At 41.9% G+C, this 1,153,433-nt stretch overlaps 2 protein-coding genes, 2 long non-coding RNA genes and 2 pseudogenes across 16 annotated transcripts; 2 read left to right on the top strand and 4 right to left on the bottom strand.

Annotated features, from left to right (window-relative positions):
* Positions 1-47,433: 47,433 nt before the first annotated feature.
* UST (uronyl 2-sulfotransferase) lies at positions 47,434-364,646 on the bottom strand. 3 transcript variants are annotated; one of them, XM_086318224.1, is made up of 9 exons: positions 363,843-364,643; positions 229,380-229,423; positions 165,070-165,225; positions 151,291-151,370; positions 140,334-140,487; positions 99,174-99,271; positions 96,974-97,131; positions 50,137-50,416; positions 47,434-48,555 (listed from the first exon to the last, which is right to left on the bottom strand). In XM_086318224.1, exons 1-9 carry the CDS (start codon positions 364,099-364,101, stop codon positions 48,456-48,458), a joined length of 1,329 nt encoding a protein of 442 aa, XP_086174350.1. In that variant the 5' UTR covers positions 364,102-364,643; the 3' UTR covers positions 47,434-48,455. The 3 variants fall into 3 exon arrangements, with proteins under 3 accessions (XP_086174350.1, XP_086174351.1, XP_086174352.1); XM_086318225.1 differs by lacking the exon at positions 165,070-165,225 and having other exon boundaries at positions 363,843-364,644; XM_086318226.1 differs by lacking the exons at positions 47,434-48,555; positions 50,137-50,416 and adding an exon at positions 52,881-77,161 and having other exon boundaries at positions 363,843-364,646.
* A 106,434-nt stretch (positions 364,647-471,080) lies between these two features.
* On the top strand, positions 471,081-472,121 carry LOC147366287 (uncharacterized). Its single transcript, XR_015132263.1, has 2 exons — positions 471,081-471,201; positions 471,449-472,121. It is a non-coding gene; the product is annotated as an uncharacterized LOC147366287 (long non-coding RNA).
* Positions 472,122-515,491: 43,370 nt separating this feature from the next.
* SASH1 (SAM and SH3 domain containing 1) lies at positions 515,492-1,101,613 on the bottom strand. 9 transcript variants are annotated; one of them, XM_086318211.1, is made up of 20 exons: positions 863,110-863,256; positions 663,575-663,703; positions 617,462-617,512; positions 617,290-617,339; positions 590,366-590,406; positions 587,730-587,816; positions 585,219-585,331; positions 577,905-578,006; positions 552,916-553,048; positions 547,378-547,724; positions 541,243-541,317; positions 539,609-539,752; positions 536,020-536,155; positions 534,595-534,764; positions 533,628-533,837; positions 532,681-532,831; positions 527,552-527,665; positions 522,420-523,552; positions 520,318-520,449; positions 515,492-519,152 (listed from the first exon to the last, which is right to left on the bottom strand). In XM_086318211.1, exons 1-20 carry the CDS (start codon positions 863,152-863,154, stop codon positions 518,889-518,891), a joined length of 3,627 nt encoding a protein of 1,208 aa, XP_086174337.1. In that variant the 5' UTR covers positions 863,155-863,256; the 3' UTR covers positions 515,492-518,888. The 9 variants fall into 9 exon arrangements, with proteins under 9 accessions (XP_086174337.1, XP_086174338.1, XP_086174336.1 ...); XM_086318212.1 differs by lacking the exon at positions 863,110-863,256 and adding an exon at positions 777,602-778,049; XM_086318210.1 differs by lacking the exon at positions 863,110-863,256 and adding an exon at positions 704,636-705,419.
* On the bottom strand, positions 581,256-583,840 carry LOC147366286 (lanosterol 14-alpha demethylase pseudogene; annotated as a pseudogene). Its single transcript, XR_015132552.1, has 2 exons — positions 583,772-583,840; positions 581,256-583,486 (listed from the first exon to the last, which is right to left on the bottom strand). The product of XR_015132552.1 is annotated as a lanosterol 14-alpha demethylase pseudogene (transcript).
* On the top strand, positions 758,174-759,461 carry LOC147366285 (uncharacterized). Its single transcript, XR_015133296.1, has 2 exons — positions 758,174-758,457; positions 759,061-759,461. It is a non-coding gene; the product is annotated as an uncharacterized LOC147366285 (long non-coding RNA).
* On the bottom strand, positions 797,967-798,825 carry LOC147366284 (large ribosomal subunit protein eL33 pseudogene; annotated as a pseudogene). Its single transcript, XR_015133290.1, has one exon. The product of XR_015133290.1 is annotated as a large ribosomal subunit protein eL33 pseudogene (transcript).
* Positions 1,101,614-1,153,433: the final 51,820 nt, after the last annotated feature.

The following is a 1,153,433-nucleotide window of genomic DNA, read 5'->3' as shown; positions in this document are numbered from 1 at the left end:
AAAGAAAACCCAGGAACTCACCACTGTATCATTCTTTATATTCCCAGGTCTCTAGCTGATCCACCCTCTTCTTTCCACCTTTCATGGTTTTTATATGAAACATCCAGGCTTTCTAGTTGTATTAACAAATGGAATAGATTGTATCTACCCTATCTTCCTGGAAGTACACATCAGTCTCTCATGGTTTTAACAATGCTAACATAAAACAACCAACCAAAATAAATTTTAAAAACCACATGGTTCTTTGAGACTTAAATACAATAAAATTTTAAACATTAAAAAATTTTAGAAAAACAGCTCCTTGATGCTCTGGACCTCACCTGCTCCATCTCCCACTTCTTTCTTTATTTAAAGAAAAAATGTCCAAATTGGACAAAGCAGTCACTTCATTTGGGGAGAAGCTTGAAGCTAAGAAGACTGGTATGTTGCATGAGGTACTGTGAGCTGTTAGACTCCATCCCTCGCTCTACATTTTCTTTTTTCCTCTTTCAGAAATTGGGGCTTGGGCTTCCAGGGTTTGTCTACCATGGTTTGTCCTTGGAGTGTGTGCTGGGCCCAGAATGCCAAGCACCCTGGGCCCTAAGGTCTGGACACAGGTTAGGCATAAAGTTAAGGCTGCTGAGGTGAAGCCACCTCAGCCGGCAGGAAGTAAGAAGGGGGGATGTGAGTTGTCTCAACCAGGGGAAGAATGTCTAGTCATTTGCTTGAGTACCAGAACAAAGCACCACTGATTGTGTGCCTTAAACAACCGAAATTTCATTTTCATTTTCTTACATTCTGTAGACTAGATGTCTGAGGTCAAGGTGTTGGGTTAATTTCTTCTAAGGTCTCTCTCCTTGGCTTCCATTGGCCGTCTTCTCCCTACGTCTTCATGCGCTCTGTCCTGTGTATCTGTGTCCTAAGCTCCTCCTATAAGAACACCCGTTAGGGGACTTCCCTGGCAGTCCAGTGGTTAAGCCTCCTCACTTCCAGTGCAGGGGGCACAGGTTCAATCCCTGGTCAGAGGCTAAGATTGCCGCTCAGTGCAGTTAGGGAGAGAAGGGAGAAGAACACCAGTCTGGTTAACTCAAAGCCTACCTCAATAACCTCTTTTAACCTTAACTATATCTTTAAAGACTATCTCCAAATCCATTCATATTGGGGAATAAGGGTTACAGTATATGAATTTTGCAGATACAATTCATTCTGTCACAAGCTGCAGAAAGGAAAATGTGAAAGTGGAAAGCGGAAAGGGTGGACTGAGCCCCTTGTTGAGAATTCAGGAGGGGCCAGATCCACAGAGGAAGCATCTGTTGATTTCTCCCATTGGTTTTCCCAGCTGATCCTGATGTGATGTTCAATCTCTGCTTCCCTCCCAGGGGGGTCCTGGCCTTTCCTGGTACAAATTCTCTTTTTTTAACATAAGGGAAACTTAGGTCACTAGGGGAATTTTCCTAGGCACTAAATGGATATAAAATCTACTTTTCTTTTTTATTGAGATATGACATACAAATAGTGAAGAGCATAAGATGCACCAATCTGAAGTGTGCCGCTCCGTGTTTAAATATGTGTACACCTTTGTCACCACCACTCAGACCAAGCCATAGCATGTGTCTAGGACGAGCATCTTGAAAGTTCCTTGTTCTCCTTCCAGTCAACCTTTGGTTCTCCACCTGGAGAAACCATTCTGGACACCTGTTCTTGAATGTTATACAGCGAAATCATACAATACACACTCTTTGTGTCTGTCGTTCAGCATAATGTCTGTGAAACTCATCTGTGTTGTTGGGACTGGTTTGTAGCCTTTCTTGCTGAATTGTATCCCATTATATGGATATAGCACAATCTTTTTTTTTTTTTTGTAAGAAACATTTATTTTCTTTAGTGTGTTTATAGTACAAGCACAATCTTTTTTTTTTTTGTAAGAAACATTTATTTTCTTTAGTGTGTTTATAGTATACATAAGAGCAATGATTAAGGGATAAATGGTTACCATACAGGATCATAGGTATTTTAACTAAAGAAAATGGAGAAAGTGCTGAGGTTGCATCTGTTCTTTTTTGGTCTTGGGGAAGGCTTTCGAGGGAAGGCCAGAAAGAATTCACTGCTGGTACAGGAAGGAGGTGATTCTGGTTAGAGCAGAGACCCCAAGTGGGGAAGGAGCACATAAGAGTCCATTCACCTTGGGCATCAGGTCTGTGGGAGCCCTGCTGATGGGCCTGCAAGTTACAAGATCTCGTCTGTTCCAGCCACCCTATCCTCAGAAGGAAGAGCCAGGCTTGGGAGACCAGCTCTTGTTCCTTTCTAGCTGTGCTTTCAGCCGCCCCAGCATTTGGTCTTGGGCTCCTGTGAATCATCTTCACAAAATTGGGCCAAGTTCTGGAGGCCAGAAGTCAGAGATTAGGGTGCCAGCATGGCTGGTTCCCACGTGGATTCCCATGTGGACTATTACTGTCTTCAGGGCTGCAGATGGCTGTTTTCTCATATTGGCTGAGGGGCTAGGGGAGCAGGATAGAGACTGGATATAGCACAGTTTACTTATCCATGCTCTGGACATGTGGGTTGTTTCCCACATGTTTGGAGTTGTTATGAATAAAGCTGCTTAGAACATCCTTGTATATGCCTTTTGGCAGATCTATGTGTGAACGGCTCTTGGGTATATAAACCTAGGAGGAGGATTGCTGGGTCATATCAAAACCACTTATTAAATTAAATTTTTTATAAGTGGATATAGGTCACCTTTTTTCTTTTGTTAGGTTATTTTTAGTAGTGGTTCAGTGGACCTCAGTTAGAGATGTCACATATCTTTGTCATATTTAGTTATATCATAAATTTTATTTGAAAGTAGAATTGATTATGAATATATGCCCATATATGTTAGTTGCTCAGTCGTGTCTGACACTTTGTGACCCCATGGACTGTAGCCTGCCTTTGTCCATGGAATTCTTCAGGCAAGACTACTGGAGTGGGTAGCTATTCCCTTCTCCAGGGGATCTTCCTGACCCGGGGATCAAACCTGGGTCTCCTGCATTGCAAGCAGATTCCTTACTGTCTGAGCCACCAGGGAAGGCCTCATCTCACTCACCTAACATGCAAAAGGTCCCTGGTTTGAAACTGGGCAGAAACAATGTTAGTAAGTCTAGAACCCACACCCAAACTCTGTTGGAGGTCTTCCCTGGTGGGTCAGTGATAAAGAATCCATCTGCCAATGCAGGCAACATGGATTTGATCCCTGATCTGGGAAGATTCCACATGCTGCCAAGCAGCCCATGTGCCGCAACTATTGAGGCCATGCTCTGGAGCCCAGAAGCCTCAACTGCTGAAGTCCTCGAGCCCTAGAGCCCATGCTCTGCAACAAGAAAAGTCACTGTAATGAGAAGCCTGTGCACAGCAATGAAGAACAGGCCCCAACAAGAGCTGGCTGCAAGTCCATGAGCAGCAATGAACACCCGGCACAGACTCCCTCCCCCCTCAAAAAACTTATTGGAAGAGCTTAGATTTCATCGACCCTCCTTTTCAAAGGCTTAATGCACTCAGTCTTCCCTTCTATTTTGTCTTCTTCTCTACATCAACCCACGTTGAATCATTTTTGTAAACAGGTGTAGTAGAGATAGCTCTCTGCTTACCTCCCTTACGGCCAACCTCCCCAGGAGAACTGTGAGATCTGGTGGGACAGCTGCCCTGGAGGACATAACACAATTTGGTAGCCATTGGTTGAGAAGTTACAAAGACCGCTGTGGACACCGCAGTCCTGTTCTGCAGGTTGATGACATTGCCCCAGGTCATGACCAGAGAGGTCACGGGGGGCCTTCTAATGCTGATCTGGAGTGACTGAGGACCTGGAGAACCGAGCCCACAGGACGGGCAGATTCCAGCTCCCCTTTCTTGAGACAGACCATGAGGGCCACTGTGGGCATCTTTGCTTGGAGGGGATCAGTTAGGGGACAGACTGAAGACCTTCTCTGCCCCAGGGCCCTTTGCAAAAGGTAATGATGTGTTCTCTTGTATGTTGTAAATGCTCCATTTCATTTGCTTCCAATGATTAAATAGAAGTCATTTGGGAAAAGAGAGAAACAGGGAGAGAGACAGAGAGACAGAGAGACAGAGAAATACCAGTGACAGTTCTGATTAGAAAGAGATAATAGTGTGGACACCTGGAGTTGATGTGATTTCTGCCAGGAGCAAAGTAGCTCAACATTCTCACCTTATCTGACCTTAGTGCAGACCAAGATGTGATTCTCTCAGTTCTTACCGAATATCTAAAGTAGCTCAGGGATTCTCTCACTATTGTCATTATGGATACTAACCCCATCTAGGAGGACCATAACTATTGTGTAACCACTGGTGATCCTTGTCTGGGCCAATAACAGGCCTCAGGAAAATTCCTTTCAGTAGCACAGAGCCTGGTGTCCTGGACTTATCTCAGGTGCCCTAGAATATGGCGACTTTTCTGTCTTCCCATCTCCACCCCTGCTCACCCACAAGTCATGTAACTTGTTACCCTTTCTGAACTTGTTTCCTCATCTCCCAAATGGGAATTATAATAGGGTCTGTTTCCTAGGCTTTTCTGAGGCTTTGAAGAGAAACTGTGTCTAGAATGCTTAGCAAAGAGCCTGCCATGCTATGGGTTTGCAACCCTCATAGTTCAGTTGGTAAAGAATCCGCCTGTAATGTGGGAATCCTGGGTTCTATCCCTGGGTTGGGAAGATCCCCTGGAGAAGGGAAAGGCTACCCACTCCAGCATTCTGGCCTAGAGAACTGTATAGTCCATGGGGTCACAAAGAGTTGGACATGACTGAGTGACTTTCAGTTTCACTTTCCCACATCACAAGTTTGCTTGTGTTCTTGGCAGAACCTAGGGAGTGAGGAGAAAGGAGAACAAGAAAGGTGTTAGGGCTTTACTCAAGCTCCTTGAAACCAAGGGCAGCTCAGAACCGACTCAGAACTCACCTCCTGAACCATTGGCAATTGGGATCGCTTCCAGAGAGGCCCCAGACTAGACCAGGAACAGCCTGAATCCAGAGGCTGGGAGGGCTGGGGGAACACAGTGACCAGCGAGAGTCAGCAGCTGTCACGAAACTAGTGGCTCCCTCTGCTGCTGCTACCAACTCTGTGTGACCCCATAGACAGAAGCCCACCAGGCTCCCCTGTCCCTGGGATTCTCAAGGCAAAAACACTGGAGTGGGTTGCCATTTCCTTCTCCAATGCATGAAAGTGAAAAGTGAAAGGGAAGTCGCTCAGTCATGTCCGACTCTTAGCGACCTCATGGACTGCAGCCTACCAGGCTCCTCTGTCCATGGGATTTTCCAGGCAAGAGTACTGGAGTAGGTTGCCGTGGCTCCCTCTAGGAGAGGGATATTCTTCTAGAGACCCAGGGCACATTAAGCACCCTTCCATTCAAGGAAGCAATTTGTTTTTTGATGGGATCAACATTTTCAGTTCAAAATCTTTCCAGCTCCTTGAAAATGATCACTTGAGTAGCCTCAGTTCAGTTCAGTTCAGTCGTGTCCGACTCTGCAAACCCATGGACTGCAGCATGCCAGGCCTCCCTGTCTATCACCAACTCCCAGAGTTTACTCAGACTCATGTCCATTGAGTCAGTGATGCCATCCAACCATCTCATCCTCTGTTGTCCCCTTCTCCTCCTGCCCTCAATCTTTCCCAGCATCAGGGTCTTTTCCAATGAGTCAGTTCTTTGCATCAGGTGGCCAAAGTATTGTAGTTTCAGCTTTAGCATCAGTCCTTCCAGTGAATATTCAGGACTGATTTCCTTTAGGATGGAGTAGCCTAACATTTGGATAATACTGCAGTTTTTCAATCTTTCAGGTTAAACATCAAAGTAAGAAAGTTTCAACTAGAACATAACCAATGAGTCATAGGACCACACCAGCACATCAATAAGAAAGTACACTAGGGGACCCAAGGCTCTTTGGTAATGAGCATAATCATCTCTTTTCATTATCTTCTTAAGAAGACACCTGGCTAGACAATGGGCCTAAGACTGGGGCTGCTGGTTGCTAACAGGGAGAGGGTGGGGGGAGGGATTTGTTAGCAAGGGAATCCTTAGCTAAGGATTCCAAGGGAATTCATTAGCAAGGATGTGAAATGGGGACTTAGGAGATCCTCGAAGAATCCTTTTACTCTTTGCAATTCTGAACCCGTAGTGAAACCCCACAGCCTGCTTGCTGTGGTCACAGCCTGGCCTTCTGGTTCTGCTAATGGTTCCATGGGACCTTCTCAGACCCTCTCCTGTCTTAACCTCCCTCTTCTGTTCCTGGGCTGGGCAAGTCCTTGTCAGGGCCTAGGTTTCTGGCTAGAGTGGTAGTTAGAGTGCTGGCACCAGGACTGTGTTTGCTTTTCAGTCACTTCTTAGAACATAGCTCGGGTCTATATGAAAGCCTTTTGACATACTTAGGATAATGTGCAAAGAAACCAGCCCTGAGTCCTTCCAAAGTTAACACAGTCGAAAACAATAAAAACACCAAACTCCGTTTTTGAATCATGGTAGATAAGCCAAACAGAAAACTGTGTTCAAATGTTTTGGATTAAAACTCACAAAAATGATATTTAAAGGCTGTCTTGGAAATCTTGATAATGAGTTGAGGCTGTTCCCAAATAGAAGGAAAAAAATCCTAGCATGTTGGGTGGAGACACGTAGCGTCTCATTATTCCAGTCTGCACAGGAAGCCCCAGCCGTGGGAAGGCTCTGGAAGTCACCTGAATTTTAGGCTGAAGCAATCAACACGCAGTGGAATAAACCTGTCCCAAGAGAAGGTTTGACCTGTGATGCTGGTGTTCTCCCAGGAATAAACTTATCCATCAAGAAGGCTCAGTTGCAGTGTCTAGGATGGGGTTCCAGAGATAGATAGGTTTGGGTAGGGGTCCTAGTCAATGAGTTCAAAATCCCTCAAGTGTCAGCTGTCACATTCCCTGAGGAATCTAACTTGACCCCCTCAAACTGAATGTCCCTCCTTTGGGTTCTTATGTGCTGTTTATCCCTATGGAAATATCGTACCCTATGCTTCCTCTCCCGGCTTCCTTGGTGGCTCAGTGGTAAAGAATCTGCTTGCAATTCAGAAGATGAGGGTTCAGTCCCTGGATTGGGAAAATACCCTGGAGGAGGGCATGGCAACCACTCCACGGAGAATCCCACAGAGAGAGGAGCTTGGCGGGCTCTTGTCCAGAGGGTTGCAAAGAGTCAGACATGACTGAAGAGATTTAGCAGGTAGGCAGACAAGCTTCCGTTTCAGAATAAATTTTTTTAAAAGTAAAAATTTCAAATATATACACATAGGTACACACACACAAAAAAACATTTAAGGTCCATACAATTTAAATTACCTGGTGAAGGCTTGATGGTCTCTTACTGGTTGCCAGGTGTAGGTTGACCAAGCAGCCTTGGAGAGAGAGACTCTTGTCAGTGGGGCAGGGCAACCTCCCAGCCTGGACCCACTTCCAGGGCCTCTGGTGACAATGTCACTGGCCAGATCATGAGTCTGGGTCTAGGCACTGTAAGTGCAAGTTTCTTGAGAGTTTTTCCACTTCTGAGTAAATGTATAACCAGAAAATGCCAGTGAACATTGCACAGGGGCTCCCAGATTAAGAAGCAGTGAAAAACCATCCTGAGAGGAATGAGTAACAGTTTTCAGTTGCTCTGAAAAAGGCAGAGATCATGGCACGGATCACGTAACATGGTTCACCCCATGAAAGCCTGCCACCAAGGTAAAAGTGCTGAGTTTGGAAAAGCACCAAACCTTCTCTATAAACATTCCAGCGATGGAGACCCACAGCTAGTGGCTGAAGGATGATCCATGATGTGATCAGACACTGTTTGTGAATTCTGACCCTTTATTTTATAAATATTCCACCATCCTCATATTTTCCATAAATGCTTTGTTTTCCATTCTTGATGACGTGGTAATCAAGTGGACCACCGACATTTTTCAACTTCCTAAAACATACCACAAGCTCTTTGTCAATTTATTTTTTAAAAATTCTATTTATTTTTTTATGGCTATGCTGAGTCTTCGTTTTTTTCATGCCGGCTTTCTCTAGTTGTGGTGAGCAAGGGCTACTCTCTATTTGTGGTGCATGGATTTCTCATTGCAGTGGCTTCTCTCATTGTAGAGCATGGGTTCTAGGGTGTTTGGGCTTCAGGAATTGAGGCTGTCCGGCTCTAGAGCACAGGCTCTCTAGTTGGGGCACGTGGACTTAGTTGTTCTGTGTCATGGGGAACCACTCAGATGAGGAACTGAACACATCTATGGATTTCTAAACCATCACACTGTAAATCAGACCCCAGGCGTACCGTCACCTCAGATGTTTGTGTGCATCTCCCCATAGCCAGACCATAAGCTGCTCATCGCTTCTGAGTCTTGCACAGCACCTCTGTGCACGTGGAAGACATTGCGACATGACCAGTAAGTGGAAGGGAAACTCAGTATTCTAAGAGGCCGCTTGTGCTCTCACAGGATGGCACTCACTTGTGATCTTGTTAGTGGTCTTTGTATAGCTGTCTTGGCTTGATGTTCTTGTCTATGAGAGTCTTCCTTCCTGATTTGTGTGAGGTTCAGTTCAGTTCAGTCGCTCAGTCATGTCCGACTCTGTGACTCCATGGACTGCAGCACGCCAGGCCTCCCTGTCCATCACCAACTCCCGGAGCTTACCCAAACTCATGTCCGTTGAGTTGGTGATGCCATCCAACCATCTCATCCTCTGTCACCCCCTTCTCCTCCTGCCCTCAATCTTTTCCAGCATCGGGGTGTGTGAGATGACTATGTGCTAAGTTTAAAAACTGTACTTTCCAGCCTCCTTCTTGGCTGGGGTGGGCTGAAACTCAGCTTTGACCAATGAGACCTAGGAGAAGTCTGTTGGAGACGTCTAGACAAGTTTTGCTTTTCAAACACAGATCTTGCCCATTCTTCATTGGTGCCTTGCTCTTTCTGCTTAGAATATGGTTATGATAACAAGATTGCCGCAGCAATTGGCAGCCATCTCAGCCTTATCCACCCCCTCCCCCCTGCCTTAACATCTCCATCAGCTCTGGCAGCTGCCAATAAGAAAAATGAAACCTCCTGATTTGCTGAAGCATTGGTCACTCAAGTTTGCTGTTCCTTGGAGTTGAACATAAACTCTAACTGACCCAGGATGGAGGTCCTAGAAATGAGAGAGCAAAAGCAATCAAGGAACCTAGAGAGATGAAAGAGAGGAGGCTTGGATTGGGAGAGAAGGAACTAGGATGGTCTGCATTAGGGAAGACGGATTTTTGAGAACATTCAAAGCTCATTTGCTTAAGTCCTGGAGCCATATGGGCAGTTCAGGTACAGAAAGGTCATAAGTAGTCTGATTGACTGGGCAGTTTTATTCCCCAGAGTGAATGAACACTTATCTATGAGTTTATCAGGCCATGAATTGATTTGCCTGAATCTTCATCCAGCTTGATCATACCTAAGGACACCTAGCAATGTCAGCTTCCTAATACAGTCTAATTTGAAGCAGATGACTATCGCTCTGAATGTAACCATATGCTCTTGGTTTCCTTCCACAATGTCCTGGCTGAGCTCCATTAGTCTTTCTGAAACTGCGCCCCTCTTTGACAGTGGAAAAGCCAAGGGTTGGAGCCACTCCCACCTACTTCATTCAACTCTACTACTAAGAGCTGGTTCTTCATCTGTCAAAAGACAGCAGTAACCCCGACATCACTGGATTTTGAGCATAGAGCTGGTATGTGCTACATCTGATCTGCGTGCCCAAGACCCCCTCTTCCCTGACTGCTCACCTTAAATTGACTGAGCTTTTCCTATCGGTCCCAGTCTGATGTAAAGTCAGGAATTACCCACTTTGAAACTCTTCCATATGTGGTCCTTGTCTGTGCCCAAGATCGACTTCTCAAGTGTCAGGAGGCTGAGTTTGGCACCCTCTCTCTGGGCTCCCCAAGTTCCTCCCTGCTACTGCTTGTCTAGCCCACATCTGAGGATTGTTATTGGTCAGCATCCCCATGTTCTGAGCTTAGGACCCTGTTGTATTTGTCATTCTATCCCCAGCCTCTAGAACAGTTTTTGGTGTATGATATTAATGTGGGTGTGTGTGTATGCATCATTTCAGTCATGTCTGACTCTGTGCAACCCTATGGACTGTAGCCCTCCAGGCTCTTCTGTCCATGGGATTCTCCAGGCAAGAGTATTAGAGTGGGTTGCCATGGCCTCCCTCATGAGATTTTCCTGCCCAGAGATTGAACCTGGGTCTCTTGCCTTGTAGGCAGATTCTTTGCTGTTAAAGTCACTAGAAAAGCCCACCATAACATTAACAAACACAAATTTGTGGAATAAATGAGTGAATGGTGAACTTTTTTAGCATTATATACATGTTTGTAGCACTGAAGGGTTCTATGCTGTGCTCAGGCAAGTGCTTAGATGACATTTGTGGAATGAAAACAGTCCAGTCTTAACTCCCTAGATTTTGGGAAAACTCTCTAATTTCTGTAGATTTCTCATGACTTTCTTCTCTCACTGGTTTGTAATGAGGGTGGCACAGAAGCCCCATAGAGTTGTATCACCCTGTAACAATGTTTTATAATAGCTTTGTTGGTTCACAAAGCTTCTCTTCCCAGCCTGCTTAAGGGAAGGAAGCTAGGACATTTATCAAAATATCACTCTGATACTATCTCTGAAAAAAAAAACAACAATTTGTCCTGGCTCATCAAGCTGAGCATAGCAATTTGTACATTTAAGAGATTACAATGAAGCCTTGCAATTATACTTTTTAATGGTGTCAATGAGCCACAACTGAGATTAATAAGCAACACTGTGTGCCGGGCACTATTCTAAACGTTTCACTCATCAACTCTTCTCAACAACCTTATGAGGTTGGTAATATAATTATCTCTGTTTTATAGATGTGGAGACTGAGATGCAAAGAGGCCAAGAAGCATGCCTCAAGTTACTGGTAACTGGTGAAGCTGAGGTTTGAATTTAGGCAATCTGATCCAGAACTGGAATGCTTAACTATTGACCCACATTAACATTTATTATTATTTTGGCCAAAGAATTCAGTGACATTGATCCAATCCAAAGAAGTCTCAGTTTTGATAGGTTGATCCGTCACTTCCCTCTCACTCAGTTGGATCTCTGAGTTCCACATCAGGTGGCCTAGCCGTATTATGGCCTAGTCAATATTTCTGTATTTTATTTAGAAGAACTATTTTATTTAGACTGGCTCCCACCCTCCCTTCTTTGCATATTTCATAGAATGCATTTTGCTTGCAGAGAGCACAGACCACACTAGTTACGAACCCACAGGGCTATGTGCATAGTTGGGCCGGGAATGAAAACAGCTTCACCATAGTAGCCATCTGTCATTCTGTCCATCTGCTGCCCTAGAGGGATCTTAAAATAGTTTCAACTCACCTTTAAAATCCATCGCTCTATGAAGGGCTTGTAACACTCGGAGGCCCTGAAAGGCTGCCTGAGAAACAGGACGGCTATTTGGGCTACTGGTGACCAGCTTAAGTTTCTTTGGAGGGAGACAAACCATCCATTCATCGGGCCCTTGTGAGATTTTCCTTCTGCACCAGCCCTCCAAGCCAAGGAGGAGAACACCTAGAGGAATGGCTTCTGGGTTTTTTTTTTTTTTTTCTATTGAGAGGTTTGTTTTTTGTTTTTTAAATTGTCTACTTTTTTTCTTTTTTCTTTCCTGCTCAACTCTTTTCTGCTCCAACTACCCAATCCTACAACTTTCTCCTTGTCTTAGCTTGTCCTTCACCAGCCCTAAAGCTAGGGGTTTGGAGTGAGCGCATGTTTGTAATCTAGAAATTTTAAATCAGTAAGGTGACCATTTATCATTTGTCACCCAAACCAGGACATTTTTGAGAATGAAAAGTCCAGACATATGATCGCCACTGGTTGAGCTTTGGCTCCGTTGCACAGCACCAAAAGTGCATTTATTTTATTTTTTAAATTTCTTTTTATTGTGGTAATGTTGATCTATAATCTTATGTAAGTTTCACGTGTACAACACTGTGTTTCTACTCCTATATACTCTACAGTGTGTTCACCACCAAAAATGTAGTTTCCATCCATCACTCTACAGTTGGTCCCCATTTTGCTTTCTCTCGACCCTACCCCTTCCTCTCTAGTGATCATCACTGTGTTTTTTTGTATCTGTGTGTTTATTTTTGTTTGGTTTAGTGTGTTCACTTATTTTGTTTTTTATTTGCTTATTAGGTTAAAAAAATTTTTTTTGTATTGGAGGATAATTGCTTTACAATACTGTGATGGTTTTTTGCCATACATCAACATGAATCAGCCACAGGTATACATATGTCCCCTCCCTCCTGAACCTCCTTCCCATGTCCCACCCCATCCCACCCTCTAGGTTGTCCAGAGCGCTGGGTTGAGCTCCTGAGCACACAGCAAGTTCCCGCGATCCAGTTCACGTATGGTAACATCTGCGCCTCTGCGATGCTCTCTCTGTTTGCCCCTCCCTCTCCTGCCCACACTCTGTCCACAAGCCTGTTCTCTGCGTCTGCGTCTCCACTGCTGCCCTGCAGACATTATATCACACATGCGAATTAAAGCATATGGTATTTGCTTTCACCATCTGACTTATTTCACGTCGCATGATACCCTCAAGGTCCATCTACATCATCACAAATGGCAAGATTTCGCCTTTTCATGGCTAGGTAGAATTCCTCTGTGCGTGTGTGTGTGTACACATCTTCTTTAACTAGTCAGCCACTGTGGGCACATACGTTGTCCCCTGCTGCTGCTTAGTCGCTTCAGTCGTGTCTGACTCTGGACTGAAGAGTCTGGTGGGCTGCTGCTATAGACTGCAGCCCTCCAGGCTCCTCTGTCCTTAGGATTCTCTAGGCAAGAGTATTGGAGTGGGTTGCTGTGCCCTCCTCCGGGGGATCTTCCATACCCAGGGACTGAACCCAGATCTCCTGCATTGCAGGCAGATTCTTTACCACTGAGCCACCGGGGGTGTCCTAGGTTGTTCCCAGATCTTTGCTACTATACATATCACTGTGATGAAAATAGGGGTTTTGAAAATATCTTTTCAAATTAGTGTTTTTATAGTCTTTGGATAAACACCAAATCTAATTTATTGGATAGTTTATCCAATATAGTTTATTGGATAAACACCAATATCTTTTCAAATTAGTGTCTTTATAGTCTTTGGATAAACACCCAGAAATGGGATAGCTGAATTGTATGATCTTTCTATTCTTAATTTTTTCAGGAATCCCCATACTGTTTTCCATAATGGTTGCACCAATTTACATTCCCATCAACAGTGTTTGAAGGTTCCGTTGGTCCATATTCTTGCTAATGTTTGTGGTTTCTTGTCTTTTTGATTATAGCCAATCAAACAGACATGAGGTGATATCCCATTAGGTTTTGATTAGCATTTTCCTAATAGTTAATGATGCTGAACATCCCAGAAGAGCATTTAAATACTTACCAGGTAACAGTTGGAGACAACAGCATCCCCCTGTCTATGTTCATGACTCTAGTGCCTGACTGTACACTAGATCAGACTCTCATCGATGGGATCAAGACAGGACAGATTGTTCTCTTGTTATCTTACTGAATCTTTAGTCTATAATGATTCCTTTTTGCTCTAGCTCTGCATTTTTTTCAAAAAGGTCACATTCTCAGTATTCAAGTAATATAGCCTGTTAAATCTCTAGACTGAATTGAAAGTTACATTACAAAATTTCAATTCAATTATGCAGATGTTTTTTCCATTTCAAATCACCACTAGATGTGTAACTTGGTTTAAAATAAACTTACAGTGAAGCTCCCTAATTATTCTTTGGGAAGGATGCTGTTAGATAAAAAATATCCTACATATACAATGAGTTTTTTGTAATTACATATACTCTTTTTTCAATTAATTAATTAATTATAATTGGACGATCTAAGTGAATCCCCAGGCAGGGGCCTCTAATTAAATCTTGGTGAATTTAGTCAGAAGGGAAGTCTTACCCAGTGCTTCCTGTAAATATCTTCCTCTTTGATAAAAAAGGCCATTTGAGGAGAAATTAGTGCTTCTTGTTTTTGGAAACAACCTGAGTGGCCCCAGTCCTCTTGTATCCTTGATGGGACAAGCCCAAGGACAAATGCCTGCTCACTGAAGGTAGCAGACATCGGCTGGATTGTTTTCCAATTTCTTCAGCCACTAAATCGACATTGGAACTGCCTGTTTCCGGGCTTCTTCGTACGTGAAAAAATTGTTTTTATGTTATTTTTTAAGCCAAATTTACCACACAACTGTTACCTGCATTTGGGCATCCTTAGACGATACATGAAGTGGCATGAAAGTCGCTCAGTTGTGTCTGACTCTTTGTGACCCATAGACTATATAGTCCATGGAATTCTCTAGGCCAGAATACTGGAGTGGGTAGCCTTTCCTTTCTACAAGGGATCTTCCCAACCTGGGATCGAACCCAGGTCTTCTGCATTTCAGGCAGATTCTTTACCAGCTGAGCCACAAGGGAAGCCCTGGTAGGCTACTCAGTCCATGGGGTTGCAAAGAGTCAGACATGACTGAGAGAATTTACTTCAAAGAATTCCAACATAAATGATAATGCCATAGTTCACTATCAGACTTATCCCGCTTTTCTGTTATATTCCTTTCTCTCTCTTGGAATTAAGTGTCTAGATAATAAAACTTACCTATACACATATTTTTTTCAAAAAATCAATATATGCCATTACTGTAATGTAAAGAATGAATATCACATAAATTAAGAAAAGATGATAAATTTAAATGTGTAAATGCTTGGGCACAGCTATGCTAGCAAATATGTTGAGGCATAGCTTTCGGGTCTGTGTAGAATTGCCATGAATGAGGTAGCTCTCACATGCATCCTGGTGTCCTATGCTGGTGACTCAAATCTCATCAGATGTGTAGATTCTGCTATTGAGATCTTTCAGAAGGTGAATGAGCTTGATGAAGCCCCAAACCAAACAATGTGCAATCTTACATTGACTTACGTGGTAGCCTCATTCTCGTAAAATTCAATGTGCATTCAAATGATGCGAAAGATTACTTTGCAGTATGTAACCCAGAGCTGACATCGAAGATCATAGAATTTTAAAAATTATAAAAAGAAACAAACCCTGTTTTCATCCACATGAGTATCTGATGGCACACGTGGAGGTCATGGGGGACTTTGAACAATTCTTGCTATGTAGGATTGCATGTTGCAAAATGTCTGGAGTCCTTGCCAATAAACACTGACTGACATCTCTAATACTTGCGGCAACCAAAAAGTACCCTTCTACGTTTTTTAAAAAAGAAGCAAACCCTGTTTTTGGCTTGGTTGGTAAACAATCTGCCTGCCAGTGCAGGAGACACAAGAGACATGGGTTTGATCCCTGGGTCAGGAAGATCCCCTGGAAAAAAGAATGGCTACCTACTCCAGTATTCTTGCCTGGAGAATCCCATGGACAGAGGAGCCTGGGGGGCTGTGGTCCTTGGGGTCGTGTTTGTGTGTTTATTTACTTGGCCGCAGCAGGTCTTAGTTGGGATGTGTGGGATCTTTGGTGTGTCTTGTGAGATATTTTCGTTATGGCACATGGACGCTCCAGTTGTGGCACACAGCTTAGTTGTTCCACGCATGTGAGATCTTGGCTCCCTGACTAGGGGTTTAACCTGCTTTCCCTGCATTTCAGGGCCGATTCTTAACCACTGGACCATCAGGGAAGTTACCCTTGCCTGTAAGTTTTTAAATCATCCCCTGAAGCAGTCTTGTCACCTCCTGCCTCACCACAGAGGACAGCAGAGCACAGAGGTCAAACTGGCCTGGGGGTGGGGCCCCGGGTCACTGACTCTACATAAAGGTCAGCAGGACCCTGACTCCCCACTCTGCAAGTTGCAGCAATGCTCCATTTCTTTTGGGGCGGGTCCGGACAGGTGGGAAGAAAGCACGGGAACTACAGGTCAGTGGGTCACCCTTTCTTAGCACATGTGCATTTTATCACTGACCACTTATTGAGCTTCCACTAAGTGCAAGGCAGAGGCAGGGCCAGCCATGACTTCCTCCTGCCCTTAGGGAGTCTAATGGAGAAATGGAGAAAAGTACCCAATTAAGATGGAGCGGAGGTTCTTAGTTTGGGATACTGGAATGTATTTCAGTGGATCCTTTAATCTGCTGACATTGCAGATAAGGCTGCATGTATCTCTGTGTGTGAGTGCTCTCACACAATTTTTTTCTGGCTAGAGGGTATATTCTTGTCATTGTTGTTGTCCAGTTGCTAAGTCATGTCTGACTCTTTGCGACCCCATGGACTATAGCCCACCAGGTGCCTCTGTCCATGGGATTCTCCTGGCAAGAATACTAGAAAGTGAAGTCGCTCAGTCGTGTCCGACTCTTTGTGACCCCATGGACTGCAGCCCTCCCGGCTCCTCCGTCCATGGGGTTTTCCAGGCAAGAGCACTGGAGTGGGGTGCCACGTTGCCATTTCCTTCTCCAGGGGATCTTCCTGGACCAGGGATAGAACCTGCGTCTCTTGCATTGGAAGGTGGATTCTTTACCTTAACCAATGAACCACCACGGGTGCCCTAGAGAGTATATAGACTTAATCATATTCTCAAAACACTCCAGGATACTACAAAGGTTACAGATTTTGCACAGGGAATGCCTGGTAAGTAAATAGTATCTTATTTGATGAGTTTTCGCAAGATGTCTCTGCTCAAAACACCTCTCATTGAGATAACTTCTTTCACTGAAATCTCACAGGTAGACTTTCATTGTGAATGGCTGAAGAGCTAGCATGGGTCTCTGTGAGCATCATCTTTTCAAAAGTATTTGGGAAATGTTTACTGGGACTAGGACCCAGCCATGGGTGGAGCAGAACTCCCAGTCCTGTGGACGGTGTGGGCTGGAGAAGGGGGAGGGTGCCAAGACAGCAGAAGTACAGGATCTTTTGGGAATCAGGGGGCAATCTAACCCATGGAGCAGAGAAGTTCTTAGGGGAGAACAAACCAGCCTGGGCTGCTAACACCCTACACAGATGTGTATCAGCAGCTCTCCTACACGGACAAAGAGTCCTGGTCAAAGAGGATGTTGCATTGAGTCTGCGGGCACAGGCATGAGGAGGTAGGGAGGTGGTCAGACTCCACCAGCGTCAGGCCTCAGCTGTCTCATAGTTTTGTTTGGGTCAGCCACTGGGTGAACAGATCGGGCCTCGTAGGATGACTCTGATAACATGACCTGCATTTTGGTGCATATCTAAAATTCCAGCTTATATGAGCTATCGCTATTTGTTGCAAGAGTGTGTTTGGGAAGCAGACTGAGGACTCTTTGGGCTGGAGAATGAGGGGGAGGGTGGTTTATAACTGGCAAACTATGTGCTGACTATAACCAGGCTGAAAAGCAGTGTGGTTTCTACGGGGTTCATTCTGGAATGAGTACATTTTGGTTTCCCCCTGGAACAAAGCCTCTGCTGAAAAGAAAACATACCTTGGCCTTGAAAATGCAAAATCACTCTCCCTCTGCAGCTCCGAGCAGTGCTGTACGGGGAGGGTTAACTTGTCCTAAGGCCCTCCTGTCTTTGGAACCCCAAAGGAGCAAAACACAGATCTTTCCATGCTTTCCCTTTCCACAGATCTTTCCCTTCCTTTACTAAAGAGGACTGGGAATAATTGCCAATTCAGTAGGCTCCTTGCTCTTTTGTGCATTTCAAAGGCATTTGCTGTTTGGGATTTGGAAGAAAATCATGAGAAATGAGAATCTCTCGCTGCCTTGGCTGGAAGCAGGCTCATTGTTTGGAGAAGGAGCTGGTTTCCATGGTTTTGGACAAGAGACAGATGCTTTTTTTCTTTTTTTCAAGAGTAGTTTCTACTTTCAGTTGGATCCAATAAATAGCCAAGGTAGTCAGTTTTCCACCAGTGAAAGGTCTTAAAGTTATTTGAAAACATCCTAATATGTTATCATTCACCACCAACTGTATATGTTTTTCAGCTATTATAACTCACGCATTTATCTCTGGATAGGCCCGGTTTAGGCCAGATTTCTGCTTTATGTGTGTATGTATGCCTACTAAGTCACTTTAGTCGTGTCCGACTCTGTGCGACCCTATGGACTGTAGACAGTCAGGCTCATCCATCCATAGCATTTTCCCGGCAAGGATACTGGAGAGGTTTGCCCTCCTCCAGGGGATCTTCCAGACCCAGGGATCGAACCTGTGTCTCTTTTGTCTCCTGCATTGGCAGGCGTGTTTGTTACCACAGTGCCACCTGGGAAGCCCCCTTCTGCTTTATAAGGGCAGCCAGCCATGTTTCAGCTTTGGTGTCCTAGTCTTAAGAGTAAAGACAACGAATGAGACATTCATTCATTGTCTATAAACTACAGGAGACTCAGGGATGGTCTGGGTGAGGAGAGTAGGGCAGGAACCAGCAGCATTTGAAGCCTGAGTTCTAGTTCTGGAAGCAGCTGGCAGAGTTGATACCATCACAGCTGTAAGGATGAATGCCCCCCTCCTCCCACGTCAGCACTGGGGCAGGACCTGCCTCCACAGGAACCATAAGGTGCTGTGATCTTGAACCAACACATGGAAACTGCCTATTTTACCTTCTGCCACTAAGACAAGACACAGGACAAATTTCCCCCCCTTTTTTTTAATGACATAGAAACAAGGAATGTGCTCAAATGAAAAAAACAAAAAACAATTGTCTCTTGTCTTACTGTGGAAAAGACTCTGATGCTGGGAGGGATTGGGGGCAAGAGGAGAAGGGGATGACAGAGGATGAGATGGCTAGATGGCATCACTGACTCGATGGACATGAGTCTGAGTGAACTCCGGGAGTTGGTGATGGACAGGGAGGCCTGGCATGCTGCGATTCATGGGGTCTCAAAGAGTCGGACACGACTGAGCGACTGATCTGATCTGATCTGATCTGATTACTGTAATATTGGCTTGGAATTAAGATGGATCAGGTATTGAATTTAGCCGTTTCCATGATCAGTAGCAGCTGTAAAACAATATATCGGGTCCCCAAAATCTAGAACAGCTCAGTGGATGAATGCTAAAGCTTGGGTCTCACAACCAGAGCAACAATACACTCAGTCGTTACAGCCCTTTATCATAATCCTATGTTCTTTTTAAATAGGGATGAGCTACATGACTGAGGGATTCCCTGGTGGCTCAGATGAGGGAGATGTAGGTCTGATTCCTGGGTTGGGAGATCCCCTGGAGAAGGAAATGGTAATCCACTCCAGTATTCTTGCCTGGAGAATCCCATGGACGGTGGAGCCTGGAGGGCTACAGTCACATGACAGATCTTAAAATTGCTAATATTGTCATCATTTTTTTTTTTGAATGTTATGGTCTTTTCTGCCATTTCTGAACTTATAGCTCTGGGTCATTTTTCACTTTGCAGGCTTTCTCATGGTCTGCCCGATTATATTGCTATCTGATTTTTCCTCCTGTTTAGATCTTGCTTTCCCAACTTATTTGTTAGTTCCTTGTGAGCAGAGACCAGTGGATTTTTAATTTTCCTGTGTCTCCTATTTCCCAGATAGAATGGGCTTTTAGGTGTCAGGCAGGAAACTAACTGGGCCTGTGTTGAGCTGTCTTTCAAATAACATTTTCATCAAAGAGAACAAGAGATAACCCTGTGTGTATACATTCCTACCTCTTCTCTAAGGATCATGGCTGCTGTGGATGAGCATGTCTTTGACGTTCACTTAACCACAAATTTACTGCCAAAGGTATAAAATGCAGAACAAGATCCATTGGATAGATTAGCTAAGATTATACTAACGGCAGCTCAGAGTGGAGTTTGGGAAATTAAAGGAAAGGATTATACTTTAATCTGTGATGTAAGCATTGCAACATCTTATTCTTCGTAGCCACCACCCATACCCTTGGCAAGAACAAGGTCTCTCCCTTCTGCCACTTGAATTTTCTCCCTCTCAGTTGAATAAACATTTGGCTCAGGAACCATTATTTCTCTTCTGTGGGGACTAATCTGAGAATAGTAATAATGATAATAAGTATTTCCTTTCAAGTAACAGAGTGCCAAACCTTTCAGGGCCAGGCAGATATGATCAGAGAAGTTTAACTCACATTCAAGAAGAGCATTCCTGGGTGGAAGGAGAAACTCAAGAATGTGTCCTCCGGGTGACAGTCCAGAGAGCCCCGAGCCGCAAGCCCAGTCTTGTCTTCCCTCCACCAACCTCTGTAGCTTGGTTGACAAGAGGGGACCAACATCAAGAATGCTGCCCCAATTCAATTCAGTCTTATAAAATGATATGAAGTCACTTTGTCAAGTGTATGTTCAGGTCATTAATACAGTTTTTAAAAAAAATCATTGCAAATTCTGTGATGACATTTGACAAAGAGTGCGTTTCAGTGTTGCTTTCACTAGAAAATTTCCATTTCTCGGGAATCTAAGTAACTGTTACAGTGAGATACAAAGCTCCCCCTCCATGGTCTGCTAATGTGTAGAAGACTGTGTAGGTGGAGGAGGGTCTGGGAGAGGGGAGGGGCGGGGGTGTGGGAAAAGGAGAAACCGGGAGAGCAGGGGGAGAAGCAGTGAGTGGACATGTCCCTGTGTGGGACTGATTGTTAGAAAGCAGCTTCCACAACGTGGTGTTTCCGTTTGTTTGTTTTTGTGTTTTGAGCCTGTTAGAGTCTACATTGGTGGTTTGTTTGCTTGTTTTTCCATTTTTGTTGGAGTATAGCTGTTTTACAATGTTGCGTTAGTTTTTAACTATACAGCAGAGTGAATCAGCTATATGGATACATGTGCACGTTAAGTAGCTTCAGTCACGTCCGACTCTTTGCGACCCTATGCACTGTAGACCACCAGGTTCCTCTGTCCTGGAGTGGGAGATCTTCCCAACCCAGGATCGAACCCGCATCTCTTATGTCTCCTGCGTTGGCAGTTGGCAGGAGGGTTCTATTTACCACTAGCGCCACCTGGGAAGCCCATACACATGTATACAAATATCCTCTGTTTTTTGGATTTCCTTCCCACTTAGGTTACCACAGAGTACTGAGTAGATTTCTGTACTATAAAATGGGTTAAAATGGGACGGGCTTCCCAGGCGGTGTTACTGATAAAGAACCTGCCTACCAATGCAGGAGACATAAGAGATGCAGGTTTGATCCCTGGGTTGGGAAGATCCCCTGGAGGAGGAAATGGCAACCCACTCCAGTAGTCTTGCCTGGAGAATCCCATGGACAGAGGAGCCTGGAGGGCTACAGTTCCACAGGGTCGCAAAGAGTCGGACGTGACTGAAGCAACTTAGCACATGTAGCAACAGCAGTGCATATACGTCAGTCCCAATCTCCCAATTTATACTCCCCTCCTTTCCCCCTGGGTATCCATACATTTGTTCTCTATTTCTGCGTCTCTATTCTGCTTTGTAAATAAGATTGTCTATATCAGTTTTTTTTTTCCAGATTCCATATATATGTGTTAATCTATGATCAGAAAATGCTAGTTATTAACACAACTAGATTCAGAGCTCTTGAGTCTTACTGCTTTTTGAAAACTTACCGACACCCAAAACACATGACTGACATACAATAGACACTTTTCAGTGTATGATTAACTATACAGAGAAAGTTTAATATCTTGGAATAATGACTTTACAAAGATGAAATAATATTTTGAAAAATTTAAACATGAATAGCATTGTTGCAATGCGTGGAAAAAATGTTAAAAATTACATTTTAGTACACATTTAATTGAATGTCTCTTAATGTCAGGCACAGAGTCTCCACTGGAAAGAGTCATGAGAAAATGCACCCTCCAGGGGCTCATAGGATGTTTGGAGGAGCCAGACATGAGCCCGAATCATGAGAGCAAGAGTCACAGAGCTGATGAAATGATGAACTGGTCTGCTTCTTTCTTCAACCACTTGGGATTGATGGGAGTTACTTTATTATTTGTGATCCTTGAACTTTTCACACTGAAGGTGGCAAAGATTCCCAGATCATTGAGATTCTCAGTTAAACAGCACATAGCTATGTATGCAGTGGTCAGAAATCCCAAGACTCTCTTTTGAACTTTCATTTCTTAATTTCTTTTAAAAAGGTATTATTTTTCTTTTTTTAAATTTATTTTTAACTGGGAAGAATTGTTTTACAATGTTGTGTTGGTTTCTGCCATACAACAGTGCAAATCAGCCATAATCATACATATATCACCTCCCTCTTGAGCTTCTCTCCTGTCCCCTGATCCTACCCCTCTAGGTCATCACAGAGTACCAGGCTGGGCTCCCTGTGTTATATACCAGCTTCTCACCAGCTATCTATTTTACACATGGTGGGGTGTATGTGTCGAAGCTACTTTCTCCTTAAATTTATTTTCTATTGGGGTATAGTTGCTTTACAGGGCTTTCCAGCTGGCTCAGTGATAAAGAATCTGCCTGCCAATGCAGGAGATGGAGGAGACATGGGTTCAATCCCTGGGTTGGGAAGATCCCTGAAGGAGGAAACGGCAGCCCACTCCAGTATTCTTGCCTGGACAATCCCAAGGACAGAGGAGCCTGGTGGGCTACAGTCCATGGGGTCTCAAAGAGTTGGACACAACTGAGCACCCACACACAGCTGCTTTACAATGTTGTACAACAAAGTTAATGAGCTATATGTACACATGTATCCCCTCCCTCTCTCCTCTCCCTCATCCCACTCATCCAGGTCACCACAGAGGTCCGAGCTGAGCTCCCTGTGCTGTATAGCAGCTTCCCACTAGCTATCTGTTTCACACATGGCAGGGCACATACGTCAGTCTCAATCTCCCAGTGTTAACCTGCATGGTTCCTAAGATCTCAAAGGGGAGGAATGTGTAACTTCTATTCATTTTTTCAGATTGGGAATTAGGCTTCCTGAACTCTGGGTAACGTTGAGGTTTGCTCCAGATCGCCTGAATCAAGACCCCCCTGCCTGCACGCCAGCCCATGGCAGTTACAATACTAGATGTTGCCTCTTTCCAGGCACAACTCGAAAAGTATACGAAAAGATGAAGTACGTCAATTTTTAAAACATTAAATGAAAGAAATAGTGCTATTCCACCTAAGTACATTGCTGCTTAACTCTTAAGAACATCTAGATTTCCAATCTTAAAATGCGTGGTGAACTTCACAAGTATGCTTTTCCCCAGTAGACGGTGATAATGTATCACTCACTACCGTTGGAATCCACAGGTATTTCCTTGCTACATGACCAGCACCATTGCCTGTTCTTGTTTTGTGGTATAACACGGAAAGTTTTTGTTTGTTTGTTTGTTCTTTTGGCCTCTGAAGCCCTGTTACTGAGTTATTGATCTTATGCTTCACGTGCCACTTCGTCATCTCATCTACCACTTCCCTGGACACGTAACCCTGTGACGAAGCAGCCGATGTTCTTAACAAATAAGATTAACTGAGATTCGAGGTGATTTGTAGTTCGTCCTAATTTCAGGTAGCCTTTCTTTTGCAGAATAGTTTATCATCTCAGGAGCTCAACATGCTGTTTTTACCTTTAGCTTAATAAAGATTCTAACAAAGCCATTCAAACTTATTAACCCGTATGTGGGTTCCCTAGAGTTACCAACCTATAAGACTTTTGAAAGACAGCTTTCGACTCATGCATGGGCGTTTTACACTTCAAGTTCTTGAAAAACTACTTTCTTTTCCTCTTTTCATTCATTCATTTCTTCATGTATATGTTACGTCAGATATCATTGCTGGAGGCTTCGTGACAAATGTCACTTACAGGCTCTAGTGCCCTCAATATGCGGTAGGTTGAAAGTTAGTCATTCTTTTCAAAATTAGTGAATTTAGCATTCTCTTCTTGGTACCACCCCTGCATTCTAGCCTACTTTCTTTGAAGCAAAACTGTCAAGGTTTCACTCAGCTTGGTCACACCACCCACTCACCTTCATCCATACCACAAGTCCTCCCAGGCTTAACCACTCCTCAGAGGATCTTTTGCTGGCAGTGACACAGACATGTGGGTCGGGGAACCTTGAATTCAGAGAAATCCTCAGACTTTGTTGTTGCCCCCGAACTTACCAAGAAGGGATGGAGCTGCAGAGAAGATGTGACCAAGAAGAGGGAAGTGAAAAAGCCAGAGCAGCATTAAGGTGGAGAGAAAAGAATGAACCTCAGCTCCCACAACCTTGAGAGGCGAGTTGGGGCTGGAGGAGACAGGCCCCCTTGAGGGCCTGAGAGCCTGACCGTGGTTTCCGGCTAGGCCTGGGGGCCTGGCCTGCATCTTTGCTTGGCTGGATCTAGGTTCCTTCTTTGGGCAAATACAATTTATGTCCGCTGAATAAAAGCTCCCTGCATGTTTTCTCTTCACACTTTGGAATGTTACCAAAACCGGAAAGGAAAACCCCCGTAAATCTCTGCTCATCCAGACCTCTCTTGCTCTGAAAAGAAGCCCAGTCAAGCTCCGCATCAACCTCACGTCCGTCTCCAACTCCTCCAGCCCACACTGAGTTCTCCCTTTGCGCCCCTACAGACACAAGGCCTGAACCATGAAATCCAGCCATTAATCATCCTCCTACCACAGAGGGGCTGTGCAGCCAGTAAATCCCAGGGCCCTAGAGGCCAGGACACCCGGACAGCCGGGTCCTGGGCTGACTCTGCTCCCTCTCAGCTCGGTCCATTTGTGTGGTCTCTGTTTCCTCATTTGCATCATTAGGAACAGGGACTGCATATCTCTAAGTTGACCGGTTGCTCTGTGACTTCAAGCTCATGTACAGCTTTCTCACTGTTGCTGGTTTCAAGTCACAAGGGCAGAAACTATGCATTATGTTCTTCTTCCTCTTCATATGGCAACAGAGAGCTGGGCATGCAGTACTTTGTCTACTCATTAATGTGACAAGCATTTATTGAAATTCTCCTGTACACCAGGCACTATGCTGGATGCTGTATCACTGGTAAGGGAGACAGAGGATCTGAGCATCTTTAGAGAATTCCATGGTCCTCACACTCTCCCAAAGGCTCTTAAAAAACATCCTGGAGCTGCACCTTCAGAATTTCTGCCCTAATAGTTCTTCAACCCCTCACCATTTGTATTTCTTTTTTTTTTTAATGTTTTTTACTTTAATTAATTAATTTAATTGGAGGCTAATTACTTTACAATATTGTAGTGTTTTTTGCCATACAATGACATGAATAAGCCATGGGTGTGTATGTGTTCCCCATCCTGTACCCCCTTCTCACCTCCCTTCCCATCCCACCCCTCAGGGTCGTCCCAGTGCACCAGCCCTGAGCACCCTGTCTCATGCATCGAACCTGGGCTGGCGATCTGTTTCACATATGATAATATACATATTTCAGTTCTGTTCTCTCACATCATCCCAGCCTAGCCTTCTCCCACAGAGTCCAATTTGTATTTCTAACAAGCTGCTGGGTGATGCGGATGCGGTTGCTGGAGAGAACCACCTTGGGAGGCCTGGTTTGTTCTCGCAGCAGTTAATGACAGCACTCTTTCACCCAGGTGTTGTTATTTTAACAGCTGGCATCTGACCTCTTCAGGAAGGATCAGCCTCTGCTGCAAAAATAATGCCTTGATGAGCCTGCTTGGATGGGGTGAGACCCATTGGCTGTCAGCCAGCTCCAAGATATCAGAAAGTGGAAGTGACTTCTCAGGAGACAAAGTGAGGAATTTGTGGGGTTTGCTCCTGAAGGGAAAGGGGAGATGGATGGAGAGGCTGAGAGGAAGGCAGGAGAAAAGGAGTAGGTGAGGTGTAAGACCAGCTGCTCCTTTGAAGGCCTTTGTCCTGTGTGCTGTAAAACCTGTCTTTGTTGCTTTCCTCTGCCCCATGCACCCTCCTCAAATCCTCAACACAAAGAGGCAGGAACCTAGGAGAGAAGGTAAGGCTCTCTGGGAAACACAAGGGCCCTAAGAGGGTCCAGAGGCCCCACTAGCTGCAGAACTGGAACTTGTGGTGCCGAAACTCCTATTGCCTGGTGTTTCAAAAGGAGGAGACCCTTGAGTGCATCTGGGTTATGCCACGGCCGAAAGCCAAGTTTCCATGAGGTTCTGTGGGACTGAGACAAGCATTTATTCCAGGTTCCTCTGTCTATGGGATTTCCCAGGCAAGAATACTGGAGTGGGTTGCCATTTCCTTCTCCAGGGGATCTTCTCGACCTAGTGATCAAACATGGGTCTTCTGCATTGGAGGCAGATTCTTTACTGTCTGAGCCACCAGGGAAGCCCTTTATTTTATTTAATATGTTTTAATTTTAAACTTTGGGCCTTTTAAGAAAGAAAGGAGCTGAAATGCCGGTAAATTACCAAAATCACAGTTTTATACCATATTGCACTAGTCTTGCGAACTGTTTCAAATTTATAATGTTCGTTGACTTTTACCCCAGGCTTGTCAGAGAGAATCACTTGGTATGTTTGATATTCCTGCTGGGAAACTGAGGCTCATGGAGACGCACAATGAAGACTCAGCTTGGGGCAGATATCCAGCCAGCCAGGCCAGCGGCTCACCTCAAAGGTTACCTGCGAAGGGCCTTGGTTCATCACAGGGCTCTAGTTTCCTCTCAAATAAGGTAGCTACAGTGTTCAGTTCTAATTCTCAGCAAATCAACATTTCAAGCAGTACTTCAGGGTACCCCAGTGAGGAGGTGAAATCATTTTGTCCAGAACATCTCTAATCCAGAGCCTTAGCTCTTTTCTTTAAAATCTGCTTGTCATTTGTCTGCAGGAGGAAATTAGGGAGGAGTGCAATCACACTTAACTCTCATTCGTTTTACAGCCATATCTTCTACTCTGAGATAAATCTTGTAGCTAAAAAGGTCGATGGAATGTAAGAACAAGTTACAGCCAAGTCCTCTATTTTTTGGCAACATGTACTCCGTCTGTCTTTATGATCAACAAGCGAATCAACTGTATTCTAAATCAAAATGATGGGTTTCCGAGCAGCCCTAGGGGGCTTCCAGGGCTGGCCCAGGAAGATCTCGGGATGGGACCCAGAAGCCTCTCCCACCTAGCTTGTCTCTTCAGGTGCCATCTTTAGTCAGATGAGATAAGTTGAACTGGATTCCCTAGCAGGGAAGTGGACAATACCCCCACAGAGCTTGGGCCTCAGAGGGGCTGGAGGTGGGGTGGGGGATGGGAATGGTTTGGGGTTCAAAAGAGGCACAGCTTCACCCTGGGGGCAGGCGGATTAAGAGTGACTTTTTCCAGGACTTCCCTGGCAGTCCAGTGGTTAAGACTGCGCTTTCATATCAGGGAGCGCAGGTTCCATCCCTGGTCAGGGAACTAAGATCCTGCATGCCACGGGGTTTGGCCAATAATAGTAATAATAACTTTTTTTTTTTTCAAAGAGTGACCTTTCCTTTCTACCCTTGGCCCCAACCCCCACACTTACCTATACTCACACTTAGAGATAAGAAAGGGATAGCAGGACACACCCCGTAATAACAGCAGGTACTATTTCTTAAGCCCTAATGTGCTGGGTTCATTTCCCTCTCACAATTGACCTTAAGTGAGTGTCCCTGCCTCACAGAAGAGAGAGCTCTGTCTGGGGAGCTTGAAACAACTGGCCCTTGTTAGTTAGTAGGTGGTCAAGTCGGGATTTGAACCTATATGGCTTCAAAGCCCATATTCTACACTATTCCATCAATTCATTCCCCAAAGTCTGCCCATGAGAAAATACAAGTGGGTGACTTTTTCCATAAATAAGAATTCACATCTTTTTAATTTGGAGACTATGTTCTTAGCTTTCTGTGTGTGTTTAACTGTTCATTCTTTTCTCAAAATCATGGTGATGGGAGATAATCATTCTCTCCACTTCCCTCTACTTCTTCCCCCCTTCCCCATTCTCCTTCTCTCACCTCCTTCCTCCCCCACCTCTCCTCCCCTCCTCCTCTTTTCCTTCTCCTTCTCTTTTTCCTCCATCCTCTTGTTTTAACTTGACCAAAAAAATACCCACACCAAAACAAACCCATGACAATCCTATTTTAGATCATGTTTCTGTTAATTATTTTTTTTTCTTATTCTATAAATTTGAAAAGTCTGGGACCTCTACTTTATATGAAGGCACTCTTTGTAATTTAAGTCTGTCATAGCTCTGGAACCCAGGGCCACATCCATAGCCTAGGAAAATTTGATTTAGGATTTACTGACAGAGAACATTTGGTTCAAATTTGATAAACTGTAGCTAGGACTCCGAGGGACATTTTAGTGAGAGGGCATCTCTTTTCTACGCTGTAGCCTCTTGTTCCTTTGGGCTAATTCACTTCAGTCATGTCCGACTCTTTGTGACTGCATGCACTGTAGGCCCCTCTGTCCATGGGATTCTCCTCCAGGCAAGAATGCTGGAGTGGGTTGCCATTTCCTCCTCCAGGGGATCTTCCTGACCCAGGGGCTGAATTTGCATTACAGGCAGATTCTTTATCACTTGAGCCATCTGGGAAACCCTCTTTTCCTTTAAAATTTCCATTTTTTCCTTCCTAGATTCTCTGGCTTCTTGAATTGACAGCACATGCAAATCAATTAATATCTTGCTGAGACCATGCTTATTTTTGTTTTATACACAGTTATTTTCTTTGTGCAGTAAAACCTGAGTGTATTTTTTTTTCTGTTTCAAGCATTCTAATGATTTTTACAAACAGTATGAAACTGTATTAGGCATGATGGCCCCCTTACATGTGAATGAAGCACAGCAAATTGGGGACTGACTGAGAAAATCTGCAGCCTGATCAGCACCCCCGCCTCCGTTGCTGACATCACATTCCATCATGTTGATTAGCCATGGACAGAGCTGCTGGTGACACTGCTCCTCTTTTGAACTCTGTCTTCCCTTGGACTCAGGGCAACTGCAAGCCTCAGAGCCACACCTTCAAACATAGCCCTGTCTGCAGAATCCCAGCTCCAGGCCTCTGGAGTGTCTCTCAGCTCCAGGTCCTTTAGTTTGCTTTATGGGTGTACTAAATCATTCCACACACCATGGAGCAGAGGAAAAGGTTGATTTATTAGACCTACCTGCTTGGTACTTGCAGAGTGAGAGTCCCATACTGAATGATTTTCTCTCTTCACGTTTTTTCTTTTTATAAGTTTTAAATGTTTAAATAAAATACCCATGGAGTATCCCTTAGATGCAGACCAGGGGTATTCTAGTCCTGTCAGACCCTTTGTGATAGTTTCCTAGGGATAACAAGGGTCACTTGCTTTCTCTCTCCATCTCTTCTCTTTGTTTCACCTTCCTCTTTCTCATTGCCCTCTTCCCCACCTCCCTTTGATCAGAGAAAAAGGAAGCATGCATTCATTCACTGACTCATTCATTGCTTGCCATTTGTTCACTCATTCATTCCAAGTTTTCTGTTAGGTGGCACAGACCCAGCAGTGAACAAGACAGTCAAGGTCCTTGCCCTCTCAGAGGCTGTGACCCAGAGCGTAAGGTCAAGGTTACATGGGCATTTACAATGTAGAGTGGTGAGTGCCAGGGAAGAGCACTTTCTCAAGGGTCAGATGGGGCTTCCAGAAGGTTTCCCCTAGGCTGAAGGCTGAGCCCCTAGCACTGGGGAGTGAGTGACTATGCTGACTACAATTCCCAGCTGACTATGCTGGATTTTCTCAGTTGTTGGGTCTAGTTGCTTTCTGTGCAGTAAACAGTCTATTTAACCAGTACCTTTTTTTCACTCATCAAAGTAAACTCTAAATCCTGCTTCACAAGGGCAGAATGGGAATCCAACAGTAAGAGACTGTGAGCAGAACTGGATCCTGACATTTCTAAGGAAAATGACTGTGATGAACACCTGCCAACAGGGCAATGGGTTTGGATTTGGCAATGAGAAAATGGATTTGAATGAATGCAGACATTGAACGGAGATGTGGAATTGATTAAACCTCATGGACTGAGGTCACAAAGAGTCAGACTAAGCGACTTTCACTTCACTTCAGCTAAAATCAGAGTTGAAACAGGCCTGTAGAGGGAGCTCTCACCCCCTACCAAGCATCTTCAATTACTCTAAAAAGGAAGCTATTAATGCCTACCTTACCTTTAGGCAGGAAGGTGTTGCTTACTTCACTATCCAGCGGGAAGAAGAAATGTTTTGTCTGCCAGATGACAGCCAATCAGAGACTGACAGTTCAACCAATAAGAAGCCTCCAAACTTGGGATTCTCAGCCTCCTCCAATGGACTCTGGTTATTTCAGCTCTCCCCAAGTCCCTCCTTTTCCTATTAAAAACAAATACCTCTTCCTTGTTCTCTGGACTGCCTATGCCCTGCTGTAACTGGCATATCCTGAATTGCAGTTCTTTTGGCTATTCTTGATTAACCTGGCCTTTTCTGGTTAAATAACTGGCTATTTTATTTTTGAGGGTGACAGAGGCATTTTAAGTAGCAGCCATGATGTCACAAAGCAGGTGGAGACATGATTCTACTTGAGAATACACCATCAAAGTGGCAGCTTGGAGCTGTTTAGGCTTGACATAGGCTCCCTTGGAGAATGGAGACCCAAGGCAAGTTTAAGTATGTAAGTGGTTCAAGTTGAAAGTGGAAGAGTATCCAAGTGAAATACCATAATTTGAGTAGGCAAACAAAGATTAAGATAAAAATGTGTGCCTAGGAATGACAAACCTAGACAGTGTATTAAAAAGCAGAGAATTACTTTGCCAACAAATGTCTGTATAGTCAAAACTATGGTTTTTCCAGTAGTCATGTATGGATGTGAGAGTTGGAACATAAAGAAGGCTGACTGCCAAAGAATCGATGCTTTTGAATTGTGTTGGAGAACAGTTTGAGAGTCCCTTGGACCCCAAGGAGATCAACCCAGTCAATCCTAAAGGAAATCAGTCCTGAATATTCATTGAAGGACTGATGCTGAAGCTGAAGCTCCAATACTTTGACCACTTGATTCTAACAGCTGACTCATTAGAAAAGACCCTGATGCTGGGAAAAATTGAAGGCAGAAGGAGAAGGGCATGACAAAGGATGAGATGGTTGGATGGCATCACCAACTCAATGAACATGAGTTTGAGCAAACTCCCAGAGATGGTGAAGGACAGGGAAGCTTGGCATGCTGAAGTCCATGGGGTCTCAAAGAGTTGGACATGACTGAGCGACTGAACAACAGAAAGGAACAAAGTATATGACTTCTATACAGTAAAGAGGATGTTGCACTGGGTGAAAAGGAAAGTTTGCCGCTATCAAATAGCTTAACCAGAGCAGAATCAAAGAGAGGGATAAATCCACTGATCAGATCAGATCAGTCGCTCAGTCATGTCCAACTCTTTGCGACCCCATGAATTGCAGCACGCCAGGCCTCCCTGTTCATCACCAACTCCCAGAGTTCACTCAGACTCATGTCCATCGAGTCAGTGATGCCATCCAGCCATCTCATCCTCTGTCGTCCCCTTCTTCTCCTGCCCTCAATCCCTCCCAGCATCAGACTCTTTTCCAATGAGTCAACTCTTCGCATGAGGTGGCCAAAGTACTGGAGTTTCAGCTTTAGCATCATTCCTTCCAAAGAAATCCCAGGGCTGATCTCCTTCAGAATGGACTGGTTGGATCTCTTGCAGTCCAAGGCACTCTCAAGAGTCTTCTCCAACACCACAGTTCAAAAGCATCAATTCTTCGGTGCTCAGCCTTCTTCACAGTCCAACTCTCATATCCATACATGACCACAGGAAAAACCATAGCCTTGACTAGACGAACCTTTGTTGGCAAAGTAATGTCTCTGCTTTTGAATATGCTATCTAAGTTGGTTGTAACTTTCCTTCTAAGGAGTAAGCGTCTTTTAATTTCATGGCTGCAGTCACCATCTGTAGTGATTTTGGAGCCCAGAAAAATGAAGTCTGACACTGTTTCCACTGTTTCCCCATCTATTTCCCATGAAGTGGTGGGACCGGATGCCATGATCTTCGTTTTCTGAATGTTGAGCTTTAAGCCAACTTTTTCACTCTCCACTTTCACTTTCATCAAGAGGCTTTTGAGTTCCTCTTCACTTTCTGCCATAAGAGTGGTGTCATCTGCATATCTGAGGTGATTGATATTTCTCCCGGCAATCTTGATTCCAGTTTGTGTTTCTTCCAGTCCAGCGTTTCTCATGATGTACTCTGCATATAAGTTAAATAAACAGGGTGACAATATACAGCCTTGACGTACTCCTTTTCCTATTTGGAACCAGTCTGTTGTTCAACCAGTCTGTTGAACCAGTCTGTTGGAACCATGTCCAGTTCTAACTGTTGCTTCCTGACCTGCATACAGATTTCTCAAGAGGCAGATCAGGTGGTCTGGTATTCCCATCTCTTTCAGAATTTTCCACAGTTTATTGTGATCCACACAGTCAAAGGCTTTGGCATAGTCAATAAAGCAGAAAGAGATGTTTTTCTGGAACTCTCTTGCTTTTTCTATGATCCAGCGGATGTTGGCAATTTGATCTCTGGTTCCTCTGCCTTTTCTAAAACCAGCTTGAACATCAGGAAGTTCACAGTTCACATATTGCTGAAGCCTGGCTTGGAGAATTTTGAGCATTACTTTACTAGCGTGTGTGAGATGAGTGCAATTGTGCGGTAGTTTGAGCATTCTTTGGCATTGCCTTTCTTTGGGATTGGAATGAAAACTGACCTTTTCCAGTCCTGTGGCCACTGCTGAGTTTTCCAAATTTGCTGGCATATACTCACAGAAAACTAGTCAATCTAATCACACTAGGACCATAGCCTTGTCTAACTCAATGAAACTAAGCCATGCCCATGGGGCAACCCAAGACGGGCGGGTCATGGTGGAGAGATTTGACAGAATGTGGTCCACTGGAGAAGGGAATGGCAAACCACTTCAGCATTCTTGCCTTAAGAACCCCATGAACAGTATGAAAAGGCAAAATGATAGGATACTGAAAGAGAAACTCCCCAGGTCAGTAGGTGCCCAATATGCTACTGGAGATCAGTGGAGAAATAACTCCAGAAAGAATGAAGGGATGGAGCCAAAACAAAAACAATACCCAGCAGTGGATGTAACTGGTGATAGAAGCAAGGTCTGATGCTGTAAAGAGCAATATTGCATAGGAACCTGGAATGTCAGGTCCATGAATCAAGGCAAATTGCAAGTGGTCAAACAGAGATGGCAAGATTTGAATGTTGACATTCTAGGAATCAGCGAACTGAAATGGACTGGAATGGGTGAATTTAACTCAGATGACCATTATATCTACTACTTCAGGCAGGAATCCCTCAGAAGAAATGGAGTGGCCATCATGGTCAACAAAAGAGTCCAAAATGCAGTAGTTGGATGCAATCTCAAATCCACTGAAGCTGTATACAATTCACCCTGAATGGGAGACTACAATAATACTTGGCTATTAAATTTATATAATCTTGCCTAAAAACACTGCCTTTGGCTTTGAATTATCTCAATGATCTTGACCTGAAGTCACTGTTCCACGTTCTGTAAGTGCCCAGGAGCCCTAGTAGTCCAGGCAGTAAAATGTGTGTGTGTGAGTCGCTCAGTCGTGTCCAACTCTGCGACCCCATGGACTGCAGCCCACCAGGCTCCTTTGTCCATGGGATTCTCCAGGCAAGAATACTGGAGTGGGTTGCCACTTCTTTCTCGAAGGCAGTGAAATAGCTTTAAACTAAGGTGGTTCAGGACAGGTCTCTCCATGCCTCTGTAATTTACTGCTGCTGCTGCTGCTGCTGCTGCTAAGTCACTTTAGTCGTGTCCAACTCTGGGCGACCCCATAGCCAGCCCACCAGGCTCCCCCATCCCTGGGATTCTCCAGGCAAGAACACTAGAGTGGGTTGCCATTTCCTTCTCCAGTGCATGAGAGTGAAAAGTGAAAGTGAACTCACTCAGTCGTGTCCGACTCTTAGAAACCCCATGGACTGCAGCCCACCAGGCTCCTCCTTCCATGGGATTTCCCAGGCAAGAGTACTGGAGTGGGGTGCCATCACCTAGCAGCACCCAAAACACAAGCCCCTCCGATCCTGTGTTCTCTCACAATCTTATCTCCATAGCACACTGCTCTCCTCCCTGCACCTGCCAGCTTCCTTCAAAGGTTAACCTTCACAGCTTACAGAAACAAGCAATTGTAACATTCATAAGCATTAGTCATAATGTGAGGATAAGGGTGCTTGACTGAGCTGAGATGCTGGACACCAGCTAGGCTCACCGCAAGCTAAGGGTCTGGCTCGAACATTTGTGATTCAAATTCATTCATTCACAAGTTATAGTGTGCCTGCCGAATGCCATGAATCTTTATGTCACCTGAGACTAGTTGCAAATAAAATATTAAATATACAGCAGGTCTGAGTCTATTGTAATTTGAGTGGAAGTGCTGTGAAAACTTGAATGCCATAGCTTTTCACCTTCTTCTTGGTCACAGACCACTCTGAATGTCTGGTGAAAATTTGGACCCATTTTCAAAAGAAATACACACCAATATGCTTATGATGTTTTGCATATAACTTCAAGTTCACACATCTTCTGATGTACTATAGATTCCCTTATCCAAAGGGATTTATAAGTATGTTATTAATTAAGAGTATCTTTTTACATTTAAGTGAACATCACAATGTAGATTTGTACATTTAGCACCATCTCAGTAATGTACTGTACATAGGAAAGAATACATGTATATAGAAAAGCCTGGAAAGATATGCACTAAAATGTAAATATTTGGATGATGAGACTGTGGTTGGTTTTTATTTTCTTCCCTGAATTTTGTTTTGTTTTCCCAACTTAGAAATATTTTCACTAATTTGCACAAAAATAGCTGTTTCTTGTGACATTATAGAAATACTGAACAGAGCTTTCAAATGCACTGAGTCACTTCAGTCGTGTCTGACTCTGTGCGACCCCATGGACTGTAGACTGTCAGGCCTCTGTCCATGGAATTCTTCCAGCAAGAATACTGGAGTAGATTGCCATTTCCTTCTCCGGGGGATTTTCCCAATCCAGGGCTCGAATCTGGGAAGCAAATCTAAAAAGACACTCTAGTGGACACTCCTATTTGATGGCTGCTTCATTCACAGTATTTAGGCGTCTCTGGCCTTACGTGATTCATACCATGAGAACCTTCTTCTGACCTTCTGATTGGTTCATGGAGGGGAGGGGCTTGACTCAGTTAAGCCAATCAGTGTGTTCCCCACAAGGATTTTTCTGAATTCTAACAAGGAGACAGTTTGTGGTGACGGAAGCTGTGAATGAGGTCTGGGGGTTTTGAAGCCGGGAGGGGGCCATATTACCTGCTGGCCTGTAAATGAGAGAGAGAGACAGAGAGACACCCGATAGTTCCAGGAGTCCAGCTGCTCCCCAGTCCTTCTTGCATTTTGTTTTTTTCAATTCTTCCTTTGATTGTATACCTTTGACAATTACAATAGATTTCCTTTTTGTCTGAACTAGTTAGAGTTGGGTTTCAGGCACCTGAAGCCAAGTCGACACAATTAGCAGAAGTATTATATTATATATTAAATGCATTATATTATATATAATATATAATGTATGTTATATATTAATATATGTATATTTATAACTACTTAAGAATAAAATTTGACCCAAGCTGTGAAAGAAATGAAATCAACAATATTTCTTGACACAGAAAGTGGCTGGCTTAGGGTGCCTGGCTCTGTGCAGGAAAGAGGAGGTTCAAAGATCAGAAACAAACCAGCATGATTGGCTCAGGTCCTTAGATCGTTCTGTTCCTTTAGGAGGTAGAACTTGTCTTCTTGGCTCTGTGCAGAAACAGACAATAACAGGATTGTTCAAACCCTGGTTATAACCATAAAAATTACAAGTCTCTTCTCTCATTTATGAGTGTGATGCTCAGGATAACAAATTTACAAGTGAATGAAAGATAAATGTATTTTCCAACTCAATGAGCTAGAAATTAATCCCTGCATTAATTTGGCAACATGAAGATATATGAGCTCTGCTAAAGAGGAAAATCTCAGCAAATTGGTAGAGATACTCTGCAAGAATAATCACTTTACATGTGAGTTTGTGTTCCCCATAGAATATCCAGTTCCTTTTCAGTACATCTTTAGTTGTGATGAAAGTAGTGAAAAAATACTGAGAGACATGGCTTAACTGTCTTAGGAATACTTCACACTGTGAAATTTTAGAACAACTTTTTAAAATTAAAATATAATTCATCCAAGCAAAAGCTTCTTCAAATCCAGTCTTATACAAATCCCTACTGAAAGTGTGGAAAACTGTATTTTTCCCATGGGCAAATGTGTATTTCTATTGAGTTTAGAAATGGTCTGGCAAGGATAATATTGTAGGTAGGCCATGATGGAGTCAGTTCCACCTCTGGAGGCTGGTTAGGGTGGCACAGTCAAGGGGAAAGAGTTTACACCCAGACTGACTATAAGATAATGAGACCAATTTAAATTTTTTTAGTTCAGTATACTATAACCTGCATATTCTAAGTAAAAGCTATACTCACATTTCTTGAAGGTTGAGAGATATCTCTTATCACGATACTTTAAACCAAGACTTTGAGCCATTTGCCTGATATCTTTAGATGATTCTGAATTTATAGCTATGAAATCAGTGTTTTCAACCAGGCTTCCAAACTAGTTAGAATCTCAGTGTTTACTTTATTGTGGGTTTTTGTATGAATTACTTAATTACTTTTCAGAAATGCACCAATTTTATTCCTATCAGCAGAGTAAAATTTCACTATACTCTCTGCTGGACATTAGCCCACTTTTATGTCTTATGTTTTCATGTTTTGTTTGTCACAAAAGTGTCAACAGTGATGTCACATTGATTCAATTCAAATTTCTTTGGTTATTTATGAGGATTAAAATTTTTTCATGTTTTTAGCTTTTGGTAGAGCTAAGTTCTGAGAACTAACATATTTTTTGCACATGTTTTACTTTTCTTTATTGATTTATGTAAGTTCTTTATGTAGCAAATCTTTTACTGCCATTTCTGATGCAAATATTTTCCCCATTTGTTATGTACTTTTAAATTATGATTTTTTTCTTTTACCTCAGAGAGTCTAATACTTTTTTCTTTGTGATTTCTCCCACTGAGTTTATCTTTAAAGTCCTTCCTCACCCTAAAATCAGATTCTACTTGCACAATATAACATAAATCTTATCTATTCATTGGAGAATGGAGGCCTATTTGGGGTCATAAAGCAAAATCACTTTATTTATTTTTGTAAAATTGTAATACCATTGATTTACAAAGTTGTGTTAGTTTCAGGTGTACAGCAAAGAGATTCAGTTATTATATTCTTTTTCAGATTCTTTTCTACTATGGGTTATTATAAGATATTGAATATAGTTTCCTATACTATACAGTAGATCCTTGTTGCTTATCTATTTTAAATATAGTGTGTATCTCTTAATCCCAAATTCCCATTTATCCTTCTCCCTCTTCCCCTTTGGTAACTGTAAATTTGTTTTCTATGTCTCTGAGTCTATTTCTGTTTTGTAAATAAGTTCATTTATATCATTCTTTTAGGTTCCACATATAAGTGATATTGAACAGTATTTTTTATTTATGCCGTTTTTAAAAAGAAAGAGAAGAGAAGACGAGAAAAGAGGCCATAATAAAAGGGCAAATATCCATAGCCCTGAGATTCGAGCGTGTTGGCTGGATCTGAGTCTCTGGGTAGAAGAGGAAGCTGGCAGAGACTTGCCTGTGCCCTCGTGGTGCTCCGGGGTTTCAGCCTGGTGTTCTGACCAGTCAGGAAAATCGCTGGAGGCCTGGATTTGCTCACAGCAGCCCCAGCGCAAGTTACAACTAAAACAGGAATCTCTCCTATCTCACCTGACCATCGCAGGGATTAAGTGCCCGGAAATCCAGGGATGAAATGACGGGAAGATTTTCTGGGGAGGAGGTTAAGTGCGGGAGGCTGGGAAGCCTGATTCCTTATGTCTTTTCCTTCTGGCCCCACATGCACCTTTCTCATTCTTATGACCTGCCACCAAGCCATGGACACTAATGTATAAGGAATGGGAAAAGGGGGCATTTTTAGATTCCCACTCAGCCCAAACACACTGCAGTTTTTCTCTTTATTTCCTTGAAACTAAATTTACACGAAGAGGTAGGACACAGTAAAGCTCAAACCAGGTATAATATAGGTCTTATTTCAGTAGAATCTCCCCACGAGATTCTACTCCCCACGAGAGGCTTGTGTCTAGAATAAGAATTTAAAAAACAAAAACGCCCTAAATGAGGAGCAGCTGTTTCTATTATGTTTAATCAAACTCTTAGGCCAAGAGTTCAGATGTTGCACTCCCATGGACTCCCAGGGGAACCCCAAAGTTATGATGTGGTAAGCATATCTAATGAATGAGGAAGAAAGAGTATTATTTCCTATATGTTGGCTGTGGAGGCATAATTTAGAAAAGAAATCAGAAGTTTCTAAAATCAGTTCAGCTACTCTGTGACCTAATCTAAATCAATCTGCCTCTCTGAATTTCAGTTTCCTGTATATATTCCTATCCATATAGCTATCAATACAGAAGGCTAATGTAACATATATGAAAGCATTTTTTAACATTATATGGATCTATTAAAATGTGTAGCACAGTATGTTCAACTGAAATAAAAATTTACCTCTGACTCCTAACCTATCTAGTCAAAAAACCACTGTCTGCAGTTTTAATTTGCAAATTCAAAAATATTAATTTCAAACTATTTTAATTTTAGCATGTATATATTTGAACACCAAGTAATGTACATAAAATCTTCTTTGAAGATGAATATCAAGACACATAATTATTAATCACAGTTTAGCTGGCCAATGCTATTAATAAATACCATTTATAATTATGGAAACTTTTTACCTTGTAATCATTTTAGTGAGAGGGAGACTCTGGAGGCACAGGTTAATTATTTTCGGAATGAGAATGGTAATAAATGTCTGATTCCTGTTTTTGTTGGGATATATGGGTGGCCAGTCCATTCATGCTGGTGCTCATGAGGCTGAGGTCAAAGATTTGCTTTTATGACAGTTAATGTTGCCATGTTCTCAAATTGGCCTGAAGCAGTCTAAGATGGACAGGTTTCTGATCCATCATCTTTGCTAGAAAAATTAAACAGGTTCCCTTATTGATGGTGATTCAGTGCTCTGGTGTCTATCCATGTTTACGTGGAGGTCAAATAATGATTAGTATAAAAGAAAAGGGATCACAGGACCTGGAAAGAAAAGACTTGTGTTAAGGAAACAAAAGAACTGTGTGTATTTTGGGTAGAGTAAATGAGAACTGGGTTTCCCACCTCTTTTTCACATCATGGCACATCTAGAAATGGTTAGATTTGTATAGCACTCTGGTGTTGACTGGAGGGAATTGGGGGCCCAACCCCACTGCTTGTGGCCTCATGGAGAGCTGAGGGCATCTATTGGGAACTCTGCCTCAGGAAGCAGGCTAATCTCAACACGTCCACACATTCCAGCTGGCCCTCTCTACCCTCTAAGCCAGCTCTTTCACCCCATCATCTCATTTCCATGACTTACATCTCTACCCGAGTTGGAAATACTTGAGTTAACGCTGTATTTTCCCTTAGCTCCTTTTGGTGCATTCGACTCAGCACATATTTACTGTGCAGAGCACTGTTTTCCACTGATTGAAATCAGTCATGGAACCAACTTAAAGTTTTGGCTTCTGTCCTTCTTCTCCAGTCTCATGGCCAACACCCCAACCCATCCCCCGGGCACACGTGGGATGACTAACAAGAGTTTTGCCTTGCATTTCTTCCCCTATTATATAGTCAGAGGCAGAATTCCATTCAGATGTTCCCCATTTCCTGCACGCCACCCATCGGCCAAATCTATCACAGAGGCAGCAGGCAGGGAGCCCAGGGAGCTCAATTCACAGGGATCAGCATCTCAGAAGATGGAGTCTGCGACGAAGGGCGGTGAATTGCAGGGGAGGAGGGCAAAGGGAGAAGAATCAGCTCACTTGCTAATTAATTTAGAAAGAAATGATTTCCTCATGTTACTTTCCTTTTCTGAAATGCCCGAGGGAGCTTCTCATTGCCCTTAGAGTAAAATAAAAATTTCTTCCAAAATCCTCAGCAGTCAGCTTCAGTCCTAGCTTGCCTTTTTGGATATGCATGCTGACCCTGACACTTGCTGCGCTACCACCAGCTCATTATTTAACATCATGGGACCTTTATTTCCTATTACACACACAGGGTACAAGACCTTTCTACAAGGCAGATCTGCTGAAAGGGCAGCCTGATCTCTGTGCTTTAGATCTGCTCTGCTATTTCCTGCAAGTTCCACTGTGGCTGGAGCACAAACCCCACCTGAAACCTTCTTTTTAATCAGGTCTTCACTGATTTCTCACCTCCTCCACATTTAGCCCCTCTGTGTGCTGGTGAGTTTTTGTATGTTAGAAGAATTTGAATTGAGAGTTATTTGAATTTTTGAGTTTGGGCTGCCATGATGACAGGCATTATGGTATTCTTGACTTCTGACATCCTTGAGGTACTGTACTACTTTATTTTCTTTTGAAAAAATTCTTATTGGAATGTAGTTGCTTTACAGTGTTGTGCTATTTTCTGCCGTACAGCAGAGCGAATCAGCCATATGTTAGTCTCCTCTTTTTTGGATTTCCTTCCCGTTCGTTAGGTCACCACAGAGCATTGAGTAGAGTTCCTTGTGCAATACAGCAGGCTCTCCTTGTTTTTCTGTTTTATATATAGTATCAGTAGTGTACATATGTGTCGATCTCAATTTCCCAATTCATCCAACCCTCTCCCCTTTTCTTCCTTGGTGTCCATACCTTTGTTCTCTACCTCTGTGTCTCTATTTCTTCTTCGTATTACTTTTTTTACTTACCTTTATAGCTGCAATGGTGGAATTGCTTAAGGGTTATCATGATCATTGAGTCATCACATGAGTCACCTCTTGATCATCGAATCAGAGTTTCAATCGTGTTATAATTATACAACACACTCAGGAAAGATCATCTGATAAAGACTGAAAAAGACCGCAGTCATTTTAAAACTAAACTAAAGTAGGTTACACAGCCTGGGAGGAATAATGGCCTATTGATCAACTGACAGTGTGTATGCTGTGTTTTGAATACCTTAACCACCACTTGCTTCTGGCCCATTCTAGTCTAAAGCCTTGAAGGAAAATAAGTAGGTATGGGAGAAAAATTAGGTTTGGAAAGACCTTAGGAGTTCTTGAGTAATTCGTTATGGATACGGCTCCCCCTAGTGTACTGAGCAACACAGGTACCCCAATGTGCAGAAGCTGAGCTCAAGTTCAAGAGCTGAGTGTTCTTATCTCCAAACACCAACCTTATCTGAACAACTTGAGATCTCTCTCTTGCCACTGTTTTTCTTCCTACTGTTTAACAAACCACAGACCAGAGAAGACGAGGGGCAGATGTCTTGCACACGATTTGATTTGAGCACCGTTGTCATGGAAGTACTGAATTGATTTGAGGGACCCAAATCAAATTAAAAAGCACAGACAATTTAAAAAGATTTTTCTCAGGAGGGAGGGAAATGAAATTAGGGAGAATAAGCAAAATTAAAAGATGACCCTTGTTAACTATTTGATGTTATTTGCCTTCGTCTTCTATTTGCCAAAATGTTAATCATCTGTAAATACATTTTCCTCAACAGGACACATGGACAGTGCTGTGTTTTTCAGTTGATAAGCTGTGTCCGGGTCTTTGCAACCCCATGGACTACAGCACACCAGGCTTCACTATCTCTGAGAGTTTGCTCAAACTCATGTCCATTGAGTCAGTGATGCCATCCAACCATCTCATCCTCTGTCATCCCCTTCTCCCCTTGGCCTCAATCTTTCCCAGCATCAGGGTCTTTTCCAATGAGTTGGCTCTTTGCATCAGGTGGCCAAAGTATTGGCGCTTCAGCATCAGTCCTTCCAGTGAATATTCATGGACCATTGGAAAACCAAAAAGTGAACCATAGCACAGGGAAAGAGACTCCTCCAATGAGGAAAAATGACTTACATTAAAACAGTGCTTCTCAGAGCATCATCTCCAGAATACTAGTTCCACAGGCTACTGAGTCTTACTCAGTAAGAGTTTCACAGCAACTAGTTTTGAGAAATGAAGGATTTGATAAAATAAACTGATTCTTTTAGCCGCAATATCCCTTTAGGCCCTTGGCATGCTCTGAAAATGTCACTGTGCTGTGTGACGAACGTCTTTGAACTGTGGCATTTCAACAAATTAACACAGGGCTTTTCTTCCATGTGCATCTCACACACCTGGCTTGTGAATTATCCTTTGGGAACATGCACTGGACTAGAATTTCATTAACTTTCAAAGACAGAGAACAAATAGGAAAGTGTGCCGCAGGAGGAAAGGAAGCAGTACATTAGACACAAGTGGCAAAAAGAATGGCTGTAAGGAAGTCTGTGGTCAGTGTCATAGCTCTCCTTTGCCTGTGAAACATTAGTAACACAACATATTACAGTCTCCACCCATGGCGGTTCTGTAGTGGAAAGCAGAGCCTCAGAAAGATTTGCCATGCTGAATACATCACCAGCCCACAAGATCATTCCCAGATTCCTCCCACAACATCAGAGCAGTGATGCCACTTCTGAGAATGAGAAACAAGACTCTAAAAAGTGCAGTACCCCATCCCATCAGGTTTTCAGCTTTTATTGAAACTTTTCCTTGGAGCCCAAGAAAATAAAATCTGCAACTTTCCCCCCTTCTATTTGCCATGAAGTGATGAGACTGGATGCCATGATCTAAGTTTTTTGAATGTTGAGTTTTAAACCAGCTTTTTCACTCTCCTCTTTCACCCTCATCAAGAGGCTCTTTAGTTCTACTTCACTTTCTTTCATTAGAGTGGTATGATCTGCATATCTGAGGTTGTTGATATTTCTCCTGGCAATCTTAATTCCAGCTTGGGATTCATCCAGCCTGGCATTTCACATGATATATTCTGCAGAGAAGTTAAGTAAGCAGGGTGACAACATACAGCCTTATTGTATTCATTTCCCAATTTTGAACCAGTCCGTTGTTCCATGTAAAGTTCTGTTACCTGTTGACCTACAGGTTTCTCAGGAGACAGGTAAGGTGGTCTGGTTCTCCCATCTCTTTAAGAATTTTCCATAATTTGTTGTGATCCACACAGTCAAAGACTTTAGTATATCCAATGAATCAGAAGTACATGTTTTTCTGGAATTCCCTTGGCTTTCGCTATGATCCAACAAATGTTGGCAATTTGATCTCTGGTTTTGGAAGTTCTGGAAGTTCCATCTGGAAGTTCTCTGTTCTGCTGAAGTCTAGCTTGAAGCATTGTGAGCATAACCTGCTGAAGTCTAGCTTGAAGGACTATGAGCATAAACCTCACTAGCATCCAAAATAAGCACAACTGTCTGGTGGTTGGAACATTCTTTGGCATTGCCTTTGGGATTGGAATGAAAACTGACCTTTTCCAGTCCTGTGGCCACTGCTGAATTTTCCAAATTTGCTGGTGTATTGAGTGCAGCACTTTAACAGCATCGTATTTTAGGATTTGAAATAGGTCAGCTGGAATTCCATCATCTCCACTAGCTTTGTTTGTAGTAATGCTTTCTAAGGCCCACTTGACTTCACACTCCAGGATGTCTGGCTCTAGGTGAGTGAATACACCATCATGACTATCTGGGTCATTAAGACTTTTTTTTGTACAGTTCTTCTGTGTATTCTTGCCACCTCTTCTTAATCTCTTCTGCCTCTGTTAGGTCCTTACCAATTCTGTCCTTTATCATGCCCATCCTTGCATGAAATATTCCCTTGATATCTCCAATTTTCTTGAAAGGATCTCTAGTCTTTCCCATTCTATTGTTTTCCTCTACTTCTTTGCATTGTTCATTGAAGAAGACCTCCTTATCTCTCCTTGCTATTCTCTGGAACTCTGCATTCAGGGCTATATCTTTCCCTTCCTCATACACAACCTGTACTAATACACAAGGATGGTTTTACGCTCCTTATTAACAGGATCAGAAATACAGGGTGCTCTAAAGGAGTTAGAGGAAGCCTGTATTTAGTAGAAACTGTGACTTAAAGAGGAATTCTATAACTCACAGCTAGATAAATTCCCAAAGAGAGTGTTGAAAAAATGGAAATCCACAGAGTGGTTTGCCTTGGATAATAACACTGATGCATGTCCAGTAGAATGAGCATCCTCCTTTTGGCTTCATTCACATCTCAGAAGTGCTGCTTTCCATCGACTCACTGGTACGCTAGGCAACGACACTTAAGACATGAGGGACTGAGGGCATCTGCAGACCTGGACTTCCATGTAATTCTGTTCTCTTTGCTGGAGACACAGCGTTTAGGAGAGAAAACTTTGGTCAGCCCCAGAGGGACTGTGATTCTTAGTCTCTTAGCATATGGGGGTGGAGGGTGGGACAAGGTTCATCCCAGAAGCAGCTCTTGGTTGTCAAGGGACGTCCTGTTTTCTTCTTAATGCTTTCCAGCTGGGTTGACTTCAGGCCTGGGGAGGTCAAGTGATTTACTCAAACACCCAGTGGAATCGATCAGCTGGGACTTGAACTCAGGGATTTGCTACTTGCCCTGGTCAGTCAACGTTCTGTTTCCTGCTTTCCGCCTCTTCTCTGAACTGTACCCAGCAGCCAGCGGGCTGTGTCTGGTGCAGCCCGTCCTCCCAGCTGTCCCCACTCAGGACTGGAAGAAGAGGCATGTTGCAGGTCAAGTCTCAGTGTTCTGGCAGTGCAGCATCAGGCAAATTGCTCCATGCCTGCTCAAAGCATACAGTGTCTGGCGAGAGTCAGAATGAAGATAGCTACACCCACACGCCAAGATTGGAAAAGGAAAAACTTAGCTCACACTTTTCCTTTGCGTGCTGATTTTTCTTCCCTTTCCTTTTTTTTCCCTTTTTCTTTCTTTTTTTTTTAAAGGAGGGAATCCCTCTGTTTACAAGTTGAAATCCAAAATGCACAAGTGGTCAGTTTGCAATTCTGTGACCCATGAACATCTGTGGGCCTGGGTGCTCCCTGGGAATTGGCAGTGCCCGAGCTGTGAGCCAATCCTGCCCTAGCCAAAAAGGAATTCTTGGGTGAGTGGAACAGTCAGGGAGCGAGGAGGCCTGTGAGTGATCAGCGCCTCGTTGTCCTCTAGTTCTGGTTTTCCAGGGGCATGTCTGCACTCAGCTTCAACTTGTTTTATGAGCCGCATTTGACTTTATTTTTTGACATGGGTCCACCTGAAACATCTCACAGGAAGCAGAAGATGACTTTTCATTTTGCCTTTAAAAAAAATAAAACTATAATTTGAGATGGGCAAACGTGGTCCGACTCTGTTTATCCGGAAACAAGAACCACTGTGTCCTTTGAGAGGGCTTCCCAGGTAGCGCTAGTGGTAAAGAACCGCCTGCCAATGCTGGAGACATAAGAGACTTGGGGGTTCGATCCCTGAGTCGGGAAGATTTCCTGGAAGAGAGCATGGTGACCCACTCCAGTATTCTTGCCTGGAGAACCCCATGGACAGAGGACTCTGGTGGGCTGCAGTCCATGGGGTCGTAAAGAGTCAGACATGACGCAACTGAATTAACTTAGCACGCACAGCAGGTCCCTTGAGTAGAGAGAAAGATTTCAAATATTTATTTTGACACCAGTCTCTGAGGACTGAAGTGTTTGGTAACCAAAGGGCCTCCCTCTGGAGAAGAGGATCTTACAGCACCAACTCCTAAGCAGAGCCACAGAGGGCAGCTCCTATGCTGACTTCAGGTGGCAGGTGGCACCGAGTGGGGCTAAATGTGCCTTATTTTTCAGCAGATGGACTCTGGCTCTCTCACCATTTTAGAGTTTTAGTTTGGTAGATACTCAAAAGTTAATCAAACTATTTAATATGAGTGGAAAAAGTTAGCCTGTGATGTGTTTACATCTTCCACCTGGATCTTGGTTTCCTCGTCTGGGAAATAAGGAACCCGACCGCTGCAGGATCCTATTGCTACTCTGGCGGGAGGGGAGGCCTGTGATTTTTTAGGCTTGCGTCTCTCATCTGCTCTAACTTTTCTGCTGTAATCTGGGTGTTATGGGCTGAATGGTGTCCCCACGAAATTCATATGTGGACCTCTAGTCCACAGTACCTGAGAATGTGATTAATATTTGGAGATAATAGGGTCTTTATAGAAGGGATCAAATTAAAAACAAGGTGGGCCTTTTCAGGGTGGGCCTTAATCCAGTAAGACTGGGTCCTTATAAAAAGAGGATATTTGGATATAGACATGAAGGCACATGGAGTGAAGACCAACTGAAGACAGGGAATAGATGGCCATGTGTAAGCCAAGGAGCGTGGCCTCAGAAGAAACCAATCCTGCCAACATCTTGAGCTCAGATTTCCAGCCTCTAGAATTGTGAGAAAATAAATTTCTGTTGTTTAAGCCATTCTGTGGAACTCTGTTATGACAGCTTTAGCAAACGAATACACTGGTTTACACCACAGTGAGCTTTCTGAGCTGAAAGAAGCTCCGTGTGTGTGTGTGTGTTATTTAAACAGATTCTTAACCCTGGTTTTAGCTTAAACGTGCCTTTTCTTTTGCAGGATATTCAGAATACTTTAAAAAATCATTTTCTTTGTTACCAGATGGAAGTAAGTTATTTTAGTAAAATAAATCTTTATTTTTACTTGAAGGGAGTTTCACCATTTTGACATGAATCTTTTTCCTGAATGGCTATGGATCATCATTTTGCCTTTTAAGAAATGCTGCCATTACCTATAAAATTCATTTGAGGCCAAATAGCTCATTGGATAGGCCTGCAGGTAACAGCCCATTTATAAAGAACTTCAGACCACACAAGCAGCTCCAGAGTGGGACAGAATCTTAGTTTTGTTTAGTCCTTTTGCCTTTAAAGTGCACTCAGACAGCCTGTGACCGGGTTACAGGCAAATTAAGTGATAAAGAAAGGTAACCACTTATCACTTTGCTGTTTACGACTCTCAGATTCTTACTTGAAGTAAAGCATGTTATATTTTACCCTAACAGATTTTGCTTTCATTTAGTACCAAGATTCTGGTTCTTTTATGAAACAGTCACGTGGAGTCGGACTGGAATGTCCAGTGTCTAGAAAGCATGGAGATTCCCTGTGTCTCTGTAAGTCCCAGAGAAACTTCTCAGGGAGAGCATTTCTGCATCCGAAGCTGCTCATCTTGGGAGGTTAGAGTAACCCAGCTGTGGAGGCACTACATGTCTCGGGAGAGAGATCAGAGTACACATCAAACCACCTGAGAGGGCAAGCCTTATCTTCCCATGTGATCACAGGCGGCAGTGTAGATCCCTCCTGTCAAGGCTGCGGATTCCAACCCAGCACCCCCCCACACCCAACCAACCAGGGCACGTGACAACACAAGCAGCAGTCACTTAGTGTCATTACAGGAGCGTTTCCAGATTTTTAGCAATGCGTCTTTCCCCAAATCACATCTCAAGGAAGGAGCTTTGGCCCATTAAGCGGGCTGAGGGGGCAGTGAGGATCTGCAGGCACTTTTCTTTCCAGCTATCAACAGAACGGGAAAAAATGTCAACTTATTTATATTCCTTTATTTACAGGGGCAATGAATAAGTTAAGGAACACTTCATTTCAAACACAGATTGCTTTTATTTTAGCTAAGCTAATGTTTCAGTTCCATATATACTTTTGAATTTCCATCAATGTCAAATACCATTTTTTCTTTCTTCTTGAAAAAAAAACAAAAACAAAAACAAAACGATTTACAAGCACTTTTAGGGCACTCAAGGAAAGTAGGCTGAAGGTTCATAATAATAATTTTCCTTTTAAAAAACATCCATCAGACCAAAATAAAATCATTTTAATTAACTCCTTCCTGAGTAACTAAAACCTTGGAATGTGCTGAAAGGTTATAATAAATAAGGCAGTCAAAGATCAACCAGCTTAAAATGTATTTTTTAAATTAAACTATGTAAAATGTACAATATATTTCATGAAGTACAAACTGTGTTGGGCTCAGGGCCAAAGAAATGTTGTCATGTGTGCCAGATAAACTGATGAAGTGCCTTGACTTCTAGGGCCCAGAGGCTGTTTGTTGGGGCAAAATTACATCAAGTCCTGGTAAGTAAATCAGTCAGCCTCTGATGTTACAGTGATCACTGCTGACAATAATTGCTTTTGAACACACAGGTAGAAGTGCTCACATGCACTTGCATTAAGAGGATGTATTTTTTAAAGATGACCAATTGTCCTGATGTTCTGACAACAGCAGAGAACACTCAGCGGACCTTATTTTCAGATAGTGGGATTGCACAGTGTGTAAACTAAGGATTGTTCTTTATAGGCGATTTCAAAGAAGTGACTCACAATGTACCAGGCAACAGCTCTTGTTCTTATGTTGACTGTGATAGCTGTTCTCTGGGTTGACTTTTAAAATAAGTCTAACAATAGGGCCCTGGTCTCTCTAAACAGGACAAAGGATATTTCCTCTTCTAAGCACATTTCCCTGCATTGCTTTCCTGCCCCACTTCTCTGAGACAGAAAGGAGGCTCACAAGTGGCCAAATGCTGGACTCTGTGCCTCTGTGGTCCCAGCCTTCACTGGACTCCTGCGGGGTGGAGCCTTCTCAGTACATCTCATGATAAAGTAGCTTTAGTGCACACTTGACAGGTTCCAAATGACTTGCTTTATATCTTGGCTACCGTCCAATTTTAGTGAACGAAGAAAAAATTCTAGAGAGACTTGTTGGTTTCTGAAAAGTAGAAAATGTGTAGCTTGTGTAAAGTCTGAGTCTTATTTACTGTGAAGTATTCCCAACTCACACTTTGCTAGTGTCCTGAAGGGCTGGCTCTAGGGGAAAAAACCTGAAGGAGACAAAATTTGTCCCCAGTATCCTGCCTGCCACCACCCCCTGCACTGCTGCTTCTAGGCCGACTACGTATTATCTGCCCAGACGTATACATGTTTTGGGAAGGGGATGGTCACAGATGAAGACATTTCAAAATCCAAAGAAATAGATTGCTGATGATTGAACCAAGGCATCACGGAGGAGGGCAGGTGATGGGAATGGGCTCGGGAGGAGATATTTAGAGGAATGGGCCTGCCCAGCTTCTACTCAGATTACCTTGGGGGCAGACACTTACTCATGAAGCTGGCCAAGCAGTCTCTTACCTAGAAGCTCCTGCTTTTCTTACTGACCTCCTAGTAAGAGCTTCTCAGGAGGGAGCTGCTTCCATAATAAGTGGACTTCACTTTGCTGCTTGCACAGAACTCAGTACCACCTTCCACCCAAAACACGTACCTCTTAAGGGACCAGAAGGTGAAAGGTACCAGCTACTTGGGACCCTGCTGGCCAGGGGTGTGCCTGATAGGTCATGCCCTGTCTGTGGTCAGGCTTAGAACTTAGGCCACAGGAGTCAAGTGTCAGAGCTACAATCAGTTCCTGGATTTCCAGGTAAAACAACGCTGATGAGATGTTTCGTACCAGGGAGAAAGGACACAGTCATGCCATTTTCCTAGACCACATGTCCTTCAGAGTCCATCTGTCTTGCCTATGCTCTTCCTTACACGGCCAACAAATTCTTTTCCCGGCTATGCTACTTTGAAGTCTGGCAGAATGGAACTTGTGAACAGAATGTCTCAATGGAGGCTGCCACGCACTTTGACCTTGAGAAGTACTCAAGGCTCTGGACTGATCGAAGGTGTGGCAGAAGCCGACTTGCTCTTTCAGAGACAATACATGTGCTGCTCTGGGTGAAAGTGTCCCTTGAGATGGACCAGGGGCAGAATTCTACCCGTGTGGGCAGAAATCACTTATCCAGGGACATCCTCCCTTTCTGATGTCCTTATCTGTCTTACTGTTTCCTCTTAGAGCCTTCTAGAGTAGGCTTCCTGGGTGTCTGCAGTGGTTTTGTGTTTTTACTGAAATATACAAGTCTGGACATTTTCAACCACCAAGGTAATACTTTTACAGGTGACAAATGATGAGTTACTGGGCTGTAGGCTCTATTTCTCCCTCTTCTCTCATTTATACTAGGGGAAGAAAAGCTATTTCATGACAAGATGCCTTGTGATGGAGCAGTCTAATGTACCTGGGAAGGACCCAAGGAGCCAGAAAAACACAGAATAAAATTAAAACAAATAAAACCCGCAAAACCGGGCATCTCCCAATGACCCCAACCTGTGGGAACGTTTGTTCTTTTTAATGCTGTGAAGCATTAATTTCGTCCCTTAAGGATTTTTTCTTCCCCCAACACACACACACACACACACACACACACACTTTCTGGAAAGGGAGATTAAGCCACTGGAGGCAACACAGCGCTGGCATCACCTCTTATAAATATCTTCGAGCCACTTCTCATCATCCTGTTCCTCGTCATCGATCGGCTCCTCCGTTTCCAGTGGGGTTGGAATGAAGAACTGGGGTCTCAGCGGCGGGTGGCTGACGCGAGGCTTGAGCCCAAACTTGCGCTTCAGCAGGTGGAACTGCTCCTTGACGTAGTGGTAGAACTCGTACTCGTATCTCATTCGCTGGTAGAGAATCTGCACGGCCTCGGGAGAGGGCGCGGTCTTCTTCACGGTCACAGTCATGTTTCCAAGTTTCCTATGCTCTGGAAAAGAAGCGGGGTTGCACGTCAGCCACAGTCTGCAATGTCCCGGCTTAGAGAGGATGGTGGCGAGCTCCTGAGTTACCTGGCGACCCTGGCAGCTCCCAAGGGAAGAGACTCAACCAACATACCAGGACTAGAAGGGAAAAGTGGCTGCGCAGCAATGCTGGGAAAGATTTCGTCGTATTCTAGGTGTTACTATCAACACAAGATGACTACACCTCAGCTAGCTAACATCCCTTTCGCGAGATGTGAACTGATGGAACTCGGTCAGGATTCGGGGCTACCTGTATGTGATACAGTCTTTTGAGCAGCAAGATCTACCTGCTTTTCATCTTTTATTTCCTGTTGCTTTCAGAAGGAAGCACAGAAAAAGGCTGTCTCGCCACTTTCTAATCACCTTGGTTTTTTTAATTTGAAAATATGGACATCCCAGGGATCTTCCTGACCCAAGGACGGAACCCAGGTCTCCTGCATTGCAGGCAGATTCTTTACCAGCTGAGCTGCCAGGGAAGGGTCAGTTGTCTAAATTTGTCGTCACCAGATTTTCAACATGTAGACATGACAGGACTCATCAAAACCTGGTTTCTGTCCCCTCAGTGCTCCAGTCCAGTCAGATTGCTCTTGCTCCCTTGTTGACAACTCAGCGGCATCTTTCAGGCCTTCTAGGACTTCTTAGCATGACCTCACAGCACCAAAGGCCACACACGCCATCTTGGAACTGCCCTCCTGTGGCGTCTGCAGGAGTGTTTCCCCGGTGGTCCTGGGCTCCTGATTGCTCCTTCAGTGCTTCAGGCCCCAGGCTCATCCCGTCTGTCCCTTCCACGTTAGTGCTCCCAGGGCTCCGGTCCTGCCTCTTCCCTACTCCCTTTCTTCCTCTCTGACCGGTTTCATTCAGTCCTCCACCCTCTAGTTTTCATACCACTGTGGACACAGAACCTAAAGTTTATATGAAGCAGTTATAGCTTCTCAGTCCTTTTGTTTTCCATAGAGCTGCCAAATAATAGGAAGGTAAATGACATTGCCAAGGGGTCAGTTCATGGTCAGAAATAGGAGTGCTAAAAAAAATAAATAAATAAAAAAGCAGGAGTGCTATTTTGTGGCAGGAGAAGCAGAGATTCAGATGCAATCAGCACTGACGACAATTATTTATTATGGGTTTGGATCATGCCCATATGTATGCTATTTTATTTAATATTCCCAATCAGCCTGTGGGGTGTCATGGCCTCTATCTTGCAGATGGGGAAATAGAAGCTCTTGAAAATTAAATGACTTGCCCAAGGTCATGGCTAGTGAGTAAGCGACAGAGCTGAATTGGAGCCCAGGTTTCTCGTTTGTGATGAGGTTTCCCCTAAGCACTGGGCTGCAACCCATGCAGCTTTTGTGAGCCTGCAGAAAATTATCACCTTCATATGGAAAGACTAGAGGGCAGTTTGCCTTTTATGGTTAGCAGAGAATTTTTAAAATCACATTTCGAAGACATATGGTTAAGTGTCTTGCTCTACAATAATCAGCACTATGGAAAAGTCATTCCAGTGCTAAGTGTTCTACATTTTTGTAAAATGCCAGACTTTCCCTCCAAACAAAACAAAGCTACGTGAACTATGGAATCAGCCTCTCTCCAGATTGCCGTAATAGCAGCACTAGAGGAAGTTGTTAGGAATTTTTGGAGACTGTTGTTATTTCAGCCAGAAAACAATCATGCTTTAAAAATCCATACTTATTATCAGCATCCTTTGGGGAGTGAGGCAGCCCTCGTTAGGTGGGTATATACTGTCAAGCATAACCGTCATGAAGTGGAGAACTAAGTCCACGTGGATCTTTTGAGAAGCAGGACCCCAGAGATGACGTTGAGGCGCTCACGTCTCATGGGTCCCCTGGCGAACATTTCAAAAGAAGACTCAAATACAGAGCAGCTTCCATTAAGGCAGGGGAGGCAAGCGGGCAGTCTGAGATCTGACTGGCGGGCTATGTGTTATTTGACCTGAGGGTAATTTTTTTTTTAAAAGAAATTGACTTAGTTGTTTTAAGATTTGGTCTATTTCACAAGGAAGTCTGGATTTCTGGCTTCTCTCAAAGTGAGGTGATATTCTTCTGGAGCTGAGCAGGGCTACCCCTCACTGCTGGAGGTCACACCTCCCCATTTTGTCTCAGACTCTAAACGTCAGTTCATTCTTTTATGTTACCTGCCTGGCTGCTATAGAAATTTGGATTTTAGGCTTCTAATTAAAAGGTTTTGAATTCTGAGTTACAGAAACCTGGGAAGCAAGTGCTTTGTGTCCAATTAAGGCTCTAGTTTGAGCTCATTCGTGTGTCCTATCCTCGTTTGTGTATATGGCACCCTTGTTCCTTACTTTCTGCATTTATGGAGTGAGTTTTCTGTACCAGGCATAGGAGTTACCAGGAGTGAATGTGACTTTATCATCATTATCATCTTTAGGCATTTCTGAGTGCTTTTTCAGTGCAAGGACTGTTAAGTTATCTAACATGCATTTAATCTTTCCAAAGTGAGGCAGGCTGTCTTATTATCACCATTTTACAGATGTGACATTGGAATTTGGTACCTTGGCTCCAGGTCACACAGCTGGTAACTGGAGAAGCCACAAGTTGGGTCTGAGACAGTCTGACTACTGAGCCCAAATTCTTAACCCTTCATGTTTCTTATGGTTCGACGGAGCTCACAGTATAAGCTCGTGGGCCTGCTCACCATGGGGGCAGACAGGGCATTTCCCTCTGGTTGGTTTCATGGCATCAGTGTTTCCTCATCTTAGTCAGAACCCCCTAGTAGAGGGACCAAGCCCAGTGAACTTGTCTTAAGTACTCCACATGGAGTTGGGTCTCTTTTTTAAAGAAGCAATCTTTTTCAAGTGCAGTGACTTTGGTTTTGTTTTTTAAGTTTTTATTTAAAATTTTTTGGCCATGCCATGCAGTATGCAGGATCTTAGTTTCCCGGGCCAGGGATCGAACTTTCATCCCCTGCAGTGGAATCGCAGAGTCGTAACCACTGGACCACCAGCCAAGTCCTCAGTTGGCTCTTTCATAACTACTATAACTATTCGATCATGTAGGTCTGCTATGTGGGCCAGCCTAAATGGATAGGGTACATCTCTGCATGTGTGTGTGTGTATGTTTCCAAAAGATGGAAAACTTTTAGGAGGCCTCTGAGCCACCTTGCAACTTCAAAAAGAAATTTCCCTGGATTTGTTGTCTTCCACCAGTTCCACCTAGCTGCTCTTCTAATGGAGCCTGTTACGCTGAGAACGTCTGGAGAGGGGTGGTACCCCCTCTATCCCTGCACTTTCACAGCTCAGCACCTGGGGAAACACAGCACCCTCCACTCATGCTTGGGGAGTGAAGGAGGAGAAACCAACAGAAGGAAGAGGGTATAGTCAGACCTGAAGAAGGCTTGGCTGTGTCTGTGAGGTGCAGACACAGCCAAGTGGAGACAAAGGCAGTATCTGAGCATGCTTCATAGGAAACCCTCAAGAGACCCATGCTTGCTGGGTGTACCCTCACATCTGGGAATTTTCAGCTCCCACTGGAGTCTGTAAATTCCAGTGCTTAGCTTTGTGGTTCAGTTGCCTTTTGGGAATGACAGTGCTGGCTATGTCATGTTTTTCTGACTCTGTCCTTTAATTAATAAATACATTTTGGCAAAGGAAGGCTGTGGTTTCAGGAGGCTTTTAATTTTTTTTTTCACTTTTCTTATTTACCTTGAGGGATTGGCCAAAGAAGACCCATTAAATCATAATAATTGCTGAAAATTTCCTCAAAGTAGGCACTGGCTTTGAGCTGTGAAATGATCAGAAGGGCAAATAAACAAGCAAACAGAAAACAACTTCTGATGTCTTTATTTGAATAGCAAAAGAAGGATGGTTTTTTCCCTTACAGACATGTCCAAAGTCAGCCATAGAGTCAGGACTATGTGAGGACAAACTCTTCCAGGCTCCCAAGTTCTGGCTTCCCACTGAGAAGTGGCTCTGAATGGGGACCCCTTTCTACACTGCCGACCCCCAGTAACAGAAAATTCTGTAGTTGATTGTACAATGCTGGCAGAGACAAATCCCCCAGACTATACAATAAGGTCGGCTGGAAGACTGCTGAGTTGCGTCAGCTCTCTGCATTATTAAAGCTTTATAAAAAGTGGCATAAACAGCTCAATAACCAGCCTTCCCCTGAATTCTTTCCTCAACCCATCAAAATAGCATCCCTTCATGTGCATAGAGCTCTGTGGATTAGCATGTTTTCACTATCCTCACAACAACCCATTTAACCTGAAGACACAAGAGGTCACAGGACTGGTTCAAGGTTGCATGAGTGACTGTCCTGAAACTAGAAATTGAGCTTTCTGATTCCCAGTCTTGCACCTTTTTGCTTCATCACTGGCTGTTAATTTCCAAATTGAGTGGAAATCTATAACCACCCACTTCTCCTTGCCCTGTGTGTATTCTGGCATTAAGGACATCGGTTGAAAAGAAGGGCTTGAGTGTTCTAAGTCAAGGGGAATGCTTTGGTAAGTCTGGGAGGATCTGGTGAAAAACCTGCAAGCCAGCAAAAATGTTTTCAGACTGAAAGAGACTGTGTCTTTTTCATTTTTAGATCCCCAGTGCCCAGCTCCACGCCTGGCACATAACGACCCTCAATAAAGGTTTGTTGATTTGAAACCTGTATGTTAAATCCATCTGTAAGACTGGATTAACACGAAGGGCAACTTTTGGTGTTGACTGTACATATGTGTTTTTTTTTTTTTTTTTGCTAAATTCTTTCCTTACTGGAAGGTCCTGCCTGAGCAAACTTTCCATGTCTAGAAATCAAATTTCTCTAGGGTAGGCTGATAGGGGAGGTTAGGCTCACAGGTCCTTCAGGAAAGGCAGCATTATTTGCTTTTCTGAGCCACTCCATTGGAGAACGCTGTTATGGTGACAGATCATTTCATTGTTGGTGGTCAGGTGCTAAGTTGCGTCCAACTCTTTGACAGCATGTACTGCAGCACGCCAGGCTTTTCTGTCCTCCACTACCTCCCAGAGTTTGCTCACATACTTGGATATCAAGGAGATCAAACCAGTCAATCCTAAAGGAAATCAACCCTGAATATCATTGGACAGACTGATGCTGAAGCTCCAATACTTTGGCCACCTGATGTGAAGAAAGACTGAAGACAGGAATCTCTTCTCAGAGGATGACGGATGAGATGGTTGGATGTCATCTCAAGATTGAAGGCAGGAGAAGGGGATGACAGAGGATGAGATGATTGGATGGTATCACCAACTCAGTGGACATAAATCTGAGCAAACTCCAGGAGATAGTGAAGGACAGGGAAGCCTGGTGTGCTGCAGTCCATGGGGTTGAAAGAGTCAGACACAACTTAGTGACTGAATAAGAAATGTTGCAATAAGGGACTTTTACTACAAACATTAATACCTATGCAGAAACATATAATACACACCATGACCTTGTGGCTAATGAGTTTATGTCACATGCATTATTTACAGTCATTAATTAAAAAATCTAAACACTGTTGGGGCAATAAAACATCTTTATGACCAAATTTTTCTATACCAATGTTGTTCAATTACTTAATTTGTCATCATTTGGGGTACTTTTTAATTGCTAGTTCTCCAACAGCAAAAGAAAATGTTTCATTTAGAAGGAAAACATTCATTCAGATCACATGCACTTGACCCAAGTGTAAAGGGCTTGCTGTGAACAGAATTTAAACTGTGGCTCTTTGGCTAGTCTTGCACACTCCCTGGGGGAAGAACTTCAGACCAGCCCATTGGGAGTATCCTCAGGGAAAGGACTGCAAAGGACAACTTCCACAATGACCTTGGAAAGGCTCCATTCAGCACCAAGTGCTCCTGTCTGCATAGGATGCCTGCCAGTCGAAGGCAAGCAGGCTAGGTTTCCTCATTGTTCTCCCAGGGCACTGCCAAGCAAACACTGATAACTTAACTTTTTTGTATGTGAGTGTGTGTTAGTTGCTCAGTCATGTTTGACTCTGTGTGACCCCACAGACTGTAGCCCACCAGGCTCCTCTGTCCGTGGAATTCTCCAGGCAAGAATACTGGAGTGGGTAGCCATTCTCTTCTCCAGGGACTCTTCCCAACACAGAGGTAGAACCCAGGTCTTCTGCATTGGCAGGTGGATTCTTTAGCATATGAGCCACTAGGAAAGCCCTTAACTTTTTTAAATGTAATGCTAAATATCATTTACCAGCAACCTGTCTGTATGTAAGATTGAACAGTGACTAACTATGCACCCAACAGGGCCACAAGCTGAGGTCATCCATGGATATTACTTTACTGCCCATGATGTAGATTTTTGCAAAAGCAGTGGCTCTTTCTAGCTTTGCCATACTGACATTATATTTGGACTGGTTCATAATCTTCAGAACTCTTAAAAGTCCCTCTAATGTAAATAACAAGGAAATCACAGACCTGCCCAGTGAAGTCTCCCTCCCCACCCCTCTTCATCTGTCAAACGAGCATAATGGAAAAACGATGTCGCCCTGGCTCTGGGCCAAAATAAACAATCTGGAAATACTGTGTAAACCCAGCTGCTGCACCAGAGGACAGAGGCCTTGCTTTATGACCTCCAAGATGGTTCACCATATGCAAAATAACAAAACCTCACCGCAGACTTGCCATCTTTTCTGATCCTGGGCTGGTTCTGGCATCCCCTCCCTTGACTGAAGTAAATACACACCTACCAAAGCCCCCTCGCCCCAACAATCTGAGTTTGTCTGAACCAAGTCCAGCAGAGATGATGGGCAAAAGCAATGAATACAAATTGAATAACAACCAGATGGGGGGCCACATTTTACCACTGGCGAGGAAAAAGCATTATTGAAAGACAGGCATCAGTTCTTCAGCCTCAGGGGAGCTGAGAGGTGATCCACCAAGAAGCCCTGCTCTTTTAAAAAGTGAACTGGGGTTTACACATCTCAGGTTAGAGAACATCCAGACATTCCCAGCACCCAAGGGAAGAGGTATACTTTTCTGGGTGGCAGGTGTGATGAAAGTCAAGGTCAGGTGGAGTGGGGCTGGGGCATTAACCAGCATGAGGGGGTGCTGCCAAGCCCCACGCCCTGCCGGCTGCTCCCAAAACCGGTGAACATGATGCTCGCCACAGATAGAGTAAACTCATTTCCTGAATTACACAGGGAGGCCACACAGTTCAAACACAGGCGGCTCCACTGCAGCTGCCTGCACCGGAAATGAATGTGTGTCACTGTGGCTCGCAGCAGTGTGTTGGCTGAAACGGCCACGTCTGATTTGCCACTGGGATGATGGATGGCATGTTAAGACCAACTTCTCGGAGGTAAGGCAATTAGGGGAGAAAAGAACAAAAAGCGCTTCATGGCTGACTAGGAGCCTGGGGTTGGTAAAATCAACAGAGGGTTTTTTTTTTTTTGCAATCTTCTTTCCAGATCTGGAAATACCAATAAATAAAAAATAAATTGAGCTCACTTTGAATTTCAAGAACACCTTGATTCTATGTAGCCAAGTGAAAGTTACACGATTTACTTCTTATTCTTTTTAATGGCTGAAAGTTCTGGGCTCCCTTGATGGATGAGAAAAAAGATTCTTTTTTTTTTTTTCTAGTCACAGCTTGCAGCATGTGGGATCTTAGTTCCCCAGCTAGGGATGGAACCCAAGCCCCCTGCATTGGGAGCTCGGAGCCTTAACCACTGGACCACCATGGAAGTCCCAAGACTTGTTATAATATCTCCGATTTGCTTTGAATTTTGGAAGCAAAAGCAATTGGCTTGTGAGTCACGAGGGCCCATTGAGAGGACAGCAGGCAGGCAGCCCTGCAAGGAAGCATGCGTTTCCAGAGACATTGTTCAGGCAGTGTCCTAACCCCATGGACTCTTGAGATGAGGGCTGCCCACTGGAGGGGTTCCCAGGTTCTTGGTCTGGGGAAGCCAATTCGACAACACTTACCCTCAGTTGCTGGGGGTGGGTGGTGGAGGATTTTCTTGCCTGGCCTCTGCTCATTCATCGCCTCTGCATTAAGTATCTACTAAGCAAAGGATTGGGGGCAGGAGAAGGGGACGACAGAGGATGAGATGGCTGGATGGCATCACCAACTCAATGGACATGAGTTTGGGTGAACTCCGGGAGTTGGTGATGGACAGGGAGGCCTGGCGTGCTGCAATTCATGGGGTCGCAAAGAGTCAGACATAACTGAGTGACTGAACTGAAGCACAAAAAATGAGTCCAGAAAATAAGAACCGCTAAAAGCTGAAACCACAGGCTCTCAGCTAGAGGAGGAAAAGTAAACAATAAAGAGAGAAACGAGTATATAATTCACCCAACCACTTCCCAAGAGATCTGAGAATCCTCGATTTACTGCAGGCCCCGAAGGGCTCCGTCAGAGGGGAGCATCAGAGAGATGAGACGTGGGGGCACCACTGAGGGGTGGGCGCTGAATGCTGCCTTTGAGTCCTTCTGTGCGACCAAGTGAACACCTGGCTGCACAATGCAATTATTTCCAATTAGCACCCCAGCCGATTCTGATGGTGTCAAACCCCACTCGGATCCCAAAGCTTAGAATGAAATGTGTCAGGGCTGGAAGAGACATCCCTGCTCTCCTGTTCACACACTCATGAGCTCCGAGTAATGGGGGTGAGGGGCTCCCCGGTGCCCACCGGGTCAGCTGGCCCAGTTCCCCAGTCTCTCCTGCTGCCCTTGTTCACTGGGTGGAGGGCATTTGTTCCTGTTTCTTTTCTCCCCAACTTTGGCCTCATGACCCAGATCATAAAAAAGCTGCTATATTTCTTTGAAAGGATATCCCACCCAATTAGACACGCATGCTTTCCCCAACACAGCATTTTGCCATTAAAATACTGGCTTGAGCTTGAGAATGGCAACAACAGAGGGATTTATTTTCACTGCAACAATTAAACTGAACATTTCTGTTTGAAAATACATTCCTGAAAAAAAATTATTGGAAGACTTACTGTGGCAATAGTAAGAAAATGTTAGAAATAGACTTTCTGTTCAAAACCTTTATTAAGAAATGCATTTTTGTTACCTTTTCTACTTTATCTGGATCAATATTGTGGAAGCCCTTGTCAATGACTGATGAGGGCAGCTTAATCAAATGGATTTATCTGAACAAAATGGATGAAGAGAAACACTGACCCAGTAGTTCTGTCCGAATGTCTTGACATCTGACAATCTCATAAATTCTGCTTTTACTTTATATGCAAGTTTCTTCTTCTCTGTCTTCCTCGCAGTCTGTATATTGTTGGCAGGCTTGGGCTACTTGTCTTCTACACACAAACACACTCACACACACACGGTCCTCTCGTTTGCCAGGGAAGAGGTCCTCCCCTGCAAACACACTGCTTCATCTAAGTCTAGCTCTGATGGCGTTAAAGGCAACTGCTGACACACACGGTCACTCTGCTACACTACAGATCGTGACACAGCCATAGGATACTTCTTTGTGTCATTTTTCTATTTCTCTGTTATTTTCTTCTTTAGGGTTTCATATAGATCAAGCTACCTATCTGCTTATGTATAGGATCAAAATAAAGTCCTTGTGCAGTTTATAAGCCTTTAGCTTTAAATATCAATTTCTGGAAAAGTCTTTTACAGCTTAAAAATTCATTTTTCTAGTTATGATGTACATAGTATATACAGACCATATGTATACATACTAACATATATATACATACACACATATGCAAATATATAGATTTTGGAAAAAGAGTAAGTAGATGAAGTGATTTTATATCCTCACATTTATTGTAGTAATATATATCCTTCTAGTCTTTTTCTTATTTATGTATATGAGTTGTCAAATAGATCTCTGCTACACTGTTTATTTAGTTTTACCGTCTTTTAAAACTTAACTGATGACAAGGATTCACCTACAGTATTAATTATTCCAAGTCATATTTTGCAATATATATATATATATATGTATATATTTTGGTTGCACTGCATGGCTTTGAAGGATCTTAGTTTCCCGACCAGGGATTGAACTTGAGCTTTCAGCAGTGAAAGTGCTGAGTCCTAACTACTGACATCCAGGGAATTCCCTGCAATGTATTTTTGTGTGCTCCATTTTATGGATGCTGTATAGGTCACGTGCTAGTTTGCTATCGTTACATAGCTGAGTTGTTTTACAGTTTCTGCGACTGAACAATATGACATAAACATCCATGTTCATAAGTGATCATGTGCCTTTTTGCATGTCTCCCTAAAACAAATGGTAGCTTTAGATATTGAGTAGTGAATCTTCTTCTGATAGCTGATAAGGTCTTCAATTCTGACAGCTCTTTTGTCAAAGACCCTGAAATTTGTGTAATGTAGTTTTCCTAAATTTTAAGACATTTTCTTTAACTTTACACAGTGTCAACCCAACTATAACTTAACTAAAGACCTAAAACGCATAGGACTTTTTGAAGATCTTGTACCTAGCATCTGTGACAATAGAAAGTCCTTAAGCATAGCGTTTATATGGGAGTGCTATGGGTTAGTGCACAAAAATTCTTAGTAAATTTTACCATATGATGAGTAGTTCCTCATTCTTGGAATCTATAAACTACATATTCAGAATGTAGCTTTTGCTTTATCATTAATTCTAGATAAATTTTCTCAGCACAATATGGTCTAATTCATTCTCATTGTTGTTGTTTTAGTGTTATATTTATCACAGTGATCAGTCTTGATGAGTGAACCTAAGGTGAGTCCCAAAACTTGGATGTTTTCTCTGTAATGTTAAACATGGTGAGATTTTCATAAACCCTTGAAGGGCTTTCAATGAAGTAGCTGTTACATGGAAGACAAGCACGTCGATAAGTGAGAAATTTAACCTCTTGCTCAGGCACTAAAAAGTTAGGTTAATAAAAGGTGCTACTCAAAATAACCATATCCAAGTCAGGAAAGCCTGAAGTGAAGTTCCAAGGATGCCATTAATTCCACTGAGAGAATTTACAATGTCACTTTAAAATTAGTTTATCTGGGTAACTGATAGCACATTGGTAGTACCAGGTCTTAGGAGGATGTGAATTAACAGCTTTGTCTCTTCCTCTTAGATCAGATTTTCGACTGCATGCTCTGTAAGACAGTATGAATATCTAAAAGGCCCAAATTGCTTTGCAGATGAAGTTGCCACTGTCCATTTGTATGGAGGAGATCCATTTGTTTACTTAAGGAAGGTCTGAAATTGATAAGCTAATACCAGAAGGTACAAGACCACCTTCAGGGAAAATGCCTGGGTATCATGGCTATTACTTTGAAGAACAGTGGTAAATATTTGCTGTGAACATTTAAATACTGTAAGAATGTTAAAGAGGTTAAAATTTACAAATGTAATCTGAGAATAAAACAATACATTTCTCACAGTATCTTTTTGAAAGGTTTGATTGTGATAGAAACTTGTCTTTGTAACTAGAACTTGCCTATGAAAGATGATTGTTGTTTCTCAGTCGCTAAGTCGTGTCTAACTCTTTGTGACCTCATGGGCTGCAGCATGCCAGACTCCTCTGTCCTCCACCATCTCCTAGAGTTTGCTCAAATTTATGCCCATTGCGTTGGTGATGCTGTCTAACCATCTCATCCCCTGCCACCCGCTTCTCCTTTTGCCTTCAATCTTTCCCAGCATCAGGCTCTTTTCCAATGAGTCGATTTGAAAGATGGTGGGCTACATTCGCTGCAAGTTTCCAAGAGAAGATATTTAAATGATTAATTGCTTTTGGGCAGAAGCTGCTATTCGAAACAGATAGTGGGGGAGAAGTATATCTACTGAGGTAGAATAGAAATGTAAACGTCTTCTGATGAGAAAAATTAAGTTCTTTCATTCTTCTGACACATGAAGAGGAGAAGAGGAACAATAACAGGTGTTGACAGTTAGTGGCTTATAAACAAAGATGGTCAGTGGGGACACAAACTTCCCTGGCTAATGGCTGTGAGAAGCTGCAGAAACCTGTGATGTTGAGCGGAAGGGAGACAGAGGACAAGCTGCCGGTTTGGACGTGACACGAGCCTGAAATTGTGTTGTTGAGCTCCAGATTTCCTCTTTGGTAAGACAGGAGGCAAGGGGAGAACTAAAAAGAACCCCAGTAACTCAGCTGGTAAAGAACCCGCCTGCCAATGCAGGAGATGTAAGAGACGCAGGTTCGATCCCTGGGTTGGGAAGCTCCCCTGGAGGAGGAAATGACAACCCACTCCAGTATTCTTGCCTGGAAAATTCCATGGGCAGAGGAACCTAGCGGGCTACAGTCCATGGGGTTGCAAAGAGCCGGACACGATAGAGCAGACGTACACATGATGCTGGAGAGACCATGCTGGTGCATTAGAAGCAGCCAAGAAAGGGATGCTAATGTTTCCAGAAAGTGTTCATAGGTATCATTAAGTTCTGTCAGTCCTGGTTCACTTTAGAAACTGTCTTAGAGACAGGTGAAGTGGGAGACAGGAAAAAAGAATAATTTGAATGACATGTAAGACATGGAAAAAATATCTATTCAAAGGATGGAAAATCAAAGATGTTTGAAGGAGAAAAATCAACAAACGGAAAAGCTGTAACCCATTACATTTTAGTTTTCTTGGGGCATGAGATGAAGTTTCATGATGTTCTAAAAACAACAACCTAACGGCATAAAATTGAATAAATGAATTGAATCCATACCATATTTATTTTTTACCTCATTTTGATATAATAATAGAAACTGGTTAGTTATGTCATGGTCCTCTTCTTAAATCATACCCAGAGAAACATTTTAAAAATTTCAAATGGTTTCTAGCAAAACCAGCCATAGACAGGCTGGTTCATTTATGACTTTCCAGTAACCTTTCCCTTTAATGGCTTTTACCAAATGATTTATTTACTTGGTCCGAGCTGAGGTAACCTCCTGGCTGCACTGCTCGCAGCCCTCACAGCTCAGAGTCCAAGGTCCCGAGTTTCTTCATTAAGATGTCTTGTGAGTTTCTGTGGAGGCTGAGGGTTCTCATGAAGAGAAACTAGGAGTCCCCGGTTCAGTTTTAAAATGTCCTGCTTTCCCTCACCTTTCTCTTTGGAGAAGAGAGGAAAATCACTGACCCTTTCTGACCCATCAAATGTTATAAAGTAGCAAAGTTTCTGTACCTTTGCAAAAGGCTGAGCATTTCAAGTCTTTGCAAGTTCCATGGTTCTGATTCACATTTCTCTTGTCTTTACTGCCTTACTCCCTTTTCCATTACTAGATAAATCTACTGAAATTCACCTAAAATAGCAGGTTTTAAAAATCAAACCTGTATGGATTCATTAGCTTTTCCATTAAGCTTTGGGGTCACTTTTGGCCCCAGTAGCATCTGGAATTGCAAGAGACTATAAAGATAGTGCTAGTATGCTTATAACCTCCTTTAGCTATGAGCTCACGGAGATGATGGGGTTGAAGATCACAGAGATGATGGGGTTGAAGATCAAAGTCGTAAAGTTAGCATGTTACTCCATGAAAACTGTACCATTTCTACCAAAAAAAGGATTCTAATTTAATAATACTACTTAACTCAATCATCAGTTTTTGGGTTTTACTTGAGATAAGAAATGAAGAAGAAAAGCTGAAGAACTGATGCTTTTGAACTGTGGTGTTGGAGGAAACTCTTGAGAGTCCCTTGGACTGCAAGGAGAGCCAACCAGTCCATCTTAAAGGAAATCAGTCCTGAATATTCATTGGAAGGACTGATGCTGAAGCTGAAACTCCAATACTTTGGCCATCTGATGCGAAGAACTGACTCCTTGGAAAAAACCCTGATGCTGGGAAAGATTGAAGGCAGGAGGAGAAGGGGACAACAGAGGATGAGATGGTTGGATGGTATCACTGACTCGGTGGACATGAATTTGGGCAAGTTCTGCATGTTGGTGATGGACAGGGAAGCCTGGCGTGCTGCAGTCCATGGAGTCACAAAGAGTTGGACACCACTGAGTGACTGAACTAAACTGAACTGAAGAAATGAAGGCTTGGTTTGCTGGAAATGAAGTTGAGGGAAAGAGCTTTGATTCTTCTTCAGTTAGACTTAATCTCACTCTTCTTTTCTGAGTGTTGCAGAACCCTCTGGACCATAAGAACTTCTGTTTCTCCCCCTTTTTTTTTATCCCACCAAGTCCAAAGCAGCAGGAGGTGGAGAGCCACTGGGCGTGATGGAATGGGGTGGTATTTGCACAGGGAGTCACTCCTGCCCCCAAGTGTTGCTGGTGCTCTGGCAGGAGTGATAGGTAGTGGCATACGATCCACCGTTCTCTCTCTCAAGCCCCCAGCAGTGATCATGGCTAGGCTCAGCCCAAAGATCTCATACCTGTGTTTCTGGTCGCCATGCCTGATGCTCCAAAACTGGCACTAGACATAAGCTCCAATTCTAGCAATTTTGGGCTGAAAGGACAGTACCCTGAGGATCACTGAAGGCTTTTAGGCCCTCGTGACCTCTGTGCATTCCCTGAGGTATTCAGATCTGACTCTTTGAGAAGTTAATGATTGCAACTGAGCACATAATTCTTTATATCTACTTAGAATGTTTATGAGGGAATCAGTTTCTAGTTCTATATAACACCATTGATGGCATCACTGACTCAATGGACATGAGTTTGAGCAAACTCTGGGAGATAGTGAAGGACAGGGAAGCCTGGTGTAAGACAGTCTAGTGGGGTTGCAAAGAGTCTAGCACGACTGAGCGACTGAACAATAATGACACCGTTAGCTCATCCCCTGGTTAGATAGATATATGAATGACTAATTTTTCCTAATGTATGATAAATACAACATACGCTGTCAAATAGTTGAAAACAGTTGACACTCAAGCTTGTGCCTTATGGCAGCAGGTGGTGAATAAGGTCATTTTCATAACTGTCATGGAAATCTCTACTCCACATACAGGATAGGTCTTTAGACATAAAAATGAACACAGCAAATAGTAAAAAATGCCACAATTTTAAATGAATGAAATATGACCCTGAACATTAGCATGGAGTGTTTTTAAGCTTATTGATATCCACAGCCTTTAATCATAGCATGCCAGTGATCTTCCTAAGTAACAAAGGGCTTTATAAAAATATTTGACAGCCAATAATTTTTTAACAGGCTAACAAAGTCAAATTAATATTATTAAATTGACTTAGGAAAAAGAACAAAGCTGAAGGCATAACCCTCCCAGTCTTCAAAACAGCATGGTATTGGCACAGAAACAGACATATGGATCAACAGAACAGAATAGTGAGCCCAGAAATGAACCTACACACTAATGGTCAAGCAACCTTCAACAAAGTAGGCGAGACTATACAATGGAGAAAAGGCAGTCTCTTCAGCAAGTAGTGTTGGGAAAGCTGGAGAGCTGCATGTAAATCAGTGAAGTTAGAACACAACCTCTCACTATACACAAAAATAAATCCTAAATGGCTCAAAGACTTAAACATAAGACAGAACACCATAAAACTCCTAGAAGAGAACATAGGCAAAACATTCTCTGACATAAATCATAGCAATGTTCTCTTAGGTTAGTATCCCAAGGCAAAAGAAATAGAAGCAGAAATAAACAAATAGGACCCAATCAAACTTATAAACTTTTGCACAGCAAAGGAAACCATAAACAAAATGAAAAGACAACTTATGGACTACGAGAAAATATTTGCAAATGATGCAACAGACAAGGGCTTAATTTAAAAAAAAATATGCAAACAGCTCAATATTAAGAAAATCAATAACCCAATCAAAAAATGGGCAGAAGACTGAAATAGACATTTTTCCAAAGAAGACAGATGGCCAATAGGCACATGAAGAAATATTAACGTTGTTAGTTATTAGAGAAATGCAACTCAAAACCACAATGAGGTATCACCACCTCACACTGGTCAGAATGGCCATCATTAAAAAGTCCATAAGCAAAAAAGAAAAAAAAAGTCCATAAGCAATAAATGCTGGAGAGGGTGTGGAGAAAAGGGAACACTCGTACACTGTTGTTGGGAACGTAGATTGGTACAGCCACTATGGAAAACAGGACAGAGGTTCCTTAAAAAACCAAAGTTACCATATGATCCAACAATCCCACTCCTGGACATATATCCAGAGAAAAATCTAATTAGAAAAGATACATGCACCCCAGTGTTCATAGCAGCACCATTTATAATAGCCATGACATGCAAGCAACCTAAATTTCCATTGACGTATGACAGATGAGTGGATAAAGAAAACCTGGTGAATATATACAACAGAATACTACTCAGTCATAAGAAGAATGAAATAATGCTATTTAGTGTGCATGGACCTAGAGATTATCTATCTAAGGGGAGTAAGTCAGAAAGAAAAGGACAAGTATCATACGTTACCACTTTTATGTGGAATCTAAAATATGATACAAATGAATTCACTCACAAAACAGAAACAAAACAAACTTATGGTTACCAAAGAGGAAAGGGGAGGGGGAAGATAAATCAGGAGTTTGAGATTTAGTAGATACAAACTATTATATATAAAATAAAACAACAAGGTTCTACTGTATAAGAGTCTGAAAAAGATATATATAATAAATATAAACATATATAACTAAATCACTTTGCTGTATACCAGAAACTAACACAACACTGTAAACCAACTATACTTTAAAAAACTTGATTTCACTATTTAGTAATCATATTTATTTCTGTAGATTGTATATTTTGATAAATACCTTTAAAAATAAATGTTACTGAAGGTCAACTTGCTATAATTTTAACAGTGAATACATCATGGAATATTTGCCTATCTAAACAACTAGAATAATGATGATAGGATCATAAAAAAGATCTTAAAGAAGTGCTCATTAATCACCTTTCTGTTCTATATGATAAATCATGTACTCTAAGAATTTTTAAGACTCCAGCAGACATTTGCAGCAACTAGACTGGAAACGATTCCAATTTTTGCTTTGCTATTTTAGAAAAATAAGCGATTTTCCTTGGATTGTTTGCTTTCTTAAATTCCATTCCCCGATTCATTAAAATCCTTCTCAAAAGCAAAATTGCTGCATGACTGATACAAATGACTTTACTGTTCACCAGACTGAGGCTTTGCAAGCACTTTATTAAAGCAGTCAGCTTATTTCAACTAATAATGTATTTCTCCCGGAAAAAAACAAAAAACAACAGAACAAAGCAGCATATCTAGCATATAAATGAACATCATCTCAACAGAATTTCCAAGCTTTCCAGAAACCCTGGATTCTAAGAACTTAACAGAAAAAAAAAGATTCCCCAGAATCATAACTTTTATTAACTAACCTATCTCCGTCAGAGCTTCACGTTTTCAGTTTTGCTCTTTACATGGAAAGGCAGTAGAATGGCCAAGAGCAGAGGGTATTGAAAACCCAGGCCTGAATCTGAAAACTGGCTCTGCTGATGACTGGCTCACTGACCTGTAAAATGCAGAGAATAACAGTATCTATCTCATAGGGATGTTATTAGGATTAAATGAAATGATATATCGAAAGGGCTTAAAAAATGTGCGTAGGACACAATAAGTTTCCAAATAGGTGTTAACTGTAACAACAGCAATTATTGATATTCAGTATTATTGTTATCATCTTTCTCAAAATTTATTCTCTTGGAGGAGCAGTATTCTGCTACTAAAACAAAAAAATACTTATCTTCCCAACTGAAACAAAATAATTTAAGTTTAAATTTAATTGAAACTTAGTGGATAAATTACACTTCCTGCAATTAGGGACATCAAGACTTTAAGAAGCCCTGCTCCTTCAAAATTTTAAGAACTGGTGGTTCAGTGAAAGTAAAGATTTGTATCTCATAGAGCAGGCTTTTTTGTACCAAGGACCAGTTTTGTGGAAGACAATTTTTTCACTGACTGGGAGTTGAGGGGAGGGATGGTTCTGGGGATTCAAGTGCATTACATTTATCGTGCACTTTATATTTCTATTATTATTACATCAGCTCTACCACAGATTATCAAGCACTGGATACCAGGGACTGAGGACCCCTGCCATAGAGTATTCATGTACAGTTATAGATAGATTTTTCTTGCCTGCATATTAACTAGCTTTATAAATTTTTCTATTCCTTTTGCTTAACTAATGTCACACAATCTAGAATTGATTACATAATGCTTCAAATGTCAAAAATGTATTTTGGACGTTTCATGTCTTTCTCTCTCTCCAGAGTTCCATTTGGGTAGGACTATCTATTTCCTATCCATTTTCTCTTCTGCTACATTTTGCCTGGGCTAGACAAATAACAAACTTAAAAAAAAAAAATTCAAGACTACAGCATCTGAAATGCTTTCAGAGAAGAAATAAATGGAATATTCTGTAAGAAACTCTCCACAACCCATTATTACACTAGTGGGCAGTTTAGGGAAATACAATAAAATGCTCAAGTTAGAATGGACAGAACATGGCCCTGCTGAGATTTGGAGCTGTGCATTCAACCTTCTGCCTAGTCCCTGGGCTATGTAATTGGATCAAAACCAATTCAGACTTGCTTTCTTATAGCATAACATGCTATTTAGCTAAATAATAAAACACAAAGAGAATCAATTTGAGATGTTTGGTCAAAAGACCCATAGTGTTAGTCACTCAGTCGTGTCCAGCTTTTTGAAACCCCATGGACTATAGCCACCAGGCTCTTCTGTCCATAGGATTTCCCAGACAAGAATTTTACAGGGGGTAGCCATTTCCTTCTCCAGGTTATTTCCCCAACCAAGGGATTGAACCTGGGTCTCCCACATTGCAGGCAGGTTCTTTACTGTCTGAGCCATGAAGGAAGCCCCCCAAAGACCCAATAATATCCATGAATTAGTGTTAGGAAAATCGGATCTAGTCCCAAGGCTTTTCCTTTTCTGTGCTGGCTTTCCCGTTTTGTGGACCACACTCACCACGTGGCATGTGGGACCTTAGTTCTTCAACCAGGGTTCAGACCTGCAACCCTTGCAGTGAAGGAACAGCGTCTTAACCACTGGAACACCAAGGGAAGTCCCTCCAGTTTTTTTCCCCCAGAAAATAATAACCACTATCTGGTGGAGGCCCCCAAGAAGGACAAATGGGCTGCCTTACTCCCTAGGTCTTTTCTGGCCAGCTCTATTTCACAGGGCTGACCAAGGACTGCCGAGGGAAGCTTTGGATTCTCTACTTTTGAACATAGGTGTTTCCCCGTGAACATGGCTGTGTAAAACCTATAGCTCCATGTGAAACTGAGATTTCACTGATGACTAAACAAGTTTTCTGGAGGCTCATTCTCAGCTTATGGCATCCATACTCCACCCTGAGCCTTCGTTGGGCTGTGGCCTTCACTTTTACCACCCAGCCCCAACACTGTCGTCATCTTTCCTTGGGCTGCCTTTCTGATCTGTCTCCAGATTGCAGCCACCCAATGTGTCCAGTGTTTGAGTTGCTTGTACCTTCTGTCCCAGCCACCATCCTAGCTTGGCTGAACCACCTGCCCGGGTGTTGCCCTGACTCTGGTGCCTTGATCTAAGGGCCTTTACAAACACTCTAAACAAAGTGAAAAAGAACTAGAGACAGTCAAATGATGATACAGGAGTCCAAGTCAAATGGGAGGAGGCATAGCAGTTCACCTTCACATTCCATTTCCCTGCATCCCCTGACTCTTGACATTTATTTTTTTAAATGGTGGGATTATGGTTTATTTTATTTTGGCCACACCGTGAGGTATGCAGGATCTTAGTTCCCCAATCAGGAATTGAACCCTCATCCCCTGCTGTGAAAGTGCAAAGTCTTAACCACTGGACCACCAGGGAAGTCCCTCAAGTTTCTTGTTTTTTGTGTGTGTGTGTGTGTGCAATTGATCATTACTTTTATAAAAACTCAGAATCAATTTATATGATGATTATGGCTAATATTCATCCAAGGAGAAGTCCATGGCTTTTAATTTCTGCTTCTTCATTTTGAAGCAGTTTTGAAAATCTACTTGATTGAAAAGTATCAACAAAGCCTAAACTTCACTCCTGAATAGCACTAGTGTTTACCTCTCAGAAAGGATCCTCATCAGTCAAGAGAAAAAGTAAACAGGCAAATGTCATTTAAACATTCCTTTAGAATCATGCTATGGAATGCCAGGGGGGTTGACCAGAATTTGGAGTGTCTACACCTAGCAAAACTCATAAATCAATGACCTCAAGATATCATAGCATGAAGACTTTATTAGGTGCCATCTGTAATCACTCAATTAAAAACAAATGAAGGATGCATATTTAAACTTCACTCTCTGACACGAAAATAATTGCACATTTCACATCTGGTTTGGCTAACCCTGATACTGACTTTTAATCTTCATACAATGATGACTTGTGGGGCAGAAAGTGAGTCAGCTACTGCAGAGTAAAGTCAATTTGTTTTCAGACTAAGGATGGTCATGCTGCAATAGAAAAGATCTATGAGCTAACCTCCTGTAATTAAATGATCTTAATATCTATATGACTGCCCCAAAAGGTCAAGGATTCAGCCCTAGGAAGCTACTTCCTGCCCTTTTGGTGTTTAAACTGTAGTTCATACATCAAGATAAAAATCTTGAGGCTATTTGACAAGTACAGAGTTATAGAATTTTACTATTTCAGGGTTAGAAACCCTTACACCGTTTCAGAACTCCAATATTCAGAAAGAGCTGTGTGTGTGAGTGTGTGTGTATCCAAAATTGGGTTCATTGGCTAGAATTTGGTTGGCAATTCAAAGAATTCCAAGGGAGAGTTGCTGATGGTAGATTGGACATGTTTAGGAGTGGGGCTGGTGAAGTGACAAAAAGTTGGGGCTTGGATTCCATCTGCAGGTAACTGTGCTGCCCCCCAGGAAATGATGTTTCTTATTTGTCGCTTCATGCTCCATGTGGCTGCATGTGCAGAAAAGAATATGGAAGAGAGAAGGGATGAAAGGTCTGTTCAATACTAGCAATGCCATAGAGATCTGGTGGGTGTTGTTTCTACTTCCCTCTTTCACATATAAATTGCATGTGACCATTCAATTATTTTCCTAAAATTAATAATCCTTTTCCAAAAATTAAAATTCTACTTACATGCTCACTACGTTTTAGTTGGGAAATAAAGGAAAAAGTCACTAAGATTCCTATCACCCAGAGATAGAATAACGACCTTGAAATCTTTGAGATATTCCAATTTAATTGTAATCCTGAGTCTATATAGTTTTTCGAATAAAGTTGGTGCCATATTTTAAGCACTGTTGGTATCTTTTTCTCTTGAACTTATGTCCTATCACATTTGGAGAAATCACCTACATTAAATGGAGAAATCATTGATTTGTAGAAATCAAATACATTAAATGTATTTGAGAGCATGTTGACTCAGACAGTAAAGAATCTACCAGCAATGCAGGAGATCCAGGTTCAATCCCTGGGCCAGAAAGATCCCCTGGAGAAAAGAATGGCTACCCACTCCAGTATTCTTGCCTGGAGAATCCCCATGAACAGAGGAACCTGGCAGGCTATAGTCCATGGGGTTGCAGAGTCAGACATGACTGAGCGACTAACATACTCACACACTTAAAGTACTCAATTCTATGAGTTTTGATAGCTATAGATACATGTGAAACCACTGCTACAATCAAGATACAGGACATTTCGATCATTCTTCCAGCTATGACATTCTGAAGATTTTTAATATGTAAATTCAAATTACTCTGAATATTTATTATTAAATTATTTTTACCCCAGCTTGTAGTAATTTGTCCTAACCTCTAGCAGTCTCCTAAAATGCTATTTCTCTGCAAAATCCTCATTATTAGAGACTCTCTCATTCTGCCAGTGTTTGTCCCTGTAACAGATGTTTTAATAGAAGACAAGGTGCACTGGGATGACCCAGAGGGATGGTATGGGAAGGGAAGTGGGAGGGGGGTTCAGGATGGGGAACACGTGTACACCCGTGGCGGATTCATGTTGATGTATGGCAAAACCAATACAATATTGTAAAGTAATTAGCCTCCAATTAAAATAAATAAATAAAAAAAATAAAATAAACAATTAGTTAACATAAAAAAAAGAAAACAAGGTGTCCTTTTTAATGTGCATTTCCTAGCTTATTAGTAAGGGTGGGCTTATTTCTTAAAATAGTTATTGGCTACTTGTATTTTTCCATTTTTTTCTATTGATGTTTTGCTTATGGATTTATAAAAATTCTTTATTAATATTAATGATAAGATGTTAACAATATGAAATCTTATCATTGCTGCAAAAAATAATTTTGCTAAGTGTGTTAGACATATTCACTTTAAACTTTCAATTAAATGTATATATTCTTATTCTCTTTGTATGTATGTATGTGTTTTGTTGCTTTTATACTTAGTAAATCCATCACAATACTCCATCAACACAAAAATAGCCACCTTGTTTTCTTCTATTTCTATTGTTTCCATTAAAAAAAAAAAACCTACTCTTTAGAACCATCTGGAATTTATTAAGCCCTATAATATAACATGAGATTCCATTTTTTTCTCTGAAAATTTAGCCAACTATATGACACCTTTATTTACTCTTTCTTTGTAATGGTCTCTAAATTACACCACAGCACTTTTTACACCAGCATCTGTTTCTGTTCCATTGACTTGTCTGTCTGACCTTGTGCCTTTGCATCATCACACTAAACCCAGCAGCTTTCTAACATTTCAGAATCTTGTAGGGCAAATTTCCTCTCATTTCTTTTTAAAAAAAATCACTAACTCACATGTTTATTTTTCTAGATAAGCTTGAGAATCACTTTAAGTTTAAATTTTTTTCTTTCAATTATGTGCTAAGGGGGTTCCCTGGCAGTCCAGGGATTAAGATTCCTCGCTGCCAATGCAGGGGGCATGGGTTCCATCCCTGGTTGGGGAACTAAGATCCCAGAAGCCCCACCTCCCCACAGGAAAAGAAAAAATAGAAATTATATGCTAATTTGAGAAAAATGACATATTTACAATATTCTACACCTTCAGGCACGAATATGGATTTATCTTCCCGTTGTACATTTCTGTGGTGGTGGTTGTTCCCTAAGTAAAGTTTGTTGCTCACATTTCAAGTAGAAATTCTGGGGTCTCTCGAGGGCTAGAACTATTGAGGAAAGATTCTGAGCTTATGTAAAGCACACTACACATAAATGGCAAGGGGTGGGAGAAGCACAAGATTAACTTTCACCACGCCAAGAGGATTTTCATGTTTTTAAACGCTCCACAAATTTATGGAATTCTGTTTCTCTGGACTTCCCTGGTGGCTCAGACAATAAAGAATCCGCCTGCAATGAGGAAGACCTGGGGTCGATCCCTGGATTGGTAAGATCCTCTGGAGAGGGGAATGGCAACCCACTCAAGTATTCTTGCCTGGAGAATTCCATGGACAGAGGAGCCTGGTGGGCTACAGTCCACGGGGTTGCAAAGAGTTGAACACGACTGAGTGACTAATACACACACACACACACACACACACACGTTTCCCTGACTCTGACTAGTGAAGCCTGGTATATATAAAATCCTAATTCTAGCACACTGAAAAAATAAGGGCTCTAATCAAAGTACTCTTCTGTAACAATTCCCTAACTCTTCTTAAAAGCTGTTAATTTGGCATTAGCAACTACTAGTAAAATGTGCCTAAGTATTAGCACCATTCTTTTTTCCGCTAGGTTACTTACTCCATTTTATATGTGGAAATACAGCCTGGCTTCAATTTGCATCTGAGATGGGGTGTGTTTGTACTTTCTCTTGGTTTATATTACAAATAAATGAGAAGAACAAGTGGGAATGTGCTGCAGGATGTGGTCGGTCGACTTCATGTGCCCTCAACAGCTGCATAAGAAAACAACTCTATTGATTTCAAAGGTGATTCTCAAAATCGTGCAGAAGGAAAACAATTCCTCCTTAATTCCTGACAAGAGACACTGCCTTAAAATCAAGCCGCTCAGAGCAGTAGGCACTAAATGGGCAGTTCTACTACGACAGGAAAAGCTGAATCCCACAGAGGACTCAGGCCACACACCACCATGGAGAATGCCAGCGAATACCGGAACTCAAGACTATGACAAATAGACTCTGGAACCACTGTGCTGGTCTTGCCTTTGAAAATCAAAGACTAGGCTAGCGTGAGCACTTGTTGAAAACCTTGCCCTATGAGAGACTGAAAGTGAGGAATCGGATAAGATGGTTTGAAAAGTGCCCTGGAAGCTACGTTTGTGCAGGAGTATATTGTCTCCGTTAATCTTCCAAATAGCTTGGTGAGGGTACCATCCTCTCCTTTCAGATGAAGAAACTGAAGCTCAGAGAGGTTAAGAGACTTGTCTGGGGTTAAACAGCTGCTATGAAGCAGAGCTGATTTCAAGCCCAAGTCTATTGGCTCAAAGCCAATGACTGTGACCTGTGTCTACACTTCTTTCTCATCTCAGGAAAGGAGAAGAAAACCTTGCTAACAGAAGAAGCCTTGGGAGTTCTCTAGTGGTCCAGTGGTTAGGACTCAGTGTTTTCACTGCCAAGGGCCTGGATTCAATCTCTAGCCGGGGGACAAAGATCCCATAAGCTGCGTGGCATGGCCTATATAAACAAATATATGTATATGGACTTTCCAATTGGTGCTAGTGGTAAAGAACCCACCTGCCAATGCAGGAGACATAAGACACCTGCATTCAATCCCTGGGTTGGAAAGATCCCCTGGAAGAGGGCATGGCGACCCAGTCCAGATTCTTTCCCGGAGAATCCCATGGATAGAGGAGCCTGGTGGGCTACAGCCCATGGGGTCACAAAGAGTTGGACACTACTGAGCACCTAACACTTCCACTTTCACACTGAGTGCCCAACACTTTCACGTTCAGTTTTATGTATATATATTCATAAAAGACGCCTTCTGTGAAGAGCAATTGTTAGCTTCCTAACAGACTGTAGAGGACAAGATGAAGTGAACCAGGCTCTCAGAGGCTCAGCTAAGCCCTCAGCCTGCTATGGGGCAGTGGAGGCCTCAGTCCCGGTAAGTAGACTGGCTGAGGGTTCAACCTGTAACACTCACTGTGAGTGGCCTGCACAACCCAACCAAAAGCCTCTGAGCCTTCTGTTCAGTTTGCAGAGTAGGACTGAAGCCACTGCTGCCCACTGGTAGATGCCATCCATCAAGCTAAATTCCAGACTCCATAGCTAGGGTTGCAATGATGAATCCAAGCACAGGCGTATCCTAAGTGTGTTAAAGCTCTATGTGGATTTAAGAGGAAAATCTCCTTCCAATTCTCTATTGAATATTTCTTGACTGTCGTCTGCAGGAAACAATAGCAATTGAGAGACATATGTCTGGCGCCCAGCAATCTGGCATATGTGCTCTCCATGGTGAGCTGGGAAATTTTCCATAATGCTCCCAAGCAGATTTTCTGGGGCATGGTTCTCTTTAGTTATAATTGAAATGACTTTAAACTTCCAAACTTGTGTGTGTGCTTAGTCACTTAGTTGTGTTCGATTCTTTGTGACCCTATTGGCTGCAGCCCACCAGGCTCCTCTAACCATGGGATTCTTCAGGCAAGAATCCTGGAGTGGGTCGCCATGTCCTCTTCTAGGGGATCTTCCCAATCCAGGGATTGAATCTGTGTCTCTTATGTCTCCTGCATTGGCAGGCAGGTTCTTTACCAATAGAACCACCTGGGGAGCCCCAAAGGAGACCTTCAAGGCCTTGGGTGGCAAAATGGTGATGCTGTAGGATAATCTGTCTTCCTTTAAATAAATAAAACATGAAATAGAAAGGGTTGCCCTGCTCCTGAAGACACTATTGCATTCTCTCAGAGAGTCTGGTTGACTTCAAGTTCAGTTCCAGGAGAGAGCTGCCCAGAGTGTGAGGTGGCTACACTGCACTGGGATCACTGGGGACTTCCCAGGCTGGTACCTCCTGGCACCTTGTCCCTGGGTGGACAAGAGAGTCAGCATGGCCATCACGGGGAGGAGTCTTTTGGGCACCCTTATCCCACCAAGAAGTCATTTCCTAAGAGTTCTTCCTGAGACCAGAAAGTTCAGGCATGTGAAAGATGTTCAAAAACATGGCTTGTGACACTGAATTGCATTTGTGGGCCAAATAAATCCTTTTTACTTATCTTTCTATAGCACTGCACTTTATTAAAAAAAGGAAAAGAAAGAAATTTACTGAAAAAAAATGAAGAGAAACCTATGGGAAAATAAGTGACATAAAAGCATCCCACAAGAGAGACCAGCTTCATATAAAAGAGATGAACTTCAAATACAAAGGTTTCTGAGCCCTAAATAAATAATGATAGCCTTTAAGAAGCAGAAAAGCTCGTCCACACACCAACACTTTAGATGAAGACTTTGTCCTGGGACTCAGCCTCAGAACTCCTAAATCTCTCTGAATCTGAAAACAGTCCCAGATTAGTTTACCCCCTCATAAAGAATGATAGCAACTGACAGAATTGGGCACATCATTGATTGGCCATTGATTATTTCAGCAATGTGTGCTCAGTATGGGGTAATGTTCTTTTCCATTTTGTAATACAAAACTCTAAGCCTTTGATGCTGGCATATTGGCCTTTTCTTTTGGGTGGATTCTTTTTTGCAAGTGTTTCCTGCTCCATATTAATCTGATATCCAAAGCGCGTGTTACTGGAAGAAGTTTCGGCTATTTGTGTTTAAAACATGAGACTACCGAGCACGTTATGAGGCAAACTTGAAAACCACTTGGATCTTTCAGAGGATCTCTCCAGCTGTGTTACCGCCTTCGAGCAGGGCCCGGTGTTCTTGCCTCTGGTGGTATGAAGCTGGAGCTGCAGGCATGGTGCAGATGCCAGGTTACCACTGAACCCCATGGCTGAATGAGACATGGAAGGTACCAGTCATACTTAATAGGAAGTTTGATCTATAGATGCAGAATTCTGAATAACAGTCCCATCCACCCTCATCGCCTTCAGAAAGCAAAACGCAGAGATGTAGAAAACTAGATGGAGATCATATTTGGCCACATGTTTCCTCAAGATACTCAAGAAAAAGGGAGTGAGAGAAAAGGGTAAACTGTAACCACAGTACCACCACTGAGGCCATAAGTAAGCTTCTGTATGTCCATAGAAATCAGACACCGACAGCAGAACGTTTTAAAATGGAAAAAACACTGGCATTCTAAAGGAATATGCTAACACTAAGAGTTAGGGACTAGCAGAAATCTCAGGCTTAACAGAGGGAACTGTGTAGCGGAACCCTCAAGAAATTGATTTAAGTTTTACAAGGAATTAAGTTACAGTTTTTGACTCTGGACCATTAAAACAAACTACTCAGCCAAAAATGTATTTGGGATTTAACATTTTCTTCTGGAAAAACATCTTTCAAAGTGACGTACCCTAGTCACTTAAAGGCTGTGAAACTCTCTTTTAACTATTTGATGGAGCCACTTTCAACCAAAGCAAAGTTAATAATAATATGGTCTAAGATCAAGAATAATAACACATGCGGTTTGGTATCTACTTATAGACACTCTGGGAGTTGTGTGGTCTTTCTCGATAGCCATGGGGACTGACTCTGGGTTGGTGAAAGCAAGCTAATCTTCCATGGTCGATGCCAGGAACCAACTCACATACCCTATTTTGCTTAGGCAAACAATACCCTGTGCTGTAACATGAAAGTCTGCAAGGGTGGCCAAGCCAAAAATCCACCCTGAACAAACACAAGGCTCCACCATTTGGAGTGTCAGTTTGATATTCTGGCTCCAAAAAAGATGGCCCACATCAGTCCATCAGGCCAGTTCAATAGTCCTCCATTAATCTGGCCTGTCTGTGTCAAAGCTCACAGCCATGGGGCGCCCTCTTTTGCGGTAGGGCTGCTGGTCCAGCTGGATGGGCATGTTGTCAAGCGGGCAGGGCTTCCCAGAGACCAGCCATTGGAAAGGGAGGGTGTGAAACAGAGAGTGTGAGAGGCCTGCAGGGCTGGCCTTACATACAGACTGTGATTCTTACTGTTGCGGGGGTTGGGAACGTCTGTTGCCAGTCTGAAAATACTTTGCTTCCCCCAAAAAGCAGGCACTCAGAGTATGTTCATATGAAATGGATGGGGTGAGGCGATATAAGCATTCCCTGAACACCATGCGGGGGAGCTTCAGGCTGAGAACAGTTGCTGCAGGTAGAGCAGATTGTCCTATAAATGGTATGGTTTCCTGGTGCTAATGAAAGTCCATGCTTCTACAGAAAACTCTTGTTCTTAGTAGCAAGGCGCAAGCCTGTATTTCTACCACCAATGATTTCTCCCCTTGAAGGAGACAGGCAACCTCAGGAAGAGTATCTTAAACCACAGGAGGCTGGATGTGCGGTGGCTACATCCAAATCCTGGGCTATGGGGCCTAGGATGACCTGTTGGGATGAAGAGTATGTCACCATACCCCAGGGTGACCAAGTCCACCCTCTGTTCTAGATGATGGTGCGGTAAGTGGAAGGAAGCACCGAAGACAGAAAATAACGAATTGGCCTAATGGCCAACTGAAGTTCACATCCCCTCCCTATATTTCTAGTGCACTAGATTTAGATGAATAAAGCAACATTTTTCCTCTTAAAGAACTCCTGAAAGTCATACCTAGTTCATATATAATAAAATGTATCTATGGAACTTCCCTTGTTGTCCAGAGGCTAAGACTCCACGTTCCCAATGCAAGGAGCCCAGGTTCCATCCCTGGTCAGGGAAATAGATCCTGCCTGCTGAAGCTAAGACCCAGCACAGCCAAATAAATAAATAAATATTTTAAAAATAAAATGTGTCTAAAATGATTCTTCTTCATTTGAGAGAGAATAGAAACATGTCTATATATAACTCAATCCCTTTGCTTTATACCTGAAACTAACACAGCATTGTTCATCAACTATACTCCAATATAAAACAAAATCTTTTTAAAATGATTGTTTCCCCTAAAACAAAATCTTTTTAAAATGATTTATCCCCCTAAGGAATCTCCTAATAAAACAGTGATGTCACCTATATCTCTTTAAACTTCAACTTACTCATCTGTAAAATGGGAATAATGAAAGTACCTATGTCATTGGATTGTTCTAAGGATTAAATTAGAAATTCCACATAAAATTCAGTTCACTAATTGAATATTAGTTCAATAACTTTTTGTTGATTATCCACAATGTGCAAAGCATTCTAGGGGTTATTATTATTATCATTATTGTTAGAAATTCCCCTGGGCAGCATAAATTGTTACTGTCAGCTGTTAATTCCTTCATATTTCTAGAATTATTTATCAGGGCTCTGAGGGAGTGGGCCACAAGACAGCTAAATTTTAAGAAAGTGTGGCTCAGGTGCCAAGGGCTATTAGCATGGAGAGGGTGTTAGGGTACAGCGACGGTATACGGGGAAGGCTGCAGGCAGGCACAGAACAGGAGAATCTGTCTAGAGAACTGCGCGACCAACGTCCTTTGCTCACAATGAGGAGGGTCCAGTCCTCTTGCAGGGAAGCATGAGTGAGAGAGGAACATGGCCTCTGGTTATGTGAGAGAATGATACTGACGAGGCATCCCGACCGTGGTGTGTGAAAACCTTAAGAGCTTCGCTGGTGGCTCAGTGGTACAGAACCTGCCTGCCAATGCATGGGTTCGGTCCCTGGTCTAGGAAGATCCCACATGCCTCAGAGTAATTAAGCCCGTCTGCCACAACTATTGAGCCTGTGCTCTAGAGCCTGGAAGCCACAACTACTGAAGTCTGCATGCCCTAGAGCCCATACTCACAAGAGAAGCCGTCTCAGTGAGAAGCCCAAGCACTGCGTTAGGGAGTAGCCCCTGCTTGCTGCAGTTAGAGAAAAGCCTGCACAGCAATGAAGACCCAGTACAGTCAGAAATAAAAACATAAAAAATTTTAAAGCAACTTAAGTTTTTTTATATAGCTAATGTTTGAATTACTCAAATTGCAAAGGTTCAGGGCTACATGAAAAAGAGAACAGTGGCAAAATTTTGCTCTTGCTCCATCTAGCCTTCAGGGTTGGGGATTGAAGAAATGTAACATCTGGCCACCAAGCCTAGGCACTCCTGGTATCTGTCCCAGAAACACTCAGTAACTGCTTTATCTGGTGTTCCCAAAACTGCGGGGGAGGAGGGACGGGGGTGGGGGGGGGGGTGGGGGGGTGGGGGGGTGGCGGCCTTCAGAAAGGAGGGAAGGGTGGGAGGAGAGCCAGGCATCCCCTATGATAGCATTCTACAGCCAGTGCTGTGGGGGTTCAGAAAGGTAGCAGCCATGCGCCAGTCTTCAAGAAGCCTCTGCAGAGTTAATGCCCAAAGGATAATGCCTCTACTTCATACAATGCAATACAATGCAAATGACCTAGGAGGAGCAAGCCCTGCCTGAAGGGGCCATGGTGATACTTGCTTCTTTTAAAAACATTTTATACTAATTTGTATTGGAATTTAGTTGCTTTACAGTGTTGAGTTAGTTTCTACTATACGGCAGAACGAATCAGCCACACCTATGCATATATCCTCTCCCCTGTGGACAGTTTCTTCTTGTTTCACCTCTGCTCATTATCCCCCTTCCCACAGTCCTCTTTTTTTCTGATCATGAAAGTGGAAGCGGCCACAAAGCTGGCGGAAGAACACAAGGCTTGGAGTCCGACGAGCTCTGCCTCTCCCCAGCTGTGAGACCTCAGATCCAGTCCTTAGGCATCTGGGTGCGTTTTCTCCTCTGGGGATTTGGATAATGGTATCTAATTTGCTGCCCTTCTGTGATGATTAGGAAGATACATGGAAAGCACAGAGCAGTGTTGGGACGTGCTACTCGGCGGCATCTGTGACACATGTGTGTTACGGCAAAGTGAGACAAGACAGGAAAGTCGAGAGGAACAAATGAAAACTACCAAAACCACACAAACACAGTTAAATGGCTATTTGTTGGTTTTGTTTTCTTTCTAGTTTGTTCTTCTAAGCATGTTGCATGTGTACTAAAGACACATATTGTACAATATAAATACAATAGTGCATCTGATTTTTCACTCATTGTTCAGAATGAATAGTTACTCAAAATAAAATTCCAATAGCCTCATCATATGTCATTGCATTATTGTAAAGTCACTTATTTAACTTTCTCCAAATGTTAGATAATTCTTTTCCTCCCAATTCCTTCACCCAACCAAGAAAAACAATCTGGTGTATTGGATGTGTGCCTGTGTGTGTTAAGTCATTTCCATTGTGTTTGACTTTGCGACCCCACGGACTCTAGCCCTCCAGGGTCCTCTGTCCATGGGATTCTCCAGGCAAGAATAATGGAGTGGGTTGCTATTTCCTCCTTCAGGGGATTTTTTCAAGCCAGAGATTGAACTCGCATCTCTATGTCTCCTGCATTGGTAGGCAGGCTCTCTACCACTAGTACCACCTGGGAAGCCCAGTGGGTGGCTCGTCTTTGTTCAAACCCAGATCTTGCTACTTGCTGGTTGCTTTGAACATGGACAGATCTTATTACCAATGAGTCTCCAGGTCTTCATCTGGAAATGGGATGGAGATTTCTATTTGTATTAGTTTCCTAGGACTGTCATAAAGTTACCATAAACTGCTAATCCTCAGACAATTCGAAGGAAGATGTTTCCCTCCTTCTAATTTCTGACTATCCCTGCTGACAATCTTTGGCATTCTATGACTTGCGGCAACATAATTCCACTCTCCGCCTCTGTCTTCAAATGGCCTTCTTCCCTGTGTCTCTGAATCTTTCTCTCCTTATAACGAAACCAGCCAATGGATTGAGGGTGCATCCTAGTCCAATATGACCTCGTCTTAATGTGATTATATCTGCAAAGACCCTATTTCCCAAATGAGGTCACGTTCAGACACACGGGTTTAGGACCTAACGTATTTTCAGGGGACACAATTTAACCTACCACTCTGCCTAACCAGGTGATGAGGAATAAGCGAGTCAACATAAGTCTAAGTATTCTGCTTGCTGGAAAAGTGCTATCCTTCTGTGGATCTCCCGGTGGCTCAGTGGTAAAGAATCTGCCTGTAAAGCAGGAGACACAGGAGAGGCAGGTTGGATGCCTGAGTCAGGAGGGTCCCCTGGAGGAGGAAATTGCAACCCACTCCAGTATTCTTGTCTGGAGAATCCCACAGACAGAGGAGCCTTGGCGGGCTAGTCTGTGGGGTGGCAAAGAGTCAGACATGACTGAGCATGCATGTGGTGTGAATCATGACCTTTTTTTTTAAGGTTTTGGTCAAGGCACCAGTCTAGGAGAGCAGAGTCTCCACGCATCACACTTCCTTGAGTTTGGGTGTTTGGTCGTTGCTGTGGAACACCAGTTTGAGCTTTGAAGCCAAGAAGGCAAAATCACATGCAAAAATCATGGGGCCTCATAAGCCCCAAATGCCTTAAGACTGGGCTTGTCAATTGGACGACCTTTCAGCTGGCTAACCTGGGCAGTCCAAGCTGGTGGGAGAATCCACAACCTTGCTTCTCAAAAGCTCTCTGAATTCTTCCCACTGTTGTCCATCTCAGATTGATGCTTTTGTCAACCATAACAAAAATGAGTTGTTTAAAAAATAACCAGGGACCTCCCGGGGGGTTCAGCGGTAAAGAATCCACCTGCCAATGCAGTGGAGGATTCCATCCCTGGTCTGGGAAGATCCCACAACTAAGCCTGTGTGCCACAGCTACTGAGCCCATGTATCCTAGAGCTTGTGGTCTGCAACAAGAGAAGCCACTGCAGTGAGAAGCCTGTGCCCCAAAACTACAGAGCAGTCCCCCTCATTGCAGCTAGAGAAAGACCACACACAACAACGAAGACCCAGCACAGCCCAAAATCAAATAAATAAATTAACTAAATAATCAGAGCCATGCGAAATTACCATCTAAGTTTCTAAAGTCTTACTCTCAGTTTCTGCCTTATCTCCTCATGGACTAGTAGCAAGCAGCTTATGAGCTGGCATGGCTCCTTGGACCGCATTTTGAGAAGCAGTGCTTATCCAGGGCCAGGGAAGACTTGGGGGCCTCACTGCAGCAAAGTCCTTCTCCCAGGCCTCCAAGGAGTGGGGAGGCGGGGTGGGCTAAAGGATTCCTAGCCTCCAGCCCCATTCCGGGGGTCATGGCTGGCTGGGGAGAACAAACACACCCCCCACACCTGAGTCTCAGTGTTTTCTTTGAGTTTGTTTTCCCACTGACTTACTTTCCTTTCAGTCTGGGCTTTAAAAACAGCCTTCTGAGTGAATGCAGGAGATCCCAGCAGTCCCCACACCACGGCTCATATGGAATGCATTTAGAGAAGGGAAAAAACTCGAACGGAGTGGTTATACGACGTTGAACTGGCTTGGACATGGCGTGGCTGGAATTTCAGAGCTGGCTTTTGTTTGCATTCGTCATGAAACATTTGTTATATGAGCTGCTGCTACTGCTACTAAAGCAGCTGCTGCCGAGAAACCCTCTCAATGGCTGCTTTTTCTCCCGGACATGGGCCGACTGTCAGCGTTCACGGACCAGGGCCCCGGACTTCCCAGGCTTGCGATACCTTTGCCGTGATCCCTGCGTTAGGTTAGGGGAATGACACGTGACAGCACTTGAAACGGTGGCGTGTGTTTCTGTCAAGTTACATAGGACTGGTGTCTTTGGATGGTTGAGTCCTGCCTCTGATCAGGAGAGCATCTTTTTTTTTATCAACTCATAATTTACATTCTCTCCCATTAAATAAATCTCCAATATGGATGGCTCTGATCTGTCTTCCAGATGATTTTTAAAAAAATATATAGTAGTTTGGAGCTTCATCATAGCAAATATCATTCAGTTAAAAAAAAAATAAGAGGGGTTTAACTAGTAATCCAGTACTTTGGCCACCTCATGCGAAGAGTTGACTCATTGGAAAAGACTCTGATGCTGGGAGGGATTGGGGGCAGGAGGAGAAGGGGACGACAGAGGATGAGATGGCTGGATGGCATCACTGACTCGATGGACGTGAGTCTGAGTGAACTCCGGGAGTTGGTGATGGACAGGGAGGCCTGGCGTGCTGTGATTCATGGGGTCACAAAGAGTAGGACACGACTGAGCGACTGAACTGAACTGAACTAGTAATCTACCATTAAGGGATCTTGTTTTTGTTTGTTTGTTTTGTTTTTGGAATTTCACCAGGACTATAATCCCAGGGTACCGATGATGAAGGCAGTGCTACAGAAGCCTGAGTCACATCACAGCTATGCAGATGTCACATGAAAGAAACAGGTATAATAGATCTAGCTACGTGCTCTAAACACAAAACTGGTATTAGAATCTTAAAGTTCAGGAAATTAGCACATGCCCAGCTAAATGCAGTAGGCTGACCACAGGCCTTCAATGCCTCTCCTCTGAAAATCTTCACCCAAGTGACAGTAAAGGATAATAATTTTAGAAAAAGATTGCTGGATCACAAGGACAAAGAACTGGAGAAGGGTTTCAATGGAAGACAGCCCTTAACCAACTTCTGGAAGATGGACAGTGGTTGGAGGAATGCATTGGATGTAGCAGAGCAGAGTAAATGCACTGGAGTGTTGGCAGTGGGGGAGGAGGGACATACATCAAGAGGGTCAACTCACCCTGCACAACCCCAGAGAGACAGAGAGGTAGCACCAGGCAGCCTAGATGGAAAAACTGAGGATGAGACAGGTACCCTGCCTATGGAGGAGCTGGGCCCTAAATTCCCTCCACACCTTCATGCAGTCAGGTATCTCATCGTGGGTCTTCCCCCATTCTCCATGGCCTGTGGACAGGCAGTCTTAGGATTAGTCACCAAAGAATTTGGGGAGAGGCTCCAGACTGGTTTGCTACCCCAAAGGGGAGAGAGGAGAGCATGGACTAAACTGAGCACAGTGAAGCGAACGGTGCCTGAACATGGACCTTCAGCCCCTGTTCCCACACCAGCAACCAGACATACGTCCTAGCCTCCTAATCCCACCTCACCTCCCATCCCCCAGGTGGATGTTTGGGGAATGCTGCAGTAGGGAAACTGAATAAACTCCAAATAAAAAAAACCCTAAAATCACTAACAAATGTTTCCCAGAAAAACCTGATGGCTGCTTGATCATCCCCAGTGGGTCCATTAGTTGATAAGTCTGCCCTATTGCGCAGCTCACTTTCAGTGAGCTCTTGTGTCTCACCCTCAAATCTGAATTTTGGAAAAGACCACCAGGGGAAAGACTTTGGACTGAAAAAGAGATGCCCAAACCAACCAAGGGCTTCCAAGGTGGCACTATTGGTAAAGAATCCACCTACCAATGCAGGAGATATAAGAGACACGTGGGTTCAATCCCTGGGAAGATCCCCGGGAAGATCCCCTGGAGAAGGAAATGGCAACCCACTCCAGTATTCTCGCCTGGAGAATCTCATGGATAGAGGAGCCTGATGGGCTACAGTCTGTGCGTGTGTGTGTGAGTTGCTCAGTCATCTCTGACTCTTTGCAACCCTATGGACTGTAGCCCACCAGGCTCCTTTGTCCATGGAATTCTCCAGGCAAGAATACTGGAGTGGGTTGCCATTTCCTTCTCTGCTACAGTCTGTAGGGTAAAAAAAGTCAGACATGAGTGAAGCAACTGAGCAAGCATGCAATCAACCAAAACAGTAAAGGAGTATGGAGCAAATAGCCATAACGTAAGAAAGTGATGAAAACACTTTTTAAAAATTTCTGTAATTTTCAGAGATTTAAGGTGGATTGTATTCGGTAAACAAGAACAAGATAGTATGCAAAAAGAAGAAAAAAAGATTAACAAAGAGTTCTTGAAAAAGAGAAAATTTAACAGAATGACTGGAATACAAATTGAGGAACTCATCCAGAGAGAAAAAGTTGATGAGATGGAAATTAAAAGAGGAAAAAATAATAAAGCACATAGAGAGGCTGCATCTAGAAGATCCAATATCTGACCAACAGCATTCCAAAGCTGAAATACAGGAAATAGTACTGATAAAATCATGCAGTAAATAATGCAGAAGTAAAACAAGAAAATTTCCCAGAAATGAAAAAAACATGTGTTTTAAGCTTAAATGTATCTGTTGACTACTCAGCACACTGAGACACACTGTTGTCAATTTTCATGAAAGGAATAAAAATAACACTCCAGAGAGACAGAGAGAATGAGAAAGTGAGAAACAGATGTGGGAAATGGAATGTATATGTGAGGGAATGCATGACAAACCAAACTGGCAATCAAACGAGATACTAAAACACTGAGCTTTTCAGATATGCAACGACTCAAAGAATTTACCACTTCCCATGCCTCTTTTATCAGGAACCAACTTGGGAACATCTTGGATTAAATGGAATTATTAAGTCAAGAAATAGAATTTGAGGGAGTCGGGAGACCAGGGATGCAATACATTCTGTAAAATGGTAAAGGGAAGTTGCAGCTGTGCAGGAAGCTTCTGAGTAATCAGCCCAGATCAAAGCGAAGTCAGACCTCTGGGTGGGAAAGAGGGGAGTGGTCCTGGGATGCGCGAGCAGGAATAGAATGGATGTACTTATTTGAAGTAATATTGAAAAAAATCAAAAGTAATATTGATACAACAGATCTAATGGCACCCATGAAAACTTTGACAGGTATAAATAAACCTAGGCAAATAAAAAAATCCAAGGCAATAATCAATTGTAAGGAAAATAATAAGTCATGCAAGAAATGAATTGAGATGATTGTGTACTACTTGGATCAATGTCCAACAAATATATTTAGTCATAGTAATGTAAATAAGGAATATGTATGGGAAATGTGGATATAGCCATATTATGTACATAGTGGGGGAAGGAAGTAGAGGTAAGTGTGCTGGAATAAGAGAACTAAATAATGTTGCAAATAAATAAATCAAGACAATAACACAACAAAAACAAAACAAGCCTGTGCATACTAGTTATAATTAGTGTGGCGGTTGTCAGAAAAAGCAGCTACTTGTGCTGAACGTGTTTACTTCTTCAAAACCAGACTTTGCAGTGGAAAGGGTTGAAATAGGAAACAATCGCTTTTCATTATATATCCTTGAATACTATTGGATTTTTAACTCTATGCATGTACTACTTTAATATGGGGCTTCCCAGGTGGCTCAGTGGGTAAAGACTCTGCCTGCCAGTGCAGGAGACATAAGAGACATGGGTTTGATCCCTGGATTGGGAAGATGCCCTGAAGGAGGAAATGGCAACCCACTCCAGTATTCTCGCCTGGAGAACCCCATGGACACAGGAGCCTGGGAGGCGACAGTCCATGGGGTTGCAAAGAGTCGGACGTGACTGAAGCAGCTGAGTGTGCACACACTGCTGTAATATATCAAGTATAGTTAAAAAACAGGGAGGTAAAATTCTAGGAAAACATGTTTTGAAAAGTAGCTCCAGTAGTGTCTGGCTATGACAAGCCAAGAGAAGTACTTAGAAGCATATTGTAAAAACAAGAGAGGCGATGCTTCAGAGCATCTGAAGCTCCCACGCAGAAAGCAAAATGTCCCTACTCTCATTAGGGGGAAATTAGACTAGATTTCTCTGTGGGCTTGTGGACAGTGAAATGAATGTGCTTAATACAGCTCACAAGAAACCACTAAAAACTGCAGGGTTTGAACACAGGTACACTTGCAGTTTTTCACTGTATTCTTTTCAAAGTCCAACACCATTTACAACATGTGAGAATTTAGGATATTATATGTTGATAAAAATGTCTGAGATAGTAAAAAAAATACAGATCAGGAAATTATTATTATTATTTTTTTTAATGGGGAGCCGAAGCCGGCCCCCGGGAGATGTCAGCAACGATTCCGAAGACAACCCGCGATACTCAGGAAATGATATTTTTATTTGAACAAGATTAGCTGAACAAAAATAGAAGTTGCCATTGTAAAGTGTTGAGTCATGCTAAATGGGTAAGGATTGAACTTCTCTCAGTGTGGGGGGTACATATTATAAGCAAAGACTGTCAGCGAGGCAAGATCATGACTCAGGGACACAAAGACAGTTCTGGAAGTCTCTGTCTAAGGCTCTTTCCACATCACCACGTTAGGCACCAGGGCAGGTATGGGTCTTGGAAGTCTGGGCACAAAAGCACAGGAAACTCACAGGGTCTTTTATAAAAAGATCAACTTTCACCCTCTGGGGTCAGGTCTCTAATCTTCTTGGCCCAGGCTCTAGGAGGATCTCAGCTTTGCTGAGTTACCAGGAAAGTCCAAAAGTTGAAATTTGTGGTGACTAATTCCACCCTCAGTAGCATTCTTACTCAATGCAAAGCATATTACTGTCAAGTTCAACTCAAAACTGCTCAAAGTAGAAATGATTAAATTCGCAAGAAGAAGAAATTCACCTCTAAACGCAGAAGAATGCTGGTAACTCCACCACACACTCAGATATTATTAGCCAGCTTTTTGTCCGGGGAAATAAATCATAAGAGAGAAAACTGCACAAATTGCACACCCCATGCCTGGCCACACTGTGGGAGGCATCCAGGGTTCTCCAGAGGATGAGGTTGGGACCTAGAAGGGATCAATTTCCCAGGGTACATGGGGTGGGAGGTGGGGACTAGGGGAAAATTCTGAAGGGATGATCCCAAGAGCTCCCAGTGAGGAAGGCCAGAGGTATCGTCAGGGGACACAGCCAGCTCACCCTTGAGTCAGAGACTGGCTGCCAACAGGAGGGGAGTCCATGCTGGTGGGCAGAGAGGGGAACTTAGGGATCAGAGAGGAAAGTAGGTTGTATCTGGAGAGTTTGTGTGACCCCCCCCCACCCCCGCCACACCGTGGGAACAGTGCAGGGCTGACTGAAGCCAATGGATACCCTAGGCCTAGACAGTGGCTAGATCTTGGGTGGGAAACCAGAAATGAAGCCAAGAGGAATAACCCAGCCCTCGGGACTCAGGAACCTGGCAGTATCCTTTTAGAAAGTGAGGGATCCTTGGGAGGTGGTCAGACGTGGCAGAGGGCATGGAACCTGGGGGGCTGGGGGTGGGGGTGACGCATGGCCCTCTGGCAACTGTGGCTTGGCCACTGGTTCTGGGATTGGTGTGAGTGACTCAGCTCCAGGTTGTACTGCATAGAGGTCTAAGGCCGCCGGCATTTTTCCTGCCTTGGGCAGGACTGACTTAGCAGCAGGGTGACTGAGCTGTGAAGAATGGAGGACTCAGATCCAAGAGGTAAGGTCAGTAGGCAAGGGCCGAGGTGGGCTGGGATGCCCCTCGTGCTCCCGCACTTGGGACTCCTATGCCTTCACACCCGCACTCACATTTTTTCTGCACTCATATTTTTTCTTCGTAACCTGCCTACTTTCAAGTCCGTCAGGTGAACAGCTATGCACCCTTCAAGGCCGGGCACAAGTATCTTCAACAGGAGGTGTCCCTCCAGCCCTGTTTGTGATGATGCTCAGTCCAGACGTGGTTTTCTTTATCTTTACACAGCTGTTCCCCAGGACTGGAGTGCATTACAGACACTTAAACATTTGCTCAAAGTGTTTGTTGAATTTTTCTAGTATTTTCAGATTATATCTGATATTTAAATATTATCCTTCACAGAAGAGGACTATTGGGGGAAAGTTAAATTACTGCAAAATCAGACCATATGTTGAATAGAGATAATCTATAGATTTTATTATCAAGCTTTTACCTTTAAGTGCAATACATAAGGGTGCTTGCATGCGTGCACGCTAAGTTGCTTTAGTCGTGTCCAACTCTGTGCAACCCCATGGACTGTAGCCTGTCAGGGTCCTCTGTCCATGGGATTCTCCAGACAAGAATACTGGAGTGGGATTCCAGGCCCTCCTTCAGGATAACGGTGCTTAATACCCTGTATTATGCTTATGACATAATGGTGCTTAATGCTCTGCATTAGTAATTGAATATGAAGCATCTTTGGAGGGTCATAGGTTCACGGAGTTAGTGGTACTTCTGGGGACAGAAGCTTGAATGTCTTTGGTCACTTGGGACTTGATAACTGTGGGCAAGCTATTCCACTCCTCCACTGTCAGCTTCCTTGTTTAGAAAATGAGACAAAGACTAACTGTCTTTCTCAACTTCAGAGGATTCGTGTAAGAATCGAGCGAGATCATCTATATGGAAGTACTTTATAAATGGCAAATTGATATGCAAATTGCTATTGTTTAGGAACTGTTGCTGATGTTCTGACGCAAGATTAGTCACTGAAATACCACTGCTGCTTACCAAGTGATTTAGCAGTTTGAACATGAATTGATGTACACACACACACAGACAATGTGGTACCAACACGATTAGAACATGACTGGTGAAAACCAGATCTTTATGGAGAACACTGATGGTAGATGAACCAATAACAGAGTAGGGTCCTATTTTTATGAACAATAATTGAGTTTTTAAAACAACTTCAGTGGTGCCTGTAGATGGTTGGAATTTCTCTCAACCATTCTGTGAGGTTCCAGAATGTTTGGGGGTTTTGTCATAGAGTAAATGGAATATGGTTCAGCGGTAGAAAGTCTGCCTGTAGTGCAGGAAATTCAGGTTCGCCTGCTGGGTTGAGAGGATCCCCCCAAGAAAGGAAATGGCAACCCACTCCAGTATTCTTTCCTGGGAAATCCCATGGACAGAGGAGCCTGACCGGCTACAGTCCATGGGGCTGCAAAAGAGTCGGAAACGACTGAGCAACTGAGCAACAACAACAACAAAAGAAATAAGAAGTAGGAAATAAAAGATGAAAAACAGCATGTTTTATCCAATTATTACAGAATGATGGATGACTTTTATAAAACCAAGGAAATCAACCCTGGAAGAATTGATGCTGAAGCTGAAGTTCCAAAACTTTGGCCACCTGATGTGAAGAGCTGACTCATGGAAAAGACCCTGTTGCTGGGAAAGACTGAAGGCAAAAGGAGAAGAGGGTGGCCGAGGATGAGATGGTCAGACAGCATCACCAACCGAATGGCATGAATCTGAGTAAACTCCAAGAGATAGTGAAGGCCACGGAAGCCTGGCGTGCTGCAGTCCATGGGGTCACAAAGAATCAGACAGGACTTTGAGATGAACAACAAACAATAAATGTTTTTAACCCACACAAACTTATTTGACTGTAAACCACCTCCCACTTCCTGAGCCCATCAGCTGTCATACAATGCACTTTGGACTACTGCAATCAATTGTACTTGGAATGCTTTTGGTATGATCCCATTTTTAGGCCCCAAATTGGGCATAATTGTACATCTGCCTCCAAGCATTCTGTAAAGGCCTCTCTGCAGATGGAAACTCTTAGAAAGCCGCAGGCATTTCCTTGAAAAAAATGGAGAGAGCCTGCCATCTGCTGGACAAAGTTTGTCATAGCGTTCTGATTATGTAATTCTGCATATGGAAAATAAAGGTTTTTCAAGACCTGAATCTTAGGGTCCTAGTTAAAATGAAAACGTCATTCACAATTAAATCATTGAACACCTATATTATATCTACTAAATAACATGATACAGAACAGTCTGAAAGATTCAACATTCGGCTCAAGTTAATGGTAATTGGCTCTGGTCACATCTCAACAGTCGGTTTCATTTAAAGTTGAAATTTTAATGTCCTGATATTCCTGATAAGTGTTCAGGCATAAAAATAGATTATTTTTAAAAATCGCCAGTGACTTGAATGGTATACGTTTTTCAGTCCCTGAGCATGTCACTCTAGTAATATTTCTACTAAACTTATTCCCCTATGATTATTTAAGAATAAGGTATTGGCCAGAATATAATTGTTCCTCTCCCTCCTTCTCTCTCTTCTATTTCTTTCTTTCACACTGAAGTTACAGAAAGAGAGTGGAAGCCCTAGTTCCTCCCAGACACAGGCCCTGTCTCTCTCCTGTAAGGAGAGGCTTGGCAGGCTAAGAGTTAAGTTTTGAACACTTACCATCTGTTGGGGTTTCCCTGGTGGTTCAGATGGTAAAGAATCTGCTTGCAGTGCAGGAGACCCGGGTTTGACCCCTGGGTTGGAAAGATCGCCTGGAGAAGGGAATGGCAACCCACTCCAGTATTCTTGCCTGGAGAATTACATGGACAGAGGAACCTGGTGGGCTACAGTTCATGGGGTCGCAAAGAGTTGGTCACAGCTGAGGACTGACACTATTATACGTTAAGCTCTGGGCTAAGGGTTTTACATGGATTTGATCAGGTGCATCTCACCACAACCTTCTGACATAGACAGTATTGTTTAGTTAAGTTGCTCAGTCGTGTCTGACTCTTTGCGACCCTGTAGACTGTAGCCCATCAGGCTCCCCCGTCCATGGGATTCTCCAGGCAAGAATACTGGAGTGGGTTGCCATTTCCTTTTCCAGGGGATCTTCCCAACCTAGGGATCGAACCCAGGTCTCCCGCATTTCAGGCAGATGCTTTAACCTCTGAGCCACCAGGGTTTCCCAGACAGTATTGTTCACGTGTCTTAAATAGATGGGGAAGCTGAGGGGTAGAGGAGTCACACCTTACCTCTGGTTGTCTGCTTAGGTGGAGGATGGACTTTAACACCCAGGCTGTCTACTCTAGAGCCTGTGGTCTAATCATTGTGGTAGCCTGTCTCCCTGACAGAAATCCATATGGTGTGAGAGAGAGGGGTGGACAGCATGACCGGAGAGTGAATTGGGATCCCTGTCTTAGGGAAGGACAGATTCTGAATGAACAACACTGAAGCCTGGGCTCGCCATGTCCTCTAGGTGGCGACAGCCTCCATAACTATACCTGGGAATTGAGGAGGCAGTGAGACTGCGGAGGATGGTGTTTTTTTTCAGGGGAAAAGCACTCCCTGATAGCTCAGTTGGTAAAGAATCCGCCTGCAATACAGGAGACCCCGGTTGATTCCTGGGTCAGGAAGATTCGCTGGACAAGGGATAGGCTATCCACTCCAGTATTCTTGGACTTCCCTTGTGGCTTAGCTTGTGACTTTCACTTTCACTCTATAATTGTATTAACCAACAGAAGGTAGAAAGAGGTGCCTTAAAACATTCCATGTAATACCTTAGTATCATAATAATAGATCCAATAGATCCTAGCGATCAACCACCCAAAGTTGCATTTGCTCTGGGTCCTATGGGCAGAAGTCAAGTGAAAGTCACTCAGTCATGTCTGACTCTTTGTGACCCCGGGGACTATACAGCCCATGGAACTCTCCAGGCCAGAATACTGGAGTGGGTAGCCTTTCCCTTCTCCAGGGGATCTTCCCAACCCAGGGATCGAACCCAGGTCTCCCATATTGCAGGTGGATTCTTTACCAGCTGAGCCACCAGGGAAGCCCATTGCAAAGGCAGAACCACTGCATAAAGAGAACTCCCAACTCAGTGTTCTTTCCTTAAAGAATAACTGTTTTTTAAAACTAGCCAGTTTTAATTTTGTATGTTAATACCCTCAGATTTGAATGCTGCAAAGCCAATAAAACTCCAAGCTTACATTGCTATACTCTTAATAGGAGTCTACCATTCATACCTAGTTAAAAAATATTCACAATTTTCTTCTATTTATCATCATCACTGGGCTTCCCAGGTGGTGCTAGTGGTGAAAGAACCCACCTGCCAATGCAGGAGACATAGAGATGTGGGTTCAGTCCCTGGGTCGGGAAGATCCCCTGGAGGAGGGCACAGCAACCCACTCCGGTATTCTTGCCTGGAGAATCCCAGGGACAGAGAAGCCTGGAGGGCTACAGTCCACGTGGTCGCAAACAGTTGGACATGACTGAAGCGGCTTAGCACAGCACATCATCATCGTTTACAAAAATATTCAAGTGTAAACAGTTTTTTTTTTTTAGAAACATGACAAAGCACTTGATTTATGAATGAACTTAAAGGAAGCCATTTGTTTGGAATCACACATATTTTCCTTTGTAGTAGTTGGTGGCCAGATTCACAAGGACAGTCCGCAAAAATCTAGGAATTCTCTACTGTGGCTCCAATGTTTACATTCGTAAAGGAAGCAAATTGAAGATGAATACTCATGTAATGCTAGTAAAGGAAAGTATTTAAAATACAAGAGAAAAGGATTGGACACCTGAGCTTTCGAGTCCTCAGGGAGGAGGAAGGTTGTAAGTTAAAGTCAGGTCCTACAGTTTCACATTTGGATGCTAGACCGGGCTACTGAAGTGCAACAGCTGGGTTACTAACTAGGTCAAGGGCATCTATGAGGGATGCTAATAAAAGAACTGTTCTTATTACAGATATTCACTTATTTCCTGCCTTTAATTATTTTACTTATTTACTTTGGCCTTTAACACCACTGTGATTTTACCTCCTAAAGGAACTATGACTAAGAAAAATATTGATACCTCATAGCATGTCCGTTTTTAAGAGCTAAGGTGGAAAAGCATTCATGACCAGTTAACCCTTGTGGCTCAGGAAGTGTAAACTGTGGCCCTTCTGCTCACATTTTGGTGAATGACCATGAATCTTAGTCTCTTCAATTCTTTGAGCTGGCTCCAAGCCTCTCAGTTTTGAAAGGTAAGGAATGAGCAAATGTAATTGAAATCGATCAATAAAAAATGAGACTGTATAATTTAATGACAGGAAGTTGCTCTTACCCAGTAACTCTATTTTGGCTTCGGTTCTCCCAATTCAAATTCACATCCAGGTTGGGCAGAGTTTACTGAGTCCTTGTTCCAAGGTACTCCCTCCGCCTCACAAATGCCCTTGGGCTGGTGAGAAATACTTGAGCATGTACTCTTGGTTACCCATCAGGAGAAAACTTTCATTTTTATTCCATCTTGAGTACCTATTATCATCAAGTTCTTCTGAGATATGCTTAATTGGGTCTCCACAGAATGCAAACATTAATATCAAATATATTCTTTAAAACTTTATGAAGACTAAATTTCTCAAAGACTAAATTTTTGGTATGGAACAAATTTACTCATCAGCATAACTTCTTAGTGGAAATGAATGGGTGGGGTGCACAAACAGTTGAGATATTATTTAGGGAAGTTCTTAGCTTCTCTAAATGGTGGGTGATTGGAACCCTTAGTACTGATTGGAAAGGATTAATGACTACCTTTCCGATCTAGAATAAGTGATGGCCCATTTGACTAGCAGACGTTATTTTTACCAGCTCCTCAATTATTGTTATTTCAATAACTTCAGCAGCAAGACTGGCCTAAATACTCTTCATCTTGCTGGAAGGGGATTACAAACAGTCTATACAGACCTGAATTTTTAAATAAAATAAGACAAGCACCAAAGAAAAACGGCCAGTGGAGTGTTTGCATTTTAATCCAACTTCATGGTCAGTTTAATCTACAGAGTTTTAAGAGTCTCAGACTTCGGTGTTTCTGTTCTCTATCCCCTAGTCTACTCAGTTATAAAATTCTTGTATAAAGTACAAGAGCAGCTATTTTAGCGTGCCGCAATCTGTGAGTTTAGACTGAAAAGGCCCAGGGGAACTGGTTCTGGTGTGAATGATCAAGTGGCCTCCGTTAACCTATCTGACACCAGCTCACGTGTTTGTGGCCGTGAGAAGACAATGCGGGGGTCTTGTCCTTGCACAGGCTCAAATGCTCGAGAAGCTGGAGGGCGTGGACACTCATTTTCCATTTTTCCATCCCCTGCCTCTGGGGAGGTGGCCACTCTTCAGGGCATGGCAACGGTGGAGCTGCTCGGCCTTCAGTGTTACCATAGATAAACCTCACAGAAGGTGCCCAAGGAGAACACAAAACCCAGGGGAAGTGTTGAAAGGGCAAAGGAGGGCCCTATTTAAAAAACTGACCATTCAGAGCTTGTTACACTTCTAGCTCTCCCAACCGTACTTCCTGCTTCAGAGACACACGTGCAGAGCACACCTTGAGGTCCTTGATGTAAGTACGTGGGAATTGTTCTCTGAATAAGACAGTTGGGAGACCAAGGCAGTCACCTTCCGCCAACCAGTCCCTGGTGGTGGTAGGGCCACCTACCACCTACCAACCATGAAACAGAAGTCAGGGACCCTGTAGACAAGACCATTTCACCCGGGCATCAGTACCTGCTCATGATGTAGTGCGTGGTCTCTGCCTGGCTGTCGGGCATGTGGGGCAGAGGCTGTACTGGGGGAGCCCTTCCCCTGGGCTTTATTTCCACAAGGCAGAATAACACCTCCCAATTCAGAACAACCAAACAATAAATACATTAGTGATTAGGCAGTGTTGTGGCAGCAGTAGATTAAGAAGAACAGGGCAGAAACAATGTTGTTTGTCATTTTCTTGAGATAAAATTATAATAAGAGAAATACACGATGGGCTTCTCAAAGTAATCACATTTACAGCGACACCACGGGCAACCCTTGTAATCGCTCTGCTGCATTCTCGCTTCTATTTGGAAACCACTGCATTTGTTAGAGGAAAATCATGACTGTATTCTCAGTGTGCCGCTTCATCTGTTCTATGTGCTAGGATTCACTTTTGTTAAATGGACATAGAGCCAGAGATAGCACATCAGACGATGGCTCCCTCCCATTTTCCCACCCTCCCATCCACGGAAGCCCCAGCAACACGTTCAGGACAACGCTGACGGGGATGTTGCCAATTTCATTTTCCAGAGGGAGAAATGGAAGCATTAGGCCTTGAAAACATTGTGAGTTTATGTTTGGCCCCGACGCTCAAGGCTTTGGGATCTGTTATCTCGTGGTTCTAACCTTGCTTTGAAACCAGGGGAACCTCCCTTCACTAACAGAGGAGGTGATTCCATGTCTTTATTTCCTGAGTTTCCTTTTCAAAGTGAGTCACCCTCAGAACAGAGAAGAACTGCTTACAGACGGAGTTACCTGGGTCTTTGTAGATACTGAGCACACCCTTGAAGTAATGAGGTAAAAATCTTTCCAGTAAAAGCAGCACGTCTTCCAACTCTTCGAGAATCCCCACAAGCAGGAAGTTTTCATTCACGTTCAGTTTTGCTCTTTCAAGGGCCCATTCACCAGGCTCCCTTTATGGATAGAAAAATGATTTTTAAATCGAAGGTTGGTTTTCAAATGCAGCAACAACATGCTGGAAGTTTCTCCTTTCTCCTACCTGCCCCCATTCACAAAAGTCCAAACCCCACTTCCTTCCGGGACCAGCCCAGATGCAGCATCTCCAGCCGAGGTCCAACTGGCCTCTGCCCACCATCTCTCCTCCAGCATCATCGCCCCTGTATAGTGCCAGGCCTGGGGCTCTTGAGCTTAGTGAGCCCCAAATAAATGTTTGTTACATGGGCCTAGGCAGCTAGATATCAACAAATGCTGATTAGAATGGCTTATTTATTTATTGGCCACACTGCACAGCATGTGTTCCCTCACCAGGGATCGAACGCATGCCCCCTGCACTGGAAGCACAGAGTCTTAACCACTGAACCACCGGGGGCGTCCCTAGAATGACTTTTTAATAGAAGGATCAAACGGAATCCATAAAGTGAGAAGTTTAGACATAGGAAACTTACTGATATTGATTTCTGTAGAAATCAAAATAGGTGTCAGGTCGTGACTGCTAATCATCTTATTCTTTTGAGAAATTTAAAGACAAACTTTTAAAATTATTATTACAGAAGGGAAACAGCCTAATTTGCATTCGTAAGGCAGATCTCTGAGCCCACAACACTGTAAGGAGCCCAGCCTGCAGATCTCAGGAACTAGGCTCCAGGCCTGACTGGTTTTTACCATCCGGGGGAATTTGGGAAGCCAGGATTATTTTTTGAAAAATTTTAAACAATCCTTATTTAGCTCAAATAATCGTTGTCAAGGTGGGAGAAGGTGACATTTTGAAAGTGTTCTGACGATCATCACGCATGGACCAAGATAAAGCATAAGTCCTTGCCCCAAGGCTGGGAAATATACAATTTAGAAAGTACTTTAAGGAGTTATAATCATGTTTCTTGGAATAAATATGTTCATTGTGTCAGAAAGGGAGACATTGGGCCCCAGATCTTCCCAGGATCTGAAGCCCTGACCCTGAAGCAGAAGGCGTGTATTACAGGGGGTGGGTGGCTGAGGGAGGCCTCCTGAACTCAGGAGTTTATGATGAAGTCGACACGTCTAGCCCCAGAATTCTGACCATAAACAAAGCGGTAAATTCAGCAAAACGTCGGTAATAACTAAGCAGCAACCACAGTGTCAGCAAAAAGTACAATGAATAAATAAACTGCAACTTGAGACAGCTGTGTGTCCCCTGCTCCCAACCCCCCCCTCTCTTTAGACCTTCTAATCAACCTCTCCTTTGGAGGGAAATGTCACTTCTGGCATCTGGGTTTATTTTCCACCAAGCAAAGATAATATTCATCATTACCACCATTTCTTCTGGAGGCCACACACGTCTAGTGTACAGTGAGTTTCCAGTGTAGCTGGATCAGAACTACCTGGGGAGGGGGTCACAGTAGCCTGGACCCCGTCTCAGAGACTGGGATTAGGTGGGGATTCCTAAGAAGTTCCCCAGGGATGCAGAGGAGGTGGGTGGACCACATAAAGTGTCTGAATAAGTCACCTTATAGAAAAGGGTCTGGCATTCAAATAAGGCTGAGGAGTGATCACTAAAAGTACTTTCTTCTTTTCTAAGTGTCTCAAGAGAGAGACACTTGAATTTTCCAAGTGAGCATCCCTGTTTTGACCCAGTTAGACACACCACACCTGCAAGGACACCCATCAGTGAAGCTGTCACTGCAGAGGAGCAGGCTGGGTGCACCCCCCTGGGTTTTACTATCTCATGAGCTGGGTAGTGACAGGTGTATGTTAAGAATGAAGAAAAGTTTGATTGGCATTTCAGTTACACAGCTTTAGGGGTGGTCCCCAAGGCCCCCTCTAGATCTTGCTTTGTTAATTTCCTTATTTATAAGACATTCAGAGTCTCAAATGTGATCTTGAGAGATTAGCAATAAACATTAACTGAATTCCAGAAGGTAGGGAGACTGCGGTCACAGAAGGTGCCTGAGAGCCAGCTGGTGGGTTTCCTACCATCGTCGTCCACGTAAGCATGTCATGAGCCTGTTTCGGTCTTTACCTGCATCTGGGGTGCTGTCCACAGAAATACGGAATGATGTAAAATAACCTGGGGTTGGAACACTCGGGGTAGTTTTCAAGAATACACTCATTGATGTCCTAGAAGAGAAAACACGGCAGTGAGAAAGCTGGTGGTCTCTGCAGGGCTCTGCCAAGCGTCAAGAGGGTAAGCAAAATTGGTACTTCAATGACATGGAAACGCTTTGAGAAGATGTAGAAAACTGATGAGGTTCGTGGGAAGATTTGCTTTTTTTGCCTCACACCAGCCTGCTCCACCGGGCAGGTGCACACGTGGTCCCAGCGTTTCAGGGAATGTTTGTTCTGTTGAGGTAACTGAAGTTTTGTGTTTCCCCATGGCCTGAAGTCTCTGCCTAGATCACAAGTGTCTTGGAGCAGTCCTGCTGGCTGTGGCTAGTTGAGGCCCCAGCAGTTATGAGAAACTGGAAAGTATATAGTGGGCATTTAACAAATATTTGTTGAATGGATTCAGTATGATTTAATTCTTAGTTCATCCAGACTTCATCAGAGATCCCTATATAGCCAACCCTGTAGAAATGCGTTTCCCTGTGTATCCACATGTCCAAATAATACTTGTTGTTATTCAGTTGCTAAGTCGTGTCTGACTCTTTGCAACCCCTGACCCCATGGACTGTAGCCCACCAGGCTCCTCTGTCCATGGAATTTCCCAGACAAGAATACTGGAGTGGGAGATCTTTCTCCGGGGGATCTTTCCCACACAGGGATTGAATCTACATCTCCTGCTTGGCAAGTGGATTCTTTACCACTGAGCCGCATGGGAAGCCCATAACAAATGCTTAAGTATTGAACATAGTCACATAAAGGGTTTGTAAATTTTGGAGGGGCTGTAAAACCATTTCTAATGTTATATTAGGTTAGAAAGTGGATGTTTGCCTACAGACATTCTCTCACTTTCAAAGGCAACAGTTGCCATTCCCAGATAGCAAATTTGTAATTTCCGGACAGAAAATTTCTTTTCTATGAGGCTGAACGTACGGTCTTTGTCAGCATTACTGGAGCTTACAGTAGCTTGATGTGAGATGAAAAAGAGGGCTAAAAATCCACTTTCATTAAGGCAGATTACATTGAATACCCCACATAAGACATGTCTGTGGAGAAGGAAATGGCAACCCACTCCAGTACTCTTGCCTGGAAAATCCCATGGATGGAGGAACCTGGTAGGATATAGTTCATGGGGTCGCAAAGAGTTGGACACGACTGAGTGAAAAAAAAAAAAAAAAAGATATGTCTGGTTATTAGGTATTTCTAAGGAGAAAAGATAACCCAATTTACAAACAAACCAAACAGCTGTGGGATGCTTTTCAGAAATATTACTGGCAAAGCAGATTAAGAGCGGTCCCATGGCCAAAGGAGTTTATAAGTCAGTTGAAACCACTGAATCTGATATGATTTGTGCAAGTGGTTAGTTATTAAAAATTTTTTTTTAGTTCCAGCTTGTAGTTGGAAAAACATAACTTACATGTCTTTTTTTCTTTTTTTTAGGACAACCTTTTCTTTTCCCCCTCATGCTTCTTTAGTTTACGTAACAATTAAATAAATTACACAATTATAATAATGAATTCAACTGGAAGAAAGAGATTCAGCAAACATGGTCCCTGTACAGTCAGTGGAGTTTATAAGTCAGTTGAAGCCACTGAATCTGATATGATTTGTGTAAATGGTTAGTTATTTAAAAATTTTTTTTAGTTCAAGTTGGTGGTTAGAAAAACAAAACTTAAACATCTTTTTTTTTTTTTTTTAGGACAACCTTTTCTCCTTCATGCTTCTTTGGTTTATATAACCATTAAATAAATTACACAGTTCAACTGGAATAGAGATTCAGCAAAAAAACAGACTGTAGTTAAACACCTGGGTCTATCATGGGAAGCAGAGGTGTGTAGTTCCCAGAGAGGAATATACTAGAAGCCAATGGAACAGTGAGCACCAGCACATCCAGCCACGCGTGACGTGAAGGGTGGTTAAGAGCACCTCATTGTGTATGAAAGCCCATTAAAAATGCAGGATGTTAGACCCAAAATACCTTTCTAGGAAGAATTTGACACAGAGAGATGTATGTATGAGACTATTCATTGCTGTAAGATTTATGACAACAACATATGGCTGAGCTCACAGTTCATTAATGGGGGACTGATTCACAGAGCAGTTCTGGCGCATTCCTACCGGGAAACACCACGGAGCACCCAGAAAGGAGAAGGAGGATCTACACACACTGTCCTAAAAACTGTTCACGATATTTGCAGGTAAAATAAAGTCGATCACAGGACAATATGAACATGTAGGACAACACAAAAATAAACTTATGTGTTTACAAAAGGACTCAAATATCTTGAAGGATAAACACCAAACTGTTCAAAGAAGTTATTTATGGTGGTAGATGCAATGGAAGGTGTGAATATATTGAACTTGTATTTGATTCATGTTTGGAATGTTCGCTTTTATTGTAACGTATGTATTTTAGTTTTACCATCAGAAAAGTTTGAGAGCTACACATTGTAAAGGGCTTGCCTGGTTGCTTAGTGGTGAAGAATCTGCCTGCCAATGCAGGAGACCTAAGGGACTGGGGTGTGATCCCTGGGTTGGGAAGATTCCCTGGAGGAGGAAATGGCAACCCAGTCTGGTATTCTTGCCTGGGAAATACCATGGACAGAGAAACCTGGTGGGCTACACCACATGGGATCGCAAAGAACCAGACACAACTTAGCGACTAGACAACAACAAACACATTGGAAAACAAAGTAAAACTTGTGTAGGCGGGTGACTGGGCTTTGCTTTGAGGATGCGCAGCTTCCAGGTATCGTCTGGCAGCTGGCGTCCCCCAGGGGACCTAAGCCTCAGGTCAGAGCGCCCAGTAACTGGGCGGGGGTCAAAGAGAGGGAGCCTGGAGCTGGGTGAGAAGCAGGGCACAGGACACTCCAGCGAGGCCGTCATCATCTGAGACAGAGGGTCTGTCCTCTGAGGTAGAGATTTCACAGTAAACGGCTGAGTAATGCGATGGTGATTTAGGGGGTGTCCAGAGATCCTGTCCATACACGGTCAGCCCCCCAGAGACCTGCATTAACACCAGGGGTGGGGCAACAAAGTCCAGCAAAGCCTCCCACAGAAACTCTCACAGCACCTGCGCTCCTCCGAGTCCACTTTCCAGTTGCCTTTTAATAAGAACTTGTGTAATTGTTTGTTTAGGTGGTGAGTCCAGGAGAGCACAGATGTCTGTTCGCTGCATCTCCAGTGCTTAGCACCCTGCCTGGAAAAAGCAGGGCTGCAATAAATACTCAGAGAATGAATGGACAGATGGCAGAGGGATTAAGCCAAGACATACAACCGCCATGCTGTCCCCAGAGATCTCGAAGGAGTGGGCAGAGGACATCAGCTGGTGGGGGCCGGGAGGGCCGAGGACCACAGGGACCTCAGAAGGACTTTCCTCTATTGGAATCCACAAATAACCTCTCGAGGTCAATTTATGGGAAGACGTAAATTCCGAGTTGAAAAATTGTTGTTAACCTTTCTTTCTTAGAGCAAGACGTGTCCTGGGAGATTTCAAAGTGTTCCATTTGAGCCCATTAGGTTGATGAATGGTGTTGGCCACAACCAGCTTATGGAAATGCTATAGGAGGGCATAAATAAAAGGTGACTCAGGTGTAAGGCCAAGCGGAAGCCGGAAACGAGCTGTGAAGACCCACGCACTTAGCTGCCTGTGGCTTAGCCACAGCACCCAAGTGGTGTTGCTTCCCGGCAGCTCAAGAACTTGTGGCCTCAGGAGGCTGGTCTTGGCCACTCACTCGGTCCACTCTTACTGGAACCCAGATCTTCAAAGAGTGACCTTTCAGTTTCCCCCACCAACTGTGACAAGTGTCAACACGGCTGCTCCTCTAGCATCCCGCTCTGATGGGCACTGTCCAGTGCCCCCGGGGCCATTTGGTTTTCCCCTAGAGTTAATCATTTTATCTTTAGTGTTAGGCTTTACTGTCTCCTGTTGTTTTACAATCACCTGTGTTCTCTTCGTACATAGTTTAAAATGATGATGCACTTCATTTTTTTCTTCCTATGCAGTACTTCTAGGGTAAGGTTGTTTTAAATGAAAACCTTAATATATATTTTAAAATCTGCTCTAAGGTCATCATCATGGTGATGACTTTAGCCAAACTGGACCCCTTGCCAGTGCTTGATCTACGATTTTCTTATCTGGTCCTCGGATCCTGGTATCTACCACGGCAACCCACGAAACACTCTCCTGCCCATCTAGCTCACTTTTAAGATGGGGTATAAACATAAGACCCCACTCTGACCATATGCTCAATTTATTAGGGAAATGAGATATCTTGTATAAATACACTTTCCAGATAACTGAGTCTATTTAACTGCCAAAACTACAACAAAAAAGACCAGTTTGGTTGAAATTTATTCTAAACTATGCTATTTTTAAAAGTGTACACTTACACTCTCTAGGTTTTCTTTGTGGGTTCATCTTCCTTCACTTTGATCTTTTAGCAAAATCATCTTGTGTTGGTTTGCTCCTGTAACATTTTCACTGGCTGGACTGTGATGAATAAGACTAAGTGCCAAAGGCCCCACAGCACCCAGTGGACACCCAGGCACCACAGCGGGATCCCTGCAGGTCCTCCCTGACTCCTCTCTCACCGTTACTCTCCACGGCACTCAACGGCCCCACCCTGCAACTTGACCCCTTGAAAGGTTTCTTAATCTTCGTTCTCCCACCCATTCCACACCTCAATCCCCGCTCAACTCATCCGCTGCTACGTAGTATCCCTTCCATTTCTTCTGCCCAAATGCACTCTGCACAGAGTTGCTGCACTAACTCAGCTGAAATACAAATTCATCCACATCAGCCCCCTGTTCAAAAACTTTGAAGAATTCTTATTGACAATGCGGTGGGAATAACAATCAGGCAGGGCACCTGTTAAAAATATTAATTCCCAGACGGGCCTTCCAGAGTGCTTGATGTAAATGGGTTCTCTGGGGACCAGGCTAGAAATCTCCATTTTAAAGAAGAACCTCTGGGAGATTTTGAAGAGCTGGTTACTGTTCATGAGCAGCAACCTTGTGCCAGTAAGGAATTCCATGCCTGGCTCATCCGTCTCCCTTGCCTACAATTCTCCCCTGGTCCCAGAGGAGGCCCAGGTTTTGGTGGCATTCCAGGCAGAATGAGCGTTAGCATCCTCCAGTCCACTTGTAGAGAAGGAAAGGCTCTAGAAGCTGGGGAAGAATTCAGGACCTGACAGCAGTTTCAAGGCAACTCCTGGTGAACCCTCTGAGTAGACAAAGCACATGCAACTTACATAGTGTGGATTGCAGCATTCTCAGCATCCTTGGTCCCCAGTCAAAAAAGTCTCCACACCTCTTACCAGTGGTCCTGGGACTTTGCTCATTTAGTAAGACAAAATAAGTGGAGTCTCCAGTATGTTTCTCATTCATCCCATGATCTTGCATCATCAAGCCCTCTCCAATCCTATGGCTAATCCTCGGCCCAGAAAGGAAGCGTCTAAGAAGTTTCAGAAAAGCGAAAAGTTGAGGTATACATGGTCCATGGTGGGGGAGGTGTACCCAGATGGACAGGACTCCAGGTCCTTCAGCCCTATTTAAACCGGAAGAGCTGTGCTTTGCCTGGGTTTATGTATTGGGCTTTTTATAAGGTTTCAGTTGATACAAAGGTTCTAAATCTGAAAATCATTATTTCAGACCAGCACACAGAGGTTCAAGATACTGGAACAGCTAGCAAGAGCCCCCCAACAGCCCACCCGTTCCATTGCCCTACATAAGCAGGTGATTCCAATCCTAGGGCCCAAGAAGTCAGATCTTACTAGTTGGGTCATGACTGGGTCCTATGATCAAAGAGCACCTTGTGAAAAAAATCACCAGTCTAGGAAAACATTTTTTCTTCTTCCTTTCTTTCCGAAGGCCCAAGAAGTTGAGAGTTCTGTTCTTCCCCCTACCTCACCCTTTGGGCTTCCCTTGTAGCTCAGTTGAGAAAGAACCTGCCTGCAATGCAGGAGACCCAGGTTTGATTCCAGGGTCGGGAAGATTCCCTTGCAGAAGGAAATGGCAACCCACTCCAGTATTCTTGCCTGGAGAATCTCATGGACAGAGAAGCCTGGCGGGCTACAGTCCATGGGGTTGCAAGAGTCGGATACGACTTAGTGACTAACCACCACCACCACCTCACCCTTTAAGGAAAGAGGGCTACCAAACCTATGCCAGCAAGCAGAAGAGTAGGTTTCATATGTATATAATAGTGTTAAACGCTATAGAGTATCTATATTCTACAAGTCAAAAATAGATGGTAACGATGACCCTAAATGCGAGGCAGCAAAAGAGACACAGATGTAAAGAACAGACTTTTGGACTCTGTGGGAGAAGGTGAGGGTGGGATGATTTGAGAGAATAGTATTGAAACATGTATATTACCATATATGAAACAGATCGCCAGTCCAGGTTCAAAGCATGAGAAAGGGTGCTCAGGGCTGGTGTACTGGGATGACCCTGAGGGATGGAATGGGGAGGGATGTGGGAGGGGGGCTCAGGATGGGGAACACATGTACACCCATGGCTGATTCATGTCAATGTATGGCAAAAGCCACTACAATATTATAAAGTAATTAGCCTCCGATTAAAATAAATTAATTTTAAAAGTACATGGCCTCTTTTATTGAAAAGAAATGTTACAATTTTGGTGTATAGGGTCAATCCCTTGGTTATTTTAGTTTTCATTATCAATTGTGAATGAATAGAGGTCTTTTGAACCTAAGAGAAGTTGGGAATGAACCTGGCCTTCGGGAAGGCACACTGCACACAGGTGGAGGGCTGGGCAGACTTCCCGAATTCAACCCTCTGAACCTTTTGAAAACCACACCTGCTGGGCCAATGCTGTTCCAGGCTCCTGGGCAGAAGGGACTGCCAAGTATGCAGAGTTTTGCCAGGCTGGGTGGTTATTTTATTAGGCAAATAAATGTCTACAGATCCTAGTGTAAAAACACTGGGCCCGACCCAGTTTTGTACAAACATTTTCAAAAGTAAAAGTGGAATTCATTATGAAAATTCATTTTCATAATTACAATTTTTTTGGCTAACTATCGTTTCCCTTCCTTCTACATATAACGCCTGGCATATCTGAACCAAGAATGTCTTTAAACAGAGGTTAGCCCCAGTGGATTTATGAAATCTTTGGATACCTTAAATTTTATACAAGTGGGACATTTTATGAAAGCCCATCTTGAAAAATTTTTCAGGCATAAATTTTTATAGAATAATAAATCATGAGAACTGAATTCAGTGACTAGTGGGAGGAAGACTCAGGAAAAAGAGGTAGAAGTGAAAGTGAAGTCGCTCAGTCGTGTCTGACTCTTTGCCACCCCATGGACTGTAGCCTACGAGGCTCCTCTGTCCATGGAATTTTCCAGGCAAGAGTACTGGAGTGGGTCCCCATTTCCTTCTCCAGGGGATCTTCCCAAGCCAGGGATTGAACCCGGGTCACCTGCATTGCAGGCAGACGCTTGACCGTCTGAGCCACCAGGGAAGCCCCTAAAGGGGTAGAGAGGGCAATTAATTCTTTGATGCTGTTGATTAGAAACAAAACACAAGATAAACTTTACCTGGGATTCTGATTTTAAACGTTCAGCCAGAACTTTCTTATAAAGTTTACATCTATGATGCCCTGATATAGTCTAAAGCGATCTGATTTCGTGTGCGTGCGTGCTAAGTTGCATCAGTCGTGTCTGACTCTTTGCGACCCTATGGACCGTAGCCCTTCAGGCTTCTCTGTCCATAGGATGCTCCAGGGTTGACATTTCCTACTTCAGGGGATCTTCCCGACCCAGGGATAGTACCCATGTTTCTTTGTCTCTTGCATTGGCAGGTGGGTTCTTTACCACCAGCACCACCCGGGAAGCCCCTATGAAATCCTGGATTGACGATTATTTTCCTCAGCATTCTGAAGATATTACTCTACTGCCATCTGGGATCTACTGCTGCTGATGGGAAATCCGATTATCAGCCTAATTATGCTTCTTTCACTAGTCATCCGCTTGTCTTCCTTTTCCTTGATATCCTGCAGCTTTATTTCAAAATATTTGAGTGTAAATTTAACTTTGTTTATTCCATTCAGTTCTTACGTATGCTTTCAGTCTGAAGAATCACACCTTGGATTTTAGACTATTTTGTCCTTCAATAGCTTCAAATACTGCTTCCCTACCATTTCACCATTCTTTTTTGAAACTCCTATTGACTGACTGTTGGAAATTTACCACCTTTCCCACATCTTTTAACTGCTCCTTCTGTCTATTTCTTTCTCCCTCTCTCTCTTGACATTTCTGAATTGAAGTTTTGATCAATTCTTCATGCCTACTTTCTAATTCATAAAGCTCCTCTTTCACTCTACTCAGTTCAAAGTTTAATCCATTTCTTAAGCTTTTATTTCCACGGCCATTAAGTTTTTATTTCAATTACCATATTTTTCATTTTCAAGATTTATTATTAATTATTTATTAATATCATAATGTTCTTGTTTCAAGTGTTTGTCCTGCAATTTCCTGCTCTTAATGGAAGCTATTCACACTTTTATCTTCTCAACATCCTGGGCATACTTAATAAGTCTTTGCCAATTGTTCTGTAAAGATAACTGGAATGAATTTCTGTCTCAACAGTAGATTTTGTTGCTTTTCTTGGTATTACAGTTTGTTTCATGTGCTTGCTTAGATTATTTGGCCGGTAGGTTCATTTTGAGTAGGAGACTCATTTTCGTTCTCGCCCTCTCTCTCTCTCTTCCTTCCAGTCCCTGTCCTTCCCTAGTGGTTTTGCAGTTACTCCTATCAGGACTCCTGGCACTAGGCCAGGACCAGGTCCCATCTGAAGTTCCCATCCTATGAGAATAATGGGAATATTCTCACAGGGAATGAAAGCCCATTTTGAAAAATTTTTCAGGCATAAATTTTTATAGAATCATAAATCATGAGAACTGAATTCAGTGACCAGTTGAAGGAAGACTCAGGAAAAAGAGGTAGAGAGGGCTATTAGTTCTCTGATGGGAATAATGGGAATAACAGATCTGGTTACCAAAAAGGAAGAATTTGGTTCACTTCCTACTTATGAGGCCATGACTTTGTTTTACTCCCTCTCTAGGTTTACCCTTTAAAAGCCATGGTTCCAGTGACAGGGTAGTGGCCATTGTGTTTGGCTTTCTTTGCTTGAGAGTGAGGGAAGTATGGCTGTCTGCCTCAGGATGTGGCATGGAGCCTGGTGCTGGCCTCCATCTTCACACGGAGTCCAGTGTGTGGCTGCCACCACCTGATTCTGGACCAGAGATCAGCTGATCTGTGATTCCACTGCTGCTCATTCCTCTGGTATTGTTCCAGCCTTGGGGACACTCTGTGTATTTCCTTTTTAAATATTCTATCTATCATTGTTATGTGTTTGGGGGTCAAGGGAGCATAAAATCAGTATACCATCTTGCTTGGGGTCCTGCATGGGCTGTTCATGCTTTTTTTTTTTTTTCTTGTAGGAAGTTCTACTGGAAGGAATCCTGAATGCACAAGTGTGGGGGATGGATATAAGGAGTGCATCTTGCCGAGTCAGAGGAAAGAATCTTGGTAAAATGTCAAGGCCATGCCAAAGCAAGGTCACATGTTTATTGAAATGTGATCATTTCTGCTTCATAAGGATGTCAGAGGCACCGGGCCAGAGCACAGTTTAAGCCAGACCTCAAACAGTGTGAGTTCTGAGGATTCTTCTTACAGACCCTGCAAGACATTAATATATCGTAGCAATGATTCTATTATAATGACATTACTTTGAGTCTTTTAATTGCTTCAAGTGTTGCCAAAAGTTCCAACATTTGAAGTAAACCACAAACATGAAAATGGTGTAATCTTCGCTCTACATTTTCTTTATTAGTATGATACAGGCTCTAAACTTTTGGAAGAAAAGCTTCGTGCTTCTCCTCTGTATTATGGTACCCATGCGGGGCCAGGCAGGTGCTCTTTTATAGCTCATAAAAGTAGCCTTTGAAGATGATGAAATTTTAATTTGAGTTGTGCTATGCCTAGCAAATCACCATGGGAATCTGGTAAAAGCTTTCAGAAGACAGTGCTGCTTTTCAATAAACAACATCATAAAAAATTCAGCAGCAAAGTGAAACCCAGAAAGCAAGCACTGTTGCATTTTAATCAAAAAGTCTTTAAATGATATTGTGGATACTGATATATCATTGTGGATACTTTTTTTTAGTAGACATCTGGAAGACCGAAATGTCATTAAATGACCTCTATCCTACTCCTTCCTAGAAAAGGTACTTTCCAGATGTGCGCTCCACTTAGAGGAATAATGAACTTGGGATTTTGTGATTCTAGTCTCCAAGGCCCAGAAAGATCCACGTGGTGGACCTCTGCCACCGACAGCTCTGCCGTGAGCTCTGAAAGTGCTGTCATGGTTAACCAGCCCCCTGATCCCAGGCCAGTTCTGCCCTGAGCATTCAGCCGGGCATAGGTACGGCAACAGTCCCTGCAGAAAGGGGCTATGTTGATTCTATTTGGAAGCACACAGTCAATGGGGCTCTGTGACCTTCTAATATGACTAATGTTGAGAAGCAGATCAAACACTTAAAATAAGCAGGAAGTTGGGTTTATGGAGAGGTCTAACCCCCCTCTCTCCTACCGAGTCACATAGGAAACAGACAGGTCACCATTCTGTGGGCTTTCCTGTGGGGATGGTAGTATGGTATCATTTGAGTGGATGGCCAGGGGATCTTAGGGATCTATAGCTTTCCCACTCTGGATCTTAACAAGACCATAGAAATACATTTTAACTCTTGACTGCTTTCCATGTAACCCCAGAAGGAAAAGATGCTGTTAAAACTTAGGCCAGGGACCAGAAGGGCCACTGCAGATTTTACCTTAAAGTTGAATTATGAACTGGAAAGAAATGCATCATGCAGCTCAGATCATGCAGCTCATATCTGTCCATTTCACCTGTTAACAGAAGCCTCAGAGATGGGCTAAGTCCCTACATGGTTCAGTATTTCCCAGAGGCAATGTGGAGCAGACCAATCAGGTTCCACCCGAGCTTCTGGAGGGACATGAGCCTTTTGTGAGTGTAAGAATGGCAGGCATTCCTGGGAAACCAAGTATGTTCTTCAAGGGTTTTATACCATAAAAATGATTTATGACTCCTTTGGGCCACACAAGTTTCTAAAAGCCACAGCAACTGTCTTAACCTCATAGAATTTTGATGATTTTGCCTTCCCAGCTGAAGAGGTTCAGCATTCCCTTTTCTTTCTTTCACATCCAATAGTCTAATAGTTTTGGCCTATGAGGCCAAAACAAACCGCAAAAGTCACACTTTCAACTTCTGGTTATCCAGGGCATAAACAACATGTTTGTGGATTTTTTTTTTTAAGGCTTCCAGCCTTTGCTTTCTGTGGCCCCATAGTCCCAGCTCAGAAGGTCATAAAGAATCCACAACAGATTTAAAAGAGAGAAATTGAAACTGAATAGTCAGAATGATTATTTTAGATACACTGGAAATTTCAGTTTCTTGAGACCCTGTAGTCATGAGTGACTAAGAATTGACTGGGTGATGGAGGATCACTGGCCTATTCTCTTTTATATGAATATTTGAAATTTTCCATAATGTGTAGTGAAAAGTAAACAAATAAACAACAAAAAAAAACCAGAAAAATACTATAAGAATAGTTCCACCCTCAGTCAAATGCCTTTTTTTTCCTACTGCCTTATTTTGCCCTGAGCTTTATTTTTCTGTAGTTTGTTCATTCATTCATTCACATTCTTTCTCTTCTGACTTCAAGGCCTCTTGGACTGTTTCCGGGTGGGTAAGAGACCTTTATGAATCTTCAGACTTTCACCTTTGTAATGTTCCATCCAAGTTTGTCTGGAGACCTCATTTCTGATCCTATCATTGCCCCTGCCCCCTGGATTATTTCTGCTCCAGAATGAAATGTAACTGCATAGGATTCAAGAAAAAAAAGCTACAAGATAAGTCCCTTTTTTTACACTGGTTACTGGGATGTCTCTCACAGCTTCTTATAAAAAGTTCTCTCATATTTTTATTATGTGCAGCTGTCAATGTAAACCCCAATTCTTATTTTTTTAAGGGCTATGTTATGATAGTTTTTCTTTTACTACCTTTTCCTTTCAATTATTGATGTTCTTCCTCTTTTCGATGTATTATCTGTCCCTGGATAGACTAATGCTCTATAAAGAATGAAAATTTTCAAATCATATACTATAAGTGGGTATACTTATCTACCCACACAAGTAAAACATTTATTGAAATGAAGGACTATTAAAGTTTTAAAGTATCAAAGTTTCCCAGATACTTTTTCCTCCAAGTCTCTAAAACTAAGAACCAAAGGCAAAGAAAAGCAAATATTTTATCACCTCAATTTAAAATACATGAGTCACACCAAAGATGCAAAGATCACTTCCACAGACTAAACGTTTAAGTATGCTTATCATTTAGACACACACATGGGAGAATGTGTAGGAAGAAAGGCAGAGTCTTCCTAGTGAAAAACTGATTAAACATATTTGGAAGGAAGGGTTATTTCTCTTTCTCTCTTGCCATGAACAATAGATGAAGGCACAATCAACTGTAATGATTTAGGTGGTTAGAACCAATTCTTTGTAATGACCAGGATAAACATTTTCAGCTCTCAAGGTGTATGGTTTAATTACTGTTACAAGATCCATAGCCCTCATTCAACACTGTCCTTACTGGGCTTCCAATATATACTGGGCCCTGTGTTATGGACAGTGCATTCCTGCTCCAGGAAGGAATGTTCTAGAGCAGGGGTGGCAAACCCCACTGCCCACTAGTGCTGTCAGATCACATGGATGCACAAATGGGGCCCTGTACCCGTCCACGCCGTCTGAGTGGAAAAGCCCGGAGCAAACTGGGAAAGCACTCCTACTGTCTTGAGGGGGCAGGTGCTACTCTGCTCAAGCCTGTCACTGCCGCGTGGATTTTGTGTCAGAGATCGCCCAATCATCTGATTTTCCAAGCAGAGCAAGAAATTTGAATTTTTGTATGAAATCTCCTAATTTCACTCATAAAACAAAAATTATGAGTGAAGCAATCATGTCTGCAGGTCAATAGGACTCACAGTTGACCAGTTCAGGTCCCAGTGGCTTAGCCATCCCCATTTCAACTTTGAGTACTCCCTGAAAAAATATAGGATCTTATGGTTTGCTATCCTATGTTTCTGACAAGAATAACTTTGGTAGATAAGGGACAGCTGGATTTTAATGACACTAGACCAGTTATGGAACAGAGCTGTGGGACAGAGAAGGAAAACTGGATTTGTCGTCAGATGCTCTAAGTTTGAATCTTGATCTCTTATTTACTAGTTGGATGACAGTGGGGAGATGCTTCACCTTTGTGAGCATGTTTCCTCGTCTATAAAATAAGGTTAGTGGGACTTCTCTGGTGGTCCAGTGACTAAGAATCTCCCTTCCAATGCAGGGGACATGAGTCTGATCCATGGTCCAGGAACTAACAGCCTACAGGCCATGGCCCAACCAAGCCCATGCGCTGCAACTGCTGAGCCCACAAGTTCAAAGGATAGTAGCACCTCTTTCATAGGATGGCTGTGGGGATTAAAGAAAGTGCATTTGAAAATGCTTTGTAAGCTACAGAGAGAACCCCAGAGGGAATAGGTGGCTTGAGATTTGAAGGCATCGATTAAGGACTCTCAAGGATTCAGCAACATTGGATAAAGCAGTTGTGGAAATATAAGACTCAATGGTTCTGCTCACTCCTAATAGGAAAGCTATGCAGTGAGAAATATAAGGAAAGTGGGGTGAAAACAAAAAGAGCCTAGCAGAGGGGCCCCGAAGGGGTGCTGTGGTTTACAGGCTGCATGATTTCCTTCATGAAAAAACTTACTAGGACCACAATGAAACCCTTGACTAAAGAAGCAGTGATTATCCACCTGGTGGATTATTTGTGGCAAATTTAAAATCGCAGGCTGGCTTCCTACTCTTGGGATATTTTCAAACCACCAACTTACCTCTCCACCCTTAAGTCAAAGAATGAGAATTCATTTCAACCTTAGCCCAAGAAAAACACAATCAGAGGAGACCACGATGCAAGAATACTGTTATTAATTCCAAAATTAAATATAATGGATTTCTGGATTATCAGCTGTTTTCAATTATCAGCACCAACATTCTCTTCTATGGAGGGGGATAAATGGGTTATTTTTAATAATTCACAAACCTTTCACCAGAAGAGTGGAAAATTTCACCATGGGGTTATGGTTGATTTTACTCTTAAGGTAACCATACTGTAAATTCTTTGCTTCTCCACTTTTAGCACTAAAGGTTAGGTAGTTTCTCAAAATACAGTAAGCCTGAGGATGCTGCTTTGATTTAAGGAGCAGATAAAAAGAAGGGAGTTATTAATGTGAAACAATTCTTTTTTTGAAAAAGAGGTTCCCCTGATGGCTCCAACATTAAAGAATCTGCCTGAAGCAGGAGATGCTGGTTCAAGCCCTGGGTTGGAAGATCCCCTGGAGAAGGGAATGGCTACCCACTCCAGTATTCTTGCCTGGAGAATTCCATGGACAGAGGAGCCTGATGGAGAACAGTCCATGGGGTGCAAAAAGTTGGACATGACTGAGTGACTAAGACTAACTAATTAAAATTTTAGAGAGTTCTAGCAGAGAATTCTTGATAGTCCTAGACTATTAGGGAGGCAGTAAGCAAGATCTTCCTAACTACAGCTCAACCGTTCTCGGGGATGTAGGGGTGGGAAGGAGGCTCCAAAGTGAGAGGAAATATGTATATTCATAGCTGATTCACTTTGCAGTACAGCAGAAACTAACGTAACATTGTAAAGCAATTATCCTCCAATTAAAAAATAAAAAATATATAAAAAAGAGTCTGTATTTAGCAGGAATCATGTACTGCTCAGTCTCATAGAAGGTGGAGGAGAAACTTCTTATTCCACATTCTTGCTTTGGACTCGTTAGGTCTAAATCTATCTCACTGAGAGTTAGAATTTGGAGATTTAAGATGTTAACTAACATGGAAACAAGTGCCTTAAAAAAAAATGTCATCCCTAGCTGTTTCTCATTGTCAGTAAAGACTGAGGGAAGGAGGTGTCTATTAACTCAGAATACAGAGATGCCCGTACCCTTGCAAAGCGGTCTCTGGCTATAACTGGTTTTCTTTGTAATCTAAGTATTTTATTTTATGCATTTAAAAACATTATCCTGAGAAGAGGTCTGTAGGCTTCACTGGACTGCTCAAGGGGTTCATGACACAAAGGAGGCGAACCCCTCTGTCCTGGATACTGACAGGGCCATCTGTCTCTGTTGTAAGAGATATTTCCTGACTAGTATTTCAGCGCTGGCCCACCCAAAAATGTCAACAGAAGATTATTTTTAACTGAGATTGAAAAAAACTCCCCCTTGCAAACTTGGGTAAAAACTTCTATTTCAAAGAGTTGGATAGAAAACTACAACCACCACCAACAACATTTTTATGCAAATAGGGTCCCTGGGGTGGTTTTAAGTGCTTAAAAGAATTTCTGTACTTGACACTTGATCTAGCCTGGTGGTTCTCAAAGTGAAGTCCACACATTGCTGGCGGGACTTGAGATCCTTTTGCTGCTGCTGCTGCTGCTGCTGCTGCTAAGTCGCTTCAGTCATGTCTGACTCTGTGCGACCCCATATATGGCAGCCCACCAGGCTCCTCTGTCCCTGGGATTCTCCAGGCAAGAACACTGGAGTGGGTTGCCATTTCCTTCTCCAATGCATGAAAGTGAAAAGTGAAAGTGAAGTCGCTCAGTCATGCCTGACTCTTAGCGACCCCATGGACTGCAGTCTACCAGGCTCCTCTGTCCATGGGATTTTCCAGGCAAGAGTACTGGAGTGGGTTGCCATTGCCTTCTCCTGAGATCCTTTTAGGGATACCAAAATAAAAACTATCTTCAGAATCATACTAAGGTGTTGTCTTTTTGATGGTGTCAACATTTGCGCTGATGTTCAAAACTGTGGTGGTAAGTGGTTGGCTCATTAGCATGAATCAAGATAGTGGACCAGACTTGACTGGACATCATGGTACTCTTCACCTGCACACACTTCAAAAGGATTTTTTTTAACTTAAGAAGGTCTTTAAAGGAGAAGTAGAAACTACTCGTTGCAGTAAATTTCAGGCCTTTAAACTCTGTGAAGAGATAGGGGAAGTGTGCATAAAGCCCTCCTGTTTACCTCTAGCGGTCTGCTGGAGTTTAAGGACCCACTTCTCAGATTAATGTGCTTAAATGTATAAAATAAAACACATAAGAGTAGGAAGGAAACCAAATACATTGAAATATTTATTACAATACTAAAACCTCATGGTAACATATGTGCTTGTTTAAGTATTAAATAGCGAGATTTCTCTAATACCTAATGTTAGATATTTAGTGGGTCTAATGCTGTGTGCTCAGTTGTGTCTCACTCTTTGCGACCTCATGGACTGTAGCCCGCCAGGCTCCTCTGTCCATGGAATTTTCCAGACAAGAATACTGGAGTGGGTTGTCGTTTCCTACTCCAGGGGATCTTCCCTACCCAGGAATTGAACCTGAGTCTCTGGCATGTCCTACATTGGCAGGTGGATTCTTTACCACTGTTGTTCAGTTGCTAAGTCGAGTCTGACTCTTTGAGGCCTCGTGGATTGCAGCATGCCAGGCTTCCCCGTCCTTCACTGTCCCCTGGAGTTTGCTCAAACTCATGTTGATTGAGTCCGGTGAAGCTATCTAACCATCTCATCCTCTGTTGCCCCCTTCTCCTCCTACCCTCAATCTTTCCCAGCATCAGGGGCTTTTCCAGTGAGTTGGTTCTTCACATCAGGTGGCCAAAGTATTGGGGCTTCAGCTTCAGCAACAGTCTTCCAGTGAATATTCAGGGTTGATTTCCTTTAAGGTTGACTGGTTTGATCTCCTTGCAGTCCAAGGGACTCTCAAGAGTCTTCTCCAGCACCACAGTTCGAAAGCATCAGTTCTTTGGTGCTCAGCCTTCTTTATGATCCAATTCTTACGTGTGTACATAACTACTGGAAAAACCACAGCTTTGAGGGTACAGATCCTTGTTGGCAAAGTGTTTTCTCTGCTTTTTACTACACTGTCTAGGTTTGTCATACATTTTCTTCCAAGGAGCAAGAGTTTGACTATTATTTGTCTGTCTGTTTACTATCTGTTTTGTCTCATTAAGGTATCAGCTCCAAGAGAGGGAGGACTCTATCTTGTTCACAGAAGTCCCAGGGCTTAGAAGGTGCCTGGCCGAGGGCAGATGTTCCACCAGTATTTCTCAAATGAATGAGGAAGTACCATCAGCTTCCGCACCCAACTGAGTCGATTTGGCACCCTCTCTCCTCTTTCCATTTTTTATTTTAGACTCCTAAAAGTACATCACTCCAGACTTCAAATTTACACCTCTTATAAATATTGTGGTTTGCAACTAGTCTCATTGTTTGATCCAAATTGTTTTAGAAAGAAGTTGGTGCTTTAACAGAACTTCTCAATCAATGAATACAGAGCCTCCTAGCACTGTTTCCCAAGGGCCTGGGGATGGTCAGCCTCTACTACTGTTCCCTACTGGCTGTCACAGAGAAAAGGCAAATGACTGAAACACAAGGAGAACTTTCTGCAAAACCCCCCACATAAAGCTTCTGTGGGTTGAGACGGAAAATATGAATCTGAAAGTCTGAATATCTGGGATTATAATTTTATCCATGAGAACACCCTGGCGTCAATGTGAACAAGGAAAATGGCTAAATGGAGAACTAGCATTCAGTTAACTTGTGCCTGAATGTTTTCTTTGGCTTCTCAATCTTACTACACTAATTTGCTTAACTATTTGAATTCAAAAGCAAGAAAGATCTCCTTGGTGTCAAACCTTAGTCTTACTCCTCCAATATTTTTATTACAAAGTTAACCTGTGCTTATTATAGAATATATGGTTAAGCAAAAAATGAAAATATAATCATAAATCTGCCACACAGATATAAATTTTTTAAATAAAAAAAGGAATTAAAATATAATAGATTAAAAAGAAAAAATATTTTGGTATATAGTACTTTTTTTTAATAAGAAAGTCTTTTTTTGTTGTCCTGACTCTAGTGCCAAACTCCAAATAAAATATTAAAAAGAACAAAGCAGACAAAAGTCTTTGAACTTTCCTACCTTCATACACTAATTTTTTTTTAATGTTAAATTTCTTCACAAAGGGGTCATTGTTTCTTCAGTTGGATTTTCATTGATGTAAATGTACCTCCATGTAAATTATACAGGGAAAACACTAGAATGAACAGCCCATGAGGTTGCAAGAGTTGGACACGATGTAGTGAGTACACGGCAACGAGAATGAATAAAGTAAAAACTCATCGACTACCGAGAGCTCAGGAAAGGTTGTTATTTACCATACGAACTGGCAACTTCTTATTAACTCTTACATTTGAGGAAGATTAGAAGATTAGACAGAGACTTCACCTCTCAAATGAGAATGGTTAATGGCCCTGGACAGGCTTTGATGTTCCAGTTTTACACGTCCCCTTTTTGGAAGAGTGCATGTGGCTGCTTTGATTTAATAAGTTATCTGTTCATCTGGAAAGGCACGTGACATGTTATCTCCCTTTGTGCATTTGTTCTCAGTACAACTGATGCTTCTATTAATGCAATCCAAATTGTTTTCAGTTTATCTGAACAAGTATAATGACCAATCACTTTTGTCTTCCATTATTTTGGTAAGGGTCTTATGGGTTACTTTTCCCCCTGCTTAATGTCCTAAAAATGAAACTGTTAGTTGCTCAGTCATGTCTGATTCTTTGCAACCCCATAGACTGTAGCCTGCCAGGCTCCTCTGTCTATGGGGATTCTCCAGGCAAGAATACTGGAGTGGCAGTCATTCCCTTCTCAAGGGCATCTTCTTGACCCAGGGATCGAACTGGGGCCTCCCACACTGCAGGGGGTACTGCAATGTCTGAGCCACCTGGGAGGCCCCTTAACACCCTAAGTGAAAGTGAAAGTCACTCTGTCATGTCTGACTCTTTGTGACCCCCATGGACTATATAGTCCAGGGAATTCTCCAGGCCAGAATACTGGAGTGGGTAGCCTTTCCCTTCTCCAGGGGATCTTTCCAACCCAGGGATTGAACCCAGGTCTCCTACATTGCAGATGGATTCTTTACCAGCTGAGCCACAAGGGAATCCAAGAATACTGGAGTGGGTAGCCTATCCCTTCTCCAGTGGATCTTCCTGACCCAGGAATTGAACTAGGGTCTCCTGCATTGCAGGCAGATTCTTTACCAACTGAACTATCAGGGAAGCCCTAGTTCAGTTCAGTTCAGTTGCTCAGTTGTGTCTGATCTTTGCAACTCATGAACCGCAGCACGCCAGGCCTCCCTGTCCATCACCAACTCCCAGAGTCCAGCCAAACCCATGTCCATCGAGTTGGTGATGGCATTCAACCATCTCATCCTCCATCATCCCCTTCTCCTCCTGCCTTCAATCTTTCCCAGCATCAGGGTCCTTTCAAATGAATCAGCTCTTCACATCAGGTGGCCAAAGTACTGGAGTTTCAGCTTCAACATCAGTCCTTCCAATGAACACCCAGGACTGATCTCCTTTAGGATGGACTGGTTGGATTTCCTTGCAGTCCAAGGGACTCTTAAGAGTCTTCTCCAACACCACAGTTCAAAAGCATCAATTCTTCGGCACTCAGCTTTCTTTATTGTCCAACTCTCACATCCATACATGACCACTGGAAAAACCATAGCTTTGACTAGACGGACCTTTGTTGGCAAAGTAATGTCTCTGCTTTTCAATATGCTGTCTAGGTTGGTCATAACTTTCCTTCCAAGGAGTAAGCGTCTTTTAATTTCATTGCTGTAATCACTATCTGCAGTGATTTTGGAGCCCAGAAAAATAAAGTCAGCCACTATTTCCACTGTCTCCCCATCTATCTGCCATGAAGTGATGGGACCAGATGCCATGATCTTAGTTTTCTGAATGCTGAGCTTTAAGTCAAATTTTTCACTCTCCTCTTTCACTTTCATCAAAAGGCTCTTTAGTTCTTCTTCACTTTCTGCCATAAGGGTGGTGTCATCTGCATATCTGAGCCCTAGCCTTCTATCAAATCAGTTTATAAGCATCATAAAATGCTAATGAAGTTAATAAAAAGTAACAGAGACCCAGGTGACTTTTGCTGTGGCTTACTTACTCCTTCAAAGAGGGAAGGCCTGAAATTTCTGGCTTCAGTATTCCACCTCAATTCTTCACTCCCTTCACTGTCCTAAATCCTTTTGAGCCCTTTTAACTTTTTAACCAAGGTTTTTATTTGGGGGCATTCACTGAGGCCAAAGAACCTCACCTTCATGAAGAGTCCATAAAGGCATTTACTGCTTCTTTAGAAGTCTAAAGACGTCAAATAATAACAAGAGCACTGTGAATTACGTATTTCTTGCATTTTCAAAGACTTTGGACATCTATCATCCCGTTTTTATTGGCTGATGAAGGACTGATGGGGGTCCCATGTTTCCAGAAGGGCCATTCCAGAGGCACAGAGGTGACTGTAAAGCTCACTCTTGGTTCACTCCCTGGTGGTAAAGGGATGTTAGAACGTGGGTGGGAGAGTGCAGCCTCTAAGTGGCTGTCTGATGGGCTGGTGAACTACCAGTGAATTATCCAGAAGCAGGGCAATGTGGAAGAGAGGGAACCAGCTGCATCCTTGGGAACAGACAGAAGTCTTCTTTGAAGAGATATAATGGTGAAGTGGACTGGAGTGTGGCTGGGAGGAGGCAGGGAGCGTGGGACAGTGTGATCACTTTGCAGGTCTACACCTGCAGGTTAGAGACCAAGGAAACGGTCTCCTCTGGCTTCCTGTCTGTCTTTCAAAGGAGAACACTAGCAGAAATGCACCTGAGGAAACTGCCTTTTAAATAAATGAAATTAATGAAACATGATGCAGGCTGTGCCTATCTGTCCAGTCTTGGGCTCCAGTTCCCGCCTCATCCTTTCGGCCCCAGCAACTTCAGGACCCTCAGTTCCTCCTGTGCTGCAAGCTGCTTCAAGTTATCCCCTCTCTGCCTGGCTGCCTTCTACATACCCAGCAAGACTCAAGTGTCACCTCCTCCAGGAAGCCTCATGCACATGACTTCCAGAGCGGTCCACTGATGTTCTTAGGTACTAGAACCCAAGGGCCATGTGCCTGCCTCTCCCCTTAGACTGTGTTCCTGACAGCACAGGCTATGTTGTTTCCCCATTGGTTGTTGCTCCCACCATTACACATGGCTTAGAGTAGTGCCTGTTTGGCTGAATGAGACATGATTGATAAATGAACACACCTCCCCAGTGAAGCAACGAATAAAACTTGAACGTGAGCTCCGCAAGAATAGCAATTTTTGTTCTATTCCCCGATGGTTTCCGAGTGCTGAGAAAAGGATCCATCTCATAACAGGCACTCCAAAAAAAAAAAAAGGTGTTTTTAAATAAATTAATAAGGAAGAAACATTTCTGGAAGTGGTGCAGAAGTGGTGATTTACAGATTTTTTTTTGCAATGTCAAAAGATTTCCAAGATCTTGAGGGTAAAGTTTGCTTTCATGAGAGACCCATTTTTTCATATGGAAACAGATTTCATGGCATCAGCTTCCTTGGCTGGTTCATGTGTACAAGAAATATTTTTAGTAGCTCATGTATTAAGCAGTTTGAAGTGACCCTGAAGCCCAAGTCTTCTGACATCTCAGGGCCGCGTAGGGCACATCACTTTCTACAGTGGCCAGAGTTCCCGGGCTTCTTTGCGTCTTAACCTTTCTTGGGTTGGTCTCTACAGATGCTGCGCTCTCAGACTCTGGAGAGCATGACACAAGGAAAGAAGAGTCTGGAACTCTGAAAGCTCATATGTACCTCCCTGCTTCCATTGCAGCAGGCATATTTTATTTCCCAAGCTGGAGAGGGCAGAGCTGGGAGGATACACAGTTTCACAATAAGCTGCCAGTGGCCAGGCAGGCAGGTAATTAATATATCCCCTGGTCTGTGGGTGGGAGGAGGCAGGAAGCATATGAACCAAATCACTGTAATGGATGTTACACAGTTCTCTTCAAAGGTCATCCTGAGGTTGAAACACACTTTGCAGTAGTATCTACCTTTATAAATGAAAGATGCAGGAATTCATAGGAGTGGTGACAGATACAACTGTATGGAATACCTTTCTACATTATTCCATAGATGTTACTAATCCCTAATCATTAATAGAGGTGAGGACATATATCAGTGTTACCTTCCACAGTAAATAGTACTTAACAGTGGGGTGGTGTACAGGGGCTGGAATACAAGCAAGTATAAGATATTTTATCTTCCTATCCTGGAGAAACTTTCTGTGTAGGAAGGCAGCAGGGCACACAGTGGTGATGGCGGAATGCAGAGAGGGACAAAACACAGGCCGTGACAACCCTTTTATAGGCATTCAGCCGAAACAAGGTGGCTTAAGGAATTTTTGGAGTCAGAAATGCATCAGAAAATCATTATATGCCTTGATGTAGCATAGAAGTTTGAGGGGCAACTCTGGAGTCAGATGACCTGGATTCAAATCAGTGATATGTCAGTAAATTGATAACAACTACCCTTTCCCAAAACACAAAGCCCTGATTTATAGCATCTGCAGATTTCCATGGTGTGACTGTTCCTACCATGGCCAAATTCAAGCCACCATCTTGATGTCAACTCAAATAGTAATTAGTTGAAAATTTCCTGAAAATGTAAGAGTTGCTCAGAGCCAGGCCAAGCCAGCTCCAGCATGCTGAAACCCAGGCCTTGCCTCTTACTAGTTGTGTAAACTTAGGCAAGCGACTTAACTTCTGTAGTCCTCAGCATCTCATCTGTGAAAATGGGCATAATAATTATCTTAGAGGCGTGCTGGAAAGACTGCATGAGACCATGCATGTGTGTCTTCCCTTTCTGGACAAGCACGAAATTGAACTAGGATGTCACAATAAGTAGCCTGGTGAGCAATGGACTGGAAAAGTTTAGGAGATGACCATCACTTCCAGGCTTTCTAATGTTGTTCCAGAGCTTACTGTACACGCTTACTCCCCAGCCGGTGCGAGTGATAAATAACCCACCTGCCAATGCAGAAGACATAAGACACGTGGGTTTGATTCCTGTGTCAGGAAGATCCTCCAGTATTCTTGCCTGAAAAACCCCACGGACAGAGGAGCCTGGTGGGCTACAGTCCATAGGGTGGCAAAGAATCTGACACAACTCAAGTCAGTTAGCACTGCACTGTGCTACTTTCCAGACTTCCCTGTATTGCATCGTTCATGATTGTTGTTATTATGTTGTTTAGTCGCTAAGTGGTTTCCAACTTTTTTGCAACCCCACGGACTGTAGCCTGCCAGACTCCTCTGTCCATGGGATTTCCCAAGCAAGAATATTGGAGTGGGTTGCCTTTTTTTTCTCCAGGGGATCTTCCTGACCCAGGGATCAAACTCTCATCTCCTGCATCGGCAGGAGGATTCTTTATCACTGAGCCACCTGGGAAGCCCATTCGTGACATTCTATTTCCTAAATTAACTTTCTCTGATACATATCCAATATGGCTTAGCCTTTACAGCATCGTAATGATGGCAACTCCATGTGGTGCTTCCAACCTTAATGCTCCAGTCCTAACTACTTAAATGAGTGGATGAGATGAGATAGCCTTCTTTTCTGCCTTGAAAAGTGCAATGATTAATTAAAGTCTGTTTTTCCCCCCTCTCTTTTCTCAACTCCCTGGAACCCATGTTAAAGGGCACTGAGGACAAATCCTGTTCTTACATTTAGCTTCCTCCTTGCTAAGTGTTTTCTTTTTGCTTTGTTTGTAGCCTCTTCTTCTAATTTACCAGTGATGGTTTGTTCCTAAGTCAAGTACCCTGGAAGATATTTAATCGCTTCTTTGCATAATCTTGGCATTTGCAAAATGAGACTAATAAGGCCATCTTAGAAAATGGCAGTTTTGGAAGACTAAAGACTTAATGAGAAGCTTTGAATTTCTCAAAAGAAAAGCCTTTTGAAAACTTGGTGTTAATTCAGCCCTTGATGTAAAACCATTCGTTTTGACTGGATTGTAAAATTCTCCATGCGAAATGTGGTTTTGTAAATAAATACAGATTTTGCTCTGGCAGAAGCCTGACTTCCACGAATTACATTTAGAGAGAATTGTTTGAGGTATCTTAGCTGAAATACTAAAACTGACACCGGATGAAAAGTGGAAACCAAAGCAGTCTTCAGGCGCAGGGTATGAAACAAATAATGCCTTTCTCCAGTTTAGAAGAGCTTTCTCACGAGGAAGAAACATTTCTGAAAATTAAATTTTGCTGGATTATTGATGATATTTTTATTTACTTATCAATAAGCAAGTGCTATACACCTCAAGTTTAAAAGTACTATTTGTCAAAGCAGCTAAACCTAGCAGAAGTGTTTCTTTTTGCAGTTGATAGTAAAATATTAGTCTAATTAAACTGGTGTAACTTAATTTCATCAGCTATAATAGAGAGGTGAACTCCAAGATCTGCTGTGCCCTGGGAACTGCCCTTAGATCCGCAGAGACAATGACTCAGTTGACAACAACTAAGCATCCATTTTATCTAGGAAAAAAAAACATGGTAATCATCAGTCGTGGCCTGGAGGCAACTGAAGGATTGAACATAAAATACAGATGTGCACATTTATATGAAGGGAAAAACTTGAGAAGAAATGGGTTGCCATTTTCTACTGCAGGGGATTTTCCCTACCCAGGGATCGAACCCATGTCTCTTGTGTCTCTTACACTGACAGGCAGATTTGTTACCACCAGTGCCACCTGGGAAACGAATACACAGACATGATCATGTATTTATCAAACTGTGAGTCAGTCAGATACTCGTTCAGTCATTTATTCAACAAATAATCTTTGTGCACTTACTACTTGCCAGACCCTGTTCTTTTTAATCAAAGAAAAACTTTCTTTTTAGGTGCTGAAGAAATGTTGGTGAGAAGACAGCTAAGTTCCTGCCCATATGCAGTACATTTGATTAAATCCTTCCTACATGATACGCTCCGGGGAAGCAAAAAGTGGAATGTGTACAAGGCAGGGAAGATGATATGTGCCCGTGAGAAGCTGGGATATCTGACAGTCAGGCTTGGAAAGGACAGAGGAAACAAGAAGCATGACAAAAGCCTTGTCACTCAGGTTGTCACATCTGGGGTTTGCACACAAAGATAAAAGGCACATCCTCATGTATGACATTAGAGCTTCTCTGGTGGCTCAGATGGTAAAGAATATGCCTGCAGTGCAGGAGATCCGGGTTTGATTCCTGGGTTAGGAAGATCCCCTGGAGAAGGGAATGGTAACCCACTGCAGTATTCTTGCCTGGAGAATTCCATGGACACAGGAGCTTGGAGGGCTACAGTCCATGGGGTCGTGAGGAGTCGGACCTGACTCAGCAACTAATAACTTTCACTTTCAGTGTATGATATTCGTGATCTGAATTTAATGAGGCGGACAGCTGGAAATGACAAAGTCAAAGTCTCACGTGCATACTTAAGTCAAAACAATTCAAGTGAGGGGTTTACTTGCTAACTTCAACTTAATTTCCCAAACTGAAAGAGACACAACAATTAATCAGCAAATCTGCTGATCACACAAGGATAAGAGTGAGCACGGCAGGAGATACAGTGTCGCTCAAGTTCCCCGCAGTGCTTCTCAAGTTCAAAACTTCAACAAGAAGCATCACCCACCCGTGTCCACAGTCAAGGCTCCTCTCAAGGATCCTAGCTTACTTGTTTCCACATTTATATTTAAATGGATGAACTGGAAACTGCTCACAGTACAGGATCCCAGGCAAAGATGCCTCACCTGCCAACTGCCAGGTGTGGTCAGGGGCCTTTTAAAAGCCTTTCTGGTCCTCTAGTAGCATTCCCACAGGAAGTCAAAAAAGACTACTGACATGTGGCCTTGTTGACAGAGATGGGCCAGACTCAGCCAAAGCTGATCTTAACCTGGCAACATTCAGTTTCACATTTATTCATATCTTAACGCAAAGTAAAATGTGAACCTCGTACGACCTTCAGCCGCTACTTGTTTTTCATCGTTCTTTTGTATTGCAAACTTGTGAAGGATGAACTCTTTCTGCATTTATTATAACTTATTAAATGTGGTCACGGCGAAGCTGACTGCCAGGAAAACCACGCCCGTTGGGAAAGAAACAAGATCATATCCAGCCCAGAGACCTCCAGAAAGGACTCCAACACTAAATTTACCATGAGTATGAGGCTTTCTTTCACAAATCTGGGTGAAACAGGCTGTTGAGAAGGCAGTCACTCAGGGGTTGGTAAGTTAATAGTGGGATCTAAGTTATATGCAGGCGATGGTGGAGGGTTAAGGAAATATTCTCTCTTTTTTCCTTGATTTTTTTTTTGTCATTAGACATTGAGATTTCTGCTGCTTATATTCTGCCTGAAATGAAATCCCCAAAAGTCTGGATCTTAAAAATTATGGCCTAGTAGAAAAAACACAAAAATAAATAAAAGCAGACAATTAATGATTTAATTTTACTTCAATTATTTGGTACCCATAAGAAACTGATTCTTATCACAATTATCTGATCTGAGAGATACTAACAAAAACAACTGGATAAGATTTATAAAAATTGAGAAAAAGAAAGAAAATATGATTATTGTTAGCTGGGGATATAATGTTAGCTGGTAAACTGGAAATAATTTCCTGAAAATCTATCTACCAACAGTAAGAGAACTGAGCAAGTTAGTGGAGTTCAAAATAATACATAGACTTTAATAGCAGTAATGATAATATGCAACAGTAGCAACAACAACAACAAAGATAAAATACCAAGAAATAAACTAAAGAACTGTGCAAGATCTAAATGAAGAAAACTTTAAAGCACTCTCAAGGGATATAACACTGCCTCTCAAGGGATATAACAGATGTTTGAACAAACGGAAAAGGCAAAATACATTCTCACATAATAAGACTCAACATAAAGATGTGAATTCTCCCTTTGTTAGTTTAAAACTTAATGTAAACCCGATAAATGATGATAAGGTTTTCTGAGGATATATGTGGGGAGAAGGGAGCTGAACGAGCTGATTTTAGAGTTTCTATAGACAAATCCACAAAGACAAAAGAGCTAGGACATTTGGGGAAAAGGTTAATGAGAAGCGATTAGATGTTATCAAATAATAAAATATTTATCATATAATAGCTATTGTAGATAACATTAATTATATTAGTCATATTATTGTGTATTATATAATAAGATGTATAGTTTACACACTATAAACATGCTAGTTTACACACAAGCGCATATACACACGTACAGTATGAAATTGTGTGTTACTATACTTAAAGACAGAGACCAACGGAACAAAATAAAAAGCAAAATATTGATCTCTCCTAAAATAAAAATTTATTATATATTGTAAACATGTCACTTTAAGCTAGTGTGAAAAGACGAACTATTAAATAAATGTTGTTGAGATCATCTGTTAACCATCTGGGGAAAAAGAGATTTTGAACTGATATGTTACATTTGATAGCAGGATAAATTTGAGATGGGCCAAAGATTTTAAATTAAACAATAAGAATTACAACCGAAACCCTGGAAGACATCATGGAGAATTCTTTTAACAGCTTCAAAGAGAAGATCTTTCTAAGTTTAACACACAACTTAGAAGCAGCATTTCACATTATGTTATTTAATTCCTGGCTCAAGAAGCTTGGTGAGTCCTGCCTTCTGTGATGACTTCTCAAGTCCTTTCTGCAGCTTTCAAAACTTTGAATAATTTAACCCTATCCTTCCAGTCTTATTGGTTTCCTAAATGAAACAGATGGTAATAAAACCATGCTTCTCACATCCTGTTTCCAAAACTGGCTTATTCTCACTTCCATTTTCCCTGTGTTATTCATTGGTTAACCTATCCTTTGTCTCTTGGTTTGTGATGCTTTTTTTCATTGACGTTTTTTTATTGAGATAATTGTAGATTTACAAGTAGTCATGATGCTTTTCGACTAAATAATTATGATAATACAACAATATCAATGGCTAACATTATGCCTAGGGAGAAGAAAGACACAAAAGAGTTTTAGGGGAAGCTTGACGTCAGATGGGCACAGTAGACACTGTGACTGTGGGTTGGCAGGTGACTTGGAGCCAGGCTGCCCAGCTATGAGGCCATTGTAGACATTTGGGTAGAACATGAGGAGGACTTCGTTAATGATGGGGAATGATCTGAGCGAAGTCAAGAAGGAAGAACTGACAGTCTTAGCAGACTGAGACTCTGCTTAGCAAACTTAGACTCTGCTGAGACTTAGACTCTGTCCTCCACTGTCTCCTGGAATTTGATGGGATCCCTGTCTGAATTCTAACAACCTTCACCCAAATCCTTGTCTCAGGATCTGCTTTCAGGAGGATTCCAGGTTAAGTTGGTGGCTAACTGCATATGGGTTGAGGGGTTTGGGGAGAGAAAGCAGGCAGGGATGACTCCTGAGTTTCTTGAACCCAGAGGGGTATCACTCACTAATAAGAGAATATAAGAGGAGATGGGTTTCTTTGTATGTGGTAGAGGCGGAAAGTAGGAGTAGATGTTCATCTTGCCATGGCTATTCCTATCACAGGGCCCGATACCTTGTAGGTGTTCAATATATATTTAAGTTGCACATGCAAGTGGAGAGAAGAGAGAACACTGTTGCTCTGTCCACATTTGGATCTGTTAGTAAGTGTATACTGAAAGTTGGGCTGCGTGTCTGCCAGGTTGCTGTGAAGGTGCTGAGATGAAAAAGAGGAGATCATGTCATACCATCTACAAGAATTACATTTTAGTTAAACATATCAGACATATACAAATGTGAAACACTTTGAAGGCTTTAGAAGCAATATATATTAGCAAGTAATATGCACTTTTTATATTAGCCAGTAAAAAATAAATATAATTCACACCGAGTAATAATTTCCTGGAGAAATAAAGATTAGCAGTAATTAGGGTTGACTGAGGCTAATCTTATGTTTTGTTTTGGCATTTTTTTTGGCCACACCAGGTGGCTTGAGGTATCTCAGTTCCCCAAGCAGGGTCTGAACCTGCATCATGGTAGTGAAAGTCCAGACATCCTAACCACGAGGCCACCAGGGAACTCCCTATTGCTTCTGTTTAGATCACTTTTCTTAATCTCACAGCTTTCTACTCATTAGTAGTGGGTCATATATGGAATGCTATAATCATAGTGAGATTTCATTGTCAACAAAGTTTCCACCACCTCTTATTGAACTTGATAATTTCTTTTATACATCTGCTGGTTTTCTTAACAAGTCTCATCCAAGAGGTTAGTTTACTTTAAAAACTAGCAGTGAGTGTTTAAAACTCTGCAGAGTGGTGAAGGGGCAGCGGTATCATTAAAAAGTCATAGTGGTATAACCTTCCTCTACAGTGCAAAAAAAAAAAAATGAGTATAGAAACATCTAGCTGAATGTTGATACAATTCCATAGTATTTTTTCCTTGTAATTTGAAACACGGAGTTGGAGCCACTTTTTAAAAAGCTCTGTCTTCAAATCAAGCAGGATTTGGTTTAAATTCTTTCATTTATTCAGGAATATCTGCATGGATTTAGGGTCAGAGAAAAAGTGGTCTGTGCCTAGAGGTCGCATGACATTACAGCCAGTGGATCCCCCACCTGGCTCATTCATTCCTGGCCGTCTTCCTAGATAATGGAAATGTCACGTGGGATAAAATCAAACTCCCTATTCTACTCCTGACAAACCACACATACTGATGTCATTTCTACCCTGCCTGAGACACTGATTAGTCAATCATAAAAGGGAACTAAAGTGGATTGTTAAGTGTGCTCTGCAAAACTTATTAAGCCAAGACTATCGCAATTTCCAGGCTTGACTATTTATTCTATAACTTTTTCAGGCTTCTCAATGTTTTAATATTATGAGGTGAGTTTAACCTCTGAGTTGCATTTCAGGACATCAGGCATCTATAGAACCATTTCTACTGAAGATGGCCCAGAAGCTCCAAGGCACTTAGCATGCTTTTGTCTTCCCTTCCCTCAGCACCCACTGAGTTGTTTCTTTTTAAGTCTATGCTGGTCCTGACGTCTACACCGTGTCCCTCGCTTCGGGAGGAGTCTTCCGACATGGTGCCATATAGTCTGCCATTCCCTCTGCTTAGCTTCTGCCCTCCTTGCAGTCACAAATATTTCTCCTTGTCCTTCAATTTCCAGCCATTAGAGGGCAAGGCTGCTGCAGCTAACAGATTTTAAGACTTCTTTTGAGAGACCCTGAGTGAAGCAAGCGTTTCTCCAATTACACACTAATTCAATTTACATTTTTTAGAAAAACTGCCAGCTATTTCATGTTAATATTGACATTTTCATAAGTACTTGCAATTAGAATTCAAGCTGAGATTCCAATAAGTCTCTTAGATGTTTTACACTTACTTTTCCTGTCTGTCTTCACATTTTGCAAAATATTTTTAAGAACACATTTAGAGGTCATTCTGCCTTTGGGGAATTTATGCTGTGTATGTAAAACAGTTTGGTAGGAAAAAATATTACAATTTGGCAAAGCAAATTGAGGACAACTACAAAGGTGTGCCAGGTTCTGAAAAACAAGTATTAGGGTATGAAATTCAAAATTCCAACACTGATAAACTGTCATTAGTTCTTCACTTTATATAAACCTTCACCCCATAACTTCTTTGAGTAGCAAGCTCCCTGGCTGCATTTTAAAGAACAGTATTTTAAAGAACATTTCCTGACTGCATTTAAAGTGTAGCCCTATTCACCCACATCTTTAAATTTAACATGTATATTTATGTTAAAATATGCAAACTGGCCTGCATATGAAGAGTGACACATATCTCTTTAGAAAAATGGTAATGGATTCCAAATGACTCCACTGACCAAACAAATAGATGTTCTCATGTTAAAATACTTTGTTCATCAAAGAACTTATTCTCTGTTTTCTTGTCTAAAGCATGCTTCCTGAAGTGAGATCTTAAATGTATAGTATAATATATTCTTTGGTTTCTATATAATAAATGTTAATTAGTTCAATTTAAAAGAAAGCCTGACTTAAGACCCATACAGAGTATACATAAATACAACATATCTAACACTATGCCATCAAACTCCTTTAGAGTCATATATTTGCACATACCAATTAAAAGTCCAACAAATAAAAAAATTCCCGAGGGGAAGGTAAATAGAGCTTTTTCTAAATGCAACGGATACAGAAAGTAAGCTTCTAAAAAATATTCAGGAGGTGCATCTGCCAGTAAAACTAACTTCTGCTAATACAGCCAAGAATGGATGTGCACTTATTTCTCAGTAATTATTTTTCAGCCTTAGCTACATGTTACATCACTTCCGGGGCTTTTGAAAAATCCCAGAGCCCAGCCTGCACCCTTGACCGATTAAACCAGAATCTCTGGGTGTGGGACCCAGGCAACAGGAGTTTTAAAAGTCTCCCAGATGATTCCAGTGAGCCGTCAGGCTGAAAGCCACCACCTTCATAAATCTAAGCCACTCGTCCCAGCAGGGGTGCAGGCCTGAGCCCCCAGTGAGGGGGCAGCTGCAGCTGGTGGCTGACTCAGTGAGGGGCGGGGGTCTGGAGCAGATGAGCTCAGCTGACAGGTGGCCAGCGGGATGCACCTGGCTGTGCTCTGGTAGCTCGGGTTTGGTGCTCCTGATGGGAGCTTCCATTGAGCAAGCAGGTCAGGCAAACTTGATTTGGCAGCCTCCTCAGGGACATCTGGTGAATCACTTCTCAGTCCCAAAGCTAAACCCTAAACTCGAAACCGCTGCTCCAGCCAAGTTGGGCGGCTGACCACAGCACAAGCCTCAGGCTCTCGGGCTTTGGCACAAACGCTCTGCTCCTGCAGTCCTCCTGACCCTTACCCCTGCCTGAATCTGAATCTGTCCCCAGATCTGAGCTCCCACCTTGTCTAGGAAGCTTCCCCCAGTGAGCCCAGCTCACTGATTTCTTTCCCCTCCTGAATTCTCAGGCTGAATTGTCTGTAGCATTCTTTTGCTAATTAATCATGCCCTAGCCAATGACAGTTCGTCAAGTTTGGGTTTTCTGTTGCCAACCAGGCAGTCAGTAAATGGAAGGACAGTGAGGTGCTCCCCACTGTAAATGCTCCCCTATCACCATCCCTGCCCCTACCCTAGAGCTGCTCCTTATGCATGGTTCTCGCTCTGTAAATACTTGCTCCTTGACTGTTTATCTCCCACTTGATCACTGCAGCAACCTCACATTAACTGGAGCCCTTCTGTACACTGTATATTGAAGTTAACGTCATTTTTTTTCCGAAATGTAAATCTTAGGATCCCATGCTTCCCGACCCTCACCCCCCCCAGGCCTGCTTTAAATCCTTTAGAGTCTCCCCAGTCCTCTTGAACAGGCCCTGGGAAGTTCTGTGGGGTCCAACCTCTGCCTGCCCACACTGCAGGATTCAGCTCTTTCCTTTCTCCCTCAGTTCACCCTGCTCTGGCCTCCCTGGTTCTTCCCCTGTGCTCACTTTGTTCCCTTCTGCCGCAGGACCTTTGCATGTGCTGTTCCCCATGTCCAGATGTTCCTCCTTCTTCTCTTTCCCTTCACATCTTAGTTCAACCATCACTCCTCTGACCTCTAGACTTGCCAGCTATGCCCAGACAGTGGCACAGTTCTCTGTGTTGTGAGAATGTGAGCCATTTACATTTCACATGAATTTGTGTGGTTTGGGAGTTAATACCTGCCTCCCTTATAGGACTTTGAGCTCTATGAGGACAGACATGGGGTCTGTTTTTGCTCAGCATTTTATTTCCAGTTCTGATTATTATTCTTGTCACACAGAAAGCACTAAATCATTAATGAATGAATGATGAATGAGTGGAGGGATGGATGGATGAGTCACTAGGAGAAGTAAAAATAAAATGTATGATTGGCCCCTTGGTTCTGCAGACCAGAGACAGGGAAGCCCTAGCTTGGTGTCACTGCATGGCAGCATGCCACAGTGGAGAGCAGATGTCCCACCAGTGGCCGGGACAAGCCAAGTTTCAAAATGCCTGTCATGCTCACAACCCCTCCACAGTTTCCTCAGTCCCCACAGTCACAGTGACACTGTGGTGGGCAGAATAATAGACCCCAAAGATGTCCACACCTTAATCCCTGGGACCTGTGAATATGGCACCTTACACAGCAAAAAATGATTCTGCAGATGTGATTAAGGTTACAGTCCTTGAGATGTGGAGAAGATTCTAGACTGTCTGGATGAGCCCAATGGATTCACAAAAGTCCTTAAAAGTGGAGAACCCTTCTCAGCTGGGTTAGAGAAATGAGATAGGAAAAGAAGGGGGAGAAATGTGAACCAACATTTCTGATCTTCCAGTTCTGTAGGTCAGAAGTCTGGACACAGGTCCCACTGGGCTAACCTCATGGTGTTGGAAAAGCTGATTCCTTTTCAGAGGCTTGAGAGGAAGACTCATTTCCTTGTTCATTTGGGTGGCTGAGAGAATCCATGTCCTGTGGGTACAGACTGAGATCCCATCGTCTTGCTGCTGGTCAGATCTGTGCTATTCTCATTCTCTAAAGGCATCTTTGGTCTTTAAACTGTGGTCCTCTTCCAAGAAACAGGTGATGGGTTGAGTCTCAGGGATGCTCCAGGTATTGCTAAACCACAGAGCTCGTCTTTGGTTCTCTAAACACTTGCGATCCCTGCTTTCAACACACCTCTGGAGATGTCAGAGACATCTCTCTCTGGGGTAGCACCTTCGTCCTCTGTGTGGCTCAGTGTGGCAGAGCCTGTGGCCCTGCACACCTCTCCTCCCCACCCTCCAGGGTGAGAACGAACCACTTTGGGGACTTTACAAGCACTTGCCTACACCAGCTTAGATTTCCAAGTAAATAAACGTGGGACAAATGGGTGCCAGCAGGCTGGGATCAAAACACATCTCCAGCTGTTGGGAACACAGAGAAGCAGTTTCCTTAGAAACAGATTCCCAGGAGAAGGGGTCTAGTGGGGCCATCTGAGAGGCTCAGCAGAAGAGGACCTGATGGTTCAGGACACGGCCCAGGGTACCCTGAGCCACAGGAGAGCAGCAGTAGCCGCTGGCTCCCCAGAGGAGATAAACACCCCCATTCGCCCTGATTTATAGGAAATGAGTGGTCTCCAGGAGCCACTGACAGAGCCAGGGGTATGAAAGCATTAATTCCAAAATATGTTTTGGAAAGTTTTAGCTCTCAGGACACTTCTGTGTAGAATGTTCAGTTTATTTTCTTGAGAAGCCTGTGAAACAGACAAGGTAATATGTTCCCATTGTGCAGATGAGAAGAGTAATGTTCGTGGAGGCTAAATCCATTGGCTTGTCACCCAGCTGGGGCAGCAGAGAACAGAAGCTAAGTACACCATGTCCTGGGCCGCTTACTCAGCCTGTAGTCATTGGCCAAATCTAAACTAGATGGAGACAAAGAGCATGACTTTCTTACCTTCGAAGCTTTGGAAAATACAGATATTTACTGAAATACGTAAAAAGCAGATGATCCAAATCCCTTATTCGTTTTCTTCCTTTAAGAAGAATGATGCTTGAGAGATGAAGGGACAGCCTGAGGTTTCATTCCCAGGACAGCCTCAGCCAGTCAGGACTGAGTGGAAATTTCCAGAATCAAGTATTTCATAGATACACTTCCAAAGCTAAGGGTGCTCAGAGTCCAAAGCTTTCAAGCGGATTAAAACGCATAGCTTTCTGAAAACCTTTGCTGATGCTGGCCTGTGATCAGGCTTCTCCAGAATCCAACATGATTCACTGAATTCTTTATGAATTAAGAAGCTGTAAATTACACATCTTTTCTTTTAAACATGCATTACTTTCCACGCTTTACAGCCAAGACGAATAAACAGCATCACAGAGGCAGTTCTCTCCCTGGGAAAATGCCTTTCCCTCTCTTTCTGCTCTACAAATGGCGGATCACCTAGGGAAGGGTCATCTGGTGAAGTTGCAGGAAATCTGGGTAAAGAGTTCAATTGGACATTTTTGTTGTTGTTGTCTGAAAATGCCAAGTGGTATCTCTGCAGAAGTGTTCACCATGAACCTTTCATAGGCCAGGTTTTAGGGAAACAACAAGCCAAAAAAAAAAAAATCACACACGTATAACTGACAGAGTGGAAATGGCAGCTGTTTTCAGGGAAATCTGGGGACTGGAGAAGGGAGTGGCTTCTAGGGAACAAGACGCTCTCCCTCGCTTGTAAATCACAACAGTTGCTCTTCATTAGCAGACATTCATTCTCTTTAACTGCATTCTGGGTGCCAGGTATTTCCTTGCCCTGGAAATAAAGCAGCCTGGACTCCCGCCGGACAAAAGTCTTAAGCCCTGGCGCGTGTCCACGTGTGCCTGGACCCAGATCCACCCGCCCCACCTCCCGAGCCTAAAACCAAGAAAGGATGCAGCCACCTCTGCAGTGCTGAGCCGAGTGCCTGGCTCTGGACAGAGGGAAACGAGCCCCAGAGAACTGCCTTTTCATAGCATGGCTGCTATACGCTGAATTTGTACCCATTCTAGCAATAATTTATTGTAAAATCATTTTCTGATAAATAAGTGAAGAGTTTTTGGAGAGAAGTAGAAGCTTTTAGAAAAATCTGTTTTCAGAAAATATGGAAAATAGCTCTAAGATGCTTGAGTATTTGAAAAAAAATTGTTATAACAGTTATGTCTTTGTAAAGATGCATCAGATGAAATGATTTTGCTCAAAAACCATGGAACTTGGCCCACTCCTCTTCTCTTTTTACCATCCAGGAAGTAAAACATAAGGTCCAAGTGAGCCAACCAGACAGGTATGGAGTCAGGAGGCCTGGCTTCTACACTAGGCTGGACCCCTAACCCATCACTAGACCTAGGCCCCGTCCCTGCATCCAAGGGAAGAGAGGCTCCTCATAACTGACCTTCAGGAACCCTATGGTCCCTGTGCTTATTTCCAGTTTCTTCCCAACCACCTGGCATCACAGATGATAATATTTCAGCCCCCAAACCCCGCCCTCTCCCAGCTGAATGCTAAGCAGCTCTGCAAGGCCCACAGCCAGGAGCAGAACTGCCTTATTTTTGGCAACTGGATAAAGCAAAGGGCTTTGGAGCACTGGGGTCTGGAATCAAGTGGGGACACCAGTGGACCCGTCTCGGGCCAGCGCCCATGACTCTGTGTGTGAGCAGCGACACGCTGCTTGGGGTGGTTGCCCTGCCTGCCCACTTCGGCTCGCCTGACTCCCTTCTTGGGCCCTCACCCCCAGGCAGGGCCTCACTGAGGGGACCCGGTCTCCTCACAGCTGCCCTGCACCCCAGTGAGACACAAACAACACCGTCCTTTGAGTGAAACAACTGACCACCCAGGCTTGCCAAAATGAGGACAGGCTCTGAAAGGGGGCAGTTTTATTCCAAGGGTCTAATGGGATCGAGGAGAGGGAATAAAAAGTTTCAGCTATTAAAAAAAAAAAGGCAATACACTGGCTTCTTCCAAATAAACAAACCATCCTTTGAACAAGAGAACAGTCTCCTAATGGGGTCAGACTGGAGCTGGATCTGAAGGAGTCACATGTCTTTGGCGCCCTCCTTGCTCTTTGCTCCCCAGTTCTCCCTCTGCTGTTCTCGGGGAGTCCAGGGCTCTCCTGCTGGGGCCCGGCCAAGGAATGAGCCAGGCTCATCTGACATGGGCCCTTCTCAGGATACGGTGATTTACGTGTGGAATGGGGGCCCCTGCGAATCTCTGAGGGTAGAATCCCAGGCAGGGAATTTCCCAGGAATCTCTCATACCATAAAGGCTCTCCAAAAATGCAAGACTTGTCTCCATTACCAGCTTTCAACATTTTACGGGCTTTAAAAAAAAGCTGAAGTTCCAATACTTTGGCCACCTGATATAAAGAGCTGACTCACTGGAAAAGATCCTGATGCTGGGAAACATTGAAGGCAGGGGGAGAAGGGGGCAACAGGGGATGACATGGTTGGATGGCATCATTGAGTCAATGGACATAAGTTTGAGCAAACTTCAGGAGATAATGACAGACAGGGAAGCCTGGTGTGCTGCAGTCCATGGGGTCACAAAGAGTCAGACACAACTTAGCAACTGAACAACAACAACTAATTCAGCCACTCTTCTGAATTCCAGGGACAGAAATGGAACTCTGATCTTATCTTGTTCTCAAAGACCTTGCTGGATGTTGGGATGAAAGGACAAATGTGAAGACATTATACCACCCAGAGAAATGACATAGCCAGCCAGCAGTTGGTGGGAGCACTGAAGAATATTGGAACATCCATGTACAGTTGGGTAGGTTGTTCACTGCACAACTTTAAGGTCTCTTTCTCTCTCTCTCTCTCTCTCTCCTCCACAGACCCTATTTTCAATCAAATCCCCTGGAAACTTTGAGTGTGGGGAGGCTTGTGAGACTTCAGAACAAGAACCAAGGTTTCAGACAGATATAAGTCTAGAGCAGGAAGGAGGAGTCTGGACTCCCAGAAAAAAGGGAGAGAATTGCTGAGGGTGTCTGTGGGCTTGTGAGATGATGTATCACCTGCTGGGAGGGAGGCTCAGCTTTCTAGAGGATATTCAGGAGGAAGAATCACTGATTAAGATGTGTACAGTTTGTGACAGGGCTTAATCTCCAAAATATACAAACACCTCATACAACTCAACAACAGAAAAACAAACAACCAAATTGAAAAATGAGCAGAAGACCTAAATACACATTTCTCCACAGAAGAAATACAAAAGGCCAATAGGCACATGATAAGATGCACAACATTAATAATTATTGTGAGTGGTGGTTTAGACGCTAAGTTGAGTCCGACTCTTTGTGATCCCATGGACTACAGCCCACCAGGCTCCTCTGTCCATGGGATTTCCCAGGAAAGAACACTGGAGAGGGTTGCCATTTCCTTCTCCAAGAAATCTTCCCAACCCAGGGGTCAAAACAAGGTCTCCTGCATTGCAGGTGGATTCTTTACTGACTGACCCACTAAGGAATCGCTAATTATTAGAGAATTGCAAATCAAAACTACAGTGAGGTACTACGTCACATTAGTCAGAATGGCCATCATTAAAAAGTCTACAAATCACAAATGCTGGAGAGGGTGTTGGAGAAAAGGGAACCGTTCTACTGTTGGTGGGAGCGTTGGTTGGTAAGTTAGTGCATCCACAGTGGCAAACACCATGGAGGTTCCTCAGAAAACTAAAAATAGTATTACCGTACGATTCAGCAATCCCACTCCTGAGCATATATCCAGACAAAACTCTAATCCAAAAAGATCCATGCACCCCTACGTTCATAGCAGCACTATTCACAACAGCCGAAACATGGATACAACCTGAATGTCCATCGACAGAGAAATGGATAAAGAAGATGTGGTACATCTAGACAGTAGAATACTGCTGCTGCTGCTGCTAAGTCGCTTCAGCCGTGTCCGACTCTGTGCGACCCCATAGATGGCAGCCCACCGTCCCTGGGATTCTCCAGGCAAGAACACTGGAGTGAGTTGCCATTTCCTTCTCCAATGCATCAAAGTCAAAAGTGAAAGTGAAGTCGCTCAGTTGTGGCCGACTCCTAGCGACCCCATGGACTACAGCCCACCAGGCTCCTCCATCCATGGGATTTTCCAGGCAAGAGCACTGGAGTGGGCTGCCATTGCCTTCTCCGAATCAGCCATAAAAAGAATGAAATAATGCCATTTGCTGCAACATGGATAGAACTAGAAATTATCAAACTAAGTGAAGTCAGAAAGAGAAAGACAAATGCCATATGATAACCACTTATGTGTTATTTAAAATTTGACACAAATGAACCTATCTGTGAAAGAGAAACAGACTCACAGACGTAGAGAACAAACTGGTAGTTGCCAAAAGGGAAGGAGGTGGGGGAGGATGGAATGGGAGGTTAGCGGATGCAAGCTATTATATAGAGAGAGGATAAACAAGGTCCTACTGTATAGCACAGAGAACTATATTCAGTATCCAATGATAAACCACAGGGGAAAAGAGTATCAAAAAAATGTATATACATGTGTGTGTAATGAATCACTTTGCTATACAGCAGAAATTAACCCAACATTGTAAATCAACTATACTTCAAAAAAAAAAAAACGGTGTGTCTAATTGGGGGCTATTCATTTTATTTCTCAATTCAAAGTTATCACAGCAACTCACAGGGCCTTATATGGTGCGTGGTCTCCGAGACTTACCTCTGTAAGTTCACCTCCCTGCCCCCACCCCTCACTCTATACCAGCCACCCCCTTTCCCTGCTGGTTTCTGAACGACAGGCCCAAGTGTCCACTTCAGGCCTTCGCTCCAGTTCCCCTCTCTACTTGGGGCGGCGTTCTCCCAGCCAACTGCGTGATCAACTCTATCTCTCATTCTAATCATTGCTGATATGTCGGATCCAATGCCTTCCCTGATCTGCTTATTAACATCGCAGCCGGTCCCCTGCCCGCCACCACCCCCTGCCCACATGACGGATTTCTGGGACTGCCCGTTCACTTTCCCTGATCACTTTTCACCTTCTGGTAGACTATCAATTTACTTATCACCTACATTAATATTTGAAGAGTAGGATTCATAAAACTTGTTTCCAAATCTTTGGTTTTTTGGCATCCTCTGCTGTAACTTGGTTCTCACTAGTATCAGATTGAACTGAAACTTTGAACAGAAACTTTGCAAGATATTTTGATTACATGGAATATGCTCTATGTTTTCAAAAAACACAACAGGCTAATCGGGTCCAATACAAACAATAAAGACATTATTCTTCTAGTAAGTGGTTCTACACTCTGAATATGTACTTGTCATTAAAAAAATATGTGCTTGTCATAAAAAAAAATACAGAGCCATATTCATAACATATAAAGGAAAAGATAAGAGTTTTTGCCATCATAATGGAAAGAGAAAAAAAGTAAAAGGCACTTTAAAAATATATCATCAGAATACTCCCCTGAAGCATTAGGCAGTTGAACAAATGCTGAATGGCCAGTAGAAAGCCCTTGTTTCTAGTCTTGGCCCATCTGTAACTAGCTGTGCAGCACTGGATAAGATACTTCTGTGCATCTCAATTTTCTCAACTCTAACTGTGGATTTTAAGACATGAAAATGATATTGTTGAAAAATGCTCCATCCTCCAAACGCATGCAGTTATGCTTTTTAAAATCACATGAGGAAAGAGAACTTGTGCTGGAACTGTAACACTACTCTTCTTTAGCTGACGGATGCTTCTGTGCACAGCAGTGGTGGGCATGGCCTCTGTGCTGCGTGCCAGCAGTAGAGGCAGATTTGCACTGAGCCCTCCATACATTCTTCTCTCTCTTCTGGGCCTGAGAGCCCAGGATGGTCTGGCTGAACCCAACAGGCTCCTGCAGACACAGAGGCCAGGGTTTCAGCCTCTTTAACACCAGGCTCTAAGCCCTCAGCAAGCGTTTGTCAATCCAGGTCACAAACTAGTGGGAAACGCATCTTTTATTCTGGAGCTGACAGTAAGGTGCACTATTTTCCTCCATTACCAACTCCAGGCTGTGGAAGCAACTCTTGGGATCAAAATCAACATCCCTGTGACGTTGAGGGTCCCAAAATAAGGTCTGGAAAGGCCAACAAATTTCACTGAGATGCCTGATTCTTGTGTGCCGTGGTGGAAGGAACCTTGGACTCGGAGTAAGAGGGCCTGGAAACAGTCAGTCACGGCTGTGTTCACATTCTTTTGGAATCTTAGGGTCCTCATCTCAAAGTACCCCTCCCTCATGGGGTTGTCATGGGAATTGAATGGGATGAGGTGTGAGTAAGCACTCTGGGACCTTTTAAGAGAAATCCCCGAATGCACCAAAACAAAAGTGCTGGTCAGGATTCCCTGGGAAAGACTGTTTTTTCTCCAGGACCTGAAATCAACACTAAAGAAAAACTGAGGAAAACAAGATTAGAAAGTCATTTGAGAAAATGTTTGTTTGGATCTGAATGATCTGGAAAGTTAATTTTTCACTGGTAAAAACTTGCTTTCTGAAGCGGTACCCTCATCCCATGGAGCCCAAGGACCAGATGGCCCTGGGCGGGGGGTGCTACATATCTGAGGCGACAGGACTCACCAGGTAGCGCTCCTCCTGCCTCATGCTGGGGGTGCGAATCATGTGATTCTGTTCTCCTCGCCAGTCTCCAAACCGACGGAAAAAATAGTTAGATAAAAACCGGTTGACAGGATCTCTGATGATGTTGATGTAGACAGGCTGGTCTCCTCCAAACCTAAGATGCACACAAACATGGAGCGGGTTACAAACCATCCTTTCTGGAGGAAAATCAAGCCCACGTACACACTGGTTCCCCTCTAGGTAAACACATCATCACCAGAGGACCCCATCTGCTCAGTCGCTAAGTTGTGTCCAGCTCTTTGCAACCCCATGAACTGCAGCCCACCAGGGTCCTCTGTCCATGGGATTCTCCAGGCAAGAATACTGGAATGGGTTGCCATTTCCTCCTCCAGGGGATCTTCCTGACCCAGGGATTGAACCAGCATCTCCTGCACTGGCAGGCGGATTCTTTACCACTGCGCCACCAGGGAAGCCACTGCACAGGTACCAGTGAACAATCAAACCAGCAGGCAGTGTTTCCTGGTGGAGACACTTATTATCCTGCAGGATATTCCAAGAAGTTACTGAGAGGCTGTGAAGACTGTTCAGGAGTCAGCACTGTGCAAAATGCAGGAATTGTCACCGTGAAGGTATAGATACGGTCTCGTTTTCTCACAAGGCTAGAGGTCCCCAGGGAGGGGCCACACTGAACTGGGTTTTGTATCTATTACCAGCGTCTGGAACAGACCCACTGACCCTCATGGAATGTTTTGACTGCCTGGTAAATTCTGAATGCCTCACTGGAGGATATGGTACTTATTCTACATTCTAATTAGAACAGTCTCAGGTTAGGGGCTCTGTAGGAAGTGGAGAATAACAGCCAAGATGTATTAAATGCTCCCTGTTCACCTTGCTGTAAATATTTTGTAACCAACTCACTGAAGCCTCATAACACCTCATGTGTGCATGCTAAGTCACTTCGGTTGTGTCCAGTTCTTTGTGACCTTATGGACTGTAGCCCACCAGGCTCTTCTGTCCATGGGGTTCTCCAGGCAAGAATACCAGAGTAGGTTGCTGTGCCCTCCTCCAAGGGGGTCTTCCTGACCTGACCCAGGGATCGCATCTCTTATGTCTCCTGCATGGGCAGGTTGGTTTTTTTTTTTTTTTTTTTTTTTTTTACCACTAGTGACATCTGGGAAGCCCCCACAAAACCTCAGTGGAGTAGAAATCGTAATTATCTTCATTTATACTGGGGAAATGGAGGCAGGGAGCGCTTAACTTGTGGCTGAGCCAGGATATGAACCCAGGCAGTCTGGCTCCAGAATCTGTGCTCTGAACCGTGGAAAGAAGATTCCAGAGCTGAGGCAAGTAATAATGTAAGCAATAACGTGAACACAACAAAAATCAATATAATTGTCCTCAAATGATGGCGAGGGGTTTCAGATAAAAATAAAGCCAGTGTCTAGGTGTTGCATTTTAATTCCTTCCACAAAGGGATTAGACAAATGCACTGAAATCTGGTCTAAGAGCAAGGCCTTCCCCAGGCAAAAGGATCAGGTTGGCTAAATTTGTCTTAAAAATTCCTCCCCCTTCTCTTTGAACTGCCTGGAAGCAATGACCCTGAAGAGACTGGGAGAACACTCGGAGCTCTGGGGACCTCCTGAGGGGCCCACAGGCTTCTCTCACCCCATGACCTTCTGATGAGGACACCCAGACATTCTGTCAGGGGTCAGAAAGAGCTCAGAGAAAACAAACTGACGTGACCCTGCTCCCACCTTTCCAGCTGGCAGACTCTTCATCTTTCAAAACGCAGCCCAGAGTCACCGCCACATCCCTCCCCAGTGAACTCCCATACTCGTGTCGGTCCCTTCCTCCTCTGGCTCCAAGTGCTCTTTCCAGCACTGCGTGTCCGGGTCTGCCTCTCCCATCAGACTTGTGACTCCAGAAGCCAGGAACAACGTCCTTAGACACAGCGTGGTACACAGTAGGCACTCAACCAATGAAGACATGAAAACCAGGGTGGCTGTGTCTCAGTTCATATTTCAGCCACTATTACAATGCTCTGGCAGTGCTAAGAACTCGTCTACCAATGGAAGAGATACAAGAGATGCTGGTTCAATCCCTGGATCGGGAAGATCCCCCAGAGGACGGCACGACAACCCACTCCAGTATTCTCGCCTAGAGAATCCCGTGGACAGAGGAGCCTGGTGGGTTACCGTCCATGGGGTTGCAGAGTCGGACACGACTCAAGAGACTTGACACACGCACGTGGGAAAGGAAAGTAGATATAATGAGTCACGGATCCTGTTTATTTTGTGTATTAATTTACAGAATGCTGTTCTCTTTGTGTGTGTGTGTGTGTTTGAATTTTTAAAGAAAATCTTCAGAGAGAAGAATCCAGAGGCACATGAAGGAATGACTCTGATGGTGTGATTTCAGGCACCAGGCGTGTGAATGCCATTCCAGACACTGGAAAACAGTGTTCAGGAGCAGGGTTAGCCAGGCCAGCACAACTCTTGTCAGATTCCAGACGTACACAAGGTGACATTCACACAGCTGCACGAACAACTAACTAGTTCCAGAAGTCAGCTGTGCATCCTGGATAAATCAGTCTCTTCTTAATTAAACTGGGCTTCATATCCATGATAAAGAGCAACCAGAGTAGTAGGGTTAGGGATTAGAAAGACAAAGCATGCAGATGGTGAATGCAATTCAACCCTCAAACAGCAACGTGCTTTTAAAAACCTCAACTGTACTTCCGTGGTCTTGTAAAGAATGACTATGTTAATTAGCATAAAAGCTGGGTCCTAGGATTCCCTGCAGGGCAGTCCACCAAAGGGTCCATTAGGGTCACAAAGAGTCAGACAAACAGAAGTGACTTAGCATGCACGCACGTCCTCTTACTACAGTAGTTTTAAAAGCTTCAAACAGCTTTTGAAAGTGTATATATATATATATATATATATATATATATTTTAGTTGTGGTAAAATACACAGGCAAAATTTACCTTTCCCACTACTTGTAAGAGTGTATTTCAGTGGCATTAAGTACATTTACACTGTAGAGCAACCATCCCCAGAACCCATCACCCACCTCCAGAGCTTTCTCATCAGCCCAAACTGAAATTCTGTGCCCATTAAACAATAAATCCCGTCTCCCTGCTTCCTCCTCACCCCTGGCAAGTTCCATTCTACTGAAAGTATATCTTCTTTTTCATCTCTGACCTAAAAGTAGAGGTTAGTCCTTGGGACTTCCCTGGTTGTCCAGTGGTTAAGAATCATCTTCCAATGCAGGGGATGTGGGTTCAATCCCTGCTCAGGGAATTAAGATCCCATGTGCCACAGAGTAACTAGGCCTAAGCTCTGTAACTAGCGAAAGCCCATGTACTGAAGACCCAGCACAGCCAAAAAAAAAAGTAGAAGTTATTCCTGGGCTGTTCAGATCAGATCAGATCAGATCAGTCGCTCAGTCATGTCCGACTCTTTGCGACCCCATGAATCGCAGCATGCCAGGCCTCCCTGTCCATCACCAACTCCCGGAGTTCACTCAGACTCACGTCCATCGAGTTGGTGATGCTATCCAGCCATTTCATCCTCTGTTGTCCCCTTCTCCTCTTGCCCCCAATCCCTCCCAGCATCAGAGTCTTTTCCAATGAGTCAACTCTTCGCATGAGGTGGCCAAAGTACTGGAGTTTCAGCTTCAGCATCATTCCTTCCAAAGAAATCCCAGGGCTGATCTCCTTCAGAACGGATTGGTTGGATCTCCTTGCAGTCCAAGGGACTCTCAAGAGTCTTCTCCAACACCACAGTTCAAAAGCATCAATTCTTCGGCACTCAGCCTTCTTCACAGTCCAACTCTCACATCCATACACGACCACAGGAAAAACCATAGCCTTGACTAGACGAACCTTTGTTGGCAAAGTAATGTCTCTGCTTTTGAATATGCTATCTAGGTTGGTCATAACTTTCCTTCCTTCATCAAAAAATGAAGAGTATCTGAGGCTAGTGGCCCAGGCTTTGATCCCTGTTGGTGAGTGACTAAGGAGACGCTTTGAAGTGAGAGAAAGACCATCGTGGAAAAGGTTGTAGTCGTTTGGGGGGCAGGGTGAGGGGCTGCTGCAGGAGGAGGAGGGGGAGGTGGTTAGTTAAGGCCCTTTTCGGGAACAAGTGGAAGGGTCTCCCTCCAACCTCACAACCTCATTCAGTAGACACTGCGGTCCTTGGCGCCCATGACAGAACCTGCCATCATGCCATGCAAGCAGAGGCTGAGCCACTCAGCGCTCCCTGAGTGTCCAGAGGTAAGAGGGGCGGGAGCTTCTGGCAAGTCGCAGGGGTGGAGACAAGTGGGTGGGGGTGGGGCACCTGAGGTCAGCTTCCTGCTGGGAAAGGAAAGCCGACACCAGAGGCAGGAAGCAAGTAGATGAGGAGGAGGAAGGCCCTTTGAGGGGGGCAGTGAGGTGGGCTCAGGGCAAGTCCTTGATGGGCCGGCCAGATGTGTGGGCTCATGGGGCCCAGAGAGAGACCACTCACTGTGGAGGGAAAAGAGAAAAGGGGGACAGCGCCATTTTCAGAAGATGAGCCTGGCCTTGTCTACACAGGATAAACTCACAGAACACCCTCATTCTGAAAATCGAACTTTCAGGCTATGTTTAAGTGGGTAAAGACAGCACTCAGTAAGTGCTAACATGGGTTCTGTCTGATGCCCTCTCCAAAGCTGGAGGCATCTGTCACCATTACAAAAGATTTGCAGGACACAATTAAAAGGGATGACTTTGCAAATGAGAATGAAAACAGAGTCAACGTTTAGAAATAAAACGTGGAAACCCATTTGAATTATGGAATTAGCAGGATCAGATTTGTTTTGTTAAATGAGGCCATCAGGGAGCAGACCTTGTTCACACTGGTAACCAGGACCTCCCCTTCAAGGGAAGAACGTGTCCACAACTCACATGGTGTCCTCGGATGCACCCTGCCTGCTTCTCTAGCGGTTGATTGATTTTTACATGTTTTGCTTTCTCAAGTTAGTGCTGGCGTTGGAGCCACCATCAGAGACAAACGAGGAAAGAGAAATGGATGCAAAGAAGGGTGAGGGGGTCATGGGTGAGAAAGGAAGAGACAAAAAACAGGGTTAAGAGAAGTGGTAGTTTGAGGTCAGAAAATCTCACCATTCACTTTGACTATTTTCATAGCATTGCACTCTGACACAAGCCTTCACAGTGTTTTCCCTGCAAGACCCAAGTTGAGGGTCAAGGGAAACTGTAGATTGGAAAAAGAATTACTTCCCCCCACCACACACACACAAAAATCTTAGAAAACAAACGAAATGTGGGGGGCAGGAGCAGGGAAGATGAATTGTCTGTCATAGTCTTGATGATCTAAGACATACGTGAAGAGATGGTCTTGGGAAGTTGAACTTTTGCAAAAATTCTAATTCTATAGTTGACTTTGACAACCGCGAACAGGCTCATGAAACCAGAGTACACAAATATTAAGTGATGTACTTAAAACATCACAACAAAATAGCATCTTTTAGGCCAAAATAATTTCGATTCAGTTCTCTAGGTAGACCAGGTGAAAAACATTTGTCTGGCCTGAACTTTCAGATGGCTCAAAAACTGCAAGAATGGCGAAAATCTTCAGAATACAAACCAATCTGAGGCTTCTGCTGACATTGTAGTGTTTATCTCCTCTGGCAGGAAGTCTTCCCTGAGGCAACTACAAAAGAACCAGTTTGGTCTGATAGTATTGTTTTCCACAGTTGAACTGATAAAAATGGATATGGTGAAACTGTTCCATCTAGGTGCCAGGAAGCTCAGCAGTAAAGAATCCGCCTGCCAATGCAGGAGACGCCAGAGACTTGAATTCAATCCCTGAGCTGGGAAGATCCCCTGGGGAAGGAAATGGCAACCCACTCCAGTATTCTGGCCTGGGAAATCCCATGGACAGAGGAGCCTGGTGGGCTACAGTCCAAGGGGTCGCAAAGAGTCGGACACGACAGTGCATGCACCTTTACCTTTATTTTAGGTCTAAAAAAGGGAGGAAAAGATGGAACAGGACAAGATGCCTAGACGATGAATAAATGAAATTTATTGAATTGTCAGAAACTCGAAGGGTAGCATTTTACATCACTCGGAGTATCTAAATTCCAAGATAAGAATACCATATTTACTGGAAAAGAAGAAATAGGGGGAGATTCATTTTGGTATAATGCCATACACTTCATGAGTTCAGAACATAAGTGTACAAAAGAAAGTGTTGGGAACAAGGTTAGACTTTCATTCTTACATTCTGCTCCCCCACAAGTGTTTTGCTGCATGTCAACAACGTAAGGAAGATTAGAAATAAAACATCAAATAAGAATATTAGGTTGCAGCATCAATTCTTCTCTTAATAACCTCTTAAAACAATGTTTCTCTTGAAACAATGCCTGTCAGCAGCGATCAAGGTAGATGCCTTAAGAGCAGCTTAATTTTCTCTATGTCTTATAATTCAAAATATAGGACTCAGTTTTAAAAGCATATGAAAGCCCTCTTAATGAGTCCCAACATAGATGTTTTACTCTGTTAATTGTATAATTGGGGATTTTCCTTACATGCCCATGGTTCACTGTTTATACCCAAGAAATTTTCCTGAAAGAAAACTGTTCCCTTGAAAAAGAAAGGCTGATGATTTAATTGCCATGTTTAGTAACAGTCCTGTAGCGTATTCAAGTTCAATTTGTCCTTCTCTGCGTGTTTATGGAGGTCTTGTAGCTGAGGCCATGGGCCTTGTGCACGTGGGGTGGGAAGAGGTGAGACTGAGCCCACGGGCAGCAGGAGTTTACTCCAGCTGAGAAGAGGGTGAGACTGGGCCCACGGGCAGCAGGAGTTTACTCCAGCTGATCAGACTGGTCTCTGTTTTTCCTGCTTACAGCTCATCACTGCCATTCCACTTCTGCTGCGCCCACGCTTGAGACTCCCATTTACAGGGTTCCTTTCCATCTTTCTCTTTGCCCAGTTTTCTCTTATGCCGGTCCCTGGGCTGCCAACGCCCCTCCCCTTCGTTGGTCCACAGCTGGCCCATCGGCGGGGGCTCCTGCTCCTCCACTTCCCCTGGGAACACCCGGTGATTCTTTCTCCTAAACTCATCATACACGCCACTCCTTCCTTAATGGAAGAAGAACTTGCAGTTCCCTGAAGGCAAGGACATTTCTTTTCTTTTCTATATTTTTAATATTTATTTGTCTATTTGGTTGTGCTGGGTCTTAGTTGCTGCATGCGAACTCTTGGGGCTTCCCTGGTGGCTCCGTGGTAAAGAATCCCCCTGCCAATGCAGGAGACACAAGTTCAATCCCCGGGTCAGGAAGATTCCCTGGAGAAGGAAATGGCAACCCACTCCAGTATTCTTGCCTGGAGAATTCCATGGATAGAGCAGCCTGGCTAGCTACAATCCATGGGGTCTCAGAGTCAGACATGACCTAGCGACTAAACCACCACCAGGGGAACTCTTAGTTGTAGCATGTGGGATCGTGTTCCCCGACCAGGGATTGAACCCAGGCTCCCTGCATTGGCAGCGAGGAGTCTCAGCCACTGGACCGTCAGGGAAGTCCCAAGGACAACATTTCTTGCTCCCTGTAGAAGCCCCCGTCCTAGTGCAGGGTCCTCAATATGTATGTATTTAATTGAACACAATGGGATGGAGGGAGGAGAAATCAGCCAGAGCAGAGCCCTGACCTGAAAGTGTTACATTAGAGACACGGTGAGGCTGCCTCCAGGTGGCGCAGTGGTAAAGAATCCACCTGCCAATGCTGCTGCTGCTACTGCCAAGTCGCTTCAGTCGTGTCCCACTCTGTGCGACCCCATAGATGGCAGCCCACCAGGCTGCCCCGTCCCTGGGATTCTCCAGGCAAGAACACTGGAGTGGGCTGCCATTTCCCTCTCCAATGCATGAAAGTGAAAAGTGAAAGTGAAGTCGCTCCGTAGTATCCGACTCTTAGCAACCGCAGGGACTGCAGCCCACCAGGCTCTTCCGTCCATGGGATTTTCTAGGCAAGAATGCTGGAGTGGGGTGCCATTGCCAATGCAGGAAGATACAAGAGACGTGGATTCGATCCCTGGGTCAGGAAGATCCCCTGAAGCAGGACATGGCAGCCCACTCTATTCTTGCCGCAGAGTTGGACACAACTGAGCAACGGAACACGAGGCTGCATCTGGACAGGAGACAAACTGGGGGTTCAGACTGAGGCTTCTACAGAAATGTTTTTAAATGTCACTTTGAATACATATGATACCCTTCTCTCCAAGAACTTGAAGGGCTTTCCGTCAGGGGTTTTAAGCATCCCAACAAACCAGGGGTGGGCGGGAACTGTCCCTCCCCTGGAGATGGGAACATGGAGATTTCCCCTTCCCACCAGAGAGACTAAGGTCGACGGGAAGGTCTGACACCCAGAGATCCTGACAGCCAGGCCGACACTTTCCCTGGGATGTAGTGTCCTCTAAAAGGTGTTTATCATTTTTCTCTTTTCTTTCAGAACTCAATCAATCAAAAATAAACTCTTGGGCTTGTATTTGATAGTGGAGGCCAAGATAAAATACGGTCAACCATACTGTGCCCAGCTCTGCTGATCCAATTAAGGTACTGGTGTTGGTGTATTAATTAGAATGCTATAATATCCTGAGTTAACTATGAAAACTTGTTGCATTGCAATTTGTTTTGGTTGTAAAGATTTGCCCTGGAAGCAAGAGGAGTAAATGAATGAGGTTTGACAAATCCATGGTTAATGGGTTATGGGGAGGGATAAACTGAGTGACTGGGATTGACATATGCACACTTGTATACATAAAATAGATAACTAATAAGGACCTAACTCCAACACTTTGGCCAACTCAAGCGAAGAGTTGACTCACTGGAAAAGACCCTGATGCTGGGAGGGATTAGGGGCAGGAGGAGAAGGGGACGACAAAGGATGAGATGGCTGGATGGCATCACCAACTCGATGCAGATGACTTTGGGTGAACTCTGGGAGTTGGTGATGGACAGGGAGGCCTGGTGTGCTGCGATTCATGGGGTCACAAAGAGTCGGACACGACTAAGAGACTGAACTGAACTGAACTGAATAAGGACTTAGAGCACAGGAAATTTTACTCAATACTCTGTCATGGCCTACATGGGAAAAGAATCTAAAAAGAATGGGTATATGTGTAACTGATTCACTTTGCTGTCCAGCAGAAATTAACACAGCCCTGTAAATCAACTATAGTCCAACAAAAATTTTAAAAAGAGGAAGAAAGAATAATGAATGAGGACGTCAAGGGTGACGCAGAGAGAAGGGAGGAAGGAAGTGCATGAGAGAATCAAGGGGTCAGAGGGGCCGTGCTCTGCTGTCTACAAGTCGTAAAACACATGACCCAAAATAGCTACCCAGTCCTCGTTATCTAATTATGTCTAATTATATGTTCTTGGCCCCAGGGAAGTGGGAGACAGGCACATACCCTGGACAGTGCAGTGACAAGCCACTTTAGAAATGTGGTTGGAGACACAGCTCTTGTGGAAGCGGTACACATACTCCCATCCCCCATTCCGGCCACCGAGGATAATCCAGGATAATCCGCAGGTGTCCTCTTCACCTGTTCACCAGCCCAGAGAACTTTGGGTATCAGAGAGGCTGGGGAACTTCAGGGGAGACTTGCTTTCAAAGATAAGGCAGCAACTCCTCTTTGCTGCTTAGTAACTGGCTTTGCTGAATCTGTCTCTTTACACTTCGTTTGCACAAGGCTCGCAGCACAGTAGGAAAGTTCTTTGAAGGCTAAACTCTCCTCGCAGCCCTGCAGACTGTTAGGCTTCCTGCGGCAGGGCAGCCAAAGCGCTGCCCAGGGCAAACTCAGGCCTCCCTGGTTGCTGGCCCTCGGGGCCACGAGGTCAGCACAGATAGGATTCTTCTGTGAGCCTGTGAGGTCTTGTTATCCCCATGGGAAAAGCAGTGAGGAAAGGGCTGGTCAGATGGCTGATGGGGAGGCCCAGGGTCCGGGGCTAGTCAGCAGATTGGCCCGGGGACCTAGTGCTCTGTCAACCTCAACTGTGAGCTCAGACAGGCCCGCCTTAGAGGAGGACTCTGAGAGCTACAGTAAAGTACAGTGACAAGAAATCTGTGCTAAGGGATCCCTGGGGAAGAGAATGCCCAGAACGTGCAGTTAGCAATTTAACAGAGGATCAAAACACATAAATTTGAGGTTTGCATTAGTATCAAAAGGTCCTTGCGGGTGAAGAGGAAAAAAACACAGATTTCTAAAATACCCACCAACATCAAACATGCAAGGTTTAGAGTAATGAAATGGAGTGTTCAAAAGGTAGAGAAAGAGGCTGGGCCTAGCTTTGTGATGGCTCAGCGGGTAAAGAATCTGCCTGCAATGCAGGAGACACAGGAGACATGGGCTCAACCCTACAGCCAGGAAGATCCCTTGGAGGAGGAAATGGCAACCTAGTATGCTTGCCTGAAAATCCCATGGACAGAGGAGCCTGGCAGGCTACGGTCCATGGGGTCATAAAGAGTCAGGCACGTCTTAGCAACTAAACATACGCACAGCACACACAAAATACACATAATTCCACCTCCAAGTTATTCCCAGAGTCCTGTGTGGGTGCAGGTTGTATAAAAATGTGCAATGAAATATATCTGCTAAAATATCCATCTCTTGTCTATTTTGTTCCAATACAAAATCTTTTTTTTTTGAGAACTATAAGGTCAAGTGGCTTCTCATTAAAAAAATTTTTCAAGTTTTCACAAGACTTAAGAGTAGTATTTTTAGAAAGAAATGAAGCTTTTAACCAAATATTTCAAATTTTGATCCCTCTACTGAAAAAATAAATGGATTAAAAATGTCTTTTGAAGGGCAATTACACTACCTTGGAAAGGAAGGTAGATTTTAAAGTAATTGTTTGTTAGAAGGAGACTAAGTACCCAAAAGAAATGAAAGAACCATTAAACTGAAAAATATCTTACCTTGAGAAATTGAGGAAATGAACATGTCGGGTGAATAAATAGGGCTGTTCGGCAGTACTTATATTTTTAATCAGTTCCATCTATTAAAAAAAAGTACAAAATTAGCATATATAGGATTTAATTTACCAAGCTATATTAAGCTAAAGGTTATCTCCCCAACTCTTTTTTTCCTCACTTACTACTTCTTGAACCAGGCTAAACAGCTATGCTTTGTGCTTATGAACTTTACATAAGGCTCCTTACTAAATAAAATAAAGAAGCTCTTGCAATGTGCAGTCCTGAATTTAAGTTAGTTAATTGCCATCATGAAATAAAAGTGACAGTTGAAGTAATTTTAACTGGAGAAGTCAGTGTGTTGCTGTCCTGAAATGCAAGTACGAAAATGCCTTTAATCCTCCCCTTTAAAGTCCAATCAAGACAAAGGTTAATGATTAGTTTACATTTCTATAATGATCTTACTGGGAAATACAGAAGCATTTGAAACTAGTTCTGTAGAATTGAAAAGTAGAAATAAAATGAGGCACTATCTCATTATTTTTCCCTTTGATTATAAAATTTACAAAACAAGTATTTCAGAGGGAACACGTAACACCCCCCCCACCACTTCCCAAAAAATGTTCTCGGGTTTTGGTGGGTGGTCATCTGAATTATTTATTTGCAGTTATCAGCAAGGCAAAAAGTAGTTTTAATTTGTACAAACTAACATTTACAGTCTTCTGGAACATGTCATGATACAGAAAACGTTTAGTAAAATCTGTTAGAAATTCCAAGCATTCTTATGACTCCCTGACTTCCTGAATTCCACTTTCCTTAGATTTTCTTATTTGCCCCATCAAAGCTGACACTCTGGAATTTTTAAGCAGCACATTGAAAATCGCTACTTTGGACAGACATCAGAAGGGCAGCACTTCATATTTTATGAAATAGCTCAAGTTGAAAACTGGAAACAAAAACGGTCATTCATGTGTTAACTACAGTAGCAACAACAATAAAATGGGAGTCTGGAACTCTAGGTTTGTCTCAAGCGTGACGGAAACCTGGTCTGCCTTGTTCCCTCCTGTCTAGCTTGGAGCTGACACACACGGAAATGCTCCATAAATATTTGTTAAATGAATTAATTCCAAAGAGTCCATGACTTACAGATGGTTACTCTAGGACGTCGTGGCCTAAACTCTTTCATTAGACATTCGTGCTCACAACGACTGTTTGAAGAAATGAAATTGAATTTTAAAAGCAGATGACTTGCAGTTCATAACCCAGGGCTTCTGTTCGTCAGTGGCAGGCATGGGTGAATAATGGTCTGCCTGTCCTCAAGCTTGCATGTAAAAGGAAATTGAATCCTGCCTCTTTATCTTCTGTTTATCCTTTACAACCCCCCTGCATGCTCCAGAGCTTGTTTTTGGTTAATAAAACTTCCAGCTTCCTTCACATTATGAATTTTGATTTTTGATAGATCTACCAGCAGAATTACTGATTTGGGAGCACAGCCGAAAGTAACTGATTGCTGAGGTTGTCTGCTTAGAAGCATAACTGTGTGTATGTTTAAAATAGTGACCATTCAATGCCTTAATCTTTAGATTATTTTTCTTCAGCTATTTCTTTGTACACATAGAGTAATATGAGAAAGCCATCTAGGATTACACAAGACTGGAAAAATGGGTCAGAAGAAAACCTGTTTCCTTCACATATTCAACATTATATTACATTCTCTAAACACATGTCAATGTGTTAAATTTGAGAGAAGAACAGTAGTGGTTAGATTTTGAGAACAGTGTCATAATAGTCATAAAGCCGTCTATTTCACGAGGAAAAATGGATTAGTGATGACAGTGCATAACTCTTTCTAGACATCTCTTTAAATAGAGAATAAAGTTACTAATGCTTGCATTTATCACATTAGTATAGGGTAGTCAGACTGTACATTTCAGCTCTCACGAATTTTGTCCTGCACACGAAATAGGAAAATCCACATAAAGTACCACAATCTTCAGTCCACGGCATTGTGTTCACAGTTTGTGAAGATGGTGTCATCTGGCCATCTTCACAAACGCTGTGCATGCTAAGTCGCTTCAGTCGTGTCTGACTCTTGGCGACGCTATGGACTGTAGCTCGCTAGACTCCTCTGTCCACGGGATTCTCCAGGCAAAAATACTGCAGTGGGTTGCCACGCCTTCCTCCAGGGGATCCTCCCGACCCAGGGATCAAACCCGCGTCTCTTAGATCTCCTGCACTGACCAGCAGCTTCTTTACCACTAGTGCCCCCTGGGAAGCCCTCACAAATGCTAACCTTCCCCATTTCGAGTGACAAGCAGCCGGCTCCTGAGCACCTGCTGGCCATCACCTGAGTTCCCCCTTGGTTTTCCCAACGCTGCCAGCAGCCTACATTTCTCTCACCTGAGTCTTATCTGTGTGAGTGGCAAAGACATTACTTAAAATTATCACAGGAACTAACTCTCCTTTGCCTTGGCTCATGCAGGACCACTGCTAGCCTTTATTTTGATTCCACTGAATTCATTCATTCATTCAGCATTTATATTGGGTGCTTACCAAGCCCTGGAGATCAAAACCTGAATAAAATAAATGGGAAGACATAGAAAGACAAGACAGTGGAATGTGTCCTAATGGTATCCCCAGATCTACCCTGGCCAAAACCACACTCTTGATCCTCGTCCATCTTTACTCCTTTCTGGTTAATGGTTCTCTCTATATCCTCACATTTGATTTGGGTCTTTCCTGGACTCCCATATTCAATCCCTTGCTGAGTCAAGTTAATTTTATCTTTACTATTTCCCTCAATTGACCCTCAAGATCCCACATCCTATAGCCAGTCAAACTAGAGTCCTCCATATTCCTTCCATACACCATGTCCAAGACTGACCATGTCCAAACTCGGGCTCAAGATTCTTCTTCTAGAATGTTCTTCCTCTTCTCTCTGCATGTCCACATTCTAATCACTCTTTGCTGCTGCCGCCAAGTCACTTCAGTCATGTCCGACTCTGTGCGACCCCATGGACTGCAGCCTACCAGGCTTCTCTGTCCCTGGGATTCTCCAGGCAAGAACACTGGAGTGGGTTGCCATTTCCTTCTCCTTTACAACTAGCTAAAATGCTTGCCTCCTCCAGGTAGCCTTCCTGAAGTTTTTTCACTCAACAATCATTGATTTTCAACTATGTCAGGCTATGTGCCACTCTGGATTGTGGCTTTAAAATAAAAGATTTGGTTCTTGCTCTCAGGAAGCTCAGAGACTTGTGGGAGAAGTGGATAAACAGACAGGTATCATCATGTGATAACGATCATGGGATAGAAAGCATGGAGGTGGGATGCCTGTCCCGACCTGCAGATGGAGAGGTAATGCTTTGGTAAGGAGGTGTTTCTCAGTGGTTTCCAAGGATACACAGGAGTCATTAAGAGAAGAAAGGGACTCTCAGCATGGCAGACAGAGTGAACAGCAGATGCAAAGCACAAAGCACAAAAATGACTTGGCTATTAAAACTGCCAGGCGGGCAGGCACGGAATCAGCAAAGCAGTGGACAAGACTAGAGAGGAAGGTAAGAACTGGGTAACTGAGGGTCTTGCTGGTCTCATGAAGGATTCCGACATTTATCTACAGCCAGAAAGGATTTTTTTTCTTCTCTCAGATCTAAGGTCAGGTGAAAAAGAGAGTAAGGATTAGAAGCAGAAAGTTTAGTGAGGAAGACAGAAATAATCTCAACAGGAAATGATGAGGTCATGGACTCATCACTTCTCAGTGTGGTTCCCATACCAGCTACATCAGTATCACCTGGACACCTGATTATGTTGTTTGGTCTCTAAGTCGTGTCTGACTCCTTTGTGACCCGATGGACTGTAGTCCACCAGGCTCCTCTGTCCGTGTGCTTTCCCAGGCAAGAATACTGGAGTGGGTTGCCATTCCTTCCCCAGAGAATCTTTCTGACTCAGGGATCGAACTCGTGTCTTCTGCATTGGCGAGGAGATTCTTACCACTGAGACTCCAGGGAAGCCCAGGACATGTGTTTAATAAGAACACAAAATCTCAGGCCTCACTCCACACCTATGGAATTAGAAGAAACTCTGGAGGTGGGGCCCATCAATCTGCATTTTAACAAGCATGCCAGGAAACCCTAAGGCTCAACAGGTTCAGAAACAAGGAATGAGGTTCAAGGAAGTGAAAACAGATGGAGAGATTTGGGTATATTAAGGAGGGAGACTGTGCTGAGACTTGTAGCAGCTGGCAACATAAGGGAAGGAGAGGGCATGGTCAATGGAGCTTCCTTTTTAGTCCTGGCTGGGGTCTGAACATGTGGTGGTATCCATTCGTGGAGATGGGAAACACTGCAGGAGGAAGGAATCTGCCTCCAGAAGGGAGGGGAAATGGGTTTGGTTTTGAACATCATTGGCTAGAGATATGATTGTCTTCTTTAACTTCCTGCGGCACTCTGAGAATTTTCTAGGACATGCTCCGTTTACGTTACGTTATAGCTGGGTTTGTGTCCTGGCTTTGAACCAGATTGAAAGCTCCTTGAGGGTGGTGGCCAGGTTTTATTTATCCCCCAGAAAGCCAAGCCCAGGTGCCTACATAGAATACATACCCATAACTGTTTATGCAATAAAGTACCCCCTTTTGGGGGCTTCCTGAGTGGTGTTAGTGGTAAAGAACCCACCTGCCAATGCAGGAGATGCAAGAGAGGTGGGTTCGATCTCTGGGGGCAGGGGGAAGATCCCTCGGAGGAGGGCATGGCACCTCACTCCAGTAATCCTGCTTAGAGAATCCCATGGACAGAGGAGCCCGGCGGGCTATAGTCCACAGGGTTGCAAACAGTTGGACACGACAGAAGTGACTTAGCATGCACGCACAGACCTCCTCTAGAAAAACATTATTGGAGTTAAGAAATATACAGTTCACTGAAGACAGAATTATCACCAAGGCTGTGAATTCAGGCTTTCTGGGACAGATTTGTGCATTCATTACCGTGGTGTCACATGGAGCTAAAAGTTGTACTATTTCACCATCTAGGATGTAACAACACAAAACAAACCATCGTTTTCTGAGTGTTTTCCAGGCTATCACTGAATCAAGATGCTCTTTATGTACATACTGGCATTTCATCTTTAAATGACTCCATGAGTTAACTATCATCCAGGGTTTACGGGTTAAGAAACTGAGGCACAGAAAAGCTGCATAGATTGCTTACGATCTCACCACTACAACCAGGTGGAGTGAGGATTTAAACCCAAGTCTACCTGACACCAAAAATCCTGCTGCTTATCACTAAACTGCAATCTCCTCACCATTCCCACTGCTTTTTGATCTATATATAACCTGTTAAAATGGGAGGAAGGGGTCGGTTAGCAAAATAACTCTGGAGACTAAAGAGGGTTTATGAAGATATGAATTTTCTATCTTTTTGTGATGGGTTTAAAAATCAAAAGAAAGTTCTAACAGATGGAAAAGCATTAAAAGTAATAAAAATAAAAGCATTAAAATATCAGAGAGAATATTTTTTAAAGTTCTCGGTGGGAAAATAGTGCAACAAGCCAGGAATGAATTTAAAATACTACAAATAAAAAGAATGAAAAATAACTCTGTAATGGAATGGATCTAAAAGAAGAAGTTGAATCACAGCACATCTGAGAATGAGATAGAACTGAAGTTTAAAAAAAAGAGGCAAGAATCAAACAGAATTTATAATGTAGAGGATGTGCCAGGCAGTAGCTTTTAATCTTTTGCTTTCAACCTAACTGGCTGAGATGACAGAGCAGAAAACCTTTACCTGCAGTTCTATAAACACAGCTAGTTAGTAAAAGACTTCCTTGGGAGATGCTTGTCAGCCGTAACTGACAGAGCATTGACCCTACTCTGATCTGAGTTCTTGTGTCACTTGTAAACAACTAGATGTCCCATAATTTTGCACAACATCTTAAATGAAAGAAAAGACATGCTTTTACACATCAAAGCCAAATAAGGAGTAGCTCAGAAGAGAACTCCTTGGCCCTTTAACCTCAGAGGCCAGGAGGATGGCTGTGGGCTCTGGTTACCTCTCCCTCTTCCTCCTGCATGAAGAAAGCCCCTTTTGAAGGAGGTCGGATGGCCCTCCCACCTTCAGCTCCTCACTAAGGAGTCAGTACAACACATGCCTGCAATGAAGAAGACGACCACCAGGGGGAGTAATGATGTGACCAAGGCAAGGAGGCTGCATCTGAACAGAGAAAATCAACTTCGCGGCTACAAGTTGAACCAGAGGAGAAAACATTTTAATTTTTCAGAGCTTGTGGTTTCCTACTTTCCCCCTCTTTTCTCTGCACTGAGTTTTTACTAGCAGACTCAGATTTTTGTCTACAGTACTCCAAGATAAGACCTTGTTTGCAGCACTGGGTGAACTTAGCCCTGTGGCATGGAGATGGACTCAGCTAATTTTGGTTTGACTCCAAAGTCCAGTTGGAGCAGCTCTGATGCCTGTGGACACATCCTTCCTACTCTAAGGTCAGGGAACTCTGAGGGTCACTCTGAGGAGACTTTTCCAAAACATTTCAAGCAACAGTTAGTCTTCTGGGATAAACGTGCAGGCCTCTGACACAATGTCTTCAGAGGTTTAAGGGATTCTCAGGTGGGCTGCCGTCTATGGGGTCGCACAGAGTCAAACACGACTGAAGTGACTTAGCAGCAGCAGCAGGTGAAAGAGGAATTTTTCTTGTTTAGTGGAGGATTCCCTTTAATTTTCTAATAATTAGATCCTTTCCTGCAATAAATCTTCACTAGAATTGTGCCTGAGCATCTCCTGGGGAGTTTCCTGCTCCCCCACAAGATACAAATACCTGGGTGCCACCATTAAGAGCATAACTCAGTATTTCATAGTAGGACCTAGAAACATGTGTGAAAAGCTCCTGAGAATATTCTGATGCCCATGATGGTTAAGAACCATTTTTTACTGACCTCCCACTGCCCATGAATAATGTTCTATCTCCTTAGCCTAACATTCAAGGTTCTTTGGGATTTGATCCCAGTTCATTTTCAATTCTTATTCTCCCATATCTTCTTGAGCATTTGGTTTTTTTCCTTTTTAAGGGGGTGATAATACTTTCCTAATAATGTTGCTTAAAGGATTAAAATGAGATGCACAAGCATCTACTATGCTGTCTGATCCTCAGTCTACAGCAATAACAGAAGGGCCTCAATGAATATTCATCACAACAAGTAAACAGTGGTGGGACCAGCCTCAGAATGAATAAGTCAACCTTTGCCTTTAACACAGGCCAGGTGACTCTGCCTTAGGGAAGCCTGGGAGGAATCCCAGTGGCCCCAGGATGGTTTCCAAGTCTAATGCGGTTTCTTTCGGTGGGTTTTCTCTTCTAGCGTTGCAATGCTTTGTAGCCACAGTCAGACATGGACTGTGCAGTGGCTGAGAGCAGTGAGGAAGGGAAATTAAAACACCATAAAGAAATTCTGTTTCTGACGAAGAGGGTACGGCACTCTAGAACACACTGACATAGGGGCTGTATCCACTGTTCTTTGAATACTTTTCAAGAGTTTAGTCATTTGAATGGCTAGTGAATAGAGTCACTGCAGATGTGAAGTTTATAGTGAAAGAGTAGCCTTTACTGGTATGACTGATGGAAGTGTGTAGGCTGGTCCGCCAGCTCTGAACTGTGACTCAGAGTTCTGTGGGATGCAATTGAGAGCCACAAACACTATAAAGAGTCCCCTGGCCAACTCAGACTGGGACACTTTAGATGAAAGCTGATTAAACAGACTTTTTTTTTGTTTGTTTTTAATTTAAAAAATTCTCAGAGTCTTTAAAATGTGAATATTGTTGTGACTTTCCTAGAGGGGGACAAGGAGATAGCATTTTCCAAACTTCTTAAGTCATGATATATTCATTTTTTTCCCCAATGTCTTAGGAGACTAAATTTCTCAGGAACACACTTAGGGAAATGCTGATATGACGGTTTTGACAAGGATCCTTAACCCTGGTGGCTCAGTAGTAAAGAATCCACCTGCCAATGCAGAAGACACAAGTTCAATCCCTGGATCGGGAAGACCCCCTGGAGGAGGAAATGGCAACCCATTCCAGTATTCTTGCCTGGAAAATCCCACAGACAGAGGAGCTTGGCAGCTACAATCCATGGGGTCACAAAATAGTCAGACATGACTTAGCAACTAAACAACAACAACAACCTTAACTCTGAAACTCCTGTGGTGCTTGATCAAAAAAATAAAAACTTTTCTAGACTCTACCCCAGAATCTCCAGAAGAAGGGCTACATACAGCAACTACATAATCATAAGGCTGTGCTGGGGATGCCCTGGTGACTCAGTGGTAAAGAATCTACCTGCCCATGCAGGAGACACAGGTTCAATCCCTGACCCAGGAAGTTCCCAGAAGCCGCGTAGCAGCTAAAGCCGTGTACCGTAACTACTGAGCCTGTGCTCTAGATCCTGGGAGCCACAACAAGAGAAGCTGCTGCAAAGAGAAACTCACGCACCACAAACAGAGAGTGGCTCTTGCTTGCCAAAACTGAAGAAAAGCCTACAGCAAGGAAGACCCAGCACAGACAAAAATATATAAAAAAATAAACATTTGTGTTTTTTTTTGTTTTAAAAAGATCCTGCTGTGCAACCAGAGCATATAGCCACTGCATTAGGAGGGTGGCTCCTAAATTCGGGAGGGCCCAAGTTCAAGCCCAAGTGCTATGGACAGTCAGTTTTATTATATTTGGAAAGTGACTTCATCAGGCTGTTTTAGTTTTCTCATCCATAAAATAGGAAATCGTACCCACTCACTGGTCTAGTTTTAGGTCCAAACGAAAGAAATGAAATAATAAAATAAAACAATTAGCACAGAGCAGGTGCTGCTATTTCAGTTTGGAATCCTCCATAGCTTCAGTACGGACTTCCCTGGTGGCTCAGCAGTAAAGAATCCACCTGGAAAGCAGGAGACACAGGAGATGCTGGTTCATTCCCTGGGTCAGGAAGATCCCCTGGAGAAGGAAATGGCAACCCACTCCAGTATTCTTACCTGGAGAATCCCATGGACAGAGGAGACTGGGGGGCTACAATCCATGGGGTGACAAAGAGTCAGACATGACTTAAGTGATTGAACACACACATAGCTTAAGTCTAAATAAAAATTGGAAATGTATTTGCTTTCTCCATCTTTTAGGTTCATATGCCAATAGTTTTGCCCTTCTTCAACAGGAATGAAATCATTTTGACTTCTTAGGTCTGTGATATGCCTCTGACATATTGGCTTTTATTATCCTCAGAGCAGCATTCTGAAAGATAGGGTCAGACCATTAACAAAGATGGGTATGAGTCTTTTGGAAATCACACATCCTGCCTTCTGGAAAATGGTTCTTTATCTTTTAGGTTGTACATGATCTCTGTTTTCCAAGAAAGTATCTAAACTAGCCCAAGCGATTTAAATCTGGTTTTAGAGCATAAATCAAATGATGTCATCCGGAGTTCCCATTATATGCCCTGCAAAAGGTCCAACATTTGGCCAGCACCAGCTGTCCATGTTCTTTTGTGGAGGTAGAGTTTTCTAAAATATTAACTTCAAAGGCATTTCTATTTCTTATAAGGGCAGATGTAATGGGCTTTTTATTGATGTTGTAACATTTGCTGTCTTCATGCTCTTTCCTTTTTAATAATCCCTTCAGTGTCTTACTCCATGAAATAGATTTTTTAAAATCTAGTGCTCAATGGGTTTGTGTGTGTACGTGTGTGTGCATGTGTGTGTGAGATGACAGGTACCCTCCAGGGAGAAACGTATGTGTGAATTTGACTCTAGCCCAGAGAGATGCCATTGTGTATGGATGCAATGATACAGATGATTCCAGTCTTCAGTCTCATAAGCAGTTACTTTTCCAAAGTTCATTTATAAGTCAGTAGTTTGGAACTTGGAACACATTTTCTCATAAAAGAAATGTTCGACATGGTGGAGAGAGTCCCAGGCCAGCCCACAAGAGTCCATTTAACTCGTACTGCACCAAAGCAGACTTGTCATTAACTCCAGAGAACAATGTTGCCATGGGAACTACATTTTCAGAGTTCTACTCTTTCATGTTAAGAACCACTGACTATAAAATTTTAACTCATCTCCCTAAATCACATACTCCCCTTTCCTTTAATAAATTACCAAGAAAAGGGAGCTATTCACACCACAGATTATTTCTTGCATATATTAGGTTAAAATAAAAATTTTTCTCTACTTGTTTCATGCACTTTGAATCTTTAGAAAAAGGATGCATGTAACAAAGAAAGAGTTTCTTTCAACATTCTTGAGACTTGGTTTCAAGTCTTCTTTGAACTACTTCAAACTTGGTTTCTTGTCCTGGCGTTTCCTGGCTCCCCTTGTATGTCACAGCCCGGTCAGCTAGCTCCAGAGAGGCAACTGTCACTATCCTTATGCTTGTTTGTACATCAAAATTGTTTGTTTGCTTTTTCTACCAGATCTATACCTTTCCCTTAAGTTTTTTAAAACTTGCCTTATAATTTAATAGGAATCTGCAATAACCAAGTAATGAAGTATATTCTAGGTCACACTGACCACAGGAATCAGAAATGCTTCAACTAATTATACACAGATCATGGCAGAAGTTGTATAAATATATCACAGAATCACAGGGCTGGAAAGAACCTTAAAAGATTGTCTAGTCTTTTCCCTGGCTTTCAGACAAGCCAATCATTCCAAACAGATGAGAACTAACCTCTGTTTTAGAGGAAAGGATAACTTTGGCTTTAACCCTTTCTAAAAGACTTTACAATTTGTGTACCATTAGTAAATTATTCTTCATTTTTAGTCTAAGTCCTTCCCTTTACAGTTCATCACAGGAAACAAAGTAGGTTGATTTGTTTAAAATTCCAGAGTGTATTCAAATATCATATTTTGTGCTTGTTTTTCTAGGGTCTTCCTGAACATCTTAGGGTCTAATATTCTCATTACTTTGCTCCCTCTGAGTTTTTACACCTTTCTGCAGTGGGAACTAAAGTCCAGATACTATACTTTGTTAGGCTTTAAGAACTGAGCATAATTTCCATACATAGGAACATTTAAGTCTAATCTGATAGCTGACTGAAAGACTCAAAAGAAAACCAAGTTTTTTATTTATAACAACACTGCAATCGCATAGGCTATTTATTATAGTTGCTCTCTTTCAGGGAGTAAAAAGGGTATGCTGCTGCTGCTGCTAAGTCGCTTCAGTCATGTCCGACTCTGTGCGACCCCGTAGACGACAGCCCACCAGGCTTCCCCATCCCTGGGATTCTCCAGGCAAGAACACTGGAGTGGGTTGCCATTTCCTTCTCCAATGCATGAAAGTGAAAAGTGAAAGTGAAGTCGCTCAGTCGTGTCCGACTCTAGCAACCCCATGGACTGCAGCCTACCAGGCTCCTCCGTCCATGGGATTTTCCAGGCAAAAAGGGTATAACCAGCCCTAATTATATTTGTTCTTCAATCAGATAAGGAAATCAAAGAACCTACCCCATGAAAATTACTGATAGAATGTGATATCTTAAAATGTCAGCAAATATAATTTTTCTATTGAGCACCTACCACAGAACTTGTAAGTGAAAAAGTGAAAGTGAAAGTTACTCAGTCGTGTCTGACTCTTTGTGACCCCATGGACTGTATAGCACATGGGATTCTCCAGGCTAGGATACTGGAGTGGGTAGCCGTTCCCTTCTCCAGCGAATCTTCCCAACCCAGGGATTGAACCCAGGTCGCCCACACTGCAGGCGGATTCTTTACCAGCTGAGTCACAAGGCAAGCCCAAGAATACTGGAGTGGGTAGCCGTTCCCTTCTCCAGGGGGCCTTCCCAACCCAGGGATGGAACCCAGGTCGCCCACATTGCAGGCAGATTCTTTACCAACTGAGCTATCTAATCCCAAAACTTTTTTTTTTTTTTTTGCTTATTGCTTATGACTATTTAGACTTGTTACTCAGAGACCCCTTGGTGGAAGTTTTCAAAGAAATGGGCATTTTGATCTCTATACTGTGGAAGACAGTAAATACACAGACATTATAGCAAGTACTGCTGGCAGCGCTACACTCTCAAAACAGTCCTCCCATTCCCTGTGACAAGAGAGACAGGAAGGCTATTGCATATCCCCTGCGTGTGTGAGGTTTTGAATGCCTGAAAGGTGAAGATCGTGTAAGACAGAAGTACACGTAGCATTAGGGTCTCACCTTAGTAAACCATGCACCTGGTTTATTCCCTAAATTTACCTAGTCACTGAGTGGTGTGATGGTTAAATTTCATGTGTCAATTTGACTGGCCAAGGGATGCCCAGATTAAGCAGTATTTCCCAGTGTGTCTGTGAGAGTGCTTCTGGATGAGATGAGCATTTGAATCAGTTGGACTCAGTAGATATCCCTCCCCAGCGTGGGTGGGCCTCATCCAATCCCTTGAAGGCCTGAGTAGAACAAAATGTGGAAGAAGGAGGAAGTGATTTTTTTTTCCTGTTTCACTGACTAAACTGAGACATCTCATATTATATTCTCCTGCCCTTACGTCATGGGATTTACATCATGGGCTCGCCTGCTTCTCAGGCTTTCACACTTGGGCTCGAGCTCAGTTTCACCAATGGCTTTACTGGGCCTTCAACTTGCAGATGGCAGAGTGTGGGACTTCTCAGCCTCTGTCATTGCATATGCCAATTCCTCATAGTACATCTCCATTCCTGTCTGTCTGTCCATCTGTACACTGATATCTGTTTATCTTTTGATAGCCATATCTCCATCCTGCTGGTACTGTTCTCTGAAGAGCCCTGACTTAACGCTGCTGCTGCTGTTTAGTCGTTTCAGTCGTGTCCAACTCTGTGGGACCCAATGGACTGCAGCCTACCAGGCACCTCTGTCCAGGGGGACTCTCCAGGCAAGAACACTGAAACAGGCTGCCACGCCCTCCTCCAGGGGATCTTCCCAACCCAGGGATCGAACCCAGGTCGCCTGCATTGCAGGCAGATTTTTTACCACTGAGCCACCAGGAAAGCCTGCCCTGACTTATACTGGTGGCTATTCACCCATTCTAAATACCTAAGAGGACCAAAGCAACTTTTTGAGACCAAGCTAACAAACTTGACCCTGTGAAATGATTATGAGAGCACTAGGCCTGTTGTCTACACTAACAAAGCATCTCAGTGGAGACTATCAACCCTATTTTGGTGTCAGCTTACAAAGTGGAATCTGTCTTCCTAGCTTCCTGACTACCACCCGCATGGGCCTCATATGGGTCAGCGTCTTAGGGCAGATTTGTTCCCAGGAGGTGGGATAATTCTTTTGATACCACTAAATAGGCCAAGAGCTGTTTTGGCACCTCAAGACCCCCCGAACTTACCATAATAGGAAGCTCGTGCCCCCATCAACCAACCAGATTCCTGGCCCAACGAGGGTTTTCTCTTTATTATAACCATAAAAACTTAGGACATTTGTGAGGAAATGCAAAGGAAGAAATATTAAAATCAAGTTTTCTTATTTTTGCTCCCAAGATGTCAGCGTTACCTATAACTCAGTGGCGTACCTATGTGAGATTTAAGCACTGCTAATTTTAGCTAAACAGACAATGACCATGTACTCTATCCTTCACTGGTTTTAATAAAAGTATCCCTTCAGGGGAACTTCCTGGTTTACAGACGTCTGTCAGAACCCTCAACTTAAATTTCCTTCCACACCCTGGCAAAAATACAGTATGCTATTGTAACTCTGGTATTCGTTTGGTAGGGGTGAAAGGGTGTTCCGGAAGGCACCCACTAATGGTGCAAATGAAGCAAAGACAACTTACTTGTTCATTCTTAGTAAGCCTGGTTTTGTTGTGAATGTCTGACGTGACCAAATTGAATCCGTGCTTCTCTGACAAGATTCTCAGAAGCAGGACGACGGTCCGACTCCCACACTTGCCCACTCTGTTGTACACCACCTGGCTCGGGAAAGGCAGCACCTGGGAATGAGCGAGAGCAGATGAGAGACTGTGGGGTTGAAACACTGAGGATTCTTCCCTCAACTGCAGAATGATAAACATTTGGTCAAACTCGCAAAGAGTCAGACACGGCTTAGCAACTGAAGAACAACAGCAAGTGAGAAGGGCCCGTGCGAAGCTAACGAGAATGGACACAATGAACCGGGATTCTTCTTCACGGTGTAACATGAGAGAAACACTGGACTCCTCCATCTATGCTGACACTTAAAACTGGTACAATTTCATGCCGTCTAGAATATTGATTGTGAAGTCACTGTTGTCTTTTTCTTCAGAACGAAATATATAAATAGGTGCTTTAATGAAAATATTCTTTTGCAAGTTGTATTAGAAAAATCTGTAGAGTGCTTGGGAGAAATAATAGTAATTTCAAAAATTGAGACATAATTTAAAAGCAATAAAATTCACCCTTTAACGTGTTCAATTCAGTGAGTTTCAGTATATTCACAGAGTTGTGAACCTTCACCAGTACTTAATTCCAGAGCACTGGAAAAGAAACTCCACACCCATTAGCATTCACTTCCATTTACCTCATTATCTTGATTCACTGAAACTATCTACTCTCTGTCTCTAGGGTTTTGCCTATAGCTTTCCAAAAATCTCATATAAATGGAATCACAGGACATGCGGCCTTTTGTGTCTGGCTTCTTTCACTGAGCATAATGTTTTTAAGGTTCATCAGTGTTGTAGTATGAATTGGTATTTCATCTCTTTACATGGCTTGTATGGATAGGCCATATTTTGTTTATATATTTATCAGTTGATGGACATTGGATCGTTTCCACCTTTTGCCTACTATGAGTAAATATGCTGTGAACATTTGTCTATATGTCTTTGTGTATACATCTGTTTTTGATTCATCTTGGGTAAATCCTCAGAGTAGAAACGCTGGATCATATGGTAACTCTATGCTTAATTTTTTGAAGAACTGCCAAACTGTTTTTAATACAGCTGCACCACTTTATATTCCCACCAGCAAAGCATGAGAGTTTCAATTTCTCCACATCCTTGCTAACACTTGTTATTGCTTGTTTTTATTATTATTATTATAGCCATCCTAATGGGTGTGAAGTGGTATCTCATTGTGGTTTTGATTTGCATTTCCCTGATGACTAATGACGTTGAGCATATTTTATGTATTTATTGGCCATTTGTACATTTTCTTTGGACAAATGTCTATTCAAACACTGCCCATTTTAAAATTGGTTATTTAATCTTTTCACTGTTTTTTTTTTCAGATTTCATTTTTTTTTAACATTTTATTTTATATTGGAGTATAACCTGTTAACACTGTTGTGGTAATTTCAGGTGGACAGCAAAGGGACTCAGTCATTCATATACATGTAACCATTCTCCCCCAAACGCCCTTTCGCATCCAGGCTGCCACATAACACTGAGCAGAGTTTCCTGTACAGTAGGTAGGATCCTATGCACTATCCATAGAGTTTTAAAAGTTCTATATTTTTTCTTAATTTGCAAGTATATTCTCCCATTCTATGGACTGTCTTTTCACTTTCTTGAAATGTCAAAGCCTGAGATTGTAATCTTAATGGAATCCAATTTATCTAGTTTTTCTTTGGTTGCTTCGCTTTCAGTATCATATCTAAGAAACCATTGTCTAACCCAAAGTCACAAAGATATACACCTGTGTTTTCTCTTAGAGGTTTCATAGTTTTAGTGCTAATATTCAGGTCTTTGATTCATTTTGAGTTAATTCTGTGTATGATGTGAGCTAGTGATCTGACTTCATTCCTTTGCATGTGAATATCCATCTGCCTCAGCAGCATTTTTTTGAAAAGACTTTTTTTTTCCATTCTCTATATAATTGTTTGGCATCCTTACTGAAAACCCCCTAACCATAAAACTACAGTTTTATTTCTGGACTGTCAGTCCTGTTCCATTGATCTATATGTTCATCCTATGCCAGAACCACAGAATTTGGGTTACCATTTCTTCATTCTAAGTTTTGAAATCAGGAAGGGTGAATCCCTGCAACTGTTTTCTTCTTTAACAAGATTGTTTTGGCTATTCTGGGTCCCTTGCATTTCCTTATGAATTTTAGGATCAGCTTGTCAATTTCTGCAAAAAAGGCCGTTGAGATTTTGACAGGGACTGTGTTGAATCAATAGATCAATAGAGGGACTACTGCCATTTTAAAATATTAAGCCTTCCAATACATGAACATAGAAGTCTTTCCGCTTACTGGATTTTCCTTTAATTTGTTTCATTGATGTTTTTCAATTTTCAGTGTACAAGCCTTATAATTCTCTTATTTATTTTTTGATGCTATTTTAAATGGTGTTCCCTGGTAGCTTAGTGGTAAATAATCTGTCTGAAGTGCAGGAGATCTGAGTTTGATCCCTGAGTCAGAAAGATCTCCTGGAGAAGGAAATGGCAACCCACTCCAGTATTCTTTGTGTGTGTGTGTATAATAAAGTTTTATAAAAGAGATAGGAGAAAGCTTCTGACATAGACATCAGAAGGGGACTGAAAAAGTGCCCCCTTGCTAGTTTTTAGCAAGGCCACTCCAGTATTCTTGCCTGAAAAATCCCATGGACAGAGGAGCCTGGCGGGCCATAATCCATGGGATCACAAGAGTTGGACACAACTTAGTAAATAAACCACCATTATAAATGGAACTGCTTTTTAATTTAATTTTTGGATTGGCTGCTCACTGGTAGAAATACAACTGATTTTTGTATATTGATCTTGTATCCTCCAACCCTGCTGAACTCATTTTATTAGCTTTAATGGTTTCTTTGTGTGGATTCTTTAGGATTTTCAATATATTTGATCATGACATCTGCAAACAGAGATAGTTTTACTTCTTCCTTTGCAGTATGGATGCCTTTTATTTCTTTTTCTTTTCTAATTGCCAAGTTATAAAAATTCTGATAGACTAAGAAGCAATTATAAAAGTATCTGATTAAATATTTAAATCCCCAATAAAGATATTATTTCCATATTGAATGCTGGGCATTCAACAGTAATTGACAAATAAAATAACCAAAAGATTCCATCATTCAGCACATATCCATAACAGAAGGCCATAAAAGGCCCAAAGTTAAAGAGTATAGTACAACATATCTAAATATACCCCAAACTTGGCTATGGTATGCAATTTGAATTTTTGCCTTTGTAATTACACGTTTAATTTTCTTAAAATGTTTTATAGGCAGAGCAGCATTTTGTAAATTTGGAGCTTCAAGGCTAATTGTCATTGGAGTAAAATATAATACTAATATCACTTACGTAGCAACCAGTCATATACCATTTTGATATAATTCTTCACATATATATTTTTTAAATGAGCAATACTTTGTTTCCTTAGGGTCAGTCATAATATCTTCTATTATGTGCCCTGATGTGTGTGTGTTAGTCGCTCAGTCGTATCCAACTCTTTGTGACCCCATGGACTGTAGCCCACCAAGCTCCTCTGTCCATGGGGTTCTCCAGGCAAGAATACTGGAGTGGGTTGCCATTTCCTTCTCCAATCTATGACTACTGGCAAAAACATAGCTTTGACTAGATGAACCTTTGTTAGCAGAGTAATGTCTCTGCTTTTTTAGTATGCTATCTAGGTTGGTCATAACTTTTCTTCAAAGGAGCGAGCATCTTTTAATTTCATGGCAGCAGTCACCATCTGGAGCCCAAGCAAAGAAAGTCTCTCACTGTTTCCATTGTCTCCCCATCTATTTGCCATGAAGTGATGGGAATGGATGCTGTGATCTACATGTCCTCATGGTGCCTAGAAAATGCCTTGGATACATAGTGTCTCAATAGACATCCATTGGTTCTTGGCAGCTCTGAGGGGCTTAATGTACTGTTTAACATTAACACAATGATTCCACTTAACAGTGAGACCAGGACAATCTTCCAATACAGCTGATCTTTCTGACCAAATGCTAATAAAATCATCAGGGTAAAAAAGACCATCAATATAATATGTCCTTTCATTTACGGTTCAATCAGTGAGTACCTCAAAAGTCTACCCTCTGGAAATAATTGTAGAAGTTCAGATATTCGGACGAATCATTTAGTTCTTATTCATGAGACTGTGATCCAGGGAGGTTGAACTGGGCTTCACATTTAGTGGAATTGCACTACTAGTATGTGTAAGTTGGATTTTCTGTAATAACCAGGCTGGGAGATAGACTGTGGTTGTGACAAAGCTGCCAAAATAAACACAACTTTTAATTTCTTTGGGGGAATTAAACTGTTCAAGAATTGGATGAATACATTTTTCCTTGTCTCCTAGGACAGCACAGAACAACAATTTAGTCAACTGGTGGCCTAGAAGGTGTGAGTTACAACATATTAAGTACTTTATTCTAAGAGTATAAAATGTATCTTAGAAATTTTAGATGAAGAACAGAGGCACTTAGAAACCTGAGGTGGAAATAATTTCTCCTGAATTTCTTGGTTAATCAACACAGTGAGTGTGTGCTAAGTCACTTCAGTTGTGTCCGACTCTTTGCGACACAATGGACCATAGCCTGCCAGGCTCCTCTGTCCATGGAATTCTCCAAGCATGAATATTGGAGTGGATTGGCATGCCCTCCTCCAGAGGATCTTCCCCTCCCAGGGATTGAACAAACCTGGGTATCCTGCATTACAGGCAGATTCTTTATTGTCTGAGCCACAACATATAATACACCATCACAAATAATAACCTTTCTCAAATTTAGGGTGGGACTTTTAAATCCTTTATAAAAACCTATGGAATTCACTGGAAACTGGCAGATTTAGTCAGGCCAGATCAATGAGTTGATTTGGGGGTTTGGGATAGGTGTTAAAATTAACAATGGCAATGAGTTGCTGCTCATCCTTGTTTTTAGTAGAACTATAAATGTGCTCCTGAAGTCTGTTTTACCAACTTTGTCATCTTTTCTGATGTGTACTTTCTGAAATGATGGTAAAAAAACAGGACAGATTTTTATGGAGGGCTGACCCTGACCCCCAAGTGCAGGCTCTGTGCCATATAAATTTTTTTAATCTTTGTTAACAATAGTGAATCAAATAGCATAACTGTCTTCACTCTAGTGTACATTTCTCTAGGAATTTAAATTTTCAAATAATTTAAGCATCATTAATAGTACCTAAGCGACTTTCCTGTGTGCTCTTCTCTTTCTCATAGATCACAGATTCACACAATGACAGAGTTTGAAGTCTAGAGACAATGTGGATTAATTCATCCCCTTCCAACTCCCTCCCCACCCTGTACCACTAGTCTCTTTCATCCCCACCCACAGCCCAATCTGTGTTTGACTTGACTAGAGCTTTATCTTGACTTTTCACCCACTCAAGTACCCTGTGAGATGGATATTAGGAGTATTTTTAGATGCGTAACCAAGGCCGGAGAGATCATTTGGTGTGTTCAAGGTCACAAAGCTAAAAAAGTACCATGTAACAACTAAAACCCAGCTTGCAGCTAACCTGACCCCAAAATGACACTCTATTTAATATAATAAAACATCAAAAGGTGAAAATGACCTTTAGTTTGGCTTCTGCAACAGAGATGCTATTTCTTTTTGTCATGTCTTGAATGTGTCCAATCTCATTAAATGCTATTGTTCAACAGTCTACTCTCACAACCAGAATCATCGGGCATTACTCATCCATTACTTATGTCCCCAGATGCTCAGCTGGAACTGACAGGAGTTGACTGGCCTCTCTTGCTCCTTCCTCAGGATGCATTTTATAAGCTAATGTAAGTCCGGAGTGTCAGAGCAGCTAACGGGAGGGGAAGAGAAGGATGTAGTTTTCCCTGTATTCCTTCCCCTAATCTACTGTAAGCAGTCACAGCTGCCTCAGATATTGTGACCCACTTCACTAGGAAAGGAAAAAACAGGAAGCAATACGTCACAGTGAAATGTATATAAAATCCTAAATGCACTTAAAATGTCTATCAAGACAAGCGAATACCCTCAAATGGTAAACTTAACGACTGTGAAAAGATGTCTAAAGCCCTCTTTAGATCAAAATCCCCATTTTTCCTCAACAGATATTTGCCAATTGTTAGTTATTTCAACTTTAATGTCCCTATTATCATTTGCACACAAATTTTTGATACTTACTCTTTCTTTGTGCATCCTACAAAGAAGCACACAACAAAAACCCGCCCTCTCCCTCCCGCACCCCAAGTGATTCTTCATTCTTGGCAACCATGGTTATACGAATGTTATGTCTGTGGTTTCTATTTTATGGCCAATTTGTAAAAGTGAAGGGAGCTCCCAAATATTTCACTCAGTGACTTATATATTTTTATGTTGCCTGCCTTGTAAGTTCTGCAAATGCCACAAATCCCCAGGGCCTGACAGGCTTGTGTGCAGTGTGCCAAATAAACAGAAGTCTTTCCAAAATCCTGAGCACAACAGTAACTACCACCAGATGACATCCACAATTCAATAACTTCCCCCAGGTTTGAAATGGGGCAGAGAAAGAAGCCTTTCTAGGTAAAAAGCAAACTTGGTCTGGACCTAGATTTTTCATAGTCCATGATTATAGGTTTCTCTGGGGACCGGTCTTGTCGGAAGAATGAACATCAATCCTGCTTTCAAGTCTTTGCAAAACGATATTTAATATAGTATGTTACAAGCTGTAGTTCCTGAATGGCTATATATTTAAATTACCTATGAAACTTCTAAAACTCCGGATTTCTGGACCCGACTCTGAAACTAACTGAAACAGAAAGTCTAGGATGATGAGGGTCGGGAGGCTGGCTCTAGAGAGGTTCTCTGCGGCCCTGCCACCTCTAGGTCCGTTTAGAAGAACCACTACTGTAGTAGACTCCTAGCCTTCCATGTTAAGCTGTTGGCTGGTTCCGAACAGCATTATGAGGGATTATGATGGGGGAGAAGGTTGCCTGCATGATACCGGAGAAGAGTCTGGGTGAAAGGCACTGTCATGGACTCCCCGGAGTGCTGCTGTCCTCTCATCCATAGTTCAAAGTCATGACTAACCCGACAGATCTGCTCACACTACAGTAAGGGTCCACCCCCTAGAATGATTAGAGAACAAATGTGGTGGTTAAAGGGCTTCCCAAGTGGTGCTGGAAATAAAGAGTTTGCCTGCCAATGCAGGAGACTTAAGAGATGTGAGTTCAATCCCTGGAATGGGAAGATCCCCCGGAGGAGGGGATAGCAACCCACTCCAGTATTCTTGCCTGGAGAATTCCATGGACAGAGGAGCCTGGCAGGCTACAGTCCATAGTGTTGCAGAGTCAGATACAATTTTAGCGACTTAGCATGCAAGTACGCAGGTGCTGGTTAACTGAATGTGCGTGCATAGTTGTTAAGTCATGTCTGACTCCTTGTGACCCTGTGGACAGTAGCCCGTCAGGCTCCTCTGTCCACAGGATTTCCCAGGCAAGAATACTGGAGTGGGTTGTCATTTCTTTCTCCAGGGGATCATGTTGACCCAGGGATCGAACGTGGATCTCCTGAATTGCAGGTAGATTCTTTACCACTGAGCTACCAGGGAAGCCCAACTGAATGTGTAGGTTGACTGAAATTCATACTCAGTTCAGTTCAGTTCAGTTCAGTCACTCAGTCATCTCTGACTCTTTGCAACCCCATGAATCACAGCACGCCAGGCCTCCCTGTCCATCACCATCTCCCGGAGTTCACTCAGACTCACGTCCATGGAGTTGGTGATGCCACTCAGCCATCCCATCCTCTGTTGTCCCCTTCTCATCCTGCCCCCAATCCCTCCCAGCATCAGAGTCTTTTCCAATGAGTCAACTCTTCACATGAGGTGGCCAAAGTACTGGAGTTTCAGCTTTAGCATCATTCCTTCCAAAGAAATCCCAGGGCTGATCTCCTTCAGAACGGACTGGTTGGATCTCCTTGCAGTCCAAGGGACTCTCAAGAGTCTTCTCCAACACCACAGTTCAAAAGCATCAATTCTTCGGCGCTCAGCTTTCTTCACAGTCCAACTCTCACATCCATACATGACCACTGGAAAAACCATAGCCTTGACTAGACGAACCTTTGTTGGCAAAGTAATGTCTCTGCTTTTTAATATGCTATCTAGGTTGGTCCTAACTTCCCTTCCAAGGAGTAAGCGTCTTTTAATTTCATGGCTGCAGTCACCATCTGCAGTGGTTTTGAAGCCCAAAAAAATAAAGTCTGACACTGTTTCCAGAGATTCATACTACACACCATCAAAGCATTAGACCCTTAGTATCCATATTATGCTAAAGACGAAGTGATTTTCTTTGAGGAATAAAAGTCACTTTGTGATTTTTCAGCACCTCCATTCCATGGTTCCTCACACCAATGAGGGGAAGAGCCACAGCCATGGTTTCGTGAGGCTAGATCTCAGCGACAGGTGTGGTGCTCACTGTCCACAGGATATGACAGTTCAAATCCATTCTGTGAATCCCCACCTGAAAATTTCCTAGGAAACTGCAGTGCCAGGAACTAGTGCCCTTGCATCTTGGGGCCTCAGTGTCCTCATCTGAAAGAGGGGTTGTCGTCCTTGTTGTTCAGTCACTCAGTTGTGTCTGACTCTTTGCAACCCCATGGATGGCAGCATGCCAGGCTTCCCTGTCCTTCACTATCTCCTGGAGTTTGCTCAAACTCATGTCCATTGAGTCGGTGATGCCATCCAACCATCTCATCCTCTGTCTCCCGCTTCTCCTCCTGTCCTCAGTATTTTCCAGCATCAGGGTCTTTTCCAAAGAGTCAGCTCTTTGCATCAGGTGGCAGTCCTTCCAAAGAATATCCAGGGTTAGAGCTGGGTTATAACCCAGTAAATGATACTCTCATCTGAAGTTACTAAATGATTAATTTCAATCCATATTGTAATCAAGATATCGCTTGGAAATGCCTTAGAAATTAACACAAGATTTTAACATTCTTCCTTGTCAAATATGGGGTTTCCCAGGTGGCACTAGTGGTAATAAAGAAGCTGCCTGCCAATGCAGGGGATGAAAATGACACGGGTTCGATCCTTGGATCAGGAAGATCTCCTGGAGAAGGACATAACGACTTGCTCCAGTATTCTTGCCTGGAGAATCCCCTGGACAGAGGAGCCTGGAGGGCTACAGTCCCTCGGTTGCAAAGATTTGGACACGACTGAGTGGCTGAGCACAGCACAGCAGCAGTTTACCATATATATTCATCAAAGAAATAGGTTAAAAAAGTTCCAGTAATTTGTGCTGCTCATGAATTCCAGCTCTGTGGGCACTCACAGTTCTCTTCTGGAACCTCTGGCGTTTCTGTATATGTCCCATTCTTATTTGGGCTTGTCATGTAATAAATTTTCCTTTATGCTCTTCTTATGTTTTCTTCTCCCTTCTACAGTTTTAACCATTTCAGTTCTCCTTTGTTTTTTGCTTTTTAAGACCATCACCAAACACCAAAGTCTGTACGGGGCTCAGCCTTCCAATAGTGCCGTCCAGAACTCAGCAGTGAGTCTCGCCGGCTTTTGCCCATCAAGCCATTCTAGGTCTTCTAACAGATGCATCTGTTTCCTAATCGCCATCGACTCTCCAATCCCTGGGCCCGTTCCCTCCATTCTAGAGGAGGAAACATACAGGACCCGCTAAAGAACTCCCTTTTCCCTCACTGCTGCCTTTCGTGTGGAAAACTCTTTCTACCCCCAACTCTCAAATCACATCTTTGTATCATCTAATTATTCATAACCGATCTTCTTCCAGAAACCTTGCCAAATCTGAACTTTATGCTTTCTCCTTTCCCCCTGCTCCTACTTGAGATAGTTCCATGTCTAATGCTATCTACAGAAAGACAAATATAGCTGTACAAATCCATCTTTACAAATCCATCTGTTTTATTCCTCTAATAGACTAGGTCTACCTGGTTTGTGCATGTGGATTATTAATAAATATCTGTCTATTAAATGCACAAACTGTTGGGATGAAAATACTGTTGTTTTAGAACCAATATTGTCATTTTTATCATTTGTGCTTAGTCGCTCAGTCATGTCTGACTCTTTGCGACCCCATGGACTGTAGCCCACCAGGTTCCTCTCTCCATGGGGATTCTCCAGGCAAGAATACTGGAGTGGGTTGCCATGCCCTCCTGCAGGGGATCTTCCCAAACCAAGGACTGAACTTGGGTCTCCCACATTGCAGGTGGATTCTTTACCATCTGAGCCTCCAAGGAAGCCCATTTTATCATTTTTATCATTTAGAGGATGCTATTTTGGTTGTTCCCTAAAACTGTAAGGGAAATTTATTAATTTTTTTCTTTACACTCATATTTTGAAACATTCTTTTGTTTTTTAGGCCACACTCTGTGGCTTGCAGGATCTTAGTTCCTCAGTCAAGGATCAAACCCAGTCCCCTCGCATTAGAAGTGCAGAGTCTTAACCACTGGATTACCAGGGAATTCCCTGAAACACTTTTATTTGCTATATTATGTAAGAAAAGGTATGGTGAAGTGAAGAAAGTCCCCTGGACTGAAAGTCAGGAAACTGATTTTCCCCTTGGCCAAACTAGTTGAATGACTCTGAACATGGGACCTTGATCAACATCTCTAGGACAAATTTTCCTCATGGATAAACTGGAGGCACTGAACCCAGTGATTTCAAGGTTCCTTCTGTTCACTTCCCATGATGTTAAGGCAAGGATATGCAATACCTACAGATGCTCAGAAGGTTACCTGAATGGCGTCCTGTGCCCCAAATATTCTACTCTGGTCTATCTAGTGTCATCATCTTCATCATGTACAACATCATTACACTATCTCTAGGAATGTAATACCCTGCACACTGTAATGACATCTATACAAAGAAGCAATTTCCCCCAAGGATCCAGAATTAATTTTTGAAAGTGATGATTAAACCATCATAGCTGAACTTTGAAGTATGCTTCAGAAAAAAATGACTTCCAGTTTGACTAAAAACTCAAATTTCAAGTGACCTTGGGTGAATATTATCAATACTATGAACCTGGGAAATAGATGGGGAAACAGTGGAAACAGCATCAGACTTTATTTTTCTGGGCTCCAAAATCACTGCAGATGGTGACTGCAGCCATGAAATTAAAAGACGCTTACTCCTTGGAAGGAAAGTTATGACCAACCTAGATAGCATATTGAAAAGCAGAGACATTACTTTGCCAACAAAGGTCTGTCTAGTCAAGGCTATGCTTTTTCCTGTGGTCACATATGGATGTGAGAGTTGGACTGTGAAGAAGGCTGAGCGCCGAAGAATTGATCCTTTTGAACTGTGGTGTTGGAGAAGACTCTTGAGAGTCTCTTGGACTGCAAGGAGATCCAACCAGTCCATCCTAAAGGAGATCAGTCCTGGGTGTTGTTTGGAACGAATGATGCTAAAGCTGAAACTCCAGTACTTTGGCCACCTCATGCGAAGAGTTGACTCATTGGAAAAGACTCTGATGTTGGGAGGGATTGGGGGCAGGAGGAGAAGGGGACGACAGAGGATGAGATGGCTGGATGGCGTCACTGACTCGATGGACGTGAGTCTGAGTGAAGTCCGGGAGTTGGTGATGGACAGGGAGGCCTGGCATGCTGCGATTGGTGGGGTCGCAAAGAGTCAACACGACTGAGTGACTGATCTGATCTGATGAACATTTTCAAATTTCAAATTGACAAATGCCAAGAAAATATACTTTATTTTTTTGGTCTCCAAAATCACTGCAGATGGTGACTGCAGCCATAAAATTAAAAGACACTTGCTCCTTGGAAGAAAGTTATAACCAACCTAAACAGCATATTAAAAAGCAGAGACATTACTTTGCCAACAAAGATACATCTAGTCAAAGCTATCATTTTTCCAGTAGTCATATATGGATGTCAGAGTTGGACTATAAAGAAAGCTGAGCACCGAAGAGTTGATGCTTTTGAACTCTGGTGTTGAAGAAGACTCTTGAGAGTCCCTTGGACAGCAAGGAGATCCAACCAGTCCATTCTAAAGGATATCAGTCCTGAATATTCATTGGAAGGACTGATGCTGAAGCTGAAACTCCAATACTTCGGCCACATGATTCAAAGAACTGACTCACTGGAAAAGACCCTGATGCTGGGAAAGATTGAAGGTGGGAGGAGAAGGGGATGACAGAGGATGAGACGGTTGGATGGCATCACCGACTCAATGGACATGAGTTTAAGTAAGCTTTGAGAGGTGGTGATGGACAGGGAGGCCTGGTGTGCTGCAGTTCGTGCGGTCGCAAAGAGTCAGACATGACTGAGCAACTGAACTGAACTGAAGAAAATATACAAATTAGGAAATGGCACATTCAGTTCTAATTCTGTGACATTCTTTATGCTCCTTTCTCTGGTCAGGATGCAAATCACAGAATACCTGTCCATAATCTGGGTATCTCATTGCTATGGTATGTTACAAATTCTAAACTTCAAACCTCAGTCTAGCTCATGAGTGTGGAATACTCATATGTTTCTCAGGAATGAGAAATGAAGTCTACATGCCATGGGGAGGATGCAAAAGTTTTAGAGGATAAACCATCCTGAAGGAATATTTCAAATCGTTTGCCCAGGACCTGGACTTGCTTCCACATATATATGGTAGGCCTACTGCACTTGTGTTTGAAACCTCTGACCACTCTTCTTAGAGTCCCTCAAACCTTGTCCATGGTTTTTATTATCAAAATGAAATAGAGAAACCCAATATGGTTATGTCAATCTTATTTGACTCTCATCTTCCTGAGTGTGTATACATGTGTGTGGATATGCCTCATATGTTTTGTTGACCTCAAGAGCACTGTACGTGGTACTGCAGTAGTAAATCTGGACCAATTCTAGCCATTTCTGGCACTTCCTTCTATGCTATGTATTCAGTGATCCAAAAGTCTTTATTAAACAAAATCCTGGGTATCAGAGTTGTGGATTTTCCAGTTAAGAGCAGAGAAGAACTCAGGGTCCTCAAATTTGTTCTAGATCTGGAGTTGTTCCATTACAATTATTAATCAATTCAGGTGATTTTATACATTAACTTTTGAACCAGAATATGTAATTTTGTGGAAGCCTTGGGGTAGATAATCTTTCCACTGGACCCACACACATAGTTTAATTCACCGTTCGTCCATGGGGTCGCAAAAAGTCAGACATGGCTGAGTGACTTTCACTTTCTTTTCAGATCTACAACACATTTTCTCTTAATCACAGGCTTCTTCAGATAAAATATGCAGACACTTTACATCAACTTTTAAGATGTGAAAGTCTCCCTCAAGTTAAGCTTTATTTCTTTAAATCTGTCCTATGTTATTTTTAGTTAGAATTTAGACTCTGAACCTAATTTAAAAATTCATTTGTTATAATGCAATAGAGAAGAAGTATTGGTACACTGTACATTTAATAATATATAGCAGGTACTGCTGGTATGGGCCAACCATTCAGTTTAAAATGGTTTTCCCTGATTACTGGCGGGGAGAAGAGTCTAATATTTTCATTACAGTCTTCACAAGGGAAGACTACCCTCATTGTAAATAATACAAAGACTAGGTGACCAGACATGCTTGGTTGCCAATATTCCTCTCACATCAAAACACCATGTAAAAACTTTAAGACCAAAGCCTAAGATCCACTGTTCATTGTGAACCACACCATCTGTTTTTCGTGTTTAAAATGTCTGAATCAAATTTGGGAGTATGAATTTGTAGCAAGAACCTTATCCTTGGATTCAAATGATCATTGTTCAAGGTTTTCATAACAAAACCAACACTTTAAAAATAGTGTGGCAGATTTGGACAGTAACTGCTCCTAACCAATCCCACCAGCCTGTATCCATGAGGAGTATAACATCCTCCCACAGAGACCTTGGGCCTGGCCATGCAGCTTGCTTTTGTCAATGAGACATTAGCAAGCGCAAGCAAGTAGAGGCTTGAAAAGAGCTTGCATACTGTGGCTGAATCTTGCTAGTCGCTGGGAGACTTTCCCTCATAATATGACCCTAGGCAAGCCTCCAGGAAGTAAGAGATCCTGTGGAATATTGAAAATTTTGTGACTGATTTCAACAGATAATTCCTGAGTGCCATTCATTTGATTATTGGCAAGAAGTTAATTGATTATTGTGATGATCTGATGGTCTGCCTTGGACTAGAGTCTAAATTCCACGGCTGTAGGAGTGCCTCTGCTTTTCCTTACTACTCTATCTTCAGTACAACTCAATGCCTGGCACATAGTAGATACAGAATAAATCATTGTCAAATGGGTGAATACAACAAAGATTACAATTAGTCCCCTGTCCTGTATGAACTCACAGTCTAGCCAAGCGAACCAACCATGGGCACCACGTGCTTTGACAATCTGTGGCAAGAGCCCTGTCAAGGATATGGAACAGGGAGAAGGAGTGATGAACTTGGCCTTGGGGACTCAGGGAAGGTTTCACAGACAGCATGACATTTAAGCTATGTCCTTGGTGCGTGCAAGCTCAGTCACTTCAGTCATGTCTGCCACTTTGCAACCCTATGGACTATAGCCCACCAAGCTCCTCTGTCCATAGGATTCTCCAGGCAGGAATACTAGAGTGGGTTGCCATTTCCTTCTTACTGGAATGGGGTGCCATTTCCTTCTCCAAGGGCTCTTTCCGACACAAAGATAGAACCTGCATCTCCTGTGTCTCCAGCATTGCTGGCAGATTCTTTAATGTTGAGCCAGCTGGGAAGCTATGCTTTGATATCTCTAGAAACTGTATAGTCTCAACTCAGTCATTTTCCCTTTCTCAAAATATCCTACCAAATTCTTGTTGGTAGCTACCAATAAAGAACTTTCTAGCTCTCCCAGCTTGATTTGTCTACACAGAGTTGGCTTCTTGGGCATTTTTCACATTCATGAGTACATGTGCAATGCCCGGGTGATACGCAAAGAGAACGCATCATGCAAAATTCACCAACTGTTAATGTTGCCCCCTCATGCCCACTGGGCTTAAAAAGACAAAGCAGGAAAACTGAGGAGCTGCAGCCTCTAACAACAACTGGGTTGAACTTGACTAAAGAATTTTCAGGATCGCTTTATGGCATATCTCCATATATCAGTAAGGACACTTTTGCTGGCAGGTAACAGAACACCCAGCCCAATTCAAACAGCAAGAAAAATATACAGTCACACCTCATTTTGTTGTGTTTACTTTATTGTGCTTCACAGATACTGCTTTTTTCCTTCACAAATTGGAGGTTTGTGGCAACTCTGTACCCAGCAAGTCTGTTGGTGCCATTTTCCAACAGCATTTGTTCACTCTGTGTCTCTATGTCACACTTTGGTAATTCTCGCAATATTTCAAACTTTTTTTATTATTATTCTATTTTTATGGTGATCCACGATCTTTGATGTTACTACTACAACTCATGAACACTCAGACAGATGATAGCATTTTTAAACAATAAAGTATCTGAAATCACTGCAGATGGTGACTGCAGCCATGAAATTAAAAGACACTTGCTCCTTGGAAGAGAAGTTATGAGCAACCTAGATAGCATATTAAAAAGCAGAGACATTACTTTGCCAACAAAGATCTGTTTAGTCAAAGATACCATTTTTTCAGTAGTCATATATGTATGTGAGAGTTGGACTATAAAGAAAGCTGAGCTCCGAAGATTTGATGCTTTTGAACTGTGGTGCTGGAGAAGACTCTTGAGAGTCCCTTGGACTGCAAGGAGATCCAACCAGTCCATCCTAAAGGAAATCAGTTCTGAATATTCATTGGAAGGACTGATGCTGAAGCTGAAACTCCAATACTTTGGCCACGTGATTCGAAGAACTGACTCATTGGAAAAGACTCTGATGCTGGGAAAGATTGAAGGTGGGAGGAGAAGGGGACAACAGAGGATGAGATGATTGGATGACATCACTGACATGATGGACATGGGTTTGAGTAAGCTCTGGGAGGTGGTGATGGACAGGAAGGCCTGGCGTGCTCCAGTCCGTGGGATCGCAAAGAGTTGGACACAACTGAGTGACTGAACTGAACTGGACTTTGTTTTTAAAGACATAGCTATTGTACATATACTATACTCCATATGGTAAACATAACTTTGATACTGGGAAACCAAAAAATTATTGTGATTCACTTTATTGCTTCACTCACTTTATTGCAGTGGTCTAAAACGAAACCTGCAATATCCCTGTATTCTCTTAGAAATAAATAAATAAAATGAAAATATATTCTCTTTCAAAACAGAAGTCCTTGGGCATGGAGACTGTAGAATTCATTCCATATTTTTGTTCCATTTTGCTCTGCTCTCCTAGTATGTCAGTATATTGTCCTGAGATTAGCTCTCCTCATATTGCACGATGGCTGCTACAATTCCAGCCATCACATGCAGAACATTAAACTCCAGAGGAAGAAGAAATGATCTTTATCAAGTGCTTCCTATGAGATATGAAAGTCTCACTTAGAAGGTCCTAAGAAAATTTTGCTTCATGTTTCCTTAGTCAGATCTAAGTCACCAGCCCACATCTCAACTAACAACTAACAAACTAAATGAGACAACCACTATAGGCTTAAATTACTCATGATTCACCTTTGATGTGGGGATGGGATTACCTTCCTCACAGAGTAAAATTTGAGTAAAATCAGATTTCTGCTAAAGAAGAGGAGACTGTGGGGACATGAAAGTGGGGTAAGCAACAAATAGGGCCTGCTGTACCCAAGTACTCAAAGGCCCCATTGTTCTTGATTCTTCAAACACCCATTCATGAAACTCCATTCCTCAGCTGCAGAAGAGGGAGTTAAAGTGGCAGACACAGAGACCATTTCTAAACAATGACAAGGCTCTACTTGCTGGTCGTGGCCCAAATATACCCCTGCAGCTTTCTCCCAGCACACGTTCGCTGACAGCTGGAGAAGCAGACAGATGAAATACATTCCCCTTCTACATGAAATGACATCAACCCCCACGCACTGAAATGAGATGGAGAATTAGCAACAAGGTGAACTCGAGCTGAAAGATTAACTCCACACAAGAATCTAGGATTCATAAGGTATTTTTAGCTAGAGATGGTAATAAGATAAAAAAATTGCTCTCAGATGAACAAATGTCATACTGCCTACATGTTGCAGGCTTTTTACAAGTATGACTTTTTCATAAATGAATTAATTTTGAACAAGTGTGGCATGTAATATAGACCCAATCCATCAGCATGGATCTGACCATGGAGAGTCCATTTCCATAGTATCTGTAGGCTGGTTCTTGTTTTCATTTGTTACTTGGTGCTGGATAAACCAATTTTTTCAGAAACCCCCACCAAGATAGATGAAGCATCCCATTTACTATGCATGCATGTGTGCTCAGTCTCTTCAGTCGTGTCCGACTGTTTGCGACCCCATGGACTGTACCCCGCCAGACTCCTCTTGTCCATGCGACTCTCCAGGCAAGAATACTGGAGTGGTTGCCATGTCCTCCTCCAGGGGATCTTTCCAACCCAGGGATCCAACCTGCATCTCCTGTGTTACAGGTGGATTCTTTACCCTTGAGTCACAGGGGAAGGGAGCTATTATTACATTCAGACTATCAAACACTGTTAAGTAAAAAAATCATTATTCTCCAAAGTATTTTTTATTTGCCATCCCTCAAGACTTTACTATATAATAGAAAGAAAAAAAGGAAGACAATTTACAGAGCAACAACTGTCTTAACAGCTAGAGTACCCATCAGATGTAAAATTCCTGGGTTTCCCTGTAACTGTCAAGGAGTTGATCTGAATAAGCAATAAGAAAATCCTTGTTAGGGGAGTTTATGTGAAGACAGACAAATGTGGTAAAATAAAGGAAGCTGAAGAATGAACAGAGAGGAAAAGGGTCCATTTCTGGGTCTCTGACTGGTGCTTCCCTGGAGCAGTGGGGTAAAACCCAGTCCTTGCCAACAGAAGGAGCCTTATCCTGGACCAGAGTCTTAGGAAGGCCTGATGTCCAGCCTACATCACTGACACACAGGGGTCCATCATTCACTAATACCTCCACTCCAGGCCCCATCAGGGACTATGTCTTTGAGTGGCTCTCTGTTTATCAAAAGGTTGGCTGATGGACACAATACATTAGGAAGACTGTCTGAAGGACAGAATCCTAATTTCTCTATACACTCTGGATTTTGAGCCTTGGACCAAGTTAGGACATCACAAGGCTGTCTTTTGGAACATAATTTCTTGGCCCCATTATGAGCATCTTTGCTCAAATATTATTTTGTCATCATGTCCGTTGTGGTCATCGAGGGACGTCATGAGACACAGCATCACACAATTCACTTCTGTGTTAGTGACTGGGATGTAATCAACCGCACTGTCTCCTAATTTTCACACTTTTTTCTCATCTCAAGGCTCTTGTTTGTTGGTACCTTATATGGACATGAGCTTGAGCAAGCTCTGGGAGTTGGTGATGGACAGGGAGGCCTGGTGTGCTTCAGTCCATGGTGTGGCAAAGTGTCGGACATGACTGAGTGACTGAACTGACTGTGTATGTAATTATCTTCTTGTGAAACAACCCAAAACTATGAGTACAAGTACTCCCATATAAAAGACGAGAGAAATGAGAATTAGAAGGATTAATATGTGCCCAAGGTCAACTACAGGGCTTTGGTATTCAACCCCAAATTCATGCTCTCTACTCCCTTACACTATCTGAAAACCTAGTATATTTCTGCTGCACAGATAATAAGAACTATGTTACTACTTGCTGCTGCTGCTAAGTCGCTTCAGTCGTGTCCGACCCTGTGCGACCCCATAGACAGCAGCCCACCAGGCTCCCCCGTCCTGGGATTCTCCAGGCAAGAACACTGGAGTGGGTTGCCATTTCCTTCTCCAATGCATGAAAGTGAAAAGTGAAAGGGAAGTCGCTCAGTCGTGTCCGACTCTTCGAGACCCCATGTACGGTAGCTTACCAGGCTCCTCTGCCCATGGGATTTTCCAGGCAAGAGTACTAGAGTGGGTTGCCATTGCCTTCTCCGTGTTACTACTTACAGTCTCATTTTTCCTGTAGCTACTAGGAAATTCAGAGCAACGGTTGTTCAATTACAGCAATTTTTTGGAATTTATAGTCTCCATACAGCTTTAATTTCAAATTATATTTACCAAGTCCCTGATATGCTTTCGCTTATATTTTATCATTGTTTTACATTTTATATATATCTCAAATTATTTGAAGGATGAGCAAAGAATTAAATAAATCCACCAGCAAACAAACAAAATGCATTTCCATTATTCTGTTGACTGTTAAAACATCAGCTTGTGATTTATCTTTCTTTGCCTACAGTCATATCCACGATCTCATGGTAGACTAACAGCAAACTTGAGTCAGTTCACCGTAGTTTATTAAAACTAACCATTTTAGTTGCTCCTTCATCCTCTAGCAACAATATCTCCATTTTCGTCTGGAACATCACTCCCTCCCTTGCAGTCCATGGGATTTTGGAGGGCTGCCAACTCCTGCTTCAGGGGAGGGTGTTTGAATCAAGCATGCTCAACCAGCACATCCATCCACCGAACAAAGAAACCAGTTAAGAGATGGGCACCTGATCCAAATGTGTTCAGTGAGACTCAAGCTCAGGATTTTGTAGGTCTGTTGAAAGTCAAGCTCTTTTTCCTTCTATAATTTGTGATTTGGGTGCAGGCCTGGACCCGCTGGCATCCACTTAACTACCAAAACAGAAAATATATCCAAGAGTTAGGCTGCTCAACTGGGAGGTAAGAATGAAAGTGAAGTTGCTCAGTCATGTCTGACTCTTTGGGACCCCATGGACTGTAGCTTACCAGGCTCCTCCATCCATGGGATTTTACAGGAAAGAGTACTGGAATGGGTTGCCATTTCCTTCTCCAGGGGATCTTCCTGACCCAGGGATTGAACCTGGGTCTCCCATATTGCAGGCAGATGCTTTATCATCTGAGCCACCAGGGAAGCCTGGGAGGTAAGACTAGACTGGGGCTAATGGTACAGATTGAGTCCCTGGATCAAGCCATACCTGACTGAGATACTTTAGTTATACGAGTAAATATATTACTTTTCTTCTGAAAGATAGCCCCACATATGGGCATATACACATATACATACACACACTGACAATATTGTATTTGTTTATACAGTCTCAGTTGGGTTTTTATAAGTTAGAACCTGGAGTGTATTCTGAGATACTGGTGAACAAGTTTGTAAGAAAGCCAACTTCTCCCATAAAGCCCTCTCTAACTCTTCTGGGCCACACTGATCTCCTCCTCAACTCTGAACTAAGATTTACATTGAGTCTAGACAGAGTTACTCATCCTTTAGTTAAGCACATGATGATTTATATAACTCTCTAATCAGTCTTGTGATCGGTCAATAATGCCAGCCTCATCTACTCAGTAGCCTGTAAGGTTTTGGGAAGGCTGAGACCTCAAGATATTACTATGATTTTTCTTCCCCTTCCCTCGTTCCCTTCCCTTCCCTTCTCTTTTCTTCTCTCTCTTTCCCTCTTTTCCCATAACACTTAGCCCAGCACAAAACAGGAATACAATAACTACTGATTGGTCAATTATCAATGTGCTCCAGCATTAATGTTGTCAGTGACTATTTTCTGTAAAAATGTTACACTATTTTTATATTGTTAGTTGATTCCTCTTATCCTCACAGTCTGCTCACCTTTAATATGGATAATTAGCTTTTTCAAATCTATTATCAACTACATAAAATACTTTGAAATGACTGCTAGCCCTATGGCAGATTCTGCCTGTTGCCTGCCTAATATCTATTCTTCCTCTCATTTTAATAGAATCATGGTTTCATTATAGGTAACAACATAGCCAGTTAAAAATATTCACCTTCTTAGATTCATTTGAACCTGGAGAATGACTGAGTTATTGAATTCTGGTCATTCATTCAACAAGTGAATGAGATATAAATGTTTATCAATAATTGGCTTTTTGAGAAATCTTTTAATAATGAGCAGACTTATCTAGCATCCTTCTTCAGTCCTTTGCCTTGACTTTCAATTCCTTCCTGAAACATAGACACAAAGCCTACTGAGGGGCAGCAGCCATCTTGTGATAATGAGGAAACAAACATAAGGATAACCCCAATATTGGTCTTTAAGATCTAAAGACCAATAAGGACAGTGGAAGAAGAAAAGATAGGTCCCCAAGGACATCACTGTGCTATTGTACCAGCCCTGGATGGCTTATTGCATAAAATAAATAAGCTTCTTTGCTTGTTTAGGCCACTGTAGCTAGGTTTTTGGCCAAATGCGTTTCTAACTGATACAGACCTTTCCCTTTTTAATTTTTGGATTATTTTACGAATTTTATAATAAAAAACCCCAGGTTTTGCTATCCGGACGTGAGTCTCAGTGAACTCCGGGAGTTGGTGATGGACAGGGAGGCCTGGTGTGCTGTGATTCATGGGGTCGCAAAGAGTCAGACACAACTGAGCGACTGATCTGATCTGATCTGAGACAATCAAGAGTAATCATGGTGAAAAGATCTCCAGGTTTAACCACAGCAAACTCAGCAGTGGCCATAGGACTGGAAAAGATCAGTTTTCATTCCAATCCCAAAGAAAGGTAATGGCAAAGAATGCTCAAACTACCGCACAATTGCACTCATCTCACACGCTAGTAAAGTAATGCTCAAAATTCTCCAAGCCAGGCTTCAGCAATATGTGAACCGTGAACTTCCTGATGTTCAAGCTGGTTTTAGAAAAGGCAGAGGAACCAGAGATCAAATTGCCAACATCCTCTGGATCATGGAAAAAGCAAGAGAGTTCCAGAAAAGCATCTATTTCTGCTTTACTGACTATGCCAAAGCCTTTGACTGTGTGGATCACAATAAACTGTGGAAAATTCTGAAAGAGATGGGAATACCAGACCACCTGATCTGCCTCTTGAGAAATTTGTATGCAGGTCAGGAAGCAACAGTTAGAACTGGACATGGAACAACAGACTGGTTCCAAATAGGAAAAGGAGTTCGTCAAGGCTGTATATTGTCACCCTGTTTATTTAATTTATATGCAGAGTACATCATGAGAAATGCTGGACTGAAAGAAACACAGGCTGGAATCAAGATTGCCAGGAGAAATATCAATAACCTCAGATATGCAGATGACACCATCCTTATGGCAGAAAGTGAAGAGGAACTCAAAAGCCTCTTGATGAAAGTGAAAGAGGAGAGTGAAAAAGTTGGCTTAAAGCTCAACATTCAGAAAACTAAGATCATGGCATCTGGTCCCATCACTTCATGGTAAATAGATGGGGAAACAGTGGAAACAGTGTCAGACTTTATTTTTCTGGGCTCCAAAATCACTGCAGATGGTGACTGCAGCCATGAAATTAAAAGACGCTTACTCCTTGGAAGGAAAGTTATGACCAACCTAGATAGTATATTCAAAAGCAGAGACATTACTTTGCCAACAAAGGTCCGTCTACTCAAGGCTATGGTTTTTCCTGTGGTCATGTATGGATGTGAGAGTTGGACTGTGAAGAAGGCTGAGTGCCAAAGAATTGATGCTTTTGAACTGTGGTGTTGGAGAAGACTCTTGAGAGTGCCTTGGACTGCAAGGAGATCCAACCAGTCCATTCTGAAGGAGATCAGCCCTGGGATTTCTTTGGAAGGAATGATGCTAAAGCTGATACTCCAGTACTTTGGCCACCTCATGTGAAGAGTTGACTCATTGGAAAAGACTCTGATGCTGGGAGGGATTGGGGGCAAGAGAAGAAGGGGACAACAGAGGATGAGATGGCTGGATGGCATCACTGACTCATTGGACGTGAGTCTCAGTGAACTCCGGGAGTTGGTGATGGACAGGGAGGTCTGGCGTGCTGTGATTCACGGGGTCGCAAAGAGTCGGACATGACTGAGCGACTGATCTGATCTGATCTGATCTGAGCCTGCAGTGCACTGATACTGCAGTAGCAGAACGATCAACTTAAAGATTTTAAATCCATGACCAAAATATGTCCCCTGAAAGGTTCTCACAAAGTATGCCTGCTTTCTTTCTTCAAGTGTTTTAACTTTATAAGCCCTGCACATAACAGGGTGCTCTCTCTTTCCTTGGTAGTTTATAAAATATTTATGGTTGGAAGTCAAAGGTAGCTGAATGAGGAGGCCTGTTTGTTCCCAGCATGCATCTGTACCAGGAGCCTGTCAAATGTAACTCACTGGAGTGTTTTTAATCTGTTATGGTAAAGACTCCCTCCTGAAGATGTAAAAGGTTTACTTACCACACACACACACACACACACACACACACACACGTACTCTGTCTCTCTCTCTCTCTGCTCAGAAACATAGCTAGAGTCCTTCAGCCCTAACTAACGTCTCCTCTCTGCAACTTCAGTGTAAGAGCATTCAGTATACACTCTGCACCTGGAAACTTATGTGGTCAATAAACAACTTTTGACCTACTTCTGTGAGTTGTTCTCAAGGCCAAACCATGTTCTCAAATCCATCACAGGGAATGTTCTCACCCAGAGGATCACTTGCCTCCAAGGACAAAAATGCAGTTTTATTTTTCAAGAATTTATAAACACTTCCTTTGAAGTTTCAGGGGAATAATATCAATATTTGGTAACCTTAGACATAAACTGTTTAGAATTGTGGCTTGAAAATCTTTTCCTACACCTTCCACTGGTCAGTATGTTTGCAAACAACATACATGTTGGAAATATTAGGAAAAAATCTGCTATCAACTGTAACGATTTCTTTTCTTTGCTGTTATTATCTTTTCTTTTTAGGTAGAAAATTAATAAATCATTGTAACTTGTAAATCCTTCACGTGAGTTTGTCACTTTCCTTTAAAAATTTTTTTCCATATCCATTGTAAATGTCAACGCTCACTTTTGCCAGAAGTTATAAACTGTTCAACTCAGATTCCTGAAAGCACCTTGAATATCTGCTCCTTGAACATGTGCTATCCTGCTCACTTCTGATGGTCTTTTCATCTCAGACCCTCTGGACTTTCTTCAGGGGACAAGTGGTCAGGGCACAAATCAATCTCTTTCCCTTTCCCTCTCTCTCTCTCGTACACACAAAGCTCAAGTTCTTAAAAATAAATCTCCAAAATATCATGTTTAGAACGTAAGATACCAAACAAGGCAGGCATGTCATGTCAACATAGTTAGAATGGCTGATTCCATAAAACTGCCGTGAAAGCTCTAGGGTAAACGTGAAGCATCTTTTTCTGCAAGAGGAATTCAACATAAGCGTGAATATTAGAAAAATAAGTAGAGGCGTAAAGAATTCTTTTAAAATGCCCCAAAGTAATAGAGTCAAGCAGGCAGAGTCATGCCTGCTTCTCTCGTTTAGACTCTCAAAAACACTCTCACATCTTCTTTCAGTCCAGGCTTGTCCAAGAGGGTGCACATCCTGTATTCATGCAGCCTCGCTGAAAGAAAGCCACGGTCCCTTCTCCCTGGGAGCGGCCACAGGGCTGTTGGACCAAGGCCCATTCCCTATAGGCCAACCTTCTTTTCCGGAGGGGAGCTGTGAATCACAGAGAAATGTGTTCCTGGGAAGTCCACCCCATGCACATTAGCCGAGGGGGAATTCAGAATGTCTGTCCAACTAAACTACTGGATGGTTTCCCTCATACTTGGGCCAAAGGTGTTGCTCAGCTAAAATGCAAAGCCTAGAGGACAGCCGGCTTAAAGGGCCAGTCCCTTCATATCACGACTTAGCAAAATTATGAAGCTGGCAAAACTGCTCTTCAGTGTCCGCCCTGCCCCTCCCCTTTCTTTCCCTGAACTAATGTCTATTAACTTCCTACTACATGCCCAGAGATGCAGGGATGAAGAAGGCGCTGGCGGTCTCACCAGGCATTCTGTGTGAGAGGCTATGATGGAGTCAGGTCCAAGGTGACTGGGGCCGTGAGCCTGAACATCTGGCCCTGGAGTGGGGGTGGATGGGCTCAGGGGAAGGGGCTGTCCGGAAAAGGTCCAGAGAAGCGGCTGGCAAACTTCTACTGTAAGGGGCCAGATAGCAATGATTGGAGGAAATATTTCAGGCCATAGAGGATATATTTCCTAAGCTGCATTTCCTTCTTTGTCTTAAAAATATAATAACCGCTCTTAGCCAGTGGGAAATATAATGTAAGGCTGACTTAGCCCCTGGGCCGTGGTGTTTTCTAGTTTTCCAGAAGAAGCAATGCTGCACTGAATCCCTAAGGACAAGACCTAAAATGCTGCAAATGGCAGCGATGAGACATAAAATTAACTGTTGACAAAGCACTTTGATTTGTCAGGTTCTGGACCAGTTGCTTTATGAAGTTCATTTCATTTAAGCATCACAATACTATTAGAGGGTAATACCATTGTTATTGTTCACCAATGAGGAAACGGGCCCCTGGGACCTTAAATCATTTGTCCAAAGTCACACCCCTGGGGTTCATCTGAGATTGGAACCCAGGTCTACTTGGCTTCAAAGCAGCCAAGTGTAGGCCATGTATCCTTAGTAGGTCATGCCCTGGACAAAGGCACCCACATAATAGGGATGAGGGGCTGAGATGCAGCCCACTCCCCACTAGCCAAACCTTTAGCCTGGATGAGGAGCCATGTCCAGCCTGAGACAGGGGAAGAAGACCATGTCTCTGCACAGAGGTGTCACTTACTCACCAAACTGTGCATATATAAGGCTGTGCTACAGGGACTGGGTGGCGGGGGTGTGCCTGTTTCTAAATGGTCCAAAGACTATCATATTTAGAACCATAACTAGGAAAAATTAAGAAGGAAGCCTAGGGCTTTTCCTAGATCCCTGCACTACAGAACATGCTAATACTTTAAATAATGATTTAAAAATATTGTGTAAACATGAGATACCACTATACATCCACTAAGATGGCTACCTTTGCCAACAAAGGTCCATCTACTCAGAGCTAAGGTTTTTCCAGTAGTCATGTATAGATGTGAGAGTTGGACTATAAAGAAAGATAAGCACCGAAGAATTGATGGTGTTGGAGAGGACTCTTGAGAGTCCCTTGGATGGCAAGGAGATCAAACCAGTCAGTCTTAAAGGAAATCAGTCCTGAATATTCATTGGAAGGACTGATGCTAAAGCTGAAGCTCCAGTACTTTCGCCACTCGATGCAAAGAACTGACTCATTGGAAAAGACCCTGATGCTGGGAAAGATTGAAGGCGGGAGGAGAAGGGGACGACAGGATGAGATGGTTGGATGGCATCACTGACTCAATGGACATGAGTTTGAACAAGCTCGGGGAGTTGGTGATGGACAGGGAGGCCTGGCGGGCTGCAGTCCATGGGGTCGCAAAGAGCTGGAGACAACTGAGCACCCGAACTGAGCTGAACTAAAGATGGCTACAATCTAAAAGATGGACAATAACAAATATTGGCAAGGGTATGAAGAAACTGGGACGCTCCTACATTGGTGGTGGATTGTAAAATGGTATGGCCACTTTGGAGAACAGTTTGGCCTTTCCTCAAAAAAAAGTTAAGCATAGAGTTGCTCAGTGGCCCCCAAAATCCACTCCTAGGTATATATCCAAGGTATGTCCCATAAAATGTGTACATGAGTGTGTATAGCCGCACCTTTCAAAACCCTGAAAAAGTGGAAACAACACAAATGTCCATGAAATGATGATCACATAAACCAAACATGGTATACAATATAGTCAGTAGTACTCTGCTCTGTAAAGGACTGAAGTACTGATACATGGATAAAGATACCTGGAAAATATATACTAAGTAGGCCAAGTCAGATATAAGGGCCTGCATGTAGTACAATTCTATTAATATGAAATGTCCAGAATAGGAAAAGCCATAGAAACGAAAAGCAGACTAGTGGCTGCCAGAGGCTGGGGATGGGGGAAAATGGGAAGTAACTGATGCTGGGAAAAGAGCTTTTTTCTCTAAAAATTTTATTGGTGTATAGTTGATTTACAATGCTGTGTCAGCTTTGGGTATAGAGCAAAGTGATTCAGTTATGCATATACCTAAATCTATTCTTCTTCAGATTCCTTTCCCATATAGGTTATTAGAGAATATTGAGTAGAATTCCCTGAGCTTGACAGTAGACCCTTGGTGGTTATCTATTTTATACATAGAAGTGTGTATATGTTAATCCTAAGCTCCTAATTTATCCCTCCTCCCCACATTTCCCCTTTGGTAACCATGCTTGTTTTCAAAGTCTGTGAGCCTGTTTCTGTGTTGTAAATAAGTTCATTTATATATACATCATTTTTTAAAAATTAGATTCCACATATGAATGATAACATATGATACTTGTCTTTCTCGGACTCCACTTAGTATGATAATCACTAGGTCCATCCATGTTTCTGCAATGGCATTATTTCAATCTTTTTATAGCTGAGTAATATTGTACCACAGCTTTCTTATCCATTCATCTGTTGATGGACATTTACGTTGCTTCCATGTCCTGGCTATTGTAACTAGTGCTGCTATGAACATTGGGGTGCATGTATATTTTCAAAGTATGATTGTCTCTGGATATAAGCCCAGGAATGGAATTGCTGGATCATATGGTAGTTCTTAGTTTTTTAAGGAAATTCCATACTGTTTTCCAGGGCTTCCCGAGGGGCTCAGTGGATAAAGAACTTGCCTGCAATGCAGGAGATGCTGGAGATATGGGTTTGATTCCTTGGTTGGGAAGATCCCCTGAAGAGGGCATGGCAACCCACTCCAGTATTCTTGCCTGGAGAATCCCATGGACAGAGGAGCCTGGCAGGCTACAGTCCACAGGTCGCAAAGAGTTGGACATGACTGAAGTGTCCGAGCACACTCCATGGTGGTTGTACCAATTTACATTCCCATCAACAGTGTAGGAGAGTCCCCTCTTCTCCACATCCTCTCCAGCATCTACTGTTTGTCTTTTTGGATGATAGTCATTCTGACTGATGTGAGATGATACCTCAGTGTAGTTTTAATTTGCATTTTCTCTGATAATTAGTGATGTCAAGCATCTTTTCATGGGATTGTACCCGCACCTCCTGTGGCTCCTGCATTGGCAGGCAAATTCTTTACCACTGAGTCAAATTGTACACTCTAAAATGGAGAATTTTATGGTAAATAATAATATCTCAATTTTAAAAAATATTGTCTATTTTCTCTCTACCACCCCTATACCATGAGACTTTCCAGCCCACTTTTCCCTCTCCCCTTCATGCCTTCAGTAATCTGAGGTTGTCAGGTTTCCAGTTACTGGCCTGGGCTCTGATTACCTACATGTAGGAGGAGAGGGGATGGCACTGGGGCCATGCTCTGGGCAGGGGTCACAGCAACCCTAAGAAGCATAATTAACCCCACATGTCTGGAGAGTAGAGAGTGGGCCTTGGGTGGGGATGGTGGGGACAGAAAGGTAGAGGGAATCGGAGCTCCAGACCATGGTGTGGGAGGAAGGGGCTCCGTGACTGGCCTCGATGCTGGAGGTCTTCTTTCCCTTCTGAGTTTCCATGAGCTACAAGCTGCTTCAGTCCCTACTGCCCAAGAAGCTTTTGATCGAAGAGTCCATCCCAGAGTGCTGAAGACTTAGTGAGGTCCCTCCTCCCAGAGGACCCGAAAGAGGACAATGCTTCACTCTAACATAATACCTTGTTCCTGGCCAAGCACTAGGTACCAAAGGCCCCTGGAGAGGGAGAAACTGTTCTAGTGGGATCCAAGCCTAGATACACCATCAAGGTGAGTGCTTTTTCACAAGAGACCCATAAAACACTGTCTGTACAAAACACTGTAAGTACAAAACACTGTCTGTACTACACACCATGAAATCACTAGGAAAAGCAACCTGTGATTTATGCTGGACCCAACACTCACTTCTTCTCCAGCTCTTGGGGACTTCTTGTTCACCCACTGTCCTGACAATCACAAGCACTGAGTTATTCCATCCCTCAGCTACTTGTATTTAGTCTTCCCCAGCAGGCTGTAGGCTCCCAGAGTCAGTAGCTTTGTCTTCATAGATCTTTTCTCCTCTCAGGGAAGAGAGTGATGCTCACCCTGGGGTGCCTCACTCTGCCTGCTGATTGCCACCAGCAATTGGCCATTACCTGAGGTTATTTAAACCTTCCTAGTTAGACATAATTAATAGACTTGTCTTGTGTACGATCAAGAAAATGCATCTGAGATTTCTGCAAGGAACTGCATCTAATTAACTCTATTTATTAACTCTCGAGTCATCTATTTTAGGTGCCAGCAATGCCTAATGAGGAAAGCTTCCCAACTGGCGTGTAGCCCCCCATCCGTCCCGGTATGGGATCACGTGGCTGCCATTTGTCCATTTGACACACCTGATAGGAACATGGCCAAGGCACAAACGGAGACTTGCTAAAAATAACCCAGACAAGTCTCCAATCACCGTCTCTTAAATATTCGCAGTCTCACTTTTTAAAAAAGAGCAGGCAGGAAATCAGAGTGTGCTATTAAAAATAAAAGCAAACAGCCCCGAAACCTCCCCAGAGTGGAGAGAGAGGAAAGGGAGAGGAGGCCCAGGCCCTGCACATCCCCACTCCAGTCTTCAGGTTTGTGCAGGGTGGGGTCAGAAGAGGCTGAGGCAGAGGTGTGAGAGCACAGCTGGGCCTAGAGGGACCACGCTGCCCAGAGGATGGAGAAAAGACTGGAGGGGAGGAGAGCTTCAGCCAATGTGTGTGAGCTCTCACTCAAAATAGTACTAACACATCCTCTAAGATCAAGGTAGCGCATGAAACCCCTAAAAATGACACAAAGTCTACCTATATTTAAGCACTTCTATTCAAGCACCTGGCATTGCTTTCTCTTCAGTGTGTGAGATAAAACTTCCTGCTCTGGGATGATCTAGATGAATGCGATGGGGGTGTAGGGGAGGGAGGCTAAAGAGAGGGGGTATATGTATATACATAGCTGATCCAATCTGTGGTACAGCAGAAACTAACACAACGTCGTAAAGCAACAACGCTGTTGTTGTTATTCAGCCGCTCAGTCACGTCCAACCCTTTGCGACCCCTTGGACTGTAGCCTGCCAGGCTTCTCTGTCCATGGGATTTTCCCAGGCAAGAATACTGGAGTGGGTTGCCGTTTCCTTCTTAAGGGGATCTTCCCCACCCATGGATCAAACCCATGACTCCTGCATTGGAAGGCGGATTTTTTTTTTTTTTTACCACTGAGCCACCAGGGAAGCCCAAAGCAATTATGCTCCAATTAAAAAAAAAAGCTTCCCCCAAGATGATGTGTGAGGCGGTCAGAAGCTCTTCGGGGAGTCTCTGCAGGGTCTCTCAGGGGGGGTACAAGGCCTCAGTGGCCTTTCACCGGGTACATGGCCCATGGCCAGGTGGCATTCTGTGCCCACGAGCCTGACCTCACTTACTCCTCACACCAGCCCTACGAGACGGGGCTACCGTCACCCTCAATTTATGGGTGAGGAAGCCCTGGGGAGGTCAGTAAGTTACCAGCTTCACCTTGTTGGTCTGTCAACTCCTGTCTGCCTGACTCGAGACCTCAAACTCAATCTAAACCATTTCCATAGACAGCACTGGTCAGAAAGCACCTAGGGACACTCTAGAAAGTCTGAAACGCTTAACTGACATCAAAGTCATAAAAACTGAGATACGTGCAAAAAATAATGGCCACTATGAAGATTACTTGCTTCTATCAATGATGATAGAATGTTTAAAAGAAAAACCCCAGGAAAAAATTGGCACTGAATAACTGTCTTCAGAAAACAAACTATTCTGAAAATGTATGGGTCCTGTATGTTGCCATAACCACCATAACACTTGTGGGATAATAGCCTTTCATATACAGAAAGACCTTATATAAACCTTCTTCCCTGTTAGATTGTGAGCTCACCATGGTAACAGAAGCAGGTATTCATTGTCATCTGTCTGCAGCACCTACCACCAGAAGTGCCCTTACACACACACATACGCACGCGCACACACACACACACACACACACACACACACACTCCACTCCTACACAGAGAACAGTGTGGAGAGAAAGAGAGGCTCTCCCTACTCCAAGGTGACCTCCAGCCCTTTGCTGGGCTGGAGCAGATCTAGGGCAGCAAGAACTAGTGCAGGGATGAGCTGGCAGGATCACTGGCAGTGGTGGCCATACTGGAAGATACCCAGCTGCTGTGAGGAGGCCGTGGATCCCAGACAGGGAGACGGGATGCCCCGTGGTGCTGGGAGAAGAAAGACACATGCCGACTGGGAGGAGGGAAGCATTTATTTGTATGCAGGGGATATCTGTGATGTTTGTAAGGGGGCTCGAGTTAATTTTTTTGGGCGATACTAGAGTGCTTTGGAGGGCCCACAGGTCTGTAGCAATGTCCACGCAAAAATAATGCTGTGAATCAAAATGAACCAAAAGTTGGGTGACTACAGATGAGTATCTTAGTTTTCTCCATTCTTGTTTATTAAGGATATTCACTTACACCTGATCTAGTTTATTCCAGAAAGGATACAGGGTAGGTAGCTCATAAAGATATCTTCCACATAGCGATGAAGCACAAGTTAAAAATAAGACTAAATATTTTTAAACTACTAGGGAAAACAAATTAAAGAAAAAGAGTACAAGGCTTAGGATCTAATGTGGCTTAGGATCTAATGTGGAGTTATACCTAAAATGTGCACCATAATGAGGCTATTGATTGATTTCTAGTATTCTATTAGATGTGACAGGAACCATCTGTCTGAGCCTAATCATAAAATACAGTTAGGAAATATGAACTCAGTCACACATTTCCTGTGATACTTTAATCATCATAAGAAAGTAAGTAAGAATAATAAAAAAAAGAGAGTAATTTGTTTGACAAAGAAAAATCTGAAGAAGATGGCCCTATAAAATTTATATCAAAAGCCCCGTGTAGGCCAATTTTTAAAAAGCACTCAGCAGACAAATTCAGGCGCTGGTTGATTAAGAACCACTGAAGAATGGGGATGTCATGAGACACTATATTAAATCAAATGGCTATTCAATAGCTGAGAGTAGCAGAGAAAGGTAGGGAAAAACCTATTAGTTCTGATAACATATGTAGTACATATAAAAATGCTTCTCTTCCAAGCACACTCTTAAAAAAACAAGTCTTTATATACTTCTTACATGGAAATGGTATCTTAAAACTCACTTAAGGGCATTCAGTGAAGATTCTGAATAGGAAATCAAAGTTACATTGATTTGGGAGTAGTTCCAGGTTATTATTCAATAATAGAGCATCACTTTTTGTTTTTTGGTTTTTTTCCTCCTTCAGGTTATTTTGGGCAAACTCCAAGCTTTTCTAGGGCTTCCTAGGTGGTGCTAGTGGTAAAGAACCCACCTACCAATGCAGGAGACGAGGGTTCCATCCCTGGGTTGGGAAGATCCCCTGGAGGAGGGCACGGCAACCCACTCCAGTATTCTTGCCTGGAGAACCCCATGAACAGAGGAGTCTGGTGGGCTACAGTCCATGGGGTCACAAGACTTGGACACAACTGAAGCAACTTAGAAAGCACACAATAAGCTCTTTGGGAATTTTAAGTGCATCAGTTCAGTTCAGTTCAGTCACTCAGTTGTGTCCAACTCTGCGACTCCATGCAGCACGCCAGGCCTCCCCATCCATCACCACCTCCCAGAGCTTACTCAAACTCATGTCCATCGAGTCGGTGATGCCATCCAAACATCTCATCCTCTGTCGTCCCCTTCTCCTCCCACCTTCAATCTTTCCTAGCATCAGGGTCTTTTCTAATGAGTCAGTTCTTCGCATCAGGTGGCCAAAGTACTGGAGTTTCAGCTTCAGCATCAGTCTTTCCAATGAATATTCAGGACTGATTTCCCTTAGGATGGACTGGTTGGATCTCCTTGCAGTCCAAGAGACTCTCAAGAGTCTTCTCCAACACCACAGTTCAAAAGCATCAATTCTTTGGCACTCAGCTTTCTCTATAGTCCAACTCTCACATCCATACATGACTACTGGAGAAACCATAGCTTTGACTAGATGGACCTTTGTTGACAAAGTAATATCTCTGCTTTTTTATATGCTGTCAAGGTTGGTCATAGCTTTTCTTCTAAGGAGCAAGCGTCTTTTAATTTCATGGCTGCAGTCACCATCTGCAGTGATTTTGGAGCCCAAGAAAATGAAGTCTGTTACTCTTCTGAGTTTTAAGCCAACTTTTTTACTCTCCTCTTTCATTTTCAACAAGAGGCTCTTTAGTTCTTCTTTTCTTTCTGCCGCATAAGGACTCAGATTCCATTCTTAAGGATGTGGGGCCTCAGACACAAAGGGGTCCCCTCTAGTATATGCACTGTGTGGCTTGTGGCCACCAGGAAGTCACAGTTATCAATGTATAGAGTGGGCACCAGTTATCAGAAAGATAGAGAAATACTGTTCAGGCTGTATCTCAAGGCGAGTTCCACAGTCTCCCTGCTTTAGAATCATGTTACAAATTCAGATCCCCAAGCTCCACTCTGCCTGTCCCTGAGCCAGGCTCTCTCAGATGCAGTCTGAGAACCTGTATTTTTTATAAACTCCCAGATACCTGTTAAATCCACCAATATCTCAGCACTGCTGCTCTGAGGCATCCTAAGCAAAGTGTGGGTTTTTACATCATTCAGTGTGTTTATATCCAGACACTACGTGACTTCAGCTTTACGAGTTCAAGGGCTATGATAATAAATAGTGGATTTTATTCATTAAATATTTACTGAGTGCCTGCCTTGTGTAAGCCTCTGTGGACTTGTTGTTCAGTCGCTAAGTCACGTCAGACTCTTTTGCTACCCCATGGACTGTAGCCCACCAGGCTTCTCTGTCCATGGGATTTCCCAGGCAAGACTACTGGAGTGGGTTGCTGTTTCCTCCTCCAGGGGGTCTTCCAACCGAGGGATTGAACATGTGTCTCTTGCATTGCAGGCAGATTCTTTACCATGGAGCCACCAGTAAAGCCCCCTCTCTGGCCTAGCATGGGAGTAAATGCAGGTATTGAGGTGAATAAGACAGTCCCAACTCTCACAGGAGGGCACACAGGTTGGCAGAGGAGAGAGAAGCAGATTTTCCAGAAAACTGAGCCAAAAGCTGGGGCAGAAGAGCCTGTGAAGGGCTGCTGGCCTCGAGTCATAAGCCAGCCTTCCTCCAAAAGCCAGTTCTCCAATCTGGAGCCCACAGGATGACAGATGCTGGCTGAGAGCCCCTCCAGGACCCCTCTCCTCCTCGCCAGCCTCTCCCCCTCTGTTCTCCACACGCTGTATGTGAGGCTGGGCCATGTTCCTGGGACAGATGGGAGCAAAGGAACCAGGATGTTGGGGGAGCTGGGGAGGGCGGAGAGGAGGGTGGACTTGAGGGACTGACCCCAAATGTACAACATGATGAGCAAGGCAGGAAACCATTTCCTCTGCTCCAGTTCTGTATTTCTTGCCAAGATCGTGCGCTGCTAAATAGCTAAATTAGGATTATTTATCAGGGAGTTTTATGGCAAATGGCCTATGGCAAACCAGAGGCCAAATACAAGTAATAACATTGTACTGAACATCTGAGGCCTGCAAAATCTAAGAAGTGCTGCGCTCCGGTGCAAGGTGCTTGGGGTATGTGTGAGGTCAGCCTCAGGGAAGGGCCACAGCGCCCCTTTCAAACCGCCCCCACCCCCAGAGGTGGAGGAAAGGAAGAAGGGAGGGAGGTGGCTCAGAGGGCTGACCCAAGTTCTGGGGTCCAAGAGCTCCTATTAACGTCCTAGCCTGAGAGCTGCCAGTGCATGCCCTCCTCCCAGCACGGGTGTTGGGACATCCCGAGCCCAGAACCATGTTGGTACTCAACTGTAAAACCCAGACCATCTCTCATCCATTTCACTACTTATGATGAAACAGAGTTAATACCAACATCCCATCTCCATCCTTTTGCTTCCTCTAGCAATTCACACACAAAAAAACACTCAAGGCAAATATGTACTGTTGTTGTTGTAGTTGCCCAGTCATGTCCGACTCTTTGCAACCCCATGGAAGGCAGCGTGCCAGGCTTCCCTGTCCCGCACTGATCTATTACAAGACAACATGGTGAAAGTGTTCGTCGCTCAGTCGTGTCTGACTCTTTGTGACCCCATGGACTGTAGCCCACCAAGCTCCTCTCTCTATGGGATTCTCCAGGCAAGAACACTGGCATGGGCAGCCATTTCCTTCTCCAGGGGATCTTCCTGACCCAGGGATCAAACCTACATCTCCTGCATTGCAGGCAGATTCTTTACCATCTGAGCCACCAGGGAAGCCCGTATAGCGTGGTCAGTTCAGTTCTATCGCTCAGTCCTGTCGAACTCTGAGACCCCAAGGACTACCTCATGCCAGCCTTCCCTGTCCATCACCAATTCCTGGAGCTTGTTCAAAGTCATGTCCATAGAGTTGGTAATACCATCCAACCATCTCATCCTCTGCTGTCCCCTTCTCCTCCTGCCTTCAATCTTTCCCAGCATCAGGGTCTTTTCCAATGAATCAGTTCTTTGCATCAGGTGGCCAAAGTATTGACCTTCAACTCCAGCATCAGTCCTTCCAATGAATATTCAGGACTGATTTCCATAGTGCCAGGGTTCAAATCCCAGCCTACCTCTTACCAGCAATGTGACATTAGGCATTACTTAACCTTTTTGGGTCTCACTTCCTCCATTTGTAAAATGGGTTGATGATAGAACCAATTTCATCGGCTATGAGGTTTAAACATAAACTATCCCAAACAGTGAGCAAACGGTAAGCACCCAAAACACCTTAGCTATTAAGCTTTCCATTTCAAAAGTTCCTAACAAAACAAAACAGCTGAATAGGCCATTTATTTGAAAATATAAGTGCATAAACTTTCTGGGTGAGGTTTCCCTGATGGCTCAGCGGTAAAGCATCTGCCTGTGATGGAGGAGACACAGGTTCGATCCCTGGGTTGAGAAGATCCCCTGGAGGAGGAAATGGCAACCTACTCCAGTATTCTTGCCTGGGAAATCCCATGAGCAGAGGAACCCAGGAGGCTATAGTCCAAAGGGTCGCAAAGAGTTGGATAGGACTGAACACAAAATCACAGGATGTCATGGAGCATTCTGGGCACATCCTTGTTTACTATTTTATCTTTTCATTATAGTTCATTATAAGATATTGAATATGGTTCCTTGTGTTATAAAGTGGACCTTATTGTTTACTTTTTATATAGTAATTTGTATTTGCTAATCTCAACTCCTAATTTATCCTTCCCCTGCCTTCCTTTTTGGTAACCATAAGTTTGTTTTCTATGTCTCTGAGTTGGTTTTGTGAATAAATTCATTTGTATCATATTTTATTTATTTATTGGTCATGCTGTTTGGCTTGAGGGATCTTAGTTCTTTTACCAGGGATCAAACCCAGGCCCTAGGAGTGAAAGCTTCAAGTCCTAACCTTTGGACTGCAGGAAATTCCCTCTGTATCATATTTTAGACTCCACATATAAGTGAAATCGTATGACAGTTGTGTTTCTCTGTCTGGCTTACTTCACTTACAATGATAATCTTTAGGTCCATCCATGTTGCTGCAAATGGCATTATTTCTTTCCTTTTTTAAAAAATAGCTGAGTAGTATTCCATTGTATAGCCTTCCCTGGTGGCTCAGATGGTAAAGAAACTGCCCACAGTGTAGGAGACCCGAGTTCGATCCCTCAGTTGGGAAGATCCCCTGGAGGAGGGCATGGCTTCCTACTCCAGTATTTGTGCCTGGAGAATTCCATGGACAGAGAAGCCTGGCGGGCTACAGTCCATGGAATCACAAAGACATGATTGAGCGACTAAGACTTTCACTTTCATTCCATTGTATGTATGTACCACAACTTCTTGGTCCACTCATCCGTCCTAAGTCAATGGACATGAGGTTGCTCCCATACCTTAGCTATTGTAAACAGTGCTGCTATGAACATCGAGATGTGTATATCATTTCAAATTAGAGTTTTCTCCAGGGTGGGAGAAAAGAGAACAAGCCCAGGAGTGGGACTGTTATTGCATGGTAACTCCATTCTTAGTTTTTTAAAGAACCTCCCTACCATTCTCCATAGTGGCTGCACCAATTTACATTCCCACAAATAGTGTAAGACGGTTGGTTCCCTTTTCTCCACACCTTCTCCACCATTTATTGTTTACAGACTTTTTCATGATGGCCATTCTGACTGGGGTGAGGTGATACCATACTGTAGTTTTGTTTTGCATCTCTTTAATAATTAGCAATGCTGAACATCTTTTCATGTGACTATTGGCCATCTGTATGTGTTCTTTGGAGAAATGTCTATTTAGCTACTCTGACTATTTTCAATGGGTTGCTAGACTTTTTAATATTGAGTTGCATGTGCTGTCTGTATATTTTGGAAATTAAGCCCTTGTCAGCCATATAGTTTACAAATATTTCCTCCCAGTCCACAGATCATCTTTTTGTTTTGTTAGTGATTTCCTTTGCTGTGCAAAAGCTTCTAAGTTTGATTAGATCCCATTTGTTTACTTTTGCTTTTATTTCTATAAGAGGCACATTTTTAAAGGCACATCCTGTTTAGAGAAGTGACTGTCTGTCAGATACGGTTCCTGGAGAAGCTAGTTGTGCTGCACTGCATCAGTGGGCATCTCCATGTAACACCTACATCCCCACAACTGGCTCAAGTACCCATTCCCTCCACACCTACCCTCTTGTACTCATTCCAGGAAACCATCCTTCACTTCACCCTTCAAATTGGAAGTATCTTTCCTTTCCTCGGACAAATTTTACTTCAGTTCCCACTTCAGCCAGGCTTTCATTTAATGGACATTTATTATGTGTAGCCACCTGAAATCTTTTGAACACCTGATCAATATTATGACAGATTTCCACAGTATAAACAATTTTTTTGCTTCCTTTGAAGTTATGGGTGACTATTTAGAAATATCCACAATACCTTGGTTAGGACTCTGGGACAGCTTTTTAAAGTAGATTGACTTAGCTGGGAGATTAGACTTTTTTCCAACTCCCTCACCTCCATCTCTGCTACCAGCCTAAGAGACACATACGATGTCTGAGCTTCAGTGGTCATTTTGGACCATGAGGCCATCTTAAGTATAGAAACCATGAACAAAAATATGACTCTATGATGACTATGATGTGATGTCAGTCTAGTATTGTCTATCTTTAGACTTATTTTATAAATAAGAAAAATCAACTTCTATTTTGAATAAGCCACTTTTATTTTGTCTTCTTTATTATATGTAGCCAAACTTAATCTCATATACTTTATAATATGCATATTATACATATAATTATATATTTAGTCCTATATACTAAATTTCACTTATCAAAGATGCCATCTCAGCTTTGATCCAGATTTCTGAACTCTTATATGAAAGATAAAACCATGTTTCACAATATTGCAGAAAAAGAGAAAACCAATGAGTGTATCTCCTAATGAGATGCAACAAGAAGCATTCAGCATCACCTATGATATATTCTTACTAAAACACTGTGGAATCTGAGTAAGCCTCTGCATCTAATCACCAATTTACAGGAACTACAGAAAGCAGAGTAATATGTTTTACAATACCACAGGAATGCAGTCATCAAAATCTGTAATGTAGGAAACTCTAGCCAGACAAATGGCTCAGTTTCTTCAAAATAAATTTCAAAGTGTGCTTGGGAGTGTGGTGGGGGAGAAGAAAAAGAATGTACACATTAAAAGAGATTTGAGACATATCAACAAATACAATATATGTAGAAACATCCTTGGAAACTGACTTGAACAAACCCAACTGAAAACATTTTGAGGCTATCAGGGAAACACAAATTCCATATGGATTTCTGATGATCTTAAAGTATTACTGTTAATTTTTAAAGCTGAAATAATAGTATTGCAATTATATTTTTAGTGCTCTTATATACATATTTGTAGGAATAGATACTGATACGTTCATAGATGAAAGGACATGATATGTGAGATCTGATACAAAACCGTTCAAGGATGAGGTACAGGATTTGAGCATATATATGAAATAAAATGGGGCTTCCCAGGTGGTGCTGGTGGTAAAGAACCTATCTGTCAATGCATGAGATGTAAGAGGTACAGATTTGATCTCTGGGTCAGAAAGATCCTCTGGAGAAGGGAATGGCTATCCATTCCATATTCTTGCCTGGAGAATCCCATGGACAGAGGAGCCTGGCAGGCTATAGTCCATTAGGTTGCAAAGAGCTGGACATGACTAGACCACGTGTCTTAGTCAGTTTGGACTGCATAACAAAAATACCATATGCGGGGTGGCTTAAACAACAGATATTTATTTCTCATAGTTATGGAGGCTGAGAAGTCCAAGACCAAGGCACAGTCTGACTGGGTTCCTTGTGAGAACTCTCGTCCTACTTTGCAGATGGCTGCCTCCTTCCTATAACCTCACACAGCAGAGAGAGATGTCCTTTCTCTCATATCTCTTCTTTATAAGGCACTAATCTCATTCCTGAATATTCCACCCTGATTACCTAATTACCTCCTAAAGGCCCCACCTCCAAATGCCACCACACCGGGGATTAGAGTTTCATGTATGAATTTTGAGGGGAAACAAACATTCAGTCCACAGCTCCTGTGTGTTGGTAATTGGTGTAGCTGGGATATGAGGACCAAAACAGCTTTCTTTCAATATGGCAGATTCTTCTCCATAGAAACAAGAATTAATAGAATCAGAAGCTTATTTGAACTGGCATAAGAAAGTCAAAGCATTGGAACAAGGATTTCGTGTTAAGAAATCACAATCCCAGGAGAAGAATCAACTACTCACTGCTCATGGTTTTCCTCTGAAAATCCTTCTTATCAAGGTCCAAAACTTTAGGGCCATTCATCACTGAAAATGAAATTATCTTTTGATGAATTAACATAATTACATCAAATCTTTTCTAGCTGGCTTCTTGGGTCACCTCAGTCCTCACAGAAGTTTTTTGATCCCTATAAAATTGCACAGCTGCAGAAATGCTTGCTCATGTAAACACTGGGTTTTATGTATTATAGTTCTCACAGGGAGTCTTGCAGGTGGAGAGAGTCTAGAATAAAGGCATTCTTCAAGCAACCCTTCCAACAGTTGGGTCAGAACCTCAGAGCAAATTCAAGGTGGACATTTGCAGAGGTGCTGATCTGGCCAGAGTGGAGCATTGACAGATGATCCTTGCTTAAACTCTTGGTTTCTAGCTGGACAATTTCTTTAATGATGGCAAGCTGAGGGATCCGTAAAAAACACTGGCATTGCAAATCCCTACTAGCTCCACCACTTCAATATGAAATTTCTGCACAAAGCTATTTGAAACACCTAAGTTAAGACTTTGCTGTGTAAAGTGAGAACCAGGCACCAGTAACAGTAACATAACCCGGGAACTTTTCAGAAAACGTAGTCTCAGGTCCCACTCCAGATCTTCTGCATTTTAACAAGATTCCCCTAGATTCAAACACATTTTATCATTTGATAACCGATCTTTCGGAAAACCACCTAGATGCTCCCATCTGCTCTGTCGTAATGTGCAGTGAACAGCTCACTGTGAAATGATCATCTCGTTGGCATTCTGCAGCAGAATTAAATTCTTATTCTCCAAAGAGATTTTCTTTTCTAAGTGCCGTCCCCTGTGCTTATCAGAGGGTGATTCATGGAAAGATAAAAATAAAACACAGACTCCAGGGATAATCTACCACACCTGATAACTCTTTATCTTCATTTCTTGCCAAACAAACTATGAACAGGTTCTGGCCGGCCAAAGAGGAATGTTTCCAATTGCTCATTTCTCCCTGTGGATAAATGATGGCAGCCATTACAAGCACAGGCAAGGGAGATAAGAGCTGCTTCTCCTTGATCCTGCTTTCTCTTAAATTATACACCACAGGGTTGAGTTACTGATGAACGACAGCAAGGCCTGAAATTCACTGAAGTACAGAATTTAATAAAACGGCTCAGAACCGATGCAGTGATATCAGCCTGCTCTCTCTCTGTCCTTTTCTTCTGTTATGATTACATGTTGTTATATGTCATCTGATAAGCAATCTTGAGACAAAAAGAAACAACTCATGAACTGAAATTTTCACTGACATATTTTCCAGTGAATTAAATGAAATCAAGAAACGCATACAAGTTGCTACAAAAAAGACGCATAGATGGGGCATTTGAATCTAGTTTTAAATTATCATCTTTTTGCTGCTAAAAATTTTTTGAGGCTGTTGACCTCTATCTTCTTAACTGCCCCCCACCCAAAGCACAGAATCAATAAAGCAACTAACACAAGAAGAAAAAACAACACACTTTTTCCTTAAAAAGGAAAGGAGACAATATAGAAAAAGAAGTCAATTTTAGTGTCAGACCTGATTATTTTTCCTGAGAATTTCTTTTTATTTTATGTTTCTCTTTTGAACTCCTAAGGTTTCAGTTGTGACTTACTAAGAAAGCTATTTGCTCTGAAAGCCAAATTTTTTCAACCTTAAGTGATCTAGAGAAGAGTGAGTCAGAGTTCTAAAAGGCAAAGACTGAAGGTAGAAGACATCAAGTTTATCAACAAAATCAAAGACTGGGGAAAGAACACAGCAAGAGCTAGTTACTTCCCAAAAGGCAATAAAGCTTTAGTTGGCCACTGAGATAAGGATAAAGAGGGTTAGGACTAGTTCTTAGAAGCTGTCTGGGTCCCTAGGAAAAGGTCTGGGCCCTGACCAAGTGTTTTGGGGAGAGTCAGGTTGAGAGAAACCACAGATCATTTGAGGGAATCCCAGAGGACAAGGGGCTGGCCTCACAGATGTGTCTTTGGAGGCTCTAGGCTGTAACAAGAGGCCTCGCTCCTGACCAAAGCTTGAGATTTAAGTGGGGTAATGACTAAGGGAGCTACCCAGATACATGGTCCTGAGGGCAGGGCACTATGAGAAGTCTTCTGGAGTTTTTCTGAAGCTATGAAACAGGGCCAGGGACCTGGGGTCAGGACAAGGGGGATGTAGCGTGCATGGGCTTGTTGCTCAGAGGCCCTGGTGAGCCAGGGTCATCTGACTCAGATGGAGAAGCAACAAAGACGACTTGGGATGATCCCAAAGAGAGAACAGCATCAGGGCAAGATGCTACTGCCCTGAGGCCACACAAAACCTCAGGGAACCTGACTGGCCACAAGGAGAAGGGAGGAAAGGAAAGGGAAGAGGAAATGTTACGTTTGTGCACACCCAGCCTCGTGCCTTTTACAAGTATGTATAGTATACAGATATACATACCTACATTTATTAGAAAGCTGAACTAACTCTGATGATGGAGGGAGTGGGAGAAAGGGGCCCATCTAAGAGTTCTGAGTTAATTTCATTAACTTTCTTCAAGGTTATGAGCCTGTGGTTGTGGCTTAAATAGATGGGCTAGAAAGCAATGGCACCCCACTCCAGTACTCTTGCCTGGAAAATCCCATGGGCAGAGGAGCCTGGTAGGCTGCAGTCCATGGGGTCGCTAAGAGTCGGACGCGACTGAGCGACTTCACTTTCACTTTCCACTTTCATGCATTGGAGAAGAAAATGGCAATCCACTCCAGTGCTCTTGCTTGGAGAATCCCAGGGACGGGGCAGCCTTGTGGGCTGCCGTCTATGGGGTCGCACAGAGTCGGACATGACTGAAGTGACTTAGCAGCAGCAGCAGTAAGACTGAAGAGGCTTTCCTAATGGCTCAATGATAAAGAACTTGCCTGCCAAAGCAGGAGATGTGGGTTCAGTCCCTGGGCTGGGAAGATCCCCTGGAGAATGTATGGCAAACCACTCCAGTATTCTTGCCTGGAAAATCCCATGGACAGAAGAGTCTGGCATGTGAGGTCATGGGGTCACAAAAGAGTCAGACATGACTTAACGACTAAGCAACAACAAAGTTAGACTGAGGAGGGAAATGGATTTTCCTTCACACCTGGAGCAGAGTTCTGGAAGAAAGAGAAGGGGACTAGGGAAGAAGGAGAGTCCAAAAAGCATTCAGGATTACCTTAGAAGATTTAATCCCATGGACAGAGGAGTCCGGCAGGCTCAGTCCACCGGGGTTGCAAAGAGTGAGACACGACTGAGTGACTGAGCATGCGCGCACACTTGTCCTCAATTGCCTAAGATACTGAAAGAATCTTTTGGATTGGCCAAAATGTTCGTTCACGTTTTTTCACCATATCTTAGAGAAAAACCCAAATAAACTTTTTTGGCAAAACAATATTTTGATTATGAAACTTATCTGCGTTTGTCCAACAAAATCAAATTAGCTCTAGTCTCCATTTATAGAAAACAAACTTCTAAATCATTAAATAAGTAGAAGATAACATCCCTCCCCCTAAATAAAGCAGAACAGCTGCCTGTTGCTTTTCCCCGCTAAGGTTTGTTAGTTCTTTCTATATTTGCATAATTAAGACAATAATTCTTAAAATGGGATGCACTATTGATTCTGTGAAAATGGAACTTGCCTATTTGGACATCCAGACCCAACACATCTGCCATCATGTTTGATGGGGGGAAAGTACTTGAGGAATTTCTGTCTAGTGAAAGATTTATCTTCTTGCCAGGTACTTCGACCATAGCAAAGTAATTACTTTAGAAGGCAGGAGCAGAGGCTGGCAATTTCCTAAGTGAGAACAGAGGTGGACTGCCAGCACACGTCCCTTGTCCCCTCTGCTAACGTGCGTCCCAAGGGCGGCAATGCTAAACAACACTGCATGAATGATGCAGGTTCTGAGAGCATCTCAGTACCTAGGTACCTACCTACAGGCTCCACTACAAAGACAAAAACAAAACAACGAAAGCTGCTTGCCCAAAGCTCCTTTAGACACCTGGAATGAAATACTAGTAGAATCTTCTTAGAGTGAGATGGAGTTTTTCAATCTTTTTATATATACATATATGGAAGAATACTAAATCAGACATTTAAAAACCGACCGTCTATTTTTAGTGCCATTAGCACAATTATCAGGAAACCATGTCGTTCTCTATGCTTTACAGGGTGATTTCTGAGAAGCAGGAAGAGCATTTTAATCTATGCTGTTGGAGGATTGTTTGGAACACTGTCATTGAGACTATTGAAGGCCAAAAGGACAGGGCCTTTTCGTTTACATATATTAGCATTCATTATAATCAGAGCTTCTTAAATATGGAAAAGTTGAATTACTTTTCATGACATTTGAGTTTCTGACAAGATAAATTGAGAACAAGTTTCACTAAAATATATTTACTCTCAAAAAGAACATTATAAGATAAATATAATTTCCAATAAAATAATATTAGAAATACTGTATTTACATAACATTTAAAGAATGTATGACAAAAAGATAATTCTGCTTTTAAAATAGTGAAATAGAGAATATGTCAAAAAATGTATGAATAAACCGTCTTAGAATCCTTAACTTTGAAGGAATCGTGGCTTTGAGCCATAACTCAGGTATTCAGTGATCATACTACCAGAACATCAATTGTAAATAATTAGATTAAGAGTAAGCTATTGAAAATAGTTTTGCTAAGGTTAGTGAATGAAATTCATGTGAACCAATGAAATAATCTAAGTTCTTAGACTGTATAAAGGGATGATTCAGCGTTTCCATCAGTAGCCTTTTTGTGATGCTGTAAAAAATTTTTATTTTCAAATATTATATTACAAATTATTACAAAATTATTTGGTAATTAAAATAAGAGAAAATTCATCTTTCATTTGTATTTTTAATTAAATGTGGCTGAAAATCTATTGTCTGTATAACTCATTCAAATTACTATTCAAAGTCAATAGAAATTTGACATTTATAATTAAAATATAAAACTATAAATCTGTGAATACACACTCAAAATATTAAAAGATAAATAAAACAATCAAATTCAATAAGCAAAATAGTAGCTTTTATTATTTTGGATAACAATAGTTGACTTTCACACATACCACGATAAAAAATACACCCTCGAAAGTCCAGGATATTGAAATGAAATTATTCTTCTCTGGGACATTTCACTAGAGTACTAATTGGATATCAGTACATACCAATAATTAAATAGCTCTTTACCTTTCTAATTGGATAAAATCATAATCTATAAAAGTATCCTACTATGTCATTGATTAAAAATACATTATGTAAATCTATTAAAAATGCTCAGTAACAAAAAGCACTTTTGATAGGGAAAAAAAAAAACCTGGCTAAAACAAATTGATCTAGCTTGAACCAAATGCCACAAAACATATATAATCAAGTTCATTTAAAACATTTATCCTGAAAGGTTTCAACAGGTATTACAAATGGACAGTTGTTAAAATAATATTTATAAATATTTAGCAATTCAGATCAGGACCTGGTAAAACACAATTCATCAATTAGTGGCATTAGGGAATATAACTTAGATAATGCAATTTGTACTAGGACTGTGCTAAGCATTTTATATGGTTTCTTTCAATCAATCCTCTTAACAACTCTATCAAATAGAGACTTCTGTCGCTATTATACAAATGAGAAAACTGAGAATAACAGACATTCAGAAATCTGACCCAAATGACACAGTAAGAGGCAGAGTCTAAATTTGTAGGCAAGCTTACTAAGCTCTAGAAGTTGATCTCTCATTCACTGTGTTACAATAGCAATCATGCTAGCAACATCACTCCTCAGTGATTATCTGTTATCTCAACAAATTTTGAAAGTTTAGAAACATCTACTGGATAATCCAGGGCTCCCCAGGTGGCGCTAGTGGTAAAACCCGCCCTGCCAATGCAGGAGATGTAAGAGATGCGGGTTCAATCCCAAGGTCAGAGAGATCCTCTGAGGAGGGCATGGAACCCCATTCCAGTATTCTTGCCTGGAGAATCACATGGACAGAGAAGGCTGGAAGGCTATAGTCCATACGGACACAAAGAGTCTGATATGACTCAAGCAACTTAGCACGCATGCACCGGATAATCCCTATAACTTGTCTAAGTAGACAGACGACAAACCCAGATCAGTTTTTTTTTTTTTTCCTCTTCTGATATTTTTACCCAGGATGCAGTTAAATTTTAGCACAGAATCGAATTCTAAATACAGGAACCTGAAATCCTCATACAACTACAGTCTGCCTATTTCCCTTAATGCCCAGACATATATTTCCAACAGGATATTCTTTTTGCCCAAGGCAAGGGGAACATCTGGTTTTGAAGAAGAGAGAAAAAAATGGGAAAGGCATGAGAATAAAATTGGAGAAAGAAATGAATCCGTACAAGAAGGGTCCCCCTTTCCAGCCCACCTCTGATTATGAGTGCCCTATAGCACCATACGAAGCTAGCACTGCATCGTGCAATCATGCTGGATTCAGCTTACATCACTGGCAGGCCCGCTGCATACCTCTGAAACGGCCAGATGAAAGGATTCCTCTAGGTATGCATAATCAGTACATATCCTTTAAGCCAAAAAGGATGTATAAAACATGTTCCGTGCCCTTAAGGAATTAATATATAGTTGGGGAGATAAAAACATATACACACAGGCGACAGTTACAGTGCATAATAATGGTTATCATGGTATATGCTCTCCACTGTAATAGGAGAGTATTATAAGACCATAATTAACATTGTGGTGGTTTATAGTTTTGTACACTCTGATCTCTAACAGGAGCTCAAGGCTACCTTCGTGGAGGAGGAGGAATCCTTAAGGTCATGCACTGCTCAAGGACAAAATTAGGCCATGGTGGCAAGGAATAAAGCTCTCAAGGTACTGTATAAAGGTTTTTAAAGCCATTTTCCACTTGGCTGTCTATCTTGGCCTCTTCCTGTTGTTGGCCTGCTTCACGTTGCTTTTTTCCTCCAACGTTCCATATAGCTAATGCAATAAGTAAATGGTTCCCAATTTCCCTTACTGAGGGAAAAAAGGCCAAGAGGGAGCCTGTCTATGGCTTCAGGGAAAGGCTACGGGGAAGAGTCCAGCTGGTTCTGCTCTGACCCCTGGTTTCGAGAAAATGGCTATCATTCCCTTTCTATGTCTTCTCACCGTCAGATAAGGGACAAGCTAAAAGGTCACCTTCAGGTGGTAAAAGCTCAAGGTCAAGATGAGCGTGTGAACCCGGAAGAGAGCTGCAGGCTGTCACTCATTCTGCCCTTCTCTAGGCTTTAGGTTTCAGGAGCAAAACAAAACCCTGTACCTCCACAGAGTCAAGCCAGCTCACCAGAGCAGCAGGCCACAGTGGGGTTCACTTGTTGAGGGAGGTCCTCTCAGGAGTCTGGGAAAAGAGGTTGGCAGTTCCCTGAGGACCTACAGCTTCAAGAAACAGGCCATCCCCATCTCTACCGATCAGTGACACAGCCAGCACCTTACAGCTTCCAAAGCACTTTCACAAGCAATATTTCCTTTCACAAAAATGTGAATGTGAAGAATACAGGGAAATCATTACTTCCATCTTATAAGTGAGAAAAACAAAACTCGGAAAGAATAGTTGGCTTTTGTCAGTTCTAAGAACTAGTAGGAACTGGAGCCTGGGTTTCTATTGGGATCTTCAAGCTCATTGTTCTAAAGTGGTCACACAATAGAGTCTCCAGGTAGGGCAGCCACTACCCAGGTAGGGCAGGTAGGTGCAGGATTTAAGTAGAGCCCCGCAATATGGGTAGTCTAAACAGCAGCAATCCAGAGAATGATTTAAAGACAGCAAAAGAGACACTGATGTATAGAATAGTCTTTTGGACTCTGTGGGAGAGGGAGAGGGAGAGGGAGAGGGAGAGGGAGAGGGAGAGGGTGGGATGATTTGGGAGAATGGCATTGAAACATGTATAATATCATATATGAAATGAATCGCCAGTCCAGGTTCGATGCACGATACTGGATGCTTGGGGCTGGTACACTGGGACAACCAGAGGGATGGTATGGGGAGGGAGGAGGGAGGAGGGTTCAGGATGGGGAACACATGTATACCTGTGGCGGATTCATTTTGATATATGGCAAAACCAATACAACATTGTAAAGTTAAAAAATAAAATAAAATAAATTAATTAAAAAAAAGATAAGCATCAATAATGACTCAACTATCAATGAGAGTCAATAATTACTAAATGATGCTCTGATTGGGGGAAGAAGAATGTTCCTTTTCTATTATACATAAAATAAGACTGCTCTTCGTGGATTCAAGAACACAAACTCTGAAACATTAGGCTATCCCTTTAAGCAACCTTGTTTTTGTCCTAATCCATTATGGATTTGTCATCCATGAATTATATAAACTTTTATGAGGACTGATTTATAGTTTTGGCCTGCACTATCAATTGGGCAAATGAAATCCAGGGGTTCATTATCCTCCACAAAAAGCAGAATTTTCCTTCAGTTTTTATACTTTTATTTAAGATTTGCAGGACACTGTGTCTATTTATTTCAGATCAGAGATGTGTTTGAGGCCTTGATGAACAGTTTTGTGTTTACCTCAAACATATATTCCTTCTGGCTTTATAGATTTTGATCATTTTCCTGTGCTGATATCTTTGCAGAAATCCGTTTAGTCTTTTCTTCCATCTTCCAAGATCATTCTAGTTGTTACTCTCTGGATGTTCTCCAGCTCAATTATGCCTCTTTTGCTCTTTGTTGACTAAAACTGCATATAATCTTCCAGGTATAGATAAATCATAGCTTGCTCATGGCACAGCTACAATCTCTGCTGGAGGACTGCCAACATTTTGATAGCCTCTTCGGAATGCAGTACTATACTGGGTGGCAGCTGACAAGTACACTGGGCCTAGTAGATATTCCTGTGGTTTAGCAATAGCCCTCAACCCTCATCCTCCCAAAAGATTAGAGTTACCTGCAAACTCAGAGATTTTTCTTGGCATTTCTTCTTCCAGGTTACCAGTAAAGATAAGACATCAAATATCGATAAAAAGTGCCTGTTTATACATGCAAATCTCTTTCTCTCTCCCCTCAGTTAAAGTAAAAGTGAATTAATTCAGTTCAACACATGTTTCTAAGTGCAAAATACCAAGTCACTAAGGGAACATGATTCTCATAAATAACCAGGAAATTAAAGATATTTCATTAACATGATAAAGAATATCTATCTTCAATGAAATGTCAACTAAAATTATACTTACTAATAAACCATTTGTAGCATTATCATTAAAATTTCAAGTAATACAAAAGATGTTTTTATAACCACTATTCATTGATTTGACAAATATTGAGTGCTACTATGTGCCAGGAATTTGCCGACAAAGGTCCGTCTAGTCAAAGCTATAATTTTTCCAGTAGTCATGTACAGATGTGAGAATTAAACCATAAAGAAGGCTGAGCATGGAAGAACTGAATCTTTCAAACTGCGGAGCTGGAGAAGACTCTTGAGAGTCACTTGGACTGCAAGGAGATCAAACCAGTCAATCCTAAAGGAAATCAATCCTGAGTATTCATTGGAAGGACTGTTGCTGAAGCTGAAGCCCTAATAATTTGGCCACCTAATGCAAAGAGCCAACTCACTGGAAAAGACCCTGATGCTGGGAAAGATTGAGGGCAGGAGGAGGAGGGGAAGACAGAAGATGAGATGGTTGGATGGCATCAGTGACTTGCTGGACACAAGTTTGAGGAGATAGTGAAGGACAGGGAAGCCTGGTGTGCTGCAGTGCATGGGTCACAAAGAGTTGGACATGACTGAGCGACTGAACAACAACAACAAAATATGCTAGGTACGTGTTATAAATGTGGATGACATGGTGATAACTGATACCCAGTGCCCCACCACTGACTTTATATTATTTAATATTATTCTGGATAATGTTATAAAACCTGAAACAGAATTAGAAAGGAAGAGATACAATGAATATTGTTCCTCTGTTAGGTGAATCTCTATTAAGAAAAAGAATGGAAAAAGTATTAAAATAAAAAGCTCAGATATGTGAGTATATATAATGCACAAAGTCAATAATTTTTCAGTATTCCACAGTTAATGTAAAATACAGTGAAAAAATATTTCATTCAAAATAACAACCAAAAAAAAGGTAAAATATCTTGGAATAATTTTTTGTAAGAAATGCAAAAGCTTTTTATGAAACTGAGGAATGTTATAACTAAGAACATTCAGAGAAGAATAAACAGCACCAACGAGTTCTTGCCCATTAAAAATATGAGAACAATGAGGAGGAAACGATAGAAAAGTTGGAAGTCCCAGCTGAGAAACTCTTCCAGATCATAGAGCAAAAATACAAAGAAAATAAAAATAAAAAGAACAAAGGTAAGAAATATAACCAATTAGTCCTGGAGGTTCAACATCCAAATGAGAGGAGATCCAGAAAGACAAAAAGATAGAATGCAGAGGAAAAATCATCAGTGAAAAAAAGTCAAGCAAAGATCCCAGAACGGAATCAGTTTCCTGATCACGATGTCCACTGAGTATTGACAATAGTACCTGAAAAGTGACACATTCTAGGCACAAAATCACAAAATTTTAGAATACTAGGAATAAGAAGCTTCTATACGGACAGATGAGATTTCCATATGAAGGGTGAAGAGTAAGTCTTCTCAACAGAAACACCAGAAGCTAGAATAAGGTGGGAAAGGACCATTAACATTCAGAGGGGAAATGATTTTGATGCTCCCAGTCCCCTTGCAGCTGAGCAGTTCTGGCCAACTGACTACTCACAGAAGTAACATGGGTCATCTCCAGGATGAAGGCATGAGAAGTCTCACATATTCCCAGCTCCTCTCTCCAATGCCAGAGTGACATGAAGGTCCAACCTGAGATAGTATGAGCTGGTTGGATGGCCATAAGATGGAATGAGCTCCTGAAATGAGCTTCCCTGAGAACCAGTGGACCCACTGGTCTCACTAAGGGTCTTAATATAAGCAAGATATAAACTTAGGTACCAACTGGATTTTGCATCACCCTAGCCCATCCTGGTTAATACAGATTCCCCATCAGGAATTTCATTCCATCAAACAATTAATCAAGGATAGAATAAAGACCATTTTCAGAAACGCAATATTTCAGAAAATTTCCATCCCATGCACCTTTTCTCAGTAGGCAGAGGAAAGGGAAAGATACACGTGGAAAGCAGAATAATGTCCCCCGCCTCCACTAAGGATGTCCACGTCCCAACCTCCAGAATCTGTGAATATGGTTTGTTATATCACACACACACAAAAAGAGAACTTTTGACAGGAAGATTATCCTGGGTTAATCAAGTGGACCCAGTTTAATCACGAGGGTCCCCGTGAGCTGAAGAGGAAGTGGGGAGAGAGAGATCTCCGAGACCAGAAGATGCTATAATACTGGGTTTGAAGATGGAGAAAGGAGCCATGAGCCAAAAAAATGCAGGTAGTCTCTAGAAGCTGGAGAAGGCAAGGAAATGGATTCTCTTCCAGAAGAGCCGTGCCAGCTCCTTGGTTTTAGTTCAGTGAGACTCATTTCAGACTTCCAGAACTATAAGGTGATACAAGCCACTAAGATTGTAGTTAAGTTGTCGTAGCAGGAAGGGGAAACTAACACAGCATAGGATGCAGGAAATGGGAGCGAACAGAAGAGAGTGAAGGGACTCCCAAGGCATATCCAAGTAGGAGGCTGAACATAACCAGCCCAGTGCGAACAGGTGAGTAGGCCCAGGAGAGACTTCTGCAACTCGACAGGGACAAAAGTCTAACATGTCTGGAGACACTGAGAGGATATTTATACAACTGGAGAAGAGTTTGAGGATAAATGGGGGATCATAGGAAAGCATGAAAATGAGTGTACAAAACAAGACAATTAGTTGTTATAAAGAAAACACAAAGATGAACAGTAATGGAAACCTTATCGTAATGTCTTAGTGGCCGTTTTATTATTTCCTAGTGTCAGTAATAAAAGCAATGGGTACTGATTTAGCCCAAATAAAATACACCCTGTTCAGAGGACAGGAGATGAGAAGGATTTTGTGTGGTAGTGGCAGGTGGGCTCTGGTGAAAGAGCTAAATCCTTCTGTTCACAGGAGGATGTCAGTGGACAATGCCTAAAGCCAGGGAAAAGCAAGAAGTAACATAAGCAAATTATTCAGAAGTATGAAAACTAGCACTAAAGACTCAAAGGAGTTTAAAGTACTTGTTCTCAAGAGCAGAAAATAATGGGGAAGGGTGTAGTCAGGGTTTACTTTTTCACAATAAGCTAACGAGGTATTTGGTGCTTCAAACTCGGCATTATGTATGTACATAAAGTCACAAGGACTGGCAAACTATTGGCAACAGAAGGTACATGAGACTTTAATATTCTTAATATAATATAAAGACTGGACAGAACTGTGAAAAACTCTTCGTTACGGTTTGCCTCTGCGTGGTGGCACTATGGGTCATTATGTTTTCCTGCTACTCTATAATCTTCTGTACTTCCCAAATCACAACAAAATAGGAGCATGTATGATTTTTAAAACAACAACAACAACAAAAAAACTGATCAGATGGTCAAGGAGGAAATAAAACAAACAAGCAGAAAGAATTAGATAACTATATTGGGAACTGTTAAGATGATTAAGTTATTATAACTTTGAAAACCCCGAGGCCAGTTGTTAACCCTGCCAAAGAATAGTGGCATGGGTTTTCCTAATTTACTAAAGCAATTTCTAGATTAAATATGCTTTCCAACAACAATGAAGTTTTAAAATTTCATGCTTCATGTAAAGCCCTTCATTTTTTTAAAGGCAGCCCAAACCCAACAGCATGTTAAGTGTATGATCATAACTGGTGCTGCTTTGGATAAAGTTTGGAGAACGTCTTCTCAGTGATAACTAGCCCTTGGGCCTTGGAGAGTGGGGTGGGGCAGATGCTAAAAGAACAATTACATAAATCACATATTTTTAAACCCATGGTTTTACAAAAAAAAATTTTAACTAAAAAAAAAGTGGAAGATGTATTTAATAGTGCTAAACATTTGTTGAAGAAGAAATGGATTCATTATGTTCTTCTTGGGAAAGACAGAATACATTACATGCTCATAAAATTGATACATTTAGAAGTACTGTCTCTGAACTTGTATAAAGATCTCTGCGGAAGGCTGAAATCCCAAGAGGCCACTAGCTGTGCCAAAACTTCCACGTTGATGGTTGAGAGCTGGGATGAGTCCAAAGGAAGAGCGAAGCCAGAATACAGGTGACTTCAGGATAAGATTATGTAAGGCTGATTTTTTTAACCTTCTAAGCTATTGATTACTCATCTCAAACCAAACACCAAAGCATAAAGTTCTTTATAGCACACACTGAGCTCAGACACCCAGACTTATTCAAAAATATTCAAGTCATTAATTTTCCTATCGTTTGCAGTGATCAACGAAATGAGAGGGTGGAAGGGACACCTTCAAGGTCATGCTCATCAGAGTGAAACTGATTCCTAACTCCCTGCCTCATTCTGTCCTGCCAGTTCTCTCTTTCTCTAAACCTAATATATTTATCATGAATCATTAAACACAAACCTATTACCCAGTGCAATTGGTTCTTCCATAAAATGAAAAGCAGCTTTGCTTTCGTCGTTTTTTAAAAGGACATTGGGTAAAGTCAGGTGTGAACACAGAGAACGATATGGGCTTTAGGAAAAGTTAAATGGCCAGGGGATGGTGGAAGGCCTTGCTTGGAGTGCTGAACTAGCCCAGGGAATAAAAGAAGGGATAACAACAGGACCTGAAATTTTTTCAGGTTAGGAGATGGCATCTGGTATGCCAGCTGACATTTAATTAACTGCTTTCAAAAATCCAAAGAAAACAAGGTTGGGGGTTGGGAGCGAGGCTTACTCTACCTTACAGCAAAGTGAGCTACCAGAATTTTGAAAGGCTGTATAAAGGAAAGACCGAGAGTATTAAGGACCCAGTACTGGCAGCTTCCCTGTGTCTGGCATCATGCTGAGTGCTTTCCATTTGTCACATTTAAGCGTCACGGTTCAAAGAGGTGGATATATTACAACTATTTTCTTTTGAAGTAGAAAACGGAAGTTTAAAGAGGTAAAGTACTTCTCGTAGGGTAACTAGTTACACAGCCAGAATTTGAACCAAGGTCTGATGGCAAAATCCATGTTCCTCCTCCTAGTCACCAAGAGTGAATATGAAAGTCAGATGAGGATTGGCAAGTCGAAACTGTAATGTGTTTTGAACATACGGGGTGGGTACATTGGGTATATTGGGCATGGGTGTATTATTTGTCTCTCTAATTTTTTGTGTTTGTTTGGAATATTTCATCATGTAAGAATGACTCTCTAGATACTTCATTGTTCTTGCCTTAGATAATAATAAAAAGATATACGCTTGTGGGAGAATGCCAACTTTTTTTTTCCCTAATGGAAATCCAGATAATGTGGGTCTTTGAGCACATCTGACTCTACAGCAGGATGAAATGGGGGCCCTCTTCTCAAGAGCCATAGCTTCAGGAACCGTGGACACGGAAGCAGGCATACAAGGCGGGCCCAGCACACAGCTGTTTTGTGCCAGAGGGGTGTGTGCTTCTTGCAGACTTCACAGACAGAGGAAAACAAGGTGGATGGCCATGCCTACATCCTAAAAAAACAGTTTTGAGGGTTTAGAGGAAAGAAACAAGAAATTGCTTTTCCTCTTGAATCTTAGCTCTACTCTTTCCAGTAAAAATTGATTGTCACCAAACGTACGTGAATATCAAGTTTAGCAATCCTGCTTCGGGGAAAAGGGGCGTTTTGGATGCAGAAACCCTCTCTAAGTTGATGGATGCTTGGCCAAGACACCTGCAAGTAACTGTACTCTCAGTATCTTCCAGAAGTCACTCACCTGCTATGATTACTAAATATGTGGGCTTTCCTTCATAGGCTCCAAGCAAGGAATGGAAAACATGGTTTCTTCACTAGAGAACATTAGAACACCTTCTTTCAGAAAATATATCTCTAATTTTAAAGGAGATATTGAAAGGGAAAAACCAAACCAAAACAAATATGCACTCCATCTTCCTAACTGGATTGTTGCTGATGTCCTTTTCAGAGAAAAGTATAAAATGATTTTTGAGTATTAAAAAGCACAATTTGAACAATAGATACAAATTTCAAATGAAATAAATTATGAAGAATATTGGGGACAATAAAATAGCAAAAGACAGAAGAATTATAAAGAAAAAGAAATTACCAAGAAAAGTGAAGCCAGATAGTTAGGGAAAAAGTGAATGTTGAAAAACACTGGAAAGTGCACTTAAATTATCCTAATGATAGATTTCTAAGGATAGTTCCAATGCTTATTAACTTAAACCAAATAATGCCTAACAGGGTATATAACACAACGCTATCCTGGTAATTGAAGGTATAAAACTCAGTCCATTTGAATATTTTCTAGGACTGCCATAACAGAATATCACAAATTAGGTAGCTTAATGCAAAAGAAGTTTATTCTCTCACAGTTCAGGAGGCCAGAAGTTGGAAATCAAGGTGTCAGTAGGGCTAACTTCTTTTTGAGGGCTCAGAGGGGAATGTGTTCCATGTCTCTCTCCTGGATTCTGGTGGTTGTCAGCAATCCTTGGTGTTACTTGACTCCAATCTTTGCCTCCATCATCACATGGCCTTCTTCCTGTTGGTCTCTGTCTCTATGTCCAAATTTCCTTCTTCTCACAAGGACATCAGGCATATGGGATCTATTGCTGTTCATTCGCTCAGTTGTGTCCAACTCTTTGCAACCCCATGGACCGCAGCCCACCAGGCTTCCTATCCTTCACTATCTCCTGGAGTTTGCTCAAACTCATGTCCATTGAGTCAATGATGTCATCCCCAACCATCTCATCTTCTGTCGCCCCCTTCTCCTCCTGCCCTCAATTTTTCCCAGCATCAGGGTCTTTTCCAATGAGTTGGCTCTTCGCATCAGGTGGCCAAAGGACTGGAATTTCAGCTTCAGCATCAGTCCCTCCAGTGAATATTCAGGGTTGATTTCCTTTAGGATTGACTGATTTGATCTCCTTGCTGTTCGAGTCTTCTCCAGCACCACGGTTCAAAAGCACCAGTTCTTTTGACTCTCAGCTTTCTTTATGGTCCAACTTTCATATCCATACATGACTGGAAAAACCATAACTTTGGCTATATGGGCCTTTGTCAGCAAAGTGATGTCTCAGCTTTTAAATACACTGTCTAGGTTTGTCATAGCTTTTAGGGCCCAGTATGACCTCATCTTAATGTTATGACATCTGCAAAGAGACTATTTCCAAAGAAGACTGAATTCCCAGATTCCTGTGGTTTGGACTACACCATGTCTTTTGAGGGACACAGGTCAATTCAGAACTGAATTTGTCATTCTTCACTCTTTTCCTCCTAGATAACTTTTTTCTACAATACAATTATGTCAGTGTGGTCTCCATCTCCTTAGTTGTCATTTTTTCACTCCTTCCTGTTAAAGCCAAGCTCCTCAAAGCAGTTTATAACTCAATTTTCCACACACCACTCCTCAAATCCCAGTAGCAAGCCCCACTCCCCCTCACCCTGTCTGTACCAGACTCTTTGACTTGGTTTGTTCTTCTTATTCCATTTTCAGGGCTCCCACTTGGAGGGAAGGTCAGGCAGAACCTCCTGGATTCATCCTTATCATACCACCTAGCCACCTACTTAATGTACTAGATTGGATCTGTGCGCTAGCCTGTCTTTCCCACTAGAGTCTAAACTCCTTGAGGGCAGGGACTGTACCTTCTGCAGCCCTATGGCCTCAGCACCTAGCAGAGTTCAACACAAATCTGGTGCACAGTACACGCCTGAATGAATGAATGGTTGTCTGCACAGGATCATTTAGACTAACGAATACATCCACCACAGAACCATGTGCTCTCATAGTCTTCAGTTCCTTGAAATCTTAAGACACAACTAGATTATATTAGTGAAGTCGCTCAGTCACGTCTGACTCTTTGCGACCCCATGGACTGTGGTCTGCCAGGCTCCTCCATCCATGAGATTCTCCAGGCAAGAATACTGGGGTGGGTTGCCATTTCCTTCTCCAGGAGATCTTCCCGACCCAGGGATTGAACCCGGGTCTCCTGCACTGTAGGCAGACACTTTACCATCTGAGCCACCAGGGAAGTCCTTATAATATGGCAGGGGATTATCTTCAGTTTTTATCATGTCTCCCTGAGTCCCAGCTCAAAGTAGTCACTCATTAATTAATTGATACTAAAGGGAAATCCTGATGCTGGGAAAGACTGAAGGCAGGAGGTGAAGGGGACGACAGAAGACGAGACGGTTGGATGGCATCACTGACTCAACGGACATGAGTTTGCACAAACTCCAGAAGATAGTGAAGGACAGGGAAGCCTGGCGTGCTGCAGCCCATGAGGTCACAAAGAGTCAGACATGACTGCACAACTGAACACCAACAATAAAGGGGAAATTAGGGCTTCCCGGGTGGCATTAGTGGAAAAGAATCCACCTGCCAATGCAGGAGATGCAAGACATGTGGGTTTGATCCCTGGGTTGGGAAGATCCCCCAGAGTAGGAAGTGGCAACCCACTCCAGTATTCTTGCCTGAAAGATTCTATGGACAGAGGAGCCTGGTGAGGTACAGTCCATAGGGTCAGAAAGAGTTGGACATGACTGAGTGACTGAGCACACAACGAGAAATTAGCTTCTAGGGGGGTGGGTAAGAACTAACCTTCATTGAGCAATTGTTCATTGCCAGATATGGCACCCCACTCCAGTACTCTTGCCTGGAAAATCCCATGGACAGAGAAGCCTGGAAGGCTGCAGTCCATGGGGTCGCTGAGGGTCGGACACAACTGACGCGACTTAGTAGTAGTAGTAGTAGATACGGCTAAGTGCATATAAAGGTCACCTCAATTAATACTACCACTTCTCATTTATTTGGAGATTTTACAGCATAACAAATTGTAAACCCTTTTCTAATGAAGCCATTTAAAAATAGAATCTCAAATACTAAATTAGCTAGCATATTACTTTACATATAAAAATAACATATATGCATTATATGTCAGAATACGTTTGTATACAAATGCAGATGTCAGTAATCTATCTTAAGTCTCAATAAACATTAGGATTCCCTGGAATCAGTTTTAGTGTTTTAGGTTTTGGGATTTTTTGTTTTTTGAGCAGTTCTAACTACTTGTATGGATTAATATTTCTTGATTTTAATTCTTTCTTAGAGGTGTTCCAAAGAAAATATACTTTTTCTTAAAAAAATAAAGAGAATAAAACTCACCCTACCTTGCAATTATCATATAATAGGTCCATATAATGTAATTATAATTAGATAATAATAATATATAGTATGTAATATAATGTAATTACCATATAATAGGATCTGCTAGCCTCTTTTAAAAATTTAAGACTCATTATGGAGTCTCAAATGATTTCTCTCCCTGTATCTTGAAACATTTTGCTAGTTCATCATCCTAAAACAATTACCAACCAATTATGCATCAATTATTCCCAAGTATGCTTTAAAAAGACTAAAGTAATAGAAAAAAATGGAAGATGATGGAATAGCTTAGAACTACACGCTGTCCAGCGATGACTGAAATGTTTTATTCTGTGTTGTTCACTACAGGAGTACTAGCCGCACATGGCTACAAAGAATGTGATATGTGACCAAGGCAACTGAAGACATGAATGCTTATTGTTTGAATTTTAATTAATTTAAATAGCTATATGAACCTAAGGGCTCCTGTACTGAACACTGCAGGCGTAGAACAATTCATTAAAGAAAATAGCTTGTCACTACTGCCTCACTCTTCATATTTTATTGTGCTGCCTAAAGTGTTGCATCATCTTTATGAAAGGTTTAGCAGAAGACTGGAAACACCATCTTTGTGGTTTGTTTTTAATATTCATTGAATAGAGCGGAGAATTCGGAATGTTTCATTCTCGCCTCTGATGACAAAGAGAAGGAAATCGATGGTTGGAGAGGTTTCCCAGGCATTAAAAAAAATCAGAAAAGAATGCTCAGAGTCAGAGCTCAGCACTCAAGACCCTGAAGATGCTGATGAAATTCAATTGATCATGAAAGTGAAACCTCAGACCATGAGTCTTCAGATGATGATATCCTACATTAATTCTTTCAAGCTAAAATGTCTATGAGGGACCAACATATTTCTAAGGACAAAAAGAAAATATGGTATTCCCATGCATTTGGTCATCAAGGGTAAGGACTTCATCAAACAATACTTGGGCTTTCCTGGTGGCTCGGACGGTAAAGAATCTGCCTGCAATGCAGGAGGCCCAGGTTCGACCCCTGGGTCAGGAAGATCCCCTAGAGAAAGGAATGGCAACCCACTCTACTATTCTTGCCTGGAGAATTTCATGGACAGAAGAGCCTGGTGGGCTACAGCCCATGGGGTTGCAAAGAGTCAGACATGACTGAGCAATTAACACACACAAACGATATTTTGCAATAAGAACCTGGACCATCCTGAGGGGAGTTTAGGGGAGAATGGATACAAGTGTAGGTATGGCTGAGTCCCTTTGCTACTCACCTGACATTACTACAACATCGTTAATCAACTATACCCCAATACAAAATAAAAGGCTTCAAAAAAACCTAGACCATCCCATTTTGCTAAATGAACATGGGACAGTCTTTTTTCACCTTTTATAATGGCTGTATATCAAAATTTACTCTATATACAGTATGTAAATGAGCAAATGCTGACGGCGGGTATGTATACAATGGTGATTGGAAGGAAAAAGAAGAAAAATATTCACTGGATTGATATTTTTAAAAGTTCCATTGGACCCAATAGTAAATGGTGATGACTATTTTTCTGGTGTACTGAGAGTTAAAGCTTGTTTATCGTATTAGTTAAAATGCCAGAGAACTTATACATAATAAAAGGGTAAACCTCCAGAAATAAGGTCAAAAAAATTACTGTCTTTATATTAAATTAGTCATCTTGGAATGGTTAGAAGTGAACCCTGGAGCTACAGACACAGTCCTGGGCTGGAGTCACAAGTCCAAGACTTGGTGCATCCCTCCGGCAAGTTTTTCAGCCTCCCTAAGATCCAGTTCCCTCATCTGCAAAATAAGGATTAAATAACTACTTCTCCAGAGCTTTTTAAAGATTTTTTTTCTAATGTGGACTGTTTAAGTCTTTTCTTGAATTTGTTACAATATTGGTTCTGTTTTATGCTTTGGTTTTGTGGCCACAAGGCATGTGGAATCTTAGCTCCCAATCAGGGATCGAACCCACAACCCCTGCATTGGAAGGTGAAGTCTTAACCACTGAAGCTCCAGGGAAGTCCCCTCTCTAGATTTCTTTCTAATGTGTAATATTTCATTTACTGATTGATTCTTGGTTGTGCTGAGTCTCTTTGCTGTAAGGCTTTTTCTAGTTGTGGCAAGTGGGCTCCTCATTGCCGTGGCTTCTCCTGTTGCAGAGCATGGCTCTAGGACACACAGGCTATGGTAGCTGCGGCACGTGGGCTCAGGAGTTGTGGTTCCAGGCTCGAGAGCACAGGCTCAGTAGTTGCGGCACACAGGCTTAGCTGCTCCGCAGCATGTGGGATCTTCCCAACCCAGGGATCAAACCTGCGTCTCCTGCATTGGCAGGTGGATTCTTTACCATGGAGCCACCAGGGAAGCCTGTAAGTTTTACAGAGACTAAACTTCCATGCAAAGTGCTTAGCTGAGTGCTTGGCACATAAGAAATGATAGACATCAGTGATGGATAGAGATTTTATTTTTCTTGAGTTGCTTAGATCAGCTCTCCTTATCTATCCGACTTGGGAACCCAACATATGTGAAATAATATCTGTGTCCTTTTTGCTACCTCCAGAATTTATCATTGCCAATGCCAGCAGCTCACAACACCTTTGGCGGGGTTGGTGGGGTGGAGGTGGTGGCCCCAGCCCCACCCAGTTTTTAGACTGAGCAAGCATCACTTCAATGAACTCAAATTTATACAAAAAATAAGGAAATGAGTTAAAAAACCTCCTAAAAATCTCACCATCCGGACTAAACATCTTATTCTCCCAGGTTTCTCTCTGTGTACACACAACGTATGCAAACAAGTTTTAAGATGTGGGATCACACTGCACTGTTGTGTCACACCTGATTTTGTACTCAAAAGTATCTTTCTAGTTCATTCAACAGAAACCTCCCTGTTCAGTCTCAGTAGGGCTCTAACCTTCAACCACTAAATTCTGTGTACACACAAAGCGGTCGTAAAAAGCAGTCGACAAAAGAAAACATTAACATCTGCCTTTGAATAATGACTTAGATTAAAAACTGGGAGGTTAAAGTGGATTTGAAAAACAAGTAAAAGTCAGAGGCATTTGGTTCTTTTCTATGAAAAAACTGGAGAGAATGAAGCCCTGGGCCCTGGATGAGCCATGTGGCACACACCCCAATTCCTAAATGGTAATTACTTGTGGAATGCGAAACTTGTGGAACTGAACTTGCAATAAAATGAGAACTCGCCTGTAAACCTCAGTCCATTTTCAGGGTTTCAAAATCCTACTTTATCTAGATCACACCTCTTTTAGTCTTGGCATCAAAAAGTTATTTCTGAGTGCTAAACAAATATGAAAACTGTGCATCTGGACTCAGTTGTGCTTCCTACTGCCAGACTGGGGGTTCACTCTGGAGGCCACACGTGTGTGAGTCCTTATTCCCTGATACCACCATGTCCCTGAATATACCAGTGGTCTGCAGACTTAAATAACCAAGGCCTCACCTCGGGGGACACTCAAGGTACCCTTATCTGAAACTCTGACCTCATCACTTCTGGGGTTCATTTCCACTCTGCCAGAGGTAATAAGCACGGATGAAAAGATGTTAATGTACCAATATTATTTTTACTCATTTTTATTATTTCGGCTACTGCTTAGAAAGTGAAGAGGGTTTTTGCTACTCCACTCCTAGATAATGAAAATACAGTTATACTGAAATAATCTGTATTATATAATCTCTGCTGTATTACCTATAATCTCTGCTGGCTGAAAGAAATCATACTCCCAATTTTAAAACTTGAGTGGAGTTTATAAAACTGGATTTATTCTGAAAGTGACCTAAAATGATCTGATATGACTTGTGCATCATGGTTAAGTCTTAGTTGGGAGTGGCAGAAGAGAGAGGGGTGAAGATTAGTAGGAAGTGGAGAATGCAGAGCCAGGGAAAGCCCTTTGGGATCAAGGGGCGAGAGCCCAGCAAATACAGAATCCAGGCACCACCAGACTAGCAAAGAAGTAGGTAAGATGGCCAACTTGGCAAGAGCAAGGCCCCTAGACAGGCTAAAGGAATAGTTCCAGGTGAGTCACCAAGGACTGAGCTCCAGAAGGTAAGTTTATGGAAAGTGGGCCTGTGTCTTCTGACCAAGTAAAATCCTGTTTATCAGACCTGGAACCCAAAGTAATGGCCTGACATGCCACTAACAGCTAATAGACCCCACATGCTGAGTCACCTAGCCCCTTTCCCTGCAGAGCAGAGGGAGCTGGGGGTGGGGAAGGCTCACTTGGCCCAACTTAGGAGAGAAACACAGTTAGGGGTGAAGAAACCTAGCAGGCTGTCCACACCATCCTTCCCCACTCCCACTTATTTTCCCTCCGGGATAGGTTATTGACCAAAGAAAATATGTTTTCACCACAAGAAAGGTTACAATGGTGAGTCATCATTATTAATTAATAGCCTTTACGCAAGAAGCCATGCGGCTCTCTCTAGGCTATTGGCAGTAAAAATAACACAGAAAGTGTCCAGGGAATCGATTTTCTTGATATTCATGGTTTTAGAGCAGTGGATCTCAAACGTGGTCCCCAGACGTGCAGTATTCACCATCGCTCAGGAGCTGGGTAAAGATGCAAATTCTCCCATCCCACCCTGGACCTACTGCATCAGACACTTAGGGGTATGGGCCTGGAAATCCGTGTTTGAACAAGCCTCCAGGAAATCCTGATGCAAGCTAAAGTTTGAGAATACTGGCCGAGTGGAAAGAACCTGGGATGGGAGCCAGGAGACCTAATTCAGATTCCAGCTCTGAATCCCGTGGTCCAGTTCAGTGAAAATTAATGAATAGTCAGGATGCACCTCTCCGTGCATTGAGGCTAAACCCAAGGATGTGAGGATACTGAGATGAGCTAGATGCACTCCTTATCCTAGATGGTGTCTAATCCTCTATATTCCTTTGTTTCTCCAGGGTAGGAACGGCCTTGTCGTTGTTCTTGTTTTGTTTCCTATCTGTATTCCTAGTGCCTGCAGCATCACAGGCATTCAGTATATATGCAGTGGACCAAGTGATACACCACTCACCACTGTGATAAATTTCACTGTACCATTCATCAATAATCTTAATGCTATTCCAGTCTAGTTAACACTAGCTACCGTTTATTTAACATTTATCACATGCTAGGTGCTGAGGGCTTGTCATATATCAACTCGTTCAGTCTTTTTAGATGTCCTTACTGTGGGTCATATTTTCAACCCACTTTGCACATCAAAAAAATTGAGGCTTGACATATCAAGTTATCTGTTCAATGTCATATGCTGATAGCAGTAGAACTCTATCTAGAGTTCTACCAACTCTAGAAATACCTTATTCCAAAGCTCATGGTCTTAAACATGGTAGAGTTCTTCTTTAGATCCCATAAATTCAAAAACCAGTTTTATAGTACATTTCCAGCCTCTAAGGTGAGTGCTTGATTTTCTCACTATGTCCTTACAACTGCACTTTGGTGATATCACCTTAAGTGGTCAAAGAGCATCTATATTTTTCTCCTTTTTCAGTAGATTAATATTTGGTTTTCATTGAGGTTAAGAAAGTAGATAGTTGTGGGGAACTACACTTCACTGGATAGTTCTGACCCTTACAAATCATGCCAATATTGCTTCTAAGAGCAGAAGTAGTTGTGCCAGCCACGCCAGGCCAGGCTTGAAAGGACACTGGCAGAGAAGGCTGGCCCCAGGGGACTGAACCCTGAGTGGAGTAGCCCAGGTAAGCCAGGCCAAGGAGGAAGGGGCAGACATGAGTCGGGCCCAAGGCCTGAAGGCATGAGGGGGCTGGGTTGTGGACACCCACATCATGGGCCAGCAAGGATACAGAGGCAAAGGAGGCAGCAACCAGGAGAAGCAGCCAGAAGCCCTAACTCAGCCCTGAGGCTCCCCTGCCTGGGAGAGCCACAGCTACTGATGAAATAAACATTGCCTCCTGCTCCCTCAGGGGACACTCAAGGGACCTTTATCTGGAACCCTGGCCTCATCGATTCTGGGATTCATTTCCATCCTGCTAGAAGTAAGAAACAAGGGTGAAAAGATGTTAACATTCCAACATTATTTTTACCCATTTTTATATTCTTTGCATGCTTCCTTTTTCTACTCACTGTTAATCAAAGATGAACTTGACACTCGTACCTACTATCTTCTTATGAACAACTCTGGGCCAAGAGGGATGTGGTTGGGTTGTTGGAGGCTATAGGTACTGAGAGAAGGAAAAGGGGCTTTAATAGCATAAGCAAAGATCTTACCTTACTAGGAGGTGGTCCATGGTCATCCAAGTAAGTGGAATTTCCTAGGAAAAAAAAAAAGAAGAAAAAGTTGATGACTTAATAGTTTTCAACGACAAATGACTTGAGTGCAAAGTCTTGGAAAATAAGTATTTTAGTTATATTTCCATTCAGACAACAGTACCAAAGGAAAATGGGTAATTAATCTCCAGTTTGGTGATATTTTGCTGATACTACCAGGCTTGGTTAATAGCTTCAGCAGCTACAAACATTCTACCAACCACGGTGTGTATGCACACAGACATGGACCATTATTCCCCACCCAATATCTGCTAGGTTTACTTTAGGCCAGTGGTTTTCCAGCTTCAACACGCATCAGAATTACCTGCAGAGGCTGCTAACATTCAGATTGCCTGATCCCACTCTCAGAGTTCTGATTCAGTGCCCATGCGCATGCTAAGTCGCTTTAGTCATGAACAACTCTTTGTGACCCTGTGGACTGTAGCCTGCCAGGCTCCTCTGTCCATGGGATTCTCCAGCCAAGAATACTGGAGTGGGCTGCTATGCCCTCCTCCAGGGGATCTTCCCAAACAAGGGATCAAACCCATGTCTCTTATGTCTTCTGCATTAGCAGGCAGGTTCTTTACCACTAGCACCACAGTAGCTCTGAGAATCTGCATTGCTACCAAGCTCCCACGTGATGCTGCGGGTCGGGAAACCACACTTGGAGAACCGCTGCATTGTTTCTCTACTTTGTCTTGATTATCAATTTCCCTTCATCTTTTCAGTCTAGCTTGCTTCCGAAGCTTGATTTGTCTTCGCTAATAGGCACTTAGTGGTATGTATGTGTTTTCAGAGTGTGTGGTTATTGTTTCCTGAGGGATAAAGACTCAGGGGGTTTCTGATAGGAACTAAAGTTTACTAATTCCTTCTGGGTAGCAAGTACTCTACTAAGTGTTTTAAAGGTATTCATTCACTTAATTCAAACATCAGAGGTGGGTTAGAATGATCCTCAATTACTGAGAAGAGAACAGAGGCCTGGAGAAACCCAGTAACTTGCTCACAGACCCACAGCTGTTAAGCTGCAGATAGGAAGGGAGACTGGTTTTTCCAGAAGGTGCTTGGCACCTGCTCTTCTAAAAAGCCCACCTGGAGTGTTGCTGTCTCCTGCTTTTGCACAGCCTGGGCACCACCAGTGTTACCAGCTGGCACCGTGTTTGATTGTGTAGGGGAGCCGGTGATGTGGTGAGTTTAGCGGGAAAGTGAAGATGACCAGACTTTCTAACAGAGCAAAATGTAGGAAATAGCCAAAATGCCAGGAGACTTACAGAAGACAGCAGATTAGGGAATAAGGTCAATAAAAGGTGCTTTTTTCGGGAGATGGCAAAAGGAACTTAAAAAGTAGGAATAAAATGGGGAAGCAGAGTTTAAGCTAGGGACAGTTCAAGTGGGGAAACTTATCTAAACGTAATAAATAAGTGGTGTTTGGCTTATAGATTTTTTTTTCCCCTTTCTGAGGCATTATCCAACCCCTGTTTCTTCCTAGTCTTCTGATTTACTATTTACGTGATGTGTACAATGACTGTAATCCAACCGGCTGTTTGTATAAGAAGGACAGTGGGGTCAAATTTTCATGTATATGACACTCACACACAAACACCTGGAATGCTTGTGCCTGGGTTACTTTCAGGAAACTTTGAAATGTGAACAGGATTCATAATTTGCTAGATCTTAATTACTGTGCAGCACTCCACGGGGAACATACTTGAATAGGAAGTTGATCTATCCATATATAGATATATAGATAGATAGATGTATGACTTAGGAAAGAAGACGTGCAGAAAAGAATACAGAAAAATGGTTGCCTAAGTGTAGCAACATACTCAGAGGGACTCCACCGTAAGTGGTCAGGACGGCTGCAGAGGGTCGCACTGCTCATCATGTAAACGTGTTTTTCCCAGGAGGAATGGAGGAATCCCAACACGTTCCAGCATCTTCTCCAGGTGTTCATCCCAGGAATCAAGGGAGCCCAACCACTAAATGCTTCTAAAATACGGGAAGTCTCTGTAAAAACCAAAGTGCCCAGGAACTCCTGAAATGAATGATTTCAATGCCTGACTACTCCCTTGGATTCCAGACATGTGTATCCACTGATTTTTTAGCACCTTAGCCTGGATGTCTATAGGCATCTCACATCTCACCGTCCAAACAAAGCTCTTTTTATTAATTAATTAATTAGTCATTTGTTTATTTGGCTGGATCAGGTCTCAATTGTGCTTCGCAGACTCCCTTGCATCATGTGGGATCTTTTGTTGCGGGGCACAGGCTCTCTAGTAGTGGCGCAGGGGCTCAGTAGTTGCAACGCTTGGGCTTAGATACTCGCCTGCATGTGAGATCTTAGTTCTCTGATCAGGGTTCAAACCCAAGTCCCTGCATTGCAAGGTGGGTTCTTAACCAATGAATCACCAGGGAAGTCCCAACAGAACTCTTTATTTGCTTCTATTATGTCTCCCAAATCACTATTTTTCTTGTCTTCTATATCGGGCTACACAACACATTCCTTCCAAGACAGGCTTCAAAGCCTTTGTCAGCTTTGATCCATCTCTTTCCCTTCTCCCATCCATACCAACCCATTTGCAAGTCCTGTTGGCTCAGCTTTCAAAATATTACTTAAGTCAGACCACTTCTCACCAACCCCTCTGGGCCACCAGAGAGGGACAAGTCTTCTCTTCATTGATTGTCAATTTTCTCCCCTACCACACAGCAACCAGAGGGATCTTTTAACCTTATTAATCTGGCCATGTTAGCCCTCTGCTTAAAATCCATTTCTCTAAGAACAAAATAATCAATTCCGTACCATGGTCTCTAATCCTACATGATTCAGGCCTTGTCTCCTGCCACACTTGCCACCAGCACAACAGCCTTTTCTCCGCTCCAGGATGCAGGAATCTGTTGTCAGCTAGGGACCTTTGGAACTGGCTCTTTCCTCTACCAGAAAAAGCTATTGTCCACCACTTTGCTCAGGCTCAGGTCAAATGTCCCTGCTTTGTCAGCTTCTTCTTCTTTCCCTCCCTCCCTCATCATAAGACATCACTTCTTTCTACATAAAGAAATGACCAGGGCTGACTAGGGCTGGCACTGAACCATGGACCTCATTGTTCCCGCTGCCAGCAGCCCCCCAGGCTTCCATCTACACCTACGTTCCTGTGCTTTATTAGAACACAGAGGTTCCCAGGGCCGTGTACTTGTAACAGAGGTATGGAAAAGGAAATGAAAAGCTACATGAATAAAAAACATCTCTTTAGCTGGAGACACCAAGTTTTTATCCTCCTAGGGTATAAGTGTTATTATTTTTTGGTGTTTAAGGTAGACCTTTTCATCCTAAGATCTTAGGCTTTCAGAGCGCAAAATAAACGAGATTGTCAGGATTTTCAAACCTGAAGTTGGTACCTTGTGGGCTGTGGAGATCAAAGGATGAGGGCTGTTACCAAAACGCGCTTTCCTGAACAGGCTCCCAGGCATCAAAGAGGCTTCTTGCTGCTCTGTCTTAGAGAGGATTCCATGGAGGGTGTCAAGTGGTGGAGAAGGGAGGGCAGACCCCAGCCCTGGGGCCTCTGAGCTTAGAGCTCACAATACAAATCAATAGAAAAGGTGAGCAAGGCAGACGAGGGTCTGGGGCCAGGACAGAGGACAAAAGCTTACCTGTCACCCACCTCCACTCCCAGTCTCCAATCCATGTAATCTTTGGGGTCCTGTAGGGGTGTATCATTTCATTTCTTCCCAGAAACTAACCCACACTTTCAAAGCTCTGATTTCAGCCTCCTTTTTGGATCTCAAGTCCTTCCTTTGGGGATCAAGGATTACAGTATGTGGTCAAATTAGGGAATGAAAGAAAGGTATACACCCCACATGGTTCCACTCCTACCATCAGTCAAACTTTCTGAAGGACCTATCTCCAAAATGCCAAGAGATCGCATACTAAGGCTGGCATGTAGATAAATCTCTTACAGAAAGCCAAGCTTTCGGAGTCTGCTCAGGTGGGCGGAGGAAGCAGGGTGGTACTGATAGGAAGCAACACTTCAGTCCTCTGAACTCTACTTGCTGATCTATGCCCATAAAGATGGCTGAGCGCGGAGGAATTGACGCTTTTGAACTGTGGTGTTGGAGAGGACTCTTGAGAATTTCTTGGACAGTAAGGAGATCAAAGCAGTCAATCCTAAAGGAAGTCAACCCTAAATATTCATTGGAAGGACTGATGTTGAAGCTGAAACTCCAATACTCTGGCCACTTGATGTGAAGAGCCGACTCATTGGAAAAGACCCTGATGCTGGGAAAGACTAAGGTAAAAGGAGAAGGAGGCGGCAGAGGATGAGATGGTTAGATAGCATCGCTAACTCAACAGACATGAATTTGAGCAAATTCAGGAGATAGTGGAGGACAGGGAAGCCTGGCACGCTGCAGTCCATGGGGTCGCAAAGAGTGGGGCGTGACTTAGCAACTGAACAACAACAGCCCTGATGTTGGTAGTGGTTTTGTGGCTCTATATGTGGGTTAAAACTGATCTAGCTATATACCAAAACCACTGGCAAGGTGGTTTCGTGGTTTTAGAAATGCCCTCACTAGAACAAGCGATCTCAGACTTTCGGACCAGCTAGGTGAGAACACATTCTACATCTCACCCTGCTACCTGGCTTTTCCTGGTGGAGACCTCCCAGCAAGACCGTTGATATTGTTAATATAAGTGAAAGACCACGTGTATTATGTGCAAAGGTGTTAAGTCCAAATACCCGGGAGTTACTCTTTGTGCACTTACTAGAACAATGTTATGAAAAACCAGATACAGTGCACCTAGATGAGCAGGTTAAGTCTCACTTTCATAATAAAGAATATCTCCAAAAAGTGCCATTCCACTCTGAATAAACTGCTCTACCTCCTCAAAGTTTTCCATATACACATCTATAGAAACAAAATAAGCTTACAGTTCACTGTAAGGAGTACATGAGGGTAAGCTCATTCTATGAAAAAGCCTAGAACAAAACTTGTACATACTAAGCACCTAGGAAGCTGCAGCAGTACAAGCTGTACTGAGGAGCAGCAGCAGCGGCAAGACCCCTCACCGCCTCTCCATTATTGCACATTCCACTGCAATAGTTTTTAAGGAATATTGATGCCAGGCACCATCCTTAAGTATTCCAATTTAATTATTTGGGGACAAGTCATGTGGCAACTAGTATTTTCAAGTTCTTCATATAATTCTAATATCTGTGCTAGGATTGAGAATCACTGAGCTACAAAGCAGAGATTAGAGTTCTTAATTCAGGCTGAATCTCATTTTCAGAAATAAAAGATCAAAGATCTTATTCAGGGAGATCTTAATCATGGGTCCCCTCTATCATTTCTGGGGAGAGATTCTACAACATGCACGCATGCTCAGTCGCTCAGTCGTATCTGACTCTTTGCAACCCTATGGATTGTAGGCCACCAGGCTTCACTATCCATGGAATTCTCCCAGTAAGAATAGTGGAGTGGGTTGGCATTTCCTTCTTCAGGGGATCTTCCTGACCCAGGGATTGAACCTGAGTCTCCTGCATTGGCAGGTGGATTCTTTACCACTGAGCCACCTGGGAAGCACCATACATGAATTTCACGCCAAAGGAGAACCCAAAGGGAGGGCAGATGATCACAGGAGGGCCGACCAGGGAGTTCCAGTTAGCTCCAGCTCCAGGGGGCCAGGCGGGCTCACGGGCTGCCTGGAAGTTGGCTGGCACATGGTACCTCTGGGCACAGAGATTACCCTTTAAACAACATGGGTTGCCCCCAGACCTTTCTGGGACTCCACAAATCTTCTGAAGAATAATCTTCTGAGCTTATACTTTCAGAATATATTTGTTCCTGCACAGATATGTTCCTATTCACCTGTATCGTTCTGCTGACCCTCCTGTTTCACAGTAGAAAGGGAGATAAATGCATAATCCTCTTTCTGCCCGGAGAATCCCCAGACTGCACTCGACTTAAACCAACAGGGCCGTTTCATCAGTCCTAGAGACACTGATGCTTGATCCCTACACACGCTTTAAGGGCCCACAAAGATCTGGAAGGAAAATGCCTTTGGAAAATCTGAAGCAAAGACACTGGTCCCATTGAGGCTGCCTGTCTTTCCAGGCTGGGGTCCTGGAGTGGAGCGGAAGTGAGGGGATCTGGCCGACACAGAGGAGCTCCCTGCCACATCCACGTGAACCCAACAGAAACCAACACAGCCAGACAGAGAAACTGCCAGAAGCACGGACATTGAAGGACTATTGAACAGAACTGTCAATGTGCCCTCTGCTTTAAATAGCAACAGTCGCTCCTATGTAAGAGGGAGAACGGAAAGGAGCCCCAGGGGAATTGTTTAATAGATTCAGGAAGACACTGCTAATAGAAGCGACTGTCACTTTAACAGGAACGGAAGCCCAGGGATGGCCAAGGAAATCCTGCAGGCGCCAGAACACAGAGACCTGGGTTCAAATGTCAAGTCCTACTCCTTACTGACAGAGTGACCTTGGAAATAACACTCAGTTTCCCTGAGGATTAATGTTCCCATTTGCAACTGAGGACAGAATAGCACCTGAGTAATAGGGTTTTATGATAGAGAAACAAGATGTGTATAAAGCATTAAGCATAGTGCCTGCCTGGCGCACAGTAAGTGCTCAGTGAATGGTAGCCACTTCCTCATCTTCTATTAACCAATTGTATCATTCATATTCAAGCTTATAATATTATTTATTACTGACAAAAGCAAAGAGAGTCCTCAGCCAAGGGAGTAGCTTATCCTATCAAGAAAGAACATTATTATAAAATGTGTGCTCCGTTGTGTCCGACTCTTTTGACTCCAACTATAGCCTCCCAGGCTCCTCTTGCCCATAGAATTTTTCAGGCAAGAATATTGGAGTGGGTTGCCATTTTCCCCCTCCAGGTGATCTTCTGAACCCAGGGATCAAACCTGTGTCTCTTGCATCTCCTGAATTGGCAGGTAGCTTTTTTTTTTTTTAAACTTTACAGTATTGTATTGCTTTTGCCATATATTGAAATGAATCCGACACAGGCATACATGTGTTCCCCATCCTGAACCCTTCTCCCTCCTCCCTCCCCATACCATCCCTCCGGGTCGTCCCAGTGCACCAGCCCCAAGCATCCAGTATCGTGCATCGAACCTGGACTGGCGACTCGTTTCATATATGATATTATACGTATTTCAATGCCATTCTCCCAAATCATCTCACCCTCTCCCTCTCCCAGAGAGTCCAAAAGACTGTTCTATACATCAGTGTCTCTTTTGCTGTCTCGTATACAGGGTTATTGTTACCATCTTTCTAAATTCCATATATATGCGTTAGTATACTGTATTGGTGTTTTTCTTTCTGGCTTACTTTACGCTGTATAATAGGCTCCAGTTTCATCCACCTCATTAGAACTGATTCAAATGTATTCTTTTTAATGGCTGAGTAATACTCCATTGTGTATATGTACCACAGTTTTCTTATCCATTTGTCTGCTGATGGACATCTAGGTTGCTTACATGTCCTGGCTATTATAAACAGTGCTGCGATGAACATTGGGGTACACGTGTCTCTTTCAATTCTGGTTTCCTCAGTGTGTATGCCCAGCAGTGGGATTGCTGGATCATAAGGCAGTTCTATTTCCAGTTTTTTAAGAAATCTCCACACTGTTCTCCATAGTGGCTGTATTAGTTTGCATTCCCACCAACAGTGTAAGAGGGTTTCCTTTTCTCCACATCCTCGCCAGCATTTATGACTTGTAGATGGCAGGTAGCTTTTTTACCACTAGTTACTATTTGATATTTTCTATTACTTTTCAACACTGGCTTGATATGTTCTCTGAAATATACAAAAATTCATTCCCAACTATTTGAAGTACCTTTAGTAATGTGCAAATGAACTTAGAGAACCTTCAGGGGGTGTAATTTATTCTTGACTCTAAGTCTTACATTAGCAGATCTATTTTTGTCTGAATTGGTCCCTGAAGAATAAAACTGTTTAAATTCTAATTCCTCTTATAGAAACCATAACATGCATTAGTGTCAATGTCAAAAAAAGCCACCTCTACATGGTGTCAGTTTTGTTCAAACACCAGCGATTCTTTTCAGAGTCTTTCTTCCAGGGACCCTTTTAAAATCATTATCATAAGCAATTGAAATCCTTTCTTCTTTTATTTAGACATGGGCATTTCACGCAGAGTTTTGGTTACCTACAGCACAATCGCGTGGTTTCATGTCCCCCCTAGAGTCTGGGCGTCTGATAAGACACAGTAATGAAAGAGTCGAGGTGGAAGGCGGTGCTGCAGCCCCAGCTCAGTCCTTGCCAAAAATTATGCTAATGCCGCACTTTCCACCGTTAACCATGGCTTACATTTCCCTAAGAGGCAGCTGTCAGCACGCACCAGCCATGGTTAACAATGAGGAGTTTGTGTGCTCGGTAATAGTCTCCAATAGCTCCATTTCTTATAATTAACACAGTCCCAAAGACCCTGTAATGGAGGAGCATTGCTTGCACAACTTTATTTAAGCTCTAATAAAATTACTTTCCACTAAATTAAAACAAATGGCTTTATTAACTAAGAATACTCAAATACATTTACAAAAATATTAAATACCTTTTTAAAAAATCCTGAATGTTCACCCCAACCAGTTAACAAAGCAAAAAAAAAAAAAAAATCCTACAAATACCTTCTTAAGCTTAAATGATAAAAATGAGCATTCCAGACCCTGAAAAAAAATACAAATTGTTACCAGTTATGATTTAGAAAGTGGCTTTCATTTCTAATTAATTTTAAAAGCAAATGAATGCTTTCCTCTGTGTATTCCAGGCTCAAAATCACTGTCTTGTTTTTTAATACATCAAATCTACTGCCTTGTTTATCCCCCCATTAAATCTTAATATACATTATAGGATGTCAAGGGTACCTTTGTAGAAGGAAATTACTTTTGGAATCAAATGATCAGTGTACTATTGTGATAATAACTACCTAAATATAAATAAGAATTATTGCTGAATTAGCTCAGGGAATCATCATAATTGTATTATATGATCTTATGCAGGTAGGAATAAAGTATAAAAGAGAGATGGAATCATTTAGGTTTCTGTTTCATTCCATTAGATTTTCCTCCCAAAGTAATTACTACAGTCAGCTGATTCCACCTCTGTGACTATAACACACCCAGTGGGAGAGCAGCCCAGCCCTGCATACTCCAAGGCTCTAATCAGAGTCAGATAATCTTCTTCCAGGAACTAGCCACCATGAGGATGGACACTTTCCATTATACGCTTACCACATAAAGAACCCCTAAAGAATGTAGGGGAAGATGAGCAGGACAAAGACAACTAAGAAACTACCCTGAGAGAAACAGAACAAGGCCAGAAAAATCTGTACCTTTCATATCGTCATTGATGGTTCACATCAATGCTGACCTGGGGTCTGTGCTAAGCACTCGAAAGACCTCATACCACTTTGTTTCTATGACAACCTCTGAGGCAAGAACTACTGTCATGCCCATTTTACAGCAGAGAACACTGAGACGGGGGAAGTGAAGTGACCTGCACCACCTCGAACATCAGCAGGCGCTCCTGGGTCTGAGTCCAGCTGTCTGATTCTGAAGCTCTTTTGCTCACCACACACTCCCTACCTGACTCAGAGATTCCAGTCTGGGAGACACAGGTACTTTGAAATACTGGCCTGTTAGCTCTCAGGGCATCTCAGGCTGATCAGTCTTGGGCTTCTCCGGGATGGAGTGGACTGGAGAGCGTGGAGTTGCTCATGTTTCCGAGCAACATGCAGGCAGGACAGTCACAAATTCATCCATCAAACACTTATCAAGTGCTTACTTTATGCCAGGCACTATGCATAGTGATACAGGCCTGAGTAAAAAGATAGGAACCCTGCCTGTCTTAGTTCAGGCCTGCTATCATAAATGGCTACAGACTGCGTGGCTTAAACAACAAACATTTCTCTCTGACAGTTCTGGAGGCTACAAGTTTAAGATCAGGGTACATCGTGGTCCAGGGTTCCCCCTGACTTGCAGATAGCTGTGTTTCCTGCTGTGGCCTCACATGGTAGACAGACAGGGCTCTGGTCTCTTCCTCTTCAAATTAAGGCACTACTCCCATCATGGGGGCCCCATCTTCATGACCTCATCTAAACCTGATTACCACATGAAATCCCCATCTCCAAATGCCATCAAATTAGGGGCAGGACTTCAATTTGTATATAATATGTATCAGTTCAGTTCAGTCGCTCAGTCATGTCCGACTCTTTGCGACCCCATGAATTGCAGCATGCCAGGCCTCCCTGTCCATCACCAACTCCCGGAGTTCACTCAGACTCACGTCCATCGAGTCAGTGATGCCATCCAGCCATCTCATCCTCTGTCGTCCCCTTCTTCTCCTGCCCCCAGTCCCTCCCAGCATCAGAGTCTTTTCCAATGAGTCAACTCTTCACATGAGGTGGCCAAAGTACTGGAGTTTCAGCTTTAGCATCATTCCTTCCAAAGAAATCCCAGGGCTTATCTCCTTCAGAATGGACTGGTTGGATCTCCTTGCAGTCCAAGGGACTCTCAAGAGTCTTCTCCAACACCACAGTTCAAAAGCATCAACTCTTTGGCGCTCAGCCTTCTTCACAGTCCAACTCTCACATCCATACATGACCACAGGAAAAACCATAGCCTTGACTAGACGGACCTTTGTTGGCAAAGTAATGTCTCTGCTTTTCAATATGCTATCTAGGTTGGTCATAACTTTCCTTCCCAGGAGTAAGCGTCTTTTAATTTCATGGCTGCAATCACCATCTGTAGTGATTTTGGAGCCCCCAAAACAAAGTCTGACACTGTTTCCACTGTTTGCCCATCTATTTGCCATGAAGTGATGGGACCAGATGCCATGATCTTTGTTTTCTGAATGTTGAGCTTTAAGCCAACTTTTTCACTCTCTTCTTTCACTTTCATCAAGAGGCTTTTTAGTTCCTCTTCACTTTCTGCCATAACGGTGGTGTCATCTGCATATCTGAGGTGATTGATATTTCTCCCGGCAATCTTAATTCCAGCTTGTGTTTCTTCCAGCCCAGCGTTTCTCATGATGTACTCTGCATATACGTTAAATAAGCAGGGTGACAATATACAGCCTTGACGTACTCCTTTTCCTATTTAGAACCAGTCTGTTGTTCCATGTCCAGTTCTAACTGTTGCTTCCTGACCTGATAGGAGTATATAAATGCATAGGGCTTCAATATGTATAGGAGTAAATAAACAGTCCATAGCACTGGCCCTCTGAAGTCTGCAATAAAAATGAATGATAGACATTAAACAAATGATTACAAAATAAGTCTTCAGTTGTTTGTGACGACTCTTGTAAGGGGAGAAGTACAGGGCAGAATGAGAAGGAACAACAGAGTTTCCTTAACTCAAGGAAGAGAAGGAGTGCAGTCAAAAAGGGCGATGAGTCTAAGTTAAGGATGTTCTATGACCTTGAAATAAAGATCAGAAGACAAAGTCTCATTTAAGAAGCAGAAAGAACTTTGTGCAAAGATTCCTAGGGCTTTGGGGCACACCTGAAAAGACCTTTTTCAGCAGCTCCCACTCCCATCAACCTTAGGAGGTCAGCAGGACAGAGGGTCCCTTTCCACAGAGAAGACCTGAGCCCAAGGTCAAATGTATAGAGGTGTCAGAGCTGGACTTGAAGTTGGGTTCAAGCTCAAAGGAATTCCAGTCCATACTACCTTAGGGCTCTATGCAGTGGAACAGTAGGCAGATGGGAGAGTTTTCTGTGACTGCTGTGTGTGCAAAAATGGCACCACTGTGAGCCTGGAGGAAAGGGGAACCCAGAATCGAGATGGAAAAACACTGTGAAGACTAGGAAGACTAGGTAGGAAAGTCATCAGTGGGCCTTGGTGATGTCCTACGAATAACTCGCTGAGTGACGAACCACTACTTTGTTAGAGGTTGGTGTTAACACATACATATTTTTTAATGGATTAAAAAAATTCATTGCTAGTTCTGTCTTCTGCTTGATGGGCTCCTGGGCCATGGCCTGAGGCCACTGGTAAATGAGCATCTGTGTCCTCTATATTCTAAATGAAACAGTCATATGTTTGACAGAGAATTACTTGTCACTTGCCAATTCTTTTCATACTGTAGGGAAATGAGTATGAAAGAGCACTCTACAGGGTGTTTCAAATAAACCACACTACAATGATATGCACACAAACGAGAGAGTTGAAGAGTGCTCATAAATGCTGATGCTGATTTAGAAAGCATGTGGATGAAATGGCTTTCATGGGGACGTCGGTCTTACACAGATGTTGTAGTGCAGACTGAACTATCCCATCTGGGATTATACTTTCATATCGACTTTTGAGTAACACAAGGAAGAGATCATAGTTTCCTGTTTATTAGGTCTTCAAATGTAAAAGAGGATTTTTAATAGAGCAGCAGGAACCACTGAAGTCATTCAGGGCAGTAATCCTCACAAAATTAACTAGCAATCAAACGCATGAGCCTGGCGGTCTCTGTTTAAAAAGGGTGAGTTTCAATAAATTCAGCATCACTCCCTTTTCTATCATCTCTCTAGTTCTATTTTGTATCCGCTTTAATAGGATTTAGGTGAGATTTTGTGGTTCATGGAACTATAATATTGGAAGATAAAAAAGGGGCAGCATACCTCTATATATTACTCTGTAGGCCCATATAAACACCTCTCCCCACAAAAACAAATAAGTGCCTAAAAATCAGATATTCTTTGCCAAAGATGAGCCAAAGTACTGAACACAGGAGAAAGAATGTGGGTTTTTGAAGCACATCAATCCGAGGTGGCAATCTACTTCCTGAATGTGACCTTGAGCTAGGTCTTGAAGTTTCTGGGTTTTACTTTCCCCACAGGGGAAAAGCAGGAAGAATAAACCTCATCTCATAGGACTAGGGGGATCAGAGTTACATTTATAAACTGCCTGGCATGCATACAATAAAGAGTAGCACATGATTATATTTAAAACAGAGTCAATTTCTTTGATACTTTAAAAAAAACTGTTACGCATGTAGGTAATCACATACATAAACATCAGTCTAGCATTGAAATACACATCTCTCATTAAGCACTGGGATGGCCTGTCGCTGTCTTCCTCCACAATTCCCAGGATTTATGATGGGAGGTTATATCTGGGCATGAACAAAATGTAATTTTTAAAAACCTGGCAGAATTTGGCTATTCATATGCTTGTATTATTATTCTGAAAGATAGAGTGTTCTGGAGGTCATAAATACTCTCCAGCACATAGTAGATCGGTTTCTTTTCTAATAAAGTTAATCCTGTATTTCAACAAAATGAGTTGGAGAAGAGTGCTTTCTTATACCCAGAAAGAGGAGTCTTTCTTAAAAAGCCTGTTTGCCTTGAATTCATCATAGATCTGGAAATATGAATAGTCATTCAAAATTACAGTGAGTCACTTGCTTTTCTGAACCATTGAAGGATTGAGTCTGAAGGTTGAGGCTGATGCAGAACTTGGGAGCAAAGACTAGCATGAGTTCTGCTGGAAGAAAACTGGAGCTCATCTTTATAGCAAAACAAACACTTAGTTTCCTGGTTTTCATGCTCATAAATTTGAAATATACACAAGCCTGCTGCTGCTGCTGCTGTGTCGCTTCAGTCGTGTCCGACTCTGTGCGACCCCATAGACGGCAGCCCATCAGGCCTCCCATTCCTGGGATTCTCCAGGCAAGAACACTGGAGTGGGTTGCCATTTCCTTCTCCAATGCATGAAAGTGAAAAGTGAAAGTGAAGTCGCTCAGTCGTGTCCGACTCTAGCGACCCCATGGACTGCAGCCCACCAGGCTCCTCCGTCCATGGGATTTTCTAGGCAAGAGTACTGGAGTGGGGTGCCTTTGCCTTCTCCGATACACAAGCCTACTTAATATCAATTTGCTTATTGGGGAATACTTCTTAATAAAAAAAAGTCTTCCCCAACAGCACAAAACATCAATCAAATGAATCCAAGCCCACCCAAAGTAACTTAATTGTCATGGTGCAAAGGGAGACTCAGCTGATCAAGACAGAACTTCCAGTCTAAGGAGCTGTCGAAAGTGGAATGTGGCCTCAGGGTAGCATCCTCCCAGAGGCAGGGCTGAAGCCATGATGGGCAAGATGCCTTCGCTGGATGGAGGGAGATGCATGGTAACCTCTCAATCTTCCTTCCAACTCTCAGATTCCCTGAAGACCCCTTATGTGCACACCTGCTCAGTCACTCAGTTGGGTCCAACTCTTTGTGACCCCATGGACTGTAGCCCACCAGCCTCCTCTGTTCATGGGATTTTCTAGGCAAGAATACTTGAGTGGGTTGCCATGCCCTCCTCCAGGGGATCTTCTGGACCCACTCATCAAATATGCATCTCTGGCATCTCCAGCATTGGCTGGCAGATTCTTTACCACTGAACCCCCTAGTAAGCCCCTGAAGACCCCTCACACAATGAGCAAATGAAACTGCTCATCTTTCAAAGATCATTTTCTTTATCATGTAGATTTCAATTATTTGAGTAAGTGTGAATATTAAGAGCAGATATATTGATGATATCAAGAAGTCATTTTAACATGGACACAACTCTTTCTAGAAAGCACAGAATTTAATACATGAAATGACTTAAAAAAAAATACATGTATAACTTCAACCTTGCCTGAAAAAAAGGTAGGAATGGGGAAAGCTGGTTAACGCAAAATGTGTTTTTCTTTTCAGAACCACTTTATGCCAAGTGAATGACATAAGCACCATAGATTTTTCTCTGTTGTGAACGCCAGGCACACATGTCCTGATTCAAGCCCACTGAAGTGGTAGGAACTGGGGCTGTATATAAGGATGAGATAGTCTACTTTCAAGACAAAGAATTGAAATTGGAGTTCTGTATAGAACTAAGGGCTTCCCTGGTAGCACAGCTGGTAAAGAATCCACCTGCAATGCAGGAGACCCTGGTTCGATCCCTGGGTTGGGGAGGTCCCCTGGAGAAGGGATAGGCTATGCACTCCAATACTCTTGGGCTTCCCTGGTGGTTCAGATGGTAAAGAATCCGGCTGCAATGTAGGAGACCTGGTTTCAATCCCTCGGTTGGAAGATCCCCTGGAGAAGGGCATGGCAACCCACTCCAATATTCTTGCCTGGAGAATCTCCATGGACAGAGGAGCCTGGCGGGGTATAGTCCATGGGTTTGCAAAGAGTCGGACATGACTGAGTGACTAAGCACAAGCACAGCACATAGGAGAACTGAAGGGTTCCTGTTAAGGATTTTGTAGCTAAGGTTTTACAAGAGAAGTCCTAGTCCAGGCAACAATAAGAATCAGACCGTGGTTGGTCTCGAGGCCTTGAACACTTCAGACTCAGTGAGCAAAGCCATTACAAACCTAAAAAACAATTATTGCTCTGTGGGGGCCATAAAAAGATAAATCATAAGAAGGTATGTGAATGCTTTACACATAACTGAGAATAATTGAAGAAGGCACTCAGCAATGGAGAAAATATATTTCTTGACAGTACAAAGTGGCACTGGAGCAAAAATAACTTTGTAAGGATTATAAGAATAATAAGGTAGGGTTATAAATAACAGGAAAATTGAATATGCTAATGAAATCCTGATGATAAAGGTTAGAAATAGAGAGTTAGATGATACTAGCTTAATAGAAATATAAAGCAGTGGAAAATGGATTTTTAGGTAGAAACTTGATCCTTTCCCGAGGTATAGAAAGGTAAGGGAAAGGTCTGAATATTTATTATGTGCCAATCAAGGATTGTGCATTAGGCAAATCATTACATATAGCTCTGTTCTTCCATCTGCAGGTAGATACTGTTTTCTGATCTTGTAGATGAGGAAACAAACCCTCAGAGAGGTCAAAAAACCTTCTGGAGAGGGGACAGTTAAACAACGTGGGGCCAGCATGGAGCTGGACCCTTCCACTTCCAGAGCCCTCTGAAGACTTCTCTTTCCACTCAGACCCACCACACACGATCGGCTCTTCTGCCTGCATGGTGGTGGTGGCAGCGGTTAAGTCGCTAAATCCTGCCCGTTCTTTGTGACCCCATGGACTGTAGCCTGCCAGGCTCCTCTGCCCATGGGATTTTCCAGGCAAGAATACTGGAGTCTGCCTGCATAACACCCATAATTTTAAAAAATCAGGGATTTTATAAAATCTTTCAAATCGGTGAGAGAAGTGAGGTTTGGGGGCCCATCATGGGTTTTCAAAAATGTTATTTTACTTTTTAGTTACTTACATAAAATAACTAAAGTTGTCATGGAACAAAGTAGGAAAGAATTTTAAAACTCTCTGTTTTTATACATACCACTTACATACTCTAAAGTTCTATAAATGATGTCGCACAAAGCTATACATGTATGTAAGAGATATTTGTCTCAGGAAGATATCTGGCTCAATCGAAAAGACGCATTCTATTTTTAAGTCAGTTCCATGGATATTTTAATTCAAGTCAAGTTTACAAAACCTTTAAGTCAAATTTACATACAGGACTTCCCTGGTGGCACAGTGGATAGGAATCTGCCTTGTCAATGCAGGGGCACTGGTTCGATCCTTGGTCTGGGAAGATCCCACGTGCTGCAGGGCACTGAGCTCATGGGCCACAACTACTGAAGCCTGAGTGCCTAGAGTTCGTGCTCTGCAACAAGAGACGCCACCACAGTGAGAAGCCTGTTCACCGCAACCAGAGAGGAGCCCCTGCTCGCCACAATTAGAGAAAGCCCTCTGGCAGCAACTAAGACCCAGCACAGCCACAAATAAAATTAAAACGAAAAGGTCTGCATAGGATCAGTACTGTTCAGTTGCTCAGTCGTGTCCAACTCTTTGCGACCCTATGGACTGCAGCACCAGCCTTCCCTGTCCATCACCAGCTCCCAGAGCTTGCTCAGACTCACGTCCATGGAGCTGGTGGTGCCGTCCAACCATCTCATCCTTTGTCCTCCTACTCCCACCCCAATAACGGAAACTGTTTTACCACCACTTTTTATGCATCCAAATTTTAGCCACTCAAGCCCTGCGTAACTTTTTTCATTGTCTATTTTTTAAAACAGACTTCAGCTACATTCATTTGTCTCTTCTCTGAATTTCCATTATTGGGGTGGGGGTAGGGATACACACACACACACACACACACACACACATTCCTCCTCCCTCCAGCAAGGAGAGAAGGGTCTACACAAGTCCTGGAGAGTAATCAAATTTGACTGCTGCATGTTTCACTTCACTTTGGCATGGACTCAGCTGGTCCCAAAACCAAGTGTTTTTTTTTCTTTTTACATTTCCATACTAAAAATAAATAAAAAGTAAGTGACTTTCCCTAAAAAGCCAAGGAATTTTAAAACATAACCAACTTTTCCCTGCTGTACCTCTGATCATAGAATTAAACACCACACTGAAAATTCAATGCTTGATTCATATTGACGGGGAATCATTCCAAAGCTTTAAATACCATGACCCCATGCCCTTAAGGGCACTTAAAAGGCAATTTCACAAGTGGGTCCCTTTTGTTCCACTCCAGGGATCAATCACTTGTGTTAGAAAAATCACCTAAGTACTAGCAGAGGGCCCTGCATTTGGAGCCAAATTCCTTTAATGGCAATCATCCTTATATGAGTCACTCCACACAGAATCATTGAAGTACTTTATATGTGTACCACCTATACTTTATCAAGACATCCAAATGATGTTTGCAGTGGAGGTCACAAAGGTTTGAAAGCCAACATAATATTCACAGTCATGACAACTTCTAGGCCTAAATACTGCAGAATGCAAAGTAGCATTTTTGATTTAGCTTACCTAGACTTTAAATCTTTTATGAATAAAACTACATACACAACGCAAACCAAATTTATTATTAGTACTTAGAGACAAAATACCATCAGCCTTTTGGAACCTCTTGCTTAGCATGGAGAAGCACTGTGTGCTGAAGGAAAAACAGGAGGAACTTGAGGGAAGACTCCTGATCTATTTCACTGTCCAGTAAACTGGGCTCTAGAGTATCCTGCTTTGTCAAATGACAGTTCTTTCCTTCACTATGACTATTGATCATAACATTTTTAGAAACAGATAAGGATAAGGCCTAATTTTTACATCAATACCTAACACTCTACAGTGTTTTTATGGTCTCAGAAATCAGTGAGTGAGTCTGTTTTACACAAGTATCATTCCATAATGCTGCCGCAAGTAAATAAACACTGCTCTTTGCAATCAACATACACTCAGATTTTCCCGTCTTTATCTAGGTTCTGGATTCTTGTCTGCTGAGCATCCTTGTCCACTGACAGAAGAAACTAGCTGTGGTTTCTCAACCACTAGCCACCCACGCCTGGATCAGGCAAAAAAAATAAACAAGGTGGAAAAGGCTTGCAGTGCTTCTTCCTCTTAAAACATCTGGGAGATTTTACAAAAGGTAAGGTCCTCGTCAAGGACACCTGGAATCTGGATTCTGGCTTCACTGTTAACAGGGTGTAACATATCAGACGAATTCTTTAGTAACTCTACAGTAAAGAATATGCCTGCAATGCAGGAAAACCAGGTTCAATCCCTAGGTCAGGAAGATCCCCTGGGGAAGGGAATGGAAATCCACTCTAGTACTCTTGCCTGGAGAATTCCATGAACAGAGGAGCCTGGCAGGCTACAGTCCATGGCGTTTGCAAAGAGTCGGACATGACTGACCAACTTTCATTTCATTTTCATAATATCAGTCAGGTTGCTTGGCTTCACTGAGTCTCACTTGCCCCAGGTAAAACTGGGGTTAAGGTGAATATATATAAGCATCTAAAGTCATGATGTGAATACTCTGTGCTATGAGCTTTGGACTTCAGCACCTGTCCACAGCCCTCTAATTATGTTTATCAAGCTGTGATAATGTAGTGACCGACTGCAAACTGAGAGGAAGGACTAGAGGTCTGTGTTGGCAGACTTTAAAGTGGAAGTAATACTTGAGCTGTGCCTGAAACTGTGGATGTGATTCAACTCAGGTTAGGGTTAGGGTTAGGGTTAGGGTGATGAAAGCAAGGGTATGTACCCCAGGGGAACAGCATAAGGGATCATAAGGATGAGCAGGTCAGCTTGGCCCGTATGTGTGCTGGGGGGACAGTGAGCACACGGAGGGAGATAAAACTGTAAAGGAAAGATGAACAAGATAGTACTTGCAGCTCTTCTTTAATCATTTTTACAATTTGTCATGGACCTTGTGGGTCCAAATTTACACTTGAAGCCAAATTCTGTTCACTGAATGTGTTCGCCAATTTCAAGGTGTTCTTAACTGAGCTCCTCATAAAAATGATCCAGGGTCTTTAAAGGACCTTTGTCAGTCGCTCAGTCATGTCTGACTCTTTGCGACCCCATGAACTGTAGATGCTGGGCTCCTCTGTCCATGGAATCCTCCAAATAAGAACACTGGAGTGGGTTGCCATTCCCTTCTCCAGGGGATCTTCCTGACCCAGGGACTAAACCTGGGTCTCCTGCATTGCAGGCGGATTCTTCACCGTCTGAGCCACCAGGGAAGACCCCAAAATGATCCAAGAACCCTCTAAACTTAACATGACATACCACTGCACCTCCATCCCCACTTTCAAATATAAAAAAGCTTATATATACACATACTTATATATGTAGCACAAAGTTCTCATTGCCAGTGTTTCTCTAATAATCCAATTGTAAAAAAATTACTCGTTATAAAATGTTGCCTCTGGGGGTCAAAAAAGGAGGAAAAGGAGAAAATCAGGGATCTGACCAAAATAACACAGTTTAGATCCCAATCAGTCAGTCTGGTATGAAGACGAACCTGAAATGTAAGTTAGGGCAAGTTTATACACTTCATTCCTCCAATCAGCTCCGGGGCAGCACACCAAGTCAAACAGCTTGTGCATAAACACTTGATTTACGTAGTATACTGGGCCAGATCATCTCTGACATTATACAAGAGATTACACAGGGAAGCCCACACCCGACTCTCATCCCATCTCTTAAGGAGGTAGCTATCTGTGCCTTAGTCTCTGCTGCTTATATGATTTAAGGAAAAAAACAACTGTTAAGGACCTTTCTACAGATAGCACACCAGCATGTACATCTCAGCTCTGTCTGCTTCCTATGAATAGCACTTAGTTTATACATAACTTGATTGCACAGTGTTATGCTCATGGGTCTGATTTTGGTTTTGTCTATTTTCTTAGCATGAATCACTTCTATGAATGTTTACCATATTACCTTAAAGGATATTAATCAAACAATATTTTGGGGGGATATTTTTTCCCTTAATACAAAGGAAATTTTTTCCCCTAAATACAAAGGAAAATTTTTTCCCTAAATATAAAGGAATTTTGGAGTTTTTTCCCTAAATACAAAAGAAGAAGTGTCTCATTTGTCAATTGACTTTTGTCAAGTCCAAGTGCTGCCCTGGTTGCTGCCAGTTCAAGCTCACACAATTCACACAACACAACTTGGATTGCCCAGCATGTGCTGTGCAGCCTATGGATACTCCCCAGGAGCATACAGCCGGCTCAGCTTTCCAGCTAATCTCATTGTCCCTACAACTCATCTTTTCTCCTGTAGTAATATGATCATTCGTGAGCAAAACTGAGGTGGAAAAAAAAATACCTATTTCTACCTATGTGCGTGTTCACTAAAAGAGGAAATTGTCCTCCGCCAAAACTGTTTCCAGACACATGTTCCCACCTGCCTCAGATTCCTCTTCACTCTGGATGGAACTGCCAGTTTTCTTAGTTACCCGGCTCTCAGACTCCAAATAGAGTCCCTGTATGTTAGCAGAGCACTCTCAGAAGGTGACATGTTCCCTCTCTCCTGTCTGTCCCCAGTGGCTTTCCCCAGGGAGCCTTCACAAGAATTGGTATCTTTCTGGTTAGGATGGTGTTTTGCTGCTTTCTGGGCATGAATTTTTGAGTCTGGGACTCCAAGAGAATTGTTGGAGCAGTGAGAGAAGATGGGAATCAACTTCATGTTGTAGGCTGTAAGAGACAGCCTCCTCTGAGTACATTGAAAAAAACCGGGAGTTCATCACTGAATAACTGATGTCAACCACAACATCAAAATGTTTCAACAACAGAGGCTACTGAAATATTTTTCTATTTTTAACGTCTACCCTCTCCACCCAAGTGTTGCCCATTACACTGTGATCTGCACCATCCATAATATTAACCTCATTAATCAGGAGACAGAACCTTTCTATCCCACCCTCGCTCCTTGTCCTTCCTAATATTTCTATTCTATGCGGTATCTGCCTAAAACTTTATTACACTGACTGCTCCCCAAGCATTTGTTGTTGTTCAGTTGCTAAGTTTTGTCTGACTCTTTTCGACCCCATGAACTGCAGCACACCAGGCTTTCCCGTCCTTCACTATCTCCTGGAGTTTGCTCAAACTCATGTCCATTGATTCGGTGGTGCCATCCAACCATCTCATCCTCATCCTCTGTCACTCCCTTCTCCTCTTGCCCTCAATCTTTCACAGTATCAGAGTCTTCTCCAATGAGTTGGCTATTCGCATCATGGCCGAAGTATTGGAGCTTCAGCTTCAGCATGTCCTTCCAATGAATATTCAGAGCTCAATCCCATGAACAGTAGGAAAAGGCTCCTCAAGCATGGTGATATACAAAGATTGGGTCCTCAGTGAATAATCTTTTCCTGAAATGAAATACTGGGACAAAACCAGTCTCCTTACTAACATGTTAGATGATATAGCCTGGTGCTGAGAGTGTGACTATGAAGAAAAGCACATTTAGACAAATTTTAATTCTCAGTTCTGCAAGAGGAGATGAGAAAGCGTGGGCAAGAGCTTTTGGAGGAAATAGGATGGTCTCAAAATAGACTGGGTGTGTTCCTCCCCAGTCACACATTTACAATCACATGGAGCTGGGACCAGGCTCCAGGCCCGAAGGTGGTAGAGGGACTGTGCTTGGAATGCTCACTGCAATGTTTCCAAGTCCTACTTCTGCAATTCAGTCAAAGCGATCTGATCCCAAGGACCACAGGATCCTGAGACTCACTTTTGTCTAAAATTTTTTTATTCTTTTTTTGATCAGTTACCTGCCAGGACTTATCAGATTCAACCATGTATGATATTGCTAGGGAATAAAGAAAGGAGTTTGTTATTTGATACGAAAGTTGCACACCAAGGTTTCAGGAATGCAGGGGACAAGGAGGTGGCCCTGGGAGTAGGCAGGATTCGTGTTATACAGCAGTCCCTTCACTGAAGGACAAAAGCCTTGAGAAGACAGGCATCCTCATTCACTCAATAGATGTTTACTAAAGTCTTCAGGCAGATTCCATCTTAGGTGATGTGCTTCCAACCCGAGCATCCAGAGGTGAGGAGTGGAGAAGAGGTTGCAGGCAACCATAACCAGGTGTGAGAGGCGGAAGAATGGAGGAATACAGAGGAGAAATAACCAGCTCAGGCTTGGAGGGCTCAGTGAGAGCTTTCTGGGAAAATGCTATCTGTAATCCAACGAGAAAGGTAAATAAAAGTTAAGATATCAAGACTGGTTGGTGAGAGAGAAGCAAGGGTCCACAGCAGTGAAAGTACCAAGTCGACTTGGAACCACTGCAGGAATTCCCGTGGTCAATATATGCTGATCCAAACCATCAGTATAGTCAATAGAAATTAGAGGTATGTTGTGACCAGGTTTTCTTACGGTGAAGAGACAACTGGGAATAAAATTATCAGAACTGATCATGTGCAGATTTTCTTAAATCTTTGAAAACTTCATGGAGACATGGGATGAGGAAGTGCGAGGAAGGGCATGAGTGAATATGGAGGAGCCCTCCGACAGAGAGAACAAAGTTCTGTGGGCAACCCCCATCTTACACACCCTGGAAACAATTTCTTATGCTTCCAAAGTCCTTGAATATGATATTTATTCATACAAATGGATGAAGAAAAAAATGGATTTGGTTTACATAGGAACACACAGTAATGTCTATTGCAGTAGACTCGCCGGGTTGAAAATCAATAAATTTGAGTCTAGGAGCCCCAGTGGAACATGAACACAGTGATTCTTTTCCTGTGCTGCAATAGTTCAAACATACATTCAGATCCAGGACGAGCACCACAGGCCTTGCCAGCAGGAGGGTAAACAACAGATTAGCATTTAACCAAACACAACATGTGTTTTTAATAGATTCAGTATAATTCATCTATGTATGCGGACTGTCACTTTTTCCCAAAGGAAAAATCAGTTGTCTTTGTCCACGTTCGTTTCTAAACATTTTGAACACAATGGCCCTTCCTCTGCTTTGCCTTAAGTCTTTTCTTAATTACAGCCCTGGCATTTATCACAGATTCAAAACATGAATACAGGTAAAAACGTCCTTTCTGGAGACAGATGAAGGGATCTACTAGTTGGTGTGCTTGATTCTTTTTGCTGCTATTGAAAGCAGCACCAGCCATCTTCCTAGGATTCCTTGCACTTTGTAGCAACAAGAGTTAAAAAGTCATCATTTGAAATGTTTCCCAGCCCCCCACAGCTTGTGCCTCACTCTCGTGACCTTGTCAGAGTCAGCTCCAGGGTCAACAGCACAGGGAATGGAATGCTCGTGAACATCAACCCCTCTGTCTCTTCCCTGATGGACCCCAAGCAAACAGCCAGCGAGCTGGAGGGCTCCTCCTTGTTCACTCATGCCCTTCCTCATACTTTCTCATCCCTTGTCTCCATGAACTTTTCAAGGACTTAAGAAAATCTGCATATGACCAATTCTGATGATTCTATTCCCAGTTGTCTCTTCACCTTAAGAAAAGCTAGTCACAGCATTCCTCTGATTTCTATTGACTATATTGATGTTTGGATCAGCAAACCATATATTGACCATGGGAATTTCCTGCAGTGGTTAGGACTTGGTACTTTCACTGCTGTGGGCCCAGGTTCGATCCCTGGTCGGGGAGCTAAGATCAGGAGCATGACATGGCCACAGGAAAAAAAAAAAAACCAACAAGCAAACAAAAAACTCCACTATATATTGACCATGAAAGACCTCCACAGCCCTTCTGAGTAGAAAAGCTTAACCATGGCCTTCTTAGGATGGATAAATTTTCATACAACTGTATGGTATTACATAGCTAGATATGCATAGCAGTTGCATGAAAGGGTATATAAAATGTTGGTGTTCATTTTTTAGTGAATAAAGCAATTCCTGTGAATGACTGGATTTAAGGAGACTTTAGCCTATTTTCTTTGTAAATTTCTGTGATGTTTGAATTGTTTATGCACTTTACTGTCAGTAAAAACTATAAATATGTACATACAAAAGCTATATGGTTTTGCACATATATTTATAAAACCATTAATATGTACATATGTGTATCTGTTTATATATTTATTTATATGTATAGTAAACATTTATTTACTGTTGTTGTTCAGTCGCTCAGTCATGTCTGACTCTGCGACCTCATGAACTGCAGCACACCAGGTGTGTCCTTCACTGTCTCCTGGAGTTTGCTCAGTTTGGCTACTCTGTAATCCTTATGTTAACCTGGAGACCACGCTTCCAGATGTCCGTTGAGACTTTTCAGAGAGTTCCAACTATTCCTGCAACTTTGGGAGTGGGTTTTTTAATCCTTTGGGGAAGCATTTTATGTTGCCCTTCAAAATCACAATTAGACCATTATCGTCAGGTGTTTATTTTTTTAAACAGTGAAGTGTGTTTTTTTTTCTCGGACTGCTTGTCCTAAACCAGAAGCTTGGAGGGAGTGTGCTTTTTTGGTTTGTTTTTATTAAGCTGGAATGCACAAGTTTGTCTTGAACTCTTTTTTTGATTCCCCTTCTTCACTGTTGGTAAGGGTGGCCATGACCTAGGTGTGAAAACAAATTCCTCAACCCTGGGGACAGTGAGACAGTTAAGAGCAGAGACTCTGTCTAGTTCAGGCTGCTGGGGTCTGAGTGCTGGTTCCACTGTGGACGGGCTGTGAAGCCCCAGGCCAGCTGCCCAACCTCCTTGTGCCTCTTTTGCCTTACTTGTACAGTTCAGTTCAGTTCAGTTGCTCAGTCGTGTCCAACTCTTTGCCACCCCATGAACCACAGCACACCAAACCTCCCTGTCCATCACCAACTCCCAGAGTTCACCCAAATCCATGTCCATTGAGTCGGTGATGCCATCCAACCATCTCATCCTCTGTCGTCCCCTTCTCCTCCTGCCCCCAATCACTCCCAGCATCATGGTCTTTTCAAATGAGTCAGCTCTTCACATGAGGTGGCCAAAGTATTGGAGTTTCAGCCTCAGCATCAGTCCTTCCAATGAATATTCAGGACTGATTTCCTTTAGGATAGACTGGTTGGATCTCCTTGTAGTCCAAGGAACTCGCAAGAGTCTTCTCCAACACCACAGTTCAAAAGCATCAATTCTTCGGCGCTCAGCTTTCTTCACAGTCCAACTCTCACATCCATATATGACCACTGGAAAAACCATAGCCTTGACAAGATGGACCTTTGTTGGCAAAGTAATGTCTCTGCTTTTGAATATGCTATCTAAGTTGGTCATAACTTTCCTTCCAAGGAGTAAGCGTCTTTTAATTTCATGGCTGCAATCACCATCTGCAGTGATTTTGGAGCCCCCCAAAATAAAGTCACCCATTGTTTCCACTGTCTCCCTATCTATTTGCCATGAAGTGATGGGACCAGATGCCATGATCTTAGTTTTCTGAATGTTGAGCTTTAAGCCAACTCTTTCACTCTCCTCTTTCACCTTCATCAAGAGGCTCTTTAGTTCCTCTTCACTTTCTGCCATAAGTGTGGTGTCATCTGCATATCTGAGGTTATTGATATTTCTCCCGGCAATCTTGATTCCAGCCTGTGCTTCCTCCGATGGGAACAAGAATAGTACTCACATTATAGGATTTACCAAAGCATAGTCAGACATGGCCTAGCTACGAAACAACAACAATTTTGAAAAAGTTAAAATATCATTCTCAAGTAAATATAAAATGGGCATGAATCAAATTTTTATTTCACTCATTACCAAGGGAACCAGCAGGATAAGAGCACAGATGTAAAAGAGAATAGGTAGGAGCAGTACACATATATTTTAGATTTTTTTAATAGGTGGCTATGAAGAATTAAATCAGTAAATATACATATATATTTTTTACATAGATATATAGTGTATATGTGTGTATATACTACATAATCTATGCTGAGTAGAACTTATTTAGCACATAATAAGCTCTATATATCTGTCACCATTATTATTATTTTGTAACTAAAATAAAATTGCTCTTTCAATATGTATCCATCAAAGGAGATTTTTTTTATTTTGGCTTTCAATATGAAATGTCTAGAATGTGCCAAAAGGAGTTTCTAAATGTCTACTAATATTGTTTCTCTTTTTAAACTAACACAGATAAATAAACTGCTTTCCATTTTGTTGAAATGATTAATCCCTATACTTGAGGAAGGAGGTTATGCAGTTTATGGAGGAGATGAACTTTGAAACAGACTTTTTTTTTTCAAGTCAGTTATGTGGCCCTTCATTTTCCAAAGCTTTCTGAAGAATGGAAGGACTACAATAATGTTTCCCGAAAGTCTGGAAATGAACCTTTGTGTTTGATTTAAATTTAGAAAAACATTTAGGGCATTCAAAATCCTTAGTGATCAAGGATAGGCAGAATAAATACCATGTGGTCAAGGCTGGACAAGGCTCTCCTGTCTTCCTTGACTGTCTAAACTCTCCAAAGCTAAAGGTGAAAGCCTGAACACCTGCCAGGTATCTTCTGACAAGTAAAGCATTTTGTTTTCACTGCTGTTTATATGTGTGACTTACATTTTTAATTAAAAATACTCTACCTCCGAGTATGGACAATTTAGTTGTTTTCTGTGTTTGGTCTTGGTCAGTCATTGCAAACTCACTGGCAAAAAGTTTGGCTTCCCACACGTGGGTTACAGGCATCTCTCTGCCAATCTCTCTATTTCTTTAATCCATGACAAATTTCAGAGCAGAAGCTCTGTCCAGTAGCAGGTCATAGAAAAGACTCAATTCATCTACCCTGAATGAACCCACTCAGAAATATTTATCCATAAAACACTTCATGCTTTCCTATCAATCAATGTATCAGTGGACATTAACTGCAGATAATTTATCCAGAACAGGGTCTCTGTGTTGGGGTAATGTTGGAGCCTCTGAAACTATTCATTAGAACAGTAAAAAAAAAAAAAAAAATTATATCTTCTTTGGGTCAAAACAGCTATATTCTTCACAAGATCTCTCTTTTTAACTTTTTAAAAAGAATTTAATTGACCTTCTGTGGTAGACAGATACTAAGATGGCCTCCCAATATTGAGAGGCCTCACCTCTCAATATTCATGTCCGTGTGTGATTCTCTTTCCTTGTACGTGGGCAGGATCCATGACTTGCTTTTTACCAACAGAATATTTCCAGGGGGACATGATGTCATTTTCACAATTTTTTTTGCATAAAATGCAAACATCCATCTTCTTAGGAGTTGCTCCTTGCTGGCTTTGATGAAGCCAGTGGCCATGTTGGTGAAGGCCACGTAGCAAGGAACTATGGGTGGCTAGCGGTGGCAAGCCACTCCAGTACTCTTGCCTAGAAAATCCCATGGATGGAGGAGCCTGGTAGGCTGCAGTCCATGGGGTCGCTACAAGTCCGACGAGACTGAGCGACTTCACTTTCACTTTTCACTTTCACACAATGGAGAAGGCAATGGCAACCCACTCCAGTGTTCTTGCCTGGAGAATCCCAGGGATGGCAGAGCCTGGTGGGCTGCCGTATATGGGGTCGCACAGAGTCGGACACGACTGAAGCGACTTAGCAGCAGCAGCAGCAGCAGCGGTCAAAAACTAGCAAGAAGCTGAAGCCCTCAGTCCACCAACCCATAAGGACCTGAATCCTGTCAGAGATCAAGTGAGCCTGGAAGCAAAGCCCCAGCCCATACCTTGATGGCAGCCTCGAAGCAGAAGATGCAGGTAAGCCATGACTAGACTCCTGATCCACAGAATCCTGTTTTAAGCTATTTTAAGTTTGTTTTCATATTATTATGCAGATGTAGTCCTAAAAGACTGCAGATCAGAAGGCAACACTCATGCTTTCAGTGATGTCCAAGGGACTTCCCACGTCACACGTGCCCAGTGCAGAAGCACAGACTTACAGGCCACCTCACTCAGGACAACAGATGTCTGGCTGGTTACTCACTTTCTCAGTAGGGATCACCAGTCTCTATCTCCCTTTGAAAACGGTCCTACCCTGAAGAGAACTGTCCAAAGCCCTTTCAATTTAAGACTGCCAACCACATGGGATCAGGTTAGAATTACAGATTTTCATTGGTAGAAAGGACCTTGACAAGCATTTGTGTGATCCTCAAAATTAGTTTCACATGCATCAGATCTGTGCCAGACACTGAGTTAAACTTGGATGGAGAAATAAATGGCACCTATTTTCTGACCTTGAAAAGCATGCAGTTAAGGAAGAAAGAGGGCATTTTTAAAGGCAGTGAAAAATGTAAAAAGATCAACAGCACCAAGTGTTGGAGAAGAAATGGAGAACTAGAACTCTTAGACTTTGCTGATCAGCTTGTAAAATAAAACAGTACAGCCACTATGGAAAACTGGTAATTCCTCATAAAGTTAGCCATGCTTCCACTTTATGGCTCAGCAATTCCACACTTAGGTGTTAACCCAAGAGGGGTGAAAACATATGTTTTCATTTACGAGAGTGTTTATAGTAGCTTTTATTCACAATAGCCAAAACCTGGAAAGATCCAAATGCCGACAATAGGAGGATGGATCAACAGATTGTGCTATATTCATAATATGGACTACTATTCAGCAATTAAAAGGAGGGAATCGTTGATATGATGGATATCATTACCCGTTACAACATGGATGACTCTCAAAAATATCATATTGGGTGAAAACAGTGACAGATCAAAATAATACATACTCACTCTCTTAATTCCTGTGATGTTCAAGCAGCCTTAATCTTGAGTCACAGAAACTGACAGAAAAGGGGAATGAAAGAATTTTCCTGGCAGTGAAAATGTTTTGTATTTTGATGGGTAGACAGTTACATAAGATGTGTACACTTATCAAAATCACCACACTGTACACTTCAGTTATGTGCACTTCACTGTGTGTAAATTTTGCCTCAATTAAAAATAAAAGAATAAATTGAAAGCATGGGCTTTAGGAATTGGTTAGATCCCTGTTTATTTAACTTATATGCAGAGTACATCATGAGAAACGCTGGACTGGAAGAAACACAAGCTGGAATCAAGATTGCCGGGAGAAATATCAATAACCTCAGATATGCAGATGACACCACCCTTATGGCAGAAAGTGAAGAGGAACTCAAAAGCCTCTTGATGAAGGTGAAAGTGGAGAGTGAAAAAGTTGGCTTAAAGCTCAACATTCAGAAAACAAAGATCATGGCATCCGGTCCCATCACTTCATGGCAAATAGATGGGGAAACAGTGGAAACAGTGTCAGACTTTATTTTTCTGGGCTCCAAAATCACTGCAGATGGTGATTGCAGCCATGAAATTAAAAGACGCTTACTCCTTGAAAGGAAAGTTATGATCAACCTAGATAGCATATTCAAAAGCAGAGACATTACTTTGCCAACAAAGGTTTGTCTAGTCAAGGCTATGGTTTTTCCTGTGGTCATGTATGGATGTGAGAGTTGGACTGTGAAGAAAGCTGAGCGCCGAAGAATTGATGCTTTTGAACTGTGGTGTTGGAGAAGACTCTTGAGAGTCTCTTGGACTGCAAGGAGATCCAACCAGTCCATTCTGAAGGAGATCAGCCCTGGGTGTTCTTTGGAAGGAATGATGCTAAAGCTGAAACTCCAGTACTTTGGCCACCTCATGTGAAGAGTTGACTCACTGGAAAAGACTCTGATGCTGGGAGGGATTGGGAGCAGGAGGAGAAGGGGACAACAGAGGATGAGATGGCTGGATGGCATCACTGACTCGATGGACATGAGTCTGAGTGAACTCTGGGAGTTGGTGATGGACAGGGAGGCCTGGCGTGCTGCAATTCATGGGGTCGCAAAGAGTCGGACTCGACTGAGCGACCCATCTGATCTGATCTGGATTCCTACTGCATCTCTAAAATGCACTCACTGTGCCTGAGGGGTACATGATTCAATTCCTCTGAGGTTCAGTTTCCTCACCTATGGGCTTCTCAGGTGGCTCAGTGGTAAAGAATCCACCTGCTAATGCAGGAGACCTAGGTTCAATCCCTGGGTTTGGAAAATCCCTTGGAGAAGGACATGGTAACCCACTCGAGTATTCTTGGGAAATCCCGTGGACAGAGAAGCCTGGCAGGCTGCAGTCCATGGGATCGCACAGTTGGACATGACTTAGTGATTACACAACCGACAAATATAGAATAACAATGCCTAAGATTTGTCATTATTTGTCCAGGATTGCTCTGAAGAGTAAAAAGAGATATCATTTGTAGAGTATTTAGCTCAATGCCTGGCATAGCACACAATGTGCACGTCATGTCCAACTCTTTGTGACCCCATGGACTGTAACCCACCAGGCTCCTCTGTCCATGAGATTTCCCAGACAAGGATACTGCAGTGGGTTGCCATGCCCTCCTCCAGGGGATCCTCCCTACTATGTCTCCTATGTCTCTTGCATTGGCAGGAAGGTTCTTTACCACTAGAGCCACCTGGGAAGCCCATAGTACACAATAAATAGAAATTATTATGATCATTCTTTTTCTTAAAAAAAAAAAACTACAAGAAATTATACATAAAGTCCTAAATCATACATAGAAGAAGTAATTCTGCCTCAGCAACAAAATGGGTCAGAGAAAGCTATATAAATGAGATGATAATATGAACTAGCCTTTGATATAGGATTTTACCAGGTGGATAAAAGGATGGAGATAATCCATTTCTGTACATTTTCTAACGAAGATTGCTCTGACCTCTGTAAATGAAGCAGCTTTTTCATGGGGCTTAAGATCCAAGAAAATGGATTAAGCAAGAAATACTTGGTTCAGCAAGTATTCATTAATTACGTGCTATATAGAGCACATCATGCTAGGTACTAAAATGGGAGAAATAATAAAACAGAAATAAACCATAAATACCTGGATTATACTGGAAGTATGATTAACTTCAGGTAAATGGAAAACTCAGACACATTACCAATGTATTTGAACCTGTCAGTTTCCATGTTGCTTTGAATCTTGACTGTCATGAATATGACATGAAATATTCATGAAAATCATGGTTTTAGGTAGATGAGCTGGGGTTGGAATCTGGAATTGGACATCTACTTACCCTGTGGCCTTTGGCAAATGATCTCACCTCTTAGAGTCTCAGTTTTTTGTTTTTTTAACCTGAAAAAATACCTAACGAAGTTGTCTTGGAGATTAAATGAGAGAGTCTGAGTAAAAACGTCTAGGACAATAGAGTATTTAGTACAGCCAGGGTTTGAAAGACATTAGCTGATTTCCCATGAGAATAGCTACCAAGAAATCCAAAGACTTGGATGAGAATTTATCCACAGGAGAAGGGAGTCTCTTAATCTCCAACGGTGACAGTATTAATTGGACCACTGTTATTAAAAAATTATTAAAAGAATTCCTACTAAAAGAAAAACTTAGTTGTAGCTCTGCATTTTTAATCACAAAACAATTCCACAGTAATGGCCTACAGCTTATGAGCTAGCCAAAAAACTCCTAGTGGAAAATAAGTGATCTTGGCCTGCATGGGGTGCTCTGCTGGCTTACTTAACAGTAAATGCAGTGACTAAGGAGGGAATGTTTCTTTTGCGGGCACCTGTCACACTCAACAATCTGCTCCCTGTTTCTCCTAGGATCAGTCAAAACGTTTTCAAAATATTTGATCTAAATAAGACACTTGAGAGAGACATTCTTTCCTGAAATTTTAATCTGGGAAATTATGTTTATCTACAGAATCTTCAGGTGCCTAAACCACACTCAAATTTAGGGTTTCAACATTTCATTTCTGGCGATAATTACATAGATGTGTTCTTTATTTTATTGAATATCTCTTTCCTGTGTTTTATTTAGCTTCCAGAACCACACTGGGTATGTCATCACCACCACTGAGTGGTTTGTAAACCCTCTAAGTGCTACTCAGCAGTATCGCCAACAGACCAGGCCTGTTATAAGAAACCTCTTAAAATACACAGAATAGGGCCCCGCTGTATTTGCTGCCTCTAAGGTTATGAATTAAGGCTAAGTGCAAGCATATGCCTACTGAGGAAATGGTCTTACACTTTTTAAACATATCAAATAATCCAGCAAAATAAAGTACCTGGTTTAAATAATATTCTCACTTTGTTAGGATAACCACAGAAGAAGGGATGTATGTGCACATGCAAAGGAAATCCCCATAACTTTTTTCAGGCCACTTAGACCTTGGGAGGAATGAGACACCTCTTACTCCCCTCCTGAAAGGCTGTACAACACTGTCCTTAACAAATTAAGCCAATGGCCTCCACAAGCCCTAGTGATCAGATATATATCTCTTTCTTGGTCTTCTCATTTGAAATTCAGTTCAGTTCAGTCCCTCAGTCGTGTCTGACTCTTTGCGACCCCATGAATCGCAGCACACCAGACCTCCCTGTCCATCATCAACACCCGGAGTTCACCCAAACTCATGTCCGTTGAGTCGGTGATGCCATCCAGCCACCTCATCCTCTGTCATCCCCTTCTCCTCCTGCCCCCAATCCCTCCCAGCATCAGGGTCTTTTCCAATGAGTCAACTCTTCACATGAGGTGGCCAAAGTACTGGAGTTTCAGCTTCAGCATCATTCCTTCCAATGAACACCCAGGAGTGATCTCCTTTAGGATGGACTGGTTGGATCTCCTTGCAGTCCAAGGGACTCTCAAGAGTCTTCTCCAACACCACAGTTCAAAAGCATCAATTCTTTGGTGCTCAGCTTTCTTCACAGTCCAACTCTCACATCCATACATGACCACAGGAAAAACCATAGCCTTGACTAGACGAACCTTTGTTGGCAAAGTAATGTCTCTGCTTTTCAATATGCTGTCTAGGTTGGTCATAACTTTCCTTCCAAGGAGTAAGCATCTTTTAATTTCATGGCTGCAGTCACCATCTGCAGTGATTTTGGAGCCCCAAAAAATAAAGTTTGACACTGTTTCCCCATCTATTTCCCATGAAGTGATGGGACCAGATGCCATGATCTTCGTTTTCTGAATGTTGAGCTTTAAGCCAACTTTTTCACTCTCCTCTTTCACTTTCATCAAGAGGCTTTTGAGTTCCTCTTCACTTTCTGCCATAAGGGTGGTGTCATCTGCATATCTGAGGTTATTGATATTTCTCCCGGCAATCTTGACTCCAGCTTGTGCTTCTTCCAGCCCAGTGTTTCTCATGATGTACTCTGCATATAAGTTAAATAAGCAGGGTGACAATATACAGCCTTGACGTACTCCTTTTCCTATTTGGAACCAGTCTGTTGTTCCATGTCCAGTTCTAACTGTTACTTCCTGACCTGCATACAGGTTTCTCAAGAGACAGGTCAGGTAGTCTGGTATTTCCATCTCTTGAAGAATGTTCCACAGTTTATTGTGATCCACACAGTCAAAGGCTTTGGCATAGTCAATAAAGCAGAAATAGATGTTTTTCTGGAACTCTCTTGCTTTTTCCAAGATCCAGTGGATGTTGGCAATTTGATCTCTGGTTCCTCTGCCTTTTCTAAAACCAGTTTGAACATCTGGAAGTTCACGGTTCAAGTATTGCTGAAGCCTGGCTTGGAGAATTTTGAGCATTCCTTCACTAGCGTGTGAGATGAGTGCAGCTGTGCGGTAGAAACGACCACACAATAATTACCAAATCACTTCCCAGTGGCTTCCCTGGTCGCTCAGCTGGTAAAGAATCCACCTACAGTGCGGGAACCTGGGTTCAGTCCCTGGGTTGGGAAGAGCCCCTGGAGAAGGAAAAGGCAACCCACTCCAGTATTCTGGCCTGGAGAATTCCATGGACTGTATGGCCCGTGGGGTTGCAAAGAGTCGGGCACAACTGAGCGACTTTCACTTTCAATTACCAAATAGTAATTCAGTCAAGAGGCTTCCCTGGTGGCTCAGTGGTAAAGAATCCACCTGCCAATGCAGGAGACTAAGGTTTGATCCCTGGGTTTGGAAGATCCCCTGGAGAAGGGAATGGCAACCCACTCCAGTTTTCTGGCCTGGGAAATCCCATGGACAGAGGAGACCGGGGGTGGGGGGCTACAGTCCATGGGGTCACAGAAGAGTTGGACACAACTTAGCAACTAAATAACAACAACAAACTCAGTCAAAGTGGAATATAAATTTACAACAACAAAAAATCTATTAATTTTACCAAAATTTTCTCTCTTCCTAGTTCCAAAGACACAAAAATCTTTCTTACAGATGAAAACTGGGACAGGGTGCAATTCTGGCTGAAAAAAAAATTTTTGATAATTTTTTATCTTTATAAGTATTAAATTAATCATAAGAGGAAATTATGTAAATAAATGCAGATATGGGCATTTGTTTTATGGATACAAATTAACTGCTGATACCATAAGAAATATTCTAACTTCACTTTTTAATGTACCACTTAATAAGAGGTGATCTTCCTCTGCTTTTACAAAACATTTTTTGTAAGTTATGAGAAAGATATTTTATTCTATTTTGAAACCTTAACTTGTTTTTATTTTTAAAAATCTATCAAAATATCCAGAAAACCCACTATAATTTTAGGTTTTTTTTTTTTTCTTTGCAAAGTTTCTTGGTCATTGAAGGAGCTCAATGACCTCAGAAGTCAAGCTTCAGAAGTCAAGCACAAGGACGAGTTGTCACTAATGAACCCCAGCAAGAACAGCGTGGTAAGTACACAGACTGCACAGAGAAGGTAACACCAACCAAGGGGATGAGGTGGTGAGCAGAGGCCAGCAGGGGACTCAGGACTCACCAGGACTCAGCAAATAGGAACGCTTCATAGGGGGAGGGCTCAAAACAGCAGAGGGTCAAGCTCCAAATACTGAAGAATGGCACGTGCTTCCTCTTGATGGTGACCACTAAGACATGACCAGCAGCTAAAAGTTTCAGTGTTCAGCACTTCTATCATATTCTTTTGCATACAGAAGAGGAGGATTCTAGCAAATACAGCCTGTAAGCAGAATGCATAAGTCAAGCCCCATTTTCCCATAGACAGTAAACAGGGCTTAGATTCAAGTGGGGTTAGGGTTTGGGGGAAGCATGGGTCCTATGACTGCAGCATGACCACCGACAGCAGCGTCTCTGACAGTGGGATACCAGATACCAGTTCATAGTTTCCAGCCCAGGACCACAGCAGTTTCCTGATCTTTGTGAATATCCCTTCCTTATGTCAGGGGCTTCCGAGGTGGCATTGGTGGTAAAGAACATGCCTGACAATGTAGGAGATGTAGGCTTTGTGGGTGCGATCTCTAGGTTGTGAAGATCCTCTGGAGGAGGACACGGCAATCCACTCCAGTATTCTTGATTGGAGAATCCCATGGGCAGGCGGGCTATGGTCCATAGGGTTGCGAAGAGTCCGACATGATCGAAGTGACTTAGCACACATGCACTTCCTTTTGCCTCTTCTACAGCTGTTTCTTCCTTTTTGCCTTCAGCGACAACCATTTCTTCCTATCTGTTCCTTCCTTTTTCCCCTCTGGCCCTCTCAGTGCTATTGTAACCACTCTCCTGTATTAGAGTCACTCTCTTTGAGATACCTGAACTCCTGTTTCCTCCTTGGACCCTGGCTTCTACCATGGTCCCCTCAATACCTAGCACAGGGAGTTTTGCCTAAAATAGGAAGTAGGGAATTCGTATGGTATTATGGAAAAAGCATGACATTTGGAGTTAGAAGAACTAAATCAAAATCTCCGTTCTAGCATTTAACCAGACCTTGGGCAATTAATGTGACCTTGGGCAAGTTCATTAGCCCTTATTTACCTCCTCTGTACCATGGGAACTAGAGTATTAGCCACCTCCCCAAGGAAATTGGGTGAACACCTCTAGCTCTGAGGGTCTCAGCCCTAACAACACAATAGCCTCCCCTGAGGGACATCTTTTAAAAAAATATACATCGGGGCTCCTTCCCCAGAGACTTTGAAAATTCATCTCAAGTGTGATCTAAACATTGGTAGTTTTAAAATTTCCCGGGTGATTGATTCTCATAGCACTGGGATAGAGCTGAGTATGCTCTGCAGACTACCATTATCAATGCTACCTGTTAAAAAAGCAGACGGCTATGTGTACACCTATGGCTGATTCTTGTTGATGTATGGCAGAAACCAACATAATATTGTAAAGTGATTATCCTTCAATTAAAAAGAAAGAAAGAAAGAAAAAAGCAGACTATTAGGCCTCACCTCAGACCTATTAAACCAGAATCCATAATTTACAAGATCCCCAAGTGATTCCTATGCATGTTACAGCTTGAGGAACACTGGTCTGTAATATAGCAGGTACTCGATGAACAGTGGTAGCACTGAAGAACTGATGCTTTCAAATTGTGGTTTTGGAGAGGACTCTTGAGAGTCCCCTGGACTGCAAGGAGATCAAACCAGTCAATCCTAAAGGAAATCAATCCTGAATATTCATTGGAAGAAGTGATGCTGAAGCCGAAGCTCCAATATTTTGGCCACCTGAAGTGAAGAGCTGACTCATTGGAAAAGACCTTTATGCTGGGGAAGAATGAAGGCTAAAGGAGAAGTGGGTGGCAAAGGATGGGATGGTTAGATGGTGTCACTGACTCAATGGATGTGAACTTGAGCAAACTCTGGGAGATAGTGAAGGACAGGGAAGCCTGGTGTCCTGCAGTCCATGGGGTCGCAAAGAGTCGGACATAACTTAGCAACTGAACAACAACAGGAGGTGAATATTATTAGCCTTATTGAAAAGTAATTAATACTTATTGAAATTGAATATTGGCCTGCTGTATACTGTGGCACATACCTGTGCAGCACCCTTGAGTGGAACCTGTTGGAACCTCTGTTCTTAAATATCAGACCTCAGTCACACAATCCTGAGAGTCTGTGCCCTTGTATAGACGGAAATAGCTTCACACTGATCTCCCTGCTTCTACTCTTAGCCCTTGCAATTCATTCTCCGCCAGCCACAGGGCCAAGATAGCACTTCAAATATGAATGAGAATCTTAGTACTCAAACTTGGGTCGTGGACCACCAGCAACAGCATCCCCTGGATGCTGTTAGACATGCAGATTCTCAGGCTCCATCCCAGGCCTAATGATCCAAAGTCTTCAGTTTAACAAGCTCCCCAGGTGATTCAAATGCATCTTCTAGAATACTCCAGTGGCTTTCTGTTACACTAGGGGGAACCTCAGACTCCCAGATGATCTGGCCTGTCTTCCTTTCCAGCTTGGCATCCCAGTGCTGTCAGCCGTGCTCACTGTGCTCATATACACTTCCTTCTTCTCCTTGGCCTTCCTTCTGCTCCTTGAACTTATCAAGCCCAGTCCTGCCTCAGGGTCTTAGAACAGGCTGTTCCCTTGAGCCCTCATCCCCAGGCCCTCAGGTTATCTGTCACCTCCTGAGAGTGGCCTTGCATGTCCACCCTGTCATAAGTCCCCTTTCCTTCACCCTGTTCTTAATAGTGCTGTGACATATTATCCTGTTTTAATTTCTTATGTTGATTATTGCCTCCTCCCCCAAGAATATAAGTTCCCTAAAGAAGAGGCACCATGTCATGTTCTCTGCTGTATCTCAGAGCCTAGAAAAGTGCTTGCTACTTGTTAGTAAATACTTGTTGAATATATACTTCTCTCATATCTTTCAAACACAGTTCCCAGTACAATAATAAGCTTGATGCTAACTCTTAGGAGTGGCCTTTTCCATGTTTTGGGATCCAAGCGAATGAGCTTCAGCCAGAGAACATTCCTGGTCTGACCTCTCCCACCGTTTTTTGTGACTTGTTTGATGGATGAGTTTTGGAGAAAGTAACCGAGTATTTCTGGCTTTTGAAACCAGTCTGTCTCCCTAATTATGATCGCCTCTGCCACTCCATTCTCTTAATGACGTGGGCTTTGTCCCAGTGAGGGAATGAATGTAGCACATGGACAGGAGGATATCTTCAATTTAGAGGAGCTTTAGCAAGCCCATGGGATGCAAATGTAAAGCCATTTTGATCTTGAATTGACAGTTTCCAACGGTTGAGAATTGGTCCAAAATTCAGAAGAGGACTAAAGGAGTGTTATTTATTCAGCCACCTGAAATCCCAACACATATTACAACTCATCGCAGGTACACTGATAATTCCTATCAATATAAATGGGTAATTTTCGAGAACTAAATATTTTACTCAAATACCCATGAAACCACCTACAATTCTGTTTTCTCCTCCAACTTATGTCTTCATGAGTCATCAGCTGAAAAAAATGATTCTGACTCAAGTGGTTTCCTATTACTTCTGAAGAGAACTGTTAATCTCTTCTTCACGGCATAGTAATCCAGTCTCCAAGATCCAAGTGTCTAGGGAAAGTTTAGGTCTGTAGAGCTAAGCTGTTTCTCCTGGGAAGTGTCCTGCTCTCTCATCCACCTTGGGGGAATCTTCTTGCTCCCCAGGGGGCTCAGTTGTTCACCCTCCAGACTGCCTAACCTCTCATCCCAGTGTAGACCCAGTGTCCATCTTTCTGCAGGGCTTCTCAGTGTCTCCAATGATATCCAAAAACGATATCAATGATGAGTCTCAGAGAGCTGCAAATTCATCCTAGGAGCAATTATACACATCAAATCCCAAATCTCTAAATTCCTTCAGAACTAGACAGAATTTAGAGATTTTCTAATCCAATCCCAGTATCAAGACTCCAGAGCTCAGAGAAGTTAAGTGATTCACCCCAGGTGACTCAGCCAGAGGGTGGTAAGGCCTGAACACTGTGTCAATTCATGATGAGCCATCTTTACTATGAATTTCAATAAATAAATTAGGTAGTTACGTGAAACACTGCCAGATGCCAAGTAGGTCCTATGAAATTTATGTTTGTTTGGGTTTTTGTGAGATGGAGTTAACACAAGCTAACATGAGCCAGACATAAAGAAAAAAAAATGATGAAATGTTGCCAAGTTATTACAGCACCAGTAACAACTATAGTTAAGAAAAGTAACTCATGACTCAGAATACATAATTTCCATACACATTAAATTAGCATTGGCTTTTGGCAAAAACGTATTTGAGCACATGGAGCTGTGGGGATGTAGAAGGCTATCAAGCTGATGAGTGCCTGTGTGTGCCTGGGACTGCTTCTCCTTCTCCACAGAACATGAACTCTGATAGCTCAAATCAAAGAAAAAAAAAAAAAAAAACTCCCCAAAGTTCTGCTCTCAGCCACCACAACCCAGACCTGTAAATCAGCACTGCTCATTTTAGTCAGTTATTGGCTAGACAACAGAAAAGGATGGTTTCTTTTAGTCTTTACTGAAAATAATTATGTGTCATCATGAAAGGAAAACACATACTCATCTTTGAACTAACTCAAGTTCCTAACATCCCTTTTTAAAAATAGCCATGGAATTGAAAAGGAAAAATATTTTCCAAGAAAAGCTGATTGCACTGAACTTCCTGCCCTACACACTCCCATATTTTTACACAAATGTCAGTGCTCGAGATTCAGAAATGAATCAACTAGGCGTCATCTTGGAAAACCCTACAGGCTCCTGAGTAAACCAGCACTCTGGGTGCCAGTGAGCTGTCACGCTCAGTGCATGCGGGATGCCCGGTTCCCAACAAGTCAAAAGTAGCCTAGAGACTCAGAAAATGATGGTCCTTGAGCCCTTCATGAAAGGACCCTTCATCAATAAATCGATTAAGTCCTGAGGATAGCTAACCAGGGACCAGAGACAGGCTTGATTAAAACAGAGTCTCTGAGAAACCTTATTACCATTCTCCCAGCTGAAAAACAAACCACTAACCACTTTCCTTTATATTGCACAGGAATCTTAGAATGTTTTGTATTCCTTTTTAATTCAATAAAAATCTTTGAGTTCCCTGGAATGGAATTCAGAATTGTAGCAACATACTATCTTAAAGATTGACTATTATTCTGTTTACCTTGGGTATTTATTACATTTATTTATTTACATTATTTATTACTTTTATTGATAGGTCTTGGGCTTCCCTGGTGGCTCAGTGGTAAAGAATCCACTTGCCAATGCAGGAGACAAAAGTTCGATTCCTGGGTTGGGGAGAAGGAAATGGCAACCCACTCCGATATTCTTGCCTGGGAAATCGCATAGACAGAGGTGCCTGTCGGGCTACAGTTCACGGAGCTGCAAAAGAGTCAGACACGACTGAGTGATTAAACAACAAGGTCTTATTAAATGGCTATTTTCTACTGGCAATCTTCAGATGAAATTTACCTTTAAACAGTATGAATTCCTTGATAGCAGGATCTATGTTTTATTTATCCCCATACAGAGCACAGCCCCTAGCTCACAGTACTCCCTCAGTAACTGTTTAATAAATAAGAACTAAATGAATGGATGGCTTATATATTGGAAATAATGCTGCTTCAGCAAAAATAATGCTTTCTAAAACTGGTTTATTTTCACCTAGAAAAATCTAAAGGCTCCCTACTAAAAAAGTTTTCCTACAAAAAGTGACTAAATGATTAAATAAACTTTTTTTAAGTTAGTCAAAGAAGTATTTTATTTTGACACTGGATATTTTTTCTTTTGCTTAAATGAATGCAAGATTAAAATGAAATGAATATTATAACTCTGTGATATTTTTTCTCTTGTGCATATCAGTGTTATTCTTTTGAAGTCCCTTTAAAACCTGTTAAACAACGTGAAAACATGGAGACAATAGGTGGAAAAAATTACATCTTTGAGAGAGATGTTCACCCATATTGTTTCAATAACAGCGCCAATTTCTGAACAAAAAATAAGATGAGGAAAAGCCTAGGATGGCTAGTGCTTCTCTCAAAATCAATCATTTCACAGAACACTTACATTGATAAGAAAAAGACTTTGCTTTTTAACCATCACGATTTATGCAGACTCTTAAGAATGTACTTAAACCTGGAAAAATGTTTTTTCCTTTAACCTTTTTGATGAAATTGCTGGTTTCAAAGGTATGTTTTTAAAAATTAATATTCAGGTGTGTGCATGTTGAATTTCAATCACTCCACTTCTCAAGAGCTGGAGATCTATACAGTGAACTCTGTGAGTTTATAGGTGGGTGGCTCGCTGGAAAGGTGACAGTATTTCCAGCAACGTTAGAGCATCTATAACCTATTTGTCTTTCCCTTACATTTCCTGGACCACAAGGTATCCTTTTCATCTTGGACACACACTCTTTCCACTGGGAACTTTCTGGTTCTCATTTCACAAAACCAGTGTTGTTGTTGCTTTTTCCCCCTTTCCATATGCTCCAAAAGTTTTTTAAAGATAATTTTGAAACCTTATTTATTTATTTATTTTTGGCTATGCTGGGTCTTCATTGCTGTGAGGGTTTCTTTCTCTGGTTGCCGAGCGGGGGCCGCTCTCTAGTTTCGCCGGCTTCTCATTGCGGTGGTTTCCCTTGCTGCGCAGCATGGGCTTCAGTAATCCTGGCTCCAGGGCTCTAGAGCACATGCTCAGTAGTTGTGGCTCATGGGCTTAGTTGCTCAGCAGCACATGGGATATTCCTGGACCAGGGATCGAACCCATGTCCCCTGCATTGACAGGTGGAATCTTTATCACTGAGTCATCAGAGAAGCCCCTAGGCTCCACAATTAAAAAAAAACATATTGGTGATGTTTTCCTATCATTGTAAATCATTGTTTTGTATTGCCCTACCAATAATGTCTTCCCAGAACTAAATGTAGCAGTGTGAGAAGGTCTCCAATAGGCTGGTGCTTTTGGAGGACAAAGGGTCAAGAATGATTCCATTAAATGATGCTGGAGAAGGGAGTTCCGAAACCTTCTTTTTTTCTTATTAACATGTCAAGATGAAAGTTTTTTCTCATCCTTTTCTACCGACTATTTGTTCTGACAGTTATGACAATGAAAAGGCAGAAATACAATATTGACTTGACACGGCTTGCTACTTATAAGAAGCAAGCTTTTAAAAGTCAAGGAATAAAAATAGTTCAGAAGTTTTGAATTCTTGCTTACACATCAAATAAAATTGATCTGCCAAGGGTCCCAATATAAATTGACTACATTTCTCCACTACGTATCCCAACTATAAGAAGGTACTTACATAGAGTTCTGCTGATCTAATTGGATTTGGGTTTTCTGATTCGCTTTCCTGTACAAGATTACCTTGACTTTCCTGCTGATAATGTTCCTCAAAACCACTAAATCACCATAAAGATGATCACTAATTCAACATGCAACAGTCTCACATTCCTTTCCCTATCACCACATTACTGTAAAAGGGCAGTGCAGACCTGGGGAGGTGCTATATGTTGTCCTTCCCTCTGTGAGATGCTGATTCGTTTTTAGGCTTCTCTCAGCTATACCTTTAAATTAATTTGCACTGTACTAGGATTCTAATATATACTTTTAAATCTTTAAATTAATTTGCACTGTACTATTTTCTTGGGCTCTGAAATCGTTGCAGATGGTGACTGCAGCCATGAAATTAAAAGATGCTTGCTCCTTGGAAGGAAAGCTATGACAAACCTAGACAGCGTAGTAAAAAGCAGAGACATTACTTTGCTGACAAAGGTCCGTCTAGTCAAGGCTATGGTTTTTCTAGTAGTCACGTGTGGTTGTGAGAGTTGGACCATAAAGAAGGCTGAGTGATGCTTTTGAACTATGATGTTGGAGAAGACTCTTGAGAGAACCTTGGCCTGCAAGGAGATCAAACCAGTCAATCCAAAAAGAAATCAATCCTGAATATTCATTGGAAGGACTGATGCTGAACTTTGGCCACCTGATGCAAAGCGTTGATTCATTAGAAAAGACCCCTAATGGGTCTGATTCTTTGCAACCCAATGGACTGTAGCCCACTGGGCTCCTCTGTCCATGGGATTCTCCAGGCAGGAATTCCGGAATGGGTTGCCATGGCCTCCTCCAGGGGATCTTCCCAACCCAAAGATCGAACCCAGGTCTCCCACATGGCAGGCAGATTCTTTACCATCTAAGCCACCAGGGAAGCCCTAATTGAATTTAATTGTAATGAGTCAAAGTGGAACTGCAGTCCACCACTTACTAGCTCTATGACTTACAGCAAGTACTTAAGCAGTCTGGGCCTTCGTGTCCTTGTTTTTTAAGTGAGGACAATAATTATACCTATCTCAGCATTATTGTAAGACTTATGAGTTATTATTTGTAAGGTAGTTAGAACAATGCCTTGCTCTTAATAAACACTATAAATGTCTGCTAAATGAAAATAGAAATATTCATTTACAATGCCTAGCACTAGAAGGGATTCAATAAATGAAATAAATCTGAAACTAAGAGCAGGACAACCTTAATAACAAGACTAAAACTATAAAGCCAATTTCTGATAGTAACAGGCATTGCAAAATAGAAAGAACACTCTTCATGAGTCATTTTTTAAAATAATTTAAATGCCTACATTTAAATGATCTCTTTAAAACACATTTAGATTAAGAGAATGAAAATGAAAATTAAGGGACTGAAATGACTGTCCCTGTCATATTTGGATAAGACACTTCCTCTCTCTGAATCTGAAGTTTTAATCTGCAAATGAGAGAATTATACTATGTTAATTTCTAAATGTTGTATGTGTATGTGCTGTGAATCAGTCAGTGTTGACCATCTGTAACAAAAGGAGAAACCAAAGGACAATGAATCAATTTTTTGTTGATTCATTTAATACATAGTTACATTTAATACTTTTAAAATAATATCCTTTAATCTAAGATCATTCCTCTCCTTCCCTTCCTCCCTCCCTTTCATTCTTTAATTCTTCTCTTTCTTTTTCTTTCTTCCTTTCTTTTATATGTGAAAACATCCTTTCTTTTGAACTTCCCAGGTGGCTCAGTGGTAAAGAATCCATCCACCACTGCAGGAGATACAGGTTCCATTCCTAGGTCAGGAAGATCCCTCGGAGTAAGACATGGCAATCCACTCCAGTATTCTTGCCTGGGAAATCCCATGGACAGAGGAGACTGGTGGGCTACAGTCTACCGGGTTGCAAAGAGTCAGTCACAACTTACTGACTAAACAGAAACAATCCTTTGTCTTATTCAAGAATGATGAAAATAGGTGGTAGGTTATTTTAATTGTAATAACATTTAATTTTATGTATCTATAACATAAAACTTATCCATTTCACTTGTGCGGTTCAGTGGCATTAAGTACATTCACGGTGTTGTGTAACCATCTAACATCTATATCTAGAACTTTTTCACCATCCCAAACTTTCTGTCTCAAATTTGACTGCTCTAGGTAACTCAACTAAGTGATATCCTATAGTATTTGTCCTTTCGTGTTTGGGTTATTTCACTAACATAATATCCTCAAGGTCAGACTTTTTTTTTAATGTTCTTACTTGGCAGTCTCCAAGTAACATTCTTACCAGGTCTTCATCCAGAAGCCTGGGGACCACTGGAAATCTTGCACAAATATTCCGCAGTACTATGATCAATGGCAGTGGTCACATTTTCAGTGCATTGCACGTTGCAATGAATGCTCAATAAGCCTGAAATAATGTGCCAGGACCCTGCGGCTGCTGCTCAGTGCCCTCTGCAGGGGGCAGAATTGGACTGAACTTACAATGGGTATATCACTTCCCTTATTAATTGCTGTCTTTCTTTCATCCAAACTAGTTATGTTATAAATATAAAACTGAAAGGATGATGGAAAATACTATTTTTAAACATATACCTCATGTTGCCAACAAAACCTGGCCTATTTGCCACAAGCTGGGAGGAGATTGATGGTTTGGTCCAGCTTCCAACTAATTCTACAAGGCACCTCCCCATGTCTGACCCTCAACAATTCAGCAAGTCACTTTATTAAGGGAAGTATTTTAAGGAGGCATTGGTTCCTGCCTAAAATATTATAGATATTTTAATAATTATTAAAATTATAGATTTTATAAATTATCAAGTTATAGATTTATAATTATAGATCTCAAGTCTTCTTGTTTTGCCCTCTTGAGTCACCATCCAGACTCACAGACAGGGTGCTTTGGAAACTTGCAGACATGTATACAGTGGTTAATCACACATATTCTAAGTGTACTACCCAGTGGTTTTTTAATGTTTTGGAGATGATAGGCAAGTCTTGGCCCATGCTACTAACTCTAGGATGTTCTTGCACTTGAAGTCACAAGCTGAAAAATGACTAAAAATAAAAATAACAGCTTCTAAAATAATGCTTCCAAAATAATACTCCTTAGGTCATACTAAAGTAAGTAGAGACATACATAATGATGGGTGTGGTAAAATAATTTCTTTTTTGGAACTGAAGTTACTAGTAACTATCAGAAAGAAGAAGAATACAGAGAAGAAGAAAATGTCTTAAAATATATATTTCTGAATTTATAAAAAATCAGTGCCCTCAAATTTAAAATAATTTGGGGATGGGATGAAAATAACTAGTGAAGACAGAGAGAACACAAGAGACTGTGAGGGAAAGGCTGGTGCCCAGAAAAGAAATGATGGACAGAAACAGAGCAGGTGGAGATGGAGAGAAATGGAAAGATTCAAGATGAATCCTAGAAGTGAACTGAACAAACAGAGTATATTTAATAATATTTGCATTTTTCTTTCATATGTTCACTGCATGCACATTCAGTTGTGTTTGACTCTATGTGACCCCATGGACTATAGCCCGCCAGGCTCCTCTATCCATGGACTCCTCCAGGCAAGTATACAGGAGTAGGTTGCCATTTCCTCCTCCAGAGGATCTTCCCGATACAGGGACTGAGCCCACGTCTGCTGCCTCTCTTGCATTGGCAGGCGGATTCTTTACCACTAGTGCCACCTGGGAAGCCCTGGCCTTTCACACGGTACACTGTTATTCCACGTGTCCAACCAGCTTCACTATGATGCCAGGACGTGGCTGACAATTTCCACATTTTCCAGGTTGGGAACTGGAAACGGAGACGATCATTAGAGCACAGTGCCCTGTTCCGACGGTTGGGTGGAAGGGGCAGAACCAGGCAACCTGCATTCATGGCTTAAAAGGAATTTGGGAGCAGAGGCTACATATATGTATAAAGGCCTATCAACTATGGACTGAGGCCACCAGGCTCCTCTGTCCATGGGATTCTCAAGGCAATAATAATGAAGTGAATTGTCATTCACTCCTCTAGGGGATCTTCCTAACCCAGAGATCAAACCTGTGTCTCTTATGTCTCCTGCAAGCGGGTTCTTTACCACTAATACCACCTGGGAAGCCCATATAAAAGCCTAAGTAAGCATCTATTTTCCCTACCACTCTTAAACATGTGTGGTCTTAAATTTAATAACTAAAAAAAAAAAAAAATCCCAGAGTATAACTTGAAATATTCATTTTGTCCCTGGGCACCCTCCAATTGATCAGGGACATACGTCTTAAATGAATTTTCCACTTCTTATTTCAAGGAATTGGTGGCATCATGTTTACAGTAGATAATGTATATTTTCAGTAATTTCTGCTTATTCCCTTGCAAATAAATAGCATCTGCTTTCTAATTTTTAAGAAAGAGGAAAATCTGGTTTTAGTTGGCCTATTCAAATGGAGTACTAATAAAATTAACCTCAATGTACTACTGGTTATGAAATGTTACTGTAAACATTAAATTGTTTCTACTGTCGATCTGATTAGTTTAAGGAGTTTTTTAAGCCTTGAAAAGTGCTTAATAATGATTACTTAATGCATATTTTGGCTGTAAAGTTTATATATAATAATCATCATTGTCACTACCATCATCATCTCATAGCAAATACTTGGATTTACCAACTACGAATCAGGCATTTCTCCAAGTGCTTTATGTACATAAATTTGTTTAGTTTTCTCCTCCACTTTACAGATGAGCAAAATGAAGCCAAGTGATGTAAAGTGACCTGCCCAAGGATACATATCTAGCAAGTGGCAGAGCCAAGGATTCCAACCCAGACGGACTGGCTCTATAGTCTGTGCTTTTAATATCACAGTATCCTGCCCCTCATAAGGAAATGATTTTGTTTATTTTAAGGACTGTATGATCACTTAGATGTGTTATCAAATATTATATTCCAATAACTTTGCAAAATTAATTTTTCCAACAATAATATAATGGCATTATTAGCATATGATACTGCTCTTTCTGAGCTCTTTTTTAATATAATTCTTGACTTCAAATCTAGTAGCAAAATATGAATCAGACTTCTAAACAAACACAGTTAAAATACTTTGTTTAAAAAAAAAAACATATAGACTAACAAAGTATTTGATAACATCAACCTGTCACACACAAGTTAAACAGATAATTTAACAGAAGTCAAAACCCTGTAGGGTTACCCCAAATCCAGAAAGTGAATAGCTCAAACTCATTTGTAAATGCATGGAGATAACTGACAACCTCTATGAAAAAAAAAATTTTTGTCTTTCAGAATAACAAATGAAAATGGACTGTTACAGACTTTCCCACTCTCCTTAATCCAATCTTTTAAAAAAAGATTTTAAAGCACTTTAAAAAACATATGCTATTGTATGTTTTAGAAAACCACAATATGTTCTTTTAAATATCACTGAAATATTGCTATTTCAATGCGTAGAGAGCAAGCTCTTTAATTAACAATGACATTTCTTTTGACAAACTAGAATAATTTAAAAATTGAGAACATGGCAAGATGACCAGAATCATGATGAATAATCTTGAGATTATCTCATTTGAAGTATAGACTTTTTTTTTTCCAATAGGAGTCCAAGAATTACTCTCTTGTGTGAAGAACACGTCTTAGTGTAATTATTCTTATTCAGAATCTTGTTCCACTCTATATGTAGAATATGTTGGGTCTATTTTGATGATAATTGGAATGTCCGAAAGTCCATTTGCTAGTAAACCATTTGCCAGCTCTTGTTGCTGTTGTTCAGTTGCTCAGTCGTGCCGATCTTCTGTGACCCCGTGGACTGCAGCACACCAGGCTTCCCTGTTCTTCATCAACTCCCAGAGCTTACTCAGACTTATGTCCATCAAGTCGGTGATGCCACCCAAATAACTCCTCCTCTTTTGCCCCCTTCTCCTCCTGGCTTCAATCTTTTCCAGCATCAGGGTCTTCTCTAATGAGTCAGTTCTTGGTACTGGGTGGCCAAAGTATTGGAGCTTCAGTTTCAGCATCAGTATTTCCAATGAATAGTCAGAATTGATTTCCTTTAGGAGTGTCTTGTTTGATCTCCTTGCAGTCCAAGGGACTCTCAAGAGTCTTCTCCAATGCCACAGTTCAAAAGCATCAATTCTTTGACACTCAGCTTTCTTTATGGTTCAATTCTCACATCCATACATGACTACTGGAAAAACCATAGCTTTGACTAGATGGACCTTTGCTGGCAAAGTAATGTCTCTGCTTTTTAATATGCTCTGTAGGTTTGTCATAGCTTTTCTTACAAGGAACAAGCATTTTTTAATTTCATGGCTGCAGTCACCATCTACAGTGATTTTTGAGCCCAAGAAAATAAAATCTGTCACTGTTTCCATTGTTTCCCCATTTTTGCCATGAAGTGATGGCACCAGATGCCATGATCTTAGTTTTTTGAATGTTGAATTTTAAGCCAGCTTTTCACTCTCCTCATTCACCTTCATCAAGAGGCTCTTTTGATCAAGGCTCTTCACTTTCTCCCATAAGGGTGGTGGTGTCATGTGCATATCTGAGGTTATTGATATTTCCACAATCTTGATTCTGGCTTGTGCATATGTCCTATAAATTGCTCACACTGTAGAAAAACCATGCTTATCTGCATTTAGCCATTATCAGCAATACCTTTATTTTCTGGTATTTTCTGATAGGTGGACTAACAGTCTCAATGCTGCTGCTGCTGCTAAGTCACTTCAGTCGTGTCCGGCTCTGTGCAACCCCATAGACGGAAGCCCACCAGGCTCCCCCGTCCCTGGGATTCTCCAGGCAAGAACACTGGAGTGGGTTGCCATTTCCTTCTCCAGTGTGTGAAAGGGAAAAGTGAAAGTGAAGTCACTCAGTCGTGTCTAACTCTTAGCGACCCCATGGACTGCAGCCTACCAGGTTCCTCCGTCCATGGGATTTTCCAGGCAAGAGTACTGGAGTGGGGTGCCACTGCCTTCTCCAGTCTCAATGCTATACATGTCCTAATCCGCAGAACCCGTGAACATGTTACCTCACATGGCAAAAGGGACTTTGCAGGTGTGATTAAGTTGAAGACCTCGAGGTGGAGAGACTACACTGGATTATTTGGGTGGTCCCAATGTAATCACAGAAATAGAAGAGAAAGTCAAAGAAGGAGTTGTGGCTTCCACAGTAAGGTCAGAGGGATACAATATGAGAAGAACACAACCTGACATTGCTGGTTGGAAGCTGGAGGAAGGGGGATGCAAGCAAAAGTCCAAGAGTCCAGGTGGTCCCTGGAAGCTGGAAAAAGCAAGGAAATAAGATTCTCCCCAGAGCTTTCAGAGAGGCATCCAAGGTGGCTGACTCTGTAACTTTACCCCAGTGAGACCTTCACTGGGGCCTCCCTCGTGGCTCAGCGGTAGAGAACCTGCCTGCCAATGCAGGAGATATGGGTTTGATCCCTGGGTCGGGAAAATCCTCTGGAGAAGGAAATGGCAACCCACTCCAGTATTCTTGCCTGGGAAATTCCATGACCAGAGGAGCCTGGTTGGCTGCAGTCCACGGGGTCATGACTTAGTGACTGAGCATGAGCACAAGACCTCCATTGAACCTGTGAGCTCCAGAACTGCCAAGACCAGAAACTCGTGTTATAAAACATATGATATAATTTGTTACACTGACATAGAAAATGAACACAGGTACATGAAGTTGAAAATTAAGTCCATGGCCAACAATTTCATACTGTTCAAAAAAGAGTGAAATTGTAGCAAATCCAATAAAAAAGCCTTTTTTATTCCTTTTTGCTATCCACAGTGAAGCAAACACTGCTACAGTCTATGAAGGTAACTCATTTAAAAACTGGATTAATTCAAAATAAGTGCTCTAGGGTAGAGCTCAGCTTATTTCCCCACAGCCAGTACTCTTGTCTCTCATTCCCAGGTTCAGTCTTGATTTGGTCCATGAATGATGTCTCTCAGGCCATCCTAGCAATTCCCGGTGTCTCTTGGTGACACCTCTTAAGAGTTTTATTAGCCCTCGTCCCAATCTCAAACATCCTACCTATAACTCTGCTTCTCATAACTCAAGTTAAGGAGATATTTTCCCCTTATGGTAATCCTGAGCCTATGCTTCCCTGCTTTTTCTCTCTTCCCAGATGTTGGTTTACTCTATAGAACCCTCCTCTTTTCGAGGAGAAACAGGAAAAAGTCTCTGCATCTCTTAGGTGGAGGACTCCTCCCTGGGGCATAAAGGTTGACTGAATCAGCCTCTGCTAAGCTCAGGGCAGTGTTATGCCAAAGCCTTGCCCTCTTGTGTATCAGTGAATTTGGATACTAGCAGGTCAGTGGAAAGAAGGATGGTCCCATAATACATGACTGAAACCCATTTGGGGACAATTTAAGATGGCTTCTGAGCTCCAAGAGGCGCTTGAGACTCAGGAAAGTGAAGAGAATAAATGATAAAGATTTTACCAGTCATGTCAAGGCTATAATCATCTGCCTTAAGTGCCTGAATGGCTCAAGTCCTAGGTTAGAGAAAAATGCTTTGGATTTAATTTCAGCTCTATTTGGGATAAGTAAGCACCCGCTGCTTAATTAACAATGTGTTCATCCAAAAGAGATGCACATTAGATATGTGGCCCCATGTCATGTGCCATGATTGAAGCCAAACAAGTGATTTCAAGACCGCCTGGCCAATAAGATTACTTCAGCCTCCAACTAGGATAGCAAGATATACTGGCCTACCATTAGGGGAGCCATATTAGTCAGACCAACCTGCCAACTCACATCTCTCCCACCGTCAGTCTCCCAGCTGCCTGTTAAGTCTAGAAAGGGGGACATTGCACGTCACCCCATCCCCCATGGCATTCTGCAATGATTCAGGTAACCCAGGCAATGTATTGACCAAATTCTGGCGCTAAGAAAATATTATCAATCCCCATCAGGTTTGACCCAGAGATAGTGAAAATAAATGAGAAGAGTACCTTCTCGCAGAAAAAACCATCTCTCTGGTCCATGACCCCTTCACAGTATCAGTGTTCTATACTGTGATGGTGACTGTATGTTTTCAAACAGTACTCACCACACCCATCCAGCAGCAGTTAATCCCTAAAGTTCTCTATTAGTATTATATTGCACAATACAAGCCTTCAAAGAAGGCTTGTGTTTTGTGTCAAGCAGAGTATGTTGGCCCTGAGTTGGCAAGCAGGAGGCCAAGAATAGCCTTGTACTATATCTCTGATTGCACAATCACCCAGTAGCTGTAAGCAGAGACCTCGGCCCAATTCATCTTCTTTCCAGAGCTAGAGAGCCAGATGTATCCAACACATTCTTGTGATTCAGCCCCCCAAACCTAACTTCTTTGGACCATCTGAGCACACTTCATCAACATGACTTGAACTTAGAGCTCCAAAAATATGATCTGAAGTTCATGAAGCTAAATGAGCTCACATGCTCCCAACATGCCAAAGATTTAAGCTGTAGTGGAAAACTACTCAGAACAATAAGTATATCTCTAGATTTTCCTGGTGTTATTGGTCCTTCATTCTCGTTTCCTCCTTGAATTTTAACTTCTTTCTGTTATCTCTTTGTATCAGTAAAACCATTTCTCAGACTTCTAAATCCCTTCTTTAAACCTAATATGAGTTCTTTTTGGGGTCATTTATAAGTGATAGGAAAACTGCTACATACTAGTGGTGAAAGACTAGAAATCTACCTTAAGCTAATCATCACCTATTTGTCATGTTTTTCTTCTTTCATCCATATATTTTGTCTGATATAAGTATAGTTCCCCCGCTTCCTTTCGGTATCCAATTGTGTGGAATACCTTTTTCCAGACCTTCACTTTGAACCTATGTGTGCCTTTGAAGCTGAAGGAATCTCTCATAGGCAGCATATAGCTGGGTATTATTTTTTTATCCAAAGGCACTCTGTGCCCTTTGATTGGATAATTTAATCTATTTACATTTAAAGTAATTATAGTTAGATAGTTCTTACTATGGGCTTCCCTCGTACCTCAGATATTGTCATCTTGTTAATTGTTTTCTGGCTGTCTTGTAGTTCCTCTGTTCCTCTTTGCTTCCTTTGTAAATTGACGATTGTGACCTAAAAGGTTCTATTTTTGAGTCCCTTCTGTTTATCTTGTGTGTACTTTTGTTTTGTGGTTACTGAGGCTTACTTGAAATAGCTTATACATATAACAGTATTTTAAGCTAATAACAAAACTCCCATTTCATACAAAAATTCTACTCTTTTACTCCCCTCCCCACATTTTGTTTCTGATGCCACAATTTGTATCTTTTTATATTGAGCATTGACTAATAAATTATTTTAACTATAGGTATTTTTCATACTTTTTACCTTTAATGTTTATACCAGAGTTAAGTGGTTAACACACCACCGAATTACAGCATTCAGTTCAGTTCAGTTGCTCAGTCGTGTCCGACTCTTTGCAACCCCATGAATCGCAGCACACCAGGCCTCTTCATCACCAACTCCCAGAGGCCACCCAAACCCATGTCCATTGAGTCGGTGATGCCATCCAACCATCTCATCCTCTGTCGTCCCCTTCTCTTCCCGCCCTCAGTCTTTCCCAGCATCAGGGTCCTTTCAAATGAGTCAGCTCTTCGCATCAGGTGGCCAAAGTATTGGAGTTTCAGTTTCAACATCAGTCCTACCAATGAACGCCCAGGACTGATCTCCTCCTTTAGGTTGGACTGGTTGGATCTCCTTGCAGTCCAAGGGGCTCTCAAGAGTCTTCTCCAACACCACAGTTTAAGAGTATCAATTCTTCAGCACTCGGCTTTCTTTATTGTCCAACTCTCACATCCATACATGACCATGGGAAAAACCATAGCCTTGACTAGATGGACCTTTGCTGGCAAAGTCATGTCTCTGCTTTTCAATATGCTGTCTAGGTTGGTCATAACTTTCCTTTCAAGGAGTAAGTGTCTTTTAATTTTATGGCTGCAATCACCATCTGCAGTGATTTTGGAGCCCAGAAAAATTAAGTCAGCCACTGTTTCCACTGTTTCCCCATCTATTTGCCATGAAGTGATGGGACCAGATGCCATGATCTTAGATTTCTGTATGTTGAGCTTTAAGCCAACTTTTTCACTCTCCTCTTTCACTTTCATCAAGAGGCTTTTTAATTCCTCTTCACTTTCTGCCATAAGGGTGGTGTCATCTGCATATCTGAGGTTACTGATATTTCTCCCGGCAATCTTGACTCCAGCTTTTGCTTCCTCCAACCCAGCATTTCTCATGATGTACTCTGCATATAAGTTAAATAAGGAGGGTGACAATATACAGCCTTGACATACTCCTTTTCCTATTTGGAACCAGTCTGCTGTTCCATGTCCAGTTCTAACTGTTGCATCCTGACCTGCATATAGGTTTCTCAAGAGGCAGGTCAGGTGGTTTGGTATTCCCATCTCTTTCAGAATTTTCCACAGTTTATTGTGATCCACACAGTCAAAGGCTTTGGCATAGTCAATAAAGCAGAAATAGATGTTTTTCTGGAACTCTCTTGCTTTTTCCATGATCCAGTGGATGTTGGCAATTTGATCTCTGGTTCCTCTGCCTTTTCTAAAACCAGCTTGAACATCTGGAAGTTCATGGTTCACGTATTGCAGAAACCTGGCTTGGAGAATTTTGAGCATTACTTTACTAGTGTGTGAGATGAGTGCAATTGTGCGGTAGTTTGAGCATTCTTTGGCATTGCCTTTCTTTGGGATTAGAATGAAAACTGACCTTTTCCAGTCCTGTGGCCACTGCTGAGTTTTCCAAATTTGCTGGCATATTGAGTGCAGCACTTTCACAGCATCATCTTCCAAGTATTCTGAATCTGACTATATACTTACCTTTACCAGTGTGCTATATGTTTTCATGTTACTAGTTATCATTCTTTCATGTTTCAGTTTGGAGAATTCCTGTCAGCATTTCCTGTAAGGTGGGTTTAGTGATAATGAACTCCCTCAGCTCTTACTTCTTAGGGAAAACTATCATTTCTGGATAAAATGAAGGTCACCCTTGAACAACTCGGGGGCTAGGGGGTATTAATACTCACCATCAATAAGCCACGTACAACTTACAGCTGGCCCTCTGTATACATGGACCCTCTGTATCCATTGGCCCTCCATATTCATGGTTTCACATCCTCAGATCCAACCAACTGCGATCATGGAGTACTGTAGTATTTACTAGTGATAACAAAGAAACAGACTGTGGGGACTTCCCTGGTGGCTCAGTGGTGAAGAATCTGCCTGCCAATGCCAGAGACAAGGAACTGGGCCCTGATCTAGGAGGATCCCACATGCCTCAGAGCAACAATACCTGTGTGCCACAACTTCTGAGCCTGTTTTCTAGGGCCTAGGAGCCACAACTGCTGAAGCCTGCATGCCCTAGAGCTTGTGCTTTGCAACAAGAGAAGAACTGCAATCCGTGCATCACAACCAGAGAATAGTCCCCCCGCTCGCCACAACTGGAGAAAAGCCCATGCAGCAACAAAGACCCAGCACAGCTGTAAATGAAGAAATAAAAACTGGGTAACTGGACCCGTGCAGTTCAAACCTGTGCTGTTTCAAGGATCAACTATATTCTTACTAGCAGTTCTTTCCTTTCAGCATTTGGAATGCATCATCCTGCTCTGGCCTGCAAGGTTTAGGCTAAGAAATCTAAGTATAGCCTTTGTATGGGAAAATTTTGTTTTCTCACTGCTTTTAAATTTCTTTCTTTGATTTTAGACAGTTTTATTGCAATGTGTCTTGGAGAAGATAGCTTTGGACTGAAAATTTTGGTGTGACTTATTAGCTTCCTGAACTTGGATGTCCAAGTTTTTAACCCTTTCTGCCCTCCTCTCCTCTATGACTCCAGTGATGCATAGATTGTTTCTTTTCTCTTATAGGTGCCCTTCTTCCTTTTCAATCTTTTTTCTTTTTGCTCCTCTGATGGAATAGTTTCAAATGATTTGTCTTCAAGCTCATTGATTCATTCTTGTGCTTGGTCCAGTCTAATGCTGAAGCTCTCTACTGAGTTCTTCTGCTCAGTCACTATATTTTTCAGCTCCAAAATCTGTTTGGTTCTTTTATTAATTTTTTTAATCTTTTTGTTGAACTTCTTATTTTGTTCTTGTATTGTTTTCCTAATTTCATTGCACTATTTATTATCTGTGTTATATCGTAGCTCTCTGAGCATCTTTATTTATTTTACATTTATTTATTTATTTTTGGCTGTGCCATATGGCTTGTGGGGATCTTAGTTCTCCAACCAGGGATTGAACCCCAGGCCACAGCATTGGCAGTGCAGAGTCCTAACCACTGGACCACCAGAGAACTCCTGTTCTCTGAGCATCTTTCGAATAATTATTTTGAATTTTTTTGTCATGTAATTTCTACATGTCCATTTCTTTAGGTCAGCTACTGGAGGTTTGCTGTGCTTCTTGGGCGGAGTCATGTTTCCCTAATTCTTCATGATCCCCGTAGCCTCATACAGATGTTTGAACAACTGAAGAAGCGGTCACCTCTTCCAGACTTTATGGACTGACTTTGGTAAGGAAAGACCTTCACCTGTGGGTGGGGATATGCTAGAGTACACTGTGACCCTGAATATGGTGGTGTAGGGCATTGAGTGTGGGGGAGTGGCTCCAAGCCCAGGGGTACACGGTGGCTCATCACGTCAGGCCACTAGTGGTCACAACGTCTATAATTGTGTGGTCATTGGTGTGCATTATGAGTGATCCACAGAGATTGCAAAGGTTATTGGGGGTGTAACCAAAGCAGGGCCTCCATACGGTGCCCCCCAAAATGAAGGGAGCTGGCTGCTCGCCCTTTCCTGGCAAAGCAAACTCCTTCTAGCTAGGGAGTTCACTCTTCAGACTAAGCAATGCCAGCTTTGGGGGTGAAATGATGCAGGCAAAATGAATCCATTCTTCCTTCCCTTTTCTGTGGCTATTCTCAAGTGTTTCATTCCACCGTGTTGCTCAAGTTTCTTAAGTGAGCTACAGAGCTCTCCCAGAGCTGGTTTTATTTGTGGATGATCCTCTCACTGTTGATCTTTGTGGTGGGACAGAGCTGGGGATCTCCTACTCTGCCATTTTGGTTACAAGACTCCATTCTGAATCTAAAATTCTGTAAAAAATACACCTCATCCTAGTCTACAGTATACAATATAGAACCTAGTAAGGAGCAGTGTGAACTTACACTCTGAACACACAGGTTAATCTTGCTAGTTAAGGAGGCAATTTTTAGGAAAGTCTTTATTTCCCATCCTTCAAAATTAAGTTGTACTACTACCAATTTTAATATCACATTTCCTTTTCTGCACTATCCATTAAATAATGAAAAGGAAACATGGGTAACAGGATAAGGCAGCACCAGTAGCTAATAAATTAAGAAAGAATATATAACCCTCCTCTAAATTATGTTTATCACAAAAGTACACAATTCCTCTTTGGCTTAAAGCATAGGAGGGCAACTGTTCTCTGTGGGCAATTAGATTGTTATTGACTTCAAAAACACCTGATGTTAGCTGGAGATATTAAAGGCATTCTTAGAGCAAAGGACTGCAGATTAATTTATAGATTACCTTTTTTTCCCAAGGGTAGATTTTATACTGTCAGTGATAAACTTCCTTTTTTCAGTTTGCTATATCTAGGTATTTTTTTTAAAAAAAACTTTCTAAATCATGCTATGGTTTTTGTCATAAAATTTTACACAGTCCAGAAAAGCATTCAATTATGTAAGAAAAAGTCTCCAAAAATCAGCATTTCGTGTCATATTTCACATTTTTCAACTAAAAGGATGGTTCCTGGCAACCATCTCTTCTAAAACTTAAGGAAATTAGCTATACCTCTCGTGATGTGAGAAGATGAGAGGAAACTCACCATTCTCTCCGCGTGTACACACACATGCAGGTTCACTCCCCCACACCCACATGCACAAATACAAATACCCATGAGTCTTACAAGAGCCGCGAATACATTACATCAGCTCTTTTTAATGGTGAGCTTATTTAAGTAGTTTATTGATGAAAACAAAATCTTATTTGCGCTTTCAAAAAAAAATGTTTTCCACTAACCGCAGTATATAAGTTTGCCTTAAAACCGTAAAAGTTCTTCCAGTAAGATTTTAACTTTCAATACAAACATAATGTTTTAGGCTTATATACTTTTTCTCACCTCTGAAATTACAGATCCCCTCCCCAAGGAAGGAAAATCAGTTTTGCTCATATCATTTAATAGTAAATTACTTACATTCCTGCACAGAGGTGTTCCATGGGTCATGGTTACTTAGCCTCTGTGTATCAAAAGCCTGACTCTAGACTATCTATCAGGCTTGAGTTTACAGACTGTGTGCATTACTATATTCTCTCTTTCTGTCTCTCTTTTCTCTCTTTCTCTACCACTTGTTCCATGCATCTTGCTGCTTAAGGGAATTTTTCTCTAATGTAGGGTCAAGGCCATTGGAGCTAGAAACAGAAGCAGCCCCCAGGAGTCAGGTATGGCTGTTCACAGGACTTGAGCAACCAAGGAATATACTGAAGATAATTGGGGTCAGTTTCTTCTCAGTCACAGGGAGGATTATAAATATGGAAAAGGCATTATTCTTCCTACTAGAATAAACCCAGGGTGTTACACTGGAATTGAAGTATCAGTGTAAGCACAAGGCTTTAATACATAGACAGATAAAGAAACAGGTATGGAATGTGAATGTGTGTGCATGGAGTCACGCATTTTCTAGCTTTGTTCACTGACAGAGCCTACCTAGAAGCAATGACCTTCCAGTAGCAAAGTACGTACCTAGCATCCAGATCAGGGTTTCTAAATACTATCCTCCACTAAAAAGAACCAGATATTGGAGAAATTGCTGATTCCAGGGCAGGGAAAGCACAAGGTAAGCCTGTAAAATCTTATTGGACCATAAAAAAGGAAGTGCTTAACGAATGACTGGAATATGTCAAAGGATATAGGAGCCAACTTGGTGGAGCCCCTGTTGGCCAAATCTGGGAAATTTTGAACTTCAAAAAAAAAAAAAAAGCCCAAAAGGGTTATAATCCATTGCATCAAGTAAGACTTCATGAAGCTATGTTTAAAGAAATAAATAAGAAGAGAAAATTCTATCTTATAGTGGAAGGTCAAGCAATAAAGGTAGAAAAAATGAGAATGTAGAAAATTACCATTGGCTTCTGTAGAGAATCATCAATGGATGTTAAAATAAACACATAAGAAACTGATGAAAAACAGAATATTTACATAGTTTTCAATGTCTCCTCATAAAATAGTCATTAAGTACTTATTAGTTAACAAATATATGACTTGTCTCTTGAATTTATATGGAGAAATCTGGCAGATGCCATTTTTGTTGTTGTTTATTCACTAAGTTGTGTCTGACTCTTTGCAACCTAATGGACTACAGCCTTCTAGGCGCCTCTGTCCATGGGACTTCCTAGGCACGAATACTCGCGTGGGTTGCCATTTCTTTCTGCAGGGAATCTTCCTGACCTAGGGATCAAATCCTCATCTCTTGCATCGGCAGGCAGCTTCTTTACCACTGAGCCACCAGGGAAAACCCAAGTTACTACTAATACTATTATTGAATTTGTTGACTGTTCCCACATGGGAGTCCTAGCCTGGGCTGAGACTCTTTTTCTCAGCCTGATAATTTTTTCCCAATCGTATTCACACAGTCAATAACAAAACCAATGCTTAGATTGAAACAGCACAAGCTTGATTCAATGACCAGAGAATGAAGAACTGGAACCTAGTTTGCAAATCAACTTCTCAACCCACTTTGGGCAGAGATATCAAATACTTAAGAGAGTCGAGGAAATGTGAGGAAACTGGAAAGTGTGGGAGGAATATTCATGAGTTATCTGAACCACCACCATCATCTGAGAACAGGAGTATGCTTCTCGGACTCAGAAGTGATGTAACACTCCTTTTTAGCCCTTGTTTGGGCTTTTCCAGTTGTTGTCATAGCAACTATCAAGGTTAAGGCACTGGTGGCTAAATGACATTTAGCATGCTAATGAATTGCCAAGAGTGTGCAATAAGGCTCAGGCTCTACTGGAAGTCAAATCTTGCGCCATCTTGGACACAGCTGGTTCTAACCAGTTCTTTCTTTTTTTTTCTTTGCAGCTTCCACCTGAAACTTAGATAAGAGTAACGAGGCAGGGATATGATTCTGGGGCAATAGCTTGATAACAACAGAAATACAGAATAATGCTTTTTAACAACCACAACACACTGACTTTTAAAAACAACGGGCAAAATCCACACGTCCAATTCTTGATGTCTTTAAGAGCATAAAATACATTACTATCCATCTGGATATCCTTTGATCAGAAAATGTACAAAGCCTGTATAAGCTGTCAGTAGGTAAATATGAGAAAGGAATGTAAAAGATTCCAATATCTTTCTATCTCTAAGTCAACAGGTTTTCCAGTCCAATTCAAGTCACAGTCTTGATTACTTTTGCAAATGTAAGAAGTATGAGGTAACAGGGCTTAGTTTTCTGAGCCCAGCGTAACTACACAATGAACAATATGTCAAATCATATTTTGTTTTACTGAGAAATGGGAGAGAGTAAATCAAGAAGCCAAAGTGATATTTTCCAATATCCTTTAAATTTAAGCTGTATTTGCTTTTCATTTCGTTACTATCTCGACTAACAGGATCAGTGATTGAATGCAGACTCTTTTTCAGGCTGAAAAGCAACCTAAATTGAAATCTATTACTTACTTTTGCAAATCTGCCCTCTCTTTCTTCACAGAACCCAGCTAGACTTTGCCTCAACTGTAGCCTCCCTAAGGAAGTGAAAATTCAGTGCAAGTATTAACCCTTCTTTTCTTGGGTCCAAACTCATTTTGTAATGAGTTTAATGATCCAAGTGATCTTACATTACATAAGAGCCCAGATTTTGATCACCCCCCAAATAGAAAACCAAGATTGGACATAAAGTACTATACAGGTCTGAATACCTAACAGTTAGACACTAATACTGAAGCTGAAACTGCAGTACTTTTGGCCACCTGATGCGAAGAGCTGACTCATTTGAAAAGACCCTGATACTGGGAAAGATTGAAGGCAGAAGGAGAAGGGGACGACAGAGGATGAGATGGATAGATGGCATCACTGACTCGATGGACATGAGTTTGAGCAAGCTCCGGGAGTTGGTGATGGACAGGGAAGCCTGGTGTGCTGCAGTCCATGGGGTCGCAAAGAGCTGGACATGACTAAGCGACTGAACTGAGGCACTAGAAGACAAAAAGGAGTAACGAATCCACTTCTTTCCTTTCTCATTTCTCTCTGTCCTTTGAGATTATCTCCTGAGTATGAAATGCAAGCACAAATACACACATATGAATGTTCACAAATACATAATTTGAGTGGACGCAAATGATGTTAACTTAGCATCCTAACCACACTCAACGAACAACATAACCCTGTCCTCAAATAATATAATATTCCTTAGAGTAGTTCAGATTTTTCTTAATATTTGGCAAATACTCTTTGAACTTGGCTACCAGCCTAAAATGTCCTTACAATCACAGAATTTGCCCTGGGGTTAAAAGCCAGCCACCCACGTTTGAAACATTTATGTCTGAACCTGCAATTTGTTGGCCACCCACACACGCTCATTAAAATGTTGGAACCAAATCTGCTTTGCCAGCTTAATTATCAAAGCCAAGAAATCCATTTCCCACTAACTGAATTAATGACAGCGTTCTCTGTCAATGGAAAAATGAAGACCTCTGTGCTACCTCCTTCTTTAGGCTAGGTGAGGCACCTGTCTACTTCCAGTGAAAGGTGAGTTTAGAACACAGTTTCATGTAAATACACGCACAGCAGAGGGCCAGGAAAGTCCCTCACCCCAAGCCATGCTTTGGTAGATGAAATAAGTCATTTATTTCAGAGGCCTGAGGCATATCTTCTCCTTTAAGTTCTTCATCACTTTCATCTTCTATTTTGAATTTACTCCATTCTAAGTCTTTTTGATTTTCCTGACTAATGGAAACAGACTCCTGACATACTCACTAAGTATCATGGTCTGCTGGTGAAGGTCTTATTTGTTTTTAGGGAAATGTATGTAATATATCAGGTACAGATTCTTCCTTTAACATGGTGGTTGGCAAACTTTTCTGTAAGCGGCCAGATAGCAATATCTTAGGTTTTGCAACCCATTTGGTCTCTGTCACAACCACTCATCTCTGATCCTGTAATTCAAAAGCAGTCACAGACAATACATAAACAATGGGCATGGCAGTGTGCCAATAAGACTATATTTACACAAATATGAAGAAGGTTAGATTTGGTCCATGCGCCGTAGGTTGCCAACCCCAGCTTTACTATTTCACGGCTTTACTCTAGTAAAACTCAGCCTTTATAAAGAAAAACAACAACAAGAAAACAACAGAAACACAGGAACAGGGTTTCTAAAAGAACAGTCCATACACCACTTGCATCCAAATTTCCTAGCATATTTGAAGAACATTCATATTCCTGGGCTCCGATCCCAATTTACTGAATCAGAATCCCCAGGAGTCGGCCCAGGAACCTACATGTTTATCAGCTTCCCGGTTAACTCTTAGAGCACCAGATGTAAGATCTTAAAGTTCTTACTTCAAAGTAAGACAGCCTAAAAAATTCTGCTTCTACTGGGGTGTGGTGGTTTGAGAATAATAGAGAAAACTCTATTACCCAAACCTTAAACCCAAAAGAGATTCACTCTCATCTCAAGGACCATTTATTACCCCACAGATGGGTAATATTTTGTGGTTTGTTTACAAAAAAAATAAAATACAACAAAAACGAAATAAATATTCCATTATCCCATGCTGTGTTTCTCCTATATAAAAGCCATTTAATATCATATGTTTTCTTATATGTAAATAATTTGATGTAAATCTTAACTGCTTCACATTTTACAATCCAGTTTTCATACATCCCTGTTTATGTTCTTGATAGCATTGCTCTTTTGTTTTGGTTTGGTTTTGATATCTGAAGAAAACTTTTACTTCAACTGGAATTGGCTATATAATATGCACAGACAGTTACATAGAATTCTATTAACTCCCTTTACGCATTCGAGTTTGTACAAAAGCCCCTAGCAGCAATCACAAAGGATATTTCCTTTTTACCCTATCTCTTCCTTCAGTAACACATGCTCAGTTTAGGAATTTAATTATCTTCTTCTTCCAGACTGAGACTTCTCTCATACGAGCACAAGGGTCCCCTTTATGCACCATCTGATTGTCTGTCTCTGGATGTCACTCACATTGCCCCTGAAATGTTAGGCTGGTATCAGGTGTTATTCATCCTTCCCACACAGGGATCACATAGCCGGGACTCACTGCTTGGTACCAGTAGGAGACTGTGGAACATGACAAGTCATTGGCTTACTTTTCTTGGCATCTTCTAATAATTTTAACTCAAGTGTGTGACTCTGGGTGAAAACAACACAACATGCAATTTCGACCCCTCCATTTACAGCCAGGTTAGCCTATCCCAAGGCACCCAGCAGTGTGCTGCACGACAGAATCATGGCGCCCAGTAGGTCACAGTGAAGCCCTCTCAAGAGGTTATAGTCAGGTCTCCTTAAAGAGTCTACCTCCTGGTGGGAGGCCCGTCAGGTCCGCCACTCATGAGCAGTGAAGCGTCAGACATAGAGAGAGGGAGAAAGGAGGGAAGTTCCAACACCCTTTTCTTTCAATAGTTTTTTTTCATCTTATTTACCAGGTAAGATTCAAAAGGCACAAAAGGCTATGCAATGAATGTACCCTTCCCACTTCTGTTTTCTAGTTACTCAGTTTCCTTCCGAGAGACAACCAATATTTCAACCAATATTGCCTAGTTCAGTTCAGTTCAGTTCAGTCGCTCAGTTGTGTCCGACTCTTTGCGACCCCATGAATCGCAGCACGCCAGGCCTCCCTGTCCATCACCAACTCCCAGAGTTCATTCAGACCCACGTCCACCAAGTCAGTGATGTCATCCAGCCATCTCATCCTCTGTTGTTCCCTTCTCCTCCTGCCCCCAATCCCTCCCAGCATTGGAGTCTTTTCCAATGAGTCAACTCTTCGAATGAGGTGGCCAAAGTATTGGCGTTTCAGCTTCAGCATCATTCCCTCCAAAGAAATCCCAGGGCTGATCTCCTTCAGAATGGACTGGTTGGATCTTCTTGCAGTCCAAGGGACTCTCAAGAGTCTTCTTCAGCACCACAGTTCAAAAGCATCAATTCTTCGGTGCTCAGCCTTCTTCACAGTCCAACTCTCACATCTATACATGACCACTGGAAAAACCATAGCCTTGACTAGACGGAACTTTGTTGGCAAAGTCATGTCTCTGCTTTTCAATATGCTATCTAGGTTGGTCATAACTTTCCTTCCAAGGAGTAAGTGTCTTTTAATTTCATGGCTGCAGTCACCATCTGGGCAACCAATATTTCATATATAGCCTTCTCAAGCAAACAAGCATATACTCATCCTTTCCTTTTCTTTCTTCTTCCCTGGTGGCTCAGAGAGTAAAGCATCTGCTTGCAATGCCGGAGACCAGGGTTTGATCCCTGGGTGGGGAAGATCCCCTGGAAAAGGAAATGGCAACCCACTCTAGTACTCTTGCCTGGAAAATCCCATGGGCGGAGAAGTAGGCTACAGTCCATGGGGTCGCAAAGAGTCAGACACGACTGAGTGACTTCACTTTCACTTTCCTTTTCTTTAAATACCATAAATACCTCATTTATATGCTCTGTATTGCACCTTGCTAGGGCTTCCCTAGCAGCTCAGTTGGTAGGGAATCTGCCTGCAATGCAGGAGACCTGGGGTTGATCCCCAAGTCAGGAAGATCCCCTAGAGAAGGGACTGGCAACCCACTCCAGTGGCGAATTCCACTGGAATTCTTGCCTGGAGAATTCCATGGACAGAACAGCGGGACAGGCTGCAATCCACGGAATCTCAAAGAGTCGGACACGACGGTGCAACTAAGTTTCACTTTTCATTCATACTTGATGAGTCTGTTTATCCCATATGGGTACGCCTCATTTGTAGTTGTATAGTAGTCCACTCTGCCAATCTACCGTAACTTATAGAATAAGTGCTTCTTATGGATGGGTATGTTGTTTTCAATTTTTTTCTTTTTTTGCTATAAACTATTGACATGTATTTTATCATTCACACACACATGCACATTCTGATACATAAAGCCATCCTTATTTGGGTAACTTGGTTTAGTTTAGTCTTTGCATATGCAGGCAGTCTCCAACCCATAAAAGCAGCAACAGCATGGGCTGACCTTGACCTCTCCACTCTGGGGAAGCCCCTAACAGCCCTGAACAGATATGCCAGAACGCCCTGCCATTCAGATACTGGTGTGCTATGTATCCTGGAAGGTTTCCTTGTGAGAAAGGAAGAGTGAAGAAATCTAGTAGAGATCCTGGAAATCTGCAAATGATCATCTCATTTTCCTGACGTCTACAAACAGCTGCAGCTAAGTGCATCAGGGCACAGTGCAGCCAGAAGCTGACCAGATCAGCTGCAGGGTTAAGGGCTTGCAGAACTATAACCCTGGTGTCACAGATGGAGTTCAGGCACCAGGTGTCATAAATCTATCAGAGTTTCTTAGTCCAAGGCCCTCCTGGCATGATTTTTTTTAAATTCTGTTAAATGCTCAGAGTTTCTCTTTATCCCTCCACGCAGCTGCAAACTCTGCTCGCTTGCAAGCCCCTACAAGAAGGCAAACTGGAGTGTTTCCTTTGAAACCTTTTAAATCAAACACCTTCTATAGGTACTTTGGCAGCTCTTCTAAGTCTTTAAAAGCAGAAGGGGGCAGAGAGAGGACCACCCATACACAGCTCGGTTTATTCGCACAGCATAATCCTCACGGCAAACTTTAAAAGGCAGCCCTTCCTCACCTACGCCTCTTATAGGTGCTCTGCCTGGCCCCTCGGTGGCCCGGACTTCATTATAAATGCAAACCTTGTCATTAGTATGAACGACCAGAGTCCTGTCCTTATTACCCCATCATTTAACATGGTCGTGGTGATTTATTGAGAGCCCACAACATGGAAGGTGCTGTAAAATTTATTAAATTTTGAAATGATTGAAAGTGCATCATGTAAATGAATCCAGATGTATTTCTGCAAAAGCTGGAATTATTTTTACAGACATGAAAATGAATCAGTTATATTTTATCTTCTATAAATGGGGAAGGGAGGGGTGTGAACTCACAAAACGTAGGAGTATTCATTTATAACATATTAAATTAGTTCACAGATTGTAATAAAAGCTTTAAAACTCACCTGACATAGAACAGCCCTTTCACTACCCTGGTCTGGAGCACATTTCCTTCGTGCTGCATCAAAACTGGTCAAGAGAGCAGGAGGGTAACGTAGCATAAATGGTGAAGAATATGTTCTATTTTGTAATGGTCACATTTCTTGCCAATTAAGATTTCTTCCATTAAAGGAACTATTAATGGCAGTGGCTTATATTAGGTTGGGGGCAGTGTGGCCTAGTTTATGGAAAGTGAAAGAAAGTTAGTCGCTCAGTTGTGTCCAACTCTTTACGACCCCTTGGACTGTAGCCCACCAGGCTCCTCTGTCCATGGGATTCTGCAGGCAAGAATACTGATGTGGGTTGCCAGCCCCTTCTCCAGGGGATCTTCCCAACCCAAGGATCGAACCCAGGGTTCCTGCATTGCAGGCAGATTCTTTACCATCTGAGCAACAGCACTACAGACTAGTTTATGGAAACCAGGAATTAAATTTTTAAAAAAAGGTTCTGGGGATCCAGCAGTTTCCTGTTTCTCTCTTGTTTCTCTTTTTCTCAAACCACCAGCAGCTACATGCTTTGTAAAATGCTCTGAAGTATTTTGTGTAAAATATAAGATTTTACAAAATATATTGTGTAAAATATAAGAATCATTGCAATGTAATTAAATATAAGACTATCTTATGGCACAAAAATATTTGTAAGAATAGTTAACAACTTTTTAAAATGATGCCACTGAATTGTTGATCCCTATGATCTGGTATTGGACTGCAAAGAGCTCAAACCAGTCAACCCTAAAGGAAATAAACCCTGAATATTCATTGGAAGGTCTGTTGATGAAGCTGAAGTTCCGATATTTTGGCCACCTGATGTGAAGAGCTGACTCTTCTGGAAAAGACCCTGGTCCTGGGAAAGACTGAAGGCAAAAGGAGAGGGATCAGCAGAGGATGAGACAGCTAGATAGCATCACTGACTCAATGGACATGAGTCTGAGCAAACTCCGGGAGAGAGTGGACAGAGGAGTCTGGCTTGCTGCAGTCTGTAGGGTCACAGAGAGTTGGACATGACATAGAGACTGAACAACAACATGATCTCATAATTCAACACCAGACAAGTAAATGTCCCCTTTCCAACCATCAATAAACAGCAACTTGAGCAAAGATGTTTATAGCAATAAACAGCCTGTAGTAAACAGGCTCCAAGATGACCCCATCAGTGGTCCCAATCACCTGACATTCACACCTGTGTGCAGTCCCCTCCCACACATAACCAAGACTGGTCTTGTGATCAACAGAGTGTGATGGAAGTGAAGGTATATAATGTTCAAGATTAGGTTATAAAGGACAAAAACCTCAGCTTCCATTTGGTCAGAATCTCTGGCTCCCTTTCTCTCTCCTTCTCCCTCTCATCACTCACTTGGGGAATTAGCTGCTGTGTCCAGGGCAAACCTATGAAGAGAGACAAGTGTGCAGAAATGGAAGACTCCTGACAGCCGCCACATGAGTGAAGGTGGAAGCAGAATTTCAGCCGGAGCAAAGTCTTCAGATGAGACTGTAACTCCAGACAACAGCTTGACTGCAACTTCATCAGAGATTTCATGAGTGGCCAAGCCACTCCTGGGTTCCTGACAGAAACTGCAGGAGGTAATAATGGTTATTGTTAAAAGCTGCTGAGTTTGCGGGGGGCGGGGGGCGGGTAATTTGTTACGTTGCAATAGATGTCCAAATGTGGAGTGCCATCAGTTTAGTGTAATTGTAAATAACTGAGCTACCTAAGCTGGGAAACTGCTAAGCCAATTATGATAGTATTAGCTTAATGAATTCCCAGACAATTAAAATAAAAATTACAAGCATTTTTTTGTCTATGAAATAAAACTGTGTAGAAAGTACATATGTATGCATTTTCTCAAAGATCATTGAGGATTCGGAATGAAATAAATGACTCTGTTCAGTTCAGTTCAGTTGCTCGGTTGTGTCCAACCCTCTGCGACCCCATGGACTGCAGCACACCAGGCCTCCCTGTCCATCACCAACTCCCGGAGTTTACTCAAACTCATGCCCATTGAGTCAACGATGCCATCCAACCATCTCATCCTCTGTCGTCCCCTTCTCCTCCCGCCCTCGATCTTTCCCGGCATCAAGGTCTTTTCAAATGAGCCAGCTCTTTGCGTGAGGTGGCCAAAGTATTAGAGTATCAGCTTCAACATCAGTCCTTCCAGTGAATATTCAGGACTGATCTCCTTTAGGATGGACTGGTTGGATCTCCTTGCTGTCCGAGGGACTCTCAAGAGTCTTCTCCAGCACCACAGTTCAAAAGCATCAATTCTTCGGCACTCAGCCTTCTTCATAGTCCAACTCCCACATCCATACCTGACCACTGGAAAAACCATAGCCTTGACTAGATGGACCTTTTTTGGCAAAGTCACGTCTCTGCTTAATATGCTGTCTAGGTTGGTGATAACTTTTCTTCCAAGGAGCAAGTGTCTCCTAACTTCATGGTTGCAGTCACCATCCGCAGTGATCCTGGATAATAAATGACTACCCTTAATCATTTCTTGGGTTACTTTATAATATACAGAACTACACGAAATAAGAAATCAGAATATAGAAATGGTGAGTGCGCTATTTAATGGGAATGGTGATTGCTAAAGGTAAAAAGGTCATGGTACCATGATTTAACATCACAGAATGAAGGAAATGATTTCTCTCCATGAATAACTGTGATAGATTTGTGGAGATTTTTAAACATGTCTGTAAACTCCCCAATACTTTTTCCATTGAGAGGTAGAGTCTATTTCCTTTCCCCTTGAAAATGGGCTGATATCAGTGGCTTGTTATTGATAGAAGGTGCTGAAAGTGAAAACATGTCCATTCAGCTTCCAACCTGTTCACTTGGAACACCACTCTAAGGGAAGCCACTGTCACCTGAGAAGTCTGACGACTTTCCTGTTGGAAAAGCCACGTAGAAGCATCAACCGCTCACCATGTGAAGGAGCCATCCTCGATGCATCTCTTTAGATGACTTCAGAGCCAGCCATAGTGACTCCCAAATAACAGCTGCCAAGCTAAGCCCTTCCTAAATGCCGGAACCACAAAATCGTGAGCAGAATCAGATAACGTTTTACATCATAAAGTTTTAGAAAACGTGCAGCAGCAGTAGTGACCAGGACTGATTGTCAGTTTGGTGCCAATTCTCACCAGTCCCCTCATGCATACTATTTTCTATGTGACACAAAAAGGTGGAGTCTCTTTGCCCAGCTTTGAACCTGGGCTTGACTTGTGGCTCGCTTTGGCCAAAGAACACAGCAGAAGTAACAGTGTTCCAGTTCCAAGCGTACGCCTCAAATGGCCTTCTGCCCTTCTACATTCTCAACCCTGCTACTGCTACAAGAACACCTGGAAGATGAAAGTCCTTGTAGAAATGACCCCAGTGGTCCCAAGTGCTCCCAGACCAACCAGCTTCCAGCTGACCCACCACCCGACCACAAACACAAGTGAGTCTTCTAACACAAGACCAGAAAAACTGCCAGCTGATCAATAGCACTCATAATGTATCTTTTTATATGTCAGTGAGCTTTTTCTAGTTGTTTGTTTCACAGCATTATTGTGGCGATAGATAACTGGTACAACAATTGTATCAACGCAATGTCTTTGATAAACTAGTACCCTTTACACAACTTGAAAAAGCTCAGTAATGATTATACTGTTTTTTCAGTTGCTAAGTTGTATCCAATGATTCTGCCACCCCATGGACTGCAAGGCTCCTGTTCATGGGATTCTCCTGGCAAGAATACTGGAGGGGGTTGCCGTTTTCTCTACCAGGGGATCTTCCTGACCCAGGGATTGAACCTACGTTTCCTGCACTGGCAGGCAACTGTACCACTGAGCCACCTGGGAAGTCTGATGCTGTATTATATATGTCAAACTTTGTTTCATGACTTTGGTTCAGTTCAGTTCAGTCCCTCAGTCGTGTACAACTCTTTGTGACTCCATGGACTGCAGCACACTAGACTTCCCTGTCCATCACCAACTCCCAGAGCCTACTTAAACTCATGTCCATTGAGTCAGTGATGCCATCAAACCATCTCATCTTCTGTTGTCCCCTTCTCCTCCTGCCTTCAGTCTTTCCTAGCATCATGGTCTTTTCAAATGAGTCAGTTCTTTGCGTCAGGTGGCCAAAGGATTGGAGTTTCAGCTTTAGCATCAGTCTTTCCAATGAATATTCAGGACTGACTTCCTTTAGGATGGACTGTTTGGATCTCCTTGCTGTCCAAGGGACTCTCAAGAGTCTTCTCCAACTCCACAGTTCAAAAGCATCAATTCTTCAACGCTCAGCTTTCTTTCTAGTCCAACTCTCACATCCATACATGACTACTGGAAAAACCATAGCTTTGACTAGATGGACCTTTGCTGGCAAAGTCATGTCTCTTTTTAATGTCAGCTTTTTAATATGCTGTCTAGGTTGGTCATAACTATTCTTCCAAAGAGCAAGCATCTTTTAATTTCATGGCTGCAGTCACCATCTGCAGTGATTTTGGAGCCCCCAAAATAAAGTCTGTCACCATTTCCATTGTTTCCCCATCTATTTGCCATGAATTGATGGGACCAGATGCCATGATCTTAGCTTTTGAATGGTGAGATTTAAGCCAGCTTTTTCACTATCCACTTTCACTTTCATCAAGGGGTTCCTTAGTTCTTCTTCGCTTTCTGCCATAAGGGTGGTGTCATCTGCATATCTGACGTTATTGATATTTCTTCCAGCAATCTTGAGTCCAGCTTGTGGTTCATCCAGTCCAGCATTTCTCATGATGTACTCTGCATATAAGTTAAATAAGCAGGTGACAATATACATCCTTGACATACTCCTTTCCTGATTTGGAACCAGTCCATTGTTCCATGTCCAGTTCTAACTGTTGCCTCTTGACCTGCATGCAGATTTCTCAGGAGGTCAGGGGGTCTGGTATTCCCATCTCTTGAAAAATTTTCCACATTTTACTGTGATCCACACAGTCAAAGGCTTTGGTGTAGTCAATAAAGCAGAAATAGATGTTTTTATGGAACTCTCTTGCTTTTTCGATCGTCCAACAGATATTGGCAGTTTGATCTCTGGTTCCTCTGCCTTTTCTAAATCCTGCTTGAACATCTGGAAGTTCATGGTTCATATACTGTCGAAATCTGACTTGAAGAATTTTGAGGATTACTTTACTAGTGTGTGAGATGAGTGCAATTATGCGGTAGTTTGAGATTCTTTGGCATTGCCTTTCTTTGGGATTGGAATGAAAACTGACCTTTTCCAGTCCTGTGGCCACTGCTGAGTCTTCCAAATTTGCTGGCATATTGAGTGCAGCACTTTCACAGCATCATCTTTCAGGATTTGAAATAGCTCAACTGCAATACCATCACCTCCACTAGCTTTGTTCATAGAAATGCTTCCTAAGGCCCATTTGACTTCATATTCTAGGATATCTGGCTCTAGGTGAGTGATCATACCATCATGATTATCTGGGTCATGAAGATATGTTTTGCATAGTTCTTCTGTATATTCTTGCCACCTCTTCTTAATATCTTCTGCTTCTGTTAGGTCCACATCCTTTCTGTCCTTTATTGTGCCCATCTTTGCATGAAATGTTCCCTTGGTATCTCTAATTTTCTTGAAGAGATCTCTAGTCTTTCCCATTCTATTGCTTTCCTCTATTTCTTTGCATTGATCACTGAGGAAGGCATTCTTATCTCTCCTTGCTATTCTTTGGAACTCTGCATTCAAATGGGTATATCTTTCCTTTTCTTCTTTGCTTTTCACAGCTATTTGTAAGGCATCCTCAGACTTCCATTTTGCTTTTTTGCATTTCTTTTCCATGGGGATGGTCTTGATCCCTGTCTCCTGTACAATGTCATGAACCTCCATCCATAGTTCATCAGGCACTCTGTCTATCAGATCTAGTCCCTTAAATCTATTTCTCACTTCTACTGTATAATTGTAAGTGATTTGATTTAGGTCATACCTGAATGGTCTAGTGGTTTTCCCTACTTTCTCCAATTTAAGTCTGAATTTGGCAATAGGGAGTTCATGGTCTGAGCCACAGTCAGCTCCCGGTCTTGTTTTGGCTGACTGTATAGAGCTTCTCCATCTTTCTCTGGAAAGAATATAATCAATCTGATTTTGGTGCTGACCATCTGTGATGTCCATGTGTAGAGTCTTCTCTTGTGTCGTTGGAAGAGGGTGTTTGCTATGACCAGTGCATTCTCTTGGCAAAACTCTATTAGCCTTTGCCCTGCTTCATTCCGTACTCCAAGGCCAAATTTGCCTGTTACTCCAGGTGTTTCTTGACTTCTACTTTTGCATTCCAGTCCCCTATAATGAAAACGATATCTTTTTTAGGTGTTAGTTCTAAAAGGTCTTATAGGTCTTCATAGAACCATTCAACTTCAGCTTCTTCAGTGTTACTGGTTGGGGCATAGACTTGGATTACTGTGATAGTGAATGGTTTGCCTTGAAAATGAACATAGATCAATCTGTCTTTTTTGAGACTGCATCCAAGAACTGCATTTCAGACTCTTTTGTTGACTATGATGGCTATTCCATTTCTTCTAAGGGATTCTTGCCCAAAGTAGTAGATATAATGGTCATCTGAGTTAAATTCACCCATTCCAGTCCATTTTAGTTCACTGATTCCTAAAATGTCGACGTTCACTCTTACTATCTCCTGTTTGACCACTTGCAATTTGCCTTGATTCATGGACCTAACATTCCAGGTTCTTATGCAATATTGCTTTTTACAGCATCAGACCTTGCTTCTATCACCAGTCACACCCACAACTGGGTGTTGTTTTTGTTTTGGCTCTGTCTCTTCATTCTTTCTGGAGTTATTTCTCCACTGATCTCCAGTAGCATATTGGGCACCTACCGACCTGGGGAGTTCATCTTTCAGTGTCCTATCTTTTTGCTTTTTCATGTTGTTCATGGGGTTCTCAAGGCAAGAATACTGAAGTGTTTTGCCATTCCCTTCTCCAGTGGACCAGGTTTTATCAGAACTCTCTACCATGACCCATCCGTCTTGGGTGTCCCTACATGGTTCATAGTTTCATTGAGTTAGACAAGGCTGTGGTCCATGTGGTCAGATTGGTTAGTTTTCTGTGATTGTGGTTTTCATTCTGTCTGCCCTCTGATGGAGAAGGATAAGAGGCTTATGGAAGCCTCCTGATGGGAGAGACTGATTGAGGGGGAAACCTGATCTTGTTCTGATGGGTGGGGCCATGCTCAGTAAATCTTTAATCCAATTTTCTGTTGATGGGCTGTGTTCCCTCCCTGTTATTTGACCTGAGGCCAAACTATGCTGGAGGTAATGAAGATAATGGCAACCTCCTTCAAAAAGTCCCATGCACCCACTGCTGCACTCAGTGCCCCCAACCCTGCAACAGGCCACTGCCAACCCATGCCTCTGCCAGAGACTCCTGGACACTCACAGGCAAGTCTGAGTCAGTCTCTTGTGGGGCCATTGCTCCTTTCTCCTGGGTCCTCGTGCACACAAGGTTTTCTTTGTGTCCTCCAAGAGTCTGTTTCCCTAGTCCTGTGTAAGTTCTGCTGGCTCTATGGTGGGGTTAATGGCAACCTCCTCCAAAAGGGTTTATGCCACACCCAGGTCTACTGCACCCAGGGCCCCTGCCCCTGCAGCAGTCCACTGCTGACCCTTACCTCTGCAGAAGATACTCAAACACAGTTCTGTCTCAGTCTCTGTGGGGTTGTTGGGTCCTGGTGCACACAAGGTTTGTTTGAGCCCTCTGAGCATCTCTCAGGTATGGGGTTTGATTCTAAACATGATTTCGTCCCTCCTACGTAATGTAGACTAATTGGTGAACAACATTCCCAACTTTTTTTAAAGAAATATTTTGTATGCTGATCTTTGGCAGAAACCAACACCATACTGTAAAGCAATTAGCTTTCAATTAAAAATAAATAAATTTAATTTAAAAAGAAATATTTTATAGCTTAACTGATGATCTGTAAGTCATAATAACATAAATGAAGGAGCACTGGTTTAAAAGAAGTAGACTAACCCCAGAGTAAGTTTCACTTGCAGAATACAGTACTGGGAGTAATAATTTAGTGGGTTTGGGCATTTTTTAAATTGCTTTTCTTCTCTGGTGACACCTCATATGGTAGTTTTGTAGTATTGTAAGACTGCAGAGAGAAGAGTTGAACCCATCTCCAGAAAGGCTAACATCAAAACTAGCCTGGTACTTATTTTGACCCCATATTGCTTAGCAGATTAGGCAATAAGGTCCAGACATAACCAAATAGCAGGGTTGATTTTACCCACACAATTTTCCTAATAATAGCCATGCAGTAATTATGTGCATGGCAACTATGTACCAAACTACTGTGGCAATCTATTTAAGCAATAGAAACGGAAATCTCTACATATGATACTTATTATTCATATGAAAAGACGAACTTAAACACTATTTACATCAATTCAGATAATGCACTGCAACGAAAGCCAATAGCAAACCATATAATGAAATGTCGAGGATATTTCTGAACCATATTTATGGCCTCTATTCTAATCCTGATACATGACACCTTACCAAAAATGTCCAAAAGCAGCTATAGTTCTAAGCAGACTAAAAATACATCGCTATTTGCTGTGCTCTCTTTCTAACCTTTTAACCCCAAAATGGTCAGTTCAATACTGTGGTCAGTTCAGTGTTATGGTCAAAGTTCAAAAGTTTTAACGTTCAGTTTACTTCTGGCTACTGACTTTTCTCTTCAAGCTACTAATTTAACTCAATTGCATCCTAAAATTGACTCTGGCAATGCATTAAAAAGTGCGGTAAAAACACATATTCTGCTGTCTGCTCCCTTGTCCTCCAGCAGAGGACATTCCTCCCCAGTCAAATTGATAGCACATTTTCTGCTCATGATATTGTTGTGGGCACTAACTGACATACAATAACAGAGCTGGGCTCAAGCTAGACATATACACACACTGTGAGCAATGTGTGGTGTGTGTGTGCTGAGTTGTGCAGTTGTGCCCAGCTCTCTGTGGCCCCACAGACTGTAGCTTGCCAAGTTCCTCTGCCCATGATATTTCTCAGGCAAGAATACTGGAGTAGGTAGCTATTTTCTCCTCCAGGGGATCTTCCCAACCCAGGGATCAAAGCCACGTGTCCTGCATTGGCAGGCAGATTCTTTACCACTGAGCCACCTAGGAAGACATATATACATACTGGGCTGAACAATATAAGATTAAAAAAAAAAAAAGGTCAAGATCACCAGTGAAAAGATGCCACAGGGCAGAATGTGCTGCTGCTGCTGCTAAGTCGCTTCAGTCATGTCCGACTCTGTGCAACCCCGTAGACAGCAGCCCAAAAGGCTCCCCGTCCCTGGGATTCTCCAGGCAAGAACACTGGAGTGGGTTTCCATTTCCTTCTCCAATGCATGAGAGTGAAAAGGGAAAGCGAAGTCGCTCAGTTGTGTCCTACTCAGCGACCCCATGGACTGTAGCCCACCAGGCTCCTCCATCCCTGGGATTTTCCAGGCAAGAGTACTGGAGTGGGTTGCCATTGCCTTTTCCAGGCAGAATGTGAGTTTGAGCATAAAATGTAGGATGGACAAAGTGACATTTATAGGCTCTTCCAATCCTGAGACTCACTAATGAATATCCACATGAATGGGAAAACAGTTTGGGAGGAAAAGAAACTTGTATTGGACTGAGATAGTCAAGGAAAGGAAGGCCTTCTGGAAACAATGCTACCGCAGTAGAACTCAGCATGTCTAGGTGTTAGCTTCTGATTTCTAAACAGTTTCCCAGTTCCATGTCCAGCTGAGATAGAGACAATAGCAAGAAAGAATCTATCACTCCCATCCTAACATTAAGAAGAAAGAAAGACAACCTATGAAACAACATTTTTGGAGCCCATTAAAATGTTGAGGTCAAAGGCAACTAGATGAACTGAGCCCCAAAGGGTAGCCAGTGCCTCTGTGGGGAGAAAGGATACATCAACTGCCTCATGTTTGATGAAAACCCGAGAGAAAGAGGTAGCAGCCAGAAAAGCAGGTGAGACGCAAACAACTAAGATTTAACAAATTCTGTGTAAATGAGGTGATAGTTTAGGGCCCTTGGACCTCTATAATTGAAGTCTGGCCCCAGTTGCTAACTCTTTTTCCACAGGCCTCCACTGAATGCCCACGAGCAATTCTAGGGAAAGAGCCATGACCTGAGAAGCCCCCCTTAGTGCTCAGAGTTGCTGAGTTTTGAGAAGGGGAATGGGGGAGGTGGAGGAGCCCATGAATGCCTTGGGCCTGATGTGAATAAGGTGGTGAGCAGTTGTCCACGAGGGGCTGCGTCTCAGTCAGCTTGCACTGCTTTCAAGAATACCAGAGATGGGGCGGCACAGACAACTGACATTTTCTTCTCATACTTCCAGAGTCTGGAAAGTCCAAAAGCAAGGAGCCAGCAGATCCAGTTCTCAGTGAGGATCTGCTTCCTGGTCTCCATCTTGCTGTGTTCTCACAGGTTGGAGAGAAAGCACTCTGATGTCTCTTGTTGTTCAGTCACTAAGTCGTGTCTGATTCTTTGCAACCCCTTGGACTACATAGCCCCCCAGGCTCCTCTGTCCATGGAATTCTCCAGGCAAGAATACTGGAGTGGGTTATCATTTCCTTTCCCAAGGGTTCTTCATGACCCAGGGATTGAATCCACGTCTCTTGCAATGGCAGGTGGATTCTTTACCACTGAGCCACCAGGGAAGTTCCCCTTCTTCTTATAAGGACGCTAGTCCCATCATGGGGGCTCTACCCTCATGATTTCATCTAAACCTGATTAACTCCTAAAGGACCCACCTCAGTGCCATCCTAGTGGGGCTGGGGCTTCAACATATGAATCTGTCTGTGGGGGGCGGGGGGGGGGAGCTGGGATACAAACATTCCATCCATAACACAAGCACAAAACCTGCCGGCATCCCAACCCTTGTCTCAGTTCAGTTCAGTTCAGTCGCTCAGTCGTGTCCGACTCTCTGCGACCCCATGAACCGCAGCACGCCAGGCATCCCTGTCCATCACCAACTCCCAGAGCTTACTTAAACTCATGTCCATTGAGTCAGTGTCGCCATCCAACCATCTCATCATCTGTTGTCCCCTTCTCCTCCCGCCCCCAATCTTTCCAATATCAGGGCCTTTTCAAATGAGTCAGTTCTTCCCTTCTAGTAGCAAGCAAAAGTCATCTGCTGCTCTGGAGGGGCAAGAACCTGCCCACACTGCAGACCCAACCTTCCTGTGAGGGGAGGCGAAAACAGCCTGCCACCAGGAAAGGGGCAGAAAACCCTCCTGCCCTTCCCATCACCAACCCAGGTAAGGAGAGCTGCCTGGGGGAAGGGGAGGGGTGGAAAGTCTCTCCTCTCACTGCAACTGAGCAAAAGCCATCTCCCTTTGGGGATCCTGCATGGGAACAGAACAGACAAGAAAGAAAAGGCAGCACAACATTGGCCCACGAGGGTGGAAGAGTAGAGTCCCTGTTGCTCACACTTCCCCAAAGCACATGAATGAAAGGGTAAGAAGACTTAGTGTCCCCAAGGAGACCCCGCCCACTCACAGACCCTCGGTTCCCTCAAGGCCTGCCTGCAACACCCTGTGAGCTGACACTCGGGATTCAAGCACGAATGCTACTTACACCAGTCTCCCTAGAACACCCAAGGGAACTCCAGTCCCCTCCAGAACAAGGTGCCTGGTCTTTGGAATTCCCCATCCTGGCCCTGATGGCTTGGACCCCGTACCAGCCCAGCTCTGCCTGCCATCCAGGCTTCCCCACCAACTCCTGCTGCTCACTGCTCACGAGGAAGTATTCATCTACCAGGCCCCATAGCATGGTGCTCTGAATTCAAGCAGCATCTTGCTCCTCTTTGCTGGCTGGTTTCTTTTCAGCCAGAAAAGTGGGTTCAGAGGGCCTATTCACATTCCTGCCTCATCTTTAAAAGTGTGACACTGACATTCACACCCGGCGTCTCTCCTGATAAAACAAGCATCCAGAGTGCCCCATGGTCTCTTACAGACATACAACACAGGTCACATTGTGGTTTCAGGCCACCCTATCACTATTTCTCAATATGAAAATATGGTTTCTTTGTGCCCAGCCCACCCAGACACTCAAACTAAAGAAATCTACAGCTACTTCTGTAAACATCTCACATAATATCTTACCCTGAGTTCCCCTGGGCACAGATCCATCTCCCTGGTCCAGCCCCGTCTTCCCACTCCCGACCTGATTACCTCTAGAAAAGATAAGGAAGCTAGTATTTCCCATGTAGGTAAATGTCCATCTGACATTTCTTCCAGCCACCTGCCAGAGTCACCTGCATCCACCCATTAGCCATCACCCACTCTGGGCAGCTTGTGGAGGTCCTGACCAGACCCACAAGAGAGGAGTTTTCCAGGCTTAGCCAAAGTAACTCTTTGTAACTCTCAAAGTAACTCAAAGTAACTCTTCCTCGTTTTGGAAGACTTCCAATTGCTCTGTTCCTTCCCACCCTCAAAACTCTAATACTGCCCAACTTTCAATATGTGGAGATCAACAAAGGAAAAAGGAAATGAATTAGAGATATTGAGAAATTAAATTCTTTTCCTTTTTAACTTCAAGAACAAGCTTGGACAGAAATAACTTTTAAAATCATATAATCACTGGGTAAATGCCTAGAGATTAGCCTAGTTAAGAGTTGTTGTTGTTTAGTCACTAAGTCATGTCTCATTCTTTGTGACCCCATGGACTGCAGCCTGCCAGGCTCCTCTGTCCATGGGACTCTCCAGCAAGAATACTGGAGTGGGTTGTCATTTCCTTCTCTGGGGGCTCTTCCCAGCCCAGGGATCAAACTCTCATCTCCTGCATTGCAGGTGGATTCTTTTCTGCTGAGCCACCTGGGAAGTCCCCTTGTTAAGAGAGCAGACCTTAAAAAATTAAAAAATCAGAAGAAAAAAAATATTTGTAACTATGCATGGTGGGGGTGTTGACTAGACTTTCATAATATATACAAACAGTGAATCATTATGTGGTACCCCTACAACTAATATAATGTTACGCGCTAATCATATCTCAATTTTTAAAAATCAGGCTGATTAAGGATGAGTCTACAATAGCAAAAAGGTTAACCAAATTCAAGATTCTTCTCAAAATTCAACCTGGATAAACTTGATTCAGATTATAAGCAGTGAAGTAGCACTGCTTTCAAACAAAGCAGCAATTGCACTGCAAACAGTGATGAGAGAAAACCCCTGGCCCTTTGATTTCTCAAAATGTGTATTTAGGCCAGCTAAGAAACAGTTCCTGGCTGCTATAGACTTAAACAAACTCTAGTACATCTGGAAAGAGAAGAAGAAAAAACAAAACAAGAGTTGCTCAGAAGACCTAACAGAGAATCCTTCAGTTGCATCTCCATGTATTGGTTCCATGCAGTTTTCTTGTAGCGACAAGAATGTAAAAATGATTTAAAGATATAAAACATGTGTACTAACAGCCTTCATATCGGAGTCCTCTGGATAGTCACTACTTCTCAGGATAAAACCAGGGTAAAATTAAAATTTTTTAAGTGTCAACTGATTTTAAGGAAATGAAACGTTTAACACTGAAAGCATGAATTCTGGAATGGTGTTGGAAAATCACATCAACTTTCAATTTCCTCTTCAAATGTGAATAGCCCTAAAAAAGAGATGTACTCCCTTTTCTGGAAAACTTATTCTAGAAATCCCTACTGTTTTATTGTTACTTTCACTTACAATTGACTTTGAGGACACTGGGTTTTTAAGAAACTCATTTCTCCCACTTTTCTCATGTCTTTTCTACCTACCTGTTAGAAGAAAAACAAAACAAAAACACTCCACTAATTTTCCAGTATCTCGGGCTTTTTCCAGTTGACCTTGGATAGCTAATCATGGAATCAGATCTGCAGGCAGATTATTCATTTCCTATTCTTTTCCAATTTACGTGATTTATGAACATTTCTCAACAACATAACAAACAGTGAAATAACTCTTCTGCAGAATCCCTTGAAGACATTTACATAAACAATCAAATTATATGACTACTTTGGGATATTGAAGAAAGTCCTTCAAAAGTGAAATGGGAAATAAATATTTAGGAGAACAATTTGAAGCCCTTAGCTACATAAGATGGCCATTTTGTGCACATGTTTACACCTAGTCTCTAATGGAGAATTTTAGTCATGTGGAATTCCCCAAAATGAATACACACAAACACACACAGCACTGGAAAAATTATATATTTAAAAATTAGAATTTCATATATTTGCAAGTATATTCTCATTTTACAGATATTCAAAAAAATGTTTCATTTTATGAATCACGGATATGTAGCACACTGAAAAACACATAAGAATTCAATTTCACAGATTTCCTACTAAATATCTTTTATGAGCCTGAGCGCAGGCTTCAAAATAATATAAACTCACATACATTTCAACTGTACTGAACACAGAGCTAAGTGGTGAAGAGGGAACATTTAGAAGGGATGATCTTTCAGGGAAGGATTTATAAGCACAATCAAATAGCCTTTCCTCCACATGACAAGAAGGAGAGTTTCCAGTCCCTCCATCTCTGCATGATTACTTGCAAAACTCTGTATGAGCAACTTTATCTGACCTTCCTGATGCGAGGATGATTCAGAGATTCACAGAAGTCATCTCTAGAGCTGCAGGAGGAGTGCCCACGAGCGGGCCAGTTCCCCTGTTACTTATTCTCTGAATTTCCCTCATTTCCTTTAGTTTATTCATTCAACATTTATTAAATCTTATGTGCCAAGCTATTGTAGGTCCCAAAGATACACTGAAGACCGAAGACAGACATCTTCTCTGGCCACATGGAGCATCTAATAAAGTAGGGGAGATGAAGAGGAGCAAGGAAAGCAGTTTATAGAGTAACTTGATCCAGACAAGGATTTAGGGAAGGCTCTCCTGGGATCTGAAGGATAAGGCAGGGTTAAGTAGTGTAATGGGAACTTCCTGCCCTGGGTACCACAACTACAAAAGCTCTGTGGGAGGATGGAGCAGGGCAAAATCAAGAAGCCCAGTTGGCCAGAGCCAGGACATCAAAGTAAGGAGTGATGTAGAAGCAGGAGAAGCAGGCAGAGCTGGTCCTGCCAGGGCCCCTCCCTCTGTGTTGAAGGACCTCTGAGAGTCAAGGGAAGCCACAGAGGGGTATTGGCAGGCTGGGGAAGCCATGGGGGATGGGAGGCTTTAACTGATTCACATTGTGAAAAATTCACCCTGGCAGCAGAGTGGAGAACATTTGGCGTGGAATCTGAATGGATATAGTAAAATAGTTAGAAGATTAGACAGCAGCCTGGGGGAAAGAATATTGTGGTTTATATTATGATGTCAGTAATAGAGCTGGGCAGAAGTCATAACACTCCCAGAAGTATTTAGGATGTAAAATCCACAAGAATGTGTATAAATTTTGTTACAGATGATTTTCAAACATGAACTGAACTCTGGCCAATATATGGAGAAGAAGAATAACTGCAGTACCTCAATATCACTGTAATGATAAGAATTAGGAGCCAGGATCCTGCATTCAATTTGATATCATTCTTCCCTTTCAAGGAGGGAAATGGATTAAGAAGGGAGAGGATGGGATGGGAGGGAGAATTATTCTTACCCATGAATCTATAAAGTACCAGGCTTCCTTGGCTTAAAATCCTATTATCAGAAAAGCCAGCAACTGCAACAACATCCCCTTATTCTGCAGATTTCAAAAATCAGAGCTCCAGATGATACAGTACAAATTATCATGAAGACAGGCTCTAATGATGGAAATGATAATGCTAATGAAACTTTTCATACTATCAAGATCATCAATAATAAAAAGGAATTACCATTTATTGCGAGCCTTGTAGCAGGCAGTGGAACAGGAGTGTTTAATCCTTACAAAAAGATTAGAAAGAAATAGATGAGCTCAGAGATATTGAATCACAATCTGTCCTGGTAAAGGTTTGAAACAACCTCCTTCCATGTCCACTAAGTTGCTCAGAACTTAATGATTCCTTTCACAATTTCAGCTCTAATATTCTTCATGCTTATTTGAGTAGAGAAATCCATTCACTCCTGAATAGATTTTCAGCACTTTCTCCCACCCTGGCCTTCAATACACCTTCAAATTTGATCATAGTTTAGAGTCAAAAGAGTGTCTATAAAATTCTCATTAATATGTAAATAACAGAGATAGAGTTAGAAAGAGATAAAAAGAAGTTAATATGTGTCTTAAAATGTGAAATTAACATGATCTCTAAAGCCCTTAGTCCTTAATTTAGAATTGGGTTGGTGCAGATGATCTTTCATAACCATACTTTGGGTTTCCCAGGTGGCTCAGTGGTAAAGAATCTGCCTGCAATGCAGGAGACACAGGAGACAAGGGTTCAATCCTTGTGTCAGGAAGACCCCCTGGAGGAGGGCATGGCAAGCCACTCTAGTATTCTTGCCTGGAGAATCACATGAACAGAGGAGCTTAGCAGGCTACAGTCCATGGGGTCGCAGAGAGTCGGACATGACAGAGCACACACACAGGCACCCATATTTTTATGCCCAGACACATCAAAACCTCAAATAAAGTCATATGTACACTGTATGCTCATAAGTGATAAAATTAAGATGGTAAAAAAATAGATAATTTCAAAAATACGACAGTAGCTCATTGTTGATTCACAAGTTGATTAAACTCTATCTCAACACTAAAAAATTTTGATTGCTTTTTTAAAAAAGAATGAACACTATGACAATGACAGGTTAAGTTCCTGAGAAGCAGAATCTGAGATAGGAATTCAAATGCAATTCTCCAGAGAAGAAGCAGCTGCAAGCCTTAGTAGTCTATCCTCACAGAAGCTGGGGACCAGGGACACCAGCCCAGAGAGGGACCTGGGCAGGGAGCCCACAGCATGCACTACAGGCCATTTGCCCAACGTGAGCTTGCTTGCTTCTAACATTTCTCTGTATGTGGAGTGCCTGTGAGGTTATCATGCTCCTCTCCCTTTATGAGGAGGAAACTGAAATTCAGAGAAGTGGAATCAGTTCTACAAAGCTAGAGAATCAATTAGGAGGACTGGAAATTTAAGCCAAATCTTCAAATTTCAACCTCCATTTATTCAAGCTGACAACCTGGAAATTTGCCCAGCATAAAAAACCTAGAAATGTTGGATAAAACATAATAAACATTTTACAAGCTTGGTTGAGCTCAGGGAGAGAACAGGATCTGTCCAGAGGCCAGAAGGAAAGAGGACACTGAGGAGAAAGCATGCACTGCTCCCGAGCAGCCCACACGGGTGAGGAGGGACCCAGGAGTGTGGATTTTAATGACCACAGAGGGTCAGAGTTTGATCTCGGACCCCAAAGTGAGGTAGAATAAGAATAGAAGGCCATGTGAAGCTGAGAACTTCACAGGGCTACAGTGAAACGATGAGCCAGAAACAAAGTCTACCCACAATGAGAATGTAAGGATGGTTGTTTCAGTGTGGGAATGAAAAAGGAAATGTCTCCCTGAGAATTATTGGAAACTGATTTTCATTCGGCTTTTTAAACCAAATCCACACTAGGGTGAGTCTAGGAATCCCTGGAATAAGAGATTGGTCTCAGGTCAGAAATAGCCTGGAGCACCAGTCAGCACTACTTGTAACATGCTTGCGTGCTCAGTCACACAGCTGTGTCCGACCCTTTGTGACTCCATGGACTGTAGCCCACCAGGCTCCTCTGCCCATGGGATTTCCCAGGCAAGAATACTGGAGGGAGTTGCCCATTCCCTCCTCCAGGAACTCTTCTTGACCCAGGGATTGAATCCACATCTCCTGCGTTGGCAGGTGGATGCTTTACCACTGAGCCACCTCGGACGCCCTTAGTAAACATAACACTTCTCTATATAGAAATAGCCTTAGCCAGACCCCACACAATCCCACAGATACAGTCATGTCCGACCCTCAGCGACCCCATGGACTGCAGCCTTCCAGGCTCCTCCATCCATGGGATTTTCCAGGCAAGAGTACTGGAGTGGGGTGCCATTGCCTTCTCCGGTGCTCTGAAAATGACCCCACTAATCAAAACTATGAAATATCCAAGCAGGGAGCAATCTCCCATGACTAGAGACACATTACTACTCCCATCAGTAGACACAATAAACAGCAAAACTAGATCCTCACGCTTTCAAATGCAAATGTTCTTCCTATCATTTGACTTCCCAAAGACCGAGTTGTTAAGACAGCTTTACTCTAGAAACACACTATTCATGGAAATGCAAGCCATGCACTACTATTTGCATTAATTCAAAAGATCTGTCCAGTTATTCAAAACAATTTCTCTTTAAATTGAGTGTTAAGGAAAAAGTGGATATAGCCTTCTACTTCTTAAACATAGAAGGACTTACGGATCTCTTAATTTAAATACAGGCCTAGCTGGAGCAAAGCAGGTAGAACAGTCTTCTTGAATTCCCTTAGAGTCTTAGGCTTCTGGGAGGACTCCTCTAGAGCCACGCATCTTAATCAGCTGTCCAAAGGAAGATTTAATCTACAAATGTTATGTAATCATTGGCTATGAGCAAAAAAGGGTGGGTAAGGAGGTTGCACTGTTTACCAACCAAAACAGTAACTACACTAGAAAAAACCCAACTCTTTTGTATTTGGCAACATCACTCATTGTGAATCAGAGATGATACAAATAGCCCTTGAAGAAATCCAAAGTAATCTGTTGTAAACAAATACATAATCATTCCTCATTACCGTTAATGCAGGCCACAGACAATAGTCCAAGCCTCATACCATGAGGCAAGGACCCTTTCCAAATCACATTCAAAGCCAGATCCTTAAATAAATCGAGGAAAAGGAGTTCTTTCTCTGCATAAAATTATTATTTGACTGATGTTCAATGTTCTGTTCTAATTAAGGGCAAAGGATGGAAGAGGATTTAGGGAAGACAGGCAAGACAGGGAACTGTGTTCGGTAAGTTACAGATGTTATGTCACTGAGTACTCACAAAATCCTTATGAGGCCAGCTTCTGAACTGATTAATAGGTGAAAGATCCTGGGCTCAGTGAGGGTCAGTAATTGCTCAGGGCCACAGGGCCACTAAGTGGCAGAGCCTCTGCTGGGACTTCCTGCCTCCAAAGTCCAGAATTTTCATTAACCTCTACTCATAATGTCCATCTTCAAGTCAAAAGTTTATGAAGGATCTTCCTCTTTTGGGTTCAGAAAGTTCTGGTATTCCTCCTGGGGTTTCGAGTTTTTAGAAGGAATGGATTCTATTTGTTTTTCTGACTTGCTAAGATAGAGAAACAAACAAAATCCATTCATTCTAAAAATAGCCACTGCTCTCTCACCTTGGCTCTGAGACAACAAGCTCAAAGCTAAGTTGTGTAGCAGAGACATACCCCCAGTCCACATTCACTCTACCATGCCCACAGATTCCACTTCTCTAATATCCCGTTCCGTTCTTCATCAGCCTGCCTGGGTTCAGGCTGTTTCCTTCTCTCATCTGAATCACTCCTATATCTGCTCCTAGTCTCTGGGTCAGCCTCTTTCACACCATTCCCCACCTTGGACTCATGGTGAACACTCCAAAACTCAAATCTGACCTTGTTGCCCACCTACGTAATATAATTTGCCACCTTTCAGGATGATGGCAAACTCCTAACTTCCCAAAGGAGTACACTGGTGTGCTCCATTATGAACTGCATACTTCTCATCTACCTAGTTCCATCACTTGCCACCATTCCTACCCTCCCTAACACATCTCCTTATCCACTAAGCTCTGGACATGCTGAGTGATGGACAATCCTCAAAGATCATCACATTGGCCTTCATGTGTATATTCCTTCTGTCTGCTAGGCTTCCTTCCCTCCTTCATCTGAGCAACCCCTCTTCATCCTTCAAAACTCAATGTAAGTACCAACTCTTCTGGGAAGGCCTCACTGTTTACTCCTTCCACAAATCCCCACTGCTCTTCAGTGCTCCCACAGCATCCTATGAGTACAATTTCCAACATAATCACCCTGTGATAAAATATCTGAGCATTCATTTATCCCCCTGCCTTCCCTTTGAGGCAGGGGTTGATTCTTTTTAGATATTGTATTCCCAATACATGTCAAAAGGCCTAGCACATACTAGGTGTTCAATAAAAGTTTCTTGAATAAATGAAATAAAATATTAGGAAGGTTTCTTAACATAATTCTTTATTTTTTTCAGCATACTAACTTTTGAATTAATTTGTAAGGACTAAAATAAAGCAATTTATAAGATAGTGCTTTTTCAGTCCAGTTCAGTCACTCAGTCATGTCCGACTCTTTGCAAACCCATGTACTGCAGCACACCAGGTTTCCTTGCTGCTGCTGCTGCTGCTGCTAAGTCGCTCCAGTCATGTCCGACTCTGTGCGACCCCAGAGACGGCAGCCCACCAGGCTCCCCTGTCCCTGGGATTCTCCAGGCAAGAACACTGGAGTGGGTTGCCATTTCCTTCTCCAATTCCCAGAGCTTGCTCAAACTCATGTCCATCGAGTCGGTGATGCCATCCAACCATCTCATCCTCTGTCATCCCCTTCTCCTCCCGCCTTCAGTCTTTCCCAGCATCAGGTTATTTTCCAGTGAGTCAGTTCTTCACATCAGGTGGCCAAAGGATTGGAGTTTCAGCTTCAGCATCAGTCCTTCTAATGAATATTCAGGACTGACTGCTTTTAGGACTTACTGGTTTGATCTCCTTGCACTCCAAGGGACTCTCAAGAGTCTTCTCCAACACCACAGTTCAAAACCATCAATTCTTTGATGCTCAGCTATCTTTATAGTTCAATTCTCACATCCATACATGACTACTAGAAAAAGCATAGCTTTGACGAGATGGACATTTGTCAGCAAAGTAATGTCTCTTTTTAATATGCTGTCTAGCTTTTCTTTCAAGGAGCAAGCATCTTTTAATTTCATGGCTGCAGTCACCATTTGCAATGATTTTGAAGCCCCCAAAATAATCTCTCACTGTTTCCATTGTTTGCCATGAAGTGATGGGACTGGATGCCATGATCTTAGTTTTCTGAATGTTGAGTTTTAAGTCAGCTTTTTCACTCTCCTCTTTCACTTTCATCAAAAGGCTCTTTAGTTCTTCACTTTCTGCCATAAGGGTGGTATCATCTGCATATCTGAGGTTATTGATATTTCTCCTGGCAATCTTGATTCCAGCTCGGGTTTCATACAGCCTGGAATTTTGTATGATGTATTCTGCATATAAGTTAAATAAGCAGGGTGACAATATACAGCCTTCACATACTCCTTTCCCAATTTGAAACCAGTCCATTATTCCATGTCCAGTTCTAACTGTTGCTTCTTGACCTGCATACAGATTTCTCAGGAGGCAGGTCAGGTGGTCTGGTATTCCTATCTCTTTAAGAATTTTCCACAGTTTGTTGTGATCTACACAGTCAAAGACTTTGGCATACTCAATAAAACAGAAGTAGACGTTTTTCTTGAACTCTTGCTTTTTCGATGATCCAACGGATATTGGCAATTTGATCTCTGATTCCTCTGCCTTTTCTAAATCCCGCTTGAACATCTGGAAGTTCACGGGTTTTAACCTCTCTTAAATTATCACAGATAATAGGAGCAATACTGTGTGGTTAAAGGAACCCGTACTTTAGAGGCAAGTGTCCCTGGGTTTCACTTTGAGGCCCAGGAGCACATGATTTAACCTTAGTATGCCTCACTCTCTCTTTTCTGCTCTTAAATTATTTTGATTTGATTTACAAAGCTTCAACTTATAGACAGTTATCAAGAAAAGTTTGTGCTTTCAAAAAAAATGAATTAATCTAACAAAACAAAAATAGACTTTCATATACAGAGAACAGACTAGTGGTTACAAGTGGGAAGAGGGGAGGGCAGAGAGGCAGGATAAGGGTATGGGATTAAGAGATACAAACTACCATGGATAAAATAAATGAACTAGTTTCTTTTGTTGTGCAGAAGCTTTTAATTTTAATTAGATCCCATTTGTTTATTTTTGCTTTTATTTCCAATATTCTGGGAGGTGGGTCATAGAAGATCTTGCTGTGATTTATGTTGGAGAGTGTTTTGCCTATGTTCTCCTCTAAGATTTTTATAGTTTCTGGTCTTATGTTTAGATATTTAATCCATTTTGAGTTTATTTTTGTGTATGGTGTTAAAAAGTGTTCTGCTAAGTTGCTTCAGTCGTGTCCAACTCTGTGCAACCCCATAGGTGGCAGCCCACTAGGCTCCGCTGTCCCTGGGATTCTCCAGGCAAGAACACTGGAGTGGGTTGCCATTTCCTTCTCCAATGCATGAAAGTGAAAAGTGAAAGGGAAGTCACTCAGTCGTGTCCGATTCTTAGCGACCCAATAGACTGCAGCCTACCAGGCTCCTCGGTCCATGGGATTTGGCAGGCAAGAGTACTGGAGTGGGCTGCCATTGCCTTCTCCAGAAAGTGTTCTAGTTTCATTCTTTTACAAGTGGTTGACCAGTTTTCCCAGCACCACTTGTTAAAGAGATTGTCTTTTCTCCACTGTACATTCTTGCCTCCTTTGTCAAAGATAAGGTGTCCATCGGTGTGTGGATTTATCTCTGGGCTTTCTGTTTTGTTCCATTGATCTATATTTCTGTCTTTGTGCCAGTACCATACTGTCTTGATGACTGTGGCTTTGTAATAGAGCCTGAAGTCAGGCAGGTTGATTCCTCCAGTTCCATTCTTCTTTCTCAAGATTGCTTTGGGTATTCGAGGTTTTTTGTATTTCCATACAATTGTGTTCTAGCTCTGTGAAAAATACCATTGGTGGCTTGATAGGGATTGCATTAAATCTATAGATTGCTTTGGGTAGTATACTCATTTTCACTATATTGATTCTTCCGATCCATGAACATAGTATATTTCTCCATCTATTAGTGGCCTCTTTGATTTCTTTCATCAGTGTTTTATAGTTTTCTATATATAGGTCTTTAGTTTCTTCAGGTAGATATATTCCTAAGTATTTTATTCTTTTTGTTGCAATGGTGAATGGAATTTCTTCCTTAATTTCTCTTTCTATTTTCTCATTATTAGTGTATAGGAATGCAAGGGACTTCTGTGTGTTGATTTTATATCCTGCAACTTTACTTTATTCATTGATTAGCTAAAGACAGCCTTTAGAATAGGAGAAAATAATAGCAAATGAAGCAACTGACAAACAACTAATCTCAAAAACATACAAGCAACTCCTGCAGCTCAATTCCAGAAAAATAAATGACCCAATCAAAAAATGGGCCAAAGAACTAAATAGACATTTCTCCAAAGAAGACATACAGATGGCTAACAAACACATGAAAAGATGCTCAACATCACTCATTATCAGAGAAATGCAAATCAAAACCACTATGAGGTACCATTTCATGCCAGTCAGAATGGCTGCGATCCAAAAGTCTACAAGCAATAAATGCTGGAGAGAGTGTGGAGAAAAGGGAACCCTCTTACACTGTTGGTGGGAATGCAAACTAGTACAGCCACTATGGAGAACAGTGTGGAGATTTTTTTAAAAACTGGAAATAGAACTGCCATACGACCCAGCAATCCCACTGCTGGGCATACACACTGAGGAAACCAGAATTGAAAGAGACACATGTACCCCAATGTTCATCACAGCACTGTTTATAATAGCCAGGACATGGAAGCAACCTAGATGTCCATCAGCAGATGAATGGATAAGAAACTGTGGTACATATATACAATGGAGTATTACTCAGCCATTAAAAAGAATACATTTGAATCAGTTCTAATGAGGTGGATGAAACTGGAGCCTATTATACAGAGCGAAGTAAGCCAGAAAGAAAAATACTAATACAGTATACTAACACATACATATGGAATTTAGAAAGATGGTAACGACAACCCTGTATGCGAGACAGTAAAAGAGACACAGATGTATAGAACAGTCTTCTGGACTCTGTGGGAGAGGGAGGGAGGGGATGATTTGGGAGAATGGCATTAAAACATGTGTAATATCATATAAGAAATGAATTGCCAGTCCAGGTTCGATGCTGGATACAGGAAGCTTGGGGCTGGTGCACTGGGATGACCCAGAGAGATGGTATGGGGAGGGAGGTGAGAGGGGGGTTCAGGATGGGGAACACGTGTACACCCGTGGCAGATGCATGTTGATGTATGGCAAAACCAATATAATATTGTAAAGTAAAAAAATAAATAAATAAAAAGTAAAAGTAAAAAAAAAATAAACGAACTACAATAATATACAGCCAATATTTTATAACAACTTTAAATGGAGTATAATCTACAAAAATAATGTACATGTTGTACACCTAAAACTAATATAATACTGTAAATGAACTGTACTTCAACAACAACAAAAATAACAGGTCAAACCACAGGATAAATAAAAGTGGCAAGGAGCCAAAGCAATAAAATTTGGGGGGGAAAAAAAAGAAAGAAATGTGTGTGTTTTTAAAGCAAAAACCCTACCTCCCTTCTCCACATGTGGATGCATGTGCTGAAGAAAACAGTAAAGTGCATGTGGATCCTTACCTCAAACCTCATCCTGAGTAAGGATTCAAAATCACCTTTCCCTTTCCTGGGCCATGAAAGTTACAAGGGGGGCACTGTCTCTGTCGGTTAGCTTTAGGGATGGGTTAGGGTTAACGAGATTGTTTCCTATGCTGCTCTATCTTGTTTGCTGATTAAACCACAGTTCCTTTAGGCCTAAACAAGATTAGCTGAACCACAAATATTTTCCTGGTGATACTATATGCAGGTGTAGTTAAGAGCCAGCCTTTTGTTTTGCTTATAATAAACTACCTCTGAAAGTAAAACAAAGTGAATGGCTACAGATTATGTTAACCAGCCCACAATGAATGGGCAGAATGAGTGAATCAATATTATTATATAAACATTTATCCCACTTGACATAACAGATACAGATCAAGCCCATGGCATGGTTTTACAGCTCCATTAGAATGCAAAAATACATAATCTGAGCAAAGAAGGAATATTTTAGAGTAAAGCCAAACACAGACTACACACCTACCGAGATCCCTCCCACTACTCCCCAACCCCACCTGAAGAAACTATTCCACTTACGGGGAAATTATTTTTTTAATATCTGGGTAAAATATAGCAGGTGTTGTGATGAATCTTTTTCATATATGGTAAAGAAAAGAACTTCTTAAACCAAACTGCAGAGTTTTGTTGTTGTTGTTAATATTTAGTTGCTAAGTCATGTTCTACTTTTTTTTGACCACGTGGATTGTAGCCCACCAGGCTCCTCTGTCCATGGGATTTTCTAGGCAAGGTTACCATTTCCTTCTCCATAGAGTTTTGAGTCCTGCCTAAAACCTAACCTTTAAGAAAACATGTTCACACTGAGACCAAGAAGTCCGATGAAGAGGCACTTTGTGTCACAAATCAGAAGGACACCCATGCCCTGTGTGCTCTCCTGAGCAAGGCACCCTTCAAAGTTAGCCAGCAAGGAAGTCTCACTGCCTCTTCCCTGAGCTCACAATGAAGGTGCACCATTTATACCAGGAGCCAGCGACATCCTCTTATCATTAGCACTCCTCCACTTGGCTCACACCTCCAACCCAGCCCTGACACTCTCAAATATTTCCTATAACACCTTCGTAATGCTTTGAGATTTCTTTTTTTCCATTAAAAAAAATAAAGTATTAAAATCTGCTTTACAAAAAATTAGCGAAATGATTCATTGCAATTTGACCAGAAACAGAAGTCAAAAAATTCCTGATGCACTGCTCTGCATCAACAACCAATGTCCTATAATCCTTAAAAGCAACAGGATCAGTATTTAGGAAGACTGACAGCTTTTTCTAAAGATGTGGAAAAGACCAAGCAGCCTGCAAAGAGAACTGTGGGTCTGAGCACTCAGGGACAAGCCCAGAAGGAAGTTTATAAAGGACCAAGGATGCCCATGGCAATGTAGAGAAAATGGTAAAAACAGATGGAATAAGGGCCCCTGATCTCCACGCTTTATTAATTCTTCCAGGTATTCATGGGCCTCAAACGAAACCCTTTCCACACAAAGTTTCTGTGAATTCATCAGATGCTCTGAACACAGCACCAGCAGCCAGTTCTTTCTGGGTCCAGCCAGAGAAGGGTAATGTTTTGGCTCTGCATCCAGAGCAATCATTCTGTGAATTGAATCTTCAGCCACTGGGTCTTGCCTCCCAGCAGTTTATCAGTATTTCTGCTTAGAAGTGGGGGAACATTGGCTTTGAAAAAGTGTCATCTGTACGATCATCAAATACAAGACTGACAATAACTTATAAGAGGATTCTGTACCTCTGGCCATACCACTCCAGAATTTTTTAACTCAAAAAAAAAAAAAAAAAAAAAAGCAACTTCCTTTCCTGTATGACTCAGGGAACTCAACCTGGGTTTCAGTAACAACCTAGAGGGGTGGAATCAGGAGGGAGGTGGAAGGGATGTTCAAGTGGGAGGGAACATGGATAAACCTATGGCTGATTCAAGTTGATGTTTGGTAGAAATCAACACAATCCTATAAAGCAATTATCCTTTGATTAAAAACAAATAAATTTTAAAAAAGAAAAAAAAATGCAACTTCCTTATAAGTAAAATTTTGTCAAAGGGGATGGAAGCGTATGATACTCTTGCAATTCAAATAATACAGCTATTAGAAGAAAAACTTTGTCACCTGTTCTTCAAGCACAAGATATATAAGAAACTTAAAGGTATTCAGAGTCAAGAGAAGATTCTTAAAAAATGTAGACAATGACTCAGAGTTTTCTAGAACAGCATTTATTTGATATTCAAAGTATAGTTGCAATCATAATAGACGTGAAATTATTTCCATTAAGACAGCATCAAACAACCCATTTGATGGTTGTTTGTAATTAATCATTACTACAGTTGATACTATAATAAACATATCTATAGCTAGATCTTTAACCACATCTACAATTACTTCCTTAAGATAAATTCCCTAAAGGATATCTGGATCAAACGGTATACAAAAATTTACCCCCAGGAAGTAGTTTTGTGAATTTACTTTCCCAACAGCTGTGTTTAAGTCTTCCTACTTGGATGACATTAATTTTTGAATTAAGAGCTAGTTAAAACAAAAGATAGTTAAAGCAATGCTGCTTCAAATACTAGATTTTTCCCCCTCACCTATTTTAACAATAGATCTCCAAAAATGCAGAAAGAAATTAAGCCATAAAATTTCCCACAAAATTGAAAACACCAGCTACACAAGCCTTAAATGGGTCTTAGTCTCAAGCATGAGTTCAGGCGGTGTTGGACAGTAACTGAGTCACAGGCTGACGACAGAAAAGGGCAGACGGGAGGCAGCTGACATCCAGATGGCCTCTCACAGTCCCTTTTGGAGGATTTTCCAAAGCTGTCTTGATCCTTCAATCAGAACCGGTAGGGAGACCAAGCAGTTTCCACACTCCAGGCCCAGGGGACTCCTGAGTCTTGTTGGACACAGAAGCTCAGGTCCTGTAGTTAGCAGGAAGGCCTGCAAGCCGTCACCACCAGCACGGGATCAGCTCTGGACTGAGTGACAGTCTCTGGCTTTTTTCAGTTTAAGAAACTCAATACAACCTGAATCATTTTGGTCTGCAGAGTGCCCAGGTGCAGTAACTGAAGCAGAGAAAATATTTTTTAAATCCCACTAAGAGAAAACAGATTATTCTCCAGTTCATCTTCTGCAATTAATCCCAATGTCCTGAAATTTTACAGTATTTGGTTGGTGTGGAGGAGAGCCTGGATTTTCTCTTTTGAGCCACATGGTGACCCTCCCGCCCATTGCCCTTCTTCCCAGACATCATCTACCCACTTCCTTGAAGGACCGTGCAAACTATTTGCTCTTGCATGCTGCCTTCCAGTATCAGAGTCCATTAGATTCACTATTAGAGGACGGTGTTCCCATCTGCTTTGTTTTTTGGCCATTCCACATGTGGCATCTTAGTTCTTTGACCAGGGATCAATCCAACTCGCAATTCCTGAATTGTGAGTGTGGAGTCTTAACCACTGGATCACCAGGGAAATCCAAAGGTGTTCCCATTTGAACATCCAAAGTACCCTATAAGCTTAGCCACTGCATCATACATCCTGTCATATGAATCTTTAGTATTGACTTACTCATTTTTTTAATAATCTTTTCTCAAGCTTTGTGCTAATGAATACAAGTGCCCATCTAACACATGAGACTGTCAAGACAAAAAAAAAAAAAAGGAAACCTAGACTCCAGGATCTTGATATGGAATTCCTGGGTTCACATTTCCCTTTAGTATCACTTAAGACAGAAGCAAGAGGAAGGATATACTATTTCCATCCCAAGAAAAACAGAAAATCTAGGATAAGTAGTCTTAAGACCCAGGACAACAGGAGCGTTGTATTTAAATGTGTTTCTCCTCAGGCTTTATGATCAGAACTGCTGCCAGCCTTGAGAGTACAGAGTAGGCCCTGTCCCCCCACCAACACACAAACAGAGGGAGCAAAGGAGTGGAAACACTGACTTCGAGTGGCATTTCTATAACCCAACACAGAATTGATGCTTTTGAACTGTGGTGTTGGAGAAGACTCTTGAGAATCTCTTGGACTGCGAGGAGCTCCAACCAGTCAATGCTAAAGGAAACCAGTACTGAATATTCATTGGAAAGACTGATGCTGAAGCTGAAACTCCAATCCTTTGGCCACCTGATGCAAAGAGCTGACTCATTGGAAAAGACCCTGATGCTGGGAAAGATTGAAGGTGGGAGGAGAAAGGGACGACAGAGGATGAGATGATTGATGGCATCACCGACTCAATGGACATGAGTTTGAGTAAGCTCCAGGAGTTGGTGATGGACAGAGAGGCCTGGCGTGCTGCAGTCCATGGGGTCGTAATGTCCAGCCATTGCCAAATGTCTCCTAGGGAATAAAATCACTGCTGTTGAGAACCACTGCCTCGGAGTGAGTCAGAACACTGGAACTGAAAGAGCATTCAACTGACCCAGGCTTCCGTCTAGATTCAGCAGTTAGTTGACTGTAGAACCTGGTTACAGAGGTCCAGTTAAAGCATCTGTTTTTGCTGACTCTGAGGCAGAGATCTACATGCTTTCAGGCACAACCTATGAGACATAAGGGGAGCAGGACCGGGCAGAGGAAGAAGGTCAACTACAATGCAGTTGCAACAGAGACCTCAGCGAGTTAGCACAAAGTTGGGGGGGGGGGCGGCTCTAGAACTGGGATGGCTCTTCAGAGCTGCGCCAAACTGAGGCAAGGGGATCAAGCCTTTACACCCCCATGCCAACAAGGCATTGGATGGGTGCTGTCCCCCAGGAAGACAGGCAGAACCTTGGGTGAGGAGCTTGGCTTCAGCCTGGCCTTGTGCTGAAGCACTGAGGGGCGGCAGCACTGGGAGGCACACCCCAGCTCCACGACAGTGTCCAAAACATGGGGGAGATTCACCAGATATGAACACATACGTGGAGGGGAGTAAGAGTAGGGACCTCAGAATCAGATTAGAGAGCCAGAGACCCCAGTTCCCCATGTGCATGCTGATCTATGTCCATCTAAATCACTGGTCTCTTCTTCAGACCCTATGGTCTCCACCATTGCAGTCGGTCAGATAGTGATGGATAACTCTGTACCACTCACTGTTAGGTACTGGAGATACACAGTGTATATGCGTGCTTAGTCGCTCAATCGTGTTCATGTTCAAGTCTTTGTGACCCCCTGGATGGTAGCCTACCAGGCTCCACTGTCCAAGGAATTTTCCAGGCAAGAATACTGCAGCAGGTTGCCGTTTGCTATTCCAGGGGGTCTTCCCAACCCAGGGATCCCACCTGCATCTCTTGCACCTCCTCCATTGGCAAGTGGTTTCTTTACCACTGTGCCACGTGGGAACCCCTGTAGACACACAGTAGGAAACAAAATAATCTCTACTCATCAGGACATGTCATTCTAGCAGAAAGGTATAGAAGTACAAGTGAGATTAGCACCGATAAAGTGACCTAAAACAATTGCCAAATCTGCCCGGAGAGGCTGCAGCCAAAGGAACAGTGAACAAATCACTATAAGCAGCTAACGTCTGAAATCACTTTAAGGAAAAACGTGATAATAATGTGCACTTATTGTTTTCAGAGAAAGATAAGTGCTAAAAGAATCAGCTTCTCCAGAGAAAAACAAGGAGCTGAAAATTGAAAAATATCCTGAAATCATGATGACTAAGAAAAAATAACGTTTGGCGTTTAGCTCTAGTGTGATCTTTATTTTATGAATTTTCATATGGAGATATTTTCAGTGTTACATTATCTTCTATTAATTCAATGATCAAAAAATTCATTTTTTTTAAAAGAGTGCACATGTGTGCGTGATCTGTAAAAGAGATCTAGATTCCTGCTACTCAAATGTATGGTACAAAAGGGAAGGGAAGGCACGGGGCTCTGAAAAGTGTGAGTTGCTCAGTTGTGTCTGACTCTTTAGAGTCTGACCCCATAGACTGTAGTCACCAGGTTCCTCTGTCCATGGGATTTCCCAGCAAGAAAACTGGAGTGGGTTGCCATTTCCTTCTCCAGGGGATCTTCCTGACGCAGGGACTGAACTTGGATCTCTTGCATTGCAGGCAGATTCTTTACCATCTGAACCACCAGGGTGCACGGCTGGGCTCTGAAATTCTGCATAAATATGCTGACATTTTTTTCTAATATGTGTGCGTGCATCACCCAATTTTGCTATGAGGCTTTAGCCCAAACTCCAATGCAACTGAAAATTTCCATGTACTAGTCTCTCATGCTAAGTGTCTCCCATCAATAAAGGAAACATATAATCTCTTTCTTATTCAGAAACTGATTAGCTATTTTGGGTGGTGATGTTGATAAAGGAATAACCAAAGAGTGTAAAACTGTAGTGTTTATGCTCCTAGGAAACATTACTTTTGGAAAAACACACACACACAGCTGTTAGCTTCAATAACACTTCATTGATAGTCACCCCGGATATTATTTGTCAAAATTTTCAAGCTGCTAACTCTAAAGGGGAAAAAAATGCATATTCAAACTGAGTCAAAAAAAATACTTTTATACACACATTTTCATTAGAAGGGGGAAACTGTAAAACCTTGCAACACAATAAAGTTAATATTGTGCTGTCAAAAAAAAAAAAAAAGGATGGTCCAATAGTACATTCTTTTAAATGCAGATTCTAATTCAATGCACTTGGTGAGGGCTTGAGAGTCTGACTTTCTACTAAGCTCACAGGTGAGCTCATGCTGCTGATTTGCAGACTACAAGTTGAGGAGCAAGTTTCTAGATCATTCAGCTCAAATGACTATTAAAGTTCAGGTGAAGAAATAACTGAGCGTCCTAGAAAGAAAAAGGAATGTGGAAACAATACTGCACCAAGAATCTGGTAGCTTAAATTCTGCTGTGTTAGCAGCAAAGTGAACTGTAATTAAAACTTTCAGCAAACCAGAGATATTCCCTCTCATATTTAAACACTGGATCTAAGACAATGTAGACATTTGCTGGTGGACTCAGGTAGTTACACTGACTTTGAATATATTATTTACAATATAAATACCACAAAACAAGACTTGAATAATATTACTCCGTGTGAAAATGGGCTAGCCCTTAACCACAGCACTTCCCTGAACTGAACTGGCATTCACAACTCTTGCCTTCAAATGTCACAGCTTAGCCCTTAAGTGAAAATCATTTTCTTACAGACATCATGTCGATGAGAGTTATGAAACATTTTTTTAAAAGGAGTAAGAGTTGGTCCTAAAATTAAACAAAGGCCGTTAAGGCCAAAAGGAGTTGAGCTTCTCTTGACAGTTTTATTCTAAGGCCTGGCATCATTCAAGAATCTTATCATTTTTTAAAGAGACCGTAAGACGTGTTATAAATCAACATCTTGGATCATATTTTTTATCACAGTCCTCCAGATTGGATGCATCAGACAATTAATATAAGGATGATGAGTGATCTTTGGGAATAGTCCAATTGTATGGACATGAGCAAAACTTTGTGGAAAGAAAAATAGCATAATAAGAGCATTTTAAAAAGAAAATCCTAATGTATTTTAGTTGGGCTTCCCTTGTAGCTCAGTTAGTAAAGAATCTGCCTGCAATACAGGAGATCTAGGTTCAATTACTGGGTCGGGAAGATCCCCTGGAGAAGGAAATGGCAACCAACTCCAGTATTCTTGCCTGGAGAATCCCATGAACAGAGGAGCCTGGCAGGCTACACACAGTCCATGGGGTTGCAAGAGTCATGTCTGACTCAGTGACTAAACCACCACCACCAATGTATTTTAGTTATCTTTTCATATAATAACTCTTCTTCAAAGTGACTCATATCTCTAATATTTAGACAGTCACTGACATTTGTCTTGATTAATTAATAAAACTAAATACATATACATATGTGTATTTTAGTTTAAACATCTATTATTAAAACTTAACTAAAACTCAAGAAGGTTAAACTATTAAAGTATGACCTAATGAGAAGAATGGAGAAGGAAATGGCAACTCACTACAGTATTCTTGCCTAGAAAATTCCATGGATGGAGGAGCCTGGTGGGCTGCAGTCCATGGGGTCACGAGGAGTTGGACACGACTGAGCGACTTCATGAATGAGAAATTACTCAAAAAGATTTACCATGTAATGTGAGCGATTTTGATTATAATTTTTAACAGCATTATCACTACTTAAATTACCAAGATTTGTGATGGCAGAACTTATCTAAGCAAAAAAAATCTTAAGATTGGGTTCTAGTTGTATTATGGGGAAAAACTGGCGTTTTTTTTTTGTCTGAATAGTGCAAAATAACATAATTCTTATTGAATTCTATTTCCCAAAAATTCTCATGAAAAGAGAATTCTATAATTCTACTTTCCTACATCCCACATCAGTTCCTCAATTCATATATTTTTTTAATACTCAATGATAGAGAATAAGTAACGAGTGTTTTATAAACTACTGCTAAAAAAGTGTATGGTTTAGGACATCCAGTTAGAGTCAGTTATCTTCCTGTATTTTTCTACAACCCTTTCCAGTGTTTATGTGCTGGTCATGAGATATACAGCAATATCTGGAATTCTCATCCAAAGGATTATGTTCAATAACACTTTGATATTAAGGATATTTTATTGTAATTCTTTTAACTACAAATATATTTACAATACCTCTATTATCCAAAATATTCAAATAATAAGAATTCCATGTTCTTTGACCTTTCTGAATAAATTGAAGTTTATTGGTCATTCTGATGATACATAATTTCAATAAAGACAAATGAGTATAGTACTTAAATCTTTGAAAAATTATTTTCATATACACTGCTTTACTAAATCCCCACAATAATCTTTCAGATGAGCATTATAATAACCTCACTTTTAGATCCAAGGGGTCCCATAAAGAGATCATGTAGTTCTCAATTCACCTAGCTAGTGGGTAGTAAAATCAAGATTCAAACCTAGATCTTCACGGATCTTCTCAAGATGTACTTCCTCTCTGAGATAACATAAAGGGAAGTGTGACATAGACTATAAAAGATAAAGGTCTAAGTCTTCCAAATGTTGCTTAGTTGCTAAGTCACATCTGACTCAGAATAACCCCATGGTCCATCAGACTGTAGCCTGCCAGGTTCCTCTGTCCATAGGAAGAATACTGGAATGGGTTGCCATTTCCTCCTCCAGGGGATCTTACCAACCCAGGGATCAAACCTGTATCTCCTGCATTGGCAGGCAGATTCTTTACCACTGAGCCACCTGGCAAGCCCAAGTCTTCTTAATGCCTGAATGCATGCGTGCTCTTCACAGTTAAATAGTCCAAGGCCATGTTCTGCTGTTACTGGGTCTTCCTTACTTCATTTCCACTGCCAAGATATTTTAAGGTGACTGGATAAAACTCAACTTGCTCGTACCACAGTCTGTGGAGTCTACCTGACTTGATGCACTATCACTTTCCATTCATTCATTCAGCGTATATTTACTGGGCTTCTACTATATGGCAAGCACTGTGCTTTGAGTTTTTCCAGTGGTTCAGTGGCTATACACACAACACAAACAGCCAATGTCTATATACTCTCTCACTTGCTCTTTCCAAAGGCATATTCTGATTTCAACTAAGTCTATGATCTTCTGACTAATCTGGATACAAACTAAGCTAGGATTTGCTAGACATGGCTCTGCATTTTGGGAGTCAGCACCTAATATGGGACACAGATCACTCACTAGTGGAGTATGAGCAGATTTTAGATGATATATGGGTGGGTAAACATTACCTAGACTTTAAATAGGGAGGATGTTATGTTTTTACAATTCTCTTTCAACTTTTCTGATCGCACAAGAAAGGCATAGTCTGGGGCTAGAATAAGTAACATCTCTACCAGATAGTCTCTTTGTTAGCAGAAAGACAGGTTCAGGCTCAGAACCTTGAACAGGTAACTAAGTGTATCTAGTTAAAATTAGAATCTTTTCATTGCATTATTTTCAGTGTTACTGTTTTGTTTTTTTTTTCACAGCAAGTGGAACTGGTTGTTATATTTCCACATAGAATGTGAGATAAAGTTTCTTTTACAAATTATTTACATATAGAAGTCAGTCCTTGATGGTGGGTGGGGGTACTTGATGTCACATGAATTATAAAAGTGGCTCAAAATTTGCTGACATTTGGGAAAAACTCATGGTGCGAGGCGGGGCCGCAGAAAGCAGTGGGTTGATCACCAGTAGTCAAGCTCCAGGCCAAGTTGTGTGCCTCTGAACCTGGCAGCCTCATCACCTTCATCGGTAAATGTGAGGTTGAAATGGATCTGTAAGGCAATGTTTCTGTCCCCAGTCCCCTATGCGTATAATAGGCTCCGTTGGGCAGGGTGAGTCTTCGTTGTTACAATGATGGCGGAGTAGTAACTGGAAGATTAAAAAGAAATGTGGGCTTTTTCAAAGTTCTCCAAGCTTTTCCAGTGGTTCAGTGGCTATACACACAACATAAACAGCCAAGTACTCCCAAGCACATGCTCTTTGTCATGCTAAGAACATGCTTGGAAGTTGAGAGTCACAGGACAAGACAATCACTAAGGCCTCAGTGGAAACAGTGACAGACTTTATTTTGGGGGGTCCAAAATCACTGCAGATGATGACTACAGCCATGAAAGTAAAAGACACTTGCTCTTTGGAAGAAAAGCTATGACCAACTTCAGTTTAGTTCAGTTCAGTCGCTCAATCATGTCCTACTCTTTGTGACCCTATGGACTGCAGCACGCCAGGCCTCCCTGTCCATCACCAACTCCGGAGTTTACTCAAAATCATGTCCACTGAGTCAGTGATGCCATCCAACCATCTCATTTTCTATTGTCCCCTTCTCCTCCCACTTTCAGTCTTTCTCAGCATGAAGGTCTTTCTTTTCAAATGAGTCAGTTCTTTGCATCAGGTGGCCAAAGTCTTTGTCGCTCAGCTTTCATTATAGTCCACCTCTCACATACATACATGACAACTGGAAAAACCAAAACCATAGCTCAAAAAAAAAATTTTTTTTTAAAAAACCAACTGAGCCACAAGGGAAGCCCATGACCAAACTAGACAGCATATTAAAACGCAGAGACATTACTTTGTCAACAAAGGTCTGTCTAGTCAAAGCTATGGTTTTTCCATCTAGTCAAAGCTATAGCTTTAAAAAAAGAGAAAACCAGCTGAGCCACAAGGGAAGCCCATGACCAACCTAGAGAGCATATTAAAAAGCAGAGACATGACTTTGCCATCAAAGGTCCATCTAGATGGTCAAAGCTATGGTTTTCCAGTAGTCATGTATGGATGTGAGAGTTGGACTATAAAGAAAGCTGAGCCCCGAAGAATTGATGCTTTTGAACTGTGGTATTGGAAAAGACTCTTGAGAGTCCCTTGGACAGCAAGGAGACCCAACCAGTCCATCCTAAAGGAAATCAATCCTGAATATTCATTGGAAGGACTGATGCTGAAGCTGAAACTCCAATCCTTTGGGCACCTGATGTGAAGAACTGACTCACTGGAAAAGAAACTGATGCTGGGAAAGATTGACAGCAGGAGGAGAAGGGGATGACAGAGGATGAGATGATTGGATGGCATCACCGACTCAATGGACATGAGTCCATTGAGTAAACTCCAGAAGTTGGTTATGGACAGGGAGGCCTGGCATGCTGCAGTCCATGGGGGTCACAAAGAGTCGGACATGACTGAGTGACTGAACTGAACTGACAGTCAGCTCTAGAACTCTAAGAAGCTCTAATTGTACATACGTTACTGCTAAAATATCAACAAAACACTCCTACTTAAGAGACATGTGTGTATATATACATGTATCTGCATATGTACAGTGTATTATAAACATAACAGTAACTCACTAATGCATACCTCCGTGTCTGGAGACTTCTCATATCTGAAATAAACCAGAGAATCAGTAATAAAGTTGCCAAAATAAACATCATAAAGTCTTCCTGCTAGAGTTCATATCCCCTCCAAGAACTCCATGCAACCGTGGTTGAAAGAGGTAGCTAACAACATGGGAGTGAACGGGATCGGAATATAACGAAATATGCCACTTTGCAAAAAGAATTCTTTTTGAGCTGAAGGCAGCTGAAAAACAGCAGATATCAGAGGAGCTCTCTGCCCTCCAGCTCTCTGTCTAAAAGAAGGGCACAAATTTCCCTCTGTAAAGGTGACACAAAGTTTTACTTTAAAAGGTGTCCTCATCTCTTGTACCAGGAAGAGGAGAATGTCTTGAAGACAACTCTTACTACCAGAGATGACTGAGTCTACATAACAAACCTTACTGAACAACTATTATCATCCCTACATTTTCTAATCTCCTTTCCACAATTTACCCCCTTGGATGCCCAAATCCCCACTTCCTTTGTCTGCTCACTTCTCTTCAATTTATCACCCTGTGTTAAAACAGCATAGAAGTCCCAAGTCTAATCACCTCTTTGGGGTTTTGACTTCTCTTCGATGAAGCCCCCGTGCACATAAAAATGTTAAAATTTGTATGCCTGTTAATATGTTGCCAGGTTAATCCACTGTCCTTTTAGAATCTAAAAGGACAGAGCAGGAGGAAACAATATTGGAGAGAGATTAAAGGTAAATAGAATGAAATAGGGCCTCTTTCCTGTAGGGCTTAGGGAGGCCTTTAATGTATTAAAATTCGTTGTGAATCTCCAAAGAGAATAATTCACTGTTTCCTAAACTTATTTAACCAAAGACCCTCTTTTATCTCAAAGCCATATTTATATTTCCGGTGAGGATCACACCTACTCTCCTGTCCTTCAATCATCTCCTCTACAGTGTTGGAGATTTCCTTCAAAACATCCAGGGAGGAACTTACAGGGGAAACTAATGTTAAGGAGATTTTCTTGAAAACACCCGAAAAGTCTAAAAGGATAATCTGAAAGAGTTGGAGTGATAATTGAATATTACATAATATTTCTCCTCGTGTCTATTTCATTCCCTTGATGAAATGGTGAGTGTGTGAAATCCACACTTGAAAATTAGGACAGAAATGCTGAGTATGGAAGTCCAAGTTTCAGCATGATGTTTCTGAAATAATGAGGAATTTTCCAAGAGGTTTTAGGTAGTACTTTCTGGTTGAAGGGGAAAAAGAAAAATGTTCCACAAAAAAACATTCTTTGGTGAAGTCAAGGCTTATTCACTCAGCAGAAAGAGAAAGACGTCCACATGGGCCCTGGTGAGGACGGCCACACTGGGCCTGGGGGCTAGGGCCAGGCCTTACAGAACAGGGGACAGGGGCTGGGTTTCCATGCCCACCACATAGAGAACAGAGAGAAAGACGTGGAAGACAAGCTGCAGCCAGGGCATTCTGGATAGGACGGAGCAGACAAGCCATGGGCAGTGCCAGAGAGGACCAGATCTCTGGCTCCAGGCCACACCCCAGCATGATTAGCTTTCTAATCCTCCTAAGTTGCCCCAAGCCTCTGAGCTTTGGTCCTTAAGTCAACTCATTTTCAGTGATGAAATCTTGTGTGCCTGCAGACCACAGGTGTGCTGGAAGGACCTGGAAAGGACTGGTCAGGACTCAGACCTGAGACCTGTGACCCTAGGACAATCCTCCTGCTAGGCCCCCACCATGGAATTGGGATTCTTGCAGGACCATGGTCCACACTCTGTACAAGGTGGTCTGGGAGGAGGGGCTAGGGCTGAAAGAAAGCCCAGGTTCCATTCACCAAGCCGTGGTACCTGCATCCTCCTTGAGGAGTGGCACCCTTTTAGAATTAGTCCCAAGTGGATCCTCCTTCATGAAAGCACACTCTATCCATCCACCTGCAATTCAGGAGACATGGGTTCCATCCCTAGGTCAGGAAGATCCCCTGGAGAAAGGAACGGTTATGCACTCCAGTATTCTTTTCTGGACAATTCCATGGACAGAGGAGACCGGAGGGCTACAGTCCATGGAGTTGCAGAGTCAGACAAGACTGAGCAACTAACACTTTCATTTAAAAAGAAAAGTAGGGTGTTACAAAAGCCATTTTCTTCTCCAGGGGATCTTCCTGACCCAGGGGCTGAACCCGGGTCTCCTGCATTGAAGGCAGATTCTTTACCATCTGAGCCACCTGGGAAGCCCAAACCTATCAAAATCACATAATTCAATCAAATTTTATTTATTTAATCAGAGTTATCCCTCAGGCTCAGGCATCTAAAACACAGCTGAAAACAGGAGCTAAATAAATAAACAAAAAGGGCTTCTGATGAGCTAATGGCCTAAAGCCTAGGGGATTAAAGATCATGAATAATCCTCATTTGTTCATTAAATACAGTCTTCATTAAGTGCTGGTAACTGAGCCAGGGCACTGTGTGCAGATAAAATGACAACAAAACCAGACATGGTTCCTGCCTGCAGGGAAGAAGACATCACGCGTGTGTTTAGAGTTCTACTGAGAGCTAGTCCCCTTGGTTTACAAACAACTCCACTCGGTTCTGTTGTTGTCTAAAGCCGCTGCCTATTAGACGCAGCAAGTCAACAGTGGGCAAAGAGCTGCTCGTGGCAGCCACCTGCAAGCAAGGCCAAACATCAAGGCCTGACAAGGCAGGAGACAACAGAACTACAAGAGTTCACAAAGCTAAGCAGACCAAGGGTGGATGTGGCGAGGACAGCCGGTCCCACCCGCCTTGACAGATCAGACAGCACAGCTGACACCCAGCTGCTCTTCATACTCGAGGCCTTAGCAATGACTGTGAGACATTAATAAAAATCAAACAATGAATAACAGTTCCATGTGAGAAGAAAAGAATGTGTAATATATCTTAGAGAGATTTCCATCAACACAGTTAAAGAATAGAAGCAGTGTGATGGCTCAAGATGCACCACATTTCAGAAAACACTGTTAACTCTTCTATCCTGGCATTCCAGATAATGAAGGCTTTCCCCCACTTTTGATTTCAAGTATGTCTTTGCAAAATGCTCAATTCCAACTCCTGAGGCTCGTTAAACTTTGTTTCACTTTACAACTAACCACGTGCACAGAAGAATGAGATGACTCTGCTAAAACTGGTCATCACAACAAAACAGCTCTAATTCCAAGTTCCAGAAATTACGTCACTGACCACACTCCCACCCTCAAAAATCCACCACAAACACTTTTGCTGAGAAAAGGGTTGAACACATTGGAAAATGTAAGCTAATGGTCATTTTTTTTTTAATTTGTAAGAAGATTCACTAAATGCCTGAAAGACCAGAGAGCACATCTCTGCTGGAAAGCAGGACGGGAGACCTGAAGTCAATGTCACAATTGCCCTGGCCCAGAAGAGCATCATGCTGGGATTTAAACATAAGATCTGCCCAGAGAAAGACAAACACTGTATGTTATCACCTATATGTGGACTCTAAAAAAAAACCAAAATGAATGAATGAATATAGCAAAACAGAAACAGACCCACAGATACAGACCACAAATTAGTGGAGGGGAGGTAGGGGGAGGGGCAAGATAGGGGTAGGGGATTAAGAAAGGTATAAAATAAACTACAAGGATATATTGCACAGCACAGGGAATTTGACTAATATTTTATAATAACTTTAAATATGAAGTGTGGAAGACTCGGGGACAAATGCTCCAAATGAGATCTAACAACCTTGCAGATAGAAATGTTTAATTCTTTGCTCTTAATCCAGGGTGTAACTCAGATCAATGACAGGCTTGGGGAGGTAGAGATGAGTAGAGAAGCAGTGAGGGGAGGAAGGGGAAGATGGATGAAGGAAAGGAGTTTTCTGTGCCTCCCTGGCAAGCAGATGTGAGGACAGGACATAGCACAATGTGCAGTTGTGCTCTCAAGCACCAAGACTTTGCAACAGCTTCTGGTGTCCAGGCGTGTTTCCTCCCTTCAGAAACCTTCGAACCCACTATGGGATTCACTTCCACCCATGGCGGGGAGGTATGCACTGTCTCGACAGAATTCTAAGCATTAGAACAGCATGGATTACCCTCTGCCCTGATGGTCTTCAAACTTTTGTGCTCACATGCCCTAGCACATTTTAAGTTAACATTAAGCATTTTTCATCGTATGTTGAAAAAGCTGCAACAGATGTGGACTGCCAGCATGATATACATCAACATTTTAAAATACAACAATTACATCATTTTGTACATATATCCAACAGAATGCACACTCATACACAGAGGTAGATTCACAGTGAGATTTCTGAAGCTTAAGCCTCAGAAGCCCTTGAGTGAGTGAGTGAAAGTCGCTCAGTCATGTCCAACTCTTTGCAACCCCATGGACTACATAGTCCAAGGAATTCTCTAGGCCAGAATGCTGGAGTAGGTAGCCTTTCCCTTCTCCAGGGGCTCTTCCCAGTCCAGGGATCAAACCCAGGTCTCCTGTACTGCAGGCAGATTCTTTACCTTACTTGCATAAGTAAACTTACTAGCAATAAACTCACTAGGTCATATGAATTTGTAAACTCTGCAATAGTAAGCTATGTAACTGCAATGGGTTAAGACCACTCTCTATTCTCCAAATTCAAGTTCCTCCTACATCTTGGATTGGGTGACATTGTGCTGGTTGGGCATTTTTAACTCATAATTTTTAATTCTTTTTCTTAAAGAAAAGCTCTTAAATTTGGTAATTCAGGTACCACAAAACCTAGCAGAGAACAGTAAATAGATGGTTGAGAATACTAGTTAGCTCAAGACTCCTGGGAGACCAGGAGAGAGTAGGTGAGGGTAATACAGGTACAGTTAAGTTACCCTCAGTATTGGGAAATCTTGTTAGAGGTAAGTCCATTATGAAGGAAGGACGGGGAGGAGGGAGGAATTAACAGGCTTTTCCTGCATTCGTTTATTTTTCTCTGCTAACACGCTGTATTCTCTTTTTTAAAAAATTTTTATTGGAGTATAGCTGACTTACAATGTTGTGTTCATTTTAGGTGTACAGAAAAGTGAATCAGTTACACATACATATATGTATATACGGCTGTATGTATAAATATATATAGCTGTTGCTGTTCAGTCACCAAGTCCTGTCTGACTCTTTGAGACCCCATGGACTGCAGCACGCCAGGCCTGCCTGTCCCCCACCATCTCCCAGAGTTTGCCCAAGTTCATGTCCATTGCCATCAGTGACGCCATCGATCCATCTCATCCTCTGTCACTCTCTTCCCCTTCTGCCTTCAATCTTTCCCAGCATCAGGGTCTTTTCTAATGAGTCGGCTGTTTGCCAGCATACACATATATCCACTCTTTTTTTTTAACTTTTTATTTTGTACTGGGGTATAACCGACTAACATACAATGCTGTGATAATTTCAGGTGAACAGCAAAGGAACCCAGCCATATGTATACATGTACCCATTCTCCCCTAAACTCCCCTCCCATTCAGGCTATCACACAACATTGAACAGAGTTCCATACGCTATACAGTAGGTCCCTGTTGGTTGTCCATCCCAAATATAGCAGTGTGTACATGTTCACGTACCCACTTTTTAAGGTTCTTTTCCATATAGGCCATTACAGAGCACTGAGTAGAGTTCCTTGTGCTACACAGGAGGTTCATATTGCCTGCAAGTGTGCTAAGTAGATTCAGTCATGTCTGACTCTTTGCGACCTTATGGACTGTAGGCTGCCAGGCTCCTCTGCCCATGGGATTCTCCAGGCAAGAAAACCGGAGTGGGTTGCCATGCCCTCCTCCAGGGGATCTTCCTGACCCAGATATCAAACCTGCATCTCCTTCATTGCAGGTGGATTCTTTACCGCTGAGCCACTGGGGAAGCCCAGGTTCTTCTTATGTTATCTGTTCTACATACAGTAGTGTACACATATGTCAATTGCAGCCTCCCAATTTATCCCCCTCACTCCCATCTCCTGGTAACCATAAGTTTGTTTCTACACCTGCGACTCTACTTCGGTTTGGTTTTATAAATAAGTTCATTTGTACCCCTTTTAGATTCCACATATAAGTAACATCGTATCTGTCTTTCTGTGTCTGACTTACTTTACTCAGTGTGACAGGCTCTAGGTCCAGCCATGTTGCTGCAAATCGTATTATTTTGTTCTTTTTTTTTTTCTCTTTTGTAATGATCTTTATTTCTGAGGACCCTTGTACCCTTTTTTAAAATTTTATTTTATTTTTTAACTTTACAATATTGTATTGGTTTTGCCATGTATCAACATGAATCTGCCACAGGTATACATGTGTTTCCCATCCTGAACCCTCCTCCCTCCTCCCTCCCCATACCATCCCTCTGGGTCGTCCCAGTGCCCCAGCCCCGAGCATCCAGTATCGTGCTTCGAACCCGGACTGGCGACTCGTTTCATAGATGATATTATACATGTTTCAATGCCATTCTCCCAAATCATCCCACCCTCTCCCTCTCCCACAGAGTCCAAAAGACTGGTTTTTTTTTAAAAAAAAAGTTCTTTTTTTAAAAAAAATTTTAAACTTTTTATTTTGTATTGGGTATAGCCGGTTAACAATGTTGTGATAGTTTCAAGTGAACAAGGGTGAAGGGACTCGGCCATACATGTAACCATTACAGTGTTAAACATGTAACCATTCTCCTCCAAATGTCCCTCCCATCCAGGCTGGCACATAACACTGAGTAGAGTTTCATGTGCTATATAGTAGGTTCTTGTTGGTTATCTATTTTAAATATAGCAGTGTGTACATGACCATCCCATACTCCCTGATTATCCCTTTCCCCTGGCAACCATATGCTCATTTTCTAAGTCTGTGAGTCTCTTTCTGGTTTGTAAGTTCATTTGTATCATTTCTTTTCAGATTCTTCATATAAAGGATGTCATACTATATTTCTCCTTCTCTGTCTGACTTACTTCATTCAGTATGACACTCTCTAGGTCTACCCATGTTACTGCAAATGGCATTATTTCATTCTTTTTAATGGCTGAGTAATATTCCATTGTCTATATGTACCACATCTTCTTTATCTATTCGTCTGTTGATGGACATTTAGGTTGATTCCATGTAGTGGAAATGCATGTATCCATGCATTGGGGTGCATGTATCCTTTCAGATCATATTCTTCTCTGGTTACATGCCCAGGAGTGGGACTGCATAGTCATATGGTAGCCCTATTTTTAGGTTTTTGAGGAACCTCCATACTGTTCTTCACAGTGGCTGTACCAATTTGCATTCCCACCAACACTGTAGGAGGGTTCCCTTTTCTCCACACCCTCTATGGCATTTATTGCTTGTAAGATTTTTTGATGATGGCCATTCCGTCTAGTCAAGGCTATGGTTTTTCCAGTACTCATGTATGATGTGATAGTTAGACTGTGAAGAAGGCTGAGTGTCAAAGAATTGACGCTTTTGAATTGTGGTATTGGAGAAGACTCTTGAGAGTCCCTTGGACTGCAAGGAGATCCAACCAGTCCATTCTGAAGGGGATCAGCCCTGGGTGTTCTTTGGAAGGAATGATGCTAAAGCTGAAACTCCAGGACTTTGGCCACCTCATGCGAAGAGTTGACTCATTGGAAAAGACTCTGATGCTGGGAGGGATTGGGGGCAGGAGGAGAAGGGGACAACAGAGGATGAGATGGCTGGATGGCATCATCAACTCGATGGACATGAGTTTGAGTGAACTCCGGGAGATGGTGATGGACAGGGAGGCCTGGCGTGTTGTGATTCATGGGGTCTCAAAGAGTCAGACACGACTGAGCGACTGAACTGAACTGATTCTCACTGATGTTAGGTGATACCTCATTGCAGTTTTGATTTGCATTTCTCTAATAATTAGTCATCTTGAGCATCTTTTCATAGGCTTTTTTGTACATCTGTATGTCTTCTTCGGAGAAATGTTTACTTAGATCTTCTGCCCGTTTTTTGATTGGGTGGTTTGTTTTTTTCATATTGAGCTGCATGAGTTGTTTGTATATTTTGGAGATTAATCCCTTGTTCGCTGCCTCATTTGCAAATATTTTCTCTCATTCTGGGGATTGTCTTTTTGTTTATCACTTCCTTTGCTGTACAAAAGCTTTTAAGTTTAATTAGATCCCATTTGTTTATTTTTGTTTTTATTTTCATTACTCTAGGAGATGGATGAAAAAAACCTTGCTGTGATTTATGTCAAAGAGTGTTCTATCTATGTTTTCCTCTAGAGTTTCATAGTGTCCAGCTTTACATTAGGTCTTTAATCCATTTTGAATTTATTTTTGTATGTGGTAACACATAGTATTTTCATTTCAATTCCCCCACAAGTTTTTGTTCTAATAGAATATATTTTTATGTTTGACGATATTTCTTGATCAGTCTATTCTATCTTGTACAATGAAAATGTACATATGTAAACTAGAATTTATTTTAAATTTTTTCCTGTGACCATAAAGTCTAAGAGTTTCAAAAGTATCTTTTGAATTGAGTCATTGTTAAAATTACCATTGTTTCACAATTGATCAAAACTACATAAAGATCTTACAAACTTCACAAATAATTACTAAAAAGCAGAAATAAAGCTTGATTGAAAATGTATCTACTGAGATGAACAGGGCTATGGTGTGTAACTAGTTAATATATCCGTCACTGAATTTTACTTATTTCATTTTTATTTCTATTTTTCACTGTAATAAAAATGAACACTGAGAAACCTTGCTCACATAGATTAGTAGATAGGAAAGGGAGGAGTGATATTATTGCCACGTCACTCACTTCTTTAACGTCTTTCTAAAACCCAAAAGAGTCGGTCGAGACTTAGCAGCTAAACAACAAAAGCGCATTGTGATCTGTGGACCATCTACTCAAAGCAATAACCTGATTCCTTGAATAACTTGATTCCTGGATGACTTGAACTCGTTCACTTTGGTTGAAAACAAAGAACTGAAACCCTCTGACCTGGAAAATGGTTTAATTTCACTGTCATTCATTTCCTTAACTCCAGCCTCAGACTTCTTCCTTTAGCACCTGGTGGAGTTTGGCACCCAGCACAGCAGGACTCACGCAAAGCAAGGGAGGGCATCAAGGGGAAGCTTGTGGGAAAGGACAGGAGACGTGTCAGGTTCTCAGGGAGATCAGTTTTAGAGAAGAACAACTGGGCAGCTGACAACTGAGAATTTGATTCTCTCAGACAATCCCTGCACAGGACTTCTGCAAAGTCTTTGTGTGCAGGGTGCCCAAAGGTATACGAAACCCTATTTTGAGATGTCATAGATGTTTACACCCGGCCTTTGCTGCAAATTCACAAATCGCCTCTTACAGCTGTCCTTTACACTGTCCCTTTCAAAAGGTAAAAATAGAAAATAGGAGTGTCCTGCAAAAATGTTTAAACAAAATGTCAGCTAATGGAAAAGACTTGAATATTTAGCTTCTCCGGTATACAAAAAAATACGTGTGACTGTGTGTGTGTAAGCCAGTCTTCTGGCGTTTGCATTTACCTCATGTACACTTGAAAAATAAATTAGGCTTCTAATATGCATGTCATCGTATCCTCAACATGAAAAAATGACCATTTTCTAATTCATATAAATTTGGATGACATTAAAAGATATTGAAAGAAATTTAAGTCCCAAATTCTAACCTACCATATAGTTGATTTCCCAATATCCTTTATTTTCTGTGATTTTTTTTTTCAAAATTCCACAGACCTCTTTGTGAGATTATGTACCCAGGAGGGTCTAAACCACAGCAAGACTAACAAACGTTTGCTCAGTTGGAAAACGGGGGATCGTCAATAACAATAAAAGTTAGTATCATTATTAAAATTATAGAAGAAAAACTAGCAAAATGAATTCCCTTTTCTCATTGACAATTGAAAGTATGCGTATTTTTTTTAAAAGGCCTTTGAGAGATCAGGTATTAATGCATTCAAAATATGTTTATTCAGAACTTCTCCCGCTGAGAAAGATCCTGGCCCAGATCTCAGTGCCAGGGCTTGATTCCTGTGGATCAGGAATAATGCTGGGAATCCGGGGGGGGGGGGGTCCCATTCGATACTGGGCCCCCAGCAGGTGGCAGGCCTCCACTGGGCCCAGCAGATCCCCAGTAGCCTGCTCAGTCCAAGAGAGCGTGAGTGAACCAGAAAGCTGCCCCTGCTGTCTAATCCCCACCAACTAGAGATGCATACTGAAGTCATATACTGAAGTCCTATACCCCCGCACATACTGCCATACTGAAGTCCTATACCCCCGCACATCACTCAGCAGACTGCTCTCCCCTTCCTGCCAAATAGAAGCCGGAAGAAACTGACACTTGAGAGAAGCCATCAGGGCCAGGTTCAATACCCATTTTCTAAACACCTAAACCCACTGAAAAGCGAGACACCTACACTGTGACAGCTCACTCTCCAGGGCAAAGCCACTGCTGATGAGAGATTTTATAGCTCACTTTTCACTCTTTATAAAGGGCTAGTGTCTGGCACAGTCACAAGGAGAACATGTCACTTTCTGAAAAAAAAAAAAATAAAAAACATTGTAGAAGATATTGTCTATTCTAATACTCTAAGATCAAATCAGTTTCTCCTATAAGTTCAAGGTCGGAAAAGAGAGACCACCATTTCCCAATGAACTCCCTACGCTTCTTACATTAGATCATCACAGCATGACACATTTCATTCCTCTTTGTGTTGGAGTCCAGAAAATTCAGATACATGTATTTAATGTTTTCAGCAATAAAGAATCTACCTGCCAATGCAGGAGATGCAGGTTTGATCCCCGGGTTGGGAAGATCCTTTGGAAAAAAATATAGCAACCCACTCCAGTATTCTTGCCTGGGAAATGCCATGGAGAAAGGAGCCTGGCAGGCTATTGTCCATGGGGTCACAAAGAGATGGACAAGACTGAGCGACTAACATTTTCACTTTGTTACTATACTGCTGTACTAAAGCTAAAGGCAAAGGAGAAAAGGAAAGATATACCCATTTGAGTGCAGAGTTCCAAAGAACAGCAAGGAGAGATAAGAAAGGCTTCCTCAGTGATCAATGCAAAGAAATAGAGGAAAACAATAGAATGGGAAAGACTAGAGATCTCTTCAAGAAAATTAGAGATACCAAAGGAACATTTCATGCAAAGGTGGGCTCAATAAAGGGCAGAGATGGTATGGACCTAACAGAAGCAAAAGATATTAAGAAGAGGTGGCAAGAATACACAGAACTATACAAAAAAGATCTTCACGACCCAGATAATCATGATGGTATGATCACTCACCTAGAGCCAGACATCCTGGAATATAAAGTCAAGTGGGCCTTAGGAAGCATCACTATGAACAAAGCTAGTGGAGGTGGTGGAATTCCATTTGAGCTATTTCAAATCCTAAAAGATGATGCTGTGAAAGTGCTGCACTCAATATGCCAGCAAATTTGGAAAACTCAGCACTGGCCATAGGACTGGAAACGGTCAGTTTTCATTCCAATCCCAAAGAAAGGCAATGCCAAAGAGTGTTCAAAATACCACACAATTTCACTCATCTCACATGCTAGCATAGTAATGCACCAAATTCTTCAAGTCAGGCTTCAACAGTACGTGAACCATGAACTTTCAGATTTTCAAGCTGGATCTAGAAAGAGCAGAGGAGCCAGAGATCAAATTGCCAACATCCATTGGATTATCAAAAAAGCAAAAGCATTCCATAAAAATATATATTTCTGCTTTAGACTGTGCCAAAGCTCCTTTGACTGTGTGGATCACAACAACTGTGGAAAATTCTGGAAGAGATGGGAATACCAGACCACCTGACCTGCCTCCTGAGAAATCTGTATGCATGTCAAGAAGCAACAGTTAGAACTGGACATGGAACAACAGACTGGTTCCAAATCGGCAAAGGAGTATGTCAAGGCTGTATGTTGTCACTCTGTTTATTTAATTTATATGCAGAATACATCATGCAAAATGCCAGGCTGGATGAAGTTCAAGATGGAATCAAGATTGCCAGGAGAAATATCAATAACCTCAGATACACAGATGACGCCACCCTTATGGCAGAAAGTGAAGAAGAATTAAAGAGCCTCTTGATGAAAGTGAAAGAGAAGAGTGAAAAAGTTGGCTTAAAACTCAACATTCAGAAAACTAAGATCATGGCATCTGGTCCCATCATTTCACAGTAAATAGATGAGGAAACAATGGGAGATTTTGGGGGGCTCCAAAATCACTGCAGATGGTGACTGCAGCCATGAAATTAAAAGATGCTTGCTCTTTGGAAGAAAAGCTATGACCAACCTAGACAGCATATTAAAAAGCAGCGACATTACTTGACCAGCAAAGGTCTGTCTAGTCAAAGCTATGTTTTTTCCAGTAGTCATGTATGGATGTGAGAGTTGGACTATAAAGAAAGCTGAGCGCCGAAGAAGTGATGCTTTGAACTGTGGTGTTGGAGAAGACTCTTAAGAGTCCCTTGGACTGCAAGGAGATCTGACCAGTACATCCTAAAGGAAATCAGTCCTGAATATTCATTGGAAGGACTGAAGCTGAAGCTGAAACTCTAATACTCTGGCCACCTGATGCAATGAACTGACTCATTGGAAATGACCCTGATGCTGGGAAAGACTGAAGGTGGAAGAAGGGAACAGCAGAAGATGAGATGGTTGAATGACATCACCAACTCGATGGGCATGAGTTTGAGCAAGCTCCAGGAATTGGTGATAGACAGGGAAGCCTGGCATGCTGCAATTCATGGGTTTGCAGAGTTGGACATGACTGAGCAACTGAACTGACTGTACAGTATCTCCCTACATGGGTTACTCAATTATCCATATCATTTTTCCCTTATAGATAAGAATTTAGATTACTTTTTTTCCCCATGTTTATCCAGTCAATCCTGAGCTGCTTAGGTGAGTCAGTGGTAAAGAACTGCCCTGCAATGCAGGAGATGTAGATTTGATCCCTGGGTTTGAAAGAACCCCTGGGGAAGGAATTGACAACCCACTCCAGTGTTGTTGCCTGAGAAATCTCATGGACAGAGGATCCTAGTGAGCTACGGTCCATGGGGTCACAACAGAGTCGGACACGACTGAGTGACTAAACAACAATAACAAAATTTAACATTCAGCTACAAAAACTCTCATTCCAGGTTCATGTTCTAGTTACCATAATAAACATTATCACTCAATAAGCACCAGACCCAGGGCACGTTCACAAAGGCTCACTTAGGGCGTGGAGCATCCCTTTGGGCAATTTTTATTTCACCTCTTCTCTAAAAAGATGTCCTGAAATTCAAGAGATCAAAAAGTCATTTCAAGGACCATCTACCCATCCATCACAGTCTTAGCATAATTCAATGTTTTTGTGATCTGAACACCTCTCCTCCAATTGTGTTTTAGCAAAATCAGAGATTTAGAAAACTGTTTCTGGGTTTTTTTGTTTTGTTTTGTTTTTAAAGAAAGACAAAACAATTAGACCATTTTGCTTTAAATGTCATAGAGCAGGTGGCAGCACAGGTAAGGCCGGATGTCTTCCAACAGCAGTTTGAAGAGCTGAAATGCTTTACAAAAAGCTACAGTCAGAATGCGGGATAGAAAGCCTCAGAATACGGAACTTCAGTTAAGACACAAATGAAGTCACTTCTAAAGAGTCTTCAATAAAGCAGCAGAGAAAATAAACTTCCTATACACAGAGAAAAGTCATTTCTAAAATAGCAAGAAACTATAGCCTAAATGTCAGCTTAATATATGACAAAATGGCATGATCTCAGTTACCTAAATAAATGAAACGTAAAATCAAGATATGTTATAACCTGTCCTGATAAAAACACAGTGAGGATTTTTTTTCCCATTTCAGCTAATCAGAGAAAACAAACCATCAGCTTGTAGCATGCTATCATAACAGGAAAACGTCAGCAAAGAGGCAACTCTACATAACTATATTACACTAAATAAACACCTGCGGGAGAAGAGTTACGTTGGTTTTCCTGTCAAGCATTCTTTATCAAGATTAAAACTATTTTGAAAGTTCAAACTAAAAGATTCAGAAAGTACTTGAGCACTTTTGTTGAAATATGCCTCCACATGGCACAGGGTGAAATGGAATAGATCCTGGAGGCCCAAGCAGACTCAAACTGGATGCAAAATTCCTCCCCACCTCACCCACAGAGCGCTCAGGGCCCTTCAAACATCTCTGGGCTCAGGTTCCTCATATGCACAGCCAGCTTAACACCCACTATTCGAAAAAGTAAAGAAGCATGTTTGATAACCTGCGTGCAAGAACTTTTTGATCTTTAAAGCACCATTCAATCTGAGGGATTCCCCGATGGCTCAGACAGTAAAGAATCTCCTGCAATGTGGGAGACCCTAGTTCGATCCCTGGGTCAGGAAGATCCCCTGGAGAAGGAAATGGCAACCCAGTCCAGTATTCTTGCCTGGAGAATCCCATGGACAGAGGAGCCTGGCGGGTTACAGTCCATGGGGCCACAAATAGTTGGACACGACTGAGTGACTTCACTTTCAATCTGAGAACCATTTCAGATACCTACTTCGGCTCTGCTGTGACTTTCTGTTTCCAGAGCTAACTTCATGAATAATAAATCTGCTACCACACTGTGGTCTGAAAACGTTCAGTGGCTTCCTACTGTGTGCCAATGAGTGTAAGGTACAAGTTCCTCTAAAATCTACCCCTTTCCCTAGAAGCCTTCCTTGTAGCAACCCCCACTTCCTCTCTCCATGTCACAGTCTCTCAGCAACCACGCATATTGCTCAGAGGGCTCAAAGGGGCAACAATTTTCTTCCCTGGTGGCTCAGACCATAAAGAATCTGCGTGCAATGCAGGAGACCCATGTTCAATCCCTGGGTCGGAAAGATCCTTTGGAAAAGGGAATGGCAACCCACTCCAGTATTCTTGTCTGGGAAATCCCATGGACAGAGGAGCCTAGAGGGCTACAGTCCAAGGGGTTGCAAAGAGTCAGACATAACTGAGCGACTGACACTTTCACTTTCTTTCCCTTAGCCTTTATGTCAGGGCTGCTCTTTCTTTCTGGAATGTCCTTTTGCCACATCTCCGTCAGGCAAACTCCTACTTATGCTTCAACACCCAGCTCATGTCACTTCTTCCATGAAGCCCTCTCCTTCTCCCTATTTCCGATCCCCCATCCCCCCAAGACATGTGAATGAATCTCTACTACCATAAATACCTATATGAAAGTTATGAATATATACATCTGTATCAGAGACGACTAGGCTAGCAGCTTTTTAGAAAAATCTTCATGTCTTTGGCACATTCGATTCTGAAAAAAATTTTGAAAAATTAAAATCTTATCAAGTGAGCACAGGATAAACGTTTTAGAACTTTCAATCATCCAACTATTCTTTGCAAGAATATTCTTTCAACAAATAAAAACATTTACTGGACAAAAATGTAATTTACACAGTCTCTAGAGGTCTTCTTCCTGCACGAAAACCATAGAGTTCAGAAAGGGCAGGAATACACATAACAATAAGCACTGTTTGTGAATGCCTAGAGACAGAATTTTGATGGATGTGTTTGTTTGCTTGTTGATACAAGATACACATATCGCACAGTAAGTAACATCTCTCTGGCTCCTACACTCTGAAGTGCCACCTGTTCTGGCTAGGCTTATGCCTGGATAATTAAAACAAAGGTGTGCATTAGCAGATATTAAAAATGCAAATTTTCACAGTATTCCAGGCAGCAGAGTAGCAGATAGCATTCTCTTCATAATCTAGTGATTGTTGCTCTGGAGCAGAAAGAGTCCCTCTAAAGTTCCAATGGAAACTCAGAAAGGTTACATGAACTGCTCAAGGTCACACAGCTGCATGCTGGCAATGCCAGGATTCACACAGAGGACTTCTGATTTGAAGCCACTACTCTTTTATACAACACTGCCTCCTGTGATAGTAAGCATCCTGTTCGGGGCAAATTCATAGAAGAAATGTGATTTCCAAAAAAAAGAAGATGTAGTTCTATTAGACCATATGGCTGGCCTTCAAATGTCTCTGTCATCAAATTGTGGTCCCTTGAATTTTATAAACATTCAAAAGAATAACAGCACACAGGAGCTAAACAACTTATTGTCATCTAGCTGCTTAAAAAACAGTGTTTAAAAGAGGGCTGCCCTCATTACAAGGAACTACAAAGGGCCAAGGGCTGGCTGAGACAGGCTGTCCATGAGGAGCTCATCTATCACTGCCCACTAACGGTTCTAGCTCAGCTGAAAAGGAAGCATGTGTCTGGGGATGTGGTGCTTACTTTTTGCTCCAGAGACTCAAAAGGAATCCAAGAGGCTAAGACTTAAAAACTTGCCTAGTCCTGCATTTACTCAGGTAACTCAGGCTGAGTGTGCAAGGAGAGTGGTCGTGTCTGCCTAGACTTGCCAGAGACGCCACAATCTACTGACACACAAAAGTTCTCTCCAGAAACAAGGGCCATGGGCTGGAAGCTGGGCGACCTTGTCCCAAAAGTTTAGAAATTAAATGGCAAATGCGGGGTTCAAATCTTCTAAAGAGAGTTGGGCTTGAAATCAATTTCCAGATTTGAAAATTGAATTTAATGTTAAAGAATGACATCACTCAAGTATGACTCTGTCTCCACCTAGACTTGCAAAACCATTGGATCAATTCACATCAAAATAAATGCTGAAAGAATGTAAAAAGTAAATGAAAAAGTGAAACAACAAATGAACTAGAAGAAAATACAGGGAAAATACAGGATATAAGACCTTCCTAAGCATTAAAGTAAAGGAAAAATAATAAATGGAATAAAGTTAATTAGAATAAATAAAAAATAAAAGAAACTGATTTTTAAAACTAAAGTGCAATTTAAAAACATATTTGAATGTATGGTGAAGGGCTAATACCCCTCATCTCTTAAGGATTCTTAAAATTAGCAAGAGAAAGAACATATCTATAGAGGAAAAGTAGGGAAAAACCCATAATTCCCAAAAGACAGTCAAATTGTTCAGTTTCATCAATGTTCAAACAAATGTGAATTAGAGTTTAAAATATCATTTTTCACCAACTGAATGGGTGAGGAGTTTTATAAGATCATATCCAGTGCTTGCAAAATATGACCAAAACAGACTGCTGGTGAAAGACACCAAAGCATATGGCAATTCGTACTAAAAGTGATTTTTTAAAATGGGTGCACACTTTAACCCAGCAATTTCAAGTCTAGGAATTTCTCCCAGAGAAGTGTGCAAAAATTTAATACTGTTCATCACAACTTTATAGAATCATGAAAAGCTGGAAATAGCCTAAATATCAAAAGTCCTTGCTAGAGGAATTATTATACATTCATAAGAAACTCTGCCACCATGAAAACCAATGTTGTTGAACACCATGTAAAGACAAAAACGACATTTGTGATACTGCTTGGAAGCATGCAACCAAACCAAGGTACTTCTCAATACAGGAATTAACACACATTTTACTTTCTTCTTTGTGCTTTTCTATTTCCCAGTTTTCTACAAGGAGCATGTAAGAGTTTTAATTATTTATTAACCTTGTGTTTTCAAAGCATTACACTGAGTGATTCCAATTATTTGCTTTATTGACACCCCGTGTAAATAAGGCGATGGCACCCCACTCCAGTACTCTTGCCTGGAAAATCCCATGTACGGAGGAGCCTGGTAGGCTGGGGTCCATGGGGTCACAAAGAGTCAGACACAACTGAGCGACTTCACTTTCACTTTTCACTTTCATGCACTGGAGAAGGAAATGGCAACCCACTCCAGTGTTCTTGCCTGGAGAATCCCAGGGACGGGGGAGCCTGGGTGGGCTGCTGTCTACGGGGTCACACAGAGTTGGGCATGACTGAAGCGACTTAGCAGTAGGAGCACATCCCGTTATTTGCTCTGACCATTAAAAAAAATAAAACTTTACCTGGAGTATTTGGAAAATAGGACTCTTGGCAATGAATTCCAACATTATTAAAATTAAAAACAGCACAAGAATCTGCAGTAACTATTTGAAGAAATTTTATACCCAAGACCAATTGTTTAACCTCCTATGCTTATTAATAAACTTGACAACAGGTCGCATCCGTAGGTTCACAAATCTCCAAACAGCCTGTATTTCAATACTATGGATTACGGAAATTAATAAAAGCAGACATTTTCAAACTTTAATCAGGCAAGTGTGTGATTCATAGGAAAAAACTAATGTTATTAAGGGGCTTCCCAGGTGACACATGTAAAGAATCCTCCAGCCAATGCAGGAGACTCAAGAGCTTGATCCCTGGGTCAGAAAGATCCCTTGAAGCAGGAAACAGTAACCCACTCTAGTATTCTTGCCTGGAAAATTCCATGAATAGAGGAGCCAGGTGGGCTACAGTCCATGAGGTGGCAAAGAGACATGACTGAGCACGCAGGCATGCACATAGAGACCATAGAATGTTCTTAAATTCGAACAATCAAACTGGTGATTGAGAATTCAATTAAAAGAAATTAATGAAACATTTACTAGTACAGATCTTTGGTGGCTAGGATAAACCCTCGCTCATTTGTCTGTTTACAAGAATTAATCACATTCCAAAACTGCTACAGTATAGACACTTACTACTCAAAATGTGGTCCTCTGACTGGGTCACTGGTGACACTGGGAGCTTTTGGGGAATGCTGAATCTCAGACTCCACCCCCCACCTACTACCCCTGAATCCAACAGTTGAACAAATTCCTAGGTGATTTGAATGCACATTTAAGTTTGAGAAGAGCTTGTATAGAGAAGCTGAAAGCTAAAGTGTTAAAAGTCACAGCCAAATAAAAGACTCTAGGCTAAGTGAAACATCTCTAAATAACACCACAAAAGGACTTAGGGTACACCCAAAGCTACCTGGCCATCTATGAACTACAGAGGTTCTCCAGTTTGGTTGTACATCAGAATTGCATGGGGAGCTTTAAACAAATACAGATGCCCAGGCCCTACCCCTGACCAAATGAATGAAAATCAGTATTTTCAAAAGTTCTCCAGGTTATTCTATTATGCAGCCAGATTTGAGAAGCCCCGAGCTCCTGGCATAAACAGGATCTTAACCAAGGAGATCATTAACCTAATCACAGCCAGGCAGATCTAATCCCTGCTTCTACTCTCCTCCTTTAGCTTCCCAGAGACCCCTGTTTATCACTTTACATTTATTCTAAGTCCTTCTCTGCTCCTCCCAGTAGAATCCGGTCCCCTCCCCGCACCCAGGGCAGGGACAGTATCATTAGTCACACTACCTCCAGGACCCAGTGCATAACTGGAGCTTGATGAACATTTGTTGAAGGAATGAACTTGAATAGATGGAAAAGATGACAGAGGACGGCTGCCAAGCCACATGGGAAGGAGGGCGGGCATCTGAAAGCAATAGGAAAACACATGTTTTCTGATCCTTTAAGTCTCATGGATATGAAGCTTCCATGAAATGTAAGCCTGTGGGGAAGACTTACTCTGAAACTGACAAAACTCACCTATCATTCCAACCGGGTGGCCAGGAAAAATCTGGTGAAAGGCAACTATGTTTTGAAACAGCAAATTCATTATATCATGAAAGAAACGAAACACGAAAGTAGGAGCCCACCGAATAGCCCACGTGTTTTCCAGTAGGTCCTCCCCATCCAAGTTAGGGCACACACTAACAGTGTGCCACATCCACACGCTCAGTGCCAGAGCTCAGGTCACAAGTAGAGTGGCACCCCTGTAACTGTTTCAACACACCCTGGCACGGGACCTGCACACCTCTCCCAGTAAGGAACAGGAGAGCAAGACACAAGAAGGCCTGAATAAAGCCTCATCCAAATGCATTTGAAAAGTTCACCATCAAGCTTCAAACTCAGGAGACTTGAAATCTTATCACTACATGGTAGCTGCAGATATCCTTCGGCTGGGTGTAAAGAGCTATAAAAAGACAGAGGTTGTGGATGCTAACAAACATTTCTTCCTCCCTCCCTTTCATTTCTGGGAACCTCTTCATCTCACAGCAGGGCTAGAAGAACATAACCACAAACATTTCAGACTCCGTAAGGCCCTGGATCTCCGCTGGGCAAGCAAACAAGAGCAGCCTTCTAAGCTGAGAAAAGCATGAGCAAAGAAAATAATACGACCTCAATCTTGTCATCTGCTAAAGAAAACTAAAGACACTGCGCCATTTGGTTTTCGTATTTATGGAGCTTTCCGGAATGCTGTCCTCCATTTTCACCTCCGGGTCCTACTCAGCTGCTAGTTAGAGAGCAGTTTCTATTGGGCAGGGGGGGGGCGGGCGGTGGTGGTGGTGGCTACGTTTTCAGCAGGGACCAACATGAACTCCACACGGTTCAAATGGGCATCACACGTGGAGGTTATGTCAACAAACTCCTCTGGGCAGGTCTTCCACACCGGAACTCCTTGCTTTACCTGCTAAGAGGCGACCACACCACAATCCCCAGGCCAGCCGGGCAAGACAGGAGAGGCAGGCATGCCTTCCCCTCCTGACTCAGCCCCGCCTCGGCTTCCCTGCTAATCGTCACTTTCTGTTTTCTTCCCCACTGTGGTAAAAATAACTTCCTCTTGAAGTGTCTAAATCTGCGTGTGATTTAGCACACATTTTTTGGCACATCGCTGGTTGCATTTTGACACTAAAGGAGAATGAAGTTGCAAAAAAATCTGCTATCACGTTTCTGCGAAAACTCCAACCAGATGAGTGAGTCCCCTTGCTTTCAGGAATATTGCAAAAAATACTTTCAGGGAAGATGATACATTCTAAGCACTGCATTAGCTCCTTCTGTCCTCTGCTTCTTACAGACTCAGCAAAGTCTCAGGGGTGGAGGGAAGCAGGGCAGGAGGCACGTGCTGTTGGCTGTGAACTGGGAGTGGCTTGCTGGCTGTGCTTCTTAGTGTGGAGAAGGGTACCTCAGCGGGCAGACCATCCAACACAAATGTGGCACCAAGAACTCAGCAAGACTTGTATTTAGGACCTGAGACAGAGCTCCAGAGGGGTGTACCTCCCCTCCCCTCCCCCCAGCTCCACTCACCTGCTGGTAACTACGGGCAGGGGTGGGTGTAGCACAGTCATTTCAAAAGAAAACCGTTGAGAAGAGAGTCCCTTCTGATAGTAACTCCTCTCCACAAAGTCAAAGTGTGAGCCACTCTGTTGTGTCCAACTCTTTGTGACCTCATAAACTGTAGCCCGCCAGGCTCCTCTGTCCATGGGATTTCCCAGGCAAGAATACTGGAGTGAGTCACCATTCCCTGCTCCAGGGGATCTTCCTGACCCACGGATAGAACCTGCATCTACCTGCAGCTCCTGCATTGCAGGCCAGTCCCTGACCACTGAGCCACCGGGAAGCTCCAGGTGGGACCTTAGAGAGCACCTCATTCAGTCATTCTAAAGGAAAATGAGGCACCATCATCTGGAAAGTTCCAGAACTATCTCCATTTTCCCTTTCCTGGCCATTGGTACATATTCCCAGACAGACCATCAGGACTACATGGAAACACTGCTGCTAATGGGGGTCCTAGGAAAGAAGAACAACTGAGGATCACAGACCTAATTAAACATCTTCATTTTGGAGGTGAAGAAAGGTAAGCTTAGGAGGTTCACATGACTCAACAGTACTGACCACTGAACTTTTTGGAGACTCCCTCCAGACCCAGGTCCCCTGTCCCTTCCAGCAACCCACATGGCCCTGCCTGACTGTTGCACTTATCCAGTGAGAAGGCATTTGTGTCAAACAGTCTACATATCAAAGGAAGCTCTGTGCCAGAGTTGCAAGGTCATGGTTTCCCTTGACAAAATTTAACTTTCCATTAAGTAATTAATGTAAAATCCCACTTGCTTTCAGCTTCTCAAGGGATTGGGTGACCAGCCACGCTGGAGAGTAATGGCCCTGGTGGCTCTGGCTTGCCCCAACACCCATCAGAGGCTGGACAGGTCAAGGCAACATGAAGAAGCAGAGAATGGAAAACAGAAGCAAGTTCACCAGCCTTTTGACAAAGACATGACCTGCTACTTTGGTTCACTGTTCCTGCCCTGACCTCCAATGGAAGGGAAGTGAGAACCAGAAATAAATCTGTGGCTAGATTACTGGGCCTAAGGGGAAGAGGCTGTAGCAGCAGCCCCAGTGTATGCCTGGCTCTGTGATCGTTTGAAAAAGTAGACTGATGTGGATCACAGTCCAGTCCTAGACCAGCTGGTGATCCCAGAGAGGGAGATGTGCCATACTCCTTCTCTTACAACTACGTTCATTTTGTGAATGCAAGGTGTGTGTGCCTGGGGTGGGGAGGAACGTGGATAAATTCAAAACAGAGAAAAGCAGGCTGGGCAAAGAATTCCTTTTTCAGATGGTTTCCAGGAAGCAGAAGAGAGGCTAAAAAGCAGAAAGATTTGTGTGTGTACAGTTAACAGGACAAATGACTGGAGAATGCCAGCTGCTGATGAGCCCTCATCAGTTTGAAGGTGAGGGTGACAAGATAAGCCACAAAAATACTGCTTCAGTAATTTCACACTTCTTGGGTAGAATGGTTCATTGAAATAGAAGCAAGCCATGAATCTGCGTATTCCACTGGTATGTGTGTGCCAAAAGAAAAAGGGATCTGAGAGAAGCAAAGAATAAGGCGAGAAAATTGGCATTTGTTGAAATCAAATGCCAGGCCTTGAGTTAGACAAACACTTTATAAAACGTTGTGCTTAGTCACTCATTCACATCCGACTCTTTGCAATCCCATGGACTGTAGCCCGCCAGGCTCCTCTGCGCATGGGGATTCTTCAGACAAGAATACTGGAGTGGGTTACCATGTCCTCCTCCAGGGGATCTTCCCAACCCAGGTCTCCCTCATTGCAGGTGGATTCTTTACCATCTGAGTCACCAGAGTAATCCCGTCATATGGGGCTTCCCTGGTGGTACAGTGGTAAAGAATCTGCCTTCCAATGCAGGAGATGCAGGTTTGATCCCTGGGTCAGGAAGATCCCCTGGAGAAAGAAATGGCAACCCACTCCAATATTCTTGCCTGGAAGATCCCATGGACAGAGAAGCCAGGCAGGCTATATAGTCCATGGGGCCACAAAAGAGTTGGATAGAACTTAGTGACTAAACAACAAACAAAACACCTCAGGTTTTAAGAAGATAAGAGCATTGCCTGAGTTCCAGCTAAGAAGTGGAAACACAGTCATTCATACCCAGATCCCCGGTCTAAAGCTTGTACTTTTTCTAGTATCTGATGCTTCTGACCCACAGAAAGCTTTCAGTGAATATCTGCTGAATGACTGAACAAAGAAGTTTATATGTTTCAGACTACTTTCATTTTATTTTCATAAGACTGTGAAAGTCATACTGAACTAGAAAAAAAAAAATCAATGATGTTTCCAGAAATGCATTACAGTTTAATGCAAGTGGTTATTTAAATCATTTATCAATGAATGAAATCAGAATTACTTAATCAAGGCCATAACTTAAGGTTATTTCCATGTCTTTCAGTAAACAAGGTCAGTGGGTTTATGCACTGAGCCTTAATTTTATAATCTATTATTCTGCCATTCTAGGTTAAAATCCATTCAGTCACTATTTCAAAAACCACATCATCTTATGGTCTCATCTCCTTACAGTCATGCTTGAAATGTACCAGCTAATTTAATACAAATTGCTACTTAAGGAAGACATTGACCTAGAGCAAGAGACAAACTGCTATTCTGCAAATTTCCGAAACAACTGGTTTAGGGTTCAGGAAAATGACAAGAAACAAGAAGTTTGCATTCTAGTATGCACTCAAATCTCTGGATTGACCTCAGGCATTCTTAATTACAAGGGAAGCTCTATCAATGCAATTCTAAATCCCAACAGGTAAGAGGCAGACAACATTACAGAAGGAAACGTTTATAGAACTGTATGTCGCAGTGGTTTTAACATCTTTGGAGCATATGCTTCAAACAGCCAGAAAGAGATGGGTTGGAGAATGGGCTAGAGTCTTTCCTGGAACCCCTCCCCACATTCTCTACTTAAAATAGGAACAAAATGAAGCAGAATTGAAGCCCTAGTAAAGAACAGTCTGCTTAGCAAATATTTTGAATCAACAGATACTTCCTATGGGTTCATGTGGAGCACCCAGGAGAGGTGTCACAGTAGAGATGGAAAGTATTGAGCAAGCTTCTTCCTTCCAAGGAGCTTGCCTACAAATTATGACAATACACAGTACAGTGTCAAAACTTCAGAAGTGATTATGAAATGAGTACTAAGGATTTCAGAGATCATCCTTGGAATTTGAGCTTCCTTAGCCATCAGCAAAGAGGCAATAGCAGAAGCCAAGGCAGGTGGGTGGTGAGACGAGAAAGATGAGCCAGTGGCTGTCTTTGGGAAATTACAGACACTTGCTATAAAATCTGAGATAGACAGAAGTGCAGCATACCCTGGACATTAAGCTGCTATCTGGCTCCCTGATAATTTTTAGTATAAGAGTGTTACAAACTATTCAAATTGAATCTCTTATCAGGCAGCATGGAATTGACTGTACTTATTTTAAAGCTTCTTATTTTGATAATATATAATTTTAAAACCTACTAAAAACTTCTAACACTTTGAAGGAAATGTTTCTTCCTAAAATCCTAATTTATTTTTATAAAGTTAAATTCCTAATTTATTTTACTATTTTACTAAAGGACTATATATTTGTCCTGTATATTATATACCACAATCTGAATAAAAAGGAATTGCATATGAATCCTAATTTTGTAAGAATGCTCTAGATTTCCTTGGTAGCCTCATAGTACATAGTATAAGGAACACAATGTACACAAATGTTTTCCCCTGCTGAACTCATTGGCTCCATTCTAGTGAATAAGCACAAAGAAAGAATTCTCACACCATTGCACTCTAATCTGCTCTTCAAGATTGGCAACACTCATATTCCAAATATAAGTCACAATAATCTTTGTGACACCTGTAAAATAGTTGTGTTACCTATTTATGAATTTTCATACAGTAGAACTAAATGTAAAGGGTTTACTATTCAAAGTCATCCATAACTGTAAAACAAAACCCCCAAGATTCTTTTAAAGAGGCCTTTGTGTTCAATCGCTAGAAATTTATTTAGGTTTTATTCTATACCCAGACACTGTACTTAAAACTCAAAACAAAAAAGCCAACTCAGATAAAAAATGGGCAAAGAGTGTGAATAGACATTTTTCCAAGGAAGATACATACATATGGCCAAAAAGCACAGGAAAAGACGTCCAACATCACTAATCATTATGAAGATACCAAAAAAAACCCCACAATAAGATACCACTTCATACCCATTAGGATGTCTATAATCAAAATAATGGAAAATAAAAAGTGTTGGTAATGCTGTAGAGAAACTGGAACTCATAAACTGTGGGTGGAGATATACAATGGTGCAGCCACTGTGGAAAATAGCTTGGCAGTTCCTCAATAAATTAAACATAGAATTATCATATGACCTAGCAATTCCAATGTGTATACTTATGGCAGAAAGTGAAGAACTAAAGAATCTCTTGATGAAAGTGAAAGAGGAGAGTGAAAAAGTTTGCTTGAAACTCAACATTCAGAAAACTAAGATCATGGCATCCAATCCTATCACTTCATGGCAAATAGATGGGGAAACTATGGGAACAGTGAGAGACTTTATTTTGCGGGGGCTCCAAAATCACTGCAGATGGTGACTGCAGCCATGAAATTAAAGGACGCTTGCTCCTTGGAAAAAAAGCTATGACCAACCTAGACAGCAGAGACATTACTTTGCCAACAAAGGTCCATATAGTCAAAGCTATGGTTTTTCTACTAGCCATATATGAATGTGAGGGTTGGATTATAAAGAAAGCTGAGCGCCGAAGAATTGATGCTTTTGAAGTGTGGTGTTGGAGAAGACTCTTGAGAGTCCCTTGGACTGCAAAGAGATCAAACCAGTCAATCGTAAAGGAAATCAGTCCTGAATATTCATTGGAAGGACTGATGCTGAAGCTAAAACTCCAATACTTTTGCCATCTGATGCAAAGAACTGGAAATGACCCTGATGCTGGCAAAGATTGAAGGTGGGAGGAGAAGGGGATGACAGAGGATGAGATGGTTGAATGGCATCATCAACTCGATGGACATGAGTTTGAGTAAGCTCTAGGAGTTGGTGATGGACAGGGAAGCCTGGTGTGCTACAGTCCATGGGGTCGCAAAGAGTCGGACACAACTGATCAACTGAACTGAACTGATATACTTAAAAGAATAAAAAAATAGATGTTCATACAAAAACTTATACACAAAAGTTCACAGCAGCCTTATGCACAATATCCAAAAGAAACAACTGAAATGTTGAGAAATAGATGAGTGGATAAACAAAATGTGGTATATCCATACAATGGAATATTATTTAGTCATAAAAATGAATAAGTATTGATACAGGCTACAATACGAATGAACCTTGACAGCAATGTTCTAAGTAAAAGAAGCCAATCACAAAAGACCACATATTATATGATTTCATTTCTATGAAATGTCCAGAAGAGGCAAATCTATAAAGACTGAAAATAGATTAGTTCCTAAGGGCTTGGAGAAATGGAGGAATAGTGAGGTGATAATTAAAGCAAATGAGGATTTTCTTGTTGGTGATGCAAATGTTGTAGAAGTGACTCTAGTAATGGTTTCACTTATCTAGGAATATTCTAAAAACAATTAAAAGCTATTACATTTTAAGTGAGTGAATTAAAAATCAATAGCATATACTGAAGTGTGCTTCATTTGTAAATTTTTTGCACAATAGTTGTTACATTGTTTTGACTTCTGCAATAAGAATTTGGTGAAATTTGAGTGTTCTCTCCCCATTTCTGATAAATAAAAGGGTTTACATATATCACTGTTTGCTTAAAGTTGTTTCTGTAATAAAAATAAATATAGGTAAGACAAAACTTATTTGTGGTCAAGACTTAACTTCTTTCTAAAAAATAAAAAAACAGCAAGTGTCAATTTCTAATCATTCTAGTAGCTACAGTTCGTCAGATAAGATGCCTTTTCACTGTCCATGGCTGACCTGTTCAGTGCAGCTGCAGGGAAAGCTACAGTTTCTGCTCCTGCTGTTTCCCTCTAGGGAAGCAAAAGATGCTGTTTCTTTGGGGACTCAAAAATCTTGAGCACTTTCATTCTAGTTTCTCAAATACAAAACCAACTAGTGTTTTAAACTTGGATCAATGACAGGGAATTTGAAGAAAGACAGTATCCAGATAATACATATTTATCTGTAGTTTAAAACAACTCATACTGAGATGAGTCTACATTAAAAATATTTTACAAGACAGAATGCTTTTCACTATTCATGCTGTGTGTTTACAGAACAGTCTGCCATAGCTGAATTCCATTTTCTATCTTCCTCTAAAACAGTGCTACTGTGTCCCCAACCAACCCTATAAGATAAACTTGCAGCTATGAACAAGAATGTCATTTTCTTTTTATGTCAACAGTTTCTATTGATAACATCATATTTTATGCATTCACTTCCTAGATTACTGTCTGGGGGCTGGGGTATTATATTTAAACTATATATGATGTGCAGAAGGAAACTTAATTTTACTTTCAAGGTTTAGAGAAACTATTTTGCAGCAAGTCTGGACTTCAATTTTCACATTTTCCTTTAAATTCATTTAAACTTAGATACTTTCAAGTCAATAAAGTTACATCTTTTGCTTTCATTTTTGACTCAAAATTGCCACACTTATATGTAATCTACATATCAAGACGGAATTCTGAAAACTAGAGTAGTATATCTCCATTTAAAATAGTGCAAGTTAAAAATGGAAAGGAAAGCCTATCAACTTGAGATCAATGCAACAGATTTAGTTCCCATTGATTTAGTTCCCATAAAGGCTAAATCACATATCCAAGTGTTGATGATAAATCATCAGAGTTTGCCGGTTGTACGGGATCAGTAGTAAGCCATCTGGCTTATTCAGTTTACATCTATGTACCGAGTGTTATTCCAAGTTTTTGATATTTCCACAGCTCATAAGTAATGAGTCTACTGGCAGAGGCTGCATCATAATCTAATTTCTATGGAAGATTTCATTTGATTTTGGTTAGTTTTCTACAGCAAGTCAAAGTCTGAATGCCACTTCAAAATAAATGAAATAATTTCAATGAACTGCACACACCATGGTCTCCAAGTTCAAGTACAGCAATTTGCTTTACTCATGTCTACTGACCCCACTGTGTGCTTATGCTCTCCTTCCTCCACTCATTTCAAGGAGGTAAAGAAGCAAGACAAGAGTTCTCTCTGCATAACTTTCCTCCCCCTCACACACTGTCCTTTTTATTTATAATCTGCTGCAGCAAAAAGCATCTTTAAAAAGAACAGACTTTGCCCTTCCCCAAACTGCCTAGGAAAAAAGAAGCTGTTTGACCCCAGTTCCTTTGAGAAAAAGACGCATCTTTACCGACTCCCCTTTTTTCCTCCACACTATGCTTTCTGGTTGCCCCCTTCACCTCATTCCATGCATCTCCTAACCTCAGACAGTCAAAAGCCAGCTGGGGCTGCAGCTGTTGGCTGCTCTTCCTCTTGCAACAATGGGGCACATGCAGCAAAGAAGAGGCATTTTTAAAAGTTGAAGTTTAAAAATGAAGCCACGTCTATCGCTTTTAAAATATTTTATATATCACTTCTCTTACTCTCATCACTTCTCTTTCTCTCAAATACATAGGGAACTTCCCAAAATCAATCTCTGACTCTAGAACAGTGTTCACGAACTGAGACTGGGATCAGAATTACCTGGAAGACTTACTAAAACAGAGTCTGGGGTCCCACGCCCAGACTGTTTGATTCAGTAGGTCTGAGATGAGACCTGAGAATCTGTACTTATAGCAAGTGACCAGGCGATGCCGATGCTGTAGGTCCAGGGACCACACACTGAGAACTACTGGCCTAGAAAGGGGCTTCTCAGGTGGCACAGTGGTAAAGAATCCATCTGCCAATGCAGGAGATGCAAGAGACATGGTTCGATCTCTTGGTCGGGAAGATCTGCTAAAGTTGGAAATGGCAGCCCACTCCAGTATTCTTGCGTGGAAAATTCCAAGGACAGAGGAGCCTGGCAGGCAACAGTCCATGGCATCTCAAACAGCTGGACACAGCTGAGCAACTGAGCATGCACATACAGCTTAAACAGAGAAGTGAAGTGAAGTTGCTAGTCGTGTCTGACTCTTTGCGACCCCATGGACTGTAGCCCACCAGGCTCCTTGGTCCATGGGATTTTCCAGGCATGAATACTGGAGTGGTTTGCCATTTCCTTCTCCAGGGGATCTTCCCGACCAGGGATCGAACCCAGATCTCCTGCATTGTAGTCAGACGCTTTACCATCTGAGCTACCAGGGAAGCCCAAACAGAGAATGAATGCTAAAGAAAGAGAGAGAGAAATTAAAAATTTAAGATTCCAATTCACCTCACCTCCAACTGTGGGACTCTGGGAGAGTTCAGTCACCTAGTTCATGGAGATGGCATCTTGGGGATGAATAACAGGAAGGTGGAGTTAAGAGCAGGCCTGCTGCTTGCATGGTTTCCCTTCTCTGCTGGCCCCTCAAGATATTCAAAGTATCAAGAAAAGGAAAATGAAATTATAGAAATAAAAATGATCATTTTTTGACCAGTCAGTTCTTTAGCACCCCACTCGCATCTTGGCTCTATTTCCTTTTTCTCTTAAACTGCTTGTAGTGTTAATGCAGTTGGCACTTGATTCAACCAGACGTGGGTTCAAGTCTTGCCTTACTTACTCTGTGTCCTTCAACAAGTCAGTGAACTTCTTTATCCTCCTTTCTCCCATATCAGAAATAGGGATAACAGCTGTACCTAATCTATGATATTTCTGTGCTAATACAATTTCATTCTGCATGTGCATTGACTGGCACATACACAGTAAATGTTAGCTTTTGTCATAAATGGTCCTATTTCTTCCCTGTGAGAATATTCAGTGTTCAATATGTCACAAATCACACTACCTATTTGATACAATAAGTACAAGCATCACTTCCAGATATTTATTTAGTAGCTACTATGTGTCAGATGTGGGCTTCCCTGGTGGCTCACAGGTTAAAGCATCTGCCTGCAATGCAGGAAACCTGGGTTCCATCCCTGGGTGGGGAAGATCCCCCGGAGAAGGAAATGGCAACCCACTCCAGTATTCTTGCCTGGAGAATCCCATGGACGGAGGAGCCTGGTGGGCTACAATCCACGGGGTCGCAAAAAGTCAGACACGACTGAGTGACTTCACTTCACCTATGTGTCAGATGTAATATATTATAGAAGTATATTAAAAATAAAAAATATTGCTAAAAATAATGTTTTTATTTGGAAAATTTTGACTTTATATGAACTTATATTTAAGAAAAATACTTGCCTCCAAAATTGGCTACCTAGGAAAATTGAGAGGATGTGTTTACTAACCACAATTTTGTTTTCACAGACACTAAAATAGTAGAATGGAGGAAACAAGGGGAGCATAATTCTGCAGATACCTTGGCCTTATATTATTAAGGGTATATTTTAGACCCTCTTAAAGACCACAAGCCCACTTTTCCTGAAAATCATTATGTTTACATAACAAAACAACAGGGAACAAATTTGGCCAAGGGTTATCTTATTTTCAGTTCACAATGATGTCATTTTCAACCCATTACATCAGTCAGAAATTCAATGATGAGTTAGTAATAGGAGCAATATTCCATCCTTCAGTTCTTTCTGGTTCCCTGAGTGAATGCTTGTGAATTCACCCTTTCAACAACCAAGCCCCCAAATTTATCAGGCTTCATTTCCTGGAGTATATAATGAAAGCATATAAAATTGTGGATACCACACATATCTGACTGAATTTTCAAGCAGTTAATAGGGTAGATACTGCGGTTTCTTGATTTTAGCCTCACTACATGCCTTTGATCCTTCCTCCTCCCAAATTTCCCCGCCCCAAGAAGGGTTATCAGCATGACATTTTAAGAGCTGGGTGGATGTGTTACAGGCAGTCTGGTCCAGACCGGAACTTTACCTATGGAAAATGCCCTGCCCAAAGCCAAGTGCTCCAAAGGACATCACAGGTGTCTTCCTTCCCTCTCCACTGTACTCTTCCTACATCGCTGGCCTCTGTATTTTGCTTGAAAAGAACCCCAACAAAGAATTACTTATCAGTTCATGGAGAAAGACCCCTAAGCTTCTCAATCACTTCCCTCCCTATGCCAGTTATTATAGCAGCAACTGTTGGTAATAACAGCAACCTGTGTGGTAGTAGCAGGAATCTGAGAGCCAATGGGGCTGTGGACTTCCAAACACAGAGCTCCCAGAGAAAAGAGTTGACTCTTTAGCAAAAGTACATATTACCCCAAATCCCCTAGGAAACCAGATGCTGAGGATTATTCTTTGGAAATCCACTTGGGCAATATTTTCCTCTAATTTTCTCTAAAGCATCTTACAAAACCGTAGTTCCCGCAAAGTTTCTACTGAAAGAGAAGTGAAACTTTTAAAATCTGAGCTTCTCTACTCGGGAAAACAAAACATTGTTTTATCTGCATGTACATTTCAAAACGCTCTAACACATCTATCACTTTGCTGAAGAAGTTTTCTTCCTTCGAAAACGATCTGCTATCTAGACCTGTGGCTTCTGCGAAGAAGGGATTTTTGTGGGTGAGGTTGGCAGCCTCCAGCCGCCGGAGTCGTTTGGCTCGTGGTTCCAGCGCTGCGGGGGCTTCTCTTTGCGCGCTGGCTCGGGTCACGCAGATGCCGGAAGTTCCCCGGGGGCTTTAGTTTATCCGCTTGGACGTTTGCGATGACCTGGGCCCGCTCAGCCTCTCCTCTTCCACCCCCACCCCGCACCATCGAGACCTGCTCTGGCCACGGACTTGTGAGAGGGGAGCATCTTCCCTTAGCCAGGCGCGCACCGGGGACCTGGGGTACGCACGCTGGGCCCTGGCACCCCCTCTCCCCGCGCACTGACCACCGAGCAGCAGGTCACATCCTCTCTCTGGAGCCGCTCTTTTCGCAAGCTCCTTCCCCTCACCTCTCCAAAAACATAGGCAGTCTTGCTCCTATTAAACCAGGCACAACCTCCCCCAAAAGTTCAGACTTGGGACACGCAGCGCTATGGATCGTTCAGTCGAAGCAGGTCGATCCCTGCTACGGACAGCTAGGTGTGCAGGGGGTGCCCCAAGCACAAACTAGCTCACGGACAGCGTGGGAGCCCGCAAACTGCCCTTGGGCTACCCAGGCCAGGAGACAGGAGGAGATCTTGCGGGACAGAATTCGCAGAACGGGCCCCGGGGAGGTACTAATCCCACCCCCGCGACGCGGAGCGCTGGACGGAACAGGACTGTGGTCACTAACAATGCCATGGACCGGCCGTCGCTGCCCCTTGCCTCTCCCCGCTCTGCCAGGCCCGAATACACACACACACACACTCGTACACACTAACTCACACGCCAGCACTCCACCCCAGACGGGGTGGCCGAGGCAGGGGGGAAGGTATGCGGCGTCCCGCCCTGGGGTACCTGCGGGGCAAATCAACCCCGCGGCGCCCCACCCCCACCCCGCCTCTGCGCAGACAGACAGACAGCAGGCGCTCAGGGTCGCCGCACGGATGCTCGCGGGCGTCCCACCTGGGGAGCCTCGACGAGGTAGCGGCGGGGGCAGCACCAAAGTATCCGGCGCGCTCGGCTCCCCCCTCCACCCCCGCCCCGGCACAACTTCGCGCCGCCCTCGCTCCCGCCTTCCTTCCTTACCCAAATACTGCCGCAGGTCGAGCAGGAAGCGCGGGGGTCCCCCGCCGAGCTGATAGAAGAGGGAGCCCAGGCAGAAGACCAGCAGGGTGGCCATGCAGAAACCGTAGTCCCGGAGGGAGAAGCGCAGAAAGGGCAGCAGGGAGACCCGGCGCTTCCAGCTGCCCAGGCCCGGAGGGGCGCCCCCCAGAGGGGCCCCATGGGGCCAGGGATCCGCGCCGCCGCCGGGATGCTGCTGCTGCTGCTGCTGCTTCTTCTTCATCGCCGGCTCCGCCGCCGCGCACAGCCTGCCCGTGCCAGGAAGAGGTCACCCATCCGCCTGCCCATCCGAGGAGGAGAGCCCTGCCGGCCGGCTGCACATGGGCAGGGCCGCGCCGAGGGCAGCCCGGGTGGGGGGCGGGGAGGGGGCCGAAGTTGCCGGGCTCAGGAGACTTTCCTCGGCATGGTCCCTGCCGCCGCGGCCCGAGCGGCCGAGGTGCCCGTCCCCGGCTCGGCGGCGCTGCCCGCGCCCGGCCCGCTAGCGCCCCCGCGTCCCGCGCCCCGCAGCGCCTCGGGCTCGCTCGCGGCCGCCGGGGCTCGCCTCCAGCGCCAGCGTGGACCCCCCCGCCCCCGGCTTTGTGGCTGTCGGTCTCGGCGTGTTTTGTCCCGGCTCAGGCTCCTCTACAAAAACTGTAGGGAGGAACGGGAGGCGGACACCATCTCCACGCTCCACCTCCTTGACAGGGGTTTTCCTCCTTCTCCTCCCCTTTCTCCCTCCGGCTCTCTGCCGCGCTCTCTCCTCCCTCTTTCCCTCCCGCCCTCTGCTCGGGTCTCCGGGTTTCTCTCGGGTGTCACGTTACTGCCTCTCCCTGGAGGCGGGGCGGGGAGAGGGGGGGCGGCGATTATTCGCTACAAGGAAGAAAGTTTCTGGGTGTGTGTGTTCCCCCCCGCCCCCTTCCTCCTTTCTCTCCAATCTGGCCTCGGTTCATGCGCCACCAGCGACCTCTTGGGGGCCCCCGCTGACTTCCCTCTCCTACACAGTCACTGGCAGGAAGAGGCACGACTTCTTTTAGTACTATATGTTTGTGTGTGTGTGGTTTTTTTGGTCCTCGTCTTTTTTCTTATTTAAGAAACTTGACTCTCCCTCTATATCCCAAGCTGCTTACTAAAGGCGGATAAAAGGTACTTGGGGATGGGCTCAAGCCTCTGCTGAGATGGTAAAAGAACAAGTGGTGGATATTATAATTAAATATGCCCATAGGGCCAGGTTCGTCGCCCCAGCTCCAGGAAGGGAAACAGAAGAAGCAGTCTCGCCTTCACGCGGCAGCTGCTCCTCTGCGACTGAGGGACCAGACAGGCAAGGCGGGTGGGGAGTGTTCCAGAGCGGACTCGAGTGGTTCCTCTGGCAGATGTTCAGGGAAAGAGCCCTGACCTCTTTAATCGAGGCCTCCCAGGTCTTCCCATGGGCTTCCCTGGTGGCTCAGACGGTAAGAAAAAAATTTGCCTGCAATGCAGGAAGCCCAAGTTTGATCCCTGGGTCAGGAAGATCCCCTGGAGCAGGTCATGGCAAACCACTCCAGTATTCTTGCTTGGAGAATCCCAAGGACAGAGGAGCCTGGCGCGCCACAGTTCATGGGGGTCACAAAGAATCGAACACGACTGAGCGACTCAGTTTCCCGTGTCTTCCAAGGGAGGTTTCAGGACATGAAAGAGCACCTTCCCCGCTGAAAAGCTGCATCAAATATACATCCGCTGGGGATGGGGGATGGGGAGCGCAGGGGTGTGATGCTCGGAAAGGACTGCTTTCATCAGCCACGCATTAGGTAAGGAGGATTGACTGCTAGATGTAGAAGCCGTGCCACCTGAGGCTTCAGTGACTGGCCCTAGGTCACGGAGCTACCAGGAGTCAGACTGGGAGTGGCACTCAAATCTTTCTGACACTCAAGCCCAGGGTAACAACTGCGAGGTACTATCTCCAAGCCAGGGTGCTTTTCCTAATAATTTGCCCAGTGACTGGAGGATAGAATATAACACATTTAGCCCAGACCACCTTGGGAAATGGAAAGGAAAACTTCCGGTTTCTTGTGCCTCTCCTCTCTGGTCCCCTACTCACTCTGTACATTTCGGCGACTGACGACCTGATTAAAGAAAGAATCGGGGGGCCAGGGACCTCTATGATTCTAAGGCTGTTTTCTTGAAAACTTTTCTAAGTTGGATAACTGAGGAAGTTTCTATGGAAAATCAGGGAATAGGATCCTGAGGTCAAGAGTTTACAATTTAAAAATAATATGGTGGATTCATTTCGATATTTGGCAAAACCAATACAATATTGTAAAGTTTAAAAATAAAATAAAAATAATATGGTATAACCATCCTCCAGACCTGAGGATCTTTGTTCCCGATTTGAACGGTGAAGAATACATATAGATCATAAACAGGAGACAATGGTGGATAAGGGGAGTGGTTTCACACACATAGTCTACTTCCCAGTTTTATGTCTTCCTGACCTAGGGGAAGAAAAGGGAAGTCTCTGTGTTCTGTCACAGAAAATCATAAAAGAGTGTTAATCGTTTGTTTCACATTTATTCCACGAATCAGAGATTTATTGGGATTAATATGCACATTCTAGAAACGTGAATGCCCCTGAGTGAATTAAGCCAATCAGTCATTGGCCATTAATGTGTATTACTTTAATCAGCACACTGAATAGCCCAGAATAGGTTCCCAGTTAATAATTGTTCAGTTAATGATGGGGCTTCCCTGGTGGCTCAGACGGTAAAGAACCTGCCTGCAATGGGGAAGACTTGGGTTTGATCCTTGACCCACCAGGCTAAGTCCATACCCTTCCTTCTATTTTACTGTGCCCCTCTCTGCTTCTAGCAAGGCCAGCCTGTCACTGCCCTAGACTCTTGAATCCACCCAATCCCAACCCCACACCAAAGCATGCTGTCTCCCCAGGCTTCTGCATCTCTGCAAATTATTTGTTGTTGTTCAGTCACTTAGTTATATCCGACTCTTTGCGACCCCTTGAAACTGCAGAACTCCAGGCTTCCCTGTCCTCCACTACTCCCAGAGTTTGCCCAAACTCATATCCATTGAGCCTGTGATGCCATCCAACCATCTCATCCTCTGTCACCCACTTCTCCTCCTGCCATCAATCCTTCCCAGAATCAGGATCTTTTCCAACGAGTCGGCTTTTCGCATCAGGTGGCCAAAGTATGGGAGCTTCAGCTTCAACACCAGTCTTTCCAATGAATATTCAAGATTGATTTCCCTTAGGATTAACTGGTTTGATCCCCTTGCTGTCCAAAGGATTCTCATGAGTCTTTCTAGCACACAGTTTGAAAGTATCAGTTCTTTGGTGCTCAGCCTTCCTTATGGTCCAATTCTCACATTCACACGTGATTACTGGAAAAAACCATAGCTTTGACTATATGGACCTTTGTCAGCAAAGTGTTGTCTCTGCTTTTTAATCCACTGTCTAGGTTTGTCATAGCTATTCTTCCAGGGAGCAAGCATCTTTTAATTTTGTCTGTAAATGATGGAACTATCAAATCATTCAGGGGCAAAACTCAGAGGTCTTCTGTAGTCTTTCTCCTTCTCTCACCCCTGAATCTAACCTATCTGCAATTCCTATAAGCCCTACTTTCAAAAAAATATCCAGCATCCGACTTCCTTGCCACCACTCTGGTCCAAGCCATCATCTTCTCTCACCTGTTTAATGCAGTGGCCTCCTATATCAGTTATGTTTAAGTCTGTTGTTGTTGTTTATTCACTAAGTCATGTCCAACTCTTTTGTGACCTCATGGACTGTAACCCACCAGGCTCCTCTGTCCATGGGATTTTGCAAGCAAGAATATTGGAGTGGGTTCCCATTTCCTTCTTTGGGGGATCTTCTTGACCCAGGGATTGAACCCATGTCTCCTTCATTGGCAGGCGGGTTCTTTCCACTGAGCCACCTGGAAAGCCTTATATTTGAGTTTTACGTAACTAAAAATCCCAAATAGCAATGGCTTAATAGCAGAGACATTACTTTATCAACAAAGGTCCATATAGTCAAAGCTATGGTTTTTCTAGTAGTCATGTATGGATGTGAGAGTTGGACCATAAAGAAAGCTGAGCACTGAAGAACTGATGGTTTTTAAACTGTGGTGTTGGAGAAGACTCTTGAGAATCCCTTGGACTGCAAGGAGATCCAACCAGTCCATCCTCAAGGAAATCAGTCCTGAATATTCATTGGAAGGACTGATGCTGAAGCTGAAGCTCCAGTACTTTGGCCACTTGATTTGAAGAGCTGATTCATTGGAAAAGACCCTGATGCTGGGAAAGATTTAAGGCAGGAGAAGGAGACGACAGAGGATGAGATGGTAAGATGGCATCACTGATTCGATGAACATGAATTTGAGCAAGCTTCAGGAGGTGGTGATGGACAGGGAAGCCTGACATGCTACAGTCCATGGGGTCGCAAAGAGTCAGACACGGCTGAGCAGCTGAACTGAACTGAATGGCTTAAACCAAAAAAGAAGTGTATTTCCCTCTCATCTGAAACAAGTCCAGAAACAGGCAGAGTTGGTGAGGCATCTCCATGCGCTCATCAGGGACCCATCAGAGCTTTCACCATCCTCAGCATGTGGCTTCATTTTAAAGGTAAACTTATGATTCAAGATGGCCACTGGAGCCATCTTATGTTTATATTCCAGGCTGGCAACAGGAGGAAGCAAAAAAAGAAAAAGAAAAAACTTTTCCTCCAAATGGAGTAGGTTCTTTTAAAGAAATGCTCAAAAATGCAATGAATCATCCTCTTAGTTTTTTGGCCAGAACATAATCCCGGGACTATGTCCAGTTGTAAGGAGGGGCTAGAAAATAGAGATTTCAGCTGAGCACACTGCTGCCCCCAAAATATCAGGTCCTATTACTAAAGTATGAAAGGACAGGTGAATATTAAGTGGCAATCAGCAGTCCCTGCCATTCTTCCTTCTTGATCCCAGCTTTTCACTCTATTTTAACCCCCTTCACAGCAGCCAGAAGGTAACTCCACTGCACAAAACTTGCCAGTGGCTCTCAACACACTCAAGAGTCAAAGCCAAAGTTTTTCTGGTGCCCTTCAAGGCCCTATTCACTTTGGTCCTATTGTCTCTCCGACCTCACCTCCTGTCACTTTTCCCTATTCGTTTTCCTCATTGTTGTTCATCAGACCAACAAAACTTGCTGTCCCATAGCATTTTTGGAATGCTGCTTTAAAAGAACCTCTTACCTCTCAGGCAATTGTTCAGCAGAAATGTGTGATTCTATTTTAATTAAATGGATCCTGCAGAGAAAACAGTATTAGTATATCAAGTACATAGAAACAGACATAGGTTAGACATTTGCAGAAAGAAACCACTTATCCAAAAATGTACTGTTAAGTGCAGATACTGTTTCCTAGTCCTAACATAGCACAGTTCAGTTCAGACAGTTCAGTAGCTCAGTCATGTCCGACTCTTTGCGACCCCATGAATCGCAGCGTGCCAGGCCTCTCTGTCCATCACCAACTCCCAGAGTTCACTCAGACTCACGTCCATCGAGTCAGTGATGCCATCCAGCCATCTCATCCTCTGTCGTCCCCTTCTCCTCCTGCCCCCAATCCCTCCCAGCATCAGAGCCTTTTCCAATGAGTCAACTCTTCGCATGGGGTGGCCAAAGTATTGGAGTTTCAGCTTCAGCATCATTCCTTCCAAAGAAATCCCAGGGCTGATCTCCTTCAGAATGGACTGGTTGGATCTCCTTGCAGTCCAAGGGACTCTCAAGAGTCTTCTCCAATACCACAGTTCAAAAGCATCAGTTCTTCGGTGCTCAGCCTTCTTCACAGTCCAACTCTCACATCCAGACATGACCACAGGAAAAATCATAGCCTTGACTAGACGAACCTTTGTTGGCAAAGTAATGTCTCTGCTTTTGAATATGCTATCTAGGTTGGACATAACTTTCCTTCCAAGGAGTAAGCGTCTTTTAATTTCATGGCTGCAGTCACCATCTGAAGTGATTTTGGAGCCCAAAAAAACAGTCTGACACTGTTTCCACTGTTTCCCCATCTATTTCCCATGAAGTGATGGGACCGGATGCCATGATCTTCGTGCAAGCCTAATTGTTGTAATTTGGTGATAGCTCCCAATCTGAGAAAAGGGTGAGCCCACAATGGCTATTTTCTTTCTATGGTGAATTTTCTTTGCATCTTTGTTTACTCTACATATAAAGCTTAAAAAATTAAATTTGTTTACAATTAATGGAAAAAGCAGAACCTTCCTAATAGGTCCAAGTATTGATTGTCTTACCTTACAGTAAGACTTCTATCACTGTATCAGTGCAGATTGCTGTTTGGGCCATATTTTTAAATTTTGGCAGTACAAATTATTACACTAACTTTAGAGTGGATTGTCTGGCTGTTTATTTTTTACAGTGTTCAAAAGAGGTTCTAAACTACATTCATTTTTTTGCTTATGTTTTTAATAGAAGTTCTTGACCAGGTGTGATCTATATTAATGTAGTATAAAATCAATATATTAGTTTCAATCATCCAATAAATACACATTTAGCACTATCTTGTGCCTACCACTCTTCTGATTGTCACACAGCAAAACAGAAAAGTGTAAGACCAGTTTTTCAGCCTTGAAAGAATTTGCAATCTTTTCAGGAAGATAGGATTATGTTAAGTGAAGAAATTTGACAATAATGCAAGGCAGCATGTAATTAAGTGATAAATTGCTTGTTACACATTGTAAATAGCAAAGTCATTCAAATCTTTAGAGAAGCCCAATATTCATTTCCAAAAGGAATCATTTTTCTTTGATTTTTAAAATTGTCTTACAAACCTCAATGCTTTGAGCATAGAAGTGATTTTTGGGTTTGAGAGTTATTTATAAGCAAATAAGAAGTATAAAGTAGATGATCGAACTGGTGATTATTTTTGATCCAAGAGTGCTGTGACTCTGAACTCATGGTTTTGATATCTTTGTGTAGCTTTTACATTGACTGTATCTGATGCACATTATCAGTGGGGAGGAAGTCAGATGTCAGGCCAGAAAGATCAAGGAGTCTGCAGGGGGCAAGAAAAGCCTGGGAAAGTGGGAAATTACATATGGCCTCTAAAGACATTCTTTCCAATAACTAGTTGAATGACTTTTTCAGATGAACTTTATATAAAGTAAGGTTATTGGTTTATTATGAAATATGCCTGGTGGTTTCCATGCAGCTAGGTGAGTACCAATATGAATTCCAAAATATTCATTCATCACAAGATATTTTTGCCTTTAATTAGTTAGATCAGTGATTTGATTGACCCATCCATCTTGTTTAAAAAGCATGAAAATAAAGTAATGGGCTTTTTTTTAAATTTATTAATCCAAATGAGTGTTGTCACAAATAAAGTGTGGAAACGTGTTTACGTCTCAATGCCATTGCTTAAATATAAAAATATGACACTTTAGAGTTGGACCATAAAGAAGGCTGAGTGCTGAAGAATAGATGCTTTCAAATTGCAGTGCTGAAGAAAACTCTTTAGAGTCCCTTGGAATGCAAGATCAAACCAGTCAATCCCAAAGGAAATCAACCCTGAATATTCATTGGAAGGACTGATGCTGAAGCTGAAGCTCCAATACTTTGACTACCTGATGTGAAGAGCTGACTCATTGGAAAATACCCTGATGCTGAGAAAGACTGAGGGCAGGAGGAGAAGGGGACGACAGAGGACGAGAGAGCTGGATGGCATCACCAATTCAATGAACATGGCTCTGAGCAAACTCTGGGAGATAGTGAAGGACAGGGAAGCCTGGTGTGCTGCAGTCCAAGGGATCACAGAGAGTCGGACATGACTTGGTGACTAAACAGCAGCAACAAATTTCCTGGAATTGATCACATCTTGTTGTTGTTCAGTCTCTCAGTCATGTCTGACTTTATTGCGACCTAATGGACTGTAGCCCACCAGACTCCTCGGTTCATGGGATTCCCCAGACACAGAGTGGTTTGCCATTTCACATCTTACTCAGGCCCTGTTTCCTCTAGGGCTAGGGGATGGGGATGACAGGAGTTGATCTAGCTCAGGCTTTTCTGGTTGGAAGCAACCTCTTTCAGGGTACACTCATTATACATGGTCATTTGGGGTTAATATTCAGTCAAACTCAAGGTGCAAACTCCCTCACAGGCTCCCGCTCTTCCTGGCCAAGATGGCTACCTGCAGCAGCACTTCACAGACAGCAGTGCGGTGCTGGGCTTGTGGCCACAGCAGTGCGCTGTTTACACCTCTGCTCCTCACTCCTGGTGCTCCTCACTGGCGTGGCCCCTAGTTTAGGGTCATCTGCTCAACAGCCTGGGCCGCAGAGTCTGATCCCACATGAAGTGACCACCAGCTCTGACCCTTCTCTACCCCCTTCCTCACCTTGAGGCACTCCAGGAACTTTTTTGGATCCCAGGGCATCCTGCTTGCCCAAGGCAGACTGGAGGGGCCATCAAGTCATCTCTGCTTAGAATCCTTCCGCAACCACTTCTTGGCCTCTGTTGGCACTGTGCTGTGCTGCGTTTAGTTACTCAGTCATGTCCTACCCTTTGAGACCCCGTGGACTGTAACCTGGTAGGCTCCTCTGTCTATGGGGATTCTCCAGGCAAGGATACAGGAGTGGGTTGCCATGCCCTCCTCCAGGGGATCTTCCCAACCCAGGGATCAGACCCAGGTCTCCCACACTGCAGGTGGATTCTTTACTGCCTGAGCCACGAGGGAAGCCCAAGAATACTGGAATGGGTAGCTTATCCCTTCTCCAGGGGATCTTCCCAACCCAGGAATCGAACCAGGGTCTCCTGCACTGCAGGTGGATTCTTTACCAGCTGAGCTATCAGGAAGGCCCCTAGTTGGCATTACGTTAACCTAGTGATCCTCCAAAAGGCTTTATGTATCCCACAGCTGTTCCAAGAAAGTACAAGGAAACCCCACCCTTCTGCAAATGCACCTGTCAGTCAGTGCAGGTTGCTCTAACAAAATACCTTACACTTGATGACTTACAAATACTTATTTCTCCATTCTGCAGGCTGGAAAGTCCAAAATCTAGGTGCCAACAAATTCTACATCCTGATTCGTGTCTTCACATGGCAGCGGGTGGGGAGTGCCTTAGTCTCCATATAACAGCACTGATCTCCTTCATGGGATTGACCTAATGATCTTCCAAAGTCTCCTCCACAAAATGCCATCAACTGGGGATTAGGGCTTCCAGAACACAAACATTCAGTGTGTAGCAACCCCAAACTATCTGGTTTTCCAACTTCCCTGAGCAAGATCTGGCCCTGGACTTGGACAGCTAGACCAAGATTTCTCATGACTTGCTTTTCTCTCTCTCTCTCTTTCTGTTCTCTATCCTCCTGCTCAGCCCCCACAAATCTGAAGTGCTTTCCTTGTCAATATCAATGAAGGAGCTTCAGGGAAAGAAACTAGAAGACAAGAAAAATGATTCAGAGAGATAATTCAAACCATACCATCTTCATTATGCACCTTTGGGTCTTTTATTTTTAAATTTCCTTTGGTATCAGCAGTTCCTTCAAGGAAAGTTATTTTCATCCTTTGAAGACTTATTTGATTTTTAGAGATGGTCAAAATTATTCCAAGGCAAATCTGTTGATTAAAATGGGTGAGCTATTTGGTCAATAGGCTAAGGCATTAATTTAAAAAAAAAAAAAAAAAGAGGAAAAGGAAGCAAAAGGAAAAAAAATCATAGAGATGCTCAGGTATATGGGGCAGAAATGCACTGAAAACAGTCAGGGGCTTGTAGCTCCTGCCCTGTTCCTGAACATTCTCTAGGAAGTCTACTGGTTTAGAGCTACATTTGGATGAGAGGACAGTAAAAGCCAAACTCACAGTTACTAACAAACTATTGCTTACATTTAAGCTCCTATACAATGACACAAACTTTCAAAGACTAAGCTTTTAACTTACAGTTTAGGACAAATGTATTTAAGATCAAACATCATACTGCACAGCTGTTTCTTGGGACTGACAAATGTGCTGTCACTGGCCACCAAAATGTTCTGTTGAACATTGTCTTAGTCTGTTCTCTACATCTTACAAAGTGTCATTGACACTGGTATAGACAACATGAAAGGGGGAAAGTTTAAGTCAAATAGTCATTAGTTGCTTTTGTGCTATTTGAAGCTGCCTCTTACCCAGTCATGTACCTGTAGAGTTGAATCTCTAGCCCACCCTAATTCCTCATTTCCAAGATCCTCGCAATGTTAAGCTGGTGCTTTCCTCATTTTAGAGGTCATTGTCTGATGTTAATGTGTAAGAGCTGAGATAGATATAGAAGTGATATTATTTTCTCTCCCTCCTTAACAACGTCATTAGTCCTTGTTCAGTGGGCACGTCACATACCTTTCTGTTCTCTTAGAGAAAAATATTGCTCAAGCTTTGCAAAGTACCTTCAAATAATTTTTTGAAGAACAGCCAAAAAAATGAACTATGAAGATGAGGAGTCAGCTTTCTAAGTCAAAAATATTAGTTGAATAAAGATGCCCAAGGTCATCTTAATAGAAAATTTAAGAAAATAGTAGAGATTGAAGTATATTCTCCCAACTTTGCAAATTACTAGTTTTCTGACCTAAGATAAATTACTTAACCTCTTTGTACTTAGTTTTCACTTTTGTAAGGAAATGGATAATGAGGTCTGCACTCCTGAGCTCTTAGCTCTTGTCTAGTTCAGGATGAGACTTACCTGTAGAAGAAGCACATCACTGGTGAGCTGTTTTCCTAGGGTACCTGTAGTGAAGTGTCTAAGAAATTATCCTACCCAGGAAAACTGGACAGTGGAATGTATGATAGTGCAAACTTTTTATTTATTCTTTTAAAACCATTTGCTTATTTTATTTATTTGGCTGTAATAAATTTATCTTAGTTGCAGCATGTGAGATCTAGTTCCCTGACCAGAAATCAAAGCTGGGCCCCCTACATCAGGAGTGTGGAGTCCTAGCCACTGTCCACCAGGGAAGTCCCATACATTCTTTCTAAAGAGCAGGCAATTCAGAGGGTGAAAAAGCATGAGTCTTGGTCTAGACCCTCCCTGGGGATGTAAATGGTCTTGAGCAAGTAATCCAAGTGTGCTCTGAGCCTCAGTGTCATTATCCATGAGATGCAGTAAAACATCTAGCATTCAGTGATGGAATTAAATACATTTTTACAGCACCAGGTGCATGTAGGTGAGGATACAAAAGGTTATCTTTAGAGATGAGGAAACTAGAATCCAGATAGATTATATAATCTGCATAAAGTTACATTATTTGTAAGCACAGCACCAGAACACAAGTACAGATCTTGTGACTCCATCGCAAACACTTTTTCTACAATAAAGTGAACTTCACTTGGGCCACAAACCCCTCTGAGAATCTGCCAAATCTATTAAGTCCATCTCTCAGAAAAAGGCATATAATTTTTCCATATAATTTCAGATATCCATGGACCTCCCGGGGGGCCATAGACCCAGATTAAGAATCCCTGTACTCCAGACTGTGGGCTTCTCTAAATACTTCTGGGTGTATTTGCCAAATGAGAACATCATTTCTGTCCTTATGTCAGAAGAAAAGGATAGATTTTATGGTACTAAAGTGGTATAGAAAGTCTTTAACTGACGCAGGAAATAAAAAAAAGCTTTCTTCAGACTCTCATGATTTTAAAGCACTCCTTAGATGCTGAGGATATTCCAAAATCTGAGCCATATTCAGACATTTATTCAGCAAATCCTTCCCAAGGACCTTAGTAACAATGGGGCCCAAGACAGAGCCTGCTCTCATGGAATTTATCTTCCCCATTAGGGGAGATGGACAATAAACAAAATCATGTCACACTGGGTATAAGACAGGGTGATGTGACAAAGAATGAAGGAGGGTCTACTGAACACTGCGTGGACAAGGAAGATTTCTCTGAAGAGTTGGTATTTGAGATGTAACTGAGAGGATGAAAAGTAACTAGGGAAGATCTCAGACCCATATTTCATGCACAGGAAACACCTCATACAAAACCTCCAAATGGGAATGAACTTGGTATGCACTGCTGTGGCGGCAGTGGGCTCACCCAGAGGGCAAGTGGCAGGTGACGAGCCTGGAGAGGTGGGTGGTGCCAGTTCCTGTAAGGCCTTGTAGACCAGCGTAAAGAGTGTGGCTTTTACTCTACAGGAGATGGGAAACACTGGAGAGGCGAGGTCAGTGACATCTGGTGTTATAAAAGATCACTCGGGCTGCTATGTGGGAACGAGTATCAAGGGGCAGGAGTTTAAAAAAAGAATATGAGTAGTCCAGGAAAGGGATGGTAATGATGAAGACAGAGAAAAGGCAACAAATTTGGAATGTTTTCTGGAGGTTGAAAGTATAGGCCTGGCCTATAGACTGGATATGAGGAGGTGAAAAAAAGTAAACCTAAGGACCATACCTAGGGTTTGACTAGAGCAACTGGATTCATGGTGACCGTATTTCTTGGGGGTCCGCAGACTGGAGCTGCAGAAGGAGCAGGCTTGAGGGGGCAGTGGAGGTGAGACAAGCAAACTGGAGTTAAGATCTGCTCTGTTAAGTCTGCAGTTAGAGATATGATGTTAGAGCTCCAGGGACAGGTCCAGGTTAAAGACACAAACTCAGAGTTAGTCCTATCTCAATGGTATATAAAATCATACAATTGCATAAGATTAACTCGTTGTTTAGTCGCTGAGTAATGTCTGACTCTCTGTGACCCCGTGGACTGCCAAGCTCCTCTGTCCATGGGATTCTCTAGGCAAGAATACTGGAGTGGGTTGCCATTTCCTTCTCCAAAGATTAACCAGAGAAGCATGCAAATATTGGGTTGGCCAAAAAGTCTTTTTGGGATTTTCTGTAATATCATACCTGAATGAACTATTTGGCCAATAGAAAGACTAGAAGATGGCACGGGACATCACTTTGGAGAAGTCCATTACTTCGTGGTCGACCAGAAGAACTAGAGCCAGCAAAAGAAACTGAGAGTCAACAGAGAGGTAGAAGGAAATGAAGAGTGCTGTGGCACCAAAGCCCAAAAACAAAAGTATTTCCAGAAAAAGAGAATGAAGAGCTGTGGCAAATGCTCCTTGGAGGTTAGAGCAGAGACCCTCATTTCCTGGTTCCTATAAGCTGGAATGTAGACATGGAAGTGGCCCAGTTTCAATCATGCACATGAGGACAATACTCTGGAATATCAGGGAAACTGAGGAAGGGAACCTGGATTCCTGAATGCTCTTGTGGAGCAGAGCTGCCCATCTGCTGCTGATTGCCCACTTCCCTCTGGACTCCATTGAAAAGAAATTAACTTCTCTCTAGAATCACTCTGCTTTGAGGTCGCTACTTTAGCAACTTAGCATATACCATGTGGCTTCCCTAGTGGCTCAGATGATAAGGAATCCACCAGCAAAGAGGGAGACCCAGGTTTGATCCCTGGGTCAGGAAGATTCCCTGTAGAAGGGAATGGCTACCCACTCTAGTATTCTTGCCTGGAGAATTCCATGGACAGAGGAGCCTGGCGGGCTACAGTCCATGGGGTCACAAAGAGTGAGACACGACTAAGCGACTAACATTTGCACTTACTTGTAGCCTGTACCACAACCTTCCCATGTGTCAAGAAAATGGCAGAGTGCAACATGGAGCAACACGGTGACTTTGACAATTTCAGAGGCATCATTGGGACTAAAACCTGATAGGATAAGTTAAAGAGCTAATCTATTCATTCACTCTTACATTCATTCAGAATATTTATTGAGTTTTTACTATCTGTGATGCACTGTCCTAGGCCCTGAGATGTAGCAGAGAACAAAAGATATAATGCTCTTGCCTTCATGGAATTTGTATTCTAGTGGAGGAGACAAAGGATAAACATAAAAACGGATAACAAATAAACAGATATGAAGACCAGGTAGTGAGTATCACTGACTCAATGGACATGAGTTTGAGAAAATTCTGGGAGACAGTGAAGGACAGGGAAGCCTGGCATGCTGCAGTCCATCATGGGGCTTCAAAGAGTCGGACATGACTTAGCGACTGAACAACAACAACAAGCAAATGGGCATTAAGGGATGAGCTATATGAAAATCTTAAAGAACAGTACACCAAGCAGAGGGAACAGAAACTACAGAGTCCCCTAGTCAGAAATTCACTTGTTCCAGGAACAGCAAGCAATCTGATGTGCTACAGAGCATAGTAAATGAGATAGAAAGTTCAGTTCAGTTCAGTTCAGATCGGTTGCTCACTCGTGTCGGACTCTTTGCGACCCCATGAATCGCAGCATGCCAGGCCTCCCTGTCCATCACCAACTCCCGGACTTCACTCAGACTCACATCCATTGAGTGAGTGATGCTATCCAGCCATCTCATCCTCTGTCATCCCCTTCTCCTCCTGCCCCCAATCCCTCCCAGCATCAGAGTCTTTTCCAATGAGTCAACTCTTCACATGAGGTGGCCAAAGTACTGGAGTTTCAGCTTTAGCATCATTCCTTCCAAAGAAATCCCAGGGCTTATCTCCTTCAGAATGGACTGGTTGGATCTCCTTGCAGTCCAAGGGACTCTCAAGACTCTTCTCCAACACCACAGTTAAAAAGCAAATTAGAGAAAAAGAAAAGATGTCAGATTGTGGTTGTGCTTGTAAACCAGGACAAAGAGTTTCCATTTTTTAAAAACTGTATTGGACTATAGTTGATTTACAATGTTGTGTTAGTTTCAGGTATGTTTGTATGTGCTTAGTTGCTCAGTCATGTCCAACTCTTTGCAACCCCATGGACTGTGGCCTGCCAGGCTCCTCTGTCCACAGGGATTCTCCAGGCAAGAATACTGGAATGGGTTGCCGTGCCCTTCTCCAGGGCATCTTCCCAACCCAGTGATTGAACCCAGGTCTCCCACATTGCAGACAGATTCTTTACCAGCTGAGCTACCAGAGAAGCAGTTTTCTATTTCATTGTAGATAGGATAGGAAGTTATTGGAGTAATCACAGAGATTTTAACCAGGTCTGGCATTTTAAAATATTGATCTTGCTGCTCTTTGAAGAACTGGATGTAAGAGTTGAGTGAAGTAATCCAGGCTAGAGATGATGGTGTCTCGGACTTGAATAACCGTGGTGGAGGTAGTGAGACATGGTCGGATTTGGAGCATGTGTGTGTGCTGCGACTGACTATAAAGTGTGTATAGAAACACCTTTGAGATGATCTGCTTGCTGTGAAGGCGAGTAGGAACCTGGGACAACAGCTGAAAAGTTTACAGGGTTTAGGAGTCCCTCTGTCTCTCCGGTGTCTCATTCTGTCTCTGACTCTTTCTGTCACTGTCTCTTTTCCCCTCTCTCTTTTTCTTTTTTTTCCCTCTCTCTTTTTCAAAGGCAGGAAATATCAGAGTTAGTGTGGTGATAGGAATGATTTGGTAGAAAGGAGTGAACTGATAACTTAGGAAAGACAGGTGATATTTGCATAAGAAGGATGGATCCAGAATTAAGTGCAAGGTTTGGTCTTTAACAGCACTTTATCCATTGAAAAAAAAGGGCATGTGTTAGAAATTTACTGGCATGGGAATAGAGAAATTCTTGGGTGGTGGCATCTGTTTTATCAGTAGAATATGAGGTAACTGAGTGTGAAGATGTGGGCAAGAGACTGTGCTTGAGTAAGAGAATATAGCAGGTTTGAGGAAAGGGAATGTGCTGTGGCATGACTATTTCAGAGAGTGAGAAACACACATGAAGAAGCCCAGGAGGACTGGTGAGTGGTACTGAGCGCATCTTAAATGGGTGGTCCTGAATTTAAAGCGAGCCTAGTCAGCACCAGTGCTGTGTTTTCCTGTTGCCCAGTTCAGTTACTTGTGTACAGGCGCTGAGTAGGTGTTCAGCTGTGCTTAACCTAGGCTGGAGTTTTACTAGGCAAATGGAGAGGAGGCAGTGGTTTTAAGTATCTGCAAAGGAGAAGTAGGAGGCCGAAAGCTGGATCTAAACTGAGAAGAAAAATAATCAAAGAGACCAATGATGCAGATTTTGGGGGGATCCCAAATTAATACAGCTTGGAAGCCCTGCTTGAAGACAAGAATACAAAAATATGAATACAGAATTAGGCATAGGAGTTATTTGTTTAGGATGACAAGAATAATTACAAGAAGTTATGAAGATATTATAAAGTTGATGGTGATGGTTAATTTTATTCGCCAACTTGACTGGCTAAGGGAATCTCAGACAGCTGGTAAAATATTATTTCTGGGTGTGACTTGGAGGTTATTTCCAGAAGAGATTAGCATTTGAATTGTTGAACTGTGTAAAGCAGACAGCCCTCCCCATGTGGGTGGGCATCATTCCACGCACTCAGAGCCTGAACAGAACAAAAGCGTGGAGACAGGGTGAATGCATGCTCTCTCTGCTGAGACATTGGTCTCCTGCCCTGGAGGCTGGCACTCCTGGTTCTCATGCTTCTGGATGCTGGTATGGACATATGCACCCCTCCCTCCCAGTTCTTAGACTTTTGAACTCAGGCTGAATTATACCACCAGATTTCCTGGATCCATAGCCTGCCTTCACAGATCATGAGACGTAATTAGCTTCCATAACTGTAAAAGTCAATTTATGTAATAAATCTCTTCTTATATACATATACCTACATATATTCCACTGGTGCTGTTTCTCTGGAGAATTTTGACTAATACATTGATATATGTCATTAACATAACAAAATCCAGAGGATTTACAGGATGTTTTTATTTATTAACTGCATGAAAGTTATTATGTAACTATTACATTATTTTCCTTACATATTTTAGTTATATAACCTTTGATCACCTCTTCATGTGAGAACCATTTTGCTATAATTTTTTAATACAGAAAACAGAAAGATAATTTAGCTCTGTCTCTAGCATGGTTGACTAAAAACTATGTATTGATATCTAGGATATAAACATGTAACATCACACACAGATACACTTGCTCCATGTAGTGTAACTACAGATTTCTGCCCTACTGCTATAGGAATTTTGATAAATTATATTTTACATAGTTCCTGTCATAAGAGAAAACAATTTGCAAAGGCATTTTTTATATGTTGCATTATCAAAAATATTTATAACAAGAGAGCTTCTATTTTCACTGGGGATTGGAGAGCACTAAAAGCATCACTTACACAGTTTTACAAGACTACACCTTTCATTTGCTTGTTTAATTTTTACTGAGTATAGTTAATTTACAATGTTGTATTGGTTTCAAGTATAGAGCAAAGTGAATCAAATGTACATAACGTATGTGTGCTCAGTCAAGTCCAACTCTTTGCAACTCCATGGACTGTAGTCCTCCAGGCTCCTCTGTCCATGGGATTTCCCAGTTCTCAGGCAAGCATATTGGAGTGAGTTGCCATTTCCTCCTGCAGGGGATCTTCCTGACCCAGGGATCGAATCTCCGCCTTCTGCATCTCCTGCATTGGCAGGCAGATTCTTTGCCGCTGGAGCCATCTGGGAAGCCTACATACACATATATCCTCTGTCTTTTTAGATTCTTTCCCCATATAGGTCATCACAGAGCTTACAGACGTTACCGCTCCCTGGGCTGTATGGTAGGTCCTTAAAGAAACATAAATATCATATGATGGCACTTACATGTGGAATTTGAAAAAATGATATGAATGAACTTTTTACAAAACAGAAATCCAGTCACAGATACAGCAAATAAACTTAATGATTACCAGGGGGCTAAAGGGGGAATGGATAAACTGGGAGACTGGGGTTGACATACACCCCCTACATTTTTTTTTTTTAATTTGGCTGCGCTGGGTCTTAGTTGCAGCATGCAGATCTTTAGTTGCAGCAGGCAAACTCTCAATTGCGGTCCGTTGGAGCTAGTTCTCTGACCAGGGTCGAACCCAGGCCCCCTGCACTGGGACTGTGGAGTCTTAGCCACTGGACCACCAGGGAAGTCCACACCCTACCGTTTTTAACTCTTTTCCATTCAGTTCAGTCGCTCAGTCATGTCCAACTCTTTGTGACCCCATGAATCGCAGCACGCCAGGCCTCCCTGTCCATCACCAACTCCCAGAGTTCACTCAGACTCACGTCCATCGAGTCAGTGATGCCATCCAGCCATCTCATCCTCTGTCGTCCCCTTCTCCTCCTGCCCCCAATCCCTCCCAGCATCAGAGTCTTTTCCAATGAGTCAACTCTTCGCACGAGGTGGCCAAAGTACTGGAGTTTCAGCTTCAGCATCATTCCTTCCAAAGAAATCCCAGGGCTGATCTCCTTCAGAATGGACTGGTTGGATCTCTTTGCAGTTCAAGGGACTCTCAAGAGTCTCTCAAGATGCTCCTCTTTTGAAGCATCAATTCTTCGGCGCTCAGCCTTCTTCACAGTCCAACTCTCACATCCATACATGACCACAGGAAAAACCATAGCCTTGACTAGATGGACCTTTGTTGGCAAAATAATGTCTCTGCTTTCAATATGCTATTTAGGTTGGTCATAACTTTCCTTCCAAGGAGGAAGCGTCTTTTAATTTCATGGCTGCAGTCATCATCTGCAGTGATTTTGGAGCCGCAAAAAGAGCTGACACTGTTTCAATTATTTCCCCATCTATTTCCCATAAAGTGATGGGACTGGATGCCATGATCTTCGTTTTCTGAATGCTGAGCTTTAAGCCAACTTTTTCACTCTCCACTTTCACTTTCATCGAGAGGCTTTTGAGTTCCTCTTCACTTTCTGCCATAAGGATGGTGTCATCTGCATATCTGAGGTTATTGATATTTCTCCCGGCAATCTTGATTCCAGCTTGTGCTTCTTCCAGTCCAGCGTTTCTCATGAAGTACTCTGCATATAAGTTAAATAAGCAGGGTGATAATATACAGCCTTGACATACTCCTTTTCCTATTTGGAACCAGTCTGTTGTTCCATGTTCAGTTCTAACTGTTGCTTCCTGACCTGCATACAAATTTCTCAAGAGGCAGGTCAGGTGGTCTGGTATTCCCATCTCTTTCAGAATTTTCCACAGTTTATTGTGATCCACACAGTCAAAGGCTTTGGCATAGTCAATAAAGCAGAAAGAGATGTTTTTCTGGAACTCTCTTGCTTTTTCCATGATCCAGTGTATGTTGGCAATTTGATCTCTGGTTCCTCTGCCTTTTCTAAAACCAGCTTGAACATCAGGAAGTTCATGGTTCACGTATTGCAGAAGCCTGGCTTGGAGAATTTTGAGCATTACTTTACTAGCATGTGAGATGAGTACAACTGTGCAGTAGTTTGACCTACAGCAAAAGGTCACTTGGTAAAGAATCCGCCTGCAATGCAGAAGACCCCGGTTTGATTCCTGGGTCTGGAAGATCTGCTGGAGAAGGGATAGACTACCCACTCAAGTATTCTTGGGCTTCCCTTGTGGCTCAGCTGGTAAAGAATCTGCCTGCAATGTGGGACACCTGGGTTCGATCCCTGGGTTGGGAAGATCCCCTGGAGAAGGGAAAGGCTACCCACTCCAGCATTGTTGGCCTGGAGAATTCCATGGACGGTACAGTCCACAGGGTCGCAAAGAGTCAGACAAGACTGAGCGACTTTCACTTTCACAGCAAAAGGTCAGGTAGCAATCTGATCCCTTGTCCTGCACTTTCAAGTCTTGACACAAGGGGAGACAGCCTAGCAGGGAGTAGGGGGAATCTTGCAGCTGTTGCTACACTAACAGCATGTGACTACAAGCCTATCCTCTCAGGTGACTACGAACCTTCGATCCCAACTAAACCATTTAGATTGTCCTAACAAAACTTTCCCTTAATTGTCCTAAAACTGCCCCCCCACTTTGACACTGTCTTACTTCAGGGAAGTGTGATAGAATGGAAGAAAGTGTGAAAGAAACAGCATTCTTAATTGGTTGTATTAAATATCTAACAGCTTCTATCCAAGGATCTCAGCTTCTGTCCTTTGCCTATTTTCCTCTTAAAGTGACTGTCATTTTCCCATTTGATTTTTAAGCATTATTAATATGAAAACTTTTGCTCTGGGTGGGAGGTGGGAGGTTCAAGAGGGAGGGAACATATGTTTACCTATGGCTGACTCATGTTGATGTATGGCAGAAACCAACAAATATTGGAAAGCAATTATCCTCTAATTAAAAATAAATCAATTTTAAAAAAAGAACTTTTGCTTGTTATAGTTTAAGACATATTCAGTTCAGTTCAGTTGCTCAGTCGTGTCTGACTCTTTTCGACCCCATTAACTGCAGCACGCCAGGCCTCCCTGTCCATCAGCAACTCCCGGAGTTCACTCAGACTCAGGTCCATCGAGTCAGTGATGCCATCCAGCCATCTCATCCTCTGTTGTCCCCTTCTCTTCCTGCCCCAAATCCCTCCCAGCATCAGAGTCTTTTCCAATGAGTCAACATGTAGAATGGTCCAAAAGTCACTCCAAGACTATATTCGCCACAAAAATAATCTGACCACGTGAAAACTCTACTAGAGCCCATTCCAGGCCTTGCAAGATGCAGTTCTAGGGAAAGCCTTAAAACAGTCTTCGTAAATCTGCCTCTGGCTTGGACTGAGAGCTCAGAGGTAATGATGACATTTTAAAAGACTAGTTTCCTTCCTGAGAAGTCCAGTCTCCTGCTTTCTGAGTTGTCCCTCACCCTTCTGTCCCTTCTGCCCTGGAACTGCCCTGGGGTTGTGGTGAAGAGTGGAGGGGGGTGGGGTGGTCAGGATGGACTGGGAAAGCTTAAATCCGGATGTTTGGGGCTCACACTTGAGCCAACAGTTCCTTTGAGGCATGGCTTCTGCTTCACTGTGGGCTTGCAGTTTCCTCTGCAGGGTCCGCGTGAGGATACAAATGAGAAGAGAAATGCCGGGGAAAAGAAAACCGTACTAACACTCTGCAACCCTGCCAGAATCCAATACATGGATGAATCAGATTTCTCAAAAGATGAACAGCCCCATATAGTGGTTATTGCTGGTGATGTCAAAACTATAACTCAATCCCTTTGCAGGGCCTGCCTTACTGGAAGGTCCCCAACATCCATTCCATCTTGCTTTCTGCCATTGAAAACCAGCCTCTTCAGAAATGTCTGCCTCACAGATCTACTTGAAAGTCTCCTCACTAGAATATTCCCTTAAGTTCTTCCAGGAGGCTGTTTGTTTTGTTTTAGTGAAGTATAGTTGATTTACAATGTTGTGTAGATTCAGGTATATAGCAAAGTGATTCAGCTGTGCCAACATGCATACAGACATATATATGTGTGTGTATATTTCTGTATATGTGTATTTCTGTATATGTTTACGTGGGCTTCCCAAGTAGTGCTAACATAAAGAATCTGCCTGCCAATGCAGGAGACGTAAGAGACATGGGTTCAGTCTCTGGGTTGGGAAGATACTCTGGAGGATGAAATGGCAACTCACTCCAGTATTCTTGCCTGGAGAATCCCATGGACAGAGGAGCCTGGGGGCTACAGTCCATGGAGTTGCAAAGAGTCAGACACGACTGAAGTGACTTGGCACTCATGTTTATGTATGTGTATATATATACACACACACATATATATTCCTTTTCGGATTCTTTTCCATTATAAGTTATTAGAAGATACTGAATGTAGTTCCATGTGCTACACAGTAGGTCCTTGCTGTTTATCTATTTTATACATAATAGCATTTATGTCTTGATCCCAAACTCCTAATTTATCCCTCCCCACCCCAGCTTTCCCCTTTGGTAACCATAAATTTGTTTTCTAAGTCTATGAGTCTGTTTCTCTTTTGTAAATAAGTTCATTTGTATCATTTTTTAAGACTCCACATATAAATGATGCTATATGATATTTGTCTTTCTTTGACTGACTTCACTTAATATGATAATCTCTAGGTCCACCCACGTTGATGCAGACGGTACTATTTCATTCCTTTTTATGGCTGAGTACTTTTCCTTTGGGTATATATACCACATCCTCTTTGTTCATTCACAGGTTGATGGACATTTAAGTTGCTTCCATGTCCTGGCTGTTATAAATAGTGCTGTTATGAATGCTGAGATGCACTTAACTTTTCAAATTAAGAGTTTTCGTCTTTCCTGCAATCATTAAGAAGTCTACAAAAAAATAAATGCTGGAGAGGGTGTGGAGAAAAAGGAACCTTTGTACACTGTTGTTGGGAATACAAATTGGTGCTGTCACTATGGAAAACAGGTTCCTAAAAAACACCAGCAATCCAACTCCTAGGCATATATCTGGAAAATATAGCTACGTTATTTGGAACAGGCACATTAGCCTGGTTTAGTTTCTTAAGTCAGTTTATCACAGGCTACTGTGGGTGTGAACAAGATATGAGAGAGAGGAAGCACACTGGTAGGACCTCATGCTGATGCACAGTCTGGAAAGCCAAGAGCAATGAGGTAGAAAGAGGGTACCAAAGAAGGCAGAAAACAAATCATGCTTCAAGCTAAGTGTAAATGTAAACCTTTACCTTATAATATTCTCCTATTAGCTAACTGGGGGAGAAGGCGGTGGCACCCCACTCCAGTACTCTTGCCTGGAGACTCCCATGGACAGGGGAGCCTGATAGGCTGCAGTCCATGGGGTCGCTACGAGTCGGACATGACTGAGTGACTTGTTTCACTTTTCACTTTCATGCATTGGAGAAGGAAATGGCAACCCACTCCAGTGTTCTTGCCTAGAGAATCCCAGGGACAGAGGAGCCATCTACGAGGTCGCACAGAGTCGGACACGACTGAAGCAACTTAGCAGCAGCAGCCGCTAACTGGGAAGTGAAATTACTTCTTATATGGGGAATTTCAGGGAACATTTTTCAGTCTGAAAATGTGAACCAATCTCATAAGATGAAGCATTAAGTAATATATTTATTCTATTTTTGTAATAAAAGACAAATTAGCACCTGTAGAAACACTAGATAGTAGAAACTGAAGCTTTTGCCCAAATACAAGAGAAAGCATCTTTGTAACTAGAAATTATCCATCAGAAAATGGATATATTCCATCCTTACAAAATTCCTCATAACATGGGATCCTCTTGGAATAATGTTGCTTAGAATCAAAAACTATTTTGAGGAAGTCATAGAGTTTAAAAACTGACTTAATGCCTGTTCTCAGTGCTAATAAAATAGGTGGGAAGCTGAGGAATTTTTCTCAGTGTAATTGAAGTATAATTCACACAGCATAAAATTCACTTATTTTAGTTGGACGTTTTGATCAGATTTAATAAACTTATACAATCCTGCAACCCATCATTACAATCATGTCTTAGACCAATTCCATCATCCCTCAGATGTGACTACGGCTGCTCCCACCCCAGCACTTCTGTGCTTTTGTAAAGATCCAAATGAAATCACAGAGTGCACTCTTTTCTCTTGTTCCTTTCAGTCCGAAGGTGTTTGAGATTCACCTATGTTGCTGCACGTAGTAGTATTTTGTTCATCTTGGTTTTGTACTTAATTTTTTTTATTGTGGTAAATTACACATATAACATAAAATTCACCATTTTAACAGTTTTATTGCGGTTGCAATATTGCAATTTAATTTCCTAAGTGAGGAAAACAAGCAAGTGTCTTTTGTTATGTTAATGAGGTGACGTGGAGAGGAAAGCACCTAGATCATTTAAAGCTGGGGGCTGGCTGTCAGGTGACCCAATTCTGTGATTGGTAGGTTGGAACTTTCAGTCCCTCCTCTGCCCTTCCCTTTCTCCCCTCCTCTGAGCAGAGAGGGGCTAGAGCATGTACAGATTGCCGATGGCCAATGACTCAGTCATGTGTAGTGAGACCGAAACCTCAGTAAAAACCCTAAACAACAGGGTTCTGAGAGCTTTCAGGCTGCTGAACACTTGAGGATGCTAGAGTGTGGTGCTCTCGGATCCGGTATAACCCAAATCAGAACAGGCTAGTGGACCTGATATCTTGTTGTTCTTGTTCACTCACTATGTCGTGTGACTCTTTGCGACCGCACTGCCTGCAGCATGCCAGGCTTCCCTGTCCTTCACTATCTCCTGGAGTTTGCTCCAATTCATGTCCATTGAGTTGATGATGCCATCTAACTGCTGTCGCCCCCTCTCCTTCTACCTTCAATCTTTCCCAGCATCAGGGTCTTTTCCAAGGAGTTGGTTCTTTGCATCAGGTGGCCAAAGTATTGGAGCTTCAGCATCAGTCCTTGTAGTGAATATTCAGGGTTGATTTCCTTTAGGATTGACTGGTTTGATCTACTTGCTGTCCAAGTGACTCTCAAGAGTCTTCTCCAGATATGTTGTTGGGGATGGTCAACCAAAAGAGGGACAAAGGGGAAAGCACTCTAAGAGTTTGAGGATAAGGAAGGGCTATATTACTAGCCCTAGATATTGCTATAAAAGTATACATTTAAATAATTGCTAATTTTGTGGGCAACGGCAAATTATAGAATGCATACTTTTGAATACTTATGGAACATTGTGGCATGAATGAGAAAGGCAGATGCTGAGAGCTGATGGGCCAGTCATAAGCAAGGTGACCCCTCAATAAAGATTGGGAGGGAACAGCCAATAGAGCTGGCTGGCTGGAGACCCTGGCAAAGGCTTCGGGGTATGCAGTCAGCAGGAGCCAAGGTGAAGCTGAGTCAGCGTGGGCGATGCTGCTGGGAGCAGAGACTGCGCCAAAAGGATGGATCATGAGTTCAACAACTGCAGACCTCAGCCTTGCAGACCAGCAGGGTGCCCAGCAATCAAGGGGACAGGACACTGCTCAAAGGACCAGAGGACAGCTTACTCAAGGACCTGGAATACCCTTTCTCTGCTTGTACACCGATGTTATCTTAGGGGAGGGAGGTCCATCCGAGAGACAGATCTATAAGATTTAATAGGGCACAGATATAAAATATTGGATAAGAATAAGCTTCAAACTGTATTGGGCATTCTATTCATTTCTTACTATTGGTCAGTGATTGGGAGCTGTGGAAGACTATCAAATAGTTATCTTATTTCTTCACTATATGAGTTATTTTGGGGTTAAACTTTTTGGCCTGCTTCCCTATATATTAATATACATAGGCATATATATATATATACACACACATATATATATACATATCACATGTGTTCTGTAAGGAAAATGTAGTCTAGCATTCCAGGAAAGTTGGCGTTGGAGAGGAAAAGCACTGGAGAAAGAGTGAAGTCAGAAAACTTCCTGGATTGCTCAGAATGAAAGTCTCTGAGGCCACAGATGTGGGAGCTTTGATCTCAGAAAATACTGGAGCAAACTTGAATCTGCTTTAATGATTCATCTGAGCTCTGTTGGTCTGTGTTGTTCGGCTTCCCTCTGGTCCTAAGCTCTTCTCTTTATTATTCTTTATTGTGAAGAATTGGCTATGTGGGCATTTTCTACTGGTATGACAACCCACTGGTTGGATGGGCAGCCAGTGTTCATATAGTCAAGCTTCCCTCTCCACACCTGGCTTTCTCTTTGGGTCTCATTTCACTATTTGATAATAATGGTGTTTTCATCTCAAAAATGTTTACGTGCAAACTTTAAAAAAATCATCAGAGTCTAGAGTAATGAATTTGTAAGGTGACCATTTACATGGTGTTTTTTTAAGTGTCTAATATACATGAATATCCTGGGAAATATATTTTTAAAATGCAGATTCCCTCATCAATTATGCCACTCCCCACTCAAGAGTGGCCCTAAGCAAATCCTGAGACAGAAAGTAGATTAGAAGTTACCAGGGTGTGAGGGTAAAGGGATTGAGGAGTTGTTTAACAAGTATAGAATTTCACTTCGGGATGATGAGAAAGTTCTGGATTGAATAAGGGTGATGGTTTTACAACACTGTGACTGTACTTAATACCACTGAATTGAACATTTAAAAATGATTACAATGATAACTTTTATGTTATATATCAGTTCAGTTCAGTCGCTCAGTCATGTCTGACTCTTTGCAACCCCATGGACTGCAGCATGCCAGGCTTCCCTGTCCATCACCAACTCCCGGAGCTTGCTCAAACTCATGTCCATTGAGTAAATGATGCCATCCAACCAACAAAATGTTATATATATTTTACCACAGTAAAAGAGAAATTAAAAAAAAAAGAGTAGAACTTGGGAATTTGCAACTTAAACAGATGTCCCTGGTTATTCTAACACAGGTGGTCCAGAGGCCATGCTGAGAAATCGTATAGATTAGACATCAAGACAAGACCAATGAGCTATTTACAGTAGCCAGGACATGGAAGCAACCTACATGTCCCTCAACAGAGAAATGCATAAAAAGATGGTGTATATGTATATATATACACACACATGTACATATATATAGTGGAATATTACTCTGCCATAAAATGAACAAAATAATGCCATTTGCAGCAACATGGATGGACCTAGAGCCTGCCATACTGAGTGAAGGAAGTATGACAGACCCAGAAAGACAAATACCATATGATATTGTTTACATGTGGAATAAAAAACAAGGGTACCAATGAACTTATTTACAAAACAGAATTAGAATCATGGATGTAGAAAACATATTTATGGTTCCCAGGTATAAGCAGAGAGGGATAAATTGGCAAATTGTGATTGACATATACACACTACTATATATAGAATTAACTAATAAAGACCTACTGTATCACATAGGAAAGTCTACTCAGTACTCTGTAATGGCCTATATGGGAAAAGAATCTAAAAAAAAGAATCAGATCAGATCAGATCAGATCAGTCGCTCAGTCGTGTCCGACTCTTTGCGACCCCATGAATCGCAGCATGCCAGGCCTCCCTGTCCATCACCAACTCCCGGACTTCACTCAGACTCACGTCCATCGAGTCAGTGATGCCATCCAGCCATCTCATCCTCTGTCATCCCCTTCTCCTCCTGCCCCCAATCCCTCCCAGCATCAGAGTCTTTTCCAATGAGTCAACTCTTCACATGAGGTGGCCAAAGTCCTGGAGTTTCAGCTTTAGCATCATTCCTTCCAAAGAAATCCCAAGGCTGATCTCCTTCAGAATGGACTGGTTGGATCTCCTTGCAGTCCAAGGGACTCTCAAGAGTCTTCTCCAACACCACAGTTCAAAAGCATCAATTCTTCGGCGCTCAGCCTTCTTCACAGTCCAACTCTCACACCCATACATGACCACAGGAAAAACCATAGCCTTGACTAGACGAACCTTTGTTGGCAAAGTAATGTCTCTGCTTTTGAATATGCTGTCTAGGTTGGTCATAACTTTCCTTCCAAGGAGTGAATGTCTTTTAATTTCATGGCTGCAGTCACCATCTGTAGTGATTTTGGAGCCCAGAAAAATAAAGTCTGACACTTTCCACTGTGTCCCCATCTATTTCCCATGAAATGGTGGGACCAGATATATATACAGGATATATTATATATATTATATATATAATAAATATATTTATTATATATTTTTATAATATATATATATTTATAATATATATAATATATATATATTTATAATAATATATATAATATATAATATTTTATAATATATAATATAATATATAATATTTTTATAATATATAATATATATATATATTTTATAATATATATATAAATAACTGATTCACTTTGCTGTATGCCTGAAACTAACACAACATCACAAATCAACTATACTCCAATAAAAATGTTTAAAAAATGACAAGATCAGTGGAAAGTTGTTCATGATCAAGGAGTCTGACCTGTCTCCATTTTACTACATCTTTCCCGGAACATTGGTGGCCTTACTGGGACCCAGTTCTTTCAAATTCCTTCTCATCAGTATCTCATAAATTGCTGTCTTCCACCAGATTCCCACCTTCGTGACTTCCCAAGGTGGCTCTGGCTGGCAGTGCCCAATGCTCCAAACGTGTCAGGAGCCTGCTTCTACCTTTGATTGTTGTCTTCACCATAGCCGTGGACAAACAGATGTTCTTGCTCCCTTTTTCCTTAGTGGTTGTATGGTTCTGTTAAGCTGCAAGCGCGTACATCCCCTGTCCTTCCATTTCACTGAGAAACTGGGGTGCCTTTGTCAAGGTCACTGCACCACAGTCTATCTAGGACTCTGGCTTGGTCTGAAAAGGAATAGAACTGTCAGTGATATCACATCAAAACATACTCAACATGCCCTCCTCCTCGGCAACCCTGAACATTTCCCCCACACTATTTCTTTCTTCTGGATGAGGCCTTTCCCACCCCGGCCGCACCTCCCAGGATTCTACATACAAGATCAAAGGATGTCGTTGTCTTCCCAGGAGTCCCCGGAGTCTCAGAAGTCTTGGTCCACTGAGCACTGATCTCTTTTCCCTTCACACACTGTGTGCATGGGTTCTTCATTCCAATTCCTGTCTAAAAGCGCTATACACATGCCTGGGAATTCGTGCAAACGTGTGAATCTACACCCTCCGGGCACACAGTTCGGATTCTAGGTGCATATGTGTGCAAGACTCATGACTCTAAATAGTATTATGTGACTGGTTTGAATAGATTGGGAGAGTCTGTTTTCAAATAAATAGTTAGGAGGGAGGAGCTAAGATGGCGGAGGAGTAGGACTGGGAGAACACTTTCTCCCCCACAAATTCATCAAAAGAACATTTAAACGCCGAGTAAATTCCGCAAAACAACTTCTGAATGCCGGCAGAGGACATCAGGCACCCAGAAAAGCAACCCAAGTCTTCAAAAGGAGAGAGAAGAAATACAGCTCCACTCACCAGAACACCGTCACAAGCTTCCCTAACCAAGAAACCTTGACAAGCCACCTGTACAAATCCACACAGAGCGAGGAAACGCCACAATAAATAGAACTCCACAAACTGCCAGAATACAGAAAAGACACCCCAAACTCAGCAATTTAAACAAGATGAAGAGACAGAGGAATACCCAGCAGATAAAGGAACAGGATAAATGCCCACCAAACCAAATAAATAGTTAGAATGCTATTAAAAGAAACAGAAGACATTTTTTGAAGTTTTTGACATAATTTAATTTTGTGATTTCAAATTTGAAACTTGATCCAAAAAAAGTCTTTCAGGTTTAAGCTCCCCAAAATGCAGATTACACATCCAGCATTTAAAGCAAATTGCTTATAAAATGAATTTCTCTTTGGGTGTGAACTAAATCTTACAAATTGGCATTCTGATGAAAGATGTTTCAATTATTTAAAAGCAGACTAATTTAATTCCCACTGAAATAATCAGGGGGTTGAAAATTAAAAGCAATTGCTAGGGTGTTGAGTACTTTGGTTGGTACAAAATATTTTCAAGTTTTCCTATGTCTTTCTCATTTTTTTCTAGGCACAAACCTATTTAAAGGGCTTATAAGTTGTATTTTGATATGTGTGTGTGTGCTTAGTCTCTCAGCTGTGTTCAACTCTTTGTGACCCCATGGACTATAGCCCACCAAGGCTCCTCTGTCCACGGGATTTTCCCAGCAAGAATACTGAAGTGGGTTGCCATGCCCTCCTCCAGGGGATCTTCCCGACCCAGGGGTTGAACCTTGCCTCTGTGTCTCCTGCACTGGGAGGTGGATTCTTAACCACTGAGCCACCTGGGAAGCCTGGCTATATTATGATGAATTATTACCAAATCTGATTTTCTCAACATTTCCATTTCTCTTCACAATTGTTTTCAAGAAATTAAAGAGTGAAACTCAGAGAGACAGAGAGACAAAGACTGATATCCTAAGTAGCTGTCCTCATCATTCCCTTTAAGTTAAGGTGACACCTGTTTGCAACAGGAGCAAAGGTTAAAAAATAGAGTAAAATAAAAATATTTTGAAGAAATCTTATATAGCACTTCTTTATGAAGGTACAGTCACATTATAATTTAACAATATTCTATTAATACAAAGTTATTCAAACCAGCTTGCCTCCATTTCCTATATTCTTAGGACAATTCATGTGTTAGCATCTTAACTCACATGAGGGGAATAATAAACCTACTGGTGAAACTTGGGGTTACTGAGCAGTACTGAGAGCCTCTGGAGGTTTGTGGTTATGAATAAAGTGTTGATCATCAACCTAGTGGAAAGGATATTTTCAACCATATGCAGGTAAGTGGATTGACTGAGGTTGGGGCTTAGTCAGTGAAGTACTGTAAATTAGAGCAAGGAGAGAGAGGCAAGGCTGATGAGAGCTTACAATTTGATATGCAATGTTTTAGTATGTTAGAACTGAAAAAGGCAATGTAACATTTCAAAACAAATACAAGACATTGTAGAGGTATCGATGTCTTGACCAAAATAATTTTGTTCCTTCCAATTTGTCATTATAAAACAATCTACTTCAATTTTGTATGAATTTTCAATGTGAATTAAAGAAACCATTTTGCAATTTGTTATGTTTATTGGGCTTAATCATTCACTGTTTCATCCTTAATGAATGTGATTTACTCCTAGGGAAACATGTGATGAAAATGAACTTTCTTGTAAAGGGAAAATAAAATTTAAGAATAACTACAGAGTAAAGTATTGCAATGGATTGAATGTCTGTGTCCTCCCAAAATCAATACGCTGAAGCCCTAGTCCCTGATGTAATGGTATTTGGAGACAGGGCCTTTGGGAGGTAATTAGGTTTGTTGTTGTTTAGTTGCTAGGTTGTGTCTGACTCCTTGCAACCCCATGGACTGTAGCCTGCCAGGCTCCTCTGTCCATGGAATTCTCCAGCCAGGAATACTGGAGAGGGTTGCCATTTCCTTCTCCCAGGGATCTTCCTGATTCAGGGATTGAACCTGGGTCTCCTGCATCGCAGGCAGATTCTTTACCACTGAGTCACCAGGGTATTAGCCTTAGACAAAGTCATGAGCAATTAAATCAAAGATGAGATTGATGCCTTTAAAATGGGATGAAGAGGCCAGAGCTCACTCTCTCTGCCATGTGAGGATACAGCTAGAAGGAGCCATCTCCAAGCCAGGAAGAGGGTCCTCACCAAGGAATAACAATGCTGATCACTCCCTGATCTCAAACTTTCAGCCTCTGGAACAAATGTGAGAAATATACATTTGCTGTTTAAGCCACTCGGTCTATGGTATTTGCCATAGCAACCCAAGTTGACTAAGACAAGTTTCTAAAGTATTTTAAAAATCAGGAGTCCAACTTGAGCTGCAAATAGGGGTAAAATTCTTAGTCTGGGAAGCTGCTATATTTCCATCTTGCTTCTCAAAAGAAATCAAATGTTTACAGGACATTAAAAATTGTGATCATCTTTTTTAAAAGATTCATAAATTTGTAGCATTATACAATTTAATTATATATCCTTACACGAGCATATTAGAGAAAAACACTGTTCTTCACTAGACCAATTCTTATTTATTGTACCAGTCTCAGCTAAATGTGATTTCCTATGGGAAATGACCCCCTGAGTTTGGGCTGGGTAGCCCCTCTGTTGTGTTCCCATCGCACAATGAATTTACTTGTGGTGGAGAGGTGTTAGGCTTCCCTGGGGGCTCAGATGGTAAAGAATCTGCCTGCAGTGCAGGAGACCTGGATTCGATCCCTGAGTTGGGAAGATCATTACAACTGCCAGTTTCACCGTCTCTCTCCCCAGCAAACTGTAAACTTTTTGAGGATGGGGTTATTTATGCCTTGTTCACCAGGACATCCCTGGCCTCTATCCCAGTCCTGCTCCAGATAGGAACTCTGTGTCTATTTGTTGAATGAATGAATGAATCATCTCTAGTAAAGCCAGGAGCCAACTTGATCATTGTAAAGTATACTTTGGAAAATGCAAGGGGTTCCCCTTCTTCCTATTTTTCTGAGTCAAGCAAGAAAAAAAAGTAAAAGGCCTGAGTTTTAAAAGGTGCCCATGTATTGGAAATATTTAAAACATTAAAAAACAAAATTAGAACACTAAAGCAAAACAATGCATTTTGCCAAGAAGGAAACAAGAATGTGACATTAAAATTTGCATAGCCATTCCAGAATTTGAAAAGGCAAGTATCAGAGGAATTTTTGAGGATAATAACAGGCTTTGTTCATACGGAACTGAATAAGCACATACACAGTTCATATAGAGATTTTATTCAAATCATTTCATTTTATGCAAACCAGCTAGTGAGTCCATTTTGGAACTTTTGTTTGTTGTTGTCTTTGTCTAAACTCATGTGCTCTGAGGAAAACTATGAATTGCTTTAAACATTAACAGATGCTGGATTTAAAGAGTGATCAACTTCTAAACTGCTGATTTCCACGGAAAAACTAAATACATATTCTCTGTTCTGTATCAAGTTCGAAGCTATTATACTATGAAGCGGTTTTTTATGTTTGAGAAAATGTAAAGTATGTGCCATAAAAAGCAATGGTTTAGTGGCTGTTTGTTTCTCCTTTGTATTTGGAGCTGGTTGACGTCAACCAATTTTTGCTAAACTGTACTCAGCATGATGATAATAACTAACACTTATTGAGGGCTTACAATGTGCCAGGCATTGCTATAAGAGTTAACTTTATATGTATTAACTCATTTAAGCCTCACAATAACTCTAGAAGAAGCATTACCCCACTTTTACAGTTGAGAAACCTGAGTCATATAGAGAACTATGCTTAAGGACACAAGCTAGTAAGTCTGGCATCTGGGAGTTGACCCAAATCTGTCTAGCTTCAGAGCATAAACTCTTCTTGCTGCTGTTGCTGCTGCTAAGTCGCTTCAGTCGTGTCTGACTCTGTGCAACCCCATAGACGGCAGCCCACCAGGCTCCCCCGTCCCTGGGATTCTCCAGGCAAGAACACTGGAGTGGGTTGCCATTTCCTTCTCCAATGCATGAAAGTGAAAAGTGAAAGTGAAGTCGCTCAGTCGTGTCCAACTCCTAGCAACCCCATGGTCTGCAGCCCACCAGGCTCCCCCATCCCTGGGATTGTCCAGGCAAGAACACTGGAGTGGGTTGCCATTTCCTTCTCCAATGCATGAAAGTGAAAAGTGAAAGTAAAGTCGCACAGTTGTGTCCGACTCTAGCAACCCCAGGCTCCTCTGTACATGGGATTTTCCAGGCAAAAGTACTGGAGTGGGATGCCATTGCCTTCTCATAGTTGTAAGCAAAAGCCAGCTCAGTTCAACTTAGCAGAAAAGCAGTTTATGTAAAGGATAGTGGGCAGCCCACAAAACTTTGGGGAATGCTGGAGAAGTAGGTTTGAGGCTGGAGAGCCAGGAATGATTCTTGAAACCACAAGAGAGAGCTGCCCTGGTGAGTAAACCACCGTCCCTGCCACCACCACTGACCACTGGATGTACCACAGGACAGGTGCAGTAAACATTTTCGTTATTTCTGACATGAGCAGATAACTAGAAGTCTCACTTGCTCTTGTTTTTATTTTGTATAAATAAAATTAACTATGTATCATGATCTCACCAATGTCATTCCAATTTTCTTGTACTTATCAATGCTTATTGAATGAACATCCTCATATAGATGTAGTGGGGGCTTCCCTGGTAGCTCAGCTGGTAAAGAATGTGCCTGCAGTGCAGGAGACCCCAGTTCAATTCCTGAGTCAGGAAGATCCTCTGGAGAAGGGATAGACTATGCACTCCAGTATTCACGGGCTTCCCTAGTGGCTCAGACAATAAAGAATCTGCCTGCACTGCAGGTCTAAGGTTCAATCCCTTGGTTGGGAAGATCCCCTGGAGGAAGGCATGACAATCCACTCCAGTATTCTTGCCTGGAGAATCCCCATGAACAGAGGAGCCTGGCGGGATATAATCCATGGGATCACAAAGAATCGGATGCGACAGCACAGCACAGCACATAGATGGAGTGGAAGTGGTTTTTTATGTTGAAATATTGCTTTTGAACTAGAGAGGTGAGGGATGTGGCCTTGGGGAGGAAGGGTACAGGAAGATGGTCAGATTCTGCTACATTTTTAAAGCCTTGTTATATTTTCTTCATAGTGTTTGGGGAGCTAGTGCATGCAGTGGAGATGCAGAGTGAGGTAACAAAGTCTGGTTTCAAGGCACAAGGAACCTCTAAGAGCAGGGCTCTAATCAAAGAGCTGGTATAGAGGTTTAAATATCCCTTTCTATGACATAATTAGACCTGCTATCCATACCAAGCAGGAGCCTGAAAGACTACTGTATGGATCTCTTCCGAATGCCACATTAGTGACATGATGTTGGCGGCCTGAATATGTGATGGGGGAGTGGTTTATACCCACGGGTATTCACAAAGACCTCCAGAGCACCAACTGTTAAACATTGACCCATTAGGTAGAGGTACGACCCACAGAACTGGCAGACGGGCTTCACACATAGTGTTTCCATCAAGCAGAATCATTACTGGATTCCGAACCGGAATCTCTATTGCGTTTATTCACTTAATATTTGAAAATCATAGAGGAGGAGGAGTCTAAAGCTCCAGGAAATTTATTTTAAAATGAGAAACTAGAAACAGTAGAAGTAATTAGATTTCAATGTGTGGTAGTTCATAAACAATAGCTAAGATATTAATCAATCCAGGGTCAAAGATTTCTTTGAGAATGTTCATTTGGAGGATAAAAAAACAGGTAAGAGACAAACCCGGAAGAAAAGAATATTCGCAGTAAGCAGTAACGATGAAAATAAGAAGGAATCAACCAAGATGTCACTGATTACTGTAAGAAAAGAACAAATCACAATCAGTTCCATGCATGCAACCCTCTGTCTCTCCCCCTGGGTTGTTCCTAATGAGAAGGTGCCATTCAGTCACAACCTTAGCATAGGCTGTAAGTGAACAGATGAGGTGGCAAGGAGTGTCAGGGAGAAACAAAGACTTTGATGGGACAAAGATGTCAAAACCAATTCTCCACTGTGCCGCCAAGAGTGGTACCCAAGGATCAAGCAGAGAGGCTGAGTCCAATTTCCAGTCCCTCGTGGTTTCTTTCCTGATCACTCACAGGTTGCTCAGTCTTAGTGAAAGTTCTGGACCGTCTGTGTCCATCTGTAAGAAATTATGACAATGCTCAAAGTGTTCAATAGTTGTGTCATGAGGTTTCAGCAGCCCCCACACCATAAACTAAGCAGACACCAGGGCAGTCATTACCTAGAAGTCACACTAAAAATGCTGTCTCACCTTAAGATTGCCAGGCACATTTGCATGTATGGGAGAAGACGCCAAACATGAAGGTCAGTGATGTGGTGTTTTTTATTGCAGGCTTCCGGGACTGCCAAGGCTGATACCATCTGCGTCTGATGGACAGAATCTTAGGTAATGACTGTCTCCCTCTCTCAAGGAATATTAGTCTGCCGGAGCTGTCATAACAAAACCCCATAGACTGGGTGGCTTAAACTACAGAATATACATTTTTCTGACCGCTCTGGAAGTGAGAAGTTCAGTATTCCAGTTGATTTGGTTTCTGGTGAGAGAGCTTTCTTCCTGGCACTCAGACAACTGCCTTCTTGCTTTGTTCTCTTGTGTGTGAAGAGATGGGGGTGAGGGAGGGTGAGAGGAAGAGAGAGAAAGAGTTTTCCTGTGTCTCTTCTTCTTCTTCTTTATTTTTTTGATGTGAACAGTTTTTAAGTCTTTATTGTATTTGTTACAATATTGTTTCTGTCTTCTGTTTTGGTTTTCTGGCCACGAGGCACGTGGGATCTTAGATATCTGACCAGGGATCAAACCCACACTCCTGCATTGGAAGGTGAAGTCCTAACCACTGGGCCACCAGGAAAGTCCCTGTCTTCCAGTGTGCTCAGTCGCTCAGTCATGTCTGACTCTGTGACCCCATGGACTATAGTCGGCCAGGCTCCTCTGTCCACGGGATTATCCCAGCAAGAATACTGGAGCAGCTTGACATTTCCTTCTCCCAGGGATCTTCCCTACCAAGGGATAGAACTTGTCTCCTGTATTGCAAGTGGATTCTTTATGGCTGAGCCACAAAGGAAAGTAATCCTATCAAATCAGGGCCCCACCCCACGAGCTCATTTGGTTGTGATTACTCCCTTAGAGACAGCATCTCCAAGAACAGACACATTGCAAATCAGGGCTTCAATACGTGAATTTTGAGGGAGATGCAAACATTCAGTCCCTAACAGCCATTGTCCGGACAAGCCTGAGACAGAGGGTCACTCACAGTCTGGAGTCAAGCATTTAACACGGCATCTCTCATGACTGAATAATATTGTACATTTTCAGCAGAGCTTTACCTTAGAAGAAAGAGATGGGAGACAGAGTTCCCTTTCATTTCCTGGGTAGTCAGGGCTGAGGAAAATAGGAGCAGAGAGTACAAAAGGAAGAGCCAGGGCAAGGCCGAAGTAATGATTTTTATCTGTTCCATCATTGCTAGGAGCCTCTTTCCACCCAAAAGAGAATTTTCACTCAGGCCCAGAGTCCTTCTTAGGGCCTTGTGGCTGGTGATGGAAACTAAACCAGCCCTGCTGTAAAGTCAGGAAGCCTCTGGCCTGGTTTATCCTAAAAGGTCTGACTACAGAAAACAAAGGGGAATTTGTCATGCCAGGCAATGGTACCCTAGGCAGTGGGGCTGACAAAGAACTCAAAGGCTTTAGAAATGATCTCCATTTTTTAAGTTAGGAATGATTTTTTTTAATTTTTTAATTAAAAGAATTTAAAATTTCCCTTTCAGAGAAATCTAACTCTGCACCCCCAGTGATAAGTCCTCAGCCAAGCCCTTGGAGTTGTTATGGAAACATGCCCAGCAACTGCCATCTGAGAGATGGGGGTGTTGCTCTGGGGGCTTTCACTGGGGCTCTAAGCCTGAAGCCACCTCTGTTGTGTCTCAACAGCTCTTTCATTTTCTTTGTGCAGTCTGATTTTGTTGTTGTTGTTGTTTGCTAACATGTGGGTTTTGCCCACTATCTAATTATTACATTTCATCATTACAGAAGATGAGTCTGTACTAGCTATTGGAATGAAAGGCTATGTTTTATACTGGCATTTTAATCAGTGGAACTTACTGTCATAAAATCTCTGTAAGACAGTAATGATTTGCAAAACCTAATATCACATCTTTTGTAGAGCCTAGCATCTGAGTATAATTGACCGATTTATTAGATGCTTGTGGTTCATTGATTTTCTAGACAGGAAAAAAAAATTGGATTGCAGTTTCTGGCCACTATTTTCTTCAAATTGATCATGCTGGCTCTCATAAATGTTCCCTTTGTACTCATGCTCTTACTTTTGCACAAAAGAAACTGTATTATATACAGCGTGGTGTCATTGGCCTTGGAATTAGAGTCAGGGTTTTGCTTTTTATTTTTCCTGCAGAAGCTCTTTTCTCATTGTTGCTGCAAAATATTTTGAAGGCAGTTTTATTCAGAGGAATTTTCCTTACAAAAGGCTGCTTATTTTCTGAGTATACCTCTCTCAGTCTAGCATTGTCCCTATGGAGGGAAATTTTCTGAAAGCTATTCTGTTTAACTTACAATGATGCCAAACAAATAGACAGGCATTTATTGACCGTTAATCTTGGTACTATTGCCAGGGCAAGGATGACTTGCAGAAAATTTTTTTCTTTATGCTAATGTTGATAATAAGATATTTCTGGCTTGAATGGGAGTTTTACTAAATGTTGAAGCCTAAGGCCACATGATGATTAAATCTAATGGCTGTCCCTGTTCTCTTACATATGATGCAACATATGAAATGAGACAGGCCTGTGTTGATCATGTGAGTTTAGGATTATTGACTCTTTTTGGGCTTATGAATAAGTCTAGAAGTAAACATGGATAAAGAGGAAACAGAAACAGAAGATACCTCCTAAGTAATTCTATGAGGTTGACATAATCCTAACACCAAAACCAGACCAAGACATTATAAGAAAGAAAACTACATTATAAGAAAGAAAACCAGACCAATATTTCTTATGAACACAGGTGCACAAATCCTGTACAAAATGTTAGCAAATTAAATCCAGTTCAGTTCAGTCACTCAGTCGTGTCTGACTTTTTGCGACCCCATGAATCACAGCACACCAGGCCTCCCTGTCCATCACCAACTCCCAGAGTTCACCCAGACTCACGTCCATCAGGTCAGTGATGCCATCCAGCCATCTCATCCTCTGTCATCCCCTTCTCCTCCTGCCCCCAATCCTTCCCAGCATCAGAGTCTTTTCCAATGAGTCAACTCTTTGCATGAGGTGGCCAAAGTACTGGAGTTTCAGCTTTAGCATCATTCCTTCCAAAGAAATCCCAGGGCTGATCTCCTTCAGAATGGACTGGTTGGATCTCCTTGCAGTCCAAGGGACTCTCAAGAGTCTTCTCCAACATCACAGTTCAAAAGCATCAATTCTTTGGCACTCAGCCTTCTTCATAGTCCAACTCTCACATCCATACATGACCACAGGAAAAACCATAGCCTTGACTAGACGAACCTTTGTTGGCAAAGTAATGTCTCTGCTTTTGAATATGCTATCTAGGTTGGTCATAACTTTCCTTCCAAGGAGTAAGCGTCTTTTAATTTCATGGCTGCAGTCACCATCTGCAGTGATTTTGGAGCCCCCAAAAATAAAGTCTGACACTGTTTCCACTGTTTCTCCATCTATTTCCCATGAAGTGATGGGACCGGATCCAACAATGTATAAAAATCCCATGGACAGAGGAGCCAAGTGGGCTACAGTCCATGGGGTCACAAAGAGTCGGACACGACTGAGATACTGAACACATGCACACACATAAAATGACTTATAAACCATGACCAACTGGAATTTATTCCAGTATGGAAGACTAGCTCAACATTTGAAAAATCAATTAATGCAATCATAACAAGAAGAAGAAAAATCATATGATCATATCAATATATGTAGAACAAGCACTATTGACAAAATCCAATATCCGTTTATGATTTAAAAAAAACTCATTGAGTCAGGAACAGAGGGGGAATTTCCTTAAATTGATAAAGAGCATGTACAAAAACCCTACAACTAACATCGCTTAATGGTGAGAAAGCAGATGCTTTCCTTCCAATATCAAGAACAAAGCAAACATAACCACTTTCACCACTTGTATTCAACATCATACCAAAGTCCTAAATGAATGCAATAGACAAGGAAAAGAAATAAAAAGTATCCAGATTGGGAAGGAAGAAATAAAACTATCTTTGTTCACAAATAACATGGTTGTCTACGTAGAAAATCCCCCAAAATCAATAACGACAGCAAAAACCTCCTGGAACGAATAAGAAATTACAGCAAGATCACAGGATACAAGGTCAATATACAAAGTTAATTGCTTTCTTGTCTACCAGCAACGAACAATTTGAATATGAAATTAAAAACATAATGTCACTTACATTAGCACCCCAAAATGAAATCCTCAGGTATAAATCATGAAATAGGTATAAGATCTACAAGAGGCAATGAAAATCCTCTGATAAAAGAAATCAAAGAAGATAAATGGAGCGGTATTCCATTTACTTGAATATACCAAGTTCAATACTGTCAAGATGTCAGTTCTTCCAACTTTATATCAATGCACTCCCAGTTAAAATCTCAGCAAGTTATTATTAATTTTTTAATATGGACAAACTGGTTCTAAACTTTGTATGGAAAGACAAAAGACCCAGAATAGCCAACACAATATTGAAGGAAAAGAACATAGTCACAGGACTTACACTACCCAAATTCAAGACTTACTCTAAAGCTATAGTAATCAAGACGGTTGGTATTGGCAAAAGAATAAATGAATAGAACAATGAAACAGAACAGACTGCCCAGAAATAGACCCACACAAGTAAAGTAAACTGAACTTTAACAAAGGAGCAAAGGCAATTCAATGGAAACAAAATAGTCTTTTCAACAATTGGTATTGGAACAACTGGACATTCACATGCAAAAAATTAATCTAGACACAGACCTTACTCCTCTCACAAAAATAAACTCAAAACAGATCACAGAAATAAATGTAAAATGCAAAACTGTAAGACTTCTAGAAAATAACAGGAGAAAACACATAGATGATCTTGTGCTTGACAAAGGGTTTTTAGATACAACAACAAAAGCATGATCCATAAAAGAAAAAACTGATAAGTTGGATTTCGTTAAAGTTTAAAACTTCTACTCTGTGAAAAGCATTGTTAGAGAATGAAAAGACAAGCCACACACTGGAAGAAAACATTTATAAAACACATATTTGAAAAGGCACTGGTATTCAAAACAAAGAACTCTTAAAATTTAACAGTAGAAAAAACAAAAAAATTCAATTTAAAAAATGGGTAAAAGATCTGAGCAGACACCTTACCAAACAGGACAGACAGATGGCAAATAAGTGTATGAAAAGATGCACAACATCATATGTCATTCAGTTCAGTTCAGTTCAGTCGCTCAGTCATGTCCGACTCTTTGCAACCCCATGAACTGCAGCATGCCAGGCCTCCCTGTCCATCACCAACTCCCAGAGTTCACTCAGACTCATGTCCATCGAGTCAGTGATGCCATCCAGCCATCTCATCCTCTATCATCTCCTTCTCCTCCTGCCCCCAATCCCTCCCAGCATCAGAGTCTTTTCCAGTGAGTCAACTCTTCGCATGAGGTAGCCAAAGTACTGGAGTTTCAGCTTTAGCATCATTCCTTCCAAAGAAATCCCAGGGCTGATCTCCTAGAGAACTGCAAATGAAACCAACAGTGGGCTATTTCTACACACCTGTTAGAATGGTTAAAAGCCACCAAATGGTCGCCACCAATTGCTGGTGAGAACGTGCAACATCAGGAAATGAACTCTCATTCATTGTTGGTACATCAATGTTGGTACATTGTTGGTACGTGCAAACTGGTACATCCACTTTGGAAGATAGTTTATAGCTTCTTACAAGACTAAACATACTCTTACCATATGATCTCACAACGTGCTCCTTACATTCACCCGAATGAATTGAAAACTTCAGTTCAGTTCAGTTCGGTTCAGTTCAGTCGCTCAGTCATGTCCGACTCTTTGTGATCCCATGAATCACAGCACGCCAGGCCTCCCTGTCCATCACCAACTCCCAGAGTTCACTCAGACTCACGTCCATCGAGTCAGTGATGCCATCCAGCCATCTCATCCTCTATCATCCCTTTCTCCTCCTGCCCCCAATCCCTCCCAGCATCAGAGTCTTTTCCAATGAGTCAACTCTTCGCATGAGGTGGCCAAAGTACTGGACTTTCAGCTTTAGCATCATTCCTTCCAAAGAAATCCCAGGGTTCACATATTGCTTAAGCCTGGCTTGGAGAATTTTGAGCATTACTTTACTAGCATGTAAGATGAGTGCAATTGTGCAGTAGTTTGAGCATTCTTTGGCATTGCCTTTCTTGAAAACTTATGTCCACACAAAAAATCAGTATGTGAATGTTTACAGCAGCTCTATCTTAATAGCCAAACCTTTCAAGTAACCAAGATAGCCTTCAATAGGTCAATAAAATGTAGTGCATCCATACAATGCAAAATTACTTAGCAATAAAAAGAAATAAACTATCAAGCCCCAAAAAGATACACACAAAAAGTTACTGTGAACATCTATATTTTGTGGTGAACTGTATTAAAAACAAAAAATGGTAGGAAAATAAGCAGCCATAAAGAATATAATGTATCTACTCAAAATAGAAAAAAACAAAACCACAAGGCAATAAAAGGAGCATTCTAAAGGGTGGTAATTGGAGAAGGAAATGGCAACCCAATCCAGTATTCTTGCCTGGAGAATCCCATGGGCAAAGGAGCCTAGCAGGGGGGTTGTAAGAGTCGGACATGACTAAGCAACTAAACTAACCAACAAAAGGGTAGTAATATAAGCAAAAGTACCAGTAATGCCCCCAAATCATCCTCACTGAGGTTATATGCACAAGTTGGGCCAACAAACCAGTTTACAGGTGTCCTATAAAAGTCAACAGCACCAGCTCCTTTCCAGGTCAGGGGATGTTCTCTGGGTCCCTGTCCTGATCATAGTAGAGTATTCAAGGGCTCTGGAGTCAGCCAGAGAATGGGGCAAGTCTGGATCCCCAGTATCAGTGGTTGACATAGGGCAGGAATGACCTCTCGAAGACTGGAAACCAGAAGGCAGACAAACATATGTCTGATACATGATGTGTTCAAGCTCTCTGGTCCACCACGTGGGTCAGATTCCAGCTCTGACCCTTCTGGCTTCGAGACTTTCAGAATCAAATGAAAATATGAATTAATGTGTTAGCTGTTAATGTTTTCTGTTTTTTACTCCAATGCCAACCAAATCGATTCTCTACTCAGCTCATTTGGATCATTAACCTGATTGGACAAGATGGATGACTTTTGTTTTGTTTTCCTCTATAGGATGCTGCCTCTTATCTCTCCGTTTTTCATGGACTGCTGCGTCTATCCTCAGCTCAGGTTCTGGCTCTTCAAATTCCAGCCAAGTTTCAGAAAGCCAACACTGCTTATTTTCAAAGGGAGAGCACCTCCACGGACCTGAAATATCAATACCAATATCGCTTCACCGAACCTGTAGGGTTGGGATAATAATTATTTAAATACCAATGACAAAAGATAAATAATATTCTTTACGTGGAAGCTGAAGTAAATTGAAAGTGAAACTAACTTTATTTAAACAACTAAGAGGTTCTAGGTGGTTATCAATACGCAGTTACTTGGCTGGTCCTGTTGATGATGCATATTGAATGGGCTCCTGACTCTAAGGGATAGTTAAGTGTCAGTTGTTCAGTCATGTCTGACTCTTTGTGACACCATGGACTGAAGCCCGCCAGTCTCCTCTGTCCATGGGATTCTCCAGACAAGAACACTGGAGTGGGTTGTCATTCCCTTCTCCATGGGATCTTTCTGACTCAGAGATTGAGCCCAGGTCTCCTGCATTGTAGGCAGATTCTTTACCATCTGAGCCACCAGGTAAGCCAGGACTCTAAAAGATACAGGGAGTAAAAGGATGCTTTCTTGGACTCTGGAGCCAGTACCACATAGCCAGGCATCAGGCAATAGGAGCAATTTTGCCTCTACTTTTTCACAGCCTAGTGACTGGGCAGAATTTTATGGTCAATAGCAGTAAAAATGTAGCAATTATACAGCTGAAGCCCAGAAATTGAATCACCAAAACAATCCAGGGAAAATAAGCCAGAGAAAAATAGTAGAAATTTACTCAGTAACTGAAAAACAGGACAAAGAAGATTTTTTTAAAAATAGAGAGGTTTGGGAGAAGTGCAAACTTTTGGTCAAAAAGAATTTAAAAATGAATAAAGCCTTGGGGAGGAGAACGTTATGCAGAAAGTTTCCAAGGCTTCAGGAAATGAATGGGACATATTTTAGAAGATCCAGAAGTTACACAATTGTTCTTTGGAATTGGTACAAGACTAAATTGGAGATGTAATGATAAAGGAACATCTCGGACAGAGTAATTTCTCTGTGTCTGAAATAACTATTTGCTTTGTTAAGGAAAGAAAAGAAAAAGCCTCAATATTCAAAAAGATGTTTCATTTTAAAAAATACTTAAAGCACTAAAAACGATTCCAATATTTACTGCCATTCAATTAATTAAAGTCCAAAGCTGGTCTTCCCTGATGGCTCAGATGGTAAAGAATCTGCCTGCAAATACAGGAGCCCCAGTTTCAGTCCCTCAGGTGGGAAGATCCCCTGGAGAAGGAAATGGCTACCCTCTCCAGTATTCTTGCCTGGAGAATTCCATAGACAGAGGAGCCTGGCAGACTACAGTCCATGGGGACACAAAGAATCAGACACGACTAAGTGACTAACACATACATACAAGAGGAGACTTGTTAGATCAGCACACCTAGTTCTGAAGAAATAACATTGATTTATGAAACTGTCATATCTTTGGGGTTTATAAGTAGTGAATCAATCAAGTTATTTTAATTATGAGTTCCAATGGTAGGAGATGCTGCTTTTTAACGAAGAGCTAAATTAATGGAGTAAAAGAGTTGACCTCCAAAATATTTCTCCAAAATATGGAGTCAGAGTACCTGTTCATGTCAGAAGAATTTTTAACATCTAAATAATTTATTTTGGAGAGGGGAATGGTGGCCCACTTCAGTACTCTTGCCTGGAGAATCCCACAGATGGAGAAGCTTGGCTGGCTATAATCCATGGGGTCGCAAAGAGTCAGACACAACTGAGCGACTAACACACACACACAACTAATTCATTTAGGGGAAGCTTCTTGTTGAATAATCACATTTTATCAGCCTAATCCCTAAACTTCTCCCAGCATAGTGGTTCAGATTACAGATCTGGTACCAGGCTGCCTGGACCCAAATCCTGGCTCTGTCCCTTATTTGCTGGGTGACCTCAGGCAAATTACTTATTCTCTGTTCCTGCTTCTTCATCTGTAACCCAAGGGTATTAATGCTACCTACACTAGATATTTGCTGCGGAGATTAAAAGAGTTAAAAACAGGTAAATGGCTTAAAATAGTGAACTAGGTAGTGTATAATGGATTTAAGAACTGAAAAAGCAACTCCCCCTCTACCCACCCGCTTCTAGCCTGAGTCTATGAGTGGTGTCTCAGGGGTCCAGATACCATCCATGCCCTGGCAAGGTATGAAGACTTAACTGGGGGTAGATCTGCCTGGAAGTACTCCAGAAGAAATCAAGAGACCCTGAAAGCAAGGTTGGGAGGTGAACCCACTCGAGCTGGCCTGATTCTAAATAGAGGCAGAATTCAGAGGGACTATAGCAGTGTGGCAGCCAGGATGATGGGGCCAAGATAGCAGGGAAGGTGACTCCAGGCCTTGAGAGTGTTGCAAACAAACTGGGAGGCACTCCATGCAGCCATTTAGGTAGCAGATGCAGTGCGGAGAGAGCCTCGTGCCTGATGACCTAGAAGGTGGAGCTGCTCATCAACCCAAAGCCCACCAGGACTGAAGGACTGCAGGACAGCCCCTCGCTTAAATGTGAAACCTTTAGGAAACTTCCCCAACACCCAGATGTTACCAGGAGAAGGAAAGGAGAAGAGATGGGCAAGTCCCTGAGAGCCTGAACACTTGCCTCTAGAGAGACTGGGTGAAGTTTTAAATTGGACTTATATTCTTCTTAAATGCCAAAGTCAAGTGTTTTCAACAGTTAGCAGAATTAGAGGCTTAAGAAAATTAAAATCAATCATTAAGAAAAGAAGAAAGAAAAACTGGCACTGTGGCACTTCTCAGAGTGCCCACTGTCACTTAGATGATCATTGTATGGTTGGACTGGACTCCGGTCCCAGAGTTATGATGGCGTCCTTTTCACTCTCAACAGAGTTCCAATTTGGATTTGCAAGGGTACCCTAGTCATAACCCACTCAAGAGTTGTTACACAGGTTTACACCACAAAATAACAAGTAACCCTAAATATCAACATGGAGCTGAGCCATTGAGAAATGGAGTACAGATTAGAGGTGAACTCTCAGGAGCAAGAGAAGTGCTGAAAATGGAGAGCTGTGATATCTCCTGGTGAGGTGCTGGAGAAGAGGGTCACCCAGCACCAAGCCCAAGGTGAGTTCAAAAAGCAAACAGGCAGTGTAGCACAGGGAGCTCACCTCATGCTCTGCGGTGACCAAGATGGGTAGGATGGGGAGGGTGTCCAAGAGGGAGCAGATATGTGGATACATATAGCTGATTCACTTTGTTGTACAGGAGAAATGAACACAGATTGTAAGACAACTATACTCCAATTTAAAAAATAGACTATATATTTAAAGATAAGAAGTCTACAACTCTTTTGTTTTGACTGTGTTCCAGGATACAAAAACTTACCCATGAGATGACTGTGATAGAGTGATGCTTGTGGCAATAACCAGAGCTGATATAAGGCAACCTGCAGTGAACCAGGACTAACCAGGGAAGAGACTTGTATGGCCCCTGCCACTTCTGCCTAGGGATGGACCCAAGCAAGAGCTTTGAAATTAGGAGACCCAGAAAGAGGGACATGTGATAGCTTTGAGTAGCAGATGAAAGTCCTGGGATGGAAATTTTCAACTGGCCAGTGACTGAAAGAGTATTCATCTCTGACTAGTTCATGTGTTGCTCCAGAACATGTGGATCGCTTCAATCACAAAAAGTCATCAGTAGTGGAGGAGCCTGGTGGGCTGCAGTCCATGGGGTCACAAAGAGTTGGACACAACTTTGTGTCTAAATAACAATTGCAGAAGCAGTGGTCTTGGAGAGGGTCCAAGAGTCCCACTTGGTGATTCTGACAAGACGTTCGCTCCACGTGTCCACCCATGGAGGAACACTGCATGTTGCTGGAACTGTGTTTTGAAGTCAAAAGTTAAATATCAAAGCTGGAGACTGTTCTTTGAATGGGGGTGAAATGCAGAATTCATGTTAACACAAGCAACCTTTGTTAGCAAGGTCAAGTTAAACCAAAACAATTTAGTTTTTAATGATTGCCAACAATTCTTTTCTGCCTCTATTTTATACCCTTCATTCATCATCTTCCTGCATTTACTTTGCATTTTTATGTTTCTTATTTTTTATCTAATTATAAACCACATCATAAATGATAATTATTGAGATCTATTTGGCTCTTCCTGTTTACTATTTTTCTAAATCATTTCCCAAGAAATGAGATGAACTTTGGGATTTTCCTTTCCAGAGAAGTTCATGTTTCAAAGTCAGGTGAAAGTTGCCTGAAGACAACCTTTCTTTCTGGCTTTTGTTTTTGAAAATTAAAAAATTAAGAGACTTTGATAGAGGAAAGAGAGACAGGTATCCACTTTGGGAGTGAGGGAGAAGATAAGTGACAAGAGAAAGATTAATACAAGAAGGGAACAGCAATTAGACTTTAACTTTTAGGATTAAGGGAGGGGGAAAAACCTCAGAGGACCATGAGTGAGGAATTACCTCTGGCAGCTGGTTCCTAGGCACCGAGTCCTGTTTCCAAGGGTGGCACTAAAACTGGAGCAATTTCCAAGGTCTACGAAGTCACAGACATCTGTAATATCAGCTACTTACAGGCCACAGAGCAGTCAGATCAGATCAGTCGCTCAGTCGTGTCCAACGCTTTGCGACCCCATAAATCACAGCATGCCAGGCCTCCCTATCCATCACCAACTCCCAGAGTTCACTCAGACTCATGTCCATCAAGTCAGTGATGCCATCCAGCCATCTCATCCTCTGTCATCCCCTTCTCCTCTTGCCCTCAATCCTTCCCAGCATCAGAGTCTTTTCCAATGAGTCAACTCTTGCCTTGAGGTGGCCAAAGTACTGAAGTTTCAGCTTTAGCATCATTCCTTCCAAAGAAATCCCAGGGCTTATCTCCTTCAGAATGGACTGGTTGGATCTCCTTGCAGTCCAAGGGACTCTCAAGAGTCTTCTCCAACATCACAGTTCAAAAGCATCAATTCTTCGGCACTCAGCCTTCTTCACAGTCCAACTCTCACATCCATACATGACCACAGGAAAAACCATAGCCTTGACTAGACGGACCTTTGTTGGCAAAGTAATGTCTCTGCTATTCAATATGCTGTCTAAGTTGGTCATAACTTTCCTTCCAAGGAGTAAGCGTCTTTTAATTTCATGGCTGCAGTCACCATCTGAAGTGATTTTGGAGCCCAGAAAAATAAAGTCTGACACTGTTTCCACTGTTTCCCCATCTATTTCCCATAAAGTGATGGGACCAGATGCCATGATCTTCGTTTTCTGAATGTTGAGCTTTAAGCCAACTTTTTCACTCTCCACTTTCACTTTCATCAAGAGGCTTTTGAGTTCCTCTTCACTTTCTGCCATAAGGGTGGTGTCATCTGCATATCTGAGGTGATTGATATTTCTCCTTGATTCCAGCTTGTGTTTCTTCCAGTCCAGCATTTCTCATGATGTACTCTGCATAGAAATTAAATAAGCAGGGTGACAACATACAGCCTTGACGAACTCCTTTTCCTATTTGGAACCAGTCTGTTGTTCCATGTCCAGTTCTAACTGTTGCTTCCTGACCTGCATACAAATTTCTCAAGAGGCAGATCAGGTGGTCCGGTATTCCCATCTCTTTCAGAATTTTCCACAGTTTATTGTGATCCACACAGTCAAAGGCTTTGGCATAGTCAATAAAGCAGAAACAGATGTTTTTCTGCAACTCTCTTGCTTTTTCCATGATCCAGTGGATGTTGGCAATTTGATCTCTGGTTCCTCTGCCTTTTCTAAAACCAGCTTGAACATCAGGAAGTTCACGGTTCACATATTGCTGAAGCCTGGCTTGGAGAATTTTAAGCATTACTCTACTAGCGTGTGAGATGAGTGCAATTGTTTGGTAATTTGAGCATTCTTTGGCATTGCCTTTCTTTGGGATTGGAATGAAAACTGACCTTTTCCAGTCCTGTGGCCACTGCTGAGTTTTCCAAATTTGCTGGCATATTGAGTGCAGCACTTTCACAGCATCATCTTTCAGGATTTGGAATAACTCAACTGGAATTCCATCACCTCCACTAGCTTTGTTCGTAGTGATGCTTTCTAAGGCCCACTTGACTTCACATTCCAGGATGTCTGGCTCTAGGTCAGTGATCACACCATCGTGATCATCTGGGTCGTGAAGATCTTTTTTGTACAGTTCTGTATATTCTTGCCATCTCTTCTTAATATCTTCTGCTTCTGTTAGGTCCATAACATTTCTGTCCTTTATCGAGCCCATCTTTGCATGAAATGTTCCTTTGGTATCTCTGATTTTCTTGAAGAGATCTCTAGTCTTTCCCATTCTGTTGTTTTCCTCTATTTCTTTGCATTGATCGCTGAAGAAGGCTTTCTTATCTCTCGTTGCTATTCTTTGGAACTCTGCATTCAGATGTTTATATCTTTCCTTTTCTCCTTTGCTTTTCGCTTCTCTTCTTTTCACAGCTATTTGTAAGGCCTCCCCAGATAGCCATTTTGCTTTTTTGCATTTCTTTTCCATGGGGATGGTCTTGATCCCTGTCTCCTGCACAATGTCATGAACCTCATTCCATAGTTCATCAGGCACTCTATCTATCAGATCTAGGCCCTTAAATCTATTTCTCACTTCCACTGTATAATCATAAGGGATTTGATTTAGGTCATACCTGAATGGTCTAGTGGTTGCCGTAAGATCTCAGAAGACCTCACAAAGACCAGGCTGGCGGGGGGTACGGTGGGAAATTGAGAATCAAGCCTGAGTAACGATTGCTATTAACTTTCCCTTCATACTTAGATTTTATTTGGTTTTTGAAAAAATAAAATGAATGATATATTTCAAGTCTTAACACTTGGTACAGGAAGGTAGACATCTGTCATGCAAGAAGAAAATTCATCAGGAATGGAACAAATAATTGAAGTGCATAAAACACAGTCCAGAATCTATTAACTTTTTAAAATCAGCTCTTTGATTTAGGGTTCCAAACAACGCTTGAAATTAATGAATTCAAATTTTAGGTCTTACTCTATCCTCCTTCTAGAACTATGTGTTTAGAAAGGAGGGAAGTCAAGAGAGAAACAGACTAGCAACAGAACAAGACAATCAACTCATTAGCAAACCAACGTCTAAATTATTAGCAGCAGCAGCAACAACATTAAGATGTATCCATGCCAGAATTATTTGCATTCTAATAGGGACTAATGGGAGAAGGAAATGGCAACCCACTCCAGTGTTCTTGCCTGGAGAATCCTAGGGACAGCGGAGCCTGGTGGGCTGCTGTCCATGAGGCCACACAGAGTCGGACACGACTGAAGCGACTTAGCAGCAGCAGCAGCAGGGACTAATGAAAATTTAGCCGTAGGTCAATCTCCAAATAGGTTTTTTTTTTAATTTTTTTTTCTGAATTAAAGATCTGTTAAAATTGTTATTTTAAGTACTAGTGGCACAAAGCCCTCTAATATAACTTTTCTTTAACATGGAATAAAGAAGAATGGCAATTTGGCTCTTTTGAATAGAGGTAAACATAGCATGGCTTGTCATCAATAAACTCAAACAGTTCATGTTTAACAAAAACAAAGACTATATTTTTGTTATAACCTTTTAGGAAAGGTGCTATGGATATACTCGTCACATTTCACTTTGGCAGCCAAGAGGGGAAACAAACTGACTAAGAAGCAAGCCGCAGGACTTCCCTGGTGGTCCAGTGGTAAAGAGTCTGCCTGCAGTGCCAGGGACACGGGTTCAACCCCTGGTCCAGGAAGAGTCCACATGCCTGCAGGCAACTAAACCCCTGTGCCACAACTACTGAGCCTGGGTTCTAGAGTTGGTGCTCTGCAACAGGAGAAGCCACCGCACTGAGAGGCCAGCATACTGCAGCTAGACAGGAACCCTACTCGCTGCAACTAGGGAAATCCCGGGCACAGCAAAGAAGACCCAGCACAGCCAAAATTAAATAAATAAATAAAAAATTTGAAAAAGAAGCAAGCTGTCATGCCCATATGAAAGACCGACACTTTCATATTAGTATGCTAAATACCTAAATATATTTTTTTTGCTCACATATTTGCTCAGTTTCAATGGAATCTCCCCAAGTAAAACATTATCCAATTGAAGATTAATCTTTAGCAATGGTCACTTTCCTTATACTTACTCATCATCTTAAGATTACTGTACAGGAGAAAAATGGTTACAGAATTTAGAGGAAGATTTAGTTTTTGAGAGAGAGACAAGAGTTCTTAGTGGCTGAATGTGTTTGTAATCATTTCTGAGAGAGATTTTTTAATTAATTGTTTGTTATTAAATTATTTGCAAAACTAACACCATGATGAATCCATAAATGAATAAACTGATTCATGCCAAAAAATCATTTCATCTACCCTTTCAGCAATATCCACAATGTGTAAGAACTTAAACGGTGAAAATAAAAGAACTTATTGCTGGGGCAAATAAAAAGAGTGCTTGGTTTTTCCAAGCACTAGCTTAACGAATACTTCTCCGTGCACGGCAAAGTGAATTCTTTAGTCAGCATTTTCTGAGGTAAAGCTCTTTCTAACTGAGGACCCCTGACTTTGGGCAGCCAGGGTTTCTCTGGACAGCTAGTTCTTCACTGAAGTGTTAGTCGCTCAGCTGTCTAACTCTTTGCTACTCCTAGGGACTGTAGCCCGCCAGGCTATAGTCTCTGTTCATGGCATTCTCCAGGCAAGAATACTGGAATGGATAGCCGTTCCCTTCTTCAGGGGATCCTCCTGACCCAGGGATCAAACCCAGGTCTCTGGCATTGCAGGCAGATTCTTTACCGTCTGAGCTGCCAACGAAAGCTGGGTCTTAACTGAGTCTCTGCTAAACCTGGGACTGTCAACATGGACCTGTTTCTGCAGGGCTACAAAGACTTCATCCAACCTAGCCGTGAGGAGATAAACCTTGTTTGTGAAGAAAAGTGAAAGAAAAAAAAAGTGATTCCATTCATTGCATTCCAGACACTGTGGGTCCTTAGAAGAATTTTTTTTTATTGAAGTGAAGTTGAAGATGAGCAGGCCATCTAGTCTCGCTAACCCCATTTAGCTTCTGCTCTGTCAGCATAAAGTACAGAAAGTCCTCATTATCTGAGAATAATTGGTACCAGAAAAGAGCCACTTAACAGTAAATCTGCACAAAATGGGAACCAACACTTAATAATAAACAGAAAATAGAAAAGAAAGCTTAATTAGGTTTTTATCCTAAAAATGAAGTTAAAATTATTGAAATTAGTTTTATATTACCTTAAAAATTTTTGTGCTTAGTTGCTCATTCGTATCCATGACTCTCTGCGATCCCATGGACTGTAGCCCACCAGGCTCCTCTGTTCATGGGGTTTCTCCAGGCAAGAATACTGGAGTGGGTTGCCATGCCTTCCTCCAAGTAATCTTCCCAACCCAGGTATCCAACTTGGGTTTCCTGCATTGCAGGCAGATTCTTTACCATCTGAGCCACCAGTGAAGCCCAAACATTAGGCTATCATTTCATATATATAATAATTCTTAGGATAAAGGAAGAATTAAGTATGGCTTGCTTTGTTAGGGGTATTTTTTTTTCCCTGAAAGGTTATCTGATAGCACAGTTTGACGTTCTTCACACCTGACTTTCACTGCAAACTAGAAAGGCAGTCATTATTTTTGAAGCAAATACATTCAAGAATTTCCTCGTATTTTACAAGATCTTTTCTTACTCCTTTGATATGCAAGTCATTCTTTTTCAAAGAATCATCATCCCTTGTCAAATGTCTCCTCTTCAGTGGTCAAGTCTTCTAACTCTGCGGAAACTTCTTTGCCAGTGACTTTGTGAGCGAGAAGAGCCATTCTTTAGCATTCATTTCAATGACTTTATGAAATCCTCTAAATGGCAAGAGTCACCATTTTCCTTTTGAGTGAATCTGCCTTGTGGACTTCCCAGGTGACTCAGCAGTAAAGATTCTGCTGGCAATGCAGAGGGGCAGGAGACTCAGGTTCCATCCCTGGGTCGGGAAGATCTCCTGGAGGAGGAAATGGCAACTCACTCCAGTACTCTTGCTTGGAAAATTCCATGGACAGAGGAGCTTGGTGGGCTACAGTCCATGGGGTTGCAAAGAGTCGGATAGGCTGAAGCAACTGAGCACAGCACATGCTCATCAAATCAAATCATCATCAATATTCAGATTAACCAAAGGCTGTGAAACATGCTTTGAAACTGTTTGAGTAGGAATTCTCTTATAAATGTGAATTTATAAGAGAATTTAAAAATTTAATAATTTTTTGTTAAAAATGTCCAGGTTGTGTCATTTTTTGAACCTCAAAACATTAGGGATTCAGTAATGAATGTTTGCTGCTAAGTCGCTTCAGTCGTGTCCAACTCTGTGCAACCCCAGAGAGGGCAGCCGACCAAGCTCCCCTGTCCCTGGGATTCTCCAGGCAAGAACACTGGAGTGGGTTGCCATTTCCTTCTCCAATGCAGAAAAGTGAAAAGTGAAAGTGAAGTCGCTCAGCCGTGTCTGACTCTTTGCGATCCCATGGACGGCAGCCTACTATGCTCCTCCGTCCATGGGATTTTCCAGGCAAGAGTACTGGAGTGGGGTGCCATCGCCTTCTCCGAATGAATGGTTAGATACCCCTATACAACCAGAAGCTGAGAGCAGTGTGGCTGGGTGGGAAAGGACCAGAGCCAATTGTTAACAGTTTCAAAAAAAAAAAAAATCAACAAAACATAACGTTTAACCCCTCTCTTAAAAAGAAATGGAAAAACCTTTATCTTTTCTTTCTATTCTCACATTTTTATCAAAGGAGTTCATCAACAGGATGGAAAGGAACCTCTTTTCTGTGTTGCCATGGAAAGAGACCATCTGTGCAACGACAAAACACATTTGAATATTCTTTGAATGACATTGCCAGTTTTATTTTGTTATAGCATACTCTGCTGACATTCCCGGTTGCAGCTATTTTACTTGAAGTAGCATTACCTCATAAATTTAAGAACACTGAAAGAAATAGTTAAAATACATAGTTATGCATAATTAGTTATACATAATAATTAGTAGTCTAACAGTTATACATAATTAAAAATGTATAAATGTGAAGCTGCAAAGGATTGTTGGAGGTCAACTGTTCTCTTTGACATGTGCTTTTAGAGAGAAAAGATGGCTTCTGGTTTGGTAACATCTTTGGGAGTTCATTTCAGAAGGACTCATTGTATCTGTTGACATACTGAGTGCAGAGGTGAGGTGAATGGATGCTAGAGTCACTGTCTGAGTCTGAGATCCACCTTTTCCCTTGTGTGATCTTGGACAAGTTACTAGACTTCGCTGTGCCCCACCTCCGTTTCTTAAACAACAGAAATTTCTCATGGTGAAGCTGGAAGTCCTAGATCAAGGTTTCAGTGGGTTGGTTTCCTTTAAGACCTCTCTCCTTGGCTGTAGATAGCCATCTTCTCTCTCCATCTTCACACTGTTTTCCATCTCTGGGTGTCTGTTTCCTAAGCTCCCGTTCTTATAAAGACAAGTCTTATAAAAGTTAGTCTTACAAAGACAAGTCATATTGGAATTGAGGGGGCACAATTCAGCTAATAACAACTGAGTACAGAGGTCTAGTTCTGAAATTATCTCTTTTTTTTTTCTTCAGAATTTTGAAGTCATTGATCCACTATTTTCTAGTTTCCAGTGTTGCTATTTTAAAGATTACAAAGTTATTCTGATTTCAGATGATTTATGTATGACATGATCTATCTGGAAACTTTAAGATCCTCTCTTTGTCCTCAGTGTTTTGAAATTGCATGATGATGTAAATCCATGTTCAACCATGTGGGTAGGCTCTTGATGGGCCTTTTCAATTAAAAAAAAAAATCTCCCAGCCTTACTGAGGTATAATTGACATATCCTGGAGAAGGAAATGGCAACCCACTCCAGTATTCTTGTCTGGGAAATCCCATGGATAGAGGAGTCTAGTAGGCTACAGTCCATGGGGTCGCAAGAGTCGGACATGCCTTGGTGACTAAACAACAACAATCGACATATAACATTGTAAGAAAGTTTAAGGTGCACACTGTGATGATTTGATACAGATACGCATTGCAAAGTGATTACCACGGATGGTCATTTAATACCTCATATAATTACCGTGTGTGTATAGAGAACATTTAAGATCTATTCTCTTAGCAACTTTCAAGTATATAATAAAGCATGTTGTACATGGGATCCCCAAAACGTATTCATCTTGCACCTGGAAGTTTGCACCCTTTCCTCAACATCTCCCTATTTCCCCCAATCCCCTAGATCCTGGCAACCACAATCTCTCTGTTCCTCAGTTTCCTCCTGTGCAAAATAGAGATGAAATATCATAGGCTGTTGTAAAGAGTAAATGAATGAATGAATGAATACTATTATTTTGATCATTTCTGATTATTTCCTTAAGGTAAATCTCTAGAGGCAGAACTGCTAGTTCAAAGACTGAGTTTTCATGAAGCTTTTGACAGTATTATGAAATAGCTTTCCTGAAAGTTTGGTCAGACCTTTTTTAAAGTTTGTGATTTCACTACATTTTAAACTGGCCTATTTAGAGCAGCCAAAAATAAGGTGGAAGAATGGGAAAAAAAGTAAAGAAAAGAGAATAAGAGCCAAAGTTGAAAGGGAAAAAGGAGGATATAGGAAGAAGAGGGAGTTTAAAAAAAATGAAAATGAAAAATTATCCTCAGCATTTTGACTAGTCTTCAACAACCAGATTCTACAATACCCACCTGGAATCTAGCTTTCTCTAATAATCAAGAAGGAAAGACATTTACTCTAAGTAACCCCAAGATAAAAACATTAGGCTGATGTCATGAAGTTAAATTCTGCACCCTTAATCTCTAAGTAAAATTTCAGAAAAAAATAAGAAAATGTATTTTTCATAGTATATGCTAGTTATATAATACATTAATCATTTTTAAGACAATCAATTTATCCTTTTTAATCAAAAGATCTCCAGATTCCCTCTAATGCAAGTGCTACAGGAGGGATCTTCACAACGGGCTTCCCAGGTGGTGCTAGTGGTAAAGAACCTGCCTGCTAATGCAGGAGAAGTTAAGAGATGCAGGTTCGACCTCTGGGTGGGCAAGATCCCATGCAGAAGGAAATGGCAGCTCACTCCAGTATTCTTGCCTGGAGAATCCCATGGACAGAGGAGTCTGGTGGGCTACAGTCCATGGGGTCGGAAAGAGTCGGACACCACTGAAGTGACTCAGCACGCGAAGTGGTCTTCACTATGCTGCTGCTGCTGCTAAGTCGCTTCAGTCGTGTCCAACTCTGTGCGACCCCATAGACGGCAGCCCACCAGGCTCCCCCATCCCTGGGATTCTCCAGGCAAGAACACTGGAGTGGGTTGCCATTTCCTTCTCCAATGCATGAAAGTGAAAAGTGAAAGTGAAGTTGCTCAGTCATGCCCGACTCTCAGCGACCCCATGGACTGCAGCCTACCAGGCTCCTCCATCCATGGGATTTTCCAGGCAAGAGTACTGGAGTGGGGTGTAAATGTGACCAAATCTGTTCCCAGTGGCTCAGCTGGTAAAAAATTCACCTGCCAATGCAGAAGACGCAGATCTGATTCCTGGGTCAGGAAGATCCCCTGGAGAAGGAAATGGCAATTCACTCCAGTGTTCTTGCCTGGAAAATTCCATGGACAGAGGAGTCTGGCGGGCTGTAGTCCATGGGGTCACAAAGAGTCAGACACGACTGAACACGCACGTATCATAATGATAGTTAAGGGCCTTAAATCACTTTCTGTAAAAGTAATGTGATTTATTTATACACAACTGAGTAATGCTTAAGATTAATGCAACTAGTGCTAAGGGTAACTGGAGTTTTTATATGTCACTTCATTTCTGGCAGAAAAACAAAGTAAGACCAAACAATTCCTTTTAATGCTGTAGCTGCCATTCTTACTCTATTCCAAGCACATACACCTCAGTCTTATCTAAAATGCACCCCTGGGATGAATTGAGGGATCTTATAGGAAAATAGGATCTCTTCAGAAGGGACGAACACAAATTAATTCCACTATTTCAGAAGATCCCATGCAGCAATGAATATCAACGTCCTACCTTACCTTTGCCCAACCTAGAAAATCATAGTTGAACAGAACACTCTTAATTAAATGAATAGGCAAATATCCCGCCAGGCTCTGCAATAAAATATGTTTTGAGGTTGCAAGTATCAATTAATCCTTGATAATTTCTCATTCTCCCCACCCCCAACCCCCACCCCATATCTCTCTCATCTCTACTTTTTCTACTAGGGCTTATGTTCCTGTTTTCAGGTTGCACAGCTTCTGGTATAATTTTGTTTTATAGAACAAATGTCTACCTGCTAATGTGGGTCCCCAGCTATGCAAAGCTTTACTTGGAGATTCCCTACATGAGTTTCACATGTGCTTAGAACCATATTTGGTCAGCTTTCAGAGCATCTCCCATCTATACACACTGATGCTTGGGTCATAGGAGAAGCCTAGTATCCCTATTTTGTTTCTTTAATTCTGAGTATTTCCCCTTTCTCTTCTTACCCCTCTTTCCTGTCTGAATCTCTGGCAATTTGGCCATAGCTCTGTCAGCCAGGCAGGAAGGGCCAAATTCCTCCTTCCTCCACCTCTTTGTTCTACTCAGGCCCTTATGGATTGGGTGATAACCCACTCGCACTGGGGAAGGCAAATGCCTTACTAAGTCCATTGATATAAATGCCAATTTAATCTGGTGACACACAGTCATACCCAGAAATAACATTTAGCCATATATCTGCACATGCCACGATCCAGTCAAGCTGACACATAAAACACCATCACAAAATGCAATGACGTGCTTCTGGTCAGTTTCGCACAGAAGTACCTCATGGTGTTCAGAGCAACTGAGATGTGAGGAAGGGATGGAATAAAGGTACCTTGCTCCTGCTGCTGCTGCTAAGTAGCTTCAGTCATGTCCGACTCTGTGCGACCCCAGAGATGACAGCCCAGCAGGCTCCCCCGTCCCTGGGATTCTCCAGGCAAGAACACTGGAGTGGGTTGCCATTTCCTTCTCCAATGCATGAAAGTGAAAAGTGAAAGTGAAGTCGCTCAGTCATGTCTGACTCTCAGCAACCCCATGGACTGCAGCCTACCAGGCTCCTCCATCCATGGGATTTTCCAGGCAAGAGGACTGGAGTGGGTTGCCACTGCCTTCTCCGAAAGATACCTTAGCCAGCCCCTAAGCTAAAAGAACAACTCAATTATAAGTGTATTAAATTTGACTCAACTGTAAGTGTATTAAATTTGCTCTGTGGTTCTCAACTAAGTGAGCGTGGGTTGGTGGTTTCAGAGTATATGTGAATGGCACTTTACTCAACTTATATTTTGCTTAATTTTATACTTAAGTTATAGGTTAGCTTTGACATAATTGCAAAATTGTTTTCTGAGCCATTCTAGGAAGTGTAATTATGGAGCCCTAAAGGAAATCAAAACGTCTCTCTGCAACTGACAAACATCTACTTACAATTCAAATTCTGAGAAATAACACATACTTACACATATACTTTACACATTGTAAACTATAGAGTGTATTCTACAGAGACTATTTATTGGGACTGGGATGCTGACTGATCATGCTCCTTCTTCCTTCTGGGTTCTAACCAATTTGACACACACACACACACACAGGCAATAGTTGAGAGGACCCAGGGTGCAGCAGAGTCAGGAGGGTGAACTGAACCTGGCTTGCCCTGGCAGCAGTAGGCAGTGCAGCTAGAGAACCTCAGACAGGAGGTGCCCTTCCTGTTGCGCTCACCACAAGGGCAGATGGAATGGGGAGGAGAGAGGCTCTGGCCTGTTTGCTGATGCCAACTTCTATTTCTGCATTGGCTCAATTCACAGCCTGAGGGCTCTCCCATCTCTCCAGGCAAGGAAGTCACTGCTTCTTCCAACTGGGGGCGGGGGGAGTCTGGGGCTCATGAACAGGTGGAAAGAATTCTGAAGTTTCCTGTTCAGTTCATCCTGGAGATGGTGGACATATCAGTGGAGAAGTAGGAGGCTCTTATTTTATACATGAAAGTGAGTTCAAGGGGAGAAAACTGCCTTCCTGCTAGACAGATAATTAAAGCTAAGAGGCAAACTTAGTTTTTGGTATTTTATATAAACTACTGGAGAGCTGGCAAAAGCTATAGAGAGGTGTCCTTAAAGCAATCATGGTATAATAAAACAAAATCTTATTTTCATTTTACATCAAGACTGAATCATTCTATTTTAAATTGGTATTTTATACACACATGAATAAACAAAGGAATGGAAGGAAATACACAAAAGCATCTCTGGGTAATTAAATTATATGTGGCTTTTTTTTTTCATTGTTTAGTTCACCTATTTTTTTCCTAAGGTTTCTAAAACATTACTTTTGTAACAAGAGAAAAAAATGCGAGTGTGTTTAAAGAAAGAGTGTGCTCTGGAGTATCAGAGCATAATCTGATCTAATACTGGAAATAGGAAAAAGCAAAGTGAATCCACCACTGTCCTGGGAAAACCTTGGAGGCAGATGAAGGGCTGGGCAGGGCAGGAAGATTAAAGCCAACAAGATTAAGCAAGAAGAGCCCTTGAAACCAAGAGAGTGATGGCCGAGCATTGTCACATGTCCCCACAGGACACATGGAAGTACATCCAGAGACAATGAGGGAAATTAAATCAAGAAAGTGATAACAGCTAAATTATTTCTGACATTTTGGTAGGTTTACAAGTTGGGTTTTTACAGCCAGTGGACTTTCCACCCAAATTCAATAAATTATCTAATCCTCTGTTTTCCCCCGCTAAAGACATATTTTTAATTAAAAAAAATAGAAATATGCATTTTAAATCTTATTTTTAAAGTGTTATTTTTATTGTAAAATATAGAAATGTAGAAAAAGGAATACATTTTTCCTAGTCCAAACAAATCAATCATTGTGAATATTGGGGGTTAATTTCTTAAATTGAAGTCACTGCCTTCCGGCACCAGCATGAGCCCACAGTCACATGCCTTATGTGGTGATGGGCAGGTAGAAGGAGAGAGCATAGAAGTTTAAAAATGAAGAACTGATCAGGCAAAGCAGATTGTCTTCTGGGTGCTGCTGCTGCTGCTGCTAAGTCATTTCAGTCGTGTCCAACTCAGTGCGACTCCATAGACGGCAGGCCACCAGGCTCCCCCATCCCTGGGATTCTCCAGGCAAGAACACAGGAGTGGGTTGCCATTTCCTTCTCCAATGCATGAAAGTGAAAAGTGAAAGTGAAGTTGCTCAGTCGTGCCCGACTCTTAGCGACCCCGTGGACTGCAGCCCACCAGGCTCCTCCATCCATGGGATTTTCCAGGCAAGAGTACTGGAGTGGAGTGCCATCACTACCAATATTTTTCTGCCTTCTGTTAAATATCACATTCATGACAAAGAGATAGTTGACTTGGTTATTTTTCTGTGGCTGTTTCAAAGGATGGGAATATAATGCAGCAGGAAGATAATGAGCTTAATTGGAGGTCCCAGCCCTAGTGTTCCTGACTCTGTGACTTTTAGAAGGTTCCTCAAACTCTCTGAGCCTCGCTTTTCTTGTCTGTAAGAACGAATTCATACTGCCTATTTCATATGGCAATTGAGAGAACTAAATATGATAACACTAAAATACTGACCACATAGTGCTTCCACATATTTTTTTAAATATTATAAAAGAAACCTAGTATTCATCTTTCCACCTTAACTTCCTATACTTAATTATGGCATTTTAAAACTCTATATTTGTATCTGATACCTAAAGAAAGAATTGCTGTTCTTAACATGGCTTAGCTGCCTTTCATTAAATACATATTTTTGGTCATGAAAAAAAACCCTCTCCAAAATTTTGATCTATGCAAATACAACTCCAAACATCTGGATTAGTAACTATAGGTGTCAGAAAATAGAGAATATTAAAGCCAAGTTTCAGCTGCTCCTTTATTTCAAGAGAAAAAAGCATTACTGAAATATAGTTGGAGGATGACTTTTTCCAACATATAAAAAAATGAAATTTCTCTTAGTAGTTGATGCTAAAAAAAAAAGAATAATACTGGCATTTTAATTTATATTTATCTCACCCCTTTAAATGTGTTCTCAAAATTGAGTGATGAATAAAGAACATCAATCTGCCATTTAGAAAATAAAGTCAAGAAATAAAATTTTATCCTCATCTGGGAAAGTTCACTTTATAAACTCATTCCAAGGGAAAAACTCAAATATGATGAAATCAAGTGTCAGTTGTGAAATCAATTATTTAGGTGGGGTGGGGCAATAAATGAAATATCTCTGAGCTTTAAGGAGCTTTGGTAACTGGACTCTCTTCAGATTAAGAAGACACACTGTTTCTCATCCTCTTTATTCCTTAATTTTTAAAATTTCTTCGGGTTTGTTTTTTTAATTGGAGTGTAACTGCTTTACAATGCTGTGTTACTTTCTGCTGTACAACCAAGTGAATCATCTATATGTACTCATATATCCTCTCTTTCTCAGACGTCCCTCCAACACTCCCCTCGTCCCACCCTCCTGGGTCACCACAGAGCACCGAGCTGAGCTCCCCGTGCTATACAGCGGCTTCCCGCTATGAACTGCCTCCATGTCAATACTATTCTCCCAATTCATCCCACTGTCCCCTTCCCGCTCTGTGTTTGCATGTCCATTCTCTATGTCTGCATCTCTATTCCTGCCCTGCAGATAGATTAATCTGTTCTCTTTTTTAAGACTTCACATATAGGCATTAATATATGATATTTGAATTGCCTGTCAGCAAGTAAAGTTCCAAATAATGTCTTGGGCTTCCCTGGTGGTTCAGTGGTGAAGAATCTGCCTGCAATACAGGAGACATGGGTTCAATCCCTGGATTGGGAAGATACCCTGGAGTAGGAAATGGCAACTCATTTCAGTATTCTTGCCTGGGAAATCCCATGGACAGAGAAGCCTGGCAGGCTAAGCCCGTGGGGTCACAAAGAGTTCGACATGACTGAGACACTGAATATACACATACAAACAAAGTCCCAAAAGTGAAAATGTTAGTTGCTCAGTCTTGTTCAACTCTTTGCAGTCCCACAGACTGCAGTGCACCAGGCTCCTCTGTCCTTGGAATTCTCCAGGCAAGAATACTAGAGTGGGTAACCATTCCCTTCTCCAGGGGATCTTCCCAACACAGGGATCTAACCTGGGTCTCTTGCATTGCAGGCAGATTCTTCAACATCTGAGCCACCAGGGAAGCCTAGGTAAAGTCCTCAGTTCAGTTCAGTTCAGTTCAGTCGCTCAGTCGTGTCTGACTCTTTGCGACCCCGTGAATTGTAGCACGCCAGGCCTCCCTGTCCATCACCAACTCCCAGAGTTCACTCAAACTCACGTTCATCGAATCGGTGATGCCATCCAGCCATCTTATCCTCTGTCATCCCCTTCTCCTCCTGCCCCCAATCCCTCCCAGCATCAGAGTCTTTTTCAATGGGTCAACTCTTCGCATGAGGTGGCCAAAGTATTGGAGTTTCAGCTTTAGCATCAGTCCTTCCAATGAACACCCAGGGCTGATCTCCTTTAGAATGGACTGGTTGGATCTCCTTGCAGTCCAAGGGACTCTCAAGAGTCTTCTCCAACACCACAGTTTAAAAGCATCAATTCTTCGGTGCTCAGCTTTCTTCACAGTCCAACTCTTACATCCATACATGACTACTGGAAAAACCATAGTCTTGATTAGATGGACCTTTGTTGGCAAAGTAATGTCTCTGCTTTTGAATATGCTATCTAGGTTGATCATAACTTTCCTTCCAAGGAGTAAGCGTCTTTTATGGCTGCAATCACCATCTGCAGTGATTTTGGAGCCCCCCAAAATAAAGTCTGACACTGTTTCCACTGTTTCCCCATCTATTTCCCAGTAAAGTCCTAGGGGTCCTCAAAAACTAACCAGTAGAGAATGTTTTTCTTAGGACCTGGGGGTAAGCTGCTGCAAGTGAACACAAATGCTTAGTGCAGTCAAAGATGCTTTGGCCAAATTAAAACTGTGAAGAAAACTTGAGAAAAGAACCATCATGACTTTGTCATATACATCCCTTGACTGAAACCCAAACTTCTCACAAATCCCAAGAATTACACTGCTAGTATTTATTTTAAAGAGAAAAAATTTTAAAGTTCTCCTTTCCAGGAATCATTACAACCTCATGCTTGAGTTGATGGGAAAAGTCATTCAGCAATCTTACCAAAAGAGACAGGAGCCCCGCAGATCTGGGTCAGGAGCAGTGTAGCAGCCATGTTGGATGCTAGCGCTTGGCCAGCCCTGATTATCTCTAGATCCAGCCTCTGGCAGTGTCTCTACACTGATACCTGTTCTCAGTAACTACAAAGTTTCTTCATGTCCACAGTTTGTTCCTGTAACTCTGAGCATTTTTCAAATTGATAATTATAGTTTAATTTTAACAGAGTAGAAAAGAACTATCCAATATTATACGAAAATTATTCACCTTTAGATAATCCTTCCTACCATATTAGATCAAATCAAACATTCTTTCAGCTTCACTGAGATAGTAGTGCCATAGATCACATGTAAGCTACGGTGTGCTGTGTTTTGTTGCTCAGTTGTGTCCAATTCTTTGTGACCCCATGGACTGTAGCCCACCAGGCTCCTCTATCCATAGAAATCTCCAGGCAGGAATAATTAAGTGGGTTGTCATGCCCTCCTCCAAAGGATCTTCCCAACCCAGGGATCAAACCTAGGTCTCCCACATTACAGGTGACTTCTTTACTGACTGAGTCACCAGGGAAGCCTATGACTCCTGGAGTGGGCAGCCTACCCTTCTCTGGGGGATCTTGCTGACTCAGGAATCAAACTGGGATTTCCTGCATTACAGGTGGATTTTTTACCAGCTGAGCTACCAAGGAATACCCACCTTTAACGTGTTCAGTTCAGTTCAGTTCAGTCACTCAGTCGTGTCTGACTCTTTGTGACCCCATGAATCGCAGCATGCCAGGCCTCCCTGTCCATCACCAACTCCCGGAGTTCACTCAGACTCAGTCAGTGATGCCATCCAGCCATCTCATCCTCTGTCATCCCCTTTTCCTCCTGCCCCCAATCCCTCCCAGCATCAGAGTCTTTTCCAATGAGTCAACTCTTCGCATGAGGTGTATGAGGTGCTAATTTATACGTGTATATTTTGCAAAGTGACTACCACAATAAGGTTAGTTAACATCTCTATATTCTTGCCTGGAGAATCCCAGGGACAGGGGAGCCTGGTGGGCTGCCGTCTCTGGGCTCGCACAGAGTCGGGCACGACTGAAGCGACTTAGCAGCAGCAGCAGCAGCAACAACATCTCTATATCTTATATAATTATCATTTTTTTTTGTGATGATAACACTCAAGACCTACTCTCTTATAGTATTGTTTGTTATAGTTACCATGGTAAAATTAGATTCCTGGAACTTACTCACCTTAGAGCCAGGAGTTTGTACCCTTTGACCAACATCTCCCTAGTTTCCCATCCCCCATTCCCTAGCAACCGCCATTCTACTCTGTTTCTAAGAGCTTAACTTTTTAGGTTCCACACATAAGTGAGAACATGCCATATTTGTCTTTCTCTGAATTATCTCTTAGCATAATGCCCTCAAAATCCATCTGTGTTGTTGCAAATGGCAGAATTTCTTTCTTTTTTTTATATGTGAACAATATTCCCGTGTGTGTATAGGTGTGGCATTTTCTCTTTCCATCTGTGCACTGATGGACACATGTTATTTCTTTGTCTTAACTACTGTGCACAATGCTGCACTGAACATGGAAGTGCAAATGCCTCTTTGACATGGTGGTTTCATCTTCTGAGGGCTTCTTGTTTCTCTTCATTAGCCTCTATCATGTCTAGACCTCTAGCACTGTTTGCATCCCTGAGAAAGATGCCAACACTATCCTTCTCCAGAATTCTTTGAGAGCTGAGGGAGCAGAATCCACAAAAGGGTGCCCAGTGCATGCATGCGTGTTCAGTCTTGTCTGACTCTTTGCAACCCCATGAACTGTAGCTACCAGACTCTCTGTCCATGGAATTCTCCAGGCAAGAATACTGAAGTGGGTGGACATTTCCTTCTCCAGGGGATCTTCCCAACCCAGGGATTGAACCTGTATCTCCTGCTTGGCAGGGGATTCTTTACCACTGCACCGTCTGGAAGACCAATTTCAAAACCCCAGAGTTGTTATGAATTTTATCTTCAGAGTTTAGAACATTATTGCTAAGCACCTCCCCAGGGCCATCCCTATGCCCCTATGGAGTTGGCAAAAGCTTGCCTACATGGTCTGAGAGCACTGCCAAGTGTCTTAACCATCCATAATCCTTAAGGCCTTTCTGCAGAGAATCTCATACGAGATACCTTCTCCTGGAGGGTTATATGCGGTAATGATCTGAATTCATTTATCCAACTTCTTCTGACAAATAATGCCCTGAGGTATGTGACACAGAACCAAGAAGGGAAGGTCTGGGAAGATGTGGAACACAGCCCATCCTACGAGAAGAAAATCCTATAATAATGAAAGGAAAGGGTGACCTCCCCAATTAAAAATCTCCTATTTCTCAAAGATCCCCTGGAGAAGGAAATGGCAGCCCACTCCAGTATTCTTGCCTAGAAAGTCCCACAGACAGAGGATCCTGGTGAGCTACAGTCTATGGGGTTGCAAAAGAGTCAGACACGACTTAGCAACTAAACAACAACATTTCTCAGAAGCGTCTCTTCTCCCATATTATTGGTCTTGCTCACAGGATCACTCAGCAAAGCCTTTCTAGGATTAAAAGGTAGCGGTTGGCTGCCTCGTATAATGTAATTCTTTCCAATGAAGATAGATTTGAGTTGAAATTTTATAACGCTGCTATAATATTTCTCTTTCATTCTTCTTCTTTCCACTTGCAGTGACATTTGGGCCATTTTGTCTCAGCATAATGTACGGTCTTGCCATCCATAATGCCAAGGGCAGCTATGAATGAAACGAGCATTAAGCACATTCGTTTTCAAAGCTATTAAGGCCATTAAGCACATTAGCAGGCCCATTACTTCATTTTCCTACAGATATTTTATTCATAGTGCCCACTATGCTCTCCAGTCATGAAGAAAACGCAAAGCCTTGCCAGGCAGAAGCCAATATAGATGTGGATAGGAGGTGAAGTTCACATGGGCCAAACTGAATCATTATTGGAAAATAAAATCGTGCAGGTCTCAGCCTGCTGATGACATGGGTAAGCATGAGGTGCCGCACAGTGAAGGAAGACACTAACCTGGGCCCACTTTGTTGTTGTTGTTCAGTCACACAAGAGTGTCCGACTCTTCGTGATCCCATGAACTGCAGCACACCAGGCCTCCCCGTCCCTCACCATCTCCCAAAGTTTGCCCAAGTTCATGTCCATTGCATCAGTGATTGCACCCAGCCATCTCATCCCCTGATGGCCTGTTCTCCTTCTGCCCTCAATCTTTCCCACCATCAGGGACTTTTCCGAAAAGTCAGCTTTTTGCATCAGGTGACCAAAATACTGGTCACTGGGCCCACTTTCCCACCCACATATTTGTATTTGTTATTGTTGTTTAGTCTCTAAGTCATGTCTGACTCTTGCAATCACATGGACTGCAGCCCACCAGGCTCCTCTGTCCAGGGATTTTCCAGGCAAAAATATTGGAGTGGGTTACCATTTCCTACTCAAGAGGATCTTCCTGACGCAGGGATAAAGCCTGCATCTCCTGCATTGCAGGCAGACTGTTTACCACTGAGCCACCTGGGAAACCCACGTATTTGTATATTGCTCATTAATTTGAAAACTAAAAAGAGAAAGAGCAATGAAAATTTTAAACCTTGATCTGTCTCCCTTCTGCCCTTCAAGTGGCAGTTATAGAAGCAGAATAACCCGAAGGTCCAGAAAAATGTAAAATCTCCTTGATTTAAGTGCAGGAAAAAAGATTTAAAGAAGCCAAAAGTAAAAAACCTCTAACTGAAGGAGTCATTTCAGAACAAGCCTTGGGAACACTTAGCATATTCTTTTAATTAATTAATTCTAAGGATAGTGCTGAAAATACATCTACCTACCTTGTAGCAGAAGGAAAAGTCTCCAACCTTGCCTTCTGCCTAGATTTGTCTTACCCTTACTGAAATGTCTAATTTACCCATCACAGGGAAAGCACCAGGCTCAGTAGCTTTATGGGAATAATGTGCCCAAATGAGAAAGAAACATTCTATAGCAAAAGTGGTGCCAATGGAGTTGGCTAGGAATGTTTTAAAACTTTGCAGGTTACCACTGGAAAAAGTTAAACCTAATGTAAAGTTTTACACTGTAGCTTCAAAAGACTCAAAACTTCTTGTCCCCTGGTATTTCATTTGTAAAAATGAGGAACACTTTCAGCTGTAAGATATGGCTTTAACCATGATGAAATTTGCTGTTTACTTAAGAGGACAGAGGTCATAATGTTGGTACAGTAGCCCAGTACTGTCATTAGGGAACCAGACTCTTTTCCATTCCCATTCTGAGTATGTTAGCTTCTTGTCCTCATGACTGCTGTTTCATTGTCACAACATGGCTCTTGAAGCACTGGGTATCACATCCATCAGTTCAGTTCAGTTCAGTTGCTCAGTCATATCTGACCCTGCAACCCCATGAATCGCAGCACGCCAGGCCTCCCTGTCCATCACCAACTCCCGGAGTTCACTCAAACTCAACGTCCATCGAGTCAGTGATGCCATCCAGCCATCTCATGCTCTGTCGTCCCCTTTTCCTCCTGCCCCCAATCCCTCCCAGCGTCAGGGTCTTTTCCAATGAGTCAACTCTTTGCATGAGGTGGCCAAAGTATTGGAGTCTCAGCTTCAGCATCAGTCCTTCCAATGAACACCCAGGACTGATCTCCTTTAGGATGGACTGGTTGGATCTCCTTGCAGTCCAAGGGACTCTCAAAAGAGTCTTCCTCAACATCACAGTTCAAAAGCATCAGTTCTTTGGCACTCAGCTTTCTTCACAGTCCAACTCTCACATCCATACATGACCACTGGAAAAACCATAGCTTTGACTAGACAGACCTTTGTTGGCAAAGTAATATTTCTGCTTTTCAATATGCTATCTAGGTTGGTCTTAACTTTCCTTCCAAGGAGTAAGTGTCTTTTAATTTCATGGCTGCAATCACCATCTGCAGTGATTTTGGAGCCCAAAAAAATCAAGTCTGACTCTATTTCCATTGTTTCCCCATCTATTTCCCATGAAATGATGGGACCAGATGCCATGATCTTAGTTCTCTGAATGTTGAGTTTTAAGCCAACTTTTTCACTCTCCTCTTTCACTTTCATCAAGAGGCTTTTGAGTTCCTCTTCAGTTTCTGCCATAAGGGTGGCGTCATCTGCATATCTGAGGTGATTGATATTTCTCCCGGCAGTCTTGATTCCAGCTTGTGCTTCTTCCAGCCCAGCGTTTCTCATGATGTATTCTGCATATAAGTTAAATAAGCAGGGTGACAATATACAGCCTTGACGTACTGCTTTTCCTATTTGGAACTGGTCTGCTGTTCCATGTCCAGTTCTAACTCTTGTTTCCTGACCTGCATATAGGTTTCTCAAAAGGCCTACTGATCCACACAGTCAAAGGCTTTGGCATAGTCAATAAAGGAGAAATAGATGTTTTTCTGGAACTCTCTTGCTTTTTCGATGATCCAGCAGATATTGGCAATTTGATCTCTGGTTCTTCTGCCTTTTCTAAAACCAGCTTGAACATCTGGAAGTTCACGGTTCACGTACTGCTGAAGCCTAGCTTGGAGAATTTTGAGCATTACTTTACTAGTCAAAGCCAAAAGATGGAGGAAAGAACAGCCCAACAGCTGAGGACCCACCCAAAAGAACAGACCCTCTCCACTAAATTGCAAAATGCTTAGAATAGACACTGTATCTATTTTATCTTTGTAACCCCACTTTCTCTGAACACATCTAATAAGGACAGACAATAAACTCTGAAAAATGGCAGAATGAAAGATAAAATCATATAGTATACTCTATCCATGCTTGTCACTATTTGTCAGTAAACTTTTTTTTCCCCTTGGGTCTCTCCTTGAATGCTCCACCCAGTGCATCCATTTTTAATCAACCTAAAACAAAGAACCCCAGAACATGCCATTTATAAGATGTCTAGTACAGCAACTATAGATCACATAGACTGACCTTGATGAACAGATCTACTAAAAGAAAAGTACCTGCTAGAGCAAATTCTGTTTAAAAATAAAAATCATGAATTAACACAGTGGACTTATTACCACAACTTAGCCGAAGAATTGATGCTTTTGAACTGTGGTGTTGGAGAAAACTCGTAAGAGTCCCTTGGACTGCAAGGAGATCCAACCAGTCTATTCTGAAGGAGATCAGCCCTGGGATTTCTTTGGAGGGAATGATGCTAAAGCTGAAACTCCAGTACTTTGGCCACCTCAAGGCAAGAGTTGACTCACTGGAAAAGACTCTGATGCTGGGAGGGATTGGGGGCAGGAGGAGAAGGGGACGAGAGAGGATGAGATGGCTGGATGGCATCACTGACTCGATGGACGTGAGTCTGAGTGAACTCCGGGAGTTGGTGATGGACAGGGAGGCCTGGTGTGCTGCGATTCATGGGGTCGCAAAGAATCGGACGCGACTGATCTCATCTGATCTGAGTGCTCAAGGTGATGTTCTTACTGTGGGGCATAACAAGAATATCTGGTCTTGACTTTAAAAAATTGTTTTATGCTCAAAATGCTAAAAATAAACATAGCCAACCTTAAGCCAGACTGAAATGTGTCATGATCAAGGGAGGTTTTCTCAGGAATGCAAGGTCAGTTTTTAATATTTAAAAGTCAATCAGTGTTATTCACCACCATATTACATACTAAAAAGAAAAATTATATGACCATCTCAATAGATGCACAAAGCTCATTTAACAGTGTTCAACATCTATTCATGATACAAACGCTCAGAAAAACTAGAAATAAAAGGGAATTTCCTCACCCTATAAAGAGCATCTACAAAAAAAAAAAAAAACCCTCGGATTTAGTGGTGGTGAAAGACTAGCTTTACCCTTAAGATCAGGAGCAAGGTGAGGATGTCTGTGCTGTTTCTGGAAAACATTGTATTTTAGGTTCTATATAGTGCAATAAGGTAAGAAAAAGAAAGGCACTCAAATTAGAAAAAGAAATAAGCTGTCCTTATCCACAGATATGGTCACTTATGTAGAAAATCTTATAAAAGCTGCAAAAAAGCTACTAGAACTTATGAGATTAACAAGTTTGCAGGAAACAAGTGCACTATACAAAAACCAATCATATATCCATATAGTAGCAATGAATAATTAGAAATCAAAAATTTTAAAAGTATCATTTATAAAATATTTAGGGATAAATTTGACAAAAGACGTGCAATATTTGCACATGAAAAAACATCACTGAGAAAAATAAATGAAGACAAAAATATGGGGGGATACGTCATGCACATGCATGCTGGAAGACTTAATACTGTTAAGATGTCAGTTCTCCATAAACTGACCCATCCTTTCAATGCAGCCTAATCAAAACTGCAGAAAACCTTTGAGATTTTAGTAAGCTAATCCTAAAATGTGCATGGAAAGACACAGGCTCTAGAATAGCCATACTTTTTTGCAAAAGTAGAATAAAAATGGACTGTTGACACTGCTTGATTTAAATCTTTGTTAAGAATTATTAATTAATACAGTGTGGTATTGCTATAAATATAGACATAGAGATCAATCATATCAGTGGAATAAAACAGAAATGTCATAATGGCTGACTGGATTTTAATACATTCATAGAGTAATTGTTCAGTGATTCTAAGTGTGTGTGTGTATGTCGGCGCGCGCTCAGTTACTCAGTCATGTCCAACTCTTCGTGACCCCATGGAATTAGCTCTCAGGCTACTGTCCATGGAATTTTCCAGGCAAAAATACTGGAGTAGACTGTCATTTCCTTCTGCAAGGGATCTTCCCAATCCAGGGATCAAACCTGTGTCTCTTGTGTTTCATGCATTGGCAGGCAGATTCTTTACCAATGTACCACCTAGAAGTTATGATTCTATGTTTAGAACAAGTTTTTTTTAACCCCTAAAAGAAACATATACATTAGCAGTCATATCCATTTCCTCTCTTCCCTTAGCCCCTTGCAACTAATAAATTACTTTTGTCTCTAAAGATTTGATTGCTCTTGACATTTCATATAAGTAGAATCAAACACTATGTGGTCATTTGTGTCCGACTTCTTTGGATGTGCATAACTTTTTCAATGGCTTCCTAGGACTGTTTTCAAAATTCATCCATGTTGTAGCACGTATCAGTACTTTATTTGCTCTTACTAAATAATATTCCATTATATGGATATGCCACATTTTCTTTATTCATTCATCAGTTGATGGACATTTGGGTTATTTGCACCTTTTAGCTATTGTTCATAATATTATGAACCCTCTTAAACAAATTTTGGAGAAGGAAATGGCAACCCACTCCAGTATTCTTGCCTAGAGAATCCTGTGGACAGAGGAACCTGGAGGGCTGCTGTCCATAGGGTTGCACAGAGTCAGACACGACTGAAACGACTTAGCATGCATGCATGCATTGGAGAAGGAAATGGCAACCCACTCTAGTATTCTTGTCTGAAGAATCCCAGGGACAGAGGAGCCTGGTGGGCTGTCGTCTATGGGGTTGCACAGAGTTGGACACAACTGAAGAGACTTAGCAGCAGCAGCATACAAATTTTCGTGTAAACATAGGTTTTATTTTCAAGTTGATTTATACCTAGGAATGGAATTGATAGGGCTTCCCAGGTGGCTTGTGATAAAGAATCCCCTTGCCACTGCAGGAGATGCAGGAGACCAGGTTCGATCCCTGGGTCAGGAAGATCCCCTGGAGTTGGAGATGACAACCCACTCCAGTATTATTGCCCAGAAAATTTCATGGACAGAGGAACCTGGAGGGCTACAGTCCATGGGGCCACAAAAAGTCAGACACAATGAGCGACTGTACATCATAAGTGTGGTATTAAGAAATGGTTAAGAATGAGATATCACCTCACACTGGTCATAATGGCTGTCATCAAAAAGTCTGCAAACAGTAACTGCTGGAGAGGGTATGGATAAAAGGGAACCCTCTTGCACTGTTGGTGGGAATGTAAGTGATACAGCCACTATGGAAGGTGGTATGGAGATTACTTTAAAAACTAGGAATAAAACCACCATATGATCCAGAAATCTCATTCCTAGGCATATACCCTGAGGAGAAGGGTATATATACCAAAATTGAAAAAGATACATGTACCCCAGTGTTCATTGTAGCACTATTTACAATAGCTAGAACATGGAAGCAACCTAGATGTCCATTGACAGATGAATGGATAAAGAAGCTGTGGTACATATATACAAGGGAATATTACTCAGCCACAAAAAGAAACACATTTGAGTAAGTTCTAATGAGGTGGATGAACCTAGAGCCTATTGCACAGAGTGAAATGTCAGAAAGAGAAAGATAAATATCATATACTAACGCATATATATGGAATGTAGAAAGATGGTACCAATGAATTTATTTGCAGGTCAGCAATGGAGAAACAGACATAGAGAAGAGAAACAGACTTATGGACGTGGAGAGAGCAGGAGGAGAGGATGAGATGTACGGAGAGAGTAACATGGGAACTTACATTACCATATGTAAAATAGATAGCCAATGGGAATTTGTTGTATGACTCAGGGAACTCATACAGGAGCTCTTTATCAACCTAGTAAGAGACTTTATTTTTGAGGGCTCCAAAATCACTGCAGATGGTGACTGCAGCCATGAAATTAAAAAACACTTGCTCCTTGTAAGAAAAGCCATGACCAACCTAGACAGCATATTAAAAAGCAGAGACATTACTTTGCCAACAAAGATCCATCTAGTCAAGGCTAAGGTTTTTCCAGTAATCATGTATGGATGTGAGAGTTGGACCATAAAGAAAGCTGAGCACTGAAGAATTGATGCTTTTGAACTGTGGTATTGGAGAAGACTCTTGAGAGTCCCTTGGATTGCAAGGAGATCCAACCAGTCCATCCTAAAGGAGATTAGTCCTGAATATTCATTGGAAGGACTGATGCTGAAGCTGAAACCTCAATACTTTGGCCACCTGATGCAAAGAAGTGACTCATTTGAAAAGACCCTGATGCTGGGAAAGATTGAAGGTGGGAGGAAAAGGGAATGACAGAGGATGAGGTGGTTGGATGGCATCACTAACTGGATAGACATGAGTTTGAGTAAGCTCTGGGAGTTGGTGATGGACAGGGAAGCCTAGTATTCTGCAGTCCATGGGGTCCCAAAGAGTCGGACACGACTGAGTGACTGAACTGAACTGAACTATTGACTTAGAGAGGTGGGATGGGGAAGGAGATGGGAGGAGGTTCAAGAGGGAGGGGATATATGTATACCTATGGCTGGTTCATGTTGATGTTTGACAGAAAACAACAAAATTCTGCAAAGCAATTATCCTTCAATTAAAAAAAAAAAAAAGAAATGGTTAATAAAATGGAATTGATACATTGTATGCTAACTCTATGCTAAAATTTCTGAGGAAGTTCCAAGTATTTTCCAAAGTTTGCTGCACGATTTTACACTCACAATGACTGAGGGCCCCAATTTCTCCACACCTTCACCAACACATCTGAATGTATATTTTCTAATTATGGCCATCCTACCAGGTGCAAAATGACATCTAATTATGTTTTTGATTTGCATTTCCTAATGGCATTGAACATTTTTTTATTTGCTTATTGGCCATTTGAAAAATACCTATATTTCTGTGCCTATTGAAGTTTTTGCCTTTTATTGTAGGATTACAATATATTATATTTGATTTCCATATATTAGATCAATTTAATATTCCTGTCCCTTGGACTGCAAGGAGATCCAACCAATCCATTCTAAAGGAGATCAGCCCTGGGTGTTCTTTGGAAGGAATGATGCTAAAGCTGAAACTCCAGCACTTTGGCCACCTCATGTGAAGAGTTGACTCATTGGAAAAGACTCTGATGCTGGGAGGGATTGGGGGCAGGAGGAGAAGGGGACGACAGAGGATGAGATGGCTGGATGGCATCACTGACTTGATGGACATGAGTTTGGGTGAACTCCGGGAGTTGGTGATGGACAGGGAGGCCTGGCGTGCTGCGATTCATGGGGTTGCAAAGAGTCGGACACAACTGAGTGACTGAACTGAACTGAATATTCCTGGAAGAAATCCCACTTGGTAACCTGCCTCTCCCCTTGGGCAGAAGCTCTGCACCACTGCACAGGAGCTGGGGTGCAGTTAATGGCCTTCTTATTCTGGAGTGACACCCTTGCCCTACTAATGGATGCTGGAAGGGGTAGGTGGTAACCTCTGGCCTTTTTGGCTGGCTTCTTCCTTGTGGAATCTCTAACTGATGAGCGAGCTGGAGAGGAAAGGAGGTGAAGGGGGCTCCAGGGTTCTCAGATTGCTGGTCCTGAAATAAGTGTTTCCACCCTATGAGTACAGTCTAGGAAGGGAGCCTCAGTCTATGGGATTCTCTGGGCAAGAATACTGGAGTGTTACCATGCCCTTTCTCCAAGTCAGCCCTCTGGAGAAGAAATGATAGAAACTGTGCTTCTGTAGCAGAAGGCTGGGGGGAGATAAGAAATGCCAGCAGCCTGCCGCTCCCAGGATGAAGCTGTAGCCCTGTTCTCGGACACAGGAGGGAGAGTGGATCCCTGTGTGTTTCTCTGCCTCAGCTGCCTGAAGTAGAGGACCCAGAGCAGAGTTTCCACAAGATGCAGCTTGGCGGGGGTAGGGGGTGGGTGGGGGGATTGGTGGGATGGTGGAGAGGTGGGGTGGTGGGTATGGTGGGGAGGGGGGTATGGTAGGGGAAGGGAAGGGGGTATGGCAGGGGGAGGAGCAGGTCATGGCTCAGATGCTGCAGACTATTATCAAGATTCAGTAGACTTTCTTGAAAGAATGATTCTTCCGTTTGCAGCATACACTTAGGACAATTCCCAGAAACCTTAAATGATTGTTTTTAAATATAGTTTACTCCAGTAAAGTGACTGCTATGCAGAGGAAAAGGACAACCCCACTTCCCACTTCTGCATTCTGAAAATGTTGACTCCCCACCCAGTCAACTGATTTGTTTTTTGGCAAAGGTATCAAGGAAATTTGATGCAGGGGTGGGGAGGATAATCTTTTTAACAAGTCATGCTGAAACAACTGGTTGTCCATATGCCAAAAAAGTTACCCTTGTTACTCACCTCAAATCTTCTACAAAAATTAATTCAAAATGATTATAGACCTCAAAGAAAGAGCTACAACTATAAAGCTCTTAGAAGAAAACAGGAGAAAATCACAGTAACCTTGGCTTAGGAAATGTTTTCTTAAATGGACACCAAAATCACAATGATAAAAAAAACAGATAAATTGGATTTCATAAGAGTTAAAAACTCTGTCTTCAAAAGATACTTAAGCAAGTTAAAAGACAAGCCACAGCCTGGGAAAAATTATTTTCAAATCAACAATTTGTATTCATAATGTGTAAAGAACTCACACAATACAATGATAAGACATAAAGCCCAAAAGAAAATGGGCAAAAGATTTGAACAGATATTTTACTAAATAAGATATACAGATGGCCAATAAGCACGTGAAAAATTGCTCTCCTCATTAGTCATTAAGGAAATCCAAATCAAAACCACAATGAGATATCACTATACACCTATTAAAATGGCTCAGACTTAAAAGACTGATCATACCAAGTGTCAAAGAGGAGGTACAATTAGAATTATCGTACACTGCATGTGGGAGTGTAAAATGCAACATCACCAGAAGACTGTCAGCTTCTTAAAAACATAAACCTACTCTACCACCCTGCCATTCCAGCTCTAGACATCCACCCGAGAGAAATGAAAGCCCAAGCCCATAGAAAGACATGTACAGAGCGTGCTTTACTTGTAACAGCCCATAACTGGACAGGACCCAGATGCCTATCAACAAGTAAATAAATGAATAAATTGTGAAGCAGCAATACAAAGAAATAAAAAGAAATGGACTTGATAAACACAGACGGGTAAGTATCATAAGTATTACGCTAGGTGAAAGAAACCAGAAACAAAGCATATATACTGTATAATACTACAGAGATAAAATACTTTAAATTTTAAAACTCAAGAGGCAAAACCGCAGTCATAGGAAGCATATCAGTGATAGCAAGGGTCAGGGGACAGGTGGGAGAAGTGACTGTACAGGAACTGCAAGGGGGTCTCTATATCAGGACTGCTGTGGTGGTCACACAGCTGCATACATTTATCAAAACGCATCAGAATTTACACCTAAAATGGATTGGTTTTATTTTGTATATAAATTATACCAAAATATAGTTGGTCAAAATGAATACATATGGTCATTTATATAAAACTGTAAAACAGTAAAATAATACTATATACTGTTTGTTTACCTAAGTGTATATACGCTACAAATATAAAATGAAAAATGGGAAAAGACACCAATTTTAGAACCATGGTTAACTCTTGAAGGAGAGAAGGGAAGAACAGGTAGGTTTGGGGAACTCTGGTGGCTCAGACAGTAAAGAATCTGCCTGTAATGCAGGAGACCCAGGGTTCAATCCCTGGATTGGGAAGGTCACCTGGAGAAGGAAATAAGAACCCACTTCAGTATTCCTGCCTGGGAAATTCCATGGACAGAGGAGCCTGGCGGGGTACAGTCCACAGAGTCACAAAGAGTTAGACACGACCTAGCAACTAACACACACACACACACACACACACACACACACACACATATCTATGAAGCTCTCTTCCTCCCTCCCTCCCTTCTTTCCTTCCCTTTCTGTCCCTTCCTTCCTCTTTTCCTTCCTTCTTTCCGATGTAAAGATGGCAAAATGTAAATATCTGTTTAATCTCAGTGACTCCTATTTCTCTAAATTCAGGTTAAAGGCCATGTAAGGAGACAATTATGTCCATTACAGTGAATTTACACTCCAACCTCACTTTGCGGTCATTAAAATAAAATGGGCTTCCGTTTTTATAAAAACATCCACAGTCAAATCAGCAAGAAAGTGCCCAGCCCTCCAAAGCTCATTACTTGTCCTCTGGCACAATGAAAAGGCATTTAAAAGCATTTCAACAGCTACACTGAAGTGCGCTCTTGTTTTGAAAGCCCTTTCCTGTGCATCCTATTAACCTGCCTTCCCTACAGAAAACAGTAAGGTTAATGAGAGTTTTCAATTAGTTAGACCAATAGGAAAAGATGTCAACTCATGTCCATGTGGGGTTCAAATTGAAGCACCTTAGTAAACCAACACACTGGGATTTTTAAGGTCATTAGGATTTCTACTATTGCTTTTAGTCGTCATTACAGTAATGGCAGCAATGACAACAGGGGCCCTTCAGCAACACTGGCTTGTGCTGCATGGGTCCCCTTATGTGTGGATTTTTTTTCAGTGAATCAAGTGCTTGTATTTTCATTTTGCAGATCTTTAACTAAAGTGAGTGTGGGGGGAAGCTTGTGTTCTACTAGAAATCACAATACATGTAATCAAAAGAACTAGGGTTGGAATCCTATTCTAGCCAAACTGTTTCAGCTTCATGTGCTTAGACAAGTCATTTATCAATTCCTTCGTTCCTGAGACAGAGACAGCAGTACATGATTTTCGACTGCACCCAAGGTTAGGGAGATAGGTGACCTTAACCCTCACATTGTTTAAGGTCAGACCGTATTTTTAGTCTCTTCAGCATATAATTCCAATAATGCCTGGTTTTATGTATAAATGGTTTAACACCTCCATTGTTAAATTTTTATTTTCTCTTACGCATAAGAATAAAGTTCATGTGTTATCAGAGATTTACATCTTTCTAGGATTTTATTGACTTCCTTCCCATTCCTGGTATTTGTTTTTCCTTCACAAGGTACACACCAGACGACCTGGCATGAGTTTAGGTGCCCTAGTGTACTACCTACCAGCTGCAGCTACTTCTGGATGCTAGATTTCGCTCCACACAGCAGCCATATTTTGCTATATGCCCTTCTGCTGGAGGTAGGGGTGGCGCTTATATTAATTTGCTAGGGCTAGGGCCTGGTAGGCTGCAGTCCATGGGGTCGCACAGAATTGGACACGACTGAAGCGACTTAGCAGCAGCAGCAGCAGGGCTACCATAACAAAATATCACAGACTGGGTGGCTTGAAGAACAGAATTTTATTTTTTCAGAGTCCTGGAGGCTAGAAGTACAAGATCGAGGTGTCACTAGGATTGATTCTTAGATGGCCATCTTCTTCCTGCATTTCCACATAGTTTTCCCACTGTTTGGTTCTTAGTCCTAATCTCTTCTTCTAAATTCACCAGTCATACTGGATTAGGACCCACTTTAATGACCTCATTTTAACCTGTCTTTGCAAAGACCCTATCTCCTGTGTGTGTATACACAGACACACACAGACACAGACACACACACACACACACACACAAATAGAATACTACTCAGCCATAAAAAAGAATGAAATTTTGCCATTGGCAGTAACATGGATGGCCTTTCACTGAACACTATTATGCTAAGTGAAATAAGTCAGAGAAAGACAAGTACGGTGTGGTATCACTTTTATGTGGAACACAGAAGATGCAGCAAACTAGTGAACATAACAAAAAAGATGCAGACTCACAGATACAGACAATACACTGGTTGTTACCAGTGGGGAGAGGGAAGCGGGGATGATACTGGCATGGAGGGTGAGGAGGTACAAACTCTTATGCATAAAATGAGCTGCAGGGCTGTATTATGCAGCACAGGAAGTGTAGCCTATGCTCCGCAGTGGCTATAGACAGAGCACAACTTTTGGAGACTGTGAATCATTATGTTATACACTGGGCTTCCCTGGTGGCTCAGTGGTTAAGAATCTGCCTGCCTATGCAGCGGATGTGGGTTTGATCCCTGGGTTGGGAAGATCTGCTGGAGAAGGAAATGGCAACTCACTCCAGCATTCTTGCCTGGAGAATCCCACGGACAGAAGAGCTTGGTGGGCTACAGTGCATGGGGTTGCAAAGAGTCGGACATCCTTAGTGACTGAGCACAGCACAGCACATACTTCAATTAAAAAAAGAAAAAAAAAGACCCTTGTTCCAAATTCAGTCACATTCTGGGGTACCAGGGGTTAGGACTTCAACATATGAATTTGGAGGCGGGGAGAGAAAGGTCACTTTTTAAAATGCTCACTGTATTTGAGGCACTTTACACACCGAATCTCATCCTCAGAAGATCTTAGAGGTAGAGCCTATCATCACTTATTTACAGATGAAGAGGCTGAAACATGAACCAGGCAGTTAGGAAGTGGCAGAGCCAAGATGAACACTTGACTCTGTCTGGCTTCACAGTCCGTGCTCTGTCCACCATATTACATTACGTATCTTGGCTTTAGTCTGACACTCTCTGCTCCTCTAGGGTCTTGCCCCTTTTGGCCACTTTACTAAGTGATTTGTATTCTTGGTACCACTGCCCACTCCCTATCCCAAGTTATCAATCAGTGCGCTTGGGGAAATAAAGACAGCTTGTCATCAGAACCGGTAATGGGCTCTTGACCTAGAGGTTATGAGGAGTTGAGGCATCAGGTTACTTGAGCAGGGCACTCACTCAAGCAGCTTCCTTTGATGTTTTGTCCTGGCGAGGGCATCACTTACAGCAAAGCAGCGCTGGAGTCTGGTACCATGGTCTGCGGCAGTTTTTGTAGGAATCCCTGTTATCCCCAGGCGCCGTGTCCTAGAAACACCTCTTCTGAGTTTAGCACATTCCTTGCAACCAGGACTTATGGCAAAACAAGCCTGTAGTATAGGCCTATCACACACCAAGCACATTGATCGAACATTTGCATTGTTGCTTTGGAAACCTACAAATAGGACTGGCCTTGAATGTAGGCGGAGGAGACAGCTGCCTCTGAGATGATATCAGGACACCCAGGGAAATGGCCGTGGTGAAAGTACTTTGTTTCCCACTGGATACTGCTTGTGTTTTGTGGGGTTGTTTTTCTTGTTAATTGCCTAAATTTTCCACACTATTATTGGGAGATAAAGTATTCTTATATTATAGAGCAATTAACTCACATTCTATTTACAGCTCTCAGACTAAGTGCTAAGCAATTGCTTCCCCAGAATTTCCCCATTCACAAATGAGTTAGGTTGATTTGCAAGAGGTTCAGAGCTAATTCAACCATTTGATTAGTACTGATGCTGACACAAAGTGGAAAAGAATCGTTGGACTTCACCTCTGCCACACAAATACGGACATATTATTTCACATCTCTTTATTCAGGCAGCCCTGATATGTTTCAATTCAAGGAGACTTTCTTAGTGTTTATACTAATGAGTAAATATTAATCTACAAAACTTGGCTATTTGCCTCTACACAGAATTAATTATAAATAGAGACAAAAATGATCAGAACTCAAAAAGGATTTAGAGATCATTTACTTCAGTCCCCCGATTTTATGGTGGAGAAAACCTAAGGTTAGCAAAATTAAGAGATTCATCCAAGGCTTCACAGTTAGTTAATGACAGAACTAGACATTAACTCTGAGTCCTGGCTTCTCCCTACAACACCATTTCTACTATACCCTAAACACGTGTGTAAATTCATTCATATGGTTGGTATAAATTGTCTCTACCCACTTCCAAAATTGGATTAAAAAAAAAACTGTTTTAAGACCAAAAAATGTCAGGAAAAAGCTATGTCTTAGTCTTTAAAGACATTCAAACCTTCAAATAACTAAGTTCTTCTGCCAGCTTTTTTAAAAAAAGAGGAAATGTGATATTTAAAATAGCATGCTAAAATATCATCTATTTCCTAAGTTTTATCCCAATTTATGGTAAATATTTTAAAATTATGTGTAGTTCCTGTACTTCTATGATGTAGCTCTGAGGTTAAACTGATAGCCGAAAAAGAAAATATTAGGTAATAAATGCAGAGCCAAAACCAGGGTCATTTACAGAAAACACCCTAAAGTGTTCTAAGGGGACCCTGTCAACTATTATGGCCTTGCAGAGAGATCCGTCTTGGATCGTGCGCTCACACGGACACAAATTATGCTGGCACTTTTCTGCCAAGTTAATCTAACCTCCAGATAGTCTGCATCATTCTTGGGAGCAGGTGCTTATTAGGATGCAAAGGAGTTTTCTCAAATGCTGCCATCTGTGGTCTTCCTCATCACATGTGGAAATGAGCACTCACTCCCTGTACTTTATGGTAGCTATTATCTGTGACTCCCTGACCCTATTGATAACACAGACTGATTGGTACCGTACTTATTTCTGTTCCTGCCCTTGCTCCCTTATTCAATCTTTTAGATGATCATTTTCAGATGTCTGTGCCCATTATGAGACCCAGGACAGAATCTGCCTGCAATATGTGGCTCAGAAATATTTTCTGAATAAATAAATGACTAAGTACACACTGCCTATGGTGAAAAATCACATCTGTTACAAACCATTTGCAAAAGAAAATACAATATATTTAGTGTGTTTAAGATTTAAAGGTTTAGCATGAAAGGAAATGTTATTTCTTATAAATGTGTATGAATGTCATTATTCTTATTCATCACACTTTTCTGTCCAGTTGGTGGATTTATCTGTTGCTGTTGGATCTCTGTTTGTATAAGTGAATATAATTTACACTGAAGATGTCCATGGGAATGGCTAAAATAGTCATGCTTCAGTTCAGTTCAGTTCAGTCGCTCAGTCGTGTCCAACTGTTTGTGACCCCATGAATCACAGCATGCCAGGCCTCCCTGTCCATCACCAACTCCTGGAGTTCACTCAAACTCTCGTCCATCGAGTCAGTGATGCCATCCAGCCATCTCATCCTCTGTTGTCCCCTTCTCCTCCTGCCCCCAATCCCTCCCAGCATCAGAGTCTTTTCCAATGAGTCAACTCTTCGCATGAGGTGGCCAAAGTACTGGAGTTTCAGCTTTAGCATCATTCCTTCCAAAGAACACCCAGGGCTGATCTCCTTCAGAATGGACTGGTTGGATCTCCTTGCAGTCCAAGGGACTCTCAAGAGTCTTCTCTAACACCACAGTTCAAAAGCATCAATTCTTCAGCGCTCAGCTTTCTTCACAGTCCAACTCTCACATCCATACATGACCCCTGGAAAAAGCATAGCCTTGACTAGACGGACCTTTGTTGGTAAAGCAATATCTCTGCTTTTCAATATGCTATTTAGGTTGGTCATAACTTTCCTTCCAAGGAGCAAGCGTCTTTTAATTTTATGACTGCAGTCACCATCTGCAGTGATTTTGGAGCCCCCCAAAATAAAGTCTGACACTGTTTCCACTGTTTTCCCATCTATTTCCCATAAAGTGATGGGACCAGATGCCATGATCTTCGTTTTCTGAATGTTGAGTTTTAAGCCAACTTTTTCACTCTCCTCTTTCACCTTCATCAAGAGGCTTTTTAGTTCCTCTTAACTTTCTGCCATAAGGGTGGTATCATCTGCATATCTGAGGTGATTGATATTTCTCCCCGCAATCTTGACTCCAGCTTTTGCTTCTTCCAGCCCAGCGTTTCTCGTGATGTACTCTGCATATACGTTAAATAAGCAGGGTGACAATATACAGCCTTGACGTACTCCTTTTCCTATTTGGAACCTGTCTGTTGTTCCATGTTCTAACTGTTGCTTCCTGACCTGCATACAGGTTTCTCAAGAGGCAGGTCAGGTGGTCTGGTATTCCCATCTCTTTCAGAATTCTCCACAGTTTATCGTGATCCACACAGTCAAAGGCTTTGGCATAGTCAATAAAGCAGAAACAGATGTTTTTCTGCAACTCTCTTGCTTTTTCGATGATCCAGCGGATGTTGGCAATTTGATCTCTGGTTCCTCTGCCTTTTCTAAAACCAGCTAGAACAACTGGAAGTTCGCGGTTCACGTATTGCTGAAGCCTGTCTTGGAGAATTTTGAGCATTACTTTACTAGCGTGTGAGATGAGTGCAATTGTGCAGTAGTTTGAGCATTCTTTGGCATTGCCTTTCTTTGGGTATAATACAGTATAAGTCATGCTTATACTGTATTAATAGAAAGAGAATCTGAGGATAGTCCAAGTTTCTGAATTTACAGGTAAGGCATCAAGGCCTGGAAAATTCTACTTGTTTCCGGCCAAAAAGCAAGGTAATGGCACACATTGATATTTGCGATAGGTGTCAAATAGGGATTTTGAAAACACATCTGTGAGCTGGATAATGGCATGCACCTGTGCACATCTCTGATTTTTTTTTTTTTTTGGCCTCTGCTAAAATTAACTGTCAGAAAATAATTCAAATTACAATTGGAAGCATTAAAGATCCATACCATTAACCTAACTTTGTGAAGAATGTTACATTACTAATATGGGGTTTAAATATAGGCATGGATTATTAAGGTTGAGGAATAAGAACAACACAGAAGGGCAGGCCTGATATTCTAATTTCTCATGATGCTATAGATCTTTTTAAAGTAAAAATTAAAATGCTGTCGTTGCAGCCAATGCCAATTTAAAAAGTTTATCACTTGGAAAAAAGTGAGTCCTGGATTTCCCTGGTGGTCAGTGGTTAAGAATTTGCCTGCCAGTGCAGGGGGCACGGGTTCAACCCCTGCTCCCAGAAGATTCCACACGCCCCAGAGGAGCTAAGCCCATGCACCACAACTACAGAGCCCATGCCCTAGAACCCATGCTCTGCAACAAGACAAGCCACCACAATGAGAAGACCTCGTGCTGCAGTGAAGAGTAGCCCCTGCTCACTGCAACTAGAGAAAGCCTGGGAGCAGCAGCAAAGACCCAGCACAGCCAAAAATAAATAAATAAAAATTTTAAAAATGAGTCCTAAAGAATTAAAAAAAGACAAATGTTTAATGACTGAACAGTGAGTGGATAAAAGACTTCCCTACATGAATCTGTCTGCAATGCAGGAGACCCAGGTTCGATTCCTGGGTCAGGGCAACCCACTTTAGTCCATGTGGTTGCAAAAAATCGAACAGGACTGGGCGACTGATGCTTCGACTTCCACATACATATACAACAAACATTAATTCATTTTATCAAACTCTTAAATAAGAGATGATTGAAAAACACTAGGTTTTATTTAGTAAGGTGGTAAGACCAAGTAAGGTTTTGGTTTTAAAAACTTGGTTTTTTAAAACTTTGGTTTTAAAAGCTGGGTTGTAGAAGCCCAACTTTCTACCTTAGTGGAATTTTCATCACTTTTTTGTAATTTCTCTATGCTCTCTCACCTTGATGGGCTACTGGCTTTTTTCTTTCCAGTTGATCTGTTCATTTTCAGACCTCTGCTCTTCCCTTGAGTAATGTGCTCCCTCCCTGGGATGCCCAATAAAGCCTACTCATCCTTCAAGTCCATCGCAGGTGTTCTCTCTGAGTGGGAAACGTAGTCCTCCTTGTTAGAACTGCATACTCCTCTCATTATACTTTCATTGATTTCTTCTGTTCATGATTGGCTTTTGTCTGGAGCCCAAATCCCCCAATATTATAGGACCCTCACCAGCTCCTAGCACTCACTCTAAGCCTGGTCATCAGCCTAGATGTGAGCCCTGACTCTGCACTTCCTCTCACAACCATTGGCCTCACTCCTTCCTACCTTTTCCTTTTCCTCCTTCCCCAAATTTTGCACTGTACATTCTAGAAGCTGTACTGCAGTAACTTTGAAGATATCTTGATCACAGACCAACAAAATACTAAGTCTTGTTCTTTTTTTTACAACTGAGAAACCACATGAAATATATACACATTTTATTTTTAAATGTGCAATGTATTCTACTGTCTTTTAAAAATAAATAACACTGTTGTGGGTCAATTACATATCCACACGCCAAAAAAGAGGAAGTTATATCCTTACTTCATACCACACACAACATTTAACTAAAAATGAATCAGAGACCTAAATATAATAGCTAAAAACAGAAAACTTCTTAAAGAGAATAGAAGTCTTCATGACCTCAGGTTGGACAAAGAGTTCATAGATAAAAAACCAAAAGTAAAATCCATAAAAGAAATATTGAGAAACTGGATCTCATTAGAAGCTTCTGTGCTTCTTAATGTGACACTATTAAGAAAATGAAAAGACAAACTACAGGCTGGAAGAAAATATTTGCTAATCTTATATCTAGTAAAGAAATATTTCCAGGACCCTCATAATTCAACAATAAGAAGATAACCCAGTTGCAAAATGAACAAAAGATATGAAGATATACAAATGATTAATAAGCACATTGTGCGCTCAACCACATTAGTCATTAGGGAAGTTAGAACCACAATGAGATACCAATACGCCCAGTAGAAGAGTTACAGTCAGAAAGATGAACACTACCAGTTGGAGAGTGCAGCCACTGAAACATTCATGCATTGCTGTTGGGGATATAAAATGGTATAGCCATTCTGAAAAATAATTTAGCTGTTCCTAAAAAGTTAAACATCGCCTTTTCAGATGACACAGCAATTCCACTCCTAGGGATATACCCAAGAGAAATGACGACAGATCCACCCAAAAACTTATACACAAATGTTCACAGAACTATTACTCATATTAGCCCCAAACTGGAAACAATCCAAATGTCCATTAACTGGTGAATGGGCAACATGATGTGGTATATCCATACAATGGACTGTCCAAGATTAAAAAGGAACAAGCTATTGATACATGTTCAACATGGACGAGCCTGAAAGTTTCCTCCACTTCTTGCCTTAAGAGGAACTAGAATATCAGTTTTATTTCTCAGTGTTATATCCAGATCTCCCCCCAAGCATGGGCTCACATCCCTCTTCTGTGGAGTCCCAGTTTGGGGTTTTCCCCTTGCCTACCCCTTTGCGACACCTCATCAAGGCCCAAGTTCTCCAGTGGTACTTCCTCAGACCTGCTCACTTCCCTGTGTTTCTACCCCTTCAGCTTAGTTCAGGCCGCTCCTGTCTCTGGTCTTGATCACTGAAACAACTGCCAATGGCTACTTTGACTCTATTCTTGCCACTTTACAACAGACAGGCCCTTCTAAAGCACAATCTTGTCAAGTTAGTGCCTGTTTAAATAATATAACGGCTTCCAGTGCCACAGGAGGAAGTTTAAGGTCCTAAGAAGGCAAGCAGAGTGTCTGGCTGACAATAGATGATCAGTAAAATCGGCTGAAAGATAGAATGAGTGCATCTTCTGGCACTAATGTTTTACTTAATTTCATTATATCTATTTGTATGTATGCTGTGTCTCCCCTACAAACCCAACACTTCCCCAGGACAGAGACTTATATGTTTATACTCTTTTATCTTCCCTAGCCCTCAACACAATGCACTTCACATTGCAGGAATCTGATTGCATTTGCCAGTGAAGGAGTGGAAGAGAGCTTTTCAAAGAATGGTATTAGGGACTTCCCCAGTGGTACAATGGATAAGAATCCACCTGTCGAAGCAGGGGACACAGGTTCGACCCCTGGGTTGGGAAGACCCCACATGCTGCAGGGCAACTAGCATACACATGCCACAGCTCCTGAGCCTGTGCTCTACAGGCCAGGAGCCACAGCTACTGAGCGACAAGTACTGAAACCCCTGCACCTAGGGCCCTGGGCTCTGCAACCAAAAGAAGTCACCACGATGAGAAGCCCACGCACCTCGTCTACAGAGTAGGCCCCACTCTCCACAACTAGACAAAGCCCAGCAATCAAGACCCAGTTCAACCAAAAATAAAATAAATAAATTAAGAAGAAGAATGGTATTAGAGCCCAAGAGTTTCTGGTTCCCCAGAAAGTTCTTGGTTTTGGTGTAACTTGCAGAGCAAACAACATGCTCCTAGTAGAATATGCAAACTCACCAAATGTTCTGCATTCCTGAAATCTGCCTGGGGACTCATCACTCAAACACTGTTTTGACTTCATAGGGTTGATTAGCTTGGTTTGACTCCAGTCAGCAGACTGCTCTTGCCAGGCACTCCTACAATCTTGCAAAGAGGAGGAAGAAAACAGTTAATGTTTATATTAAACATAGGAGACTTATTCACGTGTGTGATAATAGCTTCTATCCAAAATGTCTCTAGAAAGGCTTGAGTTCAGTTCAGTCGCTCAGTCGTGTCCGACTCTTTGTGACCCCATGAATTGCAGCACGCCAGGTCTCCCTGTCCATCACCAACTCCCGGAGTTCACTCAAACTCTCGTCCATCGAGTCAGTGATGCCATCCAGCCATCTCATCCTCTGTTGTCCCCTTCTCTTCCTGCCCCCAATCCCTCCCAGCATCAGAGTCTTTTCCAGTGAGCCAACTTTTTGCATGAGGTGGCCAAAGTATTGGAGTTTCAGCTTTAGCATCAGTCTACCCAGGACTGATCTCCTTCAGAATGGACTGGTTGGATCTCCTTGCAGTCCAAGGGACTCTCAAGAGTCTTCTCCAACACCACAGTTCAAAAGCATCAATTCTTTGGCACTCAGCTTTCTTCACAGTCCAATTCTCACATCCATACATGACCACTGGAAAAACCATAGCCTTGACTAGACGAACCTTTGTTGGCAAGGTAATGTCTCTGCTTTTCAATATGCTATCTAGGTTGGTCATAACTTTCCTTCCAAGGAGTAAGTGTCTTTAAATTTCATGGCTGCAGTCACGATTTGCAGTGGTTTTGGAGCCCCCAAAAATAAAGTCTGACACTGTTTCCACTGTTTCCCCATCTATTTCCCATAAAGTGATGGGACCAGATGCCATGATCTTCATTTTCTGAATGTTGAGATTTAAGTCAACTTTTTCACTCTCCACTTTCACTTTCATCAAGAGGCTTTTGAGTTCCTCTTCACTTTCTGCCATAAGGGTGGTGTCATCTGCATATCTGAGGTGATTGATATTTCTCCCGGCAATCTTGAATCCAGCTTGTGCTTCTTCCAGCCCAGCGTTTCTCATGATGTACTCTGCATATACGTTAAATAAGCAGGGTGACAATATACAGCCCTGACGTACTCCTTTTCCTATTTGGAACCAGTCTGTTGTTCCATGTCCAGTTCTAACTGTTGCTTCCTGACCTGCATATAGGTTTCTCAAGAGGCATGTCAGGTGGTCTGATATTCCCATGTCTTTCAGAATTCTCCACAGTTTATTGTGATCCACACAGTCAAAGGCTTTGGCGTAGTCAATAAAGCAGAAACATGTTTTTCTGCAACTCTCTTGCTTTTCCCATGATCCAGTGGATGTTGGCAATTTGATCTCTGGTTCCTCTGCCTTTTCTAAAACCAGCTAGAACATCAGGAAGTTCACGGTTCACATATTGCTGAAGCCTGGCTTGGAGAATTTTGAGCATTACTTTACTAGCGTGTGAGATGAGTGCAATTGTTTGGTAGTTTGAGCATTCTTTGGCATTGCCTTTCTTTGGGATTGGAATGAAAACTGACCTTTTCCAGTCCTGTGGCCACTGCTGAGTTTTCCAAATTTGCTGGCATATTGAGTGCAGCACTTTCACAGCATCATCTTTCAGGATTTGAAATAGCTCAACTGGAATGCCATCACCTCCACTAGCTTTGTTCGTAGTGATGCTTTCTAAGGCCCACTTGACTTCACATTCCAGGATGTCTGGCTCTAGGTCAGTGATCACACCATCGTGATTATCAGTCATGAAGATCTTTTTTGTACAGTTCTTCTGTGTATTCTTGCCACCTCTTCTTAATATCTTCTGATTCTGTTAGGTCCACACCATTTTTGTCCTTTATCGAGCCCATCTTTGCATGAAATGTTCCCTTGGTATCTCTAATTTTCTTGAAGAGATCTCTAGTCTTTCCCATTCTGTTGTTTTCCTCTATTTCTTTACACTGATCGCTGAGGAAGTCTTTCTTATCTCTTCTTGCTATTCTTTGGAACTCTGCATTCAGATGCTTATACCTTTCCTTTTCTCCTTTGCTTTTCACTTCTCTTCTTTTCACAGCTATTTGTAAGGCCTCCCCAGACAGCCATTTTGCTTTTTTTCATTTCTTTTCCATGGGGATGGTCTTGATCCCTGTCTCCTGTACAATGTCACAAACCTCTCTCCATAGCTCATCAGGCACTCTATCTATCAGATCTAGTCCCTTAAATCTATTTCTCACTTCCACTGTATAATCATAAGGAATTTGATTTAGGTCATATCTGAATGGTAGTGGTTTTCCCTACTTTCTTCAATTTAAGTCTGAATTTGGCAATAAGGAGTTCATGATCTGAGCCATAGTCAGCTCCTGGTCTTGTTTTGGCTGACTGTATAGAGCTTCTCCATCTTTGGCTTCAAAGAGTATAATCAATCTGATTTTGGTGTTGACTATCTGGTGATGTCCATGTGTAGAGTCTTCTCTTGTGTTGTCGGAAGAGGGTGTTTGCTATGACCAATGCGTTCTCTTGGCAAAACTCTACGCCTTTGCCCTGCTTCATTCCGTATTTCAAGGCCAAATTTGCCTGTTACCCTAGGTGTTTCTTGACTTACTACTTTTGCATTCCAGTCCCCTATAATGAAAAGGATATCTTTTTTGGGTGTTAGTTCTAAAAGATCTTGTAGGTCTTCATAGAACCATTCAACTTCAGCTTCTTCAGCGTTACTGGTTGGGGCATAGACTTGGATTACTGTAATATTGAATGGTTTGCCTTGGAAACGAACAGAGATCATTCTGTCGTTTTTGAGATTGCATCCAAGCACTGCCTTTCGGCCTCTCTTGTTCCATCCCGTATCAAGCCTGGTGAAGTGACAGACCTGCTGTAAGGGAAGCAGTACAGAAAAGCACCCCGCTGTCCTTCCCTGTTTACCAACCTGGAAATAAACTCTGTCAAAGTGGGTCTCCGTGGTTCACTGCTAATACAGAGCTGGGCATCTTCATGAATTACTTGGCTGCTTATGTCCAAAATGGTCATTTTCATTTGATTCCAAAAACTGTGCTGCTTTTTTCCGAAGAGTTGGCATTTTTCAAAAGAAGAGTTGCATAACATTTTTTCTACCCAAACTGTTATCACCAAGAAAAATTACTATTGCACTCAGCCAAATTAAAGCTGCCTTCTTCTATAAAAGAATATCTACTACGAAGCCACAGTCATCAAGACAGTATGGTTCTGGCACAAAGACAGAAATATAGATCAATGGAACAAAATAGAAAGCCCAGAGATAAATCCATGCACGTATGGACACCTTATCTTTGACAAAGGAGGCAAGAATATACAATGGATTAAAAACAATCTCTTTAACAAGTGGTGCTGGGAAAACTGGTCAACCACTTGTAAAAGAATGAAACTAGAACACTTTCTAACACCATACACAAAAATAAGCTCAAAATGGATTAAAGATCTAAACGTAAGACCAGAAACTATAAAACTCCTAGAGGAGAACATAGGCAAAACACTCTCCGACATACATCACAGCAGGATCCTCTATGACCCACCTCCCAGAATATTGGAAATAAAAGCAAAAATAAACAAATGGGACCTAATTAAACTTAAAAGCTTCTGCACAACAAAGGAAACTATAAACAAGGTGAAAAGACAGCCTTCAGAATGGGAGAAAATAATAGCAAATGAAGCAACTGACAAACAACTAATCTCAAAAATACACAAGCAACTCCTACAGCTCAGTTCCAGAAAAATAAATGACCCAATCAAAAAATGGGCCAAAGAACTAAATAGGCATTTCTCCAAAGAAGACATACAGATGGCTAAAAAACACATGAAAAGATGCTCAACATCACTCATTATCAGAGAAATGCAAATCAAAACCACTATGAGGTACCATTTCATGCCAGTTAGAATGGCTGTGATCCAAAAGTCTACAAGCAATAAATGCTGGAGAGGGTGTGGAGAAAAAGGAACCCTCTTACACTGTTGGTGGGAATGCAAACTAGTACAGCCACTATGGAGAACAGTGTGAAGATTGCTTAAAAAACTGGAAATAGAACTGCCTTATGACCCAGCAATCCCACTGCTGGGCATACACACTGAGGAAACCAGAATTGAAAGAGATACGTGTACCCCAATGTTCATCGCAGCACTGTTTATAATAGCCAGGACATGTAAGCAACCTAGATGTCCATCAGCAGACAAATGGATAAGAAAACTGTGGTACATATACACAATGGAGTATTACTCAGCCATTAAAAAGAATAGATTTGAATCAGTTCTAATGAGGTGGATGAAACTGGAGCCTATTATACAGAGTGAAGTAAGCTAGAAAGAAAAACACCAGTACAGTATACTAACGCATATATATGGAATTTAGAAAGATGGTAACAATAACCCTGTATATGAGACAGCAAAAGAGACACTGATGTATAGAACAGTCTTTTGGACTGTGGGAGAGGGAGAGGGTGGGATGATTTGGGAGAATGGCATTGAAACAGGTATAATATCATATATGAAATGAATTGCCAGTCCAGGTTTGATGCACGATACTGGATGCTCAGGGCTGGTGCACTGGGATGACCCAGAGGGATGGTATGGGGAGGGAGGAGGGTTCAGGATGGGGAACACGTGTATACCTGTGGCAGATTCATGTTGATATATGGCAAAACCAATACAATATTGTAAAGTTAAAAAAAAAAATACTTAGGGAACTTCTTTGCTCTGTGTTTGTGTGTCTTAGAGAAAATACATGTGTTTTCTAAAAATTGTTTAAGTATAGATACAATATGTAAATTATTTACTTTAAATATTAAATATGAATTATTGATAATATGAATTGCATCAAATATTAGGATCCTTGGGAATACATTCACCTTCTTAAGTGGTGCAAATGTAAATCCTTGTATTTAGAAACTTGAAACATGTAAAACAAAAAAAAGAATAGCATCCTTTTAAAGGACTTTACATGTGGCCATTTTGACACTTATCTTGGCCTTCGGAATAGTAGATCTAATTAGATCAAGCTCTTCAGAAAGATAAAGAATAAAACAAAATAGCCAGGGTTCATAGAACAAAAATCTTCATTGAAGTGACATCTCAGAAGGAATCATTTTTAAATATTCAATTAGTTCGGGGGTTATATTTTGGAGGGACTAATGTTGAAGCTGAAACTCCAATACTTTGGCCACCTGATGGGAAAAACTGACTCATTAGAAAAGACCCTGATGCTGGGAAAGATTGAGGGAAGGAGGAGAAGGGGACAACAGAGGATGAGATGGTTGGATGGCATCACCAACTCAATGGACATGAGTTTGGGTAAACTCTGGGAGTTGGTGATGGACAGGGAAGCCTGGCGTGCTGCAGTCCATGGGGTCACAAGGAGTCAGATACGACTGAGTGACTGAACTGAATTACATTTTGGAATGCTTTTAGATGTTTTCACAGTTAAATTTCCCTGCACACTCTGTTCGGAGAAGGCAATGGCAACCCACTCCAGTACTCTTGCCTGGAAAATCCCATGGATGGAGGAGCCTGGTAGGCTGCAGTCCATGGGGTTACTAAGAGTCAGTCACGACTGAGCGACTTCACTTTCACTTTTCCCTTTCATGCATTCGAGAAGGAAGTGGCAACCCACTCCAGTGTTCTTGCCTGGAGAATCCCAGGGATGGGGGAGCCTAGTGGGCTGCCATCTATGGGGTTGCACAGAGTCGGACATGACTGAAGCGACTTAGCAGCAGCAGCATACTCTGTTTTCGCCACCTCTTTGCTTTTGCTTGTGCTTTCACTCTATTCTGGGGGACCATTCTCTCTCTGTCCTCTTCCTGGCCAAGCTTCTTCCTTCAGTGCCAATTTAAGTGCTATTGTCTCTAAGGAGGGGTGTCATTAAAACTTGAGGCATCATTAACACTTTTCTGCACAACTCTTTATTCTATTTTGAGCAAAGTTGGTCAACTGAGGGTAAGGGTGAGGGGAAAAGAAGCATGTTAGCATCTTAGGCATAATTCTGAAAGGATATCATAATACATTTTAAAATAAAAGATAACACTGTTTGAATTGATTCACCTTCCCTGGTGGTTCAGATGGTAAAGAATCCACCTGCCAATGCAGGAGACATAGGAGACAAGAGTTCGATCCCTGAGTTGGGACAATTCCCCTGGAGAAGGAAATGGTGACCTGCTCCAGTATTCTTGCCTGGAGAATCCCATGGACAGAGGAGCCTGGCAGTTTACAGTCTATGGGGTCGCAATGTCAGACACACTTTCACTAACACTTTAACTTTCACAGATGTGAAAAAAGGAATAAATTTCTTGGAGAGTAGACGGTAACCTCTCTTATACCACCCCTCTTTATCTCAGAATCTCTAGGTGCATTTCAGTTGGGAAAAACTAATGTGGAGTCCACCCCACATTGTGCACTTAACATATAATACTCAACATGCATTAAGTTCTTAACAGTTTATAAAGGGCTCACACACAGTTCTCAGTTGGTCCTTATTTCAACCTTACAGGTGGGTTCAATATTCTTATCCCCATCTTAGATAAGCTAGCTGAGTATCAGAGAAGTTAAACCACACCTGTAATGACACACGAATAGGAAGAGAGAGACCCAGGTTGGAATGCATATGCGGTTTGCTTTCTTTTGCACTATGCTATTTTTATCATTTACTTATTTTTGGCTGTGCTGGGTATTTGTTGCTGCACACAGGCTTTCTCCAGTTGCAGTGGGTGGAGACTACTCCTCGTTGCAGTGCTTGGCCTTCCCATTGCAGTGGCCTCTTGTTGCGAAGCAGGGGCTCTAGGGCATGCAGGCTTCAGTAGTTGCAACACATGGGCTCAGTAGTTGTGGCTCCCAGGCTCTAGAGCACAGGCTTACTAGTTATGGTGCAGAGCTTAATTGTTCTGCAGCATGTGGGATCCTCCCACATCAGGGATTGAACCCATGTCTCCTGTATTGGCAGGCAGAAATTTACCATCAGGGAAGTCTGTGTACCATGCTATTGAAGGGTGTCAGAATATGCCACCACAATAATATGCCATTTTGTCGTAAAGATTACTTTGAGTTGAAGCCAATTGATTAAAAAAAAAAAAAAAGAAGTTTACGCTCTTTTGGCTGCAGTGCATGCAGCATGTGGGATCTTAGTTCACTGCAGGGATCAAAGCTGTGCAGTAGAAGGTCAGAGTCTTGGTCACTGGACCGCCAGGGAAGGCACTAAGCAACGGTGCACAGGGAGAAGCTCTCTGCCCTCTCCCTTTCTACCTACACATGCAGAGCATAACTTTCCCCTGTTGAAGGTGTCCTTACCTTCTTCCTTCCCCCAAGGACCCGGAGGAGGAGATGAGTGTCATCACTGGACAAAGCACTGGTTTCAGTCTGCATAACAAATCTTGGCAAATTACTCTTACCTTTCACTAGTTTCTCCTGTATATTTCCCACAATTTACTGCCCTAGAAGCCCAAAGCCCTTTTCCTTTGTCTTATCACTTCTCCACACTTAATCATCCTTTGTTAAAATTGTATATAAGCTCCCAGACCTAACGTTTTGATTTTTTTTTAACTTTTTTTCTATGAGGCTCTCCATGTGCCTATGAAATAAATCTGTTCTCCTGTTACTCTTTTGTCAGTTTAATTCACAGTACCCAACCTAAGAGAGTAAAGTAAGAAGGTAAAGGAAAAGTCTTTCCTCCCTTACACTATGATCTCACATTTTTCATGTCTACTATCTCCAAATTTCTTGAGAGTTTTTCCCCCTCAACTTTCTCACTGTGTCTAATATGATCATGGGAGAGTGGCTGTCTGGCTGGATTTCCTATAAGAAATATTTAAGTTTAACATACAGCTTTTTCAGGATTAAAATTCAAGGGATAGCATTTTGCCTTCCCCAACACCTTGTTAATATTTTCTAAATTAAGAAATCTGTATAAAAAATAGATAACCAATAAGAATCTACCGCATAGCACAGGGAACTCTACTCAATGTCCAACGGTGACTTAAATGAGAAGGAAATCCATAAAAGAGGGGACAGCTGATCCACTTTGCTGTACAACAGAAACTAACACAACATTATAAAGCAATTATACTCTAAATTAATTTAAAAAATAAGAAGAAATCTGTAGAAACCCTACAGATTAACAAAATTTAAATTAATTTTTTTAATTTTAAAAATTAATTTAAATAATAAAGTAAATAAGAAATCTGTCAAAACCCTAAATATTTAGAGGTTAATCATGATCATTCATTTGATATGAAAGTGAAAGTGAAAGTCGCTCAGTCATGTTGGACTCTTTTCGAACCCGTGGACTATATACAGTCCATGGAATTCTCCAGGCCAGAATACTGGAGTGGGTAGCCTTTCCCTTCTCCAGGGGATCTTCCCAACCCAGGGAACCCAGGTCTCCTGAATTGCAGACAGATTCTTTACCAGCTGAGCCACAAGGGGAGCCCAAGAATACTGGAGTGGGTAGCCTATCCTTTCTCCACCGGACCTTCCCGAGCCAGGAATCGAACCAGGGTCTCCTGCATTGCAGGTGGATTCTTCACCAACTGAGCTATCATGGAAACCCTCATTTGATATAGCTGGAAACACTCAGGAGCTGGAAACATTCATTGATCACGGTCAGTGACTGGACATTATTACTCAATTGTTCAGGTAGTGTTATTAGATATTATTGTTCATTATTGTTCAATGAACATTTATTGTTTGTTAGAGATTTATTTCTCTTCTTAATACACATTTGAGTATGCTTACTTGCACTTTAAAAAGACTTACATGAAAACTAATGTGGTCTTTGATAAAGACATTAAAACAGTAAACTAGTTGTCAGTTATTATTTTTTCATTTACATATAAATTTCCTTTCTCTATATAAAGGGAAAAGATGAGACAAAGTAGTTGGGCTAAGAATCCATAGACTTATATAAGAATCCATAGACTTCTCTATGTGTCAGTGGAGTACCGGTGCAATCTGCGTTGTTTGTGGTTCAGTTGCTAAGTGCTGTCTGACTCTGTGACACCCACGGACTATAGTCCACCAGGCTCCTCTATCCATGGGATTTCCCAGATAAGAATACTGGAGTGGGTTGCCACTTCCTTCTCCAGTGGATCTTCCTGACCCAGGGGTCGAACCCAAGTCTCCAGCATTAGCAGGCGGATTCTTTACCACTCAGCCACCTGGGAAGCCCAGTCTAGCTGTGACCTTCCTACAATTTAAGAAACAGTTGATTCATGTGGTAGTGGCTTTGCCTCCAGATCACTATTTCACTGAAACTGAAGTACTGCAAGTTAATCAAACCTGACTCCTTCTTTCTTAGCTGAGGCTAAGAAAACTGGGTCTCTTGTCAGCTCCTGCTAATGAAGACAAAACAAACAAGCTTGCAGCTAGTCCTGGGCACACAAACTACACTAGGGCAGGAAATCAGCAGGAGGCTCCGATGTCTCAAATGCATAAGGACACAATGTATGTTTGCTGAACTTCTGGAGTCAAGCAAATTTTTAAGATTTTGAAAAGATGCTCAACATCACTTATTATCAGAGAAATGCAAATCAAAACCACAGTGAGGTACTACCTCACACCGGTCACAATGGCTGCTATCAAAAAGTCTACAAACAATAAATGCTGGAGAGGGTGCAGAGAAAAAGGAACCCTCTTACACCGTCAGTGGGAATGCAAACTAGTACAGCCATTATGGAGAACAGTGTGGAGATTCCTTAGAAAACTGGAAATGGAATTGCCATACGACCCAGCAATCCCACTGCTGGGCATACACACCAAGGAAACCAGAATCAAAAGAGAATATGTGTATCCCAGTGTTCATCAGAGCACTGTTTACAATAGTCAGGACATGGAAGCAACCTAGATGTCCATCAGCAGACGAATTGATAAGAAAGCTGTGGTACATATACACAATGGAATATTACCCAGCCATTAAAAAGAATACATTTGAATCAGTTCTAATGCGGTGGTTGAAACTGGAACCTATTATACAGAGTGAAGTAATTAAGAAAGAAAAACACCAATACAGTATACTAATGCATATATATATGGAATTTATAAAGATGGTAACAATGACCCTATATACAAGACAGCAAAAGAGACACAGATGTAAAGAACAGTCTTTTGGACTCTGTGGGAGAAGGTGGGATGATTTGAGAGGGTAGCGTTGAAACGTGTATATTATCATATGTGAAGCAGATCACTGGTCCAGGTTTGATGCATGAGACAGGGTGCTCAGGGCATGAGCACCTGGGGGTTAGGATGAGCAGGGAAGTGGGAGGGGGGTTCTGGATGGGGAACACATGTACACCCATGGCTGATTCATGTCAATGTATGGCAAAAACCACTACAATATTGTAAAGTAATTAGCCTCCAATTAAAATAAATAAATTAATTTAAAAATAAAAACACAAATGCCAAAAAAAAAGATTTCTGAAATACGATTCCAAACAAATTCCTTTTTTCCCATAAATTTCCAGCTCCATGAAGAATTTAATGCTTGATTATGGAGGGTCTACTATGTGCCAGGAGTTTTCAAGTGCATTATTATATTTTTGTTCAATTAATATTATGATAACCTCAGTCTCTTACATTTTCAGCCACCAATGGTTGGCAGAAAAAAATGCAGGCATATTTTTTTAAATGGCTCCATTTAGACATGGGGACAGGAGAGGAGAGGGTGAGATGTATAGAGAGTAACGTGAAAACTTACATTTAATTCAGTTCAGTTCAGTCGCTCAGTCGTGTCCGACTCTTTGCGACCCCATGAATTGCAGCACGCCAGGCCTCCCTGTCCATCACCAACTCCCAGAGTTCACCCAAACTCACGTCCATCGAGTCGGTGATGACATCCAGCCATCTCATCCTCTGTTGTCCCCTTCTCCTCCTGCCCCAAATCCCTCCCAGCATCAGAGTCTTTTCCAGTGAGTCAACTCTTCACATGAGGTGGCCAAAGTACTGGAGTTTCAGCTTTAGCATCATTCCTTCCAAAGAACACCCAGGGCTGATCTCCTTCAGAATGGACTGGTTGGATCTCCTTGCAGTCCAAGGCACTCTCAAGTTCACCACAGTTCAACACCACAGTTCAAAAGCATCAATTCTTCGGCACTCAGCTTTCTTCACAGTCCAACTCTCACATCCATACATGACCACTGGAAAAACCATAGCCTTGAATAGATGGACCTTTGTTGGCAAAGTAATGTCTCTGCTTTTTAATATGTTATCTAGGTTGGTCATAATTTTCCTTCCAAGGAGGAAGCGTCTTTTAATTTCATGGCTGCAGTCACCATCTGCAGTGGTTTTGGAGCCCCCAAAAAATAAAGTCTGACACTGTTTCCACTGTTTCCCCATCTATTTCCCATGAAGTGATGGGACCAAATGCCATGATCTTCGTTTTCTGAATGTTGAGCTTTAAGCCAACTTTTTCACTCTCCACTTTCACTTTCATCAAGAGGCTTTTGAGTTCCTCTTCACTTTCTGCCATAAGGGTGGTGTCATCTGCATATATGAGGTGATTGATATTTCTCCCCGCAATCTTGATTCCAGCTTGTGCTTCTTCCGGGCCAGTGTTTCTCATGATGTACTCTGCATATACGTTAAATAAGCAGGGTGACAATATACAGCCTTGACGAACTCCTTTTCCTATTTGGAACCAGTCTGTTGTTCCATGTCCAGTTCTAACTGTTGCTTCCTGACCTGCATATAGGTTTCTCAAGAGGCAGGTCAGGTGGTCTGGTATTCCCATCCCTTTCAGAATTCTCCACAGTTTATTGTGATCCACACACTTTATTGGCATAGTCAATAAAGAAAAAAGAAATGTTTTTCTGGAACTCTCTTGCTTTTTCCATGATCCAGCAGATGTTGGCAATTTGGTCTCTGGTTCCTCTGCCTGTTCTAAAACCAGCTTGAACATCTGGAAGTTCACAGTTCACATATTGCTGAAGAGAATTTTGGAGAATTTTGCTTGGAGAATTTTGAGCATTACTTTACTAGCATGTGAGATGAGTGCAATTGTGCGGTAGTTGGAGCATTCTTTGGCATTGCCTTTCTTTGGGATTGGAATGAAAACTGACCTTTTCCAGTCCTGTGGCCACTGCTGAGTTTTCCAAATTTGCTGGCATATTGAGTGCAGCACTTTCACAGCATCATCTTTCAGGATTTGAAATAGCTCAACTGGAATTCCATCACCTCTACTAGCTTTGTTCGTAGTGATGCTTTCTAAGGCCCACTTGACTTCACATTCCAGGATGTCTGGCTCTAGGTCAGTGATCACACCATCATGATTATCTTGGTCTTGAAGATCTTTTTTGTACAGTTCTTCTGTGTATTCTTGCCACCTGTTCTTAATATCTTCTACTTCTGTTAGGTCCATATCCTTTCTGTCCTTTACCAAGCCCATCTTTGCATGAAATGTTCCCTTGGTATCTCTAATTTTCTTGAAGAGATCTCTAGTCTTTCCCATTCTGTTGTTTTCCTCTATTTCTTTGCATTGATCGTTGAGGAAGACTTTCTTATCTCTCCTTGCTATTCTTTGGAACTCTGCATTCAGATGCTTATATCTTTCTTTTTCTCCTTTGCTTTTCACTTCTCTTCTTTTCACAGCTATTTGTAAGGCCTCCCCAGACAGCCATTTTGCTTTTTTTTGCATTTCTTTTCCTTGGGGATGGTCTTGATCCCTGTCTCCTGTACAATATCACGAACCTCATTCCATAGTTCATCAGGCACTCTATCTATCAGATCTAGGCTCTTAAATCTATTTCTCACTTCCACTGTATAATCATAAGGGATTTGATTTAGGTTATACCTGAATGGTCTAGTGGTTTTCCCTACTTTCTTCAATTTAAGTCTGAATTTGTCAATAAGGAGTTCATGATCTGAGCTATAGTCAGCTCCTGGTCTTGTTTTTGCTGACTGTATAGAGCTTCTCCATCTTTGGCTGTAAAGAATATAATCAATCTGATTTTGGTGTTGACCATTTGGTGATGTCCATGTGTAGAGTCTTCTCTTGTGTTATTGGGCATATGTAAAACAGATAGCCAATGGGAATTCGCTATATGTCTCAGGGAACCCAAGCATGGGCTCTGTATCAACCTAGAGGGGTGGGATGGGGAGGGAGATGGGAGGGACATTCAGGAGGGAGGGGACATATGTATACCTATAGCTGATTCATGCTGATGTTTGACAGAAAACAAAAAAATTGTGTAAAGCAATTATCCTTCAATTAAAAAATAAATAAAATTTTACAAAAAGCCTACATTTGGGAGGGCTCTGTAAGGTTTTTTAAATTGTCTTATTCAACAGGTATGTTCCAAAAAGAAAAATCAGAACCTCGTAACTTTTAAATATGAATATTATCTTTATTAGAATAATTGATACAAATAAAAATGCTGTCAGAATAAATCTTTTTGTCCCTAAAGGGGGTCATAATTTATCAAATTCCTTGCCTTTATTTCACACTATTTATTTTATTTCAGAGCTGTATGATCTATAAGAATTACATGATTATTATTTTCCCCAGCTTTACAAACCTCTAGTTTTTCCTCTCTAAATAGTTTAAAGGTTTAACACTGATGTTTAGAAAAGCTTTTCAAATGTCATATTTAAGTACTTTCCCCCTAAGGACTACATCATCCTTTAGTAATTAACCAATCTGATTGCTTCTGGTTAAAATAAACTCTTTAGCAAAATTACACTCATGTGTTTACTATGGTACGGTTATTTAAACAACTGGATTCCAGGAAATGAAGTTGCAAAACATGTTTAGGTAAATAATGTTTTAGGTAAAAACATTATCCAAATGGTCCTGTTAACTAGATTTACAAAATTATTAGCAATTTCTATTGCAAAGTAAACCTTCATTTCAACAGAAGGCACCAACCTTAAGAATAACTCAATATAGGTCATCATAGTGGAGAATAGAGGAGCTTGGCATGTAGACTATGACTACATCATAGTCACATAGGATATTAAATAAAATGCAGACTTATCTAGAGGACTCAGTTGCCTGCAAGCCACTGAAACTCCCTAGGGAAATGTTACCACGCTGACATTTGAACGTGATGAGAAGCATACAGTCAGCACGTGAGTACATTGAATTTACTGAAGAATCAGTATACATAACTACATTTTGACACTTCTCCATTTTGTTTCCCCTTTTCATCCACAGTACATCCACTGTAACTTCTAATCCACCACTGTCCTTTGAACCAGTTTATCCAGTCCCAGGCATGAGAGCACCACACAGCGGAGGGCAGAGTCCCCTTGTAAAACCAGTCTTGAGCTACTTGTTTCTATCTGCTCCTCAACCCTCTTTCCATTCTGCATCGGAACTTCATTGTAGATGAGGGAAGTAAATTAACATTGGAGGCGGATGACGTGCAGGAAGTGGCAATTACTCATGGTGGTAGCGCTAGACCTCTACATAAGTGAACAAGGCTGAGCAAGGAGCTTTATGAGAAATTTCAGGTTAATGTTACCCAGAAGTTACGCATAGGTTAACAGCTTGTTTCGAATAACATAAATTAGCAGTTTTATTTCCACTATATTGTTTTATTTTGCCAACGATACCTGTAAACCGCATCTCCTATAAACAAAACAAAACAAAAGAATGCCTTAGGCTTCCCTGGAGCTTCAGTGGTAAAGAATTCACCTGTCAATGTAGGAGACACAAGTTTGATCCCTGCTCCAGGAAGATCCCGCATGCTGCAGAGCAAGTAAGCCTTATACTATAATTATTGAGCCCGTGCTTTAGAGCCCAGGAGTGGCAACTATTGAGCCCACTTGCTGTAACTACTGGAGCCCGTGTGTTATAGAGCCCCTGCTCCACAACAAGAGAAGCCACTGAAATGACAAGTCTGAGCACCACAGCTGGAGAGCAGCTCCCACTCGCCGCAACTAGAGAAAAGCCCTCACAGCAGCAAAGACCCACCCAGCGCAGCCCCCCAAAACGATGCTTTAGGACCTCTGAAAAAATTTTTAACACACATATTTTGTAATTACAGAATTATAGAAGTAATAAGTAATTTTCATTATAGAAAATGAAAACATTGCAGAAATAAATAATGTACAACTTAGTTCATATGCACCAATACATTTGAATCAGTTCTAATGAGGTGGATGAAACTGGAGCCTATTATACAGAGTGAAGTAAGCCAGAAAGAAAAACACCAATACAGTATACTAATGCATATATATGGAATTTAGAAAGATGGCAACAATAACCCTGTATATGAGACAGCAAAAGAGACACTGATGTATAGAACAGTCTTTTGGACTCTGTTTGGGATGATTTGGGAGAATGGCATTGAAACATGTATAATATCCTATATGAAGTGAGTCGCCAGTCCAAGTTCGATGCACGATACTGGATGCTTGAGGCTGGTGCACTGGGACGACCCAGAGGGATGGTACAGGGAGGGAGGAGGGAGGCAGGTTCAGGATGGGGAGCACATGTATACCTGTGGCAGATTCATGTTGATATATGGCAAAACCAATACAATATTTTAAAGTTAAAAAATAAAATTAAAAATAAATAAATAAATTTTAAAAAATTTAAAATGACAAAGAGATATTATGACACCTATTAGACTGACAAAGATGAAATTCTTTTTCTTTTAACTTTAAACTTGTTATTTCCTTTTGGGGTATAGCCAGTTAACAATGCTGTGGTAGTTTCAGGTGAACAGCAAAGGGGCTCAGCTATACACACACATGTATGAGACAAATATTGAAAAGAGAAAGTATGAAAGTATTCTGACCAAAAAGCCCAGTGATTTAAGGTGAGATTAAGTTAGTAAAGTATCATTCATTTGTCAACTGATTCCGGGAACTTCTCTGTACCATTGCCTGGTGGGTGCGGCTCTTCCAGCCTGGTTATCAATTCTAGATAAATAACCTCCAGTCCGGTCTTGAGCTCTCTTCCTTCATGATTCCGGGAAACACTGTTGAAAGACATCATGGACCAAACAACATTTGTGCTCTCTGAGGTCATTGGCTGGGCCTCCAGGGTCCTATAATGGGGATTGCCTCTGAGACCTGGACAGCCTCGCTGTGAGAGCAGCAGCCAAGATTCATCTGATAACAGCAACAGATGAAGCTAAATTCTGTGTGGCTGAGATTGTATTTGCATGGAGTCTCTAAATTACTGTGCATTTGTTTATTCCTTCCCTTGGAAGTTCTGAACTAAGTCTCATTTTGAGAAAATTGCCATGAGAAGAAGCGAGCCTGGGCAGAAGGGATACCATCTGGACCAGAGATGGCACAAAGGAAAAACCGTAACAAAGAGCTCGTACATTTTCTTTGTTTTTATTTTCTATCTTGATGAAAATTATAGTACAGAACAAATGCAAACACAAAATGCAGATGAAGTCATGCTTTTTTGACAGATCTATTAGGGGCCTTAACATTATGGGAGCTAACATCACAGTTGATTCTCTAATTATTTCTGTTCTGTTCTTGCTCCCCAGGCTTGCTGCCTTTCCAGCCACGACCTTGGCCCAGTTCTCCACATGGACTGTGCTATTTCCTTCGCTGATTCACTCAGGACCCTCTTCCCCTGGCACCATTTCAGGAATGACCCTGTCACTCCTACCACTGTAGAGCTGTTTCCAGAATGTTCACTGGGAAACGTCATTGTACTTAGCATAACTAAATGTGTGAAGTGTAGATTAAAAGATGGAGTAAGATATACAGAGATTAGACAGACAAATAGGGATTCTGCATACATACTTGAGTAGAGATTCTACACATGTGTATACATTCTGAGGTTATTAGGGAGATTATTTTGTTTCTTGGCTGTGCTGGGTCTTAGTTGATTAGTTCCTCTGAGGCACGTGGGATCTTAGTTCCCCAACCAGGGATCAAACCCATGTCCTCTGCATTGGAAGGCAGAATTCTTAACTACTGGACCCAACAGAAAAGTCTCTTTTTCTTGAATTCTTGATCTTCATGATACAATTTCACATCTCAGATCCATTAAAAGATTAATTATAAAGATACAGAGGCCCCTGGGTAGCCAGATGCCTTTCTTCTGAACAGGATTAAAATTTCAATGGATTTGACATCCTAAGATGATAAGTCATGTTCACTAACCTTGCACTCCATTCTCCTAATCCTTGCCAACTACTTCATAAACTTATGCTCCAGGAAAATGATTCCCCAGTTCCTTTCCCTAATAGTCCCTGGTGGCAGTAAGTGAAGAAACTCTGCTCCTGGGGGAAATCCCTGAAAACCCACAGGCCAAGAATCAAAGGAACTGTGGTATCACCTAAAGAACTAACAATTTGAAGACAAGGCAGGTGAGGAACTCTTGAGGATTTTCTTGCCACTCTCTGGAATCCCAGAGGAGCTGAGGGGACACTTGATGACACCAGCTACACTCTGAGGTCAGCAGGGGGCAGTGTGGTAGAAGCTGCCCCGAAGAAGAGACAGTAATTCACGGCGGAGTCCAAGACCAACCGGGCAGGGCTGCATTGGCCATTGTATATTCCAGAACATGAGAGAAAGCACAGCACAAGTTTTAGAGGGAGCTTGACTCCAGTTCCAATCGCTACTAGATAGCTAGGTGTCATGACCTTAAACAAGTGACTTTTTTTAAACTTAATAAATTTTATACTGGAGTATAGCTGATTAACAAAGTTGTGATACTTTCAGATGGTCAGCAAAGGGACTCAGCCATACACAAACATTTATACATTCCCCCCCTAAACTCCCCTCCCATCCAGGCTGCCACATAACACTGAGCAGAGCTCCCTGTGCTATACAGTAGTACTTTATTGGTTACCCATTTTAAATATAGCAGTGCATACTTGTCAATCCCAAGCTCCTTAATTATCCCTTCCCTCCATTCCTCCCCCTGGCAACCCTAAGTTCATTCTCTAAGTCTGTGAGTCAAGATTGACTTCTTGATATTTATTGTCATCATTCTAAAAATGGAACTATTTATATCTTTTTCATAGGACTGTTCTGTGATTTAAAGAAGATAATGCATATGAAACCATTTTTGGTATACCACAGTGCTGCTTCCTACACTATATGAGCTTGACAAATTAGTAAGCTCTGCACCTCCATCTGCTCATTCATTACGTGACAACAATCCTCGTGTCTGCTTTACAGGGGTCTTATGAGTATTAAATGAGATGATACAAGTAAAGTATATGGAATCACTCCCGGTAAATGATAGCAGCTAGCTTTTAGTAAGAGCAATACATGTTAGCTATTAAAAAGTGATCACTCAATAAATGAAAACCATAATCATTATCATTATCATCATTCAGAGACTACAAGTGAATGAGAGAAACACTGCGGAATTTTCCAAACTCACCAGACTCACTCACTACAGAACTTAAAAAACTATTCTTCCTTCCTTTTCATCAACTTCCTTTAATCGTAATATAATCAAAGTATTTATAAATAGAATCTCAAGTCAGGCTACTGTGTCCATTTCTGAGACTTCTCAGTGCTTAAACTTAAGCCAAGAAATGCAAAATAACTCCCCAGAAGTTATATGGAACTTTCCAGCAAGAAGTACTTTCATTAGGATTACACTTATACAAATGCTGACACATACCCATGTATACAGGTACTTCTAATCAGCTTGGCCAGAGGGTTCAAATTTCAATGGGCTTTGGCAATCTGAAATAGCTGAATTCCAACAAAGCTATCTGGGTAATGTACTGGATGCCTGATGTATCACTTAAAATCAAAGAGTTGTAGGAACTTAAAATAGATACCTTGGTGGTTTTCAACGTCCAACTAATGGAAGGCTCTTCATTAGCAAGGATTCCTGATCAGTCCCTTCTTTTGGGAAGAGCTTGCTCAGTGACTGATCCGGATTGGACAATGTAAGTCATTATAAAATTTTCATGTATTGAACTAAAACTAGTTACCCAGCATCTTCTATCCAGTAACATTATTACGTGATTTCTATCCTCTGAATATAAGAAATCAAGTCAGTGCCCTCTTCTCCAGGAAGATTCTTCATTCTTCACAAGCTTTAAAACAGCTCTCATGCCTCCTCTTGGTCTTTTCATCTCAGCTCTTCTTCATTTCCCATCCAGTCTTATTCAGTATCATCGTGAACAGTTCAGTTGGGACCATTACCTCCAGGGTGAACATCTGTTGTGTTTGCCTTTCTGGTATCCACTTCCCACTGCTTTTACTTATAGGATTCCTCTTTATATGGGAACCTACCTCATGTGGTTTAGATAAAAATAATCCTATCTGCTGCTACCAACCCTTCGAAACCAAGAACTGGCACGTGACCCACATATGGCCACCCCACCCTGTCCACAGTGATTGCTGTAGGGATGTGACCTACGCCAGGTGAATGAGAGTCCATTTTAGGGCGCTGCTGGAACCAATGGGAAAAGCATTTTCATCCTGCTAATTTAGAAGAATATAAGTCATAGACGCTGAGGGTCATGCTTGTCACCATACACTGAGAACCAGTCTAAGAATAACACAGCACACAGGAACAAAAGTCAGGAGACTGAGAGAGGCGGACTTATCCCTACCGGGAGCACTTGGCTCCACCTACGCTGCAAGTAGGTTTATCTCTGGAATTTGAAAATATCACATCCAATGCGTTTTGTTTGTTTTTTAGTTTTATTTATGCTACTTTCAACTTCAAACAAAATCGATTAACACACTTTCCTTACCTGTGTAAGAGGGCATTGAGTCCAATCTACTCCCCTCATCCACTCCCCTAGAAGCTCCACAGTTCCTTCAGGTTAGGTCCCCTGAGAACTTGATGTTATCAGCTGTCTCAGTTGGGGATCCCTTAGGTGCAAGAAGAGAAATGGACATAATCAGCACAAAATAAGAGTGTTTATGAGGATACAACAGTACAATCATAAACGAAGACTTCTTCCCTTTTAAGTTGGATCTGATTTATTTTGATGCCATATTCCAGCATACGGAGGTCACTATAAATTCCATTATCATTTAAATTAGTTGTTTTTGACAGGTGTGTATCTGCTGCATACAATTGTGAGTACGCCTTCTATGACTTTACTAAACCACTAATACAAAAGTTGAATAAGACAAGGGCGCAGAGCCTTGTGGTCTACCACTAGAAATCTATACAGGTTAACTGACTATTCATTAATATCCTTTGGGTCTAGTTAGCCAGCCAGCTGCAGACTGTCTAATGTTTCTCTAATCCAGCTCATATTTCACCATTTTAACCTTAACCTATCTCAAAGGAGACATTGAAAAATACTTTTCTTCAAATATAAAAGTAATAACCACTGCACCTGGCATCCACTATCCCCTTACTACTTACCCCTTACAGCGATAACTTTTACTAGAGAATTTGTCATTCTGAATTGCCACTGTCTATCTTTTCAGCAAGACTGTGAGTTCCTCGAGTGGGCAAGTTCAGTGTCTGTAGTAATGTATTGGTGCTCCCCTGGTCCATTAGGTGCTACAAATTAGATTATAAATGTTTTATTTTATCTTGCAGAGGAGGGACAAAGAGATATGATGACTTTTACAATAATACAGAAGGGATTAGTTGGGCCCTTTTAAAAATTAAAAGATGATGGCAGTACTTAGTTTCCTCAAAAACAGGGTATCTTTAGTATTATTCTTACAAGCCATGCTTAGGAAATAGGATGAAAATAAATAGATTAGGTAGAAAGGGGAAGAAGAAAAAACAAAGGGGGTTGGCTAAGATAGAAGAAAATGAGCAGAAAAAATAGAGGAAAAGCCAGAAATAGCACAAAACCTGCCTGATACCTAACAAGTGGATCAAATCATTCTCCTCCTGGGCCACTGGCCCGGACACAGGGAATATTATGATGTGGTTGCTGTGGGCTGACCTCTGAGAGACAGGAGATGAGCTGGTCACACAAATAGGAGATACTTCTTGCAATAGACTAAATATACCACACATCCCTCCCCTGCCCCTGCCAAATCTTATATTGAAATTTAAGCCCCAGTATGGCACCCCACTCCAGTACTCTTGCCTGGAAAATCCCATGGATGGAGGAGCCCGGTGGGCTGCAGACCATGGGGTTGCTAGGAGTCGGACACGACTGAGCGACTTCACTTTCACTTTTCACTTTCATGCATTGGAGAAGGAAATGGCAACCCACTCCAGTGTTCTTGCCTGGAGAATCCCAGGGACGGGGGAGCCTGGTGGGCTGCCGTCTATGGGGTCGCACAGAGTCGGACACGACTGAAGCGACTTAGCAGCAGCAGCAGCAGCATGATGGTACTTGGAGGTCAGGCTTTTGAAAGGTGCTTAGGTCATGAGGGTGGAGCCATCATAAATGGGATTCAGTACCCTCACAAAAGAGGCCCCAGAGAGACCCCTTACCACCACTCCCCACCATGGAGGAAGCAATGAAAAGACAGCCATTGATGAACCAGGAAGATGGGTTCACCAGACACTGAATCCTTGGCACCTTGATTTTGGAACTTCTCAGCCTACAGGACTGTGAGAAATATATTGCTGTTGTTTACAAGCTACCCTATGGTGTTGTGGTATAGCAGCCCAAACAGAGTGAAACATGACTATTTGGACTTCATAACTTAGGGAGTTGAATGCAGTTTGGATGAACTGTAATATATAGTCATACATGTGGGAATGTCTCTACCAGTAACTATTGAGCTCTTATAAAATATCTACTTTAATTTCTATAATAATCTTTAGAAATAATACTATCACTGTCCTTTTTTTGCAGATAAACTGAGGCTTGGTGATACTAAATAACAACCTTAGGTCAATGCCTAATTTGCAATGTCACCAGAATGTGACTTCAGGCCATCCTTGTCTGGACTTACACGATTACCTCAGGCTTTGAGATTTCAGAACTTTATTTACAGCTCACCAGGGACTACCAAGTCAAATGTGGTTATCATTACTTCCTTTAAAGATGCCCGTACTCTTCTTTTAAAAAATGGTGACACTGAACTGTATTTTACCACTTGCTGTTTTTTCAGTAAAGTTTTTCATAAACCTCAAGGTTTGGATTCTCAGTTTAAAGCAAAGAACAAACCTCTTTGTAACTGGGAGTGATCTTTATCACCCTGAGGTTTGAAGGATATTGCCTTGCTCACATGTTGAAAGGTAACACAGCTGTCTGCAATGAATCTCTGATCAACAGATGTGAGAGAGAGATAGTGAAAAGGCCCTGGCCAAACAAACAGAACATCTGGCTGAAGAATTGAGATTTCTGTCTTTGGTTTTTCCCTCTCTCAAGCGCCATTACTCTGATGATCACTTATGATTCTTGGAAGTAAAGCCCAGTTGCTGGTCACACTGTCAGTATTTCCTTCATACTATCATTGTTACCGTGAAAGTCTTTGTGAAGCAAAAAAATGAAAGAAAAATAAAAAGACCACTTCTTTAAGAAAGTTTGCAACTTATAGTATTTATAAAAGCAATGAGTGGACTCTACAACTGGATGTTATATCATTTCTTTAATAATTAATCAAGCATTTTGTGAATTTATTATTATGGGTAATTATTTAATGAAACTATTAGCATAAGTTCCTAAAAGCAGAATGCACACACTTAAGCTGTAGTTCAAAGGACGGAATCTTGCCACAGAAACTACTTTTAAACAAGGTAGTTGCTGAAAAATAATACTTTTACAGTAAAGAAGCCACATATCTGCTGCCATTTTTCCAAAGCCATTTTTCTCCCCTTCCTCTTTTAGGTTCCACTTCCCCTCTCCGTTTCAGCACTTCTCCAACCACTGCTACAGAAATTGATATTAAATTTAGAGCCATAGGACGAGTTCTGATTCTGAGTATCTCTAGGTAATTGAACTGCCCCTAGAAACTTTCCCATCCTAAGTACCAGGAAAGAGTCAGTTGGTTCCAACCCTCAGGAATATGGATGACACTCAGCTACTTTGGGACATGGTTTATGGCACCTCTTCATCAGTTCATTTCAGTTCAGTCGCTCAGTCATGTCCAACTCTTTGCAACCCCATGGACTGCAGCATGCCAGGCCTCCCTGTCCATCACCATCTCCCAGAGTTTATCCAAACTCATGTCCATTGAGTTGGTGATGCCATCCAACCATCTCATCCTCTGTCGTCACCTTCTCCTCCTGCCCTCAACCTTTCCCAGCATCAGGGTCTTTTCAAATGAGTCAGCTCTTTGCACCAGGTGGCCAAAGTATGACACAGAAGCAATAGGGTAAAGGGGTCTCAAATCAATCGTACTACTTTGATTCACTGTGATCTGGGCTCATTGGGATTCCTGTCAACTTACACCCCCAGAAAGACAGCCCCTCACTCAGATGTGGGAGACAGGGTTAAAACTGGAGTTTTCCCAGGCCTGCAGCTATTGTAGGGCAAACCAAATTATGGTGAGATAAACAGAAGTATATAAATATATGAAGAGATGAGAATAAAAGAGAAGAGCATGCATTCATTCATGAAATCATGCTGACATCTTCATGTGCCAAGCAAGATCTTCATGATTGGTGTCTGGAATACAACCTGTAAAGAGTAGATCATGCAACAAATGGAATACATGTATGAACACTCATCCGTAATGTAAAGGGGTAGACTTCAATAGAGGTTTGATCAACTTTGTTATGTGAAACAAAAGAGAGAAAATTCTCCTGAGGAGACTCAAGGAAGTCATGAAAAGCGTTGATATTGCTGCCAGGCCTAGAAGAACCTTTACAATAGATAAGTATGGAGAAGGCTTTTTTCAAAGCATTATGGTGGTGCAGTCAGTAAAGAATCTGTCTGCAATGTAAGAGACCACCTACAATGTAAGACATCTGGATTTGATCCCTGGGTCGGGAAGATCCCCTGGAGAAGGTGAGCTACTGTCCATAGGGTCACAAAGAGTCGGACACAACTGAAGCAATTTAGCACACACAGCAATGCTGTGAAGTATGTAGAGGAGATTATTTCCATTATATAAGTGAGAAAACTGAGTCATACAAAACTTCAGTCAATTGATCAAGGCCACATACTCAGTGTGGATAAATTCCGACTGGATCCTCAGTCTTCTGACTCCTGGTCTATTGCTATTTACTTATGTTATGTTGTGTGTAGAGACAAAGGGATACACCTGCTACATTGGCATCAATAACCCTACAACCAGGAATAACATTACTATGATTTCAACCTGTCTTTCCTAAGCTTAATCTCCATCACTGCTTTTGCAAAAACTCTTGTATATAGAACATGTGTTAATCCAAGTCTTGATGGGAAACAAATGGTATGTTCAAATGATTTGATTTGGGGAAAGTTTAGTAAAGGGGTTATTTATTGAGGTGTGGATAAGATTTAAGGGAACTAGGAGAGGAGAGTGTAGGATCCCAGAACTGGCAACACCAAGGGTCTGTCACCACCACTACCACCTCCAGGTGTGAAGGGCACAACGGGAGCAAAATCATGAGAACCCAGACAGGGTATCATGGAGAAGACATCCTAGGAGCTGTGGCTTTAAAGGCAGACACCCCAACTACAGCTTTACCCACTTCTAGCTTTCAGAATGCCTGCCAGTGCCTTCCATTGGTTGGACCCACTAGGAGTCAAAGGGCATGAGAACCATTGATGAAATCTATAAAAGGTCAGCTTTTTAGGGTAAGATCACATTACGAAAGGTGGAAAGTAAATCTGGAAAGGTGAACAGGCAGCATCCAGCACAGGGTATAGCAGGAGGTGAGGCGTGGTTTCTAATGTTTTGTTTTACCCATCTTCCTCACCCACATGCACCTCTGGTCTGAGACCACACACACAAACACACACACACCATTCTCTTTCCTCCTTCTCGATTGCTGTTTCCTTTTATATTTTGGAAATCTCACCACTCAAGTCAGTGCCCTGGGTCTTCAGCCAGGAATCCACTCCAGGCCAGTGGAGCCAACTCTACTTCATCCCAGTCTCTTGGACATTTTAAGTCCTGGTCTGAACTTGAGGATGTACGCCTGCCAAGGTGAAGGGTGAGTTACAGAGGAAACACGTATGTGATTCTATGGTGTTCCAAACCCTGTCCTCTTCAGGACCTTCTTGGTATAGTCAGATAATTGGTATCATTTTGAGGACTAAATCTTGGACATCCAGGCTAAAGTTCTTCATAAGCTTTGACTGGGTGAGTCAGTGACTCTGTTGTACCAGCTGCAATCAATCCACCCTCTTTCATACTAGGCAGAGAGGGCTACGGTGGCCAAGCCCCTGTGACAGATAAGTCCATCACCAAAAGAATGCTCTTAGGGATGACCAACTAAAAAAATTTTTTTTGGCTCTTAATGTAATCAGGACATCTAAAAGATTATTTTGGTGGAGAAACAAGTCCTGGGTTTATTTTGCTAATGAATGAAGTTTACTTTGTTTCCATTTTTAAAATAAAAATCATAGGCGTGTACATTATGTCTGTATTCTTATTCAGTGATAATTTCCCTCTTAGACCCTTGATGGAAAGCCAATTTTATTGTAAGGTAGAAGAGTGGCAGCTTAAAAGGAATGAGAGAATAGAAGTGTTTATTTTACATCATGAAGGTTAATTTTACAAAATCTGATGTTTTAACAAATATCTATGTGCCCATTAAACCAAAAGTTTATATTCTGGTGATATTGAAGTTAGATTTTTTTAGTTCAGAAATCTCAGATCAACAGTGGGCGGCTAGGATATTTCTAGTGAATCATTTGTTGTGGTTCATTGTTGGGTGTCCTTCTCCACCTCTTGTTTGCCCATCAGAGCTCCACATACCGCTTCTAGCCAATTATCCACCCATAGGGAGGCTACCCACCCATATTAGTCTCAATCATGATCTTGGCCAATCTCAATCATGATCACTTCTGACTACTTCCTAAGTTCTCCTGCCGCAGGCAATAGGAGTTCAGTTGTCCTGGGATAATTTTAACCTGGAGATAATACAAAGAAGATAATACAATGAAGATCATGGCATCTGGTCCCATCACTTCATGGGAAATAGATGGGGAAACAGTGTCAGACTTTATTTGGGGGGCTCCAAAACCACTGCAGATAGTGACTGCAGCCATGAAATTAAAATTAAATTAAAATTAAAATTACTTCTTGGAAGGAAAGTTATGACCAACCTAGATAGCATATTGAAAAGCAGACACATTACTTTCCCAACAAAGGTCCGTCAAGTCAAGGCTATGGTTTTTCCAGTGGTCACGTATGGATGTGAGAGTTGGACTGTGAAGAAAGCTGAGCGCCGAAGAATTGATGCTTTTGAAATGTAGTGTTGGAGAAGACTCTTGAGAGTCCCTTGGACTGCAAGGAGATCCAACCAGTCCATTCTGAAGGAGATCGGCCCTGGGTGTTCTTTGGAAGGAATGATGCTAAAGCTGAAACTCCAGTACTTTGGCCACCTCATGCGAAGAGTTGACTCATTGGAAAAGACTCTGATGCTGGGAGGGGATGGGGGCAGGAGGAGAAGGGGATGACAGAGGATGAGATGGCTGGATGGCATCACCGACTCGATGGACGTGAGTCTGGGTAAACTCCGGGAGTTTGTGATGGACAGGGAGGCCTGGTGTGCTGCAATTCATGGAGTTGCAAAGAGTCGGACATGACTGAGAGACTGAACTAAACTGACTGAATACAAAGAAGTACAGAAAGGACTCCAAGGGTAGAAGTCCAAAACCTTCCACAGCAGAGCAACATTTTGCAGAAAGGAAGATTTTTCAGACAAAGAAGGAAATCAGTTTTTTTGGAAACAGAATGTCTGTTTTTTATCTTCTCCTCTGCCTTGCCTTTTAACTTCTTTTTTCTTGGCTGAACTTCTAGAAAGATGGGAGGAAGTTTTGAGTAAGTTTCTAGCATGTCAATTGGCAAAGCTAAAGGGCTTCACAAAATAATGGCTAGGGTCTTGTCTCATGATAACTGGTCTGCTGCTGCTAAGTCACTTCAGTCGTGTCCGACTCTGTGTGACCCCATAGACGGCAGCCCACCAGGATCCCCCGTCTCTGGGATTCTCCAGGCAAGAACACTGGAGTGGGTTGCCATTTCCTTCTCCAATGCATGAAAGTGAAAAGTGAAAGGGAAGTCGCTCAGTCGTGTCCAACTCTTCGCGACCTCATGGACTGCAGCCCACCAGGCTTCTCCGTCCATGGGATTTTCCAGGCAAGAGTACTGGAGTGGGGTGCCATCACCTTCTCCAGATAACTGGTCTGGAAAGTCACAAATCTCAGGTCAGAGATAGGCAAAGTCATAAAGTGGGAAGTCTCCTCCTTTTCCTTGTTCTTCTTCTTCCCCCTCATAACTAAGGCTTATAACCCTGTTATTTCCAACCAGCAGTATCTCATGGTCAGAGCCTTTGCATTTTTGAGCCCATTAATTCAAACAACCCACTTGACTTCAATCCTCTTGGTATCCAGCCAGAGGAAGCTGGCTAGCTCTTAACAGATCTGAGCAGAGAGCTAAGGGGTTAATGGGTAACTAGCTCCAGGTAACATATTTGTGTTTAAACTGGGACTTCTTGGAACTATCACTGAAATATACAGAAATGACTCCAGTGTGAAGAATTTGGAGACTTAGCATGTGACTGGGAAATTGTATTTTGGATAGACAAAGCCTTTTGGAAGCTTCAACTCTTGCCATTTTGACCTTGATTATGCCTCTTTTGCATGGGGGTGACCCTTCCAGTTTTACCGCAGGACTTGTTGGGACCTGGGGTCAGAACATTCAGACCTCAGACTTAAATACAGGAGAAGTTTGTAGTCATTCAGCTTTGTTTGTTTGGTCTCTCAAACATATAAACCAGACGGCACTCAGTGAGATCCAAGATTAGGGGCACTGCTGCTTGATGACTAATGCAATTAAATAAGTTTTGGTGCTGGCATAGCACCACAATAACAAATCCCATAGTGTCAAATGCTTTTGCCAGATGGATTGCTCAAACCTTTGGAAGCACTCTCAAGTACACATACTTAATCACTGCAGGGCGAGTTCATGGAAAAATGACTTGGTACTTGTGTGGGTGGAAGTCTCTTGTCACTTTCATTGAGCAGTCAATGCCATTGTCAGCTTGTATAGCCAATATCGTTCTCATTTCCTCACTTGTGGGCTAGTGGTATTTAATTATTAGAAATAGGATGAATTTAAGAGATCTAATGATTTTTCTCCCAAATATATTAGATTTTTTTAGAACAGGCCTGATTTCAAATATCTTGTTCCACTGACTTTTAAAGCACATTCTGTACTCATCAAACTGAGTCCCAGTTTTTACTTTAAAAGTAAGTTACAGAACTTCCTCTATTCTATTTAAAAACACAACTTAACTTACCCCAGAGGGATGTATGTATTGAAAAGTAAGTTAAAAGCTTTGTGAAAACCTAATTGAATCTATTGTTCAATTAACTTATTAAAATAAATCAACAAGCCACTCAATTTTTCCTTCAGTCAATATTTACCACGTACAAGGAATTTGAGAGAGATTCAGCATGATGTGCTACCTCTTCTCAAGGAGTTTATAATTTAGTTCAAGAGGCAAAATTGGCACTCATGAAAGATGGTGGAGAATTCTCTGGTGACCCAGTAGCTAAGACACTGCACTCTCAATGCAGGAGGGGCAGGGTTCAATTCCTGGTCAGGGAAATAGATCTCACATGCTACAACAAAGATCAAAAATCTGACATACCTCGATTAACAACCAGCATAGCCAAATAAATAAATGTTTAAAAAAGAATAAAGATGGTGAGTGAGAAGTGTGGATAAGTCAGTGCAATAATTGCATGACAGTGTTACTGTTACAGAGGTTCATAAAGAGGGAAACAAGGATAGAATAGTCAGGCAAGTTGTAGAATGGGGATGGCATATGACAAGGTCTCTTAGGTCTTTGTTGACTTGGATAGACATAGAAGAAGAGTGTCCGTATAAGAAAAACACGCAAACAAGGAGGCTAGGGTGAAGAGAAATGAGACACGAAATGAAAATATGTGAGGTTAAAATATGGAAAGCCTTAAGACAAGCAGAAACGTTCAGACTTAATGGTGTAGTCTATAGGTTTTGAAAGGTTTTCATTAAAAGCTGAATTTCAGGACCCTTAGGAGGAATTCCCATTATGAGTCAAGTGGTAGTGAGGGGGCCTTGGACTAAAGCAGTATAAGCAAAATAGAAAAGGAAGGAGCGATGTGAATGATATTGAAAGTATCTATCAAGACTAGATACAAGGAATAAACAGGAAGACTGGGTCACAGGCTATTCCAAACCCAGTGATAATGCCCATGGTCATCACTAAAAAAATCTAGTTACACTGAACTGAGGGAATACTGGTGCCACTGATAGTAGATTTTAGAAGGGCCTGTATTTGGGAGGGCTTCCCAGGTGGCTCAGTGGTAAAGAATCCACCTACCAATGCAGGAACTGCAGGAGACGTGAGTATGATCCCTGGGGCAGAGAGATCCCCTGGGGGAGGAAATGGCAATCCACTCTGGTATTCTTACCTGGGAAATCCCATGAACAGAAGAGCCTGGCAGGCTACAGTCTACGGGATCGCAAAGAGTCAGACATGACCGAGCGATTGAGCACACACGCTATTTGGGAAAGAAGATGAATTGAGCTTTGAATTCTGCACTGTGAGTTGAGGAAGGGAAATTCAAGTGAAAAGATCACTTAGATAATCTAAGAGGTACATGGATCTCAAGTGAGATCAAGAATATGATACTGAAACCATGGTAATAGCCGACCAGTCATAGGAAGAGAGCATACAGCCAGAGAAGAACAGAGGCCCGAGGCTGTTGTCCACTAAAACTGAGGACCAGTCACATTCTGGAGAAGGCAATGGCACCCGACTCCAGTACTCTTGCCTGGAAAATCCCAAGGAGCTTGGTGGGCTGCAGTCCATGGGGTCGCTAGAGTCGGACACGACTGAAGTGACTTAGCAGTCCCATTCCATTGGTTTGCCCAGGACTGCCCAGGACTGAGAGATGTTAGAATGTCTGCCCAGGACTAACAGATGTTAGAATCACAAAGCTGTGTACAGAAACCTACTATACGTAATCAAATGGCATTTTATTATTAAAACTCTAGGAGAGGGCTGTTTTTATAATGTATTGACTTCTGCTAAATTAAAAAAATAAGCTCGCAAAATTGATGGGGTATGTGTCAACCTTGCAGCCCGAATCACTATGTAAGCAAACCATAAACATGATGTGTGGCGTAGTTTCTGACTTTCACCACCTCTGTTTCTAACCTGACACGGATTATCACACAACCACCCTGCTAAATTGCACAGCTGTTATTATCCTGATTCTTCAATGAGAAAACCAAAGACTACAGAAACTTGGCAGTTTGATACAGGTCAAATACTAACTGGCAGGAAGAAGACTGTTACCAGGGTTTTCTGATTCCAAATGTTGTGCTCTTTGTGCTATGTGATAAGTCATGTTCAACAGAAATGTGGAAAACGTGGGACCCCTTCCAAAAAACCAGATAACAAATTCCTGTGATGCTAAGAATCTTCAAGTTAAGTGGAGCTCTAACTTCTCTCCACTTCCTGTGTTTCCCAGTGTACATGCACAAGCACACACACACCCAAACCTCTCAAAAGGCTTGTCAAAGTTAATTAAACCATCATCCAGCATGGGTACCTTGGTGCGGGATAGTTGGGGAATATTTATGCTGCTACTTATTCATACTTAATTAAAGTAAGTGCTTCTCTAGTTTGTAAGTAGAATTCACAACAATTCATTCAGATGAACAAAGCAACTTCTCAGAATCACAGCCCACCATCCTGCTCTTCACCAACAGATGACATCATGATTGTGCCCAGATATTTAAGTCTCAACTAAAGGCACCCCACTCCAGTACTCTTGCCTGGAAAATCCGACGGACGGAGGAGCCTGGTAGGCTGCAGTCCATGGGGTCGCTAAGAGTCGGACACAACTGCGCGGCTTCACTTTCACTTTCCACTTTCATGTATTGGAGGAGGAAATGGCAACCCACTCCAGTGTGCTTGCCTGGAGAATCCCAGGGACGGCGGGGCCTGGTGGGCTGCCATCTATGGGGTCGCACAGAGTTGGACACGACTGAAGCGACTTAGCAGCAGCAGCAAAGATTGTTAGTCTGTGGGTGAAATCATAACGTCAGGCAGATAAAGTAAGTGAATGAAATGAAACTAGTAAAAGACAACAGAGAAGTTGGTGGTGGGTGAAATAGAGCATGCCCTATCCAAAGGGGCAGCCAAGCCTCAGCTCTAGCCAGTTGTAATCATGAGGGTTTGGGGGTGTACTGTTGCAAGGTATTCTGATTTTCCAAGACAGTGTGAAAGTTCTGATTTTTATGTGAAATCTCCTGGTTTTAAGTTTTGCAGCTAATTCACATTTTAGAAAAACTCTGTGCAGACTAAACACACCCAGATCTGCACACCAGATTTTGTTTGTGTTTTCTGAGCTAGTTTATTCACATTATTAACTCTGATATGCCCCCAAAGCACAAAGCTTTTGGAGAGTGATAAAAGTGGGAAGAAGAAGGCCAAGAAAGTCCAAAATTCTGAACTAATCCCATCAGTGTGCACAGTTCTTTGAAGACAACTAACTTTACATGGACATGGATACATTAATTGATTTAAAAGTAATGCTTTCAACTCATGAACAAACGGACTTATAAACCACTTTTAAAAACCTGATGTATTCATTAAGACAGAAGCATCAACAACATTTATATTGTGAAACTTGTTTAGAAAGGGATTCTCCTAAATATCTCCTTATAAAAGGAATACTGTTCTGTGACAGTCTCCATGGGAGACTGAAAGTCTCTGGCATTAAAAAATAAATTACATCAAACCTGAGCTTTGAAGGCAAGACCAGTTGAGAAAAAGAACAAGTTGACCACTCAACAAGAGAAGGCCTGCGTGAAAGTCAAGGTAGTACAGTAAAAAAAAGCTACAAGACAATTGGAGTCAGAAGACCTGGAGTTTTAGTCCTAGCTCTGTTATTAACACATAACCATACTTGACTCTGAGCAAGTCTTATATTTGTGTAGTTCAGTTTCATTTTCTATAGAGTAGGAGTTAATAATTACTTTCATTACAAGCTTGCTGTATTCATTATAGAAATGTAATACTATTTGTAAATAGCAAAGCTTAAATAAGTTGTAAAATAGTACTATTAAAATGATAAAGATAATGAAGAAGAGGAGGAGGACACAGGACAGAGAGAGTAAACATATTAAATAAAGCACATAAAGCTGCAACCATTTGTAGTCTGTGAAAAAACCTGTCCTGGCTCTTTTTAGACTGAAAGAAATACAGACTACTCAGGGACCTTGCTCTAAAGGACTCTAATTCCCAATACCCACAATCAAGGTCGGATGCCCACAATCAAAGACACCTCAAGCAAAGCTGTCTTCAAAGCTGGAGCACTATAAACCCTAGGTAGTGGTTTAGACCAGCCCACCCTTGCTTTTATAATTAAAGTCATTTATATTGCATTGAAAAAGCTTGACTTGAACGTGGGATATTCTAGGGTTCATCATGATTGCAATGCAGAAAGGTACATAACAGGAGGCCAACCCTCATTACCTGGAGAGAGAGTCCAGTGCTAGGATATGAGGGAATCAGAGTGAATTATATATTGTATTGCCTTACTACTATTATTTTATATTAAACTAATATCTATATCAATTTATATTATTTTTAAAAATTTTGGCCACACTTCACAGCATGTGGGATCTTGGTTCCCCAACCAGGGATCGAACTTGCACCCACTTCCCTGAAAGATGGAGTCTTAGCCACTGGACTGCCAGGGAAGTCCCAATTTATATCATTTTATAACAAGCATTTCACAGCATATATGCTAAGATTTCCTTAGTTAATTTATTAATTTTAAAAGATTTTGAGGGAGACTTCTACTCCAGACATGACTGAATAATGGGGACTAGACTTAACTTCTTACCAGAAATTAGAAAACTGGACAAAATGTAGGAGAAACAGTTTTGGGATATTAGACAATAGGCAACACAGGACTGTGCTCCCTTAGAGAATGGAAAGACATGAGGTGAGCCCAGCAATCACCCCAGGTATCTGACTGGAGGTTTTTCTGGGTCATGAATCATGGAGGAAGGGATCTCAATAGAGTACTTTACTTGAGGAGACAGAAACCAAGTTTCAGCATATAGAGTTGGCTGGAACATTTAAACCAAAGTATTATGCAGGGGTGGAGGAACAGTGTAAGGAGAAAGAATGCATAGGAATCAACAATTACATTAAATGTAAATAGTCCAAACACTAGTTAAAAGATAGAGATTGGCTGGCTGGATAAAAATAAATGAATAAATATGCTGCCTCTAAGAAGTCCATTTCACACATGATAACACAAATATGCTAGAAGTAAAAAGATGAAACAAGTTATATCATGTTAATACTACAAATAAATATATGAGAAAAAACTTAACCTGGAGTTTCTATACTAATGTCAAGCAAAATAGATTTCACAGCAAAGAATATTACCAAAGATTAAAAGCCTATTTCATGATAAAGGTGAATTAATCAACAAAACATAACCCTAAATGTGAATGCAACTAATAACAGATCTTCAAAATACCTAGAACAAAACTAACAGAACTGCAAGAAGAAATAATTTACAATTATAATTCAAGAGTTCAACACCCCTTCCTCAATAACTAATCAAACAAGTTGACATAAAATCAGTAAGGATATAGAAAAGTTAAACATTTCCATCAACCATATTGATGTAATTGACATTTCTAGAACACTCTACTGAACAAAAGCAGGATGAATACTCCTTCTCAAGGGCAAAAAGAATATTTACCAAGTTAGATCATATCCTGGATGCATAAAAGAAGTCTCAAATGAAACTGGAGGGTGTTATTCTTAGTGAAATAAATCAGACAAAGAAAAACGAATACTATAAAGTATTTCTTATATGTGCAATCTAAAAAATAAAGCAAACAAATGAAAATAGCAAAACATAAGCAGACTTGTAGAGAAGAAACTAGGGGTTACCAGAGGGGAGGGGAAAGATATAGGTAGGGGATTAAGAGTTACAAACTACTGTGTATAAAATAAATAAGCTACAAGGATATATTGTACAGCACAGGGAACAGAACGGATATTTTGTAATAACTTTATAAACTATAAAAATATTGAATCACTATATATAATATTATAGTGATATGAATAATATGAAACTAATATAATATTATAAATCAACTGTATGTCAATTAAAAAGCCTCAAAAAATACAATAGGGCTCAAGTAATACAAAATATGTTCTCTCACAAAAATTAAACTAAAAATCCATAATAGAAAGTTATCTGGAAAAATATTCAAGTATTTGGAGACTAAGTTCCTTTAAAAAGTAATCCATGGTCAAAGAAGAGATAAAAAATAATTTAGAAAGTATTTTGAATGGAATAAAAATGAAAACAACATTCCTATACTTGTGGGATGCAACTAAAACAGTACTAGAAAGTAGTTTTAAAGATAATAAGTCATTATTAAGAACAACTTTATACTAATAAGCATCATGCCAAAAAATTTGACAGCTGAGATTAATTGGACAAATTCCTTGAAATACAAAATTTATCAAAGTTCAGACAAAAAGAAAAAAACAACCTGAATAACTTTATATATCTATTTTCAAATTTTAATTTGTATTAATAAGCTTTCCCATGAATAAAACCCCAGGCCCATTTGGCTTCACTGGGAAATTCCAGTAAATTTTTTTAAAAAAAGAATACCAATTCTACCCAAACTCTTCTAAGAAATTAAGAAGGAGAGATTAATTCCCAGTTCATTCTCTGAGGCCAGCACTACTCTGACAAAGACAATTCAAGTGGGAATAAAAGACCTACATGTATACGATCAATTCACTTTGAGAAGGTGCAAGGTAAGTCAATGGAGAAAGACTTTTAAACAAATGGTGCTGGAAAATCTGGATATCCAAGTGCAAAAGAACAAAACCCTTAACTCTTACTTACACAAGACTACAAAAAGTAATTCAAATTGGATCATAGATCTAAAAATAAATGTAAACTTATATAATATTTAGAGGAAGACAGAGGAGAAAATCCTTATGAAATTGGGATGGGCAAATTGATAAATTATGCTATGTCAAAACTATAAACTTCTGTTCTTTGAAAGATACCTTAAAGAAAATGAAAAGACAAACAACAAATCAAGAGAAAATATTTGTAAAATGCATCTCTGAAAAATGACTTGTATCCAAAATATATAAAGAACCCTTACAACTGAATAATTAAAATTAAAAAAAATTTTTTTAACAGCAAAAAACTTAACAGAGAGTTCACTAAATAGATACAGTTAGAAAATAAGCACTTAAAAAGATGCTCAATGTCATTAGTCCTTGGGGACTTCCCTAGTGGTTCAGTGGTTAAGACTCCATGCTTCCAATGCAGAGGGTGTGGGTCCCATTCCTGGTGCAGGAACTAAGATCCCACATGCTGGGGAAGCTGTAGTTGGACTAACTAGAAGCAGGGCATCCATGTGACTGGTCAGCAGTATCCAACCATCTCATCTTCTGTTACCCCCTTCTCCTCCTGCCTTCAATCTTTCCCAGCATCAGGGTCTTTTCCAATGAGTCAGTTCTTGCACATCAGCTGGCCAAAGTATTGGAGCTTCAGTGTCAGCATCAGTCTTTCCAATGAATATTCAGGATTGCTTTCCTTTAGGGTTGACTGGTTTGATTTCCTTGCTGTCCAAGAGATTCTCAAGAGTCTTCTCCAGCACCACAGTTCAAAAGCATCTTTTCTTTGGTACTCAGCCTTCTTTATGGTCCAGTTCTTATATTTGTACATGACTACTGGAAAAACCATAGCTTTGATGATACTGACCTTTGTCTGCAAAGTGATGTCTCTGCTTTTTAATATGCTGTCTAGGTTTGTCATAGCTTTTCTTCCAAGGAGGAACTGTCTTTTAATTTCATGGCTATAGACACCATCTGCAGTGATTTTGGAGCCCAAGAAAATAAAATCTACCACTGTTTCCACCTTTTCCCCATGTATTTGCCATGAAGTGATGGGACTGGATGCCATGATCTTTGTTTTATGAATGTTGAGTTTTAAGCCAGCTTTTTTACTCTCCTCTTTCACCCTAATCAAGAGGCTCTTCAGTTTCTCTTTGCTTTCTGCCATAAGGGTGGTATCATCTGCATATCTGAGGTTGTTGCTCTTTCTCCCAGCAATCTTGATTCCAGCTTGTGATTCATCCAGCCGAGCATTTCACATGATGTACTCTGCTTTTAAGTTAAATAAGCAGGGTGACAATATACAGCCTTGACACACTCCTTTCCCAATTTTGAACCAGTCCACTGATCTATGTCTGGTTCTAACTGTTGCTTCTTGACCTGCATACAGGTTTCTCAGGAGACAGGTAAGGTGGTCTGGTATTCCCATCTCTTTAAGAATTTTCCACAGTTTGTTGTGATCCACACTGTCAAAGGCTTTAGCATAGCCAAAGAAGCAGAAATAGATGTTGTTTTGAAATTCCCTTGCTTTTTCTGTGATCCAACGGATTTTGGCAATTTGATCTCTGGTTCCTCTGCCTTTTCTAAATCCAGCTTGTTCATCTGGAAGTTCTCAGTTCACGTACTGTTGAAGCTTGAAGGATTTGGAGCATTACCTTGCTGGCATATGAAATGAGCACAATTGTATGTTCTTATTGCAATAGTCTTGAACAAAGTCGTCCTGGACTATTTGACTCTGGTACTTTTTTTTTTTTTTACAGTATGCATGCATTTTTATTTTAAAAAATTATTTGGATCAGTAATTGATAAAAGCAAACAGTGTATCTAGAAACATATCAGGTTTTTGAAACACAGCCCAACTCAGTAAACATTTCTTGAGCATTTGTATATTGTGTCTGTATTGTGCCAAGCATTGAAGATACCACACAAAAATGTAATAAATTCAGGAAATGGGCAGCATATCCAAAAGAATCCATTATAGATATCAAGTCTGATTTTGCTTACTTATAACTGAGACAAAGACTGGCTTTGTGATCGCAGGCACAAGTCCTCTCTTCTCTACATCTCTTATTCTGAAAAATAACAGTAGTGTACAGCATGGTTTGTAAATTTCTTTGACTCTTGGATTCTGAGATGAGTTTGAAATAACATAACAACTTGTTTTTGGCAGTAAAGTTACTAAAATATTTTTATAATTTTTACTTCAGTCAGAATTTATTTAAATATGTTAGTAGTTTGTTTTAGGGGTAGAATTGGACAGGAGTAATATAGGATTCAACGAAGCATATCTGAGTTCTCTGAGAGGTACTTACAAATCGATATTTGAGACTTATCTGAAATCCTAGCTGTTTTTTCTCTTTACAGGACATAGTTTAAAGGTCCAAAAAGTATTCTGGAGAGTATTACATTTTGGAGCTTGCTCGAAGATCTTCTATAAATACCCCGGCAAAGGAAAGAAAACAAGCCACCAGCAATCACTCTGTCAGGGATTTATCGAGCGGCCCAGAGTGTTGGACTCCAGTCCAAACTGCTGTCTTGGTTATAAAGGCAGCAGAGTCATCATTCAAATGGATTTAAGTGCCCATTGTATGTAAAGACCTTCCTCACCTCTCAGGGCTAACAAGTTAAGATGGATAACGGGAGCCTGTTAGCCTTAGGGGGTGCTTGGCACAGCAAAATTCAAACACAGTAAAGATAACTACTTGCCAACTGAGTTCAGCACAATCGTCTGTAGTGAGGCTGTGAAGAACTAGAAGTAAGTTGCTGTCATGTACAGTTGAGTTGGATTCCTGGTGTATTCCCGTTTACTAGTTGTGTGGTTGTGGGCAGGTTAACTTAACCTCTGAGCCTCAGAGCTGTTGAAAGAATTAAATGAAATAGACTACATGAAATGCATAGGAATTCACTGGCATATAAATTATGCTTAATAAGTATTAGCTGAATTCACTGACAGTAACAGTTCAAGTTAGAGGCAGCAGTGGTAGAAATTTAGTCACCTTTATTTACTCTGTAGGGAATCAGAATATGCCACTTTGGCAGAAGTGTTACTTTGAGCTGAAGATACTTGAGACTCAGCAAATGCAGGAAGGGCGACAACCTCCTTTCTACCTAAATGCAGGATATAAAATTTCTTGTGAAAAAGGTGCCCTCCTTGTACCAGGAAGGGCAGGATAACCTTTTCATTTGTCTTTTTTTTTGGCTGCACTGGGTCTTCATTGTCTCACGTGGGCTTCTCTAGCTGTGGCAGGAAGGCTTTGTTGCCTTGCGGACCGGGGATAAGAACCTGTATCCCCTGCACTGGAAGGCGTATGTGTAACCACTGAACCACCAGGGAAGTCCCAGGGCAGGTTAACTCTTAATCATTAGAGACTCTTAGCCCAGAGATGTAATGTACATAATATGCATGCTAAGTCACTTCAGTCATGTTGACTCTTGAGACTCCACGGACTATATAGCCCACCAGTCTCCTTAGTCCATGGGATTCTCCAGGGAACAGTACTGGAGTGGGCTGCCATTTTCTTCTCCAGGGGATCTTCCAGACCCAGGGACTGAACCCACATCTCTGATGTCTCCTGCATTGGCAGGAGGATTCTTTACCGCTGGCATCTCCTGGGAAGTCCCTAACGTACAAAACAAATCTTACTAAAATAGTCCTTACCATCCATTTAGTTTCCCCCATATAGTTACCTTCCCACAACTGGCCACTTCTAAGAGCCTGAACCCATTTTACTTTAACTGGTCATGTCTCCACAAATTTATTATTCTTTCTGAAGGTGCTTATAAGCCCCAAGTTGTAAGTACCACTTTGAGTTACCCATCACTGAGCATCTCCAGTGTTATGCACACTGCACAAGTTTATAAACTCTGTTTTTCTCTTGTTAGTCTGACTTTTGTCCATTAAATTTCCAGAGCCTCAGGCACGAACCTAAGAGGGTAGAGAAAGAAGGTTGTTTGTTTGTTTCCCCCCTCCTCTATAGTGCTTCCCTGGTGGCTCAGACAGTAAAGAATGCAGAAGACGTGCAATGCAGGAGACCAGTGTCCAATCCCAGGGTTGGGAAGATCCCCTGGAGAAGGGAATGGCTCCCCACTCCAGTATTTTTGCCTGGAGAATTCCATGGACAGAGGAGCCTAGTGGGGTCACAAAGAATCAAATGCGACTAACAGGCTCACTTTTTTTCACTTTCACTTTTATGTATGTAAGTAAATTTGTGAAAACCGTGTCTATCCAGAGAGACATCACTCTTATCTATTCATTCAGGAACACTCTATGGAGAAGGTAAAAAGAAAAAAAATCACGGACTGATGGCTTATAAGAGAGCTTATTAGCTTAGAGGGAACAGAGAAATCCGAAGGTATCCTCAGGCAAGGAAGAGATGAAGCAGAAGATGCTTCACATGTTGGAGGAACTACAGACAGTCATTATGATTGTGGCAGCAAGGGCCAGGAGGAGAGTGGTGGGAGGTGAAGCCACCAGAAAAGTCTTTGAGTTCCATCTCAGTGGAAGTGGAAGTCCCCGGAGGGCTTGAGCAGCCAAGTGACCTGCTCCGAATACAAGGGGCGTGGAGCTGCTCCTTGCCAGTCAGAGCTGGCTGCCTGGAGTTTTAACTGGACGGTTTACATCTGCACAAATACGTAGATCTAGAGAAGTACTGAGACAGCTCACTTTTCTGTAGATAGCTTATTTTGTTTTAAAACCATGCTCTGCAGTTGGCTGAGGGACGTATCTGTCATAAACTCAGCCTCTGAGCGTAGCGTGGCTCCACTAGATGCTAGAGGCTATACTCCTAGAAGTGGCTGGGCAGCGGCCTCACGTCCGCTTCCCGCCCCCTCTCTCCATGTGGCAGAAGCAGGTGGAAAGGGAGGGACTGTTTCCTGAGAAAGGGGGTTGAACTGGTGAGTGTGAGAGGCAGCATTAGAAGCAATAGGCCTTGGGAACAGGTTGTATCCTTATTATTTCAACCTCAATTCTACTTCATGGCCAAATACCAGTTCTTGGGGGGGGGGGTCATAAAATGTTAGAGCTGGAACAAAATAGTTTGGAGAACTTTAAGTCCTACAAATAATCAGGCTGTACTGAGGAACTCTGGGAGTCCACAGAGGTGACTCAGGGACAATCCTGAGGGAAGATGTGAGGGAGAGCCAGTGGGTGGAGACAAGCTCTCCTCCCTCCTGCCCCTTTACCCCACTGCTTCCATCTATGTTAGATTGGATATTTATCTAAGACCTTGCTTGAAGGAAAGGTTTTGCAGCTAAAACAAAAGTTTGAAAATAAAAATCAAATCTACTTTAATGAACTCATTGTGGAAATGAAAAAAATAAATGTTCAGAGATTAATTACAAGTGTTCTGGACAATCTTTTCTCACATGGGACCTCTTAATCACTTATTGCTGAGGTGCAAAGTGATTTAATGAGCACTTATTATGCACAGCCACTTGACTAAATTTTTTACAATCTTTATCTCATTAACCCACCAATAACCCTATGATGTAGGTATTAAGGGTCCTGTTAGTGAGAAAATTGAGACTTGGTGAGGTTAAGTGATTTTTTAATGTTTCTCAGGTGAGAAGCAAAGCCAAGATTTGAACCCAGGCTAATCCATCTGACACCTAGGCCACAACTCGTAAGTTCTATCCTATCCTCAAACAAATGAACAAACCTATTAGCCAAGGTAATTCTCATTGTAATCTTAAAAAATACATTAAATGTTTAGAAAAGCCATAAAAGCTAATAATATTTATAGAGCTTTTCATATTTCAACACATTCTTCATGCAGTGCTCACCTTAAGCAGAGGACTCTCCTAGGAGATTTATAAATATTAATTCATATAATAGCTCTAACAAGTAATTACTATCAATATTCCCAGTTTGCAAGTGAGGAAAACTGAGGTGCAGAAAAATTAAATAAATTTGCCCCCTACTGGTAGAGGATGGATGCAACAACCTAGCAAAAGCTACACACAGAAGAATTCATTCAGAAGCAGGCTCCTTTCCAACCTGTATTCTTTTTCAGTCCACGCGTCCAAGGTCACCGCAGAAGGCAGAAGAACATAAGAGATTTTATGAGCCAGGACTGGATGGGCTGGCTTTACTCCTGTCACATCCTATTGGCTAAAAACCAGTCACATGACCTCAACTAACTGCAAGGGAGGCTGGGAAATGCGCTCTGGTTTGGTGGGGGTGGGGAGGAGAAAGTTGGGGGAACTCCAACAATCCCTTTTACTATAGAGGAAGACAATTTTAACTGATATAAAGTACACTCAACCTACTTGAAGGGAAAAAAAAGTCAATTTTTGAGCTTAATTTTTTTAAATTACAAATCTCAGAAGGCTAAGCAACATTTTGTGGTGACTTTATTTGGCAAATGGAGGGCAGTGCCTGCCCCTCTCAGCCCTGGCGCCCTGCAGTGAAGGCTGCCCAGGATGGCTCTACGGCTCAGAACCTCGGTTTCCCTGCTGGTTTAGGTCCGAGTTTAGACTTGACGGGAATTCGTCAGGGAACCACATAGCGAATGCCATGAGCTACTCAGAGGCCTGGGAGATGAGTATCACCTGTACTGGGGGATAATAGCTGGCCACACCACAGGAAGTTGGCAAAGAAAGTGACGACTCAATGATAAGCAAGTCATGGGGAAGAAGTGGTTGGCCAACTCCAAAACACAGAGAACTGCCCCACCAAAGCCACCCGAAGGAAACAGCCTACACTGAGAAAGGAGTGAGGTCCCTGCGGGAAAACCTTAGGGCAGGAGTCACTCACCCTAAGCCGATGGTGACCGGAAGAGCCCCCAAGAGGCCAGGCTGGTCAATGGGGGTCTATGGGGAACCAAGGGACCCAGGTCCAGTCTCTCCCCACAGCTGCCCTGTAGGAATTTAGGACCATGGTTACCAGGAATATGTCCCCTCCCTCCCCAAAAGAAACAGAAAATCGGGATTTCCTGTGACTCTTTTCATTCTAAATTGTTGATATCTATTTTAAACATTTTGTTTGAAACGACACGTTAAGTAAAGCATGTGCCTAGGCCAGACTGACCCCAGATGGGCAATCCGTGACTAGGGATTCGGTCCACAGGTCACAGTCTGCTACAGACTGTCCCTGTGAAGCCAGGAGACGCTTGGGACGCCCTCCCGCGTGTTCTGGGATTTTTTGTGGGCAGAGAGGAATCATACACTGGAAAACATAACCAATAAACATGAACCAATAAGGATGGAGAGAACACGGTGATGACTTACTGCTGGGACCAAATTTTATCAAGAGAGAGGAGTCCTTATTCTTCTCGGAAGACGACAGAGTTCAAAGTAGGGGCCTCATGGCCATAGTGGGGCTTCTCTGGTGGCTGAGGTAGTAAAGAATCTGCCAGCAATGCAGGAGACTCGGGGTTAGATCCATGGGTTGGGAAGATCCCCTGGAGAAGGGAATGGCTACCCACTCCAGCATTCTTGCCTGGAGGATTTCAGGGACAGAGGAGCTTGGCAGGGTACAGTCCAGGAGGTCGTAAAAAGTCAGACAGGGCTGAACGACTGACACTTTCACCTTCCTGTCCATAGAACCTCCTCGCTGCTTTACCAGCTGGCCACAACTTCCTCCATCCTCTCCTCTAGGCGGCCTTTGCGAGCGCTGCCTTTATCACTGGAAGCACATCGGTTCTCCAGCCAGGCTGGGCTGGGTCAACCCCGCAGCAGCCGGTGGGTAAACCAGCCAGGAAACTCTGGTGATTTTCCTAGGTTGAGTTGATAACCAGTGGGTTAAATTAAAAATACACTTAGCTTAATGTTTACACAAATCTTACAGGGCTACTTTTTGTAAACCAAACAATCAGAAAATGAACAAACTATGCCTGAGGCCAACCCTCCTAATTTCTTGTATCCATTCAGAATGTGAGAATCAGGGGTTTTGAAACCGAGGCTCACAGGAACCTCAAACAGAAATGTGGGTAAGTGGTGCTACGTGACCCTTTTGGACTCTGTTTCAGGCTTGGCAGGCCCCCTCACCAATAACCCCATGACCCTCAGGGTCATGAGGGGTGGGGAGAAAGACTTGAGAACCACTTGGGAGTACAAAGGATGACCTTACTAAGAACAAAATTTTACTTTAAAACTATTATAAAAATATTTATTAAAGCCAATAAATTGTAGTCACATTTTAATTTATATTTAAATTATATCAACATAAACTATCAATATAGATCAATACTTTATAATTTTTAGTTATTTTAATTATTTAAAATTAACAACAGAAAGCCAACTTTTTAAATTGAAAAGCGATAGATTTCAGTTATAATAATACAGATATGTTGAGGAAGAAGGAAAGAAGTATTGGAATTGAGATAAGAAAAAAAGACATGGAGTTGTGTGGGAAAGAGGTAAAACATTGCTGGCAGGTGGAAAATTGCATTCCTCTACCTGTTGAGGTTGCAGACCAGCTAGTGGATACTCAACAAGTTATTAAACCTCTCTTAGTCTTTTTTTGTTTTTAACCTATAAAAATGGAAATTAAACCACTGAAAAGGCATAATAGGATATTTGTGAAAACACTGGAAAATTACAAAATACCATAAGACAGTAAGACAGTTAGGATAATATAATTCTAATAACATAAATGAAGAAGCATAGAACAGGAAAAAGCAGGTGAGGAGGGTCCACGGAAGGGGGAAGATGGAGGGGTGGCTTGATGTGCTCTGCCTGCTGCAGTGTAGCCATCAGAACAAGTTTCCTCCTGTTTTTGCTGCCCTTTGAAATTCATATTGTCAGTATAATCTCTCTGTAATGATTCCAGTCAGCTTTATTTCTAACTTCAAAGTTTGCATTTTAAATAAATGTTTGTTCTAACATAGATTTGGGTAAGTGTTAAATGCATAGAGAAATTTAGAGATTTACATTGGCCTGAACTATGAATTTCTGTGATATTGAACATTTTTTATCCTCAACGTTTAATCAGAGATTGTTTTCCTCCCATATTAACTGCCTTAACTCCGTATGTGTGACTAGTGTGCAAGTCTTTGTAGCCTACATGTATGGATGGGAGTTTCAAGGGAGGACAGCCTGTATCTGAGAGCTGAAGTTCAGGGTAAACATGGTCTTTCTCACCCCAGGTGCAAGGACCCTATCAAGCAGATTTCATCTTCTCACTTCTTATGATTTTCCAATAACTTAATGAAATCCGAACTCCCTATTGTGACAAACCAGCCCCTTGACAATCTGGCTCCAATCCCTTTTCCATCTGGTCCCCTAATAAACAGGTTGAGGTGACACAGTGCCATGGCTTAAGAAGAGAACAATCCAGGTTGTATGTGGAGAATGGAGAGTGTTTGGAGAGGGGATCTCCAGGTAAACAACAATAATAAAATGATATACCCATTTGATATGCTTGAACCAAAAAAATATTAGTTGACATATAAATAATCTGAGGGGGAAAATTGTCTCAGTATATAGAAAGTAAAACAATTATAACTCCAAGAAAACATATTTCCAGAATGAAAAATGATAAAAGTGGATTACTTGGGTTTTGCAAAAATACACTAATATCAATACCTTTACTGACCTTACTAAAAATGGGATATAACTGTTGGGAGGATGGCAAGAGAGGAAGTAGGGGTGGGGAATGCAGGAGTGCTAAATCTTCAACTACCATCACAGAAAATCAATAAGTAATATCCAGGTTTTAAAAAATAGTTCCATAAGCACACTGTTTAGAAGTCTAGAAATAAACATCACTCCCTTCAGTATACCAGCTATAAAAGTTTGTCTTCATGCTCTAGGTACTCAATTTGAAAATGTCTTGCTCTACCAGGAAATTTTATATAGCTAATAGCATCTCAAGGAACAATATACACTTAGATTCAGGTTCATTACTGGAGATAATGGATGTGAATCCCTCTTTTGAGTCTTTTCTTGAACTTTTCTGACCAACTGTTTATAAGATAGAATTGTATCATCATTATTATTTATCTTATTATTATGACATAGACAAATCATCCTGAGACCATGGGTCCATTCTGCTACTTTCTGGCTGTCCTTTGCATTTGCCTTGTTAGTGCCTACTTATCTATTCTGTGGGGATCTTCAGAGTTAAATTCAGTGATATGTCTCGAAAGCTATTTCCATAGTCACATAGAAACAGCAGCACCTTGGCAATTCTCCATAGAATAATGAATAAGGGTCACTGTCACTACCCCCACCCATTGCCTTGTTAAGGAACCCTTTCCTCTGGGTGCCACTTAGTGATACTGTCAGAGACAGCTCAAATAGCACGTTACTGGTGGCTAATTATTTTAATGTAAAAATTAAGTACAAACAGAAGTTCTAATATTCTTACCCTTTATTCTAGTGAATTGTCCTTGACACCCCACCTGGAGGGTCCCAGAGTGTGTCCTTAGACACCTGACCTCAATGCACTCAATTCTGAGCCTCTCATACAATGTCCCAGGCAGAAGGCAGAGGGTGTGGGCCATCAGGTTCTCTAAAGGAAAGGGGAGCTTTGGCCAACACAGACCAAACAAGACATTTCCTTCAGCTTTGTTTTATCTTAACTTCTTATGCACATTTTGTCTACTGTGTTTTAATCAGGCATACCTGCTTCAAACGGAGGTAAATCTGACTGAAAGTGACAGTCCAGGCAGAGGCCTGTGCTGTTCAAGTTCTTCATCTTTGTGACATGTTAGTAGATAAAGGAATAATGTTGACTTGATTTTATCACTGAAGAAGGCCAGCAATCCAGGAGCCTCTGGCTTCCTAGAAATATTCATTAAGAACTCTAAGCTGCCAGGTAATAACTTAGGAAAGCAATCCTTTGCATTGTTCAGTAACCACAGGCCACCTTATGCTTTGATAAGGATGGTTGGCTGCTTGTAATAACTAGGCGATAGAAAGGCTGAGTTTGAAATATCTGGGGGTGTAAAGGACACACATGGTTCCAGGTGTGAGTCTATACAGGAGCAGCAAAAACACTGCTCAAATAATCCCTCATTTCAATTTTTCACTGAGTTAATATCATCCTGTTGCAGAAGTCACTTCTATGGATAAAGCTGCTAACGGGAATATAGAATTTGTCCTCCAGAAATGGATGGAAATAACACAAGGCAGAAGCTGAAATGTCATAAATGCGGTGTGGATCCACTGCTAGAGGAGTTGAGCAGGAGGAAAGATTTCTTCTGACTTGGAGAGAGGAGCATCAGGGGAGCACAGGTGTCCCCCTGCTCCTGGGGGAGGAGGCATTGAAGAGATCCCAGGCCACGGGACTAGGACATCCAGAAAGGTAGAAAAGGGAAGAAATGTGCAACCAAGGGATTAAAGTAATGACTTCTGAAAGAGCTGAAAATATTTGGATTTTTTAAAAGATTTTTTTGTGGGCCATTCTTAAAGTCTTTATTGAATCTGTTAAAATATTGGCTCTGCTTTATGTTTTGGGTTTCTTTTTTTTTTTGACTGTGCGGCATATGAAATCTTACATCCCCGAGCAGAGATTGAACTCATACCCTGTGCATTGGAAGGCAAAGTCTTAACCACTGGACCGCCAGGGAGGTCCCTATTTTTATTTTTTATTAGAAAATATTTGATTTTTCATGGATAATCTAAGTAGTCATTTATTTGTATGTTGTAATCCCTTTTAATTTCTATAATTGACAACATGTGGTATGGTAAAATTGTTTTTATATTCATCACAGTGGCACTTTACTCTCCAGATATATTTGCAGCCAGAAATTTTGTAATTTTAAATCATGAATATAGAAATTCAGAAATGCTGCTTCCTAGATTTTAGGACATCTACTTTATATATATTATTTGAATTAGTCTTCTTTTTTATGGAAGCAAAGAAAATTAAATAGTACTAAATTGTTTATGACAAAAAAAGTTGTCCCTGCCTCACCCCTCTACCTCCCCCATCCCTGGGTCTGATCCCCAGAGGCAAGGCCTTTAAATTCTTTAACCATTTTGCTTGCTATTCAATTCTAGATTTCTAACTAGTATGCTTACGTGAGTTTCTTTAAACCTTGGACATTAGCTATTGGTTTTCCGTTATATTGGATGAAGATTTGGTGCTTCTGAATTCTCTACCCCTACTTCCTCTCTTGCCATCTTCCCAACACTTATATTCCATTTTTATTTAGCTAGGTGAATAAAGGTTTTGACATTAGTGTATGTTCATGGAAATAATGTTCATTGTAAAACCTAAGTAACCTATGATTATTATGTTGTCTTTCTTGTAAAATGTTTTGTTCTTCCAGACTTACAATTGTCTTATTTTCCCTTTTACAGTGTTCTACATGTTGAAAGCTTGAATTTCCCATGTAATTATTAAAATTATACACACTATAATTTTTTATAATAATTTGGTATATTGTTTAATTAAACAAGGAGGCCATTAGACTGGATGGCACTCATATTGGGTTGGCCAAATAGTTCTTTTGTGTTTTCCCATAAGATGTTAAGGAAAAACCTGAACAAACATTTTGGTGAATCACAATACTACGGCAGCCTACATAAGCAACCCAAAATCTAAGCCTGTAAGTGTCTCAAGGTTACAAAAATGTTAAGGACAACCAATCTCAAAGAGTCAAGTAGGCTTTAAGTGAAGTGTGTTAGTTGCTCAGTCTAGTCCCACTCTTTGGGACCCCATGGACTGTAGCTTGCCAAGCTCCTCTGTCCATGGGATTTCCTGGGCAAGAATACAACCCACAAGAGTGGGTTGCCATTCCCTTCTCCCGATAATCTTCCCGACCCAGGGGTCAAACCCAGGTCTCCTGCATGGCAGGCTGATTCTTTACCATCTGAGCCACCAGGGAAGCCCGGCTTTAAACTATAGTCAAATAATTACCTGGTGCTGCAGCTTGTCTAAATCTCCCCTGGCTCCTGAAGGGGAGGGTCCCTAACTGCTTCCTGTCTTGTGCTTCCAGATTCCACATGTTTCTTGCTCAAAGAAACTCTTGAAATTTGTAATATACCTCAGTTTATCTTTCATATCAATCACCTTTTAAAACCACTTAAGCACATCAGATGGCCTTTCTTTTTATTTTTCTGTTTATTTTCCTGGACACTCCTCTACCTGCCTGCGACCTCCGTCTTCCTCATACAGTCTAGTCTGGTTGTTTGTTAAGCCCACTGCACACTGTCATCCGTGGGCTTCTCTGTTACTTTGTTAAGTTGGATTATCTGTCCTCTGGCTGCCATGTGTGTGTGCTAAATCACTTCAGTCGTGTCTGATTCTTTCCGACCCTAGGGACCGTAGCCCTCCAGGCTCCTCTGTCCATGGGATTCTCCAGGCAAGAATACTGGAGTGGGCTACCGTGCCCTCCTCCAGGGGACCTTCCCAATGCAGGGATCAAACCCACATCTCTTATTTCTCCTGCATTGGCAGGTGGGTTCTTTACCACTAGTGCCGGTGTCATAGAGATACATATTTTTTCAGCAACTTGTCTCTTTTTTCAGCTTTATTCTGTGGTAGCCAGTCTCAAACAGCCCCCAATGAGCCAAGCTTCCTGACCTTCTTGTGAGCTTGTATGGCTCCCTCCTACACTGACCTGAGCGGCAAATTGAATACAATGAAAGTAATGGTGTGTGACTTGGGAGGCGGGTCAGGAAGGGCTCCTGCAGCTCCTGCCTTGCTCTCCTGGATCACTCCCTTGCTCTTCGGGAAGTCGGCTGTCACATCAAATAGAAGGTCCTGCCAGTGTCTGCAAAGGTGGTGCAAAGGTTCATTTGTTCTCAGTGTCAGCCTCGGGGAGCAGCAAAGACCCCAGAAACTTTTTCAATTTTGCACTGAGTTGATATTTTTAGATTTGTTGAACAGTGAACACATGAATACACTCTAGTTTTATATGTATTCATTTCGGGTAAGTTGAAGGAGACAGGGCATCATTATATTGCTGTCAGGCACCATTTGGCCTTGCTAAGACACTGGTGGTTATCTTAACTTCATAAACTCAGGCAAGCATGACTTCTTCCATTTGCATCTTGGTGAAAGATCTACTTCAGCTGCTACTGCCATTAAGACCAAGCTTACAAATAAACCTTCAAGTCCCTGTATCACCAAATGCAAACTAAGATTTTTCAGAAAAGAAGTAAATATATATTTATTTGAGGTGCTCTCATGGAAAATCATGTTTCTGTTGGGAAATAGGTCAAGGGCTTTTGGCATCACTAATAATAAAGTAAAACAATCTATTTAAATTGTTTATTTTGTCATCATCTCATACTTTTAAATCTTGCTTATGTTTCATAACTGCTATAGTACATGAGTATCAGTTCAGTTCAGTCACTCAGTCGTGTCCAACTCTTTGCGACCCCATGAATCACAGCACGCCAGGCCTCCCTGTCCATCACCAACTCCCAGAGTTCACTCAGACTCACGTCCATCTAGTCAGTGATTCCATCCAGCCATCTCATCCTCTGTCATCCCCTTCTCCTCCTGCCCCCAATCCCTCCCAGCATCAGAGTCTTTTCCAGTGAGTCAACTCTTCGCATGAGGTGGCCAAAATACTGGAGTTTCAGCCTTATCATCATTCCTTCTAAAGAAATCCCACAGCTGATCTCCTTTAGAATGGACTGGTTGGATCTCCTTGTAGTCCAAGGGACCTTCAAGAGTCTTCTCCAACACCACAGTTCAAAAGCATCAATTCTTCAGCACTCAGCTTTATTCACAGTCCAACTTTCACATCCATACATGACCACAGGAAAAACCATAGCCTTGACTAGAAGGATCTTTGTTGGCAAAGTACATGAGTATAGTAATACACTTACATAAGTGTTATTCGCTCAGTTGTGTCTGACTCTTTGTGACCCCATGGACTATAGCCCACCGAGCTTCTCTGTCCATGGGATTTCCCAAGCAAGAATACTGGAGTGGGTTGCAATTTCCTTCCCCAGGGGATCTTCCTGACCCAAGGATTGAACCCGGGTCTCCTGCATTGAAGGAAGTCTTCACCGTCTGAGCCGCCAGGTACATCTGTGTTTGTGGTACAAGTTCACATGGGCATCTGTAGTTTGGAAGCAGCACTGTGAAGTAGAGGGCACTCAGCCTTTGGAATAAAACAAAAAACAACAAAATACAACTGAGTTTGAGTTCCAGCACTGCCACTCCCCAAACATGGCACTTGGGAAATCTCATGATAACAGTGCCTATCTCGTAAGGTTGAGGAAAGATTAAAGGTAAAGTTCCATGGGGTCTCAAAGAGGGGGACACAACTTAGTGACTAAACAGCAACAGCCTGGCAGCTACTCTCTTCGTTCCCTTTGCTCTCATATCCGTCAGGGTTCAATCAGGAGAGAGAAGAAGTCTAAATAGAGAATAATTACCTAGTAAGAAGGATGTGATGATGCAAGCTATTAATTTTTTATTTTGATGGCACCACACGGTATGTGGAATATTCCTGAACCAAGGATCTAATGCGTGTCCCCTTCACTGGAAGTGCAGAGTCTTATCCTCTGGACAGCCAGGGAAGCCCAAGATGCAAGCTAGTATATATAGAATGGATAAACAGTGAGGTCCCACTGTATAGCACAGGAACTACATTCAATATCCTATGATAAACCATAATGGAAAAGAATATGGAAAAGAAGGACTTCCCTGATGGTCCAGTGGCTAAGACTCCCAGTGCAGGGGGCCAGGTTTGATCACTGGGCACGGAACTAGATCCCACAAGCCACAACTAAAGATTTTGCATGCTGCAATGAAGATGGAAGATCCCGTATGCTACAACTAATTTAAGACCTGGTGCAGTCAAATAAATAAATAAATTTTTTCTAGAAAAAAAAGAATGTGACTTTTATGAACTTCCTTAATGGTCTAGTGGTTAAGTCCAGCGGCCAATGCAGAGGACACAGGTTCAACCCCTGGTCCAGGAAGATTCCACATGCAGCGGAGCAAATAAGCCCGTGTGCCACAGCTACAGAGCCAACACACTCTAGAGCCCATGCTCCAAAACAAGAGAAGCCACCGCAATAAGAAGCCCAAGCACCACAGCTAGAGAGTAGCCCCTACTTGCCACAACTAGAAAAAAACCTGCATGTAGCAACAAAGACCCAGCACAGCCAAAAATAAGTATAAATAAATAAAGATTTTAAAAGCATGAAAAAGAATGTATGTGTATATATATATATATATATGTATGACTGAATCACTTCACTGTCAGCAGAAATTAACACAACATTGTAAATCAACTGTACTTTAATAAAATAAATTATAAAACAAACAAAAGTGTTAGCTGCTGCTGCTAAGTCACTTCAGTTGTGTCCGACTCTGCAACCCCATAGACGGCAGCCCACCAGGCTCCTGTCCCTGGGATTCTCCAGGCAAGAACATACTGGAGTGGGTTGCCATTTCCTTCTCCAATGCATGAAAGTGAAAAGTGAAAGTGAAGTCGCTCAGTGGTGCCCGACTCTTAGCAACCCCATGGACTGCAGCCTACCAGGCTCCTCCATCCATGGGATTTTCCAGGCAAGGGTACTGGAGTGGGTTGCTATTGCCTTCTTCAAATGTGTTAGCTATAAAGGGGCAAAAAATATCTCTGAAGAATATCCTAAGGCTGAGTGAGGAAATACTGACGGAAGGAGCAAACTTAAAAGGGAGGTGTTATGGGTTGAATTGTGTCCCCCAAAGCCACATGTTGAAATCCTGAAACCCAGAACCTCAGAATGTGACCTTCTTTGGAATGACTTTAAGGTCATTACAGATGTATTAATAACTAGTTATTAGGATAAGGCTATACTGGAATAGAGTGGACCCCTAAACCAAAATGGCTGTGTCATATATTAAAAGAGGAAATTTGGACACCAACATGAATACAGGGAGTACGGCATATATGAATGTAGAGACTGGGGTGATGCTTCTAGAAGCCCAAGAACCAAAGATCGTCGGCAAACCACCAGAAGCATGGAATAGATTCTCTTTCGGCTCTCAGAAGGAACCAAGCCCGTTGACAGTGTCATTTCGGACTGGCAGCTTCCAGAACTCCGATATGATAAATTCGGTTGAAGCCACCCGGTTTATTGTACTTCGTCATGGCATCCTTAGGAAATGGCTACAGAAAACCTCCTTCCCAAACTGGAATTCAGGCATTATTGGGGAGTGTGTGGTTGCAGCTCAGTGGATGATAGATTCATTCACTGAAATGCTGCAGTGAGTGCCATTGCATCTCCCCTCAACCATCCCTTGTCACTTGTAGCCACGCAGAATAGGAGCAAGGAGAAAAGACTCCCGCCAGCGGCTAAGTAGCGAAACCCCTTCCCGCTGCCGTGGTCCTTCTGGCGCCCTCTACTGACAAGATTTAGCATCACTCTTGCAACAAAGAAGGAAAGTTTTCGATGCTCTTCGCCGTGGCTGATCTGATCTGATCTGATCTCCGTGGCTGAGTAACCCAGAAGAGGTGAATTTAAAGTTGAAGGACCATATATTGATAACTGGCACACACCTCCAGCTTTTAGATATATTGAAAGAATGTACAACAGAATTTTGAGAAGGATTTGTTTCTTCTAGTGAAGTAGCCAGAGGCTGGCAGCCACACAGCAGAGTTGTTCTCATAGGTGTCATCAACTCTTCTGGCTGTCTGGTGAAGCTTGGGTATAACTTCTCAAGTTAGTATTTCTATGTATAACCTAAAATACATAGAATTATATTTTTATTTAACTTCTGGGTTATCAAAAAACATCAACTGATTTACCTTTGAAGGTATACTTTATTGCATGCTGCATACATATTCCTGAAAAGTTAGCAGTAAATCATAATTTTATGATTTGAATTATATTCAAATCAATTTAAGTTTATTCTTCCAAGGACCTTATAATGAATCTTTTATAAATAAATAATTGCTCTATACTTTTAGTGACTTCTTTATAATCTATCATTTTGAAATTAAACCTTTAGCTATTATTTTTAAAAACACAAAAATAGAAAAGAGGCAGAGGAAGGGAGAGTTCACTGTCTTCCTGACTGTTGAGCTGACATCAGTCTTCTGCTGACCTCGACAGGGACCTAATGCCCTTGGTCTTTTGGTTTGAAGAGCTACACTGCTGGGTAGTATTTAGATTTCCTGGGTCTCTAGCTTAAGATGACAGATTCTCAGGCTCCATAATCATATGAGTCAATTCTTCACAATAAATATTTGGTTTTGTTCCTCTGGAGAACCATGACGAATACTATAGTAACACAAGTGCTTCTTATTTGTGCATTAAAAACAGAATCAAGGGAATTCCCTGGTTGCCCAGTGGTTAAGACTCTGCACTCCCAATGAAGGGGACACAGGTTCGATCCCTGGTTGGGGAACTAAGATCCCGCATGCCCCATGGCACAGCCAAAAAAATAAATAAATAACAAAAGAAAACAAGATAGACCAGTGGGTCTGATAGTTACATAGTTTCTAAGTACCAATGACTGAAAAGGACATTGTGGAAGATCTGTAAGCTCTGTGAAGTGACATGAAAACAGCTGTAGTTGTGTTGATGACAACATCACAGGTGGTATCATTGCATTCATAACTGAAGAAAAGTCTAAATTTCAGTTACAGGTTGCTGCTGCTGCTGCTGCTGAGTTGCTTCAGTCGTGTCCGACTCTGCGCGACCCCATAGACAGCAGCCCACCAGGCTCCCCCATCCCTGGGATTCTCCAGGCAAGAACACTGGAGTGGGTTGCCATTGCCTTCTCCAATGCATGAAAGTGAAAAGTGAAAGTGAAGTCCGTCAGTCGTGTCCGACTCTTAGCAACCCCATGGACTGCAGCCTACCAGACTCCTCCGTCCATGGGATTTTCCAGGCAAGAGTACTGCAGTGGGTCGCCATTGCCTTCTCCAGTTACAGGTTAGTGGAAGGCAAAGGACATAATTCTTCTCTTCAAGTTTATGGACCCTTGGAGTTCAGAAGCCCTGTCCAGAGGTAATTCCAGCATTAACCTGAGGTTGAGCTAGACCTCGCTAGAGCAGGCAGGTATGCATGAGGCTCACACCACGGAGACTATCACCCTGACACAGGCGTGGGCCCCTCAGCTGCACACACAACTCCTGTGGGATTGCAAGGCACTCAGTTGCTCTCCCGCCTCCTCGCACCGTAGCTGCTGCCTCCCACACGGGGCAGCATGCAAAACACAAATGCATGTCAGGAAAGGGAAAGGTCCTGGCTGCACAGCGCCCACTCACAGAACAATACAATGGCCGACTTCAGAGTTGCTGGTGGACGGTCCCATGGTCCTGCCCACGCCTTGGCCAAATGAGTCAGTTAAGGAGGAAATGCTTGTGTATTTGCAAGTGTGGTACTGGACCGGCCCATTGACCCACTCAGCACTTGGCTGCTGACCATCGAGACCAGGCTGACTGCCCTCATTGTGTTATAACGGCCTATAGACCCGTGTTCTGAAATCCAGAACCAGAAGACAGGGCAGCAAGGCCTCATAATGTTTAGAGGCTGCACATTTGCGTTCTGCTCAATTCCACTCTCCCTGGGGGTAGTCTCTTAAAAAAGAAAAAAAAAAAAGATGCTGGCATACTTTCCTAGTGCGTTCTGTTCATCCAACAAATACCTCTGAGCCATGGCATGTGCCAAACACTGTGCTGGGAAGTCAGCTGAGTCTCCAGCCTCTGCCCTCAGTCTAGCGAGAGAAGCAGACAAGCAGACAAACCACTTCAGAGTCCCGTGGTAACTACACAGGCTCAGAAGCCCACCCTGATGATGTGGAAGCAGGGAGGTGGGTGGGCAGCTTCACCTCATTAAAACAAAAAAACTTCACATACACACAAAAACACACACATACCTGCCAAGATTTGAAAGTTGCTAAGAGAGTAGCCCTTAACATTTCTCTCTCAAAAAATTGTTAACTATGCAAAGTGGTGGATATTAACTAAACTTCTTGTGGTGATCAGTTCTCAATGTATACATACACCAAGTCATCACGTTGTATGCTTAAAACTAATATTACTATAACAGTATATGTCAATTACATCTCAACAGAACTGGGAGAAAAAGAATGTAGGTGAAGGAGGTATGGACTTCCCAGGTGGAGCTAGTGGTAAAGAACCAGCCTGCCAAAGCAGGAGACATACATAAAACACACTGGTTCGATCCCTGGGTGGGGAAGATCCCCTGGAGGAAGGCACAGCAGCCCACTCCAGTGTTCTTGCCTGGAGAATCCCATGAACAGAGGAGCCTGGCGGGCTACAGTCCGTGGGGTCCTAAACAGTTGGACATGACTGAAGCAACTTAACACAGCACACACACACACACACACATTCTCACCTACACAGAGAGAAAAACAAAAAAAAACTCAAAATGTTTTACTTTAAATTACTAAAATGAAAGCCACTAAACTCTATGTTACTTTCCTTCTCAGAGTTTACCTATTGCATAAATAAAAGCCACAGATATCAAGGAATCAAAAGGAGAGAACGGGGACCGAATTTCTTGTGATCAACCATCGAGAAAGCAATTAATTTCTGTTTTCAAAAAAATTTTTAATTGGAAGATAATGGCTTTACATTGTTGTGTTGGTTTCTGCCATACAACATTGGGAATCAGCCAGTGGCCACCCACTCCAGTACTCTTGCCTGGAAAATCCCATGGATGGAGGAGCCTGGTAGGCTGCAGTCCATGGGGTCACAAAGAGTCAGACACGACTGACGGACTTCACTTTCACTTTTCCCTTTCATGCATTGGAGAAGGAAATGGCAACCCACTCCAGTGTTCTTGCCTGGAGAATCCCAGGGACGGGGGAGCCTGGTGGGCTGCTGTCTATGGGGTCACACAGAGTCGGACACGACTGAAGTGACTTAGCAGCAGCATGTATATATCCTCTCCTTCTGAAGCCTCCCTCCCCCCCACCCCCTATCCAGCCCCTTTAGGTCATCACAAAGCACCAGGCTGGCCTCCCTGTGTTATACAGTAGCTTCCTACTAGCTATCTATCTTACAGAGGGTAACGTATATGTTTCAATGCTACTTTCTAAATTCGTCCCACCCTCTTCTTCCCCCACTGTGTCCGCAAGTCTGTTCTCTATGTCTGCGTCTCCAGTCCTTCCCTGCAAATAGGTTCATCAATACTATTTTCCTAGATTCCATATATACGTTAAAGTTAATATACAATATTTGCTTTTTGCTTAGCACTGAATTTCTACCCCGTCTCATGGCCAGTCTACCTTCCCCCAGCTCCACTCACCACCAATGTTAACAAAAAGAACAAGATGTAAAACGTGAGGATAAAACAGTTTATAAAATTCCGTAGAGGGACCTCCCTGGTGGTCCAGTGGCTAAGACTCTGCTCTCCCAGTGCAGGGTGACCGAGTTCCAAGCCTGGTCAGGGAACTAGATCCCATGTGCTCCAACTAAGAGTTGGCATGACTCAACTAAAGACGCTGCATGCTGCAACGAAGACCCAGAACAGCCAAATAAACAAATAAATATATTTTTAAAAATTTCATAGAGCATGGGAAGGCCTGTGGCTCAGAGGTAAAGAATCTGCCTGCAATGCAGGAGACTTTCAGGCGTCACATTTTCGATCCCTGGGTCAGGAAGATCCCCTGGAGGAGGAAATGGCAACCCACTCCAGTATTCTTGTCTGGAGCATCCCATGGACAGAGGAGCCTGGCAGGCTGTAGTCCAAGAGTCCGACAGGACTGAGTGACTAAACAACAACAAACCTAAATTTTAAAATGCTTCCGGGACGGATGCTGATGGAGGAAGCACCTCTGAGATCTCTTCTGAGCGCTGACCCCTTGTTTTTCTGGGTGGAAAAATGGGTGAGAGAAGCTTGAGCTGATAACGTGGGCGTAACACAGTGGATCACCTTCATGGCACTCACGGAATGAGCACATTTCCGGGAGGAGCTGAGGTAAAGTAATGAGTTCTGGCAAGTCCTCCTCTCCTCCCCCTGCCAAAAATAAAAGCGTCAATGAATTGTTCAATTTGTACATTTGGAGTGTGCTCTGAGTTGAACCAGTCTCCCTGCCTCAGGCAGGTATTTGGCCTCACTAGGCTGTGTGAACCACAAGCCTGAGGAAAAAGCTTGATTTCTCGCTTTGTCAAAAGTCATTCTTTTATGCACCTTGTGCATAGATTTTCAAAAATGAACATGAGACATCTTCTCTAATTTTGGAGGGGAAAATTTGAGGCTTTGAAACATCCTCTATGATCCAACCATCAAACGTTCTTCGTGAGCAACTCCCTCCCACCTCAAAGCCAATGGGGGCGGTGAGGATAGGAGTTCCCTAATGGCTGGGGTGGCCAGTCTCCATCCAAACTGTCTTGACAGCACAGAGAATTATGGCGGTACACCTCCCGGCAAGGCCCTATCCATACATTCTGAGCCTGGGACGAAACAGGAAGTACCCAGGAGCCAAAGTAAACGCAGCTCCTCCCTGGAGAGGTGCCCAGGCCCTGTGTGTAGACCACAGCTGAAAGGGGCCTTGGAAAACTTTTGGAAACCTCTCCTAGGAAGATGGAAGAAATTCACACACTTGTCCCTGGTAAGACAACACTGAATCTGCTCTGCAAACCACGGCGGGCCTCTGCATGGAGCTTCCAGAGGTGAGGGCTTAATCCGGCCTGAGGAGGCCTTGACAGACACTCGGGCCATTTCAGAAGCAGAGAGCGACTCTGAGGCTCAGAGCCCAAACCGGAGAACAGGGGACTCCCAGGTCAAAGACTTGGGACCCAGGTCTAGGGCAATGTCTCACCTCTCCACCTTTATCCTCCTCCCACTCCAGCCCCACGGTTATCTACTGCTCCAGAGACATGTCTTTGAAAGAGATTTTAATTTGGCACCTGTGATGAAAGCCAAGAGGAGGGTTTGCAGGTCTAAGTGAGGACTGACCTTGGCAAAAGTAGAAAGGATTGAAATTAACCTCAGAAAAGGTATGGTGTTGTGTGGTGTGTTAGTCACTCAGTCAGGTCCGACTCTGTGACGCCATGGACTGTAACCTGCCAGGCTCCTCCACCCATGGGATCGTCCAAGCAAGAGTACTGGAGTGGGTTGCCATTTCTTTCTCCATCAGAAGAGCTATGGCAGCAGACAGGTGGGTGCTGTGGTCCCATCTTCTGGTGAGCCATCGTGGCCTCAGTGTGACATCCCAAGCCCCATCCCACCGCTTATCAATGTGACAGAGAAGTGAGGGGCCGCAGCCCGCTTTCCTGGGTCTGCCCTTCTAAGGGAATGCCCCCTACCCCGTCACAAGTGAGGGCTTCTCCGGTCTGTTGTCCCACCATGGCTGCACACAGACCACAGGGACGTAAGAGGAGAGCCTGTGAAAGTCCTGCCTCCCGTCATGTGACCCCACTCCACTGTGACTAGAGCCCCTGCTCTCCGGGAAACTTGAGTCACCTTAGAGTTTACAGTCTGAGTTCTTAGAAGCTTGACTGAGCAGCGCTGTTTTGTTTTGTTTTGTTTTGTTAAGGCTGGCAACTTTATTTTATAATTTTATTTATTTATTTGTGGTTGTGCTGGGTCTTCGTTGCTCGGGCTTTTCCTTAGTGGGGGCAGGAGGAGGCTACTCTCTGCTCACGGTGCCCGGACTTCTCATTGCGGTGGCTTCTCTTGATGTGGAGCACGGGCTTTAGGGCCTGTGGGCTCAGAAGTTGCAGTTCCCGGACTCCAGAGCGTAGGCTCAGTAGTTGTGGCGCGTGGGCTTAGGTGCTACTGGACATGCAGAGTCTTCCCGTATCAGGGATTGAACCCGTGTCTCTCATGTCTCATACATTGGCAGGTGGATTCTTTACCACTGAGCCACCAAGGAAGACCTAAACAAGACTTTTAGAAGCTGGTAGTTGTCTATCTAGGTAGATACACCAGTTGCCCCTGTGTGGTCATTTGAGTGGCACCTCAATTCTGCCTTGAGTCACTAATTACCCTGGGAAATGTGTGACCTAAACAGCTGTCTCTCATATCCCTTGTTATGCAAAGCAGTTGCTTGGAGGAATGTGAGTAAATCTGAACAGGGACCCAGTTGCCACCCGGGAAAGAAAGAGGTGTCATCCCCTAACCTCTTCCCTTTCAAGAATCCAACGTGATAGAATGTCTCCGACAGACTGAGATGGGTAAGATGGGAAAGGACACCCAGGGTCCCCGGCAAGATGCCCATTTCCAGGGTAGCCTGAATCTGGATGATAACCTGGGCACAGTGCCCCCGTGGGAAGGTCCATTTGGGGGCTGGTTTTGGCTGACTGTTTGGCTGAAACCCAAAGTACCCCCCAGTAAAGCCACCAAAGCAAAGAGAGCATCTTGTGCGGCTGGGAAGCCCTCCCCTTTGGAGGCTTTACGTTTCAGATGGATGGAACTCTGAGACTGTCTTTTATCCTCCCTCCAAACAAAATGTCACCATGGTGTTTGTACTCTCTGAGAGTGGAAAGCAAGGACAATGAACCATAGGGACACGGTGACCCTACAGCAAAAGAACTCGGCAGACCTGGAGCCTGTCCATGGGCTTCTCTGGTCCATAGGCTGTCCATAAGCTTCTCAGAAAAGTCCACAGACTTCTCTGGCTCTGATTGTAACCTATTGTTTCAAAGCGAGACAGGCTCCTTTGAGGTCAGTAAATCCTGGGATTCTTGGGCAACTCTTTCCAGGAATGTCTTAGGGAGAGATACAGGATGCCCTGTACTTTGGGGAAGTGGGGATTGAAGCAGTTCAGTTTGACAGAAAAAGACTATCCCAGATGGCAACTGGGCCCCTGTTCAAAAGAGAGCAAATTGGTTAATTAGTTTAAGAAATGGAAGAAGCTCAAAGCTATTAGCAGTATTCGCTTAACTTCTATTACTGGCCCTTTAGACGAATGACATACTCCAGGAAACTGAAAACATGTATGAGAGACAGCACAGGGTCCTTGGACAGAAGTTCAGGCAATTTGCGGCATTTTTGAATATGGTTTTGAATTGATTTATAAGGAATTGATCTATTAGGAAGAGATGATGACCATATGAGCCAACATTTCCACTTCTGGTCCAGGGTAGGACCAGAGACTACTTTTAAAAGCTTTTACAGTACAGTGGTGTTCAATGCGCCCACCTGGCCAGGCCACTGTTAAGGCCTGCATGTGTTCCCCTTCCCAGGTGGTGCTAGTGGTAAAGAACCTACTTTTGAATGCAAGAGACTTAAGAGACACGATTCCTGGGTTGGGAAGACCCTCTGCAGAAGGAAATAGCAACCCACTCCAGTACTCCTGCCTGGGAAATTCCATGGACAGAGGAGTCTGGCAGGCTACAGCCCATGGGGTTACAAAGAGTTGGATACAAGCAAATTAGAAGGTGCACACGTGTTCCCCCAGGGTTCCTAAACTGAAACCCTCCCCTCCAATGTGATGGTATTAGGAGGTGGGGCTTTGGGAGGGGATTAGGATTAGATGAGTCATGAGGGCGGTGCCCTCATGAATGGAATCTGTGCCCTTACAGAACAAGAGGAAGATTGTCTCTTTCTGTCTGCCATGCGAGGATATAAGGGGAAGTCAGCAGTCTAACCTGGAAGCAGGCTTTCAATTGACTCTGAAGGCATTAACACTCTGAACTTGAACTTCCATCCCTCAGAACTGTAAGAAATAAATTTCTGTTGTCAAGAAGCAGGTCTGTAGTTTTGTGTTATTGTAGCCTGGGCTGAGACATCTATAGCTCTCAGTTATTCATTCAACATTACCTTAGGTATTGCTGTGAACGTGTTCTGTAGATGTGATTCAAGTCCATCATCAGTTAACCTTTAGTAAGAAAGACTAAATATGGGTGATCTTGGCTCAGTCCACTGAAAGATGTGAAGAGCGGAGCTGAGGATGAAGAAATCCTGCTTGTGGACAACAGCTGCAGTTCATGACCAAGGGTTCCAGCCTGAAGCTCCTGACACCATGCCCTATGGATATGAGGTTTTCCCAGATAGCCCCCCACAATTGCAGAAGTAGATCTGTGCAATACATTTCTCCCTTTCTTCTTCTTCTTTTTGTTTCCTGAGCCATGAAGTTTATGGGATCTTGGTTCCTAGACCAGGAATCAAACCTGTGCTCCCTGCAGTGGAAGTATGGAGTCTTAACCACCAGACTGCCAGGGAAGCCCCTATGTTTCTTAAATATATCTCTGATTGGTTCTGCTTCTTTGAACTCCGACTAATACAGCAGGTGATTTTAATGTTGTTCAGGCCAAGAACCAGAGTAGTGGTTAAGCCAAAGGGTGGGCTTTCCCAGGTGGCTGAGTGGTAAAGAATCCGCCTACAATGCAGGAACCACAGGAGAGGTGGGTTCGATCCCTGGGTTGGGAAAATCACCTGGAGGAGGGCACAGCAATCCACTCCAGTATTCTTGCCTGGAGAATCCCATGGACAGAGGAGCCTGGAGGGCTACAGTCCATGGGGTCACAAAGAATCTGACAGGACTGAAGCGACTTAGCACAAACGCATGTAAGAAATAACCCAAGGTCAAATCTCATCTCTTCTTCCTACGCATCTGTGACTGCAGCTCTCTCAGCTGTAAAATGGGGATCACAGTGTCTACCGCAGGGGAGCAGTATGAAGGCCAAATGCTCTCTTGTATGTCAAAAGTTCAGTGAGCAGCTGGACCGTATCCTGCCCGCTGCTTTTTATAATGTCAGGCTATTCTGGGCTGTGAGCAACGAAATGCCATTCGAACAAAAATGAGCCTGGTTTACATCCCATTGCTCGACATCTAAAGTTTAGGAGTTTATTTCAGAGTCAAATAAACACTTCTTTCCTCCAACTTGCTCCTATGGTCCGCAAGAGGGCTCCAGACCCTTAAACCCACCCGGAGCAGCGAACAGAGGCGGTCAGGCCTCCCTGCTAATTAAAGAAGTAATAAGGGGGAGCCAAGAGCCCCGCCGTGCTTATTAAGTGGATTGTGAATTCCCTCAGTCTCCATCATCATTCTTCAATGGCGTTTCAATAGGTGGTTTACAGGACTCAAGGTCTCGCTGATAACTTGGACAGTCGTGGAGGTCCTGCTGTCCTTCCCCCGGGAGCATGTCGTTTTCCCCGCTCCTGTGTAGATGCTGAGCGAGCGCGTTCCTCCTGCTCTCACCTCCCGCCCTCCTCACGTTCAGCTTCGGCCTTCAATCTGGCACATCGGTGCCCTCTGGTGGCCAGATGCTGCAGCTACTACTCATTCTGCAAGAGTTTATTTGCTGGAAGCGGCTGAGGATAAAGCGCTTTACTGCGATTTCTTTTTAAGCCGCGGATGCTCACGTGCTCCTGCGAATCCTTTGATGGGTAAAGAGTATCTGTCTCTTTATTGATTTACTTTGTCACTGGCTATCTGTGTATGACCTTAGCTACTCTTGTCGCCTCTCTGCGTCTGTTTCCTCACCTGTGTGTGTGTGTGTGTGTGTGTGTTTTAGTCGCTCAGTCAAGTCCAACTCTGCGACCCCATGGACTGTAGCCTGCCAGGCTCCTCTGTCCATGGGATTTCTCCAGGCAAGAATACTGCAGTCAGTAGCCATTTCCTTCTCCAGGAGATCTTCCCGACCCAGGGACTGAACTCAAGTCTCCTGTGTTGCAGGCAGATTCTTTACCGTCTGAGCCACCAGGGAAGACCCCTTCTTCGCCTTTAACCTGAGATTAAAGTAAATCATCTCCAGCTTTAATATTTAGGCTTCAAGGGCTTCTGGCTCGTGCTAAGTCGCTTCAGTCCTGTCTGACTCTGCGACCCCCTGCACTGTGGCCCTCCAGGCTCCTCCGTTGGTGGGATTCTCCAGGCAAAATACTGGAGTGGGTTGCCGCGTATCCCTCCAGGGGATCTTCCCAACCCAGGGATTGAACCCGTTTCTCTTATGTCTCCTGCATTGGCAGGCAGGTTCTTTACCACTAGCGCCACATGGGAAGCCCGTCAGGCTCTGGGACTGTCATCCGTTTAACAAATACTGTGTGTCAAGTGTAGAAGTTCAGACTCAATAGACAGCAAGCTGAGCATTCCTGAACTTTATAAACTGTAGAAGGAGGACACAGCTAATAAATAATCAACATAACAAAGAAGTAAACTACATAGTGTGTTAGAAGGTGATCAACGCGTTTGGGGAAATAAAGCAGGTATGAGACTCAGAACTGGTGGCCAAGATAAAGCTAAGGGATGGTGTCGGTTTAAACGATGAAGTCAGGCCAGGACTCTGGAATGTCGCTCTGAACAGAGAGCCATGGGAGGAGGATGGGAGGCGGTTAGTCCTGCAGATTTTCTGGGATAGGACGTTCCAGATTGAGAAGAACCCCACAGTGGTCTGAGGCGAGGACCTCTGTGGCTAGATTAGAGACACAGAGGGTATAATGGGGCAAAGGGGGCGGGGATGGACACTGGCCACACCACATTTCAGCGGAAGTTAAACTTGACTCTGAAAAAAATGGAAAGACACAGAGGGGTAAGGGCAGAGGAGCGACATAACCTGGACTGTGTTTTTACAGGGTCTGCTCAGGCAGCCATAATAAAATACAATAGACTGGATGTCTTGCACAACAGAAATTAATTTTCTCACAGTTCAAGTCCAAGATCAAGTTCTGGCAGGATTAAGCTTCTGTTGAGAACCCTCTTCCTCGTGGGTCAAAGCCAGGCTTCTCACTGGGTCCTCACACGGACAGAGAAGATGCCCCATAGTTCCTTCTTCATCTTATAAAGACTCTAATCCCGACCTGGGTCTCTGCCCTTGTGACCTCATCTAAACCTAATCACTTCCCAAAGGCCCCACCTCCTAATGCTATCCCACTGGGGGACTGGCGTCAATGTTTGAATTTGGGAGGGACACAAACATTCACAGCTGTGTCACTCAGGCTGCTGTGAGTGCTGGATGGCAAGGATGGGGGTGGGGAAGCAGGTGGCTCTGGAACAATGCAGGCGAGAGCCTGAATTGCTAGGGTGGCGGCCACCATAGTAGTGGAGCTGGTGACAAGGGGTCAGCTTCCGGAGAGATGTCAAAAGTAGAGACAGGAAGATTTCCTGACAGCTTGGTGTGGACCAGGAGGAAAAAAAAGAAGTCAAGGATGATGAAGGGATTTGATCTAAGTGACCAGAAGTTACCATTAATTGAGATGAGAAACGGAGGGAAGATCAGACATTCAGTTTGGGAAGAGTGTTGAAGATAAACGAGGATGGTAGTAAATTGCAGTCAGATTAATTTTAACTCCTTTGGCTCCCACACAGGTATCTGGGGGTCCTTCCATATTGGGCTCAAACCTGGTTTGATTACGACCTTTGTGTATTTCGTTGGAGTTTCAGAGAGGGGATGGCTCACCTTCCTTGTCAGTGTTCTTCTCTGATGCAGTGTAAGAGGAGCACTACGTGAGGAATTAGAGTGCTTCCGAATAATGCTGCCCGTGGCCCCCTGATGCACGGGTGAGTGGTTCAGACCTACACCTGAGTGAGCCTCTACCCTCTCCTGCCTCTTCCCTCTCATTCACACCCTCACACACACCCCTAGAAGTCCCGTGTACACTTGCCTCTGAGTCGATCCTCAGAAATAAAGTCAGTCGTTATTATAGTGAATTATTATTACATTATTACAGAATAAAGAAAGTCATTATTCTAAGACGCCCCCAAGTAAGTTGTGTGGTGAGATGAGAACCACCCTTTCCTTGTCTCCTTCCGGTAATCAAATTTATGTTCCTTCTAACTTCTAAATGAATACAACATAAGCATCCACATATGAAGCCAAGTTATAACCAATACCGAGAATCCAATCAAGGTTTCGTAGGGATCATAAAAAATAATTGAGCTATAGAATCTTAGAAGTCAGCTTGAGATAAACAAGATTTGAGGTTTATGATCAATTCTTTAAAATAATGCCTCACTTCAGAAGTGCTTCCCTGGTGGCTCAGGTGGTAAAGCGTCTGTTTACAATGCAGGAGACCTGGGTTTGATCCCTGGGTCAGGAAGATCCCCTGGAGAAAGAAATGGCAATCCACTCCAGTACTATTGCCTGGAAAATCCCATGGACAGAGGAGCCTGGTAAGCTACGGTCCATGGGGTCGCAAAGAGTCAGACACGACTGAGTACACTTTCTTCTTTCTTTCTTTCTCACTTCAGAGGAACCCCAGACTCTAAGACTACATGAAATATCCCCCTTTACAAAATGGATTGGGCGAATGGGGAGTAAAACCATGATTTGTAAGTAAGATTTATCATGGTAAAGCTACCTTTATTGAAATCCACCAGGGGATTTAAACTATTCTATCAAAATTCTATACGTAACACAACAATTCCACATGCTAAGTGAAAAGCTGTGGGGAAATGCTGTCATTCCTACATGGAAAAATGCTTATTCCATTTTATTTGTAAACCGAGCATTTCTGAAAAAGGCATGCAAACAGCGGTTGTAATACTGACCTGTAGTGTGAGAAATAGGTGGCTGGAAGAAAAGGAAAGGGTCGCTTTCGGGTTTGTATCAAATACATGTATTATCTACTCAAAATGTTGAATTACACACTTCCTCCTAATTAAAAACACGTTTTTATATCAGTTGCAGTACACTAAGTTGAAAATGATTTTTGTCAAGTTGCTTAATTTCTAGGATATCCCAATCTAGAAGTTTTTCTCTCTCAGTGGAAGACTTGGATTGTTTCCATTTAACTACTGATTACCTATGATATTGGGCAAGTCTGTGTGGACTCAAACTCTTCATTGAAAAAAACGGGCTTAGACTAGAGATGACTTCCAAAATCTCCTTCTGGGCTAAGATACTGTGCTTATGTGACTTGACTGTGCAATATTTGGAAAAAAAAAAGCTGAAATAAGTTGTCAAAGAGAATTTGAATGTGATAGTGAGTTTTGGTGATGTGGCAGAAAATAATGTGGCAGTATAGTTGTGTACAACTACTATTTTCCCAATACATTTTATTGTTAAACCACACCTCATTAATTCCCTTTCATTTCTACTCACCTTTGAAATACCTAGGGAACAACAAAAGAGACAGATTCAACTGAAGAAATTTATTTACTTTTTTTTCTAGGTACATAGATGACATAATTATAGACAAGTTTTGATACATAGGAAAACCCTTCTGTCCACCTCTTTTTGCTAAATGAATCATCACAATAATTTTTACAATTTTTAAAACAATACACAGCTTTCTTGGGCTGAAGCAATCGCAAGAACATATTGGTACTGGTATATTACAGCTACTTACAATGTTTAAGAACAGCAATGGAGAAAAATAAGTTATTTAAATATTGATTTCATATACAGAAAGTGCAATGTTGTTAGTTGTTATATAACTTGCTTGACAGTTTCTTGTTTCTCTATCAATTCAAAATCGAGATAACGTGGACTCAGACTTTTTTTTCTGAAAATAATACAGTACACACATGCAGCGTTGACTTGGTGAACGGACTTGCTGCAATTATGAAAGCAAACTGTGCTCTGTCAGGAACTAATTTTCAACAGACTACTTATTTCCAATTTCACCCATTCCTGGGTACAGGAAAAGAGAAAAGGGCCTCTGACTAAGCCAAGGCCATGAAAAATCTATCTCCTTCTTGGTTATCTGGGAATGTAAGTAGTGGCTGGGGCTGGCTGCATTTCCTTATAGACAGCTTCAAAGAAAAAAGTGACACACAACGGATGTGTAGCTACCTGAGCCGAACTGCCTCTCCAGGTTTCTCTTGTGCTTTCCTACAACAGCAGTGTTCACCCTTCCTCAACATTCTGCACCAAGTGCAATGGATGAAAACCGGATATTGCTGAAGCCGACCACCTGCCTTCCGGCATCCACAGGCGGCCGCGAACCATCTCAGTCAAATGTCACACACAAGCATTCAGGCTTCTCTAAGGTCAATTTAAAAGTTTAAAGCAAAGGAAGACCAAACAAATACTAAAAGTTTAAAAACAAAAGGATTTTAATAAAAAGCACAATAAAGTAAAAATCACCTCAGATCCCACAGACTAGGAAGCCCTTCCACTGAAAATGATTCATGGTCCCTGAATTTCACTTCTAGGCAAAGGCAATGATTTCCAAAGAAGAATGAAAAAAAAAAAATTACGGTTTGGCATTCTTAAAAACTCATATTCAGAAAGTTCACTTTTCTGGCACCTCTTCTACATAAGTGAAAATCTTACGGTGAAAATGAACTAACACCAGGAAATTCACGTACGATTTTCCCTTCTCCTTTGCTCCTATGTATCACCTGACTATAGGACTTCCCTGGTACGTGTGGTCTTTTAGCTCAGCTTCAACTCTGAGCAGGCTCTCTCACAAGTCACGCTGAGGCACCAAAAACATGGGGTGAGGAGCCCATCCATTCTAAAGCACCCTCTCCTTCACTCGTGAAATCCCTTCCAGTGACAGTTACAGGAGAGCCTGCAGCCTCCTTACGCTTTCCATGGAATGTCACATCCCACAGGAATGTCATAATGGGCTGAAGAGTTCAATAGAAATTTGGCTGCTTTAGCTTTTTCTTCTAGTGTTCCACAACTTCTTACATGGCATCTTATAGAAGGTGACTATTATTGAAGAAATATATATTATTCTTTAAAATGCATACCAAAAGCATGAAAAAAAAATATATCACCTGAGAACGTCCTTTTCCTCAGAAATATGGATCCAGATCTATTTTAAAGCAAATGGTAAAATGGCTTTGTAATTCATGAAAACACCTTTCCCACCCCCCTCCCCTGAGGGATATCATTTGTTTTAATGAGTAGATAAAACCTTACAGAACTTTTAAATCACGACTCTAAGCACTTCTACCATAAATGATCATACCCGATGCTTAAAATAGGGCTCATGATGAGAATGTAAAGGAAAATCATTTTATAAGCAACTGGAAACAATAATTTCTGTCTGCCAGAAAATCAGACAATAGATTAAAAGAGAATGCTGAAATCAGTTGGAAAAGAACTGAAAATATGCAACTATTTAATGCTATGCTATGCTAAGTCACTTCAGTCGTGTCCGACTCTGTGCGACCCCATAGACGGTAGCCTACCAGGCTCCCCCGTCCCTGGGATTCTCCAGGCAAGAACACTGGAGTGGGTTGCCATTTCCTTCTCCAATGCATGAAAGTGAAAAGTGAAAGTGAAGTCGCTCAGTCGTGTCCGACTCTTAGCGACCCCATGGACTGCAGCCTACCAGGCTCCTCCGTCCATGGGATTTTCTAGGCAAGAGTACTGGAGTGGGGTGCCATTGCCTTCTCCGAACTATTTAATACATGGCCAATATAGTTTGTTTGGCTCCATAATGAACCTTTATTGTATTTAAGTGAATTACCTAAATAAGATGGAAAACAGTATTTTAACTATAAAACCAGGAAAAAAAATCTTTTAAAATATCTTATAAACTATTTCCCTTTAAAGAACATCTTCCTTAAATATTCAACTGACAATGACTTTTTGCAAAGGTGATCCGTTATCCGATGACCGAATTTTGGAATGGACACGGTCAAGATTCCAAGTCAATACTGCAGCACAATGACCAACATGGCAACAACACTAAACTGATTAAAGATCATAACCTCAACACACAAACAGTCTCTCACACATGATATCTTTGTGAATTTCAGCGAGCTTTTTACCAGATTGGTAGTTAGTTTGAAGTCTGAAAGTCAACATGAATCCTGGCCTGATAAACACCCCTATAAAATAAGCCACGATAGAGTGAGACAATTAGAAAAGCCCATTTCTGTTGGAAACATCCCACATATGTTAGATGGCAGTCTAAGCTGAGGATCTGGAACTACGGTTACAAGGTAGTGAACACTAGGTTAGATAACTGCTTAAAAGCTTACATTAAGGCAAATAAATGCTGATTTGCTAGAAAGCAATTATTAAAACGTCTCTTGTTTACCTAAAGGAGAATAGGGCTTTCTTTTTCCAGTGCAGCCAGATTTTCTTACTTTTGAACACATGAGCCTGGTCAATAGTGTACAATCACTCCCGAGGCTGTTACTTTGGCCTGGCTAAAGCCCGTCTGGGCCTCAGGAACCCTGCAGGGTGACGGAAGGGTGAGGAGCATGCTGAGACACGGGACAGGCAGCCTCTCTCCCTGCCCCCTGCCCTCGCCCAGCGCACCAAGACAAGACTGTGGGCAAAGCATTTGTGGCAAGTCGGCATCTTGGTTCTACTGTATCCTGAAAACAAAACTAAGTGCTTGTCTTTCCTTTGCGGGTCACAGAGAACCACACCAATTTCCTGGAGGGGGCTTTTCTGGAGAAGAGAAGGTCATCAGTCCCGTGCCAAGATTCCGAGTTCTGCTGGCAGCACACTGGGCCTTTCTCCTGGGTCTGGTCTGCGTGTCCAGCCAAGGAGGAATTGCATCAGCATCATGAGCACAGTGAACGGGTGGCTCTTGTCCAGGGAGGCCCATTTCGGGCCTGGCTACATGGCCTCCGGGCCTGGTGGCAGTTTGAAGAGTCTGGCTGCAGACACGAGCTTGCTTATGTGTCTCTCCTCTGTGATGCCAGCCTCCTGAAGGCAAGTGTGGGACAGAGAAGGCACTTGGCCCAGGGTGCTAAAGCCCGCCTCAGAGAGGGCGCTGGCATACATGGGCAGACCGATGGAAACCAGCCAATCTGACACGGACGACACGTAGCCGGGAGAGAGGGGCTTCCTGCAGATTTCTGTGAGTCCACCGCTTGGGATCTAGGTAAACAAAGAAAGCGATTTCATCAAGATTTGACTGGTGCCACTGGAGAGCTCTTTCTTCTCTGCCTAAGAGGAGAACTACTGAAATATTATATTTAATACTACACTATCAGAAAGGGATAATACCATGAGATGTCAAAGCATTAAGAATTCTTTCTTGGCTTTGTTCTTTCAAGGTGAGACATATCCTCAAGAAAGTGTCTGAGGTCCTTGGAATTAGATCTAACCCCAATTATGTGTGGAAGTCTCCAAACCATCACCATTTACGTTTCTGGCTATTTTGTCTCATGGTGGTCACACCTCTTCAATCAATGATCCCTATGGTGACTGAAGAAGTAAACCTATGTGATAGTGTGAAAAAATAAGATACCCAGAAAAGCAATGATACTCATGTAGATTTTCTTCTGTATTTTGAATCTACATTAACATCCAGAAAATTAAGCATTAATTAAACTAAGCATTAAAATTAATCAATTATAAAGAATTAAAAATACACTAATAAATGTTGGCTAGGGCAGGTAAATGGACATTTATACTTGACTTCTGTGAAGGCCAAGTGAGATAACTCTCAGAAAGGCAATTTACCACCAAATGTGCAAGTTCTTGAGATTTTCTGAAGTCTTAATGAAGCAAATCCTCTTAAAGGACTACATCCTCAGAAATTAGTCAACAAAGTCTATAGAATTTATTAACCAGGACATTCTTCATTCAATTATTTAAAATAAAAGTTTGGGGAAAAAATCTAAATGTCTTAAAAGTATGGAATTAGCCGAACTAAGACACACCTACTAGAACATTTTGAAACATGAATAATATAAAAAACTTTTCAGTAACAAAGAAATAGGTTCACAAATCTGATAACTGAAAACATTAAGGTTTCCAACTGTACATGTACTATTATACACCTGCAGAGAAATAACCAAATGGATTTTTTTTTTTTCCACAGTTCTGGGAGATAATTTTCACCTTTTTCTTTCAGAAACTGTATTTTTAAAACTCTGCAGGCTGAATACGTATTACTTTCCCCCAGGTATCTCCCTTTGATATCTTATAAGGAATCCTGGTCTACTCAGTGGCTACCAGCATGCCCATCATTAAGCCCTACAACTGAATGGACTTCAGAAAGCTGGGTGAGGGGAGCCCTAAACCGTGGGCTGCTCACCGCCATGCGGTGCTGCTTCCGAAGCAGCTTGACACGGATCTGGTCCATGTTGGTGGCGACATCCCTTTCCGGCTGGTCTAAGTCTTCTGCATATCTCTGCACCAGGGCCTCAGGAATTCCACAGCGGCCGTGCTGTGAGCGAGAACAGAAATCTCTCAGCAAGGGTTGCAAGGATCTTTTTCTTTCTCCAAGAACAGCAAACATAAGGTAGGACAAGACATTTAGCTACTAGAAGTAGGACCAACAGTTTTAATTTGAAGTGCATATATTTTCTTTAGTGTCAGGACAAACATTTTAGAGATAATATTTTACATCTGTATCTTTTAGGTAGTGATGAGCTCTGGAAATAACGTCTTGAAAGATGGTTAAAGTAGAACACAATCACCCTCCATTGTGGGGTCTAAGGTCCTCACCTCACTCTACGTGATCATTTTGCAAAAGGTTACTCCCTGAAGGGCAAACTTGTGCTCTATAGATCATCTACTGTTGGTCTCTCAGCTACAAAGAGTTATACTAGGCCAGCATTTACTGTACAGTAGAATTCCCACTACTTTCCACTCAAAGGGGTTCATTCACTAAATATTAAGGCAGAGGAGGAGTATTTTATCATAACGCATTCAAGGTCATAAGGCGCTTATAACAAAGACTCTCAGGAATACATTAAAACAATTCATGCATTTCTAGGACTAACATACAGCTACATCTGTTTTCATGTATTTGTCTTCAAAGTCATTTTGATATTGGTAGATGTACTCTGGGCTTCCCCAGTGGCTCAGAGGTAAGGATCCTCCTGCAATGCAATGAGACTCAGGTTCAACCCCTGGGTGGGGAAGATTCTCTGGAGGAGGAAATGGCAACCCACTCCAGTGTTCTTGCTGGGAAAATTCCATGGATAGAGGAGCTTGGCAGGCTATAGTCCACAGCATCTCAGAGTTGAAAAGGACTGAGTGACTGAGCACACACGCACAGTTCTACATGTTTGTTTGTGTTTTTCACAAATGAGAAATAGTTTTCATTATAGTTCTCAATGTTTTTAGTACAATGGGGTATTTTATATAATCTTTTATCCCCAGTTAACCATACAGGTATCATACAGTATAATATTACATCTGAATGATGCTAAGTAGCGCTTCAGTCATGTCCAACTCTGTGACCCCATGGGACTGGGGCCCACCAGGCTCCTCTGTTACCTAGAGAATCCTAGGTAAGAATACTGGAGTGGGTTGCCATTTCCTTCTCCAGAAGATCTTCCTGACCCAGGGGTCAAACCTTCATCTCTTTTATCTCCTGCACTGGCAGGCGTGTTCTTTACCACCAGTGTCACCTGGGAAGTCCCATTTACATCTGAATAGGGCTCCACTGGAGAAGGCAATGGCACCCCACTCCAGTACTCTTGCCTGGAAAATCCCATGGATGGAGGAGCCTGGTAGGCTGCAGGCCATGGGGTCATGAAGAGTCAGACACAACTGAGCGACTTCACTTTCAATTTTCACTTTCATGCATTGGAGAAGGAAATGGCAACCCACTCCAGTGTTCTTGCCTGGAGAATCCCAGGGACGGGGGAGCCTGGTGGGCTGCCGTCTCTGGGGTCGCAGAGTCAGACACAACTGAAGCGACTTAGCAGCAGCAAGGCTCCACAGTTTTCAAAATAGATTTACATTGATATTATTAACATTTTCTCCTATTAATACTTCTAAGAGGTACTTACGAAGGTTATTATTAATTCAATTTTACATCCAATGAAACGAAATGGGGATTTGTTAAAGTTTAAATACAAATATGTTGAGTAACACATGGAAACTGGAGCTTTGTTTCAGGACCTGGTTCTAGTAATGACTGATAGGTCTCCTTGCAAAGAACAGGTGGCCAAAATTAAATACAAACAAGTGAAAGAAGAGAAGGGAAAGAAAAAGAAATCCCCCAAGGCTGTGTTTGCATTTAATCTGGGCACTGTGCTCCTTGTTCAACTGAACACCCAGCGCGGGGTGACAAGGGCCCCCTGCCCTGCCACTGTCTGCCACCAGCTGCCATCGGGGGACAATGACATTGTTCCTGCCTGGCACCCCCAATTTACAGGGGTGGGGGGCCAGGGCCTCGGATACCTTATCAGAATAGGGCTCCTCGGTGAGGTCAATGCCTTCCGCCCGCAGCTTGTTCTCAGTGAGCATTTCTAGGTCCAGCCCGCGGGCGCAGGAGACCTTCCTGGCCAGCGCGGGCCCGAGCCGCACGCCGTGCTCCTGGAGGCTGGCGCTCTCGGGCAGCTCCGACAGCCAGGGTGGTGGCCTGGTGCTTGGTGGGCTGCCTGGCTCCGGCCCCGGGGGAGGCCTGGCCACCGCCACCACCAGGGGACAGTCGCTGGGGCCGCCAGGGCTGCCCTTTTTAAGCGGCAGGCTGGGTGCGTCGGGGCTGGGGACGCCGGGGGGACCAGGAGGGACAGGATGCAGCCCGTTGGCGAGGCGCTCCCTGCTCTTCTTGGCGGGAACGGGCGGAGGCTGGACAGGAGGTTTGGCCTGCGTTCTGACCTCGGGGCCCCTCTGCTCAGCGTCCATGCCTTCTTTGGTGCCCGGGGGGTGATGTGTTCCTTCGAAATCGAGTCCTTTCCTATGACCCTCCAGAGGCGTCCGTGTTAAACTGGGTTTAATGGCAGGAGGCTGGGTGTCAAAGGTTTTGGGCAAACATGGAGGGGGGGATGCACCCCGTGAAAAGGGCCCCATTGGGCCATCCAGTTTCTTAGCAGTCGTTTTCTGAGGTTCAGAAAATCTCTTGCTTTGGGTCAGTAGCAGTGCATTGTCAACAGCAGAATCTCGTTTGGGGCTTGGAACCTTTGTGACGGAGGGGGCTGTCTTTTGTGGCACTTCAGGTACAATCTCAGGAGAGGGTTCTGTCACCTCGCCAGGCACATCTTTCTCAGGCTCTCCTTGAAGGTCGTCCAGGGAGTGGGACCGGGGCCAAGTCTCCACGGTCTGTGGGCCCTCCAGGGTCTCACAGCTCCGGCAGATGGAAACGGGGAGACTCCTTCGGTTTTTATTCAGATCAGTCACACACGGGGGATCACAGCTCTTGGAGGCGAGAGGGGTGAGACCACCGCCCAGCCTCCCCTCCCCTCCCTGCTTCAAAGCGTCCACTGACTTCGTCAAAGGCAAGGTTGGGTAGTTGCCCAGCTGGTTCCTGTTGAAAGACTTCAAGCTGGACTCGGTTGATGACTTGGCAGAGAGGCCGGTTTTCCGAGTCTTGCCTACAAGGCAAGGAGAGATTTTTTACAATCGCATCTTAAAAAGCAAATCAATCAAATTGATGTAAAAGGTGCGCTAACGTTATTGAAATCTCCAACTCCCATATCCCGTTGTGGAATTACACTAAGGACATAAAATCACCACTGGTGATGTAGAGCTACTGTGGTTCCATTTTTATTTTTTAGAAAGAATTTTTAGTCTTATTAAAGGACTCAGGGAAATGAAAATTAATTGAGTTATGTGGAAAGAAAATATGCTGTGTCAGGCAATAATATAAATCTAGGCCTAATGTCTGTTCGCAGCTGTAGTCAGTATGGAAGAAGGCATATCCATATCCCACTAAGGAACCACACTGATGGGATTTCTGATTAGAGTACAGTTTCCTAAGACCATGGTTGCAAAGGAGACAGGTTCATTACATAGGGGAATCTCCAACCTCTGGGATCAAAGGCCCCATAATCTTAGGTGGAGCTGATATAATAGTAGCAGAAATAAAGGGTGCAATAAATATAATGCACTTGAATCACCCCCAAAACATCCCTCCCTCCATCCTTGTCCATGGAAAAATTGTCTTCCAGGAAACCGGTCCTTGGTGCCAAAAAAGGTAGGGGACCATTGCTTTAAATGGTATCCCCCCAAGGTTCACCGGTGACCACTGAACCCTCAAAACGTCTTTCAAGCCCTCACTGCTTTTTGTTTTGTTCAAGCGTGTAAAATAAATGTATCCTGCAAACCATCAGCCAATCCTGCTAACAATGAGTAAACAAGCTTAGGTGAGTCTACTGCCAGAGAGTCTTTAAGATACCAATACGGTTCTAATAACCACTGAAGCAACAGACCTCATTAAAGTAAACTAACTGTCAGGCTGATAACTAAACTTATCAACCAGTCACAGTCTACTTACTTAACGATTGTTGACTGATACTAACTGCTTCTTCTCCTTGATGAACAGTGCTGCCCACGGTAACACTGAGGGCACCTGATCCCCGTCCACTTAGGACTCCCTTTCTGTTTGAGACAAGTAAGCCGTCTGGAATTTCCTACGGACTACCTCTGGGCTGTTAGGACAGGGAAACAACGAACAAGACTCATGGCCCTCAAATGGTCCTCTCCCTTGATTTCGCTCTGTTCTTCGGTCATGCAGCTGAGGCATTTAAGATACCGCTGCTCGTGTGGCCCTGATGGATGGTCTACCTGGTAAATTGTTTTCCTTATGGACCTAATAGTTCCCAACAGTCAAATGTTGGTTTTTATTGAGAAAAGGAAAGGACATAGGAGACACACAATTTCGGTTTTACGGCTGCAGGTATTTTAGACGGAATTTATTCGCCTCACACAGCAGTCAGCAGAGGCTAACTGGAAAGGAGAACGGTGAAGAGGTCAGAAAGGAAAAGATTACCACAGCGTTCATAATGGTAAGAAAATTGTCTTTTTTTCAGAACATTGTACTTTTGAAATCAGTGATTTTCAAAGTAGGAGGATCCTTTGTAATGAAGCTTCATTTATAAAACAGAGCAAAGTTGAAGTGTGGAGGTCGCTCAAGGCTGAGGCCCAGCCCCTCTACCGTGGCCACCATCACTCACCCCACCAAGCGCCCCCTCCGGGCCTCTGGGGCTTGCAGGATCCCAAAGATCATAGATAAAAACCAGAGATTCAAGCAGCATGAGCTCCCGAATCAGAAGTTACAAACTGCACAAGAGGCACTGCTGCTGTAAACCTGGTGTTTACTTCTCCACTCAGTGAAAATACTCTCCTAGTAAAACCAGAGCAAAATTGTGCAGCTTGGTTTCATGTGTGAAAAAGCAAAGGTTGGGAGAGGTACCATATCCTTAACTATTTTGTGGATAAAGCAGAAAAGTTCGGGCAGAAAATGTCAAAATCTAGTTCGAAAACATCTTACTTTTAAAGTGCTTTTAGTTGGTTTGAATTGTGGACTTCTAGCAATTTCCTATCTACACTCTATACTTCTCTGCTTTTCAAAGTGAAATTGATGGTTGATCCTATTGGTCCAAAACCTGTTTACCGAATGTCTTTTCATTAAACTATGAAATGCATTAAACTATGGAAGATATAAGTAAACCACTGATTCAAACTGAGTCCATCATTTGTAGTGGGTGTGGGACCTGCTCCGCAAACTAAAAATACATATTCTCCAATAGCTTTCAAAAACTAGACCATGAGGAGGGCTGGCCCAATGTGTAAAGTTTTGGGCACCATAACTCTGAGCCCCTAGTCATGCATGCTCTCTGAATGGGAAGGAAGTACCATATCAGATGTGGGTAATTATATTCTTTCTGTCTAGCTGGTCTGAAGTTTTGAGATTTTTTTTTTCTAATGAAAATGTAATATTTATGATTTAATCACGTACCCTTCATTCAGAGATCTAGCTTTCATAACAATTAAGCAATATTTGAGTAAAGTCAGACTTTTCACATTATTTTAATATGAATTTAAATATTTTCCTACTGAAATGATGATATACTGCTGCCATGATGTATCTGTTTACAGAAGGAGTCACTGTGCTACTGCAGTCCCCGATCTGAATGTTCAGGGCCAGGCCTGCTTGGGTTTACTATTTAAGAAGAAAAACTGAGGTGATGGATGATAATGATCTGAAGAAACCAAACTTTCATGCCCTTGTTTTGTAACAATGTTCTCAGCAGAGCTTCTCGAAATTCTCATATTGAAATGAGAGACTCATGAACGACAGTCCTAAGGCCTAGGATATTCCTGCTCCTCAGAACAAATAAGCAAACAAATAGGCAAAGAGATCTTTTATGGAATATGTTGCCTTTTTCCAACATACTGAAGGAAGCTCCACCTTCCTTCATCCAATCCATGATTTGTGAAGGTACTTATGATAACATATACAAACTATATATATAACATATACAAACCAATCCCTTCTGGCTTGAAGTTCAACTAAGCCCAAATACCCCTGGCTGATGTATGATGACATTAAGTAGTTAAGAGTTTGGACTTGAAAATGCTTATGGTATTGGAAAGTCAGGTCTTTTGTTTACCATTCAGACTTCCCTGGCAGTTCAGTGACTTCCTGGCAGTTCAGTGGTTAAGACTCTGTCTTCCAATGCACAGGGCTCAGGTTCCATTATTTGTCGGGGAACTAAGATCCTACATGCTATGTGGTGTGGCAAAACAAAAAAAATTGTCTGCCATTGACTGCAAGACCATTAGGAGCCAGAGTGGTGCCAAGAGGAAGAGAAGGAGAGCTTCAGTTATTGTTCAGTTTCTCTTTAGCATCTTCACTTATAAAATATGCACTGCAGGATTTGAGTGATAATTAGCAAATTGCATACATATGCACCTAGCCCACTGCTTCATTCATAATCAGTGTTTACAAAATGCTAGGTATTTTTGATATATTACTACTTTACTGAAGTCTTGCTGCTACTGCTAAGTCACTTGAGTCGTGTCCGACTCTGTGCGACCCCATGGACTGCAGCCCACCAGGCTCCTCCGCCCATGGAGCTATAAAAGAGAAACTCGTATTACCGATTTCAGAGGTAAGGGCAAGGGATGGTTGGAGATGTAATTTGACCCAAGTCTTTGGCTATGCACTCCAGGTCTCCCCACTGTAAACCCCCTTGAGTTTTTTCATGGTCCAGAGAGAGAGGGAGGGCTAACCTCCGAGAGTTGCAAGACAATGGGAAGTTTGGGGTCCCTTTCTCTAACACACAAGTTTAAGCTCTTTCCAGTTAGGCGCTACTGCAGGATGGAAGAGTAACTAATGAAAAGATCTCTCTACTCATCTCTCAGCATCATCCATTGCCTAGGTTCTTGAGAGATTTTCCTCCCACCTAAGGATCTGAATCGAGCACCAGTCGCCCTGGAAAAGCTCCTCTCCCTATTTCTAGTTTTCTCAAAAGCAATGGCTCAGGCTGAGGAAGAAAGATAGTTATTAGCCAAAGCACAGACACCAAGAAATAGCCCAGAAGGCTTGCGTGTGACCATGCAGTTGTGATTATCTGTGCTGACAGTACCGTTTTCCAAATTCTCACTGCTTTCATAGCATCCTGAGTCTCGTGGAGAGCATCCGCTCAAGCCCTGGCTGTCAACAAGCAGCTTCTCCTGGGATCCGGACTGGTCGCTGTTACCTAGAGAAGATGAACACACGGCATGGGATTGTAAGGGGAATGAAAAAAAAAAAAGCAGTTTTCAAATCCATTGCATCCTAATTTTATCCTCAGTTCTCACCATACATTTTTGAAGACTGAGATTTTGGAAGAAAACCAATTAAATGAGTGAGATCAGGACGTTTTTCTTTTCAAATCAAGTATCACAGGAAGCTAAGGCCGGAGAGACAGCACAGAGGTGAAATGTCTTCTAAGTCACTCGGAGGATAACTGGCCTCAGGTCAACCAGGGAGAGGAGAAATTCAGAGCATCATATCAAAAGTGGGGGGAAAGCAACCACAGTCCTTTCTGAGGGCTGATACCACCAAGCAGGAGCAGAGAGTGAATAAATGGCCTTTTCACAAGGAGGAATTAGGCTGTATATGCTTTGTAGAAATCTAGAAGATTTGTGCTTCAAATAAGTTCCCACCTTTCCAAGTTTGGGAGCTGATATAAAAGTGAGCGTCAGACCCCCCTGGTAGTACAGTGGAGTAAGAATCCACCTGCCACTTCGGGAGACATGGGTTGGATCCCTGGCCTGGGAGGATCCCACATGTTGTGTAGCAACTAAGCCCCTGCCCCACAACTACTAAAGCCCGCACGCCTAGAACCCGTGCTCCGCAATAAGAGAAGCCACCACAATGAGAAGCTTCTCACAAAGGGAGCAAGGCTGCCATAAAGGGGACATTAACCCCTAACCCCATGAGGAGTGAGTGAGTGAAGTCGCTCAGTTGTGTCCGACTCTTTGTGACCCCATGGACTATAGCCTACCAGATTCCTTCATCCATGGAATTTTCCAAGCAAGAGTACTGGAGTGGGTTGCCATTTCCTTCTTCAGAGGATCTTCCCGACCCAGCGATCGAACCCAGGTCTCCCACATTGCAGGCAGACGCTTGTACCGTTTGAGCCACCAGGAAGGTTAACCCATGAGGGGCCATGGGCAAATCCTTTTGCTACGAATAGGTTGGAGGGTTTTTCCTCCTTTTTCCTTTTCCCTTTGTCTTGGGTTAGCATTTCTATTCCCGCACACAAAAGGTATGACAGGAAAAGCTGAAAACACCCTCCAACTTGGAAACTGAGTACAGAATACCCTTAAGGTGGGTGACGGAAGGTTGAACGTCCTCATCCTAAGGTATCCTTCTAGAGAGAAGCATCAGATGCTTTCTGCTGCAAGTCAGCCTATAGAAAATCACATGGGAAGTCGCATGGGCCTTCATCACCCAAGCTGTGCAGCTCTGTACATTCTGTAAGTGGAACAGCTGACCTTATGCAGGTTCAAGGTTACAGGGAGATCGTCTTTCAATCATAAGACAGACTAAATGCTTGGTTGATAAAACAGGAAACAATACATTTTCTACATAAAATAAGTAGTTGATGAATGGCTCTATTTTTCTCTTCACTCCCCTTCCTCCATCTCTCTCTCTCTCACACACACACACACACAAAACCAGAAATCTGATGTCTCTTCTCATCATTAAAAAAAAGTTGTGGGAAGACTGAGGGCTGCCACATACACACCAGCTGTTCCTACTGTCCACTGACCACTTCCTGTTTGTATTTCTCACAAGGAAAGCATTTTATAACAGAAATCTTGGCAGATAAGCCCTTGAATTAGAGCACCAAAATAAGAAATGCTATTTTAAAAGTGATTAACGTAAAATTAACTAATTGGTAGCACAAGAGCAAACCCTTTCCCCTCCTCCACATTGAAAGTGGAACATTCTAGCGTGGTGTCCTCATTGTATGGAAGAGTCTGCGGATTTGGAATAGCCTCTGTTCTAGCCTAGCATGTTATTTAGGAAAATGATACTTGTAAAATAAGGGCTTTGAGCTATCAGTTACAACCCAGGAAGAGGAATCAATGCAGTTTGTCCCTGGTGAGATAGGTCCGTGCATTGCAGCGGCCAAAACAGACTCCAAAGTGCTGACCGATGGGAATAAAACAGAAAAGTTGTCCCCATAATTGCAGGAAAATGAGGACTGTGCCTGAAACTTTGGGAATGCCAGCCTACCACACAGTGGCATAATAACCTGAAGTTATTATGGGGAGTGAAGGGGTCCTTTGCAGTGCCTGAAAACATGTCAAGGAGATAGAGCCACCTTCTTCTTTCTCAAGGAGATAGAGCCACTTTCTTCCTGAAGGATACAATCAGCGGCTACTTGCAGGAATCCCACTATCAAATTTAGCAATATTCCCTAAAACTAAAAGCCAGTGTTTCCCAGGCAGGTTGTCCTTCCTTAGGGAGAGTGAAGGGGAGGGGCATCTCTTAGATAGACTGCAAATCAAGGTCTTTTCCTCTCCCACGTTCACTAACATTAATGCCAAGGCACAAAGGAAGAAAAAAGTGAGCTAGATCCATGAACATTCTCACAGTCAAGTTGAATGAAGCACTGGGCTTGGGGCTAAAACCTCATTTGGACATGACTTGAATTTGGACTAAAGCTTTCCTCCATCTCATCACACACACACACACACAGAGGAAGGAAAAGCATGCTAAGACATTGATGAGACATCCAAACATCAAAAGGTACTTATGCCCTGAGGACATGTGCCATTTTTCTGGAGCGTAGTTCTCTTGGGAAAAGAATGGGATTCTTGGATAGCAGGCCTTCCAATGGGCTTGCAAATTTATGTCTTTAAAAAGTAAGGATTGAAGCACAACAAAATGTTAACTTTAGTTGGATTTACGAAGTCGATATGTGGATTTGTTTTTTCTCTCTACTTCCCCGCCTATTTGACGTAATTCCTGATTACAATTCTTGTGAAAATGATTTTCTTAAAAGACAGCTTTCATTTGGCAGATCAAGGAGAATGGGTTTGGGATCAGTGGAAGGAATTGCTCTGGCACAATGAGAGTCTTTCCTGAATGGAGGAACCCTGTGGGAAGGCTGGCATTCCCCATGCACAGATGCAGTGAGAGAAGCTGGACCCGCCTGACTGCCAAGCAATAAGGCAGGTGTGTGTCTTGCTTCTGTGGGAGCTGAGATGGAAGATGAGTGAGACATCTCAGATCTCAGCAGATCTCTGGATCTGTCAACTCTAACAGAAACTGATGTGTTCCTAAGTTATCAGTTACTTAGCGTACTTCTAAGGCACAATGAATTTAGAATTGCTGAGTGCAGATTCTTCTCATCCTAGGGTAATCCTGGATCCAGGCTCTCAATGCTCACTGGCACCCTTGAGTCCTCCAGGGCCTTTATTTTAGAACCGCTAAAAAGAAGTTCCACATTATATATAAAGGATGTTCTCAACGGTGGCACAGCACAGATTCAAAATGAGATTTATGAAGAAGCAGTGAGGCTTCCTTACACTACTGGGTGGGCATCATGACAGGCAAATATCCCCTTACCTATAAAAAATCCCTGGGGCAGATCTCAGGACATGATCCCAGGAAAGACAAGGAGCCCCAGCCCTTGAGACAGACCCTGCCTTATATACTCAGAATTCAGCTTTGCTCCTTCTATGTTTGAATGCTAGAGGAAACATAACGGATGGGGTTTATCAACCAGCTGTTCTCAGTGGCTGAGGAAGAGCAAATGAACTATTTTATAGAGCAGATGTGGTCCAGGAGACTAGATAATTAACTATTAATTGATATCAATATAGCTGGTCAGCCTCACCAGGCACTGGGCCAGGCTCTGACACAACCTGGTCACGGGGCAACCCCTCACCCATGGTGTCTCCTGGGAAACTCCAATCCTAAAGAGACCCGGTTATAAATTGATATTAACTACGGAACACAGTTCCCTCCAAATCTATCCCCGAAGGCAGTGTGTTTATCTAGGGCTCAGACACCTATCTGACGGTGTGTCATCAGTTAATTTAGAGGGACAACCTATTAATCAGAAGTGAATTTAACTGCACTGAGACACTTCTGTGTCTCTTGAGTCTGGTACATTCAGTAATGCACAATTTTTTTTCCACCATTAACCATGGGTTTGGTGTGTCTTTTAGCAATGGAAATGCTATTAGCTACTGATATCCCTGAAGCAGAGCACACGAAAGAAAATACATTTGAATTCAATCACTGGAAAGGATGCTTCCCCCTTCATGATGAATAATCTCAGGAATATTTTTGATGTCAGACAGAAGAATAAAGAGCAAGATAAGACTGGGTTAATGGAGCAAAGGATACAGTGTATTCAAATAGACTATATAAAAGCTGTGAGCTCACTGAATTCTGTTCATGGACTGTAAAAATGAGCTATCATTTTGGCAGAGAAATTGCAATATGGAATTCTCTGCTCTACATATTCGCTCGAGATGATTCCCTGCTTCTTTAATGCAAGCTGATGAATTTCATTTATTCATTAACTAACTCATTCAATCAGAAAACAACTCCAACTCCTCATGTGCTTTGAGAAGTAAATAACCCTTGGCAGGACAGGATACCCCAAGTTTGTCAGTCACTTTTGCACCTGGGTATTTTAATGACCTCCTAAAGGCTGTATATTCCACCAGCCCCCAAGGTGGCATGAACTATGTGTCTTAAGAAAAAAAGAAAAAGTCCAAATAAAGAAAGAAAAATACAATTCAATATTCAGTGAAAAAGTACTGGGTAGTAAGATTTTCTTTTGCTCCTGCATTGGCATTGGGAATCTATGTCTTTGTGCTGTTTGACATAATACAAAATTGACCTTGGCTGTGGAAAGAGTAGGGCTTCCCTGGTGGATCAGATAAGGAATCAGCCTGCAATACAGGAGACCCTGGGTTCGATCCCTGGGTCAGGAAGATCCCCTGGAGAAGAAAATGGCAACCCACTCCAGTATTCTTGCCTGGAACATTCCACAGACAGAGGAGCCTGGCAGGCTACAGTCTGTGGGGTCACAAAGAGCTGGACACGACTCAGTGACCAACACGTTCACATTTTGGAAAGAGAAAGATCAAATGAGGGACTCTGGGGACATAAGCACATATTAGCAGCTTACGGGAGCCTCCTGGTGACCTGAGAATGTGATGGATCTCACTGAACACATCTGGGCTGTGAGGGACTTACTGTCATATTCCTGTAACAGCTCCACTGCTGTCAAGAGAACAGCTCTGTGCTCTGGGTCCCTGATATTTAACTCGTCCAAGTCCTCCTCCTCTAGGAGCTTAAAGGTGTCCAGATCTTCATAGCCATTGAACAGGAAAGTGGGCATGTGCTCCTGGGAGGGAATTAAGACAGAAGAGAGTCAGCAGCTCAGCTGCATGGTCCAGGACCAAAAACCAGTCTCAAACCCTGAACTCTTTTTCCACAGCCACTCTGATGCTAATTCAAAAATTAATAAGCATCTTTCTGACAGTCTGTACCCCCCAGTTCTACAGCTCAGTGGGCAAGCAGAGCACTTCACTAACCATGGGTTAAGAAAGTGTACACTGAAAGCTGAGGTGGACTCCACTGGCCTGCATTTTAATTGTGCCCTTGCTGTGAGCTGATGCCTGCAATGCCACCCAGCGTGTGGTGGAAGAGACACTTCTTTCATCTGGAGCCACTGAAACCCAGCTCAGAGAGACCTGTGACTTCCCCAGGAGCAAGATAGCTTTGCAAGGAGGAAACAGGTCATACCATGTAGACCCACCTTACTAGACGCTGGGGGTAAAGGTGGTGGTGGTGGGGGGGGCAGGGAGAATCCTCAAGACCTCTGAGAGGCCGGTCAGGATGCCAGGAGCCTGTGCTTACTGCCTTTCCTGGTAGTGGCTTGAAGCTCACAGCTCTTTGAAAGTTGCTCTTTGGACTAGGAAGAAATTTCAACCCAGAGTTTATTCTATCACCCTCAAGGGAGGTAAAGGATAGTGTTACGGTGCTGATAATACTAATTCTATAGGATAATAGTACTCATCACAGCCATGGGTCATTCTTCTTGGATGACACAGGTCACCCCACCCTTCCCTGAAGGTGCCCTTGCTTGCTTAGTTTAGGAGAAGGTAACGTGGGGTCCGCCAGAACAGGACGGAACTGACTTTGAGGTTGATCCGATCCAGGAGGTCCTCCACTGACTTCGGCTGAGGGGGTCTCCCTTTCCTCCTCCTCCTGGTGGCGCGCTTGGGCTTCTCCTCTTCCTCGTTGAGCACATCCACATAGATGAATTTGAACGTGCCCACCTTGTTGTTCAGCAGGCCCATCCAGGTGCCCATGGGGGGTTTGCTGATTATATCAATGATGTCTCCTTTCTGTGGCCCAGGGAAGAAGGATCTTTCCATTAGGTACATTTCCAAGCATGAACCATCAATCCATCAGAAGTGTCAATCATGTGATGTGAAGACGCTATGAAGACTAGAATCAGGGCTCCACGAGTCACCTGATATGATTGTGAGTATGGCAGAGACCACAGAGAGAACTCCTGATTGTGCAGGATCCCACTGAGGCCCAAGATCCCATCCCCTCCACCTTCCTGCCCCAGAGGATGGTGGCTCAAGGTGTCCACCAGGGCTCACGGCTGGGTGGGCACCTGGCTCTCTGAAGGCCTTGCCCTCACCCAGAGAGCTCCTACTTCTTGGAGAAAAAATTCCCGCCAATCAGAGGTCAGTGGTAACCCCTGCTCTATACTCGCTTCATACATTTTGTGAAATCCCATCTGCTCCATAAGGACGTCACTGATCACATCAGTGAAGTCAGTCATGTCCTTTCAGTTGGCAAAAGCACTGAGACTGGAAGGTGAAGGGCAGTGGGAATTCTAGAGGGAAGCTGGGGTCAGAAGACAGGGCCAGCGTGGTGATAAGACAGAATTAACATAAGACCCGCCTCTATCCCTAAAGGCAGGCTGGTTCTCTGGTTTTTCACTGCAGAAGAGACCAATGTATCAAAGGAGCAGATGCGTTGGCCAGTCTGCACCACAAGAGGTCAGCATTCAACACAAAGGAGAAGAGAACGGGTCCTAAAGCCACAGGGCACCTGGGGTGACTGCTCTGAGGTCAAGTAAACACACACCTTGAGCTTGAGGGAGTCTGTGTCGTAGGGGCTGGGCGTGAAGTCGGTGTGCACCCTGGCGCGCCCACAGAACGGGCCCCGGTACGGGGGCTCCTCGTCATCACCATCTTCCGACTTGACACTCTCCCTATTGCTGGTCGAGGAATCGGTGGTGCTCACTGTCTGACCACCTGTAGGGAACACATGCAGAACTTGGGTCAATGCAAATTCCCTGCACAGCAAAGCTGGAGACTCTGACGCTATCACAGACTAGGAAGGTAAGGGCCAGAGGAAGGCAGTCATGAGCCTGACCTGAGCAGAGGCCAGGGGACGATCTGAGTTTTCTGAGTGTTCTCCCTAATCAAGCCCCTAATTGGACAGGGGACTCCAGCAGTTATCTTTATGACCAGGGAAGCCAAGTGACATGGAAACTCTCTGATAGAGGACAACAGCCTTAACCTTTATAACCTCCCATTTGTCAGGCATACTGTCTTTACCCCATTTTACAGATGAGGAAGCTCAAAGAGGTCAAGTAACTTGCCCAAAGCCAAATGCTTTTTAAGTAGTGGGTTTAAACTTGGGTCTCTTCCCCCACAGTGCTCAGCCAACACCACCATTGGGTTAGGAGTGGTTCAACAGTGTGTGTTTCAGGGACATTTGTCATTCTCCTTTCATCTCCCCCCCAAACCCCGGTTCTTAGTTGACTAAAACTAAGATTACTAATAAAGTTTTCATCAACATTTTATATTCATAAAAGTTAAGAAGACATTAGCTTTCTTTGTAAAACCAGAAGAGAATTATCGGGACATCCCACTACACCAAATGCACCAGGGGAATATAATGTCACGTTATTGTGTTGAATTCTGCACTAAAACATTTTTTTGATTAAAGATTGCCAATTGGAGAGAAACACTGGTCTTCTCTTTTACTAACCCCCCACTAACATGCTAATAAAGGAATCGGATTCACCACGACAAAGAACATGGCAGAGGGCAATGCACTGATGAGAGATTTCTACCAAAATCTCTAAGACAAAAAAGTGGTCAGAAGATCGCTGGTTGCTATTGCAGGTGGAGGATGCGCCCAGAGGTCAGGAAAGCAACGTGTGCGCTGCAGAACCCTGGTCAGCTCCCTTTATTCTGCTGGTCACTGTCATCAGTGTTTCCCCTTGACTTCCTCCCTTCAGTTTCCACATCTTCCGCTAACGTGCTTTCCTCTCTCTCCCCTCCGACCAAAATCATTACCCTCTTGTTTATGCTACTGCTAGACATCGGCTACTAAACAAACAGGACTCTAGGGCCAGGTATTTTTCAGGTCTGTCTCTGTAACAGCACCCTAAGGGTAAGAAGTCGGTCTTATTTATCTTTAAATTGCCTGAACCTGACACTCAGCAAAAGTCTGACTTAGACGCCAAGGAAATCATCTATGATTGCAAACTGGACTCACTCATCGAGCTTTGACCGCTCAGAGAACTCCGCAGACTTTCCACAGAACCTCCGGCTTTGAGCTTGGGCTTGTCCATGTGTTCACTGTCAGGCTGAGAGGACGGAGGGGAGCCCGGCATCCCATCAAGGCCTGAATCCTGAAATGAGTTTCAACAAAATTACATTCGTCAGAGGGGATGTGTATCTTTTTGTAATACACAGTTGTTTAGCAACCAAATCAATCAAATTCATCTTTATACTCATGTCTGATGCTTTTACCCAAAATACACCTTCTTTTTAATCTATATCCTGCTTCATCTTCAAGTTGTAGCTCAAATAACTATTAATTAAGCACTCAAAAAGTGTTTTTCATGCTCTAATACATGTTCTTGAAAAAAAAAAACCTCTCTACCTTGGAGACAAAACATTTCGTTAAAGGCTTAGAGGCTCTTTGCATACTCCCTAGTTCAGTAATAAAGTGTTAGCAGCGCAGTCATGTCCAACTCTTTGCAACCCCATGTACTGCAGCCCACCAGGCTCCTCTGTCCATGGAATTCTCCAGGCAAGAATACTGGAGTGGGTAGCCATTCCCTTCTCTAGGGGATCTTCTTGACCCAGGGATTGAACCTGGGTCTCCCACATTGCAGGCATATTTTTTACCATCTGGGCCACAAAGCTGGACCTCAAATGTAGATCAAATACAATCCACTAGTGATGTAGTATCCGGAAGTACTATCAGAAAATATTTTATCTATTTGAAGGGAAATTTCTACATTAAAAAAAAGTGTATTCCTTGTTTTTGTTTTTAAAAATAGAGATCAGATTTTTATATTTCTATTTACACAAATTATTGAAATTGGCTAATAAAATACCCACTTAGGACCCAGATACACAGTTGACCCTCGAACAACACAGGGGTTAGGGGTGCTGACCCGACTTGCAGTCGGCTCTCTTTATCTGTAGTTCCACATTTGTGGATTCAGACAACCAGAGTCGGACACGACTGAAGCATCTTAGCAGCAGAGGCAGCAGCAGCAGGTTGTACAGTGCTGTAGAGTTTACTACTGAAAAAAATCCACCCATGAGATGACCTGTGCAGTTCAAACCTGTGTTGTTCAAAGGTCAACTGTACCTCAAACATACCATTTTTCTGTCTAAAATACAGTTTCCGTAAGTCACCCTACGAGTTTAGCTTCATTGACTTCTTCTAGTTTGTTGTTAGTAAAAACTGTCAAGCCTCTTTTAGATCCGAATGGTGACAGCAGTGACTCAGCAAAACTTCTCGCTTTTGGGGTGGCTCAGTATCCATTAATTTGGCAGGCCCTCATTTGCATGTGTCACATGCTCATTTGATTTGAAGTGCTATATAGACAGACACTACCACGTTTTTAAAAGTCTGCAGTCAGAATGGTTTACTTGCCCAAACAGAACAGTCTCTGTCATACTACACAGCCACGTGAGCACAAAACCAGCTGAACGAAACCTGTTATTTGCATAGTGCCGAATCATCAGAAGGGCTCTGAGAGATTCTGCGGGGCCCTGCAAACTTTTGAGGACAATCAAAAGGGCAGCTTCTGATCCAAAACACACTTCTGTTTTCCATTTAAGAAAAGAGAGCAAACAACCTCAGCAACAACAATAGAGAGAGGCGCATTATTAGGAAGTTACTGAAGCTGCAAAGGATGAATTCCTGAGGAGGTTGGTTTTCATTCCTCTCTTCTGAATCATAAAATAAACCACCTATCCAATTAAAATCTTCTAAAAATTCTTCTGGAAAAAAAACCTCACATTTTGAAAAACAGCAATATGAAATATACATCTCTGATAGTGTATGTTCATAAGGCTCTTAAAAATTATTAATTCATTCATCACATTTATTGAATACCATGGGTACTATTTCAGATGCTGGGCATATAGCAGGAACAGAGCAGACAAAAATCCTTACCAGAAGAGTTGATATATTTAGTAAAAAGATTTTTTTTTTTAAGCCTTACAATGTTAATTTCCTTTCTCTAAAAAGCACTATAATGATTCCTTCTTTTTTTGCTTTTGTGAAATGACTGTTCCAAATAAACAGGAAAATAAAAATACAAGGCATCTATATAGTAGTAAAATTACAGAGAAATGCTCAAAATGACATGAACGCTATATGCTAATGATCCACAAAGCAAAAAAAAAAAAACCCTAGGAATATGTTTACAAGAGCTTTTAGTAGATATTTCAATCTGGGGGGAAAAATCAACTAAATAGTAAGTGCTTTAAATTCACGCTTTCATTGGCATGTAGTCTGTCTCACAGACGCATGTGCAGTCTGTCTCATTGCTGGGTAGAAATATAGACTTTCCATCACTCCCACATCCATAGGGACAAGAAAGGAAAAGAATAAGGGTAACATTCAGGGAGTGCGGAGGAAGCCAGACATCCCCTGTAGGTATAACAAGCCCCAGTGTCTCATGTCTCAACCTGGGCACTCTCGGTATTTTGCATGGTTCATTCTTTGTTGCAGAGGCCTGCCCTGTGCCTTGTAAGATGCATCCTCAACACCACTCCACCCTAACCCATTGCAAGTATCAAAAATGTCCCCAGCTGATGCCCTGGGGATGGTGGGGGGAGCAAAATCACCACCCCCACCCCCAATACCCCATGAGAACCACTATAATAAACAGAAGATGCACAGGCTTTGTTTGAAGCACAGGGCAGGAGGCTGGGCTAGCCGGTGCTGAGTGATTCAGACACGGAATTTAGCTCACCGTGTCCACTAGAGGGCAGCAGCTGAGCAAAAATGTCTGTTTCATTTTGTGGCTAAAGCGGCATTACCTACTTATTTCAAGTTAGACAACCAGCTCACACAGGGGGACTTCAGCAGACTACAGAAAGAACACTATAAAGGTGTCAGAGGAGAGTGTTTTGAAATTTTAATGGTTAGAATTATCTCAGGCCCAGCTTTCCAAGTGTCTTTATTCCTTCCACCCATAAAAAGAAGGTCATGTTCCTAGTGATGAAATTATAGAACTGGGGGAGGAGGCGTTGTCAATTCTGTGATATCTTAATGTTTGCAGATAAAGCTATTTAGTGAACACACACCCCCCTGCAGAAACACGATTATTATGTAAGTCCTGCAGCTAGGAAACACTTTCTCAGTTTATTTCTCTGACTTGCTATGTGCTCCTAAGAACAACTTACACTACATTTATTTGAAAAGTCTGCTTCATAAGAAAATTTGAGTGTCTCTTTAAGGTTTGATTCTGGTGACATCCATTTTGAAGGCAGGGATATTTTAGAAAATAAAATCCTTCCTTTGTTTTCTAAATTTTAGTGCTTATTTTTACTACAGAATAATCATTTCTTTACATGTCTCTTTTGCTCATCTGTACATAGAACACAGGACCTGATTTATATTCCCAGCACCAAGCCTGGTGCTCGCATGACCCTACGTGCTTAATAAATATTTGCTGAATCCACTGTTTGTCTACACAAACTAGGCATGGTCCTGGAGCCTGGTTAATGCCAATGAATGTATTTAGCACCACTGAAAATCTCAAGACAGACCACCCCCAGCTTTTTTTGTTATGCGAGAGAAGCAAGAGGGTATTTGCTTGACTGTCACATACCTGCTCAGAGACAGAGCTGCTATATTTTTTAGACATTCTCTTCCTCATTGTCTCTTTCACAGATTTCACCTTTTTTCCAAGAGAGATTCGGGAGGCAGTGGGTGATTTGATTACTTCTTTATACACAAAATCTCCTTCTTTACCCTGCAAAACAAAATTTATTAAGTATCTTTAATCACAGAAAATGAAGCCCCAAAACAGGTTTTATTATTCAAACCATGAATGTCCTACCTCTCAGCAAAATGTTGGCATGCCCCAGGATCTCCACATTTTTCTTATGTTAACTCAGTGCTGTTATTTATCTTTATGATTAAAAATTAAAGCTACTGACTAACTGGCTTATGTTTATTTGTTTAAAGTGGAATATGAGTTAGTTTTATTTAAACTTAGTATGATATATTCTTCTCCTATTGCATTTTTTCCCACCAGTTTAAATACCCAAGGGGACTGTGTTTCATCAATAAAGAATGATTTAGATGAACCAGTGTTCACTTAATCTCAGCATGGGGAAGAAAAAAAAGATAATACTACTGAGTCACCCAAGAAAGTGGTAGGAACAAAATGGCAAAACTCAATCATTAGAAGTCCATCACCTGATCAGATTTATATCACTGAAGCATTTCGTGTGGTCAACTCCTAACCATGCATAAATTTATTTTTCCCTGAACAAGTTCAATTGTAGTCACTTCTCATTCTATTTTATATTAGGGGGAAAAAAAAAAGACTTTCCCTTGGAGAAAGAAAAAAGAAATTATACTTTTATTTTTTAAAAGATTGACCAGATAAAATTATTGGTTTATGAATCAATAAAATTTGATATCTAAATAAAATAATTTTATTCTCCCACGAAATTCTCAGACACTACAAAAATATCATAGATGGGTGCTTTAGCTGACACATGATCATAACGGATATAAAGCACAGAATCCTGATTTCACAGCTTTACGATAAAATGCACAAGGGGAAAACAAAACTGTATGGAAAATACACCGACATCCTTGGAAATCTCAGAAGGTAAAGTTGAAGGAAAACCTGTACACCACAGTGGGGGCCTGACCCCAGACTGTGATTCAGAGACAAGTCTGAAAAGGCAGTAAGCTTGGCTCAGAGGAGTCTGGTTTACTTTGGCCCCCAGGGGACTGGGTTCATTTCAGGACACTCCAGATCAGGAGGTCCTAAGCTTAGTGCAGAGCTGCACACATGGCCTATGATAAGGCTGGTTTTCAGAAATGCTGGCTCACACTCTTGGAACCCAAATCACAGGGCTCTCTCCTGTGGCACTACCCACGTGTAATAGTCACATACACGTGCAACTGTTGTGAACAGAAAGCATGGGAGCACCAATGACTAAGACTGCAGAAATCAAACTCCTCTGGACTTGTGACTTGAAGAAACCTGGGAACCAAGACATTAAAGAAATGGTGTTCCTGCAAAGAGAGAGATGGTCATCTTTCATTCCATATGAAACCAAAAAGAGTCTTTAAGATGGTGAAACTAGGCTTCTCTCCAAACATGATTTAGGATCCCCGGAGGATGGTTACCTAGTATCGATTCTCAAAAACACTAAATGTGAAACTGTGTCCACCACATCACTTGAATCCAAACCTTTTCCCTCCCTTCTGATGTGTACTCACCATTGGGTCCGAATTATTACTGCCAATGTGCAGAGAACGATTTGTCAAGTCAAATCCTCCAAAACTGCAGGTTCTCTGTGGAAAGAAGGGGGGGCAGAAATAATCCAGTTATGTTTAAGTCGCCGAACAGTCACTGACCCAACACACGTCCCGTTTGCAGAATGTCACTGGACCACAAACGTGCTACAGGATGAGTAAGAAAGGAGAAATGACGGAAAAAACACATGGTTCATGTTATAAGGAGACGTCGTCACTCATTTTGCCCTTCCACGGGCCGCTGGAACTATGCCTGCACCACAGGTTCAGAGTCCCCTTCACATGCAAAAACCAACTGGTTTAAAAAAAAAAAAATATATATATATATATACACACAATGCAAAAATACCAAATATATGTTAATTGCTCAAGATGCCCTGTCTCTTAGCCACAGAATTTCCCTTCTCTATTCCCCTTAATATTGGCCACAGGATTAATAACAAGGGAACATGTCTTAGAAAACCCGTGTGTGCAAAGCAGTCTTGGAAACCCAGCTCTGAAGTCCACTGAAAGCAGGCCTTTCTAACAGCCTCTTGTTTTGTTTAGTTTTAAATCACTCAGATGGAGGAAAAGGCTATGTTTACAAGTAAAGTCCAATCAGGCCCAGAGGATTACTCACTCGTTGCTTTACTGACCTAGCCAAAAATGCTGATAACTCTCCCATCTAACTGCCCAACTTAATCACTTATGACCCCTTCCTCAGAGTGTACGAAGTAAAGACACCACATTTGCCCAGAAAGAAAAAGACTGATTCCGTGACTGCCTTTCCTATTAATTTCAATAGGAAAACCATTGGTGTTATAAAGAATGAAAACTTTAATCTCCTTCTGGTTGGTTTCAAACTGAAAGGAACTGCTTATGCTTCAGTGCTGTTATACTCCCAGAACTTTGAACTCTCTGTTGCTTTTCCAGCACAAGCATCCCCATCTCTACCCCTACCCCCTGCAACCCCCAAATCTAAGAAAAAGGAGAAACTCAAAGCATACTAATTTTTGTTACAATCTATTATCTTCTAAAGCAATTGGTAATAAAATCTGAATAACAGATTTGGGTACCAATGTTTTGTATTACTTGTTTCTCTGAGAACTCCAATTAACAGCTATTAAATGGAAGAAATGAACAGAAAAGCACAATGTATCCTATAAACATTGCTTACTGAAAATAAATACACCTCAGGTATATATTCTGCAGCTTCCCTGGCAGCTCAGTTGGTAAAGAATCCGCCTGCAAGGTAGGAGACCCCGGTTCAATTCCTGGGTCGGGAAGATTCGCTGGAGAAAGGACAGGCTACCCACTCCGGTATTCTGGCCTGGAGTATTCCATGGACTGTGTAATCCATGGGGTTGCAAAGAGCTGGACACGACTGAACAACTTTCACTTTCAGGTATATATTAACTGAACTGAGCAAGTGGGAACATCCAGGAAGGAAAATGCCTAGAGTTTTGGAATCACAATGATATGGATCCAAATCCCAGTTCTACCACTTAACTTTCTGTGTGACCACAGGTAAAGTACTTAAACTCTCTGAGCTCTGGTTTCTTCATAAGTAAAATACTCTCTATATCCTATATTTGAGACTTTTAGCATACTGTCTGGCACAAAGCAGACACTCCCTAGTGGCTCAGCAGTAAAGAATCTGCCTGCAATACAGGAGACATGGGTTTAATCCCTGGTTTGGGAAGAGCCCCTGGAGAAGGAAATGGCAACTCCCTCCAGTATTCTTGTCTAGAGAATCCCATGGACAGAAGAGCCTAGTGGGCTACAGTACATAGGATCTCAAAGAACTGGACACGGCTGAATGGCAACTCCCTCCAATATTCTTGTCTAGAGAATCCCATGGACAGAAGACCCTGGTGGGCTACAGTACATAGGATCTCAAAGAATTGGACACGGCTGAATGACTGAACCATCGACCATCAACACCACACTGAGAATACGGTAGCTTGTCCTGGCAACTGTTGTACTGAGGTCGAGATTTAGTTGACATTCTAAATACGTGAGTAAAGAACTAGAGCTTAGTTCTGAGCCTTATATTCTGGGATCTTCAACTGTAAAACTACAGCAATCCTAAGAATGGACCCATAAGTGAGCGAGAGCTGGTATGACAGAAAGAAAGGCCGGGAGAAGAAAGTGCTACAGGAGGCATTTCAGGATAACCAACATCCAGGATGGCACATAACTGTTCTCCTTCATCAAAGCTATGGCTGCCGTTTTAAATAGTCTACTATAGACACGACTGCCAATAGACATTACTTTCATTTTATATGAATATCAATGGACAATGTGATTTCCCTTACAACTTACTCAGACCTATATCTATTCTATAAAAAGACACAATACCTCTGTAAACAAAATCATCACCAAACCCCCTCATCTGCAAGCAATGTCATGACCATCTCTCAAGGCTGACTTTTAACTTTAACTTTCCCTTTCCAGCGTATAGTGCCAAATACATTTTCTCATTTCTGCAAAGGCAGTCATTTTATCCCAGTCGCTTTCCTGTGACTCGGGGCTCCACAGACGCAGTATGGCGTCCAGATGCCTCATCATTTTATGTCCCTCGTGCCCCCCTGCTTTGAATTCCAATGCTGACTGCACCACTGGAGCCCGGCATGTTATTTCTGATGCACGTGAAGTAACTGACAAAGAATTTATGTGGAAACTATAACTGCAATAAATTAGAAGCTTATTTCTGTCTTTATAAGCCTGCTGCATGCATTTTTCCCTAAAATAAGAAGTACAGAGGAAGGAGTAGACTGGTTTTCTTAACTGCCAACTAAAACTTCTCCCAGTGATAGGCTAAGATATTTGGAACTGATTCTTCTGTATGAAGGATGAACCAAATTTAACAGCACTGCTTGAACTAATCTGTAACCTTTTCTATTAGATCAAGTAGTTCTTGAAGCAGTACTCTTTCAACACAGAAAACAGAAGAGTAACAGAAAGTAAACCAATCTTTGACTTCAGTGGTCTACATAAATAAAGCTTACATGAAGCTTTTCAAGTTCAAACATCTCCTGTACAGAAATTACAAGAAAATTTTAGATAGATGCTTGTGGATGAGGAGAGCCAGTCAATGGAATGGTCATGCAGTTGAAAACATGTTTTGGGGGGAGGTTGGATTTTTTTTTTTAAATGGACAAAATTGCAAAATGTCATGCATGTCTGTTCCCCCAAACAAAATTGAATGACCAAATAAAAAGCAAGACAAATGACCGTTTCCAGTGAGTACAAAGCATTGTCATTTCCCTGAGGTTTCATCAAGCAAATATGGCATATTTTGAAAGACAAAAAGATTAAGGTTGAAGAGTAAAGGAAAGTATACTTTTGAATAAAATGAAAGAGAGATATGACAAGAAGAATGGAAAAGGCTTAAGTGAACCAAGCAAAGAACTTATCTTAACCTCTTAAAAACAAAAACGAAAACCCCTCTTCTGTTGTTAAAATATTTAACAACAGGGGTGAAAGCCTGTGCTTCTACCACAGGGGGCATGGGTTTGATCCCAGGTCGGGGAACTAAGACTCCATATGCCACACAGCATGGCCAAAGACAACAGAAAAACAAAAACACGAATACTCCCCTATGTTCTCTGAATAATTAAATTGTGTTTTCTTGATTGTACAACGACAAGAAACAGTATGTTCAAATTTCTAATTTAGCACTGAACACGTATTTCAGCAAGTATCAGAACTGTCCAGTACTGCCTCAAGCTCACAGTATTTCAAAAAAATACCCAGTATCAGGTTGATGCTGGGCACAGAGGTTACAGAGTGCCACTTTTACAAGTGGCGGAGTCAGTACACAAAAACAAGCTTGTCCAAGTGTCCCTACTCAACGTCAATGAAGAATTAATCATGGGCCCGCCAATGGCACAAATCTTAGAAATACAACTTCTAAAGAGAAGGTTCTGAGGACGTTGTATCATTCGCAATATAAATAATATAAGGGATATATATGAGCGAGCAACTCAAGTCAGTTGCAAAACTCCTCCATTTTATCTGATTTAAACTCACAGGGGTGAGCCATCCATTCACAGAGAAGTGGATCTGATCTGTCAAGGTACGGAGGCAAGTAAACTAGGTAGAACACCTCTGAAGGTAAAAACAAACAAAAACACACAACAAATTATACCAAGACTAGGTGGCCACAAGTATTTTCCAAAAGATCTGTGGGTCAGAACTGAAGGGGTGATAACAAGAAATAGTAACAAAGAACTATTACTTTACAACAAAAACAAAACCAACCACAACTGCTGCCAAGACAAAGAACCAGAGCAAAAGCTATTACTGATAACATTAAAAGTGTTGCAAGATTTACAAGAAGGTGAAAAAAAAATGGAAAGTGAGACCTAATGAGAAAGTCAACATGTGGGGATATTTGGAAGACCTAAGGGCTGGTACGGATGTAAGCATTCTACAAGGATGGCACTGACCACAAAAGCAGAACTTGATTGAATGAATTTAGATTACAGTAACCACCCTGGGAAGTACATCTTACAAATGTGAAGAACTCTGGGAGAAGCCACCATGGGGGCAGCAACACAGTCTATTCCTTCAGACCTTCGAAAGGGGATAGGCCAGCAAGCAGCCCCATGTGGATTAAGCAGGGCGCCAGGGGCCACAAGCCCACAGTTCAGCCTCATCCTGTGTCGTTTTATATAGGCTCTTGTGCAAACTAAAAGTTGAGTGGTAATTTCCAGGGGGAAATACTTATATTCTCCAGTTCAATCTAAGTCTTACCCTAAAAATAAATTTCACCAAGTCTCAATTCAGTAATGAAATTGAAGACCATTTTCTTATTTGAAAGTCAGTACCTTATTCCTTGCTAGGTACAGAAGAATATATGGGGCAGTGGAAGGCCCTTTTGTTTAGAAAGATAATCACATCAAATATACTTAAGTAAAACAAAAGAGCCCTAATTTTTCTTTCCTTTTAGATTGGAGAACTTTCCCTTTGTCCCCCAGACATAAATGTATTTCACAATGTTTTTTAAATTGGTGAGCACGGTGATGCCAATCTGCTGTGAGCTAGTTCTTATTGTTCTCATTAACTGGAGAAGAGACACCTCCTTGTAGGGCAAAACGTCCTTCTGTTTTGAATCAGCTTCTTGCGGTCAAGTGACAGGATGGCTGGGACTCAAGGCAGCCACTTCTAGAAGGCCAAACCCCACCCTGTACTCTGAGAGCCCTTCTCTGAATCAGTTTCAATGTTTAGGTTTTAAGGCTTCCCTGGTGGCTCAGCCTGCAATGCGGGAGACTAGAGTTTGATCCCTGGGTTAGGAAGATTCCCCTGGAGAAGAGAACGGCCACCCACTCCGGGATTCTGGCCTGAAGGATCCCACGGACTGTATGGTCAGTGCATGGCGTCGCAAAGAGTCAAACACGACTGAGCGACTTGCATTAAAAATCCAACAGCTTCAGCTGGCAAGAGGGCAGATGAGAAAGAAGGGAGGAGCCATTCCTTTAAGAGAAGTAGGGTTAGGAATGGAGGTGATGGAGCGAGGGACCAGAAGAGAGGGAGGGAGCCAGGCTCCCGGCAAGAGAGGCCATAATGCTTGACTGAACGTCACAGAAATGACAAGGCCATCCTGGGACCGTCTGGGTGACTCACGGACTTCTGGTGGATTCTCAAGAGAACCCTCTTAGTACAGCGGTCCACCGTGGCGGCCCACTTCCTCTTGGCCTCCTCCTCCTCCTCCAGCAAGCACCGCCTCAGGTCCTGCTTCTCGGCCTTGCTCAGGGTCCTGTCCGAGGCAGGACGCACTAGCTGGGTCAGGTTCAGGTGGCTGTACAGGCTGCGCTCCACCACGTAGGTGACATTGAACTCGCTGACCGTGGGGCGCCCGCGTGCCCTCCTGCCAGGGCCGCCGCAGCCCCCGCCCCCTTTGGGTTTCTGCCGGAGCAGCTGCAGGTCGCAGGTGGCACTGTGGACGCCCTTCCTGGAGGGGCGCTGGCAGAGGAAAGCTCTGGAACACGAGTGATTAGCGTCTGTCTTCTTCAAGCGGATCTGCTTCCGGACACTCTGCACCTCCTCCAGAGATGCCAGGAGGTGGTGTCGCCGACGGTGGCTGTCATAGAAGCAGAGACCATCGGTACTTACCCCGTGGCTCAGGGACCCAAGCCCCTTCTTCATCTCCCCCTCGGTGAGGGAGCGGGACACCTTCTGGGCCTTGTCGTCTTCCGGGTACGAGAAGAACGTCCCCATCTTCTTGGGGGGCTTGATCAGGCCCCGGCTCTCTCCTTTGCTGAAGGTTTTGACCAATTTGCGGCCGGCACCCCAGGTGTCCAGGCTACTGGACGATGGAGCAGTGGTGAGAGAGTCTGAGTCATCTTCTGGGGGTTTCTCAGGAGAAGCATCAAAGAAAAAGGGCTTCTTGTGCACGCCGGAGTACAGGGCGGACCTTTCATCTGGGACCGGGGAATTCTCAAACACCTGTTCCTCCCCGCCTGGAGGGAAACACACACATACACACACGGTCAGGGGCTCCTGTCAACACACCCTTGCATTCTTTCACAGTCTTGTCTTTAGATCCCCCAGCCCCCACAAAAAAGCAGCTAGTCCATCCAGCCAGCACAACCTGCTTCCACAATCACTTACCTCCCATAAACCTGGTTCCCACTTACATAAATGCATATAAAAAAGAAAATAAACTGAGCAAATAAATGGTTTCATGCAAGGTTAATGTTAAAAGGTTTCAGATGTGTTTTCTCCCCCTCCTCCTCCTCTCAGTGTCTTTGTAGACCAAACACCTTTACAGACCTATTAAAAATGCCACTTGGAAACTCTAAACCCATCCATAACACAATATTCTTTAGGATTTAACGATCATTATCCTCCCCAGTTTGTCAGTACGGTACTCGGAAGGTAAGAATCAGAGTCATTCTTCCTTCTGAAAGGTGCTCCTGTTGATCCGGTTGGCTTTTTACAGTCAGAGTGTGATGAATGCCATGTGGCTGACAGTGGTTTTTTTTATTGGTACACGTGCCATTTAAGTAATTAAATCACCAAGGGAGAAGTTAGGGTGAAGAAGCACCATAAAGGGTCACAGCCTGCAAACACAACTGACAAATGGTCCCTGCTTGATAGGCTGAACACTAAAAGCTGGGGAACTGGACAATCCAAGCCAGGCATTCCCATCGACGCAGGCCCTGCTACAAAGCAGCAAGGGCGTTTAAGGGCCTGGACACGCAGGCAGCCTCATGGAGTGTTCCATTTCGTCTCAAGGATTCAGCTCTTGAAGCCTTCACTGGAGCCAGGTATCCAGCCAAGCCTTTCAGAGCCCAGTGGAAAGGTTTGGACTTGCTGGCAGGAAAACCGAGTTCTTTTCTGCATGTGTTATGTGAACAGATGTGAGAAAAGAAGTAGGTCAAACTCTGGGTGTAGTGATCCTAACTGGCTCTTGTCCCTTTAATTATCGATATAAGGAAACTTTTGAGCACTGCGGCTTCCTGCCAGCTGAACTGTGAAGAGGAAAAAATACCAAGTTCCTTGGAACAGAAGGATGGCACTAAATATACCAGCTGGGACGAGGGTGCCAGTGTGTGGCTAAATGTCAGTGATAAAGGAAAAGGACAGCTCTCTCCAGAGTGGGGTAAGATGAGTGACTGGTAATAGGCTTTTAAAGTTCCAGAAATTTCTTAATTTTTCCAACTGATGGGAATTACAGTTACAAATATAAAGAGAAAAAAAGCACTGCTGCTATTAAATACAGCCCAAGACTGACTTTGAGGTCAAGGAGATAGTGGTGGGGAGAGAGAGACTAAAAACATATCCAGTTCAAAGTTCTCCACAATCTGCAGCACAAATATATTCACTCGAGAATTATTCTTGGATCTTTCAAGGAAGTTTAAAACCCAGGGCTATGGTTCTGATGCACACTGATCAGACTAGAATGCTTCCTGTTCCCTCTTCAGGACACCTGACGAATATGGACTAGAGACCAAGCGGCCATATGTTGCTGGAAGTAAAATACAGCAGCCTCTTCCAGATACAATCTACCCTCCACTTCCAGGGGTGAAGTGATCGGGTTGAAAGGCACAGCCTGGGGACAGGGGCAGCCCAACAGCAGACTTCTCCCTAAAAACAGTCCAATAACGGATCATGACTTCACATTTAGCCCAAGTGTCCATGGAGGTGTGCAAAGGTCCTTAAGGTCTTAAGGAGATTTGGGGACGTTAAGGACCTATCAGTCAGAACTGTTCTGGAAATTTTCTAGAGTCTGTATTTGGGGTTGTCATCAGAGAGTCCAATACTTCCGTGTCACATATGAATTTGGAACCAGCTGGTTCACACATGCCCATGACATAAGTAGCTCCACTTCCTGGTTCTGGCACGTCAGCATCTGGTGAAGAGTTTGCCGGGAAACAGGGCAAACAATTCCAAAGAGGACACCTTAGCCTGAGCTATGGGCAGTCCCATGTGGTCGGGGTTCTTCCGTCCTTGCCAGACCCAAGGCCTGAAATCCCAGTCCACACTGGGGTCCTTGGGGTTTAGGGTGTTACTTCTCCCATTCACCTCTGACTTGAAAGTACAACTATCATACGGGAAGAACAGCAATCAAGATGTGCTCAACTTCATCATCACCTGGTGTACGAGTGGCTTCTTGCTCAGCTGAGATGAGAGTAGGTCATTTTGATCGGAGGTAGGTATGAGATGACTTAAAGCCAAAAACACAGATTCTAGCTCTGGTCATGCCACTCACCGTCTCCACCACTGTGGACAACTACTTCATCTCTCTGAGTCTGTTTCCTCACCTGTAATAATGCCTAACTGTATTTATTTTATTTTAATGGCCATGCCATGAAGCTGGTAGGATCTTAGTTCCCCGACCAGGGATTCAACCTGGACCATAGCAGTGAAAAAGTGCCAAGTCCTAGTCACTGGACCACCAGGTAATTCCCAAGGCCTACCTATTGTAGTAATATCTATTATAAGGATATTGAGAGGATAAAATTAAATGAAAAGAGATAGGTAAAGGTACTTTGTATGCTCAACAACACTGTACAAAAGCTAGTGATTCATTAGCAGGTTACAGGTGAACTGGAGTAATGAAGGAAGGGAAACGACATAGAAATGACTGGATAAAGGGCACTACCCTGGCCTGCAATGTCATATTGTCTGGGGTCACCCACGCACCAGATAAGGACTCGCTACTCTAGTTACAAGAGTAAGCCTGAGTGATGAATTGTAACTCTCTGGGCTTTTCCAAGACTCCAGAGCTGGAGAGTGAGAGATGGGGTGGGAGCAGAGAGTGCACCCACGATCTACAGGAGTCAGGCTGCTCAGACTTAATTCCAGGGCTCTGTCCAGCTGGCTCGGTGACCATGAGTACATTACTTCCCCTCGCTGTGTCCATCTGAGTTTCCTCATTTCACAAATGAGGGCAGCATCAGTGTCTGCCTCTGGTGAGTATTCTGAAGATGACATATTACAAGGAGCTGTAAGATGACATATTACAATAAAATCTGTGAAGTGTTTAGGAAAGCGGCTGGCACACGGAAGGCTCTCAGGAAATGCTTGTTATTATTCAGACAACTTAGTATTGGCACAGGCATGTGGAAATCAAAAGGATCAACTCTTTGAAGGTCCAGGGGTGGAAGGAGGGATTGTGGGGACTATGAATCTCTCCAGCTTTGCAAAGAAGGTGCCCAGGTGGCCTCTCTGTACCAGCACAAGCTCTCTTGCTAATGAGAAAGTGTTCTACCATGCAGAGCATGGAAGAGTTCCAATCTAGCATGGTGGTGTTGGGGGCAGCCTGCAGCGGATGTCCTGAGCTGTACACACACCTGGGGCCTCTCCTGGTGACAGCGGCAAGCCTGGTCAATAGCACCCCAGATGCTGGACCCCAGAACTGCCACTTGGGATTAAACTCACCAAATCCATCTTCCATCTATGACATCTAATTCATGCCCAGATGAATCAAAACTCTATGCTAAAAGTCCATAGAGTTATTACCTTTTACCCTATAGCGACCTCTTTTGGTACACTTTCCCTTTTTCTCAACTACGCCTCTCAGAGATAGCTGAATCGATTGATTCTGACATAAACACACAAGTGAGAATATTTCTGTGCTTTTCTAAGCCCCAACACACACAACTATCACGTGCAAAGGGGCTCCGGGGTGGTAGGCACGGGACCACGTACTTCACCCATTTATCTCACTTGTGGACAAGACCCACCAATTTATGCATGATAGACGAGATTTAATTTTGGCAACTATGCATGAGGTTTGTTTTAAAATGAGATGCTCCCAAGGCTGAATGATGGCAATTCCATATGTTCCTACTTAAAATTACCAAACGACACCGTGTGTGATTTCAGTAGACCTGCCACGGGAGAGGAAGTCAGACGGTGTGTTCTGTTCTGTGGAACCATGACAGACAGGCAGGTATTAAAACAGCCAAATGTAAACAGCACCACACCTGGAATTACCATGCAAAAGACACCCAGATGCAACCCTGGAATTAAACAGAACTCTAAGTTTAAGAAACTGGCTATAAAGCAGAGAGTGCCTCTTTCCCTGCTTCCCTTGTCTCTTTCCCCTTTCCCTTCAATCTCCACTTTCCCATAGTAACCCCCTGGCCTTCAATATTCCTCCAGAGGATTAAAACCAATAAATAATTACATCAAACAAAAAATTTCAAAACGCCAAAAACAGCAACAGAAATCCTCATCTATGTAAATAAAGGGGAATTCAGTTCCCTCCAAGGTGCGATTTGACTTAGGTACAACAGAAGGGCCTCTACAATAGCGTTCTTTAAATCTACATGTTAAAATTTTGAACTTCCCCACAATGTCAGTGTGACATTTTAACAAGTCACGTGCTTTTAAAAAGAATAAAAAATTCTTTCTAGCATTTCTTTCAATCACTAATTGTTTCCCAAACCGGAAATCTTACTCTTGTAACTTTTGGGGAGACTTTTACAAGCTGCTGCAAATGCACTTCACTAACAATAAGAAAGACAGACATGGTTGAGATTTACACTGTCATAATTACACTTTAAAGGTTAACTATTCAATACAATAAATCCAAGTTCATGTCCCTTTTGACATTATGGCTTCGTCTGATGAGTGGCTTGGCCAGGAACCTGGCTCTTAGAGCACTTAGAATGGGAGGTCCTTAAAGCCTCTTTGGAACTGAGACTTGAGATCGTTAACAGGAAGAAGAAATCATCCCTCAGAGATCTGAAAGGACATGAAGTGCCTTGTTTGTTAGATGTTTGTTTGAGGTGGGGATATATTAAATTTGGACTAAATTCACTGGGTGAGAACCACAGTCCTTTAGGAGCCAAGGCTCAAACTCAGAAGGTGTTCTAAAATAAAAGTTTATATAAAATGGCATGAGGTCCAAATGAAAGCTGGACCACATCTTGAGAAGAATTCATTGCCATACACTAGCCACTCCCCATCTTTGTAATATTTAAATAACTAAGCCGCCGGAAAGCCAGGATCCTACATTCCAGAAGGTACTCAGTGCTGCCTTGCTCACATGCAACCCCAAATTCCCCCTCTGCAACCCCAAATTCCCCCTCTGCCAGCCTCAGCCAGAACCCATTTTTCCACTTTTGTATTTTCTACTGAGAGATGGACCCCAGATGACTTGCTTTGGAATAAGTAGGGCGGAGTTTGCTTTGTTACCTTCTGTGCTGGGCTTTTTCATTTCTTCCACCCTGATGAGTTTCTTTCTCACTCTGCGAGTGGAGTTTACCAGCTTGTGTAACCTCTTAAACTTCACCGACTCCTCCGTCTCATCCTCCGACTGTTCTCTTGACTGGCAAAGAAACAAAGGAAAAGTTAATCAGATAATTGCTGGGCGGAGCTCTGCCTCACGGCCAGTTTGAACTCTGGCAGCTCTGCAGCTGAACTTGGGGCACCAACAAAGCCGCCCAACAGGTTCATAGAGAGACACGTACCATCATTTTAAGGTCTAATTTGGTGGAGAATTAGGTCCTAGGCACCCCCACACACACTGATGGCCTGGCCCGGCCTGGGGTGCATTTGTCTCAATGAACTCCCCGTCCTCTTTGAGAGAGCTCTGCAAGGACGCTCCCCTAGGCAGCCCTGTGATTCCAGTTACAGTGCTGTGCTTTGGACCAGCCTCTCCTCTGCCTGGCCCATCAGGGCTTGCTGTTTAACGTGGTCATCGACTACTTCTCCAAACCCAGATTCTGTTGACTTGTTCCAGTCCTCCCCGAAAATCAAAAACAGCAGGGCAGGAAAACGGAAGAGATGCAAAAAGCCATCCTCGGTCCCATTTGTGGGGACTGTCTCCCATCCCTCCTTCCGCCTCTCCCAGCTCCTTCCAAGAGTTCCCAAGGAGAGCCTGGGGAAAGAGCCTGCATTCCTCCACGAGGGACAAGGGAAAAAGCTGACCTTTTTAGCCATACAGTCCAGTCCATATTCCCCAGCATCCCATTTCAGTTCTGCAGTGATTCAAGAATGCTCAGCCCAGCTGTTTTCCCTCAAGTATCAAACATTACAGAGAGGGGAAAAAAAAAAGTCTCTGCAGCAATGACCCAAGCGAAAAACAATCCTTTCCTTGTGAACAAAATGAGGCTTTCGTTTCCAAGTCAGCTCCAACATTCAACAGGCAGTTTCCTCTGTTTTATCTGCTCAAAATGTGAAAAAGCAAAAGGAGGCTCCAAGTCAATGAACGTGCTGCCCGGGTCGGGCGCGCCGGCATCCTCGGGGGCGCAGAGCCGGGCGGAAGTGCGCAGCCTCGGCACAGCCCAGGCCACTCCGAGCCGCTCCAGCTCACCCCGCGCATCCTGCCAACAACCTTCCCTCGGTTTCCTCCAACCAGACATGCCTCCAACCAAAACCAAACCACGTCTCCGAACCCAAGTCTAATATGGAGACCTCCCCCCTTCCAAGAAATGCTCTCACGAATCCCAATTTTATAGACGCTAAATTGGGAAACAAGAGTGAGCAGAGAACAGTTCAAGAGGAAATGAGGTAGGGATTCTAGTAATTACTTAGGCAGAAAAACAGTGTCTGCTGTGAGTCCACAAATATTTCTGTAAGCACTCTGGCCCTCCGTCAGGGATATACGACCCACTTCCTGGCCTCTGTCCTGGCCCTGGGGTTCCCAGCATTGGAGCCATTGTACTTTCTCCCTGCAAGATTATAAGCAAACCATTCACTCCTTAAAGAATAATTATTATAACCCATGAAACGGCAAGCCATCGGGAGAGGGGTATTTCTCAGACTTTCCTTCTGTGAAGTATATCAGCATCTACATCCGATTTTTCTTTAAAAGAAAAAAAAAAAAAGGTCCTAGGTAAAATGTAGCATACACATTTCAGAATTAAAGTTAACTGCTGGTAATGAAGAGTAGAAATTAGGCCCCCAGATAATCGTGGAAGGAGGATACATTGCATGCTGGCCACATTGCATGCTGGCCATCATGCTTAATGCATTTGGTCTAAAACTTAAAAGGTAACACATTAAAATAAAATAATAAATACAGCTTCTACTACATAATTGTCTGATTGGAACTTTACTTTTTCTTGCATGACTTGCTGGTGTATGATGGGACAGTCAGACTGGTCAACCAGAGGAATGAGAACTTGGTTAACCCCTCATTCTGGGTAATCAGCACCTGAACAAAACCACAGGGCATGGAATTACACATAAACACTGAAAAACATTCTGCCTCCTTGATGTCTCTCAAAAGCCAAGTACTTCTAAAAGAAGAGTCAACATTCGACCATGGAAAGTTTCTGTACCTACAAATCTAGACTGTCTATAACCCTCACATTAAAAATTCTGAAGTCACATGGAAATGAAATAAGCATGTGTGTGTGTGTGCGCGCGCTAAGTTGCTTCAGTCGTGTCTGACTCTTGCGACCCTATGGACTGTAGTCCGCAGGCTCCTCTATCCACGGGATATGGACTGTAGCCTGCCAGGCTCCTCTGTCCAAGGGATTCTCCAGGCAAGGAGTGGGTTGCCATGCCCTCCTCCAGGGGATCTTCCCAACGCAGGGATCGAACCAATGTCTCTTACATCTCCTGCATTGGCAGGCAGGTTCTTTACCACTAGCACCACCTGGGACACCCCGAAATAAGCACAGGTTGTTCATAAGCAAGATTCGGGAAGTTACATCATAGAATGAATATCACTCATACCTAGCTTGGGGTTGCTGGTGGCAGTGTGTGTGTAGGGGTGGGAAGCGGAGTAAAAAGAGAAAGAGGATCTGGAAAGGGATAATACAAAAATCTTGAGTCATAAAGATACAAATCACTTGTAGGAAACACACTATCAGAAGGAAATTTTCAGGAAGAAATCAAAATAGTTAAACCAGGACAACAGATTTAAAGGCAATGACACCTCCCCATCCCCACCAGCCCTACTTTCCTGTTCTCAAATTCACTGGGGTGAAAAAGAACATATTCCAGGTACTTATTTCATTACTTTCACATGTTCCATCTACTTTTTGAGAAAGAACTCTTCAGAATTTTGAATTATTATTTTAATTATTTTTGAAAAAAATTAAAAGTTTGGAGGCATTTGCCACTGACAAATCACAGATCATGGCAACCAATAACTTTCTTTGCAGTAGCATGTTTGGGGATACTAGACAAAATAGATGACGCAGCACTACTTATATGAAGAGAAATGTAGGAAAAAATCAGTCATTCAAGAAATATATGTATATCTTATTATTATCATTTTTAAAATAGAAAATCTCCTCTTTGTGAGCCCAGAAGTCACTGGAGGTAAACAGTATATCCCAAGGATGCTTTTTATTGAGAGAGGTGTTGACTTCTCACTTCCTCCTGGGTCCAGAGGAAGAAGAGTTGTGAAATATTTGCCTTAAAAAAATCCTCTCCAGCTGTTTCAACATAAAGACTCTGTAAACGGCGTGCATTTTTCTTTTAAACTAGGCAGTAAAGCTTAAATTCCTCATTTCATGTTTCTTCTTTTAAATACCATGTGCCACTTCCCAAATGTTGGAAAAAAGAGACTTGTCTTTTTATTCAGAAAATACACCCCCAGAAATGTACGTGTGAGATGGAGGTGTGAGAATCTCTTTTAAGTTTTTTAAAATTAAGAAATAGATATGTGTGTATAAAGGAATCCTCATACTTAGAGGAACTTTGTAGAAGATGAAGGAAATCTGCATTGAATATAAAATGAATGACTGATTCCAAGAAATAGACTCAATGCTATTATAAAACCAGGCTTTAAATAAACTAAAGAGAAAAATAACAGTATATGTTTATACACATTCAAACACAAGATGGTATCGCCTACCCTCCCTGACTTGGCCCAGGTCAGAGTACTAAAATAAACCTTAATTTGACCAGATTCTAAATTAGAAGGTGGAAACTCAATCATCTGTATACAACCCTTCACCTCTAAATCTTTAGTAGAAAAGGCAATAGATTTATCCCACCAGAGGATGTGGAAAAGTGGATTTACAATATTGTAAATAGAAACATTTGATTTCCAACCTCCGTCTTGCAGATTTTTCCACCAGAAAGCCCATATGGCTCAACTTTTAATTACTTTGGCTAATGCTATATGTAGTAATTCTGTGGTGAATGCTTAAGTGTTTCATTTCTGGTTTCCATGGCAACATTACATCAGATTGCAGACAGCTGGCTCCACAGTTTTAAACCATAACAAATTGACCAAGCCAAGGCACAAAACTATAGTTGCTTTAAAGAGAGAGTACACCATTCTCCCGCCAGGGTGCTGAATGAGGAGACTATGGGGCCCGTTTGGCTTGCAACAGAGGGTGGAGCCTCCCTCTTTCTCAGCTTCTTTTGGAATATGTGCGTCCTTGACACATCTGCAATGTTCTAATGGGAAAGACACGGAGCCAGCACGGAGAACTTTTTATAACACAGCTACATTAAGGATAATCAGAAAAAAAGGGAACACAATTAATAGCATCTGTAGATACAAAAATGCGTGTGCCGGAGCAAACTGAAAGCATGGCCTTACTGATCAAACTGAAGCCTGTCACTGCAGGTCGTAACAGATGTGTCACTTGCCCCTGACCTCGTAGCAAACTGTTCTCACAAACGGTGATGCCCTAGAACAAATGCTTTCCAAAAGCTGCGTGGCAGAGTCCTGCAGGCAAAGCAGTAACCTCTTGTAATAAAGACTAATCTGAACTTGCAAGGACCAACTAGAACCCTTTGGGGGACCGCTGGAGACCTTGCTGAGCACAGGATTACAACTGCGCCTTCTGCAGAAACACACTCACTCAGCTTGCTTCCCCAGCTCCAAACATGTCCCGACTAAATCAACGTATCTCCCCCGGAGCCACGCAGGGAACATTACATTTATGCACTCCTGAAAAGTATTCTGAAATTGGCAAGGTATTCGCCTGTGAAATTCACACGATGTCAATGGTACTAAACCTTCATGTTAGGAGAAGGAAACCGATCTTCTTTAGGAGAAAAGCTGTTTGCAACACTGCCCGAAGCCAAGTCTTCGCGTGAAAAGCCTCCGCGAGTGGCAACTAAGCTCCCAACCCATGTACACCCAACACCTCGTATCCTGCTTTATTCTCAATAATAATCACTGCTCTCCCCACAAAACCTATGCCTTAGTCTTGAATGAGCAAGCTAGGAAAGAATGCTCTGGGTTACAAGGTAGGGAAGTAAGTAAGGGACTAGAAGGAAGAATCAAGAGGAACTTGACCAGGAAAGGGGGAAGCACCATAGTCAGGAATGATGAGAAAAGCTTTTACTTGAAGTGACAGAAGCACAGGCCCCCCCACCCCCCGGCATGAAATGAGTCCAGCAAACTTACCGGCTTCGGCATTGAGCAGGCCTCGGGGGTGATGCTGAGCGTGTCAGGGACCCCCACCCGCTCCCCACTTGGAGCACTTCTTCACTCCCCCTCGACCCCTCTGTAATCGCAAAGTGATGGTGAGGCTCTCCCAGACCATGCTCCCGGGGAGTTACATGATCGGGCAGGCTCCGCCGGGACAGCTTACGATCCGAAGAAGAAAGTGAAGACACTGGTTTCAATTAGCCGCTTGCTGCCTGCTGACTGATCTCCCAGTTCCTCGCTCACTGCATAACTTGTAAGAAAGGCATAAGTCATCAGCTCTAAGCAAATCTCCTATTCACCACAAGGAAAAAAGGGAGTGTTGTACGTGGCAAACAATCCCTGTTTTCACTGACGAAGGCTCCCTGACCTCCCGCTGGCCTCCAGTTCCTTAATTACTGTCTATGGAATTCCAGAGAAAGAAAAAAAAGAACGCGAGAATCTGAGCAAGTCCGGGACAAGGACTCACCCTCACAAGTGACTGAACTGAAAAAAGATCTCTTTTGCAGATAAGTCTTCTCAACACCCCCTGAAGGGAGTCGTCGCGATTGAAAATAGACACCTTCCAAGGGCTATTTTTGAAACTCCCGAATTAAAACTTATGATTGTGGTTTTTCTCCTAAAGTTGTCACTTTCTGTCTCTCTCCCTGCTTTTTATTCTTTCCGTTTTAGCCACTAGAGTAAATGTAGGACGTTTCTCCTTCACTGATGCTTCTAAAACTGTCTTACCAAACTATTTCAATGATCAGTTGTTTCGGAGCAGCTGAGTTCTCTTGGATTCTAAAATTTGAGCATGGGGACTCTGTCACGAGATGGTCATTTAATTTTCTCAGGGCTGTCTAGGGAGCGACATCACATGCTGCTACTCAAACAGAATATCATTTCAAAAGGCAGGACTGAAAACCCCTACGAAGAATCCAAGACATGGGTTGCAGGCCATGTCTGTATTTTCAGGGCTAAATTCACTCAGTTGGGGAAGTCATGTATTCCCACTGCAGTCTGAACTGCTCACTCCTAGGTGCCTCTCCCACCGTGCAGATCTTTATTTACACTATGCAAGGGCCCCCCACCCCCAACTCTTTTTGGATCATCACACAGCAGAGATCCCAGGGGGTACCACTGACCACCACAGCTCCTTTTCCTGGGCACCTTTCCTGTTCTCCTTCCTTGGGTGCCTTGGGATTCTCTCACTCTGCATGAGGATTTCCCAGGTGATGCTAGTGGTAAAGAACCCGTCTGCCAATGCAGAAGACATAAGAGACTCAGGTTCGATCCCTGGGTGAGGAAGATCCCCTGGAGGAGGGTATGGCAACCCACTCCAGTATGCTTGCCTGGAGAATCCCATGGACAGAGAAGCCTGGTGGGCTACAGTCCATAGGGTCACAAACAGTCGGACATGACTGAAGCGACTTAGCAAACACACGTGTACTCTTCACGAAACTCCCTTTCCCTCAATTCTTCTGCCCCCCAAAAGTGTCTCCTCTCATCATTTATGGAACTTTCTTCCCTAGGCTACCTCTTTCCAATTTCACAAAGCCGTTTCCCTGACGCCCTCTCTGGTTTCACATAAGCCCCCTTCCCACCGCCATCTGGGAAACCCCACGTGTACCATAAATGGTGACAGGTGCTTTTCCAATGTCAGACTTCAAACACCGGGATTTATCAAACGCTCGCAATTCCCAGCCTCTGGGGTAAGGATCTGCATGACCTGGTCTCCCAGATGGTAGATGGCAAGAGGACGATGGGGATGCTTCATGGCTTCCCTCCTGCACCACCCTAACTCTACCTGGGCTTTCTTCACCCAAGACTGACAACTACACTGCAAGCATCATCGTGCTTAGAATTCCGTAAGGCTGTCAGTAGACGTCTCAATTGAGTTTCTCTGTCATTTCATGGAAACTAAGAAAATGCGTACGCCCCAAAGATGGTGGGGAAATACTTCTCTACGTTGGAGCTAGGACAGCCTGGGATTAATTTCCAAGTCCTCCAGCAAATCCCTCTACTTCTATGGGGCTTGGTGTACCTCCACGTACATTTGAACAACATTTGTCTTAAAGTATTGTTGTTTTTACAAATGCTGTACATAACTGCATACAACTGACCACTGGAGCTCGGTAATAAGTGCTTATTACATCTGCATTCTCTCTATTGCTGATCGGAATTCAAACAAGACCTATTTTAATTCTTACAAACTGCTGTTTTAGGTGCCCGTGTAGATAGCAAAAGCAAGGAAGACACATGAAAGCAAGTGATGATGGCCAACGTTTGAGACTGAGTCTGGGCAGGTTGTTGAGATGCACAGATGATTCTGAGTGGCGCTCGGAGCCAGAACACAGGAGTCCTGCAGACACAGGTTGAGGTCCCCTTTAAGCCACTTGTGAACTATCACTTATAAAATAGGCAGTGGCAAGCCCCCTAGGGTTCTTGAGAAGATGAAGGGAGACTTGACTGGGAGGGGAGCCCGTTAGGTTGCAAAGCCTCTACAGTGTAAGACTGCAGGAGGCAGGCACTGATGAGCCAGGTTCTGGGAGGCGGGTGAAAGATAGGACCTATCTCCTATTTGTCCTCACAGTGGCCTCCTGCTCCTTACTCACCCTTTTTAAATGGCCACAGGAGGAGTCAGATATTTATGGAGATACTTCATGTGGAAAGCCACGTATGCAGGGTGCCCATGGTGGGCCTTTGGCAGATAATCCATGCACAATTTGAAGAAGTTGAGACTCTCCAGCCCCGTAGCTCCCAGCCCTTGCTCTGTATTAGAGGAAATCTCAGGATATTTGAAAAACTAGGCTGAGCCAGGGAAGTTTCTCGGTGGAAGCAAGAAGGAAACAGGGCGGATCCACTTCACGAAGGAGGAGCATCACTGGTCTTGTTCGCTGGGTAGTGGACTTGAACTTACCCAGCACACAAGAGGTGTGCAAATTTGCAGAGGACAGATTTGAGCATCTGACTCCCACCCTAAGGGAATGCTCTTTAGGTCCCCAGAGCAAAGTTCAAAAGCCATACTGTGAAATGTAGGCCTGTACGGTCAGAGCATCTCCAGCTTCTGTGTATGCTGTGCTCAGCTATGTGGATACTATGTGGGAACAGCCACTCACAGCACCTGGTTCCCATCCTCCGACTTCCTCACAGCACCTCAGACACCCCATCTCTCATGTGGCTGCACACCTCTGCACTTGTGGGTTCCTTTCTGGGATGATCTCTGCCTGCCCCATCTACTTCCCTAGCTCCTACTCCTCCTTCAAGATTCAGTTCATGTGTCACCTCCTCTGGAAAGCCTTCCTGGCCTTCCTCCTCATCTTCCTTATCCCAGGTGGTTGCACAGCAGCCCAACAGAGTATCTTGGGACTGAGCTCAGTATGTTATCGCATTATTATTAGCCCTTCACTAAACTTCAAGAAGACAAAGAGCACTGTCATCTCCATTTCTCTGTCTGTATTTCAGCAACATTTATTGTTTATCCCTATTAATACATGATCTATTTTTCATTAGAAATTTTGGAAAATATACATACAGGAAAAAAGAAAATGCTTATATATTCTTAATCAGAAACATTAGTAACATTTTGGCTTATTTCTTCGTGTGCGTGCCTATATGCACACACACACACAATACACCTCTGTTACTTTTTTAAAAATAAACACACAAAAAGAATGACCTTGTGATCTTCAGCGGCTCCAGCCCCCAGTTACAGTCACTATCAGGGCCCTCAAAGCCTCCCTCACATGAACACAGGTGTAAATGGAAACAAAGTGCCCACTTATAATTGTGACCCTCTTTGAGAGGCATTGTTGCTCTCAGGGTTTCCTTTGGAGAAACACTGGGGTTCTCAACGTACACTGCTCAAACTGTTTTATAACCTGTTTTTTAAAAATTAATATGTTTTGAACGTCTGCCAACATCAACAAATATTTAGCAAATAAAATATAACACTGCATTAATGATTCAATGGTATTCAGTCATAGATAGCTACTATAATTTACTTAAATAATGCTCTCAATCATTGGAACATTTGCATGTTTCTAATTTTTCAGCATTATAAAAAATACTCCGATGAACACTGTGTCATAAAATTTTTAATGTGTCTAGTACATCGGGTTTTTTAGAATAAGTGATTCGATTTTTGAATTGATGGGTAAATAATGGGCATATTGCTAAGTCTTTTGATACATATTAATTTGCTCATAAGAAACATTTTATTATTTTAAATTCTCACAAGGAGTATAAAAAGAATACCTATTTCTGCACACAATTGCTAACACTGAATATCACGATATTCTTTTCCATTTACAATAAATAGATATTTCCTGATTGGAATCAATGGATGGATATACTGATTTAAAGCGGGTATACCTGTGGCGGATTCATTTCGATATTTGGCAAAACTAATACAATATTGTAAAGTTTAAAAATAAAATAAAATTAAAAAAAAAATAAAGCATTAGGAAGGGAAAAGAATCAAAAGTACATGAGTAAGCTGGCTTGACCTGGACTTACAAAGGTTATAATCTAGAAGTCTGGGGGTAAGAAGGTCCCAAGAGAAATTCAGACATATGATTACTATAAGTCAACTGTGATAAATGGGCAAGAGGAACCAAGAGATACAGGGGTTCAGAAATGGGTGAACTCACTTCTGGTTGGGGAAACTGAGACATGCTTCAGTGAGGGGACAGGCACTCACCATGGCTTTGAGGACATTTCCAAGTTCCTGTATGAGCCTAAAAGTCCGCTGTTTACACGGCTCCCACTGACCTCACATGCCTGCCTATCTGGACAGTCAAAGAAGAGCTCAGCTGATGCTATTCCCTTTATAAACAGCATGTGACACCGATCAACAACAGCTTCACGGCTCTCCTCTTCTCCAAGCTTGATTTCATAATCCCTCCAACATGCCTGATCTTCCTCCACTGGTCCAAGGAGTGATGCATTTGAGGTCACTCCCTACCTTAGGGGCAGTATATTGGCTTTCATATCAGCATTACCAGGCATTACCATCCAGCCACGGCAGGGGCCTTCCGGTCACAGCCATCCAGTTAATGTGCTATTCTTTATGTTTACATAAAAATCCGTTTCACTTTTTGAAGAAGTTAGAATTACTTTCAAAAGTGTTAATGAGTTATCAGAGTAACTATATAAAATAGGAAACACATTGTGGGTTTTTTTTCCCCCTTATTTCACAAAGGAGTCAGGGGAGGGCTCATCTGTTTAGCAAGAAATATTTTGTTCATTAGCTGGTGACATCATTGTCCTCTGAAATGAAGAGATTTTAGTCAGCATATGGAAAAAAAGATGAAATTCCATTCTTCTCCCAGAGGTGCAGTGTAACACTGAAATAATCTCTCTGGCAGTTTCAAAATTAACTAGTTGTCGCCAGATTTGAAGGCGGAGGAGAAGGAGGCAGAGGAGGAGAAGATAATTACATGATACTCGTATTTGTATAAAGTATGTGAGAATTTGAGGTAATGTTACCATCCCCTAGAGGCAAAGGCTTGTCAGCACTTAATTCATTGAAAGAAACTATTGAAAAATGAACTATAAAGCCAAAGGAACAAGGAAGGGATACTATGATCCCCAATAAACTCTCTTCTTTTGCTTAAAACTCACAAACTCTAAATTGCTTTTAGTTACCCCCAAATAATGTTGCTACTTTCACTGTAAGGAAGAAAGAAAATATAAGACCTCAGGAACCTTACAGCCAAGTCTAGGGAGATTTCAGTAACAAGTAAGCTCACCCATCATGATTCTGCAAGTTTCCATGGAGCAGAGAAAATGCGTTTCCTTCTCGTGAAAGGAGTTGGGGGGAAGAGAGATGTTAAGTGACGGAAAAGGAACCGACTTCCCCTCCATTCTGTAAATCTTTGGAAGATTTGACTGCTTGAGATTACGTCACCCTGCCCACAGGTCAGAGACCCCTGCTGGTCGTACAAAATAGGGAAGTTGAGATGAAAAAGTTACAGGAAAGTAGGCAACAATTCTATAGCTCTCTCTGTAAAGAGTGGGGGAGTGTTACCCAAAACACATCCATGGTGTCAGGCACACTAAAGACTAAAGCCAAACACCAAACCCACTCATTCCCAAGTGCCTTCAATTCTCACACAGCCCGTGCCATGGAAAAAGGATGATTCCAAGCAAGACTGCCAACTAGGGCAATTACATAGGCGTTTGAGGCTCTAGTTTCTAGAGCTGATGAAGTTTTCATCCCAGAAGCGGTAAGTCTCCCAAGGGACTGGGTGGTGTTTGCAAAGTCACATTGCTTTTATGGCGTCTTAGACGGACTGATTCATGGATCAGGCATGATGCCTTCTTGGACAGGGCTGCTAAACAACCTTGACTAGGCACATGACAATGTAAAAATATGGAGAACTGGTGGAGCCTGCATGGCAACGGAGGGAAGGTGCAGAAACCAAGTTCTTTCCTCTGACCCAAAACTTAGGCCACCAATCGGCATGGGCATCTGTTGAAGATGGAGGCAGGTGGGCCTACGGTGCCTCCCAGAGTCGTGATCTATGACCTTAACATACTTCTCCTTATGTTTGTTGAATAAATAATAAGCAAATTTACTTCCAAACAGAAGAAATCTTGGCTGAATCCTTAGAAAATGAATCAGTTAGAGCTAGAAAGGTTGTTTGTGGTCATCTAACTGGCAAAACAATCAGGTCATGATGACTGCTGAAAGCTAAATCACAGAATATTCTTCCCACAACAAGTAACAAAATGAACAGCGCCCTAAAAAACACAATTACTAAAAACTGGCAAAAATTCTACACCAAGAGCATCCAAAGATACATAACCTAACATATTAAACTTCAGAACTACATGATCAAGTTAAGAAACAAATTTCTGAAGACACAGAAAAGGAAGTAAAGTGTGTGGCCCTCTCTATCTTCTGCTCTAGGAGCAGCAGAAACCGCTTCAGGAGAGGAATGAGTGAAAAGATGGAAAGTCAAGTGTAAAGCTGGTCTTGATTGGAAAGAAGCCTCTAGAAATTCACCAGGGATGAGAGGAATGAATTAAAAGCAGGCTGGCTCTGGCAGACCCATTCCTCCAACCTTAAGCAAGCAATGTGAACAGTGATGCAGAACGTTTAGCAAACTCTTAGCAGGAGGAAGTCTGAGCCCAGGTATCCCAGTGAAGACCACATTCCAGCTCAGTTTGGTTTCCCCCTCCTTGGGCTCTTACATTAGGCTATAGCAACAACAGGGGCTTCCCAGGTGGCACTAGTGGTAAAGAACCTGCCTGCCAATGAGAAGATACAGGAGATAAGGGCTCAATCCCTGGGTCAGGAAGATTCCTGGAAAAGGAAGTGGGAATCCACTCCAATATTCCTGCCTGGAGAATCCCACGGACAAAGAAGCCTGGCGGGCTACAGTCCATAGTGTCGCAAAGAGTCGAACATGACTGAGTGACTTGGCACACACACACACACACACACAGCAACAACAAACATGAACGGATCACAAAATAAATAAAGAAAACACCGCATCATCTGGCAGTATGGCAAATGGGTCAAAAAGTGATCCTCATTATATCAGAACAAATAGAAAATGTGACCTGAACTACCCACGCATGATCAAAATGAAAAGAAATGCATGAAACGACCCAAACTGTAACAAGGAGGGGAAAGAGAGAGACAGAAAAGGCATGGGCCAGCACAGTGATTGTATTCTTGATCCCCATCTCTCTATCAGAAGAACACGAAACTCAAGGAGCAGGAAGAAAGCCTCAACAGTTGCTTCTCGTTATAAATAGTTTAGGAAGAATATGAATTCAATTAAACGAGGCCTCAAAGACAAGATGCAAAACATAATGATATGAATTTTAAAACTGCAGTCATACATGGAAGCAACCTAAATGTTCGTTGACAGAGGAACAGATAAAGATGTGGCATGTATGTATGTATGTATGTATGTACATATGTGTACACACACACACACACACACACACACACACACAATGGAATACTATGCAGTCATAAAAAAGAATGAAATAATGCCATTTGCAGCAACACAGATGGGTGCAGAGATTATCATACTGAATGAAGTAAATCAGAAAAAAGACAAATATCATATGGTATCACTTATATGTAGAATCTAAAAAAGATACAAATGAACTTATTTATATAACAGAAATAGACTCATAAACATAGAAAACAAACTTATTGTTACCAAAGGAGAAAGAGGTGAGGAAATAAATTAAGAATTTGAGATCGACATATACACACTAGTATGTATTAAACAGATAGACCACAAGGACTATATAGCACAGGTAACTATATTGTAATCTATATTGCAAGATCTTGTAATAACCTATAGTGGAAAAGAATCTGAAGAGGAATATGTGAGTATGTGTGTGAAATGCAATCACTTCACTGTACACCTAAAACTACCATAGTGTTGTAAATTAACTATACTTCAATTTAAAAAAATTGCAGTCATAAGGAAATGCAGACCAAACAACCTATCACAGAACCAACTTGTAAATATTAATAAGAATGAGCAAAGAATAGAATCAATACCGTGGAAGTAAAAATTTCGATAGGAAAATCTATATTATTTTAAAGGTGTCTCATGGTAAAGAATCCGCCTGCCAATGCAGGAGATGAGGGTTTGATCCCTGGGCTGGGAAGATCCCCTGGAGAAGGAAATAGCAACCATTTCCAGTACTCTTGCCTGGGAAATCCCATGGAAAGACAAGCCTGGCAGGCTACAACCTGCAAGGTTGCAAAAGAGTTGGATATGACTCAACAACTAAACAATCAAATCAAATTATTTTAATCCATTTTCTGATATGATCCAAGTGTGAAGATTTACCCACCTATTCACCTAAGCCCAGGGCTTCCCTGGTAGCTCAGCTGGTAGAGAATTCACCTACAATCCAGGAGACCCTGGTTCAACCCCTGGGTTGAGAAGATCCCCTGGAGAAGGGAAGAGATATCCACTCCAGTAATTCTGGCCTGGAGAATTCCATGGACAGAGTAGTTAGGCAGGCTACAGCCCATGGAGTCACAAAGAGTCGGACGTGACCGAGTGACCTTCACTCACTCACCTAAGCCCCCTGGCCTTGCTGCTCGCTCTACCCGACACAGTTCTCTTCCTTCTCCTGGTGAGCGACTGCTGAGCTTCAGTCATCTTTTCTGGGCTTTCTACACTCCCCTCACCGAGCCTAATGGAGTTTCTGTGTGCACGTCACACGCTCAGTAGAAATATTCCAATTAAGCCCTCAGTCATGCTGTCCACTTCTCTGTCTCTTCTCAAATATAAACCCCTGTGGATAGGGACTGGCCTGTCATAGGTATTCAATAATGTTTGCACAATGAATGAGGGAAAGAATGTTCATGATGGCATTCTTTCATCTACATTCTTTCATCTGGGTCAAAAGCACAGGGCAAGACGTGTCCTTGTAGGAACTAATTATGCAATGCGATTAGAATTATACTAGTAATAGTTCAGTCAACAAGATATGACAGAAACTGTAGTACAAAGAGAAACAGGGGCAGAGAAGAGAATAAAGGGATATTTCTATAGAAATCATTTTGTGATTGGGATTTGAATTAGAATTTGGTGTGTTAAAATACTGCTTTCCAAATGAATCCCCTTGGTGACTGAGTACAGTTTTAAGAGCTTTGATATAATGGGTAACTGTTAACTTATAGTTCAAATGAACTCTGAACAAGTGATGGGCAGCCTGTGACTTTAGTAAGTTGGCTTACGCTGGAGGTGACCCTCAGTCTGAATCTGACTCATGAACCATGATAGCATTTGGGTCTCTCACCAGCCCACCCATTATCATAAGATTTGGCATCAGAGCAGAAGATTTAATGAGGAATTAACACGGAATGAAACAATATCATTAAGCAAGTAATGAAAATCCTCTTACCCCAATCTCCTTGAGGTTCATCCCAAAAGCAAAATAAGAAATTGGCAATGCAAATCTAAATGCCAATCTTTAACCCATATTATATCACAAGTATCTCTATTTAGATATAATCGGCTAGCAGGGAAAATGGTGTATGTCTTGTCTGGTATTTATGCATTAGGCTGGACAGATGAAACTGCCATTTTTAGAGGTTAAAAGCTAATATTTCCAGTTCACATGGCTCGACCTAATAAAAGAAGTAACAAGGAATTCCCTAGCAGTCCAGTGGTTATGACTCTATTCTCACTGCCAAGGGCCCAGGTTCATTCCCTGGTCAGGGAACTAAGATCTCATAAGCTGCACAGTGCAGCCAACATTTTTTTAAATTGAAAAAAAAAAAAAAAAAAGTAAATAAAGATGAAGCTGAGGATGAAAGGAAAATCTTAAAAAAGAAAAGTCAAAACAGACCAGAATGTGCCTCCAAACTCTTAAACTTTTAAAATGCTAACAATAGGTTACATAATCCTCAGATTACGTTGTGTCTGGATATTTTGTCATTGTTTGCTTTTGTTCGTGTGATCTCTGATGTGTTGAGGAGGGTCTGCAGGCAGCACCCTCAGCTCCCTGTGACCGTACAAATCAGTGAAGATAGAGATGTTCCTGGCTCGTTTGCCAGGTTGTTGTCATTTAGTCGCTCAGTCCTGTGTGACTCTTCTGTGACCCCAAGGACTGCAGCCCACCCGGCTCCTCTGTCCGTGGGATTTTCCAGGCAAGAATACTAGAGTGGGTTGCCCTGTCCTTCTCCAAGGGATCTTCCCAACCCAGGATCAAACCCACATCTCATGCATTAGTAGCCAGATTCTTTATCATTGAGCCACCAGGGAAGCCCTAGTTTGCCAGGTGCAAAGAGCAAAAATTCCCAATGATTTCTGGGCCTGCAGTAAGAGCAGCCCCCAACATAACAGGTTGATGAGCACACAACCACATGCTCGATCAGCCCATCTGACTGTCACTATACAATCGTAGATAATTTCAAAACAATTAAGTATCATTTTTCCCAGACACTAATCCTAAGGTCACATGTGTTACTGAAATCACACCAGAGCCGCTACTCAGCCCACGTACACTTATGCCTTCTGAAACAGAAAATAAACTGATTATGTGTTGGGTAAAGGCATAACCAAGTAAATACACATTATTTACATTATGCTTGTTCTGAAAACTCTAGCCATCTGCCATAATATGCAAAAGCATAAGCACTGCTACCATGTTAATGGCACATACAAAAATAAACTTTTACGGGAACTCAAGCATTTCAAGAATGCCAGTGAATGGAAAGGCAGACGATCGTCACACAAAGTAATAGAGGCTGGCGTTCACTGGGTATTTATTTGGTGCCATTTAATACTTGAGACACCCGTGTCGGGTACATATACTTGGCTCGGGTTTGGAGGCTCAAAAAGATGAAAAAACTTGCAGAGCTAATAGGTGGCAGAGCTGGGATCTGAACCCAAAGTCTGACTCACGTCTGTGAGTTTAACCAGCCCCCTCGCCTGCCCACGCTGGGCAAATGCCTGGCCTTCCCCAGGCCAGAGCCTCCTTCCTGCCTAACTCTGTTTAAAGATGATGATCTTAAGGACTCACAGCAAACACATACCTCAAACTTTGGCCCTTCTCCCAGGGAGAAGGCTGGGGATAGAGGGTGGTGTGGAATAAATGACAAGAAGTCGTCTAAGCCATGGTTCTTGGTCAGCTTACGTCCAATGAGAACAAAGCTCACGTTTCTCACAGACTTTGTTACAAGTTATTTCAACAGACTGATTTTATCTCTGGTCTCACCATAAACTACAGGTCTAAAGAATCATTTCTTCCACTCTTCTAAAGAGAATTTTAATAAGTCTCTATTGTACTATCATTTCAGTTGCAAAATCACGTCTGTTAAAATTGAGGAATATTTCTTCTTCCCACCCAGCCAAATACAAAGGAAATTTACAGAAGGTATCCATAAAAGTCTGAATAGTTATCTCAAGATTTCAAGTGTGCATTAGAAGACCAGAATCAATAAAAGCTATTTAGCAAGATTTAGAAAAGTATTAATTTTTTTTTTGGGGGGGGGTGCCGGGGCGGGCACAGTGTAACACGGCATGGCATAAACATGCAGTCCCAAGGGTACAAAAGCCCTCTGGCAAATTAAGGCTAGGTCAAACTTTTCTTCTTTCTCCTGGTCAAATCAGAAGTCAAACAAGTTGAGTAAAGCTCTTCTGTTCAAGAAACAAAGATCCAAAGTGGACATCCAACCATCCTGTATTTAAGCCTAGCGAGTATAAGTGTTAAAGTTACAACAAGCAGAACCATTTTCTAGCCACAAATCAAAACTTAACTGCCAATTAGAATCCTTTTAAGCTAAAATCCATAGATTAAGTTATGAAAAAACAAATCCTCTAGGAAAAGAGACTAAAAGAAAAAATTTTAATACCATTAAAAGCAAACAATAACAACTAACATTTAGAAATGTAATTTATTTTTATGCTTGGAATCTATTCTCTCAAGGTAGGTAGGTAGGTTTAGTCACTAAATCATGTCCGACTCTTATGACCCCATAGACTGTAGCCTGGCCAGGCTCCTCTGTCCATGGGATTTCCCAGCAAAAATACTGGAGCAGGTTGCCATTTCCTTCTCCAGGGGATCTTCCCAACCCAGGGATTGAACCAGGATCTCCTGCATTGCAGACAGATTCTTTACCGACTGAACCACCATAATTTAAGAGCAAAATGACGGTAGAGAGAAGGTCAAACGTTTTCATAAAGATACGTTTACTGGACCTACAATGTCAACTCTAAAACTAGGTCTGCTTGAATCTTCACAGTTTATGCATTCAATAAATATTTACTCAAAGTTAGCAAAAAAATGAAAATTGTGTTCTTTAAAAACACTGGTACTATCTATAGGTGGGAGACAACCCTGTAAACTCATCATGTATTGTCATTAAAAAAGGTCTTCTTTGGGAATTGGATTTCCCCAAACAACAAATCTATTAACACTCATTTCTATTTTCTTTTGATACCTTTGTAATATAAAAACAAAACTAAAATTTCTGATAAATTTTAACTTGTGGACTTTGTCTAGAAGTTCACCCTAATAAAAGAAACATATTCAAAATAAGAATCATTTTCATTTCATCAGTTATACTCAAGAATTTTGTTATTTAGCCCTCTTTTAAAAAATCTGGTTCCACCCAGAGTCTTAGACTCTAAAAAGTGCACCTTGGATTTATAGAAGCCTCTTGGACAAGCAGAAGCATCATTCTGCCTGTTGAGAGACACCCCCAGAGCATGATCTCTGTTCTCTGACTGCATTCTATATTAAGTGATTAAACTGCATTCTGTATTAAGTGGCCCTTTTCTTTGGCCATAATAGAAATTAAGGCATTTGTCCCTAAGAACCACTAAAAAAGTTAACTTTGTGGAATGTTCTCCTGGCTTTCAGCACATTATCTTTTAGCAAGTTCTAGACTAGACTAAAGCTAGCTATCTCTTCATGCATAACAACAGACCTGAATGTTCTGTCTGGAAGACAATGGCTGTCATTGAGGCAGGTGAAATGACTCTGAAAAACCTTAGTAAAAGCCATCTAGGGGTGAGAGCCAAGGTTATGGTTTATAATTTTAGAAAGCCCCCAAAAGATTTAACAATTTTGTGATCAGGCCAACACTATAGGGATATTTTAGTTGTGACCTTGAAAGTCCTTAATCAAGGAAACACTTAAAAAGTGAAAGAAATGACCACTTGATGTTGTGTCTCCGTTACCCGAAATCTGGACACAGTTCAGCCACATGGCTCCCCAGGTTCCTGGCAAAGCTATATTCAGAAATGGAATGAAAGGCTATGCGGAGATGCACATACGGATGTAAGGTATTATTATAACTCCACAGTGATAACATAGCTCTCCTTGCACAAATATTTCCCAACTCTAAATTCCCCCAAATGTAAAAAGTTATCAATTATGAAATGATGACTTGCTTTACAAAATAACTCAACTTCACAAAACATTTCACCAGAATTGCTTCATCCTCATAAGGAACTCCAGATTCAAAAACATAATTCCAAGTTTTTCGGGAACACAGTTTGTATAAAGTGAAACAACTAAACAGGACTAAAATAGATGCTTGCAATGGACTCTAAGAGCTCTGTGCTTTATTTCCCTTGCTGGTGCTTTAATATTTCCATATACATTGTATTTTTTAAAATAAGCTGAATAGCATCATAATCAAATAATTGACAATTACAAATTTTTTGAAAAGAGATTTCACTGCAAGAATTTCAGGCACAGATCACCAACTCTTACCTACCAATTTTGTAAAAACAAACACTATGATTTACTAAAATGTATGCCTTGAGTAATGGAGAAGGAAATGGCAACCCACTCCAGTATTCTTGCCTGGAGAATCCCATGGAGGGAGGAGCCTGGTAGGCTAGTCCATGGGGTTGCAAAGAGTCGGACATGACTGAGCGACTTCATTCACTCACTCACTCACTCATGCTTTGAGTAAAAAACTTGAAATCCCAGAAAGACAGAGAGCATAAATTCCTTTAAACATTTTCTTAATCAGAAGGCAAACTGAACCTCAACACAGAAAGGCGAAAGCTTAAAATGAGAACTCTTACAACCTTCCTCCTGCAGGAGGTAAAGGAAAACACAAGTTACTAAAATAAAATGAAAAATATTAAAATACACATTCAGATGATTAACAAGGGATCCCGTTAAGTTCTCAACCAGAAACTCTCTTTAAAAACTCTGACACTCACAACAGAAGTTTGTTATTAATGAATAACAGCAGAGAACAGATTCCCCTCTGGCAAAGAGAAAGCTATTTTTCACTTCCCCTGGTAACTATCTTTAGTACTTCATACTCTTGGAAACCAAGAATGTGCATATGGATTTATTGTGAAACAACATGCAATTATCGACTGCCAGTTCTGGGGGTGGGGGAACCTATGAATCAACGCAAATGAAATCTTAAAGCACGACAGGCATCAATATAGGCATTGAGGTCTGGTGACAAAGACCTTATGATCTCTGAAACTTTCATGGCCTGGGCATTCCTGACTAGGGCCAGTGGGCTATTTACATCTCAGTATAAGCCCTGGCCCTCACACAAAAGATAATCAAAGCCCTGAACCCAAGGCAGCTGGAGTAGTACACAGTGGGAATTATCTGAAATTAATTACTTGCTATCAGGCAAATGGAGCATCAGTGAGAAGCAGTATTTTGGATGGAGTTTCTTGCTGAGTCTCCGGGAAAACACAGGACAGACTAAAGTCAGGTTAAGAGGGGCAAGTGTCACACACATCGGGATTACCATCAAGTACAAGCAAACCGGTACCAATGGTGGTCGGGCACAGTGATGAATGGTGTGACTGAACATGGTGTGGGTTGTTCGCACAGAGACAGCTAGCAAAGTACACGGGGTAGACAGCCTCTCTTCAGAAAACTCTCTCCAATGCTGAATAGACTGTCTTCATTCGCCAACATCTTTCAGTAACAAAGGCCAGGCATTCTGTTTTTTTGTTTGTTTGTTTTTAGCCATGCCACAGGGCATGGGGGAATCTTAGGTCCCTGACCAGGGATGGAACGTGTGACTCCTGCACTGCGAGCCGTCAGTCTTAACCACTGGACCGCCAGGAACGTCCCAGGACTGTAAGACATTCTAGAGCTTCTGGGAAATTGTGCTGAAAGTGGAGGGAGCATATGGTATCGCTGGCCCTCCGTCCAACTGGGAAAGGCTGAGCTTATTTTTGAGCCGTCTATGAAGAAACAGTTTGCTGAGGAAATGATAACTAAGTGTGTGCATGAATCTCTGTGAGCAGGAGTGAGGGGGTTTTAACTTCTGCATCGTAAACACTACGGCGGCAGAGTCTCCCCTTTCACCTTTGCAACCTGAACACCTAGCACAAAGTGGCACATCCAAGTGCTCCACAAATGTCACCGAAGTGAACAAACAAATGCGCCAGAGAGTACCTGTTTAAGAAGTACCCGTTTCATTCTGACAGCTGATGTCAAGGTGATGGTTGTGATTTACCCTCTGAAAGGGGCTCAACAAACCAATACTTAATATAATGCTTTCTCAGCAACTGGTTTTATAGTAACTTTTTCCTAAATGAGACAAGCCTCTCTCCTTGCCATCTAACTATGTGAGGTTCTACCACTGTCCTGTTTCTCTGAATGGATAAAGTCTTATGACCTCTCCCTTGATGCAGATGCTATTAATCAGGACAGTACCCAGTGAGACGGACACCAAACGACCCACTAGGGATGACTGGGGCTTTGTGATCTCTCTCCTTCGAGTTGGGTCTGAATCACAAAGAGTCCCAAGTTACGGTATTTATTCTTCATGATTCTTTGGATTCATGATTTACATTTATATTTTGTTAGTCTTTAGAACTAGAGGATAAGAGACCCAAAATGATGCATTGAAAACCACAGATATGGTTCCTTTGATGACCTCATAGTCCTAGGACATGCTGCTGGCTAACATATGACACATTTATTATTATAAATGGTAAAGTCTCAGAACCTTGCACACAACACCATAACATGCAGTGTTTTCAAATGAATAACTCTGTGGGCCTTTTGTTTGTCTATTTGTTTGCTTTAGTTGCAATGGAATCTGGTGCTTGATTTAGGAAATCAGGGACAAGAAGATAGTGGGAGGGTTATATTTACTATAGATATGCCATCATTTGTTACTTAAATGCAAAGCAAGTATAAAGACTGAGTCTGTAGTTGGAAGACATAAAACAAGCTCTTAAAAGCAGCCAAGAAGAATGACCACTCAAATACAAGCTTGTGCACTAAATATTTCTCAAACAGGCTATAGGAGCTGAACACTGTGCTAGGCATGCCTTTCTTGCTCAAGGAGTTCATAATTTCAACCTCAAGGAGGTTGATAGACAATTAATTCAGATACTCCAGGACACCTGTTAGGTTTTGTGTTGCAAGCTAATTTAACAAAGTGCCAAACAGAAAGCTATGAAAATATACTCGAGGATGCTAAAGTTTCAGAGGACGTGGCAGCTGGACGTCACCTTGAAGGAGGCATGGATTTTTATCTGGAAAATATGGAGGAAGACCTTTCAGGAAATGCACAAATTAAAGCAGAGAGCATGAAAATACAAGTTCTGATCAGTAACGCATGCAGGCTCCAGTGTGGATGGAGTAGAGGCTGTTAGGGCAAAGGATGAAAGATGGGAGTAGAGAAACTGATTAAAGCCAGATCACATAGGGTCTTGAGTCTGCCAAAAATTTTGAAATTTATCTTGTAAAACTGGAAAACCATCAGCCTTTTGTGCATGCATGCAAGCTTAGTCACTCAGTCGTGTCCGACTTTTTGTGACTCGGTGGACTGTAGCCTGCCAGGCTCCTCTGTCCATGGAATTTTTCAGGCAAAAATACTGGAATGGGTTGCCACTTCCTCCTCCAGGGGTTCTTCCCAACCCAGGGATCAAATCCATGTCTCCTGCATTAGCAGGCAGATTCTCTACCATTGCACCACCTGGGAAGCTCCTCAGCCTTTTGTGAAACATAGGAATGTAAGAAAAGGTGTATATTTTGGAAAGATGACTGGCTGTATGGAGCATTAACAAGAGGAAACAAGAGACTGAAAACATGGAGGCAGAGTTGTTTCCAGAATTTAAGGAAGAAATGTCCTAATAAACAAAATCATTGTGTAAGAGATGAAAAAAAGCGAACTCCCTTCATTTTCATGTCATAAAGTTTGATGATCACACCATGAAATGTCTATTTGAAACTCTGGAACTCTAATTCCTATGATCTTGGTGGAACTCTTGGGAAGTACTGTTTTGGTCACTTTAAAATGAATAATAAAAGGCATCAAAACTGGAAGAGAAGAAATGAAATTGCCTCTGTTCTTGGGTGACATGGTCTTACATGCAGAAAACACTAAAGATTATACACAGGCACAGACACACTCTACTGGAGATAATAGCAAAATTCCACAAAGTTGCAGAGTACAAAATTAATGTATGAAAGTCAGTTCCATCTTTATATACTGACAATGAACATTTTGAAAAGGAAATTAATGTTATCATATGTAAAAATAACAATAAGAATAAAATACTTAAACTTAACCAAGGAGGCAAGACTTTAATACTGAAAACCACAAAACAATGCTGAAAGACCAATAAGATGTAAATAAATGGAAGGATAGCCTGTTTCATGGATTGGAAGACTTCATATTGTTAAGATGACAATACTACCCAAACTGATCTACAGATCCAAGGCAATCCGTATCAAAATCTCATGGTTCTTTTTGCAGAAATAGAAAAATCCAGACTAAAACTCATATGGAATCTCCAGGGATTTTAATAGCTAAAACAGTCTGAAAAAGAGCCAAGTTGGAAGGCTTACATATCCCAATTTCAAACCTTTCTACAAAGCAACATTAATCAAAAAGGACAGACATATGAACCAATGAATAAAATACGAGAGCCCAGAAATAAACCCTTACATATACGGTCAATTAATTTTCAAAAAGGGTACTAAAACCATTCAATGAAGAAAGGACAGTCTTTTCAACAAATGGTTCTGGGAAAACAAGGAATCTACCACAAAACAGTGAAGTTGGATGCATACGTTCTATCATATACCAACAGTAACCTAAAATGGGTCATAGACCTAAACTTAAGAGCTAAAACTGTAAACTCTTAAAAGAAAATCTTTACCACAATTATTTGGCAATGATTTCTTGGATATGATACCAAAAGCAAATGCAAATTAGATTTCAAAATTTAAAACTTTAATACCTCCAAGGACATTATCAAGAGAGTAAAAAGGTGGGACTTTCCTGGTAGTCTGCACGAGTTATATCCCTGGTCAGGGAACTAAGATCCCACATGCCACGAGGCATGGCCAAACAAAAATAGTGAAAAGGCAACTCATAGAATGGGAAAGAATATTTACAAGTTATGTACCATATAAGGGATTAATATTCAGAATATATAAAGAACTCTTACAACTCAACAACCAACAGAACAAAAACACAACTGAAGAATGGGCAAATAACTTGATAAACACTTCTATAAAGAATATATTAAAATGGTCAAGCACATAAAAAAGGATGCTTAAACATTAGAGAAACCAAATCTTAGACCCTAGAGAAATCAAATCTAAACCACAATGAGATATCATTCTATACCCATTTGGAATGGCTGGGGGGGAATCAAAAGTGTTGGTGAGGAAGCAGAGAAATTAGAACCTCCATGTAGCTGTCAAGAGCGTGAAATGATGTAGCTGCTGTGGAAAACAGAACAGCATCGCCTCAGAAAGTTAAACAGAGAAATTAGACAAAAGTGGTATCCATGTGCAGTGGAAATATTGTTCATCCATAGAAAGGAATGAAGTTCTAGTATAGTTGTAATAGGGATGAGTCTAGAAAACATGGGGCTAAGTGAAATAAACCAGACACAGAAGGACAACCATTGTATGAGTTCACTTCTATAGGCACTTTGTAAGTACCTAGACTAGTCATATTCATAGAGATGGGAAGTAAAATGTGGCTGCCAGGAGTTTGGAGAAGGTGGGGTGAGAATGGAGAGTTACTGTTTAAGAGTTATGGAATATCTGTGTCAGATAATGAAAAAGTTCAGGAAGTGGGTTGAGGAGATGGTTGTACAGCAAAGTGTATGTACCTAGTGCTACTGAATTGAACACTTAAAATGCTTATAATGGTAAATTTTAAGTTGTACTTGACCATAATAAAGCAGCATGAACCAACCAGCATGAACAGTACTATTCCAACTGCAGATTATCAGGTAAAGAAAAGAATAACACCTCAGAAGAGATGCCTCTTTTCAGATCCAGGTGGGAGGTGGTAATCGCAAAAAGAAGCCCAAAGGCTGAAATGGTGGAGGCTGTCCCTTTTTAGTAGAAGCGGTTAAGATGCTCAATGAGACAGTAAACTTACATTGCAGTTTGATGAGCCCTCAAATGTTGGGTAAGAACCGTCCGGCCAGTCGGCAGGATCCAAGGCAGTGGACTGCCGGTGCTGGGCCTCATACTCCTTGAGCTGCAACAAGAGAAAACAGAAGACTGAAACGGAAATAATGGCCCAGACTGTCTACCAAGCAGCAGAAGAATACTTTGGGCACCATCTTCACACTGCTGTTGGTGACCAAGTGCCAGCCAAAGCCAAAAGTCCCCAAACAGAAAGAAGATACAAGCCCTGTCTTGAAGGTTTTCATCTAAATCAAACCAAGAGACACAACAGACTCCTTGTATTCTGTATTCCAAAAAGAACCTTGATTTTCCTTCTCCAACACCCTCCAACATCAAGACTCATCTTTCTCAGTTTAACTGGAAGTCTGATAACAGAACTTGTCTGTAGTCTGGCCTCTGGATTACCTCTCCTTGTAGAACACACAAGGTGTAGACTTGGGATATTTTAGTAAAACAGGTGGAAGCCGGAGAGTGATTTTTAAAAATTGCTTGCTTGTCCTGACTGCCTCGAGTTCAGTTCAATGTTATCATCTAACAAATGTTACAGGATTTATTTGGGATCCTCTGGATGAGAGAACAATATGTTTAGAGACATTTAAAGTTTGACAAATGAGGTATTACAGAAAATTAACCAAGGTAACCTAGCAGAGTCAGGCACGACTGAGCGGCTTCACTTTCACTTTTCACTTTCGTGTATTGGAGAAGGAAATGGCAACCCACTCCAGTGTTCTTGCCTGGAGAATCCCAGGGACGGTGGAGCCTGGTGGGCTGCCGTCTATGGGGTCGCACAGAGTCGGACACGACTGAAGCGACTTAGCAGCAGCAGCAGCAACCTAGCAGAAGTAGATGAACAAGCTTTCTGAATAGCAATGTGAGAAGTTCTAGGTGTTTTCCTAAAAACAGGTAGAAATTTAGCTATCTGCATGATACAATTAAGTTGTCGCTGCATTAAAATTCTGTTATAAAGTGGTTTTTAGGTACAAATTTAAGATATTGATCAAATCACGGTCCATGAATCAAGACATCAAAGAACAGAAACAATATGACCTAATAGCCCAGGAGATGGTACCAGGACCGTCCTTTACCACTGGAGCTATGTGGATGTAGCAAATCCATTCTACTAGAAAAAAAGCAAACTTCCAAAGACTTATTTCTACTTTGAAATTTTTCTCTGTGCACACTTGTGACAGGAAATGGACTGGGTAAGGCAGACAATACTAACAAGTAAGGGTTCCCAAATAGCTTAACCTCCCTGTGCTTCAGTTCCTTCACATGGAAAACGTGATGACAATAAACTGTCTCACAGGACTATTATTAGAAAAAGTAAGATAACACAACAAGCTTAACACACTGCACCCTTTGCAATAATAATATACTTATTATGATGGTATTATCGGGCTTCCCTGGTGACTCAGATGGGAAAGAATCCGTCTGCCAATGCTGGAGACGTGGGTTTGATCCCTGGGTTGGGAAGATCTCCTGGAGAATGGAATGGCTAGCCATTCCAGTATTCTTGCCTGGAGAACTCCGTGGACAGAGGCACTTGGCGGACTACAGTCCATGGGGCCGCAAAGAGTCGGACACAACTAAGTGACTAACATACACACGTGATTATCACCCGTGTGGTTTCAGAGAGCTCAAAGTTCACATCAGTTCTGGACATCTGAACTTCTGCTATTCAGGCACTTAATATTATTTTAATCTTTGTAGTGTATTAGGGGGATTGATATGCTCTAATCTCTATAATACACTTAAGTGACATACTAGCATGCTCTTCCTTTCCAGAAGTGCATTATTCTTCCTGTATGAGCAAAACAGCTGCCCTCTGAAAAGGGAGGTTATCGTCTGCTTTTCAGGGTCCCTGCCACACTTTACTCAACATTAGCCCCAAGTTCCCTGAGGCACTAAATAAGCAGTTCATCTTTAGGAAAACAAAACGAAGTCCTCCCCAGTTAATCATAAACAGACAACATTTTTCTTTTGCTATCTGTCCATTTCCATCATTTATCTTGGAGCCTAAGAGTACATGTGCTTCTTCTTTCTTTAAAAAAAAAAAAAAATCATTTGTTGGTTGTATGGCTTGTGGGATCTTAGTTCCCCAATCAGGGGTTGAACCCAGGCTCTTGGCAGTGAGTGGGAAGAGTCATAACCACTGGACCACAGGGGAATTTCCCACGTGCTTCTGATAAACATTCAGATTTGTGCTCTATCTAAATTTGCCTTGATTTTTAACTTACTAACTTAAAAAAAACAAACAAAAAAAACAAGATCTTTAATATTTTACAATAAAAAAAGCCTGGTTATTATTTACATAGTTACTCTTTTATAATCCACTCTGCTCCCAAAGACACTTGATGATGTTCATTTGAGAAACATGCGTATTTTAAAGCAAAGTTATGGAGCTTTACTTTAATTCTGGGAGTTTTTAAATAATGGCATTTTAAAGTGTGTGTGTGAGCATGTGTGTTGGTGTCTGTCCATCTGTCTATCTCAGGAGGAACGACTACCTTCACATCCCATTTTCCCAAGTCTTGTAGTTTTCTCATACTTGAAGTCTTGGACATGATTCTTAGAGGGATGGCCATCTTTAATAGGTTAATGCTTATCCTATTGTAAAGACTTTCATGGTGAGCAATTCTAAAATGTTCCCAATTCTGAGTGCTTATTATAAAGAACATTTATATTTAATCCAAGTCTCCTCCAGCTTCATTCATTTCCTTTTATTCTCTCCTCAGTAGAGATGAAAACAAAACCCTGTTCAGTACATCCTAAAGATGGACTGTTTAATAATCCTTCATATACTTGAAGACAGTGAATAAGTTCTTTTCTGCTTCTTTTCTGAGATAAATCCTTTCCAATTTCAGCCCACGAGACCTATTTTTAAAAAAACCCTCAATCACTTTGTTGCTCTCCTATGGCCTCTCTTCATGAGCCTTTAGCTGCCCACATTCCTATGATTGATGTGCAAGAGCTGCTACAAGGAAATGATTCAATAATATATGTGGGTTCTCAGCTCATAATTGCATGCTCTGGTATATCAGATGCCCAGACTCCCTTTTAAAAAAAAAGAAAAAAAAACTGTTATCCAATTTCCCAGTTACCATAGATACGGACTCAGGCATACACCCTTCTCAGGAGAACTATCCAGGGTCAACAGTTTGAAGGAACTATTCAGTTAACAAAAAAATAAAAATCATTAAGTTAAGCTGCTGTCTTTTTAAATCACACACTGCTTACACAGAGTTAATTCGTAAACTTCATTCTTTTTAAATGCTTTTGCAACTTACAGTGGTGTTTCACATATTAGTTCCTTGCAACCTTTTTCATTTTTATCTTTGTATTGACAACTGGGTTTTTGGGAAGGTGAATCATGGACATACTCTTCACAGAGGGTAAATATTCATCAATCAGATCAAATCCATATAAACAAAGCACCATGGGCCAAACTGTATTCATTTGAACACAGGCAAAATTTTCGCCGATATGGTGCTAGTGGTAAAGTCTCCTGCCAATGCAGGAGAATAAGAGACATGGGTTCAACCCCTGGGTGGGGAAGATCCCGTGGAGGAGGGCATGACAACCCAGTCCAGTAATCTTACCTGGAGAATTCCATTGACAGAGGAGCCTGGGAGACCACTGTCCATGGGGTCACAAAGAGTCGGACACGACTGAGTGACTTACACTTTCACTTTCACTTTAAAAGTTGCCCCGATACAGGAACACTGGGTTATACACCCAGCCCAGAAAAGAGAAAACCTTCTCTCCTGCTGCTGGGCTGTCCTGTCAAAACTAACGTCTAGACTTTCTACCTAGGGGTCAGTTTTTGCCCCTAACTTTCCAATTAATTACTTAAATTCATTAACATTACAAAAATAACATTGCACAACAATAACAAACTACATCGAGCAACAAATCGGGACACAAGTTATTAGATACCTCCTAACAAATCAAAGAAAAATTACACCTTCTTAGTAAGTCAAGACCAACGCTAGAAATTTCTCACAGGGACCACATCACCATCTTGCAAACACAGGCTCAAATTGAATTCCTCGCACTGTAACAAGGCTGTGCAATATTATCTAAAGAGTGGTAAAATGATCACAGTACATTAATTATACTGTGCATTTAATTGTGTCTAAATAGCAGCATGCAGACTTATGATAAAACTAATCTGAATCTTTGAAATATATCTCAAAGTACACTAGTGTTTAAGGAACTCTGAACTGTGTTCCACGTGCCCCAAGGGCTGTGCAAGTCAGTGCCCTGAATACCACAGATATTTACTAGCTAGTTTATATAAACTTTTAAGGGGCATAACTTTAGAAAATTCAAATACAAAAAATGAATCGGAGGAGCTAATTATTAACATTATTTTCCAAGTTCCTCCTTAGCTACGCTGAATGTGAAAACACATAAAAATTTAAAAATGCAAATATTTTAACCTCTTGCAGAATGTCTTATGAAACAGAATTAGACAACTCTCTGAAACAGATTATAATAATTCTTTAGTAACAGAAAAGCATTAAATACCTATGGGTCTTTTAGTCTCTGACTGACAGTGGAAGAGACACATGTCTGATGTCAGGAAAGTCCATTCTTATCATGGTCATTATAGGAGGTCTAACTCTTGATGTTTCTTTTATACAGTGATCAAATAAACTTAGATCCTTGAGCTGATCATAAGCTAAAGGAGGCAGATCCTTGGTTTTTCTTGTTTTGTCTCTGGCTAAAAGAAAGCCCATCCAGATGCCAGAAGCCAAGAATGTATCTTGCTTTGCCAAGAGCCGGCCAACAAGGTCCCCTGCTATTTCATCATCTGTCAAAGGACACCCACCTTTGTGTGCAAAATCTAATAAAGCTTGGAAAATGTTATCAATTTTTTCTTTAATCTGTTTCTGGATTGCCTTATAGAAAACATTCTTGGTGTCTTGGTGGGCTCTATTCTATAGGCAAAGGCAGCCAGCCTGGCAACAGCTAGGCTCCAGGACTAAAACCTCCATCCACGTCCACACAGCTGTGCCACCTTTTCATGGAGTTGACTCCTGGTTTGACTCCATGCAAACAACGGCTAGCTGATAAAGGTATCAGCTCAGAAAGGGCATCTAATTTTTTTTCCTCCCCAACTTTGAAAGTATTCTTTTGTTTCCTTTTCAATTATAGAAACGTGCCCCTCAAGTTGATAGTGTTAACTTTTGACTGTGTTAACTCAGTTGATGCTTTTAACATTTTCTTCTGCTCCAAGAAAACTGAGTTTGATGCATGCTATGCAACTCTCTTGCCAAACACGGATGCTGTCAGGATGAGCAGACAGCTTCTGCATTCAGAGCTTCCATTTTATGACTACACAAGGCATGTAACAGTATCACTCCCCAGACTGTAAGGACACAACTTGCCCACCATGGTAAAATATGGTAATATAGGTCTGTGTTTCTCACATGCATTTTCTAGGAATTCAACTGGGCTTTTTCCAAGTTGGCACCCCACTCCAGTACTCTTCCCTGGAAAATCCCATGGACGGAGGAGGCTGGTAGGCTGCAATCCATGGGGTGGCTAAGAGTTGGACACAACTGAGCAACTTCACCTTCCCTTTCCACTTTAATGCATTGGAGAAGGAAATGGCAATCCACTCCAGTGTTCTTGCCTGGAGAATCCCAGGGACGGGGAAGCCTGGTGGGCTGCCGTCTATGGGGTTGCACAGAATCGGACACGACTGAAGTGACTTAGCAGCAGCAGCAGCATGACACGCTCAAGGAATGGCACTGTAGAGAAGATGTACGGTGGATATATTGCCCCAGCTAGGTTGGGTGGCTAAAGGTGGGTGGGGCAGTGGGAGACCAGACTGAGGGTGAAGGTGAAAGTGATCAGCAGCATGGACAGGATGTTGTCACTTGTCACCTTCTTCATCACTGCCCCAGCACAGCTTCAGCCCACCAGGGATGCTGGCGGTTGAGATCACCCCTGCTCCTCTTCAATAGAGCGAGAGAAGCCGGCAGGCGGGCATCTGGTGGTGACCTTAGACCTCAGGTCTCCTAGGACAGGTCCCACCTCCCACTGCCCTCAGGCATTTTTTTCCCTGAGGATTGTCTCAGCAACATATTAAATGTTTTTTTAAATTACTGATGTGTACAGTCGGGTATTCTATAAATTTAGCTGGGTTTTCCTGATGGCTCAGCAGTAAAAAATCCGCCTGCCAATGCACGCAACCCAAGTTCGATCCCTGTCAGGAAGATTTCCTGGAGAGGGAAATGGCAACTCACTCTAGTATTCTTGCCTGGAAAATCCCATGAACAGAGGAGCCTGGAGGGCTACAGTCCATGGGGTCGCAGGGGTCGGACACGACTTAAGTGATTAAACCATCTCTCAGTATGTTTGTCACTATTTCAAGGTTTCATGCCTTCAAGATTCTGTTTCATGGTAAAGTCATACCTCACTCAATGATTCCTTAGTGACCTGAAATTCTAAATCTGCCTAATTTATGACTTATCTACCATGTGAACCAAATATTCAAAGTCAAAGTCAAGAATTAATCAGTCAGTTAGTTGGGCAACAAAGTGGGAAATCTCTTAGGAACTGCTATCTTGCTATCATAAATGCTACTCCAGTGTCCTAAAGGCTTCTTTTAGTGCCTAATTTAACTCAGAGCAAAACACACACACACACACACAATAAACTGTAATTAATATCTACTTAGAAATGAAAGCAAGCTAAAGTTTAAGGTTTAGAGATATAGCTTGTCTTTTTATTCAAAGTTTAATTTGTGGAAGGCTTCTTTTAGAACTAGCGTTTATAATGGTTCCGTTGACCTTTTCCTTGGTGTTTACTGAGTAATCTATCATTATCAGTCTATCCATTTACCCTTTGATGCCCCTGTCCTAGTCTCTTTGAGCTGCTATAACCAATCACCATAGACCGGGTGGCTTATAAACAACAGAAATTTCTCATAGTGCTGGAGGCTGGGAAGTCCAAGATCAAGGAGGTGGCAGATTTAGTGTCTGATGATGCCTGACTTCCTGGTTCACAGACAGCATGTGTCCTCACACAGGGGAAGGGGTAAAGGAGCTCCCTGTGGCCTCTTTTATAAGCTCACTAATCCCATTCATAAGGGCTCCACTCTGAAGAGCTAATCACCTTCCAAAGGTCTCATCTCCAAATTAGGATTTAATATATAAATTTGGGGGGATGGGGGGAGGACAAAAACATTTAGTCTATAGCCATCCTCAACATTTTTCAATGTAAGGAGGTCAGGTGCTCACAAATGTAAACCAGACATCCACACTCTTACCCGAGCAAGCGCTTCTTCGATGGTGATCATCTTTTCCTTGACCATCATCATCAACTGAATCCGTTCCTCATCACTCATTGTTATCTCGCTTGCAACGTAACCCACATCTTCTCCTAGAGATCAAAGAAGAAAAACAATAAGAATGAGAAAGATAACAGAAAGATAAAACAGGATGCCAGTCTTGATTGTGTGTCATCTAGGACTAAAGGATGTGATTCAGGACCCTGTTCTTGATGGAGCCACAGGAGCAGGAATGGGCTGCATTTGGGGAAGCCAGTGAGCCCGTCTCATTGGAAAACAGCTCCAGGAACATATGGATGTTACCATGGAAACAAATCCTTCAAAATGATCAGAGATTTTGTGACAGAGGGTATAGTGGAGGAGTTTTGGAAGAAGACGAACAGGGAGTCTGGAGTGACCAGTCAGGCAGAGACCCAATTTAAAGATCCAGTTAGAGGAGACAAGCACTCCTGGGCTTCTTCAGACAAGGGTTGTCCGTGTCCTTCCAGTTCAAACATTAACAAGAAGAAAATGTTTCTATGGAAGATGGGAAGAGAATCCTCTTTCAAGACAGAGAACTTGAAGGTCACAGTGTCTGCCGCAGAGCAAAGCTCACAGCCTGGTAAAAGCCTGTGAAGTGTGTTAGTCACTCAGTCGTGTCCAGCTCCTTGCATCCCTTGTGGACTGTAGCCCGCCAAGCTCTTCTTTCCATGCAACTCTCCAGGCAAGAATACAGGAGTGGGTAAAAGCCTAGATTTTTATAAAACAGTTTGACTGGTGTTCCTCAGGGGACATGCACAAGTAAATATAATCACAGGCGTGAAGTATTTTCCGTTCATTAGAAGAAAGGTACTATCTATGTGGATATCTGCAAGTGCCTCTGTCATAAATATGTTTCCACCCTGTGAGGGGAACTCAACTTCCAGTCTGGAATTGAAGGCAGCCAGAACTGCAGAGGGAAAGAGAACTCCTCGATTAGCATCCTTTGGCAGAGTTTTCCTGAAAAGCGAACATAGCCATCTGCTCTCAATACGAGAGCCACGTTGGCGTAGGTGCCTCTGATCAGTGCGTGGGGAGGTTCTGTCAGGCGCAGACGTGCTGTCACGTGTAGCTGGAGTTCTAACCCCTCACCTTTCTCCTCCACCACGTCTTTCCCACACACACATCACCACCATCGGTGTCGTCAGGATGCTGCGCTACGGACTAAACGAGTCTGGCTGCAGACTTGTGGGAATGCATCGCGGTCAGGACCTACCTTGGAATTTATGTTCCCCTGTGTTTCCTTATCTCATTTCCATTTTGTAATCAATCAGTCCAGAAACACCGCTCAAGTTCCCTTCGCCACTCAGTCCCTTGTGCGAGAAGAATGATGGTGTGTGCCAGGTAAGGGGAGAGAGAGCCTTGGTGGTGATTCATTTTACTATCTGCAACGCCTCCGGTGGTGGAGGGAGTTGCTTGGGTTTAAAAAGAAATCCACGTGAGCCGATGAACTGTTGGCTTCCTCCCGCCGTCTCTCTCCTTTTCTTCCTTTCTAAATAAGATTTTGTTAGAATCTGGGGTTTACTTTGAATCTCAAGTGATGCTGGGTGTGTCCCCAAAAAGGAGAAACTGTGAATGTTTAAGTATAACTCCCTTAGAGCAAGACAACTTAAATAAGCCCACTGACGACTGCCAAGGAACCAGGTGTGCCCCTGGCATACAGGCTGCCTGTGTTTCTCGTTTCCGTGTGTATGAATAACTGTGTATTCTGCACAGGGTAGGACACTGAGATTTCGTGAAAGAAAAGAAGTCATGCCAGTAGTGAGCAACTAAAAATGTTCATCTAATGATAACCTTATCCAGCCAGACTGGAATCTGGAAGTAGCTTTGTTTCCCCTCCCTGTCTGAATGCTGGAGAAACATAAATTATATAACTGGGCCTCAAAGGGATGACATATTTACTTACTATATAAACAACAACAAAAGACATGGCCAAGAGGAGGGCAGGAGTCCCTTCACAAAGCAGCCTGGGCAAATTCCCATGATGTCAGCCCATTAGACAGAGTTTCCAGGGGCAACAGCCCCGTAACTGTCCCTGCCACAGAAAAGCACCAGAGTTCAGAAGACTGCAAAGGCCCCAAGTGGCAGGGCAGCGGGGAGGGCCCAAAACTAACAAACGCCAAGACTTTCTAGACCCTTTTAGGGCCGATCTTGGCCAGGAAAGATCTCCCTGAGGTTGATGTGATTGAGAAAAGGAAAGATTTGGTCTCTGCTGTCAGATCTATGAAAAGAAAGGGCTGTGAACTCTTTCCATTTTGTTTTCTTTGATTTAAAAAAAAAAAGAAAAGAAAAAAAGAAAACCCACTGGGATGGAGTCTTAAAGTAATGATAGGAATGTCAGAAAAGCTGAACAGTTTATGGGCACATGCAATGACTTATTCTAACTTACAGCATCCGTTTAGATTAGCAGCCTAAACGTCTTAACATTTTAGAGCTGAAAGGACCTACTGTCCGCCAGCTGTGTTACAGTACCTTTTGAAGTCTGTCTCATTATTCCTTTCTGATTCTTTCGGAAGTTCTGCCAGAAATACTTATTTTTCTTCTTCCAATCTCCCTTTCCTTTAAAAAAAAAAAAGGCACAAGCAATAAATTCATTAATAACCAAAGTAACCTCTTCCTTACAATTCAAAGCTTGTCAGAATACTTTGATTTCACAAAAAAAGACAGTTTTTCTCTTTCAGTTTTGTGAAAAGACTTAGAAATGCCTATAAAGTTGTTTAAAAGAAATGCAAATTTCCTAAGAGCAAGAAATGGTACAAGGGAGTTAAGACGAGAAATAAAGAAACATCAAAAAAAAAGCAGGCAAAACATGCATACTTATACTCACTTTGATGTCTGTTTAACTACTGTGTCTAATTCTGCCTTGTCTTGTGGTATAGCTTCGCCCCTTGGTCTCAGCCACAATGATTTCAACTGAACCACAAATAGGATGCTTTAAAAAGTTAACTTTGTTTTGTTGTTATTTCTGTTGTTGATCTACCCTTGATTTTTTTCTGTTATCCCAGCTTTGTGAAGAGAACAGAATGGTTGATGTGTGCTGGGCACACTGGTGAGTCGGGCTGGTTTCACAGGTCTGTGGGGCTGACCCACCCTTCTCCCTTTGGTGTGGGTCTAGCTATGACATGGGCGGGGTGTGAGTCCCACCTCTCTGATACTCAGGTTACCTGGTGACCTACCTACAGCTCACCCAGGGCACCGTGATGAGAAAAGCAAACTGCCACCCTGCCGTGACATCTCCCAACTAGACACGCCCCCCTACACCTCCATCTTTCCCAGATGGTTCTGGGTGACTTTGATGTGAAACACAAATTCACTGTCATGGCTAGCCATTTTTCCTATCTGGTCGGCCTGTGATCCTCAGGAACATGTAATACTTTTTAAAAAGCAAGAGGAGAGGGGTCAAGTGAGGAAAAGGAAAGAACAGGGTGGCCCTTTATTCTTTAAAAATCAAATGAAGCGGCGGCAGCCCTATCTGTTCTCAGGGACAGGGCACACCCGAAGCTGCGGCTTCATCACCCGTTTGGGGTCGGGTTGCTCCACGGCCACTGGAAACAGGGCCCTGTGGAGTGACGTGCTATTGGCTTCCATGGTATAGACTGGTGGTGCCAGGCAGTGCAGCATGAAACAGACCCATGGAAACCCCATGCCTAGGGCTCCCATGCTAAGGGCATCATTTGTCAAAGCAGGACGCCCTCACTACGCTCTGACAACCCCTAGGACCACTGGAGGGAAACCAGAGCCTGGGGCCTGAGGCTGCCTCTGCTCTCAGCATCTGGAAGGCGCCTGCTGCCTTTGGGCTAAACAAGACAGCAAGTATCAGCCATGAAAGGTGGCAGCAGAAATGGGATTAGTAATACCTCTCTCTCAGGCAATCTCAGAATAGGATTTTTCTCTTGTAAGCTATGCTTCCCTGGTGGCTCAGCTGGTAAAGAATTCGCCTGCAGTGCGGAAGACTTGGGTTCGATCCCTGGGTTGGGAAGATCCCCCAGAGAAGGGAACAGCTACCCACTCCAGTATTCTGGTCTGGAGAATTCCATGGACTGTATAGTCCATGGGGTCGTAAAGAGTCGGACACAGCTGAGTGACTTTCACTTTCACTTTCTTGTAAGCTATACTCTCCTCTCCTCCCATTTTAATATTTTTGAAATGGGTGTGCAGCTTTAAAAAAAAATGGCAAGACCTAACAATCTCCAGCATTGACCATATCCACTTTGTATCTAATGGCATATCTCACTTAATGCTCACTAACGCTGAACATATGATGTATTCCTATTTCCATTTGGTGGATGAGAAAACCAAGGCTTAGAGAGACAAGCGACTTGCCCGAGGTCATAACTAGGCAGCTGGTAGAGTCACGATTCAAATCCTAATCAAAGACTGACTTCAGCACTTACGCTCCTAATTATGACTACTTTGCCAGACTTTCTTGGAGCAAAACAGAATAAAATGTGACAAAATTAGAAAAGTCGATTTTATAACCAAGGAAATAAACTACAGAACATCTAAATTGTGCATAATCTTTCGTTCAAAAGCTCCAAATTGAAGGATTTACCCTAAAGACTGGAGAAGGAAATGGCAACCCACTCCAGTGTTCTTGCCTGGGAAATTCCATGGACAGAGGAGCCTGGCGGGCTACAGACCATGGGGTCGCAATGAGAGCGACACGACTGAACAACTGAGCACACACCCTAAAGACATGATCATGGGTAGGCTCAAGGATTTTCAGGGGTAGCAGCACTTCTCTGTGACAGAGAAAAAACTGCAAACAACTTACAAGCCCAGCAAAGAAGAGACTGGCTGTCTGAATTATGGCATATCCAACATGACAGATTACTATGCAGACTCTAGAATTTTACTGTGAAAAGGACTCAATCATATAGGGACATGCTCAGGATATATTCAGTTGTAGAATATGATCCAAATTATGCTTTTTAAAACCCACATAAACACAGAAAATAAGGGGAAAGCTGTCAAAATCTTAACAACGTTTATTTCTGGATGGAAGGGTTCTTTGTAGGTTTTGTGTGTTCACATATTTATATGGTCTATAAAGCATCAAAAGGAAATAATTCATTAGCAATGGTTAAACCAAGAAAAGTGGTACTGACCTACAGAGCTGTCTTCCGAGTTTGACTTATGGAGAGGATTCCTACAAAAGAAAAACAAGTGTGATTATCAAGGAACCTTACCTTCATGTGAGACCTGAAGACCCTCCTAACTAGTGAGACCCAGCATCAATCAGCTTAACGGAGCCCGGCAAATTTCTACAGAATATTAACCAACAGCCTTTCCCAGCCATCTGCCACCTTTCTAGAAACATGCTAATGTGCCACTTGTCAACACTAATTAAAGATTCACTCCAGGGTACGACCTATATTAAATGAAGGGAATGGACTTGACTGGGTGATCATTGAAGTATCTGTCATTTCTGTGAATCATTATCTACATGCTAAGTTATTTCCATTAAGAGGTCCTTCAGGGACGTCCTTGGTGGTCCAGTGGTTACGAATCCAATTGCAAGGGAGGGGACGCGGGTTCAATCCCTGGTCAGGGAACTAAGACCCCACACGCGACGGAGCAACTAGGCCCACAGCCGTGCCCCACAACTACGGAGCCACAACAACGATCCCCGCGTGCCACAACTAAGACCTCACAGGTCAAATAAATAAATACATAAATGCTTTTTTTAAAAAAGTCTTTCATATAAATGGGAGAGAGAAGACCAGTGAGAACACAGACCCAGCAGATGGGTCATAATGAGAAGATAGTCCCAGTATATGAGTAAGGTGGTCATCTGCAGGAGAGGTCAGGAGGTGCAGAGGTCCAAGGACAAGCCACAGGAGACCGGAAGCCCCAGGTAGGGAGCAGCCAGGATGCAGCTCCTCTGGTCGCTTGCTGCCATCTGGCAAGTGGGCTACATGTCTCATTAGATCCTCCAAAGTGCAAAGTGAAGCCAGAAGTATACACTTCTTTTTTTTTTTTTTTTCACAAGAGCTTCACCTTTTTAAGTGATGGCAAATAACTCAATGTTTTTAAAAATGTGTCCAAGTTCATTAATACATGTCTGGGCATCTGATTTGGCCCATACCCTCCCCTCCCCAGGCTGCCAGTGTGTGAACCTGAAATGTGAACTCGGTCCCAGACCAGGTGATTAAACCTTTCTCCAGAAAATACATAGACAGATGCCAACTTAAAGAAAGAAGTCAGAAGAACCAAAGAAAGTTCACATTGTTTTTTTCAAAAGGGGAAGAGCCGAGGTGGAACAGCATCTTCCACCAGGTGGGTCCAGAGTGAGAGGTAAGCACAGTGTCCCTGAGTTTGCTGAGCAGGAAAGCCAGGAAGAAGGAATCTGCATCAGAACACAAGCAGGGGAGCTCAGAGGATGTATGCCTGAATCTCCACTGCACCTATATCCACCCAGGGCAGAGCGCGGAGGCGGCATCTGGTGAAATACTCTTTAGTGTGAGAAGGGCAGAGTTCCACGGAAACAATCAGGAAGAGAAGTACCGTGTTGGCCCAAAAGTTTACTCGAGTTATTCCATAATATCTTACAGAAGAACCTGAGTGAACTTTTTGCCCAATATAGTGACCAAAAAAGAACCTACAGAACTTAAGTTGACCAGACAGGGGCTGGGGTCTTCCTCTCATGCAGAGCCACCTGTGATAAGTCATCTCTCTTTGGAATAACTGCATCGATGCTGGCTGCTGACCGACATTTGAGAATGGAAGCACCTTCAGAGCCCAAGTCTTCGAGAAAAGTGTTTCTGACTAGCACAAAAGGTGGATTGACTCCTACTGTCCATGAGGGGACAGAGTTAAGAACAAAGAACAGAAAACAGGGGAAAGGACTCGACTACTGAAGAGCCAGACCTGTAGCTGAGTTTCTCGCCCATACTACCACGCCGCCAACACAAAGAGACAAAAGGAAAACCTACCTTTTAACACATTTTGCCAGATTTAGCATCCAAAATACACTCTCTTCCTTTTGATCCACACAGTAAATGGAAATACCTAAACAAATATTTACCTGAAAGGCTTCCATGAAACAACCACCTCAAAGTTTCATTCTTTCGGTACAATGACTCAGTGTTGATGCTACTGTGAGTAACGTACATGGACAATCATGAAGAAGTGGAGCTCACAACGGGCGGAGGATGACAAACGGGAATAAATACGCGCGAAGAAGGAGAAGCAACAGCTGATGGACGACGGGGAAGGAGGGGAGGGGCACGGGGTGGTGGAAGTAAGAACAGGAAGGACAAGGAAGTGGAGGAGAAGCAGCGGCCACACATGCGAGCCAAGTGCTCAGGGTCACAAAAGGAGAAGCCAGGCAAACGCCCGCAGACAACAGAGTGAAGCCCTGGCTAGGTGAGTGGGGATTAAGGCAGGAAAGTACTATTGATGCTGAAGGTTTGAATTCTTAAACTTTTTTTTTTAATTTTATTCTGTTGCATTTGTAGCTCAGTCTACCTTATGGCAACCAGCTATGACCAACCAGCACCATCAGCAGGCTTTCTGTAGATGACCTCTGACAGCAAAGGAAGTGGCACATCGAGTTTTAGACTCGCTGTTAGGACTAGGAAAGTCTTGACCTAATGGCTTACTACCAAACATTTCAACTATCCCTAGCTCTTGATAAACTAGTGAACTATGTAATAAACTAAAAATATGTATATGTCTTTCACTTTTCCTGAAAGAAATGTTTCCATGGGAAAATGGTCTAAAGAAATAGTAGTTTTTTCCAGTCCTTTGCTGATTTAGAATAATATGCTTTATTGAGTTGTAAGGAATTTTACCCACTGTTTAATTCAACCCCAGTTTTGCAGGAAAGCCTAGTCTCCAGAGGCACAAGGCTCCCTGACTGGTTAGAGGCCAGCAAGGAGCTGTACTGAGGCACTGTTAGCTTGGTTGTCTTTCCAAAATATACTCAAGTCTCCCTACCTGGATATAGTGCATATAAAGTTGTCTGAAAAATTCAAACGTTGATTTCTAATTTTTCAACCCATTTTTCCAAAATTCACATTACAGAAAATTTATGTTCTATTACATAGTTATCACAAAATGAGTTGATATTTCCCTCTCTAAAATGCTGACTTATAACTTCATTATTTTTACCTACTTTCTTCAAATTACTATGCATTTCAAATATTTATCCTTGGATTTGCATTTTTGATCTATTTGTTACGTAAGTGCTTCTCCTAAGCATCACTTGCATTTCCCTCAGAATGCCAGCAGGTGGCACTGTAGTTTCTATATTCAACTTGCTTATTGTGGCCAGCGGGGATTTTGTTTTCAAAATTTCACCAGTTCACAATCTAGATACTGGCCAAAGATAGCAAGCCAGTGCTTTCATAAGCACGAGGCTTCCCAACTCATCAGTTTGCAAAGGGGCAAAATACCATCATCTGAAGTTTAATTTGGATGCAGAGAATCGTCCCTGCAAACAGAAGCTGGCAGAGCAGCAGAGATGTAAAAAAAAAATGCCATCTCCTTTCTCCTGGAAACTGATTGGGAAATTCATCCAGCAGAAACAAAATCCAATGAAGCCACCAAATTCCAAATTCGGATGGCAGCAGGTGGAAAGGGTCGTTTACTGATCTCCTGGTAGAAGAAATTAACACTCAGAAGTCAGTTCCAAAGAGACCTCCTTGTAAGACATCCTTCCAACCAGACACTGCAGATCTGAACATGGCAGCCTGTTTCCACCCATCACGCTCACTCTCAACAGGGTAAAAACGATGGGGGACTTCCACAAAGATTCTGATGACTGGGAAGCAATTCGACTGTACTTTGAAAATTAAAGCACTTAATAATCATCGAATTTTGCATTTAAAGTCTCTGAACTCAGGATCTTTTCATCAATGACTGCTACTATTAGATCCCCAAACTGCTTAAACGTAAATATTTTTCCTCAAGACCCCTAACTACTCTAGTTATCCCTGAAGCCCAAATTCACTGAAGAAAATTCATAAGGAATGCATGAATTAGATTAAAAAAAAAATCAACTTAAGGAACATCTCTAGAATTGAGCCAATTCTTTTCATTCGACACTCCAATCATTAGCAAATTCTTTGTTAAGTTGCTTTCTTCCTTTTTTTCACTCATTCATTTATTCAGTGTTTCTTTCATTCAATAAATATTTAGTAAGCTCTTGTTCTGCGTCTAGCATTCTCTGCGGTACTGAGATCATAGCAGTAAACAAACAATGGGTAAGATCCCTGTTCTCTGGGAGCGAGGATGGGGGAATGATCAAGAAGTGGGGAGAATTCTAGAAAGGATGGACAGAGAAGGCCTCTCTGAAGAGCTGACAGATGAGCACACACCTAGATGATAAGCTGGCATGACGCTGGCTCCCTCCAATGGGGAAGACTGAGTGGGGAAAGGAGAGAGGAGGAGGTGAGAAGTCTCCTTTGGCCATGCTCAGTTTTAGATGCTTATTGAACACCACCGCAAAGGGAGATAGTTGGATATGTGAGTCTGAGTTCAGGGGACTCACTGAGGACCACACATAAGCATTTAGAGGTCACCTGCATATTTAAAGCCAGGAGACCAACCAAACACAGTAAAGAGATGCTGAGACACAGCTCAGGAGCAATCCAATTTTTCAATTCAGTTCAGTTGCTCAGTCGTGTCTGACTCTTTGCGATCCCATGAATCGCAGCACGCCAGGCCTCCCTGTCCATCACCAACTCCCGAAGTTCACTCAGACTCACGTCCATCGAGTCGGTGATGCCATCCAGCCATCTCATCTTCTGTCGTCCCCTTCTCCTTCTGCCCCCAATCCCTCCCAGCATCAGAGTCTTTTCCAATGAGTCAACTCTTCGCATGAGGTGGCCAAAGTGCTGGAGTTTCAGCTTTAGCATCATTCCTTCCAAAGAAATCCCAGGGCTGATCTCCTTCAGAATGGACTGGTTGGATCTCCTTGCAGTCCAAGGGACTCTCAAGAGTATTCTCCAACACCACAGTTTAAAAGCATCATTCTTCAGCGCTCAGCCTTCTTCACAGTCCAACTCTCACATCCATACATGACCACAGGAAAAAACCATAGCCTTGACTAGACGGACCTTTGTTGGCAAAGTAATGTCTCTGCTTTTCAATATGCTATCTAGGTTGGTCATAACTTTCCTTCCAAGGAGTAAGCGTCTTTTAATTTCATGGCTAAAAATCCAATTTTTAGGAGTCAGGAAAAGAAGGGGAAGTGGACAGTGAGACTTCAGGGGAGGGGTCAGTGAGGAAAAGGAAAGCCAGGAAAGTACACTTTCACCTTTTCTGGCCAGAAGAATAATACTAAAATCAACTTAACACAGCTTATACTGCTGCCTCAAATGCCATACAGGGTAAATTCTACATTGCTCTATTTTTCCATTGAATCTATCTATAGCAGAGAAGACCAGAGAGAAAGAGGAAACTAACAAAGGTCAAAATGAAATTCTTTATATTTGTTTACAGAATTCCACCTTGCCTAAGGACACACAGCTGGTCAGAGACATAACTGGGTTTTGAAGCTGTATGTCTGAGTCCAAAGCTTCATCCACTTCACTGAACATATTGCCTCTTATTTACATAAAGGAAATTCACATCACCTGATACACTGGCTTGCTTCTTGGGTAAATTCCTGGAAGACCCTCAGAAGAATTTATGAGGACAGAGCATGCTTTCAACCCCAAATGTGAACATGGCTTATGGGTTTATCAGAACGAAGTATTTCAAAAACACTTATTCAGTTGTGTTACTACCACAGGGTCCTCTTGTCTGCTTCTGGAAGAAAATAAGGCCACATCATTGAGCTCAAACCCAGTTTTCTTCTGTCCATTTATATATAAATAGCCCAAGGTACCTCCAGGCAGAGACAGCTCTATCTCACTGTTACATACTTGGGCTGGCACACCAGAAAGGTAAAACAACGCCCATGCATAAAGGAATTCCTAAAATCGATCGCAGGTCTGTGTTTTGATGCACTGCCCAGAAACTTCATTATAACCAAACAAAAAGGAAAGAAAAACAGTTCTATCATCATTCCGAAGAAAGGACCATGTGTTATATGTTACTGGAAAACCTATACTTAAGAGACTTTAAAGGTTCCTTTATCTTGAGTCTCCGGAAATACGCTTTCCCATTAGTTTATTTCCTGCTGGATTTTGAATCAGGGCTTCTGCTGTGTCTGGGTGCTTGCCTGCTTCATTCCTTAGCCTGCCAAGACAGTTCCCAAGCCAGGAGCAATTTTCCTCAAGACCCAGAAAAAGAACTGAGGCATCTGTGCTATTGTTCGTGCACAGGAGAGGGTGAAGAAGGTAAACGGGGTGAGGGCCTTTTTAGCAGTTAATATTTACTTTTGCTTTATTCTCTCTCTCTCTCTTTTTTTTTTTTGGCCATGTGATGCAGCTTTCAAGATCTTAGTTTCCCTGGAATTCGAACCTGGGCCACGGCAGTGAAAGCATCGAGCAAGTCCTAACCACTGTACTGCCAAGGAATTCCCTTCTTTTGCTTTATATTTGCCTTACTTAAATATAACAAACTTGGGACTTCTCTAGTGGCCAGGTGACTAAGACTCTGCATTCCCAAGGCAGAGGGCCCAGGTTCAGTCCTTGGTCAGGGAACAGGCACAGCTAAATAAATAAATGTAACAAATTACTCATATTCATATTTTGTATATTTAGTGACAAATCACTGTGCATAAAATAGGTAATTCTTTAGTTTGATACTTCGGGTATCAAAGATACTTTTTCATATAGGAGCATTTCTCCTCTATCTAACAGAAATAAAATGAAACAAAATTCAGCTCATACTATCCACTGTTGGCCATGAATATTTAAGGGTCACCCCTTTTCCTAGCCGTGGGGTGAGCACCAGGATGAGGCCTCAGACATGGAGGGTCCCCAGTGCTGGGTGCTCACTCTTGAGGTTGGGCACAAATGCAGGGAGCAAGTACCTCCTTAAATTCCGTACCCTCTGTAATCTCTTGCTTTTCCCTCAGTGGGGCCCTTCCCAGCCAATCACTGCTGTATTTCATACACATGATGGAAATTAGCTTGCAAACCCACAGGATGGGATGGAAGGTAACTCTCCAGCCAACGAGCTGGCATCCTGTTAGAACTCCCTGAAGACTCAGGATCAGTGACAACGCCAGTGACATGTCATCCTGCTGAACACTCTCCATACGGGCTTCTCTTTCATGTCACAGTCTATTCCTGGCCTGTACTTTCTGGCTTTTTTGCTGAAAGGTCACCTTCCTAAGTGATCAAGGCAGGAGTATGAAGAACCAAGTCCAAGGCCATGGCCGACACTGCACAGGCTCGGAGCTCACAGGCTCAGAAGTCAGGGACGCCCGTGATAGCACTGCCACAAACCTAGGCCGAGTATTCCTTCTTCCCACAAAGTAAAGCAGCGTAATGCAAAACTGTACCTACTTTAGTGGGTTGTTAGGGGAATTACAGGCGATAATGCAAGTAAAGGGCTTTTCTCAGTACATATGACCACCCCCTGGAGCCACCCCAATCAGATGGATTCACTTGGTCTTCGCGAACTATGACCCATCCTCATCCCACCAAGCCCAGCCACTGCTCAGCCCCTACTCTAGACTCCAGCAGTTTCTGAATCACCAAAGTTCCTCTTTTTTCATTTTTCTTACACTGGTGCTGTTGTTCAGCGGCTCAGTCATGTCCACCTCTTTGCGACATCGTGAACTGCAGCACGCCAGGCCTCCCTGTCCTTCACTATCTTACATTAACTTCCCTTTCTTACATAATAACTTCCCTCCAATAATTTGAATGGATGCAGTGATTCCTCTTCCGCTTTCAATCTCATTTTATACAAGCAATTCATGTTTTTCCTAGAATTAAAAGAAAAAACCATCTAACACAACACTGTAACTCAACTATACTCCAATAGTTTTTTTTTAATAATATTTCTTCATTTGGCTGTGCCGGGTCTTAGTTGCAGCATGCGGGATCTGTGATGGTCACTGGGGCATGTGGGATCTAGTTCCCTGACCAGGGGTCAAACCTGGGCCCCCTGCTTTGGGAGCATAGTCTTAGCCACTGAAGCACCAGAGAAGTCCCTCCAATAAAGTTTTTAAATTTTTTTTCATATTTTCCCCCTGAAAATTTTAAAAGCCCACACAACTTATTGTGAACAATAAATTGTGAACAACACAATTTATCCTTTTTTTCAGCATAATGTAATTAACATTTGCTTACATTCTACTGTATTCCTTAGGCAATAAGAACTGTACAAAGTTAGTTCACTGTGTTCAGCACAGCACATAGGAAAACAATTCTATGTTTATTTTGAGTAGATTTCAGTATGGATGCATACCAAATCATGGGAAACACTTTGGACCCATCAATCATGTAATATTAACTCCTTAAAAGAAATGGCAGGGTTTCCAGGTTTATTAAGTGTGGACATTGTCTCAAAGCAAGAATATCACCCAATCTTTAATTTCAATTTGAAAAGGGTCTCTTACCAAATAAATCAAATTCCTACTCTTGGAAAGTGCTAGAAGAATATTTTGAAAAGTTTGAAATTTTCAGCTATAGGTTTGGGCTCTTTCAACTTTTCCTTCTTGATGTTATCTTTGGTTTTTAAACTGCCACCAGAATCACTTTAGGTAAGCTTTTCCTTCCACACAAGATATCGCAGAGGAGCATCTTACTCAGAAAAATTTCAAGAGGAAGACACAGCTCATCCAGGTGCGGAAATTGACGTCTAATGACAATCATTTCTATTATCCCTCAATCCACTGCTAATTTTATTAGGTATGTGGAAGTTCTAGGTATTTAAACATGGTCTTTCCTGCTGCAAAGCAAGTGATTTTTGTTTTAAACATTAACTGCCCTCACATAGTTAAAATGAACATAATGGCTTCTCTTCCACTTCTCAACTGCACTTTACAAAAGCAATCCATGTTTTTCTTAGAATGAAAAAAAAAATACACTAATGATCAAACAAGATGTCAACATGGAGATGAATTGGGCAGTTCGCTGGTCTCTAGTTGTGAATGACATTATCTCTAATGTCTCCCCTGAGACCACAACCCAGGAAGCCGCCCAGCACAATGGCTCACAAGGCAGGTTCTGGAGTCCGACCGCCTTGGACAGCTCTGCTGCTGCTAAGTCGCTTCAGTCGTGTCCAACTCTGTGCGACCGCATAGATGGCAGCCCATCAGGCCCCCGCCAGTCCCTGGGATTCTCCAGGCAAGAACACTGGAGTGGGTTGCCATTTCTTTCTCCAATGCATGAAAGTGAAAAGTGAAAGTGAAGTCGCTCAGTTGTGTCCGACTCTCCACGACCCCATGGACTGCAGCCCACCAGGCTCCTCCGTCCATGGGATTTTCCAGGCAAGAGTACTGGAGTGGGGTGCCATTGCCTTCTTGGACAGCTCTAGCATTCACTAACTAGCAACCCTGGACCAGCCACTTAGTCCCACTAAATCCAAGTTTCAAAGCATGCAAAACAGACACACTAATATTACGGAACATACGGGCTTTCTAGAGGTTTCAGTGAACTGTGGCTTGCCCAGTATTGAGAACACGCTTGCACGTGATAAGCAGCACTACCAAGAAGCCAGTGACCACGGGACTGTGCCCCGTTAAATTACGCGGCTACCCACACTCCCTGGGAGCACGTGGAGGCCGGGTGTCGGCACTGCCCTAGAAGACATAACTGGAATTTTACATCCTGGTGTTTCTGGGAAAGCTAGTGTTTTCACAGTGAAAACAAATGACTCAGTTTTCACATGTCTTTTGCCCTTTGCCCTCCCCCTTGTTCCTACCTGAAACATGGGCAGAATGCCCAAGCAGCTGTCATTTTACTGTAAGGAAGAAAGTCACATACTAAGGATAGAGGAGTAGAGAAAATAATTCTTCAAAATACCTACCTCCAGATTACTTGCCATATGGGGGAAAAGTGTATATATATATACACACACACACACACACACACACACACATATATAAATATACCCCTGTTGGCCTCAACACTGCAGACTTGGTTGTTAAGAAGTAAAAATGACAAACTTCTAAAAACATTGACGTGGGTTTACCAAGCACATTCATATACATTTCATTGGATTTCTGGCTCATACAGACCCTGAAAAGAACTAGCCCCACTATATAGATGGAGAGACTGAGGCCTGGTGCACTCATGGAAGTGACTTGTCCAACTGTATTAATAAGTCACAGAGCTGGGGCTTAACCTCAGCTCTTCTGACATCAAATCTAATGTCCTTCCCACTAGAAACCAGATGCATAATACTGTGAGCCCAAAGCTAAAACGGTGTGCATTTTCTCTCATTACTGGCACTCAAGATGCGATTTAAGTTAGTGGCTTGGCCACAAGAGTGTCTGCAGTCCCAGGTCAAGCTCTGATTCTTGGTGTTTCTTCAACAGGCATACACATTAAGGTGTTCAAAAGGAAAAGGGGGGCTTCCCTCATGGTCCAGAGGATAAGACTCCGCACTCCTAATGGACAGGGCTCAGGTTTGATCCCTGGTCAGGGAACTAAGATTTCATATACCACAATAAGCCTGTGCACTGCAGCAAAGACCCAACATAGCCAAAACAAATAACAAATAATCTTAAAAATAAATAAAAAGATAAATTTTTAAAAAGATCTTGGATTTCGTCTTCATTCTCATTTTGGTATAACCAGTAAAAACGAATGCCTTCCTTTTATGGCCTCAATGTGACATATTTTATATTTTATTTAAGTCTTTCAGAATTAATTTATTTAAGTCTTTCAGTATACCTTCAGAATTACTAAATTATTGTCAAAACCAAAATAAAACAGGATTGTAGCACATTATTTTCACCACAAAAGCTAATTTTTTTAATAAAATAAGGAAAAGAACTATACATAGCTTTGTTTACATTTTTAATGGCTGCTATTTATTCTGTAAATTGGACACAATTATTCCTTCCTTTTGGTTATTTCCCCCTTTAAAATTTACTGCATATGTGTAATAAGTATGTGGTCCAAGAAAGGCTTTTCTGCAAGGAAATGTGGTTGAGATTCGAGGCTGGCTGGATTAACAGGCATGCATCTGCCTGCTCCTGAGGAAGGACATTTGGTTATCACTATGCATGACGCAGGCCCTCACTCAGGAGCAGGTGTGGAAATGGATTGCCACTCTGCCTGGTACGGGGTGCACACGGGGCAATTCATCCCAGCAGAGGCTGGCACGGTAAGGAAAACCGACCTTTGATATTCTTATCAAATTGGCATGGACCAGTGGGGAAAGCCAGGCTGCATAGAGCTGGCCCCTACCAGCCAGGGCCTCAGGATGGGGAGAGGGAGTATGGGAGGAAAGGAAGTGGAAAAGAGGCTCCTTTGAATGATCTCCTCGGTCTGTTTCCATGGCGATGGCTCCGGAAGCGGGTCAGAACTTTCTCAGTGCAAACAAATAGCAGCTTCCATTCACCATCACTCAAACCACGCTGGCCACACTTGCCGCTGGGACGTCAGGATCTGGGGAGGGACGTGGGGGCCGGGGCTGTCAGCCTTTCTTCTGTTGGCTGCTCTGAGGCGTGTCAGTGAAGCTGCCTCTGAAGGCTAAAGCTGGAGGAGCTGCGGGCATGCAGGGCCCTTTCTGGCCTCCTGATCATGTGGCTGGAGACACAGGGACCAGCCACCCCCCAGACAGGGCTGTGGGTGCTGCCCGCCTGCCCTACTTCTCCTGGCGGGCAGCACAAAGGACTGGGTCCTCTCCACAGTGGCTGCCACCATAGCCTTTTTGATGTTGTTTTCACTTTTAATTCCTTCAGGGGTGTGTGTGTGTGTGTGTGTGTGTGTATATGTGTGTGTGAGAGTCACTCAACCATGTCCGACTCTGTAATCCCCTGGATCGTAGCTCGCCAGGCTCCTCTGTCCATGGGATTCTCCAGGCAAGAATACTGGAGTGGGTTGCCATTCCCTTCTCCAGGGGATCTTCCCCACCCAGAGATCAAGCCCGGGTCTCCCGCATTACAGGCAGATTCTTTACCATCTGAGCCACCAGAAAAGCAAAGCTGATGAGAAACTTTGGCTTGTTATAAATACTATGAAAATGGGAACTCTTATAAGCTCTCCTGTCTTTCCAGATCTCACTTGTGTTAACTGAGGCATAACTGACATATAATCTTATATTGGTTTCAGATACACAACACAGTGATATGATATCTGTATATATGGGTCAGGAAGATCCATTCCCTTGGAAAAGGGAATGGCCACCCACTCCAGTACTCTTGCCTGGAGAATTCCATGGACAGAGGAGCCTGGCAGGCTACATACAGTCCATGGGGTCACAAAGGGTCGGTGCACATTGTGAAGTCATCACCACAATACGTCTAGTTAACATTTGTCACCATGCAGGTCTCATGTTTAAATCTCATCTCTTGGTCACATCCTTGTACCTTCCACATGCGCAGCCCCTAGGCAGCTGCTGACGTTTCCCCCGTACTTTGTCATTCCGCTGGCTGGTCTGACTCTGCCCTCGGATTGCTTCACATCCTTCCTCCTTTTGAATCACAGCTTTATCTGAAGTGACACACAAGGGCCTGCCAGTGATGCACAAGCTCCAGGCAGCGCCGCCAGAGACCCCACGACCGCAGCCGACCCCCACCAGCACCCTCTGGGCAGACCCCAAATCCACTGGTGACCGAGACGTGGAGCAGAGGCAAGGAGCTTCCACCGGACTGACAAGAAGCCGGTTTGGACAGAGATTCATAAACCCAAGCTGGCTGCCTGAGAACCCCTGGAAACTTGTGACAGCCTCCACAGTTCCACATTTGGGGAATCCCATTCACTGGAGCTGGGCAAGGCCTGAGGGTCTGTCTTCAGCAAACTCCCCAGCTAGCTCTAACGTGGGGATGTGCTTGGATTCCCCCAGGCTAACCCAGGAGAGGATGGAATCTCCTCCTTCCATCCTCCAAAATGCAGAAAGCCATAATCCCAGTGAGATTTTCAGAAAAGAATACGGAATACACTAAGATAAAACAAGCGGCCAGTAGGCTTCAAGGGTTACCCTTCTGCGAGGTTTTGTTTGGAGAAAGCTTTTAGACAAGGTTGAGGGCACGGTCCAGCCAGACTCAGGGAGCTGCGGTGAACTTGTAGTCTGTCAGCTGAGCTCAGCTGGATCACATTTCCTCAAAATCCCTTCACCGCACGGTTCTGGGTCAGTGCGATGCTTCACGTGAGATGCAGAAAGCAGAAGCAGAAGCACAGGCGGTTTTCTCTTTGGGCCGCAGGGTCAGTGCAGGGCAGGAGGCCCTGAGCTGGGGCTGATGCATGTGGCAGAGTGTCCCCTGGGTCACTGGGTAGCAGATGGGCCGCAGGGCTCGCATTTCTGCCCAGGGTCTCTGGTCCTGGGCTGTGGCTTGTCTCCCTCCCAAGGAAGGATGCCAGCAGCTCCTCCTGCAGGTTCCTGACGCTGGAGGATGGCTGCGTGGTGGTGAGGATGACTGGGTTTCAGCCCATCCTCGGAGGTGGCCATCTGTCCTCTGTCTCCAGTCGTGCTGACTTCAGGCCACATCACTGGACACAGAGGGACAGCCTTACCGGGCTGTGGAACCAGCCCCCGCAGACACAGGAAGTCCAAAATGCTAGAACAACGTGATCACAATGTCTGCTTCTCTCCCTGACTGATGGTGGAATTTATGAGGCTCTCAGCCCCACCCCGCCCTGCAGGGGCCGCCCGTCCCTCCTCCAGGCCCTATGCACTGTACCCACAGGGTATTACCTCACTGCGACGTGTCTCCTTCAGGTTGTCAGAGGACAGCAACCTTCCCTAGCCTGTTCATCTTCCCAGGGCCAAGCGTATGTGTCCAGACAGCAGAAACGTAAAAAGCATTTATTCAATTAAAGGTCATTTGCCGCCTAGCCCATCGCTGGCCCTCCCCACATGCGTCCGCCGTTACGAGGTCCCCGTGGTGGAGTCTATGATAAAAGGCCTGACGCTGGAATTCCACTTCTGCCTCACTCAAAGTTCATCATCATGACCATGCCGTGTCATCTAGTCTTTCTTGGTTTCCTTAACTGCCAGCTACCAATTACATTACAGTTCTGTTAAGAGGATTTACACACAAGTCGCAGGCTTGCTTCCTCCCCTACTCCTGCCAGGATGCGGGCTAAGTCACTTCAGTTGTGTGCAACTCTTTGCCACCCTATAGACTGTGGTCTGCCAGGCTCCTCTGCCCATGGGGATTCTCCAGGCAAGGATACTGGAGTAGGTTGCCATTCCCTCCTCCAGGGGATCTTCCCAACCCAGGGATCGTACCCACGTCTCTTATGCCTCCTGCATTGGCAGGTGGGTTCTTTAGCCACCTGCCAGAATAGGAATGCTATTTATTTACTGGTAGCCCCCTCCTCCCCCACCCTCCTCCCTGTCCTGGTCAGCTTTCCTTCAGGACAGACAATAACCAGCGTCCACCTCCACACAGAAAATACTTCCTGGCAGTCGCTGGATGCAGCCCAGGCAAGTGGCCTGAAGCTGGGCACGGTCAGCCGGAGGGTCACTCACCAGACGGAGTTCAGGGCCATAGAGTTTTCGGAGGGGAACAGCTGAGGAGGAGAATTCTGACACAGCTGCTTTTGCTCTGAGCCCCTGTGTTCTGGAATGCTGAGCCCCTCAAATATGCTGCACGATGGAGCACACATGTGTGCGACACAGAGCCACCCGCACAAACACATATTTCAGCACGTTGCGAGCACACAGGCTCTGTGAAAGCGGTGGCTGTCTCCCAGCCTTTCCCCTGCCCTCCCATCTCTGGGGCACTGAAAGGACAGGACAGCTCAGGCAGGAAGGGCACAGGGTAGGTGGCTGTGGCCACCACGAGCTGCGTGTCCAACACCGTCTAATGAGATGGACGGTGGGAACCACAGGCACAGCGTGCAGAGCGCCGCCCTAACGCAGAGGAGGGTGTGTGTGGCTGGTGGTGGGGGCGGGGGGAGACACAGCATGTACCTGGGGCGGGCATGGCACTGGGTTATTTCGCACAACCACTGTCAGAAAGAGCTTTTATCCTGCACATTTTATCAATTTGGAACCTGAGGCTTGGGGAATTTAACTCCCAGAACTAGCAGAGCTTAAATTCATACCCTGTCTAATACCAAAGCTGACATTAGCAACAGCAGAGTCCACGCAACGTTGGTGGGTACAGAGCAGGCTTTGCATTTGGTCAGAAAGGGAGAAATGGCCCAGGCTAGAAGGAACCCGGAAACTCGGACTCAAACTCACCACCACGTCCCTGGGAGCTGAAGCTGGAGGGGTGACCGTCACAGACAGACTGGGGGCCCAGGCCCTGGACAATGCCCTTGCTCTTAGGCCCACCGCCTTGGCAGATAGCTGCATGCTTGCGAGCAAAGTTGCTTCAGTCGTGTCCGACTCTGCAACTCCATGGACTGTAGCCTGCCAGGCTCCTCTGTCCATGGGATTCTCCAGGCAAGAATACTGGAGTGGGTTGCCATGCCCTCCCCCAGGGGATCTTCCCAACCCAGGGATCGAACCAGTGTCCCATGGCTCCAGCACTGTAGGTGGATTCTTTACCCCTGAGCCACCAAGGAAGCCTGGCAGCTGGCTACTAGTCAACTAATTAGAGCAAAAGAATATGGACTACAAATGCCTACGCCTGGCTCCGGGTGCAGCCTATTTATTGGGTTGACCAAAAAGTGTGTTCGGGCTTTTCCACTATATCTCATGGAAAACCAGAAGGAACTTTTTGGCCAACCCAGTATTTTCTGAACCCTAAGCTTTCCGTCTGCCTATCTTCCCTGTCTGGTGAGCTCCAACGACCAGACACTAGGAGCCCGAGTCACCCCGGGTGCTGTTCTCACAGGCCACAAGTGCCTGCCACCCTTTCCTGGGGGGACAGCGGGGACACGGTGAGACGCACCCCCCTGAACTGGGCAGAACCGACTGGTGAGCTATCCTGAAGGATGGGCCTCCACAGGTTTTCTCACTCCTCACACATGCACATTCCCCACGGGAAAAAACTGGTATTCCCCTCCCCACCCCACAGCCTTCCCACAAACAGGATGTGGAAACAGGATGCATTAGTCTCAGCTCCAGGGATCACGGCTTGACCTGGATTTTTTAACAAACTCATCAGCAATTCTCACAGCCTTTGTTCCGTCTGAAGGAGGATTTAACAATCACCCTGCAGGCGGGTTTCTAGCACTCCCATTTACCTGGGAAAAACAGAGCCCTGGCTCACCACACAAGGGACCACAGCCCTGTCCTCAGGGGAATTCCACAGACAGATGAGGCGTGAGCCCCCTCCTCAAGCCCGGTCCCTGGGAACCAGCTAATTGAGCAAGAGGGAGGAGGTTCCACTGAGAAAAGAAACTTTCTGACATTTCTTACACATTTCAAGGAGGCTGGACACAAAGTTGTCGAGAACTGGATTCACAGTATTTTTCCTATAAGCCTAGCAAACACATTTTCTTTCCAACGTCTGCTTTCCTTCTGTTGATACGAAATATCCCAAATAGGCAATTCTATACAGACCTAAAGTAGATTAGAGGACTGGGGGTCATCAGAAGACAGAGCAGTGACTGCTGAAGGACATGGGGTTTCTTTCTGAGAAACTGAAATGTTCTACATTAACAAGGTGATGGTGACACATACCTGTGGATATAGTAAACATCTGTGGCCTGTAAACTTTAAAAAGGTGACCAGTATGGTCTGTGCACGGCATTTCAACTAAGCTGATTAAAAAAAGAAAACAGATGACCCCACAAAAACCTGTAATACAAATGTTCAAAGCGGCATCATGCATAATAACTGAAAAGTCAAAACAACCCTAAATGTCCATCAGTTGATGAATGGATAAGCAGAATGTGCACATACAGACAACAAAAAGGAATGAATGTAGGAAAGCTTCGAAAACATTATGCTCAGTGAAATAAGCCAGTCACTTAAACTGTGTATGACCCTGTTTCCATGAAATGTCAGTAACAGGCAAATCTATAGAGACAGAAAGCTGATTAGTGGCTGTTCAGGGGAGAGAAAGATGGGAGAATTCAGTGGAGACAGCTGAGAGACACAGGATTTCTTTTTGAATTGACAAAATTCTCCAAAATTGATTGCAGTGATGGCTGCAAAACTCTATACACCCTAAAACCCACTGAACTTTACACTTTTTAACAGGTGAGTTGTGTGGTATGTGAACTATATTTCAAAGCTGTTACTAAGAATAAAATAAACACACTTTACCAACCAAATTGCAGGTTTAAAAAGTTTTAAGGATTTTTAAAATTAGTATAATACTTTGTTTGTTTCTCCATATCATGCCTTTATTGGAGATGGTGTGTGATCTGTTATTTCTATTTAACAGAGGAGGGAAAATCTGAGATGACTTGAACAAGACTGCAAAATGGAATTGAGTGGGGAGGGAAGGGGCAGCTTTTACAAGGAGATCTGGGGACTTGTGGAAACTACTGTTCTCTCTGCCACATGGTTTTTAAAATGCTTTTAACAGGTGTCTTCTTATGGCTAATATTCACAAACAAAAAGCACTTACTTCATATTATACTGCTAACATTTTAGGGAGATGCTGGAATATGCTAGCTAACAGATGAGACTAAAGTAGGTCTTCTGTAATCAAAGTCCTGGAAATAATCCACTTTTAGTTTTATTTCAAAGTACTGGGGGTGAATGAATTTGATGCCCTTATTTAATGAGCGCCTGTTCTATGTAAAGCACTGTTCTGGATGTTACAGAAACTCCAAAGAGAGGAAGAGAGTGAGTTCATGGCCTCAAGGAGTCCATGCTCATGCTAGGCTGGGTGGGAGCAGCAAAGTCCACCAGTGGTTAGGGGTTTTCCTGATGGCTCAGCGGTAAAGAATCGGTCTGCAATGCAAGAGAGGCAAGAGAAGCAGGTTCAGTCCCTGGGTTGGGAAGATCCCCTGGAGGAGGACATGGCAACCCACTCCAGTATTCTTGCCTAGGAAATCCCAAGGACAGAGGAGCCTGGTGGGCTACAGTTCATAGGGTTCCAAAGAATCGGACATGACTGAGCAACTGAGCATGAACAAGGGGCTGGAGCCAGGGGCGAGGCCATGAACTTGGGTCAGACAGAACAGACACTGATAACAGACAAGACTGTTGGGCACTTATTAGATTCTTAATAGCTTACTAAAGCTTCCCTGGTAGCTCAGCTAGGAAAGAATCCGCCTGCGATGCAGGAGACCACAGTTCGATTCCTGGGTTGGGAAGATCTGCTGGAGAAGAGATAGGCTACCCACCCCAGTATTCTTGGGCAAAGAATCTGCCTGCAATGCAGGAGACCTGGGTTTGATCCCTAGGTTGGGAAGATCCCCTGGAGAAGGGAAAGGCTATCCGCTCCAGTATTCTGGCCTGGAGAATTCCAGAGACTGTACAGTCCATGGGGTTGCAAATAGTCAGACACGAATGAGTGACTTTCACTTTCTATAGCATACTGAAGGAAGTACTTTACTGATTATCCTCACTTTATAGTCATGAAATCTGTAGATAAAAAGATTTATTAACTAGCTAAGAGTTGGAGAGCTAGAAGAAAGAGCCTGGATTTCAACCCAGAGAATTGGTAACCCCAAGGCTATAATGGTACTTCGACTGGATTGGGATTTTTGTTTCTTGCTCTGGGACCCTGGACAAAGTAATTCCCCTCAAAAGTAGCACATACCTCAGTGAAAGATTCATGAAAAATTCAATGATCAAAGTACAATAAAAGCAACTAGCACCAGTGTCCAATACGCAGAAATAACCGAAGGTTATTACAGTGCTATTAACAACAATGATGATGATGCTACATGTGACAGTATATGAAAAGACAGCAAATGTTCCTGGATTCCAAGTGGTAGAACGAATACAGCCAGCAAGGGGACTGAGAAAGCATTCAGGGAGAAGCGATCCTTAAAACAGGACTTAAAAGAAGGAAATGCTTTCCAGTCTGGAACACCAGACAACTCAGGAGGTATTGGAAAGAAGCTCCAAGGCCTGGAGCTGGGCCGTGTGGCTGGGAGATGGGAAGATGAAGCAATAAAGATGGGCTGGGTCTCTATTAGGGGGTGTTGATCACCAAGGTGAAAACCTGAAGAGATTCTAATTTATAAGTGTCCCTGCGGGATCTCAGCAAACTCTCGGTGTGCTGGGACCTAATCATATTTCAGGGAGTAATTTCCTGAATTACTCTTTTCCAGTTCACCAGAAGAGTGTTAAGGTCCCCCTTGGAGTAGTGAAGATGAAAAAGAGGGAGATGGGTCAAGATACAGAAGTAGCAAGCAACAAGATTTGGCAGAGGTCTTAGAATCATGAATGAAATGCAGAAATAATAATGTAAAGCTCTGTAAAGTCCAGAAAGTAGTCCCTGGGAAAAGGGGGAACCATACAGTCAGAGAACAAGTACTCACAGAGAGAAGGAAGAAGGATAAAGGAGGAGCGGTTCTACCATAAGAATGTGCAGCTTGGGGTGACTGGAATGGCAATGAGCAGACAACCGGCAAGAGGCTGAAACAGGCACGTCACCAGCTTGAGGGAAGGGTCAGAGGGCATGGTATAGATCCCACACAGGTGCCCAGAGACCATAGTTCAAAGCCACGGGTTGGTATAAATATCTTGGGAGAGCTTGCAGGCTGGATAAAAGCTCCAGCAGGATAGCCAGAGTAAGGGGTGGGAGGAACACAGGGAGCTGCCAAAGAGTGGGCATAAAGTGAGGGGGAGAAACTGGAAACCACAGTGTCACAGACACACACACACACTAAGGCTGGAGAGGGCAATGTGACCAAGAGAAAATGTGAGCCAAATGCAACAAGCATCTAAGGGCGGGGTGGGGGCATTGGACCTTGGGAAGAGCATCTCAGCAGGGAAGGAAGAGAGGAATTCAGCTTTGGAGGAAAAGTTCAGCACTAAGTGGGGGAGAGAAATGGAATTATGGGAGGACGGCGAGATTCTCACAGGGTGGAAAGGAAGTAAGCATTTTTATGAGTGTGTGCTTACTCTCCCACTCACGCATTTATCCAAAGTCTTTTATGTAAAAGATCCTGGGCTCGGTGTGGGAGGTGACTATACACACACACACGGGAGGTGACTACACACACACACACACACACACACACACACACACACACACAGAGGTGGGCCCATAACTGCTGTCCACTGCTCCCACAGCAGGAGAGCTCAGGGGTGACAGAGCCCAGCAGCAGGATGCTCTATCTCCACTCTGCAGATTAGGGAGGACCTCCAGAAGAGGCAGGACCAGAACTGAGTCGTTAAGGGTGAATGAAGCTTGCACACATAAGGGGGGCTGGGGAGGACGGTGAGGGTGACAGACAGGACACACCATCAGGAGGAGCAGGGTGAGGCTCAGCATCCATGGGAGAATGTGGCCCATCTGGGAGACTGTGGGAACTTAACCGGCCTGAAGAGCAGATCAAGGGAAGAGATGGCCAGGCAGGCAGAGGGTGGGTTAGGAGGGGTGCAGAGGGAGAGGCGGCAAGACCAGGAAAGCAGGCAATCAGGTGAGTAGGCAGGAGGTGAGACAGAACAAGGGGGACCAAGGGTGTCTTCCCTGGAGTCAAGAGGCAAAAGGAGGGAAAGACAGAGATTTTTGAGCGGGTGGGGGCTGCTGGAAAGAAAGCTGACACCTTCAAGAGTTACCAGCTTGCCAGATGAAACAGATGAAATAATTTGGAGAGTGACGCAAAGTTTAAGTGGAACAAATGGTCGCATAGAACATTGATAAACTCTATTCTGTGCATTTTATCTGCCCACAGAACACTGCTCCCACGGTATTTATCTTCCTCTTCCATCACACTGCTATATGTTTTTAGACTTTTCACCATAAAATAGTTGAAGTGTAGTCACAGGTAATGAAAGAAAGGGAAACTAAATCAGCGAATTTTCAACTCTAGTGAAAGACTTAGGAGAAAAGAACTTATAAATATTGGCGAAGGTGAAGTGTTGAGATTTATTTTGGCCCTTGCTGTCTCTATAGATAAATTTAAGGGACCCAGTATATATAAAAATAAAATTTGCTCCTACTTCCGAGGGAACATCTGAAGTGGAAGTTTTAACTGCTGTTATTTACAGAATGCTAATGAACTCATTTACTTCTCACCTCTCCATTTGCATAAGCAATACAACAACAAGTACTTTAGAATTAGATCTTCAAGGTTAGCAGCATGAATTTTTAAGTGGGATTCAATCTGGGCTCTGCCACCTGTTAGTTGTGTAAACAAGGGCAACTTATCAACCCCTCTGTGCCTCAGTTTCTGCATTTGTCAATGGGAAAAACAACACCAAGAACAGTGGACTGTGCTCACAGCTGATGCTCAGAGAACAGCTGCTGTGGGAAGAAATGAGCGGGATAAAGTGGAGGGTGTTGGACCAGGTCTCTAGAAAAGCTTTGTAAATGATGTGCCTTTCTTTCGCTTTTTTACCTTTGTGAGAAGTCAGGGGAGTTTGTAATTTCCTCGGTCCTGTCCTGCCACAGCAAAAATTTGAAGCGACGGACAGACCGGTGTTACAGCCTGGTGTTACAGCTCAGTTTAATTTGGCAAGCAAAGGAAAATACAACCTCGAGGCATGAGGGCGGGCTGACCCAAAAGACACCAACAGAAGCCTGTGGCTCAATTTTGGCTCCTCTTTTTATATGTTTTTTCTTCTCCCCTTGAGCCTGTCCTATGTAAATTGGGCTAGTCAGGAGGGCTGCTTGCTTCACCTGAGGTTCTCATTCCGGTCCTCAGACCTTCCTTTGTTCTATTTTCGCAGGCTTTTTCCTTTCTTTGTCTTTTAGCCACCGCTATTTTGGACTCCGTTTTCCTATTCTAAGCACCTAACACCTTTTACCTTCGTCCCTTTACCCTGCTTCTCCTTCCCTCCTGGAAGATGCAGCAGCACTTTAAAACAGGAGGAAGGAAGGAAAGGAGCAAGGAGGAAGGGATGAGAGAGGGTGGGAGAGAGGGAGGGAAAAGGCAAGGAGGTGGCAGGAAGGACAGTCTGAGTTCCTGAAGGCTTGCTTGAGCTGCACTGCCAGTCCTGGGCCTGCCTATGAGCATGAACGTATCCAGTGAAACTTCCCTTAGTTAACAATACTACTTGTCAGGTTTTCTGTTATTTCCAACTAAACTCTGTTGGCACAACCTAAAAGTTGCAAGTTAAGTTCAATTTGAAGATCTTACTGAAGAGTATAGCTCAGGGGACAGCTGCTCAGAGAGCTCTGAGAGGACTGATCCTAGGAGACCAGGGAGGAGCCAGGATAAACAGGGATTTTTCCTTCCCTGCAGACGGGGAAAACATCAAAAGACTTGAACATCAAAAGATTACTACTAATCACACACACACACAAAAATCCATATATTTTAAGTTAATTGTTTTGGTGACTTTCAACAAACTGTGGAAAATTCTTAAAGAGATAGGAATACCAGACCACCTGACCTGCCTCCTGAGAAATCTGCATGCAGGTCAAGAAGCAACAATTAGAACTGGACATGGAACAACAGACTGGTTCCAAATTGGGAAAGGAGTATGTCAAGGCTGTATATTGTTACGCTGCTTATTTAATTTATATGCAGAGTACATCGTGAGAAATGCTGGGCTGGATGAAGCATAAGCTGGAATTAAGATTGCCGGGAGAAATATCAATAACCTCCGATATGCAGGTGACACCACCCTTATGGCAGAAAGTGAAGAAGAACTAAAGAACTTCTTGATGAAAGTGAAAGAGGAGAGTGAAAAAGTTGGCTTAAAACCTAACATTCAGAAAATGAAGATCATGGCCTCCGGTCCCATCACTTCATGGCAAATAGATGGGGAAACAATGGAAACAATGAGAGACTTTATTTTGGGGGGCTCCAAAATCACTGCAGATGGTGACTGCAGCCATGAAATTAAAAAACATTTGCTCCTTGGAAGAAAAGTTATGACCAACCTAAACAGCATATTAAAAAGCAGAGACATTACTTTGCTGACAAAGGTCCATCTAGTCAAAGCTATGGTTTTTCCAGTAGTCATGTATGGATGTGAGAGTTGGACTATAAAGAAAGCCGAGCGCCGAAGAATTGATGCTTTTGAAGTATGGTATTGGAGAAGACTCTTGAGAGTCCCTTGGACTGCAAGGAGATCAAACCAGTCCATCCTAAATGAAATCAGTCGTGAATATTCATTGGAAGGACTGATGCTAAGGCTGAAACTCCAACACTTTGGCCACCTGATGCGAAGATATAACTCAATGGAAAAGACCTGAGGCTGGGAAAGATTGAAGGCAGGAGGAGAAGGGGACGACAGAGGATGAGATAGTTGGATGGCATCACCAAGACGATGGACATGAGTTTGAGCAAGCTCCAAGAGTTGGTGATGTACAGGGAGGCCTGGGATGCTGCAGTCCCTGGGGTCACAGAGTTGGACACGACTGAGTGACTGAACTAAATGAACTGATGTATTCGAAGATGCAGGAATCTGTGCTATTTGAAATTATTCCTTAGGTATGCATCTTAACAGGGCCAGGATCCAAAGCACAGAATGCCTCCTTTTTTTACCCATACAGAAGTCCCTGGGGTTGGGGCTGGGGGCTCTGCAGTGGCTGATGACTCCACCTTTACAGAACTGTTGTGGAGGGAAACATTCCTTGCCTGCACCCATTCCATATAGTTATAAAAGATATTTTCCAACAAAAATTCTTTGTCTCAGTTATTCTTGAGAATAACTGGTGAGTAACAAGAAACTTTAATAAGCATTCACCTTTTCAACCAGTCAACACAAAGCCGAGATTGGTGTAATAAAGTGGATAGTCTCATCAATAGGCCATGTAAATAGATACAAACAGAAGAGCTCTGTCGGCCTTTTTTAGAATATTTTCAGTGAAAGCATATGGAGGGCCTACAGACTGGGGCGTGAGGGAGGGTGGGTGGCAGCTGGCAGGTCCATTTTCCATCCCCCCACCTCTCTCTCTCCATCCATGCATCCATCCACCCTTTCACCAGGCAGGTCCTGCATATCTCAGATGGTAAAGAATCTGCCTGCAATGCAGGAGACCCAGGTTCAGTCCCTGGGTCGGGAAGATACCCTGGAGAAAAGAATGGCTACCCATTCCAGTATTCTTGCCTGGAGAATTCCATGGACAGAGGATCCTGGGGGGCTACAGTCCATGGGATCGGACAGGACCGAGGGACTAACACTACATATCTAAAGACCAGAGTCCAAGGAACCTGACTTGTCAGTGTGCTCAGGGTCTGTCCTGCCAGGTATATCAGAATTCTTACTGCTGGTCTGCCCAAATAACCCACCTCCTGGGTCTTTTCTGGCCAGAGCTATAGTACTGTAACTTGAAGACTTTAAGTGCGGTTGAATGCAAAATACCACTGAGAGAGGTGATGATCTGCATTGTAAGTAACGCCTGATACCTTGCTTAAAACAAGTTTTCACTGGAGGAGAAGGAAGGGCAGGGGTGCTGAGGCTCCTGAGACAACTGTGTGGGGAGGAGACAGTGGCTCTGGAAGGCAGGCGCCCGCAGGGCCCACATCTCAGCTCCCGCATTTCCTGCTGTCACCTATGCCTCCGCTCCTAAGGTTGTGCTGCTGTTGATCTGTCCCCTTGTATTTACTGAGTTCTCTTGCCTTTTGAATAAAAAAGTAGAAGAAACCTTCTGCCAATTAAACGGCACTGCTGACTCAGAAGGGTATTATGGCTGGCAGATACTCTGTACTTACTAACCAGACACAACCAACTGGTTTGCCAGGCCATCCTCCAGGGCCTGCAAAGTTACCAGCAAGCATCTTCATTTGCAGAATAGCAGGATTTTGCATTGCAGAGTATTTGCAAGCAGACAGCAGTGTATAGAAGAGAGAGCCAAAGCATACAAATTGGTGAGTCGAAGTAGAGCTCACATGGGAGCTCATCACAAAATTCTTGAAACTTTTCTGTAAATTAAAATTCTTTTCAAAAGTTTTTTTTTTAATTAAAGAAGTATTATAGTTTTCAAAAACCATTAAAAGGCAAATGGAGGAAAAGATGTACAGAAACCTTCAAATTATTTAGAAACAACTAAATTTAAGGAAACCATTTACTAGAACATGGGCTTCCCAGGTGGTTCAGTGGTAAAGAACCTGCCTGCCAACGCAGGAGATGCAGGTCCAATCCCTGGGTCAGGAAGATCCTCTGGAGGAGGAAATGGTAACCCACTCCAGTATTCTTGCCTGGGAAATCCCATGGACAGAGGAGCCTGGAGGGCTACAGTCCATGGGGTTGCAAAAGAGTCGGACACGACTGGGCGACTAAACAACAACAAGAATAATTTACTAGAACAGAAGCAAAATGCACGTATGACAGATGGGGAGGCTAGGGGTTGTCAACAGCTGTGTGTGTGTGTGTGAGAGAGAGAGAGAGAGAGAGAGAGAGAGAGAGAGAGAAATTTGGTAACCTCAGGAGGCTGTTAGTGTATCTCTGGACCACAAGACTCATGCCACATTTTACCAAGTGGAGCACATAAACACGGAAAGAATGACTACCCACAATTGAGGGGAAGGAGAAACACCAGCCTAACTAAGACGCGTTTAACTTTGGTGAGTCACTTCCTCTGAGGAGGAAAGTGACTTGTCCCCTGGTAGATTCAGAGACTGAGAGATCACCTGAGTTCTCAGGCTGAATCACGCCACAGAGGTAGCAAACCAGGTCGGAGGAGCCTACAGCCTCTCGTGCAGAGCTGCGGCTCACCTTCAGTTCAACATCACCGCACCTCCAATTTCAAAACTGAGGTCAACTCAAAACTCTTGGCTACTTCAGCCTCCACACTACTAAGTCCCCAGGAGAATACATGCAACTAAGACAAAGGAAATTCACGCTTATGGCACATTTATCTTTCAACCTCGAGGGGGCAACGGCCTGGGATTTCTTCTGCTCATCACCCCCAACATTCCCCAGGCATGAAACTGAATCCGCTCAGTGTGACTGAAGCTTTGGCATGGCAGCCTCCACTCCTGGAAGCCGCGTCAGTGCCAGCAGCACACACACGTGGACGGATTAGGCAGAGCTGTGCTGTAAAGCACACACACGCTTGCCTAATGTGTGCTTTTCATTCCAGAAATACTTTTGACGCCTAAACCACTTCTATGCCTCCCTTGGCCTCAAACAGTCTAAGTGGCTCTGTGCCAGAGGAAGTGTCTGTTTAAAGATGGGGACTTTCTCAAAATTTCTTTACCTCAGAAGATCATAAATAGAACCTTTTAGCGTAATTATGATGGAATAAAGTAGAAAAGGGAAAGAAAAAAAATTGCTTTTTTCTTTTTTTCTCAAGTGACGTAAAAGAAATACTGGAAATATAAACTATAAGATAGAATTATCTTCCATGAGAGTCAAGATTACAGGGTTCAAGTTAGGACAAGTAAGCCAAAAGTATTACCTTTAACGGGAAAGGTTAGTGACAAGTGTTTATTCTTGTTTTAAGGTGGCTCAGTGGTAAAGAATCTGCCTGCAATGCAGGAGACCCAGGTTTGATCCCTGGGTCGGGAAGATCCCCTGAAGCAGGGCATGGCCACCCACTCCAGTATTCTTGCTTGGAGAATTCCATGAACTGAGGAGCCTGGCAGGCTATAGCCCATGGGGTCTCAAAGAGTCAGACACAACTGAGCAACTAACACACACATAAACACACTTCAAAGCAAGGTGCAGAGAGGTACTGTAATCATTGTTTTATTCTGGAATGTATTATACTTTTGTACTTTGCTTCTTTATGACTTCCATCCTGTATCAAAAACCAGTGTAAAAGAAGAAAACCATTTTGGTTGACTTAGCTGTCTCTTCCTTTTCTCCACGCTCACTTTCAGATATTTCAGGTTGACTTACAACAAGGAGTGTGAAATCAATAACACTTTGCAGAATCCTTGGGCATCACCAATTGAATTACAGAATACACTCATCCACCTACATACACGTACACACACACACACACACACACGCAGGAAAATAACTTCAAGTTCCACAGTACATACACAGTATGTGTACAATCACCTATCCCGTTTCCGTCAGAAAGGACCTAAAAGACACCTTAGAAATTCCGCTCCAGGACAGAAGGAGGAAAACTTACTTTCTTTCCACTTCTGGTGTTGATACAGCGCTACAGAAGCCAAGCGACTCCTAGGAGAGAAGATTCATAGGGTCAGTGCAGGCAGAACAGCAGGCTTCATCTCATTTTTACATAATACCACTTTTTAAAAAAGACAGAAGCAAAAATAGATGATTAAAGTCACTGTGCTTACTTCGATCTGAGACCGCAGCTGAAGTGACGTGGGGCTGGCTTCGGGTTTCTCCTAAAACAGAACAGATGCTGGTTTAATGAGACTTCCAAACGTGGCACACACCAGAAAAGACAAATAATGTGTAAGAAGAGACAGGGGAGAGTTGGGAAATGCTAGGTTACAGTGGGAGGAGATAAACAGATTTTCTGAAAAAAAACTGTTTTTTAAATGAGAGCCCTAGCCTTTTAAAAGTGAACTGTTTTCCAAATTACATCGCTTGACACTGGTGACAATTTTATTGCAGAAGAGAAAAGCACAATCTAACTGAAGAGGACGGAGAGTTAGTGGTAAAATGATTTTCCGGATGAGACCAGGCCGTCACAAAGACGCAGAATTTACTACGATCCATTTATGTCATGAAGTCATAAAGAAGAGGCAGGGGATTCAAGGAAATTAGAGATAAAATAGCAGAGGATAATACTCTCATTTCACAGTTTTAAAAAACTGTACCCCTTTGAAAGAAAAAAAAAAGATAACCAGTTACCTGTGATTAAAAAATATATTGAAATAAACAGGATAATGACATTATTAGAAGTGTCATGGCAGACTATAGAAAAATGAGTTATACAAGTAAACAGAGCATCACACTGGTATTTTTTCATAACTAGAGAAAAACTTTAAATAGGTGCTAAAGCAAAGGTTCACAACAAAGTGTGGTCCAAGACCAGGGTGGTCCCCAGCTGATCAGTAAGTCATAAGCAGGAAAATGGGCAGTTTTAGAGGAAGGAGTAATATCACCAACATTATATAAGCTTGAAATATGAAATTGTGAAAGTTTTCCGATAATCCTATTGTGTTCTTAGAGATCACTATCTTCTTCGGGACTACATGGGCACTATTTGAAGACTATTTTCTTAGTTAACATTAGTCAGTTAACACTCATGAAATGGGCAAAGTTCATCTCAAATTACAAATTCTCACTTGCATCTAATTGCTTTTTTTTCAGTTTGCCTATTTCATCTTTAGCACAATTATAAATCTAGACCAATATTTTAAAATGCAGCAATGAAACATAACTCCAAACAAAAGTATGAATGTACACAAGGTAAAAGGAATCCGGTACAAATATAGAAAATAAAATGAGAGTGTTGGAGTGGTTACATCTGAGAATGGGGTGATGTGGATAAGCAGACCACAGGAGAAAACTGTTTTAATGGACTGGCAACCCTCTTGACTCCAGTTCCAGGACCTCATTTGTTCTGAAAAAATATCAGAGTGGTGTGAAGTCCCACTGAACTTCTCTCTGGTTAACATTCTCCTGGTTTGTATTACCACTTTTGTTTATAATGATCAAATATATATTCCATCATAAAACAATAAATGGAAATGTTTGAGTTACATTCCAAGTCTGATTGGTATGATGTCAGACTCAAGTGCAATCAACAAAAGGGATATGTATTTTGGAGGTTCTTGGTGCTTAGAAACCAATCTGGTGCCCTGATACCCAACCTTTTAGGATCAGTGCCTAGCGAAATTTACAAACTTCAACTGTAGGAAAAGCAAAGGTAGAGTGTGCAGTTTTTTCATCTTAAGTCTTCCCATTCAGAAGGGTATGGAAGCGTCAGAATTATGACACAACTCTATTAGTTCCTCTGAAATTGTCCTCTCACCCAACTCCATACCCATCAACACAAAGTAACTGATTCAACTCTTCCTGTCCTCTGTTCTTAACTTTCTTTATACTCCAAGTCTCTCCTTACGAGATAATGCAGACCATGATAAGAAATTACCTGCTTTTATTATACATTTTTATCTGCACTTTTCTAATAAATTTTATTTATTGGTGCATCATTTGTTACTCCACATAATAACACAATATTTATGGTATATTATGCAAAACATACCCATTCCTGCATACAAAGCTGATGCTTGTTAACAATCATATTAAATGTTTGATGATCTGGAACTAATACTCTAAAACAATTCATTTTCACATGTTAGTTTGTCACTTATAATAGACATTTGACTGTGCTGTAGCTACTTAGGAAATTGGTTGGGGGTGTAAGTTTGATGTATAATGCATTACAATTCACCCCATTAAAATAACGGACCCAGTTAGTTTCCATGCAGAACATCTGTTTTATCAGGAACAGAATATGTTGAACAGGAGATCTCGCACTGTGATTGTTTCTAGTGCTTTTCCACCCGCAGAGTATGTCACAAACAATGTGATTCAGAGCAAACATTATTAATTTCATCTCTCAAAGAGAGACAACCACCATTATAATGAGATATTTCTTAGATTAAATGTACCCTAAAGTAAAAACACTACACAAGTGAGGAGAAGCTTGTAAAATTACCCACTAAGTTAAGGACCTGTTTGACATTTGGTGAGAAAACAGATTGGGCTCTTTGGCAAAATTCCACTATTATGATATTGATAGATGTCATATGATATTAATGACAAGCATGCAAAAGACTACCATTCTGTCAGGCACTTGTGAATATGATGAAACCCATGTGGACCCACCATCGAGCCTAAGAAACAGAACATCACAATAAAGAGTTAAAGCTAGCAGGTACTGATGTACAGTTGGATAAAACACCTTCTGTGCAGAGCATGAGACAAGTTTGGAAATGCGTCATACACACTTGAGGGAAAAAGTGCTGGACAGTTTTTTATTCTGTTTAGCACTAAAGAAGAAATGGATTTCTTCTACCGCACAATGTGAAATGAAAAGGTGTGAAAGAGCCAGGCAGAAGGAGCACCATCATTGGTGCTGTCTGCACACATGTATGTACACATGTATGCAGCAATAAGGGGTATTGCTTACATAATAGCAAAACTTCCCTGGTGGCTCAGATGGTAAAGCGTCTGTCTACAATGCGGGAGACCCAGGTTCAATCCCTGGGTTGGGAAGATCCGCTGGAGAAGGAAATGGCAATCCACTCCAGTACTATTGCCTGGAAAATCCCATGGACAGAGGAGCCTGGTAGGCTACAGTCCATGGGGTCGCAAAGAGTAGGACATGACGGAGCGACTTCACTTCACTTACATAATAAAGAAGGATGGATTCAGGTCAAGGTGGGCAGAGAATGTGCAGCAACACAGATTGACCTGGAGATTATCATTCTAAGTGAAGTAAGTCAGAGGTAGAGAAAGTCAAGTACCTTATAATATCACTTACATGTGAAATCTACAAAAATGATACAAGCAGACCTATTTACAAAACAGAGACAGACTCACAGAAAGCAAATCTAAGGTTATGTAAAAGGGAGGGAAGGAGGAATAAATTAGGAGCTTGGGATTAACAGATACACACCACTATATATAAAATACATAAAAAAAGATCCTAGTGTATAGCACAGGGAACTATATTCAATATCCTGTGATAAATCATAACAATTTATATTTTTTTGGAATACATACACACACACACCCACACACAGCTGGATCACTCTGTGTTACACCGGTAACTAACATAACACTGTAAATCAACTATATTTCAATTTTAAAAAATTAAAAGAACTATTAAAAAAAAAAAGAATGGGCAGAGAAAGGCTCCTCGACATCCTCCTTCCCTGTCCAGTTCCCAGTTTAGGCTGCCCCCTTCTCCGCTCCTAATTCAGCCAGTGTAATGAGGAGAATAAGCTATGGTTTTTCCAGCAGTCATGTATGGATGTGAGAGTTGGACCATAAAGAACGCTGAGCGCTGAAGAATTGATGCTTTTGAACTGTGTGTTGGAGAAGACTCTTGAGAGCCCCTTGGACTGCAAGGAGATCAAACCAGTCAGTCCTAAAGGAAATCAGTCCTGAATATTCATTGGATGCTGAAGCTGAAGCTTCAATACTTCAGCCACCTGATGCCAAGAACTGACTCATTGGAAAAGACCCTGATGCTGGGAAAGATAGAAGGCAGGAGAAGGGGATGACAGAGGATGAGATGGTTGGATGGCATCACCGACTCGATGGACATGAGTTTGAGCAAGCTCCAGGAGATGGTGATGAACAGGGAAGCCCAGCATGCTGCAGTCCATGGGGTCGTAAAGAGTCGGATATGACTGAGCGACTGAACTAAACTGAATGAGGGGAATGACACCACCCTAATGGCACAAAGAGAAGAGGAACTAAAGAGCTTCTTGATGAAGGTGAGAGAGGAGAATGAAAAAGATGATTTAAAACTCAACATTTAAAAACCGAAGATCATGGCTTCTGGTCCCATCACTTCATGGCAAATAGATTGGGGAAAAATGAAAACAGTGACAGACTCAGTAGTCAAAGTGTGGACTTCTAATCACTAAACTGCCAGGGCATTCATTAGAAGGATTCTTAAACACCTATGATTGATTATTTCTGCAATGGCTTCTGTATTTCTGAATTGGTGTAAACACCAATGATTATTCCTGCAAAGGCCTCTGTATTAAGTGTGAAAGCACATAATACTTTTATATTTTTAAGCATAATAACTATTCTAAAAAATTAAATTTGATAATAACTTTAGTTTTATCTCAACAATTAAAAATTTCTTTTTTTTTTGTTTTATATTTTCGTTTTTTTTTTTAATAATTTTTAACATTTTTAAATTTCAGGTATACACATGCTCCCCATCCTGAATCCTCCTCCCTCCCCCCTTAAGAAATTAAAAAATTAAAGAAATTAAAGAAATTAAAAATTTCTTAAGAAATATCAAAACAATTTCTCAAATTAGGCCATGCCCTATTTAAAATACTTTCTTGAAGTTTAAAAAATTTTAATAACTTATGTCATAAAGCTATGCAATCAGCTTATGTTTAACAATAAAGGTCCATGATGATTTTAGAAATAATCTCATATTCATAGTTTGACTGAAAGAAACTAAACCATAGTACTATATAGTATTTTTAAGAAAGGATTTAGATGACAAAAAAATTACTGGGGGGGGGCACCTCATATCCATTTCTTATCAAATTGGACAATTTCTGGAAACAATTCCCTGAATGTTTATTATGTCTAACATGTGTGCACATGCATGATGCTAAGTCGCTTTAGTCATGTCTGACTCTGCGACACTATAGACCAGAGCCCGCCAGGCTCCTCTGTCCATGGGATTCTCCAGGCAAGAATACTGGAGTGGGTTGCCATGCCCTCCTCCAGGGGCTCTTACTGACCCGGGGGTCAAACCCGCATCCCTTTGTCCCCAGCACTGGCGGGTGGGTTCTTTACCACGAGCGCCACCTGGGAAGCCCATGTCACACACAGAAGCCAAAAAAGAAAAGTGTTTCAAGACGACGTAAGTGGTTTCGTAAAACCAAAACATGAGAGCACATGTGTGTTTCCACCTGCCTGGGCATGCGCACACGCACTCACACATGGGCAACACACATACGCACACAAACACACTCTGCGGTCACACCAGTGAACCAACCAGTGAAGTCGCTCAGTCGTGTCCGACTCTTTTTGACCCCATGGACTGTAGCCTACCAGGCTCCTCCATCCATGGAATTTCTCCAGGGGATCTTTCCGACCCAGGTATTGAACCCAGGTCTCCCGCATTACAGGAAGTCGGTTTACTGTCTGAGCCACCAGGGAAGTGGTCACACCAATCGAGGTCAAATAGGAAACTAAAGTTCTGACCTTCCATGGCTAGGTTTTCACTCTGAAGCGCTACACTCGCTGTGCAATATACCAACGTCAAAATCCACTCACGGCAGAATAGGGCCTGGAAAACAAGTACCCGGCCCTCACTCCCACACCAACTTTGCTTTCATGTTTTTGTGGAAATCCACACCTCTCCCTCCCTTAATGCCGGCAGTGCTGGAAGCCAAAGGAACTTCACAGCTGAGAAAGCAAGAGGGATAAACCCGTCCGCTGTTCCAAAAGCAGGGAGGAAGAACATCAGGAGCCCACCAGCTCTGCTTAGCACCAAGTTCTCCTCCTCCACCTCGGGTACAGGAAGAGGAAGGCGGAAAAAACCAAGAGGGCTTTGTGCTTACCACTTTCAGCCACAAGTGAAATGCAACAGGCTCTTACCAATGTATTCAATGAATGGCAGCAACAAAGCTCTGAATTGCCGGTCAAAGGTGCTGCTGGTGGTGGATGGGGACTTCCCTGGTGGTCCAGTGGCTAAGACTCCACACTTTAAATGCAGGAGGCCTGGGCTCGATTCCTGGTCAGGGACCTAGATCCCACATGCCTTAACTAAAGATCCTACATGTCACAACTAAGCCCTAGCACAGCCAAATAAATTTTAAAAAAAGACACATGTGGCATCCATCACTTAACAGAAGACCGAAGTGCTGGCATGACCCTGCTGGCCACGTATCCTCCCCTTGTCTGATTCCTCCATTCCAGCCCATCAGTGTGGCATGTATTCATTCTACCAGGTTTTAAACCTCAGTGTTTTCTTGGGAATTTTCTCGCTCCCATCACATTAGGAGACGCTGCTTCTCCCTTCTCACAGCCAACGCATCTGCTCTCACAGACACCTGCTTCTTTGCCGTCCCCCTCACAGACGTGGACCACAGTGCATAGCAGAGTGGGAGATGCTGACTTCAGGCCGGTAGAATTATGTTCCCATCTGGCTCCCACTTTAGATCTCAGTTTTATTTTATTTGGTTTTTCCAATGGCAACAAAAGATAAACAGACCATTTGATTGTCTTCAAGCTCCTTTCCGACTCTGAAACCCCAGGATGCAGCAGTGTCATGCCCACTCAAGAACTACTCCAATAAACCTTGAAATCCTAATGCCTTGTCTTTGGTATTTAAAGTGCTTCATGCTTCATGAGGAAGGAGATCAAACCAGTCTCTTTGGTCAATCCTAAAGGAAATAAACGCTGAATACTCATTGGACGGACTGATGCTGAAGCTGAAGCTCCAGTCCTTTGGCCACCTGATGCAGAGAGAGCTGACTCATTGGGAAAACACTCTGATGATGGGAAAGATTGAGGGCAGGAGAAGGAGGGGGTGACAGAGGATGAGATGGTTAGATGGCATCACCAACTCAATGGACATGAGTTTGAGAAAGCTCCAGGAGATAATGAAGGACAGGGAAGGCTGGCATGCTGCAGTCTGTGGGATCGCAGAGTCAGACACAACTGAACAACGAGATCACGAGCATTAGAATCACCTGGAAGCTGGTTAGAAAGGCAGTCGTGGGCCCCACTTCCCACCTCCTGCATCAAAATCTGCATTTTACCAAGATCCTCAGCTGATCCGTATGCCCACATCCATTTGAGAAGCACAGGGCTTTGTACTGTTTCACATCTATGTTCCAAAATCTTTCCCAAAATGTGGAAACAGTGCAAACAGGATAAAGGTCACATTTCTGAAGGAAATGTGAACCGGTTGGTCAGCTCATAAACCCTCTCCTTAGAGACTGGGCGCCGGGTCCACTGTCCCGAGTGGATGCTTTCCTAATGTTTCACTTTCGCTCATGACTACCTGGAATGCCCTGCTGCTTCCTGTCCACCCAAACCCTAGTCGTCCTTCAGCATCAGCTACAAACCCATCTCTCCTTAAACCTTCCCTGCCCAGCTGTGTCCCATGCACTATGCCTGAGGGTCCTTATGCAGAGGTACTCTTAAGCTTGGGGTGAAAAACCTGGCCGCCAATGCAGGAAACAAAGAGACAAAGGTCCAATCCCTGGGGCAGCAAGATCTTCTGAAGGAGGGCATGGCAACCCCTTCCAGTATTCTTGCCTGAAGAATCCCAGGGACAGAAGAGCCTGGTGAGCTACAGTCCATGGGGTCACAAAGAGTCAGACATGACTTAAGTGAATTAGCAGACACATACTCTTCTGCTCATTTTATTTTATTCCCTCAAAGATAGGGGCTTCCCTCGTGGCTCAGAGGGTAAAGCATCTGCCTGCAATTCGGGAGACCCAGGTTCGATCCCTGGGTCAGAATCCCATGGACTACATGTCCGACTCTTTGTGACCCCATGTACTGTAGCCCTCCAGGCTCCTCCATCCATGGGATTCTCCAGGCAAGGGTACTGGAGTGGATTGCCATTTCCTTCTCCAGAGGATCTTCCTGACCCAGGGATCGAACCCAGGTCTCCTGCATTGCAGGCAGAAGCTTTACCCTCTGAGCCACCAGGGAAGCACAGGGTCTAGTTATTCCCTCAACTAGACCATAAATGCCCTCTTATCAGAGACTCACTTTACCCACAGGCAGACAGCTACACAGACATAGACACACGGAGAGTGTGTTTGTGTAAACACACTCCAACAAAAACTATTCAGCACTGACTGTGCACCAGGTCCCACATGAAGTGCTAAAGAGACAGCAATGAACAAGACCGGTCCCTCTTCTTATGGGCGTTTCTCTCCAAAGTCTTGCACAGGCTCTCTGCTCAGGAGAAGTGCTCGAGGGCTATCTATTGGTTTGATTTGCTTAAGCTTGTTTACTTTGCCAGTGATTCTGACTCTTTCACTGATTTCTGTTTCAGGTCTCACTGACTGGAACATGTATTTTCATGCTTTAAGACTTCTTTCGTGTTGCAGGGAGTTACATCAGTAAGTAAAAGCAATTCAGCAAATACTCTCAAAATGATCTACAACTTAGAGCTGTAAGAACTTAAAAGGAACAGGCGGTATTTAATCACTCTTAGGGTAAAATCTGCAGTGGCCTGTGTGTTCTCAGTCGGGCCCCATACCTTGTCATGTCTTCTTTCACCTAAATCGTTCACAGGTGAAACAGGAAGCGTTCGTCATTTTCAGGCTCCTATAAATAAACTCACAGCCTAGCATATAAAATATTTTCTAGTGAGTGAAAGTGAATGGAAAACTACTCCCATCCCACCACATCAAAGAAGAAAGTTCCCAAGGAAAAAAACTCTTTTTTTTCCACAGTTGAATGCTATCCCAGTGACTGCAACTTTAAAGCCTAACCATAATTAACAGATCAGAGAATTTCTAGAAGCAGTTATAAGAAAGCAACAAAAGTGGCAATTTCTACCTAGCCATCACTGCCCTGTGGTGAGTCTCCTTGCTGCCTTAGCCCATGTTCTCCAAGCATTTGTCACATATTAGACCTCTCCATGTTGCAAAAATGACTTAGAATGGCTTATGAAACTTAAGTGCTATGTTACAGGATAAAGTTAAAAGACCAATGTAAATGATACACAAAGGGAGAAAAATCAAGGTTCTATAGTAAAATCGGTCCATGAATTACATTAGTTCACAAAATACAGGTTATGGAGACCACATATTTGAAGGGGCTAAGCTTTTGAACTGTGGTGTTGGAGAAGACTCTTGAGAGTCCCTTGGACTGCAAGGAGATCCAACCAGTCCATTCTGAAGGAGATCAGTCCTAGGTGTTCATTGGAAGGACTGATGCTAAAGCTGAAACCCCAATACTTTGGCCACCACGTGCAAAGAGTTGACTCATTGGAAAAGATTCTGATGCTGGGAGGGATTGGAGGCAGGAGGAGAAGGGGACGACAGAGGATGAGATGGCTGGATGGCATCACCGACTCGATGGACGTGAGCTTGAGTGAACTCCAGGAGTTGGTGATGGACAGGGAGGCCTGGCGTGCTGCGATTCATGGGGTCGCAAAGAGTCAGACATGACTGAGCGACTGAACTGAACCGAACTGAAGCTTTCTAATGTTTAATGCAAAAAAGACATGGTCAGTTAAAGATTGACATTACCCATCTTGCCTGGAGAATTCCATGGGCAGAAGAGCCTGGTGGGCTACAGTCCATAGGGTCGCAAAGGGTCAGACACAAATGAAGCAACTAAGCATATAGCACAAGGCAAGTCAAAAGATACAGGACTATGCCTGTGAGTGAGAATTTCTCCTCTGAATTCTGGTAGAGAGTACACTAGATCTCCCTGACCAACATCACAAGCCAGGTCCATACAGAACTGTCCTCCAAGTGCTTTAACTTCAGCAAAGCTGGAGGCAGGCCTGAGATCCCCTAATGTAAACCAAGGGGCCTCCCAAGGGGACATCCATGAAATGCACACTCCCCCACCCCCTACCGACTGGCAGTACCCAGGACCCAGGACGGGGGCAGAACTCAGTTTGGGGAGAAAGCAGATACATTCTGCCATCATGATGCATGGCTGTGGTAAAACACAGGGGTGTTAGTAACTGTTAGATGAACTGGTTAAAATCAAGGATAATTTGAATCTAAGAGTGTCAAGCATGGTGCTCTCAAGCATCATTTCAAATGAGGTAGTTTAACTTCTAAACTGTCTTAGGAGATGATGCACTGGATCTTTTAGGCTACAACTTGAACAGCATTGAGTACAGAGCAGGCACCAAGCATCTTGCAGAAAGACAGGGATAAAACCTAGACCGTGGCAATGACAACAGATCATTTCAATGACATGTGTCATGGTAGAAGCATACACATGTTCATTCTATGAATAAAACTAACAGTGTCTCATGTCACACAAGTGTAAAAATTAAAAGGCACAGTGTCATAAAGATATTTTAATCATCCTTTTTAAAAAGTTGTATAATTCAGTTTAGTTTATTGACACCAACATCCAAACGGCCACTGCACTTCCCAGTGGTGGACACCATGATGTCCAGCCACTCTGGATGGTCCATCCAAACTCAGTGTTGTAAGAACAACGTGCAGAGACCCAGATTCCCAAAGAGGTTTTCTGGGTTATCTCATTGCCGATGGGGATTGATTAACATGAGAGAAAAGTGAAGGAAAGCAACTAAATGGGGCTGCTTGTTTTTAATTTCTCTCCAGGACTTCCCTGGTGGTCCAGTGGTTAAGATTTCACTGGCCTGGGGAGGAAGGTGGGAGGGCAGTTCAAGAGGGAGGGGACATAGTTGATTTGTGATGATGTTTGGCAGAAACCAACATAATACTGTAAAACAATTATCATTCAATTAAAAATAAAAAAAAATTTTTTTAAGACAACAAGCAAATACATATAGATCCAAATAGGTAAATAAACAAAAATAAACATGATTATAAAAAATAAAAAAAGAATCCGCCTGCCAATGCAAGGAATCCCGGTTCCATCCCTGGTCCAGGAAGATCCCATGCCCTGGGAGTGTTGAGGGAGGGCCTGCAACTGAGCCCATATATCACTACTGAGACTGTGCTTTAGACTCTAGAGCTCGTGCACTGCTATGAGAGAGTAGTCCCCACTCACCACAACTAGAGAAGGTCTGAGCACAGCAATGAAGACCCAGCAGAGCCAAAAATAGATTAAAATGTTTAAAAAAAAAATCACAGGCCCCATATTCCTTTGTTCTAGCAGGTGCTATACAGGCAGGTGCTATCTGGACCGCTGTGCTCAGCTCATTGCCACATCTTCCAGAGGTTAACGAAAACCAAGAGAACCTTCACTAGAAGGGTGTCTGGAAATGGAATCATACAAACAAGATCAATAGGAGGAGCCGGGACTATTTACTCAGAGAAGGGAAGAACAACACAAACGTGGGAAGGGCTTCCAGGGAGAGAAGACAGACAGCCTTATGCACCTTCCCACGTGGCACAACATAACAGGTCCCTCTACAGAGGGGGCGGGGGCAGGTGGGACACCGAGGCTTCCCAGGTGGCTTGATGGTAAAGAATCTGCCTGCAAGAGACTCAGGAGACATGAGTTCTATCCCTGGGTAGGGAAGATCCCCTGGAATAGAAAATGGCAACTTACTCCAGTATTCTTGCCTGCAGAATTTGATGGACAGAGAAGCCTGATGGGCTATAGTCCATGGGGTCACAAAGTGCAGGACATGACTGAGCACAGCACACAGCGGGCAGGGTGGGAGGAGAAGGGGCTGAGTGAAAACAACATTTATTATGTGCTTTAATAGTAGTTATTGACAGTATCAGAGTGTTAGTGGAAACAGTAAATATTGAATTGGTACAAAATTTCCAAATACAATCTTCTTAATTTTTTAAAAACAGAACTGTGAGCTTATTTACTTAAAAATAACTTAAAAATTAGGATACATGCTTAAAAGGACTATAAGCAAGACCGCAGCAAAACTTTTAAGGGTAAGTAAGCTGTTGCTCGGGGAAGGCAATGGCATCCCACCCCAGTACTCTTGCCTGGAAAATCCCATGGACGGAGGAGCCTGGTAGGCTGCAGTCCATGAGGTCGCTAGGAGTCAGACAAGACTGAGCGACTTCACTTTCACTTTTCACTTTCATGCATTGGAGAAGGAAATGGCAACCCACTCCAGTATTCTTGCCTGGAGAATCCCAGGGAGAGAGGAGCCTAGTGGGCTTCCATCTATGGGGTCGCACAGAGTCGGACACGACTGAAGCGACTTAGCAGCAGCAGCAGCAGCAAGCTGTTGCTGCTCTGGTTGGTCATTTCTTAACAAGGAGTTCACTCACACAGCTAAGTGAAATCATTTTGGCCATTTTTATAACCACTGAAAAATACTTAATGGCAATTTATATTGCAAGAATCTAAGAGCACAATAAAATTCCCTACAAAAATGTAACAGATTTCAAATCTACTTGAAACTTCTCATAGTAGGTATGACGAAATGACCAAGTTCTAATGTGCAGACTTGTGCATCCAACATCCATCCTGAAGCTAGCTCAGCCACACAGAGCCAAAAGGTTCCCGTGTCTCCACAGTGTCTGACTACTGTACCATGAACTGCACCTTGAACCATACTCATCCAACATTTCCAAGGCCCCGTGATCATCACATTCAGCAGAAGAGTGCTGGACAGCTGGCTGATAAAGTGCGAGCCATCACGGAACTTGCTGCCCAGAGGTATCGCAACAAGTTCCATCTTGGGATCACACTCCAATGAGCCCTAGAACAGCGGTTCTGCTTTTAGCACCTTGCAACCACCCAGAGGGCTTGTTCAACACCATTGCTGGGACCCTCCCCAGAATTCCAGATTCTGTCCATCTGGAGTGAACCTGCTGATTTGCATTAAGACCAAGTTCTCAGGTGAAGACCACACTGTTGGCTGGGGAGCCACGCTTTTTTATTATTTACTTATTCATTTATTCTTGGCTGTGCTGGGTCTTCGTTGGTGTGCGCAGGCTTTATCGAGTTTCGGCAAGTGGGGACTACTCTTCACTGCAGTGGGGAGCACAGGCTATAGGCGTGTGGGCTTCAGTAACTGCAGCACACGGGCTCAGCAGTTACAGCGTCCAGGCTCTAGAGCATGGGCCCAGCAGTTGCTGTGCAAGGGCTCAGTTGCCCCACAGCGTGTGGGATATTCCAGGCCCAGGGATCGAACCCCTGTGCCCTGCATTGGCAGGCAGATTCTTGACTACTGGACCACCAGGGAAGTCCTGGGGAGCCACACTTTGAGAATTGCCATCCCAGACAAGGCGGGGTTGCTTCAAATTCTGGATTCAGTGGCCTGGAAATTAAAGAGATCCGTGTATCCTGAGTCACATCTAAACTCCAGCCTGGTCTTCTGTTCTCTAGAAGGAGATGATCAAGACTAATGATTTTAAAATAAAAAGGATGAGCTTAACATCACTTAAAGGTGGAGGGGGCAGGTAAAGCCAGGTGTCCAACAATAGAATAAGTTATTTACAACATGTGGAATCTGTATAACTGGAGGATTTGAGATCATGACCATGGTATTATCTGCTGCCTGGGATGCGGGCTATTTCAAAAACTGATCCGGACCTCTGTCAACGATAGTGATTCTATTACTTATGTTGCAGTGTAACAGCTGGAAATTAAATAAGACTTTGAGAGATAATTTACTTTTTCCATTATATTTTCACAGGAAAATGAACTACAAGTCCTAACCCAGTGACTCAAATGTTTTAGAATGAATAATCTTTGGAAGTTGGTGACTGCCTGTAACTGAACAAACATTCATGTATTCATTTATTCAACCAATATTTCTTAAGTGTCACCTTTATACTTAGCTGACATGCTGGGAACTGGAAGTATAAAGAAGAGTCGCTGAACTTCAGGAACTCATGATCAAGTAAGATGAACATTACTGAAAAAATAAAAAACCCAAAGCCTCCACATTATCATATAAATAACATCTGATCTGATTAGTATGCACAGTGAGTGTGTGAATATGGATTTTATAAAAGTATGTAGCTTCACCAAACTGGAGATGCCAAATTTAAACGAATCCTCTGAGACTGGCTCACATTTTGTCATGATTTAGAGCATTATTATTGTTGTCTTCGTAGTTGTAAAAATCAAACACCATCATGACATGTAACCATTGTTCTTTCTCAGTCTTTGCATCACATTTTCAAACCATCTTTAAAAGTTTTTTAACCATCTTAAAAAGCCTCAGAATCAATGACAGGCAATGACAATCCAGTATTCTAAAGTCGTCAGTGACAAACTTTTACTTCTGAAAGAAATGAACTTTTGAATTAACAGTAACGATGAGACTGTATGTGTGCTCAGTCGTGTCCGAGTCTTTGTGACCCCATGGACTGTAGCCCACCAGGCTCCCTGGTCTGTGGGGTTTTCCAGGCAAGTATACTGCAGTGTGTTGCCATTTCCTTCTCTAGGGGATCTTCCCGACGCAGGGACAGAACTCGAGTCTCCTGTGTCTCCTGCACTGGCAGGCGGATTCTTTAACCCTGAGCCACACGGGAAGCCCAATAGTAATGTTATAAAACATTTAAAAACACACACATAAATGTCATAGTATTTGATTAAGAAAACTAAGAATAAAATAAAAATTGGAAACTCAGAAGTTGAAACAACTGCCAAAGCTTAGCCCAGGGCAAACTTTTTACTGCTGTATTTTAAGTGCTTGAAAAATCAGGTTTATAATGGAAACACAGACAGACCAAGCTCTGATGTAATATACATAAATGATATGTTTCTGTTCTTGTATAGTGATTTCCCTCCTCTCTAAACATTAATCTTTGAATGACTTACTCCATAAATTATTGAACTTAGTTCAAAAGCAAATGAAATCTAAAATACCCATTTACTGAATGGCTAAAGTGCCATGTTGAAATTACTGTGATTTATCTCTTTCTTTAATGGTTACTGTAGCAAACGTACTTCATTGCTCAAAATTATTACCTGGTAGCACAGTTTACTCTAGTTTAAGCATAAATCTATCCCCCTATTCAGAACAGCAGCTGTTTGTCAAGATCTCATTCGTTGTTCACTCAGCCACAGCCATGAGGCTCGACTTTTTCTTTTTACATCCTGAAAGCGTATCTCTACGTACACTGAGGTACATATAGATGGCATGCATATTTTGGGGAAAGCAATTAAATTTGCATGCACTATGATTACTACAGTGGGGGAGGGGTGAGGTAGAGCACCATTTACCCACTACTGAGCTCACTCCCTGTGCTCACATGCTACGCGACTCTACCAGCTGAGGCTCTGAAGGCAGACCTGTCCATAGAACTGTTACATTTCTCACACGTTGCTGCTTGCAGGTACTACAGTCATAGCAACTGAGCTGTTGTTGCTGTGGTTATAGACAGAGATTCTGGTTTAGAATCCAACTTCTCATCTGCACCAAGAGGAAGGCCTTCGCCTCATTTCCAGTCTTATGATTTGGTTGGTAGAAGAACTGAAAGTGAAAGTGAAGTCGCTCAGTCGTGTCCAACTCTTTGCGACCCCCTGGACTGTAGCCTACCAGGTTTCTCCGTCCATGGGATTCTCCAGGCAAGAATACTGGAGTGGGTTACCATTTCCTTCCCCAGGGGATCTTCCCAACCCAGGGATCAAACCCGGGTCTCCTGCATTGTAGACAGACGCTTTAACCTCTGAGGGAAGAATTGAGGAAAACGTCTATTCTTCATCTAGAGAAAATTTGGCTGCATACATGACAATGGGGTAAATGGTTTAACATATAGAGAGTGCTGCTACATAAATAAGAAAAACACTACTTTAGATAGAAAAATGGGCAAACAACTTTAAGAGATGAGCCACAAAACAAGGTATTTTTTAAAGTGTGCTCTTAGAAATAAAGAATTGAAAACACGATGAGAATACTTTTCACCAAACTGGTAAAGTTTTCTTTCTCTTGATAATATTAAATACTGAGAAGTACAAAATTTAAGAAGCATAGATATGCTGTTAATGGAAGTACAAACTATACACTATTTCCAGACGGCAATTTAACAGTGTTTGTGGGGTCTTTAAAATGCTCCTACATTCAGCCTACTAATAAACTCATATCTAATAATCTAAGTATAATAGATTATGAAAGTGAAGATGTACATTTAAAGATATTAACGGTTACTTATTTTTATAATAACAGAAGATGTACATTTAAAAATATTAATGGTTACTCATTTTTATAATAACAAAAAACACTTAAATAGCTTGAATTGAGGGGTACATAAACTATGATACATTCGCAAGATAAAATGGTATATAACCATTAAAAATCACAACTCTGGAGAGTATTTAACAAGTGGAAAGTGTTCTCTATAGAAGGTTAAGAAATATAAGCAAGCACACTCTATCCATAGCTTGATTCCAAAGTGTATTTGGGTAAATGCATGAACATATATAGAATGTAAACTCCACTGGACAGAAAATTCTGTATGTTTTGTTCACTGATGTACCCCAGAACCCAGCAGTGTCTGGCACTTAGTAGGTATTCACTGCAGTCTGGAAGGAAATAACCTAATTTGTGGTTAAATCTGAGGTGGGGATAGGTTTAAGCCTTAAATCAGAGGTTTAAGCATAACTAAGTTTGTTTTTTTAGGCATTTCTGTATTTTCTTCTTTTTCTTTATGGTGTATGTACTACTTTTCAACCCCAAAGCAAGACAAAAATGTTTCTATTTGAAGCGTATTTTTTCTAATGCTATTTCTTCTGTAGAGCCAGAGTCAGATTTGGTTCAAAATTCACACCCACGTGCAGCACACTCTCAAGATTCCATACCGTAACTGGGACTTAGAAAACCCAAGGCATAGAAGAGGTATGTTAATTTTGTTAAATCTCACATGATAACTGATTTCTTTTCTACAAACAGATACTTATGGGGCCCTTGTCATTTAAGGATACATTATTCGTGTCACGTGGCAGCCTGGTTGGGAGGGGAGTTTGGGGGAGGATGGATACATGCATATGTATGTCTGGGTCTCTTTGCCATGCACTTGAAGCTATTACAACATTGTTAATCGGCTATACCCCAATATAAAATGCAAGGCTTAAATTTAAAAAAAATATACATTATTCAGCACACAAACACACACTTCACTGTACTCTATTTTTTTTAACTGCATTATAATACTGAAGATTTTGAAACATAAATAATTTGGAATTTTCTTCACAGAAAATTAGCTTTCCCTTTCCCTTTCTCTTCAACTGCCTTGTCAAATTCTCCTTTCCCATAGCATGGAAAGATAAAATTGGAAGCATTTCCTTGTTGTCTCTTAACTAGCCTCAGTCACCTAAATATCACCAGGGTGTTAATTAGAAAATGGTTATTTCATATAAAATTATGCATATTATATGCACAGAGAAATTGCATGTATACAAACAGTAAGCCAATTTGCCCCCGGCAGGTAGCATTTTTTTCCTTAGGAAAGCAAACAAACAGAAGCCTCAGAAGAGTACAAACAGGAAACACACTCGGACCTGATCTCCAAGGGCAGAAAACAGATGGACAGCCGTTCCCTAGCATCTGCAGCAGGACTGATAAAAGCAGAGCGTGCAAACACAATGACCAGCGTGCCTGGGAAACTGACACGGGAGCAGGCTGTGTCCCTGAATACGACATGTCCCTCCAAAGGCTGAAATGAACCTAGAGATACAATTGTGACTTGGAGAAACAAGAAAAAAAGAGTCTTGCATGGTACAGCCAAGTCTGTCAAGAAAAAAAAAAGGCATAATCCATGCAGTGATATGGTATAACTTCTAAGTCACCCAAATTATTTCCTTCCTATCAAGCTAATGTACACAAACTCAAAACACTAACACTTGAATTTTTCATTCATTTCATAAAATTCAGGGCTTCCCTGGTGGCTCAGATGGTAAAGAATCTGCCTGCAGTGCAGGAGAGCAGGGTTCAATCCCTGGGTCGGGAAGATCCCCTGGAGAAGGGAATGGCTACCCACTCCAGTATTCTTGCCTGGAGAATCCCATGGACAGAGGAGCCTGATGGGCTACAGTCCATGGGGTTGCAAGAGTCAGACACAACTGGTCGGCTAACACTTTCAATTTTTTCACTTTCATTAAATTCAACAGAAAGGGAACTTGAGTAGAGCACTCACCTTTACCACAAAACCTTAAGCTAGGATAAACAAAGGGCACCCTATGTATACATTTTAAAGGTTGAGCATGTACAGTTTGAAAGTTGCTATGAAGAGGCTCTTTAAAATATTCCAAATTTTAGTCACCAGACACATGACCTGACAAATTCATGAAAATGCCAATTAAACTAAAGAGAAAATGATCTTTGGAAATACAGAATTCAGTTCTTTGTCATAAAACATTCACAGAGCAGTAAGTAACCCCTCCAACTCTCCCAAAAATGTTTTAATGTCGGGATGAGCAATGCAGCACAGGAGAATGAATGAACAGGCAAGAGAAGGAAAGGTGGTTATAATTGCTGGGCAAGATTCAACGGTGGGGAAAAGACTGGTTACATCAAAACTGTTGAGGGCCTTTACAGTCATGATTTGGAGTCTGGAAGTTAATGAATATTTTTGACAGGCCTTAAGGAAAGTTAAAGATGCTACCATTTCTGTGGAACATCCACAACCCCCAAGACTGCCCGGTGCTCACATCACATCATTTAAGACATGACACTGCAACTGTCTAGATTTGTCTACGGGGATTTCATGGACGGTTTCTCGGCAGAGGCTGCTCACCATTAACATCCTAGTATCTAGTAAAGCACCTGTAGAGACTGGACAAATGCATGAACGAAAGGTAGTAAAGGAGACAGAAAGTGGAGAGATCACAGCACAGAAAGCCTAATGCCCTGTATATGGTAGGAAACTAATGAACACTTATCAGCCAGATTAAAATTTCTATTATGTTTTTAATCTCGGATATTGACATTGTATAATTTGATCCACAAAGAATGAGACAGACAGTATGTTGAGAAATACAGACAAGACAATGACAGAAACATGTTCAGTGAAGGATTGAGACTTTGTTAAGTTCTCTCTATATCATCTCTATATATATGGTTTTTCCAGTAGTCATGTATGGATGTGAGAGTCAGACCATAAAGAAAGTTGAGCACCAAAGAACTGATGCTTTTGAACTGTGGTGTTGGAGAAGAGTCCAACACCCTTGAGAGTCCTTTGAACTGCAAGAAGACCAAACCAGTCAATCCTAAAGGAAATCAGTCCTGAATATTCATTGGTAAGACTGATGCTGAAGCTGAAGCTCCAATACTCTGGCCACCTGATGCAAAAATCTGATTCATTGGAAAAGACCCTGATGCTGGGAAAGATTGAAGGAAGGAGGAGAAGGGGATGACAGAGGATGAGATGGCTGGATGGCATCACCAACTCAAGGGACATGAGCTTGAGCAAGCTCTGGAAGTCAGTGATGGACAGGGAGGCCTGGCATGCTGCAGTCCATGGGGTTGCAAAGAGTCGGACACGACTGAGTGACTGAACTGAAGCTGATACCGTCCACTACATATGTTAAGGATGTTGCTAGGGACCACACAAGACTGCCATCTGTCCTTGCTTACCCTGAGTAGGCAACCAAAGGAAAAGTCAGAGTAGTTTAGGGATACATGAAAGCAAATAGCTATTTTCTTGAAAACTCTCTCTTAAATATTCAAATGGTACCCATTTTTAAAACTGAACTGATTGCTTCAGTTATCCACCCCCAAGGTATTATCAAGTAACCAAAGAAAGAGCAGCAACAAACTCCTTGGGGTCACTTGGTCAACATAACCTCATAAACACCAAGTAATTACCAAGATTTCATCAAGGCTCCCTCTCACACTGCATCCCACTTCCCCACCTGTTAGCTGTCACCGGATCTCCACCTATAAATTGCAGGCATATCCCAGGGCCAGTTCTGCCTTGAGAAGCAGGTATTTCTGCAGTACTTTCTGATTCATCATCATCAACATAATTATCATCACCAGCATTGTCACCATCATCACCATCATCCTCTTCCTCTTCACATCACTGCCATCATGACCAATGTCCATCAATTACGCACTCAGTGCCACATAACATTCTAGGCGCTTTACATGTATTACTTCATTTAATCTTCTCAAACGCCTTATGCAGTAGCAAATTTTACTATTTCCATCTTAGAAACTAGGAGAGTGAGGCTCAGAGAGATTACAGACCACATGCCAGAAGTCTACTCGATTTCAGGGTGCACGGTCTCAATTGCCATGCTTACCATCTACTGACTCGTTGGATCAGTACTTCAGTGCTGACAATCGGGCTACCTGTAGCTTCCTGAGTCCCTCTCCTCCTCCCTGGCTCTTTAGCCCACATCCAAGTGTTTTGCTTGGTTGTCTTCTTCCTTCTAAGGCTTTGTTCTGATAACCTCCACAATAACCTTGGTTTTCTCCCAGGGCAGGAGTTCTGCCCCATCCTGTGTCAGCCTGGTGACCGAGTCCCTTCCACCTGCTCACAGACTTAACAACAGACAGATATCCATTAGTAGGGGTTCTCAATTTCCTGTCCCTGCCTGACTCCTCTGTCTTGAGGATCCCCCTCACCTGCTGCTGGTCCAGACTTGAACTTCCTGCTGGAGACCTGAGCCTTCCAGTAGATTCTGGTGTTGAGGCCACTCAGTGGGTGGGTCTATACCCAAGTTCTGGTCTCTGCAGGACATTTCTGCTCCTGCCATCAATCAGTAGCCTTGCTGGAAAAACTCTGAAGGTGTTAAGGGTGGTAATGAATTTCGCATTAAAATTACCCACATGCCAGAGAAGCTCTTGGATTCTCTATTTCAACTGCAGTCCAACAAAGACTCATTCTCTCTGGAGGCAGCACAACAAAGACACTGTTCCAAGCCAGTGCTGGACACACGGCAGCTCCCTTCTCCTGCAAGACACAGAGGAGCCTGCCACCTGTCAGAGAGTGTGTAGTTTAATTAGGTAACACTTGTGAAGGCTTTTGTGACGTGTAGCACACGTGTCATCCCGGGAGCTCACACATGGCATTCCACATTGCAAAATTCAAGAGCTATTTTTAAAGACTCTCTACCAGCTGAGCAGAACCTATGGTATGTCCTTCACAGACTGTTGTAAATCTACTACTCTTTCATTGGGATACCTGGAAAAGAACACACAACTGGTGGAGATTATTGAACAGGATACAAAGGTCACTTTAAAAAAAAAGAAAAGTATTTACAAGCAATGTTTAGTTTTCAGAGAAATCTCAAAGAGCTTTCTTTGTTTCATCCAGTAGTTTGAAAACAAACAATTCCAGGGGAGGGGGTGGTTTGCAGAGTGGACCTATTGCACCATGCCTCCAGATGTCATTTCCAGGTAGGAGAGTGAGTCAGGACGCTGGAGGCCAGCTGAGGCACTGCAGAGCCTTCCGGCATGCCCTGGAACCTATAAACACCAAGGCCAGGGTCTCTGAGGCCCTGGCTAGACTTGCTTGGTCAGTTAAAGTCAAGTGCAGGATCCACCTCTCCAGACTGTGATTACAGAAAGCTTTGCTGGCTTCAGGAAAACTAAATGGCTTATTTTTAATGAATGAGGGCAGACCCTTCATCCCCTCTTTAAGAATGCTTCCTTCTGTCAAAGGGATCCTGTGACTGAGTGGGTAGGTTTAATGGACTGCCTCCGGCTAAGAAGTTTACGGGGAGTTCCCCCAAATCATTTTAGTCCTCCAAAGACTGCCAGTGGGGTTTGCCACCTCTCTCTCCCCTGGGCTTTCCCTTCTGTGATTAACCGACCATCCTGAGGGCTCCATGGAGACCTGTGTCCTGCACTTTGCAGGGGCAGGGGCTGCCATGTTCTCAAACCCATTCACAGGACTTCCTTGAAAGTCCAGAGGTTAGGGCTCCATGGCTTTCACTGCTGGGGACTCGAGTTTGAACCCTGGTTGGGGAACTAAGATCCCGTAAGACTCTCAATACATCCCCCCCTCCAACAAAAAACAAAACAAAACAAAAAAACCCCCAAAATTCATGTTTATCTTTCTAGGATCTATGCTCTGACACAATGCTGATCATACCAAATGAAAGTCAAACCTGAACAATGATCCATCTTTAATTTTTTTTTTAAGAAAGTTACCCTGTGATATATCTCCTATGAAATTAATACTTTTATTCAAATACTGTTTTATCAATCTTTTACCCCCCCACACGTGTGATACAACAAAGGCACCTTTTAGAGAAAAGCCTGGGTCAAAGCTATCAAGTGTCAGAAAGTGATATTCTTCCCTGGCGCTTCCCATCTAATAGGTGGAAGAAGTACAATATATGAAAATCAGTACCCAGGCCCCTTTATAGTAAACAGAATTTCCTAGGCATACACACAATTTTCATTGACTAACATCAACATGTAACTTGTTCAGCTGACAAGCAGGCACCAATAGGACTAAGCAATTTTCTCCCCCAAATTAAAAATATTGAACACCAATTTCTAAATTCATTGGCCAGTGGAAGCCCCACTCATCTGTCATTATAAAAATATGAGAGACTTCCCTGGTGATCCAGTGGTTAAGACTCTGCGCTTCAACAGGGGGATGCAGGCTCGACCCATGGTGGGGAAACTAAGATCTCACATACCACGAGGTATGGCTAGAAGTTTTTTTTTAATGTGAAAACACTCTGCTGTCTTGAATGTCAATGATTTTAGCTCACACTGAGCACAGCCAGGTAGTACACTTGGCACTTTACAAATACTGAAAAATGTGTTCATTCTTCCTGAATCCTAAGGAATGTAATAAGCACCAAAGGGCAGACACTTCACCCATTTTCTTCATTGCAGCAGCTCCAATGCCTGGCACATAATAGGTGTTGAATAAATATGTATTGAATACATTAAAAGAAAAATTTCCCATCGTTCACACTGTAGCCTTCAGAGATTATGTTTATCCCCTTTCTACAGAAGGAGAAACTGAGGTTCTAAGAGATTAAGTACTTGTTCCTGGTCACATGGCAAGCTCCCTTCCACCTGCCTCCTACACTCATGCTGAACCATTCTGCTCTATATCACCTGTCTCCTCAAGTCAATTACTGACTAAAACCATTTGCATCCAACAAAATGTCCGTATGAATACACAGTTGACCCTTGAACATTTCAGGGCTTGGTCTGCATTTAATTTATAGTCCATATGTGAGGTTCTTCCACATCCATGGATTCAACCAACCAAGAACAATGTAGTACTGTAGTATTTCCCATAGACAAATCTGCATATAAATGGACCCTTGCAGTTCAAACTCCTGTTGTTCAGTGGTTATCTGCTCGTGCAAAAAAAAAACAAAAAACTCTAGAAAGTCTACCCACGATAGGCTTTCTGACTGTGCCTTATGACCCAATACTTAGCATGTTTGGGCATTCAAACCTAATTATTTGGGTGCTTCAATATATCTTTACATAATTACCTTCTTTTTAGCAAGTATTATACAAGTATTATACAGTATTAAAAGTGGAAACACAAACCTTTTTGGATCACTTTCACCTGCTGTAAATATGAATGACATGCCCTTGGCAAAGGAGGATCAGAAAGCCACCCACGCTTTAAATATTCTTCATTCTCCAAAGAGGGAAGGTCACACTTCTTCATAAAAAGGAGGAGCAAGTCCCCGTATATTTCTTCTTTCTACTTTCTATTCTTCATCATCATTCTTTTCTTCCCTTTTTTTTGACCCACAAACATGCTCAACTCTCCCCATAGAAAGAAAAATGAAAGATAGGGGAGGGCAGGAGACAGGAGAGGTGAGGAAGAAAGGGAGGAAGGCAGGAAGGGGGAGTGAGAGGGAGGGAAGGAAGGAAGGGGTTGGTTGGTGAGCTCTACTCATTGCACTCATTCTTCAGAGCCGAAGATCAAACTTCTTGTATGAATTTTCTATGCCCACCTCCTCCATTCACCCTTCACAGACCCATTCATTTCAGACCATACATCAGGTGAGGTGCCAAGAAGATGATGATAGCTAAGATTCAGAGTGACTCCCTCGCACTCTAGCAGCTCCTATAAATCATCAACTACTGTAAAGTCGGTTAAGTCCCTGGCTTTACAGCTCCAAGGGAGCATCTGAACAGAATCTCAACTTCCACACAGTATAAAGTCAGTTCTGATCTTCCCACACCCCACTTCCATCTCTCTCTCACCTGCAAGAAGACGCATCAGCCTCAAGGCCACCTCTGCTTATCCCTGCCTCTGCCACGGACTCAGTGAAGTTCAAGTTCTTCCAGTTGACAAAGCATCTTGCCTCATTTCCATTCCCATAGCTGGTGTCTCTCCTCAGGCTTCTGTTCCCTTTCATCTGGTCTACAGCCACAGCCTTCTCACTGCTCCTGCTGCTCCCAAATAACTGAAAAAACCATTGACAAACCAGACCCCTCAAGAACACAATGCCCATGTCATTCTCCTAATCAAAAATTTTTCAAATGTTGAACATTCCTACCCTGTCTGGGGGAAGGTAAATTGGGGCAGCCCCTATGGGGAACGGCATGGAGCGTTCTCAAAAAAACAAAAATCGAGTCGCTATATGATCCAGTAATCCTACTCCTGGGCATATATGCAGACAAACTGATAATTCAATAAGATACATGCAGCACCATAGGCTCATTCTAGTACCATTTACAATAGGAGGAAAAGGAAGCAACCTAAGTGTCCATTGACATGGTACACACACACACACACACACACAACAGAATATTACACTACCATAAAAAAAGAATGAAATAATGCCATTTGCAGCTACATGAATGGACCTAGAGATCATCATACTCAATGAAGTCAGAAAGAGAAAGATAAATACCATATGATATCACTTATATGTAGAATCTTTATCTACAAAAGAGAAGCAGACACACAAACTGAGAAAAGACTTGTGGTTGCCCAGGGGAGGGAGTGTGGGGGAGGGGGGGATTAGGGCTTTAGGACTAGAAGATACAGACTATCTATGGATTAAATAACAGAGTCCAACTGTGTAGCTCAGGGAACTATCTTCAATATGCTGTAGTAAACCGTAATGGACAAGGGAAATGTTTTCACACATTCCCTCTTAACAACAGAACAATGTCAATTATTAAAGGATGTTTGAGGCTTCCCTGATAGGGGTACAACCTACTCTGCAAATTACTTAATCTCACTAATTTAATTGAAATTGAACTTCACTAAGCTCCCATGAACATCCAAACATGATTCAAACTAAGTTAATACTAAAGTAGCTCAAACTACCAAGATTATAGTTAAGTTTCATGCATTTGGTAAGAAATCAACATGCACATCGGATTCATACAGTTTTTAAAATGGTAAACATCCCCCTAGAGTCTCATCATTAAAACCTCAGTATTACTCAGATTCGAGTTGCTTTCTGTAGAAATGCCTCTTTCTTTTTTTCCAACAATAATTATTTTGCCTGTGATTCTTTTCATATATACTTCATGATTTAGTGTTTCAACTTTGGGGAACTTGCTGCAAACTCAGGGGATAATGGTACAAATTATAAGCTTAGAGATCACACAATAAATACTTCATTATACCATTTGACATCATTTTTTAAGCAATTTTTTCCTTCTTCCATTCATTGATGCTTTAAGGTAACTGTAGCCTTTAAAGAGAGGGCAATGGCACCCTACTCCAGTACTCTTGCCTGGAAAATCCCATAGGCAGAGGAGTCTGGTAGGCTGAAGTCCATGGGGTCTCGGAGTCGGACACAACTGAGCGACTTCACTTTCACTTTTCACTTTCATGCATTGGAGAAGGAAATGGCAACCCACTCCAGTGTTCTTGCCTGGAGAATCCCAGGGATGGAGGAGCTTGGTGAGCTGCCGTCTATGGGGTTGCACAGAGTTGGACACGAATGAAGTGACTTACCAGCAGCAGCAGCAGCCTTTAAAGAATCCTTCTCTCTGAGTGACAGAAGCTAAGTAAATAACTGCTACTATTGCCAGGAAAGAATGAGGTACAAATTGAAATTTATGTGAAACATAAACACTTGGTGCTTTTTAACATTCATTCCTTAAGTGAACTCTGCTTTTCTCAATGCTTTAAACAAAATCTATCTAAAATGATCCCTCATATTTATAAAACTGTAAGCCTCTTTAACATCTTGAAATATGATCTCTCAGACATATACATGCTTTTTTAATACCTCAACTGCAAGTCATAGCGAGTCATAAGTATCAACATTGAGTCTAGCTTCGGGCCATGAAGGTTATGTAACAACAGGAAATTTACCAAAATGGAGATTAAGGATTTGAAAAGTTAATGGAAAACCCATCAAGAGAGTAGCCTGCATAAAGGTTTAGGCAAATATTCCCATTATGGACTGAAAATAAAGTTCTAAACAACTGGGGATTTCATGCTTCACATTAATTTTATCAACTTTACATAGAAAATTACTAAAAAGCCAAATGACATTTCCTTTATATATATATATATAGTTTTACATACAGCCTCTTATATAAAGACTAGGGATCTCTTCAAGAAAATTAGATACCAAGGGACATTTCATGCAAAGATGGGCACAATAAAGGACAGAAATGGTATGGACCTAACAGAAGCAGAAGATATTATGAAGAGGTGGCAAGAATACACAAAAGAACTATACAAAAAAGATCTTCTTGACCCAGATAACCACAATGGTGTGATCACTGACCTAAAGCCAGACATCCTGGAATGCGAAGTCAAGTGGGCCTTAGGAAGTATCACTACGAACAAAGCTAGAAGTGATGGAATTCCAGTTGAGCTATTTGAAATCCTGAAAGATGATGCTGTGAAAGTGCTGCACTCAATATGCCAGCAAATTTGGAAAACACAGCAGTGGCCACAGGACTGGAACAGGTCAGTTTTCATTTCAATCCCAAAGAAAGGCAATACCAAAGAATGTTCAAACTACTGCACAACTGCACTCATCTCACATGCTAAGAAAGTGATGCTCAAAATTCTCTAAGCCAGGCTTCAACAGTACATGAACCGTGAACTTAAAAGGCAGAGGAACTAGAGATCAAATTGCCAACATCCATTGGATCACTGAAAAAGCAAGAGAGCTCCAAAAAACATCTACTGCTTTATTGACTATGCCAAAGACTTTGACTGTGTGGATCACAACAAACTGTGGAAAATTCTTAAAAAGATGGGAATACCAGACCACCTGACTTGCCTCCTGTATGTCAAGAAGCAACAGTTAGAACAGGACATGGAACAACAGACTGGTTCCATTGGGAAAGGAGTAGGTCAAGGCTATATATTGTCACCCTGCTTATTTAACTTATATGCAGAGCATATCATGAGAAATGCCGGGCTGGATGAAGCACAAGCTGGAATCAAGATTGCTGGGAGAAATATCAATAACCTCAGATATACAGATGACACCACCCTTATGGCAGAAAGCAAAGAAGAACTAAATAGCCTCTTGATGAAAGTGAAAGAGGAGAGTGAAAAAGTTGGCTTAAAAAACAAAGATCATGGCATCTGGTCCCATCACTTCATAGCAAATAGATGGGGAAACAGTGGAAACAGTGACAGACTTTATTTTCTTGGGCTTCAAAATCACTGCAGATGGTGATTGCAGCCATGAAATTAAAAGACGCCTGCTCCTTGGAAGAAAAGCTATGACCAACCTAGACAGCATATTAAAAAGCATATTACTTTGCCAACAAAGGTCTGTCTAGTCAAAGCTATGATTTTTCCAGTAGTTGTGTATGGATGTGAGAGTTGGACCATAGAGAAAACTAAATGCTGAAGAATTGATGCTTTTGAACTGTGGTGTTGGAGAAGACTCTTGAGAGTCCCTTGGACTGCAAGAAGATCCAACCAGTCCATCCTAAAGGAAATCAGTCCCAAATATTCAGTGGAAGGACTGATGTTGAAGGTGAATCTCTGATACTTTGGCCACCTGATGGGAAGAATTGACCCATTGGAAAAGACTCTCATGCTGGGAAATGTTGAAGGCAGAAGGGAGAAGGGGACAACAGAGGATGAAACGGTTGGATGACATCACTGACTCAATGGACATGAGTTTGAGGAAGGTTCTGGAGTTGGTGATGGACTGAGAAGCCTGGCGTGCTGTAGTTCATGGAGTCACAGAGAGTCGAACAGGACTGAGCAACTGAACTGAAGTGATAAATAGCCTTGTACATGGTAAAAATTCAATACACGTTGATTGAATGTAATTGCATAACACTGAATTATACAATGCTGAATTACATAAAGCTGGATCCTCTTGTAATTCATGGCTGTTTGTCTAATGGAAAAAAATACTTTTTACTGCATTTTTCCTGGACTCCAGGACACCTAAAGCGCTGAATCAATATTTACTGATGGATTGAATCATAGGATTATATATTTAATTGTATAAATTCATGATATTGTTTAAATAAAAATACATATCTGAGAAGCAATTTTTATGTCTCTGTCACAGTTATATGGGCAAAGGTTTATCTTCTACCACTGGGAAGCTCATGACACTACAGAGCATTATATTAGTTTATCATGAGGTCCTCCTTACAGCAAGCCCATCTCAGAACGCGTATTACCTCTAATGCAATGTGGCTTTTTATTACCTCATGAGAGTCCCATTTACTATGGAAGGTGAATTTTGTGCAGCTTCTAATTTAGACTGTCTTACAGAGAAAATGTAATGGTGGTAATATGGTTCCTTGGTTTATAGGAAGGTATGGCTCTTGTCTCAAGAGAACCAGTTGAGAACTTTAAAAATTGTCTAAGATAAAAAACTATTCCTGAGCACAAGTAATCTCTTTTGTGGTTTGAACATGCAAACATTAAGAATATAACCGTGGGCACTGCTTTCCCTAACACTGACTTTTTCTTATAACAAAAAATACCCACATCAATGTTTAAGCACCTTCTGAGGGAAACTGAAGGAGTACTCATCGGGATTACTGTACAAAACATTCTCTAAATTCATTGCTACTCTACCAGTGGTGGGTTTACAACCTCCAACTGATACATACCAGGATATTTTCCTGGAGAAGGCAATGGCACCCCACTCCAGTACTCTTGCCTGGAAAATCCCATGGACGGAGGAGCCTGGTAGGCTGCAGTCCATGGGGTCGCTAAGAGTCGGACATGACTGAGCGACTTCACTTTCACTTTTCACTTTCCTGCATTGGAGAAGGAAATGGCAACCCACTCCAGTGTTCTTGCCTGGAGAATCCCAGGGACGGGGGAGCCTGGTGGGCTGCCGTCTATGGGGCCGCACAGAGTTGGACACGACTGAAGCGACTTAGCAGCAGCAGGATATTTTCCACAAATATCTTCTTGATAAGAAAAGAGCAAGTATTCCTGTTAAGCGCATGTTCTGTTATGGGCTGTGGTGAAAGTGACTCTTTAAAGGACCGGACTTGGTCATTTGATACACGCTTCATGACTGCCTCCAGCAGTTCCACTTTATTAAAAGCACAGGGAATCACTTTCTTCTGCTGCCTGACTTTAAATTGTAGTTTTGAAAGACAATCTTGAAGTCACTTAGGTATGAAATTTCTTACATAGCCCCAAGGTGATGGTAGCATAAAAATTTCTCCCTTCCCTTATCCTTATTCTTCTCTAATTCTTTTATCATAACATTGATGGCAATTTTCACAGCATTTTTGGACAAAGGAAACAAAACTGTATTTGGGAGTTCATTTAAACAAAAATTAAAACAGGAGACTGTTTAAATTCAATACTGCTATTCACACAATACTATCTTCTTACAACTGTTAATAATTAGATATGTAGTTAATAATCGTTGGCCTCTGCAAGGTACAAGTCACCATGAGCCACCAGGTACTGTGGCAAATGTTCCAAAGGATTGTTCTTGTGCTCAGTCGCTCAGTCGTGTCAGATTCACTGTGACCCCATAGATTGCAGTCCAACAGGCTGCTCTGTCCATGAGATTTTTCAGGCATGAATACTGGAGTGGGTAGCCATTCCCTTCCTTCTCCAGGGGATCTCCCCAACCAAGGGATCGAACCTGGGTCTCTTGCACTGCAGGCAGATTCTTTACCATCTCAGCCATGAGAGAAGCTTACCTTATATACAACAAATAACTCAAAAAGGATCAAAGACCTAAATAAAACCAAAAAAACCTCCTAGAAGAAAAGAGAGAGAAGAAGCCTCGTGACACTGTCTTTGGCAATGATTTCTTGGCTATGACACCAAAGACACAGGCAACAACAAAAAAATTAGATAAACTGAACTTCATCAGAATTTTATAACTTCTGTACAACAAAATACACTATTAACAGAGGCAAGCTGGGGAAAGGGAGAAAATATGTGCAAATCATAGAGTATTTACATTCGATAAAGGATTAATATCCAGGATATACAGAGAACTCCTACAACGCAACAACAAAAGCAACCCAATTTGAAAATGGAAAAAAAAAAACTTTAATAGACATTTCTTTAAGAAATATACAGAAGGCCAAAAAGCATATGAGAAGATGCTCCATGTTACTAATCATTAGGGAGATGCAAATCAAAACCACAAGAAGGTACGATTTCACATCCATAAACAGGAGAGTTGGCTATTATTTCTTTAAAAAAGATAAGTAAGGAAAGAAGAGAACAAGCATTGGCAAGGATGTGGAGAAACTGAAACATCTGTGCACTACTGATAGGAATGTAAAATGGTACAACTGCTATGGAAAACATATAGGGGCTTTTCAGAACATTAAAAATAGAATTACCTTATGTTCTAGAATTCTGCTTCTCAGTATATACCCACAAAGAACTGAGAGCAGAGACTCAAAGAGATATCTGCACACCCATGTTCATAGCAGCATTATTCTCAGAATCGAAATGGTCAAAGCAATCCAACTGTCTCCTGATGGATGAGTGGACAAATAAAATGTGGTAAATAGATACAGTGAAATATTACTCAGTCCCTAACAAATGAAGGAAATTCTGTCACGTGCTGCTACATGGGAAAACCTTAAGGACATGATACTAAGTGAAATAAGTCAGTCCCAAAAGAACAAGTACTATATAATTCCACTTATGAAAGTGAAAGTGTAATTGCTCAGTCCTGTTCCACTCTTTGAGACCTCACGGATTGTAGCCCACCAGGCTCCTCTGTCCATGGAATTCTCTAGGCAAGAATATTGGAGTGGATTGCCATTTCCTTCTCCAAGGGATCTTCCTGACCCAGGGACTGAATTTCACTTATGAGAGGCCAAATCCATAAAGACAGAAAGTAGAATAGTTACCTGGAGTTGGGGGGGAGCAGGGAGAGGGAAGTTATTGATCAGTAGGCATCAGGTTTCAGTTTTGCAGGATGAAAAGAGTCCTGACAATGGAAGGTGATGATGAGAGTACAGTATACTAAACGCCACCAAAATGTACACTTAAAAATGGTTAAGACGGCAAATTTTATGCTATGTGTATTTTACTACAACATTTAAAAGAAGTAATTTTTTAATCTAAAAGAAAAAAAAAGTGCTAAACCAAACTAAAATAAATTCAGCCCTCCTCATTTACCCCAATGTAATGAACAATGCCTTCCTAAACCTGAGAAGGGCCTGACCCCTGGCCGCAAGATTCTCCCCATTCCTTTCGGAAAGCCAGTACCCTTAGGGCCATATCCTTCCCTGATTCCTGCGTCCAAGCTCTTAGCACTCAAGCTCTGCTGCTAAGTTGTGCTAGAAGACACACAAATGTCGGCTTGCCTCCGTGCTAGGTGCTGATGGATAGCACACCACTCTCTCTAAGCTTCAGCAATGAATTTAGGAATCTATCATGGAAAAAGCAAGAGAGTTTCAGAAAAACATCTATTTCTGCTTTATTGAGTATGCCAAAGCCTTTGACTGTGTGGACCACAATAAACTATGGAAAATTCTTAAAGAAATGGGAATACCAGACCGCCTGACCTGCCTCTTGAGAAATCTGTATACAGGTCAGGAAGCAACAGTTAGAACTAGACATGGAACAACAGACTGGTTCCAAATAGGAAAAAGAGTACATCAAGGCTGTATATTGTCATCCTACTTATTTAACTTATATGCAGAGTACATCATGAGAAATGCTGGGATGGAAGAAGCACAAGCTGGAATCAAGATTGCAGGGAGAAATATCAATAACCTCAGGTATGCAGATGACACCACCCTTATGGCAGAAAGTGGAGAAGAACTAAAGACCCTCTTGATGAAAGTGAAAGAGGAGAGTGGAAAAGTTGGCTTAAAGCTCAACATTCAGAAAACTAAGATCATGGCACCCTGTCCCATCACTTCATGGGAAATAGATGGGGAAACAGTGGAAACAGTGGCTGACTTTATTTTTCTGGGCTCCAAAATCACTGCAGATGGTGACTGCACCCATGAAATTAAAAGATGCTTACACCTTGAAAGGAAAGTTATGACCAACCTAGATAGCATATTCAAAAGCAGAGACATAACTTTGCCAACAAAGGTCCATCTAGTCAAGGCTATGCTTTTTCCAGTGGTTATGTGTGGATGTAAGATGGACTATAAAGAAAGCTGAGCACAGAATTGATGCTTTTGAACTGTGGTGTTGGAGAAGACTCTTGAGAGTCCCTTGGACTGCAAGGAGATCCAACCAGTCCATCCTAAAGGAGATCAGTCCTGGGTGTTCATTGGAAGGACTGATACTGAAGCTGAAACTCCAATACTTTGGCCACATGATATGAAGAGCTGATTTGAAAAGACCCTGATGCTGGGAAAGACTGAGGGCAGGAGGAGAAGGGGACGACAGGATGAGATGGTTGGATGGCATTACCGACTCAATGGACATAGGTTTGGGTGGACTCTGGGAGTTGGTAATGGACAGGGAGGCCTGGTGTGCTGCGGTTCATGGGGTCGCAAAGAGTCGGGACACGACTGAGCGACTGAACTGAACTGATACAAACAGTAAGGGCTTCCCAGCTTGCTCAGTGGTAAAGAATCCTCCTGCCAATGCAAGAGACATAGAGTCAGGCCCTGAGTCAGGAAGATCCCATGGAGAAGGAAACAGCAACCCGCTCCAGTATTATTGCCTGGGAAATCCCACAGACAGAGGAGCCTGGCGCTATACAGTCCATGGGGTCGCCAAGAGTTGGATACAACTTAGCAACTAAACAACAATGCAAACAACAACATACGTAATGTGACAAATTAAAATAACCAACTGCCTTTATTTATAACTTCTTTCTTATCTTTTGCAGCTCAGAAACAGATTCCCCTCATGTGAGCACTGCATCTCCTAATGGCGTCCTTCGGAGGACGTCTCTTGAGGTTCTTATGGTGAGAATCCAGTCAAAAGAAATAAGCAAATAAACACAACCATTGCGGAAGAAATTTTTATCTGACTAAAATCATGTTCAAAATGTGCATCTCCTTAGGTCAGACCAGGTGACCGGCACCCAGCAATGAGAAATTTGCGACCTCCCCTATTCACCCCACACCCCTTACCCCCCCACCCCTTACCCCCGCCGCCACCCCAAGGCCTGTTCAGCAGCTCCACCCCTTCTTCTTTCCTATCCTCCAGTCTGTGTGATGTGGGCATAAATATATCCCCACCTGGAGAAAATATCTCTCAATTCTCCACTGCCTGGCAGGTCACAACCCTGCACAAGATGGGTTGGGTTACAACAATTATTGGGTTGCTTTCTGTTTTGAGGATTTTTCTCTTTTTTTTGGAGGTAATAAAATTGAGCTTTAATATTAGCAAAAGTGGACACATCCCAAGGTCAGGCCAGTTAGTCCAGTTTTTCTCAGGATGTGCTGGCATCCAGATGCCGAGCATACACATCACACGTAACAAGTTTCCATGGGAAGATGGAGTCTACGTATAAAATAGGTAACTAACGAGAACCTACTGTATAGGACAGGGAATTCTACTCAGTGATCTGTGGTGACCTTAATGGGAAGGAAATCTAAAAAAAGGGGGGATATATGTATACATAGAGATGATTTACTTTGCTGCACAGCAGTCACTAACACAATACTGTAAAGCAACTATACTCCAATAAAAAAAAATTTTTTTAAGCATCCTATCCATTAGAATCATATTAAAAAATCAGTTTATATAAGCAAATTTTAAAGCATGAAAGAGATTTTTTTTTTTTTTACTATCAAATATACTTTCTTTGGGAGCCTTTTCACCTCTAATTAGAAGTTTGAGCCTCTTATCATATTTTACATTTTTATCAGCCAGTGGATTCATTTTGTAATAAAGGCACTTTTTTTTTCCCCAGAATTATACTTTCCAAAACTTTATCGCTTTAAAATTTTTCTTATTTATGCTTATTTCAAACACTGAGTGAACAATAAAAAAGCCTCACTTCTTGTGGATAAAAGTGCAAAGATCTCCAAAATGCCCAGGTACTGTCATTCATTTATTCATTATTTTCATTGCTATTTATTACATCTACTATGTGCTGGGAGGGGCTTCCCCAGGTGGCAGTAGTGGTAAATAACCCACCTACCAATGCAGGAGACATAAGAGACGCAGGTTCAATCCCTGGGTCGGGAAGATCCCCTGGAGGAGGGCCCCACAACCCATTCCAGTATTCTTGGCTGGAGAATCCCACGGACAGAGGAGCTTGGCAGGTTACAGTCCATGGGGTCGCAAAGAGTCAGACATGACTGAAGCAACTTAGCACGCATGCGGGCTGGGAATTGTTCAAGCCCGCAGAAATGCCAGCGTGAAGAATTATTTATTATACACTCATTATAGAATGGTTAAAGAACACAGAGGACTGTGGGATTCTGGAGCAGACTGTGGTGAAGTCTGCACAAGCTGTGAGTACACTGAAACCAGGGAACTAACTGTACGCTTTACGGCTTCCCTGGTGGCTCAGACGGTAAAGAATCTGCCTGAGATGCAGGAGACCTGGGTTCAATCCCTGGGCTGGGAAGACCCCCCGGAGAAAGGAATGGCGACCCACTCCAGTGTTCTTGCCTGGAGAATCCCATTGGACAGAGAGAGGTGCCTGAGGTTCCAGGCCATGGGATCACAAAGAGTTAGACATGACTCAGCATCTAATACTTTGACTTTTCATGGGAGTGTTCTGAAGGAAGATAATATGTACTACCTGCGTGCACATGGTAGCTATTCAATAAATGTGTTACAAAGAACACGATCAGTTGTGGTATTAAATGAAAAGAAGATACTGACTTGAAAATATATACGTGTGTGTATACACAAACACACACACACACATACATACACACACACACACATATATATACAACCTTGCTTATTACTTTAGTCAGTATTATCATCCTAACTATAAGCCCTGTATAGCCTTTCAAGCCCTGTTAAAATCATCCAAACATTAGTTGTTTCCTTGTGTTGATCTAGGCTATGGCACAGACTAAGCTGAACAATTGCACACATTCTTGTCCAATTACTCAGAAACCAGCCTTATGCTTGATTTTAGATTGTTGAGTCCCGACTCCAGCCTAAGGCACCTGCTCCTCCAGATCAGTTCAGCTAAGCTTTTCAATCAACAAGCATCACCACCTTTACCTTTTCTATTGTACTGAACGTATCTCCAGGTGAAACTAGTTGGAAATTAGAATTTGCTGTAAGCAGACCTATATGTATCATCCACTCATGAATATGACTAATAGAATCTTGTCCTTAGCTGTCTTGTTCTATTGCGACATGAACTTCCTGAAATGAGGCTTATAATTTCTGTTACTAAAAACTTCCCCATGAAACCACCTACGTTACTGAAACACAACAGAAAACCAGTAAATGTTGTTTTTACTTTGCTGTTTTTACCAGTTCCCTGTATTAACATTCAGGAAGAATAATACATGCCATCATTCAGCCAAATCTAAAATATTTATTACATAATACAGTAAAATTTCAATATTACAGAACCCTCTAACAATGTTAAACTAAATTTTCAAGACAAGACTACAGGTAAAACAGCAAAACGCTTTATTTTACTTCTCAAGTTTTTTACCTTCTCAAATGAAATTCTTCAATCGTCTATTACCCACTGTGCTCTATAAAAATTAGGGAATATAATTTAACAGATTCTTTTCAATTTATAAGGTCTTTGGCCCCTGTTCTAAATGTCCAGGTTGTCGAGCCTTTGAATTCTCCTAATTACTTTTGAAATTTTCTGTGTCTCCATTTGTGAACATTTCTTACCACTATCAGATAACTGTCTTGAGCAGTAAGTCAACCCTCTTTTAACTTATTGCTTCTATTCTGTTGCAAGTAAAACACCATGTATGTTTTTATGTGGGTATTTGTGTGTCTGTAAAGAGAGAAAGAAGAGATGAAGGAGAATGCATAGAAAACTGGAATTCCAGGAAGTGGCTTAGAACCTAACTGTTTGGAACTGTTACACTTGGCAAGTATTAGGAGACTTAAACTTCTACTTTAAGGAATTTTGTGAGGTTTCCTTAAAAAAAAATTGTAATGAGTGTATTAATTTATACAGTAGAAATAACTATATTATACTATTCTTTATAATATCACACATTTAAACTATATTACCCAAACATAAACTAATCTGTAAATCAAGATTTACTTCTTGGGGAGGGGTGGGGGAGGAGGAGGAAGGGGAAGAGGTGGTGGGGGAAGGATGGAGGGTGGTTTGGGTAGAATCTCCCAAGAGTAACAATGCAAGGTTAGTAGGTGGTCTGGGAAGATTCAGAGATTTTTGCACTGACTTCTTGGTTTCAAAGGCATACTCCATGGCTCAGAGGCAGTAAAGCATCTGCCTGCAATGCAGGAGATGCAGGAGACCTGGGTTCGATCCCTGGGTAGGGAAGATCCCCTGAAGGAGGAAATGGCAACCCACTCCAGTGTTCTTGCCTGAAAAATCCCATGGACAGAGGAGCCTGGCGGGCGACAGTCCATGGGGTCACTAAGAGTTGGACATGATTGAGCAACTGAGCATGAGTCCAGTTTCAAATCCTACCTTTGATACCTACCAGCTATTAGATTTTTAACAAGTCCTATTTATTTAGCATTCCTATTATAAATAATGTTTATTATATTCATTGAGCTTTAGCATGCACCCAGAAACCATCAAGTGCTCTACAAACATTACCTTATTTAACCTAGTGTATTATGTAACCGTTACAACAACCTGTAATATCTTGCTTTACAACAACCCATTGTCATCCCCATCAGGCAGTGCCCTGACCGAAGTTCCAGGTAGGTCCCAAACAGAGAATGACCAAACAGGTGGGTGATGGAGTTTACCTACTGAGTTATTTGGCCTCCCTTTGGGAGCACTATTTTCTGCCTCTGCCCAAATGAAATTATAACATTATTAATACCTGTCTCATAGGGGTATTAAAAATACATAAGGTGATAGGTATGGATGCCTCATGAACTTCAATGTACTTTTAAAATGTCATTATTGCAATAATTATCAGCATTGTTATTATGGCCTCTTCACATTTCACCCTTCCTTTCTAGTTATTGCAACTACTTTAGGTAGTGAAGCAGATAAAGTACCTGAGTTTTACACACGTTAGGTTATGGCGATGATCAACGAAGCCAAATAGCTTAAATGATAATTATAAAATCACCGGGATTTAAAAGATTCATCAGAAACATTAACTAGTGACTTTCACTAAAGCTGAAAATCTCCCTTAGAAAGAAAGGTTTTTAATGTTCATGAGTCAAGTGACTCACTGCAATGAAGAATTCAGATAAATTATCAAAAGAGATTCCAAAAGATGAAAGAGATCAAAGGAGTATCTTGGAGACGTGAAACCCACACACCCAGGAGAAAGGATATCCACACACAAAAATGCCCTTTGAAATCACAGCTGGAAATCTGTCTGCCTCTTGGCATCTTTGTTAAGAAGGCACGTCCCTGCCATCGCACACATTAAAAAATAACATACACTCGCACAAACATATCCAGATGTTCACGAATATTCATGATGTGCTTCCAATCTGGTTTGGACTTACCCTTGATTTATTTTTGATTAAGTTCCATCAGCTTCTGCTGGGGCCCATGAGATGGATGGCATGGCTGTACCACAAATTTCAAACATCTTCATACTCTAAATAATTGCAGAAAGTCTCTCAAAGTATCCCTTAGAAATAAATGCTTTATGTACCAGCCTCAGAATAATCAGAGATAGAGAAACTGGTTCACTCTTGAACTCTTAACAGCACTGCTATACTTGATCAATGAAGCCTCCATTTCTAAAACAAAGGTTGAAATGGGGAGGTGGCGGGGGAGCCTGCAAATAGCTAGACTCTGATGTCCTTTTTCGGGAAATGGCAAGAGATGAACAGAAAGTCAACACCATGCTCTGAGGGTTCTGTGATGTATTTTTCAGTCACCAGGTTAGTTTGTGTCCTTCTAAACACTAAATGGTAAAAAAAAACAGAAGAACTGAACCAAATGCATAGAACAAATTATCCCAACATTTTACTGCCTTGCTTTCTTCTATTTAAAATAAAATTCACAAAACTTCCAAACTGGGGGGATGGGGGTGGGGAGCGGGGGGAGGCAGCTCCAATCAAAAATTACTGCTGAAACCAGTATAATGATCTTCTCAAAGGAGGTGGCCAGAGAAAGGGCCAGTCAGAATACTTGATGCTCTGGGGCCCAGTTCTTTCTGTCCTTGGTCATTTTGGTTGGTGCCTAGGAGCTGTGGTGAGAGATCCCTCTAAAATATGGACCAAGTCTAGGGATTCCCTGGTGGTCCAGTAGTTAGAACCTGGCACTTTCACTGCCAGGGCCTGGGTTCAATCCCAGGTTGGGGAACTAAAATCCTACATCAGCCAATAATAAATTTTAAAACTAAATATAAATAATAATATAAATATAAAATATATATAACTTTATAAATATTTTATTTATTTTATTTAAAAAATAAAATGTAAACTAAGGACCTAGTCTACAGCCCCACTACCCTGAACATGCCCCATCTCATCTGATAAGATGCGGACCTACAAGGTCAGAAGGCCAGTGCCCGGTATATGGGCCAACACCAGCGAAGACCCACAACCCTGCACCTGCTGACTTTCTGTCTGGGCCCTGCAGGCGTCTACCCAATCCCACTTCAGACCCCTAACCCTCGCCCTTCCAACCAACCAGGGCCGTAGAGGACAGGTGGACCCCTTGGCCTGGGCCACTCAGTCTTTGCCAAGGATCTCAAACTTAGACCTTTGACAATATTGTCAAATAACATTATAGATGTGGATGCAGAAACCCACTGAAAATAAGGAAACATTAATCACACTCCTTTACTTTTCTCTCACAAGGAGACCATACTGCCTCTAGCGTGCTACAAATTAGCATGTTTAAATAGCCTATAATTAGCTTGTAATTAGCACAAATAAATTACACTGCAATCTTCCACGTGAAAAGTGTTTAATTGTTACATGTAAACTCTGACATCATACTATAGTCCTGGTTTTAATATTCCAGGGCTTCAAAAAGGCACCTGGCCTGGGCCTCACTCAACTCTGAAAGGTCCCAATTCTAAGAACAAAGGCACCCCTTTCCCCTCCGAGCCCAGATTCTGGCCTCTGTATTTCCTGGGTTTTTCTCCCCAATTACTGTCATCTTGATTAACATTTAGGAATTCTGCCTGTTGTATGTAAATGAAAACAACTGCAAAGCTCAGACTTTTTTCGCTTTCTGGCAAGCAAATGTATTTTGAGCAGAATGCTATTTTGGTGTTGAATTCCCCCAGGCACACTGCTTTTACAAATGCAAACAAACAAAAATCAGTCATTTCTGAATGCTCAGGAGCAAAACTAGAAAAGGAAGCTGATGTTGTTGATTCATATTTGAAAAGTCTGATGGGGACGATTCTATATACACATACAACTAGTCTACCACCGATTGTATCTAATCTGTCAGCTTCCAGAATGTACAGCTGTCTACAAAGGTCTCCAAGCCGAAGAGGATGGACGGACACCTAAATTGATTGTTAAGTAGAATAAAAACCTTCTCAATTATGAGAGGTACAGGATGCCAAGATCAAATCTGGCAGCCGAGAGGCCTGTTTATGTCTATGTTGATGTGGTGCAATGTACAAAAAATGCTGACTAAATTGGGACTGGACATTTGACTACAAATGGGACTTTGTCTGAGAGGAGCCCGAGCAGAGAACTGTATTACCATCTGGCTTAAGACATAAAGGCTCAGTGTATTTTGACATCAAGTGTGTGAATCCCACAGCAGAATGTGGTTCAGACTCACTATCTAATGCCCACTGTTTCTGACTGCAATCTGCAAATCAACAGTAGCCCAAAGCTAGCAAATAATGTCCTTTAAGACAAAATGAAACAAAACAAAAGCAAATGCCCTTAGCGCAACAGTTGGGCTTTAGCATTCAGCAGTTGAATATTTAAACTCAGGACAATTTGCAACACAGATTATGTACTTATCCTATGGGTGAGAATAAGAATTCAGGAATCTGGTAGCCTCCTGGGGCAGCCAGTGTTCCCTAAGCGCCGAGGTGGGGGCAACCCTTATCTTTTCTTGAATATTCAGGGAGCTTAAAGTAACAGGAAACCTGTTTTCCACAGGCTTTGCTGTCTCTAGCAAATAACAAAAGAAGAGCAGTCAGTAAGACAAAACAAAACCCCCCTGGAGACTGGACACGTCTGCGTGGCTTGGGGAGGCCACAAGGGCACCTTGGCCCAGCCGATCAACTATTGCGAAAGGGCGATTTGTTTTGTCTTGGGAATGGTGATGAATCAAAGCAATATTCTTTTTATATTGATAATAATACAAGACCTGTGAAAGGAGAGCGTGTATCTTTTCTCGTACATGTGTTTATATCGTAGGTTCTAGCCACGGTAAACTTCTCTCCATGGCCCATAAAAGCCACATTTTCGCTCTCATTTTTGGCTTTTTCTCTGTGACCTCAGCCTTAAATTACTCTGCACTGTCTACACCTCCCTCCCCAACCAGATTAATCTTCTGTTTCTTTACAGTTGGGCTTAGGCATCACCTCCTCCAGGAAGCCTTCTTTGATTTTCCTAAACTGGGTCAGGGTCTCTCCTGTGTACTTCCTGCACTTAATAGTCTGCTTAAGGAATTCCTGCTGGTCCAATGATGAGGACTTGGCACTTTCACAGCCACGGGCCAGGGTTCAGTCCCTAAATGGGAAACCAAGATCTCACAAACCAAAAAAGTACAGCCAAAAAAAATAGTCTGTTTACTTGTCTAAAACCCCCACTAAATTATACCATCTTTGTGGATGGGGAATACATCTTTGTATTTCTGGAATGACAAAGTCTCAGACACATGTCTGATGCTCACTTAATAGTCTTAAATAATGACATATACAAATAAATTCAACAAATACTCACTGAGTACCTATCATGTGCCATGCACCATATACAGAAAGCACCAAAACAGACTGACAAACATCCCTGTCCTCAATCCAGGATTTGCTGAGAAGGGACGTGGGGAAACTTTGCAAGGTGACAGTTGTGTTCTATGCCATGCCAGGATGTGGGTGACGTGACTACCCTCTTGGCAAAATTGGATAGCTCAGACGCCTGCATTTCAATGTGTAAACTGTACTTCACAAACAAGAAACTTTCAAAAAAATAATAATTAAGCAGGCGTAAGAGTAAAGATAAAGGGAGAAGTCAGGATGCTGGTAACTGCTGAAGGGCACAGGAAGTTTGTTATACTATGCTGTTTATATATGTTTGAAATATCCCAAAATAAAAGCTAAAAGAAATCTCTGCACTCATATGAATAAATATTAATGAAGTACGAATCACAGACTCTCCAGCATCACTACAGGAGTTTTTGGACCAGGAATAAAAGGGAAGGAAAAGAAATAGGCAGTTAACAGGTCTCTTACGATGATGGACGAGGTATTTTATAGCAATTTCCCCATTTAATCCTGGTAACGACTTTACGAGATATTTTTATCCCATTTTATAGAAGGGGAAACTGAAACTTAGATAGGTTACACAACTCGCCGGCTAAGTACAATGGCCAGAATTTAAACCCCGAGTCCCCCATCTTGCCATCGTGATTCTCACCCTCTTGCCACTGTGACAACCACAGAGGCCAGGACCTCCACCTGGGCTTGGAGTGGGAATGGCAGAATCTGAGGAAGCCCCAAGAATCATCTCTAGTCATGACAGGTACCACATTCACTGCCTCTTAGTCCAGAATTATACCTTGAAAGATTAAATTATGAAAATCGCAAGGAACAATAATTATGCCCCAGAATTATCCCTACACCATCAGCAATGATTCTGATATCCCATTCTGATATCCTCTGAGATAATGTGCAATATTTGTATTTATATTCCTGATCCTTAAAGACTGGGTGCATCTCGCCTGGGCTCCCGGGTCCTGGTGCCCACAGATGTGTTAACAATCTGCATGGAGATCCAGCATCATGAACAGGGTCCACTTTGCAGTGGTAACTTTTCCATCAGGGCTGTGCTACACCAACCACCACACAAACTTGTTTCTGCTAACATCCGAGCAGACTCAGCTTCAAAGATGCCAAGGAAGCTGACGTGGCCAGTAATAAGAGGCTACCTCAAGAGTGTCTCTCTCCTGGCCACTGTCACTATGACAGATGTCAGACTTAGCATCACTAGAGAGGAGCCCATTATGGACTTGGGAAGCTGCTGTCATTTCCAAATGCAGCTTCTTGCAGCCAAAAACACACATGGTGCTCAGGGATGTGCCAAATGTATGGAAATACGGGCAACTTCCCTGCTGCTCAAGAGCGCTAATGTCCTGATCCCCAGCCGAGGCAAAGGCTGCAGTCCAAATACACAGTCCCTTTAGGGCCCGTTTGGTGCTAAATAAAAACTCTCACCATAGTTATACATTTGAATCACAATCCCTGCTTATGCTGTTGAATTTTCACCCATCTGTCCTCTCTCTGTTACCTCCATCTAAAATAACTGGCCCCCCAAAACACTTTATCAAGTGAGTGCTTTATTCCAGTCAGGGGCCAGGTGATTAGGTCCTGGAGAAGTAGTTTGATATCCAGTCCAGAAAGTTAATTACTAACATAATTATCAAAACCTTTTATTTTTCAGGGTTAAGTCAAGCATCTCTATGGGAAGGGTGACTTTTGGGCTTGTTCATTCTCCAGTTGGTATGTAATTAGCTCTAAAGGACACTGCGTGTTTTTGGACTTTTTAAAGCCAAAGAAATATCTAAATATGTTCCATCTATAGAACATTTCCTCAATTCCCCAAATTCACCCAGAGGATTTAAAATTAAACAAACCCGAAAGATCTGTTTAAACCATCACCAAACTCTCCATCCTCAGGCTGTTTCTAATGACTTTTTCTGCAGAGGACAACACAAGCTGGATGTTACTTTTTTTCCCCTAGAAAATGCTTTAGGATCCTAATGTGTTACTATTCCCTCTTAGTGCTGTCCATGGATTATTTCTTCTCCAAGTCATCTCACTTCTGCTTTTGACAGGGCTGCTTACTAGCCCAGAAAAGAAGACTTTACACTGCAGGTCCTCAGACTCAAAGCTGCCCCAATAGCAGAGCAGGAAAGAAATTTGCCTACTTGTCTGAAGGCAAAATTCGAAGTCTAGAAGTTACAGGTAAAATCTGACGCAAGAAAGAGAGCCTTACGGACTGAAAGTTACAGCTTTTTAAGAAAATCTCTCTCTATCAGGACTCAATCTGTGACGAGCTAATCACTTCAAGAGGAAGCTTTCCCCAGGTCACCAGAGTTGCAAGCATGGCCTGAATGATGACCTTAAAATACTTCTAGGGATTTCTCTGGTGGTCCAGTGGTTAAGACTCCTCGCCACCAATGCAAGGGGTTTGGGTTCGATTCCTTTTCAAGGAACTAATATTTGAAAAGGCATGCAGAGAAGCCAAAAGATTTTTTTTTTTAATGCTTTTTAAGTCTCCAGCTTATGGATTCCTGAATAATGAGAACCACGTGGCATCTAACTTGGTCTTTAGCACTTATCTGGAATCTCATAGAAAGGGAACCTGAATATGATGACTTGGATCTTACTTTTCTCACTAACTACAGTTGAAAGGATGAAGAGTTTCCAGCCTGGCTGGAACTGGCTCCCATCAATGTTACCCACCATCACATTCCTGCAACTCTGATGAGAACTAATTTAGCTCCTGTGGTATTTTCTCCCATACTGTCTTCTGAAGCTCTGGAACAGAGCACACCAAATGAGGCCCATCTGTCTAAATGGGAAAAAGTTATTTATCCTACCTCCAGGCAGGCTTCCTTTCCTACCAAGAAGCTGCTCTCCAAGCTTCCCAAACACTGTGGGATAATTATGGAAACCCCAACTGTTAACCGGCTAGAATTTGGGGAAGAACAGTTGAGTGTCGTATCAAGGATCATCTGCCAGTTCACAGCCGTCATTTCCTTGCTTGGTCCTAGGAAGCCACAGAGTATCCTACCAGACTATTTTTCAACGGCAAAATTGCAACATTCAAGAACTCAGTGCAATAATTAGGTTATTGTTTGGCTGCAATCTTGCCAAAAGGAAAAAGCATCAACCTTGTCCCAGCAGGATAGCCTAATGAATTTTAAAAGTCTTTTCCCACATGAGAATACTTTCTTAGAAGAAAAGAAACACCTCTCTCCCACTGACACAGGCCAGGGGACAAAGTTATAAGAAAGACGCCCTTAATAACAATGACACCCAGGTGCCTGCTTGGGCCATGGTGCCAGGCTCCCAGGATGATGGCTTTCTGCCCCCAACTGATGCTTCTGAGTCTCAGTTGACTCTATTATACCAACTCCCACCCATGTGGAATACTAAATCAGTGAGGAAAAAGGATCAGTAATTATTTGACAGTTATGCTATAAGAAACATTTAGGTGGATTGTGTTAAGGAAAAAAATGAAAGTGCATAAGAGCACCAGCATCTTACCTACAAAGGAAGTGAATCATGTATTTATGAAATATAACAGCTGCAGTACCTAAACTACTTGTTGGATCCCTTATCCAATAGGTCTTTTGTAACATCCTTATCCAATAGGTTTTTATAATACGTTTTTTATAAAAGGAATCAGTAATAATTATAGAAAATCACAAAATAAATAAGGATTCAATAGAATTGGTGTGCTTTTTTTTTTTTTAAGGCAAGAGGTGTTGTTACTCAAAGAGCTTCCCAGGTGGCTAAGTGGTAAAGAATCCATGGGTTTGATCTCTGGGTCAGGAAGATCCTCTAGAGAAGGAAATGGCAATCCACTCCAGCATTCTTGCCTGGGAAATCCAATGGACGGAGGAGCCTTGAGGGCTACAGTCCATGGAGTCACAAAGAGTCAGACACAACACAGCGACTAAACAACAACAGCATGGAAATACTGGCAGATATATAGATTTTATGGCATGCGTGAGTGCTAAGTCACTTCAGTCGTGTCTGACTCTTTGCAACCCTGTGGACAACAGCCCTCCAGGCTCCACTGTCTATGGGTTTCTCCAGGCGAGAATACTGGAGTGGGTTACCATGCTCTCCTCCAGGGAATCTTCCCGACCCAGGAATCAAACCTGCACCTCTTATGTCTCCTGCATTGGCAGGCAGGTTCTTTACCACTAGCACCATATGGGAAGCCCACAGATTATATGGACCTAAACTATTTACTATTTATCACATGCAACTTCAAATTCTCCACTAACCATACACATAAAGGTCTTCACAAAACAGACACATGAATTTCAATGCACCTGAGAGAAGGAACATAGCCATGAAAAATGGTGATGACAAAGAAGTCTTAATAACACAGAACTATAATAAAATATTAAGTGTAAAAGCAAGAATTACATAGCTGATGTAAAAATGCCCCCAACAGAGACTTGCTGAAACACCCATGTGGGTTATTACTAGGTGAGAAATTAGGATGGTTTCTTGCTTCTTTAAACTTTATCTTGTTGAAAACAAAAAGAAGAAAACAAAGGAAGAAAAGAAAGAACAAGCTTAGACCTCCTTTTGGATTAGAGTCAGTAAAAATGTAGTGTATATCAGTCTCGCGTAAAAATATCCTTTCCTCTTGAGTTAAATAAAAATGCAATATTTTCCTAAGTACAAAAATTTGATCACTGTTGCCCCTACTGATCAGACTTATTGTCTGATATCCACAGATCTGGGTTAATCCTTTGGGGATCTGAATTCTTTTATCTCAAAGTAGTGCAGCAAAATGATCCACGCACAAGCATAAGAAGGGGAGGGAGGGGACGCTGGACCAGGAGGAGACTGCTGAGCAAGTGCATATTCCCGGGATCCCACTCACCACGTCCAGGTCCTGGGAAACCCGCCGTTTCCGCAGCTCCTCCATCCTCTCACACACGTCGGAGAAGCAGGTATTGTAGTAATCTGCATACTGCTGAGCCAGGTCATCGATGTTTCCCAGGGAGCCGTCCTGAGGGTGAGGAGAGCAGGGGAGAAACAGGAAGAGAACAGAGGCAGTCAGTCCATCTGCAAACGCCCTGCGTCCTCTAGTCTCCCTCTGTGCAGCCTTTATACCAATAACAGCTGGTATTTTTAAAGTGGTGGGCGTGTGCCACGCTGTTTTACACACAACATCTCCTAATCCTCCGGACACCCCTCGGACATTTTTCTCCCTGTATAGATGAACAAACAGCAGCTCAAAAAAGCTGAGCCACAGCCCAAGGGTTCCAGGGCTACCACGCAAAGAAGCCGGGTCCCCAACTCAGGACTGTTTGATATCTAGGCCATGGTTTTAACCCACACCCCTGCTTGCCTCACAGGGCCAAGAAATCTCCAGAAATAAACACTGTCAGTGCAAAGGTTCCCTAATGCCCAATTGGCAGGCTTCCCTGGTGGCTTAGATGGTAAAGAGTCTGCCTGCAATGAAGCAGACCGAGGTTCGATCCCTGGGTCAGGAAGATGCCCCGGAGAAGGAAATGGCAACCCACTCCAGTATTATTGCCTGGAAATCCCATAGACAGAGGAGCCCAGCAGGCTATAGTCCATGGGGTCGCAAACAGTCGGACATGACTGAGCGACTAGGCACATCAATCAGGACCTCCAAGGAAGCTTTTAAGAATCCACATGCCAGGACACCCTTCCCACGAGGAATTCTGGCAGGAAGCTGAGAATTCAGGAGCCAACAGGGAATGCTACATCTGGGACACATCTCAACCACATCTCCCATAAGATGCTCAGGAAAGTGGGAACTCTTGTTCTCTACGTCATTCAAGCACAGATGCAAGAGGACACGTACAAATTCACCTAAATATATAAGGAAATAGTCTGTCTCTCCATTCAGGGAAAAGGCCCAGAAGTTGTGGGGTCTGAACCCTCGAGTTTACACCCATCTCTGCTGCCACTTCCAATTCATCAGTTTAGGTACGTTTCCTAATCTCCGGCTATTTCCCCATGAGGAGTAATGAAGCAATGTAACACACTCAGAGCTTGGTCCCTCACAGAGCTCTGACACACAAGTTAAGTGCTTGCTTTACTTAACTAATAGTATTCACTACAAGATAATACTTCAGACTATCGTCTTCCTTCAGGGGAAGTGATTCCTAAATACACACACACAGAGTGATGCTGTGTACATTTGTAGATTACGCCATTTCTTCTACTCATTCAATTCATTCATTCCGAGAAGTATCTCCCTTGGCGTTTTTCACCTCCCAATGGGTTCTTCCTTTGGTATGAACAAATGACCCTACCAAAACAGGCAAGGAAAACACAACTCTTAGACAACCGAAAAGACACACTCACACTGCCTGGGACAGACCACTGACCAGCCCGTTGCACAGTTCCGTCACCTATCACGCAGCACGTGTCTAAGACTGCAGAGCACGCTTACTTAGACACAGGCAGGGTTTGGGAATTAAAAGTTCTTCAAAAGCCTTTCTGCTAAAGACCGCAAGGCTCTAGTCAGGATGCTCAGGTCAGAGCAAGCAACTGCATCTACTTCACTTCTGCTTTCACCAATGTCACAGAACTGACCGAGTGGGGAAATAGAAATTGAAAGAAATGATTTTTTCTTTCTTTTTTTTTTTTTTTAAAGAAAAGATGCTTCCTTTCTTACCAATAAAATGTTCTATATTTGAGGTAATGGCCTCGAAGTCTGCAGTATGGCACAGGGGTGGGAAGCTCTCTGCAAAAACAGTTAAGATGTTTGCACGTGTCTGGACAGGTCATTCCCTCACGTTTGAGACGACAGGCTGGATGGACACAGGGGGGTGGCCAGAGTCTACTGCCCCCCCTTGAAAACATTCATCATCAAATTTCCAGCAGGGAAATAACACGGGATCAAAATAGAAGTCCACTGCCAGCCAACGAGGAAACGCACAGAGGAGGCCAGCCTTGAAGTCCTCGCTTTACTGCTTTCAGTAGAGGTGAGGTTCCTGACAAACGGCATCATAAATCAGACTATGATCCCGAGGTTTGTTCTGACTCGTCTAAACCAACAGTACACGCCCTATGGACCACAACCTGAAAACCTACCACCTCCTGACTGGGTTTTCTTGTCTCCTTCCCCACTTGGCCTCATTGGCCTTGATCCAGTCACCCAAGGGACCTTGCAAAACAGAGATCAGACCGGGTCGCTCTCCCCTGAGAATGACGCGTGCCACCCTCATCACCCATTCTACAAATAAACCCCACCCTCACCCGGCCTGGCTTTCAGGCCCCTTCATCTCTGCTGCCCAACCCCAGCCTGGAGGAGAAAGGGGCTGAGGTCTGCCCACCAGGAGGGCCAGAGGAGCCAGAGAGCACGGGCAGCCCCTCTAGCACAGCTGCCCCTCTCCCACCACCAGGAGAAAGTACTGGAAGAAATTTTTAGGAAAGAGTGCGGGCAGAAGAGCTGCTCCCATGGGAGCATCTACTCTGGACACCAGCTACCGACACCCAGGACTATGATTGCAAAGTGGCCAGTGAGGTAAAGGAATGGTCCACCCAAGCCCACTGCTGCCTAGGCCAGACAGAGCATCTGGACAGTTCCAAGGACGAAGGGAACCTCTGGGCCACCTCTAACATCAGACTGTCTGACTTCTATTGACCCAGGATGTTCGCTTACACCTCAAAGACACAAAGCCCTCATTTCCCAGTTCTCTTCAAAAGCCTCAAGCATTCTTAGGTCGCTCCCCCAGTACATACTGGGAAAGATCCAGCAGCCTCCTTCTAAGTGAGTGTTGAACTTGCAACAATGTTACCTGAGAACCCAACCTTCTGAGTTCCTGTCCTGATCCTGCCACTCCCCATAGCCACCGGCACTCCTGGAGGACCCTGGGTTCTTTAGAATTGTCTTGGTCTGTAGCGAGTTCTGGGGCTTCCCAGGTGGTGCTAGGGGTAAAGAACCCACCTGCCAATGCAGGAGACATAAGAGACATGGGTTTGATCCCTGGGTTGGGAAGATACCCTGGAGAAAGAAATGGCAACCCACTCCAGTATTCTTGCCTGATACATCCCATGGAAGGAGCCTGGTTGGCTACAGTCCATAGGGTCGCAAAGAGTCAAACTGAAAGCAACTTAATACACACACACACACACACACACACATACACACACACACTAGAGTATGATGACATCCTCATTGAGAAACTTCTACTGCATCCCTCCAAGGAAATGAAACATACTTGCCACCTTCGACCACATACAGCTTCTGCATCAACCTGAGTGAACGTGTGAGGCAGGTGGTTATAGCTACACACTTGCCTGAGAGCTGGCTGTTCTAAATGGAAATTCATCTCTCTCTCCCCTTCTCTCCCTCTCATTCAGAGGCACTAAGAGTTGTACTCCCATCTTGATTGTTGGCTTCTCAAAAGTAAGCAGCTTTCACGTTTATAAACTGTATGACTTATCCCAATCAACTACTGTTCTCTTGAATTCATCAAGGTCATCTAAAAAAAAAAAAAACTGTAAAAACACTTATTTATAGAGCTTTTGTTCAAACTGCTTTCTTTCCTTTCTCTCTCCTCTCTTGTATATCCTAGAACATCTTCAAAGCCAACTGTTCACTTCAAAAGTTTCCAAGCTGCTAGTTAAACTTTCCTTCCCACTAGTGAAACAGTTTGCTTCCCTCTCCCTCACTTCCAATCACTCGGAACTCCCCCAAACTTCTGGGGCCTGGGAAATATCTGTTGCTTATGAGGAAGAAAGCAGCTGTTCAACTCGACTCAGGCCAAAGACAGCAAACATCTCACACCCTGCGATGTCCACCCCTCACTTGGTGCTCAGCAGATAATAAATTAGAACAGGGTGGCACAACTGACTCTATGTTTTCCCAAATCCCTTTCCAGATGTGCAGCGAGCCCCCATAATTATCACTTGCATCAGTCTTGATCCTTTGAGTGCCAAAAAGCTTTTTAAAGTGTGTATGTGTGATATTTATTTGGCTGGGTCGGATCTTAGTTGCAGCACTGGGTATCCCCACTGTATCACACGGGATCTTTCATTGCAGGACAGGGACTCTCCAGCTGTGGCTGACTTGGTTGCCCGAAGGCATATGGGACGTCCACCAGAAATCGAACCTGTGTCGCCTGCAATGCAAGGCAGATTCTTAACCACTGGACCATGAGAGAAATCCCACACATGTGTTTTTTAAGGACGTCTTGTCTGTCATCTCCAGAATGGAATTTTTCTATCCCAAACACATGGAACCAAGGAACGACATGATGAATTTCTCTTTACCCACTCCAAATGCAGGTTTTTTCAAGACTATCTGAAGACCTTTGCATCCTTCCTATTCAACTTGTTCTTTTGTTTGTTTGTTTTAATCCTTGTTGCTTATCTATTTTATTTTTTTGTCATGCCATGAGGCATGTCGGATCTTAGCTCCCTGACCAGGGATTGGACCTACACCCCCTGCATTGCAAGAGTGGAGTCTTAACCACTGAACTGCAAGGGAATCCCCAAGTCAACTTGTTCTTACTTGAGATAGTACAAACTTGTTCAGTAAAAATATCTACTTCAATTCAAATATTTGCAACATTAGTCTGTAGGGAATTTAAATAATGCAGCTGCTGTGTCAATAGCACCACACCTAGTTTATCTTTTTGGGGGGGATGTGAAGTTCATGTCTGATTCAACACCCCACAATGATAATGCCAAGAGGTACTGATGTCACAAAATAAACCTCTAAATATACAGTATGACTGTAAACTATAAAATTTGGTATTTATTATAAGAAATACAATTATTAAAATACTGAAACAGATTTCCTTATTTTTCTTCTAAGGTGCTAGAAGTTTCTGCTGTAGAGTGTATTACTTGTCTAATATGTTTCATTTCTTATATTTCCTCTTTGGTTCAAATGCATTAGGCTGAAGCGGGCTTCCCTGGCAGCTCAGTGGTAAAGAATCTCCCCGCCAGCCAATGCAGGAGGCATAAGACTCTCAGGTTGGGAAGATCTGGGTTGGGAAGATCTCCTGAAGGAGGAGGGCATAGTAACATACTCCAGTATTCTTGCCTAGAGAATCCCATGGATAGAGGAGCCCAGCGGGCTATAGTCCATGGGGTCACGAAGAGTCAGACACGACTGAAGTGACTTAGCATGCGCACAGGCTGAAGCAATACTAGTTCAAGTTTAGGAATAGAGAAAAAATCTTATTTCCTCAAAATAAACTTTTTAAAGTAAGTTGTGAAATTTTGTGTCACACTATGTTTTTACAAGACTTTCCCATCTCTGTCTAAAAAGAAAAGAGAAGAAAATGATACAAGCAAATTCAAGTTCTCTTCCCAGTTCTTAGTACAAAACCAGGTCACAGGATTTCCCAGGGGGTATAGCTTCAATCCCTGGTAGGGAAACTAAGATCACACATGCTGTGTGGTGCAGGCAAAAAGATTAAAAAATAAAAATAAAAATCAACCAAACCCAAAAAAGCAAGCACAACATTTTTCCATACGATCATCCATTTCACTTGATATGAACTTAATTTAAATCTGGGTCCCACTACCAGTGTCAGCTCAATGGAAGACAAACTTGTGTTATTTCCCCATAAAGCCATGGCATACATTTATGCCAAACCCATGTTTTTTATACGAGCAACATAAAAATACAGAGATAAGGGACATTGGACTGAACCATTCAGATGGGGTGAACTTCTGTTACAGTTAAGAAGAAAAGAAACAGAGCATTGTCCTCTCAACAATTCATTCCATAGTATTTCTGAATTTTTATCCCGATGTACTTCTGTCTCTGGAAAATGTGAAACTAAAAGAATTACGAAAACTGAGGCACTTGTATCTTTATTTTTGCTGTTCTTGCTCTCCTTTCCCCAGATGTCATTTATGCTTTAGACTATCTTGACAAACCTTAAGGGAAGAAAAAGCAAAAGCAAAAAACTTCTCTGAAAACATCAGGAGGCATAAAGTACTCTGGATTGCTGTATGTAAATTACATGCAAATGAATGCAAATGAACTTGTGGTCCTGCTATTTTATCTATCTATAAAGACAGAGCCCCAAGGGAAAACTCAATGTGTTGCTCTGAATCCCCAGAGTTGAGGGGAAGAAAGGGAATAGACTCCTGGCTCATTTATTTAATGCCTCTCTATCTTTTCTGTCTATAACAGTAAGTACATATACGATATATGTTATGAAATATAAATTACATGCCATATTTACACTGCTCACTATCGTTTGGGGGAGGGATAGAGATAGATCCATCAGTATAAATATATCAGACCCTACAGGATAAACTTACTAAAAGAAGTCACAACAATAAAACCCTGATTTCTTGAATGACTCCAACAATGCATTCACACTCTTAATTAGTTTGTGTAAAGATTTTGAGGGGATAAACACTTCCAGCAACCTTTCAGGTGAAACTGCTATACCATAAACAAGACTTTAATTTCAGTTTCCTCGTTTAGCCTCACTGAATCTACGAGGCTGTTTGCACCAGCTCTGTCCTCCCACCCTGCCATACCATTCTGGAGAAATTCACTGAATCAGTCACGTCTGACTCTTTGCGACCCCACGGACTCCAACCTGCCAGGCTCCTCTGTCCATGGGATTTCCCAGGCAAGAATACTGGAGTGGGTTGCCATTCCCTTCTCTAGGGGCTCTTCCTGACCCAGGGATCAAACGCAGGTCTCCCACATTGCAGGCAGATTCTTTACCATATGAGCCACCAGGGAAGCCCATGAATCTATAATAACTGATCTCAGTTATTTTTCTCCAAGGTATCCCTCCCAGCATTTCTGCAGATGGTTTGAGCTGAAATGCAGTTTGTATCAGGAAAGTTTTTGACACGTAACAACCAAAAACATACATTAGAGGGACAGATTAAGTCATGCTGGTGGTGAGGAGGGCCCTGGGGGCACACCCACAGGGCAGGTGGCTGAAGGAGGGCTGATTTCACATCTTCCACACTCTTCCCTTCAAAACACCCAGAACTTGCCAGAGCCTATGTCTAATTCTTATCTTGGCAAATATGATCCTGGTGCTCAGGGCCCCCACTATTTATGCATCAGTGGTCTCCAGTTAACATAAATCCCTTCCTGAAGAATGAACAGTCTCACAAGCTGGTGGTCTTGGCCACTTCCTTCTTCCCAGCACTCTCTCAGCAAATGCCTCTAAAGGCAATGGTGTTCAAAGGTCTGGGGAACAAATACCTGAAAAAAAAATTGGTGTATGGAACCTCCTTGTTGTTCAGTCACTAAGTCATATTCAACTCTTTGCGACCCCATGGATTGCAGCATGCCAGGCTTCCCTGTCCTCCACTATCTTCTGGAGTTTGCTCAAGTTTGTGTCTATTGAGTCGGTGATGCTATCTAACCATCTCATCCTCAAAGAACCTTCTTGACATAACGTAATTATTTAGGAATACTACTTACAACTCTAAGCACTTAATATAAATTATACCTATTAATATTTGCAACTACTCAGCATGAAAAATACACCCCAAAATAGGCATTTTAAATTAGATAAACACAAGTATAAACAAAAAGTTCTAAGTTCTCTCCTGTTCTCCAATGAACAAGCAACCGTAGTGGTGTTCGCCCTGCAGATGATGGCCCATTAGCACTCAAGGCTGGATCCAAGAAGCACAACTGCTAGGGGACTGGAAGCTGATACAACAGTCTGCCTATACAGGTTGCTGCCTGTGCCAAGTATTGAGCCTAAAGTCACCATAGGTTGGCCAGGGTGGCAGTTATGCAGGAAGCTGGATGTGAAAGACCAAGGACAAAACGCGAGCGCATGGGAACCGGGAAGACAACTGGAATCCATACCTGCTTCTCATCAACTCTAACCTTGATGCCATGGGTGACTTCCATAAGAAGCTGGAGCTCCTTGAGTGACTCAGGACCTCCAGAAGTTGAAGGAGATCTGGCAGAACCTGGATGTGCTGGGGGTCTGGGCACCAACTCATGCCAACAAGGTAAATCAGTGACACCACGAAGCAGCCACCACAGTGCCCACGACCCTCCACCAACCTTCAGAATCTAAAAACTATGGCTGCTGCTGATTCACTTCTAGCTTCGGGTTGACACAGTCCTTAATAACCACAGGATCCTCAGATATATATTTGAGACCAGCATTTGCTTAAATGACAGGGCATAGCACAGAAGAGCACAGAACAGAATAGAAAGTCTTGGCAACATCCCACGAAGAAAGGGGACTGTTTCCTGCAACATTTGTTTCAGTTATGTATCTGTTTGTACCTATATAACTGTACCTGATCACCATGTACTAATAAAATATATCTTCTAGTGATTCTGTGGCCAAAAGTCGGAAAGTCATTGGTGGAGTTTGTCTTCCAGGCTGCACCCTGGGGGTCCACTTTGCAGTCTGTTCTTGAGTCCCATGGGTCTCTTCAGGACCTTCACCCTCCTCCTCAGCTCACCCCTAAATCCACATGCTCCCCAAAGGCCCTCCCTGCGTTTTTTTTCTTCTTCTTGTAGTCCCTCTCTGCTCCTTTGGGGGGAATGGCATCAGTGATTGAATAATTTTAAAGCCACAACAGAAGCATTTTTTTCTTCTCCTCTTCCTCCTGCAGGCTCAACATAGCCCGCTTGACTCAAGGATATGAAAAGCTTGAGATATTTTAGCAAAAATGTTATTACCAAAATCTTATGCATGAACTAGTAATTTCTAATTATCTCCTGGAAAGGGATTTGAACAGCTTGATATAAATATGAACAAACTCAGTTTATAAGCCATAGACAGGAATAGCTACAACAAAATGGAATGAAAAGGCCTTCTCCTGGGGAGTGTGTGTGCTGGCATCTTTGACATCATGATGATTGCCAGGTGTGATGAAGAAAGTGATCCATAAAACTATGGTCTTCAATCATCAGCACCTAGTGGGGTATTTCATTAATTCAAACAACATTTATTGAACACCTATGAAATTCCAAGTGCTGTGCTAGGTGCTAAGTATACAACATAAAATCAGGAAACATGAATGCTTATTATTACTGGACAGAGAAGCAAAGTATGGTCTTTATTTTAATGCAGTCATATAGTTAAGTCATGGAAACTTGTTGAAGGGATTTACTAAATTGTGTGCTTGCTATATGAGGTCTTTTGGGGAATTAAAAGCTTTGAAAGATCCCATTTGCTGGGCTATCGGTGGCTTTAAAAAAAACATTTCACGGGAACCCTCGGAACTTGAAAAATGCAGGGAAAAGACTGGAACGTTGACACTTTGCTCAACTTGACATTTTGCTCACGCTTAAAACAGACATGTGGATTTAGCTGGTGACAATTTGAGACTCAGTTTATCTCTCCTTTCCAAAACTGCCTGAGCTTAATCGAAAATCATAGATTGGAAAGAACAGCAGAGTGAGCTAGCTGGCTGGGAATGAAGTCAGAATCTCAGAATAGATTCACAGACTTCGATGAGCACTATTCACACTTTACCCTTCCTCCGGCCACCTCTGCCACGTAACCATGGGGACACGAGCGTTTGCACACACCGGATGCATCACGATCTTACTGGGGGCAAAACTGATCTATGATATTCCTAAAAATTTGGGAAATACATGTCTCAGAACACTCCTGAACTTTCTTTTTATGATGCTAATTAAACTTTGGATTGGGTTGGCCAAAAAGTTTGTTTCAGATTTTTCCATATCACCTTACAGAAAAACCCAAACAAACTTTATTACCAACCCAATACAACATTTGAGTTTGTTTTATAACAATTACACTCCACCCTGGCTTGAGCAGAGAGTTGGCAGGTGTGGTATACCTGGAGTCAGACATGTACCTGACTCCACCTGATTTTCAAGGACTGCTCCCGAGGACAGGGCGACTGGCAAGTGAGATTCGAGGTCCTGGTGACCTGATCAAACTGAAAACATCACGCTCATCATCATTCCCTGTTATAGTGCTGATCACATTTTTTCTTGGTGATGTTGCCAAAATTCTATATTTTTAAGAACTGGCAGCTAATACCTAAACAGTGCTATCAATAAAAATTCATGTGGCTTACTAACCTGAGGATACCAAACACATGGCCCAGTACTAAAAAATTTTGCAGCCCTTAATTTATATTTTGATAATTCTCAAAACTCCTCCTCCAGCTCCTGAGGCTGCTGCTGCTTAGTCGCTCAGCCATGTCCGACTCTTTGCGATGCCGTGCGCTGTGGCCTGGCAGGCTCCTGTGTTCATGGGATTCTCCAAGCAAGGAAACTGGAGTGGGTTGCCATTTCCCTCTCCAGGGAATCTTCCCAACCCCGGGATCGAATCTGGGTTTCCGGCACTGTAAGTGGATTCTTTACCTTCTGAGTCACCAGGGAAGCCCTCCACCTCCTCAGCAAATGCCTCTGTCTATTCTTCCTTGATATTCAATTCAAACTCCCCACACCCACCAAACTTTCATTCTGGATTCCAGTAGTCCAGAGTTGGATTGTGAAGAAGGCTGAGCGCCAAAGAATTGATGCTTTTGAACTGTGGTGTTGGAGAAGACTCTTGAGAGTCCCTTGGACTGCAAGGAGATCCAACCAGTCCATTCTGAAGGAGATCAGCCCTGGGATTTCTTTGGAAGGAATGATGCTAAAGCTGAAACTCCAGTACTTGTGGCCACCTCATGCGAAGAGTTGACTCACTGGAAAAGACTCTGATGCTGGGAAGGATTGGGGGCAGGAGGAGAAGGGGACGACAGAGGATGAGATGGCTGGATGGCATCACTGACTCGATGGACGTGAGTCTGAGTGAACTCAGGGAGTTGGTGAGGGACAGGGAGGCCTGGAGTGCTGGGATTCATGGGGTCGCAAAGAGTCGGACACGACTGAGCGACTGATCTGATCTGAGAGATCAGCATCAAGCTGTTTCATCCATGCCAAGACTCTCAGGGTCATTCATTCAGCCCCAAAGTTAAGAGGTCATTAGGTTTTACAACGTGTCATAAATAAGTGCTAATATAATATTTCTTCTCCACTATCTCTCAGTGTCTCAAATATCTCAAAATGTTTCTCCATCCTAATCTTATCAGAGTTTCAGCCCTCAACCAAGGTTGTCAGCTATCTAACCACTCTCCAATCCCTTATCATTTACAACCCGCTCTATACCCCCTACCCACCGTAACTTTCAAAATATAAATCTTGAAAACTATAAATGTCTTGCAGTGAAGATCTCACAGTCAGTCTATTGCTGACAAAGCAAAAGCCTTTTTATCTGTACTCTGTCTGCCTTTGTAGACCCCCACCCGTGGCTCCACCCGTGGTCCGATCCATGGGCCAGTTTTGGCCACATCAAACTACAAGCAGCACTACATCATCCCCGCTATTATCTCACAGTATTTCTTCTGCCTAGAACACCCTTCTTTTACTTCACTGATCCTCTAGGCAGCAGCCCATCCTTCACAACAGCCCTGACCTTCCCACTGCATCAGCGTAAATCATACCCTCCCGACACGAATGGAGCAATCTGAGGTCTGCGACTTGCTTTAAAGTCATGGGAGAAGGAGAGAGGAGTGGGAGCAGGTATAGACAAAACAAGATTGGCCATGACTGATAACTGTAGTGCTGCCATATGGGTATTTTTAAAAATATTCTCTCCACTTTGATAGTTGAAATTTTCCATTTAAGACATCTTTTTAAAAAGGGACTCTTACTTATTTACATGGTGATTGTCCCCAGGAAAATTTTAAAGTCCTTGAAAGCTGAATCTGGGTCTTATTTTTGCAACCTTGGCCAGGAACAACCAGGACAACACCTGACACTTACCAATTACATGAGAAATACCTATCAAGTATATGAATGAATGAAAGAGGAAGTGAAAGTGAAAGTCGCTTAGTCCTGTCTGACTCTTTAAGACCCCATGGACTATACAGTCCATGGAATTCTCCAGGCCAGAATATCGGGGTGGGTAGCCTTTCCCTTCTCCAGGGGATCTTCCCAACCCAGGGATCGAATCCAGGTCTCCTGCATTGCAAGCAGATTCTTTACCAGCTGAGCCACAAGGGAAACCCAATAATACAGGAGTGGGTAGCCTAACCCTTCTCCAGGGGATCTTCCCGACCCAGGAATTGAACCAGGGTCTCCCGCCTTGCAGGTGGATTCTTTGCCAACTGAGCTTTCATAGGGAAGCTCCCTATGAAAGAGGAAAGGAAGGAAAAAATGGAAATCAGTAAAACGATCTCTCCCTTTCCTGAGGGTGCCAGGTAACATTCAGTCGATAACATCCTGTCCTCTACATTTTCACATATAATGGTGAGCTTTCACAGGCTCAGCCTCCCTGTCCCCACCAACCCACAATAGCAATTCGGTTTAGTGAGCAAAACACTCAAACATGACAGATATCATTAGAAACACTGACAAATGAACTGGATGAGAGGGTGGGTCACCTCCATAGGAACGCACTCCGTTTCATGAGCACATTCATCAGTCCCATTAGTTCGTTAAGTCCAACAAAGTTAGCCTTAGGTACCCAACTAACACAGTCAGCTATAACAAAATAGTACTATATTGTAATAGGTTTATAATGTTATAGTTTATAACATTATAAACTCACACAAATAATACATTAAAAAACACGCACAAAAATAAAGAAAGCATTTTTAATCATAGAGTACCTTGAAAAGTACAGTAGCACCAACTATATGGCCACTGCTTCTACTCTTGCTTCCTGGCATTCTGGGCTTGAAATAAAGACACTGTACTACTGTGCTCTACACAGTACTGTATAGTAAAGTACAAAAGCTCAGCCAGTCACAGAGGATGCACGCACGTGACAATGTACACCTGATACGTGAACTACCCACCGTGACTGCACACGTGCATGCACGTTCACCTCTCTGAAAGTTCACCACGTGGAGGTTCGTATGTAGGGACTTGCTGCAGTTCCTCTGATCAGAGACAGCCTAACCTGTCCCCAGAGGAAACGCTACAGGGGGTGACTGACAGGGCAGTGCAGAGATGAGGCAGGACAGGGGCCAAGAGACAGAAGGGAACCCAGTTTTCAAGATTCTTCATGTACAGGAATTAATGATTCCTAATAATCTCCACTTATTGCTGATAATTTTCAATATGTTAAGGGTCATAGATCTGGGTGGAAACCAATGGAAATTTCTCACACTTAAAAGACAGATGATAAAGTTTCTTGGTGCAATACCCTTAAGGTCTAAAGATTAAAGTCCCACATTCTTCTCATATCTTGACAGAAAAAGCAATTATGCGTTTGGAAACAAAGACAGTGCCTTATATAAAACGGCACGAAACACACCCAGAACTTGTCTGGCCGAAATCCTCTGCAGTCAGCTCCCAGTCAAAGAAGCCAGGAGGAAAACACACCTGGAATGCAACTGGTCCGGGTGTTGTAAGAAAGCAAATACCAGAGCAGTGCTGTGGCCACCGAAACAGGCACGTACCCTTCACAGGACTGAGTTATCATGAGCTGAAGATATAATTGTTTGCTCCTATTTACTGGAGACTATTTTAGGGCCCTTTGCTCATTTGACACCCACTGGGTGGATTCTTTCCAAAGTCAGGGAGAAACCAGTTCACTCCCTACCCTGGAAAAGCTCCCAGCGGTCCCCAAACAACCCTTCACTACACACCCAGCCCCCTCCAAGCACACTTCATGACTTAGTTTCTGCAATTTGCTCTTCCGACCAGTTCTTTATCTCCAGGACACTCACAATGGCCATCAGGGCACTAAGGGCTTCACTGAGGCCACCTTGGGAATGTGGGGTAAATGGAGAAAAATCTGGCTCCATCCTATACCGCACTGTGATCTGTCATGTACAGGTAAAATTGGATTTAAAGAACGTCAGCCTCACAAAATTATTCCCCTTGTTCCATGCACACGCGTGAGTATTCATGTATCTACGTGTCTGTCCATCTACAAATGTAACCACATAAAATATGAATCGACATGACAGCCATACTTCTATTTCAATTTGTGGGGGAGACAAGTTCTTTCCCAGCTACATCATTTCCTCTCAAGACGAGCTCAATTTTCATCATAAGAGGTTTTCATGTTCTCCAAGAATATAATGTGAAAATGCTCTGAAAAAGCATCGTAGGCACCCGGATGTGTTCTTACTCTTATTAGATTAAGAACATCTTGAAGTTGAGAGTGAAGATGATTTGCCTTGTACCACATTCCATACATGGTTACAGTATAAATCGACAGGCTTCTTATGAACTAAGAGAACAACAAAAATCTAAGATGAACTGACGTCATTCTACACCAAGCCAATCATCACAAGAATGAAAATATTCAATTTGCTCACAAGTTGAGAATTTACTAAAGTCACCATTGGCTTTTTCATGACACCCACAGTTTAAATTTCTAACATGTACTTTTTTGAAAGAGCAACTCACTTTGTCAAAGAATTAACATTTTCCCTCACGTTTGTCAGAATGGCCATCATCAAAAACAACGCAAGTGACAAGTCCCAGCAAGAATGTGGAGAAAAAGAAAGCTTCATACACTGTTGGTAGGAGTGTAAACTGGTGTACCCACTGTAAACACACACACACATATGGTTTCCTCAAAAAATTAAAAGTAGAACCACCATATGATCCAGCAACTCCACTCCTGGGTATATTTATGAAAGAAACAAAAACACAAATTTGAAAACATACATGCACCCAAATGTTCATGGCAGCACTACTTACAGATGCCAAGACATGGAAGCAAAGTGTCCATCAACAGATGAATGCATAAAAAAATGTGGTCGATATTATACATAACAATGGAATACTCAGTTCAGTTCAGTTGCTCAGTCATGTCCAACTCTTTGCGACCCCATGAATTGCAGTACGCCAGGCCTCCCTGTCCATCACCAACTCCTGGAGTTTACCCAAACTCATGTCCATTGAGTCGGTGATGCCATCCAACCATCTCATCCTCTGTCATCCCCTTCTCCTCCTGCCCCCAATCCCTCCCAGCATCAGGGTCTTTTCCAATCAGTCAACTCTTCGCATGAGGTGGCCAAAGTATTGGAGCTTCAGCTTCAGCATCAGTCCTTCCAATGAACACCCAGAACTGGTCTCCTTTAGGATGGACTGGTTGGATCTCCTTGCAGTCCAAGGGACTCTCAAGAGTCTTCTCCAACACCACAGTTCAAAAGCATCAATTCTTAGGTGCTCAGCTTTCTTCACAGTCCAACTCTCACATCCATACATGACCACTGGAAAAATCATAGCCTTTACTAGACGGACCTTTGTTGGCAAAGTAATGTCTCTGCTTTTGAATATGCTATCGAGGTTGGTCATAACTTTCCTTCCAAGGAGTAAGCGTCTTAATTTCATGGCTGCAGTCACCATCTGCAGTGATTTTGGAGCCCCAAAAAACAAAGTCTGACACTGTTTCCCCATCTATTTCCCACAAAGTGATGGGACCAGATGCCATGATCTTAGTTTTCTGAATGTTGAGCTTTAAGCCAATTTTTTCACTCTCCTCTTTCACTTTCAGCAAGAGGCTTTTTAGTTCCTCTTCACTTTCTGCCATAAGGGTGGTGTCATCTGCATATCTCTCAGCCATTAAAAAAGGATGAAATAATGCCATTTGCAACTGTCATGCTAAGTAAAGTAAGTCAGAAACAGAAAGACAAATAGCATATGATATCACTTATATATGGAATCTAAAAATACAATGAACTAGCGAATATAATAACAAAAGGAAGCCATCTACAGCAACACCACCCTGAACATGCCCAGTCTCATTTGATCTTGGAAGCTAAGCAGGGTTGGGCCTGGTTAGTACTTGCATGGGAGAAAAAGAAGCAAAGTTAGATATACAGAACAAACTTGTGGGTACCAGTGGGGAGAGGGGAAGGAGGAGGAGCAATGTAGATGTAGGGGATTAAGAGGTATAAATTATTAGGTATAAAATAAGCTACAATGGTATATTGTCCAATATGGGGAATATAGCCACATTTTATAATAGCTATAAATACAGTATAACTTAAAAAATTGTGAATCACTATTTGTACCCATAACTTACATAATACTGTATATCAACTATACTTCAATCTAAAAAAAAAGAACTAACATTTTAATCTACTCATCAATGAAATCTAAAGTTCCCCAGACCAGCATTTGCTCTCAAGGGGCCCCCTCATTTTTATCCATGATCTTGGATTTACAAAGCAATACTCCCACTAAAGAAAATGAACGTTAAAACACGTACCACCTCCCACACTTTTCTATGCTTCTCAATTGCTGTATTAAAAAGGGGGGCAATTTCACTTTCTTCTCTGTGATGTGGACAGGACACCTTTTGAAGTGTTTTTGCCCCAGTGTGGGAGGGGAACGCCCATAAGGAAAATCATATGTGCTCTCAGACTTCTTAAAGGGCTGCCCGGCTTTAAGATGCTGATTCATCAGAATGGGCTGCACTTTTTCCATTCATGAAGCACAGCAATTTAACAGTCGTGTTTTATTTTTCTGGGAAATCAATTACGGGGTGGCCTCCTTTCACCCCTGTGCACCCTCAAAACACAGCAGTTGGAGAGATGCCATTAGGACCCAGGCAGATCTTGTATCTCTGCTCCAAAGCCCTACTCAGACTCCCCTCTTTCTCAGAGTAAAGGCCTCCATCCTCCCATAAACTGAAAGACCCTCCCCATCTGTGCCTCTGACCAGCGCCTCTCTCCTGCCTCTCCCAGGCTCACTGTCCCCCGGGATTATGTAATAAACCTCATGACTCCTCCGTACTCCAAATCCACCAGCTCCAGCCAGGACATCGAACTTGCTCCTCCCTCTGCCTGTTGTGTTCTTCCCACGGTTATGTGCTAAGTCGCTTCAGTCGTCTCTCTGTGTGACCCCTGGGACTGTAGCTCACCACACTCCTCTGTCCATGGGATTCTCCAGGCAAGAATACTGGAGGGGGCTGTCTTTCCTTCTCCAGGGGATCTTCCCGACCCAGGCAGGGATCGAACTCACCCTTTCCTGCATTGGCGGTGGATTCTTTACCACTAGCGCCCCCTGGGAAGCCCCCTTCCCAGGATTACCTACCCTCATCTCCTGCAGAGGTGACTCCAACCCCCTCTTCTCAAGGGACATCCTAACTGCCATGGCAGCCTCCCTCCCCTGTACACACAACCTCTAACCCCATTCTCTGCCTTATCTTTCTCCTTACCACTTTTCAGCATCTAAATTAGCTTGTGTGACACATCTTTTCCAGTCTCTTTCTCCTGACTAAAGTGTAAGGTCCATAAGGGCAGAGATTTTCCCCTGAGTTTTGTTCATCGTTCAGTATTGAAGGCAGTGCCTAGAAGACTCTCAATATAAATCTGCTGAATGAATGAATGCATGAAATAAAATGACAATCCACTAGCACTGTACTAAGCACTACACTCAAGCCCTGGGAAAGATGGATATAAACAATTCATATAATGCTCTATGTTTTAACTTTTTCTTTTCCCCTAAGCAACAGATCTACTCCTCCGCCCTCTGATTTAAAAGTCACTGGCAAGGTTTAGCTTCTTAAACACCCAGAACTTCATCACAACTTAAAAGGCCAATATTAGGTATACTGATGCCCTTTGTAGGTACATCATCCTGTCCTCTTTGTAAGGTTTCAAAAGAAACAAATGGAATATGCAGTTCAAGGTGCTAATTACATCAGCTTATTAAAAACAAACTCCCAAGACGTGCTAGTTCTAACACTTAGCACTTTTCTGTTTACGGAGTTTATTAGTTTCATACACGTGAGAAAGTCAAACATAGTGAACGTAAGATTGCAAAACAGCCAGTACCAAAGGAAAATGCTTTCCATTCACACGGACAGGCCTTTTAAAGAACTGGCTCTACTGTGCAAATTTGAAAATGAAAGCACATGGCAGTAAACAGGTTTTTACATGCCAGTGTTTCTGAATTCGTGGTAGGCTGATGTTTCTGCTTCTTTATGTACTGGGTTGGCCAAAAAGTTCGTTTGGGTTTTACCCAAATGAACTTTTTGGCCAACCTAATAATATGCAATTTAAACAATCTCATACAATCAGAAAAGAAGTATTTGCAGTATTCCACACTGTAAAAACAAGTGAGGACTTCATTTGGTAAGAACTTTAAATGGAGCATAAACACTGGATCACTGAGCTGTACGCTTGAAACTAATACTGTACATCAGGGTTTCCCTTATGTCTCAGCTGGTAAAGAATCTGCCTGCAATGGGGAGACCTGGGTTCAATCCCTGGGCTGGGAAGATCCCCTGGAGAAGGGAAAGGCTACCCACTCCAGTATTCTGGCCTGGAGAATTCCATGGACTGTATAGTCCATGGGGTCACAAAGTATAAATTAACTATAAAGTAAGAAAAAAAAGAAAAAATTTTCAAAAAAGTTAAGAGAAAAATAAAAGGTTAAAACCTACCAAAAAAAAAAAAAAAAAGAGTGAGGACCGTTTCAAGACATTCTGTATATCCAGGTCATAAATGACCTGGTTTAATAATGCCAAATCATTTGGTTATATTAGATTCACAGAGAAAGTTCTGTGAGCAGCTGCTGCCGCTGCTGTTTAGTCACTAAGTTGTGTCCACCTCTTTGTAACCACATGGACTATAGCCCGCCATGCTCCTCTGGCCATGAGATTTCCCAGCCAAGAATGCTGGGGTCAGTAGCTATTTCCTCCTCCAGGGCATCTTCCCTACTCAGGGATCAAGCCTGCACCCACTGCACTGGCAGATGATTCTTTACCAAGGAGCCACCTAGGAAAAATCTGAGATGGAAACATCTCAGCCCATCACACTCAAATAAGAAGAACTTGAAGATGAGTGTCTGGGACTAACATTTCAAAACTTTTCACAGACTACTTCTGTATGAATTTGTTCCTGAGTCCAAATCTTGCCAACTATCTTTAGATCTCTGATGATAGCAAAAACACCCACCTGTTGGATTTTATCCATGTTCCACAATTTCTTTTTCAATAAAGGATGTCCAGATAAACTTAAAAGACCACAGAATACTCTGTCTAGAAGGAGACATTTGAGAGATCACTTGATCTTTCCCTACATCCTTTCCTCACCTCCACCTTCCATTTACAAAAAGAAAAATGCTATTTGTTACTTAACAAATTTTTTTATCTATGTTTGTGTAGGTTTTTCTTGGTTTGCTTTTGTTTGCAGTTTCCTTTCCCATTTTTGTCAAGGGAAGAACCAATACGGTGCAATGATTAAGATCCTAGGTTCTGATCTCAAAAAAGCAAATTACTACATTTCTTTGTGCCCCAGAATGGAGGTATCTGCCTATAGGACAATATTGCCAAATAAAGAAGAGCATCTGTGCAGTGCATTCAGAACTCAGCGACTTCTCTTAGCAGTAACAGCTGCCACTTGTGCTCACAACGTTATGGAATACCATGAAGTTTCCCCATCTGTTTCCCATGAAGTGATGGGACCCGATGCCATGATCTTCGTTTTCTGAATGTTGAGCTTTAAGCCAACTTTTTCACTCTCCTCTTTCACTTTCACCAAAGAGGCTTTTTAGTTCCTCTTCACTTTCTGCCATAAGGGTGGTGTCATCTGCATATATGAGGTTATTGACACTTCTTCCGGCAATCTTGATTCCAGCTTGTGCTTCTTCCAGCCCAGCACTTCTCATGATGTACTCTGCATAGAAGTTAAATAAGCAGGGTGACAATATACAGCCTTGACGTACTCCTTTTCCTATTTGGAACCAGTCTGTTGTTCCATGTCCAGTTCTAACTGTTGCTTCCTGACCTGCATATAAGTTTCTCAAGAGGCAGGTCAAGTGGTCTGGTATTCCCATCTCTTTCAGAATTTTCCACAGTTTGTTGTGATCCACACAGTCAAAGGCTTTGGCATAGTCAATAAAGCAGAAATAGATGTTTTTCTGGAACTCTCTTGCTTTTTCCATGATCCAGCAGATGTTGGCAATTTGATCTCTGGTTCCTCTGCCTTTTCTAAAACCAGCTTGAACATCAAGAAGTTCACGGTTCATGTATTGCTGAAGCCTGGCTTGGAGAATTTTGAGCATTACTTTACTACCATGTGAGATGAGTGCAATTGTGCGGTAGTTTGAGCATTCTTTGGCATTGCCTTTCTTTGGGATTGGAATGAAAACTGACATTTTCCAGTCCTGTGGCCACTGCTGAGTTTTCCAAATATACAGGTATTTATAAATATATATATACGTATAAATCTATCTATATATAGGTATATAGCCATATACATAGACAGGATACACATCTACATTATATGTCAGTATTCTCACATGTTATTTACTTAAAACATTCAAGACAATGTAGGTTTTACTGACTCCACCATACCAATGAGAACAGATACTCAGGGAGGTGACAAATGTGTCCATTTGTCACATAGCTCATGAAGCACAGACCCAGGCTTCAAACCCACACCTGTTTACCCCAAAACCTGACTTCACCATTTTAGTAGTGTGGACTTACAGCAGTTGGGTATGTTAACAAATCTTAGCTAACCTTGCTGCTGCTGCTGCTAAGTCGCTTCAGTCATGTCCGACTCTGTGCGACCCCATAGACGGCAGCCTACCAGGCTCCCCCGTCCCTGGGATTCTCCAGGCAAGAACACTGGAGTGGGTTGCCATTTCCTTCTCCAATGCATGAAAGTGAAAAGTGAAATTGAAGTCGCTCAGTCGTGTCCGACTCTTAGCGACCCCATGGACTGCGGCCCACCAGGGTCCTCCGTCCATGGGATGTTCCAGGCAAGAGTACTGGAGTGGGGTGCCATTGCCTTACTGCTTATCTAAATTATAAAGTCATCTATTAAGGCCTTCCACAGAAGGCTCCCCTCCATTATATTTTTAAATAAAAGTGACAGCTAGTTAACTTGACGCCCAAGCTACACACACAGGTGTACGGCTAAATCATCCTTCCAACCACAATTGAGGAAGCCCATCCCTGGGTGCTTGGCCAGGCCAAATGAAGTCATACATCATCCAAGCCATCCTTTCTGTCCGAGGCCGGGATCACAGCTCAGCACTGGAGGGACCACTCGTGGCCCTGTGGGGAAAGCTGAGGCCTGGAGACCCTGACTGTGGCTCTAGTGGCCTCTGAAGGTGTCCCCTGCCAAGCTCTTTACCCCAGTTCTTCATGCTGGAGCATGAAATAGCAAACCGGAGCTGGGTGCCCGGGGGGCAGAAACTTAGTGTCTTCCCACCAACTCCCCTCTCCCAAGTCTGAGCGGGAGCACTGGAAAGGGTGGGTCCAGACACAGATCGGGGCCTGACCTCAGCGCAGAGCCTGGAGGGCAGAGGGGGCTGCGATCATCACATCCTGGTCAGTCCCGGCCCGCCCTCTGCCAGGACAGCTTCCTGAGGAAATCCTGCTGGCTACAGAGAAACTGGTGGCCCGGGCCAAGGATGTAAACAGGAGTGGTGTGCTTTGTTCTGTGTCCCTGCACACTCGAGCAGGGCCTTGGCTCCACAGCTTTTGGGGCAGCAGCACCACTGAAGGGCCAAGGCTGAGCAATGCCTCAGATGACTAGGACTTACAAGTCAGAATGGGCATGGCTTCACGCAACTGTTTTAAGACTGACGTGATCTCTCCTACGCTTTAAGCCTAAGAAAGAATTTGGTTGTTTTAGTTGCGACCAACTCTGCGAGACCCCAGGGACTGCAGCCTGCCAGGCTCCTCTGTCCATGGGATTCTTCAGGCAAGAGTACTGGAGTGGGTTGTCATTTCCTTCTCCAGGAGAATCTTCCCAACGCAGGGACCGAACCCGCGTTTCTTATGTCTCCTGTATTGGCAGATGAGTTCTTTACCAACTTACACCACTTGGGAAGCCCCTGACCCTTACATGATACCTAACCTCACTCGACCTCATCTGTAAAATGGGGTGATAATGCCAGCACCTGCATCTCATCTCATCTCAACAGGAGTGTGACAAGATGAAAAGCAATAACCCCCGATGGCATTTAGCATAGTGCCTGTCACACAGCAGATGCTCAGTAACAATCTTAGCCAGTATTCAGGTTCAGTTCAGTTCAGTCGCTCAGTCGTGTCCAACTCTTTGAGACCCCATGGGCTGCAGCACACCAGGCTTCCCTGTCCATCACCAATGATTGGAGCCTAGCTAGTATTACAAGCACCAAAATTAGAGAATTAATTGTCTAAACAAAGCCCATGGATGCCACTATCTGTAAAGTCTTTATTTTTATGAACAGTAACACAGAGGTATTTGAGGGTTTTGGGGTTTTTTTTGAGACATTTAATTAAGTTTGGCAATTATTTCCCCACTAAGGCTCTTATACATGAAGTTTCATGTAAATATTATTTGGAATCAGACTTTTGAGTACCAGAGACTGCATTTATGCTATGGTTTATACCAACTAGAGATAGCAGCCTGGGAAAAAAGCTCTTCCCCTTGCCATCAACAATCATTTGGATGGTGGAATCTGCCTCTTCCAGGCGTGAATTCTCCCACCACCACAGGGTCTGATGTGGGGGTCTGGTTTCTCAAGAAGCTGAGAACAGTCCTGTCTGCCCACGTGGGTCAGCTGAGTACAGGGGACTCCAGCCAACTGACATCTTACAATAGTGAGCTTGCAGCTTTTCGTCACTGTGCTTCCTGAGAGAAGCAATGAAGTCAGTGTGAAAATACGTCTAATCTTAGAAGTCAACACAAGGTCATCACACGGGAAGCGGGAGAGGGAACACTGAAGGCCTTTTCTAATTGATCAGATGAGAAATTTGGGATTTGGAAATTTCAAGAAAACTGAGAAGACCGATCGGGGCCCTACGTTTGGAGTTCCATGCTGGTCCAGTGGCTAAGACTCTTCGCTCTCAACGCAGGAGGTCAGCTTATGAAAACTGCCAGAAACACTCTACTTTTGGATGGGAAGGTGGGTGATAGTGTGTGGGGTGGGGGATGGAGGGTTGGGGCGACCCCTGTATTGAAATTGTGTTCTCTTCACATTTCACTGTTACTATTTTGCAGTGTTTGTTGCTGTCAAAACTCTTGGAAACAATACTCACCCAATCACTTTGTCAGCAAGCCTTTCAAGCACAGATAGAGCCACCAGCCAGAAGGGACTCTCACCTCGACCTTGCACCAAGAGAACCTTCCTTTCGGCCTTGAGTCTCTTCCTGCCCCAACTACAGCAATTTCTGGTTTTATATTCTTCTTAGATAGTGAATCACAAACTCTAAGCATGCTCAGGACAGCCAACTTTTGCATTTTTAACATCATATCACATTAATGAGGTTTCTTAACCCCTTTTCTACCCATTGCTGAGCTTGATTTTAAATTACTGATTCTTCTGTCAGTTTTTGAAGGGACTGCACTTTGTTCCAAGCGCTTACTCCACTGACTTCCCCCAGCCCTGGGGTGAGTCTGTTTTCAGAAGAAGTGGCAGCTGGGGGCCATCTCTGAAAATTTCTGGAGCCCTCTTCCTTCGGGACCGTGAATCATCTTCCTTCTCAGTCTCAGCTTTAAAATTTCCCTTTTCCTCTGCAAATCAGAAGTTTCTTAATAGGATGTCTACTGGGCTGTGTAATAGTCTCCAAAGGGAAGTGATGAAGGTTTTGGCTTGAATCATTGAACTAGTGTTGGAAATGTAATCTATGATCATGTACTATGGGGAGCAGTCCATCACTAACAGGATGGGCTACAGATGATGTAGGAAATTTAATTTTTCTAGCTATCCATTTTTATTGTACTTTACAAAGAACAGTTCTCTCAAAGCATTTATTCTGAACAATTGGTGGGAATTAAAACTAATTTATCCCAGGGTCTAAACCTTTTAGGATGAAAATCCCATAAGATTTTAACTAAAATGTTCAGCAAAAAAGTCACGGAGATTAAAATAAAACACACTATATATTGTTTCCATTTTCTCCATACTTCCATTCCTGACCCTCAGCAATTCCATAAGGAATGGTTTCTGACTCCTCAAATTGGGCGTCATAGTTAAGATACTACAGCAGTTGACATTGGCTCAGAGACCAGGAGAGCAGAGTGGTGTAAGGAGAAGCTTCAAGTGGAGGTAACATTTTCATCCAGAAACCTCCATCGGTTAAGTTCAGTTTAGTTGCTCAGTCGTGTCCAGCTCTTTGCCACCCCATGGACTGCAGCACACCAGGCCTCCCTGTCCATCACCAACTCCCGGAGTTTATTCAGACTTGTGCCCATTGAGTTGGTGATGCCATCCAGCCATCTCATCCCCTGTCTTCCCCTTCTCCTCCTGCCAGAAGCCTCTATCACTCCTCTCCCAACACAGTCCCTGTGGGACACCATCATTCATCTCCCTCTGAAGGACAGAGGGCAGAAAACACAATGGGTGAGCCCAAAGGGTGAAACATGACCTGATATTTACAAATATCACCACTAACATTCCTGGGGCCACGTAGACGCAATCCCCCCCAAAACCCTTTGCCAGATTCTCTGACCCTTCTCCCCACCCCGAGCTCATTGGCCCCCACCTAGAATGACAGTCTGTTTTGTCTCTGCACCCTCTCCCAACTTCTCTTTGGGGTAATGGTTGAGATGGGGGCAGGGACAAGGAAGTGTTGTCCTCTTTGGAGGAGTCATTCAATTCTACCACTGTAGAGCAAAGAGGGAAGGCATTATATATAGTCTCTTCCTGACTAGATATACAGAGAGAGTAATAATAATGGTGAGAAGAGGGAAACGTTGAAGGAACTGGCCTGAGGGTTTATTTAATGGGAACTGGGGTACAAGGCAATTTCCCATCCATTTCATTCCTCGGCTCATCAGATGGGAAATGCTGGACCTTCACCAAGCAAACACCTCCTTCGACTCTGGCCCTTTTTTCATTCCCTAGCACTTGGAAGAGGGACAGAGGAACCTGTCTTCCTCATCCCTGGTGGAGTCCACCCAAACCCAATCAGCGTTTGTTGCACAGGTGTCTGTGCTGCCCACGTCAGTTTCTCACTGAAGCTCACTGCTTCTCTACCTTGTCAACTTTCCTTCTCCTCCCGGTCAAGGTGTTGGTCCTTGCAAAGTATTAAAACTAGAAGAAGTTTTGCTTTCTTTATACCTGCCTCCTCTTCCCAGCAGCTGCTCCCCTACACACCCAGCACACCCACCTGGATCAGCTTCCTAGGGCTGCTGCATTCCAAAGTACCCCAAACTGGGTGACTTAGAAACACTATCTCAGTTCTAGAATCGGGAAGTCCCAAATCAAGGTTTCACATGTTCCCTCTGAAACCTGTAGGGGAATCCTTCTTTGCCTCTTCCTAGCTTGCAGTGTTTTGTCAGCAATCTTTGACATTCCGTGGCTTAATAGACACATCACTGTCATCCTCTATTTTCATGAACTTCTCTCTGTCTACATGGGTCTTCACAGCATCTTCCCTCTGTGGATGCCTTTGACTGTGTCCAAATTTCCCCACTTTGGATTAGAGCCCACTCTTAACAACCTCATCTTAACCCCTGATTAAACCTGCAAAGACCCTATTTCAAATAAGGCTGCATTCTGAGATTAAGAATGAGGGTCCAGACTTTAACACATCTTCTCTGGGGGGATACAATTCAACCCACACCACCACCTCACAGGACTATAGGGACAACGGAATGAGATAATGCATGAAAAGAGCTTAGCAGAGTGTTTGGCATGTAGTACATGATCAATCAGTCAATCTACATCAGCTGCCAACAACATTATTGCTCTTATTACTAGTATCTTTTTGCTCCATAGCAGCTTTGTTAAAATGGCATTAAAAACAAGTCTTTACAGCAGTCAGGTTTGAAAGAATGTTCCAACTACATCACAAAAATATAACCTCCAAATTCCTTGAGGGAGAAAAAAAAATTACAATGGTTGACTGGGTAACAAACTGTAAAATGTTCTTTGTTCTATCCAGTGAGTTCTGAAGCTTCAAGGAAGCGAGGAATGTAGAGCTGTGTAGGAATCAATAAAGGAAGTCCTCCAAAGAATCTGCTGACAACTGAATTTCTAAGCTCCTTTGGTTTGCAGGAAAAAAAAATTTTGATTCTATCTGCATGCTCTCTCTACTTTGCCACAAAGAACATAGGCTTTTATTTTTAAAATAATAGTTTACAGCAGGGTAATAGGACAGCAGATACACAAAGCATTAGAAAACCAGAAGCCAAAGAACCAATTAATTGACTGCTAATGGTCTCAGAAGTAGTGCCTTAAAAATACAAGAAAAAAAGGTGATCACTTTTAGTTTTAAAAGATATTTCAGTGTTGGCTATAACCCCAGTTGTACAGTGGTGACTATTAATCACCTCCAAGACACTGCTGCAGCACCAGCATGCTTTTCTCTGCACTAAGAAAACTTGTTTTGATTCAGATCTTCAGGGGACACCAGAAGGTAGCCTGCCACTGACCCCAGCCCTCACTCATTTTGCTAAGTCATTTTTCTACCAAAACAACATTTGGAACCTTATCAGCACCTGCTGCCAACCACATTGCATAATTCAGGACTGACTTATCTTGACCTAACTAGCAAATTCAGGATTTAAACCAATCTTGCTTTGGCTTGTTCACTTGGTATCTGGCTGATCCTCTGGGGAACCATCTACAACCAGCGCCCTCGAGCAACTCTCACCCAGGATTTTCTTCTTTGTATGTGAGAACTTGAAACAGAATGCCCTGAAACTTGTCTGCAAGTAAGTCAACAGGTATACAAATGAACAATGTGTGTGTCTTTTTAAAAATCTTGATTTTAAAAAATATATACAGACAAATCTAGTATCATAAAACCAAACTGCAGCTTGAAAAAGTTTTGCAGCTTGAAAAACTTTTTGGCTGACAACAGGAGTCTGTGAAAGTGGATCTTCCTGTTTTCCACAGTAGAAGAACAAACTGGAAGTCATGAGAACTAAACTTTGGCTTTTCTAGAATTCGTGGCAAGCTGGTAACAATGAGCCACCAGATGTCTGTGCTTCTTTCTGCCTCCTCAGAAAAGATGAGCCTGCAGTCTTGAGTGTTTGCCACACTGACCCACAATATAGCATTCATGACCTCAGGGACCAGGCAACCTGGATGGAAAATGGGCAAACGCTGACCGGGCATCACCTTCTGGCTTTCCCTCCAAACTCAGATCAAAGAATAGCGGAGTCCACAACCAGCTCAGTCAGGTTGACTTCAGAGAAGCATTTGAAAATATTTGCAAAGATATAACTTCAGTGTTTCACCTTTATTTCACAGATCAAATAGATGAACTTAGAGGCCTAGAATGTGCAGAAGCCACAATCAGAAATTGCTGAATTATGGGTATTGAAGTTTGGGCAGTGAAATGTCAGTGTGTTTGAAAAGAAAACCAGGAACCCTGGATTACTCACCAGACTAGCAAATTGTGGTTGCCAACAAACTGGGTTTCTAGTAGCTATAAGGGCATTAAACCAGTCGATGCATGTAAGGACACACTATGAAACGTAAGGAGTTACATGCCTATGTAAGTATTATCACCTAATCTCCATGAGCAGTACTTAGAGTAAGGGATGTGACTTGCTGAAAAATCTCCTGATGCTTAAGGAGTATATTCATTCTACTTGACTCTCCTCAGGTTCCTATGGAAGCTCTTCTACCTGGAAGAGATCCTGTTTTCTAAAGACACAAGCTCTGGGATGTGCAGTCTTTCAGTGACCTGACAAGCTGAGGAGTTCTTTGACACAGAATGAGGGGGTTACCAGCGGACATTCTGGTGTGTTGAAATAGTACATAATTCTCTGCTAGTGCTAAAGTAACATCACATAGATTTCATTGTATCTTTCATGTATCTTTTGACACCTATTTACTTTATTGCTCATTGCATAGCCTCCATTTCATAATATCTTAATCAGGGCAAATCACTACCATGCACCAGTGTTATGAGAGGCTTTCATTAAGTCATCACCTGGATACCACATGTTACGTAAGTAGAAGCAAAATGCTGCAGAAGCAGTAACGACCTTTCCCCAGCAGACTATGTCCTAAGGCTACATTTTTTGTGGAAAGTTCTCAGTAAAATTGTATTTCATGATAAAATCTGCTTTAAAAATGATGTCTTATCTTTCCAACATAAAATTGTTCATCTTTATAGACTTTCTCAAAGTTTCACGTTTTCTATAAATGCATAATGAAGTCATTCCCTAAATTAAAATGTACATAAGTGGCATATTATCTAATAATGATTAATAATAATAACAATCTTCCTTGAAGCACAAAGAATCTCATTTTCTATCAAGTTCACACTGATAATGTGTCTGCAGGTTGCTCTGGGCTCTGGTGGGGACACTACCATATGATGCTTTTATAAATTCTTGATTGGAGATGGAAAACCAAGATGTAAAAACACAGAATGAATGCTTAGCAACCTGGGCAAAAACAGTGGTTAAATCAACAAAACCCTGGGGAAATATTTCACAAAAACATTTCAAGATACTAAAAGTAGATTTAGTACAGTTACATGGGTCCAGAACTCAAAAAATAAAATCATTAGTTAAGTGGATATTTTTCATATTTTACACATTTCTAAGAAGTCAACTATCAAAAAGATCTCATGCTATTGTGCCACTTAGTCACAAGGAGAACTGAAAAATAGCAATCTGTACAACCATTTAAGCTGAAAATATGTTTTCATTACAAATACCTTCCTGCCTCCAGAAAACCCTTCTTATTCACAAGTCCCATACATTCTCTCTCTTAAGTACACATAACATTTTTAACACCAGTTTCCTAAAGTGAAACATGAAGTTTAATACTTTGAAATAATTTATGCATTTGTTTTTAAATTTTGTATTCTAAAAAGGACATTTGGCAAACATTAAAAACATTAAATCATCCAAAAAAAAGTTAAATTAAAACAAATTAAATCAATAGTTAATATCAATCCTAAATTGAACATGTGGTATCAGACCACCCCTCCACTTAAAGATGAGCGTGAAGAGAAATTAATTCACACTCCAACTAAACATTTACCTATTAACAGCTAATAATAAATAACATTTATGATCTGCTTCCCATATGCCATGCACAGTTCTAGGGACTGAATTAATCTGACCAGACCCAATGATGTAAGTGGCTATCGTCCTCATTTTACTGATGAGGAAACCTAGGCACAGAACAGTTAAGGAGCTTGCTTAGGTCACGAAATGCTGAAGCCAAGCTCTAAAGCCACTCTGAACTGCTTCCTTTGCTCTTTATTCCCCTACAAAACAAACTTTCAGTTTTCTAAGAGGTGTTCAAACAATTTTTTCTTGTTTCTAAATGTGCTTATCCTGTTCCTCTTCTCTTGATAAAACAAACAAAAAAATCTAATTATATTGTACTATGACTTCATCGTTTAGTAGCTTCAAACTCACAGCAAAATTCAAGGAAACATAGATTTTCAATATGTCTCCTGCCCCCAAACATGCATAGCCTCCCTCATTATCAGTAGCCCCTACAATTACGTTGTGACTTAAAAGAAATAGATAGTTGGTCTTCTTCCCAGTCCTGGCACAGGGCTCCTAACTCTTGAATTTGGAATGATAGGAGCATCTTGTGTCATTCATTAGGGGTCCCTTCAGAGGCATCTGAATTTTTGTTAATGAGGTGACTTAGGCTGGGGCTCCTAGAGAGTCTCGGAATGGAGCTGGCCACCAAGAAGACCAAGTGATTAGAAATTAGGAACTTGCAGTCTTATCTCATTCTCGGTATCCTGGAAGGGAAGCGGGGCTAGAGATTGAGTGCAGTAACCAAAGGCCAATCCTGCCTATATAATGAAGCCTCCATAAAAACCTAAAAGGACAGAGTTCAGAGAGCTGCTGGACTGGTGACTACATGGAAATTCAAGGAGAGAGGTGCCCGAGGTGCCCGAAAGAACATGGAAGTGAAACAGGAGAGAAGGGAGCAGGGCACAATCTTTGAAAGAATGACACAGCTGGAGGACACAACATCAACTGATTAGAATCAAAAGGGTCCAAGATGGCAGACAAGTCAACTTCAGCTAGACCTTGGTCCTCAGTATACGCTCACTGTAACACATCAGCAATTGCCAGGACAGTTCCAAGGCCGATCAGCAAAGCCAAAAAGTGGGCAGTGGCTCAATTTCTGGAAATCTCCATGCTTTCCCCAAAAAAGGTTGGAATAATCCTTCCACTCATTTGCTTGCTAAGTCGCTTCAATCGTGTCTGACTCTGTGCGACGCCATAGACAGCAACCCACCAGGCTCCCCCGTCCCTGGGATTCTCCAGGCAATAACACTGGAGTGGGATGCCATTTCCTTCTCCATCCACTCATTTACCCAGCCCATAAAAATTAACCATGCCACAATTTGGGGCCCACTCACCCTCTGCAATGGCCCACACTCTGTGGACTATGTTTCTCTCTGAATAAATCCACTTCTTACCAATCACTTTGTTTCTCACTGAATTCCTTCTGTGCAAAGACACAAAGAACATGTGAATAATTCTAATTAAAAGATTATTGGGTCAAGTCCCAAGCAGGGTTTTGACTGGGTTCGAGTCCCAGCCGCGTGGGTTAGAGTCCCAAACTGGGTTTTGGCTGTGTTCAAGTCCTGGCCTTGTGGGTCCGAGTCCTGGTACACGGGTCAAGTCCCAGCCTGAGGTCAACGGTTTCAGAAGCTCTACCCTCTCCCCACATACTAACCCTAAGCAAGGTTCTTCCAACTGGCTGTTCCTAAGTTATATCTCTTTATAATCCCATAATCCAGTAAGTAAAAACTGGTTGATTTAGCAAGTAAATTGGGTTTCCCAAGTTCTGAGTGCTGCTCTAGCAAACTAATGGAACCCAGTAGCCAGCCAATCGAAACCACACATAACAATCTGGACTTGCGATTGGCAACTGTAATAGGGGCAGTCTTTGGGACTGAGCTAGTAGATAGCAAGACCTAACACTAGCAGAAAAATGTCAGATTTGAATTAAATTTGTGGGAAACTCAGTGTCCACTGAAAATCTGTGAATTGCTTGGGGTATTGAAATAAATCCATCAGACACATTAGAGTGGTGAGTACATTTGTTACAACCTACGTTGTCACATCATAATCACCCCAAATCCAAAGCATGCAACATGATTCACTCTTGCTGTTGAACATCATTATAAAAATTCTCCATGCTCCACCTCTTCATCCGTCCCTTCCCCCAACCCTGGCAACCACTGATCTTTTCAATGTCTCCATAGTCTTGCCTTTTCCAAACTGTCATATAGTCAGAATCAAAAATCTTCTCGGATTGGTTTCTTTCACTTAGTCATAAGCATTTAGGGTTCTTCCACATCTGTTAATGGCTTGATAGCTCATTTGTTTTTATCCCTAGATAATTTCCACCAAGCTTTACTTGTCCATTCACCTACTGAAAGACATTTTGGTTGGTTCCAGGTTTGGGCAATTATGAATAAAGTTGCTATAAATAGATGTATGCAGTTTTTTGTGTGGAGGACCTAAGTTTTCACTTTCTTTGGGCAAACACCAAGGAGTGCAATTGCTGGACTGGATGGTGAGAATAAGACTTAGTTTTGTAAGAAACCACCAAATGGTCTTCCAAAGTGGCTGTACCATTTTTCATTCTCACCAGCAGTGAACAAGAGTTCCAGTTGTTCCTCATTTTCTTCAGCATTTGATGTGGTCAGTGTTCCAGACTCTGGCAATTGTTATAGGTGTGCAGGGGTATCTCACTACTGTTTTGTTTAAAAAAAAATTTTTAACCCTGCATATTTTCAAACAAGGACACTTGTAAAATTGTTAACGTTTTATCTCATGTCTGTGCTCAGTCATGTCCAACTCTTTGCGACCACGTGGACTGTAGCCCACAAGGCTCCTCTATCCGTGAAATTCTTCAGGCAAAAATACTGGAGTGGGCTGCCATTTCCTACTCCAGGAAATGGATCTTTCTGATCCAGGAATTGAAACTGTGTCTCCTGCATTGCCTGCATTAGCAGGAGATTCTGTACCACGGTGCCACCTGGAAGCCCTCATACTACAAGACTCCATTTTAGCCAAAAGGCCAAGAAGCAGTTATCTTATAACGATAACTTTAAATCCTTTAAAGTTATAAAGAGTCCTTTAAATCCTCTGAAAATGAATGTAAGCCTATAGCAAAGATACTTATTCTTAAACTAGAATATACCTTTCTTCTTAATAACAAATAATATTGAAACACTCAATTTTTAAGAGTGCCCAAAAAAGCATAAAAACATTTTTTACCTCGAGTGTGAAAAAAATGTGTTGGTTGATAAGAAGTCTTAGGCAAAAGTCATCAAGTCCACAAAATTAGGATACATTTTGAAAGTAACCAAGATTAAGGATACACACTAAACTAAAAAAAAAAAGTTTTTCTTCTGCCCTTCAATAATACTTTTAGTTAAGATTACAATTATAGGCATTATTTTTCTTTCACTTTTAATTCCACTTTCAAATCTTCAAACCAGGACAGAAAATGAAGCCGTAACAGGCGCAGAGTGATGTGTGGACACACTGGACCTTCCTCATTCACTGCTTGCTGTAAAACCAAACAAGCAGTGGATGAAGCAACAGAACCAACCATGAACCAAATCTGCATCACAGACACCAAGGAGAGCTGCCAAGTATCTCTATGGACACACAGAACTAAACTCTACAGAGCAATCATTATAAACGCAAACGTATCCGTGTTTTCACCAATCAGCTTAGAAAGTTGAAAAACAAGAGGAAGTCCCTTCAAAAAGAAAGAATACGGGTTGCAGAGAGGTTCTGTCTCTAAGATACTCCAATGCCTGAGTCTCCAGCCTCCGTGCCGGATTCTCTATTACAGGACTTGACAAGCAAGAAAAAATACAAGCTAAGTTATCTCCAGGAAGCATCTCAACTCATAAAGAATTAATGCTATCCAGTGAAACATCTTATGAAACAAAAGGGGGGACACTAGGCAGCTGGCTAGGAGCAAAGCTAACCACCGGCAGACCCACACATTCCAGGTGTCCTGACCAAATTAAGTTAATTAGCAAATAAGTATACGTTTATTTGAGAAACAATTCCAAGTCATCATAAAAATACATTTTATCTCAAAATTAGTCTGAAGGTTTACTGCTTATAGTCTTACACTGGTATTAAAAGGTACAGTTAATTCTTAGAGCTTTAGCCTCTACACATCTAAATTAATTATTTTGAAATCAATTTTATTCCTACCCTAAAAAAGAATGTGTGTAAACTATGGATAAACTCATCATATAATAGCGGGATTATGATGGTTAAGTCTGAAGCATCAAGTATTCTTCGACCCAAGTGTTTCAGTGGTAAAGAATCCACTTGCCAATGCAAGAGACTCAGGTTCAAGCTCTGGGTAGGGAAGATCTCCTGGAGAAGGAAATGACAACCAGTTCTTACCTGAAAAATCCCATGGACAGAGGAGCCCGGCGGGCTACAAGTCCATGGGGCCGCAAAGAGTCAGACAGGACTGAGCATATACACGTGACATGCCACACTGAGCATCTCTTTCACTGTCCTTTAGAATTAGCTTTTAAAAGATGGAATTAAAGATCCTTCGGTTATAGCATTGTGTGTGTAGTTATAAATAATAAATCTCCTTTTTAAGGAAACAAATCATTCACTCCCAAGCAAAGACAGGTAAGCAGATATGTGTACACGTAGATGTGTCAAGATAGACAATTTTTCTTTAGAATGAAAAAGTTACAGCACTACAACATCTCTAAAAATCTCTCGCATTAACCCAGCCTACTCTTGAGCGGAAAAGAATTTATCAAAAGTAAGTTACCAGGAGCAATCCTTGACTACTTACAGAGGAAAATATTGAGATGAATAGAAGCCAGATGATAGATAAACTCGTACATTTCACAAACGTTTAACCTCTCATCTTCTCTTGCCTAGACCACTAGTCTTCTTCCAAATTCATCACCAACTCATCACCCACAGAAGTCACATTTCTAGAAAGTGATCATGTCACATGTCAGTTTAAAATTCTGCAATGGCTTCTCATTGGAGCCTACAGAATGATGCCAGCTACCTCAGCTCTCACTACCCAGTACCCACCTCAGTGTGCTGTGCTCTCCCGTCTCTTTTCCCCTCAGCTCTCTCCAGAAGGCCCTTCCTCCCTTCTTTCCTCCTTAGCCCTCACTGGGGAACACCTCTCAAGGGAAACCTACTCACTGCCAGGACCCAAGGTGGAAGGCATCTCTGGGACTGACCTGCCTGCACCAGCACCATGGCTGACCACCCCCCACCCCCGACTCTGTACTCCAGCCTCCTTGGAGCACTCTACACACTGCACCACACAACTAGGTATTTAAGGAAGGAGCGGTGGATGCTGTTTGTCCTTCTGGAAGCCAAGGGTATGTGCAGTTAGTACTTAGCTTAAAAACGTAAGCAGAAAGATTGACAGTCCATTTGCTGTTGTTCAGTCACTAAGTCATGTCCAACTCTTTGAGACCCCATGGACTGCAGCATGCCAGGCTTCCCTGTCCATCACCAACTCCCAGAGCTTGCTCAGACTCATGTCCATCGAGTTGGTGACGCCATCCAACCATCTCATCCTCTGTCGTCCCCTTCTCCTCCTGCCTTTAATCTTTCCCAGAATCAGGGTCTTTTCTAAATAGTTGGCTCTTTGCATCAGGTGGCCAAAGGATTGGAGCTTCAGCTTCAGCATCAGTCCTTCTAATGAATATTTAGGACTGATTTCCTTTAGGATTGACAGGTTTGATCTCCTTGCAATCCAAGGGACTCTCAAGAGTCTTCTCCAACACCACAGTTCGAAAGCATCAATTCTTTGGCACTCAGCCTTTGTTTGGAGAAAGCAATGGCACCCCACTCCAGTACTCTTGCCTGAAAATCCCATGGATGGAGGAGCCTGGTGGGCTACACAGTCCATGGGGTCGCTAAGAGTCGGACACGACTGAGCGACTTCACTTTCATTTTTCACTCTCATGCATTGGAGAAGGAAATGGCAACCCACTCCAGTGTTCTTGCCTGGAGAATCCCAGGGACGGGGGAGCCTGGTGGGCTGCCGTCTATGGGGTCGCACAGAGTCGGACACGACTGAAGTGACTTAGCAGTAGCAGCAGCCTTTGTTACGGTACAACTCTCACATCCATACACACGACTGCTGGAAAAACCATACCTTTGACTATATGGACCTTTGTTGCCAAAGTGCTGTATCTGCTTTTGAAGAGGCTGTCTAGTTTTGTCATCGGTTTTCTTCCAATACTCAATTAAGTGTCCCAGTAGAGATGTGAAAGAATGAACTATAAAACTGCAACTGTGAGTTAATTTCCAGGAAGTAACAGGGGATTCAAATCCCAGCTCCCCTGTTCACTATCTGTGTGATTCAGGATGTGCACATTTAACTCCACTGCAAAATGGGGACAACACTGCTCAATGGTCGCAATGAGAAGACCAAGTAAGTACAGGAAGGGCCCTGCCCACCATTGGGATTCAGTCCCTCTCCCAACACAGTGACAGTCTCTGGTCAGAAGCTGGAGTCAAGGATGGTGAAAAGGATGCAGAACAAGCCAGGTGGAAGGGGGAAAATGTTTCAAGGTAGAGAGCGGCAAAGAAAGCATGAAAGCAAGATGCTGGAAGACTAGGAATATGCACTGTGACTTTAGTGCCAGGGCCTCTTTTTTTAAAAAAATGATCATTTTATTTATTTATTTGGCTCTGCTGGGTCTTAGTTGCTACACCCAAACTCTCAGTTGTGACATGTGGGAATCTAGTTTTCTGAATAGGGATCCAGGGATGGAACCTGGGTCCCCTGCATTGGGAGTTCAGAGTCTTAGCCACTGGACCACTAGGGAAGGCCCCAGGGGTCTTTTCTGATAGCAAATCAAGGGCCCCAGCCAGAATTATAAGGCTTAACTCTGTCTTTGGCAGATAATTGAAAATTGAGAGGTCTGAGCTCTGGCCCCTACTCTGCTGCCCGAAGCCCTCCCATTCCTATCTAAATGAAGGAGCTGAGGGCTCCTGTCCAGGGTCTCTTTAGTCAGTGCCTCCTGATACATCACCCTGCAATTTCTCTACTTATGAAAAAGCCATAGGCTTTCCGCTGCCTAACAGGAACATAAAATCAAGATGAAGTCAGAATACTTGACACTAGGGCTGACGCTCAGATTCCAAGACCTAAAATTAAGTCATTAGCTAAAGGGCTTACGGTAAGACACCACCCAACAATATGTAAATTACACACTGGTCGGTACAAAGGAGTTTGCATTTTAAAAGCCCCCTAGGGATCTCACAGGCCTCTTCCCTCCCCCACACTTAAATACAGAGTGAAGGAGAATCTTTTAAAGAAAGAGGACTTTAGTAATCAGCAAGATACAATAAACCTAGCAGACAACCTAAAGAGTTTATTATGTTTATTAACTTAAATAAACCTACTACACTTTTCTGTAGCCTGCATAGGAACTAGAAGAGGGGAAGGTCATCTGTGTAGAGTTTGTCTACACAATGGATATTTTCTAAGCATTGCTAGGAAATGGGTGTAAATTGTAGCAACACAGCAGGGAAATGTAAGGTCTGGGGGAGGTGCATCTTGCAGGATCTAGCAAACAATAGTTACTTACTAACTCCCTTCCTCTCCCTTCCCAGCAAAGGAGTCTTGAATGCCTGCTTCTTCCAATTGGAGGAAAACTTTATGAACCATCACAATTTACCAAATGGATACTTGGGGCTGAAAATATGATCCACCTCTTCTAATAACCTCAACAATTCCTACTCTTAAAAAAAAAAAAAAAATCTAGGCTCCCCCACCCCAAAATAGAAAATGGAATGTTTTGTCTGTAACCAGGGGGACAGAGGATGAGATGGTTAGATGGAGTCGTCAACGCAACGGTCCTGAGTCTGAGCAACCCCGGGAGGTAGTGAAGGACATGGAAACCTGGTGTGCGGCAGTCCGTGGGGTCTCAAAGCGTCGGACATTACTGAGCAACTGAATAACAAGAAGGGAGTAAAAATAAAAGTAAACCCCCAGAGGATTCTAACTGGTTCTGTACATCTCAACAGAAGTCTAAGAATGTCATCCTGAAAGGTGTCAGGTTTTGCAAACCCAAGCAGACCATACGTTGCCGAGTTAGAGAACAGAACGGAGTATCTGACTAGAAGACCACGGTTTAATTGCTCAGGGTTTACAAATATTTTCCAATTTGCCGATACGCTTTCAGTGAAAGTGCCAGGATTTGAGTTTGCACACTGGAACTGTCCAAGTGGTAGATTCAGCATAAAGAAAATTTATTCTTCATAAAGGCACCCCATTATAAGCCAGGGCATGAGTGTACAGAACTATATTTTGAAGTGGCTCCTGCACTTCAGAGTACAAGCTTTTTTGCTTTTTCACTCAAAAAAATCATGTTCTCAGCAGCCAGTCAGTAAGTCCCAAGCCCTGGAGGTAGAAAATTGAGTAAAATACAGACCATGCCCTCTAGGCCTGCACAATCCATAGTAAGTAGGGGTTCCCTATTATATATTCACTTGTTAGCATTTTATTCATGCCAGTACTCTCATTTTCATGCCATAAATTATACTGTTACTTCTCTAAATAAGCGTTTTGTTAACAACTATCTAAAAGCAACTAGTTGGTGCTGAACTGTGCAGGACTGAATTAATTTGAATGCAAAATGTGCCCTAATGAACTCAAACAACCACCCTGTATTTACTGAGATCAATGCCTCTGGGGTAACACCCTCCCCTGGGTCAGAACCAACAAAATCTACCGGGGGTCGGGGTTCGGGGTTGGGGGGTCCGGGCTGGGGGGTGGGGAGGAGGGGAACGGGAGACAGATGGTGAGTGTTCCTTGTTATACTGCCCCTTCGGGAAAGGGGAGCTGTGCTCATTCAATTAAAAACCCTAATAGGCTTTGAAGTTCATATTTTTACACTGAGAAGAATCTAAAAAATAAAAGTAGCAACTGTGCCTGAAATCTGCTAAGTATGATGCTTGGATGTATAATTCCCCTTCTACCTCTTACTCCCCTCCGAAGTTCTCTAATAAAAAAGTGAAAGTCCCTCAGTCCTGTCTGACTTTGAGATTCTCCAGGCCAGAATACTGCAGGGAGTAGCCTTTCCTTTCTCCAGGAGATCTTCTCAACCCAGGGATCGAACCCAGGTCTCCCACATTGCAGGTGGATTCTTCACCAGCTGAGCCACAAGGGAAGCCCACGAATACTGGAGTGGGTAGCCTATCCCTTCTCCAGGGAATCTTCCCGACCCAGGAATCGAACACAGGGATGCAGGGATCTCCTGCACTGCAGGCAGATTCTTTACCACCTGAGCTATCAGGTAAAAGAATCTTCCAAATTTGTTGCTATTGTTTAGTCGCTAAGTCGTGTCCAACTCTATAGCGACCCCAAGGACTGTAGCCTGCCAGGCCCCTCTGTCCATGGTATTTCCCAGGCAATAATACTCGAGTGGGTTTCCATTTCCTTCTCCAGGGGATCTTCCGGACCCAGGGATAGAACTTGAGTCTCCTGCATTGGCAGGCGGATTCTTTACCACAGGTCCACAAACTTCCAAATCACCTTTGCCTACAATACCAGATGTAATCACATTTCTACTAAGTTGATCTGGGACAGTTAACTATGAAGCATCATGGCAACATGCTCCTGACTGGTGGAAGTCAGAAACCTGGGGTCCAGCTTGACATTGCCTCTAACAAGGTATTCAATGCCCAAGTCACTTCGTCCATCTAGGCTGAGAGATGATTGTAAAATCCCGTATTTTAAATACAAAATGAAGAAAATGGTGTCTTTTATCTCTGTAAGAACAGACAAAGTCTGACGTCAGTTTTGTGTCATGATATATTTTTCCAAAGACAGTTTCTTACAAACACTTGGATGATAGCATCCTCAACACAGAATAAAGATCCTTTTCCCCTAGTGACTTCTCATAGGCCCGTACAGAGGAGAGGTAAGCTGTGTCCTCTGCGTCTGCCTTTTGCCTAAGGAACAATCTTGATGCCCAAGATTTACAGGAAAAGAAGATCTTATAAAAGACGGGAAAGCAGGAGTGAACACTACCTGTTTAGGACAACCGTAACCGTCTTTCAGCCTCACATAGAACTAAATATTAGCTCTGTAAGAAGCACATATTTTCTTTTCTCCTGCATCGGCCTTTTGAATAACAGGTTTGGGCTTTTTGAGCCCCACCCCGTCTTCTAACTCAGCCAAAGAACACTCTGCTACGACTGACCCAACAGTGCTGGAATCTGCCAGGGAAGGGAGAGTCACTCTTCAGAAAGTGCTCCATGCCACCCCCACCCCCAAACGACCCTGAGCCCACACTTCAATATAAGTGAGCCCCTCCAAGCCTTCCCTCCCCAGCCCACACCCTACTAAAAGATGCAAACCAATTTTCTCAGTGACTGAAAATTTAGAGTGAGACCTAAGCAAGAAATAGCAAGATAAGCTTCTGCTGGATGAACTTAAAATACAGTCTATCACCACAACTTTTATATATGTTCATTGAGTTTTCTGGAATTTCACTGAAGGCCCGTATTCATTGGTAATGTTCAGAAAAGGCAAATAGCATAACTTGAAGTGTTTCTCAATATATATTTTTAAAATATTGGAGCGCCCTTGTGAGACGGCCCACACTCTGTCTCTGGAGTGTGTATTTCCCTGAACAAATCTGCTTTCAAAAAATAAGTAAAATAAAATATCAGAGAGTGAGAAGAGCAGGTAGAAATCTTTGACCAACCTTCCCTGGCTCTTGGCATAGGAATAATCATTAATACCAAAGGACACCTAAAGATGGAATAACTGGGACTTTTAGGATCTCTGGAAAGATGAGCCACAAGATTATTTGCAAGAAAAAAAAAATAGACAGCCATTACTTATTGTTGTTCAATTGCTCAGTGTATCCAAGTCTTTGCGACCCCATGGACTGCAGCATGCCAGGCTTCCGTGTCCTTCACTGTTTCCCTGAGTTTGCTCACTTACCTCTGCCGCCCTCTTCTATTAACACTAGTATGCTGAGCACTAGCTATATATCAACTTAGCTAAATCTCAGAAAATCCAAGAAGCAGATCTTCTTTGCTTCACTTTTCAGGTGATGAAATAGAACATCAGTGCAGCTGGGTACCTTGGCCATGCAGTCAGTCAATAGGAGGGCTGGGATCTGAATCCAGGCTCACTCACTACAAAGCCCAAGAGCTGAATCACTGCAGTAAAAATGGTTTCATCATTCCCAAAGAGCTTCTTTCAACAAACTACACCTCCTTCTATTAAAAAAAAAAAATCTCCAAGTAAATACAGAGCCTCTTCCAATTGGCTTCCACAACAGCCAATTCCAAATCTTTACATTGAAGTTGACTTTTTATATGTGGAGTAAGATGCCAGGCTTACTTTATGTGTGGAGTAAGGTGCCTGACCTACCACACATCTTATTCTAGTCTACCTGCCTCTCCACAGCTCCATCGAAGCAAATCTACTAATTCCTCAAGGCACTGAACCCTGAACAAGTTAAAGCTTCATCTTCCATGCCTAAAAACTATTTTTCAGAAATTATGCCAAATCCAGGGGCGGGTTTAGTTACTGGACATTTCAAAATACATGACAATACAGATTTAGCAAAATAAGCCCTATTGTTTTTAGCCCCAAACACATAACAAATATCCTGTAATTCTACAAATTGAAAACTGCAGAGTATGTTAGTTAACTTGTTGTGGTTCTGAGCAAGGAGGTAATTGTTTTCCTCTCCTGCTCAGACAACAAATAAACATCAGTAAAATCAGCCTCTTCCCAAATCCACAGCAGCCAAACACGGTTTATTTACATCCAGTCTTTTGAAAGACTCTTCCTCTTTTTCCACACCAACTTCTCAGCAGGTGTCCCAGATTACACTGTGCAACACCACACCCGATTGTTTAAAACATCTATCTTTGATCTGATCTGTGGCTGGTTATTTTTTAATTAGGTTTTTGAAATCCTAAACCTTGTGAATTTAACCCCTTAAGAACTAGAGCCGGAGAAGGACGACCCCCAAGGGGTGGGCTGGCCGAGTCAGCGAGCGCGCAGGAACGCGAGGTCCCCCAGAGGCTGCCCTGCTCCGGGGAGACCCACGACCCGCCCTCCCCGCGCCTCCAGGTAACTCACCAGGATGCCCATCACGTCGGTCCAGAGCCGGGAGAACGCCTCGGACATGCCCGCGCCCACCTCGGGCTCCGAAGCGGGCTCGGGTTCCGGCTCGGGCGCCGCGCCGGCGGCTCCCGCGTCTTGCTCCATGGCCGGGTCCCCGGGGCACCCTGGCCCCGCAGCCGCGCGCGCCCGGCCCCGGGAGCCGGTCCCCGCCCGCCGCGTCACCACCGAGCCGCGCCCCCGCGCCGCATCCCCCGCGGCCCGGGGCTCCGACCCGGCGGGGGCCCCCCGGGGCAGGCGGCCGCTCCTCGGCTCTAGGTGGCTGCGGGCCGCGCGACTGACAAGTCCGGAAACTTTCCCAGCCCCGGCTCGGCTCGGCGGCGGGGCAGCAGGAGGCAAAGTTCGCACCACTGAGTTTACCCGCGGGGAACTCTGGCGGCCCCAGCAGCGATGCACGCCGCTGCAAAGGCGTCTCTTCCTGCGGCCGGGACCGACTAACTGGGCACGCGACTCAGTGCTTCCAGAACGTCTGGGCACGGCCCCGCCGGGTGACCGAGCTGCCTCGGGAACTTGGAGGGAACTCCCCGGCCCCCTCTCTTCAAAATGAGCTCTTCCAGCTCCACATGACTCTCTCCCCTCGACGCTAAAGAAAGCGTTTAGCAACAAAAGGTGCTCTGATGTCAGGCTCTTTGCATGGAAATGAGCCACAGACAGGAGAACAAATCGCCTGTTGAAAGAGCGGCCGCTTGCAGCCTCCCGCCTGCACAAGTTTCCAATCACGCCATTCACCGACACAGTCTTGGTCCCAGAAACTCGAGAAAGTTAATCTTTAAGCGAGTCCTACCCAAGAGTTCCCAAGCAGTGAGTCTCACAACGCACACCTCGCCCCTCCCGAAGTCAAGCGACCTCAGGAATTACAACTCTCTGCCTCTGGCAGCCGAGACTTGGAAAAACAAGTGTGAAAGCTTGGGCACGAGCCATTGTTTGGCTCGTGTTTATGATGTTTATTACGAGTGGGGACATTTTGGTTCCCGGATGCCGGCAATGCCCTGCATCGCTAGGGGTTTCAGCGCTTGAGGGGAAATGCGCCTTGGGTTTTAATGGTTTTAATGGTTTCTTTAATGTAAGGACCCGCGTGGGGTGGGCGAGGGGGGAGGCGGATTTTCAAAAGGAAGTGCTATGGTTGTAACCAGTAAGCCAGCACACTTGGGGCCCCGTGTATGTTTTTCTAAGGACAAAATCCATGACGGATTTATTTTATGAGGGAAATAGCCCTATAGAGGTGTTTCTCCTTTTGTGATTGTTTCCTTAAAAACCACTCAACTTTCCCTAGGAGATGATGATCCACACTGGATTGGGTGATTGATCACTTTGTGAAGCAGTTCAGCAACCAGAAGGAACCGCCTCTCTGTTAAAGGACTGCTCTGTTAAAGGAGTGCTTCAAAAACCCAAGTGAGATGCCCCTCGGAGAGAGTCCTCCCTGGGGCACCTCCCTGGTGTTTTTGCTTTTTTTTTCCTTCTGGGTCCACATAAAAGAAGAGGCAAAAGAGCAAGTCCTTGAAATCCCTTCCCTCGAGCATTAATTACCAAAATCCAATAAATGAAGAGCCCTTAGAGGAAAGTTCAAAATTGGAAGAGGAAAAAAAAAAAAAAACTTTTCCAAAGGTAATTAAATTTATAAGCATAATCCCCAATGACAATATTTTTGAAAGGAAAGAAAAGGAATGAGAAACTCTCCCTTGATAGTCAGAAGGCATTGTGCTGAAATGGAGTGCTGGGTGCAGAGTCAGTATGACCAAGCCTCTTGCTTTCCTGGGTTGATGCTGGTGCCAGGTGTGTGTTCTACAATTCTGCGAATCCAAATAAATTCATTAAAGCAGTGCTGGGCTTTTTAAAATTATCATCATCATCATCACCTCTATAAAGACGTGAAAATAAGTAAATGATGAAAAAAGGTAAATAACCATTGAATTGATTTTATGTATATTTAAGAATTTCAATGTGAGAGTTGGACTGTGAAGAAGGCTGAGCGCCGAAGAATTGATGCTTTTGAACTGTGGTATTGGAGAAGACTCTTGAGAGTCCCTTGGACTGCAAGGAGATCCAACCAGTCCATTCTGAAGGAGATCAGCCCCTGGATTTCTTTGGAAGGAATGATGCTAAAGCTGAAACTCCAGTACTTTGGGCACCTCATGCGAAGAGTTGACTCATTGGAAAAGACTCTGATGCTGGGAGGGATTGGGGGCAGGAGGAGAAGGGGACGACAGAGGATGAGACGGCTGGATGGCATCACTGACTCGATGGACGTGAGTCTGAGTGAACTCCGGGAGTTGGTGATGGACAGGGAAGCCTGGCGTGCTGCGACTCATGGGGTCGCAAAGAGTCGGACACGACTGAGTGACTTATCTGATCTGATCTGAGCCATGTGTTACCTTACTCAGTGGGCTTCCCTGGTGGCTTCCCTGGTTAAGAATCTACCTGCCTATGCAGGATCCGAGACTGGGGTTCGATCCCTGGGTTGGGAAGATCCCCTGGTGTAGGAAATGGCTACCCACTCCAGTATCCTTGCCTGGGAAATTCCATAAACAGAGGAGCCTGGTGGGCTACAGTCCATGTGGTCACAGAGTCAGACATGACTTACCGACTAAACAACAACAACATCCTACTTAATCCAAGAAAATACAAAGGACAGTGCTGCTTCTACTGGGGCTGCATAAACACATTATGGCAAGGGACTGAGCATGAAGCCAAACAAGAAGGATGGTGGGAGCATGAGTCTCCAGTGCCAAGCATGAGTCTTTCTTCCTGACTCATCAGAGGACCTGAGGGCAAAGCAATGAACTTTTCTGCATTTCTATTTCCCCATCCTAGATGAAGCAAGGCCACACTAATTGCCACCTACCTCCTCAGAGGTGATATTACATTTCAGGATCATCTAAAGATAGGTATTATTTAGCAACAGCAGAAACATATCTCAATACAATTAAATCTTAGCCATCATTTTGGCAATCAGAGAATCAAGCTACCCTAGATATTTGAGGTCCTTTTCCTGGTGCTCCCTAATAAATGGATAGGGAAATAAATAATACATTTGAGGAGGAATGTTGGTACCTGTAATTTTGCTGTCTTTACATAAATATGAAATTCTGAGCAGTCATTTTTATTCTTATAGAACACAATTTTTTTTGACATTTGAAAAATGAAGCTGAACTTTTTCACGGATCAACTTCATGAAGCTTCTACTCAAAATGATTCTTATTACTTCTCCCAAATTGAGCCTTTTCTCCACGGCCAATTCTTCCAAAATAATTCCTTCAAGGGCTTTTTAACAAAATATAAAGAATAATCAGCAACATCATGATCATGATCATATTATTTCAGAGTCCCCTAGGGTACCATTCACAAAGAGCTTTTTATAATAGAATTATACCCCCCATGAGGGTAGAAAAGGGCCTTTAAGATGACCTGGATCAAATCCCTCATATTGAAGATGAAGAAATAGGCTCTGGAGAATTTGAATGATCACTCCAAGTAAACAAATGGAGCAGACTCAAAATCAGATGACTTCAGTACTTTTAAAAATTCTTTCATCTACACTGTAATGTATTTGATTCCCACAAAGCTCTGTAAGGTGGGCAAGTGTAGATTCGCCATTAAAGATGTGATATGGAAAGTATCCACCGACTCGATGGACATGAGTTTGAGCAGGTTCCGGGAGTTGTTGGTGGACAGGGAAGCCTGGTGTGCTGCAGTCCATGGGGTCGCAAAGAGTTGGACACAACTGAGTGACTGAACTGAACACATAGGAATCCTTTTGTCTTTCCATCAAGGCTCTCCCTCATCCAACTCACTGGAATTGTTACAACACTGGTAAGTGAATTCCAAGGACAGAAAGGGACCTAGAACAAGATTTTTTAGACATCTAGTAGAGACCCAAAAATGGACTGAAATCAGTTCTCTGTGTTCTGATAAATGTTTATTGCAATGAACTATTAGAATGCATTGAATGAAAGTAAATACTGGAAATACACCTATCCCAATAAGTGTTATTTCTTGGAAAATTAGCCTCAGTCGTTGTTTAGTCGATAAGTCGTGTCTGACTCTTTTGCATCCCTATGGACTGTAGCTCGCCAGGTATCTCTGTCCATGGGATTTTCCAGGCAAGAACATTGCCATTTCCTTCTCCAGGTGAACTTCCCAAGCCAGGGATCAAAGCTGAGTCTCCTGCATTGTCAGACAGATTCTTTACCACTGAGCCACTTGGGAAGCCCAAATCTCAGTCATACAGCTGCACAATGCATGGAGCACAGAAGTCCATACATACACACAGACACATATAAATGCACATACTGGACTGCTTTGTGAAAAAGTGGTTCTGACTATATGGCAGGATTACAGATTTAAAAGCCAGTCAGTAGTCCAGAAATTACAAGGTGTTGCCTGCAGCCTATTTAGGACATCTTTTTTTTTTTTTCCATGATTTTGATTTGGATCCTCAACTAGCAACTTTTAAAAATTTTATTTATTTTTATTTATTGGCTGTGCTGGGTCTCCACTGCTGCGTGTAGGCTTTCTCTATTTGGGGCAAGTGGGGGCTCCTCTCTTGTTGCTGTGCTTAGGCTTCTCATTGCAGTGGTTTCTCTTGTTGCAGAGCACAGGCTCTAGGTGCATCGGCTTCAACAGTTTCGACATTTGGCCTTAGTTGCCCTGCAGAGTGTGGGATCTTCTCGGATCAGAGATCAAACCCATGTTCCTGCAATGGCAGGCAGATTCTTAACCACTGGGCCACCAGGGAAGCCCTAGGACATGATGCCTGGCAGTGAAGGTAGAGTTTGGCAGCAGCACAAATATAATGGATTCAGGACAGAGTTGAGTTTGAATTTCACTCAGGTTTCTATAAGATATTGGGCAAGTTATTTATCTCGTTTGTAAAGTGGGAGAATTCAGCTATTTAATACAGCAGCTATGAGGTTGTATGTGAATGTGCAGGTAGTAACTCTATGAATTAGAGCTTTCTCTCCCTTTTCCCTCCTTTTGCCCTCCACCTACCCACTCATACCATGAGGTTTATATCTATAAAATGCCCTTGTCCATACCTGTCTGTTGGATCACATTATAAAAATGCTAAGTTTTCTAGTACTTGCAAAAAAGAATTCCTAGCCCTGGAGTGTGGCTGCTGAGTAAAAGGTCTGGGAGGCAGAGTGGAGTGATAAGGACTATTCAATTTTGAAAGTAAAAATAGCAATAACAGCAGTACCAATGTTATTTACTGAAAATCAACTTTATGTCAAGCACTGTGATTGACATTTTTAAAATAGTTTATTTAAACTTTAAATAGAATTTGTGACTTCTCACTACAATCCGTCCATCCCACCCTGCTCACATCCTATTACATCCATCCACTGGTTCAAGCTACCAACCTCAGAGACATGACTGATTCCTTCCCACCTCACCATCACTCCCTTCTAACCATGAACATGCCCTGTGGACCCTACTTCCTAAATATATGCCGAGTTCATCCACTTCTCTCTCTCTCTACTACCACCTTAGTTCATACTAGCTCCATCTTTTAGACTACTTTATTTGGATCAGTGCTTCTCAAAGTGTGGACTCAAGAAGAAAAGCATTAGCATAACCTAATTTGTTGGAAATGCAAATTTCCAGGCCCCAGCCCCCAAGTCTACAGAGCCAGACACAGTGATCAGCAGTTTAACAAGCCCCCCCCAGGTGATTGTGATATCTACACAAATTTGAGAGCCGCTAGGAACTTGGGACTGTCAGAATAAGGAAAGGAACACATTGCCAAGGGAAGGTAAAATTTTAAAATATAATCTATTGAAAAACTAAACCAGTGGATAGCTTTTAAAATTAGTTGGTAAAAGAAACCATCATGAGATATGTGAATGGAGTTCCCCAAATCAGATACTGAGAGACATTTAAGGACAGACAATAAAATGTTAAATGTATTTATTGGAATAAACTGTATTATCCATAAGAATAGCACATGTTCTAGGAACACAGCTTCATTCAAACCTTGTTATTTTTTATTTCATTTTTTTTTTTTTTTTAACTTTTCAGCCATGCTACAAGGCATGCAGGATCTTAGTTCCCTGACTGGATTGAACCCATGGCCTCTGCAATGGAAGCATGGAGTCTTAACCATTGGACTGCCAGGGAAGTCCCCAAATACTTGTTACTTTTTAAAGGTAACATATTTTCTACAGAAAAAAAAAAAAAAGAGAGAGATTAAGCAGATGTTAAATCCAAAAGATTATAAATAGTCTAATTTATTTTTTTACCATACTGCCTTCTGAAATTGATCTATGAAAATAGATAAGCTCATTTACTTTTTGCCTACGGTCAGCAACTCTCTCTGGCACTCCAACGCTGGGCATTCCACAATGCCTCGGGGGTGGGGGGACTAACTTCAAGGAAATACTGAAATTCGAAAACATTTTTCCGCTTGACAATCGCAAACACATTTTTTCCACAACTACCTTAAAAGTGAGCCAAATCCTTGCTAAAGCATTACCTGTTTAAAAGTCTTCATCTTGGAGTATTTGGTAAGAGAGATGGAGAAAAGAACTAAGAGCAAACTAAAAAGAAAAATTAAAACCAAGTGAAGACAGCCCAAACAGGCTGTGGAGAGAAGGTAAATAAACAAAATGATGATTCAGAGCCCTAAATACTTTTCTCTGAAATCTCTTCTCCCACTCTGATAAGCAAGGTTACCAGCCTAGCCAGTTAGGTTTTCCTCTGTGTTGATGCTCTGTAAACACCAAGGTTTTGCCTGGGAATTATTCCTCCAGATAGATACTGTGACCGATATTTCATTTTGCATAGTTGGGTCAGACAAGATGATTTGTAAACCCATTCGTAATTCTGAAACATGAGGATTCTGAACGATTCAGTAATACATATTATAGACAAGAAGAAAAAGACTCTGAGTGGGCTGGTTCTGGTGTGTGCATGTTAGTGGCTCAGTTGTGTCTGACTCTTTGTGATCCCACAGACTGTAGCCCACCAGGCTCTTCTGTCCATGGAATTCTCCAGGCAAGAATACTGGAATGGGTAGCCATTCCCTTCTCCAGGAGATCGTCCCGACCCAGGTATCAACCTGGGTCTCCTGCACTGCAGGCAAATTCTTTACTATCTGAGCTACCAGTGAAGCCCTTCCAACACTGAATTCACAATGTTTAAGGCAAAGAATCCAAAGACTTCAGCTCACCATGAAACAACTTCTGAATTAACACGGGAGCAGTATCGCCTGTGGAGAGCTGTGAGATTCTCTGAGAGCTACCTGACACTGAAAAGCAGAAAAAAAGGAAGCATGGAGAGCGAATGGTCTGTAGAATCATACTCCCTGCTATTTATCTTTTAACTTAGGAGAGTGTAAGAAAAAAAAAAAAAAAGGAATGTGTTAATAAGGGACCAGAGACTATGTTAAATATTTCCAAATTATGCAAGGAAAGTCTTAAAAAGCACAGCTGGGAAGTATCATCCACCAAACAAATTGCTTCATCAGTCTTGTGTATTTTATAAACTTTACCCAAAGCCTACTTGGCTGTCTCTATTGCTTAAACGTGGTCATGAAAAATATTTTTTCATTCCCCATTACTTTCAAAGGCTCCAATTAAGACTATGGCCTTGCTTCTTTGAAGTGCTATGTTATATACATAGAACAAAAGATTCTCACTCACAAAATCAATCCCAGAAACCACAGAAAACTATTATAAATCTTATCCAGAATTGATGTATTATCCAGAATACTCTGGTTGAATAACAATAAATATTAATTTATAATTAATGACATTTGCATATGACTATTAACAAAGGAGGGAGGTGTTGAGCCGAGTATAACATTCTGGAAAAAGTATGCACTGACTCATTAAAACAAAGGAAAGTGTGATTATCGTTTTTTACTACTCCTTTTTTTTTTTAAAGAGTCACATATCTACTATATAAATTACTTGAGGAAGAACCATGAGTCTTAGATGCATTGCCCAGCCTGATGGTAACTGTATACAGATCGGCTTTATTCTGTTCTTCCATGGAGGAGCCAGTACTTTGGATTACAAGGAGCGAGGTTTTTATACTTCTAAAATGTTATATGTTGGCTGTTTTAAAGTGAAACACGTATTCTTGTTTCTAAAGAAAGAAAGGAAAGAAGGAAGGGACAAAGAGAGAGAGAGAGAAAATGTCTTAACTTTCCCTTTAGCTGTAAAATTCTATCATTTTAGAATCTCAGAAGCATAGCTTCCTTCTCACACAGTCTAACTCCCTTCCTTTCCATGTATAGCAAGTTTTTTCAGTCTCTCCTCAGTCATTCAAAGCCATTTTCCTCTTCTGGGTACTTTCTTTCAAACTGCATTTCCTGTGACACACTCAGAGGCACACACGCATGCGCGCACACGCATACACAAAGGCCCAGTTATCTCAGCTTTTTTTTCTGAGCTGCCTTATACAATTGAAGATAAAAATAAATGAACTTGATGAAGAGCTCATCAGAAGAGGTGGCGCCATGAGAATGTCTCAATGAGCTTCTCACATATAGAGATAGAAGGTTAAGTGACAGGACACTGGTGTCATGGCTGTTTCTTTAAATAGTGCTTTGGTTGAGTTTAGTGAAACGATTCCCTGTCTTGGGAAGCACGTTACACGCTCTGTTCCTGTGGTGAGTGCTGGCTGGGATGAGGATTGAAATCTAAGAGAAATATTAATATGGATAAGCAGGCACTAGATTTTAGCACCATTTCCCTCTCAAGGAACACAAATATTTTTAAAGGAACAAATAAATGGATTGCCTAGGCACAAATTTTTCCTATGTCTTACAAATGAAACAAGTAGGTTCTAGCTTCTCTTTATCTAATGAATGTTCTCAAAACTCAGATGATGTTGATTCCAATTGCAAAGAGACACAACAAAGGCCCCTTGTTCTAGAAATGAGGTCATTTGGACAGTCTATCCATTAAGAAAAAGCCTATTTTGCTTTCAGAGGTCACCTATTGGGGCAGGAAATCCATGTTTCAGCCAGTGAACTAACATCTGGCCTAAGTCTTCTGGGCTGAAATGTCAATTTCCTGGTCTAAATGGAACACACATGAAAGGAAAAGAGATGAAAAATACAATTTTTTTCCTTTTTTTTTTAAAGCCATGCTGTGAGGCTTGCAAGATCTTAGTTCCCTTACCAAGGACTGAACCCAGGGCCATGGCAGTTAAAGAGCCAAGTCCTAACCAGTAGAGTACCAGGGACCTCCCAAAATTTTTTCCCAAAAAAGTTACTCTTTAGTGACTAAGACAAAAAAAAAAAAACACACAAAAAAAACAACAACAGTAGAATACCCATGTGAAAATTTTATTTCTTTCTGTAATAACTACTGAAAGGTAAAATTAAGAGGCTAGGGATTAGTGATCACAAAGGGACAAATCAGTCATTCAATCCTACTTTCATAAATAAATCTACTTTAGAAAGACTGATTATGATTCATGATGGCTCATCCCCAGCTGGCCCAGATTTGCTTTTGTACTATGAGGAGTGGAAGTAGGGGGAAAGTTTACTAACTAAATTAACAGGATAAAAATTTAAAAAGAGAAAGTGGGACTTTCCTGGTGGCCCAGTGGTTAGGACTGTGCTTTCAATGCAGGAAGCATGGGTTCGATCCTTGGTGGGGGATCTATGATGCCCCTTGGCATCATAGTTCCCTTGGTGGGAACTATGATCCCACATGCTGCTTGGCGGTACCAAAAAAAAAAAAAAAAAATCGGTATAAAAAAAGGAGAGAAACAAAGAATACTTAATCAACATATAAAAACCAGTCTTTTAAAGCTGATTAAAAGTACCATAAGGGCTTCCCCGGTGGCTCAGTGGTAAAGAATCCACCTGCAATGCAGGAGACATGGGTTCAGTCCCTGGGCTGGGAAGATACTCTGAAGGAGGGCGTGGCAACCTACTCCAGTGTTCTTTCCTGGAGAATCCCATGGACTGAGAAGCCTAGTGGGCTACAGTCTATGGGGTCACAAAGAGTCAGACATGACTGAAGCAACTGGACATGCTGGCACTCAAAAGTGCCATAAAACATTTCATGTGTAATTCTTCTAAATAGGTCGCCCAAATTTATGACACTTTTGGTATTCTTTGATAATATTCCATAATTTCGACTAGTCTTTCTTCTTTTTTTTTTTTTTTTAGGCTTTTTTTTTTTTTTTTTTAGTCTTTCTTCTATGTGTTCAAATTAGAGTGATTTTGGTCCTTCATTCATTTATTCATCAGGTGATAAATACTGATTGAGTTCTAGTTACATATGACATCATATTAGGTATTGAAAAAAGATAACCCTGGTTCTCAGGAGCATCTAATCAGGAGTGTAAAATCCTTATTTTGTTGAAATTAATTTGTTAAATTGTCCCATTTAATTTATAATTCATGACAATATGGAGTCTAGAAGAGGGTGCAAATTGAGAAAACACAACTTTTCAAGTCATACTACTAATTTAAGCAAGAGGCTAACATGGATTAACAATGGGGACGCTTAGCTCATGTTCCTGCCTGATCCCACACTGCTTTCCAGCTCAATTTTCTGCTGTGATCCAACATAGAGTTATTCTGGAAGGCTCTTAACTACTTTGCCCCACATTCTGAATTTCCTATTTTACGTTTCTCTGTTTTGTTCAGTGGGTTCATTTTCCCTGAAATACTCCTGCTTTCTCCCTCCAGCTTTGTTGAGATATAATTGACTTATTGTGTAAGTTTAAGGTGTACAACATGTTCATTTGTTACACTTATATATTGCAAAATGGTTACCACCGCGCTGTCAGCTAACACCTTTATGACCAGTCATATCAGATAATTACCATCTTTTTTGTGGTGAGAACTATAAGATCTGCTCTCTTAGCAACTTTCAAGTATATAATACAGTAGTATATTACAGGTTTCTCTGGTGTATGTAATACAGTACTATAAAACATTAATCACCATGCTGTGTATTGGATTCCCAGAACTTATAACTGGAAGTCTGTACCCAATGGTCAATATCTTCCCTGTTCCTCCACTCCTAGCCCCTGGGAACCACCGTTCTACTCTCTGCTTCTATGAGTTCTCCTCTCTTTGATTCCACAGGTAAGTGGTATCATGGCTTCCCGGGTGGCTCAGTGGTAAGGAATTGCCTGCAATGCAGTAGTCACAGGAGGCACAGGTTTGATCCCTGGGTGGGAAAGATTCCCTGGAGGGAGGGCATGGTAAGGCACTCTAGTATTCTTGCCTGGAGAATCCCATGGATAGAGGAGCCTGGTGAGTTACAGTCCATGGAGTCACAAGAGTGGGATATGACTGAAGCGAGTTAGCACAAACATGCACACAAGTGGTGTCATATGGTATTCATTTTTCTCTGTCTGACTTCTTCCACTTAGTATAAGGCTCTCGAAGTTCATCCATATTGTCACAAATGGTAGGATTTCTTTCTTTCTCATGGCTGAATAATATTGGAGATATATATATATAACACATCTTCTTTATCCATTCATCTATTGATAATTTGGTTATTTCCATATCTTATTTATTGTGAATAATACTTCAAGGAACATGGGAGTGCAGATATTTCTTTGAGATTCTTTTTCATTCCCTTTGAATATATACCCAGAAGCAGAACTGCTGGATCATATGGTAGTCCTATTTTTAACTTTTTTGAGGAAACTTCATACTGTTTTCCATAGTGACCGCACGATTTATATTCTCATCTACAGTTCACAAGTGTTCCTTTTTCTCAGGTATCCTTATTTTCTGAAAGGGTATGGGTCGTTATGATGAGTAGCAAAGAATGAAATCCACTGGTGTAAACGAGACTGTAAAACCAAGAAAGGCAGAACTTGGGGAATACCAGCATTCAAGAGAACAACATGGGGACCTCCCTGGTAGTCAGTGACTAAGACTGGATGCTCCCAATGCAGGGGACCCAGGGTCAGTCTGGTCAGGGAACTAGATCCCATGTAATGCAACTAAGAGCTGGTGCAGCCAAATAAGTAAATTAATAAAATTTTAAAAAAGAGAGAGAGAACAAGATGGGGTCATGACATAATGTCTGAGTGAGAGTAGTCCCAGGGGTAGAGAATCATGATGGCATGATGTCAAGGGAGCTGAGGATTATAGGAAGGAGGGTGGGATCAATGCCTAACATTAGCAATGTCTAACATTATGGAAAAGTCAACTGCGAGCATATCAACTGAGCATTCATTCTGGGGGTCACTGGTAACTCTACTGAGCCAGTGCAATTTCATCATAGTGGAAGGAGCAAAAACAAGATTGCAGAGGAGTGAGGAAATGATGGGAGAAAAATGGGTGAAGAAAGATGATAGAAGGGATCACAAGGTTTGAAGAAATGTTTTTAAGCATGTGAAAGATTTGAGCAAATTTTTAAGGCAAGCAGAAAAGGAATAGTAAAGGAGAGGAGACTGGAAATTTAAGAGAAGGTAAAGTGAAGTGAAGTGAAGTGAAAGTCGCTCAGTCGTGTCTGACCCTTTTCAACCCAATGGACTATACAGTCCATGGAATTCTCCAGGCCAGAATACTGGAGTGGGTAGCCTTTCCCTTTTCCAGGGGATCTTTCCAATCCAGGGATTGAACTCAGGTCTCCCACATGCAGGCAGATTCTTTACCAGCTGAGCCACAAAGGAAGCCCTTAAGAGAAGATAGTACTAGTATAAGCTCCCAGAGGAGATGATGGTGATGACAATAATAATTGACATTTTTGAGAAATTATTGTTGGCAGGTTTCTCTCATACAGTGCTGAACAGACTACCTCTTTCCTGTTAACACATGTTTCCTACTCAGTAATACAATATACAATATGCAGGTCAGGAAGCAACAGTTAGAACTGGACATGGGACAACAGACTGGTTCCAAATAGGAAAAGGAGTACGTCAAGGCTGTATATTGTCACCCTGCTTATTTAACTTCTATGCAGAGTACATCATGAGAAACGCTGGGCTGGAAGAAGCACAAGCTGGAATCAAGATTGCCCGGAGAAATATCAGTCACCTCAGATATGCAGATAACACCACCCTTATGGCAGAAAGTGAAGAGGAATTCAAAAGCCTCTTGATAAAAGTGAAAGAGGAGAGTGCAAAAGTTGGCTTAAAGCACAACATTCAGAAAACAAAGATCATGGCATCTGGTCCCATCACTTCATGGGAAATAGATGGGGAAACAGTGGAAACAGTGTCAGACTTTATCTTTTGGGGCTCCAAAATCACTGCAGATGGTGATTGCAGCCATGAAATTAAAAGACGCTTACTCCTTGGAAGGAAAGTTATGACCAACCTAGATAGCATATTCAAAAGCAGAGACATTACTTTGCCAACAAAGATCCGTCTAGTCAAGGCTATGGTTTTTCCAGTGGTCATGTATGGATGTGAGAGTTGGACTGTGAAGAAAGCTGAGCACCGAAGAACTGATGCTTTTGAACTGTGGTGTTGGAGAAGACTCTTTTTTTTTTTTTTTTTTGAGAAGACTCTTGAGAGTCCCTTGGACTGCAAGGAGATCCAACCAGTCCATTCTAAAGCAGATCAGTCCTGGGTGTTCATTGGAAGGACTGAGGCTGAAGCTCAAACTCCAACACTTTGGCCACCTCACGCGAAGAGTTGACTCATTGGAAAAGACTCTGATGCTGGGAGGGATTGGGGGCAGGAGGAGAAGGGGATGATAGATGATGAGATGGCTGGATGGTATCACCGACTTGATGGACATGAGTTTGGGTGAACTCCGGGAGTTGGTGATGGACAGGGAGGCCTGGTGTGCTTCGATTCATGGGGTCAGTTGCAAAGAGTCGGACACGAACTGAGTGACTGAACTGAATTGAACTGAATACAATATAGTTGATCAGATGTAAACATTCTAAGAAAGAATCGCATTCCAGTCACATTTTACCAATGCTAGATCCAGATCATCTTCAATGAATTTTAGGATTTTCACAAATCCTCATTCATACATTTCAGATATTTCAGGTCAATAAGTGTTTACAGAGTGTCTATCCTGTACTAAGGGCTTCACAGGTGGCTCAGTGGTAAAGAATCTGCCTGCCAAGCAAGAGATGCAGGTTAGATCCTGGGGTCAGAAAGATCCCCTGGAGAAGGAAATGGCAACCCACTCCAATATTCTTACCTGGAAAATCCCAGGGACAGAGGAGTCTGGCGGGCTACAGTCCACAGGGTCCGAAAGAGTCAGACATGACAGCGACTAAACAACAAATTCTATATTAAGCGTTGGGAAGTATGAAAAGTCAGATTCAGACCTTGATGAACTTAGTCTACTGAAACAAATGGACACATAAATATTCTCAACGTAGTCAGACAATAGAATCCATAGGCCATTTATAAACTGAGACACTGGAGGGTCATGGCAGCCTAGAGGCATCATGGGAGCCTTCCGATAAGTGGTTTCATCTGAGTTAAAATAGTCTTCAAGGAAAGGTTGAAATTAACCAGTCAGATGGAGGCTAAGCTGGTTTCAGAGAACAACAGGAACAAAAATCACAAAGACATACAATAACATTATGTGTCAGAGGAACTTGAAGCTATCTGTTTCAAAAAGTGCTAGTGAGTGTTCTTGCCTGGAGAATCCCAGGGACAGGGGAGCCTGGTGGGCTGCCGTTTATGGGGTCGCACAGAGTCGGACACAACTGAAGCGACTTAGCAGCAGCAGCAGTAAGGAAATGACTAGATAGATCCAAAGCTCAGAGAACAAGGTGGTCAGTCACACTGCACCTTGTCTGCTGTCAACTAAGGTGAGTCTTAAGGCTCTGGGAGAGGACATCCTTTGTATTTTAATGCTTCCTGATTTCCTTTCGCGGATGGTAATCTTCATTTTGGGCTTCACTGGTGACTCAGTGTAAAGAATCCACCTGCCAATGCAAGAGATGCAGGTTCCATCCCTGGGTTGGGAAGATCCCTTGGAGGAGGAAATGGCCACCTACTCCAATATTCTTCCCTGGAAAATTCCATTGACAGAGGAGCCTGGCAGACTACAGTCCATGGGTGGCAAGAGTCACACAAAACTTAACGATGAAATAACAACAGCAACAACCTCCATTTCACTTGCCAAGTGCACCATGGACCACTGAGATCCCTGGGCTTAATTGGCAGTGCCACTACCTGCAGTAACAGAGCACATATATGAAAAGCCATGGGCATGACAGGGAGCTAGTGACATTTGGAACACTTCACTCATGTGCAGGTCATACATGCTCAAAGGCATAATGATCCTTTCTTCTTCTTTCCAATATTAGTATATGGACCACCCCCTTGACAGTTCCTAGCAGCAGTACCAATCAGCTTCACACAGAGGGTCTCGTCCTAAATCTCCCCACCAACTCTGTAATCTGAAGTGATTCACCATCTCCCTAGTTCTTGAGTCCTTAACTCTAAAATGAAGGGGTGAAAAAAGATACTTGAGGTCTTTTCCATTTTTAACGTTCTATATGACTATGAGTGAATGTTTTGGTATAGGGATTGTCTTAGGGAATAAGGAAGTAAAGACAAGCTAAAAGTCTGGGGAGGAGGAAAATTGCTTTTTTGCTTAGCAGAAGGAATTTATATAATGGGTGGGTCAAGCTGTCTGGAAGACACTCCTTATAAGAAATGGTTGATGCATGCATTCTTGATGAGAGCAGAGTGTGCCTCAATTCTGCATCTAGAAATCAAGCAGTATCTTCATGTAGGTGGCAATGGAATGTGACTGATATAAACAAAATTATAAATGCAAATGGCTACAAGATTCAGAAATTTGGCAGGATGCATCAAAATCCCATAAAAACATTCAATCTTCTGATCCAGTATTTAGATTCCTGGGAATTTATCCTGGAAAATTGTCAGAAAGGAATGAGGAGCTCTGTGCTCAGCTTATTGCTGCATTTTTAAAATAGCATTTAAAATTTAGAAAAGAAGCTTCACATTGCACAAGAGAAGAATGGTCAAATAAATAATGATGTTGAAGGAGTAATATTTGTTGATTAAAATATCAGCATAAAAAAATGTCAGTATAAAGAACATGTAACGGCATGAAAAAATATCCTCTGTATGAAAAATTTAACTCTGGGAAATGAGGAGTGCAGATGTACAAACATGAGATGAGACTCTACCAATATGTCAGTGTTTGCATTCTAGTAGAAGCTCAGTAAATATCTTTTGAGCAAATAAATAAACCAAGTGAAATGAAAACTGGCAATGTATTAGGATGTCAGGATATTGAATTAAATTATCACTGAAAAATTTTCTCTGTTATTGTTTTTTAATGATGATCAGAGTTAAAGTTAATGGAGGTTACTCATTTATTAAGCGTTTATTGTGTATAGATTCGGTCCTATAGATAACACATTCTGTAATGCTATCTCTTCATCACCTTCCAAAACAAGCCTGCTGCATTTTCACCTCCAGATTCAAGCCTTCATGGAACCAAGTTCAATGCCAGCCAGACTTGAATGAATGAATGAATGCATACCTCAGTGAATGAATGAATGCATATCTCAGTGAATGAGTGGAGAGACTGAAGCACCAGATACTGGTGCTTTAAACCACACAGTCTCTGGTGGTTAGGAATTCTCAGCACTCACTCAAAAATCCTAGACTTCGAGATTCTCCATGTAAATAACTTCCAGAACTGGAAAGACTGAGTTCCTGAAGCTGAGAGACAAAGAGTTCTTTTCAAAAACCTTGTCTCCTTCAATTACTTCCGATCATTCTTGAATGCCTCGCTATTGGACGATGGAACGTGCTACAAAAACTTTACATGTTGTAGCTTTTCCAAAGAGCAACAGGAATGCACTATGGCAAATTTTTAAGGAATGGAACCTGAAGTGACCCAGCATCCAAAAAAAAAAAAAAAGCAAGCAGGAGCTGCTGGGAGTCACATTTTAAAAGGTTTTCTTGATATTTCCTCAAATCTCCTTAATAATAACAAATATTCAGGAACCACCTCTTTTGATCCATCCATAGTGTTTAACTTTCCTGGTTTTGCAGGTTTGATTGTAAACATGGTGTCGAAGATTAACAAGAGCTCTTTATTGGACTGAATTTTATCACTGGCTCGTGCGTGCCCAGGTTCCATGGAACCCACTGGAATGGTTCATCTGATTCCAAAAGACGTATTTAACCTTTGATCAGCAACACAAGCAATTTCACCCTTGATTTTTCTTGGATACAGAGTCTACCTTCTTTACTATTCATCTTGAGCTTTTCCACAGAGAAACACTGTTTTTGAAGTTGTTCTGTGCCCTTGCTATTTCTCCTGATTCCTTCCCTTCCAGCTGATTCAGAGGGAAGCACGGGCAGCCAGGTGCCATATCTGATCACCGTTACACTCCTCAAGGCACAAATGATAGTATTTTTAAGCATAGCAATCTCAGGGGTTCTACCTCAGTAGTTTGTGTGACATAAAAAGCCTCATGTTGATCATTCACACTACATAGACTCAAGATACACCCCTCTTCCCATCATTCTAGAAACCCTGATGTGCCAGAGCTTGGCGATCTCAGTAAAACAATAATAAATATTCCTTGCATCATCTCTACATATAGTGCCTGGTTTCTCCCGGAAATACCTGTAACTCATGAGGGAAAACCAGCAAAACATTTCATAAAACCATGGTGTTAAATGCCACTCACTTTCCTGGTCTATAAAATAAAATGTCTAACTTTCAGTGCCTATGAGGAGAAAAACTGAGAGTTCAGATACACATGGACCAGCATTTTCCGAGAGCTTTCTTCTCATCATAGATGCATCCTGGGCAAGCCAATTAATCTGGGCACCATGCCTCTAAGTGGGTTGTGTGCTGTTCCATGTCACTAACAGCATGACATATCTATGCCCTGCACCCACTTAATTTGTCCCTGGCTGGAATACATGGACTTTTATTTGTGCTATTATCATCATATCCTGTCTAGACTGAAAACAGCTACAGAGCGGCTCCCTTCATAGTCACTGAATTAAAAATAAAGAGACCAGTCTGCTCCCTCCCATCACCTCTGCTGGGGATGCTGGTTGCTTTCCACTCAGTCTGTCCCATCGAAAAGGGAAGACCTTGGAAGCTGCTTCCAACTGGTAAAATGTAAAATAAGAGTAAAACTTGACATTAAATAGTAAACACAGGGATCTGACTCTAGTAGTAGTATATTTTAAGTAAATCCCTTGGAAAAATAATGAAAGTTTTAAATCAAACTAGGCAGCAGTAATGTTCAGACTCTGTTTTGACTCTAGTTTGAAAACACCGATATGCCAGGAAGTCAGGGAACAGAGGGATGACTATTTTCTGAGCTATGAGTGGGGAAGAGTCTGGGGACCACAGAACAAGGATTCTCGAAGGCAGAGATGTTCAGGGGTGTGGCCGGCTATTCTTATTCTTATTCTGAGATTTTTGAGAGGTTAAGAAAGCTCTTACAACCAAGGTAAGAAAATCCTTTAAACTTAAAATATTTTGAGTTTATATAACACCGATTAATCACTGGGGTAACTTACATCAGAAACAAACAAATCTAATCTGTCCATTTAAGGATTCATCAAAGGATCTAAGATGGTGGTTGAGCGCAAAGACTTTGACTACTCAAGCTCAATCTTTAAGAAGTATTCTCTAAGCCTCACCTTCTTCAGTTATAAAATCAAGTTAATGAAAGAGTCTATGATATAGTGTTGATGAGAAGAACAAATGAGATACATTGCAAAGAATGTGATGCTATGGGTGGCACGTAGTAATGACCAATAAAATATATTATCTACTTTTATTATTATTATGTGGAAAAGCAGTCAATACAATATCTGCTTGGCTTAAAGGAAGCACTGAATAAATGAGAACAGTGGTTATTAAAACTGCATTTCAATTCTGTTCAATACTAATGATAAATAGTAGCCCACAGAATCCCTTGAATATTTGCAGATCATTAGGTGCTTTTAGAAAACCATCTATATGCTCGTCCACTAGTAGACTTGGGGCTCAGAAGAGATCAAGTTCTAATTTTGATCTTCATTTCCCTCCTCTTGAGCTAAGGACACAATAGGCTTCCCTGGTGGCTCAGTGGTAAAAAAAAAAATATATATATATATACCCGCCAATGCAGGAGATGTTGGTTTGATCCATGGTTCAGGAAGATCCCCTGGAAAGGGAAATGGCTACCCACTCCAGTATTCTTGCCAGGGAAATCCTATTGACATAGGAGTCTGGCAGGCTACAGTCCACGGGGTCACAAAAGAGTTAGATATGATTTAGTGACTAAAAGAAAACAACAAAATGATGTTGGGTGGAGAAGAGAGAAGGAAAATAGATGGCATCGATTTCCAAAAGTGGTTCGAGGGTCTAACAGGAAAACGTATGCCATTGATTAGAGGGAAATGACCACAGATGTCTGAGAAATAACCCCTAGATTCGGGCACAAAATAATACACTCAGCCGGCTCTGTAAATTCCTCATTACCATATAAATTGTTTTCCAGGCTGATCTAATAGGATATGATTAATAATTGGAATTTGTTTTCTTCTAAGAAGATGAATGAAGGAAACCCATGCAATTTAAAGGACCATTCCTAAACTGATCCAGTAAGTGCTTTCTGCTTTGTTTTGCCTAAACAAAAGTATTCTCATTAGTGGGCGAGGTCCTCATGGATGCCAATGAAGTATATGTGGCTGTGGTCTTGACATCGTATGTGTTCACTGCAGGCAGTGGGGCTGCCTCTACTCACCATATGGCTTATGAAATGAGAATTGTAAACATTATGGCTGCTTGGGGACAGAACTTCCAAATCAGTGTTATTTACCCTCTGATTAGAATACCTTGTAAGCACCGAGGACCGCTTGAGCTACTTCCCAGCCCTTTTCACTTCCTCTTTGGACCACTTCTGAGACGCACAAGCTCATTTCTGGTACAAATTTAATGCAACCTGAACTGCTTATGAAAAGTTGGACAGGAAAACACAGAGCTTGTGCTAAAGGTAATTTTCAGACGAACAAGCTTTCCTTGTTCAAGTTGCCCAAAATTCAGAGCTATGCAAGGGGGAGGGAAGGATTGGCAAGTTAAGGGAAATAAAATCAGCAAAATAAGGCCTTTGATGACGAGTTAACACAATGTGTTCTAGCCAGTTGACACAATTACAGCTCCAGGTTCTTGGCCAGAAGGAGCAGGTAACGATTTCTAATTCCACTGCCCATCCTATGCCGGGCATGTAGCCACACGCACACAGTCACCGAGGCCCTTGTCAATTAAAAGCAACGTTAAAATGACATCCCATCTGCTCCACAAATGTCGCTGAGCTGGTGCCACCTGTTGAGGGGCTGTGGGGACAGTAGAAGGATAAAGAGTCTCGACACAGGTTTGTATATTTATATACACAAAGAGCCGCTTCATTCAGTGTTCTCCCTTGACTTCCACTCTCTGCTCCTCTTCTTTGCCAGAAATCTTTTGAATAGTTTCACAGTGGAATTTTACACCCCAAAGAATGTTAGTTGTATTTAAATACCAAGCCTGGAGAATCACAGGACATTGTGAAACATGGACCATACCTCAAACAGGAGGTAAACAATGAACAGGCTAAGTTATTCTTGAACCATCCTCCACATGCCTTCACAAAGAAGCATGAAGAAAAATTGCAGCCAAGGGGTTTTAAACTGGGAGTTAAAGATGGATTTTCTCAGTCAGAGTGAATCTAAGACACTAAGATGGCGATAGAGAATACTGAAGTTCTTTTCCAAATATTCAGACAGTAGAAGAGTGTATCAGAATCACAGGGTCATGTCAGCTTACGTGAGCTTCTATCCAGCTTCTGCTCATGGAATTTCCCTGTAATATCTAAGTGCAGCTTTGGGGTTTGGCTAAAATGGTATCTCCTTTATCTGCCACTAATTCCCATGACCTTTTTCTTTTTTTTTGGTGGGGAGTGGGGAGGAAGAGTTCTGGTTATCATTTAAAGTGTGTCTCTTAGGACTTCCTTGGTGGTCTGGTGTCTAAGATATCATGCCTCCTCTGCAGGAGGCATGAGTTTGATCCCTGATGGGGGGACTAAGATGCAGCATGCTGCGGTATAGCCAAAAAGCAGAAAACGAAACAACAACAAAAATAAAGTGTTGCATTCCTCAGTCACTCCACATTTCACTGGATTTCTGTCTACTGGCACTAAAGTGTCCTTCAAGACATCATCAAATGCCACCTCCTTCAGGGAGATTTTTTCTTTTTTTTTTGGGCAGTACCACCATCTCCCCCGCAAGAGCCTCCTTATTCTCTTCTATGATCCGAGAAATGCCCTGCAAATCCCACTCTCACAGCACCTAACATACTGCATTTCATTTTATTTTACTACTTTTTAAAGATTGCCTTTTTTAAAAAAATTGAAGTATAATTGATGTATATAATATTATGTTGGTTTCAGGTGTACAACACAGAGATCTTAAAAATACATTATGAAATTATCCCCACAGCAATTTCAGTAAACAACACACAGCATTTTAGTTCTTAAATTGCTTCATTGTTTCTTCACTGTGAGCTCCCTGAGGGCAGGGGCTCCATGTTTTGATTTTTTTTTTTTCTTTTTCTTTTTTGTTACTCTTAGTGCCTAGCACAGTGCCTGAAAAGAAAAGCTTCTCAGTGCAGAGTAAAACAAAGTAAAACAGAATCAACCCTGTGGAATACTCCCTATATGACAGGCACTGTTCTCAGCATGTTAATAATACAATATATCTCCTGAAAGTGTGGATTCTTTACTGCCTGAGCCACCAGGGAAGCCCAGGAATACTGGATTGGGTAGCCTATCCCTTCTCTAGGGGAATTTCCTGACCCAGGGATACAACCAGGGTCTCCTGCATTGTAGGTGGATTCTTTACCAGCTGAGCTACCAGAGACACCCTTTATCTCCTGAGGTTTTCAGAACTGACTTAGATAAGTCACATCCAAAGCCTGGTACAGAATAAATGGTGAATAAACTAGAAAATTTTATCTTATGAGTCAGTTAATTCTTAGAATATATTTTCTATGTATTTCTATGTATCATCATTTTAAAGATGAAGAAATAGATATTTATAAGGGATAAGAAACTTGCCCAAAATCACTTACTCAGCTTAATGTCACGGTGGACTTCTATTTTATTTTAATATCACCTTTCTAGTTTTTGACAAGTGAGTACTGCCTTTAATATTACTTCTTTTTCTTCCCAATCAGGTTTGCTGCTGCTGCTAAGTCACTTCAGTCGTGTCTGACTCTGTGTGACCCCATAGACGGCAGCCCACAAGGCTCCCCCGTCCCTGGGATTCTCCAGGCAAGAATACTGGAGTGGGTTGCCATTTCCTTGTCCAATGCAAGAAAGTGAAAAGTGAAAGTGAAGTCACTCAGTCGTGTCCGACTCTTAGCGATCCCATGGACTGCAGCCTACCAGGCTCCTCCGTCCATGGGATTTTCCAGGCAAGAGTACTGGAGTGGGGTGCCATTGCCTTCTCCCCCAGTCAGGTTTATGGAGGTATAATTTATAAACGGTAAATTTCATACTTTACTGCACACTTTTCACACTTTACTGCACAGTGCTCTGTTACAGTCCTGTAACCACCATCACAATCAAAATAGGGAACAGTTACATCACCCCCAAGAGGCTTCCCATATGATGCAGTGGTAACAGAATCCCTCTGACAATGCAGGAGATGCAAGAGACATGGGTTCAATCCCTGGGTTGGAAGATCCCCTGGAGGAGGGCACGGCAACCTGTCCCAGTATTCTTGCCTGGAGAATCCCATGGACAGGGGAATCTAGCAGACTACAGGCCATGGGGTTGCTAAGAGTCAGGCAGGACTGAGCACAGCACAGCAGCAACACACCACTCCGGAAGAATTCCCTCATGCCCTGCCGTCATCAACCCCTTCCCACGCTCCTGGGGTCTGGGAAACACTGATCTGATCTTTGTCCTTTACAGTTTGACCTTTTTCAGATTGTCACGTAAGTGGAATCATAGCCTGTAGCCCGTTGAGGCTACTTCTTTCATTTAGCATTTGAATTTTGTAAAGCGTTTGCGATTCATCATGTTACTGTGAGTATCAGCAGGTTGTTCCTTTTTATTGCCCAGTGGTGTTCTATTGTATGGATATACCACAGTTCACTGGTTAACCAGGTGAAGCATGCTTGGTTATTTCCCAGTTTTTGTTGATTATGAACAAAACCACTTCCACATTCATGGACAGGGGTTGTGTGAACATAGATTTTCATTTCACTTGGGTGAATACCCAGGGGTGACCTTGCTGTGCCATAGAGGTAAGTGTGTTTTTAATTGTATAAGAAAGTACCAAAATGATTTTCAGTAGTGGCTGTACCATCTTGTAATCTGATAAGTAATGTGTGAGAGTTTTCTTTGCTCCACAGACTTGCCAGCACTTGGTATTGCTAATTATTTTTTCTTGGTTTATTTTTCAAAGTCATTCTAATAGGTGTCTAGAGGCATTTCATTGTGGTTTTCATCTGCAATTCTCTAATGAGTAGTTATGTTAAATACCTTTTCATGTGCTCTGTTCAATATCTTACTCATTTAAAACATTGAGCTGTCTTCCTATTACTGAATTTTAAGACATCTGAATATATATTCTGGATGTGTTGTTGTTTAGTTGCCAAGTCATGTCCAACTCTTCTCGACCCCATGGACTGCAGCATGCCAGGCCCCCCTGTCCCTCACCATCTCCCAGAGTTTGCCCAAGTTTATGTCCATTGAATTGGTGATGCCATCCAACCATCTCATCCTCTGTCACCCTCTTCTGCCTTCAGTCTTTCCCTGCATCAGGGTCTTTTCCAGTGAGTTGGCTCTTTGTATCAGCTGGCCAAAGTATTAGAGCTTCAGCATCAGATAAAAGTCCTTCATCCAAAATGTGCTTCGCAAATATTTTCTCAGTCTATGGTTGCTTTTTTACATGCTGTTTTTCAAAAAGAATGTTTACATTTGATTAATTCCAACTTATTCATTTTTTCTTTTATGAGTCTTATTTTGTTGTTCTAAGAAAAGTCACAAAAAATTTCTCCAATGTTTTCATTGGTTTCTAGGTTTAGAATTTTACATTTTGATCTATGATCTATTTCAAGTTAAACTTTACATAATACATTTCTAGGTTTAGAATTTTACATTTTGGTCTATGATCTATTTCAAGTTAAACTTTACATAATACATATGTCTGTAGGTTTTTTGTTTTTATGTTTTGTCACTTACGGATTTCTAAGTGTTACAGTACCACTTATTAGAAAAACAGAGCAGAACTCTGAGTTCTAGTTTCTCTGAGTCCAGAGGTCAAGCTTTTACCATGTAAATTCGTGTTCTATGTCTATATATATAGACACACACACACATTTTTTCCCTTTGTTGAGGGTGGACTGTAGGATCTTAGTTCCCTGATTAAGGATCAAACTGACCTTGGCAGTGAAAGTACAGAGTCCTAGTGCTTCACTAGACAACCAGGGTGTTTTCTCGATGCTGGATCGTACACTCTTTGACAGAATTGTCTACATCCCCCCACCCCCCATAGCAGAAGGCCTTGAACATAACGTGCTTGCATGCTCAGTCACTAAGTCACGTCTGATTCCTTGTGACCTACCAGGCTCCTCTGTCCATGGGATTTCCCAGACAAGAATCCTGGAGTGGGCTGCAATTCCTTCTCCAGGGGATCTTCCTGATCCAGGGATTGAATCCAAGCCTCCTGCATTGCAGGTGGATTCTCTACCACTGAGCCACCATGGAAGCACTCCTTGAGCACAGCATGTTCTCACTAATTACCCCTGGACTGATTCTTTATTTATTAATTATTATTATTATTATTATTTTTGGCCATTCCCCAAGGCATGTAGGATCTTAGTTCTTCCACCAGGGGTTGAACCCATGCTCCCTGCATTGGAAAGACAGAGTGTTAACCACTAGACTGTCGGGGAAGTCCTGGACTGACTCTTTAAATGGAGGGTGGACTAACAATCATTCAAAACTGTCCAGTCCTTGTTCTCCTTTGCCAAAGGAAGAAACAGCATCCTCATATATGATGCTTGTGTGTTCAGAGCTCTGACCCACCCAGCAGGTGTGTTGACCTCCATACCCTAAGCCATTTAATACAAGGATGGAGGAACTAGTCTTTCCTTCCTGTTAACATGGATTCCAGTCTACCAATGGTGTGCAGATGACTGCATTTCTTCTGACATCACTCCAGCCTGATATACAAGCTCTGGCTGTCCTGAGGAATGATCCTTTGCCAGTCCGTTCTGGCCAACAGGCAGGGCAAGTTCAGGAGCAATTTGGGGCCAGAACTAGTGGGCGGATGTGGGTGGAGGCGGGAAATGTGCAACGCTAGTAGAACTGAGATTAACTGAGATCTGGCACCTGATCCTAGAGTAAATAAGCTAGTGTGGGCGGGCCCTCTGCATGACCTTCAGCTCCATGGACTTATAAGCAAAGGCCTTTCTGTAACTCACAGAGGGCAAGGCCAGTAAACCATTGCCTGTTCTTTGCCACTCAGGAGGCAAGAGACTCTTGCACAGTCCACCTAAGATTGTGCATTTTTACGCCATTTTCCTTTATAATTCTTATTCAATATTCCACTTCTCTCTTTCCACATACAATATAATGACAAACACCACATCATGTCTTATGGGACCACACAGAGGAAGAGACTCTCACAGGCTGAAAAGGAACAATTGCATTTCCTATTTATTTAAGAAAAAAATTTTAGCTGTATCTTACAGCATGTAGGATCTTAGGTCTACAACCAGGGGGAACCCATGCTCCCTGCAGTGGAAACACAGTCTTCACCGCTGGACCACCAGAGAAGTCCCATTTTCTAGATATGAGTAACTATGGAGCCAGAAAGCAGAAACTATCTTTCAAATCTCTCAAGCTTTTGGTAAACACTTATATGACATAAATGCTTTTTGCCTAGGGCCTATTACAGAGTAAGTTCTCAGACATGCCATATTGTTAGTCATTATCATGCAATTTTGCTTTTTTACTATTTTTAAAAACTGTGTAAAATGCCATAATTATATTTTGTATAAGATGTAGTGCATGTACACACACACACATGCATACGTGCATATGTGCACATATACACACACAGATCAGACACTGGAGACAGAGGGGAAAATAGAGAGAGATTTGGAGATTAGGAAATGAGAGGAAAAGATAGAACACTGTGGTTGGCTGCTGCATGTCTTGTTATCCCACATTGAATTTCCAATCCCTCAGGAATTCTCTGTCATGATCTCTACTTTTATATTATCACAGAGATTCTGGGATCAGAGCTCCTCTTCAGTACTCTGCACATTTGAACATTTAGAGTCAGCTGGGTTATTTCAGGGAAAGTTAAATAAAATATATTTGTTGAATAAACATTAATGGAAAAGTCATCAAACCCTGAGCCAAGTGACCAATTAAACCAAATTCTATCAGCCAAGTGATTTGCTTTCCATCAAAACAAAATAAAGTCAAGTCAAGTTGACTCAGAGGCTGAGCAAAAATTTTAATAACCTAATTAAAAAAGCAGCTGCCCATTAACAACACGAGGGAGATGACAGGCCGTTCTGGTAGAGCTGGATTCTTAGGACAAATCATACACCCTCTTCTGAAGCCCGAGAATAAGCAGCAGGGGGTGGAAGAGAGTAAGTACGAAAGGATGCGTGAAAATATGAGGCAGCCATGGAAGCTGGTTCATAAATATCTCTTCCGGGAGGACATCATTTTGTAGTGGATTTGACAGCTTGGTATACTGTAAGATCTTTTAGGACAGGGCTCCCAGCTTCCTCTCTAGTTGCCTTTGAGGGTTGTGCGGAGAATGTGGCAAGTGGCCAGTTGGCCAGGGCACCCAAGGATAACTAAGAGGCACTGTCACCACATATGCTTAAAAGCAACAAGGTCAGGTCATCTCACCCATATCTACCGAGCACACTGCACAAAGTTTGATTCCCAGAGGTACTGACCAAGTCCTGTGGCCTGGATGGAGTTTTTCCAGTCCTTGGGCACAGCTAGTTTCTGCAGCTCAGTGGGCTAACTGCTTGTGATGCCTCTGAACAAACTCAGACCAGCCCCACATGGCCTTCCTTTTTGGGCAGTGAAATAAAAGTAATAAGGCCGGGGTATGGTAATGCTCATTCAAAGGCTACTTTCAATGGTGATGTCTATTATTTAGGCACTGAAGAGAACCCAGTGTAAAGCATATTCCTTGTCCTCCCTTGGTACATTTGACCAGTGGTTCTTAAACTTTAATCTGCATTAGCACCTTCTGGAGGATTTCCAGAGTGTCAGATACAGTAGGTCTGGGCTGGGCCTGAGAACCTGCATTTCTGACAAGTTTCCAGGTGGTCCTGATGTTGCAGGTTCAGAAACCAGACAATCTGAGAGCCACTGCATCTACATTTGCTTGGATAATATTTCTTATTTGTTTTCAACTTGACACATGTTGGAACCTTCAGAATTTAGTAACTACTGAATCATTACATAGTAAAAGAAAAAGTAACAGTGAAGTCAACAATGTTTCACTTTTATAGAGGTCAGGCTTTCAGTAACCTCAAGGGTTTGGAACATAGTTGCAAACTCAGTAGCAGGGTAAGTAGGTCCTTAAATTGTTAAAATAGGTCTGTGAGAAAGTTATGGTACTCTGCAGAGGTGGGCAGTGTAGAGAACCTTTTAGGTCTGAGCACAAAATAAGCTTAATACATGTTTCAAGATGACAAAAGAGTAGGAAGGCACCAAGCATGAGGCTATATTATTTGTCAGGGCAAAATGTCCTATTTGACTTGGTGTTAGCCCCTGTGGTCACCACTGTATTAGAAGCAAAACACAAGGGAATGGCTACCCACTCCAGTATTCTTGCCTTGAGAATCCCCTGGACAGAAGGGCCTGGCAGTATAGTCCATGGGATTGCAAGAGTCGGACATGACTTAGCGACTAACACTTTCACTTAGCCCCTGTGGTCACCACTGTATTACAAGCAAAACATTAATTAATTTTCCTAAAATATTAATGTTCCTCTTATAGCAACTTCCTCCCACTGCTGCCTCAGCATCAAATAAAGGAAATACAAAATGACCTGGAAAGCAACTACACTCTTGTAGAAAATAAATTTATAAAAAAAGAAAAAGAAAATATAAAACAGCCAACAAGGATACCCCCTAGATGTGAGAGTGCAAAAGGACTTATAGCTCAGCTTGGGATACAGGATGATCAATGATTGTCAACTGGAAGTGGTTCTGATGGGGCTGCTGGGTGACAAGTTCCACGGCCTCACCCTCAGGGGGAATGGAGGAATGGAGAAGAAAACCTGCCCCTGGTTCAGCCCTGAGGGCACCTGCCTGTGTTCCCAGGTACAGGAAGGAGGCTGTGAAAATTGAGGCCCATTACTCTGTAAACCCAAAGAAGGGTTGTAAACACTAGTGCAGAGAGACAGCCCTCCCATGTCGACAAGATCAAAGACCCCATGGAGAGACCTAACAGGGGCTGACCTAACAGCTGCTTTTGAAAGGGCTGCAAAGTATGAAGCAGAGCACAACACGAGCAACAGTGAAGTGGCAGCAGTGATGGTCCTTGACCATCAAGGAGTGACTTCCTAGAACCCAGCTGGAGGCTGGAACCTTGGCACTCAGAGGCCAGTGATCCTGGTTGGTCTCCGCTAGACCCATCTCTGCCTTCTTTGTCATTTTCCCCCTGAGGGGTTGACATCTATCAGCTATCCCGAGTCCTGGTTTTCTGGCTTCCTCTGGGTTGAGTCTGATAGTGAAAGTGTTAGTTGCTCAGTCATGTCCGACTCTGTGCTACCCCACGGACTGCAACTCACTAGGCGCCTCTGTCCATGGAATTCTCCAGGCAAGAATACTAGAGTGGGTAGTCATTCCCTTCTCCAGGGGATCTTCCCCATCCAGGGATCAAACCCAGGTCTGTCACAGTGTGGGCAGATTCTTTACCAGGGAAACACAGTTTGAGTCTGATAGGTATAGAGTAAAGGGACAAAGTAGGTGATTAAATAGTTAACCCCACTAGGGGATTATAAGTAGAAAAAATGTAGGAGACCCTGTAAGTTAATGATTAGTCAAGAAAGCAGGTTTGCTTAACCACAAAACTAATAGATTCATTTACTAACAAAACCATGCAACAGAAGCCCAAGACATGCCTCCAGACGATAAAACAATGGTGGCCTGAGTTGCACCTCCTGCCCAGTGAGCTCACTAAGTTAATGATCCCTAGGACATGCTCTTTGCACACATAAAAACAATAATTTGTAGACCTACCTTGACCACATGTAGGGTCAAGAAAACTCCCCTGCTCGGAGGAGTGAATGATGGAAACATGACGTCTACTCAAGAAAGACAAAGTTCTTTTCCCTCTCTCCACTGTTCTTCTGATTATAAAACTACAACCCAGTAAGTTCTTGCTTGCCCACTTGTAAACCTCACAAGCGTCCTATTCTAACAAATCCCTTTTTATGTATCATTTTGCCTTTCGCTGAATTCTGGTCTGCACCGAGACCTAAAGGACTATGGTATCAGAGCTCTTTAGAGTCCCCCAGATGACACCCAAACTGCTTCAAGTCTATGGTAGAGGACAGGACAGTGAAAGGAGAGACCAGGAGGGTAGGGGATGCCTATCAGTGTCTACTAGTGGCTGACTCCTGCCAAGGTTTCAGCAGTTGCTACCTTCCTCTAAGCCTGGGACTCAGCAGAAGTGGGCCCATTTCCACTGTTATGGTTCTTGATTTAACAACTACTTTCCCTTCAGTCTTCCAGGTGGCACCGGCTTCCCGCGGTTGCTAGCATCTGGTGCTTTCACATCCCTTGTTCTTTCATCTTACCCACACCTCTGTGAAACAGCACTTCCTTCAACTCTTGTCAAACCTTCTGAGTCAGCCTGCTGTTTACTGCCTGGACCCCCTGAGATAGAGATGAAGGTCAAAGCTTCCCCGGGTTGAGTGTGAGCTTTGGTGAGCTCCTGACTGTAAACTCAAGAACAAATGGAATCATTAGCTTTACTGCAGGGGATCCTGCAGTAGAAGGTAATGAAGGGAAAAGGACTTAAGGAAATTAGCCTCAGCTCAGGACTGTCAGTGGGAAAATGACTCTAAAACAATTGCCAAAATCACATAAGCAGGGGTTAAGCAGTTGAATATATTCTGAATAACTGGTTAGTACAGAGCGTAGGAGTTATTTTAAGAAAGTTTTCTAGAATTGTGGATTTTAAAACTGTGTCTTGAAAGAGCAATCAATTGTGTATTGGCCACACTGTGTAGCTTGCGGGATTTTAATTCCCTGACTAGGGATCAAACTTGACCCACAGCAGTGAAAATATGGAGTCCTAACCCCTGGACCACCAGAGAATTCCCAGTGATAAAATTATTGAAAAGACTTGAAAGATAGTATGAGTACTGGCGGGCTTCCCAGGCGGCTCAGTGGTAAAGAATCCGTCTGCCAATGCAGGAGATGCGGGTTCGATCTCTAGGTCGGGAAGATCCCCCAGAGGAGGAAATGTCAACCTGCTCCAGTATTCTTGCCTGGAAAACCCCTTGGACAGAGGAGCTTGGTGCGCTAAGTCTATGGGGTCACAAAGAGTCAGATGCAACTTAGCTACACGGCATACATGCATGCATATGAATACTGGTGGATTTAGGAAGGAATAAAGTGGGATGCTATGTTCTATTTTTTAGAACAGTTTTTTTTTTTGAGATACAATTCACCCATTTAAAGTGTATAATTCATTGCATTTGAGCACATTTCTAGGGTTGTAAATAACTACAATAACTAAATAACTACAATAACTACAGCCTAGTTTTAGAACATTTTCATGCCCTTGAAAAGGAACTTTGTACCCATCAGTGGGCAATTCTCATTCACCACCTCCCCCCCCCGCCGCCACTGCCTTACCTCAAGCTCTAAGCACCGCTAATCCACTTTATGTCTCTATAAATATGCCAACTGAGAATATTTTATATAAATGGAATCATGCAATACATGGTGTTTTGTGACTGACTTCTTTCACTTAGCAAAATGTTTTCAAGAATCATCCCTTGGTACATGTCAGAATGCATATCAATACTTTAATTCTTATTTATAAATAATATTTTATTGTATGGATATATACATATTATATATTCAGTCATCAGTGAATGTATGTTTGTGTTGTTTCCATTTTTTTTTTTTTTTAAATAATGCTGCTCTGAACACTCATACACAAGTCTTTGTGTGTACACATGTTTTCATTTCTCCTGGGTGTACCCCTAACAATGATATTGCTGAGTGATATGGTAATTCTGTTTATCTTTGAGGAACTGCCAAACTGTTTTTCTCAAGCAGCTGTGCCATCTTAAATTCTTACCAGTAAGGAACAAGGGTTCCAACTTTTCTACATCTGCATCAACTCTTGTTATAATGTCTCTTTTTGTTTATAACCATCCTAATGAGTGTGGTGTAGTATCTCAAAGTGGTTTTGATTTCTGTTTCCTTAATGACAAATGCTGTTGAGCATCTATTTGTGTGCTTATTGGTCATTTAGGTATCTTCTTTGGAAAATCATTCATTCAAATTCTTTGCCATTTAAAAACCGAGCTGTCTTTGATTACTAAATTGCACTAGTTCATATTCTGGTTACAAGTCCCTTATCAGATATGTACTTTGCAAATAGGTTCTTTTATTCTGGGGTTGTCTCTTCACTTCCCTGATGTTATTTCTTGGACCACAAATGTTTTTATTTTTAAAATTTATTTATTTTTTAATTGAGGGATAATTGCTTATACAATTTTGTTGTTTTCTGTCAAACATCAACATGAATCAGCATTGGTGTACGTATAAAAGCTTTCATTTTTGAGGTAGTCCAATTTATACTTTCTTTCATCACTTTGGCATCACACTCAATATCTAAGAAACTATTGCTTAATCTAAGGTCAAAAAGACTTGTATCTATGTTTTCTCCTAAGAGTTTTATAGTTAGCACTTATATTTAGAATTATGAACTGTTTGAGTTGATTTTTGTGCAGAGTGTGAGGAAGGAGTCCAACTTTATTCTTTTACATATGGATATTCAGTTGTTTCAGCACTATATATTGAAATAACTATTCTTTATCCCACTGAATTGTCTTGATTAAATTGTCCTCATTTAAAAAACCAATTTGCCATATATGTTAGGGCTTATTTCTGGACTTTCAATTCTATTTCATTGATCTATATGTCTTTATTTATACCAGCACCACTGTCCTGATTAGTATAGCTTTGAAGTAAGTTTTGAGATTGGGCATTGTGAGTCTTTCAAATTTGTTCTTTTTCTTTTCAGAATATTTGGGCTACTCTGGATCTCCTTATAGGGAGTGAGTTGAAAATGTAGCTCAATTTGGAGAGTGCTGCCATCTTATAAATATTAAGCGTTCTGACCAATGAACATGGGGTGTTTTTCCATTTAATTATATCTTGAATTTCTTTCAACAATGTTTTGTGGTGTTTAGTTTATGAGTCTGAGTGAACTCCGGGAGTTTGTGATGGACAGGGAGGCCTGGCGTGCTGCGATTCTTGGGGTCACAAAGTTGGACACGACTGAGCGACTGAAATGAACTGAGTGTATAAATCTTTCACTCTCATTGTTAAATTTATACCTAAGTACATACATGCATGCTGAGTCACTCTCATGTCTGATTCTTTAGGACCCCATGGACTGTAGCCCACCAGGTTCCTCTGTCCATGGGATTTCCCAAGCAAGAATACCGGAGCTGGTTGCCATTTTCCTCCTCTAGGGGTTCTTCCTGACCCAGGGATTGAACTTGCATTCCCTGCATCTTGGGCACTGGGAGGTAAATTCTTTACTACTGAGCCCCCTGGGAAGCCTGATTCCTAAGTATTTTAGTCTATTTGATGCTATGATATTAATGACATTTTCTTAATTTCATTTTCAAAAATTTATTGTTAGTGTACAGAATTATATTGATCTTATATTCTGCAATCTTGCTAAACTCATTTATTATTTAATAGTTTTTTTGTAGATTTCATAAGATTTTCTATGTACAAAATCATGTGATCTGCAAATATAGGTAGTTTTACTTTTTTCTTTATGATGTGGAAAGCTTTTATTTCATTTTCTTGCATAATTACCCTGACTGGAACCTTCAGTAATATGTTAGATAGAAGTGGACATCCTTATTTTGTTTTTAAGGAAAAATACATTTATTCTTTCTCTATTATATATGATGGATTTTTTGGTTGATGTCTCATATCAGGCAGAGGAAGTTCACTTCTATTCTTAGAATGTTGAGAAAAAATTATTTTAATGCTACTGCTGCTACTAAGTCGCTTCAGTCGTGTCCGACTCTGTGCGACCCCAGAGACGGCAGCCCATCAGGCTCCCCCATCCCTGGGATTCTCCAGGCAAGAATACTGGAGTGGGTTGCCATTTCCTTCTCCAATGCATGAAAGTGAAAAGTGAAAGTGAAGTCGCTCAGTCGTGTCTGACTCTTAGCGACCCCATGGACTGCAGCCCACCAGGCTCCTCCGTCCATGGGATTTTCCAGGCAAGAGTACTGGAGTGGGGTGCCATTGCCTTCTCCGATTTTAATCATGAAAGGGTGCTAAATTTTGTTAAATGTGTTTTCTGTGTCTACCAAGATGATTACATGGTTGTGTCCCTTATTCTATTAATATGATACATTATATTAATTGACTTTGGATCATAAGCCAATCCTGAATTCCTGAGATAAATCCCATTTGATCATGGTACAGAAACTTTCTAATACATTGCTGAATTCAGTTTGCTAGTATTTTGCTCAGGATTTTTGTGTCTAGGCATGTAAGATGTTAATATAAGGGATATTGGTCTGTAGGTTTCTTTTCTTGCAGTGTCTTTCCTGGTTTTCCTATCAGGGTAATACTCACGTTATTGAATGAATTTAGATTGAATTTGCAAGTGTTCATCTTCTGTTTTTTGAAAAAAGTCTGTGAAGGATTCATGTTAATTATTTTTGGATGATTTGTAGAATTCACCAGTGAACCCATCTGGGTTAGGGTTTCTTTGCTTGAAGTTTTAATATTACTCTTTTAATATCTTTATCAGCTATAAGGCTATTCAGACTTTCTATTTATTCTTGAGTCAGTTTTGGTAACTTGTATATTCCTAGGAATCTGTGTTTCATTTATCTGATTGTTTGATGCATGGTTGTTCACAGTATTCTTTTATAATCCTTTTTTATTTCCACTACCTAGGTCAGTGGTGATATCTCTTCTCTCATTTCTAATTTTAATTATTTGAGTCTTTTCTCTGTGAATAGGCTAGCTAAAAGTTTATCAGTTCTGTTGATTTTATCAAAGAACCAACTTTTAGTTTCACTGATTTTCTCTAGCATTTTTCAAAGTCCATTTCATTGATATCTGCTCTAGTCTTTAAATTTCATCCCTCTGACTTCTCTTTCTTTTTATTCTTCTTCTTCCCCTCACCCCTTCTCCTCCTCCCTCTCCCTTCTTCATCTTCTTTGCCTTCTTCCTCTTCTTCTTTCTCCTTCTTTTTGTTACATAAATTAATCCATTTATCATGGTTAGCAATGTTTCAAATTGTAGAGCTTCTACTGGTTTTTAAATTTCTGCAATCTTCTGATGATGAATTTTACTGTGATGGAAGAAGTAGTGTGTAGGTCCAGGCATGACCTCCTCCTGTTTTCATGTAGAAATTAGAATGCCAAATCCTCACAGCTCATCTCTTTATCTTGGTTTTGTCATAGAAGTGAGAAAATAAAAACATGACATCCACATTATCTTAGAATGCCACTGATTTCAATGTTTTTCTCCAATTTCCCAAGGGAGGAAACCATGATGGATCCTGTATTTACTGACAGTTTTGTCCTTCTTGGTGCCTTGAGATATGTTGTTGCAAACTAGGTCTGAGCCCAGAGAACTGTAGTTCTTTTTTTAACATAGGCATTTTACAGCTATACATTGCCCTCTAAGCACTGCTTTAGCTGCATCCCATAAGTTTTGGTACATTGTATTCTTCTTTTATTTCATCTCAAAACATTTTACAATTTTCCTTATAATTTCTTCTTTGATGCATTGGTATTTGGAAGTGTGTTATTTAATTTTTCTATATTTATAAATTTACCAAATTTTCTTCACTAATTTATTCCCATCATGCCAGAAAACATATTTTGTATGATTTCAATCTTTTTATATTGAGTCTTATTTTATGGATTAGCATATGGCCCATTATAGAGAATGTTTCACTTGTGCTGAGACATTTGTGGTTGTTGGATGTCATGTTTTTATTTTTTAATCAGGTTTAAGGTACAGAGGTGCCTGGAATCAAACACATCTTCTTTGCCTTGTGTGCTTAGTCACACAGTCAGGTCTGACTCTTTGTGACCCCATGGACTGTAGTCTGCCGTGCTCCTCTGTCCATGGACCATGGTCAAATTGGGAGAAGAAGAATAATTTTAATCATGTTATTAGATACATAGATAAGTATAGATATATAGATATACATAGGCATAGGCTATTTTTTGCAGCATGGGGACATATCATATGACTTTGAGAATAAGGCTATATGAAGTAATAACACAATGGATCCAAGACTCCCCACTCTGACTTTATGACACATGTGTGCATGGGTGATAAGTTGCTTCAGTCATATGCGACTCTTTGCAACTCTATGGACTGTAGCCGACCAGGGTCCTCTGTCCATGGAAATTCTCCAGGCAAGAATACTGGAGTGGGTTGCTACGCCCTCCTCCAGGGGATCTTCCTGACCCAAGGATCTAACCCACATCTCTCACATTGCCTACATTGGCAGGCAAATTCTTCACAACTAGCACCACTCACATATTTCAATGAAAACCTTAGAAAATTAGAAGCCTGGATTCTATGATTCCAGAGGTCCCTTCTAGTATTAAAATGGTAGGTACATTATTGATACTTAACTTCTCTAACTCTGACTCTGATCATCATTATTAACCAAGAACATAAGAAACTATCTGAAGGTTCTTGTGAAAATTAAATGATGACATTTTAAAGTAAGAAAGAACATGGAAATGATTTACCACAGTGTTTGGTACCTAATAAACATATTAGTTGTTTTTTAGGTATGGAGGTTATTTAGATACAGAATGTTAGATTTTAGACATAGAATTGATATTACTACCAATAAAGAAGGGTTTATCATTAATTTTTCTTCCCTCAAGTAGAAGATACAGGGAATCTTTGGCAGTGCTTTAAGGTTTTTGAAACTCTGGCCTGATCTTGTTTCCTTGCTCTAAATGAAGAGAACAGAATATTTTATTTCTGGCAGGGACAAAGAGGTTTTTTTTTTAAACCAGATCCCTGATATGTATTCTAGTTACCTAAAAATGTTAGACCAGTTGGTGAGGATGTTATAAAGGAAATAAGCATCTGATGGACATAGGAAGGTCTTATATCCTTCCAACCCCGAGTCTGCTGAATTAGACAACAGAGGTTATGAAATCATCTTGTGACTCTGATCATACTAATGAAAAGGGCACATTAGTCAATTTATTTCTTGGAACTATATTAAGGTTTTTAGTCTTCCATATTCAGTTTACTAAATCATTTCTGACAGTATGTTATGGTAATGTGGTCATAGGAAAGAGTTAATTCATTTCTACCCCAAAGCAATTTACTACCTCTCAAGTGTCGAATAAGAACTACAAAGCGTTGCATAACCGATATCCATGCATCAGTAGAAACAAGTCCTAGCAACTTAAAAGTTTCATTTCCTCCTCAGCATCTCGACTACAATCCCTGATTCTAGAAACCTTCATTCAAATGTGAGGAAGGACCGGATCAGCACCCTGTAAATTTACTCTGATTAAAGAGTTGAGAATTTGTAACTAAAGATAACATCCCGAAGCAATGTTTTGCTTCTTGTGCCCCCTCCAATTTAGTTTGACCTTTCACTCCAAAGGCTTCTTAAATGTACATACGTCTCAGGAAAAAAACCCTGAGAACTTTTTAAAGGACTCAAATGATATCAGGATGCATAAATCTTATAGCACTAATAAATGCTGAAAAGTAAGTATCTAAAGCCTAAATTATAAAAAAGAAATCTTTACAATGTCATATTTACCCATAAAATATTATTAAGTTTCCTGGGATTGGTTATAGTTTAAAATTCACATAGTCTCATAAAACCATTCTCTAAAACAAGGGTCCCCAACCCTGAGGCCATGGACTGGAACCGGACCACACAGCAGAAGGTGAGCAGTGGGCTAGCAAGTGAAATTTCATTGCCTGTGATAGAGGAGTGCTCAATGGTTATTTATGTATTCTTTGAATGAATTCTCTCCTTTAACACATAAACAATTATCTATAGTTGCAAAGTATTTTAAATGCTTGCAGAATGCCCTGCATGCTTTATTTATGAGTTACTTAACAATATTTCCGCTCAAGAAAAACTATGATTATCTGTTGACTCTCTGATAGGAAATTTATAGACTTACTGAAAATGTTGTTGCTGTTCAGTCGATAAGTCATGTCTGACTCTTGCAACCTCATGGACTGTAGCCTGCCAGGCTCCTCTGTCCATGGGATTTTCCAGGCAAGAATACTGGAGTAGGTTGCCATTTCCTTCTCCAGGGGATCTTCCCCAACCAGGGATCAAACTCCGGTCTCCTGCATTGCAGGCAATTTCTTTACCCCAGAGCCACCAGGGAAGCCCCCTATTGAAAGTGGGAAGTTGCCAAATAAGGAGTTATGGTAAAATGTTTTTCAAGTCAACAATTCAGTATATTATCTTTTTATGAATGCTATTTCCCTTAAAGGCTTCCCAGATGGCTCAGCGGTAAAGAATCTGCCTGCCAGTGCAGGAGACGCAGGTTTGATCCCTGGGTTGGGAAGATCTTCAGAAGGAAATGGCAACTGACTGCAATATTCTTGTTTGGGAAATTCCATGGACAAAGGAGCCTGGCAGGATGCAATCCATGGGGTCATAAAGAGTCAGGCATCACTTAGAGACTGAGCACACAGGCATTTCCCTCAAAATTTGCATAAGTTTTAGCTATGCACTAATTTTTGCTGAAGGTAGTACTGATGTATTACACTGATGTTTCAATAGGGTTACCAGATAAAACACAAAGAACTGCATAATAATTGGTACAAAAATACCAAATATTGCAGAGTGTACATATATGTGAAATCTGTGTATCTCTAGTTCAAATTTAACTGGATATCCTGTATTTTTTTTCTTCTAAATTCGACAATCCTAGCTTCAAAGTAAATATTGCTCTCATCTTAAAGTGTTGTCACAATCGAATAAAACTTGTTTAATAAATAAACCCTTAACTGACTGTCTTCAAACACAATGTCTTTAATCTAAGCTATTTTATCATCATCTCTTCTCAGGAAAACAAACAAACTAAGGAAGAAGATGGCTTTCCTAGTGACGGCAGTGATGAGATTCTCCACGGGGCCTCTCCTTTGTAGTTCCCTGAAGTCAGCAGTGGCTCCCTGGGCCAGTGTTGCACCCGGGTCCAGAGTCCTACCCTCTGTGAATGAATTAATCCTATTTCATGTTACAGGCCCTTATCAGTATTCTTTTCCAGAAATTTCTTCCCTCTTCTTGAAGAGCAGCCCTGGACACATAGAAATGGTAGATTTCAGTAACAAAGAAATTCTCTTCCCCAAGACCTTTCTTCCCTGAGGTTGACCTCACACAGAGGTTAACCCTTCACAACTGCACATCTTTGACTCTTGACCTTTGACTTCACAAGTATAAAAATGTGTGCCTTCAAAGTTTTGCAAAAAGCCTTTAACAAGAGGCAAAGCCAGAGCCACCACGTATGCCTCCTCTTCTCGGCACGTCTTTTGCTTGCCCTTGCCTCCTTCCTACAAACTGCCACTGAATAAGCGCTGCACACTGAGAACACAGAATTCTGGGTACTGGGGCCCTGGGAGATGATGAGTTCCTAACGTGCTGCATTTAGAGCTCCACAGAGCAGCATCCTTCTCTGGTTTGGGCGTGCTGTGGGATCTTAGTTCCTCCACCAGGGAGTGAACCAGGGCCCTCAGTAGTGAGAGTGTGGAGCCCCAAGCTCTGGATTGCCAGGGAATTCCTGACAGGGCAGCATTCTAAGCTAATCGTCCTTGAGTCTGCAACTCAAGCTTCCTGAGGTTCAGTCTTCTCGTCTATGAAATGGGGCTATGAAATACCAGGTAGACTCTAGGGTTACATGAAATATTGGGCCAAAGAACATAGCAAATGCTAAGCAAATGTCATTATTACTCATATAAAATATATTTAAGAATATGCAAATAGGGCTGTCCCTGGCGGTCTAGTGGTTAGGACAGCTTCCACTGCAAAGGTATGGGTTCCATTTGTAATTAGGGAACTAAGATCCCATATGCTACATGGTGTGACTAAAAAATTTAAAAAAAATTTAAGAATATGCAAATATCCATAGAAATTTGCTTTTTAACAAGCAGTACTCTCTACTGTAACAAGAATTTTCAACAGGTGTTAATGGCAACTAGAAATGGCTTAATAAAGTCTATGCATGTAAGTGGTACTAGAATAACAGGCTATGCTCAGTCGCTCCGTCATATCTGACTCTTTGTGACCCCACGGAGTGTAGCCCCGCCAGGCTCCTCTGTCCATAGGATTCTCCAGGTAAGAATACTGGAGTGGGTTGCCATTTCCAACCCCAGGGGATCTTTCTGACCCAGGGATCATCGAGCCTGAGTCTCCCATGCCCCCTGCATTGGCAGGCGGATTCTTTACCAGTGTACCACCTGGGAAGCCCATAAGAATAATACAGAATTTTCAATTTCATTGTTTGGAAGAATGCTAAGCAGTTGGCTTCCCGACACTGACAGGGAGATGACCAAGTACTGTAGAGCGTCCTTGTCTCCACTGCGCTAGTGTGGAGGATGGAACACAGCCTTCTGAAGGTCAGACACAGGCAATCTCACTGAGGGGCAGCGAGTAGCAGTACAGCAGTTGGCCCCGACCGGCAGGTGAAGCAGCCCTGTCATCACGCAGGGCTCACCCGGGCGGGGTCCGAGGAAGAAAGGCATGCTAGGAGCAACTCCAAAGTCTTCCTCAGGCACCTGCGCTTCTTCAAAAGCGGGCAGAGTGCCCCTCCGCCCGCCTCCACCGCGGTGCTGACCATCAGCTTAATCTGACTGAACCACGGGCCCTGAGGAAACGTCTCTCTGTCGTGTGGGGTGGCTGCCCTGTACATCAGTCCTCGAAAAGGTGAAAAGTTCTGTTTCGGAATACTGGCTCTTGCAGTTTTTCTCCATTTCTCTCTCTCCTCAAGGGAGAAGAAGCTGAGTTAAGAAGAGAAATGAGAATCTGGACCCTGCTCACCCAAAGAATAATGGATCTATTCTGCTCAAAAAATGCCTTGATTGTTGATGTGTTTACTTCAGCTCCTTCTCTGAAATTTGGGGACAAAGCAAAATTGGGAGTAAGGAGAGATTGTGTGTGTGTGTGTGTGTGTGTGTGTACATGCGTGTGTGCAAACAGAGAGCTCCTTTCTCTAAGGGTTCAAGATAACCGCCTGTAATGAGCCTGCCCACCCCACTAAGGCATCAAAAGTCATTATTTTCCCCAAAGCTACATTTAAACCACCTTTAAAGTGGGTCACCTAGGACTCATTTAGTTCATATCCTCAACCTTTGTTTGCTTATCTGTAAAGTGAAGACATTGGATTAGACACAACCTCAGACCCTTCCAGATCCAAAATGCTCTCTTGTTATGTTACTGAAACAGAAACAGTAGATCTGGACTTACCCACAAGCAAAGCATAGTCCTGGCCTAGTGGTAAAGAACCTGCCTGACAATGCCGGAGACATAAGATATGTGGGTTTGATCCCTGGGTGGGGAAGATTCAGTGGAGGAGAACGTGGCAACCCACTCCAGTAATCTAGCTTAGAGACTCCCATGGACAGAGGAGGCTGGAGGACTGCAGTCCATAGGGTACAAAGAGTTGACACAACTGAAGTGACTTAGCACAGCACAAAGAATACTCAACACTCTGTGTATGTCAATGTCCTCTTAACCCAAAGGACTTACTAGGCATTCACGACATTTTCCTTTGCCTGTTTCAAAAGAGAGAACCAGATTCTATGCATTTTAGTAAAGTAGCTATGGCAGTGGATTTTAACTCTCATTCTTTGGAAAAGGTAAATGTCAATATGCAGCACAGAGAGCTGAGGCTAGAAAACCCTGCTGTGGTGTTGAACCACTTTAGAAAGAAATCTGGTGCTTTTCCAGGTGCTTTTCCACCCTATAAGATAGAAGGGCAGTGGAAATTTTCAAGCCATTTTTTTGCTCCACGCTCTTCCTCCATGATGAATGAAGGCTTAGGATTTGATCAGATAAGCTGAGGTTCACAGCTCTGCACTGCTATTTATGAAGTATTATTTAAAACATGGGACATTAGCAGTTTCATGCTGTGTGCAGACCTTTCTGTGAAACAATAACAATAAAAGTAATAGTCACCCTAATACCAAAACCTGACAAAGATCCCACAAAAAAAGAAAACTACAGGCCAATATCACTGATGAACATAGATGCAAAAATCCTTAACAAAATTCTAGCAATCAGAATCCAACAACACATTAAAAAGATCATACACCATGACCATGTGGGCTTTATCCCAGGGATGCAAGGATTCTTCAATATCCTCAAATCAATCAATGTAATACACCACATTAACAAATTGAAAAATAAAAACCATATGATTATCTCAATAGATGCAGAGAAAGCCTTTGACAAAATTCAACACCCATTTATGATAAAAACTCTCCAGAAAGCAGGAATAGAAGGAACATACCTCAACATAATAAAAGCTATATATGACAAACCCACAGCAAACATTATCCTCAATGGTGAAAAATTGAAAGCATTTCCTCTAAAGTCAGGAACAAGACAAGGGTGCCCACTTTCACCATTACTATTCAACATAGTTTTGGAAGTTTTGGCCACAGCAATCAGAGCAGAAAAAGAAATAAAAGGAATCCAAATTGGAAAAGAAGAAGTAAAACTCTCACTATTTGCAGATGACATGATCCTCTACATCGAAAACCCTAAAGACTCCACCAGAAAATTACTAGAACTAATCAATGACTATAGTAAAGTTGCAGGATATAAAATCAACACACAAAATCCCTTGCATTCCTATACACTAATAATGAGAAAACAGAAAGAGAAATTAAGGAAACAATTCCATTCACCATTGCAACGGAAAGAATAAAATACTTAGGAATATATCTACCTAAAGAAACTAAAGACCTATATATAGAAAACTATAAAATACTGGTGAAAGAAATCAAGGAGGACACTAATAGATGGAGAAATGTACCATGTTCATGGATTTGAAGAATCAATATAGTGAAAATGAGTATACTACCCAAAGCAATTTATAGATTCAATGCAATCCCTATCAAGCTACCAACAGTATTCTTCACAGAGCTAGAACAAATAATTTCACAATTTGTATGGAAATACAAAAAACCTCGAATAGCCAAAGCGATCTTGAGAAAGAAGACTGGAACTGGAGGAATCAACCTACCTGACTTCAGGCTCTACTACAAAGCCACAGTTATCAAGACAGTATGGTACTGGCACAAAGACAGAAATATAGATCAATGGAACAAAATAGAAAGCCCAGAGATAAATCCACGCACATATGGACACCTTATCTTTGACAAAGGAGGCAAGAATATACAATGGATTAAAGACAATCTCTTTAACAAATGGTGCTGGGAAAACTGGTCAACCACTTGTAAAAGAATGAAACTAGACCACTTTCTAACACCATACACAAAAATAAACTCAAAATGGATTAAAGATCTAAACGTAAGACCAGAAACTATAAAACTCCTAGAGGAGAACATAGGCAAAACACTCTCCGACATATATCACAGCAGGATCCTCTATGACCCACCTCCCAGAATATTGGAAATAAAAGCAAAAATAAACAAATGGGACTTAATTAACCTTAAAAGCTTCTGCATATCAAAGGAAACTATTAGCAAGGTGAAAAGACAGCCTTCAGAATGGGAGAAAATAATAGCAAATGAAGCAACTGACAACTAATCTCAAAAATATACAAGCAACTCCTACAGCTCAACTCCAGAAAAATAAATGACCCAATCAAAAAATGGGCCAAAGAACTAAATAGACATTTCTCCAAAGAAGACATACAGATGGCTAACAAACACATGAAAAGATGCTCAACATCACTCATTATCAGAGAAATGCAAATCAAAACCACTATGAGGTACCATTTCACACCAGTCAGAATGGCTGCGATCCAAAAGTCTACAAATAATAAATGCTGGAGAGGGTGTGGAGAAAAGGGAACCCTCTTACACTGTTGGTGGGAATGCAAACTAGTACAGCCACTATGGAGAACAGTGTGGAGATTCCTTAAAAAACTGGAAATAGAACTGCCTTATGATCCAGCAATCCCACTGCTGGGCATACACACTGAGGAAACCAGAAGGGAAAGAGACACGTGTACCCCAATGTTCATCGCAGCACTGTTTATAATAGCCAGGACATGGAAGCAACCTAGATGTCCATCAGCAGATGAATGGATAAGAAAGCTGTGGTACATATACACAATGGAGTATTACTCAGCCATTAAAAAGAATACATTTGAATCAGTTCTAATGAGGTGGATGAAACTGGAGCCTATTATACAGAGTGAAGTAAGCCAGAAGGAAAAACATAAATACAGTATACTAACGCATATATATGGAATTTAGAAAGATGGTAACAATAACCCTGTGTACGAGACAGCAAAAGAGACACTGATGTATAGAACAGTCTTATGGACTCTGAGGGAGAGGGAGAGGGTGGGAAGATTTGGGAGAATAGCATTGAAACATGTAAAATATCATGTAAGAAACGAGTTGCCAGTCCAGGTTCAATGCACGATACTGGATGCTTGGGGCTAGTGCACTGGGACGACCCAGAGGGATGGTATGGGGAGGGAGGAGGGAGGAGGGTTCAGGATGGGGAACACATGTATACCTATGGTGGATTCATTTTGATATTTGGCAAAACTAATACAATTATGTAAAGTTTAAAAATAAAATAAAATTAAAAAAAAAAAAAAAGAAGCAAAAAAAAAAGTAATGGCAGCCACCACATATCAAGTAGTTATGTTCTAGACTGTGTTCTAGGCAAACGTCTTTCCAAAAATTCAGTTCAGTTCAGTCTCTCAGTCATATCTGACTCTTTGCGACCCCATGGACTGCAGCACACCAGGCCTCCCTGTCCATCACCTACTCCAGGAGCTTACTCAAACTCATGTCCATTGAGTGGGTGATGCCATCCATCCATCTCATCCTCTGAGGTTCCCTTCTCTTCCTGCCTTCGATCTTTCCCAGCACCAGAGTCTTTTCAAATAAGTCAGTTCTTCGCATCAGGTGGAGTTGGGTAATTTGTCCAAGGTCTTATCTAATAACAGAAGGACCCAGGATTTGTACAGTTCTGACCTTGCTGTCCATGTCTCAACCATTCCTGGCTTCTGCCACTGGTCTCCATTTGATTGCCAGCCCTGTGACTATTTCCTGGCTGTGTTTCCTAGCCTCATTTGCATTTTTGTCTGCCTTCTCTCATGGCCACAACACATCTGCAAAGGAATTCATGGCCACGGAACTAGATTTCTCTCTGCAAAATCCAAGTGAGCCACTCCGGAAACATGGGAGTTCCCAGTGCCACATGAGCATCCTTCTTTGATGGGGCCAGTCAGCTGTGGCAGACATCTGTGTTCAGAGTGTCCCCTTGGTCTTCTGAGAACCATGACAAGGGCCCAACTGCCATTCACAAGATTTCCTGTGGAACATTCAGCCCCAAACTAGGCCAATGATTCCTCAGGTTTTTCTTGCCCACTGATGAATCTTAATGCTCTTTGCATGTATAAGAAGAACAAATACTTCCTAAGTTCTGACAAAGGAATAGGACCTTTCCTTTTCTTCTTCCTCCCAGGAAAACTAGTGTGGTTGAGTCAAGGGTAAGGGCCATGTGAAAGCCCAGTTCTAAAGCATAGTGTTTTCTGACCCATGGAACTTCTCTAGCTGATGTCTCCCCCAGGATTCTAATTCACTTTGCCTCTTGGACAAGCTACAGGGTGCATGCAGATTATAGAAAATTTGGAGCCTGGGACTTCCCTGGCAGTCCAGTGGCTAAGACTCTGAGGTCCCAATGCAGGGAGCCTGGGTTCAATCCCTGGCCAGAGAACTAGATCCCACATGTTGCAACTAAGATAAAAGATTCTGTGTGCTGCAACAAAGACCCAGGGCACCAAATAAGTAAATTAATTAATTTAAAAAAAAAAAAGAAAATTTGGAGACTAGCACCAGTGGCATTGACCTTCCCTGGTGCTCAGTGGTAAAGAATCTGCCTGCCAATGCAGGAGACATGGGTTTGATCCCTGTTTGGGAAGATCCCCTGGTGAAGGAAATGGCAACCTACTTCAGTATTCTTGTCTGGGAAATCCCATGGACAGAGGATCCATGGGGTCACAAAGAGCTGGACGTGACTTAGTGACTAAACAACAACCACCACCATCAGCGGCATAAACAAGGTTTCTCAAGCTCCCCTCCCCCTCCGGGATTTGGTGGCTTGGGGGCTCCAGCATCACCGCCTGGGAGGGAGCAGCTGTGGAGAAGGGCAGGGGTACCAGACAGGGAGAAAAGACCCACTCACAGCGCTGCCCAGGGTCCAGACAGAGCAAGTGGTTCCCTGAAGCCTTTGCAAGACAATCCCTACACTTCCATTCTGGAAAGGAAAAGAAGCAAACAGTTCAATGACACGTCCTCCAACATGGCATTTGTCTGAATAGAATTGTAATCCCCATCGGGGATGTTTCTTAGGCTGTTGAGTCCTTGCTGTGGGCAAGGAAGCACACCTGAGGAGACAAAGCGATTTCTCTGCTTCCCACTAGTCCAGGAGCAATCTGGTTCTAAGCACATCTGAAGGGTCATTGCCAGCACTACTGACCACCTATAGGGTTTTAATCATCTCGTGTTTGTGAGATGCTCTGTGGCCACTCTGCGTGTACCCACATCCAGGTTCAGGGAGCCCTTCCAGACTGTCATAGATCGTGGTAGATGTGATCCTCCACTCTGGGGTCCTATTGATTTCAGTGGACCCTTTACAGCCTGGCGTAGAGCCTATGATTGATGAAATTCAAATATCATTTGCCTTTGTAGCTGTGCCCTGATGCGAACTTCCAGGAGAGAGAAACAAGATGCCCAAACTCAGCTCTGGGCTTGAGAGTCACATCCTTAGTGACTGAGCTCCCATGAGACTCAACGTTTGAGCGGAATGTCATTCACAGCTCTCTTCCAGGTGTGGCGACTTCCACAAGCTATGCTTGAGTCACGCAGCCCACAGGCCAGTGTACTCAGATGTGATGGAAAGCTGAGTGTTGCTAATATCTGTAATGATATCCATACACCAAAGAAAATCCAGTTTCTGTGGAAGGCTCTATTAGTCCATATCCCAGCATGATGCAGGGTTGGGATCTGGGGAAGACGGATTGCACCTTCTGCCCATGGTGGGTGAAAGGCAAGCTCAGGACTCAGAAAAGAAAGGTTTAAAACCTTTCAAAAAATGAATTAGATAACCATTCAAATTGGATGGCTTAGTTATATAGCTCCCAGAGGCAGGAAATAAGACTCTCTCTTCCAGCTGTATTCTACGAAAAGATCATCACAGAAGACAGTTCTGACTACCTTTTAATCTCAAGTAATACTTAAAGACACTTCATTAAGTACACTTTACAAAGATACTTCCTGTTCCCTATTCAGTGGTTTTTTTTTTGTTTTTTTCCTTTTTGCCTGATCTTGTTAGCAGTGTTAAAGATACTAGGCGCTCTTTTTCAGGAAGAATTTAACTAAGTTCTTTTAAATATTAGTATCTATTTTTCTTGGTTCTAAACTTCTCTCCTTTGCCACGTCTGGATTTTTCAGTCCTTTTCCTTATACTGAGTCTTCAAATGTTTCCAGGAGACCAGCAGCAACAAAAATAACAACCACAATACGTATCTTATGCCCCAAGCTGTGGCTTTCTTAATCTTAGCCCTTATTTTTGGCTTTGATTTCAAAGAGCATTTCAGTACCTAATAGATCAATCACATCTTGCCTCTCCCCCCGATCTCTCTCGGTTTTCTCTTAGCTTTGCTTAGCATTCGTGGAGAAAGCTCAGTCAGTCTCTTCAGATGAGTGCATGGTTCTCATAATTTGGAGGCACTGAGGATGGACAAAGAAGAACTAAAGAGCCTCTTGATGAAAGTGAAAGAGGAGAGTGAAAAAGTTGGCTTAAAACTCAACATTCAGAAAACTAAGATCACGGCATCCGGGTCCATCATTGCATGGCAAATCGATGGGGAAACAATGAAAACAGTGAGAGACGTTATTTTTTGGACTCCTAAATCACTGCAAATGGTGACTGCAGCCATGAAATTAAAAGACAATTGCTCCTTGGAAGAAAAACTATGACCAACCTAGACAGCATATTAAAAAGCAGAGACGTTACTTTGCCAACAAAGGTCCATCTAGTCAAAGCTATGGGTTTTCCAGTGGTCATATATGGATGTGAGAGTTGGACTGTGAAGAAAGATGAACGCCGAAGAATTGATGCTTTTGAACTGTGGTGTTGGAGAAGACTCTTGAGAGTCCCTTAGACTGCAAGGAGATCCAATCAGTCCATCCTAAAGGAAATCAGTCCTGAATATTCATTGGAAGGACTGATGCTGAAGCTGAAACTCCAATCCTTTGGCCACCAGATGCAACGAGCTGACTCATTTGAAAAGCCCCTGATGCTGGGAAAGATTGAAGATTGAGAGGAGAAGGGGACGACAGAGGATAAGATGGTTGGATGGCATCACCAACTTGATGGACATGAGTTTGAGTAAGCTCTGGGAGTTGGTGATGGACAGGGAAGCCTGGTGTGCTGCAGTCCATGGGGTTGCAAAGAGTCGGACATGACTGAGTGACTAAATTGACTGACTGACTGAGGCTGGACAGACGGGAGGAAGTAACCTTCATGATTCATATTAGATTGGATCACATGAATTTGCCAAAACCAGACAATTTTTTGGCCTATAAAAATAACTTCATGTGGTTTAAACTAATACAGGAGTTTTATGCTCATATTTACATAGTAAATCACAATTTTCCTATAAAATCTACTCAGTCAGAGAATAAGATTATCTTCCTCATGGAAGGCTACCTTCATGCTGAACTCCACATTTTTCTAAAGATGATAATAGCTAGCATTTGCTGGATAATCCTGCATCTTCTCATGTAATCCTTGCATCAATTCCATGAGGTAGGACTTTATGACTCCCATTTTACAGATCTGAACACTGAGGTTCCTCCTTTGCACTTTCCTTCTACCACACAGTTTCATCTTTGCATTAACCTCTCACTTTTTTTTTGCGGGGTGGCGGTGGGGGGGTGGTGCCGAGCCTCGTGACTTGTGGGATCTTAGTTCCCTGACCAGAGACTGAACCCTGGCCACTGCAGTGAAAGTGACTGAGTCCTAAACATTGAATCGCCAGGGAATTCTCCAACTTCTCATGTTTTTAAAAGGTCTTCCTAATATTCCTTTTCAAGTGATTTTGCCTAAATCAAATGTGGACAAGTTATCTACCACCTGATCTTCACTGGGCCATAATCACCCAAGATACGATGGTGATGCCTCCCCGGTGATAAGGGAACTAGGAACAGTACCATTTATTTACCAGTCTGGGGTCCCTCATTTCCTCAGGTAGAAATGTTTTGGCGTTATATTTTATTTTAAAGCTGTTGGCAGATGACCAATTTGTACATGTTAACAAACAAACCAGGAACCTAGAGCATGAAAGTATCATGTTTATAGATGTCATCAAATAAAATGTAAGAAATTAAATTAATGTGACACATACTTAATGAAGTACATAATCATTATGGTGTCTCACGGTAATTAGGCACAAATGGGATGTATTCCACGTAAATAACTGTAATTGGTTTGACTATACATAGATTTTTAGGTTTGTTTTTTGTTTTTTTTTTTTCCTGATCACATTCAGTTTTGTAAGGTCTGTAAAGGGTATCAATGTGGAACTGTGTACCCAGATTCCATGTGTCATCACCTCTATCCCCATCATCATACACGCACTAACCAGCACGGGTGTGGGTCTTGCATCCTTTCCCTGAACAGTTAGAATTTCCTTCTCCCCTCTTCCCCAAACCCCAGCCCAGGATCATTGCGTCTTGGGTTGCAGGAATGCCCCTAACACCTCCCCTCCTGCCCTGCTTCTCCTAGACTCACGCCCTGAGGGGCTCCTTTGGCAGCTGCCAGAGCTGTACTTTTCTGTCTCCCTGGGTGTCCTGGATGCTGAGGGCTTGAAGTGACTACTCTCTGAGCTCCAGTGTTGTGGATGAGAGTGATGCTGGAGTTAATGTGAAAGAGGATGAGACAGAAGCAGGAAGGGGAAGGAAGGGCTTAAGCCTGGGCTGCTGACCAAGTGTGGGGGCTCAGTGTTGCAAGTGACCCAATTCATATCACTTGAAACCAAGGGGGGATTTACTGGATCCTATAACTGAAATATCAGGGCTGAATTCTAGTACTCAGGAATATTTGGGGGGATCTGTGTTTCTCTTTCCCTAAGTATTGCTTTTCTCTGTGCTGATTTAATCTCAGGCAGTCATATCTGCATGGTACGAAGACAGCCACCAGCAGCTCCAGGCTTACATCAACCATCTCAGAAACTGCAGGATAAAACACCTCTTTTTCAGTAGTTTCAACAAAACTGAGTTCAACTACAATTTCCATGGCCCTTATTGTTTACTTGCTCTGTTGTGTCCTACTCTTTGCGACCCCATGGACTGTAGCCCTCCAGACCCCAATGTCCATGGAATTTTCTAGGCAAGAATGCTAGAGTGGGTTGCCATTTCCTTGTTCATCTTCCTTAACCAGGGATCAAACTTGCTTCTCCTGCATCGCAGGGGAATTTTAGTGACTGTAATTAGAGAGTTAGGATTCCAAAGGAAACAAGGTTTTGTTGTTGTTGTTTGGTTGCTAAGTTGTGTCCTACTCTTTGTGACCCCACAGACTGTAGCCCACCAGGCTCCTCTGTCCATGTAATTTTCCAGGCAAGAATTTTCTAGGCAAATGCCCTATGCCTCTCTTACAAGCAGAGAGGCCAAGGGCATGTGATGCTCTTGTGAATGGCTAGGGCTCCATCACAGGACAACCTTTAGAGCTGGAGGTGGATTCAGTCCCACTAGACCAAGTGGGCAGATAGTGGGCAATAGTAGGCTGCAAAGGAATTGGATGCTGTTATCAGAAAAGGGATTATGGAAGTGGGCAGATTATAGAAATGACAGATGTCTACTCTAGCTGGTGAAACAGAGGGCAGAGAGAGCACAAGTGAAATGGCCTTTGAGCCCCCATATCTCAGAGAGTTGTCTCAGAGAAGAGGAAGTATTAGGATTAAGGTAAATACAAGAAATGGGAGTAGATATAATCTCAGCGACCTATTGCACCTATTAAGTGGGTCTTTCAAGACCTTAAACTGAGCAAAAGTTTTACTTTTCTGTCCTTTAAAGCATCTCCCTCTACTGCATGCTGATATCTGCAATTTCTTTAATCACAGACAACCCTTTATTCTACAAACAGAGAAAACAGATTTAAGTGAAAATGCACTGGGGAAGGCAATGTAGAGATAAGAACGAGTTGCAGTCCAAGTAGAAATGAAAATATCACATCATAAAGAACAGGGAAAGAAATGCCATTAAAACAGGAAGGAAGAGACTTTCCTGGTGATCCAGAGGTTAGGACTCCGTGCTTCTCATGCAGGGGGCATGGGTTCAATCCCTCATTGGGGAACTAAGATCCTGCATGTTGCAAGGCACGGTTGCCCCAAAAAATAGGCCTAGTAAAATATATGTATTTTAAAAAAAAGGAAAGAAAGAATAAATTAGCTGATTAAAGATAGAGGACCCTCTGTGGTGACCTAAATGTAAAGAAAATCCAAGGAAGAGGGGATATATGTATGCTGCTGCTCCTGCTGCTGCTAAGTCACCTCTGTTGTGTCTGACTCTGTGCGACCCCATAGACGGCAGCCCATCAGGCTCCCCCGTCCCTGGGATTCTCCAGGCAAGAACACTGGAGTGGGTTGCCATTTCCTTCTCCAATGCATGAAAGTGAAAAGTGAAAGTGAAGTCGCTCAGTCGTGTCCGACTCTTCGTGACCCCATGGACTACAGCCTAGCAGGCCCCTCCGTCCATGGGATTCTTCAGGCGAGAGTACTAGAGTGGGATGCCATTGCCTTCTCCAGATATATGTATACGTGTGGCTAATTCATTTTGTTGTACAGCAGAAACTAACACAACACTGTAAAGCAATTATACTCCAATTAAAACAAAAAAAGACAGAGGACAGTCAAAACTCACTTCTCAAATCTGTCAATGTCAACTCTGTTGATTGAATACAAAGAGCGGCCACAAGATTGATCTTAGTGGAAACTCAAAAATACTATGTTTTAACCAGTGATCACTTTGTTTTTAAAGCTTCTTTATTGAACGAGAACGAAACTTTCCAAACTTAGTATTTTCTCTTAGTTGAGAAGTCTTTGTTCACTGGACAATTTTGGCCCAGTTAGGTCATAATTTAAACTAGTGAGAAGAATGCAAGATAAAACATGCCACAGGAGAAATGTGTTGGCTCTCAGCCATACCCAGAGTCTTGGCGTGTCTTAGTAAAATTAAACTCCCCCCCACCGCTTCTCTGATATAATCTGAATTTTGCTAAACAAGACTTAAACAAACTTGAACTTAATTCCAAAAAGTTAGAGAGAATAGTTTAAGCTTTGGAATCCCTTAAAGGCCCTTAAATTTCAGAAGTTCAGATTTATTCAATATTTAAAAAACACTTAAAAGGAATTTCTTGGTGGTCCAGTGGTTAGAATCTCAGGCTTTCACTCCTGGGGTCTGGGTTCAATCCCTGGTCCAGGAACTAAGATTCCAAAAGCTATGGCCAGAAAATAAACAACAGCAGTCTAAAAAAATTAAAAAGATGCAATTAAAAATTTAAATAAAAAATGAAAAAAAAAACCCAAACACACTATGTTCCCCTCAATGTGACACCATCTAATTGGACTTTCAGTGAATGAAAGAGTGTTTAGGAGGCTGATCCTCCCAGTGACTTGGCTTTCAGACCTGACCACGTGGGTCAGACATTCTGAAGATGTCCCAGTGGAGGTTAGTAATGGGAGGACCAAATATGTGACGTCACAGTCCATGCGTTTTTTATGATATTCACTCTTCCACATGAGAAACATTTCAAAGAATTTGCAGGGGCCAAATGATATTCTAAAAACACCAATAAAGAGAATCAACACTACAAAAAAGCTGTCCTAATTATCCTGGGTGTTTATCAAAAACAGTAATATTTTGATCAAGGAGAATGACAGGAAAATGTCAGAAATGGTAGGGGTAAAATAATGTAAAGAAAAAGAGTCTGGAAGATAAGATGCCTTTTCATCTCTTTGGTAAAACACATGGAAATCTATAGCCATAATTTTAAGTTTAATTCCCAGTTCTCAACTGGGAGAGAGAAGGGAAATTCTTACCATATATCTGAGCATCAAAGATGAAAACTAGAGATGCCCCAAGACTTGGGTGAGCTTCCCTTATTGCCAATATTTCATATAGGTTGTCACATGTTATTGCCAAAAGAATTATATGCACTGTCTCAACTCCACTTGGGAGAGGAATATTGGTGATGTTCATACCTGTTTTTTTCTGGACTCCATCCACCGTGCAAGCCTTTTTCCTTTGCTAATTTTATTCTATATACTTTTGCGACCATAAATTATAACTGTGAATATTTAAAAAAAAAAGATGAAAAGCTAAGGGTGTTGGTTGCAACCACAGATAAAACTGAACATTGCATTGAAACTTAGATTTTCCTCATAGAATTCATGACTCTCATTTATACTCAAGGTCGCTATATAACAAGTGTACATAGGCAGGATAGAAATCAAATCACCCTCTGGGTATACATTAAAGGAAGTAGCAAATCCAACCCTATTTCCTAATGTATAATACTCATTATGCTTGTTTCTATGTTCCTATGTTCAGATGGTCTTCAAATCCAATAGCCTATAGGTCACAATTATCTATGTCTCTGATGCTAATCTGCTACAAAAAAAATCTTTGCCTGAAAGCCTTCTGTTTAAGTTTATTCTGGACAAAGGCTACCATGGGCTGCTATGAAGACCTCCGTGGCACTGCCACCCAGATAAATGCACCAGACAGGCCTGGAGATTCCTGGGGGGAGGCCTCCCTCTAACCACTTCACTACCTTTTACCCTCAAGTCAACAGGAAAGGAAAACAGCAACAAAAACGAAGTTAAGGGCTCTAAGTTTGAGACTGCGAGGCATTTGAAATCAGGGAGGATTAGGTAGGATCACACCTTTACACACGGATGGGCGGATGGCTGTGTTTGCATAAGGTTAGTCACTGTTCCCTCTCCCTGGGTCAACACCAGTGGTAACCTCCCACCTCCTTCCTTGCCTGCTATTAACTCAAAGTGTAAAATACTTCTCAAATTATGGACTACGTCAGGTGATCTGGGGTGGAAATTAACCCAAATAATCCACGGAACCTAGCTAGCTTTGTATCTGTCTGTTTTGCGCAGTAAAATAGGAAAATAAAAAGATTGCACACCATGAGACATTTGGCTGTCTCCGGGTAACTGTCTCTGCTACACTAAAGGCTGGAGGATGAAATCTCTGAGAAATCTCTCTGGTCTTTGTTAGGAACCAGGCTTTGATGTAAATGACTTGGGCAACCTGAATGTTTGCATTTAGAAACACAGACTTGGGGCCAGCTGCTGAGAACCAGGTGAGAAATTATAATTTGATTGCTACCAGGACATTTTTTCTGATGGTTCAAACTGGTGTGTGTGTGTGTGTGTGTGTGTGTGTGTGTATGTAGGTCTGTGTCGGCTGTAGGGTTGGTGTGCAATTTGCCGAGAGGCTGAATTTGCTGAGAGGTAGGAAATTAAAGGGCTTCCCAGGTGGCGCAGTGGTAAAGAACCTGCTGGCCAATGCAGGAGACACGGGTTTGATCCCTGGGTGGGGAAGATCCTCTGGAGAAGAAAATGGCCACCCACTTCAGTATTCTTGTCTGGGAAATCCCATGGACAGGGGAGCCTGGCAGGCTACAATCCACGGGGTCGCAAAAGAGGACACGACTGAGTGACTAAACAACAACAAGGGCATTATAGAACTAAACTATTATTCTTGAGGTCAGGGAAAGGTGCCTGAGGCACACATCCATGGTGGGTAAGAAGCGAAGCCATGGAAGGATTTTTCTGAGAGGTTATTCCTGTTTCAGGTAGAGATGAATATGCAGTTCAATCCCTTCCTTCGGTTTTTGTATTTTTAATTATATTGAGTTTTGAATTTAAATACACCTGTGTGCTGTTTCTTTTTACTTCTTTAGCCTAGGAGACCAGCTGTGTTTCTGGGACTGGCACAGGCTTGTGCGTGACTCCCATGATCTTCTGCTGCAAGGAGGCTCATCTCACGGGCACATCCCAGGGCAGCCCCGCCACTCACTCTGCTTTCTCTTAAGTGATTGAAAAGCACACTTGACACACACGCCCTCTTCAGAGATCAAGTTATAATTAAATCCAGGAAAACTCTCTGACAGCTGAAGCCCGCAGGTTATGAGCTTGGTATTTGTTCTTGCAGAAGCCCACAGCTATAGCTGATGTGTTGCTGCCACATGCCTGACATGGGTGACCATGGAATGTTTGTTCTGTCTACAGTCTATTTTGCTTGGTGAAAATAAAAGCCCACTCGTAAAGTAAACTTGCTTTGAATACAGATTTAAGCATTTTCTCACAAAAACGAAGCTCTCTGTGTTCCAGACAGGACAAAAGGTTAGTTTGACATTGCGCCAACAAACAAGAACCCATAACTAAGTAGTTGAGAATAGGTAAACATAAATGGCTTGGGAGGGGGGCGGTGTCTGGTGGGAGGCCAGTGTGGAGCCCAGATTTAACAGCTTCATCAAAGGGAATGTGTTAAATGCTCATTAACTGAATTTACAAATGATCTCCAACTGGGAGGTGTTGCAAACAACAGAGGAATAAACACACATACATACCCTCACTCCCTAATTACATGCATACATGCATACAAAGCAGGAAATGGAGTAACCTGCTTAGAAAACAAATCCAAGATAAAATAGTTTTAAACACAGACTTTCAAAGAAAATATTAGCATAGATTTCATACAGAATTAAGGGGAGAGCTCACAAAGGGTAAGCTGCTGTCTCTGGTGAAGGGTATTGGGGCACTGCAGGGCATAGATGGCAGGGGGCATGGCTAACTGGAAATAATCCTGGAAAAGATCGGAAACACATCCAGAAGGAAAGCAGGGGCCACTGGACACCAACAGAAGCAGGGTAGGATGCTAGATGATAATAGGCCACCAGATTCCAAATATTTTTTCCTAAAATCTCTAATTTTCTAGGGCTTCATGGGTCACTGACCCAGACCACACTGTTGGGTCTTGGTCATAAAGGAAGGACCACACTGGATCACACTAGCTGCCCTCCCTCGCATAATCCCATGGAGGCTTAAGAAGCCCTTAGGAACAGACTTCTCACAGTATTGTTTTGGGAGTTGCACTGGCATTTTGGGGAAAATGGAGAAGGCAATGGCACCCCACTCTGGTACTCTTGCCTGGAAAATCCCATGGACGGAGGAGCCTGGTGGGCTGCAGTCCATGGGGTCGCTAGGAGTCGGAAACGACCGAGCAACTTCCCTTTCCCTTTCCCTTTTGGGGAAAAACTGTGCATTCTGGGTCTTCAGCCCCACCTGCATAGCATCAGAGACTCTGAGCAAAACAGCACCTCCACTCCTGTCCTACCCCTGAAACCTGGCCCTGCGGGCCCCCTGCTGTTGGCTCCTGGGGCAACACACCCTCTGGGCAGCAGAGCTGCCTCTGCTGAGATATGTTTGTGTGACTGGGGGCAAGTCCTTGGATGTCTTGCTCTGGGTCTCAGTTTCCTAACAAGATCAGAATTTCTCACTGGAGAATCTGTGAATTGGCTTCAGGGAAATCTCAACTCCCTTCTTGTTTGTAAACCTCTAATGTGAATGTGCATTTTTTTTTTTTTTAAGAGAAAGAACATACTCTTTAGGAAAGCATCATATTTTAGAGAATTTCCCAGAGGTCCAGTGCTTAAGATGTCATGATTTTATTGTCAAGGGTGTGGGTTCGATCCCTAGTTGGGGAATTAAGATCCCACAAGCCATGCAGTGCAACAACAACAAAATAATCATATTTTAAAAGATGTTCCTGATGTAAGAAAGTTAACAACCATTGACTATCACTAGATTATTGTTAAATTTAGCTAGAACTAAACATCAATCCCTATCACATACAGTCTCTTCCATCTCTGATCCATATAAACATCCAGACGTTCAGGTGATGAAGAATCTGAGGCACCTGATTATCATAGGTCTTCAAACCTATAATCCAGACATCCGACCTCCTTGATTAGGTGTATATGGACTGAAAACCATTGGAATTTTTTGGCCTAATTGGTGAAAAAAAGGATAAGTTCAGGGTTGCAGGTGTGGACTGATGCTTAGACCATTCCTTCGTTTGAAAAGTAAAGAAAGAGGGGAAACCTTCAATCAGAATTACCATATGAAATTGTACTCAGACATCTTGGGATTCAAGGAAAATATTGTAAAAGAGAGAAGTGTGTTGCCTCTCACGGCTTTCTGAAAACCAAGGATAATGTCAATACCATGCCCTCAGCTAAACCTTGTAAAGGGTCCTCTGACTACCATCCTGGGAAATGGCTTTTCTTAGGTCCCCTAACACCCAGAGACCACAATGTAAAGTCACACATACACAGTAGGGAGCTAGGCGCTTATCCTGTTGAACCCATGTCACAGCTGTGGTAAGGGGATAGTGTATTAGCTTCATCCTCATTTCCAGGTAAAAAAAGAGGGGATTCTGGAAATGCAGGACAACTTTTCTAAGGCTACAGATTGGCAACTGGTGGAGGTTGGATTCAAGTACAGGCAGCCCCATTTTAGACCTTACCTACTGGTTTAACAAGTGTGTCTGGTTCCCACGAAGGGGTTGGGGGAGAGGTGAGAAGGGCTGGCTCGGGAGAGAAGGAGGTGGTACCACGTATGTTCAGTGTGCATGTACGTCTTCCTCCCATGAGCATTCCGTAAGTACAACGGGGATTGGGTACGAAGCTGCTTGAATTTATAATTACTCTAGCATAATACGGTCCAAGGCCAAACAAATCAGTCTCTCTCTTCAGTTCCGTCTCTCAGTCTCCTGCTCCTTCTCTCTCCTCGTCCCTACCCCTCTCTCTTGTCCTCTCTTATTCTTGAACCAAAATACCTTATTCTTTTTAAAAAGATCATCTATCATGTACTTTACGCTGTGTGCGAGCTTCCTCTGGTTGCGGCGAGTGGGGGCTCCTCCTCGCTGTGGCGCACAGGCTTCTTATGGTGGTGGCTTCTCCTGTCGTGAAGCCTGGGCTCTCGGCGCGTGGACTTCGGTAGCTGTGGCGTGTGGACTCAGTAGCTGCAGCTCCCGGGCTCAGCAGTCACGGTGCACGGGCTGAGCTGCTCTGTGGAATGGGGAATCTTCCTGGAACAGGGATCGAACCTGTGTCCCTTGCATTGGCAGGTGGACTCCTAGCTACTGTGCCACCAGGGAAGTCCAACATTCTACATTATTGAAGTTCTGATTCTTAAAAAATCTGAGAGACTTCCCTGGTGATCCAGTGGCAATGACTTTGAGTTCCCAATGCAAGGGACCCCAAGTTTAATCCCTGGTCAGGGAACTAGATCCATATGCCATATATTCAACCAAAGATCCCACAAGTCATAACTAACATCTGGTGCAGTCAAATAACTAACTAAATAAAAATAAATATTAAAAAATCTGTGAGAATACACATTCAGAATAACAGCTATCTTTGGAGGTGAGAGAAGGGATGTGGTAGGTGACAGGTAGAGAATGGCTTTAGACGTATAAATAAAACGCCTTGTTAAGCCAGACCATCGGCATGCACTTAATGGCTTATACATTTCCAGATGAAAAATATGAATATTATTAAATATTAAACAAACTTTTTCACAGTCTGCCTAAAAAAAGATTTACTTGGCCTTAAAAATATGCATACCACTTGACTGAGCAGCTCCATTTCTGGGAATCTATTCTGAGGAAATAATCTGAAATGAGGACAAAGATTTATATGCCAAAGGTTCATCACAACGTTATTTCTAATATAAAAATCTTGAAGTAATTTAAAAAGTCTAACAAAGAATGATTGGGCAAATTATGCTGCATCTGTGAGCTGAGATATTATAATATTTCTAAAAAAATGCTTACAAAGTGTTTTTAAGGGTATAAGGAAATGCATTTGATGAAATTTTAAGTGGAAAAATGGAAAATGAAATTACGCATGAAATAATATTTCAAAGTTCTGAAAGAGGCTGAAAAACAAAGGACTGAAAGAGCCAGGCGAACAGCGGGCACCTTTGGGTTGTGCACCTGCGGCCCTTTGGACTTGTTCTAAGTTTAAACAACTGAGCATGTATTACTTTTGGGTGGGGGGCACACCGTGGATCTTTTGGAATCTCAGTTCTCTGACGGGACTGAATCCAGGCAACAGCAGTGAAAGGCCGGAATTCCAACCACTAGGCTACCAAGGAACTCCCAGTATGTATTACTTTCATAAAATGGAGAAAAAGTTGTCTTCCTGTAAGTTTGATCCCTGGGTTCAGAAGATCCCCTGGAGAAGGGAATGGCTATCCACTCCAGTATTCTTGCCTGGAGAATGCTATGGACAGAGGAGCCTGGCGAGCTATAGTCTGTGGGGTTGCAAAGAGTCGGACACAACTGAGTGATTAACACTTTCACTGTCTGTTTTTTCAGGTTCTTGTCATCAAAAATCTTCTACATGTATGTGTATGGCTGAGTTCCTTTGCTATTCACCTGAAACTATCACAGCATTGTTACCAGCTATGCTTGGTTGCAATGGCACCCCACTCCAGTACTCTTGCCTGGAAAATCCTGTGGACGGAGGGGCCTGGTGGGCTGCAGTCCATGGGGTTGCTAGGTGTCAGACACGACTGAGCGACTTCACTTCAACTTTTCACTTTCCTGCATTGGAAAAGGAAATGGCAACCCACTCCAGTGTTCTTGCCTGGAGAATCCCAAGAACGGGGGAGCCTGGTAGGCTGCTGTCTGTGGGGTCGCACAGAGTCGGACACAACTGATGCGACTTAGCAGCAGCAGTAGCAGCAGCATGCTTCGTTGCCTCAGTTCTGTCTGACTCTTTGTGACCCGATGGACTGTAGCCTGCCAGGCTCCTCTGTTCCTGGGATTTCCCGGGCAATAATATTGGAGTGGGTTGCCATTTCCTTCTCCAGTTAATCAGCTATACCCAGTACAGAATAAAAACCTTTAAGAAAAGTCTTCTGGTAGGTTCCTATATTGGTAATTGGGATGACTTTTGTCTCTTGGCCTAAATAATGTGCTGCTGCTGACAAGATAACTCACGGGGTTATGGGAGGGCATTCTGGAGTTCCTGGTCCCCAAACAATTCGGTGTCTCCTGTTTTGTGTCACCTACTCCAAGACTAGATGGAGATGAGGAAAGCCCAGTAGGAGACCCAGGTGGGTACACACCAATGTAGAGAAGAACTGTGGTCACATGAGGTGATGGTGTGAGGTTTCTCTGGTGTGTATGCACACACACACACACTCACTCACACAATTGCCTCCCCACAGTGTCCCTGCCCACATTCCACCCAGCCTGAGTGCCATGGGAGGAAGGTATGTGGCAGCAGTCCAGGGGCCTCTGGGGCAGCTGTCTCTGGGCCCAGGTGGCCGCAAGGCAGGAGTCACAGCTGTGTGTGTCGTCGGGGAGGGTCGGGGGTGGGGAGCTGCTCTGCCCTCCTCTTTCTTCTTCATGCCTCCGCCTCCTTCTTCAGCCCCGTCAGTCACCCGGGGAGGAAAGGGTTTGGCGGATTTAACTAGCTGCTGACAGCTCAGAGTAAGAAAGAAGTCAACCTGGGCTGAGCTGCAAGCATATGATAAGCCTTGTGGAGTGGGGTCCCCAGAGAGAGCTGGGGAACAGTTGGTTTGGATCTCTTCAGTTTTCCTTCTTGGGATCCGTGAGTGTCTTTCCTTGCTTCCTGGAGGTTAGTTAGAATAGGAAAAAGGAGTCCAGAATGGCGGTGGCCTTTTTCCTATTCTAACTGTCGAATGCTGGATACACCTCTGGGTGTGCACTCAGAGAAATGAGCTACGCTTGGAAGCAGAGGCTGCAGCTGAGGGGAGGTCTAGGCTTGCCATAGATTCAGGAGAGGGCAAACAAACAAAAGGCCCCACGTCTCCACACCACAATCTTGATCAAATGTTAAAATACGTACGCTGACTGGCCAAAAAGTTCATTCAGATTTTTGCATATGATGCTGCACAAGTACTCGTACGAACTTTTTGGCCAACTCAAAGTATATTTATATACTTTAAATACATATTTACATATATTTAAACTATATATAGTTTGATATATATTTACATATTTTAAAATATATTTAAAGATGTTTGATATATGTATGTATCTATGCTTGATATATATGTATATGTGTACAGGACTTCCCTGGTGGCTCAGATGGTAAAGTGTCTGCCTACAGTGCTGGAGACCTGGGTTCAGTCCCTGGGTTGGGAAGATCTCCTGGAGAAGGAAATGGAAACCCACTCCAGTATTCTTGCCTGGAAAATTCCACGGACGGAGGAGCCTGGCAGGGTACAGTCCATGGGGTCGCAAAGAGTTGGACGTGACTGAGCGACTTCACTTTCACTTTTCTTTCATACAGGTATATGATTTTTAATTTCATAATATTAGGCAGAGATTAATAAGCAAAACTTATCAAGTCAAGGCCTTACTCGTCTTCCCCCTCAACCATACAGTTCCCTTCTTCACCCCTCCTTCCCTAACATAACCACTGTTAGCTCCTTTAGTTATTTTATTTACTTGTTTCTGGCATTGTTGTCACTGTTCCTAAGTTATGTGTTTATCCTGCTATTTCTTAGGTTTTTCCCCCACTACAGACATACAGATATTATCTATTGATTTCTTAATATGAAGGATGATGATTTAACATTCCAATCTGCCTCCTTCCCTTACCCCCCTCATTTTCCCTTTTTTAAAACCCTCCTAATGTAATGACTGTGTTAGCTTGGGTTCTCTGAGAAGCAGAAAACAAGGAAGCACTAAAAATGAACAAGATAGGACTTCCAAGGTGGTCCAGTGGTTAAGAACCCACCTGCCCGTGCAAGGGACATGGGTTCAACCCCTGGTCTGGAAAGATTCCACATACCACAGGGCAGCTAAGCCCATGCACCACAGGAGGAGAAGCCACTGCAGTGAGAAGCCTGGGCTCTGCAATTAAAGAGTGGTCCCAACTCACCACAACTAGAGAAAGCCTGCTCACAGCAATCAAGACTCAGCACAGCCAAAAAATGAACACATGAATAAATACACAAAATTAGATTTAAAAAAAATGAAACGAACAAGATAAAGGTGGTGGTTCCAGGGCCAATCTGACACCGTGAAGGAGAGGGGCAAAGAAGGAAGACTGGGAAGGAAGAGCCTTAGACTGCAGGGTCGTTCTAAGAAATTCAAGGCCAGGCTGATGCTGAGACCCAGAATACAGACTGCTCAGTGCAGAAGTCTTGCACTGTGTATCCATGGCCAGCGCTGGTCCCCCTGCTCAGTCACTGGCTGGGAACCCAGGAGATCAGGCCTTCCCTGAAGACAACAGTGGGTCCCCAAGGAGGGATACATTCCCCAAAGCAAGCTGTCTTTCGAAGGGACGTCTGAGTGGTCCACCTCCACGGCCACCACGTTTACATTCTAATTTATGGTTTTGTTAGTGTTCAGTGCTTCCTTGTCAGGACTGAATGAATATTGTTCATAACTGTGTCATATTGTGTACTATAATTGTATTTTCTTTTTTCATTATTTTTCCTCTCTTGGAGTTTTTTTATTTATTTACTTTTCTATGTATTTGCCCATTATTCTGCTCCAAATATTCTAACAGAGTATAGAACACCCTACATTGTAACAGAACCCATTGGTATATCTGTCAGTTCTGTTTCTCTATTTTGTTTATCTGTTCCATCTGGAGTCCTATTCTGGGTTGATAGTGCTTTGCTTATTCTCTCATTTGGTGGAGCAAGTCTTCCAGGAGCTTGTTGAAAGGGCTGAAAGTGATGTCAACATCTGACCCCTTATATGCTCTCAGTCCACCCCATATTTGACCATTTCTAAGTCTAAGCAATCATTGCACCTCAGAATCTGGAAATTATTGTTCTTGGCTTCTCGGGTTACTGTTGAGCAGTCAATGCCATTCAGATTCCTGATGTCTTATTTGACCTAATTTTTTCTTTCTGGCAGCCTTTAGGGTCTTTTATTTATTCCTAGTGTTCTGAAATTTCACAATAACGTGCTTTATTCTCTATGTGGGGTACTGGATGGGTCTCTCTAATCAGGAAACTCCTGTCTTTCTCTTTCAGGAAATTTTTGTTTATTATTTCACTGATTTCTTCCATTTTGTTTCTTCAGCTCTCTCTTTGTAGAACTTATTTGGATATTTGATCTACTGGACTGATCATCTAATTTCCTTAAATTCTGTCCTATTTTTCTATCTAGTTTTGGCAGATTTCCTAAACTTTATCTTCTAAGCCTCTTATAAGTTGTTTTTGTTTTCAGAAAGTTATTTACTTATTTATTTTTTACTCTATGTGTTTTTCTTTCTCTCGCCTCACTGAGCATTCTCAGTGTGCGTATGTGTATATGTGTGCGTATTAAGTTTCTTCAGTCATGTCCAACTCTTTGCCACCCTATGGACTCTAGCCTGCAAGGCTCCTCTGTCCATGGGATTCTCCAGGCAAGAATAGTGGAGTGGGTTGCCATGCCCTCCTCCAGGGGATCTTCCCAACCCAGGGGTCAAACCTGAATCTCTTATGTCTCCTGCATTGGCAGGTGGGTTCTTTACAACTAGAACCACTTGGGAAGCCCTTATGTATGTGTTTATATATATATATAAACAACACACAAGAGAACAAAATCATACTTCTATTTATTTACTTTTCAGTAAGCTTAAATCTTTGAAGGGTATGTTTGCTCAGTCACTCAATCGCTCAGTCAGGTCTGACTCTGAGACCCCATGGACTGTAGTCTGCCAGGCTCCCACGGCAACAGATTCTGTGTCCAATGCCTTAGCTGGAAGGTTCGGAATTTGGCATGAATCATGCCACTATTTCCATGAGCATGAGCTATCTTCCCCCAGACTACTCTGATTTTTTTTTTTTTAATTAAGCAGTTTATTTTTAAAAATTGAAGTAGAGAACTCTGATTTTGTTAGGTTTTCTGACCAGGAGTTACTATGTTCTTTGCTTTGTATACATAAGCACATCTCTCAATTACATAGAATTCAATTTCATCTTGAGAATATATATCTTCAATTTTCAAAGGAGCTGTGTGCTCCTTCTGGTTCCAGAGACTCCACTGATAGCCAGCAAAAATGGCCTTGGACCACAGCCTTCCAGATACACTGTTGTTTTAGAAGTCCTGTTCCCAGCAGGCTTCCGCAGGCTTCAAGATGGCAGAAAAAGCCTCAGTGTGTACTTTGGATGCAATTCTTTTTTTTCATGTCCGACTCTTTATTTTATTTTTTTAACTTTACATAATTGTATTAGTTTTGCCAAATATCAAAATGAATCCGCCACAGGTACACATGTGTTCCCCATCCTGAACCCTTCTCCCTCCTCCCTCCCCATACCATCCCTCTGGGTGGTCCCAGTGCACTAGCCCCAAGCATCCAGTATCGTGCATTGAACCTGGACTGGCAACTCGTTTCTTACATGATATTTTACATGTTTCAATGCCATTCTCCCAAATCTTCCCACCCTTTCCCTCTCCCACAGAGTCCAATTCTGTCCCTCAAACTCTCTGCTACCTCTGAGTTCCTTTTCCCCACCTGTTTAGCTGTCTTTCATGTCTATAGCTTTCTCCTGTTATCTGATGATTCTTTGTTTAGACCACTGCAGATGGTGACTGCAGCCATGAAATTAAAAGATGCTTACTCCTTGGAAGGAAAGTTATGACCAACCTAGATAGCATATTGAAAAGCAGAGACATTACTTTGCCAACAAAGGTCCGTCTAGTCAAGGCTATGGTTTTTCCAGTGGTCATGTATGGATGTGAGAGTTGGACTGTGAAGAAAGCTAAGTACCAAAGAATTGATGGTTTTTAACTGTGGTGTTGGAGAAGACTCTTGAGAGTCCCTTGGACTTCAAGGAGATCCAACCAGTCCATTCTAAAGGAGATCAGTCCTGGGTGATCATTGGAAGGACTGATGCTAAAGCTGAAACTCCAGTACTTTGGCCACCTCGTGTGAAGAGTTGACTCATTGGAAAAGACTCTGATGCTGGGAGGGATTGGGGGCAGGAGGAAAAGGGGACGACAGAGGATGAGATGGCTGGATGATATCACCGACTCGATGGACGTGAGTTTGAGTGAACTCCGGGAGATGGTGATGGACAGGGAAGCCTGGCATGCTGCGATTCATGGGGTGGCAAAGAGTCGGACACGACTGAGCGACTGAACTGAACTGAACTGAACTGAAGACTGAGCCACCAGAACTCAAATTGGAAGCCCAGCACTGAGGGGCCTCCTTTCCCAGAACCTTCTTAGATTCCAATATGCTGGTTCCTGTGGGTGTTCTCCAGACCCCACACCCCATGTAATTTATTTTCAGTTTTCTCCATTGTATTCTACAGGAGTTGCTACCGTTTCCCTCAATCTATGCTCAATCTTCCCAACTTTTGTTGGCATTTCTCACTTTTGTAATCCACCTTCCCCATCACTGCTGCTCTTATGGTTTTATTTTCCCCCTTATTTTCATTTTACTGGGGTTGTGGAGGGAGGAGGACAAATAGCATATGTCCAATGCAATGCACTGTGTATAATGAGACATCATGCTTCTTCTATGCTTATTATTATACTCTCCATGCCAACATTCTTTTTAAAAAATGGTTGAAAAGGTATATCTTTTGTAGGATGTGCTCAGAGGAAACAACTGATTCTCAGCTTTTTGTATCTCAAGATGTCCTTCTTCTTCGACACTCTTTTGATCTAGTTCTTCATTAAAGTAATGAAAATTTACCATTTAGTGAGGACCTCAGTATGTCTCATTTCATCTTCACAGAATCTCTGCAAGGTAGGCATTATTATACCCACTTTACAGATAAGGACTGTGGCTCAAAAAGTTTCTCCAGGAAACTCAGCTGACAGGATGTGGAGCATGGATTCAACTGGGTTCTGATCTGCCTTCCAAACTGACCACTCTTTCCAGGGCAGCCTGCTGCCCACCCCAGGGGGTGTTGAGTGCTAGGTGACAGCAGTGACCCAGGACTTACATGCCATGAGCTCTGTGGGAGAATGTAATTTTCATGCAGGCAGAGCCCTCATCTGCCTTGTTGACCTCTATTTCCCAAGCACAAGAGCAGTACTTGATGCACTGAAAGCACATGATCAATAATTTTTAAAAGAGCAAATGAATGAATGGATGGATGGATGGATAAATGTGGTATCCTTTAATTCTCAGAGCAACCCAGTCATGTCTCTTATATTACTCTTTTGTAAAAGGGTGAAAAATAAAGTTTCAGAAATTTGGGACTTCTCTTTTCTGGGGATCTGCCCTTTCTAGGAAGTGGTGTTTTTATGTAATCTGAGGAATAACCTGTGCTAAAGTGTCAGCTAAGACCAAACAGGATAGCTGAGTTGGTTTGACTACATCAGTTGAGAATTATTCAGCATTGGAGAGAGTGCAAACAAAAAACTGTCGGTGGGAATGTAAATTGGCACAGCCACCATGGCAAATAGAATGGAGGTTTCCTCAAAAAACTAAAAATAGAGTTGTCATATGATCTGGTAATCCCATTCCCAGGCATATATCTGAGACCAAAACTATAATTCAAAAAAGACACATGCACCCCTATGTTCATAGCAGCACTATCCACAATAGCCAAGACATGGAAGCAAGCTAAACATCCATCAACGGATGAATGTAAAGAAGATGTGAGACATGTATACAATGGAATACTACTCAGCCATAACAAAGAATGAAACAATGCCATTTGCAGCAACCTGATGGACCTAGAGATTATCATACTAAGTGAAAAAAGTCAGAAAAACAGACAAATAACACGTATCACTTACACTTGGAATCTGAAATAGGACATAAAGAACTTTATCTGGTTCTGAGGTGGCACTAGTGAGGAACTAGCTTGCCAGTGCAAGAGACTAAGAGATGCAGGTTCAGTTTCCTGGGTCAGGAAGACTCACTGGAGGAGGGCATGGCAACCTACTCCAGTATCTTTCCTGAAGAATCTCATGGACAGAGGAGCCATGGGCTACGATCCATAGGGTTGCACAGAGCTGAACACGACTGAAGCGACTTATCAGGCATGCACAAATTTTATCTATGGAAGAAACAGACTCACAGAGAACAGACTTGTAGCCAAGGGGAGGGAAACAACTGCTCTTCATATTTTCTTATCCCAAGATGTCCTTCTTCGACACTCTTTTGATCTAGTTCTTTATTGAGGTAATAAAAGGTAGGGGAGTTGGGGAGGGAGGAATCGAGAGCTTTGGTGTAGCAGATGCTAATATATATCTAATGGATAAGCAACAAAGTCCTACTGAATAGCATGGAGAACTATATTCAGTATCCTCTGATAAACCATGATGGAAAAGACTATGAACATGAATATATATGCATATGCATAACTGAATCACTTTGGTTGCCATTCCCTTCTCCAGTGCAGCATAAATTAACACACAAATTAACAGCATAAATCAACTATGCTTAAATATAAGAAATTAAACAAAATAATTCTTCAGCATTCATTTAGCAAAATATTATCAACTGTTCACTGTGTGCTATTGGACTAGGAGACTGAAACTCATTAAATCTCATCCTAGTTTCACAAAAATCCTGCCAGGTAGTTGATTGGTCTAAAATCAGTTTCTGAAATATCTACTTGCTCACTGAAGAATTTGCTTAAAATTCAACCCCTGTTTGAGAATCTGGACCTCATTTTAGTGTCCTGTATTTTATTGGCATTTTGGAGCCATTTGATGATTAAAAAAAAAATTAATTCCTTGAAGGGCACATCTAACTTAATTTTGCATTTCTATTATGTATTGCTTGAGCTTGCAGGATTTTTAAAAAATGATGGGATTGTTTTGGACACTTGAAAGTGCCTTTTTCTATCTGACCTAGTTTTGAATAGTTAGGCTCTTTTTAGTCAGTTTATGTAAAGACTTTTATTCTGAGTTTAAATTAAATTAAATTTACTTCCAGGACACCTGAACGGATGTAGAAATGCTCCAAAGGGGACTGATGTTACATAAGATATTCTCCAACCAGACTGTGATGAGGAAAAACGAAGACAAAAGCCAAAGCAATCCACTTACTACCCCCTCCCTCTTTTCCTCTTTCCTCTCCCCTGACTACCATTCAAGGAAGAGACAAAGGTCCTCCTGGCTCCCTATTTTTGTGATTCTAGGTATCAAATGCTATTTTCTCTTGTTCTCTTGAGTCAAAGGAAAGAACTCAGGTGGGTAATTAAGTGGATGTATTTGGGGCAGGCAAAACTTCTGGCAACTTCTCCAATAAGCTGACCTACCTATTCATTCAAAAACTATTCCCTAAAACATCAGTGGGGCATGCCAAATGGCTTAAAATAGAAATGACTAAAACAGCCAGAGAAATAGATAACTTTACGGCACTTGCATAGTTACTTTATTAATTGTAGAAATGCTTATAATAATTCAAACAGGTAGGAAAAGGGAGAATTACATTCTTTCTGCTTGCCTAACACATCCTTGGATCAGAATTTGTGAAATTTGTTAAAAGTGTTAATTAGTTGACTGTCAAAGATAGTTGGCTCCTATCTTTGATAGGAGAAAATGGAATCAAATTGCTCATAGCAATTTGAGTAATGGAATTATTTTAGAACGTGGACCTGTCAAATTCAGTCTAGGAATGCTCACAAACTGTATATTTTATTACTTTTTTTTAAAGGTCAAAAAATAGATGATTCTTGGGACTTCCTTGGTGGTCCAGTGGCTAAGACTCCATGTTCCCAATGCAGCCAGTCCTGTGTTCAATCCCTGGTCAAGGAGCTAGATCCCAACTGCAACCAAGTGCTGCAACCAAGAGTTTACATGCCACAACTAAAGACCCTACATGTAGCAGCTAAAAGACCCGATATGCTGCAATGAAGATCAAAGATCCCTCAGGCCTCAACTAAGACCTGGTGCAGTCAAATAAATACACAAATATCTTAGAAAATGATGATTCTTAAAAAAAAAGACAGCACATCTGTATCTATTTTCATATTTGGAAAACTATTGGGGTGTCAACCTAACTCAAGAAAAATTTCTTTCAAATTCCTTGGATATTATCTGGAACAAAGATGATGTCCTTCTGACACTGCAGTGCTATGAGGGTAGCTAAGGTCATCTAACTGTCATCGCTTGTTGGTCCCCAGAGATTCTGATCAGTGTCCCCGAGGCTGACTTACTGGAAATTCTCAGCCCAATCAGCTGGCTGGTCTGGGCATAATGAACTAAATGTTCCTCCACGTTATAAAATTCTATCATTCGAACTCTTCAGGCATTAGAATTATGTTTTGAAAAGTCTATCCATAGGGATGGTGACCAAAGTTGTTTTTAACAGTGTTGCTGACCATGGTGGCTGAACTGGCCACCTGCTTGTGTTGGGAGCCACGTCAGCTGCAGGTACATTCATGTGTAATTGTGTAGACTCTGGGACCAGACTGCCTAGGTTCAAGCACTGGCTCCCACACATGCCAGTTATGTGACTAGCTGTGTATTGACTTTCCTTATCAGTAAAACAAGGATTTTATGTATCTACCTCATTGGGTTTTTGTGAGGATCAAATGAGCTAATATGTCTAAAGAGTTAAGAATAGTGCCTAGCACCTGGTAAGTGGTATATTAAGTGTCAGTTAAGAGTGTATTACTATCATTATTATTTATGTGACGTATTTGAAATTACACAAGGTGCTTTTTGGTTTCAGATGCATAGGAGTGCATTTGTAGGTATGTTAAACTGGCAATTGCTCCTTTTATAACCCTGGAAATACAATTTCCCAATAATGCAAGTTCTCATCCTTTCACTTTGCAGCCAGCTCCATTAAACATCTTGCTCCTTATCCCCTCTTTTTTTATTTTGCATGTACAATATACCCTCTTCCTCCATCAGAGATTACTTAACTCTGCTTTGGAAAATGTTTTTGTGATACTCACGACCCCCGTGAACCCTCTTCTTTTCTCTCACACTTTCAAATTTACTTTATCTTATTTTTAATTACCCAAGTGACAAGGGAAGTGGTGGATAAAAGGTTGAATTATGTTGTTGACAAACTACATCAAAATGAAGGGGGGAGTTGAAAAATGAGAGAGTCCAAGGCTTGATAGGAGGGGCCTAGATTCCTTCTGCATTCAAAGCTCTATGTCTGCCATTTCAGATTCAGATCCATATTTTATTACCATTTTACCTTCTACCTCATATGGGTTAAGCACTAGACTAAAGCTTTTAGATTATCATTTAATGCTCACAGCAACTCCTTGAAGGTAGGTATTATCTCCCATCTTACAGATGAAGAAAAACAAAAATAGAGAGGTAAATAATATACCAACACCACATAACTGGGAAGTAGAGAGCTAGAGTTAGAACCCATGCATTCTTATTCCAAACTCTATTCTCCATCTGCTTGCGTTGGGAGCCACATCAGCTGCAGGTACACTATTCATAATCCCTTCTTTACATAACCATAATAATATGCAAAATAATAATGGTCAAATTTCACTACTATCATGCCCTTGAAACAAAAAATCCCGTTCAGAACATAGAAGTTTCCATATAGCTCTTCATTGTCCTCTAAATAAACCAACCATTTATTTACACAGAACTCACTCTTCCATCCATCCTTTCATCCACCTATCTTCCTAATCATCTCTCTATTCTCTATCCATCCAATCACATATCCATCCATTCATCCATCTATACTTTTATTAACTGTTTAGTATATCCCGGGATTGTAATAAGTCCTAAATGAGTCCCTATCTTTAAGGAATTCTCAGTCTAGGGAAAAGAACAACATATAAATAAAATTTGCAATATACTGGGGTTAACATTAATACGTAGTGGTTCTTACAAAGTCTAAGAAAAATGCAGGAGAGGTGGGCGGGAGCGTTTCTAACTCTTCCTAGGGGAAACTTCTCAAACTAGGATCTCTGGTATTTTAGAAGGTCAGAGAAGGAACCATTTGAAATTGGGCAAAGTTTTCTCAGAAGGGCTTGTGCCAAAGGAGGAGAGAAATAGGAGTCTGAGGCAATACAGAGGGGTTTAAACTCTGTTAATGTTTGAGTTGATCAAGAGTTTGCCAGAAACCAAACGTGGAGGAGGATATTCCAGACCTCCCAAAAAAACCTTGTTGGTGGAAAAGTACATGAAAATTGTTTGCTAGGATTCCAACTTAGAGTATCATTCAAAAGAGGAGACAAAGCACCAAGGATAGGTGGTTAGGGTTTAGATAAAGAAAGGACTGGTGTGCAAGGCCAAGAATTTAATTTTCAAGGATATTAAAAATGCTCTCAAAAGCGTTATTACAGTCCATTGTAAAATTATATCATTAAAAATTACAGTTCATTGTAAAATTTATTCTTCAACGCCCTTAAAATAAATAATAGATGTTCTTTCTGTCCATTTCCAGAAACTTCTAACAGATTCTCTATATTTGGGGGTAAATTTGCATTCAGAACTTGAGCTGGGATCCTAACCTTGTTTCTGGGGAATAATGCGTTCTGAATTCTAAACAACAGTTTACAAAACTCTTTGTGACTTGGCATGGTGGAACAGCCTTAGAGACCTGCCTGATGTTCAAATATGGGGCAAGGAAAGAAGATGTGGCCCTAAATGAAGACCTGCTTATTCTGTTACTCAAAATGTGGCGAGAGAGACTTCTGGAAGTGAATTTTACTTGAGGTAATGGTAATTAAATTTTTGATATCAGTTTTAACCTGGATGTCTCTGCAACCCTACTTTTTATTTTCTTCCCAACCCTCTGGGATTCAAGTTAAATAGGTTAGTTAAATTAAGATATATAAATCTATCTCTTTATAAATACCTCTATACCTAGCATCATCTGCCAAAGAGGAGGCTGATCTGAACTGGAACTGTTTCTATAGATTTCAAGGCTCATTTGCCAGTCTCCTTAGCTGGGACAGAGCGATGTTTCTAAGCCTGAGAATTCCTCTTTCTGTCTGAGTTGATCAATACATCTTTTGCATCCTCCAGCACAAAAACCCAAATGTGCTTCCTTTTCTAAAAGGGAGCCTCTGTCTTGCCAGGATTAAGAGGGCATAGTCCCATGACACAGTTTGCACTCAATTTTTGGCATCCAAAATACCTTCCCTCTTTCAAGAACTGTGGGCAGCCAGTCAAGAGGGGACAGTATTTTGGCATTTGGACTGAATATCTTACCTGCCAACTGGGCTGCCCTTAATACATTGTTTCTGAAGCTGGGGGAAGCGCGTGTAACAGGAACAGGCTTTGTGCTGTCAGAACACTTGATGAGCACGTCTGTACTGAGCTCAAGAGGAAGCTGGCCAGCTGTGTTTGTTCACTTTCTCCTGCACCAGTTTCCTCGGACTCCTGAACGCTCTCAGAGGGCAATTGTTACCTCTCAAGACTCATATTTCATTTCTTTACTTTATTAATACCATAACCATGGAATCACGCATTTTATACACAGTTGCCCTGACTGACATTCTAACACTTTTCTCTCAATTACTCATCACCTTCTAGGCTTTAGTTCTGGTGTCAATCTTGTCAAGGAGGGGAGTGGAAATTAACCCAAACAGAGGCTCACGGGCTCCAGATGTTCAAACTGATGCTTCTTCCAGGATTCCCTTCCACAATTCTATTTTCATTCAACAAGTATCGATTGGATAGCACTTAGACTAGGTACTGTCCTCAGCTTCTCGGAGAAAATGGTGAGTGGAATAGCCTTCTGGAAATAACCTGAGAGGCCTCCTCCACTCCCCAAAGCCCAGTCCAGACCTGGAAAAGGAGCCAGAAGGACCTCGGGAGCCAGGCAGGGGGTGGGGAGGGCTTGGCGAGGGGAGCAGAGCGTAGCTCAGAATCCATGCCTCAAGCCATGGGGCCCTCAGACCCTTGTTCACAACCCCTGTACCCTTCTTTTTCCTTTAATCAGTTTTAATGAGCAAATCTGATCTCCTTTTTAATTTAGAAGAAAAAGAACCACACATTATATAATAGTTTCCACAGAAAAGAAAGGGAAAAAGTTGTTCAGCCAGCTGAGAAGAAGACTTCAGTAGGATATTAAATGCTAAAAAGTTAATCAGATGGTCCTGGTCCCCTGAGGCTTGGAATATGAAGTTCAGAGTTCCATCCTTCATTCCTGGCATGTGAGGAAATATTTTCAGATAATTTCATAGATAAGCCGAGGGTGGAAAAGCTCTGGCTCTTAAACAGTAAAAACTTTTCTTGGCTTACAGAATTGTTTTAGAGTCTTGGGGGCAGAATTTTACATAAATACCTACATAATTTTTGAATGTATTTTATATAAATGGTAAGTCACAAAAACACAAAACCTAGCAGAGGAATTTCTAGACAGCAGAGGCTTCCCAGTCTCTTGGAATTCTGATCGATTCATCAATGGCCTTGAAAATCCCACCACCAAGTTATCTCATAGCTGTTCGCTACCACGGTCCCCTCCCGAGTATTCCTGCCCAAAGGTCAGAAGGATACTTCCTTACAGAAAAACAGTCTTAAATTTCAAAAACAGACAGCCTACATACCCTGCCATCTTGATCCTCCATGAAGGGAGCTGCCGTGTTGCTATCAGGCCATACGTTCGAATGTTCTCCAACTTCCTTTCTGACTCAGATCGAATGAATTCGCAGCGCTGATGTAAGGCTCTTAATAGGAATCTGTTTTCAATTCGGGGCAGATGTGGGACACTCTTGTAGCTCTAGGGATTATCAACTTTAAAACAAATCGCCTTCAGGATGATAAGTCAAGAGGCAGTAACTGCTTCCTGAGGCCTCCTTGGGGTTCCTTCCAAATGCTTAACATATAACACAAGAGCTATGGCTCAAAAGAAGGTTTTGCTCCTGAAGTTCCCAGGCTTTAGAATGAAGCTTGCAAATACTCCTCAGAAACAAAGCTTGTAAATACATCTCAGAGCAATGAAACAGAAATTCAGATATTTTAGTAACATGCAAAAGTGATCAAAATGTTCCTGTCTCCCCTTCCCCCCGCCCCTTGCTGCCCGCCTCCCCCATCTATCTTAGCACTTGTTTGTTTCATGGATTAGAGTTTCTCCACAAATTGAATTGTTCTGGTTCAGAGTTTTCTTGGCTCAAGGAAAGGAAGGGGAGGACTATTCCAAGACTTCCACAGAGAAACATCCAGAAATCAATTTAACACGATAAGTTTAATGTTCTACAATTAGCATTCCCACAGCACGAACTGCCTACAGCTCAAAGCATGCTTGGTTCCGAGACACTCTGTAGGGCTGGCTCATCCACCAGGATTTTAGACTCACACACACAAAAAAGATAGCAGTTGCTTAATATAGTTTAACCCAAGTTAATAACCCTGAAAAGAGGTTAAAAGAAACTACTAACTTACAAAACAATCTGAGGACAAAAATTGAAGACTATTAAATGAAAATTTTCAACGTTTTACATACAACTTCAAAATATTAAAAGTCAGTGTGTTTCCCCATAGAAGCAGATACAGATAAGTTTAGGTAAAAATTCGATCCCTGGATTGGGAAGATTTCCCTGGAGTAGAAGATGGCAACCCTCTCCAGTATTCTTGCTTGGAGAATCCCAGGGACAGAGGAGCTTGGCGGGCTACAGTCCATGGGGTCACAGAAAGTCAAATACAACAGAGTAGACAGACAAACAGACAGAAACATTAGTGAAGAGCTAGAAAATAGTCACAGTAAATTACATATTTAGAAAACACAGTCTATTCTTTAACATTAATGAGTGTGGCGTAATGAAAAGTCTCCCACCAATGAACACTAGGACTACTGTTTCTCTTATCTTCATAGGGAAAGACAGATTAAATTTTCCACTAGCTTACACATGTGCTAAATAACAATTAAGCAGCATCATATGGGGGCGTTAAGAATTCTGGATGGAGCATAAAGAGACCTATCCCCAGATCTCTTTCACTAGAGTGGCTTTGGGCAACCCACTGCCAAGGCCACAGTTCCATCGGCTGAATTAGGCAGGCGGTTTCTAAAATCCAAACTTTATATGTCAGTTATAAGGTTAATGCATTAATGACGCGTTAATCGAGGCTTGGTAGAAAAGAGAAGGTAAAGGCCTCTTTCTTCTTTTGTTTGTAAGAGTAATCATTAATGGCCACAAGCTGGACATCTCCGACAAAACTTTTTCTGCCTTGAAACATATAAGTATGGCCATAAGGGAAGATTCAGCTGAAAAGCTGAATCTGAAGAGTAAAGAAAGCTATTAATACAACTTATACAAATCAGATACACACACACACACACACACACACACACACATATATATATTGGCTTGATGGGTATGAGAAAATGGTAACCTTAGGCATTCCTCAGAATTCTCATCCTGCTTGTGGGCATTAATAATGTACTTACTTAGCAAATTTATTAGGATTCATTGATTGTTTTTAATTGAATGAAGGAAAGTCAGATGTTGTTAGTGAACAGTGAGTTGTTTTGAAAGATGGGGATAAGATGGGAGACACCTGGTGTGGAAGATCGCGTGTGAAGTGGTAAGAAAAAAAGCAGGAATTACGAGTCTAATTCTAGGGCTGCTACTGCTGAGCCTTACTGCTTCCTTAGAGGTGTCCATCTTCTCATCTATACAAGGAGGGCATTGGTCTTTCCACCCTCTTAGCTTCCCAATAATCAAAAGAGAAATTTTACTCAATAGGATGTAGCTTTTATTTTAGAGTTTGACTCTCAGAAGCACTGAAACCAAGACTATAAATTCAGTTCAGTGTACACCTGAAAACAACTATAGATCAGGCAGAGATCCACAGTTAATCTGTCATACAATCTTTTCCCCAACCATGGGACATCCACACTTACCTGCAGAAAAGAGCTCAGATACACCAGTAAAGTCCCGTTTTTGTTGCTACTGCTTAGTCGCTGTGTCTGTCTGACTCCTTGCAACCCCATGGACTGTAGCCTGCCATGGGATTTTCCAGGCAAGAATACTGGAGCGGGTTGTCATTTCCTTCTCCAGGGGATCTTCCTGACCCAGGGATAGAATCCGAGTCTCCTGCAGTGGCAGGAGGCTTCTTTACTACTCAGCTGCTGCTGCTGCTGCTGCTGCTAAGTTGCTTCAGTCGTGTCGGACTCTGTGTGACCCCATAGACGGCAGCCCATCAGGCTTCCCTGCCCCTGGGATTCTCCAGGCAAGAACACTGGAGTGGGTTGCCATTTCCTTCTCCAATGCATGAAAGGGAAAAGTGAAAGTGAAGTCGCTCAGTCATGTTTGACTCTTAGCGACCCCATGGACTGTAGCCTACTAGGCTCCTCCGTCCATGGGATTTGCCAGGCAAGAGTACTGGAGTGGGGTGCCATAGCCTTCTCCGTTACTACTGAGCTAGGGAAGCCCAAAGTCCTTTTACATAGAAACACAATAATTAAGATTTCCTTTCAATAAACTTATTCACATTTCTCAGTTATAATTTGATAATAACAAACATCGAAAAAAATCACGTATAATATTGAGGTTGTGGGTTGAACTGTGTCCGCCACCCTCCAAATTCATAAGGTGAGGCCTAACCCTATACCTTAGTGGATAATCTTATTTGGAGACAGGGTAATTTAATCAAAATGACATCACCAGTGCTGCTAAGTTGTTTCAGTTATGTCTGACTCTTTGCAACCTATGGACTTTAACTGCTAGGCTTCTCTGGCCCCGGGATTCCCAGGCAAGAATACTGGAATGGGTTGCCCTTCCCTCCTCCAGGGGATCTTCCTAAACCAGGGATCGAACACACGTCTCTTACTTCTCCTGCATTCCCAGGCAGGTTCTTTACCACTAGTACCACCTAGGAGTGGCATGAATTCAATGTGACTGGTGTCCTAATAAAATGAGGGGAATTTGGACACAGAAACATACTTATAGGCAGAAAGCCATGTGAACAGGAAGACAGCCATCTAAAAGGCAAGGAGACCTAGAACAGATCCTTCCTTTACAGTCCTCAGAAGGGGCCAGCCCTGCCAAAATCTAGACTTTGGACTTACAGTCTTGAAAACTATGAGGCAATACATTTCTGTTGTTTAAACCACTCAGTCTGTGGAGCTACTTTGTTACAGCAGGTTGAGCAGAATAACAACTGGCATCCTCTGAGCAATGACTGTGCATTAGCTTGTGTACTTGTTGTTCAGTCACTGTCTGACTCTGAGACCCCATGGACTGCAGCGCGCCGGGTGCCTCTGTCCTCCAGTATCTCCCGGAGATTGCTCAAATTCACGTCCGTTGAGTCGGTGGCGCTCTCTAACCATCTCACCCTCTGTCAGTCCTTCTCCCTTTGCCTTCAATCTTTCCCAGCATCAGGGTCTTTTCTTTGCCTCATGTAATCATAGTGTTACAGCTTAGTCTCATTCAGTATTAGTCCTTCCAGTGAATATTCAGGTACTGTCCACTGTCCATGGGGTTCTCCAGGCAGGAATACGGGAGTGGGTCACCATTTCCTCCTCCAGCGGACCACGTTTTGTCAGGACTCTTCACTATGACCGTACATCTTGGGTGGCCCTGCATGGCATGACTCACAGCTTCATTGAGTTATGCAAGCCCCTTTGCCACAACGAGACTGTGATCCATGACTGTGGGCTGAGACTGGGCTGATAGTGGGGAAAGGGCAACAGCAGCAATGTTTTTGAAAATTAAAAAATAAAATCAAAATTATTCTTTTATTATTAAAATAAAATGATAATTTAATTTTTATTAAAATAGTTTTAAAAAAATGCCCTCTCCATTCCAACACACAACATAACACAGCTAATTCAACAAAGCACACAAAATACAAAAAATAAAAAATAAAATCCTAGAGAAGCCCAGTGATGGGGAGGATACCCACGACTGCGTTCTTATTTAAGGTACCATGTGCTGACTCAGCTAAAGAGTTGGGGGTCACCTCTGTAATCCTACCAGCTCTTCTATGCTGCTGCTACTGCTGCTAACTCGCCTCAGTCGTGTCCGACTCTGTGTGACCCCATAGACGGCAGCCCACCAGGCTCCCCCGTCCCTGGGATTCTCCAGGCAAGAACACTGGAGTGGGTTGCCATTTCCTTCTCCAATGCATGAAAGGGAAAAGGGAACGTGAAGTCACTCAGTCGTGTCCGACTCTTAGCGACCTCATGGACTGCGGCCCACCAGGCTCCTCCGTCCATGGGATTTTCCAGACAAGAGTGCTAGAGTGGGGTGCCATTGCCTTCTCCACCAGCTCTTCTATAGGGCATGCCAATCCAAGTATTTACAACACATCCTCTTATTAATCCTAAGAACTTTCCACCAAATCAGAACAAATGAAGCAGTACTGTGTCACTGTTTCACATCACAAAAAGTTAGGCTACATTGATTCTTTTAAAGCACTTTATCAAAAATAAATGCAAATGCAACGAAACGAGCACAGTGAATGCACATTAAAACAAGCATTATTATATAGAACAAGTTGATATAGTTTCTAAAGATTAGATTCAGACCAGATTGCACACCATTATTCTCAAATGCCTCATCTGGTGAAGTTTGGAAGTAAGTTTTATAAAACCATTAAAGGAAATGCAAATATTCTGAACGTATATGTTAATTAAAGTCAATTTCTATTATCTTTTGTCTTAACAAGCTCAGAATTAAACATAGTCTCTAAAAAGTGACAGCATTTACCGCTCAAACAAAGCTGAGACAAAGGCAGGACTCAGTGCAGGAAACAGGAAGGAGGAAAGCTTTTAGAGCTAGCTACCTTAGTCAGGCAAGTGGATGTGGCCCCAGAGGAAATGAGATTCTCGAAGATTTAAGTTTTCAAAGGCAATGGGCTAATGTTCAGTGGGAACTGACGGATCAGTGGTTCTGGCAGAGTCTGATGCTTTAAATCAGTGAGGAGAAGTGGAATTATCTATTGCAATGCACAATTAGAATTGAGCTGTGTTTTGCAACCTGGATATCAGCAGTTGATTTTTTTTTTTCCCTTCAGGTTTGCCATAGTAACTTGCCTCCGTGTTATTTACATTAAAGCTGATCTGCCTCACTTTCCCATGAGAGCTAAAAGTAATAACTTAGGTTTTATAGAGCTGTACAATATATATCTTTTGTAGGGGAAAATTTTAGTTATTCCATCCCCATTGTGCACACCACAACTTGAGTTTATTATTTTATTCCGCACTATTCAAACGTTTAGTCTTCTGTTCATAAAATTCATAACGTTTCCCATGGTTTAGAGATGAACCAAGTGTGAAGATTTTAGATGATATCCTTTCTAACTCTCAGACTATGATTCAACACAGTATTTCTCATAATTGTCTGTTGAGAAAAGGCAGCTGGAGGTGCTTATTGAAAATGCAGACTCCCAGTGCCTTCATGAAGGGTTGATTCTGTAGTTATGGTGGGTCTCTGGGGCTCCTGATCACCGGGCAAGCTTGAGAAATATTTTATTCCCTGACATAGGTGGACTGCGGAATCAATGGGGAGAAAAAAAAATAGTACTCAGTCTGGGTCCACTCCTAGAGATTCTAATTTTATTGGTCTGGGTTGTGGCCTGAGTATGTGGATTTTTAGAAGCTTCTGGTTGCTTCTAATTGTGCAGACAGGGTTGGGAATCACTGACTTCGAAGAAACGAGACTCAGTTAAGTGAAACAGGTGTGAAAGCAACGTATACCATTCCCATTAAGAAATTCAACGTGCTTTCATTTATTTATTTTATTTTGGCTGCGCTGCATCTCTGTTGTGGTGTGCGGGCTCCTCTACTCGTGTCACGCAAGCCAGGTTGCCTCGCGGCACGCGGGATCTTAGTTCCCTGACCAGGTGTCGAACTTGCGTCCCCTGCATTGGAAGGCAGATTCTTAAAATCCTCAATGTGCCTTTATATACATGTGTGTCATTTGAATCCTTGAAAATCTGCTGAGATGGGAAGAGTAGACCTCTTTCTTTTACAGACAAGCAAACTGAAATTTAGAGAGGTGAAGAGGCTTGATCGAGGTAGGATTAGAAGCAGAATTGTGGAATTGGTGAGATTTGCCTTACCTATTCTACTACTTGCTTATGCTTCTTTGCTTTTTAATAGCTCACCAGCTGTCCTAGACTCCCTTTAAAATTAAAACAAAACCAGACTTTTGGTTGCCTAGAGCTTCCCTTACATCTGTATTGTTATTAATAATACTACGAATAACAGCCACATCAGCAGCTAACATTGGGTCCTTTCTACACATTGCTAAGTGCTCTGCCTACATTATCTAATTGCCTCAAAGACTCCATAAGGTGAGTTATTATTCCCACTTTACAGATGAGGAAACTGAGGCTTAAAGACTAAGTGACTTGCCAAAGGTCACATTCCTATGTAGCAGTCTTCTTATTTCATCTAAAGCTCTTCCTATTTTCTTTGCAGCCCACCAGATTTTGGCAAATGGCAGAGAGGAAAAGAATCTGATAGAGTAATTCAGAGAAAGCCATTATGGACAATTACAGATTTCCTGAATCATATTCCCACTTCTAATGTGGAGATCAGATTTTTTTTTCAGAAACTTCTAGAGGCCACCATTCAAAAATGTGAGTATTCAGTTTAATAGAAGAATCATGGGTCACAAATTCCTAAGTTACCTGTTTTGTCTGCTGCCTGGGTTAACGCTGCCTTCCCAGAGACAGTCCATAATACACTGACAGCATCTGAAGGCTTGAGCCTGAGTCCCAAGTGCTTTTTATTAGCTGTGGGGTCTTGAGCCAGTCACATCCAGGATGTGGTTTAATGCTCTGAGAGAACCAGATCCAGTTGGAAAATGAATCAGTATTCTCATCTTGCTTTTGCTAAGGTTTCCAAAGTAGTGAACTTATTTTCTTGCCCTGGATATGGCTGCTGTTGTCCCTGTTGCTCATATAAACCATTATTATTGTTACTATATAAATAAAATATACGATACTAGATGCTATACAATAAAATGAAATATATATTATACTTAGAAATAAAGTGCTTTGTACGGTGCTTGGTAGAGAAAGCAAATATCCTAGACATCATCACTGTCGTCATCATCATTAAATTTATTATTTCTCCATTATAGTTAATCACGAATAGTACAGAAAACTTACAGAAATATTCATAGGTGGCAGTGACTGTACATTTATTCCTTTATATGTACAGAACATATTTTTCTTATTTAAGTGCCCAGAACTCAAAGTAAACCAAGTCAAGAATCAGGTTGCCTAAAAGTTCAAGAGGCAAGCACCTTCTGTTTAGCTACAAAAACTCTTTGCAGAAATTAGGTAGTATTTCCTGATGCTATGGAAACAGAAAAAGCTGTAAAAGAACAGAATCTCTTTATCCCTCCAATTCTGAAGATTGTCATCTGATGTGGGGATCCTAGCTAACTTCCTGCAAAGTTATAGTTACATAAAGATTGAGGAGAAATTATTCTTTTAAGTATACTATAAAGAGAATAAGGCTACTAGCTCAACTGTCAGAAGCTTATCCAAAATCACTGTGGACGGTGACTGAAGCCATGAAATTAAAAGATGCCTGCTCCTTGGAAGGAAAGCTATGATAAACCTAGACAGTGTATTACAAAGCAGAGACATTACTTTGCCAATAAAGGTCCAGATAGTCAAAGCTATGGTTTTTCCAGTACTCATGTATGCATCTGAGAGATGGACCATAAAGAAGACTGAGTGCCAAAGAATTGATGCTTTCAAATTGTGGTGCTGGAGAAGACTCTTGAAAGTCCCATGGACTGCAAGGAGATCAGATCAGTCAATCCTAAAGGAAATCAACACTGAATATACATTGGAAGGACTGATGCTGAAGATGAAGCTTTAATACTTTGTTTTGGCTACCTGATGCAAACAGCCGACTCATTGGAAAAGATCCAGATGCTGGAAAGATTGAGGGCAGGAGGAGAAGAGGGTGACAGAGGATGAGATGGTTGGATGGCATCACTGACTCAATGGACATGAGTTTGATCAAGCTCCTGGAGATAGTGAAGAACAAGGAAGCCTGGCATGCTGCAATCAATGCTTCAGGTGGAGCAGTCATGAAGAGAAGACATTCAAACCGGAGAATATGAATTTAGCTATTATGTGTGGGAAGAAAAACATTGCAGGCAAAGAAGTTTGTGAATGCGAAGTCTCTAAGGTGAGGAAAAATGCTTAGTGGAGTTGAGAAATTGGAAAAAGTCAAGTATAATTGGAGTGGGGAGAGCAAGGGAGAGGGGGTGTGACATGAGGTCATCAGGTGATCAGGGCTGGACCACACTGCCCTCTGCACCATTGTAAGGAGTATGGATTTATTTTAAGTCCAGAAGAAACCACAGAAGAATTTTAAGCAGAGAAGCAACATAATCTGATTCATGTCTCCATGTAATTTCTATCATGTGTGGAGAAAAGACACTGAAGACAATGATGACCTTTATCTTCCCCACCAATACTTGTTAAAAAAGCAGAAATTATCAAGTAATCTCCCCCTAATTTTAAGGCTATCTTCCTTCACATTTCTGGAGGAACAGTAGTTCATCTACATTCTAAACAGGATACTAACAGAAACAGCAAACTCCAACCTGCCTAGCTGGGGACAGGAATGCATTTTGCAACACTTGGTCAAAATTAAAGATAATAGAGTTATCTTTCAAATTGCAGTCAGTGATGTGCATGTCATTAGGTCTGTTCTTCATCAGAGAGAAGCACTGAGTTGAAAGTGAGCAAGATCTAGCCATATTCAGTCAGTTCAGTAGCTCAGTCATGTCCGACTCTTTTTGACCCAATGGATTGCAGCAAGCCAGGCTTCCCTGTTCAGCACCAACTCCCGGAGCTTGCTCAAACTCATGTCCATTGAGTCGCTGATATCATCTAACCATCTCATCCTCTGTCGTCCCCTTCTCCTCCCACCTTCAATCTTTCCCAGCATCAGGGTCTTTCCCAATGAGTCAACTCTTCACATCAGGTGGCCAAAGTATTGAAGCTTCAGCTTCAGCATCAGTCCTTCCAATGAATATCCAGGACTAATTTCTTTTAGGATTGACTGATTTGATCTCCTTGCAGTCCAAGGGATTCTCAAGAGTCTTCTCCAACACCACAGCTCAAAAGCATCAATTCTTTGGCACTCAGCTTTCTTTAAAGTCCAACTCTCACATCCATACATGACCACTGGAAAAACCATAGCTTTGACTAGACGGACCTTTGCTGGCAAAGTAATGTCTCCACTTTTTAATATGCTGTCTAGGTTGGTCATAGCTCTTCTTTCAAGGAGCAAGTGTCTTTTAATTTCAAGGCTATAGTCACCATCTGCAGTGGTTTTGGAGCCCAAGCATGTCACTGTTTCCATTGTTTCCCCAAATACTTCTACTTGCCATGAGGTAATGGGACTGGATGCCATGATTTTTGCTTTTTGAACGTTGAGGGTTTTTTTTTTATAGACACTTTTTATTTTTATTTTTTTAACTTTATAATATTGTATTGGTTTTGCCATACATCAACATGAATCCGCCACGGGTGTACACGTGTTCCCAATCCTGAACCCCCCTCCCACCTCCCTCCCCATACCATCCCTCTGGGTCATTCCAGTGCACCAGCCCCAAGCTTCCTGTATCCTGCATCGAACCTGGACTGGTGATTCGTTTCTTATATGATATTATACATGTTTCAATGCTGTTCTCCCAAATCATCCCCCGCCTCCCTCTCCCACAGAGTCCAAAAGACTGTTCTATACATCTGTGTCTCTTTTGCTGTCTCGCATACAGGGTTATCGTTACCATCTTTCTAAATTCCATATATATGTGTTAGTATACTGTATTGGTATTTTTCTTTCTGGCTTACTTCACTCTGTATAATTGGCTCCAGTTTCATCCACCTCATTAGAACTGATTCAAATGTATTCTTTTTAATGGCTGAGTAATACTCCATTGAATGTTGAGTTTTAACCCAGCTTTTTCACTCTCCTCTTTCACTTTCCTCAAGAGGTTCTTTAAGAGCCATATGGGACCCCATTAAGTCCCAGCTGGCGGATGAGGAATCCTGTGCTTCTTCATTTTGGACAGGTAACAGTAAACAAAACGAACAGGTGCCCACCTAGGATCACTTCCATCATAATAGAACTCTTAGTGTTCCTGATAAATATAAAAGTTAAGACACTCAAACTCTACCTGGGCCAACTCAAAAATATGTCCTCCATCATCATGTAACCTTTTTCCATTGTCCAGACAGGAGCAGGAAAGCAATAAAAGTCAAACTCTCTTTATCCCAAACTCTCTTTTCAGGTTTCAGTTCAATGCAAAGCATATTTCTATGGCTGAGTTATGAACTCCAAAAATAGAGGCTTGTCATGGAAATGTAGACAGACGCCTCACTGCAGCCGCGCTCCTGGGCACTGCCATAGTCATCAGTTTTAATGAGAGCTGTTAATATCACCTCCATCAGAATGGTTGCCCTGGGCTGACTTTCTGGGCTGTGCACAGGTGCTCTCGGCCAAAACTGTAATGTAGGTTATTACATTATCAGTGAGGCACAGATGTGCTTTCTGTCTGAACTCAAGGTGGTGTTCCTGCCAAACGCATAACTCTTTCAGTGGGCTGGGGTCTGTTTGTATCAAAATGTCGTTCTAGCTCAGTGAACCTGAGAAGCACCTTCTGCTTCTCCAGGACAGGAGTTTAGAAAACACGCTTAAGAATGCGAGAAGGCTGGGTTCTCAAAAGGCAGGTACAGGATTTCTTAAGAACACGAAACTCAGCCTGACACCTTCTGCTTTTTCAGTGAAAGCTTCAGCCACTTCATGTTCACTCATTGACTCAGGAGTTTCTTGGGCGCCCACCCTGTGCAGGTATCCAGAAGTCAGAAATGATTCTGCCAAGGACTTTTGGCCCCAGTTTTAGTGAAAATGTTAGTTGCTCAGTTGTGTCCAACTCTTTGCAACCCCAGGGACTGTAGCCTACGAGCCTTCTCTGTCCATGGGATTCTCCAGGCAAGAATACTGGAGTGGGTAGCCATTTCCTTCTCCAGGGGATCTTCCCAACCCAGGGATCAAACCTGGAACTCCCACACTGTAGGCAGATTCTATACCATCTGAACCACAATATACTGCAAATATTTCTGCCATTGCTGATTTTTTTTCTTCCAACTTCTTCGGAATTGTCTCTTAAGATTTGGGTCTCCATTGTTGTTCCCTGAGGCTCTAGTCCTAGCATTTTGGTGTTTTTCTACAGAGCTGAAGGTTTAACTTAATTGCACATCGCCAGTGGCGTCTCCTTTTTCCTAAGCTTGAAACTTCCATTCATTGAACTTTTTGTTATTCAACTTGGTCCCTGGGATCTATCTGACTTGAAGCCAGATTTTTCTTAAAGCTGGCAGCTCCTGCAGTTAGCCTAGCATCCTACCCTGGCTCTGCCAAAAACAGTGTGGATGCCTGGGTGCTGAGAACTGGCTTTGAAAAGTACCCAGGGGCCACCACCAACGGGGCATCACACCTGCCTATGTTCTCAATGTGAAGTCAACCTGTCAGGAATGGAATGGTGGCGCAGGGAGAAAAAAGGTTTCTCCTCCACACAGGAAGGAGTGGGGTTTGGATCAATCCTGACCTTGAAAGTGACATTGCCTTACTTGCTGTCCAGAAAAATTGTTCTCTTACACAGAAGCTAAATGGTGAGAAAGGAGATCAGTACACTGGCCACCATGCAGCCTCCTTGCTGTCATTTCAGTTTTTTAAGCATAGAGATGGATACAAGGAAGAACACTGGGAAGTGTGTGTGTGTGTGTGTGTATGTGTGTGTATCAGAGAAAGAAAGAGAGAAAGAGTTTGGAAAAGCATGCAGTGTTTTGTTTTCCTGGGCATCTGAGAGCACTCAGTTGAGGAAAACCTGAGACCAGCATGGTCAGGACCTAGCATTATCCATTCCTCTGTCCTTCAGCTTTTGCATTCCTCTGGACTGATAACCAAAGATGACAGAGGCTCCTGAAGATAAACGGGCGCTCTTCTTCCCATTTCCTTTCCACCCTGCCCCCTGCCTCACTTCAGATCTCCCCCCATACCCTACTAATGCCCAATCCTCATCCGACTGATGCCAAACGTCAGTGGCAGCATGAAGGGGTGCCTGGTGGCATGAGCCCTGCTGCCTGGCCTCTCGACCCCCAGGGATGTGGCTGCTGCTGGGGACTGCAGGACTGTCATTCCTGCCACCCGGCTCAGAGCCCCAAAGATCCGGGCCAGCTGCAGTGCCCTGGTGGTGTGGTAGCTGTTCTACATGGCTGGCCTCGTTAGGAAGTGAATCTCTTGACAGGCAATTTGCCACTGCCACCTGTATCCAAAAATCTTTTGCTAAGTCTGTGAAATGCAGGCAACCCCTTCTCTTCTCCCAGGCTTCGTTTTCACGACATGTTCTGCCTCTACTTAATGTGCACTGCCCTGTTGGCATTTCCATTTGGCACTTGAAATATTCTGATCGCCTCTGCTTTCTCCTAGGCAGATTAGGCACATGTTTTAGAAATGGGAGGAAGGCAAGGACATAAGGGACCCAACAGGTGACAATGGAAAGTAATGGCAAACAGACACACTTCTGACTCAGGAAGACTTGGGTGGTGTTGCAAGTCCCTCCAAGAGAATCTGAATTTGAATGAAATACACAGGTGGAAGGGCTGACTGTCTGTATAGGGATTTATCATCAACGCTGCTCTCAAATGTCAGGTAGAAGTCTTCCTGATGATTACCTCAATGGTAGCAAAATTTGGATAACACATTAATATCTACAAAGCATTTTTTAGGACCTCTACCAACTACTAGACAAATTCAAAAACAAGGTACATAAGAAGCTGATTAATGTTATTATATATATGTGTGTGTATATATATATCAGATGAGATCAGATCAGATCATATCAGTCACTCAGTCGTGTCCGACTCTTTGCGACCCCATGAATTGCAGCACGCCAGGCCTCCCTGTCCATCACCAACTCCTGGAGTTCACTCAGACTCACATCCATCGAGTCAGTGATGCCATCCAGCCATCTCATCCTCTGTCGTCCCCTTCTCCTCCTGCCCCCAATCCCTCCCAACATCAGAGTCTTTTCCAATGAGTCAACTCTTCGCATGAGGTGGCCAAAGTACTGAAGTTTCAGCTTTAGCATCCTTCCTTCCAAAGAAATCCCAGGGCTGATCTCCTTCAGAATGGACTGGTTGGATCTCCTTGCAGTCCAAGGGACTCTCAAGAGTCTTCTCCAACACCACAGTTCAAAAGCAGCAATTCTTCGGCGCTCAGCCTTCTTCACAGTCCAACTCTCACATCCATACATGACCACAGGAAAAACCATAGCCTTGACTAGACGAACCTTTGTTGGCAATATATATATATGTATATGAAATTAAAAGACGCTTACTCCTTGGAAGGAAAGTTATGACCAACCTAGATAGCATATTCAAAAGCAGAGACATTACTTTGCCAACAAAGGTTCGTCTAGTCAAGGCTATGGTTTTTCCTGTGGTCATGTATGGATGTGAGAGTTGGACTGTGAAGAAGGCTGAGCACCGAAGAATTGATGGTTTTGAACTGCGGTGTTGGAGAAGACTCTTGAGAGTCCCTTGGACTGCAAGGAGATCCAACCAGTCCATTCTGGAGATCAGCCCTGGGATTTCTTTGGAAGGAATGATGCTAAAGCTGAAACTCCAGTACTTTGGGCACCTCATGCAAAGAGTTGACTCATTGGAAAAGACTCTGATGTTGGGAGGGATTGGGGGCAGGAGGAGAAGGGGACGACAGAGGATGAGATGGCTGGATGGCATCACTGACTTGATGGACGTGAGTCTGAGTGAACTCCAGGAGTTGGTAATGGACAGGGAGGCCTGGCGTGCTGCGATTCATGGGGTCGCAAAGAGTCGGACACGACTGAGAGACTGATCTGATCTGATATATATATAAATAATGTATAAGCTGTATCCTAAGAGTTTTTTTTTTTTTAGGAGGGGGGGAAGCAGGCAATTCTAACATGATTAATGTAAGTTATGTGCATGCTAAGTTGCTTCAGTCATGTCTGACTCTTTGCAACCCTATGGACTATAGCCTACCAGGCTCCTCTGTCCATAGGCTTTTCCAGGCAAGAATACTGGAGTGGGTTGCCGTGCCTGCCTCCAGGGGATCTTCCTGACCTAGGATTGAGCTCACATCTCCTCTGTCTCCTGCATTGGCAGGCAGATTTTTTATCACTAGCGCCACCTGGGAAGCCCTAATGTAAGGTAAGTGACATTGAAAAATAATTCAGATTCAAAATAGAACTCTTTTCCATATACTATTTCATAATTGAAAAGTTAAAGTTCTTCAAATTTCATGAAAATTGAAAAGAACATTATGAAAGTGGTATCCTCTGATTTCTAGTCTTTAAATATTTTCAAAAGACATATTTCAAATATAGGCACATATTGTATTTAATTTTGGACTTAAAAATTCAGTTCTTAAGTAGACCATTTTGTTCAGAAATTAAAAATGAGGGAAATAAAAATTTAAAAACCAATCTCTATAGGACATTGAAAGGGTATTAGAATGATGAAAAGTGTCTTAATCTTTAAAAGATCTTATCATTTCAACTGAAGTCTTCCCCCTGCTGATAAGGTTTGGGTCACTAGCAGTCTTTCCTGGCAGTCCAGTGGTTAAGACTCTGAGCTTCCATTGCAGGGGGCACGAGTTCAATCCCTGATTGAGGAACTAAGATCTTGCATGTGGCATGGTATGGCCAAAAAATTAAAAAATAAAAAGGTTTGGCTCACTCTTGGTGTAAGAGACACCATCAGTAAGATGTAGCGACTTCTCCATGACGGGGAGTCAGTTCTCAGTCAAATTTTTGCCAGCCATTTCTTTTTCTCCATCAACCTTATGATTCATTAATGCAGTTAATAAAAATGCTTTAAGTCAAGTGTGTTCTGGATGTACAATGATGCGTAAGAATAGTTTTATTCCATCTTACGGGGTGAAGACAGACAGTCAGATAAGCAACAGCAGTGGAACCAGGGTCAGAGTGGGAGGAGAAGTGTTATAGGGCCTTCAACAGGAGCAGCTCACCCACCCCTGGGTATTGGTGAGAATGGTAGGGGAATGGGGACATTGGCCCTTACTCTGAAAGAAGAATCCAGGAGAGATCTGAATTTTCTCTCTGCTCACACAGTTCATTTGAAATTTGAGGACAGTTTACACAATTGGCATTGGCAACCCCATCCATTCCTAGAATTCTGGCTTAACCCTAGAACCAAGGAACACCCTGAGTGTGGTGGATTAACTTTGGTTCTGTTTAATTTTCCCAATCATACACATTGGTCTTGAATGATTTCAGCTCCCTTGGAACTCATGTTGTCCCACTTTGAGTATAAACATCACCCCTCCTTGCAGACAACAATCTTTGAGTGCCATCCAGTTATAACACACAGACAGCCAAGGTAACAGCGGCAAATAGAAATAGAGAACATACCAAGCTGTTTGCATTGGGACATGGTTACCATGAAATGAGCAAACATTTAATTTTGTTTATTGAGGTCAATGTGAAAGCTGTTGAATCTCTTATAACAACTTTGTGACATTTGATGCATGCCTTTCTGAAACACCTCAAGCTGAGCTTGTTGCTCTGAAATGTCAGAATGTTCTATTCTGGTAAGCAGTCAACTCGTATTGAGTTCTCCCTTTGTGCAGAATGCCGTGAAGTGTGTATAAGGGGAACGAAAGAGGATACAATGAACACTGGAAGCTGTGAGTCAGTAGAAGTGAAAACAATCTGAAAAGGCTTTTTCTGGTTTTGCTTGATTTCAGACCTGAATTCATGAACAAGGGGGAGAAGACCACCCATACTTTCTATGCGTGTGTTACTTTCATAATCCCCTTCTCAAGGCAAGGGGAGGAATTTTTGCCTCCTGAGTGAGGTAATCTCAGAAATGGCAGCCTGAATCTGTGATGAAGCTGTGCACCATCTCAGACCAAGGCAGGGACCTGCTGAACTTTAAGGCCAGGAAGCCTTCAGACAGGGCTTAGAAGAAAGGCAGGTCAACAAGCTCAGGCCTCAGGCCTCTTTTCCGTTTACATTTGATGTGGGTATGTTGACAAAATAAAATATTAAGAAATCATGGGAATTCCCTGGCTGTCCAGTGGTTAGGACTCCGCGATTTCACTGCAGGAGGCACAGGTTTGATCCCTGGTTGTGGAACAGATCCTGGATGCTGCATAACACAGCCAAAAAAACAAACAAAAAAAACCCCTGAGAAGTCATAATTGTATAGAGGATAAATGAATAGGCTTTGGAGTTCTGAGATTTAAACCAAGGCTCCACTGTGATCAACTCCATGACTTTGGGCAAGTCGACCTCTGTGATCCTCGGTGTCCATATCTGTTAAATGGGAGTAATAATATCTACTCAGGTGTTTATTGTGAGGATTAAATGAGATAACTAACATATAAGTCACTTAGCATAGGGCCCAGTCTAGAAAAGTTTAATACATGTTAAGCTATTACTATCCATAATTATGTCAACTCTATGGAAATAAAATCAATGCTTTAATTAGGATTCTTTAGTTTGTTAATTTCCCAAATTGCCTAGTCTAAGCAGAAAGTTATGTGCATTCTAACAAATTCAACACAGGAAAACCAAAGACTCATTTATTAATTCAGTTAATAAGCATCTATGGAGCATTTTCTATGTGCTCAGCCATGGGTGAGCCACTGAGGGTGCGAGAATAAAAGTAACAGTTCCCATTTTCTAGGATCTTAAGTCTAGTAGAGCAGGTCAATAAATAGACCGACAATGACCATGTGGCGAGTGTGCTTAAAAAAGGCAGCTTGGCAGACCTGTGCTTTGAAAACACAGAGCTCCTAAGAGAAGAGCACATCAGACCAGAAGGATTACATGGTGATTCCAGTCTAACATGCTCATTCTAAAGGATGGAAGAGGGCAGTCAGAAACACAGGGGAGATGACTGCAGGCCCTTCCTCATACCCTGCCGAGTTCCCCGCCTTAGAAACTCTTTTCTGCCTGGGCTGGGAGGTCGCTCTTTGGCCTTTAAGATAAATGCTGGCCTTGGACAGAAGCTTAAGGGGGCCAGTCCTCTGTAACTCAGGTTTAAGCCAAGTTTGCAGGCAGGGCAGCCTTGACCATATGCACGTGATCTTCTGCCCTGAATGTTTAGCATCAGAGCTAGGCTCTTTCTTCCCTGCACATCTTTTAAAACTCTAATCTTGGCTCTGATCTCCATGCTTATGGATGGGATACAGCTACCTCGTAAAGACTTTATTAATGATCTTTTTTGCTCTGGGTGGGTGTCGGTTTGTTTGCTTTTTGATAATAGCTTTATTGAGACATAATTCACATATATACAATTCACTCAATTAAAATGTACAATTCAGTGACTTTTAGCATATTCATAGCTCCACCATCACCACAATCACCTTCAGTAAATTTCATCACCTGAAAAAGAAACATTTGCATCCCCTAGCTGTCACCCCAATCCTCCTATTCCTCTAACCTCTAGCAACCACTAACCTACTTTCAGTCATTATAGATTTGCCTGTTCTGGACATCGCACACAAGTGCACATTATGGCCTGAATTATAAGCCCCTAAATTCATATGGTGAAGTTCTAACCCCTCAGTGTGACTGTGTATTTGGAGACAGGGCCTTGAGAGGTAATTGTGTTTTTGTGTTAGCTGCTCAGTCGTGTCCAATTCTTTGCGACCCCATGGACTGTAGCCCACCAGGCTCCTCTGTCCATGGGATTCTCCAGGCAAGAATACTGGAGCGGGTTGCCATGCCTTCCTCCAGAGGATCATCCCAACCCGGGGACTGAACCCAGGTCTCCTGCATTGTACGCAGATTCTTTATCGTCTGAGTCTTCAGGTAATTAAAATTAAATGGAAACTTAATGGTGGGGACCTAATCCAACAGGACTGGTGTCCTTATAAGAAGAAGAATGGACACCAGGGCTGTGTGTGCAAAAGAAAGGCCATGCAAGGGCATATCGAGAGGACAGTAGTCTGCTGGCCAAGCAGAGAGGCCTCGTGAGAGACCAGCTTGCCAAGATCTTGATCTTGGACTTCTAATCTCCAGAACCATGAGAAAATAAACTTCTGTTTAAGCCACTCGGTCTGTGATGTTTTATTACAGCAGCCCTAGTAGACTAATGTAGTAGATTCATACAACATGTGACCTTTTGTGTCTGACTTCATTCACTTAGAATAATGTTTTCAAGGTTTAATCCATGTTTTAAGATATATCAGTACCTCATTCCTTTTTTGACGACAAATAATACTCAACTGTGTGGCTAAACTACGTTTTGTTTATCCATTTTGATGGACATTTGGGTTATTTCAACCTTTTGACTGTTAATGAGTAATGCTGCTATGGACATTCATGTATAAATTTTTGTGCAAACATGTTTTCATTTATCTTGGGCAAATGTATCTTGGAGTAAAATTTATGGGTCATATGGGAACTCTATGTATAACATTTTAGGAACTAACTGTTGTCTGAAAGGTCTACACATTTCACCTTCTCACTAGCAAGGAATGAGGGTTCCGAATTCTTCATATCCTTGTCACCATTTGTAATTGTCTGTCTTTTTTATTATAGCCATCCTAGTGGCTATAATCAGCTCTGAATATTCATTGGAAGGACTGATGCTGAAGCTGAAGCTCCAATACTTTGGCCACCTGATGCGAAGAGCCGACTCATTGGAACAGACCCTGATGCTGGGAGAGATTGAGGGCAGGAGGAGAAGGGGTTGCAAGGAGTCGGACACAACTTAGTGACTAAACAACAGCAACAGTGAGTATAAAGTGGTGGTTCACTGTGGTTTGGGTTTGCGCTTCCTTAATAATGGGTAATGGTAAGTCTTTTCAGGTGTTTATGGCCGTTCGTGTACCTTTTTTGGAGAAATGTTTGTTCAGATCTTTTGCCTTTTTTTAATCAGCAATAAGTTTTTTAGCCGTTAATTTTTAATTTGACGTTTTATTGTTGAGTTGCAATTATTCTTTATATGTTCTGGATACAAGTTCCTTATCAGACATAAGATTTGCCAAACTTTGTTCATTCTGTACATTCTCTCTTCACTTTCTTGACAGTATCCTTGGAAGCACAAAAGTTTTCATTCTGATGCATGTCCAGTTTATCTAATTTTTCTTTTGTTGCTTATGCTTTTGGTGTCTTATTTAAGAAACCACCGCCAAATCTAAGGACATGAAGATTTACTCATATGTGTTGTTCTAACAGCTTCACCATTTTAGGTCTTTTACCATTTAGGTCTTTGATCACTGTTGATTTAATTTTGTATATGGGGTGAGGTAAGGGTTCAAGTTCATTTTTGTGCATGTGGATATCCAGTTATCTCAGCATTATTTGTGGAAAGACTATTCATTTCTCCATTGAATTGTCTTAGGAATTTTATTAAAAATCAATCATAGATTAAAAATTTATTTCTGGACTATCACTTCTATTCCATTGATCTATATGTCTGTTTTTATGCCAGTACCATTGCTATTATTGTTGTTGTTCAGTCACTAAGTTGTGTCTGACTCTTTGTCACCCCATGGACTGCAGTACGCCAGGCTTCCCTGTCCATCACTAACTCCCAAAGCTTGCTCAAACTCATGTCCATCAAGTCACTGACGCCATCCAACCATCTCATCCACTGTCATCCCCTTCTTCTCCTGCCTTCAATCTTTCTCAGCATCTGGGTCGTTTCCAATGAGTCAGTTATTCACATCAGGTGGCCAAAGTATTGGAGCTTCAGCTTTAGCATCAGTCCTTCCAATGAATATTCAGAAATTATTCCCTTTATGATTGACTGGTTTGATCTTGCTGTCCAAGGGACTCTCGAGAGTCTTCTCCAACACCACAGTTCAAAAACATCAATTCTTTGGTGCTCAGCTTTGTTTATGGTCCAACTCTCACTGATAATTGTAGTTTGTAGTTAAGTTTTGAAATTGAGAAGTGTGAATACTCCAACTTTGTTCTTATTTTTCAGGATTGTTTTGGATATTGTGGGTCCCTTGAAGTTCTCTATGTTTTTGAAGGGTCATCTTTCTCTGGTGCCTTACCAGGATTTATCTGCTCACTGAGGCATCTGGGGTTGACCTGCAAATATGCTGTGTGCTGGTACCTATATGCCTCAGCATTACTTTGCTTGAATAGACTTTTTCCAGCCCCAAGAGCTGGATCTTGTTAATCCAAGTTCTTCTTTTTTTTAAACAGGACAAATCCACACTTTTATTTATTTTCAATATGTTTAAATCCTCAAAGGGCACAGCATCACAAGGATTTTGTGTCCAATGGCCTTAGTGGGAAGGTTGCTTTGGAATTTGGCACGAACCATGCCACTATTTCCATGAGCTCGATTTATCTTTCCCCAGATTACTCTGGTTTTGGTAGGTTTTCCACCAGGAGTTACTGTGTTGTTCTTTGCTTTGTACACATAAGCACATCTCTTCCCTAGATAGAATTAACTTTTATCTCGAGCATATACATCTTGACTTTTCAGGAGAGCAGTGTGTTCCCTCTGGTTCCATAGACCCCATTTATAGCCAGCAAAAATGGCCTTGGACCACAGCCTTCCAGACATATTTGTCGTTTTAGAAGTCCTGTTCCCAGCAGGCCTTCACAGGGTCCAAGATGGCTGAAAGAGCTTAATCCAAGTTCTTGATGGGTATCTTGTCAGGGAGGAGATCTAATTCCAAGCTGAACTCTGGTTTCAAATAAGATTGATAGATTTGATCTGATGGTTCACTATAGAATCCTAAGAATTAATTAGGTATGATGGACAGCTTAAGTGTAGTCATGTTATGGATGTTGTTTTTAAATTATAAAAATAAGGAATTCCCTGGCAGTCCACAGGTTAGGACTCTGTGCTAAGGGAGGAAGCAGCTTGGATCCCACAAGCTACATGGTGCTATCCCCCCAAATTACAAAAGTAATGTCATATCCTAAAAAAGGTAAACAGTTAAAAAGCCATAATCCTTTTGTTAAAATTACAGTATAATTAAAGTGAAATTATGACAACCTAGACATAAGGTAAAAGTTATGACCAAACTAGACAGCATATTAAAAAGCAGAGACATTACTTTGCCATCAAAGGTCCATCTAGTCAAAACTATGGTTTTTGTGGTAGTCATGTATGGATGTGAGAGTTGGACTATCAAGAAAGCTGAGTGCTGAAGAATTGATGCTTTTGAACTGTGGTGTTGGAGAAGATTCTTGAGAGTCCCTTGAAACACAAAGAGATCCAACCAGTCCATCCGAAAGGGAATCAGTCTTGAATATTCATTGGAAGGACTGATGCTGAAGCTGAAGCTCCAATACTTTGGCCACCTGATGCAAAGAACTGACTCACTGGAAAAGACCCTGATGCTGGGAAAGATTGAAGGCAGGAGGAGAAGGGGACAACAGAGGATGAGATGATTGGATGGCATCACCGACTCGATGGATGTGAGTTTGAGTAAACTCTAGGAGTTGGAGATTGACAGGGAGGCCTGGCATGCTGCGCCCATGGGGTCGCAAAGAGTCGGATATGACTGAGCAACTGAACTGAACTGAAAGTAAAATTATAGTATCAGTGATCTAAGGTATTACTGTAGATAGTAATACATTGGCTTCCCTGGTGGCTCAGCAGTAAAGAACACTCCTGCCAATGCAGGAGACGTGGGTTTGATTCCTGGGTCAGGAAGATCCTCTGGGGAAGGAAATGGCAACCCACTCCAGTATTCTTGCCTGAAAAATCCCATGGTCAGAGGAGCCTGACAGGCTACAGACCATGGGGCCATAAAACAGTGGGACACGACTTAGTGTCTAAACAATAATTCCTCTGTAGATAGAAGTTTTTGTATCATTTTTGGAAATTAACTTGAGAATTCTGCTAGGAATTTTTGGGGTATCTATTCTTTCCCTTATGGTTTGAAAAGTCCTTCACATTTTTTGTTTTTTATTAGGCCATACTGTGCAGCATGTGGGATCTTAGTTCTCCCATCAGGGTTCAAACCTGTGGCTCCCTGTGTTGGAAGTGTGAAGTTTTAACCACTGGACTGCCAGAAAAGTCACAGCACTCACATTTTTGTAGACATCTGTGTTCTTAGTTGCTCAGTCATGTCTGACTCTTTGTGACCCCATGGACCGTAGCCCTTCTGTCCACGGGGATTCTCCAAGAAAGAATACTGGAGTGGGTTGCCATGCCCTCCTCCAGGAGGTCTTCCCAACACAGGGATTGAACCCACATCTCCCACATTGCAAGTGGGTTTTTTACCATCTGAACCACCAGGGAAGCCCTTTTGTAGGCGTAATCAAGCAAAAATCATACTTTGGGGTTAGGAAGAGTTTGTTACATCTTAAGTGTGCATTCACAGGAATATATTTACCTAGATTTATTTTGAGGTTAGGCTAAGATTTAACATGTGGTTTGTCTTTATATTGAACTCTTTCCTCTCTAAAAGCATATGTGTATTTCCAAACGCATCATTTCATCCTTAGAACACTTGTTAAGCCTGGCTACAAATGTTCAGGTTCAATCGATTTGGCTTCTGAGTCATTGAATAAAACATGTCACACCATTTATTAAAACCTGGGCTCTGGCAATCCTGATGCTCAGATTTTCTTCAGGTTGACCAGCAAGGGGCACTAAAGCCTAGCATCTCTTCCCTGTTCCCTCCCAACAACATCAGAGGTTTCAGTAAGAAAGTAATTGGGAATGAATCTGGGAGCTGTGCACTTTTATAGTCAGATCAAAACAGTGGTGGCAGTCTCTTTGATATTTTTTTTAAGGGTATTGATATTTTTTAAATGAGAAAAATTCTGATTGGGTAAAAAGACAACAGAACAATTCCAAATATAGAACCACTCTTTGCTTACAAACCGTAATTCTCCTGTCTACTCAATACTATTAGGTAAACCAGCAGAATCCTGTCATTGCTTTTCTATGAATTACTGCGTTTTTTCCGTCCAGAGAACATAATGGCTTAGCCGCATAACGGTTCCTAAAAGGATGAACTACTTGATGTTACGGTGACAAGCAATTATTACAGAAGCCTACTGGTTGGTCATTTTTTCCCCCTTCCCTTTAAATGTTGCCTGCCTATTTATTTCCATCAGCTAGTAAGGATGACTCTTTTATTGTTTCAAATAAAGGATGTCATCTATATGCTAGGCACACATTATGAATAATTCCTTGTCATAACAAGACACGAATGTCCTTCAGAGACAGACACGAAGTTACTGGAGCTGTTTAGTATTTGGTAATGGGCTTTTCTTTTTAATTTTAGCTTTGATCCATGCTTAATCACCTCAAGGTATTGAAATACTAAGAAAGACAGCATTCAGTAATTAGTCCACCAAGCTGGAAGCTAAGACCCACTATTCTTTCATTCTAAATCAAAGAAATAGTTTCTGGAAGCTCAGTCCCCTTATCAATATTACAGAAATGATGCATGTAAAGTTAATTAATTCACAATTAATGTTCAATTACAGGTGAACCAATGTATAATACTCTGATTTTTTCTCAATCATTCCTTTTTCAAACTGGTTTTCTTTTAAGACTTAGATTTTTTTGGACCTTGTTATTTGCAGCCTGTGAGAACTGTATTAAAATGGATCACATACTTATTCACCCAGCTCATTACAGCCCTGTTCCCCTCAAATACAATCCTAAGCCTCAAATGGCTGATTACTTAAGAACCCTCAAGAAGTCTTAGCTAAATGATGGACAGTTTGGAGTATGATTTTTAAAATTTTCCCCTCTGCTAGCCAGAATGAGAAACTGGGGATCACAGAGTAAAGATTTTTTAGAGGCTGAGGCAGATATCATCAGTTCAGTTCAGTTCAGTTCAGTCACTCAGTAGTGTCCGACTCTTTGCGACCCCATGAATTGCAGCATGCTAGACCTCCCTGTCCATCACCAACTCCCGGAGTTCACTCAGACTCACATCCATTGAGTCAGTGATTCCATCCAGCCATCTCATCCTCTGTCGTCCCCTTCTCCTCCTGCCCCCAATCCCTCCCAGCATCAGAGTCTTTTCCAATGAGTCAACTCTTCCCATGAGATAGCCAAAGTATTGGAGTTTCAGCTTTAGCATCATTCCTTCCAATGAACACCCAGGACTGATCTCCTTTAGAATGGACTGGTTGGATCTCCTTGCAGTCATGGGTGGAATAAAAAAGACAGAGCAAGAGAAAGAAAAGACTGTGGATTCCATGTTCTCTGAACAAATACGAAGGTGATCTGTCTGAGCTACAGTTCTGATGGTCCTGAGGCGTCCAGGTGTGGTGTCCTTTGCACTCCCTGGGCCTTTCTTCCCAGTGACCCAGGAGGTGGAGACAGAAACCATACGTGCCTGGCATGGTTAAGAGCACAGACTCGGGGGTTAGGTTTGTTGTAGTTGTTATTCAGTTGCTAAGCTGTGTCTGACTCTGTAAACCGCAGGTCTCCAGGCTTCCCTGTCTTTCACTATTTCCCAGAGTTTGCTCAGATTTATGTCCACTGAGTTGGTAATGCTATCTAACCATCTCATCCTTTGCCTCCCACTTTTCCTTTTGCCTTTAGTCTTTTCCAGCGTCAGGGCCTTTTCCAATGAGTTGGCTCTTAGCAACAGGTGGTCAAAGTATTGGAGTTTCAGCTTCAGCATCAGTCCTTCCAATGAATATTCAGGACTGATTTCCTTTGGGATTGACTGGTTTGACCTCCTTGCAGGCCAAGTGACTCTCAAGAGTCTTTTCTACCCACAGTTCAAAAGCATCAACCTGGTGGCATATTCTGGCATGTAATTTTGGGCAAATGACTTTCTTATCTAAGCCTCAGTGAATTCTTCTATACTGTGAAGATTCACTCATACATTTAACAAATATTTATCAAATGCCTGCTATATGCCTGGCATTGTTCTAAGGCCCAACTGAGGAAATGACTATGAAGCACTTCAGTTCAGTTCAGTCGCTCAGTCGTGTCCAACTCTTTGTGACCCCATGAATCGCAGCACACCAGGCCTCCCTGTCCATCACCAACTCCCAGAGTTCACTCAAACTCACTTCCATCGAGTCAGTGATGCCATCCAGCCATCTCATCCTCTGTCGTCCCTTTTCCTCCTGCCCCCAATCCCTCCCAGCATCAGAGTCTTTTCCAATGAGTCAACTCTTCGCATGAGGTGGCCAAAGTACTGGAGTTTCAGCTTTAGCATCATTCCTTCCAAAGAAATCTAAGTGAAGCACTTAGCACTGTGAAAATAAATAACGTCAATTATAATCCATTGAGAACCTACTGTGCGCAGTGCACCCTATGCCGTACACTTTAGGCAATTGCTTAACCTCTTTCTGCCTCAGTTTTCCTCATTTGTGAGGGGAGATTTTGGTCTCATATGGCTTTTGTAAGGTTTAAATGAGGAGACTATATTAAATACTTTGAACAGTGCCTGGCACATAATTAATGCCATGCAAATGTTTGCTATCACCACCTCAGTTTCTAAGTAACACCCTGGAGAGGTAAATGTTATTCTCACCACTTGAAGGATGAGTTTACTGAGGTTTAGGGAGGTCAAGGTCAAATGACTGGTAAGTCACAGATTGGTGGTCTTATCTACCTGGTTCCGAACCCTGTCTATGCTTTTCCCATGGAACCTTGGCGCCTCCAGGAAGCACTGAGCTCCTTGCTTGTGATTGTGCAGACTGTTTGCACATGAACTGTTTGCACAGTAGCTCCAAAATGCTACCCCTGGCTCCTCTGAGTCTCTTCTAGGAGTGTGCCCATGGCGCACACACATGCGCACACACACACAGGCACACGCTCACACCCATTGTCTTTGCACTTAGCACTTATTATGAACAGTGGCTCCTCTCCTCATAGAAATTATGCCACCAGTCATGCATTCAGCAAAGCTGCCCATCCATTGCTCTCGAACCTGAATGCAAATTTAGTTTTTCAGTCTGTGAGCTTTCTCAAAGCTGTCTTCCTGGCTTGCTCATTCATTCATTCATTCCATTATTCATCAAACATTCACTGTGAGCCAAGCTGTGTGCTAGGTCAATTCTTAAATTTTGTATTAACCACACTCTATGTTTTCTCAGTATATAAAATATCGGATCCTAATTGTGGACTTTGTACAGATTAGTTTAAAAGGACAGAAGGTAGGAAAAGACAATGTTTGTTTGCTTTTCACGTGCCCAAGATGATAGTTCTATCAACACTTCCCAGCTTAAATAAGAAACATATTTTCACACCGTGTCCTTTGTATATCTTCTCCTTAGGAAACACACAGCTACAAATTATATGGAGGTGCTTTAGAGAACAAATGAATCTCCCTCTGAGAATTGTGGGGGAATGTGACTGCTTTAATAAACTATTCTTTTTAACTTGATGCAGTTGAAAATGTTGCAAGTGTTCTAAGGGGTACATTACACCAAGTTGGTGACCAATTTGTGGAAAACCAAGTTACAAAGCCAAAATAGCAATTGTTTCTTTTATTAAAAAAATATAGGCACATTCTCCCTACCCCCACACACAGAGTGCCTGAATGAGGTGGGAGTGGATTTTGAATTCTCAATGTTATACCCCCAAAGAGCTACAAGTTTTGAGAATGCATTTGCTATGTGTTGTTCTCTGAATATTTATTCTTTCTTCTTTTAATAATAATTCAATTCTCCCCTGGGGAAAGGTTTGTACTGGCTCTTGATTAAAAAATAAACCAAAATAAGACAAAAAACAAACAAGAAAATTCCTTATTGCCTTCTTCCTCAATCTTTTGGGAATGTGTGATGTGACCATTGCTCACTACTTCCCTCACCGCTTTTTTCTTGGGGTTTCTTTTTGGAAATGCCCTAGAACATGGTATTTCTTAGGCAATAAAAGCTTCCACTTGGCTCTGTTAGGAAATACAGAGAGAGAGCATTGTAAAAGGAATTTTAATTATTTCTGTTAATTGTCACTATTTAGAGGTTACTTTGAGGTTTCTGTCAAGAATTTCAAGTATGGGGCTAACAGTGAGAGCCAAATGGCAAATTAATATATGACATGTAAGAAATATATACAAAGTGTCTTAAAGACAGAGACGTGTTAAAAATATTTGCCAACCACTATGATTCTTTTGCAATGCAGCAGATCGCCTGCAATGCAGGAGACCCAAGCTCAATCCCTGGGTCAGGAAATCCACTGGAGAAGGAAATGGCAACCTACTCTAGTATTCTTACCTGGAAAATTCCATGGACAGAGGAGTCTGGTGGGCTACAGTTTGTGAGGTCTCAAGAGTTGGATATGAGTGAGCGACAAACCACCACAATGATCAGAACAGATGTTACAGTTTCAGCTTTCATACTTTCATTGCTGGAATGTGGCAAGGTCTGGGTTTTCCCGGGGAGATAGGAGCCAGGATGACCAGTGAGACAGGAGTCGGGACAGCATTCCTTTAGCAATTAGTATAGAAGCATTTCCATAATATAACAACTGGTTTGTAGAGGTGGATTTTCCAAGTGAATGAGAATCTTGCATGGGAATCTTCCAAATAATCCTTCACATTCTTACTTTTTAATTGCAAAGGGATGCTGTTTCTTTAAGATGTCCCACAAACTTGTATAAGCTTAGGCACCCCCAAATCAGGTTTTAGACCCCCAGATTGGCCACAACTGTGCATACCAGATGATTCCCAGCCCAGTCAACAACTGGATGGCAATTAGGGATGGGGTCTAGAAGGGGCTAGCTCTGGCCATGCCTATGTGGGTGCCCACTGCCCACTGCAGTGGGTGCTCTTGTCCAAAGTTCTGACTGGTCTTCACAGAAGGTCGATCCACTTTAGGAAGTGAATTCACTGGGCTATCATTATAATTATAGCCTGCTGTCATTATAATTTCTTATAATCTTTCATCAGACACAAATTTCTTCAATTTCCTGCTTACCAAGAGACCTTGTGATTTATAACTTAGCTCCTGCTGTGGCTGCCTTTGATAGGCTGGCCATCGGATTTAAGGGTGTAGTCCCTCAGGCAGCCCTATTTCTCAGAAAAAAAATTAATAAATTGATATTCTATTTTAGTAGCCATCATTCTAATTACCTGGTCAAAGTGAGTCCTCTTGTGAGAAACAATCTATGCTAAGGTTTCTGAGCCCATGAAGCTGGACTTTGGATCATGACAAATGGACTAAAATCAACATCCTGTCTCCAGGGACAGAATTCTCCAGTGCATTGCCTTTGGCCTTCAGCAGTACTTTTATTTCAGTAGAACTGTTTATTTGTCTCCCCCACTAGACTGTAAACTCCTCAAGAACAGGGGCCATCTGTATTTCAAATAGTATAAATACATAACAGAGAGTAAGGGCTCAACAAATATTTGATGAATGAGTGAATGGTATAAGAAAAAGTGTGTGATAATCTTTGGATATTAGTAAACTAGTAGCAACAGAAACTTTTAGCTAAATTTACAAAATCACTTTGCTTTTAACCAATTTATTTTTTCATTAGAAAAGTATTCATAATGCTCTGTGGGTTAAGGATCTTTTACCTGTTTGTTGACAAGTCATATGAGATGTACTACAAACTTAACCATGGTTGATATAAAGTCATCTCTCCTTAAAATTTTTTTTCACTACAGTATAGTCCCTGTATTATTTTATGCCTACTAGATCTGCAAATATTTAGGGGAATTGAAAATCATTTTCTATTTGGCATTTAAAGCTAGTGATGAGAAGCTAGTTATAGTAAGAATAAACCAGTCCTGGGATGAATTCCTTTGTTGAAAAATGTGCAAAATAACCCAATTGAATGGTATTGATGTCATTACACATAATTTTCATCATTCAGAAAAATTTATTCTTGGTTCTAAAGCACTCATGCACACAGATACACATTATCCCACTACATGAAAATGTTGAGGCAGAAATTCAGGGAAAGAAAACAATTCTAATGAAAATAGCCTTTTACAAAAGAAGAACATTCAGAGGCAAATGAATGAACTGCATGATGATGAGAGAAATCAAAATGAAAAGACTTCTAATCCATATCAGCACACTCCTCTGAGATTCTGTTTCTGAGTCTACTGTCTTCTCAACCCTTAAGGATATGAGTAATCTAAGAAAGAAAGAAAAGGAGAGAGGGAAGGAAAAGGGGAGAAAAAAGCCACAATAAAGTATGAGTGTGTGCGTGCACTTGGGTGTATGTGTATTAGGGACAAGAAGATGCTTCACAGCTTAATTCTTCTATTTTCTCAAACTTGAAAACCAAATCAAACACGCTATTCCTCTATCACTAACGTATCTTCTGAGAAAAAAACCTTTCAGGTATTCTGAACCATATTGCTGGCTCTGTAACTTGCCTTATTAAAGAACCCCAAATGGAGACAAACTATGATGCATTTATTAATACTAGGGGGCAATTAACTACCCAAAGTGAACAATTAATATTTCCAAATCAGTTGTTGCTTGTTAGACTGATACTTTGTGCCTCTCAGAGGGGAGACAGGAAACTTTCTAGTCTCAAGCAGATATCATCTGGTCTTCATCTCTGCATCATTTTTCACTTGTAGCATGATGACCAATGGTACCCATGCTAGAATATCAAGAACTGATTTTATTAGCAGGATGCACAACTCACAGGCAACCTGGTATCACCTTAACTGTATAAGAGCTGAGTTTGGGAGAAAAGCAACCATTTGGGAATTGTGTTTGTATTGAGAAAGAGAGGAGTTAATGGTGTTTGTTTTCATAAGCCTAGAGGAAGTGATCAACCCTGTGGATTCTAAAGTTCTAGCCCTCAAGTGCTTTTCACATTTCCTCTTTAAGGCATCAAGCAGCTGTTTCTCTTGGGAGGGCTCCTGAAAGCCAACTGAGTTGAACACGGGGTAATGGAATGTGGGCTTGAAGAAGGAATGCTGAGATTCAGCTTATAATCACACACACACACACACACACACACACACACACAGAGTCCTCAGAACCTGTGAGCAGCTTAACTGAAATTCTTTTTTCCTTACAGCCAGGCAAAGCAAGAATCTATCCTTCCCTGTGTCAAGGGGGGGCGACCTTCCTCAGATCTCCTGCAGGGCCTGTGCTCTGAGGAACCCTGCAGACGCACAGCTGTGATGGCTGCCTCTGAGACAGCAGCCACCAGGAACACAACCCCAGGAGACGCGACAGCCACACAGCAGCAGCGGCTTCTTCTCCAAATGGCTGTCTGAACGCAGCAGGAGTCCTCCTTGTTACAGAAACTGGAAGCCTCTCCTTGTCCTCCTTGTTCCCCACCACAGCCTGCCTCCTCCGGGCCGAGCTGCCATAAACTCCTTAGCACCAGGAATACCGACCCCCTCTCAATTCAGTCCAGTTCAGTCACTCAGTCGTGTGCGACCCTGCAATCCCATGAACTGAAGCACACCAGGCTTCCCTGTCCTTCACTATCTCCTGGAGCCTGCTCAAACTCACGTCCATTGAGTCGGTGATGCCATCCAACCATCTCATCCTCTGTCGTTCCCTTCTCCTCCTGCCTTCAATTTTTCCCAGCATCAGGGTCTTTTCCAGTGAGTCAGCTCTTCGCATGAGATGGCCAAAGTATTGGAACTTCAGCTTCAGCATTAGTCCTTCTAATGAATATTCAGAGTTGATTGGCCCTCTCCTGGAGTGTGTTATCACTTCCTGCCACTGAGTGTGTTCCCTCAGCAATATCGGGCTATGGTATTCTAACATGGTGGTCTTGTTGAGGCTGTGGGAAGGCCCTGCCCTGTGAATGGAGCTGGGCTCTCCTTCAAGGAAGGGAGACATTTTCTAGTGTCAGATGTGCAGGGAAAACATGGGCTCAAAGACAGGAACCTGGAATGTCACAGGGGATTAGGTCTGGGCTTCCAGGAGTCTGAGCACACTTCCCTGCAGGGTAGGAGGGGTCAGTGATCTTGCCACATGTATGCAAGCCTAGAGCTGGCAAGGCAGGTCCAAGAGTAAGCTCCAAACTCAGGGCATTTTATACGGCTGTGTATTATTTTATTTCTTTTGCAGTAGGACCCTCTTTAAATGCTCCAGCCCAGTCTCTCCCACAGTGTTTTGGAAAATTCAAAGAATGGTCTTGGGCCAGTAGGTGAGAGTAGAGTTATAGAGAGGCCATATCCCCGAGGCTGGACTTGGGGGGATGGTCATAGGAGGGACTCCAGATCTCCACCAAGTTAGTCCCCTGTCCTCCCGCTTGACTGAACAGTGGGCTTCCCTAGGTCACTTCTCCTCATCCACTTCTACAGCCTTCCCAGTAACCAGCACATGGATAATTTCGACAATGGCTCTCATGACTGCTTTAAAGCAGGATTTCAAGTTTCCTGATCCTATCCAACTCTCTCATCTGATGTGCCAACTGAAATGCCCTGTTTTCATAGGTATTCAACATATGGGATTTATACCATCAATAGGGGTAAAAACAGCACATACTCAGTGCCAACAAGAGAGAGAACACAGCTTTAGACAGCATATAGTCACCAATCATGGTCCCCAAGGAAGAAACTATTTCTCTTTTTGGGGTTAGACTAATTTATACAGAAAATACACATATATATCTTAAAAAAGCTGTGTCTAGCTGTAGATGAGCCAATAGCATATGTGTTCCTAAGGCACCCACAGTATAGTCCACTAAAGAAAAGAGAGCAGAATAAAATATAACATGCTGTTTTTTTTTTTTTGTAGTGGCAGCTGCCCTTTTTCAGAGAAATACTAACTAGATATTGAGGTCATTCCTGAACCTATAAATTGCCTTGTGAGTGATAAACACTCTTTCTGTGAAACTTACAACAATCATTGGTGTGTGAGGCAAGTGAAAGAGGACTTGGGATGGATGAAAACACGCACTCTCCCTGGCCTTGAGAAATTAGATTGAATGCTAGGAATTGGAGTCTTTGTTGTAGGAGAGAGATTCTGAAATCACTGGGGCATGATAGTGTTCTCAGGCTCATTCCAAGTTACCAAAGTGAAGAGTCCAAAGACACTCAGAATCTCATAAAGTGTCTTGCCAAGAAAAAATGGAACTTTGCCTTCTTGGCTTCCAAAAGGAGGGTTTCCATCCAGGTTCCCACTGGAATGGAGAAGTCATTCACATATTTTCCCATCCTTACTGGTCTCTCTGAATCACAACGACTTTATTTTAGCTTGTTATTTACCAAAGGAAAATGGCCCCTTAAAATCAGGCCAAAGACCAGTCTTCAGGTTAAAAAAAAAAAGTTAATTAAAAAAAGCAGGGTATACTATTGCATGACTACCACTATGGAAGAAAAATTATGCACAGAAAAAATACTGAGAGAACACAAGTCTCATCTCCCGTTTCGGGACTCTTCCAACTGTTTCTTCATCTTAAGCCCAAGAACAGAGAAAAACAATCTTTAATGGAGCAACAGAACTCAGTGATTACCCAGAATCTGATGGCTTTAGTTCTAGCAGATAATTTTTTTTCCCTACGATAACTTTAAATATTTTACAGATTTTTTAGAGTTTGCCAAAAATAGGTCTGTGAAGATCATGCAATATTTTGTTTGTGAGAGAGGAAAAGAGATAAAAACATAACTTAAAAAAAAAAAAAGATGACTATGCAGGCAAAAATAATGCTATGGGATTTTAAATCCCATGCCTGGAGGTCTGAAGCTGATAACTTTTCCTGACCCCAAGGGGAAGATATTTTCCTTTCATGGGGAGCACAAAATCGTTGGCCATGCTTTCTCTCTTCCTTTGAAGACCATCTTGCCCCCCTGCTAGGGTAGGACAGATCAGGTGACAGTAAACCCAATCTGGGGCTTAAATTAAAAAATCTTTCTCTTGATCGCGTTGTAAAGGCTTCAGCTGCAAGTTGGAGAGTGCTGCGAGCTGGCTTGGCAGCAGAGGCCTGACACAAGGAGTAATGCCTGTGGTATGAGGGGGCCATTACCCACCAGCAACCTCGAGTGTGGGAAACTATTCATTCCTTCAACTCAGGGAAGGCAGCCCAAACTCTGAAAATCTGATCTTCTCCTTTTGCCAAAGAGCCAGCTACAAGATTCTGGGATCCATCACTATTATTATAACTGTAAGGGAAAAAAATGACTTAATTGTAAAACAATGACCTCACCCTAATAACCATGGTCTAATCATTTCTAAAGAAAGCTGCCTTTTTTTCGTTCCTGCCAACTTGCAAATGAAGCAAATTATGTTGGAACATGATTATATTCATTAGTGATTATTCCATGAAAACAGTGAGGATTTGAATTTACCCTCCACTTAACCCACACAACTAACACTGCTGTGTAGATCTTGGGCCTGGTAATTGATGCTGTGTTAGGAGACTGTTTGTCCCAAGTTATGAGCAAACACGTATGCTTCTCTCAGTGAGATGCTGGTGCAGGTGAGAAAAAGAAAGCAAGTCACCAAAATGCACCTCATCTCAGAAGCAGGAATTATTTAGTTTAGAATCTTTGGATGATATTTCTCTGATTTAACTCTATATTTTTCTATGGGAAAGAATGACCCAAGGGATAAGCCCACTCTCTCATAGTCACATGTCAACATCCTAAGAGGCTGAACTGACGCAGGTTACGCTGAGCCAGTCTGAGGGCTGGTTATGCCCTGACATCCGTCGCCTCCCACGTAGGCTGTGCCCAAGAGGTCACGTGAGGTCTGCTGGATGTCTAAGCATCCCCTTCTAGGGGAGGCAGAAGAAAGAACAAAGGAGAAAAGAGAATAGAAAAGCACTATTACAGAATGACAGTATTTCCTAAAGTTGATTTCATTAACCGTTTTTGAGCTGATCTCTACCTTATTGCTGAGAGATTGGTTAGCAAGGTCCCACTTCTACAGACTAAAGAAGTAAAATGGAGGACAAAGACGGTGGCAGAGGGACTTGCTTGAGATGGATTAGCAAGTCACAGCAGGACTTGGAGAAACATTCAAGTTGTCTGATACATGCCCCTGAGCTCTGACAATGGAAGGAAGTTCAGAATTTGGAACGAAAGAAGAGGCTAAACCACCTTCTTTTCCACAGTGGTCCAGCTGGTCAGACTTCTTTCAGATCCACGCCCTGAGTCATGGGAGACCATGTGGGCGGCTCAATGCTAAACTAGCACTCCCTCGAGGGAATATCCCATGGCCAGGTCACGGTGAGAATGGGTCAGAAGGACCACATGATGTTATATTATGATTTCCTTTAGGAAATGCCAACACCCTCAAATTATTTAGCAATCTGAGTCCCTACAGAAGAACAATCTTCACCTTAGACCAAGGATATATCTCTCTCAGTCAAATAAATATGCTTGGAATCAATGAGCAAAAAAGTCTTACCATATGTAAATTGTGAAGCCCCTCAAAGTAGGATGCAGTGATGGAAGTTAAATAATTCTAATATCCCTGGTTGAGACAACCATCTGGCTCGATAAACTCATAGGCCAGTAAAGGGCTTGGTATTTTGTAGGGCCACGGTTTGTGTCTCTGCTTCCATCCAACCTTGACCCTGCCCAGCTTCCTATAGTCTGCCTGCTGATTTGGTTAGTGAATGACAATTTCCACAGTAATTTTTTGGAGTTATTTTTGAGCTGATCCACATTGATTTTTTCCCAACTAACTTGAGGCAGAAGTTGAGTCAGTAAGAGAGAAATGTATACAGTGGTGATAAGTGTGCATGTGTGCCTGCTAAGTTGCTTCAGTTGTGTCCAACTCTTTGCAACCTCATGGACTGTAGCCCCACCAGGCTCCTCTGTCCATGAGATTCTCCAGGCAAGAATACTAGAGTGGGTTGCTGTGCTCTCCTCCAGGGGATCTTCCCAACCCAGGAATTGAACCCAAGTCTCTTACTACTCTTGCACTAGCAGGCAGGTTTTTTACCACTAAAACCACCTTGGAAGCCCCAGCTATAAAAGTGACACATCTTTGGATGGTGGCTTTTCAATTCTCTGCCTCCTGCTGAACCTGGGAACAAAAGGTGCCATCAACACGGACACCAGTTATAATGTGTTTGTTTGCTTTGTTACTTGGACTATTCAATTCTGCTCTTGAGGACAGGAAAACAAAGGAATGAAAGAAATCCACAAGAAACCTTAGGCAAAGATAGTAAGTAAGGTAGTTCCTTATGCCATAGAGGCAAAATTTATAGCATGTATTATGTATTTGTATGTATGCAAAATTTATAGCATGTATTATGTATATGTAGAAGGGAATTTAGAATAAGCTAAGATATACTGAAGAGAAACAGAATAAAGGGTTACGTGATACAACAAAGAAAGTCACCTATAGATAGAAAGGGATGGGAATATCAAGTCGTAAGTCTTGATCATACTATCTCTGGGCTGACAGCTACATCCCCCTCTATTATTACCCACTCATCAGCAACCCTCAATATAGTCCTATTCTGGCCCCTCAAGATCTGTGCTCAAAAGATGCAGATAACATCTATGGCTGTTTAACATGGTAACTGGTAAGCTGCAGAGTGTGGTCAGGGGTCCTTGTCCCTGGGTCTCTCCAGTTCTGTGTCATTGGTCCAGGGTGCCTTCCCTCTACAGGCTCCCTTGCTCAAATGTTGACTCTGACGCCATAACCACCTCGTCAGTGTGGAGAAAGAGACAGGACACATGGATCTTCATAATCCGGGATTCAGATAGGGGTGCTGCCACTTGCTTGCACCTCCCCCTCATGAACTTACCCTGTCTCTTTCCCCTTGCTTTCCTCTCCGAGAAGTGAAGTGAAAGTTGCTCAGTCAAGTCCGATTGTTCATGACTCCACAGACTATAACCAGCTAGGCTCCTCTGTCCACGGAATTCTCCAGGCAAGAATATTGGAGTGGGTTGCCATGCCCTTCTCCAGGGGATCTTCCCAACCCAGGGATCGAACTCAGGTCTCCTGCATTGCAGGAAGATTCTTTACCATCTGAGCCACCAGGGAAGTCTTCAATCAATTGCATAAACTATGATTCTAGCATCTTAATTCAGTCTTGTACCTTCCTGTTTTGTGACCTTTGAAATAGCCTGGGATAATTTCCCACACCCCACCCCACCGTTTTCTTCTCACACTCTTACTATGGGAGTGTGAAGGCCAAGGTGCTATGAAATTCTTAACAGTCCCTGTATTAGCTTATTACTTTCTGAGTCCTGACATTCATAATGAGTGAACAAGGTCTTCCAGAATCTTTGTACAGAAGGAAGTAATTTTAAAATATAAGGAGAAAAAAAATAAGCCTACTGTGCCTCTGCAAGTTTCATTTATGTTTTCATTAGTTGTAAAGACATTTCAAAGCTTGACTAACTCTCCACCTATAAGCTTGAAGGGTCTGAAAATACCATGTAACTAGCCAAGGGGGAAAATTCAAGGCCATTTTGGAACGAGGAAGAGCTCTTCTGAGAGTCAAGGCCTTGACTCATGAGATTTCTCCTACTATTTCCATCTACTATTATTTACTGACTGTAATTGCTAGAAACATGTTTGTACTGGTCCCTTTAACAAAGTGGGTCGAAATTAGGAGTTGTGGGTTTGACTCATCATAAAATATAAGAGTCAACCCTAAGGCCTCTGGACATGTTATTACAGCCTAGAAACTGCTGAATTAGTGTACAACTTAGACATCTAAAACCAAGCACAAATACCTCTTTTTAAAATTATACAGCTTCTAATCAGTTTAACATGTTCTGTGGCAAATAATCATTCCAAGGAAACAATAGTATTAGTTATCTCTCTGTAATTGAGTAGGTCAGAAAGGACAAAAGAGGTTATAGTAAGAAAAAATGTCTTTTTGATTAGAGAGAGTTTATTTTTCTGATTTTGTCTTTTCTTTCAATGACTTGATTGCATGTGACCAGATTAAGCATATGATTATATAAGGTCAGCAATCAGGGTCTGTTCATATCCTTACAACCCCTCCCCTTCCCCCTACCACCTACCAGTTGCCTTTAGAATTTTTGTTCTGTGCAGAACTGAGTTTAAGTTATGTGATTAAAATGGACACATCCTTATGACACAAGTGGCCCTGAGGTATGGACCATTGTTTTCATTAAAAATCTGAGTTTAAATTTTACAGTAGAGGTGCTGATTGAGGGAGACAAAGAGTCCATGAATTACCAAGAGATGGTTACAGGATTCTCCAAAATGAATTATTTTCTATTATTGTTGTTGTTCAGTCGCTCAGTTGTGTCCAACTCTTTGCGACCCCATGGACTGCAGCACGCCAGGCTTCCCTGTCCATCATTATTTCATGGAGCTTGCTCAAACTCATGTCCGTTGTGTTGGTGATGCCATCCAAACATCTGGTCCTCTGTTATCTCCTCCTCCTGCCCTCAATTTTTACCAGCACCAGGGTCTTTTCTAATGAGTTGGCTCTTTGCATCAGGTGGTCAAAGTATTGGAGCTTCAGCTTCAGCATCAGTCCTTCCGATGAATATTCAGGATTGATTTCCTTTAGGATTAACTGGTTTGATTCCCTTGAAGTCCAAGGGACTCTCAAGAGTCTTCAGCACAGTTCAAAAGCACCAATTCTTCAGGGCTCAGCCTTCTTTATGGTCTAACTCTCACATCCATACATGACTATTGGAAAAACCATAGCTTTGACTAGACAGACCTTCGTGGGCAAAGTAATGTCTCTGTTTTTTAATATATGCTTTTCTACTATATCTTGGGCAAAAAATAACCCATGGACCCATCAAGAGTGAGTATAGTTCAGATATTTTTTAAATAGCTGAGAATCAGGATTCTCAGGCTGTGTAAGTTTCTTTCCTTTTTTTTTTTTTTTTTTTTGTGGGGGGTGCTTCCCAGGTGGCACTAGAGGTAAAGAATCTGCCTGCCAGTGCAGGAGACACAAGAGATGTGTGTTTGATCCTGGGTTGGGAAGATCCCCTGGAGTCAAAAATGGCAACCCACTCTAGTATTCTTGCTGGAAAATTCCATGGGCAGAGGAGCCTGGCAGACTACAGTCCATGGGGCCATAAAGAGTCGGACACTACTGAGCATACACACACACACACACACACGGTTTTTTAACTTAGCTTTAGCTCTGGCTCCAGCTCCAGTTTCTTCTTGTCCTTACCTGCCTGCCCCAAGTCAGCTCAGTGAAGCACAGACATCCCCAGGGAGAGGTCAAGGGTCATGACAGACACTTGATGCCTTGCAGAAACTTCACTGGCAGAAATCAAATACGGATATTCAGTATCAATATGCACACGGACACACAACTAAATCCAAACTTACAAACCATTTGAATCAACTAAAATTTCTGCTAAGCTTGCTAGTTTTTTGTTAAAGATGTTTCAAAGGGACTACAATGCAGAATGTATGTTTCAGTAGAAATAAGTAATTCTTATTGAATCTGGTTTTGCTTTAAAACTAAATTTAGGACCTTTTCATTACCTTAAGTGGTTCTCATTTTCCAGCAAACAAGACTAAGCAACTCTTTTCTCTTTTTGTGTGACACTGATAAATGAAGGGAAATTTAGATAATTTCAATCAACGTGTAATTAGTTGCTTAATGTCATTCTCTCTTTCTTGTCTGTAAGCACCATGAAGGTAAGAACTGATTCTTTCCTGTTCTTGTATGATCAATGGCTGTTATACAGTATACACACATAATACATATTTTTAAAAGATGTAAGTTGGCTTCCTTGGTGGTTCAGATGGTAAAGAATCTGTCTACAATGGAAGAGACCCGGGTTCCATCTATGGGTCAGGAAGATCCCCTGGAGAAGGGAATGGTTACCCACTCCAGTATTCTTGCTTGCAGAATCCATGGACAGAGCAGCCTGCTGTACCCCACGGCTACAGTCCATGGGGTCGCAAAGAGTCAGATACGACTGAAGTGACTTAGCACACACAGGTGGATATTTGGATGGATAGAAGAATCAAAGGAAAGGATGAAAAGGATCAGATGTGGGAGTCGGGTGGATGGGGGCTCCCGCCTGCATGAAAGCCCCTGGCAGATTAGAGGGAACAGCAGGTTGACTCTGCTGTGTGATGCTTCACAGAACCTAGAAGAGGCTGGACTTCAGGATCAGACAGACTGGGTTTCAATCGTTGCTCTGTCCCTGCCTGTGGCTAATTATTTAACCTCTCTGTGTCTCAGTTTCCTCATCTATAAACTGGAGACAATACCACCTGCATCAGATCTTTATTATAAATACCAAATCATACATGCTCCATAAAAGTTTAGCTTGATGCTATGCTCAGAGTCCTGAATAAGGAGAAACTAAATAAATGCTAGTTTTCCAAGGGGCACTTACTTCAGGGAATTTGAGGCATACATGCCCACAAGCTCTGGATGATGTACAGTATAGCTTCTGAAGGAGGAAAAGCTATATGCTAAGTTCTCCAATGTTCCTTGTCTATAGTCTTTGCCTCAGAGAAGTAATATTTTCTTGTCTTTAGCTATCTCTTGAAAGGCAATCCCATCTACTGATCTAAGGTTCAATCCAACATTTTTAATTGTCTTCTGCACAGTTGGACGCTCTACTTTATAAAGTACAATTTTATGCTCACGTGTAACATAGCCAACAACACCAAGTGAAGAATCTCAAATTAGTGTCTTCTCTCCGGTCCCCTCTCTGTTACTTTCACTTCCATTCTCTCGAACTCCAGGCTCAAAGCCTCAGAGTCAGTGATCCTTGCCTCATCTAGAAGAGTGGTCAAACCACCACCTCTTGGCTCAGTAGGCTTGAGCCAAAATCTAAACGTGGACACTTACATGCCATTGAATGGGTGAGCTTGCTGTTTACATCCACCAAACCCTGCTTTTCCTATTAGTTTCTCCTTTCCTATTAATAATTATGAATATAATTATTCCTAATTATAATAATCCTCCTACCATTATTAAAGCTTAAAAACTCAAACTCATCCTTGGCAACATACACATTCAATATCTCCTATTCATCTTCCTTCACGTGATATCTCATATTCTTTTTCTTTCTGTATCTGCCATCACAACTTATATCCTGATCATACAGGTTAAGAGCATGGACTTTAGTGTCAAGCAAAACCGAATTTGAGTGAACATTTGTCACTTTTTTTTAAATCCCTGATTCATTTTTAAAATTTTTATTTATTTTTTCGCCAGACTGTGTGGTTTGCTTGATCTCAGTTTCCCAACCAGGGATTGAATCCCAAGCCACAGCAGTGAAAGCTCTGAATCCTAACCACAGACCACCAGTTAGCTCCCTATACTTTGTCACTTTTTATCTGTGCTGCTAGACAATTCATCAGACCTCCCTAAGCCTCTTTCTTCATCCAGCAAAAGAAATAATAGTAGTACCCATTTCATGTGATTGGGGGATTCATTGAGATAATGCCTAATGACAATGTCTGGTGTCTCACTGCTACTCATATCTACATATCTCAGCGTTATTTTATCTAACCAAGGCTGACATTTCTTCTACAACACTACTGATGGATACAACATTACTGCCCTGGCCTTGGCTTGAATCTTTTCAGGGATGGTGGATCAACATGTGAGATCTATTTATGACTAAGCTTAGTTGTTATAAAGCTTATTCCTATATTGAACTGAGGTTCCCCTCACATCATTATCATCATCTGGAGTGACAGAAAATTCATTGGAATAATTTTCCATATTACAACAACCTTTTAAGTCTATGAAGTCATCTTTCATGCTCCACTTTTATATTTCATCTTGCAGATTTAAACATCACAAATTGTTGAAGTTTTTCTTGACTGTACTCTGATCCACTCTACTTTATCAATATCTTTCTTAAAATATTTTGTACTAAGCTGAACATGGAAATGCAACGGACTCAGGATAGGCAAAATGGTCTTTAAAAAGAAGAACAAAGTTGGAGGAATCACAATTTTCAATTCTGAAACTTAGTACAAAGTCTACAATAATCAAGACAGTGTGAAACTAAAACTATAAAACTCCTAGAAGAAAACCGAGAAGTAAATCTTTATGATCTTGGGTTAGGAAACAGTTTCTTAGATAGAATACCAAAAGCAAGAGCAACAACTACAACAGCCAAAGAATAAGTTACATTTTATAAAATTAAAGGACTTCTGTATTGCAAACAATACCAATAAAAGAAAGTGAAAAGATAACCCACAGAATGGAAGAAAATATTTTCAAGTCATATATCTAATATGAGACTTGTGTTCAGAATATATTTTTTAAAATCTTAAAGCTTAACAATAATAGGATAAATAACCCGATTAAAACTGGACAAAAGATCCAAGCAGACATGTTTCTAAGGAAGACATACAAGTCGACAATGAGCACATAAAAAGCTGCAAAACATTTGTCATTAGAGAAATGCCAATAAAGACTACAAAACATACCACTTCATATTCACTAGGATTGTTATAATCAAACGACAGCAATAACAAGATGTGGAAAAACCAAAAGCCTCATACATTGCTGATAAGAATGTAAAATGGTGCAGCAAATTTAAAAAACAGTTCCTTGAAACGTTGAACGTAGAGTTACCACATGGTCTAATATTTCTACTTCCTAGGTATATACCCAAGAGAAATGAAACATATGTTGGCACAAAAATTTGAACATGGATCATTACTCAGAATAACCAAAAGCTGGTTATTTGGACAATAACCAAATAACTTGGACAAGTTGATGGACAATAACCAAATGTCCATCAACTGATGAATGGATAAATTAAGTGTGAATGGATAAATGTTGAGGACATTACTCATCAATAAAAAGAATTAAATATTGATACGTGATGTGAAAGGGATGAACTTCCAAACATTGTTCTAAAAGAAAGAATCTAGTCATAGAAGACCACATATTATATAATGCTATTTTTATAAAATGTCCAGAATAAGCAAATCTGTAAAGATGGAAAAAGTAAATCAGTGTTTGTTGAGGGCTGTGGGGAAAGTGTTGGTGGTCGTGGGGAATACAGAATGACTGCTAATGGTTACAGGGTCTCTTTTAGGGGTGATAAAAATGCTCTAAAAATGATTGCAGTGATGTTTTGCACAACTTTGTGAAAAATATATATATAACCACTGAATTATATACTTTAACACATTATTGACTGGAAATGTACTAATACCAAAGGCATTAGTTTCTGCAAAAATTCTCTGGTCATTGTGTTAAATGAGTGAATTATAAAGCTGTTTAAAAAAAATGTGTACAAATTTAGCACAATACTCTGCTGTGATCTGACCAATATCTGTTCACTGGGATTCTTTGTTATTTTTGAGGTCTGTACTTATACATTTACAGCACTACAGTTTAATTGTATTTGTTTGTCTCTATCATAAACTATATGTACCTAAGGACCGGAATCATTTATTAATTGTTATAGTTACATATCCTTGTATAATATTTTGTGTAGAATATTTAATTAAAACATGTTTATCAAATGAATACATTTTAGGCTAAATGAATGTAGTTTGCATTTGCTTTAGGGTAAATATTTCACAGGTTATCAATTAATCCTGCTCAACTTCTTTTCATGTGAATTGTTGTTAAGCCAGGGCAATTCTGTCTTATGCTTGGGCAATATATTTCTTTTTTAAATCAAAGTGAAGTGCTTCATATTTATTTGGTAAATTTTCTCTTCTCAGATAACATCAGTCATCCTAGCCAATTAAGACTTTCTTGGATCATTTCCGTTTCTAGTATAGTCTCTATTTCTACTTGCTCTGTATTACAAATAAATCTGAATAAGCACACTTATTATTATTTATAAGTTTATTATTAAAGACTCATAAGGCGTTCTCCAAAATGTTGATAAAATCGTTGAAGGGCACAGAGCTGAGGTCAAAGACTGGTGGAACATCCAAAACTATCCGAAGACAGACTTAGTAAAAGGCTGGTGCTAACTGTACTGTGATCTAGTCCAGTGGCTGAAAACTTCCCCGGGAGCACCTTTCTGCCCACCTCTCCAAATCAGACCCATTGCCATGTTTTTCATGGACCATTCTCTAATCATCACAGCCAGAATCTCTCTCTCCTTCTGTTTAATTTATTATAACATTTTGTTTGTACTACTGTTGAGACATTGATCTGATACTATTTTGAATTATATTTGTTCATGTAGGTGTCTTAGTATCTGTTCTAGACCATAAGAAACTTACAAAGAGGAATGGTGATTTCTTTCAAACTTTTGCCTTTTAGAATCTGTGTGATTAGTAAGTTTTATAAATAACATAGATAAATAAAATATTAAAACTACCATTAAATGTCAACACCTTTAAGGGGGTAAATGGCTGAAAAATTATGTCAAATATTTAAAATAAATTCAAATAATCCATATCAAAACCCTGCTAGAGTAGACACCTCCCCCCAGTCTTCTTCAGTTATTTATGACACGATTTGCAAAAGGATCACACTTTGTATGTTTAAAGTTTAAAGAATGAATCACCGTACAGTTTCCAAACTGGTCCATACTAGCTTGAAATTCAATGTTTCTTGCCCTTGCCTTTTCCCTGTTTTGTTTCTGTCAGTCTTGGTCCAGTGTTTGGGTAACTGCTCTGTCTTTTTATGTGGTGCTTACAGGTATGTTTCTATAGCTGTGTTCCTCCATCCTACTGGAGTGTAGTCCAATTAAACCTCTTCTCTCTGTATCATGTCACAGATTCATCTTAATGAAACCTACAATAGCTACTGTAGTATCCTCCCATTTCAGGGGATGAACACACTGAACATGTGTATAAAGAAGGCTTTCCATACTTGGTTTGCAGTATAAAAATAGGTAATTTCTAAATCACAACTTCCATACCGTGGCTGGAGAGGGTTTACAATCTCCTCCTTGCAATTTTCAACATTTACTCAATAAGTACTTCCCGAGTGTCTACCATGTGCTGGTTACACCATTCCAGATGTTGAAGACACAGCTGTGAACAAGACAAACACAGTCTGCACTCTCAAGGAACTTACATTCCAATGGAGGAGACAGACCCAAAAGAACTTTGTACATAAAATCTTTCCCGACAGGTTTAAGAAAATAAAACAACAGGACGCCTGGATTCTAGGTTGTTCATTTCTAACGGCTGGAGTCCCTAGGTCCACAATGAATATTTCTGAATTAACAATTCACACTTCATAGATCTAGACTTTTACCAATGTATGTTCAGTATTGCTAATTCTCAACAGCTGTCACCTCAGATCACCACCCACAGGAAACTTGACTTCTCAGTAATCCCAAACTCGCAGAGTTTACACTGTTCCCATGGAATTTAGAGGCTAATCTGAGTCCTTTACACCAATCAGCATAATCCTATTCTCCTTGACTGTGATTGTTTTAGGCAGAGGCGAATGACTCAGTCTTTGCTAATCGCACTTGAGGTCTAATGTGAAGCTTCTGAGAAGGACTCCTGGCTTGGAAGAGAAAGGAAGACACAGAAAGAGGAGTCGGTCTTCTCAGTCTCTGGAAATCTAGTGATGCTCTGGATGAGCCTCCAGTACCAGAGACAATCATCTTGCAACTCCAAAGAAGCCAGCTTGGAATACAAAGCCTACAAGCCTAAGAAGGTGCAGAAGAAAGCAGGAAAGAAATGAACTTCTTTTTTTTTTTTTAATTGGAATATAAGTGTTGTGTGAGTTTCTGCTGTACAGCAAAGTGAATCAGCTATGCACATACACATATTCCTCCCCCTTGAGCCTCCTTTCCATCTCCCCACTCGATCACACCCATCTAGGTCATCCCAGAGCACTGAGCTGAGCTCCCTGTGCTATGCAGCGGCTTCCCACTAGCTACCTATTTTACACATGTGTAATAGTGTATATATGTCAATCCTTCTCTCCTAATTCATCCCACCCTCCCCTTTTCCCTCCTGTGTCCACATGTCTTTTCCCTACATCCATGTCTCTATTCCTGCCCTGCAAATAGGTTCAAGGAAATGACCTTCTTGATGACAAAGTTGAACCATGGAACTGTCCAACCCCTGAGGCACCCCACGTTGAGTCCTGTAGTTATGTGAGATAATGCAGTTTCTATGACCAACAGTCTAAAGCGTTTTAACAGATAAAAGTAGATACAAATACACATTAGCAGTCTGGCTGACTGATAAAATGGATGCACGTGTGTGTTAGTCTCTCAGTTGTGTCAAACTGTTAGCAGCCTCATGGATTGTAGACTGCCCGGCTCCTCTGTCCATGGGATTTCTCAGGCAAGAATACTGGAGTGGGTAGCCATTCCCTTCTCTGGGGATCTTCCAGACTCAGAGATAAAACCCAGGTCTCCTGCATTGCAGGCAGATTCTTTACCGTTTGAGCCACCAGGGAAGCCTGATTAAATGTATGTGTAGGCATAAATTATCTCCCGTCTCCATTTATATTTGTTGCATTTATTTTTACATCAGGCAAAAGCAATGGTAGAATTAGAAAATTTCAGGGTTGAAAACAAACATCTGAATTTACTATTAAAATAATTTAAAAAATCAATTCAACGTGTAGTGGTATTATGGTAAAATGAAATAGATGCTTACAAATTTCTTAACTGCTGAGGATATAATAAGACATCAAATAAATCAGTTTTTCTTTAAGTTCCTTAATAAAGAAGAAAATCAGATGTTGAGTCCAGCCTTTCATTTTATCACTGGGATAAATAGAGAATAGTTGCTGCAATCAATTGCCTGTTTGTTCCCCCAGAGAGCTCTCCCACAAGCATATATTATGTATGGAGATGAGAGGGGAAAATGGGTTCCTTTTCATACTGTCTTTTCTTCTAAACTACAGTTTCTCCATTGGGTCTCCTTTTAAATAAAATGAAAGCAAAAAATGTTAAACTATTGCTGTCAGAAAATAGATCTCTCTAAAAATGAAATGCCAATTGTCTTGCAAATATTTTCTGTTGCTCATTTACAATGTTCTATTGGTCACTTTGATGTAGTCAAAGCTTCTGAATATTTATAAAGATCTGTTATTTTGGGGGAGAAAGACAAGAAAGACAGGAACAATCTTATTGACTAGCTATTTAGCAATTCAACCTTTATTTTAAAGGACAGATGGTAAGCAATTATATTTATATAAAACCTCAATAGATGGTCTTTATAAAGTTACTTTTGTAAGTATAACTCTGGCTATAACCTTTGGTATATTGCAGTTGGGGACATAGTTATAACTAGCCTTTGAGGCCTGGCAGTGGGGTGGAGAGAGTAGATCAGTCAGTCAGTTAGTCAGTTCAGTCGCTCAGTTGTGTCCCACTCTTTATGACCCCATGGACTGCAGCACGCCAGGCCTCCCTGTCCATCACCAACTCCTGGAGTTTACTCAAACTCATGTCCATTGAGTCAGTGATGCCATCCAACCATCTCATCCTCTGTCGTCCCCTTCTCCTCCTGCCTTCAATCTTTCCCAGCCTCAGGGTCTTTTCCCATGCGAAGGTGGCCAAAGTATTGGGGCTTCAGCTTCGCCATCAGTCCTTCCAATGAATATTCAGGACTGATTTCCTTTAGGATGGACTGGTTGGATCTCCTTGCAGTCCAAGGGACTCTCAAGAGTTTTCTTCAACACCACAGTTCAAAAGCATCAATTCTTTGGCGCTCAGCTTTCTTTATAGTCTATCTCTCACATATATACATGACCACTGGAAAAACCATAGCTTTGACTAGACGGACCTTTGTTAGCAAAGTAATGTCTCTGCTTTTTAATATGCTGTCTAGATTGGACATAACTTTTCTTCCAGGGAGCAAGCATCTTTTAATTTCATGGCTGCAGTCACATCTCATATTTACAACAATCACAGTCTTTTTTCTACCCATAACTACTGACCCCTCTTACTGAGATCGTCTTCCAGTTTGTTCTTTCTATCTTACTAACGTGCAGCAAGCAACCATAATACGTATTTTTTCTTGCTTGATCCTCTTAATCACCAGTTAGCTTCTCTTGGGAAGATAAAATGGATTTCCTTTCCTTTCATCTGTCTGGCAGAAAGAAGAAGGCTGTGGATAAACTATGGGTCATCAACACACATGTCCAGCTTTTTAAAAGGAATCAGTTTCATTATCCTCAACCTCCAAATATATTTTTTCCCAAGATTATTTACTTGTGAGAGAGAGCTTGGTTCATTATTATTTGAAAACAGACTTGAATATAATCTTTATCAGTTTAGAAAGGCATACCCATCACCTGTCCCAAGTCCTACTATAGAGCACTACCCAGGGATGCAAACATTTTGGACAACTAAACAAAAATATAAATAGAAATAACGCTTTGAGGAAGCTTCTTTTACTTATTTATCAAGGCAACTTAAACACACAATTCTGTAAAACCTAAAGTGATATTTTAGATCATGTAGGAAAGGATGATCTCAATTCCAAACAGCCAAAGCAAGATAGGTTATTGAAGCTGGTTTATTTATTTATTTGGCCACACCATGCAACATGCAGAACTTTAGTTTCCTGACCAGGAATTGAACCCGTGTCTCCTGCGATGAAAGGTTGAAGTCTTAATCATTGGATTGCCAAGGAATTCCTTGAAGTTGATCATTTTTAATCAAACTAGGTGTTTTTTTTGTGAGTCTACCAAAAATTTTGGTGATATAAATCCACACATGAACATTTTATGTAATTTCTTTTAGATTTGTCATGCTTTATTAAAAAAAGGCAGATAAAACTTAATTAAAAAATCAAATCATGAGATATTTTTTGCAATTATAGTCAATTCTCATGTTATCTCATTTCATATTTTCTATCTCCTAATAGCAAAAATGGGACTTCCATAGTAGCTTGGTGGTAAATAATCTGTCTGCAATGCAGAAGTGGGTTCAAATGTTCAATCTCTGGGTGGGGAAGATCCCCTGGATAAGTAAATGACTACCTAACCACTCCAGTATTCTTGCCTGAGAAATCCCACGGACAGAGGAGCCTGGCAGGCTACCGTCCATGGGATTGCAAAGAGTTGGACATGACTTAGTGACTAAACCATAACAGCAAATAACAAAAACAGACTTATTTAAAGTTATAATGCACTTTTAGATATCAAATTTAAACTGTGTGAGTTACATGAACTTTTTTTTTCCTGGAGGCAGAGAAGTAAAGTGGTTTAAAGACCAGTAGTTGGTAGATTCTTATGGTCTCCATCATATGGTCCCTTTTTCCTTCCATCAGCGGAAACCCCTCTGTTTGAACTCAACTCTTGCTCATGAGTGACGAGGACCTGAAGTGCATGTTTCCAGACAAAGAGGGGCCTTTTATTCCCAGCATAATCGGAAGTGCTAAATTTTTGTTTACACAGCATTTTGAGATTGAAAGCACTGTTCCAAGAACTTTATCCATAATAACTTTTATAATCCGATGTTCTTACCTGGAAAAGTCTATGGACAGAGGAACCTGGCGGACTACAGTCCATGGGGTCGCAGAGTTGGACATGACTGAGCACACAGGCACACACAGTCCTAGAGGAGTCTCCATTATGCCCTCATTTCCCATTTGGGGAAACTGAGACAGCTAGGCAGTAGGAAAACCAGCATTTGAAGTCAGCCCACTCGTTTCTCTCAGTCTGTGCTTTCAATCCCTATGCTACAGCTGCCTCTCCTGAAATATCTTCAATTCTTGAGTCTTCTTAGGGAGTTCTCAGGATCATCCCCTTCCTGCCTTGGCCATGCCCAGAATGCTTCCACCATTTGAAGATGATGATGGGGAAAACACTTAATAACCTTCAGTTACCTTTCATCTGCGAATCAGTTTTCATGCAAAGTATTATTATCCTCATTATAAAGATAAGGAAAGAAGAAACAAAGGATCAGTTAAGTGTAAATGAGACCATGCTGAAAACAGAAGTTCCCAGCCCTGTGATCTAATCATAAGAAAAGTTTCCATTCTAAGAGTTGCGCAGTAAACAGATTTGAAGAGAGAGAATGAATGTCATTGACGGGAATATAGGGAGGAAAAACCTGAAATGGAAAACTCTGTGCTTGCAATGATCAAATTTACTAGCTCATGGAAGCACAAATGATTTCATATATTCATTCAAATTCCTACGCGGGGTTGATAATGTATTATCACGTACATAGCCATAATCATAATGCTGTGGGTCTTAGCTCGATAAACCAAATCTTCCAAGAAGTCAGAGGCTGATGAAGCTACAGTTGGTTCAAGAGCTTAGCAGCACTGTGGGCTGAGCCAGGTTGAGGGCCCTCTTCCCAAGAAGAGGGTGGCTGTCTCTTCCCAAGGCGTGGCTCCGTTTTCCCTTCCAGTTGAGGAGCCTGACATGAAACAAGTCACACCCAGCTCTGTGTGGGCACACTCCCTACCTAGAAAATCACTTGATTCACTTGCCCGATTCTCAGGTTTTAATGTAGGCGAGGATGAAAATTCATGGAATAGTTTCACGTTGCTAGGCTATTAAAGACAGTGATATTGATTGTATGAGGGGGCGTGGAAATCTGAATCATCGATTTATCTGCACAAATTCAGTATTCCTAAGCTACTTAAGTGTCTCTTTAGCCTGAGAATCCATTTGATATCGTGGGTCACTGGTGCAGAGGAAGCAAACAAAATCTAGGTGCCTGACACAAATAAGAATAATCATAGGTTGGGAAGGGAAAGAAAAAGCAGCGAGTTCAACTTGTTTGAATTTAAGAAGAGGGAACATAAAAGGAAAGAAAGAGGAAAGGATCCGTATTTTTCAGTTTAAGTTTTCAGGTGTGAGGGAGATATAAAAGGAGAGGTTGGGGAAATGGGATAAAGAAAAAAATAAGGGTAGTGGCCAGGGCAAGTATGGGCTAGGCTTAGAGACCAGTGAGCAGAAAAGACTGTAGAGCAGGGAGAAACGTAGGGAAAGCCTCAGTCATTGCAAAGTGTTTTAATGGACTTGAACTTCTGTCACTTCCTTCTGTTCAGCACTGTTATCACTGCCCTTTGAAATTCTAATTAGCCAATTAATCACTGTTCTCAACCCCCGCAGCTCACCAAAGGGGATATTATGCTCCTGGTGGTAGCCAAAGCAATATCACCCCATGTCTAGATGAACTCAAATAAAACCAGTCTTGGAGGGTAAATTTTCCCTGCTCCTGCCTTAAGGAGTCACAGAAAATTCTAGAGGGACTCAGGTCATTTTCAGGAAAAAAAATTTTTATCTAAAGATTAGAGTTTTAATACGTATCCTAAAACTTTTAAGTACAGGGGATTTCTCTCTACAGACTGCATTTTTAGTTTCACTCTGTTCCATTTCAAATCTATTCACCTACTGGCATACAGCTATGAAAAAGATATTTGTGCAAATAGAGGACATAAATTCAGTACTAAGCAAGCTCTGTTGAAGCTTTGTCATGTTAATACCAGCCACAAATGAAAGTAAAATTTTATTTTTAGATTTAACCTCATAAATTGCCCAAAAGCAATTTTTTATTTCCAGCTGATTTATTTGAAGAAAATAGGCTCCAGATTTATTGGGTCTGTTAATAAAAAAAAAAAAAAAATTAAATGACCTCCTGGAGTTTTGCTGCTATTTATTGATCTCTTTCAAATTTAGTAAGCAATTCAATCTGCAGTAAGGCGTGTTGAATGAAATGGATTGTGAATGCAAAAATGGAATGAACATTTAAAAGCATTTTCAAGTCCCAGAAAGTAGCTTTAATAAATGAAAATAAATTAAATTCACATCACTGGAGAAAAAAAAGATGGATTTTGCTTTAATGGTGAACTACACAGAAACACTATTGGATGTAGGATCTACTGGGCATTTTTTAGAAGCCAGCTCAGAGAATGGATTGCCGAAGCTCTGAGGAGAGAAAGGTCCATCCTAAGTGAAAGTGAAAAATGAAAGTGAAGTTGCTCCGTCGTGTCCTACTTTTTGCGACGCCATGGAGTGTAGCCCACCAGGCTCCTCCATTCATGGAATTTTCTAGGCAAGAGTACTGGAGTGGGTTGCCATTTCCTTCTCCAGGGGATCTTCCCGACCCAGGGTTCGAAACCCGAGTCTCCCACATTGCAGGTAGAGGCTTTACCGTCTGAGCAACCAGGGAAGGTCCATCCTAATCTGTCCTGTAGCCATACCTTCTGAGACCTTGAGAAATTACTTCGAACATAATTCACTCCCACATTCACATCCAACCACTAAAACTGCTGACCAACTACTAGCAGTAGTAGTAGTGACGGTGATAATGCAACATCAGTGTGAGAATTATGGGCTGCTTTCCCAGAATTAGATGACGTGACCACCGTACTTCCAAATCCACATGTTATGTTTCAGTACACTTCCTATTTCACCTTTCTTGTGGTTGCCAGTATCAACCATCTCTTTCTTCTTGAAACTACTTTGGCTTTCTGAATACCTCACCCATTTTGGACTATTTCTCTGCAAACTTCTGTCTTCTTCTAGGTCTTCCTTTTGGGATCTCTTGACTCAGCCAACTCTTTAACCTGAAACATTTAGGCAAGACTTTTTTTTTTTTTTTTTTTAGGCAAGACTTAAGTAATGAGGCTTCCCAGGGGTTTTCCCTGGATGCTTCCTCTGTCGATTCTTTTTCTAAGCAACCTCCGTTATACTCTTGGCATCAGCTAACTCCTTTATGTTGATCTCTCTGTTTCCTTTTCATAACTCACTACTCACTCCTTGCTCCTCACCTCAAACTCAATATGATTCAAACTGAACTCAGTATTTTTCCTCTAAATAATTTTCTACCTCTGTAATGCCCATGTTCCACCCAACTCTCAGTGGGACTCCTGGGAATTCTCCGGTGGTCCACCGATTAGGACTCCGTGCTTCCACTGCAGGAGGCATGGGTTCCATCCCTGGTCAGGGAACTAAGCGCAGTGAGGCCAAAAAAATAAATAAATAAAAGGTGGGGAGGGACTCCTTGTTTGACCTACACAACAGAGGAACTGTTTCTTCAATTCTTCCAACAACCGCACATATCTGAACCATTCTAGATGCTTAAAAGGGAAGTTAATTCACCACACATAGTAGGTGCCTTTAGACATTAGAGCTTCATTCTCTACAGGAACTCAGGCTGAGAAAGGTTGAATCTTTACCCAATTTTTGTCTTTTTCCTACTTCTTATTTTCCTTGTAGGAATTCCCTCCCTTCTCGTATTTAGTAAGTTCTAGATATGTACTGGCTTCCCTGGTGGCTCAGAGGTTAAAGCATCTGCCTCCAATGCAGGAGACCCAGGTTCAATCTCTGAGTTGGGAGGATCCCCTGGAGAAGGAAATGGTAACCCATTCCAGTATTCTTGCCTGGAGAATCCCATGGACAGAGAAGCCTGGTAGGCTACAGTCCACAGGGTCGCAAAGAGTCGGACACGACTGAGCAACTTCACCTTCACCTTCAGGCGTGGACAGGTGTGCATGCGTGCTTAGTCTTGTCTGACTATTTTTATTTTCATGGACTGGAGCCTGCCAGGCTCCTCTGTCTATGGAATTTTCCAGGCAAGAAGACCAGAGTGGGTTGCCATTTCCTACTCCAGTAGTAAGCATATCCTGATTTAAATTCCTGCCTTTAGCTTTGCCATTTCTAATCTCTCCTCCCACTCTGCACCAAGTCACTTCTAAGCAGCAAATCTTACCACACTCTTCTTCTCAAACCCTTCAATGCCTCCACATTTCCTAACCCCACTTCCCCAAACCAGGCCATAGTCAATACCAACTCTCTCCAGGTAAAATTAGATTTCTCCTATGGCTTCTACTTATATTCTTTGCAGCCAAAGATGGAGAAGCTCTATACAGTCAGCAAAACAAGACCGGGAGCTGACTGGCTCAGATCATAAACTCATTATTGCAAAATCTAGACTTAAATTGAAAAAAGTAGGGAAAACCACTAGACCATTCAGATACGACCTAAATCAAATCACTTATGTTTATACAGTGGAAATGACAAATAGATTCAAGGAATTAGATCTGATAGACAGAGTGCCTGAAGAACTATGGATGGAAGTTCATTAACATTGTACAGGAGAGGGTGATCAAAACCATCCCCAAGAAAAAGAAATGCAAAAAGGCAAAATGGTTGTCTGAGGAGGCCTTATAAATAGCTGAGAAATAAGAGAAGCAAAAGGCAAAGGAGAAAATGAAAGATATATCCATCTGAATGCAGAGTTCCAAAGAATATTAAGGAGAGATAAGAAAGCCTTCTTAAGTGATTAATGCAAAGAAACAGAGGAAAACAATAGAAGGGGAAAGACTAGAGAGCTTTTCAAGAAAATTAGAGATACCAAGGGAACATTTCAAGAAAAGTTGGGCACAATAAAGGACAGAAATGGTATGGACTTAACAGAAGCAGAAGATATTAAGAAGATGTGGCAAGAATATACAGACCAACTATACAAAAAAGATCTTCATGACCCAGATAACCATGATAGTGTGATCACTCACCTAGAGCCAGACATCCTGGAGTGTGACATCAAGTGTGGGCCCTAGGAATCATCACTAGGAACAAAGCTAGTGGAGGTGATGGAATTTCAGCTGAGCTATTTCAAATCCTAAAAGATGATGCTGTGAAAGTGCTGCACTCAATATGTCAGCAAATTTGGGAAACTCAGCAGTGGTCACAGGACTGGAAAAGGTCACTTTTCATTCTAATCCCAAAGAAAGGCAATGCCAAAGAATATTCAAACTACCTTACGATTGTACTTATCTCAAGTAAGTACTGAAAGTAATGCTCAAAATTCTCCAAGCGAAAACAAATAAGAAAAGCAAGGGTTCAGCAGTACATGAACCAAGAACTTGCAGATGTTCAATCTGGATTTAGAAAAGGCAGAGGAACCAGAGATCAAATTGCCAACATCCACTGGATCATAGAAAAAGCAAGAGAATTCCAGGAAAACATTTACTTCTGCTTCATCGATTATGCCAAAGCCTTTGACTGTGTGGATCACAACAAACTGGAAAATTCTTCAAGAGATGGGAATACCAAACCACCTGACCTGCCTCCTGAGAAATCTGTATGCAGGTCAAGACGCAACTGTTGGAACCGGACACAGAATAAACAGACTGGTTCCAAATTGGGAAAGGAGTACATCAAGGCTATATATTGTCACCCTGCTTATTTAACTTATATGCAGAGTACATCATGAGAAATGCTGGGCTGGATGAAGCACAAGCCAGAATCAAGATTGCTGGGGGAAATATCAATAACTTCAGATATGCAGATGATACCACCCTTATGGCAGAAAGCAAAGAAGAACTAAAGAGCTCCTTGATGAAAGTGAAAGAGGAGAGTGAAAAAGTGGGTCTAAAGCTTAACTTAAAAAAAATGAAGATCATGGCATCCAGTCCCATCACTTCATGGTAAATAGATGGAGAAACAATGGAAACAGTGATAGACTTTATTTTCTTGGGCTTCAAAATCACAGCAGATGGTGACTGCAGCCATGAAATTAAAAGTTTCTGGCTCCTTGGAATAAAAGCTGACAAACCTAGATAGCATATTAAAAAACAGAGACATTACTTTGGCAGCAAAGGTCCATCTAGTCAAAGCTATGGTTTTTCCAGTAGTCATGTATGGATGTGGGAGTTGGACTATAAAGAAAGTTGAATGCAGAAGAATTGAGGCTTTTGAACTGTGGTGTTGGAGAAGACTCTTGAGAGTCCCTTGGACTGCAAGGAGATCAAAGCAGTCAATCCTGAGGAAATCAGTCCTGAATATTCATTGAAAGGACTGATGCTGAAGCTGAAGCTTCAATACTTTGGCCACTTGATGTGAAGAACTGACTCATTTTTAAAAGACCCTGATGCTGGGACAGATTGAAGGCAGGAGGAGAAGGGGATGACAGAGGATGAGATAGCTGGCTGGCATCACCGACTCGATGGACATGAGTTTGATCAAGCTCCAGGAGTTGGTGATGGACAGGGAAGCCTGGATTGCTGCAGTCCATGGGGTCGCAAAGAATTTGAGATGAGTGAGCGACTGAACTGAAATGAATTGATGGTTTCTACAGGGCTCTTCAAAGATCATAGTCTATTGCAAACATTCATTCATTTAATAAAAAATTTACAGAATACCAACTATATGCACCAGGAAGGCAGTTATGAGCAAAATGAAGTCACCCTTCACATGGAATCCAATGCTACATGGACAAACATCCAGAACACACATGAAAAATTAATAGGATAACCAAATAATAAAGGACTTGGAGGTTCTTTTCTTAAAGATATTGGTCTATGCCTCTCCAGGAAAGTTTAACATATGAACTAAGAAATAAGTAGCAAGGAAAAAGATGCTGTGTGAAGATCTAGGAGAAGACAGTTCCTGGTAGAGAGAACAGCAGGTTCAAATGCCCTTGAGATTGGAACAAGGTGTTTGAGAAATGGAAAGAAGCCAGGGCAAGCTTCAGAAGTCATTGAGGTAGAGGATGAGCAGAAGAAATCCAGGAGATGGGCTGGAGACTCCATGGAGGCCAGGCTAGGGGTTTGGAATTTAGTTAAATTGCAATGGAAGCCATTGGAGGGTTTTAAGCAGGGCAGAAAAGAGTTATGGCAGCTGGTGGGGAACAGACCATAAGCAGGCCAAGAGCACAGTGATAGTCTGGATTCAAAGTCATGATGTCTTAAACTGGATTCTGGCAGGGAAGACTGTAGGATATATATAATTTGGATGTAAAGCCAGCAGAAGGTGCTGATGGATTGTGGGTGGTTATTTCTGTGACTCTTTTTCTGGCTTATAAGCTCCTTGAGGCAAAGGCCTTTTCCTTCATATCTGTATTTTTAATTCCCATCATGGTGCCTGGCACCTAGAATGTCACTCAAACTGGTTTATGAATGAAGCAAGCTAAGAGGAAATTACATTGCAGCTGGGTGATCAGTACAGGCTTTACGGTAAAGGTGAGAAGTGACCTGTAACTTAAAAGATGGGTAAAATTTTGACTGGTAGAAATGGAAATAGAGGGAAGGTGAGCTCCTAACATTTCTAGATCCTGGGACAAGAATACAAATGGAACCCACATTCCTCCTGTCTTAATATTTTAAGTCTTACGTCAAACCAACGGACTGTTAAATAAAATGTGCCTTACCAATTTTAAAATTATAAATCAAGCTAACAATCTGTTAAATAAAACATGCTCTATCCTTTTACCTTGACAAATACACTTTATAATCCCTAGGTTCTGGAACTTGGCAGTGGAGTGGGAGAGCCAGCCCATCCCCTGCCCCCTGCCCATCCCTATACGCACACATACAAACACCTCAGACTGCAAGTCAAAGTTCAGCCCACTTACTCCCCCACCCACAACTCTGCGCAGGTCATGAACGCTGCCACTGGGTCACTGGAACAGGGAATTCTGGGTCTCAGGTGGTCATAGCAAGGATTAGGGACAGGACTTGAGCTCAGGGTAAACACCTTCTCTAGACCCTGCCTGTGTTTCACCCCATGAGGAGAGGTAAGGCCAGAACAAGGCCCCCTAGAGTGTGAAGCTAAGGTCCCTTCTTACCTGGATCTGGGGGCTGGGACTGGTTGAGTGGATAAACAGGGAGAACCACGCACGAGGCCTACTTAGGGGAGAGGGAAAGACTTGTTTGTTTGGAGTGGGTAATTCATACAGCAGAGTAGAGATCAGGTCCCATAGGGATAAGAATTTGTGGTAAAGAACTTTGATCCCCTGGGCAATGGAGGGTTCTGAACTCTTAAGTAGAGGAAGAAACAGACATTTGTGTGCAGGGTGAGGGTGGATGAGGAAATGGGAGAGAGACGAGCACAGTGATTTTACTGCAAAGTTTAGGGGATGAAGTAATGAGAACTGAAAGCAGAGAGAAAGGAGTTCATGTAACATCTAAGAAGAGACAACCAGTTAGATGCAGGGGATGAGGGAGATGGAGAAATTGGGCCAAAGATGATTTTGCAGAAAGAAATGTGGCTGGCTGTGTTACTCCTAGTGTTGTAGACTACATGTTTGTGCCTCCTCCAAATTCATAATTTGGGGTCCTAATGGGATGGTATTTGGAGGTGAGGCCTAGGGGAAAATAATTAAGTCATGAGGTCAGAGCCCCTATGATGGGATTAGTGTCCTCTCTTTGTCATGTAAGGATGCAACAAAAAGACAGCTATTTTCAGGCACCTTGATCTTAATTCCCCAGCCTTCAGAACTGTGACAAATAAAGGCCTGTTGTTTAAGCCATCCATTCTATGGTATTTTAGAGCAGCCTGAGTTGGTTAAGACATCTTATGTAACGCTCTTCTCCTCCTGAGAAGTCAGGTCTGAGTGTTGGTGTGCTTGGAGCACTGTTTCGGGAATCGATGCCATGCCTGGCTTCTCAAGACCCTAGGAACCTGGGTTTTCTCGAGCAAGCTCCCTCCCCACCTCAATACCTCTATCCACTGTCAGGGTGAGCACAGAAATGCAATGTTAGCTATGAGTTGTAAGTGATGTTTATTTTAGGTGGTAGGGGGATGTTATAGAGACAATAAAAAAGTAGGATTCTTAGGAAAGGACAAGAAGTCCTGAGGCAGCCACCCAGGTCATGATCAGATAAGGTTAAACACCTTGGGGAAGCAGAAGAGACGACAGGGAGGGTGCACTCTAATGGTGCAGTCGTGAAGAACTCGCCTGCTAATGCAGGAGCCGCAGGAGACGTGGGTTCGATCCCTGGGTAGGGAAAATCCCCTGGAGGAGGAAATGGCAACACACTCCAGCATTCTTGCCTGGAGAATCCCATGGACAGAAGAGTCTGGCGGGCTACAGTCCATGGGGTCACAAAGAGCAGGACATGGCTGAGTGACTGAGCACGTGGACTCCGAAGTACCTGGGTTTGACCCTGCCTCTTACCAGCCACATGACCTAGAAAGTCTGGCTCAGAACTTCTTCCAAAGCACAGTAGCACTGAGTGTCTTCTGTCCTGATGTGGGTGCTGGGAGCAGAGAGGAAGCTGTCCTTCCTGGGTGCCAGTCCCAGTCCCAGCCCACCTCCTGCTACCCCGAAGAGGTGAGGACAAGGGCCAGGGAGCTTTCACTGCAATAGGCGGATGCACCAGGACTGCACTGTTGTGATAGAATCAACCATTTCAAGGACTTTCCCCCTAAAGAAATTTGTGCCACTTGGTGGAAAAATACCAGTTTTATATTTTGCATATTGGAACAGAAAAGAACTTTTGGCCAAGACCGCTGTAATTTTACCCGTGAGGTTACTTTCTTCGTGCGGGCTCTTATTGCGGCCATGTGTGGTGATGTGCTAACTAGCTGTTTGTCACTAGCTCTTTACTCCCTGTCCTCTTCCCACCGTTGCTTGGCAGCTGAGTTTGTTTTTCGTTTCAATCAGCAGCACACAATTTCAAGCAGATGTTTTCAAAAGCGCTTGACTTTTAAGCAGATATATGGTGCTCTCTTGGAGAAGGAAAAGGCAACCCGCTCCAGTGTTCTTGCCTGGAGAATCCCAGAGACAGAGGAGCCTGGTAGGAGGCCGTCTATGGGGTCGCACAGAGTTGGACACGACTGAAGCGACTTAGCAGCAGCAGCAGCAGCAGGATGGTGCTCTCTTGATGGTGCCGAGACCGCCATACTCAATCCTGAATCTGGTTTGCAAATGAGGGTGCTGGTTGGCCTGAACTTGGACTGATTTTCTCGGGTTGTTATTGCTTGGACCTACCCTGGAAGCCTGTCAGCATTTTGAACGTGCCCACGCTGTTTTCCAAGGAGACACAGGCCTAGTGTAGACTGTAGGACTGGGAAGCATGTGGTTTAGATTAGGGTGGCCTGCATTTGAACCCTGCCACCACCGAATGCTGATTGTGTGACCACAGACAACGTTTTTAGTTCACTTGTCTGTAGAATGGGGTAAGAATGGAACAGCATCTTGGTGATAAGCGATAAGATGTGTAATCCATGTTGGTTCAATGACTGACATGAATAAGCATTCAGTACATCCAGAAAGAGTGGTATTATTTTTATCTAGATTTTTGAAATCCTTACAACAGTCCTATGGGGTAGGTTGCTACTAATACTGCTATCACTGCGTTGTGGATAAAAAAGCTGAGGCCCAGAGTGGTTAAGTAGCTTGCCCAAAGTGGCACAGCCAGCAAGTGGCAGAGCGGTCTGGCTTCAGGGTCTCTCTGGGTCACCGTTTGGTGCTCAGTGGGGCTGAGTGGAGGGCTTCCCAGGTAGCTCAGTGGTAAAGAAGTCCGCCTGCCAATGCAGGAGCCATAGGAGATGCGAGTTTGATCCCTGGGTCAGAAAGATCCCTGGAGGAGGGCATGGCAACCCACTCCAGTACTCTTGCCTGGAGAATCCCATGCACAGAGGAGCCTGGTGGACTGCAGTCTGTAGGGTCACAAAGAGTCGGACACGACTGAGCAAATGAGTACGAGCACCAGAGGGGCTGCGTGGTACATAACCAGCTGTGCACACTCTGTGCACACTCAGACATGAAGGGTAAGCGCTTCACAGCACAAGATTTCATTTAACTTTCCAACTTCACTCCCTTGCGCTCTTCTGGGGGATGCTATTATCAGTTTCATGATAGAGACGAGGGAAATCAGAGGATCAAATGAGGCCAGGGAGGACTTAGGCTGCTAAGGAAGGCTGCCCTCCAGGCCTGGCTCCAGGGCTGGCCCCCCAGCCCCCTTCTCTGCATGATGCTGGCATGGATCCTTCCGAGCTGCATGAACCTGAGTGATCATCTCACATCAATGTCCCCAGGATGCTGATGGGCTTCCTGGGGACTCATGAGTTGGAGCCCATGTGCCCTGACTCAAGCCTGTTGTTTATGTTTTTGTTAATGGTATTATACTAACAATGTCAATTGCCACTGTGAGTAATTCAATATAATTCATGTTTTCTTTTCCTTTGGCCACAAGTCTTCTAATAATAAAAAGTTTCTAAAATGAATAAATATTAAAAACCAAATTTGCACAAGCATGAGGATGTTGAAAAGGCCAAGTAAACAAGAAATCTGGGCACTTCCCTTTAGAAAATAAAGGAACTGGAAAAAAAAATGAAAAGTGATAAAAGTAGAAGTGGGAAAGGAATTCTGCAAAATTCCTTCATGTTATCCATATTCTGTAAAATTACTGCCCACAGTTACATAGTAGAAGGTATTGCTGGTTACAGTTCTATCAGGAAAAAGGTGTTTTTTCCCCCTGAATTAGGTATTTTTTTCATTAGTTTTGTAGTTAAATATCATAACTACATTTTAGTGCCATGGAAAAGTACAGGTATGCTCTGTAAGCCGATTCTGATTTTACATTTTGAAACTTACATCTTACATACAATAAAACTATGCCATAATTTATCACCAGCAATAAACTAGTCATTAAAATGTCACTTTCTATGATACCCCATACACGGCTGTTAATCTCATTTTGGCTTCCCATATGGCTCAGTGGGTAAAAAAAATCCACTTGCAGTGCAGGAGAGGCAAGAGACATGCATGGGTTTGATTCTTGGGTGGAGAAGATCCCCTGGAGTAGGAAATGGCAACCCACTCCAATAGTCTTGCCTGGGAAATCCCCATGGACAGAGGAACCTGGCAGGTTACAGTCCGGGGGTCGCAAAGAGCTGGACACGACTGAGCACACGTGCATAGCCTATTACCAGTTTCTTTGTTACCAGCCACGAAGAAAGGCAGCCCAGCAAAGCCTCTCTGTGTGTCCTGAAGACAGCCTCTCTCCTCTCCAGCATGAACTTCCAAATCATAAGAAACACATAGCGCTAGTTGTTGCCAAGTATGTGATGGAGGACCTATTTTCCATTATTTTAATATAGTCTTTTAAACTTTCCCTCTTTTAGAACCTCTGCTTTTGTGTGATACACATTTGAAAATCTACTGATTTCCCAAGAAACTAAGTTCTGCACACTTAAGCAGAACCAGAAAATGTACTGACTGAGTTTCCCACCGATTTCCAAATGGGATTATTTGCTTCCAAATATTTGTTGGATTTCCGTTGGAACGAGACAGGTGGTTTTAGGCTCAAGGCTCTTCAAGGATGACAGAAAAATAAAACAAGGCCAGTAGCCTTTTTCAGACACCCATCCCAGTGCTGGCAGAACCCCAATGTCTGCCCTCCACTGCTGTAGAGACAGGTGATGGGTGATCCCCACACTGACTTCATATGAACCAGGTATCTCTGGGCTCCTGGGGACCCAGGTGACTGAGACAGGCCTGCCTTCTTCCCTAGAATGCTTTCGTTGGAGCAGATCTGAGTCCTTTCACCTGGGCTGATGACAGGGCCATTGCTGCAGTGGACAAGGTTCCAGGGTGTAGGCAGCTGGGGTGAGTCCAGGCATTCTCTCTGTCTCATCCATTCAGCTCAGTTCAGCAGAAGCACATGGAGTCCCTCCCAGGCTGCCACACAGCACACAAAGAAGCTATTTGTAACGGAGGCTCACAATCTCCCTCTCATGCAAGTGAAAGTGAAAGTCACTCTGTCCTGTCCGACTCTTTGCGACACCATGGACTATATAATTCTCCAGGCCAGAATACGGGAGTGGGTAGCCTTTCCCTTTTCCAGGGGATCTTCCCAACTCAGGGATGGAACCCAGGTCTCCTGCATTGCAAGCAGATTCTTCCCTAGCTGAGCCACAAGGGAAACCCAAGAATACTGGAATGGGTAGCCAATCCCTTCTCCAGGGAATCTTCCTGACCCAGTAATTGAACTGGGGTCTCCTGCATTGCAGGTGGATTCTTTACCAACCAAGCTATGAGGGAAGCCCAACTGAACAGTCCTCTCATGCAAAGGACCCTGGTGATATGAAATTCGCCTCCCTACTCTCATCCAAGGCCTATATAACTCACCTTGATAATTCAGAGCTGGGAGAAATACCAAATAAACACATCTTGGCACATCTGGGGACCCAGTTGTATTTAAGTCCAAACAATGAAGAGAGAGGGCCCTTGTGGGAGAACAGAGTTGGGAAATGATTATCATCCTGTGAGATAACATTAGCTAATATGTGTGGAACAAGACACTGTGCTAAGTTCTTTACACACAGCACCTCAATCAATCCCTAAAACATCTGCAGCCATAAAATTGAAAGATGCTTGCTTCTTGAAAGAAAAGCTTTTAATATGCAGTGTTTTAAAAAGCAGAGGCATAAATTTGCCGACAAAGGTCTCTATAGTCAAAGCCATGGTTTTTCCAGCAGTCATGTACTGATGTGAGAGTTGGACCATGATAAAAGGCTAAGCACCAAAGAACGGTTGCTTCTGAACTGTGGTGTTGGAGAAGACTCTTGAGAGGCCCTTGGACTGCAAGGAGATCAAACCAGTCAATCCTAAAGGGAATCAGTCCTGAATATTCATCAGAAGGACTGATGCTGAAGCTGAAGCTCCAGTACTTTGGCTACCTGATGTGAAGAGTTGACTCATTCATTGGAGAAGACCCTGATGCTGGGGAAGATTGAGGGCAAGAGAAGAAGGGGGTGACATAGGATGAGATGGCTGGATGGTATCACTGACTCAATGGACATGAGTTTGAACAAATTCCAGGAGACGGTGAAGGACAGGGAAGACTGGCATGCTGCAGCCGATGGGGTCGCAAAGCGACTGAACAAGGACTCAGGTGAGGCATGTGGGATCTAGTTCTCTGACCATGAATTGAGCTTGGGCCCTTTGAATTGGGAAAGGGGAATCTTAGCCACTGGACTACCAAGGAAGTCCCACGGATTTAAAACCATTTTAAATCCCATTTTACAGAGAATGAGGCATAGAGAGATGAAGTAATTTGTCAGTCATTTACCTGGTAAGTGATGGGTTCAAAACTCAAACCCTAGCCGGATTAACTCCAGAGTCTAAGAACGTAGCCATTTTTGCTAATCTGCATTTACCATTAAACTTATTTATTAGCATGTGGGAAATGAGGAGCATACAAGCATTCCACTCATTTGAACATGCCTATTTTTTAACTTCACATCATAATGCATGCACCGCCAGTTTCTATCAATTACCAAACGCACAAATCAGAAACACGGCTCAGCCCAGTGTCATGAGCCTTGGACACTCTCGTTAAAGAAAAACCAGCCCGAATATACTGCACTCGGTGTGGAGTGACAGGACTGTCATAAAGGTAATCATGTAAAAAACGAAAGCTGCCATTACCCAGTTCCTGGATTTCCAAGAAGGAGTTGTTTTCTGCACCAGCTAATGATAAACACCCTTCTATTCATCATTCCCAGTTTTATACTCTTGGGACGAGGTTATCATCACTATCAAACCAGAGACATAAAAGACTAGGAAACATTTAGTTTTAGAAAATAATGGCTCAGAATCCTAGTAAATCAAAAGAGCAGGAGGGAAAATAAACTATACGGTTACGATGCCAGCTGGAGGTCCTTTATAGTTGGGCCTTGACATTAGTTTGCAAGTTTCAATATTGAAGATGGTGGAAAGCAATCTGCCCAGGAGAACCAGTCTCCAGGGTCATGCAGACTGAAGATAACGATAAGATCCTGGAACAGAAAGTCACCTCTATTGAAATCTCTGCTTTCAGGAGAGATTTGGTCGCTTGTAAGAGCAGAGAAGGCAACAGAACTGTAAGGGATTAACAAGACGTTTATGGGTAATTTATTTGAGAAGTCAGAGGACTTCCCTGACCAGTCTTTCCTCCCAACACCCTAATACATACACACACATACGTGCGTACACACACACACACTTTGGTCAGGGAATTCTAGGTTTCTATAGAAATTACACTGTAACTGAATTCATTAAGTTATATTAATTAAAGCAATTTTAACACTCTTCAAAGTTGAAGTTCGCTATGACTTTTTTCAAGGAAAATTTACTGAAATCCTCTAAAAGCTGGGAACAGAAATTCTTAATCTGGAGTTCATGGATAGGCTCTTTCACAACAGGATGAAGAATTTACTCTGGAATATATGCAACATCCCATGTAGAAAGTCCATAGCTTTCATCACCTTCTCAAAGGAACCCGAGAGTCCTTAAAGGTTCAAAACTACTCTCCTGGATAGAGGTCCTCCAGGGTAGCTGAAGGACACGAGAGTTAAAAAGGCCCTATTTCACTCTCACTCATGCTTTCTGGAAGTTCTTGCTGACAGGAGGCTCCAGGCCAGCGGGTGCTTCTTTATAAAAACCAAAACAGTTGTGGCAGGCGTCAGAGCCAGAGACAGGCTTCAGCCGGAGAAGCGGACAGTGTCTCGGAGTCCCTTTCCCAGGAGCCCCTGCTGGTCACCCTACAGTCCCCATCAGCACAGCCCATGGTACAGCCGTGTGCACAGAACTGGGCTTCAGTGTGGGCTTCAGTCCTCAATCTGTTTCTTTCTACTGGCTGCACAAACTTTGTCAAATAAATGCTCCCCTATCCTATTTTTTTTCACCTATAAAATGGGGAAACAATACTTTCCTCTCAAGACTTATGTGAGGATTAAATGTGATAATGTGGACGTGCATGACTCACAGTCACCTCTGGGAAACCCGTGGGAACAGGTGTGCTTGGAATCCAGGTTTTTAAGAAATGAAATACATTCCTCTATTTAATACCGCCATCGTGACCCATAATAAGATATGTTTTATATATATCTTATATATATATATTTTTTTTAATAAGATAAATAGCTATTTCTATAGCAAAACTATGAATATTCACATTAAGAGGGATGAACCAAGATTACAAACAGCCTTCTGTCAATTCAGGTCAGGTTTTGTCACCCCAAAATGTCAGTTTTCAGAGCATTTTGGATTTGGGAGTTGAGAACAAGCCGTTGTAGGCCTGTCTTGAAGAATCCCACTTGGTTCAGTTGCTATGGCCTTAATTCCTGTCACTCTCAAGTCACCAACCTTATAAGCTCTGGGCATTGGCGCCGGACCCTTGCTGAACCTGGTACCCAGCGTATTTCTCTTACCTTGATGCTCATTCGAGCCGTGTTCTGCTTGCCCTTGTGGCTCCCCTCTCCTCCTAAGGCAGCCTGTCCCAGCTCCCCAGGCAATCTCGCTCTTGCCACAGCTCCCTTATTCAAAGGGCTGCCTGCCTCCCATTTAATATGTTCTCAGAAACTATCAGACTCACTCCCAGTGACGTAGGTAGGTACTCTGATGAGAACACTCTTCTCCTGGAGATGCAGGGCACATTCCCCGGCTTCAGTCGGGTGTGCCTGAGAGCTGCTCGAGGATGAATGACGCAGCAAATCCTCTAGGACAGTGCGCCGAGCCTCTCTTCCCGGTTCCAGAGAGTCCCAAGACCATGGGTTCTGACATCAACAGAACAGCGGAGGAAGACACATCCAGTGGCTGGCTGGCAGTCAGTGGCAGGTAGCAGCTGCCTAAGGCCACCGCCGTGATAAGACATGGCCATGGGATCACGCGGTTTAGCACTGGTGGAGGGCAAAGGGCATGATCAAAGGGTTTCACCTCTCCTTGGTTCACCTGCTGGGTGACCTTGCATAAGTTACTCTAAATCCTCTGGACCTCAGCTATAAAATGGGGAAAACATTACCCACTTTACTAGGGCTATAATTAGGAGTGTGTGGTGGCGCTAGTGGTAAAGAACCTGCCTGCCAATACAGGAGACACAGGAGACGTGTGTTTGATCCCTTGGTCAGGAAGATCCCTTCGAGGAGGGCACAGCAACCCACTCCAGGATTCTTGCCTGGAGAATCCCATGGACAGAGTAGCCTGGCAGGCTACAGTCCATAGTGTCACTAAGAATCGGACATGACTGAAGTGACTGAGCAGCAGCTAACCTATATAAAGGCCTCAATAATATCCAGTTCCTTCCTTCAGTGTCCTTCTCTGGACTTTTCCTTACTAGTTCAGGAGACCCCTGAAAGGCAGTAACAGGTCTTCTCCTTGTATTTACTTCTAGTGTAGGGTATGGCCCATCTGCTAAGCTAAGTCTGCTAAGTCACTTCAGTTGTGTCCGACTCTGTGTGACCCCATTGACTGCAGCCCACCAGGCTCCCCCGTCCCTGGGATTCTCCAGGGAAGAACACTGGAGTGGGTTGCCATTTCCTTCTCCAATGCATGAAAGTGAAAAGTGAAAGTGAAGTCGCTCAGTCGTGTCTGACCCTCAGCAACCCCATGGACTGCAGCCTTCCAGGCTCCTCTGTCCATGGGATTTTCCAGGCAAGGGTACTGGAGTGGGGTGCAGGCTTGTAATAAATCAGTGAATGAATAAATGAATAAATGCAATTGTTTTTGCAGTTAGTAGTACACCTCTGGGCTTCCCTGCTGGCTCAGTGGTAAAGAATCTGCCTGCCAATGCAGGAGATGCAGGCTCAATCCCTGGTCTGGGAAGATCACCTGGAGAAGAAAATTACACCCCACTCCAGTATTCTTGCCTGGGAAACCCCATGAACAGAGGAACCTGGCGGGCTACAGTCCAAGGGTCACAAAAAGTTGGACACAACTTAGTGACTAAAACAACAACAGTACGCCTTTAGTTCCTGCAAAGTCAGATATCGACAATTTGAGAAGCGAAAACTAAAGTGAACAAGGCTGAGCCAGAGCTTCTGGGTCCAGATAACCATAACCTCCAACGTGGATAACAGAGTAGACTGCACAAGCTTTCCTGCTCAATAATAATGTTCCCTTTTTAAAGTTGAACTTTTAATTTTATAGACAGAGTATTACATCCTAGCAACTAAGTATGAGAAGTCTTTCTTCTAGTCAATTGTCTCATTTAATTCTTATTGTAACTTCTTTGGTAGGTAACATTATTGTTTCTATCTTATAGCTACAGAAGCAGAGATCGGAGTTCATAAGTGATAGTTATCATTCATATTCATATAATCCTAACCCATAGACTCCTTTTTCTTCCAGTTTTATTTTGCTGGGTATAATTGACACACCGCGCTGTGCAAGTTCAAGGTGTATAGCATCTCAGTCTATTCTGAAGATCAGCCCTGGGATTTCTTTGGAAGGAATGATGCTAAAGCTGAAACTCCAGTACTTTGGCCACCTCATGCGAAGAGTTGACTCATTGGAAAAGACTCTGATGCTGGGAGGGATTGGGGGCAAGAGGAGAAGGGGACGACAGAGGATGAGATGGCTGGATGGCATCACTGACTCGATGGACGTGAGTCTGAGTGAACTCCAGGAGTTGGTGATGGACAGGGAGGTCTGGCATGCTGCGATTCATGGGGTTGCAAAGAGTCGGACACGACTGAGCGACTGAACTGAACTAATCTGATCTGATCATGAAATGATTACCACAATGTTTAGTGAGTATCATTTCACATAGATTTATAATTAAAGAAAAAATATTTTTTCCTTGTGATGAGAACTCTTACAGTTTATCCTCAACAACTTTCAAATATAACACACATCAGTGTTCAAGGTATTTATCATGTTTCACATTACATTATATTCCTAGTACTTACTTATCTTATAATTTGGAAGTTTGTACCTTTGACTGCCTTCATCCATTTCCCCTCCCTCGAAAATGTTGCCTTTCAGTTTAGAGTAAGACTTGAATTTCTAGTACAACTCAATACCCTTGTCACGAATCCTCAACTATTATTAATTAATTCAACTATTATTGAACCCTCAACTATTAATAATTAATTAATTCAACCTTACTGTGACAGGATAGATTCCCTGTCCACTGGTGAAGGACAGGGAAGCCTGGTATACTGCAGTCCATTGGGTCACAGAGTCGGACACGACTGAGTGACTGGACTGCACTGAATTTAATCTTAGCATTCCCTTGGGTTCAAGCAGAGTATAATGAACACACTAATTCTAAAATATTCTGTAGACCCCAAGATTCACTGAGGGCTTTACATTGGTTTTGGGAATTAAGACACCATGGATTTAACAGTCTATTCAAACAGCTGTGCATTTAATTGTTCCCCTATTCTCTTGGAATAGGGAAGAAAGAAAATGATTTTAATTTATCAAAATAGAAATCAATGCTGCTGTTTTTGCAGCATTTTAAATTAGCCTCAGTTCCTTATCTGAAAAGGGGGCACTAACAGTATTCGCCATGCTGATGTGAGACACCCATGGAAACACCAGGGCTTTGCCAGCTGTAAAAGCTGCAGCTGCTAGATGCAACCTTACTGTGACAGACTGCCAAAGGTCCTTTCCAGTGCTAATTCTCTGTAATTCCAAGATTATGTACTCTAGCAGTAAACAAGTCTTTTAGTTACAATCTACATTTTTCTAACTGATTCTTATTGTTGCCATGTCTGAAAGGAACTTTGGGGGGGAAAAATGCAATGTGTGTGTGTGTGTGTGTGTGTGTTTCTTTTTTCTTATAGTGGTCCTCCCCTTACCTGAGGTTAGGTTTTCTGAGGTTTCAGTTACCTGTAGTCAAGTGCAGTCTGAAACTATGAAATGGACAATTCCAGAAATAAACAATTCATAAATTTTAAAATGTGTGCTGTTGTGAATAAAGTTATAATATCTTGAGGCTTCCAGCTCTGTTCTGCCCTGGATGGGAAGCATCTCTTTGTCCAGCATATCTTACCCCCACTAGTCATTTAGTAGCCAACTAGGTTGGGCTTCCCTGGTGGCTCAGGGGTAAAGATTCTGTCTGCCAATGCAGGAGATGCAGGTTCAATTTTTGGGTCAAGAAGATCCCCTGGAGACGGAAATGGACCCACCCAGTATTCTTGCTAAGGAAATCCCATGGACAGAGGAACCTGGCACCCTACAGTCCATGGGGTCGCAAAAGAGTTGGACGCTACTTAAGCAACTAAACAACAACAGCAACAACCGCCAACTCGGTTATCAGATCAACTGTTGCGGTACTGCGGTGCTTGTGTCCCAGTAAACCTTGTTTTACTAAATGGCCCCCAAATTCAAGAGTGATGTTGGCAATTTGGACATGCCATAGAGTAGCCATAAAATGCTTCTTTTAAGTGAAAGGGTGAAAGTTCTTGACTTAATAAAAAAGCAAGGGTATCATAAGATAATGCTAAGATCGATGGTAAGAATGCATCATCTATTTGTGAAATTGTGAAGAAGAAAAAGGAAATATGTGTTAGTTTCACTGTTGCCAAAGTTACGGCTACAGTGTGTGGTAAGTGCTTAGTTAAGACAAAAAGGGCATTATATCTGTGAAAATGAAAGTTAGGTGCACAGTTGTGCCTGACTCTTTGTGACCCCATGGACTGTGATTGGCCAGGCTCCTCTGTGCACGGGATTCTCCAGGTAAGAATACTGGAGTGGGTTGCCATTTCCTTTTCCAGGGTCTGTATAATAAGATAATTTGGGAGAGAGAAAGAAAACACATGCATATAACTTTTATTACAGTATGTTGTTATAATTGTTCTATTTTTAGTTACTGTTGTTAATCTATTACTGTGACTGATAAATTAAACTTCATCATGGATATGTATATGTAAGGAAAACATGTATATAATGTTGTCCTTGATATCTGTGAGGTACTGGTTCCAGGATCCTGGTGGATACCAAAGTCCGTGGATGTTCATCAAAAGACTATAGCATCTGCATATAACCTAGGCACTTTCTCCCTATACTTTAAATCATCTTTAGATTACTTACAATACCTAATAGAATGTAAATACTATGTAAATAGCTGTTCAGTTCAGTTCAGTTCAGTCGCTCAGTCGTGTCTGACTCTTTAAGCTACGTAAATATTTTTGAAGGAAAGTAACGACAACCTAGATAGCATATTAAAAAGCAGAGACATTACTTTGCCTACAAAAGTCTGTCTAGTCAAAGCTATGGTTTCTCCAGTAGTCATGTATGTATTTGTGAGCTGGACAATAGAAAAGGTTGAGCAACGAAGAATTGGTGCCTTTGAACTGTGGTGCTGGAGAAGACTCTTGAAAGTCCCTTGAACAGCAAGGAGATCCAACCAGTCAATCCTAAAGGAAATTAACCCTGGATATTCATTGGAGGGACTGATGCTGAAGCTGAAACTCCAATCCTTTTGCCACCTGATGCGAAGACCTGACTCACTGGAAAAGACTGTGATGCTGGGAAAGATTGAAGGTGGGGATGATAGAGGATGACATGGTTGGATGGCATCACTGGCTCAATGGACATGAGTTTGAGTAAACTCTGGGAGATGGTGAAGGACAGGGAAGCTGCCGTGCTGCAGTCCATGGGGTCGCAAAGAGTCAGACACGAGTGAGTGACTGAACAACAACAAATATTTTGAAAACAGCTTTCAGTGGGATGCAAATTCAAGTTTTGCCTTTTCAAACGTCCTAGAATATTTTTTCCAAATATCTTAAACCTGAGGTTGCTGAAATTTGTGGGTGTGGAATGTGATGCTACGGAGAGTAAAATGCACAGGGGTTGGTACTGTGATTTCAGGCATCCACTAGGGGCCTTGCCATGTGTTTCCCATGAATACTGTACACTTTTTCTTTTTTGCCTATAATAGAGTAAAACCAAGTCAGTCTCCATGAGCAAGTACTGTGACTGTAATCCAGGTAAGAGAGGAGGAAGATCAGAGAGGAAAAGGGAGCTGAAGTTAGATGAGACTGGAAGGGCTCACTTTGGATGAGCGAGGGGAGGCACTGTGGTTGGACAGCACTTCAACCACAGCCACTCTGATAAGTGAACCAGTTCTTCCCAGAGGACACTGCCAGTGCAGGTAAAAAAAATGTCACTCTGGAAGCCTGGAGATAAGATGCTCGATATAGCTGGCAACACGCAAGGACAGTGTGGGGAATAAAGATGTGTAAATTCCTCACACTCAGCTTATGTGATCTGTGCTCCTTCCAGGATTCCAGAACACGTGTGAACTTAATTGAGCCTGATCCCACACACTGCTCCCCATGCAAAGGAAAATCTCTCTTATTCCTTCTTTTTTGTCCATTCCTTTTTTTTTTTCAATAGAACCTTAAACTACACCTAGATAGAGGCACACTGTCACACAGACGAGTCTACTTCATGTCTTCTGATGATGACAGGCAGGGGTACACGATGGGAGAAGCAGAAACAGCCTTTGATTAATATTTCAGTCACTGGAGAGGAATTCGGCTCCAAGATGAAGGCGTATTAAGAAATAGCTCCCAGACAAATGGAGTATGCGAGTTCATCTCAAATCATCCAACATCAGATTCACACTGCATCAAAATTCAGGTGATTTATACAGCCACATTAGGCTCTATTAGTATTAATGGGAAATATGCATGTATGTCGATATACACATTAGTGCAGGCAGACTTCCCAAAGGATTTTTGCTTTGGGGCAAAAGCTGCTATTATTTGCACCTTCTCCACAATGGAAATAGAATTATACCCACTAAATAAGTGTTCAATATTCCATGCTCAGCTGAAAAAGGCTCATTCTTAAAGACACGAGTGAAGCTACATTTTATATTTATAATTAAAAGCATTAAAACAAATGGCCCTGTCTTATTACTATTATTTATTATTTATAATTTAAGATTTAATTTATCACTGGTGTTCAGTCATCAATTATAGTGGAAGAGAGCAGTTGTCCAGTCCTTTATTCCCGTGTCAAAGATGAAGAAACAGACAAACTATGGCACTGATTTATACAGATAGACATCTCAGAAGTAAAATAATAAACTGTCAGAAAAGACGATTTTTCTAATCCACAAAGCAGGAAAAAACTAAGGTTAACACCTGTCAGTAATGCCTAACGCAACACCCACTCATTTTCTGGTGAGAAATTTTAAGTCAAATGAAAAGCAGTGAGAATTCCACAATATATTATCACTATACCAGTAACAGTGATTTCAACTGCTGATAAAAAAAAAGCCCCAATTCAAAATGGCTCAGTCTACAAGGAGGTTCGTTATTTCACAATGAGGATGTCTAATTGTTTCCAGGTTAATTTGCTTGTTCTAGTCTTATCAAGGGCCCTATCCACCCTACCACCCCTCAGGTCATCTTTGTAGTTCAGGGGTGAAAACTGGATGCCAGCTTCTGGCCTTAGTTGTAGACCTAACAATGCCAGTGAAGGAAGGAAGGAAGACAGATCATCTTCCTTGCGTCTCTTTTGCACGATGGGAAGGTTGTCGGCAGGAAAGTTTTTCCAGAAGTCCTTCAGTGGCCAGCATTAAATCACGTTCCTCTTCCAACATCAACAAACGGTGAGAGAAGTGGAACATAAAGGTTGACTTAGATAATCAGTTTTACAACCCCAATTCACAAGTTCCAGAGAGCATCTCCTAGCTCACGGTCTCCCAGAGGAGGCTGTGGACCATACAGAACAGAGACTCAGAGGGTAAGGAAGCAAGAAGGTGGGGGTGAAAATGGACGTGTGTGTGTGTGTGCGCACGCTACACAAGGGAGTGCCCTTGCTGGGACCCTCAAAGGTCTACTTACATCTTGAGTACCTGGGGGCTCACTGATGTACATGAAGCAGAGGGTGGTTTTTTCCTGAATCTCATTCAATACCATTGGTCTAAGGTGGTAAGTTTAAAAAAAATTATTAGATGAAAACTAGTACTGGGGAAGAGCAGTATGGTAAAATTCCCTAATCGGTTTGCAAGGGACAGACCTTTGAAACACTGATCTAAGGTAAAGGGTCTGGTCTGTTTCTTGGTGAAAGTGAAAGAAAAGAAAAAATGTGAAGTCAATCAGTCATGTCTGACTCTTTGCGATGCCATGGACTACATAGCCTACCAGGCTCCTCTGTCCATGGGATTTTCCAGGCAAGAGTACTGGAGTGGGTTGCCTTTTCCTTCTCCAGGAGATCTTCCCAACCCAGGGATTGAACCCAGGTCTCCCACATTGTAGGCAGATGCTTTACTGTATGAGCCACCAGGGAAGTAGGGATATTCTATCCATCAGAGGCACCACATTGCATTTAGAGATCCCTGTCAACACATTCGTGTCTTTTAAAGAAATTAAAGTTGGAAAAAAAAAATACACTTTTGAGTCAAATAAATATTTTAGTATATAATATGAATATATTTTTCTTTACACTAACACAGTTGTAAAACATAACTTTCACTGTTTCTTAAATGGAGGAAATGAAGTCACTCAGTTGTGTCTGACTCTTTGCGACACCATGGACTGTAAAAGGCTCCTCCGTCCATGGGATTCTCCAAGCAAGAATACTGGAGTGGGTTGCCATTTCCAGTGGGCCACAAAGCCAGAAGTGCCTGGGGCCCATGAAAATAGTAACACCGTCCTGTTTCAAGGTACACGTGGAAGGTACCCCAAGGCAGTGGGACCCAGAAGGGTCATATTTGCTCAGCAGTATGAACAGTGGGCAGGGGTGGGGAAGTTGCATTTCAACAGGAAAACATTAAATATAAATCAGAAAGCAACGGCAGCATCCCATGCTTGCCCACCAGCTAAACATGGTGTGAGCTAAGGTGCGAGTCAGCAGACCCGGTGCCCGGGATTCAGCCCAGGCCCACCAGGCATCAGGTGTAGCAGGGTGGATGCCTGTCAAGTGATCCTTCCTGAAGGTCAGGAAGGCTTCTGGGAGTAGGCAGAGTGGAGCCTTCAGGGTGAAGTTTCTCTGGGGACGGAGGAAAGGCGAGGATGGTCCAATCATGGGACCTCAGGCATCATCCATTAGGAAGACCTATTCAGACTGTTTAGCCCTGAAATCACATCATGGTATTTAGGGGTAACCACCTAGTTGGCCTGAGTCAAGCTGCTTATGATTACAAGAAACACAAAAATGAGAAGCAGAGAGAAACATGCACACACAGGTAGCAGTTCCTAAGCACAAAATGTGACTTGGGAACATTGCCAGATATTCTTTTTGGAAAAGAGAAGTTTATGAAACAATTACCTAATGCACCCTGAAGGCAAAGACTGGCAAAGTGAAGGCTGACTCCAGGACCTCTTGACAAGGTCTGGGGTGACAAGGGTATAAATGCCATTTCAAGTTGGAGGACTGTGGTTAAAGGCCAGGTATGCAGACCGATCCTATAGTATCTTGTAGTTTCTCTCTCGTTGCCAAGTGGGAAGAGTGACATTGATAAATCACCCTATTATAACTTGTGATAAAAGCAGCGGGTACTTAGAGAACTGACCAAGACACACATGAAAAAGACAAATGGCTGCAGGAAGACGGCCGACACAAGTTGGAAATTAGTGATACCGGCTGTGGAATGAACAGGACAAAGTGTCGTAGACAGAGATAATACTCCAGTCTCGCGAATGTCCATTGATTCGAGTCACCTGACAGGCTTCTCGGAAAAAAGTCTCAATTACTATGAATACACGTGAAAACACCCTGAAAACAATATGGCATGCAAATGCAAGGTATTATTATGACTTAACCAACTGAAGCGGAAAACTGAATCAATTATCTATATACTTTCATTTTAGGCTCAAGTGTGGGGATATTCGGTCAGGACTTCTGTTTTGGTTAAATGGTCTAGATATTTACCATTGTGGTGTGTAGAATGAACATCAAGAGTGTTTTGATTTTCTAAAACCTCCAGCTTTCGGAGGGACTCACAATGACCATGTTATGATACAAAAAGTCCCTCAGATACTTCTCTATGAAACTGGGTTATTTTGTGCTGTCGACTGTGTGGTTTTCTCTAGTGGCATCAATAACCTAGTTCTCAAATGGCTTCCTTCTTAAACCTCAAGGGTTTCTGCCAACCACATTCCATTGGTCTGTAGAAAGTGCTGCCTTCCATTTTCCACTACCTCAGAGTTGGGCCAAGTCAGCCTGAGGGGGAGTCATTAACCACTTTGGTTCCTCCATGTGTCTGATTAACCACTAATATATAATGCGGTTAAGCAGGTAGGAAGCCACACGGGGAAGCAAGGTGAAAATTCACTGCCATTTTCTCTGGCAGTTGTCAGCGATCAACAAGACCCAAAGCAAAACCTTCAGTTGCCAACAGTTCTAAATAATGAGTCCATGTTCCCGAGACAGAATGGCCCCTGGGGGCCCGGGCTGAGTAGGGGTGGGCTGGGGGAGAGGGACAGCATGAAAGTGGATAGAACAATGAACTTCTGAGATATTAATAAAGAAAGGAATGGATTAGTGGAAGGGACCCATATGTAGGTTTCTGGTGAATCACTGGTGATACCGCATAAAGTACATGTGGCATCCAAGAGTTAGCCCATTTTTCCTTCAAGAAAACTCATTCTCGTGTTCTACAGCAGCTGCTACTGTTTGGATTATGAATAGTAATAAGCCATATGGCGTGGCAGAAAGGAATCACACATATTTTCACATGGACAAATATTATCATTCCAACACATAAACACATCAATATAAGTGTTTTTTCTCCTGGGAGCAATACAGCCCCTGATCGCTGTTATAAGAAAATGACTTACTCTGGATGTGCAAAAATTACCTGCCATGGTTATTACTGGAGCCTGCACCTGTAACAGCAGTCTCCTCAAGTATTTTTTTTTTCTTATTTATAGGAAGACAGGAAGGAAGAGAGAGAGGGAAGGAAAGGAAGGAATGAAAGAAAATCAGAAGAAAGAGAAAGAAAACAGAGAAGGGGAAGACTGTTCAAGCAAGAGGGGCACACTGTTCCTAGCTTTCCATCTGGAAGGCAGCCCGACCCCAGACGCTCAGAACTGAGACAGCAGTGTGCTTGCCTGGGGATTGTAATGCCAATTCCCTAGCAACCAGACCCAGGAGGCAAAGATGGAAAAGACCAAATCAGGTTACTTAGACCGGTCAGTGAAGGCCTGTCCTGATTTTATTTTAAATGTCTCAAGGACAAAGATCCATCATGGACCATATATTTCTTCCAACAATTTATCTAGATCTTCCATTTCTTAATTTGGGCTTGTTACTTCTCTCTGTCATTTCATTTTTCTTCTTCTTCTTTGTCCCAGAACTTTCTAGATAAAGACTTTCCCCTGAGAATCTACCACTTTTGGTGCAAGCTGTTCTGTAATCAGCCCCAAACTTTTCTCTTCAATCTCGCTTCCTGCCAAGGCTTGGTCATTGTCTTCCAAGGCTTTTCAGTGTCTGGTTTTTCAGGCTAAAGATGTGTCCCAGCAGGGTGGACGAGCCCACCGGACTCAGAGAGGGCAACCCTGGGGCGAGGTTTGCAAGGAGGGATGGAAAGGGTGTGGCTTTGTCATTCAGGTCCTGTGGTCACTGTGAAAGAAAGTGTAGTTGCTCAGTCTTGTCTGACTCTTTGAAACCCCATGGATTTTAGTCCACCAGGCTCCTCTTTCCATGGAATTCTCCAGCCAAGAACACTGAGGTGGGTGGCCATTCCCTTCTCCAGGGGATCCTCCAAAGCCAGGTATCGAACCCGAGTCTCCCGCATTTGCAGGCGGATTGTTTACTGTCTGAGCCACGAGGGAAGTCATCTCTAATAACGTGGAACCAAGGGAAGCCACTGGAGGCAGAAGACCTGGAGGGAGAATGGAGTGACGGAGGGAGTTGTGCCCAATGGAGAGAGCTGTCCTAGGAAATACCGCAATGGTGGGCGATGCTAGAATCACTTCCACAGTAGTGCAGTTTGCAGCGGGTCCTTTCTCTCAGTGTATAATTCCCCCAAGTGAACAAACTGGGAGCAGTTTACCTAGTGACTCTTCTCTCAATCATTAGAGTCTGGGTGACAGATATTAAAAAAAAATTAAATCCCTAGGAGTTTGGGATTTATATATATATATATATATATAAAACACACACACAGAACTATATATAAAAGTAGATGATCAACAAGGACCTACTGTACAGCACAGGAAACTCTACTCAGTATTCTGTAATAACCTATATAGGAAAAGAATTTGACAAAGAACAGATAAAAGGATAGATATATGTACATGTGGCTTTCCAGCTTCCCAAGTGGCTCAGTGGTAAAGAATCCGTCTGCCAATGCAGGAGACGCAGGTTTGATCCCTAGGTCAGGAAGATCCCCTGGAGGAGGAAATTGTAATCCATTCTAGTATTCTTGCCTGGGAAATCCCATGGGCAAAGGAATCTGGAGGGCTACAGCCCAGAGAGTCACAGAGAGTCAGACACGACTGAGCACACATGCATGTATGTGTACAGCTGAATCGCTTTGCTGTACATCGGAAACCAACAAAGCAGTGTCCATCAACTATACTTCAATATGAAATGAAATGAGATAAAATAAAATAATCGAATCCAGCACTTTCCTGATGCCTGCTCACCCTGTACCTCAAGGGCCTTCAGCTCCAGGGGCATCTGTGGCCAGGTCGGTGAGCATAAATGAAAAGTCATCAAGACCAAGAGAGGGTAGGGGCTGCAGGGACCTGGGGATGTATGCATCCAGATGAAAATACCAAGCCACTCGGCGCATGCAGAGCAGACCCGTCTGCAGCTGCCTTTAGCTTCAGGGCCAGCAGGCCGGAGGCCTCGTTCAGAAGCCCATCACCTTCCTCCCCGGGGCACCTTCCAGGTTCCCTCCTTTGCTGCCTGCACAGCTTCGCCCTCGCTCTCGACTGTACTGGTCTCAACCCACACCTTTTGACCAATGTCACATCCACTGTCCCAAGCGTATCCCTTACACAGCCTAGCCCTTTAATAGGCTGCAGGAGGTGTATGTGCACCTGGAGCAGTCTCTTCTTTGGGATAAGCATCTGGGGTTTACACCACCTGTCCTGTGTGTGACATGGATGGTTTTGAGCTCCAGGTCAGTAGCTTTCACTTCCCTGGTGGCTCAGACGATAATCTGCCTGCAATGCAGGAAACCTAGGTTTGATCCCTGGGTCATGAGGATACTCTGGAGAAAGGCATGCCTACCTACCCCAGTAAGTAGCTTCGCCTGGTGAATTCCATATGGAGGGCCGTAGTCCATGGGGTCACAAGAGTTGGACACACTGAGTGACTAATACTCTCACTTTTTCAATTTCCAGTAGCTGTCAAAGTTGCTGGGTGATGCTGATGCTGTAGGTCTCCCTGGACCAGTAGCATCTGCAACTCCCAGCAACTAGTTATAAATGCAAATTTGGGGGCCCTATCCTAGACCTCATGAAATCAGAACTTTAGGGGAGGTGCACAGTGGTAGACTGGCAATCTGTTCACACCAGCCTCTGGGAGGTTCTGCTGCAGGCTCAAGTTCGAGGACCTCTGCTGCCTCCGGTTGTCCCCATTCTCTCTCTGCAATGTGCCTCAGGCGTCTGTAGCCCTCTGAAACTGCCTGCCTCAGACTAAACCTGGACCCACACAGACTATTGTCTCATTCATTTTACGGGAATGAAGGGGCATTATGAAGATTAAATTAGATAACACCCATGAAATACCTAGCACAGTTCCTAGCACTTACTAAATATGTAAGGCATGTTAGTTATTCCTGTCATCATTAACCAAGTTGGCATATTAATTACACTACATTTTTCAATGTGGTCTGAGACCAAATGAACTTTTTCTAAAAAAGTTTTTTTTTTTTTTCGATGTGGACCAAAGTCTTTATTGAATTTGTTACACTATTGCTTTTGTTTTATGTTTTGGTTTTCTGGCCGCATAGGAAATCTTAGTTCCCTGACGATTGAACCTCCACCTCTGCACTGGAAGGCAAGAACACTGGATCACCAGGGAAGTCCCCAGATGAACTCTGATGTGTCAAATTGCTCTAGAGTTTTTGTCTCTCATTTACAACTCACACATTTCCATAGTGAATGGAATTGTAAAACCTGTACCGAAAACAGTAGCATAAAATGGTAGGGCTGAAACACCCTCATTGACGTAAGAAGTGATCTTGTTATAGCAACTAAAAGCTCCACAGGTTTGGGGAGGAATAAGATACAGTCCCCCAGGAAAGGAAGGAAGCAATCACAGAGGTATGATTCCTTTGAGAATGAGGAGGGTGAAGTGGTGAAAGGAGAGATCAAACATAAACCTTCAACTTCCTGATATTTCAAAGAACAGAGACTCTCCTTCCTAACTATCCTCCGATTTTAAAGGCCCTGCAGTGTCTCCACCCTTCCTCCATTTTAGTTAAAAGACCATCTTGGATGTAACTATGCAAAAAAGTAGAAATGCCGGCCCATGCTGGGTCTGTATTAAAATTCACTCAATACAGAAAGCTGACTTTCATTAAAGTAACAGTTAAACCAGGGCCAAAAGCTTGACCTTCATGTTGTTCAAGAGCGACACCAATCACCCAGACTTGGCACGCACACGGATTTCTTGCAAGCATTTCAGCAGGTGTTTTCTGAACTGCATCCAGAATCGCACTGGACAGAAACGCAGCAAAGGTCGCTGAAGCCACATCAATAATGATAAGCAAGCAGATCGCGGCCCCTCCCGCCCGTCCTGCGAGCCCACGGAGATCACAGCACCGCTGAGTCCGCGGGAGGCAGCGTCTGCGGGAGCTTCTAGCCAAGTGCCAAAGTCATTTTGCCTACTTGAGATGGAGACTCTAACAGTGCAGGCCAGAGGTCTAAGGGAATGAGAAGAGCTTAGGAGAGGAGACTGGCTGAGATAAAACAAACACCAATTTTTTTTTTTTTTAATCAGTAGGTTTCATTTTAAAATTTGGGATCTCTAAAAAAAAAAAAATTGGGATCTCTTCAGTACACCAGCGTACAATGTTATATCACAGCTGCTATATTTTCAGGTATACTTTTTTTAAAAGTTAAGAAATTGTAATAAAGGGGAAAAGTTAATTATATTCCTTCCTGGAATTCTAAGTAGTAAGCATTTACAATAAAGTAAAATAAAATTACATCAAAGGACCCAGTTGACAAACACTATTACTCTGAATTCCTCCAGGTTCCTGCCTCAGAAACACCTGTTCAAGAGCCTTTTTTTGACTGATGAGCATATTTCCACATGCAGGCCTTTGCCTGCCTCCAGCTTGCCAACCTGTGCTCAGAAAACAAGACTACTGTCCAGACAGGAGGGAAAGCAGGCCCAGAAGTCATAGCAAAGCTCAGTCTCCTCCCCATACCTCATCCCTACCCAACTCTGGGGTAATATCGGAAGACTTATTAACCTCTTCGTGCCTCAGTTTCTCTTTCTGTAAAATGAGAGACTGTTAGATGTGAGTTGTTACTAGTTAGAAATTAATGTCACCTGTCCAGAGGGTCTGATAAGTACTCAAAAATGCAGGGATGGAAGGGTACCCATCCCATCCACAGGGGACAACAGAGCTCAGTCCAGCTGATTATTGCCGCATCTTTTGATTCTTTTTCAAGGAAATATGTTTCTGGATTGTTACATCAAGTCTTCTGAATTTTAAATGTTGGCTTAAAGATTAAAAGAAAGAAAACAGTAAATATAATCTGCAGGTAGAAGGAAATGGCAACCCACTCCAGTGTTCTTGCCTGGAGAATCCCAGGGACGGGGGAGCCTGGTGGGCTGCCGTCTATGGGGTCGCACAGAGTCGGACACGACTGAAGCGACTTAGCAGCAGCAGCAGCAGCAAGTAAAAATAGAACACTTATGTGATCCCTTAAAGTTCTCCACCTCCTTTGATTCAAAATTACCTTTAAAAGCTATTAATACAACTTGCCGGTCGACACATGCAATCTCTTGACTGTCATCAGTCGTGTGCTTATGATGACTTGTCCCCCCTTTCAAACTCTCAGCTGAACTGTATACCTCTTTTTCTCATAGGTAGAAAAGAATGTGAGTCGAATACAACTATGCATATGCATGGCAGAGTTGACCACCTAAAGCAAAGGAGGCTGCCAGGTAACCAGATTTCAGCAGGCAAACTGATATGAATAAAGCCAAGGGGCCAGGGGAGGTGTGAGGGCCAAACTAACCAGAAAGAAACTAGGACAGTGAGTGTGAAGGAGTAAACATGTTTCCCGTCTAGCAACCAGTAGCTAAGAAGGAGAAATGGGAAAATTTATGCACAATGTCATGAAAGGCAGGAGCTTCGAGGGGGCAAAATGTTCCAGGTGCCAGGAGTGTTGCCTAGTGGAGAAAGTTTGTTCTGAGCTCTTAAGATGGGCACTTGAGCCTGGAGACTTTTCTAGAAAAGATTTGGCTAACTCAAGGAACAGGGAAGAAAGTATCAGAAAGCTTTGCTGGCCTTAGAAGTAAATCTAAGAAGAATTACACTTTTCTTTTATCCTAAGCAAAGATAGACTGTTATCTACATAAGATAGCCATAATTTCTCACTTGATGTAGTTTATACCCTACAGGATCCCTTCATCAACCATCAACCTTCATCAGCCATCCCTTCATCATATTTTCCCTCAGAAATATGCATCTTTCTCCCTGCCCAACTTGCACCTCTCTGGTCTGGGACCACTGTCATCTCATGTTTAAGTCCTGTGCTTAGTTGCCCAGTCGTGTCCAGCTCTTTGCAACCCCAGGGACTGTAGCCCACCAGGCTCCTCTGTCCATGGAATTCTCCAGGCAAGAATACTGGAGTGGGTTGCCATACCCTCTTCCAGAGGATCTTCCCAACCCAGGGATCAAACCCAGGTCTCCCACACTGCAGGTGGATTCTTTACCATCTGAGCCACCAGGGAACAACATCTTTCTAGCTAGGTTCCAGAAACTTCAGAGTCCAATCTACTTGGATGGACTAATTTTCTTTAAACGCTGCTTTTATCATACCATTCTACTGTTCCCATACTTTCCATGGCTCCCAAGCCTTAACTTCTCTGCTTGGCCTTCAAGGCTCCCTAGCATCTACTCAATTTGATCTCTCCGCATCCCTCACATGCATTTCCTGCTTGGTCACTAAGTACTGCCTCAACACTGGGGTTTCCACATTCCAGCATTTACCCAACACCACGCCCTTCACCTGGATGCCTGTCCCTCTTCTTTCAAAATCCTGTCCATCCTTCTCCATCTATTTCCTTCATGTAACCTTCTCCAACTCCCCTGCCTTCAGAATCACTGTTCTTTTACTGTGTGAACCACGCACTCTGAAACTCATTTATACATCATTTCACTCTCTAATTGTTTCGTGTACATATAGCTTGTCTCTCAATTATATTTTGACCTTAATGAGTTGAGAGCGTGTCTTCTTCCCCTGTGTTTTCCACAGAAACAGCAGAGTAGGTACAGAAGCCAGACTCAGTGAGCACTTGACCGATGCTTTGTTCAGTTGAGCTCATATGGAGATGCGGATAAATGAGGATGTTAGGTTTGAAAAAAGAAAAACAGTTTGGGGTTTGTGGGTGGTAATGATCACACAGGACTCCGGAGCCAGTTACTACTGTTGACTTCCCCCAAATAACATGTGTGTGTGTATGTGTGTGTGTGTGTGTGTGTGTGTGTGTGTGTGTATGCATGTGTACATAGCGCCCACTGCTGACTGCATCCGCATATTTCATCCATCCTTGCTGAAGTTGGCCTGTAGAACCACTGTGCTAAGTTGTGCTCAGGGCAGGGACCTGGTCTACCAACTGTCCCTGAACAGCATACAACCTTGGGGACTTGAAGTGGCACAGCTTCTGCTGCTGCTGCTGCCATGTGGCTTCAGTCGTGTCCGACTCTGTGCGACCCCATAGACGGCAGCCCACCAGGCTCCCCTGTCCCTGGGATTCTCCAGGCAAGAACACTGGAGTGGGTTGCCATTTCCTTCTCCAATGCATGAAAGTGAAAAGTGAAAGTGAAGTCGCTCAGTCGTGTCCGACTCTCAGCGACCCCAAGGACTGCAGCCTATCAGGCTCCTCCGTCCATGGGATTTTCCAGGCCAGAGTATTGGAGTGGGGTGCCATTGCCTTCTCCAGAAGCTGCACAGACAAGCTCCTAAATCTAAATTTGCAGGGGCTGCTATTATCCTCCTTGAGAGAAGCATTTTCTGTTTATATCCAGCATGGTAGAGAATTTCTAATGACAAAGGCAGCCTGCAAGGAAAAACTCACGGAAAAAAAAAAAAAAAAAAAAAACTCAAACACACTAAGAACAAAGAACAACGAGGGAATTATCCATGGAGGAACAGTTCTGGCCCTTCAGGCTGAGAAGGTTGGGAGCCAATGTCCAACATCATGGATGAAATCACCAGCTTCTGATGGTAGAGCCTTCTATTTCTCACTCTCACACTGCTCAACACTCAGAGAGCGCCAAGCCCATCATTACGTCTCTTCGTCCCATCATTATGTCTCACCATCAACGCAACTAAGATAACACCCTGCTGACCACAGAGACATTGGGCACATTAATTATGATAGAAAGACACTGTGAAAATGCACCAAGCACTCCAAACTCCATTTCTGTTGATGCACACAGGCCTCCAAGTAGCCACTGGATCACATGAGGTTAAGTCCCTCCTTCCCTGTTCCTGGCTGCCTGAGTTGGCAGGTATTTCACCTATGGCACAGTCTGGAAGGAAGGAGAGACTGGTGAGCAGCTGCCAGCAACCTAAGGCAGTCTTGGGGGCTGCTGGCCTCACGGTAAGTGGCCACCCACTTGCCAAGGGAACTGGTGACAATATGCAGTGGCCAAGACGGAGCCAGGGACTGAAGAACTTCCAAAAGAGGAGAGAATTTTCAAAATGGGAGTTTGAGTGATCAAGGTTGAACAGAACAATAGGTGAGCTTTTATTTGCATGATAGGTGTTTTCTGAACAGTTCTGATATTCTCTCATGTGACTGACTGTATCTTTCCTGGGAACCTCCTTGGGTGAGGGCCTGGGGTGTCTGAGTGTGAAGGACCAATACCTGCATCTTACCCACCCTGGAACCCATCAGAGCCTGCTGCTCCCTCAGCTCCTAGCCCCGTGGAGCAGAGATATCCCTTCCTGCCCTGAGAACGTGCAGCAAAAAGCCTTAAAAAAATTTTTTTTAGCTTGTCAAAATGAGCTCCTAATAAAAACTAAGGCATTTAAACAATCAAAATATTACAAGAGCATAGAAATAGTTCAGTCTCCAGAATACAACTGATATGCTTTGCTAAGTGAATGACTTGGATGTCTCAAAAGCTTGACTGTTAATCTCAAAATTGTGCCTTTTTAGCTATGTCTGGGAACAGTATAGTAATTTTTACCTTCCTTTCTCCAAAGATATACAACATGGCTTGCCAGCTGAGATACAGCATGAAAACCCAAGACACCAGGCACAATGAGCATTCTTTAACGGACAGAAGTGATTATTCAAAAAGCAATGTTTTAATTTGTTCTTGGAGTCAACTTTATGTCATAAAAGAAGGTAAGACAGGACATGCTGACAGGAAAAGGACAGGGGGGTCACGTTGCTGCCACCAGAAGAGAATTTGTTATTCCAATCTTAAAAGTCCCCTATTTTTCAAAAACAGACTCACAGACTTAGAGAACAAACTTATGGTTGCCAGCGGGTAAGATGGGGAAAGGAATAGTTAGGGAGTTTGTGATTTACATGTACACACTACGGTATTTAAAATGGATAACCAACAAGGTCCTACTGGATAGAGCAAGGAAGTCTGCTCAATGTTATGTGGCAGCCTGGATGGGAGGGGAGTTTGGGGGAGGATACATACATGTATATATATATTACTGAGTCCCTTCACTGTCCATATGCTGTCCATCACCACATTGTTAATTGGCCATACTCCAATATAAAATAAAAAGTTTTTTAAAATCCCAAATTTTGCAACAGAATCTTCTATTTCCAATGAAGTTCAAATTCACATAGAGAAGAAAAGTGAAAGAAAGTGAAGTCGCTCAGTTGTGTCCGACTCTTTGCGAACCCATGGACTGTAGCCCGCCAGGCTCCTCCATCCATGGGATTTTCCAGGCTCCTCCATCCATGGGATTTTCCAGGCAAGAGCATTGGAGTGGGTTGCCATTTCCTTCTCCAGGGGATTTTCCCAATCCAGGGATTGAACCCGGGTCTACCCGCATTATAGGCAGATGCTTTACCATCTGAGCCACCAGGGAAGATCCCATTAGAAAAGATAAAACCCAATAAAATGTTATACCATGGAGCAGAGAGATATACTAACTGAGAAAGCACAGTGCTGGGAGTTAGGGTCCAGGATCTTGTAGCCCGACTCTGGGTTCTCCAAGTAGGGGAACTTCACTTTACTCAACTATAAAATAGGATGGTCAGTCAAGGTTTCCAAGGCCTTGGAACCTGTGTCATTCTGTGAGGCTTTCAGAACTTGACCAATTCATTTGAAGTCAACTCAGTAGTTCTCAGTGACATAAAAGGCAATAGAAGGTCTGAATATGCCCAGTTCATTAATTATAAAAATTAGCTTTAGACACTAGTATGCTCCTTTACCATGCTCTTCTGATTATGGTATATATTATGATCATTATATATACATACACATACACATGTATTTATATAATCCTAAATGAGGTATATTTAAGGAAAATCAAAAGAAATCATCCAACTCAGAGTTCCAAGAAATGGTTCATCTGTGTTAAAAGCCTAGTTTGATGTTATAATTCCTTTCTGTCAGCAAGTCATGTTGCTTCAATAAGGTCATGTCTTGCATGCCCACAAGCTCTTCAGTATGGTTCATCAATAAAATTAGAAACATTTACACCCAAACAGTTCATCCAAAGTCATTTATCACTAATACCATTTGGTATGTAGAAGGCATGTTTCACTTTAAAATAATGAGCAAGGCTCCAGTCCTTTGATTATAAATTCCCCTTTCATCTTAATTTTATGAAAAGCCACAAGGAAAATGCCCAGCGTGATGCCCTTGATATTTAAATACTTCGTTCCACTTACCATTAGTCTGCTCCAAAACTCAGCCTCCCTTGCAAAATGCTCCATATTGAAGGGATAAATTTCGTGTTCTGCCTTGTCAAACGTGTCACTTGGACGGCTCCAGTGACTGAGCACAGGGAAACAAGCATTTCAGCCGAGCTGCCTTCATAATATTGACGGTTTGCCTTCTCTCCTCGCTGGAAGTCTTGAGAGAAATGGAATTTACATACGTTGGGATGAGATGGGTGCGGACATTTCTCATAATTATGATTCAAAATCGAGTTATGTTGCGTTCAGGGAGATAATAATATAACTCAAAGAAGAAAAGTATCCCCTAGCATTACTGCCACTTAAGACAGGACAACTCCTATTGCCTTGTGCCAGTGTACCACACCCAGTCTCTGTGCCAAGAACAACCTACAGTGGGTGGTGTCAGCTTCTTCTTGCATCTTTTTTCAAGGCAGACTCTAGTAACTATGAACCTTTCAGCTCACTTGAAAGTGTGCACAGTGACCCAAGAGTAGACATCTGGAATGCAAGTATAAGGTTGTAAGGTCAGAGAGAAAGCTTTGACAATCTTCTGGGTGAAATTAACCAAAATCGACTACTACATGATTCACTCTGTGTGTGCTCTATTAGAACAGGTAAAGCATGATTTTTAAACAACCACATAAAGATGTAAGTGCATATAATAGTCTCACATTTTTTTCTTAGGAGAGATTGGAGAAGAAATAACTTCCTTAAACTGTCCCAGAGACTTGGGTCAGTGGTTGTCATCATAGGCGTAATTAGGACATGAGACATTCCTGTTTTAATCAGTTCTGACTATTCTAATGGCCAGAGGTTTAACCCCTCCTACCCATCATTTTTGCTAGCTGAAAAAAGAAGGAAAAGAAAAGTCTTGATAAAGATTGATGGCAGAGACCTGGAAGAACTGAAGTTCTTTCTTTCTGGGGTTGTTTGATCTTTACATGTTCAATGAACGTTTTCTGGATATTTACACCTAATGAAGTTGTCAAAGCTTCTGATGAAAAGCAAGATGAAAGTGCACAAACTGCATGCCTTTTGATAAACCTTCCCTTGAGTGTTCTAACAACACGTCCTTCCTTTGCAGTTTCTAATTACACAGGACTTAATGAGCAGTGGCCCTTTACAGTAAACCAGACTGTGGTCAACCGCTGAGCTTTACTTCCAAAGCCTGGGGTGAGAAATCAGAAGCCAACATCCTGCTGTTCTGACATGAAACGAACTACTTTGACAGTTATTCTCTTGCAGGAAAACTTTCCCCTCCTCATTTTAATATGGGTAGGGCTTTCTAAAACGCTTCGTTTTTATAAGAGTTTTACCCTAGAAGGCAGTTATTTATCTCTGGTAAATTTTCTCCATTTCTTTTGTGCCCCAGATTAGTTTCAACTTCGTCAGATTAACTGCTTAAATATTAAAAAAAAATATATTGACAAACCAAGGGACCTGGGGAAATGGAAAGCTGGTCAAAGAAGAGCTACTTTGCAAGAGAAGAAAGATGATTTTGATGGAGAAATATGTAAAACTACTTGTGTATTTTTCTCCCCCTGGAAGCCCTGAGGAGGGCTACACATAGGGTGACTATTCCATGAACTTGTTCTGTGGGTCCTGCCTCACAGCTCAGCCCTTCTCTTAACTGCTGGTGTTTGTGGCCAGGGTGAGTCATCTGAACACCGAGCAACTTTTCCAAACATGTGAAGCAACTCTGGCAGAGAGGTTTCTTTGCAGCTGGTGAAATCTGATGCTCATTTCACCAAGCATGGGGATACCTACTTTTGTAAAATAGATATGCTTGTGAAAAACTATACACAAACCCACGATTCTCAATTAAGTCCTATTTTTTAAAAACTCAAGGGCATCTAGATACTTAAGGGTATCCAAGGCACATCCCCATATAAGAGGGAAACAACTTTTGCTTTAAAACCATCTGCCACATGAATGTTTACAAGTGTGGGGTTTTATATATGGCATTGTCTTAAACTGAGCGGCACTACTTCAGCCTGCTTGGCCTGTGACTGACCCAACTAATAATGTCACTGGAACAGAAAACTGACTCTACAGGCATGTCTTGGTCACCTTTTTCACAGAGAGTGGTTGTGAGAGCTTTCTTGAGTATTAGTGAGTTTTACTCATCTCCAAACAATTCACAAGAGAAAGAGGATGCAAAGTTAGTTTACATTTTCCAACAAATTAAACTGACATAAAGGGCAGTCTGTAAAGGATGAACAGGGATGCCTTCCACTCTGTTGCACAAATACAGTGAGTGGAGGACCAGAGTCTTCTCTTGTAAAAGGTTCACCCCCCTTTGTCTTGAAGAATTGTCAGTCTCACACGTGGAGTGCAATGCTGTGTTGAGTGCTACCACACACACTCCTAACCAAGTTTGGAGGTTTGAATTTAGGATTATTTCTCTCTCTCACTCACTGTATCCTTTCTGTTCACCTCTCTGTCTCTGTGTCTCATCTTACCATGGCAGAAGCCAGACCCAGCGGCAGGATTTCCTGGCTTTTGTTTTTGAAGAATCTGACTCCCAAAGAGAAGATTGCATCTGAAGGAAGGAGCAGAACGTCTTTGAGAAACAAGTCTGGGAATAGAGACAGGTTCCAAGTTCCCAGGGAAGGGTGAGTTCCTGGCCTTGCCCTGGGGAAGCAGAGTGCTCCGGGGAGGAAGAGTCAGGTGTGTCTTCGGACGAGGGCTTCCCTGGTGGCTCAGACAGTAAAGAATCCACCTGCCAATGCCAGAGTCTTGGGTTTGATCCCTGGTTCAGTAGGATCCCCTGGAGAAGGAAATGGCTACCCACTCCAGTAGCCTTGCCTGGAAAATCCCATGGACAGAGAAGTCTGGTGGGCCACAGTCCATGGGGTTGCAAAGAGTCTGACATCACTGAGCAATGAACACTTTCATGGAGCAGAAGCTATAGGACTGGGACTCACAGCTGCTACAAAGATCCTCATGACTCAGCGGGGCATGGGAGCAGTCCTTCCAGGACTACTGGAAGTCTAGGGAGTGCTGGGGGCCTGGGTGGCGGGGTTTCAGTGAGACCATGACAGACCCCACCACCAAGGCCCCTCGCCATTCTGGGCATCGTGGACTCCTTCGCAAATCTGGCGAAGTCCTGGGAAGGAGAGGAAAGCCCAAGAAAGGCAAAAACGAGATGCATCTGGGGGCTCAAAGTTGTTTTAAAGGAAATATCAGGTTGGCCAAATAGGTGGGTCAGGTTTTTCCACATGCTCTTAGGGAAAAAAAATCTGGATTTTTTGGCCAGCCTAATACAAGTCACACTTCGTCCTCACTTGAGTTTGATGACAAGGGTTTGTATCAACTACTCATTCTGATGCCAAGCACTGTGGTGAGACCTTGGAAAGTCTGCCATTTTTTCTCTGTAGGCAGATGGAGTCATATCTCTAGTGTGACAACTAGAGAACTAGATAAACCCGTGTGCAATGTTACTCCTGGATTCAAGGTCACCTGCAAGCCTACGCTCCTTGGGAATCACCTTGACCTTCACCGTTGGCCTCTAGGGTGGGAAGCTTCCTGCTGTTGCTTCCTGGCTCTGCAAAGGTAAGAGGCACAGGTTGAAACAACAGATGCGGAAATTTCTCAGTTAGAAGTGGTTATTGTGTTCACTGTGATTTGAGCTTTTGGACCATAGAAGACAGAAAGCACATCTTGACCAAATAAAATTCTGCGACAGAGAAAAAGATCCATTTAGGATCAGTTATCCAAGGCCCCCTAGGATATACTTAGCCTGGCACACTCACCCCATAATTCGACCTGGCCTTTCTCTTCCAATGTTAAGTATGGCAGTTCCTGAAATTTATTGTACATACTGCCTACGTCTGTTACCAAATAGTTTCTGGGACCATTGACAGATGCAATTAAAAAATAAAAAATTTAAAAAAAGCTCCGCCACATGGGTTGGAACCTATCTGACAGCGTAAAATAAGACATTCCTCAGTCTTTCCTGAATAACCCATTTGTTGTTGCTCAGTCGCTAAGTCGTGTCTGACTCTTTGTGACCCCATGAACCGTAGCACTCCAGGCTTCCCTGTCCTTCACCATCTCCCAGAGTTTGCTCAGACTCGTGTCCATTGAGTCGATGATTCCATCCAACCATCTCATCATAAGTTGCCCCCTTCTCTTCTTGCCAGAATCAAGGTCTTTTCCAATGAATTGGCTCTTCGCATCTCATGGCCAGAGTATTGAAACTTCAGTTTCAGTATCAGTCCTTCCAATGAACACCCAGGACTCATTTCCTTTAGGATGGACTGGTTGGATCTCCTTGCAGTCCAAGGGGCTCTCAAGAGTCTTCTCCAGCACCACAGTTTGAAAGCATCAATTCTTCAGTGCTCAGCCTTCTTTATGGTCCAACTCTCAAAGTGTGAATAGAGTAAACATGCCAAATCTTTAGGTGAACACCAAAAGCTGATGGAAGATGTGAATCCCCAGTCTAGGACGCACACACACAGACCAGGGGGTGCCTTCTGTATCCTCAGAAGGAAGCTGTGCAGAGCACACGGACAAGAGAGGAGGGGTCATGAATGGCCTAGGTTGGGTGGATAATAAACTGTGTGGTGGGACTATGTCTTCATTGTAATTGGCTGTTTCTGCAAACAGCATAAGGACATAGCAACTGTCCCGTTGCTATGGTTGGCTGCATCTTGTCCTGCATCAAGCAGCCCCCGGGAGCACTACAGGGTCCCTTAGGCATGGAAAGCTGGTTCATTTTCTTGTGTCTGTCATTAGGAGATGGTGAGAGAGGCCAGGAAATGGCAAGCAGTAGGAGGTGAGACTCTTTTCCCGCTGAGCAAACAGAGGGAAAGCACAGGCAGAGGCTGGAAGGAAGAGTGTAGGGGTGTTTACAGCCTTATGTGGGCACTGGCCATGAAGGGTCTCTGAAGGGAAAGGAGAAAGGAGAGGAATGCTTATGTGTCATGCACATTTCTTGCTTCCTCTACGGTCTAAAGAGTGATTTAGACCTAGCAAGCCTGGCAGGAGTGTGTGAATCTTGTCTGGACACAAATCCAATTTCGAGTGCATTTAAGGCAACCCTGCAGACTCTAATCTAATCTCAGGATCAGAATGAACTACCAGCCTGTGAATAGCAAGTGCTTGAAGAGTTCCTTGCTATGGCTAAGAAGAGGGGAAAAGACAGAAAGATGTTGAACTCCATTTCCTGCACATGCATGCCATGTGCCTAGAATTTCATAGATGTTTGCATTCATCACCTTTAGAACCCTGGGAGGTAGACATTATTATTAATACCTGTGTTTTGCTGAAGAGGAAACCGAGGTTCAGAGACTTGCCTGGATTCCTTATGGGATTCTCCACTCACTCAGCAGTTAGCAGTTGTTGTAATAGTGAAATTAGTGGAAATGTTTGAAGTGGCAGTGAAGACCGAAACCTCAATATGTGTGAGGAGTTTCACGTATTTATTTCACTTAATTGTCCAAAAACCAAGCAAGGTCTCATTCCAATTTTGCAAATGAAGAGTCTCAGGATGTTTGGGGGGGGGGCACAGTTTTGAGAGCATTAGCCCGCTGTGGCCCCCTTTGCCTGGCAAAGCAATAAAGTTATCCTTGTGAAAATTTAGTTCCCTACTAGGGATTGAACCTATGTCCTCAGCACAGAGAGGACCATTGGACTGCCAGGGAATTTCGTCTCAGAATGTTTTAATACCATGACCTTGGTCATTCAGATATTGAGTCAGGATTTAAACCCAGGATGATTTACTTCAAAGTTCATTGTATCATGTCACTTTTTTCTCTTAAAGTTGTAAATAACCACATAGTTTCATAAAGAGAAGGCAAAAAAAAAAAAAAGTTAAACAGAGAATAATACCCAAGAGGGCCTTGGATAAAAAGTTGGTAAAAGTTGCCATGTGCTAGAGCCACAAAGATACAAAAAAGGCCTACCTCTATGTTAGAAAGTCAATTATTTTATATAAACATGAAAACTGTGCTATGGTTAAACAGTGATTGGCCATAGCTGAAAGCTAGAAAAGAATAAATATTTATACCATCTGCCTGATGTTTCTTTGCTTATTAATTCAAATTTCTTTATAGCTTGTTCTCAACTATATCTCATTGTTTAAAATATAAAAGTTAGTGACAGATTCATTTAAAAAACTGGAAAAGGTATTGCTCTCAGTTAGTCATGCCTAGACAATGTGAGTGTCAGGACATGAGGTCCTGGGTACCACGGCCTATCTAGGGCAGTCTACCTTGGATGGTAAGCCAGAATACGTTTCTCGAACTCTACAAGCCAGATCTACATGAGAGTGGATGGTGGCTTCTGACAGACACAGCAGCCCTGAGCTCACCTCCCGGGCCACTCCTGCCAGGGGCATGCCAGGGCCCATCCCTGGTCACAGTCTTTGGGCATATCCGTTTGCTATCCTGTTTTCTCCTCTTATTCCCTCCCTTGGAAGAAAAAAAAAGTGAAAGTAATCATAAAGTAAGCCACCTTCTGTTTAGAAACATTTTTTTTGTTGTTGTTCCTGATGATCTCAAAATATTTTTCTGGAATCATATCTCCCCATATGAAATGTCAAGCAAGATGCAATATTTTGCATGTTCTGACAGGATCTACATTTCTTGGCAATAGTTGCTTAGTAGATTAACACCAAATTTATAATCGATTCTTAGCAATTATACAGAATTCTAGAGTATAACTGGATCTCATCTTGTGTTGCCACAATCCTCTTGCTTTCACGTTTTGCACAAACCCTCTTTCTTATGGGCAAAGATAGGACTTTGAATCTCCAATTCCTCCTAATGTTTGACAATATAGATACCCTGTGTTTCATAGAAACGTCTCATAGCACGGGCTTCCCAGGTGGCTTATTAGTAGAGAACCTGCCTGCCAAGGCTGGAGACGTAGGATATACAGGTTGGATCCTTGGGTTGGAAAGATCCCCTGGAGCAGGAAATGGCAACCCACTCCAGTATTCTTGCCTGGGAAATTCCACGGAGAGAGGAGCCTGATGGGCTACAGTCCCTAGGGTCACAGAGAGTCGGACATGACTGAGCACGCATGCTCTAATGGCAAATATAAAGCAAAAAAATAGTTCATTGGTTTCATCCCAGTACCCAGTGTATTTTCCTAGGCCGTCACTTCAAGTGTCAACATATTGGAACCACAATGACATCGTTTACCACCTGGCTAAATTTACACCAAAATCAGACTTTAATATGTGCCAAAGGAATTCTGACATATACTTTCTGTCCTCTGAGCTCCACTGATTCTTTTTTGGCCCTTCACTATTTCATTTGCGCTAAAGTACCACACATACATACGAAGTACATATTGCAAAGAAAATTAAGGTGGAGTGTGGAGCTAAACCATAAAAAACAGAATCCTAAAAATTGATCAGCTTGTCACTGCCAAAGGTCATTTTCTAGGTGGAATATCCTGCTTTTATCAGATGTTAGTGTTCATTATTGGAAAGTTCTAATTAATAGTACATATTTCTTAAATATGTTGATTTAAAACCAACACCTGGAAATACTCAAGAGAAGACATGGTTGTTTTTTGGTAGTTAGAAGTCAAGCTAATGGAGAAAAGGGAACCCTTTTACACTGTTGGTGGGAATGCAAACTAGTACAGCCACTATGGAGAACAGTGTGGAGATTCCTTAAAAAACTGGAAATAGAACTGCCTTATGATCCAGCAATCCCACTGCTGGGCATACACACTGAGGAAACCAGAAGGGAAAGAGACACGTGTACCCCAATGTTCATCGCAGCACTGTTTATAATAGCCAGGACATGGAAGCAACCTAGATGTCCATCAGCAGATGAATGGATAAGAAAGCTATGGTATATATACACAATGGAGTATTACTCAGCCATTAAAAGAAAACATTTGAATCAGTTCTAATGAGGTAGATGAAACTGGAGCCTATTATACAGAGTGAAGTAAGCCAGAAGGAAAAACACCAATACAGTATACTAACGCATATGTATGGAATTTAGAAAGACGGTAACAATAACCCTGTGTACAAGACAGCAAAAGAGACACTAATGTATAGAACAGTCTTATGGACTCTATGGGAGAGGGAGAGGGTGGGAAGATTTGGGAGAATGGCATTGAAACATGTAAAATATCATGTATGAAATGAGATGCCAGTCCAGGTTCGATGCATGATACTGGATGCTTGGGGCTAGTGCACTGGGATGACCCAGAGGGATGATATGGGGAGGGAGGAGGGAGGAGGGTTCAGGATGGGGAACACATGTATACCTGTGGTGGATTCATTTTGATATTTGGCAAAACTAATACAATTATGTAAAGTTTAAAAATAAAATAAAATTAAAAAGCAAAAAAAAAAAAGTGGCAGGGAAATTGTCTATGAAAAAAAAAATCTAGAAGAAAAATAAATAAATAAATAAATAAATAAATTTTTTAAAGAGATTTCCCTGGTGGTCCAGTGGTTAAGAATCTGCCTTGACACCTTTGCTCAGTCAGAGCTTTGGTCCCCGTGTCTTGCTTTCTCTCTCTCTCTCAGGCTAATTCTTTGGAGCGCAGGGACCTGTCGTGCTCATTCTCCTGCCTAGGCTTCTAAGACCCTCCTGAGAAGGCGCACTGTGCCTTCACCCCCCTCAAGAGGGTGCCAGGTGCCTTCATGAGCGACACAAGCCCTGTGTCAAGGGCTTTATTGGTTTTCCATGTAAACCAAGGAATATCAGCCTCTTTCTCTCTCTCTTTTACTTTCTTATCATCAACTCCAGACCACCAGGTTCTGGTCCATTAAAGGACCTCAACAAGTGGTGCCCGAACAGGAGCCTGGTACACGTGGCAGATTCGGACAGAGTGACCTCAGTAGCCTATTGGGGCCGATTAACTGGAATCATCACTGTCCAGTGAAATATCTACAGCAATTGCCCAGCAAGTTTGAACTGGAGGGGGAAAGTGCATTTCCAAGTATTAGGGGCACAGGGTTTGACAGGTGGCACTAGTGGTAAAGAATCTGCCAAGAGACTCAGGTTCGACCCCTGGGTTGGAAAGATCTCCTGGAGGAGGAAATGACAACCCACTCCAATATTCTTGCCTGTAAAACTCCAGGAACAGAGGAGCCCGGTGGCCTACAGTCCAGTGTATTGCAAAGAGTTGGACACAACTGAGCAACTGAACACACACGTGTACACAGACTCTTCCCCACCCCACTCCTCTTGGTCAAATGGATGTTCTGGGAAGGTTATCCTGAGAGAGGAGGTCATATCAGGAGGGTGGCTGATGGAGGCTGCCTGAGGCAGCTGCGAGAGAGTGGCAGAACTGGAAAGACCTGGGTGTTGCTAAAGTTAAATTGTTTGGGTATCTGTGAAGGAACTTGACAGGTTATTTCTATGCTTCACAATCCCCTTCCGAACTTCATGACAAATGTGAATGGTAATCCAAACAAAAGGAGGGAAGGGATGGGAACAGAGTTTCCCTCTTTAACTTTTCTTGATTTATTTAAAGCTTTATTGGGATAAATGGGATGAAATGGAAAACGGAAAAAAAAAAAATCAACGGACATTGTACTTGAAAACAAATTTTCTCCTGTAATGTATAGGCTTGTACGTGTGTGTGGCTTGTTAAAGTCTATTTTTCAATTTGACTTGTTAAAACTGAGCTGTGTTCTTATGGCTGGTTCATGTTAATGTTTGGCAGAAACCAACACAATTCTATAAAGCAATTATCCTTCAATAAATAAATAAATATTAAAAAAAAACCCGAGCTGTGTTGAAACATAATGACCATTTAGTTATTTGATAAGTTGTTGTGTTTCTCTGAAGAAAAAAGAAAAACCAAAACATTTGATGCTCATAGCTATATATATATATATATATATATATATATATGGGCTTCTCTGGAGGCTCAAATGGTAAAGAATCTGCCCACAATGAGGGAGACCCAGGTTGGAACCCTGGGTCAGGAGGATAATCTAGAGAAAGAAATGGCAACCCATTCTAGTATTCTTGCCTGGAAAGTTCCATGGACAGAGGAGACAGGCAGGCTACTACTGTCCCTGAGGCTGCAAAGAGTCAGACACGACTGAACGACTAAGAACTCATGCTCTCCTCCTAGGGACTTTAGAGCTGAGTGTCATGGCAAGCTCTCCTTTCTCTCTCTCTAAATATATATATATATTTCTCAGTGAGACATTTTTGCTGTATTAAAATGGTCCTATAAAATGAAAATATTTATTTTATACCTATTTTGCTTCTTATTATTCCCAATTATAATTTAATTCATGAAATATCACTTGAGTTTGGTGGGAGGAAGTCATATTAACGTCCTGAGAAACAGACTTTGGATTGATGTCAGGGGGGCTTACTATCTAATGGGATAGATTTCTTTGCATTTCACCCCATTACTGATGTGTGTGTATGTGTTGTCATTTTCCTTGATAACTCACCATATTTTCCCCCTTCAGAGTTATGGACCTTTGTTTGGGACTCCTGTTTTGCTCAATAAATTGTTTTAGAGATTATCTTAAAAAAAAAAAAAAAAAAAAGAATCTGCCTTGAAATACAGGGGATGTGGGTTCGATCCCTGGTTGGGGAACTAAGATCCAACATGCCAAGGAGCAAGTATGAAGGCGCTACAACTCCTGAAGCTCACGTTGTAAGTAGAGAGTCCATGCACTGCAAAAAAAGATCTTGCATGATGCAGAGAGACTCAAAACAGCCAAATAAACATATAAATATTAAAAAAAAAAGTCAAGCAAGCCAGTTAAATGATGTGAAATCTCCAACTTGGGTGAGCTCAGTTTAGGAAACTCAGCCATTGTTTGCAAACCATTAGTTTGTGGGTGTTAAGTGTGATCCATGTCTCTTTCCCATATGAGATGAAGGGGCAATTTAAAAGGATGGGCTAAGTCCAGTTCTCTCTGGAGGCAAGAGAAGGAAGGGAATGGCTTATGGAGACTGGGCCTGTAATGCCTTTGTAAGACCATCTAAGATGAGGTTGGAGCCCCGTGATTATGGAGCAAATGCTATTTTCAGTTGCTCCCTCTGCCTCCAGCGGAAGGCTGGGGGCTGTTTGAAATTATCTGAGCTGCTGCAGCCACCTGACAAGGGAGGTGACGGGAATTCCTCAGCCTGCTTGTCAACAGCATACTACCAGTTCTGACCCTTAATGATTTATTCTCTCTTGAGGCAACATCACCATCTTCTTTCAAACTCAGTGACCAACATCTACCAAGCTTATCCTATGCTTCCTCAACAGTGATCCCCCCAATTTAGAGGACACCAAAAAATTCAATTACATGTTTTCTCCAACACTAGAAAAAAATGTAGAAGGTAAGCCATTTCTATGCACTGGGCCTAAGATACCTCTATACTGTTATCCTAGAAAACTAGTGTTTTGAGTAATCTGAATGTTGAAGAGTTTCTGTTCTTTTAAGCATAATCTGAGCAGAGTGATAAAGTTCTAAGGTTTAAGGATTCATTTTGGTTGAAAAACACTAGTTTTACATTAAAATGTTGGCTGTGCCTTTATTTTCTGAAATTGTTAAAACACAAGGAAACCAAACTGAATTAGTTATGTAGGACAGAAACAATCTGATGTGTAGTAACCAAGCCATTTCTACTATGCACACAACATTTATGAAGGGAAACTGAGTAGATTTCCCTTACAGGAATACATATATGGAGTCATGCCTGAGAATAAAAAGAGAAAATACAGATGATATTCACAGGCTATATTTTTCTTCTGGACCATCTAACTATGCAGCTACAGATGTTTAAGATTAGTTTAAGTGATTACGTGTAACTCAATTCTTTTTTTTTTTTTTTTTATAAGCATCACTGTGGATGGAGAAGGAAATGGCACCCCACTCCAGTACTCTTGCCTGGAAAATCCCATGGACGGAGGAGCCTGATAGGCTGCAGTCCTTGGGGTCGCTGAGAGTCGGACACGACTGAGCGACTTCACTTTCACTTTTCACTTTCATGCACTGGACAAGGAAATGGCAACCCACTCCAGTGTTCTTGCCTGGAGAATCCTAGGGACGGGGGAGCCTGGTGGGCTGCCGTCTATGGGGTCACACAGAGTCGGACACGACTGAAGTGACTTAGCAGCAGCAGCAGCAGTGGACCTGCTCAGGTGGTCCTTTGGATTTCAAAATAAAGATTTCTCCCATAAATGTCAATTCTTTGTCATCCGGAAGATGACTGACAGTGAAACACTTGGTTAATGCTTCCAGTTCTTTAAATCATGTACTACGTCAAAGCCTCTGACTGTGGACCACAGTAAACTGGAAAACTCTGAAAGAGATGTGCATACCAGACCACCTGACCTGCCTCTTGAGAAACCTGTATGCAGGTCAGGAAGCAACAGTTAGAACTGGACATGGAACAACAGACTGGTTCCAAATAGGAAAAGGAGTACGTCAAGGCTGTATACTGTCACCCTGCTTATTTAACTTACATGCAGAGTACATCATGAGAAACGCTGGGCTGGAAGAAACACAAGCTGGAATCAAGATTGCCAGGAGAAATATCAATAACCTCAGATATGCAGATGACACCACCCTTATGGCAGAAAGTGAAGAAGACCTAAAGAGCCTTTTGATGAAAGTGAAAGTTGAGAGTGAAAAAGTTGACTTAAAGCTCAACATTCAGAAAACGAAAATCATGGCATCTGGTCCCATCACTTCATGGGAAATAGATGGGGAAACAGTGGAAACAGTGTCAGACTTTATTTTTTCGGGCTCCAAAATCACTGCAGATGGTGATTGCAGTCATGAAATTAAAAGATGCTTACTCCTTGGAAGGAAAGTTATGACCAACCTAGATAGCATATTGAAAAGCAGAGACATTACTTTGCGAACAAAGGTCCGTCTATTCAAGGCTATGGTTTTTCCAGTGTTCATGTATGGATGTGAAAGTTGAACTATAAAGAAAGCTGAGCACCGAAGAATTGATGCTTTTGAACTGTGGTGTTGGAGAAGACTCTTGAGAGTCCCTTGGACTGCAAGGAGATCCAACCGGTCCATCCTAAAGGAGATCAGTCCTGGGTGTTCATTGGAAGGATTGATGTTGAAGCTGAAACTCCAGTACTTTGGCCACCTCATCCGAAGAGCTGACTCATTAGAAAAGACTCTGATGCTGGGAAAGATTGAGGGCAGGAGGAGAAGGGGATGCCAGAGGATGAGATGGTTGGATGGCATCATCGACTCGATGGACATGGGTTTGGGTGGACTCTGGGAGTTGGTGATGGACAGGGAGGCCTGGTGTGCTGTGGTTCATGGGGTTGTAAAGAGTCAGACACGACTAAGCGACTGAACTGAACTGAATGAATAGTTTCCAGCCAATAGAGCCAAGCATAAAAATTTTCTAGCAGGGAACTGGTTCCCAATGAATATGCACAAATGGTTCGTACCTTTTCTGGGTGGGCACGTCAGCCAGCTCTCCTACCATCTATGTTACAGCAGGGCCCTGATCTTTCCCACCACGCAGACTCATCAAGATATTTCTCTAGGGTTTGGACAGAAGGGAGACCAGTTTGAGTTGTGCCCATGGCCACCAACTTCTTGCAAACCAAGCAGTCTTTCTAGATCAGTAACATGGAATGTGGACAAACAGCTTCCTAATCAGGCACATGGCCTCCCAGCCTCCCCTGGCCTCCCCTTCATGGGAAACCACATGTGGAGCTAACCTGGCTGTAACAGCACTGACAGGGCACATGCCCTTCATTGTCTAAGGCAGAAAGATGCCTCAGGCATTTGGACGTTTACTTCACGAGGCACCAGCACAGGGCAATTTATATAGAAATGCAATTTTACACAGAGGAGAAAAAAAGGACATATTTGTAATTGATGGTGGGGAGGGGAAAGTCTGTGTTCCCATTCTTCATGGTCTATGCGAGGAGATGAATACAGGATAAGTGGCACCGAAGGGGCATTCATAGCAGATTGGTTTTCCTGACTTATAGAACCTCCCCAAATAATTTAGTAATGAAGACCTCTTCTGTGAACTGTCAACTTTATTTATCTGTTCTACCTCCATTCCGAATCAGAGTCATTTATATACTCTTTGTGGAGGAGTCCCATTCAACTGAGAATACAGCACGCTGTAAGGATTTATGGAGGGAGGTGTCCTTTAAAAGCAGCTAAGATGACAGTCTTTATCACATAGAATGAGAACCACAAAAATAACTTTTTGAATTATTTCAGGGATAGGCATACTCTGTTTTGGTCTAGCAATCAGTATTCTTATTCCTAACATTATTTCTCAAAATATCTTTAAGAAGCAGCCTTATGGCATTATTATTATTGGTAAACAAGGGCATTTGAAGACATTGGTGGGTCCTGGACAAGATAAAATCTAGAGAGAGCAGAGTGGTTTGGTGTGAACCTGACAGGTAGGTGGAAGACCTGGGTCTGGGGTTGTCCATCAGCTGGTCGGGTGACCTTGGATGGCCACCGCACACCCCAGTTTTCTATTCCATTTGCCTCAAAGGGTTAAAGGAGTTTACAGTGAAAATCTGCTCAGTTGCTCAAGTCGTGTCTGACTCTTAGAGACCCCATGGACTGTAGCCTGCCAGGCTCCTCTGTCCATGGGATTATCCAGGCAAGAGTACTGGAACGGGTTGCCGTTTCCTTCTCCAGGTAGATGCTCTGAAAATGCCCATGGCAACATATACAGATGGCGCTGCCCCCTCACGGTACCATGAGAGCCCCCTTAGCATGAACAAGTGCCCCCACCTGCAGTCCTTAGGTCATGCCACACACTTGCCAGCCTAACAGGTTGAGGTTTCTAGCCAACATCCTGCTCATTCCCTGACCTTTTCCTCTTTCCAGGCAGCATTGAGCTTCCAGCAAAGGAATCTCATGGTCCCTCAGGGTCTTGATGTGGCTTTGATCTTGCAGGACTTTGTTCATTCTGTGTATTGGGTATGAACTCATCATGTTCAAGGTGTTAATCACCACCACAAAATCGTTAATCCTTAGCATTTTACTTATTTCCACCTCTTCCATCTTGGCTTCCAAACAACTTTGCATTCAGAATGCCCTTCCTTCCCATCCTCCACTTAACTTCCTGGGCTTCCCTGGTGGCACAGTGGTAAAGAATCGGCCTGACAATGCAAGAGATGTGGGTTCGATCCCTGGGTGGGGAAAATTCCCCTGGAGAAGGAAGTGGAAACCCACTTCAGTATTCTTGCCTGGGCAATCTCATAGACGGAGGAGCCTGGCGGGCCACAGTCCACAAGGCTGCAAAGAGTCGGACATGACCGAGCGACTAAACCACCAGCATCATGTGTGTATATGTACATATATATTCTTTTTAAGATTCTTTTCCAGTATAGTTTATTACAAGACGTTGAATATAGTTCCCTGTGCTGTTCAGTAGGACCTTGGTATTTATCTATTTTATACATAGTAGTGTGTGTATCTGCTATTCCTAAATTCCTAATTTCTCCCCCAACTCTGTTCCCCTTTGTTAACCATAAGTTTACTTTTTATGTCTGAGTCTATTTCTGTTTAGTAAATAAATTCATTGTATTATTTTTTTCAGATTCAACATATAAGTGATATCATATGATATTTGACTTTGCCTTCCTTCACTTAGTATGATAAACTCTAGGTCCAACCATGTGGCTGCAAATGGAACTAGAAGTAATAGATTCTTCATGAAGCTTCTAGATTGATTGCTGGTCATTAGATGCTTTCTACCAGAGGACTTATATAAAAGGAAATATTCATTCATTCACTCATTCCCTTTTTCATCCAACCAACATTTCTTCAGCTCCCACATATCCTTTCAAAATCTAATTGAATATTTCTGGAAGTTTTGAAACAATGACTTGAGAAACAAAATTATGAATTACAGCTAAATGTTTATAGTGAACGCCACTCCCTCCCAGCTGTTTCTCTGGGCTTTAACTAGTAGCTCTTTAAAACAGACATCTACCCTGCAGCTTTGTTCCAGTTACCTATCATTGCATGCATAACAAACCAGCCCAAAATTTAGTGGCTTGAAACAACAATTTATGATTATCCTTCATAGTCCAGTGGATTTGCTGGGTCCAGATGGGTAGGTCTCATCCAGGATCTGTCCCATGACTGCAGTCAGATGGGGACAGGTGCTAGAAGGGGCTAATGGCCCATGTGGACTAAGACTTCCAACTTGTGTAGCTTGCAGTTGATGTTGGCTGTTGACCGGGAGCCCAGCTGTGTTGTCAACTAGAATGACTCCATATGGCCTCTCCATGTGGTTAGCCTTCTCACAGCCCACTCACTGGGAAACATGACAAGGTCAGGCAGACAAGAGACTTGTAGCCTTGGAAGCTTCCAGACTTCTTAAGACCTAGCCTTGGGAGATGCAAACTGTCACTGCCACTGTACTCTATTGGCCAAACTGGTCACAAAGGGGGCTTCCCTGGTGCTCAGATGGCCAAGAATCTGCCTGCAGTGCAGGAGACCCGGGTTCCAGCCCAGATTCAGAGAAGGAAAATCAGACTTCCTCTCGATGGAAAGAGCACGTGTGAGCACAAGGAGGGAAGGCGTGGATGGCAGATATCCTGGAGACTTTCTGCCCCAGGCTTCTGAGAGGAAGGTCCCCCAGCTGCCATTACTGAGTGATTACTCCAAGCCTTTTACAGCTTTGCATGTTTTCTCAATTAATTCTCACAACAACCTGATAAGAAGATAGTATTCGTTTCCCTGTAGCAGAGAAGACAAAATAGGATCAAAATGGTTACATGACTTGTTCAAGGTCAAGTAGATTAAAAGGGGCAGAGTTGGGTTTTAAATCCTGGTAGTCTGAGCTCAAAGCATAGATTTTTCACATTATGCAACGCTGCTTAAAATGATTGCTGCATACAAAAAATGCCCAAGATACGGAAAGACAAAGAAAAGAGAAGGAAGTGGATAAAAGTGCTTTCATATAAGTGACAGTAGTTCTCTGATGACAGCAAGCTCTAGACCACAGCCTCTTTTTTTTGTTTGTTTAAGGATTTTTTGATGCCTTTATTGAATTTGTTACAGTATTGTTCCTGTTTTATATTTCAGTTTTTTGGCTGCGAGGCATGTGGTACCTTACCTCCCCGACCAGAGATCAAACTCACACCCCCTGCACTGGAGGGCAAAGTCTTAACCTCTGGACCAACGGGTAAGTCCCCTCTGTTATTCTTTAGGTAGCAGATTTACATGTTCAAGCCCCCGAATAGTCTTGCTTTATGGAAAACGGTCTCTAATTTTAAATGAAGCATTTCAAGGGTAAATACTTCAGTAAAATGAAAGCTGAATGTATTATTAGAATTAAAATTTACTGTAGAGTAACACACTCTTATTAAATGGGACAAATGTTGCCTACTAATTTTTAATTATCTTGAAAATAAGGCTAACATTAGTCTTACTATCAAATAGGAGCTTTAAAAATTAATTAAAAGATGTGATTTAGTATTATGTCATAAGCAAGTTGAATTTTTAAATAAACATTAAAATAAAACATGACTCATGGAACGAGACATTCACTTGTTTCAGGCTCATTTCCTGTTAGCTGCAGGGGGCAGCACTGGTCAGTTAATGGTTGTGTGTGTGTGTGTGTGTGTGTGTGTGTGTGTGTGTGCGCACGCGCACACACACACACACATTCTTTTTCAAGAAAAGGGAGTCATTTCTTTCCCTGAAACGTTTTCATCTCTGCTCTTCATGGCATGAGGTGGCCCTTCTTGAAGAGGCCCTATCTCAAACTCCATTTCAAATGGGGGGACTTTACTTTGGGATGAGAAAGACTGGTAAGAGATCCCAATGTTCCTTAAATTTTAAAATTCCTTATAAAGTGATTAGTCCCCATCAAGAAACAAGTAGGAAATAAAGAGAAGACAAAGGAAAAAGGCAAGTCAGATCTGAGCAATACCATCAGTGAAATGTCCATGAGAACTGTGGGTTGTCAGCACACCTGCTGGATAGATCTTGGTGCCTGGAACATGTAATCTTTCCAGGCAAGGGCACTCCTTGGCTTTGGCCCACTTAACATGTTACTGAGCTCCTGTGAGCTGAGGGATAAACCCCTTTTCCCCACAGGTTCTGCTAAACGATGAAGGGCAAAAATAGAGATTATCTGAGCAGTGCTGCCCCCTGCTGGTAGCAGTTATGCAACCCTGCAAACTGCAGTTTCCTCTGTCCCAGTTTCTATCAAGAGCATCTGCTAGGAAATGGTCAGAGCTCTAAAGCTCTAGGGGACCATCCAGGTCACACTACCCTTGCCCACGCCACCCCCTGCGCACAGTGGAAGCTCAGCTGGCGTTTGGAGGGGAAGTGACTTCCTCATTATCACAGCTTCCGTTCAGGTCTCTTTCTACACGGCCTGAACACCTGACTCCCGGAATTCACAGTTTCAAAACAGACAGTGCTTAACCTCACTGTGCTGTTTGTACATTCTTTTTAGAACAGTCTGGTGCTCTATGGTGAATCTTATTCTTCAGATCTGACCCATTTAACTAGAACTGTCAGATATCTCCTTAAGCACTGAAATACGACTTGGGGGACGAATGTGGTATTTACGATTCCTTACATCTCTTTCATGAAATAAAAATAACACAAAATTTAGTTACTATTCTGTCATCTAGTTTCTGGGGAAAGGATTCTTCCATAACTAGAGCTAGTGGTTTAGGATAGAATTAAAAGAAATAAATTTGATATTGACAGAACCAGGAGGTTCCAACCGTCTTTCTAAATATTCATGCATTTGGCTAAGTTTTATTTGACTTTATGATTATTTGAGCCTTAAATATAATTCATATGATAAAAAATTGTATGTAAAATTTTACTGGTCAAAGTTTATTAGAAAGTTCAGAATCTCACAGCAGCCCGGTGGGGTAATTAATCCAAAATCTCAACTGGTTAGTCTACTGGTACCCACACACTCTTGGGTTACCTGGTTTGGTTGCTAGTTCCAAGATGGTGTCCATGTTACATTAATGGAGATGTTATACGTACGTGAGGTGCTTATACATTTCTAGTAAGACATTTTTCACAACTGTAATATAATGAAAACTGGGCAGCTTCTGTGTCAGAGAGTCTTAACTTCCGTTTCCAAGAACAAAGTATAGGATCTTGAGATGCCTTCATCCTCTCTGGCCAAAGCCTCATCCCAAATATGGTACCTACAAGAGACTTTCCATGACCCATCCATCTAACTTTTCTCCCTCTCCTCTTGATAGCAGTTGTTTTTATTTAGCTGACAAGTCATGTCCAACTCTTTGCAACCCCGTGGATTGTAGCCCACCAGGCTCCTCTGTCCATGGGATTTTTCAGGCAAGAATACTGGAATGGGTTGCCATTTTTTTCCTCCAGGGGATCTTCCCAACCCAGGGATCAAACCCACATCTCCTGCATTGCAGGTGGATTCTTTACTGCTGAGCTGCTGGGGAGGCTCCCTCTTGATAGCACCTTGGTATTGATGGTCTGGTTCTTGACATGTTGTTGCAGTGAAAATGACTTTCTGAGTGTGTGCGTGTGTGCATGCACATGTGCACACATGTGCTTGCATGCTGTGGTAGACTGAGCTAATAAGCTGTGTGCTTCTTGAAGGCAGGTGCTGACTCTTTTATTCCTCTGATATTGTGCAGAAGTGCCTGCTGTAACATTCTACCAAGGTGAGAACTCAAATGAGGTGGACCAATGCATTTGGCATTTCTTAGAAATTGAATTATAGGAAAAAGCTCAGCGAGGGTGCCAGATCTTGCCCTCTTTAACAAACATGTCTGTTTCCCCCAAGATGCTGTCTGTTTATCTTGCCACCTGCCTGTTTTCTAGTCACTCCCAATTAGCATAATTGCCATCTTCAGGTCTCGCCCTTTATTGATCCTGGTAGTGAAGGCAGTTTACAGTCAAGAGCGGTGCTGATAGAAGGTACAAATCTATTCACTAGGACCTCTAATAGAGTTCTGTCCCTTGTCTTGCTCTTCAGAATCGCTTTTGTCTGCTTTTGTTTTAGACTGCACTTTCCTTTGTCTCATTTTCCCCACGTTTGCTGTGGCAGAAATTCACTAGACCACCTGACACAGGGATAGAGAGGTATGATAAGATGCTTATGATGAAAGTTTGGTTGCAAGACAGACTACTGTGATCAACTTGTCAAAATAAAGACAAAAGAGTATAAATAATCAGCAAGGTATTTATCAAACATCATGGCAGCAACATATGGAGGGCTATTCAGGGGTTTTTGGTTAACAGAAAGGGTTGAGACTGGAGTCCCTGGATTCTGAAAAGACTCTCCCCACGATGCTATTAAAGAAATGAACTAATAGCAAGAAAGCTGGCAAAAGTCCAGCCTGTATCTTGAAGCATTGTCAGGAAAAAAAATGCATTCTTGAGCCTCCAGAAATGAGGAGAATGTGACAGTATTGCCTAACATAAAGAAGACTGTTTCTAATTTATACAAGCACTGTGCTGAGCCAAGAACTTACTATATATTAAATCATTAGTATTTAATAGTGAATTTGGAGCACATGCATGTCTGTACGCATAGAAATAAGCACCCAGAACAAAGATGGCAGACCAGGGACGGTAGATCAAGTCAGGAAACTCCCTAGGCTTTCCAGGTGGCACCAGGGCTAAAGAACCTGCTCGCCAATGGAGGAGACGGCGACATAAGAGATTCGGGTTCGGTCCTTGGGTCGGGAAGATCCCCTGGAGAAGGGAATGGCAACCCACTCCAGTATTCTTGCCTGGAGAATCCCACGGACAGAGGAGCCTGGCAGGCTACGACTAAAGCAACTTAGCACGCATGCAGGCACAGGTATCTCAGAAACCCAGTAGAGGCTTTAAGGCCAGGAGAGCAAGTGGCTCCAATTTCTTGAGCCAATTCTGATTGTGGTGCGGGCTGTTCAGAGACTGACCTGAGGAGATTTTGAACAAGGCTACCAGGTGTGGGCACAGAGATGTGTACAGCACAACTCCTGAGTGTGTCAGTCACATAGACACACACACCCTCTATGCAACCTTGATTTTGAGCCCTCCCAAGCTCCATGGGAACAACCGTTTTGATTGATCCATAATGTTTGCTATGACACAATAGGAGGAAGGGGGAAGACACCTGTTATATATTCCACATCTTTGTTCTACAGCCAGTCCTTTCTGCTTTCATCCGTGGTCAGACATCAACCAAGACTGACACTGCACCCCTGCCTAAGCTCCAACTGTAGAATCTTTGTCCTTTGGAAATGGATGTGACCATGGCATCAGTATTATCTTCTTGTAGTTAGATTTACTCTCCCCCATAAGGCATCTAAACAGCCAAATGTGATTTCACTTTATTAGAATGACGCTAAAATGAATATTTTTCATAACCCATGGGGTACTGGAGAGAAATTTGAATGCTATGATTCCATTTGAATTATATAATTGTATATATACTTATTTGGTAATATATTTAGCTGTTCATATGTAGGCTCATGCATAAGATTTTGGCCTTTTTTCTGATTTAATGATACTCAGTGTCATGACTATTATTTTCACCTGCCCACCATCCATCCTCCCTGTAGAATCAGCCCTTTCTCTTGCCACTTATGTTTATGGAGTCAATGCCATTTGCAGATCTGGGTGCTCAAGTGACCCAGAACTGGACAATCAATCCTTTTTGTCGTATCACTGTGTTTGATTTAAGGACTGTTGTGAGTTAAACCATTTCCCCTAAGAAGAGAGGCTGAAGTCCTAACCTCCAGTACCTTAGAAAGTGACCTTATCAAGACAGAGGCAATCAGGTTGAAATGTGGTTGTTAGGGTAAGACCTTCGCCAATGTGACTAGAGTCCAATAAAGAGGAAATGTGGACACAGAGACGGGCTTCCCAGGTGGCTCAGTGGTAAAGAATCTGCCTGCCAAATGCAGGAGACACAGGAGACGTGGGTTCAGTCCTGGGTCGGGAAGATCCCCTGGAGTAGGAAATAGCAACCCACTCCTGTTTTCTTGTCTGCAGAATTCCATGGATGGAGGAGCCTGGTGGGCTACAGTCGATAGGGTTGCAAAGCCAGACACAACTGAGTGTGCGTGGACACCAACAGAGGGAAGATAGTGAGCGGACAGGGAGAATACCGTTTATAAGCCAAGGCTAGCGGGAGTTGGGAGAGACGATGGAACAGAGTTTTGTTCACCATTCTCCGAAGGAGCTAAGGATACCTTGATCTTGGACTTCTGGCCTCCAGAACTGTGAGAGGATACATTCCTATCCTTTAAACCCTGCAGTCTGTGATAATTTGTTACAGGGCGGCTGCTGCTAAGTCACTTCAGTCTGGTCGACGGCAGCCCACCAGGCTCCCCTGCCCCTGGGATTCTCCAGGCAAGAACACTGGAGTGGGTTGCATTTCCTTCTCCAGTGCATGAAAGTGAAAAGTGAAAGTGAAGTTGCTCAGTCGTGTCCGACTCTAGCAACCCCATGGACTGCAGCCTACCAGGCTCCTCCATCCATGGGATTTTCCAGGCAAGAGTACTGGAGTGGGGTGCTATTGCCTTCTCCGTTGTTACAGGGCAGCCCTGGCAAATGAATATAGGAGTGATCATGTGACTCAAGTCAAGCCAATCAGAATGAACTTCAGAATTTTTACGGAAGCGGTTGGGAAATAGATCTTTTTTCTTTTACAATTGTGAGCAACTAAGACCAGAGCTTCTGGGGATGCTAAGTGGACAGATTCTGTCTGTGTCTGAAGCCAGCTCTTGTGGGCAGAACTGGAAATCCTGAGCGAGAAAAGAGGTTCTGATGACACTGTTTGAGCTACAGGACTAAAATGTTTTGAAATAGCTTCCAGATCAGCTCTTGAGTTTTCAGTTACAGTGGCCAATAAGTGCCCCCTGCTCTTTTTTATTTTCAAAGCACAGTGTGGTTAAGAAAGCCTTTAGACTTACAAATATGTACGTTGTTGTTTAGTCACTAAGTCGTGTCTGATTCTGGGACCCCATGGACTGTAGCCCACCACACTCTGTCCATGGGATTTCCCAGGCAAGAATACTGGAGTTGGTTGCCATTCCCTTCTCCAGGGGATCTTCCTGACTGGGATTGAACCCATATCTTCTGCACTGGCAGGTGGATTCCTTACCGCTGAGCTGCCAGGGAAGCCCAGTTATTCTTACTCTCACTCATATAGTCCCAACCAAGTTACTTGGCATCTGAAATTTTGGGTATGACTGAACTACAGTCAGCTTGTTCCTATTATTGCATGGGTATGGCTCAAAACTCATTGGAAAAGACCCTGATGCTGGGAAGGATTGAAGGCGGGAGGAGAAGGGGAAGACAGAGGATGAGATGGTTGGATGGCATCACCGACTCGATGGATATGAGTTTGAGTGAACTCCGGGAGTTGGTGATGGACAGGGAGGCCTGGTGTGCTGTGATTCATGGGGTCGCAAAGAGTCAGACACAACTGAGCGACTGAACTGAACTGAACTGAACTGGTGGCTCAAAACAGTAAGGGGAAATATGCGAAAAAATCCTCATCACTGTGTTCTACAATATAGCACAATTACATGGATTGTGGACTCTTTTAGAGCTGTCATCCTGGGGCACACAGATTTGAAAAGAATATGTGTTCAACAGCAAAGTGTGAAATTAAATTGAGTCATTTAAATATTACTGTCACAGGTCAAATCTGTTTTTGCAGTTATCAACTGTTCTTCATGCCATTCCCAAATGATACCATGAGACAGATATTTTAAGAAAGGATAGCTTTACATATATATGGAATCTAGAAAAATGATACTAATGAACCTATTCGCAGGGCAGGAATAGAGACGAAGATGTAAAAACGGACTTGTGGACATAGCGGGAGAAGAAGAGGGTGCGATGAATTGAGAAAGTAGCATTGAAACATGCAGATTACCATATATAAAATAGATAGCTAGTGGGAATTTGCTATATAACACAGGGAGCTCAGTCTGGTGGTCTGTGATGACCTAGAGGGGTGGGATGAGGGAGGTGGAAGGGAGGTCCAAGAGGGAGGGGACATATGTATACCTATGGCTGATTCACGTTGTACAGCAAAAACCAATACAAAATTGTAAAGCAATTATCCTCCAATTAAAAATAAATTGAAAAAAGAAAGGATAGCTTTAGAAACTTCACTTAACACTAAGAAATAAAAATATGGGACATTTCAAGTTCCCTGATGGTGAAAATATTTCTATAATCTCCACTTTGGGACACTTGTACAGCTGCACACAGGAATTTTTTTTTTTTCCCTCCTTTAAGGAGAACAGTCATAGTCTTGCCCAGTGGGACAGTTCTGGGTAGGGAGACAGACATGGAGGGAGTTACCACTTGGCCAGGTTGGGGCTTATTCTGAGAGCCACTGGTGAAAACCAGGCCCAGGACAGTCATGACCCTGAGTGATTGCCATCTGTTGCTTACTGGTTTCAATCCAGGCTTTCAGTCTGGTATCCACATTAGAAAAGATATGCACACATATTAGCATCAAAATAATTACCCACCACAGCATCTGTGCCAGGGGCAGAATGAATGGGCCATTTTAAATGCATTGTCCATTCACGCCTAAAGGTGACCTTTGCAATAATTCTGGAACACACTCCTGGATGACTTGGCTGGCTTGGTGCAAGAGTCTGACTTGCTGATTTCTGGGATAGATAACGGCTTCTTCAAAGCCAGAGCTCAAAGGGGGAAATATATATATGGTTATGTTATTTATTTTTGATCAAGGATATCTTTTATCCAAAAAATGACTTAAAGCAGTGACCTAGTTGCACATAATCATAAAATTAAAACAAACAAAAAATAAGATAAAGAGAAAAATAAAGAACATGAAAATCAGAGGGTGCCAGGTGTGAGATTAAAAAAACCATGTCCATGACTTAGTGACTGAGCACACGCACATAGTCCAAGGTATTTTCTAGCATAAAATGTGAAGAGGAAAACACGATCGGTCAAAAGAGTCAGTTTTTATATAGCAAACACAAACAAAGAGAAACACAAACGAAACCCTGGTCTGGAGCAGGGGTGACGCGGAGGCAGTGGTTTCGTGGATCTGCAGGACTCTGAAGTTCCCGGCCATATCTTCTACAAGACACAGCTTTCAAAGGAGGGGCTGACAGATTACTAGGAAAATATCTCTCGGTAGTTTCTACTAGGGGCATAGATCCTTAAAGCATTTCCCCAAAGGCCTGGGTTGTTTCTGATGATTCCATCAGGAAAACGAGGCGATAATTTGTTAGCATTATGAGTAGGATCATAAAAGTTTATTGTGTATTATGTTTTTGTTTTTTTCATGAAACGAAAGCCTAAAGCAGACTGAGAATCTTCAGTTTCAACACATTCAAATGCTAGAGGCTCCACTTTGCTCTGATCTGAACTCCTCAAGTTCAGGTTCAATAGAACTGAAACAATCAAGGGATGATTCTGAGCATGAGAGTCTGGCGAATCAGACGGTTTATGAGGGAGCCAGGTTGGACTTTCATCCACAGGTCTTAGACCTGTCATGCCTGTTGGGCTGATATTGCATGTGGTGAGTTGCATAGCAGCTTGACTGGTTAGAAAAGGGAAAGGGACAGAAGACAGCATCCTATCCTCCACAGCAGAGGATGCTATGAGAACAGTGTGGAGGCAGCTTGATGGAAGACACATTTTTAGGCAATATTACCAGCCAACATGTCAGAATGCAATGCCTTAAAAGGAACTACAAGTGAGTGGCCTAGTTGGCAAAACTGTTAGGGGACAAAACATAGAGACAAATGCAATTCTGGGCTCTGCAAATACTGTGTGCACGCGCGCACACACACACACACACACACAGAATAAAGACAGAATAAATTGACTGAGCTCATTGCCTCCCAACATCATCACACGTTGGATGTTTAGCTCCTCCATCTATTCCATTGTTCTCTGTCTGATCACAAAGGTACAAGGGGCAAAAATTGGCCTAAATGTGTTCTCCTGAAACCTAATAGGGTCACATGATCAGGACAATCTCTATTAATGAAGGTGCTGAAGGAGACAAAATGGTACTGGACAAAGAAAGGGAACTCTATCTACCTCTGCAAGGTCTGAACTGTGTCAAGAAGAGCTTAATGTTGGAGGCAGGGAGAGAGTTCGGAAAATACAGACAAGCAAAACCCAGGATTCCACACAGCTATATTGCACCACCCCCATTCTCGCCTTCCTACAATGAGTCTTCTGAAATATTTTCTTAACAAGTTTGTTTATTCACAGCGGGAGACATTTCATACTGATCTGTTTGAGGATGCATTTAATTACTGTCATGTTGATAATGAAGATTATTCTCACCCTTCTATCTACAAACTTAATTGTATGCGCTAAGTCACTTCAGTCGTGTCCAACTACGTGTGACCCTATGCACTGTAGCCCACCAGGCTCCTCTGTCCATTGGGATTCTCCAGGCAAGAACACTGGAATGGGTTGCCATGCCCTTCTCCAGGGGATCCTCCCAAGCCAGGGATCAAAGTCATGTATGTTATGTCTCCTGCTTTGGCAGGTGGGTTCTTTACCACTAGCGCCACCTCGGAAACCCCTTAATTGTATGTACACTCATCTTTTCTTGCTAACTTCACTTTCAGATATGTTTCCTCTGTTCAGATCTAATCTTGTTGTTCTCAATTCCTTTTAAAGATTTACTTAAATGTATTTATTTATTTGGCTGTGCTATGTCCCAGTTGCAGCACTCAGGATCTTTTGTTGTGGCATGTGGGACCTAGTCCCCGAACCAGGAATGGAACCCAGACCCCCCTGCACAGAGGACATGGAATCTTAGCCACTGGACTATGAGGGAAATCCCCTTTCCTGTTTCTTTTTCTCCATCTTAACTAGTATTTGGTCCATTAGGTCTCTTTTTAAATTTTATTTAATTTTTTGACTGCACTGGGACTTGGTTCCTTCACTTGGGCTTTCTCTAGTTGCTCTGAGCAGGGGCTGCTCTTCACTGCTGTGCTCAGACTTATTGCAACGGCTTCTCTTACTGTGGAGCACAGGTCTAGGCACACGGGCTTTAGTAGTTGCAGTGTGAGGTCTCAGCAGTTGCGGCTCCCGGGCTCTACAACATGGGCTCAGTAGTTACGGAGAACAGGCTTAGTTGCTCCGAGGCTTGTGGGATCCTTCCGGACCAAGGATTGATTTCAAGTCCCCTGTATCGGCAGGCAGATTCTTTAACCCCTGGACCACCTGCAAAGTCCCTGCCCCATTAGTTTATTCTCAGATTAGTTTCTCTCTCATCTTAGAAACAACCTCCCATGGTACTCTCTCATTTTCTCAGGTTTCTTTTCTATGATAGCTTCTACCCAGAAGAGTCTATACTGTTGGTCTCTCCTTAGCTGTACATTGTAGTCATCTGGGGAGCTTTAATTGGACTGGGATGCAACCTGGCCATTGGCAGTGCTCAGATAGATCCTAAGGTGATTCTAATATGCAGCCAATGTACAGAACTACTGGTTTACCTGTGTTTCTATTAATTCCTCAAACCTCAGACCCTTTTACTTCTGGTTTATAGTCTAATCCAAAATTCCATGAATATTTTCAGGTCTCCGCTTTGGTAACCTTCTTGAAACTTTCCAGTCTCTGGCTTCTGGACACTTGATTCCCATCACCCCAAGCTTCGCATCTGTTCCTCAAAAGTTTTATCTCCTCGCTCATTAAAATGACACCAGGCCTTTACATGGTCACCCAAGCTGGAAATCATGGAATCATTGTCAACGCTGCAACTTCAGATTCTAGACTCTGTCACCAATTGCTGTTATTTCTACCTCTTTAAGAGCTGAGTATCTGTCCCCTCTTGTCCATTCTCACTGCTTAGCCCAGGGTATCGTGATCAGTGTGCATGCTAAGTCACTTCAGTCGTATCCAACTCTTTGCAACCCTATGCACCATAGCCTGGCAGGCTCCTCTGTCCAAGGGATTCTCCAGGCAAGAATGGAGTGGGTTGCCATGCCTGTCTCCAGAGGATCTTCCTGACCCAAGGATCGAACCCGCGTGTCTTACGGCTCCTGCATTGGCAGGTGGGTTCTTTACCACTAGCACCCCCTGGGAAGCCTGCAGTAGTTAAGATTAACAGAAGGCTTTCACAATTAGTCTTGCCCAAAGTTCCTCTATCATATGATTTCCCTCTCCTTTACCAGGACCATCACCACTTACTTCCTCCTGGTGCGCCTTACACCTGGCAACTGCAAACTCCTGATCACCTGATCATCTTTATACCGCTGGCATCTCACTTCTCAGGTGGTTTTGTAACAGTTTACTAGCATGGCCTTGTCTGACAGCTAATATCTGAACAGCTTTTATGGAGTGATTAACAAAGGTAGACAAGAATGAAAGAAAGAAGTACCAAATATGAGTGATTCTGATCTCAGACAGCCTAAGCAGGGAAGGCTACAGAGAGGTGTGGCACAATGAATCGACTTTGCCTGAAGTGTCCTGGTTCTCTTTCAGGTCTGCTTTTGTGCATATAGGAAATCATTTCTTTAAGACAAGTTCAATGCCACATATGGGTTTCATTACAGGCCAAATAGAAGGCAATAAAGCACCCTAGAAACATAATAATAGCATGAACAAATTGCAGATATGGCCTGGCTCAATATCTGAATAAGGACTATATTCAGTATAAAAGGAAAATATTCTGAGCACCCATGCCATTTGAAATAGGAGATCTTTGATTTATCAGTAAAAATCAAAGGAATGAAAGGCTTGTAGTGATGGGGTCCCCTCCTTTCACTGAAAGTGAAATGACTCTTGTTTAATGTTTTATTTCGTTCTCTCTATTTCATGCCATTTCTTAAGAACTAGTTTGAATTCCAGTACCTGAGTGGCCATAATGTGGGCCACTGGTTGCCCCTTCCATGAAATACTGATTTTATAGCCATGTGGAGAAAAATGCATTTGTTCAGCTTCACTATCAACTTGTTTGGGAGAAATGTGGCAAGGAGACTACTGAGTCATCAATAGTGAATTGTGTTTTGGGGTGCAAATGGCTAATGCTCAGCATTAATTGATACAACTTTACAGTTTTTTTGCTTTAAGAAGCAAAACCTAGATGAATCACCCAGTCACCTTTTCCTGACTTCTCCCCAGCCCCCACCTCCTTCTTCCTGGATATTCGGAGTGAAAAAATTAAGATAATTTGTATGCACATTTCTGACAATCATTTTAGGGTTCTGTAATGATAAAGAACAATTAATGAAGGCTTCTCTGGCTTTGACTAACCACTGTCTGGGCAAATGTTTTAATTAATGGAGAGGCTAATTCCTTTGGTTTAATCACTCAACACTGAAGCAGAGGCTGCTTGGGAAAGCAAATGACCATTTCATTCAGGGGTGTCTCTGTCCACAAGATGGCAGTAAATGTTTGATGAGTTTCTAGGAGAACTGTTGTTGTGTGTGTGTGTGTGTGTGTGTGTGTGTGTGTGTGTTGTGGGTGCTGGGTGGGGGCGGCTGTCGAAAGGGGAGTGAAACTTGGTCTAGAAGAAAATTTTTATTTATTTGCTGTTTTACATTTTTGTGTCAAGTAAATCCAGTAGTATATAATTAATTTAAAATGCTTTCAGGTAGGTGACATTGTTTATCGTAACAGCTAAGAGTGTACCAGACAATAAATAATATAACTGGTATTTACCTCAACTATATGTAACAAAAAAAGATGAATAAAAAATTAACATTTGGCTTGGAGGAATCACAGCATTCTACCTATACTGGCTAATAACTTGAAACTATATGAACACATTGGTTTATTTCTGAAGGTGAAGGAATGTTCTGTGCCAGAGTTTTGGGCGGTACAAAAGTCCAGGATGCTAAGGTCTTGTCCTCAGGAAGCTTGAGACCAGCAGAAAATGTCAGCATGTATTCACCTAATTGTTATACAAGGTAATGACAGAAGGGGTTATGGATGAAAAGCTGTGTCACTACAGTGGTGGAGAGATTACTGTCAACTGGAAGGAAACAGGGAAGGCCTTTTGGAAAGCAGGACACTCAACATTTGCCCTGAAGAATGAGTGGGATCCAGATTTGGGCTTCACTGGTGGTTCAGACAGTAAAGAATCTGCCTGCAATGAAGGAGACCTGAGTTCGATCCCTGGGTTGGAAGGATCCCCTGGAGAAGAAATGGCAATCCACTCCAGTATTCCTGCCTAGAGAATTCCGTGGACAGAGGAGCCTTTCTGGCTACAGTCCATGGGGTTGCAAAGAGTCAGACAAGACTAAGTGACTAGTATTTTCACTTTCTTTCATGCTGATAGGTATGGAGGTAAAAGCACAGGCAGGACAGGTGAGAGGTATCTGGGGAGCAACAGGCCAGTTGACTTGGTTGCAAAATGTACGTAAAAGGGAGGATGGGGAATAAAGTCAGCCTGATGTTGAACACTAGGTTCAGAAGTTTAGATTTTATTTTTGGAGGCACTGAAGGTTTTTGAGCTGAGGAGGGGGTCTAGCAACATGCTTCAGAAAGAACTGCCTGGAATCTGTGCAAGATGGATGAAAATGGAAAGAAACTGGCTGTTCGATGGTGTGTAATTCTGGAGAGAGGCAGTTGGGTGGTCCTGGCCAAGCCTTCATCGGAAAGCCTGGACCATTAACTTCATTTCTTTAGGTCATTTTCCTTCTATAAAAAGCAAATGGTTGGGCCAGGTGGTTCTTTTCAGCTCCAAAAACCACAGGCCTGGCTAGGATAATAGCAGGGGTGTAGGGATAGGGGAATAAATACAGGCGAGATTAGCAAGGCAGGCAAAAAGCACCTGGCCTCTGAGTGGAAAGAGAATGGAGGGATGCGGGGATGGGATGTTGGCAGGAGGGGAGCAGAGACAGAGGGAGAAGCACAGTTCACGCAGCTGGTCACCTAGAAAGACAGTGGGGGTGTAAGTGAAGACTAACACCAGCTTTGTGAAAAATGCACTTTTAGCTTTAAATGTACTGGTACCCCAGCATGATCTGTCGTGTGGAAATCGTGGACAAGGGGATTGTTTAAATTAATCTATTTGGGTAAATTATCTGAACAGAGATAGAATGGCTATCATAAATGTTTAGATTCTTTCCCTCGTAATAAACTCAGAATATATAACATTGTTAGAGAAGAAAGACTTTTAAAGGTAATATTGAAGCAAGCAAAAGAGGCAGTTCTTTGAATACAAAGACGGCATCATGGACCTGCCTCACGGGAACTGGGCTGGGAGCTACTCTCCTGTCTGTGATGCAGCCTGGGGTCCAAGCCTCCCATGAGCGCTCACGGAATGACAAGCACACAAAGGGGAGGGTGGAGGAAGCACCGGCTGAGTCATCACAGAAGGACTATCCTCAGACAGTCTGATATTATCTCAACAACCAGAACAAACCAGTGTGGCGGCTACTCTCCACCCGATTCTGACCGGATGTTGGTGGGAAAAGGGCAAATGTGAAGTCAACCAACAGTTATCAGGGAGTGATTCAAAAAGTGCAATTTCAGGCTGTCACAGGGTGACATCAGACAGTTGCAGGCTAATCTCCTGGACCACAACACTGTACAATGAGGACTGATGCCCGGAAGGGTGGATTGGCGGGAGGGAAAACTGGGATGTGCTTCCAAATCAGCAGAGATTAGTCTTTTTGATGCCACTCAGTGCTCTGAGGGGCTTCCCTGGTAGTTCAGCTGGTAAAGAATCCACCTGCAATGCAGGAGACCCCGGTTTGATTCCTGGCTTGGGAAAATCCGTTGGAGAAGGGATAGCTACCCGCTCCAGTAGAATTGGCTGGAGAATCCCAAGGACTGTATAGTCCCTGGATGTCGCAAAAATTGGGCTTCCCTGATAGCTCAGCTGGTAAAGAATTCGCCTGCAATGCAGGAGACCTGCGTTTGATCCCTGGATTGGGAAGATGCCCTGGAGAAGGGCATGGCAACCCATTCCAGTATTCATGCCTGGAGAATCCCCATGGACAGAGGGGTCTGGCGGGCTACAGTCCATGGGGTCGCAAAGAGTCAGACACAACTGAGGGACTGAGCGCAGCACAGCACGCAGTGCTGTGAGTGGAGTGTGAAATGGACATTTTCATTCAGTGTGCTGAAAATTCATTTCCAGATTATTAGCTTCATTAGCATATCACCTTGACTTTTCTGCATAAATAGACATTGCTATATCATGAAATATATGTATGTATGCATATATATACATATAGGCAATTTTTAAGACAGGAATTTATGCTTTTTAAAAATGAAGCTAAAAGATTCCTAACCAGCTAGATTAAAACACATGCACACAATTATTACTGGCACCCTGACCATCCTGAAACAGTTTGTGTTTGGCTGTGGACGAACTGGCATTTGATTTCCATACTTTCTAAACACCTAAAGTGCTTTTCCCTGAGAGTCTGGAGTGGCCCAAACATCAGGAACTGGGGAGGAAACTTGAGGACAAATTATGGCTTTTGGAGACCACTAGTTAACTTCCTCAACTTGTAATGATAAAAATATTGACTATTCCTTTAATAACAATGAATTTTAAAAAGTATTGTACAACCTCCTCTTTCTCCTTCTTTTTAAACCTATGTTTCCTTCTTCTTTTTTTTTTAAACATGAATGTTTAAAAGCAATGTTTTCTGCAGTGTGATAGGAATTAGCAATTTAGTTTAGTTAGTGAATTTAATATTCTGCTTTGACTTTCCAGGTGGCGCTAGTGGTAAAAAACCAGAGTCGAGGATTTGATCCCTGGGTTGGGAAGATCCCATGGAGGAGGGTACGGCAACACACTCTAGTATTCTTGCCTGGAGAATCCCATGGACAGAGGAGCCTGCTCGGTTAGTCACAGGGTCACAAAGAGTCAGACACGACTGAAGTGACTTAGCACACGCACACACTTGAGGTTAACCATCAAACCTTTCTGAACCCAGAACTCCCCTAAGTTCTCATCCATTTGGGGCCTCTTTTTTGGGGGATCCATCTACTGGGTTGTGTCTCAAAGCAACCTGAAAAGCTCAGTGTAGAAACCACATATTAAGTCTTTTCCGCCTCCTCACCACCTATTTTGCGAGTGCTTGGTGCATGGGCACATCACACATGCTGCAGAAATCAATGAATCACCTCTTTGCTTCTCTCAGTCTTATTCTACATCGGCTTACAGATGCATATTAACTATAAAAAGTAACACCATACCAACAGAACACATAGTAGGAAGGTGAGCTTGCTGTTACACTTGTAACATCAAAAATAACATCAAATTATAAACAAATACAATAATCATAAACAATTGGGGCAGTTATTCCTTTCTTCCCTCTCTCCTTTCCTTCCTTCCTTCGTGTCCAGTACCTGTAAGGAACTAAGGTTACACAATGTCACGAGAAACCTGAAGGTGACCCAGGGCAACCCTTGCCTTATCATGAAGCAGCTCTACTACAGCTTTGAGAAGAGTCCTATGGCCTCTGCCCAAACACAAGCAACGATGGTGAACCATTATGGCTACAGAGAGCCCATTCTGTGTGTAAGCCTAGGATTATGTATCAGGATGCTCTTCTTTATTACTCAGCACAAACCTGGTCCCTGTAACTTCTACTTATTGTTCCTGCTCCTAAGGTATAAATAAAAAATAATTGTTACGTCTTCTACATCATGGTGCTTAAGATATCTGAAATCATCGTGTCCATCTTCAATCTCCTTTTTAAGGCTAAACTTCTTTGTGTGTGTGTGTGTGTGTGTGTGTGTGTGTTTTCCTCCTCATTATTCTTTATATATCTGGACCTCCCTGTCAGACATGTGGAAGCTTGGGGCTCTGATGCTGGTGGTGGTGCCCTCATAGTCCATGAACCTGAACCCAGCCTGGGCAGGGAGGCACTGCTTCCAGCTGTTTGCAGACTATAGTCTGTGGGAGGCTTGAGGCAGTGGGAGGCAGGAACTGCAGGAGATTCATTTACAGAAACTGGACTAACTGTTCAAACAAACAATCAACACCCACCTCTCCCCTTTTCAAACTACAGCTTGCATCAGAATCTCCTGGAGGGGAACACAGATGGCTGGTCTCCACCCCCAGAGTTTCTAGCAGGTCTGAGCTGAGCTGTGAGAAACTGGATTTCCAACAATTCCCAGGTGATGCTGGCTCTGCGGGTCTGGGGCCACACTTGGAGAACCACTGCTGCAGATGATGAAATGATGCTGAGAGGCAGTATGAGAAAGGGACAGCTGGCTTAATGTGAACTGTAAATGAACACAGGTCAGGTCTGAGACTAGGTGGGCAGCTGTGGTACCTGCCCTGGGTGTAAAATGTAAGAAAAGCGGTCACTGTCAGGGTAACAGAAGTACAGGGCCATGCACAGGAGAGAGACAGCTGCAATCACGCCTGCTCCAAGCAAGTTGCTGGCCGAATGGTTTTCATGCTGCAACGTGGCCTCCATGGTAAGTAGAAGGTTGGCTTGCAAAGATGTGAGCATTGAATAGACATATAAGAGGGTTCTTAGTTTCCCTAACATCCTGGTGACTACTTCTTCCAGCAATAAATGTCACAAACCCACCCCCCTAGGCAAAAAAAAATTTCATGAAATTTTGGGCAGGGGGATAGGAGGGTTGCATTCTGTTGTTTAGTCAGACTCTTTGTGACCCCATGGACTGCAGCATTGCATTCTAAGAAGTACTTAAAGAGTGTAAGAGTATAATAAAAAATTCCATTCACATCCTGAAAATATTTGAATTTCTTTTTCCAGAAGTGAAATTACATAAAGGACAGCAGGTAGTAAGTAAAGGTTGCGATCCACGAACTATTATCGTTATCATTGCTATCCTCAAAGGCTTTCCCGTCTCCTAGGAGACAGACATGTAAATAAGTGATTCTACATGCAGAGTGAAATGAGCAGAGGTCCAGTAACAGGGCTACCAACTGACTGCCACTGGAATGGAGAGGACAGAGGGGCGCTGAGGATGTCCATGCATGGTACTGATTGTGTGCTCCAAGTCAACTTACTGAAAAACTGTGGCCCCCACCTCTGAGAAACCTGAAATCAGCAGCCAGAATTTCCAGACAGGGAGAGAGGACAGGGAGAGCTGGCGACGTTCTCCACTAGCCCCGATGTCCTATCCTAACCTGGAGCCTTCCTCCACAGCTGCTGGTGGCCCCAAGAGGACACTGCCCCCTGCCCCCCACAGCCATCTTACTCTTTAACATGAGAGACATTCATTCTCAAGTTTGGCAAGAACTTAAAAGTGCTATCTTTTTTCATATATATATATATAATTATCTATTTAATAAATATAATTTATATATAAATATTAACATGCTAAGCTGCTAAGTCACTTCAGTCATGTCTGACTCTGTGCGATCCCATAGACGGCAGCCCACCAGGCTCTCCCGTCCCTGGGATTCTCCAGGCAAGAGTACTGGAGTAGGGTGCCATTGCCTTCTCCAAAATATTAACATATATATTTATGAATTAATTAATCCATTTATTTTTGGCTGTACTGAGCCTTCATTGCTGTGCATGGACTTTCTCTAGTTGTGGTGCATAGACTTCTCATTGCAGTGGCTTCTCTTTTTACAGAGATGGCCTTTAGAGCAAGGGCTTCAGTAGTTGTGGCCTATGGGTTTAATTGCCCCTTGGTGTGTGGAATCTCCCCTTGATTCTTAACCACTGAACCACCAGGGAAGCCCGTCTTTTAAATACTTATTTATTTACTTTTGGCTGCGCTGGGTCTCAGTTGCAGCACATGCGATCTTAGTTGCGACAGGCAGGCTCAGTAGTTGTGGCACAGAGGGGTCTAGTTGTCCCTGGGCATGTGGCATTTTAGTTCCCTGACCAGGGTTCGAACCCATGTCCCCTGCACTGGAAGGTGGATTCTCAACCACTGGACCATCAAGGAAGTCCCCAAGGGTGTCATCTGTTCCATCCTCCAACTCCAGGTAGAATTTTACTTTCATAATCAAGACAAATAAATGCTGGCAATAAACTCCTTTTGAAAGTCTTCAGGGAATAAAGTTTCACAATGCCGCCTGTAAATTGTGGCTATGCATGTCTGTGTCTCCCCAAATTTCATGTGGTAAAGCCATAATCCCCAATGGGAGGATGTTTGGAGGTGGGCGTTTTTGGAGGTGATTAGGTTTAGATGAAGGGCTTCCCAAGTGGTAAAAAACCCACTTGCCAATTCAGAAGACATAAAGAGATGCAGGTTTGATTCCTGGGTCAGGAAAATCCCCTGCAGGAGAACACAGCAACCTATTCTGGTATTCTTGCCTGGAGAATACCTTGGACAGAAGAGTTACAGTCTATAGGGTTGCAAAGAGTCAGACACAACTGAAGTGATTTAGCATAGCAGAGCAGGTTTAGATGAGGTCATGAGGGTGGAATTCCCATGATGGGATTAACATCCTTATAAGAAGAGGAGGACACCAGAGCTTCTGTTCTCTCCACCACATGAGGATACAAGGAGAAGATGGTCATCTGTGAACCAAGAGGGCACTCACTCAGAATGCAACCGGGCTGACACTCTGATCTTAAACTTCCAGGCTGCACGACTGTGAGAAATAAATGTCTGCTGCTGAAGCCCCCAGACGATGGTGCTCTCTACAGCAGCCTGAACTAAGACAGTTGCCGCAGCTGAATCTCTGTCATTTCGACCTCTTTTCTTTTTGCCCATTTTGATTACCACTTGCTATTCAGCTAGAGAAACAACCACCAGCCAGTTTTCTAGGAGTCAAAAATGTCCCCCTTCAAGGTGTGCTGGGTGCTGGGGATGACGGGCAGCTCAGGTTCCAGCAGGTGAAGACAGAGCCTGAACCTGAAGTGCCTATTTAGGGGAGGTAAGAACTGTGAAACTCTTTGGTACCAAGCAAGTGCCCTGTTTCAGGCAAAGCAAGGAAGAGGCTGAGGCAGAACCCTGAGCTGCTCCATTAAGTCTGGACCTTCTCTCTCCCCAGGCAAGTGGATGGAAATTATTTGCAAGCAAAGTTAGAATCTAGGCACGCTTCAAATTATCTATGCCCTACATGGAGAACAACCTGGATCAATTTCCTAAGTTAGGAAAGGGGAGAACTGGGTTTTAGTTCTGTGTGACATCATACATGGTAACTTTCCAAGTGTGGATTTCAGTCTATACATCTGTAAAATGAGGGACTTAGGTTAGATATAGTCAAAGCTGTGGGTTTTCCAGTAGTCATGTACGGATGTGAAAGTTGGACCATAAAGAAGGCTGAGTGCCAAAGAATTGATGCTTTCAAATGTGGGGCTAGAGAAGATTCTTGAGAGTCCCTTGGACTGCAAGGAGATCAAACCAGTCAATCCTAAGGGAAATCAACTCTGAATATTCATTGGAAGAACTGATGCTGAAGCTCTAATCCTTTGGCCACCTAATGTGAAGAGCTGACTCATTGGAAAAGACCCTTCTGCTGGGAAACATTGAAGGCAGGAGGAGAAGGGGATGACAGAGCATGACATGGTTGGATGGCATCATCGACTCAATGGACATGAGTTTGAACAACCTCCGTGAGATAGTGAAGGACAGGGAAGCCTGGTGTGCTGCAGTCCATGTTGTCACAAAGAGTCAGACACAACTGAGCAACTGAATAGCAACAGCAAAAAGTTATATAAGCTTAAGGTCCCATTTAGCTCTTAAACTGTCTAATTGTTTTTCAAGAAAGTAAAAGCTATCAAAATTATTAATATGTTTTATCTATTAGGGAAGAAGCTGCTCAGATTTCCTTTTGTATCTCTCTGTTCAAGACAAATGGACATTGCACACCAACAGTTTTGCTGTAGTCCTTTTGCTAAAGGATGTTTGTCCACCCACCAAATTGTGCATTCCAGGCTTGCCACACAACCTGAGCCTGTCACTGCATGTCACCAGGCTAATTTGTCCTAATCCCCTCAAATTCATAGCCCTGTGGATGGGATTTCCTATTGGCAAACTCCGGGCTGATTAATGGGCAATTACAACAGGGAACATGGAGGTAGAGAGGGTCGTCAGAAAGGGACAGATGAATATCACCTGGAGTAATTCACTAAATTCAAATCAGAAAATATTAACCTCTTTTCAGGAAAACACATGGCAATCTGAACTTACAGAGTTCAAATACCAAGGTGGCTAAACCTCCAGGGTTGGTGAGGACAAGAGGCACTTGTAACAGAAGCTTCACTACACAGCCCATTGGTAAGCGGTGCTTTGACATCACAGGAGTTGGTTGGCTGGTTCCTTCTCCATAAAATTGTTATTTTAAACCCCAAACTACCTGGGATAATTTCCAGCCTACTGACGGGAAATCAAAGTGTAGCAGAATGATTTCCCCTGCAGAAAAAGGCTGCCCAGGGATGCACTGGAGATGGTCAGAAAATACACTTTGCTCCCAGAGGCCTTTCCCCTGCTTCCTGTTTCACGGTCTCTCTGCCCACCTCCTTCAGAGGCTGTACACAAAGGCTACACTGATTGGAATCAAGTTGAAAGCATCACCTATATTTAAGTGAGATAAAGAAAGACTGCCTTGAAGTTAAGGAGAGCCTGCTGTGCAGTCTCAATTTTCTTTACTGTTATCTCCTAATCACCTTTTCTTTTATACAGAGACTACTTTATTTTATTTGTCCTTTAGAAGAAGATATTTTGGGGGGCTGGGGATTCATCTGGATTATCTTTAGGTAGAGATTATTCCAATCCAAGTGTACACACACTATGACAGTGTTCTCCAGGGCTTCAGCTCCCAATCCGGGTACTCTCTGGGGCTAAGAAAAGGAGGATGGGACTTCCCTGGTGGTCCAGTGGCTGAGACTTCGTGCTCCCAACGCAGGGGGCCTGGGTTTGATCCCTGGTCAGGGAGCTAGCTCCCACATGCCTCAACGAAGATCAAGAATCCTGTGTGCCACAACGAAGACCCACACAGCCAAACAAATACATAAATATAAAAGAGAAAAGAAGGACAAAAACCCGGAAAGGTTAGCAGCAATTTCAGTGATTCTGCCAGACCTCACCATGGTCATTACCATTTACCCTCCAATAAATGGACCTCCTGGTCTGGGATTGCCAGAATGATTTGTGTCAGACTGCAGAGTTGTCACATCCAGTAATAGCAAGGACAGATAGGAAATTTACAGCTACCATTCACTGAACACTATCCCTGAGCATATTACAGGCACTGTGCTGGTTACTGTACAGATATAATTTCACGTGATCCTCAGGTCAGTTCTCTGGGAAGCTGATTGTACCCCCATTTTCCAGGGTATGAAACAGAATCCTAGAGGGTTAAATGACTTGCTTAGGGTCATGCAACTAGGAGGTAACAGAGCTGGGGTGAGAACCCAGTCTATCTGGCTCTAAAACGTGTACTCTTTCCATCCTTCCTCCCTGAGCCTCCGGAGTAGAGAGCATTCTATTATCAATTTCACTTTCTGGTAGTATTGATATTTCATGTCAATTGTTATCGTAGTCACGTGGGAGCAAAATATGTGAGGCCATGCATCTTCTCTTTATTAATAGAAAACTGGGCTATGATTATTTGTGCACATTTGTCTTTAGTATCTTTATTACATGTGCATCAGTTTAATACCAAAGCAGAAGCTTTATGTATTGGGCCCTTGGTACCAATATGTTTAGATTATGTATAGCTCTGAGCCTGTTTTACTATAACAGGGCCTCATCCTCTCACATATATCCATCAGCCATACATCAGTGTAATATACATCACTCATTTTAGAACACATTTCCATCAGACCTTTTCTCATTCCACTTTCTATTACCACATATGGCAATTACAAGTTTCAAAATCAGAAGGCTATAAAGTGAATAATCTAAAAATGATTAATTTTTCTCTGTTAGAAAGCTGTCATTTCTGTTCTTATGAACTGATAATAATAACCTTGTCATTCCCCTACTTCTTTTCTGTGATATAGGGTATGTGTTAATTTGTGAGGGCCGCCATAACAAAGAATCACAAACTGGATAGCTTAAATAACAGAAATTCATTGTCTCAGTTCTGGAAGAGAGAAGTCTGAGACCAAGGTCAGCAGGGGTAATTTCTTCTGAGGACATGGGGAGAATAAGTTCCATGCCTGTCTCCTAGCTTTCTGGTGTTTGGCTGGCCATCTCTGGCATTCTTGACTAATTGGCACATCACTGATCTCTGCCTTTGTGTTCCCATGGCATTCTCCCTGCCAGGGTGTCTGTGCCCAAATTTCTCCTTTCATAAGAACACCAGTCACTTTGGATTAGGGCCCCATCCTGCTACTCCAGTATGACTTCGTCCTACCTACTAACTAATTGCATTAGCAATAATCCTATTTCCAAGTAAGGTCACATTCTAATGTCCTGGAGGTTAGGACTGCAACAAGCATTTTGAAGGGCCAGAGTTCAATCTGTAACAGTCTGGTTGGATAGCAGGTGAGTCAGTGTGGGCGGGCCAGCATTGAGCACATCTGGGATGTTCACTGAGGAGCAGGGTGCGAGCCTGACACTGAGGAAGCACTGATGCAGGAGCCCCAGGTCTGCCACAATGCTGCACACACTCCAGGAAGGACATTAACATATCCACATATGTGCATTAACATATCCATCGCAATGCCAGGTAGGAGGTGCTATTTTGGAGATGTGAGCGAAGCTGCTGCAAGAGGGTAGAGCCCGGGACTAAATATGCTGGGAATTGCTTGGGAAGAATTTCTTAAAACGCCTACTGCTCCTGATCAACTGCTTATCAAACTCAAAAAACAAGGGCAAAGTTTCAATATGACTCACTGTTGTCTAATATCAGAGCACTCATGTACTTCTTAGCAGTCAAACTCAGAGAAAAAGGCTTGTTTTAGGAGGAAGTGTCAATCAACATTTTTAAAGAGTAGGTGTCCTGATCTCTTTGCATAACATTTTGCCCTTTTGGTGATTTGATTAGGAATAAGCCTAAAATGGAGTGTGATGGATAGAAATGTGTTCAGCCTACAAATACATCTTCGTGTCTTCTGGTTTTATCTCTCTTGGAGTTGTAAGTCAAATTACATATGAACCAATATATCCCAGTGTAAACAATGGCATAGGAAAAGGATTTATAATATTCAACAATGGGTTGCTTATGCCAAACAACTTGGATATTTTAAACTCTCACACCCTAAGACGACAGACATACCCTCAGTGTTTCCCGCAGTGAGATTTGACCTGAATTTGTAGAAACCACCCCACACATTACAACTTAAAGTTTGTTGTATGCATGGCACAGCATTGATCAGTTTCACGTCTGAAGTGGTGGATGGTAAATTCACACATTACACCTGAAGTCTGTGTCTAAGGCAAGGGCGATGACTGTCTAATTAATTTCTGTAGGATGTCAGTGAACTTTTAAAATTTAATATTAATGACAATCATTAAAAAAGTACCATTGGTATTTCATGAAATGAAGGAAACATTATATATTTAAGCATTTATAAGTAGCTAGAAATCAGCTTCTTTTACGTTTAATTATTCTACTTTACTCTGGAAATATAATTTTCACACTCTAATCACAAGATAGACAAATAGACATGCTTATCAATAGCCTATGATTTAAATACACAAAGCCTTCAACTTACTGCACCCCAAGTGCTCTTTGTCATGGCAATATCATTCTTTTCATGATTAATTCTGGGCTCCTAAAATACTGTGGGTTGATCCCCAGCCTTTTTGGCACAAGGGACCAGTTTTTCGGGGGGATGGTTTCAGGATGATTCAAGCACATTAAATTTATTGTGCATTTTATTTCTATCATTATTATGTTGTGATATATAATGAAATAATTTTACAACTCACCATAATGCAGAATCAGTGAGGGCTTTGAGCTTGTTTTCTGCAGCTAGACAGTCCTATCTGGGAGGTGGTGGGAGACAGTGGACACCTGGAGGGTGTTGTGTTCCTATGAGAATCTAATGCCACTGCTAATCTGACAGGCGGTTGAGCTCAGGCAGCAATGCGAGCGATGGGGAGTGGTTGTAAATACAAATGAAGCTTCACTTGCTCACCGCTCACCTCCTGCTGTGCTGCCTGGCTCCTAACAGGCCATGGACTGGTATAGGTCCATGGTCTTGGGGTCGGTGACCCCTGCTCTAAAGTATGCTAGTAGAACCTTTGCAGCAGGTAAGATGCAAGGTGCAGGATTAAGTGATGCCTCTTTTCCTGGCATGGTGGCAGAGATTTGGTAAGAGTTGAGCAATTGGATGTCCCTACTGGGGATACTCTTTCCCATGGCAAGAGGTCTTCAAATTCTTATTAATGAGTCCTCAGGGAGTCATTGAGCAACCATTCTCCCCATGAAAAGTGGAGTAAGTTATTGTCCTATCTATGTCTAAGGCCGAAAATGCATAGAGGATGACTACTCTGAACCTCCATATTCATTTGGAAAACCTGTATTTAACAACTGCAGTGTATGGAAAAAGTTTTAGTATATTTGAGGATCCAGGTTATCTCGGGAAGGAGAAAAACACTGGGCACATTTATAGAGTTTTGATGGGGGATAACTCTGAGGCTCCAACTACCTCCCTATCTTTCCACTGAGATGTCCTGCAGCCCCTTAAACTTGACATGATCAAATTTGAAGTCATGGATTATCCCTCTTCTCCTGCCACATTCCTCCAGCATAGCAACTTCTGTTTCCAAAGGTTAGCACATGATGTCCTCCTCCACTTAGTTACCCAAGCTCAAAACATTGCCATCATCTACTCCACCCTTCCCCTTACATCCACAACCATTTTCACTATGTCCTGTTCTTTCTCCTTTGGATGTCTCCTGATCAGTCCTTATCTGATATCCATTTCCTTCACTCCTGCTTGAGTTCAGACGTCAGTATCTCTCCCATGGACAACGCAACTGAACTGGACTTTCCATACATAGAACCCGCCTGACCCTCCACTAAGCTCTGGTTTTTATGCTGCCAAATGCACAGTAAAAGTGATATTACCTTCCTACTTCAAATCCTCTGAGTCTACCTGTGTCTACAAGGTAAAGTTAAAGCAACTCAGTGAGGCAGACAAGGTCTTTCTCCGTTGAGCCTTAACCTTCTTTCTAACCTGATCTCCTCCTTTCCCTGACCCTTTATCTTGAAACAGATCATGTACTTTCATTTCTCTGTGGAGTTGCCTCTGCCTGTAATTCCTTTCCCCTCTCCTATTGAATCTCAACTCATCTTTTAAGACCAAGTTGATTCAACCTTTTATTGGTCAAACCTGTCAAGACCTCCTTCAATACTCTTGAGCATAATTACTTTCTTCTTTGTGCATGCAGTATCTTACGCATACTTATTTATAACAGAATTGAAGTGTAATTCTTTATCAATCTTCCCTCCTAGGTTGCTCATTCCTTTAGGGCAGGAATTGTGTCTCATTTGTGTTTCAATTTCTAGAGCTTGTCTAAAACATAGTTTAATAACTTCTTGATGAATCAATGAATGAGGATGGAAGTCAAATTCATCATTTCCTTAACATTAGGAGTGGGTTTTTCCCTTTTATTTTCATAATTCTATTCTAGATAAGGAATAAGATAGGAAAGCCTATCCTATCAAGTGTTATTATCGAACAATATAGTATTGACAAAGAAATTGGCAATTAGAACAATGAAAGAGAATAGACAGCCCCCAAATGGACACAACCACAAACTTGACTTGTGACATTTTTGCCTGTTATCAGTGAGGAAAGAATGGACTTTTCAAAAAATGGTGCTGGAGCAGTTGTTTATCCATATGGGAAAAAATGCAATTGTATGTCTATCTTTCACTATTAAGTTCAGGTGAATTAAAGATTTTAAAAGTGAAAGGACAACTATTAGTATGAGACTTTTTAAAAGAAATTAGAGGAAAATATCGTTATGATGAAGAGGGATTTATTAAACATGAAATGAAAAAGCCAAAAACCCAAAGGAAAAACACTGAAATATACTATATTAAAATTAAGAAAGTCTGTTCATGGAATTATAGCATAAAGAAAGTGAAAAGACAAATCATGAACTTGGGAAAAATATTTTTCTAACATACATAACTAGTATTCCAGTATGCTATTTAGCACACCGCTCTCAAACATAAACAGGCAGAAAAGGATCTCCAGGAAAGCATTAAACGTGAAAAACAAAGATCATTATAACAAAAAGAAAGCAAAACAACTTGGAGCATGTAAAGAATATGTTAGAAAAAGAAAACTTTGAAGTTTTCAAGTTTACAAAGAACGGTATCTATTAAATAACAGGATGTTATACAAAAGAAAAATTCCAAGAAAAAACGATTTCTTGGAAAAAGTAAAAGCTTGATGGCAGAAATGAAAAACTAAATAGAAGCATAAGAAGATAAAGTTGAATAAAACTCCCAGAAAACAGAGACTATGACAAAGGCAAGGAAATAGGAGGAACAGATGAGAAAACACAAGGATTATACCAGGAGATTCAGCATCTGAAGGACAACAACCCCATAAGAAGAGAACAGAGAAATTAAACAGAGGAAAGCTATTAATGAATAGTTGAAGGGGAATTCTTCAGAACTGAACAGGATTTTCCAAATTGAAAGATTCAATAAGTACCCAGCAGAATGGATGAAAACAGCTCCTATCTTGGAATGGCACATTGTCATGAAATTTCAGATCATTTGCAACAAAAAGTAGATTTTACAATCATGCAGAAAGAAAAATAGAGCTTTCATATAATGCATCAAGACACAGAAAGGCTTTAGACTTTCCAATAGCAAGACTGGAAGCTGATATTCTCAAAATTCTAAAGGAAGATAATTTCCGGTCTACACCTATCACAGTCAATAAAGATACTTTTGGATGTTCATGTATCAGAAATGTATCATTCATGCATCCTTTCTCACAGAGCTAGTGGCACTTCGGCTACTAGCACTCTCACAAAGCTACTGTGCTCCACCAAAACAAGGGTGTAAACCCAGAGAAAGGAAGACCTGGAGCCCAGGAAACAGGAGATCTGCTGCAGCAGAGAAGCAAAGGCAGTCAACCCCTAGAGTGAATTCTCTAATGACAGCTGCTGACAACCCAGCTTAGAACAGGTCAGAAGGTTTCTTCAAGAAGGTAAAAAGAATAGACTAATATATTTGAACACTTTGAAAGGAGATTTATACAACTGGGGAAAATTTGGAAGTTGAATTCGTGAGGGGCCCATAAAAAACTAAATGAATAAAAAAATAAGCTAATTATTAACCCAAAGGAAAACCCAACGTTTCACAGGAAACAAAAAGTAATTATAGGTATCACATGTCCAGGCTGTGAATAGTGTTCACATAGTCATAATATGTAAACTGTGACTAGTGATATAACTAAAATATGATGTATGATTATTGGGAAGATGGAGAAAATGAGAAGTGTGAGCATGTGTGTGGGGAGATAGGATGTCTAAGAAAGAACTAAATTCTGATATTTCAAAGTGGGAAGAAAAGAGGTATTTTTCTAAAACTGAAACATCTGTTAGTAACAACATTAACATTTTATTTAAGGATATATAGGTACATATTTTAAAAATCCTTTGAAAAGGCTGAAATCAGAAGTGGATTTTGGAGTGGGAACTGATTTTTTTAATATATCAACACTGTAGTATTATTTGCCTCCTATGTGTTTCTGCAATACAGATAAAACAACTGAATTTTAAAAGTAAGTAACAAAATAATACATACAGTATAACATATTTTAGAAAGACAAAACCAAACAACATATCACTTAGGGATGCATTCATATGTGGAAAATCATTAAAAATGATGAAATGAGTGATAGGGTAAATACAGTTAAAAAAAAAACCTAAAAACCTCAGTATAGCAATGAGCTGGAGTGGAGGGATAAGGATGGGGAAGGAACTTTCAGACAAACTCAACATTATTAGTAAACTTCTATTTCTTAAGTTGAATAATAGGTTCATTTGAGCATAAATAAATTAAAAATAGACTAATTTATATGCATCAAACATCATAGAAAAACAAAAAATGCTGCCTTTGCATAATGCATTCATAAAAACTCACAGAATATTGTTTTCCTTTTAATCTATAGCTTGATGTCAGCCTTTAGTAGTGAAGTTAGAAAGTTCAGAGTTGACCATTATATGTGGACAGTGTCATGAAACAGATGTATTATCAATCAACTACATTAAGAACTTGATTATATGGGAAATTTCCATCTTCTGGTTAAAAGAATTCAGCCAAAACCATTTTCAACTTGTCTCTCTTTGAATCACCTACAGGATGCCATGATTTATGCTTATGATGTTTGTCTTTATTTGGGTTCTACTTGAGATTAACTGTGGCCAGTTCCACACCTTTCCTAACTTTTTATGTTCACCTAAGCTGCTTGACTACCCATTAGCACCAAGTGCCATTAGCAGTTATATTCCCTCCTTGACTACTCATGCTGAACTTGTCTGTAATAACAAGAAGATAGACTGTGAGGAGGAATTCATCTCACACAGCACTGTTGAAAAACACTTCTAAGGTTTCCCCAAGTGACAGAAAACACTCCAAAACTTATAACAAGAGAACATCCAATCTCCCCAAATGGCTCTAGTTGTCAGTAGCTTTATTTTCAATACCAATTGTTGAGAAGTAATGTTCTTTTATCCAAGTTTCAAACTGTACTTACTGGTATTCATTTGCACAGCCCGAGAGACATTTATGTGGGATGACATTGAATTGAGCTTTCCATATTTCTGATTTACATCTTTTCTTTGGGTAGGACATCTTTTGACATAGCAACACTATGTATTTGAAATCTGCTGATTGTCGTTTGGTGGTGATGCTTTATTTGCACAGAGCAGAGCTACTGCCAAATGGATTAGATTGCATCTGTGCCTTTACTATTTTGGAATTTTGAAAAATATTAAAAGAATAAAAATGATTTAAAGCAATATTCAGTACTAATAGCTTGACAAATATTTATTGACTCTTTCGGACATGAATACCTTTAATAAGTTATTTTCCCATTTGCTGATGCCAACGGGTGGGACGACCCAAAGATCTGCCAGACTAAGAAATCTGTTGTCACCATCCATTAAAGCCCTTTGTTAGACAGCTCTGACCATGCACCTGTTTTCTTTCTTCTCTTCTTCTTTTATTATTATTTTTAATGGAGAGCTACTCTATTCCCGTCTCTCTTATACTGAAAGAAAGGCAGGAGGGGGAAAGGAACAATAAATTTAGCTGAAGGCCAACGAGGGCACCCCACTAATGGCTCTCTCTCCTCCTGCCCCTGATTGCCTGAGAATAGGAAATCAGCTCACATCTATTGTTGTGATCAAGGAGCACAAGCTGTAATGTTGGTGAGTGAGCATGTGCTCCTTACTCACTGCCTTTCTCCCTTCCAAGAGGAATAATTACTACGTTTATCAGACATACTTCAGAGCAAATACCTTCTTCTGAGCTCATCAGTGCGAACGACGCAGTACTGCAGAGCTGGTCAGCCTTGATGAGAACAGGCTGCTATCGGAGCCTCTATGTACAGACCATGACCTATTTCCTCTTGCTTCGCTCTGCCTTAATTCAAGGCAACGCTCAAAACTATGAATGAAGTGTGAGAGTTGGAACATGTCTGTGTGTGACAGTGGACACACTGAGGTACCCTTGCACGTGTATGAATGCTCAGAGGATTACTCAGTTCTAAGAACAAGGCAGGACCAGAGAGGGGGCCAGAAAAAGCAGCCCGGAGCCTGTCTGACCCACGTCTGTCCTTCCACACAGGTGTCAGCAAGGTTACCCAAGCACCAGCAGAAAGCAAGCCAGTGACAACTCCCCTGGAATGTCAGGCTTCCTGAGGTGCCATCCACCCTCAGAGGCACAACAGGAAATGAGTCAGGGGAATCATAATGATGAGAAGGGAAAAAACTGTCCTTCACTCTATAAAATGCTTGCATGTAGATAATCTCACCTTTTAATTAACCCTTGCCTCTGGGGCAGAGATCACTGTCCTCATTTTAAGAATGAAGAAACAGATTTGGAGGCCTTAAGGTCAGAGCTAGGTGCTGGCTCAGCTCAAGTGTCCTCTTGGAAAATGGGGACATTTCCAACTCAAATTTTCGTATTTAATACTTGAAAATGTTACCTCTTAATGAGACTGGCTTTTTGTGGGGGTATTCTTTCAGTTTTCCCCTTTATTAACAATACAGAGCTACCATGGTAAGTAATACATTCTTAGAGCTGCCAAGAAAAATCCCCTTATGGTGATTATCACCATCTACAAACCACTGTGAGTTTTTGTGCTTCCATGGGGTACTCAGAGTCAAGGATATTTTATATTCTTAAAGTTATCATTTTCTTTTTAAGACATATTTAGTTTGTAACTTAGTCTTTTGGGTTTCCCAGGTGGCTCAGACGGTAAAGAATCTGCCTGGAGTAAAGGAGATTTGGGTTTGATTCCTGGATTGGGAGGATCCTCTGGAGAAGGAAATAGTTTCCCACTGGAGTATTCTTACCTGGAGAATCCCATGGACAGAGGAGCCTGGTGGGCTACAGTCCAAAGAGTCTCAAAGAGTTGAAAACGACTGAGCGACTAACACACAAACACTTAATAGTCTTTCAGCCTTTTTTCTTTTATTAAATAAAATGAATCAAATTTACCTGACTTGAAAATTTGACAGCAGTAAAGTGCTGAGTCGGAGAAGGCAATGGCACCCCACTCCAGTACTCTTGCCTGGAAAATCCCATGGATGGAGGAGTCTGGTGGGCTGCAGTCCATGGGGTCACTAAGAGTCGGACACGACTGAGCGCCTTCACTTTTATTTTTCACTTTAATGCATTGGAGAAGGAAATGGCAACCCACTCCAGTGTTCTTGCCTGGAGAATCCCAGGGACGGGGAAGCCTGGTGGGCTGCCCTCTATGGGGTCGCACGGAGTCGGACACGACTGAAGCGACTTAGCAGCAGCAGCAGCAAAGTGCTGAGTGTATTTGTACTTTAGCTTTATTTAGTTGTAAAAGACCATAGAATTTTCTTCAATTAAAAATGCAGATACAATATAAAATGCTAAAAATTCATATATTAGTCCTATTTAGGAAACTATATTTGGTAAAATAAATACTAATAATTATGCTTGCATGCATGCTCTGTGGCTAAGTGAGAAGCCTTGTGGCTCAAAGGTAAATAATTATAGAAATACTTAATTCAAGAAGAGTCACCAATATTTTGTAGCCCAATAGTAACAGATTATGAAATAGTGTTATTAAGCCCAAAAGCCCAATAGTTAATCTAAAGTTTGCACCTAGTCTAGGATCTGGCCCAAATAAAGCACTCAGTCAATATCTGTTCCTAAATGATAGCTGAATGTGTTGTCTTTTATAGAACTCACTTATCTTCATGAATAATTTTACAATAACTTTAAATGGATTTTTAAAGGCTTTCACAAAATATATAATGTACATTTAGTATCATCTGAGCCACCAGGGAAGCCCTATATTTGGACTGATGGAACCTAAAGTGAAAAGGATTCAGGCTACTCTGATGATAAATAATTAGACATACAGTCTTTGGCAGTATAATTTTAATTTTAGAACTTAGTTTCTGTTCAGATTTTATCCTTATGAAACATTCCCTCACTTCATTTTTCTTCTGTTACTGCCACTCACTACTTTTGCAATAGAATGTTCTTTTAGGAAACTAGTAATAATCTTCTTGGTGTAAAAAGCGACGGCTCCATTGAGCCCCCTGGTGTTGGGTTTGTTTCATCACAAAATTCTGAACGTTCCAAATTCAACATTTTGTTTCGAAAACACTGAGCTGACTATTAATATGGCCATTTTATTATGATATAAATATAATAACAACAGTACCAAATTCAGAGAGTACCTTAACCTCTGAGATTTCTTCTCCCAAACTACCAAACCAATCCCAGTCTATTTATAAGGCTCCAAAAATTTTTTTAAATGTATTAATTAGTTATTTGGACCACTGTAAAGGAAGTATTTATCAGACTTCCCTGATAGCTCAGTTGGTAAAGAATCCACCTGGAATGAAGGAGACCCTGGTTTGATCCCTGGGTCGGGAATATCCACTGGAGAATGGAAAGGCTACCCACTCCAGTATTCTGGCCTGGGGAATTCCATGGACTATAGTCCATGGGGTTGCAAAGAGTCAGACATGACTGAGCAACTTTCACTTCCACTTTCAAATGTGGTATACTCCATGGGGCGCATTCATCATTTTTCCAAACTCAGAATTAAGTTATATTATCTCAGGGCCAAGACAGGATCAAACATAACATCATAAGACCTATGCAGCACAATTTTAGAAGATATTTCTTCTTGCAGACATCAAGCCCGCCCACAAACATCACAAACTGTATAAAATGTTCATTTTTATTCTGATGTGATATTCCATATTACAGCGTGTTTTGTAACTTTAGATTTGTTGTTCCCAGTAGTGGTATTATCCAGTTGTTGATTTGATTTTCCTTTTGTTCTATAGTCCCTAATGGACTGCAAACACATATAATCGTCTGAGTGAGAACTCAAAATTCATTTTCCCACAGAATCACGCTTTATTTATTTTTAAATTTTAATTTATCTTTTTGAAATTGACTGTACTGGGGAGCATGTGGGATCTTAGTTCTCCAACCAAGGATTGAACCTGTGCCCCTGTATTGGAAGCACATGGTTTAACCACTGGACCACTAGGGGAGTCCCTAGTGATTAGTTTTCAAAGGTAAAGCTATGACAAACCTAGACAGAGTATTAAAAACCAGAGACATCACTTTGCCAACAAAGGTCTATCTAGTCAAAGCTATGGTTTGTCTGGTAGTCATGTACGGATGTGGGGGTGGGACCATAAAAAAGGCTGAGCGCCCAAGAATTGATGCTCTTGAATTGTGGTGCTGGAGAAGACTCTTCAGAGACCTTTGGACAGCAAGAAAATAAAAAATGTCAATTCTAAAGGAAATCAATCCTGAATACTCATTGGAAGGACTGATGCTAAAGCTGAAGCTCCAATACTTCAGCCACCTCATGTGAAAAGCCAACTCATTGGAAAGACTGAAGGCAGGAGAAGGGGCGAGAGAGGATGAGATGGTTGAATGGCATCATCAACTCAATGGTCATGAGTCTGAGCAAACCCCAGGAGATAGTGAAGGACAGGGAAGCCTGGCATGCTGCAGTCCATGGGGTTGCAAAGAGTCTGATACAACTGAGCGACTGAATAACAATAACAATTTCTAAAACCAGTTTAACTCATATTGAAACAGGAATATTTTATAACAGTACCATGTGTACTCTACTTGGTCAATATTCATGAAACTATTTCTCTGGGAAAATAATTCTGTGGTCTGCTGCAGAGCTGTCAGAAATACACCTCGTCTCCTTCACAGCAGGAGACCCACCCAGATTCCGACTATGAGCTGCAAACGGTTTGTACAGATGACTGGGCAGGTACTTCTTGGGGGCAGGCATGTGGATAGTGTGGAAAGGGAAAGAGAGCAACATTAAGTCCTTTCCCCAAATCCCTACCCCATTCCTGTCCTATTCTATGTAAATAACTCTGAGTATTATCTGGTTTTTCATTTAGGAGTACATAAATACTTCAGTTGAAAAATATTAATGCATCTATATGCTTTCAGGAACTCTTCATAGGTATGCAGTGGAAAAAGGATTATGGATGTATTAGAAAGCACGTCCCTTACTCATCAGCAGGCACTGATCCCAGTGAAGTTCCAATGACCCTGCCAGGTGCTAGGATACAGAGATGAGTAAGCCACCCTCCTTACCCGAAGAGCTTACATTCTAATCAGGAGCTACAGGTATCGAGACAGACCTTAATGTATACCACAGTGACCTTAATGTATTATACAAGGAAGCACAGTATATCACTTCAAGGGGTCTTAGAGTATCATTGGGAATGTATTATAAACATAACATGGAAATTAAATCAGAATCAAGAGCATAATATTACAAAGGTCACAAAGAGAACTTGAAGCAAGAGCCAAATAAATAGTATACAGTGTTTACTACACTACTATATTGGGATTCCCCAGTGGCTCAGATGGTAAAGCATCTGTCTGCAATGTGGGAGACCCAGGTTTGATCCCTGGCTCGGAAGATCCCCTGGAGAAGGAAATAGCAACCCACTCCAGTACTATTACCTAGAAAATTCCATGAATAGAGGAGCCTGGTGGGCTACAGTCCCTGGGGTCACAAAGAGTTGGACACGACTGAGCGACTTCACTCACTTACACTACTATATTACTCTACATACTACATCATTAATGTAGGATACATTAATGTATACTATACTACTATATATATATATATATATATATATATATATAGTATGTGTGTGTGTTAGTTGCTCAGTCGTATCTGACTCTTTGTAACCCCATGGGCAGTAGCCTGCCAGGCTCCTCTGTCCATGGGATTTCCCAAACAGGAACATTGGAGTGGGTTGTCATTTCCTTCTCCAGGGCATCTTCCTGACCCAAGAATTGAACTCAGGTCTCCCACATTGCAGGTAGATTCTTTACCATCTGAGCCACCAGAAAAGCCCATAAGTACTGTATGGTATATATAGTGTATGTATATTATATAGCCTTCCTTAACCATGGAGACCCTTCCCCCCACCCCCCATGGAAAAGGCCCTCACATCTTTCAGAACACAACTGTGACATGGAACAAAATTCAAGGAAGTTCTGGTATGGAAAATAAGTGTATAAATTCAAGGAAGGAGAAATTTTAGTGAAGTCGTGTTAGGTTAGCACATGTATTTATCTTTGCTCTCCATCCAACCAGCTCTATAAAGGTAATCACAAAAATGCTGTAAACGCACGAGGGCTAAGACAGAATGAGAGAGCAGACAAGAGATGTTGAGTTGGTAGACAGCTGATGACAAGCAGTAACAGACTTAGCAGACAGAAGAGACCCAAATTCAAGGCTGTCAGCAGGGTGCCAGTAAGAAATCCCATGATTTGCACCACAGAGCCCCAGAAAGCTTTTTAAGAACTGGAGGCAACAAGTACCTGCTGGAGGCACCTGGAGCTGAAACTGAAGAACAATTTGTATAAGGTGTAGTTGGGCCCCTGAGTCCCTGCCCTCAGCCTATGAACCAGGCACCCTCCCCTCGCCTCTCAGCAGGCACCAGTTTACTCTCCAGAGAGGATGAATCACAGAAGCTCTGGCTGAAGACGGCCAGGAGACAGGATGGTGAAAATATGGGAGTCAGAGGAAAGAGGCCACCCTACCAGCCCTTCCTCTCTGTGCCCCTTCACTCCCCAGAACATTGCTATCCACATTTATCATCTTCAGGCAGGACTGATTAGGTGATTCTTCTCTGGGGAAACCTATCAACAAAAGGGGGGCATTGAATTAATATTTGGGGTCTGCCAAAGCAATGTCCAGGTCCCCTGACTTTGTTTGTATACAAAAAGCTTCTGGTCAGAATTTTAGCATGTCACTCGTAGATATGAATGGCCACCAAGCATAATGGGACTGTGAGAAAACCCCAAAACATGGAGGATGAAACTGCAAGGAAACAGACTAATTCAGGGAGAGGAAATATACTCCTAAAAGACTATCATTAATATCTTTTAAGGGCTTCCCTGGTAGCTCAGCTGGTAAAGAATCTGCCTGCAATGCAGGAGACCTCAGTTCAATTCCCAGGTCGGAAAGATCCCCTGGAGGAGGGCATGGCAACCCACTCCCGTATTCTTGCCTGGAGACTCCCCTTGGACAGAGGAGCCTAGCAGGTTACAGTACATGGAGTTGCAAAGAGTCAGATATGACTGAGCGACTAAACACATCACAATATCTTTTAAAATTGAGAAGGATCTTTTTAAAAAAGGGATGGGACAGAAAGAAAAAGGGGTATTAGAGACTAAGAGGGCTTTTAGAAATTCAGGAAGAAATAAAAGCAGTATTAATAATTAAAAAAAATTCAATAGATAATTTGGAAGATAAAATATATTTTCTAGATAGTAAAAGAAACAAAAATCCCAAACATAGAAAATAGGGGAGATATTTTTAAAAACCTAGAATATTGTATATCAAATATGATCATATATATAATCAAGGGTTTCAAAAGGCAGATAAAGGAGAAAGAAGAAATTAATCCAATAAATAATATACAACAAATTCCAAGAATTTATGAAGAACAGCAATTTATGGATTGAAAAGGCCCACAATGTGTCAAATACAATAAATAAAAAAGATTTACACCAAGCCACAGCATTGTAAAATTTTAGGGTTATAGAGAACTTCCTAAAACTTTTTTGGTGTGTGTGTGGGGGGGGGGTACTGTATCACATATAAGGAACTGGATATCAGAATGGCCTTGAAGAAGAGTATCACTAGAAAACATAAAACAATAGAGCAAAGACTCCAATAATTCTTAGAGGAAATCATTTGCCACCTAGAATATAACGCTTACCCAAACTATCAAGAGTGCTAATTTAAAAACAAAAGTCTTATTTAGACAGTAAAATGCACAAAAGTTTACCCCATTGTAACCATTCTCAGGAAGCTGCTGAATAATGTGCTCCAACCAAATAAGACAGTAAATCAAGTAAGAGAAAGATATGGGAGCCAGGAGATAGGATATGTGACACAGGCGATAAATGGAATTCCCAGAATAATAGTGACGGTAACTTCTAGAGCAAACGTGGAGGTTAGAACAGAAGAGCAAGAGGTCCAGGAAGAATGCTTCAAAAGAGAAAAAAAAGGGAAGTAATTTTATTATTTGACAATGGTAGGAAGAATTTTTATAGTTCTTTTGGAAAAGTCAGTGTTGAGTTAGTGATGACTATAAGGAAAAGGAAATAAAGAAACAAAAGTCAAGAGACCAGGACAGTTATTAACTCCAGAGAAAATAAAACCTTGAACGAGACAGGTAATAATATTATCGTAATCTACAAGGCTCAGCTGTGAATACTACTTACGTGATTGTTATCATGATAACACTGATTTAAAAACTGTTATTGAAACTTCACTGGGAGCCTTCCCTGGTGGTCCAGTGGTTGAGATTCCATGCTCCTAATGCAGGGGGCCCTGGTTCGATCCCTTGTCAGGGAACTAAGATTCTGCATGTCCCATGATTTAAATTTTTATTAAAAATGACAATGAAACCATGAAGGCTAATCTTGTTTGAACTAGGAAGTGTTCCGCATGGGAGCCCAGGCACCAAGGCAGGATGCCCAGGATCCTTATTGCATGACCAGGTGGGGTCTGCATGACAGCTTTGAAAAAAAAACCTGGCTTAAGACTCTTTCAAAAATAAATGGAAACAGCACATGTGAAACTAATACAATGTTATGTCAATTATCTCTAAATAAAAAAAAATTTTTTTTTCAATAAGCAAAGGCAAAGACTGCCCCCAGACATTGTGGAAAAGGCCCAGGATATACAGGGAAGTTTCCTCAAGGAGACTTATCTGGGATCCCCCAGCAACCCTGACTGGTTACTGGCTACAGGGTGGGGGTTGAGAATGGGGAGCAGGATCAGGGAGGTTCTGATGATTCTGCTTTCGGGACCCCTCAGTTCCTCAAGAGATGGGGCTATAAAGACCAGGATGAATAGTGCACCCTCTTAGGAAACAGAGACTGGCAGGGGTGGGCTGAGGGTCCTTCCCCACTCGGATGCAGCAGCAGCCAAGCTGGGGCAGTTCTGCAGCTGCTCTGACAGCAACTGGGGACAGCACTGGGTGACTGGGACCCCCAACTAGAGAGTGGGGCCCATGATTTTAACTTAGTGGAGCTCAGTTAGAAGGCTCCTGTGTTAGTCCCTGCAACCAGACTGATATTCTGCCAAGACAAGCAGGGCTATTTTCAACTGTCAAGTGATGTATGGAATTCTGGGCTTCCCCTGTGGTGCTAGTAGTAAAGAATCCACCTCCCAAAGCAGGAGACTCAGGAGACTGGGGTTCAATTCCTGGGTAGGGAAGATCCCCTGGAGGAGGAAATGGCAACCAATGGCAACTCCAATATTCTTGCCCGGGAAATCCATTGAACAGAGGAGCCTGGGGGGCCACATACAGTCTAGTGGGCAAAGAGTCGGACGCAATTGAACGTTTGAGCATTTATAACACATATACAGAATTCTAAAATCCTGTTTAGAAAAATTGGCTGAAGTAATTCTGAATGAAAAGCCCTGAGATGAAGAAAATATTCTGGAACTAAGCAGAAGTGCTGGTTGCTAGGTGCATTCACCACTGTGATTGTACTAAATGCCACCGAATCACTCATTTTAAAATGGTTAACTTTATCTTCTGGAAACTTCCCCTCAATTAAAAAATAAAAAGGAGAATGAAGCTGAAAGAAAAAGAAAAGCTCCAGGAAGCAGGGCAAAACAACTTCTACATAGTAGCTGTCAGCAAATAGAGAGTTCCAATCTCTTTAGTCATTCATTCCTTCAATAAGTGTTGATCAAGTTAATACATTTTTTTTTATTTTGTCCACACTCAGCAAGATACCACCACTGCATCTCTAATTGTTCTCAGCAAACACGTGATTTACCCATCATTTTCTCTTTCCCAAATGTTTATATATAAATCCCTCCAAAGAGCCAACTCATTGGAAAAGACTTTGATGCTGGGAAAGATTGAGGGCAGGAGGAGAAGGGGGCAACAGAGGATGAGATGGCTGGATGGCATCACCAACTCAATGGACATGAGTTTGAGCAAACTCTGGGAGATAGGGAAGGACAAGGAAGCCTAGTGAGCTGCAGTCCATGGGGTCGCAAAGTGTCTGACACTTAGCAACTTAACAACAACAGACATACAAAAATTTACTACATTCCCATTGCTCTGAAAAAGTTACCAAGTGTTGAGACCTGAGCTGCAATTCTGCTATACGTGGAAGCACGCCCAATGCCTCTCCTCTAGCAGCTAACTCAATACCATCAAGACTCAGCCTGCCAGAAGCAGGAGCTCTGGCTGCCATACCCAAGGTCCTAGAACCCCAGACTGCATCCTTTTCAAGAACACTGGGTCTCATTGGCTTTAGGAAAAGAGGGACTGCCAGGTACTCATTTCTTATAACCTCCCTAAATGCAAACTTCTTCCAAAATACTCCATTCCATTATCCTGAAACATACCTTTAGAGGTAACTGGATATTAATAGATACCAACTGTACAAAAAAGACAAACAAGCATCTCTAAAGAGGAGACTCGATAAATATAAGTCATTCTTTGCTGCATTGAATGAAAATTACATATGAGTGAAAAGGTAGATTTTTAAAACATTGGATTCAGCAATGAAGTGACAGGAATGTAAAAAAATCTCACTTCCTTTATTTCTATTGTACTTACATGGAGATAAATGTCTGTGATTCTATTTTATTTGTAGTTCCCATTTTGAGACCTCATAAATTATTTATTTTTATTTGGGCTATGTCGTCTCCTAGGATTTTACTTCAATGTGTTTGGCACTGATCTGCTAATTTTTATTTTAAAGGAGAAACATGAACAGAATCTCATCTGCTTTTGAGACATGAGCTAACTGCAATGCTATCACTCCTCTGAGCTGGTTTTAAAAGAGCAGGTTGGCTTCTTACTTCAAGCCCGACTCTCTTTTTCCCATCTCAGCTTTATGTCTGTGCGATTTGTGAATTGTAAACAACAATCATTTTTTAATGTTCTTAGGGAAATGCCTTGGCTGCATTTCAAGCCTTTTATGTATTCTTCTCATGATGTTATCTGTAATTAAGCTTTAGATAATTAACATTTCCCTCAAAATCGGTATCTCTATATCTTTTTCCCTTGTTTGTTACAGAACATTAAACTCTGCACCGCTCCCCCATGTCTTTCTGATCCTGAAGGTCAATCAAATTAAAAAAATTTTTTTGCATGTAAATAATAAATAAGTGGTGCATGGTCTGAAAGTAGCATTTAATCTAGTGGCTAACACTAGAATTTGAGGCTAGGAAAGAAATCGTTTTTATTTAGCTATCCTATTCCTTTTGCAAACAGAAAAGGAACTCTTAGAAGCCTTCTCAGCAAAGTAGGGGACTAAGGCAGCAGGTGATACAAGGGCTGGAGGAAAGGGGCTGATTCACCTCTTCGTGGGTCTCAACTACTTCCAGAAGCAATCTGGGGAACCGCCTGGAAAGGAGGCATTTTGCCTTCCAGGGTTAGTGATAATATGTTTGGAAAGAGCTCACACAAGCCATTTCACCATTATTTTGTTATTACAGCTGTTAGGAAAATAGGAGCTCTGCTTTAAATCTAGATGGCACATCTCTCTGTAGGAATTACAACTCACGACAGAATCCACTCTTCCTATACCTTTGTATGGATGGGAAGAAGAGCAGTGTGAGTGAGACTTGTCTGAAGCATGTAGGATAGAAATCAAAGCTTGGAAAGGCAGCAAGAGATCTTCCCCTTGAAGTTTCAGAGTGGACGTGGCCCTGTCAACACTTGGATTCTGCATGTCTAACCTCCAGAACTGTGAGAGAACACATTTTGGTCATTACAAGCTCCCCAGTTTGTGGTATTCATAACAACAGCCCTAAAAAATGAAACAATGTTATTAAAATGTTTTCTTACCACTAGAAACAAAATTTTAAAAACTTACCCCCCTGCCCCTGTCCCCTGTGTCTTACTCTTGAAGGATTATGAACCAGAATGAGAATAAGAAACAAAGTCCTCAGAACATAAGGCTCTTATTTAAGCTCTGCTTAAAAATAACTAAAGACATAATAGCCACCTTGAGTGGTGGGATCTGGAGACAAGGCTACTGAAATGGATGACCAAACCAAGCATTCTAAGACAAGGACGTTGCCCACTGGGACAGGTCATTTTTTAATGGCAAAAACTCAATGCACATCTTCAAAAGGGAAAAGATAATCTGCCAAAGAATATGAATGTAATCATTAAGAGATAACACATATGTTTAGCACAACAGGAAGTGAATTAGAGCTATGTTAGTCACACAAAGTAAATAACAAATCACATTTGCCTAGGAAGAAGCTCAAAACCTTGGCATTTAAGATGCATGCATGCTCAGTCTCTAAGTTGTGACCAACATTTTTGTGACCCTATGGACTCTATCTTGCCAGGCTCCTCTGTCCATGGGATTTCCCAGGCAAGAATACTGGAGTGAGTTTCCATTTCCTCCTCCAGGGAATCTTCCTGACCCAGGGATGGAATTCGAGTCTCCTGCCTTAGCAGGTGGATTCTTTACCATTGAGCCACCTGAGAAATGGTATTTAAGATGAGGGGAATACAAAGTGCTTCATTATGATCATAAATAGCTGATGCCACAAACGTTCTTCCAAAGAGGGTCAAGACCACTTTCCACCTCTCTGGACACAGACAACCAAGAAGAAGGCTATACAGTTAATTTTTTACAGGGAAATGGCAAAGCCAGCAATATATTATTACTGATGCTCTTTAATAGCTCAGATCTTCCATACAATCACCTGGTGAATATTTCAACTGCTTAGGGTGACAGGATGCTCTGTATAATATATGGTGTTCAGTTCGGTTCAGTCACTCAGTCCTGTCCGACTCTTTGTGACCCCATGGACTGCAGCATGCCTGGCTTCCCTGTCCATCACCAGCTCCTGGAGCTTACTCAAACTCATGTCCATTGAGCTGGTGATGCCATCCAACTATCTCATCCTCTGGTGTCCCCTTCTCTTCCCAGCTTTAATCTTTCCCAGCATCAGGGTCTTTTCCAATGAGTCAGTTCTTTGCATCAGGTAGCCAAAGTACTGGAGTTTCAGCTTCATCATCAGTCCTTCCAATGAATATTCAGGACTGATTTCCTTTAGGATGGATTGGTTGGATCTCCTTGCTGTCCAAGGGACTCTCAAGAGTCTTCTCAACACCACAGTTCAAAAGTATCAGTTCTTTATCGCTCAGCTTTCTTTATAGTCTAACTCTCACATCCATACACAACTACTGGAAAAACCACAGCTTTGACTAAACAGACCTTTGTTGACAAAGTAATGTCTCTGCTTTTTAATATGCTGTCTAGGTTGATCATAGCTTTTCTTCCAAGGAGCAAGCATCTTTTCATTTCATGGCTGCAGTCACCATTTGCAGTGATTTTGGAGCCCCCCAAAATAAAGTCTCTCATTGTTTCCATTGTTTCCCCATCTATTTGCCATGAAGTGATGGGACTGGATGCCATGATCTTAGTTTTCTGAATGTTGAGTTTGAAGCCAACTTTTTCACTCTCCTCTTTCACATTCATCAAGAGGCTCTTTAGTTCTTCACTTTCTGCAATAAAGGTGGTGGTCATCTGCATATCTGAGGTTATTGATATTTTTCCTGGCAATCTTGATTCCAGCTTTTGCTTCATCCAGCTGGGCATTCACATGATGTACTCTGCATATAAGTTAAATAAGCAGATTGATAATATAAAGCCTTGATGTACTCCTTTCCCAATTTGGAAACAGTTTGTTGTTTCATGTTCAGTTCCAACTATTGCTTCTTGACCTGCATACAGATTTCTCTGGAGGCAGGTCAGGTGGTCTGGTATTCTCATCTCTTGAAGAATTTTCCATAGTTTGTTGTGATCCACACAGTCAAAGTCTTTGACATAGTCAATAAAACAGAAATAAATGTTTTTCTGGAACTCTCTTGCTTTTTTTTGATGATCCAATAGATATTAGCAATTTGATCTCTGGTTCCTCTGCCTTTTCTAAATCCAGCTTGAACATCTTGAAGTTTATGGTTCATATACTGTTGAAGCCTGGTGGAGAATTTTGAGCATTACTTTAATAGTGTGTGAGATAAGTGCAATTGTGTGGTAGTTTGAGCATTCTTTGGCATTGCCTTTCTTTGGGACTGGAATGAAAACTGACCTTTTCCAGTCCTGTGGCTCCTGCTGTGTTTTCCAAATTTGCTGGCATATTGAGTGCAGGACTTTCACAGCATCATCTATTAGGATTTGAAACAGCTCAACTGATACTCCATCACCTCCACTAGCTTTGTTTGTAGTGATGCTTCCTAAGGCCCACTTGACTTTGCATTCCAGGATGTCTGGCTCTAGGTGAGTGATCACACCATTGTGGTTATCTGGGTCATGAAGATTTCTTTTGTATAGTTCTTCTGTGTATTGTTGCCACCTCTTCTTAATATCTTCTGCTTCTGTTAGGTCCATACCATTTCTGTCCTGTATTGTGCCCATCTTTGCATGAATAGCATGAAAAGGCAAAAATATATGGCATAGGGTCTCTATTTGAACAACAGTAGTATTCAGATGAGGATTCAGGTATGCCTGACAGCTGGACAAAGGTTCGTTTTTGTGAGACACTGAGAAGCCCCTGGGCAAGACTTAATACTGAGGGAAGAAGAAGATCTATAACGGCAGAGCCTTGACAAGGGACACTGCTTCTGTGTGTGGCAAGCTGCCTATCATTTGGACTTAACAAAATTACAAAACACACCTCATAAGATTTGTCAGTAGCTATAAGTGACTATATACTTACTATATAGTAAGTAGCTATATATATTTCCATAGCACTTACATATTTTATAGTGAATTTATCAATGGCAATTTACACAACATTGTCTCTTTCCCATGAGATTGCAGGGCTTTACTAAAATATCTCCAAAAGATCTTTGCTTTAAAACTAGTGACAGGTACATTTAAAAGTCTGTGAAATTTATTTCTTAGAGACTCATTTTATCCATAAATCCAAAAATTACCCATGAAACAAAAATGTCTACCCAGGCATTTCACACTGAAGTTGAAACAGTATGAAAACAAATGTAACACATCTAGACACACAGATTTTTTTTTCCTTGAAAAAGTCTTTTCACTTCTGTGAAATGTTGTCTCAAGGGACCTGAACATGTCCAGGCCAGCGACTTTCTCATAAACAGGGTCTGGAGGGAGCTGGGTTTTCCACAGTGAAAAACATCCAGATTCATCAAAAGAAGAAAATTTCTCATGACTGGCTCAGCTCAACCTTTAAGGAAACAGCATGTTAAATTTCTGAACTGTTTATATCTAGGGTTTCAAAGGCGAATACATCGCTCACATGATTGGGTAAATATTTCTTTTCTAAAGTAAATGTAATTTTTATTTTGAAAAACTTAACAACAGTTTTCCTCAAGGAAATTCGGAATTAAAAAGATATTTAAGGCAGTCAGTTTTTTGATTAAGTTGCCAAGTAGTCCTTGAAACGGAGAAGGCAATGGCACCCCACTCCAGTACTCTTGCCTGGAAAATCCCATGGACAGAGGAGCCTGGTGGGCTGCTGTCTATGGGGTCGCACAGAGTCGGACACGACTGAGTGACTTCACTTTCACTTTTCACTTTCATGCATTGGAGAAGGAAATGGCAACCCACTCCAGTGTTCTTGCCTGGAGAATCCCAGGGATGGGGGAGCCTGGTGGGCTGCCGTCTATGGGGTCGCACAGAGTCAGACATGACTGAAGTGACTTAGCAGCAGTCCTTGAAAGCTTGTCAGTATATTTGGGAAAGGTGAAAACAGAAAGATTTGTTGTTGTTGTTCAGTCTCTCAGTCATGTCCAGCTCTTGCGACCCCATGGACTGCAGCACACCAGGCTTCCCTGTCTCCTTGACTAGCTCCTTGAATTTGTTCCAACTCATGTCTATTGAGTCAGTGATGCTATCCAACCATCGCATCCATTTGCCTTCAATCTTTCCCAGCATCAGAATCTTTTCCAATGAGTTGGCTCTTTGCATCAGGTGGCCAAAGTTCTGGAGCTACAGCTTCAGCATCAGTCCTTCCAGTGAGTATTCAGGGTTGGTTTCCTTTAGGGTCAACCTCATTTGAATTGTCCATGTATGCAATAGAATATTTCCCATTCCTCATAGTTGCAGACTGGTTGGTTAGTGTGGATTTGGGGCTGAGCTGAAGGGCTTGTCTGAAGGACAATGCTGGGCTGGGCAGAATCATATCCTCTGTGACATGCCAGCAAGGCCCACACTCTTATGTTTGAGTCAGTCACCCTAGAAGGACCCAGAGGGTAAATAAGAACTCTCATGCACAGCACACAGACACAAGTGAATTTACGGCAATGAAAGTAAGGATGCATTTCCAAGACTATGTTCTCAATTTAAATTTCAAATAAAGGAAAACAGTGGACTGTCTAGTTGAAATTTGATACCAAAAACTGTAGGTTTAGAGCTCCTAGGACTCATGCATCAACCTCAAGGTGATGGAGCTAAAATACAATAAAACAGGTAAAAAAGTAAATGGAAATTTTTTTTTTAAGTTTTTAAAACGTGTAAAAAATAAATAAATAAATAAATAAAACGTGTATAATTGCTTTGGGCTGCCCTGGTAGTCTCAGTGGTAAAGAATCTGCCTTTCAGTGCAGGTGACTTGGGTTTAATTCCTAGGTCAGGAAGATTCCCTGGAGAAGGAAATGCAACCCATCCCAGTGTTCTTGCCTGGGAAATCCCATGGACAGAGGAGCCCAGCAGGCTACAGTCACTGGAGTTGCAAAAGAGTCAGATACGATTTAGCGCCTAAACAATAACATAAGTGCTTTACAACGTTTTGTTAGATTCTGCTGTACAACATGCGAATCAGCCATATGTATGGCTGTATCCCATCCCTCTAGAGCCTCCTTCCCACCCTCTAAATATTTGTTTTACAAAAACTTGGTAGACAATGCGAGTTTTGAAGCCTCTGCATTATGGAATGTAGTCCTGTTTTTTCTTTTTGCTTTTTTTTTGCATGAGGAAGGGGGTGGGAGATGAAGAGTGTTTTAGGATGATGGCTAAACTTGGTTTGGGCAGCATGTAGTTGAATGGGTAGGACAGGCCTGCGTCTGGACCAAGGAGCAGACAGGCCCTTCTGCTGCTGGGAGGACAGGGCACAGACTGCCCAGCAGGCAGCACCCGTGGCCTCAGCCCAGGCTGGGCTGCCTTCCTGGGCCTGAGAACAGCTCAGACACTCCTTCAGGGCATTAGGGGCCCAGCAGCAGTCAGACAGGAAGAAAGCAGAGAGGACTAGTTGCAGGGAAGCCTATGCATAGGGCTTCCCGTGTGGTGCTAGTGAAAGAACCTGCTTATCAATTCAGGAGATATAAGAGATGTGGGTTTGATCCTTGGGTCAGGAAGATCCCCTGGAGGAGGGCATGGCAACCCCCTCCAGTACTCTTGCCTGGAGAATCCCGTGGACAGAGGAGTCTGGTGGCTACAGCCTATAGGGCTGCAAAGAGTCAGACACGACTGAAGTGACTTAACATGCATGCTATGTAGAAGCACGTGTGGGCATCACGTGGGGACTCTGGGCACTGCATATGTGTGTGTGTGGGGGGGGAGGTGAACTCAGAAGGCCCGAGGTTGCTGCAGTTTCTGGTGGAGCCAAAGCCACAGGCACAGCCCTAGGTACTAAATTTGTCAGTCATTGTGTACTCCCCTGCTGGAAGGCCTACCAGAGAGTGGCTGCGGTACCAGTTCTTGCTGAAATATTACCCCCGGTCACAAATTCTTTTCATTAAACAGCTGGAATATTATGCTAAAACTACTCCATAGAACAACATAAATTTATGTAAAAAATACATTAAAACCAAATAATTGCATAATAGGTGAATTTTTAAATATGTTTTTCTCAAGTAGAATTCATACCAGATGTGTGTATATATACATGTACACGCATACATAAGTGTGTGCTGTGCAGTGCTTAGTCGCTCAGTCGTGTCCGACTCTTTGTGACCCCATGGACTGTAGCCCGCTAGGCTCCTCTGTCCATGGCGATTCCGCAGGCAAGTATACTGGAGTGGGTTGCCATGCCCTCCAGGGGATCTTCTCCCAACCCAGGGATCGAACCCAGGTCTCCTGCATTGCAGGCGGATCCTTTACCAGCTGAGCCACCAGGGAAGCCGTACATATGTGTGTATGTATATATAATAGTAATTTATCAATGAAACCCATAAGTAAGGAGCAAAAAGAATATTTGTCTTTTGAAGTTTTCTATTGTTAATGATTTCTAGGGAAGAAATGTAGCAGTGAACTTTTATGACCTACTAGGTTTGGGGCAAGGTGGGAGGAGGGTTGTTAGAACTAGACTTAAGGCATCATGAATGCTATTTTCATCTGGAATAAGAGTGTGACATCTGCTTGGGAAATAGATTCCAGAAAAGGAGAATATTAAATAAGTTAAAGGAAAGCCAAAAATATTTCACCTTCACTAATAGTCTAAATATTCACAAGACATTTATCACTATGAAATGCATGACTGTAAGTCTCTAATTAAATTGCTATTTCTAGCCCTTGAGCTACAATGAAAATTCTATAAAGGAGGCTATAAACCAGTTATCAACCTATTTTAATCACAGTTTGAATTAACAGAAGAAAACAGCACCAAGGAGAGGGCATAATTTTGACTCACACTAGACAGGCTTAAAATTGCAAACCATGTGCTACGTAGACAAGGACTGTTTCTCTTAATTCTCTGTGTGAACTCAGAGCATTGAATAGGGCTCTGCATTGTTAGTGTTGCATAAATCTTACAGACTGACTGGTAAGAGTCTCCTAAAAACAAAACAAAACATAAAAATGCATTTAATTCAAGCTCCAGGTTAGAACATCCTATGAGCCTCTCTGCCCAGTAATCATAAACTCATCACATAATGATGTCAGCAATTGGACATGCTCACAAGCCTAGTGTAAAGGGATTTGTGTTGCTAAATTTGCACAGAGGAAACCTCTGACTTGCTGTCAAAAATCAAACATGTGGACACTGTGATTCAGCAGTGTCATATCATCAGTCCAGGAACCAGAAAGGATTTTTAGTTTGGAGGTTAGATGTAAAGAATGCTCTAGTCTAATAGTTACCATGACATATGATCTATGAGTCCCTGCAAACCTGTTTTTAGAATCACACATACAGAAGATAAGGGGGTCATCATTCGGGCTGCTTTCCAGAAAAAATGAGAATAAGAATCTCTAAATAGTGTCACTGAAAACATTTGTTCACCAATTATTTTTAAATATCTAGTATGTGTCATATTGATCTAATTAATTGGGTTCAAATGGTGAGCAATTTTTAGGAGATAAAAATAAAAATCCTGGGAAGAAAAGAAGTATCAAATGCTTTGAAGAGGGACTTCCCTGGTGGTCCAGTGGTTAAGAATCTGCCTGCCAATGCAGGCGACATGGGTTTGATCCCTGGTCCAGGAAGATCCCACATGCCACGGGGCAACTAAGCCCATGCGTCAGAACTACTGAGCCTGCTCACCTAGAACCCATGCTCCACAGCCAGAGAAGACACTGCAGTGAGAAGCCCATGCGCTGCAATAAAGAGGAGCCCCGCCTTGCCACAGCTGGAGAAAGTCTGCACAGCAATGAAGACCCAGTGCAGCCAAAAATAGATAAATAACATAAAAAAAAAAACAACTTTGAAGAGAATGGAGTATAAACTATGGAGCAGTTATCTTACTCATAAATATGCACTGAGCACTAGAAATGACAGAAAGTCACAACTTTAGCCCAGTTCTGCTTCAACCCTGCAGCTTTATCTCACTATGGGAGCTGGAAAACCCTAGCAAAGGTCCTTTAATGTCTGTTTGGGCTCTAATTTGTGTTTGCCTTTTACCTCTTTTTAAAATTATTCTGATCTGACTCTTTCAAGTTTCATTGCTGGTATTGTCTTCTGGTATTGGACCCACACCGACTTCACCAACTAAATATGTGTCTAATTTTTTTTTATTTAGGAAGTTTCCAACCATGCACAAAGTTGGATGCATCATGAGTCAATGAATGATTCATTTTCATTATACAGTGAGGTTCCATGAACTCATCACTGATCTTCTACCATAATCATTGTTTTGCCGATCTTGTTGTGTCTGTTCCTACTCCCTTTTTACAATGTCAATTTTATTTTCATTGCTTGAGATATTTTAATTTTGGATGGTTACTGATAAATCAAATGGGATTTCCAGTCATGGGGCTTAATGCCTAGCAAAAAAGTAGGTCTCACAAATATTTGCTAAATGAATGACTGCTTTCAATAAAGCTTTCCTCACTATTATAGTGGGAGGGGTTTTCAAGTTGCCTAAGGTAGACATTCTGAATTCAGTGTTATTAATAGAAGGTGAGGCTTAGGAGACTTCCTCTTTAGGACATGTAAATCTTGTCCAGGTTTCCCTGGCCTGTTTCCCCCTCACATGTGCACATGCTCAGTTGCTTCAGTCGTGTCGGACTCTGTGAGACTCTATGGACAGTAGCTTGTCAGGCTCCTCTGTTCATGGGATTTCCAGGCAAGAATATTGGAGTGAGTTGCCATGCCTCCTCCAGAGGATCTTCTCTACCCAGGGCTCAAACCTGCAACTCCTGCACTGCAGGCAGATTCTTTGAATCAACGAGCCACCAGGGAAGCCCCATTTTCCACTTACAACCCAATAAAAGGAAGCATTCAAACAGGAAAGAAAGTGGCAGGATAACAGAACTAAAGGTAAAGTTCATCTCTCTTGAAACATTTAATTAAAACAAACACTATAAAATATGTAGCTACTTCCTGGGGTATAAGTGGTGCTATTTTTCCAGAAATACATTTGCTCAAGCATATTTGATTCATTATGTATATTTCATTGTACCTCACTTGTGTGCAAAGATACCAGTTCTAGACCTAGAGAATAAAGAAATACAAGTCTTAAAAAATGTCAAACTAAACAGATGTGCTGTGGTGAAGTACAGAAGTCACTGCTATCTGAGCAGTTCCCTGAATCTAAGCTCAGTCTAAATGTACTTTAAAAATATCTCCAATGAAGAAGACACAACATTTTCTTCGTAAACAGATGTGCTGTGGTGAAGTACAGAAGTCACTGCTATCTGAGCAGTTCCCTGAATCTAAGCTCAGTCTAAATGTACTTTAAAAATATCTCCAATGAAGAAGACACAACATTTTCTTCGTGGATAATATAGAACTAAGAAAAGCACATAAGATAATATTCATTGAAAACTAAAGCAATAGGGATGACAAATCAGGAGACCTAATCCTATCCTGGCTTTCTGTCAATATCCCAAATGGCCATAATTTCAACCTTCACTTTTATCTGCCAAGAAAAACCAAGTGAAATCCTATTTGTATGGATGGCACAACAATTTGTCAAATAGTATTTGAGTAATTGGCATGGTTAGAAGACTGATCTGGTAATCAGAAAACTTAACTGTGTGACCTTGGGCAGATCACTTAACCTGTTTGGGCCTCAGTTTCCTGACTGTACAAATCAGAACTGACTACCCAGTCAGAGGTTTTCTTTAGTGTTCCAAAGCACATAGGTAAGAGTGGAACTGCTCTGCTGAAAACAAAGGCAGGAGGGCAACTCAGAGCTCCACCTGTTCCTCATCCTTCCCACACCCAGGTCTCTCATGGAAGAGCAGGATTTTAGGATCCCTAATCTAGAACTGCTCAGGATTTGTCAACTCTAGAACCCCATGACTGCATCACAGCTGAATAAATCTACGGCCAGCCCTGTTTTTAGAATCATTAAGAAATGTAAATGTGATTTTTTTGGGTGGATGGAAGATTATTAATATTTCTACGTGATACTTTAGTTTCTTTCAAAGGAGCCATCAGAAAAGGAAATGTTACTTGTTTGAAAGCTAAATCAGTATGCTTATTAGAATTTCTGCCCCCATCTCAAGGTAACATTTTCTTTTCAGATTATATTTATGTTCTTAATCTCCATTTACTAATTTGCTATGTTTAGTTGGTCAATTATTTCACAACTACTTTTTTTGAATGTATGTGGGTATTACCTAGAGATCTGGAGACAGGACTGACAAGGTTTGGGGAGGAGGGCTAAGAGGGAGGGGGAGGGGCTGGGGGAGGAGTGGGGGAGGGGATGAGAGGATGGGGGAGGGGGTTTGGGGGTGGAAGGAAAGGGAGGAGGGGAAGAAGAGGGCGGGTCACTGGTTGCCTGCTTCAGGTTCTCTTCTGGTTTCTGGCTGATGACAAGCTTTTGTGCTTGTGAAGGAATGTGCTGAGGTGGAGATTTGAAGGACAGAAGACCCACTGAGCCTGGCCACTGCAGATTATAGATTCTGAGAAGGAAACTGCTGAGTCACAGGAACACGTCCTGAACCATCACCAAGTGGACTGCAGTCTTTGGCCCCAGGGCAGCGCTCTTTCCATTGATCAGTCCATGATGTCTGTGGGCTCCCATCTCCCACCTGAGGTCTCTGAGACCCTCCCACCCCCTCCCTAGAGCGCCCACAACTTTTTAATTGGAAAGAATTCCAACGTTCTTTGAAATCACAGCTTTCCTCTACTGCTGATCACACAGGTTTTCTTGTGCACTGGTGGTAGCCATTTAATTTTAGAAAGAAAATGCATTTACTCTTTCTTCCACTGACATCTCCCTTGAGCAGCATGAGGGATGGTACCCACACAGAGGCAGAGTTCAGGAAAAATACAAACACTGGTGATAGAAATAGAAGTTTCCCCCAACTCTGCATTTTTCAATATACGATGTGTTACGGGCTGAATTAAGTCCCCCCAGATTTTATGTTGAAACCCTAAGCCGTGGTCCCTCAGAATGTACTAATATTTGGTGGTATGACCTGTAAGATGTGAATAAGTTAAATTGAGATGAGTAGGCCGGGCCCTAATCCAGTCTGATAGGTGTCTTTTTAAGAAAACTTGGACACAGTGAGAGACACCAGGGATTTGAGGACACAGAGGCGTCACGGTGAGAAGGTGGTCATCTGCTAGCCAAGAGGAGAGGCCTCAGAAGAAACGAAACCTGCTGACTCCTTGATCTTAAACTTCCAGCCTCCAGGACTCTGAGAAAATAAGTTTCTGTTATTTAAGCCACCCAGTCTGTGGTATTTTGTTAATGCAGCCCTACCAGACTAATGCATTACATGTTTACATGTAACACACACACATACATACACAATAGAAAAGGACATATCTAGCTATCCATTCACACACACACAGACAGACACACACACACACAGAGCACACGCCTCAGAGATTATTTACCTTTTTCAATTTAAGGCTTCTTAACATATCATACACAAACACTAAGAATGCCACCTCATCAAATTATTTAGGAATTTATCGCATGATGATGTATAAATGAATGTTTTCATCTCTTAGTTGAATCAGGAAAACATCCCATTTGTTTTTAAAATCACATTATGAGATACAAGCCCCTTCTTGTCTATCCAGTTTGCTAAGAAAATTCAGACACTATTTCCTGCTATGTAGGATTGTACAGAGATGATGAGATTGGCTGTAAGTTTAATTCTATGATTAGATACCTTTTCCTTTCAGATCAGGGTTGTTAGATTGTCTTATGGTCAACAGAATCACTGAAACATGATTAAGATCTCTCTTTTTTCTTGCCAAGGATTTCCGAAGCTCTGCTTTGTATTATGTGCTGACAGTAATAAATAAATAATTCCTCTGCTATTAATGATATTAACATTTCATGTAACTCATTCATTAAGTTCTCAAGTGGAGACCCAAAGCTATTATAATTCAGTACATAGTCACTTAGTATGAAACATACGCCTTCTCAAGCACTATGTCCATTTTAAAATTGATAGCTCCATCAGGTCTACAAGGTCTCGAGAAGAATTTCATTTTCCCACTCGTCTAAAGTGATTGTGCTGTGTTCCCTGACCTTCAAAAGCTTTTTGTCATTTTTCTGTCATGTAGCTTAGAGGATCTTTCTTCCATCCATTCCATTTCAGTATGTGCTGTGGGTAAATCCAATAAACTAAGTAGCCATTTAGTTAAAACCCTCATGGGGTCAGAGCTCTGGGGAACATTTCAAGGCACTGATGTCCTTTCTTCAACTCTGATTTCCTAGATCATTGATCATCTTCTACCAGCTCTTTGAAATAGATCCTCTCACCCCTTAATCCCCTGTGTGGAAAGTAATGCTAGGTCTGATACCTAGCAGCTGGTGCTCCCTTTGGGATGGATGAGAGGAAAGGAAAGTCCTTCTCTTCATGATTAATAATCTAAGACTCTCCCAAAGAGAGGTGAATTCTGCACATTGCCAGACAAGGGTCCCTGAAGGTGAATGGGGAGGACTCTGTTTACAGCCTGCTTCCCTAGGGCACCACCAACAGGGAGGTGTTACAGATAAACAGTTCTCTCCTCTCTCCAATGTAAATCACCTGGTCAAAGGTACCTGTAGGATTGTTACAATATTTTTCTTACTGTTTGTTACAACATTTTTCTTACTGGAGAATAAATCAAGAATGAGGTTGTAGAGGAAGGTCAAGTGAAACCCTGGACTTTGTAAACAGTAGATGCTTAAATACTGTGGAACATAGAGGAAGCAATAAGGCTAAAGATGTTCTTTAAAGAAAATCAACTTAAAATATGGCATAACACTATATTCATGTTCTCTACTGTCACTGCAGATGGTGACTGCAGCCACGAAATTAAAAGACGCTTACTCCTTGGAAGGAAAGTTATGACCAACCTAGATAGCATATTCAAAAGCAGAGACATTACTTTGCCAACAAAGGTTCGTCTAGTCAAGGCTATGGTTTTTCCTGTGGTCATGTATGGACGTGAGAGTTGGACTGTGAAGAAAGCTGAGCGCCAAAGAATTGATGCTTTTGAACTGTGGTGTTGGAGAAGACTCTTGAGAGTCCCTTGGACTGCAAGGAGATTCCAACCAGTCCATTCTGAAGGAGATCAGCCCTGGGATTTCTTTGGAGGGAATGATGCTGAAGCTGAAACTCCAGTACTTTGGCCATCTCATGCGAAGAGTTGACTCCTTGGAAAAGATTCTGATGCTGGGAGGGATTGGTGGCAGGAGGAAAAGGGGACCACAGAGGATGAGATGGCTGGATGGCATCACCGAGTTGATGGATGTAAGTTTGAGTGAACGCCGAGAGTTGGTGATGGACAAGGAGGCCTGGTGTGCTGCAGTTCATGGGGTCGCAAAGAGTCGGACGTGACTGAGCGACTGAACTGAACTGATTGTAAGTTTGAGGTGCACTAGTTCTATGATTGGAGAAGGCAATGGCACCCCACTCCAGTACGCTTGCCTGGAAAATCCCATGGACGGAGGAGCCTGGTAGGCTGCAGTCCATGGGGTCGCTAAGAGTCGGACACGACTGAGCGATTTCACTTTGACTTTTCACTTTCATGCATTGGAGGAGGAAATGGCAACCCACTCCAGTGTTCTTGCCTGGAGAATCCCAGGGACGGGGGAGCCTGGTGGGCTGCCATCTATGGGGTCGCACAGAGTCGGACACGACTGAAGCGACTTAGCAGCAGCAGTTCAATGATAAGTGAAATAATAGGTTTTAACATGAAAACAGAATTCTGGAGTGAAATAATTCTGGTAAATGCTGGGTTAAAAGAGAAGGGCTTTTCCCCCCGCCCACCCCCCCCCCCCCATGGTAGGACCCCTTGCAACTCGAATCTCTGTGAGATGACCATAGTATTCAGTGATTCACAAACTTGTTGTTGGCAGGGTCTGTTTCTTCTGTAAGATATTTGGAAAATGTTACATTAAAAAGCTTCTAATTCACAGAAGGGATGAACTGTCTGTTGCCTTAAAATGACTGGCACAGAATTTTAGAACCTCTCACCCATGTTGGTGGGACCAGGACTCCAGGAAAGAGCGCCCAGCCATCTTGCTGGCATAGGCTCCACTTTGAACTTTCCACAAGAGCAATGCATGTAGGTAGGGCAGAGAAATCCATGTCAAGTTTACTTCCAGTTTTTTTCACATTAAAAATATTTATTTTTTGGACCATAAGTTTTTAGTATGCTGTGTCAGTGTCATAGTGGAGAAAGGTTCTGTAAGGGAAAGGCTGAGGGGTTAGTAGTGCCCTTTAGTGAAGCTGCAGAAAAGGGAGGAGAAACAAAAATAAAACATGAGACAGAAAAAGTCTCCTTTTTTACTCCTCAGCTGATAACAGAGCCTGACAGCAGAAAATGCAATTCAAATCAATCCAGCAAGAATAATGGGTGCCGTGGGAATGTGAAGCAAGATGCTTGTTTGTGCTAAAGTACTAGACAGAGAGCGTATCTAGTGGTATCTCGGCTGCAGGATATTCATTCTTTCATTTAGTAAATATAGTACACATTCCAATGATGACCAATTCTCGTTTAAATACTCATCTTAAGAGGTTTGGTCATGTCTACCTATACATTTAACAACGAAGAAATGATTAATGCATTAATCCATTCAAGGCAGCCACTCAACAAGTGGTTATGAATGTGAGCTGCAATCCAGAAAAAACTTGTTACAGTTTTAGTAGAAAATATGGAGACAAGCAAATATACTCTGCATGCATGCTTAGTCGCTCAGTCATGTCCCACTCTTTGGATTGTAGCCTGCCAGGCTCCTCTGTCCATGGCATTTCCCAGGCAAGAATACTGGAGTGAGTTGCAATTTTCCTCCTCCAGGGTCTTTTCTCGACCTAGGGATACAAACCATATCTCCTATGTCTCCTACATTGCAGGCAGATTCTTTACCCACTGAGCCATTGAAAAGTGAAAAGTGTTAGTTGCACAGTCGTGTCCAACTCTTGGTGGCCCCATGGACTGCGGGTTTTCAGGCTCCTCTGTCCATGGATTCTTCAGGCAAGAATACTGGAGCGGGTTGCCATTCCCTTCTCCATGGGATCTTCCTGACCCAGGGATCAAACTCGGGTGTCCAACATTTCAGGAAGATTCTCTACAATCTGAGCCATCAAAGGCATTACTCAGCCATTGGGGAAGCACCATACTTTGATTACATCTATCAAAAATGATAAAAATAAGAGAAGATGTGAGTAGAGATTTTTTTAGAGAGATAATTCTTTTTTTCTCTCCTTTCAAAAAATTTTACTGTGGTTCCGCAGCTTACATTGTTCAACATGTGTATGTTTTTAATGACATGGCTTCATTCTTATGTGTGGTTTTGTTGTTTAGAGGTGATTGTTTTGCTTCAACTAAGACAGAAGAAGAGGTGATTTACTGTACGTTTGTTAGACTCAGCCATGACTGAGAACAGAACTCGTCCAGAAATGTCACAGGTCCAAGGCAAAGGACCAAATGGGGCCTTTGTTCTTTCTAAAGTAATTGTATTTATTTACTTATTTTTATTTTTGGTTGTGCTGGGTCTTTGTTGCTGTGCTGGCTACTCTCCAGTTGCAGTGTTCAGGCTTCTCATTGTGGTGGCTTCTTTTGCTGCAGAACTCGGGTGCTAGGGAGCATGGCTAAGACACGTGGCTCAGTAGTTGTGGCTCCAGGCTTTAGAGCACAGGCTCCATAGTTGTGGTGTGTGGGCTTAGCTGCTGTGCAGCATGGGGGATCTTCCCGGACTAGGGATCGAACCTGTGTCTCCTGCACTGGCAGGCGGATTCTTTTACCACTGAGACGCCAGGGAAGCCCCGAAAGGGACCATTTTGATACAAGCAGGGTGGATCTCTCCAAGGTGGTGAAGGCGATGGATATCCTAGATCCACTGAGACAAGTTCTAGACAGTAGGAATGCAGTCCAACAATCGGTACCAACATTCCTACCCTCTGGCTTTCTTTGTTCTGCTCCTGTAGCTTCCAAGGGTGCACAAACTGGCAGCTTCCTGGGACCTTGGCCTCATGTTTTTTTGGCACTTCAGCGCATATATTTGCTTCTCCCTCTACTTGACTCTAAGGCATAGAGGCTTCTCAGAAGATGGTGCTAAAGCTGAGAGCTAGGGGCAATTTTTCATTTCAAGTTTTATCATGAAGACAAATAGAAAAAAATAGAGATTGGTGTATATACTTTTTAAAAATTATATTCAAACTTTCAGGAAATTTCTATTCTGTGGCTCACTAGATGACTGAAGGCAATAAAGGCTGCTCATGCTGAATTATGGCAGATGGCTTTGTTATGAACAGGGTATCTGTGTTAACTTGACTTCCAGTAGCAGTTTTCCTCTATCTTCAAAAGGGATGTAAAGCCTTCACTTTCTGAAACTGGTATTAGTTCTGCAAAAGATTGTTTTGCTTTGTTTTCCATGAAGGCTGGCATTCAAATTTTAACCAACCCTGGAAGAAATCTCAAAGAACATCTTTTCTTACATCATCTCCAATTGTGGCTATAACAAGACAACCTGCCACCATACTGTAAGGATATTTTTCTTTTTGAGTCAGAGAAATTAAGAGCAGTATCAGAATACAAATTTAATGTATTCAAAAGTATTTGCTAAAAGACAGAGCTAGGACTAAACTTACTCAGTGTGGTCGCAGTCAAACTTATCAGTATGTTGAACAAGAGTGATGACACAAGTGGCTACACTCCCTCTTCCAATTGGACGTTCCAGGTTTTATTGGTAAGAGCCACCCCGAGAATCAATGGATAGTTGTTTAAAGATCCCAGATTTGACACTTTGGTTTTCTAGATTGTACCTTCAACTAGAATCTGTTCTGCCAAACAATTAAAAAGCAAACATACACTATTATGCTATAAGAAAATAATGAAGACAAACTAATCAGGTCTTTAACTCACAGTTTAATATGGTGACCATTTATTTCCAGATGATTCTGTGTCATCCTCAGCCTGATCTGCTCACCGGTCCATCTCATGCTTAGTAACCCCAAGTGACTTTATACATTGTGTGATACTGTCCCTCAGTCTATAAAACAGACATCATTTGTTTCTTTTTAAAATTATTTATTTATTTTGCTGCACCAGGTCTTAGTTGCGGCATGCAGGGTCTAGTTCCCTGACCAGGGATCAAACCCAGGCCCCCTGCACTGGGAGCTCAGAATCTTGGCCACTAGACCACCAGAGAAGGCCCTCTTTTTTTTTTTTTTTTTAATTTCAGGATAGAGACCTGTGGCTAAAAACATAGAGCTGAAATGACTGATTTTTCCCATTTATGCCCTTATGGAAGAAGAAATCTGCAAATCTGAGTACAAATTGGAAGAGTCCAAATTCTATTATCCACTTTCCTTGGTTTGTACCATCACTGGAATGTGAATTTCACTTCTTGGTATTTGTAATGGTTTAATTTTATGTGCCTATTTGAATGCTTAAGATGTCCCGATTACACATTATTTCTGATACGTCTGGGAGGGTGTTCCCAGATAAAATGAGCATCTGAAACAGTGGATTCTATTAAATATGTTACCCTCCCCAGTGTGAGTAAACAGCATCCAACATGTTGAAGGCCTAAGCAGAAAAAAAGGCAGAGGAAAGAGGAATTTGCACTTCTAAAAATTTTTCCTGCCTCACTACTACTTAAGGTGGAACATCTCATTTCCTCTCCTCCTGCTCTTGGATTGTAATTGACACCTTTGGCTCCCCTTTAGACTGGGACAGAATAATACCACTGGTCTCCAGTTTGCAGAGAGCAGATTATGGGACTTCTTGGCTTCCATAATCACATGAGCCAATTTCTCATAATAAAGTTCCACATATATTGGGTCTATTTCTCTGAAGAACCGACTAATACAAGGTCCATTTCTTTTTTCACAGCCTCCGGACAATCTTTTGCTGAAGAATTGAAAGATTTCTTGCTGAAAGCTCTGTAAACACATTTTCTTATTTCAGATCACTAATTCATGTAGCTTCTCTGATATTTTCCTCACAATAATATACTCTAGTGATCTTTATCCAAAGAGGCAAACAGTATTAGTGCCAAGTGCACTGTGCTCACAAGCAAAGTAGCATGCATTTACATTTGTAAATATCCACTCCTGGAATATCATTGCTCATTCATTCATTTTTTTTTTTAACACCCATGTTTGCAGAGCCATCAACCATCCCAGAGCAATCTGTCTTGCTTGTCTGTGTCAACTGTGAAAATGCATCTCGATCGCCTTCTTATTCCCCAAAGTCATGAGTCTAGCATAAAAGCAGACCTTTATTACTAATTGCCCTGGTATTTTCTTGTCCCCAAAGCACATGATGCTCAGACCACAGTTCTCAAGAAAGAAAACACAGTAATTGTATATTTCAGTTAAATGCAGAATTACACTTTACGCTGTTCTTCCAGCTAAGGTAGGTCTAGGATTTCTGAAAGGCCAGAATATCTAGAGATCTTTTAACAACTCAGAGGAGAGGAAACATGGTTTTTATTCCTTTGTTGTAACTAAATGATGCTGTCAAATTCATGTTCTCTATTTCCATTTTCATATTTTCAAAACATACTCAGCATGGGATACTACCACTGTCTCATATTTAGAATATTTTTTTCATGGAGTTCATAATTTATAATTGATTAATAATACACTTTTTGGTCAGTTTATGAGATGAGCTAGTTTTTTTATGCTTTAAAGTTCGTGTACTGTGTATAATCGCTCAGTAGTTTAAGATCACTTTCTCCTGCCCCATGAAAATGTTAGAAAACAAACAAATCTAACTGAATGGTTTCCCCTAAGCTATTTAAACTAAGTTAATAATCTATTAATAATATGTAATGGGAGTTAACACCGAAATAGAAAAACACACATTATTTTGACGAATTACCCTCAGGGTCTGATAAGGCTTAACTAATTATTTATGTGCAGGGAAGAGCAATCTGGTAAACAAGTACATTCAATTTTGCTAAACCATGCTCAACTTTGGTTCCAATTCATCTCACATCTTCCAGGAATGACCAGCAAAACTACACAGTGGCTTACAAAAAATTCCACCAGGTTCTGATTTCTCTAAGGTTAGGAGAAGGTGCTACCATTTAAATAAAAGTAGGACCAAAGGAAAAAAAAAAGATACAATAGTAAAATGTGACAGGTCTGTTGCATGATTTCTTTGACTTTAGATCATTTACTTTGAGATCAAGGTTAGTTTGTCTGAAATATTTCAACTTTTAAAAAAAGATCAAGATACTTTTTAAAAAAGAACAATGACTTAGATAATTTAGAACAAACCCATCTGAACCCTTTACCAATGAGAAAACTGGTAACCCAAAGGTTGATTATCTTATGCAAGGTCACCTGCATGTCAAATTAGCAGGCTAGGACTCTTCCTACCCAAGTATGCTGACAATGACATTGAATTATGGAAGAGGCCACCAGTTAAATGGGGCAAGAATGACCCAACTATATTGCAGATTGCTCTTGATGACTCAAATGATCTTCAAACTTCAGAAAAATCTTTTTCTGATTTTTAATGCCTTAGCCTCCTCGAGGCTCTACAAGGCAATGGCACCCCACTCCAGTACTCTTGCTTGGAAAATCCCATGGACGGAGGAGCCTGTTAGGCTGCAATCCATGGGGTCGCTAAGAGTCAGACACGACTGAGTGACTTCACTTTCACTTTTCATTTTCATGCATTGGAGAAGGAAATGACAGCCTACTCCAGTGTTCTTGCCTGGAGAATCCCAGGGATGGGGAAGCCTGGTGGGCTGCCGTCTATGGGGTCGCACAGAGTCGGACATGACTGAAGTGACTTAGCATAGCATAGCATAGCCTCCTCGAGGCTCTACAAACACTTGATCAATAGTCTATATTGATGTACTTGGACAGAATTTCTCTAAGTGTGTCTATAAAACATGTGTGTTTTATTCCTGCTCCAAAAAAAGCTATTTTCAGTCAAAAAAAACTTGAGGAATTATTTTATGAAGCACACCTATTTTAGAAATGAAAATTTCTCTTTGAGAGAAAGACTTTTTAATGTACTTGTCCACATAAACTTTCATTTGCATGTAGTGGTTATTTTCTCTGGAGGAAGGCATGGCAACCCACTCGAGTATTCTTGCCTGGAGAATCCCATGGATAGGGGAACCTGGTGGGCTACAGTCCATGGGGTTGCAAAGAGTCAGACATGAGTGGAGCAACTTAGCATGCATGCACAGAGGTTATATTAATAGTCACTACTCATATGTTCTAGAGCACCTAGCATGCTGTCTTGCATTCATTTGGTGGTCAATAATTGCTTGGGAATTTGAATTGGTAAACATTAGCTCTATCTGAATTCCTCTAACAGTCTCCTTATATGTGTATCATACATAGATATCTCTATGATCTCACAAGGATTTTCTCCCAAAGACTATTTCCAACTTCTAAGTTAATTCTGCTTTTTTAAACTGAAGTATAGTTGATTTACAATACTGTGTTAGTTTCAGGTGTAGAGCAAAATGATTCAGCTGTACATATATATGTACATATCTATATGTTTTTTAAGATTCAGTTTTATTATAGTTTACTACAAGATACTGAATATAGTTCCCTATAGTTCCCTATGCTATACAGTAAATCCTTGTTGCTTGTCTATTTTACATATGGTAGTATGCATCCTTTAATCCCATATTCCCAGTTCATTCCTCACTCCTTCCCCTTTGGTTATTGTAATTTGTTTTCTATGTTTTTGAGTTCATTTCTGCTTTGTAAACGATTTCATTTGTACTATTTTTTAGATTCCACATATAAATGATATCGGGATTCCCTGATGGCTCAGTGGTAAAGAATCTGCCTGCAATGCAGGACACGCAGGAGAAGCTGGTTCAATCCCTGGGTTGGGAAGATCTCTAGGAGGAGGAAATGGCAACCCACTCCAGTATTCTTGCTTGGAAAATCCCATGGACAGAGGAGCCTGGTGGGCTACAGTCCATAGGGTTGCACAGAGTTGAACACAGCTGAGTGATTGAGTATGCATAAGTGATATCATCTAATATTTGTCTTTGACTTATTTCAGTGAAGTAAGTATGATAATCTCTAGGCCCATCCATGTTGCTGCAAATAGCATCACTGCATTATTTTTTATGCTTGAGCAATATATCATATATATGTATATACACACTGCATTTTCTTTATCCATTCATCTGTCGACAGATACTTAGGTTGCCTCCATGTCCTGGTTATTGTAAACAGTGCTGCCATGGACACTGGGGTACATGTATCTTTTTGAATTTGAGTATTCATCTTTTCTGGGTATATGGCCAGGAGTGGCATTGCTGGATCATATGCTAACACTATTTTTAGTTTTTCAAGGAATCTTCCATGAACAGTATGAAACAGCAAAAAGATAGGACATTGAAAGATGAACTCCCCAGGTCGGTAGGTGCCCAATATACTACTGGACTAGAGTGGAGAGATAACTCCAGAAAGAATGAAGAGATGGAGCCAAAGCAAAAGCAACGCCCAGTTGTGGATGTGACTGGTGATGGAAGTAAAGTCCGAGGCTGTAAAGAACGACGTTGGATAGGAACCTGGAATGTTAGGCCCATGAATCAGGGTAAATTGGAAGTGGTCAAACAGGAGATGGCAAGAGTGAACATCAACATTTTAGGAATCAGAGAACTAAATTGGAATGGAATGGGTGAATTTTAACTCAGATGACCATTATATCTACTACTATGGGCAGGAATCCCTTAGATGAAATGGAGTAGCCATCACAGTCAACAAAAGAGTCCAAAATGCAGTACTTAGATGCCGTCTCAAAAATGACAGAATGATCTCTGTTCATTTCCAAGGCAAACCATTCATTATCACAGTAATCCAAGTCTATGCCCCCAACCAATAATGCTGAAGAAGCTGAAGCTTAATGGTTCTATGAAGACCTACAAGACCTTCTAGAACTAACACCCAAACAAGATGTCCTTTTCATTATAGGGGACTGGAATGCAACAGTAGGAAGTCAAGAGGTACCTTGAGTAACAGGCAAATTTGGCCTTGGAGTACAAAATGAAGCAGGGCAAAGGCTAAGAGAGTTTTGCCAATAGAACGCACTAGTCATAGGAAACACCCTCTTCCAACAACACAAGAGATGACTCTACACATGGACATTACCAGATGGTCAATTCCAATATCAGATGATTGTATTCTTTGCAGCCAAAGATGGAGAAGTCAGTCAGCAAAAACAAGACCGGGAGCTGACTGTGGTTCAGATCATGAACTCCTTATTGCCAAATTCAGACTTAAATTGAAGACAGTAGAGAAACCACTAGACCATTCAGGTATGACCTATATCAAATCCCTTATGATTATACAGTGGAAGTGAGAAATAGATTTAAGGGACTAGATCTGATAGACAGAGTACCTGAAGAACTATGGATGGAGGTTGTGACATTGTACAGGAGGCAGTGATCAAGACCATCCCCAAGAAAAAGAAATGCAAGGAGGCAAAATGGTTGTCTGAAGAGGCTTTACAAATAGCTGAGAAAAGAAGTGAAAAGCAAAAGATAAAAAGAAACATACACCCATTTGAATACTACTACTACTACTAAGTCACTTCAGTCGTGTCCGACTCTGTGCGACCCCATAGACGGCAGCCCACCAGGTTCCCCCGTCCCTGGGATTCTCCAGGCAAGAACACTGGAGTGGGTTGCCATTTCCTTCACCAATGCATGAAAGTGAAAAAGTGAAAGTGAAGTCGCTCAGTTGTGTCCGACTCTTAGCGACCCCATGGACTGCAGCCTACCAGGCTCCTCCATCCATGGGATTCTCCAGGCAAAAGTACTGGAGTGGGGTGCCATTGTGAATGCAGAGTTCCAAAGAATATCAAGGAGAGGTAAGAAAGCCTTCCTCAGTGATCAATGCAAAGAAATAGAGGAAAACAATAGAGTGGGAAAGACTAGAGATCTCTTCAAGAAAATTAGAGATAGCAAGGGAACATTTCATGCAAAGATGGGCACAGTAAAGGAAAGAAATGGTATGGACCTAACAGAAGCAGAAGATATTAAGAAGAGGTGGCAAGAATACACAGAGGAACTATACAAAAAAAATATCTTCATGACCCAGATAATCATGTCGGTGTGATCACTCACCTAGAGCCAGACATCCTGGAATGCGAAGTCAAGTGGGCCTTAGGAAGCATCACTACAAACAAAGCTAGTGGAGGTGATGGAATTCCAGTTGACCTATTTCAAATCCTAAAAGACGATGCTGTGAAAGTGCTGCACTCAATATGCCAGCAAATTTGGAAGACTCAGCAGTGGCTACAGTACTGGAAAAGGTCAGTTTTCATTCCAATCCCAAAGAAGGGCAATGCCAAAGTATGTTCAAACTATTGCACAATTGCACTCATCTCACATGCTAGCAAAGTAATGCTCAAAATTCTCCAAGCCAGGCTTCAATAATACGTGAACCGTGAACTTCCAGATGTTCAAGCTGAGTTTAGAAAATGCAGAGGAACCAAAGATCAAGTTGCCAACATCCATTAGATCATTGAAAAGGCAAGAGAGTTCTAGAAAAACATCTATTTCTGCTTTATTGACTATGCCAAAGCCTTTGACTGTGTGGATCACAATCAACTGTGGAAAATTCTGAAAGAGATGGGAATAGCAGACCACCTGACCTTCCTCCTGAGAAAAACAGCAGACTGGTTCCAAATCGGGAACAGGAGTACGTCAAGGCTGTATATTGTCACCCTGCTTATTTAACTTATATGCAGAGTACATCATAGGAAAAGGCGGGCTGGATGAAGCACAAGCTAGAATCAAGATTGCTGGGAGAAATATCAATAACCTCAGATGTGCAGATGACACCACCCTTATGGCAGAAAGTGGAGAAGAACTAAAGAGCCTCTTGATGAAAGCGAAAGAGGAGAGTGAAAAAGTTGGCTTAAAATTCAACATTCAGAAAACTAAGATCATGGCATTTGGTCCCATCACTTCATGGCACATAGATGGGGAAAGAATGGAAACAGTGAGAGACTTTATTTTCTTGGGCTCCAAAATCTCTGCAGATGGTGACTGCAGCCATGAAATTTAAAGACGCTTGCTCCTTGGAAGAAAGCTATGATCAACCTAGACAGCATATTAAAAAGCAGAGATGTGACTTTGCCAACAGAGGTCCATCTGGTCAAAGCTGTGGTTTTTCCAGTCGTCATGTAAGGATGTGAGAGTTGGACTATAAAGAAAGCTGAGCACCGAAGAATTGAATTTTGAACTGTGGTGTTGGAGAAGACTCTTGAGTGTCCCTTGGACTGCAAGGAGATCCAACCAATCAATCCTAAAGGAAATCATTCCTGAATATTCATTGGAAGGACTGAAGCTGAAGCTGAAGCTCTGATGTTTTGGCCACCTGATGTAAAGAACTGACTCACTGGAAAAGACCCTGTTGTTGGGAAAGATTGAGGGCAGGAGGAGAAGGGGCTGCCAGAGGATGAGATGGTTGGATGGCATCACCAACTCGATGGACATGAGTTTGAGCAAGCTCTGGGAGTTGGTGATGGACAGGGAGGCCTGGCGTGCTGCAGTCCATGGGGTCACAAAGAGTCAGACACGACCGAGCGACTGAACTGAACTGAACTCATATTGTTTACCTAGCAGTGCACCAATTTACATTCCCACCAACAGGTAGGAGTGCTCCCTTTCCTCCATACACTCTTCTATATTTATTATTTACAGACTTTTGAATGATTGCCATTCTGATTGATGTGAGGTGATAGTTCATTGTAGTCTTGATTTGTATTTACCTAATAATTAGTGCATTAGTGATTTTTGAGCATCTTTTTATGTGCCTCTTTGCCATATGTATGTCTGGGAAAACATCTGCAAACGATGCAACCAACAGGGGCTTCATTTCCAAAATATACACACAACTCATACAACTCAGTAACAAAAGAGCCAACCACCCCATCAAAAAATGGTCAGAACACCTAGACAGAAATTTGTTTAGGTTAATTCTTCATAGTACGACATCATTACTTTATATTGTTATTTTATCTTAAGTGGTAGTGAATTTCAGTTACATTTTGACCTAAATGTAAGCATTAAAATATATTTCTAAGCCACGTCAGAGAAATTTGGAAATTCAGTTGCACGAACCAAACTTCTGTTTCCTACTCTTGAAATGGTTGACAATATAGTTTATTCTCATATTTATTCCTTATGGGATTCTATATTTTAGCCCCTCCTATTATTGACCGTATGATATCAGTCTTACAGTTGGTCAGGAAAGTTTGTATTAGTACTATCGTTCAGGGACTCCAGGGTCTACTTCTGTCAAAACCTGATTTATAACACTTTTTAGAGGTAAATGACAGTATGGCTTTTTGTTTTAGTATTTTAGCTTTCCTGAATCGAGTTCTTGTTCTTATCAAAGTGAGAGTTAAAGCAGTAATCCTCTGAAACATTTTAACAAACGAATGTAGAAAATGACTGAATATTTCCAAGTTTCTTTCTCAGCCCACAGGCTCAGGAATATGAATTAGGTGCACTGATATAAATGTTGAATCTTTAATATTTCACACCAAAAGAAATGCCTCCAGGTAGCTTTTAGCATACTGCTGTAATCTTGGGTAATGAATTAATCATATTCATCCTTAACATGGAATGTTAAGGTGGAATTCATACCAAAGAGGCCGGATCAGATAAGCAAGCACTATTGCTCTGGAAAACTATCTCACCAGTACATTAGAGTTCATAGAATTGACTAATCTCCATAGACTAGGATCTAAAATTAATATAGGCCCCCAAACCCCAGTCTCAGAACAGTGCCAGATAAAAATCCCACATCAGACTGCCAGAAGTGCTTCTGAGGAGAAGAACGACACCCAGGGAGCCAGTAATATTAATTCAGTAAATAGGAATTTATCCCACTTACCTTTGTCCTGAGGCCTTTCTGAATGGCAACAGCTATAGTTGATTGTGGAGGGCTGGTTCTCTTAACTAAAGAGGGGGTATCTGTATGTACAGTGCCTTTCCTTATACTAAATTTCTGCCTAGCTGGGTGACACAGAATTATACCCAGGTTGGCTGGAAATTTACAGGTTCATAGTGGTCAAAATGAAGCACAGGGTGGCTCGCCGGTGTTCTGACATACACGGGGGAGGTCTTGGTTCACATAATTTCGATTATATAGAGATGAAAGCGGTTTTATGTTTTGCTATCCACACCTCCAGTGAGCTCTCCTACTCCCTATTATTTTATGGCTCTAGTCATTTCTTACAAATAGTATTTTGGAGCCTAGCATAAGCAGCATGAGATCCATCATAAATTTGGTTACATGCAAGGAGCTGGACTTGGGAAGAAGAGAGGCATCAGTTGAGTGGCATCTTCTGTGAGAGGAGAGTATATACAAATGTTCATTTCATGGTCTTGCATCAATACATTTCATATTGGATTTAGAGCACCATTGCTCTCATCCTTCCGTCTGTCCATTCAATCATTAATTCTCTTAAAAAATTTGTGTTTAGGATTTGTAATCTTTAAGGTTCTCTCCTGGCAGTGCAGAGTGATAAAAAAAAAAAATGATGTGCTTTCCAGCCTTCAGTCTGTGAATGGATATGGGAGAGGGTAAGGAGAGGGCATGATGGAGAGGGAGCATGCCATGGTGCAAAGGTTGATCATAAACTTTACCTAAGTTATTGCTAGTTTTATAAATTCTACAAGATGAATTAACCCAACCCTCATTAGGCAGGTTTCGTGATCTTAAATATAAAACTTATTTAAAAAGTATCATTCCTTGTGCTTCCCTGGTGGCTCAGTGGTAAAGAAACTGCCTGCCAATGCAGGAGACGTGGGCTTGGTCCCTGATCTGGGAAGATCCCACATGCCATGGAATAACTAAGACCATGTGCGTCTATTATGCATGTGCTCTAGAGCCCGGGAACTGCAACTACTTAGCCCATGTACCACAGCTAAGAAGTCTGCACACCCTAGAGCCTGTGCTCCGCAACAGGAGAAGCTACGACAAAGAGAAGCCCACACACCGCAACTAGAGAGAGGCAATGAAGGCCCAGCACAGCCATAAATAAATACGTAAATAGAAAGTATCACTCCTTTTTGTACATCATTATTTGGTAGCATAGAAATCATACATAATAGATACGTAAAATACAGAAGGAGAAACTGACCTATGTAAATATCTATAATACAAGTCCAGTGAGACAAGTGCTATCAGGGAAGTACTAAGTACTGTGAGAATTTCGATAAATCAGAGATTGCTTTGACTTGGAAGGAGGATAAAGGCTCTAGAAAGGGGTTATCTTTCTAACAAGCTCCAAAGAGCATGCAAGATTTCAAGGGACAAAAGAATCTGAGTTCAAATACCACATAAGAAGGATTTGAGTGCTTAAAACCTGACTGGAAGGTGGCAGGGAGGGGTCTGGAAAGTGTTGGTGTGAGTGGGAGGTCTGGAGTCTGAGAAGGGAGGGGCTGGTGACCCATTTACAGACAAAAAGAAGGTAGGTGGGTGAGGGAGGGGCAGGTTGGGGGTTGGGAGCATAAGGGTAGCATGTACTAAGTTAGAGGGCTGGGGCAAGATAACAGAGCGATTGAAACAGCCTCCAGGCTTTTGAACATGTTTTTAGTGCCTATATTCTGGACATAGCTGATATTGAAAGTATATGTGTGATATTGCAGGAATGAGAGTTGAGAAGAAAAGGAAAAAGGATAGAGACTTATCGAATGTCCACATTTTGAAGCAGAGAGGATGAAGAGCAATTGATGTACTAGAAAACTGCAGCATGTGGAATCAGGGAACAGAATGTATTACGGGTTGTGAGAACACGGACTATTTGTTTAAAAATACAACTACCTGGAGATTTAAAAATCCACAGTATTTACTCAGATACATCTTATATGGACTAGCACTTTTTTAAAAAAGGAGAAGAATCTTTAAAAACTAAAAGAATCTACAGATGAATATTTATTCACCTGTATTTGAATGAAAAAGAACTTTCCAAGAGTAAAAGATGAGACATGACAACAGCATGAAAAATTGAAAATTTATGTAACCAGGACAAAATTTTGCCAAGATCAAACAGATGCATCTCAATTTCCCTCTTATTCATGTCCTGTCTGCAGCCTGGTCCTTCCAGGGGTGGAGCCAACAGGCCGACTGGCCCAGAGTAGGGGAGGAAGAGACTGTGTTCTCTATGGAGCCAGGCTGGAAAGTCAGGCCGGTGAGGACTGCTAATGCCTCCATCTGCATAGGCCATCATTTTGCATACCAAAGGGTGGGCAGAGCTGATCAGACCCTACAGTTCTTCCAGAGTATGGGAAAAGACACCCCTTCCTTCTGCCCCCTGAGGCTGGGGCCTGGAGGCTTGTTGCTCTGTGCAGGAAAAATATTTGGCACAAGGGAAGTCAGAAATAAAAAGTCAGAGGGATCATGCAAGGAAGAGGGAAGTGAGAATGTGGAAGAAGAGAATTGGTCCCAAATGCGTGGCCTGGATGAAGCCCCTTGATCTGAGGGACTCAGAGGCAGAAATGGTCTCTCTCCATTTCCATTCAGTCTTTCAGTTTTATATATGTATGCATGTATGAATGTGTAATTGCTTTACAGTATTGTATTAGTTTCTGCTGAAAATGAATCAGCTATATATATCTCTATATCTATACATAGATATATATCTCTATATCTATACATAGATATATATCTATCTATATATATATCTCCTTCCTCTTGGACCTCTCTCCCTCCCACCACTCCCCACTCCCATCCCATCCTTCCAGGTCACCAAAGAGCACCGTTTATTCTTTTAGCAATGGATGGCCTTTCTGGCTGCCTTTTACCAACCTGGGTGCAGCCGTATCAGGGGTAACTGCTGGTGCATTTGATTACACCTAGGGAGGCCTGGAGGTGGAGATTTTCTGGGTACTTCTTGGTTCCCATGTAGTGTGTCTGGGACCTGCTCCTAGAAAGTGTTAGCCCTGAATTGAGAGCCTGCAAGCCTGGCACTGAGGTGAGGGTGGGAGATGTCCCAGCAGAGGCTGGGGGTGAAGCCCCTGTGCCCAGAAGAACGTGGCAGGCAGAGGGCACTACAGCAATCAGCCTAAGGGACCCAGCCAACCAGGCAGCACCACTGGGCTGGGCTGAGGAGAGAGCCAGAAAGAGAGTAGGTGGTACATGTGGACCCAAGTTGTTCTTCAGTCCCACAAGGAGGCGACCAGTACACTCAACTCCATTCTGGATGAGAGGTGGGGTAAGGGATCAGCAATAAGAGAGCCAACACAATTACATCAGCAAACCAAAAACTGCTTAAAAGGGCTATTGAAACAATCAGTTCAGACACAATTCAAACACTTAAAGAAGCCCTATCAGTTAATTTCTACCTACCTATCCAATGGGTGAGAGTTTGTAGGCAAGACCAGAAAAGTTACAAATAAAGTACATGTATCATCTGTATCTGCACGTTGAAGCACTGTATTGAGTAAATTTATGATTTGGACACATTCTCATATGTCAAAAACAACATTAATAAAATTAAATGTCAAATATCAAATTAGGGAAGGGCTTGCCAGGTGACAGTGGTGGCAAAGAACTCGCCTGCCAGTGCAGGAGACATAAGAGACCTGGGTTTGATCCCTAGGTCTGGAATATCCCCTGGAGGAGAGGATGGCAACCCACTCCAGTATTCTTGCCTGAAGAATCCCATGGACAGAGGAGCCTGGTGGGCTACAGTCCATGGGGTTGCAAGGAGTAGGACACGACTGAAGTGACTTAGCATACATACATCAAATAAGGGGAAAAAGAGATGAAGATGAAGAGAAAAAAGAGATGAACAAAGAGATGTCTTTTACTGACATAGAACTGTTTCGAATAAATCAGAAAGATGCTAAGATCTCAGGAGCAGAATAGGCAAAAACAATGACCAAAAACATCCCCAAATAACCAGTCAATTTATAAACCAGGAAATACAAATAGCTAAAAAACATTACATACTTGACAAGCTAATTAAGAAATAAAAAAATACAGTAATATTTGTACTATTTTTACTAATCAGAAGAGAAAACATTGATATAAATTTTCTAAAAATCAATCTAGCAATTTACATCAAGGACATTCAAAATGCTTATATCTTTTGATCTATTAATTCCACTTCTAGAAAATTATCCTAGAGAAATGATTGGAAGTGTGCACACATTTAACAATGAAATTCAGCAAAGTTCAAGATGTATGGAAAGAATGCAAGTAAAATATTTCCTAGGCTCATGGCTCCCAAACAGATAAACTTGTACCGATTCTCATTTTAAAGACAGCCTAAGGGAGACTCCAGCTCCATAACTTTTCTTGCCATTCTATTTTAGTCTCTCAACCACTTTGCAATAAAGCCATCCTTCCTTATGTGCAACTGAAACACACTCTGGTTTGCTCCAAACCTATGTTTGATCTCATGTAGGCAGGATGAGGAGCTCCGTGGGATTAAATTTAAAAGTTTAAATTCATTAAATTAAAAAAAAAAATCCTTTCTTGGCCCCAAATTTTCTTCTTTCTTTCAACAAATACTCACTTCTGGGGGTTTCTGACTTGCTTCTAGTCCTTGGCACCGACCTGGCCAAGATCATTGAGGTCTCTTTGCTCCCTAAATGCCAGGATGAGAAATGGCTGTGCAGAAAGACAAGCACAGTGCTGCAGTGTAGTGTGAAAAAAGCTCGAACTGATGACTGTACAGGGTGCACGGGTATGTAGAGAAATCCAGGTCAGCCTGGGGGAGTCACGTATCAAAGAGAAGGAAACCTGGATACCCTGAGCTGAACAGGATTCCCCAAGTGGACAAAGACAGTGGCGAGGTGGGTGGGGTTTGGGGAGTGCGGAAACATGGCCAAAGGTACACAGAGTGTGCATGTCTTCACAGATTGAAGGCTATCCTGTATGGTTATGGGTAGAGCGTGTCAAGTGGGATATATGAGAATGAATAAGAGTTTGCGGACTTGCCTTGTAAACCGTGTTAAAGACTTTGAATTTCAACCTATAAACATTATGGAGTCAATGAATAATTTAAGTAGGTGAAACATAATCAGATTTTAGTGTTAACACATAGACACTGTGGGCGGTAGGTTAGAGGCGCAAGTACCACATATAATGAATTTGGACCCCAAAGAGCAAAGAGGGGATGGAATTGAAGAGAAGGGTACAGGAGAGAACATATAGAATCAGTACTGCTTAGGGACCTGTTGGTTGTGGTACAGGGCGAGGGAAAATGAGAAGATATCTCAGTTTCTGGTTCCCTAAAAATATTACTTTATAAGAAATTTCACCTATGAAGAGTTCTCATACTTGAATGTACAAGAGTCTTTTAATTCATGGCTGCAGTCACCGTCCGCAGTGATTTTGGAGCCCATGAAAATAAAGTCTGTCACTGTTTCCATTTTTTCCCCATCTATATGCCATGAAGTGAAGATGGGATGCCATGATCTTAGTGATTTTGAATCTGAGTTTTAAGCCAGCTTTTCACTCTCCTCTTTCACCTTCATCAAGAGGCTCTTTAGTTCCTCTTCGCTTTCTGCCATTAGAGTGGTATCGTCTGCATAGCTGAGGTTGTTGATATTTCTCCCAGCAGTGTTGATTCCAGCTCGTGATTCATCCATCCTGGCATGCATGACATACTCTGCACAGAAGTTAAATAAGCAGGGTGACAATATACAGCTTTGATGTACATTTTCCCCAGTTTGAACCAGTCCATTTTTCCATGTCTACTTCTAACTGTTGCTTCTTGATCTGCATACAGGCTTCTCAGGGGATAGGTAAAGTGGTTTGGTACTCCCATCTCTTAAAGAATTTTCCAGTTTGTTGTGATCCACACAGTCAAAGGCTTTAGCATAGTCAATGAAGCAGAAGTTTTTTCTGGGACATATTGAGTGCAGCACTTTAATAGCATCATCTTTTAGGATTTTAATACTATCTACCTGTAAATATGCAATATAGGAGATTGAGGCAGGAGGAAGACAGGCATGATGCTTATGAAAGAATAATAGGATTTAAAGGGTTGTGAAATAGTAAGAAATATGTAGACATACTAGTCTTTGACCCCAGTTGAGAGACATAGCTCCCAAATTCCTTGGAATTTCCTACGTGGTGGGTAAAGACTGCGTCTTCAGTTCTTAGAGGTGACTCTTGGCAGACTCCTGTCTTAGGGCTGGTCACCATGATTAGAAGCTTGGAACTTTCAGCCCCACCTCTATGCTTGGAGAGGGGAGAGAGGATGGAGACTGAGTTCATGAATAATTGTGCCTGCACAATGAAGCTTCCCTAAAAACCCCTGAACGACAAGTTTGGGGAGCTTCCTGGTTGGTGAACACATCCAGATACCAGGAGGGTGATGCAACCCAACTTTCCCAGGACAGAGGTTCCTGAGCTTGTTCATTTCAATCCTTTAAAATATCCTTTGTATTGAATCAGCAGTGGTAAGTAAACTGTTTTCCTGAGTTCTGTGAGTTGCTCTTGCAATTATCGAACCTGAGCAGGGGAGTCACTGGAACTTCCCGTGTACAGCCAAGCCACGTAAAAGATGTGGGTAATCTTCAGACACACTGCTTGAGACTGGTATCCGAAGTGGGAGCAATCTCGAAAGATGGAGCCTTTAACCAATGAGGTCTGTGCTAACTCCGATTAGTGTCAGAATTGAGTTGAATTTTAAGTCACCTTGTTGGGGTCACAGAACTGACTGGTGTGGGGAAATACCGACACATCTGGAAACTCCTGAGAGTGTGAGAACAAAAGAAAGAACAGTGACTATTTCCTAGACAAGTCAACATGGGAAGAGAAGTTAATGAAGATGGAAAGGAGTGACCAGAACTGAGGAATATGGTGGCCAGATGAGTGCGTCTGAAGGAGAGTGGTCCAGAGGTGCAAATGAAGCAGTTGAAGTCAAGCGAGAAAAGGAGAGACACGCGCCCCTGGATTTGGTCATTAGGAGGTTTTTGACAAGCTGAGAACTAGAAGAACAGAAGCAAACTGTGGAGGGAAAGAAAGGTGAGGAAGCAGAGACTGTAACTGCAGAAAGTAACTCAGGAAGCGCTGCTAGTGAAACAGGAGGGAAGGGGGCAGGGCACAGCCATTGAAAGAATGACAAATACTGGTTAGAACCAAGTTGGGGTCCAAGACGGCAGAAGATTCAACTTCCCTAGACTTTGAGCCTCATAATACACTCATTGTAATACATTAGCATATGCTACGGGTGCCAGGACAGTTCCAAGGTTGACTATAAAAGGCCCCAAAGTAGGCAGTGGCCCAGTTCCTGGAAATCTCTACCCCATCTCCAATATAGTAGAATATTCCTCCCATTTGTTAGTGTATGAAATTACCCAGGACATAAAAACTAACCACCTCCACAAACCAGGACACTCTGCCTTCTGAGACAGCCCCATTCTGCCTATACAATGTGTATCTTTCTAAGTAATCCTACCTTCACTTACTATGGCTCGCTCTTAAAATCTTTCCTATGCTAAGCCAAGGACCCTCACGTGGCGGCCAAGGGATTCTCCCAAGACCTAGGACATGACCATCCTCTCATGCCCCATTCTCCTGAGAGAGCTATAATAGCAAGATTGATAACTAATCAGGGGCTGCCATTTACAGCGTAACAGTCTCTTTATGTATTAACCTATTTTGGATGGCATCACTGACTCAATGGACGTGAGTCTGAGTGAACTCCGGGAGTTGGTGATGGACAGGGAGGCCTGGCGTGCTGCGATTCATGGGGTTGCAAAGAGTCAGACACGACTGAGCAACTGATCTGATCTGATCTGATCTGATTTAAAACTTTAAAGTATGAAATTTCTAAATGATACAAAGAAACATATCCAAATTCCCCAATACCATGACATCTTCACAGGTTTAACAATTAAATCTAATTTATATAGACATAAAGGTGTGAAGTGTGGGCCTGCTACTGGTAAGTGTACTTAAACATTATTAGTATTGTTGGTTTAAACCATCAATATATTGAAAAGGTTTCTGGATATACTTTTAAGAAAAGTGGTTGCTGTTTAGTTGCTCAGTCGTGTCTGACTCTTTTGTGACCCCATGGACTGTAGCCCACTAGGATCTGCTGTCCATGGGATTTCTCAGGCCAGAATACTGGCTGGAGTGGGTTGTCATTTCCTCCTCCAGAGAATCTTCTCGGTCAAGGGATCAAACCTGCATCGACTACATTGGCAGGCAGATTCTTTACCACTGAGCCACCAGGGAAGCCCCTTTATGAAACGTGCAGGCTCCTGTATTTATAAATGAACATAAAAAAAAAGATTAAAAGCTTTTTGCAAGCAGTATCAATAAATCTATCATAGTTACATAAATCTTAAGAGGTAAGCAATTTGGAAAGAGCTCACAAATTCCTTATTGAGCAAGTTCTCATTAGCAAAAGTCTAAAGAGAGCTTGTGTATCAGCCCACAAAGCATCTAGAAGTCTGTGTTCCTACTCACTGATATCAAATGCATTATCCCAGAGGCAACCTCATGAGAAAAACCAATGAGATTGAAGTGGGCTGAGAAAATCTTTGAGAGATCAAAGCTTCTTTAAAGTTTTCTGGAAAATTTAGGTGCCATCCATCTATCTTTATGTGAACAAAACTAGAGTTAAAAATAATTCCATCCCTCATTCCACCCCTAATCCCTATTGGATACCCATTAAAATTTATTTCAAAGTTCTCTTCAGTGAGTTCCCAAACGAACGTGGGTGGATTCAGAGACTGACATCTCTTTATGGGTCACAAGGAGGCGAAAAACAACTCCTGAGCTTCAGAATTGTAGGAAGTGTCTAAGTCAGAAGGATTCAAGGTCCTTGCTTCCTAGGGATGCTGGTTTCACTCTCTATGCACTTCCCTGGTGGCTCAGATGGTGAAGAATCTGCCTGCAATGCAGAAGACCAGGGTTCGATCCCTGGGTCAGAAAGATTCCCTGGAGATGGGACTGGCTACCCACTCCAGTACTTTTGCCTAGGAAATCCCAGGGACAGAGGACATGATAGGCTACACAGTCCAGGGGTTGCAAAGGGTCAGACACGACTGAGTGACTAACATACACTCAGGTTGGAGAGTAGGTTTGAGACTAAATATAAATTTCCTCTAATAAATCACCTCTAATACCAGTCTCTGATTTAAAAATCTCATTAGGGGAAAGTGAGTCAAAGTTTGGAAACTGGCATGTGGTTAGTGATGTTTCAGCATGGGTAGGAGGCCGAGTTTGATCTGCCTGCAGTCTTTTCTCAGACCTGGTATCTTGGATTTTCTCTCCTCTTTCCTTCTCTTTCTCCACCCCACCTTTTCTTCTTCCTCTTCTACATTCCCATCTTGGATTGTATTCCAACCCTGCCCTCTAACCTCCAGCCAGGGCCTAAACTCCAGGACCTTGACTCTGAGTTATATTTCTGAGTCTGATGTATCTGCTACTACTGACAGATAGGAGTTTGAATCGAGTTTCATATATATATTTGCAATTACATATGATAACTACATATATTTAATAATATATCTGTTTTATATGTAAATAAAACATCAACAAAACCTATTATATCATATATATTACATATATATGATTAAAAATCAAATTACTGTATAAAAAGGTTTGGCTGCAGTGGCTCTTACATTTGAATGTGCATGACCATCACATCTTAGAAATACAGATTCCTGAGTCCCACCCTCAAATTTGTGAGATTGGGGAGGGAAACAGAAAAGATTTACTCCAGGTCATTTCTTATTTAGGTCCACTTTGAAAAATACAGTTAAGACTTTTTCCTTTTGAAAAGATAATTACTGCCCCCAGTGAAAATTAGATACAATGACTAGGTGAAGAGAGTAACAAAAATGACACAGTTTAGATGGTTGTGGATATTTTTCCTTTCTACCTGTGTAAATGGGCTCCTTTACCTACTACATTACTGCAAGCGATGGACAAAGCTTTTTAGGGCATCTGAGAAAAGTCAGATTTCCAATGGAAATTTTTCACTCAATGAAAAGAGAAAACAATTTTATTTATTTTTTTTTGCCCTGGCACCTGTGATTTGCTGGATATTGATAAAATAATCAGGGATTTGGAATTGTGTACGAAATATAGTCTTCTGATTACCTAGAATTTGTTCTCTTAGAGATAGAGCACCAGGGAGGTAAGGTCTTATCTGTGGTGAGGAATGTATTTTGACTACAAACAGCAAAATGAAATTCAAAGTTGTCTCCTAGCTACCGATCTTAGCTGGCATCTGAGAAATTTTGTAAACAACACTGACCCCCATGAACCGACCCTGGTATCCTAGCTTGCAGGACATCAAATGAATGCATGCATGCAGATCATGGGGAAAAATTTAAAAAAACAATCTCCATTCCCCCACCCCCCAAAAAACCCCACCAAATCCTAAGGTGATAAGTTCTGTTTTTGAAAAACCAAATTCGATTAAAAAACCTATAAGATTATGGAAAATTAGGGCCATAGAAAAAATTGGAGGAAATGATCCCAGCATTTCCTAATTTCAAATAATAACTTTATTCATGCTAAACATATAGCCTATGGGTTCTGGCTTCTGTCACCTTCCAAATAAAGTAAGTAACAGATTTTCTTACTTTTTTTTTTTGTTCTTGGCTTCTAATGCGCAGCTTGTTAAGTAGATCTCTGAGCGCAGGAGAAAGATAAAAAGCCTTTTTCATGTGGGGTGCAGGGGAAAGTGGTAGGGAAGGCCTGAGAAATGCTATCACTAATAACCTGCCAAATTAGGCAAGCACAGGGGGTGAACCAAAAGATCTGATAATTATTTTTTTCTAAGTAAAAATTTAATGGTTGGAAAGGGAAAGGGCAATGAATTGAATGGGCTGTAGGTCTGGTTCCTAACTCGAAGCATTTAAGAAATGTTTCATAACGATGGTGGTTGCCCACGTGCTTGCCCGCCCATGGCTAGAATGAAAGTGAATGAAATCTCTTAGAAGACCTTTGATCAGGCACCATCCCTGACAGGAGTCAGCTTGTACCGAAAAGGCAGCACTCCATCCTGTCATGGGTGGGAGATCACTACCACCACTCAATCACAAAAGGTGACACCCTGGGGTTGATAATTCTTGAGGAGCCCAATTAATTTATGCACCTGCTACTGTGTGCCAAATTAAGATTTTTTTTTTTTACATTTTTATATACTTTGTCTCAAAAATATTCATATTTATTAATGTCACCTTAGTAATGTTATTCCCCTGCAGAGAAAAGGAAATGTGTTCATCTCAGCATTCTTGCCTGCTTCCTCTCCCTTTCCTCCTTGTTTTAATTAACAATTGCTCAGTGCCCTGAGGGCTGTCATTAATTAAAAGTTTTTTTTTTTTTAATCCTTCAGGAATAAGTAGAATTGATATTTTCCTCTTTTTAAACCTGAATGTGGCTTTCAGATTTATTTTGTAGTGTTTTTATGATCTCCTTTCCTTATGATTAAATTTATCTCTGAAAGATTCAGTTGTTGATTTTATGCAAATATAAGATTTTTCAATATAGGAACTAAAATCTCTTGATGTTTTATTAATTCATGCTCTCCTTAGAGTTTGGTTAAAGAGTTTTCACAACATGAAAATTATGCTTTAAGAGACAAAAAGTACAAATATGAGGACCTCTTATAATTGGGAAAATGTACATTTTCATCATTTCTTCTTTTCCATTGTTTAAGAAGGAGGTAAAGATGTGTTTGGGGCTTAAAGGAATTCACTGATGAAGGCAGATGGAGGAGATAACTAGTAAGTACATGTGCCTTCAAGCCATTAGGCTGTGACTTATACTATCTAATTACTATTTTGACCACTGATAGAATTTTTTCTCCCTTTAGTCTATGAAAAAACAGATTAAATAAGAGACTATAAAGGGACCAAAATGATTCCAAAGGTGGCTTAATGAAAAAAGAATAAAATGTTCTGCAGTTTTATGGAAGGTTATAAACCTTATGAAGTGAACCGTTTTCGGATGATAAAATGCTGCTGCAAGGGCGGTCCAGAACCTTCTCTGACACAGGAGAGCAGCGTCTCCTCCAAGGTCATCGGGAGAGGCTTACAAACACACAGTCACGGCTCAAATCCCTCTAGCTGCAGTTTCTAAACTCCATTTCCCATGTTAAAACACAATGTGAACCGTAAGAATTAACTTTAAAAAATCACATGTGTTTGTCTTTAGTGAAGGCTGCATGGTGGGAAATGGTCAGTGAGCAGAGCCAATTTCTAACTCAGCCTCTTTTTTCCCTCACCTCTTTCAAGGGGGTGATACTGCAAAGCTCCAGTGTCTCTCAGCCCCAGCAGCAGACACACACTTTTCAGTGTTTTCTTCTCTAGTCAATCCTCCATGAACTCATGCACCATTCCCCTCTCCTCCAAATGCAGGAACACTCTATGGCTCCCTCTTGGCCCACTCTGATCTCCCTTCTCTATACTTTCTTTCTCAAAGACTTTGGCTTAAAACTCTGTGGCCAATAATCCTTAATGCAAATCACCAGTCCTGGGTTTGTGCACTTTTAACTACTTCTGGACCTTTGATTTCCTTCTTTTCCTCTCTCCCTCCCCCCTCCCTTCTTTTACTGTGCGGGTCTTAGCTGTGCGCAGGCAAGATCTTCAGTCTTCATTTTGGCACGTGGGATCTTTAGTTACGGCCTGTGGAATCAAGTTCCCTGACCAGGGATCAAACCTGGGCCTTCTTCATTGGAAGCACAGAGTCTTAGCCACTGGATCACCAGGGAAATTCCTGCTTTTTATTTTAAAACAATTTTGAATTTACAGAAAATTAAAAGAATAGTCTGAAGAATTCTTTAATACCTTTTGTCCAAAGACCCCAGTCAAATTTTACCAATTGTCCCAATCACGGCCTTTGTAGCAAAAACATCATTCCACCGTCCCTGTTGGGCCCAACTGTCGTGTCACTCTAATCTCCTCCAATCTGGAGTAGCTCTTCAACCTCTCCTTCACCTTCATTCTGAAGATCACATAAACACCATCAATTTTAACGTCTCGTCATTATCTGAAACGCAACAAATCTAAAATGGATCTCATCTTTTTCCTAAAATCAGCTCTCTCCCTGAATTCCTACTTTCTGTCGTCTTTCTTCCAAAAATCTAGGCTTAAAACTTTTCTTCTCCTTTAATCCATATGTGATTACCAAGTTGTTATATATCATTTTCTAACTGTCACTCAATGCCTTTATGTGCATTTTCCATCAGCACCTGAAAGTCAACATGTCCATCCCTCTAGTCACAGCTTCTTTTCAAAGCCTCCTCCTCAGCTTCCCATTGCCCTGAATGGCACCATCGTTGGCCGGGTGGCCCAAGCCAGCACGAGGGAGACAGGCAGCAGGCGAGTATGAGTGTATCCCGTGACAACTTGTGTGTGTGCTAAATGGAAGGAGGAATGGAAGATGAGAGTAACGTGAGAATAAGCTTTAAATGCTGCGCTAAATAATTCAATTTTATTCATGCCTTCTTTCTGGACTATACTATAAGCCTTTAAAGGCTCTAGCTATTTTAAAAACTGACTTATAATCTTAGCACTAGCTACCTCTTTCTATACAGAGAAAACTAAATAAAAGTTTGCTCATAAAGTTGATAAATTACACTGAAACTTAGAGCCTTTGAGAGTGTATCCTCCACTAAAAATTGCTTTCCTCTCTAAACATGGAAAGATTATTTCTAACTATAATCATCTGATTTGAAAAACATAGGCTATCATCTTATCTTTCCTCTAAATAGTGGCAGAACTAATATAATAATTTAGCAAATACTAATTTAAAATAAAAAGTATTTAGTAAATACTTATTGAGGGCCTACTTTATTTATGTGAACTTAGAAGTATGAAAATGTATAACTTTAAGCATTCTATCTAAAAAATAAACATATTGATTTAATTAAAAAATTTTATTAGACTTCCAGCTTTCATAAGTAAATAAGAAAAGTCTGGTGGCCTGTGCTTATATGAGAGAGAGAGAAAAAGAAAAAAAGCACATGTCATACTGTGCATTTAAGAGACAAGATTATAACAGTAAATGCATACATTAAAAAAGGAATACCTCAAGGAACTAGAAAAGCAAAACAAAGTAGACCAAAGTTAGCAGAATGAAAGAATAAATATCACAGTAGAAATAAATAGAATGGAGAATAGGAAACAAACAGAAAAAACAAAACTAACTAAGAGTTGATAAACCATTAGCTAACTAAGATCACAGCATCTGGTCCCATCACTTCATGCAAATAGATGGGGAAACAATGGAAACAGTGAGAGACTTTATTGTCTTGGGCTCCAAAATCTCTGCAGATGGTGACTGCAGCCATGAAATTAAAAGACGCTTGCTCCTTGGAAGAAAAGCTATGACCAACTTAGCATATTAAAAAAGCAGAGACATTACTTGGCCGACAAAGGTCTGTCTAGTCAAAGCTATGGTTTTTCCAGTGGTCATGTATGGATGTGAGAGTTGGACTATAAAGAAAGCTGAGCACCAAAGAATTGATGCTTTTGAACTGTGGTATTGGAGAAGACTCTTGAGAGTTCCTTGACTGCAAGGATATCAAACCAGTCAATCCTAAAAGAAATCAGTCCTGAATATCCATGGGAAGGACTGATGCTAAAGCTGAAACTCCAATACTTTGGCCACCTGATGTGAAGAACGAACTCATTGGAAAAGACCCTGATGCTGGGAAAGATTGAAAGTGGAAGGAGAAGGGGATGACAGAGGATGAGATGGTTGGATGGCATCACCGACTTGATGGACATGAGTTTGAGCAAATTCTAGGAGTTGGTGATGGACAGGGAAGTCTGGTATGCTGCAGTCCGTGGGGTGGCAAAGAGTTGGACAGGATTGAGTGACTGAACTGAACTGATACTAAGCAAAGAAAAAAGAGAAGATTCAGATAAATCAAATCAGAAATGGAAAGGAGATATTACAACCGATGCCTAAGGGGAAAAGGACCCTAGGAGACTATTATGAACAATTATATAGCTTCCCAGGTGGCCCTAGTGGTAAAAGATCCTTTCTGCCAGTGCAGGAAACATAGATGCGAGTTGGATCTCTGCGTTGGGAAGATCCCCTGGAGAAGGCTATGGCAACCCACTCCAGTATTCTTGCCTGGAGAATCCCATGGACAGAGGAGTATGGCGGGCTATGATCCACAGAACCACAAAGAGCCAGACATGACTGAAGCAACAGAGCATGCATACATGCATATAGCAACAAACTGGATAACCTGAACGAACTGGAAAAGTTCCTAGAAATACACAAACTACCCAGACTGACTATTCAGCCATTAAAAAGAATGAAATATTGCCATTTGTAGCTACTTGATATTTTGATATATGTATACATTATTAAATAATCACCAAAATCTAAGGCTAACTAACATATCTGTCAGTTTATATAGTTACCATTTCCTTCTTTACTGTCACATTGAGTGAAGCAAGACAAGAGAAATATCATATGATATCACTTATATGAGGAATCTAAAAAGAAATGATACAAATGAACTTACAAAACAGAGTTTGCAGGCTTCATGTAATAGTCTTTCCATCACCATGTCGTGCTGATTTCTGATTTTCACTGTTCACACACTTGCTTTCACGCCTGCCACATCAACAAATAGTCTTCATCCCTCCTTATCGAGCTTAAGTGCCTTTGCCTTAGCTCAGGCCCTCGCCATCTCCTGTCTCCATTCCTTTCCTCCAATCTATTCCTCACAAGGATGCCAGGGTCAGTGTGCAAAGACCAAGGAGGAACTAGCCTCTCTTTATAGACCTATAATGGTCTTCACTGCCTCCAGGGACTAATTCCAAATTCCTCAGATGGCATTCTAGCCTCAAGCTTTGTGACACTATAGACTGTAGCCCATCAGGCCCTTCTGTCCATGGAATTTTCTGGGCAAGAATATTGGAGTGAGTTGCCATGTCTTCCTCCAGGGGATCTTCCTGACCCAGGCATCAAACCCATGTCTCTTGAGTCTCCTGCATTAGCAGGCAGATACTTTACCTTAGGCTTCCCAGGTTGGCTCGGTGTTTACTATATTCTTTACGAATCCACCTGCCAATGCAGGAGACTCAGGAGACTTGGGTTTGATGCCTGGGCCAGGAAGATCCCCTGGAGGAGGAAATGGCAACCCACTCCAGTATTCTTGTCTGGAAATTCCACGGACAGAGGAGCCTGGTGGGTGACAGTCCACGTGGTGCCAAGAGTTGGACATGACTGAGCACACATGTGCATTCCTTGTCTCTCTTCCTCTACCCTCCCTCTTTCCCATATTCATTCCTCCTATGTTGTAGCAACAGACTGGTCCCAATTATGCTGTACTGGGTTCATGTTTCCCAGATTGCTGCTACCCTCTAGAATATTCATGTTCACGCCCCTTTCTCATCTTATCAAAAACTGAACTAAATTTCTAAGATCCAATGAAAACATTATGTCCTGTAATCATTGAGGTAGAACCACTCACTCTATTACCAGAAATTTCGCCATATCTTGTCTTGCTGCTGATAGTAGCTCTCTCATTTGGTGGTTTCTATTTTGATCCATGCGCCTCCCCGCAACTGACTGTGAGCAGTTAGAGAGACAAAAACCAGTTTTTTCATCATCTTTGTTTCCAGGGCCTCATACTGTGATTGCTGGAGTCCCCAACAAATCTTTGTTGCTGCAGCTATATAAGACCAAACAGCTCTTCTTCATTAAGCACCACACTATTTTGACTGTCAAGTTTTTTCCTAGGTTTATCTCCATAATAAGCTTGTCATTGGAATTTCCTACTGATTCCCACTGTGGATTTTCCACTGTTTCTATGGAGAATATCCTGGCCTTTATTTTTCACACTGGTCCAAAGATCTAACTTACTCTTGTATTAAGTACTTCTACTCTTTAATGTTTCTACTTTTTGTGAATTTTAAAACATTCTCTAATTTCAGATGACATCATCTTGTATATATATTAAAAAATCCCAAAGAATCCACTAGAAAACTATTAGAACTAATAAATGAGTTCAGCAAGATTGCAGGATACAAGATTAATGTACAAAACCAATTGTATTTCCATACACTAGCAATAAACAACCAGGAAATAAAATTGAGAAAGTAATCTGCAATATCATCAAAGAGAGTAAAATACTAAACACACTGAACAAAAGAAGTTCAAGACTTATATAATGAAAACAAAACATTTTTGAAAAGAATTAAAAAAGATCTAAATAGATGGGAAGACATCCCATGTTCATGGACTGGAAGATTCAATATTATGAAGATGGTATTAATCTCCAAATTCCACTGCAGATTCAATGCAATCTTATAAAAATATCAATCAACTGCCTCTTGTTTGGCATGAAAGTATAAGCCAATCCTAAAATTTCATGAAAATTCAAGGGACTCAAACAGCGAATCTTGAAAAACAAGGACAAAGTTGGAATATTCACATTTCCCAATTTTAGAACTTATTACATAGCTATAATGAGACGCTGTGTGATACTGGCATAAGTATAGATATATAGATCAATGAATACAATTGAGAATCCAGAAATAAACCCACACACTTGCAATCAATTGATTTCAACTAAGAGCCCATAATAACCCAAAATGGAAACAGTCCAACTGTTCATCAAGTGATGAATGGATAAAAATATGATATATATATATTACTCAGCAATAAAAAGGAATTAAGTACTGATATATTTCTTGGTAGCTCTGCTGGTAAAGAATCTGCCTGCGATGCAAGAGACCCCAGTTTGATTCCTGGGTCAGGAAGATCTCCTGCAGAAGGGATAGGCTACCCACTCCAGTCTTCTTGGGCTTCCCTGGTAGCTCAGACATGAAGAATCCACCTGCAATGCCGGAGACCTGGGTTCGATCCCTGGGTTAGGAAGATCCCCTGGAGGAGGGCACGGCAACCACTCCAATATTCTCACCTGGAGAATCCTCATGGACAGAGGAGCCTGGTGGGCTACAGTCCATGGGGGTCACAAAAAATTGGACATGGCTGAGCAAGTAACACTTTCACTTTTTTATATACAACAGAGATGAACCTCAAACATATTATACTAAAAGAAAGAAGTCACTCACAAATTGTTAATTTCACAAGTGTATAATCTCTCATATTGTATGATCTTGTTTATATGACATGTCCAGAATAGGCAAATATATAGACAAAAGTAGATTTGTGGCTACTTAAGATTTGGGAGTGAGCAGAGGGATGGAAAGTGATTTATTTTGGAGGTGAAGCAATTGTTCTAAAATTAAATTATAGTGATGGTTACACAGCTCAGCAAATAAAAGAAAAACCATTGAATTGTATGCTTTAAATAGGTGAACTTCACTATATGCAAATTTTATCTCAACAAAGCTGCTAAAAATGATAAATAAACATTCCTTATTATCCATGTGCCTCAGTCTCCTAAATATACACAGTTACTTCATTACCATTTCAGGTTAAACATGGAAAATCAGATATTTAATTTTCCCCTGTTCATACTTTCTTCTTCAAGTCACTCAGTCATGTCTGACTCTTTGCGACCCCATGGACTATACAGTCCATGGAATTCTCAAGGTCAGAATGAGAGTGAGTAGCCTTTCCCTTCTCCAGGGGATCTTCCTAATCCAGGGATTGAACCCAGGTCTTCTGCATTGCAGGCGGATTTTTTACCAGCTGAGACACAAGGGGAGCCCAAGAACACTGGAGTGTGTAGCCTATCCCTTCTCCAGCAGATCTTCCTGACCCAGGAATCAAAGTGGGGTCTCCTCCATTGCAGGCAGATTCTTTACCAACTGCACTATCAGGGAACCCCCATACTTAAAGGCCTATAATTGTAAGGAAGGCATGACTAAGGATGGGAACTATACATTTTGTCAGATTCCTTCCCTATTCCACTCAAAAAGTTCAAGCGTTTTTCCTCTATATTATCTTACTGTTCTATGGTAGATCATCTGTTGCTTTCCAACCAAACAGTTCCTAGGCACTCGTAACTTCTCTCCCTCCTCTCTCTTCCTTCTCCTCCTCCTTCTTCTCTCTTCTCTTTCTCCAACCTTGTAAAGTAACATCCATTTCCCAAGTTTTAAAATTTTGTCTTTACAAAAAGTTACTCTTCCTTGTTATTATGACGTCTTCTCAGCTCTCCTTGACTCAGAAACACAGAACATTTCTTATATGCTGGCTCTGTGATTACCACTGAGGATCCAAAAATGAATGACTCAATTTCTGTCTTAAAGAAGTTTCAACAAAGGAAATGAATAATATGTGTACATATGTACAAGTGACTATACGACAACATAAAACAATGCAACAGATGCAGTGTGGGAGTATAATTAATTTTAATCAGAAGAGACGGGAAGTTCTCCAAAATCAAACAGTTCTTTATAAATTTGCCAAACTGTCAGTTGACTTCAAAATTCTTCACAGTATCATGAATCAAATTCCAAAGTAAAATGGTAAAGTATGGCTTTAGAGTTGGTCCTTTTCCATAAAGAAGCCTACCAGCTAATTTTATACTCATATGGAATCTATGGATATTAAGAGAATTATATCGTAAGCTGAAATTCTAATACAAGGAAACGAATGTGAGGATACTAAACAAATGAAATTACATTTTAAGAGAGTAATCATTTCTGAATCCTAACACGATACTCTTTCACAGAACACAACAAACAACAGCAACAAAAACTCCAAACCAAAACAAAACATGTCGTACTTCCAAGTAAAGACATACAGTAAAGTTTGAAATACAGTTTGATCCTCTCACTTGTCTACAAGATCCCTGTACAGTTCACGTTCTTCCTAATGGAGTTACCCTCTAAGACACTGGGAACCATGAGGCAAGCTCAGCTCTCTGGTATCAGGCACAGAGGAACTCTGACGAATTGGCCAGTCCATGGTGTCAATGCCTACTTTCTACTGAACATTCTGATTTATACATTGGCATCATAAAATTAATCTCTCCCAACACATAGACTCCTGAATCAATTATGGAGTTTTTTGATGTATGAGATACCACTCAAGGTCATCCTAACCCAACATGCAAAATAAAATGGAAAGCAAAGAAGTTTTTCTATAGGGTCTGAGGCCATGAATCATGCTTCCTTATGTGTCCCCTGAGGACACATCTCTCAGACTTTGGGCTCCACATGCCATGGTATCAATTAATCTCCTGGCCTTTACAGTTAGCTAATTTTCCTAAGTTACCGATTTCCCACTAGTAGCCTCTTCCACTGGCCGTTGCATCCATGTAAGATGCTGTCATCATCTTCATGGTCTTGCTGCTTCTGGCACAGCCTTGTTCAACCCAGAATGACATTTCCTTTGTAGAAATCTCTTTTCAGTTTTCTATTATGTGCTCGGTTCATGTTTGTTTAATGAATGAATAAACCTACCCTGCCATCTTTTAGAGCTGATGTAAAGGCAAACAAAATAGTTGTTCTACAGTTCATTTATGAGTCAGTTATCTGTGAGTTTTATTACTCTTCTTGGGATTCAAATAGAATGGGTAAAATTCCAACTTTAAAAACCCAAAGGATCAGAGAAATAAAACTTACTGCTATTTTTAATGTCTTTAAAGTGATAGGCAATAAGAAAACTGCCAAATCAGGATCAGTCTAAAGAAAAAAAATTTTTTTTCTGGGAGTGATTGAAAGGGAGCATAAAAAGATGTCAAGCTGACAGATGGATTACTGCTATTTCAGATTTGCAACCAGAAAACAAGGCCAGGCTGTGGATCTTAGTGTGAAATTGCAAGTCTTCTATCTATTTCAGGAGATCACACTGGAACAGCTTATTTTCTTTCCCCGTCCTCCCCCATTTCTCCTATATACACAGCAGCTGTTATACCTGATGACATCTTCAAGGACAGTGCCAGAGATATATTTCTCCAGATTTTCCTTTTCCCAACCTTTTTTTGGGAGGGGAGGGGCGGTGTGGAACAATTTATAAAAGCTGAAAAGCTTATAAATGTATGTTGCTCTATGGTAAAGAGATAATACCTAATATAGGCGTACATATTGAAAGGTAAAAATATTGACTGGCTTTAGCGTTGTCCAACATTTCTTTTTAGGGTCATTTTCCTGAGTGATCTCACTTTTTACATACCCTACACCCTGTTGTCATTATTGCTGCCTTTACTCAGACTGTTAAAGGCCTTACTTAACCTTTTTTTTTTTTTTTTTTCTGACCATTTCCATGAGTCTCCTCCCATCAAAATCTATCTTTTTAATTTTCTGACACCAATAAAAAGAGACACAGCAAGTCTAGGCTCACACTGAGTTTAATATTTGAAAGTATACTCTATGCATTTCTGTTCTGGTTACTTTCATTTAGACAAATGGCTACTAGGACTTCCCCGGTGGTCCAGTGGCTAAGACCCCAGTTCCCAATGGAGGGGGCCCGGCTTTCAGCCCTAGTCAGGGAACTAGATCCCACATACTCCAACTAAAGATCCCACATGCTGCAACTAAGACCTAGGACAGTCAAATAAAGAAATAGTAAGATAAATAAAGAAATGGCTATTGAAACCTATTGCCTTAATCTAATTTAATATAGGTAGAAAAGTAGAAATTTGGACAGTGAAGCAAGAACATACTGTTCCGTCCCAAATTACACTACAGAGGTGACTACTATCCCTCTATATGTGTGCTCAGGCACTCAGTCAAGTCCAACTCTCTGCAACCCCACGGACTATAGCCCACCAGGCTCCTCTGTCCCTGGGATTTCCCAGGCAAGAATACTGGAGTGGTTGCCACTTTCTTCTCCAAGGCATCTTCCTGACCCAGATATTGAACCTGAGTCTCCTGCATTGGCAGGTGGATTCTTCACTGCTGAGCCACCAGGGAAGCCCACCCCTCTGTATAAACCTGGGCTTATGCTTTGATCTTCAAAAGTAAAAATCCAACTTCTACTTGAGTTGAGTCATTTATTACTCAAATGTCATAGACTGACATTCTTTTTTTCCCTGGATATTATATTTTCTGACACTCAGATAATTTTAAATATTTTAAGTTGTCCTTCATATTAACAGTCTGGTTTTTGGATATGAAATATTCTCAGTGCTCCATCACGAAGCCATGAGCTTAATAGCAAATTCCCATAAGCTACTAATAAAATGGCTCTAGACTTTTAACAGCAGTATTGTCTTCCTTCATTTTCTAAAATAAGTTAATTTAAAAGCCATCAGTGATAGACATCTTGTACTTTCTTACCATCAAAGGGAAGTCAAGAGAACATGGTTCTCATTTCTCTTTTTTTTTTTCACCAATTAGTGGGAAAATGACATTGTTGCAAAAATGACATCATTGCTCTGGATCTCTGCATGTTGAAACTGGATTCAGTGACTCTTGAAATTGTTTAGATTGCAGATCCTTTGAGAATAAGATGAAAACTCATCCAACTGTCTATCACACATCCAGATATATGCATTTTGGGGTCATATGTTAGCATTCTATTTGTTATAATACTATGTTTAACAGAGCCAGTTCTGGCCCAAGTTTGAATTCCATTTTCACCATTACTAGTTCTGCAACCTTGGGAACATCATTAAATCTCTCTAAACTTCAGTTCCTTATTCAATAAATAGGGAAAAAAATACCTACTCCATAGGGTTATTGTCAATTTAAATATTTGTAAAAGTACTGAACTCAGTGTTTGGCCTATAGTGGAAGGCCCTCAATAAATGACAGGTTAACATAAATTGAAGAAACTAAAAAAAAACCCAAAAAACTAAGCCAAACAATTCACTGGATTAGATTGTTTCTAAAGTTCTGTTCTATGCATTTTTAAAAAAATAATTTTATTTTTCTCTTTAGAGCATTTGTAGGTCCACAGCAAAACTGTGCAAAGGCACAGAGATTTCCCATATCCCCCACCCCCACACGTGCCTAGATTCCTCCAACACCCCCACCCCCACGAGAGTAGTACATTTGTTACAACCAGTCAACATAGATTGACAGGGCACTTTATTAAAAGTCCACAGTTTACATTAGAGTTCACTCTTGGTGTTGTACATTCCATGAATTTGAACACATGCTTAACAACATGCATCCTGTTATATATTATACATATCATACAGAGTAGTAGTCTCCTTGCCCTAAAAATCCTCTGTGCTCTGCCTATTCATCATTTCCTCCCTCCAACCCCTGGTAACCATTGCCTTTTTACTATCTCCATAGTTTTCCTTTTCCACAGTATCACACACTTGAAATCGTCTTTTCAGAATGGCTTCTTCCATTTGGTAACAGGTATTTTCTCACCCTGCCTCAACATGGCTTGATAGCTCATTTCTTTTTAAAGCTGGATAAATTCCATTGTACGAATGTAGCATGGTTTATCCATTCACCTACTAAAGGACATTCAGTTGCTTCTAAGTTTTGGCAGTTATGAATAAAGTTGCTATAAATATCCATGTGTTGGGTTTTGGTGTGGATTTGTTTTCAACTCCTTTTGGGTAAACGTCAAGAAGGACAATTACTGGACTGTACAGTAAGAGGACGTTTACTTTTATAAGAAACCACCAACCATATCAGATATGTCTTTTGCAAATATTTTCTCCTAGTCTGTGTCTTGTCTTGTCATTCACTCAACATCATCTTTCACAGAGCAGAAGAATTTTATTTTAGTGAAGTCCAGCTTGTCACTTCTTTCATGGATGATGTCTTTGGTATGGTACCTCAAAAGTCATTGCCAAATCCAAGACCATCTAGATTTTCTCCTATGCTACTTCCTAGGAGTTTTATCATTTTGCAGTTTACATTGATGTTTTTCATCCATTCTGAGTTAATTTTTGTGAAGAGCAACCTGTGTGTAAATTTTTTTTTGCATGTGGGTGCTGAGTTGTTCCAGTTGGTGTTTAATTTTATTTGTAAAGAAATCATATTTATTGATTTCTACAGCATAGTATTTAAGTCTACATTTACCAAGCAAGCATCACAGAGTTGCTTTTCAAAATATTCTTTCGGGATAAGTTAGAGGGCTGGATGAGGGGGAAGTGTCTCATCTTACAAGTTGAGGATGCACTGTGTACTAGTTTTTCTTCAAGATTTACAATGTTCATATCATATTAAAAGTTCTGATGAGTCCCAAAATAAAGACAATCTCTTCAGGGGTTGTCTCTGTGATTCTTAAACTTATTTCACTGGGTTTACTCACTTTTTGTTCCAAATCCTACTTATTTTTCCAAGAATTAATGTTCCTAAACACACTTCAGGAAATACTTTTCTGGTCTGGTATTCTTTGTGCTCCTTTAAATCTCATCTTCATCAAGGAATTACTTTCTTATTTGCATGCGTCCTATGTTGCTTCATTTGCATCTGATCCTTTGGACTACAGCCCACCAGCCTCCTCTGTCCATGGGATTCTCCAGGCAAGAATACTATAGTGGATTGCCGTGCCCTCCTCCAGGGGATCTTCCTGACTCGAACCCATGTCTCTTATGTCTCCTGCATTATTAGGTGGGTTCTTAACCACTAGCGCCTTTAGGGGGCATTATGTACAGTGGGGGATTCCCTGGTCACTCAGCTGGTAAAGAATCCACTTGCAATGCAGGAGACCCCAGTTTGATTCCTGGGTTGGGAAGATCCCCTGGAGAAGGGATAGGCTAATCACCCCAGTATTCTTGAGCTTCCCTTGTGGCTCAGATGAAAAAGAATCCACCTCAATGTGGGAGACCTAGGTTTGATCCCTAGATTGGGAAGATCCCTTGGAGGAGGGCATGGCAACCTACTCCAGTATTCCTGCCTAGAGAATCCCTATGGACAGAGGAGCCTTACAGTCCATGGGGTTGCAAAGACTCGACATGACTGTGCAACTAAGCACAGCACAGCATAGCATGTACAGTGGACATAAGAATTGTTGGAATTTTAAGTACATATAAAATAGCTGTGCAAGATGGGTGAACTCAGTGATATACTTTGTGCATGTCCACAAGACCAATCAATCAAATTTTTTGTACGCTGAATACTAACAGCTAATTATGCTTGCGGTCAAATGCAGCGAGATACTCCTTGTTAAAACTATAGTCACAACACTTGCCCCTTACAAATATAGAGTATGATAGTATTTAACATAGTTCTTCATCCATAGAGACACATGGCTGACATTCATTTAATTATTTCATCAAAGTATTCAATTGAGAGCTATGGAAAACAATTTGGAAGCTGTAAATAGCCACTGAATTGATGTGTAGTAGATCATCATGTTGGCATTGGCTGCCCTGAATGTTTGACATGAAAATCTGGGTTATCACATCAGATGTGGGATACTGATTTGATACCGTCCAACCCTAACTAGACTACAATCTAACACAGAAAATTTAAATTCCTTCTCTTTTAGTCAATCAGCATCTTCCAAATATCTTGTTACCTTCCTCTTTGCCACTTTATCTAGACATATATGGTATTTCTGCATTAGTGGTCTTAATTGTTACCATAAACTTGGATTACAGAGGCAGGAAATGAAATATTGACCAAAAAAGTGAGAAAGAAACTTCAGGGGAAAAGCCAACAAAAACATTAAAAAAAGATAAAAACAAAAACAAAACCCTAAGTGAAGGGAAAGCAGTTTAGTGTCTGGGGTTGAAAGCATGAGTAGAAAACATGGAAATGTGTTTTGAACATTCAGAAGAATTATTATACATATTTTATGGAGGAAAAAACTAAAAACAGAGAACAGACTCCAAAATGCTGTCATATGCAAACAACATACACTAGAAATAAATAACTCCATCTTGCAACTCAACAGAATAATTGGGTGAAAGTTCTTGGTTTCTAAGAATTCTGAATAACCCATAGGGTGTGTGTGTGTGTGTATGTATATATATATATATATGTATATGTATTTTAGCACTTGCTTATGTTTTAAGGCAATTTCAGGACCAAATTCTCAAGAAATTCTTTCCTGGGATAAAACTTTTATATTTTAAAAAAATGTACAGTAAGGCAGAGGCTTATTTCTAGCTCCATTGAACCTCAGAATTCTGCAGACACCAGTTTACATTGGTACTGTGATTTTATCAGTTGCTTATCAGGATTTTGCTCCATCAAGCAGGCCCACAGATTAAAAAAAAAAAATTGAAGTCACACACTACATCATAGCTGGAAACAACAAAACATTTAAAAGGTCTTTTGTATAACATATTGCAAGTCGCCAGCTGTTTTTCTGATCCACAGAGCAAATCCTGCACTGAAAGACTGCTGCCCAGAAGGCATGCGCTGACATTGATTTGAATCCACCAGCTCTCCCGGTGGATCAGACAGCATCTACGCACTGGAATCAGTATTGCTATCACATACTCATCTGTCGCCTCATGGGACAAGAGCTGCAAGAAATATGAAGGGAAATTGCTCCCGTTAGGGGACAGCTACATTTATTTCTGTAAAAAGAAAAAAAAAGAAGCCACCACCTACAGTGTGCATGTTAAAAGGATGCCTAACTAAAAGAGAATCTACCCTTTTCCGCCCAATTATTAATACGCTCAGCAGAATAATACATTATTTCTGCTTCCCAGCTCCACGCTTAGCCTTCCTTGGGGTTGAGCTAACCAAGTTCTTTTCAAGGCCCCGCACAAGTGATTTGTCTTCTCAGAAACTCACACCCAAAGACATTTCAGAAAAACGTCCGCAGTGGCTGCCACTTTTGCCTTTGTGTCCATGTCCATCCTTGTGTGCACGCCCGCCAAAGGAAAGACTCTTTCACTGGATGAATCGGATTCAGGGATGTTTCTACATTTTTTATTTATTCTCCAATTTCCAGGATGGCCCTTCAGTTTGAAGGACTGCCACTATTTGAGGGAAAGCAATTTCAAATTTTAACTTGATTTTCTAAGCCAAAAATAAAGTGGCTTCACTTGATGGAAAGTGGTGTCATTCTCCTAAGAGTTCATTAGCCCTCTGAGCTTTCACTGCTTCCCATGGACAGCAGGACACTGACTCCCAGTAAATGTATGTCAAGCTCAGTAATTCTAAATACCCTGACTTAAGCCTAGGCTCACAGAGAAACACTGCCCTCAATACCAAACCACTTACATCCATCCATCCTTCCTTCCTTCCACCTGTTTATCCAACAAATATTTATTAAGTACCCATTAGTGGAGAAGGCAATGGCACCCCACTCCAGTACTTTTGCCTGGAAAATCCCATGGACGGAGGAGCCTGGTAGGTTGCAGTCCATGGGGTCGCTAGGAGTCGGACACGACTGAGCGACTTCACTTTCACTTTTCACTTTCATGCATTGGAGAAAGAAATGGCAACCCACTCCAGTGTTCTTGCCTGGAGAATCCCAGGGACGGGGGAGCCTGGTGGGCTGCAGTCTATGGGGTCGCACAGAGTCGGACACGACTGAAGCGACTTAGCAGCAGCAACAGCAGTGGTGGCGGTTTAGTCACTAAGTCATGTCCGACTCTTGCAACCGCCATGAACTGAAGCCCACCAGGATTCTCTATCCATGGGATTTCCCAGACAAGAAAACTGGAGTGGGTTACTATGCCCTTCTCCATTAAATACTCATTATGTACCTGAAAATACAGCCATGGATAAATAGACAAGACTTCTGCTGTCGTAGCGTTTATCATGTAGGAGGAAGGTGTAATTGTTCATAGGATGTTACCCTTGAAACACTGTAATACAATCATGGTTGTTATTTTTAAAAGCTTTACCTTAATTCTCTGCTTTTCTTAGTGCATTTTATGCAGGAAAATGCTCTGAACAACATCTTCAGTTTAAGAATATAAAATATATTTAGAAGAGCAAAGATGACACTTAGCCTCAATGCTATAGCCTGTCAAATATTCTAAAACAGATAAGAATCTTAACAGAAGAACTCATAAATACATTTAATACATAATACTAACCAGAGTGATGGAAGCATAAACGGTGTCTGCATGATGAATTGTTGACCAAGTATTTCATTCAGAAAAAGGCAAAATAAATTCTTGTGCGTTTGAGACCAGAAAGAAAGCTATCGTTAAATGCATAGCTTGTTTAGCAAAAATAAATTCAATAGTCACAGTGGCAAGAGCCTCTTGGGAATAACAGGTCATTAGAAGCTTTTAAGATTCTCATAACAGATGACATTCCCTTAGGTCCTTTTCAGTCCCAACTTGGCCCAAGTCATTCTCTTTCTCTGGCGGTTTTTTAAGTCAGTAGGCTGCAGTATAATATATCTTGACATCATAACCTAAAATAACAGATCAGCTCAATTGTTATGCAAGTAATGTTGCTTTGCAAATGACTGCTGCGAGACGGAATGCTACCAAATGAAGAGGAAAATGCATGCCACGTCCACTCCCTGCTGCCTGTGGCTTAATCTGAAATAACATCTGTGAAGGAACATGTGACACTTCGATCCAGCAATGCATGTGATGGGCAGAAGTATCTGTAATAAAATTTCTAGTCCAAAGGGATTAGGACACTGCAGCTTTCGCCTCTGCCTGTCCCTACTCTCACCATCCCACCTCTTCCCACCTTCCTCAGGAAAGGGAGCGGGTGGGAGTCAGCTCGCTCTGGAAACCAGCACTGTACAGTGTTCACCAAGATCAGGATTCCAACGGCAGCCATGGTTTCCTCCTCTGGGAGCAAGAGTTTAAACCCTCTTAGAATCTCAAGAAGGCTACCAACAAAATGTTTTTTTCTGTGCAAACCAATTGAAAAAAGGATTGAATTAAAAAAAATTATATGATGTAGAGCCTTCCACAGTGGGCTTCCCAGGTGATGCAGTGGTAAAGAATCTGCCTGCCAATGCAGGAGACTCAAAAGACATGGGTTAGACCCCCAGGCTGAGAAGATATCCTGGAGAAGGGCATGGCTACCTGCTCCAGTATTCTTGTCTGGGAAATCCTATGGACAGAGGAGTCTGGCGGGCTACAGTCCATGGGGTCACAAAAGAGTCAGACATGACTGAGTGACTGAGCATGCTCATACCCCGGCAGGCGGTCCAGTGGTTAAGACTCTGCCTTCCAATGCTGGGAGTGGGTATGGGTTCGATTCCTGCCAGGGGAACTAAGATCCCATATGCCACAGGGTGTCACCAAAAAATTAAAAAAGAAATAATTATATGTTGTAATTAGTATCTATGAGAACTGATAATCATGAAACATAATCTTTTTTCTTTTTTATAATTTATTTGGAAGCATCAAATTACGTATTTAATGCGACTTGCAGAGAATCATGGGAGTTGTTGGGCAACTGATTGATAAAGTGTAGAAGAAGAAAGACAGAGGGACAGATCTGAGAAATATCTCTTGGATGTACATACTCAGAGCATGCCTGTGTGTGCTTTTAAGATCCTCTTAGGATAAAACACTGGAAAAACATATATACATTTGGATGCAAAAATATCAGAAGAATTCCTCAGAAGTTTCTCATAATTCCATCATTTCCTGGCATGTGCTGCCAAGATGCCTTTGGGCTTCATAATGTGTCTATTATCATCAACCTCTCTTCGTATATTAATAAGACAATCCAGGCTGCCTAAATGCTGAATGAGGTTTAAATTCATTATAGCCTCCACTTAGTGATAAGCCTACATTTCTGTACTTATCACAGCAGAAGGTCTCAGAAACACCTGCTGCAGGGTGGGCACTCAATTAAAATGATTATCATTTTTGAAAGGAAAAAGACAGGAAAAAAATGGGCCTAATGCACAGTGCTTCATGAGCAGCCATTGCAGGAGGTACTACAGAAGTACCAGAAGAAGACTGTCTGATTCTGTGGCTTCTTTATGGTGTTGCAGGGGTCTATCTCATCCCCAGTCAATCTGCCTGCAATGCGGGAGACCTGGGTTTGATCCCTGGGTCGGGCAGATACCCTGGAGAAGGAAATGGCAACCCACTCCAGTATTCTTGCCTGGAGAATCCCATGGATAGAGGAGCCTGGTAGGCTAGAGTCCATGGGGTCACAAAGAGTCAGACACGACTGAGCGACTTCACTAAGGAAAAGATAAAGGGCACCGAGAGAGGTTTTAAGGGAGGGCTTCTCAGGTGGTTCAGCGGTAAAGAATCCACCTGCCAAGGCAGGAGATGCAGGAGACACAGGTTCGATCCCTGGATTGGGAAGAAACCCTGAAGGGGGAAATGGCAACCCACTCCAGTATTCTTGCTGGGAGAATCCAATGGACAGAGGAGTCACGCAGGCTGTAGTACATGGGGTCACAAAGAGTTGGACACGACTGTGAGCATGCACACGTATCCCTTCTGCCCACCCTCCTTGGGGCAGATCTCAGGCACATGGATTCATAGTCTCCGTGCCCAGCAGGAAGTGAAAATGGGGTCATTGAATAGTCAGTCTGTCACAAAGGGAAAGGATTCAAATGTCCAGCCTCTCTTTCTACCTCATTGATGGCTACCACTCTCCAGAGGCTCTGCCACCTCTTGAGCAGGTGGCCTCTCCCCCTCAAGTTAGAAGGAGTCTCAAACATAAAAGCCAAGTGGGGAGACTTGAATGACAACAAAGAAAGAGGGAGATCAGAAATTCCTATGGAGGGTGCTTTTCATTGTGTTCAGTGTGTGTTCAGACATGATGAGAGCAGTAAGGTTTTCAATTTAAATTCTCTCTGAAATAGAAGAACATTACTATGAAGAGATACTTTTCAGAAAGCCAAGTGCCTTCCATCTATCACCTTGCTGTGTTTCAAAGTGTTCCTGCTCACCATCTCTGCATCCCAGGAACTGAGCAGAAGATGGTCTGCATGATTATTCTGCCCTTCACCTGCCAATTCAGGATGAGCATATCCTTAAATTCTCACCCAATCTTGCCTTACTAAGATGACTGTTATTTTTTAGCAGTTCTATTTAGAATGTTGAACTATCCTGGGGACTCCTCCACCTGCTCCACAGTCTGTCGATTGTCTTAGTTTCTTTACCTTTTGTTCTTTTCAATTTCACAACCATTGCCTGATCTTTTAGTGAAATTCTCTTCTCATAAGCCTCCTTGGGAAACTCAAACATTCCATCCCCGTCATGCTTGACCACTCCTCTTTGGTCTGTAACACAAGTAACCTGCCTCTTCTTCTCCCCTTGGAGAACTGTCATTCTCTTTCCTATTCTTTCTTTTCTGATTGTTCTCAGAATGCTCTTTACCTTCCTGCCCCGACATGGGATGAATCTCAAGAGCCTCAATTCTTGTCCCACTGCATCTTCCTCCCATTTTTCTACCATAGAAATGTCAAGCACCACAGCCACAACCTTCATTTGTCATTTCCTATCTATCTTCACTGCTTACTGATCACTGCCTGCCCTCAAATTGAGGGTCCTGCCTTTGCAGTTTTCTCCAAATTGGAGAAGCGTGGTGCCATTCTCTGGGATGCCTGTATTGATATTTCTTTATCTAGAATAGGAAAGAATTTAACACTTTTTATATTTAATGTATAACTTGACAGTACTACACATCTACAGCGGATTTTAAGTATATAAAACTCATCTCAAATAAGATGGTCTTGATATAGATGAAACGAAACAAGAACTGTCAAGAAGACTCTTGAGAGTCCCTTGGATAGCAAGGAGATCAAACCAGTCAATCCTAAAGGAAATCAACCCTGAATATTCATTGGAAGGACTGATGCTATAGCTGAAGCTCCAATACTTTGGCCACCTGATGCGAAGAGCTGACTTATTGGAAAAGACCCTGATGCTGGGAAAGATTGAAGGCAGGAGAAGGGGATGACAGAGAATGAGATGGTTAGATAGCATCACTGACTCAATGGACACAAATTTGAGCAAGCTCTGGGAGATAGTTGAGGACGGGGAGCCTGGCGTGCTGCAGTCCATGGGGTCACAAAGAGTCAGACAGGACTTAGTGACCAAACAACAATAACAACAAAACAAGAACTAGATTTTTTTTTTTTCCATCACTGTTCTTCCAGCAAGCTCTTTGAATGGCACCCAGGTGAAATCTTAACTGCGTGTGATGATTAATCTCGTATTTCAATTTGATTGGACTAAGGAATGCCTGAGTAGCTGAGAAAACATTATTTCTGGGTGTGTCTTGAAGATGTTTCCATAAGAGTCTAGCATTTGACTCAGGAGACTGTGTAAGGAAAACCTGTCCTCACCAGTGTAGGCAGGTGTCATTAATGTGGGAGCCAGAATGGAACAAAGAGGTGGAGGAAGGGAAAATTCCCTCATCTTGAACTGGAGCGTCCATCTTTTCCTGCTCTTGGACATCGGAGATCTTTGTCCTCAGGCCTTTGGACTCTAGGACTCATATATGTGGCTCCTTGGGTTCTCAGGTCTTTGACCTTGGGCTGGGGATGACAGAGGATGAGATGGGTGGATGGCATCACTGACTCAATGGACATGAGTTTGAGTAATCTCCAGGAATTGGTGATGGACAGGGAGGCCTAGCATGCTGCAGTCCATGGGGGTCTCAAAGAGTCGGACACGACTGAGTGACTGAACTTAACTGGGAGTTACACCAGCAGCTCCCCTGTCTGGCTCTCAAGCCTTCAGACTTGGACTGAATTATGCCATCAGCTTCCTGGGTCTCCAGCTTGCAGTGGCAGAGATGGGATTTCTCAGCCTCCATCACCATGTGAGCCAATCCCCATAACCCTATCTGTCCGATTGGTTCCATTTCTCTGGAGAACCCTGATGGACACACCAGGTCCCTCACCCTTCCTGGGCATCTTTCCAGCATTAATCGAAGACTTTGTCCAGCCATACAGCCACCTAAGCTCCCTCCCAGCTCAGACTGAGCAGACCACAGTTGGATGGGGAGGAGCGGGTGCTCACTGCTTCTCCCCTGTGCTCTTCTGCTCCTCTCCAAGAGCTCCCCCTACCTCTTCAGGCTTGGATGGAGGAGAGGAGGGAAAGGGCCCCGAGACATTCCTCCTTAGTCCAGCAGCAGGGTGACCCCACTGAAGGTTAAGTTTGATCACATCGAGTTCTCTGAGGTCCTCAGAGCCTTCCCATTGCCTTCAAGGGAAACTGCACCATCTTTCACGGTAGCCCACCAGGCCCTCGGAGATCTGGTCCCACTCACCCTTGACCTCATCTTCAACACTCTCCTGCCCCAGATCACTCTGATCCAGCCATGCAGGTTGATGAGCTGTTGCTGAAATGTGCCCGGAAGGCTCTCGCTTTGGGAGCTCTGCACACCTAGTCCCTCTGCCTGGACTACCCTTGTCATAGACACCCACACGACTCACTCCTTCACCAGCTCAAACCCTATATCGCTGAATACTTTATTTAAAATTGCACCCTATGTGATTCTCAACCCAGAGCTTTCTATGTTTCTCTACCGCCCTTTCCACTTTCTGATGCACCATATCATTAACATTAATTTCACTTATCTTTCATTCTTATGTATTGAAGAGCACAGTGCGATTCAATACATAAATTGCAACACCTTACTGACTGGAAGTGAACTAAGATAATACATTTAAACAAAACGTGCAATGAACTAAGCAAAGACTTCTCGGTGGCTCAGAGGTAAAGAACATGCCTGCAATGAAGGAGACACAGGTTCCATATCTGGGTCTGGAAGAGAACATCGAGAAGGCAATGGCAACCCACTCCAGTACGTTTGCCTGGGAAATCAGAGGAGCCTGGCAGGCTACAGTCAGTCCATGGTTTTGCAAAGAGTCAGATACAACTTAGCAACTAAACAGCAACAACAACAAAGCAAAGTTGGTCCGTTTATATTAATAAATAAGGCATAATAAGCCAGACCACCTTTTTTTGCTCTAAAACCCTTTTATGGCCACAACCTACCTGTTTATACCTCTTTCCCCTTAACTTACCACACATATTCTCCCCTCCAGGGCCACACACTGACTCAAGCGCATTATTAGTAACCTTTTCTAGTCCTTTTCTCACACTGCTTTTTTCTTCTAAAATATTTTTTCCTTTTTCTGCTTATCCAGATACTAAAATTTTTAAAGGACTTCTCAAGGTTCCTCTTTTCTATGAAACAGGAAACTGAATACCCATGAAGCACATACTATATACGAACAAAAATAATGACACATTGTTTTGCTTAATTCTCTCAACACTCCTGTCATGTAAGTATTACTATTCTACTAAGTGCACACTGCACTCAAGTAACTTGCCCAAGGAGGGTCCTATGACTTTCAGGGCTGGGATCCAAATGCAGTCTGAAAACCCTAAGTGCCACACATATTCTGTGTGACCATGATGCTTTCGACCCCTACTCTTCAATGATTTCTCTGAACCATATTTCAAATCCCACACCTCTATACTTCACAGTGGTTGAATGTATGATTTTTTGACTTTATGATGATGTGAAAGTGATATGCATTCTGTAAAAATGATACCTCAGATTTGGAATTTTGATCTTTTCCCAGGCATTGAGCCATGTTCCCAGCCAGCCAGGCCATTACGAGTATAACAACTGATGCACTTACAACCATTCGGTACCCAGACAACCATTCTATTTTTCACTTTTAGTACAGTGCTCAATACATTGCATTAGATCCTCAACACTTCATTGTAAAAGAGGCTTTGTATTAGATGATTTTGCTGAACTGTAAGCTAATGTAAGTGTTCTAAGCACATTTAAGGTACGCTCAGCTATGCTATGATGCTGGTAGTGGGTGTATTCAATGCATTCCTCATAAACTGAGGGATGTCTGTATTGTCTTGGGCTTGTCCCTCTCATTGTTGTTTAACTTTGTATGTGTACTTGCAGAGCTCACGACTGTGATGCTTCCTGTTTCCCTGGAACTAGCCTAGTGTTCCTCTTTAACATTGGTAGGATGGCCAGAGCCCATGAAGGAAGAGGAGGAGTCATTATCGACCTGAAAGGGAAACTTGAAGCACTGAACTTTGAAAAAACAAAAATACACAGGTTTCAATGGAGGAAATGATCCCTAAGTTCAAACAAGGCAGATAAGAAAAAAGGATAAGAATCAGACTGGATTTCCTGATTTGGAGTAATATTATTTAAGTTTTTAGTGAAAGAGACTTTAGTGGGCTATTGACGATGGAAACCAGATTCCTGTGAATTCAAGAATGAATAATAGGTGAGGAAATGGAAATGGAAAGAATAGAATATTCTTTCCAGAGTATTTATTTTTGAGAAGTGGAGACAAATTGTATAACATCTGAAGGGAGAAATCTTTAAGGACCACGGACATAAGAGGAGAGAGGAAAGGGAGGGGAAGAAAGAAGGAAGGAAGTTAAGATGTAAAGAAGGCAGGAAATAAGGAAGGAAGGGAGGGAGATGAATAGCCTGCAGTAATAATTATGGTAATAGGATGTTTTGCTTATGTTTCTAGAATTCCAGGAGATGCTTGCCTTGAGGCTATTGTGATTTAGAGTATACTGAACACGTGACCTTTCAGTAGTTAATGTGCTCCCAAATCCCTTTGCCCAACTTCTCCAATTAAAAAGACTTGAATTATTTAAATTTTTCTAAAAACACTGTATATAATAGGGTTTCCTTTCGCACGATCGGCTTTTTGCTTTTGCCTTTCATAAACATGGAAAAGGAGAATTTTGATATAGTAACGCAGCTGACTTCCCGAGGACTCAAGAATAAGGTCACCATCATGAGATCAAGTTCAGGAGCCATCACAGAGAGCAAGTTCAATATCTTCGATTATTTTGAGTATTGCCAAGGAGTGGGCAAAGATATATCCATTTGAACGCAGAGTTCCAAAGAATTGCAAGGAGAGATAAGAAAGCCTTCCTCAGTGATCAATGCAAAGAAATAGAGGAAAACAATAGAATGGGAAAGACTGGAGATGTCTTCAAGAAAATTAGAGATACCAAGGGAACATTTCATGCAAAGATGGGCTCAATAAAGGACAGAAATGGTACGGGCCTAACAGAAGCAGAATATATTAAGAAGAGATGTCAAGAATACACAGAAGAACTATACAAAAAAGATCTTCACAACCCAGATAATCATGATGGTGTAATCACTCACCTAGAGCCAGACATCCTGGAAGGTGAAGTCAAGTGGCCCTTAGGAAGCTTCACTATGAACAAAGCTAGTGGAGGTGATGAAATTCCAGTTGAGCTATTTCAAATCCTTAAAGATGATGCTGTGAAAGTGCTGCACTCAATATGTCAGCAAATTTGGAAAACTCAGAAGTGGCCACAAGATTAGAAAAGGTCAGTTTTCATTCCAATCCCAGAGAAAGACAATGCCAAAGAATGCTCAGACTACCACACAATTATACTCATCTCACACGCTAGCAAAGAAATGCTCAAAATTCTCCAAGCCAGGCTTCAACAGTACGTGAACCATGAACTTCCTGATGTTCAAATTGGATTTAGACAAGGCAGAGGAACCAGAGATCAAATTGTTAACATCCACTGGATCATCTAAAAAGCAAGAGTTCCAGAAAAACATCTATTTCTGCTTTATTGACTACACCAAAGCCTTTGACTGTGTGGATCACAATAAACTGTGGAAAATTCTGAAAGAGATGGGAATACCAGACGACTTGACCTGCCTCTTGAGAAACCTATATGCAGGTCAGGAAGCAACAGTTAGAACTGGACATGGAACAACACACTGGTTCCAAATCAGGAAAGGAGTGCGTCGAGGCTGTATATTGTTATCCTGCTTATTAAACTTATATGCAGAGGACATCATGAGAAACATTGGGCTGGATGAAGCACAAGCTGGAATCAAGATTGCCGGGAGAAACATCAACAACCTCAGATATGCAGATGACACCATCCTTACGGCAGAAAATGAAGAACTAAAGAGCCTCTTGATGAAAATGAAAGAGGAGAGTCAAAAAGTTGGCTTAAAACTCAATGTTCAGAAAACTAAGATCATGGCATCTTAGCATCACTTCATGGCAAATAGACGGGGCAACAGTGGAAACAGTGACAGACTTTATTTTTGGGGGCTCCAAAATCTCTGCAGATGGTGACTGCAGCCATGAAATTAAAAGACGCTTGCTCCCTGGAAGAAAAGCTATGACCAACCTAGACAGCATATTAAAAAGCAGAGACATGACTTTGCCAACAAAAGTCTGTCTAGTCAAAGCTATGGTTTTTCCAAGAGTCATATATGGATGTGAGAGTTGGACTATAAAGAAAGCTGAGCATCGAAGAATTGATGCTTTTGAACTGTGGTGTTGGAGAAGACTCTTGAGAGTCCCTTGGACTGCAAGAAGATCCAACCAGTCCATCCTAAAGGAAATCAGTCCTGAATATTTATTGGAAGGACTGATGCTGAAACTGAAACTCCAATACTTTGGCCACCTGATGTGAAAAACTGACTCGTTTGAAAAGACCCTGACACTGGGAAAGATTGAAGACTGGAGGAGAAGGGGATGACAGAGGATGAGATGATTGGATGGCATCACTGACATGAGTTTGAGTAAACTCCAGGAGTTGGTGATGGAAAGGGAGGCCTGGCGTGCTGCAGTCCACGAGGTCGCAAAGAGTCGGACACGACTGAGTGACTGAACTGAACTGACTGAAGGAGTGGGCAGCCAGTCATCCTTCCTTTGAATGCCAACATGGTTAGAAGAACCTGAAGAGGTGAGGTGTAGAATTGTCCATGATGGGCATGATTTACCAGTTGCCTTGTTTTTAAAGGAACAGAGGCAAGAAAGCTGGAGTACATATCGTAAGCCCGTGCGTGATCTATAAGCTAGCATCCACACAGCATATTTATGGGTCCTTGAGGGATGGAAGCCAAACTCTGATATCATTACCTCTTCAATACGGCAAAGGTTAAAGTGCTACACCTAATGTAACTTTGCAGTTTTATACGACAAAGATGTTGGGGGTATGTTACTTAACGATCACACTTTGATTTAAAGATAGAAGCAGTATGCTTAGGGCCCTGCCTTGGTCTCCAGCAGCATGAGCTGCAGCCGTAAAACACGGGCAGTGACAGATGGTTATTAGCACGAGGAAATCTCCTAAAGGGCTCGAACAGGCTCAGAAGGTTCACAAAATGAACCAGAATCAGTGAATTCCCAAAGTTTAGAGGGAGCACCAGAGGGCAAGGGGATTAATGGGAGACAGTAGGGAAACAAAGGTCAAAAAGCTGCAGGTAACACATTCCCAATTTATTAAACAGCCTCTAATTAGTATTGGTCTGGTGCAAGTGAACAGAGGCATAGCTCAGTCAATAGCTCACACTGGAATTCTGCTTAAAGAAAAAATAAAATTATAATAATAAGAAGAAAGAAAGACCAAAAAAAGGTTACATCCTAGAAACCTTCAAATGTCTGAAAAATTTTACAGCAACAAAAAAACAAACCTAAAAACCATGGTAGAGGGGAATACAGTTTCAGCCAGGTGAATTAAGCTATTGTTATGAAATCACAATTTTTCTCAGTCTTCCAGCTCATTGGACATTCCCTATGTAAATAATGCTGACAGCTTTTAATTTTAAAAAATTAACCATAAGAATTAAAAAGACTATGGGTGTTCCCCAACATTCCCCTACTGATTGTTACTCTGAAGCAAGAGAGAGCTGAACAACAGGGAATAGAAAATATTCTTACTCCAAGTACTCCTAAATGTAGTCTGTTTAACATGTATGAATTCATGATATTTATATATAAACACACACAATTTCCTCTAATTGCAACTTAAGAAGAATAGGTCCCCAGCAGAAAACTACAGTAGAAATTAGAAAGGGATATAAATTATTCTTGAATCAAAATGTTCACACAGGAATTAAACAAATACCCCCCAAAACAAGCCTTTCCCCATTAATCTACTTGCTCACCACAGGAAGGCTGGGAGTATCTTTTAACACCAGGGCAGGTACCAGATGATTAATTAGAAAAGGCCTTGGAGAAATTGTAGAATAGTGTCTAATAGTAAAAATACTTTTCATCTGCAAAGAAATAAAAGTGAGAGTGGCTCATGCTTTCAACACCAGAGCTGGGCAGCTGGTGGAGAGAAACCGCAGAGTCTACCCAGCATCAGGCATCCCAGGAAACAGTTCAGAAGGCACAGGGGACTTTATTATTGCTACTTCGTTTATATTTAAGAGAATGGGAAGGAGGCTAGGGCTGAATCACAAAGGAAAATATTGTAGCACAAAGCAGTGTCTTTGAACTTTAAAGAGGTATAGTATAAATAGCAATGGAACAGGAATAAAAACATAGGAAAAACAAAGAAGAAAAATTGCTGTTAAATAATTAAGGTCAAACAGTAAACAGAACACATAAATACAATGCCAGTTATTTTCCATAAAAGTAGTATCACATATAAAATCAAATACAAATGAACTCAATACTGTAAGAAGGAGGGTGTCTTTCTTTTAAATACAGTTTGTAAGAGGCAATGTTTTAACATTCCACAACGTAAAACGTTTTTCTTAATGGCCTGAATTCCAAAGTTTGCCAACAGCCCAGTCATCAACCAGATGGCCTGGAAATAGAGTTGTCTCTTCAAGGGTCTGAAACAATCTAACGTTTCAGAGATCTAGAGCTTTCCAGTCCTGTGTCCGAAGCATTTTGGTGGTGGTAGATATACAAACTGCTCTGACTTTTGTGGGTTTGGAAGCTGCAGCTGGATTAAGCCTCTGTGTTCTCATATCATATTTTACCAAGGTGACAGAAAAGGAGAGGTCCCCTGAGGTCCAGTGCTCCAAGGACAACAAACGGCATAACTTCCAATAGATTGAATGAATCTGCTCACGGGTGGCAGTTATCAGGGTGAAAAAGCATGTCCCCAAAAAAGAAAATAACAAATAAACCAAAAACTTGGCTGGTCAATATTAAAAATATTGACCTATCCACCTCCAGTGCAGGAGACCCTGGTTCAATTCCTGGTCTGGGAAGATCCTCTGGAGAAGGGATAGGTTGCCCACTCCAGTATTCTTGGGTTTCCCTAATGGCTCAGAGGGTAAAGACTCTGCCTGCAATATGGGAGACCTGGGTTCGATTCCTGGGCTGGGAAGATCCCCTGGAGAAGGGATAGGCTACCCACTCCAGTATTCTTGGGCTTCCCTGGTGGCTCAGAGGGTAAAGAATCTGCCTGCAGCATGGGAGACCTGGGTTCAGTCTCTGGGTGGGAAAGATCTCCTGGAGAAGGAAATGGCAACCCACTCCAGTATTCTTGCCTGGAGAATTCCACGGACAGAGGAGCCTGGCGGGCCCCTGTCCATGGGATCACAAAGATTTGGATACCACTGAGCTACTTTCACCTTTTTTTACTTTTTTATCTGGAGAATTGCATATAGGTATAAAAATATCATGGTGCTTCTGTTCTTTGCTATATTTTTCTTTAAAATAAGCCCAGAAGAACAATAAACATCCTTAGGTTAGAATTTGAGCTCTATGCATACAGCAGATGTTCAATAAAGATTTTTTTTTTAATTAAAAAAATGAATCTCTTCTTTGAAAAAACAAAGTTTAGGCCTTTGAAGTAAGTCTATGGGAAACTAACACAAAGGGATACACAGAAGTAGGTGAAACTTTATTGAATTCCAGCCATAGAGTGAAAATGCTAAAATATCACACTGGCAGACAAAAAAAGACAATCCATATAAGGGATTTGAAGAATAGGAGGCAGGAAAGCATAATTTTGGTGTTCCCTGAGTTACAGAGCTTACATAACAAAAATCTGTCTGCTGAACACTGGAAGCTGCAGAATCTTGGAGAACTTGGAGATGGTAATGACCAGTCAGTTCAGTTCAGTCGCTCAGTCGTGTCTGATTCTTCGTGAACCCATGGACTGCAGCATGCCAGGCTTTCCTGTCCATCACCAACTCCAGGAGCTTACTCAAACTCTTGTCTATCAAGTTGGTGATGCCATCCAACCATCTCATCCTCTGTCATCCCCTTTCCTCCCTCCTTCAATCTTTCCCAGCATCAGGGTCTTTTCAAATGAGTCAGTTTTTTCCATCAGGTGGCCAAAGTGTTGGAGTTTCAGGTTCAGCATCAGTCCTTTCCACTAAAAAAAAAGGTTTGTTGTGTGATTTGTCATTGACATTGCTTTATCTCACACTGCAGACAGGCTAGTGTCTAATGACAATCAGACAGGATGGCCCCAAAGTGAGGAGGAACCACAGAAAACACAACTGCTATTGGAAAAAGTGATAAGTGGGTTCATAATCAGTTTTATTTTACTCTCCTTTTAATGGCTGCTCAGGAAATACAATTCTAAAAATACTGTTCTCTCCAGCTTAACCAAATTATATATTTTATTGCCCAGCGACTTAAGCACTAAATGTTACCGAAAGGGCTAATTTAAGACCTGAATTTATTTTAATTAGTCTTTGTAATACTGCAGCAGACTTGAGAATGGTTATAGGCCACCTGCACTGGTTAAGAATCTCAATGAAGTTCCAAACATTTCACAGGGCTAGAGAAGACCATTTAAAACAATACAAAGAGAAAGTGGAAACCAGAGGATGATGGGAAAGAAGGAAGCTGGCTGGTTTGTTTTCGGACGTGCTCTCCGCACACAGGCAGCCAGTTACGGTGGGGTCGCGGTGCGGTATTAATAACCGACAGCTGTTGTTAACTCCTACGTTAGAGTAGATAACCTTACTGGGATCCATACCAGGTCCTAGGCTGCAGAGTAATGAGTCCCCCTGGAATGAGAGCTTCGGCCTTCTTTGTTGTAACTATCGATCTACTGTACAGTCCTGATGTGATTTAGACGAGGGAGGAAGAGATAATGGCATTGATTATTCTATTTAGGAAGCAGACTAAGACAGAACTCAGGTACAATACACGAACAGAAAAAAAACCCCACTCAATCACTCCTTGTCTTTTCTTTGCCGTTCAAGACGATGCAGGTAATCACGGTGACAGGGGAATACATCTTGATAAACACGTAGGTTTGAATTTCAGGGACACTTTGGTGGAACAAAACCATAACACTGCTTTTGCGGCTTCAGCTTTTGAAGGACTGTGTATCGCAGTCCTGATGAAGCCCTGGATGGTGGCTTACCAGGGAGGGGTGAGCCTGAGGGTCCCAGCGAGAAGAAATCTTCCTCAGTTGACATCATAGTTTCTAACTTCATTGGGTAAAAATGTCTTTGATGTGAAACTGGACTCTGTAATGTAAGGAATGAGATTTAGCCCACCTATCCCATTTAGTCTAGTTCAAAAGTGGAGTTGGGGGGTTGGGTATTTAATGCCCAGGGCACATTTGCAATATCTGCAGACATTTGGATTTTCAAGACTGAGAGTGACCGTGCTACTGGTATCCAGTGCTACCCTCCTCTACCCCTGCTTTGCTAAAAACCAGGCATGGTGTCAATACCCTGTGATTCCCAGGACAGCCTGCAACAACAAAGAATTATCCCGCCCAAAGTGGCAAGAATGCCAAGGCTGAGTAACCTTGGTCTAGTTTATTTCAAAACAGGATTATCTAGGATTTAAAAAATGTTTACCAAAAAGCTGCTCAAATGCCTAAAAGTTTGCCTTGGGACAAGAGTCCAACAGAAAAATAAAACTGAAAAGTATCTTGTGATGTGTTTTTTGCCTAGGTCTTATCCGGCTCCTATGGCCTGACTCTTAGCCACTTGAAACCTGCTTAAACTGCAGTAAATCACTGCTGAGCACTCCTGTTGGGTCTGGCAGCTGCATTTTGGGGAGAAAATTAAGAGGAAGAGTAATAGCTTTGGCTTCCACTGGGTTGATAGTCCAGGCTTGAATAACAGTAAATAATAGAACAGGGTAAATTTAGAATGTCTTTCATGTGACAAGCAGAGAATAAGAGGGAAAGAAGAGGAAATGTGTGATGACATTATGGAATTCAGAGCCATAAGAAACAGGATTGTATCTGTTCCAATAAGCCACCGTGTGGTAAAGCAGCCTTGAACTTGGGCCTTTCAGGTGGATAGACCTTGCAATAGCACATATAAGCCGTGTGATGCTGAAGCTCTGTGAATGTGGATTTCCTCATCTGTTAATGATATCTTCCTGACAGAGTTGTGAAGACTTTGTAGCACACCACAATTATCTTTGGCTGTCAATTACCATTTTCCAGATGAGAAAACAACAGTTCAGCAGGGTAGGTTAAAGGTCAAGTGCCCAGTCAAACAGCGAGTTCGGAAAAGTCAGAGATATAACTGAAATCTGGTCCAAGGTCAGGGCTCCATCCGTAATGCATGCCACACATCTCCTTCCTTGGATTCTCATTAACACCACCATCTGCATTAACACTGAGTCACATCTACATGCATCGTGAGCAGGTACTATTGCGGGCACTGGGGATGCAAACGTGGGTAAGACAACAGCATTCCTGGTGTCCTCGTGTAGATGAAGTGTGAAGGGAATATGGTTTGGGGTTACCTATTTGGCCTTACGGAGTTAGGCTAATTTAGAGCTGAGATGGTCTTCGAACTGGGCTCTAAGTGGTCAGGAAAGGGGGTGGGATGGAGTAAGGAAGCCCTCAGAGTCTCTGGAAACAGTAAAAAGGTAGTTTTGGGGAGCTTGTAGCTGAGCAGAGAATTGCAGGTTTCAATAGGATGTTCTATATTCTGTCTGTTATGAATGGAAATACCTTATGTTGATCTAAGACTTCACACTTTACAAAGCATTCCCACCTCCCCTACCACCACTGCCACGCTATCATAATGGAATGAACATTTGTTGAGTGCTTGCGGTGTACCAGGAGCCATGTTAAGCACTTTACATGAACCATATCATGTATTTTTAAGGAAAAGCTCCATGAAGAAGACACTTTTATTGCGAGGAAAGGAAATTAGTGTTTATTATGAAGCAACTAGGGTAAAGAGATTTAGTGACTTGCCAGAAATTATGCACCAGTTAATGGAAAGCTTTGGCTAAACTGGGATCTTCTGATACCATGTTTCCAGGGCTCTCTTAATTAATAGTTATGTATATGTCTTATATCTTTCCCTTTCCTCCTTGTACTTTTGTACTTTTCTAGATTATAAATTCTCTGAGGGTCAGGACTATTGGTATTTGTTTTCTATGTAGAGGATCATGTCATCTGCAAATAGTGAGAGTTTTACTTCTTCTTTTCCAATTTGGATTCCTTTTATTTCTTTTTCTGCTCTGATTGCTGTGGCCAAAACTTCCAAAACTATGTTGAATAGTAATTGTGAAAGTGGACACCCTTGTCTTGTTCCTGACTTTAGAGGAAATGCTTTCAATTTTTCACCATTGAGGATAATGTTTGCTGTGGGTTTGTCATATATAGCTTTTATTATGTTGAGGTATGTTCCTTCTATTCCTGCTTTCTGGAGAGTTTTTATCATAAATGGGTGTTGAATTTTGTCAAAGGCTTTCTCTGCATCTATTGAGATAATCATATGGTTTTTGTTTTTCAATTTGTTAATGTGGTGTATTACATTGATTGATTTGCGGATATTGAAGAATCCTTGCATCCCTGGGATAAAGCCCACTTGGTCATGGTGTATGATCTTTTTAATGTGTTGTTGGATTCTGATTGCTAGAATTTTGTTAAGGATTTTTGCATCTATGTTCATCAGTGATATTGGCCTGTAGTTTTCTTTTTTTGTGGGATCTTTGTCAGGTTTTGGTATTAGGGTGATGGTGGCCTCATAGAATGAGTTTGGAAGTTTACCTTCCTCTGCAATTTTCTGGAAGAGTTTGAGCAGGATAGGTGTTAGCTCTTCTCTAAATTTTTGGTAGAATTCAGCTGTGAAGCCGTCTGGACCTGGGCTTTTGTTTGCTGGAAGATTTTTGATTATAGTTTCAATTTCCGTGCTTGTGATGGGTCTGTTAAGGTTTTCTATTTCTTCCTGGTCGAGTTTTGGAAAGTTGTACTTTTCTAAGAATTTGTCCATTTCTTCCACGTTGTCCATTTTATTGGCATATAATTGTTGATAATAGTCTCTTATAATCCTTTGTATTTCTGTGTTGTCTGTTGTGATCTCTCCATTTTCGTTTCTAATTTTATTGATTTGATTTTTCTCCCTTTGTTTCTTGATGAGTCTGGCTAATGGTTTATCAATTTTATTTATCCTTTCAAAGAACCAGCTTTTGGCTTTGTTGATTTTTGCTATGGTCTCTTTTGTTTCTTTTGCATTTATTTCTGCTCTAATTTTTAAGATTTCTTTCCTTCTACTAACCCTGGGGTTCTTCATTTCTTCCTTTTCTAGTTGCTTTAGGTGTAGAGTTAGGTTATTTATTTGACTTTTTTCTTGTTTCTTGAGGTGTGCCTGTATTGCTATGAACTTTCCCCTTAGGACTGCTTTTACTTTTACTGGTATTTGTATCCTCTAAAACTTGGGTTGCAGTGGGAGGTAGGGGTAGAGATTTAAGTGTCTAGGACAGAATCAAGATTTAAGAAATGTTGGTGGAATTTAATGAAGATAGTTTATTTCAAGGGAGTGGAAAGATCCCCTGGGGAAGGGAATGGCTACCCATTCCAGTATTCTTGCCTGGAGAATTCCATGGCTAGAGGAGCCTGATGGGCTACTGTCTATAGGGTCACAAAGAGTTGGACAGGACTGAGCATGTAACACTTTCACACTTTCACTTTCAAGGAAGTTCTCTCAAAGTACTTACAAAGTGATGTTTCTCTTCTCATTGAGAAGTGGGGCCTGTTTCCACCCCTTGAACACAGATGGGCTTGTGACTTATAAAGGAAGAGATACTATACAACTTCTGAGAGTAGGTTGTAAAAGTGATGAGCTTCTACCTTCTCACCTGGCATTTGGGCTCTTAGAACCCCTGTGACACAACGAGGAAGTGAAAGCCGCTCAGTCATGTCTGATTCTTTGCAACCCCATAGACTATACAGTCCATGGAATTCTGCATGCCAGAATACTGGAGTGGGTAGCCTTTCCCTTCTCCAGGGGATCTTCCCAACCCAGGGATCAAACCCAGGTGTCCGGCATTGCAGGCAGATTCTTTACCAGCTGAGCCACAATGAGGAAGTAGAGGTCACTCTAGGTGTTCCAGCTGAAAGTCCCAGCTAAGAACTCAGTGGACAGCCAAAGTCAACTGCCAGATACTTGGGTGAGAAGTCCTGTGAGGTGATTCCAGTTTTTAGCCACTGTCTGGTCACAAGCACATGACAAACCCAAGGTGAGAAACCCTGGCTGAACCCCCTCAAACCCAAGACCGTAAGAGATAGTATTGTTTTTGCCACTTAGTTTTTGGGATGATGTTTTATACAGCAACAAATAATTGGAACAACTAGTTCAGTTACTTCCTGCACTGTGTTCACTTTTACAGATTTAAAACCTTATTGTTTAAGGTTTTATATTTATATATATATATAATATAAATACATTACATACAAGAGGGCAGTGATGTATAAAAGCTTTAAAAAGTTGCCAATCTATCTCTCTATATATAGATAGATTAGAGCGATGGCATCTGAAAATACACTTTAGGCAGTTCCAAATCCTGCATTCTCATTTCTCAGATTTATTTTCAAACTTTGCATTTCTGCTCACATTCTTGTGTCTTTCTTTTTTTTGCTTAAGTTGGTTTTTAATGATAATCTTATTGCTTGTGGGCAATTACACTATGAGTTCTGAGATTAGCAGTGGAAGTGGCATTAGAGGGATCTCATCATATTTAGGTAGCTGAACAGCCAAGCAAGTCACATTGTGAACTGTCACCCTTACTGCTGATAAATATCTTTAATCCCATTCAAATATATTCCACTTCCAAGGCTATTCATAGCATGGTTTGTCCTCTATCATCAATTCTATTCATGCAGGTTGCCAAAGCTCCCCACATTATTCTCCCTCCTTTCAATAAATTATCAGAGTATAATTAGTATTTTTCAAAGAGGTACTTGACCCAGGTACCCACCTCCTTCAACAAAGCAGATTAAAAACACCTCTAACATATAGCATAAAGACATAGACAAAGTCATATATGGGCTTAGTGCAATTCATAGGGGTCCCATGAATTGGATTCAGAGGAGAGATTTCCCTCCCTGTAAATTGGGCTCAATCACCTAAATGGCAGAGCAAGTGAAAGAGAAATAGCATTAAGGACATTTTCATGTTGGCATAAAGCTGAAGCCAGTAAAATGAATGTCAGTCTGTGACGCTGGGTCCAGATTGCTTATGACATAGCACAGCCATTTTCTGACTCCTACAAAGAATTTAACCCTGCAAATTAAGTCCTCAGATGTTTCAATGGCTCCTTGTCTAGTTGCTTCATACTGAAAAAATGTCATTGTTCAGTCGCTAAGTCATGTCCAACTCTTTGCAGGGTTAATATGCTTTCTAGGTATGTCATAGCTTTTAGTATGAAAAAGCAAAACATGAAAAAATAACACTCAGATAAAGTGTACCCACATGAGCCTGGCTGGCTATGGGGCGCCACGAAGAGTTGGGCATGACTTAGCGACTAAACAGCAATAAAAGAAGATCTAAAAGGCAGTTAAATCTGAGTAGAACGTGGACTGCTAAGCCTTAGAGTTAAACATGACATTCAGTTTCTGCTCTGAAGAAGCTTACCATCTAGATGTATTCTATTAATGTGCCGGAGCAGCTGTAACAAAGTACCGCAGACTGGGGGGCTTAAAAATAGAAATGTATTGTCTCACAGCTATGGAGCCTAGAAGTCTGAGATCAAGGTGCAACAAAACTTTGTTGCTTGATCAAACCTTAGTCAGGCTCCTAAACCTCCCTCTCTGCACTCCTTGTAAAATCTAATTTTAGCAAGGACTCCCACCAAGGCGGTTTAACCAGAATCCCTGACTCCTGATATCTGATCAGGTTCCCACCCTCTATCACCCAGGTGTTGTCTGATCACCCTGGACTGTCTTCAGCAAGAATCCTGCTGGGTTGGTTTAGCCAGAACCCCTTTATCCATTGGTACACAATTCCCTTTTCTAATAATATAAAATTCATTTTGCATTATGAAGGGTAAAAGTTGTTTTATGGGAAAAAAGGTATTCTCCCTTTAAAGATTAATTCTCCCCAAGAAGTCTTTTATTAGATAATTCTGCTATTGTAGTTCAAGAAGTATTGTTCTTAAACAGTTTGTCAAAATTCAGAAACTTCAGGCAACCCAGATTTCACTCCAGTTGATGAATCTGAAAGATTCTGTAGTTGGTACTCTAATTGGACATCCAAGACAGGATTCATCACAAATTAAAGGAAAAACTGGTGTTTTGTTTTTTCCTCCCCAAAATGTGGTTCATCAATCTATTTTAAAAAAGAAGGTCACCATTTACCATTCCCCATCTTTTCTCAGGCAAATTGCTATCCTACTTTGAGGATACTTAATGGGCCAGTCATAGCTACCCAAAATGTACAAATGCAAAATGAGCTGATGATAATGTCTTCCACTTAGCAGTATCTTCTCTGCTCTTAAGCACTGCACCATGTTTGAATTTGAGACTTGTTAAAAACAAAAAACAAAACAAAACAAACAAAAAAAATATATATACATGTATTCTTTTGGATTTTTTTTGGTTTTGTTTGCTTTTTGCTTTTTGAGAATTTCCAGTTTTAGTTTGACCTGCATTACTAGCTTTCTCTTGGGAAACTTAATACTTAGCTTCATTTGAGGCTGGATTTGTATACCAAAAAGGACTGAGATAAAACTGTGGTCACTTTCCTTAATCTTGAAACAACTAACTGCTTACTTATCAGTCTTCTCTCCCCACTTGTTGGTCTACTTCATAGATTCCCCAGCATTAGAACATTATCTATTTAAATCAAATCCTTTTTTTTTTTTTTAATGGCACAACAAATCGCTTTTTTTCTATCAGTCCGTCACTGTGAAGTTGGAAAGATGGGTGCTGAAGTTAAACTCCAGTACTGGGCCCCCCTGATACAAACAGCCGACTCATTGGAAAAGACCTTGATGCTGGGAAAGACTGAACACAGAAGGAGAAGAGGGCGACAAAGGATGAGATAGATGGTTGGATGACATCACCGATTCAATGGACATGATCTTTGGCAAACTCTGGGAGATGGTGAGGGACAGGGAGGCATGGTGTGCTGCAGTCCAAGGGATTGCAAAAAGTTGGACTCACCTGGCAACTGAACAACAATGAAAACAGTTGTGAAAAAGACATTGTTGATGAAATGTGTGATCTTCTAGAATTTAATGTGAAAAAAGGTACAAGAAATTCATAATTTGACTAATTTTGTTGACATTAAACAAACTGACTTTTAAATAAAAGCTTACAATTATTTTCAATCTAAATATGGGGGAAGATAATAGTTTTAATACTAGAAAAGCATATTTCTGATTCCTTAAATTCTTACTCCCTTCTACAAAGGGAAGTCTAAGATCACTGTGTGTGTGTGTATGTGCACACTCAATTGTGTTCAACTCTTTGTGATCCCATGGACTGTAGCCCATCAGACTCATCAGTCTGAGGACTTTTCTATGCAAGAACACTGGAGTAGATTGCCATTTCCCCCTCCAGGGGATCTTCCCAGGGATCGAACCTGCATATACTGTGTCTCCTAAATTGCAGGCAGATTCTTTACCGCTGCGTCAATGGGAAATCTATCAATTAGTGAAGAGGATTGTGGAATTGAATCTCCTACCATTCTATGGGCTTCCCTGGTGGCTCAGACAGTAAGTGGCTCAGAAGACTTGGGTTCAATCCCTGTGTCAGGAAGATCTCCTGGAGAAGGAAATGGTAACTCATTCCAGTATTCTTGCCTGGAGAATTCCATGGACAGAGGAGCCTGGTGGGCTACAGTCCATGGGGGTCACAAAGAGTTGGACATGACTGAATGGCTAACACACGCACACCATTCTGTGGTTAACATTTTAATTATTAGAAATAGTTTGTCTTAAAAGCTGAATTAACCTCTCTCTTTTTTTGGTTTGTATTTTCCTGTTTCCTTTTATTTTCATCCATTGACTTGCAATTACTCTGATTTCTCAAATTTTAGTTGTCTCTGATAAACAATACTTACCTATAATCTGACAGTTTAGTCTTGTAGGTTGGAATTTGATCCATTTACAGTTTTTTTAAATTAGGTAATATACTTAGATGTATTTCTATCATTTTGTATCTCTCTATTTCCACTTCTTTTCTTGTTGTTATTTAGTCACTAAATTGTGTCTGATTCTTTTTGACCCCCACGGACGGTGGCATGCCAGGGTTCCCTGTCCTTTACCATCTCCCAGAGTTGACTCAAACTCATACCCATTGAGTCGGTGATGCTATCCAACCATCTCATCCTCTGTCACCCCCTTCTCCTCTTGCCCTCAATCTTTTCCGGCTCAGGGTCTTTTCCAGTGAGTCAGCTCTTCACATGAGATGGCCAAAGTATTGGAGCTTCAGCTTCAGCATCAGTCCTTCCAATGAATCTTCAGGGTTGATTTCCTTTAGGATTGATTGATTTGATCTCCTTTCAGTCCAAGGGACTCTCAAGAGTCTTCTCCAGCACCACATTCAAAAGCATCACTTCTGCGGTGCTCAGCCTTCTTTATGGTCCAACTCTCATATCTGTACATGACTACTGGAAAAATTTCCTTCTTTGTCTTCTTTTAGGTTGAGTGTTTTTCTCATTATATTTTCCACTTCTATTAGTTTAGCAGTTATGCACACCTTGTCTATTCTGTTTATCTTTTTATGCCTATCCTAGGCACATTTTACATGCACATTTAACTGATCAATGTTCAAAAACAATAAATGTATTTTCTAGCCTTTAGGTAATACCATAATCTTTCACTTTCTCTCTATGGTCTGACTGCTTTAGAGTTATGTGATGTAATTGTACATTTTAGTCTATCTTTACAAGATACTATTTTATTGCTTTATATAGTCACTTGAAAAAAGGTGTATCACCTTCCTGGCTCATTATTCCTTCTAACATCTCAGGCCTTCCATCTGGAACCTTCCTCTGCCTTGAAGTGCATCCTTTTGAATTTCTTTAATAAAGATACATAGACAGAGATTTCTCTCTACTTTTGTTTATTTAACAATATCTTTGACTTCTCTCTTAAAAGCGTTTTCATGGAGTATACAACTGTTGGTTGGCTAATTCTCTTTTAATATTTTTAAGATACTGTTGCATTATTTCTGGTTTCCTTTGTTTCTACTTAGGAGATCAGTTATCGGTATAACTGTCATTCCCTTGTTGTAATTGGCCTTTTTCTCTTTGTAATATCTTTGCCTTTAGTGTTTTATAGCTTCACTATGACCCTTCAAAGAGTGAATTTCTTTGTATTTGTTGCTTTAGATTTGTGGGCTTCCTGATGCTTAGCATTAGTATTTTCTCCTCTTTTTATATTCTCTCCTCCTTGGGCTCCAATTATACTAATGTTAGTCCTTCTTGTTTGATCCTGTTTTTCAACTTTTGCTTTATATTTTCTACCTTCTTGCCTCTCTGTGCTGCAATTTGATATTTTTCTTTTAATCTATTTCTTAGTTTTCTAGTCTCCTCTTCGGTTGTGTCTAATTCTCTGTTGATTTCAGTTCCATTCAACATTTTTTTTCCCTAGAAGTTCTATTTAATTTTTTTACAAATATCTTTGGTCATTAAAAAATAGTTTATTGCTTCTGGGATATACTTCAAGTCCATTTATTTTTTAAAGCATATTAAACATACACATTTTTATATTTCTGATAATCCTGGTATCTGAAGTCTTGCTTATGAAGCCTTGTTTGTTTATATGTTTAGGTTCTCCACTATAAGAATGACTCCACTTATTATCCTTATATATTATATATATATATATAATATAAGGATTTTATATATATCCTTATATTATATATATATATATATATTATCCTTATAATGACTCCACTATAAGGTCATTATTCCTTTATACTGTCTATGACATTCCCCAACCTTAGATTGCAGGTGAGTTTCCACAGAGGATTTGCAATTGTCTCTGCAAAATTACTGAGGAAATCTTCAAATCTGATACTCCTATAAAGTACATTTCCAACTTGAAGTTTATAAATGATTGGAGAGTGGGAATCTGGGTTGTGATCACGTTTGATGTCTGATGTTATTACAGAGATTCAGGGGGAAACATTTCCCTTTAGGTATGAATTTTCCTGTTTTACGCAGACAGGTAATTTTCCTTGGCTAAGGATAAATGTTGAAGGGCTACATTATTTCTGTTTGCCTTTATACTTTATGTTGGAAATATCACTATTAGATTCACCATCCTGGGAGAGACCCCCTTAATCTGTAACTCTCATTCACCTTGAGATCATAAAGTTCAAGATCAACTTAAGCAAACATCCTCAGTGTATATGCTGGCTTCTGTCATTAGCTCATATCTTTGTTTTCTTCCTCAAGTCGCTTTCCGTGTCCATGAATTTTTAACATTCCTACTATCTCATGTAAGCCTTTAAAGCTTTTTAAAAAGTCCATGATTTTAAGTTCTTCTCAAAGGGAGGCTCTTTTCAGAGTGTGTCATCTGTGATCATCGATGATATTGCCTAAACCTTGGAGTTCTTTTGAAGGCTGGGAAACCATATTAGATTTAAATTGTATTTAGTTTACTAAAATAATTACAACTTTCTAAAACCATAAAGTATGTATTTGTTGCTAATGTCATTCTGTGGCTTGGGTCTTCTTAATTACATGAGAATGTCAATTTTCATTTGCATAAGGATAGGAAATAATGATTATTTGATCCTGCTAGTTCTTTAGGCTTTTAATAAGTGAGGCTTCATTGTATAATTTGTTTTCAAAAGCCTAAACCAAGCAAGGTTTTAAACACATTGCTAATGTTTAATCTAATGTTAAAACACATTGCTAATGTTTAATCTAATGTTAAAATTTTAAGAAATTTTAAAAATAGGGGAGAAAATGCTAGAAATAAAAAAGGCTTTATATCCTTTAAGATGAATTATTGTTTTCTTTCTTGGTACATGAAAGAGTTTTCTCTGTGTGAAATTTAGAAGTTCTCATAAACATTCCTTTTCTACATGTTGACATAAGAATAAAATAAATGAAGAGCAACAGTAATCTCCCAAGGAATCACAGTGCAGCATGAAAATGGGAAATAAAACTTGCAGTCTAACATTTAAGAGACTTGGGTTCCATATAAAGGACCTGAGCCTTTGGAGAGTTTTTTTTTTTCACAGAGACAGTGCCTGTCTCAAGTAGGGGCTCTGGTGTGAAAGATCACAAGACATCATTTCTTCAGTTTAATAATCCATTTAATACCACCTTTCAATCCCATTTCATGCTCAGTAAAGCAAGAATAAGCGAACCTTTTGCTGACACTGATTTTGCTGAAGAGCTTTTGTTTATAAGGCAGTGGTGACATGATCTTATTTGGGCCATCATTATTGGTTTGGCTTCTCCTCCCCATCCAAGCAATGCCTTCCTGTGACACATGCAGTATTCTCATAGCAGTGACTCCTGTCCTGGGCTGAAGTGGAGACATGTCTCAACTTGCTGCCTCAAACATTTGTTCAAGTGTTCACCTTTTCAACCATCTCTGAATGCTGAGGAGGAAATATAAATTCAACCGCTTGAACATGAACAAAGGCAAAGGGAGCCCTATTAAACTTCCAGCAGATGCACAGTGCATACTTAATGACTTCACACTGAAGGTAAGTTCTTCTGTGAGTCGTGATCACCTATGAAATGCAGAATTATGATCGAGTGAGTGAGAAAAAGTCATGTAGAGTCGAAGATGATCCAGCCCTTAGCATTCGCTCTCTCTAAGATCTGAGACTGTTACGAAGATGCCATGTTGCTCCATTTTTGCTGTTTGAGATTTATAATAGTGACCAAAGAGAATGATAGGAGTTTGCACGAAAAAATGCTTTCATGGGGTATATTTTAAGAGACTGACTCAGCATTTTCAAATGAAATACACTATTATGGTTTTCATAAAATGTGTATACTATGGCAATTTTATCTTAAATTTCTATAGGACTTCACGGGCTGCTTTCACATAGTAACATTAACCTTTGTTTTTCAGATGAAAGAATGGAAACTTAGAGACTAAATGAATGGTCTCAACCAAAGTCCTATAATACAGTATTAGCAAAGCCACTTTTAGAACCCAGGCCTCCAACTCATAAGGCAGTGTTCCCTCTATTACGCTAGTCATGCCCCTTGGAGTCTCAGTGTTCCCTGATGTTCCTCTGGTATTCCTCCCTCTGTTACACTTGGAAGCACACTCAGAGGTGTCCTACAAATTTGACAGTAGATCTAGGCCTATACTTCGAGTCTAATTGCTGCTTTACCACAGGATAAATATCCATTTCCAAGCACAGCAATGGCCTATTCAGTTCAGTTCAGTTCAGTCGCTCAGTCGGATCCAACTCTTTGCGACCCCATGGACTGCAGGATGCCAGGCCTCCCTGTCCATCACCAACTCCTGGGGTTTACTCAAACTCATGTCCATTGAGTTGGTGATGCCATCCAACCATCTCATCCTCTGTCGTCCCCTTTTCCTCTCGCCTTCAATCTTTCCCAGCATCAGGGTCTTTTCAAATGAGTCAGCTCTTTGCATCAGGTGGCCAAAGTATTGGAGCTTCAGCTTCAGCATCAGTCCTTCCAGGGAATATTCAGGACTGATTTCCTTTAGGAGGGACTGGTTGGATCTCCTTGCAGTCAAAGGGACTCTCAACAGTCTTCTCCAACACCACAGTTCAAAAGCATCAATTCTTCGGCGCTCAGCTTTCTTTATAGTCCAACTCTCAAGTCCATATATGACTATAGACCTATTATGGGTTCATTAATATGGACAAAGGGGCCAACACACCGCTAAGTGACTAAAGAGAGAGTTTAAAAATATATCTGTAAATAACAGCTTCTGCAAGGTTTCACATTGACATTCCGAAGAAGCATGTATCCAAAGCACACTGTGTATAGGATGCTCACGATAAAAGTTCTTTCCCAGAAGGGCCAGGAGTTAGGTGGAAAGACAGGGTATGAGTCTAAGAAACTATCCAGTTCCAGCCACCACTATGACAAAGACGGTGCAGAGCATCTTCATGGCTTTTGATGCATTTGGAAATATAGGGAGAATAAGTAGAGAAAAACCTTAGGCATAAAAGCAGGGAGCTTGTTTTAGGGAAGAGAGAGCTGGAGACTGAAGTGAGTAGCTCCAGGCAGTGCCTGGGTTGCCATGAGAAGCTGGAGTCCTGCGGTAGATCCCCAGACGACTCTGAGCCTCAGGGTTTTCTGTGAAAGTGGTTTGTTGTTCAGTCGCTCAGTCCTGTCTGACTCTTTGTGGCCCCATGGACTGCAGCACACCAGGCTTCCCAGTCCTTTACTCTCTCTCAGAGTTGCTCAAACTCATGTCCATTGAGTCAATGATGTCACGGGAAGAGGGCTCATATAACAAAGTCGTTTAGAGGAGTTAAGTGGGAAAGTGCTGTGTACATCATAAAGCAATGCACAAAGGAAGAGAGTGTGAAGGATAGACTGTCACCTATGGCTGTAATAGTTGGCTGTGATTTTGTCATGATGATGCCAATCACTTGTAGTACAGCCACACTCGCAAACTACTGTGGATGCTTTACAGACGTCTCCCACCCCAGCTGCTCTCTGACTTGGTACAACAGTTCATGTAGCCATGTGGCAAACCCCCGATGTGGCACTTGGCAAATGGTGAGGTATGTTTGTGTCCCTCCACAGCACTATTGCATGCACTTTAGGAGCGTTAGTCTGTACATGCTGATGGGCCAACAGCAGCCCGCTTCTAAGAGCTGTGTTCCTGCACCACCCACATTTGAGGCACTATCCTTTGATTTCTGAACATCACAGAAAGCACATTTTGTTGTAAAATTATAAGACAGCATATCACTATTTTTTTTTCCTCTCTGGGCTCTTTGTTTTCTTTTATGAATTCTTAGAACTAGATATTACATCCTATGAAATTATCCATGATTGGCTTTAATTTGCTTAGCTATGTCCACCTAGATTATGGGCAAAAAAAAAAAAAAAAAAAACACATGATAAAGGACGGACTTCTACAGCATGTGGCTTTCCAGGCTCCATCAGTAATACTGTCACAGCAACCCTAGGTGAGTTTTCAAATTATCTGTGGGGTCAACTGGAAATCAAAAGGCATTAAAAACAGAGTTAGTTTGCATTTTACTGTGGGGTCAGTACAAAAGAAAATAGAAGAAAGATTTCCTGTATCCAAGAGTTCAGAGTTGTATGCGTGATATTAATCACACTCCCACATAATTAATATTGTGCCTGTGTTTTGACAGGCAGCTTGATGCTAACTAGAAATCACCTTAAATCCTATTCAAGATCTTTTTAAAAAAAATTCAGCCTTGCATTTTATAAAGCCTAACATAAGAGCGTGTGTATAAGATGTAGAGACAGGCTGGAAAGAAGCCACATTAGGTATTAACAGCTATGGGAAAAAGTGTAGATTTGGGAGGTACAATAGGACTCTCTCTGGTCCAGCTTTTCATCAGTACCTGGGATGGAGCTAGAGAAGGATGCTGATCAAATGCACACATGAAACAAAGATGAACAGGGTCATGAACAAACATGACAGAATCAAAACACAAAAGGATTTGGAGGCTTAAACACCAGACAAAAACAGGCTGAATTGTAACAGGAAAAATATCTGGGATTTAGAGTAGATTTACAATAGATCATAAGCAAGAATCAGAGGTCATCTAATCAAGAGCCAAAGCCTTCATTTTCACCAAAGGTGAGATGGCTGTTTAACAACCACAAAAATCCTCCATAAAATTAGCCTATGCTAATAGAAGGAAATATTGAAAGATATTTTTTGCATCTAACAGAGGAATCAATCGTTCCCTGAAGCCTGCATATTAGCATTACTGAAAAAGATTTAAAATAAATTCAGATTTCCTGGCCTTTTTGGAACTTTTTTTTGGCTTACCTTTTCTAGAACTCTTGAAGCTATCTGTTCTAGTATAGGATATGATTGTTATAATTTCTTTACATTTCTAAAGTCTTTCACTCTATCTTCTGATAATTTGTATATCTGAGTCAGTTTCTTCAAAAATTAACTTCTACCTTTTGCTGAAATTACCTCAATTCTGTCAGCAAGAGCTCGTTGGCTTTAGCTAGTATTGACACTGTTCCAAAACATGAATGTTCTTGGCATAATTCCTCACAACTGCCTCCCTAAGTAGTTTCTCTCATATTTCATGATTTGGTTGAAAACCCAATATGGTTAGGAAAAAGATGTGCATAAGTGAAGCATAATTATATTGATTCATGTTCAGCTGATAAAGATTTATTTGTCCTCGAGGCATAATAATGGCCAAGATTTGCCCATGATCAATAACTCTTGAACCAATAAATCTTGATATCGGCAACAAAAGCCAATATCTACTTAAACTTTTTTCAAAGTGTTATAATATGCTGATGGCATGAAACATGGGGCCCCATAAAACACATCTTGAGCTTCAGGTTGACATTAAATTTGTATTCTCCAAGAGTTAATATTCGAGATTCTAGTAACTCTGGAGCAACTGGCTGATCAAGGGGAAAGTTATTTAGTGAAGACTGATGGTTAATAATATATGTTTTTTGACTGAAACAGCAAATATTTGTGTCTTACAATTTTGGAGGCTGGGAAGTCCAAGATTAAGGTGCTCACATGTATGGTGTGAGTGGCTCTTCCTGCTTTAGAGATGGCCATGTAAGGACACTCTATCCTCACATAGCAACAAGATGATCTCATGTCTTTTATTCTTTATATAAGGGCTTTAGTCCCTTCATGAGGGCCCTTCCCCCTCCATGTCTTAATCTAATCTTAATTATTTCCCAAAAGCCCCATACCTAACCACCACCACATTGGGGATGAGGGCTTCAACATATATACTTTAGGTGCACACCCACATTCACTCCAAAACAGATGGGAACAGGAGTGATGTCAAGTTTAACACAAACTGGCATATAGTTCATTTACTCAGTCCTGTTTCACTCTTTGCGACCTCATGGACTGCAGCACTCCAGGCCTCCCTATCCATCACCAACTCCTGGAGCTTGCTCAAATTCATGTCTATCTAGTTGGTAGCCTTTCCCTTCTGCAGGGGATGTTTCCGACCCAGGGATCAAACCCAGGACTCCTGCATTGCAGCAGATTCTTTATAAGCTGAGCCAAAAGGGAAGCCCAAGAATCCTGGAGTGGGTAGTCTATCCCTTCTCTGGTGGATCTTCCTGACCCAGGAATCGAACCGGGGTCTCCTGCCTTGCAGGTGGATTCTTTACCAACTGAGCTATCAGGGAAGCCCCAGTTCATGCTTAATAACGCATTTCTTTAGAGGAACAAATAAGATTTTATTTTCTTGGGATCCAAAATCACGGCAGACGCTGACTGCAGCCATGAAATTAGAAGACGCTTGCTCCTTGGAAGAAAAGCTATGACAAACCTGGACAGCATATTAATAAGCAGAGATATTACTTTGCTGACAAAGGTCTGTCTAGCCAAAGCTATGGCTTTTCCAGTAGTCATGTATAGATGTGAGAGTTGGACCATAAAGAAGGCTGAGAGCCAAAGAATTGATGCTTTCAAACTGTGGTGCTGGAGAAGACTCTTGAGAGTCCCTTGGACTGTAAGGAGATCAAACCAGTCAATATGAAAGGAAATTAACCCTGAATATTCCCTGGAAGGACTGATGCTGAAGCTGAAGCTCCAATACTCTGGCCACCTGATGCAAAGAGAAGATTCACTGGAAAAGACCCTGATCCTTGGAAAGATTGTGGGCAGGAGGAGAAGGGGGTGACAGAGAATGAGATGGTTGGATGGCATCACCAACTCAATGGACATGAGTTTGAGCAAAATCCAGGTAGTAAAGGACAGAGAAGCCTGGCGTGCTGCAGTCCATGGGATTGCAAAGAGTTGCAGACAACTTAGTGACTGAACAATAATGTGGAACCATTGTGTTAAAATCCAAACTGTTATGGAAATATAAAGTATAACAGAGTTCGTCCATAGATTTTAAGACCTGCACAACATACTGGCAAAAGAAAAACAGCTTTTTTTTTTTTTTTAAAAGAGCAGAAATAGAAACAAGGTATGAGAAGAAATGAAACAAAAGTATATGAAGGAAGCAAGCAAGGGAAGGCACAATAAGAACATTTTATTGGTTATGCATCATGGGCCAGAATCTCAGTAAATTATTTGATGTGTGTCATTACATTTAAATCTTGCAATTCTATTAGGTACAAGCCAAACCTCAGGCACAACTATGATTCCTGCACAATTGAGGTTTAGGCTAAAGACGTGGTTCTATGGTTTTCAGTTATCAAAGCTGGAATTTGAATCCATGTCTGTCTGAATCCAAGAATCCTGTTCTTTCTAGATTACTACTGGACTAAAGCTCAGTGGTTACCTTTCGGGAGTCATTTGGGAATTATTAATATTAATGTATATATATAGACGCTAGAAAGATGATACTAATGAACCTATTTGCAGGCAAGTAATGGAGATGAAGATGTAGAGAACAGACTTGTGGCACAGTGAGGGAAGCAGAGGGTGGGACAAATGAGGAAAGTAGTATTGCCATATATACACTACCACGTGCAAAACACCAGGCTTCCCTGGTGGCGCAGATGGTAAAGCATCTGCCTGCAATGCAGGAGACCCCAGTTCAAACCCTGTGTTGGGAAGATCCCCTGGAGAAGGAAATGACAACCCACTCCAATACCCTTGCCTGAAAAATCCCATGGACAGAGGAGCCTGGTAGGCTACGGTCCATGGGGTCGCAAAGAGTCGGACACAACTGAGTGACTTCACTTTCACTTCATGTGCAAAATAGATAGCTGATGGGAAGTTGCTATATAACACAGGGAGACCAGCCTGGTACTCTGTGACAACCTAGAGGGGTGAGATGAGGGAGGGGAGGGAGGTTTAAGACAGAGGGAATATATATGTGTGTGTGTATATATATACACACACATATGATTATGATTGATTTACATTGTTGTACAGCAGGAACCAACACAACATTGGAAAGCAATTTTCCTCTAATTAAAAAATAAATTTAAAAAAGAGCTACCATTAAAAAGATAGTGTGACAAAGTACTTTTTTAGATTGGTAAGAGGGCTGTGCATTATTTTCTGTGCAATGCTAGCAGGCCTCAGACCAGTCTATGCAATGATTGTAAATATTGGTGGCTGATAATCCGGAAAAGGCAGATAATGTAGTTTTTTCCTTGGTAGGTTGAAAATATTCTGTGGGACAAAAAGATGCTGGAATGTCTTTGACTTTTGGGAAGACGAGTGCCTTCCCACCAGGGTGTTAGTCTGCTGAGCTGCCATTACAACATCATAGTCTGAGTGGCTTAAACAATAGGAACTTTTTATTCACAGTTCTGGAGGCTGAGAAGTTCAGGGTCAACTGATTCAGTTCCTGATGAGAATCCTTTCCTTGCTTGTGGATGTCTACTGTGTCCTTACATGGCAGAGAGACAGAGAGAGAGAGAGAGAGATCTGGTTTCTTTCCTTTTTATGTAAGGAAACTAGGTCTACGGGTTCAGGGCACTACCTTTACGGCCCCATTTAACTTTAAAGAAAGAAAGATAGCACTAAGTTGTGTCCAACTCTTGCAATCTCATGAAATGTAGCCTACCAGGCTCCTCTATCCAGGGGATTCTCCAGGCAAGAATACTGGAGTGGGTTAACCATTTCCTTCTACAGGGGAACTTCCCAACCCAGGAACTGAACCCAGGTCTCCTGCATTGCAGGCAGATTCTTTACCAACTGAGCTATGAGGGAAGCCCCATTTAACTTTAATCACCTTCTTAAAGGGCTCATCTCTATACAGTCCCACAGGGGGTTGGGATTTCAACATATGAATGAATTTTAGGGGGACTCATTCAGTCCACAGCAGCCAGTGCAGCATTCTGGACCTACACCCAAAGATCTGCTCTTATTCATGTTCAGTTCTATTATCTATGACCTTGGGCAGATTTCCAATAAGCTTTCTTGAACCTCAGTCACCTGACTGATAACATGGACATCATTACGATTGCGCAGTGAACATCACTGGCTTGTGAGGAAGATGAAATCTCACAGTGTGTAGGTAGCCCTGTGTTTCGGTGCATAAAGCTTTCCTGACACTGTGTAAGGGGGACTACTGTCCGAAAGATAGACATCAGGGTTTGTAGGAGCTCTTATCTTCTGAGCTTTGAAAAGTATTCTAAAATCTCTAATTAAACATCACCTTTTAAATGGAAATGTTGTCAATATGTTTTGAGTTTTATTTATTTAATTTATTTATTTTTAATTGAAGGATATTTGCTTTACAATATTGTGTTGGTTTCTGCCAAACATCAGCATGAATCAGCCATAGGTATATATACATAAGTTCCCTCCCTCTTGCTCTTTCCCACCTCCTACTCCATCCCACCCCTCTAGGTGTTTCAAGCTTTTTATACATGTTCTTTTGGTCATTTACATGTTAACTGTTTCTAAAATTATCTAAGTAACATACAAATATATTGAAAAAATAAAGATGATGCTAAAATAAAAAGTAAAAGTCTTTCTTTTTTTCATAAATCCCACCCTCAGGTAACTACTGCTGTCTATTCGCTATATGCCATTTATAAGAATGCATGTATATTTCTATACATGTGTATGTAAACATGCATAAACCCACCATTTTTTGGAAGGTTTTTGAAGATGAAAATACAAGGCTTCAATCTTTTTTCTGATCTTTCTCTTCGAATGTATATTTGTCTGGCTTAAGTTCAATAATTATCTCGTTGAACTAAAGATTAGCTGCTTTCAGCACGTGTTGAGATTGCTGTCCTTATCTGGGTTGTAGGTTTAAATGACTATGCTTTTTTTGCAGTATCAAACCAATCATTTTCTCCAATTTCCTACTAATTTTTAGAAAACAATGAAGCAAAACATGCAATTATTTTGATATCTTGATGCAAACACTGTTGTGCAGACAAAGCAGGAAACATGGCTGAACACAGAAATCATCAGCTACCAAGCAATTTAAAATATTTGTTCATTAATGACATCTAATTCCAGAAGAGTAAAGGCAGTTTAATGATATAAGTGTATAGTGCCTAAAAAAAGCAAGTTGTTTGAAATTCAACCTTCTGAAGTTTGAGTTTACATGTGAAAATAATTTGTGAAACCATAGAAGTATGTTTATGCAAAGGAGGAAAAGTCTCATTTTGATAAAAGGCACTTTTTCAAAAAGTATGTATGAAATTTTCCACGTTGAGCCAGAGTGTGTGTCTGTGTGTGTATGTAAGGTTTTGTCATCTGTCTGAATGTCTTTTGTCTCTCATGCATTTAATAAACAGTTCTTATTTTACAATTCATTACAATTTCACTTCGTCTACTTGTGTCTCACATTACTCTAGTCTTTCTAAAGCAGCTGGTACATTTACTCTTGGAAAAGATAATAGGCTTAAAAATGAATTTTGTTTAAAATTCACCAACAAAACATTGAAGCTATTCCAAACCAGCTAACAATTTAACTCTGTCCTACTTACCCTGAGCAATACCATCCAGTGAAAGGCAATGTCTTGATGGATCATTCATGGAAAACTAAAGTAATTACCATCATTCTAATATTCCTATTTAAATGCATGAAAAACTGATTAGCTGAAAGCAGCCCTATATATAGCAGAAATGGCATCTTCTTAATATTTATGCTAATGCAAAAGACATTTTACACAAAGGTTAGAGGTGACATGTGGGTAAGAAATGATCTTAACATACACATTTGTTTACTTACAATAATGTATGACATGACTATTACTCTTTGAAGAAATTTAATTGGCATGGAGGACAAGGTGTAGAGCAGATCAATGTGAAAATACATATGTATATATTCATAGGCAGAAGTACATATGTGTATATATATACATATATACACACATATAAAGTACATATCATACATATATAATACATATATACATATACACGAACATATATATATGTGTATATATAAAATACATTCATATAGAATCGTTAATCACTGACAGAGAAGTGGAACACTCATCCATTCCACCTAGTTTTACATGTAGATTTCAGTTCACTTTCAGCCTGAGGTTGTCACATTTTTTCAGTCCAAAGAGAATTTTGATGGGAATTAGAAAAGCTTTAATAATTTAGCTGACTCTGAGCAATATATACCCCCCATATATATAGTAAAGAAACTAAAACATGCTAAAATGCTACCATTTCAAGTTGCAGTTACCATCTTAAACAACGAATGAAGAACCAGGCTTATAAATTCAATTTGATTTTTACACTGTCATTTCCACATGGCTAACCTACAGACTGAATTCTGTTTTCTGCCAGCGTTCTAAGCACACTCCAAGGTGAGACTCCCCAGAAATGGTGCATAACAATGAGCACATCTCGGAAGCAGTGCATGAAGAACAAATAAAACATGAAATTACATGCGAACTCGAGAATCACATAAGCAGGTTAGGAACGGGTTACTGTCAATAACACATTTCAAATAAGCCTCTGATTTAATGACAAGTGAAAGCCAGAGTCTGACGGAGGGCAATCAAATGCTTCTCTTTATAACTGCTCCTAACTCACTTTTTATATGAAAAGAAAACCTGAGCCATTACATCGGCAATACCAGGCTACACAAAATCTTAAAGGACAAAGGCTATTTGTATAGGCAAGCATAATACAATACACCCCCACACCAGAAGTATGGTCAAGTGAACCAGTAACCAAGAGCAACTTCTAACTCAGCATATTGACAGAAGTTCACAGGCAAGAGCACTTGCTTCTTACGTAAGCACTCTAATTGTGACTGTCATCATCAGCACAACTGTGATGGAAAAGAAATATAGCTTTCAGATGGTAAAGCTCAAGAAACCACCAGGAGACTCACTCAGGGGGAAATGAGGCCACACCTAAAACGACCCTGAGTTAGGTCTCTAAGAGAGGTATGAGTTTTGTTTTTGTTTTTTAGCATTTACAGGAGAGACTTATGGTTCACTTTGATTTCTCTTCTTAATTATACACTCCAGAATTCCAGACCCCAGGACACAATGCTGCTGCTGCTGCTAAGTCACTTCAGTCGTGTCCGACTCTGTGCGACCCCAGAGACGGCAGCCCACCAGGCTCCCCCATCCCTGGGATTCTCCAGGCAAGAACACTGGAGTGGGTTGCCATTTCCCTCTCCAGGGCATGAAAGTGAAAAGTGAAAGTGAAGTCACTCAGTCGTGTCCGACTCTTAGCAACCCCATGGATTGCAGCCTACCAGTCTCCTCTGTCCATGGGATTTTCCAGGCAAGAGTACTAGAGTGGATTGCCATTGCCTTCTCCACAATACCTCAACCAATTTTTTTTTCTTTTCTTGGCACCTGAGTGTACTCCTTTTCTGCATTTCACTATTCATTATTTAGTATTGTTTTCTGTATTTTCAAGTTTGTTTCTGTGAAGCTTTGACGTCTTTTCCCCCAAAGTACTATAATTTCTTTCCAGGGAGGCCCTAGTATGATAAATTCTTGCTGAATTAATGTTTTACCAAAAATGGGAAGTAAAATAAGTTCATGACTCGGGTCAAAAGACATTAATTTCTAGACAAGTGATGATCTAATTACAGATGGAGGTTTTGGAACAAAACTTTTTCCCCTTTCATATAGACATGGATGTTTTAACTCTGTACCCTCTATACTACATTATGGGGGCTGTGTTCACATTTGAGAAAGACCCTTGCTGTCAGATAATATGAAATGTAAATGGAGAAAAGTGGACCTTGCAATTAAAGGCAGTGGTTGTGAGGGCTTTGTATGAGAGCAGAAGGTAAGCTGCAGAAGCCTGGCCCACCCTCATCTACTTCCAACTTGCCTGGAAACATCTGCTTCTGTCCAGCCCACTTTGTAATCGGGAGCGAAAGTCCAAGTAGAGAAATGCATCCATCTTTTGCGCATTCTAATTCCCACAAGGGCGAGGGAGCAACATGATCTTGTTCCCTCTGACCCTTGATGACACCCTGAAGCCAGATTCAAGATCCTCCATCAACTCCAGGTATAGCTGCTTTTGACCTCCCACCGGTGCACCGCTTTCCTCCTGGCCCAGAGAACTCCAGCTTCAAGGTCAAGAATATACATTTGTAAGCAAAACATCGGGAATTCTATTTCCTTGGTAACCGGAGCAGGGAAAGAGAATTTGGGATGATGAGAAATATTTATTCTGACCAAGTACCTATCCATTCTCCTCCTCATTCCTCAGGCTTTATCTGCAACACAAAAGAGGGTCCCGTTGCTCCAAGTAGCGATACGTTTAAAGTTAAACGGAAAGTGGAGTCTGCCGCTAAGTTTAGCTCTCCTGCTGAGATCCTTGGGAGATTATTACTTCCTTCTGGCTATATCAGGCCCCCCTTTTCCCATACCTATCAAGCGGCTTTGAAGTTTCACTTCATTTGAAATATCGTAGAGTAAAGCCACACCATGTGCTAATGGGCCGCATGGATTAGTGGAGCAAATAGTTGCTTAAATTAAATTTAAAAGTAGTTCAGATAAAGACCTAGAGAATTAGTACTGAGATTAAGGATGGAACCTACAGAGGGATGCCTGGCTGGAGGGGAAAATTACAGGGAGGAGGGGTTGCCTCCCCCGGCCCCCTCTGCCTCCCACTGGGAGAGAGTTTTGTCTGGTGCCTCCATGCAGTCAAAGGGGATCCTGCTTGAAGGATGAGTACACGCGAGTTACTCTCAGAAGGATCAGAGGTAGACCTCACAAGTACACGTGGACAGCCAGGGTTGCCCTCTGCTTTCTGTTGCCTGTGGTCAGGCAGGTATTGGCAGCATTGGACAATCAAAATACTTGCATTACAGATGAAGAAAAACCTTCTGTGAAAGCTGTATCATGGATCTAGGGAGAAACTTAAATTCTGCGCTGTACACAGATGCGTCTGTCAACCGCTCTTTCCTCAGCCCTGTCGGTGGATCTCAGTGACCCACCTGCACCTCATTACCCTCTGTACAACACTCTGCATCGAATTCTTATTCATAATCAGACATCTCATCCAATTCCAGGTCGCAGAAATCACTTAAGCAGTCTTAATGAATATAGCATCCTTCGCATTCACATTTAGTAAAAATTCAAAGTAAAATATTCCCAAAGAGAGGCAGCTAACCTAACATTCTCATCCAAAATGCAAGCCTATAAAATCTGAGCTGAGACGATGGGGTCACACTTATTTTTCCCCCCCTTTTGTGTTTCCTTTAGGTTCCCAAGACGGTCCTAGAGAAATTGGATTCTATCCTCCATATGTCATAAGTAGAAATGAAATCTGAAGTATGCTGAGCAATCTTCTATCGTAGTTACCAGCAGAACAAGAGTGAATCTAAAATCTAAATCTAGTTTAGGGGCTTCCCTGGTGGTCCAGCAGCTAAGAATCTGCCTTCCAATTCAAGGAACATGGGTTCAATCCTTGGTCCAGGGAACTAAGACCCCACGTGGCTGCAGGGCAACGAAGCCCACTCACTTCAAGGAAGACCCAATGCAGCCAAAAAAATAAATAATGTTTCTCTGAGATTTTACATGCCCACGAAATGACCTTTAAAAAGTAAATCTAGTTTAGACTTAGAATCTAAAAAAGGATACATGGTAAAGGTAAAGCAAGATCATCAGGAAGCTTGATATGTTGTTGTTCAAACTCAAATCATGTCTGACTCTTTGCAGCCCCATGCACTGTAGCATGCCAGGCTTTCCTGTCCTTCTCCATCTCCTGGAGTTCGCCCAAGTTCATGTTCACTGAATCGGTGAAGTTTGATATATGGAACTCAATATATACATGCAGAAAGGAAGAGGACATAGCAGTAAGTTATTTTCTAAAGAAAGCAGGAAACACTATAGAGTAATAAGCTTTTCCTTCTGTTTCTATAGAATTCATCATTGCTTTGCTTCCACTCCCAGGGTGATGCAAACACAGGACTTTATGGAATAACTAAGGAGGCACACTGTGAACAGATAAAGGCTAGAAAAAAGAACACCTCCCTCTTCCTTTTTCCAGGTGAACAGGAAGCAGTTTATATACTGAAACACAATGAATCCACTAGAAGAAAACACAAGATGCTTCCAGACACTTGCATTGAGGAGGTTCCCCAAAGCTCTCACTGCTAGGTCATCCTCACAAAGTTGCGTATTCCTTATTTCTACTAAGAAAATAAAAGGAAACAAACCATTCAACATAATTCAGAAAGAATTTTTTTCTTGGGCTGTACCCAGCACAAACTTATTTTGCAGTCTTTATTAATGGACATGGGCTTTGCTTGGTTCTCCTCCCAAAATCCAGCATCTATAGCAGTGCCCAGAACTGTTTTCTTACAGATAGCAGGAACTCATTAAATGTTTGCTGAGTTGAGGACTTTCAAACTGAGTTTTATATAACAGACACACATTTCAACTGGGCAATTCTCATATGGAGAAATAGATCATTCTGTGTAACAGCAAGAACCATGGGATAACTTTTAATTTTTTATTTAAGGAAAACTACAACTATGGAATAAAAAACCATTTTTTATGGAATAAAAAATTGGAACCTGTTTATTTTGATTTTCTGCTATTTCTGTGGCTTACTAATAAGCCAATCAATAATACGAATAAATCTCTGCAGTCATTAGCAAGTCTCTTTGGTGAACTCACCAATTTCTTTTTAAGGAAGGCAATTACAGAATTTAAAATCCATTCAGTCTCCTACTGAATTCTCCTTTACTGTACTGAAAATCTAAATGGTCAATGCAAGTACAAGCAACTGTATTTTGAGTGGAGTCAGTGGAGTTTCTTAAATGAAAATTTAATTAGCAGATAATTGCAGCTTACATGCATTTCTGAGAAATAATACAGAGAGATCCTATGTACCCTTCACCCAGGTTTCCCCAGTGGAAACATCTTGTAAAACCACAGGTAGTATATCACAATCTGGATATTGATTGATGCAGACAAGACACAAAACATTTCTATCACCATTAGGATCCCTCGTGGTGTTTTATAGCCGTGAAACACCTTCGCTCTCACCTTCACCCCACCATCACTCCTGGAATATACTACTATGTTTCTCCATTTCTATCATTTTGCTATTTCAATAATGTTATGTAAACAGTATTCTTGGCTGGAATTAGCAGGGTCAGATACAACTGAGCGACCAACACCTTCACTTTGGGTTTCCCAGGTGGTGCTAGTGGTAAAGAACTCCCCTGCCAATGCAAGAGACATAAGAGATGTGGGCTCAGTCCCTGAGTCAGGAAGAGCCCCAGGAGGAAGGCATGGCAACGCACTCCAGTCTTTTTGCCTGGAGAATCCCATGGAGAGAGGAGCCTGGCAGGCTATGGTCCATATGATCTTAAAGAGTTGACACCACTGAAGTGATTTAGCATATACATGCATGGAAACAGAGTACTTATTATATAATCTTTAGGATTGAGTTTTTTCACTCAGCCTAGTTCTCTGGTGATTCACCCATGCTTTCATTTATATCAATAGTTTATTGCTTTTTGTTTTTAAGAATGTTTCATGGTATGAATGTACTGCAGTTTAACCATTCACCTTTCGATGGACATTTGTTTACTTTCAGTTTTTTGTTATTGTAAATAAAGTTGTTAAAATCATTCATCTACACATTTTTGTATGAACATAAGTTTTCATTTCTCTGGAATAAATGCCCGGGACGGGAATTACTGGATAGAAGATAATTGAATGTTTAGATTTTGAAGGCACCGTTGAACCATTTTTCATAGTGGCTGTACATGTTGGACTTCCCTGATGGCTCAGACGGTAAAGAATTCTCCTCCAATGCGGGAGACCTGGGCTCGATCCTTGCATTGGGAAGATTCCCTGGAGGAAGGCACGGCAACCCACCCCAGTATTCTTGCCTGCAGAATCCCATGGATTCTGGAAGAGGACTACGGTCCACGGGGTCGAAAAGAGTCAGACGCTACCGAGCGACTAAGCATAGCAGACTACACATTCCATCCAGCAGTCTATGAGTGATGTAATTTCTTTGCATTCTTGCCAGTATTTGATGTTTTCACTATTGTGGATGTTAGCCATTCTCATAGATGTGCACTGATATCTTACTATTGTTTTCATTTGCATTTCCCTAATGAGTGGTGACAGGGCAACATGCGATTGTTACCTTCTCCATGTCTTTTCTTATTTCTGTGCTATGCTCATATGCTGTAATCTCAGCTATTAATAGAATCCTTAGTTTTTGTGAAGGTATTTTCAGGCATGGATCATTGTTCAAACTGATGGTTCTGAGAAGAAAAAAATGCTAGAAATTTTTTTCTCATCATTTTGCTGACATCAGTCTCCCCAATTTTCCCTTTTGTAGATTGTACTTTTGACGTCAAATATAAGAGTTCTTTGGAGAAGGCAATGGCACCCCACTCTAGTACTCTTGCCTGGAAAATCCCATGGATGGAGGAGCCTGGTAGGCTGCAGTCCATGGGGTCGCAAAGAGTCAGACATGACTGAGCGACTTCACTTTCACTTTCATGCATTGGAGAAGGAAATGGCAACCCACTCCAGTGTTCTTGCCTGGAGAATCCCAGGGACAGAGGAGCCTAGTGGGCTGCCGTCTATGGGGTCGCACAGAGTCGGACACGACTGAAGCAACTTAGCAGCAGCAACAGCAGCAGCGTAAGAATTCTTTGCCTAGTCCTAGATGTCAAAGTGGAGAAGGAAATGGCAACCCACTCCAGTGTTCTTGCCTGGAGAATCCCATGGACGGAGAAGCCTGGTAGGCTGCAGTGCGTGGGGTCGCACAGAGTCGGACACGACTGAAGCGACTTGGCAGCAGCAGATGTCAAAGATATTTTAGCCATTTAAAAAAAAAATTTTAGAGTTTTACATTTGTTTCTAATCCATTTTTGAGTCAATATATTATAAGATATGACTCATTGGAAAAAATCCTGATGCTGGGAAAGACTAAAGGCAGGAGGAGAAGGGGGCAACAGAGGATGAGATGGTTGGATGGTATCACCAACTCAATGGACATGAGTTTGAGCAAACTCCTGGAGCTAGTGAAGGACAGGGAAGCCTGGCATGCTGTGGTTCATGGGGTCTCAAAGAGCTGGACACAACTCACCGACTGAGCAACAACAACAGCAATGACAACGAGCCTTAAATCTAGGTTCTCTCTTGTTTCCTATGGATGCCCAAATACCCAGCACCACTTGTAAAAGCTATCCTTCCTGCATTGAGTTGCTTTTGAATCTTTGTCAAAATATGCGAGGCAAATTTGTGAGTCCTGTTTCTGGATTTTCAATTCTCATCCATTGATCTCTGTGTCTATGAATAGATATTTTTGCTTTATTCCTGTTGTCAGGAGAAAAATATTCTGCTTTTCACCCTTAAATGAAATTTTATTATTAAGTTTTTTAAACATACTCTTTCTCAGTTGAAGAAATTGAGGAAATTCCCTTCTACTCCAGGTTTTTCTGAGTTTTATTTTTTCTAATAAATAATGGGTGTGTTGAATTTTGTCAAATGCTTTTTTTTTTTTAGGCGTCAGTTCTTCTTGTGCAATTTTTCTTATTTGGCCTGCTAATATGGTGGATTATATTGAAGTGGTCTTATATTTCTGGATTAAGACCTAATTGCTCATGGAATACAATTATTTTTATATTGCTGAGTTCTGTTTTGTTAGGAATTTTTACATCTATATTCATGAGAAATACTAGTCTGTAGTTTTCTGTTTCTATTACTTGGTATCAGGATTTTACTAGGTTCATAAAATGATTGTGGAAGTGGTCTTTTCTTATATTTTCTGGAAGAGATTTATAGAATTGATGCTTGGTGCAATTACCTATTAAAACACCTGGGTCTGGACTGCAGAATTGGGCTTTAAAAACATTCAATTTTCTAAATAGTAGTGGGGCATTCGAGTAATTCTTTTTTTTTTTTTTTACATTGGGTAAATTGTGGTAGATGGTGTTTTTCAGAGAGCTGGCCTATTTTATCTGAATTGTCAATTTTATGTGTATAGCGTTCTCTGAAACATTTCCCTGTTATCAGTTTGTCGTTCGCACAGTGTTAAAGGTTGAATTGTCCAAAATAATTTGATGTTTAAGTCCTAAACCTCAGTACCTTAACATATGACCTTATTTGGAGATATGGTCTATACACAGATAATCAAGTTAAGGTGAAGTCAGTAGGTAGACCCTAAAACAATAGGACTGGAGTCTTTATGAAAAGGGAAAATTTGGACACAGAGGTGAATACAGAAGGAAAATAAGAAGACAGCCATCTACAAGCCACTGAGAGACCTGAAACAGATGCTTTCCTTCGTTTGAAAGGAACCAAAACTGCCAAAACCCTTGATTTTGGACTTTACTTAGTCTCCAGCATTGTAAGACAGTTGATCAAGGTTTCACTCAGTCTGTGGTACATTCTTACAATAACCCCAGTAAACTTTTACAAAAGAGTATCTGTGGTGATATCTACATTTGTATTCCTGATATTAATCACTTGTGCCTTCTGTCTCTTTTTTTCTTATCAGTCTCTGTCAATTTTATCTTTTCAAAGAACTATTGGTTGATTTTCTCTTCTCACACTCTGCTTTCAATTTCACTGTTTTCTGGACTTCAAAAACAGGTTTTTACTTCCTATCTTCTGCTTGCTTTGAGTTTATTTTTCTCTTTTTCCCCCTACATTCTTGAGGAAGGAGCTTAGAATATAAATTTGAAATTTTCCCTCCTTTGTAATGTGTGCATTTAGTGCTAAAAGTTTGACTCTGTATAGTATTCTGCTATTGTTGAGTGGAATGTCCTGTAAGTATCAATTAGATCCTCTTGGTTGATGGCAGTGTTGAGTTCTTCCAAACTCTTAATTTTACATTAATTTTCTTTCTAGTTTTTCTTGCAGTCGTTGAGAGAATCATATTAAAGTCTCCATCTATAACTGTAGATTTGTCTATTTCTCCTTTTAGTTCTGATAGTTTTATCTTCTCATATTTTGCATCTTGCAGATTGTTCAGCTGGAGACCACTGTTATACTGGAGCCCTGTTAGTGTGATTCTAAGATGAGGGAGGAGAAGTTTTCTATAATTTGATGATTAAGTTTGATCTTTCAATGGACTTGTGTTCTCAGTTCCCATCTTCCTTAGTCTCAGAAAAGACAAGTAGGAGTAGAGGCTGGCATTCTCTGTTGGGTCCCAAAGTAGAATAAAACAATTATTTTGTTATTATTTACTAACAACAATAGTCTAAAAGTCTTTTTTCCCTTTCTCGATCCTTTAGCATTTTGGTGAGACTGTTTTTACTCACATCTGTGGCATTTTTATATTGCTGCCTTATTGAACAATAAGTCTAAAATATAAAAAGGAAAAAGAAAATTCAGCAAATTCACTGTTGTGTTGTTTCTTAGGTCTCAAGATCCCTTTCTGGTCTGCCTTCTTCTTATCACCTTTCAGAGTCTTCTTATGTTTGTCTTATGTATAATGCCTAGAATATGCAAATTCTGCTAAATTGGATGTCCACCCCATCTAAGTGAAGGCCTCCAGTTATTGACGTTCTTTAAACAAATCCTAAACATCCATCCTCTGGTTGAAAACATATTTGATATCTCTTTTGGCACTATAATACTATTATGAAGAGTCTACTAGAAATTTAAAAATTTGAAACATTTTATTACTTAATAATATCACTGCCCTCCTAATTGACTTGTTTATTTCGATAGTCTATTCTCCTAAAATGAAGTACACTTACATTGTAATGTATAATGAATAATTATAATGTATAAATACACTGTAGAGTAGTTCTCTACCCTTTAAATTAACATTCGCATTAATTCAAACTGACCATTCCCTCCACCCTCCAAAAATTGATGATACTACAGACAATTCATATATCATTATATTTTATAATACACTAATACACAAAAAGATTTGGAAAGGCATTGTCCAATGAGCATCTGATTTTGAGCATAAGGAAGTACGCAAACTACAGGAAAGGTGGTTCTAGAAATTACTGCATAGACTGTGTCCAGTATAGTGCTTGGCAAGCAATATACATTGGATAAGTATTTGCAAATGATCGAATGAATAAATGAAGATGGCATTGAGTATTTGATGCTGATATTTTTCCTCTGACATAGAATTTTTGTAACTAATATGCATAAATGAAATCTGACTGCCTCTGATGGAAATTTACAGTTAGATGCAGATGTGTAATTTATGTATTTATACATACAGTATTTTTGGTTCTATGTCTCACATTTATGCTTGTGTATGGTAGATACATGGAGATTCTTAAAATTTTTTAAATCAGAAAATCTTTTCTTCTTTTGACATCATGCAAAACGTAGGAAAATCAGCAATCACAAAGCTAGTTCTCTTCTACCTACAATAAAAGTTAGTTAATGGTTAAACCTCCTGAGCTTATTGAAAATTCTTTTCTTTCAAAAGATGTTCAAGGGTATGGTCATTTATCAGAAAATTGCTTCTTTTTCAAGTAAACAAATGACTTTTCTCCTGTTCTCTGCTTTCCAGGTCTCAGGATAAAATGTTGCCAAGTGGTAGAGATCTCTCATGCTGTGATTCATCTGAGCCCTGTAGACTAAGCCTAATTGATGGGCAGAGAATAAATAGAAAAGCAGGCTCTGGCTCTGCTGACACAAATCCAGTTTTCCTTGCCCAGCTCCCAAATGCTGGCTAAATCTATCTACATTTTTCATGGGCAGAGTTACAGTGCTATATTTACATTTAGATGTGTAACATAAAGGAAATGCTTCTGATTGCTGCAAATTCTTTGGGTAAAAGAAAGAATTCTGATGTCAAGATGTTCAACTGGTTGACTGCAGTTGGTCCTCTGTATTCACGAGTTCTGCATCCATGGACACTGAGGCCAGCTGTACTATGCCATTCTCTGCAAGATATTTGAGCATCAGCAGATTTTGGTATTTGCAGGGCTCCTGAACTAATCCTCAGATACTAGGTATGACTGTCCTTGAGAAAGATGAAGGAGAGATGTATGGAAAATCTTGGCTTTCTTCCACAGTCATGAAGGAAATGGATTGCATAGCTCTCTGCTGTCTAAGGTCTTTACTCAAATGTCACCTTTTCTGTGAAATCTTTTCTGGCTGCACTGCTCAAGATTTTACCATCCTATCCTCCTTGACACAAAAATATAAACTTATCCTCAATTTCCTTTCCTTGCCTTGTTCAACTTCAAAACACTTAGTATCATCTTGCGTTCTACATATTCTGCTCATTTATGCTGTTTATCATTTGCCTCACTCCACTAGAACTCTGTCTCATTGAAGGCAGGACTCTTTTCTATGTTTACTGCTGTATCCTTGAGAATCCTGGTGTGTGGTAGGTGCTCAATGAACATCATAGAATAATGGAATGAATCCTCACTGAAAAAGACAATTATCACAAAGAGTTTAACTGTCAAGATGATGACTGCTAATTGTACAATTCAGTTGGTTTTCATGACAAAGGGAGACAGAAGGGGGAAGCTGTAATCTGGGAATAAAACAAATCTTCATGGTTCCTCTCTGTTATCTGACCAGGTCTCTTGGTCTCTCTGTTTCAGTTTCTCATCTTTAAACAAAGGGCTACTGTCTGGTCACTAAATTGTGTCTGACTCTTTTGGGACATTATGAACTATATCTTGCCAGGTTCCTCTGTCCATGTAATTTCCCAGGCAAGAATACTGGAGTGGGTTGCCATTTCGTTCTCCAGGGGATCTTCCCAATCCAGCGACGGAACCCATGTCTCCAGCATTGGCTGGCAGGTTCTTAATCACTGAGCTATCAGGGAAGCCCCTTAAACAAGGGAAAAAAATCACTACAGCGACCCCCGGCTTCCCATAGCTCCATCATCTAAGCATTCATTTGCTTATTATTTCATGATCTATGAGAGACTTTAAGTCCGCAGTCTCAGTGAAAATAAAAAATGGTTTTATTTATTATGGAATTTTGTACCTCTCATATATCTTATAGTACTCGTGACACAAGTGATATTACAACAGAGGCCAAAAAAAGGATAATGTAGTTTAAAATAGAGCAAAGAAGAAAATAGAAGAACAACATAGAGTAAAGGGAAAAAAAAGAATAAATAGAAAGGGTGTGGGGACTATTTCATTGCATAAAAGGAACCTCACAGAAAGGTCTATATCACCAGGAGAAATGAATTTCTAACACTGTATGCTGATCACAATTACATAATGAATCGTGATTTACAACATGATTTTTGCAAATAGACCTGGTGCACTGAATTGTTCTAACAGGTCATGTTTTTAAATGACTTCTGAACCTTCAATAATAATAAAAAACTTAACACATGGACCTTGAGATTAGTGCCTTGCCATAAAATAAGGTGATTTCACTTCCTTAAAATGAATTATTCTCTGTGAGCAAGGCATGCGAAGCACTGTTCTCATTGATTCCCTTTCTTTACACACTTTTTGCTCTTCTCCAATCATAAGTCATTGCACCAATAGAACTTCCACTTGCATATAAAGTGACTGGTGCCATAGATGTATTTATTGTCACTTTTTATAAAAAGACTACACATTTTCAGCCATGACAAGGGACCAGCTGGCTAATTTAGAGTGCCTGCTGAACATTTGAGGAAAAGTAATCATTTTATTTTCACTGGTTTATTTAGAGGGTGCATTCTGAATATGAATGATCATAAATATGAGAATTATACAGATGTATGGGGGGTATCCAAATGTTTTCATAGAAATGCACAGAAAGCCTCTTCACAGCTCTGTGATATTTTTGAATAAGGCAATTCAGAAATGCCTATTTTTTAAGCAACAAATGAAGGTTGGTCAAAACTGATTATGGTATTACAGTTTTAAAGAATAGTTTTACTGTCAACAATTCATTGTATCTTCACAAAAAATTATTAAATGATATGAAATTTTATTAACTCTATGGGTTTTAAATATAATAATCTAATTATTAGTAAACATGTTCCCTCTATTGATTAACCCCAGTGTGTTCATTATTATAATATTCACACACTAGCACTTAATTTCAGAATCCAATTTGAAAATAAGAAATCCTATATTTCTAAGAACAAAATCATAATATGGTTTGAGTATAAAAATGAAAATGTAAGTTTTATTTAGATTTATTTCATTTTTAAAATGTCTATTTTTTAATGTTATAAATGAAAAACTTGGTACTGATACATGCATATAATATGTAAATGACCAAATATACGGAACATTGGAAAGAGTCCATAATCTAAAATGTACAGTAGCCGAAAAACAAGTCCACTGCTCTAGGAAATAGGAAGTCTGAAACTGTCATTTCTCTTTACTGTCAACCACCAGAGCATATTTAATTTACCAAGTACTTTTAAGTGACTGGCATTATGCTAGGCACAGCAAGTATAATTACAAATAGTACAATAAACGATCTAGGGTTTAACAAACTACACACCATAAAATTTTCTCAAATAAAATAATAGAGGAACTAGCATGTCACTTCTCCAGAGATCCTATTATACAACCACCAGAAATACATAAGACTCTTAAAGCCAGCAAAATCAGGCTTCTGTGTTGCCAAAATAGATGCCAGAAATCCCCATGCGTTTTAAAATAGTTGTTTCTCAGCTACTACAGTTTTAGTAGATTTTGGTTCGTCTTCCAGTGAGTTTGACGGTCCAGCTTTTATAAAACAGTAAAAACTACAAGTCAGAAAGGGTAGAGGGTATAAAAATGTAGGAGAGCAGTAATAGGAGGAAGTAATAACAGCTGATGGGCTTTCCCGATATCTCAATTGGTAAAGAATCCACCTCCAATGCAGGAGATCCCAGTTCAATTCCTGGGTGGGAAGATCCTCTAGCGAAGGGATAGGCTACCCACTCCAGTATTCTTGGGCTTCCCTTATGGCTCAGCTTGTAAAGAATCTGCTTGAAATGCGGGAGACCTGGGTTCAATCCCTGGGTGGGGAAGATCCCCTGGAGAAGGGAAAGGCTTACCCACTCCAGTATTCTGGCCTGGAGAATTCCATGGACTGTATAGTCCATGGGGTTGCAAAGAGTTGGACATGACTGAGTGACTTTCACAGTGACAGCTGAAAAGTAAATGAGAAAATTTAAAAAATAATCCCAACTGTCATCACACGCCCTATTAAAATAAATGAAGAAGTAAATAATTATATATATATATATATATATAATATGAAAGGTCATTATATCTGAAAGCTAAAATTATCAAAGCTCTAGAAGAAAACATAAGATAAAATCTTTGCAGCCTTGGGATAAGCAAGTATTTTTTACATGTGACACAAAAAGCATGAACCATTAAAGAAAACTTTGATAATTTGGACTTAATCAAAATTTAAAAGCTTGCTTTTTGAAAGATACTCTTAAGAAAATTAAAAATGCAAAGCACAGAATGGGGAAAATATTCACAATACATATATCTGGCAAAGTACTCGTAAATAGAAGTTATTTAAAAAGTTTACAGCTCAATAAGAAGACAAAAACTCCAACTAAAATGACACAAGATTTGAAAAGACATTTCATAATAGAAGATATCAGTTCAGTTCAGTCACTCAGTCATGTCCGACTCTTTGCGACCCCATGAACCACAGCACGCCAGGCCTCCCTGTCCATCACCAACTCCTGGAGTTCACCCAAACCCATGTCCATTGAGTTAGTGATGCCATCCAACCATCTCATCCTCTGTCATCCCCTTCTCCTCCTGCTCTCAATCTTTCCCAGCATCAGGGTCTTTTCAAATGAGTCAGCTCTTTGCATCAGGTGGCCAAAGGATTGGAGTTTCAGCTTCAACATCAGTCCTTTCAATGAATAACCAGGACTGATCTCCTTTAGGATGGACTGGTTGGATCTCCTTGCATTCCAAGGGACTCTCAAGAGTCTTCTCCAACACCACAGTTCAAAAGCATCAATTCTTCAGCACTCAGCTTTCTTTATAGTCCAACTCTCACATCCATACATGACCACTGGACAATCCATAGCCTTGACTACACGGACCTTTGTTGGGTCCCTGCTTTTTAATATGCTATCTAGGTTGGTCATAACTTTCCTTCCAAGGAGTAAGCGTCTTTTAATTTCATGGCTGCAGTCACCATCTGCAGTGATTTTGGAGCCCAGACAAATATAGCAAGAGGCAAAAAGCACATGAAAAGATGCTTAATATCATTAGCTATCAAGGGAGTACAAATGAAAACTGCCATGATATGCCATGATAATGTACATCCTTCAAATAGCTAGACTTTTAAAAAAGACTAAGCATACCAAGTTTTGGTGAGGATGCAGAGCAACTGACAGTCTCATCAGTGCCAGTGAGAATGTAAAATGTTATACCTACATTAACAAAAGTTGAACATACAATTACCAGACAATACAGCAATTCCACTCCTAGATATCTGTCCAAAAGAAATGAACGTAAGTCCAATCCAACTCAAATAGAAGTTTCATGAAGCAAGGTGTTATCATGAATAGCCAACGCCTTGCACATCACCTAACTCCTAGAAGATGCTCATAGGTCGCTGTTAACTAAATGAATGTGTGTGTGTTCAGTTGCTTAGTCATGTCGAACTCTTTGTGACCCCGTGGATTCTAACCCACCAGGTTCCTCTGTCCATGGGATTTTGCAGGAAAGAATACTGGATTGGGTTGCCATTTCCTCCTCCAGAGGATCTTCCCAATCCAGGGATAGAACCCATGTCTTCCATGTCTCTTGCATTGCAGGGAGATTCATTACCACTGTGCCACTGGAGCTCAGTAACTGAATGAATGGATGATAGCTAATTCATGGTATGCTCTAAGATTGAGCATACAGATGTATAATATATTATAGTGACTCACATTTTGTTTTTATTTTTAAGCTGTAAGCCCATTCATCCATAGCAATCTTATAAGAAATTCCAACACGTAAAACAGATTAAACTAAGTTATGCCTTGCCAGTCTACCCCAACTGTCTGCAGTGGCAACCAATAAAAAAAACTTCTCAACATGGAGTTGGCAGGACCTGCAAGGTCTCATGAAGAATAGATTGGCAGGATTCTCACAAGAGCAAGCGGAAAGACTGATTAGACTAGGAATTACATACGGAGTAATGGTGCGAAGTCTGGGTAGATGGGATGAGCTTTGATTAGAAAGTGTTTTTCAAATATACTCCTTCACTTCCTGCCTCATCTTTAAGTCTCTTTTCTACCTTCTGAAGTCTAAAAATTCCTAGAACCACCTCTCCAGAACTTCCAACTATGCCAAGAGTAGGAAGTTTCTGCCAATTTTATGCTTTCAAAGCATTACTGTCCTTCACCAAAGCAAAAGATGCCATGGATTGTAAGACATACCATTATTTCACGCACCACTTAAAAAAAAATGTTGCCAGTTAGAGTACAGGTATAGGGCTCTCTTATCACTTAGAAGTCTTATTTTAACTTATCTAATGAGCTTTTTCAAGATCATTTAGACATAGAAGACATGTAACTGGAGATAGGATCTTGACCTCTTTAACACCTTTAGCACTGACAACTTATTTCAGGAACACCAGGGTTTAATTAGCATAACCTTGTAGTTTCATTTTTCCCCCTGATTGAATCACATGTTGCTGGAAGTTAGATAACTTCTGCTCAAAGTCAGCAGGAAGTTCAGTGAAAGTTCAGTGCTTTAATGCTAAGTCCTGCACAATGAATGAATTGGTAATGCCAGCCTCCTGTTGCATTGACATTACTTTCATCTGTGACAGACTGTATTTTCCAAATATGGCTGCAAAAATATCTCTCAGCCCATATGCTCTTGTAGGAACTTGCTGCTTCCCAACCAAGACAGAAAGTTAATTCTTTGCCCCTTGAGTCTGGGCAGGCTCCGCAGTCACTTGTCACCATTAGGCTGTAGCAGAAGTGATGCTTCAGAATCTGGGTTGTGAAAGGTGATTCAGCTTCCACCTTGCCTACTGGACCACTCGCACTAGAAGGCTTCAGCTGCCGAGAAACAGTCCAATTGCTCTGGAGCTGCCAAGACACTTCAAAGCCCAAAGAAGGCCATGCAGAAAGACCACAGGGAGAGGCTCTGAGACTACACAAGGGAGAAAGACATCCAACTATCCTCCACATGCTTCAGCTTTCTGCTATTACAGCTCTAGTCTTCTTCTGAATGCATGAGAGACCTTGAACCAGAACTACCCAGGCAAGCCTGCCTGAATTCCTGTCCCCCAGAGACTGCAACAGATAAGAAGATGATCAGTACTGATCTAAGCCATGTTGTTTGGGGAGTGATTTGTTACTAGTGAGAGACAGCTGGAATATAACTAGCCCTAGGCATTTGGCAATTTCTCATAGCTTTACCTGAGTTGCTTGATTTGTGCTAGGCAATCCTTTTTCAGATCTCTTAGTAACAAAACACTACCAGCTGCATCTACTTGTGAGCATAGGTCCTGTACAGCATGCACCTTGCTGCTTCAGAGAAATATGAACTTGTGTTCAAATTTACTTCATTAATATAAATATTTTCTTCATTGTTGTTGTTCAGTCACTAAATCGTGTCCGATTCTGTGACCCCATGAACTGCAGCATGCCAGGCTTCCTTGTCCTTCACTATCTCCCAGAGTTTACTCAAACTCATGTCCACTGAGTCAGTGATGCCATCCAATCCTCTCATCCGATCACCCCCTTCTCCTCTTGCCCTTAATCTTTTCTGGCTCAGAGTCTTTTCTAATGAGTTGGCTCTTCGCATCAGGTGGCCAAAGTATTGTAGCTTCAACTTCAGCATCAGTCCTTTCAATGAATGTTCAGGGTTGATTTCCATTAGGATTGACCGGCTTGATCTCTTTGCTGTCCAAGGCCCTCTCAAGAGTCTTCTCCTACACCACAGTTCTTCATTAACATATCATATATCCCTGTACTATTTCCATACTTCTACATATATGATAATTTTTCAATTTAAAATCTTAGTGTATTCTCTAAGAAGACACTTTAAATGGCATATGCAAATCAACACCCAGTACTCCCACACCTCTACATATATGATAATTTTTCAATGTAAAATCACAGTGTTTTCTAAGAAGACGCTTTAAATGGCATATGCAAACCAATACCTGTAGCATCCACAATGAACACAACCTAACTGAAGTCAAGGCAACATGAACACCCATGACCAAGGTGAAGAACGTGGATCACAACTAAGTCATGGTAGCTATTAATACTTAGTCATGGGCAAAGAAAGATGCCATCCATTTTAAGATACATCCCAATTTTGAAGTGTTAAAGTGTGAAATTTTTGAATTACAGTAAACGAAATACGGCATTCTCTGGCCCTCTCTTGTGGCCTGTATCATATATAATTTTCTGCCTTGTATTCTGGGTGTTTGTGCACACCGGTGCTATAAGCATTTCTTGGACCAGTCTACTTACCTCTACGTCGCTAGAAGCTCCAAACCTCATGCTGTGCACAATGCCTTCTTATCCAGAGTCAATTAATCACCCACAATGACTCCATTTTAATATCACACTTTGCAGTGCCAAACCCTCAGCCTGGCTGGGCAATTCTTTGTTTACTTCTGCCTGGCTATAATCATCAATGACCATCCAATCTTGTGCTGTTCTTCTTAATTTCCCAAGTTCATTCCCACCAACTTGAGAACTGAGAGGTAACAGGGCACAGGGGGAAGAACCAAGATTTGGTGGCGGTGCTGAGTTCCTAGACTCTGTGGCCTTTGGTAAGCAACTCAACTTCCCTAGTCCCCAGATTTTTTTTTTTAATGGGAGTAACGTTACCTTCCTGGAAGGGCTATCGTAAGCAGTAAGTAAAAGTTTTACATAAAGTGTCTAATATCTGAGATCCAAGCTCTAGTAACATTGTTTTTAGTTTCCATTTATCACCTTCACCTATTTATGAAGACGATAAGATTGTCCTTTCAATTTCTCCTTTCTATCTAAAAATTTACCGCTATCTTTACCCCACTTGTCTTCATTAACTCTCGTATCATTCAGAATATCTCTGTTCTTTCCTAAGAACATTGTACTATCTTAGTTTCTTCATTGATAGATGAGGAATAATGAAAATACCCACCCATGGGTCTGTTTATTAGGATTTAGTCAATTGATACCTCTTAAAACCTTAGGTCATTTCCTGATACATAGTAAGTTAACAAATAGTCTTAGCATCTTGACTTTCTCCTACTTTACCTCTGGCAGTGAACAGGCTCTGCATGGTGTTAAATCTAAGTGACTTGAGACGGGGAACAGGAAGAGAGTTGAGTTAAGGACTGAGTCTGTGTAGTTTAGAAAGAAGAAATGGAAATGGCTGTGAAAGATTAAAATGATTCTCTGTCACCAAATAAAGCCAGGTCTCTTCTCTTCATGTTGTTAATCTGATTGTTGTTGTTCTTATCTATCTTCATTTTGTAAAACCTAATGAAAATTTTGTCTTGAATGAAGATTCAACAAATATTTGATTAACTGAATATATTTCAAATAAGAGTCAATGGAAAAATGGAGTTGATAAAGAGAACTTCACCTTAATGAACTTTCAAGAGCACACTGTCAATTTAAAGAGCCTACTCCATGAATACCAGATCTTGGCCCCAGCTCCCAAATATCTTACATCTTTAGGCACATCCATTTCCCTAACAACACTTGGTGGTTGGGAGTTCCCTGGTGGTCGAGTGGTTAGAACTCTGAGCCTTCACTACTGAGGTTGCAGGTTAGGATCCTTGGTCAGGGAACTAAAATCCTGCAGCAAAGCCAAAAATAAAAAACAAAACAAAACAACAACTCTTGATGGTTAACCTATAGCAAACCATCAGCCCTTTTGGCTTCAATGATCATATATTAGGTACTTTGCTTTCAAGGCATCATCTTCACCTCTAAGTATGTTCAGTTCAGTTCAGTTGCTCAGTTGTGTCCGACTCTTTGCGACCCCATGAATCACAGCACGCCAAGCCTCGCTGTCCATCACCAACTCCCGGAGTTCACCCAAACTCATGTGCATAGAGTCCGTGATGCCATCCAGCCATCTCATCCTCTGTTGTCCCCTTCTCCTCCTGCCCCCAATCCCTCCCACCATCAGAGTCTTTCCCAATGAGTCAACTCTTTGCATGAGGTGGCCAAAGTATTGGAGTTTCAGCTTTAGCATCAGTCCTTCCAAAGAACACCCAGGACTGATCTCCTTTAGAATGGACTGGTTGGATCTCCTTGCAGTCCAAGGGACTCTCAAGAGTCTTCTCCAACACCACAGTTCAAAAACATCAATTCTTCGGTGCTCAGCTTTCTTCACAATCCAACTCTCACATCCATACATGACCACTGGAAAAACCATAGCCTTGTTACACAGCGCAAAAGTTAGATTTTATTTTCCTCTAAATAATGATAACCTTTATAAAAAGTTTAATGATATTTCATTATTCATTGAATTTTCTAATTTGTTAACACTGCTTATTCATTTTTCCTGTAACTTTGGACTTGACCAACATGGTTTATGGTCTTCCCTGGTAGATCAGATGGTAAAGAATCTGCTTACAATGTGGGAGATCTGGGTTTGATCCCTGGGTTGGGAAGATCCCCTAGAGGAGGACATGGCATCCCTCTCCAGTATTCCTGCGTGGAGAATCCCCATGGACAGAGAAGCCTGGTGGGCTACAGTCCATGGGGCGGCAAAGAGTCGGACATGACTGAGCAACTAAGCACAACATAGTTTTTAATCCATTTTTACTACCTTGTGGAAGTTATTTTACTTTACAATAGGATGGCTTTCTTTCATATATAAGACACTACTTAGGAAGTAGTTCTGAAGATTACAGTGAGAGAAGATTGAAATCAGGTAAGTAGGTACCTAGAATATAACTGGTGATTTAACAAAGCTTAATTTCATGACAAGCTTCCTCAATTCCTCTTGACCTTTTTTTTTTCCCTTTTAGTATGTGGGCAGGACTATAGAGAGAATTTTAGAATGCTATCAGTGCAATTTTATTTTCTTAGTTTTTGAACTTTAGCACATTAAATGAAAAAAAGAATGCTGACATTTCTGGAATTTAATTTAAAGCTCCTATCTATTTAACCTTTAATAATCCATATACATGTATAAATATTTCTCTCTCTTTCTTTTTACATCAGAGGTTTCCTCAGATTATCCTCCATGAAAAGACATGCTTTGGATTATCTTTTCTTGAGACAGGATAGAAACCATATCCAAGCCTACACAAATTTGATTGGCAAAGTCTTTGAGATTACTGTAAAGTACTTTCTAAATATCTCTGCTAAACTCCTGGAGTGTCTAAAGCATTATCTCGTTTATTTTAAATAAAAATCTATCCAGGTTTATGTAAGGAAAATTAGTAAATTTATTAGCAGAACACAATCCAAGGCCTTTAAGATGACAGTAGAGAGGTACTCTCTGTGTGGTGAAGACCAAGCACAGAGGAAACCATGGTCCCAATTGTTAGTTCCAAAATTTACCAGTGCCCTGATCCCCTTCATTACTCTTGGCATCTTTCTACTGAATTTCAGGGTGTGAAACTGCATCTCATCTGAAACTGGCAGGAGAGGCACATAGTACTGTCGTACCTTCCTTAATGCCTTGTGGCTCAACTCAGACATTTATCTAGAACTCATTAAAATTGTAGAATAACGACTACACACAAACACACACACACACAAAGACAGTAAATATCTGAAATATCAATCTCCTTATGCCAGACCTACACTTAGGAACAAACTTAAGTTTGTTCAGCTTTCAGAGTTCTAGATCCAAGAAGGGTGAGAGGATAACAAATTCCTTCTTCCACATAAGCTCCATTTTCTCTGTTTCAATTTAATTCAGATGTGCTTATCTCTTCTCTATCACTGACACTAGAACCACCCTTCCCTTTGCTTTTGTAAACCTTACTTTATTAAACAAGTATTTATTGAGAACCTACTATGTTTTCAGAATAAATTAAGAACACAGTCTATGATCTTTATCTTCTTGAGTCACATTTCTTCTTGTTCTAGTCTTTTCCGTGGCTCAGGAATTAACTAACTCCATGATTCATATGTCTAAGAGTCATTTAATTCACTTTTCTCATATTCGTATAGACAGTATTCAGTTTTAACAATTCAGCAATTGCGACACCCTTCTGCTTACAAGAAGAGTAAAGCATTTGTTTTTAAATAGAGAAAACTCAATTTGAATAAGATGCTTGAAACCCACAGTTAGGTGCAGCAACAGACAAGTTACCTATGGCACCAAAAAAGCACTGCCTTCAAGCACTGGCCTTGCCACGAAGTCGTCAAGAGGCTTGGAATAAATCACGTGACTTCACTAGACTTCAGTTTCTTTAGGTTTAACATGATAGTTTTGCTAGATCACCTCTTTGGACTTCACTCTAAAATTTGATTCTGTCACGGGTCTTATTGCTAAGTATGTTTAGATATTTCATTTGACAGGTAAAACAAGAGAGAAGGCGATTGGCTGTTAAACCAGTTGGTCACATTTCTCAATCTGATTTAGGAAGGAAAGCCACTTGCAGAACGGGCTTCTCTTAGAAAAGTCATGTTACCTTTTTTCTTTTCTTTCAGATTAGTTTGTTTCAGGTCAATCTGTCTCTCTCTTGAAGGACTTGAGTGAATCTTTGCTAGCACTTGAAATCTATGGTAAGGTACAGTAGGCAATTATTTAATGAGTTATTTTGTGACTATGTAATAAGACGTGTCAACTTTTAACCATTGTTCTGCTTACCTAGATGCAGTTAGTTCAATATTGTGGGATCTGTGATGAGCAAAACATTACCTTTAGCACCAAATCTGGTATCTGGTAGGATGCTTTTGGCTACAAATAATAACAGAACATCATTACAATCTGGCTTAAATCATGAAGGGAATCAATTTGGGGAATTAACTGGCTCATGTAACTGCAGGGGTGGGCTTTTGGGTGCAGATCAGTTAGAGGTTCAGTTTCATTTTCCACAGATTCTTCCTGCTCCTCCATCTTTTATAGGCTAGCTTCATCCTCAGGTCAGGTTCCCTTGATAAGGTGACTGCAGCTAGAATTCAGCATACATACTTTTCTCTTCAGATCATGTGCAATAAGATTGGAGGTGTGTTGGGTAAATTTCTTTCTTTCTTTCTTATTAAAATCCAAAGTTTCACTCTAATTGGATAAAGTTAGATCACAAAATCTCCTCTGGGCAGCAACCATGGTATGGAGGATGGGAAGAAGCCATTGGCTTCTCACCATGTAGAGCTAGAGGAGGGTCAGCCCTCATAGACAGTGCTTGGCTGTGTTAACACCTGGAGAGGCAGCCAGTAAGAACTACATTACAAAAACAGGAAAAAAAAATGGCATCTGCTCATATTTTATACGTGGATGAACAGACACACAGACACATGTAAATAAAGAACTCTCTTACACTCAAGAATTTCCAAGTGAAAAGATGCATGAACATAATGAAATAATCCCTTTGTGGTCTTAGTATTTTTGTTTAAGAAAGTATTAATATTGACATCTGTTGAATCTGATTTCTTTGAGCTTCTCTGATCCCCAGTAGGTAAGAAGATAATACTTTAAACTTACAAATGTTGCTATTTAACAGGTTTTATATGTTTTAATATCCATAAAAGCAATTTATATTCACAACTGCTAAGTCCCTAAATCCTTAGCAAGCAATGATAATTGTATTGTTATATTACTGCTAATGCTATAATAATAACACATGTCAAAATCCCAGGAACCAAAAGGTTAACTCCGGGGAATTCAAGTGCATTGACAACTCGGCATTCACAAGAGTGATCCTGGGTTATCATTTCCAACTTCTTTTTATTCCTCAGAGATACAGCCTCCCAACACGATCATCTACATAAAGCACTCCCATAATCACATTAAGATTAAGGAAAATATGTCTGAAACATTTTACTCATGCTTAGTGACAGTGAGCAAGGTGGAAAGAGGCAGAAGAATTTTTGTGACAGTTTATATTCCAACAAATAATCACATGGTTTCAAGTGTACTCCCAAAGCAGATTACACATTTTATGCATTTAATTATAATCATACTTTCCTCTTATCTGATATGAATATTGTCAATTTAAATATCAGTTTAATTGATGTCTATCATTTAATCATAATATGATCCAAGCCAATTATAACAATTCTTTCCTGTAAAACTATAGCTGTTAGAAGAATGTTGAGTGGGAAAATGTTTAAATCCTGACATAAAAATGTCTGTGATAAAACCAGGAGCTTTGAATTTCATGGTCCTTTAATATTGCCTTTGAAGTAATGAAAAAGCCATTTTCCACCACTTGCTTCAAGGATTTCACTAATAACATCTTTCACAAAGGACCGATCTTTTTTTAAGCAGGATATTGTGACGTTATTCTAAAGCATTTAAAATTATATAACAAACTTTTACTGAAATTTCTCAGTCTACCTTTTTTTATTCTCTCTAATGAAATACTTGTTAAAGAGGTTACTTCAACCTTATGGAAATAGGTTATGCCTATGATAGAGTATCCATTATTTAATTCCATTCCAGAAATAAAGGATAACAAGTTGGGCGGGGGAGGCGGGTGGAGGATGAGGAAGAAGGATGTTATAAATAAAGACTAAAAAAATAGGCTTTTCTCTTTTTTTAATTGGAGTTGAATTGCTTTACAATGTGGTGTTAATTTATGCTATATAAAGAAGTGAATCAGCTATACATATACATACATCCCCTCCCTCTAGGCTTTTCTTTTGATCCTTTGGTTCACCTTAGGCAGCAGAAAAATTAGTAATTTGATAACCTTGGACAGGAGGATCATGGACGCTTACCTCCACACCAAACTCCCCTTTAGTAGGACTGCTGTCCACTTAAAAGGACCTAGTGGCAAGGAAATTGCCAGAGCTTAAACAGGTCAACAGAACTGGCAGTGATCTTTGCAGCCTTTGCATGTTACACCCTGTGACTGTCCCTGTGTGCCCTGAACAAAGTCAACTATAGCAAGAAGCAGAATTTCAGAAATTCCTAGCTTAGGGCTGTCTAATTAAAAAATGGTGCAAGATAAAGTTTCCCAGGAGCACAGACATCCGAGGAGGAAATTAGTTTCTTCTTTTACTTCACATGGGATCTTCGGTAAGGAAACTGCAAAGGGGAGTTCTGTAAAATTCACCCGAGGATGTCCTAGACAGGCTGCGCTGAGAGAAAGTTTACTGGGGGCAATAACCCCAGGCTTTGCGTTAGACCAACTTAGCTTTCCTGAGAGGATCAAGTACTGAAATAAGGAGTGTTTCTAGGAAGTAACCAATAAGAAATTAGAGGATAACTTTACCAGTTAGTGCTAAAAAGAAAAAAGAAAAAAAGAATGAATAAATGAACTAAGGAAAAATCTGAATCTAAAAAAGACTTTCCCATAGACATTTTTTTCCAAAGAAGATGTGCAGATGACCAACAGAGAAATGCAGATCAAAATCACAGTGAGATATCATCTCACTCCCATTAAAATGGCTATCATCAAAAAGTCTTCAAACACCAAATATTGACAAGGATGTGGACCAAAGAAACTCTAGTATGCTGTTAAGATTGTAAACTGGTGCAGTCACTATGGACAACTGTATGGAGGGTCCTTAAAAAACTAAAAATAGAAATACAACATGATCCACCAATTCCACTCCTGGGGATATATTCAAAGAAAATGAAAACATGAATTTGAAAAGGTACAGGCACCCCAATGTTCATCCCATTATTTAAAATAGCCACAATATGGAAGCAACCCAAGTATCCTCAACAGCTGAATGAATAAATCTAGGAATTCTCCACTGTGGCTCCAATGTTTACATTCGAAATGGAAACAAGTTGAAGATGATTACTAATGTAATACTGGTTCAGTTCAGTTCAGTCACTCAGTCATGTCCGATTCTTTGAGACCCCATGGACTGCAGCACACCAGGCTTCCCTGTCCAACACCAACACCCAGAGCTTACTCAAACTCATGTCCATCGAGTTGGTGATGCCATCCAACCGTCTCATCCTCTGCCACCCTCTTCTACTCCCACTTTCAATCTTTCCCAGCATCAGGGTCTTTTCAAATGAGTTGATTCTTCACATCAGGTGGCCAAAGGATTGGAGTTTCAGCTTCAGCATCAGTCCTTCCAATGAACACCCAGGACTGATTTCCTTTAGGATGGACTGGTTGGATCTCCTTGCAGTCCAAGGGACTCTCAAGAGTCTTCTCCAAAACCACAGTTCAAAAGCATCAATTCTTTGGCACTCGGCTTTCTTTATAGTCCAACTCTCACATCCATACGTGACCACTGGAAAAAACCATAGCCTTGACTAGATGGACCTTTGTTGGCAGAGTAATGTCTCTGCTTTTTAATATGCTGTCTAGGTTGGTCATAGCTTTTCTTCTAAGAAGCAAGTGTCTTCTAATTTCATGGCTGCAGTCACCATCTGTAGTGATTTTGGAGACTGAGAAAATAAAGTCTCTCACTGTTTCCATTGTTTCCCCATCTATTTGCCATGAAGTTATGGGACCGGATGCCATAGTTTTAATTTTCTGAATGTTGAGTTTTAAGCCAGCTTTTTCATTCTCCTCTTTCACATTCATCAGGAGGCTCTTTAGTTCCTCTTCACTTTCTGCCATAAGGGTGGTGTCATCTGCATATCTGAGGTTATTGATATTTCTCCTGGCAATCTTGATTCCAGCTTGTGCTTTGTCCAGCCTGGCATTTCACGTAATGTATTCTGCATATAAGTTAAATAAGCCCGGTGACAATATACGGCCTTGACGTACTGTACTCCTTTCTGGATTTGGAACCAGTCTGTTGTCCCATGTCTGGTTCTAACTGTTGCTTCTTGACCTGCATACAGATTTCTCAGGAGTCAGGTTAGGTGGTCTGGTATTCCCATCTCTTTAAGAATTTTCCACAGTTTGTTGTGATCCACACAGTCAAAGGCTTTGGTGTAGTCAATAAAGCAGAAGTTGATGTTTTCTGGAACTCTGTTGCTTTTTCTATGAGTCAACAGATGTTGGCAATTTGATCTCTGGTTCCTGCGCCTTTTATAAATCCAGCTTGAATATCTGGGAGTTCATGATTCATGTACTGCTAAAGCCTCACTTGGAGAATTTTGAGGATTACTTTGCTAGCATGTGAGATGGGTGCAAATGTACGGTTGTTTGAACATTCTTTGGCATTGACTTTCTTTGGGATTGGAATGAATTTTGGAGATATATATATATGTATACATATAGATAGATGTTGTATATATATAATAAAGAAGATGTTATATATATATATATATATATATATATAATGCAATATTACTCAGCTAAACAAAGAATGAAATTCTGCTATCTGTAACAACGTGGGTGGATATAGGAAGTATTATACTTAGTGAAGTAAGACAGAGAAAGCAAAATCTCTGTATTATAACTTATATGTAAAATCTGAAAAAGAAAACAAACAAATGTATAGAACACAACAGAAATAGACTCACAGAAATAGAGAACAATCCAGTAGCTATCAGTGGTGACAGGGAAGAGGATGTTAGGGAGGCATAGTAGGGACATGGGTTTAAGAGGTATAAGCTATTATGTATAAAATAATTAACAACAGGGTATGTTATAGAGCAAAGGGAAATACAGCCGTTATTTTCTATTTTATTATTTATTTATTTTTGGCTGCACAGTGCAGCTTGTGGGATCTCATTTCCCTGACAAGAGACTGAATTGAGAGTCCTGGATCCTGACCACTGAACCACCAAGGCACTCCCCATAATAACTTTAAGTGGAGTGTAATCTATAAAAATACTGAATCACTGTGTTGCATACCTGAAATTAATATAATATTGTAAATCAACTATACTTCAATTAAAAAAAAAAAGACCTTCCTTTGATAATGGTGGAGGGCATAGCTGCTTTCCTTTCATTACACATACTTTTCTGCTTGTTCCCTTCCTTTTCACAGGAAGGGCAGCAGTACCCAGCTTAGAACCATTGTCAGAATTTCAGAATAGTCCTGGAATATTCTTAGATTGTGTGTGTGTGTGTGTGTGTGTGTGCTAAGTCACTTCAGTTGTGTCTGACTCTTTGAGACCCTAGGGAGTGTAACCCACTAGGCTCCTTTGTCCATGGGATTCTCCAAGCAAGAATACTGGAGTGGTTTGCCGTTTTCCACTTCAAGAAATCTTCCCAACCCAAGGATCAAACCTCCATCTCTTATCTTATGTCTCCTGCATTGGCAGGTGGCTTCGTTACCACAAATGCCACTTGGGAAGCCCATTCTTAGATTAGCTATTCTTATTATAATAACATGATTTAATCGATTTATGGATGCTGATGGTATCTGTTAGAATGGCCAAATGAATGAGCCAGTACAGTATCCATTTCAGGAAAAGCATTTTAAAAGATCAGATTCCTTCAGTATTTTATGGCATCATTTTGTTGGAATCACTATATTCCACAAGATTGCCTGGGTCAGACCAGGTGACATGATATAGAGTTTTAGGGAGCCTAAGTTTACCTCTATGGAGAAGGCAATGGAACCCCACTCCAGTGCTCTTGCTTGGAAAATCCATGGACAGAGGAGCCTTGTGGGCTGCAGTCCATGTGGTCGCTAAGAGTCAGACACGACTGAGCGACTTCACTTTCACTTTTCACTTTCATGCATTGGAGAAGGAAATGGCAACCCACTCCAGTGTTCTTGCCTGGAGAATCCCAGGGACAGGGGAGCCTGATGGGCTGCCGTCTATGGGGTCACACAGAGTCGGACATGACTGAAGTGACTTAGTAGTAGTAGTAGTAGTAGTAGTAGTAAGTTTACCTCTATAATATTTGGGACTCAGTAGATTTGTCCTATGAAATGTAGTTGGCTAAACTTTTATGATGGGGCTCTGAAGTGAAGGTTGGAGAGGTTACAGGAATTCCCATATGTATTTTAATCAAGGCACATGACACGAAGTTTAAGAAACACTGTTTACTTTATTCATACCATGCCTGTGTCTTCAACATCTTAAAAGAGAAAAGATAGTCTGCTTCCTTTCAAATTCTTTTGGACAAGAGTCTTGAATGAAAGAGATAAGTGATTTAAGTGATTTGGCAATAAACGCTATAACTTCGGGCAACAAGGACATAGACGTCTAGACAAAACAATGTCATAAAGTATGTAGGAAAAAAAGTAAGCCTTGACCGAGGTTCTGCACAATCAGTGCAGCACTGTCCAACTCTGAATTTTCCACAGTGGTGAGTGGGTAGTTACATTAATTAAAGCAGAATAAAAGTTGTCTGGCTAAATCCTTAAACAACAATGAAATTTTAGACATATTGTCTTGTGGTGATATCCTGGAAGCTGGCTGTATATTTGTAGGTGATTTAAAGCTCCTGGTTTCATAAAGTTCCAACAACACTGCCAGGGTTTCTTTTCTACAATGTCCCGGAGACTATTCAAGGATATGGGTTACCAGGGGAAAAAATCTGGACTAAATAATAATAATAATCAATTAAGGGACTGGGTACAAGCCCAAGCCTAAAATTCTTATGGTGTACTTCTTGCTGAAACAAGAAACTTTACAATAACCAGCTTTTGAGATCTTACTGCTACTGCTAAGTCACTTCAGTCGTGTCCGACTCTGTGTGACCCCATAGACGTCAGCCCACGAGGCTCCCCCGTCCCTGGGATTCTCCAGGCAAGAACACTGGAGTGGGTTGCCATTTCCTTCTCCAATGCAGGAAAGTGAAAAGTGAGAGTGAAGTCGCTCAGTTGTGTCCGACTCTTAGCAACCCCATGGACTGCAGCCCACCAGGCTCCTTCGTCCATGGAATTTTCCAGGCAAGAGTACTGGAGTGGGTTGCCATTGTCTTCTCCATTTGAGATCTTACTAAAACCTATTTTGTCAGGTTGCAGTACAATAGGCAATCAGACTTTCAAACATTGACCTGGTGGGCACAGATACAACCTTTGTGGCAAATCACAGCAGCACTGGGTTCCGGGAACTGAAGGAGGAAAAGCTAGTAAGAAGAGAAAAGAAACACTTGTCAACCCATCAAGGCATACATTTCTTGGAGGCTCTTTCTGGCTTCTGACGTTGGCTATAGAAAGATCACATGAAGCTACCTGAGTCTATGTGATGCCTAATTTGTTTTCCTCCACCTTATGACTTAGACGAGTCCTCAGGGAATTAGGTCAACTAATCAATGTTTAAGTGTCTTGGAGAGAACACTCAGATGGGTCAGCAATGGTCCAGGCAAATGCAGAGGAGCACCTTCCCTGCCGAGAAGCAGGGAGTCCAATGCTGATCCATTAGCACTTTAATTCATGTACTGTTTCTAGAGACACACTGTTGAGAATTGTCAATAATCAAGATCGTCTGATGGCAAGGGATATGAATTGTCAGATCATTTGAGGAATCATTTTCAGTTGATTTAATACCAGAGTGAACTTTCCTTCTGAATCAGTTTTCAGTAATCTGGAGTCAGAAGGCAAAGTCCAGAGTAACCTTCTACAGTCCAGCATAAAATGGTTTATCTGTTCAGATCTGTAGACATTCCCATGCATGCAATCTTTAGATCTCCTACCATTTCTGGAGAAACAGTGTCTACTGGGCCATGATGACCATATGTGCTGTGCTTAGTAGCTCAGTTGTGTCCAACTCTTTGCGACCCCATGGACTCTAGCCCACCAGGCTCCTTCTGTCCATGAGATTCTCCAGGCAAGTATACTGGAGTGGGTTGCCATGCCCTCCTCCAGGGGATCTTCCCAACCCAGAGATCGAACCCAGGTCTCCCACATTGCAGGCGGATTCTTTCCCATCTGAGAAGTAGCTTCTAATCTATATGCTCATTCTGTGACTTGGAATGGTGTAACCTCAGTATGTTTTTAAGTCATGAAGTGAAGTGAAGTGAAGTCGCTCAGTTGTGTCCAACTCTTTTCAACCCCGTGAACTGTAGCCTACCAGGCTTGTCTGTCCATGGGATTCTTCAGGCAAGAATACTGGAGTGGGTTGCTATTTCCTTCTCCCGGGGATCTTCCCAACCCAGGGATCGAACGCAGGTCTCCCGCATTGCAGGCAGACACTTTACCCTCTGAGCCACCAGGGAAGGATATTATCAATTTACCCCTTTTAAGTCATAGAAACATTGAAAATGTTTAGGCCAATGCATTCTTCAAGGCCCACACTGAGATCTCCTCACACAGGGCGGTCCTGTGGTACTGCCTCTGGGAAAACCTCTGGGTTTCTCCATTTGAAAAAGACAAACAGGTATGAAGGAAAATCTTAGCAGGCTATTCATGCCATTTGTGAAATTTAAATCTATGAATAAAAACAGATGCTGAATAAAGGAGCATCAAAAGAAATAGCATAATCCATCGAATATCTTAGCAGGACCTGGGGCAGAGAATGAAGTCCTACAAACCATGAAGAATCTGGTAAACAAGGCCTTTTGTTTTACTGAGACTCAATTATACATATATATATAATATATGGGACTTCCCTGTTGATCCAGTGGTTAAGACTTTGCCTTCCAATGCACAGGGTGTGGGTTCAGTTCCTGATTGGGGAACTAAGATTCCACATGCCTTGTGGCCAAAAAATATATATATACATACAAAATTGGAGTGAATACACGCACACACACACACACACACACATATGTATATATTCTAGCAAATGATCCTAGGACATCAGTCTGCCCTCAGGTACAGAATATGTGCAGGCACTGAACAGGTAGAAATTTCACCTGTGTATCTGTGATATCTACGGCCACTAGCTATTGCTGACTACTATTGTCTTTCCTTCTTTCCACTCCTCCCTTGTTTCTTTTTCTATCCTTTCTCTTCTACTCCCCTTACTTCCCTCCTCTCTTTTCTCCCTCTCCTCCTTCCTTCTTTTCTTTCACAAGAGAAAATCCTCATCACCAGAAAAGATATCATATTAGAAAATAGAAAAAGGGCAAGGAACTAACAATGCACTTTACCAAAAAAGGAGTCCTTTATGGTCACAAAATGACTCTGGGGAAAAAACCATCCTTTTGCTACAATGAAGAACTTCAAGAGTTTGTAAAGAAACAGTCAAAAGAAGCTAGTTCAAACCCCTCAAATGGAGAAAACTGAGAACCAGGGAGACCAAACTGGCTTGCTGAGGTCACACTACTAGACTAATGAAGACAACTTCTTGATCAACTTAGAGTTCTTTAAAGGCCTGCAAGAACATTTATTCAACTACAGAAAGACAGTTTCAGGAAAGATTCCACGTGCAATAGTTGCAATCATCATCATCATCATCATCAAGTTACACTTGAGTGCCTGGAATGAAAAGGAACTGTAACAAAATATAGATGGAGTGTTTCCAGTGGCTTCATGTGAAAAGACCAAAGGAATTGCCTTCATATTTTGCATTAAAACACCAATAAGAACAAAAGAAAGCTTAATACTTCTCAGTGTGTTGAAAGGAGTGTGAGCTGTGGTGAGTAATTTTTCCCTTTCTCTCAAGAACAGGCCAGTGCAGCACACACAACTTGGATTAAGAACTCAGAAAGATTCTGCTAAAAGACTGCAAACCTCGGAACACAGAACTGCCAAGGGAAGCTGTGAGATTTCTTTTTCTTGAAACCTTTAAGGTGATGTCTTTCAGGGTTGGTTTACATGTAATATGACTGTGACCTTGCATTACCTTTCAAAGCTTCTGAGAGGATACAATGATAGTTTAGGGTCTAACACTAAAGCTTGCACACTTACCATGACGGTCTATTAAATTCCAGCAATTTGGAAAGAATTAAGCATTATTTACAAGTATTAGTTACAATGATACTCGTTTGAATTGATAAACCAGTCTCAAGATTGTTTTGCTTTACATTCAGTGTCTCCAGGTGGAAAAAAGTTTCTGCTTGCTTTTCCCATTTGGAGAGGAGGAAAGAAAGAGAGAAGCAGGATGGTTAGTTAGTTAAAAAAAAAGGTAAAGGTGCGTGCTCAGTCGGGTCCTACTCTTTGCGGCCCCATGGACTGTGACCCTCCAGGCTCCTCTGTCTATGGAATTTTCCAGGCAAGAATACCGGCGTGGGCTGCCATTTCCTACTCCACAGGATCTTCCTGACACAGGGATCAAACATGAACATTTCCTACATTTGTATCTCTTGCATCTCCTGCATTTGCAGTTGGATTCTTTACCACTATGCCACCCGGAAAGCCCTTACTTAGTAAGATCACCTCTAAATCCCAGATGGGGTGGTGTTCAAGGAGCCCTGGTCCCCCAGCATACATACGTAGTACATCTGCATTTCTTCTTAAGACATAAGGACTGAAGTCACACTCCTTTATTACAAAAATAAATTATGCAGGAAAACAAGATTCCCATTTACATACTCTATAAAACTGAATTTTATTCCTTAAGTTTTATCTTTTTAAAAATATAGTGTATTTAATAGTGTTTTGTTCCTAGGGATCACCAAAATCAGAATTTCTTGGGATGCTTCTTGAAAGGTAGATTCCTAGGCTCCACTCAAGGTGTAAGGATTAGAATCATGGGGGATACCACCCCCTAAATCTGCATTTTAAACAAATCCCCCAAGTAATTCTTATGCATTGCTCTAACTCTTAAGTATTACTTAAATCAATTCTGTAACCTTGGCCTGAAAATAACTACTTAATTGCTTCCAAAGGACAAGAACAGCAAAAAATGTATAGGCTGTAATTCTACAATAAAAACATATCATTATACAAATGACACAGTAAGAGGACCTTAAAAATATGTAGAAGCACTTTGTCTAAATTCCCATTCCCAGTGTATAATTTCTCTCTATGCTTCATTTTCACAGGTCACATTTATATTTATGATTCTGTGTGCAATTTCACATCAAATTTAGAGTAATTATCTGCTTCCTTTCTCTGACTCAGTTCTTACGGGAGTGACTTTGTATAGATTCAGTATTATTCATACTCTTAGGTTCAAATCCACAGGAAAGTCAACATAAAAGTAAGACATTCATTGTAACCAAATGAACAACATGGACAACCAGAAAAAATCCAGTGTCTGAGAAAAGTAAGGCTTTGATAAGTGAAAGTGAAAGGCACTCAGTCCTGTACAACTCTTTGCAACCCCATGGACTATACAGTCCATTGAATTTTTTAGGCCAGAATACTGGAGTGGGTAGCCTTTCCCATCTCCAGGGGATCTTCCCAACGCAGGGATCGAACCCAGGTCTCACACACTGCAGGCGGATTCTTTACCAGCTGAGCCACAAGCGAAGCCCAAGCTATACAGGAATCGAACCAGGGTCCCCTGAGTTGCAGGCAGATTCTTTACCAACTGAGCTATCAGGGAAAGCTTTGATAAGGTCAACAATAATTCAAACCCAACCCCATGTCCAAATTCCCCAAATTTCACTCAGAAAGGGGGCTTTCAAGCAATTGTCACTGTCTGGTAATTTCCAAATGTTAACTTAAATCGGATCCTCTCTTTAGCATTCAAACTTTTGCTTCTCTTTGCAATAGAACTTACAACCTGAACAGCCTTGATGACAGAAGTTTGCAAACAGAGGTGTTATGAATAGGCTTCAATTCCCAGCTGATGAAGCTGTACACGTGCAATTGACAGATGTTAGCTTGTGAAGGAGTTATGTGTGCTTAAAATACCATTTCATTCATGGTGAGAAAGAAATAGCCATTTCAAATATGTACTAGCTGGTATGCGCCCTCTGGCCAAAAGCTCTTTATATAGAAATGCCATTTTGCACAGCACAGTGTCAAAAGCAGGCACAGTACGGCAGGAGGATTTAACCAGGGACCGTGAAGGATCCAATGAACAAATATCCTGTGTCTTATTAAGTGAAAACAAATTTAAAACCATGCTGGGAAGCCAGTTGCCTGTTTATAAGATCAGTCTTTCAATGTTATCTGCTAGAAATCGTATCATTGGATTCCCATGTGATCAAAGCCAAGTAGAATTAGTGTCAAAAAAGCCATATCCCTTACTAATTCACGTTAGTTACAGGGGACTCGAGATGAGTCACCACCAGTGGGTCTGTGAAAAAGCAGAATAACTCAAGGAGATAGCAATAGGAAAATCATTTGTTCATTTGTTGCAGTAATACTATGTAGTTCTAATTAATTATAAAAATACCACAGGCGACTAGTCACCATTGGGGTTTCATCAAAGCAAAAATAAGTCAATAACTTAAGAAAGTGCATTAACACTACACTATTCAATTTTTGCAAGTAAATGAAAGGGGAGGGAAGCCTATATATTATGTAAGATCTTTAAGTAAGCATAATGCGGAGAGTACTGTAATATATCTGTTATAGACTAGAGAAGGAGCCAGATACAAAGTCTGGTGCAATAATTTTTACTAGTAATCAGAGGAAGATCTCTGAGTATATCGCTTTAAAAAGCCAACCTCCATCATTGCACTTCCTTGGGGCACTGGTGGAAGGTAAACTGGCCCAAGCCCTCAGGAAGACAGTGGGGCAGGATATATAAAGCCTTATAAATATGCATGCCCTCTGACCTCACAACTTAACTTCTGGGAATTTATTCTATGCAAATGATCAAAGATATTAAGTAAAGATGAACTATAGGGACATTCACGGTGGCTCAATTTGTAAGAGTAAAGGCTTAGAAGCAACGTGAGTGTGCTAGAAATGAAACACTGGTCAAACTATGGCACAACCATTTACTGGGTAATGCACATCTTTAAAGACAATATCACATGGAAACTTTTATGATATATTATTTAATTATCATTTCTATCACTTAATGTTCTGGAGATATTGTTTAACAAAAGAGGAGTCTAACTAAATATTATAGTTGGTAGAATTCAAATGTCTGTGTGTCACTAAATTTTGTTGAATTTCTCAGCCTTAGTATTTGTCTTAAGAATGCACCTGTAATGAATGCTAGGTCTGAGTGTTTCAGGGAGCAAAAGTTGTACATGGACAGAGTCTTAACGTGTCCCCAAAGAATTGTGCACAAACTCTACTATGCTTGTGTTTGTGCTCAGTCGTGTTTAACTCTTGGTGACCCTATGGACTGGAGCCCACCAGCTTCCTCTGCCTACAGGATTTTCCAGGCAAGAATACAGGAGTGCATTGCCATTTCCTCCTCCAGGGGATTTTCCCGACCCAGGGATTGCAGCATCTCTGGAGTCTCCTGCATCTTAAGTGGACTTTTTACCACTGAGCCACCTGGGAAGTCTCACACACTCTACTATACAGGGGCATTAAATCCCACCCCCTTTCCCTCTGCAAGCATCCCCATTACAGGAAACACTAGAGCAGTGTCAGAAGTGAGATATGGCCCTGCTATTGCTACTATTATTTCTTTATATTTCTTCCTTGGTGACAAGGGCATATTAGATTAAATCAGTGATTTTCTAGCTTTCCATTTTAAATGCAATAATATGTGAAATTTATCAAGCTGTTTAAAATATTTCAGGGGACTTCTAGAAGTCTTGAGCAGTACAGTGGACCAAATATCTTCACTGACCCTTTTGCTGAAAACAACTAAAATTTTCTAAATAAAATACTAATTATTTTATTATTATTGTTAATGATGGAAAGGCCAAAACTCAGTGAAACCAGGAACCTAAAGAGGTATGTCATATACTAAAGACAAGATTGTCTTTGAGGGCATTTACCAGCAAAATAAACTTGAACATCAGCTCATGATCTTATGAAACATACAGGGCAGGAAACAAAGAAAGCCAGAATCCCCCTAAAGTCTCTAATATGAGATCTCGCATAAAAGGAGGTATCTGAACGGCCTTTATCTTCAGTGTATGGAAGAACCAGAAATTACCTTCCTCTCATGAGACTGAAAGAAAATAAAACCACAAAATGGAGAGCACCAAGAGCATAGAGCTCAGAAAAGACAGTCATATTAGACTTGCAAAGCTTTTAGGTGTCATAATTGTCATGTATAGAATAAAAATACTTATGTTTAGTACGTATACAAAGGACTTCCCTGATAGCTCTGAGAATGAAGAATCTTCCTGTAATGCAGGAGACCCACGTTCAATCTCTGCATTGGGAAGATTCCCTGGAGAAGGGAATGACTACCCACTCCAGTATTCTTCCCTGGAGAATTCCATGGACAGAGGAGCTAAAAGCCAGCAGGTTTGAAAACATGAGTAAAATGAAAACGAGACCAAAAAACACCGAACATTTGAAAAATAATGAAAACAGAACTTCCAGAAAATACATGAAGTGCTTTTGAAATGAAAAACTCAGTTGTTAAAAGTTTTTATTTGTAGCTGAGAGAGAATTACTAATTTGAAACTAGATCTAAAAAATTATACAGAACACAGAGAGACAAAGAGATGGCAACTATGAAAGACAAAAGAAGTAGTATAAAATAACAGAGTGAGAAGTTCAAAATCATATCTTACTGGAAATCCAGTGGGAGAAAAGGAAACGGGACAGAAGCAACATTTGAAGAATTAACGGCTAAGAATTGTCTCAGTTTTATGCTATTTACAATATGCTGCTGCTGCTGCTAAGTCGATTCAGTTGTGTCCAACTCTGTGTGACCCCATAGATGGCAGCCCACCAGGCTCCTCTTTCCCTGGGATTCTCCAGGCAATACTGGAGTGGGTTGCCATTTCCTTCTCCAATGCATGCATGCATGCTAAGTCGCTTCAGTCGTGTCCAACTCTGTGCAACTCTATGGACAGCAGCCCTCCAGGCTCCTCTGTCCACAGGATTCTCCAGGCAAGAATACTGGAGTGGGTTGCCATTTCCGTCTCCCATTTACAGTATAATTATTGCTTTATACTGTTTATCGGAGAAGGCGATGGCACCCCACTCCAGTACTCTTGCTGGGAAAATCCCGTGGACGGAGGAGCCTGGTGGGCTGCAGTCCATGGGGTCACTAAGAGTCGGATACGACTGAGCGACTTTCATGCATTGGAGAAGGAAATGGCAACCCACTCCAGTGTTCTTGCCTGGAGAATCCCAGGGATGGGGGAGCCTGGTGGGCTGCTGTCTATGGGGTCACACAGAGTTGGACACGACTGAAGTCACTTAGCAACAACAATACTATTTATAATGAACAGAACAGACAAACACAACTCATGGTAGCAAACTGTACAACAACAAAGAAAAAAATAACATCTTAAAAGCAAAAGAGGTGGAGGAAATAACCCAGTAAAATTAATAATTTGAGCTTACTTCTCAAAATTAACAGCATAAAAGTCGACCTAGGTTGATATGTATTTTTCTACATACTGAAGATGTTCCATTGTTACTTTTATGTTTTATTTTTATTAAATATTAATTTATTTTTTATTAAGTGTTACTTTTATTTTTGCCTTTGGTGTTGTACAGTTTGCTACCATGAGTTGTGTTTATCTGTTCTGTTCAATATAAATAGTATAAAGCAGTAGTTATACTGTAAATAGCATAAAACTGAGACAATTCTTAAGCATTAATTCTTCAAATGAGGCTAACAAAGTAATGCTCAAAATTCTCCAAGCCAGGCTTCAACAGTATGTGAACCATAAATTTCCAGAGGTTCAAGCTGGATTTAGAAAAGGCAGAGGAACCAGAGATCAAATTGCCAACATCCGCTGGATCATGGAAAAAGCAAGAGAGTTCCAGAAAAACATCTATTTCTGCTTTATTGACTATGCCAAAGCCTTTGACTGTGTGGATCACAACAAACTGTGGAAAATTCTGAAAGAGATGGGAATGCCAGACCACCTGACCTGCCTCCTGAGAAATTTATATGCAGGTCAAGAAGCAGCAGTTAGAACTGGACATGGAACAGCAGACTTGTTCCAAATCTGGAAAAGAGTACATGAAGGCTGTATATTGTCACCCTGCTTATTTAACTTATACACAGAGTACATCATGGGAAATGCTGGGCTGGATGAAGCACAAGCTGGAATCAAGATTTCCAGGAGAAATATCAATAACCTCAGATGTGCAGATGACATCATCCTTATGGCAGAAAGTGAAGAAGAACTAAAGAGCCTCTTGATGAAAGTGAAAGAGGAGAGTGAAAAAGTTGGCTTAAAACTCAATATTCAGAAAACTAAGATCATGGTATCCGGTCCCATCACTTCATGGCAAATAGATGGGGAAACAATGGAAACAGTGAGAGATTTTATTTTCTTGGGCTCCAAGATCACTGCAGATGGTGACTGCAGCCATGAAATTAAAAGACGATTGTTCCTTGGAAGAAAAGCTATGACCAACCTAGACAGCATATTAAAGTGCAGAGACATTACTCTGCCAACAAAGGTCCGTCTAGTCAAAGCTATGGTTTTTCCAGTGGTCATGTATGGATGTGAGAGTTGGACTATTAAGAAAGCTGAGTGCCGAAGAATTGATGCTTTTGAACTGTGGTGTTGGAGAAGACTCTTGAGAGTCCCTTGGACTTCAAGGAGATCCAACCAGTCAATTGTAAAGGAAATCAGTCCTGAATGTTCATTGGAAGGACTGATGCTGAAGCTTAAATTCCAATCCTTTGGCCACCTGATGCAAAGAGCTGACTCAGTGGAAAAGACCCTGATCCTGGGAAAGATTGAAGGTGGAAAGAGAAGGGGGTGACAGCGGATGAGATGGTTGCATGGCATCACTGACACAGTGGACATGAGTTTGAGTAGGCTCCAGGAGTTGGTGATGGATAGGGAAGCCTGGCACGCTGCAGTCCATGGGCTCACAAAGAATCGGACACGACTGAGCAATTGAACCAAACTGAGTGACAATATCTTCCAAAAACAAAGTAAAGATATTTTCAGATAAAACCTGGACTCAGCCACTTCTCAGCAGAGCCATCATTTCTTTTAGTGAGGCATGGAATTATATTTAAGACCAGGTGCCAGGGGTGATCACAGTATGGGAGTGTCTTTGTGTCTTCTCAGTGACTAGAGGTAGAAAAACCTTCATATATAAACACACGCAGGCAAACACACACCTATGCGCACACATACATGTATTACATATATTATCCACATGTATGCATGTGGTGAGCACTTGTGCATGCCTGCTCAATTGTGTCCAGCCGTTTGTGACCCCATGGACTGTAGCCTGCCAGGCTCCTCTGTCCATGGAATCTCCAGGCAAGAATACTGGACTGGGATGCCATATCCTTCTCCAGAGGATCTTCCCAACCCAACGACTAAACTCACATCTCCTGCATTGGAAAACATATTCTTTACCATGGAAGCCATTCTTTTTCCGAGTATGTAGAATATGAACATGCTTCCAAAGGTAAAACTTTTTTAAAAAGAGATATTCATAGAAATGTCACTACTTTCCAAATTTCATCCTCTCTGATTGCCACCTTGACTAATAGATTAAAAATTCTGTTGTCATGAAACATTGTTGATTTATCTTTCCTGTTTTTCTTTTTGAAATGAATAGCAGATATATGAAGTTTTTATTTCCTCTTCTTACACAACAGGCATTTTGCTTCTAAAAGTCTCAGGGGTTAAGAAAGAAATAATTACAAAAATCAGAAAATATTTAGGACAAATTTACAATAATAATACTGAATATCAGAACATATGAATGCAGATATAGTAATACTTAATGAATGCACTTCATGGGAAATAGATGGGGAAACAGTGGAAACAGTGTCAGACTTTATTTTTCGGGGCTCCAAAATCACTGCAGATGGTGACTGCAGCCATGAAATTAAAAGACGCTTACTCCTTGGAAGGAAAGTTATGACCAACTTAGATAGCATATTCAAAAGCAGAGACATTACTTTGCCAACAAAGGTCCGTCTAGTCAAGGCTATGGTTTTTCCAGTGGTCATGTATGGATGTGAGAGTTGGACTGTGAAGAAGGCTGAGCACCGAAGAGTTGATGCTTTAGAACTGTGGTGTTGGAGAAGACTCCTGAGAGTCCCTTGGACTGCAAGGAGATCCAAACAGTCCATTCTGAAGGAGATCAGCCCTGGGATTTCTTTGGAAGGAATGATGCTGAAGCTGAAACTCCAGTACTTTGGCCACCTCATGCAAAGTGTTGACTCACTGGAAAAGACTCTGATGCTGGGAGGGACTGGGGGCAGGAGAAGGGGATGACAGAGGATGAGATGGCTGGATGGCATCACTGACTCGATGGATGTGAGTCTGGGTGAACTCTGGGAGTTGGTGATGGACAGGGAGGCCTGCCGTGCTGCGATTCATGGGGTCGCAAAGAGTCGGACACAACTGAGCGACTGAACTGAATGAATGCATTAAGCCTCCATTTTGAGATGTCAGTGCAAGAGCATCAGAATAAAAGCAAACAAAATAGAAGGAAGAAAAGAGAACAGATGACGGGAATAAAAACCAACGACATAACAGAGAAAGCTGAGACAGACAAATGTCACTCCTGAACAAAAACTAAAATTTATAAAACTGTTTAAGAAGCCAATAGGAAAAAAGAGAAAAAGATAATTACATTATGATTCAAAAGAAACGATGAAATAAACTCAAATGCATCAAAAAATTAGAAATACCTGAGGTTATTTTTCAATAACTTTGTACTCATAGACACATTACTTTTAAAACTGCACCAAAAATCCACTCGAAAATAAATAGAAAGACCAAATAGTACAATTGAATATTTGGAATCACTAAATAAAAATATTTCTGGAAGAAAACACCAGGTGGTATTTATTACCTTAAGTTCTATCATTTTTTTTCAGTTACACTGGAACTGAAGTTGCTCAGTCATGTCAGATGCTTTGCGAACCCACGGACTGTAGCCTACCAGGCTCCCCAGTCCATAGAATCTTCCAGGCAAGAGTACTGAAGTGGGTTGCCATTTCCTTCTCCAGGGGATCTTCCTGGCCCAGATTATACCAAAATTATACCCAAATTATACCAAAGAGCAGAAAACCAGAACATTTACCAAACTCTCTTGGTGAACTAACATGATCTCGATGTCAATACCTGAGACAACGACTGCGCAAAAAAGAAAATTATAATTAATTCTGTCTCATGATGGTATGTATTAGAAAATGTTAACTATCTACCTACTTTTGTTTCTTTTAGCAATGTAAATTCATATGGAACTGCATGTAACCTGGGCTCATGACTACCCAGCCTGAGAAAATATTTTTCTGCTTCCCTTGCATCTGTATGTAGTTGTGAAATTAACTTTGGGTGAATGAGATATGAGGAGGGCAATTTTCTGGTCATCTTTTTGAGAAATCTGTTCAGCAGCAACAGACTCACAGACAGAAAAAAAACTTACATTTACCAAAGGCAGGGGGAGTGATAAATTGGGAGTTTGGGATTAACATACTCACATTGCTATATATAAAATAAATAACAAGGACCTACTGTAGCACAGGGACCTATATTCAATATCTTGTAGTAATCTATAATTGAAAAGAATCTGAAAAGAATATATTATATATGTATGTATAACTGAACCACTTTGCAGTATACCTGAAACTAACATGACTTTATAAATCAACTACACCTCAATAAAAAAAATTATGTTTTTAAAAAAAGACAAAAAGAAGGAACTTTGTTCAGGACTCTGTCCCTCTTTTAAGTGTCTGAGAGGTGGTAGGATTTGGAAGCCAAGTACTAAGTCCACGAAGCTGTCAAGCAGCTATGAACCACTTACCTATTCCAGACTATTATTAGGTGAGAAAAGTAAATGTCTATCTTATGCATGTTACTCTATTTTGGGTGTATTTGTTATAGCAGCTTAGTTTCTAGCCTAGTTAATACACAATAGATGCAAAAATCTTAAATACATTAGCAAACTGAATCTAGCAAAGAATATAAAAGGTGGCCAAGTTTTGTTTATCTCAGGAATGCAAGAGTGGTTTAACATAAAACAATCTATTAATATATTTTATTGCTTTAGCAGCTCAATGAAGAAACTAACATACTAATCTCAGTAATTTCGTTAAAATAACTGGGTAACATTCAAGCGCTTGACAAAATAAGGATAGAGAAAAAAATAGCATAGGGTCGCAAAGAGTCGGACATGAGTGAGCGACTAAGCACACACTCGATGGGATACATCAACATACTCCTTTTAAGTTAAGAACATCACAAATACTCCATGTTAACTTCTATTAAGGGTGGTACTAGAAGTAGAGGCAGCACAGTAGAATAAGAAAAGAAATAAAACAGAAAAGAAGGAATAAAATTATCATTATTAGCTGACAATAACATTGTACAGAAAAATACCAAAGAATTTGAGATAAAGTATTACAGCTATTAAGAAAGTTTAGTGAATTTCCTGAATATTTTATGTTCCTTAAATTGTCTAGATACAAACACCAACTGCAGTTTTTTCTATACATCAGGGAATTGAATTTTAAAAGATACTATTTATAACAGTATCAAAGGTATATATTTCACCAAAATATATCCAGCTGCTTTTTTGCTTTATGTAGATGTTAAATTTTTACCAAAAAAATTTAAAGACATTCCCTCATCCAGCTACTAAAAGATATATCTTGCTCAGAGATAGAATGATTCAAAATCCGTATGAGGTTAATTCTTAACAAACTGATCCATCAATTCAATTTCAATCAAAATTTTAAACCAATCCCTAATAAGGATTTTGTGTAATAAAGTAAACTGATTATAAAATGTATATGGAGGAATAAAGGGTCAAGAATAGTCAGTATTGTTCTTAAAAGAGAAAATGTGTGTGTGTGTATGCTTAGTCACTCAGTTGTGTCCGACTCTTTGCAACCCCATGGACTGTAGCTCACCAGGCTCCTCTGTCCAGGGGATTCTCCAGGCAAGAATACTGGAGTGGGTTGCCATGCCCTCCTCCAGGGGATCTTCCCAACTTAGAGATTGAACCCGAGTCTCCTGCATTGCAGGTGGATTGTTTACCATCTGAGCCACCAGGGAGGCCCCAAATGAGAAAATAGAGTGGGAAATTCAGTTCATATGAACTCAGAGATTATTACTAAATACATTAAGATTAGGTAGCCTGGGAGCACACATCTGTAAGATCTCACTTATTTCAGAGCTGGTGTTGCTGATCAGTCAGCAGAGGCAAATTTTTCAATTGAAAACAATAAGCATTTAAAAATGGAATTCGATCTTTACTCATACCATAAACACAAATCAATTTTAGCTGGACCACATACTTTAAGTGGAATGCAGAATTACAGAACTTTTAAAAGAAGACAATACATGTAAAATATCATGTATGAAACGAGATGCCAGTCCAGGTTCAATGCACGATACTGGATGCTTGGGGCTAGTGCACTGGGACAACCCAGAGGGATGGTATGGGGAGGGAGGAGGGAGGAGGGTTCAGGATGGGGAGCACATGTATACCTGTGATGGATTCATTTTGATATTTGGCAAAACTAATACAATTATGTAAAGTTTAAAAATAAAATAAAATTTAAAAAAAATTACTAAAGAAAAAAAAAAAAAAAGAAGACAATAGGAACTATCTTGACAACCTGGATTGCGGCAAAGGTTTTTCTTCAAGGCATAGGACATCTCTGGAGACACAGGGAATCATTCAAAGGTTAACATTTTAGGGTTCTGTTCCTGCAATTAACTAAAAAGAAGAGACACCCCACAGAGGTCGAAAAGGATGCCCTGAATCTAATTTTGGCAAATTACAGTGTTTGGGAAGAGCATCAGAGATAAACCAGCTTCTCACACAAGATTCCTTCTTATATTCACAGTATAGTTGATCACCATGTCCTTCAATAGACAGATAGTTTTAGGAAGGCAAAGCAATGAAAAATACCACCGACATACATCAACAGAAAATGAAGTGCACTGAATTATCTTGCATAAGCAATAAAATAAATATTAAAGGTTACTATTGAGTCACAGAGGACATACCTTCCTATCAATATTAACAGATGTAGTGCATTAGCACCTGAAAGCTACACTTAACATTTTCATCTGTAAAACAGATAAAAAGAAATAATTTCTAGAGCATATAAAAATGATATATAGCCAAAGACATCTGCCATGAACTATCTCCAAAATTATTTGGTTATAAGACAATGAATCATGGAAGCACCATTAAAAGCTGAGGCTAGAGGACATCAGAATTTTTCCTCTAGACCCATCCTCACTAGCTGGTGACCCCTACAGTCATGGTCATAAATATTTTAACTCCTGTATTCCTACCTATGAGCTACATAGGAGATAGATAAAATCCAGTTATAAAGAATATTATTGGAACCATGGGCAAACTTGAATGGGGTTTGAGGATTAGAACGATGTAATGTAGCAACGTTCGGAGAAGGCAATGGCACCCCACTCCAGTACTTTTCCCTAGAAAAGCCCATGGACGGAGGAGACTGGTAGGCTGCAGTCCATGGGGTCTCGAAGAGTCGGACACGACTGAGCGACTTCCTTTTCACTTTTCCCTTTCATGCGTTGGAGAAGGAAATGGCAAGCCACTCCAGTGTTCTTGCCTGGAGAATCCCAGGGACGGGGAAGCCTGGTGGGCTGCCGTCTATGGGGTCGCACAGAGTCAGACACGACTGAAGCGACTTAGCACAGCACAGCAATGTAGCAGCATTAATTTTCTGAATTTTGTTTTTTTTTTTCTCTTAGAATCCCCTTGTTTGTCAGTCAGTCAGTTCAGTCACTCCATCGTGTCCGACTCTTTGAGACCCCATGGACTGCAGCACACCAGGCTTCCCTGTCCATTACCAACTCTCAGAGCTTGCTCAAGCTCATGTCCATCAAGTCGGTGATGCCATCCAACCGTCTCATCCTCTGTCGTCCTCTTCTCGTGCCTTCAATCCTTCCCAGCAGAAAGGTTTTTTCCAACGAGTTGGCTGTTCACATCAGGTGGCCAAAGTATTGGAGTTTCAGCTTCAGCATCAGTCCTTCCAATGTTTGTAGCAAACATAGTAGCAAACAAGTCCTTCCCTTGTTTGTTGCAAATACATATTAAAATATTGGGGATGATGGCCACCTGTGCTGGCAACTTACTTATAAAATGGTTTAGGGAAAAAGCCTTTGTACCTCCCAACCAGTAAAAGTATTACAATACGAAAACAAACAAAAAGAATCCTTTTGCTTCCCTCCTCCTCCCCTTGTCTCCCTTCCCTTTTCCATCCTTTCTTCCCCTCCCCCTCCTCTTCCTCCTTTACCTCCTCTGTCTGCTTCTTCCTTCTCATTTTGCAGAAACAAAAAATACTAACAATGGGAGACAGTTGTAGAAGCCTTCTTTCTTTTATAAATAAGAGGGAGAGGAGTATAAACTTTGAATTTGGAACATATTTTAAACTGATTGTAATAAATGAAAAATATAACCCTAATGTGTTTCCAATTTCAGAGGCTTATTATATTTTCAGGAGTCTAGGACAATTTTTCCTCTATAGGCTGGAAAGAGAAGAAAGCCCTGTTTCCCCTATTCTAAATAATTTCAGGCACATATCAGATCAATAAACTACAGCTGGCATAAAGCAATGATTATTTCATAAGGATGAGTCCTTGTGAAATAATCATAAATGTCTAGACTTGTAGCTGTGACTCCTTTTATAATGACAGCAGATTTGAAACATGAATTACTTTCTTTCCAACAAAAACAACTTGGTAAAAACAACTTGGTAATGCTGGAGAGGAGAGCACTGAAAAAGCAATTTAAATAACTGTCCTGAGAACACACTGGCCTCCACCTTCAAGTTTCTAATTTATGTACTCAATTCAAGTGAAAGAATGTGGATACCGCACTGTTTTCCAGCTACGCAAGTCTCAAACTCAGTTGGTTCGGTGCCATCATGGCAACGGAGTGCACCCCATCCTGTCAGTTAATGATTTCTGAAGACACAGGTCAAGGTCATCAGGCAGCAGTAAGGTTAAAGTGGCCTTTTGTTGTTGTGGTTCTTTAGTCGATAAATCGTGTCTGACTCTTTTGTGACCCCATGGACTGTAGCCCATCCGGCTCCTCTGTCCACGGGATTTCCCAGGCAAAAATATTGGAGTGGGTTGCCAGTTCTTCGTCCAGGGCGCCTGCCTGACTCGGGGATCGAATGCTCATCTCCTGCATTGGCAGAAAAATTCTTTACCACTGAGCCTGAACTCGAAAGTAGACCCCATGGACTGTAGACCGCCAGACTCCTCTGTCCAGGCAGGAATACTGAAGCAGATTGCCATTTCCTTTTCCAGGGGATCTTCCCTACCCAGGGATCTAACCCAGGTCTTCTGCATTGCTTGCAGATTCTTTATCTTCTGAGCCTCCAGTCTCAGCCACTAGAAAGTCACCAAGGTTGATTAGAACATCATAGCTCTTTAAATTCACTCTAATCCTGACCATGCATTATATGATGCTAAAAAAATGATGACAAAGACTGATAAAAATGCATTCCCATTCTAGATCCCCTTCCCTTGGGTGTTCTGTGGACTTCTGATTCCTGCTGCTCTGTTCTTCCATTCTCTTCTTAGGCCTTCAGGAATGAGGATGGAGTTTGGTGTGCTTGGTTGGTCTGATTTCTAAAGTGCCCTACGCAGGGCTCACAACCGCTCTTAATAGCCCTGGGACTGTCCGGGGCCCACTCTGGTCTCTCCCGCAGAGATTATGCAAGTTTTGGACAAGGGCTGTAGGAAAATGGATCTATGCCAACAGTTCTGCCCGCAAAGTTACAGCAGTCTCTCTGCTGAAACGTCATTTGATCCCATTTTAGTGTGTGGACGTTTTCATTTTACATGCCCTTGCTCATTTCTTCAGGGTTTTCCCTTTAACTGGGGTTGAAAAGGTGCTAAAATAATAGTAGTGTGACTGGCCACTGTTTCAGATGTTGAATTTGTGGATAGTCAGAATTTCAGATGCCAGGACCTCAATCCTCTGGTGATATACCATGTTATGTTACATGACAAAAGAGATTTTGCATGTATAATTAAGGTAAGAGCTTTAAAACAGGGAGATTATTGTAGATAATTGGATGAACCTAGTCTAATCCATCGGAGAAGGCAATGACACCCCACCCCAGTACTCTTCCCTGGAAAATCCCATGGACGGAGGAGCCTGGTAGGCTGCAGTCCATGGGGTCGCTAAGAGTCGGACACAACTGAGGGACTTCACTTTCATGCATTGGAGAAGGAAATGGCAAGCCACTCCAGTGTTCTTGCCTGTAGAACCCCAGGGATGAGGGAGCCTGGTAGGCTGCTGTCTCTGGGGTTGCACAGAGTCTCTGGGGTCACACACAGTCGGACACGACTGAAGTGACTTAGCAGCAGCAGCAGCAGCAGTCTAATCCACTGAGCCCTTAAAAGCAGATAACTTTCTCTTTTGGCAAGCAAAGAAGGATGCATCAAAAGAGGAAGTGAAAGTCAAAATATGTGCAGGACTGGATCTATTATTACTGTCTTTGAAGATGAAGGGAGCCGTGAGCTGAGAGAGTGACTGTAGAAGCTGAGCAGAATGTAGGGCTGACAGTCGGAAGGAAAGGGTTCCCACATGGAACTGATTTGTACCAAGAATGTGAATGAATCTAAAAGGTGACTTCCAAAAAACAAACAAACAAAAAGCTGACTTTCCCCTCATCGGACCCCAGGGCCTCCAGATAGGAGCCCACGATGGCAAATACTTTGATTTGACTTTCATGAGACTTTGAGCAGAGGAACCAACTGAACCCACCACGACTCTCGTCTACAGATCTGTGAGATAATTTTGTATTGTTTTAAGCCATTTAGTTGATAGTAATTGGTTACAGCAGCAATAGAAATCCACTGTGAGTTATCATTTTTTCTTTTATAATTTTCCAACTCTTTTCTCCTTTTAAACAGGAAATTATCTCTGTGTTCTAGGGATGGGGAGCCATGAGGTAGGGAGAGTGTCCAGAATTAGTCTGCATATTTTTTTGGACCTTTGTTTAATGAAATCTAGGGCTGGAGGAAAAAGGATTCCTGAGGTTAGGTAGAATGTCTAGATGAAAAGAAACCAGAAGCAGGAAGGGGATAGTTTCACCCAAACCTGAGCGATCCCTAGATTTGTGGGCAGGAAAGAAAGAAGAGGAATCACCAGAAGGGTCCTCAGGAGTTGGTACCCAAGGAAGGACCCTGCCTGGAATGAGTGAGCATGGTGCCTGGACCAGATGAACGACCACCACAGGGAGTATTGTCTGAAAGCCCAAGAATGATATGAAGCCTGCACCACTGAGTGTGTTGCACTGCCTGCATGCTCACTTGTGTCTGACTCTGCAACCCCATGGACTGTAGCCCGCCAGACTCCTCTGTCCATGGGATTTTTCCAGGCAAAGATACTGGAAAGGAAAGGAAGATGAAGTCACTCAGTTGTGTTTAACTTTTTGCGACCCCATGCACTGTAGCCTACCAGGCTCCTCCATCCATGGAATTTTCCAAGCAAGAGTACTGGAGTGGGTTGCCATTTCCTTCTCCAGAGGATCTTCCTGACCCAGGGATCGAACCCAGGTCTCCTGCATTGCAGGCAGCCGCTTTACCATCTGAGCCACCAGGGAAGCTACTGGATACTGGAGTGGGTAGCTATTCCCTTCTCCAGGGGTTCTTCCCAACTCAGGGATCGAACCCACATCTCTTGCATCTCCTGCATTAGCAGGTGGGTTCTTTACCGTTGTGTGACCTAGGAAGCCCCACCATCGAGCCTACACTCCTTCTAATTGTATGTGCTTCTTCAGTCATCCTGGGGAGCCTGATGGAAGAAGTGTGAGGGCCCCAGAGCTAGGACATCTGTGGCCCACAGTCCCACCACCTCACTACAGCTATACCACAGTACCGCACTATTCTTCCTCTACCCAGGGCCCCAGCACATCTAGGGGCTTGCAGGCTGCACAGTCCACGTTCTCCCACCCGCTGGTCTCCGTCTCCACCCTCCCCCCACCATGGCCCTTCTCCTCAGCTCCCATTCTGCTGAGGGTGGTAATGCTCATGGCCCCACCCCTTCCAGCCTTGCTCTGGGTTATCCCGGTTACTCAGCTCACTGCTTCAGGCATCACCAGCCAGCAAGGTGCGGGGGAGGTGTGCGGAGTGATGAGAAGTCCTCAGTTCACCCCCAGGAGCTATACAGTTGCACACTGTACCAAACGGCACCACCGTCTGGATGTCTTCCACCTACAGAAATATCACCACCAAGTAGGTGACCACATACCTGACGGTCAGAACCAGGACACTTGCTAGTGAAGAAGTGATGGAAAATATGGCCAGGACTTTAGCCACATAAACCCAGGAGATCCTAGCTGAATCGGGGGGTGTGGTCACCTAGCAAGAAGGCTCTTTTGTTTATTTTGCTCTTTTTAGTCTTTTGCTCTCTGGCGGGCTGTGACCCGGTCCTAGGGTGCATTGCAGGGATTTGTATGTATGGAAGGAGGGGCATGCGTTCTAATCGATATACTGTTCTGGGTTCAAGACTTCCCTTCCCTGCCTGACTGACCTTTTGCTCTTTGGACTCTGCTGGGCTGCCTCATTTTCCTTTCTTGTGGGCTGAGGTCATCCCTGGAAAGTTTCTGCCCCTCAGGCAGGTTGGCTCGTGTTGGAGTATGCCTGCATCCTTCAGGCTGACTGGGGAGGCCTGGACTCAAGGCTACACACAGCTAATGCTGTCAAGCTGTCGACTTTATGCTACTGAGTTATAATTACACAACTGGAAACTGTCTGAGCCAGAATTAGAGTCTGAGTCTTTTAAATTCCATTCCTGTGTTTTTTTTTTTTTCTCTTCAACATCACAAATTTCCTGGTGGCCAGAGCCTAGCCTCCTCGGTGGCGATGCCTGTAATTCTTGGCTGGTCCAGAACTAGGTTCCTCACTGGTCAGTTCATGCCTCACACATCCCAGGGGAACCTGATGACTGAGCTCATATGATTTTCCAAAAGTAATACTTCGTCTATCTAGAAAAATTAAGTTGACACCATAGAAATGACTGGGAACTAGAAGCACAGAAGGAAAATTTAACCCAAGCCAAAGTTCGTTAAATGAGAAACCTCAATTTAATAGCTACTAAATCTGAATGTTCACGTCATTGGTCACAGAGGAGGCAGCATTTCCTCAATGACAAGTGGAAAGGAAGAGTTTGGAACTTGGATCTTAAGTACCCTTTGTCTCAATAGCTGTATCTCCTTAGAGTCTTTTTTTTTTTTTTAATTTAAACTTAGAGTCTTATTTGATTCTCACTGCAAGATCTGCGGATGTTCATGTCTGTGTACCCTTAGGAGGGAGTCCCACAGTCAGAATGTACTGCTATAAAATGATCAGGTATAATTTTGTAAGGTAAGGTCAGAAAATATTGCAGCTTCTCCCGCTCCTCTTTTTACAGCTGGTTTATTAAGTTAAAAAAAGGAAGAAATGTGCCTTCAAACAAACACACTAAATTAAACCTTTCAAAACACTTGTCATTAAATGATGATTTGTTGAAACTTCAGACAGGTTAAACGTATGCCACAATTTGAGTGAAAAAATTAGCTTTCCAGGGTTGCAATTACAATTCTACTTAGTTGCCATGGTGATCACACAGCATATGGATTTTGTCAGATAAAGACATCAGGGGTGGTGAGAAGGGACAGTGTATTTTTTGAATCACCACATGCCAAGTGTCAACTCTTTTGCAGTTCTCTTGCAAAAAAAAAAAAATTAAGGAAAAAAATGTATCTGGATTCAGAGGGTTGGAAAGAGGAACAAGGCTTTGGAAGAATTTTAAAAAAGGAGGGGGAGATTACTAGAAATGTTTGAAGAAAATCTGAATTTAAAATAACTTGAATATTAATGCCAAATTGTGTATTAAGGGCACCTTGGAGTTTGGACATTAGAGGCACCTACAGTCTAACAAAAACATTCTAGTAGCAAGTGACCAATCTGTTTCATTCCTCCCGCATAGTAACTGTATGTGTGTCTAGGGTTATTTTTGTTAATATCCACCTGCTGGGTCAAAATGAAAACTACAAAGTAGAATAAGAATTTCCCTGGGCTGAAGACACAGGGCTCTAAGATGGGAAATGATCTGAAATGAATTCCTTCCTGTAACAAAAAGAAAAACAAAAAGACTAAATACCCTGTGAATGCAAATGAAACTTGGAATTCTCAATTTACAGTTATTTTCATTTATCATTCAGAGCATACACACCCATAACAATGACATCTGTTCTGCCAGCATGAAAGTGAAATTGAAAGATCATACCACATCTCTGCTGTGGTGTAAAAGAGTCTCAGAGTAAGTGAGTCTGGGTCCAGAAGCCTCCCTGGCTCTAAAGATATCAGCAGTGACCGCAATTCAGCAGTGACCGCAATTCATTAGCCACCATAGCAACCATAAACTCCTGGCCTTATGGACTCATTTACTCTAGTGGAGGAAGAGGAACAAACAACACATGAATGATACACAAGGTATTTGCAGAGTATAGTGAGGGCTGGGGAATAGGGCAACTGTGGTTTTGTAATGCAAAGTCCATCCTGGAATAGGAGGGAAATGGGTGGCGTGTCAGCTGGTGTGTCCAGATTGAGTGTCCTGAGAAGACCACTCAAGGAGGTGAAGTATCAGCTGGAGGATGTGAGGGATGAGACATAGGCAGTCAAGCAAAGATCTGGGGAAAGATCAGAGCAAAACAACACAAAGACTGAGCAGTCAAGAGTTTGGCTAAAATAGAATGAGGAGCAGAAGACGGTTTAAGAAGTTTCTGACTGGAAGATCATGAAGGTCTGGTGATTTGGGATATGGGCTTGGTTTTAGTCCATTTCCTTTATAGACATGACAGAATTCTATAAAATTGCTCCAGAATGTATGAAAATGTAAGTGTTAGATATCTGGGGAGGATTGCCTGTGAAAAGAAACACGTGGTGTTGGATGGAGTGCTTTCAGGATGTTTTGCGGAACTCCCAGCCAGTGTTGGGAGCGGACTTCATTGATGAAGGTATGCACTTCCCGCTTATCGGCCCCTTGCATCCCCCAAGATTAAGTGATTCGGAAATGCTACCCAAGCCTTGATGCTCATCAGAAAAACTGGTGATTGCTGCTGTTGTTCAATCGCTCAGTTATGTCTGACTCTTTATGACCCCATGGACTGCAGCACGCCAGGCTTCCCTGTGCTTCACTATCTCCTGGAGTCTGCTCAAACTCATGGGCATTGAGTTGATGATGCCATCCAGCCATGTCATTCTCTGTCACCCCTTCTCTTGCCCTCAATCTTTTCTAGCATCAGGTTCTTCACATCAGGTGGTCAAAGTATTGGGAGTTTCAGCCTCAGCATCAGTCCTTCCAATGAATATTCCAGGGTTAATTTCCTTTAGGATTGACTGGTCTGATCTCCTTGCAGTCCAAGTGACTCTCAAGTCTTATCCAGCACCATAGTTCGAAAGCATCAATTCTTCAGTGCTCAGCTTTCTTTATGGTCCAACTCTCACATCCATTCATGACTACTGGAAAAACCACAGCTTTGACTAGACGGACCTTTGTCAGCAAAGCAATGTCTCTGCTTCTTAATACTCTGTGGAAAATTCTTAAAGAGATGGGACTACCAGACCACCTTACCTGCCTCTTGAGAAACCTGCATGCAGGTCAAGAAGCAACAGTTAGAACGGACATGGAATGACGGACTGGTTCAAAATTGGGGAAAGAGTACATCAAGGCTGTATATTGTCACCCTGCTTATTTAACTCATATGCAGAGAACATCAGGCAAAATGCCTGGCTGGATGAAGCTCAAGCTGGTATCAAGAAATGCCAGGAGAAATATCAATAATCTCAGATAACTGGTGGAGCCTGTTAAAAATTCAGGTTTCTGGCCCTTCTCCCAGGCTAGTTTAATCAAATCCTACAGAAGGGGCCAGAGCACCTCTCTTTCTGTTAAATCCCCTGGGATGAGTCAGACCATCAGCCGCACTGGGACACCAGGCACAGGGCAGTGGAGCAGGTAGATTCTACCAGTGCCAGCGAGACCTAGGAAATTGGGAGGGCACAGTATCTCTGACTTCCACAAATGCGGTTCGGGGGTGTCAGGAGGAGCTAAAGTCTCTCCTGTTGTTTACACAGCAGGCCCTCTCTGGTGAGAGCTTTATGAGGCTGGATTCCCCTTACAGTCTCAAATTGCCAGTCTGTTGATTCGTTTAGTGCTTCTCATTCTAAAATGGTGGTGATTTCTCAGAACCGCAAACTTGTCTGGGTATGTTAATAGTGTGTCTGTGCCTTTAAATAGAAAGGCATTAGGGAATATTAGCCCAGGCTAATTATACACATCAGTTATAGCTAATAATTAAAATTTGCCTTAGGCTTTGTGGGAAGGTCGCTCTTAGGGACTAAGAGTTGATTCTCCCTCCCTCGTTGTTTTACATATTTACAAATTAATTTAAATGTGATAATCTGCAACACTGATAATCATAAATGCTTAACTAAATAGAAATGCGTTAGCCTTGAGATAAGCTCCTTATATGATGACTAAGACACAACCACTGATCCAAGAAATCTCCCTACAATACACTCCATTGCAATTGTGGAGTGGACTAACCACATGAGTGGGAAAAACAAAACCAAAAACAAAGTCTTTCCCATCTCCATCTGCCTAGTTTCTTGGAAGTCAGCAGGGCTCAGAAAATGTCCACTGTATAGATATCTATTTGAAGTTGGACTCAGATCAACATCCAATTTAATACAGGTCAGCGAACAAGTGTTAAAAAGCAAGGTCTCTAGCCTGCTTTCAATCTATACTGGATTAAAAACAATGATTTAGAGGTGAAAGGCTCTGTGTACCCTGCCATGAGCCCAGGGCCACTCAGCACTTTGGCTATTCTTCAGTGCAGAAATCCATGGCACCATATTTTCCCGAGGTCATCTTCATCAGATAGGACGTTGCTCAGTCTCATCCTGCCAGAGAATTTATTATATCGATTGGGGGAATAAGGTTAATTGAAATGAACTTTGTGTTTTAAAGGTGGGTTTGGTGCCAGCCTTAACAATTAAAATGGAATTCTTCTCCTTTAAATGTCTTGGGCTCATTTGATTGCATGGACGGGCGCTGTTTAGAGCAGAGGCAGGCGTAATTTTATATCGTGCAATGCTCATTTACTTTTCTCCTGTTGCTATAACAACTCACTTTTGAACCAGACATGGTGATAGAAAGGCTTGGCTTCCCGATGAATTTCACATTGGTTTTGTTTAGATTTTCAATCAGTTCACTTGGAACTGCAGCTGCAAGTGCAGGAATAGATTTTACTCTTTCCTTTTTTAGAAACCTTGCTTAGGACCAAAGCTTTGTGTTTCTATCTTGTCTGGAGGGTTATACCCCATGCACAGTTTGTGATCTCCCTGGCATAAATCATGTTTCAGACTCAGATTGTGTGCTGTTCTCTCCCCTAAAGGTAACACCAGGGTTTTTCCTGCGCCTGACAGAGAACCACACCCATCAAACCATTCTGTTTTTTAGTCTTCTGTCCAAATGCTACCAGCAAGATCTAGATCTCTGCAGCACTTGGGAATCTGTAAACCTCAAAATTCATGATAAACCTCATGCAGCACAACAACATGCATTTCTTAATGACTCTAAGGGAACAGCAAGTAGATTTGGAAAAGGTAGAAACAGACAGATATTTTCAGAGAAACACAAAAGAGTAATTGCACACCCAACAATATGCGAATTCTGATTCCATCCACTTCTCGTACCCCTCCAACCCTGCCTCCCACTGATAACAGACACTAAGAAGGACCTAAAACAGATGCCCATGCTTTTGGAGGGCAATAGAAGAATTAGAATTGAATTGAAAAATGGATTCAAATATTTGGGGTGAAATAAATGCTTTCTGGTCAACATCTACATCTTTCCTTTTAGGAAAGATAAACTACAGGGCTTCCCTTGTGGCTCAGCTGATAAGGAACCCACCTGCCAATGCAGGAGACGCAAAAGAGGCAGGTTTGACCCCTGGGTCAGGAAGATCCCCTGGAGAAGGAAATGGCAATCTGTTTCAGTACTTTTGCCTGGAAAATTCCATGAGTAGAGGAGCCTGGTGGGCTACAGCCCATGGGGTCCCAAAGAGTTGGACATGACTGAGCACACATACACACAAAAAGTACAAAACAGTTTTCACAGCTTGATCAAATTTTTAAAAACTATAGAACTCTGGAGGCTAAGAAATGAGGTGAAAAACAATTCTAGAAACTATAACTCCCTTCACCGCCCCCATCTTTTAGCAAGATAAGTAGTGGCCATTAGCCAGTGCTGGCTCTTTGGACACGGTTCTCTCTTCTTGTCCATAGGTCTTAGGAAAAAGAGCCATGAGTGAACTATGAATCGTTAATCAGTAGCCTCTATTCCTTAAATATTAAGATAAATGGCTAGATTTTTACATGCTGAAAGCATTGAAAATGGCCAAAATACCATTTGAATGGCAATGAGACAATGTGACACATGCCAGTGCCAGGATTCTGGTCTTTTTCGGATGTGCTGTTTTTCTCTTGATCGCCCAGGTAATTCCATGACCCACAGTTACAAACACGGTGAGAAGCTATGCTTTGTGGCAGAATGTAGTCAAGACATTTGCTCCTTATGGCATTACCAAAAAAATGTGACCTATTTGGCGACATAATAATGATGAACTTTAGGTAAGGAGGTTCGTTTTCAATTCTGGTGAAGCTATTAAAAGTAATCTTCAAGCACAGAATTAAAAGGGACAAACCTAATAATGAGCTGATTCTCTTTCCCTGTCTCTCCTCCATTCCCCCACCCCGCCTCCCAACTCCGGCCATCTCGCTCTCTCTTTATACATATATAGAGAGAAACGTCAAATTGATGCAAGGGACTGGCAAACCACAGTGTGAATCTGAATTTCTGTTCTGCAAGAGTAATGTGGACCCTAGGAAACAGCTCAGCCTCTTGGCCAGGCGGGCTCTCTGGAGAGTTTGCTGGATAATCAGCTATTCAGGAATGTTAATTTTGAGTCCTCCAAAACTCTCAGAATTTCTAGTTAACTTTGTAAATCAAGTGTAGAAGAAGGAGAATCAATATTTGAACACCTCTAAATGTTAGGTGTGGATTTTGTTTAAATCACATCCTAAGCAGTTTTCTAATCATATGTGTGAAAAATGGGTCAAATCAACTGAATGCTTACCAGTCACTAGTCCTACTTTTCATTTCTGCCTTTGTAAACAACCACTTAAAGTATTTTTTTATAATTCAGAGTTATGAGAGGGGAGATAAGATATACTTCTATAACATTAGCAGGAATGTTCATTCTCTCTCAAGAATTTCTTTATAATTTAGGACAAAAGCTTTGAAGAAGGCATATTTTTCCTTTGCATGATATATTTATGATGCTACTTTCTCATAGTTAAAAATCACCTGGACACACTCACAGCTAAGAGTGACATAGTTCATGGAAGAAACACTATTCACGAATATGATTAATATTTCAATAGCAAACAAGGAGGACACAGAAGGGTCTGGCATTGAGCTTTCTGAGATCTCCCTTAATAACCTAGATGAACAAGGCAAATGAAGGCTCTTCCTTCCCAGGACATGGGTAAGATTTTGAATCACCTTGACAGCTGGAGAAGCTGTCACTGCCACTTGCCTGTAGCATGGTGGGCCATGAGTGGTGGGGCCAGATCTTGCCCTTGACACCAGGCCAATGTGTCAAACTACCAGCAAGACTGCCTTGTAAATAGCTTGGCTCAAAGATGAGCAGATAAAGAACATTTTGAGAGGGGAAACAGCAAGAACAAACACAGGATGTTTTAAAAGAACTACCTGGCTGAATGCACAAACCCTGGAAAGGACTTTGAATTAAAGTGCACCTCCTACTAAATATGACACACAATTGCAAGAAAAGTGTTGGAGAGAAATGAGACCACAACAGGGTGAAAACATCCATCCATTCACTCAATTCTTTAAAAAAAATATTTTTTGAGGGTTTAATCCACACCAGTCTCTGTGCTAATTGCTTGGGAAACAACAGTGAGTAAATTGCAGTCCTTGCCCTCAAGTAGCTGAAAGTCTAATGAGCCCAGATGTAAATAAAGTCATCACATGACACTAAATACTAAAATAGCACATTGGTGAAAAATTGAAAGCATTTCCCCTAAAGTCAGGAACAAGACAAGGGTGCCCACTTTCACCACTACTATTCAACTTAGTTTTGGAAGTTTTGGCCACAGCAATCAGAGCAAAAAAGAAATAAAAGGTATCCAGATTGGAAAAGAAGGAGTAAAACTCTTACTATTTGCAGATGACATGATCCTCTACATAGAATATCCTAAAGACTCCACCAGAAAATTACTAGAGCTAATCAATGAATATAGTAAAGTTGCAGGATATAAAATCAACACACAGAAATCCCTTACATTCCTATACACTAATAATGAGAAAATAGAAAGAGAAATTAAGGAAACAATTCCATTCACCATTGCAACAAAAAGAATAAAATACTTAGGAATATATCTACATAAAGAAACAAAAGACCTATATATAGAAAACTATAAAACACTGGTGAAAGAAATCAAAGAGGACGCTAATAGATGGAGAAATATACCATGTTCATGGATTGGAAGAATCAATACAGTGAAAATGCATATACCACCCAAAGCCATCTATAGATTCAATGCAATCCCTATCAAGTTACCAACAGTATTTTTCACAGAGCTAGAATAAATAATTTCACAATTTGTATGGAAATACAAAAAAACCCCTCAAATAGCCAAAGCAATCTTGAGAAAGAAGAATGGAACTGGAGGAATCAACCTGCCTGACTTCAGGCTCTACTACAAAGCCACAGTCATCAAGACAGTATGGTACTGGCACAAAGACAGAAATATAGATCAATGGAACAAAATAGAAAGCCCAGAGATAAATCCACATACATATGGACACCTTATCTTTGACAAAGGAGGCAAGAATATACAATGGATTAAAGACAATCTCTTTACAAGTGGTGCTGGGAAAACTGGTCAACCACTTGCAAAAGAATGAAACTAGAACACTTTTTAACACCATACACAAAAATAAACTCAAAATGGATTAAAGATCTAAACGTAAGACCAGAACTATAAAACTCCTAGAGGAGAACATAGGCAAAACACTCTCCAACATACATCACAGCAGGATCCTCTATGACCCACCTCCCAGAATATTGGAAATAAAAGCAAAAATAAACAAATGGGATCTAATTAAAATTAAAAGCTTCTGCACAACAAAGGAAACTCTAAGCAAGGTGAAAAGACAGCCTTCAGAATGGGAGAAAATAATAGCAAATGAAACAATTGACAAAGAATTAATCTCAAAAATATACAAGCAACTCCTGCAGCTTAATTCCAGAGAAATAAATGACCCAATCAAAAAATGGGCCAAAGAACTAAACAGACATTTCTCCAAAGAAGACATACAGATGGCTAACAAACACATGAAAAGATGCTCAACATCACTCATTATCAGAGAAATGCAAATCTAAACCACAATGAGGTACCATTTCACGCCAGTCAGAATGGCTGCAATCCAAAAGTCTACAAGCAATAAATGCTGGAGACGGTGTGGAGAAAAGGGAACTCCCACCTCTTACACTGTTGATGGGAATGCAAACTAGTTCAGCCACTATGGAGAATAGTGTGGACATTCCTTAAAAAACTGGAAATAGAACTGCCATACGACCCAGCAATCCCACTGCTGGGCATACACACTGAGGAAACCAGAATTGAAAGAGACACGTGTACCCCAATGTTCATCGCAGCACTGTTTATAATAGCCAGAATATGGAAGCAACCTAGATGTCTATCAGCAGACGAATGGATAAGAAAGCTGTGGTACATATACACAATGGAGTATTACTCAGCCATTAAAAAGAATACATTTGAATCAGTTCTAATGAGGTGGATGAAACTGGAGCCTATTATACGGAGTGAAGTAAGCCAGAAAGAAAAACATCAATACAGTATACTAACGCATATATATGGAATTTAGAAAGATGGTAATGATAACCCTGTATGTGAGACAGCAAAAGAGACACAGATGTATATAACAGTCTTTTGGACTCTGTGGGAGAGGGTGAGGGTGGGATGATTTGGTAGAATGGCATTGAAACATGTATAATATCATATGTGAAACGAATCGCCAGTCCAGGTTTGATGCATGATACAGGATGCTTGGGGCTGGTGCACTGGGATGACCCAGAGGGATGGTATGGGGAGGGAGGTGGGAGGGGGGCTTCAGGATGGGGAACACGTGTACACCCATGATTGATTCATGTCGATATATGGCAAAACCAATACAATATTGTAAAGTAATTAGCCTCCAATTAAAATAAATAAATTTATATTAAAAAAATAAAGTAGCACATTGGCAGAGAGCTGGGTAGGGCACTGCAAAGATGATGACCTGTGAACCACGTCTTGAATTTGGAATTTCCTAAATATTGATAAGGAATGGGAATGGAGATAGAAAAGGCCCAGAGTTGGGATTCTGTATGGGATTCTGTGTGTAAAAGGCCTTTCATATCAAAGTCAAGATTTGAGGTGCTAGTAGTAAGGAACCTACCTGCCAATGCAGGAGATGTAAAGGAAACAGGTTCCAGCCCTGGGTTGGGAAGATCCCCTGGAGGAGGAAACGGCAACTCACTCCAGTATTCCTGCCTGGAGAATCCCAAGGACACAGGAGCCTGGCAGGCTACAGTCCATGGGATCGCAAATAGTCAGACCCAACTGAAGCGACTTGGCATGCACACATCCAGTCCTGAAAGCTTATTCTCAGCACACTGATTTTGCATCACAATTTGCTGAGTAGAGTTTTCCACGGCTCTACAGTAGAATAAAAAATTGCCAGAGCAGATATTTAAGCTGAAATGCTTGTAAGTTTTTAGATGATATGGATAGTTTTAGTGCAGTTCAGAGAAGCATGTGTTTCTTCTTTCCTTTCCTTTCTTCTTTCCTATATTTCTCTGAACTCAATTCCTCATCTGTAAAATGGTGGTCATCAGAGCACCTCCCTCTTGAGAAAGAAACAGGACAATGCCTTCAGAGGCTGAAGTGCTTAGCACAGTGGAAGGCACACCTTGGTCATTCAATAAATGTCAGCTCAGATTATGTTATCTGCACGTTTACTTCAACTAGCTTGTGTGTGTGCACATAACTAGCTCGGTATGAGTGTGTATGGGGAAGGGGTTTGCCTATGTGCCTGTGTGTCTGTATTTGTGACCTGAGTGTGAGTACTGTGTTGTGTGTATGTGTGTATATGAATATCTGGCATTTGAATGTGTCTTTCTTAATGCCACCGAGTTATCTTCAAAAATTCTCTAGAAGTTTTCTTATTAGACTAGTTCAGATAGCCAAACCATATGAAGCACGAAATCTTTATGTACTGCAAGACCTTTTTTTTTTTTTTTAATTGAAAGGAGCAAATTTTAAAGAAGGACTACCCCAGCAGTCCAGTGGTTAAGACTCTGTACTTCCATTACAGGGGGCAGGTTTGATTCCTGGTTAGAGAACTAGGATTCCACATGCAACATGGCACCGCCAAATAAAGGAAGAAAGAACAACCCTAAAAGAGAAAAATACTATATTCTAATGACACTGAAGGGGCTTCCCTGGTGGCTCAGTGGTAAAGAATCCACCCGCTAATGCAGGAAACACGGGTTCGATCCCTGGGTCGGAAAGATCCTCCAAAAAAGGAAATGGTAACCCATTCTAGTATTCTTGTCTGGAAAATCCCATGGACAGAGGAGCCTGGCAGGCTACAGTCCACTGGGTTGCAAAGTTGGACACGTCTTAGCAACTGAACAATAATGCCAACAATGGCACTGAAGAATAATTTGGCCTTTAAATTACATCCTTCTTTTTCAGTAGTCCTGATTGCTGAACTTGAATGTACATTCTTTCTATCATTAACAAAAAAAACTGCTATAGCCATAAATACATGGTATATTTAAGGGAAATAATTTCAATCAACCACCCACAAAGAAAAAAATGTTAACAGTCAAAGCGTCCTAAGAAAGAAAAATGACTTTCAATCCTTGATGAGGAAATTCTGTGGTAACACTAAATTTTTTCTCACTATTTTCTGAAAGGTATTTCTGGAAGCAATAGTGAAATTCCACCACTGTTCAATTCATATATCAAAACATCTCTTACTTCTGTTTAAAATGTAGGGAATGCATGAGAAGCATCTTGTATGTTAATGCTATCTCCCTTGAGCATCTTATTCCTTTAAAAGGATTTATTTAACTCTAAATAAGCCAGCAGTTATATAGGTAGATTGAGTGTGCTATTTGAAATCCCCTCTCCAAAGTGGTGCTTCTGCCTGTTTGCAGTAGGCCACTTTTTTACCACTTGCTCATTTTCTGCTAAAGCTGCATTGAATCATGGAGACAGAGGGACCTCTGGGGTCAGGGAGACCCAGGTTCAGACTGAAGCTTTGCTACTTAGTAGGTGGTGATCCTGGAGAGATGATTTTATTCACATTGTAAAATGTAAAATGTAAAATTATTACTTAGCTTTTAAGCTACTTTAGGGGGTTAAAAATGAATATATAAAACACGTATCACTTTACCTGGTACATCAGAGGCTCTGTAATCCTGGCCATTACTAACCCTCATCCATGTCAATAATTCATATGGTAGAAAGATTGCCTATTCAGAAGTTCACATAGCTTATAGACTGTATTTATAATCATAAGCAGTTTGTGAACAATTCTTTAGTTAGTTAAGGTAGTGTTATTTGCTCAATCATATCCGACTCTTGTGGCCCCATGGACTGTAGCCCACCAGGCTCCTCTGACCATGAGATTTTCCTGGCAAGAATACTGGAGTGGATAGCCATTCCCTTCACCAGGGGATCTTCCCGACCCAGGAATCGAACCCAGGTCTCCTGCATTGCAGGCAGATTCTTTACCGTTTGAGTCACCAGGGAATTTACTGCTAATGAAGTTCATAAGGTGCCCATCCAACAACCTTGGTTCTCTGGAATTCCTAATTACATTCCAAACAAGAAATCAGAAAGATTCCTTCCCAGAGCATCACATAGGTAGGACAAACAATAGCGACCTCAGTTATACCACTTGAATACTATAGGGCATGATGTAGAATAGAAATGAGACTTAAGGTTCACACAGACCTTTACTCAGCAGAAGAGTTAATAGAATCGGAAAACCACAGGCATCTTCAAAGTTTAAACAGCATAAAAACAAACACCAGCAAAGTTCACTCCAACCAACCTGCTATTTGCCTTATTCGGACAACACCCAGGGAGAAGCCCTCCCAGCCCTTACACTTGGACTCTCAGGAAGGTGCCAGGAGCTTTTGATCCTAATGCTGACATTTCTTTAGTGAAAGGCTTTGGAAATGATTCTCCCAGGCAGGAAGGACAATCTGTGTGAGATTGGAACCAGCACACAGAAAGGCCAGTGTTTCACCACCAGACATTCTTTCTGTTTTTGGTTTATGCTTTGATCTAATAGCCGCTGAAGTTCGGTGAGCCCTTCTGAGCAGTACCTGGGGTGGTATTCGAACCACCATGCCAGCATGCTTTCTACAAATTACTGCTAAAAAAACAGAGATCACAGATCAAAAGAAAAAAAATCACAGACCAAAGAATAAAATAAATACAACTACATAATAAACCAACCATAAGCTCAGTTCAGGGTAGATTAGAAGGGGAGAAAAAAAGAAATTTTGACTAAGACCTTTAGTTCAGGGCAGAGCACCAGGCATCCCCCAGTCGGCCTGGTGGCTGCAGGAGGCCCAGGATCTTGGGTCTTCTGAATGCTTAGTCCAAACAAACAAGAATGGTCTAATCTTCCCGTGGAGCCAGCATGCTCAGCAAGCAACAAAAGCAAACCGAGATGAAGACATTCTTCAGGCTACCTCTCTTAGGTCTATAATCTCCAAATCAAACACTTCTTTCTTATGTGTGCTTCCCTAGATAGCTGTAAAGACTGCGAATGGAGCCCCAGGACTCCTTCCAAGGTCACTGTAGGACACTGAGCAAAGCTGCTCTCCTGGAGAATCTCAAACTTCGTGAGCTGGCTACGTTAATGAACCTTCCCTGGTCTGCATCACCTAAACACCCCGGCTGATACCAAGATGTCTAATTTGTAAAAATCAGTCAGCTGCTTTCTTGATTGTGGACAAAACTGGTACCTGCAACTCCCATTTGTGATGGGTTTGTCTCACAAAGGAGTGAGCATTTTCTTCTCATCTGTGGCTGAAGCTATTCTTAGGTTGGGGACAGGGCATATTGTTCTCATCTTTTGGATCCATTTTTGCCTACAGCCTCAAACACTTCTTTGCAGCTTCTGCTCTTTGAGCAGGCAGGCTAGCATTACCCCCTGGGCTCTTCTCTGTTGATTTCCAGGCAGTCACGTGAAAGAGGCCTCATCTTAATTAAGTCAAAACCCCTTCCTCAGTGTAGTTGTCCTTGATGGGCCAGCCCAAAGCACAGGATTAAGCTAACTAGCCTTTTACTGTAAGTGAAAGTGAAAGTCGCTCAGTCGTATCCAGTTCTTTATGACCCTATAGACCACCAGGCTCTTCTGTCCATGGGATTCTCTAGGCAAGAACACTGGAGTGGGTTGTCATTTCCTCCTCCAGGGGATCTTCCTGACCCAAGGATTGAACCCGGGTCTCCCACATTGCAAGCAGATTCTTTACCATCTGAGCAACCCAGGAGGCATATTTACATCTTTACTGCAAACTGTGTTTTAAGAGGGATGCCTCTTAGAGGCACAGAGAGCTGCCTTCTCTGTCTCTAGAACTGACCTGTTGTTTTGATGCAGAGCAGAATGAGAGTGCAAATCTGTAGGAATCATGTAAACAGTTGGAGAAACTTGGACAGCCTTTAAATGTGTCGAAGAAAACAAATTAGGTGCAAATATTTAAAGAGCATTTCTCGTTTCGAAGTGATTCGTCATTCTTAGGCATTCTGTGAATGATGATTTCCATTTTATAATGAAGAGCTTGAAGAGGCCAAGTAAATCTGCTCCCATGCTGGCAGTGTTGGGTTGGGAACATGCCCATTGCCATTGTGGGAAGGCTGGTAACTGCCACTTGGATCAGGCTACAGGCTCGGCATGACTCAGCCCTGAGGCTTCAGTTTCACTCTTGGGTTGGCTAGAGAATTTTTAACTGAGTCTCCCACTTCCTCTCATTATTAGCCTCCCCCTACGCTTAGCACAGGATTTCAGGGAAATTGGATATCCAATCCAAAGAAACAGTCCTATGGCAGAGAATCAAAGCTGTAGATGCCACAATTTAAGTCACTGGGATAAAAGTCGATCAATAATTTCCAGAGACTTTTTTTTTTTTTTGAGCCATTTAACATCAGATTGGTAGCTGAAAACTGGCCACCAGGAGAGTTTATATACAACATGAAGATCAACAAGTACTACAAATTAGAGCCCCTCTCCTACCCTCAAAGCCCATTATTCAACAGTGAGCCACTGGCCAGGAATATATCAAGTGAGAGATGAAAGACCAAAGTGGGAGGTTCACCCTCTGGAGATACTCAGTGCAATCCCTGCTTGAAAAAGGAAAGCCAGAAAGTTTCTCTAAAACATAACAAAGATCTGACCAGGTTGGTCTACTTTTTACTCTTGGTATCCTTATACATTTCAGGTTTCTTTATTTATTTTTACCTGAGTTACAAATGAATATATTCTCATTGCAAATAAATGAAATAATACTGCATTATTATACCAAAATCACTGCAGGTGGTGATTGCAGCCATGAAATTAAAAGACGCTTACTCCTTGGAAGGAAAGTTATGACCAACCTAGATAGCATATTCAAAAGCAGAGACATGACTTTGCCAACAAAGGTCCGTCTAGTCAAGGCTATGGTTTTTCCAGTGGTCATGTATGGATGTGAGAGTTGAACTGTGAAGAAGGCTGAGCACTGAAGAATTGATGCTTTTGAACTGTGGTGCTGGAGAAGACTCTTGAGAATCCCTTGGACTGCAAGGAGATCCAACCAGTCCATCCTAAAGGAGATCAGTCCTGGGTGTTCTTTGGAAGGACTGATGCTGAGGCTGAAACTCCAGTACTTTGGCCACCTCATGTGAAAAGTTGACTTATTGGAAAAGACCCTGATGCTGGGAGGGATTGGGGGCAGAAGAAGGGGACGACAGAGGATGAGATGCCTGGATGGCATCACTGACTCGATGGACATGAGTTTGGATGTCCATGGAGTTGGACTCCAGGAGTTGGTGATGGACAGGAAGGCCTGGTGTGCTGCGATTCATGGGGTCGCAAAGAGTTGGACACGACTGAGCGACTGAACTGAATTGAACTGAAGTGAATTATACCAAAATAATAATATATAGACTAAAAAAAAGATCCCTTTTATTTGCCCATTTTCTCTTTAACTTTCTCTTAACTCATCAGTTTTATGTGCATTTTCACTCTTCTTTCTATGCATAGACACACATATAATGAATACAAATACATATTTCCAAGGGCTTCCTTGGTGGCTCACCTGGTAAAGAATCCGCCTGCAATGCAGGAGACCTGGATTCAATCCCTGGGTTGGGAAGATCCCCTGGAGAAGGGAACGGCTACCCACTCCAGTATCATCAAACATTTTAGGCTTATTTATTTATTTTTACACAAGTTACAAATGAATATATTCTCAGATATTCTCATTGCAAACAAATGAAATCATTTTAGCTATTATTAGTATGGTTAAAAATAACCATATTATAATTATTTATAATAATATATAGACTGAAAAAAAACCCTTTTATTTACCCATTTTCTCTTTAACTTTCTCTTAACTCATCAGTTTTATGGGCACTTTCACTCTTCTTTCTATGCACAGACACACACATATGAATATAAATGTATATTTTCACACACGCATGTGTTCATATGTACTCTTGTGCATTTTATATTTTTATAAAATCTAATCAGGTTAAGACACTCAAAGATCCTATTCAAATCTAGATCACTAGACTTCTTACCATTAACTGAAGCTCATTCTCATCAGAGCAGAGATGATTTCCCCTCACATTTACCCTACTACCATTAATGCTTCAGGATGTACCTGAGAAATTTATAATTTATGTTAAATACAAATTGGCATCTTTTAGGTTGCACCATAAAATACTTACTACAATGTCGCTGATAAATCTCCTCATCTTTCTAAATGTAAACTAGAAACAAATAGCTTGAAGAAAATACAGTGATCGAGATGATAGACTTCATATGTAAAAATAAATTATTTTGAAATATGTGGGGCTTATTTTATATAAATAGCACATAAAATTAATTTTGTTTATTGATGTTTCAGGAAAACAACTGTATATTTGAAATGCCGATTATACTGTTGAAAATATAATTAATTAACTGAATTAAAGTAGGACATTATCTCATATGATATCATTCATGGAAAGTACTTTAAAAACTGTAATGTGTTATACAAATATTACCTATTGATGTCATGCATAAGAAGAGAAATTTGTTCTTTTTGCATGAATTTATTATTAAATGGGCTATATATCAAGCGTGCATTCTTTATGCTTTGACACATGCTTCATATGATTTTACTACATGTAAATGTTTATTCCTAACTCACTGAGCAATTGTTATGCATTATGCATAAGCCTTTAACTTTCAATATTCAGATAATGCAGAATTTCTATATATAATTTAAATTCCCTGCATATAAATGACTATCAGTATATTTCAGTTAAATACTGCTAATTCTCAGGTTATTCAGGATGGCAAGGAATCGCCTTGGCAAGAACAACCCAGAATGACTAATAATTCTCTGGACATAAACACTTTGCAGGATGTGTCACCTCTTTCTTTTATGAATTTAAATAATCAAGTATTATGTTAACACTGATTATTTCCTTAGTAGCCATGTGAGGTCCCCTGGCAGGCACATGTCTTCATTTCCTTTCAGGCTCTTCTGTGTTTGGCATAATACAACCCACTAAACACTATTAAATGAATAGCTGTAAAGGTAATGAAAACAATAACCAAAACATTAAATTCTTGAAATCCATTCAAACATGTAGGTGCGCTTGACATTTCTTTTATTCAAACGCTGCTTCCTAATGTCCTAATGACCACTGAGCATTTGTTACACACCAGCACATCGCTAAGGACATCCACATTTAATGTCAAAATAGCCGCTTCTTAATCTTCAAGCAGTGTAGCAGGTGTAGCTGAAAATCTCGTAGCCTTAGGAGACTGAGACAAGCATTGATTTGATAGACTGAAGTTTCTGCCTTTTTCTTTTTTTAAATAAGCTCACTCTTTTGGTAGCAAGCACTTAGGGGATTCCCAAAATATTTGCAAACATTTCTGTCAGATAGCATCACCGTCACCATATGATTTAAACAAGCATGTATTCATCACACTTAAACCAGATGTCATCTGTGTAGATGAGAAATGAATCACTTGCTCCTGACAGCTTGTTTATTTCTGGCAACACTTTAGAGCAGGGATTGTCTAAATGCACAACACACTTTCCTTCTATCTAGACATGAGAATGAAAGTCCAAGTGCTGGAGGAAAAAGTATTTCTTCAAGACGAGGTTTCTTAAAATCAGACCCCCGTTTCCCTCAGATATAGGGGTGTGTGGCAAGAAAAGGGAGGCAGTCTTAGAGGTCCAAGCTCTCTATGTGGTTTAAGAACAATAATTCTGTTACTGCTACCACCTCCAAATCCAACCTGGACCACTATTTCCATTAGCTAAACAGTAGCTCCTATTAGCTACACTGTGCTAGGAAAGATGCTAAGCATTTTGGCCACATGATCTCATTTAATCCTCACAATAATCTTAGATACAGGCATCTTCTCTCCATGGTATGGTTGAGAAAACCAAGGTACAGACAGGTGCTGAATAAACTGCCCACGGATTCCCAGGGATTAAGTACGAGGCAAATCAATGATTCACAGCAGGCCTTTTGACTCCAAAGTCTATGCTAGACTAACAGGTATTTCAGGTTCCAAGGTGATAAACTTAAGTTTTCTGAATCTCCTCCTGCTTATTTGTGGGATTAGGGAGTTAGGCAGCAGAACAACTAAGGTTCTTTCAGGTATAGATTTCTAAAAAATGTAAGCACTTCCCAATATCTATAAAACAATTTCTACCATGTTTCTGATAATTTGCAAACATATATATCCTCTATCCTCCATGTTATAAATGGGCAGGAAGTTATCTTCTCAGTATATAAAGTACATCCTGATGGTGTTCCAATGTGTTTACAGCTCTTAAGGAAGAAAACAAATTTCAGAGGCCTTAAGAATAAAAGGCGCTTGTAAATTTCATTTTGAGGGGGGGCAGGTTAGGGCAAATGATCAGAGAAAGATTATGTGTGTGTGTGTGTGTCTGTGGCAAAGAGAATTATCATTAGGGTCACTATACAGTTCCCGAGGTGACTAAATGGCTTGAAAGAACGACTCTTCTAATAATGAGGATAAAGCAGAGAGAGGGAGATGGTGAGCAAACGATCGCTGAGCACTGCCACCGTGCAATATTAAGGTCCTTTCGATAAATTCTATAGATCAGACCAGTTCCCAGGTTGGAAGGTCACGATTCTGATGGCCAGAGGAACTGCTGTGTCAACTTTAAATGATATCTCTCCTTGCTACAGGGCCAAGAGGAGGTGGCCTTTAAAGAAAAATATCAACTATTACTAATGCCCTCTGTGCTTATATCAGCCGCTTCTCTCTTTTTGACAGTAAGGATGCAAAGATGAGAGAATCTAATCTGTACAAAGTTGACTGGTGAATGAGAAGACCTTCCAAGGGCTACACCAGAAATAGGGGAGATGTGGGTCTCTTTGGGGGCTATTGCAATCAAATTCATGTCCATCCTGCTATTGTGTCATGCATGCTAGAGCACCTCCTTTTCCAGTCAACCAAGAATATGCCCTCCTCTCCACTTTGGGGGGAAATCTGCTTATGGGGATGAATTGCTGATAATCAGAAAAATTTTCTAAATGTAAAAGTTAATATTATATGGTGCCTATGGACAGAGACTGGGGGAAGTAGCATTTATTTTATTTTTTTTTTGGGTGTTGAGTTTATAAGACAATTTGTCTTTACATTTTATATTTCCATTGATACAGCTATAATATTGTGTAAACCATATATGCAGAAATTGGGAGGGCTGATTTGGTATAAAATAAATTGATTTGCAACAGCATAACTTCCACATATTTTTCTCCATACACAAAAAAGTCCCTATTTTATGTGTTTTCTGGGATCACCCGCGGGAAAGATCTGAATTTCTGACAGTCTTAAACGTGACAGCAGCCTTTTAGCATGGAGACGAGTACAGTAATTTGGCAGCAAACTCAAGACTCATGCTCACCAGACTGGTAGATCGGAAGTAAATCACAGATGTCACACACATGCTCTCTTAGAAGGGAGAGAATTGATAAGGTGCCAAAGCCCATCACACCCACACCGTTCTCGTTCCAATTGATAGAATCTCTCACCCTTGAAATTCTGACAAGTACTATTAGAGAAAGAGACTCTAACTCATCTCTCTTCCTGACTCTTTATCCATCTTTCCAAACAGTTTCTATCTGAGCTCAGTCTCAGGCTCATTTAATTATGACATCTGAATCAATACTCCATACAAGACCCAGCCTATACTAGCTTACTTGGCAGCTTCCAATGTCCAAGACAGCCTCTCTGAAAATGTTCATCTCATTTTGAAAAGAAGGTATCCAGCTTAATGTTAGGTATCTTTAGTTATTTTTAATTTTTGAAACTAGTTGTTACTTACAGGTCTAACAAGATTGAACACATATTTTCAAAAAAATTATATTGCATAATCTGAATTCATTTTTTTCTGTCTCTGAAATGCTAAGCAACAGACTACAAAAATGGAAATGAAGTCAATAGCAATTTAAATAAATTACAAGCTGGTAACAACCTGCTTTGGTGATGTTTTAAGTGAAACATATTAACTGTAAAAATATCAGGATGCTTTAGAATATCTCAGAGACCCCATTTTGATACTGTTGTAGATTTGTCAATATACGCATATAAAAGGAACATAACATGAGGGAGGTTTTAAAAAATAAAAAAACATTGCATAAAAATGATGTGCTAAATTTGGAGCCTGATTTGGTGAAGTAAACATGTTCAGTTAACATGAATCAATGTTCTTTCAACACTGAATATATATCTGAAGAGGATTTCTGGTTGAAAAGCTCTCTTAATATATAATATATAGTTATGGTTATACACAAAGAACATCTACAATGTCCTTAAATCAAAATACTTCGCGTCTCATCCCTGTGGATGAGATCTGTGAGTCTAGTATAAATTACCTAGATTCTCAGTTTCCTTGTCCATCAAATGTTGTACAGAAGAGCCCAGAGGAATAAATAAATCTTGAAGTTTGAAGATTCTGTGATTATTGGGACATCATAACTGTGTATGCTTAGGCCTTTAAAATACTCATTAAGGAATTTTCAGTCACTTGCAACTAAGTATAGGCCTCTATGTTTCAATACTAGGCTTATATGGGTCTATAGTTATATAGACCTATATGTAATAGGCCTCTACATAAGTCTATATGCTTTTTTTTTTTCCCTTTGACTGTACTGCATGGCATGTGGGATCTTAGTTCCTGATCAGGAATTGAACCCACAATCCTTGCATTGTAAGTATGGAGCCTTAACCACTGGACCACCAGGGAAGTCCCTATAAGTCCATATGCTTTCAGGCCTGTATGTATCTATACAGTATAGATTCCTAAGAGTCTAAAAGTTATAGCCAGTATATGTCCACAAAGCGTAGGCCCATGCGTCTGTAAGGTATAAAGCTCTGCATTTATAAGATACAGGCCTCTGTGTGCATGCGTGCTAAGTTGCTTTAGTCGTATCCAACTTTTTGAGATCCAATGGACTGTTGTCTGCCAGGCTCCTCTGCCCATGGGATTCTCCAGGCAAAGACACTGGAGTGAGTTGCCATGCCCTCCTCCAGGGGATCTTCCTGACCCAGGGGTAGAACCCTCATCTCTTATTTCTCCTGCATTGCCAGGTGGGTTTTTAACCACTAGTGCCATCTGGGAAGCCCTATATAGGCCTCTATATGTCTACAACCTACAAAACTCTGTGTCTAGAAGATATGAGCCAATGCATGTCTATAAGGCTTAGGCTTTGAGACATATAAACAAGATATAAGTCTCAAATGTCTTGAAAATATCTACATGGGATCAAATAATTAGTTCCATTACCTTGATAATATTTCTTTCAGTTTTTTTTTTTTTTTACATCTGTAATTTTATCACGAGGAACAAAAGAGACACACAGACCCACATGCTCCCATGTGTACTCATATACACCTACATAAAATGGCCCATTGGAAGTCTTCAGAGAGAAGTCCATATAAAATACAGACTTAAATCATAAGTAAGCTTCTCACGAGGAATTTTAAAAAGTGATTATAGGAAATCTTTTTAATGATACCTTGGAAGCTAACACATCAAAGTCAATTGTTTGGTGACTATTTTTAATGTTACTACAGAAAAGAAAAAAGACAAATAACTGCTCCATTTTTCCCCTGAGAGTACTTAGCTTTACTGCCACTAGCGGGACTTAAATTCGTTAAGCCTGGCATTGTCCTAAAGGAGAAATAGCCATTATGATCTGTTGCCTTTGGGAATGATGGGTGATTGATGAGAGCTCACACATTCACATGAAAGAACTCAGGCCTAATACAACTTAACAGATGCCCCAAACAATAATATTAATAGTTTACATTTATTATTGTCACTATCTTTCCAAGCTACTTGACTAGATCACTGTTGTATATTATGTACTAAAATGTTTTTTAAAGGATCTGGTTACCTAGGTTCTAGCAGTTAACGAATACTGCTATTTTTATACCATTTTACTGTTATTAGCAGTGACTCTAAATACTGCAAGCATTTATGAATAACCAAGAATACAATTACATCTCATTTGCCATACATATACATGGTAATTTTTTATGAATCCTGAAAATATACTTCAAAACACCTCCTGAAATACCCTAAATAATTTTGCCTTATAGGAGTGAGCTGAAAAAGGTGGCAGAATTCTACTTTCCTACTTTTAAACTAATTTCTCACTCTTTACAGAGCATTCAACTTTTACATTTTCAAAGAAGGGAAGGACTAGAGTTATCAAGGTCTGGCTTCTTAAACCTTGACTTAGGCTTGACTTGACTTTGACTCCAAACATCTTCTAGGACCAAAAATGTATTGTTAGAAATCCTTCCATAATCTGGTTAGAAATATTCTATTGAGAGCCCTGTATAGAAGGATATCTAAGTTAGACATGTCAGCAGTGGATGGCATTCAAGACGAATTGCTGTGGATTGGAATGGTTTTCTGATTTCAGAATCTATGAAGAAAACATAATCTCAGTTCTCTGACCGCTCTTCATCACTATCCCATGTAGATGCAAAGGGGACCAGGGTTAGTGCAAGGAGCCAGTGTAATTCAGCATAAAGAGCCCTTATTTAAGGTGATTATTGAAATTGTTGGCCAAACCTAGACATTTACTTATTTCTGGAAAAAAAGTTCACTGACTATGTAGCTAGAACAGCCTGCATAAATTGCAACTGTTTTGGGCAAATTGTGGGCTTTGGCTGGACAAATATTTGCCCATCATTCTGGGTCTTTGGGTCTCAGCCTTTTTATATTTATTGTATTGAAAAATATGTTACATCTCAATTTCTTTTAATCCTACAGGATGGCCAAATTAATAACCCTCAATAGTTGAGAACGAGAAAAATATTTATATCCTAAAACGTTGGTGATGGTGGTTCAGTTGCTAAGTCACGTCTGACTCTTGCGACCCCATGGTCTGTAGCTGGCCAGGCTCCTCTGTTGATGGGATTCCCCAGGCAAGAATAATGGAGTGGGTTGCCACTTCTCCAGGGAGTCTTGTTGATGCAGGGATCAAACCCGATCTCTTGCATTACAGGTAGATTCTTTACCAACTTAGCCACCAGGGAAGTCCCAGTCCTAAAATACTATACTGTGTTTAAGTAACTATTCTCCAAATAGTCTATAAGTTCACTACAACACATAACCTGTTAGGGGTTTAAGGGAACTGGAAAATCATCAGTTCTTACGGAGAATATCTGTTTTCTATTGACTGCAAACTTACTTTGTGCCAATAGTGAAATCGCACTGCCAAAAATGTACCATCTTAGGTTTCAGTAGCAAAAGTCCAGTCTTGAGAGCATTGGGGAAAGAGGTGTTCACCAGTGTATCTATTACTGACCAGTCGATACCTGGAATAGTATATCCAGGGTGAGCTGGAACAATTCCAGGCACAAATGTTGAGGGCAGCAGTGGCCTGGAAACGACCTTATTTCTAGAGAAATGGCAATAAATGGGATACTTAGACTAGAAAAAGAAGACATTACACCTAACTTTACAAATCTAGATCTGGAAAAGAGATTTTTGAGTTGCAAAGACTAAGACAATAGCCAATAGTCTATTGGCTAAGTCGGGATCAATGTATCCAATTTCTTTCTCATATTCTACTGTCCATGGGGTTTCCCAGGCAAGAATACTGGAGTGGGTTGCCATTTCCTCCTCCAGGGGATCGTTCCAGCCCAGGGGTTGAACCTGAGTCTCCTGTGTCTCCTGCATTGGCAGGAGGATTCATTACCACTAGTGCCACCTGGGAAGCCCTCTTATACTCTAACATGTTCATAAACAGAATAGATGCCTCCTCTGAGGAAGAGAGCTCCTGGTCACTTAAACTGTTCAAACAGCAGCTGAATTCTTCCATGGTGGAGGGAGGTGTTTCCAGATTGTGTTCTGCAGCATCTGAGGAGGGTCCACAGAAGTGCTGGGGTGGGGAGAAGGATAGAATTAGGATGGTCAGTCCATTCAGTAGCTTCAGAGTGCCAACCTCCAGCCCTGACTAACCACAGCAATATTGTTCCTGTTTGTTGTTGAACTGTTTTGATGTCTGGTCTTTTGTTTGCTTAATGTAAGGGCTCTGCTTAGTATTTCCTTTGTATGAAAAGATGTGGGAAAATGTTCTAGTAATTTATCTGTTTTAAACCATTGACTCCAAGGCTTCCTTACAACTCTAAGGTTATAAGAATCTATGATTTTAAATTCAAGACAGCTGTCCACTGTAAACACCCTCATCATCATTCAGATTTTCAGATAGTCCAGTTCTCAGATTAACTCTTAGTTTGTAACTTCTCAAAGACAGACTGGACAAAAGGATGCAACTAGAGATGTTTGATCTTCTAGTGTTATGTTCTGTGTGTAAAAAGAGGAGTAAGTCAAAGGGTGTAAGACACCCACGCATTTGATGAAGAACATGAGTCAGTAACTTTGAAGCAGTATTTGTTGATGATAAAATATAACTTATAGATGGAGAGAATAACATGGAAACTTACATTACCATGTGTAAAATAGATAGCAGTGGGAATTTGCTGTATGACTCAGGGAACTCAAACCGGGGCTCCGTGACAACCTAGAGGGGTGGGATGGGCAGGGAGATGGGAGAGAGATTCAAGAGGGAGAGGGCATATGTACCCTTATGGCTGATTTATGTTGATGTCTGGCAGAAACCAACACAATTCTGTAAAGCAATTATCCTTCGATTTAAAAATAAACTTAAAATTTAAAAAATATACAATTTAGATAAGCAAGATGTGGTGGTGGTGCTCAGGCACTCAGTTGTGTCCGACTCTTGTGACCCCGTGGACTGTAGCCAGCCAGGCTCCTCTGTCCATGGGATTCTCCAGGCACGAATACTGGAGAGGGGTGCAATGTGTTCCTCCAGAGGATCTTCCTGACCCAGGGTTTGAACCCACATCCTCTGCATCTCCTGTGTTGGCAGGTGGACTCTTTACCACTAGCGCCACCTGGGAAGTCCAACCAAGATGTGGTTGCATTTATTTTTTAACTCATCTCCAGAAACGCACTTCTCAGATAAGTCTAAAAATAAAGACTAAATTAAATGACTAAGATGAAATTTGACTAAAAGGCTTCATTTTTCTTGCATAACATTTTAAAATTTCATTATTTTTTTCAAGAAACTTGATGGGTTGAACACCCTTCTTTATCTCCTGACATCTCACCCTCATATGATACTGTTTACATATGATACTGTTGTGATTTAACTGATTCTTAGCAAGTGTTTTAAAATACCAAAGAATTCATATTCTGAGACTCAAACTGAAAATTGGAAGTGAATGTGAATTAACAGTCAGGACTATTGAATACCTTTAAACTAATAGGAAGAATCATTTGGATATAAACATCTATCCCAGTTGCTCTAGGATGATTATAATTTTAAAAAATGCAACTAAAATAAGTGGTGGAGAAATCAAAACACTCTGGTGGAATTGTAAAATGGTACACCCACTGTGGAGAACAATTTGGTATTTCCTCAAAAAACTTAAACATAGAATCACTGCTGCTGCTGCTGCTAAGTTGCTTCAGTCGTGTCCGACTCTGTGTGACCCCATAGATGGCAGCCCACCAGGCTCCCCCGTCCCTGGGATTCTGCAGGCAAGAACACTGGAGTGGGTTGCCATTTCCTCCTCCAATGCATGAGAGTGAAAAGTGAAAGTGAAGTCGCTCAGTCGTGTCCAACTCTTAGCGACCCCATGGATTGCAGCCTACTAGGCTCCTCCATCCATGGGATTTTCCAGGCAAGAGTACTGGAGTGGGGTGCCATTGCCTCTAGTTATATATATGGGCTTCCCAGTGGCTCAGAAGGTAAAACATCCACGAACAATGCAGGAAACACAGGAGACACTGGTTCGATCCCTGGGTGAGGAAGATTCCCTGAAGAAAATGGCAACTCATTCCAGTATTCTTGCCTGAAAAATCCCATGGACAGAAGAACCTGGCTGGCTATAGTCCAAAGGGTTGCAAAGAGTCGGACAGGACTGAGTGACCAAGCACAGATATACATACACAAAAGAATTAAAAGGACAGGGACTCAAATAAATACATGGACATGCATGTCCATAGCAGCATTATTCACAATAACTAAAGATTATAAGCAACATAAATGTCCAACAATGGATGAATAGATAGATAAATTATGGCTTATGCCTACAGTGGAATATTATTCAGCCACAGAAGGAATGAGGTGGTGATATACGCTATAACATGAATGAACCTTGAAAATACTATGCTAAGTAAAAGAAACCAGACACAAAATGTCACATATTCTTTGATTCCATTTACATGAAATATTCAGAACAGATAAACTCAGAGAAACAGAAAGCAGAATAGTGCTTACCAGGGCCTGGAAGGTGGGGGTAGGGAAGTAGGCAGTAACTGCTTAATGGATGGAGGTTTCCTTTTGGGGTGATGAAAATGTTTTGGAACAAGATAAAGGTGGCACTGAATTTCAAAACTGTTCACTTCAAAGTGGTTGGTTTTATATTATGTGAATTGTACCTTAATTAAAAAACATATGAAACTGAAAGTTGCTTAGTCGTGTCCAACTCTTTGCGACTCCCTGGACTGTATAGTGCATGGAATTCTCCAGGCCAGAATACTGGAGTGGGTAGCCTTTCCCTCCTTCAAGGGATCTTCCCAACCCAGGAATCGAACTGGGGTCTCCTACATTGCAGGCAGATTCTTTACCAGCTGAGCTACTAGGGGAAAACATATAGACCAAATTAATTTTATGAATTCCTTTTGGGATAAAATACAAATGTCCTTAATTCCCAAGAACATACTAAACAAACAAAAAGTTTACCTCAACTTTCACACTCAGTGACAGCTTCTGTTGCCTGGTTTTTAGATTATATTGTCCAGAAAGATTGCTATGGCCCATTCATATCCATCCACCCATCACTCAGCCACACAGTTATTCAGCACTCACCCCTGACAGCCTGTGGCAAAAGGCAAACTACCTGCCTTCAAGGAGCTTCCAGTCTAATGGGGAAGACCAGGCACAGCCATACACCTTTGTATGTGATATTTTACTAGCGATCTAAAGTGTCTCATCACTTCAGAGACCAGTGAGGGATGGAGAAGTATGAGAAAGCTCCACGGAGGTGGCAGAATAACAGTCCAATCTCTAAAGACAGGTGGGACTTCTTTAGCATTTTACATACTTTCAGGGCTTCCCTGGTGGCTTAGATGGCAAAGAATCCACCTGCAATGTAGGAGATGGATTCAATCCCTGGGTTGGGAAGATCCCCTGAAGGAGGGCATGGCAACCCATTTCAGTATTCTTGCTTGGAGAATCCCTATGGACAGAGGAGCCTGATGGGCTACAATCCATAGGGTGGCAAAGAATCGGACATGACTGAGTGACTAAGCACACAGCATAAAGCTTTTATCCCACTACATTAAGACTGTTAACATGTCTCTCTGCCCTTACAGACCACATGACACTTGAGGTTAATAACCATATCCTTGTGCCCCAGATGCCAGAAAATAGGCATTTTTCTGAGTTCTTGGAGTAAAATCTCTCTTGCAATCATTCCTACCACACAGAAATTAGGGATAAATTGCTATAAGAAGATGCAACAAAACTTTAGGTCAAAATGTGTGTTTAAATGGACCACCAGGTTATCTCACTGCCTTAGAATGGCTTTCTCTAAGAAAATGCTGTTCTGAGGCTAGAGACCAAAAGGCTGAGTGAGAGGAGCAGAGGCAGGTTTGCATGAAACCAATCTAGTATAAGCTTTGGGTCCATTACTTGCACAGACCTCTTTCAAGGTCCTATTGATAACCTTATACTCTGAATTTCATACATATTTTCTCAAAAAGGATCTCCCAAGTTGTATAAGCTTCAAGCTCTAAAAAGTCTAGGTTTACCTCTGAATAAAATAAACTCAAGTGGTTTGATTCTGAGAAAATCAAGCTCTTTTGTAAGGAGTAAAGCCTGCACTGCTTAAGAAGATGGGGTGTGGAATTGCATTGCCTAGGTTAAAAGTCAGATCTATGCCACTTAAGAGACACACGACCTTGGGTCTGATACTTAACCAGTTTAAGCCATTTCCTCAGTTACAAGAAGAGCACCACTCACTTCATGAGAGTATGTTCTTCATTCAGCTTTATTTACTGAACACAAACTAGGAGCCAGGCCCTGGAGGGTGAATCAACAAAGGACATGTCCATAGTAGCAGGAGAAAATATTGGTTGTAGAGTGTACGTTTATTCAGATTTCCAGATGACGGTGTGAAATGTAGAATCTGTATATTTAGTTAGATTTGTGCATTACTGGGCTTCCAAGGTAGTGAAGTGGTAAAGAATCCGTCTGCCAATGCAGGAGAGGCAAGAGATGCAGGTTCAGTCCCTGGGTCAGGAAGATCCCCTGGAAGAGAAAATGGCAACCCACTCCAGTATTCTCGCCTGGAGAATCCTATGGACAGAAGCGCCTGGCAGGCTACAGTCCATAGGGTCACAAAGAGATGGACATGACTAAGCAACTGAGCACATACAAGCATTACTCGGAGGAAATCTGAATATCTTTTAGACATGGCAGTGGGAGCATATTCCAGGTGAAATTCAAGAAGAGGATCTTGATACATGAGGCAGTTTTTCAGCAATTAATTTATAGAAAACATGTGGCTCCTCCCAGGTTTTTCGTGACGGCCCAGAATGTGCGTTGCTGGAAGCCAGATATTTTTCCTGGAAGGTCAATGCCTGCAGAATCCACTCGCTCTGATGGTACAGCGGAGCCAGAGTTTGGCAAGTTGTAAGGCCCGATAGACAAGCATTTGTTTCCATGAACTTTTAATTAAGGTTGTATCTGGAGCTTTGAATTGAATTTTTATATGGCAGAGAGGCAACTTCTTGTGTGCTAACAGCTTCACTGCTGTGCAGTAGGAGCATGGGGACCTGCATGTGCCAGCAAAGCTACCTTTGAATGTACATAATATCTTCAAATTATATGAGAAAGAAGCCAAGTTCAACGGCAAGAGGAGCTCTGGAGCTCTGCAGAATTAAGAGATAGGTCATATTTGTGAATGATGCACAGTATCCCTATCCATCGCAATGAAAATGTTTTTCTCAGTTCTGTTCAAAATCTTTGTTGGATACCTACTTTTTTTTCTTTCTTTTTTGAATCTGAGATTTAATCCAGGACAAAGACTGTCAACAGAAATATAAAATAACTTCAGGCTAAAAGTTCTTGCATGAAGTTTTTCACATTGGCAGCCCATTTATACAAATTAATTTGATGGCATAACTAATATTTCATTCCTCTAGACATGAGCACAGTCCAACTGAGTCTGTCTTCCATTCTTCTCTGTTTATTAATAGACTAAAAAGAGTTTTCTTTGCTTTATTTCAGATTTAACAAACCACTGATGGAGAAAAAAGGGAAAGTGAATCTTCTTCCCTTTCAAACCCTGAGTAACCTTGGCAGCAACATAAGCCTCTATCAAAGGCAAACAAGACTGTAAATAACAATTATTTCCCATTCACAAAAGCTGCCTTTGACAGCCCAAGAAATAACAAATTATAAGTGAATAGCCCCCAAGAGGATTTAAAGCACTTTAATCATCCTGAACCTGTTTTGATGTTGTTTCTTTAGAGTGGAATTATTAAGTCCTTTGAGGAACTACAACCAAGTTTGTAATTTCCGGATGTTCTAACTAAGCAGAGTGAAAGGCAGAAAAATCCACTGGCAAGACTTTTTTTGAAAAGTTAAAACATTAAGATATTTTGAAGACATAAATTCAGGGAATATACTCTACTTCCTTTATGTTTTCACTCTACAAATGTACTAAAGAAACTTATAATATACACTGCCTTTTCTGAGGAAACCTATCTACTAGGGAGTCAGAATACATTCATTCTTTTGATTCATTTGCTTCATTGATTCTTTTCTAATGAATTCTTATCATGTTGGCATAGGAATAGGAATACAGTTGGTATGTGTTGGGTTTTGTCGCCCATTCGTGACCCACTCTGCAACCCCATGGACTGTAGCCCATCAGGCTCCTCTGTCCATGGGGATTCTCCAGGCAAGAATACTGGAGTAGGTGGCCATGTCCTCCTCCAAGGGATCTTCCCAACCCAGGGATCGAACCCAAGTCTCCCACACTGCAGGCAGATTCTTTACTGTCTGAATCACTAGGGTAGCCCAGTTGGTATAGGTATCCCTATTGGGTTCACACTTGGTGAATGCACCTAAATCTACATGCACAGACTTCCCTGGCAGTCCAGTGGTTAAGAATCTGCCTTCCAATGCAGGGGACATGGGTTTGATACTTGGTGGAGGAACTAAGATCCCACATGCCATGGGGCAATCAATTCCATGCCACAACTACTGAGCTTGTGCCATAATGAAGATGCAGCACATCCAAAAAATATAAATAAATAAACCTACATATATGTGAGGCAAGGAATTAAGGTTGAACAGAAAGAACTCTAATCATGCCAGGAAGTAGTTGTGTGACTGGGTGTGACCTTCTGAGCTGCAGTTGTTCTCACTGTAAGAGGCTCTTCCCAGTTATAAAATTCTCTGCTCATACCCTAGTAACACGGTGCTAATACAACTGGAACTATCGCAGTCACTTTCAGGCAGGTGCTATTCAAGGATGCTAAAATAAGACCAGGACATAATGATGAATCAAGGATTTCATCAGAGGAGTGGTTCACACAATGCACAATCAAAGAGTACCAGTTGTGAAGACTCTTGAACTACATAACTGGATTTCTATTCTGTTTTGATACAATAACAGAGTCCCTAAATGGAATTATACTTAAGACTAAGAAGAGGCAGCTGGTGGTAATGTATGTATAATTCTATCAAAAAATTCAGCTGGAGCCATAATGCAAAAATGAGATGGGTCAGGTGATTAGATTTGCATACATATCTACTATTTCCAGAAAATGACAATATCTGATATTAGTTAAGAAACAATGCCCATAATGTCTTTCTATGAACATATTTCTATATTCCAAATGTTCATAGTATGACCTTGATATTATTTTGTCATATGTACTTTATCCCAGACATGGAATGTAAGCTACTCTGTATATTTCAGAACTGTTTTTGCTTTTCAAATCCTGTAGCTCACTTTACAGATTTATAGGCTAAAAATGCTTTGTTACAGTGCTACAGTTCTTCTGACAGAAAAACAGAGGCGTTCTACCTGTTCAAAAACCAGAGCTGCTTCTGCCTAAGGCATTGAGGAGGAATTCGATGAGTTAATAATTAGGGACACTTCATTCTGATCCTTCAACAAAGGCAATTATTTCAGTTTTAATATCGGGGTCACATTTTTATGTTACACTTGATTCAGAGAGATAGCTGTAAAATATGTAACATTCAGAAGGCCTTTGGTTTTCTCTTAAATTATTCCAAAATGCTAGACTAGCACTTTAGATTTGGGGATTTGGGACTGAGACATAATTAGAAGAAAGCCTGGCATTGACAACAGTGATCCAATGCCTTCTTTTTCCCCCAAGAGAAAATTATAAAGGATATGCCAAGTCTCCATTAGTGAAATCATAATGTGACAGTCATTACCCTTTAAAATTTAAACAATAGTTACCACAGTAAGTTAAAATTCTACTAGACAGTGTAACTCCTGCTTGTCAGGTTGAAGGCATGATCTTTCCATCTTGCAGATCAAACACAGTTGTATACTGGCATTTTTGCATGATTCAATCTGCTAGTTAGCTTTAGGTAAACTTTTTTACATTTCATATAAATTTCACAACTTTATATAACTGCAGCATTCTAATTTCTAATTAAATGGTTATTTTATCTAATATATTACAGACTTTCCCCTGGAGGACATGGTTTACCACCAAACTTTTCAATAGTTAAGTTAATGTGGATGCGAATAGTTTTTACCTGCAAATACATTAGTAATTATGGTTTGGTTTGTTTCTTAACGCTAGAGCAAAACTTGCCAATTTAAATATTACCTGGGTTGTTTCCGAGGTTTCTATCAATGCTGACAGTCACCTATCGGGGTAAAGCCCAACAACAGAGTCACTTTTATTACTGGATCAACAAAAGTCATCAAAACATACTGTAATACCTACAGCTCTTGATATTTATTTCAATCTATGAAACAAGGAGTGAACATTCACTGGTTACAGATTGTAAGAACTTGTATCCTTAACAGTATTCATTATATATATAACACTATTCATAATTCACTTCAAATGCCAGACTTAAGTAATGGGAATACTCCTTGAGCAAAACATAAATAAATCACTGCAGTGGAATTCAATTAGATTAAATCTGCCATTCTTTGGTACAGAAGCAGAGGAGCAGCAATGCCTGAAAGCACAATCATGTAGCCCCTGACTTGGAACAAGTCCACCAGGCTCTGCCCTTGGAAACTAAGACAGAGCAGGGCACACTTTGTGAATGAGTTTGCACTGCAGCAGAAAGAAGCAAAGAAAAACTTGGCTTTCTTCCCTCAGCACTTCCACAAAGACATAAATTGTGCATTGAAGGATGCAGACAGGAGAAACCTCTCCAAGCTAAGCTCCAGGGAAAGGTCTGCTTTGTATTCTTTGGAAACTCACAAAGACACTAGTGTGGAATTTAAGGACTGTCAAATTTTCCTTCAACCGAGAATATGCCAAGGGACCCAGACGTCCCTAATCACGTGTGGGTCAGAGAAGAAAAAAAAAAACAACTGGGCTGGAGAGTCAATGGAAAGGAACTGGATAGTTTCCCACGTCCAGGATAGCCAAACTGTGCTTCTGATCTACTGAGGAGCAGATGGAAGGAGATGACTTTGAGCTGCAGATCTCATCCTGGCATTCAGGTGAGTTTCAACTTTTCACTAGAATTCTTAATAGAAAGAAAACTATTTATGAATTTTATGTTGTGAAAAAAAATAAAACTTAACTAAAAATACCAGCTGCTGCTGCTGCTAAGTCACTTCAGTCATGTCCGACTGTGCAACCCATAGATGGCAGCCCACCAGGCTCCCCTATCCCTGGGATTCTCTAGGCAAAAAAACCTGTGGTTCTTTTAGTTTTAGGTAAAGTGTCTACATGGATTTTTTCTTGAAAATTTCCTTCTCTCTTTATGCTGGAGAAAAGCACACATTTTCCTTTTTGATTAAAATGTGCATATCTGAACAATACTATCTGTGGTCTGCTTGGTGGTGGCACTTGATAATTGATTAAATGACTGATAACAATTATATCTTTAACTTGGTAATGAAAGTTCTCTGCACTTTGAACGTCAAATGCAGTCAAATCTGCTTATAAGATGGGTTAAGGTAGAGAATGAGACTCAAGAATAAGTAAAGACAAATTCCCTGTCCATCAACAATGCAGTTGAAAAGGGACAAAAATGGGATTATGGGAACTGGAGTGTGGTGCATTTGGCTGCAAAAGTAAACAAGTTCAACTGAATATGAGCAAAGGTGTTGTGTTGCTTGTGCTCTCCATGTAGTGGAGAGTATCTATACCTAGAAGCATCTCATTAGTGCAGAGGCACCCAGAATGAAATTCTCAGAGATAACTGTACAAATGCTGTATCACTGGTTGTAAAACAAAAATATTATACATGACTTTTTAATATCTCCTCAGAGGGACATAATCAGGAAAATGTATTTGCTTTCCAAGAAAACATATCAAATAAGTAAATGATTCAATATGTAAGAAAAATTTTTCATTAATATTCTTCATAAAATTGTTTCATAAAAAAGCTTACATATGAAAATAATTTTTCACTGAAATAGATTTACTCTTTGATGTTAATAGACTTAGCTGTTCAAATTAATTTTAAATTTTTTGAAAAACAATATAAAATGTTGGCTTTGTTATGATCTATGAAATTACTTTTTAATATTTCTTTGTACCCTTGAGCAATTTAAAATCTATGAAGTAATACATTTTTCCATAGGATACAATCACCATGGTGATTCTGAAACCTTAATTTTTATATTAAACAAAAGCGTTAGGTTTTGGAGTTTACTGGGGCAAAAAAATGAAATACACAATTGCCTTGAAATATTATCTACAAGTAATAAAATATTTATACATGACTTAACTGTTTTTATATAAAAACATAGATTTTTAATCCATTATAGTCGAGGTGTAAATAGTGTAAACTAACTCAGGTAAATACTTGTGCTAAGTGCTCTCAGGTGAATTGCAATCAAAATTAAGATCTACAATTTAACAAGATAAAGTCACCTCTAACTTACTCTTTGTTAATTTCAAACAAGTGGAATTAAATATCATTATTAAAATTAGGCTTTATGGAGTTAAAACCTTCCATCTGCAATGCTTGTCCATTGTTATTTAAAGTTATAAAATTTACCTGTAAGCCTTCTATTAAATAATTCTAGGATTTCATAAAATTGTCTCCATGTCTGGGAAAACTCCTAGCTAACCCCTCAAAATGCAAACATACCTGACATGAAGATGGTATCAAATATCTCATGATTAGGTTGCTGTTTTCAATCTGATATTTTGATAACATGAACTTGATCACTTTCAGAAAGCCCTTTCTAAATTTAAATGCAGAAATACAGGCCATTTCACTCATTAAATGGAATGCAATACAATTGAAATGGAAAACAGGTGATAAAACCATGACTTTCTGTATTGAATAAAAATAACTCAGTGAAAATAAAAAGAATAAAACATAGGCCACATCCACTCCTTCAAAGTACAGTGTAAGTTACATTGGTGTAGAGGTATGTTATGACCCATTCTGAGATGTCTCTCTGGCAGCTTAACACTGTCACAAGCTGCTGTTAAGCTGTTTTATCCGTGAAGCTTCCAAAAGGTTTACCGATAAAAATATAATCACGTTTTCTTTCAAGTTGTTTTATGATAAAAGTGGATTCAAGTTGTAATTTTTTCTAGCAAATGAGGATAATTCACTGCAATGTAAAGCCCAATTTTCATCATGATTATAGGTCATTCCTTGGCACGTAAATGACCAAAATGTATTGTACTTAAAATTGAGTGCTCAAAAACATATGTGTAGATGGACAAATAAACCATGGGGTATGTTATGACCCATTTTGGGGAATTAAGATATTATCCATGTAATTATTTAATTCAAATAATGAGAGTGTTTACCTATAACATATGTTGTGTTAGCTTAATGAAGGAAGATTATCATGCTGAATAGAAGTATATTTATGTTATATATTTTAGCTGGTTTTAACAATCAAAAATAAGCAGAATTGGAAATTACCATAGGTCATACCCAAATCCCATTAAAATACATAATTTCAAATGTCTTTAAAACTCTGCTTGATGCAACAGGAAGAGAACTGAACTGGGAGCCAATAGATAGCGCTGAACTTGGACAAGACATTTCACCTTCCTAATGTTTCATTTTCATTACACTGTAAATAAAACATGGAGTAAATTTCTCTAACTCTACTGTATGCTCTAAGGTCCTTTTCGGCCCCACCACTGCATGATCCTTTTGATCTGTCCCTGAGAGCCTTTATCTTCATATTTCATTTCCATTTATTTTTCCTGACTGGACTTCTGATAGCCAAATGGCCCCATATGGCTGACATGGCCAAAATAAGAGAAAAAGAAAAAAGTTTAAAAACTGGAGAAAGTGAAAGTCATTCAGTCGTGTCCGACTCTTTGTGACCCCACAGACTGTCCATGGAATGGCCAGTGGGTAGCCTTTCCCTTCTCCAGGGGATCTTCCCAACCCAGAGATTGAACCCAGGTCTCTCACATTGCAGGCAGATTCTTTACCAGCTGAGTCACAAGGGAGGCCCAAGAACACTGGAATGGGTAGCCTATCCCTTCTCCAGGGGATCTTCCTGACCCAGGAATCGAACCGGGATCTCCAGCCCCCAAACTAGAGAAGTTATAGCCAAATAAAACCTTTGATAAAGCAAGAATTTACAGTGAACTCCCAAGTTGTACAAAGATTTTTAAAAATATAATTATTTTTTTAATGTACTACATTTAAAAAAATGAGAACAAAGTGATTATTGACAAATAAAGTGCCCTTGAATAAATTTGGAGCTCTTGACACCTTAGGGCCATTGACATTGACTGTAGGATGTTTTGAATATGCCAGGTTACTCAGTGAAGATAAAAGCCCATAAAAAGAAGAACGCTATATGAAGAAAGGAGAAAGAAATTAAAAATTAAAACATAAAATTGGTCAAGTCATAAAAATATAATTAAAAAAGTCCTCTGAGGCATTCTATCACGATTAACATAAAGAGTTGTAACATTTTCAATTAAAAAGGGAGATAATTCATTATAAGATGAAATGTAGGCCTCTCCAAGTATTATTTCATATAAGTCCTTTCAGAGATCACCAAAAAGGCTTAAACAATATTACCATGAAAGACTATTTTGGAATATCTTAATGATCTGTTTAAAATGTTGAATAAAATTGATAGCTATCACTGTTAATACATCAGTTCTACCCAGGCAAGGAAATATAGTAGCCATTTACCATAAGCAATTACTTTGAGGGATTCTGTGATTATCCCGAGATTTCAAATAAAAGCAGACTGTTAATATTTTACACTTCTTCAATAGAAAGGTGGCAATTTTTAGAAATTCTAAATCCCCAAGAATCAGTTTGACACTTTTTGGGCTGATTAACTTCAGGATGCCTTGGACACAGTAAGTCCTCAATAAAAATGGAATGAAGTTGCTAAAGCCCTATTCTCCTTACGTTAGTTCCCACCAAAAACTATTCCCAGCTTCATCATTGTACCTGAGCAGTGGTTGTCAAAGAGAGTTTTCTGGGTTGTTATTATTATATAAATATGTCCAACAGGGGTTAAATGATGTGACATGCGTCCCTTACATGGCAGGAATTATCTGAAATATTAACGTGCTGACATATATTACAAGTCTCCAAGGGGGATACATGGTATGTAGCCACCTCAGATAGATTTGTTCTGTATCTCTTGAAACATCTCATTGGACTACTGTTTTGCTAAAATCACCTTGAAAATGAGGTTGTGTATGGTTGACACCCTTGGCCAACCATCCAAATTCCCCTTCATTCTAGGCTCACTCCCTCTAGATGCTCCTAACAATGTGTCCAATAGTAAATGATGTCTAATGTTTTCTTTGTTTATCAAACATACAATCTTGCTGAACCTGTACCAATCTCCTTGCAGGGGACACAATACGGAAGATGCATTTTTCCCCCCTCCCTCTTATTTCATTGTTGTTTGTTTGTTTTTTCTTTGTGGTAGACACATTTAACATGCTTTCCTTGTTTGCATTTCTGTATATATAATTTGCTCACTAGTGAGCTGGAAGCAACAACCTGTGTAACGTATGGAAGTCATTAGAGCTGCTTTAGTAGGAATGAAAGAAAAAAAGCAAGGAAGGGGAAGAGGAAGAAAAGAAAGAATAACACTCAGCTTCTGATGACCAAAATCAAGTCTTGAGTCAACAGTCATGAAGGTCAGAATTGATAAAGGGAAGAGTTGTTTACAGTCCCGTTCACTCTCATTTGGCCTGTTGAGAGCCAATCCTGGCTACTAGATCTAGGACTTTATTATATACCAGAGGTGGAGAGAACTCAGTGTAATGGAAAGAAGGTAGAACACTACTGCAGGGCTATGGAAGAGAAAGTTGTGGAGGTAAGGGAAGCAGAGAAAGATGTCTTGATTTTCTTTCTTTATTTCAAAATCCCAGCAGGTAGATGTGTTAGACTGCATGAGAGTGTGCTGAGTGTACAGAGGCTTTATCTGGCTTCCTATATGGGTTTTGGGGGACAGCCAATTTCGCAGGGTGCCCGGAACAATCTGGGAAGTCCAAATGGTTGGATACAATGAGGGAATCCAAGTAACCTGGGTACCTTTGGGAAGATATTCCAAAGTTCCCCTGCACTCCATCAGAAAAGTGGCGAAGGCAGCTAATGGCACTGGCTAACATATCTCCAGCTCAAACCATCCCTGCACCCTGGCTATTGAGTGATCAGACCAGTTAGGGGTCAACCGTGAGTCAGCTAGACCTCAGGAGGATATGCCAAGCCCCCAAAGGCAAAACCCACAGTTCACAGCAGCAGCCTGTCTGCCACACGCAAACCTAGATACAATTCAGTGGGCCCCAGCCAGTGCCCACATGTGAGCCAGCACAATACCAAGAGAAAATGCCTCAAGCCTCCCACGCACCCAACCATGCTAAGGGTGATGGTTGGGGTAGAAAGAGCAGGTATTACCTGGGCCAGAATCTATAGGACGTTGAGTCTCACCTACTTATCCATGACTGTTTAAATGAGAAGAGGTTGAGACATGTTTAACTGGCGAGTCTGAAATGCCCCCTACCTGGTATGGTAACAGTTCAAAATGATCAGATCAGTCTTAGAAAAATAAACTAGGGTTTTCTCAGCATAGCTGCTGCTCCTGCTGCTAAGTCACTTCAGTTGTGTCTGACTCTGTGCGACCCCATAATTATGTGCAAATTTTCAGCACCTTTCATTGTCCTAAGACACTTGTTTTCTATACCATGTTTCATATTCTATTTTGTATTGTTATCTATCTTTTTTAAAGCTAGGATGTCCTGTGTCTGCTTTTGATAATATAGCTTCATGAGGACAAGGACACATTATATTTCTATATTTTACTATATATTATAAGCATGGTACTCACACATACAGCAACGATATTAATTATAATGCTTTTTCATAATTCTGCCCAATTCTATACATATTGATCATATTTGGATTATATAATAAATTTTCTATTACAGAATGTACCTAGCATAATTAAACATTTCATGTTGAAGAGGTATGGTATCTCTTAGCTTATAGTGCCAGAAGAGAATTTTCAATCAACACAGAAATGAGTGTTGTGCAATTATCACTCACATAATCATACAGTTACTTTTACCCAACAGTGGAAATTCATTATGGTCATTATATGTTACAGATAGCTGGCATTTTTTAATAAGAAAAATAATGACATCTTGGACATATTCATTGGCAGAAACTCTAGTACCTCTTATTTCAAAGTGGAAGATGTTCATAAAAGACATATAATATAAATCATGAAGCCAAGTTAAAATAGACTTTGTCTCAAGCAAGATATTTGCAGGTTCTCTTTATAGTGAAAAGAAAACTCAGCGACTTCTCCAGATTTGACCTTTCTGGGTGGCTTACCTGAATAAAATGAGAAGAATTTAAAAATAACAAAAGAAGCTCTCTTACCAAAATGGGGTTATACACTGGAAACAAAGTGTCTTTATATTACTGTTGCCTGAGTTAGGGGGTAGAGTTAAATATAATGTATTTGTTCACTCTTGTATTTTTCCCCCCAGCACAGGAGTGTAAATAAGAAGCTCAGGCCTTTTCAAATCTGTACCACTATATTTCATTTATGGCATCCAATAAGGTCAAAAGGCAAAGAATAAAAACTCCCAGCATGGGCTAACTTTGTCAATTTAAAATGTGGTTCACTATTCAGCCCGTTGTTAAGCAAGCTGTTCAAATAATGTCTTGGTTCACATGTCTGTGGGTCTCTGCAAGGCTTCAAAGTCTGGGGAATGGCCTATGCAAGTTTGAAATCTAACCTTCCTCACCCTTCCATCTTTCTGTCTCCTGTTTTCTGATCTTTTTAATCCAGAACCTTTAATAGAAAAATTCTGTTGCCAGACTGAAAACAGCATGGGGTCAACATCCCATACAGGTTATTTAAAGCAACATCTACAGTCTTTTAAATGTTTCAAGAGCAATTTAGTTCACCTCTGGGTACCCTTCTTCAAACACGTTCTATTAAACACACATAAACACAAGTCAAACATATTTAAGATGAGATTATCAAAAGCCAAAAACCAGATAAACCTAAATGCTTAAATAAAATACTCTTTAAGCAACATATATATCTCAGTTCAATTAATTAATATGAAAGCAAGACATTTTAAATAAACAGTGTGAAGGAGTAGATAACAAAATATAGTGGAACCAAAGCTACTGTCTTCAAGGAACAACCACTTCTAACAATAGGGTCACAAAGAGTCAGACACAACAACTCAACAATAGCAACAACAACTTCTAACAAAACCAATAACCTGAACCAATAGCTAATAAGAAAATCAAGTCCATGTTAGACACAGAAAGCCCTAATTTCCCATGTTAAATGCAATAGACAATGTAGTCCAGCGTTTTCCTTGCTATCTCAAAGTGGAAGTCCACTATCATAAAACTAGAATAAAACCACCCGAAGTTGTGTATATTCTGCTATGAAATCTGATTTACAAATCAAAGGGCTTTTGTTCTTTCCCCTGTTTCTCATTTCCCTTCTGGATTCTTCCTCAGCCATTCTTTTAAAGGCAAAATCTTGGCAGTAACAACATACCTAGAAAAACAACACTCTCAGTAACTAACTTAGAGAAGGACATCTGTAAAATACTGTGTCTGTGTCACAATCACGAGAAGAGGTAGGGACATATCAATTTCAGTAACTTAATAAACATGCTTTCGGAAAGTAGGATTTAATCACCACATTGTGCAGAGTACCCGTGGACCATCCAAAACACTACAGAGGAAAGAGCTCTTCTACTGCAGGATACCAGATTAAGGAGGTTCTTGGCAATGATTAACCTGAAAGACTATAACACGACACAACACAAGCAAAAACTTGAGCAAAATGCCTCTACGTGGAGTTTTATATTTGATCAAAATTTGAATGGAAGGCAGTCAAAAAATAGTCAATAAAGGCAGAAAGAAGTAAAAGCAAAAAAAAAAGAAAAGAAAACAACACAAAAATAATTTATGAAAGCCAAGTTTTCATCCACACTCAGTCAACTTTTGGGCCCTTCTCCAGACTGGAAAACAATGTATGCTATGACGCAACTCCAAAGTACGATCTCAGGGAAAAACTTCAATCTAAAAAAGATTGAACACATACCAGCACTTTAAATAGAAAGCATGTCCAAAGCCCCCTCACGTGTTCAGGTTTGCTATTTGGTTCTCTCAGGCAATTCACATGCAGCTTTGAAGCAACACCACGCAGCACAATAAAATGAACACTTACCAGACAAATCACCACTCCCTGAAGCAACGAAGAGAAAACACCACTTACCTAGGAAAAGAAGAAAGGAGTAGAGATTAAGATGTTATCACCTAAGGACAATTATAGCGGTTCTTAGATTGTCCCATCCTCTTTACTGCCTGGATTTTCTCAGTGAACATTATTAGGCTTTTCAAACCAAGTTTTAATTTATTTATGACGTAAAGGGATTTTGTATGAGAAGTGACTTCAACAAGATGGTACCATCTTGCAAAATCTCCTGTGAGCTCGTTTTGCCCCAAGTCACTGACATATACCCACAGGCAAGCACAAAGGGGAAGATGCTAACAAGATTCTGAAAGGAATGAAAACACATCCTTCAGGTGTTTCTACAAAGAGCAACGAATTGTCAGGGAACTGGGCATCAAGCATGCTTTGCCATGAACTTGTAACAAGATATGGAAGGGAATGCTGTGCTGTACTTAGTCGCTCAGTCGTGTCCGACTCTTTGCGACCCCATGACTGTAGCCCACCAGGCTCCTCTGTCCATGTGGAGTCTTCAGACAAGGATACTGGAGTGGGTTTCCATTTCCTTCTCCAATGCATGAAAGTGAAAAGTGAAAGTGAAGCCGCTCAGTCTTGTCCGACTCTTAGTGACCTCATGGACTGCAGCCTACCAGGCTCCTCCGTCCATGGGACTCTCCAGGCAAGAATACTGGAGTGGGTTGCCATGCCCTCCTCCAAGGGGATCTTCCCCACCCAGGGATCAAACCCAGGCCTCCTACATTGCAGGCGGATTCTTTACTGTCTGAGCCACCAAGAGAGGCTACGCCCTTAACCAGACCTGGACCATCCCCAGCCTGCAAACCTAGATTTAACCAATGGTTTGAGAGTATGTTCAAAGTTTTCTAGGAAGAAGCAATAGTGGTAGCTTATTGGCTCCCAAAAGCTCAGTGATCATGAAACATAGGTTTTTATGATTTTAGGTGAACTCTGATTCAAAACATTTTTATTGTCAAGTTATTCAAAGTGCAGAACATTTACGATTTGTATGAACTTTCTAATTTCAGTGCTAATTGGTTATCAAGTGAAAAAATATTGACAAGCCTAAGAGATGCCAGGGATTGCTGGCTGTCACTAGAACCAAGAAGAACCCCGGAGCAGATGCTTCCTTTGCTCCCACCCCCGGCTCAAAGACCCAAACCTACTGACAACTTTAATTCAGATTTCCAGCCTCCGGAACTGTGAGACAATAAATTTCCATTGTTCAAGGCACACACAGTTTGTGCTAGCAGTCCTAAGAAATTAATACAGATTTGTGGAATGGAAAGGAAAAAATATCTGTAAGGATCATTATGAAGATATTCTATAGTCCATCTGGATAGGAATGTATGTGAGTTTGGATCCTCTGAGAATCAAATGCCAAGACAGGATTAAACATGCAAAGATTTGTGAGAGAAAATGCCTGAGAGGAAGTGTCTGGGGACAAAGTCTAGGGAGGCTGGGAGACTATGACCACTGTCTGACCCCAAGGGGAGGAGCAAGTGAGGGGCAGTTGGGTGGGAGGTGCTTGGACTGCAGCCTCAGAAAAATCTGGCAAAGTCACTGAGGCTCCTTTAGCCTCTCCCAGGAAGGGAGGGATCCTTGGCATCCCCATGTTCTGCACCAGGTCACTGGAAAGGAGCCTGACGTCTGACCTTGTGCCTTCTGTCAATCAGGAGTTCTCATGGCCTCTAGGCAATCAGATAATTGGGGAAAAGAGACAAGGGTGACCTGCCTCGAGATGAGTTCAGTTTCTACATATGCAGAGTGTTAGGCACCAACTGTATGCTCAGAGGATGGAAAGGGGGCTCAGGGGTGCAAGTGAGAGGATGAGATTGAATTTCTGTAAAAATGGCTATAGTTTCAGGAGAGCAGATGAGATGATGAAGGGCCAGGGAAAAGAAGAGACCCCCGTGTAAGCCATAAACTTAACCAATAGGAAAGAGGCATCCACATTAACAAGGTTTTTAGAGGAGAGTAAGAGATGTATGGAGCTTCCCAGGTAGCGCTAGTGGTAAAGAACCCACCCGCTAATGCAGGAGACATAAGAGATGTGGGTTTGATCCTTGGGTTGGGAAGATCCCCTGGAGGAGGGCATGGCAACCCAGTCCAGTATTCTTGCCTGGAGAATCTCATGGACAGAGGAGCTAGTGGGCTATAGTCCATTGGTTCGCAAAGAGTTGGGCATGACTGAGCACACATGTACACACACAAGAGATACGTGAGGCCTCCTGGGGCAGGGCTGCCCCGTCCTGGGAGCCCAGGGAAAGGTTTTTTAGGAGGAGGAGCGGTTGTGGAGTCTGATATGCAGAGTGATCAAGGAGAATGACTAGAGAGGGAAGCAGTGAGTTTCCATGATTAGGGGAACTTTCAAGAAGGTGATGGAGGTGAAAGTCTGAGTTGTGTGAGGTCAGGTCATGGACCAGCAAATACAGGCGTTATATTTATTCCTTTCCTGGTAGTGAGCAGAAGAAGGACAGGAGTTAAGGGGGAAAAAACCAGCTGATATTCTGAGGGACAATATTTGGTATTTGAGTATTATCTGAACACTTCCTATCAGTTACAATGATGTTCTAACACAGGAGTCCCCAACCTCACCTCTGGGATCTAATGCCTGAGGATCTGATGTAATAATAATAGAAATAAAGTGTACAATAAGTGTAATGTGCGTAAATCACTCCACTCCCCCATCCGTGGAAAAACTGTCTTCCAGGAAATCAGTTCTCGGGTGGCAAAAGATTAGGGACCACTATTCTAAAAGATACAGTGTTTCTCAGCTCCTGAACTGCCAATAAAGCCCTTAGGTATCTGCTCTGGGATTCATGGTCTCCAGAAATAAAATACAATAGAAAAGAGGCACTGGGAATACAACAAGCATCAAATATATATTTTTAAGTGATGCAGTTTACATGGCAATGTCTCTCTCTTACACTAGACAAGTTTTTTCTCTCCAACCCATTGTCCTCTGCCAGAGAGAAAGAGAAATCCACCGTCTCTTCATTCTTTGGCTTAATTAGGAATTTATTCAGCAAGTCCCTTAACACACCATGGTTACAAGCCCACAGCTGCTGCTGCAGCCTTCCCACAGGGAGCTCTTAGCCAACAACAGACAGATCAATACCTGCCCGTTTGGAAGACATGGTGATCCTGCTGCTTTCACACTGACCTCCTCAGATGCTCACACCCGGAGGGGCTTTCTTGCACTCCAATCTGCACCCCCTCCCGACCTTTGTTAATCACAAACAAGTTACTGAGAAGTTAAGCAAAGCATTTAGTCACCAGATGTCTTGATGTCTAAAGACCAAGTCAAATGGGACATTCTATCACAGCTCGTTTATATTTCCTTTTACTTTGCATTTTTTCAGGGAATATGATTGTCAGAGATGAACTGAGGCCTAGGAAATATTCATTCTTCCCAAATCAGAGAAGGTGTGAAAGCCAGAGGTGGTCTCTTCCTGATCATTCTCCCTGTCCCCTGTACCACTTCAAATGGGATTTAAGACTATCTACTGGCTTTTGAACTGTGGTGTTGGAGAAGACTCTTGAGAGTCCCTTGGACTGCAAGGAGATCCAACCAGTCCATTCTGAAGGAGATCAGCCCTGGGATTTCTTTGGAGGGAATGATGCTGAAGCTGAAACGCCAATACTTTGGCCACCTCATGTGAAGAGTTGACTCATTGGAAAAGACTCTGATGCTGGGAGGGATTGGGGGCAGGAGGAGAAGGGGACGACAGAGGATGAGATGGCTGGATGGCATCACTGACTCATTGGACATGAGTCTGAGTGAACTCCAGGAGTTGGTGATGGACAGGGAGGCCTGGCATGCTGTGATTCATGGGGTCACAAAGAGTCAGACACGACTGAGTGACTGAACTGAACTGAACTGGTAAAGGTGCCCATTTAAAAAATGCACACACACACACACATACACACAATCAGTCTGAAACACTTTGAATTCCTAAGTACCCTGTTTTGGTCATCACATTTTAGAAAAAGACATTTTATTTTGGTAGGTTTCTTTTTTTTAAATACCATGTCATTGGGTTGCCTTTGTCATCCCTTTTTTGGGGTTCATAACTGATAATTTTGTATAAAGCAGACAGACAGTACATTTACAATAACTAGACTCTGTTTCAGTGTGAGTTATTAAACTGCTTGGGCTATAAACTGAAATGTGAGATGATAAAGGCCTGGATGATATTAAAGCACTACTTATTGTCGCAAATGCAGGCATGTTTGGAATTCCAATGCCAGTGAGAGGTTCAGCTACATAGTGCCAAGCCCTCCGGAGGGGAAATCTGCCAAAGCCCCTTTAACCACATGCCTTAGGAATTTGTGCACTTAATTAAATGCACATACTAAGTAGTTAAACAGCAGAGTCACTGTTTATTCACATACATATCACTGAATCACCAGATGGCATGTAATAGAGACCTAAACTCCCTGATGGTGCGTTACACATCACACAAAGCACACTAAACACAGGTGGGCCTGTCTCTACTATTTGTATCTGTATAAAATATACAGATAAATCTAATGAAGAGAAAAATAACATGCAACATAGTAAATTGGAGAAAAAAGACTTTAAGATGTCTTAATTACTAAGCCTTCAGGAAAGACACTGCCAACTTTGAGCATTTGTTTTCAGAAGTCCTCTGAACATGGTCTGGCATAATTTAATTAATCGTACCCTTTCTAATCATAATGTCACCTTTGATCACAAGACACAGCAAATATGACATCTGTGGAAAAGTAGAATATACGATATTGGTTGATATTGCATAAATATTTCCTGGTAGACTTCAGTTTCTAGAATTTTACCAAGATCAAAGTCCCTTCATTATAAAACAGTGGCTTGAGCCAAAGAAGATCCTCTGTGGCCAACTTTCCTTTTGCAACCGGACTGAATACAGTCCAGGGTGTCTGTGGTGAACAGACCTTAAGGTGGCTTCCACTCCTGGAGTCCATGTCCTCGTGTAAGGGCCTTTTACTGAGTGTGGGTGAGGCCTGTTGACTTCTCCAGCCTCATCTCTTGACACTGATCCTTGCCTCCCACAAAGCTACATAGCACCCTGCCAGTGCTTCCCCCACAGAGAACCTCTGTAGCTCCTAAACTGTGCCAAGTTACCCAACCTCTGGGCTCTGCACAAGCTACTTACTCTGCCTGTTCCCCACCTGCTCTCTGCCTGGCTAATTTCTACTCTTTCTTTAGAACTCCGCTCAGATATCACTTCTCTTGGGAACCCTTCCAGATTCCCATAAAACTGAGTTAGTTCTTTCCTAGGTGATCCCATCACATCATATTCTAATTCCTTTATGAACATGTCTTAGTCCAGATACTTTTGGTAATAATCAGTGGAATCCCATTTTAAATAAAGCAAGCTAAAAATTATTAGAAACATATACTGGGGTATCTCATGAAACCCAAAAGCATATTTGAAAAACGTATGCCTCAAGAAAGGTGAGAATGAATTCAATGACTGGGAAGCCATCAGAAAATGGGGTTACTGATGGCTCAGTCTTCCTCTTTTCCTCTTTTCAGAGTGTGGCAATATCCTGTCACTCTTTTTTCTGTTAGGCAACTCCATGCCAGATAAAATACCTCTTCTCTCATGGCCCTGCATGCATGCACGCTCAGTCACTTCAGTCGTGTCTGACTCTTTGCAACCCTATGGACTGTAGCCTGCCAGGCTCCTCTGTCCATGGGATTTCTCCAGGCAAGAATACTGGAGTGGTTTGCTATGCCCTCCTCCAAGGGATCTTCCTGACCCAGGAATTGAACCTGAGTCTTCTGTGGCTCCTGCATTGCCGGTGGATTCTTTACCACTGAGCCACCAGGGAGACCCTTGTGGCCCTAGATTTTATTTATCCAGTTCAAGCAATCCACCCTGATACACTAGCATTTCTCAACCCCAATCCTGAAAGACAAGAAAGAGATTCTACCTGGCCAGCTAAAATTGAACATCCATCCTTGGGATGATTATGATGGTTAAAGGACACAGAGCTGTTGAGGTCCACTCCTGTGCTTAGGGGCACTGTTCTCAGACAAGGGGAGTCACGTTATTGATTATCACACTGCGTGCAACTGTCTGGTTACTAGTCAGTCTCTTCTACTACTCGATAAGCTCTATGAGGGCAGAGTTTGTATCTAAATTTCTATTGAGTGCCTATTATCTGATACATCAGTCAGTACAAAGGAAGTGCTCAATAAATAGCCATGCTTTCCCTTTGATTAATCATGTTGTCAGTAAAAACAAAAATTATTTAATTTAGTCATAAAAGTATTGACTAAAAAATGCTTCTTTCCCATAGTCTTCAAAACAACTAGAGAGAAAACTGACGGACTGTAGCTTTGCTTAGCACAGATTAGTGATGGATATAACTGATTCACTCCTCCTCACACACTTCCTAAAATAGACTCATCTTCTTTAAGCCAGTATTTCTTAGAAGTTGAACACAAGGCATGGGATCATTGAAGACTCAATCACCTCTTGAATTACAAAGAATTTTTACTTCGCTTGAAGCTCTACTATTATTCATAAATGACTCAAATTAACCAGCCATGAATTTTCCCACTGAAAAATTCCCATCTGTTAAAGCGTCTTAGGGAATGTGAAGTCTTAGTCCCTAGGAGGGCTGTGTATGCTTGCGCATGCATATACACATTCTAAATCTTGGTTTAAAAATCAAGATCTATTTAAGTACCCGAGAGAAGTCCTAGGCAATATCCAACCTAAAAGTAAAGACACAACAATATAAAATCTTCCTAAATCTATGATGTGATTTCATATTCCTCTATAGACATTTGACCCACATAATCCTGCAATCAGGATAGTTTAGTTCTCTGGTTATTAATAATATCACATGATGCTTGTCTGGAGGAACTTCCTAAGGCCCCTGCAGACTTTGGTCTGAACCACTTGTTCAGTTCAGTTCAGTTCAGTCGCTCAGTCTTGTCCGGCTCTTTGCAACCTCATGAATCACAGCACGCCAGGCCTCCCTGACCATCACCAACTCCCGGAGTTCACCCAAACTCATGTCCATCGAGTCGGTGATGCCATCCAGCCATCTAATCCTCTGTCATCCCCTTCTCCTCCTGCCCCCAATCCCTCCCAGTGTCAGGGTCTTTTCCAGTGAGTCAACTCTTTGCATGAGGTGGCCAAAGTATTGGAGTTTCAGCTTTAGCATCAGTCCTTCCAATGAATACACAGGACTGATCTTTAGAATGGACCGGTTGGATCTCCTTGCAGTCCAAGGGACTCTCAAGATTCTTCTCCAACACCACAGTTCAAAATCATCAATTCTTCAGCGCTCAGCTTTCTTCACAGTCCAACTCTCACATCCACACAAGACCACTGGGAAAACCATAGCCTTGACTAGATGGACCTTTGTTGGCAAAGTAATGTCTCTGCTTTTGAATATGCTATCTAGGTTGGTATAACTTTCCTTCCAAGGAGTAAGTTTCTTTTAATTTCATGGCTGCAATCACCATCTGCAGTGATTTGGAGCCTCAAAAAATAAAGTCTGACACTGTTTCCACTGTTTCCCCATCTATTTCCCATGAAGTGATGGGACCAGATGCCATGATCTTAGTTTTCTGAATGTTGAGCTTTAGGCAAACTTTTTCACTCTCCTCTTTCACTTTCATCAAGAGGGTCTTTAGTTCCTCTTCACTTTCTGCCATAAGGGTGGTGTCATCTGCATATCTGAGGTTATTGATATTTCTCCTGGCAATCTTGATTCCATCTTGTGCTTCTTCCAGCCTAGCGTTTCTCATGATGTACTCTGCATGTAAGTTAAATAAGCAGGGTCACAATATATAGCCTTACTGCTACTACTGCTAAGTCACTTCAGTCGTGTCTGACTCTGTGCAACCCCATAGACAGCAGCCCACCAGGTTCCCCTGTCCCTGGGATTCTCCAGGCAAGAACACTGGAGTGGGTTGCCATTTCCTTCTCCAATGCATGAAAGTGAAAAGTGAAAGTGAAGTCACTCAGTTGTGTCTGACTCTTAGCGACCCCACGGACTGCAGCCTACTAGGCTCCTCCATCCATGGGATTTTCCAGGCAAGAGTGCTGGAGTGGGGTGCCACCTTGACATACTCCTTTTCCTATTTGGAAACACTTGACTGGGGTGCAATTTTTTCTTCTATTGAGTCCTGCCTCTTTATTGCTAAATAATGATCAACTCTTCCTGCTTTCAAGTCTAAGGAAATAGCATCTCCCTAAACCTTTTCTTTTTTACAAAGTATTTATTTTTAATTGAAGGATAACTGCTTTACAATATTGTGTTGGTTTCTGCCATACATCAACATGCATCAGCCGTAAGTATACACATGTCCCCTCCCTCTCAAACCTCCCTCCCACCTCTCATCCCTTCCCACCCCCCTAGGTTATCACAGAGCCCCGGTCTGAGTTCGCTGCATCATACAGCAAATTCCCGCTAGCTCACTATTTAAGATATGGTAGTGTATATGTTTCCGTGCTGCTCTCTTCATTCATCCCACCTTCTCCCTCCCCGTGCTGTGTGGATTTTTAGAACATCCTCAGCAGGGCTGCTTATTTCAATGACTTGGACCAGGAAACCTGCAGACAGCCCCATTTTAACAATACCTCTCAATCACTAAGATTCTTCTCCTGGAATGTGGCTGACTGAATCTCAAAATAAAAGACACCTGGGGGGTTATTTGAAGGCTTTAAATATTATTACTTGCAATAACTCTTAAATATTGTTTCTTTGTCTGATAGGGGTAAATGGCAGAGACACAGGTGGGTTGGTAATATAACCTGCCGGTTGTTGAGGGTCAGCTGTTGAGTTCCCAGGATCATGACTAGTAACTCTATTCTCCAGTCTGTATTCACGTCCCTGGTAAGTAGGATTTAATTTTGTTAACTCCATATCTGTCTCTTTTTCTCTCCTCAACCCAGCATCACATACGTACAAATCTACACAGTTTCTGTCAATACCCATGCCACCTGCTCTGAAGACTCAAAGGTAAGGTACTTTTCCAAAGCCCCAGGAATATATTAACCTAAATGAATACCTTCCTTCCAGGGACTTCCCTGGTGGTCCAGTGGTTAAGACTCTGCTCTTACATTGCAGTGGGTGCAGGTTTCATCCCCGGTGGGAAATTAAGATCCCACATGCCACGCAGTGAGGCCAAAAAACAAACAGAAACAAAGCAAAACAAAAATTCTTCCAAAATTATTTGGGCATGAAAGCTGATTGTGCTGAATGAAAGACAGAGCAGTAAATCAGAGGGCAATGCATTGCTTTCCTCCCAGGCAGGTTGGCACTTTCCTGTCTTTGCTAAAAAGTTATCTCATTTCCCTGATTTAACTTTTGCTGTAATGGTCATAGTCAGACTAAGGGAGAATAAGCTGGGTAAGATGATGACACAAGGGCCTTTCAAACTGCCCCAAATACCTGCAGGAATGATTTCTCTTCTACTGTACAGAGAAACTACTAGTAACTATGACTTTAATCTGTCTATACTCTTTCTCTGAGCATTGGTGGAACTGACTTTCCTAGCTCCCGATTTGAGTTGGACTATTGGTCAGCCAAGCCAATATAACACCAGTAACTGTGTCTGTAGCAAGCATCTGCAGCAAGTGTCTGCAGTGGTGTAGGGAAAGAAACCTGGGAAAGATCCTCACAGACTTTTCAGATTTGTAATTTTATAGACATTTTATTGGTTCCCCATACCTTCTATTAATAAATTCCTCAACTCTGTGGGAACATCTGTTTGGCCCTGGGATTGTCAATGTGATCTCATTGATTTCTAGGCTATGACTCTCTCATAGAATTAGGTAGGCATATGAGTGACTTGCTTCCCTCTGGTTTACAAAGGACAATCACATAAGACCCAGGAACTGTTTGCCAAAGTCACCTAGTTGGCAGTGAAGGCCATTCTAGAACCTTATCTTGTGGTTTGAGATTCAGTATCCCTTCCCCTTTAAAATTAAATTTCATGAAAAGAAAATGGCTTTACATGAAGAAAAACACTTTCTTTTTTTTATATTTTTTTATTTTTTTTATTCAATTTTAATTAAAAAAAATTATTATACATAAAAAAACAAACTTATTCATGAAAATGAAAATATTTAAAAATTCTGCTTTAAGAGACATAGTACCAAGAGAATAATTCAGGTGATAATAGGTATGAATTATATTTCATAAGATACAACCTTACCTATGAAATATATTGGTTCAATTTTTCCTTCTCTACTGCTTCATATTACTAACAGTAGCCATAAGGTCAAAGGTAAAGCTGCCTGTTAGTCACTTTTAAAATAATCCATGAGGGTTGACTTGTGACTTGGGAAACCATGTAGTACCACACTCACTAAAGGAGTGATTTGGCAAATACGTTGTATGTATTCCTAATGAGCTAACTGCTCCAGTTCCCCTCTCTCCCTGCTGCTGCTGCTGCTGCTGCTAAGTCGCTTCAGTTGTGTCCGACTCTGTGCGACCCCATAGACGGCAGCCCACCAGGCTCCCCCGTCCCTGGGATTCTTCAGGCAAGAACACTGGAGTGGGTTGCCATTTTCTTCTCCAATAGATGAAAGTGAAAAGTGAAAGTGAAGTTGCTCATTCGTGTCTGACTCTTTGCAACCCCATGGACTGCAGCCTAGCAGGCTCCCCACCCAGTCCATGGGATTTTCTAGGCAACAGTACTGGAGTGGGGTGCTGTCGCCTTCTCCGCCCTCTCTCCCTAACTGGGTGCAAAGCTACCTATGGTCACAGGACTACTCCTGTGGGCTCTTGAGAAGCTTCAGTCGAGTAGCTTGGCTTTAGGCAGGTGTACTGGGCATCCTGTTCTGTCCATCTTCTTCATTTCCCCACCTGCCATTGGACCTGCCCCGGGTACCCCTCCCCGTAAGGAGTGTTTCCAGTCATGGACTCCTGGCCTTTTTATTAAGGAATCAGAACTCAGTGTAACTTGGCCTCTCTAGGACCAGCACCTTGAACCAGAAAAGATTGAAGAGGAGGCTCACCAGGAGCTGAGTTTACATACATGCATATATACATACAAGGGCTTCCCAGGTGGCACAGCGGTAAAAGAATCTGTTTGCCAGTGTAGGAGAGGCAAGAGACCTGGGTTTTATCCCTGGGTCCAGAAGAGCCCCTGGAAATGGCAACCCACTCCAGTATTCTTGCCTGAAAAATCCCATGGACAGAGAACCCTGGCAGGTTACAGTCCATGGGGTCACAAAAAGTTGCACACAAACACACATGTACACACATATACATATATACATAGTCTCTGGCAAACAAATCCTACATGTGCTTTTATAGCAGACAAGAAAAGAGTTCCCCTGCCGTACCACTGGGGTCTGCTTTTGACTTCCCTAATCAGTATAGGTTACAAAGGTTTTGAATGAAGGGTCCTTCCTTCCCTCCCCCACCTCCACCAATATGTTTAAATGCAATAATGTTTACAATGGGGAAATATGTTTCCCACCAACTCAGAGTGTTGGGGGGGACATGCTTCATTATTGGGTGTATTTCAGGAGGAAGAAGTAAATCAGAGACATATATTAGGAAGCACCCAGGGGCACACCCATGGCAATGACCTTTAAAGGGCAGTAGAAAGTTACTTGACAGCATAACCAGCAAGTGAATGATCTTGCTATGAAAGGTCACCTAAAACTAGAACAATATTTCCTATTTCAGCACATAATCTGGTACCTTTTGACACATTTCTCTTCCTTAGAATGGTCCGATTTCTGTAGAATAGATCAGATGCATTTTTCTTTGCTTAGTGATGAATGTGTCTGATTGGGCTCATGGTAATACTGGCTGGCGCCTGTAGGCAGTCCTTGCTATTTTGGTTGTTTTGAATGCTGGCCACCAAAAAGTGACATTTGCATTACTTTAGGTTATTTTGATATGTCACAGAATTTTAGAATATTTAGAATTAAAAGGGGCTTCTGAAACACTTCAGTCTATTTTTGCAAAAGAGAACACTGAGCCAGGAAGGAACAAAGGCACTTGCCCAAGGTCACACAGCAAGGAAGGGGGGACCCCGGCTCCCTACTCTCTGGCCTGCCACAGTTTCATCCTAAATACAACATTTGTAGGTAAATCAGCCAATAGTTAGTAGAGTGGATTAGCAATGCCCTGTGTTTAAATTCCTGTGAAGTTCCTTAACAGGTATCTCTCTTCTGTAATCCAATTATCTCATATCTTTTTACTGTTTTCCCACCAGGTCCCCAAGACCCTTGCTTTATTCTCTTCTCATCTGGCAGACGCCACGGGCTGTGTCTGGTCGGCCATCACTTTTGTTTCCTAATCCAATTGCACGACTTGATGTTCACAGTCCTACTCATTGTTCTGGTGAGTTAGACCATGACTATAGCTTGTCAAATCTCTTGTCTCTGGTGATCACTGAGGCTTCTCAATCTCCTATCCTGGGATGGGGTTTTATCCACACTGTTGGGAGGGAGGAAGTTATCTGAAGCAAATGTGTAAAATATCGAGCAACTCTGCATTTGGTCAAAGATACTAAGTTAAACTGAAAAAGCTCAATAAAACCAAGCTGGTTGTTATTTTGCTTGTCTTTTTCCTCATCGGAAATTAAAAAAAAAAAAAAGCGATGGATTTCATTCCTCTTTAATGTGTTATTTAAGATGCTAATTTTGCATAATCACAATGATTTTGATACAAAAATTAACTCATCACAATCAAAAAAAAGTGCATCAGCCACTGAATAGTTACTCAGATAATATTCAATGGGCAAACCACTATTTCCTCCCACCAGCAACTATCTGGATATGTGCAGTAAACATGAAGGGAAGGAAAAACACTCAGTTACAAGTTAGCTGTAGCTAGTATGTTACTTAATATTTAGCAACACTATAATTTCATTTCCTGACCCCAACACAGATATATATGCACAAGAAGAAAGAAAAAAGGGGGGAGTAGGGGGAGAGCCAGAAATTTTAATATTTGACTGAGTTAAAATACACTGGGTTTCCCTGATGCCTCAGCGGTCAAGAATTGGCCTGTAGTGCAGGAGACACAAGAGACATAGGTTTGATCCCTAGGTGGGGAATATCCCTTGGAGAAGGGAATGGCAACCCACTCCAGTATTCCTGCCTGAAAAATCCCATGGACAGAGGAGCCTGGAGGGTTACAGTTTATAGTGTCACTAAGAGTTGGACATGGAGGAAAGTTATGACAAACCTAGATAGCATATTCAAAAGCAAAGGTCCGTCTAGTCAAGGCTATGGTTTTTCCAGTGGTCATGTATGGATTGTGAGAGTTGGACTGTGAAGAAAGCTGAGCACCGAAGAATTGATGCTTTTGAACTGTGGTGTTGGAAAAGACTCTTGAGAGTCCCTTGGACTGCAAGGAGATCCAACCAGTCCATTCCGAAGGAGATCAGCCCTGGAATTTCTTTGGAAGGAATGATACTAAAGCTGAAACTCCAGTACTTTGGCCACCTCATGCGAAGAGTTGACTCATTGGAAAAGACTCTGGTGGTAGGAGGGATTGGGGGCAGGAGGAGAAGGGGACGACTGAGGATGAGATGGCTGGATGGCATCACCAACTTGATGGACATGAGTTTGAGTGAACTCTGGGAGTTGGTGATGGACAGGGAGGCCTGGTGTGCTGCAGTTCATGGGGTTGCAAACAGTTGGACACGACTGAGTGACTGAACTAAATTGAACTGAGTACACACAAACTAAAAGTACATTATCCTTGAATCATTTGCTGAGGAAGAAGTAAAGTTTCCCTAAGTGATTTTTAATGGCATGCCTGCATGCCATGCTGTGAGGTACATGAGTACCTTTGAATCAAGTTGAGATCCCAGGGTCCTGCAAGCCATGGCTTGACCTCCTTGTCTGTGACTCAGGCGGCAGCAGGGACATCCTGGCTGTCCCTAGTCAGCTACTATAGGACCCAGCTCCCTACTAAGTTCCCTCTTCTGTGAAATAGTTTGGTGCGGGCCCTCATTTATATTTTTGATGGCGCTAATGGTAAAGAACCTGCCTGCCAATGCAGGAGACGTAAGAGACATGGCTTCAATCTCTAGGTCAGAAAGATCCCCTGGAGGTGGGTATGGCAACCCATTCCAGTATTCTTGACTGGAGAATCCCATGGACAGAGGAGCCTGGCAAGCTACAGTCCATAGGGTCGAAAAGAGTTGGACACAACTGAAGCAACTTAGCACGCATGCACACACTTATTAATATTTTCAATTTCTTCTTGTCTTTAAAATTTAAGTGTGCTTACTTGTAATATAAGAGTAATGCTTGTCTTGTCCTACTCCACAAATCTGCTGTACATAATGATAAAATGAGGAAGCAGAAAACTGTTTTGAGCATTACAGAAGAGGCTAATCTAATGCTATTATACAAGAAGGTATTACATTGCAACATCTCTATCCTTCATTAAGTCAAGTAGGAATGAAAGAGAGATATGGAAGATTTCTTTGGAAAACATTTTGAACCCAGAACAAAATAGTGCTTTGGTTTCTTTCCACTAGAAAATGCTAAGAATATACAATGCCTATTGAACTGGATATTCCTATTTGATATAGCACTACACCATGCAGATTTTTGATACACAAATTTCTATAAAACCAAAGATGCAGATATTCTTCTCACTGATCGCCACAGGCTCTTGAATAAGAAGGATAAATACATAGTAAAATTGCAATTCAAAGAAGAACGTTCTTATAAGAAAGAACAGACAAGCAGCGTGTTTCCTTGCTCTGCAGCACAACAAATATTTTTAAGACATTCTGCAAGTTAAATATGAATTAGTGATTTTTGTCATTTCTTATTCCAAAACACATGACATCAAAGAGAGAAATGCATTTGTCAGTACGATTCAAACAGTCCAAATGTTAATTTCTAGAATGTTCCTTTTGAAACCCAACTCTGTGGTTTGGAGTATAGCTAGAAAATTATTCTGAGGGTCCAGATTATCAGGCAAAGCCTGAATTTGGATCTGTACACTACTGGACTGAGGTTTATGCAAAGATGGGGCAAAGATCTAGTGAATAATTTCAAAAAATGAAGACAACATGAGTATAAACAAGAAGTAAATGTGTTAAAAGATACGTGTGAGGTGTGTGTGTGGGGGCGCTGAGTGAGGAGAGATATTATTTTAGGGGAGAAATGAGAGTATCAGACCATCTTTTCACAACCCCAATCCAGTGTCCGTATTCACCACCACAGAGCACAGTTAATTTTTTTTAATTAAAAAAATTATTTTATTTTTTGGCCACACCATGCAGCATGTGGGGTCTTAGTTCTCTGACCAGGATCCAAACCACACCCCTTGTAGTGGAAGCTGAGTCTTAACGACCAGACCACTAGGAAAGTGCCCAGTGTGTGCCTGTTAATTTGCTTCGTCATGTCCGACTCTGTGACCTCCTGGACTGTAGCCCACCAGGCTCCTCTGTCCATGGGATTCTCCAGGGAAGAATACTGGGGTGAGTTGCCATTTCCTCCTCCGAGGATCTTCCCAATCCAGGGATCAAACTCGAGTCTCTTATGTATCCTGCATTATCAGGTGGGTTCTCTACCAGTAGCTGCTGCTGCTGCTGCTAAGTCCGACTCTGTGCGACCCTATAGACGGCAGCCCACCAGGCTCCCACATCCCTGGGATTCTCCAGGCAAGAACACTGGAGTGGGTTTCCATTTCCTTCTCCAATGCATGAAAGTGAAAAGTGAAAGTGAAGTCGCTCAGTCATATCTCTTCGAGACCCCATGGACTGCAGCCTACCAGGCTCCTCCGTCTATGGGATATTTCAGGCAAGAGTACTGGAGTGGGTTGACATTGCCTTCTCCATTACCAGTAGCACCACCTGGAAAACCCCTAGAGCACACTTTAAAATAACAGAAAACAACGTGCACACAACCTCATAAAAAATCTGCCTGCAATGTGGGAGACTGGGGTCTGATTCCTGGGTCAGGAATATCCCCTGAAGAAGGAAGTGGCAACCCACTCCAGTGTTCTTGCCTGGAGAATCCCATGGACAGAGGAGTCTGGCAGGTTATAGTCCATGTGGTCACAAGAGTAGGACATGACTTAGAGATTAAACCACTACCACCGCAAAGAAAACTCCATTGCACCAGGAAGATCAAAACTTTTCTCCCAATTTCTCTGTCGGGAATGTTCTTCTGTTCTTCTTGTAGCAATGGGAGGCAGCATAGCCTTAGCAAGAAATTCTTAAAGAGAGCTGACGCCACCCCCTAAGGGCATTTTTAGAAATTTGTGGGGGCACTGTTTTTACCTGTCAAAATGATAGGCAGTTTATGATGTTCAGTGGGCAGATGCCAAGGATGCTGTATCATTGACAGCGTGCAGGAGAGTTCCACACAATAAAGAGTTGTTTCTCACAGGGATTTTGAGCACTCTAGTACATTTATGTAGGTGAAAACCAGCTGATAATTACCAGAGCCCTGAATCTGTTTCAAATGCAAAAGTAAATTCAACTGAGAATGATTTTAAGCAACACTGATTTCTTTTAGAAATTCAAGTACTGTATATAACAAAGGAGCATTACACCTATTTTTTGGTAAAATCTTACCAAAATTTGTTCACCGGTCCAGAAAAATCACATCAACAAGTGTAATGTCACTGGCTGTATACAAAATGCAGTATAACATAAGCGTCTTAGTCTGCATTTGTAGCTGTTACATCTATGGTGATTCTCCGTGTTTGCAGCTGTCACATTTATGCTGATCGAAGGATGTTCACACAGGTGTGAGCATCTGACATCATGAGGTCTTCCATTAAAGCTGTATCATTTATTGTAATTTCTTTTATTTCCCATTACATTAAATTTTTTTAGGTTGTTTCTAAAAATACATGTGTGAGTAAGTTATACCATTCATGAATTTTATTTCAGGATAGGAAAGAGAAAATCAGAAAATATTTACATTAAAAAGGATCATTGGGTGTAACAGAGTTGAGACTCATTGGCATAAATGAAATGGTACATTAGGAGACCTGATCTGCAATCTTGGTCAACCATGTCTGAGTTTGGAGAAGCCGTGTTACCCCGTGTCCACACAATAGCAAATGGTGGGCTGCAGTAGATCACTTTCAATTTTAAATCTCCATTCCCTGACCTAGATATTAGTTTCTATTTAAAAAACACTTTGAAAAAATGAAAAAAGCTTAGGAAACTGGGCAAAGTAAATATTTTGGAACTGGTGCAAAGTGCTGAATGTAATTGACTGCTCTAGATAAGGAGAAGGCAATGGCACCCCACTCCAGTACTCTTGCCTGGAAAATCCCATGGATGGAGGAGCCTGGTGGGCTGCAGTCCATGGGGTCGTGAAGAGTCAGACACGACTGAGCGACTTCCCTTTCACTTTTCACTTTCATGCATTGGAGAAGGAAATGACAACCCACTCCAGTGTTCTTGCCTGGAGAATCCCAGGGACGGGGGAACCTGGTGGGCTGCCGTCTATGGGGTCGCACAGTCGAAAACGACTGAAGTGACTTAGCAGCAGCAGCAGCAGCAGCTCTAGATAAGGACAACTATGGTTACCTGGGAAATTGAGGAACACTATTAGGTAGAATTCTAAGAAGGAAGAATTGACCATGTACACTCTTTGTGTTTCTGTTAAAATTATGCAGTCACTTAAATCTTAAAAGATAATATTGAAAACATGGGAAATCCCATGTTTTATAAGTTAAATAAAAATTAGGAATCAAAATTCTGAATTTGATAGGAAAAAAGTATGCCTACAGGAACACAGAAGGCAATACCTTTGGATGTTAGAACTTCTAATCCTTTTTTTAAGTATGATTTTCTTAATTTTACATAGTTTCTATAACAAGTATTCATTCTAAGTCACTTCAGCTGGTCTGACTCTTTCTGACTCTATGCACTGAGGAGCCCGCCAGGTTACTCAGTCCGTGGGATTCTCTAGGCAAGAATACTGGAGTGGGTTGCCATTTCCTTCTCCAGGGTGTCTTTCTGATTGAGGGATCAAACCCATGTCTCTTATGTCTCCCACATTGGCAGGCAGGTTCTTTACCACTAGCACCACCGGGGAAGCCCCATGAGTATTTATTATTTTTAATTGATTTTTATTGGAATATAGTTGCTTGCAATGTTGTTTCTACTGCATAGTATGCAGAGAATGTACAGCAACATCAATCAGCCATATATTTACATATATCCCCTCCCTTTTGGACTTCCTTTCCATTTAGGCCTGGACCAGTGTGGTGGGCCCTTATGCTGCTGTTTGCTGTTTCTGCCTGAGACTAGTGTTCCTGTAAGTTCTCCAGTCCCAACCACCAGTGGTTCAGGTGCCACTTACAATATTATGTAAGCCTAGAGCTTAACTTTGAGCTCTCTGAACTCTACATACAATTCCAGAACCACATTACATACTGAAATATAACACTACTTATGTAACTATCCCTAGACATGAGACTGTTAGTACTGTGAAAGCATCCTAACTGCTGAGTAGGTTTCTTAACCTCCTTGAGCTGGTAGAGTGATATTTATATCTGCCCTAATTCATGGCTATAGAACCAAAAACTAAACCAAAAGCACTTTATAAATTTTGAAGAACTAAATTAATATCAAGTTACATTATAATTATTTTTTATTCATTCAAATGCATAGGGCAGAACAAGGCTGTGATACATTCTCATTGATTATGTCAATATAATTATGATAATTAGAGACTTTTTTTTATTGACAAGTCCATCATTGCATAAAATTGATTAGCAATGTTGTGATATTTACATTAAAATAATGCATCTTATGCTAAAACTCATAGATGCACAGATATAATAGTCAAGATTAATTGTTCAACATGTCAAGTATAGAATTATAAATTCACTCTATTCAGATTTGCACTTGTTAGAAATGCACATTCTGGACCTTGCTATTAGATTCAATTTATTTAACTTTGCGTGTTGGTCTCCTTCCATTGAACCACTGGTAGGCCTCATAAAAAATGCTGGATACAGACGGTAACCCCAGTTGCTACTCTATTGGTTTGTTTGCGTGTTAGAATTTCTTTTTATCATAGTTACTCTGCGATTTAACAGTATGTGGCTAATGGAAATGTTATTTGCTGCAGTGGCAGACTAAATCAGTGGGAAACAAGGGGGTGGAGGGGGAGAGTTGGGGAAAAGAAAGAAATGTGTTTACACTTGACAATGTCACATAGAACAGCTGGAGCCCTGAGTCCTTGACTCTGGAACTGGCGTGTTCTTTAAAGAACTCATCTACATTATCACATGCTCCTTCACACTTAGAAATCTATTAATTCACAATTAGTTGTATTGATTTTCTAGTAGATTTGTAATTTCTGTAATAATTTACAGACTACTGAAGAAATTAACTGTGCCCCTTGGAAAGATAAGCTTTACTGAAAAAACAGATCTCAGCACGAGTTATCTGACACATCACTGAACGTCTGGATTTTGAGTTTTATATTCTATATTAATTACAGCAGAACTGATGGGGGAATGCCATCCAAGAAACCTCCTTATTCATTCTATGGCCACTCACATCCATGATATTTTAATATGAATTCTAATCTGGAGATACAGGTAAGAATATATCTTTTCAGTTTTTCAGAAGAGATAGGCAGGTTCATCTTCATCTTTAAAACCACAGGAGAAATTTTCCTTAACAACCCACATATACCCTAAAGCTGTATTTTTTTCCCACACTATAAGACTTAATGATAATTAGCTAAAAAACATGCAAATGCTTGTAACTCCATTAAATTATTTCAGTTCTCTTGAAAGTTCTATTGGGTGCTAGGTTTTGCCAGGCACTGTTAGCTCTGCTCATACAAAGTGGAAATTGCAGCCTGGGTTTGGAGAGGGTTCAGGTCTGGTGAGATGAAGGGACAGTGTTGATGCAGGGTCCTGAGGACAGAGATATGCACAGGGTACCTAAAACTCAGGAAGAGGAACCTTACCTAGTCAGGAAAATGGGTACAGTCAAGAGAAGTGATGTAGAAGGAGCTGATTCTATATTTAAATAAAAGAAGACTTGAGTTGTTATGATTCTTGTAAGATTAAATGCAAGTGAGTCTTTAAATGTATTTTTCATTATGGAAAAATATCTTGTCATTTAAGATAATTTTTGATTATCGTATGAAAGATTTCAGTACTGTGTTAGGGTTATTTCACGTTGTATTGTTTTTCCTGCAATGAAATATTTTTCAAGATGATTTCTCCTTTTAACCATTAAATAAAGTATTATTATGTGTTTCAGTTCAGTTCAGTTCAGTCACTCAGTCGTGTCCGACTTTGCCACCCCATGAATCGCAGAGCGCCAGGCCTCCCTGTCTATCACCAACTCTCGGAGTTCACTCAGACTCACGTCCATCGAGTCAGTGATGCCATCCAGGCATCTCATCCTCTGTCATCTCCTTCTCCTCCTGCCCCCAATCCCTCCCAGCATCAGAGTCTTTTCCAACGAGTCAACTCTTAGCATAAGGTGGCCAACCTACTGGAGTTTCAGCTTTAGCATCATTCCTTCCAAAGAAATCCCAGGACTGTGTTTGCAGAGGAATAAATCTGAGGTCTCTGTAAACTTTGGGTCAAAAGGTGAGAACACCGTGGGTAAACAGCCTGGGGGACGCTGACCTCTGGCTTGAGAAATGTCTGTCCAAGGTTGTCTTTGGATACAGAATCACCTGTGTCCAACAATACCATCTCCCAAAGCACTGAGGTTTGGGATAAAGCGGAACTTACATCTATAGCTTGAACACAGTTGTTTCGTCTCAGAAAAGTCACATTATTGCCCTGGGTCCACTCAGTGGAAAATAAGCTGGACAAGTTCTTTTCATTATCTTCCAATTTTAAACTTGACCTCCATGACTTTGACACGAGTTTAAGTTTGGGAATAGTTAGCTCTTTTAAGAAGTAAAAACAACTGAACTAACAGTGAGGGTTGCTATGGTGACATCAAGTTGTCACAAATTCTTACCAAATGGCTGTGTTCCAAAGTTGACACGTTTTCTTGCTTCTCCTTTAGTAAGACCTACTTCTTGTTCTGGTTTTGATTTTGTTTGCTTGTGTGTGTGTGTGTGTGCATGTGTGGAGGTGGGGGATGTTGTGTTTTATCACTCTCTCTTTTACATTAAAGAAGTATTCTCTGATACTGACAGAACCAGATTTGTTAACAGCCACAAGTGTAACTTTACCACTAGACTGCAATGTCTTGCTCATCTGTTTTGTTTCTATAAGTTCTATGAGGGCACTGGCTGTTCAACAGTATCTTACTTTAAACCTCTGTCTGGTTTTCTGGTTTGGAATAGCTGCTTAATTGACATGTGGTTAACAAACAAATTACAGAAATATGGAAATGTCGAAAGGCCTCAAATAAGGCAACTCAGGGCAAAGACTTTTAAGAATGCTTTGTTTTCCCCTGTAATTGTAAAAAAATTGTAACAGAGACAACAACACAGTGGAGATTACAGTTTGGGGAAATCTAAGACATATTTTAGTTCTGAACAGTTTTGTTCTCTCAGGGCATTATCTAACATGTTACTGACCACCCGTGGTGTTTTTGTATTGTTCCTGAGAAATAATTCTATCCAGGGGCTTGAACTGAACACTACTCCACACAGTCATGCTCTCCTTCTGGATATTGTGAAATTAAATACACCTCTGATTCAAGTGCGTGTGTATTCAGTCGCTTCAGTTGTGTCTGACTCTTTGCAACCCCACGGACTCTTGGGATTCTCCAGGCAAAAATACTAGAGTGGGTTGTCATTTCTTCCTCCAGGGGATCCAGGGATCCAGGGGATCTTCCCAACTCAGGGATGGAATCCACATCTCCCGCATTACAGGCAGATTCTTTACCCCTGAGCCACTGGGGAAGTCCTTTGATTAAAGTACTCTTTGCTTATCTTCCTTATAATTTGGACTGTTGGCTCCAGATCATTATAATGGGAATTTGATGGGAAAAGTGGAGATTTACAGTCTTTTCAATTATATGGTATTAAATAACTTGTCTAAAATGATTTTTAAGTTCAGTCAAATAGGTACTGAAAATTAAATCAAATTACAAGGAACTACAGGCATATCTCATTTTACTGTGCTTCACAGATACTGAGTTTTTCTAATAAATTGAAGGTCCCCGGCATCCTGGGTCCAGCAAGTCTACTGGCACCATTTTTCCAACAGCATTTGCTCACTTCCTGTCTTTATGTCACATTTTGGTAATTCGTGAAATATTTCAGACCCTTCACTAGTAAATGATTACGACTCCCTGAAGGCTCAGGTGATGGTTAGCAATTTTTAATAGTATAAAGTATTTTAAAATTAAGGTGTGTACATTTTTTTTTTACACATTATACACATAGTGCTAGTGAAAAAGAATCCGCCTACCAATGCAGGAGACTTAGGAAGACAGGGATTCACTCCCTGGGTTGCAAAGATCCCTTGGAGGAGGAAACAGCAAGGCACTCCAGTATTCTTGCCTGGAGAATCCCATGGACACAGAAGAGTCTGGCGGTCTACAGTCCATGGGGTCACAAAGAGTCAGACACGACTGAAGCAACTTAGCATGCATGCACGCGTGCACACTGGTTTTTTTTTACACTTATGCAGACTTAATAGAACCAACACAGTATAAACATAAGCTTTATATGCGCTGGGAAACCAAAATATGTGTGTGACTTGCTTTACTGTGATATCGAACTCAGAGTATCTCTGAAGCATGCCAGTAAATAGTTGATGTAAAAGGAATTTAATAATAATCAAGTGTAATATTAAAAAAGCACTGGCCAATTTGTGGATGCCAAGAGGGAAAGAGATTGGAAGAGGGATGGATTGGGAGTTTCGGATTAACAGATACAAACTCTTATATACAAAATTGATAAACGTCAAAATTGATATAATAGCACAGGCTATATTCAATATCTTGTGATAAACCATAATGGAAACAAATATAAAAAGGAATGCATACATGTATAATTGAATCACTTGCTATAAAGCAGAAACTAACACAATATTGTAAATGAACTATATTTCAATAAATTGAATTTAAAAAAAAACTGGACAAGAGGCAGGTATCTGGTTGTGGGTGTTTTTTTGACATTCACTAATCACAAGTGTTTCTGAGGATGATCACATGGGCATCTTCAGGCCTCGAAGGAGACCTGATGGAATAACCCCCTAAATATTCCCCTAAATTTCCTCTAACTGTAAATTTTTATGCTTGTACATTTCTTAGATGGTACTCAAGGAGATGAGAAAGAGGGGGCAACAGAACATATGAACATATGTTTTAAAAGTCTAGACATAAAACTCAACTTCACAAGAACTGCACGCATTCAGACAGTCCATCGATTTGGCCTGGTCTCTCCAAAGGGAGAAGCTGTCATCCACCTCTGCCCTCCCCTCAAAAAAAGCCAGAGGAAGATACTTAACAAGAAAGAACAGTCACACAGGAATATTCTGAATGTCAATGCCAATGAATATTTGCTGTGTGCCCGATCACAAATCTCACCCTCCTTCCTCACCGTAAATCAGTGGGGCATGTGGACACCTACCGTGTTCTGATGTTTGTTTCTGCCAGGCCAGGGGGAATTTAACTGCCAGTGCCTGGTTACTCACTTCAATTGCAAGTAACATCATGGCTCCAAGATCATAACTCACACTCTAAAAGAAAAGTGGATCTCACTGTGGCAGAAAGATCAGTCTGATGAACGTGGCTCATGGGCGTCCCATCCCACGTGAGGCCTCTGAATTTCTGGTGGAGCATCAAGGCCTGTTTCAGATGGATGACGACTGCAAGCCCAGCCTGCATTTTGGGTTGAAATCATACACTTTCACTCTTGGGGCTGCTTCAGCAATGTTACGCGGCCGTAACAGAAATATATTTCTCATGCTCAGCACTAGGGTTTGAATTAGATAAACAGATCCCAGGATCATTTCTATATAGGCTTTCCTGTCGATGACTCATGTCCTACAATTTCACCCCATTTTTCACAATCTGTCTCTCTGCATTTCTCTCAAGATGCATGCATGTTTGTGTACCTATACAAACCTACAGATTTTCTCCTTCCTTCCCACAAAGTGGTGAAAGCCCATATAGAGAACCAGTGATCCAGCTCATGACAGATTAACTGAACAGGCAATGAATCAGGAGAGGATAACACTACCATACATGGTCACCGTGTCAGCTTCATTACTCGAGTCCTGCCAATCGAAGGAAAGGCAATCAAAAGAATCCCATTTGCTTCACTGTCATAAAAATCACAGCTCACACCCAGCAACGCGTGTGGCATGAGATGACCCTGGTCCCTGCACACACACACGCCCATGCTTGCATTCCTGTTGCATAAACTGCTGGAGCCCCAGCCTCTGCCAGCATCTGCCAGCATCTGCCCAGGACATGGAGCCATTGGAGGAGAAATTTATTATCAGAAACTTTGAGACAAGGAGCTGCTAAATAGAGGTTCGGTAATAAGCTGTCACCTGCTGTTCTGTTTTGCACTGCAAATGTAAGAATATAGAAACATTTTAAGCAGCTTAGGGGCAGAAATAATAGAAAACTAGTGATTTTGGTAATTTACATATTTATAGAGGCTGTGGAGATTTTAGTCAGGGAACAATGAAGAAAACAGAGTTGTCAATGATCAAATGCTGCCTGCCATGAAGAGCTAAAACCAGTAATTTACAGCTAAGCTCAGTTACACCTTTGAAATTACTGCAAAAAAAAAAAAAAAAGAAAACACCAAAAATGTGCATTTTGGTTCAGGTTATTGGCTTTAAAGCTCTATAAAATGAATGCATCTGAGCATGTGACATTTTATACAGGTAAAAAATACCATTACAGAGAATAACAGCACAAATGAAAAATGAACTGTGCAAATGAATGATAAGGCTTCATGCGCTGCTCTCTTGGGAATACCTACATTTTTATACCAACAAAGGCCTTCAGTCAAAGGAATAAACTCTGATAGTACAGCCCAAGGTATGGCAGACAAAGATGCCTTCCCACTGTATCCCATCTCTTCTGAGTCCCGGCTAGTGTCTTCATTCTGCCTCAGATTAGTCAGTGGCCACTTACCACTCCTAGAGTCTATTCTGCCCATATTTTCCACCCCTTAAAAATGAATCTTTTTTCAGGTGAAGAATGAGATGATCGGATATTATCATCAACTCAGTGGACATGAACTTGAACAAACTCCAGGACATAGCAGAGGAAGGGGAAGCCTGGCATGCTTCATTCAGTCCATGGGGTCACAAAGAGTCGGACATGACTTACCAACTGAACAATGAACACAAATGATTTAAACTTCCAAATCACCTATCAAACACAGTGCCCTTATGAACAGAGAGAATCTCAGTGTAGATAAGAGGAGGAGCAATCTTCTTTCATACACTGTAACCTATGTATAAGGGCATCCTTTATGTAGAGAGCCACTGCCCAGCACGGATAAAGCAAAGGCAGGAGGAGATAATATTTACTGAGCTCTTACTATGTGACTTTATTTCTCACATTAGCACTATGAAGTAGACCTTATTATTTTCATTTTACCAAAAGGAGTTTAGGGAGTTAAGAAACTCTCCTATGAAACCACAGTGGGTATGTGGTGACTCTGGTAAATAATGGCCAGGATTCATTCTCGATGTTATATGTTTTGCTCTATCAGGATACTTCACTTCAACTCTCTGCAGACCAGGCCTGTGTTTGCAGTGTATAGGTTACCACCCAATTGGACTGCAGATCTATTTGCTAGCTACCAGGGTTTGACTTATATATCTCTCTATGTGATAGTATAAAGTGAAGATCTGTAGGAGGATAAACAACTGTGATTATAAAATTTAAAAAGACAGTATACTAACGCATATATATGGAATTTAGAAAGATGGTAACAATAACCCTGTGTACGAGACTACAGAAGAGACACCGATGTATAGATCAGTCTTATGGACTCTGTGGGAGAGGGAGAGGGTGGGGAGATTTGAGAGAATAGCATTGAAACATGTATAATATCATGTATGAAACGAGTCGCCAGTCCAGGTTCGATGCACGGTACTGGATGCTTGGGGCTGGTGCACTGGGACGACCCAGAGGGAGGGTAGGGGAGGGAGGAGGGAGGAGGGTTCAGGATGGGGAACGCGGGTATACCTGTGGCGGATTCATTTTGATATTTGGCAAAGCTGATACAATATTGTAAAGTTTAAAAATAAAATAAAATTTAAAAAAAATTAAAAAAAAATAAAATTTAAAAAGACAGTCTTATAAGTATTCTATTCCACCTGGTGGTTTATATCAGATTCCATATAGTTCTCTAACTTTCTCTTTTAGGACTCTGTCAGTCACCGCTCTAATAGTTGGTGCTTTAATGCACAATTCAATATGTGCAGTAGGTTTGAACTGACTGACCAATTGGCTAAACAGCTAAACCACAATAGAAAGTAAAAGTGAAAGTGCTGGTCGCTGAGTCGTGGCCGACTCTTCGTGACCCTATGGACTGTAGCCTACCAGGCTCCTCTGTCCATGGAATTCTCCAGGCAAGGATACTGCAGTGGACTGCCAAGGGATCTTCCTGACCCAGGGATTGAACCCGGGTCTCCTGCATTACAGGCAGATTCTTTACCATCTGAACCATCAGGGAATGTTTTCCTTTTTGTTGCAAAGATGCAAGAAAGGGATGGTAGCATCCAGAATGGAGAATAATGGACAGAGAAGTAGGGCAAGACAAAGGAAAAAAAAAAAAAAGAACAATGAAGAGCTGGGTAGGGGTCGGTCGGTGGGTAGGGGACCAGACAGATGCTGTAGGTATGCTCGCCAACCTCCCTGACACAGCATATGCAAAGGACCAGGTGCAGAATGAGTCAAGGATGGAGGGGGCATGCTGTGTGGGCAGTCCCCAGATTCTGAGTCTCATTTCCAGCCAGTTCACTTAATTTGGATCCTCTTTTTTTCACTTGTTTAGTTTTCTTCCTGGCCATACCCATGCAGGAATGCAAGCGTGCTTTCACAGCCCAGTAGCCCCATAGCCTCAGCAGACTTACACAACTCTTCAACCCCTAAGAAAAGGACTGGATCACTCTGAAGATGGAAAAACCCTTGGAAAGAGCCAAGTCAAAAATTTCAAACCTCTCTTCATCATAAAGCATCCTCTCCCATTTTCTATCTACTTCCTACAAATTCTAGCAAGCTTTGAAGATATTTTTCAATGGAAAATTAAAAAAGGTTCAGCCAGGGAATTAGCCCCAGGCCCAGGAGTGTTAAGCAGATTGATTTCAAGACGCTCCAGAATTTCAATTGCACGAGAGTAGACTCAGACATTAGTTGGACCCAGCACCTTAAATGGGAAACTGGCCCAACTGCAGGAGACTGACCCAGACAAATTGAAAGTGATTTTGGGACACCTGAAGCATCAGGCCTGTGTTGAATCTGCAGCAGGATCTGAACAAGAATCTGGAGGTGGGCAGAGCGAGAGGCTCCATTCATTTATTGTCTGCATTTCTGTGAAGTCAGCACCCAGTTTTGAGGTAAAAGGAAGATTAATCAGACACAGGCAAACCTCAAGTATCAAAATGTTCTGTCAAGGCAGAAAGAACTCCCTCGTGGGCTGGCTATTACAAGCAGGTATCTTTGAAAAGTACTATTAGTTAGGACACAGCCACCTGAATCCTGAGATTTCAGCTGAGAGCCTAAAGTATAAGAATTTTACAATTATTTTAGCTGAAGCTAAGGCTGTTTTCCTAGGGAAAATCAAAAGAACTATGTGTTTGAGTGATGTTAGGGGAAAGACTCAAAATGTTACCATGATTTTTGTGGAGGTTTGCTTTGAATGTTGTTTGATCTATTTTTAAGACAGCTTAAAGATTTTATATAAGTATATGACATCATCTTCCACCCAGCTGAGAGCACTGATTCCTGATTCCAAAAGCCAAAAGTGACTTACAGATTATTCTATACACACCTCTTTCAACAGTCCCTATGAATAAGCATCCACAGGGAAAGATGTTCTTCAAGAACGAGTCAGTGGTCCAGGCACCTGTCATTGGCAGTCACCAAATGAGTTTGTTTTTCAGTCTGGCCCTCTTCTTTCCTAAGAATCTTTAAGGGATGTTCTGTTGGCCAGAGAGAGGATCTGTAGGACGCTGGAGTGTAAAAGTCAGAAAGAAGGAAGGAAAGCACATCAGAGGCCATGGAGTTGAAGCCTCTCGTTTCACCAATGAAGAACGTAAGGCACAGAGGTGGATAAGAAAATAGGTGTATTGTCACAAGAGCAAGTGAAAATCCATTTTAAATCTAACTTTCTGTCTGCAGATGAACTCCAGGCTCTGCCCATGGTACCCATGGGCAGAAAGGAAGTTAAAGACAATCAAAAGAGAGAAAAGAGCATCCTCATTGAAGCAATTATAATCACGGTGGTAATTTTCCAGAAACTATTTTTCCTTTCTTCTTCACTAAAAGTAATCTGAAATTTCAGGCAATCTCATATAGGATGATGTATTCGTATTTCCATATGAAATGCTTGAAGATGGCATTTACACACTGTCCACCACCAAACTAATTTAAATTTATTTTTACACAGAGTATTTTCTGAGCTCACCCCGTGTGTCCAGCACTGGACTGTAAAAGGAGAAAATGTATGCACTGTTCTCAAATCACTGAATTTTTTAGTGAGTTTAAGAGAATGGGACATCACAGCAGAAATCAAAGTAACTCTGTATCCTTTGGTCTGATTCAGACAAGCCTCAGAGGATGGAAACCTCAGTGTGTGGTCAGGCCTAGTGAACACTTAAAGAAAATTATTACCATAGATTTTTGAAACTCAACTAAAAGTTGATATTTCAGTTCAGTTCAGTCACTCAGTCACGTCCAACTCTTTGTGACCCCATAGACTGCAGCACACCAGGCTTCCCTGTCCATCACCAACTCCTGGAACTTGCTCAAACTCATGTCTATCAAGTCGGTGATGCCATCCAACCATCTCATCCTTTGTCGTCCACTTCTCCTCCCACCTTCAATCTTTCCCAGCATCAAGGTCTCTTCCAAGGAGTCAGTTCTTCGCATCAGGTGGCCAAAGTATTGGAGCTTCAGCTTCAGCATCAGTCCTTCCAATGACTATTCAGGACTGATTTCTTTTAGGATGGACTGGTTGGATCTCCTTGCAGTCCAAGGGACTCTCAAGAATCTTCTCCAACACCACAGTTCAAAAGCATCAATTCTTTGGCGCTCAGCTTTCTTTATAGTCCAACTCTCACATCCATACATGACTACTGGAAAAACCATAGCTTTGATTAGATGGATCTTTGTTGGCAAAGTAATGTCTCTGCTTTTTAACATGCTGTCTAGGTTGGTCATAGCGTTTTTTCCAAGGAGCAAGTGTCTTTACCACTGAGCCACCAGGGAAGCCCTCACATCCATATAGGTTGATATAAAAGACTGGCCAAAATGAAAGAATCTCTTCCAAACACAGAGTATCTGACAGGAGAAACAGATGGTGACCAGAAGCAGGAAAAGCCACTGAGGGTCCTGAGCTCCTTAGCTTAGCTTGTGATGACAGGAAAGGAAGAGCAGAACAGACAAGCAGGTGTGAGGTAAGTCACAGAGTTTTGTCACAAAAGAGTCCAACTTAGGGAAGACAGATCAGGAGTATAAACATATTGGTCCATGTGGATAAATTGCTGTCACAAACAGACCTGAATTGCAATGGCTCAAACACAACAGAATATTTTTCTTTCTCACCTAACAATCCAATGAGAGTGCTTCATGGACTGTTCCCTTCCATTTTTCTGAGACCCAGGCTGAGCGTCAGCTCTGCCATCTTTGATATCCAGCCTCTGTCATGCCTCCCGTAGCTGCTATCCAGCCACAGGAAGTGGGAGGATCCTGGACGGCAGCCTCTAGGATGTTTTATGGGCCAGGCTTCTAAGTTTTGCACATCACTGTCATACACAATTCCAGTGAGGAAAACGAGTGCTGTTGACCACAACAGCCATGTAACTGGCTACTCTTGAAGACGGGAAGAACCAAGGTCGGTGAGTACCTAGCAATCATTGCCACAGCAAGGGTGAACCACAGGAACGAGACAGCTCGTAGACGTTGGTTAAGAGGCTTCTCCTGGGAGCACAGTGATAACACGCAGTGTGGAGAATGTATCGCAGTATTTCATGCTGTGTGCTTCACAGACTCAGAAATTCAGAGAATTTTACACTACAGAAAATTACACTACAGAGTAATCTTGAAAAGTCATAATACGTTAACCAATCCTAGAACTTCTATATTTAAAAAATCCAACGCTAATAGAAATATCTGCTTAAGCTTTCCAGCAGTCCACCATCTTGAAATGTCACTTACCCCAAAATGCTGTTGGGTAAATACATACTTTCTGAATCTATACTAAGTAAGGTATTTTTAGCAAACAGATGCATTTTCTTTGACCTCTATTAGAGCCAGAAGATCTGTTTAGTGTGTTAGAAGTGGACTAGGATGAGTTATTATTTTATCATAACCATAAAGAATAACCTTGAGGTAATCAATCAGATCAACTTTCTATGTTTTCTTCCCGCATCCAGATAATGAGGGCCAAGCTACCGACCTACCTTGTAATGCATTTTACAAAATCAACATAAAGGTTTATATTAATGTTATTAATCAAATTAGCAATGAAATAGCTAATAAGTAATTAGCCATGGAAGAGTGACTCTGCTATAATTGTATGGCCAAGGATTTGCCACCCCTTTTGAAGGTTTGACCTTATGGAAGAAATAATTAACATCACTCTTTATCTTTGGATATTGTGGACGGCAAATAAGGTCTGGCTATAAAAAAACATCTCTGACAAATGAATCTTTGGAAGGATTATTAAAAACTGGATGCCTTCAATCTAGCCAAAAATATTTATTAAGTCCTGACCTTAAGGTAGTTTTACGGGGAATTGAAAATAATTTTGTACTGTTTTTGACTTCCAATAATATACAGGTTTACAGATAATAATTATGAAAATCAGGATGTGAGAAGAGGGATGCAGAAAAATTTTTATACCGTATACAGAGAAAGGATCTGGAAAAGTTTCAAGAAAAAAGTTGAAAAATAGTCAACTATTTTTCAAAAGCTGCGCTTTGAAAAGTAGCCAGAAATTCAGTGGATGAGATAGGGATGGAGGGTGAGAGCAAGATCACAGACTGTTTCCCACAAGTAGAATCATATTAAAGTGAAAGCGAAAGTGTTAGCTGCTCAGTTGTCCGACTCTTCACAACCCCATGGACTATAGCCCGCCAGGTTCCTCTGTCCATGAAATTCTCCAGGCCAGAATACAGGAGTGGGTAGCCATTCCCTTCTCCAGGGGCTCTTCCTGACCCAGGGATTGAATTTGGGTCTCCTGTATTGCACAGAAGACTTAAATCTTCATTAGTACTAATTATAGGTGGTAGTTACAAGGAAACAGCCACCTCTTTAGTTCTATTTTCCCAAATTTTTTGAAATCATTTGTTTGGAGACAGGTTAATGTGGGTTTTGAGACAAACAAGGTTTATATAAGTTAGAGAAATATTAGGGTAAGTAAGGTTAAATCTATTTCATTATTGAGTGCTCTTCAGCCCACAAGGATATGCAAATAAGCTTCCTGACTCTAAGGCAAGGGTATAGAATAAAAAATTTTCAAATGTGAATAAAGAGTTTTTCAAATGTAAATAAAGGCCCAAACTTCCTCATGTTTGTTCACACACTTTATATCTTAAGAATAGTTTACCTTTGCTCAACTTCAAAATGTTGCTTTGATATTTAAGTATTTTTATTCTATTTTATTTTATCTTTTTTAAGATTTTTAAATGTGGGATATTTAAAAAATCTTTATTGAATTTGTTTACAACATTGCTTCCATTTTATGTTTTGGGTTTTTGGCCCCAAGGTATGTGAGATCTTAACTCCCCAACCAGAGATCAAACCTGTACCCTCTGCATTAGAAGGTGAAGTCTTAACTGTGGTGACTCAAGGATGAAAAAGCAGATAAAAACCAAGGAGGGTCTTGGAATGCAGGAATGGAAAAAACAGACCCTTACCATCCTTCCCTCGCCCATGTTGTAACTATTAATGGATTTCAGGTCCTCCTGAGCAGTATAACCCATAGGGAGAAGGTATTTGCCTTACCCTCCCCCCCACCCAGTATACATGCCTCGTCCAATCAGCAAATGACCCGCAAGACCCCTATCCCATTCCTTGTACGCTAGGTATAAAAGTGGACTAAAGACCCCTGTCCAACGTGGGTTCTCCCTTGAGCTGGCCCGCTGTTCTAACAGCGTCTTGCACTCTAATAAACTTTATTTCCCTCTCATTCTGTCTCATGTCTGGAAATTCTTTTCCAGCCCACGCCCGGACCATGACATTAACCACTGGACCACCAGGGAAGTACTTTAAGTATTTTTAAATACATCAAACATGACAAATATCACATGAGCATAGTCAGCTGTAACAAATGTTTAGGGCCATCGCTGAGATGCTGGAGGTTATTTGGACCAAGAACAATGGATTTTTCTTTTGATTGCTACACTATCCAAGGCTTAAATTGGAAAGTCATTGTTATGAAGCAGTGTAAATCCAGAAAAATATCAGGCCTTTTGCCACAAGAGCAGACAATCGATTTTTGAACTAGAAACAATATCTGAACCCATCAAGAAAGAGGAGACAGGGCCAGTTTGGATATAAAAATACCAAGTCACACACAGGGCTGTGAGACTTAGAGTCTTTGACAACTCACATTTGCCTGATGGGGACTGAGAAAATGGGTCAGAAATATTGGTAGAAGATCCCTGATGAAGTAGAAGGAAATCAAAATGAATAAATGAATATAAAGGGCTGGTTATTAATATACTACACATTACAGGCACAGCATGGAGCCTCAGCAAAGCCTCCTAGCGCAGCCTATAGAATGAATAATAAATAAAAGAACCATGGGAGGTTCAAGATCGAGGGGACATATGTATACCTATGGTTGATTCATGATGGATGGCAGAAACCAACACAATATGTAAAGCAATTATCCTTCAATTAAAATAAATTTTAAAAACAAATAAAATTATGAGGAAAAATATACATTGTCAATGTATATTGAAGCAAAGCTTCCCTTATTGGCTGAGTTTCTGATTCTTTAGCACTCTGACATAGATGCCAACCCTCATATGTTAAGTCCCAGAAACTTGGTAGATTTCTCCCTACCCTGAGTGTAACAGAAACTGTCACAGTAGAAAAAACTACTTTAGAAAGTGCATCCAGTCTCTTAACACATCACAATGAGTGAAAGCAGAGGAACTTAAGCAAAGGAGAAGACAACAAAAGGTCTTATCTAACCATATCAAATAGCCATTTCCAAAGATGATGCTTGGTAAACTCTCTTATTTGTACAAAAATTTCTTTTCACTTATTCAAATGTGCTTTGAGTAACTCAGTGTTTCAATTAAGTATCCTACTTCTGTGCAAACACACAGGTGTATATAGACGTATAGACCATAAACAAGCTGATATTTACTGAGTACATACCATGAGCCAGGCACTATTCTAAGTTCTTTATGTATATAAACATCCCTATAATGCTGGTGGTACTATTCCATTTTACAGATAAAGATATTGAGGCACAGAGATGTTAAGTGACTTACTCAATGTGGCTAGTAGTTGGTGAAGCTATGATTGGAAACCCAACCATCTGCTTCCACATCCAACACTCTTAAATTATTAATAATACTCCTTCTACTTGTATATCACTATGATGCCTTCAGAAAAATTTGATTCTGAACACTTAGACCCTGCTTGGGTATTAAAACAAATTTAGCTACATTGCTGAACAAAACCTTTACCTTCCTCTTTTATAATAAGCTATATTAGGGAAAACATTGCTAATAACTTCTAGAGGGTCAGACTAGTAATTTTTCCTTTTGAAAAAAACAATAAAAACATGACGTGTCATTTATATCTAATCTGGGGAGTAACCTGGCCTTCCTTCCTCAGATCTGCCAGCAAAAGGTTAGCTTACAGTGTTTGAGTAGGCAAGTTGCCTACATTCAAAATGACATAGATAACTGACACAATTAGAGAGAAAATTGAGAGCGTTCCTGTTTGTCCAGAATTATCGAGGGAACTACTACAGTTCTTCATTTCCCTTTGGCAGATGACCCGCCGGCCAAATACCCATTAGCCTCCTTCCTCATATCTTACCTGCGTGAACTTCATGATCCAGGGCAATGCTATTCATTACAATGCTGGTTTTACTACCACCACACTGCTCATTATGAATGACCTGTGTGTACACTCCTGCATCTCTAGCAAAAGAACAAAAGACAAAAGAGAACTGGCTCATTTTCCAATGAGCTCTTGAAAATTCCTTGCCTATTTCACAGAATGTATCATGGCTGATAAATTTAATCAACTCAGCATCACAAAAATAAACATAAGCACAGTTTCATGTGAGCCACTTTGGTGTATAAGCAATGCGTCCCATGTCATTTTCCTTTGACCCACCCTCTAAGGAGCTTGACCGGTGGGGTACACGCTCACTAGGGACTCCCTCTACAGCTCCCTACTGGTTGCTCAAAACCAACAACACGTTCTTGTTGGTCCAGCTCCTGGGGACTGTGCATTAGGACAGTCTCCAAGACTTCATGGGGACTAGTGAAAGGGTTAGTTGCTCAGTCGTGTCCTGACTCTTTGCTACCCCATGGACTGTAGCCCACCAGGCTCCTCTATCCATGGGATTCTCCAGGCAAGAATACTGCAGTGGCTTGCTATTTCCTTCTTTAGGGGATCTTCCTGACCCAGGGTTTGAACCTGGGTCTCCTGCACTGCAGGCAGATTCTTTACCATATGAACCATCATCTGTCCTAAAAGCAATGAACAAGATTATCAAACAGATGCAGTTTTACTTTAAGCATCATCTGTCTACCTTCCTGCTTCCTGCATTTTGTCTCTTTCTGGGATTTGTTCACCTGCCTGCCTCCCAGGACTTCGGCACAACAGTCACTTTCCCAACTAAACAAAAAGTCTATCCAGGAAGGGGCTCAAATTAACAAGTTTAAAACTTGGTGTGAATAAATTACTGCTACCCGGGGTGTGAGCTCCTCTATCTAATTGTAGAAAACAGATTAGATTTTGAAAAAGGTGGTGTTCCCAGGACCCCTGAAATTATTCCACGTACAGGGGTCACAAGCCTACCTACAAATACTGCTCTGGTAATGTAAATGATTAAACAGGCAAGAATCAGACAAAAGGGAGGAGTGAGACCTGGGGCACTCTGGAGACCTCATACTTTCTCTAAAGCTGTTGCTACTGTTGTCATGTAAGACCATAACCCTAGTCTTGCCAGTTATTCCACTTTTTTTTTAAATGGAAGTGGAAGTATTCCCTGTTATGTGATTTCTTCTACTTTTTAAATGTTGGCAATCAATCAAATATTTAAATAATTAATCTTTTAAAATCAGGCCTTATGAAAACACACCGCAGATCTGAGCTATCCCAGGGACATGCAGTTTGAGACATCGCCTTGGACAATGATGTCCTCTCTGTCTGGTCCTTCACCCCGAGCCCCACAGCTCCTGCATATTTAAGTTGTGTATGGTGATGGTCCGGAAGCTGATCTGGCTCTAGAGCTGGTCATTAATATTTTTTTTTTTCACAAGGAGAATGCTTTGTGGTTTTCAATGAACCATCAATGCACAACCTTATTTAATTTTTATAGTCATTGGTCAGAATACTCTTCTTGACTATATGCTGATCTGTTAATATCTGCTTGGCTGCGATTAAACATGTGGGACAGCAGGAAAGAATCCACCGGCCAATGTAGAGACATAAGAGATGTGGGTTCGATCCCTGGGTCAGGAAGATCCCTAGAGAAGGAAATGGCAACCCACTCCAGTATTCTTACCTGGGAAATCCCACGGACAGAGGAGCCTGGCAGGTTGCAGTCCAAGGGGTTGCAAAGAGTTGGACACGACTGAGCACTCATATTCAAATATACACACATGTACATACATACATCTATATTATATATGATGTTATATGATTATATGTTATAAACTGATATGTTGACACCAAAGTTCTCCCCAAATTCGTAAAGGAAAACTACATAATTTGCACACTGTGAGTAAGACTAGGTTATGCAGAAAGGATGAACTACAGAAGATGAAATGCTTGGACAGCATCACCAACTTGATGCACATGAGTTTGAGCGAGCTCCAGGAGTTGGTGATGGACAGGGAAGCTGGCATGCTGCAGTCCATGGGGTCTCAGAGTCTGATGCAACTGAGCGACTGAACTGAACTATGCAGAAAGGGACTCTGGAGATTAAATATTTCCTAGGTCAGAAACTAAAAGGGCAAGAATTTGGTTATAATCTAATAGGCAGTTTGAAGAACCTAATATGAGAATATATTGATATTTTGGTAGTGCCAAAATAATTCTGATAATTCTGATGCCAGAGAGGAAATGTCCATTCTCTTGAGGGAGAGGATATTCTGACTCAAAAATATAACCCTGCATGGCCTGTCCCAGAGGGAGATAAACAAATTATTATCAGAAAATTAACCTGCTGGTTTACCAGAGCCTAGAATCTTTTATTATGATTCAGTGCTTACAAATAATCACTTGATCATAATTCAGCATTTATTTAGTTTTTTTTTTTTTTTTTAAGAGTGGATGCATTGGCTGAAAGAAATGGTTATCTACCTCACTTGGCAGTCATATTTCTTGCTGTAAATTTATAAATTGGCAATCAGGTGTATAAGTCAAAGTCCTGAGAGCATGCTAAGAGTTGGCCTCCAAGAAAGGATCAGCTCCCAGAGTGCTGGCCAAAATCAAGACTCGGGGCCTGGAAAGCCAAGGACCAGACCCTCAGTTGTGATAGATTCTGCAAAGTCAATGTCATCTACTGAAGGCACCTGGCCGCCAGTTGGCTGCTGTCCTGCTGACTCCCTCACCAACCTCTCCCATCCTCAACCCCTTCTCCCCATCACATCACTTCTTTTTAATTACTTTTATTGAGATATAAATCATGTAGCATAAAATTCATCCATTGAAAATGCACAACCAAGCCATTTTTAGTGTATTTACAGAGTGCAATCTGATCAAATCTCATTGTAGAACTTTTTTTTCCCCACCTTATAAAGACAACAAGTCTGTGCTGTGCTTAATTGTGTCCAGCTCTTTGCGACCCCATGGACTGTAGCCCAACCAGGCTCCTTTGTCCATGGGGATTCTCAAGGCAAGAATACTGGAAAGGGTTGCTATGCCCTCCTCCAGGGGATGTTCCCAACCCAGGGACTGAGCCCAGGTCTCCCACATTGCAGGCAGATTCTTTACCATCTGAGCCACCAGGGAAGCCCAAGAATACTGGAGTGGTAGCCTATCCCTTCTCCAGGGGATTTTCCTGACCCAGGAATCGAACCCGGGTCTCCTGCACTGCAGGTGGATTCTTTACCAGCTGAGCTACAGAGAAGCCTGAAAACAAGCCTATTAGCAGTCATTCCCCACTCAACCCAGTTCTAGGCATTTGCCGACTCTGTATAATTCATATAAATGGAATTATACAATATGAAGTCCCTCATGGCTGGCCTCTGTCTCTGATACCATGTTTCTGAGGCTTGTCTCTGTGTGTATATCAGTACTTCAGTACTGCCGCCATGAAGACTTAGAGAATGATTGTTGTGGCCAAAGCCCAAAACTTGAAACTGCTGGTGATGTAGTTTTTTTGTTGTTGTTGATACTCATTTCTCTTACTCCAGTGATTTTTTTTTTTTAAAGAAACTTCCAATGAATGTAATATTTAGCCAAGTGTTCCCATACTGGAGAACTTCATTATTATTGATTTCCCTGGTGCAACGGAGTTTTCTCTGTGAGGTAGTGTGATCATTAAGTTTTTATTATTTTAAAGTGTGCTCTGGAGACTTCCAAGGTGGTGCTAGTATTGGTAAAGAACCTGCCTGCCTGTGTAGGAGACGTAAGAGACGCAGGTTCGATCCCTGGGTCAGAAAGATCCCCTGGAGGAGGAAATGGCAACCCACTCCAGTATTCTTGCCTGGGAAACCCCATGGACAGAGGAGCCTGGTGGGCTACAGTCCACAGGGTAGCAAAGAGTCAGACACGACTGAAGTGATTTAGCACAGCACATAGTTGATTTTAAATCCTCCACTTAATTTAAATACATGGTTTCTTTTTAAAAATGTAAACGGTCCCTCTTTCTGTTATTACGTTCATTTTTGCACATCCTTACCCTTCCCTACACTCACCCCTCTTCCTCCCTGGCAGCAGGAGCAGGCATGGGCTGTCCTGAAGAGGATTAACCTCTGTTTCTGCTAATCTCCTGCTTTCCTGGGTAGGGTGGGAGGTGCTGCTTTGAGATCAGCCCCCATTGACATCACCTTCCTTTAAGTCACTGATAAAATGAGTTGTCCTGTCCCTGAGCTCTCTCCAGACCCAGCTCAGCTCAGTCAGTCATGATTCTAAGCGAGTGCGGGCAGGGACCAGACCTCAGTCATCTTATTCCCCTCAGTCCCCAAAGGCCACACACTATACCCAATAAAACTGCTGTAGATCCAATTGAATCCAAGGACAAAGACAGTGATGTCACCATTTGGAGATTTCTAAAATAATAGGAAAATAATGAAGTTCTCCAGTCTGGGAACACTTCAATTGCAGAGATGATTCATAAAAGGTGAACAAAATATCTTTAGATAAAACAGGTTTGCTAAAACTCTACCACGTGCAGCACACTCCCTCTTGCCTTCACTGATCAAATATTAGGGGGTAACATCAGCTGTCTCCATAAACTCCCCTGGCTTTGGAGTGCTGTGTTTTCCAAAATGCCCTTTTAAAGTCAATATTTCCAGTTCAGGTTTCCTGGGACTAGCATGGTTGATTTGGAATGGTGTCTCTGCCTACTGGGAAAGCTGTATCCATGCTGAATTCCGACCGCTGTGGAGCCCATACAGACAACCTGATTTCCTAGTGTGCCCAAGTTCACGGATCTGTCGGCATCTGTCTCCGATCTTTCATCTCCTATCTTGAGGCGCCACGTGCTTTTGTTAGGATTTGGGGGGTGTATGATTGGCAGCAAAGCCAAGGCAGGGAAAGGGAATCAAATCTTTCATTACTCTCGTTTGCTCAGCTTTGCAGTCTCTGAATCATGGCTGGAGCAGCGAGGGAGCACATGCTGCCCCCTGCAATCTTCTAGCTCAGACACATTGCTTTGCTTTGGAACATCTTCCTCCTTCTGAATTCCTCCAGCAAATGTATCAGCACCCGACTCTGCTTCCATTTTCCTTCTCATATTTTACTCCGGGAGCCCGATATGTAGCTGGATCTGACAAGAATAAATTTATAAGGATGCAAGCTCCAGAAAACCTTGAATACATTCCAGTTAAAGGTCCGGGGGGCAACAAAGAAATCATCTCTAACTCATTTTTGAGCACTGTAACAAGGGCATTTTGCGGGGGAGAAAAATCATGTTTTATGGTTGCACTGGTAATGTTCACAGCTGTTAAAGACTTTGTCACCTCTAATGACAATACATTAAGGAGAACATTTCAACATCTGCCAGGGTAGGTGGGGCCAGTGCTGAGGGCTGGCCCCAGCTCCGCCCAGCAGCTACACTATTCACCAAAGGAAATCAATTACCAGGTATCATGATGCTGGAGTTAGGCTATTGGTTTTTTAACTAATCAAGTTCTGCAGCAATTCCTTCCCTGCAAAATAATTTTTATTAATGAGAGGTGAGATGAGAAAGCTCCACTGGGCCTGAAGCAGCCTGCAGATATGCAAACACCTCCTATTGCTGAAACGCTAATGAATCAAAATCTAATCTTCATTGAGATAGAAGCGAGCACAGAGTTTGGAATCATGAGACTCAGATGGGAGTGTATTCTCTGCCACTGCTGCGTGAGGATCCTCAGTGACTTCACTGCTGAAATGGGCTTCTCATGAGAATGATATCAAGTATGTAGCTGGTATATGGGGAAACACACTACAGATATTAATTATATTTAAATATACACTGTTCACAAAAACTCATATGCATGTCAAAGTCCTCAGAGTTAAGTGGGGTCTGCTTCTGTAGTGTTTAATATAAAATTTCCTAAAGAACTGCATTAGAGGAAGCATAAACACTGCTTACCAAGAGTCTCCCCCAATAGATCTTGCAGATGTACTGGTAGCATCTTTGAACAATAGCTCTAGGACAAGATTGCCTTATTTAGGAACTGGACAGATTTTGGAGTTATTGAGTTGGCCAAAAGCTTCCTTAAAACCTGAAGGAAGCTTTTGGCCAATATTTATCTGGGTGACTCAAGAAATCAGTACTAGAAAGAGAGTATTAGAAACCTAAGAAAGAGAAGTCCACCAAGGAATGATGGAGTAAATAAAGTACGACTACGTAATGGAACACTATGCAGACTTTGAGATGATGTTTCAGAAGACTATTTCATGACAGGGAGAAGTATTCATGATATATGCACTAAGAAAAATGAGGCTGTTAACCAAAAATGCATACATGCATTTTTATATAAATGTGTACATATAAATGTATATCTAGAGAAAAGACTAGAAAGCAATTGTTGTAGACTGAATATCTGTGTCCTGCCTTCAGATTCAGATATTGAAACTCTATCCCTCCCCTGGGGGATTCTCAGGTGGCACAATGGTAAAGAATCCATCTGCCAATGCAAGAGACACAGGTTCAACCCTTGCATTGGGAAGATCCCCTAAGGTCGAAAATGGCAACCCACTCCAGCATTCTTGCCTGGAAAATTCCACGGACAGAGGAGCCTGGCGGACTACAGTCAGTGGGGGTTGCTCAGACATGACTGAGCAACTAAGCAACAACATTATTATCAAACAGTGTTAGGGGTTGAAGTGAGCCAGAGTATTTTTTGGAGGCTCAGAGAGGAGTATTACAGTCATGGAAATAGAATAAAGGAACTTCTGGAAAGGACCTGATTGCAATCTGAAGGAATTTTAAAATGTATGAACAGATGGTGTATGTCTCTAAGGGCCACCACCCCAATCTGCCTCTACATGTTGGCTGCCACCTCTCTCGTCCTGTCTCTTATTCCAAATTCTCTGATCTTTTCAGTTAAATACTTACTGGAGCCACTCACTAAGGATGGAATATTACTGAGGCATTTGAGAGATGGGAAAAAGATTTCATTCAAATAAGGAACCAAGACAGGACCTTTAGGACACAGAGCATCAGATGTAAACTTAGATTTACAGGTTCATATCTGAATTTTTTTTTTCCAGACAGAATTCTACTCTAAGAATTCACTCATACTAACTTAAAATAATGTTGTTGCTGTTCTAGTCACTAAGTCATGTCCAGCACTTTTGAAAACCCATGGATTCTAGCCTGCCAGGCTCCTCTGTCCATGGGATTCCCCAGGCAACAATACTGGAGTGGGTTGCCATTTCCTTCTCCAGGGGCTCTTCCCAATGCAGGGAACAAACCCATATCCCCTGCATTGCCAGGTGGATTCTTTACCACTGAGCCGTTTGGTTTATAAACTGAAATGCTAATTCATATGCATTTGCAATGTATAACACAGGTATGGCTAGAAAATACAGCTAGAAATTCACATCACTCAGGAGTTACTCTCCCTGATGGGAAAACCAATTTTTATAGTGAAAAATTCAATTTCTGAAAATAGACTAAGAATGAAGAAGTTGTTGCCATTAAAGCTTTTTCTCTGTTGTGTTCACTACTTTCTTTCCAGCATTTTCCCTAGAACAATGCCGGGTACAGTACTTGCCCAATAAATTGAGTTGAATAAAAGACTGAAAGAACAAAGGAAGGAAGGAGGAGACAGCATGGGAAGGGGAGGAGAGGTGGAAATGAGGGGGAGGGTGATTTCGGGGACTAGCCTCATCAGCCAAAGGAAGCCTGACTCCTCTGTCCCTGTCACCCAAGGCTAGCCCTGCAACGTGATCAGTCTTGCTGTCAGACGCTCAGAGTCTCTGGATCCCTGGACAGGGTTGTTGCCCAGGGGTAAATTCTTGTTTCAACAAACATTCCTTAGACACTCAGAATCTGAAAGAGGCCTAGAGCCTGGAGAAATGGGACATTAGAGGAACTTAGCCTCAGTCCTTCCTGCCCCAGGCAGCTCTGTCTACAAAGTTCACTTATACAGTGGACTCTGCTTTCCTATTCAACTCCGTATTTTGGTTGCTGTTGTTTTAATTTAAACTCCCATCACTGTAGAAAATGCCAAGTGTTTACAATTGATAAGCTTTCATCGTAAATCTTAGATCAGGGAAGAATGCTTAAATGAGTTCAAAACTGGATTTCTGATTTTTTAAACTAAACTTTCTTACATTAGATTTTACAATAATACCTGTCTGTCCTTAACAATCAGCTGAAGGGTTAAAAGCCTCTGGTTCTCCAATGGTATGGCTTCTCTTACACATTTAATCTCATCACTTAGTACCAAATCCACAGTTCACCAATGAACAATAACTACTTGAAGTGAAGTGAAGTGAAGTGATGTGAAGTCGCTCAGTCCTGTCCGACTCTTTGAGACCCCATGGACTGTAGCCTACCAGGCTCCTTTGTCCATGGGATTTTACAGGCAAGAAAACTGGAGTGGGTTGCCATTTCCTTCTCCAGGGGATCTTCCCGACCCAGGGATTGAACCCGGTCTCCCACATAGTATGCACACGCTTTACCGTCTGAGCCACCAGGGAAGCAGCCTACTACTTACAACACCTGTAAAATTCTGTTATATCACTCTACATATTATGGTGCCCCCAAACAGACCACAAATGTGTAAACTAACTTGAAACAGTTCACATGACCTCTACTCATCAGTTACAAATACCAAAACTGCATTTCCCTTCTATTCATTCCTTTTTACTTTCTTTTCCTGGCCTTTATTTTGACATTCTGTTTTCCTTATGTTTTAATTTTATAATTATACGAATAATACAAAGACTATATGTTGTAAGAATTCAAGTGATACAGAAATTATATACAGTATGAATGTTCCCCTTTAACCAGCTCCTCCCATTCCAACATGATCATCGTTGACCATTAAACTTATAGCCTTCCAATTCTTTTTAATGCTTTAATATTTTCATAAGAATATATTCTCATCTAAGAGGACATAGGGTTATTTATATAAAGTTGTGTTTTTAAAAGTAAGTGGGATCTTATTATATGTTTTACTCCGTACTATTTTTACTTAAGAATACCTTTAGAAATAATCATGTGTCAAAGCATATAGGGTTACCTCATTCTTTCTAGTAGCTCTATAGTTTTCTACAATATGGATATACCACAGCATATTGTACCATTCTCAATGGACGGTCATTTAGCCTGTTTCCAACTTTTATTTTTAGTGAGTCCTTTGAAAATTTTTATGCATATAGGCAAATAGGTATAAATACAGGACAGACTGCTAGAGTTGGAATTGTTGAGTCAAAGAACATATGTACCGAATCCTTTAATAAAAAATGTTTAACATCTGTCCAAAAAGAATATTCAAATGTACACTACTCTCCACTGTCTCTATGAGTCTCCATTTCCATGCACCAGTGCCAACACCGAAAGTTGTTGATCTTTTTATTACTTACTATCAGATAATTTAAAAAATTATGCCTCATTTACATTGCCTTGGTAATTAAGTAGACCAGGTATAAGTTTATATGTATTTCAGTCATATATATAGTCATATATATTTGGCTCCATCTCCTTTAAGTTAGACCATTTAATATATATTTGGCTCCACTCCTGTAAACGTGATCATTATTCTCTTGAGTTATTGTTTTTTTCTTATGGATTTATATTTTGTATATTTTTAATATCAATCTTTTATCTGCTACACATGTAATGGATATTTTTCTTCAACCTTACATTTGCCCTTTGTATTTGCCTGAGGCAAACACACTGAAACCATACTCACAGAAAACTAGTCAATCTAATCACACTAGGACCACAGCCTTGTCTAACTCAATGAAACTAAGCCATGCCTGTGGGACAACCCAAGATGGGCAGATCATGGTGGAGAGATCTGACAGAATGTGGTCTACTGGAGAAGGGAATGGCAAACCACTTCAGTATTCTTGCCTTGAGAACCCCATGAACAGTATGAAAAGGCAAAATGATAGGATACTGAAAGAGAAACTCCCCAGGTCAGTAGGTGTCCAATATGCTACTGGAGATCAGTGGAGAAATAACTCCAGAAAGAATGAAGGGGTGGAGCCAAAGCAAAAAGAATACCCAGCTGTGGATGTGACTGGTGATAGAAGCAAGGTCCGATGCTGTAAAGAGCAATATTGCATAGGAACCTGGAATGTCAGGTCCATGAATCAAGACAAGTTGGAAGTGGTCAAACAAGAGATGGTAAGAGTGAATGTCGACATTCTAGGAATCAGCAAACTGAAATGGACTGGAATGGGTGAATTTAACTCAGATGACCATTATATTTACTACTGCGGGCAGGAATCCCTCAGAAGAAATGGAGTAGCCATCATGGTCAACGAAAGAGTCCGAAATGCAGTACTTGGATGCAATCTCAAAAACGACAGAATGATCTCTGTTTGTTTTCAAGGCAAACCATTCAATATCACAGTAATCCAAGTCTATGCCCCAATCAGTAATGCTGAAGAAGCTGAAGTTGAACGGTTCTATGAAGACCTACAAGACCTTTTAGAACTAACACCCAAAAATGATGTTCTTTTCATTACAAGGGAGTGGAATGCAAAAGTAGGAAGTCAAGAAACACCTGGAGTAACAGGCAAATTTGGCCTTGGAATATGGAATGAAGCAGGGCAAAGACTAATAGAGTTTTGCCAAGAAAATGCACTGGTCATAACAAACACCCTCTTCCAACAACACAAGAGAAGACTCTATACATGGACATCACCAGATGGTCAACACCGAAATCAGATTGATTATATTCTTTGCAACCAAAGATGGAGAAGCTCTATACAGTCAGCAAAAACAAGACCAGGCGCTGACTGTGGCTCAGACCATAAACTCCTTATTGCCAAATTCAGACTTAAATTGAAGAAAGTAGGGAAAACCGCTAGACCATTCAGGTATGACCTAAATCAAATCCTTTATGATTATACAGTGCAAGTGAGAAATAGATTTAAGGGCCTAGATCTGATAAATAGGGTGCCTGATGAACTATGGAATGAGGTTTGTGACATTGTACAGGAAACAGGGATCAAGACCATCCTCATGGAAAAGAAATGCAAACAAGCAAAATGGCTGTCTGAGGAGGCCTTACAAATAGCTGTGAAAAGAAGAGACATGAAAAGCAAAGGAGAAAAGGAAAGATATAAACATCTGAATGCAGAGTTCCAAAGAATAGCAAGAAGAGATAGGAAAGCCTTCTTCAGCGATCAATGCAAAGAAATAGAGGAAAACAACAGAATGGGAAAGCCTAGAGATCTCTTCAAGAAAATCAGAGATACCAAAGGAACATTTCATGCAAAGATGGGCTCGATAAAGGACAGAAATGGTATGGACCTAACAGAAGCAGAAAATATTAAGAAGAGGTGGCAAGAATACACAGAAAAACTGTACAAAAAAGATCTTCACCACCCAGATAGTCACTATGGTGTGATCACTGACCTAGAGCCAGACATCCTGGAATGTGAAGTCAAGTGGGCCTTAGAAAGCATCACTATGAACAAAGTTAGTGGAGGTGATAGAATTCCAGTTGAGCTATTCCAAATCCTGAAAGATGATGCTGTGAAAGTGCTGCACTCAATATGCCAGCAAATTTGGAAAACTCAGCAGTGGCCACAGGACTGGAAAAGGTCAGTTTTCATTCCTATCCCATATCCTATGCCAAAGAATGCTCAAACTACCGCACAATTGCATTCATCTCACACGCTAGTAAAGAAATGCTCAAAATTCTCCAAGCCAGGCTTCAGCAATACGTGAACCGTGAACTTCCTGATGTTCAAGCTGGTTTTAGAAAAGGCAGAGGAACCAGAGATCAAATTGCCAACATCCGCTGGCTCATGGAAAAAGCAAGAGAGTTCCATAAAAACATCTATTTCTGCTTTATTGACTATGCCAAAGCCTTTGGCTGTGTGGATCACAATAAACTGTGGAAAATTCTGAAAGAGATGGGAATACCAGACCACCTGATCTGCCTCTTGAGAAAGCTGTATGCAGGTCAGGAAGCAACAGTTAGAACTGGACATGGAACAACAGACTGGTTCCAAATCGGGAAAAGGAGTACGTCAAGGCTGTATATTGTCACCCTGATTATTTAACTTATATGCAGAGTACATCATGAGAAATGCTGGACTGGAAGAAACACAAACTGGAGTCAAGATCGCCGGGAGAAATATCAATAACCTCAGATATGCAGATGACACCACCCTTATGGCAGAGAAGTGAAGAGGAACTCAAAAGCCTCTTGATGAAAGTGAAAGTGGAGAGTGAAAAAGTTGGCTTAAAGCTCAACATTCAGAAAACAAAGATCATGGCATCCGGTCCCATCACTTCATGGCAAATAGATGGGGAAACAGTGGAAACAGTGTCAGACTTTATTTTTCTGGGCTCCAAAATCACTGCAGATGGTGACTGCAGCCATGAAATTAAAAGATGCTTACTCCTTGGATGGAAAGTTATACCAACCTAGATAGCCTATTCAAAAGCAGAGACATTACTTTGCCAACAAAGGTCCGTCTAGTCAAGGCTATGGTTTTTCCTGTGGTCATGTATGGATGTGAGAGTTGGACTGTGAAGAAGGCTGAGCGCCAAAGAATTGATGCTTTTGAACTGTGGTGTTGGAGAAGACTCTTGAGAGTCCCTTGGACTGCAAGGAGATCCAACCAGTCCATTCTGAAGGAGATCAGCCCTGGGATTTCTTTGGAAGGAATGATGCCAAAGCTGAAACTCCAGTACTTTGGCCACCTCATGCGAAGAGTTGACTCATTGGAAAAGAGTCTGATGCTGGGAGGGATTGGGGGCAGGAGGAGAAGGGGACGACAGAGGATGAGATGGCTGGATGGCATCACTGACTCGATGGACGTGAGTCTGAGTGAACTCTGGGAGTTGGTGATAGACAGGGAGGCCTGGCGTGCTGCAATTCATGGGGTCGCAAAGAGTTGGACACAACTGAGCAACTGATCTGATCTGATCTGATCTTTTTCCTGGTTCAGAAAAAGAAATGTTTAATTATGTTACCAAAAGTAAACATACTATGAATGCCCCATCTGAGTATCTAGAGAGAGTTTCTAGGCATGGTGCAGAGAAGGGAAACCCAGGCAGAAACTGGCAGTCCTCCTGAGTTGAGGTGACAGAGTTGAGATTCTGGGGAGGCAGCGTATCAGACAGAAGAGTACACACAGAGAGAAACCTCCAGAGATCTGCAGCCTGTGCTCTGGGAGAATTCAGTTGAGCACTGATCAGTGCATGTGTGGGAGGAAACTAACTGAGGCCAAGAAAAGAATCCACGTAAAAGGTCACCGTGGACAGTGCCCAGAGTCCACACAGGGCAGGAAGCGAGATCAGAAAACCTCAGAGTTCAGGAGCATTGGTTTGGATGCTAAGAAGGCGCTTACCTCAATAACGACCCAGAGGAATCAAAGCGTTTCCAAGTAACTTAGCTATGTTGCAGAACAAAGCTCAAAAAGACTTCTAGGAATACAAAAGTCTAGCAATGAATAAGGTAAAATGTGAATTGCCTGGCATTTAACAATAAATTACACAGCATTCAAAGAGGTACAATGCTTAATGAGGAGGAAATCAATCAATCAAGCCTGACCCAGAAAACAACACAGATTTTAGGATTGGTAGAACAAGACATTGAAGCAGTTATTACAACTGTGTTCCATATGTTTGAGAAGCTAACAACTGAATATGTTAAGTCTGAACATGTTAAGTAGAGTCATGAAAGATATTTAAGACCTAAATAAAACTTCTAAAAATTAAGTGTGAAGTAAAAATACAGTGGATGAGATTAGTGGGAGATTAGACACAAAAAACAGTGAACATGAAAACATAGCAATAGAAACTGTAGATTGTGAAAATAACAGGTGGTCAAAAAGGAATACGACATCAGTGATCTGAAGACAACTTCAAGCGATCAAATAGACACGCAACTGGCTTACACAAAAAAGAGGAGAGGGTGAGGGAAACAACAACAGAAAAATATTTGAAAGAAAATGGCCAAGATCTTTGCAAATTTGATGAAAACATTTACAGCTGTAGAGACCAAAGACCCAAAAAAGAAATCAGATGCATAAGAAATATGAAGAAAACTACAGTAAGGCCACCATTATCAAATTTCTTAAAAGGAGTGGTAAGAAGAGAATCTTAAAAGCAGAGAAAAAAATATATTATGTACTGAGGAATAAAGGAAAGAATGACAGCAGATTTCTCAGAAGAAACAAAGCAAGCTAAAAGACAAGGCAGCAACAGCTTAGAAAGTATTGAAAGAATAATACCATCAACCTAGAATTATTTGTTTGGTGAAAATATCTTTTGAAAGTCATGTACAAATGTGAAAGTTGGACCATAAAGATAGCTGAGCACTGAAGAATTGATGTTTTCAAATTGGGGTGCTGAAGAAGACTCTTGAAAGTCCCCTGGACTGCAAGGAGACCAAACCAGTCAATCCTAAAGGAAATTGACTCTGAATACTCATTAGAAGGACTGATGTTGAAACTGAAGCTCTGATACTTTGGCCACCTGATGAGAAGAGCTGACTCATTGGAAAAGACCCTGATGCTGGGGAACATTGAAAGCAAAAGAATCGGGCAGTAGAGGAGGAGATGGTTAGATACCATCATCAACTCAAGGAACATTAATTTAAACAACTCCAGGAGACAGTGAAGGACAGAGGAGCCTGTTGTGCTGCAGTCCATGGGGTCTCAAAGAGTCAGACATGACTTAGCTACCGAACAACAATAAATACTAATAATTAGACTTATAGAATTTACTGGTACAATACAGGATTTTTAAAGCTTTTTTGAAAAGGTTATTCAAGGTTTTCTAAGTTTTAAGGATTGGATCCTGGTTTGAAAGCAAAATTAGTAGGAGCACCAAGATAGAAGTAGCTTCTATCCTATTATTAAATAAAGCTATGGTGAATAAATTGTTTAAGGTTTCTATTTCTTCCCAAGATGACAGCTCCCCAGTGCTGCAAATATTGTGACATTTAAATCACACAGTCATATTTAGGTGTTGTTCAGTGTAACAGTTGCCAGATAACACCGACTATTACGGAATTAAATGGAATTAGATCATTAGTGTTTATCTAATCAGAAGAACTAATATAAAACAACTAAATTGAGATAAGATGGGCCAACGAAAGCCAACTCTGAGGACAATAAACATGAAGTTGTAAGTTTTTTTCACTTATCTGATACACTTTCCTTTTATTTCAAAGTGAATGACTTTATAGCAACAGCCCGTATGCACATTCAATTAATTATCTGAATTTCAGGGAATTTGAAATTAATTTAAAACTGTTTATGATGAATGGACTTATTAATTATGGGAGGTATCATGACAGGCAAGTAACTAACTGGAATGTCAGAGATTGGGGCACCTGGATTTCAAACCTTTCAATCACAAGTCCTTTCCAAAGACACAACTGCAGGTGCGCTAGGAAACCCACCTGAGGCTTGCCTTTGCTTTCTATGGGCTCCACAGCCAAGCAAGTTGGAAGGAGGCATCTTGATGGATGTAAAGGAAGCATGTCATGTGGTCACTAGTCTCTTCTCCCCCTGGGGCCACACCTGCTTAAATGTCCCGGAGTTCCCTGGACATGGTAAGCTAACAGCTCTCTCTGCCAACACGTCTTGGGCAAGGTGCCCATACCCCTCCAGAACCTTGTTTCTCTCTGTTGTAAGTCACAGGAACCTCTATCACTTGATTTCCCAAGATGGTCAATGGGAAGAAATCTGGGGGGGAAAAAATGATTGTAGGGAAAAAAAACTGCTAAAAATGTTAAGTGTATCTAACAAAGGAGACACCAAGGAAAAGGAGCAGCTTGGAGACTAAAACTTAGAATTGGCTGGTATGCATGCATTTACACTCTAAGTAATCACCTTTCTTTAGGGCATTTAATACTGCAGATTTAATAAGATAAGGTCTTACGGCTCTGAAATGGGAAAAGGCAAATATTCACACCTATTTCCACATTTCAGTGGGCTCTATTATTACATTTGCAGTGATGCAGCAATAAAATTAGGACATCAAAACCTGCACCTTTGTCTTCACTCTAGAAACTGATTAATGTCAAAATGTCACATCCTTTTCACTGTCAATAAACAGAGACTAGCCGCTGTTAATTCTCTGAAGGGCTTTAATAGCATAGAGGAAACTGAATTAATTGATACCTTCTTAATCAGTTGGATTTTCAAGGGTTCAGTTTTTTAAAGAAGGTTATATAATCTTAAAGACTGAGAAAAAAAGCAAAGGAAATTATTTATATAACAGTGTCTACATAAGAAGAATCTATTACACCCTGAAATGTACTGCTGGGAGGAAAGGGGAGATGGTTTGATGCTTTTTGTCAATCACATTTCTGAGCTTCTCATCTGTTTTGTTCCTGGGATGAAGTCTTTATGGCCTGTATCTTTAAAGCATCATGATGCCAAATTACATGACTCAGATCTGCTCCAACCCACTCTGAGGGACAACTTTGAAATAAAATTAGAAATGGCACACTAATCCTTGGCTTTTTATTATAATTTTATTTTATTTTTAAGTAGCACTTACATTATAACAAAATGCCCCTTGTGTCTGCTAGACTCCCGTATAAATGAAGTGGAAATTAGATACACAAGCCTGCAGACTACATTCAATCACGGAAAACCTTCATTCTTGTGTAAATTAAAATGATCCTCTGCACAGATGCAAAAGAACTCATCCAAGTAAAAACATTTACATGTAATTTACAGAATGCTTTCTCCCTTGGAAGCAATTGCTTCCCCCAGCATCATAAAAACCTACATTTTAAATGTTGACTAATGCTCAAAGACACTGAACCAAGCTAATAAACTGCAGAAAATGAAAGAGATCCAAATGGGAAAATGTAAAATAACCATATATTTTGATCTTCTCAGGAAATGTTTATCTGACAGTAATTTTAGGTACTGTATTAAACAAATTACTTCATTGATAATTAGTTGTCTTCTCAATTTTGTTTCCTAATAATAGGGCAAATTGTATATACAAGATCTCGATCTTTGGTTTTCTTCTAATTTTTTTTTAAATTGGAGTATAATTGCTTTATAATATTGTGTTAGTTTCTGCCGTACAACAGGAATCAGCCATATGTATACATAGATCCCTACCCTCTTGAATCTCCCTCCCACCTTCCCATCCCACCCTTCTAGGTCACCACAGAACACTGAGCTGAGCTCTCTGTGCTCTACAGTAGCTTCCTACTAGCTATCTATTTTACACATGGTACTGTATATATTGGAGAAGGCAATGGCACCCCACTCCGGTACTCTTGCCTGGAAAATCCCATGGACAGAGGAGCCTGGAAGGCTGCAGTTCATGGGGTCACTAAGAGTCGGGCACGACCAAGCGACTTCACTTTCATGCGTTGGAGAAGGAAATGGCAACCCACTCCAGTGTTCTTGCCTGGAGAATCCCAGGGACAGGGGAGCCTGGTGGGCTGCTGTCTGTGGGGTCGCACAGAGTCGGACAGGACTGAAGCGACTTAGCAGCAGCAGCAGTGTATATATGTCAGTGCTCTACCTTTAAATGTGGGTGTTCGAATTCTATGGAAAGTTTTTATTGTCAACATTTTTCTTAACCCTCAGACTGGCAGGTCCACAATAATGGCTTCCTTGACATTAAATGGTCTGGTTTGCTGAATAAGTGTTGTATTAACAGAATGAGTGGCTCTGCCCAGTGTCACTCGACAACAACC

Source organism: Bos grunniens, chromosome 9 (assembly GCF_055505025.1).
Source record: "Bos grunniens cultivar Pamir isolate PY7600 chromosome 9, Bosgru_T2T1.0, whole genome shotgun sequence".
Taxonomy (NCBI): Eukaryota; Metazoa; Chordata; class Mammalia; order Artiodactyla; family Bovidae; genus Bos; species Bos grunniens.
Note: the sequence above shows the minus strand (reverse complement) of the source record. Positions and strands in the feature narration are given on the sequence as shown.

Coding starts and splice junctions, on each gene's coding strand:
- UST (XM_086318224.1), bottom strand. CDS start 364,101: ATGAAGAAGAAGCAGCAGCAGCAGCAGCAGCATCCCGGCGGCGGCGCG. Junction 99,272..140,333: donor GGCAGGAGGAGCGCTACCTG/GTGAGTCCTGTC, acceptor TTTCTCTTCTAG/GACATCAATGAGTGTATTCT. Junction 48,556..50,136: donor CTCGAAGATATTTATAAGAG/GTGATGCCAGCG, acceptor TCTACTTTTCAG/AAACCAACAAGTCTCTCTAG.
- SASH1 (XM_086318210.1), bottom strand. CDS start 704,764: ATGGAGCAAGACGCGGGAGCCGCCGGCGCGGCGCCCGAGCCGGAACCC. Junction 585,332..587,729: donor AATGAGACAGACTTCAAAAG/GTACTGTAACAC, acceptor TTTGATCTCTAG/GAGAAGATGTGGGTTACGTT. Junction 534,765..536,019: donor GAGCGGTCAAAGCTCGATGA/GTGAGTCCAGTT, acceptor TGTTCCCTACAG/GTGGTCAGACAGTGAGCACC.